Source organism: Bufo gargarizans, chromosome 6 (genome assembly GCF_014858855.1).
Source record: "Bufo gargarizans isolate SCDJY-AF-19 chromosome 6, ASM1485885v1, whole genome shotgun sequence".
Lineage (NCBI taxonomy): Eukaryota > Metazoa > Chordata > Amphibia > Anura > Bufonidae > Bufo > Bufo gargarizans.
Genome location: NC_058085.1, coordinates 150,335,706 through 151,373,518, shown reverse-complemented (window position 1 = coordinate 151,373,518; position 1,037,813 = coordinate 150,335,706). Strand labels below are relative to the sequence as shown.

General features: G+C 44.1%; 2 protein-coding genes and 1 pseudogene across 3 annotated transcripts; 1 reads left to right on the top strand and 2 right to left on the bottom strand.

Moving 5' to 3' along the window:
• Window positions 1-88,116: 88,116 nt before the first annotated feature.
• LRRC20 (leucine rich repeat containing 20) lies at window positions 88,117-898,371 on the top strand. Of its 2 annotated transcripts, none has more exons than XM_044298858.1 (5): window positions 88,117-88,189; window positions 142,274-142,383; window positions 308,309-308,458; window positions 512,242-512,409; window positions 898,041-898,371. In XM_044298858.1, exons 2-5 carry the CDS (start codon window positions 142,314-142,316, stop codon window positions 898,157-898,159), a joined length of 507 nt encoding a protein of 168 aa, XP_044154793.1. In that variant the 5' UTR covers window positions 88,117-88,189; window positions 142,274-142,313; the 3' UTR covers window positions 898,160-898,371. The 2 variants fall into 2 exon arrangements, with proteins under 2 accessions (XP_044154793.1, XP_044154794.1); XM_044298859.1 differs by lacking the exon at window positions 88,117-88,189 and adding an exon at window positions 135,100-135,123.
• On the bottom strand, window positions 615,679-667,957 carry LOC122941538 (ropporin-1-like). The gene is made up of 5 exons (XM_044298857.1): window positions 667,842-667,957; window positions 643,588-643,709; window positions 620,741-620,898; window positions 618,230-618,399; window positions 615,679-615,748 (listed from the first exon to the last, which is right to left on the bottom strand). The coding sequence occupies exons 1-5, from the start codon at window positions 667,955-667,957 to the stop codon at window positions 615,679-615,681; spliced, it is 636 nt and encodes a 211-aa protein (XP_044154792.1).
• A 61,440-nt stretch (window positions 898,372-959,811) lies between the features above and the next one.
• On the bottom strand, window positions 959,812-960,356 carry LOC122942058 (annotated as a pseudogene).
• Between the last annotated feature and the right edge of the window lie 77,457 nt (window positions 960,357-1,037,813).

The window sequence follows — 1,037,813 nt, the reverse complement described above, 5'->3', positions numbered from 1 at the left end:
CCAATTCATTAAGGTCTGGAGCCCTTGGAGAGATCTGACGTAGATGGATCCTAGCCAAACGGTGACGATGTCGCCTATATTTATGACGTAGCTGCCTAGTAGCATCCCCCCCCTCCCCCTCTATCCATCTCCCTCTCCCCCCTCTACTTATCTCTCTTTATACCTTCTTCTTTTATTTATTTTGTTTACCTCTCTTTTTCTCCTTCTTCTCCTATTAAGTGTTACAATGATACTGTAAAGTATTTGAGACCAGTCTAGAGAATGCTGGAGGTGACTCTACTTTGCACTCAATTAGTACTGACTGGTACTATTTGCACTTGAATGCTGGTATTTCCATGTATTGTTACCTTTTGCTCTCATTTATGTATCATCCTAATGCTTCTTTGTTACGTGATTATACAAAGAAAATTGAAAAACAAAGAATTTATAAAAAAAAAAAAAAAAAAAAACATTGCAGAAGCATACATAGGGAGTCCGCAGTGGTAGTGAAACTGTACTGTGAGTCACTCTTTTAGTTTAGAATCAGTTCACACTTCACTTATTTGGTCAGTTACGGGGCCATGTCAGAATATTTATGCCGTCTCTGATTAACAGTCTTTATTATTTATGTCAATAAATTAGAATCTGTAATAAAGGAGATTCTAATCTATTATCATAAATACCAAGCTTAAACGAGCTGGTGATCTGCGCTAATTTAGACAACAAAAAGAAGGTGGTGGTAAATCAAAATATGTATTTATTAAATAACAATAATACAGTGCAAATTAATCTATATATATAAAAATTGGTGACAATATAATTATAAAATCAATCAATGATATGCAAATCCTTTAAGAAAGTCAAAGTACTCTAGAGTATATATCTATCCACTACAATGCCTTATAACACTAAACCCAAATCTGGTTTCATATTTCCTTTTATATCTATACAGATCCCTGGACAGATCTCCCTGGATTGGATTAAAGCTTTTAGGATGATACAGCAGGTACACCCCCCAGCCTTATTCCAAAACAGATACTATACACAAAAAATGGTTAATTGAATATATATATAGATGTAATATTAATTAATCCTACAAAATATAGGTAAGGTTATACTATACCAGAATATCGGCTAGCAGAAATCAGTTTCAATGGTTTTAAGTAGAGTTGAGCGGACACCTGGATGTTCGGGTTCGAGAAGTTCGGCCGAACTTCCCGAAAATGTTCGGGTTCGGGATCCGAACCCGATCCGAACTTCGTCCCGAACCCAAACCCCATTGAAGTCAATGGGGACCCAAACTTTTCGGCACTAAAAAGGCTGTAAAACAGCCCAGGAAAGGGCTAGAGGGCTGCAAAAGGCAGCAACATGTAGGTAAATCCCCTGCAAACAAATGTGGATCGGGAAATGAATTAAAATAAAAATTAAATAAATAAAAATTAACCAAAATCAATTGGAGAGAGGTCCCATAGCAGAGAATCTGGCTTCACGTGACCCACCACTGGAACAGTCCATTCTCAGATATTTAGGCCCCGGCACCCAGGCAGAGGAGAGAGGTCCCGTAACAGAGAATCTGGCTTCATGTCAGCAGGGAATCAGTCTTCATGTCATAGCAGAGAATCAGGCTTCACGTCAGCCACCAATGAAACAGTCCATTGTCAGATAATTAGGCCCAGCACCCAGGCAGAGGAGAGAGGTCCCGTAACAGAGAATCTGGCTTCATGTCAGCAGAGAATCAGTCTTCATGTCATAGCAGAGAATCAGGCTTCATGTCAGCCACCAATGCAACAGTCCATTGTCAGATATTTAGGCCCAGCACCCAGGCAGAGGAGAGAGGTCCCGTAACAGAGAATCTGGCTTCATGTCAGCAGAGAATCAGTCTTCATGTCATAGCAGAGAATCAGGCTTCATGTCAGCCACCACTGCAACAGTCCATTTTCATAAATTTAGGCCCAGCACCCAGGCAGAGGAGAGAGGTCCCGTAACAGACAATCTGGCTTCATGTCAGCAGAGAATCAGTCTTCATGTCATAGCAGAGAATCAGGCTTCACGTCAGCCACCACTGCAACAGTCCATTTTTATAAATTTAGGCCCAGCACCCAGGCAGAGGAGAGAGGTCCCGTAACAGACAATCTGGCTTCATGTCAGCAGAGAATCAGTCTTCATATCATAGCAGAGAATCAGGCTTCACGTCAGCCACCAATGCAACAGTCCATTGTCAGATATTTAGGCCCAGCACCCAGGCAGAGGAGAGAGGTCCCGTAACAGACAATCTGGCTTCATGTCAGCAGAGAATCAGTCTTCATATCATAGCAGAGAATCAGGCTTCACGTCAGCCACCAATGCAACAGTCCATTGTCAGATATTTAGGCCCAGCACCCAGGCAGAGGAGAGAGGTCCCGTAACAGACAATCTGGCTTCATGTCAGCAGAGAATCAGTCTTCATATCATAGCAGAGAATCAGGCTTCACGTCAGCCACCAATGCAACAGTCCATTGTCAGATATTTAGGCCCAGCACCCAGGCAGAGGAGAGAGGTCCCGTAACAGACAATCTGGCTTCATGTCAGCAGAGAATCAGTCTTCATGTCATAGCAGAGAATCAGGCTTCACGTCACCCACCACTGCAACAGTCCATTTTCATAAATTTAGGCCCAGCACCCAGGCAGAGGAGAGAGGTCCCGTAACAGACAATCTGGCTTCATGTCAGCAGAGAATTAGTCTGCATGTCATAGCAGAAAATCAGGCTTCACGTCAGCCACCACTGCAACAGTCCATTGTCAGATATTTAGGCCCAGCACCCAGGCAGAGGAGAGAGGTCCCGTAACAGAGGATCTGGCTTCATGTCAGCAGAAAATTAGTCTGCATGTCATAGCAGAGAATCAGGCTTCACGTCACCCAACATTGGAACAGTCCATTGGCATATATTTAGGCCCCGGCACCCAGACAGAGGAGAGGCTCATTCAACTTTGGGTAGCCTCGCAATATAATGGTAAAATGAAAATAAAAATAGGATTGAATGAGGAAGTGCCCTGGAGTACAATAATATATGGTTAAGGGGAGGTAGTTAATGTCTAATCTGGACAAGGGACGGACAGTCCTGTGGGATCCATGCCTGGTTCATTTTTATGAACGTCAGCTTGTCCACATTGGCTGTAGACAGGCGGCTGCGTTTGTCTGTAATGACGCCCCCTGCCGTGCTGAATACACGTTCAGACAAAACGCTGGCCGCCGGGCAGGCCAGCACCTCCAAGGCATAAAAGGCTAGCTCTGGCCACGTGGACAATTTAGAGACCCAGAAGTTGAATGGGGCCGAACCATCAGTCAGTACGTGGAGGGGTGTGCACACGTACTGTTCCACCATGTTAGTGAAATGTTGCCTCCTGCTAACACGTTGCGTATCAGGTGGTGGTGCAGTTAGCTGTGGCGTGTTGACAAAACTTTTCCACATCTCTGCCATGCTAACCCTGCCCTCAGAGGAGCTGGCCGTGACACAGCTGCCTTGGCGACCTCTTGCTCCTCCTCTGCCTTGGCCTTGGGCTTCCACTTGTTCCCCTGTGACATTTGGGAATGCTCTAAGTAGCGCGTCTACCAACGTGCGCTTGTACTCGCGCATCTTCCTATCACGCTCCAGTGCAGGAAGTAAGGTGGGCACATTGTCTTTGTAGCGTGGATCCAGCAGGGTGGCAACCCAGTAGTCCGCACACGTTAAAATGTGGGCAACTCTGCTGTCGTTGCGCAGGCACTGCAGCATGTAGTCGCTCATGTGTGCCAGGCTGCCCAGGGGTGAGGACAAGCTGTCCTCTGTGGGAGGCGTATCGTCATCGTCCTGCCTTTCCCCCCAGCCACTCACCAGTGATGGGCCCGAGCTGCGTTGGGTGCCACCCTGCTGTGACCATGCTTCATCCTCATCCTCCTCCACCTCCTCCTCATCCTCGTCCTCCTCGTCCTCCAGTAGTGGGCCCTGGCTGGCCACATTTGTACCTGGCCTCTGCTGTTGCAAAAAACCTCCCTCTGAGTCACTTCGAAGAGACTGGCCTGAAAGTGCTAAAAATGACCCCTCTTCCTCCTCCTCCTCCTCCTTCTGGGCCACCTCCTCTTCCATCATCGCCCTAAGTGTTTTCTCAAGGAGACATAGAAGTGGTATTGTAACGCTGATAACGGCGTCATCGCCACTGGCCATGTTGGTGGAGTACTCGAAACAGCGCAACAGGGCACACAGGTCTTGCATGGAGGCCCAGTCATTGGTGGTGAAGTGGTGCTGTTCCGCAGTGCGACTGACCCGTGCGTGCTGCAGCTGAAACTCCACTATGGCCTGCTGCTGCTCGCACAGTCTGTCCAACATGTGCAAGGTGGAGTTCCACCTGGTGAGCACGTCGCATATGAGGCGGTGAGCGGGAAGGCCGAAGTTACGCTGTAGCGCAGACAGGCGAGCAGCGGCAGGATGTGAATGCCGGAAGCGCGAACAGACGGCCCGCACTTTATGCAGCAGCTCTGACATGTCGGGGTAGTTGTGAATGAACTTCTGCACCACCAAATTCAGCACATGCGCCAGGCAAGGGATGTGCGTCAAACCGGCTAGTCCCAGAGCTGCAACGAGATTTCGCCCATTATCGCACACCACCAGGCCGGGCTTGAGGCTCACCGGCAGCAACCACTCGTCGGTCTGTTGTTCTATACCCCGCCACAACTCCTGTGCGGTGTGGGGCCTGTCCCCCAAACATATGAGTTTCAGAATGGCCTGCTGACGTTTACCCCAGGCTGTGCTGAAGTTGGTGGTGAAGGTGTGTGGCTGACTGAATGAGCAGGTGGAAGAAGAGGAGGAGGAAGCCGAGAAGGAGGAGGTGGCAACAGGAGTCAAAGAATGTTGCCCTGCGATCCTTGGCGGCGGAAGGACGTGCGCCAAACAGCTCTCCGCCTGGGGCCCAGCTGCCACTACATTTACCCAGCGTGCAGTTAGGGAGATATAGCGTCCCTGGCCGTGCTTACTGGTCCACGTATCTGTGGTTAGGTGGACCTTGCTACAGATGGCGTTGCGCAGTGCACACTTGATTTTATCGGATACTTGGTTGTGCAGGGAAGGCACGGCTCTCTTGGAGAAGTAGTGGCGGCTGGGAACAACATACTGTGGGACAGCAAGCGACATGAGCTGTTTGAAGCTGTCTGTGTCCACCAGCCTAAATGACAGCATTTCATAGGCCAGTAGTTTAGAAATGCTGGCATTCAGGGCCAGGGATCGAGGGTGGCTAGGTGGGAATTTACGCTTTCTCTCAAATGTTTGTGAGATGGAGAGCTGAACGCTGCCGTGTGACATGGTTGAGATGCTTGGTGACGGAGGTGGTGGTGGTGTTGGTGGTACATCCCCTGTTTGCTGGGCGGCAGGTGCCAACGTTCCTCCAGAGGCGGAGGAAGAGGCCGAGGCGGCAGCAGCAGAAGAGGCCGAGGCGGCAGCAGCAGAAGAGGCCGAGGCGGCAGCAGCAGAAGAGGTAGCAGGGGGAGCCTGAGCGACTTCCTTGTTTTTAAGGTGTTTACTCCACTGCAGTTCATGCTTTGCATGCAGGTGCCTGGTCATGCAGGTTGTGCTAAGGTTCAGAACGTTAATGCCTCGCTTCAGGCTCTGATGGCACAGCGTGTAAACCACTCGGGTCTTGTCGTCAGCACATTGTTTGAAGAAGTGCCATGCCAGGGAACTCCTTGAAGCTGCCTTTGGGGTGCTCGGTCCAAGATGGCGGCGGTCAGTAGCAGGCGGAGTCTCTTGGCGGCGGGTGTTCTGCTTTTGCCCACTGCTCCCTCTTTTGCTACGCTGTTGGCTCGGTCTCACCACTGCCTCTTCCTCCGAACTGTGAAAGTCAGTGGCACGACCTTCATTCCATGTGGGGTCTAGGACCTCATCGTCCCCTGCATCGTCTTCCACCCAGTCTTGATCCCTGACCTCCTGTTCAGTCTGCACACTGCAGAAAGACGCAGCAGTTGGCACCTGTGTTTCGTCATCATCAGAGACATGCTGAGGTGGTATTCCCATGTCCTCATCATCAGGAAACATAAGTGGTTGTGCGTCAGTGCAGTCTATGTCTTCCACCGCTGGGGAAGGGCTAGGTGGATGCCCTTGGGAAACCCTGCCAGCGGAGTCTTCAAACAGCATAAGAGACTGCTGCATAACTTGAGGCTCAGACAGTTTCCCTGATATGCATGGGGGTGATGTGACAGACTGATGGGGTTGGTTTTCAGGCGCCATCTGTGCGCTTTCTGCAGAAGACTGGGTGGGAGATAATGTGAACGTGCTGGATCCACTGTCGGCCACCCAATTGACTAATGCCTGTACCTGCTCAGGCCTTACCATCCTTAGAACGGCATTGGGCCCCACCATATATCGCTGTAAATTCTGGCGGCTACTGGGACCTGAGGTAGTTGGTACACTAGGACGTGTGGATGTGGCAGAACGGCCACGTCCTCTCCCAGCACCAGAGGGTCCACTAACACCACCACGACCATGTCCACGTCCGCGTCCCTTACTAGATGTTTTCCTCATTGTTATCGTTCACCACAACAACAAAAATATTATTTGGCCCAATGTATTGTATTCAAATTCAGCTGAATATAAATTTGAGGCCTAGTATTTAGGCGCTGGGTGACAGGTATAGATTTACTGACGGAATTAGACTTGGAAATGCACAGTAGCGTGTGTGTGAAGTTATTCTGAATGACCCTATGTGCACCTTGAATATTATATACCCTTTTAGGGATAGATTTCAAATAGCTCTGATACAGCAGAAACCACTAAATTAGGAAATTGCTAAATTGGGAATTGTATTTCAACCCAGAACATAAAATGTGCTTTGACGGACACTAAATAACTTGCCCAGCCAGAACAGTACAGCAGTAACGACAGATTTAGCGGGATATAAATTTGAGGCCTAGTATTTAGGCGCTGGGTGACAGGTATAGATTTACTGACGGAATTAGACTTGGAAATGCACAGTAGCGTGTGTGTGAAGTTATTCAGAATGACCCTATCAGCACCTTGATTCTGATATACCCTTTTAGGGATGTATTTAAAGTAGGCCTGATACAGCAGAAACCACTAAATTAGGAAATTGCTAAATTGGGAATTGTATTTCAACCCAGAACAAAAAATGTGCTTTGACGGACACTAAATAACTTGCCCAGCCAGAACAGTACACCAGTAACGACAGATTTAGCGGGATATAAATTTGAGGCCTAGTATTTAGGCGCTGGGTGACAGGTATAGATTTACTGACAGAATTAGACTTGGAAATGCACAGTAGCGTGTGTGTGAAGTTATTCTGAATGACCCTATGTGCACCTTGAATATTATATACCCTTTTAGGGATAGATTTCAAATAGCTCTGATACAGCAGAAACCACTAAATTAGGAAATTGCTAAATTGGGAATTGTATTTCAACCCAGAACAAAAAATGTGCTTTGATGGACACTAAATAACTTGCCCAGCCAGAACAGTACAGCAGTAACGACAGATTTAGCGGGATATAAATTTGAGGCCTAGTATTTAGGCGCTGGGTGACAGGTATAGATTTACTGACAGAATTAGACTGGGATATGGCCAAAAAATAACCACACTATTGCTGGTTAAATGCACTTGGTGTGACAGCTTGACCAACCACACTACTGAGGGTTAAATGCACTTGGTGACAGGCGCAGCTTGCCCATGATGTAGTATATGGCCAAAAAATGAACAGACTATTGCTGGTTAAATGCACTTGGTGTGACAGCTTGACCAACCACACTACTGAGGGTTAAATGCACTTGGTGACAGGCGCAGCTTGCCCCTGATGTAGTATATGGCCAAAAAATAAACAGACTATTGCTGGTTAAATGCACTTGGTGTGACAGCTTCACCCTGATGTAGGCTTTAGCCAAAAAACAACCACACCATTGAGGGTTAAATGCACTTGGTGACAGGCGCAGCTTGCCCCTGATGTAGTATATGGCCAAAAAATAAACAGACTATTGCTGGTTAAATGCACTTGGTGTGACAGCTTCACCCTGATGTAGGCTTTAGCCAAAAAACAACCACACCATTGAGGGTTAAATGCACTTGGTGACAGGCGCAGCTTGCCCCTGATGTAGTATATGGCCAAAAAATAAACAGACTATTGCTGGTTAAATGCACTTGGTGTGACAGCTTCACCCTGATGTAGGCTTTAGCCAAAAAACAACCACACCATTGAGGGTTAAATGCACTTGGTGACAGGCGCAGCTTGCCCCTGATGTAGTATATGGCCAAAAAATAAACAGACTATTGCTGGTTAAATGCACTTGGTGTGACAGCTTCACCCTGATGTAGGCTTTAGCCAAAAAACAACCACACCATTGAGGGTTAAATGCACTTGGTCGCAGCTTGTGCTGGCGCACCACAAGACACAAAATTGCCGCAGATCACCCCAGAAAAAAGTGACTGACAAACGGTCTGGGCAGCCTAAAAACAGTGAGCAATTGAGTATCAGCAGCTCAATGACCCACAGCTGCAGATCGATCAATAATCAAGTCCTTTGGAGGAGTTAATCTGCCTAATCTCGCCCTACTGTCGCAGCCGCAACCTCTCCCTACGCTAATCAGAGCAGAGTGACGGGCGGCGCTATGTGACTCCAGCTTAAATAGAGGCTGGGTCACATGGTGCTCTGGCCAATCACAGCCATGCCAATAGTAGGCATGGCTGTGATGGCCTCTTGGGGCAAGTAGTATGACGCTTGTTGAGTGGCTGCTTTGCAGCCTTTCAAAAAGCGCCAAGAAAGCGTCACAAAAGCGCGAAGAAAGCGACGAACACCGAACCCGAACCCGGACTTTTACGAAAATGTCCGGGTTCGGGTCCGTGTCACGGACACCCCAAAATTCGGTACGAACCCGAACTATACAGTTCGAGTTCGCTCATCCCTAGTTTTAAGATTGCTGGTCAAGCGGTTGGATCAGATGGATGAAGATGTCTCCAGATGTGTCTTTCAAGATGTTCCCCTCCAGAGATGTGTTCAGATGATCATTTTGGAAAGGGCTCGGTTTGGTTTGATCATTTACTTAGTGACATCACTTATCACTAATAGGACCTCCCCTAGTGATTTCACAATTGATTCCTTAATTCTATTTTACCACTAGATGGCACCAGAGATCCACGTATAAATGTTGGGAATTAATTACTTATTGATTTATTTTTTAAAACAGGATTTCGAATGTCTAAAAGAAAACAATGGAAAGTTGACTCTCAGCAAACAATTTTAGATAACTTCCAGTCTAGTAACACAATTCAAAGTCCTACTCTGTTCATGGTTTACCCATGTCTGTTTGGGAACAAACATAAGTGTTGTTCAGTCATTGTCTTTTAAGACAAGTCTGTTTTATAGGTTAAACCAATGTCCACACCATAAGAGGAGATTTTTAAAATCATCCACTCATCAGTCTTCTTCACACTAAGACCACATAAATCCATAACTATATTAACCTTACTTTATACTAAATCATAAATAAACCTGATTATAATTTTCATATTTCTAAACATAATCAACTAAGATATAACATCTAACATTGTAATACAGATGATTCTATCTCTATGCATTGAAAGGAAAAAACAATGACCTTTGGACATTTCCTTTCTAAAGTCTAGGTGTACTTTTCTGTAAAACCTGTAAACACCATTTTATTAGTCCTATTGTTATAAACAGGATTCATATAATCCCTTTTAAGTCCTTTTTCTATAAAGATATATACACTTTGTAACCAGTCTTACACAATTGGACAAAACCTGGACAAAATAGCTGAATATCAAACTACATATATATATATATATATATATATATATATACACTCACCTAAAGAATTATTAGGAACACCTGTTCTATTTCCCATTAATGTGATTATCTAGTCAACCAATCACATGGCAGTTGCTTCAATGCATGTAGGTTTGTGGTCCTGGTCAAGACAATCTCCTGAACTCCAAACTGAATGTCAGAATGGGAAAAAAAGGTGGGCTACAACAGCAGAAGACCCCACCGGGTACCACTCCTCTCCACTACAAATAGGAAAAAGAGGCTACAATTTGCACAAGCTCACCAAAATTGGACTGTTGAAGACTGGAAAAATGTTGCCTGGTCTGATGAGTCTCGATTTCTGTTGAGACATGCAAATGGTAGAGTCTGAATTTGGCGTAAACAGAATGAGAACGGACTTCCGGTTCCGGCGCCGCCATGTGAGGACGCAGTGCACGGAGCTCCTGCATACCGCCGACCACCGCTTTCATTTTGCAGCACAGGGACCTGATCTTCAGCCCTAGGAGACGTCCGACTGGCACCGCTTTACTGGATCGAGGAACTGATGGACAAATATCTCCTCCGGAGCAGGCAGAAGGTTACAGGTGCGCAGCTGGCAGCCTCACAGAGCGCGGCAATGGCGGACTCTCAGCCACTGATATTTCGGGAGGAGGGCTCCCAGAGTTCTCAGGGTGAGGGGTCCCCCCTGGGTGGCTCGGTCCCTTTGGACTATAAGCAGTTAGCCATTGAAGTGGCAATGCGGATAATGCCGGATATCCAGAAAACGCTGGAAACGACAATACTGGCCTCTTTTAACTCCTTGAGGGAGGAGGTCAATCAGACCAGCATGCAAGTGGGGGCCCTGGAGAAAGAGCTGCGTTATTTGCAGCAGCAAGCAGGGGACACTGAATCTATGTTAAAATCCCAACAGCAGTCCCTGGATTATTTGAGATTTAAAGTGGATGACCTGGAAAACAGGTCCCGCCGCAACAATCTGAGGTTGGTGGGGCTGCCTGAGTCCGTAACACAACCAGACCTTTTGGATATATGTGAAAAGGACTTGCCGGAGGCCCTGGGCTTAAAGTTTTTCTGTCGGGTGGAGCGGGCCCACAGGATTGACCCGGATAGGGGCGCTTACTAAGCTCTCTAATATGGAATCTCCCCGAGGTGGGGATGGACGGCCTCGCCAAGTAATTTTTAAATTGCTGGACTTCAATGATAAGGTGGCCCTACTTCACAGTTTTCGTAGGAGAAGACACCTGATAACCATCAGAGGTCACAAGATCTTATTATTTGAGGACTTTTCGGCTGAGGTGGCGAAGAAGCGCAAGGCCTTCAGCCCAGTTTGCACTGCACTTTACCATAGGGACATCAGGTTTCAACTTCTTTTCCCGGCGGTCCTTAAGATCCACAGAGCGCGCGGCGGAACTATTACCTTTAGATCCCCTTCTGAAGCAGAGGAGGCCTTGGATGAAATTGTGGATTCCAAGCCGCGAGATGTCCCCTTATCCCCTCAGCGGCCCAATCTGAAGGACTCATTGGAACCAGCTGTTCGCCGAGGGAATGACCGCTCGCAAACTGGCCTGGATAGGCCCTCCAGAAGGGGACGCTGATACTCCTCAAGTTGCATTTTTGTTTGGGACTTATTCCTGAGGGGTGGTACCTGTTAGTGCTGCTCATTCTTCCCAGCTCATGGATATGTGTTTTCTGCTCCATGCGTCATGTTAGGGCCTTCTATTGGTCAGTCGTACAGTTTGCCATTGTTTAGGCTAGGTATGCAGGGGCTCTGCCATGGTGGAAAAAAGGAAAGTCCATAACTAGATTAAGTGACGACTGATACCATCTAGTCGTATCCTGCTTAGCAGGTTGTTATTTGCTGCCACACACCTAGGCAGTGTTATTTGGTTGTATTTATATTGGTTTTGTCTTTTGCTTTTCCTCTCTCCCTCCCTCCTCTTTCCTTCCCTCTTCCCTTCTCCCTTGGCTTTCTCTGTCCGGGGATCCGGGCACACCAGAGCTGAAATGAAAATCATCTCCTGGAATGTCAAGGGTTTACGCTCCCCACAGAAGCGGTCGAAAATTCTGCGCCACCTGAAACGTCTTCAGCCTGACGTGGTTCTCCTGCAAGAGACGCACCTGGAGGATAAGGATTTCTTTCGTATGAAAAAATTCTGGGTAGGTTCTGTATACGGATCCTCGGCCAGAGAACGCAAAGCTGGAGTACTCACATTACTACATAGAAATTTCTCAGGGAATGCTTTCAGAATCCCATGACAGTGAGGGCAGGTGGCATAGGCTTTTAGTTGAGATTGGAGGGATATCTTATAGTATTCATAATGTATATGCCCCAAATGATAATAACGCCCCCTTTTACGCTCTTCTGGCAAACAGACTGCTTGTAGATGGAACTCACAATAAAATTGTGGGTGGTGATTTTAACTCGCATCTGTTTTGGAAGACCGGAAGAGGGATGGGAGGACGGGTGGAGCGCAAAGGCTCTCTGACAAGGTGATACCTCCCCTTCTAGCCTCTACAGGATTGTATGATACTTGGCGCTCTCTGCATCCTGATGACAGGGAATACACACATTTTTCGCATGCACACAATGCATGGTCTCGTATTGACTACCTTTTCCTTCCCTTGCATATGTCATCTAGGGTGGTCTCCGCTGAAATTCATGACCTGCTTATTTCTGATCACTCACCTATCTCCATTTCCATGCAGGACACTTACCCTAGAGGAACTGATTTTCTGTGGCGCTTTCCTTCTTTTCTGGCCAAAGATGACAACTTTAAGGATACGCTACAAGGTTGGTGGTGGGAGTTTCAGGGTGACAATCCCCGGGGTGTATCGGATGTTTCGAACCATTGGGAGACTGCTAAAGCGGTCCTGAGGGGTCGAATTCTCAGTTATGTCAGTAATTTGCGCAAGGTGGTGGAAAAACAATATCAAGAGGCTAGCTCGGCCCTCAGGCAGGCATATACTCAATTCCTCAGGGCGGCTACCGCTCAGCACAAGGAGGCTTGGATTGCAGCTAGGAACACCTTTGAGGTATGGGTGGATAAAAGGGAGGAAATGTATAGGTCGGAATTCCAGACGGATCTGTTCAGATTTGGCAATAAGTCAGGCAAAATGTTGGCTAACCTAGCTCGGGGTAGGAGAGCTCCTACAGTCATAACAGCTCTGAAAGGGGAGGGGGGAGTGGTCCAAACTAATCCTAAGTTGATAAATGATTTGCTGGGGACATACTATGAGCGTCTCTACAGGGACACTCCAGTGGACCCGGAGAAGGGTGTGCGTTTTTTATCTGGTGTCAAACTGCCGTCCCTGAATGAGGAACAACTGGGATCTCTAAATGCGGAAATAACTGATGAGGAAGTACTCCACATAATACGCTCCTTGCATAATGGAAAGGCGCCAGGCCCTGATGGATTCTCAGGGGAATTCTATAAAGTGCTACAAGACAATCTTGCCCCCACGTTAACGGAATATTTCAATCACCTACTACACACAGGTAGCTTTCCTGCCCATGTAAATGTTGCCCACATCAAATTGATACTTAAACCTAATAAGGACCCACTAGATCCAGGCTCGTACTGCCCGATCTCACTTATTAACCAGGATCTAAAGATCTTGACTAAAATTTTGGCCGACAGACTGAGCTTACTAATGCCTGCCCTGGTAGGTCCCTCCCAGGTCAGTTTCATTAAAGGGAGGTCGGGGGTGGCCAATATCAGGAAGGTATTGGCGACTTTGGATTGGGTGTGGCGCCGCCCTCAGCCAGCCTCGGCCCCTATTTTGCTGGCTTTGGATGCGGAAAAAGCCTTTGATTCATTGCGGTGGGACTGGCTGGGGGTGGTGCTCGATAAATTCAGGATTCTTGGAGATATTCGCACCTTTCTGAAGGGTCTCTATTCCAGCCCAGCGGCGCGCATCCATACGGGTGGTTTCCTGTCTCAGGTCTTTCCTCTTCAGAGAGGGACTAGACAGGGCTGTCCGCTTTCCCCCCTCCTCTTTGACCTAGCTATCGAACCACTGGCTAGATTTTTAGAGGACTCTGACTTATACTCGGGTATCACTATTGGTAAGAAAGAGGTCAAATTAGCCCTGTATGCTGATGATCTTCTGATTTTCATGGACGCCCCTCAGCGACACCTAGGCCCCTTAATGGAGTTCCTGAGTTTTTTTGGGTCTTTTTCGGGTTATAAAATAAACTCGTCCAAAAGCGAGATTCTGGAGTTACATGCCACTAACCCACCGCAGGTTTGGTTGGACGTGGGTTTCTCTCTGTCTGTGGTTAAGAAGTATGTCACTTACTTAGGGATCAAAATAGGGAAGCTCCCAGGGTCACTGTACTCGCTAAATTACCCTCCCCTCAATGCGAAAATAATATCAGAATTACAGAAGTGGCATTCCCTTCCCTTATCTCTGCTAGGAAGGTGTCAGCTTATTAAAATGATGAGTTTCTCCAAGTTGCTCTACCCCCTCCAAACGCTTCCGATCCTACTGAAACAATCTGACGTCACTGCCCTAAATAAAGCGTTTACCACGTTTCTGTGGTCGGGCAGGCGCCCTCGTATCTCTCTCTCGAAGCTTATGTTGTGGAAACCAGAAGGAGGGGTGAAATTCCCAAATGTGCGGGGTTACAATTTAGCATGTCTTATGCGCCACATATCCGACTGGGTACACGATACCTATCTTTTCTCTAATAGGGAATTAGAACAAAACTTGGTAGCTCCTTGGAACTTGGTTTCGTGTCTTCACTCTAACCTGGCCGCGTTGCCTGGGGATATTAAATCCTCGCTTTTATTGAGAGATACGATGGCAGCCTGGAAGGCGATTAGGAAGGCAATGGGTTTGCCTCATGCAATCTCAAAATGGTTGCCGCTATGGGGCCATCCAGAATCTCCGTCAGGTACTAGTTTGAGACCCCCGGAGCTGTGGGTATCTAGAGGCTTGACCAGGGCGGAGCATCTGATGCACCCGGGGGAAAAGCGCTGGCTGACTCCAAAAGAATTGAAGGAGAGATTCACCCTACCGGATTCCCATTTCCTGCAAATAATGCAGATTTGGGGTTTCTGCTCATGTAGACTGCGTGATCTGTCAAGGGAGGCGACCTCAAATTCCTTTGACGAGATTCTTAGTTTCTCCCCCCAAACAGTTTCTCTCTCTAGGTTGTATAGGGCCCTTTCAGGCAATTTCACGAAAGCCAAAGTGTCTACACTTTTTAGGAAGTGGGAGCATGTCACCTTGGATGAGGAGATTGGGGTGAAAATCCTGGAAGGTTGGAGTAAGGTACGTCAGTGCGTGATAGGTGAGACTTGGAGTGAAACTTTTTTTAGAATGATGCATCGAGCGATCTATGGTTTTAACTTCCCAGTCTCGCCTCAGTTTCCAGACCGCATCACGCATTGTCCAAATTGCAAATTGGCAGCCACGGATTTCTGGCATGGCATATGGACCTGTCCTGAGGTTGTGAAATTTTGGGTTGCGGTGATTGCGTATGTCAAAACTACCTGGTCGGTGGAATTACCTGCGGAATCCCAGACCCTGATTTTCCATTATATACGTCCAGAAAACCAGACTAAGATACCGATCATATTACACGCTGTTTTATTGGTTGCTAAAAGAGTACTGCTCCAAAGATGGCTCACAGATGCCATGCCAGACATTCCAGCGGTGGTTTCTGAACTGAAGGTTCTATTGGGATTTGAGAGGATTGAAGCATCTAGACACAAGGAAGGTTCGGCTTCCAAATTCTTCAATAAATGGCGTGCTTTTATTGCGGCGCACCTTAGCCCGACAGAGATTGGGGAATTGGTCAAACCATTTCAGTATACCTCGTGGTATCTTAAAGCATCTCTGGGTAATACCTTTGGACCCCTGGCAGTATAGTTCTGCCCCCCCCCCCCCTCCTGTCTCTCCCCCTCCCATTTCTTTCCCTTTTTCTTCTTTACTCTATTACTTTTGTTTTCACCTACTTTTAGTTAAAATAAAAAATGCAGTCAGATTTGTAAGTACTGCACTCATGTTCCATGTGATACTGTATTTGGCTCCCTGGCTTTCTCTGAAGGTCATGGGGGGAAAGTATGTAAAATGTATGATGTCTGGATACATGACTTTTGTTTCATATCTCTTGTGATTCTGCTTCCAAATAAACAGAATTTAAAAAAAAAAAACTGAATGAGAACATGTATCCATCATGCCTTGTTACTAGGGATGAGCGAACTCGAACTGTATAGTTCGGGTTCGTACCGAATTTTGGGGTGTCCGTGACACGGACCCGAACCCGGACATTTTCGTAAAAGTCCGGGTTCGGGTTCGGTGTTCGTCGCTTTCTTGGCGCTTTTGTGACGCTTTCTTGGCGCTTTTTGAAAGGCTGCAAAGCAGCCAATCAACAAGCGTCATACTACTTGCCCCAAGAGGCCATCACAGCCATGCCTACTATTGGCATGGCTGTGATTGGCCAGAGCACCATGTGACCCAGCCTCTATTTAAGCTGGAGTCACATAGCGCCGCCCGTCACTCTGCTCTGATTAGCGTAGGGAGAGGTTGCGGCTGCGACAGTAGGGCGAGATTAGGCAGATTAACTCCTCCAAAGGACTTGATTAACTGATCGATCTGCAGCTGTGGATCATTGAGCTGCTGATCCTCAATTGCTCACTGTTTTTAGGCTGCCCAGACCGTTTGTCAGTCACATTTTTCTGGGGTGATCGGCGGCCATTTTGTGTCTTGTGGTGCGCCAGCACAAGCTGCGACCAAGTGCATTTAACCCTCAATGGTGTGGTTGTTTTTTGGCTAAAGCCTACATCAGGGTGAAGCTGTCACACCAAGTGCATTTAACCAGCAATAGTCTGTTCATTTTTTGGCCATATACAAAATCAGGGGCAAGCTGCGCCTGTCACCAAGTGCATTTAACCCTCAATGGTGTGGTTGTTTTTTGGCTAAAGCCTACATCAGGGTGAAGCTGTCACACCAAGTGCATTTAACCAGCAATAGTCTGTTCATTTTTTGGCCATATACAAAATCAGGGGCAAGCTGCGCCTGTCACCAAGTGCATTTAACCCTCAATGGTGTGGTTGTTTTTTGGCTAAAGCCTACATCAGGGTGAAGCTGTCACACCAAGTGCATTTAACCAGCAATAGTCTGTTCATTTTTTGGCCATATACAAAATCAGGGGCAAGCTGCGCCTGTCACCAAGTGCATTTAACCCTCAATGGTGTGGTTGTTTTTTGGCTAAAGCCTACATCAGGGTGAAGCTGTCACACCAAGTGCATTTAACCAGCAATAGTCTGTTCATTTTTTGGCCATATCCCAGTCTAATTCTGTCACTAAATCCATACCGGTCACCCAGCGCCTAAATACTAGGCCTCAAATTTATATCCAGCTAAATCTGTCCCTAGTGCTGTAGCTGGGCGAGTTATTTAGTGTCCGTTCAAGCACATTTCTTGTTCTGGGTTGAAATACAATTCCCAATTTAGCAATTTCATAATTTAGTGGTTCCTGCTATATCAGAGCTATTTGAAATCTATCCCAAAAAGGGTATATAATATTGAAGGTGCACATTGGGTCATTCAGAATAACTTCACACACACCCGCTACTGTGTATTTCCAAGTCTAATTCTGTCACTAAACCCATACCTGTCACCCAGCGCCTAAATACTAGGCCTCAAATTTAAATCCCTCTAAATCTCTCGTTACCGCTGTACTGTTGTTGCTGGGCAAGATATTTAGTGTCCGTCAAAGCACATTTTTTGTTCTGGGTTGAAGTACAATTCCCAATTTAGCAATTTCATAATTTAGTGGTTTCTGCTATATCAGAGCTATTTGAAATCTATCCCTAAAAGGGTATATAATATTGAAGGTGCACATTGGGTCATTCAGAATAACTTCACACACACGCTTCTGTGCATTTCCAAGTCTAATTCTGTCACTAAATCCATACCGGTGACCCAGCGCCTAAATACTAGGCCTCAAATTTAAATCCCTCTAAATCTCTCGTTACCCACCGCTGTACTGTTGTTGCTGGGCAAGATATTTAGTGTCCGTCAAAGCACATTTTTTGTTCTGGGTTGAAGTACAATTCCCAATTTAGCAATTTCATAATTTAGTGGTTTCTGCTATATCAGAGCTATTTGAAATCTATCCCTAAAAGGGTATATAATATTGAAGGTGCACATAGGGTCATTCAGAATAACTTCACACACACCCGCTACTGTGTATTTCCAAGTCTAATTCTGTCACTAAACCCATACCTGTCACCCAGCGCCTAAATACTAGGCCTCAAATTTAAATCCCTCTAAATCTCTCGTTACCGCTGTACTGTTGTTGCTGGGCAAGATATTTAGTGTCCGTCAAAGCACATTTTTTGTTCTGGGTTGAAGTACAATTCCCAATTTAGCAATTTCATAATTTAGTGGTTTCTGCTATATCAGAGCTATTTGAAATCTATCCCTAAAAGGGTATATAATATTGAAGGTGCACATTGGGTCATTCAGAATAACTTCACACACACGCTTCTGTGCATTTCCAAGTCTAATTCTGTCACTAAATCCATACCGGTGACCCAGCGCCTAAATACTAGGCCTCAAATTTAAATCCCTCTAAATCTCTCGTTACCCACCGCTGTACTGTTGTTGCTGGGCAAGATATTTAGTGTCCGTCAAAGCACATTTTTTGTTCTGGGTTGAAGTACAATTCCCAATTTAGCAATTTCATAATTTAGTGGTTTCTGCTATATCAGAGCTATTTGAAATCTATCCCTAAAAGGGTATATAATATTGAAGGTGCACATAGGGTCATTCAGAATAACTTCACACACACGCTTCTGTGCATTTCCAAGTCTAATTCTGTCACTAAATCCATACCGGTGACCCAGCGCCTAAATACTAGGCCTCAAATTTAAATCCCTCTAAATCTCTCGTTACCCACCGCTGTACTGTTGTTGCTGGGCAAGATATTTAGTGTCCGTCAAAGCACATTTTTTGTTCTGGGTTGAAGTACAATTCCCAATTTAGCAATTTCATAATTTAGTGGTTTCTGCTATATCAGAGCTATTTGAAATCTATCCCTAAAAGGGTATATAATATTGAAGGTGCACATAGGGTCATTCAGAATAACTTCACACACACGCTTCTGTGCATTTCCAAGTCTAATTCTGTCACTAAATCCATACCGGTGACCCAGCGCCTAAATACTAGGCCTCAAATTTAAATCCCTCTAAATCTCTCGTTACCCACCGCTGTACTGTTGTTGCTGGGCAAGATATTTAGTGTCCGTCAAAGCACATTTTTTGTTCTGGGTTGAAGTACAATTCCCAATTTAGCAATTTCATAATTTAGTGGTTTCTGCTATATCAGAGCTATTTGAAATCTATCCCTAAAAGGGTATATAATATTGAAGGTGCACATAGGGTCATTCAGAATAACTTCACACACACGCTTCTGTGCATTTCCAAGTCTAATTCTGTCACTAAATCCATACCGGTGACCCAGCGCCTAAATACTAGGCCTCAAATTTAAATCCCTCTAAATCTCTCGTTACCCACCGCTGTACTGTTGTTGCTGGGCAAGATATTTAGTGTCCGTCAAAGCACATTTTTTGTTCTGGGTTGAAGTACAATTCCCAATTTAGCAATTTCATAATTTAGTGGTTTCTGCTATATCAGAGCTATTTGAAATCTATCCCTAAAAGGGTATATAATATTGAAGGTGCACATAGGGTCATTCAGAATAACTTCACACACACGCTTCTGTGCATTTCCAAGTCTAATTCTGTCACTAAATCCATACCGGTGACCCAGCGCCTAAATACTAGGCCTCAAATTTAAATCCCTCTAAATCTCTCGTTACCCACCGCTGTACTGTTGTTGCTGGGCAAGATATTTAGTGTCCGTCAAAGCACATTTTTTGTTCTGGGTTGAAGTACAATTCCCAATTTAGCAATTTCATAATTTAGTGGTTTCTGCTATATCAGAGCTATTTGAAATCTATCCCTAAAAGGGTATATAATATTGAAGGTGCACATAGGGTCATTCAGAATAACTTCACACACACGCTTCTGTGCATTTCCAAGTCTAATTCTGTCACTAAATCCATACCGGTGACCCAGCGCCTAAATACTAGGCCTCAAATTTAAATCCCTCTAAATCTCTCGTTACCCACCGCTGTACTGTTGTTGCTGGGCAAGATATTTAGTGTCCGTCAAAGCACATTTTTTGTTCTGGGTTGAAGTACAATTCCCAATTTAGCAATTTCATAATTTAGTGGTTTCTGCTATATCAGAGCTATTTGAAATCTATCCCTAAAAGGGTATATAATATTCAAGGTGCACATTGGGTCATTCAGAATAACTTCACACACACGCTTCTGTGCATTTCCAAGTCTAATTCTGTCACTAAATCCATACCGGTGACCCAGCGCCTAAATACTAGGCCTCAAATTTAAATCCCTCTAAATCTCTCGTTACCCACCGCTGTACTGTTGTTGCTGGGCAAGATATTTAGTGTCCGTCAAAGCACATTTTTTGTTCTGGGTTGAAGTACAATTCCCAATTTAGCAATTTCATAATTTAGTGGTTTCTGCTATATCAGAGCTATTTGAAATCTATCCCTAAAAGGGTATATAATATTGAAGGTGCACATAGGGTCATTCAGAATAACTTCACACACACGCTTCTGTGCATTTCCAAGTCTAATTCTGTCACTAAATCCATACCGGTGACCCAGCGCCTAAATACTAGGCCTCAAATTTAAATCCCTCTAAATCTCTCGTTACCCACCGCTGTACTGTTGTTGCTGGGCAAGATATTTAGTGTCCGTCAAAGCACATTTTTTGTTCTGGGTTGAAGTACAATTCCCAATTTAGCAATTTCATAATTTAGTGGTTTCTGCTATATCAGAGCTATTTGAAATCTATCCCTAAAAGGGTATATAATATTGAAGGTGCACATAGGGTCATTCAGAATAACTTCACACACACGCTTCTGTGCATTTCCAAGTCTAATTCTGTCACTAAATCCATACCGGTGACCCAGCGCCTAAATACTAGGCCTCAAATTTAAATCCCTCTAAATCTCTCGTTACCGCTGTACTGTTGTTGCTGGGCAAGATATTTAGTGTCCGTCAAAGCACATTTTTTGTTCTGGGTTGAAGTACAATTCCCAATTTAGCAATTTCATAATTTAGTGGTTCCTGCTATATCAGAGCTATTTGAAATCTATCCCAAAAAGGGTATATAATATTGAAGGTGCACATTGGGTCATTCAGAATAACTTCACACACACCCGCTACTGTGTATTTCCAAGTCTAATTCTGTCACTAAACCCATACCTGTCACCCAGCGCCTAAATACTAGTCCTCAAATTTAAATCCCTCTAAATCTCTCGTTACCGCTGTCCTGTTGTAGCTGGGAAAGTTATTTAGTGCCCGTCAAAGCACATTTTTTGTTCTGGGTTGAAGTACAATTCCCAATTTAGCAATTTCATAATTTAGTGGTTCCTGCTATATCAGAGCTATTTGAAATCTATCCCAAAAAGGGTATATAATATTCAAGGTGCACATTGGGTCATTCAGAATAACTTCACACACACGCTTCTGTGCATTTCCAAGTCTAATTCTGTCACTAAATCCATACCGGTCACCCAGCGCCTAAATACTAGGCCTCAAATTTATATCCCGCTGAATTTGAATACAATACATTGGGCCAAATAATATATTTGTTGTTGTGGTGAACCATAACAATGAGAAAAACATCTAGTAAGGGACGCGGACGTGGACATGGTCGTGGTGGTGTTAGTGGACCCTCTGGTGCTGGGAGAGGACGTGGCCGTTCTGCCACATCCACACGTCCTAGTGTACCAACTACCTCAGGTCCCAGTAGCCGCCAGAATTTACAGCGATATATGGTGGGGCCCAATGCCGTTCTAAGGATGGTAAGGCCTGAGCAGGTACAGGCATTAGTCAATTGGGTGGCCGACAGTGGATCCAGCACGTTCACATTATCTCCCACCCAGTCTTCTGCAGAAAGCGCACAGATGGCGCCTGAAAACCAACCCCATCAGTCTGTCACATCACCCCCATGCATACCAGGGAAACTGTCTCAGCCTCAAGTTATGCAGCAGTCTCTTATGCTGTTTGAAGACTCCGCTGGCAGGGTTTCCCAAGGGCATCCACCTAGCCCTTCCCCAGCGGTGAAAGACATAGAATGCACTGACGCACAACCACTTATGTTTCCTGATGATGAGGACATGGGAATACCACCTCAGTATGTCTCTGATGATGACGAAACACAGGTGCCAACTGCTGCGTCTTTCTGCAGTGTGCAGACTGAACAGGAGGTCAGGGATCAAGACTGGGTGGAAGACGATGCAGGGGACGATGAGGTCCTAGACCCCACATGGAATGAAGGTCGTGCCACTGACTTTCACAGTTCGGAGGAAGAGGCAGTGGTGAGACCGAGCCAACAGCGTAGCAAAAGAGGGAGCAGTGGGCAAAAGCAGAACACCCGCCGCCAAGAGACTCCGCCTGCTACTGACCGCCGCCATCTGGGACCGAGCACCCCAAAGGCAGCTTCAAGGAGTTCCCTGGCATGGCACTTCTTCAAACAATGTGCTGACGACAAGACCCGAGTGGTTTGCACGCTGTGCCATCAGAGCCTGAAGCGAGGCATTAACGTTCTGAACCTGAGCACAACCTGCATGACCAGGCACCTGCATGCAAAGCATGAACTGCAGTGGAGTAAACACCTTAAAACCAAGGAAGTCACTCAGGCTCCCCCTGCTACCTCTTCTGCTGCTGCCGCCTCGGCCTATTCTGCTGCTGCCGCCTCGGCCTCTTCCTCCGCCTCTGGAGGAACGTTGGCACCTGCCGCCCAGCAAACAGGGGATGTACCACCAACACCACCACCACCACCTCCGTCACCAAGCGTCTCAACCATGTCACACGCCAGCGTTCAGCTCTCCATCTCACAAACATTTGATAGAAAGCGTAAATTCCCACCTAGCCACCCTCGATCCCTGGCCCTGAATGCCAGCATTTCTAAACTACTGGCCTATGAAATGCTGTCATTTAGGCTGGTGGACACAGACAGCTTCAAACAGCTCATGTCGCTTGCTGTCCCACAGTATGTTGTTCCCAGCCGGCACTACTTCTCCAAGAGAGCCGTGCCTTCCCTGCACAACCAAGTATCCGATAAAATCAAGTGTGCACTGCGCAACGCCATCTGTGGCAAGGTCCACCTAACCACAGATACGTGGACCAGTAAGCACGGCCAGGGACGCTATATCTCCCTAACTGCACACTGGGTAAATGTAGTGGCAGCTGGGCCCCAGGCGGAGAGCTGTTTGGCGCACGTCCTTCCGCCGCCAAGGATCGCAGGGCAACATTCTTTGCCTCCTGTTGCCACCTCCTCCTTCTCGGCTTCCTCCTCCTCTTCTTCCACCTGCTCATCCAGTCAGCCACACACCTTCACCACCAACTTCAGCACAGCCCGGGGTAAACGTCAGCAGGCCATTCTGAAACTCATATGTTTGGGGGACAGGCCCCACACCGCACAGGAGTTGTGGCGGGGTATAGAACAACAGACCGACGAGTGGTTGCTGCCGGTGAGCCTCAAGCCCGGCCTGGTGGTGTGTGATAATGGGCGAAATCTCGTTGCAGCTCTGGGACTAGCCAATTTGACGCACATCCCTTGCTTGGCGCATGTGCTGAATTTGGTGGTGCAGAAGTTCATTCACAACTACCCCGACATGTCAGAGCTGCTGCATAAAGTGCGGGCCGTCTGTTCGCGCTTCCGGCGTTCACATCCTGCCGCTGCTCGCCTGTCTGCGCTACAGCGTAACTTCGGCCTTCCCGCTCACCGCCTCATATGCGACGTGCCCACCAGGTGGAACTCCACCTTGCACATGCTGGACAGACTGTGCGAGCAGCAGCAGGCCATAGTGGAGTTTCAGCTGCAGCACGCACGGGTCAGTCGCACTACAGAACAGCACCACTTCACCACCAATGACTGGGCCTCCATGCGAGACCTGTGTGCCCTGTTGCGCTGTTTCGAGTACTCCACCAACATGGCCAGTGGCGATGACACCGTTATCAGCGTTACAATACCACTTCTATGTCTCCTTGAGAAAACACTTAGGGCGATGATGGAAGAGGAGGTGGCCCAGGAGGAGGAGGAGGAGGAGGAGGAAGAGGGGTCATTTTTAGCACTTTCAGGCCAGTCTCTTCGAAGTGACTCAGAGGGAGGTTTTTGGCAACAGCAGAGGCCAGGTACAAATGTGGCCAGCCAGGGCCCACTACTGGAGGACGAGGAGGACGAGGATGAGGAGGAGGTGGAGGAGGATGAGGATGAAGCATGGTCACAGCGGGGTGGCACCCAACGCAGCTCGGGTCCATCACTGGTGCGTGGCTGGGGGGAAAGGCAGGACGATGACGATACGCCTCCCACAGAGGACAGCTTGTCCTTATCCCTGGGCAGCCTGGCACACATGAGCGACTACATGCTGCAGTGCCTGCGCAACGACAGCAGAGTTGCCCACATTTTAACCTGTGCGGACTACTGGGTTGCCACCCTGCTGGATCCACGCTACAAAGACAATGTGCCCACCTTACTTCCTGCACTGGAGCGTGATAGGAAGATGCGCGAGTACAAGCGCACGTTGGTAGACGCGCTACTGAGAGCATTCCCAAATGTCACAGGGGAACAAGTGGAAGCCCAAGGCCAAGGCAGAGGAGGAGCAAGAGGTCGCCAAGGCAGCTGTGTCACGGCCAGCTCCTCTGAGGGCAGGGTTAGCATGGCAGAGATGTGGAAAACTTTTGTCAACACGCCACAGCTAACTGCACCACCACCTGATACGCAACGTGTTAGCAGGAGGCAACATTTCACTAACATGGTGGAACAGTACGTGTGCACACCCCTCCACGTACTGACTGATGGTTCGGCCCCATTCAACTTCTGGGTCTCTAAATTGTCCACGTGGCCAGAGCTAGCCTTTTATGCCTTGGAGGTGCTGGCCTGCCCGGCAGCCAGCGTTTTGTCTGAACGTGTATTCAGCACGGCAGGGGGCGTCATTACAGACAAACGCAGCCGCCTGTCTACAGCCAATGTGGACAAGCTGACGTTCATAAAAATGAACCAGGCATGGATCCCACAGGACCTGTCCGTCCCTTGTCCAGATTAGACATTAACTACCTCCCCATAACCATATATTATTGGACTCCAGGGCACTTCCTCATTCAATCCTATTTTTATTTTCATTTTACCATTATATTGCGATGCTACCCAAAGTTGAATGAACCTCTCCTCTGCCTGTGTGCTAGGCCTAAATATATGCCAATGGACTGTTGCAGTGGTGGCTGACATGAAGCCTGATTCTCTGCTATGACATGCAGACTAATTCTCTGCTGACATGAAGCCAGATTGTCTGTTACGGGACCTCTCTCCTCTGCCTGGGTGCTGGGCCTAAATTTATGACAATGGACTGTTGCAGTGGTGGCTGACGTGAAGCCTGATTCTCTGCTATGACATGCAGACTGATTCTCTGCTGACATGAAGCCAGATCCTCTGTTACGGGACCTCTCTCCTCTGCCTGGGTGCTGGGCCTAAATTTATGACAATGGACTGTTGCAGTGGTGGCTGACGTGAAGCCTGATTCTCTGCTATGACATGCAGACTGATTCTCTGCTGACATGAAGCCAGATCCTCTTTTACGGGACCTCTCTCCTCTGCCTGGGTGCTGGGCCTAAATTTATGACAATGGACTGTTGCAGTGGTGGCTGACGTGAAGCCTGATTCTCTGCTATGACATGCAGACTGATTCTCTGCTGACATGAAGCCAGATCCTCTTTTACGGGACCTCTCTCCTCTGCCTGGGTGCTGGGCCTAAATTTATGACAATGGACTGTTGCAGTGGTGGCTGACGTGAAGCCTCATTCTCTGCTATGACATGCAGACTGATTCTCTGCTGACATGAAGCCAGATCCTCTGTTACGGGACCTCTCTCCTCTGCCTGGGTGCTGGGCCTGAATATATGCCAATGGACTGTTGCAGTGGTGGGTGACGTGAAGCCTCATTCTCTGCTATGACATGCAGACTAATTCTCTGCTGACATGAAGCCAGATTGTCTGTTACGGGACCTCTCTCCTCTGCCTGTGTGTGTGCTGGGCCTAAATATATGCCAATGGACTGTTGCAGTGGTGGCTGACGTGAAGCCTCATTCTCTGCTATGACATGCAGACTGATTCTCTGCTGACATGAAGCCAGATCCTCTGTTACGGGACCTCTCTCCTCTGCCTGGGTGCTGGGCCTAAATTTATGACAATGGACTGTTGCAGTGGTGGCTGACGTGAAGCCTGATTCTCTGCTATGACATGCAGACTGATTCTCTGCTGTCATGAAGCCAGATTGTCTGTTACGGGACCTTTCTCCTCTACCTGGGTTCTGGGCCTAAATTTATGAAAATTGACTCTTACAGTGGTGGGTGACGTGAAGCCTGATTCTCTGCTATGATATGAAGACTGATTCTCTGCTGACATGAAGCCAGATTGTCTGTTACGGGACCTTTCTCCTCTGCCTGGGTTCTGGGCCTAAATTTATGAAAATTGACTCTTACAGTGGTGGGTGACGTGAAGCCTGATTCTCTGCTATGATATGAAGACTGATTCTCTGCTGACATGAAGCCAGATTGTCTGTTACGGGACCTTTCTCCTCTGCCTGGGTTCTGGGCCTAAATTTATGAAAATTGACTCTTACAGTGGTGGGTGACGTGAAGCCTGATTCTCTGCTATGATATGAAGACTGATTCTCTGCTGACATGAAGCCAGATTGTCTGTTACGGGACCTTTCTCCTCTGCCTGGGTTCTGGGCCTAAATTTATGAAAATTGACTCTTACAGTGGTGGGTGACATGAAGCCTGATTCTCTGCTATGATATGAAGACTGATTCTCTGCTGACATGAAGCCAGATTGTCTGTTACGGGACCTTTCTCCTCTGCCTGGGTTCTGGGCCTAAATTTATGAAAATTGACTCTTACAGTGGTGGGTGACGTGAAGCCTGATTCTCTGCTATGATATGAAGACTGATTCTCTGCTGACATGAAGCCAGATTGTCTGTTACGGGACCTTTCTCCTCTGCCTGGGTTCTGGGCCTAAATTTATGAAAATTGACTCTTACAGTGGTGGGTGACGTGAAGCCTGATTCTCTGCTATGATATGAAGACTGATTCTCTGCTGACATGAAGCCAGATTGTCTGTTACGGGACCTTTCTCCTCTGCCTGGGTTCTGGGCCTAAATTTATGAAAATTGACTCTTACAGTGGTGGGTGACGTGAAGCCTGATTCTCTGCTATGATATGAAGACTGATTCTCTGCTGACATGAAGCCAGATTCTCTGTTACGGGACCTCTCTCCTCTGCCTGGGTGCTGGGCCTAAATTTATGACAATGGACTGTTGCAGTGGTGGCTGACGTGAAGCCTGATTCTCTGCTATGACATGCAGACTGATTCTCTGCTGACATGAAGCCAGATTCTCTGTTACGGGACCTCTCTCCTCTGCCTGTGTGTGTGCTGGGCCTAAATATATGCCAATGGACTGTTGCAGTGGTGGCTGACGTGAAGCCTCATTCTCTGCTATGACATGCAGACTAATTCTCTGCTGACATGAAGACAGATTCTCTGTTACGGGACCTCTCTCCTCTGCCTGGGTGCCGGGGCCTAAATATCTGAGAATGGACTGTTCCAGTGGTGGGTGACGGGAAGCCAGATTCTCTGCTATGGAACCTCTCTCCAATTGATTTTGGTTAATTTTTATTTATTTAATTTTTATTTTAATTCATTTCCCTATCCACATTTGTTTGCAGGGGATTTACCTACATGTTGCTGCCTTTTGCAGCCCTCTAGCTCTTTCCTGGGCTGTTTTACAGCCTTTTTAGTGCCGAAAAGTTCGGGTCCCCATTGACTTCAATGGGGTTCGGGTTCGGGACGAAGTTCGGATCGGGTTCGGATCCCGAACCCGAACATTTCCGGGATGTTCGGCCGAACTTCTCGAACCCGAACATCCAGGTGTTCGCTCAACTCTACTTGTTACCACTGTGCAGGCTGGTGGTGGTGGTGGAATGGTGTGGGGGATGTTTTCTGGGCACACTTTAGGCCCTTTAGTGCCAATTGGCCATCGTTTAAATGCCACGGGCTACCTGAGCATTGTTTCTGACCATGTCCATCCCTTCATGACCACCATGTACCCATCCTCTGATGGCTACTTCCAGCAGGATAATGCACCATGTCACAAAGCTCGAATCATTTCAAATTGGTTTCATGAACATGACAATGAGTTCACTGTACTAAAATGTCCCCCACAGTCACCAGATCTCAACCAAATAGAGCATTTTTGGGATGTGGTGGAATGGGAGCTTCGTGCCCTGGATGTGCATCCCTCAAATCTCCATCAACTGCAAGATTCTATCCTATCAATATGGGCCAACATTTCTAAAGAATGCTATCAGCACCTTGTTGAATCAATGCCATGTAGAATGAAGGCAGTTTTGAAGGCAAAAGGGGTCCAACACCGTATTAGTATGGTGTTCCTAATAATTCTTTAGGTGAGTGTGTGTATATATATATATATATATATATATATATAAAACTGATTCTTTTATAGTCTAAAGTTCTGACAGCCAAAACTTACAGTTCAATGTTAGCGCCAGGTATAAGGAACAGTGGACCAAGAGTCTACTGTAAAGTGAAAGAGCACACTCGTTTTTGTCAGTTGATTCCACATAGATTTTTATAGAACCTGTTCTGTTACACGCTGACACAAATAGTGTCCCCCTGACAGAGTGGAGAAGGTGTCAGCAGTAAGTTTGTGTTGACATCACAGTTTATTTTGCCCTTCTTCTCATCCGTCATAAAACAACCCCCAAAAACGGATCCTGTTTTTTGAGCATCCACCTTCACATGGTCAGCATTTGCTCAGTAATCCATCAGTGTTGCCGAGGCAAAAAAAAAACTAAGAAAACAAAAAAACAGGAGTGGATCCAAAATAGAGATGACACGTGATTGGAAAGTTTGCATGACTTCTGTGTACCTACCCCTGCTTTTGGCTTCCATAGTAACATAGTACATAAGGCCGAAGAAAAAAAAAGACATTTGTCCATCCAGTTCGGCCTGTCATCCTGCAAGTTGATCCAGAGGAAGGCAAAAAAAAAACTGTGAGGTAGAAGCCAATTTTCCTCACTTTAGGGGAATAAAAAATTCCTTCCCGACTCCAATCAGGCAATCAGAATAACTCCCTGGATCAACGACCCCTCTCTAGTAGCTATATCCTGTAATATTATTACACTCCAGAAATACATCCAGGCCCCTCTTGAATTCCTTTATTGTACTCACCATCACCACCTCCTCAGGCAGAGAGTTCCATAGTCTCACTGCTCTTACCGTAAAGAATCCTCTTCTATGTTTGTGTACAAACCTTCTTTCCTCCAGACGCAGAGGATGTCCCCTCGTCACAGTCACAGTCCTGGGAATGAATAGATGATGGGATAGATCTCTGTACCGACCCCTGATATATTTATACATATTAATTAGATCTCCTCTCAGTCGTCTTTTTTCTAAAAGTGAATAACCCTAATTTTGATAATCTTTCAGGGTACTGTAGTTGCCCCATTCCAGTTATTACTTTAGTTGCCCTCCTCTGGACCCTCTCCAGCTCTGCTATGTCTGCTTTGTTCACTGGAGCCCAGAACTGTACACAGTACTCCATGTGTGGTCTGACTAATGATTTGTAAAGTGGTAGGACTATGTTCTCATCTCGGGCATCTATGCCCCTTTTGATGCAACCCATTATCTTATTGGCCTTGGCAGCAGCTGCCTGACACTGTTTTTTGCAGCTTAGTTTGCTGTTTATTAAAATTCCTAGATCTTTTTCCATGTCAGTGTTACCGAGTGTTTTACCATTTAATAAGTACGGATGACTTGCATTATTCCTTCCCATGTGCATAACTTTACATTTGTCAGCATTAAACCTCATCTGCCACTTTTCTGCCCAAGCCTCCAATCTACCCAGATCGCTCTGTAGTAGTATACTGTCCTCATCAGTGTTAATTACTTTACACAGTTTAGTGTCATCTGCGAAAATTGATATTTTACTATGCAAGCCTTCTACAAGATCATTAATAAAGATATTGAAGAGAATAGGGCCCAATACTGACCCCTGAGGTACTCCACTAGTGACAGTGACCCAATCTGAGTATTTACCATTAATAACCACCCTCTGTTTTCTATCATTGAGCCAGTTACTTACCCACTTACAGACGTTTTCTCCCAGTCCGAGCATTCTCATTTTATATACAAACCGGATTCCAAAAAAGTTGGGACACTATACAAATCGTGAATAAAAACTGAATGCAATGATGTGGAGGTGCCAACTTCTAATATTTTATTCAGAATAGAACATAAATCACTGAACAAAAGTTTAAACTGAGAAAATGTACCATTTTAAGGGGAAAATATGTTGAATCAGAATTTCATGATACATTTACTTGGATTAAACATTTGATCTGTCATCTACGTTCTATTACAAATAAAATATTGACATTTGCCATCGCCACATCATTGCATTCAGTTTTTATTCACAATTTGTTTAGTGTCCCAACTTTTTTGGAATCCGGTTTGTACTAACCTTTTATGTGGTACAGTGTCAAATGCTTTGGAGAAGTTCAGATACACAACATCTGCGAAAATTGATATTTTACTATGCAAGCCTTCTACAAGATCATTAATAAAGATATTGAAGAGAATAGGGCCCAATACTGACCCCTGAGGTACTCCACTAGTGACAGTGACCCAATCTGAGTATTTACCATTAATAACCACCCTCTGTTTTCTATCATTGAGCCAGTTACTTACCCACTTACAGACGTTTTCTCCCAGTCCGAGCATTCTCATTTTATATACAAACCGGATTCCAAAAAAGTTGGGACACTATACAAATCGTGAATAAAAACTGAATGCAATGATGTGGAGGTGCCAACTTCTAATATTTTATTCAGAATAGAACATAAATCACTGAACAAAAGTTTAAACTGAGAAAATGTACCATTTTAAGGGGAAAATATGTTGAATCAGAATTTCATGGTGTCAACAAATCCCCAAAAAGTTGGGACAAGGCCATTTTCACCACTGTGTGGCATCTCCCCTTCTTCTTACAACACTCAACAGCCGTCTGGGGACCGAGGAGACCAGTTTCTCAATTTTAGAAATAGGAATGCTCTCCCATCCTTGTCTAATACAGGCCTCTAACTGTTCAATCGTCTTGGGCCTTCTTTGTTGCACCTTCCTCTTTATGATGTGCCAAATGTTCTCTATAGGTAAAAGATCTGGACTGCAGACTGGCCATTTCAGTACCCGGATCCTTCTCCTACGCAGCCATGATGTTGTGATTGATGCAGAATGTGGTCTGGCATTATCTTGTTGAAAAATGCAGGGTCTTCCCTGAAAGAGATGACATCTGGATGGGAGCATATGTTGTTCTAGAACCTGAATATATTTTTCTGCATTGATGGTGTCTTTCCAGACATGCAAGCTGCCCATGCCACACGCACTCATGCAACCCCATACCATCAGAGATGCAGGCTTCTGAACTGAGCGTTGATAACAACTTGGGTTGTCCTTGTCCTCTTTGGTCCGGATGACATGGCGTCCCAGATTTCCAAAAAGAACTTTGAATTGTGACTCGTCTGACCACAGAACAGTCTTCCATTTTGCCACACTCCATTTTAAATGATCCCTGGCCCAGTGAAAACGCCTGAGCTTGTGGATCTTGCTTAGAAATGGCTTCTTCTTTGCACTGTAGAGTTTTAGCTGGCAACGGTGGATGGCACGGTGGATTGTGTTCACTGACAATGGTTTCTGGAAGTATTCCTGAGCCCATTCTGTGATTTCCTTTACAGTAGCATTCCTGTTTGTGGTGCAGTGTCATTTAAGGGCCCGGAGATCACGGCATCCAGTATGGTTTTACGGCCTTGACCCTTACACACAGAGATTGTTCCAGATTCTCTGAATCTTCGGATGATGTTATGCACAATTGATGATGATAGATGCAAAGTCTTTGCAATTTTTCGCTGGGTAACACCTTTCTGATATTGCTCCACTATCTTTCTGTGCAACATTGTGGGAATTTGTGATCTTCTACCCATCTTGGCTTCTGAGAGACACTGCCACTCTTAGAAGCTCTTTTTATACCCAATCGTGTTTCCAATTGACCTAATTAGTGTTAATTGGTCTTCCAGCTCTTCGTTATGCTCAAATTTACTTTTTCCAGCCTCTTATTGCTACTTGTCCCAACTTTTTGGGGATTTGTTGACACCGTGAAAAATTGAATCAACGTATTTTTCCTTTAAAATGATACATTTACTTGGATTAAACATTTGATCTGTCATCTACGTTCTATTACAAATAAAATATTGACATTTGCCATCGCCACATCATTGCATTCAGTTTTTATTCACAATTTGTTTAGTGTCCCAACTTTTTTGGAATCCGGTTTGTACTAACCTTTTATGTGGTACAGTGTCAAATGCTTTGGAGAAGTTCAGATACACAACATCCATTGATTCGCCGCTGTCAAGTCTAGAACTTACCTCCTCATAGAAACTGATTAAATTTGTTTGACATGATCGATCCCTCACGAAGCCATGCTGATATGGCGTTATTTGCTTATTTCCGTTAAGATGCTGTAACATAGCATCACTCAGAAAACCTTCAAACAGTTTACCCAAAACAGATGTTAAACTTACCGGCCTATAGTTTCCAGGCTCTGTTTTTGGACCCTTTTTGAATATTGGCACCACATTTGCCATGCGCCAATACTGTGGGACATTCCCTGTCAATATAGAATCTGCAAATATCAGAAATAAGGGTCTGGCTATGACATTACTTAATTCCCTTAGGATACGGGGGTGTATGCCATCCGGTCCTGGCGATTTGTCTACTTTAATCTTTTTAAGTCGCTGTTGCACTTCTTTCTGGGTCAGACAAGACACTTTTAATGGGGAATTTATTTCAACATTCGGCATGTCATCTGACAGTTTATTTTCCTCAGTTAATACATTGGAGAAAAAAATATTTAACAGCTTTGCTTTCTCCTCGTCGCTCTCTGCGACTCCCCCCTCATTACTCTTTAACGGGCCGACACCTTCAGATTTATACTTTTTAATATTTATATAATTGAAGAACATTTTAGAGTTAGTTTTACTCTCTTTGGCAATTAATCTCTCGGTCTCTAGTTTGGCCGCTTTTATTTGTTTTTTACATGTTCTATTTTTTTCCTTATAGTTTTTCAGTGCTTCCGTGCTACCTTCTTGTTTTAGTGTTTTATATGCTTTCTTTTTGTCATTTATTGCTTTCTTTACAGTTCTGTTTATCCACATTGGTTTCTTTTTGTTCCTTAACCTTTTATTCCCATACGGTATGTACCTCTCACAATGAGATTTTAGGATGCTTTTAAAGATATCCCATTTTGTGGCTGTATTTTTATTTGTGAGGACTTTATCTTATTTAGTTAGGCCTATGGCCTCTCTTAGTTGGCTAAATTTAGCTTTTTTGAAGTTTGGTATTTTTGTTCCTCCCTGTAGAAACGCTCTTTTGAATGACAATTGGAAGGTTATTACTTTGTGGTCACTATTTCCCAGGTGTCCCCCAACCTGCACGTCAGGCCTATTGGTTAATACTAAGTCCAGTATGGCCGTCCCTCTAGTCGGGTCCTGAACCAGTTGGGAGAGGTAATTGTCTTTGATTATTGCCAAGAACCTGTTTCCTTTATGAGATATACAAGTTTTAGTTTCCCAGTCTATATCTGGGTAGTAGAATTCCCCCATAATAACCACCTCATTATGATTTGCCGCCTTGTCAATCTCATTTAGTAGTAGATTTTCTGTGGACCCTGGTATATTAGGTGGTTTATAGTAAAGTTCAATTAGTAATTTATTATTGTTTTTAGCGCCATGTATTTCTACCCACAGTGACTCCACATGTTCATGTCCCTCACTTATATCTTCACGGAGTGTGGGCTTTAGACCGGACTTTACATAAAGGCAGACCCCCTCCCCCTCTCTGGTTTTGACAATCCTTTCTAAACAGACTGTAACCCTGTACATTAACTGCCCCGTCATAGCAATCATCCAGCCATGTCTCAGTTATTCCCACTATGTCATAGTCCTCCTCACACATCACTAATTCCATTTCACCAGTTTTATTAGTCAGGCTTCTGGCATTAGTATACATACATTTGAGAGGTTTATGTATATTTTTTACCCTACACCTTTCCTTCTGAACTGTTGTAGTCCCTCCTTCCATTCCTCCCCCAGTCTCACTACCTTGCCCCCGGTCTCTATCTGCACTATCTTCCCATCCTATAACATAATTACCCTCCCCCCCAGTCCCCAGTTTAAACACTCCTCCAACCTTCTAGCCATCTTCTTCCCCAACACAGCTGCCCCTTCCCCATTGAGGTGCAGCCCGCCCCTACGATAGAGCCTGTAGCCGATAGAGAAGTCAGCCCAGTTCTCCAGGAACCCAAACCCCTCCTTCCTACACCAGTTCTTGAGCCACTTATTAATCTCACTAATCTCCCGCTGCCTTTCTTGTGTGGCCCGTGGTACAGGTAGTATTTTGGACAATACTACCTTTGAGGTCCTTGCCCTAAGCTTTTGACCTAAATCCCTGAAATCATTTTTAAGGACTCTCCACCTACCCCTAACTTTGTCATTGGTTCCGATATGGACCATGACCACTGGATCTTCTCCAGCCCCTCCCAGTAATCTGTCAACCCGATCCGCGATGTGTCGAACTCTAGCGCCAGGAAGACAGCACACTGTTCGACGATCACGGTCTTTGTGACAGATTTCCCTATCTGTTCCCCTAATAATTGAGTCTCCCCCAAATGATAAAATCCTGATGCAAAATGGGGACCATATGATAAAGACCTTATGGCTACTCCAAAGACAGGATCTAATTTTTATGTCCTTCTGACAAATCAGAAGGGTAAATTAAATGGTCAACAAGGCAAAACAGGGACAATAGCGGCCCCGTCAGAGTGGTGAGGTGGCAACCACATGAGGAGTCAACACAGTGGCCCAGTGACAGAGTGGTGAGGAAGGGGGGGAAATAAGTGGCATTAACTGCACAATATGGTGGGTGGCAGTAGGATAACCTGGCAGCAGGTGTGTGGCATCAGGCGGGTGACAGCATCAGAATAGGGGCTGAAGCAGGTGGCCAGAAGAAATGGGTCTCTTTTGACAAAGTTTGGGTGAGGAATCCAGATTGATCTAGTCTGATGTATCAGGTACTGGTGTGTGGAAATCCTGGCTGCTCCACGCCTGATTCATCTTCACAAAGGTCAGTATCTCCACATTTTAGGTGGAAATGCAAGTTCTCCTTGGGGTAACTATGCCCCCTGCCACACTAAACACCTGTTCTGATGCCACACTACTAGCCGAACAGGAAAGTTTGTCCAGGGCAAACTCGGCCAATTGCGGCCACAAATCAAGTTTGGCTGCCCAGTAGTCCAGAGGATCTTTGATGCGGGATGGCAGTGTGCAGTCCAAGTATGCCCCCACCTGCTGTTTTAGGTTTTACTTCATGTCTTGCTGCTGCTGGTGGGTGTTTTTTTCACTAGGCAGGGGAAGAAACGCTAGACAATTTGCTGCTGATGGAGCTGGTACTGCTTTTGCCCAAAATAAAGTGGTCTCCTCAAAGGGTCTGAGCAAACGGCAGGTGTTACACATGAACTGCCACTGGCTAATGTCAAAGTTACACAGGGATTGCTCCTGTATGCCTGCATCATCAAGAAATTGTTTTTGGCCTTCCTCTGCTCATATAGTAGGTCCAACATGTGGAGGGTGGAGTTCCAACAGGTGGAAATGTCGCATATCAGCCGATGTTGGGGAACACCATTCTGCCTTTACAGCTCAAGAAGGGTGTCTTTTGCAGTGTAAGAGTGGCTGAAGTGCATGCACAATTTCCTGGCCATTTTCAGGATGTTTTGCAGATGAGTGGAAGACTTCAGGAACCACTTTGCAACCAGATTAAACATGTGTGCTATGCAGGGCGCATGGCTCAGTCCTCCTTGACACAGCACCGACAATGTTCTTCCCATCCGATTTTCAGTTGGCGAGGAGACAGCCAGGATTCGATTTCTTGATGAAGCAGAGCAGTTCCTCCCCTGTGTGACTACGTTCACCCAGGCAAACTAGATGCAGAACAGCATGACACTGCTGTCCTGCGAGTGTGAACCCACTGTGCCATTGTCTAAGTGAACCCCTGGATCTTCACAGTACCCCTGATGGTGGGGATAGACTTTCCCTAGGGGAACACCAGGTTGCTACCTCTTGAGGAGGATAGGCACACAAGGCAGCTAGTCCAGGCAGACCAAGAGGTACCTGAGAAAGATGCCAGAGGTGCAGGATCGAAGGATGAGGCAGAGGCATAGTCAGACAAAGGGTCAGGGAAGGGGGCACATTTACAGGTCAGGCAATCCGGGTCGGCAACAGGAGAGTCAAGGCAAGCAGATAGGGATCTAACAGGTAGCAGAGTCCAGGAATACAGATATGAGTTAGGAACACTAGCGGAAACCAGGAACCTTAGCAGGACACAAAGACCTTAAAACTGAGGCATCTGGGATGGGGGCTGAGCCACTTGCATATGCAAGGTCACATGACCTAACCCATAAAGCCCAGGAAATGAGACGTGCCGTCCCTTAAGGAAGTGCTGCAAGAAACAATCAGCAAGCATGCTGTGGCCAGGGCTGAGAGCAAACTGTGGAGCGGATCCCAGAACAACAGCACACACACAGACAGAGCCCAGAACTTCAGCGTTGAATGGGAAGCAGCAGCGCAGATCACAGCTGAACACAGTGCCTGCGGCGGTAGGCAGGGGAACAGCGGCGCCCAGCAGCCGCTGTTATATGTGGTATGCTGGAAGGACACTTTGAATTGTGCCTGCAGTGGAGGCTGAGGACAAATTTAGTGTTGAGCAAACCCGAACTGCAAAGTTCGGCTCCGTACCAAACTTTGCGAGTTCAGGTTGTCAAACTATATCTTTTATATAAAATATAAATATTTTATATAAGAGATAAAATGTCAATAAAAATGGAAATCAGTCAGGAAATCCACTAGGCGGACATAAAAAAGCCTTTTCTTTTATCTTGAGACTCTAAATGTAATTTATGCAATTAATGAAAACAAAGGGGCAATCAATTATGCAAAATATATGTAATTTATTTATAGAATGCATATAAATCCAATATAAAACAGACTTAAAGGGAACCTGTCACCGGGATTTTGGGTATAGAGCTGAGGACATGGGTTGCTAGGTGGCCGCTAGCACATCCGCAATACCCAGTCCCCATAGCTCTGTGTGCTTTTATTGTGTAAGAAAAATGATTTGATACATATGCAAATTAACCCGAGATGAGTCCTGTACGTGAGATGAGTCATGGACAGGACTCATCTCAGGTTAATTTGCATATGTATCAAATCGGTTTTTTTTCACAATAAAAGCACACAGAGCTTTGGTGTCACGAGGGTGTCAAGAGCCACGCCTGACTCCGTTGTACCCGGGGTCAGGAGGTCGCAGCGGTTGGCTGCACGCTCTATGTCAGATAGGGAAGTTTCCTTATTGTAGCTTTCTGGGTTTGCTTTACAAACCCTTTTGGCTCACTCAGGGATCCGTAGCTCCTTCTCTCAGCTGTTCCTTGTCCAGCACTCCCAATCCTCCTTATATTCCCCTCTCACACTTCTCTGGTTGCCAGATATAGAGCTTCCTGCCTGGACATCTATTCTGACCCACTGGAGCTGTGTTGCTGCGTTCTCTGAGTGTTGCCTTAGAACGCTACCCTCCGGATCCCTGTTGGACCTTTATGGACAATTGTTGCCGTCCACCTGGGTGTTTGTGTTTGTCTGTGTTTGTCTGTCCTCTCCCTGGTGTTTCCCTCTTAGTGCAGTGGTGAGGACTAGCGATCCCACCGGCCCGTTCATTATCTAGGGCTCATTTCAGGGAAAGCCAGGGTTTAGGCACGTGATCGCCGCACGGGTGAGGAACCCGTCTAGGGACGTCAGGGCAGGCAGGTGCCAGCTGCAAGGTGAGTTAGGGGTCACCACCTTTCCCTCTCCCTTGGGCAGGGCTTTCCCTGTTTTCCTCCCTGTGCGTGTTGCCGGTCATTACATTATATCTGGCCCTTATTTTTGTGTAGGTAAAAAAAAAAAAAAAAAAATATTTTTTACCTACTTAGAATCCAGTATGGATCCAATTGCTGCTCTGTCCGAACAATTTCATGGCCTGTCTTTGGAGGTGGCAGGATTGAAGGCGTCGGTCCTCCAGCAACAGCAGCAATTACAACAGACCGCAAGCCCAGCGGTTGCTACTGGTAACCAGGTTGTTGCGGAACCCAAGGTCCCTCTCCCTGACAGATTTTCTGGGGGAAGGGACAAGTTTTTGACGTTCCGTGAGGCCTGTAAACTATACTTTAAACTGCGTCCTTACTCCTCTGGTAATGAAGAACAGCGGGTGGGTGTTGTTATTTCCCTGCTGCAGGGGGACCCGCAGTCCTGGGCGTTCTCTTTACCTACTGATTCCCAGGCTCTTCGGTCAGTGGATGAGTTTTTCGGGGCCTTGGGTCTCATATATGACGACCCTGACCGAGTCGCACTGGCTGAATCAAAATTACGGAGACTCCTACAAGGAGAGCGGCCGGTAGAGGAGTATTGCTCTGACTTCCGTAGGTGGGCTACGGATACCCAATGGAACGACCCGGCTCTCAGGAGTCAGTTCTGCTCTGGGTTATCCGAAAGGGTTAAGGATGCGCTTGCATTGTATGAGACCCCCTTTTCCCTTGATGCAGTTATGTCCCTTTCTATCCGTATAGATAGACGCCTTAGGGACAGGTTGAAAAAACCGGAGCCATTGGTAACCCCTCCCAAGCAGCAGTTAGTCTGTACGAACATAGACGAGCCTATGCAGCTAGGAGGAACTACTCGTCAGGTCCGTCCTCCTGAGGTTCGCCGTAGGCGTGGGGGTTGTTTTTTTTGTGGGGAGAAGGGTCATTTCATTAACGTCTGTCCTTCTTTCCTCAGAAACAAAAAAACCGTCGGAAAACTACTAACCCCAGGCTGTGTGGAGGATGTCAGCCGGGGGGTATACGTTTCCTCCATACGTACATCGCAATTTGTGTTGCCAGCGGTTATTGTTTTTGGTGATAAGACAGAGACTGTTTCTTTCTTTCTAGACAGTGGAGCAGGGGTAAATTTGATAGATGCCCATTTTGCCCGCACTATGGGTTTGTCTCTCTGTACGTTACAGAGACCTATTCCCATATTTGCTATAGATTCTGCTCCTCTGTCTCAGAGAAACCTCACCCACATCGTTCATAATTTACACCTTCGGGTAGGGGACCACCATAACGAGATGCTCTCATGTTATGTTCTGGAGGGGCTTCCCACTCCGGTGGTGCTGGGCCTTCCCTGGTTGGTAGCGCACAATCCAGTGGTGGATTGGCAGGCCAGGGAGATATTGGAGTGGAGTGAGCCGTGCAGAGAAAATTGCTTAAATAGCAATTGCTTAGTCGCCTCCATAACTACCCTACCTACATTTGTTTCGGACTTTGAGGACGTTTTTTCTGAAAAGGGTTGTCGGAAGTTACCACCTCATCGTCCTTATGATTGCCCGGTTAACCTTATTCCCGGCGCAAAATTACCCAAGACCAGATTATATAATCTTTCAGGTCCAGAGAGACAAGCCATGAAGGATTATATCTCCGAGAGTTTGGCTAAGGGACACATCAGACCCTCTTCTTCACCCGTGGCTGCAGGGTTTTTCTTTGTTAAAAAGAAAGATGGGGGCCTGCGTCCTTGCCTAGATTTTCGTGAATTAAATCGGATAACCATCCGAGACCCATACCCTCTTCCTCTCATTCCTGACCTGTTTAACCAGATTGCGGGTGCTAGGTGGTTCTCCAAACTCGATCTTAGGGGGGCCTACAATCTGATTCGTATTAAAGAGGGGGATGAGTGGAAAACAGCTTTTAACACCCCTGAGGGGCATTATGAAAATCTAGTTATGCCTTTCGGCCTGACCAATGCTCCTGCCGTCTTTCAACATTTCGTTAATGACATTTTTAGTCATCTAATCGGCAGGTTTGTGGTAATATACCTAGATGATATCTTAATTTATTCGTCTGATCTGAAAACACATGAGGAGCATGTCAGACAAGTACTACAGGTCCTACGGACGAATGAATTATATGCTAAAATTGAAAAATGTGTTTTTGCCGTTCAGGAGATACAATTCCTAGGTTATTATTTATCTGCGTCAGGTTTCCGTATGGATCCTAGGAAGGTCCAGGCAATTTTGGATTGGGATCTTCCTGAGAACCTCAAAGCACTACAACGGTTCTTGGGCTTCGCGAATTTCTACTAGGAAATTCATTAAAAATTATTCGGTGATCGTAAAACCCCTTACTGACATGACTAGGAAGGGGACTGATTTTTCTAAATGGTCTGACGCCGCTAAAGTTGCTTTTTCCTCTCTAAAAGAGAGGTTTACCTCAGCACCTGTACTAGTCCAACCTGATGTCTCTCAGCCTTTTATTGTTGAAGTCGATGCATCAGAGGTGGGAGTGGGGGCTGTGCTGTCTCAGGGTCCGTCTCCTGGCAAATGGCGTCCTTGTGCTTTCTTTTCTAAAAAACTATCTGCAGCAGAACAGAACTACGATATTGGCAATAGGGAACTGTTAGCTATTAAACTTGCGTTTGAGGAGTGGCGCCACTTCTTAGAGGGGGCAGTCCACCCCGTCACTGTGTTTACGGACCACAAAAATCTGCTGTACCTCGAATCAGCTAAGCGTCTCACCCCTAGACAGGCTAGGTGGTCACTATTTTTTACCAGGTTTAACTTTGTGATTACCTATCGTCCTGGGGTAAAGAATACCAAGGCTGATGCACTATCTCGTTGTTTCCCTGGAGGGGGTAATGTGAGTGATCCGGTACCCATTCTACAAAGAGGAGTAGTTGTCTCTGCGGTACACTCTGCTTTGGAGGGGAAGGGTGTTAGAGGCCCAGGGGGACGCCCCGGTCTCTTGCCCCTCAGAGAAATTGTTTGTACCGTTGAACCTACGTCTCGAATTATTAAAGGAACATCATAATTCGGCACTTGCTGGGCACCCGGGTAGTAAAGCAACCTTAGAGCTATTGTCTCGTCGTTTTTGGTGGCCAAGGTTGCGTCAGGATGTATTGGATTTTGTGTCTTCTTGTTCTACCTGTGCGCGCGCAAAAGTTTCACATACACGTCCTGCAGGGTCTCTATTACCACTCGTCATTCCCAATAGACCATGGACACATCTGTCTATGGATTTTATCACTGACTTACCTTTGTCTGCGGGTAAAACAGTGATTTTGGTAGTAGTGGACAGGTTTAGCAAAATGGCACACTTTATTGCGTTACCCGCACTACCTAATGCTAAAACTCTTGCTCAGGTATTCGTCAGTGAGATCGTGAAGCTTCACGGGGTCCCCTCCGATGTTGTTTCGGATCGGGGAACCCAGTTTATTTCTAAATTTTGGAAAGCTTTTTGTTCCCGTTTGGGGGTTCACTTGTCCTTTTCCTCAGCTTTCCATCCTCAGTCGAATGGACAGACTGAGCGTACCAACCAAAACCTGGAGACATATCTAAGATGTTTTGTGTCTGAAAACCAAGAGTTGTGGTCGTCATATTTACCGTTAGCTGAGTTTGCCATAAATAATCGCCGTCAGGAATCCACTGGCAAGTCACCTTTTCTTGGTGCATATGGTTTTCATCCCCAATTCTGTACTTTCAAAGAGGGGGGGTCTTCTGGGGTTCCCGAAGAGGAACGGTTTTCGTCATCTCTTTCATCAGTATGGCAGAAGGTGCAAGCTAACTTGAAAAATATGGGAGGTAAATACAAATGCATGGCTGATAAGAGACGGTCGCCAGGTCCGGACCTAGGAGTGAATGACTATGTGTGGTTGTCTACTAGGAATATCAAGTTGAAGGTTCCCTCTTGGAAACTGGGTCCTAGGTTTATTGGTCCTTACAAGATTGTAGCCATCATCAACCCCGTGGCTTTTCGCCTGGAGTTACCTCAGACTTTTAAAATCCATAATGTCTTTCATAAGTCGTTACTCAAAAAATATGTTCCACCTCTAGAACCGTCACCGCTGCCACCCCCTCCTGTTGTCGTGGATGGTAGTTTGGAATTTCAGATATCCAAAATTGTTAATTCTCGTCGGGTCCGCCGCTCTCTCCAATATCTGGTGCACTGGAGAGGTTACGGTCCCGAGGAAAGAATGTGGGTTCCTGCGTCTGAGGTAAACGCCGACAGGCTAGTCCGGATTTTTCATGCCTCTCATCCTGAGAGACCTGGTCCTGAGTGTCCGGAGGCCCCTCGTAGAGAGGGGGGTACTGTCACGAGGGTGTCAAGAGCCACGCCTGACTCCGTTGTACCCGGGGTCAGGAGGTCGCAGCGGTTGGCTGCACGCTCTATGTCAGATAGGGAAGTTTCCTTATTGTAGCTTTCTGGGTTTGCTTTACAAACCCTTTTGGCTCACTCAGGGATCCGTAGCTCCTTCTCTCAGCTGTTCCTTGTCCAGCACTCCCAATCCTCCTTATATTCCCCTCTCACACTTCTCTGGTTGCCAGATATAGAGCTTCCTGCCTGGACATCTATTCTGACCCACTGGAGCTGTGTTGCTGCGTTCTCTGAGTGTTGCCTTAGAACGCTACCCTCCGGATCCCTGTTGGACCTTTGTGGACAATTGTTGCCGTCCACCTGGGTGTTTGTGTTTGTCTGTGTTTGTCTGTCCTCTCCCTGGTGTTTCCCTCTTAGTGCAGTGGTGAGGACTAGCGATCCCACCGGCCCGTTCATTATCTAGGGCTCATTTCAGGGAAAGCCAGGGTTTAGGCACGTGATCGCCGCACGGGTGAGGAACCCGTCTAGGGACGTCAGGGCAGGCAGGTGCCAGCTGCAAGGTGAGTTAGGGGTCACCACCTTTCCCTCTCCCTTGGGCAGGGCTTTCCCTGTTTTCCTCCCTGTGCGTGTTGCCGGTCATTACATTTGGGGACTGGATATTGCAGATGTGCTAGCGGCCATCTAGCAACCCATGTCCTCAGCTCTATACCCAAAATCCCGGTGACAGGTTCCCTTTAAGATCAATGGATAGACAAATTGACACAGTACCAACAAACCACTAGATGGTGGTGTAACCCACTATTACTTTCTCACCAGCACAGAATTATTTAAGTTACATATGCTAAGATATAAATGCTATATCTTCATCAAACAGACCAATAATTAATACATCAAGAGAAACTCAGGATTTTCTGTTTACCAACAGGTTATAACATGACAAAATACAGATTAATACAAGAACAATAAATGTTGTCCCTTGACTCTGTCTCAGCCTATGATAATCAAAAATATAAATTATATTAATATGATATTATATCCTACTCGACAATTAGACTATGGAAATATAATTTCCCAGAGTTCTTCCTCTATTCAGACAATGTCTAATCTCCCATTAGCAATATGCATATTTGCTAAGAGGACAACTAGCATTAGGGAGGAGTTAACACTTTATGTTCCCTCAGTAAGGGGACTCTTGACTATATGCCGAGAGGAATATCTTATTAATACCACAATCAGTAAATACAAATATACGTTACCGGGTCAAGGATGAACAGGGTTCCGGGTGTGATCAGTTCTCAAAACTCTTCCAGTAAACAAAAATTGATCCAAGTTTATTTTTTGTTGAAGTAAGTTGTTAGTTGCAGTTGTTTCAGTTGAAGAGTAGAGAGCCTGTATAACCTTTTACATGCATACTTTATACCCCATGTTATCTAAGAACTCATCCGCTTCCAGATTAGGGATCTCCAATCAGACAAGGTGGGTGTATTCGTATGCAGATAATAATGATGTCATTTTAACCTGCTCACGACCGCCGTACGCAGGATTGCGTCTTCTCGGCGGTCGTGCTCTTCTGGGTGGACGCGCCGGTGCGTCCTCTCGCGAGATTTCCGGGGAAGCCGGCCCGGCAAAATTCAAAGAACAAGTTCGTCATCAACCTGCCAGCCACGATCATTGGCTGGCAGGTTGATGATTTTCAAAAAAACGAATCAGCAGCCAGATACCACATCATATTAGTAAATATGATGTGGTTATATGGCTGCTGTGCTCCTCTGCTCCTTCTTTTGGTCGGTTGGTTCCAGCAGAGGAGCAGAGGAGCACACATCACTGTGAGTACCCACAAACACCACACTTAGCCCCCAGATCACCTCCCAGCACCCAATTAACCCTTTGATCACCCCTTCTTGCCCCTGTCAATCACTAGTGAAAAGGAAAAAAGTGATCAGTGCAAACTGTCACATTTTTTTTTCACTGGTATTGACCGTTAGGTTTTAGGTATAGTTTAGGCCCCTTGGTTAGGTAGTTTAGCGATCAGTTAGCGCCCAGCCCACCGCACCGCACCGCAGTCCGTTATTAGGGGCCCTAAAGCGTGAGAAGAAGTCTGGGATCCAAATGTCTGAAAATGCCCTCCTAAAAGGAATTTGGGCACTTTTGCAGCCTAGATGCGCAAAAGTGTCACACATCTGGTATCGCCGTACTCAGGAGAAGCTGAGGAATGTGTTTTGGGGTGTCATTTTACATATACCCATGCTGGGTGAGAAAAATATCTTGGTCAAATGCCAACTTTGTATAAAAAAATGGGAAAAGTTGTCTTTTGCCAAGATATTTCTCTCACCCAGCATGGTTATATGTAAAATGACACCCCAAAACACATTCCCCAACTTCTCCTGAGTACGGCGATACCAGATGTGTGACACTTTTTTGCAGCCAAGGTGGGCAAAGGGGCACATATTCCAAAGTGCACCTTTCGGATTTCGCTGGTCATTTTTTACACATTTTGATTGCAAAGTACTTCTCACACATTTGGGCCCCTAAATTGCCAGGGCAGTATAACTACCCCACAAGTGACCCCATTTTGGAAAGAAGACACCCCAAGGTATTCCGTGAGGGGCATGGCGAGTTCCTAGAATTTTTTATTTTTTGTCGCAAGTTAGTGGAATATGAGACTTTGTAAGAAAAAAAAAAAATCATAATTTTCCGCTAACTTGTGACAAAAAATAAAAAATTCTAGGAACTCGCCATGCCCCTCACGGAATACCTTGGGGTGTCTTCTTTCCAAAATGGGGTCACTTGTGGGGTAGTTATACTGCCCTGGCAATTTAGGGGCCCAAATGTGTGAGAAGTACTTTGCAATCAAAATGTCTAAAAAATGGCTTGCAAAATCCGAAAGGTGCTCTTTGGAATATGTGCCCCTTTGCCCACCTTGGCTGCAAAAAAGTGTCACACATCTGGTATCGCCGTACTCAGGAGAAGTTGGTGAATGTGTTTTGGGGTGTCATTTTACATATACCCATGCTGGGTGAGAAAAATATCTTGGTCAAATGCCAACTTTGTATAAAAAAATGGGAAAAGTTGTCTTTTGCCAAGATATTTCTCTCACCCAGCATGGTTATATGTAAAATGACACCCCAAAACACATTCCCCAACTTCTCCTGAGTACGGCGATACCAGATGTGTGACACTTTTTTGCAGCCTAGGTGGGCAAAGGGACCCACATTCCAAAGTGCACCTTTCGGATTTCACCGGTCATTTTTTACAGATTTTGATTGCAAAGTACTTCTCACACATAGGGGCCCCTAAATTGCCAGGGCAGTATAACTTGCGATTAAAATTTGCTATTAAAATATTTATGCTCAACACTAATTACTGTCCGTGATCCGTATCCCCTTCCTTTGATCCCGTATTTGTTTAATCAGATTGTCGGTGCCAAGGTGTTCTCAGAGTTGGATTTGAGGGGGGGCATATAATCTGATAAGGATCAAGGAGGGGGGCGATTGGAAGACGGCCTTTAATACCCCTGAGGGTCATTTTGAAAATATGGTCATGCCTTTTGGGTTAACCAATGCTCCTGTGGGTTTTCAATATTTCATCAATGACATCTTTCATCATCTGGTAGGCAGGTTTGTTGTGGTGTATCTGGATGATATTCTGATTTATTCTCCTGACATGGAGATGCATCAGGATCACGTGAGATAAGTGTTACAGATCCTAAGAGAGATTACACTGTATGCTAAGATGGAGAACTGTGTATTTGCAGTTCCGGAATTGCAATTCCTGGGCTACCTACTCTCATCTTCAGATTTTTGTATGGATCCAGAACAAGTCAGTGCTGTGTTGGACTGGGATCAACCAGAAAATCTTAAAGCGCTTATGCGATTTTTGGGGTTCACCAACTACTACCGTAAATTTATTTTGAACTCAACGATAGTTAAACCTTTAACGGACATGACTAGGAAAGGTTCGGATATCTCAGTCTGGACTGATGATGCATTACAAGCCTTTTCAGCTATGAAGGAATGTTTTATTTCTGTTCCTATACTGATGCAACCTGATGTGTCACAGCCTTTCATTGTGGAAGTTGACGCATCAGAGGTAGGAGCAGTCAGCTGCGGAGAAAAATTATGACGTGGGTAATATAGAGTTGCTGCCCAATAAGTTGGCTTTTGAGGAATGGCGTCATTGGTTGGAAGGAGCGATTCATCCTATTACGGTAATTACCAATCACAAAAATCCGGCTTATCTGGAGTCGGCTAAACGCCTGAACCCAAGACAGGCCAGATGGTCATTGTTTTTTTACCAGATTTATTTTGTTGTCACCTATCGCCCTGGGGTTAAGAACGTCAAGGAGGATGCTTTGTCACATAGCTTTCCTGGGGGGTGATTCGGAGGATCCTGCTCCGATATTGGCTGAATGGGTGGTAATATCCGCCCTTTATCCCGACCTTGTGGCTAAAGTGTTGGAGGCCCAGGAAGATGCACTGGATTCCTGTCCTCCGGGGAAGTTCTTTGTTCCTGCTGAATTCCGGCACAAGGTATGGTTTTCACAGGACACCCTGGGAGCAGATCCACTGTCTATCTCATTTCTCGTAGATTCTGGTGGCCAGGGTTCCATAAATGTGTTGAGGGTTATAAATTCTGGAAGGCATTCTGTACTTGCCTGGGGGTCCAATTGTCCTTCTCTTCAGCCTTCCATCCTCAGTCGAACGGACAGACTGAGCGCACTAACCAGAATTTGGAAACTTATTTGAGATGCTTTGTCTCTGAGAATCAGGAGGAGTGGTCTTTTTTTTTGTCTTTGGCCGAGTTTGCCAAAAATAACCGTAGGCAGGAGTCCACTGATAAGTAGCCATTTTTTGGCACATTTTCTGGAGCTGAGAGTTCTGATATGCCCCAAGAGGAAAGATTTTCCTCTTCTTTGTCATCTATTTGGCAGAAAATTCAAAATAAAAAAAAATGGGCAACAAGTATAAACGGATGGCTGACAAGATACGTATGAGTGGTCCGGACCTGAGAGTGGGTAATTCTGTGTGGCTGTCCACAAGAAAGTTGAAGGTACCTTCTTGGAAGTTGGGTTCAAAGTTTATTGGTCCATATAAGATCTCTGCCATTATTAACCCGGTAGCCTTTCGTCTTGAACTTCCACAGGCTTTAAAAATTCATAATGTTTTCCCCAAATCATTGATGAAGAGATATGTCAAACCTGCTGAACCGTCCTCCTTGCCTTCCACCCCTGTCATGGTGGACAGTAACAGGGCTCATCCGAATAAGGTGGGCCCTGGGTGTCCGGAGGTCACCCGTAGAAGGGGGGTACTGTCACGATCCTTCCCATGACAGAGGTCTGAAGAGAGGTCTCTCAGAAGATCTGAGAGACTTGCATCACCAGGGCTGGGACAAGGTCCACCACCAACATAGGCTGAGCTGCCCAAGTGCGCCCCCCTTTAGATATGTATGTTTGTTATTAACCCCATCAGACCTCAGATCAGACGGAAAATAATATTATCTTTACATTACATTACCCTACTTCGTGAGATTTCCCTACTCCAAACTTCCGGTCACACTGCTAATTACGTGAGGAGGCGTTCCTAAGTTTTGATGATCTGCACATGCGCAAACGGACAGTTTATGGAAAATGTCAAGGAGTTCAGCTTCACACCAGGACACTGCGCATGCGCCGGCCGGAGTTACTGGGCCGTAATATTTCCCTATTGAGGCTCTCCGGCGCATGCGCAGTGTTCCGATGTGAAGCTGAACTCCGCTGAGATTTTCCATAAACTGTCCGTTTCCGCATGCGCAGATCGTCAAAACTCAGGTACGCCTCCTCACGTCATTAGCAGTGCGACCGGAAGTCAGGAGGTAGGGAAATCTCACAAAGTAGGGTAATGTAAAGTGGCCTACCTGCCGCCCAGATTGGCCTGCGCCCTGGGGCTGGAGCCTCTGTGTCGTCCCGGCCCTGTACATCACGTGAGGTTATGTCCCTGGTGTTGGAGGAGCTTCTGCTGCAGGAAGAGAACATGGTCGATCTGTGCCAGCTACACGCTCAAATGAAACACATTCCTCGGGTGCACATAGGTGACAGGACGTTCTACATAATTTTGTAGGCCCGAATATCAGTGTACGAATCGGTGTACGAACAAGCAGAGGCGGTAGTAGATTGGATGGCTGACAGTGCCTCAAGTTCCCTCACATTGTCTCCCACCCGATCTCTTGTTGAAAGAGCAGAGTTAACACCTGAAGCCTATGGGCATCCGTCTTCCACCTCACCCCCTTGCAAATCAACCAACAGTCTGAACCCCAAGTCATGCAGCTGTCAGTTATGCTTTTTGATGACTGCTGGCGGGGTTTCTGTCCACCTAGCAATGCCCCAGAAGTGGAAGAGATTGAGTGCACTGATGCCCAACCGTTCACATGACCAGGGGGCAGTTTTATTCGCACTATTTTGGGGGCTATATGATATTTTGATCGCTTGCTATTACACTTTATGTTATGTAAGGTGACCAAAAAATAAAAAATGTTCCACCTTTTTTTTTTTTTACTGCGTTAATCTGGGGGGTTAGGTCATGGGGTATTTTTATAGAGGAGATTCTTAAGGAAGCGGCGATGCCTAATATGTCTATTTAGGATTAACTCTATATTTTCCTTTTATAAACAAAAAAAATAAAACATTTTAGTATCTCCATAGTCTAAGAGTCAATTTTTAGTTGATTTTCTTTGGTAGGGGCTCATTTTTTGCGTGATGAGGGGACAGTTTTATTGGCAATTTTTGGGGGCTGGCTATATGACTTTTTGATTGCTTGCTATTACACTTTTTGTTATTTTGTTTTTGCACCGTTTTTTTTTTACCGTGTTAATTTGGGGGGTTAGGTAATGGGGTATTTTCATAGAGGAGATTCTTACAGACACGGCGATACCAAATATGTCTACTTTTTTAATTTATTTTAGTTTTACAAAATATCATTTTTTGAATTTTTTTTTTTTTTGGTGTCTCAAGTCTGAGAACCATCATTTTTTTTGATAGTCAGTGGCTAAATTGGGGAAGGAGAATATAAATTTAGTACTCCATGGAAGTGTGGTACTCCCTAAAGCAACCAATAATGCAGAGGCCCGGATGATCAGAGCACATGTCACACTGAGTGGTGGTGTCCTTTCGTATCCCCCTCCTGTGAAACACTCTGCACCTATTTTGGGTCCGTCCCTTCTTTCCAGTATGGGGGACCACACCTGGAAAGTGTTGGCCAGGGACGATCCGGATGCCTCCAGTTCCCGAGGTACTCCCGCCTGCTCTTTCCCGGTCAGAAAAGATCAGGGCCTTGAGAAGTGCCTCATAGAACTGAAGGAATTTCCCTGTGTTGCCAGCACTCTGGGACAGTACAAAATAATTGTACAAAGCAACCTGCACCAAGTAGACCGCAACTTTTTTGTACCATGCCTGGGTTTTGTGCATGGCGTTATATCGCTTGAGGACTTGATCAGAGAGATCAACTCCTTCCATATACCGATTGTAGTAGACAATACAATTGGGCTTGAGGACCATTGCTGCGGTACCTCTCACAGGGACAGGGGTGATGGCGTTACCGTGAATTGTGGACAGTACAAGGACATCGCTCTTGTCCTTATATCTGACCAGCAGCAGGTTTCCACTGGTAAGGGCACGGGTCTCACCCGTGGGGATAGGTACCTGGAGGGGGTAGGTAGGGAGATGCGCTGATTTTTCTGCACGGTGTCACAAGCGGACGTGGATCTGGTGGCGAGGGACTGGAACAAGGGGATACTAGTATAAAAGTTATTTACCCTTATCTAGAAGTGGGTGCATAAGGTCCCACACAAGTTTCCCGCTAACACCCAGAATGGGGGGACATTCTGGGGGTTGAATACGGGAATCTCGCCCCTCGTACACACAAAACTTGTAAGTGTACCCTGAGGTACTCTCACAAAGTTTGTACAGCTTCACGCCATACCTCGCCCGCTTAGAGGGAACATACTGGCGGAAAATGAGTCTCCCCTTGAAAGCAATGAGAGACTCATAAACTGCAACCTCTGGGGTGGTGTGGGCAACGCGCTAACAGTGGTCGGACAGTGGGGGAGGGGGGGCAAGCTGCAGCACCCCTGTGGGGTCTAGGGTCGCACAGCTAAGTGCTGTGGACCCCAGACACCCGAACAAGGTGCTGAAGAAAAAAATAACTTTTCCCCCCTATCTATCCCTCACTATCCCTGCCGAAATCTGACTATCCCGACTATCCCTACCTGTCCCTACAGACTACAGTGCCTGATGTCCCTACAGCTCCGCTCTCTACCGCTCCACTGACCAGTATGAGCGGGAAGAGGAGCTCCGGCAATTCAAATTTGCCAATCAGATGTGATCCTGAGAGGTGGCGGTCTCTAAGGACGGTTATCCGGTCATCAGAGACCTGAATAACCCAGAAACGCAGCAAACCGCAGGTCTGAATGTATGTTTTTATCCGATAACTGTCCCCAGTAACACTAGAGATTACTGCAGTACCTGTTTTCATGTGTGAACAGAGCCTACACTTAGAATGTCCATACCTTTAGCAACCAGTAGTCTTTAACCAGGTCTGCAGTTTAGATGGTTTGTCAGTGAATAGACTTGGAGATAGTTTGGAACCTAATGTAGGTGCTCTTCTGCTCACTATTTTAACCCCTTAAGGACCCTGCCATTTTTCACCTTAAGGACCTGGCCATTGTTTGCAAATCTGACATTGTCACTTTATATGGTAATAACTTTGGAACGCTTTTACTTATCCAGGCCATTCTGAGATTGTTTTCTCGTCACACATTGTACTTCATGACAGTGGTAAATTTGAGTCAAAATATTTCATTTTTATTTATAAAAAAATACCAAATTTACCAAAAAATTTGAAAAATGCATCATTTTCAAAATGTCTATTTCTCTGCTTTTAAAACAATTAGTAATGCCTCCTAAAAATAGTTTACTTTACATTTACCATATGTCTACTTCATGTTTGGATCATTTTGGAAATGACATTCACTGGTCACACAGCTCCCCAAACATAGCACTAAGGAAGGGCTATGGATGTGTGAGGAGTACTGAAGGGGTTAACTCTGCAGCTGAGGGGGAAGGCCAGGCTAATCCACATCTTTGATCTCCTCATTACTAGAGAAGGAGAATTACAAGTAGCTCAGTTCTTATCAACTGTGTGTTTACTCACAGTGACAGTTTTACTGCAGGACCAAATTGTTTGTCCTAGTACCTTAAGTACCTGCAAGTTAGGACTTCCAAGGTCCTGAACGTGTTAATGCCAGGGTTAAAAATAGCTTTTAATTTCTCATCCTGAAAAAGGATAGGGAAATATCTGTATATAATTTTTGATATCTATGTGAACTGCGCCATTTGTTTAGTTTTGTCCTCTTTTCTTTTTATCATATACCTTTTTTTTTTTTTTTTTGATTTCTTTTATGATCTTCTACTTCATGACCAATCAGGTCCTCTCTATCCATGTGTCTGATTTTACCCCATGCTTGTTTGAGGATGCATTTAGAATATCCTCTGTTTCTAAATCTAATATGTAATGTCTCTAGCTCCTTTAAAAAGGTAATGTCTTCTGTGCAGTTGCTGTGTAACCTAATGCCCTCCCCATACAGAATGCTATTTATCACATGCCGGGGGTGACATGAGGACGCCAACAGCACAGTATTCCCACTAATATCCTTCCCATAGTTATTGGACACTACTCTATTACCTTCATTAGACAACTGTATATCCAGAAAACTGTTTGTATCAGACTGCACTTTAACCCAAGAAGCAAGGATGAATTAAAGTACCTATATATAAACTAAATACACCCTAAAACTGGCTGTATCAGACTGCAATTTCACCCCAGATTCAAGAAGAGATGGAAGTAATTATATATTAAATAAAAACACCCCAAAACTGATTGTATCAGACCACAATTTCATCCCAGAATCAAGTAGGAATGGATGTACTTATATATAAACTAAATACACCCAAAAACTGGTTGTATCAGACTGCAATATCATGTGGATGTACTGTATGTATGTATATATATATATATATATATATATACAGTACAGACCAAAAGTTTGGACACACCTTCTCATTCAAAGAGTTTTCTTTATTTTCATGACTATGAAAATTGTAGATTCACACTGAAGGCATTAAAACTATGAATTAAAACATGTGGAATTATATACATAACAAAAAAGTGTGAAACAACTGAAAATATGTCATATTCTAGGTTCTTCAAAGTAGCCACCTTTTGCTTTGATTACTGCTTTGCACACTCTTGTCATTCTCTTGATGAGCTTCAAGAGGTAGTCACCTGAAATGGTCTTCCAACCGCCTTGAAGGAGTTCCCAGAGATGCTTAGAACTTGTTGGCCCTTTTGCCTTCACTCTGCGGTCCAGCTCACCCCAAACCATCTCGATTGGGTTCAGGTCCGGTGACTGTGGAGACCAGGTCATCAGGTGCAGCACCCCATCACTCTCCTTCATGGTCAAATAGCCCTTACACAGCCTGAAAGTGTGTTTGGGGTCATTGTCCTGTTGAAAAATAAATGATGGTCCAACTAAACGCAAACCGGATGGAATAGCATGCCGCTGCAAGATGCTGTGGTAGCCATGCTGGTTCAGTATGCCTTCAATTTTGAATAAATCCCCAACAGTGTCACCAGCAAAGCACCCCCACACCATCACACCTCCTCCTCCATGATTTACGGTGGGAACCAGGCATGTAGAGTCCATCTTCACCTTTTCTGCGTCGCACAAAGACACGGTGGTTGGAACCAAAGATCTCAAATTTGGACTCATCAGACCAAAGCACAGATTTCCACTGGTCTAATGTCCATTCCTTGTGTTCTTTAGCCCAAACAAGTCTCTTCTGCTTGTTGCCTGTGATTAGCAGTGGTTTCCTAGCAGATATTCTACCATGAAGGCCTGATTCACACAGTCTCCTCTTAAAAGTTGTTCTAGAGATGTGTCTGCTGCTAGAACTCTGTGTGGCATTGACCTGGTCTCTAATCTGAGCTGCTGTTAACCTGCGATTTCTGAGGCTGGTGACTCGGATGAACTTATCCTCTGCAGCAGAGGTGACTCTTAGTCATCCTTTCCTGGGGCGGTCCGCATGTGAGCCAGTTTCTTTGTACTGCTTGATGGTTTTTGTGACTGCACTTGGGGACACTTTCAAAGTTTTCCCAATTTTTTCGGACTGACTGACCTTCATTTCTTAAAGTAATGATGGCCACTCGTTTTTCTTTACTTAGCTGTTTTTTTCTTGCCATAATACTAATTCTAACAGTCTATTCAGTAGGACTATCAGCTGTGTATCCACCTGACTTCTCCACAACGCAACTGATGGTCCCAACCCCATTTATAAGGCAAGAAATCCCACTTATTAAACCTGACAGGGCACACCTGTGAAGTGAAAACCATTTCAGATGACTACCTCTTGAAGCTCATCAAGAGAATGCCAAGAGTGTGCAAAGCAGTAATCAAAGCAAAAGGTGGCTACTTTGAAGAACCTAGAATATGACATATTTTCAGTTGTTTCACACTTTTTTGTTATGTATATAATTCCACATGTGTTAATTCATAGTTTTGATGCCTTCAGTGTGAATCTACAATTTTCATAGTCATGAAAATAAAGAAAACTCTTTGAATGAGAAGGTGTGTCCAAACTTTTGGTCTGTACTGTGTATATATATATATATATATATATATATATATATATATTCTAAAATATATGTGTGCAAACTAAATACACCCCAAAACTGGTTTTATCAAACCACAATTTCACCCCAGAATCAAGGATGAATAGATGTACTTATATATAGGGATGAGGGAACCCATACTGCCACGTTCGGGACCGTACTGGACATTTTGTTGTCCGGGTACTTAACCAAAACACAGATTTTGCCGCGAAAGTTAGGCTGGTTTCACACGGGCGTTGCGGGAAAAGATGCGGGTGCGTTGCAGGAACATGCACGATTTTTCAGCGCAAGTGAAAAAAACATTGTAATGCGTTTTGCACGCGCTTGAGAAAAATCAGCATGTTTGGTACCCAAACCCGAACTTCTTCACAGAAGTTTGGGTTAGGTGTTGTGTAGATTGTATTATTTTCCCTTATAACATGGTTATAAGGGAAAATAATAGCATTCTTAAAACAGAATGCATAGTACAATAGCGCTGGAGGGGTTAAAAATAATTACAAATAATTTAACTTACCTTAATCCACTTGTTTGCGCAGCCCAGCTTCTCTTCTGTCTTCTTTCTTCAGGGCCTGGGTAAAGGACCTGTGGTGATGTCACTGTGCTCATTACATGGTCCATCACATGATCCATCACCATGGTGATGGATCATGTGATGGACCATGTGATAAGCGCATTGACATCACCACAGGTCCTTTTCCTCACAGATGAATGCAAAAAAGAAGCCGGGCTGTGCGAACAAGTGGATTAAGGTCAGTTAAATTTTTATTTTATTTTTTAACCCCTCCAGCCCTATTGTACTATGCATTCTGTATTAAGAATGCTATTATTTTCCCTTATAACTATGTTATAAGGGAAAATAATAATGATCGGGTCCCCATCCCGATTGTCTCCTAGCAACCATGCGTTAAAATCGCACCACATCCGCACTTGATTGCGGATGCTTGCGATTTTCCCGTAGTCCCATTCACTTCTATGGGGCCTGCGTTGCACGAAAAAAAACTTGACTATAGAACATGCTGCGATTTTCATGCAAAGCACAAGTGATGCCTGAAAATCACCGTTCATCTGCACAGCCCCATAGAAATTAATTAGTCCGGATTCAGTGCGGGTGCAATGCGTTCACCTCACGTATTGCACCTGCACGGAAATCTCGCCCGTGTGAAAGGGGCCTTAATGTCCGGGTTCATTGTTCACAGTATAAATAAAGCTTGTTGAAACCTGCGGACACGCCCCTTTTACAGATAATGTAGCAGTCCTATATAACACCACAGATAACATGGTGGTAACTCTCTAAGTACAGATGATGTAGTAGATGGGTATAAGGCCCCAGAATTCAGAACACGCACAGTGTGACCTGAAGTCTGGGGCCAGGATGCAGCAGGGTGGGCCAAATTCTCAATCCACCCCCCAACCCTACCGTGAAAGAAATATGTGTTTGGACATTACATACATCACTACAAAATATACAGTATAATACAGCACCACATACCTCATCCATCCAGTGACATCTCCTGTGATGTAGACTTTCCTCAACGTCTTTATTCGGAGATAAGACCGCCATGATACCTTCTTTCAGCTGCGTCTCTACAGAGTTTCACAGAAAGCATTTTTAGATTCCTCACTTTACTATCATCCTCCCCGCCTTGTACCTCAACACTGTTATCCTGCTGCCCCCAATACTGTGGTAGAGCCAGACAGATAGGAGGACCAGAGTTGAGGCACACTCATATATACTAATATTACACATTATATATTATAATAATACATAGGGGGCTATTATATATATTATAATAATACACAGGGAGCTATTATATATTATAATAATACACAGGGGGCTATTATATATTATAATAATACAGAGGGGGCTATTATATAGTATAATAATACAGATGGGGCTATTATATATACTAATAATACAGAGGCGGCCATTATATATTCTAGTCCGTGTGGAGGGGGCACAGAGGAGGCAAAACCACTGTGTAGGGACGAGCGAATTTCATGTTATAAAATTTGTTTGTGCTTCGTTTGGTGGTAGAAGCAGAGTTGCATTATGGATCCCGTTACCACAGACCATAACACAATTCTATGACGTAGAATGCATAACGGAATGCCTTTAGAGGCATTCCGTTATTCCTTCCGTCATAATAGAAGTCTATGGGCTGCATAACGGATCTGTCCCGTTTCCGTTATGCAGGAGAGGCCTCATTTGCATATGCTACTAAGTTGTTTTTTGCCGGTTTTATAAGTCCAGGATTGCTCATGAAGGTAACGTTTTTATTAACTGTAAGGCTGCTAGAAAGCTATGGGAAGGGTTAAAAAGGTGAAACTTTGATGACAGACTCCCTTTAAAATACCTAATGTAAGGGGATGTACTGTATGGTGAGCAATGTAACTGTGGGTGACTTTATAAAAGCTTCTAGCAGCTCTCACACCCCTCATATACTCCACTACAAACTCCATAAAAATACAGCCCCCAAACCCCTCACCAGAAATCACTGAGCACAGCATACTGTAAGTGCCTGCACTCTCCCTGCTCTGGACGCTGCTCTGCTTCTCCTTACAGCCCTTTTCCTGCATCTGGCTCAGTCTGTAAGGGGCGGGAGGAAGTGGTCACATGATCTTATGACATCATTCCCTCTAAGAAGACAATACATTCTAGACCTGTCCTGAAGCCTATGAGGCAGAATGGAAATGCCTTCTTCCCTCCTTTAAAAAATGCCTGCTGCCGGGCGCCCCCTGCAATTTGGCACCTGGGGCAAAAGCCCCCCCGGCCCCCCCCACGCTACGCCCCTGGACCATGCATACATAAATGCCAGATTTAATGTAACTAATGTAGGGTCAGGACGCTGCTGCAGGCAGGGAGAGTGTTAGGCCTGTTCTGGTGGCCTGTAGGCATTATTGATCGGTGCAATAGAGCTCTTTTGCACCAATGAGACAGAAATACCATACTTAATCGTGCTATTCACTCTGAGGGTGACCTGTTGGCATTTTGTTTGGTGCAATCCTATTCCTTTGCACCAGTGTGTCATGGTCTTACCTTCTCACTGTTCTCCTTCGTTTGACATGTGCTGGCGGCCATCTTGGTTTCTGGGTTTCTTGTAGCCTCCCACCCTGCGGCTCCTCCTTCCCACTGGGAGGAGCTGGATGCCTAGCTCATATATATAGAAGGTCTGTGGCTTCAGTTCCTTGCTTGGTCCTCCTGTGTTCACATGCTTCTAAGACTGCTGCTGCTTCTGGTTCCTGATCCTGGCCTCGTCTGACTACCCCGTTGGTTCCTGATCCTGGCTTCGTCTGACTACCCCGTTGGTTCCTGATCCTGGCTTCGTCTGACTACCCCGTTGGTTCCTGATCCTGGCTTCGTCTGACCACCCTCCTGGTTCCTGACCTCTGTCTACGCAAGACCCTGCTTCGGTTTAGCCATCCGTTTGGACTTTTGCTACGGCTTGATTTCCAATAAAGCCTTCTTATTTCCACTCATCTCTGTTGTACGTCTGGTTCATGGTTCCATGACACAGTGACAGGGAAATATAATGTTTAATTGGTCTGTTAATTGTGTGGGTGAGATATACCTATTTTTTTGGTGAAAAAAACGTTACTTGCCACTGTCACAGGGAAATATAATAGTTAATCAACCGGTTAATTGGGTCAATGAAACCTACCTATTTTTTGTGGTTGAAAAAAAAACCTGTACTTGACACTGTCACAGGGAAATATAATAGTTAATCACTCTGTTAATTGGGGCTGCGAGACATCAAATTTTTTTTGTGCTACACAAGTCTTTTGCATCCGTGACACGGATATACAGTTGTTCATCTGTCAGCCAATTTTGTGAATTACCGTAACAAAACGAGGAGAGCATCAACTAGGGGATGTGGCAGTCGTCGTGGTGCTGCTAGTGTTGGTGGAGTGCCTGCTGCAGGGAGAGGACGGTGTCGATCAGCTACGTGCCCAAATGGAACACCTTGCTCTCGTGCACGCAGGCAACAGGATGTGTTGCGTCATTTTGTAGGCCCGAATACTGCTCTAAGAATGGTTAGGGCCCCCAAAAGGATATGTATAAATATTTTCAGCTCAGGAATGCGCTGCGGACAGTGGAGCAGGTGGATAAGTACAGAAGGAAAAAATCAGATAAGTTTTACAAATTTACCAATGGAGAGGAAAGAGGAGGAATAACTGCAAGGAGATATAAGATTTTGATGGAGGCAAAGAGTAAACGGACCATAATGCTGGCCGGGAAAAAATGGGAGAGTGAATTAGAATCTTTTACGGAAGAGAAATGGAAAGATGCCCTTAGAAGTTATGCTAGGGTCTCGGATAGGGGCTCACACAAGATCTCACAGTTTTTTATAGTTCATAGATTACATAGATTTCCGTGGATGTTGAACAGAATGGGTGTGAGTACTTCAGATAAGTGTCTAAAATGTAGGGGAGATAGAGCAGACTTAATACACTGTTTTTGGAGATGCCCCAGATTGTTCAGATATTGGACAGAAATTGCAGAGACTGTATTTTCAATTTTGAAGGTTCAAATATCTGAAGATCCAGTAACTTGTATATTAGGGGCAACCGAACATTTGAAGTTAAATAAAAAGATAAGACTGGTCCTTAGTAAAGTATTATTTCAAGCCAGACTCCTCATACTTAGGAAATGGGTAAAAGAAGACCCCCTGACAGCGGGTCAGTGGAGAAAAGCAAATGATAATTTGATCAAGGAAGAGCGGGTGATGGAGGGCCACAGTAAAAAATCATAAAATCTTGACGAATTATGGAAAAATTGGTTATTATAGGGCCGGGCACGTGTTAGAGAATTTTTTTTTTTTTTATTCGTCCCTCCTCTCTCTCCCCCCTTAGGGTGGTGGGAGGGTATTCAATAAAGGGGAGTGGTAAGGGACAAAAATTTGTTTTGTAATTTTGCAATTTTAATGGTCAATCTGGATTTTTTTCTATTGTTAAAATTGATGTGTTTCGTGTATAAATGTATATGTTTCTACGAAATTGAAATAAAAAGATATATATATAAAAAAAAAAGAATGGTTAGGGCAGAACAAGAAGAGGCAGTAGTAGATCGGATGACTGAGAGTGCCTCCAGTTCCTTCACATTGTCTTCCATCCGGTCCACTGCTGGCTCACGTGCATCCATCTTCAATCTCAACCCCTTGCACATCAGCCAAGCAGTCTGAGCCCCAAGTCATGCATCAGTCACTTATGATTTTTGATGGCTCTACTGGAGGGGTTTCCATGGGCCATCCACCTAGCCCTGCCCTAAAGGTGGAAGGCACTGATGCTCAACCACTTATGTTTGAGGATGAGGACGTGGGAGAACCACTGCAGCACGTCTCTGATGACGAAACACAGGTGTCAACTGCTGCGTCTTTCTCCAGTGTGCAGACTGGCTAGCAGGGCAGGGGTGAAAAGTGAGTGGAAGATGTGGAGGATGATAAGGTCCTAGACCTCACATGGTATCCAGGTTATGCCAGTGACATGTGGAGTTTAAAGGAAGAGGTGGGGGTCATGCAGCACCAGCCGCACAGCAAAAGAGGGAGCAGGCTGCCAAAGCAAAGCGGCCATCCCCCAGTCAGTATGCCTGTCACTACCCAACGCGCAAAGAGACACGGCATACCAAAGACAGCCCAAAGGAGTTCCCTGAGTTGGATGGCGCTGGCTGCTTAGTTGAGGAGCTCTGCTTCCAGCACTACAATCCGGCTTAATCTCAGCCTTTCCTGCTACCAAATTTATGAGGATCTCTCCTCCTGCATCCTGTCCACATATGGGGCGAGAAGAAGCGCCAGGCTCCGGCAAAACTCACAGAGTTCTTTCACACAACTCCTGATAGCCCGAAGCTGCCCTCCACGGCATCTTGTGATACCTCCTCCGCTTCCTTGCTGAGCGAAGTTTGCGCCACATCCCGACAACTATCAGATAGCTCCTCACCGCTTACAGAGGAGCTGCTCCGGAGTATGCTGGACTCCCTACGATCTTCCATAAAAGAGGACTTACACGTAGTTTTCAGGGAAGTACAAGCTGAAATAACACAGCTGGGAGAGCGCACTTTGCATCTAGAAGGCAAGATGGCGGAACTTACCGCTTCACATAATCTGCTGATAGACGCTAACACTGCCCTTTAGGAGGAGGTAGGCAAGCTAACATCTAAAGTTGCACGACGAAACAATGTCAGACTCCTGAGTGTGCCCGAGACGGTGGGCCCTGATCAGCTACTCTCACTGCTGCAAACCTTACTCAAAGAGGCCTTACCAGGTCTCTCAGAGATGGACCTTTCTATTGAGCGCATTCACAGGATCCCCAAGCCGGCAAGCCTTGCTCCAGAAGTCCCACGGGATGTCCTGGCGAGGATACACTTCTACCAAGTCAAAGAGGCCTTTCTGAAAGCACTCCGGAAGGACCCGGAACCTACCAGCAACTTTAGCGGCATCTTGGTATTCCCGGATTTATCTGCGGCAACCCTGACCAAAAGGAAGGAGTTTGCTCCCCTCACTAGAATCCTGCGGGACAATCAAGTCCACTACCGGTGGGGCTTTCCGGTAAAATTTATAGTTGCACATAACAGCACACTCCACGTGTGCACAACACCGTGGGTTGCAGAGCAGAAATTGTCAGCCCTGGGCCTTCTACCTGCTGGTACTCCGCCGGCAGGAGATCCTCTTCGCAGAAGAGTAAAGATTCCAGTGGACTGGAACCCAACCTGAGCAGGACTGCACAATAATATTTGGTGCTGCAAGTTACAAAAATGGTTTGCTCCCCTGCACCCCCTTTTCTATGGGGCAAAAGCCCTTTCTACCACTATACCACTTTGAAGCACTGTAATACTGCTTCTACTCTTTATATGTTAACTTTAGCATTTTATGTTTTATTTTTTTCAACTCTGATGTTTTTGGAGGCTCTACATCCGGTTAAAATGTGTGATGATGTCTACTCCCCATATACAGTCCTAAACAAAAGTTTAAGACTAGAGTTGAGCGAACACCTGGATGTTCGGGTTCGAGAAGTTCGGCCGAACATCCCGGAAATGTTCGGGTTCGGGATCCGAACCCGATCCGAACTTCGTCCCGAACCCGAACCCCATTGAAGTCAATGGGGACCCGAACTTTTCGGCACTAAAAAGGCTGTAAAACAGCCCAGGAAAGAGCTAGAGGGCTGCAAAAGGCAGCAACATGTAGGTAAATCCCCTGCAAACAAATGTGGATAGGGAAATGAATTAAATTAAAAATTAAATAAATAAAAATTAACCAAAATCAATTGGAGAGAGGTTCCATAGCAGAGAATCTGGCTTCCCGTCACCCACCACTGGAACAGTCCATTCTCAGATATTTAGGCCCCGGCACCCAGGCAGAGGAGAGAGGTCCCGTAACAGAGAATCTGTCTTCATGTCAGCAGAGAATTAGTCTGCATGTCATAGCAGAGAATGAGGCTTCACGTCAGCCACCACTGCAACAGTCCATTGGCATATATTTAGGCCCAGCACACACACAGGCAGAGGAGAGAGGTCCCGTAACAGAGAATCTGTCTTCATGTCAGCAGAGAATTAGTCTGCATGTCATAGCAGAGAATGAGGCTTCACGTCAGCCACCACTGCAACAGTCCATTGGCATATATTTAGGCCCAGCACACACACAGGCAGAGGAGAGAGGTCCCGTAACAGAGAATCTGGCTTCATGTCAGCAGAGAATCAGTCTGCATGTCATAGCAGAGAATGAGGCTTCACGTCAGCCACCACTGCAACAGTCCATTGGCATATATTTAGGCCCAGCACACACACAGGCAGAGGAGAGAGGTCCCGTAACAGAGGATCTGGCTTCATGTCAGCAGAGAATCAGTCTGCATGTCATAGCAGAGAATCAGGCTTCACGTCAGCCACCACTGCAACAGTCCATTGTCATAAATTTAGGCCCAGCACCCAGGCAGAGGAGAGAGGTCCCGTAACAGACAATCTGGCTTCATGTCAGCAGAGAATTAGTCTGCATGTCATAGCAGAGAATGAGGCTTCACGTCAGCCACCACTGCAACAGTCCATTGGCATATATTTAGGCCTAGCACACAGGCAGAGGAGAGAGGTCCCGTAACAGACAATCTGGCTTCATGTCAGCAGAGAATCAGTCTGCATGTCATAGCAGAGAATGAGGCTTCACGTCACCCACCACTGCAACAGTCCATTGGCATATATTTAGGCCTAGCACACAGGCAGAGCAGAGAGGTCCCGTAACAGACAATCTGGCTTCATGACAGCAGAGAATCAGTCTGCATGTCATAGCAGAGAATGAGGCTTCACGTCACCCACCACTGCAACAGTCCATTGGCATATATTTAGGCCTAGCACACAGGCAGAGCAGAGAGGTCCCGTAACAGACAATCTGGCTTCATGACAGCAGAGAATCAGTCTGCATGTCATAGCAGAGAATGAGGCTTCACGTCACCCACCACTGCAACAGTCCATTGGCATATATTTAGGCCTAGCACACAGGCAGAGCAGAGAGGTCCCGTAACAGACGATCTGGCTTCATGTCAGCAGAGAATCAGTCTGCATGTCATAGCAGAGAATGAGGCTTCACGTCAGCCACCACTGCAACAGTCCATTGGCATATATTTAGGCCCAGCACCCAGGCAGAGGAGGGAGGTCCCGTAACAGAGAATCTGTCTTCATGTCAGCAGAGAATTAGTCTGCATGTCATAGCAGAGAATGAGGCTTCACGTCAGCCACCACTGCAACAGTCCATTGGCATATATTTAGGCCCAGCACACACACAGGCAGAGGAGAGAGGTCCCGTAACAGAGAATCTGTCTTCATGTCAGCAGAGAATTAGTCTGCATGTCATAGCAGAGAATCAGGCTTCACGTCACCCACCACTGCAACAGTCCATTGGCATATATTTAGGCCCAGCACCCAGGCAGAGGAGGGAGGTCCCGTAACAGAGAATCTGTCTTTATGTCAGCAGAGAATTAGTCTGCATGTCATAGCAGAGAATGAGGCTTCACGTCAGCCACCACTGCAACAGTCCATTGGCATATATTTAGGCCCAGCACACACACAGGCAGAGGAGAGAGGTCCCGTAACAGAGAATCTGTCTTCATGTCAGCAGAGAATTAGTCTGCATGTCATAGCAGAGAATCAGGCTTCACGTCACCCACCACTGCAACAGTCCATTGGCATATATTTAGGCCCAGCACCCAGGCAGAGGAGGGAGGTCCCGTAACAGAGAATCTGTCTTCATGTCAGCAGAGAATTAGTCTGCATGTCATAGCAGAGAATGAGGCTTCACGTCAGCCACCACTGCAACAGTCCATTGGCATATATTTAGGCCCAGCACACACACAGGCAGAGGAGAGAGGTCCCGTAACAGAGGATCTGGCTTCATGTCAGCAGAGAATCAGTCTGCATGTCATAGTAGAGAATCAGGCTTCACGTCAGCCACCACTGCAACAGTCCATTGGCATATATTTAGGCCTAGCACACAGGCAGAGGAGAGAGGTCCCGTAACAGACAATCTGGCTTCATGTCAGCAGAGAATCAGTCTGCATGTCATAGCAGAGAATGAGGCTTCACGTCAGCCACCACTGCAACAGTCCATTGTCATAAATTTAGGCCCAGCACCCAGGCAGAGGAGAGAGGTCCCGTAACAGACAATCTGGCTTCATGTCAGCAGAGAATTAGTCTGCATGTCATAGCAGAGAATCAGGCTTCATGTCAGCCACCACTGCAACAGTCCATTGGCATATATTTAGGCCTAGCACACAGGCAGAGGAGAGGTTCATTCAACTTTGGGTAGCATCGCAATATAATGGTAAAATGAAAATAAAAATAGGATTGAATGAGGAAGTGCCCTGGAGTCCAATAATATATGGTTATGGGGAGGTAGTTAATGTCTAATCTGGACAAGGGACGGACAGGTCCTGTGGGATCCATGCCTGGTTCATTTTTATGAACGTCAGCTTGTCCACATTGGCTGTAGACAGGCGGCTGCGTTTGTCTGTAATGACGCCCCCTGCCGTGCTGAATACACGTTCAGACAAAACGCTGGCTGCCGGGCAGGCCAGCACCTCCAAGGCATAAAAGGCTAGCTCTGGCCACGTGGACAATTTAGAGACCCAGAAGTTGAATGGGGCCGAACCATCAGTCAGTACGTGGAGGGGTGTGCACACGTACTGTTCCACCATGTTAGTGAAATGTTGCCTCCTGCTAACACGTTGCGTATCAGGTGGTGGTGCAGTTAGCTGTGGCGTGTTGACAAAAGTTTTCCACATCTCTGCCATGCTAACCCTGCCCTCAGAGGAGCTGGCCGTGACACAGCTGCCTTGGCGACCTCTTGCTCCTCCTCTGCCTTGGCCTTGGGCTTCCACTTGTTCCCCTGTGACATTTGGGAATGCTCTCAGTAGCGCGTCTACCAACGTGCGCTTGTACTCGCGCATCTTCCTATCACGCTCCAGTGCAGGAAGTAAGGTGGGCACATTGTCTTTGTAGCGTGGATCCAGCAGGGTGGCAACCCAGTAGTCCGCACAGGTTAAAATGTGGGCAACTCTGCTGTCGTTGCGCAGGCACTGCAGCATGTAGTCGCTCATGTGTGCCAGGCTGCCCAGGGATAAGGACAAGCTGTCCTCTGTGGGAGGCGTATCGTCATCGTCCTGCCTTTCCCCCCAGCCACGCACCAGTGATGGACCCGAGCTGCGTTGGGTGCCACCCCGCTGTGACCATGCTTCATCCTCATCCTCCTCCACCTCCTCCTCATCCTCGTCCTCCTCGTCCTCCAGTAGTGGGCCCTGGCTGGCCACATTTGTACCTGGCCTCTGCTGTTGCCAAAAACCTCCCTCTGAGTCACTTCGAAGAGACTGGCCTGAAAGTGCTAAAAATGACCCCTCTTCCTCCTCCTCCTCCTCCTCCTCCTGGGCCACCTCCTCTTCCATCATCGCCCTAAGTGTTTTCTCAAGGAGACATAGAAGTGGTATTGTAACGCTGATAACGGTGTCATCGCCACTGGCCATGTTGGTGGAGTACTCGAAACAGCGCAACAGGGCACACAGGTCTCGCATGGAGGCCCAGTCATTGGTGGTGAAGTGGTGCTGTTCTGTAGTGCGACTGACCCGTGCGTGCTGCAGCTGAAACTCCACTATGGCCTGCTGCTGCTCGCACAGTCTGTCCAGCATGTGCAAGGTGGAGTTCCACCTGGTGGGCACGTCGCATATGAGGCGGTGAGCGGGAAGGCCGAAGTTACGCTGTAGCGCAGACAGGCGAGCAGCAGCAGGATGTGAACGCCGGAAGCGCGAACAGACGGCCCGCACTTTATGCAGCAGCTCTGACATGTCGGGGTAGTTGTGAATGAACTTCTGCACCACCAAATTCAGCACATGCGCCAAGCAAGGGATGTGCGTCAAATTGGCTAGTCCCAGAGCTGCAACGAGATTTCGCCCATTATCACACACCACCAGGCCGGGCTTGAGGCTCACCGGCAGCAACCACTCGTCGGTCTGTTGTTCTATACCCCGCCACAACTCCTGTGCGGTGTGGGGCCTGTCCCCCAAACATATGAGTTTCAGAATGGCCTGCTGACGTTTACCCCGGGCTGTGCTGAAGTTGGTGGTGAAGGTGTGTGGCTGACTGGATGAGCAGGTGGAAGAAGAGGAGGAGGAAGCCGAGAAGGAGGAGGTGGCAACAGGAGGCAAAGAATGTTGCCCTGCGATCCTTGGCGGCGGAAGGACGTGCGCCAAACAGCTCTCCGCCTGGGGCCCAGCTGCCACTACATTTACCCAGTGTGCAGTTAGGGAGATATAGCGTCCCTGGCCGTGCTTACTGGTCCACGTATCTGTGGTTAGGTGGACCTTGCCACAGATGGCGTTGCGCAGTGCACACTTGATTTTATCGGATACTTGGTTGTGCAGGGAAGGCACGGCTCTCTTGGAGAAGTAGTGCCGGCTGGGAACAACATACTGTGGGACAGCAAGCGACATGAGCTGTTTGAAGCTGTCTGTGTCCACCAGCCTAAATGACAGCATTTCATAGGCCAGTAGTTTAGAAATGCTGGCATTCAGGGCCAGGGATCGAGGGTGGCTAGGTGGGAATTTACGCTTTCTATCAAATGTTTGTGAGATGGAGAGCTGAACGCTGGCGTGTGACATGGTTGAGACGCTTGGTGACGGAGGTGGTGGTGGTGGTGTTGGTGGTACATCCCCTGTTTGCTGGGCGGCAGGTGCCAACGTTCCTCCAGAGGCGGAGGAAGAGGCCGAGGCGGCAGCAGCAGAATAGGCCGAGGCGGCAGCAGCAGAAGAGGTAGCAGGGGGAGCCTGAGTGACTTCCTTGGTTTTAAGGTGTTTACTCCACTGCAGTTCATGCTTTGCATGCAGGTGCCTGGTCATGCAGGTTGTGCTCAGGTTCAGAACGTTAATGCCTCGCTTCAGGCTCTGATGGCACAGCGTGCAAACCACTCGGGTCTTGTCGTCAGCACATTGTTTGAAGAAGTGCCATGCCAGGGAACTCCTTGAAGCTGCCTTTGGGGTGCTCGGTCCCAGATGGCGGCGGTCAGTAGCAGGCGGAGTCTCTTGGCGGCGGGTGTTCTGCTTTTGCCCACTGCTCCCTCTTTTGCTACGCTGTTGGCTCGGTCTCACCACTGCCTCTTCCTCCGAACTGTGAAAGTCAGTGGCACGACCTTCATTCCATGTGGGGTCTAGGACCTCATCGTCCCCTGCATCGTCTTCCACCCAGTCTTGATCCCTGACCTCCTGTTCAGTCTGCACACTGCAGAAAGACGCAGCAGTTGGCACCTGTGTTTCGTCATCATCAGAGACATGCTGAGGTGGTATTCCCATGTCCTCATCATCAGGAAACATAAGTGGTTGTGCGTCAGTGCATTCTATGTCTTTCACCGCTGGGGAAGGGCTAGGTGGATGCCCTTGGGAAACCCTGCCAGCGGAGTCTTCAAACAGCATAAGAGACTGCTGCATAACTTGAGGCTGAGACAGTTTCCCTGGTATGCATGGGGGTGATGTGACAGACTGATGGGGTTGGTTTTCAGGCGCCATCTGTGCGCTTTCTGCAGAAGACTGGGTGGGAGATAATGTGAACGTGCTGGATCCACTGTCGGCCACCCAATTGACTAATGCCTGTACCTGCTCAGGCCTTACCATCCTTAGAACGGCATTGGGCCCCACCATATATCGCTGTAAATTCTGGCGGCTACTGGGACCTGAGGTAGTTGGTACACTAGGACGTGTGGATGTGGCAGAACGGCCACGTCCTCTCCCAGCACCAGAGGGTCCACTAACACCACCACGACCATGTCCACGTCCGCGTCCCTTACTAGATGTTTTTCTCATTGTTATGGTTCACCACAACAACAAATATATTATTTGGCCCAATGTATTGTATTCAAATTCAGCGGGATATAAATTTGAGGCCTAGTATTTAGGCGCTGGGTGACCGGTATGGATTTAGTGACAGAATTAGACTTGGAAATGCACAGAAGCGTGTGTGTGAAGTTATTCTGAATGACCCTATGTGCACCTTCAATATGATCTACCCTTTTAGGGATAGATTTCAAATAGCTCTGATATAGCAGAAACGACTAAATTATGAAATTGCTAAATTGGGAATTGTATTTCAACCCAGAACAAAAAATGTGCTTTGACGGACACTAAATAACTTTCCCAGCCACAACAGGACAGCGGTAACGAGAGATTTAGCGGGATATAAATTTGAGGCCTAGTATTTAGGCGCTGGGTGACAGGTATGGGTTTAGTGACAGAATTAGATTTGGAAATGCACAGTAGCGGGTGTGTGAAGTTATTCTGAATGACCCTATGTGCACCTTGAATATTATATACCCTTTTAGGGATAGATTTCAAATAGCTCTGATATAGCAGAAACCACTAAATTATGAAATTGCTAAATTGGGAATTGTATTTCAACCCAGAACAAGAAATGTGCTTGAACGGACACTAAATAACTCGCCCAGCTACAGCACTAGGGACAGATTTAGCTGGATATAAATTTGAGGCCTAGTATTTAGGCGCTGGGTGACCGGTATGGATTTAGTGACAGAATTAGACTTGGAAATGCACAGAAGCGTGTGTGTGAAGTTATTCTGAATGACCCTATGTGCACCTTGAATATTATATACCCTTTTAGGGATAGATTTCAAATAGCTCTGATATAGCAGAAACCACTAAATTATGAAATTGCTAAATTGGGAATTGTATTTCAACCCAGAACAAGAAATGTGCTTGAACGGACACTAAATAACTCGCCCAGCTACAGCACTAAGGACAGATTTAGCGGGATATAAATTTGAGGCCTAGTATTTAGGCGCTGGGTGACAGGTATGGGTTTAGTGCCAGAATTAGACTTTGAAATACACAGTAGCGGGTGTGTGTGAAGTTATTCTGAATGACCCAATGTGCACCTTGAATATTATATACCCTTTTAGGGATAGATTTCAAATAGCTCTGATATAGCAGAAACCACTAAATTATGAAATTGCTAAATTGGGAATTGTATTTCAACCCAGAACAAGAAATGTGCTTGAACGGACACTAAATAACTCGCCCAGCTACAGCACTAAGGACAGATTTAGCGGGATATAAATTTGAGGCCTAGTATTTAGGCGCTGGGTGACAGGTATGGGTTTAGTGCCAGAATTAGACTTGGAAATACACAGTAGCGGGTGTGTGTGAAGTTATTCTGAATGACCCAATGTGCACCTTGAATATTATATACCCTTTTAGGGATAGATTTCAAATAGCTCTGATATAGCAGAAACCACTAAATTATGAAATTGCTAAATTGGGAATTGTATTTCAACCCAGAACAAGAAATGTGCTTGAACGGACACTAAATAACTCGCCCAGCTACAGCACTAAGGACAGATTTAGCGGGATATAAATTTGAGGCCTAGTATTTAGGCGCTGGGTGACAGGTATGGGTTTAGTGCCAGAATTAGACTTGGAAATACACAGTAGCGGGTGTGTGTGAAGTTATTCTGAATGACCCAATGTGCACCTTGAATATTATATACCCTTTTAGGGATAGATTTCAAATAGCTCTGATATAGCAGAAACCACTAAATTATGAAATTGCTAAATTGGGAATTGTATTTCAACCCAGAACAAGAAATGTGCTTGAACGGACACTAAATAACTCGCCCAGCTACAGCACTAAGGACAGATTTAGCGGGATATAAATTTGAGGCCTAGTATTTAGGCGCTGGGTGACAGGTATGGGTTTAGTGCCAGAATTAGACTTGGAAATACACAGTAGCGGGTGTGTGTGAAGTTATTCTGAATGACCCAATGTGCACCTTGAATATTATATACCCTTTTAGGGATAGATTTCAAATAGCTCTGATATAGCAGAAACCACTAAATTATGAAATTGCTAAATTGGGAATTGTATTTCAACCCAGAACAAGAAATGTGCTTGAACGGACACTAAATAACTCGCCCAGCTACAGCACTAGGGACAGATTTAGCTGGATATAAATTTGAGGCCTAGTATTTAGGCGCTGCGTGACAGGTATGGGTTTAGTGACAGAATTAGACTTGGAAATACACAGTAGCGGGTGTGTGTGAAGTTATTCTGAATGACCCAATGTGCACCTTGAATATTATATACCCTTTTAGGGATAGATTTCAAATAGCTCTGATATAGCAGAAACCACTAAATTATGAAATTGCTAAATTGGGAATTGTATTTCAACCCAGAACAAGAAATGTGCTTGAACGGACACTAAATAACTCGCCCAGCTACAGCACTAGGGACAGATTTAGCTGGATATAAATTTGAGGCCTAGTATTTAGGCGCTGGGTGACCGGTATGGATTTAGTGACAGAATTAGACTGGGATATGGCCAAAAAATAAACAGACTATTGCTGGTTAAATGCACTTGGTGTGACAGCTTCACCCTGATGTAGGCTTTAGCCAAAAAACAACCACACCATTGAGGGTTAAATGCACTTGGTGACAGGCGCAGCTTGCCCCTGATTTAGTATATGGCCAAAAAATGAACAGACTATTGCTGGTTAAATGCACTTGGTGTGACAGCTTCACCCTGATGTAGGCTTTAGCCAAAAAACAACCACACCATTGAGGGTTAAATGCACTTGTGTCACAACCAGACAGCTGAGAAGCTCTGACAGAGGCCTTTCAGAACCTCCTCCTTGAATTTCTGTGTTGTGGTATTCAGCTCCTCCTCTCGTCAGCCTCTCTCAGCTGTCATGTCTTAATTGCTTCCCTTTAAATGCCTCCCCAGAATGCTTTTCTGGGCGGCTTATATTACTTCCTGGAGTGTGTGTGCACGCTGATCTGTCCTCCTGTTTGCTTCAAAGCTAAGTGTACTTTTATATGTTAATATCTGTTTGCTGGATCCCAGATGACCCTGACTCCCTCCGTGTCTTGTGTAGGGAGCCGGTGGTCGTGTCCCCTCACTATAGTAGGGTGCTCAGGGCTTTATAGTCAAGGTTCGTGGATATGCAAACCTCCACCATTAGGATCTTTGCATAGGCTGAGCAGCCAGGGAAAGTGCCAGGTCTTCTGCAGGGGTCTCCCTTGGTTCCTTAGTTTTTGGATCCAGCGAGTCGTTTATACATGTTGCTTTGCCTTGTTACCTGTACACATTCCGTGACATTATAAGCCGCCAAAACCGTCTTAAGCATGGATCCGGTTTCACTTTTGGCTGAACGCTTCCAGGGTCTTTCATTGGAGGTAGCTGACCTCCGTAAGACTTTGTCTCAGCTTCAAGTGACCGGTTCAGCTTGCGTTCATGGAGCTTGTTCTGAGCCTAAGATCTCGCTCCCGGATACGTTCTCCGGGGGTAGTGAGAATTTTGTGCGTTTTAGAGAGGCTTGCAAACTCCATTTTCGCCTTCTTCCCCATTCTTCTGGTGATGAGGAACGGAGGGTGGGGATCATTATATCGCTGCTCAGGGGTAACGCTCAGTCCTGGGCCTTTTCGCTGCCGGAGGGGGCACGGCCCCTCCGTTCAGTGGATGAATTCTTTTTAGCCCTGGGTCAGATATATGATGATCCGGATCGTATTGCTCTGGCGGAGTCTAGACTACGTCTCCTATGCCAGGGTAAACAATCCGCAGAAATATACTGCTCAGAATTTCGGAGTTGGGCAGCTGATACTGGTTGGAATGATGCTGCACTCCGAAGTCAATTTTGCCATGGTCTTTCAGAGGGATTGAAAGATGCATTTGCCTTTCATGAAAGGCCTATTTCTTTGGACTCTGCTATGTCTCAGGCCGTTCGTATTGACAGGCGTCTTAGAGAGAGAGGAGAGATCTCTCTTTCCTGCCATACTCGGTCCCAGGACTGTGCAGCGGTCCCATTCTCTGCGCAGGGGTCTCAGTCGCTGTCAGCCCCTTCTGAGCAGGAGCCCATGCAGCTGGGGTTGATTGCTTCTGACAATAGAAGATTCAGCCCGCATGAGAGGGTTTGTTTTTGTTGTGGAGGTATTAATCATTTGGCAAATATTTGTCCCTCTAGGAGATTCAGGCAGTTCTCTGGGTATAATAAAGAAACAAAGAGGAAAAAATCTTTGAAAAATGTTCCGTCTGTTACTATTGGCAGGATTGAGGCGGAAATTGAAGATTTTCCGTTTGCTTGTAGTTCCCGTTTTGTCCTGCCGGCTAGGGTGGCGCTAGAGAGCAAGAACATTTTTTGTGAGATTTTTGTGGATAGTGGAGCAGCGGTTAATCTCATTGATAATCACTTTGCGATAACTCATGGTTTCCAGGTGTGCGCTTTGAGAAAGGATATTCCTGTGTTTTCTATCGATTCCGCTCCACTTTCTCAGAAGTCATTAAAGGGCATAGTTCACAATATCCGTTTAATTGTGAGTGATGCTCATGTTGAGGATGTGTCATGTTTCGTCCTTAGCGGTTTGCCGACTCCTCTAGTGTTGGGGCTACCCTGGCTCACTAAACATAACCCCACCATTGATTGGCAAGCAAGGCAAATAAATGGTTGGAGTGACTTTTGCAGAGAGAATTGCCTCACGACATCTGTTTCTGAGGTTGCTACTAAGACTGTACCATCTTTTCTCTCTGAATTTTCGGATGTCTTCTCTGAGAGTGGAGTTCAGGATTTGCCCCCGCACAGGGAGTACGATTGCCCTATTAATCTCATCCCAGACGCCAAGCTGCCTAAATCTCGTTTATACAATCTTTCCCAACCTGAGAGGATCGCTATGCGTACTTATATCTCTGAGAGTCTGAGAAAGGGACACATACGACCCTCAAAGTCACCTGTTGCCGCTGGTTTTTTCTTTGTTAAGAAAAAAGATGGTTCTTTAAGACCTTGTCTGGATTTCAGGGAGCTGAACAATATCACAATTCGTGACCCTTATCCGCTTCCTCTGATCCCGGACCTGTTTAACCAGGTTGTTGGGGCTAAAGTCTTTTCCAAATTAGATTTAAGAGGGGCATACAACCTGGTCAGGGTCAGAGAAGGGGACGAATGGAAGACGGCCTTCAATACCCCTGAGGGCCATTTTGAGAATTTGGTTATGCCTTTTGGGTTGATGAATGCCCCAGCCGTTTTTCAGCATTTCGTGAACAGCATTTTTTATCATTTGATGGGAAAATTTGTATTGGTGTATTTGGATGACATTTTGATTTTTTCTCCCGATTTCAAAACTCATAAGGAACATTTACGTCAGGTCTTGCTCATCCTGCGGGAGAATAAATTATATGCGAAACTGGAAAAATGTGTGTTTGCGGTTCCAGAAATTCAATTTCTGGGGTTTCTTCTCTCCGCTTCTGGTTTTCGCATGGACCCCGAGAAGGTCCGCGCTGTGCTTGAGTGGGAGCTTCCTGAGAATCAAAAGGCGCTGATGCGTTTTTTGGGCTTTGCCAATTATTACAGGAAGTTCATTTTGAATTATTCTTCTATTGTTAAACCACTCACTGATATGACCAGAAAGGGGGTAGATTTTTCTTCTTGGTCAGTAGAGGCGCGTAAGGCCTTTTCTGATATCAAGGAGAGTTTTGCTTCCGCTCCCATCTTGGTGCAACCTGATGTTTCATTACCCTTCATAGTTGAGGTTGATGCTTCTGAGGTGGGTGTGGGGGCGGTCTTGTCTCAGGGTTCCTCTCCTGCCAATTGGCGACCGTGTGCCTTTTTCTCAAGAAAACTCTCCTCCGCAGAGAGAAATTACGATGTGGGAGATAGGGAATTGTTGGCCATCAAGTTGGCTTTTGAGGAATGGCGCCATTGGCTAGAGGGGGCCAGACACCCTATTACCGTATTTACTGACCATAAAAATCTGGCCTACTTGGAGTCAGCCAAGCGTCTGAACCCGAGACAGGCCAGATGGTCGTTGTTCTTTTCTAGGTTTAATTTTGTTGTCACGTTCCGCCCTGGAGTTAAGAATGTGAAGGCAGATGCCCTGTCACGTTGTTTTCCGGGAGGCGGGAATTTTGAAGACCCGGGTCCCATTTTGGCTGAAGGTGTGGTGGTCTCTGCTCTTTTTCCTGAATTGGAGGCAGAGGTGCAGGCAGCCCAGTCAGAGGCTCCTGATCTTTGTCCTCCTGGGAGGTTGTTTGTGCCTCTCGCTTTAAGACACAAGATTTTTAAAGAACACCACGATACGGTCCTTGCTGGGCACCCGGGGGTAAGAGCCACACTGGATCTCATCGCTCGGAGATTCTGGTGGCCTGCGCTTCGTAAGTCGGTTGAGGGTTTTGTGGCAGCCTGCGAGACTTGCGCTCGTGCCAAGGTCCCTCATTCACGGCCATCAGGTCCTCTCCTTCCCTTACCCATTCCTTCCCGTCCTTGGACACATCTGTCCATGGACTTTATCACGGACCTGCCTCGTTCCTCGGGGAAGACTGTGATTCTGGTGGTGGTGGACCGTTTTAGCAAAATGGTGCATTTCATCCCTTTTCCTGGTTTGCCCAATGCTAAGACGCTGGCGCAGGCATTTGTTGATCACATTGTCAAGTTGCACGGTATTCCTTCAGACATAGTCTCTGATAGGGGCACGCAGTTTGTTTCCAGATTCTGGAAGGCTTTCTGTTCTCGCTTGGGGGTTCGGTTGTCATTCTCTTCTGCTTTCCACCCGCAGTCGAATGGCCAGACAGAGCGCGTCAATCAGAATCTGGAGACATATCTGCGTTGTTTTGTGGCGGAGAATCAAGAGGATTGGTGTTCTTTTTTGTCCCTTGCTGAGTTTGCTTTAAATAACCGTCGTCAGGAGTCCTCTGATAAGTCACCATTTTTTGGTGCATATGGGTTTCATCCACAGTTTGGGACTTTCTCGGGAGAGGGGTCTTCTGGTTTACCTGATGAGGACAGATTCTCCTCGTCTTTGTCATCTATTTGGCAAAAGATTCAAGATAATCTAAAGAGCATGAGTGAGAGATATAAGCGTGTGGCTGATAAGAGACGTGTGCTTGGTCCGGACCTGAATGTTGGTGATCTGGTGTGGTTGTCTACCAAGAATATCAAATTGAAGGTTCCCTCCTGGAAGTTGGGTCCTAGGTTTATTGGGCCTTACAAAATCCTGTCTGTCATCAATCCTGTTGCATACCGTCTTGATCTTCCTCAGACTTGGAAGATCCATAATGTTTTTCATAAGTCCTTATTGAAACCTTATGTTCAACCCATTGTACCCTCGCCTTTGCCTCCTCCTCCGATTATGGTTGATGGGAATCTTGAATTTCAGGTCTCTAGGATTGTGGATTCTCGTCTTGTCCGCGGTTCTCTTCAGTACCTTGTTCAGTGGGAGGGGTATGGTCCTGAGGAGAGGATGTGGGTCCCAGTGACGGACATTAAGGCCTCTCGTCTCATCAGGGCATTCCATAGGTCCCATCCTGAGAAGGTGGGTTCTGAGTGTCCGGAGTCCACTCGTAGAGGGAGGGGTACTGTCACAACCAGACAGCTGAGAAGCTCTGACAGAGGCCTTTCAGAACCTCCTCCTTGAATTTCTGTGTTGTGGTATTCAGCTCCTCCTCTCGTCAGCCTCTCTCAGCTGTCATGTCTTAATTGCTTCCCTTTAAATGCCTCCCCAGAATGCTTTTCTGGGCGGCTTATATTACTTCCTGGAGTGTGTGTGCACGCTGATCTGTCCTCCTGTTTGCTTCAAAGCTAAGTGTACTTTTATATGTTAATATCTGTTTGCTGGATCCCAGATGACCCTGACTCCCTCCGTGTCTTGTGTAGGGAGCCGGTGGTCGTGTCCCCTCACTATAGTAGGGTGCTCAGGGCTTTATAGTCAAGGTTCGTGGATATGCAAACCTCCACCATTAGGATCTTTGCATAGGCTGAGCAGCCAGGGAAAGTGCCAGGTCTTCTGCAGGGGTCTCCCTTGGTTCCTTAGTTTTTGGATCCAGCGAGTCGTTTATACATGTTGCTTTGCCTTGTTACCTGTACACATTCCGTGACAACTTGGTGACAGGCGCAGCTTGCCCCTGATTTTGTATATGGCCAAAAAATGAACAGACTATTGCTGGTTAAATGCACTTGGTGTGACAGCTTCACCCTGATGTAGGCTTTAGCCAAAAAACAACCACACCATTGAGGGTTAAATGCACTTGGTCGCAGCTTGTGCTGGCGCACCACAAGACACAAAATGGCCGCCGATCACCCCAGAAAAATGTGACTGACAAACGGTCTGTGCAGCCTAAAAACAGTGAGCAATTGAGGATCAGCAGCTCAATGATCCACAGCTGCAGATCGATCAGTTAATCAAGTCCTTTGGAGGAGTTAATCTGCCTAATCTCGCCCTACTGTCGCAGCCGCAACCTCTCCCTACGCTAATCAGAGCAGAGTGACGGGCGGCGCTATGTGACTCCAGCTTAAATAGAGGCTGGGTCACATGGTGCTCTGGCCAATCACAGCCATGCCAATAGTAGGCATGGCTGTGATGGCCTCTTGGGGCAAGTAGTATGACGCTTGTTGATTGGCTGCTTTGCAGCCTTTCAAAAAGCGCCAAGAAAGCGTCACAAAAGCGCGAAGAAAGCGACGAACACCGAACCCGAACCCGGACTTTTACGAAAATGTCCGGGTTCGGGTCCGTGTCACGGACACCCCAAAATTCGGTACGAACCCGAACTATACAGTTCGAGTTCGCTCATCCCTATTTAAGACCACTTGAAAAATTGCAAAAAATCTTATTTTACATTGTTGGATCTTAACAAGGTTCCAAGTAGAGCTTCAACATGCAACAAGAAGAAATGAGAGTGAGACAAAACATTTTTTGAGCATTCAATTAATTGAAAATAACGATTAAACTGAAACAGGCTGTTTTTCAGCTGATCCAAATTTTAGGACTACATGCCTTTAAAAGGCCAAATCTGAGCAAAGGTGTGGATTCATTGTTAGTGTTGATCACGAATATTCGAATTTCGAATTTTTATTGCGAATATAGGTACTTTGAAAATTTGCAAATATTTCGAATATAGTTATATTTTTGTAATTTCGAATATTCGCAAATATTTCGAATATAGTTATATATTCGTAATTTCGAATATTCGATTTATTTTCGCTTTTCTTTTTTTTCGCTTTTCTTTTTTTTTCGATTTATTTTTTTATTACACATGATCCCTTCCTGCTTCTAGCTTGTGGGCCAATAAGAAGGCTGCAATATACTTGACCTTAGGAGTAGTAGTGTTTGCAAATTTTGCTCTATATTCGTTTTTTCGAAAATTCGCTATATGGCACTTCAGATGAGAAACTTCAGATGAGAAAAAATTACAACTATTAGAAAAAGAAGATTATAGCACTATATTAGCTAAATAGCTCTATATTCATATATTTTTTTGAATATTCGCTATATTGCTATATATTCTTGTTTTAGAATATTACAAATATTCGAAAAAATGAAGTTATAGCAATATATCGAATAGTCGAAAAAAACGAATATAGAGCAATTTAGCTAATATAGTGCTATAATCTTCTTTGTCTAATAGTTGTAAGTTGAAAAATTTGCAATAAAAATTTGACATATTACACAATCATTACCTTGCCGATTTTTTCGGGGGAAAAAATCAAGAATTTTCAAATATTCGATGAATATTCTAAAAATATTAGCGAAATATCGCGAATTCGAATATGACCCCTGTCGCTCATCACTATTCATTGTCATCTTCTGTCAGGTAGTCACACATTGTGATGGCAAAGGCAAAAAAACTCTCCCTTTTTGAACGTGGTTGGGTTGTTGAACTGCATAAGCAGGGTCTCTCACAGTGCGCCATCGCTGCTGAGGTGGAGTAAGACAGTCATTTGGAATTTCTTAAATGACCCTGAGGGTTTTGGAACAAAAAAGTCAAGTGGAAAACCCAAAGAAATTTCACCAGCACTGTGCCGGAGGATCCAATTGGCTGTCCGTCAAGACACTGGACGATCCTCGACCCAAATTAAGGCCCCTACTGGTGCTGACTGCAGCCCCATAACTATCAGACTGAAGACTGATCATCATCTGAGACTGAAGGGCTTCAAAAACAAAAAACGTCCTCAAAGACCTTGTCTCCTTGAACACCACAGAATTGCAAGAGAGCACCAAACATGGGATATTCGAAGGTGGAAGAAAGTTTTGTTCTCTGATGAGAAAAAATTTAACCTTGATGGTCCTGATGGTTTCCAACATTACTGGCATGACAAGCAGATCCCACCTGAGATGTTTTCTACGCGCCAGAGTGGAGGGGGCGCCATAATGGTCTGGGGTGCTTTTTCCTTCAGTGGAACAATGGAGCTTCAGGAAGTGCAGGGGCGTCAAACGGCCGCTGGCTATGTCCAGATGTGGCAGAGAGCATTCCTCATGACTGAGGGCCCTCGTCTGTGTGGTAACGACTGGATTTTTCAACAGGACAACAGTACACAATGCCCGCAGGACAAGGGACTTCTTCCAGGAGAAAAAACACTCTTTTGGCCCATCCTGCATGTTTCCCTGATCTAAATCCAATTGAGAACCTTTGGGGATGGATGGCAAGGGAAGTTTACAAAAATGGACAACAGTTCCAGACAGTAGATGGCCTTCGTGCGGCCGTCTTCACCACTTGGAGAAATGTTCCGACTCACCTCATGGAAACGCTTGCATCTAGCATGCCAAAACAAATTTTTGAAGTGATAAACAATAACGGCAGAGCTACTCATTACTGAGTTCATGTTTGGAAGTTGGATTTTTGTTTTGGGGGGGTTTAGTTTTTTTTTTGGAGGTGTGGTCCTAAACTTTTGATCAGCTGAAAAACAGCCTGTTTCAGATTATTCGTTGCTTTCATTAAATTGAATGCTCAAAAAATGTTTTGTCTCACTCACATTTCTTCTTGTTGCATGTTGAAGCTCTACTTGGAACCTTGGTAAGATCCAGCCATGCTAAATATGATTTTTTGCCATTTTTCAAGTGGTCTTAAACTTTTGATCAGGACTGTATATGTCCCTATGCCTTTGTCCGAACGGAGCAGGATTAAGCGTGTATACTTATCTCTATGGGGGTTAAAATGTATTCGCTGAATGTTAGGGGATTGAACTCCCCATGTAAGAGGAAAATGTTAGGGCTGATGCTATGTCCTCACACTGTAATGTACTAATGGCTCAAGAAACCCATTTGCTGCTGAAAGATAATTATAGATGTACACATCCTGATTTCCCACATATCTTCTACTCTCCCACATTTAAGAAAAAGAAAGCAGTTTTAATAGCGATAAAAAGGAATGTAGTGTTCACTTTGTCCTCTTTAACGACGGACAGCAAGGGCAGATATATTATAATAACGGGTCTATTAGATAGCCTACCAGTGACAATAGCCACCGTCTATGCACCTAACAGCAAACAAATATCCTTCTGCCGATGTTTTTCAAGGATCCCTAGTGGGGGGTGGTGTCCGAGGAAGACATTGTCCTGGGCGATGAGCAGGAGCCAGGGCGCTCCACCGCTTCCAATTTAATGCAAATGGGGGCCTTCATGCTCCAGTGTTTGAAGAGGGACCCCTGTATAAAAAGCATTAAGGGCAAGGACCAGTACCGGGTGGCAACATTCTTAGACCTCCGGTACAAACACAAAATGGCAGACATGTTACCAGCAAGTCTGGCAGAATGCAACATTTTCCGGCCTTGCTGCGAGAGATGCTGCATTCTGCTGTTGCAGGCACTGGCAGAGGAATTTCCACCCACAGCGAAACAGGTGTGGGTTTCAATGCACCTGCAAGAAGAGGGCGGTTTGAAGATCTGTTGGTCACTTCGGATATGAGATCATTCTTGCAGCCAACCCATTGACAGCCGCCCTCCGGATCCACCCTCAGGGAATGCCAAGACCGACTGGTGTCTAACTACATCGGGTTAACGGCCGATGTGGACGCTCTGAGAAGCGAGGAACCCCTGGACTACTGGGTGTGCAGGCTTGACCTGTGGCCAGAGCTGGCACAATTTGCCATGGAACTCTTGCTTGCCCTTCTTCGAGTGTCATGTCCGAAAGGACGTTCAGCGCAGCAGGGGGGATCGTGACCGATAAGCACACTCGCCTAGCTCACCACAGTGTGGTCTACCTCACATTTCTAAAAATCAATGAGGCATGGATCTCGGAGGAATTCAACACCTGTGATGACCACGTGCAATTGAATTTCCTCATGCCAGCCATATCCGCCACCACCCAGAACAAAGAATTGTCATTGTCTTATGTATATACAGCGGCATAAAAGGCCTTTTCTGTCAGGTGAATGCCTAATTTTTGGGGCCTCTACTCCAGTGGCCCTACAGTAAAAAATTGTATCCAGTGACCGCCTAATGTACCTCCAGCCATATAATCACTAGTTCTTTTCTGTCAGGTGAACGCCTAATTTTGCGGGCCTGTACTGGCCTACAGTAAAATTGTTATCCACTGACTGTCTAATATACCTCCAGCCACATAATAACTTGTTCTTTTCTGTCAGGTAAATGCCTAATTTTTGGGGCCTGTACTCCACTGGCCTACAGTAAAATTGTTATTCAGTCACCACCTAATGTACCTCCAGCCACATAATCACTTGTTCTTTTCTGTCACGTGAATGCCAAATTTTTGGGGCCTGTACTCCTGTGGCCTAAAATAAAAATTTTCTAGTCTCCAGCAAGGTACATTTTTGAGAGTTTCCCTTTTAGACGCATATAAATGGACCCTGATTAAAATACATCTTTTTTGTGGGAATTTTTGCCATTGATCCTCCTCTGGTATGTCACTGTCCATGCTGTGGGACTATTTGTGCACTTCTAGTAAGTATTTGGTGGCTGCAAATATGACCTGAAGGTTTTTCAGGTTTTCAGGTTCGCCTGCCATTTAAGTGAATGGGGCCCGCCGTGAACACGCGGTTCGCAAAATGTGCAGGCCGATCTTCGTCCATCACTAGCACTAGTCCTCACCACTGACACCTAGGATAACAACAGGGAAAGGACAAACAACACAAACACCACTAACAATCCCTGAAGGGAGACAGCAACAACAGGAGTGAACCGGAGATCCAAAATGTCCAGTTCCAACGGCTCCACAGCAACAGTTGTCCACCTGAGGTCAGAATATAAGATCTGGAAGGAAGGTCAATATCTGTCAACAAGGGAAGCAGAAAGGGAGAATATATAGTAGCTGGGAGTGGCAGACAAAGAACAGCTGAAAGGAAAAGCTACAGATTTCAAAATGAGACAAAAAGAATCGCAAACCTATGCAGGAAGACCAGTACCGGAATTTATTCCCACCATTAGGTCATGGAGTGATCCCTTGAGAAACCAAGAGTGTAGCCACCTGCTGCAAACTTTTGACCCCAGGCACAACAGGGTCAGCGATAGGTTGTGACACCCTCGTGACAGGCACCTCCCTGCCTGCTGCAGCACAGATTGTATGGATCCCGAAATTATATAGAGGGATCCGCATGGGATTATAATTATCCCATTAGCTTTTATTAGTTTGTGGCGGGAAAATTTCCCGCCTAAAAGTGTGTTAGGTGAGCTAAAAATAGCTGGTTACTGGGGGTCTGGGGCAGATGTCAATCATTGGGTCAGTAAGTGACCTATGAAGTAGTGTTGCTGGGCAGAGTGGACTGAGATGCCCAGCAACAGTGGGTCATTGGTGGGACAGTTTCAAGGCCCCCCATAGTTAGGGCTATATAGTAGCGGTAGCGGTCAGTGTTAGGCTGTCATCTCAACAGCATCTGGAGGAGGTGCTGCCTGCCTGCATACCTGATGGAGGAGTTCGTGGCTGAGCTGCGGAGGCGTGCGGGAGATGGAGTGACGGCGTCCTGGCTGGAATCCTGCTTAGCTGACTGGTCTGCATCGGTGGCTGTTCCGGCGGTGGTGTGCGATCCTGGCGATGTCCCGGTCCCGGCGGTGTCTGCGGCTGACGTATCCGAAGGTCTCCCTGTGGTGCCTGCGCTGCGCTCTTCAAGAAGAGAGAAGAGGCAGCGCACCCGTTTCTCTCCCTCCCCCTGTAGGTCTGTCCCGGAAAGGAGAAGATCGGATAGACGGAGTGCTGCTGTAGAGGAAACCGGAAGTGGCCGCTTGGGGATGACATCACAGGCTGAGGTCCGTCCTGAATCTGCGTCCCCAGGAAACTTGGAGCAGCTTTTTGGTTCCGCTTCTGCCCTGCAGCATTTTGGTTCCCAGGAAGGTCCTGCTGTGAGAAGAGCATCGCTTGAGCCCCCTGCACATCCTTCGCGGCAACATGGACGTAGACGACGCAGAATGGAGCCACAGCCTGTGCAGCACCAGTCCCTGCCGCTCCGCTCCGGTGTTGAGCAGCGGGACGGTGTGTGCTTGGAAAGCGTGACGCAGAGACAAGAGGCATCCGCATCTTCTTCTGGTGTCCGGAGTGCTACTCCAGCAGGTGGTGAGTTCCCCAGGGATCTGGGCACCGTTATTGCATCCTTGTCTTCTGTACTTTCTTCTTTGCAGAGTATTGCTCCTCTTCCCCCCCCTGCTCCTGAACCGGCTGGTACGGCAGGCGATTTTTCTGATGCTTGGCGTTTTAGCGGTCGGGGGACGGGAGGGGATTATGATAGTGATGACTCTCTCCCTCTTCCAGCGGTGGCTAAACGTGGAGGAGTGTCAGAGTCATGTTATAAAGAAATGTTACCATGTGATATTTCGCCTTTAGGCTTTCATCTCTCCATGTCGGTTAAAGAAAAGATATGGAGAAATGAATTTGTGGACATTTTGTCGCTGTTGCCTGCTTCAAAAGATTTTGTTGCTAAATTAGATAAAAGGGAGGATAAGTCTGAAGAGGATAGGAGGCGCCCGATCCCTCGTACTTTTAATAATTGGTTGCAGGCATATTGTATCTTTTGCAGCGTGATGGGTGAGAAATTCCCTGCAAAATGTTCAGGGCTTTTTCAACATTTAGATAATGTTTTAGAGGCGTATAAGAATTTTGGGGGGATAGGTTGGTTTGTGTATGATGAAAATTTCAGACAGAGGCTGTCCGTTTATCCTAGCATGCGGTGGGGCACAAAGGATGTTGGGCTGTGGCTTAATTTATTGTTGCCACAGCGTTCATCTTATTCTGCTCCTAAACAGCAGCCAGCCTCTGCTGCGCCGCAGTCTCAATTGTTAAAAAAGGGCACCTGCTTTGCGTTTAATGAAGCACAGTGTAGGTGGCCTGCGTCATGTAAATATCGCCATGAATGTGCCTTTTGCGGGGGCAGTCACCCGATGGTTCGCTGTTATAAAAGAGCTAACATGCCTACCATGCCATCCACAAAAGAGTTTATTGCAAAAAGCATGGACACCAGTAAAGCTGGTGACCATGCGTCCCTGGTTAGAGCGTTACCCAAATTGCAAGATGGCGGAGCTGCTACTTGACGGTTTTGCTTTGGGTTTTCAGTTGCCATCGTTTTCTGGCGTTGGTTGTGAATGGGTTAATAATTTGTCTTCGGTTGATCAATTTCCTGTGGTTGTGAGGGATAAATTGGCAAAGGAACTGGAGTTAGGCAGGATCGCTGGTCCTTTTTCCTCTCCGCCTTTCTCTAATTTTCGTCTTTCTCCATTGGGAGTTGTTCCGAAGAAGGAACCCAATGCTTTTCGTTTAATTCATCATTTATCCTTTCCTTATGGTGCATCCTTGAATGATGAAATTGATAAAGCATTGTGTTCGGTCAAGTATGCCACATTTGATTCAGCAATTGATCTGATACGTAATTTTGGTAAAGGTGCTTTGATGGGAAAGGCGGACGTTCAGTCCGCTTTTCGCCTGCTACCTGTACATCCTTCTTGGTTTTCAATTTCAGGGTTTATTTTATTTTGATAAATGTATTCCAATGGGTTGTTCCTTGTCTTGTTTCTATTTTGAAGTTTTTTCCTCGTTTATTGAATGGGTAGTAGCAGTCAGGTGTATGCGTGGTGCAGTGACGCACTATTTGGACGATTTCTTGTTCATTGGTCCAGCGGATTCTTCAGCATGCTTTGAAAGTTTGGAATCCTTTTTTGCAGTTTGTTCTGAGTTTGGTGTTCCGTTGGCTGAGGATAAGACGGTGTACCCTACTAATTGTTTGGAATATTTGGGGATTGTCATAGATTCTGTGAAGGGCGAATTTTGTCTTCCTCCACAGAAAGTGTCAAAAATCTGTATGGCTTTATCTTCATTGCTAAGTAAGCGTACAGCTAAGGTGAAAGAGATTCAGTCGGTCTTGGGTATGTTAGCTTTTGCCAGTAGGATTATGCCAATGGGCCGGGTGTTTTGTCGGCAATTGTCTGCAAAGATTTATGGTGTGAGGAACCCTGGTTTTCATGTTAGTCTATCTAAGGAGGTTAAGGAAGATTTTATGATTTGGTTGGAGTTCTTTCAGCTATATAATGGCAGGTCATATTGGCAGGAAGATTTTGTTTTAGCTTCTTCTATGGATTTGTTTACGGATGCTGCTGGATCTTGCGGTTTTGGTGCATATTGGAACGGACATTGGTGTGCAGCAGAATGGCATCCTGCTTGGATTTTGAATGGAGTGACTAAGAATATTGTTTTGTTAGAACTGTTTCCTGTGGTGGTTTCGCTAGTTTTATGGGGGAGTTGTTTTTCCAATAAGAGAATTATTTTGCATACTGACAATAAGGGTGTTTTATTTGCAGTTAATTGTTTATCATCAAAATGTCCGTTAGTAGTTAAATTGTTACGTCATCTGGTGCTTCTCTGTTTAAAATTGAATATTTGGTTGAAAGCTCGCCATATCCCTGGGATAGATAATTCAATTGCTGATTCGCTTTCCCGTTTTCAGTTTCAGACATTCCGGCAGTTGACGGAAGGGGCCGATCTGAAAGGGGAATCGTGCCCTGCGTACCTGTGGAATCTGATTTGGTCCTAGGTATGTCTTACTTACAGTCTTCTGTGGCTCCGGCGACATGGTCGGATTATAGCCGTTCATGGCTTAGGTGGTGTTGTTTTACAGCTGATAGAGGTTGGTCTTCTCATGGTAGTGGCGAGGTTGCTGCATTAGCATTCTGTGTGGCATTGTTTAGGGAGGGTCTGGCTTACTCTACTGTTTTAAGGATTTTGTCAGGTGTTTCATTTTTTCTTTGGGTTTTAGGTTCTCCTTCTTTATTAGATTATTTCCTGATTAAGCAGATGTTAAAGGGTTACAAACGTGGTAATTGTTCTCCTGACAATAGATGTCCTATTTCTCCCACACTGTTATTATCATTATGTCAGGCTACTTCTTTAGTTTGTTTTGATAGTTTTGAAGAGTTGCTGTTTTCCACTGCGTTTTGTTGCATGTTTTTTGGTGCTTTTAGAATTAGTGAGTTGTTTCCAAGAAATTGTGAGGCAGGTTTGGGATTGGCCTTGAAGCATGTCCATGTTCATGTTAATTATGTTTTGTTTTTCCTTCCGACGTCAAAGATGGATCAATCAGGTAAGGGTACCTGGATCCGAGTGAACAGAGTTGGGTCGGGTGGTATTTGTCCGGTGAGTATGATTTCTCAGTATTGGCTTCGCAGACCAGGGGGTGGTACTGCTTTCTTTGTGCATGCGAATACTTCTCCTTTAACACAATATCAATTTAGATCCGTGCTAAGGAAATGTTTAAAGGAATTGGGTTTAGATGGTGTCCGGATTACGTTGCATTCTTTCCGGATTGGAGCCGCCACTGCGGCGGCTCGGTCGGGTTTGAGTGCGTCAGTGATTAAGCGGATTGGAAGATGGTCGTCTAATTGTTTTAAAATGTATGTGCGTCCTGATGTTCCTGTGATCTAATGTTTCTTTATATTATAGTTTTTACAGGTCTCACCGTATGGATTATCGGCCATTCTTTCGTATACTGGGCCCATCGCAGAGCTGTAGAAAGATCGTACGGTGACAACCTCTCTTGGTCCACAGATACGGTTCGAATATACTGGAATGGGGTCAGGGGTCTTCGTTGGGAAGGTTTGATGGATGTAATGTTGGAAATGTGTGATTTATACCCTGATCCTGATATAATAATTTTTTATGCAGGGGCAAATGATGTGGGCAAATTTGGCACCATTGAATTGGCTTTCTGTATGAAACGTACAATGGTAAGGGCAAGGCGATTGTTCCCTGATGCACGTTTAGTTTTTTCGGAAATGATTCCACGTTTACTTTGGTTATCCTGTCCTAATTTTAAATATTTAGATAAGATGAGGATACGTTTGAATAGAATTATGGCTCGTTTTATGCCATTGATTTGGGGGTTTTCATTTCGGCACGTGGACCTTGAAGGTGGTTTGCCCGGCCTTTATTTTTCGGACAAGATTCATTTGTCACAGATTGGTTTGGACATTTTCAATTTGGACATGCAAGCTATAATTGAGATAGTTATGGGTGGGGTGGGGCCCACGCCGCCTTGTTAGCCGGCATGGTCCGGTGGGTGTAAAGTCGCTCACTGTAATGGTGAGCGGACGAGTTAAGTCTGAAGTTTAGGCCGAGCTTATGGCTGGTCTAATTATTGTTTATGAAGTTATTGGTATATATTGATACAGTTTAATTTTGGATTAAGCTAATCTTTAATAAAGCTGGCCGTGGCCTAATTTATTCCACCAAAAATATTTGTGTCCACGTGTTTTATTACTTATTTATAGAGTTGAAGATGTGTAAGTAATGTTATGGTGCATTCATATGATTTATAATCCCATGTATGGATCCCGAAATTATATAGAGGGATCCGCATGGGATTATAATCATCCCATTAGCTTTTATTAGTTTGTGGCGGGAAAATTTCCCGCCTAAAAGTGTGTTAGGTGAGCTAAAAATAGCTGGTTACTGGGGGTCTGGGGCAGATGTCAATCATTGGGTCAGTAAGTGACCTATGAAGTAGTGTTGCTGGGCAGAGTGGCCTGAGATGCCCAGCAACAGTGGGTCATTGGTGGGACAGTTTCAAGGCCCCCCATAGTTAGGGCTATATAGTAGCGGTAGCGGTCAGTGTTAGGCTGTCATCTCAACAGCATCTGGAGGAGGTGCTGCCCCCGCCCGCCCTTCCCTGTTGAAAGTTTGTTTTCATTGTCACGGCTGCTTTATTAGAAGGAGGGTGTAAAGTCGCTCACTGTAATGGTGAGCGGACGAGTTAAGTCTGAAGTTTAGGCCGAGCTTATGGCTGGTCTAATTATTGTTTATGAAGTTATTGGTATATATTGATACAGTTTAATTTTGGATTAAGCTAATCTTTAATAAAGCTGGCCGTGGCCTAATTTATTCCACCAAAAATATTTGTGTCCACGTGTTTTATTACTTATTTATAGAGTTGAAGATGTGTAAGTAATGTTATGGTGCATTCATATGATTTATAATCCCATGTCTCATCCAGCCTTTCTATCCTTCTTTCCTTGTGTTTTTTCCACCGGCATGTGAAGTAAAATGCCATTTTACTGGATTTGTCTGAAGCAAACCTTAAAAGCTTTAGGTTTGTATGGTGTACGAATCCAGTTAGTTATAAACTGATTCACCCATCTCTAACTTAAAAAAAAATAATCATACAGGTACAAAATCCATAGTCCCGCTGAAACACCTACTGTACAAGTATATATTAAATCCAGAGCACCTTATGAATCGCCGGTTCCATGATGTCTGAGGGATTTGATTGATCTGGGCAATGGTTAAGACCCCCTCCAGAGAGGTTTTTCCTGTTAAAGGGAACCTGTCACCGGGATTTTGTGTAGAGAGCTATGGGGACTGGGTATTGCGGATGTGCTAGCGGCCATCTAGCAACCCATGTCCTCAGCTCTATACACTAAATCCTGGTGACCGGTTCCCTTTAAATTAGCTGGGTTCCTGGCTGACTGGGTGAAGGTGTGAAATGTACGCAAGTGGCCTGCTTGAGCCAGGACCCCCTGCAGAGTTCTCTGCTGACAGCAGATGGCTGCATTTCGTTACCCTGTGTACTGACAATAAAGTTGAATCAAATTAAAATCATGGCTGACATTAAATCATAATTTCCACATTCCTCACAGGGGCAATCTGCATTTTACTTCACTTGTGATAAAGCCTCGTTAACATTTCAGTTTTCCGCAGACAGCATGTGTACCCATTAATTTTAATGCGTGTGTGTTTATTTTATTTTTTTACGCACCAGTATTTTTTTTTACTGACAGTGAAAAAAATAAAAAATATCTCAGACATGCACAACTTTGTACTTTGGTTGTAATGTGAACCACACATGCCCATTGAAGTCTATGGGAAGGAAAGTAAAGAAGAAAAGGGAAGAAAGAAAGCAAAACAACATTTTGGACACAACTTGCGTCATTGCGTTTATGATGTACTAATTTCATATATTTTATATTGTATTTGTAACTTGAAACTGTATAAAATTTTCGCTTCATCTTAACGTTGCATGTATATTCACCATTACTCTAGTGCAATGTAAAATCTTGTAATTTTTTTACACATTACTACTACTTTAAACATAATTTGGATTCATTGTTATGTATGACAATATCTTGAAAAATCTAATAAAAATCTTTTGAAAAGAAAGAAAGCAGATTAATTGCAACAAATCAGATTCTGACTTTGTTTCCAAAGGAGCTCTGAAAAATGAAAGGTGGAATCTGATTGGTTGCTATGGGCAACTAAGGCTATGTTCACACTGCAGTTATTTCCATCAGTTATTGTGAGCAAAAACACAGGACAGGTGCAGATCTTTTCATTATACATCTCCCCCATGTCTCAAGGTTTGCTAATTACGCCTGTTCGCTTGGCTGTAAGCTAGGAGATCGTACCCAACATGCTGCCTGAGAACAATAAGGAAGTTTCTGTCCCTATTAGGTCCGCCCTGGTAATGCTGGCCTCTGATTGGTGGGCGGGGGTGGCACATGGTGCAGCAGCTGTCCCTGCTCATTCAGTGTAGAAGAGAGCAGAAGCTGGGGGTGTGCACACTACCGGTAAGTACTGTATGTGCTGAGCCTGGCATCGTGCTCAGTGTATACGAGCTACAGCAGCTCCCGTCATGTATAAACCTATTCATTACAGCACAGACATCTCTGCTCCACTCATCAGGGTTCAGCAACCTTGGGCACTCCAGCTGTTGTGAAACTACAATCCCCAGCATGCTCCATTCATTTGTGAGAGGAGCAGAGGAAGTATGCATGCTGGGGGTTGAGGTTGCCTACTCCTGCTCTACATGAATGCATGATAAATGTGGACGGGGAGAAAGCTGTGTTCAGAAAAGTAGTTAAAAGTATTTATTATGCTGTTCCGCTACTATGACCACAGTAAGGGCTCTTTCACACTTGCGTTGTTCTTTTCCGGCATAGAGTTCCGTCGTCGGGGCCGGAAGAATTCTGATCAGTTTTATCCTAATGCATTCTGAATGGAGAGAAATCCGTTCAGGATGCATCAGGATGTCTTCAGTTCAGGACCGGAACGTTTTTTGGCCGGAGAAAATACCGCTGCATGCTGCGCTTTTTGCTCCGGCAAAAAATCCTGAACACTTGCCGCAAGGCCGGATCCGGAATTAATGCCCATTGAAAGGCATTAATCCGGATCCGGCCTTAAGCTAAACGTCGTTTCGGCGCATTGCCAGATCTGACGTTTAGCTTTTTCTGAATGGTTACCATGGCTGCCGGGACGCTAAAGTCCTGGCAGCCATGGTAAAGTGTAGTGGGGAGCGGGGGAGCAGTATAATTACCGTCCGTGCGGCTCCCGGGGCGCTCCAGAGTGACGTCAGGGCGCCCCACGCGCATGGATGACGTGATCGCATGGACACGTCATCCATGCGCATGGGGCGCTCTGACGTCATTCTGGAGCGCCCCGGGAGCCGCACGGACGGTAAGTATACTGCTCCCCAGCTCCCCACTACTACTATGGCAACCAGTACTTTAATAGCGTCCTGGCTGCCATAGTAACACTGAACGCATTTTGAAGACGGATCCGTCTTCAAATACTTTCAGTACACTTGCGTTTTTCCGGATCCGGCGTGTAATTCCGGCAAATGGAGTACACGACGGATCCGGACAACGCAGTGTGAAAGAGGCCTAATCATTCTGACCAATACAAGTGTCTGACACTATTGTAAGGGGTTAATAATCAGTACAAAAGTGTGTGACGGTTAAGGGGGAATAAACGTGCGCTTTATACATCAGCATACATCTTGACGATGATACGTGAGAGCTGAGAAATTTTTATAGCAAAAACTGACATTTAGGCGCCATGCACACAACAGTATCCATTTCGCTGTCTGCAAATTGCGGATCTGCAAAATCCGGAGTTATGGTCCTTGTTGCATCTGCATTTTTTGTGGACCTGGTGACTTCCATGGGTCCGTGGTCCACATTTTGCAGCCAAGTATAGGACATGTTCTGTTCTTTTGCAAAACAGACATACGGATGCTGAAAGCACAAGAATCATCCATGTGCCCTCTGCATCAGTATGTTAATTCCGCAAAAAAATAGACTAGGGCGGACATTCATTAACTGATATACACCACCGTGGCGTATTAAAGCCAAAGATTTTTTTGCAGCAAAATCTGCAACTTTACCCCGCTGAAGTGACGAGAAAAGGAGGCGTGGCGTGGGCGGACCAAAATGCTCAGCTGACATTTTTTGGCGTGAAAAATGCCTTAAATCTACGCCAGCAAGTGAGCTGGTCTAGATTTAAGTCTTTTTGCACAGCCTGCTGGAGGAAGCGCCAAAGTTATGCAAGACTTGGACCTTTACAGAACTTTGGCTGATCCTCCAGCATCACAGCAATAGAATTCCATTATAGGTTTTGTTATAACGGAATATAACCACCGCAGGACCCCAGATGCTCTAGGGGAGAATATCTCTGTAAGGCCTCATGCACATGACCGTAGCCGTTTATGCGGTTTGCAAATCATGGATTTGCCAAACACAGATACCGTCCGTGAGCCTGCAGACATTTTTTTCACTCCTTCACAAATGTCTTATCCTTGTCTGCAAAATGGAACTCCGTTATAGGTTCCGATATAATAGAGTTATAGCGGAATATATCAGAATTTTAGGACAGAATGCAAGACGGAAGCCTTTATGAGGCATTCCGCTTTGCTCCGCCCTAATACATTTCTATGGGGACACATATCGGTTCCGTTTGTTTCAGTTATACATGATGGAAAAAACAGTCCTGTCAACATGTCCCCATACACATATATTAGAGCAAAAACGGAAGGCTTCCATTTTGCATTCCATCCTAGAATTCTGCTATATTCCACTATAACTCTATTATAATTATAATGCAAACCCGCCCTTACTCCGTTCCGTTTTGCAGACAAGGATAGGACATTTGTGAAGGAGTGAAAAAAAATGTCTGTTCATGACCTGTATCCTTGTTTTGTGAATCCGCGATTTGCAGACCGCATAAACGGCTATGGTTGTGTGCATGAGACCCTACAGAGATATTCTCCCCTAGAGTATCTGGGGTTCTGTGGTAGTTATATTCTGTTATAACTCTGCTATAACTAAACCTATAATGGAATTCTATAACGCTAATGCAAACCCACCCTTACTTATTGAGATGAGTGTGTCACTGTGTCACGTTTTTTGCAGATTAGATGCGGACCAAAACTATTGTTGTGTGCACAAGCTCTAATAAAGTGTCACAGGAGTCCCTGTGGATTCTAAGTGTCACTATACTACCTCCACACAACTTCATTATTTGTGAGGCCTTCTGTATAGGTCTTCAACGTCTAAATAGAAACATGAATTTTCTCCAACCGATACAGTGCTCTGTACCGACAAGGGGCAAAAATCAGCCAAATGCTGTCCGGGCATGCTGGGAGTTGTAGTTTTGCAACAGCTGGAGGCACACTGGTTGGGAAACACTGGTCTAGATGGTTGTCTGATTTGGCCAAACTAAAACTAATTTACATACTTTGAATTGTTTTTTTTCCCCATGGAGCATTGCTTGTAAGTAGTGTTGAGCGAACTTGTGTTTTAAGTTCGGCGTCTAAAGTTCGGGTTATCGAAGAATCGCGTTATGGATTCCGCTACCACGGACCATAACGGAATTTAGAATCCATAATGCGATTACCCGAACCCAAACTTTAGACGCCGAACTTAAAACACAAGTTCGCTCAACACTACTTGTAAGTTAGTCTCTTCAATCAGTACTAGTAGTGCCTCTCGGCTAATTCACTGACAGAGATCTGAAACACAAAAGGGGAGATTTGTGAAAATTAGAAGACTCCCTGACACTATATTTAAACCAATCTAAAAGTTTTTGTGTAAAAAAAAAAGGGAAGGGAGGGAGGGAGGGAGTGAGGGGGGGGGGGGTGTAATGAATGTGATTTACTACAGAAATGTCAAGTTACATGTCATTGTTTGGTACTGTACACGGTATACTCCAGCGGGCGTGCACCATGTTCGTAAATGCAAGACAGGATAAACCAGTCTTCTGAAACATCAGTCTTCAAAAAGTAAAGCTCCACTAAAGCTCTCCTGTCTGATTTGAGATTAACAGTAATGAGAATATTCAGATTAAAAGAACCCTTGTACAATAGTCACTGGGCATCCCACAGGTGGTACATTTTCCATGGCACAGACATAAAAGCTGTCTGAAAGTCTTTGGCACGAGAGGTGTTTTAAATAATTTCTTCTTTCCTTCTGAAGTTGATGGATAGTCTTGAAAAGATGCGTCTGATGCTGATCATTAGGCCGAATGCACAAGGCTGTGGAACACGGACGTGAGCGGTCCGTGGTATCCCGGCCTGGCATCCTGCTGACAGCAGGACTGCACTGCGTCATTGGTTGCTATGACGCCGTGTGATTCGTGCCGCCGCTGCAGTACAATAATGCACTCGTATTAATACATCATAGCAGGATGCCAGGCCGGGATACCACGGACCGCTCACGTCCGTGTGCATTCGGCCTTAATAGGGGTAAGGTATGTCCAGGATTAAACTTAAAGGGAACCTGTCACCTCTACTATGCTGCCTGCACTGAGGGGACACAGTATAATGACATCAGCAGGCTATCATTACTGTGCTAAAATTCAGTAGCTCAGACAGGCGTGAGGTGAGCGGAGTCCGATGAGACTTGTGGCCCCCCCCTCCCCTGCCACCTACCCATGACAGGCAACAGGTGGGGAAGGACAGGACCACAAGTCTCATTGGACTTATCTTTTCTCACAGCACTGGTGAGCAGTGATGGCCAGTTCGCATTGTTCGACCGAGAACATATGCGGGCTGCCATCTTTTTTCACAAGTCCGGCGAGGCACAAGTAAGCCCTTACCTGTGCCTGTGTGCGAGCCAGTCTGAAAACAAGTGCAGTCAGCGGGAGCAGGCAGTTCCGAGAACAGCCACCGGGGGCCTTCATCGGGCTGTATTCGGGAACCGCCTTCTCCCAGTGACCGCATTTGTTTTCAGACTGGCTTGTGGCACAAGCACAGGTAAGGGCTTACCTGTGCCTCACCGGACTTGTGAAAAAAGATGGCAGCCCGCATATGTTCGCAGCCGAACAATGCGAACTGGCCATGAGCGCTGTGAGGTTCTCCCAGTCAGTAGTGAAAAAATACAGAATTTGAGGCTAGTGGAGCTGTCACTATACTATGGTGCCCTCAGTGAGGGGGGCATAGTAGAGGTGACCGGTTCCCTTTAAAATGGTTGGCCACTTTCTGACCACTGTTATCAATATGTGTATGTAAAATTACTATATAGCACTAATATACAGTAGTTTTTGTTAATGTTCTGTGCATATCTGAAAAGACACATCCTCTTGATTGGCACATCTTCTCTGCTAACCTCACTGAGATGGCTACTGAAAGAGGGTCGTCGGGCCAGACACTTTACTCGGCTTCCCCATTCAAACACAATGGCCCACATTAAAGGAGTTGTGCAGGCCATATATTGAAATATACTCAGGATAGGTCATTAATATCGGATCAGCGGGGGCCGACACCCAGCTCCTCCGTCAATCAGCAGTTTGAAGAGGCGGCATGCCAGCCTTTGCTTCCCCTTCACTGCCTGTCCCCATGGAAGAGAGTGTAATTACAAGTACTCGTTCCATTTACTTAAATTACACTATGACACCTCTCCAGCGGAGAACAGGAAGCAGCTCTCGCATGGAGTATCGCCTCCTCTTCAAACAACTGAGCTGCGGGGTGCCGTGCTTTGCAATTTTCTCGTCATGGACAATGGTCTGTGCAGAAACCGCAAATTACATACAGTCAGTCGTGTGCATGAAGCCTAAAGTGAATGGGGCTGGGCTGCAATACCAAGCACAGCTGCTATACAATGTATGACACTGTGTTTGATGACCAGAGAGAAGATGTGGTGCTACTGCAAGTGCCACTGCATTCTCAAACATCAGATCGTAGGGGATCCCGGGTGTTGGACCTTTCACAGTAGTTATGTCCTCCTTATTGCCCCTCACTGTAGTTATGTCCTCCTTGTTCCCCCTCACAGTAATTATGTCCTCCTTGTGGCTGGTTACTGTAGTAATGTTCTCTTTGTGCCCCACTCACGGTAGTTATGTCCTCCCAGTGCCCCCTCCAGCTTCCTTTAAAAAAACACTGAATACTCACCCGTTTCCCCTGATGATCGGGCACTTCCACTGTTCCCAGCAGCAGCAGATGTGGTCACACACATCGCGCTCCTAGCTCTGAAGGAGGCCGATTCCTGAGCTTTCACCACTCCTCCCACAAGTCAGTGGCGCAATGTGTGGCCTGCTGTGGAGCGCCGGAGCCCAGCATGTCAATTGCCCAGGTGTGCACCCAAGCCTCTGCACCGGGGCACGTGTGCTGGCTGCCCCCATTGCCACGGCCTAGGCATAGGTAATCAATATCAGATCGACAAGGAGTCCCACTGCTGGCACCCCTGTCAATCAGCTGTTCGAAGAGGTGGTGATCATGCTGATGCTGCTTCTGCTTTAAAATTACCTGCGTGCTGTCTCCTTTGCAGGGGTGGCGCGGTTTAGTTACAATTGCTTGTCTCATTCACCTTAAGATAGGTCAGAAAAATTGTTCTTTTCAAGCACCCATAGATTAGTAAATTTCCCCACTGTGCCAGCCATCTGCACTTGTGCCATCAGGAATCTAGTGTAAAATCAGTGAGTTTCAGCGGAGAAGGCTGTGACGTGTCTGGTCACAAAAGGATTCCCGATGAATGGGGCATGGCTTATGAAATATAAAATGGTAGAAAATATTAACAAAGTCTATAATGCCATGTATATTACCAAGTGCCATGTATTAATCTTACATACACATTGGGTAACAGTAACCAGAAAATGGCCAACCCCTTTTATTCTTCTGACAATGAACAATTAAGATACAGTCATAACCATATATTAATGCATATACAATATTTTAAAGGGGTTTTCAGACACTAATATATTATTTTTCCATAGGATAGGTCATCAATATGAGATTATTGGGGTCTCCACTATTCAGTCGCTAGCAACGGCCACAGGTTTCGAAAATAAACAATGTTAGCAAACACCATAGCGCCATATACTGTGTAGTGGCCATTCTTGGATACTGCAGCACGGCTCCTATTCACTTGAATACCCAAGAATAGCTCCGTAGACTTTTTAGTTCCAGAATCTGCGTCTGCCGCTAACAGCTGATTGGGCATATGGAGTCATTCTCGCACCAATATCATATCGGTGACCTATCTTTTTGGATGAGCCATCAATGTGTTTGTGGCAAAACCAACCTCGCCACTGGGTGCTGGAGAAACCTGGTTGCCAGCCTCTTACCCCAGGATTATGGGCCCTCTCATCAGCCCATGCTAAACTTAAACTCCATGGCAATTGAACTGTATTTGTGTAGTCTGAGTGCCATTCACCTAATAATTGAATGCACTCAGACCTGAGCTATCTGGGGATATTTTAAATGTCTATGTTTACTGTAATGGTTGTGACATTGTATATTTGAATAGTGATTTCTGTCCTATTGTCCCCATGTGTGTATTGGCGATTTCCCCTTTGTCCTGAGAGATAATTGAATTACTCCCCTATTATCTCCAGGACAGAAGACTCTGTAAAACTGTGTAGTCTCCTGCCTGTGATGATTACATTAACCCATTGTGTAAGGTAATTGTATCACAGGCAGAGGAGAGGATTTTGTGTGGGAGTGTCTGAGTGTATTGTACGTGGTTACTGGTTGTCTTACATAACCCTGTGGGTGGTACTAATGTGTAAGAATGTGTATATAAGAACAATAAACACACAGCACTGGCTGCCCACTGCTTTACCCTCAACACAGAGCTTGGTCTCGTTCTTGGGGGATTCGCTGTATGCTGTTAGAGACTGATTGCTAGGAGTGTAAGCCGCTTGGGTGCGTTTCCTATTCGTCTGCTAGCAGCTATTTGTGAGGTTCCATTCGGGAGTTTAGAGTATTCCCTGGTATGCCGTTACAGTGTTAGGCCCCATGCACACGGCCGTGTTTCACACACACGGCGTCACTGGTTGCTATGACGCCGTGCGCTCCTGCTCTCAGGAGGGATCCACACCGCGGTTCCACGGCCCGCACACGGCCGTGTGCATGGGGCCTTAGTCTCAGAAAATCTCTGTAATACGGCTGGCTTTATAGATTGCACAGAATGCTCTGTACAGCGATGCTCTGAGAGGGTGAGCGTTCATTTAGTCCCTGTGGTAATGTAAAATGTATGGTGCCTGCAGTGTATAAGCTGACCCACATATCCAATGTTTGCATGCACCTGCAGATATGCAGAAGAGAAACCTAAGACCTTATTCACACATCAGTGTTTTGGTCAGTGATTTCCATCAGTAATGCCTCATTCACACATCAGTGCTTCAGTGATCAGTGATTTTGGGCCAAAGCCAGGTGAAGATCTAAACACAGAACAGGTGCATATCTTTCCCTTATACCTTATGTTTGTGGAGGATCCAGTCCTGGTTTTGGCTCATAATCACTGACCAAGCACTGACGTGTGAATCCGTTACAATAATACATCTGCATGCATCCGTCATGAACGGATCCGTTTGTATTATCTGTAACATAGCCAAGACGGATCTATCATGAACTCCATTGAAAGTCAATGGGAGACGGATCCATTTTCTGTTGTGCAAGATTGTGTCAGAGAAAACAGATCCATCCCCAGTGCCAGGACGGATCAGTTTGGCTCAGTTTCGTCAGACGGACACCAAAATGCTACAGGCAGCGTTTTGGTGTCTGCCTCCAGAGCGGAATGATGACTGATCGGAGGCAAACTGATGCATTCTGAGCAGATCCTTTTCCATTCAGAATGCATTAGGGCAAAACTGATCCGTTTTGGACCGCTTGTGAGAGACCATGACGGATCTCACAAACGTAAAGCCAAAACATGAGTGTAAAAGTAGCCTAATAATAGGACTTCAGAGATTTGGTACGATGTATTGCTGTCCAGAAGTACAGTATGTCATCAGTGTGTAGAAGGGATAAGTCTCAGGTTACACTAGATAAATGATTAAATTTTTTTTAGCTTTTTGGCAATCGTTTCAGTGTATTGTGAGTGCCAAAAAGATGCAGATAGGTTTGAAGGGTTTCCTTGGACCTGAATATACAGAATATACAGAAATAAAATACTACGTATAGTTCTAAATGCATTACACTGTGCCTATAATAACTAGAGATGAGCAAACTAGAGCTGACTGTGCATCACTATTAGGCCTATTGCACACGACCGTATGGCTTTTTCAGTGTTTTGCGGTCCGTTTTTCATGGATCCGTTGTTCCGTTTTTTGTTTTCGTTGTGTTTCCGTTTCTGTTCCGTTTTTCTGTTCCGTTTTTCCGTATGGCATATACAGTATACAGTAATTACATAGATAAAATTGGGCTGGGCATAACATTTTCAATAGATGGTTCAGGAAAAAACGGAACGGAAACGGAAGACATACGGATGCATTTCCGTATGTGTTCCGTTTTTTTTGCGGATCCATTGACTTGAATGGAGCCACGGACTGTGATTTGCGGGCAATAATAGGACATGTTCTATGTTAAAACGGAACGGAAAAACGGAAATACGGAAACGGAATGCATACGGAGTACATTCCGTTTTTTTTGCGGAACCATTGAAATGAATGGTTCCGTATACGGACCGTATACGGAACGCAAAAAACGGCCAGTAAACGGGAAAAAAAACCGGCCGTGTGCAATAGGCCTTAGGCTTAGTTCACACGTCACTTATTTGGTCAGTAATTGTGAGCTCAAAGCAGGTGTGGGTCAAACCTACAGAACAGGTGCAGATCTATTTATGATACCTAATCCAAGAGTTAACTTGGCTCCTGAATTTGCCTCACAGTAAGTATTGGAAATAAATGACCAAATAACAGAAGTGTGAACTCGGCCTTACAAGTCGATGTTAGCATCAGCTCTAATTTATCGGCGTGGACTTAATTGTGTAGTGGCCCAAAATTTAAGGAGTGGCCCCAGGACAGTGTGGATGGTGTCAACAGTAAGGTTGTGTTCACATCACTGTTTATTTTTCTGTTCTTCTGATCCATCAGAAGAACAGGCCCAAAAAATTGGATCCTGTAGTTTGAACATCCACCTTCACACCGTCAGTATTTGGTCTGCATTTAATCAGTATTGGTAAGGCATAAACAGGAGTGGGTCCAAAACAGAGATACCATGTGATGGAAATATTTACATGTCCTCTGTGTTTTGGACCCACTTCTGCTGTAGGCTTCCAAATCATGATCAAATCCTGATGCAAAATACAGACCGTGTGATAGGGGCCTTCTGGACGCTCAAACAACAGGATCCGTTTTTTTTATTTTTTTTTATTTTTCAGTTCTTCAGAGGGATCAGAATAATGGAAAAATAAACAGTGATGTTCCCGTAACGGACTGGTGAGTGTGGCAACAGTCGGGTCAAAATAGTGTCCCTGTAAGGCTGGGTTCACAGTCATGTTTTAGCTCAGGATGCGTCCCGGGTGCATTGAGGCAAACCCGCGCGAGTAGGCACGCAATTTCAGTCAGTTTTGACTGCGATTGCTTTCCGTTGTTCCGTTTTTATTGCGCGTGATAATAAACTGAATGTGATACCCAGACCCGAACTTCTTCACTGAAGTTCAGGTTTGGGTTCGGTGTTGTGTAGATGTAATTAGTAGAAGGTCAATTGAGGGTTTAAAAAATTAAAATAAAAATTACCTCACCTCCTCCAATTGATCGCGTAGCTGCCAGTCTCCTGTTCTTTCTTCGGGACCTGTCAAAGGACCTGTGGTGACGTCACTGAGCTCATCACATGGTCCAATCACATGGTCCACCCCCACGATGATGGACCATGTGATATTGACCATGTGATGTGACGTCACCACAGGTCCTTTAGCCGGCAGCTCATGATTAAAGCAGTAAGAAGAGATCGGCAACTGCTCGATCAAGAGGAGGCGAGTTAATTTTTTTAAATTTTTTAACCCTCAATTGACCTTCTAGTAAGCATTCTGTATTAAAGAATGCTATTATTTTCCCTTATAACCATGTTATAAGGGAAAATAATACAGTGAATCTTAGCAACCATGCGTGAAAATGAGATTTTCACGCAGCCCCATTCACTTCTATGGGGCCTGTGTTGTGTGAAAAACGCACAGTATAAAGCATGCTGCGATTTTCACGCAACGCACAAGTGATGCGTGAAAATCACAGCTCATGTCCACAGCCACATAGAAGTGAATGGGTCTGGATTCAGTGCGGGTGCAATGCGTTGACCTCACGCATTGCACCCGCGTGGAAATCACGCCTGTGAGAACCCAGCCTAACAGAGAAGTGAGGGTAGCAACAGCATGAAGTGTCACAATAGTGGCCCCGGAACAGAGTGGGGAAAGGGGGGCAACAGTGGCAGTAACAGCAGAAGCTGGTGGCAGATCACAGTAGAGGCAGATGGCAGTGAAGGCAACAGGCGTGTGGCATCAGGCGAATGACAGAATCAGAATAGTGACAGCTCTGGCCTGTTGCTGTGTCTGCTGCTGCCACCACCCCTTCTTCTGCTGCTACTTGTGCCGGTTACAGCAACATTTTTGCCACTTCCAGTTCCTTTTTAGGGCCCAGACAACTGTCTGTTGGCCATAGCGTACATTAACTGAATCAGTAATGTAACAGACTAAGTATAAATGGTGCAGCAGATAGACTAGAAAAATGCGCCTATATACAGTATTACACCGCCTATTGACAATGAGTCTGATGCACTGTACGCCTATGTATAACTGAACAGATTAATTATTAATGGCGCAGCATATTAACTAGATACACACATCTATATATTAGACCGGCTGTTGAGACTAAGCCTGATGCACAGTCAGTCAGTGATGGTCAGTTCGCAGTGTTCGCCAACGAACACATGCGGGCTGCCATCTTGACTCACCCGTCTGGCGATGCACAGGTAAGCCCTTACCTGAGCCTGTGTCGGGAGCCGGTCTGAAATCAAATGCGGTCACCGGGAGCAGGCAGTTCCGAGAACAGCCGCCGGAGGCCTTCATCGGGCTGTTGTCGGAACTGCCTGCTCCCGGTGACCACATTTGATTTCAGACCGGCTCCCGGCCAAGGCACAGGTAAGTGCTTACCTGTGCATCGCCGGACAAGTGAGTCAAGATGGCAGCCCGCATGTGTTCGTTGGCGAACACTGCAAACTGACCATCACTGCAGTCAATGTATAACAGAACAGATTAAGAATAAATATGCCTATATATTACACCGACTGTTGCCAATGAGTCTGATGCACTGTATGTCTATGTATATCTGAACAGGTAATTTTTTTATGGCACAGCGATTAACTAGATACACGAGTCTATATATTAGACCCGGGCAGGGCCGTCTTTAATATTAATTGGACCCTGGGCAAAAATTAACTTGGGCCCCCTGGATCCCACCTTCCCACACCTTAGCAGGCAATCACGCCCTCCACCACAACACACAAAAAATACACACATCTGGTAGAGTACAGTGAATGACTGTAAATACTTCCAGTTCTGAAGACTCCAGCGGCTTAGGATCAGTGCTCTGGGCAACTGGGCTCAGGCTGGAAGTGGGCACCGCTCTGCAGGAAGGAGACCAGGGCTCGACTCACCCTAGTGTTACAGTGCACCCCAGCACCCCACAGTATGCAGTATAGCACCCTATAGTATACAGCAACCCACAGTATGCAGTATAGCACCCCACACTATACATTGCCCCACAGTATATAGTAGAGCAGTATAGCAGCCCACAGTATACAGCACCCCACAGTATACAACACCTCACAGTATACAGTAGAGCAGTATAGCACCTCACCGTACACAACACTCCAAACTATACACGATACAGCACCCCACACTATACAGCCCCCCACACTAAACAGTACGGCAGTATAGCACTCCACAATATACAGCACCCACAGTATACAGCCCCCCACAGTATACAGTACAGCAGTATAGCACTCCACAATATACAGCACCCACAGTATACAGTATACAGCCCCCCATACTATGCAGCCCCCACAGTATACAGGCCCCCACATTATACAGTACAGCAGTATAGCACTCCACAATATACAGCACCCACAGTATACAGCCCCCCACAGTATACAGTACAGCAGTATAGCACTCCACAATATACAGCACCTACAGTATACAGCCCCCCACACTATACAGTACAGCAGTATAGCACTCCACAATATACAGCACCCACAGTATACAGCCCCATATACTATACAGGCCCCCACACTATTCAGCACCCCACTATACAGTAGTTTACAGTATATTAATATAACAACCCCTGTCACCTTTTTCTGATGTAATCTTCACAAAAAAAGCTCCACAGTTAAGGCAAACTTCTACAGCAACACTCCTGGTAGGACCTTGATGACCTCATAGCCATGTGACCAGTAATATTCCTAGGTTACTGGTCACATGGTGATGATGTCATCTAAGGTCCTAGAGAATCACAGCTCTCACAGTACGCTGCCTGGAGTGCCGTCAGGCATGGCAGCACCCCCTGTGTAGCTGACAGCCTGACTGTCACGGCCTATGGTGTGTTTTGTGATACTTTCCTTCACTTGGTTGCCCGTGGCAACGTGTGGTGTTGTGTGCATGTGGTGGCAGTGTCTCAGCCCTATGGCTGATCCCCAGGACATGATTGCCACACATGCCGTTGCCCACGGCAACAGGTGAAGTGTGTTGGTTTATGTGTGTATTCCCCTTTAAGTGGCCGTCTTCCCTTGCCTAGTGTTGGAAGGGTTAATTCCCTCTCCTGTGTGTGTCTGTGTGGGTGTGGCCACTTTGGGCTATAAAGCCTCAGTGTATATCTCTTGTCTGGGGGTTCTTCAGCCATGCTTTGCTGGAGACATCCTCCTGGTATTTCCATCTGCCAGTGGGGGCCACCCTTGTGGTCATAAGTTTATGTGATGTTTACTTGATGTTTTCCTTTGTTATTCGGTGCAGCTATGGATCTGGGTTCCTGTGTGTGGATGTGTGTTGCTGAGTTCATTTTGTATTGTGTGGACATCAGCTTGCCAACACAGGGATCCAGTCAGCAAGGCTGTGGCAGGTGGCTGGAACTAGTGCAGTTCACCTGCCATATCCATAGGACTGTTTGTGTTCCCCTTATCCCTGCAGCTTGGCCAGTGAGACTCCTGTTCCTCCGTGTCCAGAAGGAACAGGTCGTCTTACCCAACTCCTAGTTCAGGGATCGGCGGAGAATGAGTAGGGATCCGAGGTTCCTGAGCATGGGCCCTCCTACCTTCAAGGTCGGCTCATGCAGCTAGGAGTTAGGGTCGGATTAGAGATGCGTTAGGAGGTGACCTGCTCCCTAATTCTCTCGTCCTGGCCGAGCAGCCGTTAACATCTTCCGGCATCACACGGCTGAGGGTTTTCCCCATCCTCAGCCGTGACACTGACACCCGGAGCAGTGGCTAGCAGGGCTCAAGAGGCAGCTGCCTTGGGCCCCCCAGGAGCAACTAAGCCTGGGACAGCTGCCCCTTTTTCCCTTTGTTAAAGATAGCCCTGGACCCGGGCCGCAATATGGGCACGGCCCGGCAACTGCCGTGTGCATGAGCCCTAAGTCTGATGCACAGTCAGTCTATGTATAACAAAACAAATTAAGAACGGATGTCACAGCAGTGAAACAAGATGCACAGTGTTATTACACAGAGCCTGCAGTCTCCCTACAGTGAATGAAAACATTCCCTAGGATCTCCCCACTCTGCCCTTGCACTGTTCATATCCAATATTCTACAATTAAAAGATTGCCAAAACACTGTCCATAGCACTTGCCACGTGTCTCCCTATAATCAGCTCACAGTAAAATGGTGTAGACTGGATGGGATTAGACTTTTTATAGGGCTGTGAAATCACAGTGGACGGCTATCTGCTGATTGGCTGGCTGCACAGCATTATGGGTCATATCTCCTTCGCGTGATTCTTATTTTCACATTGTTTTATGGAAAAAAATTATTTGTTCCAACGAAGCGAGAAGAAATTCTGATTTTTGGCGAATCTAAGTTTTCCTTAGATTCAGATCAAATTCCATTTGTTTCACTTTGATTCGCTCAACATTAATAACACATTTTCATCTCTTTAGACTTGCCCTTTTCCAATGAAGCCCATCTGTTTTTCAGTAAAACACCCCCCCCCCATCAAGCTGAAGATAATTTCTAGTGTCTAGGTGCACTGATATTTTTAAATTACTTCAAAATCAATCATCCACATATGATCTGTATTTCTGTACTGGTCTTTGGCAGGCATTCACTTCCTACAGGGTTGCTCTATTGAGGTAGTGAATGTGCAGCTCTAACTTTGTGATCACGTTGTGTTGAGTAGGCATTCATTCCTTTTGTTCAGTCTGTCCCTGCAGTCACATTAAAAGAACATGGAGAAAGACAGATGACCTGATCAGTTACAGATGTTCCTTTGATTTAGACAATATTGCATTCATCAACTGAATCAGCTTATGGATGTGTTCAGATTTTGGATATTATTCAAACAGCTGGCACATCCAGAGTTAGACCTCCATTGATCTAATATTGAAGGCCTTTTCTAAGGATAGGCCATCAATTTTGAAGTCCCTAATAACCCCTTTAGGCCTCATGCACACAACAGTATTTTTTCACGGTCCGCAAAAACGGGGTCCGTAGGTCCGTGATCCGTGACCGTTTTTTCGTCCGTGGGTCTTCCTTGATTTTTGGAGGATGCACGGACATGAAAAAAAAGTTGTTTTGGTGTCCGCCTGGCCGTGCGGAGCCAAACGGATCAATCCTGAATTACAATGCAAGTCAATGGGGAAGGATCCGTTTGACTTTGACACAATATGGTGCCATTTCAAACGGATCCGTCCCCATTGACTTTCAATGTAAAGTCTGGAGTCCCTTTTATACCATCGGATCAGAGTTTTCTCCAATCCGATGGTATATTTTAACTTGAAGCGTCCCCATCACCATGGGAACGCCTCTATGTTAGAATATACTGTCGGATATGAGTTAGATTGTGAAAACTCATTTCTGACGGTATAGTCTAACACAGAGGCGTTCCCATGGTGATGGGGACGCTTCTAGTTAGAATATGCTGCAAACTGTGTACATGACTGCCCCCTTCTGCCTGGCAGCACCCGATCTCTTACAGGGGGCCGTGATCAGCACAATTAACCCCTCAGGTGCTGCACCTGAAGGGGTTAATTGTACTATCATATCCCCCTGTAAGAGATCAGGGCTGCCAGGCAGCAGGGGGCAGACCCCCCCCCAGTTTGAATATCATTGGTGGCCAGTGCGGCCCCCCCCTCCCTCCCTCAATTGTAATAATAGGTTGGTGGCACAGTGTGAGGCCCCCCGCCCCCCCTCCCTCCCTCTATTGTAATAATTCATTGGTGGCACAGTGTGCGTCCCCCATCGCCCCCCCCTTCCTCCCTCTATTGTAATAATTCGTTGGTGGCACAGTGTACGCCCTCCATCGCCCCCCCACCCCCTTCCTCCCTCTATTGTAATAATTCGTTGGTGTCACAGTGTGCGCCCCCCCGCCCCCCCCTTCCTCCCTCTATTGTGATAATTGGTTGGTGCAGCCCTGGTTGCCATGGTTACTTAGCAATAGTACAATAGTAAAAGATTCATACTTACCTGGGAGCTGCGATGTCTGTGTCCGGCCGGGAGCTCCTCCTACTGGTAAGTGACAGTTCATTTAGCAATGCACCGCACAGACCTGTCACTTAATAGTAAGTGGAGCTCCCGGCCAGACACGAACATCGCAGCAGCCAGCAGGTAAGTATGAATCTTCTACTATTGTACTATTGCTAAGTAACCATGGCAACCAGGACTGCAGTAGCGTCCTGGTTACCATGGTTACCGATCGGAGCCCCAGCGATTAAACTGGGACTTCGATCGGAACTCCGCTGCCACCAATGATCGGGGGGGGGGGGGGGGGGGGAGATGGGAGGCCGCACACTGGCCACCAATGTTGTTAATGCTATAGAGGGAGGGGGGGCCGATAGGGGGCGCACACTGTGCCAACGAATTATTACAATAGAGGGAGGAAGGGGGGGCTGGGTGGGCGGGGGGGCGCACACTGTGCCACCAACGAATTATTACAATAGAGGGAGGAAGGGGGGGGCGCACACTGTGCCACCAACAAATTATTGCAATAAAGGGAGGAAGGGGGGGCGGGGGGGGGCGCACACTGTGCCACCAACGAATTATTACAATAGAGGGAGGAAGGGGGGGGGTCGCACACTGTGCCACCAACGAATTATTACAATAGAGGGGGGGGGGGCCACACTGGCCACCAATGATATTCAAACTGGGGAGGGGGGGGTCTGCCCCCTGCTGCCTGGCAGCCCTGATCTCTTACAGGGGGATATGATAGTACAATTAACCCCTTCAGGTGCCGCACCTGAAGGGGTTAATTGTACGGATCACGGCCCCCTGTAAGAGATCGGGTGCTGCCAGGCAGCAGGGTGCAGTCTTGTACACAGTTTGTAGTGTATTCTAACTAGAAGCGTCCCCATCACCATGGGAACGCCTCTGTGTTAGAATATACTGTCGGATATGAGTTTTCACAAAGTGAAAACTTAGATCTGAAAAAGCTTTTATGCAGACGGATCTTCGGATCCGTCTGTATGAAAGTAACCTACGGCCACGGATCACGGACACGGATGCCAATCTTGTGTGCATCCGTGTTCTTTCACAGACCCATTGACTTGAATGGGTCCGTGAACCGCTGTCCGTCAAAAAAATAGGACAGGTCCTATTTTTTTGACGGACAGGATACACGGATCACGGTCTCGGCTGCAAAACGGTGCATTTTCCGATTTTTCCACGGACCCATTGAAAGTCAATGGGTCTGCGAAAAAAAACGGAAAACGGCACAACGGCCACGGATGCACACAATGGTCGTGTGCATGAGGCCTTATATAAAGCATCATAATCAGATGCCAGATTATCTTTGAAGGGGTTGTCCACTCATTTTACATTAAAGGTCTACCCTCAGTATAGGCCATGCATATCCGATTGGCAGGAGTCTGTCACCCTGCACACCCACAAATTAACTGTTCGGGAGTAGTTCCAGCTCCGAAAGTAGATGCTGGAACTATACAGCTCCATCCATTGTGTAGTGGATGGAGCTGGTTACTGCTGCACTGGTCCTATTGAAGTGAATGGAAGTAGCACTGCAGTAACAAGCTTTGTCCATTGCACAAAGGACAGAGCTGTGTTCTGGCACTGAAGTTATTCCCAAAGAGCTGATTAGCGTCATGTTCAGGGTCAGGCTGGCCCACCGAAGTACCAGAGGATTCTTTGGTGGGCCCAGGCTCTGGCAATAATGGATCCCTTATGGTCCTATATATACAGAGGGTGGGCACCCAGAATAATTCTCTATTGTAGGCTCAAGGGATTTCAGTCCGACACTGGTTGTTTTGGACTACTGAAGATAGGCCTTCAATATAAAATGAGTGGAAACATTTTTAACCTCTATATATACACGGATGAAGAGAAGAACTTACTGGTTAAACTTTGATCCTGGACATTTAAACCGTTAGATACTAGCTGTGGAAAGTAAGTGGTTTAAAGAGGGAGGGCTCCCCCTGTGCACCTTTACATCTCTGTGATTGTTTTTCAGTAAAACACCCCCCCCCCCCATCAAGCTGAAGATAATTTCTAGTGTCTAGGTGCACTGATATTTTTAAATTACTTCAAAATCAATCATCCACATATGATCTGTATTTCTGTACTGGTCTTTGGCAGGCATTCACTTCCTACAGGGTTGCTCTATTGAGGTAGTGAATGTGCAGCTCTAACTTTGTGATCACGTTGTGTTGAGTAGGCATTCATTCCTTTTGTTCAGTCTGTCCCTGCAGTCACATTAAAAGAACATGGAGAAAGACAGATGACCTGATCAGTTACAGATGTTCCTTTGATTTAGACAATATTGCATTCATCAACTGAATCAGCTTATGGATGTGTTCAGATTTTGGATATTATTCAAACAGCTGGCACATCCAGAGTTAGACCTCCATTGATCTAATATTAAAGGCCTTTTCTAAGGATAGACCATCAATTTTGAAGTCCCTAATAACCCCTTTAGGCCTCATGCACACAACAGTATTTTTTCACGGTCCGCAAAAACGGGGTCCGTAGGTCCGTGATCCGTGACCGTTTTTTCGTCCGTGGGTCTTCCTTGATTTTTGGAGGATCCACGGACATGAAAAAAAAGTTGTTTTGGTGTCCGCCTGGCCGTGCGGAGCCAAACGGATCCGTCCTGAATTACAATGCAAGTCAATGGGGACGGATCCGTTTGACTTTGACACAATATGGTGCCATTTCAAACGGATCCGTCCCCATTGACTTTCGATGTAAAGTCTGGAGTCCCTTTTATACCATCGGATCAGAGTTTTCTCCAATCCGATGGTATATTTTAACTTGAAGCGTCCCCATCACCATGGGAACGCCTCTATGTTAGAATATACTGTCGGATATGAGTTAGATCGTGAAAACTCATTTCCGACAGTATATTCTAACACAGAGGCGTTCCCATGGTGATGGGGACGCTTCTAGTTACAATATGCTGCAAACTGTGTACATGACTGCCCCCTTCTGCCTGGCAGCACCCGATCTCTTACAGGGGGCCGTGTTCAGCACAATTAACCCCTCAGGTGCTGCACCTGAAGGGGTTAATTGTACTATCATATCCCCCTGTAAGAGATCAGGGCTGCCAGGCAGCAGGGGGCAGATCCCCCCCCAGTTTGAATATCATTGGTGGCCAGTGCGGCCCCCCCCCTCCCTCCCTCAATTGTAATAATAGGTTGGTGGCACAGTGTGCGGCCCCCCGCCCCCCCTCCCTCCCTCCCTCCCTCTATTGTAATAATTCATTGGTGGCACAGTGTGCGTCCCCCATTGCCCCCCCTTCCTCCCTCTATTGTAATAATTCGTTGGTGGCACAGTGTGCGCCCCTCCGCCCCCCCTTCCTCTCTCTATTGTGATAATTCGTTGGTGGCACAGTGTGCGCCCCCCATCGGCCCCCCCTCCCTCTATAGCATTAACAACATTGGTGGCCAGTGTGCGGCCTCCCATCTCCCCCCCCCCCAATCATTGGTGGCAGCGGAGTTCCGATTGGAGCCCCAGTTTAATCGCTGGGGCTCCGATCGGTAACCATGGCGGTTAATTGTACTTTCATATCCCCCTGTAAGAGATCAGGGCTGTCAGGCAGCAGGGGGCAGACCCCCCCCCCCCAGTTTGAATATCATTGGTGGCCAGTGCGGGCCCCCCCCTCCCTCCCTCAATTGTAATAATAGGTTGGTGGCACAGTGTGCGGCCCCCCGCCCCCCCTCCCTCCCTCTATTGTAATAATTCATTGGTGGCACAGTGTGCACCCCCCATCGCCCCCCCTTCCTCCCTCTATTGTAATAATTCGTTGGTGGCACAGTGTGCGCCCTCCATCGCCCCCCCCCCCCACCCCCTTCCTCCCTCTATTGCAATAATTCGTTGGTGGCAAAGTGTGCGCCCCCTATCGCCCCCCACCGCCCCCCACCCCCTTCCTCCCTCTATTGTAATAATTCGTTGGTGGCACCGTGTGCGCCCCCCCATCACATGTCTGTGATGTTAGTACATTGCCTAATGCTGAGAGGCACAACACACTGCAATATATAAGTACTGTAGTGTATAATACAAGCAATTGCATGTCATTACTTAAGTGATCACCAATACGCCCTTTTACGGTGGTCACTAAGGGGACTTAGGTGGGCCTTTTCACAGCGTCCAGGCCTAAGTGCTGCACGTGTCCCCCAAGCAGCGGAGAGCGGGGGCTCAACCCTCACATGAGAGCCACGCTCCTGCTCTAACTATTTAACCCCTTACATAAAATGGGAATTGGTGTCTGCCACATGTAAGAGGAGACAGATGGAGTGGACTCCCTATTCTCCCATTGGCACCCCGCAAATGCAATCGCAAGGTGCCAATGTGTTTAAAGGCTGACTAGGACCTGGTATAGGCCACAAGCCTGCCTTGAGTGCATTGTATTTTTTAAGCTATTAAAATATTGCCGCAATAGTCCCCTTGTGGGACTATTAAGTGGTTAGTAAAACAACCCATTTATAAAATAAATAAAAATTCCAATAAAAATATGCTTTGTCCCGACAAAGGCAGAATTGCTAATTTATTCTTTGTTGCCACCCAAAAAAATTCATAACAAGCGATTAAAAAGCGTAATTTACCCTAAAATGATAGCAACAAAAAGTAAAAGTTGTCCTGCAAAAATCAAGCCCTCACAATTCCATGGAAAGAATATCACTGTAATCATACTGACCCAGAGAATAAAGATATGTTATTTATACAGAAAAATTAATGCGTAAAATTTATAACATAAAAACTCAGTGGCAGTATTGCTGTTTTTTCCCATCTCCGTCCCAGAAAGAGTTGACAAAAGTTAATCAGAAAGTTATGTGTACCCAAAAATGACACCCTTAAAAATGACAACTTGTCCTTTAAAAAACAAGCTCTCATACAACTACATAGATAGGAAAATAAAACAGTTATAGCCCTTGGAGGATGACGATGGAAAAAGTAAGAAAAACACTTGGTCAGTAAGGCCCAAAACAGGCTGATCACTAAGGCCTCTTTCACACGAGTGTGTCTGGATAAGGTCCGGATGTGTTGCGGCAAACCCGCACGAGTAGGTACGCAATTGCAGTCAGTTTTGACTGCGATTGCGTTCCGTTGTTCAGTTTTTATCGCGCGGGTGCAATGCGTTTTGCACGCGCGTGATAAAAAACTGAATGTGGTACCCAAACCCGAACTTTTTCACAGAAGTTCAGGTTTGAGTTCAAGGTTGTGTGGATTGTATTATCTTCCCTTATAACATGGTTATAAGGGAAAATAATAGCATTCTGAATACAGAATGCATAGTACAATAGGGCTGGAGGGGTTAACAAAATAATAATAATAATTTAACTCACCTTAATCCACTTGTTCACGCAGCCGGCATCTCTTCTGTCTTCTTCTTTGAGGAATAGGACCTTTGATGACGTCACTACGCTCATCACATGGTCCGACACATGATCCATCACTATGGTGCTGGATCATGTGACGGACCATGTGATGAGCGTAGTGACGTCATCAAAGGTCCTTTTCCTCACAGATGAAGACAGAAGAGATGCCGGCTGCGCGAACAGGTGGATTAAGGGGAGTTAAAAAATGCTTTATCCCCTCCAGCCCTATTGTACTATGCATTCTGTATTCAGAATGCTATTATTTTCCCTTATACCCATGTTATAAGGGAAAATAATAAAGATCGGGTCCCCATCCCGATCGTCTCCGAGCAACCGTGCGTGAAAATCGCATCGCATCCGCACTTGCTTGTGGATGCTTAAGATTTTCACACAGCCCCATTCACTTCTATGGGGCCTGCGTTGCGTGAAAATCGCACAAAATAGAGCTTGCTGCGATTTTCACGCAATGCACAAGTGATGCGTGAAAATCACCGCTCATGTGAACAGCCCCATAGAAATTAATGGGTCCGGATTCAGTGCGGGTGCAATGCATTCAACTCACGCATTGCACCCGTGCGGAAAACTCGCCAGTGTGAAAGGGGCCTAAGGAGTTAAAGAGACACCCACAGCAGTCTGATCACAGTCAACTCTATTCAGAAAATTTAACCCCTCAGATGCCATGGTCAATTGCAACCAGGCCACAGCATCTCAGCGGTCATTTGAGATCACAGGAGTAGGGATGAGCGAACCCGAACTGTATAGTTCGGGTTCGTACCGAATTTTGGAGTGTCCGTGACACGGACCCGAACCCGGACATTTTCGTAAAAGTCCGGGTTCGGTGTTCGTTGCTTTCTTGGCGCTTTTTGAAAGGCTGCAAAGCAGCCAATCAACAAGCGTCATACTACTTGCCCCAAGAGGCCGTCACAGCCATGCCTATTATTGGCATGGCTGTGATTGGCCAGTGCAGCATGTGACCCAGCCTCTATTTAAGCTGGAGTCACGTAGCGCCGCACGTCACTCTGCTCTGATCAGTGTAGGGAGAGGTTTCAGCTGCAACGTTAGGGCGAGATTAGGCAGTGATTAACTCCTCCAAAAGACTTAAGTCAGTGATCGATCTACAGCTGTGGATCATTGAACTGCTGCTATTCAATTGCTCACTGTTTTTAGGCTGCCCAGAGCGTTTTTCATTCACTTTTTTATGGGGTGATCGGCGGCCATTTTGTGTTTTGTGATGCGCCAGCACAAGCTGCCACCAAGTACATTTAACCATCAATAGTGTGGTTATTTTTTGGCTATATCCTACATCAGGGTCAAGCTGTCACCAAGTGCATTTAACCATCAATAGTGTGGTTATTTTTTGGCTATATCCTACATCAGGGTCAAGCTGTCACCAAGTGCATTTAACCATCAATAGTGTTGTTATTATTTGGCTATATCCTACATCAGGGTCAAGCTGTCACCAAGTGCATTTAACCATCAATAGTGTGGTTATTTTTTGGCTATATCCTACATCAGGGTCAAGCTGTCACCAAGTGCATTTAACCATCAATAGTGTGGTTATTTTTTGGTTATATTCTACATCAGGGGCAAGCTGGTCAAGTTATTTAGTGTCCGTCAAAGCACAGTTTTTTGTCACAACCAGACAGCTGAGAAGCTCTGACAGAAGCCTTTCAGAACCTCCTCCTTGAGTTTTCTTTGTTCTGGTTTTCAGTTCCTCATCTCGTTAGCCTCTCTCAGCTGTCATGTAGTTGGACTGATTGTATCCCTTTAAATTCCTCCCAATAATGCACTAGTGTGCGGCATATACAACTTCCTGGAGTGTGTGTGCGCATGCTGATCCTATTTTCCAGTCTTCTACAAGATAAGTGCTGTACATTTATTTGTGATTTTCTGTTTGCTGGATCCCAGGTGACCGTGACTCCCTCCATGTCTAGTGTAGGGAGCCGGTGGTCGTGTCCCCTCACTATTATAGGGTGTTCAGGTGTTATACAGTCGAGGTACGTGGATATGCGATCATCTACCATTGGTATTTTCGCATAAGCTGAGCAGTCAGGGTGAGTGCCAGGTCTTATGCAGGGGTCTCCCTTTTGTTCCTTAGTTTGGGATCCAGTGAGTCATATATTCATTTTGCACTGTCTTGTTTCCTGTACACCTTCCATGACATTATAAGCCGCCAAAACCGTCTCAAGCATGGATCTGGTTTCACTTTTGACTGAACGCTTCCAGGGTCTTTCATTGGAGGTAGCTGATCTCCGTAAGACTCTTTCTCAGTTTCTAGTGACCAGTTCAGCTTGCGTTCATGGAGTTTGTTCTGAGCCTAAGATCTCGCTCCCGGATACGTTCTCCGGGGGTAGTGAGAATTTTGTGCGTTTCAGAGAGGCTTGCAAACTCCATTTTCGCCTTCTTCCCAATTCCTCTGGTGATGAGGAACGGAGGGTGGGGATCATTATATCGCTGCTCAGGGGTAACGCTCAGTCATGGGCCTTTTCGCTGCCGGTGGGGGCATGGCCCCTCCGTTCAGTGGATGAATTCTTTTTAGCCCTGGGTCAGATATATGATGATCTGGATCGTGCTGCTTTGGCTGAGTCTAGACTACATCTGTTATGCCAGGGTAAACAATCCGCAGAGATATACTGCTCAGAATTTCGGAGATGGGCAGCTGATACTGATTGGAATGATGCTGCACTCCGAAGTCAATTTTGCCATGGTCTTTTAGAGGGATTGAAAGATGCATTTGCCTTTCATGAGAGGCCTATCTCCTTGGACTCTGCTATGTCTCAGGCCGTTCGTATTGACAGGCGTCTTAGAGAGAGAGGAGAGATATCTCCTTCCTGTCATACTCAGTCCCAGGACAGTGCAGCGGTCTCATTCTGTGCGCAGGGGTCTCAGTCGCTGTCAGCCCCTTCTGAGCAGGAGCCCATGCAGCTGGGATTGATTGCCTCTGACAATAGAAGATTCAGCCCGCATGGGAAGGTTTGTTTTTGTTGTGGAGGTATAAATCATTTGGCAAATGTTTGTCCCTCTAGAAGATTCAGGCAGTTTTCTGGGAGTAATAAAGAAACAAAATAGAAATAATCTTTTAAAAATGTTCCATCTGTTACTATTGGCAGGGTTGAGGCGGAAATTGAAGGTTTTCAGTTTGCTTGTAGTTCCCGTTTTGTCCTGCCTGCCAGGGTGGCGTTAGAGAGCAAGAACATTTTTTGTGAGTTTTTTGTAGATAGTGGAGCAGCTGTCAATCTCATTGATAATCATTTTGCGATAACTCATGGTTTCCAGGTGTGCACTTTGGGAAAGGATATTCCTGTTTTTGCTATTGATTCCGCTCCACTTTCTCAGAAATCATTAAAGGGCATATTTCACAATATTCGTTTAATTGTGAGTGATGCTCATGTTGAGGATGTGTCATGTTTCGTCCTTAGCGGATTACCTACTCCTCTTGTGTTGGGGCTACCCTGGCTCACTAAACATAATTCCACCATTGATTGGCAAGCGAGGCAAATAAATGGTTGGAGTGACTTTTGCAGATATGACCAGAAAGGGGGTAGATTTTTCTTCCTGGTCGGTAGAGGCACGTAAGGCCTTTTCTAATATCAAGGAGAGTTTTGCTTCCGCTCCCATCTTGGTACAACCTGATATGTCTCTACCCTTCATAGTTGAGGTTGATGCTTCTGGGGTGGGTGTGGGTGCGGTCTTGTCTCAGGGTTCCTCTCCTGCCAAATGGCGACCGTGTGCCTTTTTCTCGAAGAAACTCTCCTCCGCAGAGAGAAATTACGATGTGGGAGATAGGGAATTGTTGGCCATCAAGTTGGCTTTTGAGGAATGGCGCCATTGGCTAGAGGGAGCCAGACACCCTATTACCGTGTTTACTGACCATAAAAATCTGGCCTACTTGGAGTCAGCCAAGCGTCTGAACCCGAGACAGGCCAGATGGTCTTTGTTCTTTTCAAGGTTTAATTTTGTTGTCAAGTTTCGCCCTGGGGTTAAGAATGTGAAGGCAGATGCCCTGTCACGTTGTTTTCCGGGAGGTGGAAATTTTGAAGACCCGGGTCCCATTTTGGCTGAAGGTGTGGTGGTCTCTGCTCTTTTTCCTGAATTGGAGGCAGAGGTGCAGGCAGCCCAGTCAGAGGCTCCTGAGGCTCCTGGGAGGTTGTTTGTGCCTCTCGCTTTAACCCCTTAAGGACACAGCCCTATTTCACCTTAAGGACCAGGCCATTTTTTGCAAATCTGACCACTGTCACTTTAAGTGCTGATAACTTTAAAACGCTTTGACTTACCCAGGCCGTTCTGAGATTGTTTTTTCGTCGCATATTGTACTTCATGACACTGCTAAAATTGGGTCAAAAAAGTTAATTTTTTTGCATAAAAAAATACCATATTTACCAAAAATTTTGAAAAATTTGCAAATTTCAAAGTTTCAGTTTCTCTACTTCTGTAATACATAGTAATACCCCCAAAAATTGTGATGACTTTACATTCCCCATATGTCTACTTCATGTTTGTAGCATTTTGGGAATGATATTTTATTTTTTGGGGATGTTACAAGGCTTAGAAGTTTAGAAGCAAATTTTGAAATTTTCGGAAATCTTCAAAATCCCACTTTTTATGGACCAGTTCAGGTTTGAAGTCACTTTGTGAGGCTTACATAATAGAAACCACCCAAAAATGACCCCATTCTAGAAACTACACCCCTCAAGGTATTCAAAACTGTTTTTACAAACTTTGTTAACCCTTTAGGTCTTCCACAACACTTCATGGCAAATGGACATACATTTTTAGAATTTAGATTTTTTGGAAAATTTTCCAATATAATCAATTTTTTCCTGGAAAAAAACAAGGGTTAACTGCCAAACAAAACTCAAAATGGGTTGCCCTGATTCTGTAGTTTGCAGAAACACCCCATATGTGGTCGTAAACTACTGTTTGGCCGAACGGGAGGACATAGAAGGAGGGGAACACCATATGGGTTTTGGAAGGCAGATTTGGCAGGACTGGTTTTGTTTATACCATGTCCCATTTGAAGCCCCCTGTTGCACCCCTAGAATAGAAATTTCAAAAAAGTGACTCCATCTAAGAAAGTACACCCCTCAAGGTATTCAAAACTGGGTTTACAAACTTTGTTAACCCTTTAGGTGTTCCACAAGAGTTATTGGCAGATGGAGAAACAATTTAGAAATTTCTATTTTTTGGAAAATTTTCCAATATAATCAATTTTTTCCAGGAGTAAAACAAGGGTTAACTGCCAAACAAAACTCAAAATGGGTTGCCCTGATTCTGTAGTTTGCAAAAACACCCCATATGTGGTCGTAAACTACTGTTTGGCCGAACGGGAGGACATAGAAGGAGGGGAACACCATATGGGTTTTGGAAGGCAGATTTGGCAGGACTAGTTTTGTTTATACCATGTCCCATTTGAAGCCCCCTGTTGCACCCCTAGAATAGAAATTTCAAAAAAGTGACTCCATCTAAGAAAGTACACCCCTCAAGGTATTCAAAACTGGGTTTACAAACTTTGTTAACCCTTTAGGTGTTCCACAAGAGTTATTGGCAGATGGAGAAACAATTTAGAAATTTCTATTTTTTGGAAAATTTTCCAATATAATCAATTTTTTCCAGGAGTAAAACAAGGGTTAACTGCCAAACAAAACTCAAAATGGGTTGCCCTGATTCTGTAGTTTGCAAAAACACCCCATATGTGGTCGTAAACTACTGTTTGGCCGAACGGGAAGACATAGAAGGAGGGGAACACCATATGGGTTTTGGAAGGCAGATTTTGCAGGACTGGTTTTGTTTATACCATGTCCAATTTGAAGCCCCCTGTTGTACCCCTAGAATAAAAATTTCAAAAAAGTGACTCCATCTAAGAAAGTACACCCCTCAAGGTATTCAAAACTGGGTTTACAAACTTTGTTAACCCTTTAGGTGTTCCACAAGAGTTAATGGCAGATGGAGAAACAATTTAGAAATTTCTATTTTTTGGAAAATTTTCCATTTTAACCCATTTTTTCCAGCAATAAAGTAAGGGTTAACAGCCAAACAAAACTCAATATGGGTTGCCCTGATTCTGTAGTTTGCAAAAACACCCCATATGTGGTCGTAAACTACTGTTTGGCCAAACGGGAGCACGTAGAAAGAGGGGAACGCCATATGGGTTTTGGAAGGCAGATTTTGCAGGACTGGTTTTGTTTATACCATGTCCCATTTGAAGCCCCCTGTTGCACCCCTAGAATAGAAATTTCAAAAAAGTGACTCCATCTAAGAAAGTACACCCCTCAAGGTATTCAAAACTGGGTTTACAAACTTTGTTAACCCTTTAGGTGTTCCACAAGAGTTAATGGCAGATGGAGAAACAATTTAGAAATTTCTATTTTTTGGAAAATTTTCCATTTTAACCCTTACTTTATTACTGAAAAAAATGGGTTAACAGCCAAACAAAACTCAAAATGGGTTGCCCTGATTCTGTAGTTTGCAGAAACACCCCAAATGTGGTTGTAAACTACTATTTGGCTAAACGGCAGGACATAGAAGAAGGGGAACGCCATACGGTTTTTGGAAGGCAGATTTTGCTGGACTGGTTTATTTACACCATGTACCCTTTCAAGCCCCCTGATGCACCCCTAGAGTAGAAACTCCATAAAAGTGACCCCATCTAGGAAACTACGGGATAAGGTGGTTGTTGATTTGGTACTATTTTAGGGGTAAATATGATTTTTGGTTGCTCTATATTACACTTTTTTGAGGCAAGGTAACAAAAAAATTAAATTCAAAAATTTTTCTACATTTGCTATTTAGTTTTGTGGAACACCTAAAGGGTTAACAAAGTTTATAAAGTAACTTTTGAATACCTTGAGGGGTGTAGTTTCTTAGATGGGGTCACTTTTTTGGAGTTTCTAGTCTAGGCTACATCAGGGGGGGCTTCTAATGGGACATGGTGTCAAAAAAAAAAACTGTCCATCAAAATCTGCCTTCCAGAAACCATATGGAGTTCCCTTCGTTCTATGCCCTGCCGTGCGGCTATATAGCCATTTACGACCACATATGGGGTGTTTCTGCAAACTACAGAATCAGGGCCATAAATATTGAGTTTTTTTTGGCTGTTAACCCTTGCTTTATTACTGGAAAAAAAGGATTCAAATGGAAATTTTGCCCAAAAATGGGTGTTTTGGCACCGTTTTTATTTTATATTTTTAACACCGTTCATCCGAGGGGTTTGGTCAAATGTTATTTTTATAGCGACGACTTTTACGCACGCGACGATGCCCAATATGTATGGCTCTCAGACTTTGGAGACACTAAGCAGGCATCCTAAAACTGCGGCCCTCCAGATGTTGTAAAACTACAATTCCCACCATGCCCTGCTGATGGCTGTAGGTTGTCTGGGCATGCTGGGAGTTATAGTTTTACAACATCTGGAGGGCCGCAGTTTGAGGATGCCTGCACTAAAACTAATATTTTTTTGGGGAAAAAAAATTGTTTCTGTGTCTCCAAAGTCTGAGAGCCATAGTGTTTTATGTTCTCTAGGGGACTGTTGGAGATTATAAAAATTTAGTACTCCATGGAAGTGTGATACTCCCTGAAGCAATCGATAATGCAGAGGCCCGGATGATCGGGGCAAGTGTCACACTGAGTAGTGGTGTCCTTCCGTATCCCCCTCTTGTGACACACTCTGCATCTTTTTTGGGTTCGTCCCTTCTTTCCAGTATGGGGGACCACACCTGGAAAGTGTTGGCCAGGGACGATCCGGGCGCCTCCAGTTCCCGAGGTACTCCGGCCTGCTCTTTCCCGGTCCGAAAAGATCAGGTCTTTGAGGACTGCCTCATAGAATTGGAGGAATGTCCCTGTGCTGCCAGCGCTTCGGGATAGTACAAAAGAGTTGTACATGGCAACCTGCACCATGTAGACCGCAACTTTTTTGTACCATGCCCGGGTTTTGCGCATGGCATTATATGGCTTGAGGACTTGATCAGAGAGATCAACTCCTCCCATATACCGATTGTAGGCGACGATACAATCGGGCTTGAGGACCGTTGCCGTGGTACCTCGCACAGAGACTGGGGTGGTGCTGTTACCGTGGATTGTGGACAGCATAAGGACATCCCTCTTGTCCTTATACCTGACCAGCAACAGGTTTCCACTGGTAAGTGCACGGGTCTCACCCCTGGGGATAGGTACCTGGAGGGGGTGGGCAGGGAGGCCGCGTTGATTTTTCCGCACGGTCCCACAAGCGAACGTGGATCTGGCGGCAAGGGACCTGAACAAGGGAATGCTGGTATAAAAGTTGTCCACGTACAAGTGGTAACCCTTATCCAGCAGTGGGTACATAAGGTCCCACACGAGTTTCCCGGTAACACCCAGAGTGGGGGGACATTCTGGTGGTTGAATCCGGGAATCTCGCCCCTCGTACACACGAAATTTGTAAGTGTACCCTGAGGTACTCTCACAAATTTTGTATAGCTTCACGCCATACCTCGCCCGCTTTGTGGGAATGTATTGGCGGAAACTGAGTCTCCCCTTGAACACAACGAGAGACTCATCAACCGCGACCTCCCTTCCAGGTACGTAGGCCTGCTGAAATGTGGCCCCAAAGTGATCGATGACCGGCCGTATCTTGTACAGCCGGTCATAGGCAGGATCACTTCGGGGGGGACATGCTGCATTATCGGAATAATGCAGACATTTCCGGATGGCCTCAAACCGGGAGCGTGTCATGGCCGTACTGTACAGTGGGGTCTGGTATAGGACGTCCCCACTCCAGTACAGCCTGACACTGGGTTTTTGCACTAGACCCATATGCAGCACGAGGCCCCAAAATGTCCTCATCTCGGCTGCACTGACCGGCGTCCAGCCACCGGGTCTAGCCAAAAATGAGCCCGGGTTTTGAGCGACGAACTGTTGGGCGTACAGATTCGTCTGCTCCACCATCAGATTCACCAGTGGGTTACTGAAAAAAAAACTAAAAAAGTCTATTTCAGTAAACCCCACTGTGGGAATCTGGATTCCAGGATTGCCAGCGAAATCCGGAATCTCAGGCTCAAAGTCCACTGGGGGACACCAGCTAAGTTCATCGGCAGGGGGCTCCGGTGAACTTATTTGGTGGGCCGGGAAACCAGTACGAACCCCAGGGCGGCTCGTACTAGGGTGGGCCACAGGATCCCTAGCATGTGTGGCCCCTGGCTCCGCCTGGCGGCGTCTCCGCTGCCTTGGTGGCTCATCGTCATCCGATGATGATGAGGAGGATGCGGATGACAAAAGGAACGTGGGGTCATCCTCATCCTCACTGGGGCTCTCAGAGTCGGAGGCAATCTGGGCATATGCCTCCTCGGCCGAGAACACCCGGCGGGCCATGGGTGTGTGTGTGTGCGTGTGTATGTGCGTGCGTGTAAACCTTTATTCTATGTGCGTGTGTGTGGGGGCACGGGTGTTCACGTACTAAAAGTCCAGGCAAAAAAAATGGGCAAGTGTTAGAAAAAAAAAAAAAAAAGTTCAAACTTGCTGATCAGCGGTTCAACGCTGATCAGCGGTCGGTGGGGTGGTGGGGCGGGCGATGCGCTAACAGTGGACGGACGCTAAAAAGTGCCGGCCAGTCAGCGCACGCAGAAAAAAAAAAGTGGTGGTGGGGGGGTCTGGTGGGGGAGGGGGGGGGGTCTGGTGGGGGGGGGGGGCTGGTGGTGAGAGGGGGGCTGGTGGTGGGGGGGATGCGGGGGGGCAAGTGGCAGGGGGGTCTGGGGTCTGGTAGCTGAAAAAAAAAAGTTTGGAATAAATGTGATTTTTTTTTTTTTTTTTTCTAACTTTTCCCTTCTATCCCTGCCTAAAGGTGCCTCTCCCTCACTGACCCTAACCTACCTGGGTGGCGATGGGTGCAGGAGGGTGATGGATGGCGATTAGGGGGACACAGGAGCTGGTGCTGGACGATGCTGCCGGGTGCTCGTGCAGAACAGGAAGAGGAGGGGAGAGAGGAGCGCAGGAAGTTTGAATCTCGCGCCTCTCTCCCCTACACCAATCAGCACCCTGGACAGCGGCGTTCAGCACCAGGGCCAGCTCCGCCTCTGCAAATCCTCGGACTGCGATTGGTGGTGTAAAATTACGCCACCGATCGCAGTCTTTTTCCGGTTCATCGGGTCACAGGACACCCGAATGGACCGGAAACGCAGAAAACCGCAGGTCTGAATTGACCTGCGGTTTTCTGCGATCGTCGATGCGGGGGGGTCAAATGACCCCCCCCTGCATTGTTACAGGATGCCGGCTGAATGATTTCAGCCGGCATCCCGTTCCGATTAACCCCCGCGGCGCCGGCATCGCTATTTAAAGCCATGACGTACCGGTACGTCATGTGTCCTTAAGGACTCGGGAAACATGCCGTACCGGTACGTCATGTGTCCTTAAGGGGTTAAGACACAAGATTTTTAAAGAACACCACAATACGGTCCTTGCTGGGCACCCCGGGGGCAAGAGCCACAGTGGATCTCATCGCTCGGAGATTCTGGTGGCCTGCGCTTCGTAAGTCGGTTGAGGGTTTTGTGGCAGCCTGCGAGACTTGCGCTCGTGCCAAAGTCCCTTATTCACGGCCATCAGGTCCTCTCCTTCCCTTACCCATTCCTTCCCGTCCTTGGACACATCTGTCCATGGACTTCATAACGGACCTGCCTCGTTCCTCGGGGAAGACTGTGATTCTGGTTGTGGTGGACCATTTTAGCAAAATGGTGCCTTTCATCCCTTTTCCTGGTTTGCCCAATGCTAAGACGCTGGCGCAGGCATTTATTGATCACATTGTCAAATTGCATGGTATTCCTTCAGACATAGTCTCTGATAGGGGCACGCAGTTTGTTTCCAGATTCTGGAAGGCTTTCTGTTCTCGCTTGGGGGTTCGGTTGTCATTCTCTTCTGCTTTCCACCCGCAGTCGAATGGCCAGACAGAGCGCGTCAATCAGAATCTGGAGACATATCTGCGCTGTTTTGTGGCGGAGAATCAGGAGGATTGGTGTTCTTTTTTGTCCCTTGCTGAGTTTGCTTTAAATAACTGTCGTCAGGAGTCCTCTGATAAGTCACCATTTTTTGGTGCATATGGGTTTCATCCGCAGTTTGGGACTTTCTCGGGAGAGGGGTCTTCTGGTTTACCTGATGAGGACAGATTCTCCTCGTCTTTGTCATCTATTTGGCAAAAGATTCAGGATAATCTAAAGAGCATGAGTGAGAGATATAAGCGTGTGGCAGATAAGAGATGTGTGCCTGGTCCGGACCTGAATGTTGGTGATCTGGAGTGGTTGTCTACCAAGAATATCAAATTGAAGGTTCCCTCCTGGAAGTTGGGTCCTAGGTTTATTGGGCCTTACAAAATCCTGTCTATCATCAATCCTGTTGCCTACCGTCTTGATCTTCCTCAGACTTGGAAGATCCATAATGTTTTTCATAAGTCCTTATTGAAACCTTATGTTCAACCCATTGTACCCTCGCCTTTGCCTCCTCCTCCGATTATGGTTGATGGGAATCTTGAATTTCAGGTCTCTAGGATTGTGGATTCTCGTCTTGTCCGCGGTTCTCTCCAGTACCTCGTTCATTGGGAGGGTTATGGTCCTGAGGAGAGGATGTGGGTCCCAGTGACGGACATTAAGGCCACTCGTCTCATCAGGGCTTTCCATAGGTCCATACCTGAGAAGGTGGGCTCTGAGTGTCCTGAGTCCACTCGTAGAGGGAGGGGTACTGTCACAACCAGACAGCTGAGAAGCTCTGACAGAAGCCTTTCAGAACCTCCTCCTTGAGTTTTCTTTGTTCTGGTTTTCAGTTCCTCATCTCGTTAGCCTCTCTCAGCTGTCATGTAGTTGGACTGATTGCATCCCTTTAAATTCCTCCCCATAATGCATTAGTGTGCGGCTTATACAACTTCCTGGAGTGTGTGTGCATGCTGATCCTATTTTCCAGTCTTTTACAAGATAAGTGCTGTACATTTATTTTCTGTTTGCTGTTTGCTGGATCCCATGTGACCCTGACTCCCTCCGTGTCTAGTGTAGGGAGCCGGTGGTCGTGTCCCCTCACTTTTCTAGGGTGTTCAGGTGTTATACAGTCGAGGTACGTGGATATGCGATCATCTACCATTGGGATTTTCGCATAGGCTGAGCAGTCAGGGTGAGTGCCAGGTCTTATGCAGGGGTCTCCCTTTTGTTCCTTAGTTTTGGATCCAGTGAGTCATATATTCATTTTGCACTGTCTTGTTTCCTGTACACCTTCCATGACATTTTTGTTCTGGGTTGAAATACAATTCCCAATTTAGCAATTCTCTAAATTAGTGGTTTCTGCTGTATCAGGCCTACTTTAAATCTATCCCTAAAAGGGTATATTAGATTCAAGGTGCAGATAGGGTCATTCTCAATAACTTCACACACACGCTACTGTGCAATTCCAAGTCTAATTCTGTGTGTAAACGTATACCTGTCACCCAGCGCCTAAATAATAGGCCTCAAATTTATATTCATCTAAATCAGTGGTTATTTCTGTGGCTGGTCAAGTTATTTAGTGTCCGTCAAAGCACAGTTTTTGTTCTGGGTTGAAATACAATTCCCAATTTAAAGCAGCCAATCAACAAGCGTCATACTACTTGCCCCAAGAGGCCGTCACAGCCATGCCTACTATTGGCATGGCTGTGATTGGCCAGTGCAGCATGTGACCCAGCCTCTATTTAAGCTGGAGTCATGTAGCGCCGCACGTCACTCTGCTCTGATCAGTGTAGGGAGAGGTTGCAGCTGCGACGTTAGGGCGAGATTAGGCAGTGATCAACTCCTCCAAAAGACTTAAGTCAGTGATCAATCTACAGCTGTGGATAATTGAACTGCTGCTATTCAATTGCTCACTGTTTTTAGGCTGCCCAGAGCGTTTTTCATTCACTTTTTTCTGGGGTGATCGGCGGCCATTTTGTGTCTTGTGGTGCGCCAGCACAAGCTGCCACCAAGTAGAAACATAGAAACATAGAATGTGTCGGCAGATAAGAACCATTTGGCCCATCTAGTCTGCTCAATATATCTGAATCCTATGAATAGTCCCTGGCCCTATCTTATTTGAAGGATAGCCTTATGCCTATCCCATGCATGCTTAAACTCCTTCACTGTATTTGCAGCTACCACTTCTGCAGGAAGGCTATTCCATGCATCCACTACTCTCTCAGTAAAGTAATACTTCTTTATATTACTTTTAAACCTTTGCCCCTCTAATTTAAAACTGTGTCCTCTTGTGGTAGTTTTTCTTCTTTTAAATATGCTCTCCTCCTTTACCGAGTTGATTCCCTTTATGTATTTAAAAGTTTCTATCATATCCCCTCTGTCTCTTCTTTCTTCCAAGCTATACATATTAAGGTCTTTTAACCTTTCCTGGTAAGTTTTATCCTGCTATCCATGTACTAGTTTAGTAGCTCTTCTCTGAACTCTCTCTAGAGTATCTATATCCTTCTGGAGATATGGCCTCCAGTACTGCGCACAATACTCCAAGTGAGGTCTCACCAGTGTTCTGTACAGCGGCATAAGCACTTCACTCTTTCTACTGCTTATACCTCTCCCTATACATCCAAGCATTCTGCTGGCATTTCGTGCTGCTCTATTACATTGTCTTCCCACCTTTAACTCTTCTGAAATAATTACTCCTAAATCCCTTTCCTCAGTACATTTAACCATCAATAGTGTGGTTATTTTTTGGCTATATCCTACATATGGGGCAAGCTGTCACCAAGTGCATTTAACCATCAATAGTGTGGTTATTTTTTGGCTATATCCTACATCAGGGTCAGACTTTCACCAAGTGCATTTAACCATCAATAGTGTGGTTATTTTTTGGCTATATCCTACATATGGGGCAAGCTGTCACCAAGTGCATTTAACCATCAATAGTGTGGTTATTTTTTGGCTATATGCTACATCAGGGTCAAGCTATCACCAAGTGCATTTAACCATCAATAGTGTGGTTATTTTTTGGCTATATCCTACATCAGGGTCAAGCTGTCACCAAGTGCATTTAACCATCAATAGTGTGGTTATTTTTTGGCTATATCCTACACCAGGGGCTTGGCTGTGCTTGCTATTTTATTGAGGGGTGAAATACAATTGCCAAAATAGCAGTACCCTAAATCTGGTGTTTCAGCTGTGGCCAGCCAATAGTAATACTTTCTGCTAAAGGATTTATTTTTGTTCTGGGTTGAAATACAATTCCCAATTTAGCAATTCTCTAAATTAATGGTTTCTGCTGTATTAGGCCTACTTTAAATCTATCCCTAAAAGGGTATATTAGATTCAAGGTGCAGATAGGGTCATTCTCAATAACTTCACACACACACTACTGTGCAATTCCAAGTCTAATTCTGTGTGTAAACGTATACCTGTCACCCAGCGCCTAAATAATAGGCCTCAAATTTATATTCATCTAAATCAGTGGTTATTGCTGTGGCTGGTCAAGTTATTTAGTGTCCGTCAAAGCATAGTTTTTGTTCTGGGTTGAAATACAATCCCAATTTAGCAATTCTCTAAATTAGTGGTTTCTGCTGTATCAGGCCTACTTTAAATCTATCCGTAAAAGGGTATATTAGATTCAAGGTGCAGATAGGGTCATTCTCAATAACTTCACACACACGCTACTGTGCAATTCCAAGTCTAATTCTGTGTGTAAACGTATACCTGTCACCCAGCGCCTAAATAATAGGCCTCAAATTTATATTCAGCTAAATCTGTCGTTATGTCACGACCATGTTATGGCCGTGACTCCTTGGGAGCCGCATACAGTTGCCCGCGGTTTGGGTTATAGTGTCAACCGCAGCTGGAGGCATATGTTGTTAGCCTCAAGTGCGATTGCCGCGGACAACAGCTATGTGTGCGGTTCCCTTGGAGTTGTGTGCGTGTTTGTAAGCACTTTTGGTATGTCTGTGTGCACTCTGTGTTATGTGTGGTGTGCACTCACATCTTCCCCTCACTGTGGTTGCCCGTGGCAACATTTGGTCGTTGTGTACATGTGGTGGCAGTGTCCCGGCCTTTGGACTGACTCCCAGTACATGAGTGCCACCTATGTCGTTGCCGGCGGCCACAGCCACAGTGTGTGCTTGTTTTGGACACTTCCCCTTTAAGTTGTGTTTTCCCTTCTGTGGTATCGGAAGGGTTTACTCCCTTTCTGTGTGTGTGAGTCACGGGGTGTGTCTGACCGTTGGGTGTGGCCTCTTGGCCCTATATAGCCTCAGTTGAAGGCAGTAGCCAGAGAGGGGTGCTTCAGCCATGCTTGCTGGAGACATCCTCCTGGTTACTTTCCTGGAACCGCACACATAGCTGTTGTCCGTGGCAACCGCACTTGAGGCTAACAACATATGCCTCCAGCTGCGGTTGACACTACAACCCAAACCGCAGGCAACTGTATGCGGCTCCCAAGGAGTCACGGCCATAACATGGTCATGACACGTTACTGCTGTGCCTTTATTAGTGTAATACGGTACCTAAATAGATAGCCAGATAGTGTTAGGTGTCTGTAAAAAAAGGCCTGAATTTGAATTCAATTCATTGGGCCAAATAATATTTTTCTTATTATGGTGAACGGTAACAATGATGAAAACATCTAGTAAGGGACGCGGACATGGTCGTGGTGGTGTTAGTGGACCCTCTGGTGCTGGAAGAGGACGTGGCCGTTCTGCCACAGCCACACGTCCTAGTGTACCAACTACCTCAGGTCCCAGTAGCCGCCATAATTTACAGAGATATTTGGTGGGGCCCAATGCCGTTCTAAGGATGGTAAGGCCTGAGCAGGTACAGGCATTAGTCAATTGGGTGGCCGACAGTGGATCCAGCACGTTCACATTATCTCCCACCCAGTCTTCTGCAGAAAGCGCACAGATGGCGCCTGAAAACCAAGCCCATCAGTCTGTCACATCACCCCCATGCATACCAGGGAAACTGTCTGAGCCTCAAGTTATGCAGCAGTCTCTTATGCTGTTTGAAGACTCCGCTGGCAGGGTTTCCCAAGGGCATCCACCTAGCCCTTCCCCAGCGGTGGAAGACATAGAATGCATCTGACTTAAGTTTGGCCACTTATGTTTCCTAATGATGAGGACATGGGAATACCACCTCAGCACGTCTCTGATGATGACGAAACACAGGTGCCAACTGCTGCGTCTTTCTGCAGTGTGCAGACTGAACCGGAGGTCAGGGATCAAGACTGGGTGGAAGACGATGTAGGGGACGATGAGGTCCTAGACCCCACATGGAATGAAGGTCGTGCCACTGACTTTCACAGTTCGGAGGAAGAGGCAGTGGTGAGACCGAGCCAACAGCGTAGCAAAAGAGGGAGCAGTGGGCAAAAGCAGAACACCCGCCGCCAAAAGACTCCGCCTGCTACTGACCGCCGCCATCTGGGACCGAGCACCCCAAAGGCAGCTTCAAGGAGTTCCCTGGCATGGCACTTCTTCAAACAATGTGCTGACGACAAGACCCGAGTGGTTTGCACGCTGTGCCATCAGAGCCTGAAGCGAGGCATTAACGTTCTGAACCTTAGCACAACTTGCATGACCAGGCACCTGCATGCAAAGCATGAACTGCAGTGGAGTAAACACCTTAAAAACAAGGAAGTCACTCAGGCTCCCCCTGCTACCTCTCCTGCTGGTGCCGCCTCGGCCTCTTCTGCTGGTGCCGCCTCGGCCTCTTCCTCCGCCTCTGGAGGAACGTTGGCACCCGCGGCCCAGCAGCAAACAGGGGATGTACCACCAACACCACCACCTCCGTCACCAAGCATCTCAACCATGTCACACGGCAGCGTTCAGCTCTCCATCTCACAAACATTTGAGAGAAAGCGTAAATTCCCATCTAGCCACCCTTGATCCCTGGCCCTGAATGCCAGCATTTCTAAACTACTGGCCTATGAAATGCTGTCATTTAGGCTGGTGGACACAGACAGCTTCAAACAGCTCATGTCGCTTGCTGTCCCACAGTATGTTGTTCCCAGCCGGCACTACTTCTCCAAGAGAGCCGTGCCTTCCCTGCACAACCAAGTATCCGATAAAATCAAGTGTGCACTGCGCAACGCCATCTGTGGCAAGGTCCACCTAACCACAGATACGTGGACCAGTAAGCACCGCCAGGGAGGCTATATCTCCCTAACTGCACACTGGGTAAATGTAGTGGCGGCTGGGCCCCAGGCGGAGAGCTGTTTGGCGCACGTCCTTCCGGCGCCAAGGATTGCAGGGCAACATTCTTTGCCTCCTGTTGCCTCCTCCTCCGACTCGGCTTTTCTCCTCCTCTTCTTCCACCTGCTCATCCAGTCAGCCACACACCTTCACCACCAACTTCAGCACAGCCCGGGGTAAACGTCAGCAGGCCATTCTGAAACTCATATGTTTGGGGACAGGCCCCACACCGCACAGGAGTTGTGGCGGGGTATAGAACAACAGACCGACGAATGGTTGCTGCCGGTGAGCCTCAAGCCCGGCCTGGTGGTGTGCGATAATGGGCGAAATCTCGTTGCAGCTCTGGGACTAGCCGGTTTGATGCACATCCCTTGCCTGGCGCATGTGCTGAATTTGGTGGTGCAGAAGTTCATTCACAACTACCCCGACATGTCAGAGCTGCTGCATAAAGTGCGGGCTGTCTGCGCTACAGCGTAACTTCGTCCTTCCCGCTCACCGCCTCATATGCGACGTGCCCACCAGGTGGAACTCCACCTTGCACATGCTGGACAGACTGTGCGAGCAGCAGCAGGCCATAGTGGAGTTTCAGCTGCAGCACGCACGGGTCAGTCGCACTGCGGAACAGCACCACTTCACCACCAATGACTGGGCCTCCATGCGAGACCTGTGTGCCCTGTTGCGCTGTTTCGAGTACTCCACCAACATGGCCAGTGGCGATGACGCCGTTATCAGCGTTACAATACCACTTCTATGTCTCCTTGAGAAAACACTTAGGGCGATGATGGAAGAGGAGGTGGCCCAGGAGGAGGAGGAGGAGGAGGAAGAGGGGTCATTTTTAGCACTTTCAGGCTAGTCTCTTCGAAGTGACTCAGAGGGAGGTTTTTTGCAACAGCAGAGGCCAGGTACAAATGTGGCCAGACAGGGCCCACTACTGGAGGACGAGGATGAGGAGGAGGTGGAGGAGGATGAGGATGAAGCATGGTCACAGCGGGGTGGCACCCAACGCAGCTCGGGCCCATCACTGGTACGTGGCTGGGGGGAAACGCAGGACGATGACTATATGCCTCCCACAGAGGACAGCTTGTCCTTACCTTTGGGCAGCCTGGCACACATAAGCGACTACATGCTGCAGTGCCTGCGCAACGACAGCAGAGTTGCCCACATTTTAACGTGTGCGGACTACTGGGTTGCCACCCTGCTGGATCCACGGTACAAAGATAATGTGCCCACCTTACTTCCTGCACTGGAGCGTGATAGGAAGATGCGCAAGTACAAGTGCACGTTGGTAGACACGCTACTGAGAGCAGTCCCAAATGTCACAGGGGAACAAGTGGAAGCCCAAGGCCAAGGCAGAGGAGAAGCAAGAGGTCGCCAAGGCAGCTGTGTCACGGCCAGCTCCTCTGAGGGCAGGGTTAGCATGGCAGAGATGTGGAAAAGTTTTGTCAACACGCCACAACTAACTGCACCACCACCTGATGCGCAACGTGTTAGCAGGAGGCAACATTTCACTAACATGGTGGAACAGGGACTGTTCCAATGTTGGGTGACGTAAAGCATTATTCTCTGCTATGACATGAAGACTGATTCTCTGCTGACATGAAGCCTGAATCTCTGTTACGGGACCTCTCTCCTCTGCCTGGGTGCCAGGGCCTAAATATATGACAATGAACTGTTCCAGTTTTGGCTGACGTGAAGTCTGATTCTCTGCTATGACATGAAGACTGATTCTCTGCTGACATCAAGCCAGATTCTCTGTTACAGGACCTCTCTCCTCAACAACCTGATCAACTCTATGCGACGGAGGTGTGTTGCACTGCGTGAGGCAAATGGTGGCCACACCAGATACTGACTGGTTTTCTGACCACCAGTAAGGCAAAACTGTGCACATTTCAGAGTGTCCTTTTATTGTGGGCAGTCTAAGGCACACCTGTGAAATATTCATGCTGTCTAATCAGCACCTTGATATGCCACATCTGTGAGGTGGGATGGATTATCTCGGCAAAGGAGAAGTGCTCACTAACACAGATTTAGACAGAGTTGTGAACAATATTTGAGAGCAATGGGTCTTTTGTGTATGTAGAAAATGCTTCAGATCTTTGAGTTCAGCTCATGCAAAAAGTGGAGAAAAAAATGAAAATGTTGCATTTATATTTTTGTTCAGTGTATATTTAGGAGAGCTGACTCTGCACATATAGTGTGCTGCTCCCAGTTACCTCTGTGTTCAGCAAGCAACCAAAGAGAGGAGGAGCATGCACAGCTACATGTACTACCTAATCAAGATCACCTGTGGGATAGGAGCAGCAAAAGTGCGCAAAAATGCTACTCCCAAGATAATTGAAACGCATTGACAGAAAACCATGGAAAAAATGCAAAACATCCTGCACGATATGATAATGAATCTCCAGATGTGCATGGCTACATTTATAAAATCACAGAAAATAATGCACTATGCAAACGCAACATATGGACTAAGTCCTCACTCTGATATAATAAAATGTGAGACTCTTGGTCAATATATTTTGATCAAAACACATTCATGCCCACCTACCCGCACCAAGGTGGTCTCAGTCAGACAGGTCCTACTCTAAACCTAACCATGCCTTATGTGCATTTACATTAAGAGAAGAGCATACTCTGCACATATAGTGTGCTGCTCCTAGTTTCCTCTGTGTTCAACAAGCAACCAATGAGAGGAGGAGCACGCACACCTATATGTACCACCTAATCAAGGTCGCCTATGTTATAGGGGGGTGCACAAAAATGCTACTCCCAAAATAGAAGTGCATTCAACCTGAAAGTGCCCCTCCTTCAAGACTATTCAGAAAATCACAGAAAAAAATACAAAACATCCTGCACGAAATGATAATGAATATGTGGATGTGCAGGGCTACATTTATAAAATCATGATAAATAATGCACTATGCAATCACAACATATGGACTAAGCTCTCACTCTGATATAATAAAATCTGTGAGAAAAGTAATCCTTATGAGAAGTAGATATTAATAGGGTCATTTATTAAGACCAGCGTTTTAGATGCCAGTGTTAATACCATGATGCACCCAAGTTATGTGGTGGCACCGTCCTCTACATAACTTAGGCACATCCATTGCCAGCCTAAATCTACGCCAGCACCCTTGAACAGGCATAAAAAATGATAAATGAGATAGGCCGGCCAGTCCACCTCCTTCTTCACCAAGCCCCCATTTTTAGACCTGACATGAGCAGAGAAAAGTTGCAGATATACGTAAAGAAAATTGGTGTATATCTGGTAAAAAATGACCCCCTAAATTGTTTAGTCCTCCAGGGGGAAGAGGGTTGTGGGAAGTTATGGGATTCCTGAATTTAAATGGAAATAGAGGTGTTGTCTATCCTGGAGTTCAGAATCCTCTGAAATAACTATTTATCGACTAAAAATACATTTATCCGTGAGTAGAAGTTATGTGGATGAGAATGAAAAGTAAAATAAACCTCCAAGGAGTGCAAAATCCTCCAAGCAACAAAGAGTTCTTCGCTATGACATAAATCCTTTAATTTGTGATCACCATCTTTACTCACAGGAGGAGATTTATCAAGGTTAAGGTCCACACATAGGAGTAGAGAGCCAACATTGAGTCCAGCACAGACCTGGAAAAAGCTCAAGGAATGAGAATATGCATATAGAGCCACTAAAGTATAATGGCAATTGTTAACAGTAAAAAAAATTAATATAGTGGCTCTCTTGTTCAGACCCTATGGATTGTGATGCTCTATCCTAGGCGTACCCTTTGCCTAGTGCGAATAAAAGTGGATTAAAAATAATGAGGATGGCACACACTGTATCTGGACTGTGTTGATAAAAATTGGAATAGTATATTTATTAGAAAAGTATAAAAGTATTAAAATCTTAAATATTCCTAATCAAGAAATGGTGCTAAATAACCAAATTTGGGGTGTCAATTAGCAGTGCTGTATCGAGATCAGATGGTAAGTAGTGAACATAGACTAGGTGAAGTGTGTGTGAAACTCTCCAAATAGCCCACGTCCATTCTCGATGATCTCGCCGCCACAAATAGATAATACACTGTAGATGAAATCTCAAACAATATCAAATTCTCAAACAATATCAAAATGACTGTATAATCGCATAGAAATAGTACTTGATGTCCATATATATGGTACACCTCTTGATTGTCACAGGTGTAGGAATATAAATAAAAAAAGTTGTTGAAAATAGTAGAAATATTGATGATGAACATATAAGTAACAATAAAAATATAAATGAAAAATATAATTAGTGGAAAATCATAAGAAAAATATGAAGGGTTGTAAGGGATGTTCGTTCTTCAGGTTGTGGCAACTTATAGTAAAGGTAAAAGTCGTCTCAGAAGGGTGATGATTATTGATTCATATTAGATAAAATTGTAAACATCAGTATTCATGATGATGCATTCGATTATATTTGTGACGCTCACACCCACTGAAGGAGCGTGAGTGGCTCCGAAACGCGTTTGGAATTTGAACAGGGATTGCTTTTGACCGATATCTTAAGCAAAACAGAATATGACCCAGCAAACCAATCAGTGATGCCTATAATGCATACAAGTTGAATTTCAACAAGATCTAACAAAACTTCACCCCTCCTCCTACCACCTCTCTTCACTCCGAATCGTAAACATACAAAGTTACCGGCCTGATAGAAGTAACGTGACTAACCACGTAGGACGCCACAAGTCATATGAGACGCCAACAGCGCGGCTGGAAATCCAGATCGGAGAGAGATTGGTCCAAGTGAGGTATCTAGCAGCACATCACATCAAAACTGTGAGTTACTCTACCAAGAGATACTCCTTAAATCAAGGAGACCCATTATAAACTCAAGGTCTGATTTTATTACAACAGTTTGATTGGCTGTGGGGGTATAGGAGACACTACTACTTAGAGGATTCCTGTGATGACTATACTGTCTCTAAATATAATCTGACTAATTACTATAAATATAGGGTTTCCAAATATGATCATCATGAGTACTGATGTTTACAATTTTATCTAATATGAACTAATAATAATCACCCTTCTGAGACGACTTTTACCTTTACTATAAGTTGAGAAACTGCCATAACCTGAAGAACGAACATCTCTTACAATCCTTCAGATTTTTTTATGATTTTTCCACTAATTATATTTTTCATTTATATTTTTATTGTTATTTATATGTTCATCATCAATATTTCTACTATTTTCAACAACTTTTTTGATTTATATTCCTACACCTGTGACAATCAAGAGGTGTACCATATACAGGTCCTTCTAAAAAAATTAGCATATTGTGATAAAGTTCATTATTTTCTGTAATGTACTGATAAACATTAGACTTTCATATATTTTAGATTCATTACACACCAACTGAAGTAGTTCAAGCCTTTTATTGTTTTAATATTGATGATTTTGGCATACAGCTCATGAAAACCCAAAATTCCTATCTAAAAAAATTAGCATATCATGAAAAGGTTCTCTAAACGAGCTATTAACCTAATAATCTGAATCAACTAATTAATTCTAAACACCTGCAAAAGATTCCTGAGGCTTTTAAAAACTCCCAGCCTGGTTCATTACTCAAAACCGCAATCATGGGTAAGACTGCCGACCTGACTGCTGTCCAGAAGGCCATCATTGACACCCTCAAGCAAGAGGGTAAGACACAGAAATACATTTCTGAACGAATAGGCTGTTCCCAGAGTGCTGTATCAAGGCACCTCAGTGGGAAGTCTATGGGAAGGAAAAAGTGTATTAGAAAACGCTGCACAACGAGAAGAGGTGACCGGACCCTGAGGAAGATTGTGGAGAAGGACCGATTCCAGACCTTGGGGGACCTGCGGAAGCAGTGGACTGAGTCTGGAGTAGAAACATCCAGAGCCACCGTGTACAGGCGTGTGCAGGAAATGGGCTACAGGTGCCGCATTCCCCAGGTCAAGCCACTTTTGAACCAGAAACAGCGGCAGAAGCGCCTGACCTGGGCTACAGAGAAGCAGCACTGGACTGTTGCTCAGTGGTCCAAAGTACTTTTTTCGGATGAAAGCAAATTTTACATGTCATTCGGAAATCAAGGTGCCAGAGTCTGGAGGAAGACTGGGGAGAGGGAAATGCCAAAATGCCTGAAGTCCAGTGTCAAGTACCCACAGTCAGTGATGGTCTGGGGTGCCATGTCAGCTGCTGGTGTTGGTCCACTGTGTTTTATCAAGGGCAGGGTCAATGCAGCTAGCTATCAGGAGATTTTGGAGCACTTCATGCTTCTATCTGCTGAAAAGCTTTATGGAGATGAAGATTTCATTTTTCAGCACGACCTGGCACCTGCTCACAGTGCCAAAACCACTGGTAAATGGTTTACTGACCATGGTATTACTGTGCTCAATTGGCCTGCCAACTCTCCTGACCTGAACCCCATAGAGAATCTGTGGGATATTGGGAAGAGAAAGTTGAGAGACGCAAGACCCAACACTCTGGATGAGCTTAAGGCCGCTATCAAAGCATCCTGGGTCTCCATAACACCTCAGCAGTGCCACAGGCTGTTTGCCTCCATGCCACTCCGCATTGAAGCAGTCATTTCTGCAAAAGGATTCCCGACCAAGTATTGAGTGCATTACTGAACATAATTATTTGAAGGTTGCCTTTTTTTGTATTAAAAACACTTTTCTTTTATTGGTCGGATGAAATATGCAAATTTTTGGAGATAGGAAATTTGGGTTTTCATGAGCTGTATGCCAAAATCATCAATATTAAAACAATAAAAGGCTTGAACTACTTCAGTTGGTGTGTAATGAATCTAAAATATATGAAAGTCTAATGTTTATCAGTACATTACAGAAAATAATGAACTTTATCACAATATGCTATTTTTTTTAGAAGGACCTGTATATGGACATCAAGTACTATTTCTATGTGATTATACAGTCATTTTGATATTGTTTGAGAATTTGATATTGTTTGCACCTCTTTTAGACTGACCAACGCCCATCTACCTGGGACTTCTGAGCAGAGTACTTATGTAGCTGGTTCCTATACTGCCATGAAAATTGTAGGCTTAGGTAAGTCCAAGAGAGGCGGTATATTAGTGTTAAGGATCCATCTGCGGAAGCCACCTTGACGCCTGGTAGATGGGCCCGACACACGTTTAATCAAATATGTGCGCTAAGAGCTTCCATTGACTCATTTATTTAGAATGATCCCCATTTCTTAGCTCTATTGTTTGTATGTATAATGGTGTGCAGACATTTTCTTTTTTATTAATCATGTTTGCTTGATGGATATACACCTGTGATTCTGAATGTTTTAGTCTAAATTTTCTTGTAGTATTAATTGATGGTAGCCCATCTACCTAGGACTTCTAAGCATCTACCTAGGACTTCTAAGCAGAATACTTATATAGCTGGTTTCTACACTGCCTCGAAAATTGTAGGCTTAGGTAAGTCCAAGAGAGGTGGTACATTAGTGTTAGGGACCCATCTGGGGAAGCCACCTTGACGCCTGGTAGATGGGCCCGACACACGTTTGATCAAATATTTGCGCTAAGAGCTTCCATTGACTAATTTATAGTAGGTATGATACCACTTTTATTTAGAATGATCCCCATTTCTTAGCTCTATTGTTTGTATGTATAAAGGTGGGCAGCCATTTTCTTTTTTATCTATAAGGTATAATAGATATATGTGATCAGTTATACAATATATTATGGTTATTTTGTGAGATATGAGGTAATAGTAGTTGTAACTGTCTGCAGTACTATATATATACACTCGCCTAAAAAGTTATTAGGAACACCATACTAATACGGTGTTGGACCCCTTTTGCCTTCAGAACTGCCTTAATTCTACGTGGCATTGATTCAACAAGGTGCTGATAGCATTCTTTAGAAATGTTAACCCATATTGATAGGATAGCATCTTGCAGTTGATGGAGATTAGAGGGATGCACATCCAGGGCACGAAGCTCCCGTTCCACCACATCCCAAAGATCTCTATTGGGTTGAGATCTGGTGACTGTGGGGGCCATTTTAGTACAGTGAACTAATTGTCATGTTCAAGAAACCAATTTGAAATTATTCGAGCTTTGTGACATGGTGCATTATCCTGCTGGAAGTAGCCATCAGAGGATGGGTGCATTTAAACGATGGCCAATTGGCACTAAGGGGCCTAAAGTGTGCCCAGAAAACATCCCCCACACCATTACACCGCCACCACCAGCCTGCACAGTGGTAACAAGGCATGATGGATACATGTTCTCATTCTGTTTACGCCAAATTCGGACTCTACCATTTGAATGTCTCAACAGAAATCGAGACTCATCAGACCAGGCAACATTTTTCCAGTCTTCAACAGTCCAATTTTGGTGAGCTTGTGCAAATTGTAGCCTCTTTTTCCTATTTGTAGTGGAGATGAGTGGTACCCCCGGTGGGGTCTTCTGCTGTTGTAGCCCATCTTTCTTTCCCATTCTGACATTCAGTTTGCAGTTCAGGAGATTGTCTTGACCAGGACCACAACCCTACATGCATTGAAGCAACTGCCATGTGATTGGTTGACTAGATATTCGCATTAATGAGAAATAGAACAGGTGTTCCTAATAATTCTTTAGGTGACTGTAGATATATATATATATATATATATATATGTATATATGTATGACGGGAGTTCAGGGCAGCACACCTTGCAACAAATGGTGGGTGCCAGCGGTGTCGACACTCGACCTCAGTGTCAAATAACAAGGAAAATAAGCACACTGCAGCACATCCAATAGTGAATAATTGGTGGGATCCTTTATTCACCCAAGCAGCGACGTTTCGGTCCGCTTGCTGGGACCATTTTCAAGCCGGCTTGAAAATGGTCCCAGCAAGCGGACCGAAACGTCGCTGCTTGGGTGAATAAAGGATCCCACCAATTATTCACTATTGGATGTGCTGCGGTGTGCTTATTTTCCTTATATACAGGGAGTGCAGAATTATTAGGCAAGTTGTATTTTTGAGGATTAATTTTATTATTGAACAACAACCATGTTCTCAATGAACCCAAAAAACTCATTAATATCAAAGCTGAATATTTTTGGAAGTAGTTTTTAGTTTGTTTTTAGTTTTAGCTATTTTAGGGGGATATCTGTGTGTGCAGGTGACTATTACTGTACATAATTATTAGGCAATTTAACAAAAAACTAATATATACCCATTTCAATTATTTATTTTTACCAGTGAAACCAATATAACATCTCAACATTCACAAATATACATTTCTGACATTCAAAAACAAAACAAAAACAAATCAGTGACCAATATTGCCACCTTTCTTTGCAAGGACACTCAAAAGCCTGCCATCCATGGATTCTGTCAGTGTTTTGATCTGTTCACCATCAACATTGCGTGCAGCAGCAACCACAGCCTCCCAGACACTGTTCAGAGAGGTGTACTGTTTTCCCTCCTTGTAAATCTCACATTTGATGATGGACCACAGGTTCTCAATGGGGTTCAGATCAGGTGAACAAGGAGGCCATGTCATTAGATTTTCTTCTTTTATACCCTTTCTTGCCAGCCACGCTGTGGAGTACTTGGACGCGTGTGATGGAGCATTGTCCTGCATGAAAATCATGTTTTTCTTACCTTGCAGACTTCTTCCTGTACCACTGCTTGAAGAAGGTGTCTTCCAGAAACTGGCAGTAGGACTGGGAGTTGAGCTTGACTCCATCCTCAACCCAAAAAGGCCCCACAAGCTCATCTTTGATGATACCAGCCCAAACCAGTACTCCACCTCCACCTTGCTGGCGTCTGAGTCGGACTGGAGCTCTCTGCCCTTTACCAATCCAGCCATCTGGCCCATCAAGACTCACTCTCATTTCATCAGTCCATAAAACCTTAGAAAAATCAGTCTTGAGATATTTCTTGGCCCAGTCTTGACGTTTCAGCTTGTGTGTCTTGTTCAGTGGTGGTCGTCTTTCAGCCTTTCTTACCTTGGCCATGTCTCTGAGTATTGCACACCTTGTGCTTTTGGGCACTCCAGTGATGTTGCAGCTCTGAAATATGGCCAAACTGGTGGCAAGTGGCATCTTGGCAGCTGCATGCTTGACTTTTCTCAGTTCATGGGCAGTTATTTTGCGCCTTGGTTTTTCCACACGCTTCTTGCGACCCTGTTGACTATTTTGAATGAAACGCTTGAATGTTCAATGATCACGCTTCAGAAGCTTTGCAATTTTAAGAGTGCTGCATCCCTCTGCAAGATATCTCACTATTTTTGACTTTTCTGAGCCTGTCAAGTCCTTCTTTTGACCCATTTTGCCAAAGGAAAGGAAGTTGCCTAATAATTATGCACACCTGATATAGGGTGTTGATGTCATTAGACCACTCCCCTTCTCATTACAGAGATGCACATCACCTAATATGCTTAATTGGTAGTAGGCTTTCGAGCCTATACAGCTTGGAGTAAGACAACATGCATAAAGAGGATGATGTGGTCAAAATACTCATTTGCCTAATAATTCTGCACGTAGTGTATATATATATATATATATATATATATATATATATGAGATATAAGTAAAAATAGGGAATGGGCTGCAAATTAAGAGAAAGGAGGAGGACCTCTTATTACCACTCGATTCTAGTCTCAGTGGAGAGCTCATCCTGCAGTTCTCTATGCTGTTGGGAGTTAAACGACATGTGATGATGCTCACTCTGTGCAGTTCCTTTACTAGACGTACATGACCTGTGAAGGCTGTGATGATCCGAGCGATGTATAAAATGGAACAACTTTCTAAGTTTATCCATGTTTGGGGTGGCCCCAAAACGACATTGGTTCCTCCGGACACCGTTGAGATGTCACCATGAGTTGCTGCTCTCAGAAAGGGATGGTAAGGTGTGGTGCACCCCAATGGGAAATAAGTCCAGAGTGTCATGGTCTGCAGTAAACCAGTGTGCTTCTGTACTGGAGGAATTCAGGTGCAAAACAATACAGGCAAGGCATAGGGCCCGCTTCTCCAATCTCCTCCTTGGCAGAAGAAGGGTTTGATGCTGAGGAAAGGCCTGAGATAGCTGTCCTTCTCTCTCTCTCTCTCTCTCTCTCTCTCTCTCTCTCTCAGAAGGCTGGTACACTGGCTAAAAGCTGGAGGTCTGTAGCTCAATAGTCCAGGTGGCTCTTTGGTACAGGGCTGGTGACCCATGGTCTGTGGCTCAGCATCCCCACCTCAGCGTCTTCTTCTGGTCACTCATGCAGCTTGACATGAGTCTCCCCCTCCAAGCACTGGTCCCTAACTGCAGAACACAAGGGGCTCTGACTGCTCTCCTTATATACAATTTCTAGTTGAACTAGAACCTTCTAGTGGGAGAGGAGGAGTGGAGAAATACTGCACAAACAGATACAAAGTTCTCGTCTGTCATAGAGTTATATTAGAGTGTCAATAATGCTCAATGGCAATTACACAGTATTTTTTTCAGACACAAACAGGTTTTCAGATACAACAACAGAGCCAAACCATTCAAAAGGTCAGTCTGTCTGGTTTTGGTGGTAAACAAGTCTGTCTTTCTCCCCCCAAAACATGCTGTTCTTTAAACCCTATGGCAACTGTGGAAAATTACCAGCTTCTCATTCAAAGTCACAAAAGTCTTTCAGTATTCATTAACCCTTTCCACAGAGCCTCACACAAAAAAGAGTGCACTCCTCAAATTTTTGTCAATATTTTAATTATATCTTTTCATGGGACAACACTGAAGATATGACACTTTGATACAACTTAAAGTAGTCAGTGTACAGCTTGTATAACAGTGTAAATTTGGTGTGCCCTCAAAATAACAACACAGAGCCCTTAATGTCTAAACCATTGGCAATAAAAATGAGTACACCCCTGGCCACAGTGTCAATATTTTGTGAGGCCACCATTATTTTCCAGCTCTGCCTTAACTCTCTTGGGCATGGAGTTCACTAGAGCTTCACATGTTGCCACTAGAATCCTCTTACACTCCTCCATGATGACAACACAGAGCTGGTGAATGTTAGATAACTTGAGCTCCTTCATTTTCCATTAGAGAAGGCTCAGTAGGGTTTGGGTCTGGAGACATGCTTGGCCAGTCCAGCACCTTTACCCTCAGTTTCTATAGCAAGGCAGTGGTCGTCTTGGAGGTATGTTTTGGGTCATTATCATGTTGGAATACTTGACTGCAGCCCAGTTTCTGAAGGGAGGGGATCATGCTCTGCTTCAGTATGTCACAGTACATGTTGGCATCCATGGTTCCCTCAACAAATTGTATTTCCCCACAGCCGGTAGCACTCATGCATGTACCGTGACATTCCCACCACCGTTCTTGACTATAGGTAAGACACAATTGTCTTTGTACTGCTAACCTGGTTCCCGCCACACACGCTTGACACCATCTGAACAAAATAAGGTTATCTTGGTCTCATTAGACTACAGAACATGGTTCCAGTAATCCATGTCCTTAGTCTGCTTGTCTTCAGTAAACTGTTTGCGGGCTTTCTTGTGCATCATCTCCCTTCTGGGACGACAGACCAATTTTATGCAGTGTGCGGCCTGTGGTCTGAGCACTTACAGGCTGATCCCCCACCTCTTTGACCTCTGCAGCAATGCTGGCAGCACTCATACAACTATTGATAAGACAACCTCTGGATATGACGCTGAGCGTGTGCACTCAACTTATTTGGTCGACCATGGCAAGGCCTGTTCTGAGTGGAACCTGTCTTGATGAATCGCTGTATGGTCTTGGCCACCGTGCTGGAGCTCAGTTTCTGGGTGTTGGCAATCTTGTTATAGTCTGAGCCATCTTCATGTAGAGCAACAATAAATTTTTTCAGATCCTCAGAGTTTATTGCCATCAGGTGCCATGTTGAATTTCCGGTGACTAGTATGATAGAGTGTGAGAGCAATAACACAAAATCTAGCACACCAGCTCCCAATTCACGCCTGAGACCTTGTAACCCTAGCAAGTCACATGACACCAGGGAGGTAAAATGGCTAATTGGGCACAATTTGGCCATTTTCACTTGGGGTGTACTCACTTTTGTTGCCAGCAGTTTAGACATTAATGGCTGTGTGTTGAGTTATTTTGAGGGCACACCAAATGTACACTGTTATACAAGCTGTACACCGACTACTTTACATTGTATCAAAGTGTCAGATCTTCAGTGTTGTCCCATGAAAAGTAATATATTTACAAAAATGTGAGGGGTGTACTCACTTTAGCGAGATACTGTATATCACAATATACATATAAAATGCAGTTAAACAGTATTAAACAGTGCAAGTTAACACTTTCAAGTGAAATAAAGTAAGAAGTTTATAACTTTGCATAGGGGAAACAGGGTTAAATGTCCACATATGTCCAGACTTCACAGTACCCCTGCTCGAGGTCACTACATTTACACTGTCTTACTTTTCTACAGTATTAGTATCGCCATGTTGACTTCTCTGCTATCTTCTCAGTTAAGGTGCATTCACACGACCATAAGAATTTTGCAAAACACTAAGTGCAAATTACGGATCCGCAAAACACGGATACTGGCCTTGTGCATTCCACATTTTGCAGATCCCACATGTCCGGCGCACATGGCCAGCATATATTTATTTTATTTAAAGTGTCATTTCTGCCTCTTGTCATAGCGCTGTACAGTAATGGATACAATAATTAAAGGGTTTGTCCCACGGAAAAAAAAGCACCTGGATCTAAACACTTTTGTAATTGCATGTAATGAAAAATGTATCATAGCCAATGAATTATTCAATAAAATGTGTCTGTATAGCGCCACCTGCTGTACGTTTTTTTCTTATTTCTTAATCTGACCCACTGTGAAGGCCGCACATGCTCAGATTCATCCTTTAACACCCCCTGAGATGCAACAGAAAAGACACTTCCATTGAGCTGCCAGTTTGATACAAATCTAGCAGAGCAATGAATGGGGAAATCTCTGGATCCATGTGACGTACAGGGCCAGTTCTATATGTGCTCTATGATGTCTGATTTTTTTTTTTTACATTACTCATGGGATAACCCCTTTAAAGTCAACCTGTCGCATTGAACCTGGTATCTGATCTGCAGGTAACAAGTGATGGAGCAGAATGAAGTACACAAACTGGTATATAGAAATAAAATATTCAGCATAATTTATAGAGTAACTACACTCCCATAGGGACATATCAGAAGAGTTGATCAGCGGGGGTCCCAGCTCTGAGACCCCCACTGATCACTAGAACGAGGGGTCAGAAGTGTTCAGTCGAGCACAGCTTCTGCTCACTGATGAGCTCAAGACTGTAGACGGTTTCAATAGAAAGTCTATGAGCTCATCCCCAGTCTCGAGATCAGCAGAAAGCAGCATTTGGATGAGCGTTTCTGATTGTTCTAGTGATCGGTGGGGTCTCAGAGCTGGGAATTCCGCTGATCAACACTTCTGATGTCTCTACGACATGTCAATAAAAAATATAAAAAAAGTGTAGTTACTCTTTAAAATACATTCATTGATTCATTCAAATTGCTGCTCATTCAGGACTAAGACGTATCGTGGGCATGTATGGCCAACCGTTATTTCCTCTCTAGAAACAGGCACACTGGACACCTCTAGCAGTGGTTTATCTTGCATTAGAACAGGCATGCTCAACCAGCGGCCCTCCAGCTGCTATAGAACTACAACTCCCAAAATGCCCTGCTGTAGGCTGAGAGCTGTAAGCTGTTCGGGCATGCTGGGAGTTGTAGTTTTGCAACAGCTGAGCATGCCTGCAATAGAATAAAGGAGTGGCATGATGAAATCGAACATGCTTGATCTGTTTTCCTCCATAACATAACACATTAGGCTGGGTTCAATCTCATCTTTCCCCTTCGTTTAGCATGTACCTCAGGAAACCTCCAGACATACACATTAAACGCTTGAATAGGGCACCATTAGTCAGACACCAGTCAAAAGAGTATTTATTTGACATCTGTCTGACTGGTATATGTCTGTGTACTGCAAAAAAACTGTGCGGAATACCGTAGTGGACTGTGTTGTTCCACCCCGCAGTGGACTGTAAAGAAAATTACCAGTTTAATGGAGGCTATAATAGGGTGATGTATGGCATCTAGTGGTCACTAGTCACCGTTAAACTGATGTTTCAGAGAGCTTCTGTGACCATTTTAACCCCTTCCGCCATAAGCAGCACAGCTGGAGGCTCTGCCTCATCCCCTGAGGCTGTACTGCTTATGGTGTTAAAGTCTGCAAACAAATTCAGTGCTATAAAGGGAAGGGAAAGTGCTATAGAGGGGGTCTGTGCCTATACAGTGAAATATGTTTGAGCCTTCCGTCAGAGATATGCGTTTTAAGTACTCCAGATGTACACTTCTGATGGAAGGCTCAAAACGTGATGTGAACCCAGCCTTAGATTGTCAAATGATCCTGACAAATATGAGGGAAAGGGGTGCATCACAGGACCATGTCTGAAATTGTTTACTGGTAATATTTTGTGTCATTTTATATAACGTTTTTACACAATACTAAATACAACCATTATTCAATCACTACAGGTAAGCGCTGGAAGAACAGCTGAGACTGAATGCAAAAAGAATGGCAGAAGCCGTAGCTAAAGTAGCAAGAAGGGTTAATGACATGGTGAACAGTGGAGGACACCATCTAGGTGAGTTGCAGATTATTTCTTCTAGCATTCAATATGGGTTATACAGTATGCTTACATGTACGTACATACATGCATAAGAACTGATTCAAGGAATATCTTGAATTGTTGCAAAAAACAGTGGTGCAGTTATATGGTCTAAAGCCCCTTATGGCGTGTATTAGTAGCAAAAGCAAAATATATTTGCCTTTCAGCGGTGCAGTTATATGTTCTAAAGCCCTTTTTTTTTGTTGTTGTTAACAATTTTTATTGTTTTTAAGCAAGTGATAGGCTTAAATTGGCAGTAAAAAAGTACAATCATAGAGGGTACAAAAATAAAGCCATGTGGTATTAAATCATACCCATATGGCACAACACTGAAATGCGTTTTACAAAAGCAATAAATTAACATAAAGAAAAAGATTAACAAAATTTGAACCATAAATGCAGGCTGTTCTAAAGCCCTTTTTGGCGTGTATTAGTGGCAAAAGTAAAATACTGTATATTTGCCATTCAGTCGTGCAGTTATATGTTCTAAAGCCTTCTGTTGCATTTAGAAGTGGAAAAAAATAAGACCTATTTGCCGTTCAGTGGTGCAGTTATATGTTTTCAAGCCCTTTTTGGCATGTAATATTGGCAAAAGAAAAATGTATTTTCCGTTCAGTGGTGCAGTTATATGTTCTAAAGCCTTCTGTGGCGTGTATAAGTGGAAAAAATAAGGGCCTATTTGCCATGCAGTGGTGCAGTTATATGTTCTAAAGCCATTTTTGCCGTCTATTATTGGCAAAAGAAAAATGTATTTGCCGTTCAGCGGTGCAGTTATATGTTCTAAAGCCCTTTTTGTCGTGTATTAGTGGCAAAAAAATATATATTTGCCGTTTAGCGGTGCAGTTATATGTTCTAATGCCATTTTTGGTGTGTATTATTGGCAAAAGTAAAATATATTTGCCATTCAGCGGTGCAGTTATATGTTCTAAAGCCCTTTTTGTCGTGTATTAGTGGCAAAAGATAAATATATTTGCCGTTCAGCAGTGCAGTTATCTGTTCTAATGCCCTTTTTGGCGTGTATTATTGGCAAAAGTAAAATATATTTGCCGTTCAGTGGTGCAGTTATATGTTCTAAAGCCTTATTTTGTGTTTATTAGTGGGGAAAAAAGGGCTTATTGATGAGAAAATTACAGACTTTTTTGGGGTGTTTTAATTTCCTTTTTATTTATTTATTTGATCTAACAGTCTGTCAGACCGAGAAGTGCAAGGCCCTGCACAAGGGAGTGGCAGAGGCCTAAATGTTTCTGGCGCAGGCACAGGTCGCAGCAGATTAAGGGGCAGTGGCAGCAGGATTTACTTTGAGAGGCCTGAGCTCCCAGTGTCCACTAGTGGTCGTGTCTTGACCAGCAACCCAGTGGTTCTTGAATGGTTGACTCAATCTTCGACTTTGTCGCAAGTGACATCAGACACCCCCAGACAAGAGTCAGTGGGTTCGTCAGACACAACCCTTAGTTGGCATGGCCAGGGAGCAAGCACTGTGTCCTCACCTGTCCTCAACCTTCCACTTTCCTTTTCTGTTCTCTCAGCCAGAGAAGTATTGTATGCTGTGGGCACAGCTCCACTATACAGTGAGGACGAGCTACTAGAAGGCAGTCAGCAGCTACTGGCAAGCCAAGATGTGGAGGAGACATCCGCCGCTTCCTCCACTAGGCGGGCAAGTAGTGATGAGGAGAGTGACGTGGGAGCTGGTGTTGCGAGCGGTCATGCTCCTGACCTAGAGACGGTTGAGGAGGTCATCAGTGAAGTGCAGACAGTACTCGATGATGATAATGTAGCTGATCGCACTTGGAAGCCGGATGACGAAGGGGCTTCATCATCGGGAGAAGAGGGTGGCAGTTTGCCTGTGAGGCAGCGGCGGAGCCAGCAAGTCGCTAGCGTGGCCTGGAGTCAGCAGGGGGGCAGCAGTGGGAGGTCGGTAGCCAAACGTGCCCGGGGTAGACCACCCGCTTCGCAGGAGCCTACCTGCCCGGGAAGTAGCGGTGAACAGGTTCACGGAGGCAGCGGTGGTAGCAGTCAGTCAGTGCGTAGTGTTGGGGGTAAAATCACCTACTCGGTGGTGTGGCAATTTTTTTTTAAGCTGCCGGAGGAGATGAACATGGCCATATGTAGAATCTGTAGGCATAAGGTGAAGCATAGCCAGGGAGCCAATGTTGGCACTATGGCCCTATGTCAACATATGCTGCATCATCATAAAGTGGCCTGGGAGAACTGTTGCTCCGATATGGTGGTCCAGCCTGCCACAGCAAGCACTGCATCACCCAATGGCAGGCACCCAATTTTAGTCAGTCAAGGCTCCACCACTTCAGTCAAAGGGAGTTGTCTGTCCTTCCCATCATCTGCTGGTCCTGATGCTCCTGTTCCTCCTCCTCCTACTCCTCGTCAGTCATTCCATTAGCAATTAATCACCAGAGCGATTGCCAAGAGACAACAGTATGGTCTCACTCATCCAACTGCGCAGAAGCTGAATGTGCTCCTGTCCAAGTTGCTGGTGCTGCAGTCCCTCCCTTTCCAAGTGGTGGACTCTGCATCTTTCAGAGAACTGATGGCTTGTGCCGAGCCAAAGTGGATAATCCCAAGCTGTCATTTCTTTGCCAAAAAGCCAGTACCAGTGCTGCAAACACATGAAGAACAGAAGGTGTAACAGTCTTTGAGCCAGTGTATGCCAAAGTGCACGGCAGCGCCGACGTGTGGAACTGTAACTACGGTCAGGGACAATATATGTCCTTTACGGCCCACTGGGTGAATGTGGTTCCTGAGCCAAACCAGCAACTTGGCCAGGTGACGCCGTTTCCGCCTCCACTTTGTCTCGCCGTTGGTCCTGTGACAATGTCCGCCTCTGTCTCCTTATCCTCCACCGGTGTCCTCAGCCTCCACGGCAGGGACAATTCACAGTGCCCCTCCAGCAGGGCATGGTGGTGTTACGCTGTTCTGCACCTTGTTTGCCTGGGTGAACAGAGTCATACAGGAGAGGAAATGCTCCGTGTCCTTCATCAAGAAATTGAATCCTGGCTTTCTCCTCGACAACTGAAAATTGGAACCATGGTGAGCAACAATGGTAAGAACATGGTGTCGGCGGTGCGTCAACGAAGGCTGAGCCATGTGCCCTGCATGGCACACATGTTCAATCTGGTTGTCAAGCAGTTCTTGAAGTCTTCCACCCATCTGCAAGACATCCTAAAATGGCCAGGAAACTTTGCATGCACTTGAGTCACTCGTACACCGCAAAGCACACCCTCCTTGAGCTGCAGCGGCAGAATGGCATCCCCCAACATAGGCTGATATGCGATTGTTTCCACCCGTTGGAATTCCACCCTCCATATGTTGGACTGACTGTATGAACAGAGAAAGGCCACAAACGATTTCTTGATAAACCAAGCGGACAGGAGTACTCCCCTGTGTAACTTTGATGTCAGCCAGTGGCAGCTCATGTGTGACACCTGCCGTTTGCTCAAGCCCTTTGAGGAGACCACATTATTTGTCAGTAGCCAAGACTACGGGATGAACAACGTCATTCCACTGTCCTGGAACAGATGCTGGTAAATCTGGCTGGTCAGGGGACTGGAGACGTGGCGCCTAGATCTCTCGGTCACATGAGCCCTGTGGTGGCTGAACTGTAGGAGGAGGACATTGGAGCACAAGCAATGTGTAGCAAAATTGGTGTTTTTTACACACAGGTGACAGGAGAGGAGGAGCAGGAGAAGCCAGAGGAGCTACAGGGTGATAAAGAAAACGAAGCAGAATACCCAGACACACCGTGGCAGTATGCAGTGGAGAGGGAGGCAGGGAGTCCCTCCGAGTCACTTGCACAAATGGCCCGATGCATGCTCACTTGCTTGCGTAGTGACATCCGAATTTTAACCATTCGGCAGAGGGATGACTTCTGGCTCTCCACCTTGTTGGACCCTCGCTACTGGTCCATAATGGGGGCCTTTTTTACACCCGCTGAGAGGGAGGAGAAACTGAACTACTTTAGAGACATCCTATGTAGTGAGTTGGCCTGCCTATCTGCGCCATCCTCCATCCTCTCGCAGGTCTGACCGGGGGAGAGGGGCCCTCTGCGCTCACGTTCCTCTGCCATGGCTGCTGTGGCAAGGTGGGGGGGCAGGAGCAGTACCAGCTCCATCAGCAGCAGCCTGAGTCTAGAGTCACTGATGAGCAGCTTTCTTCACCCGCCTAGTGAAGAAACTACTCACCAGCAGCAGCAGCTAGACCTGGAGCAGGACCTGAACCAGCAGGTGGTGGCATACTTGGACAGTACCCTGCCACCCCACATTGAAGATCCGCTGGACTACTGGGCAGCCAAACTGGATTTGTGGCCGCAACTAGCAGAGTTTGCCCTGGAAAAGCTGTCCTGCCCGGCCAGTAGTGTGGCATCAGAGCGGGTGTTTAGTGCGGCGGTGGCCATAGTTACCCCAAGAAGAACTCGATTGTACACCCAAAATGTGGAGAGACTGACCTATGTCAAGATGAATCAGGCGTGGATCAGCCAGGTTTTTCACCCACCAATTCCTGATGCATCAGACTAGATCATCCATGGTGCCACACCAACACTTTGACAAAACAGACTGGCTTCTTCTGGCTACCTCCCTCAGCTACTGTTCTGATGCTGCCACCCGCCTGATGCCACACAAGTGCTCCTTCTTTTACCCACCATCTTCAGCTGGTACTCGTATTGCCACCTACCTCTCCACTTTGTCACCGGATCACTCTGTGATCTCCTGATGCTGCTGCCACCATCTCAGTATGTCACCTTGCCACTCTGTGGTCTCCTTATGCTGCTGCCACCTCCCTACTCTGTCACCGGGTCACTCTGTGGTCTCCTGATGCTGCTGACACCTCCACGCTAAGTCACCTTGCCACTCTGTGGTCTCTTGATGCTGCTGTCACCTCTACACTGTCACCTTGCCACTATGTGGTCTCCTGATGCTGCTGTCACCTCTACACTATGTCACCTTGCCACTCTGTGGTCTCCTGATGCTGCTTCCACCTCACCACTATGTCATAGGGCCACTCTGTGGACTTCTCATGCTGTTCCCACCCTCCCCACTTCATGACTGGACCACTACTTTGCCTTTCGGCCTGGCTGACATCATCATTTATTTGACCCTTCTTCTGATCTGTTAGAAGGAAGGAAAAATGAGACGCACAACGGATCCTGTCTGTGTAACAGCTGTAAGGCCTGCATGACATGGTCCCAATTTTGCATCAGAATTGGCTTATTATTTGGTAGCCAAAAGCAGGAGTGGGCACAAAACACAGAAGACATGCAAATATTCCATTCACGTGTCATCTCTGTTTTGGATCCACTCCTTTTTTTTGGCATTAGCAATACTGATGGATTACTGACCAAATGCTGATCTAGTGAAGGCGGATGGTTCACAGACAGGATCCGTATTTTGGGGGTTATTGTTCTGAAGGATCAGAGGAAGGGCAAAATAATCAGTGACGTCAACACAAACTTACTGCTGACACCCTCTCCACTCTGTCAGGGGTGCTCTACTTGTATAAGTGTTTAATAGAACAGGTTCTGTAGACATCTATGTGGAATTAGCTGACAACGGTGTAAAAGGAGTGCGCTTCTTCTTGGTGCTAATATTAACCTGTAAGGATGAGTTCATACTTGAGTTATTTGGTCAGTTTTGGCCCCGTGACTCCCCAAATAAGTGAAGTGTGCAGTGATTCTAAGAGCGACACCTGTCATCTGCATGTCATACTGACTCGCAGTATTATTTCACTACCACAGCAGACTGCCTATGCATGTTACTGCAAGGCACAGAGTTCTACACCACTATGAAGGCTCTCTGCAGCCAGGAATTAGCAGTTTTTTAACGCGATTTGCCGCAAATAAATTCGGATCGAACCAATTTTTGAACCGGCCGAATCGAATTTTTTAGAAATTCGCTGATTTCTAGTAATTATGCCACAATCTCCCAGGAAAACTCCTTTAAAGGAGAGTACTAACATATGTAACTAAAATGGAACTTTCATGGGTCCAGACATTATGAAATAAGTAGGGGATTGTGTAGGGCATAGTGCAGGCATATAAGATCACTTACTAGCTTATCTCTCCGGCGCTCCGTTCCTCCCCTGTGCCCCCCTTTTACTTTTCCCCCCTGGTATGAAAATGAATATTATCGGTACAGGGAGGAGGAGACTGCTCTGTTTCTTAATGGGCGTCTCCTTCTCCCTGGCTGTAGCGTGGTCCAATCACAGTGGAGAGCCTCACAGCCAGGGAGAAATTGATCTTTTTTTTCTCCCATTGAGAAACAGTCTCCTCCCCCCTGTACCGATGATATTAATTTCCATACCAGGCTGGAAAAGTAAAAGTTGGGCACAGCGGGGGAATGGAGCACTGGAGAGATAAGCTAGTAAGTGATTTTACATGCCTGAACTATGCCCTACACAACCCCCTACTTATTTCATAATGTCTGGCCCCATGAAAGTTCCTCTTTAATGACAGCTGTGAGTGCCACCTATCTCCAGAATGGTTCCCCCAAAGTAAAGGAGAGCCTACGATGCAAGTGTGAATTCCCTCCCACTATTCATTTCTATGAGAGTTTCCATGGACCGTATGCTGGTTCTGCCATGCATGCTGGCTGCGGCCTTGTGTGTGAACTGTGGCCTGTATAGTTTGTTCTGTGCTTCTTGTCAATCCTGGTTCTGTTGGGGTTAACATTCCCTGATCTGTTCCTGGGTGTGGCTTATTAGGTGCCCTCCTTATCACAGCTATATCTATCTGTGAGCTATGGGGCTTATGGTCAGTCTGTCTTGTTCCTTGCTGGGTGTAGCCCTTTGCTGCTGACCCAGGGGGTTTTGCCATCTGCCCTACTGTGTGGTGTCGCCTGGTAAAGCATCTATGTTGATGGGGATGTTATAGCCTTTTCTGATCTTATGTATCTGTTCGATGTTGTTGTTGATGTTACTGTATATGCTTATCCATGCCTTGCCTGATCTTCTGTACCATTAGGTGTCTTGATCCACTCTGTTCAATGTTTAGCATAGCAACTGCGTCTGATAGCCTGGCAGTGCTAAACTGCTTCTGATCCTGTCTGTTTCATGCATAGCCTCGCAGTGCCTACTACTTCTGATCCTTGTCTGTTCCATGTATTGCTTGCAGTGCCTTACTGCTTCTGTTCCTGTCCTGTGGATGTCCTGTCTTCGTAAGAGGGCTCCTGGGTTCTCCAGGGGGAGGATCTCTAGTCTGTATGCAGCTCTGCCTGAGACAGCCATGCTTCTCTTCCGGTTGGCGTCCATGCATCTGCTTGTGTGCTGGTTCCCGTTTGTCCGATCCATGTCCTGTATTTGTTTGGGTTTCAGTCCTGTTGTCTGTAGTTATTTTGGTGTCTGTTCCGCTGGTGCTTATACCAGTGTGGTTCTCTGCAGGTAGCGGCCAAGTTTACCGGGACCTTCTTGGAGGTGCGACCAGTGAGCCCTTGGCCCAATTCATCCCCACCACCAGGGCTCTGTGAAGAACGGGGCTCACTGGCTCTTCCTCCTCTGGGTTTTGCCAGTGCACTTGGTTCAGTGGTAGTTCTACCACTATTGCCTAACCTGTATATCCTTACTGTCATGTTCCTTTATTACATGTAATAAAGTCCTCTGGAACGGGACACTAACTAAGCAAAAATCACAGAAAAAAGATAAAAAAACAAAGATAAAAACATCCTGCACGATATAAATATGCAGATGTCCATGGCTTTATTTATGTAAAAAAAAAATCACAGAAAACAGATAACACAATAGATGCAAGCATTATATATGGACCAAGCCCTCACTCTTATATGATAAAATCCGAGACTCTCAGCCAATATATTTTGATCATGATATAATGCTTGCATCTATTGTTTTAGTGCATTATTATCTGTTTTCTGTTATTTTATTTTAATTTTTTTCACAAATGTAGCCATGGACATTCACTTATTTATTTATCATATCGTGTAGGATGTTTTTATCTTAGTTTTTTATCTTTTCTCTGTGATTTTTGTTTACGACTAAGGGTATATCCAACTACAAGACTTACCTGGCGTGAGAGGCGTGGAGAACATTCTTGAAATTATCTCCCCCTCAAGCAATGTGAGTAAAATGACTACTTTTACCTCAATCCATGACTTCATGTTAGGCTGCCTTTTCCCCGACCCGTGCGTTATAGGCATTTTAGACAACATGGATTACTGGGTGTTTACCCTTTTCGACCCCCGCTACAAAGAGACCTTCTCATCTCTCATTCCTCTGGTAGAGAAGATGAGCAAACCGGTGCAATACCAGAAGCTTGTTGAAAAATTGCTCCAAAAATTTCCATCTGACAATGCTGGCGGCAGAGTCCGTACTTCCTTGGGCAACCGAGGAGGGGAGATAAGGGAACACACAGCAGTTCCAACAGAGGCAGGGCAACACTCTCCAAGGCCTAGGACAGTTTCATGACAACCCGCCAGCACCCTCACCCTGATGCATGGCCTAGTGTCACAAGGAGGGAAAAGTTTTGGAAGATGGTGAAGGAGTACGTAGCAGATGGTGTCAGCGTCCTCAGTGATCCCTCAGTGCCTTACAACTACTGGGTGTCCAAGCTGGACACGTGGCACGAACTGCCTTGGAGGTGCTGGACTGCCCTGCCACTAGCGTTTTGTCTGAGAGGGTATTTAGTGCTGCTGGTGGCATTATAACAGATAAGCGTATTCGCCTGTCAACTGAAAATGCTGACAGGTTGACTCTTATAAAAATGAACAAGGCCCGGATTGCCCCAGACTTCTCGACTCCACCAGAGGAAAGCAGATGAACAAAGGCACTTTAAATGTTTTGTTTAATGTACTCAATACACTGTATTCCCATGCACCCCTTCCACCATAAAAAAGGGTATATGGTTAAATCTTCCTATTCTCATCCTCCTCCTCCTCTTCCATCATATCAACATGCTTATTCGTCGCATATAATGCCCTCGCATATAATTTTTTACAGGGTCAGCTCAACTGCAGGCCCTCGCATATAATGTTTTCCAGGGTCAGCTCAACTGCACGCCCTTGCATATAATGTTTTACAGATTCAGCTCACCTGCAGGCCCTCGCATATAATGTTTTACAGGGTCAGCTCAACTGCAGGCCCGCGCATATAATGTTTTACAGGGTCAGCTCACCTGCAGGCCCTCACATATAATGTTTTACAGCAGCGGTCCCCAACCGCCGGGCCACGGCCCAGGACCGGGCCCTGGAAGATAGTTTGCCAGGCTGCAGAGGAGAGAGAAGCGCAGACGCCAGGCGCATGCACACCCAACGTGTACATCTTGCCAAAGTCAGTGGAGAAGGAGGGAGGGACAGAGGGAGGGAATCCCTCCCATGACACGGCCACTGCAGAGTCCAATATAATGAGCAGGCTCTGAGGCGCCGCTCCACTGCCACCAATGAATATGTGTCTAATAATAAAGTAGGAGGAGGGACGGGGAGGGTTTACCGCTACACCGTCTCAACTTGTGCTCGGCGAACGGCAGCAGCGGCAGCCTCCTCCTCCTGTTTCTTGTGTTCTCCAGTCCCCAGCCATTAGTGCTCTGAAAAGCGCAGGTACCCACACACTGTCCCACAGATGGGGTCACCTATTATTATTCTGAGGTACATCGTGCTATTACATTAGTACCCCCATGTACCTCAGATTAAAAGTAAGTGGCCCCCAAGCACCTAATCAAATAATGAGCAACATTGGGTTAACCATTAATGTGAGGTACACATAATGAGGTTACTTACTACTAATGTGAGGCACATGCAGGTCCAAATTGATTAAACAATGTGCCTCATATTAACAGCATGTACCTGATGCCATTAACCCCATGTTGTCCATTATGTTAAGCGGGGTACTTGAAGAGGTTGCTATTAATATGTGGCACATGGTTTCATCAATTTAGATTCCATGTGCATTAATAGCCAGTAACCTTATCATACTGTAGTACCCAACACCAACCCACACATTAACCCCATGCTGCTCAAGTTCCATTATGTCAGGAAGTACTTGCTGGTGTTACTATTAATATGAGGCACATGGCTTTATTTAGATTTCTATTTTCTTCACATTAATAGTAAGTGACCCCATCAAGTACCTCCTCACATAATGGGCAATTGATACTTTGCAAAAAGTAAAAATAAAAAAATACTCACACGTTAACCTCATGCAACATTGGGTTAACGTGTAAGTATTTAGATTTTTTGCATGGTATTGAATTGGTGTTGCAATACTTTTTTTGGTATCCAAATCAAACTCAAAATTCTAATATTAGAGAAGACTTCATCCCTGCTCAGTGGACGTTGTATTCGCTTTAGCTGAAACGCCGTACAATTGCTGCGGACCTCTTCACAGCCAGAGAGAGGATGAGCTGTTCATTGCAAGAATGACCTAGTCTTGCAAGAACATCTCATCTTCTCCTTGGCTGTAAAGAGGTTCGCAGCAATTGTACAGCGTCTCAGCTAGAGCGAATACAACATCCACTGAGCAGGGATAAAGTCTCTTCCTCCCTAAACCTAGAATTACAGATTTTTTAATATACGGCGCTGCCTATACCTATACCATGCTACACTTCACAGCTTGACAAAGGGCATATTCACTGTTGCCCAAAATGTTACAGCAATATGTGAATAGCCATATGTGGTGGTTTTCCAAAAAAATAAATTCTTAATTTCAGGATTTATTAGAGCCATGCACCAAATAGGAGAACAAGAATAGTGCAGTTGAACCTGTGTATAAGTCAAGTGAATACATACTAGGCGAGAAAAAGGAACAGGGGCTGTAGCAGAAGAACTAAGGGGCCATTAAAAAAAAAGAGCTATATTCAGGGGAGGAACTGTAACAAGTGGACATATTAGATCAAATTTTTCTCATTTGTGCATTCCACGCACCGAAAAAATATAAAACACTCTGACACTGCAAAAAAAAAAAAGCTCCATTTAAAAGAAAATACCAAAAGTCCTTCTTAAATTACGGGTTCATCGCAACAGGTGATTCACATGCCCCAAACACACTGTGTGTAATATGTGGCGAACAACTATCCAACAAGGCCATGAAGCCTTCAAAAATGCTTTGCCACTTAGAGACCAAGCACCCTGCATCAAAAGACAAGCCTTTGGAGTTTTTTTAAAAGAAAAAAACATGAATATGAAGGACAGAAGCAATTACTGAAGACCACCTCATCATCAAATGTGTCTGCACTGAAAGCATCATTCTTAGCGGCTAACCCCATTGCCAAGGCTAAGAAGCCTTTTACTATTGGTGAAGAGTTGATCCTGCCTGCTGCTAAGGACATCTGCTGTGAGCTTTTAGGAGACGCTGCAGTTAAAAAGATAGCACAGGTTCCTCTTTCGGCTAGCACCATAGCTAGAGGAATTGATGAAATAGCAGAGGACATTGAAATACAATTGTTAGAGAGGATTAATGAGTCACCGTGGTACGCAATCCAAGTTGATGAGTCTTCTGACGTTAACAACAAGGCAATAATGCTTGTTTTTGTGCGATACATTTTTCAGGAGGATGTGCATGAGGATATGTTATGTGCATTATTGTTGACAACCAACACCACAGCTGCAGAGCTATTCAAGTCTTTGGATGATTACTTAACAGGAAAACTAAACTGGCCATTTTGTGTCGGTGTATGCACAGATGAAGCCGCTGCCATGACTGGACGGCTTTCTGGTTTAACTACTCGGATCATAGAGGTTGCGCCTGAATGTGAGTCTACGCACTGTGTCATCCATAGAGAAATGCTGGATAACCGAAAATGGCACCCGAACTTGACAGCGTTTTGAAAGATGTGATTAAAGTAATAAATTACATCAAAGTACATGCCCTTAAACTCTTGTCTGTTCGAGCAGCTCTGTGAGGAGATGGACACTGAGCACAAACGTCTTTTGTTACATACAGAAGTGAGGTGGCTTTCTAGAGGTAGGTCTCTGGCAAGAGTTTTTGAGTTACGAGAGCCGCTTCATAGATTTCTTTTAGAAAAAGAATCACCAATTGCTGCACATTTCAGTAGTAAAGAATGGGTTTTAAAACTTGCTTACTTGTGTGACATATTCAACTTGCTCAATGACCTCAATCTGTCACTTCAGGGGAGAATGACAACTGTCTTCAAGTTGGCAGATAAAGTGGCTGCATTCAAAGCGAAACTGGAATTGTGGGGACGGCGAGTGAAAATAGGGATATTTGACAGGTTTCAAACATTAACAGGGATTTTGGAAGAGACCGAGCCTGTACCTTCATTCTCCCAGCTGCTGCACGCTCACCTGACTCAGCTTTTTAAAGAGTTTGAGCATTATTTTCCAACCACACAAGACCCGCGAACCAGGAAGGAATGGATCCGTGACCCATTTGTAAACAAGTCTGGTGAGGCAACCTTGTCCGTGCTAGAAGAAGACCAACTGCTTGAGATTGTAAATTATGGCGGCCTTAAAAGCATGTTTGAGACTTCAAATCTCACAACGTTCTGGATTAAAGTCAAGGCAGAACATCCTGAGATCTCCACAAAAGCTCTGAAGACTCTGATGCCATTTCCAACATTATATCTTTGTGAAGCAGGGTTTTCTGCAGTAACAGCAACCAAAACAAGATTACGGAGTAGACTGGCATAACGAGCACACTTCGGGTGTCATTGTCACCCATCACCCCTAGATGGAACTGTCTCGTTGCACAGAAGCAAGCCCAGTGCTCCCACTGATTCTGCATCATGGTGAGTTGAGTCACATTTAAATAATAAATGTAATCGTTATATAGTTTAATATGCACCTTGTGTTTTGTCATGCGCGTGAATCAGTCAGTGCCGACCAGCACCCCCATCAGCCCCGCCTTAGAACCCCCCCACCCTACCCGGTCCCTGGGAAAATTGTCTTGCATGAAACTGGTCCTTGGTGCAAAAAAGGTTGGGGACCTTCTGATAACGACAGCGAAGTCTTGCCTGTTGGTACTCTGGCACACATGGCTGACTTCATGTTAGGCTGCCTTTCCCATGACTCGCATACGCATTTTAGACAACATGGATTACTGGTTGTTCACCCTTCTCGACCCCCACTACAAAGAGAACTTTGCTCCAAAGTTGATAGGGCAGACATCCAAATGGATCGTCGCCGTAATGGGGACATGCAACCGCCCAGAGGGTATCTAGTCACCAATGCGGCAGCAGGCCCTCGCCCCTAATGTTTTAGATAGTCAGATCAGCAGGCCCTTGCTCCATATATTTTTGAATGTCACCAGCAGGCCATCAATCATAATTTTTTAAGGGTGTATGATGCCCTCCTTTATGTGTAACAAAGGGTGTTTTGGAGTGCCGGTTCCTTGTTTTTTTTGGCAGCCCTTTTACTTAATGCATAGGCTTTATGAGCGTAGGAGTCCCACTACCTTAACTATTGTACCACAATGTGAATGGAGCCCTCCATTATGTGATATACAGGTTGTATCGGAGTACCTCTTCCTTGTAATTTTTGGCAGCACTTGCACTTTATATACAAGTAAATATACAGGAAAGAATGTTTCTTAACAATTTTTCCTCTAAAATAGATTTTTTATTTTTTGGGTTTTGTGCATATTATTGTCAGTCTGTAAAAGTGGCGTACTACTCGGACAACATGGTTCCCAGCAGTGACCTGGGAGTCCAAGATGCATCAAGACATCCTCCCCATGCTGTTCCCGAACCATTTTGGTGGTGTTTCCATAAATCTTTAACCTTTTCCTATGAACCAGGCACCCTCCCCTCTTCAGAACAGGGGGTGCCTGGTTTAATGCTCAGGTCCTCCCATTGACTTCCATTATACTTGGGTGCTCCTGATGTGTTCGGCCAGAGCACCCAAGCACTTTGGTGCTCTGTCAACACTAGCAGCTACTATCCACATTCTGGCCCTGGGTCTTTTATTTGGAACCAACCGCATTCCTGACATTTTTGGGCCCGATTGTACTTAATAAGACAAAGCATGAATGGATGGCATTTTTTCTGCCACCTCTCCTTACACTATGTGATTAAAAAATTTTTTTGTTTTTTTATTTATTATTATATGCTACAATAAATATTTACTATATTTAATGGGTACTCTGTGGGCTAGTTTTTGTGTTTAGGTTGTTTCATTACATATCGTAGTAAAAACTAAGCACCACAACAGAGTATTATACACTGCTGACTTACCTACTATGTATGCTTGGTTAGTTTGTTTTTTCTTGCTCAAACAAAGTATGGTACGGTTTTCTAATCTGTATATTGGAACTTAAAGGCTATGCACTCCTGCTGCTTGATGTCTAAGGGATGGAGGACGCCAGCCACGCCTAGGAGGCATGCGCGGCCGGATCCTTGCCGCCCCCTGGTCCCCATGGAGACGAGGACGCCGCCCGCGTCTGCGCTCCACTCTGCGTGTGGAATGCCAGCGGCGCTGTGAAGGGAGAGTGCGCCACCGGCTCCCTGTGACACTTTCACTTAGTACCAGTCATCGAATAACCCTTATCTATCATTTACTAAGAGGTCATAAACACTTATTTAAGCCACATTATTATCAGTAAGATAAGAACTGTGCTATAATGAGTGTTTATAAGGGCAGAGTGCAGAGATAAGGAGTCCGTCAGCTCCTGGTCAGACGGAAAAGGCAGAAAATCCACAAGCAGCTACTAGAACATGTTAGCTCTCTAGAGAAAAAAAAGGATACCATATTTTTAATATCGGCCAATTTAAAAATTATTTTAGCTCAAAATGAGTAAATGCAATAATAGAAAAAATCATGCCAAAGGTGTACATAGCCTTTAAAAACAGGTAGGGCCAATACCATGTCCTTAACTTTCCACAAAACAATGAAGACAGTGCTACTGACAGTTGACTTTAGAAATAATGGAGTATCGGTGCCACTAATAAATTTGCGCCCAATGTCTTTTGCTTGTTAAAATATGCAGATTCAGAAAATACATTTCTCCAGTGTTAAACACAAGTTGATAAACTTCTATGCAATTATTCCCCCCCCCCCCCCCCCCCCCGCAACAACCAAACCAACACTTAAAGTGCATGGAGATGTGCCAACACATATTTTGGCTTAGTATGTCATGTTATCACTCACAGATGTTATCCTCAGTTACCATGCAAATTAGAAGACACATATATGCTGTTTTCCCAAACCTCTACCCCAAAAAATTAACATTGAACTGTGTAAAGATGCACCGATGTACACAGATTTTGGCCTAGTATGTCACATTATGACTCACATATATTATCGTCTGCTACCCTGTGTATTGCAAGACATGTATATGCTGTTTTTCCAAATGTTAACAAAAAATTTTTTTTTTCTAACTGTGTGAAAATGCACCTACATACACAGACCTTGGCCTACTATATCACTTCATCGATCACAGATATTATCCTCCGCTACCCTGCATATTGTAAGACACGAATATGCTGTTTTCCCAAAGTTCAAGCCCCCCACAAAAATGTAAATTTAAACTGTATGGAGAAGCACCTACACAGATTTCGGCCTAGTATGTCACATTATCACTCACAGATATTATTATCCGCAAACCTGAATATTGTAAGTCATATTATCGCTTGCTACCCCTGTAACACATCTAATTCCGTTTTTTCAAACTTCAAACAAAAAAAATATAAATTATTTGAACTGTGTGAAGTTGCACCAACACAGATTTATCCCTATTCATAGAAACATAGAAACATAGAATGTGTCGGCAGATAAGAACCATTTGGCCCATCTAGTCTGCCCAATATACTAAATACTACCGATAGCCCCTGGCCCTATCTTATATGAAGGATGGCCTTATGCCTATCCCATGCATGCTTAAACTCCGTCACTGTATTTGCAGCTACCACTTCTGCAGCAAGGCTATTCCATGCATCCACTACTCTCTCAGTAAAGTAATACTTCCTGATATTACTTTTAAACCTTTGCCCCTCTAATTTAAAACTATGTCCTCTTGTAGCAGTTTTTCTTCTTTTAAATATTCTTTCCTCTTTTACCTTGTTGATTCCCTTTATGTATTTAAAAGTTTCTATCATATCCCCTCTGTCTCGTCTTTCTTCCAAGCTATACATGTTAAGGTCCTTTAATCTTTCCTGGTAAGTTTTATCCTGCAATCCATGTACCAGTTTAGTAGCTCTTCTCTGAACTCTCTCCAAAGTATCAATATCCTTCTGGAGATATGGTCTCCAGTACTGCGCACAATGCTCCAAATGAGGTCTCACTAGTGCTCTGTAGAGCGGCATGAGCACCTCCCTCTTTCTACTGGTAATGCCTCTCCCTATACACCCAAGCATTCTGCTAGCATTTCCTGCTGCTCTGTGACATTGTCTGCCTACCTTTAAGTCTTCTGAAATAATGATCCCTAAATCCCTTTCCTCAGATACTGAGGTTAGGACTGTATCACTGATTGTATATTCTGCTCTTGGGTTTTTACGTCCCAGGTGCATTATCTTGCACTTATCAACATTAAATTTTAGTTGCCAGATTTTTGACCATTCCTCTAGTTTTCCTAAGTCCTTTTCCATTTGGTGTATTCCTCCAGGAACATCAACCCTGTTACAAATCTTTGTGTCATCAGCAAAAAGACACACCTTACCATTGAGGCCTTCTGAAATTTCGCTGATAAAGATATTAAACAATATGGGTCCCAGAACAGATCCCTGAGGTATCCCACTGGTAACAAGACCTTGGTCTGAATATACTCCATTGACTACAACCCTCTGTTTCCTGTCCCTCAGCCACTGCCTAATCCATTCAACAATATGGGAGTCCAAGCCCAATGACTGCACTTTATTGATAAGCCTTCTATGTGGGACAGTATCAAAAGTAGTATTCAGAAGTATTCATTGAGGCAGTCAGCTAGTTCTTTATCTTCTTCCATATACCTTCCTTCTTTAGTTTTTAATTTGGTAATTCCTTGTTTTAGTTTCCTTTTTTCATTTATGTATCTGAAGAATGCCTTATTGCTTTTTTTCCCTGACTGAGCCAATTTCTCTTCTGCCTGTGCTTTAGAAGCTCTTATAACTTGTTTGCCCTCTCTCTGCCTAATCTTATAAATTTGTCTGTCATCCTTGTTTTTTTTTTTTTTTTTTATAATTCCTAAATGCTATCTTTTTGTTTTTAATGATTTTGGCCACTTCTGCTGAGTACCACAGTGGTCTCTTCCTTTTTTTGCTTTTACTGACAAGCCTAATGCAATTTTCTGTTGCCTTCAATAGTGACACTTTTAAGTAGTCCCATTTCTCCTGGACTCCAATGAAACTGTTCCAGTCTGATAGGGACTTGTATACCACTAATGTAATTTTAGAAAAGTCAGTTTTTCTAAAATCTAAAACTTTTGTTTTTGTGTGGTGTGACTCTGTCACTGTACTTATAGTAAACCACACTGACTGGTGATCACTAGATCCCAAGCTTTCCCCTACAGTAATATCAGATACCAAATTCCCATTTGTGAATACTAAATCTAAAATGGTCTCCTTCCGTGTTGGCTCCTCCACTACTTGCTGTAGAGATAATCCCGGTAGGGAATTTAAAATATCTGTACTCCTGGCAGAACTAGCTATTTTGGTTTTCCAGCTTACATCTGGAAGATTGAAGTCTCCCATAATGATAACTTCCCCCTTCAATGTCATTTTAGCTATTTCCTCAACTAGTAGATCATCTAATTCTTTGACTTGGCTAGGTGGTCTATATATCACACCTACACGAGTTACCTTATGATTATCAAGCTGCAAGGTAACCCAAACTGCTGCAAGGTAACCCATATTTTACGTTATCTCTCACAGATATTTTTGTCCACTAATTGAAAAAATAATTTATTTGAACTGTGTGTTTTTGGCTACTCTGTCATGTCACCACTCATACTGTAGATGTTAGCCTCCACTACCCTGCATCTTGTAAGAGACATATATGCTGGCTTTAAAAACGTAAAAAAAACTAAATTTGAAGTTGTGTGAAGAAGACACAACACAGATTTTTGCCTACTAGCATATCACGTTATCATTCACAGATATTATCGTTCTTTACGCTGTCTATTGTAAGTAGTGTTAAGCACAAATATTCAAATAGCGAATTTTTAATAGCAAGAATTTGCAAATATTTAGAACATAGTGCTATATATTCGTTACATCGAATATTCTGCATTTTTTTTCCATATGAACACATGATTCCTCTCTGCTTCTTGCTTGTGGGCCAATGAGAAGGAAGCAATGTCAAGTTCACAATAATACTTAGTGCACCAATAAGTAATCTGTAGTCAGACCTGCTAAAATGTGAAGAAAAATTATTCTAATCACTGCCAATTAGCACAATCGCAAATATATTGGAGCACTTGACTCTATCTGCATATAAAGCTATTCTAATGTTCTGCCGTGCCAACCATTTTTTCCATTCTCAGGAAACTTATACCAGCTTGAAAAATGTAGCCAAAGTGACCCACGCCTGTATATCGCATTCCGAAATTGCATTACGCAATTTCTACATTGCCGATTTATCGCATTCAATATGCCGCACATTACTAATTACGTATAAAGGCAAGTTGTTTACTGTGTAAACAAAAGAGAGAGGGCGCACCATAGGGTAAAAACGTTTGGAAATTCGGATTAAATCCCAATTTGGGAGGCTCACCTTTCAGAGTTGCGCAATTATAGGCACAACGCTATTGTAGACATGTGGGAGATGATTTAATCCCCAATATGAAGGTTGGTATGCAGCCACGGATGTAGATGTCCTCGGATAAGCGTGCCTAGGCCCACACGGAGGATTAAAATGACAGGAAGAAAAGGAACATCCCTCGGTGCAAGGAACCAACCAGAGGTAGACGGTGAATCTTCAAGAGTTTTATTGCAATCACACAACGCGTTTCGGTGAAAGGGTCCCCTTCATCAGGTGAAGAATATTGCAATATTCTTCACCTGATGAAGGGGACCCTTTCCCCAAAACGCGTTGTGTGATTGCAATAAAACTCTTGAAGATTCACCGTCTACCTCTGGTTGGTTCCTTGCACCGAGGGATGTTCCTTTTCTTCCTGGCACATTACTGATTGTAAGACACGTAGTATATGCTCATTTTAACAACTTCAACTGAAAAAAAAAATGTGTGGAGACACAAGACACATTTTTGCCTTCTATGTCAAGTTTTCACTCACAGATGCTATCCTGTACCACCCTGCATATTGTAAGACACATGTATGTATTTTCCCAAATAAACAAAAAAAAAAAAAAAACAACAACAACTATGTGGCGATGCCCTGACACAGAGTTCAGACTAATAATTAGGTGTTTTCACTAAGATTTCAAATGCTAATCTATCTTCTGGATGGTAAAACAAGTGTTGTATAGTTTTGCTCTTATCTCCCCCCCACCCCACCATAAAAAAATTATTTCTGTTAAACTGGGGGGAAAAAATGAAAGAAATGTCCTTGCAATATTTGAGGTTCTGCAGCAGCTGCAGTTGTGCTAGGAGGCACACCCAGCCTCAGCTCCTCACTTCTTACTCCCTGGCTGACAGTTTTCCCTTCCTTTCTCTATTCTATACACACAGGTCATCTTTTTTTTTTTTTATTCTTGCCTTTCCTTTCAATGTCCCTGGCAGTAGAATAGAAGCCTGACTTTTGACTGTCCCTAAGACTGTTTTTTCTGTTAGGCACTGTAAGATTTATCCACCCTCATTCACAAAACGTTCTGCTAGGGCACTTCCCTGCCTGCTGCAGCACTGATTGGCTCTTCCAGGCTGTCAGCCTGTGAGCCAATCAGGGCAAGCCCCACCCCCACTTCCTCTCATGGTCATGTGAGCATCCTTCTTCTTCCTCCCTAGTGATTTTTTTCCCGCTGACATGCAGTAAAATGGCGCTGTGCACCATTTTGCAGGATTCATCTGCCAGCCAAAATTTTGCAAAGTTTGTAATGAACCACATTCGTAATGAACCCAGTTCGTTACAAATTGGTTTGCTCATCTATCAACTATAAATTCATTGTGATGTGTCCACTCACGACATCTGTTTTCCAAATAATAGACTACCTTAGCCAATCTTCTATGATAATAAATGAATGTGTATTGTGGGGTGTCAGCCCAATAGTGGTAGGCACAGCAGTCAGAGACATTGACACAATGGCACAGTTCACACAGGGATTTGCCTGTTTTCTTTATTCTCATCCACAAGCAAAATATAAGGCCTTTACATTCAGGTAAATAAATTCCTGCTCGGCTGAGCACTAACTAAACATAAAATTAACTTTTCTATATGAGCAGCCTACTACCAGCCACACGACACAATTCAAAATAAACTCACAGTGTCCTTTTGTTGCTTTAGCAGACTTCGGCAGCAATGGTGAAAGCCAGTCAGTTCAACCAGTCCCCACCCAGACATGCTCATAGTGCAAACCTTTAAAGCCCAGAAATGAGCTGAGCTCCATCACCTGGCTGAGAGCTCTATATGAAACCTGTTCTGGACAGGAAGGGAATGAGGAACCCCGCTACCAACCTGCATCCTCATTCCATTAAAATCCAGGCCCGACAACACCATTTACCAAAGTCTTCAGCAAACTATATATTTTCCTGGATTTCTGATATCTCACCCAGGTTTCCTAGTTGAGATAGCCACCTCCCGTAGTGTAGTACATGGTATATGAAAGAAACCTAGGCAAAATATAATGATTCTCTACTACTTTTCTAGTCACTGTCTTACAGTATATAAACTCCACAAAAGTGTCTGTGAGGAAACATTTGTTAGAGACATCACAATACTGTATTTGAATTTTTATTTAATACATCACCTGTGTCTAAGTCAAAAAAGTTAAGTTTGTTAAGTAACAATCTGAATCTAGCTTTTGCAGGACCACATCAGGATTGTCTGATCCCAGGAGGGTCATCTTGTTTTTCTTCAAATGAGTTGTCCCAGGTGGTGTCGAACTGGGGATCCTTGTGCTCACTAGAGGCAAATTTTCTGAGGCCCACTCCTTATATCCTCATTGTATACTTGGCTGTGCAATGACATCATGTCAATAACATGTGGCCACCGCAGTCAATAGTTGATCTCAGAGAGGGCAGAAGACAAAGGTTACCATCCTTACCTTTTAGAGAGCTTCAGCCTTAAAAGTATCTGTGTTTGACAAAACACCAGACTTTCCATTTTATGTCTCCTCATTATCGGTTGATAATCAAGCTTTTTATGAAAGTTAAAAGCAACAATCTGCTCAAAATCAGATGTATTTTTCTATAACTTGAGTTTCATGCAATCTAGAATCTGTGGTTGTTTCCTTTCTGCTTTCATACATATTCAACTTATGTAACTCTGCATGTGTTTGATGTAATCTATCCAGTCACCGGTCGATATTTTAAATGGTTTAACATATGGATGGTATAATCTTTACTTCTCACTTGTTTTTACATTTTTTTAAAACCATAGATTGTTTCTCTGATAACCAGAGGACCTCAAAAGTTTCTAAATTTGTGGTCCTCCAAAAATAACACATGTAAATAAGCTGTATAGTACTTACCAGAATTGGGCAGAATTGACCTGATCATGAATGAACATTGATAACATTAACATTCACTGTCCAGCAGGTGGCAGTCTCTCCCTTCAAATAATACACTTTTAGACATGTTAAAAACAATGTTACTGGTAATAACCAAAGAACCTTAAAAGTTTCTAAATTTGTGGTCCTCAAAATGCAATCAGTGATAATACGCTGCATAATACTTACCGGTGATGACATGGGCAGGATTTACATGATCATGAATGAACATTGATAACATTTCCATTTACTGCCCAGCAGGTGGTAGTCTCTCACTTCAAATAATACACTTTTACTTGTGTAAAAAAATGTCACTGGTAAGAAATCGGTAACATTAATGCTACATAAATAATGATTGTGAACACAAAGCTATCATTTTCTGTGCAGGACAAAATTGTACCTGAATGGCAGTATAAATAATAGCATCACCTTGGGAGAACCATTTTTCTCTTCACTGCAAGCATGCTATGTTACCCTTACTCCTGAACCAGCGGAAAACTAAACCCACTAGCTTATAGCAGCCAATTTTGCCTCACATTGTAAGTTAGATTTACCTGGCCACCAGTGGCGGATTACAATAGGGACGTTTGGGTCGGCAGCCCCTTGTAGGCCTGAGGCCTATGCGGTAGTGAAATCCCGGCCCAGGCGTGCGTGATGACGTCATCGCGCGCCTGTGCCGGGACGCAGCACTGTGACGCGCCTGACTCATCCCGCCCGCCTTCCTCTGCGAGCAAGCGCCTGGCCCTGGACATAGGTGAGTATTTATTTTTTCATTTTTTGTTCATTTTTTATTTTTTTATTTCATTTGCCTACTTGGGGGGGACACAGGAGGACCTATTAGGGAAGATAAATCGATTACATGGGGGGGAATGTGGGGGCTGTATGGGGCCGAATTATTATGGGAGGGAATACTATGTGGGGGCAAATTACTAGATGGGGCAGTGTGGGGGCAAATTATTATGAGGGAATACTATGTGGGGGCAAATTACTATGTGGGGCAAATTATTATGAGAGGGACTACTATGTGGGGGCAAATTACTAGATGGGGCAGTGTGGGGGAAACTATTGTGTGGGGGCAAATTGCTGTGTGGGGGCAAATTATTATGGGAGGGACTACTATGTGGGGGCAAATTTCTATCTGGGGGCAGTGTGGGGGAAACTATTGTGTGGGGGTAATTGCTATGTGGGGGCAAATTACTATGTGGGGGAAACTATTGTGTGGGGGCAGTGTGGGGGAAATTGCCATGTGGGGACAGTGTGGGGTAATTTCTATGTGGGGACAGTGTGGGGTAATTTCTATGTGGGGACAGTGTGGGGTAATTGCTATGTGGGGGCAAATTACTATGTGGGGGCAAATTACTGTGTGGGGGCAGTGTGGGGAAAACTATTGTGTGGGGGCAAATTATTATGAGAGGGAATACTATGTGGGAACAAATTACTATGTGGGGGCAAATTATTATGAGAGGGACTACTATGTGGGGGCAAATTACTAGATGGGGCAGTGTGGGGCAAATTACTAGATGGGGCAGTGTGGGGGCAAATTGCTATGTGGGGGCAGTGTGGGGGCAAATTGCTATGTGGGGACAAATTACTATATGGGGCAGTGTGGGGGCAAATTACTATGTGGGGGAAACTATTGTGTGGGGGAAATTGCAATGTGGGGACAGTGTGGGGTAATTTCTGTGTGGGGTAATTTCTATGTGGGGACAGTGTGGGGTAATTGCTATGTGGGAAAATTGCTATGTGGGGGCAAAATACTATGTGGGGGCAGTGTGGTGGAAATTACTATGTGGGGGCAGTGTGGTGGAAATTACTATGTGGGGGCAGTGTGGAGGAAATTGCTATGTGGGGGCAGTGTGGAGGAAATTGCCATGTGGGGGCAGTGTGGAGGAAATTGCCATGTGGGGGCAGTGTGGAGGAAATTGCCATGTGGGGGCAGTGTGGAGGAAATTGCTATGTGGGGGCAGTGTGGAGGAAATTACTATGTGGGGGCAGTGTGGAGGAAATTACTATGTGGGGGCAGTGTGGGGCAAATTACTGTGTGGGGGCAGTGTGGGGCAAATTACTGTGTGGGGGCAAACTACTATATGGGGGCAGTGTGGGGCAAATTACTGTGTGGGGGCAAACTACTATATGGGGGCAGTTTGGGGGAAATTACTGTGTGGAGGCAAATTACTATGGGGGGATTACTATGTGGGGGCAGTGTGGTGGAAATTACTATATGGGGGTGTTGCTATTGGGGAGGCACTATAGGGACAATTCTATTATTTCTGGGGACACTATACAGGGATTATTGCCTGGAGCACAATAGAGGGTGGTATTATTACTGGGGGTCTCTAGGGGACATTATAGCTGCTGTGGACACTATAGGAACATTTGGGGTAATTTATCAAACTGGTGTAATGCAGAACTGGCTTAGTTGCCCATAGCAGCCAATCAGATTCCACCTTTCATATTTGACAGCTCTTTTACAAATCCATTTCTACTTTACACCAGTTTGATAAATTACCCCAATTATATCTATCAGGGTCACTATTTTTTCAGCAGTATAGTTCCTGGGGCATTGGGGAGCACAACGGGCACAGTATTGGGGGTGGCAGGATGACACTGTGGGGACACCAGGATGAGGAGGTTGATGGAAAAATTGAGAAATCTAACGTGTCTGTGTTACAAACTGTAGAGACGAGATGCGGCTAAAATAATTTGCCATGGTGGTCTGGGTCAAATGGAGGAGAAGAGGAAATAGAAGGTCTACATGACAGGAGATGTCACTGGATGTAACAGGTATGTGGTGCTGTATTCTCCTCCATGTCTTTTTTATTACAATTATATGTATTTTAAATTTGACGACCAAATTTTTCAGTTTAGGACCCAATTTGGGGTATTTTTTTTTTGTCTGAAGATGTCATATGGCCTAAGAAGAGACTGTGGCGCTCATAAATAAATAAAAAAAAATGGAGGGGGGGGGGGGCAAGTTGGGTAGACAGCCCCGGGCCTATCATGCACTTAATCCGCCCCTGCTGGCCACATTATAGTATTGTCCTTCTGCCTTGGTCGCGTTTCAACTTTTCATGGTGGGACTGGCTGGGATGCTATGAGATGTATGCCGCTTACAGCCGCTCAAGATGGTCACTGTTTAAATCTATTCAATTTCTAGTACTAGATATAAAAGTGTGCACCTTGTACTTTGGCTTTGATTTGCTTGTGTAGGTTATTGCTTTTGCTTGTTTAAGTGACCTCACTACCTGTTTGACCCATCTGTAGCTCTGTATTGCTGTGTCTAAGCTGCGCTCCGCATTTGGTTTCAAAGCTGCCATGTTTTTCCAATCTGGCATTATAAAAGAGAACATAATTTCCCCTTCTGGTGACCCAACAAGAATTATCCTGCTGCAATCCCAAATATTGTGCCCACTGTGCTCCCGAATGCCCCCAAATACAATCCTTACAAAATAACAATGTCCTCCAGCAGTGTCCCCTGTAGTTTTATAATGCCTATGTGAGAGTGAACGGCATTGTCTGTCAGGGGCCCTGAAGGGACCATCTGACAGGGTGCTATCCTATACATTTATGTCCAGACCACCACTGCTGCTGCTTAGTTTACTGGGGACCAGTACAACCAAGTCCATCTCTAGTTCCATTTTACCCAGTTACATTCTATTTAATTGAAGACTGAGAGAAGAAGGCTGCGCTCACCTGAATCCAAACTGAGAGCACGGGCGGTGCCAAGAACAAAGCACCTATTTAATGTATAATGAGATCTAAAAAAAAGAGCAAACTATGATTCATGGATGTCGTAAATAGTGTTGAGCGAGCATGCTCGGCTGAACTGCTGTTCGGCTCGAGCATTGCTATGATCGGCACATGGTGGTACTCGGGCGAGTACCGCATGTGCTGAGCGCCATGCTCGAGTCTCCTCCCCGCACTTTTCTTGGCTGCTATACAGCCAATAAACGTGCAGGTAAGTACTGCCATCATTGTAATGCCGTAGCCTTGTTGGTTACTGGTATTACAGTGATTGGCTGGCCAGAACATGTGATTGGGTGGTATATAGCACCCGATGGTGCGTGTTTGGCTCATTATTAGTCAGGGAGAGCTGCGCTTAAGAAGGGACAGATAGTGTAGGGAGTGTGATCTATTTAGTTGAAAAACTTTTCAAAGACCCAAAAGTAATTTTAAGGACTATTGTGTGTGGTGGCAGCAATATAATATAGCCATCAATTTATTTTTCCATACATTTTCTATAGAGGGTGTCTGTAATCACTTGTGACATCTGTGCAATACCTTCTGTGTGTCAGGGTAAGAGAAAAAAAATATATAAGTAAAAACTAGTATATTTTCTCATCCTTTTACGTACTTTTCCTATAGAAGGGTGTCTGCAGTGACTTCTGAAATCTGTGCAATACCTTGTGTGTGTCAGGGCCAGAGATAGAAAAAATATAAGGGAAATCTATTTTCCTTTTTTTCATACTTTTACGTACTTTTTCCATATACTGTGCTTGCTGTGAACTGTGACATCCGTGCCACATCTTGTGTGTCAAGTGTGCATATAACATTTAATATAAAGAAGACGAGCATTAAGGGAAAGGGAAGTGGTCGTGATGCTGATGGTTCACGCAGGGGCCATGGCCCTGGGCGCGTTAAAACTGTGCCTGCTGCCAGAGCACCAGAAAAACAATCATCCACGATACCTATCTTCATGTCCCAGTCTGCAGGGCGGCGCAGGACAATGCTCGCAAAGTAAGCCCGGTGTGAGCAAGTGGTCAGTTGGATTGCAGCAGATAATGCTTTCAGTCGGTTAAGCACCACCCTGTCATCCACCAAGTCCAGTCTCAGTAGCCAGGAGTCTGGTCAACACAATCCTTACCCTGATCCTCTTTCCTCCTACCATGTACTATCTGGCCAAACAAGTGATCCCGCACTCGGATATTCCAAAGGAGCTCTTTTCTTCGCCATTACTTTGTTTATCCCTCTTGCCAAGCACGCTTGAAGAGGGACAGATTTTGTGCCCTGATTCCCAACCTCTTGAACATGACAATGGGGAACGGCAATTAGTGTCTAATGAGGTGGATGATGATGAGACACAGTTGTCAATGAGTCAACCGCAATTACTGTCTCAAGAGGTTGATGAAGAGGATGAGACACAGTTGTCAATCACTGAGGTTGTGGTTAGGTCAACAAATAAGGAGGATGATCAGAGTGAGGAAGTGGAAGAGGAGGTGGTGGACGATGAGGTCACTGACCCAACCTGGGAAGGTCGAAAGCCGAGTGAGGACAGCAGTACAGAAGGGTAGGGATCTGCAGCACCGCAACAGGCTGGAAATGGCAGTGGGGTGGCAAAAGGGAGAAGGCGGGCCACACCAAACAGGCCCGCAACTGTTCCAAAAAGCACCCCCTTGTGGAAATTTCCCTTGCCAAGGGGTAGGTGTTCCGCAGTAAGTGCGGACGACAAAAGAATAGTAGTTTGCAACCTGTTCCACACCAAAATGAGCCGGGCTTGAACACTAGCAACCTCATCACCACCAGCATGATCCGCCACATGTCATCCAAGCACTGTAATAAGTGGTACGAATGCCTAGGTCCATAATCTGTGTCTGTGGGTAACACCACTGCCTCCTCCTCCCCTATGGTACGTGCTGGCCAATTGCCTGTCAAAGGCGCAGGTGAGAATGCCTTCCACCCTGCACCTGGACCATCGCAAGCACCATCAGCGACCACATCCACTTCCCTGTCCCAGCGTAGCATCCAAATGTCCTTCCCCCAGGGATATGAACTCAAGCGCAAATACCCAGCCACCCACCCACAGGCCATAGCACTAATTGTGCACCTTTCAAAATTACTGGCCCTGGAAATGTTGCCATTTAGGCATGTGGACACTGAGGACTTCTGCAGCCTGATGTTGGTGGCCATCCCGTGGAACTCTGTCCCCAGCCACTATTTTTCAAGGTGTGCTGTGCCCGCCATACACCAACATGTGTCCCATAACATTACACGTGCCCTGACCAACACAGTTACTGGGAAGGTCCACTTAACCATGGACAAGTGCATTTGAGCAGGGACGCTACTTTTCCCTAACAGCACACTGGGTGAGCATTGTGGAGGCCAGGAGCAAGTAATACCCTGGGATGGCACAGGTGCTACTGACGCTGAGAATTGCGGCCCCTACATCGATCAGGGTTTCCGCCAGCACCTACGTTAGTGGCTCCAACCCCCCCTTCTCCTCCTCTGCCTCCTTCTCCACTTCCACCTCCGAATTATCCGCGTGCAGCACCAGTCAGCCATCGGCCGGTAGCTGGAAGCAGTGTAGCACTGCAGTGGGGAAGCGTCAACAGGCCGTTCTAAAGCTGATATGCTTAGGGGACAAACAGCACACCGCCGCAGAGCTGTGGCAGGGGATAAGAGACCAGACTGAGCTGTGGCTCTTGCCACTCAACCTACAACCAGGCATGGTTGTGTCACGGCGGACAGGATATCAGATACACAGAAAAGTAAACAAACAAGTTTCTAGGCGAGAAGCTGAGGATAACTGCCACCTCCTGGCAAATCCCTACCAGCTCTCCCTATACTGCTATGCCCACGTTCAGATCCTTAAGGTGGGAATAACGTGTCCTCGTGCCTGCGCTGAAAATACCCTAAAATCCCTAAGATTGTGAAAGGGGAATTGTCACGGATGGTGTAACAGAAAACAAGAAGTTACAAATAAAGATCCGACTGGCTTGATCTGAAACTAAGGAACAAAAGGGTGACCCCTATTTAAGCCCTGAAACTCTCCCTGTCTTCTCAGCCCATGCAAAGATCTCTATGATAGAAATTTGCATGCCCTCGTGCCTCGACTGTATGACACCTGAACACCCTATAATAGTAAGGGGACACGACCACCGGCTCCCTACACTTAATACGGAGGGAGTCAGGGTCACCTAGAATCAAGCAAACAGGAAAACACAAATCAATGAACAGACTTATCTGTAGAAGGATCAGTTGTAGCATCCAGCATGTACACACTCCAGGAAGTTGTATAAACCGCAAAGTGATGCAGTATGGGAAGGGATTTAAAGGGATGCAATCAGTGCAACTACATGACAGCTGAGAGAGGCTAACGAGATGAGAAAATGAAAGCAAAACAGAAGAACCTCAAGCAGGAGGTTCTGAAGAACGTCTGTCAGAGCTTCTCAAATGTCTGGTGGTGACAGGAATAGAGGCAGCCTGCTCCCTCAGAACCTGGAGGGGACAGGCGTCTCTCTAACAGCCTAGATAGCAAACCACCAGATAACAAAAAAACGACTTATCTTTTCTGAGCAGGAACAGCCAATCCTTCCTTCCTTTCACAGAGACAGACAGAAGCTATAACCCGCACGGAACACTGGGAGTTTGTGTAATTTAAACCAATGACCCTACCCAGTGCACCTGAAGGGAGGCGGATCTAGCTCGACTCCAAAACAAAACAAAAGACTGGACACGTGCTGCTAATCTGGCAGACCTCCGGAGGTAGCCCGAGCAGGGCATGACAAGTTGTGTGTGATAATTGCCATAACTTGGTGGCGGCTTTGGAGCTTGGCAAGCTCACACACATCCCATGCCTAACCCACATCTTAAACTTGGTGGTTCAGCAGTTTCTCAAAACCTACCGGAATTTGCCTGAGCTACTTGTGAACGTGCGCCGCGTGTGTGCACATTTCCGTAAGTCATCAACAGCTTCAGCCAGTCTGTCAACGCTGCAGCAGCACTTTAACTTGTCAGCTCACCGGCTGTTGTGTGACATGAGCACGTGCTGGGACTCCACATACCACATGTTGGCCAGGCTTTGTGAGCAGCAGAGGGCAGTAGTGGATAACCAGCTGCAACATGGTCGTCGCCTTTCCAGTCAGCTTCCACTAATCAGAAGCAAAGAGTGGGCATGGATGTCTAACCTCTGTGACGTTTTAAGAAACTTTGAGGAATTAACACAGATAGAGAGCGGCAATAACGCTATTATTAGGGTAACCATCCCACTTCTGTGTCTACTCAAACGCTCACTGCTCACAATTAAGGACGATGCTTTGCATGTGGAAGAGATGGAAATGGGAGAAGAAGACATTGCACAGGGTGATAGCCAGAACACCCTCCATCCGTCTTCTCAGTGCAAATTGGACGGTGAAGAGGAGGAGGAGCAGGAGATGCTTACCTCCACTACAAAGGTGTCATGGAACCATGAACCAGACGTACAACAAGAGATAAGTGGAAATAAGAAGGCTTTATTGAAAATCAAGCTGTAAGCAAAAGTCCAAACGGATGGCTAAACCGAAGCAGGGTCTTGCGTAGACAGAGGTCAGGAACCAGAAGGGTAGTCAGACGAAGCCTGGATCAGGAACCAGCAGGGTAGTCAGACGAAGCCAGGATCAGGAACCAACGGGGTAGTCAGACGAGGCCAGGATCAGGAACCAGAAGCAGCAGCAGTCTTAGAAGCATGTGAACACAGGAGGACCAAGCAAGGAACTGAAGCCACAGACCTCCTATATATATGAGCTGGGCATCCAACTCCTCCCAGTGGGAAGGAGAAGCCGCAGGGTGGGAGGCTACAAGAAACCCAGAAACCAAGATGGCCGCCAGCACATGTCAAACGAAGGAGAACAGTAAGAAGGTAAGACCATGACAGTACCTCCCCCTCAAGGGCCCCTCCTCCGCGGAGTAAGGAACGGTTTCTGAGGGAAGCGTGCGTGGAAGGCTCGGAGCAAAGCAGGAGCATGGACATCTGCGGAGGGAACCCAGGAACGCTCCTCTGGACCATAACCACGCCAATGGACCAAAAACTGCAACCGACCGCGGACCAGGCGTGAGTCCAGGATATTGCTCACCTCATATTCCTCACGATTGCCCACTTGGACTGGACGGGGCCAAGGAACCGAGGAAGTGAAACGATTACACACCAATGGCTTCAACAGGGAGACATGAAACACGTTGGAGATCCGCATGCCAGGAGGAAGCGCAAGGGCATAAGCTACCGGGTTTACCCTGCGAAGCACTCGGAAGGGACCAACAAAGCGAGGCACCAGCTTGGGAGTGGGCACTCGAAGGTTGAGGTTGCGGGTGGACAACCATACACGGTCTCCGACCTGGTAGGAAGGAGCGGGCGCTCGTCTGTGATCAGCCTGGAGTCTCTGGCGCTGCGCAGAGACCTCAAGGGACCTCTGGATCTGTACCCAAGAAGCACGTAGGACGGAAAGGTGATCCTCCACAGCCAATTTATCCTGGGGAGAGAATACCTCCGGTAACACGGCAGGTTGGAACCCATAATTGGCCATGAAGGGAGACGTCCCAGAGGAAGAGTTCACCGCCGTGTTCCTGGCAAACTCAGCCCAAGGCAGGAGGTCAACCCAATTGTCTTGGTGATCGGAGACATAGCAACGAAGGAATTGCTCCAAGGCCTGATTGGATCGTTCTGCGGCCCCATTGGACTGAGGGTGGTAGGCCGAGGAGAAAGAGAGATGAATCCCCAACTGGGAGCAAAAGGCGCGCCAGAACCTGGACACAAACTGACTCCCCCGATCCGACACAATCTCCTTGGGCAAACCGTGCAACCGGAAGACCTCCCTGGCGAAAATCGTGGCCAACTCTTGTGCAGAGGGTAACTTATTGAGAGGAACACAGTGGCACATTTTGGAAAACCGATCCACAATCATGAGAATGACCGTATGGCCTCGGGATGCAGGGAGGTCCACAATGAAATCCATCCCCAGGTGTGACCATGGGCGCTCCCCGGTGGCTATGGGTTGCAAAAGGCCCAACGGAAGGTGCCGAGGGGACTTACTCTGGGCACAAACGGAGCATGCCGCTACATATGCGGCGATGTCAGAACGTAGAGAAGGCCACCAGAACAGACGTGAAACAGCCCAGGACAGCTGATTCTTTCCAGGATGCCCCGCGGCCTTGGAGTTATGGTAGGTTCGCAACAACTGAGTGCGCAACTCCTCAGGCACAAAACACCTGCCGTTGGGTCTCCCAGAGGGAGCACCAGATTGAGCCGCCAAAATCTGCTCACCCAGGGGAGAGGTCAGGCTGGTGCGAATGGCGGCCAGGATCTGATTCGGAGGTATGACCGAAGTCGGAATCGACTCCTCCCCGGACAGCTCGGAGTACTGCCGTGATAAGGCATCCGCTCTGATGTTCTTGGAACCGGGTAAGTAGGAGACCACGTAATTAAAACGTGACAAGAACAGAGCCCATCTGGCCTGACGTGGTGTCAATCTCTTGGCCTCAGAAAGGTAGGTCAGATTCTTGTGGTCCGTCAGGATGAGAACCGGAACCACCGAACCCTCGAGCAAGTGCCTCCATTCTTTAAGGGCCTGCACGATGGCCAATAACTCCCTGTCACCAATCTGATAGTTGCACTCCGCGGAAGACAGTTTCCGGGAGTAAAACCCACAAGGAAGCAGAGGACCCTCTGGTGTTCTACGCTGAGACAGAAGGGCGCCTACTCCCGTCTCAGACGCGTCCACCTCGAGGACAAAGGGCAACCCAGGGTTGGGATGCGACAGAATCGGAGCCGACACAAAGGCGGACTTTAGAGCCTCAAAAGCTCGGATGGCCTCGAGCGGCCAGACCTGGAAATTACTGCCCTTCCTGGTCAGATCCGTGAGAGGCTTGGCTAGCATAGAAAAGTCCCTGATGAACTTCCGATAATAATTGGCGAAGCCCAAAAAGCGCTGCAGGGCACGGAGACCACTGGGCTGGGGCCACTGTAAGACAGCCGAAACCTTCTCAGGATCCATGGAGAACCCCTCAGCGGAAATGATGTAACCTAAGAAGGTTACCTGGGATCGGTGAAATTCGCATTTCTCAAGCTAACCGAACAGCCTGTTCTCTCGTAACCGTTGCAACACTCGTCTGACATCCATAATGTGGGCCTCCATGGATTCAGAATATACCAAGATGTCATCCAAATAGACCACCACACACTGCTGCAACAGGTCACGGAAAACATCGTTGATGAATTCCTGGAAGACTGCGGGCGCATTGCACAACCCAAAGGGCATAACCAAGGATTCATAATGACCGGTCCTGGTGTTAAACGCGGTCTTCCACTCATCGCCCGCCTTGATCCTTACCAGGTTATATGCCGCCCTCAGGTCGAGTTTGGTAAAGACCGTGGCCCCTTTGAGGCGATCGAACAACTCGGAAATCAAGGGTATCGGGTAAGCGTTCTTGATCGTGATGCGATTGAGACCCCTGTAATCGATGCAAGGCCTCAACTCACCGCCCTTCTTTTTCACAAAGAAAAATCCAGCCCCTGCCGGGGACGAGGATTTGCGAATGTGTCCGCGTGAAAGCGCCTCCCTCACGTACTCCTCCATGGCCTCATTCTCCGCTACCGACAGTGGATAGACTTTGCCACGAGGAGGAACGGCACCAGATTGTAACTCTATGGCACAATCGTATGGGCGGTGCGGAGGTAGGGCAACCGCGCGCACCTTATCGAATACATCCCGGTACTCTTCGTATTCAGGAGGCAACAGAGAGTCCGAGGAAGTACACAGCAACTTGACAGGCCCATAGATGCAACTAGCCCCACACTGCGGTGACCACGAGAGGATCTCGGCCGATCTCCAATCGAAACTCGGATTATGCTTCTGGAGCCAGGGGTACCCCAAGACCACCGAGTAGTGTGGAGACGAAATCACCTGGAGACAGACCGACTCTCTGTGAACGGCACCAATGGCTATCCCCACTGGAAGGGTCTCATGAGTCACGTGTGGCGGCAGAAGGGGTCTGCCGTCTATCGCCTTAAGAGCCAGTGGGGAACCTCGAGGCTGCAGAGGAATGGAATTGGCGGCAGCGAACACACTATCAATGAACAAACCACCAGCACCAGAGTCCACCAACGCCTGGGTCGTCACCGAGCCCCCGACCCAGGAGAGGACAACAGTGATCAGTGGTTTGTCAACACGGGAAACCGGGGACGAGGAGACTCCACCCAAGATCTGCCCCCGACAGGATCTCAGGTGCGAGCGTTTCCCGGACGGTTCGGACATGCCAACCGAAAATGCCCACCGAGACCACAGTACATGCATCGGCCCTCGCGTCTCCGGAGTACCCTCTCCCCCTCGGACAGGCGAGCAAACCCCAGCTGCATGGGTTCACCCCCAGACGAGTCATCCCCAGGAGGCGTGGGAGGAGAGGGAGGCACGGGTGGGACAGCAAACGTAGGCGCCAATCTGTTAGAAGACCTCCGCAGGCTCTCCTTAAAGGAAGGTCTCTCCCTGAGTCTGGTGTCAATCAAAATCAGGAAAGAAATAAGAGACTCGAGCTCCACTGGTAGGTCCTTAGCTGCAACCTCATCCTTCAAGGCATCCGAGAGACCATGAGAGAAAGCAGCGACCAGAGCCTCATTATTCCAGCCCACCTCTGCTGCCAGGGTACGAAACTCAATGGCGTATTCAGCTACGGATCGTGAACCCTGTCTGATGGACATAAGGAGCTTCGCAGCAGAGGCAGCACGAGCCGGCACATCGAATACCTTCCGAAGAGAAGCAACAAAACCGGAAAACTCGGCAACCACCGGATTGTTGTTCTCCCATAAAGGGCTGGCCCAGGCCAAGGCCTTGTCCGAGAGCAGCGAGATCAAGAAGCCCACCTTTGATCTCTCAGTAGGAAAGGCATGTGGCAGCAACTCGAAATAAATGCCCACCTGGTTAAGGAAACCTCGGCACTGAGTTGGCTCTCCCCCAAAGCGCTGTGGAAGGGGGGCAGAACCGGTCATACCCCGAGACACCTGCAGGCGCAGCAACAGGTGTCGGGGTAGACTCTGGCGCAACAATCGGAGCGGCAGTAGGAGCGGGCCCAGGAGCGACAACCGACCCATCGGCAACGGAAGCGAAATGAGCCGTGCGTTCAAGCAGGGTTTGCAACGCCACAGCGAACCGACCCAACAGGTGATCCTGCTGATCAAGTCTGGCAACCAGCGTAGGTAGCGAGGAATGGCCCTGTACCGTCAAAATTCATGGCTTGGTCCTAATGTCATGGAACCATGAACCAGACGTACAACAAGAGATAAGTGGAAATAAGAAGGCTTTATTGAAAATCAAGCTGTAAGCAAAAGTCCAAACGGATGGCTAAACCGAAGCAGGGTCTTGCGTAGACAGAGGTCAGGAACCAGAAGGGTAGTCAGACGAAGCCTGGATCAGGAACCAGCAGGGTAGTCAGACGAAGCCAGGATCAGGAACCAACGGGGTAGTCAGACGAAGCCAGGATCAGGAACCAGAAGCAGCAGCAGTCTTAGAAGCATGTGAACACAGGAGGACCAAGCAAGGAACTGAAGCCACAGACCTCCTATATATATGAGCTGGGCATCCAGCTCCTCCCAGTGGGAAGGAGAAGCCGCAGGGTGGGAGGCTACAAGAAACCCAGAAACCAAGATGGCCGCCAGCACATGTCAAACGAAGGAGAACAGTAAGAAGGTAAGACCATGACAAAAGGGTAGTACTCATGGAAGTTTAATTCTATCTGTTCAGCGTGGGTGGGCAGAAGAGGAGGAAGAGAATGAGGAGATTGAGACGATAGTGAAGTCTTGCTTGTTGGTACTCTGGCATACATGGCTAACTTCATGTTAGGCTGCCTTTCCCGCGACCCATGTGTTACACCATTTTAGACAACACGGATTACTGGGTATTCATCCTTCTCGACCCCTGCTACAAAGAGAACTTCTCATCTCTCATTCCTCTGGTGGAGAGGACAAGCAAAACGGTGCTATAGCAGAAGGTCTTTTTAAAAAAATGTCTCAAAAGTTGATAGGGCAGACATCCAAATGGATCGTCACCGTCACAGGGACGTGTGATTGCCTAGAAGTTATCTAGAGTCAGCAAAGTGGCAGCAGGCCGTCACCTACAAGTCCAGTCTCAGTAGCTAAAAGTCTGGTCAACACAATCCTCACAATGATGACACACTGGGAGAACGTTGTGGAGGCCGGGAGCAAGTTGGCTGCTGGCACTAGACGTGCCCTCCAATAGATCCTCGTTAACGGAAAGTGTACTCATTCCAATAACAGGGCCTCTTGTTATTCATCGTCACTACCTCCCCGAGTCGGGAGTGGGTAATTGCCACATGCCTGCTGCCTTCCTTGGATGCCTGTGCTTTAATAACTTTAGCCACCCTCTCTGGGTGGTTCACAATTAGGAAAGAAAAGGGGCAAGGCAACTACAGCCAATCAGATTTCAGCCATTGACCTCTCTTGGATGTGGTAGCCGTTTCTCAGGCTCCCTTTCTAGTATCGAACCCTAATTCCCGGTTACCCGTGATCATCATGGTAGGTGCAGAAAAAAGCATCGAAAATTGATAGACATCACAATGGATCGTCGCCGCCACGGGGAAGTGCAATCGCCCAGAGGTCATATAGAGTCACCAATGCGACCGCAGGCCCTCGCTCCTAATGTTTTAGATGGTCAGATCAGCAGGCCCTTGCTCCAAATGTTGTTGAGGGTCACCAGCAGGCCATCAATCATAATTTTTTAAGGGTGTGTATGATGCCCTCCTTTATGTGTAACAAAGGGTGTTTTTTTTTTTTGTGCATATTATTGTCAGTCTGTAAAAGTGGCGTACTACCCGGACAACATGGTTCCCAGCAGCGAGCTGGGAGTCCAAGATGCATCCAGACATCCTCCCCATGCTGTTCCCGAACCATTTTGGTGGTGTTTCCATCAATTTCTGACATTTTCTTATGAACCAGGCACCCTCCCCTCTTCAGAGCAGGGGGTGCCTTGTTTAATGCTCGAGTTCTCCCATGCTAGAACACTCAAGCATCCTGATGTGTTTGGCCAGAGCACCTGAGTACTTTGGTGCTCGATCAACACTAGTCAGCACTCAAGGTGGAAATGGTATTAAAAAATTATAAATTAAACAGTGGTAATAAAATATATGTATAAAATGCCAACATTAAAAATACATGCATATCACATATATTCAAGAGTTAAAAATTGTGCTAACACTCCATAGATAGACAGATAATTAGCCTGAATGAATAAAGTCCACACTTAGAAACAAGACCACATTATCTATTATTTTTCTATTGTCAGTTCATTGATATATATGTTCAGTGGTGATTCACAACAATCAGGTCTTTATATTGTGCTCCCACTACAGCAATCAGCAGCCTAGAAAATATATTACATCTATTTATTACATAGCTACAGCTATGCACAGACTTAGACCATGCTACTAGACACCAAACTGAAGTGCAGGAAGCGCTCGTCTCTGTGGCGATATGTGGAGAAAGTTAGTAAAATACACATTCTACATATACAGGTGAAACTCAAAACATTTCAGTAATGCAAATTAAAAGGTGAAATGAACATGTGAGATAGACTCATTACATGCAGAATGAGATATTTCAAGCCTTTATTTGTTATAATTTGGATGATTATGGCTTACAGCTTATGAAAACCCCAAAGTCACAATCTCAGGTACCCTTTGCTCAGGGGGTATGGATTTATTAGCTGACTAGAGTGTGACACTTTGAGCCTAGAATATTGAACCTTTTCACAAAATTCTAATTTTAAGCTGCATTAATGCAATTCCTTTTAAGTTGCATTACTGAAATAAATGGACTTTTGCACGATATTCAAATTTTTCGAGTTTCACCTGTATATCTACAAGTCATTAGTAATATTTCTAAACTGGCCAGTGTATTATCCAGGCTGGCGTCTCTTTCGGATCACTATTGTGGAAGTACAGTATAATGACTTGATTTGTTGCAGATCACTATTGAACATTCGATTTGCCGTGAAGCCGAATTTCCTCATGCTTCTTGGTAGCGAATCGATTTAACTTGAAAAAGTGCAAAAAGACAAAAAAAAATCATACTTACCTGCTCCATTTGCTCACAACAGGCCGTCCACCACCATCTTGCTTAAAGGGACTCTGTCACCAGTTTCTAACCCCCCCATTTTATAACTATGGTTCTCTCCATGGTCCCCTTCTCATTACAAAGCTGTTGTTATAAGTTAAATCCGCCGTGTAGTTTTCATAAAAATCGCTTTTATCTAACCTGTCAATCTTCAGGATAAGGTGCCCAGGGCGTTTCTGATGGTCTGAATCTGCCGCTCTTCGCCGCCGCCGTTGGTGCCCAGCTCCTCCCATGATCCTTTCAGCGCCACCTCGATGTAATGCAATCCGCCTCCGGCTCTCCTCAGTGCCCCCTCCTCCTTTTCAAAGATCTCGCGCGTGCGCACAGGCCTGTGCCTGATGCGCCCGTGCGGACGTTTAGATTCTGCCTCGTTGAGCGAAGTGCGCATGCGCGCGCACGCGCGAATATGCGCGAACGCACGCGAATATGCGCGAACGCGCGCGAATGCGCACTTCGCTCCACGAGGCAGAATCTAAACGTCCGCACGGGCGCATCAGGCACAGGCCTGTGCGCACGCGCGAGATCTTTGAAAAGGAGGAGGGGGCACTGAGGAGAGCCGGAGGCGGATTGCATTACATCGAGGTGGCGCTGAAAGGATCATGGGAGGAGCTGGGCACCAACGGCGGCGGCGAAGAGCGGCAGATTCAGACCATCAGAAACGCCCTGGGCACCTTATCCTGAAGATTGACAGGTTAGATAAAAGCGATTTTTATGAAAACTACACGGCGGATTTAACTTATAACAACAGCTTTGTAATGAGAAGGGGACCATGGAGAGAACCATAGTTATAAAAGGGGGGGTTAGAAACTGGTGACAGAGTCCCTTTAAAGATATCGAGCAAAATCCCATGCGCCGGCCAGCGTGATGACGTAATCTCGGGTTGCGTGAGATTTTGCACCAGATCATCAAGCAAGATGGCGGCCACGGCCCATCGTGAGCAAATGGATCAGGTGAGCATGACTTTTTTTTTATTTTACACCATGTTATGTATATCATATGCTGCAATTATGTATGAACTTGAAATCTGAGGGGTACAATGACGGGGGTGGGGTGGCGCAAGCACAAGGTGATATTTTTGAAATTCAGAGAAGCAGCCAAATAGAATTTTCCATCTGTAGTTGATATTTAACATATCTTTTATTTACCACTGGTTTATATTTATTAAATTATTTTTAATGCTATTTTCACCTTGAGTGCCTAGTTTGCCAACTTTATTATTAGTATTTTCGATTTGTTCTGGTTTTTGCCTCTAAGTACTTAGAACAACAGCTGAGAAAAGGGAAGTGGTCATTAACCCTATCAATACTGAATCAAGAGAAATCAAGGAGGCTATTAGATTCCTCCACGCTCAGCCAGTCTCCCTGATCTCCTGGCATCAGTCACCTGAGGGACCGTGACAATAATACTGTTAGCGTAATACAAAAGATTCCAGGTCTCACAGGGGCATATGCAGCAAGCCCCTGTGGAGCCAGTGCAAAGGATGGGACTGGTAGTGACCCTAAAAAGATGCTGTACTCCCTCAGGATGTTGCTTCCTGGGGTCAGTGCAGTTAAAAAGGGGCACCCAATATTCCCTCTGGACACTCCCAGTAGTTGTGGCCTCCCTGACTAATGGTAGTTTTGGGGTGCCCTTGATATTAAATGTCCATGTGGGTGCAAATCTGGGCTTGAAGCGATGCCATAGCCAGTGTGTGGTGTTAGGAGAGTCAGTAACCAGGCCACATTAAACTTGACCAAAATCTCTCTTTACTGTTCACTAAATAGGAGTTGTAGTGCATTCAATATGTATCTGTACACAATGTGAAGTCCACACAGATGTCCAAGCATGAGTAAAATGCGTATATAAAAGTTATGGACCTCAGATTACTCTCTCTTCTTCTAGTCTCTAATCCTGACATGTCTTACTAAAAGCTGCAACTTGTCACAATATCTGCAATTTGCATGGCAGAGAGTAGCTCTTATATTATAACTGGCCAAAATTGTACCTGGAATGTACAGGGTGTCTAAACTCATTATCCCTATACTGTGGCAAGGCCTAAGAAAGCTGTATGCTGATTACCTTGCTAGCTGAAAACACTATTGCCTTGTTATCCACAAATCTGTGGTCCATCAGGTGTCTTGACTTGTTACCCCTTTGCAGCAATAAAGTGTGTAATGCTTTATGCTGGTTACTTTGCTGACTGTCATACCATAGCTTTAAAATTTCCCTGAATAAAATATCTATCTCTGAAGAAGTAGCTGTGCTATCTTGTCAGAGGAGCGGAGTTCAGAATGAGACCTCACATGTGGCAATATTCTCGCATTAAACTCTTCCATGTCTTTCTGGCCTAATATGGCTTCCCCCTGATACTGACATGTTTGTCCAACTGTCATCTGATGTGCACCGGTACCATAAGAGTAAAAGCTGGATTCCAGATAAAATGTTAAAGAAGCACTCCCAAAAAATCTATTCTTTGTTCGTTAGTAAGTTATATGATCTAAAGAGTAGGGCAGGTAGTTTATTTTACTGGTGGCTTTATTCTCTCTGTTTTGACCCTCTGCTAAAACATACTATATGGGTAAAAATGCCTCAAAAATCACTACAAAAAATGCTAATCAGGAATTTTTACATGTGTTCTTTACATGTTTAATTGCTTGGGACAGTGTTCATCAACACTGGAAAAACAAAACACTACAGCTGGGGGGCACTATGGGGGGGGGGGCATTATTAATGCAGGGGCCATTATGGGGACATTATTAGCCACTATAGGAAATTACAGGGGCATTATCAATGCAGGGGCCACTATGGGGGACATTATGGGCCACTATGGGGGGCATTATTAATGCAGAGGTGACTATGGGGAACATTATGAGTTATCATGGGGAAATGACTACTGCTGGTGGCCACTATTAGAGACATTATTACCGCTGGGGGCCACTATGGGGGACATTATTCTGCTGGGACCACCGTGAGGGACATTATTACTGCTGGAGCCACTATTGGGACATTATTACTGTTGGGGGACATTGTGGAGGACATTATGTGTACTGAGGGCACTGCAGAGGTTGGATTGTTATTTAGAAAACAAAAGCCAATGAAATTCACCAATTTTTCATGGCCATTTTAAATAAATTAGGCACATCTGTTGCAGTCCGTGCGCCTGGTATAAAAACTATACCAGCCTCTGGCTGGCATAATTTTTCACTAAGATTTACCTATGTTAAACCCCACCCCGTCACTTCCCCACCCCGTCACACTCAATTGGTGGACACGGCGTAAAGCAGGTCATGCGACTCGAATATCGTGCAAAGTTCTAATTTTTCAAGTTTCACCTGTATGTCTAAAATAGTTGCAAGTCCTTTAGTAAATGTGCCCCAGTGTGTGAAGTGTGCAGGAAGAGAAAATGCTCATTCTTGAAAGTGTCAGTGTGGCAAACTGCTGCAGCCGGCACCCCATGAAGAATACATTTTTAATGCTCTGTGATGCTTTATTTATGAGGTAGTCTCCAGGTTGAGATACTGTGTAACATACAGCTTTGCCTTTAGTTTTTTTCAGTTTTCTCAGTTTGAAAATCTAACTAGCTCTCCATAATCAGCGCATCACTATGCATTGATTATTCCATAATGAAAATTCCTGATTGCGAGAGGGGATGTGTGCAATCTTTAGAGGAAAACAGAATTCAAAACTACACACATTGCAGATATCAGAATCTCATTAAGATCATTAAGTTACCAAATCAAAACGCAGCACAGTCGAGGTGTGGCAGCACCCCCAGACTAATGCCTCATGCACATGACCATTGTGTGTTTTGCGGTCCGCATGGACAGCCTTTAATATAACTGCCTATTCTTGTCCGTAAAGCGTGGACAAGAATAGGACAGGTCATTTTTTTTTTTGCGAACCACGGAACGGAGCAACGGATACGGACAGCACACGGAGTGCTGTACACATCTTTTGTGGCCCCGCTGAAGTGAATAGGTCCGTATCCAAGCCGCCATAACTGTGGCTCAGATGCGGACCAAAACAGGCGTGTGCATGAGGCCTAAGGCCTCGAACGTTTTTTTTCCATTTACGGTCAGTTTTTTGCATTCCGTATACAGACTGTATAAGGAACCATTAATTTCAAAGGATTTCAGTGCCTTCCGTTTCTGTATTTCCGGTTTTCCTTTCCATTCAAAGATAGAACATGTCCTATTATTGTCCGCATAATGGACAAGGATAGTACTGTTCTATCATGCACACGGATGTCATCCGTATTTTTTGTGGATCCGTTTTTTGCAGGCCGCAATACATTCGTGTGCAAGAGGCCTAATACTGATTTGGTAACTACATATCACTGAACTAAATACATGTAGATATGGAAAAAAATCCATGTTATTTAAATTGGTCCAAGATGTTACCTTAAGGGATAACAACTAAAAATGAAAGGCAGAGTACAGTATACACCATCTTCAGCGAATCAACAGTGTAAAACTAGGACAGGAAGAAAGTCTCCTGAATGATTAGAGGGTAAGTACGAAATACAAGCAAAACAGTGGGATAAAGTATCCTTTATAGTGCAGAATGCAAATTTTAGTTGAAATGCATAAAAGGACAAAAAGACGTGTGTGTTGGCATGCAGCAGCTACCTACCGCACTGCGATCTCTAAAAGCAATGCATTTACCAATTGCGTAACAAATCTGTTGGCCTTATCTGGTTACAGCCCCAGGGCCCATCTACTCAGCACTTCGTCTTCAGCCATCTGACAGCTAAGTCTTAGGCCTCATGCACACGACTGTTCCATTTTTGCGGTCCGCAAATTGCGGATCCGCAAAATACGGAAGCCGCCCGTGTGCCTTCCGCAATTTGCTGAACGGAACAGGCGGCCCATTGTAGAAATGCCTATTCTTGTCTGCAAAACGGACAAGAATAGGACATGTTATATTTTTTTTGCGGGTCTACGTTACAAAGCAACAGATGCGGACAGCACACGGAGTGCTGTCCGCATCTTTTGTGGCCGCATTGAAGTGAATTGGTCCGCACCCGAGCCTCCTGCACAAAACGTGTGCTGCCCGTGCTGCGGACCGCAAATTGCAGTCCGCAGTGCACGGGCACCATACGTGGGCCAGCTGCTTGTGGATTGTGACCCTATTCACTTGAATGGGGCTCGCAATCCGTTCGTTTCGCAAAAAGATAGGACAAGTTCTATCTTTTTGCGGAATGGAAGCATGGAACGGAACACCACAGAAGTACTCCGTAGTTCGTTTAGTCGTTCCGTTCTGCACCGCATCTCCGGATTTGCGGACCCAATCAAGTGAATGCGGGCCGCAAATGTGCAAGGGGCCTTATTTATTAGTTTGATTAGGTGTATTGAGCTATTGGAAGACATCCATTATATTGGAACTGTAGAGATTTATATTTGCTCTATAGATGGCCTACTCTGACATGGTGGGGCACATTAACTGTAGTTTCTGCGCCTGTTTTTATATAGTATTTACACATACTTGAACCAAATATACTTAAGCTAATTTATGAAGGAATAATACATTTGAGGCAATTTAAAGACAGGCATATCAAATACACCAGTCTTGTTTTTTTTTTTACTGCAAAAAAAGTTGAGCAATTTTTTTAATTTTTTATTGCATTTTACTCATTTTTAGTAAAAAATCATTTTTTTCAATTGGTCTTTATAAAAAAATATGGGGCCCTTTTTTCTGTACATAGCTGAGATGCTCTAACAAATACATATAAGGCCATCCACAACCTGTCCTCTCCATATATCTACTCGTATGATCTCTTCCCACAATCGTCTCCAAGATTTCTCCTGTGTATCCCCTATACTCTTGAACTCTGTACCCCAATATATCAGACTCTCACCTACATTGGAAACTTTTGAGAAACCTGAAAACTCACCTCTTCAAACAAGCCTACAACCAGTGACCCTGCTGCTGCTATACCACCATGACCAGCTTCACCCTCACCTACTGTGTCCTTCCTTCATATCTTGTAGATTGTAAGCCCTCACGGGCAGGGTCCTATCTCCTTCTGTACCAGTTTGTAACTCATCTTGTTCATGCTTATTGCAATTGTTTGTATTATGTATGTGTACCGCTTTTCATATGTACTTTAATAATAATAATAATCATAGTAGTAGCCTCTGGATTTTCTCTCTTTTCCATCAGTTGCAGAGCTGACAGGCTCCTTATCTCTGCTCTCTGTCATTATAAACACTAATTTTGAGCCAAAAATTAGTAAAATGCAATCATAAAGAAAAATTGACTCTGAAGGTGCAAGGGAGACACCCACAACAAATATACATTAACCCATAACACAAAGGTTACAACCCACATAACATCCTCCTGTCTGCCTGTGATATAATTATGGTACAATGGTTAACATAACTATCCCAGGCAGGACAATACACAATGTCCTCTGTCCTGGAGACAACCGAGTTGTAATTCCATTATCTCTCAGGACAAAGGGAAATCGCCAATACACACAGGGAGACAATAGGACAGACATCACTTACTCAAATATACAATGTCCCACCCTTTACAATACACATAGACATTTAACATATCCCAAAATGGCACGAATTAGACCAGGAATTCAAAAGTTAGTACAAGTCTCTTGGGCCTGGCTGTACTCAAGGCTTTTCTGTCCAAAATTGGTTCTACACTGTCTTTTGTCCTGGAGACAATTGAGAAGTGATCTACTTATCTCCCAAGGACAGAGGCCAGACTCCATTAGCCACATGGTAGCAAAAGACAGCAAAATACATGAACTTATATAACTATGTTGCTATTGCATAAAACAGGTACATACAACATGGGACCATAATCACATGGTAAGAGGCTGGCAAGTAGTCCTCTCCAAGCACTCGTGGCAACCTCAAAAGAGGGGAGTTTGTCACAATAACATCTTGGACCAATTTAAATAATACAAACTTTATTACTCAGTGAATGGTATTTTTGCATATATACATGTATTTGGTCCACAGATATGTACTATATGTTTCACTATATATGACTAACCTCCTAGGGTTTAGAGGAGGAAAATAAGAAAAAAATGTTTTCATCAGACGCTCATATCAGATGCTCAATTCAGTCCTTAGATCAGACTCCCATATCAAATCCTCAGATCAGAACCAATATTAACTTACCTCTTCTGCTCCACCAGTACTTTACAGGTCGTGCTGCAGTTACTTGAATGTGTAGAACATCAAGTCATAGTGCATCTCTATGTCCTGATGCTGTATCCTCATATCAGACTCCCATTTCAGATCCTCAGATCAGACCTCAGTTCAGACTCCCATATAAGACCTCAGATCAGACTCCCATACCAGATCCTCAGATCAGAACCCATATTAACTTACCTCTCCTGCTTCACCAGTACTCTGCAGCAGTGATGGCCAGTTCGCAGTGTTTGCCGACGAACACATGCGATCTGCCATCTTCACTCTCCAAGTGAATATGTCAGTCCTTGCCTTCATCGGGCTGTTCTCGGAACTGCCTGCTCCCAGTGACTGCATGTGTTTCAGAGCATTTTGCGCCGCAGGCACAGGTAAGGACTTACCTCTGCATCGCCGGACTTGGGAGTGAAGATGGCAGATCGCATGTGTTCGTCGGCGAACACTGCGAACTGGCCATCACTGCTCTGCAGGTCGTGCTGCAGTTACCTGAATGTGTAGAACATCAGGTCATAGTATGTCCTGCGACAGTGCAGCTCAGTGTCTGGAGGAAGACCAGGGAGTGGTGAGTAGAAGCAGCGCTTCACTCACTGCTCCCTGCGCCTCCTGCATACTAATGAGCATCTGTAGTATTTGCTTTATAAGACGTAATGCCATTTTTCCCATCCTTTGGGGGGAAAAAGTGCATCTTAGGCCTCATGCACACGGCCGTTCTTTTGGTCCGCATCCGAGCCGCAGTTTTGGCGGCTCGGATGCGGACCCATTCACTTCAATGGGGCCGCAAAAGATGCGGACAGCACTCTGTGTGCTGTCCACATCCTTTGCTCCGTTCCGTGGTCCGCAATTTTTTTTCCTTAACCTGTCCTATTCTTGTCCACGTTTTACGGACAAGAATAGGCAGTTATATTAATGGCTGTCCGTGCCATTCTGCAAATTGCGGAGCGGTTATGTGCATGAGAAAAATACTATAATTACCAAAATCAGTCTGCGGGTGCTGGCAGACATTGGGGATGTGCTGCATTTTGCATGTGGCAAAAAAGCATTAAAAAAATGCCTGCGTTTATGCTGTTTTCTTCCAGCAAGGGAAAGCAGGCAGCAGACTCAAATTACATTAATGCAACTACATTTTGTAATTAACCCTTAGACAACTGCAAGCTTTACATAAACAGTGGAGGGCTGTTTAAAAATGGTGCCTGCGCAGGATCATAGAGGATGCCCTGGGAACCGGGTTTCTGCCGTTTGAAACAGCAGAGGCCTAGGGCTGATGTCTGTGATCGGTGATAATTCCAATGGCAATATTTAACCCTTCAGATGCCATAGTCAAATATGACCATGTCATCTGAAGGCTTAAAACCCAGAAATCCTAGCGGCTATCGGATAAGCCATCCATTCCCTGTGGCAGCCCTGTTCCTCCTGAATGATCTGAGGCTGCTACATTCATGTTCCTATAGACACCCTGATCCAAAAATGCCCATACTATAAAAATATAATAAATACTTTTCCAATACAGAGAAATAAATAACAGAAAAAAAACATAAAAATGGCTGATTCACAATTTTTTCATCGCTTCATCTCCCCTCCCAAAAAATGTAATAAAATGTGATAAAGTCATACACACTCCACAATGGTATCAATAAAAAATACCAATCAACCCTCAAAAATGAGCCCTAATGCAGCTCCATAGATGTAACTATAAGAAAGTTATGGGGGTCTGAATATGGCAAAAAAAAAAGAAAAAAATGTTTTTTTTTTCAGCATTAAAACACAAGAAAAACTATATACAGTAAATGTGGTTTTGTAATCGTACTAACCCAGATAATGGAGGTAAGTACTTTTTACCACATAGGGAACACTGTAAACATAAAAGCTGTAAAACTGTGGCCATATTGCTTTATTTTCCAATTCCACCCCATTTAGATATTTTTTCCAGGTTCCCACTACATCATATGCAATATTAAAGGGGTTATCCCATGAATAATGTAAATAATTCAACTCAGACATTATATTGTACATGACAGCCCCTTTCTAACAACGCTAGAAGCAGCCCTGTATCTCACATGGATCCAGAGATCTCCCCATTCATTGCTCTGCTAGATTGATATCAAGCTGACAACTCAAGGGGAGTGTCTTTTCTGCTACAGCTAAGGGGGCGTGTCTCAGCTCTCCCTATCACAGCTCAGGAGGCAGTTGAAGGGTGAAACTGAGCATGTGCAGCCTTCTCAGTGAGCAGGTCAAAGAAATAAGAAAGAGCAAACAGCAGGTGGTGCTATACAGATATATTATATTGAATAATTCAGTGGCTATGCAAAATGTATAATTAAATGCAATTACAAAAGTATTCAGATCCAGGTGCTGGTTTTAAAACTGTAGAATATTTGTCATGGGACAACCCCTTTAAATGGTGCTGTTAGAAAGTACAACTTGTCACTAGAGTTGAGCGAACACCTGGATGTTCGGGTTCGAGAAGTTCGGCCGAACATCCCGGAAATGTTCGGGTTCGGGATCCGAACCCGATCCGAACTTCGTCCCGAACCCGAACCCCATTGAAGTCAATGGGGACCCGAACTTTTCGGCACTAAAAAGGCTGTAAAACAGCCCAGGAAAGAGCTAGAGGGCTGCAAAAGGCAGCAACATGTAGGTAAATCCCCTGCAAACAAATGTGGATAGGGAAATGAATTAAATTAAAAATTAAATAAATAAAAATTAACCAAAATCAATTGGAGAGAGGTTCCATAGCAGAGAATCTGGCTTCCCGTCACCCACCACTGGAACAGTCCATTCTCAGATATTTAGGCCCCGGCACCCAGGCAGAGGAGAGAGGTCCCGTAACAGAGAATCTGTCTTCATGTCAGCAGAGAATTAGTCTGCATGTCATAGCAGAGAATGAGGCTTCACGTCAGCCACCACTGCAACAGTCCATTGGCATATATTTAGGCCCAGCACACACACAGGCAGAGGAGAGAGGTCCCGTAACAGAGAATCTGTCTTCATGTCAGCAGAGAATTAGTCTGCATGTCATAGCAGAGAATGAGGCTTCACGTCACCCACCACTGCAACAGTCCATTGGCATATATTTAGGCCCAGCACCCAGGCAGAGGAGGGAGGTCCCGTAACAGAGAATCTGTCTTCATGTCAGCAGAGAATTAGTCTGCATGTCATAGCAGAGAATGAGGCTTCACGTCACCCACCACTGCAACAGTCCATTGGCATATATTTAGGCCTAGCACACAGGCAGAGCAGAGAGGTCCCGTAACAGACAATCTGGCTTCATGACAGCAGAGAATCAGTCTGCATGTCATAGCAGAGAATGAGGCTTCACGTCACCCACCACTGCAACAGTCCATTGGCATATATTTAGGCCTAGCACACAGGCAGAGCAGAGAGGTCCCGTAACAGACGATCTGGCTTCATGTCAGCAGAGAATCAGTCTGCATGTCATAGCAGAGAATGAGGCTTCACGTCAGCCACCACTGCAACAGTCCATTGGCATATATTTAGGCCCAGCACCCAGGCAGAGGAGGGAGGTCCCGTAACAGAGAATCTGTCTTCATGTCAGCAGAGAATTAGTCTGCATGTCATAGCAGAGAATGAGGCTTCACGTCAGCCACCACTGCAACAGTCCATTGGCATATATTTAGGCCCAGCACACACACAGGCAGAGGAGAGAGGTCCCGTAACAGAGAATCTGTCTTCATGTCAGCAGAGAATTAGTCTGCATGTCATAGCAGAGAATCAGGCTTCACGTCACCCACCACTGCAACAGTCCATTGGCATATATTTAGGCCCAGCACCCAGGCAGAGGAGGGAGGTCCCGTAACAGAGAATCTGTCTTCATGTCAGCAGAGAATTAGTCTGCATGTCATAGCAGAGAATGAGGCTTCACGTCAGCCACCACTGCAACAGTCCATTGGCATATATTTAGGCCCAGCACACACACAGGCAGAGGAGAGAGGTCCCGTAACAGAGAATCTGTCTTCATGTCAGCAGAGAATTAGTCTGCATGTCATAGCAGAGAATGAGGCTTCACGTCAGCCACCACTGCAACAGTCCATTGGCATATATTTAGGCCCAGCACACACACAGGCAGAGGAGAGAGGTCCCGTAACAGACAATCTGGCTTCATGTCAGCAGAGAATTAGTCTGCATGTCATAGCAGAGAATGAGGCTTCACGTCACCCACCACTGCAACAGTCCATTGGCATATATTTAGGCCCAGCACCCAGGCAGAGGAGGGAGGTCCCGTAACAGAGAATCTGTCTTCATGTCAGCAGAGAATTAGTCTGCATGTCATAGCAGAGAATGAGGCTTCACGTCAGCCACCACTGCAACAGTCCATTGGCATATATTTAGGCCCAGCACACACACAGGCAGAGGAGAGAGGTCCCGTAACAGAGGATCTGGCTTCATGTCAGCAGAGAATCAGTCTGCATGTCATAGCAGAGAATCAGGCTTCACGTCAGCCACCACTGCAACAGTCCATTGGCATATATTTAGGCCTAGCACACAGGCAGAGGAGAGAGGTCCCGTAACAGACAATCTGGCTTCATGTCAGCAGAGAATCAGTCTGCATGTCATAGCAGAGAATGAGGCTTCACGTCAGCCACCACTGCAACAGTCCATTGTCATAAATTTAGGCCCAGCACCCAGGCAGAGGAGAAAGGTCCCGTAACAGACAATCTGGCTTCATGTCAGCAGAGAATTAGACTGCATGTCATAGCAGAGAATCAGGCTTCATGTCAGCCACCACTGCAACAGTCCATTGGCATATATTTAGGCCTAGCACACAGGCAGAGGAGAGGTTCATTCAACTTTGGGTAGCATCGCAATATAATGGTAAAATGAAAATAAAAATAGGATTGAATGAGGAAGTGCCCTGGAGTCCAATAATATATGGTTATGGGGAGGTAGTTAATGTCTAATCTGGACAAGGGACGGACAGGTCCTGTGGGATCCATGCCTGGTTCATTTTTATGAACGTCAGCTTGTCCACATTGGCTGTAGACAGGCGGCTGCGTTTGTCTGTAATGACGCCCCCTGCCGTGCTGAATACACGTTCAGACAAAACGCTGGCTGCCGGGCAGGCCAGCACCTCCAAGGCATAAAAGGCTAGCTCTGGCCACGTGGACAATTTAGAGACCCAGAAGTTGAATGGGGCCGAACCATCAGTCAGTACGTGGAGGGGTGTGCACACGTACTGTTCCACCATGTTAGTGAAATGTTGCCTCCTGCTAACACGTTGCGTATCAGGTGGTGGTGCAGTTAGCTGTGGCGTGTTGACAAAAGTTTTCCACATCTCTGCCATGCTAACCCTGCCCTCAGAGGAGCTGGCCGTGACACAGCTGCCTTGGCGACCTCTTGCTCCTCCTCTGCCTTGGCCTTGGGCTTCCACTTGTTCCCCTGTGACATTTGGGAATGCTCTCAGTAGCGCGTCTACCAACGTGCGCTTGTACTCGCGCATCTTCCTATCACGCTCCAGTGCAGGAAGTAAGGTGGGCACATTGTCTTTGTAGCGTGGATCCAGCAGGGTGGCAACCCAGTAGTCCGCACAGGTTAAAATGTGGGCAACTCTGCTGTCGTTGCGCAGGCACTGCAGCATGTAGTCGCTCATGTGTGCCAGGCTGCCCAGGGATAAGGACAAGCTGTCCTCTGTGGGAGGCGTATCGTCATCGTCCTGCCTTTCCCCCCAGCCACGCACCAGTGATGGACCCGAGCTGCGTTGGGTGCCACCCCGCTGTGACCATGCTTCATCCTCATCCTCCTCCACCTCCTCCTCATCCTCGTCCTCCTCGTCCTCCAGTAGTGGGCCCTGGCTGGCCACATTTGTACCTGGCCTCTGCTGTTGCCAAAAACCTCCCTCTGAGTCACTTCGAAGAGACTGGCCTGAAAGTGCTAAAAATGACCCCTCTTCCTCCTCCTCCTCCTCCTCCTCCTGGGCCACCTCCTCTTCCATCATCGCCCTAAGTGTTTTCTCAAGGAGACATAGAAGTGGTATTGTAACGCTGATAACGGTGTCATCGCCACTGGCCATGTTGGTGGAGTACTCGAAACAGCGCAACAGGGCACACAGGTCTCGCATGGAGGCCCAGTCATTGGTGGTGAAGTGGTGCTGTTCTGTAGTGCGACTGACCCGTGCGTGCTGCAGCTGAAACTCCACTATGGCCTGCTGCTGCTCGCACAGTCTGTCCAGCATGTGCAAGGTGGAGTTCCACCTGGTGGGCACGTCGCATATGAGGCGGTGAGCGGGAAGGCCGAAGTTACGCTGTAGCGCAGACAGGCGAGCAGCAGCAGGATGTGAACGCCGGAAGCGCGAACAGACGGCCCGCACTTTATGCAGCAGCTCTGACATGTCGGGGTAGTTGTGAATGAACTTCTGCACCACCAAATTCAGCACATGCGCCAAGCAAGGGATGTGCGTCAAATTGGCTAGTCCCAGAGCTGCAATGAGATTTCGCCCATTATCACACACCACCAGGCCGGGCTTGAGGCTCACCGGCAGCAACCACTCGTCGGTCTGTTGTTCTATACCCCGCCACAACTCCTGTGCGGTGTGGGGCCTGTCCCCCAAACATATGAGTTTCAGAATGGCCTGCTGACGTTTACCCCGGGCTGTGCTGAAGTTGGTGGTGAAGGTGTGTGGCTGACTGGATGAGCAGGTGGAAGAAGAGGAGGAGGAAGCCGAGAAGGAGGAGGTGGCAACAGGAGGCAAAGAATGTTGCCGGCTGGGAACAACATACTGTGGGACAGCAAGCGACATGAGCTGTTTGAAGCTGTCTGTGTCCACCAGCCTAAATGACAGCATTTCATAGGCCAGTAGTTTAGAAATGCTGGCATTCAGGGCCAGGGATCGAGGGTGGCTAGGTGGGAATTTACGCTTTCTATCAAATGTTTGTGAGATGGAGAGCTGAACGCTGGCGTGTGACATGGTTGAGACGCTTGGTGACGGAGGTGGTGGTGGTGGTGTTGGTGGTACATCCCCTGTTTGCTGGGCGGCAGGTGCCAACGTTCCTCCAGAGGCGGAGGAAGAGGCCGAGGCGGCAGCAGCAGAATAGGCCGAGGCGGCAGCAGCAGAAGAGGTAGCAGGGGGAGCCTGAGTGACTTCCTTGGTTTTAAGGTGTTTACTCCACTGCAGTTCATGCTTTGCATGCAGGTGCCTGGTCATGCAGGTTGTGCTCAGGTTCAGAACGTTAATGCCTCGCTTCAGGCTCTGATGGCACAGCGTGCAAACCACTCGGGTCTTGTCGTCAGCACATTGTTTGAAGAAGTGCCATGCCAGGGAACTCCTTGAAGCTGCCTTTGGGGTGCTCGGTCCCAGATGGCGGCGGTCAGTAGCAGGCGGAGTCTCTTGGCGGCGGGTGTTCTGCTTTTGCCCACTGCTCCCTCTTTTGCTACGCTGTTGGCTCGGTCTCACCACTGCCTCTTCCTCCGAACTGTGAAAGTCAGTGGCACGACCTTCATTCCATGTGGGGTCTAGGACCTCATCGTCCCCTGCATCGTCTTCCACCCAGTCTTGATCCCTGACCTCCTGTTCAGTCTGCACACTGCAGAAAGACGCAGCAGTTGGCACCTGTGTTTCGTCATCATCAGAGACATGCTGAGGTGGTATTCCCATGTCCTCATCATCAGGAAACATAAGTGGTTGTGCGTCAGTGCATTCTATGTCTTTCACCGCTGGGGAAGGGCTAGGTGGATGCCCTTGGGAAACCCTGCCAGCGGAGTCTTCAAACAGCATAAGAGACTGCTGCATAACTTGAGGCTGAGACAGTTTCCCTGGTATGCATGGGGGTGATGTGACAGACTGATGGGGTTGGTTTTCAGGCGCCATCTGTGCGCTTTCTGCAGAAGACTGGGTGGGAGATAATGTGAACGTGCTGGATCCACTGTCGGCCACCCAATTGACTAATGCCTGTACCTGCTCAGGCCTTACCATCCTTAGAACGGCATTGGGCCCCACCATATATCGCTGTAAATTCTGGCGGCTACTGGGACCTGAGGTAGTTGGTACACTAGGACGTGTGGATGTGGCAGAACGGCCACGTCCTCTCCCAGCACCAGAGGGTCCACTAACACCACCACGACCATGTCCACGTCCGCGTCCCTTACTAGATGTTTTTCTCATTGTTATGGTTCACCACAACAACAAATATATTATTTGGCCCAATGTATTGTATTCAAATTCAGCGGGATATAAATTTGAGGCCTAGTATTTAGGCGCTGGGTGACCGGTATGGATTTAGTGACAGAATTAGACTTGGAAATGCACAGAAGCGTGTGTGTGAAGTTATTCTGAATGACCCTATGTGCACCTTCAATATGATCTACCCTTTTAGGGATAGATTTCAAATAGCTCTGATATAGCAGAAACCACTAAATTATGAAATTGCTAAATTGGGAATTGTATTTCAACCCAGAACAAGAAATGTGCTTGAACGGACACTAAATAACTCGCCCAGCTACAGCACTAAGGACAGATTTAGCGGGATATAAATTTGAGGTCTAGTATTTAGGCGCTGGGTGACAGGTATGGGTTTAGTGCCAGAATTAGACTTGGAAATACACAGTAGCGGGTGTGTGTGAAGTTATTCTGAATGACCCAATGTGCACCTTGAATATTATATACCCTTTTAGGGATAGATTTCAAATAGCTCTGATATAGCAGAAACCACTAAATTATGAAATTGCTAAATTGGGAATTGTATTTCAACCCAGAACAAGAAATGTGCTTGAACGGACACTAAATAACTCGCCCAGCTACAGCACTAAGGACAGATTTAGCGGGATATAAATTTGAGACCTAGTATTTAGGCGCTGGGTGACAGGTATGGGTTTAGTGCCAGAATTAGACTTGGAAATACACAGTAGCGGGTGTGTGTGAAGTTATTCTGAATGACCCAATGTGCACCTTGAATATTATATACCCTTTTAGGGATAGATTTCAAATAGCTCTGATATAGCAGAAACCACTAAATTATGAAATTGCTAAATTGGGAATTGTATTTCAACCCAGAACAAGAAATGTGCTTGAACGGACACTAAATAACTCGCCCAGCTACAGCACTAAGGACAGATTTAGCGGGATATAAATTTGAGGCCTAGTATTTAGGCGCTGGGTGACAGGTATGGGTTTAGTGCCAGAATTAGACTTGGAAATACACAGTAGCGGGTGTGTGTGAAGTTATTCTGAATGACCCAATGTGCACCTTGAATATTATATACCCTTTTAGGGATAGATTTCAAATAGCTCTGATATAGCAGAAACCACTAAATTATGAAATTGCTAAATTGGGAATTGTATTTCAACCCAGAACAAGAAATGTGCTTGAACGGACACTAAATAACTCGCCCAGCTACAGCACTAAGGACAGATTTAGCGGGATATAAATTTGAGGCCTAGTATTTAGGCGCTGGGTGACAGGTATGGGTTTAGTGCCAGAATTAGACTTGGAAATACACAGTAGCGGGTGTGTGTGAAGTTATTCTGAATGACCCAATGTGCACCTTGAATATTATATACCCTTTTAGGGATAGATTTCAAATAGCTCTGATATAGCAGAAACCACTAAATTATGAAATTGCTAAATTGGGAATTGTATTTCAACCCAGAACAAGAAATGTGCTTGAACGGACACTAAATAACTCGCCCAGCTACAGCACTAGGGACAGATTTAGCTGGATATAAATTTGAGGCCTAGTATTTAGGCGCTGCGTGACAGGTATGGGTTTAGTGACAGAATTAGACTTGGAAATACACAGTAGCGGGTGTGTGTGAAGTTATTCTGAATGACCCAATGTGCACCTTGAATATTATATACCCTTTTAGGGATAGATTTCAAATAGCTCTGATATAGCAGAAACCACTAAATTATGAAATTGCTAAATTGGGAATTGTATTTCAACCCAGAACAAGAAATGTGCTTGAACGGACACTAAATAACTCGCCCAGCTACAGCACTAGGGACAGATTTAGCTGGATATAAATTTGAGGCCTAGTATTTAGGCGCTGGGTGACCGGTATGGATTTAGTGACAGAATTAGACTGGGATATGGCCAAAAAATAAACAGACTATTGCTGGTTAAATGCACTTGGTGTGACAGCTTCACCCTGATGTAGGCTTTAGCCAAAAAACAACCACACCATTGAGGGTTAAATGCACTTGGTGACAGGCGCAGCTTGCCCCTGATTTAGTATATGGCCAAAAAATGAACAGACTATTGCTGGTTAAATGCACTTGGTGTGACAGCTTCACCCTGATGTAGGCTTTAGCCAAAAAACAACCACACCATTGAGGGTTAAATGCACTTGGTGACAGGCGCAGCTTGCCCCTGATTTTGTATATGGCCAAAAAATGAACAGACTATTGCTGGTTAAATGCACTTGGTGTGACAGCTTCACCCTGATGTAGGCTTTAGCCAAAAAACAACCACACCATTGAGGGTTAAATGCACTTGGTCGCAGCTTGTGCTGGCGCACCACAAGACACAAAATGGCCGCCGATCACCCCAGAAAAATGTGACTGACAAACGGTCTGTGCAGCCTAAAAACAGTGAGCAATTGAGGATCAGCAGCTCAATGATCCACAGCTGCAGATCGATCAGTTAATCAAGTCCTTTGGAGGAGTTAATCTGCCTAATCTCGCCCTACTGTCGCAGCCGCAACCTCTCCCTACGCTAATCAGAGCAGAGTGACGGGCGGCGCTATGTGACTCCAGCTTAAATAGAGGCTGGGTCACATGGTGCTCTGGCCAATCACAGCCATGCCAATAGTAGGCATGGCTGTGATGGCCTCTTGGGGCAAGTAGTATGACGCTTGTTGATTGGCTGCTTTGCAGCCTTTCAAAAAGCGCCAAGAAAGCGTCACAAAAGCGCGAAGAAAGCGACGAACACCGAACCCGAACCCGGACTTTTACGAAAATGTCCGGGTTCGGGTCCGTGTCACGGACACCCCAAAATTCGGTACGAACCCGAACTATACAGTTCGAGTTCGCTCATCCCTACTTGTCACACAAAAAACATACCCTCGTATGGCTATGTGAATGGAAAACATTTTTTTTATAGCTCCTGAAAGTAAAAACAGAATCAAATAAATGGAAAATTAAGGGGTTAAAAGGGGTTGTCCAAGTTATATTTATGATGACCTATCCTCAGGATGGACACCCGGCACCCCAGCCAATCAGCTTTTTGAAGAGAAGGTGTGCGCCGTGCCAGCGCTGCCTCCTTTTCACTGTTTACCTTCTAGCCGTTGCATCTGCAGAGGTGAGCAGGTGTAATTACATCCAAGCCTTCCATTCATTTCAATGGTACGGATCGCTCCTATACGCTTCTCTTCAAATAGCTGATCGGCTGGGGTGCCGGGTTTTGGACCCCAGCCAGTCTGATATTGATGACCTATCCTGAGGATAGGTCATCAATAAATATAACTTGGACAACCCATTAAGGTAATAACATTTTATTGTGTGTAGATATGTTGCTTCATGCTGCTTTTTGCTGCACCCAAAATGCAGCACAGCCGCGACGTGTGGCAGCACTCTGACTGGATTTTGAATTCTTGTCAACTGAATAGTGTCACCAATCGGCAGTATGTTACAGGAGTCCATCCACTTTTAAAAAACAGATCAGAATTTTAGAAGTTATAAAATTTTAGATGTCTACAATTTTCACAAAAGTTTTATTTTTTGTCTTTGTTCTGAGGAAGCAATTCTATAGGGGTGACTTTTGGCTTGCTAAGGTTACACTTTCTATCATGTTCGACATATACATTATGGGGACATTTATTAATTGATATATACGCCACAATAGTGGTCTATTAAAGTAGCGCGCCATTTTTGCAGCAAAATGTGCAACTGTTCCCTGCTCACACGACTTTTCTGAAATGGCAAGAAAAGACAGCGCGGCATGGGCGGGGAACCCCACAGGCCGGTAGGCCTGTCTCATAATTTTCCACGTAATGTTTTTGGTGTTGAAAATGGGCTGTCACACAGTCTGCTGTAGGAAACGCCAAACTTATGTAGAGGCCTGCACCTTTACATTGCTTTGGCTTTCTTCCAACAGCACAGTGGGACTTAAAACTGGTGTGGAAAACCCCTCGGCCTTTATAAATGTCCCCCTATATGAATATAGATACAATCTCCACAGACAAGGTTCAACGTATTTTTTTAGAAAGTTATAATATCATTTATCTGACAATTCTTTGGTGGTTTGGCTTTGGAGGGAGAACACATGAGTAAGTAAGATTTGAATGTGACCTTTGTGGAAATTGCATTAATATATTGGAAAATTGCACTGATGACAATACCCTATTCCCTGATATGTACTTAAAAGGTTATTCTGGTTGTGAGAAGTTATCCCTTATTCCAGGGTTGGCCAACCTGCGGCTCCTTGCTTTTTCATTCTAGGCTCGCAGGGGAGCGGTCTGGCCAGCTCTTACTATCTAGGCTGCTCTGCTGCGTCTAGTATCTCCTCTTATAAGAGAACATAGCGTGTGCCTTGTTCTCTCCGGCCAGACAGTAGAGAAGGAGTCCCTCCCTCCTATGACGCAGCCGCCGCTGAGCCCAATGAAAAGAGTGGGCTCTGAAGCTGCCCGCACTACTGCCATCAATGAATGGGTGGCCAAATGAAAGCAGGATGAGGGACGGGGGAGGGAATAAATTGCTGAGTGTCCTGTCCTCAGCCTCGGAGGCATTAGTGCACTGAGCAACCAGCATAGCAGGTGCCCGACTCCCACACAGTGCAAGAGTAGGGCAGGCAAAAAACATATGTATCAGGCAGCCAGTAAGATTGGGGTTAATATGACTCATTAACCCCAATCTTGCCACCGCCATGTTTTAAACATGATGGGTTTATTTACTTTTAATGTGAGGCTGGGCACATGCTTTTGGACTGGACCCCATATGCCTCACATTAAGGCCTCATGCACATGGCCGTTGTTTTTGGCCGCATCCAAGCCGCCGTCTTTGCGGCTCTGGTGTGGACCCATTCACTTTAATGTTCACTTCAAGTTGCTCCATTCCGTGGCCCCGCAAAAAAAATACAGCATGTCCTATTCTTGTCCGTTTTGCAGACAAGAATAGGCATGTCTACAATGGGCCGTCTGTTCCTTTCCGCAAATTGCAGAAGGCACACTGGCGGCTTCCGTTTTTTTTTTGCTGATCCGTGGTTTGCGGACCGCAAAAAACGGAACAGTCGTGTTCATGTAGCCTAATAGTAAGTGACCCCCAAAGTACCATCTCACATAATTTGTTTGAAACCCCCACTGGTGACAGATAAAGCAACAACTGAAATTGAGATGATTACTTACTGATGATTCTTACTGACACACGTTAGGATACTTTCACACTAGCGTTGTGGCAGATTGCTCTGCATCCCAGGATGGAGAGAAAACCGCAGCATGTTGCAGTTTTCTCTCTGGTTTGGGAAACCCACTGAATAGAACGGAATGCATTTTGGAGCATTCTGTTCTGTTCAGTTTTGTCCCCATTGACAATGAAGCATTTTTTTCCCGGTATTGAGCCCCTATGACGGAACTCAATACCGAAAAACGTTAACGCTAGTGTGAAAGTACCCTTAAAGAATTGCCTCGAGTAGCAACGACTGAATACAAGCCAGATTTGAAACACATTGTGAAAAACAAAGATTGCCAGAAGTCTCACTAAAGCTGTCTACATTACAGGTAGGAAAGGTGGTTTTAATGCACTTATAAATGTTTCACAGGATAAACTAAAGTGGGGATCCCACCCCCACCAATTGCAATAACAGGACACTGTGCCTCTTGGGGCTCCCTGAAATGAATTGGGTGGCAGGTCGGGAATAAGCCATCTATGTGAGAGTTACAGAAATAGCTGAGTGCTGTCTCCTGAACTCCTGTTCAGATGAATGGAGCAGCAGTGCACATGCACGACCTGTCGCTTCGTTCATTTTGGGGGGCCCATAGGTGAACGAGGTCCCCGTTCTTGTGATTGTTATGGATCCCAGTGATAGGACCCCCACTAATTTAATAGTGTTTCCCTATTCTCTTGTTCTTGAAGCGTGTATAACTCCAGTCTTGGTTGTTTAACCCCTCAGTAGAGACTGTGACATCTGAGAGGTTAGTCAGAGGGAGTGCCAATTGATTGCAATGGCAGCCTGGCACAGGGCTTAATAGACAGTACTAAGAATTCCCATAGACTGCCAAGAAGATAGTACCAATAAAAACTACAGCTAGCCCTTCAGAAAACAAACTCACACAATGCTCTGTATATTGAAATAAAGCTATACATATAAAAATATGGAGAAAAAAACTTATTTTTGTAAAACTGTATTTGTTTTAAATAAAAGCAGAACAAACTATGTAGATTTGGCATTACTGTGATTGTACATATTATGTTATTTTTCATGGACAGTGAACACCGTAAAAATAAAACCCCTAAATCAATGGCAGAATAGCCTTTTCTCTTAATTTCACCTAATTTTCAAACACATGATGTGTTAAACTAAATAGTGCCTTTAAAAATTACAACTTGTTCGCCAAAAAAACAATTCCTCGTATGGCTATGTGAATGAAAAAGTAAAAAAGATATGGCTCTTCGAGTATTAGACATAATGATACATTTCCATCTAATACACGAACAAGTGAATTTGAGGATTACGGAATTTATTAACATTTCTGAAAATAATTGTTTTAGAATATAAAGAATTGATGTGGCCAGATATGCCACCTACTTATTTATGTTACTGCGAGAAGGAGCAGGGATATGCTGTATAAGTGATAATTAAGGTTTTTATGTCTAGTAAGAGGGATTTAGTGCCTACAGAGCTAATTAAAATGTATGTCATAGCCTGGTGGTAAATAACTGGCACGTAATCCTCTATCCTCTATTTGGTATGCAAATCAGACAAGCTTTAGAATTCTTGCACTCTTAACTTTCATTGGGACAAAATATAATAGTTTGATCAAGGGTTGTTTAAACCCAGTATGAATTGGCAGACAGTTTTCAAGCTCACTTTCATGTTTGTGCATTTTAAGTATGTGACTAGAAATTAGCCTTGACAGTAGGCTGCCCATCAGCGTATTGAAATTGCCAGGCAAATGGCAAAAAATTGCCGAAGACATTGATGAGCAGTTATCATAAGTCATACCGTATCTACAAAACGTACAAGACCAGAAGTAGAAGACTAGAAGAGGGAGCCGGACTAAGGAGATGATGCTGATAAAAGGGGTTATCCAGTCTTTTTTAATTGATGGACTATCCTCAGGATATCTTATTTCGGGTTAACATTTTAGAGGCTTCAGAACCAGTTGCTAGAGTTACAGTTATAGGCCGAAGTTACAACGTTTTCAACTTACTTGGTCATCTTGGAACAAATTAAGGCTACTTTCACACTCGTGTTTTGGCTTTCCGTTTGTGAGATCCATTCAGGGCTCTCTCAAGCGGTCCAAAACGGATCAGTTTGCATTCTAATGCATTCTGAATGGAAAAGGATCCGCTCAGAATACATCAGTTTGCATCAGTTCAGTCTCCATTCCTTTATGGAGACAAACACCAAAATGCTGCTGTGCATCTGATCAAACTGAGCCAAATGGATCCGTCCTGACACACAATGTAAGGCCTCATGCACACGACCGTTGTGTGCATCCGTGGCCGTTGTGCCGTTTTCCGTTTTTTTTCACGGACCCATTGACTTTCAATGGGTCCGTGGAAAAATCGGAAAATGCACCGTTTGGCAGCCGCATCCGTGAGCCGTGTTTCCTGGCCGTGAAAAAAATATGACCTGTCCTATTTTTTTCACGGCCAACGGTTCACGGACCCATTCAAGTCAATGGGTCCGTGAAAGAACACGGATGCACACAAGATTGGCATCCGTGTCCGTGATCCGTGGCCGTAGGTTAGTTTCATACAGACGGATCCGAAGATCCGTCTGCATAAAAGCTTTTTCAGAGCTGAGTTTTCACTTCGTGAAAACTCAGATCCGACAGTATATTCTAACACAGAGGCGTTCCCATGGTGATGGGACGCTTCTAGTTAGAATACACTACAAACTGTGTACAAGACTGCCCCCTGCTGCCTGGCAGCACCCGATCTCTTACAGGGGGATATGATAGTACAATTAACCCCATCATATCCCCCTGTAAGAGATCAGGGCTGCCAGGCAGCAGGGGGCAGACCCCCCCCCTCCCCAGTTTGAATATCATTGTGCGGCCCCCCCCTCCCCTGTTGTTAACTGTTGGTGGCACAGTGTGCGCACCCCCCTCCCTCCCTCCCTCTATTGTTTTAATACATTGGGGCCAGTGTGCGCGCGCCCCCCAACCCCCCCTCCCTCCCTCTATTGTTTTAATACATTGGGGCCAGTGTGCGCGCGCCCCCCCAACCCCCCCTCCCTCCCTCTATTGTTTTAATACATTGGGGCCAGTGTGCGCACCCCCCCCCCAACCCCCCCCCCCCCCTCCCTCTATTGTAATCATCATCGGTGGCAGCGGAGTAGAAGATTTTCATACTTACCTGGCTGCTGGCTGCTGCGATGTCTGCGTCCGGCCGGGAGCTCCTCCTACTGGTAAGTGACAGGTCTGTGCGGCGCATTGCTGTCACTTACCAGTAGGAGGAGCTCCCGGCCGGACGCAGACATCGCAGCAGCCAGCAGCCAGGTAAGTATGAAAATCTTCTACTCCGCTGCCACCGATGATGATTACAATGGGGGGAGGGAGGGGGGTGGGGGGGTGCGCACACTGGCCCCAATGTATTAAAACAATAGAGGGAGGGAGGGGGGGTTGGGGGGGCGCGCGCACACTGGCCCCAATGTATTAAAACAATAGAGGGAGGGAGGGGGGTTGGGGGGGCGCGCGCACACTGGCCCCAATGTATTAAAACAAGAGAGGGAGGGAGGGGGGGTTGGGGGGCGCGCGCACACTGGCCCCAATGTATTAAAACAATGGAGGGAGGGAGGGGGGTGCGCACACTGGCCACCAAGGAGTTAACAACAGGGGAGGGGGGGCCCACTGGCCACCAATGAGGTAAAAACAGGGGGGGGGTCTGCCCCCTGCTGCCTGGTAGCACCTGCCAGGCAGCAGGGGGCAGTCATGTACACAGTTTTTTTGTATATTCTAACCTGAAGCGTCTCCATCACCATGGGAACGCCTCTGTGTTAGAATATACTGTCGGAAATGAGTTTCACGATGTAGCTCATATCCGACAGTATATTCTAACATAGAGGCGTTCCCATGGTGATGGGGACGCTACAAGTTAAAATATACCATCGGATTGGAGAAAACTCCAATCCGATGGTATAACAGAACTCCAGACTTTACATTGAAAGTCAATGGGGACGGATCCGTTTGAAATGGCACCATATTGTGTCAACATCAAACGGATCCGTCCCCATTGACTTGCATTGTAATTCAGGACGGATCCGTTTGGCTCCGCACGGCCAGGCGGACACCAAAATGACTTTTTTTTCATGTCCGTGGATCCTCCAAAAATCAAGGAAGACCCACGGACGGAAAAACGGTCACGGATCACGGACCAACGGAACCCCGTTTTGCGGACCGTGAAAAAAAACGTCCGTGTGCATGAGGCCTAAGTCAGTGGGGACAGATCCATTTTCACTGACACAATCTGGCACAACAGAAAACAGATCCGTCCTCTATTGACTTTCAATAGTGTTCAAGATGGATCCGTCTTGGCTATGTTACAGATAATACAAACTGATCTGTTCTGAACGGATGCAGACGGTTGTATTATCTGAATGGATCCGTCCATGACGGGTCTGCACAAAACGCGAGTGTGAAAGTAGCCTAATATTGTAATACGCATATTATTTATCATTTTATTTTGAGCTTAAAGAGGACCTTTCACCGATTATGACACTGAACTAAGAATACAGACATGGAGAGCGGCGCCCGGGGATCTCACTGCACTTACTATTATCCCTGGGCGCCGCTCCGTTCTCCCGCTATGCCCTCCGGTATCTCCGGTCACTAAGTTATAGTAGGCGGAGTCTGTCCTTGTTCTTCTATAGCGCTGGCTGTGAGCTCTGCAATGCGATTGGCCAGCGCTACAGCAGAACAAGGGCAGACTCCGCCTACTATAACTTAGTGACCGGAGATACCGGAGGGCATAGCTGGAGAACGGAGCGGCGCCCGGGGATAACAGTAAGTGCAGTGAGATCCCCGGGCGCCGCTCTACATGTCTGTATACTTAGTTCACAGTGTAATAATCGGTGAAAGGTCCTCTTTAAAGAGAATGTGTCACCAAAATGTATTCTGCCAGTTAAAACCAGATAGCAACACGTATCCTTTTTTGCTAATCTGTTTTTATTTTCTGATTTCTATTATTCTTTACTAGACAGAATTATGGGAGCTGCCAACTTGCTTAGTGGCCAATGTGAAAACTGCAGGATTTATGATTTTTGTTTAAATATAAATATTGACATTGAAAAAAAAAATATGCTCTTCCTAAAGGGGCGGTACTTTGTGCCCCAGGACGAGCATTCTCATCTGGAAGTCCTTTCCCTGCCCCATATGCGGTGCTGCGATCAGCGGCAGGGGCCAGGCTGTTACTGACAGCCGGACCCCTGCTGCATCCACCAGCATGAGTGATAACGCTGATGCCAAAGGATTAACTCCAACGCTGACCACGGCATATGCTGACCCTCGCGCAGGTGATGGGGACCCAATGGTTGCCATTGAAGCCTTAAGCCTTTCAAAGGGGTTGGGGCCTGGCAGCTACGGAGGCTTATGAGACTCAGCCCCCAGGTTGGGTCTCATAGGCAAACTATCAGTGTATTAGGCCTCATGCACACAACCGTTTAAAGGGTCCACATCCGAGCCGCAGTTTTGGCGGCTCGGGTGTGGACCCATTTACTTCAATAGGGCCGCAAAAGATGCTCTGTTCCGAGGCTCCTCCAAAAAAATATAGCATGTCCTATTCTTGTCTGTTTTGCAGACAAGAATAAGCATGTCTACAGTGGGCTTCCGCAAAAAACAGCACGGTCGTGTGCATGAGGCCTTACACTGTGAATACACTAATAGTCAATGCAGTACAATACAGATGATATGGCTTTCAGGAAATAGAGACACGAAAACATAATTTTTTGTTTCAAAAAAGCTTATTGTAAAACCGAAATATATGAAAAAACAAAAACAGACATGTTAGGTATCCTGCATTCATAACAACCTGCTCTATAATAATATCACATGATCCAACCCATCTGGTAAACGCCGTAAAAAAGCACCTTACATCACAAAAAGTGTAATACCAAGCGATCAAAAATTTTTATGTGCCTCCAAAATGGTACCAATAAAGTAGTCACCTCATCCTGCAAAAAATGAGACCCTATCTAAGACAATAGCCCAAAAAATAATAAAGATATGGCTTTCAGAAAATGAAGACATAAAAACATGATTGTTTTTCTTTCAAAAATGCTTTTATTGTGTAAAACCAAAATAAATATAAAAAAAAAGACAAATTAGGTATCGCTGCATACGTAACAACCTGCTTTATAAAAATATCACATGATTTACCCTGTCAGGTGAAACAAAAATTTTTTTTGTTCACCTTACTAGGGTTGAGCGAACCCGAACTGTACATTTCGGGTTCGTACCAAACTTTAGGATTTTTTTTTTACCCCAGACCCGAACATTTCAGTAAAAGTTCGGGTTTGAATTCAGTGTTCGGAGATTTAATGGCGCTTTGAAAGGCTGCAGGCAGCTAATCAACAAGCGTTAATGGCATGGCTGTGATTGGCCAGTGCAGAATGTGACCCAGCCTCTATATAAGCTGGAGTCACGTAGCGCCGCATGTCACTCTGCTCTTACTAGTGTAAGGAGAGGATGCTGCTGCTGTGAGGGAGAAAGTAGGAAAGAATCTATCTGATATCAGAACTTGTTAACTCTGCGATCTACAGTGATTTTTTTACTTTTTTTGTGTGGGTGCAATGCAACATTTATGTACCCTGCCCTGAGCCAAGTGACATAGAAAAGAGTGTTATCCGTCTGTTAGTTAGGTGGGCGTCGGCGGCCATTTTGTGCAAGTTCTGTGCACCAGCACTACATATGTGCCAGGGACAATTAGTTCAGTGGGCAACATAGTTCAGTGGGCCCATTTTTTAAGTGCACCTACTCTGCATATGTGCCAGGGGAAGGGAAAATAATATAGGTAATCCGTCTGTGAGTTCAGGGACCAAGGGGGTGACATATTCATATTTTTTTCTGTTAAGTACAATCCAAGTAAATCCATCTGTTAGCTTCTGGGGGGGGGGGGGGGGGGGGACAAATTATAATTTCTTGCTAAAAAGTACATTTGTGCCCTGCACTGCATTTGTGATAGTGAAAGAAAATCAGTTAAATCAATCTGTTTAATTGTGGGTGAAAAAATCTTATTTTTTTTCCATAAAGTACCTTTGCGACCTGCGCTGCATTTCTGACAGTCCAATATAACCATTAAATACTGCTGTTATATTTGTTTTAAAAAAAAAACACCCATTTTGTGCTACTGTAGATACTACATTTGCGGCCTTTGCTGCATTTCTGACAGTCCAATGCAACCGTTAAATATTGTTTTATATATATATTTTTTTAAACACCCATTTTGTGCTAGATACTACATTTGTGGCCTTTGCTGCATTTCTGACAGTCCAATACAGCCAGTCAATACTGCTGTTACATTGTTGGTTGACAAATTAAAATCATTTGTGACCGTGAAGTACTTGTATAAAATTCGCCTGTCACACTGTTGTGTGATCTCAAGAAATGTGTCCTCTTTATGACACCGACACTGCCTTACTGTCAGTGAACTTAATTGTTGACTATTGGCGGTTACATTGTCGCCTGACATAAACCATCTGTTAGTTTGGTGGGTGAACGCAAAGAAGGAGGAGAGCGTCAAATAAGGGACGTGGCCCGGTTCGTGGTGCTGCTGGTGTTGGTAGAGCTCCTGTTGCAGGGAGAGGACGTCGTTGATCTGTGCCAGCTACATGCACAAGTGAAACACCTTCCTCAGGTGAAAAGGCAACAGACCCTTCAGCGTTATTTGGTAGGGCCGAATGCGCCTCTATGAATGGTGAGGCCAGAACTAGTACAGGCGTTAGTAGATTGGGTGGCTGACAGTGCTTCCAGTTCCTTCACATTGTCTCCCACCCAGTCCCCTGCTGAAAGATCAGAGTTGGCACCTACAGCCCATGGCCATCTGTCTTTCACCTCAGCCCCTTGAAAATCAGCCAAGCAGTCTGAGCCCCAAGTCATGCAGCAGTCTCTTATGCTTTTTGATGACTCTGCTAGCAGGGTTTCCCAGGGCCATCCACATAGCTCTGCCCCAGAAGTAGAAGAGATTGAGTGCACTGATGCCCAACCACTTATGTTTCAAGATGGGAAGACCACCGCAGCACATCTCTGATGATGACGAAACACAGGTGCCAACTGCTGCGGCTTTCTGCTGTCTGCAGACCGACAAGGAGGGCAGGGGTAAAGAGTGGGTGGAAGATGTGGAGGATGATGAGGTAGTAGACCCCACATGGAATCAAGGTCATGCGAGTAACGTGTGCAGTTTGGAGGAAAAGGCGGTGGTCGCACAGAGGCACCAGCACAGTAAAAGAGCGTATGTTAAATTCTTGGGTGACATTTTGCAATTTTTGCCACGAATAAACCCATGCTCTGCATAGGTGACAGGGGCCTACATTTAAAAAAATCGTCTGTTACATTCTCAGGTGACATTTTACCATTTTTACAGTATACAAACCCCTGCTCTGCATAGTTGACAGGGACCGAAACTTTTAAAAATCGCCTGTTCCATTGGTGGGTGACATAAACCCATTTTTGCAGTTGAAAAACCCCTGCTTTGCATAGGTGACAGGGACTTAAATTTCTAAAATTCGTCTTTAATTGACGCGCGCCCCTTCCTTTCATTCGATCCTTCCGCTTTAATAACTTGTCCCACATTTCCACCTGATCACATTTCAGCCATTGACCTCCCTTGGAAGTGGTATCCCTTTCTCACGCTCCCTCTCCGGCATGGAACCCTGATTCCCCATTACCCGTGATCAACATGGTAGGCGCATAAAAGAACATTGAAAGTTAATAGGGAAGATATCCAACTGGATCAGGGATGTGCGACATGGTGGACCAGTATGTGTTCACACGCCTACACGTACTGACTGATGGGTCTGCCCCGTTCAACTTCTGGGTCTCCAAATTGGGCACATGGCCTGAGCTTGCAGTTTACGCCTTGGAGGTGCTGGCCTGCCCTGAAGCCAGTGTATTTTTTGAATGTTTGTTTAGCACGGCAGGAGGGGGTTATCACAGACAAGCTAATGTGGACAAGCTCTTGTTTATTAAAATAAACCAGGCAGAGATCCCACAGGACTTGTCCATACATTGTGCAGAATAGACATGTATACCAGCCTCACCCAGCCATTGTTGTACTCCAGTGCACTTTCTCTTTGTTTTCTTTGTTATATTTCCCAATGTTTTGGGGTCTACCCAAATTAAAACAAAAAAATTAAAACAAAAATAAAAACCAGTGTTGGCTTCCTCCTCCTCCTTCCACCGACTCCTCAACCTCCTACTCCAGGGGTACTCAACTAGTTTTATTAAAGGTCCACATACCTGGGTCTGCAGTCAGGTGAAGGTCCGAGCTGAACGCCATCAGTAAAGATGCCATCTTTGTAATGTCTTGCAAACTTTGTAGAACTATTTACATTCAGATTTATAATTGTTTTTAGTGTGAAAATTGGCATTTCTTTTCTTTCACCAGCCCTTTGAAATTCGGTACAAAGGGGATGACTGCCATTCGAACGCACTGGTGCAAATGCTCATCTGTGAACTGAGTGCGGTATCTGTTCTTCACCAGATTCATAGTGGAGAATGCAGATTCACAAGTGTATGTAGAACCAAACATAGTAAGGACGTGGATTGCTATTTTTTGTATAAGTGGATATTTAGCTGGAATAACCAGTTTTGTCCAGAAGAAAATGGGGTCACAATCATTCAACTGAACTTTTAAAACAGCATCTTCTTGCAGATCAATTAGCTCCATCTGTAGGGTAGCAGAATTTGCCCAGGTAAAAGCATGATGGGCCTCAGTAGCAAAACGCCCAATGTTTTTTTACCAGATATGGTAAACTGTGAAGTCTTGGAGGCGACTTTTAAAATTGTCAATTAGGCATTGCATGCCTAATTGCAAGTCCCCATGGTTGGAGAATACACTTTCTTTGGTATTTTCTTGTTGGCTATATTCATCAAGCTTTGGAAAATAAAGCAAGTTCTCTTTTAGATCACTCTGAAAAAACTCTAATTTCTTCTGAAAAGCCTTCACTGCTTCCACAAGGTCAAAAATAGTTAGATTTTTGCCTTGTAGTTTTATATTTAAAGCATTTAAATGACTTGTAATATCTGCCAGGAAAGCAACGATTTCCATTTTGTCTTTGTTACTCATAAATGTCAAAAATGCTTTTGCTTTTTCTGTCTTCCGTTCAGCTAAAAACGTTTCCAGCTCTTTCCGAATACTCCAAAAGCGTTCTAAAACTCTGCCCTTACTAAGCCACCTTACATTGTTGTGGACAAGTAGATCACTGAAGGCAGCATTGACATCAGTTAAAAATTCTTTCAGCAGACGATGTTGAAGTGCTGAAGAGGCCCGGAGAAAATGAATCAGCTTCATAACATTTTCCATGACATTTGCATATTTTTCTCCAAGGTTAGCACACAAGATAGACGGGTGTATTATACAATGGTAAGAAATCAAACTAGGATTGAGCACTTTCAAGCGTGGCACCAACCCTTTCTCTTTTCCTACCATAGCAGGAGCTCCATCCGTTACAACTGAAATAACTGAATTCAAGTTAATGTCCCTTTTCTTCAGCATTTCTGTAATCGCTCCATAAAGATCTTCACCTCTTGTGTGAGCATGGAGGGCAGTCATGCCAAGTAGATCTTCACAAAAATCTTTTTGTGTGTCGTCATAAAATCTAACAAATACCATGAGCTGGCCATTATCAGTTGCATCATATGATTCATCCACGGCTAATGAAATGCAATCTGCCTTTTTCATTTTCACCTCAAGCTGGGAGAGCAGATCTTCTGTTATTATTTCAGTTCGGCGTGCTGCAGTGGAATCAGACAAGGGAATTTGTTAGATTTTTTTTCCTTGAAATTCTTCTTTCTGTTTACCTTCAAACATGGCGTCTACAACTTCAACCATACATTCTTTAACAATCTCTGCATCTGAAAATGTTTTTTTGTGTCTTCCTAAAATCCAAGCAACCCTCAGTGATGATTCAGTTGTTTTTTCCTGCTGGGACATTGAACTAGCAAGACGCTTAGTAGAAGCTTGATATGATGCAGTTAACAAAGCAATTTTTATTTTATTTTTTGTATCTCAGAATTTTGTGGATAATTCTGTTCAAAACTTTTATGTTTTGTTTCATAATGTTGTTTTACATTACTACTTTTTATAAGGGCCACTGTTTCGTTGCATATTAAACACATTGGCTTTGGGTTGGCAACATTCATAAGAATGAAACAATATTTTGCAGTCCATTCATCTTTGAAATCTCGATTTTCTGAGTCTACTTTTCTTTTTTTTTTATGTGCTAGCCATGGCTTATTATATTGTGTTTGTAACAGTGGACAAATGTGGTGTCTACCTTGCCTGGGGCAGTGATGTATAGCTGGAGGATACCAGTCTCCTCGGCCAGAGTGTGGCTTAACTGGTAGGGCAATGCTTGCCTCAACTAGGCAACAATTGTCTCCTACAGACCTGCTGCTAGATTTTCAAGTTGTTTCCTGAGCTGTCTTGTCTCTGTTGCTCCCCCTGGAAGCACTTTGATACTCCCCCTAGCAGCACTCTGATGCTCGCTCTGGCAGCACTTTGATACTCCCCCTAGCAGCACTCTGACGCTCACTCTGGCAGCACTTTGATACTGCGCCTAGCAGCACTCTGATGCTCCCTTTGGCAGCACTCTGATACTCTTCTGCTCCCTCTGGAAGCACTGTGCTACTCTGAAACTTTCCTGCTCCTTCTGTCTGAGCGTTGGTGTTCTATCTTAGGCTACATTTTCTCCGTCATAAGCCTAGGGCTGGATGATATGACCTAAAAATAAAATGTTGATGATCTTTAAATATTGCAACAGAATGAGATAATAGTACACTAAGGTCTCCATTAAAAATACACACTTGCTTATAGTGGTTTTTATTTTTGGTTCACGAATCCCATGGATTTCACGTGTTTTTTTTTTAATTTTTTTTAATTTTTTTTTATATGTTCTTACATTTCTATTACAACTGATATGTCAAAAATTTCAAAAAGTATGACTTGGAGCATACTGCATTTTAAACATCTCCAATGAACCAAATAAAAAAAGGTTGTCCGGTTTCAGAAAGTATCCGGACAACACTGAAGATTAGCCTGAATAAAGAATAGAATGGTACTTACCCTGCAACTCTAGAACTGCCACTCAAGTTTTCCAATCTGGGTTCTGTTTTCTCAGCTGCGATGGTGATGTTATGTCCATTTGGCTGCAGCGGTCACTTGTGAAGTTGCTGTTGCACCCAAGTAAACAGAGCCTAGTAGGGAGAACCAGAACAGCAGTGCTGGATTTTCTAGGTAGGTACTGCTCTGTTCTTTATTGCATCCTATTCCTAAGTGTTGTCTGGTTTCTTATTCAAACTGAACAGCCCATTTAATGGCCAGACACTTTTTTGTGATTTAGCGATTTGGTGGTGTAATGAGCCACTTTTATTTTTTGGGATGCCAAAATAATTTTGGAGTTTTGTTTATTTTTACATGACTCAATTTTCTGTGACACTTTCTTTGTTATTACGTTTTATCACAGATTTTTTTTTTCCTGCAGGGGGGAAGACCAAATAATTTTTAATGTCTTTTAGAGTATTTTCACACCTGTGGCATGGCTATCCGGCAGGCTGTTCTGGCAGGTGAACAGCCCGCCGGATCCACCATGCCGCAAGTGCCCGTGTGCTGCCGCTCCGTCCCCATTGACTGTAATAGTGGCAGGGGGCGGAGCTACGGCACAGCACAGCCAGAGATTGCTGGACTAAAAGTCCTGCATGTACAACTTTTTAGTGTGGCGATCACTGCCGTGCACTGCTGTGCTGTGCCATAGCTCCGCTCCCACCCCCATTATAGTCAATGGGGACGGAGCGGCAGCACAGCAGTGCACAGGTAATTGCAGCATGGCGGATAGCCATGCCGAAGGTGTGAAAGTACCCTTAGCTTGCAAAGTGACACTAACAGTGCTTTAACACGCCAGATTTTGTGGCAGAAAATTTAGCGACTGAAAATCAGTTCCATTCATTTCAATGTGGCGGCAAGCACATAGATTTTTCCATGACTTCAGGTGGAACTGGTTTTCAGTCACAGAATTTTCTGCAACAAAATCTGCCACTTGTGTAGGTGCCCTATAATACATAATTAACCACCTCAGCCCCCCCTAGCTAAAACACCCTTAATGACCAGACCACTTTTTACAATTCTGCACTACACTACTTTCACAGTTTATTGCTCGGTCATGCAACTTACCACCCAAATTAATTTTACCTCCTTTTCTTCTCACTAATAGAGCTTTCATTTGGTGATATTTTATTGCTGCTGACATTTTTACTTTTTTTGTTATTAATCGAAATTTAATTAAATTTTTGCAAAAAAATAACATTTTTCACTTTCAGTTGTAAAATAAAAAATAAAGACATCTATATATAAATGTTTCGCTAAATTTATTGTTCTACATGTCTTTGATAAAAAAGAAATGTTTGGGTAAAAAAAATGGTTTGGGTAAAAGTTATAGCGTTTACAAACTATGGTACAAAAATTTGAATTTCCGCTTTTTGAAGCAGCTCTGACTTTCTGAGCACCTGTCATGTTTCCTGAGGTTCTACAATGCCAAGACAGTAAAAAAAAACACAAATGACCCCATTTCGGAAAGTAGACACCCTAAGGTATTCGCTGATGGGCATGATTTTTTTTTCTTACAGAGTCTCATATTCCACTAACTTGTGACAAAAAATAAAAAACTTCCATGAACTCAGTATGCCCATCATGAAATACCTTGGGGTGTCTTCTTTACAAAATGGGGTCACATGTGGGGTAGTCATACTGCCCTGGCATTTTAGGGGCCCAAATGTGTGCAAAGTAGTTTGAAATCAAAATCTGTAAAAAATGGCCTGTGAAATCCGGAAGGTGCTCTTTGGAATGTGGCCCCCTTTGCCCACCTAGGCTGCAAAAAAGTGTCACACATGTGGTATCGCCATACTCAAGATAAGTTGGGCAATGTGTTTTGGGGTGTCATTTTACATATTCCCATGCTGGGTGAGATAAATATCTCGGCAAAAGACAACTTTTCCCATTTTTTTTATACAAAGTTGGTATTTGACCAAGATATTTATCTCACCCAGCATGGGTATATGTAAAATGACACCCCAAAACACATTCCCCAACTTCTCCTTAGTACAGCGATACCACATGTGTGACACTTTTTTGCAGCCTAGATGCGCAAAGGGGCCCAAATTCCTTTTAGGAGGGCATTTTTAGACATTTGAATCCCAGACTTCTTCTCACGCTTTAGGGCCCCTAAAAAGCCTGGGCAGTATAAATACCCCATTGACCCCATTTTGGAAAGAAGACACCCCAAGGTATTCAATGAGGTGCATGCCGAGTTCATAGAAAAAAAATAATTTTGGCACAAGTTAGTGGAAATTGATATTTTTTTTCTCACAAAGTCTCCATTTCCGCTAACTTAGGACAAAAATTTCAATCTTTCATAGACTCAATATGCCCCTCAGCGAATACCTTGGGGTGTCGTCTTTCCAAAATAGGGTCATTTGTGGGGTGTTTGTACTGCCCTGGCATTTGAGCGTCTCCGCAATCATTACATGTATGGCCAGCATTAGGAGTTTCTGCTATTCTCCTTATATTGAGCATACAGGTAATGAGATTTTTTTTTTTTCGTCCCGCCTCTGGGCTGAAAGAAAAAATCTCTGCCCAAAAAAAAAAAAGAGGGGAAAGGCGTCTGCCAGGACATAGGAGCTCCGCCCAACATCCATACCCACTTAGCTCGTATGCCCTGGCAAACCTGATTTCTCCATTCACATCAATCAGTGGATGAATAAATCATTGCCGGGATTTATTTAATTTTTTTTAAAAACAAAGTGTTTGCCAAAGCATATGAACACCGCCGCCTCCTCAGCTCATATGCCTTGGCAAACGTATCTTTTACTGCAGAGGAGAAATCTCGTCTTGCAGCGCCGCATACACCGACTTTTGTGCAATCTGACAGCAGCACAATGCTTCTGTCAAAATGCACATCAGTGCTGCAGCTAGTCGATCGGTTGGTCCACCTGGAAGGTAAAAAAAATATGAAAAAACCAGGCCGCAACGCAATAAATTTATTAACTTTATAATAACATTTGAACGGAACATATAAACTTTATTTAACTTTTTGAACAGAACGTTAACTTTTACTGGTGATTTTTGTTTTATTTTTTTACCTTTATAGGACAAACCTCTCCTTCCCCATGGGACAATGTGCAAAGCGCAAATCGCCCAAAGATGTGGCGAAGTACATTATGCACTTTGTCCCAGGTGAAAGGAGAGGTTTGCAGCAGCTCTGTGTGAATGGGCCCTAATAGCCCTGTGTGCCTGTCCTGTGAGATGCAATCCCTATGCTAAGTGTACCTGTGTGTGGTACTTCCGGAAACATTCCCCAAAGCATAGGGCAGGGTGGTCAGGGCAGTCAGGACAGAAATAGCGGGTGTCACGCCTTATTCCACTCCTGCTACAGACACAACATCTTTTTCGGGGTGACGGTTGGGTTGAGGTGCCAGCAACGACATTGGGGAAATGTTGCTCGTGTAGACGACTCACTACACTGGTGGAAGGGGCCACGGAACCTCCTGGATACAGGAGGTTCTCGATGATCTCTTCCTAAAATTTGAGGAAGGATCCTGTTCTCCCAGCCTTACTGTAGAGAACAAAACCATTATATGCAGCCAATTGAATTAAATTTACAGACACCTTCTTATACCAGCGTCTGGTGCGTCGGGAAACTAAATAGGGAGCCAACATCTGGTCATTGAAGTCCACCCCTCCCATGAGCGTATTATAGTCGTGGACACAGAGGGGCTTTTCAATGACACTGGTTGCTCGTTCAATTTGTATTGTCGTGTCTGCGTGAATGGAGGAGAGCATGTAAACGTCTCGCTTGTCTCTCCATTTTACCGCGAGCAGTTCTTTGTTACCCATCGTTGCAAGATGGGTGGTAACGAGCCATTGGGGGAAGCCCCGGCGACTAGGTCGCGCGGTGCCACAGCAGCCAATCTGTTCTAGGAACAAATGCCTGAAGAGGGGCACACTTGTGTAGAAATTGTCCACATAAAGATGGTACCCCTTGCCAAATAAAGGTGACACCAATCCCAGTCTTCCCACTGCTCACCAGGTAGTCAGGGCAACCGACCGGCTCCAGGGTCTGATTTTTACCCTCATAGATCTGAAATTTGTGGGTATAGCCTGTGGCCCTTTCACAGAGCTTATACAATTTGACCCCATACCGGGAGTGCTTGCTTGGGATGTATTGTTTGAAGCCAAGGCGCCCGGTAAAATGTATAAGGGACTTGTCTACGCAGATGGTTTGCTCTGGGGTATACAAATCTGCAAATTTCTTGTTGAAGTGGTCTATGAGGGGCCGAATTTTGTGGAGCCGGTCAAAAGCTGGGTGGCCTCTGGGACGGGAGGTGGTGTTATCACTAAAGTGCAGGAAACGCAGGATGGCCTCAAATCGTGCCCTGGACATGGCAGCAGAGAACATGGGCATGTGATGAATTGGGTTTGTGGACCAATATGACTGAAATTCATGCTTTTTGGTTAGTCCCATGTTGAGGAGAAGGCCCAGAATTTTTTTTAATTTGGAAACTTGGACGGGTTTCCACCGGAAAGGCTGGGCATAATAGCTTCCCGGGTTGGCGGCTATAAATTGAGTGGCATACCGATTTGTTTCTGCCACGACTATGTCCAAGAGCTCCGCAGTCAAGAACTGCTAAAAAAAATCCCAGGGCCGAACCGATCTGAGCTGTCTCAACCCGTACTCCAGACTGGGCGGTGAAAGGGGGAACTAATGGTGCGGCTGAAGTTGGGGACTGCCAATCAGGGTTTGCCAGCACCTCAGGAACTCTAGGGGGTCTACGGGCCTGTCTGTGCTGTGGCTGCGACTGGGTAACTATTGCACGTGCCACTGTACCAGCTTCAACTGCCCTTCTGGTGCTCGCCACTACACCATGTTGCACGGCAGTGCTGGTACTAGGTCCAGGGTGGGCTGCGCTGCTGGTGTATGCCTCACCACGTAATCCGACAGCGCCAGCCCCACTCTGCTGCCCTTGAAGCAGATCCAGCGCAACCTGTGGTCTAGCAACACGGGGCCGGGTACGCCTGGTGCTATCAGGGACCTCAACCTCCTCGTCCGAACTTTGGGTCAGACTTCCACTGCTTTCTACAGGTTCATATTCTGACCCGCTGTATTCGTCAGATGAGGGTTCCCATTCCTCATCCGACTGGGTCAGAATCCTGTAGGCCTCTTCAGAAGAATACCCCTTGTTTGACATTTGACTACTAAATTTAGGGGGTATTCCCTGAGACTACCCAAGAAAAAAAGCAAGCCTGTCTTACAAATGGGAGGCTAGCAAAGTACCGGAGGCTGCTGCGATTGATAAAAAATATCAAAACTGATTTTTTTATCGCCGCAGCGCTTGTGAAGTGATTGTGCAGTGATCAAAAATAAATAAATTTTTTGTCACTGCGGCGGGGCAGGCGTGGGTGAACACACGTGTGGGCGACCGATCAGGGCTGATCGGGCAAACACTGCGTTTTGGGTGGAGGGCGACACTAATACTATTATAGATCTGACTGTGATCAGTTTTGATCACTTCCAGATACTATAAAAGTACAAATGCTGATTAGCGATACGCTAATCAGCAAATCAGTGACTACGGTGCGGTGGGCTGGGCGCTAACCGATTGCTAACTACCTAACCAAGGGGCCTAAACTATCCTAAAACCTAACAGTCAATACCAGTGAAAAAAAAAAGTGACAGTTTACACTGATCACTTTTTTCCCTTTCACTAGGTGATTGACAGGGGCGATCAAGGGGTTAATTGGGGTGATGGAGGGTGATCTGGGGGCTAAGTGAAGTGTTTGGTGTACTCACTGTGAACTGTACTCCTCTGCTGAGACCAACCGACGAAAAGAATCAGCAGAGGAGCACAGCAGCCATTTAACACCTTATATTTATAAATATAAAGTGTTAAATGGCCTGTCATTTGTTTTTTTAAAAATCATCAGCCTGCCAGTGATGATCATTGGCTGGCAGGCTGATGATGTAACCCCCCTCGAACTTTTGCCGTGAGCGTCATCTCGCGTCTTGCGAGATGACGCGTATATGCGTGACTCTGCCTGAGACTGCCGCCTCTGGACCGCGATCCTGCGTTAGGAGGTCCGGAGGCGGTTTAAAATAGGTTCCCTATTCTGTGCTGGTCATTTTGATATTTATGTAGTCTTGTGTGAATGGGGAGGATGTTTATTACAGTTTTGTGGAATTTTTTGTTTTAGTTTGTATGTGGTTCGACATGGTGCAGATTAGGTCGATTTCTGCACCTAAAGCAGAGTGTAAATGAAATTTTAGTGATATCATTTACACTCTGGTGGTACTGTATTACGCTGTGGCTTATACGTATGAAAATCTGTGAGGGAAAAAAACGCACTTAGGGTGCTTTCACACTTACGTTGTGAGGATCTGGCAGGCTGTTCCGTCCCGCTGAATCCGTCACACCGCATGACAACTGAAAGCATTTGTAGACTGATCTGGCTTGCGGATCCATCTACAAATGCATTGCAAGTGCGGATCCGTCTCTCCGTTTGCCGTGCGGAGAGACGGATCCGTCTTGTATTTTTTTTCACTGTTTTAAAGGTCTGTGCATGCACAGACCGGATGGACGGATCCATCCTTCAGTCTTTTCTTAATGCCGGATCCGGCGTTCAGTCATGTGTTCCGGCATTTCAGGACTGAGATAAAACCGCACCATGCGGTATTATCTCCATCCTGAAATGTCAAAAAGACTGAACTGAAGACATCCTGAACGGATTTCTCTCCATTCAGAATGCATGGGGATAATCCTGATCAGTTTCTTTCCGGCATAGAGACCTGAGGACAGAGACGTAAGTCATGATCTGTAAGCTGTATGTGTCTGGACACACATATGGGACCCAACCTCCAATCAGGTGCATGGGAAATGGGGAATGGGGGGATGGGAAACAGTGTGCAGGTGATCGGAGGTGGGGCCGCAAACAGAAACCAAGTCCAGGCAGCAACCTGCTGTAAACATAGTGAAATATACAAAGTGCAAAAAACAAACACAAATAGATACAAAAAAAATTGTAACTGCAAGTTCTTTCACATTATTAAATTATTCCATGGTGTCATGCAGGAAAAATCAGCGCGATCATATAAGGCCTCATGCACACGACCGTTGTGTGCATCCGAGGCCGTTGTGCCGTTTTCAATGGGTCCGTGGAAAAATCGGAAAATGCACCGTTTTGCAGCCGAGACCGTGATCCGTGTATCCTGTCCGTCAAAAGAATATGACCTGTCCTATTTTTTTGACGGACAATGGTTCACGGACCCATGCAAGTCAATGGGTCCGTGAAAGAACACGAATGCACACAAGATTGGCATCCGTGTCCGTGATCTGTGGCCGTAGGTTACTTTCATACAGACGGATCCGAAGATCCGTCTGCATAAAAGCTTTTTCAGATCTAAGTTTTCACTTCGTGAAAACTCATATCCGACAGTATATTCTAACACAGAAGCGTTCCCATGGTGATGGGGACGCTTCTAGTTAGAATACACTACAAACTGTGTACAAGACTGCCCCCTGCTGCCTGGCAGCACCCGATCTCTTACAGGGGGCCGTGATCAGCACAATTAACCCCTTCAGGTGCGGCACCTGAAGAGGTTAATTGTACTATCATATCCCCCTGTAAGAGATCAGGGCTGCCAGGCAGCATCAGACCCCCCCTCCCCAGTTTGAATATCATTGGTGGCCAGTGCGGCCCCCCCTTTATTGTAATAATTCGTTGGTGGCACAGTGTGCGCCCCCCCCGTCCCCCCCCTTCCTCCCTCTATTGTAATAATTTGTTGGTGGCACAGTGTGTGCCCCCCATCGGTCCCCCCCTCTATAGCATTAACAACATTGGTGGCCAGTGTGCGGCCTCCCATCCCCCCCCCCATCATTGGTGGCAGCGGAGTTCCGATCTGAGTCCCAGTTTAATCGCTGGGGCTCCGATCGGTAACCATGGCAACCAGGACGCTACTGCAGTCCTGGTTGCCATGGTTACTTAGAAATAGTACAATAGTAGAAGATTCATACTTACCTGCTGGCTGCTGCGATGTCTGTGTCCGGCCGGGAGCTCCTCCTACTGGTAAGTGACAGGTCTGTGCGGCGCATTGCTAAAGAACTGTCACTTACCAGTAGGAGGAGCTCCCGGCCAGACACAGACATCGCAGCTCCCAGGTAAGTATGAATCTTTTACTATTGTACTATTGCTAAGTAACCATGGCAACCAGGGCTGCAGTAGCGTCCTGGTTGCCATGGTTACCGATCGGAGCCCCAGCGATTAAACTGGAACTCCGCTGCCACCAATGATCGGGGGGGGGGGGAGATGGGAGGCCGCACACTGGCCACCAATGTTGTTAATGCTATAGAGGGAGGGGGGCCGATGGGGGGCGCACACTGTGCCACCAACGAATTATTACAATAGAGGGAGGAAGGGGGAGGGCCGGGGTGGGTGCACACTGAGCCACCAACGAATTATTACAATAGAGGGAGGAAGGGGGGGCCGATGGGGGGCGCACACTGTGCCACCAACAAATTATTACAAAATGTATCCGTCCTGAATTACAATGCAAGTCAATGGGGACGGATCCGTTTGACATTGACACAATATGGTACCATTTCAAACGGATCCGTCCCCACTGACTTTCAATGTAAAGTCTGGAATCCCTTTTATACCATCGGATCGGAGTTTTCTCTAATCCGATGGTATATTTTAACTTGAAGCGTCCCCATCACCATGGGAACGCCTCTGTGTTAGAATATACTGTCGGAAATGAGTTTTCACGATCTAACTCATATCCGACAGTATATTCTAACATAGAGGCGTTCCCATGGTGATGGGGACGCTTCAAGTTAAAATATACCATCGGATTGGAGAAAACTCCGATCCGATGGTATAAAAGGGACTCCAGACTTTACATTGAAAGTCAGTGGGGACGGATCCGTTTGAAATGGTACCATATTGTGTCAATGTCAAACGGATCCGTCCCCATTGACTTGCATTGTAATTCAGGACGGATCCGTTTGGCTCCGCACGGCCAGGCGGACACCAAAACGACTTTTTTTTCATGTCCGTGGATCCTCCAAAAATCAAGGAAGACCCGCGAACAAAAAAACGGTCACGGATCACGGACCTACGGACCCCGTTTTTGCGGACCGTGAAAAAATACTGTCGTGTGCATGAGGCCTAAGTAAAGGTCATAAATAAAACTTAAACCCCAAAAAATAAATATATAAAACTAAACTTTTTCGCAATCTGCATGAGAGCCTAGATAATACCAGTTATAAAAACAGGAAAAAAGCAGCAAGGGGAATAACATACATAACATTATCCAAACGATAAAAGAAGCATTGTTTAGTAGAAAGATGTTAAAAGAGAAAAGTTGTCTCTATTTTTTTCTTTATTTCTCTTTCTCTCTCTTTTATATATGGCATATAGGGAATGTAAATTAAGTCAGAATAGGCCTAATAAAAATGCTCTAACTCTTTCTTTAAATTGAGCCCATGGGGAATATCTGGTGTTCAAACAAAAAATCCAATAGGCCTCTCTCAGGAGTATTTTCTTTTTTATATTGCCTCCTCTGATGAGTATAGCAACCTTCTCAAAGGCAAATGCGTTCAGATAGTCAGTCTTACGGTCATGACACTGTATAAAGTGTTGTTTAGGCATTAGAGATATTAGTGGCTCGGGGGTTAGATATATAATTAAGATGGTTTTAAACTGTCTGCTGGTGCTGCCCACATACATCAGGTCACAACTAGTGCACCTAATCATGTAGACAACACCAGCAGTGTTACAGTTAATATAGTTCTGAATCGCAAACTTCTCAGTATGTAGAGAATTTTCAAAGGATATTGTTTTAGTAACAAATCTACAGGTCCGACATGGGTGACTTCCACATCTAAAAAAACCCCCACCGATTTAAGCCATGTGTTACTTGTAGATGGCTGTACACTGTTAAAAAACGAAGGAGACAATATATTGCCCAGTGTCCGGGATCTTTTGGGCACTATGCGACAGCCTTTTTTGAGGATATCAAACAGAATATGGTCCTCATAGAGTATGGGAAGACATTTTTGGATAGTCCGTTTGATCTCAGCAAATTGACTGCAGGTGAGAACTAATGTAGGTGCATCATTTGCAAAAAGGGAACTCTGGTCCCCTTTGTCAGTTGGACCTACGTTCGCGGTTTGTTCGTTAGACACATGAATACCCCCAGGGGTCAATTTGATGTTATTAGGGTCCATTCACACCTCCTGTTTTTTTTCATCCTGAAAAACGGTCCGTTTTTTGCGGATCCGTTGTTCCTGAAAATGTTTCCGTATGTCATCCGTTTTTTGCGGATCCGCAAAAAACGGGAACATGTATACATTTCAATAATCAAATAAAGTTGTTTGGATTTCTTTGAAAAAAAATTGAAAAAAAAAAAAATTTGTTATGTGTTTCCAGGAACGGAATCCGCAAAAAACGGATGACATACGGAATGACATCCGAATGTCATCCGTTTTTTGCGGATCCATTGACTTTGTATTGTACCAGGATCCGATTTTTCAGGACAAGAATAGGACATGTTTTATATTTAAACGGACATGCGGAACGGAACAACGGAAACGGACAGCACACATTGTGCTGTCCGATTTTTTCCAGGACCCATTGAAAATGAATGGGTCCAGATCTGGTCCTGATCTGTTCCTGAAAAAACGGAACAGATCAGGAAAGAAAAAACGGACGTGTGAATGGACCCTTAGGTTTATTATGGAAAAGTAAATCTACTCTGCTTTTATTGTTAGCAATATTAAATGCTCCGTTAAGCACCCAGTGAGAAAATCCTCTGTCGCATAGGCGATCCCAAAAAAGTGAGCATTAAGATTCGAACGCAGCTTCAGTGCTGCAATTGCGTCTTGCTCGGATAAATTCTCCGAAGGGTATTGCTTTAAGGCCTCATGCACAAGACTGTTGTGTGCATCCGCGTCCGTTCCGTCATTTTTCATAGTTTAGCGGAGGTCCCATTCATTTCTATGGAGCTGTGAAAAAAAAATGATAGTCCTCAGTTTTTTCTCCGCGTCCGTGATCCGTGATTCCAGTCCGTCAAAAAAATATAACCTGTCCTATTCTTGTCAGTGGAAAACGGAGGACGGACTCATTCAAGTCAATGGGTCCATAAAAAAAACGGATGCACAACTGGTATGTCATCGGTGTCCGCGTCCGTTTTCTTCTACAAGACCTTGGTGCAATAAAATTACACTTTTCATTAACCTTCCTTTTTTTTCCCTGTCAGACAAAAAAAAAAACGGGAAGACACAAGGAAACAAAACTGAAGCAAAATCAGACACGGACCACTGAAGCCAAATCACTGACAGTGAAAAAACACTGTTGTGTGTATGAGGCCTAATAGTGTGCAAGGGGATGATGACTGGAGGCCTGCGGGATTGTATTTCCTGACATTGGTTTGCGGAAAGTGGTGGTTTGAATCACCAAATTATTAACCCCTGTTAGTGTAAGATCCAAGAAGGAAATGGTATTTATTAATTTTTTTTTGTTTTATCACCTTTACTGATATGAACATGCAGAAAAAATCTGCACAGACACCCTAAAATAATTTTATATGTGAAAGAACTTGTATTTAAAAATCTTTTTTGTATCCATTTGTGTTGGTTTTTTTCACTTTGTATATTTTACTAAGTTTAAAGCAGGTTGCTGCCTGGGCTTGGTTTCCGTTTTCAGCCCCGCCTCCGATCACCTGCACACTGTTTCCCATCCCCCCTTCCCCCTTTCCCCGTGCACCTGATTGGAGGTGGGGTCCTATATGTGTGTCCAGACCCATACAGCTTACAGATCATGACTAAGAGCCAGCTGGCTCGAAACATGTCGGTCTGACCAGGGACACGGAGGGACCTCTTTCACTGCACTGCTCAAGCAGTTTAGCCACTCATACGTGGTGAGAAATACTCTCCTAGACCTTCAGCGACAGAACGGCCTGCCGCTACACTACTTAATCCGTGACGTGTTAACTCGTTGGAATTCGACATTCTAAATGCGGATCACGGTGGAAGAATAAGATTTGACACATCTTGCTGTCCAACCTATAGCTGTTGGGGACACACAAAGTGAATCTGTCATGGAGGAGGAGGATAACGAAGATGAGGAGCTGCCACAGCAAGAGGAGCAGTCGGAGGTGGAGGAGCGAGAGAACGATGATGAGGATGACACCGGCCAAGACACCCAATCATCTCAATGGGGCGCATGCTCACCAGAATGGCAACCTGTATGCTGGCTTGCTTATGCAGTGACAGGTGTATCATTGACATTAAGCAGTCTGATGATTACTGAAGAGCCATGCTTTTAGACCCTTACTACCAAGGGGGAATGAAAGGGAGGAGAAATTACGCTACTACCAGGAAACACTGTTTAAGCAGCTTGCCACAGCATATTACGAGCAGATCCTACCGCCAGCATGTCTGAAAGGGAGGCTCATAACCACTCCCCTGCAGAGTCACCCCTCCCCGCCACCACAAGCAGTAGAAGCCGCAGCAGCAGCCATTTTTGTCTCCTCAACATGATGGAGCAGTTTTTCCATGTGCAACGCCCGGCTGAGGTCAGTCAGCTAGTCGACAGCTCCCAACTGTCACGGCTGAGGATGGGGAAAACCCTCAGCCGTGCGATGCCAGAAGATGGATGGTCGATGCAAGGCCAGGACAGGAATCAGGGAACAGGTCACCTCCTATCAATCCCTAATTCTGACCCTGTCTCCTAGCTGTATGAGCCGACCCTGATGGTAGGAGGGCTCACACTCCGGAACCTAATATTCCTACTAGCCCTCAGGGTGGCCCTGGACTAGGAGCAGGGTAAGAATTAGGGATTGATAGGAGGTGACCTGTTTCCTGATTCCTGTCCTGGCCTTGCATCGACCATCCATCTTCTGGCATCGCACGGCTGAGGGTTTTCCCCATCCTCAGCCTTGACAGTATGACCACAAGGGTGGCCCCCATCGGCAGATGGTATCTCACAGGATGACTCCAGCTAGCCATGGCTGAAGTACCCCTCAGACTACTGATCACAGCAGAGGCTAAATAGCCCATGTAGCCACATCCACACACAGACACACCCAGTGCACACACACTAGGAAGGAAGTTAACCCTTCCAACACCAGGGAAGGGAAGACGGCAACTTAAAGGGGAATACACACACAATAAACCCTGTGTACACCAGACAAGGAAAGTGCACACATATAAACACACGTTGCCATAGGCAACCGCATGCAAACAGTGAGCAGCCCAGCAACCAGCTCCAGCTGCTACACCGCCAAACTATATGTTGCCAACGGCAACCACACGTGAGGCAACAAACCCAGAGCCCTCACCTGTGGTTGACAACATAGACCAAACCGCTGACAACCGCATGCGACCACAAGAGTCTCGACCATAATAATGGTCGTGACACCACCTCAATGCCCAGGTTCAGGCCCACCTAAACTATGGCCAATCTCCGTCACATATCCAGTTCCCTGACCCCATTGATTTATAGGTAGGCAAACTGGAATAGTGTCTTGAATTGACACAGCACACTCTATATTCTTTCTTGCTCTGCCTCCAGTGTCATCTCCCAGAAGGTTTTCAGTGCTGTGGGGGGGCATAGTGACACCCAAACGAAACAAGTTTTCCTCCGTCTGTGTCCAAAACATCACTTTTGTGAAAATAACCCAAGCCTGGATTCAGGAGGATTTTCACAATCCTCCTGCTGATTCCAATGTATAGACCTCAAGCACCTCACCTTGCTGGCAATGCCCCATCTTGCCACTGTTGCTGACTGTCTGCCTGGTATCATGTTCTATACAGCTCCTGCCACCTGCATCATGCTAATAATGCCTCTTAATCATCCGTTTGTGTGTATTCAGTTTCCATATGGTTGAAATTTTTAAGTTATGTATGTAATTGTATACAGATCAAATAAATAAATACGTTAAATTTGGTGGTGGGAGAGGTGTTGGTTACATTTCTTTAAGGCACAACATAAATGTATGTGATTACTGTCTCAATCTCATAGTCCAGGTAATTTTGGGGCCTGCATCATGCCACTAATGCCTGAGGGTCAATTTCCATGTACTCACTTTCCATGTGATTATTGCACGAAAACCAACATTTCATCACAGTCAGGCCTCTCGTACACGAACGTAAGCGCCCTGTTGCCGTATTGCGGACTGCATTTGCGGATCTGCAATACACGGGTGCGTTTCCGTGGGCATTCCGCATTATGGATGCGGACCCATTCACTTCAATGGATCTGCAAATCAGGAGATGCGGAATGGTGCGGAACGGAAGCGCGGAACGTAAACCCCATGGGGTTTCGTCCCGTACTTCCGTTCCGCAAAAAAGATAGAATATGTCCTATCTTTTTGCGAAACAGCTGGATCGCGGACCCATTTAAAGTGAATGGGTCCGCGATCCGCTGCGGCTGCCCCGCGGACTGTGCTCGTGCATTGCTGCCTGCATTTTACGGGCCACAGCACAACCACGGGGCACACACGTTCATGTGCAAGAGGCCTCAAGGAAATGTTGGGGCCTGCATCATGCCGCTGCCAATAATGCCTGATGGTCAATTTCCATGTACTCATTTTCCATACAGTTGAAATGTATAAAACATTTTTTTGCGTGATTACTGTAATAATACAGACATTTTCTTACAGTCCAAGCAGGCTGAATGCTATCCTCGCCTTGCTGCTGGTGTTCCATCTTTTAACTCTTGCTGTCTGTCTGTCTGCCTACCTACCATCACTTTGTGCACGGCTGCTGCTGCTGAGGCCTGCGTCATGCCACTAATTCCACTTTCCAAACATCATGTTCCCCAAAGACACTTTTTAAAAAATCTCATAACACTGTGTGTGTTTAAACATCATCTGCCCTCGATAAGGGTTTTTTCGAAGCTTTGGAATATGAAAAAGCATGAAAGCATGAGACGTGTCAGCGCGGTTTCTTTTTAGACACGCTGTATGGTAGTACCGTCAAATATGTGTTTATCCATAGCTATGCAGTACTTTTAGTCTGGCTGCCTCTCGCCGTGATGCCGCCAGAACTCCACCCCCGCCTCCATTATAGTCAATGGGGATGGAGCGGCAGTCCGGGGGCACACGTGAACTATCGGCAGGACGGATCCGTCTGTCTGTTCACCCGCCGGAACAGCCTGCCGGACTCCCCTGCCGCTAATATGAAAGTACCCTTAGTCTGATTGGACTGATAATGGTCAGATAATCTGTGGGTGTAATACAGGCCTAAGTGAATGAGTATTTATGAGCTGTGAGGAGTTTTTCGATAAGGGCTACAGATCCAGCCGTCAGTTCCCTGTCAGATTCTTTGTGAAGCAGAGAGCCTGCTAGTCTGCAAATGCAGTGAAACTGAAAGATGTAGAACACTTTAAACACAGACCAGCTGAAAAAAATTTTTTTAGCCCAAAATGAGTTGAATGCAATAGTAAAAAAAAATTGCCTTCAAAGGTGTCCATAGCATTTAATAGTGGGACCTTCATTTGAGAAATTTAGCCGTAACAAATACTAACTATGCAAGGCTCATGCTAGACTTCATAAAAAATACATTTCTGTACATCATAACGAATGCACCATTGAATTTCTTCTGCAGTGACCATTGAAATTTCAGGACATATCTTGTAACGAGAATATGTTCAACAAGTGTAAGTGCTGAAATAGAGGAAAAATAAGTTATATGTGTTTAGTAGTTGTAATCATCAGATTTGAATAAAAATAGATACCATATTATTTATGTAAGTTAAGACTGGTATCCGTGTGGCTGAATTTATGAATAACTCACCCACTGTAACAATGTCCAACCAGACAAAAATTTTGACATTTGCTTAGTAAAGAAAATGGTGTATAATTGGGGGTAGATATTCCCCATTTCAAAAAAAAGTCTTACCGGGTGGTATTATTTTTGCTTGTGGAGAGTGTCTAATAGGTCTGATGAATCTTATAGGCCATGCAATACTGCTCTGGGAAAAAGGTATCCAAATGAACTCTTGTTCCAAAAAATATAAGGAAAGCCTTTGGTTCCACCAACAGGAAAGCAGCTATCCTATAAGTCAATGTTTCACCTTTTACACGGACCTTAAAGGGAACCTGTCACCGGGATTTTGGGTATAGAGCTGAGGACATGGGTTACTAGATGGCCACTAGCACATCCGCAATACCCAGTCCCCACAGCTCTGTGTGTTTTTATTGTGTAAAAAAAAAACGATTTGATACATATGCAAATTAACATAAAATAGTCATATCTTACTTGTGTGACCAGAGAAGAGTCATATTTTCAAGCTCTGACTCATCTCGGGTTAATTAGCATATGTATCAAATCGTTGTTGTTTTTTACACAATAAAAGCACACAGAGCTATGGGGACTGTGTATTGTGGATGTGCTAGCGGCCATCTAGCAACTAATGTCCTCAGCTCTATACCCAAAATCCAGGTGACAGGTTCCCTTTAAGCATAACCTAAGTTTGTAGTCTAGCCGCTACCTCACCTGCAGACAGCTATTTTGGGGTGTTTGCCCTACCTGAAAAAAACCTCTCCACTAGCTTAAGCCAGTTCTCTCTGATCTGTACTGATGAGGAGCAACCACCCCGAAACAGCTGTCTGCTAATGAGGTACTGGCTGGGCTATAATCTTAAGTTATGTCTAAAAGGCTTGTGTAAAAGGTCAAACATTGACTTATAGGATAGATTTTTATTTTATTTTATTTTTTTACAGCTGATGGCATTATAGGTATGGTGTTCCATTTTTATTTTAACCCCTTAAGAACTCAGCCCTATTTCACCTTTAGGACTAGGCCACTATTTTAAAATTAGTAAAAAACTGCAAATTTCCAAGTAAAAATGTCTCTACTTCTATAATACATAGTAATACCTCCAAAAATAGTTATTACTTTAGGCTACTTTCACACCTGCGTTCGATCGGATCCGTTCTGAACGGATCCGCTCATATTAATGCAGACGGTGGCTCCGTTCAGAACGGATCCGTCTGCATTAGAACTTAGAAAAATTTTCTAAGTGTGAAAGTAGCCTGAGCGGATCCGTTCAGACTTTACATTGAAAGTCAATGGGGGACGGATCCGCTTGAAGATTGAGCCATATGGTGTCATCTTCAAGCGGATCCATCCCCATTGACTTACATCGTAAGTCGGAACGGATCCGCTCGCCTCCGCACGGCCAGGCGGACACCCGAAAGCCGCTTGCAGCGTTCAGGTGTCCTCTCACTGAGCGGAGCGGAGGCTGAGCGCTGGCAGGCGGATGCATTCTCAGTGGATCCGCCTCCACTGAGAATGCATTAGGGCCAGACGGCTGCGTTCAGGGCCTGTAATGACCGGCAACACGCACAGGGAGGAAAACAGGGAAAGCCCTGCCCAAGGGAGAGGGAAAGGTGGTGACCCCTAACTCACCTTGCAGCTGGCACCTGCCTGCCCTGACGTCCCTAGACGGGTTCCTCACCCGTGCGGCGATCACGTGCCTAAACCCTGGCTTTCCCTGAAATGAGCCCTAGATAATGAACGGGCCGGTGGGATCGCTAGTCCTCACCACTGCACTAAGAGGGAAACACCAGGGAGAGGACAGACAAACACCAACACCCAGTTGGACTGCAACAATTGTCCACAAAGGTCCAACAGGGATCCAGAGGGTAGCGTTCTAAGGCAACACTCAGAGAACGCAGCAACACAGCTCCAGTGGGTCAGAATAGATGTCCAGGCAGGAAGCTCTATATCTGGCAACCAGAGAAGTGTGAGAGGGGAATATAAGGAGGATTGGGAGTGCTGGACAAGGAACAGCTGAGAGAAGGAGCTACGGATCCCTGAGTGAGCCAAAAGGGTTTGTAAAGCAAACCCAGAAAGCTACAATAAGGAAACTTCCCTATCTGACATAGAGCGTGCAGCCAACCGCTGCGACCTCCTGACCCCGGGTACAACGGAGTCAGGTGTGGCTCTTGACACCCTCGTGACAGTACCCCCCTCTCTACGAGGGGCCTCCGGACACTCAGGACCAGGTCTCTCAGGATGAGAGGCATGAAAAATCCGGACTAGCCTGTCGGCGTTTACCTCAGACACAGGAACCCACATTCTTTCCTCGGGACCGTAACCTCTCCAGTGCACCAGATATTGGAGAGAGCGGCGGACCCGACGAGAATTAACAATTTTGGATATCTGAAATTCCAAACTACCATCCACGACAACAGGAGGGGGTGGCAGCGGTGACGGTTCTAGAGGTGGAACATATTTTTTGAGTAACGACTTATGAAAGACATTATGGATTTTAAAAGTCTGAGGTAACTCCAGGCGAAAAGCCACGGGGTTGATGATGGCTACAATCTTGTAAGGACCAATAAACCTAGGACCCAGTTTCCAAGAGGGAACCTTCAACTTGATATTCCTAGTAGACAACCACACAGTCATTCACTCCTAGGTCCGGACCTGGCGACCGTCTCTTATCAGCCATGCATTTGTATTTACCTCCCATATTTTTCAAGTTAGCTTGCACCTTCTGCCATACTGATGAAGGAGATGACGAAAACCGTTCCTCCTCGGGAACCCCAGAAGACCCCCCCTCTTTGAAAGTACAGAATTGGGGATGAAAACCATATGCACCAAGAAAAGGTGACTTGCCAGTGGATTCCTGACGGCGATTATTTATGGCAAACTCAGCTAACGGTAAATATGACGACCACAACTCTTGGTTTTCAGACACAAAACATCTTAGATATGTCTCCAGGTTTTGGTTGGTACGCTCAGTCTGTCCATTCGACTGAGGATGGAAAGCTGAGGAAAAGGACAAGTGAACCCCCAAACGGGAACAAAAAGCTTTCCAAAATTTAGAAATAAACTGGGTTCCCCGATCCGAAACAACATCGGAGGGGACCCCGTGAAGCTTCACGATCTCACTGACGAATACCTGAGCAAGAGTTTTAGCATTAGGTAGTGCGGGTAACGCAATAAAGTGTGCCATTTTGCTAAACCTGTCCACTACTACCAAAATCACTGTTTTACCCGCAGACAAAGGTAAGTCAGTGATAAAATCCATAGACAGATGTGTCCATGGTCTATTGGGAATGACGAGTGGTAATAGAGACCCTGCAGGACGTGTATGTGAAACTTTTGCGCGCGCACAGGTAGAACAAGAAGACACAAAATCCAATACATCCTGACGCAACCTTGGCCACCAAAAACGATGAGACAATAGCTCTAAGGTTGCTTTACTACCCGGGTGCCCAGCAAGTGCCGAATTATGATGTTCCTTTAATAATTCGAGACCTAGGTTCAACGGTACAAACAATTTCTCTGAGGGGCAAGAGACCGGGGCGTCCCCCTGGGCCTCTAACACCTTCCCCTCCAAAGCAGAGTGTACCGCAGAGACAACTACTCCTCTTTGAAGAATGGGTACCGGATCACTCACATTACCCCCTCCAGGGAAACAACGAGATAGTGCATCAGCCTTGGTATTCTTTACCCCAGGACGATAGGTAATCACAAAGTTAAACCTGGTAAAAAATAGCGACCACCTAGCCTGTCTAGGGGTGAGACGCTTAGCTGATTCGAGGTACAGCAGATTTTTGTGGTCCGTAAACACAGTGACGGGGTGGACTGCCCCCTCTAAAAAGTGACGCCACTCCTCAAACGCAAGTTTAATAGCTAACAGTTCCCTATTGCCAATATCGTAGTTCTGTTCTGCTGCAGATAGTTTTTTAGAAAAGAAAGCACAAGGACGCCATTTGCCAGGAGACGGACCCTGAGACAGCACAGCCCCCACTCCCACCTCTGATGCATCGACTTCAACAATAAAAGGCTGAGAGACATCAGGTTGGACTTGTACAGGTGCTGAGGTAAACCTCTCTTTTAGAGAGGAAAAAGCAACTTTAGCGGCGTCAGACCATTTAGAAAAATCAGTCCCCTTCCTAGTCATGTCAGTAAGGGGTTTTACGATCACCGAATAATTTTTAATGAATTTCCTATAGAAATTCGCGAAGCCCAAGAACCGTTGTAGTGCTTTGAGGTTCTCAGGAAGATCCCAATCCAAAATTGCCTGGACCTTCCTAGGATCCATACGGAAACCTGACGCAGATAAATAATAACCTAGGAATTGTATCTCCTGAACGGCAAAAACACATTTTTCAATTTTAGCATATAATTCATTCGTCCGTAGGACCTGTAGTACTTGTCTGACATGCTCCTCATGTGTTTTCAGATCAGACGAATAAATTAAGATATCATCTAGGTATATTACCACAAACCTGCCGATTAGATGACTAAAAATGTCATTAACGAAATGTTGAAAGACGGCAGGCGCATTGGTCAGGCCGAAAGGCATAACTAGATTTTCATAATGCCCCTCAGGGGTGTTAAAAGCTGTTTTCCACTCATCCCCCTCTTTAATACGAATCAGATTGTAGGCCCCCCTAAGATCGAGTTTGGAGAACCACCTAGCACCCGCAATCTGGTTAAACAGGTCAGGAATGAGAGGAAGAGGGTATGGGTCTCGGATGGTTATCCGATTTAATTCACGAAAATCTAGGCAAGGACGCAGGCCCCCATCTTTCTTTTTAACAAAGAAAAACCCTGCAGCCACGGGTGAAGAAGAGGGTCTGATGTGTCCCTTAGCCAAACTCTCGGAGATATAATCCTTCATGGCTTGTCTCTCTGGACCTGAAAGATTATATAACCTGGTCTTGGGTAATTTTGCGCCGGGAATAAGGTTAACCGGGCAATCATAAGGACGATGAGGTGGTAACTTCTGACAACCCTTTTCAGAAAAAAACGTCCTCAAAGTCCGAAACAAATGTAGGTAGGGTAGTTATGGAGGCGACTAAGCAATTGCTATTTAAGCAATTTTCTCTGCACGGCTCACTCCACTCCAATATCTCCCTGGCCTGCCAATCCACCACTGGATTGTGCGCTACCAACCAGGGAAGGCCCAGCACCACCGGAGTGGGAAGCCCCTCCAGAACATAACATGAGAGCATCTCGTTATGGTGGTCCCCTACCCGAAGGTGTAAATTATGAACGATGTGGGTGAGGTTTCTCTGAGACAGAGGAGCATAATCTATAGCAAATATGGGAATAGGTCTCTGTAACGTACAGAGAGACAAACCCATAGTGCGGGCAAAATGGGCATCTATCAAATTTACCCCTGCTCCACTGTCTAGAAAGAATGAAACAGTCTCTGTCTTATCACCAAAAACAATAACCGCTGGCAACACAAATTGCGATGTACGTATGGAGGAAACGTATACCCCCCGGCTGACATCCTCCACACAGCCTGGGGTTAGTAGTTTTCCGACGTTTTTTTGTTTCTGAGGAAAGAAGGACAGACGTTAATGAAATGACCCCTCTCCCCACAAAAAAAACAACCCCCACGCCTACGGCGAACCTCAGGAGGACGGACCTGACGAGTAGTTCCTCCTAGCTGCATAGGCTCGTCTAAGTCCGTACAGACTAACTGCTGCTTGGGAGGGGTTACCAATGGCTCCGGTTTTTTCAACCTGTCCCTAAGGCGTCTATCTATACGGATAGAAAGGGACATAACTGCATCAAGGGAAAAGGGGGTCTCATACAATGCAAGCGCATCCTTAACCCTTTCGGATAACCCAGAGCAGAACTGACTCCTGAGAGCCGGGTCGTTCCATTGGGTATCCGTAGCCCACCTACGGAAGTCAGAGCAATACTCCTCCACCGGCCGCTCTCCTTGTAGGAGTCTCCGTAATTTTGATTCAGCCAGTGCGACTCGGTCAGGGTCGTCATATATGAGACCCAAGGCCCCGAAAAACTCATCCACTGACCGAAGAGCCTGGGAATCAGTAGGTAAAGAGAACGCCCAGGACTGCGGGTCCCCCTGCAGCAGGGAAATAACAACGCCCACCCGCTGTTCTTCATTACCAGAGGAGTAAGGACGCAGTTTAAAGTATAGTTTACAGGCCTCACGGAACGTCAAAAACTTGTCCCTTCCCCCAGAAAATCTGTCAGGGAGAGGGACCTTGGGTTCCGCAACAACCTGGTTACCAGTAGCAACCGCTGGGCTTGCGGTCTGTTGTAATTGCTGCTGTTGCTGGAGGACCGACGCCTTCAATCCTGCCACCTCCAAAGACAGGCCATGAAATTGTTCGGACAGAGCAGCAATTGGATCCATACTGGATTCTAAGTAGGTAAAAAATTATTATTATTTTTTTACCTACACAAAAATAAGGGCCAGATATAATGTAATGACCGGCAACACGCACAGGGAGGAAAACAGGGAAAGCCCTGCCCGAGGGAGAGGGAAAGGTGGTGACCCCTAACTCACCTTGCAGCTGGCACCTGCCTGCCCTGACGTCCCTAGACGGGTTCCTCACCCGTGCGGCGATCACGTGCCTAAACCCTGGCTTTCCCTGAAATGAGCCCTAGATAATGAACGGGCCGGTGGGATCGCTAGTCCTCACCACTGCACTAAGAGGGAAACACCAGGGAGAGGACAGACAAACACAGACAAACACCAACACCCAGGTGGACGGCAACAATTGTCCACAAAGGTCCAACAGGGATCCGGAGGGTAGCGTTCTAAGGCAACACAGCTCCACTGGGTCAGAATAGATGTCCAGGCAGGAAGCTCTATATCTGGCAACCAGAGAAGTGTGAGAGGGGAATATAAGGAGGATTGGGAGTGCTGGACAAGGAACAGCTGAGAGAAGGAGCTACGGATCCCTGAGTGAGCCAAAAGGGTTTGTAAAGCAAACCCAGAAAGCTACAATAAGGAAACTTCCCTATCTGACATAGAGCGTGCAGCCAACCGCTGCGACCTCCTGACCCCGGGTACAACGGAGTCAGGCGTGGCTCTTGACACCCTCGTGACAGGGCCGCTCGTGAGCCCCTTCAAACGGAGCTCACGAGCGGACACCTGAACGCAGGTGTGAAAGGAGCCTTACATTTCCCATATTCTAGAACCTATACCCCTCAAGGTATTCAAAACTGATTTTACAAACTTTGTTACCCCTTTACGTGTTCCACAAGAATTAATGGAATATAGAGATACAATTTCAAAATTTTACATTTTTGGCCAATTTTTCATTTTAATAATTTTTTTCCAGTTACAAAGCAAGGGTTAACAGCCAAACAAAACTCCAATATTTATGGCCCTGATTCTGTAGTTGTCACGGCCATGGCCATGACCGTGACTCCTGAACCGCATGCGGTTGTCAGCGGTTTAGTTTGGTTGTCAATCACAGGTGAGGGCTGTGGTATTTGCCTCACCTGTGGTTACCGCTGGCAACGGTTTTTATGTGGCAGCATTACAGCCTGAGCTGAGTCGTGGCTGCTTGCTGTGTTGTGCGTGCGGTTGCACTTGGCAACTTGTGTGTTTGGTGTGCACTTCCCTTGTCTGGTGTGCACAGGGTTTATTTGTCTGTATTCCCCTTTAAGTTGCTGTCATCCCTTCCCTGGTAGTGGAAGGGTTAACTCCCTTTCTGTGTTGTGTGAGACACTGGGTGTGTCTTTGTGGGTGTGGCCACTTAGGCCTATATAGCCTTGGTGTTTGGCATGGCTCAGGAGGTTGCTTCAGCCATGCTTAGCTGGAGCAGCCTCCTGTGCATTCTACCTGCCAGTGAGAGCAACCCCTGTGGTCATAAACAATCTGTGATTCTCTAGTTTATGTTATGTCCACTTGATGTTTTCCCTGTTATGTTTTGCACCTATGGATCTGGGTTCCTGTGTGTTTGTGTGTGTGCTGTGTCCACTGGGGTTTGGGTGTGGACACTTGCTGTATTGCACAGGATCCAGTCTGTGTGTCTGTGGCAGGTAGGTGTGGAAGTACTTTTCAGCCTCCTGTCATATCCATAGGCGGTTCATGTTCGTTTCCCAGCAGCTTGGCCATTGAGACCCCTGTCCGTCCGTATCCAGGAGGAACAGGGTGTCTACTCAGCTCCTAGCTCAGGGATCTGCGGAGGGTAAGTCAGGGCTCCGAGGTTCCTGAGCATGGGTCCTCCTACCATCAAGGTCGGCCCATGCAGGTAGGAGTTATGGTCAGGTTAGGGACGCTGAAGGAGGTGACCTGCTCCCTAATCCTGTTCTCCTGGCCTAGCAGCCTAGCATCATTTGGCATCGCACGGCTGAGGGTTTTCCCCCATCCTCAGCCGTGACAGTAGTTTACAGAAACACCCCATATGTGGTCGTAAACCGCTGTACGGGCACATGGCAGGGCGCAGAAGGAAAGGAATGCCATACGGTTTTTGCAAGGCAGGTTTTGCTGGACTGTTTTTTTTTTTTTTACACCATTTCCCATTTGAAGCCCACCTGATGCAACTCTAGAGTAGAAACTCCCAAAAAGTGACCCCATTTTAGAAACTACGGGATAGGCTGGCAGTATTGTTGGGACTAGTTTAGTGTACATATGATTTTTGGTCGCTCTATATCACACTTTTTGTGAGGCAAGGTAACAAGAAATAGCTGTTTTGGCACCGTTTTTATTTTTTGTTATTTACAACATTCGTCTGACAGGTTAGATCATGTGATATTTTTATAGACCAGGTTGTCACGGATGCTGCAATACCTAATATGTATTCTTTTTTTTATTTATGTAAGTTTTATACAATGATTTCATTTTTGAAGCAAAAAAAAAAAACATGCTTTAGTGTTTCCATAGTCTGAGAGCCATAATTCTTTCAGTTTTTGGGCGATTGCCTTGGGTAGGGTATGTTTTTTTGCGGGATGAGATTACGGTTTTATTAGCACTATTTTGGGGTGCATATGACTTTTTGATCGCTTGCTATTACACTTTTTGTTATGTAAGGTGACAAAAATGGTTTATTTAGCACAGTTTTTATTTTTTACAGTGTTCATGTCAAGGGTTAGATCATGTGATATTTTTATATAGCCAGTCGATACAGACGTGGCAATACCTAATATGTATACTTTTTTTTTATTCATGTAAGTTTTACACAATAACAGCTTTTTTAAAACCCAAAAAATTATGTTTTAGTGTCTCCATATTCTGAGCCATTTTTTTTTTTTTTTTTTCGGTGATTGTCTCAAGTAGGGGCTAACATTTTGTGGGATGAGGTGACTGATAAGATTGATACTATTTTTGTGGGCAAACGCCTTTTTGATCGCTTGCTGTTGTACTTTTTGTGATGTATTGATGTGTTGATGCAGGGCCATCGTGCCATCTTTGGTACCCTGGCAGCTCCTCCCCTTCTGCCCACATATGCTGCATATCGGCATGCCAGCATCCCCAGCGACTTGTTGAAAAATTCTCACGCTGGCGCGTGTAATGCCTGTCGGTCGCTGCTTTTATGAACCTGTGAACTGCTACTGAATTCCCCTCAGGTAGTCTCCCGAGTAGCAGATGGTGTACAAGCTTATTTGTTCAGGCTTATTTATTATTTGTTCAGGCATCCTCATCAAGATGATATCTCTCTTTACGGTGAGAACAGATTTATACCTGCTGTGGAGGAGAGGTTATTTTCTTTCCCAGCTCTCACTTGATTATTGAATTATCTTTTCTAGTAATGTACTGGTTGGTTCTTTTTATTGATTTAATATAAACTTTTTTTTAGGCCAAGTAGACCCCAACATGTAATCATTACATTGCAATATGTATAAAGTAATGGAATTGTATCCATAACAATATGCAAAGATCAGTGTACACCAATACAGTGCAAACACCTGGAATATGGGAAGCCTAGTACAGGCTCTGGCTTAGCACTTCAAGAGAACACTTTCCCTAATCTCAGCCAGGGGAGGGCGTTCCTGCCCAGAAAGCATGCACTTCCAGATTTTTGTCCTTTCTAATGCCGTGGTCACATTTGACTGTGGCATCTGTGGGATAAAATATCTACGATCAGCATTACTGCCATTCGCAGACATTAGCCCCAGGTGTCTGCTGTGTGAAACAGCAGGCACTTGGTAGTTATGGTACTTGCACCACTTCTGAGCGGACACCATCTTTAAAGACCTGACATCTACCGTACATGTGTGTCGGATGTAGGGAAGGGCTTAAGGGGGGATTCCAGTTTTGCAATTTTCAGCATCAATTGACAGGAAACAACAGATGTTATCTCTTACTAATAGTGGTAGTTTATCTGTGATATCCGATTTTCCTGCACTCATCATGGTCACATGACATTTTCCGATATGTCAGTTCCCTATCCTGATGACATCACATTGACAGCTATGGCATGGCAAGGTTTATAAGTAGAGATGAGTGAATTTCATATTTAGAAATTCGTTCACGCTTTTCTTGGTGGTAAAAGCAGAATTGTGTTATGGATTCCGTTACCACGGACCATAACCCCATTCTATGACGGAATGTATAACAGAATGTCTTTAGAGGCATTCCTTTATTCATTCCGTCATAATAGAAGTCTATGGGCTGCAAAACGGATCCATCCGGCTTCTGTTACTCAGGGAGTCCTCTCATGACCATAGGGGAGTCACCATCATGACTCCACTTCTCTCCCCAGGCTGCATATTAGTCAGCATATCGCAGCAACCTGCCTGTGTCCAGACTGTGGAGCAGTAGACAGATGGTGCTGTTCCACCGATCAGTGCCCCTCCCCTTCAAAAAGCCCTCAAGAAGTAGCAGAGGGGTTTTAAAAAAAAATTAGATACTGTACGTGCTGATTTTATGTGTGATGATGTTGTATATATACTACAGAGGACAGTATACTGCTACAGATGGATCTGGATAGTTTGGACTATTGGGCAGAGAAGTGGCAGATGAGGTTTAACACTGACAAATGTAAGATTATGCACATGGAAAGGAAAAATCGGGCTCTCACAAGCAGTCCAAAACGGATCAGTTTTGCCCTAATGCATTCTGCATGGAAAAGGATCCGCTCAGAATGCATCAGTTTGCCTCCGTTCAGTCACCATTCCACTCTAGAGGCGGACACCAAAACACAGCCTGCAGCGTTTTTCTGTCCGCCATGTGGTGTGGAACGAGATGGATCGTGACACACAATGCAAGTCAATGGGGACGGATCCGTTTTCTCTGACACAATAGAAAACTGATCCATCCCCCATTGACATTCAATGGTGTTCAAGACGGATCCCTCATGGCTAGAGTTGAGCGAACCCAAACTGCAAAGTTCGGGTTCCTACCGAACTTTGCGAGTTCGGGTATCCGAAGCTGAACCCGGACTTTTTCACTGAAGTTCGGGTTCCGTGTCCGGGTGTTAATAGCATTATTAAAACAGAATGCTAAATAAAATGTCTACTGAGGGGTTAAAAAAAAAAAAAAACTCACCTCATCCACTTGATCACGCAGCCGATATCTTCTTTTCTTCAGGACCTGCAAAAGGACCTGTGGTGACATCACCGCGCTCACCAGGTGACGTCACCGCAGGTCCTGCTGAATGAAGATAGAAGGACCTGCGGTGATGTCACCGCGCTCAACATGGGAAAATAATAAATTGAAGTTCGGGTCCCCATTGACTTAAATACCCGGCAAACGCAAACTTCCACGGGTTCGCTCAACCCTAGTCATGGCTATAGAAGACATAATAAACCGGATCCGTTCATGACGGATGCATGAGGTTGTATTACTGTAACGGAAGTGCTTTTGCAGATCCATGACGGATCTTGAAAAAAATACTAATGTAAAAGTAGCGCTATTCAGTTTAAAAAAAGATGACTGAGGGGAGATCGAATTACTATGTATAAATATATCAGGGGTCAGTACAGAGATCTATCCCATCATCTATTTATCCCCAGGACTGTGATGAGGGGACATCCTCTGCGTCTGGAGGAAAGAAGGTTTGTACACAAACATAGAAGAGGATTCTTCACGGTAAGGCTCCTTTCACACCTGCGTTCAGGTGTCCGCTCGTGAGCTCCGTTTGAAGGGGCTCACAAGCCGCCCTGAACGCAGCCGTCTGGCCCTAATGCATTCTCAGTGGAGGCGGATCCGCTCAGACTGCATCCGTCTGCCAGCGCTCAGCCTCCGCTCCGCTCAGTGAGCGGACACCTGAACGCTGCAAGCAGCGTTCGGGTGTCCGCCTGGCCGTGCGGAGGCGAGCGGATCCGTTCCGACTTACAATGTAAGTCAATGGTGACAGATCCGCTTGAAGATGACACCATATGGCTCAATCTTCAAGCGGATCCGTCCCCCATTGACTTTCAATGTAAAGTCTGAACGGATCCGCTCAGGCTACTTTCACACTTAGAAAATTTTTCGAAGTTATAATGCAGACGGATCCGTTCTGAACGGAGCCACCGTCTGCATTAATATGAGCGGATCCGTTCAGAACGGATCCGATCGAACGCAGGTGTGAAAGTAGCCTAAGAGCAGTGAGACTATGGAACTCTCTGCCTGAGGAGGTGGTTATGGTGAGTTCACTAAAAGATTTCAAAGAGGGGCCTGGATGTATTTCTGGAGCGTAATATTATTACAGGCTATAGCTACTAGAGAGGGGTCGTTGATCCAGGGAGTTATTCTGATGCCTGATTGGAAGGAATTTTCCCCGCTAAAATAAGGAAAATTGTCTTTCACCTTGTATTTTTTTTTGTCTTTCTGTGGATCAACTTGCAGGATAACAGGCTGAACTAGATTTACGTATGTAGCACATGGCCGTTGCCAGGCGTGACCCCTTATGGCGGTCCACAAACAGCAGGTCCGCAATATGCGGGCACTAGCCATGTGCTCACCGCATCACGGATGCAGACTCATTCACTGCATCACGGAACCCCATGGAAGCATTATGGGTTTTCTGTCCGTGCCTCTGCGCCGCATAAAAATAGAACTTGTTCTATTTTTTGTGGTGTGGACGGATCACGGACCCAATTAAGTTGAATGGGTCTGAATCCATCTCGGGAGTCGCACGGATAGTGCCCATGTCTTGGGGACCTCAAATTGCTGTCCCCAATGCATGGAACGGCCGTGTGCATGAGGCCTTAGGCTGTGGCTACAGTGCAACTTTTTGTTGCGCGACTAATTTATTTTAACTATTGAACTACAGCTGCAATCCAAATGAATGCATTCAGTTGAATACAATCTTGTGGACTGCAGCTGTCATTCAATAGTTAAAATCAATCAGTCGCGCTACAAAAAGTCGCAGTGTAACCCTAGCCGTACACACTATATTACTATGTTATTAATGTATGGGGGTAATACTGATCTTCCTACAGTGGTCTGTTAGTAACAGTACGGTGGAAATATTCAGTCACTATTTAGCTGTATTACTAGTAGTCATGGTGCGGCGTCATGCCACTGATTTTGACACTCAGACTCTGTAGCCGATGACAACACAGATAGTGTTTCTAAGGAAAAAAAAGAAGCGTTATCGTGCCAGGATTCTAATAGTGACATCACAAAAAGTGTAACCATGCCAATGATGACATCACAAAGGATGGCGTAGCATCAGAGCGGCCATCTTGAATGTAATGGGCTCACACTTTATTAACATACCCTTAAGGCCTCTTTCACACGACAGTATGTCCATTTCAGTGTTTTGCGGTCCGTTTTTCACGGATCCGTTGTTCCGTTTTTTGCTTCCGTTGTGGTTCCGTTTCCGTTCCGTTGTTCCGTTCCGTTTTTCCGTATGGCAAATACAGTATACAGTAATTTCATATAAAAAATTGGGCTGGGCATAACATTTTCAATAGATGGTTCCGCAAAAAACGGAACGGATACGGAAGACATACGGATGCATTTCCGTATGCATTCCGTTTTTTTGCGGACCCATAGACTTTAATGGAGCCACGGAACGTGATTTGCGGCCAAATATAGGACATGTTCTATCTTTAAACGGAACGGAAAAACGGAAATACGGAAACGGAATGCACACGGAGTACATTCCGTTTTTTTTGCGGAACCATTGAAATGAATGGTTCCGTATACGGACCGTATACGGACCGCAAAAAACGGCCCGCAAAACGGAAAAAAAAAACGGTCGTGTGAAAGAGGCCTAATGGAGATAAAACTAGTGGATGGAGTATTATCTGGGGGATCAGTTATTTTTAGACTTGTACTAGTTTTCCGGCTATAATAAAAGTCACAAACTTTAGCACATGCAGATTGTGTGCAAAAATGTGTGACTTTAAATATAACGCTTTTAAATATTGGAAACGCGCCCCTTCAGGATCCAGCTCTGAGCTTACTTATGCAATTTGATAATTAAGAGAAATAAAACACAATTTTTTTCTTTTAAAAAAAACACTATTTTTATTTGCAAAAGGTTTTAGGTTTTAAATTATTCTTTTGCAGCTCTGGCTCCGTCTTCAGGATTGGCTGGATTCAGGTCCGCTAACTTGTAGAGAGGAGGTCAGGGGTCGCACCTCTGGCAGATTTTCAGGGACAGAATATTGTCACCAGAGGTTCCTGATGTTATTTTGTAGTCGGATCCTAGAAGAGAAAATACCCAAATAAAAAAACGGTTTACAAAAACACAAGGAGAAGACGGAGGGAAGCGGCCAAACTTACTGGACATGGTGGTACTCTGCTCGTCTTCACTGGAATTTCAGATGGTTTGGATGGCAGAAACCATCTATAGATGGTAAGTGGGCCCCAAGGGGTAGATGGTAAGTGGGCCCAAAGGTGTAGATGGTAAGTGGGCCCCAAGCTGCAGATGGTAAATGGCCCCAAGCCGCAGATGGTAAATGGCCCCAGGCGGCAGATGGTAAATGGGGCCAAGCAGCAGATGTTATTTGGTAGCCAAGGGGCAGATGGTATAGTAAGGGCCTATCGGCAGATGTTATAGCCGGCAGCAGATGATACAGCTTGGCCGCTTTCTCTTCCGGGTACTTAAGGCCCTGATGTTAGTGGTGTTCCCCGGAAGATCCTCCATCTCCACATCGTCCGTATATTGGCGAGGGCCAACATCCATTTTCTCATCATCACCGTTATCAGACTTCATATCAACATCATCGGGATACTGTCGAGGGCCGACATCCATTTTCTCTAAAGCATTCACCACAGGAATCGTCTTTCGCACCAACCTCCTCTTCTTCCAGGACTTCCCCATGGTGAGAGACAGCTAGAGATACTGACACTGCTGTCAGGGCGTGACTCCAATTTATGGGATTAGACCACACCCCCTGATTATTATGTCATAAGTAAATGAGTCATGCCCCATTATGACATCACAAGTAAAAAGGTCATGCCAGAGGAGGGGGGGCCAGGGGGACAAGCATCTATTGATGACATCACAAGAAGTGCCTTAGCATGAGAGCGGCCATATTGGATGTACTGAACTCACATTTTAATATCACATCATGTCCATACATGTTCTTGTCTAAAATTTTCTTCATGTTTTTTCATTCTTTTCACATAGATTTTGGCATGAGGGGTGGGATATATGACCCCAGAGGACTTTGGTCCCTGTAGCAGCCAATCACAGTGCAGATTAAATTTCGTATTCCGCTCTTGGAAAATAAAAGCTGCGCTGTGATTGGTCGCTATGGGCAACAAGGACTGTTTTTCTTTTTGACCATTTCACCACATTTGTCCCATCTCCATCTAAATCTCTCAACCTCTCAGTTTTCACAAATAAAATTGCTTTAGACAAATGAAAGCAGCGCTGTGATTGGTTGCTAGGGACTGTTTTACTGTTAATCTGACCCGATTTGTGAGATGATGGGAGTGATAGATTGTGTATGAGAAATAGATGACGGGAGTGATACATTGTGAGATGGTGGGAGTGATAAATTACATACAAGATGATGGGTGTGACATACATTGTGTGTGAGATGATTACAGATATTTAACTATAATGTAACATTTTTACAATAAAACATTTTAAAGATATTTCTCATACAGTTGATTATTGTGTAATATACAGGACTATACATGGGGTTCAGTGTAATATACAGGACTATACATGGGGTGCAGTATAATATATAGGACTATACATGGGGTTCAGTGTAATATACAGGACTATACATGGGGTTCAGTGTAATATACAGAACTATACATGGGGTGCAGTGTAATATATAGGACTATACATGGGGTTCAGTGTAATATACAGGACTATACATGGGGTTCAGTGTAATATACAGAACTATACATGGGGTGCAGTGTAATATACAGGACTATACATGGGGTTCAGTGTAATATACAGGACTATACATGGGGTTCAGTGTAATATACAGGACTATACATGGGGTTCAGTGTAATATACAGGACTATACATGGGGTGCAGTATAATATACAGGATTGTACATGGGGTGCAGTGTAATATACAGGACTATACATGGGGTTCAGTGTAATATACAGGACTATACATGGGGTTCAGTGTAATATACAGGACTATACATTGGGTGCAGTATAATATATAGGACTATACATGGGGTTCAGTGTAATATACAGAACTATACATGGGGTGCAGTGTAATATACAGGACTATACATGGGGTTCAGTGTAATATATAGGACTATACATGGGGTGCAGTATAATATACAGGACTATACATGGGGTGCAGTGTAATATACAGAACTATACATGGGGTTCAGTGTAATATACAGAACTATACATGGGGTGCAGTGTAATATACAGGACTATACATGGGGTTCAGTGTAATATACAGAACTATACATGGGGTGCAGTGTAATATACAGGACTATACATGGGGTTCAGTGTAATATACAGGACTATACATGGGGTTCAGTATAATATACAGGACTATACATAGGGGGCAGTGTAATATACAGGACTATACATGGGGTTCAGTATAATATACAGGACTATACATGGGGTTCAGTGTAATATACAGAACTATACATGGGGTGCAGTGTAATATACAGGACTATACATGGGGTTCAGTGTAATATACAGGACTATACATGGGGTTCAGTGTAATATACAGGACTATACATGGGGTTCAGTGTAATATACAGGACTATACATGGGGTGCAGTATAATATACAGGATTGTACATGGGGTGCAGTGTAATATACAGGACTATACATGGGGTTCAGTGTAATATACAGGACTATACATGGGGTTCAGTGTAATATACAGGACTATACATTGGGTGCAGTATAATATATAGGACTATACATGGGGTTCAGTGTAATATACAGAACTATACATGGGGTGCAGTGTAATATACAGGACTATACATGGGGTTCAGTGTAATATATAGGACTATACATGGGGTGCAGTATAATATACAGGACTATACATGGGGTGCAGTGTAATATACAGAACTATACATGGGGTTCAGTGTAATATACAGAACTATACATGGGGTGCAGTGTAATATACAGGACTATACATGGGGTTCAGTGTAATATACAGAACTATACATGGGGTGCAGTGTAATATACAGGACTATACATGGGGTTCAGTGTAATATACAGGACTATACATGGGGTTCAGTATAATATACAGGACTATACATAGGGGGCAGTGTAATATACAGGACTATACATGGGGTTCAGTATAATATACAGGACTATACATGGGGTGCAGTGTAATATACAGGACTGTACATGGGGGGACCCGATGGCACCGCCGCCGCACAATAAAAAGCCGCAAGCCGCAGGTCTAAATTGACCTGCGGTTTGCGGCGATAGCCGACACTGGGGGGTCTCGGGACCCCCCCCCCCGGGCATTTAGCCGAGGTGCCTGCTCAATGATTTGAGCAGGCACCTTGTTCCGATCACCGCCCACCGGGTATCGGTGATCGGAACAACCCATGACGTACCGGTACGTGGTACCGGTCATGGGTCCTTAAGGACTCGGGATCCATGCCGTACTGGTACGTCATGGGTCCCTAAGGGGTTAAGGCAATGCAAACCCAGGAGGGGACAAGCAACCAAAATGCACTTTAGAGGCAGGGCCTCTGGGCCTAGCAGAGCAGGCAGCGCTCTGCTAGCCAACATAGAACCTTTCCCCAGGAGGGGGTAGGCTAGACTGATTCACCAACACTAAACTCCCCCTCTCTCTTAGAGAGGGTTAGAGACTGGAAGGAAAAGTTCCAGACTCTGCTAAGGCTTTGCGAATTGTTTGCTTCCACCTGCTGGCGGAACAGGCACATTACATAAACTATAACAGTTACATGGAAAAAATATGCCCATTATTCTGAGATGACATAAAATACATTAGATGACAGGTATTAGCACATAGGAGACAGTAGCAAGGTGTCCAAAGGAGTGGTAGTAGCACTCCGGGACATTACATATATACTATATATATACTACAGAGGACAGTATACTATATACATAATACAGAGGACAGTATACTGTATATACTGTAAATATATCACAGAGGACGGTATACTGTATCTATATACTACAGAGGACAGTATACTGTATATATACTACAGAGGACAGTATACTGTATATATGTACTACAGAGGACAGTATACTGTATATATACTACAGAGGACAGTATACTGTATATATATGTACTACAGAGGACAGTATACTGTATACAGTGGCGTCGCCAGGGGGGGGCCAGATGGGGCCATGGCCCCTCTACATCATGCTGTGCCCCCCCAACTAAAATACCCGTGCCCCCCAAGTGAGCCGCCGCAGTCGGGCACAGCCATGGAGATGAGCGCTTCCATTGCGCTCATCTCCATAGTCATCTGTCGGTCTGTGTGCTGTGGCGGTGCAGGGGAGGGAGAGGCGTGTCCCTTCCTCTTTCTCTGATAGGCTGCAGACACTAGGCCGGCAGCCTATCAGAGCCTATCGATGACGTCATCGCGCCGCCTGAGCCATACAGCGCGGTACACAGGCCGGAAAAGGCCTGCATCGCATCACTGAGTCGCTGACATGGAGGGAAGTATGAGTTTTTTGTTTTTTTTCAAAACAGTGTTACTGGCACATGGGGGGGGGCAGCTTATTACTGGCACATTGGGGGGGGGCAGCTTATTACTGGCACATTAGGGGGCAGCTTATTACTGGCACATTGGGGGGGCAGCTTATTACTGGCACATTGGGGGCAGCTTATTACTGGCACATTGGGGGCTTATTACTGGCATGTGATGGGGGGCTTATTACTGGCACGTGATGGGGGGCTTATTACTGGCACGTGATGGGGGGCTTATTACTGGCACATTGGGGGGGCGGCTTATTACTGGCACATTGGGGGGGGCGGCTTATTACTGGCACATTGGGGGGGGCGGCTTATTACTGGCACGTGATGGGGGCTTAATACTTCCACGTGATGGGGCTCTTGTTACTGGCACGTGATTGGGGGCTCTTGTTACTGGCACGTGATAGGGGGCTCTTGTTACTGGCACGTGATGGGGGCACTTGTTACTGTCACGTTATTGGTGGGCACTATAGGGGCATCTACTGAGGCCACAAAGAAGGGGTATTTTATATGGGGTGCTCTGTACTGTAGCATTTTATACTGGGACACATTATGGTGGGTACTATGGGGAAGGGGGAGAGGAGTACTATGGAGTCATCTACGTGGGGCACTAAGAAGGGGTATTTTTGTACTTGCAAATTATGGGGGACACTGAGGGCATCTACTGGGGCACTATATATGGGGCATTTTATACTGGTACATTATGGGGGCACTAGGAGGAAGGGGGGAGAGGAGCACTATGGGGGCATTTACTGGGGGCACTATATAGGGGTATTTTACACTGGCACATTATGGGGGACATTAGCTCAACTTGGGGCATTACAAGGGGGTATTTTTTGCACTGTTACATTATAAGGAGAATTATTTCTACTTGGGGGGGCATTATGGTGGGCTTTATTACTCCCCCGTGGTATGACCCCCTAGTAGCAGCACCAGCCTCTCCCTGCTCTGCTATCCCTCTGCCCCTTCTCCAAATTCTTATTATGAAATCTTATTGGATGAAACAGAACATCAGCTCCGCCGAGCCCCGGGCCAAAGTGTGGAAGTGGCGTCCGAGATCCTCAAGGGCCAAGCCAAGTAACTGTAAGTTTTCATGTGAAATATGTTTGTTATACACATATAGCATACACTGTGCCCCACAATGTACAGTATAACGCTACACTGTGCCACACAATGTACAGTATACCGCTACACTGTGCCACACAATATACAGTATACATCTACACTGTGTAGTCTGTTCTATAAGCACCCTTGTTCTGTGGCGGCGGACAGAAAATAATCTGGAAGTGCCCCTGCCGAGACCAGGCTCTGGATCCGCCACTGGACCGCTCACAGGAGTGTACATTTCTTCTAAACTGTAATCCGTATCCTCTGACCTGCAGAAATCAGCACTCGCTCGGTAACAACTAACGGGCAGTACCTGAAGGCTGTAGCCTGGCCCTGTTACCGAAGCTAGCCGAGTGGTGTAAGGTTAAGGTACTAGTAGAGATGAGCGGCTGCTGAATCCGGATTTAAAGTTAGTTACTGCAGGATATGGATTACAGTTTAGAAATGTCAAATGTACACTCCTGTGAGTGGCGGGGAGGGAGATCTGTGGATGTCACTGTTATAGAGAGAGGGTATCTGTGGATGACACTGTTATAGAGGGGGAAATGGGGATGACACTGTCATGGGGTGGATCTGTGGATGACACAGATCCCCCCCCCCCCCATAGCAGTGTGATCCACAGATCCCCCTCCCTATAAAAGTGTCATCCACAGATCCCGCTCCCTATAAAAGTGTCATCCACAGGCAGCTAGGACATGTTGAAATCTGAGTGATTTTTTAAATTTATTTTTTAAACCACAGACAGCAGGACTTTTCTTCCCTGTTGCGTTTTAGGTATTGGGTAAAGTATCGCAGCATTTTTGAGCGTACTTGTGTAAATATATCGTTGTTATAGCTGCCCCCCCTACTTTTGTCCTGGCCCCCAGTGTGCCCCCCCAAAATTTGAAAGCTAGAGATGCCACTGATGATGAACTACTATGTGGTTAGATAGTTCTGGGCCCCAGAAACTAGGTGAATTGACCTGGTGACTGTGGGCCCCTAAATAATGGTGCACTGTAGGGCCTGGAGCACTTGCTCCAAGTGCACCACTGTGGCCCTTAGTACCACAAAGGCAAAATGGCCGTCACAAAGGTGAAAAGTGTGTGCAGCAGTAAGCGGTTAAAAGCTTACTAACTCTTTCTAACAAAACTAGAACCAGCCCCGTACCTCAAATGGATCCAGAGATCTTCCCATTCATTTGCTCCAATTGCTCTTCTTGATTTATATTAAGCTGGCAGCTCAAGAGGAGTGTCCTTTCTGCTGCAGCTCAGGGGGCGTGTCCTTTTTGCTGCAGCTCTCTCTCTCTCTATTACAGTTCAGGAGGCAGTTGAAGGATGAAACTGAGCATGTGCGACCATCTCAGTGAGCAGGACAAAGAAATAAAAAATAAGCAACAAGTGGCGCTATACATATCCAGATGCTGGTTTAAAACTGTAGAATATTTTTCATGGGACAATCCCTTTAAGTTGATAGATGAGTGTTTGGCCTTATTCACTACAAAGACAATTTTCAGGTTCGTCTCTGTGAACCTTATTTCAGTTTGTCATTGATCTCCCAAACACCGGGACATGCAACATTGAACAGTGCTGACATCTAGGCCTTGTTCGACATGACCTTCCTCAGCGGTAATATCTGTGGTGGGTGCATATATGGGAGCGCAGTGTGTTAGTGAGGATCGTATGCCAGGAAAACGAAAGGTTTTTGATGCACCTGCGTAAGCCTGTACTTTTACGATAACATCATCTGATGTAGGCACGTAGTGATAATCTCAATGCAAGGATTCTGTCCCTCTCAGTTTGTGGTAACTGGCACGTCGACAAACAGGTGGCATCACACAATCATCCCACAGGACTTTATCTATGTTTTTGAGGTTTAATTTGGCTAAAACACTTTACTCTCAATCTGGCTTTTATATTCCTCCCATGTGCCACAGATTAAAATTTTCCAGCGTCTGCCTCCAGTCATCTGCAAATCTTAGTGACACCTGCTCCTTCCTCGATTTACATAACCGTATGGCTTGTCCTTCTTGGTGTTGCAGATTCAATGTTGTGTAGTGTAGTTTGCTGAGATTTTAACTTTTTCTCTGTACTCTGAATCAAACAGCATGTAAGCCTTGTCCTCTGGACTTCATGTTTTATGTAGAACCCCCATCTCTCTGTAAATAGCTGCATTTCAAAATAATTTAGAAGACTTTGATCCTCACAAGGAGGAAGTTAAACATGTGAAGTGATGATATTGACTCTTAACAAGTTGATTTCACCCTGGGGAACATAGACCCAAAGATAACACAGTTCTCCAACAGTGCACAGCAGGAATTGTAGACATCAAACAGCACTACTGCAGCTCTTTGGCTACAGAGAACTTCATCGGTTTTGTAGGTTATGAGATCTCAGACTACCACTTACCCTTCACGAGATGCTGTGATTTTTATGAAAATTTAGACTTCCCTCTTGCTTGACCTATAACATCTGCAGCTCGATGGCCATTGGGGTGCTGAGCTTACACAAAGCTTGCTGTAGGGCATATCATTTGAGAAATATTGAGTCAAAGGGTTATAGATTTCTAGTTTCCAGCACACCTCAATGTCATGTTAGTTAACTTCATCATAGTGTTTCAAATTGAACACCATTATGTTTATCCCTTGAATGATCCATTCAGCATACATCTAAGTGGTGCAAAAATAAGTAAAATGGCAATAAAAGAAAGATAAGATGGCAATTGAGAGAGTAAGGAAGAGCACTCTAAGGGGACAATTTATCCTGATGGTAATATTTGAAGTCAGTTTTGCATTAGTCTGCAGTGCCATACTTTATGCCACATTTATCAAATGTCACAGGTTGTTTGATAAATGTCTGATCCTTAAACCTTAAGGTCATGTTACACCTGCAGATGTAGCAGGCGATTGTCAAGAAGGAAGTGCTCCTTCCCAGCAATCGCCTGCTCAATAGCGGAAGAGACCACTGCTATTACATGTAGCGATCTACTCCTCAGTATATGGAGGAGCGATCGTTATGCCATTTCTCTTTCCTATAGTGAACCATTGTTTGCCGGCAGCAGATTGTGATTGCACACTACGATCGGCAAACGATTATTTTTAATCACATTGAAAGACTCTGATTACCCGATGAACGAGCAGTAATCGGCAGCAGTGCTACACTGCCAGATCATCGATGACAAGCGTCCATACTAGGGTTGTTTCGGGTATCAAACTTTCGATACCCAATCAATACTTTTAGCCTTAGGCTTAGGATTTGCCTTTTATCGATACTAGGCTGTGTTACTGCACAGCCCAGTATCAGAGAACATGGCCGCAGTGCTCTCAGCGCAGCCATGTTCCCTCAGCAGCACAGGGAGAAGTAGGCAGTCCCTGCCTCCCCCCGTGCTGCTGCTGCTGCCGCTGCCACCAATGAGAGCGCAGAGGGGCGAAGGAGGGGAGAGAGCACTGCGCCACCAATGATAACTAATGTTTTATACATTACAAATGCAGGTGGCTACAGAATCACATTGCCGGCACCCGACCGCTGACAGGGTGCTGCGATCTGCGGCAATTAACCCCTCAGGTGCCGTACCTGAGAGGTTAACTGTTGCTGATCGCAGCGCCCTGTCAGAGGTCGGGTGCCGGCAATGTGTTTCTGTAGCCACCTGCAGGTGTAACAAGCCTGGGGCTCCGATCAGTTATCATTGCAGCCAGGAAGCTACTGAAGCCCTGGCTGCCATAGTCAGCTCCCTGCTACTGTTTGTACTATGCACAGGTCATCAGGGAGAGTGTGAGATCCTATTCACCCTAATAGAGATCTATTGGGGTGAATAGGACAAGGGATTAAAAGATCCCAGGTTCTAGGCCCTAAAGGGGGAATGGTTATTAAATAAATTGCAAAAAAAAGTTTAAAAAAAATACACCAAAATATCAAGTTGAAATCACCCCCTTTCCCAATTTTACATATAAAATATCTAAACAATAAATAAATAAAATATTACATATCGCCACGTCCGAAAAGTCTAAACTATTAAAGTATTAAAAAATATCTCTTATGTGGTGAACAGCGTAAAAGAAAAAAAAAAGAAAAGAATAACTGCACGATTCGCAATTTTTTTTTTTGTTGGCACCTTGCCCCCCTAAAAAATAAGATAGGACTGTTCAATTAAGGGACAAATGATCCATAAAATGTGGGATGCACGTGGCTTTTTTTGGTGTTTTTATCTTTTTCACGTGGTATCGAATGGGATCGAGTATCGCAACACTTTTTTATGGTATAGAAACCAAATCAGAATTTTGGTATCGAAACAAACCTAGTCCATACAAACGCTTGTTAGCGATGATCTTAGCGATTATCTTCTTTACGACCTTTTAAAAACATCTCAATGATAGATCTGGAGTGAATCTCATTAACATAGCTAACCAAACCCACTTTTCCACCCACATTACAAGACTGGAGTGAGTGGTGTAAGAATGCAAAAAGTTAAAAATGTTTTTTTGCAAGTACAAAAAGTTGCAAAAGACCTATTTTGCTACTTTTTGAAGCCAGTATTCTGGAGTGAAGAAATGATAAATCAAGGCCTAAATATTTACTATGCATTGTGTTTGGACTGTATATAATGCACCAGTAAGTCTAATATGCGTGTAATCTTTCTAATCATAATTGGCTCTAAGACCTAATGAACATCTGGTGTTGTGGCTATAGTTGAGCTGTTGGTCCAAGAATTAAAGCCAACTTCATGTCTAAGAATATACTTCAGCCGCCGGGTGATGCTTACCTACAATTTATTTTCTTCAGCGTTGACTACTTTTTAGTTCTGCTCCATAGCATAGCTATAATCAGTGACTGCAGTCTACTGCATGGTAATCCAAGTCTGGGGTATTCCTTGCAATGCTAGATGTGTCTGTGTAGCTTATCCCTGGTTCCCCAATTATATGCACACAAGTCAGTTATTTATTTACTGTTATGCATGGTAGAATGAGCTGAGCTATAGAGAGATGAAAAAAAATTAAATAAAATACAATAAAAATGATACATTTCTTTGTTTGATAAATGCCACAAATGAACATATGACTTCATAACTGCAACAAGCTATTTTATTTCTGATGTTACTCTAAACACTCAATTGGCTCAGTCCATAAGGGGTTAAGAAATGCATTAGCCATAACCTGCCTAATAGTGATTATCCCCTTTTTTTCTCAAATCAGCTCTGCTTTTTCAAAGTTTGGACTCCATAAGACCTATGAAGGTTTCCTTCGGTATCTGCCACCAAGATTTTAGAAGCAGCTGCACCCTCATCAGACTTGTGTTACCAGCCCTATCTACAGATGCTTGATTAGATTGAGGCCGAATAAACACCTTGAACTCTTTGTTATATTCCCCAAACCATTCCTGAACATTTTTTGCAGTGTGGCATGATGCATTATACTGCTGAAAGAGGCCACCACGATTAGTTAATATTGTTGCCATGAAGACTTTGACACATACCACCTACCTAAATATTGTTGCAGACAAAGTAACAGTTATAGTAATGCTAGGACCCAAGGTTTCCCAGCAGAAAATTGCCTGGGACAGCACATTACCTCTACCAGCTTTCTTTCTTTCTATAGTATAACCACTTGCTCTGTGGTCAGTTCTGTTGCATTGTGTTTGTTTTTGCTCCAGTTCTGTTGTTGACATCCCTTTGCATGTGCACTCTGACCAGTCTGTAACTCTCCAGCCTCATAAGCATCAAACTGAGAAGCACTATGTGTGCTGACACCTTTATATCATAGCCAGCATTAACTTTGTATTTGTACTATAGTAGCTCTTTTTTCAGATGGTACTAGATGGACTAGCCTTCACTCCCCATGTACATGAATGAGTGTTGGACACTGGTTCAATAGCTGTCTTTTCTTGGACCATTTTTAGTAGGTAACACCACACAAAGTGTGCCTTTTCAGAGATGATCTTCCCAAGTGTTCTAGCCATCACAATTTAGTCCTTCTCAAAGTCACTGAAATCCTTTAAACTTGTCCATTATTCATGCTTCCAAAAAATCAACATCAAGCACTTGTCACTTGCTAGCAAACATACACTGCCTTGCCAAAAAAAAAAAACATTTTGTTGGACCGCCTTTAGTTTTGATTGCGGCACACATTCACTGTGGCATTACTTCTAAATGTATTTCTGTCCAGTGTTGCTTTAATTTTCCCCCAAGATCTTGTATTTGGAGATTTGGACTAGTGATGAGCGGCAGGTGCCATATTCGATTTCGACGAAATTCGCGAATATTCGATAGAATATTCGTTTTATATTCGTCGAAATCGAATATTCGTCATTATTCTTGTTATCGCGATTAATATGCGATTTAAATAATCGAATTTCGATTTTAACTTAAAGGCTACTCTCCTATTGAAATTGCAATTCGATTTTTTCAAGTTATAAAATTCGAATTTCGATTTTAACTTAGCACTGCTATATGCCATATTAGTTAGCCTAATATGGCATATAGCAGTGCTAAGTTAAAATCGAAATTCGAATTTTATAACTTGAAAAAATCGAATTGCGATTTCAACGTAATTCTCAAATCCGACAGTACATTCTAGTATATGGAGTCGTTCCCATGGTGATGGGGACGCTCCATAAGCATGGAATATGGCTTCAATGGCTTGGTAGAATTAGCGAATTGACGAATATATTCGTTATATTCCACAAAACGAATATAACGAATGTATTCGTCATATTCCACAAAACGAATATAACGAATGTATTCGTCATATATCACAAAACGAAGATAACGAAGTATTCTGCATCTTCATTTTAGCTACATATTCATCAATTTCGCTAATTCTAGCAATGATATAGGAAAGTTAACTATAGAGACAGCTAAGTATAATTCGCTATGCGATTATATGACTGCTTTTTTTTATAAATAGTATAATTATAATAATTATCAGGTATTATAATTATTCTATTTATTAAAAAAAAAAGCAGTAATATAATCGCATAGCGAATTAAACTTAGCTGTCCAGTCAGTGCCCGTTGCCGCTTCTGCCGACTTCCATGCTCATGGAGCGTCCCCATCACCATGGGAACATCTCCATATACTAGAATGTACTGTCGGATTTGAGAATTACGTTGAAATCGCAATTCGATTTTTTCAAGTTATAATAATCGAATTTCGATTTTAACTTAGCACTGCTATATGCCATATTAGTTAGCCTAATATGGCATATAACAGTGCTAAGCTAAAATCGAAATTCGATTATTATAACTTGACATAATCGAATTGCGATTCCAACTTGGACCTGGTTTACTATATGGTTGGCTTCAATGGCTTGGTAGAATTAGCGAATTGACGAATATATTCGTTATATTCCACAAAACGAATATATTCGTCATATTCCACAAAACGAAGATAACGAAGTATTCGTCATATTCCACAAAACGAAGATAACGAAGTATTCTGCATCTTCATTTTAGCTACCTATTCATCAATTTCGCTAATTCTAGCAATGATATAGGAAAGTTGACTATAGAGACAGCTAAGTATAATTCGCTATGCGATTATATTACTGCTTTTTTTTTTAAATAAATAGAATAATTATAATACCTGATAATTATTATAATTATACTATTTATAAAAAAAAGCAGTCATATAATCGCATAGCGAATTATACTTAGCTGTCTCTATAGTCAACTTTCCTATATCATTGCTAGAATTAGCGAAATTGATGAATAGGTAGCTAAAATGAAGATGCAGAATACTTCGTTATCTTCGTTTTGTGGAATATGACGAATACATTCGTTATATTCGTTTTGTGGAATATGACGAATACATTCGTTATATTCGTTTTGTGGAATATAACGAATATATTCGTCAATTCGCTAATTCTACCAAGCCATTGAAGCCATATTCCATGCTTATGGAGCGTCCCCATCACCATGGGAACGACTCCATATACTAGAATGTACTGTCGGATTTGAGAATTACGTTGAAATCGCAATTCGATTTTTTCAAGTTATAAAATTCGAATTTCGATTTTAACTTAGCACTGCTATATGCCATATTAGGCTAACTAATATGGCATATAGCAGTGCTAAGTTAAAATCGAAATTCGAATTTTATAACTTGAAAAAATCGAATTGCGATTTCAACGTAATTCTCAAATCCGACAGTACATTCTAGTATATGGAGATGTTCCCATGGTGATGGGGACGCTCCATGAGCATGGAAGTCGGCAGAAGCGGCAACGGGCACTGACTGGAGCAGCCAGGAAGCCAGGAATCCAAAGGACAGGTAAGAACAACTTTAGGGAAGTGGGAAAGAAAAAAATATAACAATAAAAAAAAAAAAAAAAAAAAAAAAACGAATATTCGAAATATCGAATTTATATCACTATATTCGAAATATTCGCGAATTAGCGAAGTGCCGATATTCGCGAAAAAAATTCGATATTCGAATATTCGCGCTCAACACTAATTTGGACCACTGAGCTAAGTCTTCACCAGTACATCCCAAAGATTCTCAATCGGGTCAGGTCTGGACTTGTGTGGTGGCCAATCCATCCACAATTTGAGCCCGATGTGACTTGGCATTGTAATCTTGGCATGTGCCTGTGCCATCAGGGAAGAAAAAATCCATTGATGGAATAACCTGGTTATTCAGTATATTCAGGTAGTCAGCTGACTTCATTCTTTGGGCACATAACATTGCTGAACCCTAGACCTGACCAACTGGGAGGCTCTTACCTATTTACTTAGTTAAATCCAGGTGGTGACCTTTTTTTTGGGCCAAACAGTGTATTTCAACCCTTGCTGGTGACATTATCCATAAATAATGTGCAACGTGCTGCCTCTCAGGGCCAATCATGTCCCAGGTTTATAGGAATGCCAAGTGGTGTGGTGCAGCCCCAATAGTTTTCTGTGTGTGTCACGGTGCTCCTACCTGTATAACGTCACTCCCCGCTGTTAGGCTCTGAGGCAATAGAGGGGATAGTAATGGTGGAGGTGGAGAAATAGTCGAGTCCAGACTTTTATAAAGTTACCTTGCCCCATATTACACTTTATGGGGCAAGGTGACTTTTATAAAGCTTTCCTTGAATTGACTTGCATTCATACAAGAAGGGGTGTTTCACTTGGCTCCAGCAGGTTTTGGCATAAACTGGCAGGCAAAATTGAATATTTTGCTTTCGCTCCCTGCCGTGTTAAACTCAACTTTAGTCTGGTAGCTGGAGGTTAGGAATGTTATGGTACCTATAGAGTGGGGTGCCTTTGGCTGTTGACCCCCTCGCAATACTCTGTAAATCTGTGGGTGATTCTTTTCTCTTTCCAACTCTAGGCTAGACTGAACTCAGACTGACTGAAAACTTCCTGCAGCCCCTCCCTTAGTAGGAAACGGGACTGGCCCACTTCTGCCCAACCGAGGGGAGAATAGAATGGAAAGTTCCATTCTATCTAAAGATCTCTCTGCCATATACGTTGCCACCTGCTAGCAAACCAGGCACAGAAAATGAACATAACCGTTTCATAGCAACATTTGGAATGCACAATGTAGGAGGACCTGGAAAAAAAAAATACACAGATGACGTTATGGTTAGCCTATTAGAGACAGTAAAAGTGTATAGAAATGGTAATACCACTCTAGGGTATTACAAATGATATTAACTTAATCTGTCAGTCTATTGTGCAATTGCCAGTTCCTACTTATCATTTGGAGCGCACCCTCAATCCATACTAGTGGTGCTGTGAACAGCTCACGTTCAATAGAATTGCAAAGTAGAAAGATATTTTGTTGATTTCCACTTAACTCCTTAAAAGGCATCCAGAGAATGAAGGGCACACGTCAATTGTGCCACAAAGGGAACGCAGTAGGGACAAAACCCGTAAAACTGCGGAGGAATTTTTTTCCCCCGCTTCCCATTACATTGTATGCCATATAAAATGGTGGCATTAGAAATTACAACTTGTCCCGCAAAGCACAAGTCCTCATATGGATAAGTGAATGGAAAAATAAAAATGTTATGGCTCCAGGAAGACAGGGAATAAAAATAAAAACACCAAAAGGGTCCTAAGGGTTAAAAACATCAAACACTAAAAAAGGTAGTAGCCTCTTGATAAATTAGGGTAATAGTAAGGGCTTGTTCACACAAACGTGTGATGCACGTTTCCGTATTGCGGACCGCATTTGCGTATCCGCAATACACGGGCACCGTTCCGTGGCCATTCCGCATCATGGATGCGGACCCATTCATTTCAATGGTCCGCAAATCTGGAGATGTGAAACGGAGGAACAGAACACTACGGAAGCACTACGGGAATTTATGTGAATGGCTCTGCGATCCCCATGCGCCTGCTCCATGAACGGTGCCCATGGATTGCGGACTGCAATTTGCAGTCCACAGCACGGGCGCGGGCTTCACACGTTCGTGTGAAAGAGCCATAAATCTGGTGAGCTGCTGGAAGCCCAGCTCCACTTGCTAAACCCGGCACTTTTTCTCAAAGCTCAAAATTTCACAAGTTATTGCAAAAACATGCAATAATGGCTAAAAAGGTTTGGTAAATGTCCCACAGTATGTCTTACCACTAACTTTTTCTTCCTGTTGTGTTTCCTCTGTGTATCCTGTATTTGATATTTTCCATAGACCTTCATCTAAATCTAAAGCTAGCTTTATAAGAGCAAAAAGCTCTGCAAAAATGCTACAAAAAATAAATAAAAAATGCAGAGAAGCACCACAAAAAAAAAAAATGTTAAGGCATCCTTAAACAAAGGGGCATTTTCTGAAGTCACACTCCCTTTAAAAATCATGAGGAAAGGGTTTGACTTCAGACTTTTTCTCGATTCATGTCAATGTAGAATGAATATGGTAAAAATGTGCAATTAGCTCAAAATCTTTCTTCTGATAGAGCCTCACAGAGCAGAGGAAAATGATCCAAAACCAAGCAGTTACACAAAGAGGATCACTCCAAGGCTGTAGACATCAGGCAAGGAAATCCTGTCACAAGAATTAACTCGCCACTAGAGATGAGCGAAGTTTTGTAAAATTCGATCTGGAGGCTTTGCCGAATTTTGCAAAAACTAAATTGAATCGATCCAAATTTACTTGGTCCAAATTTGACCAAATAACTGACGTGTGAACTCAACCTTAGGTTTTATGCCCGTGAACGTAAGGGCTCCGTTCCCCTGCTGCAGACCGCAAATTGCAGTCCGCAATGCACGGGCACTGACCATGGGGCATCCGCATGCGATTCGTGACAAAACATTACTGAAGCACTCCATAGTGCTTCTGTGGGGATCCGATCTGTGCTTCTGCACCACATCTCCGGATTGGGCAGACCCATTCAAGGGAATGGGTCCCCATCCGTGATGCGTAATGCACATGGCTGGTGACCCGTGTAATGCAGAACCTCCATATGAGGTCTGCAGCATGGAGCCCATACGTTCGTGGGCATGAGCCCTTAATGATCCAACTGAATGCAGTGGCTCAAGATTCTACTATAGAGTGAAAGAGTGCTCTCCTTTTACACAATCTGCTGATTCCACATACAGTATCTCACAAAAGTGAATACACCCCTCACATTATTGTAAATATTAATGTCAGTGCTAGACCATACACTGCACACTGCATCACATTGGTCTGCATGGCTGTCATCCCAGAAGGAAGCTTTTTCTAAAGATGATGCACAAGACAGCCTGCAAACAGTTTTCTGAAGACAAGCAGACTAAGGACATGGATTACTGGAACCATGTCCTGTGGTCTGATGAGACCAAGATAAACGTATTTCTTTCAGATGGTGTCAAGTGTGTGTGACGGCAACCCAGTGAGGAGTAGAAAATTTGACTTAATATATTTCACCTTAATTAATAAAATAATCAAAAATTTATCAAAAATTTTCAAAAATTCGCTATTTTCTCAATTTCAATTTTTCTGCTTTTAAAACAGAAAGTGATACCTCATAAAATATTTATTACTTAACATTCCCCACATGTCTACTTTATGTTAGCATCATTTTGTAAATGTCATTTTTTTTTTTAGGACGTTAGAAGGCTTAGAATTTTAGAAGCAAATCTTAAAATTATTAAGAAAATTTCCAAAAAACCCACTTTTTAGGGACCAGTTTAGGTCTGAAGGTCAGGTCACTTTGTGGGGCTTACATAGTGGAAACCCCCCATAAATGACCCCATTGTAGAAACTACACCCCTCAAGTTATTTAAAACTGATTTTACAAACTTTGTTAACCGTTTAGGTGTTCCACAAGAATTAAAGAAAAATGGAGATGACATTTCAAAATTTCAAGTTTTTGGCAGATTTTCCATTTTAATAAAAAAATTTCTTTAACACATCGAGTGTTAATAGCCAAACAAAACTCAATATTTATTACCCTGATTCTGCTGTTTACAGAAACACCCCACATGTGGTCGTAAACTGATGTAAGGGCACACAGCAGGGCGCAGAAGAAAATAAGTGCCATATGGTTTTTGGTAGGCAGATTTTGCTTAAGGCCTCTTTCACACTACCGTTTTTTTTTCCGTTTTGCGGTCCGTTTTTTGCGTTCCGTATACGGTCCGTATACGGAACCATTCATTTCAATGGTTCCGCAAAAAAACGGAATGTGTTCCGTATGCATTCCGTTTCCGTATTTCCGTTTTTCCGTTCTGTTGAAAAGATAGAACATGTCCTATATTTGGCCGCAAATCACAGTCCGTGGCTCCATTCAAGTCAATGGGTCCGCAAAAAAAACTGAACACATACGGAAATGCATCCGTATGTCTTCCGTATCCGTTCTGTTTTTTGCGGAACCATCAATTGAAAATGTTATGCCCAGCCCAATTTTTTCTATGTAATTACTGTATACTGTATATGCCATACGGAAAAACGGAACGGAACAACGGAACGGAAACGGAACCACAACGGAAGCAAAAAACGGAACAACGGATCCGTGAAAAACGGAACGCAAAACACTGAATTCAACATACTGTAGTGTGAAAGAGGCCTTAGGCTGCTTTCACACTAGCGTTCGCTGGTCCGTTCGTGAGCTCCGTTTGAAGGGGCTCACGAGCGGACCCGAACGCAGCCGTCCAGCCCTGATGCAGTCTGAATGGAGCGGATCCGCTCAGACTGCATCAGTCTGGCGGCGTTCAGCCTCCGCTCCGCTCGCCTCCGCACGGACAGGCGGACAGCTGAACGCTGCTTGCAGCGTTCGGGTGTCCGCCTGGCCGTGCGGAGGCGTGCGGATCCGCCCAGACTTACAATGTAAGTCAATGGGGACGGATCCGTTTGAAGATGTCACCCTGTGGCTCAATCTTCAGGCGGATCCGTCCCCCATTGACTTTACATTGAAAGTCTGGACGGATCCGTCCGAGGCTATTTTCACACTTAGCTTTTTTTAGCTAATATAATGCAGACGGATCCGTTCTGAACGGAGCCTCCGTCTGCATTATTATGAGCGGATCCGTTCAGAACGGATCCGCCCGAACGCTAGTGTGAAAGTAGCCTTAACTAGTTTTTAGATGCCATGTCCCATTTGAAGCCCCCCTAATGCACCCTTACAGTAGAAACTCCCAAAAAGTGACTCCATTTTGGAAACTAGGGGATAAGGTGCCAGTTTGATTGGTACTATTTTGGGGTACATATGATTTTTAATTGCTCTATATATTATATATGTTTTTTGTGAGGCAAGGTTTTATTTTTTACAACATTCATCTGACAGGTTAGATCATGTGCTATTTTTATAGAGCAGGTTGTTACGGACACAATATCAAATATGTCTACTTTCTTTGTTTATTTCAGTTTTACATAATAAAGCATTGCTGAAAAAAAAATATGTTTTTGTGTCTCCATTTTTTCAATGCCATTCTTTTTATTTTTGTGCGATCGTCTTGTGCAGGAGCTCGTTTTTTGCAGGAAGAGTTGACATTTTTATTGGTATCATTTTTGGGTCATTTTTGATCATTCATTATTACACTTTATGGGGCAAGGTGACCAAAAAATTGGCTGTACAGTTTTTATTTATTTACTTTTACAGCGTTCACCTGAGGGGTTAAGCAATGTGACATTTTTATAGAGCAGATTGTTATAGATGTGGCAATAGCTAATATGCATATTTTTTCTTATTTATTTAAGTTTTACACAATAATAGCATTTGTCAAACAAAAAAAATGATGTTTTAGTGTCTCCATAGTCTGAGAGCCATAGCTTTTTTACTTTTTGACTGATTGTTTTATTTAGGATGTCATTTTTTGAGGTGATGGTTTGGCACTGTTTTTATTTATTTTTTCATCTGAGGGGTTAGGTCATGTGATATTTTTATAGAGCTGGTTGTTACGGATGCAGCAATACCTAATGTGTCTATTTATTTATTTTTTTATTTCACTTTAACACAATAATAGCAGTTTTGAAGCAAAAAATATAGTGTCTACATTGTCTGAAAGTCAAAGTTTTTTTTTTTCCCCACTTCTTAGGTAGGGTCTCTTTTTTTGCGGGATGAGGTGATGGTTTTATTGGTATTATTTTGGGGGCCATATGCCTTTTTGATCGATTGGTGTTTCTTTTTTATAGAGCAGGTTGTTATGGAAGCGGCAATACCAAATATGTCTATTTTATTATATTTTTTTCTATTTTTAACATTTTTTTATTACTTAATTGGGAATTTTTATTTATTTACATGTGAAACCTTTTTTTTTTTTTTAAGACTTTTTTTTTATTTTGTTTATTTTTTATTTTACACTTTGCATCCCCTATAAGGTCATACAAGACCTCTCGGGTCATTTATCTTCACTTTTTTTTTCACTATTGAATTCTCCTGTAACTGGGGCTGACATAGTAGCCTCAGTTATAGGGGAAATACAGCCCTCAGAGAGGATGTACACCATAATACAACACTGTACAGCCTCAGTGTAGGGCTGATCAAGGTCTATGTAAGACCCGACAGCTCCTGCACTCTCCTGGCCCCAGCACATAGCGCTTCCCGATCTGTATACACAGCGCTCAATGAGCGCTGTTTATACAGCGATCTAGAAGGCAGGGACACCTAGGAACTGGTTGCCTACTGTCACTGACAGTGGGTCCCCTCATTCAGTTAAACTCACACCATTTTGCATGCAAGTTCAGTTAGTTTTTGACGTGCATGATAAAAAACTGAAGGTTTACAAACAACATCTGTTAGGAAACCATCAGTGAAAAACGCATTGCATCTGCACTTGCTTGCGGATTCAAAGCGTTTTTCACTGAAGCCCCATTCACTTCTGTGGGGCCAGGGCTGCGTGAAAAATGCAGAATATAGAACATGCTGCGTTTTTCACTATACGCAGAACTGATGAGTGAAAAAATCTACACAGACACATTGAAATGAATGAGTGGGGAATTCAGCGCGGGTGCTATGCGTTCACGTAAGGCATTGTACCCGCGCAGAAAACTCACTTGTGTGAAAGGGGCCTAAAGAGAGGGCATGGTGCAGACCCTCCAATGGTGTTATAAAATATGGTGATCTATTCACTATACAAGGATAATAGAGTTCAGTGCTCTCAATATTGGAAACACATTGCGAGACTGACTTCAACCTTTTTTTCTATTTTTATTCAATAAAGTGCATCAAAAACATGTTTAAATGCAAAACCTTCCATTTGATAACTTGTAACATCTGGATGCTTCTTTTAAGTGAACTTAAAAATAAAACACTCACATATGCAGCAGACACAGTAGAATTTTTTGTCAAAATATATGAATGTCCTTAAAAGACACATTTTTATGTCCCTTCATAACCATCTGCTTAATTGTACACAGCCTCTCCTTTTACCTTCATACCAAACTGTCACAGTTTTGGATAAGTACTGTTCTGCATTGGAACATGAAGTCAGACTTATTTTATGATTAACCTGTGTCTTATTTTGCATCTGTTTACCTGTGACATTTAAGCTTTGTGCTCTGAAAAAAACACTTTGCATAAATAGCTTGTAGTGTCCTATATTGTTGCTACATACGCAAGCGATACACACAGAATCAAGATTGAGGCAGTGAAGCAAGGAAATATTAAAGATACACTACCAACAACCTTTTTCCTTACATATTAACAGCCTGTATGTGAATATTTTATGTATTTTTATTTACTAAAAAAAAGGGGCATGGTTTTCAGGATAATTTTTTTTTTTTTTACGTCACTCCTTGTATTTTACTTCCTGTCCTGTCTTATTAACTTCCTCCTTTATTTGTACTTTTAGGACAGCAAACAGCTTCAGTGAGACCATTCACTCCAACTTTTTATCTAAGGAGTGCTGCGTTAGATTTATTTGGATTGGGTTTGGACCCCAGGACCTAGGGGAAAACGCTGGCACCTAAGCTTTATCTTTATTCTTTATATTCTAACTGCTATATAAGCACAATACATTCTATTTCATTTTTAATGGTATAGTACTGCCAAAATGAAAAAGAAAAAGAGCACATAGGGTGCTCACTGGTGTATTACCTCTGGATATCAGAGTGTAGCCAGAGTTTTTAATTATTTTTTATTTTTTTTGTGTTTTCAATCCCTGCCTTTCTAGGGACATAACTTTTTTTATTTTTCTGTTCACTTACCTGTGTGAAGGCTTGTTTTTTGTAGGACAAGTTGCACTTTCTAATTCCACCATTTAATATTGCATATAATGTAGTAGGGAGCTGGAAATAAATTCCAAATTCGGTGAGATTTTGAAAAAAGAAATGCAATTCCGCAACAGTTTTTGGGATTTTTTTTTACGGTGTTCCCTATATGGTAAAATTGACCTGTTACTTTCATTCTCCAGGTCAAACACCTATAAAAAAAAACTGCCAGACCACATGAAATCAATAATAATCTTTATTTACGAAATTTATATGAATAAAGTGTCTAAAATCTAGTGCAGGGAAATGGCGACATCAACCGGAGGAAGACACAGTGGCAACAATTCATAGTAGTCCAAAAAGTAAAAACCTAAGTAATGTGCAAGTACAAGTGCAAAAAGTAGCAAAAGTCTATACAAAGGACAAAATCAGTTACCCATAATGTGTTGAATGTGTTTCCTCCGCAATGGCACCAACCCCGACGCATGTTTCGGCGAACCTTTTTCTGGTAAACACCCATTGTTAGGTAGATTGGGGAAAACCTTAGATAAATGCACAATATCACAATGGGATTGAGCCTGAAAATGAAAGTGAAAATAGAATGTGCAATGCATACAGTGATTAAACTGAAAAAAAAAAAAAGATTTTAATGTATTCCAATTTAAAAACATCATTAAATTATAAAAAAATACTGATGTATGCTGAGCCGAGGAATGCCTACAAGAAAGGCCTCATGCAGACGGCCGTTGTGCGGCCGTTCCATGCATTGGGGACCGCAATTGCGGTCCCTAATGCACGGGCAGCATCCGTACAGCGGGCCAGACCCATTCAACTTGAATGGGTCCATGTTGTGTCCAAACCATAAAAAAGTATGACGTCCTATTTTTTGCGGTGCAGAACCACGGAAAGAAACACCACGGAAGTACTCTGAAGTGTTTCCGGTGTTCCGTTCCGCATCTCCGGAATTGCGGACATTCAAGTGAATGGGTCCACATCCGTGATGCAGGGTGCACACGGCCGGCAGCCGTGGATTGCCGACCTGCCGTTTGCGGGCCGCAACACGGCCGCCTAACGGCTTGTGCATGAGGCCAAAGATGCGAAGCCAGTGGACTCATTAAGTCGGTTTGGACGTAAAGTGTTCAATTTCCAAATCCGTTTGCACTCCAATTATGCAAGTCTATTCGAAGTATCTCCACCTCGAATATTTTTTGGTATGCAATCTATCCCCCGAACCTTCAAAACTTTGGGATGGCGGTTGATGTCACCATTCCTCTGTACTTGTTTTTAAACACTTTATTCATATGAATTTTGTAAATAAAGATTATTATTGCAAATACAATTCTCATAAGTAGGCTCACCGGAATATAGCACAGCCTGCTACACCACCTAGCCGCTATAATATGATATTCGATCAATGGCTGGCTTTATATACAAAGGACATATTTTTTTTATTTTAAAACAATTTACTATATATAAAACACAAATATCCTTATACTCTTAATAATAAACTAGAAAAAGTAAAATAATTGCGCATATAATTACTATCACAAGGTGTTATATAGTCACGGTCCCTTGATTTGTTCCTAGTACGGAGCTCACGCTCTTAATAAAACATTTAATAATCTAAAGCGATGTTGGGAAAGCAAAAAATCCTTCTGTTGTTATAATACTCCTCAGTGTATTATTTTATTTTGTTATGATACAGTCTTTTTGCCACTTTGTGTTACAATTCCTTATGTTTCGTGCCTCCTGTGCACCAAAGTCGGATATAATGTATTATTGATCTGCTTACCAGTATTCTGATATATTCATCTGATGTTGCTGATAGCAGTTAATACATACGTGGCTTTCTCTTGTGTGACTGTTTCCCTTCCAAAACGCTCATTCACACGGTCAGTCCCCACGCTAGTTCCGGCACTCCCTTCTCAGCGCATGTGGATTAAGAGTGTTGAGATGCCAACCATGCTCCGTGGTGCGTATATTCCTTTTTAATTTAGGTTTTCTGCCTTTTAGATATTGCTATGTTTTCTTTTCTGTTTACCAAACGCGTTTGGAAACCCAGAAAAACATATTCGGACTGGACTGGTATCATTGTTTAAAACCTGGACCGGACTATAATTGCCAATGGTGTCTTATTCACACATTGCGATTTATGCAGTATATTTCTGTATACTCATTTTGCATTATTTCCTTGCTATTTTATAATGAAATGTGTACTATATTTTAGGTATAGCATATAAACTACATCGATATTCTACCTGTGTAGGTTTAAAATAATAATAAAATAAAAAATGCAGTACTAATTTTAAAAAAATTAAATTAATAAATACAAATATAAAGATATAACCGCAGACCGGACCGTGGAGCGCTACAACAGGAGGACTTTGAACTGAATATAATAACAAACGCTAAATGCATTGAGATAATTATATATTTTATGTTTTTATATTTCTATTTTTTTTTTACCTGCTCATTTACTGGAAAATCATGTGTCACATTTGAACTTAGAGTATTGGATATAGTATATGCTACAGACATTAACAATAGTCACATACCTTTGTTTGTCACACATATAGTGTAATAATCTACCATATTTTTACTGAGATTACTAAACCACATTCTTCATTCTTCACCTTGTGTGAGATTAGAAGGAACTATTGGTGTTAAGTCCATATTGTGCCATATTGGCTGTATGGCTGACAGAAATTGTGATTTCGTTGGATTTATCATCGACAAAGCCCATTGCTAATGCGATATAATCTTGGATCATTTTTATATTTTATTAAAATTTTTGGTTTGACATTTTAGTCTATATATGTCTTTGGAGATGTGCTAATAAATACGTATATATGTTAGATACAATTCTATATACACACAATCATTGATCTTTAGTGGTTCCAAGTGGTTTTAATTGATAGGATAAGTCATATAGACAGAGCACCTTTTTTTCAGAATAAGCAGGGTGGTGAGCCACTATTATACAGATATATTTATTCAAAGTGGAAAATAATTGCAATAATTGCAAAAATGTAATGGATGCTAATTTCTATTGCCCCTGTTTGCCTCCTAGTGATTTGAATAAAATTATTGTAATATGGTCATATAATTAAAGCACTATAATGGTATGACAAATGAGTACAGTCACCTCCATTCCAATACAGATTTATCACTTCTTGGTTCAGGGTTTATGTTCATCTCCAATTGTCTGGAAGTGTATGTAAGTGCGCATATATCAGCGATTTCTGAAAAGGTAATGTATGTCCAGTTTTCATAAATTGTTTTTTTTATAGCTTTTGTATTGTTTCCTACTGTTAAAATATTAAATCAAGAGTTACCAGTGGATTCTAAACCATTTTTCAGTTTATATTCCATTTTTTAGTTTATATTCCAAAACCAGTTAAAAAATAAAGGTAAGCTGTTTAGGTGCTATTAAGGGTCAGAACAATGTGTTAGGGCTCATGCAGATAACCACATGTAGGTTTTTAAAGGGAACCTGTTACATTGATTATGATGTCTGAGCTGTAAAACACATTTTGTAGCACAGGAGAAGCTGAGCAGATTAATATATAGTCTTGTAGAAAATGATTAAGTATAAATTGTGTTTAATTCATTTACATTCCTGCTCATTTTAGGCATTCATGTCAAGGAGGTGGAGCTATCTGTGAATGACAGCTTTTTCTGTATTCACAGTCATAGAGGGAAGTCTGTCAATCACTGATAGGACCGCCTCTTTGACTTCAAAGCCTAAAACCATACATCAATCTTCTCAACCTTTTCTGTTCTGTTACAGTTAGGTCCAAGCAGTTGAAGTTCAGACTTTCAACTTTAATTCAGTGGTTTGAACAAAATGATTGCATAAAAATGTGAGGAACTAAAGCATTTTTTTAAAACTCAATCCCTTAATTTCAGGGGCTCAAAAGTAATTGGACAAATTAAATAATTGTAAATAAAATGTTAATTTCTAATACCTGGTTGAAAACCCTTTGTTGGCAATGACTGCCTGAAGTCTTGAACTGATGGACCTCACCAGACGCCATGTTTCCTCCTTTTAATGCTCCATCAGGCCTTTAATGCAGTGGTTTTCAGTTGCTGTTTGTTTGTGGGCCTTTCTGACTGAAGTTTAGTCTTTAACAAGTGAAATGCATGCTGGGTTCAGATCAGGTGACTGACTTGGCCATTCAAGAATATTCCACTTCTTTGCTTTAATAAACTCCCGGGTTGCTTTGGCTTTATGTTTTGGGTCATCTGTATTATGAAACGCCGACCAATCAGTTTGGCTGCATTTGATCACACAGTATGTCTCTGAAAACCCCAGATTTCATCCGGCTGCTTCTGTCCTGTGTCACATCATCAATAAACACTAGGGACCCAGTGCCACTGGCAGCCATGTATGCCCAAGCCATCACACTGCCTCCGTGGTATTTTTACAGATGATGTGATATGCTTTGGATCATGAGCTGCACCATACTTTCGCCATACTTTTTTCTTTCCATCATTCTGGTAGAGGTTGATCTTGGTTTCATCTGTCAAAAGAATGTTCTTCCAGAAGTGTGCTGGTTTTTTAAGATATTTTTTTTTTTTTTTAGCAAAGTCCAATCTAGCCTTCTTATTCTTGAGGCTTATGAGTGGCTTGCACAGTGCAGTGAACTGTATTTACTTTCATGCAGCCTTCTCTTTATGGTAGATTTGGATATTGATACGCCTATATCCTGGAGAATGTTGTTCACTTGGTTGGCTGTTGTGAAGGGGTTTCTCTTCACCTGTTATGGTGGGGAGTGGGGAAACCCCCCACTGTACCATGCAAAAGGGATAGGGGTAGCAGCTAGACCAGGCTACCAAGAAAAGGGAGCTGGTCACCTCCTATAGCATCCCTAAATCTGGCCCTGTTCTCCTAACTGTATGAGCCGACCCTTAAGGTAGGAGGGCCCATAGACTGAAAACCTCAGAACCCTGAAATCCCTGAATATCCCTGAGGTTAGGAAACACGGATGAACCAGAGTCTCCAAAGGCCTAGCTTCAGAGAAAAGTGGACGACTGAATACAACAAAAGAGTCGGCAGGTAAGAACACCAGAAACACACTTATCTGCTGCAGCCACCACGACTGGAACCTGTGCTAAAGTACAGGTGCCCACACACCAAATAGGACACCGTGCAAACAACACCACACACAGGTATCCAGCACACCCGATACTGCCTTGGCCCCATACAGCAAGGTGCACGGCAGCCCCAGGCAGCACTGCATCCAGACTTATGGTTCACTCCTCCGGGAAACCAGCACCCTTCCAGAGGTATTAACATACCTGGTGACAAATAGCATACATGCAGGGACCAACACCAACAACAGCCCAGACATGTAACATCCAACAAAACACTTCACACACCCAGAACATAAACCCACACCACACATACTACAAGTGAGGGTAAAGGTACATTGAGGGTACATAAGGGAGGACAATTTGTGTTCCATAAGGTGGCCCTCAAGGACTGGGCAGAAAAACCCAGGCAAAGAGCAAAGCTCTAGCACCAAGCAAGGCTGTAGTACAACTGCACCCAGCCAGCAAACCACAGGTATATAACAAGCCCGCGGCCACACCCAGGAAACACCTTTATCCCCACTAGCAAGAAGATTAACCCCTTGCTCTCCAAACAGCAGGAAGGCAAACCTTAAAGGGGAAGTGCAGATGCAAACTGCCAACACATTTCTACCGGCAACCAGCCTGCATGGCAACTGCGTCACGGTCAAACACCAATATGACCGTGACATCACCATGGTAATTATTCTGTGATCATCCACCACTGTTGTCTTCCATGGGCGTCCAGGTATTTTTGCATTGTTGAGGTTACCAGTGCTTTCTTTCTTTTTTTCTCAGGATCTACCAAACTGTAGATTTTCCCACTCCTAATAGTTTATCTTTTTCTCAGATTTTTTTTTCTGTTTTCGCAGATGAAGGATGACTTGTTTCACCTGCATGGAGAGCTCCTTTGACCTCATGTTTACTTCTCAGCAAAATATTCAAAATGCAAGCGCCACACCACAAATCAACTCCAGGCCTTTTATTTGCTTAATTAAGAATGAAATAATGAAGGAATTGCACACCTGCCCATGAAACAGCCATTGAGTCAATTGTCTGATTACTTTTGGTCCCTTTAAAAACCCACGTGTAAAGATGCTGAAACTCCTAAACCCTTCATCCAGCTGCTGGGCTGATTTACAGCCAGGTCAGGGTCAAATACCGGACCGGATTTTAAGTGCCTGTCTGGGTTTTGGCAGCACCTGGCTATCCTTAAATAGGCAGCTGGGCTCAGAAGCGAGGTCTCTGTGTTGGGATCTGGGAGCATTGTGTCTAAATGAAGGCTTGCTACCTGTATGGCCTCCAAGTCCTGAATTAGCAGACCGCAATGTCTCTGGGGATAATTTTGGTACCGCCCAACATCGGAACCCAACCCTATCCCGCGCCTGGGAAAATGTGTTGATAGTACAGTCGTGGCCAAAAGTTTTGGGAATTACATAAATATTGGAAATTGGAAAAGTTGCTGCTTAAGTTTTTATAATAGCAATTTGCCATGAAAATTAACGTAATCCCCAAAAAACTTTCCACTGCATTTCATTGCTGTCATTAAAGGACCTGATGAGATCATTTCAGTAATCGTCTTGTTAACTCAGGTGAGAATGTTGATGAGCACAAGGCTGGAGATCATTATGTCAGGCTGATTGGGTTAAAATGGCACACTTGACCTGTTAAAAGGAGGTGATGCTTGAAATCATTGTTCTTCCATTGTTAAACATGGTGACCTGCAACTCGTGCAGCCATCATTGCGTTGCATAAAAATGGCTTCACAGGCAAGGATATTGTAGCTACTAAGATTGCACATCAATTAACAATTTATAGGATCATCAAGAACTTCAAGGAAAGAGGTTCAATTCTTGTTAAGAAGGCTTCAGGGCATCCAAGAAAGTCCAGCAAGCGCCAGGATCGTCTCGTAAAGAGGATTCAGCTGCGGGATCGGAGTGCCACCAGTGCAGAGCTTTCTCAGGAATGGCAGCAGGCAGGTATGAGCGCATCTGCACGCACAGTGAGGCGAAGACTTTTGGAAGATGGCCTGGTGTTCAGAAGGGCAGCAAAGAAGCCACTTCTCTCCAAAAAAAACCATCAGGGACAGATTGATCTTCTGCAGAAAATATGGTGAATAGACTGCTAAGGACTGTGGCAAAGTCATATTCTCCGATGAAGCCTCTTTCCGATTGTTTGGGGCATCAGGAAAAAGGCTTGTCCGGAGAAGAAAAGGTGAGCGCTACCATCAGTCCTGTGTCATGCCAACAGTAAAGCATCCTGAGACCATTCATGTCTGGGGTTGCTTTTCATCCAAGGGAGTGGGCTCACTCACAATTTTGCCCCAAAACACAGCCATGAATAAAGAATGGTACCAAAACACCCTCCAACAGCAACTTCTTCCAACAATCCAACAACAGTTTGGTGAGGAACGATGCATTTTCCAGCACGATGGAGCACCGTGCCATAATGCAAAAGTGATAACTAAGTGGCTCAGGGACCAAAACGTTGACATTTTGGGTCCATGGCCGGGAAACTCAGATCTTATTCCCATTGAGAACTTGTGGTCAATCCTCAAGAGGCGGGTGGACAAACAAAAACCCACTAATTCTGACAAACTCCAAGAAGTGATTATGAAAGAATGGGTTGCTATCAGTCAGGAATTGGCCCAGAAGTTGATTGAGAGCATGCCCAGTCAAATTGCAGAGGTCCTGAACAAGAAGGGCCAACACTGCAAATACTGACTCTTTGCATAAATGTCATGTAATTGTCGATAAAAGCCTTTGAAACTTATGAAGTGCGTGTAATTATATTTCACTACATCACAGAAACAACTGAAACAAAGATCTAAAAGCAGTTTAGCAGCAAACTTTCTGAAAACAAATAATTTGTGTCATTCTCAAAACTTTTGGCCACGACTGTAGATGGTGAACCACAACAACCTTGAGCAGTGTCAGTGTTTCCTGTTTTGTGGTTCATCAGGATATGTTGTATTGGGTAAACCATCTACGGGGTGAGCCTATTGAACAGTTGGTGGTTCCCAAAGCTTAGCTTGTGTTAGATCTAGCCCACCAACACGTTCTCGTGGGTCACCTGGGGCTGCAGAAAACTCAGGATCATATTCTAGAGCGGTTTTACTGGCCCAGCATATTCAAAGAAGTGGAAGAGTTTTGTAAGTCTTGCCGACCTGCCAGATAACTAGCCCCAAACCACATTTCCGTAGTCCCCTAGTACCTCTCCCAATTATCAAAGTACCGTTTGACCGAATAGCTATGGACCTCATAGACCCAGTACCGAAGTCCGCCAGAGGGCATCAACACATCTTAGTCATTCTAGACTATGGTACCCGGAGGCGGTGCCACTGTGACATACTTCAGCTAAACTCATAGCTAAGGAATTAATGGAGATGTAGGACTACCTAAAGAAGTTCTGATCTACCAAGGGACCCCTTTTATGTCCAAGGTGATGAGGGAACTCTGTAGTTGCTGCACATAAAACAGCTACGGACGTCTGTTTACCATCTGCAAACGGACGGTCTGGTAGAAAGGTTTAACATTTAAAAATATGTTGAAAAGGGTGTCCTTCTGCCAGATCTCAAGTTCGCAGTTCGAGAGGTACCCCAGGCCTCTACTGGGTTCTCGCCCTTTGAACTGCTATATGGCAGACACCCACGCAGTTTCTTGGACGTGGCCAAATTGGCGTGGGAACAACAACCCACTCCACATAAAACTGTCATTGAGTACATTACCCAGATGCAAGATCGGATAGATACAGTGTTGCCTCTTGTTATGGAGCATATGGAGGCAGCTCAGTGAGGTCCGGATCTTTAACCTTGGTGATTAGGTTTTGGTTCTGGTGCCAACCGTGGACAGTAAGTTTCTGGCTAGGTGGCAGAGGCCCTATGAGGTACTCAAGAAAATTGGAGATCTAAACTACAAGGTACACCAGCCAGGGCGGCGAAATCCGGAGCAGGTTTACCATGTAAATTTACTCAAACCGTGAAAAGATAGGAAAACCTGTACAGAAGACAGCCTGCGGCCGGGTTTTCTAGGAGAAGAGGTACTGGGCCCTCTGTCTGATGCAAAAGAGATGGCTGCCAGAGTAAAAATCCAGCATGACATTATCACTGATCCTCAGGCAAAAGTCTGATTAAAACCATACCGGTTACCCAAGGCTTGGCGACAAGCCATATAGGAGGAAGTGCAGCTAATGTTGCAGCTAGACGTTATTGAGGAGTCAAAAATTGAGTGGGCCAGTCCTATAGTATTGATACCCTGGCCGCATGGGACGTTGCGGTTTTGTAACGACTTTCGAAAACTTAACGAGGTTTCCAAATTCGATGCGTATCCCATGCCCTGGGTGGATGAGCTCATCGAGAGGTTAGGACAAGCCCAGTATTTTTCTGTTTTGGACCTCACAAAAGGGTACTGGCAGGTGCCCTTAACGGAGGCTGTCAAAGAGAAAAAAAACTGCCTTCATCGCTCCTGAGGGGCTGTATCAATATAAGGTCTTACCCTTTAGTCTGCATGGCGCCACCGCCACTTTTCAGTGACTAATGGACATCATGCTTTGTCCTCATCTTCGGTATGCTTCGGCTTACCTGGACGATATTGTCATCCACAGTACCGACTGGGAAAGTGACCTCCCCATAGTGCAGGCTGTAGTGGACTTCCTTCGAAAAGCTGGCCTAATCGCTAACCCCAAAAAATGTGCAATAGTGTTAGAGGAGACTAAGTTCCTGGGGTATGTCATTGGGCGCGGAGTCATCAAACCCCAAGTGAACAAAATAGAAGGCGATACAGAATTGGCCCTGACCTGTAACCAATAGGCAAATAAAGTAATTCCTGGAAATGGTGGGCTATTACATGAGGTTTGTTCCCCACTTTGCTACTCTAGCCGCGCCCTTGACAGGACTCTTGAAAGCACACGAGTCAATGATAGTTTGCTGGGATGATCTGGCAGAAGAGGCTTTCTTTGAAGTCAGCCCTGTTTGGGTCCCTGGTTTGGTCATGCCCGACTTCAAAAGGGAGTTTATAGTACAGACCGATGCCTCCGAAGTAGGCCTCGGTGCTGTACTGTCTCAGGAAGTCAATGGGGAGGAGCATCCAGTTGTCTTCCTCAGCCGTAAGTTCACCCCAGCCGAGACCCGTTATAGTATAGTGGAAAGAGAGTGCCTGGCTATTAAGTTGGCACTAGAGTCTCTCTGCTATTATTTGTTGGGGAGAAATGCCCGGGTCACCCGATGGTTTCTCCTCCTACAAAACTTTAAGTTTTGGGTGGAACACGGGGCAGGTCGGTTACAGGGAAACGCGGATGCCCTGTCCCGGGTACACTGTCTGGCGTGTGTTCAACCCCTCAGGGGTTGAACAAGGGGGGGGGAGGTATGTGACACAGTAAGAGGTTTTGTCTGGCAAGGCAAGTATTTTCCTCCCAGCATGTGCTGCTGGGCTGATTTACAGCCAGCTAAGGTCAAATACCTGACTGGATTTTAAGTGCCGGTCCAGGTTTTGGCAGCACCTGGCTATCCTTAAATAGGCAGCTGGGCTCAGAAGTGAGGTCTCTGTGTTGGGATCTGGGAGCCTTGTGTCTGGATGAAGGCTTGCTATTTGTTTGGAAAACAGGTTGGTGCTGCTGTCAGCAAGGACTCTTTGAGGCTGAATTTCCGCATGATGTGAATTAACACCAACACCGCAAGGTGACTTTTCATTTCATTATGACTGCTTGTTTTGTCACTTCCCTAAAGTATGAATAGAACACTGAACTGTTTGATCCAAAGAACTTGTTGTTGCCTTTATACTGCATCAACTAATCCTGTCTACGAGTGCGAAACCCCACAACCCTCAAATGAAAGCTAAAAGTCTGGACTTTATGTCCCTGTCCATTATATAACTATAACTTGAATATGTTTTAGTAAACAGGTAATAAAAACTAAATTGGTGTCAGTGTCCAAATATATATGGACCTACCTGTACATACAGCTGGCAGATTATATTGAATGGTCATATTGGTAGAGAGATGTTAGCTGAAAGTCTATGAAAGTTTTTGTTACTGCTGTTTTTGTTAATTAGGTTAATACATTGTTGTTGTTTTTCTTGGTTTCTGGTGTTTTTTTTTTGTTTTTTTTAAATCAACATGCTGATTGTTTTTCTTTTTTTCCTGGCATTTTGACATCTCTTTCTCTATAGAAAAAAAAAAAAAAAAAGTTGCATGCAGATTACTGGAATGTCAGAATGCAGATGTGGATGTAGCTTTAGGCTACTTTCACATTTGCGCTTTCCTTTCCGGTTTTGAGATCCATCATAGAATCTCAAAACTGGAGTAAAATGCTTCAGCTTTGTCCCCATTCATTGTCCATGGGGACAAAACTAAACAGAAGGGAAAGGATTTTACCAGAATGCTGCATTTTTGTGTGCCTCATGGGATGCGGAACAATACGGATCCGGCATGAAACAAAATGTAAGGGCTCATTCACATGAACGTGTGCTGCCCGTTGCCGTATTGTGGACCGCAATTGCGGATCTGCAATACACGGGCACCGTTCAGTGTGCATTCCACATTACGGATGCGGACCCATTCACTTCAATGGGTCCGCAAATCCGGAGATGCAGAACGGAATGGAAGCACGGAACCGAACTCTACGGAAGCACTACAGAGTGCTTCCTGGGGTTCCGTTCCATGACTCCGCACTGCAAAAAGATAGAACATGCGCTATCTTTTTGCGTAACGGAGGAATAGCGGACCCATTCAAGTGAACGGGTCCACAATCCCCATGTGGCTGGGCCACGGTCGGTGCCCGTGCATTGCGGACCGCAATTTGCGGTCCACAGCATGGGCATGGGCTTCACACGGTCGTGTGAACAAGCCATAAGTTCCGTTACGTGCTTCCGATCCGCATCTCCGTGATACGGAATGCACACGGAACGATGCCCGTGTATTGCTTAAATATTGTGAATGAGCCTTAAATCAATGGTCCTTCTTGGTCATTTTAGAGATAATACAACCAGGTCCATTCAGAAGGGATGCAGCGGGTTGTATTATCATAATGGAAGTGTTTTTTGCTGATCCCTGCCAGATCCAGCAAAAACACTGATGTGAAAGTGGCTTGATTGTTAATTACTAAGGGGGTCATTTACTATACTGAAATACACCTAAATTAGCCATATTTCAGGTGCAGGTGGTGGCTCTATCTGCGACTTCGCCCCAGGCCCTTCATGCCAGGTCTTAAATTAAGGGCATGGCATGGACGGGGAAGTAGCCCGTCTCATTCATAATTTTCTATGCCTGTTTTAGGCATAGAAAATGCTCTAAATGTAAGACAGCAAGGAAGCTGTCTTAAATTTAGAACTGGTGCAGAATCTGCCGAAGTTATGAAGAGGCTGGTGCCTCTTCATAACTCCGGCAGATCCACCATTGGCGCACTGCCTTTATTAAGACCAACGTCTCAAACTACTGTCTTAATAAATGTGCCCCTAAGTGCTTTCTTTTTAAGGTGGTGTGGTAAGGTGAACAGAAAAGTGTATAGTAAAGTCCTGGAAGGGGTGTATGTCCCACCCAGCTTCCTCAACTGAGTGAGGTAAATAAAATCCAGAAGGTTAAAATGGTCTCAGCAATGTGTAGGTTGCTGAGACAGTTTTGTTAAGTTTATGGGCTGGATTTTATTGGACTGGGAGATGGTAGGCTTGGTAGAGTGACCTCCCCATTCCAGACATTATAACTGGGGTTGCCTGTATTGCCGGAGTGGGATAAATAAAGCAACATTTGGACTTTAACCCTGTGGTCTGCAAGAAAATCTGTCATCGCCGCCCTACCTGAGATTGTAACCCCTTACAGTGGTTTCAAAACCCCATTTGGAAAATGCCACTACAGTTTTTGATGTAGTTTTATGAGCCAAAGCCAGAAGTGGATCCAGCAGAAAGGAGAAGTACAAATCCTTCCTTTTATATTTCTCATTACTTTTGAATCCACTTATGGCTTTGGTTTAAAAGATAGTATGAATAACTGCAAAAAATCTTTTTTCCAAAGCTATCATGAGACCATCTTAAATTTTGTTTTTATTTCCAGCTTAAATGAAAGGAATCACGGAGATGGACCAATAGGAGGCTTTACTATCTCCTGCTTGCAGCGTTAGGGACGCAACCAAACGGAACGGAATGCATTTTGATGCAATCCGTTTGGATCAGTTCAGCTTTGTCCCCATTGACAATGAATGGGGACAAAACTGAAGCCTTTTCTTCTGCTATTGAGATCCTATGACGGATCTCAATAGTGGAATTGAAAACGTTAGTGTGAAAGTAGCCTAAAATATACCTCCATGATTGCTGGAAGATGTGCATGTAGACTTTTTTTTTTCCTCTGGTGGTAGTGATGTTTGTTGCTGTATCATTTGTTGTGACTTTTCATATTATGGCCACATATTGTGTGCTAAAAACTATATCTATCTATCTATCTATCTATCTATATATATATATATATATATATATATATATCTATATATATATACACACTCACCTAAAGAATTATTAGGAACACCTGTTCTATTTCTCATTAATGCGATTATCTAGTCAACCAATCACATGGCAGTTGCTTCAATGCATGTAGGGTTGTGGTCCTGGTCAAGACAATCTCCTGAACTCCAAACTGAATGTCAGAATGGGTAAGAAAGGTGGGCTACAACAGTAGAAGACACCACCGGGTACCACTCATCTCCACTAGAAATAGGAAAAAGAGGCTACAATTTGCACGAGCTCACCAAAATTGTACTGTTGAAGACTGGAAAAATGTTGCCTGGTCTGATGAGTCTTGATTTCTGTTGAGACATTCAAATGGTAGAGTCCGAATTTAGTGTAAACAGAATGAGAACATGTATCCATCATGCCTTGTTACCACTATGCAGGCTGGTGGTGGTGGTGGTGTAATGGTGTGGGGGATGTTTTCTGAGCACACTTTAGGCTTCTTAGTGCCAATTGGCCATCGTTTAAATGCCACGGGCTACTTGAGCATTGTTTCTGACCATGTCCATCCCTTCATGACCACCATGTACCCATCCTCTGATGGCTACTTCCAGCAGGATAATGCACCATGTCACAAAGCTCGAATCATTTCAAATTGGTTTCTTGAACCTGACAATGAGTTCACTGTACTAAAATGGCCCCCACAGTCACCTAGATCTCAACCCAATAGAGAATCTTTGGGATGTGGTGGAACGGGAGCTTCGTGCCCTGGATATGCATCCCTCAAATCTCCATCAACTGCAAGATGCTATCCTATCAATATGGGCCAATATTTCTAAAGAATGCTATCAGCACCTTGTTGAATCAATGCCACGTAGAATTAAGGCAGTTCTGAAGGCAAAAGCGGGTCCAACACCGTATTAGTATGGTGTTCCTAATAATTCTTTAGGTGAGTGTATATATATATATATATATATATATATATGTATATATATATATAGATATATAGATATATTTTTTTTAAGTTGCATTTGTTCTGGCATTGAATATAAGCTATAATATCAAGGCAGATTACCTTTAACCTCTTTAGGACACAGGGCATACAGGTACGCCCTGATATCCTGGTACTTAAGGACACAGGGCATACCTGTACCTGCCTTCCAAAAACCATATGGCATTCCTTTCTTTCTGTGCCCTGCCTTGTTCACATACAGCAGATATGGGGTGTTTCTGTAAACTACAGAATCAGGGCCATAAATATTGAGTTTTGTTTGGCTGTTATCCCTTGCTTTGTAACTGGAAAAAAAATATTAAAATTGTAAATCTGCCCAAAAAGTTAAAATTTGAAATTGTATCTCTGTTTTCCATTAATTCTTGTGGAACACTTAAAGGGTTAATGACATTTGTAAAATCAGTTTTGAATACCTTCAGGGCTGTCATTTCTAGAATGGGGTCATTTTTGGGTGGTTTCTATTATGTAATCCTCACAAAGTGACATCAGACCTGAACTGGTCCTTAAAAAGTTGGTTTTTGAAAATTTCTGAGAAATTTCAAGATTTACTTCTAAACTTCTAAGCCTTGTAATGTCCCCCAAAATTATTCTAACATGAAGTAGACATATGGGAAATGCAAAGTAATAACTATTTTGTAGGTATTAATATGTATTATAGAAGTTGAGAAATTAAAACTTGGAAATTTGCAAATTTTTCCACATTTTTGGCAAATTTGGTATTTTTTATAAATAAAAATGAATTTTTTTGACTCCATTTTACCAGTGTCATGAAGTTCAATATGTGACGAAAAAACGTTCTCAGAATAGCCTGGATAAGTCAAAGCGTTTTAAAGTTATCACCACATAAAGTGACATTGGTCAGATTAGCAAAAAATGGCCTGGTCCTGAAGGTAAAAATTAGCCCAGTCCTTAAGGAGTTAAAAACGAGTTGAAAAAGAAAAGTGTCCTTTCACGCGACAGTTTTTTTCCCCCCGTTCATGGGCCTTTTTTGCGTTCTGTATACGGAACCATTTATTTTAATGGTTCCGCAAAAAAACAGAATGTACTCGGTATGCATTGCATTTCCGTATTTCCGTTTTTCCTTTTACGTTGAAAGATAGAACATGTCGTATTATTGCCCGCAAATCACGTTCCTTGGCTCCATTGAAGTCAATAGGTCGGCAAAAAATAGGAACACATACGGAAATGCATCCGTATGTCTTCTGTATCCGTTCCATTTTTGCAGGACCATCTATTGAAAATTTTATGCCCAGCCCAATTTTTTCTATGTAATTACTGTATATGCCATACGCAAAAAACGGAATGGGAAAAAAAGGAAGAGAAACAGAAACAAAAAATGGAACAACGGATCTGTTAAAAACTGATTGCAAAACATTGAAAAAGCCATACGGTCGTGTGAAAGAGGCCTTAGATGTATTCTTCTCATAGTTATGTTTACTTGAAATGCTTGATTTACGTATGAAGTTCCGGCTATATGTTGCCCAGTGGTTATCACTTCTACCTTTATAGTCTGACCCCACCATTCTGACTATGCGGTAGATAGCTTCAATTGGGTTTGGCTGAGTTGGTGTAAGGTCATCTCTGGTGTTCCTGCTCGTCCTTCTCTTCAGAAGTTAAGTGTCACGTTTGTTTGTGTTTGTTATTTTCCCTGTTGTTTGTATCTGGGCCTGAGACAGAGACTTCCATTCGTCCTTCCTGGGAGGAATGGGTTGTCTCTGGTCGTAACATTATTCTAGGGTATTATAGTGAAATTAGGGCCTAAGGTTTATTCTTATTGATAGGTAGTTAGGGCTCGGATTGGGGTTGTTTAGGAGGTGACCTGTTCCTTCCCTAGTTTCCAGGCCCAGTTACTGTTCCCCTTCCCTCCTGTGTTCTGTGTGGTGTTTTCCCCCCACACTGATCATGACAAATGTTGGCAGCAGCAGCCATATTGTACAGAACATGATGGTAGGCAGGTAGATTGCATCAGTGGGAAGATGCGGCAATGTTAGCAGCTGAAGAAGCGTGACAATCCTCCCAGATCTATGCCTTGTTTAATTTGACAAAAGTGATGTTTTGGACACTGGCAGAGGACAACTTGGACGATTTGTCATGACAGCCCCTGTTGCACTAAAGACCCTCTCTGAGATGGCACTGGTGAGGAAGGAGAGAACAGAGGGAGAGAAAGAGCATACTAGGCTAGTTTGGACCACTGTTCCAGTCTGCTTTCCAAGAAGTCTAGGGGGTCAGGGAACAAAAATTTGACAATTAAAATGGACAGTTGGCCAGAAGTATGAATATCATACAGCAGAATTACATTTTGGTGAAGGTGTGGAAGTGCACCACATTTTCACATTGACAAGAAAAAACTGTTCCATCGTGCAACAACTACCAACCTGAACTGGCTGTAGCAGCTTCTGCTACTTGTTGGAACAGAGACAGCTGGAAAGAGTTGACTAAGATGTGGGTGCAGCCAAGGAAGTACACCACATTTGCAGACTAACAAGTCAAATTTTTCTGAATATTGCATACTCTTGCTTGCCTTGCCGAGTATCCCACCACACCCTCTCGGCCAGAGCCCAGGAAAATTTAATTCCGCCGAAGATGTGAAAGTGCACCACATCTGCAGACCAACAATAGTCAAAATTTTCTGAATGTGGCCAGAGTTCAGAAAAATTCTATTTAGGTGAACACACAGAAGGGCACCACATTTGCAGATTGATAAGAGTCTAATTTTTGTTTTAATTGTGGCTGTACTCTTGCTTGCCGAGCGAAGAGTCCTAAGACATCACCGGGCAAGAGCCCACAAATTTAATTTGGGGAAGCCGCAGAAGTGTGGCACGTTTACCACAACTAAGTGGTAAGGCAGCAAGTGAACCACTAGCAACTTGGCCGGGTGGGATTTCAGCTTGTTCATAAGCTAATTGCTGGATGCAAATAGTTTTTCCATGGCCATACATACCGTTACAAATGTCTCACAATGGAGCGGAGGACAAGGAAGAGAAGGAGTCTGAGCAGGAGATAAAGCAGCTGATGATGATTACAATGACACTACTGCTTGTGGATAGCTTGCCACAAAGAACACCAGGAGAAGGAGAACACACTTACTGTTGTCTAAATTGTGAATGTTGGCCAGTTCTATTTCCCCACAGGATTGGGTTATGCAGCTTCATATGCTGCAATAGAGCCCTGATACTTATGTTTATGTTTGAATACCCACAACTTATTTTAATCTTGCAGACCTTGCACATCGCTATAGTTTTGCATGCCTTCTCCATATAGGAGTTGCTTAGGCTACTTTCACCCCTGCGTTAGGTGCGGATCCGTCTTGGATCTGCACCGATAATGCAAACGCTTGTATTCGTTCAGAACGGATCCGTTTGCATTACCATGAAATAATTATCATGATGATGCAAACTGATCCGTTTTGACTTACACTGAAAGTCAATGGGAGGCAGATCCGTTTTCAATTGCACCATATTGTGTCAGTGAAAACAGATCCGTCCCTATTGACTTACCTTGTAAGTCAGGGCGGATCCGTTTGGCTTCGCATCGTCAGGCGGACATCAAAACACTGCAAGCAGCGTTTTGGTGTCCGCCTCCATAGCAGAATGGAAGCTGAACGGAGGCAAACTGATGCATTCTGAACGGATCCTTATCCATTCAGAGTACATTGGGGCTAATTCTGGGATTAGAGCCTCCACCCAGAGCATCAGTGGCATCACCAGCTCCCAGGCTGACCACAATAGAAGTAGATCTGGCCCCTCCAGTTTGTTTGGAGGTTTTGGCCATACATTGCCTCTATTCTTTACTACCACCCTGGCCACCATCCTTTCTGTTCAACACACAATCATCATCATAGCTCTCAACCTCCCACCACTTTTATAACACTGTGATGTCTCACGATGGGCTCCTTGGCCCCCCAATTCCATTCCCTGCTTGTCATCCTCCATCAAACTCATACCAGGACATCGTGGCCGTGAGCAAGGTCCAGGTTGGAAAGAAACAATGGCCCAGTCCGTAAATGTTATGCGGATGGATAAGATGAAATTAACCTCTAACAGCAATCAATTTTGTGAGTGCCATGGTATCTTTACAATTTAGTTCCAGAATTTCCTTACCACTGAGCACCATTTAACTTACTTGGAGTTCCAACCAGTTTTGCCCTTTTCTGTATAATTTAGCACTGACTGTGCCTAACCCAGATTCTTGGTTGTGCCTCTGTATACTGTGCAAAATCATTTCTGTCAGACACTACATAGACCCACCCATCCATCCACAGCTTAACACAGAATGATGTTCTTCTTGTTCTTCACTGGCATCTCCCTGCCTACTGATACAATTGATTGGCTGAAGAGGCTGTTTTCCAGCATCTGAGCTAATCAGGGAAATCCCTCCTCCCCACTACTTTCTCGGGGTCTTCTTTCTCCCTTGTGGTTTTGCCTGCCAACTTATGCGGCAAAATGGCACTGCACACCATTTTATTGGAATCATCTGAAGTGAACCTAAAAGCTTCTGGTTTGTTTGGTGGAAACAAACAGAAATCAGGCAGAAGTCAGAACAGGCAGCAAAGTGCCAAAAGCAAGATAACAAGCAAGAGTCAGTACATGGGCAAATGAATGTAAAAAGCACACCTTTGTAGGAACTAGTGAACCTGAACCTAATGCCTAGGCACCCTCCCACAAGGGCTTAAGGCTCAGAGGGGGAAATAAACACAAAGATTCAGTGTAGTGGTTCCGTAATTCAAAAATGTTAAAGTTTCAGCAGGTGACAGGTCCTCTTTACAGGGGTTGAGCCATGATTAACAGTTATTCCCTATCCACAGAGCAGTAAAGATAGCATACACAGGATAGGGGACATGGAACCCCCATTCTTGGGATTGGTGGCAGGGTCCCAGTGGCCAGACTTCTTCAGATTTCTGAATGAACTGTTCACTTGTCTGCAATGTCCAAGAGTCTTGTCATTAAAGGGAACCTGTTATCATGAAAATGTGAAGAAATCTCTGGCAGCATGTTATAGAGCTGGAGAAACTGAGCAGACTGATATACAGTATTTTGGGAAAAGATTCATTTTAACCTGTATTTAATCATTAATTTAAATTCTTGTTCATTAGAACTTAGAAGTCGAGGAAACACACCTATTAGTGATTGACAGCTATCTCTGTATACACAATTGTAAAGGAAAGGCTGTCAATTACAGATAGGTCTGCCTTCTTGACTTAAAATCCCAGAATAAGCACAGATATAAATGAGTAAATTAAAAGCTATACTGAATCTTTTACTATAAAACTAAATATCAATCTGCTCTGCTTTTACTGCACTATAACATGCTGTCTTCAGCTCAGACACCATGTACAGGACAAGTTCCCTTTAAAGGGGTTGTGCCCAGTTTACAAGTTATCTTCTATCCATAGGATGGTGATTGCTGGGGGTCCGACCACTTGGACCCCCCCCCCCCCAATCCTGAGAACGAAGGTCCCATTCTCTCAATCTGATGGAGTGGCGGGTCAAGCATGCACCCTGTGGCTCCATATATGAGACTGTGGGAAATAGCCAAGCACTGTACTTGGCTATATCTGGCAGTCTGACAGAGAATGAATGGAGTGACAGGGCGCATGCTAGACCTAGTACTTCATCAGAAAGGGGGATCAGGACCCAATTCTCTGAATCAGTGGGAGTCCAATAATTGGACCTCCACTGATCAGTTAGCCATCCCATCTTGTTGATTTTTAATCATGGCACAATCCCTTTAAGCTTAATGCCTACTGTGCTCTGAAATAAGGAAAAAACGTATTCCCCTCATCTTATTAGTGCATAGTATGGGTTACACAGGGACTTCAAGCAATGAATACCCAATGAAAGTGTGTCAAATGTTTTGAAGAAAATGGTTTCTTAGATTTCATTTTTTTTTATTTCCACATCTTCAAAGGATATTTTCCCGTAGAAAATGCACGCATATAGTTTAGACCTTTCCAGAGTTTACTTTTAAGTGGCAATTGTAATTCATTTGATACATATTTGAAAGTGCTACTGATGTATTTCAGTTATATTTGAATGGAGCTTTGGGATTGCTACTTTTATATTTGGGACAGTACTTTTTCATCTCTGTATAATGGATAGAGGCATGGGCAGACAGAGAAATGTTTTGTTACAAATGACATTTAGGAATAAGTTGATTAGCGTTTCAGTATACAGTTTCTTGAAAATTTATAAAGGGTAATAAATACAGTCCTCACCACAAAGACAATGAGGGAGAGTTATCAATACTGTCATTTCCTACACCTGTGGACTGCAGTAAAATGTACAGTGCCTAATTTCTTAAGAGTAATAAATTAGAAATAAAATAAATAGTTAATAAATTTGGTGTATCTTTGGTCCTTCATGTGCCAGAAACTCAATTATAAGCCAGCGTAGATGGTATAGACCTGAAGTATAATTTACACAAATCTAAACAACAAAAGTGCATCAGCACCACCTAAAAGCGGTCCAGAACTAATGCATGCTGAGATGCCATAGCCACAGATCGGAGCCCTGAGATATTGCTGTGGGAGGTCCAATTGGAGGACAGAGTGACCCCCTTTCCTCTGTGTAGCTGATCAAATGCTGCGGTCGGTATTGACCACGGCATCCAAGCAGTTAAATGATCAGAATTGAAGTTATCTCAGCTTGTGCGCCTGCTCCATACATATTCTTAAAGCAAATTCACAATACAAGATATAAAAGCTTTTCTACTCCTGTCACGAGGGTGTCAAGAGCCACGTCTGACTCCGTTATACCCGGGGTCAGGAAGTCGCAGCGGGTGGCTGCGCGCTCTATGTCTAAAGATCACGGTGTTTCTTAGTGTTTGTTTTCTGTGTTTGCCTTGCTATCCTTTTTGTCTCACTCAGGGATCCGTAGCTTCTCCTCCTCAGCTGTTTCTTGTCTGCCACTCCCAAACTCCTTATATTCTCCTCTCACACTTCTCTTGTTGCCAGTTATAGAGCTTCCTGCCTGGATATCTATGCTGACCCACTGGAGCTGAGAATCTGGTTGTTGTTCCAGAGTGCTACCCTCCGGATCCCTGTTGGGCTTTTGTTGTCTCCTGTTGTTGCCCACCTGGGATTATATATTTAGTTTGTATTGTCTGTCCTCCCCTTGGTGTTTTCCTTTAGAGCTAGTGGTGCGGACTAGTGTTCCCACCGCCCTGTTCACTATCTAGGGCTCATCCTAGGGAAAGCCAGGGTTTTAGGCACGTGATCGGCGTACGGGTGAGGAACCCGTCTAGGGACGACAGGGCAGCCAGGCGCCAGCCGCAAGGTGAGTCAGGGGTCACCACCTTCCCTCTCACTAGGGCAGGGCCTCCCTCTTTTCCTCCCTCCGTGTCACGTATGTGACAGTTACGCCGATCGTGATATTATAACTGGCCCTTATTTTTTTTTTGAGAAAAAAAAAAATATATATATATAATTTTTTTTTTTTTTCTCTACTTAGAATCCAATATGGATCCTATTGCTGCTTTGGCAAAACAGCTTCAAGGCCTGTCTTTGGAGGTGGCAGGATTGAAGGCGTCTGTCCTCCAACAGCAGCAGCAAATGCAGCAGACCGTAAGCCCAGCGGTTGCTATGGGTAACCAGGTTGTTACAGAACCCAAGGTTGTTCTTCCTGACAGATTCTCTGGGGGAAGGGACAAATTTGTGTTGTTCCGTGAGGCCTGCAAATTATATTTTAAGCTGCGCCCTTACTCCTCAGGTAATGAAGAACAGCGGGTGGGGATTGTTATTTCCCTGCTTCAGGGGGACCCGCAATCCTGGGCGTTCTCGTTACCCCCTGGTTCCCAGGCTCTCCGGTCAGTGGAGGGATTTTTTGGGGCTTTGGGTCTCATATATGATGACCCTGACCGTGTCGCCCTGGCTGAGTCGAAGTTACGGAGACTCCTACAGGGAGATCGGCCAGCAGAGGAATATTGCTCAGAGTTCCGCAGGTGGGCTACGGATACTCAGTGGAACGACCCGGCTCTCAGGAGTCAGTTCTGCTCTGGGTTATCTGATAGGGTTAAGGATGCGCTGGCGCTGTATGAGACCCCCCTTTCCCTTGATGCTGTTATGTCCCTCTCTATCAGGATAGATAGACGTCTTAGGGAGAGATCGAAAATTCCTGAGCAATCGGTAACCTCTTCCAAGCAGCAGTTAGTCTGTACTGACTTGGATGAGCCTATGCAGCTAGGAGGAACTTCTCGTCAGGTCCGTCCTCCTGAGGTTCGCCGTAGGTGGGGGGCTTGTTTTTTCTGTGGGGGGAAGGGTCATTTCATTAATGTCTGTCCCTCCTTTCCCAAAAACAAAAGACCGTCGGAAAACTGCTAACCCCAGGCTGTGCGGAGGATGTCAGCCGGGGGGTATACGTTTCCTCCATACGAACATCTCAATTTGTGTTGCCAGCGGTTATTGTTTTTGGTGTTAAGACGGAGTCTATTTCTTTTTTTCTAGACAGTGGTGCAGGGGTAAATTTGATAGATGCCCATTTTGCCCGCACTATGGGTTTGTCTCTCTGTACGCTGCAGAGACCCATTCCCATATTCGCTATTGACTCTGCTCCTCTGTCTCAGAGAAACCTCACTCACGTTGTCCATAACTTAAATCTTCGGGTAGGGGACCACCATAAGGAGCGTCTTTCATGTTACGTTCTGGAGGGCCTTCCCTCTCCTGTGGTATTGGGTCTTCCCTGGTTGGTAGCGCACAATCCAGTGGTGGATTGGCAGGCCAGGGAGATATTGGAGTGGAGTGAGCATTGCAGAGAAAATTGCTTAAATAACAATTGCTTAATCGCCTCCATAGCTTCCCTACCTACATTTATTTCGGACTTTGAGGACGTTTTTTCTGAAAAGGGTTGTCAGAAGCTACCACCTCATCGTCCTTATGATTGCCCGGTTAACCTGATTCCCGGTGCAAAATTACCCAAGTCCAGGTTGTATAATCTTTCGGGTCCCGAGAGACAAGCCATGAAAGATTATATCTCCGAGAGTCTGGCCAAGGGACACATCAGACCCTCTTCTTCACCCGTGGCTGCAGGGTTTTTCTTTGTTAAAAAGAAAGATGGGGGCCTGCGTCCTTGCCTAGATTTCCGTGAGCTAAACCGGATAACCGTCCGAGACCCATACCCTCTTCCTCTCATTCCTGACCTTTTTAATCAGATTGCGGGTGCTAGGTGGTTCTCCAAACTTGATCTTAGGGGGGCCTACAATCTGATTCGTATCAAGGAAGGGGATGAGTGGAAGACAGCTTTTAACACCCCTGAGGGGCATTACGAAAATTTAGTCATGCCTTTCGGTCTGACCAATGCCCCTGCTGTCTTCCAACATTTCGTTAATGATATTTTTAGTCATCTCATCGGCAGGTTTGTAGTCATATACCTAGATGATATCTTAATTTATTCGGCTGATCTGAAAACACATGAAGTACATGTCAGGCAAGTACTGCAGGTCCTACGGACGAATAAATTATATGCGAAAATTGAAAAATGTGTCTTCGCCGTTCAGGAAATACAATTCCTGGGATATCTATTATCTGTTTCAGGTTTCCGTATGGATCCTGGGAAGGTCCAGGCAATTTTAGATTGGGATCTTCCTGAGAACCTTAAAGCTCTACAATGGTTTTTGGGTTTCGCAAATTTCTACAGAAAGTTTATTAAAAATTATTCAGTGATCGTTAAACCCCTTACTGACATGACTAGGAAGGGGACTGATTTTTCTAAATGGTCTGACGCCGCTAAAATTGCATTTTCCTCTCTAAAAGAGAGATTTACCTCGGCACCTGTTCTAATTCAACCTGATGTCTCCCAGCCTTTTATTGTTGAAGTTGATGCGTCGGAGGTGGGAGTGGGGGCTGTATTGTCTCAGGGTCCGTCTCCTGGCAAATGGCGTCCTTGCGCTTTCTTTTCCAAAAAACTATCTGCAGCAGAACAGAACTATGATATTGGAAATAGGGAACTGTTGGCGATTAAACTGGCGTTTGAAGAGTGGCGTCACTTCTTAGAGGGAGCAATCCACCCCGTCACGGTAATTACGGATCACAAAAACCTTCTGTATCTAGAATCGGCTAAGCGTCTCACCCCTAGACAAGCTAGGTGGTCGCTATTCTTTACCAGATTTAACTTTGTAATCACCTATCGTCCTGGGGCAAAAAATACCAAGGCAGACGCATTGTCTCGTAGTTTCCCTGGAGGGGGTAATGTTAGTCATCCGGTACCTATTTTACAAAGAGGAGTGGTTGTCTCTGCTGTACACTCTGTTCTAGAGGGAAAGGTGTTAGAGGCCCAGGGGGACGCCCCGGCCTCTTGCCCCTCAGAGAAATTGTTTGTACCGTTAAACCTGCGTCTTGAGTTATTGAAGGAACATCATAATTCGGCACTTGCTGGGCACCCGGGTAGTAAAGCAACCTTGGAGCTATTGTCTCGTCGTTTTTGGTGGCCAAGGTTGCGTCAGGATGTAATAGATTTCGTGTCTACTTGTTCTACTTGTGCACGCGCGAAAGTCTCTCATACACGTCCAGCAGGGTCTTTATTGCCACTTTTCATCCCCAATAGACCATGGACACATCTATCAATGGATTTCATCACTGACTTACCTTTGTCTGCGGGTAAAACAGTTATCTTGGTAGTAGTAGACAGGTTTAGCAAAATGGTACACTTTATTGCGCTACCCGCACTTCCTAATGCTAAGACTCTTGCTCAGGTGTTTATCAGTGAAATCGTGAAGCTTCACGGGGTCCCTTCCGATGTGGTTTCGGATCGGGGAACCCAGTTTATTTCTAAGTTTTGGAAAGCTTTTTGTACCCGTTTAGGGGTACACTTATCCTTTTCCTCAGCTTTCCATCCTCAGTCGAATGGACAGACTGAGCGTACCAACCAAAACCTAGAAACATATTTAAGGTGTTTTGCGTCTGAAAACCAAGAGGTGTGGTCATCATATTTACCGTTAGCCGAGTTTGCCATAAATAATCGCCGTCAGGAATCCACTGGCAAGTCACCATTTCTAGGTGCATACGGTTTTCATCCCCGATTTTGTACTTTCAAAGAGGGGGGGTCTTCTGGGGTTCCCGAAGAGGAACGGTTTTCTTCATCTCTTTCATCGGTATGGCAGAAGGTGCAAGCTAACTTGAAAAATATGAGTGGTAAATACAAATGCATGGCCGATAAGAAACGGTCGCCAGGTCCGGACCTAGGAGTGAATGACTGTCATGGAACCATGAACCAGACGTACAACAAGAGATGAGTGGAAATAAGAAGGCTTTATTGAAAATAAAGCTGTAAGGCAAAAGTCCAAACGGATGGCTAAACCGAAGCAGGGTCTTGCGAAACCAGAGATCAGGAACCAGAAGGGTAGTCAGATGAAGCCAGGATCAGGAACCAACAGGGTAGTCAGACGAAGCCAGGATCAGGAATCAGCAGGGTAGTCAGACGAAGCCAGGATCAGGAACCAGAAGCAGCAGCAGTCTTAGAAGCATGTGAGCACAGGAGGAACCAGAGGGAACTGAAGCCACAGACCTCCTATATATATGAGCTAGGCATCCAGCTCCTCCCAGTGGGAAGGAGGAGCCGCAGGGTGGGAGGCTACAAGAAACCCAGAAACCAAGATGGCCGCCAGCACATGTCAAACGAAGGAGAACAGCAAGGAGGTAAGACCATGACAGTACCTCCCCCTCAAGGGCCCCTCCTCCGCGGAGTAAGGAACGGTTTCTGAGGGAAGCGTGCGTGGAAGGCTCGGAGCAAGGCAGGAGCATAGACATCTGCGGAGGGAACCCAGGAACGCTCCTCTGGACCATAACCACGCCAATGGACCAAAAACTGCACCCGGCCGCGGACCAGGCGTGAGTCCAGGATATTGCTCACCTCATACTCCTCACGAATGCCCACTTGGACCGGACGAGGCCGAGGAATCGAGGAAGTGAAACGATTACACACCAGTGGCTTCAAGAGGGAGACATGAAACACGTTGGAGATCCGCATGCCAGGAGCAAGCGCAAGGGCATAGGCTACCGGGTTTACCCTGCGAAGCACTCGGAAGGGACCAACAAAGCGAGGCGCCAGCTTGGGAGTGGGCACTCGAAGGTTGAGGTTGCGGGTGGACAACCATACGCAGTCTCCGACCTGGTAGGAAGGAGCGGGCGCTCGTCTGCGATCAGCCTGGAGTCTCTGGCGCTGCGCAGAGACCTCAAGGGACCTCTGGATCTGTACCCAAGAAGCACGTAGGACGGAAAGGTGATCCTCCACAGCCGGAATATCCTGGGGAGAGAATACCTCCGGTAACACGGCAGGTTGGAACCCATAATTGGCCATGAAGGGAGACGTCCCAGAGGAAGAGTTCACCGCCGTGTTCCTGGCAAACTCAGCCCAAGGCAGGAGGTCAACCCAATTGTCTTGGTGATCGGAGACATAGCAACGAAGGAATTGCTCCAAGGCCTGATTGGATCGTTCTGCGGCCCCATTGGACTGAGGGTGGTAGGCCGATGAGAAAGAGAGATGAATCCCCAACTGGGAGCAAAAGGCGCGCCAGAACCTGGACACAAACTGACTCCCCCGATCCGACACAATCTCCTTGGGCAAACCGTGCAACCGGAAGACCTCCCTGGCAAAAATCGAGGCCAACTCTTGTGCAGAGGGTAACTTCTTGAGAGGTACACAGTGGCACATTTTGGAAAACCGATCCACTATCATGAGAATGACCGTATGGCCTCGGGATGCAGGGAGGTCCACAATGAAATCCATCCCCAGGTGTGACCATGGACGCTCCCCGGTGGCTATGGGTTGCAAAAGGCCCAACGGAAGGTGCCGAGGGGACTTACTCTGGGCACAAACGGAGCATGCCGCTACATATGCAGCGATGTCGGAACGTAGAGAAAGCCACCAGAACAGACGTGAAACAGCCCAGGACAGCTGATTCTTTCCAGGATGCCCCGCGGCCTTGGAGTTATGGTAGGTTCGCAACAACCGAGTGCGCAACTCCTCAGGCACAAAACACCTGCCATTGGGTCTCCCAGAGGGAGCACCAGATTGAGCCGCCAAAATCTGCTCACCCAGGGGAGAGGTCAGGCTGGTGCGAATGGCGGCCAGGATCTGATTCGGAGGTATGACCGAAGTCGGAATCGACTCCTCCCCGGACAGCTCGGAGTACTGCCGTGATAAGGCATCCGCTCTGATGTTCTTGGAACCGGGTAGGTAAGAGACCACGTAATTAAAACGTGACAAGAACAGAGCCCATCTGGCCTGACGTGGTGTCAATCTCTTGGCCTCAGAGAGGTAGGTCAGATTCTTGTGGTCCGTCAGGATGAGAACCGGAACCACCGAGCCCTCGAGCAAGTGCCTCCATTCTTTAAGGGCCTGCACGATGGCCAATAACTCCCTGTCACCAATCTGATAGTTGCACTCCGCGGAAGACAGTTTCCGGGAGTAAAACCCACAAGGAAGCAGAGGACCCTCTGGTGTTCTACGCTGAGACAGGAGGGCGCCTACTCCCGTCTCAGACGCGTCCACCTCGAGGACAAACGGCAACCCAGGGTTGGGATGCGACAGAATCGGAGCCGACACAAAGGCGGACTTTAGAGCCTCAAAAGCTCGGATGGCCTCGGGCGGCCAGACCTGGGGATTACTGCCCTTCCTGGTCAGATCCGTGAGAGGCTTGGCTAGCATGGAAAAGTCCCTGATGAACTTCCGATAATAATTGGCGAAGCCCAAAAAGCGCTGCAGGGCACGAAGACCACTGGGCTGGGGCCACTGTAAGACAGCCGAAACCTTCTCAGGATCCATGGAGAACCCCTCAGCGGAAATGATGTAACCTAAGAAGGTTACCTGGGATCGGTGAAATTCGCATTTCTCAAGCTTACCGAACAGCTTGTTCTCTCGTAACCGTTGCAACACTCGTCTGACATCCATAATGTGGGCCTCCATGGATTCAGAATATACCAAGATGTCATCCAAATAGACCACCACACACTGCTGCAACAGGTCACGGAAAACATCGTTGATGAATTCCTGGAAGACTGCGGGCGCATTGCACAACCCAAAGGGCATAACCAAGGATTCATAATGACCGGTCCTGGTGTTAAACGCGGTCTTCCACTCATCGCCCGCCTTGATCCTTACCAGGTTATATGCCGCCCTCAGGTCGAGTTTGGTAAAGACCGTGGCCCCTTTGAGGCGATCGAACAGCTCGGAGATCAAGGGTATCGGGTAAGCGTTCTTGATCGTGATGCGATTGAGACCCCTGTAATCGATGCAAGGCCTCAACTCACCGCCCTTCTTTTTCACAAAGAAAAATCCAGCCCCTGCCGGGGACGAGGATTTGCGAATGTGTCCGCGTGAAAGCGCCTCCCTCACGTACTCCTCCATGGCCTCATTCTCCGCTACCGACAGTGGATAGACTTTGCCACGAGGAGGAACGGCACCAGATTGTAACTCTATGGCACAATCGTATGGGCGGTGCGGAGGTAGGGCAACCGCACGCACCTTATCGAATACATCCCGGTACTCCTCGTATTCAGGAGGCAACAGAGAGTCCAAGGAAGTACACAGCAACTTGACAGGCCCATGGATGCAACTAGCCCCACACTGCGGTGACCACGAGAGGATTTCGGCCGATTTCCAATTGAAAGTCGGATTATGCTTCTGGAGCCAGGGGTACCCCAAGACCACCGAGTAGTGTGGAGACGAAATAACCTGGAGACAGACCGACTCTCTGTGAACGGCACCAATGGCCATCCCCACTGGAAGGGTCTCATGAGTCACGTGTGGCGGCAGAAGGGGTCTGCCGTCTATCGCCTCAAGAGCCAGTGGGGAACCTCGAGGCTGCAGAGGAATGGAATTGGCGGCAGCGAACACACTATCAATGAACAAACCACCAGCACCAGAGTCCACCAACGCCTGGGTCGTCACCGAGCCCCCGACCCAGGAGAGGACAACAGTAATCAGTGGTTTGTCAACACGGGAAACCGGGGACGAGGAGACTCCACCCAAGATCTGCCCCCGACAGGATCTCAGGTGCGAGCGTTTCCCGGACGGTTCGGGCATGCCAACCGAAAATGCCCACCGAGACCACAGTACATGCATCGGCCCTCGCGTCTCCGGAGTACCCTCTCCCCCTCGGACAGGCGAGCAAACCCCAGCTGCATGGGTTCACCCCCAGACAAGTCATCCCCAGGAGGCGTGGGAGGAGAAGGAGGCACGGGTGGGACAGCAAACGTAGGCGCCAATCTGTTAGAAGGCCTCCGCAGGCTCTCCTGAAAGGAAGGTCTCTCCCTGAGTCTGGTGTCAATCAAAATCAGGAAAGAAATAAGAGACTCGAGCTCCACAGGTAGGTCCTTAGCTGCAACCTCATCCTTCAAGGCATCCGAGAGACCATGAGAGAAAGCAGCGACCAGAGCCTCATTATTCCAGCCCACCTCTGCTGCCAGGGTACGAAACTCAATGGCGTATTCAGCTACGGATCGTGAACCCTGTCTGATGGACATAAGGAGCTTCGCAGCAGACGCAGCACGAGCCGGCACATCGAATACCTTCCGAAGAGAAGCAACAAAACCGGAAAACTCGGCAACCACCGGATTGTTGTTCTCCCATAAAGGGCTGGCCCAGGCCAAGGCCTTGTCCGAGAGCAGCGAGATCAAGAAGCCCACCTTTGATCTCTCAGTAGGAAAGGCATGTGGCAGCAACTCGAAGTAAATGCCCACCTGGTTAAGGAAACCTCGGCACTGAGTTGGCTCTCCCCCAAAGCGCTGTGGAAGGGGGGCAGAACCGGTCATACCCCGAAACACCGCAGGCGCAGCAACAGGTGTCGGGGTAGACTCTGGCGCAACAACCGGAGCGGCAGTAGGAGCGGGTCCAGGAGCGACAACCGACCCATCGGCAACGGAAGCTAAATGAGCCGTGCGTTCAAGCAGGGTTTGAAACGCCACAGCGAACCGACCCAACAGGTGATCCTGCTGATCAAGTCTGGCAACCAGCGTAGGTAGCGAGGATGGCCCTGTACCGTCAGAATTCATGGCTTGGTCCTAATGTCATGGAACCATGAACCAGACGTACAACAAGAGATGAGTGGAAATAAGAAGGCTTTATTGAAAATAAAGCTGTAAGGCAAAAGTCCAAACGGATGGCTAAACCGAAGCAGGGTCTTGCGAAACCAGAGATCAGGAACCAGAAGGGTAGTAAGATGAAGCCAGGATCAGGAACCAACAGGGTAGTCAGACGAAGCCAGGATCAGGAATCAGCAGGGTAGTCAGACGAAGCCAGGATCAGGAACCAGAAGCAGCAGCAGTCTTAGAAGCATGTGAGCACAGGAGGAACCAGAGGGAACTGAAGCCACAGACCTCCTATATATATGAGCTAGGCATCCAGCTCCTCCCAGTGGGAAGGAGGAGCCGCAGGGTGGGAGGCTACAAGAAACCCAGAAACCAAGATGGCCGCCAGCACATGTCAAACGAAGGAGAACAGCAAGGAGGTAAGACCATGACAATGACTATGTGTGGTTGTCTACTAGGAATATTAAGTTGAAGGTTCCCTCTTGGAAACTGGGTCCTAGGTTCATTGGTCCTTATAAAATTGTAGCCGTCATTAACCCTGTGGCTTTTCGCCTGGAGCTACCTCAGACTTTTAAGATCCATAACGTCTTCCATAAGTCGTTGCTCAAGAAGTATGTTCCACCTCTAGAACCATCACCGCTGCCACCTCCTCCTGTTGTTGTGGATGGTAATCTGGAGTTTCAAATATCCAGAATTGTTGATTCTCGTCGGGTCCGCCGCTCTCTTCAGTATCTGGTGCATTGGAGGGGTTACGGTCCCGAGGAAAGAATGTGGGTTCCAGCGTCAGAGGTAAACGCCAACAGGTTGATTCAGGCTTTCCATGTCTCTCATCCGGAGAGACCTGGTCCTGAGTGTCCGGAGGCCCCTCGTGAAAGGGGGGGTACTGTCACGAGGGTGTCAAGAGCCACGTCTGACTCCGTTATACCCGGGGTCAGGAAGTCGCAGCGGGTGGCTGCGCGCTCTAAGTCTAAAGATCACGGTGTTTCTTAGTGTTTGTTTTCTGTGTTTGCCTTGCTATCCTTTTTGTCTCACTCAGGGATCCGTAGCTTCTCCTCCTCAGCTGTTTCTTGTCTGCCACTCCCAAACTCCTTATATTCTCCTCTCACACTTCTCTTGTTGCCAGTTATAGAGCTTCCTGCCTGGACATCTATGCTGACCCACTGGAGCTGAGAATCTGGTTGTTGTTCCAGAGTGCTACCCTCCGGATCCCTGTTGGGCTTTTGTTGTCTCCTGTTGTTGCCCACCTGGGATTATATGTTTAGTTTGTATTGTCTGTCCTCCCCTTGGTGTTTTTCTTTAGAGCTAGTGGTGCGGACTAGTGTTCCCACCGCCCTGTTCACTATCTAGGGCTCATCCTAGGGAAAGCCAGGGTTTTAGGCACGTGATCGGCGTACGGGTGAGGAACCCGTCTAGGGACGACAGGGCAGCCAGGCGCCAGCCGCAAGGTGAGTCAGGGGTCACCACCTTCCCTCTCACTAGGGCAGGGCCTCCCTCTTTTCCTCCCTCCGTGTCACGTATGTGACAGTTACGCCGATCGTGATAACTCCCTCCTGACCTCTGTACAGATCACATACAGTAACATATCTAGAAAACTCTCCCATAGAAGTCAATGAGGTCAGCTTATGTCCATTGTGTCTATGGTCCATGTGGCTGCTGTCAAAGAACAAGGAAGTCTTGACATAATTTATGTTTAGTGGATGGTGTGAAAATGTTGTATTTTGGGATTATTTTTTTTAATATACATAGGGACATGGAATATTTAAAACAAAATCTTCTATAAAAATATGTTCAACATAAAAACTTTAAACAATAGATGATTTTCTGAAAACACATTTCCTTTAAAACCTGAGCATGGAACTGCCATTTCAACAATATCTTGACACTAGACATTTTATGGAAATCACCTTTCATTCACAGATGCTTGTGGAGAACCGGTTTATTTCAGATCACGGACGTTATAATTTATGTAAATTTCTTTGTAAAGGCAGGGAACTGCATCAGAAGTGAGCATTTATTCTCTACAGAATCTGTTGTTTACACAAATTGTCTGTGTGAATTTTAGGTTTTGCCAAAATGGTCATCCTGAAGGGTTTTTGAGCAGACAAGTTCAATTGAGTCTTCAAATTTGGACAGCGCACTCCAGAAACATTGGCACTCATCTAATTTTCAGTTGAATTTCAGAGTCAATTTTTAGACTTGTCATTTTGCAGTTATGCAGATTTCCCACTTTTGTGTTAGCTTTTGCCAAAAAACAAACAAACTGTGTTTTGAAGCCATCAGCAAACTTTTCAGGGTGTCGAAATGTAGGTGATATTAAAAGTAAAAATGAATAGGTCTTGCCTTAGTATTTTTCTGTAAGACAGAGAATTGATTTTGTATTAATGCCAGATTTGTAAAGTTTGTAAAATAAAAAAAATAAACATTGCACCCGAGTATGAAGAGATCAGTCAGATATAAAGATCACTATGAAGACACATAAGGTCATAAGATATAGAACAAACAAAGCAACACATGTTATTTGCCCTTCCATATTTTAGATTAAAGTCTGACGGGCACAAAATGGTCATCATTTAGTTTTTTAAAAATCCTTTTTATCTTGTGAACATAGTTTCATTATGTATTTCAAGGCTGTATGACTCTTCTGCAAGATGTAGAACAAGAGCAAACAATATGGCTACTGTTTATGTTCTTTCACACTATTGTCTAATTCTGACAAACATGGAATGGGCATAGCTGTGTTTATTCTACATGCCCCTACTGTTTTACATACAGTTTTCAATAAAATACATTAAATGGTCCATGGGGGATTGCCATGTTATTGTATCCATAGTAGACTGCATTTATGAATCTTAGATATTATACAGCGCATCACTGGGATCGATGAATAGCCAATCTTTTTTTTTACTTTTTACTCTTGTATTTCGATGTGATTGGAATGGATGTCTAAGCAATGCCAGCCAAATTTTACTGTGATTTGGTTAGAAATAAAGAAAGTACACTATATGGGCAAAAGCATTGAGACACACCTTTTAATTATTTCATTCTGGTATTTCATTCAGTCACACGTGTATAAAATCCAGCCCCTAGCCATGCAGTCTGCATTTACAAACATTTGGGAAAGAATGGGTTGTTCTAAATAATTCACTGAATTCATGTGTGGTGCTGTAAAGGGAAGCCACTGTTGAAACAAGTCAGTTTACAAAATTTCTTTCCTCCTAGATAGTCCCATTAACTGTTAGTGGTATTATTGCAAAGTGGAATCATTTAGGAACCACAGCAACACAGCCACGAAGTGACAGATCATGTAGAGTTACAGAGTTGGGTCTCCTATTGAAGAGATACATAGTGCATAAAAGTCTCCAGAGTTCTGATGACTCGATAACCCCAGAGTTCCTGTGTGCTGGGAGCTTTATGGAAAAGATTTTCATGTCATAGCAGCTGCATGCAAACCTTACATCACAAGCACCATGCCAAGCCTCGAATGGAGTACTGTAAAGCACACTGCCACTGGACTTTGGAGCAGTGAAAACATATTCTGTGGAGTGACAAATCTCTCTTCTCTATCTGGCTGTCTGAAGGACAAAAATCGGTTTGGCAAATGCCAAGAGAATGTTACCTGTCTGATTGCATTGCGCCAACTGTAGAGTTTGGCAGAGGAGGGCTAATGCTATGAGATTGTTTTTCAAGAGCAGGCCTAGTTCAAATGTTTCAGCATACCTAGACATTTTGGACAGTTGTATGTTTCTAACTTTGTGGGAACAGTTTGTGGAAGGCCTTTTCTATTCCTGCATTTCTTGTCCCAGTGTACAAAGCAAGATCCATGAAGGCATGGTTGGGTACGTTTGGTGTAGAAGAACTTGACTGGACCTAAGTGCACTAGAACAGAGATCGAGTAGGTACCTGAAGTATAAGCGGAGTCAGGCGAGCAGAGACGTTACCAGTAGCAACTATGCAGGACCGAATGATGCAGCAGAGACGTGGTCAGACATGCAATACATCAGAGCAGGTGGCACAGGTCAGGCAATCTGGGTAGGCAACAGGAGAGTCAAAGCAAGCAGGCAGGGATCAGATGATAAGCAGAATCCAGGAACGAAGTATAGGTCAGGAGCACACATGAGTATCAGGAACTAACAAATGCAAGGACCTTGACACTGAGGTGTCTGGGAATAGGGCTGAGCCACTTAAGTACCTGCAGGAGAGCCAGGGTTGGTCAGCGAGTTCACCTGACCTAACCCACACAGCCCAGGGAGTGATGCGCTCTGCCCTTAGAGCAGTGAAACATGAAACCAGCCTGTGACCAGAGCTGAGTGGAAGTTGTGGAGTGGAATCCTCAGAAGTGATAGCAGAACCCCAACAGAGACCAGGACTGTAGCAGTAAGCGGGGGAACAGCATTGCCCCTCAGCCGCTGTTACAGCAAGCTTGTCACCACAAAATGCAGTACAATCTGCAGGAAGCATGTTGTAGTGCTGCCTGAAATTTGCACTGCTTTTTGTATTGACATGTTGTGTTTAAATAAAAGGGACAAAATATGAAGGGTAAAAGAACACTAAATAAATGAACAAGGTAAAATAAAGTAACAAGGTTCAGAGTGAAGAGATCTGGTGGAGAGCCAGTGGCAGTGTAGAAATGCAAGATGAAATGTAGATATAGTCATACTTCTTACCTGGAACCAGATCAATGAGAAAATCTAATGAAAGTAGCAAACATTTTTGCTATCACAGAGTATGTCTAGAACTATTGATTGCACAGATGTATGCAGACAATAACATGACGTCAATCAGCTTCAATATGATGCATAGGTTGTGAATACTATATTTCAGACCTTTAGTTAGACCGTTTTAAAATGATGATGCTTTTATTATTTATAAATGATAACACCGATTTCTTTATCTATGGTTATCCACATATTCCACGTGACTCAACAGCAGAGTATATTTTAATGCGTCTTTTGTTCTTTAAAAAAACAAACATGATCTACGGGTTCTCCTGGGAAATATCAATGACTGATTTATTGAATAAGGCATCTGGTATCTTTCTGAAATTTGCATGAATCACAGCTTTGTGAAAAACTTTGCACACCTACAATATGTAAGCTGGGACATTCACATGATATATTGATCATGGCTCATATGCCTTCAAAGAAATGAAGTTCCACTAAAAGTGGGAGAGAGCCACCACTAAAATTAGGAAACTGTCTCCAATAATGCTCTATGAAAGTTGATTTCTGGAACTTACATTTCTGGGATCCCACTGTTGATTCAGGTAGTTATACACTAAAGTTGATCAAAATGGGAGATTTTTAGCAGAATGATCAACTTTGGGTGAAATTAAAAAATCATTGTTTTAATTGACTGGTGACAGACCAATTGTTTGTATGATGCTTGCTGGTCCACGAATGACATTCAATGATAGAACTGGTGTAATTAAACATGTATGGCCAGTTTGAATGACTGTAATACTCAATGTGGAGTAGAATGTGTATAGCTGCATCTGCCAACCAGGCAATCATTCTTTTAGCTGTTGTTCAACTATCAGCCTGCAAATATCTTATGTTTATATCCAAGTTTAGGGCAGATTGACCACAGCCATCCATTGCTCATCAAGACACAGTGACATCCTTGCGTGCATTTGTGCCTATTTTTTGTTTGCTGGTTTTTGTGAATGTACAATTTCTCTCTCCATGTTTAGTCAGTTGGCAAGCATTTCCTAGTTTCATCTAAGGGCTGTACTGTTTACTCTGCACCAATCAAATGTCTCCCACTGGTGCTCTCCTTCCTCTCTTATAGCATACAGTGTCACTGACGCAGAAAGTAAGTTGTGTCTTCATCTGTTTTCTCCATCTTGTTTTCCTTGTATAGTTTTAGAGACAAAAGGAACTGCAGACTCCTGGACCTTTGACTTCCAATAACATACCATATTTTTGCTCTATAAGACGCACCTTACCATAAGATGCACCTATGTAAAACATGTATTTTATCATACTTCAGATCAGAACCCCAACCTTCATCAGATCTTCAATCCTCGTCAGACCTCAGATCAGACACCCAATCTTCATCAGACCCCTAGTGTTCATCAGACCTCAGATCCCCAAATCAAACCCTCAATCTTCATCACACTTCAGATCAGACCCCCAATCTTCATCAGACCTCCGATCAGACCCCCAAATCATGCCTCCAATCATCAGACTTCAGATCAGACATAAAATAAATAAAATAACTTACCTCTCCTGCTCCGGTATCTGCCACCACTAGGGAGATTCAATTTGCTTTTCCTGCAGCGCTGCATTGTGACTTGATGTCATACGTGAGATCATAATGTGAACTTACGCACACTACATGCTGACTCTCTACACAATCAGGACACAGCACAGTGTGATGTTGGCAGAAGTCTAGGGAGCGGTAAGTAAAACTAGCAACAGGAGTGCTATATTCACAGCTCCCCAGTCCTACTGTGTACCAATGAAAGCATCAATCATGGAAGTGCTCATTAGTATTTACTTCATAAGATGCACTGTAATTTTCTACCACTTTTGGTGGGGGGAGGGGGGGGGGAATGCGTCTTATGGAGCTAAAAATACAGTAACTTTTATGTTTTTATATATTCCTTTTATATATACTTTTACAACTGATTTATGCAAAGTACCATAGGTTTAACTAATATTAAAGCATATTCATATGGTGTTTCCCATTTCATTGTATACCTTCATTTTCTGGTTTTAAGTCTTATCTAGATTGCACCATGTTCGTAAAAAATATATGCAATATATTCCGTTTCTTACATTTAGATGATCATTTGTGAATCCCATCCCTGAAGCATGTAACTTAGTTAACATCTAAATTACTTTGGCTAGAACCAGATAGCAGCCTAGTGGGCCAAAATGTAATATGCTGAATTGTGGAAGAATACAGGAGGCTATTCTGAACGCTAAGCACTGCATGTTAATAGCAGTGTTCAAGCAATAGCTTAAATTAATACCACAAATTACTTTTTACACCTGTTAAGTATTAAACTGAGAATTCAGTTTCTGCATTTAGAAGATTCTGATGCTTATATTTTTATGATTTGTCTGTGAGATATAGTTGCAGTGTTTCAATTAGGAATACTATGAGAGTACATTTTATTTAAGGGATATTTTCATAATTTAAAACAATGTCATATTTTATCACTTTATGATTTGTAGTGGGTTGACTGGGAATGATGGTTTATCACTGTGCCCCCTTTTTCTCTTGTACAATGCATCCCCTGACCACCTGAACCACAGTGTAGCCCTGTTGAAGTGATTGGGGCCACCAGCACAGCTGGTGTCACTAACATACCTGTCCAGGCTCCAGCGGTGAGATCTCCAGCTTCTGTTCTTATCCTGGGACTTGGTGCTCTACTTAAATCCCTTGCTGGCAATTCACCCTTGCTAGTTGTAGGTTTTCTTTCTTGCTGTGCTCCTGGTTCTGTCTGTGTTTTTAGATGGTTTAGTATATTGACCTCGGCTTGCCTCTGACCTTCTTCTCTTTTGTGATTTTAGCTTGGCAATTTTGACTACCCCCTGTCCTCTTATTTTGTACTGTGTTTTTACCTAATCCATACGACCCTCCTCTGTTTGATAGCGTCTTGCACTTAGCAGAACAGGGAATGTTGACTAGTTGTGGAATACTTCCATCAAAAATATTTTATAACATAATTTACTATACATGAGTCCATTTTTTTATTTAAAAATTAGTGGATGGTTTTCTGGATATTATTTTTTAAGTCACTCCATTTATACTAGTTCCTGCCCAGAACATTTAACTTCACTAATTGCCATACTCGATATCTAAAATATAAAGTGCAGAATTGTCACCTTTTCTTGACAGACAATAGAACCTGGGGCAATTGCATATTTTTCTTCCAATTTGCTCTAATTTATCTCTGCGCATTGGTGCACAGAGTAGGGTTTTATAGATAATACAGAGATCTAAAGCAATTTGGAACCTGTGTACAGTCTTTCTACTACAAAGCCACTATGGCTGGGTTCAAATCTGCATACCACCTGTAATAGGATCCAGCAGTAATCCGGCCACTTTCTGCCATATATCCCGACTTTAGGCCGGACAAAAAATGTTGCGTGTAGTATTTTTTTTCCGGCTGGAAGCCAGCAAGTCTGCTGGATACAATGACCGGATTACAGTGCTGAAATTCACAATGCAGATGTGAATCCAGGCTAATGATGTATTTGCCTTTTAAGGGTGTATTAAGTACCCCGATCAGGCAGACGCTTGTCAGAAGGGAAGCATTCCTTCCCAGCAATTACCTGCTCGATAGCAGAGGAGACCACTGTTATTACATGCAGCGATCTCTTCTGCTGTGGGGGGAGGAGCGATCACTATGCCATTGCTCGTCCCCATGCTGTGCAGTGGTAGACAGCATGATATGCCGTACTATTGCCATAATGTGGTTCTCCATAAAAACGTTTGGAACAACTTTCACATAATGCCATGTATAATATCTTTCCTATTAGCTATAGCAAAACTGCACAGATAAAGATGTGGGTTTTGTAACTTTTTTTTGGTGCTGTTGTGCTGCTTTCACTTCATGAAAAGTTGACAAGTTGTTGCCATTTCTCAGCCATATAGGAAAGGAGGACTGGCAGGTCAGCAATATAATAGTCACCTCCTCTAATACTACTGAAGTAGCTTTACATGCAGTTTTACATTTACCGCAATGAATCGTGACTTTCCTGTAACTTCCGTAAAACGAATATCTACTTTTTAATGAATATTTTTCAAACCTGTCTTTTGTCAGATCTAAAATATGCATTTTCTTTAAATCTACAAATAAAAATAACAGTTCTGAGAAATAATTAATCACCAAATAGGTCAAATGATGCTACAATTACCGTCACTGGGATACTCTATTCCTATTATATATACCACACAAAAGAGAGTAGATTCACGTCCTATAGGTTAAAAATATATAATCTTTATTAAAAAAAAAATCACAAGTTAAACATGATACTATAAAATAACAAAATATTCAGCATAAATAAAAGTCAAGTCATGAACAGATATCTGAAAAGGTAGCTCAAGATATAAAGCAAGAGTTAGTACAGGTGGACACTGTCTCCTCGATGTACGTTTCGCTGTTCTGCTTCCTCAGGAGGAGTGCTTCCTGAGGAAGCAGAACAGCGAAACGTACATCGAGGACATAGTGTCTACCTGTCCTGACTCTAACTGGTATGATCATTGCTTTATATCTTGAGCTACCTTTTCAGATATCTGTTCATGACTTGACTTTCATTTATGCTGTTCAGAGAGTGTGGCGTGCTGTCAGCACATTGAGATATTTCCAGAGGGTGGTTCTCTCTTTTTACCCAGTGTGTCATATGCCTACTATACCTAACTCTCCGGCCAGCATTCTTTCATAGATTTATTACCCTTAGAGATATATATATATATATATATATATATATTCAGGTCAGGCGGTGCTTCTAATTGGACATATTCACTATATTCTCATTATTTTGTTATTTTATAGTATCATGTTTTACTTGTGATTTATTTTTTATTTTTTATAAAGATTATATATTTTAACCTATGGGACGTGAATCTACTCTCGTTTGTGTAGTTCTGAGAAATAGTAACCTACCAAATAAAACAAATTTATGCTTTATATTAGGATACAGCCCGATGGTGCAGCTGGTCACATGCAGCCACCCCCGCCCATCCACAACAGCCAGTGGCTGATCGATTTTACCACAAAATGGTAAAAAAGAAAAATAGCCACCACTGACTGCCATGAATGGGCGCGGCTTGGCTATATGGAGCCAGCTGCAACATAACATTGCATCCTGATGTTTGATAAAATCCATAGGCTGACCACACAGGCAAGGTCTATGCATTTCGACTGTATGTCTTAATCATGACCATGATTAAGACTTACAGTTGAAATGCGTAGACCTTGCCTGTGTGGATAGCCAATGGATTTTATAATGAAGAAATAAAGAAATTGGATTTTATCCTGAGCCTGCTGCTGGATTTTTTCTACTGTTTTGATTGATTCCTGGTTTGGGATCCGTGCATGGCGAAGGAGGACGGTGGGTTAGCTGAAATCCCTTTTTTTCTTATATACAGGTGAAACTCGAAAAATTTTAATATTGTGCAAAAGTTCATTTATTTCAGTAATGCAACTTAAAAGGTGAAACTAATATATGAGATAGACTCATCACATGCAAAGCTAGATATTTCAAGCCTTTATTTGTTATAATTTGGATAATTATGGTTTACAGTTTATGAAAACCCCAGATTCACAATTGCAGAAAATTAGAATATTGTGAAAAGGTTCAATATTCTAGGCTCAAAGTGTCACTTTCTAGTCAGCTAATTAATCCATAACACCTGCAAAGGGTTCCTGAGCCTTTAAATTGTCTCTCAGTCTGGTTCAGTAGGAATCACAATCTTGGGAAAGACTGCTGACCTGACAGTTGTGCAGAAAACCATCATTGACACCCTCCATAAGGAGGGAAAGCCTCAAAAGGTAATTGCAAAAGAAGTTGGATGTTCCCAAAGTGCTGTATCAAAGAACATTAATAGAAAGTTATGTGGAAGGGACAAGTGTGGAAGAAAAATGTGCACAAGCAGCAGTGATGACAGAAGCCTGGAGAGGATTGTCAGGAAACAGCCATTCAAAAGTGTTGGGGACTTTCACAAAGAGTGGACTGAGGCTGGAGTTAGTCCATCAAGAGTAGTGATAAGCAGCAGGGGTCATATTCGAATTCACAATATTTTGCAAATATTTTGTAGAATATTCGTTGAATATTCACTAATTCGAATATTCGGTACATTCAACTTTTTTATTTACTCGAAAAATCGGAAATGTAATGAGCAATACAGGCGTGGATCAAAAAGGAATATATAGCACTATAGAATATAGTGCTATATATTAGTTTTTTTTAGAATATTCATCATTTTCTTCCCCTGCTTAAGTTGCTTGTCAAGCAATTTAAGCAGGGAGGAATCATCACTTCAGATGGAAACAAAATGACGAATATAAAAAAAACTAATATATAGCACTATATTGAATATAGTGCTATATATTCGTTCTTTAGAATATTCGTCATTGCCGAATATTCTAAAAAACTAATATATATATCACTATATTGAACATAGTGCTATATATTCGTTATTTTTTTTCATCTGAAGTCATGATTCCTTCCTGCTTAAATTGCTTGACAAGCAACTTAAAGAGGACCTTTCACCGATTATGACAATGTGAACTAAGTATACAGACATGTAGAGCGGTGCCCGGGGATCTCACTGCACTTACAATTATCCTTGGACGCCGCTCAGTTCTCCTGCTATGCTCTCCGGTATCTCCGGTCACAAAGTTATGGTAGGCGGAGTCTGCCCTTGTTCTTCTGTAGCGCTGCCCAATCGCATTGCAGAGCTCACAGCCTGGGAGAAAATAACCTCCCAGGCTGTGAGCTCTGCACTGCGATTGGCCAGCCCTGGAGCAGAACAAGGGCAGACTCCGCCTACCATAACTTAGTGACTGAAATCTCCGCCTACTATAACTTAGTGGCCGGAGATACCGGAGGGCATAGCGGGAGAGCGGAGCGGCGCCCAGGGATAATAGTAAGTGCAGTGAGATCCCCGGGCGCCGCTCTCCATGTCTGTATTCTTAGTTCACAGTGTCATAATTGGTGAAAGGTCGTCTTTAAACAGGGAGGAAACATAACTTCAGATGGAAAAAAAATTCAGAATATTCTAAAAAATTAATATATAGTTCTGTATTCAATATAGTGATATATATTCCTTTTTGAACCACGCCTATATTGATCGTGTAACATTCGCATATTATGCAATCATTACATTGCCTATTTTTCGAGTAAAAAATGACAAATATTCTAAAAATAAATATATAGCACTATATTCAAAATATTCGTGAATTCTCAAAATTGTGATAGTCGCGATAAATATTCGTAATTCAAATATTCGCGCTCAACACTAATCAAGAGCCCACACACACAGATGGATAATAGGAATGGGGCTTCAAATGTCATTTTCCTCTTGTCAAGCCTCTCCATAACAACAAACAATGTCAGAAGCATCTTACCTGGGCTAAAGAAAAAATAGAACTGGTCTGTTGCTCAGTGGTCCAAAGTCCTCTTTTCTGATGAGAGCAACTTATATTTATCTCATTTGGAAACCAAGGACCCAGAGTCTGGAGGAAGAATGGAGAGGCACACAATGCAAGATGCTTGAAGTCTAGTGTAAAGTTTCCACAGTCTATGTTGATTTGGGGAGCCATGTCATCTGCTGGTATTGGTCCACTGTTCTTCATTAAGTCCAGAGTCAATGCAACCGTCTACCAGATTTTGGAGCACTTCATGCTTCTTTCCGCAGACAAGCTTTATAGAGATGGTGACTTCATTTTCCATCAGGACTTGGCCCCTGTCCACACTGTCAAAAGTACCAAAACCTGGTTCAATGACCATGGGATTACTATGCTTTATTGGCCAGCAAACTCACCTGACCTGAACCCCATATAGAATCTATGGGGCATTGGCAAGAGAAAGATGAGAGACATGAGACCAAACAATGCAAAAGAGCTGAAGGCTGCTGTTGAAGCATCCTGGTCTTCTATAACACCTTAGCAGTATAGCAGCCATGCCACACCACATTGAGGCAGTAATTGATGCAAAAGGGGTCCAAACCAAGTACAGAATACATATGCATGATTATACTTTTCAGAGGTCCTACATTTTTCTATTTAACATCCTTTTTTATTGATTTCATGAAATATTCTAATTTTCTGAGATTGTGAATTTGGGTTTTTTATAAGCTGTAAGCCATAATCATCCAAATCATAACAAATAAAGGCTTGAAATATCTTGCTTTGCATGTAATGAGTCTATCTCAAATATTAGTTTCACTTTTTAATTTGCATTACTGAAATAAATGAACTTTTGCATGATATTCCAATTTTTCAAGTTTCACCTGTATTGGTTACTTTGTGTCTACTTTATTCCCTACACATTAGAAGCACAGGTCAGTACCGAGTCTGCCTCAAATTATAATAAAAAAAGTGAACATCTAGTTCCAATGGAAAATAATACAATTATATTTAATCACTTCCTATTACTGATTTCATAATTTTTTCTTTCCTTCAGATCTATCGGACTGTGCTCTGAGATCGTTCCCGGTTGGGCTGTATTTGCCCACAAGTTCAGTTGCTGACAAAATCTTCTCCATTTCACTGGCTAATAATGAGTTGAAAAGTCTAACAGGAAAATTCTTTACTGTTTTCAAAGAAGTACAAGGTATGAGCAGATATCTCAGTATGTTGTATAGCTGATAAAATGTCACAGTTTTTGTGGGAACCTGCAGTTGTCCATGCTGAGGTCCTATATACTATACACTGTATGGATTAAACTTGTCAGTACTGGTGGTGATATTCTCCCTTGTGGAATCTCCTGATAATTCATTGGATCACATGGATATTCTACTGAATTCAGTAAGAACTGTGTAATGTGCCCCAAACCCAATGAATTCCCCCATGGTGGTGCTAGGAAATGAAACATTTTTTCCCATAAATCTGCATAGATTACAACTGATTTCTGGGTATTATTGCAGTGGTGCTACCAGTAATCTATTTAAAGTGTGACTGCCTTTTCATTTTTTTATACCCTAATAGTATAGTACACCCTGCTGTATAAATGCTTTTGTGCTTTATAATTTAAACTTTTTCAGTTTCACCTCATAATAACACCAAGAAATTGCTGTCACTTTCACATTGAGCAGGACCCTTTCACAGCATTATAAAAAAAACAAAATGGCTGCACACCGTTATATATACAAACAATAGAGCTAAGAAATGGTGGTCATTCTAGATAAAAGTGGTACAATACTGACTATAAATGAGTTGGCTTCCGCAGATGGGTCCCTAACACTAAATGTACTGCCTCACTTGTCTGAAAGCTGAAAGTCAAGAGGAGAAATCACTGTTAGAAATCGAGTTGGGAATAATCGCGGGTAAAACCTGCTTTTACTTTCACTTTCAGTTGCATTCATTGCATCCCGATTTCTATCAGTGATATCTTCCCCTGTACTGAACATATTGCTGTCATTCTGGTATTGTCTGGAATGTCAGCTTTCAAACAATACAAAACCAATATCTCTAGCTAGATATGGGCAGTTAAAGTAGCCCCCCTCCTTGTCAGTCTGGATGACGAGAGGGAGCAGCTGCAGAGCAGGCAGGAGGAGAGAAAGATAGTAAAAAAATATATAGAAATGTAGAAAGGTGACATTATTATCAGGGTAGTGACCCCCATAATAAAATTACATTATTTTCACCACACAGTGAATGCCGTAAAAAAAAGTTCCACAAAATAATGTAAAAATGATGCCGCTTTTTTATCTTTCCCCCTAAAAATAAAACAATAAAAGTTATTTAATACACAATATATACCCCAAAATTGTTCCTAAAAAAAACTTGTATTGTGAGGCTAGAACAAATGCTTACTGATTTCATGTCATTGCAGGGCTTTTCTCTGGTTAACTGTATGTGAAAGTATACACACTGCTCTGGGGTAGTGGGGAAGTTATCTGCATTATGATTGGTCTTGTCTGGCTCTGGTTAGCTGTATGTGAGAGCATACACACTGCTCTGGGGTAGTGGGGTAAGTTATCTGCATTCTGATTGGTTCCATCATGTGAGGAGAGCAAAGGGTTATGGGAAGTGAGGGAAATACAGGAGGGCCTCAAGGACATGGCAAACATCATCACAGGAAGAGCAGCAGAGGCCATGTTAGGAAGATGCTGAAATAGAGGCACAGAGAAATAGGGTTGCTAAGGGCTGAATACAGACATCAGGGAGGTCAAATTAACTGAAAAATAAAGCTTCATGAACACCTTTTCTTCAGCATCACATATGTTAGGAATTTCATTTATGGTAGTGAAATGGCAGTTACACTTTAATGTAAGTGGACAACACCTTTAAAGACCTGTGTTGTACAGAGCACATTGGAAACTTGCCCCCCTAGAGGCTCTATTTTGCTAATTTTAAAGATTTCAAGTTAAATCTTCTTATTACAGACGGTTTTCTTATGCTACAAGGTATCTACCCAGCAAAAAATTAAGGCTTTATGTCCATGATTGTGTCCATATTTTGGTTCATAAAATATGACACCCTCCTTGTGCATTCCGGGTATATAGTACTGTAGATCCTTTCTATCCCTAGTGGCCAATTGTCCCTCCAGAGATACTGGTGATATAGCATAGATAGAAGATACAGCCTAATAACTCACATATAGCTGTTTTGGATATATTAGTGTTCTTCAAGGCAAGGTATAGAAACTTGGATGCTTTGAGAGCACTAGTCCAGTTAGGCAACAAGGCTTGGGTGAGGAGGAACCAAACACCCTCTTTTCTAGGCTACTTGTATTCACTCCCATCGCAAATCTGAATGTTTTAGGGGGAAACATAATCATTATATTTTGTATATATCATCAGTAAGTAACTGTCACGGATGGTGTTGCAGAAAACAAGAAGTAACAAATAAAGATCTGACTGACTTGATCCCAAACTAAGGAACAAATGGGTGAGCTCTATTAAAGCCCTATAGCTCTCCCTGACTGCTCAGCCCATACAAAGATGTCTGTGATAGAAAGTTGCATGTCCACGTACCTAGACTTAGTGACACCTGAAAACCCCTATAATAGTGAGGGGACACGACCACCGGCTCCCTGCACTTAATACGGAGGGAGTCAGGGTCACCTAGAATCAAGCCAACAGGAAAACACAAATAAAGGGATAGACTTATCTGAGAAACCAGCAGTAGCAAACTTCTAGCAGTGAGCACAATACAGGAAGTAGTATAAACCGCAAAGTGAGGCAGTATGGGAGGGGATATAAAGAGAGGCAATCACTGCTAATAGATGACAGCTGGGAGAGGGAGAAGATGTCAAAGCGAAACCAAAACAAAAGGACATCATGCAGGAGGTACTGAAGAACGTCTGTCAGAACTTCTCAGATATCTGGCGGTGACGGTACCCCTCCCTCTACGAGTGGACTCCGGACACTCAGAGCCCACCTTCTTAGGATGGGACCTATGGAACGCCCTGATAAGATGAGTGGCCTTAATGTCCGCCACTGGAACCCACATCCTCTCCTCAGGACCATAACCCTCCCAATGAACGAGGTACTGAAGAGAACCGCGGATAATACGAGAGTCCACAATCCTAGAGACCTGAAATTCAAGATTACCATCAACCACAATCAGAGTCGGAGGCAAAGAGGAGGGTACAGTGGGTTGGACATAAGGTTTTAATAGGGACTTGTGAAAAACATTATGGATCTTCCAAGTCTGAGGAAGATCAAGACGGTAGGCAACGGGATTGATGACGGACAAGATTTTGTAAGGCCCAATAAACTTAGGACCAAACTTCCAGAAGGGAACCTTCAATTTGATATTCTTAGTAGACAACCACACCAGATTACCAACATTCAGGTCCGGACCAGGCACACGTCTCTTATCCGCCACACGCTTATATCTCTCACTCTTGCTCTTTACATTGTCATCTATTTGGCAAAAGATTCAGGATAAAGACGAGGAGAATCTCTCCTCATCAGGTAAACCAGAAGACCCCTCTCCAGAGAATGTCCCAAACTGCGGATGAAACCCATATGCACCAAAAAATGGTGACTTATCAGAGGACTCCTGACGATGGTTATTTAAAGCAAACTCAGCAAGGGACAAAAAAGAACACCAATCCTCCTGATTTTCTGCCACAAAACAGAGCACATATGTCTCCAGATTCTGATTGACGCGCTCTGTCTGGCCATTCGACTGCGGGTGGAAAGCAGAAGAGAATGACACCCGAACCCCCAAGCGAGAACAGAAAGCCTTCCAAAATCTGCAAACAAACTTCGTGCCCCTATCAGAGACTATGTCTGAAGGAATGCCATGCAATTTGACAATGTGATCAATAAATGCCTGCGCCAGGGGTTTAGCATTGGGCAACCCAGGAAAAGGAATGAAATGAGCCATTTTGCTAAAACGGTCCACCACCACCAGAATCACAGTCTTCCCCGAGGAACGAGGCAGGTCCATAATGAAGTCCATGGACAGATGTGTCCAAGGATGGGAAGGAATGGGTAACGGGAGGAGAGGACCTGATGGCCGTGAATAAGGGACTTTGGAACGAGCGCAGGTCTCGCAGGCTGCCACAAAACCCTCAACTGACTTACGAAGCGCCGGCCACCAGAATCTCCGAGCAATGAGTTCCACTGTGGCTCTACCCCCCGGGTGCCCAGCAAGGACAGTATCGTGGTGCTCCTTAAAAACCTTGTGTCGTAAAGCGAGAGGCACAAACAACCTCCCAGGAGGACAAAGATCAGGAGCCTCTGCCTGGGCTGCCTGAACCTCTGCCTCCAATTCAGGATAAAGAGCAGAGACCACCACCCCTTCAGCCAAAATGGGAACCGGGTCTTCAAAGTTCCCCCCTCCCGGAAAACAACGTGACAGGGCATCAGCCTTCACATTCTTAACCCCAGGGCAGAACGTGACAACAAAATTAAACCTAGAAATGAACAAAGACCATCTGGCCTGTCTCGGGTTCAAACGCTTGGCTGACTCCAAGTAGGCCAGATTCTTATGGTCGATAAACACGGTAATAGGGTGTCTGGCTCCCTCTAGCCAATGGCGCCATTCCTCAAAAGCTAACTTGATGGCCAACAACTCCCTATCTCCCACATCGTAATTTCTCTCTGCAGAGGAGAGTTTCTTCGAGAAAAAGGCACACTGACGCCATTTGGCAGGAGAGGGACCCTGAGACAAGACAGCACCCACACCCACCTCAGAAGCATCCACCTCAACAATGAAGGGCAGAGGGACATCAGGTTGTATCAAGATGGAAGCGGAAGCAAAACTCTTTGATACTAGAAAAGGCCTTACGCGCCTCTACCGACCAGGAGGAAAAATCTACCCCCTTTCTAGTCATATCAGTGAGTGGCTTAATAACAGAGGAATAATTCAAAATGAACTTCCTGTAATAATTGGCAAAACCCAAAAAGTGCATCAGCGCCTTCTGATTCTCAGGAAGCTCCCAATCAAGCACAGCGCGGACCTTCTCGGGGTCCATGCGAAAACCAGAAGCGGAGAGGAGAAAACCCAGAAATTGAATTTCTGGAACCGCAAACACACATTTTTCTAGTTTAGCATACAATTTATTCTCCCGCAGAATGAGCAAGACCTGACGTAGGTGGTTCCTATGAGTTTTGAAATCAGGAGAAAAAATCAAAATGTCATCTAGATACACTAGTACAAATTTCCCCATTAAATGATAAAAAATGCTGTTCCCAAAATGTTGGAAGACGGCTGGAGCATTCATCAAACCAAAAGGCATAAACAAATTCTCAAAATGGCCCTCAGGGGTATTGAAGGCCGTTTTCCATTCGTCCCCTTCTGTGACCCTGACCAGGTTGTATGCCCCTCTTAAATCCAACTTGGAAAAAACTTTAGCCCCAACAATCTGGTTAAACAGGTCTGGGATCAGAGGAAGCGGATAAGGATCACAAATTGTGATACTGTTCAGCTCCCTGAAATCCAAACATGGTCTTAAAGAACCATCTTTTTTCTTTAAAAAAAAAACAAAAAACAAAAACAGCAGCAACAGGTGACTTCGAAGGTCGTATGTGTCCCTTTCTCAGGCTCTCAGAGATACGCATAGCGACCCTTTCAGGTTGGGAGAGATTGTATAAATGAGATTTAGGCAGCTTGGTGCCTGGGATGAGATTAATAGGGCAATCGTACTCCCGGAGAGGGGGCAGCTCCTGAACACCACTCTCAGAAAACACATCCGAAAATTCAGAGAGAAAAGATGGTACAGTCTTAGTAGAAACCTGTGAAAGAGATGTCGAGAGGCAATTCTCTCTGCAAAAGTTACTCCAACCATTTATTTGCCTCGCTTGCCAATCAATGATGGGGTTATGTTTAGTGAGCCAGGGTAGCCCCAACACTAGAGGAGTAGGTAACCCACTTAGGACGAAACATGACACATCCTCAACTTGAGAATCACCCACAGTCAAACGGATATTGTGAACTATGCCCGTTAACAATTTTTGAGAAAGTGGAGCGGAATCAATAGCAAAAACAGGTATGTCCTTTCCCAAAGTGCATACCTGGAAACCATATGTTATAGCAAATTGATTATCAATGAGATTGACAGCTGCTCCACTATCTACAAAAATCTCACAAACAATGTTCTTGCTCTCTAGCGCCACCCTGGCAGGTAGGACAAAACGGGAACTACAAGCAAACGAAAAACCTTCAATTTCCGCAGCAACCTTGCCAATTGTAATAGATGGAACGTTTTTAGAGGACTTTTTTCTTTTTGTTTCTTTATTACTCTCAAAAAACTCCCTGAATCTCCTAGAGGGACAAACATTTGCCAAATGATTTATACCTCCACAACAGAAACAAACCCTCCTCTGAGAGCTGAATCCCCTGTTGTTAGAGGCAAGCAAACCCAGCTGCATGGGTTCCTGCTCAGAGGGGATTGAGAGAGACTGAGACCCTTGTGCACTGAATGAGACCGTCCCACTGTCCTTGGACTGAGTATGACAGGAAGGAGTGATCTCTCCTCTCTCTCTAAGACGCCTGTCAATACGAACGGACCGAGACATGGCAGACTCCAAGGAGGTAGGTCTCTCATGAAAGGCAAATGCATCTTTCAATCCCTCTGAAAGACCATGGCAAAATTAACTTCGGAGTGCAGCATCATTCCAACCAGTATCAGCTGCCCATCTCTGAAATTCTGAACAGTATATCTCTGCGGACTGTTTTCCCTGTCATAAAAGACACAGTTTAGATTCAGCCAGAGCAATATGATCCGGATCATCATATATCTGACCAAGAGCTACAAAAAATTCATCCATTGATCAGAGGGGCCGTGCCCCCACCAGCAGTGAAAAGGCCCAAGACTGAGCGTTATCCCCGAGCAGTGATATGATGATCCCCACCCTCTTCTCCTCATCACCAGAGGAATGGGGAAGTAGGTGAAAATGGAGTTTGCAAGCCTCTCTAAAACAAACAAAATTCTCACTACCCCCAGAGAAGGTATCCGGAAGCAAGAACTTAGGCTCAGAACAAACTCCATGAACGCAAGCGGAACCGGTCACCTGAAACTGAGACACAGTTTTACGGAGCTTTGCGACCTCCAGTGAAAGAGCCCGCATGCAGTCCGTCAAGGCTGAAAACGGATCCATGCTTAAGACGGTTTTGGCGGTTTATAATGTCACGGATGGTGTTGCAGAAAACAAGAAGTAACAAATAAAGATCTGACTGACTTGATCCCAAACTAAGGAACAAATGGGTGAGCTCTATTAAAGCCCTATAGCTCTCCCTGACTGCTCAGCCCATACAAAGATGTCTGTGATAGAAAGTTGCATGTCCACGTACCTAGACTTAGTGACACCTGAAAACCCCTATAATAGTGAGGGGACACGACCACCGGCTCCCTGCACTTAATACGGAGGGAGTCAGGGTCACCTAGAATCAAGCCAACAGGAAAACACAAATAAAGGGATAGACTTATCTGAGAAATCAGCAGTAGCAAACTTCTAGCAGTGAGCACAATACAGGAAGTAGTATAAACCGCAAAGTGAGGCAGTATGGGAGGGGATATAAAGAGAGGCAATCACTGCTAATAGATGACAGCTGGGAGAGGGAGAAGATGTCAAAGCGAAACCAAAACAAAAGGACATCATGCAGGAGGTACTGAAGAACGTCTGTCAGAACTTCTCAGATATCTGGCGGTGACGGTACCCCTCCCTCTACGAGTGGACTCCGGACACTCAGAGCCCACCTTCTTAGGATGGGACCTATGGAACGCCCTGATAAGATGAGTGGCCTTAATGTCCGCCACTGGAACCCACATCCTCTCCTCAGGACCATAACCCTCCCAATGAACAAGGTACTGAAGAGAACCGCGGATAATACGAGAGTCCACAATCCTAGAGACCTGAAATTCAAGATTACCATCAACCACAATCAGAGTCGGAGGCAAAGAGGAGGGTACAGTGGGTTGGACATAAGGTTTTAATAGGGACTTGTGAAAAACATTATGGATCTTCCAAGTCTGAGGAAGATCAAGACGGTAGGCAACGGGATTGATGACGGACAAGATTTTGTAAGGCCCAATAAACTTAGGACCAAACTTCCAGAAGGGAACCTTCAATTTGATATTCTTAGTAGACAACCACACCAGATTACCAACATTCAGGTCCGGACCAGGCACACGTCTCTTATCCGCCACACGCTTATATCTCTCACTCTTGCTCTTTACATTGTCATCTATTTGGCAAAAGATTCAGGATAAAGACGAGGAGAATCTCTCCTCATCAGGTAAACCAGAAGACCCCTCTCCAGAGAATGTCCCAAACTGCGGATGAAACCCATATGCACCAAAAAATGGTGACTTATCAGAGGACTCCTGACGATGGTTATTTAAAGCAAACTCAGCAAGGGACAAAAAAGAACACCAATCCTCCTGATTTTCTGCCACAAAACAGAGCACATATGTCTCCAGATTCTGATTGACGCGCTCTGTCTGGCCATTCGACTGCGGGTGGAAAGCAGAAGAGAATGACACCCGAACCCCCAAGCGAGAACAGAAAGCCTTCCAAAATCTGCAAACAAACTTCGTGCCCCTATCAGAGACTATGTCTGAAGGAATGCCATGCAATTTGACAATGTGATCAATAAATGCCTGCGCCAGGGGTTTAGCATTGGGCAACCCAGGAAAAGGAATGAAATGAGCCATTTTGCTAAAACGGTCCACCACCACCAGAATCACAGTCTTCCCCGAGGAACGAGGCAGGTCCATAATGAAGTCCATGGACAGATGTGTCCAAGGATGGGAAGGAATGGGTAACGGGAGGAGAGGACCTGATGGCCGTGAATAAGGGACTTTGGAACGAGCGCAGGTCTCGCAGGCTGCCACAAAACCCTCAACTGACTTACGAAGCGCCGGCCACCAGAATCTCCGAGCAATGAGTTCCACTGTGGCTCTACCCCCCGGGTGCCCAGCAAGGACAGTATCGTGGTGCTCCTTAAAAACCTTGTGTCGTAAAGCGAGAGGCACAAACAACCTCCCAGGAGGACAAAGATCAGGAGCCTCTGCCTGGGCTGCCTGAACCTCTGCCTCCAATTCAGGATAAAGAGCAGAGACCACCACCCCTTCAGCCAAAATGGGAACCGGGTCTTCAAAGTTCCCCCCTCCCGGAAAACAACGTGACAGGGCATCAGCCTTCACATTCTTAACCCCAGGGCAGAACGTGACAACAAAATTAAACCTAGAAATGAACAAAGACCATCTGGCCTGTCTCGGGTTCAAACGCTTGGCTGACTCCAAGTAGGCCAGATTCTTATGGTCGGTAAACACGGTAATAGGGTGTCTGGCTCCCTCTAGCCAATGGCGCCATTCCTCAAAAGCTAACTTGATGGCCAACAACTCCCTATCTCCCACATCGTAATTTCTCTCTGCAGAGGAGAGTTTCTTCGAGAAAAAGGCACACTGACGCCATTTGGCAGGAGAGGGACCCTGAGACAAGACAGCACCCACACCCACCTCAGAAGCATCCACCTCAACAATGAAGGGCAGAGGGACATCAGGTTGTATCAAGATGGAAGCGGAAGCAAAACTCTTTGATACTAGAAAAGGCCTTACGCGCCTCTACCGACCAGGAGGAAAAATCTACCCCCTTTCTAGTCATATCAGTGAGTGGCTTAATAACAGAGGAATAATTCAAAATGAACTTCCTGTAATAATTGGCAAAACCCAAAAAGTGCATCAGCGCCTTCTGATTCTCAGGAAGCTCCCAATCAAGCACAGCGCGGACCTTCTCGGGGTCCATGCGAAAACCAGAAGCGGAGAGGAGAAAACCCAGAAATTGAATTTCTGGAACCGCAAACACACATTTTTCTAGTTTAGCATACAATTTATTCTCCCGCAGAATGAGCAAGACCTGACGTAGGTGGTTCCTATGAGTTTTGAAATCAGGAGAAAAAATCAAAATGTCATCTAGATACACTAGTACAAATTTCCCCATTAAATGATAAAAAATGCTGTTCCCAAAATGTTGGAAGACGGCTGGAGCATTCATCAAACCAAAAGGCATAAACAAATTCTCAAAATGGCCCTCAGGGGTATTGAAGGCCGTTTTCCATTCGTCCCCTTCTGTGACCCTGACCAGGTTGTATGCCCCTCTTAAATCCAACTTGGAAAAAACTTTAGCCCCAACAATCTGGTTAAACAGGTCTGGGATCAGAGGAAGCGGATAAGGATCACAAATTGTGATACTGTTCAGCTCCCTGAAATCCAAACATGGTCTTAAAGAACCATCTTTTTTCTTTAAAAAAAAAACAAAAAACAAAAACAGCAGCAACAGGTGACTTCGAAGGTCGTATGTGTCCCTTTCTCAGGCTCTCAGAGATACGCATAGCGACCCTTTCAGGTTGGGAGAGATTGTATAAATGAGATTTAGGCAGCTTGGTGCCTGGGATGAGATTAATAGGGCAATCGTACTCCCGGAGAGGGGGCAGCTCCTGAACACCACTCTCAGAAAACACATCCGAAAATTCAGAGAGAAAAGATGGTACAGTCTTAGTAGAAACCTGTGAAAGAGATGTCGAGAGGCAATTCTCTCTGCAAAAGTTACTCCAACCATTTATTTGCCTCGCTTGCCAATCAATGATGGGGTTATGTTTAGTGAGCCAGGGTAGCCCCAACACTAGAGGAGTAGGTAACCCACTTAGGACGAAACATGACACATCCTCAACTTGAGAATCACCCACAGTCAAACGGATATTGTGAACTATGCCCGTTAACAATTTTTGAGAAAGTGGAGCGGAATCAATAGCAAAAACAGGTATGTCCTTTCCCAAAGTGCATACCTGGAAACCATATGTTATAGCAAATTGATTATCAATGAGATTGACAGCTGCTCCACTATCTACAAAAATCTCACAAACAATGTTCTTGCTCTCTAGCGCCACCCTGGCAGGTAGGACAAAACGGGAACTACAAGCAAACGAAAAACCTTCAATTTCCGCAGCAACCTTGCCAATTGTAATAGATGGAACGTTTTTAGAGGACTTTTTTCTTTTTGTTTCTTTATTACTCTCAAAAAACTCCCTGAATCTCCTAGAGGGACAAACATTTGCCAAATGATTTATACCTCCACAACAGAAACAAACCCTCCTCTGAGAGCTGAATCCCCTGTTGTTAGAGGCAAGCAAACCCAGCTGCATGGGTTCCTGCTCAGAGGGGATTGAGAGAGACTGAGACCCTTGTGCACTGAATGAGACCGTCCCACTGTCCTTGGACTGAGTATGACAGGAAGGAGTGATCTCTCCTCTCTCTCTAAGACGCCTGTCAATACGAACGGACCGAGACATGGCAGACTCCAAGGAGGTAGGTCTCTCATGAAAGGCAAATGCATCTTTCAATCCCTCTGAAAGACCATGGCAAAATTAACTTCGGAGTGCAGCATCATTCCAACCAGTATCAGCTGCCCATCTCTGAAATTCTGAACAGTATATCTCTGCGGACTGTTTTCCCTGTCATAAAAGACACAGTTTAGATTCAGCCAGAGCAATATGATCCGGATCATCATATATCTGACCAAGAGCTACAAAAAATTCATCCATTGATCAGAGGGGCCGTGCCCCCACCAGCAGTGAAAAGGCCCAAGACTGAGCGTTATCCCCGAGCAGTGATATGATGATCCCCACCCTCTTCTCCTCATCACCAGAGGAATGGGGAAGTAGGCGAAAATGGAGTTTGCAAGCCTCTCTAAAACAAACAAAATTCTCACTACCCCCAGAGAAGGTATCCGGAAGCAAGAACTTAGGCTCAGAACAAACTCCATGAACGCAAGCGGAACCGGTCACCTGAAACTGAGACACAGTTTTACGGAGCTTTGCGACCTCCAGTGAAAGAGCCCGCATGCAGTCCGTCAAGGCTGAAAACGGATCCATGCTTAAGACGGTTTTGGCGGTTTATAATGTCACGGATGGTGTTGCAGAAAACAAGAAGTAACAAATAAAGATCCCAAACTAAGGAACAAAAGGGTGAGCCCTATTAAAGCCCTATAGCTCTCCCAGACTGCTCAGCCCATACAAAGATCTCTGTGATAGAAAGTTGCATGTCCACGTACCTAGACTGAGTGACACCTGAAAACCCTATAATAGTGAGGGGACACAACCACCGGCTCCCTGCACTTAATACGGAGGGAGTCAGGGTCACCTAGAATCAAGCCAACAGGAAAACACAAATAAAGGGATAGACTTATCTGAGAAACCAGCAGTAGCAAACTTCTAGCAGTGAGCACAATCCAGGAAGTAGTATAAACCGCAAAGTGAGGCAGTATGGGAGGGAATATAAAGGGAGGCAATCACTGCTAATAGATGACAGCTGGGAGAGGGAGAAGAGATGTCAAAGCGAAACCAAAACAAAAGAACATCATGCAGGAGGTACTGAAGAACATTTGTCAGAACTTCTCAGATATGTGGTGGTGACAGTAACTTTCACTGGAAACAAGTGGAACTCAACATTTTGGGTGAGGCTACACACAGACTTTTTGTTGTGAGATTTTTCCTATTTCAATTATCGAGCCACAGCTGTTGTCCAAAGGAAAGCATTAAACTGCATATAACGTAGTACACTCCTGTAGACTGCCGCTGTTACTTAGTATATAAAATCAATCTTTTAGTACTAGGTTTATCCTAAGTAGTTAGCATTGATCAGTAATTTATAAGACAGCAGCTACATTTGATGTGCTACATAGATTTAGCGCAAAATGTTAGGTACAGCAGGGCTTGCATGCTTCGACTGCAACATGCAGCTAAAACCCTACCCACTCATAGAGGCCAGTGGCATTACAATTTTAACTGTAAAACCTTGGGTTTATCCCCAAAATTGTGCATCTATTGGTCACCCCAAAACATGTAAACCCAGCAATACAGCAGTCCTTTCTATAACATCTTATTTGTCATTAGCATTTATAAGTTTTACTGTTAAATGCTATAGCTTGTTCATCTGCGAAGTGACATTTTAAAAGCTGTCATGCTCTTGACCTACTTTGTTCAAACCATCGTTTTTCCTTTCCACTTTGAAAGTACTAAGTGTTTCCAACTTTTGTTAAAGTGAAGTTCAGCAATCTTTTCTCCACATCACTGCCCACACATTAGACCCTTATGAAAAGGACATGACCGGCCTGATACCTGATATTCAGCAATTAACTACAGTAATGTGTTTTAGCGTTTGAATGCCTTTTTATTTTTGGGAAATAATTGGAGTCTTGGATGTTTCTTTCCATTTCTGACTTGCGTATCACTTAAGCTACATTCACACGAAGGTACGTATTTTGTTTCCATGTCCGTTCCGTTTTTTTTGTAGATAGGATGCAGACCCATTCATTTTAATGGATCCGCAAAAAATGTGGACAGCACACCGTGTGCTATCCGCATGTCCGTCCGTTGCCCCGCAAAAAAAATAGAACATGTCCTATTCATGTCCGTTTTACTGACAAGGGTAGGCATTGTTACAATGGATCCGCAAAAAAAAGGATGCCATCCTTTTTTTTGGAGGATCCTCAATTTGCGGACTGCAAAACACATACGGTCGTGTGAATGTAGCCTTAACATAACATCTGCCATTGTATTGAATGCACAGTAGCCGTTACAGGTGGTTGGCCTGAAGATTTAAAGGAGTTGTCTTAAGAAGACAACCCCTTTTTAAAATAATGCTGGTGACGTGTGACACGTCTGGCTTCTCTTACCACCACTGCATCAAGACTTTTGTCTGGAGCTTCGTTTATGACATCAGAAGAATGAATTATCACCATTTCTCTACTGTTCTTAGGGAATCTTGCAAATTTTAATTTCAAGCAGTTAGCAGAACATACAATTGGGAATTTATCCATTAGAAATAATAAAGGGATACCGCGCACTTAAATGCCTCACAAAAATGTATGGTCCTGCCTGTCATGAGAATACCCGCGGTGTTATAGTAACTTCTATTTACCATATGATTGAAGTCCTTCTTTTTCCGTGTGTATCTCCCTCTGTAGCTGGTTCGGAACCCACACTATCGCTGATCAGATGCTGTAATTGACAGCTCCCGCCCCGGCCGGGATGCTGTACAAGAAAAGAAGTTAGCGGCTTGCGCTCTCACGGAGCAGCTTATGATGTCACTCCTGCAACTACGGATGGTTGCAGGTGTCAAGATTCCTCCGACGGGTTTCAGACAGATCGCTGTCCTTCCTCAGGGAGAATTACTTGACTCTCTTCTGTGCCCTCTTTATATCCACTCGCTCTTAGGTTTTAGTTTTTGACTCCTTCTTGTCCACTATATAGTGTGGTGTACTTGTGATAATGGAGAGATTTTTATTTATTATTCAAAGGCAAACAGTTCTATTTAAGCCGGTGTTTAGGCCACTGGGTATTAAGGAGTTCATGTTGAATATCCATTTTGGTTTCAGTCCTGGATATTTCTTTAAGTCACATCCCCTTTTATTTTTCCTCACTATTTCTATACCACAACATATTGAGCCAGTTAATGTTTTTCTTTATAGTGGCGTGATAACGGATGTCCCTCTGATTTCCCCTGGATATTGTATACATGTTCACCTATTCTTTTCCTTAACTGTCTTTTCATTCGACCTATGTATACTTTATTACAGGGGCATGTAATTATGTATATTACTCCCCAACAAGTGATGAATTGCTTGATGTTCTGTTTGTATGAGCCATCACTATTAGTTATTTTAGAATTGTATTACTTTGTGATTTCTTGCATCCCACACATCTTTTACATGGATAAAAATCCATTTGAATGACTATCTGTTTTAGCATGTTTCTCACTGCTGTTGTTTGTTGCCATACATTTATTTGTAGATGCCACCATGCTACCTATATTTTTAGCTTTTCAATATACAATTCTGGGTTCTGCGGCAATCAATTTGCCAATTATTTTATCTTCTTTAAGGATGTCCCACAGTTTTTTTTTATGATTTTCCTAAAGTGTGGTACCTGGCTATTGTATGGTATAATAATTCGGGGAATCAGTGCTGCTTCTTCTGTTTTTGTTTTTTCTATCTCCCTCTCCTCTAACATTGCTTGTCTATTTAAATTGCCTATTTCTGTTTTATGTTGTATTAATTTATATCTACTGTAGCCCTTAGATTCAAATTTCTTTTGCATAAATTCTGCCTCCCTTTCATATTCTTCTGTTTCTGTGCAGTGTCTCTTGATCTGTATGAACTGGCTCTGCGGTATATTCTCTTACCAGCGTGGTAAATGGCAGCTCTCCATTGCAATAATATTTGCATCAGTCGGCTTGTTTTTGTGCATATTTTATCTCCTTCAATATATATTGTCAAGTCTAAGAAATGTATTTCTTGTTTGCTGTAGCTAGGCGTGAATCTTTGGTTGCTCTATATTAATAAATGTAGCTTCCTTTTTATATAAAATCCCTAGATTCCTTCCTTTTTGGACCAATGGTTTCAGTTCTTTTTTTAAAACTCACTGTTGTGACTTGTTTTATCTTTTGTACCTCAGATTCTATCATCTCCCAATATATTATTTGCCTCCGTGTGGTAGTCTTCCTTATTCATTATAACAATGCCCCCGCCTTTATCTGCAGGGTGAATGATGATGATCTTTTTATTGTCCTGCATGGAGATCATTGCTTTTTTCTCTTCCCTGGTTACATTACTAATGTATCGGGGGTGTTTTGGTTGTCAGGTTTTTCCTATGTCTTTTGTCACTTGGTTCATGAAGGTATTAAGGGCAGGGGAATATTCTTGTAACAGATGGCATTTAGATTTGGGCTTTAAATCTGTATGTCTAAATTGAGCTTTACTTTCTTAATCTTTTTTGTGTGTTTCTGCCCCTTTTGTGGATTTTTTTTTTTTAAGAAGTATTTTTTCAGGGCTAGTCTCCTCATGAATTTTCTGACACTTATGAATGCTTCAAAATTATTGAAGAATACAGTTGGGGCAAATTTTTAACCCTTTTTTAAAATCCGTTCTTCTATTTTAGTGAGTTTATAATTAGGGATGAGCGAACTCGAACTGTATAGTTCGGGTTCATACCGAATTTTGGGGTGTCCGTGACACGGACCCGAACCCGGACATTTTCGTAAAAGTCCGGGTTCGGGTTCGGTGTTCGTCGCTTTCTTGGCGCTTTTGTGACGCTTTCTTGGCGCTTTTTGAAAGGCTGCAAAGCAGCCAATCAACAAGCGTCATACTACTTGCCCCAAGAGGCCATCACAGCCATGCCTACTATTGGCATGGCTGTGATTGGCCAGAGCACCATGTGACCCAGCCTCTATTTAAGCTGGAGTCACATAGCGCCGCCCGTCACTCTGCTCTGATTAGCGTAGGGAGAGGTTGCGGCTGCGACAGTAGGGCGAGATTAGGCAGATTAACTCCTCCAAAGGACTTGATTAACTGATCGATCTGCAGCTGTGGATCATTGAGCTGCTGATCCTCAATTGCTCACTGTTTTTAGGCTGCCCAGACCGTTTGTCAGTCACATTTTTCTGGGGTGATCGGCGGCCATTTTGTGTCTTGTGGTGCGCCAGCACAAGCTGCGACCAAGTGCATTTAACCCTCAATGGTGTGGTTGTTTTTTGGCTAAAGCCTACATCAGGGTGAAGCTGTCACACCAAGTGCATTTAACCAGCAATAGTCTGTTCATTTTTTGGCCATATACAAAATCAGGGGCAAGCTGCGCCTGTCACCAAGTGCATTTAACCCTCAATGGTGTGGTTGTTTTTTGGCTAAAGCCTACATCAGGGTGAAGCTGTCACACCAAGTGCATTTAACCAGCAATAGTCTGTTCATTTTTTGGCCATATACAAAATCAGGGGCAAGCTGCGCCTGTCACCAAGTGCATTTAACCCTCAATGGTGTGGTTGTTTTTTGGCTAAAGCCTACATCAGGGTGAAGCTGTCACACCAAGTGCATTTAACCAGCAATAGTCTGTTCATTTTTTGGCCATATACAAAATCAGGGGCAAGCTGCGCCTGTCACCAAGTGCATTTAACCCTCAATGGTGTGGTTGTTTTTTGGCTAAAGCCTACATCAGGGTGAAGCTGTCACACCAAGTGCATTTAACCAGCAATAGTCTGTTCATTTTTTGGCCATATACAAAATCAGGGGCAAGCTGCGCCTGTCACCAAGTGCATTTAACCCTCAATGGTGTGGTTGTTTTCTGGCTAAAGCCTACATCAGGGTGAAGCTGTCACACCAAGTGCATTTAACCAGCAATAGTCTGTTTATTTTTTGGCCATATACTACATCAGGGGCAAGCTGCGCCCGTCACCAAGTGCATTTAACCCTCAGTAGTGTGGTTGGTCAAGCTGTGACACCAAGTGCATTTAACCAGCAATAGTCTGTTCATTTTTTGGCCATATACTACATCAGGGGCAAGCTGCGCCCGTCACCAAGTGCATTTAACCAGCAATAGTGTGGTTATTTTTTGGCCATATCCCAGTCTAATTCTGTCACTAAATCCATACCGGTCACCCAGCGCCTAAATACTAGGCCTCAAATTTATATCCCGCTAAATCTCTCGTTACCGCTGTCCTGTTGTAGCTGGGAAAGTTATTTAGTGTCCGTCAAAGCACATTTTTTGTTCTGGGTTGAAGTACAATTCCCAATTTAGCAATTTCATAATTTAGTGGTTTCTGCTATATCAGAGCTATTTGAAATCTATCCCTAAAAGGGTATATAATATTCAAGGTGCACATTGGGTCATTCAGAATAACTTCACACACACCCGCTACTGTGTATTTTCAAGTCTAATTCTGTCACTAAACCCATACCTGTCACCCAGCGCCTAAATACTAGGCCTCAAATTTATATCCTGCTAAATCTCTCGTTACCGCTGTCCTGTTGTAGCTGGGAAAGTTATTTAGTGTCCGTCAAAGCACATTTTTTGTTCTGGGTTGAAATACAATTCCCAATTTAGCAATTTCATAATTTAGTGGTTTCTGCTATATCAGAGCTATTTGAAATCTATCCCTAAAAGGGTATATAATATTCAAGGTGCACATTGGGTCATTCAGAATAACTTCACACACACCCGCTACTGTGTATTTCCAAGTCTAATTCTGTCACTAAACCCATACCTGTCACCCAGCGCCTAAATACTAGGCCTCAAATTTATATCCTGCTAAATCTCTCGTTACCGCTGTCCTGTTGTAGCTGGGAAAGTTATTTAGTGTCCGTCAAAGCACATTTTTTGTTCTGGGTTGAAATACAATTCCCAATTTAGCAATTTCATAATTTAGTGGTTTCTGCTATATCAGAGCTATTTGAAATCTATCCCTAAAAGGGTAGATCATATTGAAGGTGCACATAGGGTCATTCAGAATAACTTCACACACACCCGCTACTGTGTATTTCCAAGTCTAATTCTGTCACTAAACCCATACCTGTCACCCAGCGCCTAAATACTAGGCCTCAAATTTATATCCCGCTAAATCTCTCGTTACCGCTGTCCTGTTGTAGCTGGGAAAGTTATTTAGTGTCCGTCAAAGCACATTTTTTGTTCTGGGTTGAAGTACAATTCCCAATTTAGCAATTTCATAATTTAGTGGTTTCTGCTATATCAGAGCTATTTGAAATCTATCCCTAAAAGGGTATATAATATTCAAGGTGCACATTGGGTCATTCAGAATAACTTCACACACACCCGCTACTGTGTATTTCCAAGTCTAATTCTGTCACTAAACCCATACCTGTCACCCAGCGCCTAAATACTAGGCCTCAAATTTATATCCTGCTAAATCTCTCGTTACCGCTGTACTGTTGTTGCTGGGCAAGATATTTAGTGTCCGTCAAAGCACATTTTTTGTTCTGGGTTGAAATACAATTCCCAATTTAGCAATTTCATAATTTAGTGGTTCCTGCTATATCAGAGCTATTTGAAATCTATCCCAAAAAGGGTATATAATATTCAAGGTGCACATAGGGTCATTCAGAATAACTTCACACACACGCTTCTGTGCATTTCCAAGTCTAATTCTGTCACTAAATCCATACCGGTCACCCAGCGCCTAAATACTAGGCCTCAAATTTATATCCCGCTGAATTTGAATACAATACATTGGGCCAAATAATATATTTGTTGTTGTGGTGAACCATAACAATGAGAAAAACATCTAGTAAGGGACGCGGACGTGGACATGGTCGTGGTGGTGTTAGTGGACCCTCTGGTGCTGGGAGAGGACGTGGCCGTTCTGCCACATCCACACGTCCTAGTGTACCAACTACCTCAGGTCCCAGTAGCCGCCAGAATTTACAGCGATATATGGTGGGGCCCAATGCCGTTCTAAGGATGGTAAGGCCTGAGCAGGTACAGGCATTAGTCAATTGGGTGGCCGACAGTGGATCCAGCACGTTCACATTATCTCCCACCCAGTCTTCTGCAGAAAGCGCACAGATGGCGCCTGAAAACCAACCCCATCAGTCTGTCACATCACCCCCATGCATACCAGGGAAACTGTCTCAGCCTCAAGTTATGCAGCAGTCTCTTATGCTGTTTGAAGACTCCGCTGGCAGGGTTTCCCAAGGGCATCCACCTAGCCCTTCCCCAGCGGTGAAAGACATAGAATGCACTGACGCACAACCACTTATGTTTCCTGATGATGAGGACATGGGAATACCACCTCAGCATGTCTCTGATGATGACGAAACACAGGTGCCAACTGCTGCGTCTTTCTGCAGTGTGCAGACTGAACAGGAGGTCAGGGATCAAGACTGGGTGGAAGACGATGCAGGGGACGATGAGGTCCTAGACCCCACATGGAATGAAGGTCGTGCCACTGACTTTCACAGTTCGGAGGAAGAGGCAGTGGTGAGACCGAGCCAACAGCGTAGCAAAAGAGGGAGCAGTGGGCAAAAGCAGAACACCCGCCGCCAAGAGACTCCGCCTGCTACTGACCGCCGCCATCTGGGACCGAGCACCCCAAAGGCAGCTTCAAGGAGTTCCCTGGCATGGCACTTCTTCAAACAATGTGCTGACGACAAGACCCGAGTGGTTTGCACGCTGTGCCATCAGAGCCTGAAGCGAGGCATTAACGTTCTGAACCTGAGCACAACCTGCATGACCAGGCACCTGCATGCAAAGCATGAACTGCAGTGGAGTAAACACCTTAAAACCAAGGAAGTCACTCAGGCTCCCCCTGCTACCTCTTCTGCTGCTGCCGCCTCGGCCTATTCTGCTGCTGCCGCCTCGGCCTCTTCCTCCGCCTCTGGAGGAACGTTGGCACCTGCCGCCCAGCAAACAGGGGATGTACCACCAACACCACCACCACCACCTCCGTCACCAAGCGTCTCAACCATGTCACACGCCAGCGTTCAGCTCTCCATCTCACAAACATTTGATAGAAAGCGTAAATTCCCACCTAGCCACCCTCGATCCCTGGCCCTGAATGCCAGCATTTCTAAACTACTGGCCTATGAAATGCTGTCATTTAGGCTGGTGGACACAGACAGCTTCAAACAGCTCATGTCGCTTGCTGTCCCACAGTATGTTGTTCCCAGCCGGCACTACTTCTCCAAGAGAGCCGTGCCTTCCCTGCACAACCAAGTATCCGATAAAATCAAGTGTGCACTGCGCAACGCCATCTGTAGCAAGGTCCACCTAACCACAGATACGTGGACCAGTAAGCACGGCCAGGGACGCTATATCTCCCTAACTGCACACTGGGTAAATGTAGTGGCAGCTGGGCCCCAGGCGGAGAGCTGTTTGGCGCACGTCCTTCCGCCGCCAAGGATCGCAGGGCAACATTCTTTGCCTCCTGTTGCCACCTCCTCCTTCTCGGCTTCCTCCTCCTCTTCTTCCACCTGCTCATCCAGTCAGCCACACACCTTCACCACCAACTTCAGCACAGCCCGGGGTAAACGTCAGCAGGCCATTCTGAAACTCATATGTTTGGGGGACAGGCCCCACACCGCACAGGAGTTGTGGCGGGGTATTGAACAACAGACCGACGAGTGGTTGCTGCCGGTGAGCCTCAAGCCCGGCCTGGTGGTGTGTGATAATGGGCGAAATCTCGTTGCAGCTCTGGGACTAGCCAATTTGACGCACATCCCTTGCTTGGCGCATGTGCTGAATTTGGTGGTGCAGAAGTTCATTCACAACTACCCCGACATGTCAGAGCTGCTGCATAAAGTGCGGGCCGTCTGTTCGCGCTTCCGGCGTTCACATCCTGCTGCTGCTCGCCTGTCTGCGCTACAGCGTAACTTCGGCCTTCCCGCTCACCGCCTCATATGCGACGTGCCCACCAGGTGGAACTCCACCTTGCACATGCTGGACAGACTGTGCGAGCAGCAGCAGGCCATAGTGGAGTTTCAGCTGCAGCACGCACGGGTCAGTCGCACTACAGAACAGCACCACTTCACCACCAATGACTGGGCCTCCATGCGAGACCTGTGTGCCCTGTTGCGCTGTTTCGAGTACTCCACCAACATGGCCAGTGGCGATGACACCGTTATCAGCGTTACAATACCACTTCTATGTCTCCTTGAGAAAACACTTAGGGCGATGATGGAAGAGGAGGTGGCCCAGGAGGAGGAGGAGGAGGAGGAAGAGGGGTCATTTTTAGCACTTTCAGGCCAGTCTCTTCGAAGTGACTCAGAGGGAGGTTTTTGGCAACAGCAGAGGCCAGGTACAAATGTGGCCAGCCAGGGCCCACTACTGGAGGACGAGGAGGACGAGGATGAGGAGGAGGTGGAGGAGGATGAGGATGAAGCATGGTCACAGCGGGGTGGCACCCAACGCAGCTCGGGTCCATCACTGGTGCGTGGCTGGGGGGAAAGGCAGGACGATGACGATACGCCTCCCACAGAGGACAGCTTGTCCTTACCCCTGGGCAGCCTGGCACACATGAGCGACTACATGCTGCAGTGCCTGCGCAACGACAGCAGAGTTGCCCACATTTTAACCTGTGCGGACTACTGGGTTGCCACCCTGCTGGATCCACGCTACAAAGACAATGTGCCCACCTTACTTCCTGCACTGGAGCGTGATAGGAAGATGCGCGAGTACAAGCGCACGTTGGTAGACGCGCTACTGAGAGCATTCCCAAATGTCACAGGGGAACAAGTGGAAGCCCAAGGCCAAGGCAGAGGAGGAGCAAGAGGTCGCCAAGGCAGCTGTGTCACGGCCAGCTCCTCTGAGGGCAGGGTTAGCATGGCAGAGATGTGGAAAACTTTTGTCAACACGCCACAGCTAACTGCACCACCACCTGATACGCAACGTGTTAGCAGGAGGCAACATTTCACTAACATGGTGGAACAGTACGTGTGCACACCCCTCCACGTACTGACTGATGGTTCGGCCCCATTCAACTTCTGGGTCTCTAAATTGTCCACGTGGCCAGAGCTAGCCTTTTATGCCTTGGAGGTGCTGGCCTGCCCGGCAGCCAGCGTTTTGTCTGAACGTGTATTCAGCACGGCAGGGGGCGTCATTACAGACAAACGCAGCCGCCTGTCTACAGCCAATGTGGACAAGCTGACGTTCATAAAAATGAACCAGGCATGGATCCCACAGGACCTGTCCGTCCCTTGTCCAGATTAGACATTAACTACCTCCCCATAACCATATATTATTGGACTCCAGGGCACTTCCTCATTCAATCCTATTTTTATTTTCATTTTACCATTATATTGCAAGGCTACCCAAAGTTGAATGAACCTCTCCTCTGCCTGTGTGCTAGGCCTAAATATATGCCAATGGATTGTTGCAGTGGTGGCTGACGTGAAGCCTCATTCTCTGCTATGACATGCAGACTGATTCTCTGGTGACATGAAGCCAGATTGTCTGTTACGGGACCTCTCTCCTCTGCCTGGGTGCTGGGCCTGAATTTATGACAATGGACTGTTGCAGTGGTGGCTGACGTGAAGCCTGATTCTCTGCTATGACATGCAGACTGATTCTCTGCTGACATGAAGCCAGATCCTCTGTTACGGGACCTCTCTCCTCTGCCTGGGTGCTGGGCCTAAATTTATGAAAATGGACTGTTGCAGTGGTGGGTGACGTGAAGCCTCATTCTCTGCTATGACATGCAGACTGATTCTCTGCTGACATGAAGCCAGATTGTCTGTTACGGGACCTCTCTCCTCTGCCTGGGTGCTGGGCCTAAATATCTGACAATGGACTGTTGCATTGGTGGCTGACGTGAAGCCTGATTCTCTGCTATGATATGAAGACTGATTCTCTGCTGACATGAAGCCAGATTGTCTGTTACGGGACCTCTCTCCTCTGCCTGTGTGCTAGGCCTAAATATATGCCAATGGATTGTTGCAGTGGTGGCTGACGTGAAGCCTGATTCTCTGCTATGACATGCAGACTGATTCTCTGGTGACATGAAGCCAGATCCTCTGTTACGGGACCTCTCTCCTCTGCCTGGGTGCTGGGCCTAAATTTATGAAAATGGACTGTTGCAGTGGTGGGTGACGTGAAGCCTGATTCTCTGCTATGACATGCAGACTGATTCTCTGGTGACATGAAGCCAGATCCTCTGTTACGGGACCTCTCTCCTCTGCCTGGGTGCTGGGCCTAAATTTATGAAAATGGACTGTTGCAGTGGTGGGTGACGTGAAGCCTCATTCTCTGCTATGACATGCAGACTGATTCTCTGCTGACATGAAGCCAGATTGTCTGTTACGGGACCTCTCTCCTCTGCCTGGGTGCTGGGCCTGAATTTATGACAATGGACTGTTGCAGTGGTGGCTGACGTGAAGCCTGATTCTCTGCTATGATATGAAGACTGATTCTCTGCTGACATGAAGCCAGATTGTCTGTTACGGGACCTCTCTCCTCTGCCTGGGTGCCGGGGCCTAAATATCTGAGAATGGACTGTTCCAGTGGTGGGTGACGGGAAGCCAGATTCTCTGCTATGGAACCTCTCTCCAATTGATTTTGGTTAATTTTTATTTATTTAATTTTTATTTTAATTAATTTCCCTATCCACATTTGTTTGCAGGGGATTTACCTACATGTTGCTGCCTTTTGCAGCCCTCTAGCCCTTTCCTGGGCTGTTTTACAGCCGTTTTAGTGCCGAAAAGTTCGGGTCCCCATTGACTTCAATGGGGTTCGGGTTCGGGACGAAGTTCGGATCGGGTTCGGATCCCGAACCCGAACATTTCCGGGATGTTCGGCCGAACTTCTCGAACCCGAACATCCAGGTGTTCGCTCAACTCTATTTATAATTGCTTAAATGATATGTCTTTTGGCCCAAGGCCTCATCTGTATATTTCTCTTCTGTTAGTTGTTTTTTCTTTTTGGCAAGTCCCCCCCCCATACATCCCCTTCTTTTGTTTTAATTTTTTCGCACCAGGAAAAAATCTTGTTTTACTGTCTTTTTGTTACGGATTTTCTTCTGCCTTCATCTATAGTTCCTTTTGGAGTTTTAGTTTCGCTCATTTTTTCGCCTTCCTTGTTCTCCTGTGTTCCTTTTCCCACCTTCCCTTTTGGATTTTCTACCTCATTTGCTTCTACAGTTGTTCTATTTTTTTCTTGGGATTAGTTCCTATATTCCTTTATCTTCTTTTTTTTCAATCTTTTCTTTTCCCTTTCCTCTTTCTTTTTCTATTGTTTCTGTTTTCTTCTTTTTTCTCTTCTTCATCAGTGATCTGGATAAGGGGGCTAAAGCGGTTCTGTGTAGGAATTTCTGGGTTGTGTATTATTACTAATGGTGATACAGGACCACTATAATTGTGATCCTCTATTTCTTCAACATCATTATGTGTCATAAAAATAGATTTGTGATCGCTCTGTAAATTCTGGCGAGTATTTTCAAACGAGTTAAAGTTTCCCCCCCCCCCACCTCATTTTCAGCAATTTTTATTGGGAGTGAATCTGTTAAATTTCTGCATCTTTATATCTTTTAGCTCTTCCTCTTTTATGTGTATTCTCCTCTTTATGTTGGTCACTAGGGGTTGTATCTCTGGATGGTCTTTCCATGGTCTCAATTTTTCAAACAGTTCTCGTATCTCCCTACTTGTAGTCATTAATCTATGTCTTCTTTTGGCCCTCCTCTAAAAATCATGGAACATTTGCTCCCACTCTCTAAAGATACCTTATCACCCATGTCTCCCGATAAAGTTTTTTCCACCTTCAGCCCATTCTATATATGGTATTTTTCTAATGTTGTTATTTCCCATAAATCTTGTATTCCTCCTATTAATAAATATTCAAATTGTTGCAATGTATTTTTTATAAAAGGGAAATGTAAGTTATAATCCATATTGTTGCTTGTTTTATCAATATTAGGCTACTTTCACACTGGCGTTTCAGGGTCCGCCCGTGAGATCCGTTTCAAGGCTCTCACAAGCGGCCCCAAACGGATCAGTTTAGCCCCAATGCATTCTGAATGGATGCGGATCTATTCAGAATGCATCAGTTTGACTCCGTTCCGCCTCCATTCCGCTCTGGAGGCGGACACCAAAACGCTGCTTGCAGCATTTTGCTGTCCGCCTGGCGGTGCGGAGCCAAACGGATCCATCCTGACTTACAATGTAAGTCAATGGGGACCATCGGATCAGAGTTTTTGCCAATCCAATGGTATATTTTAACTTGAAGCATCCCCATCACCATGGGAATGCCTCTATGTTAGAATATACCATCGGATTTGAGTTTGATTGTGAAAACTCAGATCTGACAGTATATTCTAACACAGAGGCGTTCCCATGGTGATGGGGACGCTTCAAGTTAGAATATGCTAAGAACTGTGTACATTACTGACCCCTGCTGCCACACCTGAGGGGTTAATTGTGCGGATCTCAGCCCCCTGTAAGAGATCGGGTGCTGCCAGGCAGCAGGGGCCAGACCCCCCTCCCTACCCAGTATTAAAAGCATTGGTGGCCAGTGCGGCCCCCCCATCCCTCCCCAGTATTAAAATCATTGGTGGCCAGTGCCCCTCCCTCCCCAGTGCGGCACCTGAGGGGTTAATTGTGTGGATCTCAGCCCCCTAATCGGGTGCTGCCAGGCAGCAGGGGCCAGACCCCCCTCCCTCCCCAGTATTAAAAGCATTGGTGGCCAGTATGCCTCCCTCCCCAGTGCGGCACCTGATGGGTTAATTGTGTGGATCACAGCCCCCTGTAAGAGATCGCGTGCTGCCAGGCAGCAGGGGGCAGTTATGTACACAGTTCTTAGTATATTCTAACTTGAAGTGTCCCCATCACCATGGGAACGCCTCTGTGTTACAATATACTGTCGGATCTGAGTGAAAACTCAGATCTGAAAAAGCTGTTATGCAGACGGATCCGCACTGAACGGATACTATCGTTTGCATTTATAGGTGCGGATCCGTCTGTGCAGATACCAGACGGATCCGCACCTAGCGCAGGTGTGAAAGTAGCATTAGGTGGTCCAAAAATGGTTTGGACCCTTTGGATTCACTTTTTCCTGTCCCACCATAATTTAGATATTACTGTGGGTATAGGTGGTAAAACAGGATTTTTGGCAGCTCGCTTGAAACTTGCGGTATTAAGTGGAAATGAAAGAATAAGAGGTGTTCCAATAGCGCTCTTTCCTTGTTTTACCTAGTGTGGCTGCGGTATCGCAGCAGAACCACTAAACATTTTGTGGGATAGAAATAGTGAGGACAAATAAAAGGGGAGGTGACTTTGTTAAAGAAATGTCCAGGGCTGAAACCAAATCGATATTCAACATGAACTCCCTAATACCCAGTGGCCTAAACACTGAAAAATAAATGTTTGCCTTTGAATAAGAGATAATAAAAAAATCTCTCTATCATGACAAGTACACCACACTATATAGCGGACTATAAACACTAGAACCTATGAGCGAGTACATATAAAGAGGGCACTGAAGAGAGTCATGTAATTCTCCCTGAGGAAGAACAGCGATCTGTCTGAAATGGGTCGGAGGAATCTTGGTACCTGTAATCATCCGTAGTTGCAGGAGTGACGTCACAAACTGCTCCATGAGAGCGCAAGCCGCTAACTCCTTTTCTTGTACAGCATTGCGAGACTGGCCGGGGCGGGAGTTGTCAATTCTAGCATCTGATCAGCGATAGTGTGGGTTCCGAACCAGCTACAGAGGGAGATACACGTGGGAAAAGAAGGACCTCAATCATAAGGTAAATAGAAGTTACTATAACACCGCGGGTATTCTCCTGACAGGCAGGACCACACGTTTTTGCGAGGCATTTAAGTGCTCGGTATCTCTTTATTATTTCTAAGTGTATCTGTTCAATGTAGCTGTTGTGTGCGGTTCAGCTGAGGTACCACAGACACACAGGTAAAACAAGAAAACAGCGCTATTGGAACAACTATTATTGTTGAATTTGTCCATTAGACTCTAGTTGTTATTTAGATCACAGCCTCTACTCGGCAAAAGTTGTGTATTACATGCAGTTTTTTTAAGCACAATTGTGGAAAACCACACCAGCATCTCTATGTAAATACACATGGTTTTTGCAATATAGTAATACCGGTAATCAGCCGTCTATGAATATATCCTTTTACTGAGGCTTGTTTAGCAGTTGATAACTAGTTTTATTTTTGCAGGCACAAAGAGATGGTTTGTTCACCTTTTACTGATTGATTTTATGCAAATAAAATCCCTCACTCGAATGTATAGGTAAAATTGAACAAAAATTAAGACGAAATGTAAAGAGAAAAAAAATTATTGTTCTGAAAATTAAGTAATCACAGCTAAAACAATGCCCTGCCAGAGGGGAAATAAACACGGATGGTATGTATAAATTGGGTAACCACAGGGTACCACCTGCCTTAAAACGTAGCCTTTATTATATCATCCGTATAAAATAACTAACTCCCATAATAAACACACAAAGAAAAGAAAAAGAATAACAAAATCGACACTTTATGACTGGACATGCAGTTGGTGCTCTGAAGGGATTGTTTCTGTTGTACAATGAGATCCCTGGAAAACACTCAATTATAGGCAGGATAACAGCTTTTGAATTAGGCCTGTCCCTAGGTATGGCCCTAAGATATTTAGTCCTGCCTAAAAAACGGAATAGCCGTCCCAATAAGGGCGATCCCGTGTTCAGGAACCTCCTGTATTGCCCTGGTTTGCCCCTGTTCGATGACAATTGGACTGGGTCTGACCACGGTCTCCTAAATGATGACCTGACCTAATTGTTCTGAAAATTAGCCAAGTCCTCAAGGGTTAAAGTTTCATTATGTGCTAGTGGGGCATGTGAGTGGATGCGTGTTGCAGAGCTCCTCCGCTATCTTGGCTATTTTATCCTGAGAATCTGCTGGTTCTACGCTTATCCTATGGATACCTGACCGAACGTGCATTGAGGATCCACCTAGCTTGCTGGGGAGGCTGTCTGAAGTTGTCATGTCCCGAAGGAAAGAGCAAAAGGGATTGGAGAAGGAGGGCCAAGATGGCGCCGGAGCTACTCCTGGGCGCTCAGGGCGCAGCACTGAAATGCAAAGCGAAGCTGCGGCCAAACTGGAGAAATATGCCAGGCTATTGGCTGCTACCTCTGGGAAAGGCACTCCCAAGAAACCAGTGGCTACCGGAGACATGTCAGATGTGGATTCTGATGCTGAAGGGCCTGACCCGGTTGAAATACTGGCGGCCTGGTCGAACCGATTTGGCGCTCTGGCTACTGTAAGTGACCATCCGCATTCAGAAACGCCTGATTCTGATTTGGAAGAACTGACGTTAAAAGACGTTATGCAAGCTATTGCTAAATGTGGCAGGTCGCTGAACACCCTTACCATGCAAGTAGGGGCCATTAGGGAAGATGTCTCCATAGTGCGACATGACATGAAAAAGTTGGCTGACTGCATGACTGCCGTGGAGGGCCGGGTGGGAGAAATGGAGGACGCCATGTCCCCTTTAACTAAAAATGTGAGAGACTATTCTCTGAGACTGGATATTATTGCAGCAAAGCAGGACGATCTAGAAAACCGGTCTCGTCGGAATAATGTCCGGGTGGTGGGGGCGCCAGAAAAAGCAGAAGGCGGCAACCCGACGGAGTTCTTTGAATCCTGGCTACGGGAGAACTTTGGCGTGGATGTACTGACCCCTCTATTCGCTGTGGAAAGGGCTCATAGGGTCCCTACACGTCCTTTGCCACCGGGTGCCCCACCTAGAAAAGTTTTGATCAAGATCTTGCACTATAGGGATCGGGACATTATTTTAAGAAAAGCGCGGGAAAAACACGACTTGTCTGTGGATGGACATAAAGTGCGCTCTTCCTGGATTATTCACAGGAAGTTCAGAAACTAAGGGCCCGATTCCTAGATGTGAAGAGGCGTCTGTGGGTACTTAATGTGTCCTATTCCATGATGTATCCGGCTAAACTAAAGGTGGCCGCGCTGGGGACCACGCATTTCTTTGAAGACCCGAAGGAAGCAGCAAAGTAGATGGATCGTCATGAGAGGCAGCTCGCAGCAGAACATGACTGATCCCCAATTGCAGAGTACCATCATATTTCGTTTAAGGTTGTATGCTATAGTTTGCTGAAGACCTGGTTGTGTTCAGGTGTGAGTGGTCCTGAGTGGTATTTTGCTTGATGCTGGTATGTGGATAGTAATTTTGCTGTATTAGCAGTTGAATGCGTAGACCAGGCATCCTCAAACTGCGGCCCTCCAGCTATTGCAAAACTACAACTCCCAGCCTGCCCGAACAGCCTACAGCTATCGGCCTACACAGCAGGGCATGTGGGAGTTGTAGTTTTACAACAGCTGGAGGGCCGCAGTTTGAGGATGCCTGGCGTAGACCAACAGGTACTGTTCTTTTCTTACTGTATTCTTGTATAATTGACCGAGGAGCGGTGTGGAGGGAAGCTCTGGTTCCTTTTGAGCTTTCTATTTAGTGGTCAAGCACGCACGTTTGTTTCTGGGTACACTCTAGACTTTCTCTACAAGTGGTAGGAGGAAGCTCCTGGATACTCAGCTAGCCTCAGTAGCAGGTTGTGTTTCTTTTCCCACAGGCCTTAGTTTAGGTGCTTTAGTGGGACCTGCTAGTGGGGTGGCTGCTTTGTTGTGTGCCATTTTGGGATGTTTAGAGAGAGAGGTTGGGGGGAGGGGGTGGGGGGAATGTTCTGTTTTATTGTAAAGCACGCACTATCTATGGAGATGAAGGTATATGTTTACTGTCTGGGTATGATAAGACTCACCATTATGCATGTCTTCCTGGTGATATTATACATGACATTAGACTAGCCATTTTCTGGATATTTGATCATGGTGGGGGTGGTTAATATTATCAGCTGGAATGTACGGGGGATTAAAGATGCCATTAAAAGGCGTGCGGTCATTGATTGCATGCTACAATGTCAACCATTGATCTGTTGTATGCAGGAAACTCACCTGACCCCAGATCAAACCAAATTGCTTACTATTATCATTCCACCTTTTCGTCTTATGTGAGGGGGGTGAGTTTTCTGGTGCACAAATTTGTGTTTACCTGCATTGCTAAAAAGGTGGATAGTGAGGGGAGATATATTTGTTTGCACTGTATGATTTACACAACTCCACGTGTCTTGGTGAGAGTGTACATTCCGCTGCCATACTCACCAGTTATACTTAGGGGTTAGGGGTATATTGCAGTTTATCGCAGATGTGCCTGATATCCCGGTTCTGTTACTCAGGGATTTCAATAATATTCTTGATCACAGTTTAGATAGAATGGGAACGGGACAATTACCGCAAGGGGGGGGTTAACCTCCTTTGGGGTTCTCATGCGAGAGGCCATGATGCTAGATTTCTGGAGATTGAGGAATCTGTTAGTGAAGCAGTTCTCTTGCTGTTGTAGCACTTACAACTCGCAGGATCATGAGATCACTCGCCAGTGGTTGCGGTGATTGATCTTCGTACATCACGGGTTCATAATAATGGCGGTTGGAAATTTAATCCTTATTGACTGCCCCTTTTGCCAGACGCTGGCGGAATTGGAGAAAGACTCAAGGAATTTTGTTTCGGTTTAATTTACCGTCCGCAACCAGTGTGGGAGACTATGAAAGCGTTCCTGAGGGGCTTACTTATGGCGGAGGTTAATAATAAGAAGAGTGAGTCTAGGGCACACATGAGAAAGCTAATTTTAGAAGTTGAGACAGCGGAAGCAGAGTATATTTCACGCCCACTAGATATTGCTAGGGAGAAATGGAAGGAATCTCAACAAAAATTAAATAACAGGTTATTGGAACAGGCGAAAAAGAAGCGTTTTCTCCAGAAACAATCCTTCTATGAGGAAGGAGAGAGGGCAGGTAGACTTTTGGCATTGATATCTAAAGCCCAATTGCAACCCACGTATATTGCAGCTCTGAGGGATGCACATGGCACTATTCAAACTGAACCATCGCAATTGCTCCAGGTCATGTGCTCATTCTATTCCACTTTATATCCGTCCAAATTGAGAGTTGTGGATGCGGAGATTGCTCAATTTTTGATGCCCTTAAAATTACATACCCTGTCAGGTGAGCATAAGGCACTGTTAGATGGCCCCATCACCGTTCAAGAACTAGAGGTAGCATTGGGTACAATGTCTAATAATAAGGCTCCAGGAAGGGATGGCTTACCAGTTGAGGTATACAAACGATATTCCCGCATTCTACTTCCCCAATTATTAGCAGTCTGTAATGAGGCCAAGCAGCAGGGGCGGCTCCCTGATTCTATGAATGAAGCAGTCATTGCGCTTTTGCCTAAACCCGGTAAAGACGTCCTTGAAGCTGAATCCTATAGGCCCATTTCTCTACTCCCAGTGGATGTAAAACTTTTGGCAAACGTATTAGCAAATCGCCTGATATCCACTCTGGTTTGTCAGGATCAAGCAGGCTTTATGCCTAATATGTCGACTGCGGTAAACATTAGACGTTTATTTCTGAATATTCAGGCAACCCAGGTCCACGCCTCGACCGCGGCGGTCGCATCTCTCGATGCGGCCAAAGCGTTTGATAGCGTGGAATGGCTTATTTATGGCTGGTACTCAAGAGAATGGGCTTTGGAATTGAATTTATATCATGGATTCAACTATTATATGCATGCCCTAGAGCTGCGGTGAGGGTCAACGGCGATATGTCTGACCCGTTTCTGTTGTCTAGGGGCACGAGACAGGGGTGCCCGCTATCGCCGCTTCTTTTTGCGGTGGCAGTGGAGCCCTTGGCGGAGGCTCTGAGAATGGCTACCACAGTCAGAGTTCTTCAGTATGGAACCCTGACAGAAAAAGTGGCCTTATACGCTGATGACTTGCTTTTGTTTTTTTGTCCTGCTGCAATGACAATTATTGATCGCTTTGGGGTTTTGTCTGGGTTGGTGATTAATTGGTCAAAATCGGTTTTGTTACCCTTAGGCGGAAGTAATAGTTCGCCACTTTCCACTGCGGGAGGACTACAAGTGGTCACATCCTTTAAGTACTTGGGGGTATGGGTAACTGCGGATACGGGTGATTATGAACGTCTGAATCTGGTGCCAAAGCTTGCTGAATTCCGAAAAAAAGGTACAAGCCTGGAGCAAATTACCTTTGTCTGTAATTGGTCGAGTCAACCTCTTGAAAATGATATTAATGCCAAAACTTTTATACCTTCTTCATAATGCACCAATCTGAATACCGCTTCGGTTTTTCAACACTGTTAACGCAGTCTTTAGGGACCTGATATGGAAGGGGGTGTCCCTAGGATTAAATTGTCAACCCTGCAACGGCCAAAGACACGGGGGGGGGGGGGGGTTAGCAGTACCTGACCCATGATCCTACTATATTGCAGCCCAGTTACAACATTTCGGGGGATCTGGAGACAAGACCCAATTGAACAATGCGGGACGCATCATTCAATACTTAATTCAACGTACATGTTTATTGTCTGCTTTAGAGGATGGATCCTTTCGTACTTATGGGACTCAATATCCATTGATAGGTATAATGCATAGAATATGGTGGAAAACTAAGGAAAGGGTGAATATCAACGGATATCTTTTCCATACTCCTATTTGGCCTAACCTCTTATACGCTGAATTGGATAAAGTTAGTGGTGTGCAACGGTGGGAGCAATATGGGCTGGGTAGAATGGCTCAGCTGTTCTCTGAAAATCCGCTGAAGGGTTTTGACATTCTGAGGCAGGAATTTGACATCCCGCATAAGCATTTTTATAGATACTTGCAGCTAAGGCATGCTATTCAGACTCAGGAAAAACAAGGGAGGATTCAACCAGCGCCCAAATGTATTATAATGGATTACACAATGAAAGCAGGTACCACAAGTGGTGTAATATTCCTTTATTACGACACACTCAGGACAGAAATTAATAAATCAGACCCGCTGCAATTATATGAGAAATGGAAGGCAGATGTAGTGTATCTGACAAAGGAACAATGGGAGGAAATCCTTACTGACTTTCCGACATTATCATTGAGTGAGTCATATAGAATGTCCCAATTGTATCTTTTGCACAGGGTCTATAGAACGCCCGTGCTGCTGTACAGAATGGGCTACCAGATGGATGATTTGTGTCCACGTTGTGAGGTCTCACGGGCAAACTTGATCCATCTTATGTGGAATTGTCCGCGGCTGAGAAGATATTGGGTGGAAGTAGTGGAACTTATCAATCAGGTTTTTCAATCTAGCCTAGAGGTCACTCCCCTGACCTGTTTACTTGGCTTAGTGAAGGTGCCAAAAGTCATGTTAAAAAAAAATGGTGGCTATCATGCGAGTATTATATCAGGCAAGGAAATGCATAGCCTTTTATTGGATGGACAAATCGGCACCGACAGTTCAGGAAGTAGTGAGTAGGGTACACATGTTGGTAAAATTGGAAGAGTATGTCTACTTAAAGAGAAATGCGATAAAGAAATTTGAAGCGATTTGGTCTTTATGGATCTCCCATTATAATCTATCTTAGAGTGTGTTTGTGAGTATGAAGTATGGAGATGTGAGTGGGTCATGATTGTTTGTAAGTATGTGTGTGTGTGGGGGGGTTGTAGGGGGTTGAATGGATGTATGCGTCGTGTCGATATGTGAACAAATTACGAGCTACAGGAGTCCTTTGATGAAGTGTTGTCATGTGCCAGGAGAAGAACCGTGATACCTTCAATTGGATTTACTGGAAACGGACATGGACTGTACCTTTTATCTTCTAAGCGGTCGTGCTGTTGGAGGACTAGGGGAGTGGGGGGTAAGGGAGGGATTGGGAGGGATTGGGTGGGATTGGCGGGAATGTATGAAATCTTGATGTACCTGTATTAAAAATCTTTTAAAATGTAATAAAAATTGCCTGATTCAAAAAAAAAGTTTCATTATGTAATACTTTGAAATGGAAATGTGTCCAAAAACTATCCTGCAAGGCTGAATTCACATCTGCGTTGGAGGCTCCATTATAAGTCTCCATTGCAGATTCCATAAAAAAGACTGGACGGAAACTGAATGGATTTCATCGTAATCAGTTCTCTATTATTTCACTATTGTTATTTCCTTTGTTCTGCTCTGTTAGAGGAAATATAAAATGGTGATGGGAAAGTGGCCTAACCAGTATCATAGAAATATATCTTAAAGGGATTTGCCACTTCCAGCTTACTGTTGATCAATGTATTTGTGAGATTATTATATGGCACTTACTAATATAGAATTGGTTGAAATTCTGCACCATTTTCTATATTTTATCAGGTATAATCCCTTGTTTACAAAGTCTTTTGTGCTGTACACACAAAAGTCCTGTCCATAAGATGGCCGCTGTGACCAGGAAATTCACCTTTTTGATGCCTCCTCCATTCAAACACACTGCACCTGCACTAAACTCCCAACAAACAAGTACAGAGAGCAGGTGCAATGTATTAGAATGGAGGAGGCTTCACATGCAGGTGATTGTCCTGGTCACATGACCCTCCATCAGCGGCCATTTTATCAAAAGGACTTCTGTATGGACAGCACAAAGACTTTCTAAACACGGAGAATACCAGATAAAATATAGAAAATTGTCTAAAATTCCAACAAAGGCTGTGCTAGTAAGTGCCATATACTTGTCCCATAAACACATTGGTCAACTATAACCAGAAAGTGGCCAACCCCTATAATAGAGTTTTTTCTTGCTTTGGACAATCCACCCTACTGTATTAGCGTATGCAAACTGAATGGGGGACGAATGAACTTCACTGTGATTTTTTTGTCTGTCTTTCGGTTTGCATATAGTCGGCAAAGCGTACAATTAATTGTTGGTTTGTTAGCTAAAAACATAGGTTCACATTCACTACAATGGGATCTAACAGGAAATCAGTGGGTTTCTGGCATAATGCCAGCATTTATGCCAGAAACCCATTGGATCCCATTATAGTCACTGGGGATCCAGGGTTGCCCAGCAGTGTGTGCTATGTTGGAAACAGTAGTCTGCTCCTCTGCCAGAAGACTACCTGATTTATCTATCACAGATGTCAACCTACCTTAGAAATGTAAAACTGCCCAGAATGCCATTTTAAGTTACTTCGGCTTGTTTGTTTGTTTTGTAAATGCCAAGCTAATGATTTGAATAGATTAAGTTTAAAGGCTATTCATTCAGAAAGATGCTCTGTATGAACAGGAAAATCTAAGACAATTTTGTACAAACAGCTGTGCCCTGAGATTTATACTTCAATGCTTCCAGTTAGGCTACATGCACATGACAGTGTGTGTTTTGCGGAACCGCAAAAAAAAAAAATGGATAACGTTCCGTATGGCATCAGTTTTTTTGGCGGATCCGTTTTTTTTGCGGATCCATTGTAATAATGCCTATCCTTGTCCGCAAACTACAAAAAAATAGGACATGCACTATTTTTTTTGCGGAGCAACAGAACAGATATACTGATGCGGACAGCACACGGTGAAATCCTATCCGCAAAAAAAACGGAATGGACACGGAAACAGAATACGGTCGTGTGCATGAAGCCTAAGGCCTCATGCACACGACCGTTGTGTGCATCCGTGGTGCCGTTTTCCGTTTTTTTTCGCGGACCCATTGACTTTCAATGGGTCCGTGGAAAAATTGGAAAATGCACCGTTTGGCAGCCGCATCCGTGATCCGTGTTTTCTGGCCGTGAAAAAAATATGACCTGTCCTATTTTTTTCACGGCCAACGGTTCACGGACCCATTCAAGTCAATGGGTCGGTGAAAAAACACGGATGCACACAAGATTGTCATCCGCGTCCGTGATCCGTGTCCGTGATCCGTGTCCGTTTTTTCCTATCATTTCAATGGCAAACTTGACTTAGATTTTATTTTCATTTTTCATGTCCGTGGATCCTCCAAAAATCAAGGAAGACCCACGGACGAAAAAACGGTCACGGATCACGGACCTACGGACCCTGTTTTTGCGGACCTTAAAGAAAAACGGTCGTGTGCATGAGGCCTAAGGCTGTGATTTTTGGCACTTTGGTGACTGAGAAGATAATGAGTGCTGAAGCTCGTTTTGAATTAGATCTACATTGTTTTTTTTTTTTTTTTTTTTTATTTTAACTTTTTTATTGATCAAAATCAAAGCTTACAAAGATGAGGCTGCATGACATTAGTAGTTACCACAGGTCTCCAAAAATTACAATCGGTATACACAAGTGCCTCTCGTCCCATGAGGGAGGGATCAAATTAGAATGATAAGCAGGTATAAAGTTATCATGGTAAGTGAACAGTAGCACTTAATATATTCGAGTCTGAGGCGGGGTGGGTGAAGTATCGCCAGTAGCTGCGACAAAGAGTAATGACGAGAGATATAAGCGGTCACATTTCAGGTTCTTTTCTCTGGCGTTGATGAGGGGTTCACCCTTTTAGGGGTCTTAGTTGACATATCCTCTAAAGGATTTCCAGTCCTTTCATGTCACATCAAAGGATTGGTGAGATCTCATCTCCCAAGCGGAAATCTCCTCGAGCCTGTAGATCTGGTCAATCTTAAGGAACCATTGTTCCAGAGGAGGGACCTCGGGCGATAGCCACAAGGTAGGGATCAGCAGCTTGGCCGCGCTCAGTAGGCATTTAAACAGCCTAAGGTTGGGTGTAGTTAGGTCTCTCGGGAAAAGATTGAGGAGGGCGATTTCGGGAGACAACGGGAAATTGGTTCCACAGATCAGGTTTCCCTGTTTAAAGATATCTTTCCACCACTCTGATAAAATAGGGCAGCTCCACCAGATATGAAAATATGTTCCCCTATCGCAAGAACATCTCCAACACACATCCGACGCTGAAGCAGAATATAGGCAGGTCTTATCAGAGGTTTTGTACCACCTTGAGATTATCTTGTATCCGTTTTCTTGGATCTTAACACATCTAGATGCGATATGAGGGGAAATATAGATTTTTTGTATTTCGTCCGTCTGGAAGGTTTTGTGTAAATCCTTTTCCCAAAGGCGGATGAAAGCAGGCACTAATGAAGGTGGGGGATCTCTCAATTTCTTATAGAGCTGGGAGATAATTTTAGATGGAGGATGGGAAAGGGAGAAGAGACTTTCAAACCATGTGATGGGCCTAATAAGAGTGCTCAGGCTACCGTGTTGGGACATATACGCTTTTAGAAAGTAAATTAAATTGTAACGTGGGGAATCTACATCCAGAAGTTTATGCAATTCATCCACTGAGATAAGAGAACTCTCTTGGCAAAGATCAATAATCCTAACTTTTGAAAATTTAACCCTTGATGGGATGCTATCGCGTAGGGCCTGGGGGGCTAAATTAAATATATCTTCTACTAGTAGTGTTGGAGATGGGAGAGGGATTCCAAGATGGGAACTCTGCAGGGTGTTCCACGCATGGAAAGTAGCTTTCATGGTCGGAGATATGTGAGAGCGGGGGGGGAAAGGGGATAATTTACCTAATAAGAAAGCTTTAAATGTTGATCCGAGTAGAGATTGTTCTATAGCTACCCAAGACTTATGTTGGGGACATCTCAACCAATCAACTACTCTCGCCAGAAGGACTGCTCTGCCATATATTTCTGGATCAGGCAATGAAATTCCTCCTTTCTCTTTTGGGTACGTTAGCGCCCTATACGATAGCCTCGCTTTCTTCCCAGACCACACAAAGGATCTGAAAAGAGAACGTAGGGAGGCATAGTAGGAAGAAGGGACTGCAATTAGGAGTGTTTGTTGGAGATACGTCAATTTTGGTATAATTAAGGACATCAGGATGTTTTTCCTTCTGAACCATGAGAGGATTGGAATATCTAGGGAAATTAGATCTGATTTAATTTTCTGTAGAAGGGGGGTGTAGTTTAGGTTAAAAAATTGGTTGGAATCTGTACCTAGTTTCACTCCCAGATATGTCAGGTGTGGGGAGGACCAGTTAAAAGGCGAATTTTTTATTAGGTGATTCTTCAGAGTGTTTGAGATGCCCGTGGAGATTATAAGTGATTTATTGTGGTTGATTTTAAGGTTAGAGTGTGAGCCAAAGACTTCTAGGTGTTTATAGATCTTGGGGAGAGCCTTAGCTGGGTTGCTGATCATTATTAGCATGTCGTCCGCAAACGCGGCTATTTTGTGTTGTTGGTCCCCTAAGGTTATCCCTTGAATATCCCCGTCCGATCTGATAATCTGCAGTAGAGGCTCCAGGGTTAGAACAAATAGGAGGGGTGACAAGGGGCAACCTTGTCGGGTTCCATTATTTATTTGGAAGGGGGCTGACAAGGTGTCATTTACTGTTACAGATGCTGAAGCATTTAAGTACATGGCCTTAACTGCTAAGATAAATGGGTTAGGGAAGTTATTGGAATGTAAAACTGAGTACATAAAGGACCAGTTAACCCTATCAAAGGCCTTCTCAGCGTCTGTACTGAGAAGGACCAAGGGTAGGGCCCGCTTATTAACACAGTGGAGGATGTTGAGTACTCTGGTAGTATTGTCTTTTCCTTCTCTGTTCTTGATAAAGCCCACTTGGTCTCTATGTATCAAGGACGGTAAGATCTTAGCTAATCTGTTAGCCAACAGTTTTGCCAACAGCTTTAGATCTGTGTTGAGAAGGGAGATGGGCCTAAAGTTGGAGCAGAGGGTATGGTCCTTGCCTTCTTTTGGAATCACCGTAATATGGGCTTTGGTCATATCCCTGGATAGCGGGAGACCCTGCAGAGTTGCATTGAAGATAGGCAGTAAATGGGGAATTAAAATTTCATGAAAAGTGTTATAGCATGGGATGGGGAGTCCATCGGGGCCTGGGCATTTACCCTTAGGGGAATTCTTGACGGCTCCTAGTAGTTCTTCTGGAGTGAAGGGGGCAGAAAGCTGAGTTCTATCTTGGTCAGTAAGCTGCGGGAGGCCTATACCCTCTAAGAAGGGCACGTGATCAGTGGTGGTCTCTGGATCTCTAACAGCTTGGCTTGGGGAATGTAAGTTGTAGAGGGATTCATAAAAATTCCTGAATAGGGAGGCAATGCGATCAGAGTCAAAGGTCAGAGGGCCGTCCGGGGGTTTCAATTTGTGCACGTAGTTATTAAGTTTTCTACGTTTCAGTCTCTGCATCATAAATCTGGATGCCTTATTACCATGTGCAAAGATCTTCTGTTGAGAATGCAGAAAATACTTCGCCGAGGAGGTGTTTAAGAGGTTCCTAAGAGAGACCCTGCAGGCAGAGAGCTCTGTTAGGTGAGACTGAAGTAGAGAGCTTTTGTGCACGCTTTCTAATGAGCGTATCTTCTCATGGAGATCGTCTATCCGCTTCAATCTCTCCCTTTTGATGTGGGCACCTAGACTTATGCAATGACCCCTGATGAAAGCCTTATGGGCGTCCCAGATTATATGTGGTGTGACTTCTGGAGTGCAGTTGGTGGCAAAGAACTCCTGTAAGAGGAGTTTTAGACGGGCTTTGGTATCTGATAGGCCCAAGAGTTGTTCGTTAAGGCGCCAATTCCTGTTGGGGCTGCGGTTTGGGGCATGATCTGAGATGATAATGGACCCTATTTCTGCATCGGAGCAGTATTGGAGATGTTCCCGGGATATGAATAAATGGTCCAAGCGTTGATAGGAGCCATGAACCTGAGAGAAAAAAGTATAGTCCTTCACATCAGGGTGGTGGGTGCGCCACACATCAATCAGATGGTATCTGGTGAAGTTTTGTAGTAGAGAGCGAAGGGCTTTCTGAGATTGAGCAGATTTTTGTGAAGAGGAATCCAGGAATGGGTTCAAGACTAGGTTAAAATCTCCACCAAAAATGGTGACTCCCTCTCTAAAAGTGTCAGCAACTTGCAAAACCTCTATCAGCCAATGTGTCTGATTGACGTTAGGAGCGTATACATTTATAAAGGTGAACAGCTGACGACCTATAGTGCCTTTCACCATAATATATCTACCAGATGCATCACAGAGCTGGTCTGCTAACACGAAGGGGATTTTCTTGTGGAAGCCTATGCTTACTCCCCTTGAATTAGAGGTAGGAGAACCACTGTGGAACCAATTGGGGAATGTAGAGAAGGAAAGATTGGGGAAGTGGTTTATTTTAAAGTGGGTCTCCTGAAGAAAGGCAACGTTTGCTTTGTCTCTCTTAAGGATCCCAAAAATGTGGCTCCTCTTGGAAGGAGAGTTACATCCCCTTACATTAAAAGAGGCAATTTTGAGGGCCATCATGAGGATTGTTAATGACTGAGGAAGGCTGAATTAATACCCTTGTGATATAGACATGTAAGGAGAATATAATGTGACACTTATCTCTTTCAAGCCGCCGGTACCGGAGAAGACCCACCCACCTCAGTCGAAGATAGTATGACCTGTGAGAGGACCAATAAAAAAACAACATAAGAAAAACATAATAGACATAAAAGACAGGGGTAACTTGTGAACCGGGATGGAAAAGCGGCAAAATAATGCCACAGAAGGGTATGGGGGGTGAAATGGTTAATCACCAGAAAGTGACAGCAACTCTACAAGAGGAGTGGCTAGATGGGCCTAAGTAAGCAGAAGAAGGGCAGAGGCTATGTGAGGGCCTCAGATGGACCAGTATGTGTCAGAAAGAATATGAGTGGAAAGAATACCCGTGGGTGAAGGGGGGGGGGGGAAGGGGGAGTGGGGGGAAGTAGGTGAGGGGTGAGAAAGGAAAAAGTAGAGGAAGATTGCAGGGGATGGGAAGGGTAGAGGGTAGTAGGGGATAAAGATAAAATAATACAAGTTTCCCACAATTTAAGGCCAATACTAGTAAAGGACAGAGGGTGACTCAACGTTTTAGGTTTGAGTGAGGGAAGCATTGAAATAGACCCATGGGGGTGGGGGATGTGTTCGGTCCCCTCGGGAGCAATTAGAACTTGGAGAAACACAACCGTCCCTACTAAAGTTCTGTAGGAGTCTGGAGAAACGGTCTTCTTATGAAAAACATGAGGTAACAAGGTACAATGGTGTCTAGACGTCTCTCAAACAACTGGAAACATCCATGTGAGGATATGAACGAGAAAAATCGTGGAGATTAAGACGTTATTCAGCGATCCTCTGAGGCGATGCGTCAAGGGGTAAGAGGTTGGTTTCTTCTTTTCTGACGGCGGGACCTCGGGGTGTCTCTGGATTCAAAGGGAGTGTGTTTGGGTATCTTCGGCAGTGTCGCCAGATCCTGAACTAAGTCCCAGTCGTCGATATCCAAAGGGGGAATGTCCAGTAAATCGTATATTGGGTCCAGATCAGAGTGGGCTTTGATGTTAATTCTTCTGCCGTTAACCGAGAAGGAAAGCCCAAACGGAAAATTCCATCTGTATAGGATTTTGTGGTTTCTAAGCCAATCCGTTAGGGGCTTTAGGGTTTTCCTTTTTAGGAGGGTAATAGGGGCCAGATCCTGGAAAACATTAATGGCCGCTCCTTTGAACTTCACTCCCTCAGGTCTGCGCGCCTTGTTTAGTACAGCCTCTTTGTCCTGGAATTGTAAGAAGCGGCAGATGATATCCCGGGGAGGGTCATTGACGCCCGGTTTCGGGCGAAGAGCGCGGTGGGCCCTTTCGATTATTAAAGGATCAGGGCAATCCGGGCCTAAGAGATCAGAGCATATGTCTTTGACAATATCAGAGATTTCGTGTGGGGAGTCGGATTCAGGGACGCCTCTGAACCGTAAATTATTTCTCCTGCCGCGATTCTCCTGATCTTCCAATGCGTTATACACTGCATTGAGGTGGGTCTGGCACTTCTGCAAGCTGGAGGAGGACGCGGCTTGAAACTCTAACATGGCGGCCTGAGTCTCTTCCAGGGCTTCTACCCTCCCTCCTACGTGTCTAATATCCTCCCTCAGAGAGGAAATCTCACCCACCAACGGAACCATAGCTTTCTGGAGGGCCAGGTCCAGGTATTTCCTTGAAATCGGGAGACATTTGCGGCTTTTTGCACCATCGGTATCGCTGGTATCATCTTGTGCGTCTGGATCTCTATCTTCTGAGTCTCTGCCGGGGACCGGCGCCATCTTGGGCTCCTTAGCTGCGCATACAGCGGCTGCTTTTTTGATAAAGCGGTCCATATCACCGCTGTTTGTGGAGGTCTCATGATGTTGGGATGAATCCCCGGTCTTTTGCTGACCGATCTTGCTGACCGATCTTGCTAAAGTGAGCTATTGTAGAGAAGCGTCTTTCACACAGAGCTCAGACACACACGTCCATGTCGGCCTGGCGCTGGCTCCGCCCCCCGAATTAGATCTACATTTGAATGTAAGTGGAGTTTTTTCAAATGTTGAACCTAATTATTCGCTCTCCTAATCGCTGCAGAACTTCAGATTCTTAATAGTGGATTCAAGCAGCAATCTTTATAAACTCATCTCTCAGTGTAGTTAGAGCTGTCTCGGAAATTATGTTTTAGCTTTTGATGTTGAAAATCTTTCCTAGTTATAGTCTATAAAAATATACCTAGACTGTCCGAATATGATAGACAACTCATTTAACAAAGGGAATCTGTCAGGTCCCACAAGCCTCATTTAAAGGGGTTTTCCTGGTTCCTAATAGTAATTATCTATGTTTAGAAAAGATCTTAAATATTCAATTGGTTGGGGTTTGACACCCCACAGCCCCACCTATTAGTTGTTCTCTGGTGCCAGAACTAGCACTTAGAACAGAGCTGGAAACACAGCTACAGTCAATGTGTGGTGGCTTTGCAGGTTACTGCGGTTCAGCTCCCATTCACTGCGGATGTGTCAGACCCTCACAATCAGATATTGTATATCATGAGGGTAGTTCCTCAACATCCAAACCCTGTAAAACCCCTATAAGCACAGTACTATATGAAAAGAACTGCTGCTGACCTCAGATCACAATTTGTATGTCCTTTTCCCCACTGGAATCCTGGAATCTATTGAGTAGACATGTCCTGGAGTAATATACTACCCTAAGCCAAGACTCCAGGACAAGTAGCAAGTCCTGCATAAAAACGAGACACAATGCTTGCCCTGCACTTTTGCGTTGAATTTTTACACAGACCCACTCATTTTTCCAGGGTCATTCTTGTGTGAAAAAGGCAAAATATAGAACATGCTGCATTTTTTTTCACTCAGAGTGACCTGGTATAAAAGACCCATGTGTATAAACCCACTGGGGGAGATTTATCAAACTGGTGTAAAGTAGAATTGGCTTAGTTGCCCATAGCAACCAATCAGATTCCACCTTTCATTTTCCACAGCTCCTTGGAAGAAGAGTTTGAAGACCAAGTAAGGTCCTCTGAGATGTGAATACCGAGAAATGTAACACTAGGTACTCACTCCTCAACTGCCCCATTATTATCAAGGGGAGCATATGCTTCCCCCTGCATTCTTCTAAAATCCACAATGATCACCTTCATTTACTGAGTATTAAATATCATATTATTATCTTGGCACCAAGCCACCAAATACTGCACTTCATCCCTATATGGGATCTCATCATCGTCCCTGACCACACCAAATCACAGTTGTATCATTATAAAAATTACAACCATGAAAATGAATACAGTCTTGGGTACCCAGAGAATACAGAAGGGACTCAATACACAACCTTGTGGAACACCAGTGTTTAATAAGATCGGGGTGGAAAACAGTGTACCTATTCTGACTGACCTGTCCTATTGTTCAGAAAATCCAAAACCCAGTAACAGAGACGTACTAATGCCAAGCTGGGTAAGCTTACAAGTCAACCTGAGAACCACCGTAATGAATGCTGAACTGAAATCAATGAACAACATTCTAACATCAGAGTTACGATGATCCAAATGAGTGAATACCATATGAAGCACATTAGATATAACATCCTCAGATCACCTATTGTGGCGATAAGCAAAATGATATGGACTTCATATGCAAAAGAAGAAATTTTTCAATGCATTTAGAGATGAGCGCAGTTAGTGTAACAGGGCGAAAATTATTATCAGTAAATGTCAGTCATCAGGTTCTGTGAAATCCATATTCTTCATTGTCTATATCTAATATGTGATGGTAGCAGTTTGTAAAATAAGTAACATGATTTTTTGCAGAAGGTGTAAATGACTTGCATTATAGGATGGCCAGTTTTAATTATACATGGTTAAGGATGTCATCAGTTCAGTCACTGAACGGCGTTTGGATGGAGGAAATACCGCAGCATGCTGCAGTATTATATCTGTCCAAAATTCTGGATCAGTTGCCGGAATACTGGATCCGGCATTAATTTACATTGAAATGTATTAGTGACGGATTCGGCATTAAAAATACCGCAATGCCGAATCCGTTCTTCTGGTCTGCGCATGCGCAGACTGGTAAAGATGTGGAAAAAAAAATGGAAACGGATCCATTTGTCCGTATGACAAACAGAGAGACGCATCCGTTCTTGCAATGCATTTGTGAGACGGATCCGGATCCGTCTACAAATGCTGTCCGTGTGCATGCAGATTGCCTGATCCAGCAGGCAGTTTCCGACGACAGAACTGCGTCCCGGATCACTCTGCTGCAAGTGTGAACGTGTCTTTTTTTAATTTTTTAACAGATTAGCTAAGATCATCACATTGCAAACCGCAAATAAAGTATATGATTTTAGAACTGTCCAACAGCAATTGTGGAAGCACAATCTCAATGGGTTTTCAATGACAAAATATTAGGGGAAGAATATCAAAATTCAACTAATCATGACTAAATCTATAGCTGTGAGCTGGTGATGTCTTGTATGGTTTTACTGTACAACTTGATTTCTATCAGTTCATGATGGATATGATCTCTATTACACTTGTTGAAACTGAGCTCCATTTTTATGCCAAACTGTAGGAAAAAAAGATATGGATCACACATCCACATGCCATGCATTAATCTCTTGCTTCTCAGCCTAATTGCCCCCCCCCCCCCCGCTAAATTCTGTCTAATCCCTGCCCCAAGCCCTACTGCTAAAGGCATATTTGGATGGACATTCTATAGAGCACTATGGGGGAGATTTATCAAACTGGTGTAAAGTAGAACTGGCTTAGTTGCACATAGCAACCAATCAGATTCCACCTTTCATTTTTCACAGCTCCTTTGTAAAATGAAAGGTGCAATCTGATTGGTTGCTATTGGCAACTAAGCCAGTTTTACTTTGCACCAGTTTGATAAATCCCCTCGTATGTGGGAAATCTCCTCTGATGTAGATGTTCTTTTTCCTCATCTCCTCTCTATTTGGCCCAGACAGACATGACAAATTATTTCAGCCAAATCTCATCTCTGCAGAGTTTGCCAAACAGACATCTTAGGCCCCTTTCACACGGGCGAGTTTTCTGTGCGGGTGCGATGCGTGTGGTGAACGCACTGCACCCGCACTGAATCCTGACCCATTCATTTCTATGGGGCTGTGCACACGAGCTGTGATTTTCACGCATCACTTGTGCGTTGCGTGAAAATCGCAGCATGCTCCTCTTTGTGCGTTTTTCACGTAACGCAGGCCCTATAGAAATGAATGGGGTTGCGTGAAAGTCTATTCACTGTATTATTTTCCCTTATAACATGGTTATAAGGGAAAATAATAGCATTCTGAATACAGAATGCTTAGTATAATAGTGCTGGAAGGGTTAAAAATAATAAAAAAGTTAACTCACCTTCTCCTCTTGTTCGCGTAGATCCCGGTCTGTTCTTTAGCTGTGGGCTAAAGGACCTGTGGTGATGTCAGATCACATGCTCCATCACCATGGTGATGGAGCATGTGATTGGAGCATGTGATCTGACATCACCTCAGGTCATTCAGCCCACAGCTAAAGAACAGACCGGGATCTACGCGAACAAGAGGAGAAGGTGAGTTAACTTTTTTTATTATTTTTAACCCTTCCAGCACTATTATACTATGCATTCTGTATTCAGAATGCTATTATTTTCCCTTATAACCATGTTATAAGGGAAAATAATACAATCTTCAGAACATCAATCCCAAGCCCGAACTTCTGTGAAGAAGTTCAGGTTTGGGTACCAAACACGCACAATTTTTCTCACGCGAGTGCAAAACGCATGACAATGTTTTGCACTCGCGCGGAAAAATCGCGCATTTTCCCGCAACGCACCCGCCTCTTTTCCGGGCAAAAAACATGACGCCCGTGTGAAAGAGGCCTTAGTTTTTACCATCCTCCTCCCCATGGTGCACCAACAGTGTTGTTATGCTGCTGCCCAAAACACTGTGCCCACTTTGCTCGCCAATACCCTCAAATACTATACTTATGAAATAACAATGCCACACAGATATTCTCCAAAATCCTCCCAAGACACTCATCAATAGTATTCTCCCACGGAGTGCTCTCATTAGTAATAGTGCCCCCAATAGCAATAATAATGCTTCCGAAAGGTACCCTCATTAGTAGCAATGGCCTCCATACTGTGCCCTATAATAATAATGCCCCCACAGTACCCCCAGTAGTAATGACGCTACCATGGTGTCCCTAGCAGAAATAGGGCCCCCTATAGTGCCCCCAGCAGTAGCAAGGCCCCTTTATAAGACACCCTTTTAGAGCCCGCTGCAGCAATAAGGTCAATCTGTGAAGCACTCCTATAGAGGCCCCAGGAGTAATAAGGCCATCTACAGTACAGTAGTTATACTTATAATGTGTCCTGTAGTGGCTCCAGTACTTATAATGTAAACTGTAGTAGCTCCAGTAATTAAAATACCTCCTGTAGTGGCCCCAGTATTTATGATGCGAGATATAGTAGCTCCAGTAATTATAATGCCCCCTTCAGTAGCCACAGTATTTATAAAGCCCCTCAGTATTGTGCCCAGTATTTATCATGCTCCTGTAGATATAATGCCCCGAGTGCCTCCTGTAATTTCAATGTCCCCTGTAGTGCACCCTGTATTGTATTGCCCTCTATAGGGCCACTATGTATAAGGCCTCATGCACTCGACAGTTTTTCGGGTCTGCATCCGAGCCGCAGTTTTTGCGGCTCGGGTGCAGACCCATTCACTTCAATGGGGCCGCAAAAGATGTGGACAGCCCTCCGTGTGCTGTCCACATCCATTGCTCCGTTCCGTGGTCCCACAAAAAAAAAAAATAGAACATGTCCTATTCTTATCCGTTTTGCGGACAAGAATAGTCATTTCTACAATGGTCCGGCTTGCGGACTGCCTAATCCACCCTGTAGTGTCACCTGTATTATAATTCCCCTTCTGTAGTTCTCCCTGTATTATAATACCCCCTGCTTTATAATGTCCCCCTGTAGTGCCCCCGGTATTATAATGTGCCCGCAGTGCCCCTTGTATGACCCCCTGTATTATAATGGCTCCATTATTGCCCCCTTTATTATAATGTCTCCTTTATTACTTCCTGTGGTGCCTCCAATAGTACAGACAGTTTGACATATTTCAAATTTCCATTTGTACGTTTGCAGTTTCCAATGTGATTTCTGTTGCTAAAATTCTATAAAGACTACTATTTATTTCTTGAGGTTTTTTTTTTTCTGTTTGAAGTCTGATATGCTTTTATCCGTACTGGAAATTCTTAATCTTAACCAAGATAAAACATCAATAAACCATGTCAAAACACCAATTTCTCAATTACATGTCTTGTCTCTCTTACAATTAGGACACAGGGAAATTGATCTGTCAGTTAAGGTGTTGGCCATATCTTTCTTTGTCACAGAATATTTCTCTGCAGAACAGACTGATATACATGGACTTCAACCAATGCATCAACCCCTATATAACCAGAATGTTTTAGTCCTAAATAACCAGACACTTTTTTAGCGAGTTTGGCTCATGGTCGTCTAACAGCTCTAGCTTTTTCATTTGTTGAGCTACCTAATAGTTTTTGCTTTTTTGTGCGACATGTTGGACTGTTGTTTCTCTTTACGTGGCAGCATTTTTTTTATTTTAAAAGTTTATTGTACAAAAAGTCATGATATATATTCTAGGGCTATGTATAGTGAAAAAGACAATAATCTAAGGCTTAGGGCCCTTTCACACTTGCGTTGTCCGGATCCGGCGTGTACTCCACTTGCCGGAATTACACGCCGGATCCGGAAAAACGCAAGTGTACTGAAAGCATTTGAAGACGGAGCCGTCTTCAAAATGCGTTCAGTGTTACTATGGCACCCAGGACGCTATTAATGTCCTGGTTGCCATAGTAGGAGCGGGGAGTGGGGGAGCGGTATACTTACAGTCCGTGTGGCTCTCCCGGGGCGCTCCAGAATGACGTCAGAGCGCCCAGTGCACATGGATGACGTGTTCCATGTGATCACGTGATCCATGCGCTTGGGGCGCCCTGACGTCACTCTGGAGCGCCCGGGGAGCCGCACTAACGGTAAGTATGCTGCTCCCCCGCTCCCCACTACACTTTACCATGGCTGCCAGGACTTTAGCGGCCCGGCAGCCATGGTAACCACTCTTAAAAAGCTAAACGACGCATCCGGCAATGCGCCGAAACAACGTTTAGCTTAAGGCCGGATCCGGATCAATGCCTTTCAATGGGCATTCATTCCGGATCCGGCCTTACGGCAAGTCTTCAGGATTTTTGGCCGGAGCAAAAAGCGCAGCATGCTGTGGTATTTTCTCCGGCCAAAAAACGTTCCGTTCCGGAACTGAAGACATCCTGATGCATCCTGATCGGATTTCTCTCCATTCAGAATGCATTAGGATAATCCTGATCAGGATTCTTCCGGCATAGAGCCCCGACGATGGAACTATATGCCGGATCCAGACAACGCAAGTGTGAAAGGGCCCTTAATGTATTTGATGCACCATACTTTTCATCCGTTTTCGATCTTTTTTGTGACCCACCCATTTCTATCGGACCATTAGTGTCTTTTGCGGATATGCAAATTATAGAACAGGTCCTCTTCTTGTCAGTATTTTGGACAAGCATAACCCTTTGATGGGAGTGGGAAAATTACAGAATGTACACAGAAGGGGTCTGTATTTTGTGGACTGAAAAATGGACATGATCATGTGAATGAAACCTACAGATTTTCCTGCACTAGACCTGCTCCAGCTAGAGTAAAACCGGAGCTGTATGGTCTAAAGCCCAAAGTATTAGCCATACATTTATGGAACTTGGTTCTTAATAGGTTAAACTGGACTACCTTGATGTTTCGGTCAGAAAAATTATATGCCCTATCATTTTTGCATATTACATATGGAATAACTGAGCAAAAAAATTCTCCATCTTATATGGTTACATGATATTTGTGAAAAAGTAAATGTGGGGGTGTATCGGTAAATAGTTTTTGAGTTTTAAAAATGACAATAAAAAGCATTACATAACAAGCAGGGAACGTGACTAACTCTGGTGCTTTTGTTTGGTATTATGTCAAGCTGCTAAAAATTCATGTTCACAGCAAGGAAGCTAAAAACAAGGATTTGGGATGTCATTCATAATTACTGCAGTGGGTAGAAATATAGACACAAAAAATGGCAAAAGAGATATACAAGGAGTAAAAGAGAACAGTGCTCAGGAAGTGTGAAGAGAAGTGGAGTTTGAATTCATAGTCCCCACCAGGGAGGTATTGTCCCAGCAAAGTGGACAATAAAATGTGAACAGTCCAACTAAAATGGATTATTTAGGCTCATTGTATGCACCATCCTACTCATAGAGTTTAAATAGTCAAAGGTTATGCCTAAAAGGTTGGTTAATATTAATTGATGTGAGATATATACAACACTATAGGCGTACAGTTGTGTAAGTATGTTTATATGTTCAGTAGTATCATTATAAATTATCCTCCCAAAGCTTTTTCTTCTTCTCATCATAAATTATGCTGAAGAGATTTCGGGAAATTGTAATTGTCTTTCTTTATTGAGGCTGATTGAAAGAGTTGTGGACTCATTGGGTTGCGATAAGTTGGGTGAGGGATAAATCCAGGGGCGAGTCTAAAGAATTTCCTGGTATTCACTGTTTGACCACTTTGCAGGTATCTGGACTGTACTGCAGGGAATCACCAGGTCACCTATAGCTGACGTGAAATTGTGCAAAGAACACTATGGTACAGTATCGAGTCAGCAGACAAAAAATGAGGTCAAGGCAGGTGGAAGACTAATGGACATGGTCAAATACACAAGCCTGAATTGACCTGCGGTTTGCCACGATCGTCGATACGGGGGGGTCACAGGACACTGCAGGCACCCAGTTCCGATCATCGCCCACCGTGCGGTGAGAGGCTCTATCTATGATTTGGGCGAGGTGAACTACGTTGCCACAGATGTGGTGGCGGGATGTTGGCCTCTCGATGACGGTTAAAAGGTTCAAAAACGTCTGGCCGTGAGAGGTGAGGCCGTGACTATGGCCCTATAGAAGAGCGAATGAGGCGTCTAACTATGATTTGGGCCGTACCTCCGTGTTGAGGTGGGAGATGGTTAGTAAATGCCTTGGTGAGCTAAGTCTAACACCCAGACCCTGTGAGCCAGTTCACGTACCATCTATGGGATAATTGGCGAATTTTTATGTGATGGTAGGATACTAACCTTGATGGTGATTATACCCGGGGATTTGATCTTTGGGTATATGGAAGACAGGCCCAGCGGTAGTTGATATCGCCGACGAAGCCTAGGGGGTTTGAGACAGATGTAGATCTGTGAGCGTGGCGTATGAACGCCTGATGAACTACTGGGGGCATGATTGAGTGATACGTGAGCTTGGTAAATGACAATGAGGGCTGACTGTGGCCTTGAACATAACTGAAGAAAATAAAATACTGAAGTGTGAAAACAAAAACTATACCTGGATATAAGGGACGAGAACCAGGGTCTTGTTTGATGTTTTAATGATAGAAGAGACCTAAGGGTTCAAGACAGATGTAAATCTGAGCGAGCGAGCGTGATGTATGGGCGTACTATGTGAGGAAGTGAAGTGAAGAGTGGGATAAAAATGAACTATACCTGGATTATGAACAAGAATCAGGGTTTTGACACATAAAGAGCAAACCGGTCGGTGCTATTGCAGACAGAGAACCTGTGTTTCTTTTTTTTTTTTTTTTTTATAAATTACACAGTACGATCTGTGGAGAAAAAAAAAAACTTATTTTACAGGGCTGAGTTTAATTTTGTACGTAAAGGCATAGTATACTATTGTGCGAATAGTTATTGCGTGGTGACTTCCAAGTAAGTGTGCTACTAGCTGCTGCTATAGTTAGGTGCCGGGGAAATGCATAATGTGGAAAAAGACAGAAAATACACCTAAGGCCAAACTGGGTATGCGATTTGATACAAAGACCGGAGTGAATGAAAGTTTGTGGAAGGTAGGTCTGCGATGCAGAACTAGGCTTTCCCACATGCTGCGGCATAATTAGAACAGCATGATAACCCTCCCCACCCCAGGCGGGTGCACGGAAAACAGCCCAGATGCTGACGTGAGGGGGACCGCGGGTGGTCCCCTGTGCATTTCGGCATGTGCGCTCCGGTCCCTTGATGAGACCACCGTGCGGTGTGGTGGGGACCGGGAGTAGCGCAGTGACTTATGATTAGGCTGGAGAGCCAAGACCGGACCGCCGAAACACGCCGTGCCGCCCAAAATCTATGGAGCTATATATTCAAAACAGCTGATTAGCATGGGTTTCTTGCCTCAGCCCTGCAAATCTGATCTTGACGGCATATGCTGACTATAGTCCATTAATATAAAAATCCCTTTAATGAAGTCATTAAAAACTCCCTTTTTTCTCAGTGCTCCTATACACATTGTAGAATGTATGCCTTGGCTGCTGTCAGATCAGACCTGTTATTTTGGAACAATGTGAAGGTCTTTGGCACACCTGCTGGTGATTGACATAAGTGAATTTATTGAAGTTGCTCGCCGGGAATAATGCCTTTTTTACATAATACATACAGCCTACCTCCATGAATAGAAGAGTCATACCTACCTGATCTCCGCTGCTCTATTCCTCAGCACTGGCTCCAGCATATCCATGTTCCGGTTCCCAGACTGTTTACATCCGGCAGTGCATGGGCATGGTCATATGCCTCACTGCAGCCAATAACTGGTTTCAGTGCTGACAAAGCCACAAACGGCATATCAAGGCTGAAGCAAAGCCAATGCACCCCCAAGATGTAAACAGTCGGAAACTGGAACATGGACATGAGGGTTCCAGCATGGAGGACCAGAGCGCCGGGGAACAGTTCTGCTCTAGTTTGTGAACTTACATTGTACGGCCATACATGGCAGGTCTACTTTGCTGCTGCTGTAAAAGCTGCAAATTTCCATTCATAGTTCCTCGTAGAATATCTGCAGCACTTACACTATGTGTGGCCATACCCATGGAGTTGAAAGAACATCGGAGTGCTAGCAATCAATATAGTGATAGGTTTACCTTAGAAACCTATGAAAGCAGAACTGTACATTTAGTGGCTGCAAATGCATAGTTATTATCGCTAGTTTTTTGTGTGCTCAGCTGAAATTACTTAAAAAATGCAGTATCGTGTTCTAGCTTACCCTTGTACTTTTATATGAAAACAGTAATTTAAGATGAAATGGAGGTAGCTGATATATTAAACAAAGAGTGGCACTTAAACTAAATGTTAGCCTTTCTACATAGCTCTTGGTCTAGACATTTAAACTAGAGGCATTGCGGTTTCATATATTGTTCATCCCAGCTGCAGTAGATCATCAAATTTATGAGGATGCAAACTTTTTTACTTTTTTGTGCATTTATTATGTTGATCTTCCACATTTTTTAATTTCAGTTTTTGGTTTGTGAGTGGTAGAGGTAGTCTGTATTGCAAAGCTCTTATTTTAATTAATAAGGGTTTTACATCAGGCATTTTTAGGTTGCTAGAGGACAAATAATATCAGACATGTAACAAAAACAAAAGCATATTAAGAATACATATACAAGCTATAACTATTGTAGGAAAGCGCAAGGGGCCGTCGTTGAGGGAAGATATGTGTCACCGAGGTTCCTGGCCTCGGTGAGGTAAGAGACGGCAATTTTAAGTGTCAGTGGCAGCTAGTGCTCACTGACACTATTGGTTATTTAGTGTGGCTGTAAAGCCGATCCGGGCCGGCAGCCAAAGTGCAGGGTGGGTGGTTGTTCCCCGACGCTCCAGGCCGGGTTTTGGTTAGGGATATAAAACCCAGCCAGCAGTCTCAGCTGGGTGTGGATTATCCTCCATTTCACAGTGAATCTGTGGAGTCTATGTGGTTTTGGGATCTGCATGATGTGTGCCGTACTAAAGGGCTGAGAGCCGCATTACTGGGAAGCAGGCCCTAAAGCCTGTTGGGGACTGCTTCTGCCAACAAGGTGAAGGCTTTTTGTTCTGTGGACTTGCCATGGTCTGAATGAACACCAAGACGACGAACTGTCATTTTTGTTTATGTGTGATTAAATACTGCACTGTTTAAGTCAAAGACTTTGTTTTTGCCTCTGTACTGCGTCCGCTAATCTGACTACCAGATCGAATCCCCACACTATATAGAGATGTTGTAACAGGTAAATGTCCAGCACCATGGTCAATAGAAAAGAAAGATTAGAAAGAACGTTGAAAAAGAAAGGAAGTACCAGTAATCAAGTATGGTAACCAGGACACAATTTCAGGTTCTCAACCCAGCAAGTCAATGTATTATCCAAGTCTCTAATTGCTTGAACCTTGCATCGAACAGAAAGATAATATTGGCTCACTCATGGGATCACGCTAATTATCTTTGGAGAGATGTTGGTTTTCCAGTTACGTACTGTTGATGGCCAATTCTGATCTGGCCATTGTACGGACCATGTTGACGACCATCCCAGACATGTTGACGACCATTCTCTATTTTAAGATAATCCCACTAAATGTGATCAACTTTGGCAATTTATGTCAATAATCTCAGTAATTGCTCTGCAAAGTTTGTTAGAGGAAGGTCAGTCCCTCCAGTACAGATAAATCAAACTTTTGCTGCTCTCCTCCAAAAGAGCAGTCAGAAATGTTCATAAAGAATCAGTCTGGCAATTGCTTTGTGACCCCGCTGCATACTGTGGTAATGGCTAAATATACAGCGTTAGTAGACAAAAGCTGAGTAGGACTGCTCACATGACTACTAAACCTAGAAAGAGCAGGAGTTTAAATGAATAAATTACACATTTTATTGAATCTTTTCTCATAAAACAATCTGCTCAATTGGCACACAACTTTTGAGGGGCGGAATAGGTGGTCGATTACATGTATTATAATTTACGACAGGAAACTGGCCTAGAATATAGTGGAGATCTAGACCAGCTCCCTTGATGGTTTAGATCTCTGCTTTGTCGCACGGACCTGCAAAGATGCTCCACAGGTATTAAAGGAGTTATCCCATGACTAATGTAAAAAATTTAACTCAGACATTATATAGTAGATGACAATCTCTTTCTAACAAAGCTAGAACCAGCCCTTCACCTCACATGGATCCAGAGATGTCCCCAATTCATTGCTCAGCTGGATTTATATAAAGCTGACAGCTCAAGGGGAGTGTCTTTTCTGCTGCAGCTAAGGGGGCGTGTCCATGATCTCCCTATCACAACTCAGGAGGCAGCTGAAGGATGAAACTGAGCATGTGCGGCCTTCTCAGTGAGCAGGTCAAAGAAATAAGAAAAAACAAACAGTAGGTGGCACTGTATAGGTACATTTTATTGGATAAGTCAGTGGCTATGCTAAGTTTTTTTAAGTACATGCAATTACAAAAGAATTCAGACGAAGATGCTGGTTTGAAAACTGTAGAATATTTTTTGTGGGACAATCACTTTAGAGGCTTACACCTCTTAATTTCAAGCAGGGGAGAGATCAAAGGGAACCTGTCACCTGCAAAACGCATATTAAACCGACCACAGTACCTTACAGTATCCCCCAGTGTGTTGCTAATCATGTTTTTCTTTCCTCTTTTTGTTTCTTCAAACAGAGAAGAGCTTTATCACGGCAGCATGTCCATCTAATTGTAGAGAGGAGGGGTAAGGGGCGGGCTTAGCTTTACTTGAAGCAAGGAGGCCGCTGTCCCCTTCACTTCAAGCCTGACTAGAAAATAAACTAGAAACATGAAAAGAGGCACAATCTGGTATTTTTTTATGTAGACCTTAGACTTCCTATTATCTGTACAAATACATATAGAGAAACTGCATGTTCAGCAATAGAAGGGGTTATAACAAGCACAAGTTCCTAGTGCACCCGGGACCCCTGCCGATCAGCTGTTTGTTCTATTTCAAGTGAATGGAGCTTAGCCGCGCCCAGGCAAGTTGATACTAGTCGTGATGTCACTGGGCCAGCGGTAAACAGTGAGAAGGCCACGGTGCTGCTGGAGCGCCGCTGCCTTCTCAAACAGATGATCGGTGGGGGTCCCGGATGTAGGATCCCCGCCGATCAGATGCTGATGATCTATCTAGAGGATAGATCATCAGTTTAAACAAACTGCTGAACCCCTTTAAGTAAAGTGCTGACTACCTATTGGCAAATCCCTCAACATTCGATTCAGGTTCGATTGGACCACAAAAGTCGTCTGATTCCATTCAGGTACAAATAGATTCTACTCAGACAGAAAGTGCTCCAGTTGGCCTGAAAATGTGTGTATGGCACTGTAAGGTCTCCTAGGATATTTTTTTCTCTCGACTCTCACCCTTTCCCTTTAGAATCAATTCGCTCATCTCTAATGTAGTACTGGCCAGCGTGGACCCCATACCTCAGCACACATTTTGCTTCTATTTTTTGTCCCAAGAAATAAACAGCACAGAATGCTGTCAGGGTGGAGCCTGGTTGTGGTGCGAGATGGCGAACTAGAGCCACCCTTATAGCAGCCCATTCTCTACATTCGGCTGTGGTTGCTTTCTAAAACGCCCGTGATACAGACAATTGCCTGTAAGTTCCCTTAGAAATAGAGACAGCAGAGCTATGGTCAAAAAGAAAGTGCGAACGGGGGCAAAAAAACTTAGACTTCTTCATCTCGCCTCGGCAGGAGTTTGTTCCGAATGGTGATGGTGGTGTTCAGGTGGCGGAGCCACGTGGCAATGGTGGTGAGTGCTATGGTGGGGCCCCTGTGGAAAGCTCGGCATCGGGCGGGGATGCCTGTTCTGCTGGGACACCTGTGGACCCCGAGAGATCGGACAGACGCAAGATTGGCGACTTTGTTTCACCGAACGTCCAGTTGACAGGCGGAAGTGAGTCCTCCCCTGGCTACTTCTTGGGCCTGGGTGAATGGCAGGAGGCTGTGTGTTTTGTAGGCCGCAGTCCTTTGAGAACGGAGTTCCACGACGATGGAAGTGTTCCAGTGAGCTCTGCTTTAAAGGGAGAATCGATATCACATGGAAAGAACATAATCTCTACACTCCCAGATAAGAGGGGAAAGCTTCACAAATATGACTGTGAGTATAAAGGGAACTCCTCTGGGTCACCCACTGTATTTGGCCCAGACCAGACTAACAGTACAGCTTCGAATTTGGACAATCTGGAGTCTGTGCCTGGCTCTGATGAAATAGTCACTAACTCATCGCTTAAAATCATGCTTTTGACCTTACAGAACTCCATAAAAGAGGATTTAAAGCTTGTGGTAGCCCACAGATGCAGGCGAATATTGACGAGTTGGGGGGTTTACAGCTTATATGGAGACTAAGTTAACAGAACATATTGAAGCACATAACAATTTGATAAAGTCACATACTGCTCTGGAAAACGAGGTCCAGCAACTAAGGGCCAAAGTTATAGATCTTGAGGGTAGGTCAAGACGGCTAAACATGAACTCCTTGAAGACCCTGAGATTTTCCTTTTTTTGCGTTTTTCTTGTTTTTCACTCCCCGCCTTCCCATAGTCCTTTTTTATTTTTCTATTCACATAGCCTTATGAGGGCTAATTTTTTGTAGGGACAAGTTGTAAATGGCACCATTTATGGTTGCATACCATGTAGTAGAAAGTGGAAAAAAAAATCCAAATGGGGTAGAATTGGGAAAAAAATTCTGATAAAGGGTTTTATTTTATTTTTTTACACTGTACACTATACAGGTAAATTGACCCGTTATCTTTATTTTCCAGGTCAGTACGGTTACAACAATACCACACTTGTATAATTTTTCTTGCGTTTTAATACTGAAAGAAAAATTTAAACCTTTGAGGGAAAAAATTATAACTATATTCTGACCGCTATAACTTTTTTGTAATTATGTGTACGGGGCTGTGTGAGGGCTCATTTTTTGCGGGACAATCTGTTCTTTTCAGTGATATCATTTTGAAGTGTGTGCGACTTTTTGATCACTTTTTATTTAAAAAATTATTGGATAGTGTAAGTGACAAAAAATGGCAAGTTGGCTGTTTTTATTTTTTTCCCATTATGCCATTTGCGGTATGTCATTAATATTGTTACATTTTAATTGTATGGGCATTTTTGCACACAGCGATGCAAATGATGTTTATTTTTTTTATTGGTTAAAGGGAACCTGCTACCGGGATTTTGGGTATAGAGCTGAGGACATGGGTTGCTAGATGGCCACTAGCACATTCGCAATACAGAGTCCCCACCGCTCTGTGTGCTTTTATTGTGTATAAAAACCGATTTGATACATATGCAAATTAACTTGAGATGAGTCAGAGCTTGAAAATATGACTCTTCTCTGGTCACACAAATAAGATATGACTCTTTTATGTTAATTTGCATATGTATCAAATAGTTTTTTTTACACAATAAAAGCACACAGAGCTATGGGGACTGGGTATTGCGGATGTGCAAGTGACCATCTAGCAACCCATGTCCTCAGCTCTATACCCAAAATAATCCCAGTGACAGGTTCCTTTAAGTATTTTTATTTTAAGGAAAAGGGGGTGATTCAAACTTTTTTTTTTTTTTTATATTTGTAAAAACTTTTTTTAAACTTTTTTTTGCTTTTTTTTAAAGTCACCTGGGGTGACAATAACTGGCAATCATTAGATTGCCCATTGTGTTCATTGGTGGCTATATAGTTATCATTGAACACTTCATTTTCAATATAACAATACAATGCTGCCACCTAGTGGCCTGTATTGGTATATTCCTGAAATAGACTCGGAAGCCTGCTTGATTTCAGCCATGTAACAGGTTCCCCGTTCTCAGGCGGGGAACGCTGTTACCGAAGCGGAAGCGTGCGGATTCCACTTCCGGTCTGATCAGATGCCGTGGTGACATTTGACCACGGCATCTGAGGGGGAAAATTTATGCGATCTGCCCTACATGTGGCCCAGGTCTCTGCTATTTAAAATAGCAGAAACCTGGCGGCTAAGGCGCCTGCTGCACGTGCGAGCAGGACCCATGTTTAGGGACCGGACTTCCACCGTACAAGGGGTTAAGTTTTCGGGAATACCTGAAAATGTGCAATTTATAGACCTGATCCCTTATTTACAAGATCTTTGCAAAAAATCACTACCTTCTTTATCTAATATGGATCTGGCGATTGATCGAGCACATAGATTACCCAAACCAAAGACTGCTCCAGAATTTGCTCCAAGAGATGTACTCGTTAGGATGCATTATTTCCATATAAAAAAACTGATTATGGATGCCGTTTGGAGAATGCAGATATTACCAGACCCATATAATTCTGTCCATCTGTATAACCATATTGCAATCACGACTGCAGTTTGTGGGTGTGACTAAGAAACTTCGAGCGAATAAGGTGAAATCTGGGGTCCCTACAAAACTATTACATATTAATATTTCACATGTGTCATTTTGACGCCAGAGGCAGGAAAGGAATGGTGTCACGAGGGTATCGAGAACCACGCCTGACTCCGTTATACCCGGGGTCAGGAAGTCGCAGCGGTTGGCTGCACGCTCTATTTAAGATAGGGCTGTTTTCCTTATGGTAGCTTTCTGGGTTTGCTTTGCAAACCCTTTTGGCTCACTCAGGGATCCGTAGCTCCTTCTCCTCAGCTGTTCCTTGTCCAGCACTCCCAAACCTCCTTATATTCCTCTCTCACACTTCTCTGGTTGCCAGAGATAGAGCTTCCTGCCTGGACATCTATTCTGACCCACTGGAGCTGTGTTGCTGCGTTCTCGGATGGCTGTTTCAGAACGCTACCCTCCGGATCCCTGTTGGACCTTTGTGGACTGCTGTGGTCGCCCACCTGGGTGTTTGTGTTCGTTTGTATTTGTCTGTCCTCTCCCTGGTGTTTCCCTCTTAGTGCAGTAGTGCGGACTAGCGATCCCACCGGCCCGTTCACTATCTAGGGCTCATTTCAGGGAAAGCCAGGGTTTAGGCACGTGATCGCCGCACGGGTGAGGAACCCGTCTAGGGACGTCAGGGCAGTCAGGTGCCAGCCGCAAGGTGAGTTAGGGGTCACCACCTTTCCCTCTCCCTTGGGCAGGGCTTTCCCTGTTTTCCTCCCTGTGTGTGACGCCGGTCATTACAAATGGCTCTTACATCACAATGTGTCTTTGGTAGAAGGTTCAATCAGGAGAGGAAGTCGTGCCAATATTATGCTATGGAACAATTAATGGCTATCCGCTCCCAAAAACTTGAGAGGTTTAATAAAGATTGGAAGCCATTTGAGAAATATTTGAGGCAAATTGGCTCTTCAATATTGACATCTGTGGACTCTTGATGCCATGATATAGAAAAAAGGGACTAGTAGATTAATTTTTTATATTTTTTTGGTTTTGGCTGTTTTTGCTTGTTTTATTAAAGGATTTCTATCATCACAAAATTCTTTATGTAGCTAGCTGACATTAGCGAGTCAGCAGTACATAACTGTGTAACTTCTATTTGCCTACATGCCGCCGTTCGCCCAGAAAACTAACTTTGAAATTATGCAAATGAGCCTAGCAGGCGAGCGTCCTTCACTCACTGCGGCTGCGCTGAATGCTAAATGGGACGGCGCAGGCGTGGGATTTTACTTTCAAAGCGCAGAGCAGAGATGTCCATCAAAGCAAAATGGGCGTGCCGAACGGTGAGGAGACAGAGCCTCTAGGTGCTGCAGCAACACCCCAATAGCACCTAGAGGCTCATTTAAATATTTTAAAAGTTAGTTTTCTGGGCGAACTCCGGCATGTAGGCAGATAAAAGTTACACAGTTATGTACTGCTGACATTAGCACATCGCTAATGTCAGCCAGCTACATAACAAATTTTTTGATGATAGAAACCTCTCCGAACTACACCCAAATGGTTTAGGTACACAGTTGGGCTCGTATTTACTGAATGGAGTCTTCCATGGGACAGGGTCCTACCTAGCCCTGAATCTAATCCCTAACGAGTGTATTGGGATGGGGACTATTAGGCCCTGCCTATCAGAAATGCAGAGCACCCGCCCCGATAGGGGCGACCCCGTCAGGAACCTTTCCCTGTAAGGGGCCTAAATCCCTAATGGATTCCCTCTCTAGTGTCCCAACATGTTTCGTCCCACTGTCTGGGGACTCATCAGGGGAGATGTTTGATCTTAGAGGGTTAGCGCTTCAGCAGTTGTTCTGTTGAACGTTGGAAATGTCGAATATATCGACAGGTCCGATTTTCAGAGACACCAATAGACAGTGGTCCGTGTCCTGTTATGATGCGGTGAAGTGTCACCGACATCTACGTCTCACTGCCTGTATTTTTTATATATCAGGAGGGTGGCAGGATGTTAAAATGTAGACAATCACTTCAAGTATTTCAATTTTCGTAATTATTGTACAAGGCTTACGGTACAAGTGTAGGATACAAGCTTTAGAATTCAGAAATTATCCCTGAAAATGATTTCTTCAGCTGTAACAAGTCATTTTACCTGCATTTAACTGCTTTGCAGTTTGTGCATGTTTTTGCCTTCATTTTAAAATATGATTCAAATGGCAAATCGTAAAGTTCCTGTTGAATGTTTTTATTTTTTAATGTGCAGTAAAAGAATGAAAAACAGTGTACAATGTTATCTAAAAGCCAGTTGATAGTAATAATTCATTGCATGGTGATCTTTCCTAACCTTTTTACAACGGCTGTTACTCCAAAATGTCAATGGACAAAAACAAGAAGAAAAAATGTAATTTCTATTTGACGCACTTGCTAATCACCACCTCAAACTAAAACCAACAGAGAAGGTAGGCTGCATTTCAAAAAGTCACAATTAATTCACATTGAAAGAATTAGCATGTAAGCATTTCTAAAAAATCCATTTGTTTGTAGAAAAGTTAAAAGGCTGTGTCATGCTGAAATTACATATTTGAGCAAAAAGACATATTAGCAATTTAATTATAGCACTGAGTGGAACTAAAGGTATCAGAGGTGGCATTCCTACTAGAAGAATTGTGGCATTTGATATATAGTAATTCCATGACTGGGCTTCCATGGCTGAAGTTTGACAAAAAAAATACACCATTATGGCGCCGCAAAAAACTATGGAAAAAACATTATATGTAAATGCATAACATTTATTTATTTTTGCTGCAGTTTAGCTGCAATCTGATGCTGACATTCACTAAGGGATATTTCCAACTAAGTGATTATTTTCATTTTACCTCTACCTCAAATGTTATGCATTTCATTCATTACAACTAGAGATGAGCGAATTGAAGCTGACAAAGTGGAATCTGATCTGAATTTCAGGAAAAATTCGATTCACAGCGAATGCAAATTTCCTCGACCTTTGTGATAACGAATCGCAATTTTTCCTAAAATGGCGGCTACACATGTGAGGACTGAGGACACAGGGTAAGTGTAACGGACCGTTTCAGCAGACAAGGGGTTAAAACCCGTTTAGGCGATATGCCCCTTTCTGAGAGACAGGCACAGCTACTGCAGAACACCAACCTCCCGAACTGGATACAAAATAGCACTCCAAACTGGAACCTCGCAAATAGCTGCCGGCAGACGAACAGGAAAAGCGTACAGTCAGCTTACACTCCTGGCAATCAGTCTCCAACAGCATACAGGGAATCCCCCCAATAACGAGACAAGGCTCCGTCTTGAGGGTCAGCAGTGGTCTGACTGTACTTCAAGTACAGCCTCTTTTATTCATAAGAAACATACATAGTACTGCCCACAGGGTTTTGAAATCCAACCAATCAATACCTTACAACACACACAATGCAAGTACAGCAACCAATCGTTCCCGCCCCCTAGAGGACCAGAAGGGAGACTGCGACACAGAACAGATACAACATATCCCCACAATGCATCATGGTTTCCTCCTCTCTGCTTGGGAGACAACCGAGGGCAATCCAATTATTTCTCAGGACAAAGGGAGATCACCAATACACATGTGGAGACAACAGGACAGACATCACCATTTAAACACACAATGGGACAATAGAACCACACCCAGCATATTCCTCCCAAGCTGACAAGTTACACTTATTATAAATTGTTACAACTTTGTGAGGTTACATTGTCCATACATATAACTTACATCAATATAAACAGTATAACTTGGGGGACAAACCTATCCAAAATTCACTTGAATAGGTTCAGGGGTTCAAAAGTTAGCATGGGCCATAATCCTGAGGCAAGAGGCCTTTAAACAGCCCTCTCCAAAACACCGTGGCGAGGTTGGTTTCGCCACACATCTCCCCCCCCCCCAGGGAAGACTAACCAGATACCTGACCTCACGCCGGTCGGTACCTGAGTTAGTCTGGCAGCCCACCCACAACCCAATACTGGACCTGCTTAATTTAGTAGGCTGTCTCTGTCCAGTGAATCCACCAAGGTTATATTGGTAGCTGGTACTCCCGGTCTCTGAGTTGCTCCCTGGCTTGGAGTGGAGGTTGCTTTGTTGGCAGGGATCAGCGGGACTCTGCCCTGGTGCCAGCACTACCACGGAAGAAGCCTGGTTGGAGTCTGGTTGTTGGAGGGGGAAACCGACTGTCTCCCTTTTGGCTAAACAGCCCTGTTGCTGGGGGACAGGAACAACTGTCCCTACCCCCTGTGCTGTAAGTGCAGAGACCACGGTCCCATCTGCATTGTTGTGGGGCTTACTGTCTCCCCCTGGTGCGCTAAGCTGCCGCTGGGGAGAGGGGGTAACGAGCTCCTCTCCCATACATACTTCCAGCCGCTGGGGAGGGCAACCGACCGCCTCCGCTCCCAATACAGTGTCCTGTTGCTGGGGAAAGGAGACTGGGCTCTCTATTCGCTGTAGGACACTCTGCCGCTGGGGGACAGGACCGACTGTCTCTGCCCCCTGTAACTCCGCCTGCCGCTGGGGAATGGAGACTGGGCTCCCAATTCCCTGTACATCACACGGCCGCTGGGGAATGGAGACTGGGCTCCCAATTCCCAAAAAATGATGCTGCTGCTGGGGGGCAGGAACAACTACCTCTGCCCCCTGTAACTCAGCCTGCCGCTGGGGAATGGAGACTAGGCTCCCAATTCCCTGCAGGACCGGTGGAGAGACCTCGGTCCCATCTTCACCGGCCACCTGGGGTTCTTCCCAGTAAACATCCACAATATCCTCCCAGCTGAAGGGATCTGGACCTGGGTCTGCCTTCTTGCTGTCCTGCTGAGCCTTCCCAATGGAGTGGAAGAGATCTCGGTAGTCCTGCTCCAGTTCCCACTCCAGGGTTGCTAGGTGAGCAAGGTCTTGCTCTACCTCATGGGGGTCATCCCACTCATGCCTAGCCTCCCTCTCATAGAAAATGTCCTGAAGTCTGGAATGTGCAGGGCTCCCGAAGTCAGGCTCTGCAAAGGACTCCCATAACAAGCCAGGACCATCAAACTCCTCTCCCTCTAGCTTGTCATGCTCAGCTGTCCAGGGTATATACTGTGCCATATACCACCAGAGCGCCTGGTAGGCATCCTCCAGCCATAGCTCCTGCCATACCCGGTGCTCTAGTTCCTTCACCCATTCCTCCAGGGGCTGCTCTCCCAGGAAGGGCATCCGCAGGGCCACTTGCTTCTGCAACCGCTGCTCTTCACTGGGGAGACTCTCACCCCGCTGGTATTGTACATTATCCAGGGCCTGGTACCAGATGCCTTTCCTTAATGCATCCCGGCCATCCACGTCCTCCTCCTCGTATAACTCTGCTGGTTCCATCCTGTTGCTTTTAGGGTTGCTGAACTGGGACATGCGTTGCCCTTAAATTGTAGAATCCAAAGAAATGGTGTCTCCTGTAGCTGACCTTCTGGCTGTAGGAACGATCCCGCTGCTTGCCACCAATGTAATGAACCGTTTCAGTAGACAAGGGGTTAAAATCGGTTTAGGCGATATGCCCCTTTCTGAGAGACACGCACAGCTACTGCAGAACACCAACCTCCCGAACTGGATACAAAATAGCACTCCAAACTGGAACCTCGCAAATAGCTTCCGGCAGACAAACAGGAAAAGCGTACAGTCAGCTTACACTCCTGGCAATCAGTCTCCAACAGCATACAGGGAATCCCCTCAATAACGAGACAAGGCTCCGTCTTGAGGGTCAGCAGTGGTCTGACTGTACTTCAAGTACAGCCTCTTTTATTAATAAGAAACATACATAGTACTGCCCACAGGGTTTTGAAATCCAACCAATCAATACCTTACAACACACACAATGCAAATACAGCAACCAATCGTTCCCGCCCCTAGAGGACCAGAAGGGAGACTGCGACACAGAACAGATACAACATATCCCCACAATGCATCATGGTTTCCTCCTCTCTGCCTGGGAGACAACCGAGGGCAATCCAATTATTTCTCAGGACAAAGGGAGATCACCAATACACATGTGGAGACAACAGGACAGACATCACCATTTAAACACACAATGGGACAATAGAACCACACCCAGCATATTCCTCCCAAGCTGACAAGTTACACTTATTATAAATTGTTACAACTTTGTGAGGTTACATTGTCCATACATATAACTTACATCAATATAAACAGTATAACTTGGGGGACAAACCTATCCAAAATTCACTTGAATAGGTTCAGGGGTTCAAAAGTTAGCATGGGCCATAATCCTGAGGCAAGAGGCCTTTAAACAGCCCTCTCCAAAACACCGTGGCGAGGTTGGTTTCGCCACAGTAGGGAACTCTGGGAAGGCGGGATCACCCAGATTGACATGCCTGCATGCAGCCAATCAGCAGCCAGCCCTGTAAATACGGCAGCCATCTTGGATCCAGACATTTTCCAGCATTCTGAGTGCAGGGACAGATGTTGCAGGCGCTAGGGAGAATTATACTGAAAACCTCATTGTGAAAAAAAAGCAATTTATAAGTGCAGGGAAACATTATTCAAATTGCAGGGAAACGATAAGGAGGAATCATTTCACAGCATCTTAGTGCAGGGAGAGACGTCTGAAGTCGCTAGGGATAGTGCTAGAAAAACCTCATTACATTTACAAGTGCAGGGAAACATTTTTTAGGGATCCAAATAGCCATTATACAGCTCTTGCATTCCAGCAATTAGTTCTTGTTATTAGGGGGCAAGTGCTATGTTGAAAAACCTTTTAGTGGCTTATAGCTGTGGAAAAAGAAAAATATATACGCATTTCACTTCTGCAGTTATTTGTATATATCAAGGGGAGAAAAACAGAACTAGATTGCACATCCACAATGCTATGCTTCGGTCTAATTAAACTCACTTCTCAGCGCAATATTAAAGTGTACAGCCCCCATACTGCATGCTGTACAAAAGGCATTAGTGTACATTTTGATCAAAAGGCATAAGCCCACTCACCACGCCAAGGTTCTGCATATAAGTGGTAATTGACCTGCAGTTCCTGATAGCAATGGACATGTTGTGTTAGACAACTGTTCACATGGTGCAGAACTGCGTGGTGACCTTTGTTTTTGTGGCGCTGTGCTGGTGGGACCCAGTGCCATGGATGGCATTGTCAGACAGCAGGGTTGCTGTTTGACTCCTGCGTCTTGCCGCCTACTAGGGCAGTGTTGCTTTGTCACCGCATTGTACTGCGCCTTTTTGTCAGAGTAGGTCCCACTCAAAGAGGCAACCTTGGCATTGTGAGTGGGCTTATGCCTTTTGATCAAAATGTACACTAATGCCTCTTTGTCATGGTCTTACCCTCTGCTGTTCTCCTTCGTTTGACATGTGCTGGCGGCCATCTTGGTTTCTGGGTTTCTTGTAGCCTCCCACCCTGCGGCTTCTCCTTCCCACTGGGAGGAGCTGGATGCCTAGCTCATATATATAGGAGGTCTGTGGCTTCAGTTCCTTGCTTGGTCCTCCTGTGTGCACATGCTTCTAAGACTGCTGCTGCTTCTGGTTCCTGATCCTGGCCTCGTCTGACTACCCCGCTGGTTCCTGATCCTGGCTTCGTCTGACTACCCTTCTGGTTCCTGATCCTGGCTTCGTCTGACTACCCCTCTGGTTCCTGACCCCTGGCTTCGCAAGACCCTGCTCCGGTTTAGCCATCCGTTTGGACTTTTGCTTACAGCTTGATTTGCAATAAAGCCTTCTTATTTCCACGTATCTCTTGTTGTACGTCTGGTTCATGGTTCCTTGACATTAGGACCAAGCCATGAATTCTGACGGTACAGGGCCATCCTCGCTACCTACGCTGGTTGCCAGACTTGATCAGCAGGATCACCTGTTGGGTCGGTTCGCTGTGGCGTTGCAAACCCTGCTTGAACGCACGGCTCATTTCGCTTCCGTTGCCGATGGGTCGGTTGTCGCTCCTGGGCCCGCTCCTACTGCCGCTCCTGTTGTTGCGCCAGAGTCTACCCCGACACCTGTTGCTGCGCCTGCGGTGTCTCGGGGTATGACCGGTTCTGCCCCCCTTCCACAGCGCTTTGGGGGAGAGCCAACTCAGTGCCGAGGTTTCCTTAACCAGGTGGGCATTTATTTCGAGTTGCTGCACATGCCTTTCCTACTGAGAGATCAAAGGTGGGCTTCTTGATCTCGCTGCTCTCGGACAAGGCCTTGGCCTGGGCCAGCCCTTTATGGGAGAACAACAATCCGGTGGTTGCCGAGTTTTCCGGTTTTGTTGCTTCTCTTCGGAAGGTATTCGATGTGCCGGCTCGTGCTGCCTCTGCTGCGAAGCTCCTTATGTCCATCAGACAGGGTTCACGATCCGTAGCTGAATACGCCATTGAGTTTCGTACCCTGGCAGCAGAGGTGGGCTGGAATAATGAGGCTCTGGTCGCTGCTTTCTCTCATGGTCTCTCGGATGCCTTGAAGGATGAGGTTGCAGCTAAGGACCTACCAGTGGAGCTCGAGTCTCTTATTTCTTTCCTGATTTTGATTGACACCAGACTCAGGGAGAGACCTTCCTTTAAGGAGAGCCTGCGGAGGTCTTCTAACAGATTGGCGCCTACGTTTGCTGTCCCACCCGTGCCTCCCTCTCCTCCCACGCCTCCTGGGGATGACTTGTCTGGGGGTGAACCCATGCAGCTGGGGTTTGCTCGCCTGTCCGAGGGGGAGAGGGTACTCCGGAGACGCGAGGGCCGATGCATGTACTGTGGTCTCGGTGGGCATTTTCGGTTGGCATGTCCGAACCGTCCGGGAAACGCTCGCACCTGAGATCCTGTCGGGGGCAGATCTTGAGTGGAGTCTCCTCGTCCCCGGTTTCCCGTGTTGACAAACCACTGATCACTGTTGTCCTCTCCTGGGTCGGGGGCTCGGTGACGACCCAGGCGTTGGTGGACTCTGGTGCTGGTGGTTTGTTCATTGATAGTGTGTTCGCTGCCGCCAATTCCATTCCTCTGCAGCCTCGAGGTTCCCCACTGGCTCTTGAGGCGATAGACGGCAGACCCCTTCTGCCGCCACACGTGACTCATGAGACCCTTCCAGTGGGGATAGCCATTGGTGCCGTTCACAGAGAGTCAGTCTGTCTCCAGGTTATTTCGTCTCCACACTACTCGGTGGTCTTGGGGTACCCCTGGCTCCAGAAGCATAATCCGACTTTCGATTGGAGATCGGCCGAGATCCTCTCGTGGTCACCGCAGTGTGGGGCTAGTTGCATCCATGGGCCTGTCAAGTTGCTGTGTACTTCCTCGGACTCTCTGTTGCCTCCTGAATACGAAGAGTACCGGGATGTATTCGATAAGGTGCGCGCGGTTGCCCTACCTCCGCACCGCCCATACGATTGTGCCATAGAGTTACAATCTGGTGCCGTTCCTCCTCGTGGCAAGGTCTATCCACTGTCGGTAGCGGAGAATGAGGCCATGGAGGAGTACGTGAGGGAGGCGCTTTCACGCGGACACATCCGCAAATCCTCGTCCCCGGCAGGGGCTGGATTTTTCTTTGTGAAAAAGAAGGGCGGTGAGTTGAGGCCTTGCATCGATTACAGGGGTCTCAATCGCATCACGATCAAGAACGCTTACCCGATACCCTTGATTTCCGAGCTGTTCGATCGCCTCAAAGGGGCCACGGTCTTTACCAAACTCGACCTGAGGGCGGCATATAACCTGGTAAGGATCAAGGCGGGCGATGAGTGGAAGACCGCGTTTAACACCAGGACCGGTCATTATGAATCCTTGGTTATGCCCTTTGGGTTGTGCAATGCGCCCGCAGTCTTCCAGGAATTCATCAACGATGTTTTCCGTGACCTGTTGCAGCAGTGTGTGGTGGTCTATTTGGATGACATCTTGGTATATTCTGAATCCATGGAGGCCCACATTATGGATGTCAGACGAGTGTTGCAACGGTTACGAGAGAACAGGCTGTTCGGTAAGCTTGAGAAATGCGAATTTCACCGATCCCAGGTAACCTTCTTAGGTTACATCATTTCCGCTGAGGGGTTCTCCATGGATCCTGAGAAGGTTTTGGCTGTCTTACAGTGGCCCCAGCCCAGTGGTCTTCGTGCCCTGCAGCGCTTTTTGGGCTTCGCCAATTATTATCGGAAGTTCATCAGGGACTTTTCTATGCTAGCCAAGCCTCTCACGGATCTGACCAGGAAGGGCAGTAATTTCCAGGTCTGGCCGCTCGAGGCCATCCGAGCTTTTGAGGCTCTAAAGTCCGCCTTTGTGTCGGCTCTGATTCTGTCGCATCCCAACCCTGGGTTGCCCTTTGTCCTCGAGGTGGACGCGTCTGAGACGGGAGTAGGCGCCCTTCTGTCTCAGCGTAGAACACCAGAGGGTCCTCTGCTTCCTTGTGGGTTTTACTCCCGGAAACTGTCTTCCGCGGAGTGCAACTATCAGATTGGTGACAGGGAGTTATTGGCCATCGTGCAGGCCCTTAAAGAATGGAGGCACTTGCTCGAGGGTTCGGTGGTTCCGGTTCTCATCCTGACGGACCACAAGAATCTGACCTACCTTTCTGAGGCCAAGAGATTGACACCACGTCAGGCCAGATGGGCTCTGTTCTTGTCACGTTTTAATTACGTGGTCTCATACCTACCCGGTTCCAAGAACATCAGAGCGGATGCCTTATCACGGCAGTACTCCGAGCTGTCCGGGGAGGAGTCGATTCCGACTTCGGTCATACCTCCGAATCAGATCCTGGCCGCCATTCGCACCAGCCTGACCTCTCCCCTGGGTGAGCAGATTTTGGCGGCTCAATCTGGTGCTCCCTCTGGGAGACCCAACGGCAGATGTTTTGTGCCTGAGGAGTTGCGCACTCGGTTGTTGCGAACCTACCATAACTCCAAGGCCGTGGGGCATCCTGGAAAGAATCAGCTGTCCTGGGCTGTTTCACGTCTGTTCTGGTGGCCTTCTCTACGTTCCGACATCGCCGCATATGTAGCGGCATGCTCCGTTTGTGCCCAGAGTAAGTCCCCTCGGCACCTTCCGTTGGGCCTTTTGCAACCCATAGCCACCGGGGAGCGCCCATGGTCACACCTGGGGATGGATTTCATTGTGGACCTCCCTGCATCCCGAGGCCATACGGTCATTCTCATGATTGTGGATCGGTTTTCCAAAATGTGCCACTGTGTTCCTCTCAAGAAGTTACCCTCTGCACAAGAGTTGGCCACGATTTTCGCCAGGGAGGTCTTCCGGTTGCACGGTTTGCCCAAGGAGATTGTGTCGGATCGGGGGAGTCAGTTTGTGTCCAGGTTCTGGCGCGCCTTTTGCTCCCAGTTGGGGATTCATCTCTCTTTCTCCTCGGCCTACCACCCTCAGTCCAATGGGGCCGCAGAACGATCCAATCAGGCCTTGGAGCAATTCCTTCGCTGCTATGTCTCCGATCACCAAGACAATTGGGTTGACCTCCTGCCTTGGGCTGAGTTTGCCAGGAACACGGCGGTGAACTCTTCCTCTGGGACGTCTCCCTTCATGGCCAATTATGGGTTCCAACCTGCCGTGTTACCGGAGGTATTCTCTCCCCAGGATATTCCGGCGGTGGAGGATCACCTTTCCGTCCTACGTGCTTCTTGGGTACAGATCCAGAGGTCCCTTGAGGTATCTGCGCAGCGCCAGAGACTCCAGGCTGATCGCAGACGAGCGCCCGCTCCTTCCTACCAGGTCGGAGACCGTGTATGGTTGTCCACCCGCAACCTCAACCTTCGAGTGCCCACTCCCAAGCTGGCGCCTCGCTTTGTTGGTCCCTTCCGAGTGCTTCGCAGGGTAAACCCGGTAGCCTATGCCCTTGCGCTTCCTCCTGGCATGCGGATCTCCAACGTGTTTCATGTCTCCCTGTTGAAGCCACTGGTGTGTAATCGTTTCACTTCCTCGGTTCCTCGGCCTCGTCCGGTCCAAGTGGGCAATCGTGAGGAGTATGAGGTGAGCAATATCCTGGACTCACGCCTGGTCCGCGGTCGGTTGCAGTTTTTGGTCCATTGGCGTGGTTATGGTCCAGAGGAGCGTTCCTGGGTTCCCTCCGCAGATGTCCATGCTCCTGCCTTGCTCCGAGCCTTCCACGCACGCTTCCCTCAGAAACCGTTCCTTACTCCGCGGAGGAGGGGCCCTTGAGAGGGAGGTACTGTCATGGTCTTACCCTCTGCTGTTCTCCTTCGTTTGACATGTGCTGGCGGCCATCTTGGTTTCTGGGTTTCTTGTAGCCTCCCACCCTGCGGCTTCTCCTTCCCACTGGGAGGAGCTGGATGCCTAGCTCATATATATAGGAGGTCTGTGGCTTCAGTTCCTTGCTTGGTCCTCCTGTGTGCACATGCTTCTAAGACTGCTGCTGCTTCTGGTTCCTGATCCTGGCCTCGTCTGACTACCCCGCTGGTTCCTGATCCTGGCTTCGTCTGACTACCCTTCTGGTTCCTGATCCTGGCTTCGTCTGACTACCCCTCTGGTTCCTGACCCCTGGCTTCGCAAGACCCTGCTCCGGTTTAGCCATCCGTTTGGACTTTTGCTTACAGCTTGATTTGCAATAAAGCCTTCTTATTTCCACGTATCTCTTGTTGTACGTCTGGTTCATGGTTCCTTGACACTCTTGTACATCATGCAGTATAGGGGGCTGTACACTTTAATATTGCGCTGAGAAGGGAGTTTAATTAGATCTAAGTATTGCATTGTGGATGTGCGATCAAGTTTGGTTTTTCTCCCCTTGATATCTGCAGTTATTTGTGTTGAAAAAGTTTAGTGGCCTATTTCAGTACAAAAAGGAAAACAACATACGCACTTTTCTGTTGCATTTATTTGCGGTGAAAGAGTTTAGTGGCCTATTTCAGTTCAAAACAAAACATATATACGCATTTCACTTCTGCACTTATATGTGGTAAAAGCATTCAGTGTCCTATTTCAGTACAAAAAGTTAAAAAATATATACCCACTTCACTGTTGCATTTATTTGTGGTGAAAGAGTTTAGCGGCCTATTTCAGTACAAATGAAAAATATATACGCATTTCACTTCTGCAGTTATTATTTCAGTAGAAAAACTAAATATATTCAGTGTTCACTTCTGCAGTTATATGTGGTAAAATCTTTATTGACGTATTTCGGTGGAAAAGCTAATTTTGCTCAGCGCTGCACTATATGTGGTAAAATCTTTATTTACGTATTTCAGTCGAAAAACTAATTTTATTCAGCGTTCAGCACTGCAGTTATATGTGGTAAAATCTTTATTGATGTATTCGGTCGAAAAACAAATTTTATTCAGCGTTCAGCGCTGCAGATATATGTGGTCAAATCTTTATTGACGTATTTTGGTTGAAAAACTAAATTTATTCAGCGTTCAGCGCAGTAGTAAAATGTGGTAAAATCTTTAGTGACATATTTCTGTCGAAAAACTAAATTTATTCAGCCTTTACTGTTGCCGTTATATGTGATAAAATCTTTAGTGACGTATTTCGGTCGAAAAACTAAATTTACTCAGCGTTCAGCACTGTGCTTAAATTCACTAAAATCTCCATGATCTCTCCATGATAAATCTGCAGTGTGGGGGCCCCGTGTGGCTTCTTTACACTTTCAAAATAATATGCTGCGGCTGATGCTGCCACCTCCAGACTCGGTCATTATGCCACTAAGTGGCCTCCTCATACTGCTGCCAACTCCAGACTCGGTCATTGTGCCACTCGGTGGCCTTCTCCTGATGCTGCTGCTGCCGCCACCTCCAGACTAGGTCATTGTGCCACTTGGTGGCCTCCTCATGCTGCTTCCAACTCCAGACTCGGTCATTGTACCAATCGGCGGCCTTCTCCTGATGCTGCTGCTGCCGCCACCTCCAGACTAGGCTATTGTGCCACTCGGTGGCCTCCTCATACTGCTGTCAACTCCAGACTCTGTCATTGTGCCACTTTGTGGCCTCCTCATACTGCTTCTACCTCTGTACCTTGTCATTGGGCCACTCTGTGGTCTCCTCATGCTGCTTGAACCTCACCACTATGTTATAAAGGCTACTGCTTGGCCGAAACGTCGTATCATTTGTGTGTGCACTCTTGGCTCCCATTAAACAGTCATACCGGACATGCTGCTGTGAATCTTCTTTGCTAGCTACCACTCTGTTATGTGGTCACTATTGTGACTCTTCATGCTATAAGGATGCAGCCGCACCCAATCCAATGGCTGCACCATATACAGCCAATCACCACTCGCATCTCAAATCACATGGGTAGCGCGTCATCGGCAGACGTGACCGCCACATGACCAGAGAAAAGGTCCTAAATCCACCATAACCAAAGGGAAATATGTAAACCTTGTATGTATCTATTATCTCAAGCCACCAATATGTAGATGAGGACACAAAACATATCTCACTCACGTCCAGTCATATTGCAAGAGGCTGGAGAAACCATCTAATAAAACGTCAGATGAAGGTTAATTACATATCCCTACATGCCTTATGGCAGATAGTTCTAATCAAATAGTCACTAGACATCGGCTTGAAACAGAAAAGGTAATGGAAGGAACAATGAGTATATATGTGGAGCACAAAGGGGACAAATAATTAAAGTGCAAATAAAGGTGTAAAAAAACTCTACCTTAAAATACCATATAAAACCATGCTATACTGAATCGGACAGCAATATATGAAAATGTTCTACCTATCTACACTGTTTACATTAAATTCAATGTTAAGTCCCTGGGGTTGTAAGGATTTTAATGTGAAGATCCATTTTAACTCTTTCTTTCTCAACATACGTTCCCTATCACCACCTCTCTTGGGAACCTGAACAGAGTCGATGACCCAAAATCTCAATTGGCTGAAAGAGTGTCCACAATCAATGAAATGTTTAGCCACCGGCTTGTCTATCATTTTTTTCCTAATAGTACTTTTGTGTTTGTTGATACGCTCTCTGATTTCCATGGTCGTTTCTCTCACATAGATCAAACTGCAGGGGCAAACGATCCTATTTATAACAAACTTAGACCGGCACGTGTAATATTCTGTAGTATTAAATTTTTTGCCACTATATGGGTGAACAAAAGTGTTCCCTTTTAGCATATTCCCACAGTTGCAACAACCCAAACAAGGAAAATTCCCTGTCTTTCTGGGCTTCAGATAAGTCTGACCCCCTCTACTAACATCACCAATGTCGGTCTTGATAAGCTTGTCATGCAAATTAGTACCACACTTCAATGGCTGGGTTGTCAAATTCACTTACTGTAGGTAGGCACCTGTGTAAAATGTGCCACTCCCTTCTCAGAATCTGTGCTATGTCAGCACTATGATTGCCATAAGTGGATACGATGACGTGCTACGCATGTGATTTGAGATGCGAGCGATGATTGGCTGTATATGGTGCAGCCATTGGATTGGGTGCGGCTGCATCCTTGATCCTGTTGACGGTGGCACGCCCACATCGGAACGTGATGACGTCACGGACATGCGCAATAGGCTTGTCGAGACGCCAACTTGAGTCAGAAACATGGCTGAGGTAATTGGATGGCGCATATTGGGATATCAGGTACACATTGCTTTTATTATTAACTACAGATAGTCTGATTGGAGCCCAGACCATTTTAAAGGTTACACATGGGTTGATTTGATTGAACCCTCTGTTGACTGGCTCTTCTATGTCACAGGAATGACTAGTGTGGTGTATATATGATTGCCCTCTTTTTGTATTTGTATACTTGATAAAGGCTACTACGTAGCCGAAACGTCGTATCCTTTGTGTGTGCACTCTTGGCTCCCATTAAACAGTCACACCGGACATGCTGCTGTGAATCTTCTTGGCTATCTACCACTATTCCAGGGACTGCTTTGGATCTGTGGTCCTATTGCAGCTGGTGCATTCCGGATGGGTCAAGAGGTCTGTTTGTGCTGCTCTGCAACTCTCTTTTATCACATAACAGAGTGGGGAGGGTGGCAATAGCATGAAAGGTCACAATAGTGGCCCCGTAACAGAGTGGTGAGGATGGCAAAAGCATAAATAGTCACAATAGTGGCCCCAAAACGAGTGTTGAGTGGGGAAGGGGGGCAACAGCAGCGGCAGTAACCGCACAAGATTGTGGCAGCTCACAGTAGAGGCAGATGGCAGTGGAGGCAGAAGGCATGTGGCCTCAGGTGGGTGACGCCATTTGTCACAATGTTCTGGTGTGGCAGCACACTACAGTCAGATCATTACTGCCAGAATGATCTATTCTGTTGTTTCACGCACAGTTGTCTGGAAATCCTGGTTGATCCAGGGATGATTCATCTTTATAATGGTTAGTCTCTCAAACTTTTGTGTTGAAAAGCGAGTTGTCTTTGGGGTAACTATGCCACCTGCCACACTAAACACCCTCTCGCCCAAGGAATATTCTGCCAGTTGCGGGCACAATTCAAGTTTGGCTGCCCAGTAGTCTAGGGGATTTCTGATCTGGGGTGACAAGTGCAGTCCAATTATTCCACCACCTGCTGGTTCAGGTTCTGCTCCATGCCCTGCTGCTGGCTGTATTCTTCTGTAGGCGGGTGAAGAAAGGTGCTCATTAAAGACTTAAGTTGCTGCTGCTGCTGGAGCTGGTGCTGCTCCTACCCCCCACCCCACTCCAGCAGTCATGGAAGTAGAGTGTGAGCTCAGAGTGATCAACTGACTACAAAGAATTTCTCGACAGTAGTTGAGTTTTTTCATTCCTCTCAGGAGGTGTAAAAAATGCATCCATTTTGGACTGATGGCGAGGGTCTAACATTGTGGAAAGCCAGTAGCTGCTGAATGGTGATAATGCAGCTGTCATTACACAAGCAAATCAGCATGCATCTGTCCATTTGCGCAAGGGACTCGGAGGGACTCCTTGCCTCCATCTACACTGCATACTGCCACAGTTTATCTGGGGCATCTGCGTTGTCTTCTTCGTTGCCTTCTAGCTCTTCTCCTCCTGTTCCTCTCCTGTTGCTTTGGCAGATAAACCACTTTATTTTGTATAGAATTCCTGGGCGTTTATGTCCTCCTCCTGTGCCAGTTCTGCCTCCACAGGGCCTAGGTGGCTGTCAGATGTAGGCACCATGTCTTCTGTCCCTTCTCCAGTAAGATTCATCAGCATCCCCTCCAGAATATGAAGGAGTGGAATGACATCATTCACCCCGCGATTGACAAATAAAGTGGCCTCCTCAAAGGGCCTGAGCAAATGGCAGATGAGATGCATAAGCTGTCATTGTCTAATGTCATAGTTACACCAGGGAGTAGTCCTGTCCGTCTGCATCATGAGAAGGTTTCCTCTGCTTATACTGTTGGTCCAACATGTGGAAGGTGGAGTTCCAACGTGTGGAAACATTGCATATGAGGCGAATTAGGGAAACACCATTCTGCTTTTGCAGCTCAAGGAGGGCGTGTTTTGCATGGCAAGAGTGGCTGAAGTGTATGCACAATTTCCTTGATATTTTCAAGGTATCTTGCAGTTCGATGGAAGACTTCAGGAACCAGATGACAACAATCATTGAAAAATTGCACGATGCATGACATATGTGCCAGCCCTCCCTGACGCAGCGCAGACAGAATGTTCTTCCCGTTATCGGTGACCATAGTTCCTATCTCATCTCCAGTTTGCAAGGAGATAGCCAGGAATCGATTTCTTGGTCGATGACGCCTAGCAGTTTTTGCCTGGGGTGACTCTGTTTCCCAGGCTGACCAGATGCAGAACCGTGTGACAACACTATACTTGAGGACCACTCTTAACTGTGCCTACAGTGGAGGATGAGAACAAGGTGGAGAATGAGGAGGACATTGGTGCAGAAATCCAACGATAACAATGCATTGCCATCACCTGGCCAAGTTGCTGGTGTGCCTGGGCCGGAACCACATTTACCCAGTGGGCTGTCCTTGACCATAGTTATAGCTCCACATATCAGCAGTGGCATGAACTTTACCAGACACCAACAGGCTCAAAGACTGTCCCAACTTCTGCTCAACATACTGTATGTGCAAGGATGGTACAGCTTTTTTAGAGAAATAATTGTCACAGTGGGGGGTAGGAGGAAACGCCACACCGAACACCCATGGGAAGCGGAAATAGAAACTAGGCCTAGATACTAGGGTAAGGGAGCAGGCCACTTCCTAATGTCATCCTCATACTAGCCCTGACTCCTATCCATATGAGCGGACCTAGATGGTAGGATGGCTCATACACCGGAACCTCGGACCCTGAGGCGCCATGATGATCCCTGGAAATAATGTCAGGAACTAGAGACTACCTGTTCCTCCAAGATAGGGATGGACAGGAGTCTCCCACCAGCCTAGATGCAAGGAAAGGGGAAGACAGTGAAAAGAAACTGGATCAGCAGGTAAGAACCCAGAACAACTAGCACTTACCTGCTGCAGCAACAAGAAGGAAAACCAACACACCAGTAACTGCCTGGACCCCCATGCAGACAGGGTGCATGGTGGCCCCAGGTAGAGCTGCTCACTGACTTGTTGTTCCTCCTCTTGGGGAACCCTGGAGCCCTCTCACTGAAGGCACTGGCAGACAGGGGAGTGTATAGCATCCATGCAGGACCGTACACACCAAAACAGACCAGACATGGAACAACAACTAGACATACAACACAAACCCTTAACATAAACCACACCATACATAGAAACGGGTAAGGTAGGAAGACATGGTAACAACTGGATGACATTGATGTCTCACTAGGTGGCCCTCAATAACTGGGCAGATGCAATACCCAGGACACAAGCATAGCTCCAGCACCAACAGAGGCTGCAGGACAACTAATTCCAGGCTACCAGCCACAGGCAATATAAGCACCTAGTGACCACACCCAGCCAGGTAGTTAACCCCAGAAGCACCAGACAGGGAAGGGAAACAAACCTTGAAGGAGAAGTGTCAACACATCCTGCATAAACTACATGTTGCCCCAGGCAAACAGCATGCACAGCAAATGACTCACAGCAAACAACACAGAGACCGAGACACAGCCGTGACAGTAATGATCGCTTAGGACTCTCCACCTTGGGTGGGCACAAGCCATTAGTTCTCTGAAATGTTCAATCCACTATATGGAAAGGGAGGGACTGTAGTACCAGCAACTTGGCCAGGTGCACATTCAGCTTCTGTGCCATTGGATGAGTGCATGTATACTGTTGTCTCTTTGCAATCGCCTCCCCGATTGATTACTGGCAAAACACGTAACTAGGAGGAGGAGGAACATCAGGGGCAATAGGCGACAGAAAGAACAACAGCTTTCTTATGCTGAGGTTGAGGAGTCCAGACTGCTGGAGAAGGCTTGTGGGCTGCTGGGAGATGCAGCGGTTTCTGTGTCAGGCTGTGGCACTAAATTAGTGCCACGGTTTTCCTAGGCCAGTTTATGGTGATGCTTCATGTGTTGACACAGGACAGTGGTGCCAACATTAGCACCCTGGCCACACTTCAACTTCTGCCCACATACAGTGGGATGCTAAAGTTTGTTGTTTAATTGTTTAAACAAAATTAGGCAGGTGCATAAATTTGGGCACTGTTGTCATTTTGTTGATTCCAAAACCATTTTGTTGTCATTTTGTTGATTCCAAAAAACAATTTGGAACTCAAATTGGCTTGGTAAGCTCAGTGACCCCTGACCTACATACACAGGTGAATCCAATTATGAGAAAGAGTATTTAAGGGGGTTAATTGTAAGTTTCCCTCCTCTTTTAATTTTCTCTGAAGAGTAGCAACATGGGGGTCTCAAAACAACTCTCAAATGACCCGAAGACAAAGATTGTTCACCATCATGGTTTAGGGGAAGGATACAGAAAGCTGTCTCAGAGATTTCAGCTGTGTATTTCCACAGTTAGGAACAAATTGAGGAAATGGAAGACCACAAGCTCAGTTTAAGTTAAGGCTCGAAGTGGCAGACCAAGATAAATCTCGGATAGACAGAAGCGACGAATGGTGAGAACAGTTAGTCACCCCACAGACCAGCACCAAAGACCTACAACATCATCTTGCTGCAGATGGAGTCACTGTGCATCGTTCAACCATTCGGCGCACTTTACACAATGAGATGCTGTATGCGAGAGTGATGCAGAGGAAGCCTTTTCTCCTCCCACAGCACAAAAAGTGCCGCTTGAGGTGGGCTAAAGCACATTTGGACAAGCCAGCTTCATTTTGGAATAAGGTGCTGTGGACTGATGAAACTAAAATTGAGTTTTTTGGCCATAACAAGGGGCGTTATGCATGGAGGAAAAAGAACACAGCATTCCTAGAAAAACACCTGCTACCTACAGTAAAATATGGTGGTGGTTCCATCATGCTGTGGGGCTGTGTGGCCAGTGCAGGGACTGGGAATCTTGTCAAAGTTGAGGGAGGCATGGATTCCACTCAGTATCAGCAGATTCTGGAGACCAATGTCCAGGAATCAGTGACAAAGCTGAAGCTGCGCCGGGGCCGGATCTTTCAACAAGACAACGACCCTAAACACTGCTCAAAATCCACTAAGGCATTTATGCAGAGGAACAAGTACAACGTTCTGGAATGGCCATCTCAGTCACCAGACCTGAATATAATTGAAAATCTGTGGTGTGACTTAAAGAGAGCTGTCCATGCTCGGAAGCCATCAAACCTGAATGAACTAAATATGTTTTGTAAAGAGGAATGGTCCAAAATACCTTCAACCAGAATCCAGACTCTCATTGGAACCTACAGGAAGCATTTAGAGGCTGTAATTTCTGCAAAAGGAGGATCTACTAAATATTGATTTCATTTCTTTTTTGTGGTGCCCAAATTTATGCACCTGCCTAATTTTGTTTAAACAATATCACTGTGTGCCTCCTATATGATATATTTAACTGACATTTTTTATTGTAACAACCAACGATTTATACAGGAAAATCATGACGATTAACAAGGTTGCCCAAACTTTCGCATCCCACTGTATCTTGCATGCCTCCACACTAACATCCTCCAGTGAATTGATAAAAAATTCCCACACTGCTGAGTGTGGCATTTTACCCCCACCACTGTGTGCTGACTGCCTGCCACTGCCTTTATGAACCTGTGCACCGCTAGTTGTTTTCTGATAGGTAGACTCCTGAGTAGAAGATGGTCTACCCTGGGCTCCTCATCTCCCACCTCTTCCATCCTGTTGGCTCATCGGCACGCTGCCACCTTGCAGCTGTCTCACAGACCTGCTGCCACCCTTACCCCCTGATGATGATTCCCCCTTTTCATCCGGCTCCCACGTACGATCAGCTACATCATCCACTTATGTGTGTTTGGCACTTATGTCACCCTTGCCAGTCTCATGGCCACATTCCTGACTACTTGCAACATGGGCTTCCATCCGATTGTCATCATAGCTAGCTGCATGCCTAAGGGAGGACACAGTCCAAGTCTTTGCTGACCTGTAGCTGCTGACTGCCCTCACTAAGCTCTTGCTTGCTTAAGAGCAGAGCTGGCAGCATGTGTAATTTCCCAAGCAGAAGGAGCAGCAAAAGAAAGAGGCAGTTGCAGGACTGGTGAGGGTACACAGGTTGTTCCTGGGCCATGCCAACTAAGTGTGGTGTCAGAGGAACTCGCCAATGTCTGGCTGTGTTTATCTGTTTTCATCTGAGATGATGTTGAAGCAAGATTGTAGGTGAAAACATGACCGCTGGATGACAGTGGCAGCTCTGGCCTGTTGCTGCTGCTGCTGCTGCTGCTACCACCAGCCCTTCTGCTGCTACACTTTTGTCACTGCCTGTTCCTTTTGAGGGCCCATGCAACTATCTGTTGGCCATCGTGTACATTAATTGAATCAGTAATGTAACAGATTAAATATCAATGGAGCAGCAAATAGACTATAAAAACTCACCTACATAGTCTATGTATAACAGAACAGATAAAGAATGAATGGCACAGTAGTGGAACAAGATGCACAGGGTGATTACACAGAGCCTCCACTGTCCCTGCGCTCTCCCTACGGTGTCTGAAAACATTCTCCGTACATGATCCCTGCATGATCCCTGAAAACAGATTGCTAAAACACTGTCCCTGGCACTTGCCATGTCTCTCCCCATTCTCGGCTCACAGTAAAATGATGGAGATTGGGTGGGATTATACTTTTTATAGGGCTGTACCATTACAGGGGATGGGCTGGCTGCACAGCATTATGGGTCATATCTCCCTCCCGGGCTTCTTACTTTCACTTTGTAACACATGTAGCTGCAAAATTGATTCATTATAACAAAGCAAGAGGAAATTTGGATTTGTGGCAAAGCAAAGTTTTCCTGAAATTCAGATTGAATTCAATTATTTTCACTTTAATTCGCTCAACACTAGTCCTAATACAGTTTTTGAGAGTAAGTTCACATGGAGTTGTATAAAACCTTTAAGGCTGATCTATGGAACAGTAAGTAGGTTTCATTTATTTAGAGACAACTCCAGATGGGAACCTGTCATGTCTGTACTGTGCTATCTGTGGGTAGCAAGCAATAGAGAAGGAGATGCTGACCAGATTGATATATAGTTTAAGTATAACCTGTATTTTATTTATAGAAATCCCTGTTCTTTCTATGCTTAGGGAGTCTTGTGGGTGGTCTCTACATGCGCAGTAGGACTGCCCACTGGAATCCTGTGCATGGAATGAGCTGAGCGTTAAATTAATTACAATTTATAGTGAATTGTTTCCCATAAAACTATAAATCACTCTGCTCAGCTTCTCCTTCTAATGCCTCCAGATCAAACATTATGTTCAATGTCACAGGTTCCTCTAAGGCCTCTTAGAGACGTGTGTCCCCCGTGGCCGTATTGAGGATGCGGACCCATTCACTTCAATGGGTCCGCAAATCCGAAGATGCAGTGTGGAACGGAATGGAACCACGGAACAGAAGCACTTCAGAGTGCTTCTGTGGTGTTTCGTTCCGTGCTTCCGTTCACCAAAAAGATAGAACTCGTCCTATCTATTTGTGAAACTGACAGATCGCGGACCCCATTTAAGTTAAAGGGGTCGCGATCTGCATGTGGCTGGCCTACAGTTGGTGCCCGTGCATTGCGGACCACAATTTGTGGTCCGCAGCACGGGCAGCACACGTTCATGTGCAAGAGGCCTAAAGGGGTTGAATGAATTTATAAAAAATGTGCTGATGATACTAAATGATATTAAATAAAAAATGATCATTTACTCACATGTTTCTCCCCTGCTGTTCTCAACACTGCAGCTCTGGTTCTCCAGGTGGTGTTTGTATATAAGGCTGCAGTGACCACTGTCCTTAGCAGCCTTTGTTCCATATACCTATGAGGACATTGACTTGTTCTTGCGGTCACTTACTGTATACCTCCAAACAACGGGTGGAGGACCGGAGCTAAGAACAGTGCGGAAGAAACAGGTGAGTATGCATATTTCTTGCAAAGGCTGGAAAAGTGTTAAAATAATAAATAAAAAAAACTCTGCTCCAGTCAGTGCCACTTCTCAGACTCTCTCCCCCGCTGTTTTCTTAGCTGTCTATATAATGCACTTCACTGCTGAAGATAATGACCAAGCTCAGCAGAATACGGCACAAGACCCATAAGTCCAGTGATTGATGGTATACAGCAGGGGTACTCAAGCACTTTTTGTCCATTTACCCAAGTCTGCCATCAGGTCAAGGTTCGAGCCAAAATAAAATGCAAGGGCGACAATACCAGTGGCACGTAACACATTGAGACAATTATTTTTTTTTACAAGATGCCAAGCTTCAAATCTTGGATATTCTCCCTAGCATTAATGTGATAAAACAACAAGAATAAAGCAGGTTTCCATTTTGCTATTCAAGAGAAGGACTTTTATAAAAAAAAATGTAAAAAGCATAAAAACTGTATAAACGTGTTTTCCTCTGCAAGTTTAGACGTTCGCTCGTTTTAAGATCCACTCCTGATTTTGGCAAGAAATATATGCATAGAAAAACCTGAACGTGTGGTAGAACCCTAACTAAGTATATAAAATGTTGTGATTGTCTAGAAGCCCACGGCATTGATTGATGAATGAGCTTATCACAGCATGCATTTGAAGTAGCAGCTTGGTGACTATAAGCTGTGGTTACTACAGGCTACTTAAGATTTTCTGAGAAAGTTCCCTGGGATGCCACGCTTTAATGAAATATTGCTTTCAAAATGAGATAGATTTGTATTTCAATGCATCATGCTAGTTTAAACTCTTGGGGACACATGATGTACCGGTACGTCATGATACCCTGGTACTTAACCCTTTCATGACCAAGGGTCATTGATGCCCCAGTGTCCAGGTCAAAATTTACAAATCTGACATGTGTCACTTTATGTGGTAATAGCTTTGGAACACTTTTACTTATCCATGCCATTCTGAGATTGTTTTCTCGTGACACATTGTACTTCATGATAGTCATATATTTGAGTCAATATATTTCACCTTTATTTATGAAAAAATCCCAAATTTACCAAAAATTTGGAAAAATTCACAATTTTCCAAATTTCAATTTCTCTGCTTCTAAAACAGAAAGTCATACCTAATAAAATATTTATTACTTAACATTCCCCGTATGTCTACTTTATGTTGGCATCATTTTGGAAATGTCATTTTATTTTTTTAGGACGTTAGAAGGCTTAGAAGTTTAGAAGCAATTCTTACAATTTTTAAGAAAATTTCCAAAACCCACTTTTTTAGGACCAGTTCAGGTCTGAAGTCACTTTGTGGGGCTTACATAGTGGAAACCCCCCAAAAATGACCCCATTTTAGAAACTACACCCCTCAAGTTACTCAAAACTGATTTTACAAACTTTGTTAACTCTTTTGGTGTTCCACAAGAATTAAAGGAAAATGGAGATGAAATTTCAAAATTTCAAATTTTTGGCAGATTTTCCATTTTCTAAAAATTTTTTCTTTAACACATTGAGGGTTAACAGCCAAACAAAACTCAATATTTATTACCCTGATTCCGCGGTTTACAGAAACACCCCTACATGTGGTCGTAAACTGCTGTACGGGCACACGGCAGGGCGCAGAAGGAAAGGAATGCCATATGGTTTTTGGAAGGCAGATTGTGCTGGATTGGTTTTCTGAACGCCATATGTTTTTTTTATTTGTCTGCTGATCGTCTTCTGCAGGGGCTCGTTTTTTGCAGAAAGTGTGGAGGTTTATATTGGTACCATTTTTGGGTACGTAGGATTTTTTGATCATTCATTATTACACTTTATGGGGCAAGGTGACCCAAAGATTGGCTGTTTTGGAACAGTTTTCATTTATTTATTTTTACAGCGTTCATCTGAGGAGTTAGGTCATGTGATAGTTTTATAGAGAAGATCGTTACGGACGTGGCAATACCTAATATGTACACTTTTTCTTATTTATTTAAGTTTTACACAATAATAGCATTTCTGAAACCAAAATGATGTTTTAGTGTCTCTATAGTCTGAGAGCCATAGCTTTTTTTGGCGATTGTCTTTGGTACTATTTTGGGGGTCATACGCCTTTTTGATCGCTTGCTGTTGCACTTTTTGTGATGTAAGGTGACAAAAATGGCATTTTTTAACAGTTTTTTTTATGGTGTTTATCGGACGGGGTCTATCATGTGATATCTTTATAGAGACAGTCGTTACAGACGCGGTGATACCTAATATGTGTAGTTTTTTTAATTTTAATTTTTTTATAGGAAAAGGCAATTTTTTTAATTTTACATTTTTATTTATTTTTACTTTAATTTTTTTTTCACATTTTTTTTTTAGCAAGTCCCTCTTAGATCATGAAGATCCAGTGGGGCTGATGGCTGTACTATACTTTGCAATGCTCTTGCATTGCAAAGTGTAATACATTCAGATGCCCTGTAGGTGGCAACAGCGGACGCTTTTGCAAAGCGTCTGGTTGCCAGGGCAACCATTGGGGCTGCCATCGCAGCGCAGCAGCCCCGATGGTGGAGAGAGGGAGCCCCCTCCCTCTATTAACCCCATGGATGCCGCTGCCGCTGCATCTATAGGGTTACAGAATTTACAGCAGAGTGTCAGCATAGAGCTAACACTCTGATGATGGCGGCGGCTCAGGAATGGAGCCGCCGCCATCAAACAGCAGGGGGGCAGACGGGGTCAGCGCTGGAAGGGGAGGGGAGGTATGTCACGGCAGCAGGGGCGGACTCAAGGAGGGGGCAGCGCCGCAGCACTAGGAACAGACGGAGGGGGCACAGATAGGCAAGCACAGATCGGGGCGGGGGGTAAGTGTCTGCACGCACAGATCGGGGGTGGGTGGGGATTTAGTGTCTGCACGCACAGATCGGGGGCGGGGGGGCGCTGCACAGATGGGGGGCTGCGAGGACACTGCTTTCAGGCTCTGATCTGCAGAGCGCAGATCAGAGCCTGAAACCGGCATTTTAACACTTCCGCGATCCGATTGGTTAGTCTGCACAGGCTAACCAATCGGATCGATTGCCGGCAAGGGGCCACTCTGATTGGTCCCTTGCCGGCATTACTGCACTGTATGCTGTCCGTGACAGCATACAGGGCAGGGGCAGAAGCTTTAATCCAAGCGCTTTGCAGCGCTTGGATTAAAGAGCTGCTAGAACGTATATATACGTGGTAGCTGCATGGGGTATGTGCAGCTATCACGTATATATACAGATTGCGGTCGGGAAGGGGTTAAGGACACATGACGTACCGGTATGTCATGTGTATTTCCGATCACCGCTGCGCAGCTGTGACACCCCCTTCCCCGTATCGACGATCGCTGCAAACCGCAGGTCAATTCAGACCTGCGGTTTGCAGTGCTTTCGGAAGTTTCTGATCAGAAACTTCAAAATGACATATACTTGTGGGCGAAGCTGGGGGCGGGCGGTCGCGCGATCATCCCGTCCGCCCCCTCATTTCCAGGATGGCCGTGCGGTTAGCAAGCAGAGTTTCAGCACATTGCTGACACTGCTTGAAACGGCTGACATCTGTGCTGTGATGTCAGGCATTTAACCCCTTCCATGCTGCAGTCCGTAGGGACCGCTGTATGGAAGAGGCTAACAAGGATTGAGCTCCCTCCCTCTCCCATCTGGGGCTGCTGTGCCGTTTCAGCCCCCGATTCTTGACAGGATCACAGACCCGCTGCTCTGTTGTGGCAGCGAGTGATGGTTAACATGGCAACCAGGCGCCTTCACAGGCTTCTGGCTTGCCATGATAAGGCTAAGTCTGATCAGACTTCTGCTAAAGGCAGAAGTCTGATCAGACTAAGTGTAAAGTGAAAATACAGTACAGTACACTATATAGTGTACTGTATTGTATTATACAGACATCAGACTTACTGGATCTTTAAGATCCAAGTGGGTCTGGGTAAAAAAAAGTGAAAAAAAGTGAAATAAAAAAACACATTTATCACTGATTAAAACAAAAAAATGCACTACACATGTTTGATATCACCACATCCGTAATGACCTGATCTATAAAATGATCATGTTACTTTCCCCACATGGGGAATGCGATGAAAAAAATTAAATAAAAACTATGATGAAATTGAAATTTTGCCTTACTTCCCCAAAAAGGTACAGGCGTAGTGGGCGGTGATCGGAACAGCGTCCCTGCTGAAATCATTCAGACGTCACCCTGTGACATTGCCGAGGGCGGTCCTGTGACCCCCCCCCCCCCCCGTATGGGTGATCGCTGCTAACCGCGGTTTGCAGCATTTCCGGATTATTCGGTTCTCCGGTGACCCGGAATTGGAGGGTGATCGCCCTAAATCACCCTCCGTAGATCCTGTGAGGTGGTGGTGACGGAGGGTGAGGATGAGGGTGAGGATCGCCTGTGATTGGCTGGAGGGACTGACCTGGAGATAACATCCTGGAGCTCTGCTCTCCCCGCCCACAGACTTCTGTGTGAGCAAGGAGAGAGGAGTCCTGTGTCAGTCTCTCTGCATCCCACACGATCCTCTGCCATCCGTGGCCCCTGAGACCCCATATAGTGCCATCTGGCATGTAAACATTTAGGGAGAGCTTTAAGTTAGGCAGGGATAGTGAAGTTTTTTTGTGTGTAGCACTCGGATCTGAGGGTGTCTGGGGTCCACAGCACCCTGTGCGACCCCCTTCCCCCCAGGGGTGCTGCAGCTTGCCCCCCACCATATATTTTGGGGTGCAAGCGCATTTTTATTCTTTTTGTAGGTGCGCTGACTGTGGCCGGCACTCTTAGCCGTAAAAGAGCGCCTGGCCACAGTTAGCGCATCGTCCAAACCACCGCTGATCAGCTTGGTACCGCTGATCAGCAAATTTGTTAGGTTAGGGTGGGTTATACACAAAAACACATGCCCCCCACACACACTAAATACATTTTTACATCGGCCAATGAGGCATATGCCCAGCTGCTATCTGACTCTGAGAGCCTCAGTGAGGACGAGGATGACCCCACTTTCCTGTTGTCATTCTCGTTCTCCTCATCATCTAGTGATGATGAGGAGCCCCCAAGGAAGCGGAGATGCCACCAGGCAGAGCCAGCAGCCCCCCTTGCCAGGGACCCTGTGGCCCACACTAGTATGAGCAGCCCTGGGGCTCGTACTAGTTTTCCTGTTCACCAGGCAAGTTCACCTGAGCCCCCTAAGATTTTGAACCCTTGATTCCTGACTTTGTTGGCCAACCAGGAATCCAGATTCGCACAGTGGGCTTCACTGAATATGACTTTTTTTAGTTTTTTTTTTCAGTGATCACTTTGTGAATCTGATGGTGGAGCAAACGAACTTGTTCGCCCAACAGTTTATTGCTCAACACCCTGGCTCCTTTTTGGCTAGGTCTGGTGGCTGGATTCCGGTCAGTGCAGCCAATATGAGGACGTTTTGGGGCCTCATGCTGCACATGGGCCTAGTAAAAAAAAACTGTGTCGGGCAGTACTGGAGTGAGGACGTCCTCGACCAGACCCCACTTTACACTATGGCCATGACACGTTGCCGTCTTGAGGCCATTCGGAAATGCCAGCATTATGCAGATAATGCAGCATGTGTCCCCCCCCCCCCCCGATCCTGCCTATGACCGCCTGTACAAAATCAGGCCAGTCATCGATCACTTCGGGGGCCAAATTTTTGGAGGCCTATGTACCTGGAAGGGAGGTCGCTGTTGACGAGTCTCTAATTGCTTTTAAGGGGAGTCAGGTGTCAAAGTCAGTTGTCAGTGTCGGGTTCAGGTGTCACATTGGCATTATTTTGATACTTAGCTATGATATCTGACCATGTCCTAAAATGAACACTGTACAGTCTAAAAGAGGCGCTACCCTTAAATAAATATTACAAGAAAATTTAGACTGGCACATTCTTATTCATAGTCATAGGTGCATATCCATAAAGCAAACATAATTAATAAAAAAAAAATGGCTGCACACAATATAAACAGTAAAGCTGAGAAATGGGGATCATTCTAAATTCAAGTGGTATTATACCTACTATAAATGGATCAATGGAAGCTCTTAGCGCACATTTTGATCAAACTTGTGACGGGCCCATCTACCAAACGTCAAGTAGGTATAATACCACTTGAATTTAGAATGAGGCCCATTTCTCAACTTTATTGTTTATACAGTATGTGTGTGCAGCCATTATTTTTTTATTATCCATCTTCAGGATCGGTCATCAATATCAGATCGGCAGGGGTCTGGCTCCCCGCACCATTGCTGATCAGCTGTTTGAAGAGACTGCAGCCCTCCTGTGAGGGCAGTCTTCTCTTCACTGTTTATCTGCTCAGTTCGCAAATGCAGTGAGGAGCAGGTGTAATTATACCTATGCCGTCCCATTCAGTTCTATGAGACGGCTCCTATATATTTAAGTGTATAGGAAGTGCTGCTTCTCTTCCAACAGCTGATCTGCAGAATGCCAGGAGTTGGATCCCAGCCCATCTGATATTGATGACCTATCCTGAGGATAGGTCCTCAATATAAATAAAGCAGAAAACCCATTTAATATAGTTACTACAAGTCAATTTATGAATTTTATATCATATTAGTTTGTTTTTTTAATGTATATCATCTGCTTATTACTATTATTATTTTGTTGATTTTATGTAACACAGCATTAGCTAATACATATTTAGACGTTCAACCTTTAGAGCCACAGCAAATTATGGATTTCAACATCTGCACAGCTGGTCAGTTTCCGCATAGAATGAAAAAGCAAAGTGTAAAATTGATTTCTCTAATCTCCTACACTTTGCTTGTACTGTATTACAATGCAGTTCTTCCACAAGAGAATGTGTGCAGAAAAAATTTGCCTAATCTGGAACGTGTTCAGGTACCTTAAATGGTGGTGGTATTTCTTCCTGCTCTGGTTTGTAACTGCCCATCTAGCTACCAGAATAAGAAAGTATAATATTTTATTTGTCTTTTTCATATCAAATGAGTGATAGGCATGTAATATGTTCTTCCAATACACCCGCTAGTTGGGCATTGCAGAGAAATATTGAGAGAAGTTGCACGCCTTTGCTCATTTGGAAAGATTGCATGTATCTATAAGAGAGGACCACCAACATAGCCATCTCCATACTCAGGCTTTGGGAAAAGCCTACTCTGTGAAAAACTTCAGAACTTGTATTTGTACTGTGGCACTCATTCTCCACTCAGTAAAAGAGAGATTCTATTTTATTATAACCCAGTTGGCTTGGTCATTGGTTTCTGTATCCAGTTCAGTCCCCTGTTTTCCTGTCTGCACCCTGCTGCTCAACTAACTTCAATTACACCCAGCCATCCCCATGCATGAGACCCGGAAATTCAGGGAGTGCCTTGAGGGGAAGAAGGGTTGCACCCATCTACACACTGCACACTTTGCCTAAGAGAGTGCTGGAGAAGGGAATAGCCACTATGAGGCCTACCATCCTCATTGCCACTGCCACTACTCCCATCTTCCCCCACTGTGATAATATAAATGCAGATACTGTATATTGCATCAGGACATCAGTGTTTACTGGCACCTTAGGTTGCTTTCACACAGTCAGTGTCAGGGGAGGTAGGTAGGCGTGCACCCCTGACTGCCACCCACGCCTATCTCCCAGCCTACTTACATGAGCCGTCCTAGGTAACGGTGCACAACTGGACAACAGTCCCTAACCTGGGTAAGTGCAGGGTAGAGAAAGGGAGGAACACAAACAAGCAACAAGACACACAGAACACAAAGCAAAGTGAAGCAAACCGAGGTCAATACCAGGAGAGGACGTCTGTACACAATCAATAAACAATAGGATAGTCAAACAACACGCCGAGGTCAAGTAGCCAGCAGGTCAAGTCAAAATCCAGGGGATAAACAGGAGCGAGGTCAGGAACGGAAATCGATGTCAGAAGATCCAGATAACACAAACATAGCAGGTAGGTTATACAGACCCAATAACAGGCAACCTGTGGCCAGCAGGCTGCCTATTAAAGAGATTGACTGGGTTTATAGCTGAACCCGGACATACCCATAATTTCACCTTGGAAGCCCCCCTGACTTGAGCATCGGAACAGTTCATGCTCCGATGCGCTCCTTTGCCCTGCGTTAAATCGCGCATGGCAAGGGCTCTTTTGTTTACAATTACACACTGCTGGGCGGAAGTGTTTTCGGTGATGTCCCCGGCTCTGATGGGCGGGCTTTAGCTCTGCCCTAGCCGTTTTACTGGCTAGGGCAGCGCTAAAGCCCTCCCATCAGTTCCGGTGATGTCACTGGGCTTCCTGGCAGCCCCATGGAGAGCCCGGTATGTCACTGGATCTCCCAAAAATGCCTTTGCCCTGCACGATTTAGTGCAGGGCAAAGGAGAGCATCGGAGCATGAACTGCTCTGATGCTCAAGTTAGGGGAGCTGCCGGGGTGAAAATGGAGGTATGTCCGGGTTCAGCTCTGAACCCGGACAACCCCTTTAAATACCGGAGGTAATAGTCACATGAAGTGGCCAGCGTCACGTGACCCGTCCATCCAGGTCTACTGTAGCTGAGGGCCGAGTCATCAACCTCGGCGCTCAGTTTCCCTGCCTCCTGTCTTCTGGGGAATGGAGGAAGCCTCCAAAGACATAAGGTATAATGGACAGCTTTACACCTGTAGAAATCACTAAGCAAACGCTGACCAAACACTGACAGTGTGAAAGCAACTTTACTACTCTTCAGGGAAAGTCATCCAACTTTGCAACACTGCTTTCTCTAGAATGGCATTTCTCCTTAGTTATGCTGTGATAACTCCCAGTTTCTTATATCGCTGCATAGTTAGGCAAATTTGCCTTTCAGATTGAGAAGTTTGTATGCCAGGATTAGTAACTGTGGGCCATTGATGCTATAATTGAGACCTTGAGTTAGGAAGAACATTTTAGAGAGAAAGCCACTGACAAAACTCCTAGGAAAGGAACATTTGGGAACTATCTTCCCACTTGAAGGAAGAATAAATCTCAGGAAGCCTGCCTTCATTTTAAAGTAAAGGGGTTATCGGGTATTATTAAAACACTAGCAACAGGCAGTATTGTCTTAGGCAATAACTGAAGTAAAAAAAATATCCCTCTGTTCCAGCACCATGAGTCCCCACTAGACAGGTGGTGATGTGGAACCATTCTTGGTCACTCAATGGCGGTAGTGGTTATGTGTGCAAGAACAGCATGTCAGTAACAGGCAGCATTCAGGATAATGTTCTAGTATAGCTATTTGGATAACTCTACTTGTACTAAATAAACACTAGAAAAAGAAAATGGATCAAGGCAAAATATTCAGTTAAAGGGATTTTTCAGGATTAGAAAAACATTGGTGCTATCTTCCAAATACAGTGCTACACCTGTCCACTACCTATCCCGCCATACACATGCCTGCTCGATGCAAATAAATTTCCACTAAAACAAAAGGATTCCCACAAAAACAAAAGGATCGGGCAAGTGAAATCTGACATGTTGGATATTAATCTACCCTGACTGCCTTCAGGGGAGTAAAAAAATAAAAATAAACAGTAAAGAAATAAAGATAATTAGCATTGCCATATCCCCAAATGCTTATATTATTCTATTCATCTATCCATTCAATCTATTTATCCCTTACTTTGAATGCTTTAATGAAAAAAAAATAATAATCTAAATGGCTAATTCGCCATATTTCGTCATTAAACCTCCCCTAAAAAATGTAATAAGTGATCAAAATGGCATAATACTCCAAAATAGTATCTATGAAAACTACAGATTACCCTGCAAAAAATGATGTCTTCACAAAGCTACGTAAATGTAAAAATAAATATAAAAAAGTTGTGGAGATCAGAATACGCCGATGAAAAGCAAAAATCATTTTTTTCAACGTTTTTATTTTTTGTATAAGTATTAAGACACAAGAAAAACTATACAAATGTGGTAATCACTTTTATTGTACTGACCCAGAGAATGAAGGGAACAGGTCAGTTTTACAGCATAGGGAACACTGTAAAAGCGAAATCCATAAAATTATGGTGGAATTACTGTATTTTTTTTTTGTTTCACCTCATTTGGATTTTTTTTACAGCTTCCTATTACATTGTATTCTAAATAAAAATGTGCCATTAGAAAATTCAACTTGTCCTGCAGGAAACACACTTTCATCCGGCTATGTGAAAAGAAAAAAGTTAGGTCTCCGGAAACACAGGGAGTAAAAAACGAAAACTCTAAAACGGAAAATGCCAGGTTCTTGAAAAGGTTAAGAATATATTCACAGCTGCCATTTCTGCTAATGCTACAGGTGGTTGGTGTGTATCTCAATCCAATATGGACAAATAAGTGGAGGATGGTGGAATAACTACTGCCTCTCAAGAGATGTCTGTATCCTCCTCATCCAATCTCCAGTCTTCTGGTTGGTTCACTTTGTACAGCTCGTACAATTAAAATATGTGGAAAAATTAACATCAGTGTACTGTAAATTCAAGTTCTACTGCCAAATCATATTTGATCCCTGGTTGGGTATGCATTATATACCGGTAAGTAATCAGAAAAAATTAAATAAATGTTAATAAAGTTTATGTAAAAAAAAAAGTACTCATAGTAAAAATAAATGTTTTTTTCCCCCCCATAAAAAGTGTTTTTATTTGGCAAAAATATTAACCCCTTCCCACATATGCTCAGAAAGCAAGGGAAATAAAAAAGAAGAATAAACCATAAGAGAGGGTGTGGCCTGGTGCCTAGTTGCCCAACTTCAATCATATAGCACTGTTAACTGTTGCCCAGATCTCCAGTCTCAGTAGACAACTGAAATCTATAAATTAGCAGCTGGAGGAAGGGGAAATCTACATAATCTATCATGAATCCATTGGTATTCATGTTGGCTGCAAAATTACTGCACATTAGAGGGGCATTCCAGTTGTTGTAAGTTATCCACTATCCACAGTAAGGTATCCACTATTAGATCAGTGGAGGACCTACCATTGAGACCCTCGCCAATTATGAGAAAGGGTACCGCTTACCCCTTGCTTGGCTATTTCCAGAACTCACATATAGATGAATTGATATGCAAGAGCCGCAAAGCAGATGCTCAACCTGCCACTCCGTTTATTTCCAGGGGGCCCTGAGGGGTACGAGGTTCAAATTCTCCTGATCATTGAAAGCCCCAATGGTAAGACGTCCACCAATAGGTGGATGGGGGATAACTTGCCCCAACTGGAATACCCCTTTAAAGAGCCTCTGTCACAATGCAGGTTATAATAAATGAATAATAAAGTATTTGTGCATTTATAAGCAATTAGTAATGTTAAAGGGAATGTGACAGCTACCTTATGCTGCCTTCTCTGAATGAAGCATAAAGTAGTGACAAAAATGTTGATTTCAGCAGTCTGCCTGTTATGTGTTAAAGAGCCTCTGTCAGAGTACCTGGTAGAGTAAAATGGTATATATTTTTTTGTAAAGGGTTACTAGCATAGATACAATAACTTTTATATGTATCTAAATTGGCTAGTTGGAGCACCAGAGGGCTGGTCATAGAGCAAGGAGCACTGCTAGTAAAATAGAATCTTTTTTTTCTATAAAGGGTTATTAATGGCCGAGATACATTAACATCTATATTAATGCAAGTTACCCAGTTGGAGCACCCAGGGGGCTTGCAATAACGCAAGGAGCACTGCTAGTACAATGCCCCCCTGTGTCTAGCCCTGTGTTCTTGCGGCAGCTCTGAGGTTCAGTGACTCAGCACTTACACTGTGAATCAGAAGCTACTTCCTGAGCTTAAGAAGATCCATTCTGCAAGCGGTGACTTAGCTCAATGACTAGGTGTCTGTGCAGTAAATTTGATGAGCTCTGCTTTCCAAGCTCATCAGATCCACTGTGCAGGTACCGAGTCACTGAACCTTAAGGGTACTGTGAGAACACAAGGCTAGACAAAATATTCAGCCCTGTCACTCAAAGGCAAGGAGGAGAATACAGAGAGCACAGGGGGCATTGTGCTAGTGGTGCTCCTAGTGCTATGGCCAGCCCCTACAAGGCAATATGCCTGGTTTAAAAGTGTTGCTGTTGTAGTGGTCAGGGGAGGAAGAGACCGCAAGGCAGGATTCAAGTACAGTACAGCAGACAAGGAGACTGAAGATAAACCGGCTTTATTAATGAACAAGATGTAACTGCCGGAAAATCGGATTAACAGTATAAACAGGTTTACACAGAATACTTGAACAAGAGCTAGGATAAATGCGTTCCACAGCAAACACATCAGAGTCCAGGCTACACTCAGCTTATATACTCCTATCTAGCCATGCTACCCAGGGGGCGCTTCTACAGCGCACTGACTAAGTTCCTGACTCTATAATCTATCACAGATAAGCATTGGTGCCACTCACAGTTCTGCATATTCTCCTTGATCCAATAAGAAGCAGTCTGGCTCCAGGTCCGGTTCGCTTGCTTGTCTGTCTTTCTCTCTCTGGTTACAGCAGATGCAGATCTTTTTCAGCTCTGGCAGGAAGGGAGGATCAGGCTTGTACTGGTCTCTGACACATGGCTCCCACTCCTCTGTAACACACTGTGCAGTCTTTCTCTGGGTCACAGCTGCAGTACTTCAGTTCAGAGTCTATCTTGGCCTCTCTCCAACACAGCCAGCTTCTCAGGACTCCATTAGCCAGGCTCCGTGTCCCATCACTAGCCTTTACTTGGCTCCTAACATGGCAGCCATCCTTACCGATCCCAGGGAACACACACATCTCCAGTAGGGTTGCCACCCGTATGGGATTGACCCGGACAGTCCGGGTTTGTAATCCTGTGCCCGGGTACAAGGCTTTCTCAGACCCGGGCACAGGAAGATTCATGCAGAGACTCTCTTCTACGCTTGCCTGCCCTCACCTGTCAATTGTCATCACAGCTGGTGGCGCAGCGGTGCGGGCGGTGAGTGAGCGCGATCATCCGTGATGTCAGACTGAGTCAGGCAGTCAGCGGCGGCCACTGCCAGCGGTGAACAGGACAGGACTGTCAGTCAGCAGTGGAGGCAGACTGAGGCAGTCACTGCCTTCCGGCGCGGCGACCAGCTGAGCGACAGAGAGAGCCGCAGCACTGTGTCTGAGTGAGAGTGACTGTGTGCATTTGTGCAGGAACTTAGGAAGGATTAAGGAATAGGATAGGAATAGTGGCAGACGTGGCAGTGCCTGTGACCTGCTGCTGGACTGGAGCTGCAACTGCACAGCTTGTGTGTAAAGGGCAGGCAGCTCTCTAAAGCAGCAATCCTCTCCCTCCTCCCTCCTTCTCTCTGCTAGAGGTACTAGAGGAAGTGACATCAGAGAGGGAGGGAGCGTGGGAGTCTGGGAGAGGGGAAATCATTCTCTGGCAGCTGCCTGCTCATGGAGCTGCTCCACTCCAGGCAGCTCTTCTTCTTTTTGTCTGGGAAAGGTATTTAAAAAATTTGAAGACAGTTTTTACTAAAAAATATTTATTGGAAAGGAAGGGAGGGGCACGCACGGCACTTGTTAGTATTGCACATAAAACATGTGCAATAATACATATTGTCCAAATACAGACATTCAAATTTCATGTTAGTACAAAATCCATTTTATTGATAGTTGTCGTCCAATCAACAAGTGCTTTTGGGACCGTGCAGGCTCCCCTTCATCAGGCCCAGAAATGTGCTTGTCGTTTCAATGTCAACTATCAATAAAATGAATTTGTACTATAGATGTACTGCCGAACTACCGATACTAATATCCCTGCTGATAGAGTATTTGGGCGAGTACTTGTACTCGCCCAAATGCTCCGATACCTTCCCCGATATTGGGACTTCTGGTTGGAGGGAGATTTCCCTCTGACTGGCAGCGCCAAGGGAGCATACAGCCGAATTCCTTTCCAATCAGGAAGCTGGGAGGTGGGTTATCATCCGCCTCCTGGCTTCCTGATTGGCTAGCAAGTCTGCTTCACTTGTTGCTAGGCAGCCTGGCTTTCTAACCAATCACTAAGCTGGGCAGTATGTCATGACTCACGTCCCAGCCTACAAAAAAGTGGTACGCTGCCTACAAAAAAGTGAATCCGGCTTCCTAGCCAATCATGAAACGGATTAAAATCATGACTCGCCGCCGCCCCTCTTCTTGATTGGTCAGGAAGCTAGGTTGCCTCTGAAGCCGGTGCTCTTTCACTTGAACGCGGTCTTCACGGGAAAGCAGGAAGCAAGTCGATGGGTCATGATCCGCCGCCCACGTGCATAGTGTATACTTTCCCAAAAAATTGCCGCGAGGTGCTAAAGTGTTTAGGTTTGGCTTGAAGAAAAGGTGACAACCCTAACCTCCAGCCAGGACTCAAACCCCAGGAACTTCTGGCTCCTCCTACCTCTTGTGTATCTCAGAAACAGTTCAGCTTCCTCAGAAACAGTTCAGCTTCCTCTTACTCAGAGCCACAGTGGCCTCTAGTGGTTGAAATAAGTAATCACAGTCTATGTAGCACAATATCTGTGAAGACTGGTATTCTATGGGGTGACCATTACAATGTCACGGCACGGTCTAGAAGGCAGGCATTTCTGGAGCACGCGCGCATCATCAGCGCGTCCGGCGTTGCCCGTGCTCCTGATAATACTATGTGCGCTCCCCACGCATCTATGTGCATTCATGTGAGTGGTGTTAGGGCTGAGTGCCGAGCTGATCACTCAGCACTCGGCTGTGTAGTCTGTGTGGAGTCATGTGACGCTAGCCACGTCACATGACCCCTCTGGCTCCCTATTTAAACAGGCAATCTGCTGGCCACAGATTATCTGTTATTCAGGTTTCACCTGTGTCTCCTTGGATTCCTGGTGTACTTACCTCCTGTTTATCCAACGTCTCCCTGTCTGTTCCTGCTGTGCTGTACTACTTTCCTGGTTCCTGATCCCGGCTTGCTCCAGATGATCCCTGGTTACTCCTTTGGTACTTCTAGCTGCTCCTGGTAAATGACCTCAGCTTTCTCCTGACCATTCTCTGCTTGTTCCTTTGTACTGTGCTGCCTTCCTGGTTTTGACTCAGTCCGTATTCGTTCAGTTTTTTTGTCTATTCGTCCTCCCTGCACTTACACTAAAGTTAGGGACTGCTGTCTAGTTGTCCCTTGTCATTAGGACTTGCGAGGCAAGTAGGCAGGGTCAGGGGCGAGGGTGGAGCGCAGTGGTCACTCCCTCCCCCCTGTCTGTGTGTGTGTGTTCATGACCATTACAGTTGATCATGTCGACAGAGGCTCTTTAACACATATGTAAGACTGCATTTTTTCACTACTTTATGCTTCATTCAGAGAAGGCAGAATAAGGGAGCAGTCATATTCCCTTTAACATGACTGATTGCTTGTAAATACACAAACACTTTATTATTAATTTATTATAAACTGTATTATGCCTATTCCACACTGATGGCAGGCTTTTCCGGCAGAAAACAGTCTGTCGGAGCTCTGGAGATCACTTGAAGTGGTATTTTTCTGGCGAAACCTGAATCTCTTCTGAACTCCATTATCATCAATGGGGCCGGCCTGCATTCCGGTAACATCCAGCAACACTAGTTCCAGAGAGCTCCAGCAGGCTATTCTCTGTCAGAACAACCTGACGGAACTCCTGCTGGCACTATACTATAGGTGCAAGGGATCCTCAACTAAGTATTGTTTCACCTTAGACAATGATCCCTTGCGCCTATATGTATATGATATTGCCTTTGCATTGTTCGCATTAATGTCCTTAAAGGCAACCTGTCATGTGGATATTTGATTATATTCTAACTAATTATATACAATCATTAACTACTAAAATGTACCGGAGGTGTATTCACTTACTGGTGTGACAGATGGTTACCTCATAATATACACACAAAGATGCCGCATGCTAATGAGCTGATTTGAGTCCAGCGTGATGTCATTGAGTCCAGCGTTTATTTCATTAACAGCTATAGCCACTCCCCTGCCCACCTGCTGCTGATTCATATGGAAAAAAAACTGTCATTCAGCAGCAGGTAGGCGGGGAGAGTCAGGAGCTCATAAATATTCATCATTATCAGCTGGAGCTTTTCAATACAAGATGTTGGCAGATTGACTGGGTCAATTAAAGATAGTGTCCCAGCATTTTGCTAAGAGAATCAGTCACTTATTTATGTTGCCCTTAGTTAGGACACCATAAAACTGGTGACAGGTTCCCTTTAAGAAAATTGTATTAACTAGATCCTAGAGCTCGAGTGTATTCTTCAGCTCAAGCTTGATTTTATTTGAACATATATTAAATATACATTTACGATCAGTGTAGGCAATTCTACAAAATCAAGTAAGACTCTAGCGTATATTTTCTTCTTTCTTTAAACAGTCCACTGAGATACATGAAGTCAGTGGGTCACTGCTAGAGCCTGATATATCAAGAGCAAATTTTTTTTCCCAGCTGTTTGCAATTTTAGGCTTAGAGAAATCAGTGAGATTAATGTTTGAGGCAGTGAGCACTCCAGCATGGTACAACTACTTGCACTTTAATGTACAAATGATGCAAAGGTCTTAAACAAACAAACAAACAAACCAGGTGAGTATCATGCAGGAAGGACCTCAATAACAGGCACTCTGTGGCCAGCAGATTGCCTGTTTAAATAGAGCACTAGTGGAGTCATGTGACTCCTGAGTTCCAATGCAGCTGTCACGGAAGTTGTACAGGAAAGAAGACAACACAAAATGAATATACGACTCACTGGATCCAAAACTAAGAAACAAAAAGGGAGACCCCTGCATCAGACCTGGCACTCTCCCTGACTGCTCAGCCTATGCGAAAATCCCAATATTAGCTGATCGCATATCCTCGTACCGCGACTGTATAACACCTGAACACCCTATAATAGTGAGGGGACACGACCACCGGCTCCCTACACTAGATACGGAGGGAGTCAGGGTCAGCAAACAGAAAAACACAAATGAATGCACAACACTTATCTTGTAGAAGACTGGGAAGTAGGATCAGCATGCACACACACTCCAGGAAGTTGTATAAACCGCACACTGATGCACTATGGGGAGGAATTTAAAGGGATGCAATCAGTACAACTACATGACAGCTGAGAGAGGCTAACGAGATGAGGAACTGAAAGCAAAACAAAGGAAGCTCAAGGAGGAGGTTCTGAAAGGCATCTGTCAGAGCTTCTCAGATGTCTGGTGGTGACAGCAGCCCATACAGCTGAGCGCCGAGAGATCAGCTTGGCACTCAGCCCCAGTGTGGTTCCCACGGAAATAATCTACGCCTGGTGCGCTGATAACACGAGTGTGCCTCTGCCATCCCAGTCTCCTGGAACCACGCACAGAGCGCATCGTGACAGATAGGTGTGATACACAGAGGGGTGTGATATACTTATAATATACTTTCTAACATAAAAAGTATATTATAGTGCATTTGTATGCTTCCAGAAAATACTGATTGAGGCCTGCCATAAATCAGCTTCCACAAAATAGTGATAGAGGTTTTCCATATACCTGCATCCACAAAATCCAGATTGCGGGTTTTGATATACCTACTTCAACTAACAACTGATTGAGTCCTGCCATATATCAGCATCCACAAAATAGTTATAGAGGTTTTCCATATACCTGCGTCCACAAAATTACTTCTTGAGGGTGATATACCTGCTTCAACTAACAACTGATTGAGGCCTGCCATAAATCAGCTTCCACAAAATAGTGATAGAGGTTTTCCATATACCTGCATCCACAAAATACAGATTGTGGGTTTTGATATACTGTACCTGCTTCAACTAACTGATTGAGGCCTGCCATATATGTTTCCACAAAAGAGTGATAGAGGTTTTCCATATACCTGCATCCACAAAATCCAGATTGCGGGTTTTGATATACCTACTTCAACTAACAACTGATTGAGTCCTGCCATATATCAGCATCCACAAAATAGTTATAGAGGTTTTCCATATACCTGCGTCCACAAAATTACTTCTTGAGGGTGATATACCTGCTTCAACTAACAACTGATTGAGGCCTGCCATAAATCAGCTTCCACAAAATAGTGATAGAGGTTTTCCATATACCTGCATCCACAAAATACAGATTGCGGGTTTTGATATACTGTACCTGCTTCAACTAACTGATTGAGGCCTGCCATATATGTTTCCACAAAAGAGTGATAGAGGTTTTCCATATACCTGCATCCACAAAATCCAGATTGCGGGTTTTGATATACCTACTTCAACTAACAACTGATTGAGTCCTGCCATATATCAGCATCCACAAAATAGTTATAGAGGTTTTCCATATACCTGCGTCCACAAAATTACTTCTTGAGGGTGCTATACCTGCTTCAACTAACAACTGATTGAGGCCTGCCATATATCAGCTTCAACAAAATAGTGATAGAGGTTTTCCATATACCTGCGTCCACAAAATACAGATTGCGGGTTTTGATATACCTGCTTCAACTAATAACTGAATGAGGCCTGCCATATATCAGCTTCCACAAATACTGCTCTTCTCTAGGGACTTTGGCACAGGGTCATTTAAAAAATGACAGGCAGAGGAAGAGGCCATTCCGCAGGGGTGGTAGGGGTCGGGCAGGTGCACCAGGCTGAAGCCTAAGTGGGAAGTTGGAGAAGGTACGTGCGATTATGCCAAAGGACGCACCAGAGTTGGTTGATTGGCTTACTCAGCCTTCCACATCTGCACCCTCCTCACTCTCTGCTGTGTGCACCCCCAAAGACACCACCCACCACCACCATAGTCCCTCCACTCGCAAGGAAGAGGAAGTAGCAATGGCCGCCACCCAGCAGTCAGACGACAGTACCCAGACCAGTCCACGGAGGGTGGTCCCTGCTGTTGCTGCCTACTCCGAGATCTCTAATGTCAGTGTTGGTGAAGGTGACGATGAGGACGTGTCAATGGACCTCACGTGGGGGCCCACAAAAGAGGAAAAGGAGGGGAGTTCAAAAGGAGAGACGGAGCAGCAGATAGGGAGGAGAAGCAGCAGAACTCGCAGTGCACAGGAGGCAAAAAGCAGACTGCAAATGTATCTGGAGTGAGCCATCCACTTGCGCACCCAGGACGCCGGCACATGGCTCCACAGTGTGGGCTTTTTTTTTATGTGTCAGCTGCTGACAATAGTGTTGCCATCTGCAGCCTGTGCTGTCAACGCATAAGTCACGGTAAGCCCAACACTCACCTAAAGACGACCGCCTTAAGAAGTCACCTGGCCTCCCATTACCGAGCCCAGTGGGAGCAATGCTGTCCGAACCCACAAAGCCACACTCCTAGTGCTCTACGTCCTGCCTCTTCTCTCTCCTCCCATTTGTCCTCCACCTTCCAACGTGCCGTGGTCGCGTTCATCTGACACAAGGCAGACTTCTGTGGCCCAAATGTTCGAGCGTAAAAAAAGATGATGCCGGATAATCCTCTGACCGCTGGCTTGTCGGGACTGTTAGCCCGCCAACTACTACCATATAAATTGACTCGTAGGCCTTTAGAAAATTTGTGGCCATTGGCACACCACAATAGAAGGTCCCCGGAAGGAAATATTTCTCCCAGAAGGGCATCCCTGAACTATATGACCACATCGTTCAGCGGCATGTTAATATATCTCTGGCACACAGTGTCAGTGCCAAGATACATCTGACCACAGACACGTGGTCTAGCAAAAATGGGCAGAGAAGGTACATAAAACTTTTACTGCCCACTGGGTGAACCTTCTGACGGCCATCAAGCACGTAACCCGTGGCACCCGTGTGGATTTGGTGCTACCGCCACGGATTGCATGCAGGCCTGCCTCTTCTTCTCCTCCTACTCCATCCTCCGTCTCATCCCTGGCTGACTCTTCCTTTTCCGCTGCACCCCCCAAGCTCCCCAGAACCTATTTGACGTGCCAGTATACACGTAATCACAAAAGTGGGAGACCACTATCCGGCGCTGCAGGCATATAGATGAGTCTTCAGGTTTTGTAATGATTTTTTATTTAGGTCAACGCGTTTCAAGGGCGGAGTGCCCCCTTCGTCAGGACAATTCACAGAATGCAAACTTGCTTGTAATTGGAACATTTAAAACACTGTTTTGGCGGGTTAATCAGAGGGAGGTACAGAGATAAGGAGGGGCGTGTTTAGTATAATGAGGCTCCTAGATAGCCTTCAATTACGTCAATTAGAAGAAGATACTGGGATATGTGTATACTTGTATCTAACATGTGAAGGAGTAGGCTACAGTTGCGCTAGACTGAGCGCTACATATAGATGCTTATTCCCTATTCTAGGTTGATACATTTGATACACTTTATTAAAACACTTTATTAAAACCTGCGCTCTCTTGCGCTGGTATCTCAAAAAGACACCAGCACACGGAGTTCTACACAGAGCCAGAGTCATCTCAAGCTCTCTGCTCTCCCTGTTTGCAGCGATCCTCCGTGTCGGCTGCTTCATACAATACTGCCTGTTATATGAAAAACACCAGCGCTGCTCGATCTCTGGACTGGAAGCGGTAGCAAGCGCTGGTGCTGGTGTAATCCCATTTCAGCTAGTGTAATAGCCCTGCGGGATGCTGGGCTCTCGTTTCATAGGTTTCACAGGTAGTGGGGTGATTCCTGTCTGTGCCTTTATTTGGACGCCTGGTCCCGATATCCATCATGTGTATAGGCTGCCGGTCTGAAGCGGAGGTGAGTGTAAACTTGCAATTGGGGCTGGCCAGTCTATGCCAAAGGGATTAGCACATTGTTATTATTATTATTGTTGTCACCACAATCGGTCCCCAATTGTCTTTCAGAAAATATTGTGGATTGTGTCCAAATATACTAAAACTGTATATATATATAAGAATTAAACCAATAATTCTCATTGCATTCTTATATGCTATGATAAAAACAATAATAACAACAGTAATAGCAGTAACAATAGGTCTCTGCAAAAAATGGATGGGCTCATAGGGGACACAGATGATAGGGGCAGTTATATAGATGGATAGATAGATATATAAGACATATAAAATTATACATTTAAAGGTATATATAAAAGAAAATTTCATCTAAATGTGAAGATAAAAATAGTGATGATAATAATAATAGTAATATAAATAGAAGATGAATAGGTATCAATGTGAAAAAAAAAAAAATATATATATATATATATATATATATATATATCTATATATATATATAATAAAGATAAAAATAAAAATAAAAAGAATACAGATAAAAATTGACTCATCCAGTTGCACAGGATTAGACAAAATAAAATCACATAAAAAATACAGTAGATGTGCATACGGATGTATGTATGTAATGAAAACATATATTCAATATTCTCTATCCTAATTCTGCTGGTCCTAATTTTATATGGACCATTATCATAGAGAGTTTATACAGGCATATATACATGTGTATATAAATACACACACATATATACCCACACAAGCACTTATAAACGCACATACATATATATACACATGTAAGCAAACATACCCACACACACACAAAACGCACGAAAATTACAAGAAGAGTTCTGAACAATACCGCTGGTCCAGTGATAATGCACATCCCATTAAGGAAACAGCAGCAAAAGACCCCCCAGCCATCCCCAGACCATGTGAAGATATTATTAATAATAAAATGACCATGGATCCCCTCAACACCAAATCGGATAACCCCAGTACCATAATAAACACCAGCCACATAGATACAGATGAGTTTTTAGAAAAATTCAGAGCATTAAAATCAAGATATTTTGATTACAAATCAAGAAAAAATACATCTACTTATGGGACACATCACAGCCCCCAGAAAAACATACCTACACCCACACGCATCAAGTCAGGTCCTGCTGACAGCAACACCATACAGGACCCTTATAACATTCCCAACCTAGGTCTCCTCCCCATAGAGACCATAGATGACCCTGATAACATAGCCCACCCCCATGACTATACTCTTCACCTTTCCCCCACCCCCACCCCCAGTCCCCACTATTTTCCTCTGATTGAAATTGATGAACATATTTCGGTTATTGACAACACAGCATCAGGCTCTAATGCATGTGTACCATTCCTAAATCATGCCAGATCACTTAACACACATAGCGTTCCTTTTTTAGAGGTGGGGTTACGTCCCTCCCCCCCCCCCCCGTCTAAAATCCAACCCACAGATTACCCAATATTTCCCAAAAATAAAAAGAAAACTAGAACACGAGGAAAGAGAGGGGGACAACACCAAAAAAGGAAGAGTGATGTAAATTCAAATTCAAAGAAACTTGAACCCCCTACCTCTACCAAAGAAACATCCACAGTGAAAATATTTAACCCCTTAAGGACACAGCCCTATTTCACCTTAAGGACCAGGCCATTTTTTGCAAATCTGACCACTGTCACTTTAAGTGCTGATAACTTTAAAACGCTTTGACTTACCCAGGCCGTTCTGAGATTGTTTTTTCGTCGCATATTGTACTTCATGACACTGCTAAAATTGGGTCAAAAAAGTTAATTTTTTTGCATAAAAAAATACCATATTTACCAAAAATTTTGAAAAATTTGCAAATTTCAAAGTTTCAGTTTCTCTACTTCTGTAATACATAGTAATACCCCCAAAAATTGTGATGACTTTACATTCCCCATATGTCTACTTCATGTTTGTAGCATTTTGGGAATGATATTTTATTTTTTGGGGATGTTACAAGGCTTAGAAGTTTAGAAGCAAATTTTGAAATTTTCGGAAATCTTCAAAATCCCACTTTTTATGGACCAGTTCAGGTTTGAAGTCACTTTGTGAGGCTTACATAATAGAAACCACCCAGAAATGACCCCATTCTAGAAACTACACCCCTCAAGGTATTCAAAACTGTTTTTACAAACTTTGTTAACCCTTTAGGTCTTCCACAACACTTCATGGCAAATGGACATACATTTTTAGAATTTAGATTTTTTGGAAAATTTTCCAATATAATCAATTTTTTCCTGGAAAAAAACAAGGGTTAACTGCCAAACAAAACTCAAAATGGGTTGCCCTGATTCTGTAGTTTGCAGAAACACCCCATATGTGGTCGTAAACTACTGTTTGGCCGAACGGGAGGACATAGAAGGAGGGGAACACCATATGGGTTTTGGAAGGCAGATTTGGCAGGACTGGTTTTGTTTATACCATGTCCCATTTGAAGCCCCCTGTTGCACCCCTAGAATAGAAATTTCAAAAAAGTGACTCCATCTAAGAAAGTACACCCCTCAAGGTATTCAAAACTGGGTTTACAAACTTTGTTAACCCTTTAGGTGTTCCACAAGAGTTATTGGCAGATGGAGAAACAATTTAGAAATTTCTATTTTTTTGAAAATTTTCCAATATAATCAATTTTTTCCAGGAGTAAAACAAGGGTTAACTGCCAAACAAAACTCAAAATGGGTTGCCCTGATTCTGTAGTTTGCAAAAACACCCCATATGTGGTCGTAAACTACTGTTTGGCCGAACGGGAGGACATAGAAGGAGGGGAACACCATATGGGTTTTGGAAGGCAGATTTTGCAGGACTGGTTTTGTTTATACCATGTCCAATTTGAAGCCCCCTGTTGTACCCCTAGAATAAAAATTTCAAAAAAGTGACTCCATCTAAGAAAGTACACCCCTCAAGGTATTCAAAACTGGGTTTACAAACTTTGTTAACCCTTTAGGTGTTCCACAAGAGTTAATGGCAGATGGAGAAACAATTTAGAAATTTCTATTTTTTGGAAAATTTTCCATTTTAACCCATTTTTTCCAGCAATAAAGTAAGGGTTAACAGCCAAACAAAACTCAATATGGGTTGCCCTGATTCTGTAGTTTGCAAAAACACCCCATATGTGGTCGTAAACTACTGTTTGGCCAAACGGGAGCACGTAGAAAGAGGGGAACGCCATATGGGTTTTGGAAGGCAGATTTTGCAGGACTGGTTTTGTTTATACCATGTCCCATTTGAAGCCCCCTGTTGCACCCCTAGAATAGAAATTTCAAAAAAGTGACTCCATCTAAGAAAGTACACCCCTCAAGGTATTCAAAACTGGGTTTACAAACTTTGTTAACCCTTTAGGTGTTCCACAAGAGTTAATGGCAGATGGAGAAACAATTTAGAAATTTCAATTTTTTGGAAAATTTTCCATTTTAACCCTTACTTTATTACTGAAAAAAATGGGTTAACAGCCAAACAAAACTCAAAATGGGTTGCCCTGATTCTGTAGTTTGCAGAAACACCCCAAATGTGGTCGTAAACTACTATTTGGCTAAACGGCAGGACATAGAAGAAGGGGAACGCCATACGGTTTTTGGAAGGCAGATTTTGCTGGACTGGTTTATTTACACCATGTACCCTTTCAAGCCCCCTGATGCACCCCTAGAGTAGAAACTCCATAAAAGTGACCCCATCTAGGAAACAACGGGATAAGGTGGTTGTTGATTTGGTACTATTTTAGGGGTAAATATGATTTTTGGTTGCTCTATATTACACTTTTTTGAGGCAAGGTAACAAAAAAATTAAATTCTAAAATTTTTCTACATTTGCTATTTAGTTTTGTGGAACACCTAAAGGGTTAACAAAGTTTATAAAGTAACTTTTGAATACCTTGAGGGGTGTAGTTTCTTAGATGGGGTCACTTTTTTGGAGTTTCTAGTCTAGGCTACATCAGGGGGGGCTTCTAATGGGACATGGTGTAAAAAAAAAAAACTGTCCATCAAAATCTGCCTTCCAGAAACCATATGGAGTTCCCTTCGTTCTATGCCCTGCCGTGCGGCTATATAGCCATTTACGACCACATATGGGGTGTTTCTGCAAACTACAGAATCAGGGCCATAAATATTGAGTTTTTTTTGGCTGTTAACCCTTGCTTTATTACTGGAAAAAAAGGATTCAAATGGAAATTTTGCCCAAAAATGGGTGTTTTGGCACCGTTTTTATTTTATATTTTTAACACCGTTCATCCGAGGGGTTTGGTCAAATGTTATTTTTATAGCGACGACTTTTACGCACGCGACGATGCCCAATATGTATGGCTCTCAGACTTTGGAGACACTAAGCAGGCATCCTAAAACTGCGGCCCTCCAGATGTAAAACTACAATTCCCACCATGCCCTGCTAATGGCTGTAGGTTGTCTGGGCATGCTGGGAGTTATAGTTTTACAACATCTGGAGGGCCGCAGTTTGAGGATGCCTGCACTAAAACTAATATTTTTTTGGGGAAAAAAAATTGTTTCTGTGTCTCCAAAGTCTGAGAGCCATAGTGTTTTATGTTCTCTAGGGGACTGTTGGAGATTATAAAAATTTAGTACTCCATGGAAGTGTGATACTCCCTGAAGCAATCGATAATGCAGAGGCCCGGATGATCGGGGCAAGTGTCACACTGAGTAGTGGTGTCCTTCCGTATCCCCCTCTTGTGACACACTCTGCATCTTTTTTGGGTTCGTCCCTTCTTTCCAGTATGGGGGACCACACCTGGAAAGTGTTGGCCAGGGACGATCCGGGCGCCTCCAGTTCCCGAGGTACTCCGGCCTGCTCTTTCCCAGTCCGAAAAGATCAGGTCTTTGAGGACTGCCTCATAGAATTGGAGGAATGTCCCTGTGCTGCCAGCGCTTCGGGATAGTACAAAAGAGTTGTACATGGCAACCTGCACCATGTAGACCGCAACTTTTTTGTACCATGCCCGGGTTTTGCGCATGGCATTATATGGCTTGAGGACTTGATCAGAGAGATCAACTCCTCCCATATACCGATTGTAGGCGACGATACAATCGGGCTTGAGGACCGTTGCCGTGGTACCTCGCACAGAGACTGGGGTGGTGCTGTTACCATGGATTGTGGACAGCATAAGGACATCCCTCTTGTCCTTATACCTGACCAGCAACAGGTTTCCACTGGTAAGTGCACGGGTCTCACCCCTGGGGATAGGTACCTGGAGGGGGTGGGCAGGGAGGCCGCGTTGATTTTTCCGCACGGTCCCACAAGCGAACGTGGATCTGGCGGCAAGGGACCTGAACAAGGGAATGCTGGTATAAAAGTTGTCCACGTACAAGTGGTAACCCTTATCCAGCAGTGGGTACATAAGGTCCCACACGAGTTTCCCGGTAACACCCAGAGTGGGGGGACATTCTGGTGGTTGAATCCGGGAATCTCGCCCCTCGTACACACGAAATTTGTAAGTGTACCCTGAGGTACTCTCACAAATTTTGTATAGCTTCACGCCATACCTCGCCCGCTTTGTGGGAATGTATTGGCGGAAACTGAGTCTCCCCTTGAACGCAACGAGAGACTCATCAACCGCGACCTCCCTTCCAGGTACGTAGGCCTGCTGAAATGTGGCCCCAAAGTGATCGATGACCGGCCGTATCTTGTACAGCCGGTCATAGGCAGGATCACTTCGGGGGGGACATGCTGCATTATCGGAATAATGCAGACATTTCCGGATGGCCTCAAACCGGGAGCGTGTCATGGCCGTACTGTACAGTGGGGTCTGGTATAGGACGTCCCCACTCCAGTACAGCCTGACACTGGGTTTTTGCACTAGACCCATATGCAGCACGAGGCCCCAAAATGTCCTCATCTCGGCTGCACTGACCGGCGTCCAGCCACCGGGTCTAGCCAAAAATGAGCCCGGGTTTTGAGCGACGAACTGTTGGGCGTACAGATTCGTCTGCTCCACCATCAGATTCACCAGTGGGTTACTGAAAAAAAAACTAAAAAAGTCTATTTCAGTAAACCCCACTGTGGGAATCTGGATTCCAGGATTGCCAGCGAAATCCGGAAGCTCAGGCTCAAAGTCCACTGGGGGACACCAGCTAAGTTCATCGGCAGGGGGCTCCGGTGAACTTATTTGGTGGGCCGGGAAACCAGTACGAACCCCAGGGCGGCTCGTACTAGGGTGGGCCACAGGATCCCTAGCATGTGTGGCCCCTGGCTCCGCCTGGCGGCGTCTCCGCTGCCTTGGTGGCTCATCGTCATCCGATGATGATGAGGAGGATGCGGATGACAAAAGGAACGTGGGGTCATCCTCATCCTCACTGGGGCTCTCAGAGTCGGAGGCAATCTGGGCATATGCCTCCTCGGCCGAGAACACCCGGCGGGCCATGGGTGTGTGTGTGTGCGTGTGTATGTGCGTGCGTGTAAACCTTTATTCTATGTGCGTGTGTGTGGGGGCACGGGTGTTCACGTACTAAAAGTCCAGGCAAAAAAAATGGGCAAGTGTTAGAAAAAAAAAAAAAAAAAGTTCAAACTTGCTGATCAGCGGTTCAACGCTGATCAGCGGTCGGTGGGGTGGTGGGGCAGTGGGGCGGGCGATGCGCTAACAGTGGACGGACGCTAAAAAGTGCCGGCCAGTCAGCGCACGCAGAAAAAAAAAAGTGGTGGTGGGGGGGTCTGGTGGGGGGGGGGGGGGCTGGTGGTGAGTGGGGGCTGGTGGTGGGGGGGATGCGGGGGGGCAAGTGGCAGGGGGGTCTGGGGTCTGGTAGCTGAAAAAAAAAGTTTGGAATAAATGTGATTTATTTTTTTTTTTTCTAACTTTTCCCTTCTATCCCTGCCTAAAGGTGCCTCTCCCTCACTGACCCTAACCTACCTGGGTGGCGATGGGTGCAGGAGGGTGATGGATGGCGATTAGGGGGACACAGGAGCTGGTGCTGGACGATGCTGCCGGGTGCTCGTGCAGAACAGGAAGAGGAGGGGAGAGAGGAGCGCAGGAAGTTTGAATCTCGCGCCTCTCTCCCCTGCACCAATCAGCACCCTGGACAGCGGCGTTCAGCACCAGGGCCAGCTCCGCCTCTGCAAATCCTCGGACTGCGATTGGTGGTGTAAAATTACGCCACCGATCGCAGTCTTTTTCCGGTTCATCGGGTCACAGGACACTCGAATGGACCGGAAACGCAGAAAACCGCAGGTCTGAATTGACCTGCGGTTTTCTGCGATCGTCGATGCGGGGGGGGGGGTCAAATGACCCCCCCCTGCATTGTTACAGGATGCCGGCTGAATGATTTCAGCCGGCATCCCGTTCCGATTAACCCCCGCGGCGCCGGCATCGCTATTTAAAGCCATGACGTACCGGTACGTCATGTGTCCTTAAGGACTCGGGAAACATGCCGTACCGGTACGTCATGTGTCCTTAAGGGGTTAATTTATCATCACATACGTTAACAACTCATGAAACCAGCCTTCTACAGAAAGGACTGTCTTTTTGCCCCCAAAATAAGATTGACCCTCTGGGTCTATTCATAGATGTCCAGAAGTTTAGACGTAATTTAACAATAAAGAGACATTTCGATCTGGAAAATAACAAAATACCTACCCAAAGACAAAATGAAAGATCAACTAGTAGAAAAGAGATCATAGAAAACAATGGAGAAATCCAAACAACAGATACGGACAACTTCAGACATATAGAAGTTCGACCTAAATCAAATTTTTTCCCACTACATAGTCAGGGACATTGCATCCCGACTTTCTTTGACCTTGTATCTACTGATCTGAAAAAGATCGCGATTGGTACAGATACTGATAAAAGTAAGGCATTTAAGGGAAACCTAACACACCATGAACGTAGAGCACTGGACACACTAAAAAAGAATAATGAACTGACCATTCGGCCTGCGGATAAGGGAGGGGGTTTGGTCATACAGAACTATGAGGATTATGAAAAAGAAGCACAGAACATTCTTAGCGACACCACCTATTATGAACGCATCCTACATGATCCGTTCCCTGAAATTACAAAAAAACTAAATACTCTGGTTAAAAAGGCATACGAAAAAGGGTATATTAATAAAAAGGAACGCAACTTTTTGTCTCCAAAAACACCATGTATCCCATATTTCTACCATCTACCCAAAATTCATAAAAGCATACAAAATCCCCCCGGCAGACCTATTGTTTCAAACACAAAATGTGCTACCAGCAATCTATCACAGTTCATGGACATGTTCTTACAACCCTACGTGAAGAATTTGCCAAGCTACCTCCACGACTCAAGTCAATTGATCCGAGAACTTAAACAAATAGAGTGGAAGGACACATATGGCCTTCTCACAATGGACGTCACAGCCCTCTACTCGAACATTGAGCACGGTATAGGAATAGAATGTGTAAAAACAGTTCTACAAAATGATGATACGCTAACATCAACCCAAATAGAATTTCTCCTTGACGGCTTACGTTTTATACTTCAGAACAACTATTTCATGTATAATAATACAGTCTACCATCAGTGCAAGGGGACCGCTATGGGGACGCGAGTAGCGCCGGCGTTTGCAAATTTATTTATGGGGGAATTCGAAGAAAAATTCATCACTAACCACCCTGATTTCCACAAACAGATCATATATTATAAAAGATATATTGATGATCTGTTTATTATTTGGGATGGGAAGGAAGACACGGCAAAAATATTCTGCAACTCCCTTAATGAAACAGATTGGGGGATTTCTTTCACTCCGAATTTCAATAAAGTAGAGATAGAATTCCTAGATATTATTATCTCATGTCACAACAATCTGCTGAGCACAAAAACATATTTCAAAACAGTGGACACTAACAGCTATATTCACTATTCTAGCTTCCATCATAAAAAATGGCTGCAAAACATACCATATAGCCAATGTAAAAGGATTAGACGGAATTGTACAAAGAACGAGGATTTTAAAATACAAACAAAGATCTTGGAGAACAGGTTCCGAGATAAAGGATACCCAAAACAACTTGTGAAAGACGCTATAAAAAAGAGCAGCCTACAATCACAAGAGGCATGCCTATCAGTTAACAACAAACCTAAGGGCCCTAATGAAATAGTCCGCTTTATCACTCAGTACAATACGTCTAATAGACAGATTCAAAAAATCCTTAAAAACCACTGGCATGTTCTTCTACAGGATCCACATGTAGCAAAATACCTACCCCCTACACCAAATATTACCTATAGACGGGCGCCGACTATAAAAAACATATTAGCCCCGAGCCAACCAAAACAACACACCCTAGCGATAGGAGCTAGTGGACCGAGCCAAGAAAAAGTGAAAGAGAAAGGTAGCTATAAGTGTGGATCTAAGAGGTGCCTATGTTGTAAAATCATCACACATAGACAAACCTCCTTCACTTCCAACTATAATGGTACGATATTTCCAATAAAATACCATCTCACATGCCACTCTACCTATGTCATTTATCTTATTGAATGCGGATGCGGCCTACAATACGTTGGCCGAACCACCCAAGCCCTTCATTGCCGGGTGAATCAACATAGGTATAACATCCGCAAACAATATCTAAAACATGGGGTTTCCAGACATTGTGCATCCACCCCAGAAAAAGACAAACATAAGATAAAAATTACTCCCATTGATTTTATACCAGAAAACCCGCTGAATCGTTTTGAAAAACTACAGAAGAGGGAAGTATTCTGGATGTACCAATTAGATACACTGAGTCCTCGAGGTTTGAATGAAATCATTGAGACTATCCTATGAAGGACATGAATGAGATTTTTGAGATAATAAAAATAATACACATATATAATACTAAATAAGGATTATATAAAGATCAACAATATATACATATCCGAGAGACAATGACGCACAACTCTGTGTGTGTATGTGTGTGTGTGGGTATGTTTGCTTACATGTGTATATATATGTATGTGCGTTTATAAGTGCTTGTGTGGGTATATATGTGTGTGTATTTATATACACATGTATATATGCCTGTATAAACTCTCTATGATAATGGTCCATATAAAATTAGGACCAGCAGAATTAGGATAGAGAATATTGAATATATGTTTTCATTACATACATACATCCGTATGCACATCTACTGTATTTTTTATGTGATTTTATTTTGTCTAATCCTGTGCAACTGGATGAGTCAATTTTTATCTGTATTCTTTTTATTTTTATTTTTATCTTTATTATATATATATATATATATATATTTTTTTTTTTTTTCACATTGATACCTATTCATCTTCTATTTATATTACTATTATTATTATCATCACTATTTTTATCTTCACATTTAGATGAAATTTTTTTTTATATATACCTTTAAATGTATAATTTTATATGTCTTATATATCTATCTATCCATCTATATAACTGCCCCTATCATCTGTGTCCCCTATGAGCCCATCCATTTTTTGCAGAGACCTATTGTTACTGCTATTACTGTTGTTATTATTGTTTTTATCATAGCATATAAGAATGCAATGAGAATTATTGGTTTAATTCTTATATATATATACAGTTTTAGTATATTTGGACACAATCCACAATATTTTCTGAAAGACAATTGGGGACCGATTGTGGTGACAACAATAATAATAATAACAATGTGCTAATCCCTTTGGCATAGACTGGCCAGCCCCAATTGCAAGTTTACACTCACCTCCGCTTCAGACCGGCAGCCTATACACATGATGGATATCGGGACCAGGCGTCCAAATAAAGGCACAGACAGGAATCACCCCACTACCTGTGAAACCTATGAAACGAGAGCCAAGCATCCCGCAGGGCTATTACACTAGCTGAAATGGGATTACACCAGCACCAGCGCTTGCTACCGCTTCCAGTCCAGAGATCGAGCAGCGCTGGTGTTTTTCATATAACAGGCAGTATTGTATGAAGCAGCCGACACGGAGGATCGCTGCAAACAGGGAGAGCAGAGAGCTTGAGATGACTCTGGCTCTGTGTAGAACTCCGTGTGCTGGTGTCTTTTTGAGATACCAGCGCAAGAGAGCGCAGGTTTTAATAAAGTGTTTTAATAAAGTGTATCAAATGTATCAACCTAGAATAGGGAATAAGCATCTATATGTAGCGCTCAGTCTAGCGCAACTGTAGCCTACTCCTTCACATGTTAGATACAAGTATACACATATCCCAGTATCTTCTTCTAATTGACGTAATTGAAGGCTATCTAGGAGCCTCATTATACTAAACACGCCCCTCCTTATCTCTGTACCTCCCTCTGATTAACCCGCCAAAACAGTGTTTTAAATGTTCCAATTACAAGCAAGTTTGCATTCTGTGAATTGTCCTGACGAAGGGGGCACTCCGCCCTTGAAACGCGTTGACCTAAATAAAAAATCATTACAAAACCTGAAGACTCATCTATATGCCTGCAGCGCCGGATAGTGGTCTCCCACTTTTGTGATTACGTGTATACTAATTGTTCCTGGAACTATCGAGACAGGAAGAGGCCCAGGCAGCAGCACGGCATCCCTTTAAGCTGGTGGGGATAGATACCAGCCAAAGCATCTACAGCTGTTGTGACTCTTCACAACAGCATCTGGTAAGCGAATTACGCACTTAATATTATATTATTTATAAGACGATACCACACATGAGGCGCTGTGTTTTTTCTTCTTTTCTTGTCTATTTGACGTGCCAGGTGAGACATTGTCATGCTTTGCTGTGACTGTTGTGCCTGGAAGCCAAGAGCCACACCGGTCCTGCACTGCTTTCAGCTCTGTGGTCAAAGGTGGATCAGTGGCTAACCCCACTCAATTTGACAGTTGGTAAAGTGGTGTGTGACAACTGTGCCGCTGAAACAGGGCAAAATTACACACGTGCCGTGCATGACACGCGTCCTGAACTTAGTCGTGCAGCGATTCGTTGCCAAATACCCCGGGGTCCAGGACGTCAGAAAATTTTCCTGCCCATTTTAGAAGCTCTTACACGGCCATGGCTTGCCTTGCTGACATTCAGCGGTGACACCAGACGTCTGATTTGTGACTGCCCAACGCGCTGGAACTTCGCCTTGCATATGCTTGATAGGCTGCTCAGCAGAAACGTGCCGTTAATGACTATCTGTACGAACTCTGTGGCAGGACAGGTTTTGGGGAGCTTGGTTTCTTTTCACCACGCCAGTGGCTGCTCATGCGTGACGCATGCAGACTTCTGCGGCCATTTGATGAGATCACCAAACTGTTCAGTCACAGCCAGGGCGCCGTCAGTGATATCGTACCTTACGCCTTTTTTGTGGAGTGTTTATTGCGTTGTGTCATTGATCAAGCCGTTGAGGAGCAGGAGCTAGAAAAAGAGGAAGTCGCAATGTTGAATGAATTCCCAAGGGGTATACTCCATCTGAGACAAGTCAGCAGGAGTATGAAGAGGAATCAGAGGAGGATGGTGCCTGGGGGGAGGAGCAAGAAGTTCAGGTTTTAAACTTTTCGGGGATCCCTAGTGTTGTCCGTGGCTGGGGGGAGGAGACCTAGGATGGCATTCTCCTGGGCGATGAGCAGGAGCCAGGGCACTCCACCGCTTCCAATTTAGTGCAAATGGGGGCCTCCATGCTCCAGTGTTTGAAGAGGGACCCACGTATAAAAAGCATAAAGGTCAAGCACCTTTACTGGGTGGCAACGTACTTTGACCCCCGGTATAAACACAAAATGGCAAACATGTTACCAGCATCACAGAGGGCAGTCAGAATGCAGCATTTCCAGGACTTGCTGCGAGAGATGCTGCATTCTGCTGTTGCGGTGACTGGCAGACAAATTTCCACCCACAGCGAAACAGGTGCGACTACCAATCCTACCACAGCTGCAAAAAGAGGGCGGATTGAAGATGTGTTGGTCACTTTGGATATGAGATCATTCTTGCAGCCAACCCATCGACAGTCGCCCTCCAGATCCAGCCTCAGGGAATGCCTAGATCGACAGGTGTCCAACTACATTGGGTTAACGGCCAATGTATACGCTCTGAAAAGCAAGGAACCCCTTGACTACTGGGTGTGCAAGCTTGACCTGTGGCCAGAGCTGGCACAATTTGCCATAGAACTCTTGGCTTGCCCCTCATTGAGTGTCCTGTCCGAAAGGACGTTCAGCGCAGCAGGGGGGATCGTGACTGATGAGCGCACTCGCCTAGCTCAAGTGTGGACTACCTTACATTTTTAAAAATTAATGAGGCATGAATCTCGGAGGAATTCAACACCTGTGATGACCACGTGTAATTCAATTTCCTCATGCCAGCCTACACATGTCCGCATCGACCCAGAACAAAGAATGGTCCTTGCATTTTATGTCAGGTGAATGCCTAATTTTTTAGGCCTGTACTTGCCGACAGTTACATATTTATCCTGTGACTGCCTAATGTACCTCCAGCCACAGAATCCAAAGTTCTTTGCTGTCAGGTGAATGCCTATTGCCTAATTTTTGTGGCCTATTCTGGCTGACAGTTACATTTTTATCCTGTGACCGCCTAATGTACCTCCAGCCATGTGCATTTCATCCAACTGCACTGACTTTGCTGGTAATGCATGAAGAAAGTCAAAGAACTGTTAAATACAGTAATCTGCTGCCATTCAGTTCTCTTCAAAGTCTGACCAGTAAATGGAAAAGTATGGCTTCAGTTAATGCCAAAAATAATTTCATACTAGAGATGAGGGACTTGATGCTACACAGATCAAAATTTTTATGAAATTCCCCAAAGATTTCAATTTGACATAATCCAAGGCTATTGTGATTCTTTCTGCACAAATTGCTCAAAGTGGCGGCCTCCATTTTACAGGTTAGATGACACCAAGAAGGAATCTGCCACCAAAAAGGGATAATTTCTGGACAGCTTTTTTACTTACAGTAAAGTATGTTTTTTTTAAACAGGCTGTTTGTTACCACTAGTTCCTATCTGCTTACCCCACAAAGCAAATTTGATGTCCAGTTCAACCAAATGGGACCTGAAACAAATTTTGGGAAATTTGTTCCTCTCTGTGCCAGGAAAATGTGTCAGAATTAGGGATGAGCGAACTCGAACTGTATAGTTCGGGTTCGTACCGAATTTTGGGGTGTCCGTGACACGGACCCGAACCCGGACATTTTCGTAAAAGTCCGGGTTCGGGTTCGGTGTTCGTCGCTTTCTTCGCGCTTTTGTGACGCTTTCTTGGCGCTTTTTGAAAGGCTGCAAAGCAGCCAATCAACAAGCGTCATACTACTTGCCCCAAGAGGCCATCACAGCCATGCCTACTATTGGCATGGCTGTGATTGGCCAGAGCACCATGTGACCCAGCCTCTATTTAAGCTGGAGTCACATAGCGCCGCCCGTCACTCTGCTCTGATTAGCGTAGGGAGAGGTTGCGGCTGCGACAGTAGGGCGAGATTAGGCAGATTAACTCCTCCAAAGGACTTGATTAACTGATCGATCTGCAGCTGTGGATCATTGAGCTGCTGATCCTCAATTGCTCACTGTTTTTAGGCTGCACAGACCGTTTGTCAGTCACATTTTTCTGGGGTGATCGGCGGCCATTTTGTGTCTTGTGGTGCGCCAGCACAAGCTGCGACCAAGTGCATTTAACCCTCAATGGTGTGGTTGTTTTTTGGCTAAAGCCTACATCAGGGTGAAGCTGTCACACCAAGTGCATTTAACCAGCAATAGTCTGTTCATTTTTTGGCCATATACAAAATCAGGGGCAAGCTGCGCCTGTCACCAAGTGCATTTAACCCTCAATGGTGTGGTTGTTTTTTGGCTAAAGCCTACATCAGGGTGAAGCTGTCACACCAAGTGCATTTAACCAGCAATAGTCTGTTCATTTTTTGGCCATATACTAAATCAGGGGCAAGCTGCGCCTGTCACCAAGTGCATTTAACCCTCAATGGTGTGGTTGTTTTTTGGCTAAAGCCTACATCAGGGTGAAGCTGTCACACCAAGTGCATTTAACCAGCAATAGTCTGTTTATTTTTTGGCCATATCCCAGTCTAATTCTGTCACTAAATCCATACCGGTCACCCAGCGCCTAAATACTAGGCCTCAAATTTATATCCAGCTAAATCTGTCCCTAGTGCTGTAGCTGGGCGAGTTATTTAGTGTCCGTTCAAGCACATTTCTTGTTCTGGGTTGAAATACAATTCCCAATTTAGCAATTTCATAATTTAGTGGTTTCTGCTATATCAGAGCTATTTGAAATCTATCCCTAAAAGGGTATATAATATTCAAGGTGCACATTGGGTCATTCAGAATAACTTCACACACACCCGCTACTGTGTATTTCCAAGTCTAATTCTGGCACTAAACCCATACCTGTCACCCAGCGCCTAAATACTAGGCCTCAAATTTATATCCCGCTAAATCTGTCCCTAGTGCTGTAGCTGGGCGAGTTATTTAGTGTCCGTTCAAGCACATTTCTTGTTCTGGGTTGAAATACAATTCCCAATTTAGCAATTTCATAATTTAGTGGTTTCTGCTATATCAGAGCTATTTGAAATCTATCCCTAAAAGGGTATATAATATTCAAGGTGCACATTGGGTCATTCAGAATAACTTCACACACACCCGCTACTGTGTATTTCCAAGTCTAATTCTGGCACTAAACCCATACCTGTCACCCAGCGCCTAAATACTAGGCCTCAAATTTATATCCCGCTAAATCTGTCCTTAGTGCTGTAGCTGGGCGAGTTATTTAGTGTCCGTTCAAGCACATTTCTTGTTCTGGGTTGAAATACAATTCCCAATTTAGCAATTTCATAATTTAGTGGTTTCTGCTATATCAGAGCTATTTGAAATCTATCCCTAAAAGGGTATATAATATTCAAGGTGCACATTGGGTCATTCAGAATAACTTCACACACACCCGCTACTGTGTATTTCCAAGTCTAATTCTGGCACTAAACCCATACCTGTCACCCAGCGCCTAAATACTAGGCCTCAAATTTATATCCCGCTAAATCTGTCCTTAGTGCTGTAGCTGGGCGAGTTATTTAGTGTCCGTTCAAGCACATTTCTTGTTCTGGGTTGAAATACAATTCCCAATTTAGCAATTTCATAATTTAGTGGTTTCTGCTATATCAGAGCTATTTGAAATCTATCCCTAAAAGGGTATATAATATTCAAGGTGCACATTGGGTCATTCAGAATAACTTCACACACACCCGCTACTGTGTATTTCCAAGTCTAATTCTGGCACTAAACCCATACCTGTCACCCAGCGCCTAAATACTAGGCCTCAAATTTATATCCCGCTAAATCTGTCCTTAGTGCTGTAGCTGGGCGAGTTATTTAGTGTCCGTTCAAGCACATTTCTTGTTCTGGGTTGAAATACAATTCCCAATTTAGCAATTTCATAATTTAGTGGTTTCTGCTATATCAGAGCTATTTGAAATCTATCCCTAAAAGGGTATATAATATTCAAGGTGCACATTGGGTCATTCAGAATAACTTCACACACACCCGCTACTGTGTATTTCCAAGTCTAATTCTGGCACTAAACCCATACCTGTCACGCAGCGCCTAAATACTAGGCCTCAAATTTATATCCCGCTAAATCTGTCCTTAGTGCTGTAGCTGGGCGAGTTATTTAGTGTCCGTTCAAGCACATTTCTTGTTCTGGGTTGAAATACAATTCCCAATTTAGCAATTTCATAATTTAGTGGTTTCTGCTATATCAGAGCTATTTGAAATCTATCCCTAAAAGGGTATATAATATTCAAGGTGCACATTGGGTCATTCAGAATAACTTCACACACACCCGCTACTGTGTATTTCCAAGTCTAATTCTGGCACTAAACCCATACCTGTCACCCAGCGCCTAAATACTAGGTCTCAAATTTATATCCCGCTAAATCTGTCCTTAGTGCTGTAGCTGGGCGAGTTATTTAGTGTCCGTTCAAGCACATTTCTTGTTCTGGGTTGAAATACAATTCCCAATTTAGCAATTTCATAATTTAGTGGTTTCTGCTATATCAGAGCTATTTGAAATCTATCCCTAAAAGGGTATATAATATTCAAGGTGCACATTGGGTCATTCAGAATAACTTCACACACACCCGCTACTGTGTATTTCCAAGTCTAATTCTGGCACTAAACCCATACCTGTCACCCAGCGCCTAAATACTAGGCCTCAAATTTATATCCCGCTAAATCTGTCCTTAGTGCTGTAGCTGGGCGAGTTATTTAGTGTCCGTTCAAGCACATTTCTTGTTCTGGGTTGAAATACAATTCCCAATTTAGCAATTTCATAATTTAGTGGTTTCTGCTATATCAGAGCTATTTGAAATCTATCCCTAAAAGGGTATATAATATTCAAGGTGCACATTGGGTCATTCAGAATAACTTCACACACACCCGCTACTGTGTATTTCCAAGTCTAATTCTGGCACTAAACCCATACCTGTCACCCAGCGCCTAAATACTAGGCCTCAAATTTATATCCCGCTAAATCTGTCCTTAGTGCTGTAGCTGGGCGAGTTATTTAGTGTCCGTTCAAGCACATTTCTTGTTCTGGGTTGAAATACAATTCCCAATTTAGCAATTTCATAATTTAGTGGTTTCTGCTATATCAGAGCTATTTGAAATCTATCCCTAAAAGGGTATATAATATTCAAGGTGCACATTGGGTCATTCAGAATAACTTCACACACACCCGCTACTGTGTATTTCCAAGTCTAATTCTGGCACTAAACCCATACCTGTCACGCAGCGCCTAAATACTAGGCCTCAAATTTATATCCCGCTAAATCTGTCCTTAGTGCTGTAGCTGGGCGAGTTATTTAGTGTCCGTTCAAGCACATTTCTTGTTCTGGGTTGAAATACAATTCCCAATTTAGCAATTTCATAATTTAGTGGTTTCTGCTATATCAGAGCTATTTGAAATCTATCCCTAAAAGGGTATATAATATTCAAGGTGCACATTGGGTCATTCAGAATAACTTCACACACACCCGCTACTGTGTATTTCCAAGTCTAATTCTGGCACTAAACCCATACCTGTCACCCAGCGCCTAAATACTAGGTCTCAAATTTATATCCCGCTAAATCTGTCCTTAGTGCTGTAGCTGGGCGAGTTATTTAGTGTCCGTTCAAGCACATTTCTTGTTCTGGGTTGAAATACAATTCCCAATTTAGCAATTTCATAATTTAGTGGTTTCTGCTATATCAGAGCTATTTGAAATCTATCCCTAAAAGGGTATATAATATTCAAGGTGCACATTGGGTCATTCAGAATAACTTCACACACACCCGCTACTGTGTATTTCCAAGTCTAATTCTGGCACTAAACCCATACCTGTCACCCAGCGCCTAAATACTAGGCCTCAAATTTATATCTCGCTAAATCTGTCCTTAGTGCTGTAGCTGGGCGAGTTATTTAGTGTCCGTTCAAGCACATTTCTTGTTCTGGGTTGAAATACAATTCCCAATTTAGCAATTTCATAATTTAGTGGTTTCTGCTATATCAGAGCTATTTGAAATCTATCCCTAAAAGGGTATATAATATTCAAGGTGCACATTGGGTCATTCAGAATAACTTCACACACACCCGCTACTGTGTATTTCCAAGTCTAATTCTGGCACTAAACCCATACCTGTCACCCAGCGCCTAAATACTAGGCCTCAAATTTATATCCCGCTAAATCTGTCCTTAGTGCTGTAGCTGGGCGAGTTATTTAGTGTCCGTTCAAGCACATTTCTTGTTCTGGGTTGAAATACAATTCCCAATTTAGCAATTTCATAATTTAGTGGTTTCTGCTATATCAGAGCTATTTGAAATCTATCCCTAAAAGGGTATATAATATTCAAGGTGCACATTGGGTCATTCAGAATAACTTCACACACACCCGCTACTGTGTATTTCCAAGTCTAATTCTGGCACTAAACCCATACCTGTCACCCAGCGCCTAAATACTAGGCCTCAAATTTATATCCCGCTAAATCTGTCCTTAGTGCTGTAGCTGGGCGAGTTATTTAGTGTCCGTTCAAGCACATTTCTTGTTCTGGGTTGAAATACAATTCCCAATTTAGCAATTTCATAATTTAGTGGTTTCTGCTATATCAGAGCTATTTGAAATCTATCCCTAAAAGGGTATATAATATTCAAGGTGCACATTGGGTCATTCAGAATAACTTCACACACACCCGCTACTGTGTATTTCCAAGTCTAATTCTGGCACTAAACCCATACCTGTCACGCAGCGCCTAAATACTAGGCCTCAAATTTATATCCCGCTAAATCTGTCCTTAGTGCTGTAGCTGGGCGAGTTATTTAGTGTCCGTTCAAGCACATTTCTTGTTCTGGGTTGAAATACAATTCCCAATTTAGCAATTTCATAATTTAGTGGTTTCTGCTATATCAGAGCTATTTGAAATCTATCCCTAAAAGGGTATATAATATTCAAGGTGCACATAGGGTCATTCAGAATAACTTCACACACCCGCTACTGTGCATTTCCAAATCTAATTCTGTCACTAAACCCATACCTGTCACCCAGCGCCTAAATACTAGGCCTCAAATTTATATCCCGCTAAATCTCTCGTTACCGCTGTCCTGTTGTGGCTGGGAAAGTTATTTAGTGTCCGTCAAAGCACATTTTTTGTTCTGGGTTGAAATACAATTCCCAATTTAGCAATTTCATAATTTAGTCGTTTCTGCTATATCAGAGCTATTTGAAATCTATCCCTAAAAGGGTAGATCATATTGAAGGTGCACATAGGGTCATTCAGAATAACTTCACACACACGCTTCTGTGCATTTCCAAGTCTAATTCTGTCACTAAATCCATACCGGTCACCCAGCGCCTAAATACTAGGCCTCAAATTTATATCCCGCTGAATTTGAATACAATACATTGGGCCAAATAATATATTTGTTGTTGTGGTGAACCATAACAATGAGAAAAACATCTAGTAAGGGACGCGGACGTGGACATGGTCGTGGTGGTGTTAGTGGACCCTCTGGTGCTGGGAGAGGACGTGGCCGTTCTGCCACATCCACACGTCCTAGTGTACCAACTACCTCAGGTCCCAGTAGCCGCCAGAATTTACAGCGATATATGGTGGGGCCCAATGCCGTTCTAAGGATGGTAAGGCCTGAGCAGGTACAGGCATTAGTCAATTGGGTGGCCGACAGTGGATCCAGCACGTTCACATTATCTCCCACCCAGTCTTCTGCAGAAAGCGCACAGATGGCGCCTGAAAACCAACCCCATCAGTCTGTCACATCACCCCCATGCATACCAGGGAAACTGTCTCAGCCTCAAGTTATGCAGCAGTCTCTTATGCTGTTTGAAGACTCCGCTGGCAGGGTTTCCCAAGGGCATCCACCTAGCCCTTCCCCAGCGGTGAAAGACATAGAATGCACTGACGCACAACCACTTATGTTTCCTGATGATGAGGACATGGGAATACCACCTCAGCATGTCTCTGATGATGACGAAACACAGGTGCCAACTGCTGCGTCTTTCTGCAGTGTGCAGACTGAACAGGAGGTCAGGGATCAAGACTGGGTGGAAGACGATGCAGGGGACGATGAGGTCCTAGACCCCACATGGAATGAAGGTCGTGCCACTGACTTTCACAGTTCGGAGGAAGAGGCAGTGGTGAGACCGAGCCAACAGCGTAGCAAAAGAGGGAGCAGTGGGCAAAAGCAGAACACCCGCCGCCAAGAGACTCCGCCTGCTACTGACCGCCGCCATCTGGGACCGAGCACCCCAAAGGCAGCTTCAAGGAGTTCCCTGGCATGGCACTTCTTCAAACAATGTGCTGACGACAAGACCCGAGTGGTTTGCACGCTGTGCCATCAGAGCCTGAAGCGAGGCATTAACGTTCTGAACCTGAGCACAACCTGCATGACCAGGCACCTGCATGCAAAGCATGAACTGCAGTGGAGTAAACACCTTAAAACCAAGGAAGTCACTCAGGCTCCCCCTGCTACCTCTTCTGCTGCTGCCGCCTCGGCCTATTCTGCTGCTGCCGCCTCGGCCTCTTCCTCCGCCTCTGGAGGAACGTTGGCACCTGCCGCCCAGCAAACAGGGGATGTACCACCAACACCACCACCACCACCTCCGTCACCAAGCGTCTCAACCATGTCACACGCCAGCGTTCAGCTCTCCATCTCACAAACATTTGATAGAAAGCGTAAATTCCCACCTAGCCACCCTCGATCCCTGGCCCTGAATGCCAGCATTTCTAAACTACTGGCCTATGAAATGCTGTCATTTAGGCTGGTGGACACAGACAGCTTCAAACAGCTCATGTCGCTTGCTGTCCCACAGTATGTTGTTCCCAGCCGGCACTACTTCTCCAAGAGAGCCGTGCCTTCCCTGCACAACCAAGTATCCGATAAAATCAAGTGTGCACTGCGCAACGCCATCTGTGGCAAGGTCCACCTAACCACAGATACGTGGACCAGTAAGCACGGCCAGGGACGCTATATCTCCCTAACTGCACACTGGGTAAATGTAGTGGCAGCTGGGCCCCAGGCGGAGAGCTGTTTGGCGCACGTCCTTCCGCCGCCAAGGATCGCAGGGCAACATTCTTTGCCTCCTGTTGCCACCTCCTCCTTCTCGGCTTCCTCCTCCTCTTCTTCCACCTGCTCATCCAGTCAGCCACACACCTTCACCACCAACTTCAGCACAGCCCGGGGTAAACGTCAGCAGGCCATTCTGAAACTCATATGTTTGGGGGACAGGCCCCACACCGCACAGGAGTTGTGGCGGGGTATAGAACAACAGACCGACGAGTGGTTGCTGCCGGTGAGCCTCAAGCCCGGCCTGGTGGTGTGTGATAATGGGCGAAATCTCGTTGCAGCTCTGGGACTAGCCAATTTGACGCACATCCCTTGCTTGGCGCATGTGCTGAATTTGGTGGTGCAGAAGTTCATTCACAACTACCCCGACATGTCAGAGCTGCTGCATAAAGTGCGGGCCGTCTGTTCGCGCTTCCGGCGTTCACATCCTGCTGCTGCTCGCCTGTCTGCGCTACAGCGTAACTTCGGCCTTCCCGCTCACCGCCTCATATGCGACGTGCCCACCAGGTGGAACTCCACCTTGCACATGCTGGACAGACTGTGCGAGCAGCAGCAGGCCATAGTGGAGTTTCAGCTGCAGCACGCACGGGTCAGTCGCACTACAGAACAGCACCACTTCACCACCAATGACTGGGCCTCCATGCGAGACCTGTGTGCCCTGTTGCGCTGTTTCGAGTACTCCACCAACATGGCCAGTGGCGATGACACCGTTATCAGCGTTACAATACCACTTCTATGTCTCCTTGAGAAAACACTTAGGGCGATGATGGAAGAGGAGGTGGCCCAGGAGGAGGAGGAGGAGGAGGAGGAAGAGGGGTCATTTTTAGCACTTTCAGGCCAGTCTCTTCGAAGTGACTCAGAGGGAGGTTTTTGGCAACAGCAGAGGCCAGGTACAAATGTGGCCAGCCAGGGCCCACTACTGGAGGACGAGGAGGACGAGGATGAGGAGGAGGTGGAGGAGGATGAGGATGAAGCATGGTCACAGCGGGGTGGCACCCAACGCAGCTCGGGTCCATCACTGGTGCGTGGCTGGGGGGAAAGGCAGGACGATGACGATACGCCTCCCACAGAGGACAGCTTGTCCTTATCCCTGGGCAGCCTGGCACACATGAGCGACTACATGCTGCAGTGCCTGCGCAACGACAGCAGAGTTGCCCACATTTTAACCTGTGCGGACTACTGGGTTGCCACCCTGCTGGATCCACGCTACAAAGACAATGTGCCCACCTTACTTCCTGCACTGGAGCGTGATAGGAAGATGCGCGAGTACAAGCGCACGTTGGTAGACGCGCTACTGAGAGCATTCCCAAATGTCACAGGGGAACAAGTGGAAGCCCAAGGCCAAGGCAGAGGAGGAGCAAGAGGTCGCCAAGGCAGCTGTGTCACGGCCAGCTCCTCTGAGGGCAGGGTTAGCATGGCAGAGATGTGGAAAACTTTTGTCAACACGCCACAGCTAACTGCACCACCACCTGATACGCAACGTGTTAGCAGGAGGCAACATTTCACTAACATGGTGGAACAGTACGTGTGCACACCCCTCCACGTACTGACTGATGGTTCGGCCCCATTCAACTTCTGGGTCTCTAAATTGTCCACGTGGCCAGAGCTAGCCTTTTATGCCTTGGAGGTGCTGGCCTGCCCGGCAGCCAGCGTTTTGTCTGAACGTGTATTCAGCACGGCAGGGGGCGTCATTACAGACAAACGCAGCCGCCTGTCTACAGCCAATGTGGACAAGCTGACGTTCATAAAAATGAACCAGGCATGGATCCCACAGGACCTGTCCGTCCCTTGTCCAGATTAGACATTAACTACCTCCCCATAACCATATATTATTGGACTCCAGGGCACTTCCTCATTCAATCCTATTTTTATTTTCATTTTACCATTATATTGCGATGCTACCCAAAGTTGAATGAACCTCTCCTCTGCCTGTGTGCTAGGCCTAAATATATGCCAATGGACTGTTGCAGTGGTGGCTGACATGAAGCCTGATTCTCTGCTATGACATGCAGACTAATTCTCTGCTGACATGAAGCCAGATTGTCTGTTACGGGACCTCTCTCCTCTGCCTGGGTGCTGGGCCTAAATTTATGACAATGGACTGTTGCAGTGGTGGCTGACGTGAAGCCTGATTCTCTGCTATGACATGCAGACTGATTCTCTGCTGTCATGAAGCCAGATTGTCTGTTACGGGACCTCTCTGCTCTGCCTGTGTGCTAGGCCTAAATATATGCCAATGGACTGTTGCAGTGGTGGGTGACGTGAAGCCTGATTCTCTGCTATGATATGAAGACTGATTCTCTGCTGACATGAAGCCAGATTGTCTGTTACGGGACCTTTCTCCTCTGCCTGGGTTCTGGGCCTAAATTTATGAAAATTGACTCTTACAGTGGTGGGTGACGTGAAGCCTGATTCTCTGCTATGATATGAAGACTGATTCTCTGCTGACATGAAGCCAGATTGTCTGTTACGGGACCTTTCTCCTCTGCCTGGGTTCTGGGCCTAAATTTATGAAAATTGACTCTTACAGTGGTGGGTGACGTGAAGCCTGATTCTCTGCTATGATATGAAGACTGATTCTCTGCTGACATGAAGCCAGATTGTCTGTTACGGGACCTTTCTCCTCTGCCTGGGTTCTGGGCCTAAATTTATGAAAATTGACTCTTACAGTGGTGGGTGACGTGAAGCCTGATTCTCTGCTATGATATGAAGACTGATTCTCTGCTGACATGAAGCCAGATTGTCTGTTACGGGACCTTTCTCCTCTGCCTGGGTTCTGGGCCTAAATTTATGAAAATTGACTCTTACAGTGGTGGGTGACGTGAAGCCTGATTCTCTGCTATGATATGAAGACTGATTCTCTGCTGACATGAAGCCAGATTGTCTGTTACGGGACCTTTCTCCTCTGCCTGGGTTCTGGGCCTAAATTTATGAAAATTGACTCTTACAGTGGTGGGTGACGTGAAGCCTGATTCTCTGCTATGATATGAAGACTGATTCTCTGCTGACATGAAGCCAGATTGTCTGTTACGGGACCTCTCTCCTCTGCCTGGGTGCTGGGCCTAAATTTATGACAATGGACTGTTGCAGTGGTGGCTGACGTGAAGCCTGATTCTCTGCTATGACATGCAGACTGATTCTCTGCTGACATGAAGCCAGATCCTCTGTTACGGGACCTCTCTCCTCTGCCTGTGTGTGTGCTGGGCCTAAATATATGCCAATGGACTGTTGCAGTGGTGGCTGACGTGAAGCCTCATTCTCTGCTATGACATGCAGACTAATTCTCTGCTGACATGAAGACAGATTCTCTGTTACGGGACCTCCCTCCTCTGCCTGGGTGCTGGGCCTAAATATATGCCAATGGACTGTTGCAGTGGTGGGTGACGTGAAGCCTCATTCTCTGCTATGACATGCAGACTAATTCTCTGCTGACATGAAGCCAGATTGTCTGTTACGGGACCTCTCTCCTCTGCCTGTGTGTGTGCTGGGCCTAAATATATGCCAATGGACTGTTGCAGTGGTGGCTGACGTGAAGCCTCATTCTCTGCTATGACATGCAGACTAATTCTCTGCTGACATGAAGACAGATTCTCTGTTACGGGACCTCCCTCCTCTGCCTGGGTGCTGGGCCTAAATATATGCCAATGGACTGTTGCAGTGGTGGCTGACGTGAAGCCTCATTCTCTGCTATGACATGCAGACTAATTCTCTGCTGACATGAAGACAGATTCTCTGTTACGGGACCTCTCTCCTCTGCCTGGGTGCCGGGGCCTAAATATCTGAGAATGGACTGTTCCAGTGGTGGGTGACGGGAAGCCAGATTCTCTGCTATGGAACCTCTCTCCAATTGATTTTGGTTAATTTTTATTTATTTAATTTTTATTTTAATTCATTTCCCTATCCACATTTGTTTGCAGGGGATTTACCTACATGTTGCTGCCTTTTGCAGCCCTCTAGCTCTTTCCTGGGCTGTTTTACAGCCTTTTTAGTGCCGAAAAGTTCGGGTCCCCATTGACTTCAATGGGGTTCGGGTTCGGGACGAAGTTCGGATCGGGTTCGGATCCCGAACCCGAACATTTCCGGGATGTTCGGCCGAACTTCTCGAACCCGAACATCCAGGTGTTCGCTCAACTCTAGTCAGAATTAGAAAAAAAAAAAAAAAAAAAAAAAAAAGGAACTTTAACTGAAATCCGAGCTTCTTTTAATCAAGACTGTTTCAGTATGCACTATAAAGAGATACTTGTACAACAAAATTGTAGAGCTGCCAGGAAAAAGCCTTTTGCAATGCATCAGACAGCACCTAGAGAAGCCTTTTAACTTCTAGAACATATGTAACGATGAAGCCAAAAATGATATGTTTGAAAATAAGTCAACAAGACCTATGAAAGAAGCAGACTGTCCCAACTTTTAGTGGAACAGGAAGTTTTGCCAAAATTGAGGCAGGGGGAATTCAGCATCATTTTAGAAAATATTGGAGTTTAACTTGCATTCATCATCCAGAAAAGCTACACATGTGGCATAGTGTAGCAAGGTTTGAATGTGCCTTGATTTTGATCTATGGGTAACATTCAGGTGCACCTGTGCGGCCTGCGTCACATGAATCAGTGATAGGTGGGACCCACAGCCTCCTCCCTCCTCCCATTGTATGTGCGATTTCACGCTGGAGGTAACTGGGAGTTGTTCGCTGTGTGTCGGACCTTATGCCCATGTAATTGCCCATACGCCCGCTGTAATTGCCCATACGGTACAGGTAGGTTAGCATTAGGTCCCGTGCCACTTTGAGATACCTTGACAGGGTGCGCGGGCGAAAGTCTAATTTTAATATCAGTGTGAGGGTTTAGCCATATATTTTCAATTACATTTACCATTGTAGTGCACCATTTTTTGTAAATTTCGGCATTTCGACTGATTGGTCCAGGAAACACAGACCGCATCTCCGCAGCTCCCCTGACCCAAACTAACTGCATCATAGTGTTTTATTATACAGTCAGTTCCTATCTTTTTGCAAGTCTATTGTTCTGTAGTCATAACGTTATGAATACAGTATAAAGCTCATTGAGATGACTATATATTTGTGTTCACATCCATTTCAATGGGGCCACAAAAGACAGGTGTGCTGTCAGCATCCGTACTTCCTTTCTATGGCCCTGCAAAAAAGGAAGGAACATGTCCTATTCTTGTCCGCAGTTGTGGACAAGAATAAGCATTTCTATCATAGGGCTGGCCATTCTGTTCCGCAAAATGCGGAACGCACACGGCCGGTATCCATGTTTTGCAAATCCACAATTCACGAACCACAAAAAAAATATGGTCGTCTGACTGAGCCCTATTACAGTATTATACTGACAGGATATAATGCTTTGGAATAATAAGTGTAAATACATACAACACCTTCCTCATTAAAAATGTCTTTTAAATAGTTCACTGTTAAAAAAATAAAATATTTGGTACCTTTTCAATCAAGGACGGCTGGTGATAGCACAGAGCACTGTAGGTCTCCTATTCTTGTGATAGCTGGGGGTCCCAGCAGTCAGACCCCCAGTGTTCAGAAACGTAATCCTCTATACTGTGGGCAAGGGATAAGTGTTGTTTTTGGGAAAACTCCACCTTTAAGAACCGAGGATATGTAAACTTTGCAGCCATTGTTTGGTTAAGGATTGTGCCATTCTGTGGTATATAGTGGTTTATCTGAAACACATTAAATATATACTATAAGACGTGTTGTGACTGATTGTGTTGTCTTTGAAAATGGCGCACACCTAGTAAAGTCTGCCTGGGGTATTTATTGGGAGAAAGTTATTGAAAGTTACATGTCAGGAACCACTGATTGCGGCAGATGAACAATTTCCAGAAATGTATAGGTGTCTGATGCCAGTAGGTAATGATGCCTTACTGCTGCTGCACCTACTTTTTCCTAAGTTTTCTTAAAAAAAACAAAACAGTAACATGCAAGAAGGAAAAGTAAATCTAGAGGTATGCACTGATCTTTAAGTAATTATAATGTCCTTGACACGGATATGTTTAAGCCAGTGACAACCTGTCCACCTACTTTCAGCTAGGAATGAAAGGATTTCTCTGGTCCTGACGGGATGCATTGGATGCTTTTCATGTGTAGGCTTTGTTGGCAAGCTTCAGTTTATTATTACTACTTCTTCCTCACCAAGTCAGCGAATGAAGTGCAGACTATTACAATTTGGATAGTTACAGCTGGAAATTATTCATACAGAATCTATTTTACTTCAAAGTTCTAAGCAATATATTTTGAAAATGAAATACTATACAGAAATTGACTGGTCACAAATGGGTTTTGAATTGTTGAAGATAAACGTCTCTCCTGGTAGGCTTTAAACCACATTTTTTGCTTTATAGCTCACAAAAAAAATCTTTAAAGGGAACCTGTCATCAACTTTATGCTGACCTCACTGAGGGCAGCATAAAATAGTGACAGAAATGCTTACTTCAGCGGTGTGTCACTCATGAGCTAAAAGTAAGTGGTTGCCGAGAACCAGCATCATAATCATTGCAGCCCAGGCCTTGAAAAGAGTCAAGTCTACCTGAGAAGAGTAATGGTTATTTATAATCTCCTGCTCTCCCCACCCATGTGTTGGTGATTGGCAGTTCTCTTCTAGAGAGAAAGGGAGAAAACTAGGTAGAAGCCTGTCAGTCATCAGCAGGTGGGCAGGGAGAGCAGGACCATGACTCTTCTCAGGTGGCTGTGACTCTTTTCCAGGTCTGGGCTGCAATGTTTGCGATGTTGGTTCTCAGCAACCACTTACTTTTAACTTTTAAATGACAGACCGCTGAAATCAATTCACCTGTCTCTACTTTATTCTGCCGTTAGTATGGGCAGCATAAAATTGATGACAGGTTCCCTTTAACCTGTTTAGGGTCAAGAGTGTGAGGAATTCTCATTATCACCTTGTCCCTTGTAATGTCACCTTAGGTCTTTTACAGTAAAAGTTATTTTTTTCATATGGTGTCAACTCCAGCTTCCTTTGGCCAACATTTAGTGGTTATTATGTAGGTTCAATTTTTATTTTTGGCATTGTCTCACTAGTTCACTACAATCGTATGATATGAATAGCACTCCCAGTTGCTCACGGTAGGTCGGTGCACACCTGGACACCAGACACGTAATCAGAAAAACAAAGATGGAGGAAGCACTTCCAATTTTTTGTAGTGATATTTTAAATCCAGGTGCATAGTTTTAGCTAAAAAAGTTATTTAGCCAAAATGTTGCACCTGGGTTAAAAATATCACTGCACAAATTGCTGCCTCCATTTTAGTTTTTGTGAATTAATTTTGAGACTGACTGGTTTAAGTTTTCCAATTTACCATTGACATTGCTATTAATTGTGGAGTCAATAGGTAACATTTATCAAATCTGATATAATGGAAAACTGGATTAGTTGCCTATAGCAGCTGATCAGATTCCACCTTTTATTTTTCAGAGCTCCATTAGAAAATGAAAGGTGGAATCTGATTGGTTGCTATGGGCAACTAAGCCAGTTTTCCTTTACACCAGTGTTGATAAATGTCCCCCAATAGTCAAGAGTTTGTAATCTGGAGAAAATTAGCAGACCACCTAAAATAACCCTATCTTCCTCCTATTCTGTCTTGTTTCAGCTGCTTTTGCTAATGTCCATGTGAAAGCTGATTATTGTGTTTCAAGCAGTAGACTTTTTAGAATCGGCTCTTCTGGGACAACTTATATTGTTTGACTTAAAAGCGTATCCTGCTGTGCCAAACTAACCTGTGAAATGAATAAAAAACAATCAGACTGGCTCACAGTATTTTTGCATATGTGGAAAAATGTATTTACCCACTAAAATGTTAAAATATTAACCATATCCTGATTGCATGTCAACATATCAGCATGAGTATATAGATACATACAATGCGGAGCTCACGCATAGAACTATATAACAGGAGTACTCCAAATGAGACCTCTTATTTTGCTAAATGGTTTCTGTCTGCAAAAACGATACAATTAGATCACTCAAATGTTCAAATGGTTATAAATTGTTTTGCCGGTATTCTGAACAAGATTGTTCAAAGAATGTTCGGTTTGCGGTCGCTGGCAAGAGATCTTTGTATTCAAACACTGCTTAATGCTATGATTATACCGCCTTCAACTATTGTTGGTTTCCTACCTCCTCCTACGGGGTAGTCGCTCGACTTGTTCTTCTTGGCGTCTCATGTGACCAACCCGGAAGATGGCTTGTTGGTCAGTGATGTCATCCACTTGCGTAAGTCGGGATGGTGGAAATCGATGAAGCAGAGTTGCGCCGATGTAAGGTTCAGTTCTGTTTGATAAAGTTGTTGTATCGTATCAAACCAATCGGCATAGGTCAGTCCACTGTGATGGTATGTTACGGCTGGCACCGCATGGGGCTAGTGTCGTGCTCACCCCTTTCAGAATAGCTTCAATGTGATGATCAAAGAAGTCCTTTATGCAGAAACAGAAATACCGCACAACTAGCTAGGTCAAGTTCACACTAGACGCGTTTCGGAACCGCAGTTCCTTCCTCAGTAGACAAATGTGAAATGCTAAATGGAGAATAACTGGACATGTATTTATATCCCCTTATTGGGCTTAATACAATATCTGGTCTGGATTCCGGATCATGCAGCTGCAAATGATTCTCAGTTTGCTCTCTCCCGATCCTTTCTCTAGACATAAAAATGCTTACATACATATAAAATAATTAATAGATAATGAATATCGTTGGACGTTCAACGGTTCACGAACTTGCGATCCATTTATAGTATCTATAACATCATTTTTCTATATTCTGTATTTTATATTGTTCATATGACCTATGCCGATTGGTTCGATACGATACAACAACTTTATCAAACAGAACTGAACCTTACATCGGCGCAACTCTGCTTCATCGATTTCCACCATCCCGACTTACGCAAGTGGATTACATCACTGACCAACAAGCCATCTTCCGGGTTGGTCACGTGAGACGCCAAGAAGAACAAGTCGAGCGACTACCCCGTAGGAGGAGGTAGGAAACCAACAATAGTTGAAGGCAGTATAATCATAGCATTAAGCAGTGTTCGAATACAAAGATCTCTTACCAGCGACCGCAAACCGAACATTCTTTGAACAATCTTGTTCAGAATACCGGCAAAACAATTTATAACCATTTGAACATTTGAGTGATCTAATTGTATCGTTTTTGCAGACCGACACCATTTAGCAAAATAAGAGGTCACATTTGGAGTACTCCTGTTATATAGTTCTATGCGTGAGCTCCGTATTGTATGTATCTATATACTCATGCTGATATGTTAACATGCAATCAGGATATGTTTAATATTTCAACATTTTAGTGGGTAAATAAATTTTCCACATATGCAAAAATACTGTGAGCCAGTCTGATTGATTTTTATTGATTTACTTGGTTTTCAGCTCGTAACTGAAAGGGACTAATTGAACAGTGTCCCCCTTGGTTAATAGATAAGCAATTCTATAACTTATACTCACTGAAATAATTGGGGTGAAAAAGCTGTCTAATACTACTTATAATGTGGTGTCCACATTGCTTTATACATACGTAATTCTATAACGCCTTGATTCTCTAATTGGGGTGAAAAAGTACTGTATTTTTTCAGTTATTTTGTTTTACACCTTGTGTTATAGAGAAGTAATTCCATTAGGCCTTGATTCTGTAATTGGGGTGAAATAGCAGTCTGATACTACTGCTTTTGGGGTGCCCATTTTGTTTTATACATAAGTAATTCCATTAGGCCTTGATTCTGTAATTGGGGTGAAATAGTGGTCTGATACCACTGCTATTGGGGTGTCCAATATTTTTTTTTACATAAGTAATTCCATTAGGCCTTGATTCTGAAATTGGGCTGAAATAGCGGTCGGATACTACTGCTATTGGGGTGCCCTCATTAGTAACAGTGCCAAGTACAGTGCCTTAGAGTGCCTCTGTTAGTGAATGTGCCTTCCATAGTATGCCCGATAATAACAATGCCCCTCACAGAACCTCTAGTAGTAATATTGCCCCATAGTGCCCATAATAGTGATAAAGCTCTTTAAAGTGTCCACAGTAGTAATAAGAGAGTACGGATGCTGCACTGGCATCTTATAAAATGGTATTTATTGGTAAAAAACATTAGAAATTAAGCTTGAAGAACAGGATGGTATGCTGCTGAAATGTGTAGTTATTTTAACTGTATATCATGAATGTTTTTTTTTCCAAAAAATATCATCTTATAAGATACCAATGCGGCGCCTGAAGTCCCCTGTTTTTGACACCTCTTTTGGTTCTGTTCTGGCTCCTGATTAATGATTTGTAAAGTGGTAGGACTATGTTCTCATCACGGGCATCTATGCCCCTTTTGATGCAACCCATTATCTTATTGGCCTTGGCAGCAGCTGCCTGACACAGTTTTTTGCAGCTTAGTTTGCTGTTTATTAAAATTCCTAGATCCTTTTCCATGTCAGTGTTACCGAGTGTTTTACCATTTAATAAGTACGGGTGACTTGCATTATTCCTTCCCATGTGCATAACTTTACATTTGTCAGTGTTAAACCTCCTCTGCCACTTCTCTGCCCAAGCCTCCAATCTATCCAGATCGCTCTGTAGTAGTATACTGTCCTCTTCAGTGTTAATTACTTTACACAGTTTAGTGTCATCTGCGAAAATTGATATTTTACTATGCAAGCCTTCTACAAGATCAAATATATTGATAGATCATTAATAAATATATAGGGGTCAATACTGACCCCTATATATCTATATATATCTATATATCTGTAAAGAATAAATCAAGGCAACTGGACGTACTGTAGATTTATGGGTGATGCTTGAAATCATTGTTTTTCCATTGTTAACCATGGTGACCTGCAAAGAAACGCGTGCAGCCATCATTGCGTTGCATAAAAATGGCTTCACAGGCAAGGATATTGTGGCTACTAAGATTGCACCTTAATCAACAATTTATAGGATCATCAAGAACTTCAAGGAAAGAGGTTCAATTCTTGTTAAGAAGGCTTCAGGGCGTCCAAGAAAGTCCAGCAAGTGCCAGGATCGTCTCCTAAAGCGGATTCAGCTGCGGGATCGGAGTGCCACCAGTGCAGAGCTTGCTCAGGAATGGCAGCAGGCAGGTGTGAGCGCATCTGCATGGACAGTGAGGCGAAGACTTTTGGAAGATGGCTTGGTGTCAAGAAGTTCATCAAAGAAGCCACTTCTCTCCAAAAAAAACATCGGGGACAGATTGATCTTCGGCAGAAAATATGGTGAATGGACTGCTGAGGACTAGGGCAAAGTCATATTCTCCTATGAAGCCTCTTTCTGATTGTTTGGGGCATCAGGAAAAAGGCTTGTCCGGAGAAGAAAAGGTGAGCGCTACCATGAGTCCTGTGTCATGCCAACAGTAAAGCATGCTGAGACCATTCATGTGTGGGGTTGCCTATCATCCAAGGGAATGGGCTCACTCACAATTTTGCCCAAAAACACAGCCATGAATAAAGAATGGTACCAAAACACCCGCCAACAGCAACTTCTTCCAACAATCCAACAACAGTTTAGTGAAGAACAATGCATTTTCCAGCACGATGGAGCACCTTGCCATAAGGCAAAAGTTATAACTAAGTGGCTCGGGGACCAAAACGTTGACATTTTGGGTCCATGGCCTGGAAACTCCCCAGATCTTAATCCCATTGAGAACTTGTGGTCAATCCTCAAGAGGCGGGTGGACAAACAAAAACCCACTAATTCTGACAAACTCCAAGAAGTGATTATGAAAGAATGGGTTGCTATCAGTCAGGAATTGGCCCAGAAGTTGATTGAGAGCATGCCCAGTCGAATTGCAGAGGTCCTGAAAAAGAATGGCCAACACTGCAAATACTGACTCTTTGCATAAATGTCATGTAATTGTCAATAAAAGCCTTTGAAACGTATAAGGTCCGTGTAATTATATTTCACTACATCACAGAAACAACTGAAACAAAGATCTAAAAGCAGTTTAGCAGCATACTTTGTGAAAACTAATATTTGTGTCATTCTCAAAACTTTTGGCCACGACTGTACATACTAAATGGAAAAACACTGGGTAACACTGACATGGAAAAAGACAGGAATTTTAGTGGACAGCAAACTTAACTGTAGAAACCAGTGTCAGACAGCTGCTGCTAAGGCCAATAAGATTATGGGGTGCATCAAAAGGGGTGTAGATGCATGTGATGAGAACATACATGTAGTCCTGCCACTTTACACATCACTAGTCAGACCACACATGGAGTACTGCACAGTATACAGCTCTGGACTTCAGTGAACAAGACACACATAGCAAAGCAGGTTAGGGTTCAGAGGGAAGCAACTAAAGCAATAACTGGAATGGGTGAACTACAGTGCCTAGAAAGATTGTCAAAATTAGGGTTATTTCCGTTTTAAAAAATACAACAGAGGGGGGGATCTAATAACTACAATATGTACAGTATAAATACATCAAGGGTCAGTACAGGCTAGGGCAGCACTAAAGACCACCCCCTAAAGTGACAGTGATATCACCAGGCTCACTGCTACATGGAAGCCTCTGCCTAGCTTACCCATGGAGAGCCAGTACGTCACCGGATCTCAATAAAATTCCCTTGCCCTGTGTGAATCAAGACTCCGAAGCTCCACTCATTCATAGTCAATGAGTGCTGATTGGGTTCTGTCTGGTTCCAGCTCTGAACCCAGACAACCCCTTTAAGTGGCACTGCACTAATTTTGGAAAAATTAAGATATGACATACAGTGACTCACTGATCCAGTCAAGAACTTACCTCCTCCTAGAAACCGATCAAATTAGTTAGGACCAATCCCTCATAAAACCATAATTCAGGATAGCATCTCTTAGAAAACCTTCAAACAAATTTACACACAATACGAGTTAAACTTACAGGCCTTTAGTTTGCAGAATCACTTTTTAACCCTCCTTTCAAATATTTGAACCATTTTTTAAACTGTTTTTATTTTTTATGCTCATATAACACACTACTATATTGCAGTGTGTTATGTCAATTACAGTCTCTTGCATCCATGCTAATGAGATAAATAATCTTTTGCTATCTTACGTTTAGCCTGTGGCAGGCGCAGAACTATGAAATGCCTTTTGCGCTGTGGCATTAGAAGAATTCTGACATCTCTGACTTTTAGTCTAACCAGACTGTCTGTTATTCTGTAATTCCTCTAGTGCCGTTCTATGGAAACAGTAGGTTTAAAGAGCACACCAAATACTTGAAATAACTTCTTTATTAACTTCAACTTTTCTTCATATATAACACTGCCGCCTCCGCAGCATATAGTCCATGTACAAAACACGTGTTGAAAAGATATCACAAAATGGCCGTACGCATAAGATGGTGGTTCAACAGTTTAATCTTGTCATTCAACATAAAATGTGGATATATTTCTCTCTTCAGTATCTGTACTGTCACTGTAAGTTATTTAAGCACTTTATGATCTCTCTGAGAGGTATATGTGAGATTTAGCAGTTCTACTGGCTAAACTGGGTTTGCAGTTTGCAGTAACTATTTGCAGACTGGTTGAGTATGATCTGGTATGGTTTTATGCAATTTGGATTGCAATATGAAATTTGAATTTGGATTGTGAACTTTGTAGTTTGCAATTGTAGCTTGCAATTTGTAGTTTGGAATTGAATTTGGTGGACTTTAAGTAAACACACATATAACTGGCTAAGTATACAGTTCTAATCACTATACTAACAGTAGGAACATTATATAACTGTTATAAATGCCTATTTTGGCCTCTCTGCTTCCATAAAAACACAGCTCTCAGTGGAGTAAATGTCCCTCCAGCTCCTGTCTCTGGTGAATAATGATTCTAGCAGCTCCTGCTAGGGGAATTCCCAGACAGGCTGTGTGTGGCTGTGATTGGTGAAAACTCTTGCTGTGTGAGAAGCTGGCTGTGATTGGTCTACACTTCTGCCCAGCAACAACAGATTAACACTATGTTTTCTGTTGTTTCTGCTGTGTCACTGAGCTTACCTTACATTACAAAATAAATCTTAAAGGCATATTATCTTTTTATGCTTCTGTGAACATAAAATATAAAAGTTATATGACATCCAAAACATGATGTAACAGTAAATAACTCTGCTTTTGTCTTTAACACATAAACATAGGAACTGTATTAAGGCTATTGGCATGGCTAGCTGTATACACTGACATAGCAAGGGGTTTTGTTTGGGAAGGCAGGTATTTTCCTCCCAACAGGACCGGAGTTTAAGTGCCGGTCCGGGTTTTGGCAACACCTGTCTGTCCTTTAAATAGGCAGCTGGGCTCAGAATCAAGGTCTCTGTCTTGGGATCTGAGGCATGGTGCTGTACTAGAGGGCTGAGAGACGCATGCAGGGAAACAGGTCCACTAAAGCCTGTTGTGGACACTGAAAGAACCTGCTAACAAGGTGACTGTTTTGTGCTTTGGACTTTCCTTTGTGTGAACAAACACTAAGACTGTCAATGTTGCTTTGTTTTTTTCTCCTGTGTGAATAAATACAGAAGTTTTGTTTTACAAACTGTTTCTTTTGCCTCTGTTGTGCTTCCGCTTACCCTGCCTACCAGAGCGAATCCTCACAACATACACTACGTGCAGAATTATTAGGCAAATGAGTATTTTGACCAGGACAGGTCCTAGCTGGCCAGCTACATAGCCCCTGATGACTCAAAGCAGGACTTTAGTCATGAACTGCGTACAGAGAGGCAGACTGTCCTCCTATATTAATAAGTTCATTAGAGAATCTTTCTGCCTATCTGTAATATCTTTTCTATCAATTTTATCCTCTTTCATTCTTTCTAGAATAGAGGGCACAATAGATTTTATGGCCAAGTGCATTCTGTACTAAGGGTATTAAGCCTATCTAGACTGACTGCTCCTCAGTCCATCCTTTACTTGCAATTGTTTGTACTTGCTAATTTCAATTTTATGGATACTAGTAAAAGTTACATTTTATAGTAAATCCCTGGAGATGTACTAACAGTGAACCATGATTGTATTCAGTCAGAATAACAAAGGAATGGTACAATGCCAGGATCTAAGAACACAAGTTCCAGAATTGGAGAATATAAGTATTTACTAAAACAGATTTTTTCTTTATTCTGGACGATTTATCCCAAAATCACAGACAGCCAAAATTTTTATGAACAAATTGGAAAACCATAACTATTGACAAAGTTACATGTCTATAGCTCAATATACTGATAAGAACTCATTACCAGCATTTACTGTGAGCTGTTAAATGATAATTGCCCCTAATATAATCTAGTCAAGTACCAGCAGCCTCAAAAAAATCATGAAAGCATCTATTTTTTTTCCACAGAAGGAGGGAAAAAAGTCACCTATTTTCACGGACTTTCCAGAGATCTCTGGATGATTGGCAACCCTGGTACAGATCCATTTACTGTAGTCATCTCCTTATCATTACAGGCAGGCTTAAAGTCCCTTTCCACGGGACAATGTACAAGCAAATTTTTGGGAAGGAAGCATTGCTTCCAGACAATCTGCTGATCACTAGTGGAGATGATTGGAGCATTTACATGCAGCGATCTCTTCCAGCATCTCCAGAGTATGATCACTAATGCCATTGCTCTTCCCCATTCAGACTCATTGTTTGCTACCACCAGTTCGTGTTTACACAGCATGATCTGCCACCAGGAAACAAGGATTTTTTGTGCTGCACAAATTATCCAATCACCTGATGAATGAGCGTTTTGCTCATTCATCGGGTAATTGGTGGTGAATTTACACCGCCAGATCATTGCTAGAATGGTATATATCACCTATGTGAACAGATAAGGCTGAATTCACAATAGGTGATTGTCAAAGCTTATCTACTCATTGCTTTTAAAATGACGTCTGCACAGGTCACAGAGCATGTCTAGAAAACCCTAGGGAGGGACCTCTTCCACAGATCTCAACATTGATTGCCAAAGGAAATGTCTTCTGAAGATCTTTACAAAGGCATCCTGCGTGAAGAAAGAGAGAAGGAATTTTTATATTCTGACACAGAAAAATCTATGCAGCCCTGGTGGAGAGAGAATGCAGCATAACAAGAGAATGTCACCGAGAAGTATTATCCAAAAAGATGTCACCCTGGAAAACTGAAAGGAAATCAGCTGATTAAGGCTACTTTCACACTAGCGTTCGGGGTTCCGCTTGTGAGTTCCATTTGAAGGCTCTCACAAGCGGCCCCGAACGGATCCGTCCAGCCCTAATGCATTCTGAGTGGATGCGGATCCGCTCAGAATGTATCAGTCTGGCAGCGTTTGGGCTCCGCTCAGCAGGCGGACACCTGAACGCTGCTTGCAGCGTTCGGGTGTCCGCCTGGCCGTGCGGTGGCAAACGGATCCGTCCAGACTTACAATGTAAGTCAATGGGGACGGATCCGTTTGAATATGACACACTATGGCTCAATTTTCAAACGGATCCGTCCCCCATTGACTTTCAATGAGGCTACTTTGACGCTTAGAATTTTTTTTACAATATAATGCAGACGGATCCGTTCTGAACGGAGCCACCGTCAGCATTATATGAGCGGATCCGTCTCAGACAGATCCGCTCTGAACGCAAGTGTGAAAGTAGCCTAATATTAACAATCCCTTTGAACTGAATAATGGTAGAGACATTAGCCCAACTGATTCCAGGAGCAATTTAAAGAGCTGAATAATCCAGAACCTGAAACATAATTGCTATTTGACCACATTGTAAAGGGAGGCATTATTGCTGGGGCATTCCTTACCACCCAGCGATAATGCCCCTGTGGTCCACACACACTATATAATGCCCCCATTGTGGTCCCACACATAGTTTAATGCACCATTGTGGCCCTACACATAGTGTAATGCCCCTGTGGCCCCCACAGACTATGTAATGCCCCATTGTGGCCCCACACACAGTATAATGTTCTCCTGTACCCCCCACACACCGTATCCAGCATAGCTACGTTCCACCTCGACCCACCGGATCCCCACTCACTATGATGGGATACAGCTGCTTTTTGGTCACTTAAGCTGGCTTTTGGCTGGACAAAGAATGCTTCATGTAGCTATGCCGAATACAGTGAGCTCCAGCAGTCTTTTCCTCTGCTGTACATACTGTTGTAGTTCAAAACGTAGATGTGAACGTGGCCTCGTGGTTACTATGGGCCCTGGGCTGTGTGAAAAATGTGAACCCCCCCCCCCCCCCCGCTTACACATAGACATGGTAACAAAACCAGCTTACTACAGAGATACGATTATATATGTACAGTCTACATGTGAGTGTATAGATATATTTGCAGCATGTGTGTAAAGATACAGTATATGTACTTTGTGAGTGTATATAGATATATGTACAGTGTGTGTGAAAGTATATACTGTAAGTATATGTCAGTGTATATATGTAGATATCCACAACACCCATAAAATCCAGTTGCCAGTCTGTAGTGTACATAAGGATCATTCAGGCCTTTAAATATAGATATTTATTTAGAACGCAAACACTGACACATTTAGATACTCAACACATACACTGTACACATATCTATATACTCACACACTGTACATATATCTACTGTATATACCAACACATACACTGTACACATATCTATATACTCACACACTGTACATATATCTACTGTATATACCAACACATACACTGTACACATATCTATATACTCACACACAGTACATATATCTACTGTATATACCAACACATACACTGTACACATATCTATATACTCACACACAGTACATATATCTACTGTATATACCAACACATACACTGTACACATGTCTATATACTCACACACTGCACATATATCTACTGTATATACCAACACATACACTGTACACATATCTATATACTCACACACTGTACATATATCTACTGTATATACCAACACATACACTGTACACATATCTATATACTCACACACAGTACATATATCTACTGTATATACCAACACATACACTGTACACATATTTATATACTCACACACTGCACATATATCTACTGTATATTCCAACACATACACTGTACACATATCTATATACTCACACACTGTACATATATCTACTGTATATACCAACACATACACTGTACACATATCTATATACTCACACACTGTACATATATCTACTGTATATACCAACACATACACTGTACACATATCTATATACTCACACACTGTACATATATCTACTGTATATACCAACACATACACTGTACACATATCTATATACTCACACACAGTACATATATCTACTGTATATACCAACACATACACTGTACACATATTTATATACTCACACACAGTACATATATCTACTGTATATACCAACACATACACTGTACACATATCTATATACTCACACACTGTACATATATCTACTGTATATACCAACACATACACTGTACACATATCTATATACTCACACACAGTACATATATCTACTGTATATACCAACACATACACTGTACACATATTTATATACTCACACACTGCACATATATCTACTGTATATACCAACACATACACTGTACACATATCTATATACTCACACACTGTACATATATCTACTGTATATACCAACACATACACTGTACACATATCTATATACTCACACACTGTACATATATCTACTGTATATACCAACACATACACTGTACACATATCTATATACTCACACACTGTACATATATCTACTGTATATACCAACACATACACTGTACACATATCTATATACTCACACACTGTACATATATCTACTGTATATACCAACACATACACTGTACACATATCTATATACTCACACACTGTACATATATCTACTGTATATACCAACACATACACTGTACACATATCTATATACTCACACACAGTACATATATCTACTGTATATACCAACACATACACTGTACACATATTTATATACTCACACACAGTACATATATCTACTGTATATACCAACACATACACTGTACACATATCTATATACTCACACACTGTACATATATCTACTGTATATACCAACACATACACTGTACACATATCTATATACTCACACACTGTACATATATCTACTGTATATACCAACACATACACTGTACACATATTTATATACTCACACACTGCACATATATCTACTGTATATACCAACACATACACTGTACACATATCTATATGCTCACACACTGCATATATATATATATATATATATATATAGTGTATATACCAATACATAACTGTACACATATTTATATGCTCACACACTGCACATGTATCTACTGTATATACCAACACATACACTGTACACATATCTATATACTCACACACAGTACATATATCTACTGTATATACCAACACATACACTGTACACATATTTATATACTCACACACAGTACATATATCTACTGTATATACCAACACATACACTGTACACATATCTATATACTCACACACTGTACATATATCTACTGTATATACCAACACATACACTGTACACATATCTATATACTCACACACTGTACATATATCTACTGTATATACCAACACATACACTGTACACATATTTATATACTCACACACTGCACATATATCTACTGTATATACCAACACATACACTGTACACATATCTATATACTCACACACAGTACATATATCTACTGTATATACCAACACATACACTGTACACATATCTATATACTCACACACTGTACATATATCTACTGTATATACCAACACATACACTGTACACATATCTATATACTCACACACTGTACATATATCTACTGTATATACCAACACATACACTGTACACATATTTATATACTCACACACTGCACATATATCTACTGTATATACCAACACATACACTGTACACATATCTATATGCTCACACACTGCATATATATATATATATATATATATATATATATATAGTGTATATACCAATACATAACTGTACACATATTTATATACTCACACACTGCACATGTATCTACTGTATATACCAACACATACACTGTACACATATCTATATACTCACACACTGTACATATATCTACTGTATATACCAACACATACACTGTACACATATCTATATACTCACACACTGTACATATATCTACTGTATATACCAACACATACACTGTACACATATCTATATACTCACACACTGCACATATATCTACTGTATATACCAACACATACACTGTACACATATTTATATACTCACACACAGTACATATATCTACTGTATATACCAACACATACACTGTACACATATCTATATACTCACACACTGTACATATATCTACTGTATATACCAACACATACACTGTACACATATCTATATACTCACACACTGTACATATATCTACTGTATATACCAACACATACACTGTACACATATTTATATACTCACACACTGCACATATATCTACTGTATATACCAACACATACACTGTACACATATCTATATGCTCACACACTGCATATATATATATATATATATATATATATATATATAGTGTATATACCAATACATAACTGTACACATATTTATATACTCACACACTGCACATGTATCTACTGTATATACCAACACATACACTGTACACATATCTATATACACACTGTACATATAGCTACTGTATATACCAACACATACACTGTACACATATCTATATACTCACACACTGTACATATATCTACTGTATATACCAACACATACACTGTACACATATTTATATACTCACACACTGCACATATATCTACTGTATATACCAACACATACACTGTACACATATCTATATACTCACACACTGCATATATATATATATATATATATATATATATATATAGTGTATATACCAATACATAACTGTACACATATTTATATACTCACACACTGCACATGTATCTACTGTATATACCAACACATACACTGTACACATATCTATATACACACTGTACATATAGCTACTGTATATACCAACACATACACTGTACACATATCTATATACTAACACACTGCACATATATCTACTGTATATACCAACACATACACATATCTATATACTCACACACTGTATATATAGCTACTGTATATACCAACACATACACAGTACACATATCTATATACTCACACACTGTGTATATATATATATATATATATACTGCATATACCAACGCATACACTGTACACATATCTATATACTCATACACTGTACATATATCTACTGTATATACTAACACATACACTGTACACATATCTATATACTCACACACTGTACATATATCCACTCTATATACCAATACATACATTGTACACCTATATATTCACATATTTATATACATGGGACCTACTAAAAGGAATGACATAATGAAATGCCCATAGACTTTAACAGGAAAGTGGAATGCCCTGTTGTGGAAATTTTATTAGGATGTGTTTCTAATATATTGTGTATTGTCATCATGTCTCTCTGTGTCAGGGTAAACCATTGGAGTGGATATCTTCCTGTGTATGTCCTGTCACAGCTGTTGGGCGCAGAGGTCTCCGTCGGTGAATGGTCCATGTGCTAAGCACCGGGCCGTGGGCCGGGGGAGACTGATGTGTTCAATGGAGCAGGGTTTTCTGGGAGAATGTATGGACGCCGGCTAGGGCCCCCGCGCAAGACGCAGATTTATTGGCTGGGCGTGGATGCATTTGTTAAGAGAACAATATATGAAAGGAACATGCGTTTGTTGTCTCTAGTGCGCCTGATCAGCCGCTGGAGATAATGACACTGTCCTGTAAATAAACCTGCATGTGGATCATAGTAACTTGGCATTGATCACTGAGCAAGGCTGGATAAAGTTCACTCCAGTGGTTATAGGATACATGTGTTTGTTAGCTGGCTATGTTATTCTAAATGATGGTGTCTTGTCTTCTTATGCCATCACTTCCTGTATGTCATCACTTCCTGCATCCTTGTTACATGAAGTAAGTGGTCGGGTGATGGGCCAACCTATTTTCTATTGTTACTGTTACTAAATAAAAGGTGAGCAGACTGTGGAGGAGGGGCAGTAGCTCAGAAGAACTCAAAATGGTAACACCTGTGTCTGACTCTGACTGCGGTTGAGGGATTTGCCTGTCCTTACACAAAGCCTGATGCAAGCGGATTTCTAATATTAATATTTCTACAACAGCCCATAGAGAATAATGGACCAGAGTGGAATGCCCATAGAGAATAATGGAAATGTAATATTTGAATTAGAGACAATACCATTTGACATATCTAATAATTATTTAGCAGGCTTACTCTCCAAGTTCAGTGGGATTATTTAATGTTCAGATTAAGTGGAATTATCACTGTTTTCTGCAGAATGACGAGAGTGAATGACACAAAGGAATGCCCATAGACTAGAATTGGAAATAAACTATGATCTCATTTGCAGGTAAATCTGTGTTATGTAGGACATTAACCTTTACAGCAAGTGTTCCCTGGGTAGAGTAGCATATTGTAAAATGAAAATTACCTTGGATTATAACCGTTTTTTATAGAATGCAAAGGTGAGTGACATAATGGAATGCCTATAGGCTATAATGGGAAGTAAAATGTGACTTGATGCGAGAAATCTGTAGCAGGCTTACTCTTCAAATTCAGTGGGATTATTTAAAATTGAGATTAAGTGGGATTATCTTTGGTTTCTATGATATGACAAGGGGAATGCCCATAGACTATAATGGGAAGTAAAACGTGATTTGGTGCTGAACCATTCAACATATCAAATAAATCTGTAGCAGGCTTACTCTTCAAGTTCAGTGGGAATATTTAAAATGGAAATTAAGTGGGATTATCATTGGTTTATATGATATGATAAGGGGAATGACACAATGGAATGCCCATAGACTATAATGGGAAGTAAAACGTGACTTGGTGCTGAACCATTCAACATATCAAATAAATCTGAAGCAGGCTTACTCTTCAAGTTCAGTGGGGTTATTTAAAATTGAGATTAAGTTGGATTATTGTTGGTTTCTATGAAATGCCAAGGGGAATGACACAAAGGAATGCCCATAGACTATAATGGGAAGTAAACTATGAGCTCATTTGCAGGTAAATCTGTGTTATACTGATCCAACAGTTAAATAAATAACGTCTCTCTGTGTTAATCAACATAAATCAAGATCCAGCAAATAATATAACCCTTAAAATTAATACATTTTATTTCTGTCCTTTAAAATCGGAAAGTTAGGTAATAAACAAAAAAGACAGTAATCACGGAGGGTCCACTCAGATACAGTCCACAGTAAGCACCTTTAGAACACCAGGGGATGTAGGGAAACTGTCCCTGTTATCTCTCCCTGGTCTATTCCTCAGCCCAGAGACGACCCCCGATGGTGGGGACTCCCTGTCCTCGAACCTGGGCTATTCCAACCCTCACACGACCCTAGTGGGGTGGTGATGGAGGGTATGAATATACGTGATATCCTAAATAGCTGCTTAAAGATGGACAGATGATATACAGGGAGTGCAGAATTATTAGGCAAATGAGTATTTTGACCACATCATCCTCTTTATGCATGTTGTCTTACTCCAAGCTGTATAGGCTCGAAAGCCTACTACCAATTAAGCATATTAGGTGATGTGCATCTCTGTAATGAGAAGGGGTGTGGTCTAATGACATCAACACCCTATATCAGGTGTGCATAATTATTAGGCAACTTCCTTTCCTTTAGCAAAATGGGTCAAAAGAAGGACTTGACAGGCTCAGAAAAGTCAAAAATAGTGAGATATCTTGCAGAGGGATGCAGCACTCTTAAAATTGCAAAGCTTCTGAAGCGTGATCATCGAACAATCAAGCGTTTCATTCAAAATAGTCAACAGGGTCGCAAGAAGCGTGTGGAAAAACCAAGGCGCAAAATAACTGCCCATGAACTGAGAAAAGTCAAGCGTGCAGCTGCCAAGATGCCACTTGCCACCAGTTTGGCCATATTTCAGAGCTGCAACATCACTGGAGTGCCCAAAAGCACAAGGTGTGCAATACTCAGAGACATGGCCAAGGTAAGAAAGGCTGAAAGACGACCACCACTGAACAAGACACACAAGCTGAAACGTCAAGACTGGGCCAAGAAATATCTCAAGACTGATTTTTCTAAGGTTTTATGGACTGATGAAATGAGTGAGTCTTGATGGGCCAGATGGATGGGCCCGTGGCTGGATTGGTAAAGGGCAGAGAGCTCCAGTCCGACTCAGACGCCAGCAAGGTGGAGGTGGAGTACTGGTTTGGGCTGGTATCATCAAAGATGAGCTTGTGGGGCCTTTTCGGGTTGAGGATGGAGTCAAGCTCAACTCCCAGTCCTACTGCCAGTTTCTGGAAGACACCTTCTTCAAGCAGTGGTACAGGAAGAAGTCTGCATCCTTCAAGAAAAACATGATTTTCATGCAGGACAATGCTCCATCACACGCGTCCAAGTACTCCACAGCGTGGCTGGCAAAAAAGGGTATAAAAGAAGAAAATCTAATGACATGGCCTCCTTGTTCACCTGATCTGAACCCCATTGAGAACCTGTGGTCCATCATCAAATGTGAGATTTACAAGGAGGGAAAACAGTACACCTCTCTGAACAGTGTCTGGGAGGCTGTGGTTGCTGCTGCACGCAATGTTGATGGTGAACAGATCAAAACACTGACAGAATCCATGGATGGCAGGCTTTTGAGTGTCCTTGCAAAGAAAGGTGGCTATATTGGTCACTGATTTGTTTTTGTTTTGTTTTTGAATGTCAGAAATGTATATTTGTGAATGTTGAGATGTTATAATGGTTTCACTGGTAAAAATAAATAATTGAAATGGGTATATATTTGTTTTTTGTTAAGTTGCCTAATAATTATGCACAGTAATAGTCACCTGCACACACAGATATCCCCCTAAAATAGCTAAAACTAAAAACAAACTAAAAACTACTTCCAAAAATATTCAACTTTGATATTAATGAGTTTTTTGGGTTCGTTGAGAACATGGTTGTTGTTCAATAATAAAATTAATCCTCAAAAATACAACTTGCCTAATAATTCTGCACTCCCTGTACATACAAAAACAACACATACACCCTACCCTATCATATAGGGCCTATTGGTGGACTGTGTATACACTCCTAGTGCTGAGGTAATACAGCTACCTAGGTACACAGTACACCATCAGATATACGTGATTGAAAATACCCCGACGCGTTTCCCCCACTTTATGGGATCATCAGGGGGTCAGTAGGATTTGGGTGACGGATATCAGTATGGATAGTGAGATATCCGTAGTTATATAAATGATACCCAGAAGATAGAGAAGGGGACCTTGGATTGGATTGGATGAAGGGGACTTCACTGACCTTCAGACTCTCACTGAATTGGGGGAAGAGGGTGGCCTTGACCTAGGTCAGGGTCCATTTACTGAACTAAAGCTTAAAAGCAAAAATATGCCACCTCCCTCCAATTATGAATGTGTGGACGTCTTTCTCCAGATGGTCATCTCTGACCTGGATCGACTGGGTAAGGTTTACCCAAGAACATTTAACCTCTCCCTTGCCGAAATCAGGCGTTAAAGGCACTGGAGAAAGATGATTCCATCATCATAAAACCGTCTGATAAAGGTGGTAATCTGGTCATTCTTGACCAGGGTGTCTACTTACATATGTGCCTGGACCTATGAAAGACAGAGATGGATACAGGGTACTATCATCGAAACCCCACTCTGTCCTTTCTGAATGGCTTGAAGCTGATACTAGCGGGGGGTCTCAATAAGAAAGTGATTAGTTTGTCTGAATATAAATTTCTTCTTCCTTTACATCCATGTATAGCTACATTTTACCGACTCCCAAAGATACATAAAGGTATGACAACATTGAGGGTTTGTCCGATTGTTTCGGGGATAAATTCCCTCACACAAAACTGTGGCATATATCTGGACCAGGTCCTTAGGCAATTCGTTCTGTCCCTACCTGCTTATACGAGGGACACAATGGATTTCCTTAATAAGATTGAAACACTTAACCTTGACCCTGACTGCTTGTTAGCCAGTATCGACGTTGAGTCACTATATAGTTCTATTCCACACCATCAAGGACTCACAGCTGTGAAGTATTTTTTAAGGACGAGAGGCACACACATAATACCTTTACCCTGCAATTATTGTAGTTCACATTGACTCATAACTTTTTTCTCTTTAACGCACGATTCTACCACCAGCTCAGGGGGGTGGCAATGGGGAGCCCCTGTGCCCCGACCTATGCCAGCCTCTTCCTGGGCTGGTGGGAGGATACGTGTGTGTTCCCTGACCGACCGGTCTGGTGGGCTGATAACATCATATTTTGGACACGCTACATTGACAACATCTTTCTGGTCTGGAAGGGGGGCCGGGGGATCTCAAAAGGTTCAATTGTTGAGCTTAACAATAATGAGATTGGCCTCCGGTTTACATATGAACTAGACCATAAGAAAATTATCTTCCTGGATGTAGGGGTGACTAAGGAGGATGACAGGCTAATGACAGACATATCTAGGAAGGCCACTGCCACCAACTCACTGCTTCACTGGAATAGTCGCCACCGATCCCCCTTAAACATAGTATACCGAGGGGTCAATACCTCAGAGTGAGGAGGAACTGTTCGGAGGGTGAATCCTTCTTTAGTGAAGCTAAGAGACTACAAGACAGATTTATGGGTAGGGGGTATCCACAGACGGTTTTGAAGGAGGCCTTTAAAGGGAGTCTGTCACCACATTTCAGCATATTAGACCGATCAAATAGGGTTCTATGATCCACCCAGAACTTAAAAACTGTACCTTTGTTGTAGAAAACGGACTTTTCTTTTAGCCGAAAATGAACTTATAAGGTTATGTTAATGAGCCCTCTCAAGTGCCCAGGGCGGTCTCTCAATCCTCGGAGCCCCAGGCAGCACCTCCTAAACGGCTCATAACCCCGCCCTCCGTGCGCATCTGCCCTCCCTTTTACTCCCCTCCCCTGTCCTTTTCCACTGCAGCTGTGCGGTCCAAATTGTGCTGACCTCCTGGTCCGGAGACCCATGGCTGTAGATAAACATCAACCCCTGCGGATCATCTTTACCTTCGATGCAGCCAATCATCAAGTGATGACTGTTTTGAAAAGATATTGGCCTATATTGCGTATGGACTCTGATCAGTCCAATATTCTTACCGATTACCCTACTGTCACTTACCACCACGGGAAGAGTATAAAGGACCATCTAGTCTATAGCCATTTTACACCTCCAGCAAAAACGGGCACATGGCTTGACCGTAAACCTATAGGTGTCTTTAAATGTGGTTCGTGTAAGGCGTGTGAATACATTTCAACCTCCAAGGCCATTACCTGTTCTGTAACCAAACAGACCTTTCAGGTCAGAGACTTTGTACACTGTAGGAGTAAAGGTGCAATCTACATCTGCCAGCGTATGTGTCCAATGGACTATATAGGAAAAACAGTGAGAGAGATTAGGAGAAAGATCTGTGAACATATTAATGATGTTTGAATGTCACGCCAGTGGCATTACATGTCAATGAACTTCATGGGGGGGACCCGAGATGCTTGAGGTTTTCTATTCTGGAGCTGGTGCCACCCTCCCCCCGGAGGGTGACTGGGACAGGAAGATCCTTCAGAAGGAATGTGAATGGATACATCGGTTCCGGTCCCAGTCCCCCCTCGGGATCAATGAGAGATTGACTTTTTCTTGTTTCCTTTGACTGCCACTGTTCTATAAATTGGTGCCTTTTTTCTGGAATGTCCTTTGTCATGTACTGCTGGGCCCGATGTCATTTTGAATACCCTTTAACTGGCCAGATGCGGGAAGCATCTGAATTTAAGTATCATTAGAACCAATGAATATGACGTTTTCGTTGAATAATATAAACATCCTCTATATATATTTTCTAGGCTGTTTGATGGTTTTTGGTGAAGGTTTCATTCACCACATTTGATTCATATATTTTTGTCTCATCCCCACCATGTAGTTCTTTACCCATAGATATGTAATCATTCTTTGAAGCTCTAAATGGGTATCTATATGTCTCTTAATTGCGATCAGACATTGGCCTCTATATATTCTGGGTCCCTATAGGTTTGGCTTATATAGGAGCCTGGCGAACATGCGGATGGAGAGCACTATATAGCGCACTGTGGCATCTCTTACTTTCGTTACATGCCTCAGATGTCATAGAAACCACTTGGACCTGATCACATGACTGCGTTCTAATGCGTTCCACCGCCCGGAAGCATGTGACCGGAACTGAGCGCTCTGAACTGAGCACTGAGCTGCATTCCACCGGCTGGTAATTAATACATCTGACGACCGGAAGTGACGGAATCGCGGAAGTGACGTAGTCGCGTCTCATCGATGCATGGATGGTGGTAATTTTGAATGTGGTCAGCATATAAATAGGGGGCACCTGGTGAACACAGGGATGGGCTGAATGAGGAGTTTGGGACGATCGGATCCTGAGAAGGACAACAGACTGTAAGTTGGGGAATTCTTTCCCCTTTGTCTTTACTAACTTGACAGCAAGTGTTGATCATTAGCATCTGTTCTTTGCAGTATGGGTCATCTATGCTCATTGAAGGAATTCATTAACCACTGGACCTATGATGTTTAAAGTGAATGTACACTGTACAAGTGATGTAGACTGTGAGTTCATTTCTATTGCTTTGGGCATTGGTGGAGGATTTTTGTAGGATACGTTTTGTCCTATCATGTATCTCCCTTCCACAGATGCCTGCAATGAACTCCGGCTAAGCTATACAATGGTCCTGGTGTACTTACTAAACTGTCTGCACTGAGTCTGAGTGATTGAGATCCCCTCCAGCCACTGACAAATGGTCCCCTTCTCTATCATCTGGGTATCATTTATATAACTATGGATATCTCACTATCCATACTGATATCCGTCACCCAAATCCTACTGACCCCCTGATAAGTGGGGGAAACACATCAGGGTATTTTCAATGACGTATATCTGATGGTGTACTGTGTACCTAGGTAGCTGTATGACCTCAGCACTAGGAGTGTATACACAGTCCACCAATAGGCCCTATATGATAGGGTAGGGTGTATGTGTTGTTTTTGTATGTATATCATCTGTCCATCTTTAAGCAGCTATTTAGGATATCACGTATATTCATACCCTCCATCACCACCCCGTTAGGGTCGTGTGAGGGTTGGAATAGCCCAGGTTCGAGGACAGGGAGTCCCCACCATCGGGGGTCATCTCTGGGCTGAGAAATAGACCAGGGAGAGATAACAGGGACAGTTTCCCTACATCCCCTGGTGTTCTAAAGGTGCTTACTGTGGACTGTATCTGAGTGGACCCTCAGTGATTACAGTCTTTTTTGTTTATTGACCTAACTTTCCGATTTTAAAGGATATAAATAAAATGTATTAATTTTAAGGGTTATATTACTTGCTGGATCTTAATTTATGTTGATTGACCCAGAGAGACGTTATTTATTTAACTGCTGGATTAGTATAACACAGATTTACCTGCAAATGAGCTCATAGTTTACTTCCCATTATAGTCTATGGGCATTCCTTTGTGTCATTCCCCTTGGCATTTTATAGAAACCAACGATAATCCCACTTAATCTCAATTTTAAATAATCCCTCTGAACTTGAAGAGTAAGCCTACTACAGATTTATTTGATATGTTGAATGGTTCAGGCATCAAGTCACGTTTTACTTCCCATTATAGTCTATGTGCATTCCATTATGTCACTCACCTTTATGTCACTCACCTAGAAAACTGTAATAATCTAAGGTAATTTACATTTTACAATATGCTACTATACCCAGGGAACACTTGCGGTAAAGGTTAATGTCCTACATAACACAGATTTACCTGCAAATGAGCTCATAGTTTATTTCCCATTATAGTCTATGGGCATTCCTTTGTGTCATTCACCCTCGTCATTTTGCAGAAAACTGTGATAATTCCACTTGCTACCGGTCCAAAATGGGGGCCTTTTTTAACCCGCTGAGAGGGAGCACAAACTATGTAGTCAGTTGGCCGCTGCCTATCTGTGCTATCGTCCATCCTTTTGCAGGTCTGACCGGGGAAGGGGGCCCTCTGCGCTCACGTTCCTCTGCCATGGCTGCTGTGGCAGGGTGTGTGGTAGGAGCAGTTCCAGCTCCATCAGCAGCAACTTGAGTCTAGAGTCGCTGATAGCAGCTTTCTTCGCCCGCCTAGTGAAGAAACTACTCACCAGCAGCAGCTAGACATGGAGCAGGACCTCTACCAGCAGGTGGTGGCATACTTGGACAGCACTCTGCCACCCCACATTGAATATCCGCTGGACTACTGGGCAGCCAAACTAGCTTTGTGGCCACAGTTAGCAGAGTTTGCCCTGGAAAAGCTGTCCTGCCCAGCCAGTAGTGTGGCATCAGAACGGGTGTTTAGTGCGGTGGGGGCCATAGGTACCCCAAGAAGAACTTGACTCTCCACCCAATATGTGGAGAGACTGACTTATGTCAAGATGAATCAGGTGTGGATCAGTCAGGATTTCCACCCACCAATGCCTGATGCATCAGACTAGATCATCCATGGTGCCACACCAACACTTTGGCAAAAGAGACCGGTTTCTTCTGGCTACCTGCCTCAGCTACTATTCTGATGCTGAGACCCACCTGATGCCACTTCTGATGCCAAGTGCTCCTTCTTTCGCCCCCAATCTTCAGCTGATACTGGTATTTGCCACCCACCTCCCGACTCTGTCACCGGGTCACTCTGTGGTCTCCTGATGCTGCTGCCACCTCCACACTATGTCAACTTGCCACTCTTTGGTCTCCTGATGCTGCTGCCACCTCCACACTATATCACCTTGCCACTCTGTGGTCTCCTGTTGCTGCTGCTGCCACCTCCACACTATATCACCTTGCCACTCTGTGGTCTCCTGTTGCTGCTGCTGCCACCTCCACACTGTCATTGTGCCACCCTGTTGACTCCTCCTGATGCTGCTGCCACCTCCACACTGTCATTGTGCCACCCTGTTGCCTCCTCCTGATGCTGCTGCTAGCACCTCCACACTGTCATTGTGCCACCCTGTTGCCTCCTCCTGATGCTGCTGCCACCTCCAGACTCTGTCATTGGGCCACTCTGTGGTCTCCTCGTGCTGCTTCAACCTCACCATTATGTCATAGGGCCACTCTGTGGACTTCTCACGCTGTTCCCACCCTCCCCACTTCATGACTGGGTCACTATTTTGCCTTTCGACCTGGCTGACATCATCATTTATTTGACCCTTCTGATCTGTCAGAAGAAAGTAAAAATGAGATGCACAACGGATCTTGTATATGTAATAGCTGTAAGGCCTGCATGACATGGTCCCTATTTTGCATCAGAATTGGCTTATGATTTGGTAGCCAAAAGCAGGAGTGGGTACAAAACACAGAATATTTTATTCACATGTTATCTCTGTTTTGGATCCACTCCTGTTTTTTTTTTGGCTTTATCAATACTGATGAATTACTGACCAAATGCTGACCAAGTGAAGGCGGATGTTCCACAGATAGGATCCGTTTTTTCGTTTTTTGTGGGTTATTGTTCTGACGGATCAGAGGAAGGGCAAAATAATCAGTGACGTCAACACAAACTTACTGCTGACACCCTCTTCACTCTGCTGGGGGGGGGGGGCTACTTGTATAAGCATTTAATAGAACAGGTTTTGGAGACATCTATGTGGAATCAACTGCCGACGTTGTAAAAGGAGTGCGCTTCTTCTTGATGATAACATTGACCTGTAAGGCCTCTTTCACATGGGCGTGTGAACCCCGTTGCTGTATTTCGGACCACATTTGCGGATGCGGAACCATTCACTTCAATGGGTCTGCAAATCCAGAGATGCGGAGTGGTGTGGAACGGAAGCACGGAACGGAACCCTACGGAAGTACTACGGAGTGCTTCTGTGGGGTTTCGTCCTGTACTTCCGTTCCACAAAAACATAGACCATGTCCTATCTTTTTGCGGAATGGCCGGATCGCGGACCCATTCAAGTGAATGGGTTCGTGATCTGCTGCAGCTGCCTCATGGACTGTGCTTGTGCATTGCGGCCCGCAAAATCGACCACGGGGCGCACACGCCCGTGTGAAAGAGGCCTAAGGCTGAATTCACACTAGAGTTATTTAATCAGTTTTGGCCCCTGTAACTACAAATAAGTGAATTGTGCAGTGATTCTAAGAGCGACGCCTGTCATCTGCATGTCATACTGACTTACAGTACTGTTTCACTACCACAGCAGACTCTGTGTGTTACTTCAAGGCACAGGAAATAGCCGTTTTTTTACTCAATTGGCCGCAAATAAATTTGGATCAAACCAAATTTTTTCGAAAACAAACAGCCAAAACGCATATCTTATTTTAAGTTTACCTTTTACCTTAAGAGACACTGTTAGGTTTTGCATGACGTTTTTTTTTTTTTTTAACAAATCTTTATTGTTGTTGAGCCAAGTTGATCAGCAGATACATGTCAATTACAATAATTGCAGAACATGAATCATTATACATGTACATTATTACTTACACTTATATACATTGCATTTAGGTGTTGGCACAACAATTTTTATTGTTTACACAATCTCTCTGGGTCCCCTCCTTGGTGTGGTAAGTTAAATCCATATATTGCATGATGCAATATTTTAATATGGGTTTCTCGCCATTTTTCATTAGTTATCGCTTTATATCTATATCAACCCCGCCCCTAGCATAATTGGTTCCAGGACTTTATCTTGCGACCTACTCCCATCAGCCCTATTTATATTACGTTTACTATCCTCCAGATCCTTTATTACTGAATTAAAATCTCCCCCTACTATCTTGTTGGGGCATTGGTTTTGTAGGAGCTCTTTTTCTAGTTCCCTGAAGAATTGAGCGTTGCTGGAATTAGGACCATAAATGCTATATATACTGTACTGGGACCCTTGGACTTGGAAGTACTGCATTAACCCATCTTCCTTGTGTGTCTGCCTGGGACCTTATAACTTGACAGTTAAGCTGTTTGTTAATTAGAATCAGGACTCCCGCTTTCCTCCTGATCGCAGGAGAGCCTAGTGCCCGCGCCACCCACATTTTTTCCATGCGACTGAAATCCTCTGTCCCTAAGTGAGTTTCTTGTAGCAGTACTAGATCAGGATTTAGTTTTTTGAGATGCCGGAGCACCATCCACCGTTTCTGTGGTGATCGCAAACCCTTAATATTCCACTACACTATTTTCATTATGTCACTGTATGGACCTAATAGTAAACTGATTCCAGATGTGTACCCTTAACTTCTAATGGTAAGACAGGCTGAGATTACCCGAAGATTGTAACACTCCCTCCCCCCTTAACCCCTTTGTTAACAGTAGTACATAACCCCTTCCCCTTTTCCAACCCAAATTTCCTTATTAACTCCCTTTTTTCTGAGTTACAAAACTTCCCTCACCACATTATTCCCAATATAGGTCAACAAGGAAGGCTCCCCAGTATTTCCACCCCCCCCCCCCCGAGAGATAGGGTCAAAGAATCAAACTGGCCCCACTATAACAGGAACAATAAACTTCAGGACTTACTCATTCTTATCTAAAGGAACACCCTGTCTAACAAAGAATATCAAAGTCCCCATGGAGTAGAAGATCATCTAGGACAGTCACCTTTTTCTGAGATTAGCTCTCCTGTCGCTTGGTGAGCGTTGGCCTCTCGGTATGGGCTCCCTCTCGCCGTCGTTCCAGTCCTGGCTCACCGGTACCGTCTCATCTATGTTACCATTCGGTCCCGGGCGATTTCCAGAGATGACAGATCTTGAATTCTGGTATTCTCTTCTTTCCTTGCCCTCTAGCTGTTGAAGCAGTTCCTCCGCTGCCAATGGGTCTCGATAATACCGCACAGTGCCATATTTTAGGGTCACTCTCAGACGCGCCGGATATTGCAACTGGAAACGGATCTGTTGTCTGTAGAGAGCCGTACAAACACGGCTGAAGTCCCTCCTCTGTCGAGCAACCGCCGCCGAATAATCGGCGAATAATAAGACTGTGTTCCCTCTAATCTTCAGGGGTACCTTCCTCGCTCTGAAGGCTCTTAGGATCACCTCTTTGTCACTATAATCCAGGTATCTCATGATGATTTGGCGAGGCTTAGGGATTTCTTCCCGTATTTTGTGGCCTCTGCGCTCCTGGGAGTCTGGGTTAGGACCAATTCTGTGGGCTCTCTCTACTTTATGCCTGCCTTCCAAGCCTAGTGTGTATGGGAGCTCTGGTTCGCAGATGTCCATGAGAGTCTGTGGCTTAATGCTTTCCGGCAGTCCCAGAAGCCTCAAATTGTTCCGCCTGGACCTATTTTCAAGGTCGTCCAGGCGATCTCTCAGAATTATGTTCTGCTTATATAAATCCTGTGCATCCCTCTCAGACTTGGCAGATATATCTTCCATCGATGCTACCCTCCGCTCCAATTCATCCAAACAGGCATCATGTTGAGTTACCGCCTCATGAAGCTCATGTACAGACTGTGACAATTTGTTGGATAATGTCTCCTTGATGTCAGGCGCCAGGTGTCTAGCCACTTCAATGGCCAGTGTCTTATAATCGATCACTTGTGCTCCCAGAGCTTCTCCTTGCTGTGTGGAGGAAAGCGCTTCTGTTTCTGGGTCAGCCACTGGCCAGGTAGAGCGGGAATCCGCCATCTTGCTGAGCATATTCTCCCTGCGTGAACCTGTGCCACTTGTGATCTTTCGGCTCCCGCTTCTCAGGAGGTATCGGTCCATGAACCGAGGTATCCAGGTATGCAATAGACCTCTCCCCTCCCTTTAAGTCTCCCTCTAGGTCTTCTGTTTCTCCGTTAAAATGTAAGCGGGTGCGCTTTTGTGGTGAGAGATTATCAGAGCCCTCTTACTCCGTGTCCTGCATCTCCGCAACGGAACCGGAAGTCCGACTTTTTATGTTTTAAGTGCGTTCTGAATCTGTGAAAGAATTGGTTGACTGAGTTATTGGAAGCTGTAACTCGCAGTGGGTATGGACCCACTGTACCAACTAACTGGTTTGGCTTTGGGCTATCTGTAGGAGTGTTATACCCTGGTTTTTACCCTTTAACCTTATACGTGGATCTCATCTTCTCTGCAGGGTAGCCACTAGGCTGCTATCCCTTGACATAATCCGGATGTACTTGTCAGCTGACCCATGGGCATTAGAAACACCAGTTCAATGCACTTAGGGTTCAGGCAATAGTTATTGTCAGGAGACAGGCTGAGGTCAGGACAGGTAGCAATAGCGCAATAATGGAAACAGACTAAGGTTAGAACAGACAGAGTAGAATCCAAGTCGGTTATCTGGCAGAAGTTCTGTACACAGGCAATCAAACAAAATAACACACCTTTACGGGTAACTAGAGACTAGGAACCTAAAGCTCAGGCATTTTCCCCAACTGATTGGTGCTTAAATACCCAGGAGTGAACTGTGATAGGATAGGGAAGAATAAAGACGTGTGCGCACTGGCCCTTCAAGAGTCAGGGAGCAAGCCTTCCCTAAGATAACAGACCTAAACTGGGCACACAGGTTGAGGCCTGCAACAGAGCAGCAGGATAGCGGCAGGCACATGGAACACTGGCGCCTGGTCCCGCTGCAGGTGGCACAAAAGAGCATGCGGGTCCAGGCCACCAGTGAACTTAATAGAGCATGGTAACTGATGTGGTGCTCAAAGGAGCTAAGCAGCTGTGGCCACAGGCCACCATTGTAACACAAGTACAGAGCTTTGGATATCTTTATGCTCTGATAATGAGGAACTGGCAAGGATAGATCAAAATGAAACATACACAAATAAATATACAAAAAATAATAATCTGAAAAAATGAGATGCAGTCCAGGACGCAGTTATTGCTTTTCCATCATGTGTGAAATAGTCTTTATTTTAAAAGCATCAAAATAACAGCCCTGTGGATTTTCCTATTTGACGAGCAATCAGATTTCTAGCAGTAAAAATGCTACAATCACAAGACAATAGCATGCAATTAGAGATCATTTTCACTGCAATTACAAAATACATGTAGCATATAATCAGTTACGGTATAATTGATCATTAAAATGTGTTACCTCTAATTACAACTTATCAACACCATTATCAAAATCTGCACCAATTTGTTCTTATGTGATATAAAATAAAATTACAATTCAGCATTTATTTTGCTTCCTCCAACTTTCATAGGCTGACCCTCCAGAAGTGGGACAATAATGCAAAAGAGCCTCCAAGGTCTTGAAAAAACCCTTTGAACCTGACTTTGAAGACTTGCTCCTAGGCTTGATTCACAAATAATATTTTAGACGTCATTGTGATCAGGCAGCGTACTGGCATACAACAGTATAATTTAATTATCCTTTGGAAAACCTTTAGAAGCCTCCATCACGTCCGTCTTCCATCTTTTTTATCTACTTTTATTAATATGTTACTACATATTCTTTTGGGTCAAATTCAATAAAGTGTGCTGTGGTTTTCAGCCAGCTGGTTAAAAGCTAGTTACATTTATATATATATTCTATGACAGTTAATTGTGATATATGGGAATAAAAGGATCACACAATTACTAAGTGAAGAATGTTAAGTGACTTTAAAAATATAACCAACAGTGTGAAGTAGGGATAAAGGGCATATATGGCTTAAAAGCAGCAGGTAGATAAGGTAGCAAGCATAAAAAATGAAATAAATAAATCAGTCACTTAACTTTGGGTCAGATCTTAGCATCGGTGGCCTGGGAACTTAAGGTGGCCCCATGTTGTAGTCAGGTCTAAATTGACAGAAGGCAGGCAACACAAGTAGGCAGGGCCTAGAAGAACCAAATGCCACAGGGCAGCACAAAACACTGCCATCCCCTCCACAGTGTTCACCTGTATATCCATCCTGCAGAAAGCAATATAGTTGAATTCAGAAAGGCACCTGCGGCCGCCAGCCACCTGCATAAGTACCTTATACTCCTAACATTAATTTATGCTGAGAGCATCAGATCATCATGTACCTGGCCATCAACTGTGAGGAGGACTCAGGCGTCCCAAAAGTGGCCTCGAGGGTGTATGGCCAGTCCGCTCTGGGATCTTGGCAAACATTAGTTGTGCCTATAACAACCATCATTGTGGATAACAGAGAGAAAGAAGAAAGGTGAAAGGAAGACCTCTATAGAGCTTATTCTCTATGACACACACTTTACACTGTATTTATCCACTTAGTGCCCTCACTAGGATGGCCACTGATTATTCCATAAATACCCAGAGGCTCAGCTTTCTTTTCTTTTTGGAAAATCAGCATATCTTTTTCCCAGAGACACAGAAAAGAGGAGTTACAAATGGGAAAGGGGGGGGGTATTGGGAATGTGAAAAGAAGCGCCAAGGGACTGCCAAAGATGATGAACTGGAGATGTGTGGTAGAGGCTAGAAGTCGTTACAAGGCAGCACCTGTAATTGGAGACACAAGCGTGCACAAAGGTGGACTGCGGAAGTGTACCAAAAGAAAAAAGATTGCGACCCTCCTTCAGTGTGATGCCGAGAGGGCCATAGGGGCGCCAATGAGACGACAAATGGGTGTAAAGAAATTGTTTTTTAGGAAGTTAAAATGGAATAAAATATCAACGGGGACTAGAGAGGCACAGGGCAAGGTGTAGTAAATACATAAATAAATTAAATGAATTAAAAACTTACTTCACCAGAGAGGGAGGTATAGGATAAGCTCAATACACTTATACCTTCTCCTCCCCTGCCGAGATCGCTTATCAGATGTTATTAAGGCTTCCGTGTCCCAAAGAATGTTGTCAGGGTTTCAAGGATAAGGTAGAAGTCTTTATTTAAAGTTAAAGAGCTTGTCGCGTTTCGGGGCAGATCCCACCTTTTTCAAGAGCAATATAAAATAAACCCCATACAGTACCATATACAGTCAGGTCCATAAATATTGGGACATCAACACAATTCTAAGATTTTTGGCTCTATACACCACCAAAATGGATTTGAAATAAGACAAAAAATATGTGCTTTAACTGCAGACTGTCGGCTTTAATTTGAGGGTATCTACATCCAAATCAGGTGAACGGTGTAGGAATTACAACAGTTTTCATATGTGCCTCCCACTTGTTAAGGGACCAAAAGTAATGGGACAGAATAATAATCATAAATAAAACTTTCACTTTTTAATACTTGATTGCAAATCCTTTGCAGTCAAATACAGCCTGAAGTCTGGAACGCATAGACATCACCAGACGCTGGGTTTCATCCCTGGTGATGCTCTGCCAGGCCTCTACTGCAACTGTCTTCAGTTCCTGCTTGTTCTTGGGGCCTTTTCCCTTCAGATTTGTCTTCAGCAAGTGAAATGCATGCTCAATCGGATTCAGGTCAGGTGATTGACTTGGCCATTGCATAATATTCCACTTATTTCCCTTAAAAAACTCTTTGGTTGCTTTTGCGGTATGCTTTAGGCCATTGTCCATCTGCACTGTGAAGCTCTGTCCAATGAGTTCTGAAGCATTTGGCTGAATATAAGCAGATAATATTGCCTGAAACACTTCATAATTCATCCTGCTGCTTTTGTCGGCAGTCACATCATCAATAAATACAAGAGAACCAGTTCCATTGGCAGCCATACATGCCCATGCCATGACACTACCACCACCATGCTTCACTGATGAGGTGGTATGCTTAGGATCATGAGCAGTTCCTTTCCTTCTCCATACTCTTCTCTTCCCATTGCTCTGGTACAAGTTGATCTTGGTCTCATCTGTCCATAGGATGTTGTTCCAGAACTGTGAAGGTTTTTTTTTAGATGTCGTTTGGCAAACTCTAATCTGGTATTCCTGTTTTTGAGGCTCACCAATGGTTTACATCTTGTGGTGAACCCTCTGTATTCACTCTGGTGAAGTCTTCTCTTGATTGCTTACTTTGATGCACATACACCTACCTTCTGGAGAGTGTTCTTGATCTGGCCAACTGTTGTGGAGGGTGTTTTCTTCACCAGGGAAAGAATTCTTCGGTCATCCACCACAGTTGTTTTCCGTGGTCTTCTGGGTCTTTTGGTGTTGCTGAGCTCACCGGTGCATTCCTTCTTTTTAAGGATGTTCCAAAGAGTTGTTTTGGCCACGCCTAATGTTTTTGCTATCTCTCTGATGGGTTTGTTTTGTTTTTTCAGCCTAATGATGGCTTGCTTCACTGATAGTGACAGCTCTTTGGATCTCATCTTGAGAGTTGACAGCAACAGATTCCAAATGCAAATAGCACACTTGAAATGAACTCTGGACCTTTCATCTGCTCATTGTAATTGGGATAATGAGGGACTAACACACACCTGGCCATGGAACAGCCGAGAAGCCAATTGTTCCATTACTTTTGGTCCCTTAACAAGTGGGAGGCACATATGCAAACTGTTGTAATTCCTACACCGTTCACCTGATTTGGATGTAAATACCCTCAAATTAAAGCCGACAGTCTGCAGTTAAAGCACATCTAGTTTGTTTCATTTCAAATCTGTAGTGTCCCACTAGGTAGGGGTGGGCACTACACAAGGGTCAATTGGTGTGCGCGTTACTCCTACTCACAAGGAACAGAAATGTTATATTTAATTGTGCATTTAATGTGTTTTTATATGCAATGTTCCCCTGTATGATGCAATAGCAGGCCTAGTTGGGTGTAGTTAGACATCCCAGACACTAGAGGGAGATAGGGAGCCCCTAGTATAAATGTCCAGGCCCAGACAGGGAGAGGGTGTGCAGAGTCAGGAGTCTGAGAAGACAGAAGTTAGAAGGCACCAGCCAGAGATATGCTGAGGGCCTCCTCCTGACATGCAGCTTGATAGCCCCGGCTGCTAGCTATGACCAGGAGGCTAGTGAGGAGACCTAGCCTGCCTGAAGCCAAGAGAGCCGTAGTTAGCTCTGAAGTCACCCCAGTAGCAGGATAGAACCTCCTGGGAGAAACCCACGGTCATTCACCAGACAAGTCAGGATGTCACAAGTAAAGATAAGTAACACTGATGGGCAGATGCTTTAGGAAGTAAAGCAAGGACCTAATACCAGAGGAAGATATATATTTTACCAAGGATTTAAGCCACCATTTAGGCATCCGGGCCTTGGGATAGAAAGCCAGACAGGAGTTCTAGAAAGAACAGTGTACGCTATTTCTGAGGAAAGGTACAACCTGATTCTGAGTGCATTGTGGATTTACCCTCTGAGTATCTTGCATAATTAATACCTGCCATCTTGTGGAATAAGCCTGCTTGTAAAGCTGTGATCTAAAAGACTGTGTTACCATCTGATGTATAAAGTTGGACTGTTAAGTAAAGCAACGTTTGGTTCACTATACCACCTGTGTACCTCACTTATTCCAACTATCAACCGGTGTGCCACCGTCAAAGGCACTGGCGTCACGAACCTTAAAGGGACCTTGCCCCAGGCACTCAAAATACCCGTAACATCCAGGGCACCATATCCACCATCAGGCCTGGTCCCTACATACAGAGTGTGCCCCAGAGGAACCGTGTCTACCTCTCCTTCACTGCCACATGCCTGCCCAGGATTCTCCAATACAGTGAGCAACCCTCGATTGCCCATAACCGTGACCGCACTTCGCTATACCCTGCAGGTCTGGCGTGTTGCAAATCCATTGTGGTGGTGTATAGAGCCAAAAATGTTAGAATTGTGTCGATATCCCAATATTTATGGACCTGACTGTATATAGGGACCAAGTGCAGCTTTAGGTCAAAGGTGAGCTGGCCATGGAAACCGGAAGTGAAGGCAGCGTCACTTCCGGCTTCGTGCTGAATACATAGTTAATTGATCAATCACAAAAGTATACTTGAGTGCTGGACAGTAGGGCATACCATAAAATGCGATAAAAATGCTTCATGATGAAGCCATCATGAACGGGCCACGGTCACCTTGTCTTGGGCCCTGGAAGCAGAAGTCTAAGTCCGATGTGTTCCAGAGTGGAACACATGCATCCGAGTAGAGGCCGCGGCCGTTGCGCACCACAGTGGACTGCACATTCAATAAGGAGTGAGGAGGAGGGGAGGAGCAAACTAGGTGCGTTCCAGCGTGGAGCGCATGCATTTAAAAGAGGAAGAACATTTAAAAAAGGAGTATATAGAATAAATGTGTACTCAAAGATACTTCTAATAAAATCTATGTAAATGGGTACACTAATTAGAAAAAATCTGCATGAATTAATAAATAAATAGATACAGAAATGTATCTGCAAATACATAAAAGATCTTCATAAATAAATACATAAATGCATAGATACATTCGTACATTGGGGAGGTGGTGATATTGTATGATGGTGGTGTAGTATGAATAAATGAATAGGTAGATAAAAGGGGATTAATTCATATCTATAGTCAAAGTGAAAATGAATAAAGAATGAATAATAAATGAAGTAAATAATTAAATAATATTAATAAATAATGTATTAAAAATTAATAAACAATTAATGAATAATAATTATTTGCTACACCTTGCCTTGATCCTGTGCCTCCCTAGTCTCCATTGATATTTTATTTCATTTTAACTGCCTAAAAAACTATTTCTTTACACCCATTTGTCGTTTAATTTCATGTTCTGATGCTCTCCGTTGCCCTGTGCTGTATCGCGCAGGGTAAGGGCTGTTTGTGGAGGCTTCTACTCGGCAGTGTTCCCGGTGACGCCACTGGATTCACTGATAGGCAGAAGCTTCTGCCTAGCTTTACCCATGGGTACATCAATGGATTTCTAGAAAAATGCTCATGTCAGAGGGGCTGCCTGGGTGAAAACGGGGATATATCCAGCTCTGAATTTAAGCCTAAATTCATTATCCCTCACAGATACTTTAACACAAGATTTCTACTGCTGGTTGTTATTTTCTTACTTCAGAGTGGATATATGTTCTGTTTGAATCAGGTTTGTATATAGCCTCTTCAAAGTTATGTGATATTTCTTAACTCATGGTAACATCCTTCCAACTACCTTTGCCAAAAGTTTATTTATTATTTAAAGCTCATAAAATAGTAAATAGTAAAAAAGTGATTTTCCTAATAAAAAATAAATAAATTTCAAGGAAAAAAAGCCTCTTTCCTAAAGACATAAAATTTAATTATAAAAAATTGAATAAAAAAGAAAAACAGACATATGAGGTATCGCCATGTCCGTAACAACCTTCTCTATAAAAATATCACATGCTCTATCCACACTAGTAAATGTAGTAAAAATAAAATAAACTGTGCCAAAATAGCCCCAAAAAGTGTAATATTGAACAATCAAAAAATTGTATGTACGCAAAAATTATACCAATAAAAATGTCATATCTTCCACAAAAAACGATCCCCTACTAGTGTTGATCGAGCACCGTAGTGCTCGGGGGCTCAGGCCGAACACATTGGGATGTTTAGGTACTTGACCGAGCACCCAAGTATAATGGAAGACAATGGGAGAACCCGAGCATTAAGCCAGGTACCCCCTGCTCTGAAGAGATGAGGGTGCCTGGTTCATAGGAAAATTCTGAAATTGATGGAAACACCACCAAAATGTTTTGGGAACAGTATGGGGAGGATGTCTGGATGCATATTGGACTCCCAGGTCGCTGCTGGGAACTAGTGTTGAGCGCGAATATTCGAAAAGCGAATTTTTTTCGCGAATATCGCAACTTCGCGATTTCGCGAATATTTCGAATATAGTGCTATATATTCGTAAAAACGAATATTCGTTTTTTTTTTTTGTTTTTTTTTTCCACAAAATTACAGTACACATATAATTGATTGTTTCCCAAAGGTCCAACAGCTCAGATCTTACTCACATTGCCTAGAAAGTGATTGAGGCGCGAATCTTCGTAAGGCGATTTTATTAGCGCACATGCGAATATCGGCACGTCCCAGAACAGAGGCAAAGGGCTTTGCATTCATACATTAGTGAATTGAGTTGCGAATCTTCGTAAGGCGATTTTATTAGCGCACATGCGAATATCTACACTTTTCCCAGAACAGAGGCACAGGGCTTTGCATTACATTAGTGATTGAATTGAGCTGCGAATCTTCGTGAGGCGATTTTATTAACGCAAATGCGAATATCTACACTTGTCCCCAGAACAGAGGCAAAGGCCTGTGCATTCATATAGTATAGCACCATATTCGCGAATACGTAGAACTTCGTAAAATTCGATTTACGAATATTCGTATTTTTTATTTTACTTTCCACCTTACAGATGACATTGATCTGTACTCTGTCAACTACTGTCATCACCCCCCACTGTATCTCGATTGATTCCCAAAAGTCCAAAAGCTCAGATCTTACTCACATTGCCTAGAAAGTGATTGAGGCGCGAATATTCGTAAGGCGATGTTATTAGCGCACATGCGAATATCTACACTTGTCCCAGAACAGAGGCAAAGGGCTTTGCATTCTTACATTAGTGATTGAATTGAGCTGCGAATCTTCGTGAGGCGATTTTATTAACGCAAATGCGAATATCTACACTTGTCCCCAGAACAGAGGCAAAGGCCTGTGCATTCATATAGTATAGCACCATATTCGCGAATACGTAGAACTTCGTAAAATTCGATTTACGAATATTCGTATTTTTTATTTTACTTTCCACCTTACAGATGACATTGATCTGTACTCTGTCAACTACTGTCATCACCCCCCACTGTATCTCGATTGATTCCCAAAAGTCCAAAAGCTCAGATCTTACTCACATTGCCTAGAAAGTGATTGAGGCGCGAATATTCGTAAGGCGATTTTATTAGCGCACATGCGAATATCTCCACTTGTCCCAGAACAGAGGCAAAGGGCTTTGCATTCTTACATTAGTGATTGAATTGAGTTGCGAATCTTCGTGAGGCGATTTTATTAACGCACATGCGAATATCTACACTTGTCCCCAGAACAGAGAGGCAAAGGCCTGTGCATTCATATAGTATAGCACCATATTCGCGAATACGTAGAACTTCGTAAAATTCGATTTACGAATATTCGTATTTTTTATTTTACTTTCCACCTTACAGATTACATTGATCTGTACTCTGTCAACTACTGTCATCACCCCCCACTGTATCTCGATTGATTCACAAAAGTCCAAAAGCTCAGATCTTACTCACATTGCCTAGAAAGTGATTGAGGCGCGAATCTTTGTAAGGCGATTTTATTAGCGCACAGGCGAATATCGGCACTTGTCCCAGAACAGAGGCAAAGGGCTTTGCATTCTTACATTAGTGATTGAATTGAGTTGCGAATCTTCGTAAGGCGATTTCATTAGCGCACATGCGAATTTTGCATCTTCATAATATGTATTATGCGATGCGAAAATTCGAATTATCGCATATGCAAAATAATAACGAATTCGAATATTCGCGAATATTTTACGAATATTCTTTCGAATATTCGCGAAATTTCGCGAATTCGAATATGGGACATGCCGCTCAACACTACTGGGAACGATGTTGTCCGATTAGTATGCCACTTTTACAGACTGACAATAATACGTACAAAACCGAAGATTAAATATATTTTAGAGGAAAAATTGTTAGGAAACATTCTTTCCTGTATATTTACTTGTATATAAAGTGCAAGTTCAGCCAAAAATGTTGTTGATTTTCGGAACTGGTGCCATGATTAAGAGGGACGGCCGGTGGCATCCGTATTGCGCCGCTAGAGGTGAAATTCGCGGACCGGCGCAAGACGAACCACAGTGAAAGCATTTGCCAAGAATGTTTTCATTAATTAACAACAAAATTCGGAGGTTCTAAGATGATCCGACAGGCGATCCGGTGGCGTTATTCCCATGACCCGCCGAGCAGCTTCCGGGAAACCAAAGTCTTTGGGTTCCGGGGGGCAGTATGGTTGCAAAGCTGAAACTTAAACTAATTGACGGAAGGGCACCACCAGGAGTGGAGCCTGCGGTCACGGAAAGGATTGACAGATTGATAGCTCTTTCTCGATTCTGTGGGTGGCAGTGCATGGCTGTTCTGAGTTGGTGGAGCGATTTGTCTGGTTAATTCCGATAACCAACGAGACTCCTCCGTGCTAATTAGTTACGTGACCATCGGAATTGAGGATTGTGTTGACCAGACTCTTATGGGAGAGTGCCTGCTGCTTACCATCGAAAGAATTATGGTTGAGGGCCTGCAGGTGAGCTCACCATCACAAACATTATGGGCGAAGGCCTGCTGCCGCTTTGTTGACTCTAGATAACTTCTGCCTGACGTGACGTCGATGATCCATTTGGATGTCTGCCCTATCAACTTTTGATGTTCTTTAATGCGCCTAACATGGTGACCACGGGTAACAGGGAATCAGTGTTTGATTCCGGAGAGGGAGCCTGAGAAACGGCTACCACATCAAAGGAAGGCAAGCGGGGGGTGCACAAATTACCCACTCCCGACTGTCAGAAGAGGACACCGTCTATAGAAAAATTAAATTTTATGTCACAGACAAATTTTAGAAGCGCCCACGTTACACAGCAGATGTGGGCTTGGTCAGGTCACTGTCAGAAGAGGACACAGTCTACTGAAAAATAAAATTTTATGTCACAGAAAAAAAAATTAAGCGCACACATTAGGGCTCTTTCACATCTGCGTTCTTTTCTTCCGGCATAGAGTTCCGTCGTCGGGGCTCTATGCCGGAAGAATCCTGATCAGTTTTATCCTAATGCATTCTGAATGGAGTGAAATCCGTTCAGGATGCATCAGGATGTCTTCAGTTCCGGACCGGAACTTTTTTTGGCCGGAGAAAATACCGCAGCTTGCTGCGCTTTTTGCTCTGGCCAAAAATCCTGAAGACTTGCCGCAAGGCCGGATCCGGAATTAATGCCCATTGAAAGGCATTGATCCGGATCCGGCCTTAAGCTAAACGTCGTTTCGGCGCATTGCCGGAGCCGACGTTTAGCTTTTTCTGAATGGTTACCATGGCTGCCGGGACGCTAAAGTCCTGGCAGCCATGGTAAAATGTAGTGGGGAGCGGGGGAGCAGTATACTTACCGTCCGTGCGGCTCCCGGGGTGCTCCAGAGTGACGTCAGGGCGCCCCAAGCGCATGGATCACATGATCGCATAGCACGTCATCCATGCGCATGGGGCGCTCTGACGTCATTCTGGAGTGCCCCGGGAGCCGCACGGACTGTAAGTATGCCGCTCCCCCGCTCCCCGCTCCTACTATGGCAACCAGGACTTTAATAGCGTCCTGGCTGCCATAGTAACACTGAAAACATTTTGAAGATGGATCCGTCTTCAAATGCTTTCAGTACACTTGCGTTTTTCCGGATCCGGCGTGTAATTCCGGCAAGTGGAGTACATGCTGGATCCGGACAACGCAAGTGTGAAAGAGGCCTTACACAGTAGATGTGGGCCTGGTGAGGTCACTGTCAGAAGCGGACACCGTCTATTGAAAAATAAAATTTGATCTCACAGAAAAAAAAATTAAGCGCACGTTACACAGCAGATGTAGGCCTGGTCAGGTCACTGTCAGAAGTGGACACCGTCTATTGAAAAATTAAGCGCACACATTACACAGCAGATACGGCCCTGGTAAAGTCACTGTCAGAAGCGGACACCGTCTACGGAAAAAAGTGTACTGGACGTCACTGATATTTTAGGGATGCGCACACTTTAAACAGGAGATGTGGCACAGATAATTTAACTGTCCACAGTGCACACAGTCTACGGAAAAAGTGCACTGGATGTCACTGATATTTTAAGGATGCGCACACTTTAAACAGGAGATGTGGCGCGAATAATTTAACTGTCCGCAGTGCACACAGTCTACGGAAAAAGTGCACTGGATGTTGCTGATATTTTAGGGATGTGCTCAATTTACAGAGGAGATGTGGCGCTAATAATTTAACTGGCCTATTACACAGTATTTTACGCAGGATGCGCTAAAAATATATATTGCTGCTGTCACACAGGACAAGGACTTTTGGGTCTCAGAAAAGTTTTTTGTATAACAATCTTTCTATTACACTCCCTACACTGTCTGTCCCTTCCTATGCAAAACTCTCCCTAACACTGAGCAATTTAGTGCAAGTTGCGCTACAAAAATATATTGCTGCTGTCACACACAATAGTCCTTACAAGAACTTTTGGGTCTATGAAATGCTTTTGTACATTTATAATATTCGATTACACTCCCTACACTCTCTGTCCCTTCCTATGCTCAGCTCTCCCTGACTTAGAATGAGCCAAACATGCGTAATCGGCTGTTATATGGCACCCGATGACGTGTTCTGGCCAGCCAATCACTGTAATGCCAGTAGCCAACATGTGCCCAGCATAGAGATGCTCGAGCCGAACTGGTATTCGGCCGAGCATGCTCGCTCAACACTATCCCCTACACAATTTTGCCTATTTAAAATATTTACCGAATTCCCTCGCTGCCTTCAAGAGTTTGTATTAGACATTACAGGGAGGAGGTACAGTATAAGAGCACCGAACTACAACTCCCAGCATATCCAGGCTATTATTATGTGATATCAGAGGGCATTACAGTGAGGAGGTACCATATAAGAAGCGTGAACTAAAACTACCAGCATGTCCAGACTGATATTATGTGATATCAGGGGACATTACAGAAAGGAGGTATAAGGTGACTGAACGGCAACTCCCAGCAAGTCCAGGCTTTTATTATATGCTATCAGAGGACATTACAGGAAGGGGGTATAAGAGGACTAAACTACAACTCCCAACATGTCCAGGCGGATATATGATTTTAAAAGCCTTTACGAGGCATAAGAGGAGAGAACTAGAACTCCCAGCAATTCTCTGGCTCACACTTAATCCCTGCTTCTCCACTTTCTTCTTAAGCACACAAAGCTCCGCCCTGTCATGTCACTTGACATCTTCACAGGTCCTTCATACCACTTCTCGCCTCCACTGCTTGCCTTCATCACCGCCTTCACATAATGGTGATGTCTTTACAGGTCCTTCACCTCTTGCAGCGTCAACAGTCCTTGCTTGCTGTCCTCTTCTAGGCTACATTCACACCAGGCTGTGGTGTGTGCCAGCCACAGCAAAGGAAGACTCCTAGGCATCTGTCCAGGCCTTGCACTGGACCAAGGAAAGCCAGACATCTGCCCTTGGGAGTGGGCCCAGGGTGACAGCACCCTCCGCTAGCTATGCCTCTGATACTATGCGTAAGCCAATGGCACCCTTATACTTGGGTTTGTTATTGGACAGCCATAAGCTCTACACCAGAATTCACATTATAAGCAGAATATGTAGCATAAAAGACTCTACTTTGCAAGTAAACTTTTTTGACATCTATAAAAGGAAGCAAAATACACGTTGCACTTGTGTCAATCTCCTAAGCATGACAGGATACATAAATATTTCATAAAGAAATATCCAACTTTATTTTGGCTGCCCTTTTCGAAATTCAGAGTGATCTAAAACCACATCCTCAGGCTACTTGAGCTCTAGTTTATGGGGCAGCATTGGGAAGAAATGCTAATTTGATGTATGACTGAAGCTGCATCACATCTTGTCAGTCTTTTCAATATATATATATATATTCTAACTAAACAGGTCAGAAAGTTCACTGCTGCATATAAAATGACAGTAATAAAAAAAAGTTCTAAGGAAATCCAACTGTACTTTTATAATGTCACGTTTGTAGTAAAACTTAGTTTAACATTTAAAATGGATATTTTAAATTTAAAATGTAATTTTTAAACCCTGCACAGTGCCTATAATATTCAATTAAATCTGCTCCACAGAATTCTTAAAGGGGTTGTGTCATTTCAGCAAGTGGCATTTATCATGTAGATAAAGTTAATACAAGGCACTTACTAATGTATAGTGATTGTCCATATTGCTTCCTTTTCTGTCTTGATTCATTTTTCCATCACATTATACCCCGCTCGTTTCCATGGTTACAACCAAAAGTGTCAGCCTTGCTGGTGGCCAGGACCATGGGAGCGCACATAGGCTGGTGCTTTTTCCTATAGTGTGCAAGCATGGCTACCGCTGATGGATTGCAGGGTGGTCATAACCATGGAAATGAGCAGTGTATAATGCAATGGAGATATGAATCTAGCCAGAAAAGGAGGTAATATGGACAATCACAGTACATTAGTAATTGCCTTGTATTAACTTTCTCTATAAAAGCTACTTGCTGAAGTGACACAACCCCTTTAATCTTCATGGAAAACCCCTTTAAGGGTGAATACTTTGCAAAAACCTGCAAACCTACAAAAAAAGAAATAAAAAAAGTGAATGGGGTTTGTGTACATATGAATGGTGAACGTTCCAGGGACTCCCGGGTGGGGCTTAAAAGCGACCCACAAATGGGGAAATAAATGTTTGGAGGTATGGTATGCTAGTCATTGGACATGGTCAATATTGTCAGATTACCCTGCAGAAAAGTCTCAGGCAAGTTGCAGTCGCACACATCTTTCATAGTGGTTTATGATTTCAAAGTCACATGTGACCTGCGACCAAAACAGTGTTTTTTTGGCAACTCTTGCTTCAAAGTTGCAGCATATTAAATGTCAAATAGTGACGACAATTAACAAGGAAACATCACGATTTTTATGTCGCAGGTGGGTCCAGCCCAAAGTGGGATTTTTTGGGTAACTAGGTTCTTAAAAATATGGGTTTTAGTAACCATGCAGAAATACTGAATCCCAAAAAATCGTTTTACTTCTCCGATCCATAGCAATCTCTAATGTAGTGTTTAAATGGCTGTATTGACTTTTCCACATGTAGTGTCTGAATGCTTTTGCGGTTGTAGCGGTTGCTATGAATTAGGGCTCGGCATGAGTCACAAATGCAATAAGCAGTATTTATTTTATTGGGATATGCTTTCCTTTAAGTTTTTACATTGATTTTCAATAAATATGCTGGAGAACTATTTCCTCAGTTTACGTTTCATTCTGTACAAATACATAGAATACATACTGAGAACAATTCTGTGAGAAAATGTTGACTTCTATGGTTGCAAATATTTTAGTATGCAGATAATATTAATAGTAATAAAAAATTTTTACCCCATGCATGGAGATGTCTTTTAAAGTGTATTATTGTAGAGATTTAAATATTCAGCAGTAATGGTCAGTGTAACTCTATTTGTAGAGGTTATTAGTAGAGTTGAGCGGACACCTGGAAGTTTGGGTTCTACGGGTTCGGCCGAACGTCACAAAATAGTTCAAGTTTGGGACCCGAACATGACCCTGAACCCGAACCCCATTGAAGTCAATGGGGACCCGAACTTTGGAGCACTAAAATGGCTCTAAAAAAGTCATGGAAAGGGCTAGCGGGCTGCAAAAGGCAGCAAAATGTTGTTAAGAGCGTGGCAAGTGCTCTGCAAACAAATGTGGATAGGGAAATGACTTCAAATAACATGAAATACGTAAAAATACAAAATAATAATCTTGATCTAGGAGGAGGAGGTCCATATGGAGTAGGAGGTTGAGGAGGCGGTGGAAGCGGCGGTGGAGGAGGAGGTAGCCAACACTGGTTTTTGTTTTTGTTTTTTATTTTATTTTATTTTTTTGTTGGTAGACCCCAAAACATTGGGAAATATAAAAAATAAAACAAAGAGAAAGTACGCTGGAGTACAACAATGGCTGGGTGAGGCCGGTATACATGTCTATTCTGCACAAGGTACGGACAAGTCCTGTGGGATCGCTGCCTGGTTCATTTTAATGAACGTGAGCTTGTCCACATTGGCTGTGGACAGACGGCTGCGCTTGTCTGTGATAACCCACTCCTGCCATGCTAAACAAACGTTCAGACAATACACTGGCTGCAGGGCAGGCCAGCACCTCCAAGGCGTAAAGGGCAAGCTCAGGCCATGTGCCCAATTTGGAGACCCAGAAGTTGAACGGGGCAGACCCATCAGTCAGTACGTGTAGGCGTATGCACACATACTGATTGCTCCACCATGTTGCTGAAATGCTGCCTCCTGCTAAGACTTTCCATATCAGCTGGTGGTGCTGGATGTTGTGGTGTGCTGACAAAGCTTTTCCACATTTCGGCCATGCTAACCCTGCCTTCTGAGGTGCTGGCAGTCACCCAGCTGCGTTGGCGACCTCTTCCTCCTCCTCAGCCTTCGCCTTCTGCTTCCACTGAGCCCCCGCTGTCAGGTGGGGATGCCATCAGCAGCGCGTCGACCAGCGTGCGCTTGTATTCGCGCATCTTCCGATCAGTAATAAACGTTTTTACAAAATTTAGTTCCCTATCAGCAATGCAGAGCAGGGGGTTTTTCACCGGCAAAAATGGGTTAATGTCAATTATCAATGTAACACACGAATTTTAGAAATTTAGGTCCCTGTCACCTATGCAGAGCAGGGGTTTATTCACGGCAAAACTGAGTTCATGTCACCCACCAATGGAACAGACGATTTTACAAAAATTAGGTCCCTGTCACCTATGCAGAGCAGGGGATTGTGTATGGCAAAAATTGTAAAATGTCACCTGAGAATGTAACAGATGATTTTTTTGAAATTTAGGTCCCTGTCACCTATGCAGAACAGGGGTTTATTCACGGCAAAAATGGTAAAATGTCACCCAAGAATGTAACAGACGCTTTTGCACCCTGCTCCCTCTTTTGCTGTGCTGGTGCATACGAGGACTTTTTTTTTGCGGGACAAGTTGTACTTTCTAATGTTACCAATTGGAAAAAAACGTAATTCTGTCACAGTTTTAGGGGTTTTGTTTTCATGGCGTTCACTATGTGGTAAAACTGACTTGTGCTCTCCATTCTCCGGGTCAGTACAATTATGGCAATACCACATTTGTATAGTTTTTCTTGTGTTTTAATACTGAAAATAAAAACTTTTGAAAAAATATATTTTTTTCTCGTCATTGCCGAATTCTGACTCCCATAACTTTTTCATATTTATGTCTACAGAAATGTGTGAGGGGTTATTTTTAGTGGGACGATCTATAGTTTGGCAATACCATGCGGTGATGCCCATGCCCATTGTTTATTTTTATTTTGGGAAAAGGGGGAGGGTGATTAGAATTTTTATAAATATATATTTTATTATATTTTTCAAACTTTTTTTTTTTTCCATAAGAAGATATTGTATTCCTCAAATCCTGACCTAGGCCTCTTACCCAGTTAAGCCAGTACTCTCTGTTCTGCACTGATGAGGGGTAATCACCCTGAAACAGCTGTCTGCAGATGAGATCCTGGCTTAAAAGATCGAACATTGATTTATAGGATAGCTACCTTATATCTGGTGGTATTAGAGGCAAAGCTTGTTAAGAGCTCATTTGCATACCCTCTTCCCAGAATTTCAGAGGAGCATTGCCTGGCCTATAAGACTCCTCATGCTGCTTAGCGCGCCTTCTATAAAGAGATATTGTATTGCCCAAATCATGACCTAGGCCATTAACTCAGTGAAGCCAGTACTCTCTGCACTGCACTGATGAGGTGCCTGAAACAGCTGTCTGAAAATAGAGGGCTGCAAAAGGCAGCAAAATGTAGGTAAATCCACTGCAAACAAATGTGGATAGGTAAATGAATAAAAAAAAAAAAAAAAAAAAAAAAATTAAAATTAACCAATATCAATTGGAGAGAGGTCTCATGGCAGAGAATCAGGCTTCATGTCACACACCACTGGAACAGGCCACTGTCAGATCTTTAGGCCCCGGCACGCAGACAGAGGAGAGAGGTCCCATTGCAGAGAATCAGGCTTCATGTCATAGCAGAGAATCATGCTTCATGTCATAGCAGAGAATCAGGCTTCACGTCCCCAACCACTGGAACAGGCCACTGTCAGATATTTTTAGGCCCCAGGACACAGACAGAGGAGAGAGGTCTCATAGCAGAGATTCAGGCTTCATGTCATAGCAGAGAATCAGGCTTTATGTCATAGCAGAGAATCAGGCTTCATGTCATAGCAGAGAATCAGGCTTCACGTCACCCACCACTGGAACAGGCCATTGTCAGATATTTAGGCCCCGGCACCCAGACAGAGGAGAGAGGTCCCATAGCAGAGAATCAGGCTTCAAGTCATAGCAGAGAATCAGGCTTCATGTCATAGCAGAGAATCAGGCTTCACGTCACCCACCACTGGAACAGGCCACTGTCAGATATTTTTAGACCCCGGCACACAGACAGAGGAGAGAGGTCCCATAGCAGAGATTCAGGCTTCATGTCATAGCAGAGAATCAGGCTTCATGTCATAGCAGAGAATCAGGCTTCATGTCATAGCAGAGAATCAGGCTTCATGTCATGGCAGAGAATCAGGCTTCACGTCACCCACCACTGGAACAGGCCCTTGTCAGATATTTAGGCCCCGGCACCCAGACAGAGGAGAGAGGTCCCATAGCAGAGAATCAGGCTTCATGTCATAGCAGAGAATCAGGCTTCACGTCACCCACCACTGGAACAGGCCACTGTCAGATATTTTTAGGCCCCGGCACACAGACAGAGGAGAGAGGTCCCATAGCAGAGAATCAGGCTTCATGTCATAGCAGAGAATCAGGCTTCATGTCATAGCAGAGAATCAGGCTTCATGTCATAGCAGAGAATCAGGCTTCATGTCATGGCAGAGAATCAGGCTTCACATCACCCACCACTGGAACAGGCCATTGTCAGATATTTAGGCCCCGGCACCCAGACAGAGGAGAGAGGTCCCATAGCAGAGAATCAGGCTTCATGTCATAGCAGAGAATCAGGCTTCATGTCATAGCAGAGAATCAGGCTTCATGTCATAGCAGAGAATCAGGCTTCACGTCACCCACCTCTGGAACAGGCCACTGTCAGATATTTAGGCCCCGGCACGCAGACAGAGGAGAGAGGTCCCATTGCAGAGAATCAGGCTTCATGTCATAGCAGAGAATCATGCTTCATGTCATAGCAGAGAATCAGGCTTCACGTCCCCAACCACTGGAACAGGCCACTGTCAGATATTTTTAGGCCCCAGGACACAGACAGAGGAGAGAGGTCTCATAGCAGAGATTCAGGCTTCATGTCATAGCAGAGAATCAGGCTTTATGTCATAGCAGAGAATCAGGCTTCATGTCATAGCAGAGAATCAGGCTTCACGTCACCCACCACTGGAACAGGCCATTGTCAGATATTTAGGCCCCGGCACCCAGACAGAGGAGAGAGGTCCCATAGCAGAGAATCAGGCTTCATGTCATAGCAGAGAATCAGGCTTCACGTCACCCACCACTGGAACAGGCCACTGTCAGATATTTTTAGGCCCCGGCACACAGACAGAGGAGAGAGGTCCCATAGCAGAGATTCAGGCTTCATGTCATAGCAGAGACTCAGGCTTCATGTCATAGCAGAGAATCAGGCTTCATGTCATGGCAGAGAATCAGGCTTCACATCACCCACCACTGGAACAGGCCATTGTCAGATATTTAGGCCCCAGCACCCAGACAGAGGAGAGAGGTCCCATTGCAGAGAATCAGGCTTCACGTCACCCACCACTGGAACAGGCCACTGTCAGATATTTTTAGGCCCCGGCACACAGACAGAGGAGAGAGGTCCCATAGCAGAGAATCAGGCTTCATGTCATAGCAGAGAATCAGGCTTCATGTCATAGCAGAGAATCAGGCTTCATGTCATAGCAGAGAATCAGGCTTCATGTCATGGCAGAGAATCAGGCTTCACATCACCCACCACTGGAACAGGCCATTGTCAGATATTTAGGCCCCGGCACCCAGACAGAGGAGAGAGGTCCCATAGCAGAGAATCAGGCTTCATGTCATAGCAGAGAATCAGGCTTCATGTCATAGCAGAGAATCAGGCTTCACGTCACCCACCTCTGGAACAGGCCACTGTCAGATATTTAGGCCCCGGCACGCAGACAGAGGAGAGAGGTCCCATTGCAGAGAATCAGGCTTCATGTCATAGCAGAGAATCATGCTTCATGTCATAGCAGAGAATCAGGCTTCACGTCCCCAACCACTGAAACAGGCCACTGTCAGATATTTTTAGGCCCCAGGACACAGACAGAGGAGAGAGGTCTCATAGCAGAGATTCAGGCTTCATGTCATAGCAGAGAATCAGGCTTTATGTCATAGCAGAGAATCAGGCTTCATGTCATAGCAGAGAATCAGGCTTCACGTCACCCACCACTGGAACAGGCCATTGTCAGATATTTAGGCCCCGGCACCCAGACAGAGGAGAGAGGTCCCATAGCAGAGAATCAGGCTTCAAGTCATAGCAGAGAATCAGGCTTCATGTCATAGCAGAGAATCAGGCTTCACGTCACCCACCACTGGAACAGGCCACTGTCAGATATTTTTAGGCCCCGGCACACAGACAGAGGAGAGAGGTCCCATAGCAGAGATTCAGGCTTCATGTCATAGCAGAGAATCAGGCTTCATGTCATAGCAGAGAATCAGGCTTCATGTCATGGCAGAGAATCAGGCTTCACGTCACCCACCACTGGAACAGGCCCTTGTCAGATATTTAGGCCCCGGCACCCAGACAGAGGAGAGAGGTCCCATAGCAGAGAATCAGGCTTCATGTCATAGCAGAGAATCAGGCTTCACGTCACCCACCACTGGAACAGGCCACTGTCAGATATTTAGGCCCCGGCACCCAGACAGAGGAGAGAGGTCCCATTGCAGAGAATCAGGCTTCATGTCATAGCAGAGAATCAGGCTTCACGTCACCCACCACTGGAACAGGCCACTGTCAGATATTTTTAAGCCCCGGCACACAGACAGAGGAGAGAGGTCCCATAGCAGAGATTCAGGCTTCATGTCATAGCAGAGAATCAGGCTTCATGTCATAGCAGAGAATCAGGCTTCATGTCATAGCAGAGAATCAGGCTTCACATCACCCACCACTGGAACAGGCCATTGTCAGATATTTAGGCCCCAGCACCCAGACAGAGGAGAGAGGTCCCATTGCAGAGAATCAGGCTTCACGTCACCCACCACTGGAACAGGCCACTGTCAGATATTTTTAGGCCCCGGCACACAGACAGAGGAGAGAGGTCCCATAGCAGAGAATCAGGCTTCATGTCATAGCAGAGAATCAGGCTTCATGTCATAGCAGAGAATCAGGCTTCATGTCATAGCAGAGAATCAGGCTTCATGTCATGGCAGAGAATCAGGCTTCACATCACCCACCACTGGAACAGGCCATTGTCAGATATTTAGGCCCCGGCACCCAGACAGAGGAGAGAGGTCCCATAGCAGAGAATCAGGCTTCATGTCATAGCAGAGAATCAGGCTTCATGTCATAGCAGAGAATCAGGCTTCTTGTCACCCACCTCTGGAACAGGCCACTGTCAGATATTTAGGCCCCGGCACCCAGACAGAGGAGAGAGGTCCCATTGCAGAGAATCAGGCTTCATGTCATAGCAGAGAATCAGGCTTCACGTCACCCACCACTGGAACAGGCCACTGTCAGATATTTTTAAGTCCCGGCACACAGACAGAGGAGAGAGGTCCCATAGCAGAGATTCAGGCTTCATGTCATAGCAGAGAATCAGGCTTCATGTCATAGCAGAGAATCAGGCTTCATGTCATAGCAGAGAATCAGGCTTCACATCACCCACCACTGGAACAGGCCATTGTCAGATATTTAGGCCCCGGCACCCAGACAGAGGAGAGAGGTCCCATTGCAGAGAATCAGGCTTCATGTCATAGCAGAGAATTAGGCTTCACGTCACCCACCACTGGAACAGGCCACTGTCAGATATTTTTAGGCCCCGGCACACAGACAGAGGAGAGAGGTCCCATAGCAGAGATTCAGGCTTCATGTCATAGCAGAGAATCAGGCTTCATGTCATAGCAGAGAATCAGGCTTCATGTCATAGCAGAGAATCAGGCTTCATGTCATAGCAGAGAATCAGGCTTCATGTCATGGCAGAGAATCAGGCTTCACGTCACCCACCACTGGAACAGGCCATTGTCAGATATTTAGACCCCGGCACCCAGACAGAGGAGAGAGGTCCCATAGCAGAGAATCAGGCTTCATGTCATAGCAGAGAATCAGGCTTCATGTCATAGCAGAGAATCAGGCTTCACGTCACCCACCACTGGAACAGGCCACTGTCAGATATTTAGGCCCCGGCACCCAGACAGAGGAGAGAGGTCCCATTGCAGAGAATCAGGCTTCATGTCATAGCAGAGAATCAGGCTTCACGTCACCCACCACTGGAACAGGCCACTGTCAGATATTTTTAAGCCCCGGCACACAGACAGAGGAGAGAGGTCCCATAGCAGAGATTCAGGCTTCATGTCATAGCAGAGAATCAGGCTTCATGTCATAGCAGAGAATCAGGCTTCACGTCACCCACCACTGGAACAGGCCACTGTCAGATATTTAGGCCCCGGCACCCAGACAAAGGAGAGAGGTCCCATTGCAGAGAATCAGGCTTCATGTCATAGCAGAGAATCAGGCTTCACGTCACCCACCACTGGAACAGGCCACTGTCAGATATTTTTAGGCCCTGGCACACAGACAGAGGAGAGAGGTCCCATAGCAGAGATTCAGGCTTCATGTCATAGCAGAGAATCAGGCTTCATGTCATAGCAGAGAATCAGGCTTCATGTCATAGCAGAGAATTCCATGATTTTCCTATTTTATGACGTAAAGTCATGATTTTATTAAAGACACGGAGGCGAGTATTGCTATAACTCCCTTTACTGGTCCGCTATCACTACGATACCCCTGGTGAGACAGAACTCCCAAAAGTCCTGCGCCAGGTAGGTCAGAACCGACGAACGTGTTCCGCCCATCCCGTTGACGTATCAGACCGCGGAAACATTGTCCATCCGGAGTCTGATACAGGTCGTGACCGTGCCATTGGCGAAACTGCAAATCGCCAAAGACCCTGCCAGCAACTCCAGACCGTTGATATGGAGGCGAGACTCCTCGGCAGACCAGGGGCCTCCGGTGGAAACCCCATTGCAATGCGCTCCCCATCCGCGCAAGCTGGCGTCCGATTCTATGATTAAGTCTGGCAGTGGAACGAACAGGGCTTTGCCATTCCAGACCGATAGGTTCTGGATCCACCACCGCAGTTCGCCCCTCGTCTCGGGGTCCAGCGTGACCATATCCGAGTACGTGGCTCCTGTCCGGAGATGGGCAATCTTGAGCCTCTGGAGAGCCCGGTAGTGCAAGGGGGCCGGGAATATGGCCTGGATGGAAGAGGCCAGGAGTCCTATCAGGCGCGCTAAGTGTCGAAGAGACAACTGTGGCAGAAGGAGCGCATGTCGCAATTCTTTGCGAATTGATCGGACCTTGGACAGAGGGAGATGAAGTGTCAGGGAAGACGAGTCTATTCTGAAACCCAGGAACTCCATCGACATCGATGGTGTGAGGCAAGACTTCTCCTGGTTTACGATAAAACCTAACCCTGAAAGGAGACTGGTGGCCATGGACAGGTGCCTGTGGAGAAGGGACGGTGTTCGTGCCATGATAAGAATATCGTCGAGATAAATTATCATGCGCACCCCTCTGCTGCGGAGCCAAGATACCACAGGCTTCATCACCTTGGTGAAACACCAAGGGGCGGACGAGAGGCCGAACGGCAGGCAAGTGAAGCGCCACAGTTGGTCCCCCCAACAAAAACGAAGCAGGTCTCTGGAGGCGGGAGCCACCGGGACCGTGAGATATGCATCCTTGAGGTCGAGTTTGACCATCCAATCGCCCGGAAGGAGCATATCCCTCAAAAGATGGATGCCCTCCATCTTAAAGTGGCGATACTGCACCAGAGAGTTGAGGGATTTCAAATTGATAACAGGGCTCATCTGTCCGCCTTTTTTCTGCACCAGGAACATGTTGCTGATCACCCCGATGGTGTGAGGGGTGGTGCGTTCTATAGTTTGCTTGTTGACCAATTCCCTCAGTTCCTTGTGCAAGTGCTGCCGCAGCAGACCGTTCAATGGAAAGGGGTGGGGGGCGGGTAGAAGACTTGGGGGGGCTACCAAGTCTATAGTGAAGCCTCTTATGGTGTCCAGCACCCACCGGTCTGAGGTGATCTCGGACCAGACATTGAAAAAGAAATGGAGTCTGCCCCCGACACAATCTGTTGAAGAACACAGCGGTAGAACGTGGTGAGTACTTACCAACTGGTCGTCGATAGGAGGGAGCTCCACGGAAATTCCTGGACCGTCCCGAAGCGCCCCGGGAGGGGAAGAAGGAAGGCTGGTGCCTGGGGTCCTGGAGCGAGGATCTATAGTTGAAGGAGCCTCTTCCCGTGCCTCGGGAATGGAAATCGGACCGGCCGGACAGACGGCCCCTAGAGCTGCCGGCCCTACTGGAGAAACGGTTGTTAAACACTCTTCTCATGGATGTCTGGGCTTTGTCTAGAGCCGTGAAAGCCCCGACATAACGGCCCAATTCCTTTATAAAGGAGTCTCCAAACAGAAGACCTTGGGCATCCTTGCCCGCTTCGGACTACGCAAGGTTGGAGAGTTTCGGCTCCACCTTCATTAAGATAGCCTTCCGTCTTTCAATGGCCAATGAGGTATTTAAATTGCCCGCAATGCAGATGGCCCGCTGGACCCAACCTCCTAACTCAATGGGGTCAACAGAAGTGCCCTCCGCCTTGGCGGACTCCGCCATGTCAAAGATCCTGGCCAGAGGACCTGTGATATCCAGGAGCTTATCCTGAACGGCCCGCAGGGCCAAATCTAGCCCTTTTTTAGGATTAAACCTAGTCTTGGTCAGGAACTGGACCATCTTAGGATCCACGGTCGGTGTGTCGCACACCTTATTGGGGATAAGGGGGCGAGGGCATTCCGCTCGCAATTTGTTGCGGGACTCTTTACTTAAAGGAGCGCGGATCTTCGCCTCCAAATATTGTGCCACATGAGTGGCAGGCAGCCATTCTGCGGAGCGAGGATGATGGAGCTCCTCAGAATTAAAAAGAGGGGTACCTAGGGAATCCACCAGGGGGGCGCCAGGGGTAGACTGCCCCTCTTGTCCAGCAACCGCGGGTGCGTGCTGTACGGGATTAGGTAATAAATCTAGAGGGTCTACCTCTACATCCTCAAGCTCCTCCATAGAGTCATAGTGAGACCCATATCGTGCCTCCTCAATCGATTCCTTATCTGAATCAGACATTGGCTCAGGTAATGTCCTGGCCGTTTTCCATGCGCGAGAGTGTTCTGCCTGTCGCGTGCAGGCTCTTTTCCGCGGGACAACCGCGTGGTCATGTGATGGCTCACCATCGGTCACAGAGGTTCTGGAGGCAGACGGCCTGTTAAGGTCCGTCGCTGGGTCCTGAGTGGACGCAGCGGGCTGAGCGCATAAGGCCTGGGAGATCGACTGCGAAAGGGCTGAGGACATAGAGCCCATAGCAGCCATGATCGCATTTGAAATGGACTGCTGCAGTGCAGCGTTCTGCACCTCCAGTGAGGGATCATCCATGCGGTTAGCCACCGTGGAGGCATTAGGAGGGGTAGTGGGGACACCCTGCCTAGGGGTAGAAGAGGTGCTACGGCGAGACATGGTAGTGATGGTAGGAGTAATTCACCCCAGACCACCAAGGGAAAACTGACCTAGAGAAAGAAAGAAAAAAGACAGTATGAGGGTCTGAAGGAATAGAGTAAGCGATGGAGGTCGCAGGTATAACACTCACTGAAGTAGTCGTGCAGGGACACTCAGAGGGAAGCGTGGGGATTGGCGCGAAGCTCCGGTGCAAGACGCCGCTTCCTGCTGAAGAAAAAACCTTGCAGAGAGCGGCCGAAATCCCGCGAGATCGCAGGGGCGAAAAGCCGGGAGGCGCAAGATGGCGGCCAAAATCTCGTGGATCGCGAGACCTCGGCCGGAGCGGAGATACATGGAGGCCTAAGATGGCGGCCGAAATCTCGTGAATCGCGAGACTTCGGCCGGACAGACGGGGCAAGCCCGGGAACCCGAACTGCCGCACGGTAAGCCCAGAGAGGGAACCGAACGATAGAAAAGGAGCTATAAGGGAATCGGTAGTAGGAAAAAGGGGGGAATGGACAAGGCACCAGTCCAGATAAGGAAAAAAATCAAAATAAAGACGACCGCAATAATCAAGTCAGGGGGAACAGAACCAGGAGACAACCTGGCTAAAATAAACCGCAAATAATGCTCCTAAGACATAAAAATAGCATACATTAGAAGACATCATATAGAATACTTATCTGCCATGGCAAGCAGCAAAGAAAGAGGATGATCCCAGAGTGCGGTGTCATTATATGCTGGGATGGTGGGGAGGAGTCGGTTACTATGGTTTTGTTTTTTGATTGACATATTCTTTGCTGCTATGGTAACCAGTAAAGGAAGTTATAGCAATAGCAGCCTCCGTGTCTTGTGATAAAATCAGGCTTCATGTCACCCACCACTGGAACAGGCCATTGTCAGATATTTTTAGGCCCCGGCACCCAGACAGAGGAGAGAGGTCCCATAGCACAGATTCAGGCTTCATGTCATAGCAGAGAATCAGGCTTCATGTCACCCAACACTGGAACAGGCCACTGTCAGATATTTTTAGGCCCCGGCACCCAGACAGAGGAGAGGTTCATTCAACTTTGGGTTGCCCCGCAATATAATGGTAAAATGAAAATAAAAAGAGGATTGAATGAGGAAGTGCCCTGGAGTACAATAATATATGGTTAAGGGGAGGTAGTTATAAATGTCTAATCTGCACAAGGGATGGACAGGTCCTGTGGGATCCATGCCTGGTTCATTTTTATGAACGTCAGCTTGTCCACATTGGCTGTAGACAGGCGGCTGCGTTTGTCTGTAATGACGCATCCTGCCGCGCTGAATACACGTTCAGACAAAACGTTGGCCGCCGGGCAGGCCAGCACCTCCAAGGCATAAAAGGCTAGCTCTGGCCACGTGGACAATTTGGAGACCCAATAGTTGAATGGGGCCGAACCATCAGTCAGTACATGGAGGGGTGTGCACACCTACTGTTCCACCATGTTAGTGAAATGTTGCCTCCTGCTAACACGTTCCGTATCAGGTGGTGGTGCAGTTAGCTGTGGCGTGTTGACAAAACTTTTCCGCATCTCTGCCATGCTAACCCTGCCCTCAGAGGAGCTGGCCGCGACACAGCTGCGTTGGCGACCTCTTGCTCCTCCTCTGCCTTGGCCTTGGGCTTCCACTTGTTCCCCTGTGACATTTGGGAATGCTCTCAGTAGCGCGTCTACCAATGTGCGCTTGTACTCGCGCATCTTCCTATCACGCTCCAGTGCAGGAAGTAAGGTGGGCACATTGTCTTTGTACCGAGGATCCAGCAGGGTGGCAACCCAGTAGTCCGCACACCTTAAAATGTGGGCAACTCTGCTGTCGTTGCGCAGGCACTGCAGCATGTAGTCGCTCATGTGTGCCAGGCTGCCCAGAGGTAAGGATAAGCTGTCCTCTGTGGGAGGCGTATCGTCATCGTCCTGCGTTTCCCCCCAGCCACGCACCAGTGATTGGGTGCCACCCCGCTGTGAACATGCTTCATGCTCATCCTCCTCCACCTCCTCCTCATCCTCGTCCTCTTCATCCTCCAGTAGTGGGCCCTGGCTGGCCACATTTGTACCTGGCCTCTGCTGTTGCAAAAAACCTCCCTCTGAGTCACTTCGAAGAGACTGGCCTGAAAGTGCTAAAAATTACCCCTCTTCCTCCTGGGCCACCTCCTCTTCCATCATCGCCCTAAGTGTTTTCTCAAGGAGACCTAGAAGTGGTATTGTAACGCTGATAACGGCGTCATCGCCACTGGCCATGTTGGTGGAGTACTCGAAACAGCGCAACAGGGCACACAGGTCTCGCATGGAGGCCCAGTCATTGGTGGGGAAGTGGTGCTGTTCCGCAGTGCGACTGACCCGTGCGTGCTGCAGCTGAAACTCCACTATGGCCTGCTGCTGCTCGCACAGTCTGTCCAGCATGTGCAAGGTGGAGTTCCACCTGGTGGGCACGTCGCATATGAGGCGGTGAGCGGGAAGGCCGAAGTTACGCTGTAGTGCAGACAGGCGAGCAGCGCAGGATGTGAACGCCGGAAGCACGAACAGACGGCCCGCACTTTATGCAGCAGCTCTGACATGTCGGGGTAGTTGTGAATGAACTTCTGCACCACCAAATTCAGCACATGCGCCAGGCAAGGGATGTGCGTCAAACCGGCTAGTCCCAGAGCTGCAATGAGATTTCGCCCATTATCGCACACCACCAGGCCGGGCTTGAGGCTCACCGGCAGCAACCACTCGTCGGTCTGTTGTTCTATACCCCGCCACAGCTCCTGTGCGGTGTGGGGCCTGTCCCCCAAACATATGAGTTTCAGAATGGCCTGCTGACGTTTACCCCGGGCTGTGCTGAAGTTGGTGGTGAAGGTGTGTGGCTGACTGGATGAGCAGGTGGAAGAAGAGGAGGAGGAAGCCGAGTAGGAGGAGGAGGCAACAGGAGGCAAAGAATGTTGCCCTGCGATCCTTGGCGGCGGAAGGACGCGTGCCAAACAGCTCTCTGCCTGGGGCCCAGCCGCCACTACATTTACCCAGTGTGCAGTTAGGGAGATATAGCGTCCCTGGCCGTGCTTACTGGTCCACGTATCTGTGGTTAGGTGGACCTTGCCACAGATGGCGTTGCGCAGTGCACACTTGATTTTATCGGATACTTGGTTGTGCAGGGAAGGCACGGCTCTCTTGGCGAAGTAGTGGCGGCTGGGAACAACATACTGTGGGACAGCAAGCGACATGAGCTGTTTGAAGCTGTCTGTGTCCACCAGCCTGAATGACAGCATTTCATAGGCCAGTAGTTTAGAAATGCCAGCTTTCAGGGCCAGGGATTGAGGGTGGCTAGGTGGGAATTTACGCTTTCTCTCAAATGTTTGTGAGCTGGAGAGCTGAACGCTGCCGTGTGACATGGTTGAGATGCTTGGTGACAGAGGTGGTGGTGTTGGTGGTACATCCTCTGTTTGCTGGGCGGCAGGTGCCAACGTTCCTCCAGAGGCGGAGGAAGAGGCCGAGGCGGCAGCAGCAGAAGAGGCCGAGGCGGCAGCAGCAGAAGAGGTAGCAGGGGGAGCCTGAGTGAGTTCCTTCTTTTTAAGGTGTTTACTCCACTGCAGTTCATGCTTTGCATGCAGGTGTCTGGTCATGCAGGTTGTGCTAAGGTTCAGAACGTTAATGCCTCGCTTCAGGCTCTGATGGCACAGCGTGCAAACCACTCGGGTCTTGTCGTCAGCACATTGTTTGAAGAAGTGCCATGCCAGGGAACTCCTTGAAGCTGCCTTTGGGGTTCTCGGTCCCAGATGGCGGCGGTCAGTAGCAGGCGGAGTCTCTTGGCGGCTCGTGTTCTGCTTTTGCCCACTGCTCCCTCTTTTGCTACGCTGTTGGCTCGGTCTCACCACTGCCTCTTCCTCCGAATTCTGAAAGTCAGTGGCACGACCATCATGTGTGGTCTAGGACCTCATCGTCCCCTGCATCATCTTCCACCCAGTCTTCCTCCCTGACCTCCTGTTCAGTCTGCACACTGCAGAAAGACGCAGCAGTTGGCACCTGTGTTTCGTCATCATCAGAGACGTGCTGAGGTGGTATTCCCATGTCCTCATCATCAGGAAACATAAGTGGTTGTGCGTCAGTGCATTCTATGTCTTCCACCGCTGCGGAAGGGCTAGGTGGATGCCCTTGGGAAACCCTGCCAGCAGAGTCTTCAAACAGCATAAGAGACTGCTGCATAACTTGAGGCTCAGACAGTTTCCCTGATATGCATGGGGGTGATGTGACAGACTGATGGGGTTGGTTTTCAGGCGCCATCTGTGCGCTTTCTGCAGAAGACTGGGTGGGAGATAATGTGAATGTGCTGGATCCACCTTCGGCCACCCAATTGACTAATGCCTGTACCTGCTCAGGCCTTACCATCCTTAGAAAGGCATTGGGCCCCACCAAATATCGCTGTAAATTCTGGCGGCTACTGGGACCTGAGGTAGTTGGTACACTAGGACGTGTGGCTGTGGCAGAACGGCCACGTCCTCTCCCAGCACCAGAGGGTCCACTAACACCACCACGACCATGTCCGCGTCCCTTACTAGATGTTTTCCTCATTGTTACCGTTCACCACAATAAGAAAAAAATTATTTGGCCCAATGTATTGAATTCAAATTCAGGCCTTTTTTTACAGGCACCTAACACTATCTGGCTATCTATTTAGGTACCGTATTATACTAATACAGGCACAGCAGTAACGACAGATTTTGCTGAATATAAATTGTAGGCCTAGTATTTAGGCCCTGGATGACAGGTATCCCTTTTACGGACAGAATTAGACTTGGAAATGCACGGTAGCGTGTGAAGTTATTGAGGATGACCCTATCAGCACCTTCAATGTAATATACTCTTTTATGGATAGATTTAAACTTGGCCTGATACAGCAGAAACCACTGATTTAGGGAATTGCGAAGTTGGGAATTGTATTTCAACCCAGAACAAAAACTGTGCTTTGGCGGACACTAAATAAATTGACCAGCCATAACAATAACCACAGATTTAGCTGAATATAAATTGTAGGCCTATTATTTAGGCGCTGGATGACAGGTATACGTTTACGGACAGAATTAGACTTGGAAATGCACGGTAGCGTGTGTAGTTATTGAGGATGACCCTATCCGCACCTTCAATCTAATATACCCTTTTATAGATAGATTTAAACTTGGCTTGATACAGCAGAAACCACTGATTTAGGGAATTGCTAAGTTGGGAATTGTATTTCAACCCAGAACAAAAATATATCCTTTGCCAGACAGCAGACAGTATTACAATTGGCTAGCCACAGCTGAAACACCAGATTTAGGGTACTGCTATTTTGGCAATTGTATTTCACCCCTCAATAAAATAGCAAGCACAGCCAAGCACCTGATGTAGGATATAGCAAAAAACAACAACACACTATTGATGGTTAAATGTATTTGGTGGCCGTCGATCACCCCAGAAAAAAGTGACAGAAAAACGCTCTGGGCAGCCTAAAAACAGTGAGCAATTAAATAGCAGAAGTTGAATGATTCACAGCTGTAGATCGATCACTTCATTAAGTGTTTTTGCTGAGTAAATCCCTGCCTAATCTCGCCCTAACAGCAGCAGCTGCATCCTCTCCCTACACTGATCAGAGCAGAGTGACGTGCGGCGCTACGTGACTCCAGCTTAAATAGAGAGAGGCTGGGTCACATGCTGCACTGGCCAACTACTGGCCTACTATTGGCATGGCTGTGATGGCCTCTTGGGGTAAGTAGTATGACGCTTGTTGATTGGCTGCTTTGCAGCCTTTCAAAAAGCGCCAAGAAAGCACCGAACCCCGAACCCGGACTTTTACGAAAATGTTTACTATACAGTTCGGGTTCGCTCATCCCTAATTATAATCCAAGCCATGTCTCAAGGCCTTTTAAAAGGTTGAGCATCTAGTGACATTACAGGACAGAGTTCAATAAGAGCTCATTTGCATACCCTCTTATCAGGCCCATCTGTCACAGCCGCTATACAGCGGTACTATGCTTGCTAAGCTTCAAGAAGCCTGTGGTGCTCACCAAAGTGCTGAGTCCTCTTCAAACAGCTGATCTGCAGGGGTGCTGGGAGTCGGACACCCACCGATCAGATACTGATGACCTATCCTAAGGATAGGTCATCAGTAGAAAACACTCAGAAATCCCCTTTAATGATAAGCTTCCATATTAAAATTGACTGTGATTGCATTGAAATTCAGTATAAGTAGGGATTTAAGGTGTACCTGACTCTTCAAAAACATTTGCATAATGGCTTTGTACAGCAAAACTGTGAAGGAGCAGCTCTTTTTTATATTATTTCCAGTGTCAGCTGCACCACTAGATGCATTTCACTCAGAAGCAGGGGTATGTATCCCTTCTGTGAAATCTGCCAGCAATGTACTGCTGTGACATCTTTTCCCTTAGGCTACTTTCACATTGGCGTTTTTCTGCGTATCTGTCATGGATCTGCAAAAACGCTTCCGTTACTATAATACAAACGCATTCATCCATCATGAACTGATACGGTTGTATTATGTCTTATATAGTCAGGACAGATCCGTTTTCTATTGTGTCAGAGAAAACAGATCCGTCCCCATTGACTTACATTGTGTGCCAGGACGGGTCCATCTTGCTCCGCACCACATAGCGGACAGAAAAAACGCTGCTTGCAGCGTTATTATGTCTGCGATGGAAGAGCAACCAAATGGAACGGAATTCATTTTGGTGCATTCTGTTTCGTTCAGTTTTGTCCCCATTGACATTGAATGGGGACAAAACTGAAGCATTTTATTCGGCTATTGAGATCCTATGACGGATCTCAATAGCGGAATAGAAAACACTGATATGAAAGTAGGCTTACTTACCATTATGTTTGTCTTCAGCTCTGGAGCTCACAGAACAGATAAGAAGGATGAAATCACACTTATAAAATAGCAGAATTACAGAAACTGTGTAGAGGCAGTTCTTTTTATTAGGCTCAGATCTTAGCTAGCTCTGATATGCCCCCACTTCCTCTCTGATGTCTTTGTTACTAGCAATGGATCTTGCCTGACAACAGGCAGTAGACTGCAAATTAGGTGGAAGTGAAACTCCTAGTGGCCATGACTTTACAGCTTTTGTTCAGGCGAATGCAGGCATTTTTTTAAATTAAAGGGGTTTTCCCTTCTCAGAAAGTGGGGCATATTTCTAGGATATGCCCCCATTGTCTGATCGGTGTGGATCCCACCTCTGGGACCTACACCTATCTCTAAAACACAGCCGGCAAAGTGAAGGAGGGCCCTCACCGATCAGATATTAATTAGTAATGACCTATCCATAGGATCATCAGTATTAAAGACTCTTTTAAACCCTTTTAAGTATATTGTAAGTAACTGAAATTAAAGAAATAATTGGAATAAAGTCCATGATTGGGCTCTGTCTTAGCAGTATACCCTCCAGACAGAGCGCACAGATCTGCTCAGAGTTGGACTGAAGTCCCTTGGGCCCACCCTCTGTGTACATAGGACGTTAAGGACCCTGTTTTATTAGGGGTCCATTATTGTTAGATATTTGGCTCACCAAATGATCCTTTGGTACTCCGGTGGGCTAATTGACCCTGGATCTGCTTCTACTACTTGCTGTTCCACATATTTAACAGTTAACACAGTTACATGAAGCTGCTAACTGTATACTGATTTACAGCATTTATCTCCCATTGAGAACAATGTCAGCTCTATAGATCCATATGCAGTTAAAGCTCAAGTGATGACTGCCTACAGTTAGAATGATAGAATTGATCACATTAGAAAAACAGATTTATTCCTGTTTCACACGTCAGTGTTTTGGTCAGTAATTTCCATCAGTGATTGTGAGCAAAAACCAGGTGGGGGTCAAAACACATAACAGGTGCAGATCTTTTCATTATACCATATGTCTGTGGAGGTTCCAATCCTGGTTTTAGCTCCCAATCACTGATGGAAATCACTGACCAAAAACACTGACATTTGAATGAGGCTTTATTATGTGCTAGAACACAATTTTGAAACAAAAACAATAGTGTTGAATATTAACATTAACCACTACTGACCACCCATTGACTATATACGTCAGGGTAGTTGGCAAGCATCCAGAGATGTCTGCATTGACATTTTAAAACATTTTTGAAGAGACTGAACCTGCATACTAATCATGCAGCTGCATGAAACCTGCTGTTAGTTACAACAGGGCTCCCATTAGAGAAAACAGGGATGATTGCTGCATATACAGCAGTCAATGAGTGCTATGTATAGAAATCAGGAAGCGATTTTCCTGATTCAGTCCCAGCTGTCATGTGATTGCAGGTGACTGCATGAACTGCTGGGTCTTAGCAGACCCAGATCAGGTCTGCAGAGAGAATGAACACTAGTGTGGAACCTCTCTGGGGACTGTACAGGTCCTTCTAAAAAAATTAGCATATTGTGATAAAGTTCATTATTTTCTGTAATGTACTGATAAACATTAGACTTTCATATATTTTAGATTCATTACACACCAACTGAAGTAGTTCAAGCCTTTTATTGTTTTAATATTGATGATTTTGGCATACAGCTCATGAAAACCCAAAATTCCTATCTAAAAAAATTAGCATATCATGAAAAGGTTCTCTAAACGAGCTATTAACCTAATCATCTGAATCAACTAATTAACTCTAAACACCTGCAAAAGATTCCTGAGGCTTTTAAAAACTCCCAGCCTGGTTCATTACTCAAAACCGCAATCATGGGTAAGACTGCCGACCTGACTGCTGTCCAGAAGGCCATGATTGACACCCTCAAGCAAGAGGGTAAGACACAGAAAGAAATTTCTGAACTAATAGGCTGTTCCCAGAGTGCTGTATCTAGGCACCTCAGTGGGAAATCTGTGGGAAGGAAAAGGTGTGGCAGAAAACGCTGCACAACGAGAAGAGGTGACCGGACCCTGAGGAAGATTGTGGAGAAGGACCGATTCCAGACCTTGGGGGACCTGCAGAAGCAGTGGACTGAGTCTGGAGTAGAAACATCCAGAGCCATCGTGTACAGGCGTGTGCAGGAAATGGGCTACAGGTGCCGCATTCCCCAGGTCAAGCCACTTTTGAACCAGAAACAGCGGCAGAAGCGCCTGACCTGGGCTACAGAGAAGCAGCACTGGACTGTTGCATGTCATTCGGAAATCAAGGTGCCAGAGTCTGGAGGAAGACTGGGGAGAGGGAAATGCCAAAATGCCTGAAGTCCAGTGTCAAGTACCCATAGTCAGTGATGGTCTGGGGTGCCATGTCAGCTGCTGGTGTTGGTCCACTGTGTTTTATCAAGGGCAGGGTCAATGCAGCTAGCTATCAGGAGATTTTGGAGCACTTCATGCTTCCATCTGCTGAAAAGCTTTATGGAGATGAAGATTTCATTTTTCAGCACGACCTGGCACCTGCTCACAGTGCCAAAACCACTGGTAAATGGTTTACTGACCATGGTATTACTGTGCTCAATTGGCCTGCCAACTCTCCTGACCTGAACCCCATAGAGAATCTGTGGGATATTGGGAAGAGAAAGTTGAGAGACGCAAGACCCAACACTCTGGATGAGCTTAAGGCCGCTATCGAAGCATCCTGGGCCTCCATAACACCTCAGCAGTGCCACAGGCTGATTGCCTCCATGCCACGCCGCATTGAAGCAGTCATTTCTGCAAAAGGATTCCCGACCAAGTATTGAGTGCATAACTGAACATAATTATTTGAAGGTTGACTTTTTTTGTATTAAAAACACTTTTCTTTTATTGGTCGGATGAAATATGCTAATTTTTTTTAGATAGGAAATTTGGGTTTTCATGAGCTGTATGCCAAAATCATCAATATTAAAACAATAAAAGGCTTGAACTACTTCAGTTGGTGTGTAATGAATCTAAAATATATGAAAGTCTAATGTTTATCAGTATATTACAGAAAATAATGAACTTTATCACAATATGCTAATTTTTTTTAGAAGGACCTGTATTTCCTTGTAACTGGGACTACTATGTCAACCCCAGTCACAGAAGAAATTGGCAAAAATGAAAAAGGAAAAAAAGGTAATTTTAAATGTCCCCCAAAGGTGTTGTATGACCTTATAGTGGATACACAGTGTAAAAATGAATACATTTTTGTAAACAAAGAAACACACACAACAACAAATAAATATAAAATAACAAGGCCATTGCATGCCACACTGCAGCTTTTAGTCCCACCCCCAGCTAACGTAATACATACATCCAATATATCAAAGTTATGGAAAGGCAACATGATTAAATAAAAAATAGTTGCATAAGTTGCTTCTTTTTACATTTTCATGGCTATAAAAATAAAAATACTAAAATAAAAATGACATAAAAATAAAGCCCCTCATATCGCCAAAAAAAGAGCAAAAATTATTTACACAACCAAACAGAAAAAAAAGTTATGGCTTTCTAAGATGTATGTGCTTAAAAAAATGGAAAATGTGTCTGGATAGGAGCCTAGTCTTTAAGTGGTTAATAAATTATTATTTTTACAAAATTTTACTAAAAGGCAGACTTTTTCTATGGTTTAATTTTACACCTAAACTGAATAAACCTTATATAATAGTAAAATTGAAGCTATGAATGGATCTTTAACCCCTTAGGGACCGGGCTCATTTTCACCTTAACCACTTCCCATCTGGGCCATTTGTCCCCTAATTTTGCAAAACGGACATATCTCACTTTATGTAGTAATAACTTTGGAACGTCATTCGGAGACAGTTTTCTTGTGACACATTGTACTTCATGATAGTCATAAATTTGAGTTAATATATTTAACCCTTATTTATGAAAAAATCCCAAATTTACCAAAAATTTTGAAACATTTTCTAAATTTCAATTTCTCTGCTTTTAAAACAGAAAGTGATACCTCATAAAATATTTATTACTTAACATTCCTCATATTTCTACTTTATATTGGCATCATTTTAGAAATGTAATTTTATTTTTTTTAGGACATTAAAAGGCTTAGAAGCAATTCTTAAAAATTTTAAGAAAATTGCCAAAACCCACTTTTTAAGGACCAGTTCAGGTGTGAAGTCACTTTGTGGTTCTTACATAGTGGATACCCCCATAAATTACCCCTTTGTAGAAACTACACCCCTCAAGTTACTTAAAACCGATTTTTACAAACTTTGTTAACCCTTTAGGCGTTCCACAAGAATTAATGGAAAATGGAGATCAAATTTTTAAATTTCACTTTTTTGGCAGATTTTCCATTTTAATCCAATTTTTTCTTTAACACATCGATGGTTAACAGCCAAACAAAACTCAATATGTATTACCCAGATTCTGCGGTTTACAGAAACACCCCACATGTGGTCATACTGCTGTATGGGCACACGGCAGGGCGCAGAAGAAAAGGAACTCCACATGGTTTTTAGATGCCATGTCCCATTTGAAGCCCCCTTGATGCACCCTTACAGTAGAAACTCCCAAGAAGTGATCCCATTTTGGAAACTAGGGGATAAGGTGCCAGTTTTATTGGTACTATTTTTGGGTACATGTGATTTTTTGATCATTCATTATAACACTTTATGGGGCAAGGTGACCAAAAAATTGGTTGTTTTAGCACAGTTTTTATTTATGAATTTTTACAGCGTTCACCTGAGGGGTTCGGTCAAGTGACATTTTTATAGAGCAGATTGTTACGGATGTGGCGATACCTAATATGTATACTTTTTCTTATTTATTTAATTTTTACACAATAATAGCATTTTTTAAACAAAAAAATTATGTTTTAATATGTCCATGTTCTGAGAGCTATAGTTTTTTTTATTTTTTGAGAGATTTTCTTATGTAGGGGCTAATTTTTTGCGGGCTGAGGTGACGGTTTTATTGGTACCATGTTGTGGGACATACGCCTTTTTGATCACTTGGTGTTGCACTTTTTGTGATGTAAGGTTATTTTTTTAAAATTATCGGACTGTGTCGATTATGTGATATATTTATAGAGCCGATCGTCACGGACACGGCAATACCAAATATGTCTATTTTATTTTATATTTTCTATTTTTAACATTTTTATTTTTATTCCTTACTTGGGAATTTTTTTTTTACATGTGAAACCTTTTTTTTATTTTTATTTTTGTAAGCCTTTCTTTTTAAAAAAAAATTTTTTTTAACACTTTTCGTTTCCCATAAGGTCATACAAGACCTCTGGGGGACATTTACTTCACTTTTTCTTTTTTTTTTCACAGTTGATTTCTCCTGTAACTGGCGCTGACATAGTATACCCAGTTACAGGAGAAATGCACCCCCCACAGAGGCTGTACAGCGCAATACAGCACTGTACAGCCTCAGTGCAGGGCTGATCGAGGTCTATGAAAGACCTCACAGAGCTCCTGCACTCTCTGGTCCCGGCGGTCACATAACCGCTGGGCCGGAACAGGAAGCGCATAGCGCTTCCTGTTCTGTATGCACAGCGCTCGGTGAGCACTGTGCATACAGAATTGACCTGCGGTTCACGGCGATCGCTGACACGGGGGGGTCACGGGACCCCCCTGCGCATTTATCCAAGGTTCCTGCTCAATTATTTGAGCAGGTACCGGGTTCCCGCCGGGCGGCGTTAATTGGAAATACACATGACGTACCGGTACTTCATGTGTCCTTAAGTACCAGGATAACATGCCGTATCGGTACGTCATGTGTCCTGAAGAGGTTAAAGTATATTCACAAGCAGCAAATGTATTGCAGAAATCTCTGAACCTGTTTCATTAATTTATGGGATTTGGAGAATCAATGTGGTTGTCACCAAAACAACCCTATTTACATGAGTGGAGATGATTTTCAGTCATACAAATCTCTGCAACAAATATGCTGCATGTGAATATACTCAGATATAGTGTTGAGCGCGAATATTCGAATCGCGAATTTCTTTCGCGAATATCGGCACTTCGCTAATTCGCGAATATTTCGAACATAGTGCTATAAATTCGCTATTTCGAATATTCGTTTTTTTTTTTTTTTTTTTTTTTTTAATTGTTATATTTTTTCCTTTCCCACTTCCCTAAAGTTGTTCTTACCTGTCCTTTGGATTCCTGGCTTCCTGGCTGCTCCAGTCAGTGCCCGTTGCCGCTTCTGCCGCCTTCCGTGCTCATGGAGCGTCCCCATCTCCATGGGAACGTGAGTGCTGTATCTAGGCACCTCAGTGGGAAATCTGTGGGAAGGAAAAGGTGTGGCAGAAAACGCTGCACAACGAGAAGAGGTGACCGGACCCTGAGGAAGATTGTGGAGAAGGACCGATTCCAGACCTTGGGGGACCTGCAGAAGCAGTGGACTGAGTCTGGAGTAGAAACATCCAGAGCCATCGTGTACAGGCGTGTGCAGGAAATGGGCTACAGGTGCCGCATTCCCCAGGTCAAGCCACTTTTGAACCAGAAACAGCGGCAGAAGCGCCTGACCTGGGCTACAGAGAAGCAGCACGTAATTCTCAAATCCGACAGTACATTCTAGTATATGGAGACGTTCCCATGAGCATGGAATATAGCATTACTAAGTTAAAATCGCAAATGCGATTATTTCGTGTTATATTAATCGCATTTGCGATTTTTTTTTTTTTTTTTTTTTTTACTATGGTTGGCTTCAATGGTAGAATTAGCGAATATGACGAATATATTCGTTATATTCCACAAAACGAATATACGAATGTATTCGTCATATTCCACAAAACGAAGATAACGAAGTATTCTGCATCTCAGTTATATCTACCTATTCATCAACTTCGCTAATTCTAGCAATCATATAGGAAAGTTTACTATAGAGACAGATAAGTATAATTCGCTATGCGATTATATGACTGCTTTTTTTTTATATAAATAGAATAATTATAATACCTGATAATTATTATAATCTATTTATATAAAAAAGCAAAGTAATATAATCGCATAGCGAATTATACTTATCTGTCTCTATAGTAAACTTTCCTATATGATTGCTAGAATTAGCGAAGTTGATGAATAGGTAGATATAACTGAGATGCAGAATACTTCGTTATCTTCGTTTTGTGGAATATAACGAATATATTCGTATATTCGTTTTGTGGAATATAACGAATATATTCGTCATATTCGCTAATTCTACCATTGAAGCCAACCATTTTACTATGGTTGGCTTCAATGGTAGAATTAGCGAATATGACGAATATATTCGTTATATTCCACAAAACGAATATACGAATATATTCGTTATATTCCACAAAACGAAGATAACGAAGTATTCTGCATCTCAGTTATATCTACCTATTCATCAACTTCGCTAATTCTAGCAATCATATAGGAAAGTTTACTATAAAGACAGATAAGTATAATTCGCTATGCGATTATATTACTTTGCTTTTTTATATAAATAGATTATAATAATTATCAGGTATTATAATTATTCTATTTATATAAAAAAAAAAAGCAGTCATATAATCGCATAGCGAATTATACTTATCTGTCTCTATAGTAAACTGTCCTATATGATTGCTAGAATTAGCGAAGTTGATGAATAGGTAGATATAACTGAGATGCAGAATACTTCGTTATCTTCGTTTTGTGGAATATGACGAATACATTCGTATATTCGTTTTGTGGAATATAACGAATATATTCGTCATATTCGCTAATTCTACCATTGAAGCCAACCATAGTAAAAAAAAAAAAAAAAAAAAAAAAAAAAAAAAAAGCAAATGCGATTAATATAACACGAAATGATCGCATTTGCGATTTTTACTTAGTAATGCTATATTCCAGGGATCAGCAACCTCCGGCACTCCAGCTGTTGTCAAACTACGACTCCCAGCATGCTCCATTCACTTCTTTGGGAGTCCTGAGAACAGCCATGGAGGTGTGCATGCTGGGAGTTGTAGTTGCACCACAGCTGGAGTGCCGAAGGTTGCTGATCCCTGCTATATGCCATGCTCATGGAGCGTCCCCATCACCATGGTAACGTCTCCATATACTAGAATGTACTGTCGGATTTGAGAATTACGTTGAAATCGCAAATGCGATTATTTCGTGTTATATTAATCGCATTTGAGATTTCAATAGGAGAGTAGCCTTTAAGTTTAAAAAAAAAAAAAAAAAATTTAAAAAAATCGCATATGCGATTTTTTAAATCGCATATTATTCGCGATAACTAGCATAATGACGAATATTCGATTTCGACGAATATAAAACGAATATTCTATCGAATATTCGCGAATTTCGTCGAAATCGAATATGGCACCTGCCGCTCATCACTACTCAGATATACTCCTCGTTACAATTTGAGCAAGCCTTAATAGGGTATGGCCACACAGTCAGGTTTCCTGAAGCACTTTTGGAAGCCGAAATAAGGAGTGCCTCATAAAGGAGAGAAAGTATAAAGGATGGATATGACTTCTTTGTTTTTTAGTTCACTTCTGTTTGGCTTCCAAAACTGCATCAGGAAACTTGACTGTGTGGCCATACCCAACTGTTAGGCCCCTTGCCGAAGAGCGTCTCTCCCGCAGTGAGTCTGCAACGCAGCTCCCGGCCTGACCTCCCAGTGTTGTCGGGGGTCACATAGCATTATATTGATTTATGATGCTACGTAACCCTTACAGTTAATGCTGCCAGTGTCATCCAATACATTCCAGAACTGTAAGGGTTACAAATCAATATAATGCTATGTGAATCCTGTCAGTGCTGGGGGCTCAGGCCAGGTACTGCTATGCAGACTCGCTGCGGGAAGAACGCTCATCTGCAAGAGGCCTTAGTGTTACCACTAATTGCCAGGCTGCACCTGCAATTGCATCTGAACATCAAAATGACGGTAAGTCCAGGTGGAGCCGACAATTAGCATGTAATAGTATCCTAATTACAGTACATGATTGAAGAGTGTTGTATAAGGGCATGATTATTTTTGTTGTGTGTGAGCTTCATGAATGTTTTTGTATTCATATCTACATTTCTCATGCTGTTCAAAATTGGCAAGTGTTTTCTGCATAATTACCTCATGTCTTGGCACTAGAGAAGCGTTCACGCTTCGTTTGGTGGTAAAAGCAGAATTGCGTTATGGATTCCATTACCACGGACCTTAACGCAATTCTATGACTTTCCATTATTCATTCTGTCATAATTGAAGTCTATGGGCTGCAAAACGGATCCGTCCCATTGCCTTTATGCATGGGAGTCCTCTCCTACATAACGGAAACGGGACTGATCCGTTATGCAGGCCATAGACTTCTATCATGACGGAATGAATAACGGAATGCCTCTAAAGGCATTCCGTCATAGAATTGTGTTATGGTCCGTGGTAACGGAATCCATAACGCAATTCTGCTTTTACCACCAAATGAAGCGTAAATTAATTTCATAAAATGGAATTCACTTATCTCTACTTGGCACCATTGTTGTGTACAACCCCAATAATAAAAAAAAAAGTTGGAGGTTTACACTGTGTAAAATGTAAATAAAAACAGAATGCAATGATATGTAAATCTCATAGACCCCTAGTTTATTCACAATAGATCACAAAACATATATTAGATGTTGAAACTGAGACATTTAACCATTTCATTAAAAAATGAACTTGGCAGCACAACTCATCTCAAAAAGTTGGGACAGGGCCATGTCTACCATTGTGTAGAATCCTCTCTTTTTTTAAAGGGGTTGTCCGGGTTCAGAGCTGAACCCGAACATACCTCCATTTTTACCCTGGCTTGAGCATTGGAGCAGGTGACGTACCGGGGCTCTCCATGGGGCTACCAGGAAGCCCGGTGAGGTCACCAGCACTGATGGGTGGGATTTAACACTGCCCATGCCAGTAAAACTGCTAGGTCAGCGCTAAAGCCCGCCCATCAGAGTCAGTGACGTCACCGAACACACTGCCGGGCGGAAGTTTCCGCCCGGCAGTATGTTATTGAAACAAAAGGGAGCGCATTGGAGTATGAGATGCTTCGATCTAGCCTCAGGGGGGCTGCCTGGCTGAAAATGAAGTTATGTCCAGGTTCAGCTCTGAACCGGGACAACCCCTTTAACAACAGGCTGTAAATGTCTGGGAAATGAGGAGACCAATTGCTAGAGTTCTGGGAGAGGAATATTGTCCCATGCTTGTCTGATATAGGATTCTAGCTGGTCCACAGTCCTGGGTTTTCTTTGCCGGATGTTTTCATTTCATGATGTCCCAAATGTTTTCTATTGGTAAATGGTCTACACTGTAGGCAGGCCACTTCATCACCCGGACTTGAAGTCATCCTGTTATGATGGATTCAGTATGTGGTTTAGCATTGTCTTGCTGAGGTATGCAAGGCCTTCCCTGAAAGAGAAGTTTTCTGGATGGAAACATATGCTGTTTTACACCCTCTATATACTGTTCAACATTGATAGTGCCTTTACAGATGTGTAGACATAAATACAGTCCCATGCCATCAGAGATGCAGGCTTTCGAACTGTGCACTGATAACAAGCTGGGTGGTCCCTCTCTTCTTGAGTCCAAAGCAAACACTGTCCGTGGTTTCTAATTTTTAATCTGACCCTAGAACAGTTTTCCATTTTCCTCAGTCAATTGAAGACAGTATAGTCTCTGTATTGACATATGGTTTCTTGTTGGCATGATACTACAGCTTTAACTTGAATTTGTGGATTGTATGGAGAACTGTGTTTAGAGTCAATGATTTCTGGCAGTATTCGTAAAGTGGTTTTCAGTACAGAATCATGCCTGTTTTAATGCAGTGCAGCCTTAAGGCCCATACATCACACGCATCCAATATTGACTGTCAGCCTTGTACCATGCGCTCATGGATTTCTCCAGATTCTCAGAATTTTTTTTATGATATTGTGTTCTGTACATAGTGAGATATTCAAAGTCTTAGCAATTTTACATTGAGGAACATTTTTCTGAAATTGTTCCAAAATTTTTAGATGCAGCTTTTTGCAGATTGGTGAACCTCTGGCTATCTTTGCTTCTGAGAGACTCTTCATTTCTGACATGGTCTTTGTATATCCAGTCATATGACTTAGTAGCAAATTACTCTGCCAGCTGTTTTTCTATTAGTACCACTTACTTTTCCAGCAGTTTGCTGCCCCTGTCCAAACTTTTTTAACCACCTAACTGTCTTGCCCGAGGTCAGCTCGAAGCATGCAACTGGTCTTGTTTGAAAACTGGCATGACAGCATTAGTCCAAGATAAGCAGGATATATCACCGTTAGAAATCGAGTTGGGAATAATTGGGGTAAAACCTGCTTTTACTTTAACTTTCAGCTGCATTCACTGCATCCAGATTTCTAACAAGGATATCTTCCCATATCCTGATGATAGTGCTGTCATTCTGGTATTGTTTGAAAGCTTGGAATATCAGCTTTCAAACAATATAAAGCCCATATCTCTAGTTGGTACCAAACTAGAGAGATGAGCAGCTAAAGCAGCCACCCCCCCTCCCAGTTAGTCTGGAGGAGGCAGGGGAGCAGTTGCAGAGCTGACAGCCTGCAGGAGGAAAGTCAAAATAGTTTAATTTACAAAAATGTGATATTATCATCAATGTACAGACCAAAATAATCAAGTTGTTTATGTTATTTATTACCACACAGTGAATGCCGCAAAAATGTAAAAATAGCTTTTTTTTAATCTTTCCCCCTACAAATAAAATAATAAAGGTTATTTAATACACTATATCTACCTGCAAAATAAAAACAAAATTTAGAAGAAAAAATTAAAAAGTTATGACTGCTAGAACACAAAAGGGGGGAACTATTATTGGTCCTTAAGGCTAAAATTAATTATGTCACTAAGGGCTCATGCACACGACCGTATGCCCTCCAAGACATGCGGGCCATATGTCCCGGAGTGGCATACGTTGTGCGCACGGGAATACACAGCATCATAGATTACAATGATCTCATGAGTGCATGACAATGGCCCCGAGGGCGGCTCGACGTGCACAGCATCATTGTAATCTATGATGCTGTGTACTACCCTGCGCACAATGTATGCTGCTCCAGGACATATGACCTGCTCACGGACCGTATGTCTCGGAGGGCATATGGTCAAGTGCATGAGCCCTAAGGGGTTAAAAATGCAATAGTGTCTCCTGAGTTGTGGGCCAACAGGATTTACTGCAGACACACTTTATAAATCTACAATAAAAAAGTGTCATTTTTAGGAGGGTTTTCCAATTTTAATGTAACTTTTAGGAGGTTAATATTTGTTGCTGCCATCAAATTGTTGCGGCCGTTTAAATGAGTTAAATTGTTCCATTAAAATGGTAAAATGTGTCACTTTCAACATCTAATGTGTTCTATTTTCTATTGTGAATAAAATGTGTCTATGAGATTTGCAAATCTTTGCATTCTGTTTCTATTAAGATTGTACACAGTGTCTCAACCTTTTTTTGGAATTGGGGTTGTTTTATAGTGTGTCTCCATATCGGCAATATTGAGGGATTTGGTCGTCATAAAATATCATTATATGTGGACCTAATCCCTCATTGTTTTGTGTCACAGAGCTCGATCTTCAAGGAAATCTTCTTCATGTACTACCCCATGAGATTAGTCTTCTATGTAACCTGAAAACGATCAACTTAGCAAGAAATAAGTTTGAAACATTCCCAGATGAGCTGACAAAAATTCTGTGCATTGAAAACATCAACCTGGAAGGCAATGAGATCAAAGGTAGGTGAAAATGCTTGCATCTTTATAGCTAATAATAAAACATTAATGAAGACCTGTCAGATCCCCTCACGTCTGTTTTAGTAAATAATTGTTTTCCTCATAATAGAATAGTTCTGGACTATCTTTTCTTATAGCTCTGCCTTGCACCATTCCTTTTTTATTCCTCCTATGAATACACTGGGAACTGGATGTCTCTGCACACGTAAAATTGTCCAGTCAGTGCTGCCAGTGTCAGACTATATAGGGACACACCTCGGGCAAGAGGAATGGTAACACCCAGTTGTGAATTTATGCCTGATTTCTAGGAATAGCAGAGTAATGGCACCAGACAGAGCTATAAAATGCTCCAAAATTGTTATTTCACGGGGAATACAAGCATGCATTCAAACAGACGTTAAGAGAGGTGACAGGTCCAATTTAAACTAGAGTGCACTTGTCACCACCATAACGTCCCCCAACTGCCCAATGTACCACACATCTCCAGTAATCATGTCCATAATGATTGAATTGGGTAGTTTGTCCAATGAATATCTTCGCAGCAAAACCACCTTATTTCCTCCATGCACCCAGGTCCGGATTAAAGTGAGAGTCCTCTACGAGATCTCCAGGGTCAGAAGGGGCATCAGTCTGAACCTGCAGTTCTGGATGTCACAGTGGAGGCTGAACTAAAAATCAAATAGGGTGAGCGCCTGCTGTACTCTCAGTGCTCTCACTCCTAGCTCTGCATGGGTGACCCTGAATTAAGAGAGACACAGCACCGCCTCAAAGAACTGTAATAATGATCTCTCCTGTTACAGAATAATAATTACTGTGGCCAGCAGGTGGCAGCACTACACAACGATGTAGGTAGCGATGTCGGTTCACAGGAGCCTAGCCCCGATGATGCCCTGTTAGCAAGTAAGAAGAGATGCAAGGAAGAGGGGCACATTGCAGCGTCCCTCCAGCCCTCACTACAATCAGAAGAGCATTCATGAGGTCCTCCATCATGCTTCTTATTTGGTGAGTGACGGCTGGAAGGAAATCAGGGTTCCCCTGAAGCTGTTGCCTGTCTGTGTTAAGTACAGGCAGCAAATTCAATGGAATTATAACATAGTAACATAGTTTATAAGGCCAAAAAAAGACATCTGTCCATCCAGTTCGGCCTGTTTTCCTGCAAGTTGATCCAGAGGAAGGCAAAAAAAAAACTTGTGAGGTAGAAGCCAATTTTCCCCACTTTAGGGGAATAAAAAATTCCTTCCCGACTCCGATCAGGCAATTAGAATAACTCCCTGGATCAACGACCCCTCTCTAGGAGCTATAGCAATCATGATTTATAATGTTATGTTCCTCTGCTTGACCTCATACTGACAGCTTTATGTCACTATGATTCTGTGGAAAAAAGGCCATGCAGATACACATAGCATTATAAATCATGATAATGCTGTGAGCTCCTGCAAGTCCAGAGCAGAGGATCACACTCACACACGGAGCGTGATTCCCGCAATGGACTCGCTCGTGTGAAACAGCCCTTAGTGAACTCTTCATCACCACCTCCTCAGGCAGAGAGTTCCATAGTCTCACTGCTCTTACTGTAAAAAATCCTTTTCTATGTTTGTGTACAAACCTTCTTTCCTCCAGACGCAGAGGATGTCCCCTCGTCACAGTCCTGGGGATAAATAGATGATGGGAGAGATTTCTGTACTGACACCTGATATATTTATACATCGCTATTAGTTCTCCCCTCAGTCCCCTCATTTTTCTAAAGTTAATAAACCTAATGTTTCCAGTTATTACTTTAGTTGCCCTCTTCTGAACCCTACAGCTCTGCTATGTCTGTCTTGTTCCTAGGATCCCAGAACTGTTCACAGTACTTCATGTGTGGTCTGACTAGTGATTTGTAAAGTGGTAGGACTATGTTCTCATCACAGGCATCTATTCCTGTTTTGATGCAACCCATTATCTTATTGGCCTTGGCAGCAGCTGCCTGACACTGGTTTCTACAGCTTAGTTTGCTGTTCACTAAAATTCCTAGATCTTTTTCCATGTCAGTGTTACCCAGTGTTTTACCATTTAGTATGTACGGGTGACTTGCATTATTCCTTCCCATGTGCATAAACTTACATTTGTCAGTGTTAAACCCCATCTGCCACTTATCTGCCCAAGCCTCCAATCTATCCAGATACCTCTGTAGCAGTATATTGTCCTCTACCATGTTAATTACTTTACACAATTTAGTGTCATCTGCAAAAAATGATATTTTACTGTGCAAGCCTTCTACAAGATCATTAATAATTATATTGAAGAGAATAGGACCCAATACTGAATGAACCCTGAGGTACCCCACTAGTGACAGTGACCCAATCTGAGTGTGTACCATTAATAACCACCCTCTGTTTTCTATCACTCAGCCAGTTACTTACCCACATACACGTTTTCTCCCAGTCCGAGCATTCTCATTTTATATACTAACCTTTTATGTGGTACGGTGTCAAATGCTTTGGAGAAGTCCAGATATACAACATCCATTGATTCGCTGCTGTCAAGTCTAGAACTTAACTCCACATAGAAACTGATTAAATTAGTTTGACACGACCAATCCCTCATGAAGCCATGCTGATATGGCGTTATTTGCTTATTTTCATTGAGGTACTCCAGATAGCATCTCTTACAAAACCTTCAAACAGTTTACCCACAACACATGTTAAACTTACCGGCCTATAGTTTTCAGGCTCTGTTTTTGGACCCTTTTTGAATATTGGCACTACATTTGCTATGCGCCATTCTTGTGAAACACTCCCTGTCAGTATAGAGTTATATTATGTTTTTCTACAACCTATGCCCCCTACTTTCTTCCCCTTATTCCCACCCTTTTCCCCCTCCACTCATATAGCCCCTGGGAGGCTTTGTTTCCCAATGCCACTTTCTGTTTCTTCTGTCTACTCCTCCCAGATAACAGACACTTTATGTCCTTCTTGCACATCTCACACAGGTAGGCCACATCATGTCTCCTCCTCGCCTACAGCGACCCCAACAAATAGAATCTGCCATCTGCACACACCTGTTATATATGCCACTTCCAGTACCTCAAATCCTAGTACCTCCCACAGGGCCATGACATGTTGTGCCCCCTTACCCACACAGAATCCTGAGCGACTGCAGCATTTATAATAGACTATGGACTCACTGCAGCATTTACACTAGACTATGAACTGCAGTGTTTCCAAAAGACTATGGACTGAATGCAGCATTTACACTACACTATGAAGAGACTGACCACATTTCGAACTGACTACAGTACCATTTACACTAGACCATGGACTGCAGTATTTCCAAAAGACAATGGACTGACTGCAATGTTTATACTAGATGATAGACTGGACTGATTGCAGTATTTACACTAGACTATGGACTGCAGTGTTTCCACTAAACTATGGACTGACTGTTGTGTTTACACCAGAAGATAGACTGGACTGACTGCAGCATTTTCACTGAATGTCTGACTGCAATGTTTACACCAGATGATATACTGGACTGACTGCAGCATTTACACTAGACTATGAAGTGACTACTGCAGAATTTACACTAGACTATGGACTGCAGTGCTTCCACTAAACTATGGACTGCGTGTTGTGTTTACACCAGAAGATAGACTGGACTGACTGCAGCATTTACACTGAATGTCTGACTGCAATGTTTACACCAGATGATATACTGGACTGACTGCAGCATTTACACTAGACTATGAAGTGACTACTGCAGAATTTACACTAGACTATGGACTGCAGTGCTTCCACTAAACTATGGACTGCGTGTTGTGTTTACACCAGAAGATAGACTAGACTGACTGCAGCATTCTCACTAAACTATGAACTGACCACTAGAGATGAGTGAATTTTTAAAAAATTTGATTCGGCCAGTTCGCTGAATTTTTCGTATAATTTGCTTTGATCCAAATTTATTCGTGGCGAATCACGTTATAAAACGGCTATTTCCAGGCTGCAGAAGTATCAACTCAGCCTTGCAGGTAGATGTTAGCGTCAAGAAGAAGCGCATTCCTTTTACAACGTCATCAGCTGATTCCACATAGATGTCTACAGAACCTGTTCTATTAAACAATTATACAAGTAGAGCCCCCTGACAGAGTGGAGAGGGTGTCAGCAGTAAGTTTGTGTTGACGTCACTCATTATTTTGCCCTTCTTCTGATCTGTCAGAACAATAACCCTCAAAAAACTAATCCTGTCTGTGAAGCATCTGCCTTCACTCGGTCAGCATTTGGTCAGTAATCAATATTGCTAAAGCCCAAAAAAAACAGGAGTGGATCCAAAACAGAGATGACACGTGAACAGAATATTTGCATGTCTTCAGTGTTCTCTACCCATTCTTGCTTTTGGTTACCAAATCATAAGCCAATTCTGATGGGACCATACAGGCCTTAGAGCTGCTACACTGTTAAATAAATGATGTCAGCAAGGCTGAAATCCAAAATAGTGGATCAGTCATGATCATAGGAGACCATAGAGTGGCCCAATGACAGGGTCAGGAGGTGGAAGCAGTAAGAGGAGGCCACCGAGTGGCACAATGAGTAAGCCTGTAGGTGGCAGCAGCAGCATTATGAAAAGGCCACTTGGTGGCACAATGACCGAGTCTAGAGGTGGCAGCAGCATGAGTAAGCCACAGAGTGGCACAATGACCGAGTCTGGAGGTGGCAGCGGCATGATTAGGCCACAGAGTGGCACAATGACCGAGTCTGGAGGTGGCAGCAGCATGAATAGGCCACAGAGTGGCACAGCGACCTAGTCTGGAGGTGGAGGCAGCATGAGTAGGCCACAAAGTGGCACAACGACAGAGTCTGAAGGTGGCAGCAGCAGCAGGAGGCCACAGAGTGGCACAATGACAGAGTGTGGAGGTGGCATCAGCATGAGGAAGCCACAGAGTGTCGATCGACCAAGATACTTCTGCGGGATCCTGCCTGGCATGAACAGGCCTCTAGTAGCTACAGACAATGACAAGACAAATGGTCAAGATAGCTTTGAGTGCGAAAGAGTCGCAAAGTTCAAGATAAGTCACCGCATATAACCGCAGCGCTGACCACAGAATACATTTTGTTTTTCAAATGAAATACTTCAATAAAGATTTTAACGCATATAACCGCAGAGCCGACCACTGAATAAATTTAGTTTTTCGGCCGATATACTTCAATAAAGATTTTACCACATATCACTACAGCGCTGAACGCTGAATAAGATTTGTTTTTCCACCGAAATACGTCACTAAAGATTTTACCGCATAGAACTGCAGCGCTGAATGCTGAATAAAATTTGTTTTTACAACAAAATAAGTCACAAAAGATTTTACCGCATATAACGGAGCACAGAGATGGAGAGGGTGTTCGGATTCCCCCCGCACTATATGGACATTTCAGAAATGAACCTCTACTCCCGACAGCAGCTCCTGGGAAGGTCATGGAATGTCCCGGTCATCTGGCATCTATTCGCTCCGCTAAAGGATGCTTTTGAAAGTGTGTAGAAGCCACATGGGGCCCCCATACTGCAGATTTATCATGGAAACATAATGGAAATTTTACCGCATATAACTACAGCGCTGTACACTGAATAAAATGTGTTTTTCGACCACAATACGCCAATAAAGATTTTACCACATATAACTGCAGAGCTAAATACTGATTACAATTTGTTTTTCCACCAAAATACATCACAAAAGATTTTACCGCATATTACTACAGTGCTGAACAATGAATAAGATTTTTTTTCACCTAAATACATCACAAAAGATTTACCGCATATAAGTACAGTGCTGAACGCTGAATAAAATTAGTTTTTCCACCAAAATACGTCACAAAAGATTTCACCACATATAACTGCAGCGCTGAACGCTGAATACAATTTGTTTTTCCACCGAAATACGTCCCAAAAGGTTTTGCTACATATAACTGTGATCGAAATACATCAATTAAGATTTTACCACATATAACTGAGCACGGAGATGGAGAGGGTGTTCGGCTTCCTCCCGCACTATACGGACATCTAAAAAATGAACCGCTGATCTCGGTCATCCGGCATCTATTCGCTCCACTGAAGGATGATTTGAAAGTGTGCAGAAGCCACATGGGGCCCCCACGCTGCAGATTTATCATGAAGACATCATGGAGATTTTACCGCATATAACCGCAGCGCTGACTGACTGCTACAGCTGCTACTTACGTGAGCTTCTGCACCACTACTTCCCGGGTAGGTAGGCTGCTGCCAAGCAGGTGCTCTACCCCGGGTACGTTTGGCTCCCCACCTCCCACTGCTGCCACCCTGATGACTCCCAGCCATGCTTTCAACACATATAACCACCGACGTGAACTGAGAAATATTTTTTTCTTTTTTTACTGAAAGAGGCCAGTAAACACTTTCAAGACATATAACTACCACCGATGTAAACTGAGAATTTATTTTTCTTTTAGTACTGAAATGGGCTACTAAACACTTTCAACACATATAACCGCCACCGACATGAACTGAGAATGTATTTTTCTGTTTGTACTGAAATAGGCCACTAAACGCTTTCAACACATATAACCACCGCCGACGCGAACTGAGAATGTATTTTTCTTTTTGTACTGATATGCAAAATAACACATATAACCGCCGCACTGACTGACTGTTACTGCCGCTACTTCCGAGAACCCCTGCACCACTAATTCCTGGGTAGGTAGGCTGCTGTGAAGCAGGTGGTCTACCCCGGGCACGTTTGGCTCCCTACCTTTCACTGCTGCCACCCTGCTGACTCCCAGCCATGTTTTCAGTGAAGTGAGTATATATTTTTCTTTCTGTACTGAAATAGGTCACTGAATGCTTTTGCCACAAATAAGTGCACCAGTGAAGTGCCTATATTTTCTTCTTTCTATAATGAAATAGGCCACTGAATGCTTTTGCCATAAATAAGTGCACCAGTGAAGTGCATATATAATTTTTATATTTTTTACTGTAATATGCCCCTATACGCTTTCAACAGAAACAACTGCAGAAGTGAACTGAGAATGTATTTGTCTTGCTGCACTGAAATAGGCCACTATATGCTTTGACCAGAAAAAACTTAGAGTGAAGTGCGTATATATTTTTCTATTAGTACTGAAATACTCCCCTATACGCTTTCACCAGAAATAACTGCAACAGTGCAGTGCATATATATTTTTATTTTTTTTACTGTAATACGCCCCTATACGCTTTCAACAGAAATAACTGCAGAAGAGAACTGAGAATATATTTTTCTTGTTGGTCTGAAATAGACCACAATACACTTTCACCAGAATTAACTACAGAAATGCACTGAGAATATATGTTTCTTGTTGTACTGGAATACGACTCTATACTCTTTGACCACAAAAAATGTAGAGTGAAGTGCATATGTATTTTTCTTGTAGTACTGAAATATTCCCCTATACGCTTTCACCAGAGATAACTGCAAAAGTGTGTGTGCAGTGTGTATATATTTATCTTTTTTTACTGTAATACGCCCCTATATGCTTTCAACAGAAATAACTGCAACAGTGCAGTGTGTATATATTTTTCTTTTCTTACTGAAATACGCCCATATACGCTTTCAAAAGAAATAAATGCAGAAGTGAAATGCGTATATATTTTCCTTGTCGTACTGAATAAGATACTAGAATATAAGCCACTAAAGGCTTTTCAACATAACACTTGCAGCCCAATAACAAAAAGCTGGAATGACAGAGCTGTCTAATGACTATTTGGATCCCCAAATAATTGTTCCTTACACTTGTAAATCACTTTCCTATCAATGTCCCTAGCGCCTTCTGACGTCACTCCCTGCACTAAATGCTGTGAAATGATTCATATCCTTTCCCTGCACTTATAAATAGTTTTTTCTGTCTTTTTTTCCACACAATCGTTTTTTCCTCTTGCTGTCCCTAGCACCTTCATACGTGTGTTCCTGCACTCTGAACGCAGGAAAATGGCAGAATCTAAAATGGATGCCGTAATTTTAGGGCTGTGACATCATAGGGCTGGCTGGCTGCATGTCAATCTGGGTGATCCCGCCTTCCCAGAGTTCCTTGCCCCATGTCCTCACATGTGTAGCTGCAATTTTAGGGAAATTGCGATTCGTTACCACGAAGCGCAAGGAAATTTGCATTCGTTGCAAATCAAATTTTTCCTGAAATTTGAATCAAATTCCACTTCGTCAGCTTTGAGTCGTTCATCTCTACTGACCACCACAGCATTTACTCCTGGGCCGTATTTAGAGTTGATGCTGCCCTAGACACTTTAGTGCCGCTCTACCTTTGATGTCCATACATAATTTAGATAACTGACAAATAGTCCCTAGGCCGTCAGCTATCCCTCATAACTTCCCCATACACATACACATACACGAAAGCCACTCTGCAAAATAATCTACAAAGCACCATGGGGAAAATTATACTAAGGCTCACATTTCCTATGACAGTGTTACCAAGAAGCCCGCTGGGTGTAGGTGCACCTAGTTTATTAACAACTAACTGGTGGCATGTCAGTGACAGCATGTCATGTCACACAGTGGCTCCTGCTTTCTCCTTTTTGGCGCTCGTGTTTGTCACTGAGTGACTAAGCTGATTGGTGGAGCAGCAATTCCTGCTCACTGCTGCTCCACCACTCAGCTTAAAGGGGTTTTCCAAGTGTTTTTTTTTTGTGATGTCCTGTGGAACGGTCTTCAGTGGGGGTCCGACACTTCAGCCCCATGCCGATCAGCTGTTTGGGACAGCAGCCGCGCTCACAGTAGCATCTCAGCCTTCTCCAGCTTTTCCTAGGTCATGTGAAATCATATTCAACGGTCACATAGCCTAGGCACAGCTCAGCCCCATAGAAGTGAATGGAGCTGGGCTGTGGTACCAAGCACAGCCACTATGCATTGTACGGCGCTGTGTTTGGTAAGCAGAGAGAAGGCTATGGCGCTACTGTGAGTGCCAGTGCTTTCTCAAACAGCTGATGGGCGGGGGTCCCTGGTGTTGGATCCCCACCTATCAGATACTGATAGACTGTGGAGTGACTGACTGCAACATTTACACCAGACTATGGACTGACTGACCGCAGTGATTATACTAGACTATGGACAGACTAACTTCAGAGTTTACAATAGACTATGGACTGACTACCATGGCATTTACATTTACCACAACTCTTTTTTTCTACCTTTCTCCCCACCAGTCAAAATTCAAACTTGCCGCTCCTTCATCTGCCTCTTCAATCGTGATGGACATTTCTGAGTTTATGTACGTCACACAGGATCTCAGGCACATTACACATAAGACGTATACAAGCTTAGAGACATCCATTAAAAGTGTGGAGGTGAAATGGGAATGTGTCAAGCTTGACTTACATCGACAAGACATATGCCTCCGTAACTTCATATGATCAATTTGCATACAACGCATGGAGTGAAAAAAGAAGTTTTACAGCAAAGTTACCCAAACTTTGATTGTGGATATTATGATCAGAGCTGAGAGGTACTTTGGTGTTTGGAGGGCCATTGGTGGTGACAGATTCACTTTTTTTCTACAATCAGTTTGCAGCCTTTATTGAATGGCATCCAGCAAAGTACAAGCGATCACATGGATTTGTAGATGTGTCTGTTTTGTTTCTTTGGTTTCTGTTCAAACATATATATCGGTGAGAAACAGTAGACCATACGTACTGATACAATGGAAATAAAAATGGCAATTCTGAGCGGCATGCAGACGGGTCACACAGTGAGGGAGTTTGCACAGGTGGAAAACATTCATTTGCACACCTGTTCTTCACGTGGGAGGCAGGTGCCATATCTTCTGAATGCAAATAGGTAAGGCTTTTATACACTACGTGCAGAATTATTAGGCAAATTAGTATTTTGACCACATCATCCTCTTTATGTATGTTGTCTTACTCCAAGCTGTATAGGTTCGAAAGCCTACTACCAATTAAGCATATTAGGTGATGTGCATCTCTGTAATGAGAAGGGGTTAGGTCTAATGACATCAACACCCTATATCAGGTGTGCATAATTATTAGGCAACTTCCTTTCCTTTGGCAAAATGGGTCAAAAGAAGGACTTGACAGGCTCAGAAAAGTCAAAAATAGTGAGATATCTTGCAGAGGGATGCAGCACTCTTAAAATTGCAAAGCTTCTGAAGCGTGATCATCGAACAATCAAGCGTTTCATTCAAAATAGTCAACAGGGTCGCAAGAAGCGTGTGGAAAAGCCAAGGCGCAAAATAACTGCCCATGAACTGAGAAAAGTAAAGCGTGCAGCTGCCAAGATGCCACTTGCCACCAGTTTGGCCATATTTCAGAGCTGCAACATCACTGGAGTGCCCAAAAGCACAAGGTGTGCAATACTCAGAGACATGGCCAAGGTAAGAAAGGCTGAAAGACGACCACCACTGAACAAGACACACAAGCTGAAACGTCAAGACTGGGCCAAGAAATATCTCAAGACTGATTTTTCTAAGGTTTTATGGACTGATGAAATGAGAGTGAGTCTTGATGGGCCAGATGGCTGGATTGGTAAAGGGCAGAGAGCTCCAGTCCGACTCAGACGCCAGCAAGGTGGAGGTGGAGTACTGGTTTGGGCTGGTATCATCAAAGATGAGCTTGTGGGGCCTTTTTGGGTTGGGGATGGAGTCAAGCTCAACTCCCAGTCCTACTGCCAGTTTCTGGAAGACACCTTCTTCAAGCAGTGGTACAGGAAGAAGTCTGCAAGGTAAGAAAAAAATGATTTTCATGCAGGACAATGCTCCATCACACGCGTCCAAGTACTCCACAACGTGGCTGGCAAGAAAGGGTATAAAAGAAGAAAAACTAATGACATGGCCTCCTTGTTCACCTGATCTGAACCCCATTGAGAACCTGTGGTCCATCATCAAATGTGAGATTTACAAGGAGGGAAAACAGTACACCTCTCTGAACAGTGTCTGGGAGGCTGTGGTTGCTGCTGCACGCAATTTTGATGGTGAACAGATCAAAACACTGACAGAATCCATGGATGGCAGGCTTTTGAGTGTTCTTGCAAAGAAAGGTGGCTATATTGGTCACTGATTTGTTTTTGTTTTGTTTTTGAATGTCAGAAATGTATATTTGTGAATGTTGAAATGTTATATTGGTTTCACTGGTAAAAATAAATAATTGAAATGGGTATATATTTGTTTTTTGTTAATTTGCCTAATAATTATGTACAGTAATAGTCACCTGCACACACAGATATCCCCCTAAAATAGCTAAAACTAAAAACAAACTAAAAACTACTTCCAAAAATATTCAGCTTTGATATTAATGAGTTTTTTGGGTTCATTGAGAACATGGTTGTTGTTCAATAATAAAATTAATCCTCAAAAATACAACTTGCCTAATAATTCTGCACTCCCTGTATGGTGCCCAGTAACAGGGCTACATGTAGTGAACCATGCTGATTAACAGCCTATAATTAATGACCATTAGATCAAATGGGCTGCCCAACACCTTACATGGTGCGGACACCCCACATTACAAGACCAGACTGCATCTTGCAAAAATGATAAACATAAGGTATTAATTGGTATTTTGGCCAAAATATGACAACACATTATAGAGGTTCTCAAGGACTCAATATTCATGGCCTTTCCTTAGAATAGGCCATCAATATCACATTGGTTACAATTGACTGGTTAGAACTCAGAATTGAGAAAGCTTGTTGGAAGAACGAGTGAAACATTTTCAAGAAATATACAGTAATTCCAGTTGCCTTGATTTATTCTTTACAGATTCACATTGGTTAGGTTCCAACTCCCATCACCGTCACTAAACAGCCCCCTACAGTGGTAGTGACAATGACTGGTATTGAAGCTCACTAAAACTTTGTTCTATGTGAATGAAAATGAGCTGCAATACCTAGCACTGCAACTACCAAAACGGGTTTGCTCTTTTTTAGATTCAACCTAATAGGTTTTTTTTTATTTCTAATACCTTTCCTGTGGGCGGATGGCTATTCTGGAGACATCCTTCCTATGTGTATTTCTTGTATAAAAAGTTCAAAATGGTATGTGTGCTTTATGGTAGTAGAAATGAATGAGAGTCAGAAATCTGATTCACTCCAATTTGATTGATCTGATTGATTAAAGTCTCCAAGAGGTAAGCCCAGCCCCTTCATCCATAGACCAGATTACAAGCCCCTTTCCAGCAGTACATTAGAGCTGTCATTCATTAACTTGCCTAACTTCTAATGATGATGAGATTACTTACTTCATTCTGTTCCATCTGATACAGCTAAGCTGTCAAGTGAGCAAATAGAATAAGAACAATCAGGTTATTGTGTCTGTTCTAGAAGCCAGTATGAAACATATAATACAAAAAACAAACAAAAAAAAAACACAACCACTTTCATATATTTAGAATAAGATCCTGATTTATATAATATGTACTCTTCTGACAATACATTTCCTTTCAGTCACCTGATTGGCTAGGGTTGTCGGTAGTCCTTGAAACCACCTTTAACTCTAAATATCTATTAACATGAAGTTTTGGTTAAAGGGGACCTAAATTTTTGTTGAAACTCGGAGCAGTCCATCAGCTCAGCGTGGCTTTTTTAGCATATGGAGTACTGATCAATAGAAAGTAGATGGGATCCATGCTCTGCACATGGTAAAAGCCAAGTAGAAACCTGAAGGTGTGAAGAACCAAAAAGTTTAGGTCCCCTTTAAGCCTAATATTACAAAAATTGGATTTTTTTATTGGCACCATTGTACATACAGTATTATAGTTGAGTGTTAAGGCTAAGTTGGTAAAAATTATTGTGCGTTTCTTTGTTAGATTCAAAAATACAGAAATACATAATGTATTGACTGAGTTGAATGAATCACTTTTGAAAAAGGAGAAAATTATTAGTTGTACTGTTGATTAATTGCCTTCATCTGATCTACAACAAGTATTTATTATTCAACTACTATTTTGAGGTCTGATTGTGGGTCTGATCTGAGGTCTAATTAACATTTGGGGTCTGATGAAAACTACAGCCACTAGTGTTGGAGAGCTAATCAGGAAGAATCCTGGAGACCTGTCTTCTGCTCCCCCCAGAAGTTCTCCTTGTATAAAAAAAACAGGCTATGGTTCAGCAGTCCTCTTGACTCCTGTGACACCTCTCTTCTCCAGGTGTCGCTGGGCTCCCCCAAACTCAGGCTTCCTCAGCCTTGGGGCCGCCCAGCCCTCCTTGCTGGAACCACGCAAAGCCTCTGCAGGCTTCCTTCTCAATTCCTCTCACTCAACCTTCCTCAGCCTTGTGGAAGCCACATAGATCCTCTCCAGGTCTGTTCCCTGGGGTCTAACTCCTCCTCTCACACACACTGAGGATTGCTTTATCCCCAAGTGATTATCGCACCTGGCCTCACCTCAGGCCAGGTGATTGTGGGGAAAACACAGCAAATCAATACATACATCACCGCTAACAGGTATGAGGCCTGTCACATCCTAACATACCCCCCTTCTCTGTTCAAACCCGTGAGGGTGAACACTTGCACCAAAACAGGATGCTCATTAGCAGGCATCCACATTACCTACATTTCTCACTTTGCTCTGCCACACCCAGGCCAGCAGAGCTTGGTTTACCTAAAAAAATCAGTTTTGTACCCCATAACCAGTATTTTATGTATCCCCCCCTCCACTCAATGGCCAAAAATACTTGCTCTGTGACTGTGTACCTCTTCTCTATGGGGGTCAGCCTTCTGTTCAGGTACCTCGCTGGCTGTTTACCCAAAGCAGACTTCAAGCCATGAACAGCCTCTTCTGCTTTCTCAGTGGGAATTGGTCGTGACACATTTTCAAACTCGCTATGTGCAGCCACCAACTATTCCCGATCCTTCCAGTACTCAATCTGGTTTACGTCATGAACCCACCAAGGCTCCTTCATTGGACTGGTTCACCTCGTCAATGCTGCACATGAGCTCATAACCCATAGAACATTGTGGGAACTGCTTATCTGCATCGGGTTCGTGGGGTACACCTTCTAGAACTGCCACACTTTCCTGCACATTTACCACAGTGGATTCCCTCAGCTCTGTGCTACCAACACTCAAATCACATACATTTTTACCCACAGGGGACACTTCTTCCCTGATCACAACCTGCAAAGGAAAGGGTGTGTAATCTTCATCATATATTGCACTTTACCCCGCATTTTCAATATGCATTTCAATTAACTTCACATGTTCATTCTGCACCTCATCTGCACAATTGTTTTCAATTGTCATTTCACCTAAACTATTGTTTTCCATGTGCATTTCCTTTACACCATCATTTAAAGGGACAGGTACAGGTCCTGCATGAGTTTCATCACTTGCCGCAGAAGTGTCTGCTCTTCGCCACAACTTCCAGAACAAGGGGAAGTCACGGCCCAACGTTATATCATGCATGAGCCTATGTGAAACACCAAGTTCATAAGTCCCAGTTCCTACTGGAGTCTCTGTGAGAGCCACAGGATAATCCTTGCTATCCCCATGAATGTCCATCACACTCACTTGTTTGTTCAACACATAGTCCGCAGCTACCAAGTATCCAACCACACTTGGACTGGACTGCCATTTGCCACAATGTTACACATTTTCAGCTCAGTCTCTAGTCCCGGTGTCCTAGCACCTCCTGGCTTGGCTCATAGCGATTGCCGCCGACTCTCACCGCATTTCATGGCTTCTGAGGCACCAGGGCATTGGTCAGTAACCTGCCCAACTTCCAGAGCCTTGCTTTCTATTGCATTTTCTGTCACACACACACAATAACAGGAACGCTCTAGTCTAAACCACAGACGTCACGGGTTCGGCGATCCTGAGTGCTATAGGGTTCGGCGATCCTGAGTGCTATAGGAACATCTCCACAGAGGTCATAATCCTTCTCCTGGATGTTAGGAACCTTCAGCCCTTGGTTCCTGGTCACACAATCACATACAGGCTCCTCAGTGTAGCAGTTGCCATGGGAAACGCTTTGAATCCAGTCTTCTTTCTCAGGATGATGAGTCACACACTCTGCTGAAGACTTTTCCTCCGTTTCTCCATCTGCACAATTTAAAACACTTTCACTTACTTTGTCAGATCTCCTGATCAAACGATCCTCCATTGCACAGTACTCCAACTTGCACCATTCCTAGCACTTTCATATAGGATTTCAAAGAGAACCAAAAAATGTTTTCTTTAAATCACTGCAAGATTTCGTTGCAACGCGGCAAAAGTGTCCAGATTTGCAATAGCAGCTTTATCCAGACATTGGGCTTCCGGCCTTTTAAATTTCTCTAATACAACCTTCAGCAGCACATGCACTTTTGTCATGCTGTTGCCCCTTGCAACACTTCGCCTTTTATCATCGACATATGTAAGGGATCGTTTTCTCTCAGGGGTTCGGCAATGACAGACTTCTCATCAAGCAGGGGATTTTCAAGCTCAAACAGGGCTTTATTAGTCACACAGCTCATCACACTTCCAAGTTTGGCATCACTCGGCACCATGAAGTCACAGTTTCACCTCACTATGTGTTATATCAACACAAAATAATAAACGCTTGCCTGGCTAGGCACTCACTATACAGAGGTCTCCCTAACTCACCTCTAGGTCAGTGTTCACACTGCGGTATTCGTCTTCAGTCCGACAGCCTCCTAGCTGGAACAGGTGCAAACCGCCAGTCCTCATGGTGGAAGCAGCTAAATTCCTTGGGGGGGGGGGGGGGGTATATGGTCCAGCAGTCCTCCTGACTCTGACCGTGTGACACCTCTCTTCTCCAGGCATCGCTGGGTTCCCCCAAACTCAGGCTTTCTCCTTGTGGCCACCCAGCCCTCCTGGCTGGAGCCACACAGACTCTCTCCAGTTCTGTTTCCTATATATATATAGTGTGTGTATATGTATATGTATATATAGTGTGTATATATATTTTTAAATATACTCCTTTTCTCCTGGGTGTTAATTCACACTCTGTTAGCCGTTCAGCCTCATCAAGTTCATAGGCAGCCTGTTCGCCTTTAGAGGGGCCTGAGTCCTCCAGCCTGGCTCAAACCTGATAGCCCTCAGTTCACAGCACACAGACTCCTGAGCTTCACTGTCAGAGGGAGGTAAATCCACACATCTGGCAGTGCTGGCTGGCTTTTATGCCTGGCAAAACCCGGCCTGGAACATCATGGGGAGTAGTCACCCACCCAGCACTTTGACTACTCCCAGTAAGAGCCGTCCTGGATCAGCTATAACAGCCATGCTAAATTTTTAGGTGTCAATTAGCAATAGCTGCTACTGACACATAAAATACCAGCTCTTACTTCACCGAGGCCAGGAACCTCGGTGACACATACCTTCGATCCACAATGATTCCAGTTACCTTCTTACCATATATATATATATATATATATATATATATATATATATATAGTGTGTGTATGTGTATATATATACAGGGAGTGCAGAATTATTAGGCAAGTTGTATTTTTGAGGATTCATTTTATTATTGAACAACAACCATGTTCTCAATGAACCCAAAAAACTCATTAATATCAAAGCTGAATATTTTTGGAAGTAGTTTTTAGTTTGTTTTTAGTTTTAGCTATTTTAGGGGGATATCTGTGTGTGCAGGTGACTATTACTGTACATAATTATTAGGCAACTTAACAAAAAACAAATATATACCCATTTCAATTATTTATTTTTACCAGTGAAACCAATATAACATCTCAACATTCACAAATATACATTTCTGACATTCAAAAACAAAACAAAAACAAATCAGTGACCAATATAGCCACCTTTCTTTGCAAGGACACTCAAAAGCCTGCCATCCATGGATTCTGTCAGTGTTTTGATCTGTTCACCATCAACATTGCATGCAGCAGCAACCACAGCCTCCCAGACACTGTTCAGAGAGGTGTACTGTTTTCCCTCCTTGTAAATCTCACATTTGATGATGGACCACAGGTTCTCAATGGGGTTCAGATCAGGTGAACAAGGAGGCCATGTCATTAGATTTTCTTCTTTTATACCCTTTCTTGCCAGCCACGTTGTGGAGTACTTGGACGCGTGTGATGGAGCATTGTCCTGCATGAAAATCATGTTTTTCTTACCTTGCAGACTTCTTCCTGTACCACTGCTTGAAGAAGGTGTCTTCCAGAAACTGACAGTAGGACTGGGAGTTGAGCTTGACTCCATCCTCAACCCAAAAAGGCCCCACAAGCTCATCTTTGATGATACCAGCCCAAACCAGTACTCCACCTCCACCTTGCTGGCGTCTGAGTCAGACTGGAGCTCTCTGCCCTTTACCAATCCAGCCATCTGGCCCATCAAGACTCACTCTCATTTCATCAGTCCATAAAACCTTAGAAAAATCAGTCTTGAGATATTTCTTGGCCCAGTCTTGACGTTTCAGCTTGTGTATCTTGCTCAGTGGTGGTCGTCTTTCAGCCTTTCTTACCTTGGTCATGTCTCTGAGTATTGCACACCTTGTGCTTTTGGACACTCCAGTGATGTTGCAGCTCTGAAATATGGCCAAACTGGTGGCAAGTGGCATCTTGGCAGCTGCACGCTTGACTTTTCTCAGTTCATGGGCAGTTATTTTGCGCCTTGGTTTTTCCACACGCTTCTTGCGACCCTGTTGACTATTTTGAATGAAACGCTTGATTGTTCGATGATCACGCTTCAGAAGCTTTGCAATTTTAAGAGTGCTGCATCCCTCTGCAAGATATCTCACTATTTTTGACTTTTCTGAGCCTGTCAAGTCCTTCTTTTGACCCATTTTGCCAAAGGAAAGGAAGTTGCCTAATAATTATGCACACCTGATATAGGGTGTTGATGTCATTAGACCACACCCCTTCTCATTACAGAGATGCACATCACCTAATATGCTTAATTGGTAGTAGGCTTTCGAGCCTATACAGCTTGGAGTAAGACAACATGCATAAAGAGGATGATGTGGTCAAAATACTCATTTGCCTAATAATTCTGCACGTAGTGTATATATATATATATATATATATATATATATATTCCATAAAAGAAAAAAGTAGAGATAGATAGATCGATATGGCACACACTGGGTGGGGGGCCTAAGTTATGTGTCCAGCTCAGGGTACACTTAATCCGCCCCTGCAGATGCATTTTATATGGTGAAAATACAGTAATTTTTTTTTTAACCAATCTCTTGATCGATGTTCTGCTAACATTTTAACAACGTCAAGAATCCTCCAATTTGGAAAACATGATTCTGTGAAGTGTTAACTTGTATCCAATGTTGTCATTTATTTGCCCATATTTCATGTCTGAGTTTTCTCATTTTCTTGAGATCTTGTGGCTGTTGTGGGCTCCTAATTTTGATTAATGTGTTCTGCATTTATTAAAAGGAACGTTTAAAACCATTGCACTATAAGGTCAGAAATGTCGAGGTTAACTACATTTCATCTGCTTAGAAATGGAAATTGATTTAAGTAATACTGTATGATTATACTTTACCAGTAGCTCTGTTTGTACATATGATAGAAGTCATTTTTGTCATATATTAAGGATAATACATAGAATCAGCCAAGTTTGTTCTAGCATATTTGAACTTTATTATACAAAGGTTCTTCAGGCTTTTAAATGGGTTTTTCATGGGACAAACCCTTTAACAAAGATTTTACTTTTGTTAGGAATAGTATGCATTTCAGCTTTTACAGCGCATAGGACCCCCCAGCAATTCAGAGAATGAGGGGTCGAAGAATCCCCTCTCTGAATGGGGCAGTAGTGCTCATGTGATCTCACAAAAAATGACCTCATTTAGACTACTAATTAAATGTAAAAAAAAAATAATTGACTGTTGATCAAATGAAAATATTTTTTTCCCCCCATAAAGGGGTATTACCACAATCCAAAGTTTCTATTGTTGTGTCTTAAATGTGAAATACGTAAGAAATGTAAGTCCTTTATTTCATTAAAAATGCATGTACCTTTTCTTCCACAAGGTTCCAGTGTAAGGAAATGTTAATTCACTAATATCAGTACAGTAACCATTTTTTTAATTTATTTTTTGTCAGATGTTTCTATGGTATACTGAAGTACAGTTATAACTATTTCATAAGGTTTTTTTTTTTATTGACAAATACATGAAGTTTATGCAAGGACTCAATATTTCCAGTGTTGACCATACTTTTTTTTTTTTTAACCCTGGCATGCTTGATATCAACTTCTGGGCCAAATGTTGGCTGATTTCAACTCATACTTGCCTTTTAAGTGCTTTGTGTTTAACACAATTTCTGAGTTTTTGTTTTTCCACCCACTTTTGGAGAATTGACCATAGGTTCTCAGTAGAGTTGAGCGAACACCTGGATGTTCGGGTTCGAGAAGTTCGGCCGAACATCCCGGAAATGTTCGGGTTCGGGATCCGAACCCGATCCGAACTTCGTCCCGAACCCGAACCCCATTGAAGTCAATGGGGACCCGAACTTTTCGGCACTAAAAAGGCTGTAAAACAGCCCAGGAAAGAGCTAGAGGGCTGCAAAAGGCAGCAACATGTAGGTAAATCCCCTGCAAACAAATGTGGATAGGGAAATGAATTAAAATAAAAATTAAATAAATAAAAATTAACCAAAATCAATTGGAGAGAGGTTCCATAGCAGAGAATCTGGCTTCCCGTCACCCACCACTGGAACAGTCCATTCTCAGATATTTAGGCCCCGGCACCCAGGCAGAGGAGAGAGGTCCCGTAACAGAGAATCTGTCTTCATGTCAGCAGAGAATTAGTCTGCATGTCATAGCAGAGAATGAGGCTTCACGTCAGCCACCACTGCAACAGTCCATTGGCATATATTTAGGCCCAGCACACACACAGGCAGAGGAGAGAGGTCCCGTAACAGACAATCTGGCTTCATGTCAGCAGAGAATCAGTCTGCATGTCATAGCAGAGAATCAGGCTTCACGTCAGCCACCACTGCAACAGTCCATTGGCATATATTTAGGCCCAGCACACACACAGGCAGAGGAGAGAGGTCCCGTAACAGAGAATCTGGCTTCATGTCAGCAGAGAATCAGTCTGCATGTCATAGCAGAGAATGAGGCTTCACGTCACCCACCACTGCAACAGTCCATTGGCATATATTTAGGCCTAGCACACAGGCAGAGCAGAGAGGTCCCGTAACAGACAATCTGGCTTCATGTCAGCAAATGTGGATAGGGAAATGAATTAAAATAAAAATTAAATAAATAAAAATTAACCAAAATCAATTGGAGAGAGGTTCCATAGCAGAGAATCTGGCTTCCCGTCACCCACCACTGGAACAGTCCATTCTCAGATATTTAGGCCCCGGCACCCAGGCAGAGGAGAGAGGTCCCGTAACAGAGAATCTGTCTTCATGTCAGCAGAGAATTAGTCTGCATGTCATAGCAGAGAATGAGGCTTCACGTCAGCCACCACTGCAACAGTCCATTGGCATATATTTAGGCCCAGCACACACACAGGCAGAGGAGAGAGGTCCCGTAACAGACAATCTGGCTTCATGTCAGCAGAGAATCAGTCTGCATGTCATAGCAGAGAATCAGGCTTCACGTCAGCCACCACTGCAACAGTCCATTGGCATATATTTAGGCCCAGCACACACACAGGCAGAGGAGAGAGGTCCCGTAACAGAGAATCTGGCTTCATGTCAGCAGAGAATCAGTCTGCATGTCATAGCAGAGAATGAGGCTTCACGTCACCCACCACTGCAACAGTCCATTGGCATATATTTAGGCCTAGCACACAGGCAGAGCAGAGAGGTCCCGTAACAGACAATCTGGCTTCATGTCAGCAGAGAATCAGTCTGCATGTCATAGCAGAGAATCAGGCTTCACGTCAGCCACCACTGCAACAGTCCATTGGCATATATTTAGGCCCAGCACACACACAGGCAGAGGAGAGAGGTCCCGTAACAGAGAATCTGGCTTCATGTCAGCAGAGAATCAGTCTGCATGTCATAGCAGAGAATGAGGCTTCACGTCACCCACCACTGCAACAGTCCATTGGCATATATTTAGGCCTAGCACACAGGCAGAGCAGAGAGGTCCCGTAACAGACAATCTGGCTTCATGTCAGCAGAGAATCAGTCTGCATGTCATAGCAGAGAATGAGGCTTCACGTCAGCCACCACTGCAACAGTCCATTGGCATATATTTAGGCCTAGCACACAGGCAGAGCAGAGAGGTCCCGTAACAGACAATCTGGCTTCATGTCAGCAGAGAATCAGTCTGCATGTCATAGCAGAGAATCAGGCTTCACGTCAGCCACCACTGCAACAGTCCATTGTCATAAATTTAGGCCCAGCACCCAGGCAGAGGAGAGAGGTCCCGTAACAGACAATCTGGCTTCATGTCAGCAGAGAATTAGTCTGCATGTCATAGCAGAGAATCAGGCTTCATGTCAGCCACCACTGCAACAGTCCATTGGCATATATTTAGGCCCAGCACCCAGGCAGAGGAGGGAGGTCCCGTAACAGAGAATCTGTCTTCATGTCAGCAGAGAATCAGTCTGCATGTCATAGCAGAGAATGAGGCTTCACGTCAGCCACCACTGCAACAGTCCATTGGCATATATTTAGGCCTAGCACACAGGCAGAGCAGAGAGGTCCCGTAACAGACAATCTGGCTTCATGTCAGCAGAGAATCAGTCTGCATGTCATAGCAGAGAATCAGGCTTCACGTCAGCCACCACTGCAACAGTCCATTGGCATATATTTAGGCCTAGCACACAGGCAGAGCAGAGAGGTCCCGTAACAGACAATCTGGCTTCATGTCAGCAGAGAATCAGTCTGCATGTCATAGCAGAGAATGAGGCTTCACGTCAGCCACCACTGCAACAGTCCATTGGCATATATTTAGGCCTAGCACACAGGCAGAGCAGAGAGGTCCCGTAACAGACAATCTGGCTTCATGTCAGCAGAGAATCAGTCTGCATGTCATAGCAGAGAATCAGGCTTCACGTCAGCCACCACTGCAACAGTCCATTGTCATAAATTTAGGCCCAGCACCCAGGCAGAGGAGAGAGGTCCCGTAACAGACAATCTGGCTTCATGTCAGCAGAGAATTAGTCTGCATGTCATAGCAGAGAATCAGGCTTCATGTCAGCCACCACTGCAACAGTCCATTGGCATATATTTAGGCCCAGCACCCAGGCAGAGGAGGGAGGTCCCGTAACAGAGAATCTGTCTTCATGTCAGCAGAGAATCAGTCTGCATGTCATAGCAGAGAATGAGGCTTCACGTCAGCCACCACTGCAACAGTCCATTGGCATATATTTAGGCCTAGCACACAGGCAGAGGAGAGGTTCATTCAACTTTGGGTAGCCTCGCAATATAATGGTAAAATGAAAATAAAAATAGGATTGAATGAGGAAGTGCCCTGGAGTCCAATAATATATGGTTATGGGGAGGTAGTTAATGTCTAATCTGGACAAGGGACGGACAGGTCCTGTGGGATCCATGCCTGGTTCATTTTTATGAACGTCAGCTTGTCCACATTGGCTGTAGACAGGCGGCTGCGTTTGTCTGTAATGACGCCCCCTGCCGTGCTGAATACACGTTCAGACAAAACGCTGGCTGCCGGGCAGGCCAGCACCTCCAAGGCATAAAAGGCTAGCTCTGGCCACGTGGACAATTTAGAGACCCAGAAGTTGAATGGGGCCGAACCATCAGTCAGTACGTGGAGGGGTGTGCACACGTACTGTTCCACCATGTTAGTGAAATGTTGCCTCCTGCTAACACGTTGCGTATCAGGTGGTGGTGCAGTTAGCTGTGGCGTGTTGACAAAAGTTTTCCACATCTCTGCCATGCTAACCCTGCCCTCAGAGGAGCTGGCCGTGACACAGCTGCCTTGGCGACCTCTTGCTCCTCCTCTGCCTTGGCCTTGGGCTTCCACTTGTTCCCCTGTGACATTTGGGAATGCTCTCAGTAGCGCGTCTACCAACGTGCGCTTGTACTCGCGCATCTTCCTATCACGCTCCAGTGCAGGAAGTAAGGTGGGCACATTGTCTTTGTAGCGTGGATCCAGCAGGGTGGCAACCCAGTAGTCCGCACAGGTTAAAATGTGGGCAACTCTGCTGTCGTTGCGCAGGCACTGCAGCATGTAGTCGCTCATGTGTGCCAGGCTGCCCAGGGGTAAGGACAAGCTGTCCTCTGTGGGAGGCGTATCGTCATCGTCCTGCCTTTCCCCCCAGCCACGCACCAGTGATGGACCCGAGCTGCGTTGGGTGCCACCCCGCTGTGACCATGCTTCATCCTCATCCTCCTCCACCTCCTCCTCATCCTCGTCCTCCTCGTCCTCCAGTAGTGGGCCCTGGCTGGCCACATTTGTACCTGGCCTCTGCTGTTGCCAAAAACCTCCCTCTGAGTCACTTCGAAGAGACTGGCCTGAAAGTGCTAAAAATGACCCCTCTTCCTCCTCCTCCTCCTCCTCCTCCTGGGCCACCTCCTCTTCCATCATCGCCCTAAGTGTTTTCTCAAGGAGACATAGAAGTGGTATTGTAACGCTGATAACGGTGTCATCGCCACTGGCCATGTTGGTGGAGTACTCGAAACAGCGCAACAGGGCACACAGGTCTCGCATGGAGGCCCAGTCATTGGTGGTGAAGTGGTGCTGTTCTGTAGTGCGACTGACCCGTGCGTGCTGCAGCTGAAACTCCACTATGGCCTGCTGCTGCTCGCACAGTCTGTCCAGCATGTGCAAGGTGGAGTTCCACCTGGTGGGCACGTCGCATATGAGGCGGTGAGCGGGAAGGCCGAAGTTACGCTGTAGCGCAGACAGGCGAGCAGCAGCAGGATGTGAACGCCGGAAGCGCGAACAGACGGCCCGCACTTTATGCAGCAGCTCTGACATGTCGGGGTAGTTGTGAATGAACTTCTGCACCACCAAATTCAGCACATGCGCCAAGCAAGGGATGTGCGTCAAATTGGCTAGTCCCAGAGCTGCAACGAGATTTCGCCCATTATCACACACCACCAGGCCGGGCTTGAGGCTCACCGGCAGCAACCACTCGTCGGTCTGTTGTTCTATACCCCGCCACAACTCCTGTGCGGTGTGGGGCCTGTCCCCCAAACATATGAGTTTCAGAATGGCCTGCTGACGTTTACCCCGGGCTGTGCTGAAGTTGGTGGTGAAGGTGTGTGGCTGACTGGATGAGCAGGTGGAAGAAGAGGAGGAGGAAGCCGAGAAGGAGGAGGTGGCAACAGGAGGCAAAGAATGTTGCCCTGCGATCCTTGGCGGCGGAAGGACGTGCGCCAAACAGCTCTCCGCCTGGGGCCCAGCTGCCACTACATTTACCCAGTGTGCAGTTAGGGAGATATAGCGTCCCTGGCCGTGCTTACTGGTCCACGTATCTGTGGTTAGGTGGACCTTGCCACAGATGGCGTTGCGCAGTGCACACTTGATTTTATCGGATACTTGGTTGTGCAGGGAAGGCACGGCTCTCTTGGAGAAGTAGTGCCGGCTGGGAACAACATACTGTGGGACAGCAAGCGACATGAGCTGTTTGAAGCTGTCTGTGTCCACCAGCCTAAATGACAGCATTTCATAGGCCAGTAGTTTAGAAATGCTGGCATTCAGGGCCAGGGATCGAGGGTGGCTAGGTGGGAATTTACGCTTTCTATCAAATGTTTGTGAGATGGAGAGCTGAACGCTGGCGTGTGACATGGTTGAGACGCTTGGTGACGGAGGTGGTGGTGGTGGTGTTGGTGGTACATCCCCTGTTTGCTGGGCGGCAGGTGCCAACGTTCCTCCAGAGGCGGAGGAAGAGGCCGAGGCGGCAGCAGCAGAATAGGCCGAGGCGGCAGCAGCAGAAGAGGTAGCAGGGGGAGCCTGAGTGACTTCCTTGGTTTTAAGGTGTTTACTCCACTGCAGTTCATGCTTTGCATGCAGGTGCCTGGTCATGCAGGTTGTGCTCAGGTTCAGAACGTTAATGCCTCGCTTCAGGCTCTGATGGCACAGCGTGCAAACCACTCGGGTCTTGTCGTCAGCACATTGTTTGAAGAAGTGCCATGCCAGGGAACTCCTTGAAGCTGCCTTTGGGGTGCTCGGTCCCAGATGGCGGCGGTCAGTAGCAGGCGGAGTCTCTTGGCGGCGGGTGTTCTGCTTTTGCCCACTGCTCCCTCTTTTGCTACGCTGTTGGCTCGGTCTCACCACTGCCTCTTCCTCCGAACTGTGAAAGTCAGTGGCACGACCTTCATTCCATGTGGGGTCTAGGACCTCATCGTCCCCTGCATCGTCTTCCACCCAGTCTTGATCCCTGACCTCCTGTTCAGTCTGCACACTGCAGAAAGACGCAGCAGTTGGCACCTGTGTTTCGTCATCATCAGAGACATGCTGAGGTGGTATTCCCATGTCCTCATCATCAGGAAACATAAGTGGTTGTGCGTCAGTGCATTCTATGTCTTTCACCGCTGGGGAAGGGCTAGGTGGATGCCCTTGGGAAACCCTGCCAGCGGAGTCTTCAAACAGCATAAGAGACTGCTGCATAACTTGAGGCTGAGACAGTTTCCCTGGTATGCATGGGGGTGATGTGACAGACTGATGGGGTTGGTTTTCAGGCGCCATCTGTGCGCTTTCTGCAGAAGACTGGGTGGGAGATAATGTGAACGTGCTGGATCCACTGTCGGCCACCCAATTGACTAATGCCTGTACCTGCTCAGGCCTTACCATCCTTAGAACGGCATTGGGCCCCACCATATATCGCTGTAAATTCTGGCGGCTACTGGGACCTGAGGTAGTTGGTACACTAGGACGTGTGGATGTGGCAGAACGGCCACGTCCTCTCCCAGCACCAGAGGGTCCACTAACACCACCACGACCATGTCCACGTCCGCGTCCCTTACTAGATGTTTTTCTCATTGTTATGGTTCACCACAACAACAAATATATTATTTGGCCCAATGTATTGTATTCAAATTCAGCGGGATATAAATTTGAGGCCTAGTATTTAGGCGCTGGGTGACCGGTATGGATTTAGTGACAGAATTAGACTTGGAAATGCACAGAAGCGTGTGTGTGAAGTTATTCTGAATGACCCTATGTGCACCTTCAATATGATCTACCCTTTTAGGGATAGATTTCAAATAGCTCTGATATAGCAGAAACGACTAAATTATGAAATTGCTAAATTGGGAATTGTATTTCAACCCAGAACAAAAAATGTGCTTTGACGGACACTAAATAACTTTCCCAGCCACAACAGGACAGCGGTAACGAGAGATTTAGCGGGATATAAATTTGAGGCCTAGTATTTAGGCGCTGGGTGACAGGTATGGGTTTAGTGACAGAATTAGATTTGGAAATGCACAGTAGCGGGTGTGTGAAGTTATTCTGAATGACCCTATGTGCACCTTGAATATTATATACCCTTTTAGGGATAGATTTCAAATAGCTCTGATATAGCAGAAACCACTAAATTATGAAATTGCTAAATTGGGAATTGTATTTCAACCCAGAACAAGAAATGTGCTTGAACGGACACTAAATAACTCGCCCAGCTACAGCACTAGGGACAGATTTAGCGGGATATAAATTTGAGGCCTAGTATTTAGGCGCTGGGTGACAGGTATGGGTTTAGTGCCAGAATTAGACTTGGAAATACACAGTAGCGGGTGTGTGTGAAGTTATTCTGAATGACCCAATGTGCACCTTGAATATTATATACCCTTTTAGGGATAGATTTCAAATAGCTCTGATATAGCAGAAACCACTAAATTATGAAATTGCTAAATTGGGAATTGTATTTCAACCCAGAACAAGAAATGTGCTTGAACGGACACTAAATAACTCGCCCAGCTACAGCACTAAGGACAGATTTAGCGGGATATAAATTTGAGGCCTAGTATTTAGGCGCTGGGTGACAGGTATGGGTTTAGTGCCAGAATTAGACTTGGAAATACACAGTAGCGGGTGTGTGTGAAGTTATTCTGAATGACCCAATGTGCACCTTGAATATTATATACCCTTTTAGGGATAGATTTCAAATAGCTCTGATATAGCAGAAACCACTAAATTATGAAATTGCTAAATTGGGAATTGTATTTCAACCCAGAACAAGAAATGTGCTTGAACGGACACTAAATAACTCGCCCAGCTACAGCACTAAGGACAGATTTAGCGGGATATAAATTTGAGGCCTAGTATTTAGGCGCTGGGTGACAGGTATGGGTTTAGTGCCAGAATTAGACTTGGAAATACACAGTAGCGGGTGTGTGTGAAGTTATTCTGAATGACCCAATGTGCACCTTGAATATTATATACCCTTTTAGGGATAGATTTCAAATAGCTCTGATATAGCAGAAACCACTAAATTATGAAATTGCTAAATTGGGAATTGTATTTCAACCCAGAACAAGAAATGTGCTTGAACGGACACTAAATAACTCGCCCAGCTACAGCACTAAGGACAGATTTAGCGGGATATAAATTTGAGGCCTAGTATTTAGGCGCTGGGTGACCGGTATGGATTTAGTGACAGAATTAGACTGGGATATGGCCAAAAAATAAACAGACTATTGCTGGTTAAATGCACTTGGTGTGACAGCTTCACCCTGATGTAGGCTTTAGCCAAAAAACAACCACACCATTGAGGGTTAAATGCACTTGGTGACAGGCGCAGCTTGCCCCTGATTTAGTATATGGCCAAAAAATGAACAGACTATTGCTGGTTAAATGCACTTGGTGTGACAGCTTCACCCTGATGTAGGCTTTAGCCAAAAAACAACCACACCATTGAGGGTTAAATGCACTTGGTGACAGGCGCAGCTTGCCCCTGATTTTGTATATGGCCAAAAAATGAACAGACTATTGCTGGTTAAATGCACTTGGTGTGACAGCTTCACCCTGATGTAGGCTTTAGCCAAAAAACAACCACACCATTGAGGGTTAAATGCACTTGGTCGCAGCTTGTGCTGGCGCACCACAAGACACAAAATGGCCGCCGATCACCCCAGAAAAATGTGACTGACAAACGGTCTGGGCAGCCTAAAAACAGTGAGCAATTGAGGATCAGCAGCTCAATGATCCACAGCTGCAGATCGATCAGTTAATCAAGTCCTTTGGAGGAGTTAATCTGCCTAATCTCGCCCTACTGTCGCAGCCGCAACCTCTCCCTACGCTAATCAGAGCAGAGTGACGGGCGGCGCTATGTGACTCCAGCTTAAATAGAGGCTGGGTCACATGGTGCTCTGGCCAATCACAGCCATGCCAATAGTAGGCATGGCTCTGATGGCCTCTTGGGGCAAGTAGTATGACGCTTGTTGATTGGCTGCTTTGCAGCCTTTCAAAAAGCGCCAAGAAAGCGTCACAAAAGCGCGAAGAAAGCGACGAACACCGAACCCGAACCCGGACTTTTACGAAAATGTCCGGGTTCGGGTCCGTGTCACGGACACCCCAAAATTCGGTACGAACCCGAACTATACAGTTCGAGTTCGCTCATCCCTAGTTCTCAGTGAGGTTGAGATCTGGCGAGATTCCTGGACATGGGCCCAAAATGTCAATGTTTTGCTCACTGAACCAAGTATCACTTACCTTGTGACCTAGTACTCCACCACGCTGGAAAAAGCACTGTTCATCACCAAATTGCTCCTGGATTGTTGGGAGAAGTTGCTCTTGGAGGATGTTTTGATACCATTCTTAATTCATGGTAGTGTTCTTAGGCTCAATTGTGAGGGTGCCCACTCCCTTGGATGAGGAGCAATCCCACACATGAATGGACTCACTGGCAAGGAAAATCAAATATATTTTGTGAGATGGGGAAGGGTTCCATCAGAACAGGCATTTTCTGTCATTGACTGTCACTAGTGTTGAGAGAATCGAAGTTAAACAAATTGACATCGATACAAATTTTTTAAAATATTTGATTCCCCACTGCTTCGTCACAAATCACATTTATTGTCAAAGCTTGACAAAGCAGCCAAATCAAAGTTTTCAAAACTTTGCTTATCACTAACTGTCACTATAAACCATTTTCTGGCTTATAGTTTTATATATTTGAGTGGGGAGGGTATTTATATTGACCGATATTCTACTAACATTTGAAGAACGTCAATAATTTGCCAATTTGGAAAATATGATTCTGTGAAGTGTTAACTTGTATGCAGTGTGGTGATTTATTTGACCATAATTTTTGTCTGAGTTTTCTTATTTTCTTGAGATCTTGTGGCTGTTGTGTGCTTCTGATTTCCATTAATGTGTTCTATTGCCATAATCTGCATTTATTAGAATGAACATTTTAAACCATTGAACTATAAGGTCAGAGATGTAGAGGTTAATTACATTTCATCTGCTTAGAAATGGAAATTATATTATGTAGTAGTGTATGATTAGATTTTACCCGTAGCTCTTTTTGTACATATAATAGAAGTCATTTTTGTCATATATTAAGGATAATACATAGATTCAGCCAAGTTTGTTCTAGCATATTTGAACTTTATTATTCAAAGGTTCTTCAGGCTTTTAAATGGGTTTTTCGTGGAACAAACCATTTAACAAATATTTTACTTTTGCTAGGAATGGTATAACTTAAATTCAGCTTTTACAGCATTACCTTGTTACTACCATCCAGTCAGTTGATTGTGGAGGTGTTTTTTGTTCAAATAAATAACCATAGATGTCTAGGTCGCAACATTTTTATCAAAAACTATTGTTATAGATATAAGGACCTATTAGCTATTCTTCTTTCACTCCTTCCAGGACCATTGGTGGTGGCGAGGATAGGACTAGTAGTCACGGTCACAATCCTCACTGTGGTGCTTTCTGGGATGTACGGTGTTGGGAAGGGTGCACCTTTTCTTCCACTCGGGGCAGATCCTGGTTTTGGGATCTCCTGCCTGGTGGTAGGTTGGATGCCCTTGGTATCATTGTGTTTTGGGATGCAAGTCAGGGCTCTCTTGAAGTACTGACAAAAAGGGCAATGGTGTGACAGTGCAGGTAGGCAATGAAAAGCAATGAGAAGTTAATAGTATTTTATTGAGGCAATTTGTGCATATGTCATACACAGGCACTTGCAAAAATAAGTTAAGTATTTCCAGGTTACATGCACAGTTTTTCCAATTCTGTATGTAGGTATAATGACCATACAATGAGACTCCAATTAATCCTAGCAAATAGAGTTGAGCGGACACCTGGATGTTCGGGTTCAAGAAGTTCGGCCGAACTTCCCGGAAATGTTCGTGTTCAGGATCCGAACCTGAACCGAACTTTGTCCCGAACCCCATTGAAATCAATAGGGACCCAAACTTTTCGGTACTAAAAAGGCTGTAAAACAGCCCAGGAAAGGGCTAGAGGGCTGCAAAAGGCAGCAAGATGTAGGTAAATCCCCTGCAAACAAATGTGGATAGGGAAATGAATAAAAATAAAATAAATAAAAATTAACCAATATCAATTGGAGAGAGGTCCCATAGCAGAGAATCTGGCTTCACGTCACCCACCACTGGAAAAGTCCATTCTCAGATATTTAGCCCCGGCACCCAGGCAGAGGAGAGAGGTCCCGTAACAGAGAAACTGGCTTCATGTCAGCGGAGAATCAGTCTGCATGTCATAGCAGAGAATCAGGCTTCACGTCAGCCACCACTGCAACAGTCCATTGTCATATATTTAGGCCCAGCACCAGGCAGAGGAGACAGGTCCCGTAACAGAGAATCTGTCTTCATGTCAGCAGAGAATCAGTCTGCATGTCATAGCAGAGAATCAGGCTTCACATCAGCCACCACTGCAACAGTCCATTGTCATATATTTAAGCCCAGCACCCAGGCAGAGGAGAGAGGTCCCGTAACAGAGAATCTGGCTTCATGTCAGCAGAGAATCAGTCTGCATGTCATAGCAGAAAATCAGGCTTCACGTCAGCCACCACTGCAACAGTCCATTGTCAGATATTTAGGCCCAGCACCCAGGCAGAGGAGAGAGGTCCCGTAACAGAGAATCTGTCTTCATGTCAGCAGAGAATCAGTCTGCATGTCATAGCAGAGAATCAGGCTTCACGTCAGCCACCACTGCAACAGTCCATTGTCGTATATTTAGGCCCAGCACCCAGGCAGAGGACAGAGGTCCCGTAACAGAGAATCTGGCTTCATGTCAGCAGAGAATCAGTCTGCATGTCATAGCAGAGAATCAGGCTTCACGTCAGCCACCACTGCAACAGTCCATTGTCATATATTTAGGCCCAGCACCCAGGCAGAGGAGAGAGGTCCCGTAACAGAGAATCTGGCTTCATGTCAGCAGAGAATTAGTCTGCATGTCATAGTAGAGAATCAGGCTTCACGTCAGCCACCACTGCAACAGTCCATTGGCATATATTTAGGCCCAGCACCCAGGCAGAGGAGAGAGGTCCCGTATCAGAGAATCTGGCTTCATGTCAGCAGAGAATTAGTCTGCATGTTATAGCAGAGAATCAGGCTTCACGTCACCCAACATTGGAACAGTCCATTGGCATACATTCAACTTTGGGTAGCCTCGCAATATAATGGTAAAATGAAAATAAAAATAGGATTGAATGAGGAAGTGCCCTGGAGTACAATAATATATGGTTAAGGGGAGGTAGTTAATGTCTAATCTGCACAAGGGATGGACAGGTCCTGTGGGATCCATGCCTGGTTCATTTTTATGAACGTCAGCTTGTCCACATTGGCTGTAGACAGGCGGCTGCGTTTGTCTGTAATGACGCCCCCTGCCGTGCTGAATACACGTTCAGACAAAACGCTGGCCGCCGGGCAGGCCAGCACCTCCAAGCAGTGGCGTACTGCCCATGGAGGCAGACCACGCCACTGCTATGGGGCCCGCGGCACTGGGGGGCCCGTAGCGCAGATAAGGCCCCGCCCACACTATTTGGCCCCGCCCACTCATGACCTGCAGCCGACTATGCGGCTGCTTTTCTCCCCAGGGCCCAGCCCCAACATCAATCAACTCATCTTCCGCAATCGCCGCGCCGCCCCCCCCCCCCCCGCCTCCATGTTTAGCTGAATCGCCTTCCAGAGGCGCGGCTAAGTCCTCAACACCCGCCCCCCTCCGCGCTCTGCAAACACCCGATCCTCCTCTCGTCGGCGTCCCAAATCCCGCGCAGGCGCAGTGCCTGCGATTGCCTGCGCTCTGATAATACGGCTGAGGGCAACAGCTTCAACATCGTCACTGGGCATGCGCCGAGCCCAGTGACGATGTTGAAGCTGTTGCCCTCAGCCGTATTATCAGAGCGCAGGCGCAGGCAATCGCCGGCACTGCGCCTGCGCGGGATTTGGGACGCCGGCGAGAGGAGGATCGGGTGTTTGCAGAGCGCGGCGCTGAGGAGGGGGGCGGGTGTTGAGGACTTAGCCGCGCCTCTGGGAGGCGATTCAGCTAAACATGGAGGCGTTAGTAGTTTTCATATTTAGGCGGGCACGGCAGTTCAGAGGGGCCCCTCTGGGCTCCTTACAGCATCATTTGCATATCCTAAGAATCAATTTTAGATGAAAGGACAAGACTGACATGGAAAAGAAGAACACAGATGGAAAAAAGGTACTTTAGTAAACATGGATCCATGAAATTTTTTTTTTTCAACATTGCTAGTGACAGATTCCCTTTAAGTGAAGTACTGTTCGTTGGTCCCTGCTGTGTCACTGCCTGCTGCACTCCCTGCAGCAGTGCCTGGCCCGGCCGACTACTCCAAATTCCGAATATATTATAGCATAAGCCACAATGTACAGAGATACTTACAAGTTACCACTCATGGAACCCCAGAAATAGTGCCCCAACTATCATGGGCTGATGTCCCATGTGACAGGTCCCAAAAATCTAGCAGATGTCCCGATTAAAGGGAATCTGACTGTCACTAGCAATTTACCAATTTTTGGGGGTAAATTGCTAGTGACAGATTCCCTTTAACATGGCACCCCAAATAAGGAGACCTGCAGGCTGCAGCAGATATCCCATGTGACAGGTCACCCCCAGGAAACCCCTAACAGTTTCTGTAGGTCATGTATAAATTTATTTAATGGGGGTGTGGCATGGGAGGAGCAAGATCAGGAAGTGGGAGGGGCCATGGTGGGTAGTGGGCGGGGTTAAGGGGCCCAATTCAGATTTTTGCTATGGGGCCCAGTGATTCCTATGTACGCCTCTGCCTCCAAGGCATAAAAGGCTAGCTCTGGCCACGTGGACAATTTAGAGACCCAGAAGTTGAATGGGGCCGAACCATCAGTCAGTACGTGGAGGGGTGTGCACACGTACTGTTCCACCATGTTAGTGAAATGTTGCCTCCTGCTAACACGTTGCGTATCAGGTGGTGGTGCAGTTAGCTGTGGCGTGTTGACAAAACCTTTCCACTTCTCTGCCATGCTAACCCTACCCTCAGAGGAGCTGGCCGTGACACAGCTGCCTTGGCGACCTCTTGCTCCTCCTCTGCCTTGGCCTTGGGCTTCCACTTGTTCCCCTGTGACATTTGGGAATGCTCTCAGTAGCGCGTCTACCAACGTGTGCTTGTACTCACGCATCTTCCTATCACGCTCCAGTGCAGGAAGTAAGGTGGGCACATTGTCTTTGTAGCGTGGATCCAGCAGGGTGGCAACCCAGTAGTCCGCACACGTTAAAATGTGGGCAACTCTGCTGTCGTTGCGCAGGCACTGCAGCATGTAGTCGCTCATGTGTGCCAGGCTGCCCAGGGGTAAGGACAAGCTGTCCTCTGTGGGAGGCGTATCGTCATTGTCCTGCCTTTCCCCCCAGCCACGCACCAGTGATGGGCCCGAGCTGCGTTGGGTGCCACCCCGCTGTGACCATGCTTCATCCTCATCCTCCTCCACCTCCTCCTCATCCTCATCCTCCTCATCCTCCAGTAGTGGGCCCTGGCTGGCCACATTTGTACCTGGCCTCTGGTGTTGCAAAAAACCTCCCTCTGAGTCACTTCGAAGAGACTGGCCTGAAAGTGCTAAAAATGACCCCTCTTCCTCCTCCTCCTCCTCCTGGGCCACCTCCTCTTCCATCATCGCCCTAAGTGTTTTCTCAAGGAGACATAGAAGTGGTATTGTAACGCTGATAACGGCGTCATCGCCACTGGCCATGTTGGTGGAGTACTCGAAACAGCGCAACAGGGCACACAGGTCTCGCATGGAGGCCCAGTCATTGGTGGCGAAGTGGTGCTGTTCTGCAGTGTGACTGACCCGTGCGTGCTGCAGCTGAAACTCCACTATGGCCTGCTGCTGCTCGCACAGTCTGTCCAGCATGTGCAAGGTGGAGTTCCACCTGGTGGGCACGTTGCATATGAGGCGGAGAGCGGGAAGGCCGAAGTTACGCTGTAGCGCAGACAGGCGAGCAGCGGCAGGATGTGAACGCCGGAAGCGCGAACAGACGGCCTGCACTTTATGCAGCAGCTCTGACATGTCGGGGTAGTTGTGAATGAACTTCTGCACCACCAAATTCAGCACATGCACCAGGCAAGGGATGTGCGTCAAACCGGCTAGTCCCAGAGCTGCAACGAGATTTCGCCCATTATCGCACACCACCAGGCCGGGCTTGAGGCTCACCGGCAGCAACCACTCGTCGGTCTGTTGTTCTATACCATGCCACAACTCCTGTGCGGTGTGGGGCCTGTCCCCCAAACATATGAGTTTCAGAATGGCCTGCTGACGTTTACCCCGGGCTGTGCTGAAGTTGGTGGTGAAGGTGTGTGGCTGACTGGATGAACAGGTGGAAGAAGAGGAGGAGGAAGCTGAGTAGGAGGAGGTGGCAACAGGAGGCAAAGATTGTTGCCCTGCGATCCTTGGCGGCGGAAGGACGTGCGCCAAACAGCTCTCCGTCTGGGGCCCAGCTGCCACTACATTTACCCAGTGTGCAGTTAGGGAGATATAGCGTCCCTGGCCGTGCTTACTGGTCCACGTATCTGTGGTTAGGTGGACCTTGCTACAGATGGCGTTGCGCAGTGCACACTTGATTTTATCAGATACTTGGTTGTGCAGGGAAGGCACGGCTCTCTTGGAGAAGTAGTGGCGGCTGGGAACAACATACTGTGGGACAGCAAGCGACATGAGCTGTTTGAAGCTGTCTGTGTCCACCAGCCTAAATTACAGGATTTCATAGGCCAGTAGTTTAGAAATGCTGGCATTCAGGGCCAGGGATCGAGGGTCGCTAGGTGGGAATTTACGCTTTCTCTCAAATGTTTGTGAGATGGAGAGCTGAACGCTGCCGTGTGACATGGTTGAGATGCTTGGTGACGGAGGTGGTGGTGTTGGTGGTACATCCCCTGTTTGCTGGGTGGCAGGTGCCAACGTTCCTCCAGAGGCGGAGGAAGAGGCCGAGGCGGCAGCAGCAGAAGAGGCCGAGGCGGCAGCAGCAGAAGAGGCTGAGGTGGCAGCAGCCGAAGAGGTAGCAGGGGGAGCCTGAGTGACTTCCTTGTTTTTAAGGTGTTTACTCCACTGCAGTTCATGCTTTGCATGCAGGTGCCTGGTCATGCAGGTTGTGCTAAGGTTCAGAACGTTAATGCCTCGCTTCAGGCTCTGATGGCACAGCGTGCAAACCACTCGGGTCTTGTCGTCAGCACATTGTTTGAAGAAGTGCCATGCCAGGGAACTTTTTGAAGCTGCCTTTGGGGTGCTCGGTCCCAGATGGCGGCGGTCAGTAGCAGGCGGAGTCTCTTGGCGGCGGGTGTTCTGCTTTTGCCCACTGCTCCCTCTTTTGCTACGCTGTTGGCTCGGTCTCACCACTGCCTCTTCCTCCGAGCTGTGAAAGTCAGTGGCACGACCTTCATTTCATGTGGGGTCTAGGACCTCATCGTCCCCTGCATCGTCTTCCACCCAGTCTTCCTCCCTGACCTCCTGTTCAGTCTGCACACTGCAGGAAGAGGCAGCAGTTGGCACCTGTGTTTCGTCATCATCAGAGACTTGCTGAGGTGGTATTCCCATGTCCTCATCATCAGGAAACATAAGTGGTTGTGCGTCAGTGCATTCTATGTCTTCCACTGCTGGGGAAGGGCTAGGTGGATGCCCTTGGGAAACCCTGCCAGCGGAGTCTTCAAACAGCATAAGAGACTGCTGCATAACTTGAGGCTCAGACAGTTTCCCTGGTATGCATGGGGGTGATGTGACAGACTGATGGGCTTGGTTTTCAGGCGCCATCTGTGCGCTTTCTGCAGAAGACTGGGTGGGAGATAATGTGAACGTGCTGGATCCACTGTCGGCCACCCAATTGACTAATGCCTGTACCTGCTCAGGCTTTACCATCCTTAGAACGGCATTGGGCCACACCATATATCGCTGTAAATTCTGGCGGCTACTGGGACCTGAGGTAGTTGGTACACTAGGACGTGTGGATGTGGCAGAACGGCCACGTCCTCTCCCAGCACTAGAGGGTCCACTAACACCACCACAACCATGTCCACGTCCGCGTCCCTTACTAGATGTTTTCCTCATTGTTATCGTTCACCAGAACAACAAAAATATTATTTGGCCCAATGTATTGAATTCAAATTCAGGCCTTTTTTTTACAGACACCTAACACTATCTGGCTATCTATTTAGGTACTGTATTACACTAATACAGGCACAGCAGTAACCACAGATTTAGCTGAATATAAATTTGAGGCCTAGTATTTAGGCGCTGGGTGACAGGTATAGGTTTACTGACAGAATTAGACTTGGAAATGCACAGTAGCGTGTGTGTGAAGTTATTCAGAAGGACCCTATGTGCACCTTGAATCTGATATACCCTTTTAGGGATAGATTTAAAATAGCTCTGATACAGCAGAAACCACTAAATTAGGAAATTGCTAAATTGGGAATTGTATTTCAACCCAGAACAAAAACTGTGCTTTGATGGACACTAAATAACTTGACCAGCCACAACAGTACAGCAGTAACGACAGATTTAGCTGGATATAAATTTGAGGCCTAGTATTTAGGCGCTGGGTGACAGGTATAGGTTTACTGACAGAATTAGACTTGGAAATGCACAGTAGCGTGTGTGAAGTTATTCAGAATGACCCTATGTGCACCTTGAATCTTATATACCCTTTTAGGGATAGATTTAAAATAGCTCTGATACAGCAGAAACCACTAAATTAGGAAATTGCTAAATTGGGAATTGTATTTCAACCCAGAACAAAAACTGTGCTTTGACGGACACTAAATAACTTGACCAGCCACACCAGTAACGACAGATTTAGCTGACTATAAATTTGAGGCTTATTCTTTAGGCGCTGGGTGACAGGTATAGGTTTACTGACAGAATTAGACTTGGAAATGCACAGTAGCGTGTTTGTGAAGTTATTCAGAATGACCCTATGTGCACCTTGAATCTGATATACCCTTTTAGGGATAAATTTAAAGTAGACCTGATACAGCAGAAACCACTAAATTAGGAAATTGCTAAATTGGGAATTGTATTTCAACCCTGAACAAAAACTGTGCTTTGACGGACACTAAATAACTTGACCAGCCACACCAGTAACGACAGATTTAGCTGTATATAAACTTGAGGCCTAGTATTTAGGCGCTGGGTGACAGGTATAGGTTTACTGACAGAATTAGACTTGGAAATGCACAGTAGCGTGTGTGTAAAGTTATTCAGAATGACCCTATGTGCACCTTGAATCTGATATACCCTTTTAGGGATAAATTTAAAGTAGGCCTGATACAGCAGAAACCACTAAATTAGGAAATTGCTAAATTGTGAATTGTATTTCAACCCAGAACAAAAACTGTGCTTTGACGGACACTAAATAACTTGACCAGCCACACCAGTAACGACAGATTTAGCTGGATATAAACTTGAGGCCTAGTATTTAGGCGCTGGGTGACAGGTATATGTTTACTGACAGAATTAGACTGGGATATGGCCAAAAAATAACCACACTATTGATGGTTAAATGCACTTGGTGTGACAGCTTGACCAACCACACTACTGAGGGTTAAATGCACTTGGTGACAGGCGCAGCTTGCCCCTGATGTAGTATATGGCCAAAAAATAAACAGACTATTGCTGGTTAAATGCACTTGGTGTTACAGCTTCACCCTGATGTAGGATTTAGCCAAAAAACAACCACACCATTGAGGGTTAAATGCACTTGGTGACAGCTTGCCCCTGATGTAGTATATGGCCAAAAAATAAACAGACTATTGCTGGTTAAATGCACTTGGTGTGACAGCTTCACCCTGATGTAGGATTTAGCCAAAAAACAACCACACCATTGAGGGTTAAATGCACTTGGTGGCAGCTTGTGCTGGCACACCACAAGACACAAAATGGCCGCCGATCACCCTAGAAAAAAGTGACTGAAAAACGCTCTGGGCAGCCTAAAAACAGTGAGCAATTCAATAGCAGCAGTTCAATCATCCACAGCTGCAGATCGATCTCTGAATGAAGTCCTTTGGAGGAGTTAATCACTGCCTAATCTCGCCCTAACGTCGCGGCTGCAACCTCTCCCTATGCTGATCAGAGCAGAGTGACGTGCGGCGCTACGTGACTCCAGCTTGAATAGAGGCTGGGTCACATGGTGCTCTGGCCAATCACAGCCATGCCAATAGTAGGCATGGCTGCGACGGCCTCTTGGGGCAAGTATTATGACGCTTGTTGATTGGCTGCTTTGCAGCCTTTCAAAAAGCGCCAAGAAAGCGACGAACACCGAACCCGAACCCGGACTTTTACGAAAATGTCCGGGTCCGTGTCACGGACACCCCAAAATTCGGTACGAACCCGAACTATACAGTTCGGGTTCACTCATCCCTACTAGCAAACTTTCCAATTTGGCCAAACTGTTCAAATTCTCTCTCATAATCAATTTTCACTCTCAATATGGCACTACAATTCCCAGCTGAGAGATGTAGCATTTACAGATGGCCAGTGTCTCTCATAGATATGGCAGGGTACCTGAGGCTTCTTCTCAGCCAAATGCTATGAAGTCCACAGCCTAACATACATGCTTTACTTTCACTCACATTTTTGTCTATGCATTGTCCCTCTAAAATGGTCCCCAACCTTCTGTAAAGTCCAATACTTCTCACTCTCAGAGGCTGGCATGTCTTAGAATCCCTGTTATACAGTAGCTGTTCCTGGCTTGCAGAGTTGAAGTATCCCTGTCTGTTGCTTCTCTCATGTACCAGCTATACACTTTATGCTGCTCACACCGGTTGCTGGCTGCACACACAGTACAACTCCAGCTTTTAGCTCCAGCTCTTTTAACTCTTTACGTCCCATACACAGCCCTTGGGATACATAAAATGCACATTATTTTTATAATGTGGAAAGGGGGTGATTTCAGTCTTTATATCTTTTAATTTTTTTATTCTTAAAAATGTTGTAACTTTTTTTTACGCTTATTTTAAATCCCAGGGGTCATTAACATGCAATTGTCTGATTGTTTCCCCCATAACCATAATAACCAATGAGCGAAATTAAATTTTGTTGGGTGGTCATAAAAACAATGCTGGTATAAAATGTTTCTATGCAAAAGTAAGCTCCAGCTTACCTGTACCTTTTTTATTTTACCAGACGTGCACGTTTGTAGTCTGATTCCTGTCCTTTTGTAACACATAAAGTAAAAACCAGCACCATTCTTAAAAGCTGTGATGATCCTTTATTCTTGAGTACAGCAAGCACATACTAATAATCAGGGCATCCCGACTGTAAACGGGTTTGGGACAAACTACAAGTCCTTAATCATTTTGATTTTAACAATTAAGGAAATGTAGTTTGTCCGAAACGCGCTTACAATCGAAGTATTGTGATTATTTGCATGTGTTTGCTGTACTCAAGAATAAATAATTATTATAGCTTTTAAGAATGTTGCTGGTTTTTACTTTATGGATAACTTTTTTCTGTTTCATCACATTTTTTATTTTTTTTTACACAATTTTTTTTATTATCAGTCTCACCTATCCAAAGGATGTTTGATAATTAACAAATTGTGGAAGTCTGAACTCTGGAACCCCCCAGTGATTTAGAGAATAAGGGGACAAATAATCCCCTCTCTGAATGGAGCAGTAGTGCTCATGTTGATCCAATGCTCCATTCACTTCTATAGAACAGATGGAGAGGGGACTCGTGGACTCTCGTGGGGATTCTTGAAATCATAGGGTGTCCCAACGGTTAAACCCATCTCCCAATTCCACAAGATAGCTTATTTATATTAAAAGCGTTATCTCAAGAAAATAATTCATCGTCTATCTTGTGGAATTGGGAGATGGGTTCAACCGTTGGGACACCCTATGATTTCAAGAATATACCATTAATAATTATAAGTGGTCTCACAAAAATGACCTTATTTAGACTGCTTTAAATTAAATGTAGAAAAAAATAAAAAAAAATCTTGACTGTTGGTCAAAAGAAAATGTTTTTTCCCCCATAAAGGAGTATTACCACAATCCAAAGTTTCTATTGTTGTGTCTTAAATGTAAAATCTGTAAGAAATGTAAGTCCTTTATTTCAGCAAAAATGCATGTACCTATCTTACATTCTTACATTTTTGTCAGACGAAGAAGGGTTCCATCATAACAGGCATTTTCTGTCATTGACTGTCACTAGTGTTGAGTGAATGGAAGTTCAACAAATTGAGCAACCAAATAGAAGTTTTCAAAACTTTGCTTATCATTACCTGTCACTATAAACCATTGTCTGGAATATATATATTTGAGTGGGAAGAGTATTTATCTTGGTAGATTTAGTATTATTTAGTCTATTACAGTTCCACATGTCTTTAATCTAGTTTTTCCAGAAATCTGATTAGCTTTGGCACTATTTAGAAGTGGGGAGAGGGATTTTTCTTTGTAGAATTAGTATTCTGTAGTCTCCATTACAGATGCATATGATAGTAAGCCAGCTTTCCCAGAAACCTGAAAGGCAAATCTACCTAGCTGTGGCCTTATTTAAGAGTGGGTAGAGGAATTTATCTAGGTAGATTTAGTATTCTGCAGTCTATTACAATTCCACTGATTGTAACTGAGCTTTCCCAGGACCCTGAAAGTCATATCGTCCTAGCTATGGCACAATTCAGGAGTGGGGAGGGGAATTTTTCTTGGAGACTTAATACAGGGTGAATCAAAAGTCTAAGGACATACTTTTAGTTCATAACAATAAGGGAAAATGAAATATCTAAATATCCCAGCAAGTAGTGGGTTTTAGGCTATATCCATCTTGAAAGCTACTATATTGGATCAAGGGCAATTTTTTTCAATGGGAATGAGGTCATGTAAAATATCAAAGAACAACAACAACTGGGAACACTCCCTGTGATGCACAGCTATTTGATGTGTTCAAACGTTATCAGCATGGAAAGTTCAAAACTTCATAGTTCAGCACCAGTGACAACACATTGAACGTGTCAAATAGTTGTGCATCACAGTGAATGTTTCCAGTTGCTGTTTCAACTTTCTGAAGTAAAAGGAGGAGACAAATTATGGGTAACTGATTCCTGTCCTGCATATATCTAGTCATTGTCACTTATTTCACTTGCACTTTATTTCTGTTTCCTTTTTTCTGTGGACAGATGTGAACTGTTTCTGTTTCCATTGTGTTCTCCTCTGGTTGATGCCACCTTTTCCCTACACTTGTATTTGTTTTTAACTTATACATTTATTTATTTATCAATAAAATTAATAATAATTCAAAGTGGTCTGACAACTGTTTTATAGGTACTAATGGCATAAAATAAACTGGCATAAAATAAGAACGTGTTATACTCATCTCTTTCTACAATGCCATTCTATGCTGCACTGGTTCATTTTCCTGCCACTATTTCTTTACAAACAGGAGCGGTTATGTGCTAGGATAAGGCACATGTCTTCTGCAGTGGTTGGAATGAGGACAGTGGTTTTCTGCAGTGGTGATGTTCTGTGGACCTGCATGTCACAGTGTTGGTGATGTGCACAGTGACATGCCAGGAAACAGCATATGACTGCTGCAGTCAATAACTGTCCTCAGCAGTAGACTATTGAGAACAGTGATTGGTTGAAGCATTTAAGTGCCATATCCCAGCACATCACCACTGCCAAATAAACAGCGGATGGAGAACCTGACCACTGCCACAGAGAACGGCACTGGAGAAAAGGATGAGTATATGACATTTTTTTTTTTTTTTTAAGTTTTAAAATGCTTTATTTTCAAATTAAGAAAATACAATGTGAACATCACCAACAATGGTGTAACACGGTACCGAGCACATACAGAGCAATGAAAATACAGACTGCACACGGATTGGACAAAAAACAGTTACTATACAGGAAGCTAGGAGCGCAGCCTAGTTGTTCAATACAATTCCAGCAATACTTAGCAGATAGGAGAAGTTCCGGTCTCAGAGTAGGTGGGCAAACATTCCAGAGCTCATTGGGGGGGCAAAACCAAGTTTAGGTCTTAGGCCCTGACCCCACCCAAGGCAGGACTTGTAGGTAACTGGATCTTACACTTAGCTTAACGGACTTGGGTCCTCGCACTTAAGTAGGGTTTAGAGAGGAGGGGGGGAACCTATAATTCGTCCAAAGGGCCCATCTTTTCATGAACGCCAAGTGCGAACGAGATTCCCAGGAGGCTAGTTCCTCAAATCGATGGATTTGATCCACCTTGAGCTTCCACTGTTCCAATGTGGGCACAGATGTTTGCAGCCATAATTTGGGAATTAACAAGCGGGCCGCCAGTAGGAGCTGCTTAAAGAGGTACAATGGGGCCGGAGAAGCCTCATTATCAAAAAAGGTAAGTAAAGCTCCATATGGGGAAATGGGCACATCGGAGGAGCAAATTCGGTTGCATTCCTGAAAGATCTCTTTCCACCATTTGTTAATGGGAGGACATAACCACCATATATGAAAGAAGGTGCCTACATCCTCCTGACATCTCCAGCATATATTGGAGGAGGGTCTGGTGAAACGTGCGGACTTAACGGGTGTAATGTACCATTGTGACAATATCTTGTAGCCATTTTCCTGGGCTCTAACACATCTGGACAGTTTGTGAGAGGTTTCAAATAATAAGGGGAGGGATTGAAAAGGTATATCCAAGCCCGTGTCCTTCTCCCAATATAGAATGAAAGCCGGTTTGGAAATTAGGGGAGGGGATCTCAATTTATTATATATAAGTGAGATTGTTTTTTTTGGAGGGTTTGGATTTGTTATTAAGGCTTCAAACCAGGTAAGAGGCCGTAGTAGCTCACCTTTTGCATTGTTTTTCCGAATGAATGTCTTAATAAGTGGGACAAGAGTAAGGTCACGGGGTTGGGGTTTAAGCAACGATTCAATAGCATCTGATGTGGTTGGTGAGCCCGGCGACTCTAGAAGATATAGAATAGGGACTGTTGAGGATCTAACTGAGTTCGAGAAGGTATTGCGAGGTCCAGAAGAGGCCAAACCTAGAATGTCACCAATTGTGATCAGGGGGGAAGGAAAGGGGATTGAACAATGAGATTGGTTCCACCATTTCCAAGTATCGATGGTGGCTTTGATTATAGGGTACGACTGCAGATTGATGGAGGGGGGAGAGTCAAAGCCTAAGCAGACAGCACGGGCTGGCGTGCCTATAATGTCTTGTTCTAGGGCAACCCAAGACTTGTTCTTTGAATTCCTCAGCCAATCAATGACTCTAGTCATCGATATGGCCCTCCCATAAAGTTCAGGGTCTGGCAAGCCAATTCCACCTGTAACTCTAGAACGGGACAAAAACGAGTAAGAAAGTCTGGGTCTACGACCATTCCATATGAAAGCACTAAATTTTTGTCTGAGGGCTACGTAGTAGGACTTAGGTATAGGGATTGGTAGGACCTGTTGAAGGTAAGTGAGGCGGGGAATGACAAGTGAAGAGAGGATGTTTTTCCTGCCAAACCACGAGAGTGTCGGGGCTGACTTGCTGAGTTTATCTACGGCCTCGAATAGTGAGGATTTCAAGGGGGTAAAATTAAGTGAAAAGAGGTCAGAAATGTTAGGACCAATCTTCACTCCTAAGTAAGTTACTGTTGGGGATGACCAGTTAAATGGCGAGTTTTCCATTAAGGAGCGTTTAAGCTGAGGGGATAGGCCCGTGCTAACAATGATGGACTTACTTTCGTTGATCCTAAAATCAGAGACGTCACTGTAGCTTCTTAAATGCTCCTGAATTAAGGGGAGGGAGGTTCTAGGGTTAGAAGTCATTATCATGACGTCATCCGCAAAGGCGGCAAGTTTATGGCTCCTACCTCCCAGAAACATACCCTTAATCCTTGTGTCTGCTCTAAGTTTTATTAAGAGGGGTTCCATAGCTAAGATGAAAAGGAGAGGGGATAGAGGACATCCCTGGCGCGTACCGTTCCGTATTTGAAAGGGGATAGAGAGGTCACCATTGACCATAACCCGAGCTGTGGCTTGCTCGTACATTGCGAATATTGCCTTGATATATGGACCAGGCAGGCCGAACAGTTCTAGCACGTGGCTTAAGTAGTTCCAATTTATGCGATCAAACGCTTTTTCAGCGTCAGTACTGAGAAGTAGTAGTGGGGAGGAAGTGCATTTAGCATGGCAAAATACGTTGATAACTCTAGCCATGTTATCTCTACCTTCCCTACCGCGAACGAATCCCACCTGGTCTATATGTACTAAAAGAGGGAGAAGGACTGCCAAGCGGTTAGCTAGAAGTTTCGCTAGAAGCTTAAGATCAATATTGAGTAGAGATATCGGTCTATAGTTAGCACACACTTTGGAGTCCTTCCCCTCCTTAGGAATCAGAGCAATATGGGCAATCGTCATGTCCCTAGAAAGGGAGATATTTTGTAAGGACTGGTTGCACACAGTGAGTAAGCGGGACAGGAGTTGTTTCTTGAAAGTTTTGTAGTAGGAAGTGGGAAGGCCATCTGGGCCTGGACTTTTACCCTGGGGCATTTGGGCCAGAGCCAGGGTTAATTCCTCGATGGTAAATGGAGCCTCCAGGGAACGTTTCTGGTCAACTGATAGGGTCGGGCAGGACAAGGGTTGTAGAAAGGTGTCAATTAATGAGGAGTGAGCAGAAGAAGAGAAAGAAGGAGGAATATTATAAAGGGCCTCATAAAAATCCCTAAATTGAGCTGCAATTTTTTGTGATGCAAAAATTGGCTCGCCTTTCGGGGAGGCGAGTTGATGTATGTAATTGTCTGCCCTCCTGGCCTTGATTCTGCTAATTAGAAATTTGGTGGCTTTGTCACCGTGTGCATAGAACTTATATTGGGAGTTAAGGTAATACTTGGCCGATCTACTCTGTAATAGGGTTTTCAGTTCTGCTCTAGATTTGGATAGTTCCTGGAGTTGGGTCTCAGCCATGGATTGTTTGTGGCCCGCCTCCAACTTTCTTATTGTGGAAAGGAGACTGTTAATTTTACCTTCCCGTTGTTTCTTTAAATGGGAGCTAATGCTAATAAATTCACCTCTAATAAAGGGTTTATGGGCATCCCAAGTGACTTGGGGGGATAATTCCGGAAGGGAGTTAAGGTTAAAGTATTCGTCCAATAACGTGGCTATTTTTTCTACAGATTCGGAATTACCTAGGATGGACTCATTCAATCTCCAATTAAAACTCTTGGATTGTTGTGTTGGGGATATTATCATTAAATAAATAGGAGCATGATCTGACAAGTGTATAGACCCAATGTAAGCCTTATGGCATAGTTGCAAATGTTCTTTGGATACGAAGATATAATCTATACGGTGGTATGATCCATGGGTATGTGAATAAAACGTATAGTCTAGGGTACTAGGATGTAAGGTGCGCCACACATCCACCAAATGTAGGTCCCAGAAAAAATTCCTAATGAATTTTAAGGAGCGCCTAGACTGAGGAGTCTTGTGTGAGGAAGAATCCATCTGCGGGTCGAGGGCCGTATTGAGATCTCCTCCCACTAAGACTATACCTTCCTTAAAAGAGGAGATTGTTTGGGCTATGGAAGAGAGCCATTTAGCCTGGTTGCTGTTTGGGACATACAGGTTAACGAAGGAATACATTTGGGAACCTATGTAGCCCTTCACCATAATAAATCTGCCCTCTGGGTCTTGTAGGTGACTGGTAGGTTTGAAAGGTATTCTCCTTTTAAAACCAATGCTTACTCCTCCTGACGAGGCAGTGGCCCCCCCACTATGGAACCAAATGGGGTAGTGAGAAAATTCCATGTTGGGAAAATGGTTAAATCTAAAGTGAGTCTCTTGGAGGAGCAGCACATCCGCTCCCTCCTTGCGCAATATGGAGAAGATCTGGCTTCTCTTAGAGGGCGAGTTAAAGCCTTTCACATTATAGGAAGCTATATGGATGTCAGCCATGACTAATCTGTGTTGTGAACATAGAAGCATAGTGTGTGCTGGTCCCACCAGAGAGAGCACTTACTTTTTGAAGAGACCCTACCCCGCCCGGAGGAGAAGCTGAAATCTTGCAAACCTGCGAGCATTGCTGATGAATCAGTGAGGTCTGTGTCGGGTACCTAAAATAAAATAACAGGACAGGGGAAACAATGAGAACAAAAGAAAAATACAAAATATAACAAGGAGTGGATTGAGAACCACTAGTATAAAGCATGGGGGAAAATCGGTCAAAGACCAGTTTACATGACGTTTAGCACGTTTGGGAGCAACCTGAAAACGGGTTAGAAATTGAACAAGGAACTGGCAGGAACCCTAATGGGGAAAAGGATAGGGGCCTAGGAGGGCCTCAATAGGTAATTCAAGGGATATTCGAATTGAGGAGTGCCCACTGGGTGTTAAATGTGAACAGAGGTGAGTGGCCAATAGACATGCAATGCTAAAACAATATCTGATCATAGTTATCATAAACATGACTATCAAGGGGCGACGCAGCGGATCTACGAGCAGGAATGAACAAAACTAAACAAAAAGGAGCAACTTCTCTGGAGAGATCCACTACAGTCCTGCTAACGAGGTCCACCACTGTCCACGGTTAGATCTGGAGGGCCAGGGGTATCATTCTTGAGCCAGTCTCTTAGGCGTCAGCTGTCGGCCTCTCTTCCCTGACTTGTGAGCTTTAGGAGTATGGTGCAGGGAAAAGGGAGCCACTTCTGGAACTGCAGGTAGGGCAAAGAGGTCTTGAAACTGCTCCCAGTTTTCTATCTGCATAGGTGGGATTTGAAGGTGTTCATAGACGTCGTCCAGGTCAGCATGCGAGGTGATATTGAAGCGGCGGCCCCCTTGGGAAAAGGACAGGCCAAACGGAAAGTTCCACTTGTATAGGATCCTATTAGCTCGCAACCACTCCGTCAGAGGCTTAAGATGTTTGCGCTTCTTTAAGGTGGAAGGGGCCAGATCTTGGTAAATCGAAACTAATGCGCCTTCAAACACTATTTCGGATCTGTTTCTGGCCGCCTCCTGCACCGCAGATTTAACCTGAAAGTTCAAGAACTTGCAGATGATGTCTCTTGGGGGCTCATCTATTTTAGGTTTAGGCCGTAAGGCCCTGTGAGCCCTCTCAATTATGATCTCTGGAGCGAAGTCAGGGCCTAGGAGGGAGACACAGAGGGAGGTGATGGTAGCAGGAACCTCACCAGGGAGAACGGACTCAGGGATACCTCTTATCCGCAGGTTGTTCCGGCGTCCCCTGTTCTCCTGGTCTTCTAAGGCGTTCTGCATCTCGTTCAGGTAAGTGCCACATCTACGGAACAAGCTTGTTGTAGCCCTCTGGTGATCCAGCATCAGGGCCTGGTTGTTCTCGAGCGTCTCAACTCGTTCACCCACCTGCCTCATGTCTTGGCGCAATGCGGCAAATTCGCTGAGCAGGGGCTCCAAGGCTTTATTCAGAGTGCTCTTCAGATAGTTCCTTGTAATCGGAAGGGCCCCCCTGCCCTGTAGCTCCTCCGTTTCGCTCTCCTCATCCGATCTATCCTGCAGGCCCGCTTTCTGTTGCTGAGTCGGCTCCATCTTGGAGTCACGAGCGACAAAAGCTGCAGCCGCCTTCTTGACAAATCTGTCCATTTCGCCTCCTTGGACATGGCTCTTGTTAGAGCTAGGGTGTTCCCCTGCCTTGGGGTTACCTATTTTCACCATTTTCGGGTGAAGAGCAAAAGATAGCTGGTGCTAAAGACCGTCAGTCAGACGGAGCTCAGATTCAAGCGGCCATCTCAGGCCGGCGCAAGCTCCGCCCCCCAGTATATGAAATTTTCTATTTTAATCCATTTCAGGGCATGTCCAAGATAAATTAGTCTCAGATAACTGCTTTAAGGAAAGCTTTAATACTTTATATACAACATCCATAACGTAGTATGTAAAATATTCTAACCCTTTCGCTACCAGCATCGTACATGTACAATAGGCAAACATGGCTCATGCTTCCTGGGTTCTTACCGGCATCCTCTATGGCCAGTAAGGGTGCTGGTAATTGTTTTTAATACGCTAAGTCTTGCTGAAGAGATTTAGGGCATTAAAGCTCAAATTCTTATAAATGGATTTTAAAAATCCATAATTGTTCAGATTTTTTTTATTGGATTTTGTACGCTCAAATATGAGCTTAAAAAACCTACAGATTGTCCCACAAAAAAATAGTCCCTACACATCTCAGTAGATATAACTATAAAAAAGTTATGGGGGTCAGAATATGGTGATGTAATTATTATTATTTTTTCTCAAGGTTGAAATTTATTTTTAAACGCCCGTGAAACGGTGGAGGAATTGCATTTTTTTTCCAATTCCACCCCATTTGGAACTGTTTTCCCGCTTCCCACTACATTCTATGCCATATTAAATGGCATTAGAAAGTACAACTTAGGCCACTTTCATACTGGCGTTTCTGGGTCCTCTTGTGAGATCCGTTCAGGGCTCTCACAAGAGGCTCAAAATGGATCAGTTTAGCCCCAATGCATTCTGAATGGAAAAGGATCCGCTCAGAATGCATCAGTTTGCCTCCGTTCATCCTCCATTCCACTCTGGAGGCGGAAACCAGCGTTTTGATGTCAGCCTGATGATGCGGAGCCAAACGGATCCGTCCTGACTTGCAATGTAAGTCAATGGGGACGGATCCGCAAATACCAGACGGATCCGCACCTAACGCAGGTGTGAAAGTAGCCTTATCCTACCAAAAATAAGCTCTGTGAACGAAAAAATAAAAAAGTTATGGCTCAAGGAAGATAGGGAAGAAAAATGAAAAAATGGAAAAACCCTCTGGTATCCTAAGGGTTAAATACTGTATTCTTTTGCTGAGCTATTATTAATTGAAGTTACAAACCTCCTTAGAGATATGATTCTTAGCCTGTTTCCTTCTAGAGCTTGCAAAACATTTAAAGCAACCACCTTTATTGTACAAATGTAGATGAATTACCGTAAATTAAAAAAGACCTACCTGTAATTTATAATGGCTGTCATGTTTGAATATAGGTGTCTGCATCAATGGGCATGCTAACAATCAACCTTCCCCTCATGAATTTCATCATTGCCCTAAAACATTGCAGTGTCCTTCAATAAAAGTGATTTCTATTCCCAATCTCTCTGCTGCATCTTTGTAATCTTTGTTTATCGACATCTCTTTGTCTCTAATGCTTTTTTAAAGTTTATTTTATCTTGAGCACAAAATTAAATGTAGACACTACATAAGCCTGCTCATTAAAGAAAGTCTCTAGGTAAATAAGCAATTTAGAGGAAATTGAGTATAGTAGGTTTTCTTTACATTCAGAAACAGTAAACCAGCCAAGCATTCTCTAGTGATAACTTGTCTATGAAGAATATATTCTTTTCCATATACAGAGATGGTTGACCTAAATGGTTTGTTTTTTCTACACCAATGGTTAATAACAATTGTCTTGGAAATCATATGCGGCATTTGACCCCAAGTTGTGTGACTCAAGAACTCTTAATCTGGGCCAGGGAAAGTTATGTTGGTGCCCTAGACAGAGCAACAACTAAACCACCTTGAAAAAAATAAAAAAATTTAGAAGAACATTTTAAAAAATTGTTAATATCCAAAACAAAAACTGCTCAGTTTCTTCACTTTTACCTAGACTATCCAGCATTTCTTTACAGATTATAGCTCCCAAATATCATTCAGACTTGAATGTGGCTTATAAAGTGCAAAAGGTTGAGGACCGGTGGTTTACTGTAGTATATTATGCCAAGAGATTATTATAGGAATTGTTAAAACTGTGTCACCAAAATGTTGTCTGCCAGTTAACATCAGATAGTAGCACACTAGGGTTGAGCGAACCCGAACTTTAAAGTTTGGGTTTTTGACCCCAGACCCGAACATTTCAGTAAAAGTTTGGGTTTAAGCTCGGTGTTCGTCGATTTAATGGTGCTTTTTGAAAGGCTGCAGGGCAGCCAATCAACCAGCGTTTAACTTGTGTGCCCTTAGAAGCCATCACAGCCATGCCTACTAATGGCATGGCTGTGATTGGCCAGTGCAGCATGTGACCCAGCCTCTATATAAGATGCAGTCACGTAGCGCCGCACGTCAGTCTGCTGTGCTTAGTGTAGGGATAGGATGCTGCTGCTGTGAGGGATAGAATAGGAAAGAATCTATCTGATATCAGAACTTGTTGTTAACTCTGCAATCTTTAGCGATTTTTATTTTTTGGTGGGTGCAATGCAGCATTTTTATACCCTGCCCTGAGCCCAGTGACACAGAAAAATAAGTTTTATGCATCTGTTAGTTAGGTGGGCATCGGCGGCCATTTTGTGTAAGTGCAGTGCACCAGCACTGCATATGTGCCCGGGACAATAATTGAATCCTCTTTTAGTTCAGTGGGCAACATATACCCATGCACCTGCACTGCATATTTGCCAGGGGAAGGGAAAATAATATAGGTAATCCGTCTGTGAGTTCAGGGAGACAGGGGGTGACGTAGTCAAATTTTTCTGTAAAGTATATGTGAGTGTAATCAATTAAGTAAATCCATCTGTTAGATTGTGGGTAAAAAAATCATATTTTTTTTCTCTCCATAAAGTACCTTTGCGGCCTGCACAGCAAATCTGATAGTGTAATAGAATCAGTAAATCCATCTCTTTCACTGTGGGGGAAAAAAATCACATTTCTTTTGCCAGAAAGTACCTTTGCGACCTGCACTGCAAATCTGATGGAAATTAAATCAGTGAATGCAACTGGGACATTGTGGGTAAAACAATCTGCTGTTATATTCTGGTTTTAAAAAAAAACACCCATTTTATACAAGATACTACATTTGCGGCCTTTGCTGCATTTCTGACAGTCCAATACATATGTTAAATACTGCTGTTATATTGTGGTTTGAAAAATAAAAACATTTTTGTGCTAGATACTACATTTGTGGCCTTTGCTGCATTTCTGACAATCCAATAAAACCATTAATACTGCAGTTATATTGTGGTTTGGAAAAAAACACCCATTTTGTGCTAGATACTACATTTGCAGCCTTTGTTACATTTCTTACAGTCCAATATAAGCGTTAAATACTGCTGGTAAATTCTTCTTTGAAAAAAAAACACCAATTTGGCGCTAGATACTACATTTGCAGCCTTTGTTGCATTTCTGATAGTCCAATACAACCGGTAAATACTGCAGTTATATTGTGGTTTGAAAAAAAACACCCATTTTGTGCTAGATACTACATTTGCAGCCTTTGTTGCATTTCTCACAGTCCAATACAAGCGTTAAATACTGCTGGTAAATTTTTCTTTGAAAAAAAACACCCATTTGGCGCTAGATACTACATTTGCAGCCTTTGCTGCATTTTTGATAGTCCAATACAACCGGTAAATACTGCTGTTATATTGTGGTTTGAAAAAAAACAACCATTTTGTGCTAGATACTACATTTGCGGCCTTTGCTGCATTTCTGACAGTTCAATACAAGTGTTTAATACTGCTGTTAAATTTTTTGTTTGAAAAAAACACTCATTTTGCGCTAGATACTACATTTGCCTCCTTTGCTGCATTTCTGACAGTTCCAATACAAGAGTTAAATACTGCTGTTAAATTTTTGTTTGAAAAAAACTAACATTTTGTGCTAGATACTACATTTGCGGCCCTTTCTGCATTTCTGACAGTCCAATACAACCAATAAATACTGCTTATATTGTGGTTTGAAAAAAACACCCATTTTGTGCTAGATACTACATTTGCGGCCTTTGCTGCATTTCTGACAATCCAATGCAACCGGTAAATACTGCTGTTATATTGTATACCGCTGTTATATTGTGGTTTGAAAAAAACACCCTTTTTGTGCTAGATACTACATTTACGGCCTTTGCATTTCTGACAGTCCAATACATACGTTAAATACTGCTGTTATATTGTGGTTTGAAAAAAACACCCTTTTTGTGCTAGATACTACATTTACGGCCTTTGCTGCATTTCTGACAGTCCAATACATACGTTAAATACTGCTGTTATATTGTGGTTTGAAAAAAAAACACCCTTTTTGTGCTAAATACAACATTTTCGGCCTTTGCTGCATTTCTGACAGTCCAATACAACCAGTTAATACTGCTGTTACATTGTTGGTTAACAAATTTACATTTTTTGTGACCGTTAAGTAATTGTATAAAATTCGCCTGTCACATCTCAAGAATTTTTTTCTATTTATGACACCGGCACAGCCTTACTGTCAGTGAACTTAATTGTTGACTGTTGGCGGTTACATTGTCACCTGACATAAACCATCTGTTAGTTTGGTGGGTGAACGCAAAGAATGAGTAGAGCGTCAAATAAGGGACGTGGCCCTGGTCGTTGTGCTGCTGGTGTTGGTGAAGTTCCTGTTGCAGGGAGAGGACTTAGTCCAAGGCGACAGAAGCTTCAGCATTATTTGATAGGGCCGAATGTGGCTCTACGAATGGTGAGGCCAGAACAAGTACAGGCGATAGTAGATTGGGTGGCTGACAGTGCCTCCAGTTCCTTAAGATTGTCTCCCACCCAGTCCCTTGCTGAAAAATCTGAGTTGGCACCTGCAGCCCATGACCATCAGTCTTTCACCTCCTCCCCTTTCAAATCAGCCAAGCAGTCTGAGCCCCAAGTCATGCAGCAGTCTATTCTGCTTTTGGATGACTCTGCTAGCAGGATTTACCAGGGCCATCTACATAGCCCTGCCCCAGAAGTGGAAGAGATTGAGTGCACCGATGCCCAACCACTTATGTTTCAGAATGAGTACATGGGAGGACCACCGCAGCATGTCTCGGATGATGACGAAACATAGGTGCCAACTGCTGTGGCTTTCTGCTGTGTGCAGACCGACAAGGAAGGTAGGGGTGAAGACTGGGTGGAAAATGATGTGGAGGACGATGAGGTCGACCCCACATGGAATCAAGGTCATGCGAGTGACCTGTGTAGTTAGGAGGAAGAGGCGGTGGTCGCACAGAGCCACCAGCACAGCAAAAGAGAGAGCAGGGTGCAAAAGCGTCTGTTACATTCTTGGGTGACATTTTACCATTTTTGCCGTCAACCCCTGCTCTGCATATGTGACATGGACCTAAATTTCAAAAATTCATCTTTAATTGACACGTGCCCATCCCTTTCATTGGATCCTTCCACTTTATTAACCACCTCCGGACCGCCTAGCGCAGATGTGCGGTCCGGAGGCGGCAGCGCTGCGCACAGTCACGCATATACGCGTCATCTCGCGAGACGCGAGATGACGCGAATATGCGCCCGCGCATGCGCAGTTCGCGCCGGCATTTCGTTCAGGACTATTTCGTCAGCAACCTGCCAGCCGTGATCATTGGCTGGCAGGTTGCTGATTTTTAAAAAATCCAATCAGAAGCCAGATAACAGATCATATTTGTAAATATGATCTGTTATATGGCTGCCTGCTCCTCTGCTGGTTCTTTTCGTCGGTTGGATCCAGCAGAGGAGCAGGCTTCACAGTGAGTACACCAAACAGCACACTTTAGCCCCAGATCACCCCCCTGAACCCCAATTAACCCTTTGATCACCCCTTTGTCAATCACTAGTGAAAGGAAAAAAGTGATCAGTGTAAACTGTCACATTTTTTTTCACTGGTATTGACCGTTAGGTTTTAGGTATAGTTTAGGCCCCTTGGTTAGGTAGTTAGCAATCAGTTAGCGCCCAGCCCACCGCACCGCAGTCCGTTATTCGCTGATTAGCGTATCGCTAATCAGCATTTGTACTTTTATAGTATCTGGAAGTGATCAAAACTGATCACGGTCAGATCTATAATAGTACTAGTGTCACTTTAGTTCTCCCTCCACCCAAAACGCAGTGTTTGCCCGATCAGGCCTGATCGGTCGCCCACACGTGCGTTCGCCCACATCCGCCCCACCGCAGTGACAAAAAAAATTTTTTTTTTTGGTTCACTGCACAATCACTTTACACGCACTGCGGCGATAAAAAAAATCAGTTTTGATATTTTTTATCAACCGCAGCGGCCTCCGGTACTTCGCTAGCCTCCCCTTTATAAGACAGGCTTGCTTTTTTTTTCTTGGGTAGTCTCAGGGAATACCCCTAAATTTAGTTGCCCACATGTCTAACAGGGGGTATTCTTCTGAAGAGGCCTACAGGCTTCTGACCCAGTCGGATGAGGAGTGGGAACCCTCATCTGATGAATCCAGCGGGTCAGAATACGAACCTGTAGAAAGCAGTGGCTCTCTGACCCAAAGTTCGGACGAGGAGGCTGAGGTCCCTGATACCACCAGGCGTACCCGGCCCCGTGTCGCTAGACCACAGGTTGCGCAGGATCTGCTTCAAGAGCAGCAGAGTGGGGCTGGTGCTGTCGGATTACGTGGTGAGGCATACACCAGCAGCCCAGCCCTCCCTGGACCTAGTACCAGCACTGCCGTACAACATGGTGAAGTAGCGAGCACCAGAAGGGCAGTTGAAGCTGGTACGGTGGCACGTGCAGTAGTGACCCCGTCGCAGCCACCGCAAAGACGTGCCCGTAGAGCCCCTAGAATCCCAGAGGTGCTGGCAAACCCTGATTGGCAGTCCCCAACTTCAGCCGCACCTGTAGTTTTCCCTTTCACTGCCCAGTCTGGAGTTCGGGTTGAGACAGCTCAGATCGGTTCGGCCCTGGGATTTTTTGAGCTGTTCTTGACTGCGGAGCTTTTAGACATAGTTGTGGCCGAAACAAACCGATATGCCACACAATTTATCACCGCTAACCCGGGAAGCTTTTATGCCCAGCCTTTCCGGTGGAAACCAGTCCAAGTTTCCGAAATTAAAACTTTTCTGGGCCTCCTCCTCAACATGGGCCTGACAAAAAAGCATGAATTGCGGTCATATTGGTCCACGAACCCGATTCATCACATGCCCATGTTCTCTGCTGCTATGTCCAGGGCACGTTTTGAGGCCATCCTGCGTTTCCTGCACTTTAGTGACAACACCGCCTCCCGTCCCAGGGGCCACCCTGCTTTTGACCGGCTCCACAAAATTCGGCCCCTCATAGACCATTTCAACCAGAAATTTGCAGATATTTATACCCCAGAGCAAAACATCTGCGTAGACGAGTCCCTGATACATTTTACCGGGCACCTTGGCTTCAAACAATACATCCCAAGCAAGCGCGCCCGGTATGGGGTTCAAATTGTATAAGCTCTGTGAAAGGGCCACAGGCTATACCCACAAATTTCGGATCTATGAGGGAAAAGATCAGACCCTGGAGCCGGTCGGTTGCCCTGACTACCTGGGGAGCAGTGGGAAGACAGTTTGGGACTTGGTGTCACCCTTATTCGGCAAGGGGTACCATCTTTATGTGGACAATTTTTACACAAGTGTGGCCCTCTTTAGGCATTTGTTTCTAGAACGGATTGGCGCCTGTGGTACAGCGCGAACTAGTCGCGCGGGCTTCCCCCAACGGCTCGTTACCACCCGTCTTGCAAGGGGGCAGAGGGCCGCACTGTGTAACGAAGAACTGCTCGCGGTGAAATGGAGAGACAAGCGTGACGTTTACATGCTCTCCTCCATTCACGCAGACACGACAATACAAATTGAGCGAGCAACCCGTGTCATTGAAAAGCCCCTCTCAGTCCATGACTATAACCTCCACATGGGAGGGGTGGACTTCAATGACCAGATGTTGTCTCCGTATTTAGTTTCCCGCAGAACCAGACGCTGGTATAAGAAGGTGTCTGTATATTTAATTCAATTGGCTCTGTACAATAGTTTTGTTCTCTACAGTAAGGCTGGGAGAACTGGATCCTTCCTCAAATTTCAGGAAGAGATCATCGAGAACCTCCTGTACCCAGGAGGTTCCGTGGCCCCATCCACCAGTGTAGTTAGCCGTCTACACGAGCGACATTTCCCCAATGTCGTTCCTGGTACCTCAACCCAACCGTCACCCCGAAAAAGATGTCGTGTCTGTAGCAGGAGTGGAATAAGGCGTGACACCCGCTATTTCTGTCCTGACTGTCCTGACCACCCTGCCCTATGCTTTGGAGAGTGTTTCCGGAAGTACCACTCACAGGTACACTATTAGCATAGGGATCATCTCACCAGGATAGGCACAGAAGGCTATTAGGGCCCATTTACTCACTGCTGCTGCAAACGTCTCCTTTCACATGGGACAAAGTGCATAACGCACTTCGCCACATCTTTGGGCGATTTGCGCTTTGCACATTGACCCATGGGGAAGGAGAGGTTTGTTCTATAAAGGTAAAAAAAAAAAAACAAAAAAAAAAAAACACACCAGTAAGCAAACACGTTAATGTTCAGTTCAAAAAGTTTAAGTTACATGTTCTGTTGCAAAGTTAATAAAATTATTGCGTTGCGGCCTGGTTTTTTCTTTTTTTTTTTTTTGTCTTTTTACCTTCCAGGTGGACCAACCGATCGATTAACTGCAGCACTGATGTGCATTCTGACAGAAGCATTGCGCTGCTGTCAGATTACATGCAAGTCAGTGTATGCGGCGCTGCAAGACGAGATTTCTACTCTGCAGTAACAGATACGTTTGCCGATGCATACGAGCTGAGGAGGAGGCGGCGTTCCTATGCTTTGGCAAACACTTTGTATATATATATAAAAATTTAAAAAAATCCCGGCAATGATTTATTCATCCACATCGATTGATGTGAATGGAGAAATCTGGTTTGCCAGGGCATACGAGCTAAGTGGGTATGGATGTAGGGCGGAGCTCCTATGTCCTGGCAGACGCCTTTCCCCTCCATTTTTTTTTTTTGGCAGAGATTTTTTCATCCACATTGATTGATGCGAATGAAGAAATCTGTGCCGTTCATTTTTTTCTTTCAGCCCAGAGGCTGAACGGAAAAAAAAATCTCATTACCTGTATGCTCAATATAAGGAGAATAGCAGAAACTCCTAATGCTGGCCATACATGTAATGATTGCGGAGACCCTCAAATGCCAGGGCAGTACAAACACCCCACAACTGACCCCATTTTGGAAAGAAGACACCCCAAGGTATTTGCTGAGGGGCATATTGAGTCCATGAAAGATTTACATTTTTGTCCTAAGTTAGCGGAAAGTGAGACTTTGTGAGAAAAAAAAAACAAAAACAATTTCCGCTAACTTATGCGAAAAAAAATAATTTCTATGAACTTTCCAGGCCCCTCATTGGATACCTTGGGGTGTCTTCTTTCCAAAGTGGGGTCACATGTGGGGTATTTATACTGCCCTGGCTTTTTAGGGGCCCTAAAGTGTGAGAAGAAGTCTGGGATCCAAATGTCTAAAAATGCCCTCCTAAAAGGAATTTGGGCACCTTTGCGCATCTAGGCTGCAAAAAAGTGTGACACATCTGGTATCGCCGTACTCAGGAGAAGTTGGGGAATGTGTTTTGGGGTGTCATTTTACATATACCCATGCTGGGTGAGAAAAATATCTTGGTCAATTGCCAACTTTGTATAAAAAAATTGGAAAAGTTGTCTTTTGCCAAGATATTTCTCTCACCCAGCATGGGTATATGTAAAATGACACCCAAAAACACATTCCCCAACTTCTCCTGAGTACGGCGATACCAGATGTGTCACACTTTTTTGCTGCCAAGGTGGGCAAAGGGGTACATATTCCAAAGTGCACCTTTCAGATTTTGCAGGCCATTTTTTACACATTTTGATTGCAAGGTACTTCTCACACATTTGGGCCCCTAAATTGCCAGGGCAGTATAACTATGCCACAAGTGACCCCATTTTGGAAAGAAGACACCCCAAGGTATTCCGTGAGGGGCATGGCGAGTTCCTAGAATATTTTTTTTTTGTCACAAGTTAGCGGAAAATGATTTTTTTTTTTTGTCTTTTTTCCTTACAAAGTCTCATATTCCACTAACTTGCGACAAAAAATAAAAAATTCTAGGAACTCGCCATGCCCCTCACGGAATACCTTGGGGTGTCTTCTTTCCAAAATGGGGTCACTTGTGGCGTAGTTATACTGCCCTGGCAATTTAGGGGCCCAAATGTGTGAGAAGAACTTTGCAATCAAAATGTGTAAAAAATGCCCTGCAAAATCCGAAAGGTGCACTTTGGAATATGTGCCCCTTTGCCCACCTTGGCAGCAAAAAAGTGTGACACATCTGGTATCGCCGTACTCAGGAGAAGTTGGGGAATGTGTTTTGGGGTGTCATTTTACATATACCCATGCTGGGTGAGAAAAATATCTTGGTCAAATGCCAACTTTGTATAAAAAAAATAGGAAAAGTTGTCTTTTGCCAAGATATTTCTCTCACCCAGCATGGGTATATGTAAAATGACACCCCAAAACACATTCCCCAACTTCTCCTGAGTACGGCGATACCAGATGTGTGACACTTTTTTGATGCCAAGGTGGGCAAAGGGGCACATATTCCAAAGTGCACCTTTCGGATTTCACCGGTCATTTTTTACAGATTTTGATTGCAAAGTACTTCTCACACATATGGGCCCCTAAATTGCCAGGGCAGTATAACTACGCCACAAGTGACCCCATTTTGGAAAGAAGACACCCCAAGGTATTCCGTGAGGGGCATGGCGAGTTCCTAGAATTTTTTATTTTTTGTCGCAAGTTAGTGGAATATGAGACTTTGTAAGGAAAAAAGAGAAAAAAAAAAAATCATAATTTTCCGCTAACTTGTGACAAAAAAAAAAATTACATCTAGGAACTCGCCATGCCCCTCACGGAATACCTTGGGGTGTCTTCTTTCCAAAATGGGGTCACTTGTGGCGTAGTTATACTGCCCTGGCAATTTAGGGGCCCAAATGTGTGAGAAGTACCTTGCAATCAAAATGTGTAAAAAATGGCCTGCAAAATCTGAAAGGTGCACTTTGGAATATGTGCCCCTTTGCCCACCTTGGCAGCAAAAAAGTGTGACACATCTGGTATCGCCATACTCAGGAGAAGTTGGGGAATGTGTTTTGGGGTGTCATTTTACATATACCCATGCTGGATGAGAGAAATATCTTGGCAAAAGACAACTTTTCCCATTTTTTTATACAAAGTTGGCATTTGACCAAGATATTTTTCTCACCCAGCATGGGTATATGTAAAATGACACCCCAAAACACATTCCCCAACTTCTCCTGAGTATGGCGATACCACATGTATGACACTTTTTTGCTGCCAAGGTGGGCAAAGGGGCACATATTCCAAAGTGCACCTTTTGGATTTCACCGGTCATTTTTTACACATTTTGATTGCAAAGTTCTTCTCACACATTTGGGCCCCTAAATTGCCAGGGCAGTATAACTACCCCACAAGTGACCCCATTTTGGAAAGAAGACACCCCAAGGTATTCTGTGAGGGGCATGGTGAGTTCCTAGAATTTTTTATTTTTTGTCGCAAGTTAGTGGAATATGAGACTTTGTAAGAAAAAAATAAAAATAAAAAATCATCATCATTTTCCGCTAACTTGTGACAAAAAATAAAAAGTTCTATGAACTCACTATGCCCATCAGCGAATACCTTAGGGTGTCTACTTTCCGAAATGGGGTCATTTGTGGGGGTTTTCTACTGTTTGGGCATTGTAGAACCTCAGGAATCATGACAGGTGCTCAGAAAGTCAGAGCTGTTTCAAAAAGCGGAAATTCACATTTTTGTACCATAGTTTGTAAATGCTATAACTTTTACCCAAACCATTTTTTTTTTTGCCCAAACATTTTTTTTTTTATCAAAGACATGTAGAACAATAAATCTGGCGAAAAATTTATATATGGATGTCGTTTTTTTTGCAAAATTTTACAGCTGAAAGTGAAAAATGTCATTTTTTTGCAAAAAATCGTTACATTTTGATTAATAACAAAAAAAGTAAAAATGTCAGCAGCAATAAAATACCACCAAATGAAAGCTCCATTAGTGAGAAGAAAAGGAGGTAAAATTCATTTGGGTGGTAAGTTGCATGACCGAGCGATAAACGGTGAAAGTAGTGTAGTGCCGAAGTGTAAAAAGTGCTCTGGTCATGAAGGGGGTTTCGCCTAGCGGGGCTGAAGTGGTTAACTTGTCCCACATTTCCGCCCAATCACATTTCAGCCATTGACCTCCCTTGGATGTGGTATCCCTTTCTCACGCTCCCTCTCCGACATGGAACCCTGATTCCCAGTTACCCATGATCACCATGGTAGGTGCATAAAAGAACATTGAAAGTTGATAGAGAAGATATGCAATTGGATCGTGGATGTCACGGGGACGTGCGATCAGGCAGAAGTTATCTAGAGTCAACAAAGCTGCAGCAGGGCCTCTCCTGTCTAAAGTTTCCTAATCCAAAACACTGCAGTGGCATTCCCCGTAATTTTTTATTAATTATTCCAATAACAGGGCATCTTAAGAGTCCTGTATTGTTATTTATCATCACTACCTCCCAGAGTCGTGAGTGGGTAATTGCTGCGCGCCCACTCCTTTACTTGGATGCATCCACTTTAATAACTTGTCCGACATTTCCGCTCGATCATTTAAGCCATTGACCTCCCTTGGATGTGGTATCCCTTTCTCAGGCTCCCTCTCCGGAATGGAACTCTGATTCTCCATTACCCGTGATCACCATGGTAGGCGCATAAAAGCACATCGAAAGTTGATAGGTAAGATATCCAATTGGATCGTGGACGTCACAGTGATGTGCGACATGGTCGAGCAATATGTATGCACACGCCTACACATACTGACTGATGGGTTTGCCCCCTTCAACTTCTAGGTCTCCAAATTGGGCACATGGCCTGAGCTTGCCCTTTATGCCATGGAGGTGATGGCCTGCCCTACAGCCAGTGTATTGTCTGAATGTTTGTTTAGCACGGCGGAAGGGGGTTATCAGAGGCAAGCACAGCCACCTCTCCACAGCCAATGTAGACAAGCTCACGTTCATTAAAATGAACCAGGCAGGGATCCCACAGGACTTGTCCGTACCCTGTGCAGAATAGACATGTATACCGGCTTCACCGAGCCATTGTTGTACTCCCGCGCACTTTCTCTTTGTTTTATTTTTTATATTTCCCACTGTTTTGGGGTGCACCAAAATTTGAGCAAAAAAAATAAAAAATAAAATAAAAAACAAAACAAAAAAACTGTGTTGCAAACCTCCTCCTCCACTGCCGCTTCCACCTACACCACCACCTCAACCTCCTACTCCATATGGACCTCGTCCTCCTAGATCAAGATTATTTTTTATTTTTACATATTTTATGTTATTTGAAGTCATTTCCCTATCCACATTTGTTTGAAGAGCACTTGCCATGCTCTTAACCACATTTTGATGCCATTTACAGCCCTCTAGTCCTTTCCATTAAATTTTTACATATCATATCATTAAAGGCAAGTTTAGAATAATATATAACTGCAGTAAAGTGATCTGTACAGACCAAGAAGTAGCACCTATTATTAGGCTTAGTGGCCAATGCAAAAACTGCAGGTTTCTACAGGGAGTGCAGAATTATTAGGCAAATGAGTATTTTGACCACATCATCCTCTTTATGCATGTTGTCTTACTCCAAGCTGTATAGGCTCGAAAGCCTACTACCAATTAAGCATATTAGAAGATGTGCATCTCTGTAATGAGAAGGGGTGTGGTCTAATGACATCAACACCCTATATCAGGTGTGCATAATTATTAGGCAACTTCCTTTCCTTTGGCAAAATGGGTCAAAAGAAGGACTTGACAGGCTCAGAAAAGTCAAAAATAGTGAGATATCTTGCAGAGGGATGCAGCACTCTTAAAATTGCAAAGCTTCTGAAGCGTGATCATCGAACAATCAAGCGTTTCATTCAAAATAGTCAACAGGGTCGCAAGAAGCGCGTGGAAAACCAAGGCGCAAAATAACTGCCCATGAACTGAGAAAAGTCAAGCGTGCAGCTGCCAAGATGCCACTTGCCCTCAGTTTGGCCATATTTCAGAGCTGCAACATCACTGGAGTGCCCAAAAGCACAAGGTGTGCAATACTCAGAGACATGGCCAAGGTAAGAAAGGCTGAAAGACGACCACCACTGAACAAGACACACAAGCTGAAACGTCAAGACTTGGCCAAGAAATATCTCAAGATAGATTTTTCTAAGGTTTTATGGACTGATGAAATGAGAGTGAGTCTTGATGGGCCAGATGGATGGGCCCGTGGCTGGATTGGTAAAGGGCAGAGAGCTCCAGTCCGACTCAGACGCCAGCAAGGTGGAGGTGGAGTACTGGTTTGGGCTGGTATCATCAAAGATGAGCTTGTGGGGACTTTTCGGGTTGAGGATGGAGTCAAGCTCAACTCCCAGTCCTACTGCCAGTTTCTGGAAGACACCTTCTTCAAGCAGTGGTACAGGAAGAAGTCTGCATCCTTCAAGAAAAACATGATTTTCATGCAGGACAATGCTCCATCACACGCGTCCAAGTACTCCACAGCGTGGCTGGCAAGAAAGGGTATAAAAGAAGAAAATCTAATGACATGGCCTCCTTGTTCACCTGATCTGAACCCCATTGAGAACCTGTGGTCCATCATCAAATGTGAGATTTACAAGGAGGGAAAACAGTACACCTCTCTGAACAGTGTCTGGGAGGCTGTGGTTGCTGCTGCACGCAATGTTGATGGTGAACAGATCAAAACACTGACAGAATCCATGGATGGCAGGCTTTTGAGTTTCCTTGCAAAGAAAGGTGGCTATATTGGTCACTGATTTGTTTTTGTTTTGTTTTTGAATGTCAGAAATGTATATTTGTGAATGTTGAGATGTTATATTGGTTTCACTGGTAAAAATAAATAATTGAAATGGGTATATATTTGTTTTTTGTTAAGTTGCCTAATAATTATGCACAGTAATAGTCACCTGCACACACAGATATCCCCCTAAAATAGCTAAAACTAAAAACAAACTAAAAACTACTTCCAAAAATATTCAGCTTTGATATTAATGAGTTTTTTGGGTTCATTGAGAACATGGTTGTTGTTCAATAATAAAATTAATCCTCAAAAATACAACTTGCTTAATAATTCTGCACTCCCTGTATCTTTTTTGTTTAAATATATGGAATACATGGAAAATTATTAACATTTATCATCAAAATATGATATGTTAAGCATAAAAAGGTGACTTAAAAACAGGTCGTTTCCTGATTTGGACATTCCCTATAATATAATTTTATCCTTGATATTACTAGTCTTGGTCTCTCAATACTAATTTCTGCTAAATTCTGAGAAAAGCTAGTGGCTTGCCATCAATACTTATTAATGGCAAGTTTGCCAACTGAAATGCCCATTTGTTTTATGTCTACTAACAATCATTTATCAAAAAAGGTAGGTTTAGAGTTAGACAATTAATAGTATTACTATTACTATAGTTTGTAATTACTTGTCACTTGTGAAGTGTTCAAACGTTTGTCTTAATTGCAGCAGTTAATTAGCGTGCTCTTTTTACAAGTCATTAGCCATGTTTTGAATAAGAAACTGATGAACTTGAACATCTGTCAAACACGTTAAGCGGTAGCAGATCTGCATACAGCTGAAAACACGCACAAACACACATATAGCATGTAGCAAGTTAGCAAGATTGACGATATAAGCAAGTTTGAAGAAAACATGAGTTGTTAAAGTGCCAGAAATCTTCACCTCACAGTGGGCTGAAGATGTTACTACAAGTCTACAATCATAAGAAATAAGCAAACCAATGACCAAAGAACTATTATGTGACCCAGGTAACAGATATTCAAACTGCGAATCAATAGTCTTGTACTGTAATCCGGAGAGCATGTTCAAGTTTATTCGTCACGTACAACACAATACATTGTAGAACGTGCAGTGAAATGCTTAGGTCACATTCAATTACAATAAAAGAGAAAGAAAGAAAACAATAGATGCAATAAGAGTAACAAAACATTAAAACATTCACAACGCAACAGAGATAAAGACGAGATCAGTAGACTATTGTGTGCAATGATTGTAATAAACAATACAGATTGTTCATTTATGTTTTTTATTTTTTTATTATTTATGCTGATACTGTTATAGTCTAAAAGCAATTATTTGGCAAGAAGGAGATCGGAGAAGTTAATTCTAATTAAATAACTGGACTGTTAAATCACTTCAAACCAAGGTCTATAAACTATTTTATTTGATGCCAGCAGAAAGGATTGAAATGCTATATTCCACATTGTGTTCCAAAGTTTTGTTCTATGTCCTTATAGATTAAATTATCCACTATTTCCTCATTTATAAAGTAATTTTGAGTTGTAACTGGTGCTTATTCTAGCATTTTAGTTTTCCAGGAACAGTATTTAAAGTGTTCTCTCCCCTTATTATCAATGGTATGCAGAGTCTGAATTATCTAAATGAAAGCTGTGCATACATATGATAAAGTGATAAATTACAAGACTGGTAAAAAGTTAAACATATTAGACTCTTCTAGCCATCATCTGATGTTGGAACTGCGAAAACTGTGTTGTTAAATTATCCTTGTAACAGCATCTGACGTTACACTTTGCAGAGTATAGTTGATAGCAGCTATTTGTTAACTGAAGGAGCCAAATAGCTTAGCGACCTCAATGTAATGCAGTCAGCGTTGTTATGACCTCATTGTAAAAGAGAGCACTTTTGTGACCTCAGAGGGCCATCAAAACCGCTGTGTGCTTCTGTTTAAAATTGGTGGCATACACATGAGCCTATTGCGGGCTATAGATGTGATATTGGTACTGTAGATCTGTTCAGTACAAATCCATTTCATGGGCCTATGTGTCTGGGTCTACAGCTGAAGGTATCTTATAGATTGCAGAGGAACCAAGCTAATAATGAGTGTAAGGCATAATGAATGCTAGAGACTTAGTTATATAGAATAGTGTAATATACTCAGATTAAGTTTTTTGCCCTAAATGGGTGTTTTTTTTTTTAACAGAATAGAATAACAGTTTGTAAAGGTTGTATCTCACAATGACATATGCAGCAAAGGCTGAAAAATTTAGTTTTTTGCCCTAAATGGGTGTTTTTCTAATAGCAGAATAGAACCACAGTATCTAAAGGGTGTATCTCACATGTACAGATGTAGACTAGGCTGCAATTTAAGATTTTTGCCCAAAATGTTTTTGTTTTTTATTCAGTAGACAGGTAAAAAAAAATCACTAAATTGTCTGTTACATTTTCAGGTGAAATTCACCAATTTTTGGGTGTGATATATCACTCGTATACCTAGTAGACAAGTTAAAAAAAATCACTAATTTGTCTGTTAAATTTTCGGGTGAAATTCACCCATTTTTGTGTGTGATATACCACTGCTATACCCAGTAGACAGGTAAAAACAATTCACTATTTTCTCTGTTACATTTTGGGTGAAATTCACCCATTTTTGTGTGTGATATACCACTGCTATACCTAGTGGACAGGTAAAAACAATTCGCTAATTTGTCTGTTACATTTTTGGGTGAAATTCACCAATTTTTGGCTGTGATATACCCCTGCTCTGCATAGGTGACGGGGACCGAAATTTTAAAAAATAATCTGTTCCATCGCTGGGTGACATTAAATCATTTCTGGCAATGAAAAAACCCTGAAAAAGCCCTGAAAAAACATAGGTGACAGGGACTTAAATTTCTAAAGTTCATCTTTAATTGGCCCTTTCATTCGATCCTTTTGCTTTAATAATTTGTCACACATTTCCGCTTAATCCCATTGCAGCCATTGACCTCCCTTGGATGAGGTCTCCCTTTCTCACGCTCTCTCTCTGGCATGGAACCCTGATTCGCCGATAACCGTGATCAACATGGTAGGCTCAGAAAAGAACATCGAAAGTTGATAGAGAAGATATCCAAATGGATGGTGGACGACACAGGAACGTGCGATCAGGCAGAAGTTATCTAGAGTCAACAAAGCAGCAGCAGGGCCTTTCCTGGCTAATGTTTCCAAATCCAAAATACCACAGTGACATTCCCTATAACTTTTGTATTAATCATTCAAATAACAGGGCATCTTAGGAGTCCTGTATTGTTATTTATCGTCACTACCTCCCCGAGTTAGGAGTGGGTAATTGCCACGTGCCCCCTCCTTTCCTTCAATTCTTCCGTTTTAATAGCTTCTCCCACATATCTTGGTCACTAAATTGGGCACATGGCCTGAGCTTGCTCTTTACGCCTTGAAGGTGCTGGCCTGCCCTGCAGCCAGTGTATTGTCTGAACGTGTGTTTAGCACGAATGGAGGGGGTTATCACAGGTTATATTTTCCAATGTTTTGGGGTGGACCCTAATAAAAAAAAGAAAAAGAAAATTGGCAACCAAAAAGCAGTGTAGGCTACCTCCTCCTCCACCGCCTCCACCTATACCTCCACATCCACTGCCTCCTCAACCTCCTACTCCACATGGACCTCCTCCTCCTAGATCAAGATTGTTATTTTATACCTAGCAGGCCAGTTAAAAAAAAAATAAAAAATTGTCAGTTACATTTTTTGTTGAAATTCAACAATTTTGGGGTGTGAAGTACCACTGCTATACCTAGTAGACCGGTAAAAAAAAAAAAAAAAAAATTGTCAGTTACATTTTCAGGTGAAATTCTAAATTTTTTGGGTGTGAAGTACCACTGCTATACCTATTAGACCTGTAAAAAAATAAAAAAAATAATGATTGGCAGTTACATTTTCTGGTGAAACTCAGCAATTTATTGGTGTGATGTAACACTGCTATACCTAGTAGACCAGTAAAAAAAAATAAAAAAAATTGTCAGTTACATTTTCAGTTGAAATTCAAAAATTTTTGGGTGTGAAGTACCACTGCTATACCTAGTGGACCGGTAAAAATATAAATTAAGATTGGCAGTTACATTTTCTGGTGAAATTTAGCAATTTTTTGGTGTGATGTACCACTGCTATACCTAGTAGACTGGTAAAAAAATAATAACATTTGTCAGTTACATTTTAGGGTCAAATTCACCAATTTTTGGGTGTAATATACCCCACCGCTACCTAGTTGACAGTTTAATAAATTTCAATAATTTTTATTTTACATTTTCGGGTGACAATAAACAATTTTTTTCTTTCATAGACCCCTGCTCTGCCAAGTAGACAGGTTAATAAATTTCTGTAATTTTTCTGTTACATTCTTGGGTTGACATTATACAATTTTAGACGTGAATAAACCCCTGCCCTGCATAGGTGACAGGGAATACAATTTCTGAAATGCTTCTTTAATTGATGCGCATCACCTCCTTTGATTCAATGCTTAAACTTAAAGAAGTTGTACCACATTTGCATTTCAATAATTTGTCCCACATTTCCACTATACTCTTTTGGCAAACATTTTACGCCTCAATAGCTTTTTCCACATTTCAGCTTGACTCTTTTTGCCCACATTTGGGCTTCTGTAATTTGTACAACATTTGCGCGTCAATAGCTTTTCCCAAATTTCTGCTTGATCCCAATTTTTTTTTATAAATGTATCTCCCTTAAATTTGGTCTCCTTTTCTCAAGCTCCCTCTCCGGCGTGGAACCCTGATTCGCCGATAACCGTGATCAACATGGTAGGAACAGAAAAAAACATTGAAAGTTGATAGAGAAGATATCCAAATGGATGGTGGATGTCACTGGGGCACCTCTACATAGGTGACAGGAACATAAATTTTAAAAAATCATCAATTACATGGTGACATTTTTCTAATTTTGCCAGATAAAAACCCCTGCTCTGCATAGTTGACAGGAAATAAAATTTAAGACATTCTTCATTAATTGATGCGCGACACATCCTTTCATTCAATGCTTAAACTTTAGGGTCCATTCACACGTCCGCAAAAGAGTCCGCACCCGTTCCGCAATTGTGAAGCGGAGAGCACAACATATCGCGCTCTCCGCTTCCGCATTTGCGGAGCGCGGCCCCGTACTTCCGGGTTTCAGCCCTGAACTTCCGGTCCGCAGTTCCGCAAAAGATGGAACATGTCCTATTATTTTCCGCAGCTACGGACGAGAATAGGCATTTCTATAGCGGGTGCTGGCCGGGTGTGTGGCGGATCTGCAATTTGCAGGTCCGCAACACACCATTGACGTGTGAATGGACCCTTAAAAAGCTTTTATGCTTTAATAATTTCTCCCATAATTCAACTCTATAATTTTAAATTTGAGAAAATGAATCGTCCCTTGGATGTGGTCTCTCTTTCTCACGCTCCCTCTCCAGCATGGAATCCTGATTCCCCGCCACCCATAATCACCATGGTAGGCGCAGAAAAGAACATCGAAAGTTGATAGAGCAGATTTCAAATTCGATCTGAACATCACGGGGACGTGCGACATGGTGGGGTAGTAAGTTTGCACACGCCTACACGAACTGACTGACAGGGGTCAGCACCTGCAACTTATGGGTCTTAAAATTGGGCACATGGCCAATGTATTGTCTGAACGTGTGTTTAGCACAATTGGAGGGTTATATTTCCCAATGTTTTGGGGTGTACCCTAATAAAAAATAATAATAATAATAATTTAAAACCAAAAGGCAGTGTAGGCTACTTCCTCCACCGCCGCTTCCACCTACACTGCCACATCCACTGCATCCTTAACCTCCTACTCCATATGGACCTCGTCCTCCTAGATCAAGATTATTATTTTTTTGTGTATTTTATGTTATTTTAAGTCATTTCCCTATCCACATTTGCTTGCAGAGCACTTGCCATGCTCTTAACCACATTTTGATGCCATTTGCATCCCTATAGCCCGTTCCATGATATTTTTACAGCCATTTAAGTGCTCAAAAGTTCGGGTCCCCATTGACTTCAATGGGGTTCGGGTTCAGGGTCAAGTTCGGGTCACGTTCGGTCCTAAACTCGCAATTTATTTCTCAAGTTTGGCCGAACCCGTCGAACCCGAACATCCAGGTGTCCGCTCAACTCTACTTGAAACCAATGTGAAGCAATAATAATTATAATAATAATAATAATAATAATCATCATTGCATTTACAGTAAGGAATATAAAAGATCACATATCATAACAGCTCTGAATACTGACAGTAGAAAAGTTCTCCAAAAGAAAAAGTCCATACCTTTCAATGAATGAATTACCTATCTCATGGTATGAATTTCTTTGTGTTAGGCATAGTGACTCTTGAAAAATTGTGAGGCATCTGGGAATATTCTGCAATAAAACTTGCTATATTTTTGCCTGTACTAAGTGTCCTTACAGCTTAATATAATGGCTCTGGCATTTTTCTTCTGCTTCTTCCCAGAAGAAGAACACTTATGAATCAGAAGTTCACATTATATTATCAAGGCATTATCTCATTTCTTTCATGTGCACAAAATCTCTTCTTAAAACTCTCCAAAATATGAATGCTTCCACAGAGATAAAAAAAAGTAATACTAGAAACCAGGTCAGAATATTCCACATTTCTGCATAACTAAATATTCCTTGCTCCAGTTAGGCATACATGTAGGTGATGAGTGTCAGGATGGTGGTCAGTGACAGTCAAAGTTCCATATTAACAAAAAGGATTAGAAAAACCTCTGGTTTTGGCCATTATACACTTGAAACACTGAGAATCTATGGTTTTTGTGCTATCAAACGGGAGAAAAATACAGTTGTGCTGTTTTTGTGAAACCTGACCTTCCAATTGCCAGACACCTCTTTCTGCTGCTTATGTCCTTCAGGAACAAGGGCATTTTGGATGCTAACATGCCCAATACCTTCCTCCTGTGGAAGACATCTGCTGTTCGGTGGGACCCTAAAGACCTCCATACACATTAGATAACTGGCTAGGTGTGAATGGCTTTTATTAGTATTGAGTGAAGTTTTGAAAAGATTCGAATGCTTCAGTGAATTTCAAAAATAAATTTGCTTTGTGATGAATTACTGTGTCATAAAGTGCATTTTTTTGTAAGTAGCAGGTGCAATGAAGCAAAATGGCGATTGCGCCACCCCCATCATTGAACCACTAAGATGCCACAGTCATCTTAGAATAATAGTAAGGGCTTTTAGGGGTTAATTCAGCAAACAAAAATGCTCAACTTATCCATTTGAGCGCTGCCACGGCTATCTTGATTGAAGATACCACGTGAACTCTCTTACAGTGTATGATGATGTCATTATGAGATTTCATGTGGGATTTCAATCAAGATGGCAGCGGTGGCATCTTCGCGCCTAAAAGGATGAGGTATGTTTTTTTTTGTTTTTTACCGCCATTTCTGGGAAAATTACCACAAAGCACGAGGAAATGTAACCTAGCATCAAATCAAATTTTTCCTTAAATTCAAATCTAAGTCCACTTCAGATACTTTGATTCGCTCAACCCTAGCTATTATCTAAAGCATATACGTCGCTATCTTTAGGCCAAACAAGATTATGAAGTTTTGCACAAGAATAGATACTGTTGTAAATAATTGTGTATATATTGTAATCACTTTATGCTTTGTGTTGCACTGAGCTCTCAATTAAAGTCCTGTGCTTCTGAAGTAAGCCTAACTGTTATCTCGCAATCCTTTTAGAACAGTAGCTTGTTTACAGGCGGGCAGACTGCTGATGAATCTAAACATGCATGGCCCTCTTGTGATTTGTAGAGTAAATGAAATATTTTGCTTTGCAATAGTGCTTGTTCTATAGCTTGCATCTATGCGTGCTGAAAATACATTTCGACAAATAATAATGATATAACTGCTTATTTCAGTAATAAGGTAGAGCAGGGTTCAGAGCCTGAGGAATATGGAGGAAATGAAGAAATGCACAAGCTGTTTCTGTATTCACTAGGCAAATTACTTTGTGATCTATTGCAGGGGTGCAATCAGGAACCCCCTCCCTCTGTGAGTGTCAGAAGATAAAATTCTTTCTGGCTGGAGCTGCCTCTAGTGAAGACTGTACAAACCAACTTATAAATGTAATATTGGGTTAATTGTAACTGTGCTTACCTCCCCCTAATAGTAACTGCAGGTAGCCATGTTTTCAACATCTGCTTAACGACTCATGAACATCTGCTTAACAGCCGTGCCCGTATTGTGGCCCGCAAATAACTTGAATGGGTCCGGAATGTTGGTGCGGAATAAAGTCACAGAACTGCACGGAAGCACTACAGAGTGTTTCCATGTCGTTTCTCTCGTGCAGTGGTGCGTATGGATAATGGACCCATTAAAATTAAATGCAGAACAGATGGTGCCCGTGCATTGGGGACCGCAAATTGCAGCCCTCAATGCATGGAACGGCCGTATTAATGAGCCTTAAAGTTTATTAACAAGAATTATGAAAATATTTGAATGGACAGTTCTCGGCTTGTTCCTTTCATAGCAGCGAATAGGAGTTGAGCAAACAGAATAGTACAGCAAGCTATGCTGATTTTTGTAACTCCTGAATTATGGAAACAGTGTTGCTTGCTGTGCTCCGCTGTTAGCATAGCTCCTATTTACTGCAATGAAAATTACAGAAACAGTGTAGTGCCAGCCGCTCGGATGTTTCCGTAATTCCAGACACTTAGGGCCTACTTACTGTAGGTTATTCCTTTCTCAGCCATGAAATTGGATTTAGATCTATTTAGATAAAATTTTATCTTGTTCACATTATATTACACATACTAGAGTGTGCCCATTTCCTATTAAAGGGAATCTGTCACCCCAATTTTGAATCATTATCTACATAAAGTAGTACGTAGTACTGCAAATATGGAGTCCAGATAATTTTTCTCCCATTTCCCTTCTGTCTGCATTGATGAATTGAAATACATTGTCAGGACTGGTGTGCATGCACAGGAGTCCTCTCTATTATGTTAGAACATAACAGCAGTCTGGACTGTGTATTTCAATGCAGCTTTGACAGATGACAGTAGAATCTGTCATCACAGTCTTGGACTATTAACTGCAGTTATACATGAGTAGTACTGAAGATAAGGATTCCAGATCACCATTTTTCATTTTCCTTCATACGTTGTCAGCGCTCAGAGCTGTGTTTAAATAGATTGTCAGAACTGCTCTCCTCCTGCTCCCTCTTTGACAGCCTACAATCTGGCTTCCGACTCCACCACTCGACCGAGACTGCCCTTACCAAAGTCACCAATGACCTACTCACAGCCAAAACCAAGAAACAATACTCTGTCCTCCTTCTCCTTGACCTGTCCTCTGCCTTCGACACTGTTGACCACTCCCTTCTGTTGCAAACTCTCTCATCTCTTGGCATCACTGACCTGGCCCTCTCCTGGATCACATCATACCTCACAGACCGGACATTCAGCGTCTCCCACTCCCGCACCACCTCCTCGTCTCATTCCCTCTCTGTTGGTGTCCCGCAAGGCTCTGTCCTAGGACCCCTGCTCTTCTCTATCTACACTTTTGGCCTGGGACAGCTCATAGAGTCCTATGGCTTTCAGTATCACTCCTACGCTGATGACACACAAATCTACCTCTCTGGTCCAGACATCACCACCTTACTATCTAGAATCCCACAATGTCTATCTTCTATATCATCCTTCTTCGCCTCTCGCTTTCTTAAACTTAACATGGATAAGACAGAATTCATAATCTTTCCCCCATCTTGTTCAACCCCCCCACAGACCTATCTATCACGATCAATGGCTGCACATTATCCCCAGTCAACAAAGCCCGCTGCCTTGGAGTGATCTTGGATTCTGCCCTTTCCTTCCGACCGCACATCCAAGCCCTTTCCACCACCTGCCGTCTCCAACTCAAAAACATCTCCCGCATCCGCGCTTTCCTTAACTTTGAATCTGCGAAAATACTTGTACATGCCCTCATTATCTCCCGCCTAGACTACTGCAACATTCTCCTCTGTGGCCTTCCATCTAGCACTCTCGCACCCCTCCAATCTATCCTCAACTCTGCTGCCCGACTAATCCACCTCTCACCCTATTATTCCTCTGCCTCTCCCCTTTGCCAATCCCTTCACTGGCTCCCCATTGCCCAACGAATTCACTTCAAAGTACTTACAAATACATACAAGGCCGTCCATAACCTGTCCCCTCCCTACATCTCTGAGCTAATTTCCCGATACACCCCCTCACGCACTCTCCGATCCTCACAAGACCTCCTTCTCTCCTCTCCTCTTATTGCCTCTTCCCACAATCGACTCCAGGATTTCTCCCGTGCATCCCCCATACTCTGGAACTCGCTACCCCAACATATCAGACTCTCACCTACAGTGGAATCCTTCAAAAGAAACCTGAAAACCCACCTCTTCAGACAAGCCTACAACCAGTGACCCTGCTGCCTCTATACCGCCATGACCAACTTAACCCGCACCTACTGTGTCCTTCTCCCATACCATGTAGATTGTAAGCCCTCACGGGCAGGGCCCTCTCTCCTTCTGTACCAGTTTGTAACTCATTTTGTTTATGATTAGTGCAATTGTCTGTATTATGTATGTGCACCCCTTATCATATGTACAGCGCTATGGAATGAATGGCGCTTAAATAATAAATAATAATAATAATAATAATAATAATAACTGCTGTGCATGCGCACAGGAGTCCTCTCCATTAAGTTAGACTAGCACAGCTGTCCTGACAATGTATTTCAGTGCAGCATTGAGCGCTGACAGCAGGATAACCAGCGTTGTATGTAACATGATAGAATATTTTGTTACTCAAAACTATTTAAAAAATTGCTGGACACATCCTTTTTATCTATCTGTTTTTATTTTCTGATAGAAAAAAAAAGCATTTTTCTGAACATGATTATGGGGCGGCCATCCTGCAGGCTGTCAGCTCTGAAACTGCCCCCTCCTCTTCCAGACTGAAGGGGGGGTTGCTTTAACTGCTAATATCTCTGGTTTGGTAGCAGCTAGATATATTGTATGAAATCTGTCATTCCAAGCTTTCAAACAATACCAGAATGGCAGCATTGTCTTCCCTACATGGAAGGATATCACTCTTAGAAATCTGGATGCCGTGAATATAGCTGAAAGTGAAAATAAAAGCAGGTTTTACCTGCAATTTTTCCTGACCCGATTTCTAACAGTGATATCTCCTATTTATCTTGGGTTAATACTTTTGGTCTTGTATGAAAGCCTGGAATTCCAGCTTTCAAACAAAGATAGCCCCTAAAGCAGCCCTCCTTCCACTTCTGCCCGATCCGAGCTCCCAAGGAAGTACTTTTACCACAGTCAGTGCTGAGATCGGGCAAAATAATTAGGTGGTTAAGCATATTTACACACCCCAACTGAGCAGGCAATTATCGTCAGAGGACCAGTGCTTCCCAATAACTGCCTGTTTATCATTGGAGGTAAAGAGCTGCATTTACATGCAGTAATTACCTCCACTGTATGATGACGAGTGATGGCTGCTGCTATTGCTCATCCTCATTCAAGTTTCTTTGCACTGTTTACACAGCATGCTCACCTATACAAATAAATTCACCCAGTAAACAACAGTGTTGCTCGTTGGTTGGGTTAGGCTACTTTCACACTTGCGTTCAGTGCGGATCCATCTGGTATCTGCACAGACAGATCCACACCTATAATGCAAACGATGGTATCCGTTTAGTGCGGATCCGTCTGCATAACAGCTTTTTCAGATCTGAGTTTTCACGATCGTGAAAACTCTGATCCGACAGTATATTCTAACACAGAGGCATTCCCATGCTGATGGGGATGCTTCAAGTTAGAATATACTAAGAACTGTGTACATAACTGCCCCCTGCTGCCTGGCACCACCCGATCTCTTACAGGGGAGTGTGATCCGCACAATTAACCCCTCAGGTGCCGCATTGATCCATCCCCATTGACTTGCATTGTAAGTCAGGACGGATCCGCTTGGCTCTGCACGGCCAGGCGGACACCAAAATGCTGCAAGCAGTGTTTGGGTGTCTGTCTTCTGAGCAGAATGGAGGCGGAACGGAGCCAAACTGATGCATTCTGAATGGATCCGCATCCATTCAGAATGCATTGGGGATGTACGGATCCGTTCGGGGCCACTTATGAGAGCCTTCAAACGGATCTCACAAGCGGAACCCCAAACACAAGTGTGAAAGTAGCCTCATCTGCGGCACATTTAGACTGGCTGATTATTGGGAACAAGTGTTTGTACTAATGTTCTGTGCTGCATAAATTAAGAATTCACCCAGTGAACAATCGATTTGCTCGTTCGTTGAGTTATCTGCAGCACATTTAGACTAGCTCATTATTGGGAGCAAGTGTTCGTAGAAACGTTTGTTAATCGGTTCAATAATCAGCCCGATATTTCCCCCTTGTAAATCCACCTTTACTCTCTATTATAATTCTATATCTGCTTGAAAACCACAGATTTCCAAACAGGAATATTGTTTTTGTAAATCCTTTGTCCCAGCTAACCGTTCCTGGTCAGTGTCATGGATGCCTGGTTTAGTTGACTTTCCTTTTTTGTTCAGCATCTCATCGCTGTCGCTGAATAGACAATTACATGATTGCTTATCTCCACTTTATAAGCAATCATAGCATCATTGATCCTCACATGTACTCCTAGCAGACTGAAGTGAAGGTTGTTATGTAGCCATTTCCCCTGTCAGATACGTTGAAATAATTGTCTGAGGCAGACTTAACACCCAGCAACGCTTCCCAACCTTAAAAACTGGCTTTGTTCTAATTGTCTACAAGTTACTTTCATTACACTTCATTCTTTTATTTTCTTCTTAGATATATCAATTTCACACCAGAGGTGAGTGGTGAAGCACAATCTGATATTGTAAACAGGTTGCTGTGAAATTTGAAAACCTATATCATACACCAGGATTTTTGTTTTGCAGGGGTATTAAAGTGTTATTCTAACAGAATACAAAGCTTGCCCATTGGTTGCAATTTTAAAAAATAACAGTGGTTATACTCACTGTGCGTGCGGCAGACGGGCTCAAATAATTTTGTACAAAATGTATTTGCCAAGCATCTCAAATTTATAAGTATAGCACTAGCAATTATTATGCATTTTTGTACTTTATTTGGTTTGCAGAGAGCTGTTGCATTGTGTGTTTTGTTTTACAAGGCGGTTATACTCACTGCACCGATTCCCACCACTGCTGCTCCAATGGTGGTGGGTCCCAGTTGCAGTCCACTCCCTGCTTCTGTCAAGGCAAGAAATGGCTGTAAATTCCATTCAAGCAATCAATGGCTGCAGCGATGACTCACCTTAGCCAGTTCCTGCAGCAATGAGGATAAGGTGAGTATAACCCCTGAGTTGAGTAAAACCTCTGATATTTTTTTTAAAGCTTTTGCAGCCCATGGCCAAGTTTTTTTTATTTTTCTTTACATCGCTTGAATACCCTTTCTGACCTAAGATGCCTGTTTTTGTAAATCTTTATATTTCCCATGAAATAACAATTCTAGAGCATCTTTTCTTAGAACTCTGCATTTTATATTGTTCCTCTGTTATTCCTCTTGCAAATGTATGAAAATTTGACAACTGAATGTCACCATAGCTCTTATAGGGCACGTGCTTAAACTCTGTGGCCCAAATTTACTGATCCTATAGATGGTGTAAACTTTGGTAGATTGTCTAGACCTGCACTAGATTTATCACAGCGACTGGATCATAAATATGGTACTGGGACAGTGACTTTTGTCTAACTTTATACCAACTATTGGTTGGCTTACATTCAGCAATAATTTAACACCAAAATTGTGGAGCTATTTAGGCATATCTTAGTCCAGCAGCCCTCCCACAAAGCCCCACCTTGTTGTCAAGCAAGTGGGAAAACGTGTAGACAACTTTGTTGCACAAAAATGCCTACTTTTTAGTCCGATTCTAGGCGCAAACACATTAGTAAATCTGTGCCTGCATGCATGCAAATTGGCTCTCTTCCAGAAGGAAGGAAAACTGTTTCTTTAATGCCACCTAATGGAAGTAGATGCCTGATAAGTCAATGTCCCACCTTTTAACAAGCCTTGCAACACGACGAAGGATATTAGCCAAGCAAGAATCCCATCTGTTTTAGGGTTCTTTCCCTTTATCTGTCAGAGCAGATTGCTGGTTGGCTGGGTGAGAAGCCTATGATGTAGCTTTTGGGGGGATTATTTCTCCCTTTGAAGACTGCTAGCTGGCAAAGGAAGTCATAAAGGGCAATAATTCCGGCAAGTATACTGATACCTGTGCTTTACTAGTGAGGACCAAAAAGCCATACAAATCCTTGGTCTTGTAAGGATCAATAAAGGGTATTTACTTCCAATAGCTGGTACTAGACAGCTTCTCTTCCTTCTGGTGGACAGCTAATTTGCATAACTTTTCCCAGGGATCATTGTCTGTAAGACCACATCTGCCAACTGTCAGTCTCCTCAAGAAGTAAAAACCTCCTCCTTTGAGACCTTAGCTCTTGTGAACAGGGCATGCCCTTGCACATTCTATGTATTTAAATGATCTTTAAATGTAGTCACACTCTGACATTGCCCAGTTGTCCTAATACCATCTAGGCTGCATAGGTACAGACTCTGACAAGGTAATTTTAAGGACTAGATGTTTATTCATACATAAAAAAAAAACAGTACAACACAGAGTAGCTCCCATTTTGACAGTCCCAGCCAATGTACGAACATTGACAGAAAATGCACCAAAAGGATTTGTCGGAATCAAATTAAACTTTATATGTACGAGTGTAATGATTATATATTTATGAGATTAAAATATCAGAGCAAAATTATGTTTATTATTATTAAATTATTATTATATATTATTATATAATAAATTATTTATTATTTATTATTAAAAGGAGGCTCTAGTACCCTGTTGGGAGCCTCTAGTCTAGATACAAGATGAGATGCAGTTGGCATACAGATTATGTATGGTATCCTGCTGCATATTTGCCTACAGATGTTTTAGCTGTCCTGTAGATTTTGCACACTTATTGGTTGCCAAGGATGGGGTCCCAGCTGGTCCCACAAATGCTTGATTGGCAATAAATCTGGTGACCAGACAGGCCAAGTAAGTGTTGAAATCTGGACGAGATATTCCTGGGAAACCCTTGTTGTTTGTGGGTAGAGCATTATCCTGCTGAAAAATGCCAAAAATGCATACTGCTACTAGGGTTGGCCGACTGTTGTTTGCAATGGCTCCCCAGATCATCACGTCAGCAGTTGGGATAGTGTTTCACCCACAACAAAGGTAGGATTGAAACACTCACCATAAGGCCTTCATACTTCAACCCAACTGTTGTGAGATCTCAAACAGAATCTGGATTTGTCACTAAAGAAAATACAATTCCAGTCCATTGCAGTTCAGGTTTCTCATTCAAGACACCACTACAGACGAAGACAATGGTTGCTGGCTGTCAATGGCAGGACACAAAATGGTTGCCATAACACCAAAGTTCCCTCTTATAAGTGCCCGGAAATAGTCCAGGCAGAGACAAAGGAATGTGTAATGAAAGTGCTACCTGTGTCTGGATGGTGCACAATGGAACTGTTCTAGCTGCTCATGCTTGTTGGCTGATGTTCTCTACCAGTGGTCTGGTCCAGAGCTTGTTTGCCATGTGCGCATGCCCTCTCCTTGTAACAGCTAGGTCAGAACGTCCTAGATGGCAAGCAGATTGTAAAAAAAAACAACATCCTACTTCTGTCAGTTCAATCGTGCACCCCTCTCTCAAAGTCTTTCAACTAGGAAAAATGTCTTCACTCACAAAACCTAGTATCTAATCACACTATACCCCTAATTGTTAACATATTTGTCTGTGACATAATTGCATGCTGAGTTTTTCACAATCAGACATTTCCGGTAGGTTATTTTTTTTTGTCAATGAGTGTAAATATGGTCATTCATTAGCTGGCATACTACATTTTCTATGCAGTGGTTCTGCAGGGGAAGTAAATGAATGAACTTTCCCTATGTAAAACAGTCAGGTGTTCCAGAAGACAGATGATCTTCCAGGGCAGCTGTTTTAATTTGAAAATGCAACTTTTGCCCCGAGTGGTTGAGCTCATAGCCTCATATCGTTATCCTTACTTAATCAAAACCAATCTGGAGTAATGGGTGGGAATTATAAGAAGGCCATGATAGATGGCTGAATCAGTGTGGTGATGTGAGGATTGGGTTGGGTGACGTATTCAGGTGTTTGTATGGAGTTTGGCTTTAGACAATAGTTCAGTTTCTGACAATAGATTTCCTTGAAGTAGTTTTCTTCTCCTCAGAGATTACTGTTGCTTAATTATAGAAACATATTTAAAAATGATTCATGCTTCAAACACTAAAATAAAAACTATTTTGGAAATCCCCATCTCACATTTGTCAGACCTGCCTATTTGGCTATGATTGGCTAACCATCTAAAGTGTATGGTGCTGTCCAGACTTTCTCCTGATGGTAGATGAAGAGGACATTTTGTATATTAACATGCCCAATCCTATGTTCTCAGGTGCACTAAGCCATCCCTTGGTGTTTCTGGCAGTGGTTTACTTACCTATCCTCATTTAGACAGTGAGTAGAATAGCTGTTAAACAAACAAATGCACAGATGATAGCTTTCTAAAGTGTATGGTAAGGTTTAGGCCTCATTCATACGACCGCAGCAGGTCTGTGCCCATATTGCGACCACAATCAGCCGGTCCACAATAAATGGGCACCGGTCAAATGCACACCATATCACCATATCACTGATGTTGAATGGGTTCTCAATCTAGAAGATATGATGTGGTGCAAAACGGAGGCACAGATTGGAAGGCCATGGAAGCACTACAGAATGCCCCGTAGGCTATCTGTCCGTGCCTCTGCACTGCAAAAAAGTAGTGCATGCACTACTCAGATGTGGATTGCGGACCCCATTCAAGTTAATGGGTCCTCATCTGCAGACAGTGGGCACACGGTCGGTGCCGGTGCAAATTGCAGTCCTCAGCACGGGCATGTCCGGCACATGGCTCAATGCATGAGGCCTTAGGCTACGACTTTTGCTGGTTCTTTTTTTCTGTTCCTGTTTCTGACCAGTTTTTCTTGCTTGAAGACTGGTCCAGCCCTTATGAATTGTCCAGTAGTTTCCTTCCTGACTTTTTTTATTATTATTGCTCTTTAGGTTGATCATAGAAGTCACTCCATTAGCCATGCTTTGAAAATGATTTATTATAGTGCATAAACTCAATCTATTTTAGAAGTTTTATTTGTCAAATTGTACTAATCACACGGAAAAGGCACATTTAATGATAGATTGCTCAGCAGTGCACTCATACATAATTACAGATTGTATCTGTTATTCCCCAAAAAAAAAATTGTTTCTGGCCTATTTATGGGGAAAATTTTATGGACATGTTCATATGTTTATAGTGTACCTTTTCTTTGCTGAAAGTCGCTTCACATATTGATAGATTGAAGCATAAATGACAAAACATGATTGACTATAACAATCAAATACAATTTGTAAACATTCCCTCATCTGCTTGCATTGCTGCTATTGAATGTAAAGTAGACTCATCTTCATGTAAATTATATAGAACATTGGCATGACGCTGCCACTCTATCCATTTTTGCACTTTTCATTTAAAGTTATTCCTACCCTTTATAAATGTTGCTGTCTAATCTATATAGCTCCAAAATTGTGTTGTGAATAATGTAATTTATTGTTTGCCCCCCCCCCCCCCTTAGTCCTGTTTCTCTTTACAAAGACGTAGTTAAAAAATGGAGAAAAAAGAGGAAAAAAATTTCAGCCTGCAACTTCCAGTGGGGGAATGCCTAACACATATACAGTTGCAAGAAAAAGTATGTGAACCCTTTGGAATGATATGGATTTCTGCACAAATTGGTCATAAAATGTGATCTGATCTTCATCTAAGTCACAACAATAGACCATCACAGTCTGCTTAACCTAATAACACACAAAGAATTAAATGTTACCATGTTTTTATTGAACACCCCATGTAAACATTCACAGTGCAGGTGGAAAAAGTATGTTAACCCTTGGATTTAATAACTGGTTGAACCTCTTTTGGCAGCAATAACTTCAACCAAATATTTCCTGTAGTTGCAGATCAGACGTGCACAGCGGTCAGGAGTAATTCTTGACCATTCCTCTTTACAGAACTGTTTCAGTTCAGCAATATTCTTGGGATGTCTGGTGTGAATCGTTTTCTTGAGGTCATGCCACAGCATCTCAATCGGGTTGAGGTCAGGACTCTGACTGGGCCACTCCAGAAGGCGTATTTTCTTCTGTTTAAGCCATTCTGTTGTTGATTTACTTGTATGCTTTGGGGCGTTGTACTGTTGCAACACCCATCTTCTGTTGAGCTTCAGCTGGTGGACAGGTGGCCTTAACTTCTCCTGCAAAATATCTTGATAAACTTGGGAATTAATTTTTCCTTCGATGATAGCAATCCGTCCAGGCCCTGACGCAGCAAAGCTGCCCCAAACCATGATGCCCCACCACCATACTTCACAGTTGGGATAAGGTTTTGATGTTGGTGTGCTGTGCCTCTTTTTCTCCACACATAGGGCCAGATTTATCACGACTCTGACAGCTCACTCCACTTGCACATATGGCTAAAGTCAGTTTTAGCCAAGTCAGATTTATGATCGGCCCTTTAAGACTGTGATAATTGTGGTTTGACGGTAGCAGTTTATCCGTCAGTAAGCAGCTTTACAAAAGTCACAAATCTTTATGAAAAAGTTGCAAATTTTTACGAAAAAGTCGCATGTTCTATTAAAAAGTCTCATAAGATAAGCATGGTCCATTTTTTGCGACTTTTTAAATAGTTCCAATAGTAAATCTGTCTAGAGATTAATTTACATAAGAAAACACGCCCACTTTCAGAAAACTGGCAAGCATAGTGCAGAGCAGAAACAAGTAGCAAATTTGTGCACAGTTTTAGCGTTTGCACATTTTTTTGCGACTATTTCACTCCATTATTCTGACTTGAGCTAATGATAAATCTGGCCCATTTCTTCCAAACAACTCAACTTTGGTTTCATTTGTCCACAGAATATTTTGCCAGTACTGCTGTGGAACATCCAGTTGCTCTTGTGCAAACTGTAAACGTGCAGCAATGTTTTTTTGGACAGCAGTGGCTTCCTCTGTGGTATCCTCCCATTAAATCCATTCTTGTTTAGTGTTCTACGTATCGTAGATTCGCTAACAGGGAGGTTAGCATATGCTAGAGACTTTTGTAAGTCTTTAGCTGACACTCTAGGATTCTTCTTCACCAAATTGAGCAGTCTGCGCTATGCTCTTACAGTCATCTTTACAGGACAGTAGCAGCAGTGCTGAACTTTCTCCTTTTATAGACAATTTGTCTTACCATGGACTGATGAACAGCAAGGCTTTTGGAGATACTTTTATCCCCCTTTCCAGCTTTATGCAAGTCAACAATTCTTAATCGTAAGTCTTCTGAGAGCTCTTTTGTGCTAGGCATCATTCACATCAGGCAATGCTTCTTGTGAAAAGCAAACCCAGAACTGGTGTGTGTTATTTATAGGGCAGGGCAGCTGTAACCAACACCTCCAATCTCATCTCATTGATTGGACTCCAGTTGGCTGACACCTCAATCCAATTAGCTCTTGGAGATGTCATTAGTCTAGGGGTTCACATACTTTTTCCACCTGCACTGTGAATGTTTACATGGTGTGTTCAATAAAAACATGGTAATATTTAATTATTTGTGTGTTATTAGTTTAAGCAGACTGTGCTTGTCTATTGTTGTGACTTAGATGAAGATCAGATCACATTTTATGACCAATTTGTGCAGAAATCCATATCATTCCAAAGGGTTCACATACTTTTTCTTGCAACTGTATAGGAGTTGTCCAGTGGTATTACAATTTTATGTATGGCTCTCAGTGAATTAAAAAAGGGCCTATCTAACTGCAAATAACTATTTAATTTCTGATTCAAACGACACGTATTTAATATTATTTTCCCCAGGACACATTAGACTTTTCTTTTGTGCCATTAGATAACAGATATAATATAAAAAATATAGGAAAAACTGTGAAACATATGAAATAAAATGTATGTTTCCTTTCTTGTCAGTACTTTTTCTGTTACTGTAACGTAAAGTGAATTTGAAAGATATGGGAATGAATAGGCTTACGCAGGCTACGTGATTAAAGGGAACCTGTCATGTGGATATTTGATTATAATCTAACTAATTATATACAATCATTAACTACTTAAAAATACCTTTGATGTATTCACTTACTGGTGTGACAGATGGTTACCTCATAATATACACACAAAGATGCCGCATGCTAATGAGCTGATTTGAGTCCTGCTTGATGTCATTGAGTCCATTGTATATTTAATTCAGAGCTATAGCCACTCCCCTGCCCACCTGCTGCTGGTTCATATGGAAACAAATTGTCATTCAGCAGCAGGTGGGCGGGGAGAGTCAGGAGCTCATGAATATTCATGACTCATCATTATCAGCTGGAGCTTTTTAATACAAGATGTTGGCAGATTGACTGGGTCAATTAAAGAAAGTGACCCAGCATTTTGCTAAGCGAATCAGTCACTTATTTATGTTGCCCTTAGTTAGGACACCATAAAACTGGTGACAGGTTCCCTTTAAATATATTTACAAAGTAATTAAATATACGGTATCACAATGAAATCACATACAGAAGAAAAAGTAAATAAACATCACTAGTCTAAATGGGGTGGAGACTCCATCGATCAAGGTATAACCCATGGCTGTCTACCCCGTTATAACACATGATCGACACCCCAGGGTGTGCAAGAGAGATAGAACAGTCATACTCACATTCTACCTAGAATGGAGGGCCTGGTGGAGTCTGCTAAGAAAATGTGGGTCACAATGTTTTAACCTGTTAGCCCCTCCTCCAGTGTGCAGCCCGCATGTCTCTGAGATTACTCAGGAATGTGGTCTTATCAGTAACATAGTAACATAGTACATAAGGCCGAAAAATTACATTTGTCCATCCAGTTCGGCCTGTTATCCTTCAAGTTGATCCAGAGGAAGGCAATGGGGGATGGGTACTATCTTTAAACCACTTCATTACAAGGGAAACTTATGAACTATTACACAGAGTATTAAACTGGATTAAAGGGGAGAACCATTAAGTTACTTAAAAATACCCTTACAATACAGCTACAAAAGATTTCAGGAGCAAACATTTAGTAGATACAGAGAAGGATAGGACCTGGACTGCAACCCCACACTGTCCCTACCTACTTGCAGTACAAGTCCTAGATGGCTAGACCTTTTCTGGTTGACGATCCCTATGATACTTTAAGTGCAGAGACAGACAGACAAACACAATACCAGAGTCGTCAGAAAAGAGTCAGAACCAGATGGGCTATGCAGTACCAGATTGGGAGACAGTGAGTGGTCCGAAGACAAGCAGAAGTCAGAAACACAGGATATCAATAAACAAAACAGAAATGTGGAACATGGAACCTAGCTAGTGATCCAAACAAGATGATCATGACAATGGTGTATGGCCACTAAGGTATTAAAATAGACTGCTGATTCCCTGGATCAGAACATGATAGGTCCATGACTTGAAGTTCCATTAGTCAAAAACACTAGTACACAGTAGTAGAGCAGCTGAGCTAATCAGCCCACTGCAAATCCCCCCAGCAAACGCCCACTGTAGGGAGAAACAGAGCATTGCATCTTGTTACTAAGTATGGCTCAGCAGTGCGTCTCTCCTGACGAGGCTGTGCCAAGGGTGAGGATTGCGCTGGAGCCTGGACACTTAAGTTTTTTGCATTTGTATTTGGAAGCCACAATTACCACCTTGCCCAAGCTGGGGAAATCCCATACTAAAACAGAGAATTTTAGTCCCATTGCTTTGTTAAACTGTGATCTCAAAATATATACTGAGCTTTTGATTCTCCAGCGGGTAATTCTGACCTTGGCATCCCCAGACCAGGTTGACTTTTTAGCAGGTAGATAGACTAACGACAGGTTTCTCCAGGTCATGAGGTTCTCCAGGACCCCAGGTGAATTTCTGTCTTTTGATGCTGAGAAAGCCCTTGATATGGTGCATTGTAGATACCTGGAGGCTATACTTCTTAAATCGGCTTTTCAGGTTTTATAAAATAGGAAGTGATGTCCCAATATTATACTAGTCCAAATACCAAGGTCCTGGCCTCTGGTTTCTTGTTTACCTAATTTTCCATTAGCAATGGAACTCGTCAGGGTTGCCCACTATCTCCTGTTATTTTTTTCACTAGTGATACAGCCCCTGGAATCACAGGTTTCTTATTATAACCTCAGTGCCTCCAAGTCTCTGGTTCTACTTATCCTTTCGGATCCAGTCAGAATTGCCAGTTTATAATTAGGTTTCCCTTCACTTGGTGTTCTGTATTTAGGTATCACCTTGTGCTTTACAGTTGTCTCAATCATTGAGATAAATATACAGTAGAAGTACTGAAAGATAAGCTTACGCCAACACTAGATAGAATCTCTAAATTAGCTCTCTCATGGTTTGCTAGGATTCACATTTTTAAAATGCTGTTTCTTCGCATTTTAAGATGTATTAAGATATATCAATTATGCTTGCAAGGCTTTTAATGCACTTCTTCTGGGCGGACAGACACCCCAGAGCCTCTCAAAAATTGGGCATTGTGTAGAACATTATGAATGAATCACATTGAGCAGTTTAAGAAAATCCATCTCAGGTGATACCTGACTCCAAACGGTTAGCCCACTGTATTTCTCAGTATCCTAACTAGGGTTGAGCGAAACCGAACTGTAAACTGTAATTGCATGGCTGCAATTGGCCAGTGCAGCATGTGACCCAGCCTCTATATAAGCTGGAGTCACTTAGCGCTGCACGTCTGCTCTTACTAGTGTAGGGATAGGATGCTGCTGCTGTGAGGGAGAGAATAGGAAAGAATCTGATATCAGAACTTGTTGTTAACTCTGCGATGTACAGCGATTTTTTTTTTTTTTTTTGTGTGGGTGCAATGCAACATTTTTGTACCCAGCCCTGAGTGAAGTGACACAGAAAAATAAGTCTTATCCGTCTGTTAGTTAGGTGGGTGTCGGTGACCATTTTGTGTAAGTGCAGTGCACAAGCACTGCATATGTGCCAGGGACAATAATTAAATCCTGTTCTTTTAGTTCAGTGGGCAACATATACCCATTTTTAAGTGCGCCTGCACTGCATATCTGCCAGGGGAAGAGAAAATAATATACAGTCAGGTCTATAAATTTTGGGACACCGACACAATTCTAACACTTTTTGCTCTATACACAACCACAATGGATTTACATCTTGTGGTGAACCCTCTGTATTCACTCTAATGAAGTCTACTCTTGATTCAGCCTAATGATGGCTTGCTTCATTGATGGTGACAGCTCTTTGGATCTCATCTTGAGAGTTGACAGCAACAGATTCCAAATGCAAATAGCACACTTGAAATGAACTCTGGACCTTTTATCTGATCATTGTAATTGGGATAATAAGGGAATAACACACCTGGCCCTGGAACAGCTGAGAAGCCAATTGTCCCATTACTTTTGGTCCCCTAACAAGTGGGATGCACATATGCAAACTTTTGTAATTCCTACACCGTTCACCTGATTTGGATGTAAATACCCTCAAATTAAAGCTGACAGTCTGCAGTTAGAGCACATCTTGTTTGTTTCATTTCAAATCCATTGTGGTGGTGTATAGAGCCAACAATGTTACAATTGTGTCGATGTCCCAATATTTATGGACGTGACTGTAGGTATTCCGTCTGTGAGTTCAGGGAGGGGGTGACATATTAAAATGTTTTTCTGTAAAGTACCCCTGTGCTGCATATGTAAGTGTAATCAATTTAGTAAGGGTACTTTCACACTTGCAGCAGTGTGATCCGGCGGGCAGTTCCGTCGTCGGAACTGCCAGCTGGATCCGCCGATCTGCCGCTGACTGAAAGCATTTGTGAGATGGATCCTGATCTGTCTCACAAATGCATTGCAAGGACGGATCCGTCTTGTACATTTTTTCACATTTTTACCGATATGCACATGTCGGAACGACGGATCCGGCATTCCGGTATTCTGAATGCCGGATCCGTTGCTAATACATTCCTATGAATAAAAAATGCCAGATCCGGCGTTCAGGCAAGTCTTCAGTTTTTTTCGCTGGAGAGAAAACCGTAGCATGCTGCGGTTTTCTCTTTTGCCTGATCAGTCAAAACGACTGAACTGAAGACACCCTGATGCAAACTGAACGGATTACTCTCCATTCAGAATGCATGGGGATAAAACTGATAAGTTCTTTTCCAGTATAGAGCCCCTGTGACGGAACTCTATGCCGGAAAAGAAATCAATCTGTTAGATTCTGGGGGGACAAAAAAAAAAATTGGGTTAAAAAGTACATTTGCGCCCTGCACTGCATTTATGATAGGTAAAGAAAATCTGTTAAATCCATCTCTTTCATTTGTGGGTGAAAATAATCATATCTTTTTTCCATAAAGTACCTTTGCGGCCTGTGGTGCAAATCGGATAGTAAAATATAATCAATGAATACAACTGGGACATTGTGCGTCAAAAAAACACTTTATTTTTTCCATAAAGTACCTTTGCTCTGCACTGCAAAACTGATAATGAAATATAATCAGTGAATACAACTGGGACATTGTGGGTCAAAAAAACTCTTTTTTGGGGGCATAAAGTACCCTCGCTGTTATATTGTTGTTTGAAAAAAAACTCACTTTTTGTGCTAGATACTACACTTGCGGCCTGCGCTGAATTTCTGACAGTCCAATAAAACAGTTAAATACTGCTGTTTACATTGTGGTTTAAAAAAACTCACTTTTTGTGCTAGATAGTACATTTGCGGCCTTCACTGCATTTCTGACAGTCCAATACAACCGTTAAATACTGCTGTTATATTGTTGCTTGAAAAAACACCCTTTTTGTGCTAGATAGTACATTTGTGCCCTGTGCTGCATTTCTGACAGTCCAATACAACCATCTTATGCTGGTCACAGTATCATATGTGTCACAGTATATTGTCCTGTGTGAATAGTGACCCCCATTACACCATTGTCCACCCACTTACAGCTTAGTGTAATGGAGCAGTTTTCATGGTAGGAAGGGATGGAGGCTGGCAACACTGGCGGCGGTGCCCGATGCAGTCACTGTACTGTAATACATCGGGCCCCGCACACAGCAGTATTCATAACTAAAGTCATGGTACAGTAATCCTCTTCAAGCAGTGTTTGTACTTTGGCAATCCTCTGTACAACTTACTATGAAAGCGGCAGCGTAACCTCGCAATCACTCATTCATGCTACCGCTCTGCCATTCATGAATGAAGTGGGAGGAGCATGAATGAGTCAACATCGCGAGGTTATGCTGCCGCCCTGCCTGCCACTTTCCATAGTAAGTTGTACAGAGGATTGCCTGAGTTTAAAGTACAAACACTGCTTGAAGAGGATTACTGTGCCATGACTTTACTTATGAAAACTGCTGTGTGCGGGGCCCAATGTATTACAATACAATGACTGCATTGGGCACCGCCCGCCAGTGTTGCCAGCCTCCATCCCCTCCTCACATCCCGCTGATACATTGCAGCGATGTATTAGTGCCATCAGAGTTGGCAGCATTTGCTTTATAAGACGCACTGTCATTTTCCACCCACTTTTGGGGGAAAAAAGTGCATCTTATAAAGCGAAAAATACGGTAAATACTGCTGTTACATTGTCGTTTCAAAAAACTCACTTTTTGTGCTAGATAGTACATTTGCGGCCTGTGCTGCATTTATGACAGTCTAATAAAGCCGTTAAATACTGCTGTTATATTGTTTTTTGAAAAAAACACACCCTTTTTGTGCTAGATAGTACATTTGAAGCCTGCATTGCTGACAGTGCATGCTGTCAGTTAAATACAACCGTTAAATACTGCTGTTATATTTTTGTTCGAAAAAAACTCACTTTATGTGCTAGATAGTACATTTGCGCCCTGTGCTGATTTCTGACAGTCCAATAAAACCAGTTTAATACTGCTGTTACATTGTTGGTTGACAAATTCAAATTTTTTGTGACCGTGAAGTAACATAGTAACATAGTACATAAGGCCGAAAGAAAACATCTGTCCATCCAGTTCGGCCTGTTATCCTGCAAGTTGATCCAGAGGAAGGAAAAAAAAAAACCTGTGCGGTAGAAGCCAATTTTCCCCACTTTAGGGGAATAAAATATTCCTTCCCGACTCCAATCAGGCAATCAGTATAACTCCCTGGATCAACGACCCCTCACTAGTAGCTATAGCCTGTAATATTATTACGCTCCAGAAATACCTCCAAGCCCCTCTTGAATTCCGTTATTGTACTCACCATCACCACCTCCTCAGGCAGAGAGTCCCATAGTCTCACTGCTCTTACCGTAAAGAATCCTCTTCTATGTTTGTGTACAAACCTTCTTTCCTCCAGACGCAGAGGATGTCCCCTCGTCACAGTCACAGTCCTGGGGATAAATAGATGACGGGATAGATCTCTGTACTGACCCCTGATATATTTATACATATTAATTAGATCTCCCCTCAGTCGTCTTTTTTCTAAAGTGAATAGCCCTAATTTTGATAATCTTTCAGGGTACTGTAGTTGCCCCATTCCAGTTATTACTTTAGGTGCCCTCCTCTGGACCTTCTTTATCTCTGCTATGTCTGCCTTGTTTACAGGAGCCCAGAACTGTACACAGTACTCCATTTGTGGTCTGACTAGCGATTTGTAAAGTGGTAGGACTATGTTCTTACCACGGGAATCTATGCCCCTTCTGATGCAACCCATTATCGTATTGGCCATGGCAGCAGCTGCCGGACACTGGTTTTTGCAGCTTAGTTTGCTGTTTATTAAAATTCCTAGATCCTTTTCCATGTCAGTGTTACCGAGTGTTTTACCATTTAGTATGTACTGGTGACTTGCATTTTTCCTTCCCATGTGCATAACCTTACATTTGTCCGTGTTAAACCTCATCTGCCACTTATCAGCCCAAGCCTCCAATCTATCCAGATCCCTCTGTAGTAGTATACTGTCCTCATCAGTATAAATTACTTTACACAGTTTAGTGTCATCTGCGAAAATTGATACTTTACTATGCAAGCCTTCTACAAGATCATTAATAAATATATTGAAGAGAATAGGGCCCAATACTGACCCCTGAGGTACCCCACTAGTGACAGTGACCCAATCTGAGTGTGTACCGTTAATAACCACCCTCTGTTTTCTATGACTGAGCCAGTTACTTACCCACATACAGACGTTTTCTCCCAGTCCGAGCATTCTCATTTTATATACTAACCTTTTATGTGGTACAGTGTCAAATGCTTTGGAGAAGTCCAGATATACAACATCCATTGATTCGCCGCTGTCAAGTCTAGAACTTACCTCCTCATAGAAACTGATTAAACTAGTATGACATGACCGATCCCTCACGAAGCCATGCTGATATGGCGTTATTTGCTTATTTCCGTTGAGATGCTCTAATATAGCATCCCTCAGAAAACCTTCAAACAGTTTACCCACAACAGATGTTAAACTTACCAGCCTATAGTTTCCAGGCTCTGTTTTTGGACCCTTTTTGAATATTGGAACCACATTTGCCATGCGCCAATCCTGTAGGACATTCCCTGTCAGTATAGAATCTGCAAATATCAGAAATAAGGTTCTGGCTATGACATTACTTAATTCCTTTAGGATACGGGGGTGTATGCCATCCGGTCCTGGCGATTTGTCTATTTTAATCTTTTTAAGTCGCTGATGTACTTCTTCCTGGGTCAGACTGGACACTTTTAATGGGGAGTTTATTTTTGCATTCTGCATGTCATCTGACAGTTTATTTTCCTCAGTGAATACATTGAAGAAAAAAATATTTAACAGCTTTGCTTTCTCCTCATCGCTCTCTGCGACTTCCCCCTGATTACTCTTTAAAGGGCCGACACCTTCAGATTTATACTTTTTAACATTTATATAATTGAAGAACATTTTAGGGCTAGTTTTACTCTCTTTGGCAATTAATTTCTTGGTCTCTAGTTTGGCCGCTTTTATTTGTTTTTTACATGTTCTATTTTTTTCTCTATAGTTTTTCAGTGCTTCCGTGCTACCCTCCTGTTTTTGTGTTTTATATGCTTTCTTTTTGTCATTTATTGCTTTCTTTACAGTTCTGTTTATCCACATTGGTTTCTTTTTGTTCCTTAACCTTTTATTCCCATACGGTATGTACCTCTCACAATGAGATTTTAGGATGTTTTTGGGCTCTCTTAGTTGGCTAAATTTAGCTTTTTTGAAGTTTGGTATTTTTGTTCCTCCCTGTAGAAACGCTCTTTTGAATGATAATTGGAAGGTTATTACATTATGGTCACTATTTCCCAGGTGTCCCCCAACCTGCACGTCTGTTGTTCTGTCAGGCCTATTGCTTAATACTAAGTCCAGTATGGCCGTCCCTCTAGTCGGGTCCTGAAGCAGTTGGGAGAGGTAATTATCTTTGGTTATTGCCAAGAACCTGTTTCCCTTATGAGATATACAAGTTTCAGTTTCCCAGTCTATATCTGGGTAGTTGATGTCCCCCATAATAACCACCTCATTATGATTTGCCGCCTCGTCTATCTCGTTTAGTAGTAGATTTTCTGTGGACTCTGGTATATTAGGTGGTTTATAGTAAACTCCTATTAGTAATTTATTGTTGTTTTTAGCTCCATTTATCTCTACCCACAGTGACTCCACATGTTCATGTCCCTCACTTATATCTTCACGAAGTGTGGGCTTTAGACAAGACTTTACATAAAGGCAAACCCCTTCCCCTCTCCGGTTTTGACGATCCTTTCTAAACAGACTGTAACCTTGTACATTAACTGCCCAGTCATAGCTATCATCCAGCCATGTCTCAGTTATTCCCACTATGTCATAGTTCTCCTCACACATCAGTAATTCCAGCTCCCCAGTTTTATTAGTCATGCTTCTGGCATTAGTATACATACATTTGAGAGGTTTATGTATATTTTTTACCCTACACCTTTCCTTCTGAACTGTTCTAGTCCCTCCTTCCATTCCTCCCCCAGTCCCACTACCTTGCCCCCGGTCTCTATCTGCACCTCCTATAATGTAATTTTCCTCCCCCCAGTCCCTAGTTTAAACAGTTCTCCAACCTTCTAGCCATCTTTCTCCCCAGCACAGCTGCCCCTTCCCCATTGAGGTGCAGCCCGTCCCTACGATAGAGCCTGTAGCCGATAGAAAAATCGGCCCAGTTCTCCAGGAACCCAAACCCTCCTTCCTACACCAGTTCTTGAGCCATTTGTTAGTCTCCCTAATCTCCCGTTGCCTTTCTTGTGTGTCTCGTGGTACAGGCAGTATTTCGGAAAATACTACCTTAGAGGTCCTTGCACCTCAGCTTTTGACCTAAATCCCTGAAATCATTTTTAATTGTATTAAATTCGCCTGTCACACTGTTGTGTGACCTCAAGAAATTTTTTCTCTTTATGACACCGTCACAGCCTTACTGTCAGTGAACTTAATTGTTGACTATTGGCGGTTACATTGTTGCCTGACATAAACCATCTTTTAGTTTGGTGGGTGAACGCAAAGAATGAGGAAAGCGTCAAATAGGGGACGTGGCCTTGGTCGTGTTGCTACTGGTGTTGGTGGAGCTCCTGTTGCAGGGAAAGGATGTGGTCGATCTGTGCCAGCTACATGCACAAGTGAAACACCTTCCTCAGGTCCGAGTAGGCGACAGAACCTTCAGCGTTATTTGGTCTGTATTTCGGCCTGAATGCCGCTCTACAAATGGTGAGGCCAGAACAAGTACAGGAGATAGTAGATTGGGTGGCTCCCACCCAGTCTCTGCTGAAAGATCAGAGTTGGCATCTGCAGCCCATGACCAGTAGTCTTTCAAATCACCCCCTTGCAAATCAGCTAGCAGGGTTTCCCATGGCCATCCACATAGCCCTGCCCCAGAAGTGGAAGAGATTGAGTGCACCGATGCCCAACCACTTATGTTTCAGGATGAGTACATGGGAGGATCACCGTAGCACGTCTCAGATGAACTGCTGTGGCTTTCTGCAGTGTGCAGACCAATAAGGAGGGCAGGGGTGGAGATTTGTTGGAAGATGATGTGGAAGATCATACGAGTGACCTTGGTAGTTCGGAGGAAGAGGCGGTGGTCGCACAGAGCCACCAGCACAGCAGAAGAGGGAGCAGGGTGCAAAAGCGGAGCAGCCGTCCCCTAGACAGTACACCTCCTACTGCCCACCACACCAAGGACCAACCACACCAAAGCCAGCTCCAAGGAGTTCCGTGGTGTGGCAGTTCTTCAGACAATGTGCTGACAACATGACACGAGCGGTTTGCACGCTTTACAATCAGAGCCTGAAGCGAGTCATAAAAGTTCTAAACCTGAGCACAACCTGCATGACCAGGCATCTAAGTGCAAAGCACGAGCTGCAGTGGAGTAGACACCTCAAAAACCAAGAAAGGTCTCTGGCTCCTCCTGCTTCCTCTTCTGCTGCAGTCTCGGCCTCTTCACCCCCCTCTGGAGTGAGCAACGCCACTACCTCGGTCACCAAGCATCTCCACAATGTCCCATGGAAGTGTTCAGCTGTATATCTCTCAAACACTGGAGTGAAAGAGGAAGTATCTCCCTACCCACCCACGATCCCTGGCCTTGAATGAAGGCATTTCCAAATTCCTGGCCTTTGAAATGCTGTCATCCCATCTGGTGGACACGGACAGTTTTAAGAATTTGATGGCAGTGGCTGTCCCACAGCCTTTCTCTGTTTGTATATTCGGTCCAACATATGGAGGGTGGAATTCCAGCTGGTGGAAATGTCACATATCATGCCTTTCTGCCGCTGCAGCTCAGGGAGGGTGTGTTTTGTGGTGTATGAGTGGCTGAAGTGCATGCAAAGTTTCCTTGCCCTGACTATCTAGTATTAGGGAGTCCGAGAGCTGGATAGTTGGGACTGACTCATCAGGATTATCTGATGAGTCCTCTTCAGAATAAAAAGGCAATCCATCTTCTGAGTTAGAGTCAGACTCACCGGAAGGGGATATGGAAGACATTTCTTTGTAAGAGATGTTCTTAGCCCTCTTACTGGCTGTCATAGCCCGGCTATTAGTCTCCTCCCGGGCGGAGGGTCTTTTGTGGGATTTTTTGCCACCTTTATCATTACCGCTTTAAATATGCAGGTTTTCATTGGGTATTTCACCCGTCCCTACACCTCTCGCTGCGACTCCTGATGCCACACCTCCTTACTCTGCTGCAACCTGTGCCTGTGCCAGAAACATTTAGGCCTCTGCCACTCCCCTGTGCAGGGCCTGGCATTTCTCTGTCTGACATACTGTTAGATAAAATAAATAAATAAAAGAGAAATTAAAACACCACAAAAAAGTCTGTAATTTTCTCACTTCACCAGACAACAGCTAATAAGCCCTTTTTTCCCCATTAATACATGCCAAAAAGGGCTTCAGAACATATAACTGCACTGCTGAATGGCAAATAGGCCCTAATTTTTTTTTCCACTTATACACTCCACAAAAGGCTTTAGAACATATAACTACACCGCTGAATGACAAATATATATTTTTTTGCCACTAATACACGCCAAAAAAGGCTTTAGAACGTACCGCATAACTGCACCGCTGAACGGCAAATAATATTATTTTTTTTGCCACTAATACACACCAAAAAGGGCATTAGAACATACAAACCGGATTCCAAAAAAGTTGGGACACTAAACAAATTGTGAATAAAAACTGAATGCAATGATGTGGAGATGGCAAATGTCAATATTTTATTTGTAATAGAACGTAGATGACAGATCAAACGTTTAATCCGAGTAAATGTATCATTTTAAGGGAAAAATCTGTTGATTAAAATTTTCACGGTGTCAACAAATCCCCCAAAAGTTGGGACAAGTAGCAATAAGAGGCTGGAAAAAGTAAATTTGAGCATAACGAAGAGCTGGAAGCCCAATTAACACTAATTAGGTCAATTGGCAACATGATTGGGTATAAAAAGAGCTTCTCAGAGTGGCAGTGTCTCTCAGAAACCAATATGGGTAGAGGATCACCAATTCCCACAATGTTGCGCATAAAGATAGTGGAGCAATATCAGAAAGGTGGTACCCAGCGAAATATTGCAAAGGCTTTGCATCTATCATCATCAACTGTCCATAACATCATGCGAAGATTCAGAGAATCTGGAACAATCTCTGTGCGTAAGGGTCAAGGCCGCAAAACCATATTAGATGCCCGTGATCTACGGGCCTTTAAACGACACTGCACCACAAACAGGAATGCTACTGTAAAGGAAATCACAGAATGGGCTCTGGAATACTTCCAGAAACCATTGTCAGTGAACACAATCCACCGTGCCATCCGCCGTTGCCAGCTGAAACTCTACAGTGCAAAGAAGAAGCCATTTCTAAGCAAGATCCACAAGCTCAGGCGTTTTCACTGGGCCAGGGATCATTTAAAATGGAGTGTGGCAAAATGGAAGACTGTTCTGTGGTCAGACGAGTCATGATTCGAAGTTCTTTTTGGAAATCTGGGACTCCATGTCATCCGGACCAAAGAGGACAAGGACAACCCAAGTTGTTATCAACGCTCAGTTCAGAAGCCTGCATCTCTGATGGTATGGGGTTGCATGAGTGCGTGTGGCATGGGCAGCTTGCATGTCTGGAAAGGCACCATCAATGCAGAAAAATATATTCAGGTTCTAGAACAACATATGCTCCCATCCAGACGTCATCTCTTTCAGGGAAGACCCTGCATTTTTCAACAAGATAATGCCAGACCACATTCTGCATCAATCACAACATCATGGCTGCGTAGGAGAAGGATCCGGGTACTGAAATGGCCAGTCTGCAGTCCAGATCTTTCACCTATAGAGAACATTTGGCGCATCATAAAAAGGAAGGTGCAACAAAGAAGGCCCAAGACAAGAATTAGACAAGAATGGGAGAGCATTCCTATTTCTAAGCTTGAGAAAATGGTCTCCTCGGTCCCCAGACGTCTGTTGAGTGTTGTAAGAAGAAGGGGAGATGCCACACAGTGGTGAAAATGGCCTTGTTCCAACTTTTTGGGGATTTGTTGACACCATGAAATTCTGATTCAACATATTTTTCTCTTAAAATGGTACATTTTCTCAGTTTAAACTTTTGTTCCATGATTTATGTTCTATTCTGAATAAAATATTAGAAGTTGGCACCTCCACATCATTGCATTCAGTTTTTATTCACGATTTGTATAGTGTCCCAACTATTTTGGAATCCGGTTTGTATATATATATTTAACGTTCAGTGGTGCAGTTATACGTTCTAATGTCCTTTTTGGTGTGTATTAGTGGCAAAAAATATATATAATTTTGCTGTTCATAGGTGCAGATGTGCGTTCTAAAGCCTTTTTTTGCTGTGTATTAGTGGCAAAACATAAATATTATTTGCCGTTCAGGGGTGTAGTTATATGTTCTAAAGCCCTTTTTGGCATGTATTAGTGACAAAAAATATATATAATTTGAAGTTCAGCAGTGCAGTTATATGTCCTAAAGCCCTTTTTGGCAAAGGGCTTTAGAACATATCATTGCACTCGTTACTTTTCAGTTAATATCTATAGTATCCAAGTACAGTAATCTACCAAATCCTGCTATGGCATTGTTGAATATAGGGTTGTCTGATCTTCCTTGTCATATAAGATGGATGATGGCACATATATTAGCTTCAGCTAGGCAGTGTATCGCTAAGCAGTGGAAATATGAAGAATCTCCTACTATGTCAAAACTGTATAAACAAAATACCACTGCCTACTCAAGTTTAAATATTTTTTTATTTTCAATATCCTCCAAATAAATTGGCAAAAAGATGCCTAGGACATATGTGACAAATGCGTCTCTGACATTTTGGTCAGTTCCACGCCCTTTCTCACAGACTCACATGGGAGGAGATGAGAAAGATAGAGGATTCCCTGTGGCTCAGCATGGAGTTGCTGCGGGGAAGCACTTGGCATACACGCCATGCACCTTCCCTGCAGCGCCTCCAGATAGAGTGCAGCCCAGCAACATTATTTGACTATATCAAAACTGTATTCTGAAGTGAATTTCCACATGCAATTTAAGCTTATAATGGTTCAATCTGCAAGGAACCTTTCCATTCTGAGTAAAATATGGGCCACCTGGGCTCCTTGTCTGCCTGCTATTTATATCTCTGGGACTCTGCTCTCTAGTTTTTCTTGTGTTTTCATTATTTTTGACCAGTCTTTACTCACTTGCAAGATGCAGCTCATTTGATGTAGGAGTTCCTTCTTGAAGATGTCTTTGCTGAACCTCTGTCCTGTACATCAGTTCCCATTTGAAAATATTTTACTCTGTTTTTGACATCATTTTGTTAAGGTTTAAAACAATAAAAAATGAAAATTCGGCCTCATATGTTTAAGTACAGTGCTGCAAGGCCCCAGTGCTAACCACTGAGCCACCATGTTTATAATGTATACTTCAAATAATATATATTTTTAATTATATTCATAAATGCCAAATATTACAGATTTCCTTAGCGGAATTGTGGGTGTAAAATCGACAGTATATTACAGGGTCATCAAAATGGATGTGATTTTAGTAAATCCTGTCCTTAAGCTGTAGAAAAAGAAATTAAATAGTGGCTTGGATTTTTAATCTGTTGTATATGTATGCGGTGTATTTCCATTACATATGTCGACCTTTGCAATGCATAGGGGCAAATCTGAATTAAAACCCATGAAAAAAATGTGGAATTTTCCATGAATTCATCTTGAATTTTCTAGAGGAATTTGGGGCAAAATTACAATGCATAAGTACCCTTAGAAATACTAGTGAACTCCTTGCATGTTTGTAGTATTACTATAATAGCTTGAAAATCCAACTCATTCAGTAGGGAAGCCTATGTGCTGCCTGACCAGCTTCTAATAACCCCTATAACCCGTAGAATACACATTATACAGGCAGACAAAGCAGTGGCTATTAAGTCTGTGAAGAAAGGGGGCTGAATCTGGAAGCCACCTACTTCTACTTCATAGTATAAACCTTCACAGGGCTTCTTCTCCACCGAGAAAATACATAAATTGGGAAAGCGTATTTGTACGGGCCTGATGATTGGACATGTAACCATGGATCATTATATTTGCTGCATCATGTTTTAACATGTATTTATACAATTGTACACATTCCATATACTCCTGTATTATGTGTGCTACCAGGTGTTTTCTGCTGTCACCTTTTCCTTTTAACATCAACATCATTTTACAAGTGAAGATTTAATTTAATAAAATTTATTTTTTTATATGGGTACTTTGTGAGCTCCATTTTTTGTTTAAGTCTGGATATAAAAAGGGCATGCTAGAGAGGCTGTCTCTCAGAAGCCTAGACAGGCAGAGGTTAACCAATCTGCAAAAAACTGTAAAAATGTAAAACTTTGAATACCTCACCATTTACAGCAGGGGTGCACAACCTGCGGCCCGCGGGCCGCATGCGGCCCCCAGAGCCATGGTTTGCGGCCCCCGGCCTGCTGGGCAGAAACACAGCTGATCCTGCAATCAGCTGTGTTTCTGCCCAGAGCGCCGCACAGCAGATGGATCACAGGTTTTGCTCCTGCACTGTAGCAGGAGCAGAAAGGGTCCCCGGCTATTAGTGAGAGCAGGGAAGCCGAGGAGAAGACAGAAGCGCTTTATTAGCACTTCTGCCTCCTCCTCTATGAGCACTCTGCAGTGTGGACCCAGCGATCATGTGATCGCTGGGTGTCTCGGGAACAGAGGAGCGCTGCCCTGGTACAAAGCCTCCGCAGCAGGCTGGTTTCCATGCAACTGGGGCTCCTTTGGATGCTCCAGTTACAGTGGTAATAGTACAAAAAAAATTCACTTATTGTCTCCCAAAAGGTCTTTCATTGACCTCTTGGGGACAAATTATGTGGTAAAAATATATTTAAAAAAAGTTAAAAAATGATAAAAAAAATTTGAACACTAAATAAATAAAATAAAAAGGAAAAAGTGCTTAATAAAAGAGTGTTCACTGTCCCACCACAGTCTTTTTATGAAAAAGTGCAAAATTTTAAAAAGGGACAGTGTGCCCCAAAGTCTTTTTATGACCTCTTGGGGGACATATTATGTAGCAGAAATATATATTAAGTAAAAAAAAAAAAAAAAAAATACATAAAAGAAAAAACACCCACACCAATCAAAACCATTACCATTGCCGCCCCATTCACATGAAACTTTTCATATTATATAGCAAAACGGCCTACACAAAATTGAGAACTAATTATATTAATTTATTTTGGTGTCAGTTTGCATATTTAGAGAATAAGGAGCTATAGTTTGAAAAAAATAAAATAAAAATACTTTTTAAAAACATTTTGTACTGTTTCCCCACAAATAAAAATTGTTGCAAAAATTATTTTGGTAGTCCAACAAATAAGATAGTTACAACCATTTGAACCACCACGCGCACTAAATCACAAAAAAGTGTTTGGTCCTTAAGGCCTTTTTGGGCCTGGTCATTCAAGCGTTAACCAATAGGCGCCTTCCCCACTAGCAAGGTAAAGTGCTTACTGGTTACTGCAGGGCCCCTATTACTGGGGGCAGGAGGAGGTAATAACAAGTGAGCGCCGGCCTCTGCAGTGAGGGAAAAGGCTGATTTATAAATAGGAGGCAGGATGGAAGGAAATGTCGCCACTTTTCTGGTAAAAATGATTTTTAACAAGTTCCTGCAGCATGGCCTCTGAAATAGAAAATTCATAATTACCTGCTCCACTCCGCTCTGGTCCTCTGCGCTGCCTCCATCTTCCGGTTCCTGCTCTGTTTACACCTGGCAGTGCATGGCCATGGTCACTTGCACGGCTCCAGTCAATGACTGGCTTCAGCAGTGACACGCTGCTTGTGGCCACATCACCGCCTAAGCCAGTCATTGTCTGGAGTCGTGTATGACCATGTCCATGCACTGCCAGGTATAAACAGCGGAGGCAGTTCGAAGAACCAGAGAGGCGGGGAGCAGGTAAGTATAACTTACTGGTTTCAGGGGCTATGCTGCAGCACGATATATGGGACAATTACTGGGAACAAGTGTTTATAGGAGCGCTCATATCTTATATCTGGCCGGTATAATCGTGCAGCTGATCAGTCCATAAACAAGGTATTGCTCATTTGATGGCTGATTTGCATATTTTATCAGGATGAAAGATGTCCGATTATCTGCAGCACGACTGTGGTAGTGATCATTCCTCCCCAGTCACTTTGCACTGGCTTGTGTAATAGGCAGATTAGCGCCGATCAACATTTTTTTATTTGTGGCCCCTTGAAATAGAGCGATGTGACAATGCGGCCCCCAGACCAAAAAAGGTTGTGCACCCCTGATTTACAGTATACAGTGGGATGCAAAAGTTTGGGCAACCTTGTTAATCGTCATGATTTTCCAATATAAATCGTTGGTGGTTACGATAAAAAATGTCAGTTAAATATATATATAGACACACACAGTGATATTTGAGAAGTGAAATGAAGTTTATTGGATTTACAGAAAGTGTGCTATCATTGTTTAAACGAAATTAGGCAGCTGCATATATTTGGGCACTGTTGTCATTTTATTGATTCCAAAACCTTTAGAACTCATTATTGGAACTCACATTGGCTTGGTAAGCTCAGTGACCCCTGACCTACATACACAGGTGAATCCAATTATGAGAAAGAGTATTTAAGGGGGTCAATTGTAAGTTTCCCTCCTCTTTTAATTTTCTCTGAAGAGTAGCAACATGGGGGTCTCTAAACAACTCTCAAATGACCTGAAGACGAAGATTGTTCACCATCATGGTTTAGGGGAAGGATACAGAAAGCTGTCTCAGAGATTTCAGCTGTCTGTTTCCACAGTTAGGAACATATTGAGGAAATGGAAGACCACAGGCTCAGTTCAAGTTAAGGCTCGAAGTGGCAGACCAAGAAAAACTCGGACTCTTGTCAAAGTTAAGGGATGCATGGATTCCACTCAGTATCAGCAGATTCTGGAGACCAATGTCCAGGAATCAGCGACAAAGCTGAAGCTGCGCTGGGGCTGGATACTTCAACAAGACAACGACCCTAAACACTGCTCAAAATCCACTAAGGCATTTATGCAGAGGAACAAGTACAACGTTCTGGAATGGCCATCTCAGTCCCCAGACCTGAATATAATTGAAAATCTGTGGTGTGACATAAAGAGAGCTGTCCATGCTCGGAAGCCATCAAACCTGAATGAACTAAATGTGTTTTGTAAAAAGGAATGGTCCAAAATACCTTCAACCAGAATCCAGACTTGCATTGGAACCTACAGGAAGCGTTTAGAGGCTGTAATTTCAGCAAAAGGAGGATCTACTAAATATTGATTTCATTCCTTTTTTGTGGTGCCCAAATTTATGCACCTGCCTAATTTTGTTTAAACAATTATAGCACACCTTCCAATAAACTTCATTTCACTTCTCAAATATCACTGTGTGTGTATATGATATATTTAACTGACATTTTTTATCGTAACAACCAACGATTTATACAGGAAAATCATGGCGATTAAAAAGGTTGCCCAAACTTTCGCATCCCACTGTATATCACCAAAAATTTCATAGAATCTGAAGATAAATGGGGTCACAGCTCCAGTCAAACACGTGGATCATGTGATGATCCTTTTCCTCCCAGGTCATCAAAGAAGAAGACATAAGAGAAGCCATGCAGAGCGAACAAGTGGATGAGGTGAGTTTAATTCTTTTATTTGATTTTTTAACCCCTCCATCCCTATTTTACTAAGCATTCTGTATTAAGAATGGTATTATTTTCCCTTATAACCATGTTATAAGGGAAAATAATAATGATCAGGTCCCTATCCTGATCATCTCCTAGCAACCATGCGTGAAAATTGCATCTGCAGTAAGTGGATTGAAGGAGGCCTAATGGTACATCCACATGGGACTTACATTGGTGATAAAATCCACAATAATTCCTGCAAAATCTGCATGAGTTACATGTGGAATTTGTTACAGATTTCACGCTTTATGCTGAAAAGAGGAAAATCACATTTTAATTTGACATGGTGCTGATCCATAAAATCCACCAGGTCAAGTTCTGCTTCATATTTTTCAAGCTTGCTAATATGTCATGCTCTTGATGATAAGCTTCTTGCACATGAACGTGTGCTGCCCGTGCCTGTGCTGCGGTTAGTGCCTGTGCTGCAGCCCCAGGCACTAACTGTGGGCCAGCCGCATGCGGATCGTGACCCCATTCACTTGAATGGGGTCCGTGATCTGTCCACTCCGCAAAAAAATAGGACAAGTTCTATCTTTTTGTGGAATGGAAGCATGGAAGCACGCAACGGAACCCCATGAAAGCACTCCGTAGTGCTTGCGTTCCGTGGTTCCGTTCAAGTTCAAGTGAATGGTTCAAGTTCCGTGGTTCAAGTCCGCATCCGTGATGCGGAATGTGCACAGCCAGTGTCCCGTGTATTGCGTGCAAGAGGCCATACTGTGAGGGTATGTTCACATGGTTGTACTAGTGTGCTGAAAACTTAAACGTGGAATCCATATCCATATTCCATCTTTTCTGCACTGCTTTTATTAATGTAGTTTTCTGTTTGAGGCAGTTTTTGGTATGGATCTTTAACTTATATTTTGATATGGTATTTAGGCCTCTCGTGAGTTCAATGGAAATTTACTTGTAGAGTGTACAGCAATTATAAATATGTTTTGTTGTTTTTTTCACCCCAAAAATTGCTTTATGAGCTACTGCACTGATTTCTCATTAAGAACAGGAGGTACAAAATTGAGAGCGAATTCTAGGGCACATTTATTAAGACTTGTGTTTTAGACTCCGGTCTTAATAAAGTTCAATTGCTGGCAGAGGATCCGCCAACATTATGAAGAGGTGAAGGCCTCTCCATAATTTCTGCGCATCCAGTGCCATTTCTAAATGTAAGATAGCGTCATAGCTGTCTTACATTTAGAGCATTTCCTACGCCTTAAACAGACATAGAAAATGGTGAATGAGACAGATAGCGGTGCAACCGTTGCCTGCCATCTGCGCATGCGATGGGCCTAATTTAGGAGTATTTCAGCTTAATAAATCACCCCGTCTGTGCTTTATTTTGGTGCAGAAAATAAATCAAAATCCACTGCGTGAACATGTCCTAATATATTCCAGATTTACCACACACAAGTCTACAGTGACAAGTCTGTCATGGCAAAACTACAGCTTCTTCTTGAACTGTAGTTTTGATAAAAATGTCTTCCTTAATGTGCAATTTTTTTTTTTTTTTTTATTGAGTTGGAAATGTGCCAGTGATGCTACTGTAGTATTTTGATGAACTCAACTGTATTCAGCTCTCTCCAGGATTAATTCATTATTCCAGTCTCACGTTTGGGTTCTCAATGAAGTCAGATACCTTAATCAGCCCATCTGGTCCAACCCTGCTGAGCGACAAAAAGAATTGAGTTTGAAACTACATACAATGACCATGTTTTTATAGCAAAATTTGTTATTTTTGCTGTTTCATTTAATTGTTTCATTCAATTACTACCTCGATTCTGCAGTTTACAGAAATACCCCATATGTGGTCGTGAACTGCTGTATGGCACACGGCAGGGTGCAGAAGGAAAGGAGTGCCATATGGATTTTGAAGGGCAGATTTCATTGGGTTAATTTTAAGTTGCACCCCTAGAGTAGAAACTCCAAAAAAGTGCCCCAATTTTGAAAATTATAGGATAAGGTGACACTTTTATTGGTACTATTTTGTGGTATATATGACTTTTGATTGCTCTATATTACACTTTTTGTGAGGCAAGGTAACCAAAAAATGGCTGTTCTGGCGCAGTTCACCTGGCAGGTTAGATCATGTGCTATTTTTATAGAGCATGTTATTATGGAGACAATTATATCAAATATGTCTACTGTTAGTTTTCTTTTGTTTCAGCTTTACATAGTAAAGCATTTTTGAAAAAAATCATGTTTTTGTGTCTCCTTTTTCTGAAAGCTACATTATTTTTTCTTTCGGACGATTATCTTATGTAGAGGCTCAATTTTTGCGGAATGAAGTAACTGTTTGGTACTATTTTGGGGTACCTACTACTTTTTGATCTTTTGGTATTACACTTTTTGTGATGTATGGTGACCAAAAAAAAATTTGCCACGTGTTTTTTTTTTTTGTTACGGTTTTCACCTTACAGACGCTGAAATACCTAATTAATCTATTTTTTTATATTTATTTTGGTTTTAAACAATAAAAGCATTTTTGAAAAAGAAAAAGGGAGCACAAAAAGTAAACGCAAAAAATAAAATAAAAATCTGGGGGGTTAAACACTTTTTGTACTGCATTAACGATCAGTATATTACACAGTGTAAAACACTGATAGTTTGCCTATGAGACCCAGCCTCATAGACCTCCATAGCTGCCGGGCCCCAAGTCCTTTGAATGGCTTGGGGCTTCCATGGCAACCATCAGGTCCCTGTCACTGCAGTGCGGGGACCCTATAGATGAGGAGAGGGAGCGCAAACCTCCCATATGCCACAGTCAGCACTGACTGTGGCATATGAGGGGTTAATCCACCGGCATTGGAGTTATCACCAATGCTGGTGGATGCATCAGGGATCCGGCTGTCAGATCCCTGCCACTGATCGCAGTATCGTACATGGGGGAACAGAAGGACCGCAGGACGAGAACGTTTTTCTTGGGGCACCAAGTACTGGCCATTTAGGACAATCAGTCTCGTACGGGGTCCTTACGGGGTTAAAAAGTTGTATGTACCCCAAAATAATTCCAATAAAAACTACAGCTTGCATAAAAAAAACTAGTCCTCACATAGCTCTGTAGATAGAAATATAAAAAGCTGTAGGTATCAGACTATGGTGACTGTAAAAAATGTTGTTTCAAAGGTTATTTTAGTCGCAGTAAAATATAATGAAAACTATATAAATTTTAGTTTTTTTCATTTCACCCCCACAAAGATTTTATCCTTTTTTTTTTTTATACAACTTATTCTGAGAAAAACAAGCCCCCACATATGTATGTGAACACTAATGTAAAGAAAAGTTATGACTCATGGGAGGTGAATAGATAAAAACAAAACCACAAAAATGTATATTGGCCCAGTCCAAAATCTTAGTGGGGGTGGAGCCCTTTCTAAGTTTAATATGGAGGCCATATTTCTTTGTATGCCTCTCCTTTATGTTAGTTTCTATTGTATTTGAAGATTGCATGACTGTCAGTTTTTTGTATACCTGTTAGCAATGGATTGTCTAAGAAAATTTAAACTTTATCTTTAGATTCTCTTCTCTTCTTCTTTTTTTTTTTTCTTTTACTGATTGTTACATTTACTTATTTTGAAGCCAGAGATTATTCATGATGAAAAACGATATCATAAAATAGCAAGACAAGATTTTATGGATTTTGCTTTAGTCAAATAAACCACAAATGTTTAAAAGGGTTAAAGGGTTATGTTTTTCCATTTGAATAAATGATGGCATATTACTGGGATCACTTTATGATTGTTGGGGGTCAGACCCCTGAGACCCCTACCAATCCAAGAATGAAGAAGGAGATTGATTGAGCTACAATATAATGAAACTACGCAGCAGGTGCCCTAATGCTGCTGTACAGGGAAACACTTTGAAAGGGCCCCTCATTCTCAAGAATAGTGGGGGTCTCAAAGGTCAGACATGAGGTGACTTATCCCATGTGATGTGCCAACAATTTATTAAATGGGAATAAACCTTTAAAGCTCATGGACAATTCACAGTGTATCACTTTAGAAATCCTTTTGGAGCAGGAGCACTAACGTCTCTTCTGTCCTATATTTGAAGCTGATAGTTCTTTCCTATATCAATATATTTTGCTCAGTCTTTTACTATATTCATTTACCCCTTTGAGAAGTTTTCAGGAACTGTTTGAGACTTACACTTGTTCTAAATAAGACAGCATTTGATGGACTTGTGTTTCCGATACTTCACCGTCCACTTCTGCAAGAAAGCTGTAAAGGGACTGAAATGTGCTGAATTGGATACGAGGAGGCCCACTGTCTTCTTCTGACAAAACTTCACATGCAATTTTCAGGGTTCTAGCAATTGTCTGTTTAAAAGAAAATACATGTTTATAAGATCTTTTGGAGAACAATACAAATAACTATCATTGGGCAAACCTTGCTGTGTAAGATGTCAAAATAGTATTCTGGGACTAAAATTTTGATGGTCTATCTTTAGGATGGCCATCAATGTTTTCTCATGGGGTCTGACTCAAGGGATCACCACCGATCATCGGAATGAAGGAACTATAATCACTTAAATGCTTAACCACTTACAATGTGTTATTCATTCTGATAATTAGCAGGACCGCTAGCAATATAATACTTTTATCTGGAAAACCCCTGGGAAAAGGACTATACTTTGGCAAATATGGTTCAAATTATACAGGACCTTATGTATACTGTCATAAACAAAGTAGCCTTGACTAGCTTACAAGAACTTTTTATTTCTAATTCTTGTTTTGGATGGCAAGTGTAGTACTGAGAAACATTATATATTTCAAATTAACTAGCTTATATTTTTTTCCAAATAATCTTTGATAAATGAATTTTTAGCTTCACCACCTGTAAATGGCAAATAACCAGTTCATGCTTGCTTGTCACTCTGAAATATTTCAGATAGTGTCATAAATCTTGGTGGTTAAAACTAGGAAAAAGCACTAGCAGTAAAGGGTCTAGGTGTTAATCATACATTAAAAACAACATATAATGCCAACTGAGATTCTATCCAGCAGGATAGTTTTGTGTATTTATGCACTTGAAGGAGGTATCATGAACACGTTCTAATAGGTTGTTTTTTTTTGTGTGTGAACCCATTAAAGGCTATGAACACTGCATTGTACTCATTTTGAACAAAAATATTTTTTTTAATTGGTCTTCATTAAAAAGAATTGGCCTTTATTAAAAATATTTTTTTTCTGTCTTTTCCCTCAGAACAGGAGCTGACAGACTCCTTATCTCTGCTTTCTGACCTCATAAACACTCATTATAGCTCAGTTTTTATCTTACTAATAAGAATTTGGCTTAAATTAGTGTTAATGGCCTCTCAGTAGTTTAGAGATAAGGTGAAAGTGAAAATACTAGTCACACAGCTAGAAAAACTGTTATCCCCTTTGTGACAGAACAGCTCAATATTTTTAACAAAGGCCAATTGAGCAAAAATTAGTAAAATACAACCATAAAAAATTGCCTGTTTTGTACATATACAAAATTGTACATAGCCTTTAAGAATTTTTCCTAACAGCAAGTGATTGGGGTTTCCTTCTACTGAACCTTTGAGTTCCAAAACTAATCCTACTAGAGAATTCAGTGGTATGTCGAGTTTGCTCTAAATTCAAATTTTTCCCTCATTTTAAAGCCCTTTTCTTGTCTCTTCTTTTCTTAGTCAAGAAGGATATTTTACCAGTCCATTTTAAAGAGGTAATCCACTGTGGAATGTATTAAGACCAATGATGCAGTGTAACAGGGTCAGTCCAGTGGTGTAAGATACTTTTCCACAAATAGAAGTTTGTACTTTCTAGATAAATATGTCTTCTTTTCAAACATAAATCTATTGTCCACATTGATTTCAACAGCCCAGAGCTGGCTGACTACAATATAATATGTACTAATCTATATTGCTTTTGAAAATGACATGATCTTCCCTTTAAACAAGTCATTTTCTAGTTAGTTTAAATCTTATTGAAAACACTACAGGGGAGATCAAACTGGTGTAAATGAAAACTGTCTTAGTTCCCAAGGATAACAATCAGATTCCAAGTTTAATTTTCCAAAGGAGCACTGACAAATGAAAGATGAAATCTGAGTTGTTGCTTAAGGCAACTAAACCAGTTTCCCTTTACACCAGTTTTGATAAATCTCTCCCTATGGGGTTTAATTAAAAAAACATGTTTACTTTTAATGGCCTTAGCTAAATGTCATCAGTTAGCATTTCTGGCAGGAGTAGGTCTGGTATCTTTCATTTACTGCACTTATCATGTCTCGTGTGTACTCAAGAATGACCGTTATCAGTCCATTATGTATGAATTTAGACACAGCAAGTATTCTGCAGCTACAAAGCTTAGGACCTTGAGGTCAGGCAGCTCCGACATATTAAGGAAAAATTTGCCCCAAAAGTATAATTAATTTGAGTTTTCTCGAATATTTGCTGGCCACCAAAGTCTTTTTCACTGGTAATCATCTTGTTCCTTCAGGGTTCTCCATGATATTGAATGTCAATGAACCAACATACCTCTCCTATATGTGAACTCATGCAGCAAAACTATGGCATTAGAGCATGATTTCATAATTTTAGTGTTTGCCCTCTTGACTAAGGTCATTTTTGGTGTGAATAACATTTTTTAAGCACTATTTAAACCTATTGACAACTACAGCCATTGGTTCACTTACCACTCCAAGAGCACTACATGCCAGGGCTAAGAACTTTAGCCATTCGATCTGTTCGGACAGGCATCCTACCAACATTATACTGCTGTACAAGTCCGGTGGTAAACCTAGATCATTCCATAACTCTATTAGCTCACTTGATGTTATTTTCAGTCTTCCATCTAACTGGGAAAATCAATTGAAATCTGTTGATTGATGTACATTGATAAGCAATTACAGGGAAAAGGAAATATTTTATATCATGTTGTACCCGATTCTGTATCTTATGCAGTCTTCCTGTATGTCTTATAATAGGAGGAAAGAATAAAGGAGACAAATACATAGGAGTTTCCTGGATTTATATAAATACTATCTTAATAATTTTATAGTATATTTTGCAAATTTTTTTATATTGTTTGCGTTTCAGTACATTACTATGTCCAAGATATGTTAGCTGTCAAAAATGGTAATCTTCGTGTTTGCATCCAGAGGTTAGAACACAACTTGTCAGCATTCTTGGCATGACTGTTATTTCTTGAGGAATACAACTATTTACTAAAACAACATTGCATCATCTTTTCTTAGAACACTTCATTGTGATGTCCCTCTGTTATTACTGAAGGAGTAAATTGGTAACTGGGCAGTACCAGTCACAATGTCAATGGGGTTTGACTATAAACAGCATTGATTGGAGCATTGAGCATGAATGTGTGTAGGGTCATGCTCATTGACAAGAGAAATGGTAACACCTTGTTGTCTGTTTATACAGTTCCAGCAGGGAAAAACAGTAGAACATAGTAACATAGCTTCTAAGGCTAAAAAAGGCAAAAGATAAAAAAAAGACATATGTTGATCCAGTTCAGCCTATTACCCTGCAAAGTTGATCCAAAGCAAAGCAAAATACTTATTCCGATTAGGTAGAAGCCAATGTTCCTTGTTTTAGGGAAATAAAATTCCTTCCCAACTCCAAATTTGGCAATAAGGATAAATCTCTGGATCAATGACCCTCCTCAAGAAATCTAATAACTATAACATGTTGTAGAGTATTGCTACACTCCAGAAAAGCATCCAAGCCCTTCTTGAACTCTTTTAGTGAGTTCACCATCACCACCTCCTCAGGCAGAGAGTTCCATAGTCTCACTGCTCTTACCGTAAAGAATCCTCTTCTATTTTTGTGTAGAAACCTTCTTTCCTCCAGAAGCAGAGGATGTCCCCTCGTCGTCTTGAGGATAAATAGATGATGGGAGAGATCTCTATACTGTCCCCTGATATATTTATACATAGTTATTAGATCTCCCCTCAGTTGTCTTTGTTTATAAATGGAAATTACCCTAATTTTGATAATATTTCTGGGTACTGTAGTCCACCCATTCCAGTTATTACTTTAGTTGCCCTCTTCTGAACCCTCTCCAGCTCTGCTATGTCTGTCATATTCACAGTAGTCCTTAACTATACCCAGTACTCTATGTGTGGTCTGACTAGTGATTTGTAAATTGGCAGGACTATGTTCTCATCATGGGCATATATGTCTCTTTAGATGCCTTATTTTCATTATAGCCTTGGCAGCAGCCTCCTGACACTGGTTTCTAGAGCTGTTTTTACACTGAAATTCCTAAGTCCTGTTTGATGTCTGTTTTACACAGTGTTTTCCCATTTAGTATGTACTAGTCACATGATTTTCTTCGAACATTTAAGTATAACTTTACATTATTCAGAGTTGGAAGAAAAATGCTTCACAATTGAAGCATGCAAGTACCGTAAATGCTAAAACAAACATATCAGATTAACTGCTGATCCTCTTTAAAGCCTGTAGAGACCTAGTACTTTACTGCTATTGGCTTGTTATAACTCTATACACATAAACGACAGTATAAATCTTGTGCTGGTTTTATATTGAGCTCACAGGAGATACAAATGTAGCAAACTCTAAGCCATGAGAAGTAAAGACCCTGGGGAGGTACTAAAACACAAAGCATATTAGAAAGCTAAATAATGTTTAATTATAAAATCATTAAAGTGGACTTGTATAAAACCAAAACGCTTTGCATTAACCAGAATAAATCAGAAAGAATGTACTTTGGCTCAAAATAAACATCAAGAGGGAGATTTATCATGCCAAAAGTTGGCGTAAAGGTGTTGCTAGTCTTGGTGCATGGCGTATGTGCAACAAAACTTGTGACTTTTACCAGTTCACACCACTTTTCAAAAGTGCCAAGAAAAGGGGGTGTGGCGGGCGGGCCTGGTACATTTATCAATTCCCACAGGTTTTGACATGGAAAATGGCCTAACTCTATGCTAGCAAGAGGGCTGGTTTAGAGTTAAGTCTGTTGCATGGCCTGCTGGACGAAGTGGCAAATGTTTATAGAGGCCTGTGGCTCCACATAACTTTGGTGCTACCTCTGGAAGTGCAAAGGGATTTGAGACTAGCGTGGAAAATGGTGGTCTTTATAAATCTCCGAAACAGAATGTCCAATATTGATTAGATACTCATACAGAAATTCCTGCTATATATCAAGGGAGTCACAGAAATCTAGGAATAAAACTTAACTTTTAATCACCACATTAATATTAAATCACTTCATATTTAAAATATAACAAACATTGCTCATAATGGACCAAAAACAACATCACATACAAATATACACAGAGGGGAGGGCGGGTATAATACGTTAGGGAGAGATATCCCTAATAAATCCCTAACTAATACCTCAACCCACAGGAACACCCTGATGGTGGGTGGCCTGTAGTCCCGTGCCTGCCCTATCTCTCCCTCTCATTGCCCTAAATACCTCCAACGCGTTTCCCCAATTATTGGTTCATGAGGGGAAAAAATATGGGGCCGAAAGTAGAAAATAATAAACAACAATTGGTCCCGAAGAACTACACGGTAATTAACTGGTAACTGAACCGCAAAAAAGCTGAAGATACAAATAACTCTGATTGTTAGCATATGAATACCTGAAGCATTTGTTTATCAACACTCACATCAATCGATACACATGATCAAACCTTAATCTCAGGATAAAGTGGTTATAACAGTTCCCAGTCCGATAGACAGTTATCAATATATGTGAAGTCAACCAGTGTAGGATTGATCATGTAGATGTTAATCCATGGGCAGTTAGAGCACGTACGTGAGACAGCCAGATATTGGTTTCAGACATCAATAATCAAAGCTCAACACATATAATTGATAGCTGGCCCAGAACAAATAGAAAAATCGTCAGGTTTATGTTTATGCAATACCAAGTATCCTGAGGTATAGTCAAAAAGCCACAATCAATTAAGCCCGATACATCACTAAGCTGGATACATATATTTGATTGGTATCCCAGGACAAATAAAGTATAGAGGTATAATCTAAAAGCCCAATACATATAAAAGCTCAATACATATATATAGATAAAACCTAGTACATATCAAGGCTCTATACATATATTCAATTGCTGGCCTTAAACAAATAGAATCACCCTCCGGCTAATGTTTATGTATCACAAGGTTACCTGAGGTCTGATTTGAAGGCTGCACTGAATAAAGCCTGGCACATGAAAGTGATGTTCAAAATACAATTCATGGTCACAAGGACCTCTCACATGTACAGTAGATGTTAGACTGCCATGGCGATTGCGGCGTGGTCCACCTAGATATGGATGTACGTAAGTGTACATCCAATTGCAGCCTTCTAATCAGCCCTCTGGTAATCTTGTGATACATTAGCCGGAGGGTGATTCTATTTGTTTAAGGCCAGCAATCAAATAAATGCTTCAGATATTAATATGTAGTGTTAAGCGCGAATATTTGAAAAGCAAATTTTTATCGCGAATATCGGCACTTCGAGAATTAGCGAATATTTAGAATATAGTGCTATATATTTGTAATGATGAATATATATATATTTTTTTTAACACAGTACATCTCAGGTGATCATCCCTCCCTTCTTCTAGCTTTTGGGCCAATGAGAAGGCTTTGTCACAGCTTAGCAACATCCCTAGCAACCAATAGAAAAGTTGCCTACCCCTTACTATATAAGAACCTCCCCAGCAGCCATTTTCTAAAGTTTATTGCAGTTATGAAAGAGACAGCAGTGTCATTGCTGTGCTCTGTGCTTTGTTGTATTACATTAGACAGTTAAAAAAAATAAAAAAATAAAAAAAAAAATATATATATATATATATATTACAGATAGTTAGTGGGAGATAGTCAGTGTAGGTTATATCCTGATATAGTGTAGATGATAGGTTCTGCTGTCCATACATACATGCTACAGACATAGTGTTGTGATGTCACAAGTTGCACGTATTGCGAAAAAATATGTGCATCATTAATTGCCGAAAATTTGCAAGCGCAAATATATTGGAGCACTCTATCTGCATATAAAGCTATTCTAATGTTCTGCCGTGCCAACTATTTTCTCCAGTCTAGAGAAACTTATACCAGCTTGAAAAATGTAGTATAAGTGACCCACGTCGGTATTTCGCAATCAAGAATATAATCTTGAATTCGCAAATATTCTACAAATATATCTCTAAATATCGCGAATTCAAATATTGCCCCTGCCGCTCATCACTATTCATATGCTAACAATCAGAGGTATTTGTATCTTCAGCTTTTTTTGCAGTTCAATTACCAGTTAATAACCGTGTAGTTCTTCGGGACCAATTGTTTATTATTTTCTACTTTCAGCCTCATATTTTTTACCCTCATGAACCAATAATTGGGGAAATGCATTGGAAGTATTTAGGGCAATGAGAGGGTGAGATAGGGCAGGCACGGGGACACAGGCCACCCACCATCAGGGTGTTCCTTTGGGTTGAGGTATTAGGCTACTTTCACACTAGCGTTCGATCGGATCCGTTCTGAACGGATCCGCTCATATTAATGCAGACGGTGGCTCCGTTCAGAACGGATCCGTCTGCATTATATTGGCAAAAAATGGCTAAGTGTGAAATTAGCCTGAGCGGATCCGTCCAGACTTTTACATTGAAAGTCAATGGGGGACGGATCCGTTTGAAGATTGAGCCATATTGTGGCATCTTCAAACGGATCCGTCCCCATTGACTTACATTGTAAGTCTGGACGGATCCGCACGCCTCCGCACGGCCAGGCGGACACCCGAACGCTGCAAGCAGCGTTCAGGTGTCCACCTGCTGAGCGGAGCGGAGGCTGAACGCTGCCAGACTGATGCAGTCTGAGCGGATCCGCATCCATTCAGACTGCATCAGGGCTGGACGGAAGCGTTCGGGTCCGCTTGTGAGCCCCTTCAAACGGAGCTCACGAGCGGACAGCCGAACGCTAGTGTGAAACTAGCCTTAGTTAGGGATTTATTAGGGACATCTCTCCCTAGCATATTATACCCACCCTCCCCTCTGTGTATATTTATATGCAGTGATCCCTTCCACAGTATGAGCATAAGGGAATGCTGCTGCTATCACTTGTCCCCATACAAAATCATTGCTCCTGGGCAGCAGAGAGATGTTTAGCCATCTTCAAGCAAGATGGCTGCGGTGGCCTCTTCATGCTCAGAATATAAGTATAATTTTTTTTACATTTTTACTGCCATTTCAGGGAAAATTGATTCGTTACTGCGAAGCACTGGGGAATTCGGCTTCTTGGCTAATCAAATTCAGATCGAGGTCCACTTTAACTTGGATTCGCTCAACACTACCTTTTATATTTTAATGTACAGTGCATGTTTAAGGGTATATATGTGTGTGTGTGCATGTGTATATATATATATATATATATATATATATATCAGGCTAAATGAAAATCTAAGTTCATTCTGCTAGCAATTTTTGCATCTAGCTTGAACTTATATGTGCACCATTTTGAATTCAATCAAGTGGACACTAGTAGCAAGACATTGTTTACAAAGAAAGCGGGATCCATCTGGATGGATTGAAAAGGGCTATTGTTACAGATGGATTTTAATAAAGGCTAGAAAATTGCTTTTTGTTTAGAAGTGGAAGAATCCTACCATATAATACAAAGTCATTGTTGAGTTTGGCTTATTCCAGCATTTCTATCCGTCTTGCTATTATGTTGTTGACTTACCATACATGTCATTACAGGTTTTCTATAGTGGATACACTGATTGTAAAGTGTGTTTTTAAACTACAATAGTTCTTAAATTCTCTATTTTGTAAAATAGAAAGTCATTGCCATTTACGGTATTTGTGTAAGCTTTTCTAAGCCATTTACTAATGTATTCAGTATAAAAGAGAAATACTGCGAGATGACGTGAGTGCGTCGCGTCTCACTCTCCCCTTCGTGCTGGCCTCCCACCCTCCTCCCTCCAAGCTCCGAAACTTGCGCTGAACAGCTGATGCCGATCAGCTGACGCCCTGAGCTACGAACCTGGCCTTGTTCCTGCACGTTGTCGGGAGCGCTATCTGGAAGCGCTGGGCTGCTGCTGCCGGTTTCTGCTGCTGTGGACGCTCCCCGGCTGTGTCTTCTCTGCTGGCTTGACGGAGTTTCTTCTATTGGGTCTGCCTGCTGTCACCTCGCTTTGCCTGCCACTGGATCCTCCGCTCTCTCCGCTTCCCCGATTTCTATATTCTGCCGCATTGTCTGCACTGTCTGCCACCGGACTTCCGCTGCCCCGGCTGAATCCTGGCCTGGCTGGGTCCTCTGCTTTTTTGGCTTTGAACTGCTGCAACAGTTACGTGGATACCAGGATCAAGGCTCTGGACACGTGAGAACTGAGTCCTAACTGATTTTACATCTATCGTTTTGTTAACCCTGTTGCTGCATTGGTGCAATGAGGGGATAGTTCTTGTTTAGGGGAGGGAAAGGGAAGAAAAAGGAGAACTTGTTTGGGGGGCTTATTGCCTTTTGTCCCCTTCTTGTGTTTTTTTTTTTCTTCTCCTCTTTCTGTGGTGTCTATTGAGAGGGGAACATTGGAAGCAATAGGGGAGTTAGGGCAAAGGAGAGGTTAGGGAAAAGGGGGGGGGGGCGAAGGGATTATAAAAAAGAAAATAAAAAAAATAAAAAAATAAAAGAGGGGAAAAAGAAAGAAGGATAATATAAAGGGGAAAAAACAAAGTTTAAAAAAAAAAAAGGAGAAGAGAAAGAGAGAGGGAGAGAGAGGAAAAGAGAGGGGGAAAAAAGGTGTGGAGAATGGCCCCTAAACGACGCTCAGTCGATGCTTCTGTTATTAATCTTGGAACTAAGACGCCAGAGAACAAAATCGACAAGTTATTGAAATCGCCCTTTCTAAATGAAAAAAATCCAGCTAAAATCAAACCTCCCGCTAAGTCAAAAAAATCTGCCAAGACTTTCCAAAATGATGAACTCTCTGAGGACGGATTAGAGGATCCAGACCAGGAGGCAGGCAAGGAATCTCCCCCCGCACAAATACGAACTGAATATGACTCACTTGTCTTGGACAAAATCCTTTGTGCGGTGGAAAATAACGGCACCTTAGTGCAGGGTATGTCCACTCAATTGGGGTCAGTGCAGAGCGATATCTCTTTGATAAGGGAAGATCTAGTAAAGATTCGGGATCGAATCCTCAATGTGGAGAAATCTGTCGTCTCATTGCAAACCGACATGGGCATGTTAAAATCTAAAACGCTATTTTTGGCCTCAGAAAATCAAGCACTCCAAAACAAGTTAGAGGATTTAGAAAATAGGTCAAGGCGAAATAACGTCCGTATAATCGGTTTTCCAGAAGGAGTTGAAGGCCGACATCTAGAGGAACAACTTAAAGACCTGGTTTTGCATAGCTTTGGCAGCGATAATTTTTCTGCTATGTTTCAAATAGAAAGAGCTCACCGAATTCCAGGGGGGAAGCCCATACCAGTGAGACCGCCGCGTGCAATTTTAATTAAATTGTTATTGTCCGCCGATAGAGACATGATTCTAAAAAGAGCAAGAGAATGCATACCCATTGAATATCAGAGCACAAAACTGCTCTTTTTTCCTGATTATGCGCGACAGACTCAGGAAAAAAGAAGAAATTTCATAGAGATAAAGAAACGCTTGGCGGCTAAGGAGATTAAATATTCCCTACAGTATCCAGCGAAACTAAGAGTAGTTCATAATGGGACTTCTCTCTACTTCGAGACTCCACAGCAAGCGATAGAATGGATGGATCAAATAGGCATCTGAAAATATGCAGTATTATAATTGAGGGGATGGAGGGAAGGGAGGGCTAGGCAGGGGGAGAATGGCCGTAGGTGAGAGGTTCGCTGATTAGTTCGGGCGGATCAAAAGAGAAGGGGGGGTGGGAGGGAGGAAGGGGTCCCACCTTGCAGGAATGTTTTTTTTTTTTTTTTTTTATTATTTAATTTTTTCTTTTTGGAATGTTAGAGGGCTCGGAGAAAGGGTTAACCCCTTAAGGACCAGGCTCATTTTCACCTTAAGGACCAGGCCATTTTTTGCAAATCTGACCAGTGTCACTTTAAGTGCTGATAACTTTAAAACGCTTTTACTTATACAGGCCATTCTGAGATTGTTTTTTCGTCACATATTGTACTTCATGACACTGGTAAAATAAAGTCAAAAAAATTAATTTTTTTGCATAATAAAATACCTAATTTACCAAAAATTTGGAAAAATTAGCAAATTTCAAAGTTTCAGTTTCTCTACTTCTGTAATACATAGTAATACCCCCAAAAATTGTGATGACTTAACATTCCCCATATGTCTACTTCATGTTTGAATTATTTTGGGAATGATATTTTATTTTTTGGGGATGTTACAAGGCTTAGAAGTTTAGAAGCAAATCTTGAAATTTTTCAGAAATTTACAAAAACCCAATTTTTACGGACCACTACAGCTCTGAAGTCACTTTGCAAGGCTTACATAATAGAAACCGCCCAAAAATGACCCCATTCTATAAACTACACCCCTCAAGGTATTCAAAACTGATTTTACAAACTCTGTTAACCCTTTAGGTGTTGCACAAGAGTTATTGGCAAATGGGGATGAAATTTGAGAATTTCATTTTTTTGCCTAATTTTCAATTTTAACCCATTTTTTCCACTAACAAAGCAAGGGTTAACAGCCAAAAAAGACTGTATCTTTATTGCCCTGACTCTGCCGTTTACAGAAACACCACATATGTGGCCGTAAACTACTGTACGGCCACACAGCGGGGCGTAGAGTGAAAGGTGCGCCGGATGGTTTTTGGAAGCCAGATTTTGCTGGACAGTTTTTTTGACACCATGTCCCATTTGAAGCCCCCTGATGCACCCCTAGAGTAGAAACTCCATAAAAGTGACCCCATCTAAGAAACTACACCCCTCAAGGTATTCAAAACTGATTTTACAAACTTCGTTAACCCTTTAGGTGTTGCACAAGAGTTATTGGCAAATGGGGATGAAATTTGAGAATTTCATTTTTTTGCCTAATTTTCAATTTTAACCCATTTTTTCCACTAACAAAGCAAGGGTTAACAGCCAAACAAGACTGTATCTTTATTGCCCTGACTCTGCCGTTTACAGAAACACCCCATATGTGGCCGTAAACTACTGTACGGCCACACAGCGGGGCGTAGAGTGAAAGGTACGCTGTATGGTTTTTGGAAGCCAGATTTTGCTGGACAGTTTTTTTGACACCATGTCCCATTTGAAGCCCCCTGATGCACCCCTAGAGTAGAAACTCCATAAAAGTGGCCCCATCTAAGAAACTACACCCCTCAAGGTATTCAAAACTGATTTTACAAACTTTGTTAACCCTTTAGGTGTTGCACAAGATTTAATGGAAAATAGAGATACAATTTCAAAATTTCACTTTTTTGGCAGATTTTCCATTTTAATATTTTTTTTCCAGTTACAAAGCAAGGGTTAACAGCCAAACAAAACTCATTATTTATGGCCCTGATTCTGTAGTTTACAGAAACACCTCATATGTGGCTGTAGACCGCTGTACGGGCACACGGCAGGGCGCAGAAGGAAAGGAATGCCATACGGTTTTTGAAAGGCAGATTTTGCTGGACTGGTTTTTTGACACCATGTCCCATTTGAAGCCCCCTGATGCACCCCTAGAGTAGAAACTCCATAAAAGTTACCCCATCTAAGAAAGTACACCCCTCAAGGTATTCAAACTGATTTTACAAACTTTGTTAACCCTTTAGGTGTTGCACAAGATTTAATGGAAAATAGAGATACAATTTCAAAATTTAACTTTTTTGGCAGATTTTCCATTTTAATATTTTTTTTCCAGTTACAAAGCAAGGGTTAACAGCCAAACCAAACTCATTATTTATGGCCCTGATTCTGTAGTTTACAGAAACACCTCATATGTGGTTGTAGACCGCTGTACGGGCACACGGCAGGGAGCAGAAGGAAAGGAATGCCATACGGTTTTTGGAAGGCAGATTTTGCTGGACTGGTTTTTTGACACCATGTCCCATTTGAAGCCCCCTGATGCACCCCTAGAGTAGAAACTCCATAAAAGTTACCCCATCTAAGAAACTACACCCCTCAAGGTATTCAAACTGATTTTACAAACTTTGTTAACCCTTTAGGTGTTGCACAAGATTTAATGGAAAATAGAGATACAATTTCAAAATTTAACTTTTTTGGCAGATTTTCCATTTTAATATTTTTTTTCCAGTTACAAAGCAAGGGTTAACAGCCAAACCAAACTCATTATTTATGGCCCTGATTCTGTAGTTTACAGAAACACCTCATATGTGGTTGTAGACCGCTGTACGGGCACACGGCAGGGAGCAGAAGGAAAGGAATGCCATACGGTTTTTGGAAGGCAGATTTTGCTGGACTGGTTTTTTGACACCATGTCCCATTTGAAGCCCCCTGATGCACCCCTAGAGTAGAAACTCCATAAAAGTTACCCCATCTAAGAAACTACACCCCTCAAGGTATTCAAACTGATTTTACAAACTTTGTTAACCCTTTAGGTGTTGCACAAGATTTAATGGAAAATAGAGATACAATTTCAAAATTTAACTTTTTTGGCAGATTTTCCATTTTAATATTTTTTTTCCAGTTACAAAGCAAGGGTTAACAGCCAAACCAAACTCATTATTTATGGCCCTGATTCTGTAGTTTACAGAAACACCTCATATGTGGTTGTAGACCGCTGTACGGGCACACGGCAGGGAGCAGAAGGAAAGGAATGCCATACGGTTTTTGGAAGGCAGATTTTGCTGGACTGGTTTTTTGACACCATGTCCCATTTGAAGCCCCCTGATGCACCCCTATAGTAGAAACTCCATAAAAGTTACCCCATCTAAGAAACTACACCCCTCAAGGTATTCAAACTGATTTTACAAACTTTGTTAACCCTTTAGGTGTTGCACAAGATTTAATGGAAAATAGAGATACAATTTCAAAATTTAACTTTTTTGGCAGATTTTCCATTTTAATATTTTTTTTCCAGTTACAAAGCAAGGGTTAACAGCCAAACAAAACTCATTATTTATGGCCCTGATTCTGTAGTTTACAGAAACACCTCATATGTGGTTGTAGACCGCTGTACGGGCACACGGCAGGGAGCAGAAGGAAAGGAATGCCATACGGTTTTTGGAAGGCAGATTTTGCTGGACTGGTTTTTTTGACACCATGTCCTATTTGAAGCCCCCCTGATGCACCCCTAGAGTAGAAACTCCAAAAAAGTGACCCCATTTTAGAAAGTACGGAATAGGGTGGCAGTATTGTTGGTACTAGTTCAGGGTAGATATGATTTTTGGTTGCTCTATATTACACTTTTTGTGCGGCAAGGTAACAAGAAATAGCTTTTTTGGCACGTTTTTTTTTTGTTATTTACAACATTCATCTGACAGGTTAGATCACGTGGTAATTTTATAGAGCAGGTTGTCACGGACGCAGCGATACCTAATATGTATACAATTTTTTTTATTTATGTAAGTTTTATACAATAACTTCATTTTTAAAACCAAAAAATTGTTTAGTGTCTCCATAGTCTGAGAGCCATAGTTTTTTCAGTTTTTGGGCGATTATCTTGAGTAGGGTCTAATTTTTTGCGGGATGAGATGACAGTTTGATTGGCACTATTTTGGGGTGCATATGACTTTTTGATCGCTTGCTATTACACTTTTTGTGACGTAAGATGGCAAAAAATTGCTTTTTTTGCACAATTTATTATTTTTATTTTTTATGGTGGTCACCTGAGGGGTTAGGTCATATGATATTTATATAGAGCCGGTCGATACGGACGCGGCAATACCTAATATGTATACTTTATTTTTATTTATGTAGGTTTTACACAATGATTTTATTTTTGAAACAAAAAAAATGATGTTTTAGTGTTTCCATAGTCTAAGAGCCATAGTTTTTTCAGTTTTTGGGCGATTATCTTGAGTAGGGTCAAATTTTTTGCGGGATGAGATGACGGTTTGATTGGTACTATTTTGGCGTACATGCGACTTTTTTGATCACTTTTATTACCTTTTTTGGGAAGTAAGGTGGGCAAAATTTCAATTTTCTCATAGTTTTTATTTTTTTATTTTTATGGCATTCACTGTGCGGGGAAAGTAACATGACCGTTTTATAGATCAGGTCGTTACGGACGCGGCGATACCTAATATGTGTAGTTTATTTTATTTTTTTTAATTTTTATTCAGTGATAAATGTTTTTTTTTTTTATCTTAACTTTTTTCACTTATTTTTATTTTTTTTTGACCCAGACCCACTTGGTTCTTGAAGATCCAGTGGGTCTGATGTCTGTAAAATACAGTACAGAACCTATATAGGTATCTGTAAATGTATTTTACTTACACTGAACAGATCTATGCTTTCAGCACAGATCTGTTCAGCACCATGGACAGCAGGACGCCTGAGCAGGCATCCTGTTGTCATGGGAACCTTCCCCGTCTGCTCAGTTATGGTCAGAACTGCGCAGACGGGGAAGGGTAAGGACGGGGCTCTGGGGGGGCTGTCTGGGGGCTCTCTCCCTCTCCCATCGGGGGGCTGCAAAGGCACAGCAGCCCCCCGATCGGAGAGGGAGGGAGCTCCCTTTTACTGTTAACCTTTTCCATACAGCGGTCCGTACGGACCGCTGTATGGAAAGGGTTAAACGGCTGACATCGCATCAACGATGTCAGCCATTTATACCAGGGTGCCAGCAATGTGCTGGCACCCTGGTATACCCACTGTACACCAACGATTATTCAATGGGAGGCGGGCGGGGGATCGCGATCCCGCCTGCCGCACCGCCCGCCTCCCGCAACGCCCCCACCGCCTGCGACACCCCCCCTGCACCACCCGCTGCCATCAAATCATGCAGGGGTGCAGGGGGGGGGTGTACTATATTGATTTTAGACACTCTAAAGTTTCTGATCCCCGCGGTCAGGGACCGCGGGGATCAGAAACTGCAAAAAGCGCAGCAAACCGCAGGTCTGAATTGACCTGCGGTTTGCTGCGATCGCCGACACGGGGGGGTCACATGACCCCCCCTGGCGTTTTAACAGGATGCCGGCTGAATGATTTCAGCCGGCATCCTGTTCAAATTAACCCCTGCGGCGCCGGAATGCCGATTTTAAAGTCAGGACGTACCGGTACGTCCTTGGTCCTTAAGGACTCGGGAAATAGGGCATACCGGTACGTCCTATGTCCTTAAGGGGTTAAAAGGCAAGCGATCATGGATGCATTAAAAAGATATCTCCCAGCAATCATTTGCATAGTTGAAACCCATCTAACTAAAGAAACCCTGCCCCGTCTGACAACGGGATGGCAGTCTCATTCATATCATTCCACTTTTAGTGGCTCCTCTAGGGGTGTGTCGGTTCTTATTCACAACTCCGTAGATTTCACCCTCATAAAATCGCATATAGACGATCAGGGTAGATTTATCTTTTTGCATGGTAAGCTGGATGGGCATAGCTACATTCTTGCTTTTTTTTACATACCTCCGCCATTTTCAATGTATCCATTGCTTCAGCTAATGCTCTTTCTTGAAAAAAGATCAGAATGTCGCCTAATCCTGATGGGGGATTTCAATGCGGTTATGGACCCCAATAAAGATAGATTTACATTAAATGCGGAAAGGGGGAGGAGTTTTCTCAATTCTCCGCTGCCTCAATTTTGTTTAGAGGTGGGACTAGTGGACATATGGGAACATTTTTGCAGAGGAAAGAGAGTATATTCCTGTGTTAGCAGGGGCGGCAGAGCAATGTCTAGGATCGACTTAGCATTTACTAATGAGAGCAACCTGAGCAATATCCGGAAGATGCGATACAGAGTAAGAACAGTCTCGGACCACACACCCGTTCTGGTTGAGGTTGGTAGTGTGGAGAATAAATATATTAGGGGGATAGGATTTAAGTTGAATCCATACTGGCTCACTATTATGGATAATCATCAGTCGATCAAACTACTGATGTCCTCCTTTTGGGAGGTGAATCTCCCCTCTGCCAACATCAACATAGTATGGGATGCCTTCAAAGCATATCTGAGAGGTGTCTTTATAAGTGAGATCGCTGCAGCAAAGAGAACATATAGGAAGAAAGAGCAGGAACTGGAGAAGATTGCTGCACTTACATCAGAGCGATATGCTAGTTATCCAACTGAGCATAACAGGGAAGAGATGCAGCAGGCTAGTTGTGCTCTGGGGAAACACGTAATAGAGAAGGCAAACCATAGGGTATTCTTTAAGGGGCTCAATTATTTTATTGAGTCTGGACGCCCGGGTAAGCTCTTAGCTAGAATAATTTCACAACAAGAAAAAAAAAAAAACTATTATTTTGATCCGCAACGCAAAGGGGGAAACAATAACAGATGCAGAGGGAATTGGGAATACCCTTTCACAATACTTTGCTCAGACATACAGATCCTCCCCAGGATTGTCATCCGAACTGGCGATGCGGTTCCTGGAGAGAATTCCACTTCCCACTTTAAATGAAGCTCAAAAAGAATATCTGGAGGAGGGGCTCTCTCTCATCGAGCTGCAGGAGACCCTCGGGTCAATTTCGGGGAACTCATCGCCAGGATTGGATGGCCTTCCATACGAGGTCTATCGCAAGTATAGCGATGTGATTCTCCCCCAGGTGTTGCAGGTTTTTTCCCAAGCAACACAGGGAAGGCGATTACCATACTCTATGATGGAGGCCCTTATTGTGTTAATTTAAAAAAAGGATAAAGACCCGGCAGAATTGAGCTCATACAGACCAATATCCTTATTAAACACCGATGCTAAGTTATTATCAAAAATCTTGGCCAGGAGGCTCTCGCGGGTCATGCCCACCATTATACATCCAGATCAAAATGGCTTCATGCCAAAGAGGGGTACCCACAATAATCTACATAGGCTATTTATGAATATTCAGTCCCCGGGGCATGGCGCCCGCTCCATCCTGTCGCTGGATGCTACTAAAGCCTTCGACAGGGTGGAGTGGACCTTTCTCTGGGAAGTGATGAAAAAAATGGGCTTTGGTCCAAGATTTATGGGGATGGTTCAGCTACTGTATAACTCTCCCACTGCTAGGATTAGGATCAATGATTTGACGACAGAAAGTTTCATTTTGGGAAGGGGCACCCGTCAGGGTTGCCCCCTCTCCCCCTATCTATTTAACATTTACATTGAACCACTAGCGGCCATGATAAGACAGGACTCGAAGGTGGCCGGTTTTGGCATAATGGGGAAGCATGATCGAGTATCCCTTTACGCGGATGACATTTTGGTCTTTATTCATCAAACAGACACTACTCTCCCTCGTATAATGGACCTGGTTGGTCTTTTTTCTGATCCGTCTGGACTTGAGATCAACTGGGATAAGACCGTTCTCCTCCCTATAGATGAGTTGCGAGGCAAAGGGAATAACCAGTTAACGATTTCTGAGTCAATAAAGTATCTGGGGATAACAGTCTCTGCCAAACCTCAGGAATATCTACAACTTAACCTGATTCCTTTGTTGATGAAGTTGAGAGCTAAAATCAAGATATGGCAAAAAATCCTGCCAGCAAGAGCAGACAGGATTTCATTAATAAAAATGGTAGTGCTGCCCCAGGTTCTTTATGTCCTGCGCAATTCGCCTATTTGGATTCCAGACAAATATTTTAGATTGATAGAACGTATGCTCAATGATTTATTATGGGGGAGGAAGCGTGTTAGACTGAAGGCCCTTTATTTTTCTATGCCCTACAATTGGGGAGGTCTTAACCTCCCCTATTTCAAGGGCTATTTTGTAGCGTCCCAACTCTGTCTTTTTAACGACTGGGAAAATAGCCCTTTCTGCAGCAGAGTAGTGAAAGATTCAGGCTTTTTGGATTTTTTTACTGTACTGGAATCTGATTATTTGTTAAATATACCGAATGGGTACTCACTCTTCTGCAGAATGGTCAGAAAGACCTGGCTGGTCATAAGGAGTTGGTGTGGAGTTAAGGCATCACTCACCTGCACCCCATTATGGCATAACCGAAAATTTCCTAATCTAAACGATTTAAGCTGTCGCCAGTATTGGAGGACCAAAAACGTTCAGTATCTACATCAAGTAGTCAGTGGGGGACAAATTCTGCCTCTCACGGAATTAAGGGCAAAGCTAGGTGAGGTGGCTTGGTATGCATACTTTCAATTGAGGTCCGCACTTTCTAGCACTTTAAATAGTCACTTCTTTATTATAGATACTCCTGTATTTTTACATGATTTAATTTGTAAGAAAATTGTCACGAGAATTAAACTATCACACTGTTACAGACACTTAATGGATAATTTTTTTTTGGATGTTCTCTCTCCGGGACAGAGAGCTTGGTCTTCTCTTCTTGCAGAGGTGGGCCATCCAAATTGGGAGAAAATAGGGGAAAGCTTAAAGATGGTTTCACATAATTTTAACCACACTGTGGTACAATTCAATATTCTGCACAAAATTTACGTGACACCTATATGGCTACATAGAAGAGGACTCAGGGCCTCCTCTAGCTGCCCACGTTGTGGTGAATCTGAGGCAGATCATTTACATATGTTCTGGGACTGCCCAATGGTGAGTAGGTACTGGAGCTTGGTCCAAAAGAACCTGGCGTGTAAACTCAAAATTTCTGTTCCATTGTCCCCCAGGATATGGGTCCTGGGAGACTTATCGGAGGTTAATTATCAGCCCATAAACTCTCATCTGTTGATTAAGGTGATATTCTTAGCTAGACTCCTCATTTCTAGAGCCTGGTTTTCCTCTATCGCCCCAGACTGTAAAAACTGGTTGAGCTTGGTTGAGAAAGTGAAAAGCTACAAGAAGATTCTTTATAAACAAAGAGGAGCTCACTTAAAGTGGAATAATTTATGGAAGGAATGGGACATAGATAATTAATTAGGAGGCTATTTCTTTTCGTTATTGTATACAGAGATTTCAAATTTTTTCCTTTTTTTTTTTTTTTTTCTTCCTGCAAGGTGGGAGGGTGGGTGGTTGGGGTTAGGGGGAAATTCCATTTGTCCGCCTTGTTTATATTTATACTATTGGGGAAGAATGTGAAGTTATACTTCAGTATATGAGGATCTCTAGGAATGTTGGAGGATGGGAGGACCTTCCGGCAGTAAGACAAAGATTGGAATTCGTACTTAGAATAAGTGAGTGATATATTGGCGGGGCATTGGGGCTCGGGACCCGGGGGCGCCCGGGCGCCGAGCGCGACTCAAGGTACGGCTCCTCCCGTCAGACATGAGGCTGCACAGCAGGCAATGAGACGTCACGTGTGGTGGGCGTGCCACTGAGTGCATTCTTAAAGACACAGAGTAGGCCTAGCCCTGACTCTTGCTTATACTCGTTTTAATTCCTCGAGATTGTTGAGGGATATTTGATTTTAGTTTCGACCATATGAGATCTCTGTGAGGTATGGCGAACTATTGCACTGTTATCTTATCCAAGCATATGGGGACGAGGCAGTAAAATATGTGAGTGGGTTATCCACCATGGCGATAAAGACTGCTGGACCCCCTTCTTTGTCCTTTGTCTAATAAAAAATCTGGAGATTAAAGCTTGCTGCAAGCTAATCTCCTATGCAGTATGTAGCATGTGAGTATCAAGTGATCGGCCACATGAGTGCTGACTCTGCCGATTGTGTCTACCCGTGTCTGGGAGGGAGCGTGCGCGGGGCATGCTCGTTGTTGGGTGGGTCGTCCGGACCCCGGGCCTCTGCCCACGCCAATCATAGAGAACTTAGAAAAAATGAGCCACCTCGCACAACTCCTTTACTAGGCTTTGGATGCCGGGCGAATCCTGCCATCCTCCTCAGATAGAGTCCTCCACTTGTTTTTTTTTTTTTTATTCTTCACATAAATATGGATATTTGCATGCAAATATTGTTAACTACGTCTTTGGACTGGATTGGACGGACTTATGGATTGTAAAATATTGGATATGTGATATGGTTATTAATTTTGCATTAAAATAATAAAATATGAAAAGGAAAAAAATAAATAAAAGAGAAATATAGTGGCTCACCCGTTTCAATTTCTGGATCTAGGTGCATTGTTATCAGACTGCCCCACAGTCTAGAAGTAAAAAATTATGTTTCAAAATGTTTACAGGAACTCATTTACTGGGAACTGTACCGAAAACCAGTATTTTATTCAGTGGCTCTGAGGAAGGAGCTGGTAGCTCCGCAACACATATGGTATGATTACAGTAATCCAAAAGATACCCCTGGTGTAACCACAGTTTGATACAGGAGTGCAAGATTTGAACGCTTGATACCAGGATCTGAGATCTATCAACTAGCAGCGCGCTGCATCGGAGATCAAGTGAACATCCCGAGCACGTGAGATGCCGAACATAGGTGATGCACCGGCTGTGATACAGGGAGTCAGGAGACTTTGTCTAGGACCAAAGCACAAATGCTCAAATAGAAGACCAGCTCCAGAGAAGTCAAGGATGCAGTAAAATCGAATCATCGGTAACAAAGAAAGTTACACTATTTACATAAACATCCAAAGCATGGCGAGAACAACTGCTTAAGCTATTAATTATATTATTATCTACACCTGAAAAGAAAAATAATACATACAGCGTGAATCCTGAACATTGATTATTAATACCTGGATCAAGCTATCTTCTCATGTTTATAATTATGAACATTGATTTTGGAATGAAATTGCTACAACATTATTTGCACCTTGAAAAGAATATAATTACCTATCATGAGCATTGATTCATAAATCAAACTATATACAATATCTGGAACCAGTAACCATTTATTGTGCAGAATTATGAACATTGGTTAGAGAATGAAATTGAATCATGAAGAAATGACATTATTCACAGTTATTTGCAATTAATGAGCATTCATTTCCTTTGGGATACAATAAGGACGTTTTAATCAAAACAGCATGATTATTGGATCAACTAGGTACATTAGGATTCTTTTTATGACCTAATAGTGTTCTTTTCTTTGGATCTAATTATATTGTGTATATTGGTTCAGGATGTGTCCCTGTATTGCTTAGTCACATATATAGCTGAGTACCAGTCTATATCTAGCACAGTCCTATGTACCACTGGCCGTCGGTTTGGATTTGGCTGAGTAACATAGGAGAATACACAACTGATAGCTGATATATTAATTTGTGACGTGTACTTGTTTTTAAATACTTATTCTTATTTTTATGTAAATACCTACCAATTTATTTGTATCTATTTTTATCTATTTTTATTGTCTGCATTGATTTATCTACATTTGGTATAATAAAATACTGGTTTTCGGTACAGTTCCCAGTGATTGAGTGACTGTTAACACTTTGAAACATAATTTTTTACTAATGTATTGTTATTATCTATATTGCTTACTTTGCTGGCTAGACGAATTTGTTCATCACATTATACACTGATCGTTTCCATGGTTACAACCACCCTGAAATCCACCAGCGGTGGCCGTGCTTGAACAGTATAGGAAAAAGTGCCAGCCTATGTGCATTCCTATGGTGCCAGTCACCAGAAAGGCCAGAGCTTTTTTCCATAATGTACAAGCATGACCATCACTATTAGATTGTAGGGTGGTCATAACCATGGAAATGAAAAGTGCATAATATGATGGAAAAATGAATCCAGCCAACAAAGCAAGCAATATGGATAATAACAATACATTAGTAAGTGGCTTGTGTTTACTTCCTCTACTTGATAAATGTCATTTGCTGAAGTGAGACAAACCCTTTAAGATATAGTATGGTACTCTGAATTCAACCGGCTTATTTCTGCCATCCACTACATTTGAATGCTTTCTTGTGAATGGACTTCTTTTACTTTGGTAGGTAGATTAACACTCTTTCCACAAAGAAAGGAAAGCTGAGTCTCTGATACCAGCTGATGTAAAGTAGCTATCCTATAAGTCAATGTTTGACATTTTAAATAGGTCCTGAGACATAATTTATAGCTAAGCCAGTGCCTCGTTGGCAGACAGCTGTTTTGGGATGATAGTACCTCATCAGTGCAGAGCAGAGAGCACCAGTTTATTGGGTAAAAGGCCAAGGTCAGGATCCAGAGGGTAGTATTTCTACAAATTAGGTACTGGCTTAGCTATAACCTCAAATTATGTCTCAAGGCTGAACGTTGACGGATAGCTACCTTTCACTTGGTGGTACCAGATGCTCAGCATTACCTTCTTTTTAAAAAGAGTGCTAATTTGGTTCAGTTTAGACTTTTATGGCCAAATTCTTCTTCTAGAGAATATATTGATGAATGTGACTGAAAAGCATTTGCAGATAGATTATATAAATTCTACACCTGCTCAGGATGTGAGGGTAGCAGTAATGTTGCCAGGATACATATCACTTCCAGCATTGAAGATAAGAATCCCAATAATTATTTAATCAACTACAACAGTGAGACACAACGCCTCCCCACTAAGATGAGCCACTTCCCTTATGTCCTCTGTAATACATTCTGTTTGCAACAGATTGGCAATATACTATTTGTGAAATTAACATTTTAGCTGCTTTTGAATTTTGTTGTGTATATGGATCTGCACCACAAGATAGGTGATAAAAGTATAATTATTGGGACCCCCACAACCACTGGAAAAAAGAGTCCTGAGTCCCCCATTCCTCCTTACTTTGTGACTGGTGTAGGGCCCCTGTTCCGTTAGATTTCCCTACCTCGTGAGATCTCCCTACCCTAGTCACTTCCGGCCGCATCGGACATGACGTGAGGAGGTGTGCCGGAGACGTGCCGCGCCGTGCAGGCGCACAATGACGGGGTAGGGAAATTTCACAGCAGAGTTAGCTGACTCCAGCGGTTAGGGAAGGGAAAAAGTAGTGCTTTTTCCCTACCCTAACCGCTGGTGAGGCTCCAAGCCCATGCGCAGTTTCGTCTGGTGTCCAGCTGAGAACATTCATCTGATCACCGTGCCTGCACACTGGCCCATAATCTTTCCCTACCCTAACTGCTGGTGAGGCTGTTAGGGCAGGTGCTCATAGCGATGACTGGAAGCCAAAAGCAAGGACAAACAATGCAACAGCACAATAGTGGCATACTCACTATAGAAAATGTACTAATGCTAATGCTACGTTATAAATGTGACAATCTTGGCAAATACATTTTGTACAAAATCATTTGTGCCTGTTCCTTTCCTAAAGAGATCACTTTGCCATTGGCGGACAGGCACACATCATTTTGTACAAAACTTATTTGCCAAGAATCTCACAATCACTTGATGCAACATTTTGTGCCAGACATTTTGGTGTATTTTAAAGGGGTTCTTTACCTTTTTCTTACTGATTATCTATCCTTTGGGGACCCCATTCACTTCATTGGGGCTGAGCTGCGGCCAGGAACATAGTTGTGACGTCAGTGGCCTTTGGGAAGCTGCGAGAAGGCTGTGACTTTACTGTGAGCGCTGCTGACTTCTCAAACAGCTGATCAGCAGGGGTCCTGGGTGTCGGACCTCCTCCAATCAGATGCTGATGACCTATCCAAAGGATAGATTATCAATAAGAAAAAGGTGAAGAGCCCCTTTAAGCAATATCATAGATACAATCATAATAGTAAAAGTGGGCCATTGTACAGCACCATAACCTAGTTTGGGCACTCCACAGTGGCAGTTCTCAGAATTAGAAAAAACAATTGTTTTGGTTTAGGTTTTTTCAGATTTTGCTAATCTCTTTGTGCAATAGATTTTGAGGCCACCATATATTCACATATAATATGTACAGGTGCTTAGTACAATAGTAAGATAAGGAGCATTTTCTTTTGAACCTCTCATGTTCTGGGCATGAACTTTTTCAGTGCATATGCATAGATGTAGCACAGAAATACTGATGGATGAGGCTTACTTTCATGAGGGAAGCAATGCTTTTTACAGTAAGAACCACTGCAAAACTTCTAACAATATGGCTACCTTTACACAGTCAGTGTTGGGTCAGCGTTTGATCAGTGATGCTGAGCCCAAACTAGGTAAAGGTCAAATAACACAGAACAAGTGCAGATCCGTCTATTATATCTTACTGTATGTCTGTGTAGCCTCCACTCCTGATTTTGATCAAACACTAATAAAGCAGTGACTGTGTGACAGTGGCCTAAGCGTGCCTTCACACGCGGCATATTTTGTGGCGGAAAATTCCACGATTGAAAATCAGTCCCATTCATTTGAATGGGGCAGAATGCCCATGGATTTCTGCAATCCTCATTAAGGTGAATGGAATTGATTTGCTGCCACAAAATCTGCTGTGTGTGAAGCACCCTAAGTTGCCTATATCACACACAATGATATAAACTAGCCAGAAAGCTGCCAATCTATTTAAGTCCACTTTCACACAGTCAGTGTTTTATCAGTGATTTCCATCAGTGATTGGAAGCCAAAACCAGTTGACACTCAAAAATACAGAACAGGTGCAAATCTTTCCAATATACCTTCTCTCTGTATAGCCCCCATTCCTGGTGTTGTCTCACAATCACTGACGGAAATCACTGGTTAAATACTGGCCAAACACTGACTGTGTGAAAGCAGCCTAAAAATAACATAAAATACTTACCTTTTTGTGCAATTCCTTTAGAATTTCTGGAGACAGTGTTGCCCATTTAGAAATACTTGACCTTTTCTGACAATCTTCAGTTGGTAATTTTGTCCCATTCTTCAAAGCACTGAAATACCTGCATTAATGAATAATGATTTAATCCAAATGTTTTGGTACCCAAACATTAAGCTGGATTTTATGCATTTACAGTATCTGCATAGTGCCTTCCATTTTTAGTAGATTACAGTGTAAATAAAGTACAATAAAACTAAAGCATATAATAACAGTTTCTGTTTGAACATGAAATGAAAGGTTTTTGCTATGTATCGAAAATTAAAAATGAAGCAACATAGTAAATAGTTTTTACTAAAAATCTCCTGCTATTTTGTGTCTACAGGTCCTATGGAGACCTGCTTGTTTTCAGAATAACAGACTCTGATCTTGCAGTCATGGTCCCTTGTCATCAATTGTTTAATAATGCAGTTTTATTAGTTTATCAAGAAGTAGGCGATGACAGAAGGATCAGACTACGCAAAATGTATTGTCTGTTACTATGGAAACACAAAACAATTTGAAAAGTTGCTTTGGTGTTTATTTTCGATGCAGTGGGAAGATGGACATTCCTTCTTTCTGATGTATGGTAGCAAGAAATACCATGTACAGTACGTAGTTTTTTTAAAATTATTATTATAAAGAACACCACACTTATGTATAAATGTGTGCTGTTTCTTCTTGAATATATATAAAGAATTTCAAAGGGTTAGGTATAGTACAGTCAGCGTAGCGGCATGATGTAAGGACGTAGGTGTGCTGTGATCCCACCTCCTCCCTCCCTCTCTCCACCACCGTATGACCTCATGTGAGGAAAGCCTGGCGTCCCTGTCTGAGCGCAGGGGGGGGGGGGGAGGTGGAAACCCTCTGTGGTGGAGAATCTGCCCTAACTTTTTGAGTGTTTCCAGTCTGCATGAGGGTCCCGAAGAGGCTTAGGGAAGCCGAGAGTAGTTGGGAAGAAAGAGAGTACCAGAGGTATACCACAGAGTATGGCCGCCATTAGTCATGTGGTGTAAAGACGTGGTGAGCTATTGGTGCAGTTCACTAGACTGACTGGAGAACTATGATCTATGCGATCTATGTGCGTCCCTGGAGCCGGTCCCTCTTAGAATGTGAAAAGTCAGAAGGTTGGTGGTCTGCTGGAGGAAGGGTGAACCTATAAGGACTGGTACACCACAGAGAGATACTACCACTCTACACCTAAACAGTGTTGCTGGCGTGAGTCTGAGGTGCACAGAGTATTTTTTTTTATTATGTACATGTTAGCATTTAGACTGCCAGCTTGTTTTTCCTCTGATGGTGTGGTGGCGGCCTGAGACCTAAGTGGAATACGGTAGCTCATGTTTTTGAAAAAGGGGGACTTGGAGGCACTTGCAGGTTGTCTGAGAAAGCGTGGGTCCATATATCTGGCATATTAGAAAGCGCCATAAAGGAGCACTGCTACATCTTACTTTTACTGACTTCTTTTGTTTTTTTCTCTTTTTTCTTCTATTTTTGGACTGCTACTTTGAACTGCACCAAAAATAACTTATTGTCAGAAAACTCCAAAGTGGAATCCTGTTTTAACGCACGCTGGAGAGTTAAGGCTTATAGTCTTAGTATATATGGAGAAGATACTACATATTTAATATAATCTAATAGACAAGGAGCTTGTGTGCCTGAGCGCGGTTATTTATTTGTTCCCTACTTGATGTGACCACTGATGAGATTCGATTTTTAGAAGTAATTATTAGTGTTGATCGAGTACCAAAGTGCTCGGGCGCTCGAGTAGAACACCTCGGGATGCTTGGGTGCTCTACCGAGCACCCGAGCACAATGGAAGTCAATAGGAGAACACGAGCATTAAACCAGGCACCCCCTGCTCTGAAGAGGGGAGAGTGTCTGGTTCACAGGAAAAGGTCAGAAATTGATGGAAACACCACTGAAATGGTTCAGGAACAGCATGGGAAGGATGTCTGGATGCATCTTGGACTCCCATGTCGCTGCTGGGAACGATGTTGTCTGAGTAGTACGCCACTTTTACAGACTGACAATAATACGCACAAAACCGTAATAAAATTAATTTTAGAGGTAAAATAGTTAGGAAACATTCTTATCTGTATATTTACTTGTATATAAAGTGCAGGTGCTGCCAAAAATTACAAGGAAGAGGCACTCCGATACAACCTGTATATCACATAAAGGAGGGCCTCATTCACATTGTGGTACAATTGTTCAGGTAGTGGGACCCCTACACTCATAAAGCCTATGCACTAAGTGAAAGGGCTGCCAAAAATTACAAGGGACTGGCACTCCAATACACCCTTTATTACACATAAAGGAAGGCATCATACACACCCTTGAAAAATTATGATTGATGGCCTGCTGGTGACCCTCAAAAACATTAGGAGCAAGGGCCTTCTGGTGACCCTCTAAAACATTAGAGGCGAGGGCCTGCTGCTGTTCTGACCATCTAAAACATTAGGGGTGAGGGTCTGCTGCTTAGCTGACCATCTAAAAAATTAGGGGTGAGGGTCTGCTGCTGATTTGACCTTCTAAAACATTAGGGGTGAGGGCCTGCTGCTAAGTTGACCATCTAAAAAATTTGAGGTGAGGGTCTTCTGCTGTGCTAATCATCTAAACAATTTGGCATGAGGGTCTGCTGCTGATCTGACCTAAAATAATAGGGGTGAGGGTCTGCTGCTAATCTGACCATCTAAACCATTAGGGGTGAGGGTCTGCTGATGATCTGACCTTCTAAATCATTAGGGGTGAGGGCCTGCTGCTGATCTGACCATGGAAAAAATTATTGGCGAGGGCCTGCTGCTGAGCTGACCATCTAAAACATTAGGGGTGAGGGTTTGCTGCTGAGCTGACTCTCTAAAACATTAGGGGCAAGTCCCCGATGCTGAGCTGGCTCTCTAAAACATTAGGGCCTGCTGTTGATCTGACCATGGAAAAAAATTATGGCTGAGGGCCTGCTGCTGAGCTGACCCTCTAAAACATTAGGAGTGAGGGCAGCCTAATAAGCATGTTGATATGATGGAGGAGGAGGACGAGAAAAGGAAGATTGAACCATATACCCTTTTTTGGGGGTGGAAGGGATGCATGGGAATACAGTGTATTCAATATACCATAAAAGCCACATTTAAAGTGCCTTTATGTTCAGCTGCTTTCCTCTGGTGGAGTAGAGAAGTCAGGAGCAATCCAGGCCTTGTTAATTTTTATAAGAGTCAACCGGTCAGCATTTTCAGTTGACAGCCGGATGTGCTTATAAGTAGGGATGAGCGAACTCGAACTGTATAGTTCGGGTTCGTACCGAATTTTGGGGTGTCCGTGACACGGACCCGAACCCGGACATTTTCGTAAAAGTCCGGGTTCGGGTTCGGTGTTCGTCGCTTTCTTCGCGCTTTTGTGACGCTTTCTTGGCGCTTTTTGAAAGGCTGCAAAGCAGCCAATCAACAAGCGTCATACTACTTGCCCCAAGAGGCCATCACAGCCATGCCTACTATTGGCATGGCTGTGATTGGCCAGAGCACCATGTGACCCAGCCTCTATTTAAGCTGGAGTCACATAGCGCCGCCCGTCACTCTGCTCTGATTAGCGTAGGGAGAGGTTGCGGCTGCGACAGTAGGGCGAGATTAGGCAGATTAACTCCTCCAAAGGACTTGATTAACTGATCGATCTGCAGCTGTGGATCATTGAGCTGCTGATCCTCAATTGCTCACTGTTTTTAGGCTGCACAGACCGTTTGTCAGTCTCATTTTTCTGGGGTGATCGGCGGCCATTTTGTGTCTTGTGGTGCGCCAGCACAAGCTGCGACCAAGTGCATTTAACCCTCAATGGTGTGGTTGTTTTTTGGCTAAAGCCTACATCAGGGTGAAGCTGTCACACCAAGTGCATTTAACCAGCAATAGTCTGTTCATTTTTTGGCCATATACAAAATCAGGGGCAAGCTGCGCCTGTCACCAAGTGCATTTAACCCTCAATGGTGTGGTTGTTTTTTGGCTAAAGCCTACATCAGGGTGAAGCTGTCACACCAAGTGCATTTAACCAGCAATAGTCTGTTCATTTTTTGGCCATATACAAAATCAGGGGCAAGCTGCGCCTGTCACCAAGTGCATTTAACCCTCAATGGTGTGGTTGTTTTTTGGCTAAAGCCTACATCAGGGTGAAGCTGTCACACCAAGTGCATTTAACCAGCAATAGTCTGTTCATTTTTTGGCCATATACAAAATCAGGGGCAAGCTGCGCCTGTCACCAAGTGCATTTAACCCTCAATGGTGTGGTTGTTTTTTGGCTAAAGCCTACATCAGGGTGAAGCTGTCACACCAAGTGCATTTAACCAGCAATAGTCTGTTCATTTTTTGGCCATATCCCAGTCTAATTCTGTCACTAAATCCATACCGGTCACCCAGCGCCTAAATACTAGGCCTCAAATTTATATCCAGCTAAATCTGTCCCTAGTGCTGTAGCTGGGCGAGTTATTTAGTGTCCGTTCAAGCACATTTCTTGTTCTGGGTTGAAATACAATTCCCAATTTAGCAATTTCATAATTTAGTGGTTCCTGCTATATCAGAGCTATTTGAAATCTATCCCAAAAAGGGTATATAATATTGAAGGTGCACATTGGGTCATTCAGAATAACTTCACACACACCCGCTACTGTGTATTTCCAAGTCTAATTCTGTCACTAAACCCATACCTGTCACCCAGCGCCTAAATACTAGGCCTCAAATTTAAATCCCTCTAAATCTCTCGTTACCCACCGCTGTACTGTTGTTGCTGGGCAAGATATTTAGTGTCCGTCAAAGCACATTTTTTGTTCTGGGTTGAAGTACAATTCCCAATTTAGCAATTTCATAATTTAGTGGTTTCTGCTATATCAGAGCTATTTGAAATCTATCCCTAAAAGGGTATATAATATTGAAGGTGCACATAGGGTCATTCAGAATAACTTCACACACACGCTTCTGTGCATTTCCAAGTCTAATTCTGTCACTAAATCCATACCGGTGACCCAGCGCCTAAATACTAGGCCTCAAATTTAAATCCCTCTAAATCTCTCGTTACCCACCGCTGTACTGTTGTTGCTGGGCAAGATATTTAGTGTCCGTCAAAGCACATTTTTTGTTCTGGGTTGAAGTACAATTCCCAATTTAGCAATTTCATAATTTAGTGGTTTCTGCTATATCAGAGCTATTTGAAATCTATCCCTAAAAGGGTATATAATATTGAAGGTGCACATAGGGTCATTCAGAATAACTTCACACACACGCTTCTGTGCATTTCCAAGTCTAATTCTGTCACTAAATCCATACCGGTGACCCAGCGCCTAAATACTAGGCCTCAAATTTAAATCCCTCTAAATCTCTCGTTACCCACCGCTGTACTGTTGTTGCTGGGCAAGATATTTAGTGTCCGTCAAAGCACATTTTTTGTTCTGGGTTGAAGTACAATTCCCAATTTAGCAATTTCATAATTTAGTGGTTCCTGCTATATCAGAGCTATTTGAAATCTATCCCAAAAAGGGTATATAATATTGAAGGTGCACATTGGGTCATTCAGAATAACTTCACACACACCCGCTACTGTGTATTTCCAAGTCTAATTCTGTCACTAAACCCATACCTGTCACCCAGCGCCTAAATACTAGGCCTCAAATTTAAATCCCTCTAAATCTCTCGTTACCGCTGTACTGTTGTAGCTGGGAAAGTTATTTAGTGCCCGTCAAAGCACATTTTTTGTTCTGGGTTGAAGTACAATTCCCAATTTAGCAATTTCATAATTTAGTGGTTCCTGCTATATCAGAGCTATTTGAAATCTATCCCAAAAAGGGTATATAATATTCAAGGTGCACATTGGGTCATTCAGAATAACTTCACACACACGCTTCTGTGCATTTCCAAGTCTAATTCTGTCACTAAATCCATACCGGTCACCCAGCGCCTAAATACTAGGCCTCAAATTTATATCCCGCTGAATTTGAATACAATACATTGGGCCAAATAATATATTTGTTGTTGTGGTGAACCATAACAATGAGAAAAACATCTAGTAAGGGACGCGGACGTGGACATGGTCGTGGTGGTGTTAGTGGACCCTCTGGTGCTGGGAGAGGACGTGGCCGTTCTGCCACATCCACACGTCCTAGTGTACCAACTACCTCAGGTCCCAGTAGCCGCCAGAATTTACAGCGATATATGGTGGGGCCCAATGCCGTTCTAAGGATGGTAAGGCCTGAGCAGGTACAGGCATTAGTCAATTGGGTGGCCGACAGTGGATCCAGCACGTTCACATTATCTCCCACCCAGTCTTCTGCAGAAAGCGCACAGATGGCGCCTGAAAACCAACCCCATCAGTCTGTCACATCACCCCCATGCATACTAGGGAAACTGTCTCAGCCTCAAGTTATGCAGCAGTCTCTTATGCTGTTTGAAGACTCCGCTGGCAGGGTTTCCCAAGGGCATCCACCTAGCCCTTCCCCAGCGGTGAAAGACATAGAATGCACTGACGCACAACCACTTATGTTTCCTGATGATGAGGACATGGGAATACCACCTCAGCATGTCTCTGATGATGACGAAACACAGGTGCCAACTGCTGCGTCTTTCTGCAGTGTGCAGACTGAACAGGAGGTCAGGGATCAAGACTGGGTGGAAGACGATGCAGGGGACGATGAGGTCCTAGACCCCACATGGAATGAAGGTCGTGCCACTGACTTTCACAGTTCGGAGGAAGAGGCAGTGGTGAGACCGAGCCAACAGCGTAGCAAAAGAGGGAGCAGTGGGCAAAAGCAGAACACCCGCCGCCAAGAGACTCCGCCTGCTACTGACCGCCGCCATCTGGGACCGAGCACCCCAAAGGCAGCTTCAAGGAGTTCCCTGGCATGGCACTTCTTCAAACAATGTGCTGACGACAAGACCCGAGTGGTTTGCACGCTGTGCCATCAGAGCCTGAAGCGAGGCATTAACGTTCTGAACCTGAGCACAACCTGCATGACCAGGCACCTGCATGCAAAGCATGAACTGCAGTGGAGTAAACACCTTAAAACCAAGGAAGTCACTCAGGCTCCCCCTGCTACCTCTTCTGCTGCTGCCGCCTCGGCCTATTCTGCTGCTGCCGCCTCGGCCTCTTCCTCCGCCTCTGGAGGAACGTTGGCACCTGCCGCCCAGCAAACAGGGGATGTACCACCAACACCACCACCACCACCTCCGTCACCAAGCGTCTCAACCATGTCACACGCCAGCGTTCAGCTCTCCATCTCACAAACATTTGATAGAAAGCGTAAATTCCCACCTAGCCACCCTCGATCCCTGGCCCTGAATGCCAGCATTTCTAAACTACTGGCCTATGAAATGCTGTCATTTAGGCTGGTGGACACAGACAGCTTCAAACAGCTCATGTCGCTTGCTGTCCCACAGTATGTTGTTCCCAGCCGGCACTACTTCTCCAAGAGAGCCGTGCCTTCCCTGCACAACCAAGTATCCGATAAAATCAAGTGTGCACTGCGCAACGCCATCTGTAGCAAGGTCCACCTAACCACAGATACGTGGACCAGTAAGCACGGCCAGGGACGCTATATCTCCCTAACTGCACACTGGGTAAATGTAGTGGCAGCTGGGCCCCAGGCGGAGAGCTGTTTGGCGCACGTCCTGCCGCCGCCAAGGATCGCAGGGCAACATTCTTTGCCTCCTGTTGCCACCTCCTCCTTCTCGGCTTCCTCCTCCTCTTCTTCCACCTGCTCATCCAGTCAGCCACACACCTTCACCACCAACTTCAGCACAGCCCGGGGTAAACGTCAGCAGGCCATTCTGAAACTCATATGTTTGGGGGACAGGCCCCACACCGCACAGGAGTTGTGGCGGGGTATTGAACAACAGACCGACGAGTGGTTGCTGCCGGTGAGCCTCAAGCCCGGCCTGGTGGTGTGTGATAATGGGCGAAATCTCGTTGCAGCTCTGGGACTAGCCAATTTGACGCACATCCCTTGCTTGGCGCATGTGCTGAATTTGGTGGTGCAGAAGTTCATTCACAACTACCCCGACATGTCAGAGCTGCTGCATAAAGTGCGGGCCGTCTGTTCGCGCTTCCGGCGTTCACATCCTGCCGCTGCTCGCCTGTCTGCGCTACAGCGTAACTTCGGCCTTCCCGCTCACCGCCTCATATGCGACGTGCCCACCAGGTGGAACTCCACCTTGCACATGCTGGACAGACTGTGCGAGCAGCAGCAGGCCATAGTGGAGTTTCAGCTGCAGCACGCACGGGTCAGTCGCACTACAGAACAGCACCACTTCACCACCAATGACTGGGCCTCCATGCGAGACCTGTGTGCCCTGTTGCGCTGTTTCGAGTACTCCACCAACATGGCCAGTGGCGATGACACCGTTATCAGCGTTACAATACCACTTCTATGTCTCCTTGAGAAAACACTTAGGGCGATGATGGAACAGGAGGTGGCCCAGGAGGAGGAGGAGGAGGATGAGGAAGAGGGGTCATTTTTAGCACTTTCAGGCCAGTCTCTTCGAAGTGACTCAGAGGGAGGTTTTTTGCAACAGCAGAGGCCAGGTACAAATGTGGCCAGCCAGGGCCCACTACTGGAGGACGAGGAGGACGAGGATGAGGAGGAGGTGGAGGAGGATGAGGATGAAGCATGGTCACAGCGGGGTGGCACCCAACGCAGCTCGGGTCCATCACTGGTGCGTGGCTGGGGGGAAAGGCAGGACGATGACGATACGCCTCCCACAGAGGACAGCTTGTCCTTACCCCTGGGCAGCCTGGCACACATGAGCGACTACATGCTGCAGTGCCTGCGCAACGACAGCAGAGTTGCCCACATTTTAACCTGTGCGGACTACTGGGTTGCCACCCTGCTGGATCCACGCTACAAAGACAATGTGCCCACCTTACTTCCTGCACTGGAGCGTGATAGGAAGATGCGCGAGTACAAGCGCACGTTGGTAGACGCGCTACTGAGAGCATTCCCAAATGTCACAGGGGAACAAGTGGAAGCCCAAGGCCAAGGCAGAGGAGGAGCAAGAGGTCGCCAAGGCAGCTGTGTCACGGCCAGCTCCTCTGAGGGCAGGGTTAGCATGGCAGAGATGTGGAAAACTTTTGTCAACACGCCACAGCTAACTGCACCACCACCTGATACGCAACGTGTTAGCAGGAGGCAACATTTCACTAACATGGTGGAACAGTACGTGTGCACACCCCTCCACGTACTGACTGATGGTTCGGCCCCATTCAACTTCTGGGTCTCTAAATTGTCCACGTGGCCAGAGCTAGCCTTTTATGCCTTGGAGGTGCTGGCCTGCCCGGCAGCCAGCGTTTTGTCTGAACGTGTATTCAGCACGGCAGGGGGCGTCATTACAGACAAACGCAGCCGCCTGTCTACAGCCAATGTGGACAAGCTGACGTTCATAAAAATGAACCAGGCATGGATCCCACAGGACCTGTCCGTCCCTTGTCCAGATTAGACATTAACTACCTCCCCATAACCATATATTATTGGACTCCAGGGCACTTCCTCATTCAATCCTATTTTTATTTTCATTTTACCATTATATTGCGATGCTACCCAAAGTTGAATGAACCTCTCCTCTGCCTGTGTGCTAGGCCTAAATATATGCCAATGGACTGTTGCAGTGGTGGCTGACATGAAGCCTGATTCTCTGCTATGACATGCAGACTAATTCTCTGCTGACATGAAGCCAGATTGTCTGTTACGGGACCTCTCTCCTCTGCCTGGGTGCTGGGCCTAAATTTATGACAATGGACTGTTGCAGTGGTGGCTGACGTGAAGCCTGATTCTCTGCTATGACATGCAGACTGATTCTCTGCTGACATGAAGCCAGATCGTCTGTTACGGGACCTCTCTGCTCTGCCTGTGTGCTAGGCCTAAATATATGCCAATGGACTGTTGCAGTGGTGGGTGACGTGAAGCCTCATTCTCTGCTATGACATGCAGACTGATTCTCTGCTGACATGAAGCCAGATTGTCTGTTACGGGACCTCTCTGCTCTGCCTGTGTGCTAGGCCTAAATATATGCCAATGGACTGTTGCAGTGGTGGGTGACGTGAAGCCTCATTCTCTGCTATGACATGCAGACTGATTCTCTGCTGACATGAAGCCAGATTGTCTGTTACGGGACCTCTCTGCTCTGCCTGTGTGCTAGGCCTAAATATATGCCAATGGACTGTTGCAGTGGTGGGTGACGTGAAGCCTCATTCTCTGCTATGACATGCAGACTGATTCTCTGCTGTCATGAAGCCAGATTGTCTGTTACGGGACCTCTCTGCTCTGCCTGTGTGCTAGGCCTAAATATATGCCAATGGACTGTTGCAGTGGTGGGTGACGTGAAGCCTCATTCTCTGCTATGACATGCAGACTGATTCTCTGCTGACATGAAGCCAGATTGTCTGTTACGGGACCTCTCTGCTCTGCCTGTGTGCTAGGCCTAAATATATGCCAATGGACTGTTGCAGTGGTGGGTGACGTGAAGCCTCATTCTCTGCTATGACATGCAGACTGATTCTCTGCTGTCATGAAGCCAGATTGTCTGTTACGGGACCTCTCTGCTCTGCCTGTGTGCTAGGCCTAAATATATGCCAATGGACTGTTGCAGTGGTGGGTGACGTGAAGCCTCATTCTCTGCTATGACATGCAGACTAATTCTCTGCTGACATGAAGACAGATTCTCTGTTACGGGACCTCTCTCCTCTGCCTGTGTGTGTGCTGGGCCTAAATATATGCCAATGGACTGTTGCAGTGGTGGCTGACGTGAAGCCTCATTCTCTGCTATGTCATGCAGACTGATTCTCTGCTGACATGAAGCCAGATTCTCTGTTACGGGACCTCTCTCCTCTGCCTGTGTGTGTGCTGGGCCTAAATATATGCCAATGGACTGTTGCAGTGGTGGCTGACGTGAAGCCTCATTCTCTGCTATGACATGCAGACTGATTCTCTGCTGACATGAAGCCAGATTCTCTGTTACGGGACCTCTCTCCTCTGCCTGTGTGTGTGCTGGGCCTAAATATATGCCAATGGACTGTTGCAGTGGTGGCTGACGTGAAGCCTCATTCTCTGCTATGACATGCAGACTGATTCTCTGCTGACATGAAGCCAGATTCTCTGTTACGGGACCTCTCTCCTCTGCCTGTGTGTGTGCTGGGCCTAAATATATGCCAATGGACTGTTGCAGTGGTGGCTGACGTGAAGCCTCATTCTCTGCTATGACATGCAGACTGATTCTCTGCTGACATGAAGCCAGATTCTCTGTTACGGGACCTCTCTCCTCTGCCTGTGTGTGTGCTGGGCCTAAATATATGCCAATGGACTGTTGCAGTGGTGGCTGACGTGAAGCCTCATTCTCTGCTATGACATGCAGACTAATTCTCTGCTGACATGAAGACAGATTCTCTGTTACGGGACCTCCCTCCTCTGCCTGGGTGCTGGGCCTAAATATATGCCAATGGACTGTTGCAGTGGTGGCTGACGTGAAGCCTCATTCTCTGCTATGACATGCAGACTGATTCTCTGCTGACATGAAGACAGATTCTCTGTTACGGGACCTCTCTCCTCTGCCTGTGTGCTAGGCCTAAATATATGCCAATGGACTGTTGCAGTGGTGGGTGACGTGAAGCCTCATTCTCTGCTATGACATGCAGACTGATTCTCTGCTGTCATGAAGCCAGATTGTCTGTTACGGGACCTCTCTGCTCTGCCTGTGTGCTAGGCCTAAATATATGCCAATGGACTGTTGCAGTGGTGGGTGACGTGAAGCCTCATTCTCTGCTATGACATGCAGACTAATTCTCTGCTGACATGAAGACAGATTCTCTGTTACGGGACCTCTCTCCTCTGCCTGTGTGTGTGCTGGGCCTAAATATATGCCAATGGACTGTTGCAGTGGTGGCTGACGTGAAGCCTCATTCTCTGCTATGACATGCAGACTGATTCTCTGCTGACATGAAGCCAGATTCTTTGTTACGGGACCTCTCTCCTCTGCCTGTGTGCTAGGCCTAAATATATGCCAATGGACTGTTGCAGTGGTGGCTGACGTGAAGCCTCATTCTCTGCTATGACATGCAGACTAATTCTCTGCTGACATGAAGACAGATTCTCTGTTACGGGACCTCTCTCCTCTGCCTGGGTGCCGGGGCCTAAATATCTGAGAATGGACTGTTCCAGTGGTGGGTGACGGGAAGCCAGATTCTCTGCTATGGAACCTCTCTCCAATTGATTTTGGTTAATTTTTATTTATTTAATTTTTATTTTAATTAATTTCCCTATCCACATTTGTTTGCAGGGGATTTACCTACATGTTGCTGCCTTTTGCAGCCCTCTAGCCCTTTCCTGGGCTGTTTTACAGCCGTTTTAGTGCCGAAAAGTTCGGGTCCCCATTGACTTCAATGGGGTTCGGGTTCGGGACGAAGTTCGGATCGGGTTCGGATCCCGAACCCGAACATTTCCGGGATGTTCGGCCGAACTTCTCGAACCCGAACATCCAGGTGTTCGCTCAACTCTACTTATAAGTTATTATGCCCCCAGCAGCACTAAATACCCGCTCTGACAAATGCTGGTGGCAGCGCAGGCCAGCACCTCCAAGGTGTAGAGCGCCAGTTCATGCCACGTGACCAGCTTGGACTCCCAATAGTTGTAAGGCACAGGGGGATCATTGAGGACGCAGACACTGTCTGCTACATACTTCCTTCACCATCTTCCAAAATGTTTCCCTCTTTGTGACAGTAGGCCATGCATCAGGGTGAGGGTGCAGGCAGGGTGTCATGAAACTGTCCCAGGCCTTGGAGAGTGTTGCCTTGCCTCTGTTGGAACTGCTGTATGTTCCCCTCGTCTCCCCTCGCCCAAGGAACAACATACTCTGCCACCAGCGTTGTCAGCTGGAAATTTTTGGAGCAATTTTTCCACAAGGACCTTCTGGTATTGCACCATTTTGCTAGTCCTCTCCAGCACAGGAACCGATGGAATAAACCTGTTATAGTGGAGGCAACCATCTCCTGCTCCTCCTCCTCATCCTCATCCAATTTGCGCTGAGAAGACGAACTGAGGGTGGTCTGGCTATCATCCTGTGTACTGTCTTCCCCCATTTCCACCTCTTCCACATGCAAAGCATCCGCCTTCGTTGTGAGCAGCGAGAGTTTCAGTAGACACAGAAGCAGGATGTTTACGATGATAATAGCGGCATTGCCGCTCACCATCTGTGTTGATTCCTCAAAAATGCATAAACCTCACAGAGGTCAGACATCCATGCCCACTCATCGCTTGTGAAGAGCGGCAGCTGACTGGAAAGGTGACGACCATGTTGCAGCTGGTATTCCACTACTGCCCTCTGCATCTCACAAAGCCTGGTGAACATGTGGAACGTGGAGTTCCAGCAGGTGCTTACGTCGCACACCAGTCGGTGAGCTGGCAATTGCAGAACGGCGGCAGCTGTAGATGACTTTCGGAAATGGGCACACACGTGGTGCACCTTCACCAGTAGCTCAGGCAAATTGGGGTAGGTTTTGAGAACCTACCATTAAGTTTAACACGTGGGCTAGGCATGGTATGTGTGTCAGCTTGCCGAGCTCCAAAGCCGCCACCAAGTTACGGCCATTATCAGACACAACCATGCCTAGTTGTAGGTTGAATGGGGAGAGCCACAGCTCAATCTGGTCCCTAATACCCTGCCACAGCTCTGCGGCGGTGTGCTGTTTGTTACCTAAGCAAATACAGTACGTTTCAGCATGGCCTGTTGCCGCTTCCCCATTGCAGTGCTACACTGCTTCCAGCTACTGACTGATGGCTGACTGGCGCTGCAAGATGACAATTCAGAGGTGGAGATGGAGGAGGAGGTGGAGGAGGAGAAGGAGGGGTTGCAGCCACTAATGTAGGTGGTGGCGGAAATCCTGATGGAAATAGAGCCCGGAATCCTTGGCGTCGGTAGAACCTGTGACATCCCAGCCTCCACAACATTCACCCAGTGTGCCGTCAGGGAAATTTAACGTCCCTGGCCAAAAGCACTCGTTAAGTGGACCTTCCCAATAACTGCGTTGGTCAGGGCACGGGTGATGCTACGGGACACATGCTGGTGTAAGGCAAGGTTTGCGCTGTGACACTGTTGCCACACTTGCTGATGCCCGCTGCAACGTGTTGCTGTGAGAGCATGCGGTGGCAGTGTCTCGGCCTTCGGAAGAGGGCCCAGCATGTGTCACCTGACATTTTCTGGCGTGCATGCTTATCCTCCGAAGGGAGGGTGAAAGGTGAGAGGCTGTTAACAGTGCGGTTCCCTGTGACAGTTGGTTGCAGTAGGAGTGAACCGTCACTTGTGTTTGCGTCTCTCCTCGTCCATTCCTTAGTGGTTCAGGTTCTTGTGTTGTGTGCTGGATGCATTCCTTTGGTGTACTGGTTGGGGATGCATGCTGGCAGCGACCTGCTGTGAACCTTGTCTGAGGTGGACACAGCGTTCAGTGCGGTTTCTCTGGGCTGTTTGGTGGCTGGTGCCCTGATTCCTGTGTGTTGTTCCAGGGGCTGGCGGCAGTCTTAGAGAGACATCCTTGCTCTGACGCTGATCCTGTTACTTACCCCTACCCCCCCGCCCTGTTGTTTTTTGGGTGTTCTGTTTAGTTCCCCTTTTTCTTTGTTAGGGGGGCTTTGAGGGGTGGGAGTGTCACTTTGTGCCTTTGGTTTGCGCTGTGACACTGTTGCCACACTTGCTGTTGCCCGCGGCAATGTGTTGCTGTGAGAGCATGCGGTGGCAGTGTCTCGGCCTTCTGGGTGATTCTGTGACAAGTTGCCACACATGCTGTTGCCGGTGGTAATGTGTGGCTTAGTTTAGTTCTATGTGTTCCTCTCTCCTTGCAGCCTGGCCTCAGATAGAGACTCCTGTTCCTCCATGACTGGGATGAACAGATCGTCTCTACCCTGCTCCTAAGTGAGGGATTTCCAGGGTGACTCAGGATATTAGGTATCCAGGGTATGAGCCGTCCCACCATCGGGGTCCGCTCATACAGTGAGGAGTCAGGGAGAGGATTAGGGACACTGTAGGTGACCTGCTCCCTTATTACTCCTTTTGGCCAGGCTGATTCCCGACTACCCTTTGACACCGCACGGTGGGGGGTTTCCCCCACTCCCTGCCGTGACAGGCGGGGATGGCACACCGGGAAAAATAGTGGTGGCTGGGGACTGAGTAACGAGGGACGGCCGCTGCCATCAGGCTGCGGAAAGCCTCAGTATCCACATGCCTAAATGGCAACATTTCCAGGGCCAGCAATTTGGAAAGGTGCGCATTTAGTGCTATGGCCTGTGGGTGGGTGGCTGAGTATTTGCACTTTCGTTCAAAGGCCTGGGATATGGACATCCGCACGCTGCGCTGGGACAAAGAAGTGGATGTGCTAGCAAGTAAGTGAAAGAGAGTGGGGGCACACGACTAACTGGCGCCAAGGACACAAATCGTGTTGAATTAAAAACAATTAATTTATTCCTAGTATATAAAAAAACAAATAGATGCACACTACGATATGTCTTAATTATTATATAGCATAATAATACATAAATTTGATGAAAATAAGAATAAAGATAAGAATAAAAATAAATATAATTGAAAATGAAAAATAAAGAAATAATTCACTGGTGAACAATAAGTAAAGAGAAAAAACTGCAGTAAGATAAAGTCACTGGTATTAATATTGAGTACTCCAACTATCGAGGTTCAAATAAAAACAATATAGAGGTCATTGGACCAGTTGGTTAGTCCGTTGGATGTCCCAAAAGTCCCAGGGTTAAAAAATTTAAAAAAATTGAAAAAAAGTCTGGACAAATATAGGTGCAACACTGTTAGTATTAGTACATAATTAAATGGCAGAACCGTATTCAAGTGAATCTGGCAGTGTTGGCTTCGAATTCTCAGTATTCAGTAAGTATAATCCACAGTTAATGCTAGTTTATCGCTTGTACATAAAGTTGGCAGTGTTAACTGCGGTACTTTACCGGTCTTGGAGTCGTTGTATAGCGTACTGTGGTAATTTAACTGTATTCGGCAGGACCTTCCGTGGGTCCGATGATGGCGTGTCATGTGTTGAGGCGTAGTTACATGTTGGCCCACGTGATCGGACTGAGTGATGTGATATATGCTGCCATAATATGATGTCCGGACTGAACTTAAAAAGCTTGCTGTAAAACAAAGTACAGCCTGTAGCTTGCCGGCTTTTCAAAAAGGCGTGTTAGCCAATTTGGGAGATAAAAGTCTATAGGTCAATTCTTGTTGATTACTGCTGTACACCAAACAAGTTTCGGGGTGGAGCATGCCCCTTCCTCAGTGGTCAGTGTATTTGCGCTTTCATTCAAAGGCCTGGGGTTTGGACATCTGTACGCTGCACTGGGACCCAGAAGTGGATGTGCTAGCTGATGGTGCTTATAAAAGTCCAGATGCAGGGCGGGCCTGTGTCTTGGACAAGGGATTGGCCAGCACATAACACATGGGAAGAGGAGGCAGTGGTGTGACCCGCAGACACTGATTGTGGACCCAGGCGTTCGGCCCACCTATTAGGGTGCTTTGATGCCATGTTGCGGATCATGCTGGTAGTGGTGAGGTTGCTAGTGTTCATGCCCCTGCTCATTTTGGTACGGCACAGGTTGCAAATGACAATTCTTTTATTGTCCGCACTTTCATCAAAAAAGCGGCAGACTGCAGAACACCTACCCCTTGGCAAGGGAGATTTCCGCAAGGGGGTGCTCCAGGGAACAGTTGCGGGCCTGTTTGGTGTGGCGCGCCTTCTCCCTTTTGCCACCCCACTGCCTTTTTCAGCCTGTTGCAGTGCTGCGAATCCCTCCACCTATGTACTGCTGTCCTTGCTCGGCTTGCCACCTTCCCAGGTTGGGTCAGTGATTTCATCGTCCACCACCTCACTCTGGTCATCCTCCTGACTTGTTTACCTAACAACAACCTCACTTATTGACAACTGTGTCTCATCCTCATCATCAACCTCTTGAGATACTAATTGCGGTTGACTTATTGGCAACTGTGTCTCATCATCATCATCCACCTCGTGAAACACTAATTGCCGTTCCCCACCTCCATCTTCTTCTGACTGTGGATGCTTAAGAGTTTGATAATCAGGGCACAAGATCTCATGTCCCTCTTTAAGCGGGCTTGGCGAGAGGACCAAATTAAGGAATGGTGATGAAAAGCTACAGCTACCACTTCTGCAGGAAGGCTATTCCATGCATCCACTACTCTCTCAGTAAAGTAATACTTCCTGATATTACTTTTAAACCTTTACCCCTCTAATTTAAAACTATGTCCTCTTGTAGCAGTTTTTCTTCTTTTAAATATTCTCTCCTCTTTTACCGTGTTGATTCCCTTTATGTATTTAAAAGTTTCTATCATATCCCCTCTGTCTCGTCTTTCTTCCAAGCTATACATGTTAAGGTCTTTTAATCCCAGATCCGTCTCTAAAACCATTGTAAGTCAATAGGGGACGGATCCGTTTTCTTTTGTGTCAGAGAAAACTGATCCGTAACTATTGACTTGTATTGTGAGTTATGACGGATTCGTTTTGGTCCACATCCCAGGACGCACTCAGAAACGTTGCTTGCAGCGCTTTTGTGTACGTCCCGGGAAAACAATGAAACAGAACGGAATGCATGCTAGTGCACTCCATTCCCTTCAATTCAGTTTTGGCCCAATTGACAATGAATGGGGACAAAACTGAAGCTTTTTCCCCCGCTATTGAGATCCTCAGAGAAAGCGCAGATGTGAAAGTAGTCTAAGGCTGATTTCACATCACCGTTTAGCTTTCCGTCCTTCAGATCCGTCAGAAGAAGAGAGAGGGGGGAAAAAACAGGATCCTGTTAAAAAAAAATATGGATCCCGTTGCAACAGTTGTCATCCCTTTCAGCCATTTCCATCTGAGATCTAAAAAAAACAGATCTCAGATGGAAATGTCCCAAATGGATGGCAACTGATGCAACAGGATCTGCTTATTTTTTTCTCTTCTTCTGACGGATCATAAGAATAGAAAGCTAAATGGTGATGTGAACTCAGCCTATACAAATTGATACTAAATGAACCAAATTAGTCTTAAATGTACCCAAAAATCTAATTTTAGTTGAATTCAAATCTTTTGCAATTCGACTTGGACTAATATCTCAAAATCGTGGCTGCCATTTTACAGGTCATAAGTCCTCTTTCACACGAGCGTGTGTGCTCTGTGGCCGTATTGCGGACCGAATTTGCGGATCCGCAATACGTGGGCGCTGTTCCGTGGGAATTCTGCATCATGTATACGGACCTATTCACTTGATTTGGTCTGAAAATCCAGAGATGCGGAATGGTGCGGAACGGAAGCACGGAACGGAACCCTACAGAAGCAGTATGGAATGCTTCCGTGGGGTTTCATCCTGTACTTCCGTTCCACAAAAAGATAGAACACGTCCTATCTTTTTGCTTAACGGGCTGATCGCGGACCCATTAAAGTGAATGGGTCCGCAATCCGCTGCGGCTGCCCCACGGTCAATGTTCGTGCCTTGTGGTCTGCAATTTGGGGGCCTCAGCACGGCCACGGGGCGCACACGTTCGTGTACAGGAGGCCTAAGACAGAGAAGAGGACATATACCACCAAAAATGAATAAATTGTGTACTATGTTTTTATTTAAAAATAAAATCTGACATTGCACTGCATGTTTTTAAACAGGCCATTTGTTACCACCGCCCATCCATTCAGCCGTAGCCGCATATGTCACTTTGACATTACTAATGCTGTCTTGGCATAAAAGGAACTGCGTTAACAGAAAGTGAACGTTTGTTTGAATCAAATTTTTATGTTAAACATATTGGTAAATAATGTTTTCATTTTTAATTTCCCATGTCATTGTCAATATAAAAAAAATTATAATCCTGCACTTTTACAGGATCCACCATTCACAATAGGTGATTGTCAAAGCAAATGTATTCATTGTTTGTAATATGACCTCTGCACAGGTCACAGATCATGCCTAGAAATCTCTTTGATGGAAATCAATGAGGTCAGCTCCTGTCAACTGTGTCTATGATCTATGGTGGCTGCTGTAAAGCATATGCTGTTAACCATACCTCACAACTTTTGAAAAGCCCCAGGAGGGACAAGATCAGTGGAACATGTAGCATTTGTTTTACAATAAGCCTAACTGGGTGCATTGTCTTTCTATACACACCCAATCCTGCCCAGTCCCCTTTATGCCCCAACACAGTAGAACACTCTTTTTGTTCCCCCACACAGTAGAAATGCTCCCTTAGTGCTCCCACAGTAGTGATACTCCCTTATAGCAGCATTAAACTGTTGTTCTGTCACGACCCTTGGTCATGGTCGTGACTCCTTGGGAGCAGCATGCAGTTGCCCGCGGTTTGGTGTTGTGTCAACCGCAGCTGGGGGCACTTAGTGGTTTGCCTCAGGTGCGGTTGCCGCGGACAACAGGCATGCGTGCGGTTGCCCTTGGCAACGTGTGTTTGTGTGCACTTTCTTTGTCTGTTTGTTGTGCACGAGGTCATGTTTGTATGCACTTAGACACCTCCCTTCACTTGCGCTTGTCCACGGCAACGTCTGGTGTTGTGTGCATGTGGTGGCAGTGTCTCGGCCTGCTGGCTGTTCTTCAGGACATGGTTGCCACGCATGCCGTTGCTGGCGGTAACAGGTGAGTGTGTTTGTGTGCTTTTCCCTTTGTGTGGCTTCACTACCCTGCCTGGTGTAGGAAGGGTTAACTCCCTTCTTTCTGTGTGAACCCTGGGTGTGTTTGACTGTGGGTGTGGCTACTTGGCCTATATATAGCCTCAGTGTAAGGCAGTAGTCAGAGAGGGTGCTTCAGCCATGCTTGCTGGAGACATCCTCCTGGTTATTTTACCATCTGCCAGTGGGGGCCACCCTTCTGGTCATAAAACTATGTTACACGGTGTTATGAAGGTGTGTGTGGGGTTTCCTTATTATTGCAACTTATGGTCCTGGGTTCCTGTGTGATGTCCGGTGTGTGCTCTGTTCGTTTGTGTTCTGAACAGCAGCACTTGCACATGGGTTCCAGGTTTTGTTGTCTGTGGCAGGTGAGTGTTGTGTTGGTTGCATTTGCCTGTCACTGCCATAAGTTGTTTCTGTTCCCCTTGTAGCTTGGCCACTTTAGACTCCTGTTTCTCCGTGTCCAGGAGGAACGGGCTGTCTACCCAGCTCCTAGCTCAGGGAACGACGGAGGGTCAGTAGGGATCCGAGGTTCCTGAGTATGGGCCCTCCTACCTTTAAGGGCGGCTCATGCAGCTAGGAGTCAGGGTCAGATTAGGGAAGCGCTAGGAGGTGACCTGCTCCCTAATTCTGTGGTTCTGGCCAAGTAGCAACCTTATCATCACCTGGCACCGCACAGCTGAGGGTTTTCCCCATCCCCAGCCGTGACATGTTCCTTGGGCCCACCAGAAGACATTATTCTTGGGGTCCAACCTCTATATCTTGAAAAATATCTAATAGGGTTTGAACCAAATAAATACATTTTAGTGGTGGATTATCCTCAAAGGCAGGTCAAGATGCTTTAGTTTTTTTCTCCTAAACCTTTGGGACCTTCAGTACTATTGAATCAGAGCCTGAGCCCACCGGATTATACTCTGGTACCCTGCCTCACAGGAAGAATGCCCTGTAAGTGCTCCCACACAATAGTTATGCTCCATTACACAGTTGAACATCCACTTAGCGCCTCCTTAACAGTTGAAAGCCACCTTAGCACCTCCATACAGTAGTTATGCCCCCTTAGTGCCCCCACACATATAATGTAGCCCCCATAATCATTTTCAGGAATTGAAAAAAAAAAAGCTATACTCAAAAAATAAAATCTGATTTAAAAAAATGATGTCAATCTAGTAGGGCAATCTAGTCACTCTAGATTCGGGTTGAATTTATTTGTACCCATATCATATCTGCAGAATGATTCATTAGAATCTGACCAGAAATGGATTTCAAGAACTTCACTCATCTCTGTTAGCTAAATATTCCTTATATATTATAGAATAGGGCTAAATTTATAACACTGATTTGTACTTTGTTGCTTTGTATGTAATGGGCTGGACGGTAACAAAACCCATTCCCTATATATAATAAAGATTTCATAAAGCTGAAATATGCTACAAGATTTTTGGGGGGATTAATGGCGCTGTGTTATCTGAATGACTAGTGGTGATTTCAGGCATGATGGAAAATTGTTTTGCACACCATACAAGTCATTTTTTTCCCTTGAGGAATATCATCTGTATCCAGGGTTATATCATTTCAGGTTCTGTCACTTGCACAACAAGAGAGATGTCAGAATTTAATATGAGTATGTATGGCCATGACAATAAAACATGTGGGGTGTGAAATGTATCAGGGAAAATAAAATTAAGCTTTTGAGCTTAGTGCGCTCTTGATATGGAGCAGAGTACAACACATGCACAAAACTGGGCAGAAGCTGCCATTAATTACAATTTTACGGCATGCATGAAAAGTCTCCTGTCTTAAAGGGAACCTGTCATCAACTTTATGCTGACCTCACTGAGGGCAGCATAAAATAGTGACAGAAATGCTGATTCAGCGGAGCTAATAGTAAGTGGTTGCTTAGAACCAGCATCATAATCATTGCAGCCCAGGCCTTGAAAAGAGTCAAATCTACCTGAGAAGAGTCATGGTTATTTATAATCTCTTGCTCTCCCCGCCACCTGCTGATGATTGGCAGTTCTCTTCTAGGGAGAAAACTAGGTAGAAGACTGTCAATCACCAGCAGGTGGGCATGGACAGCAGGACCATGACTCTTCTCTGGTGGCCGTGACTCTTTTCCAGGCCCAGTCCGCGATGACTGTGATGTTGGTTCTCGGCAACCACTTACTTTTAACTTATAAATTACAGACCGCTGAAATCAACTCACCTGTCTCTACTCTATTCTGCTGTTAGTATGAGCAGCATAACGTTGATGACAGGTTCCCTTTAAAGGCGGTGTTCACCTTTTTGCGAGTATTTCAGCTCCTGGCCAAACTTGCAAAGGGAAGTATAGTTACCTACTCCCCGCCACTTGGTCTTGGCTACTTTGTTCCCTGCTGCTGCATTACTCAGGTCCCCCTCTGACATCCACCTTGATGTCACTGCAACCAGTGACTGGCTGCACCAGTGACCTGCGTGACCAATTGACCGGCACCCAGCAGTGGGAAGAGGGTAAGTAGGCTTCCCTCTGCAGGTTTGGCCAATAGGGACGGTCTGTACAAACACCCCTTTAAGAATGACAGCTGTTACTACTATGTGCATTGACATAATCTGTGTCCCTAAAAACTCTGGACCTACAGATGATCCAGTTGTGGAGGATGATGGAAAAGTATCAAAGGTGTCTATATTGGATAACCCACTTTCTTTGGATATATTTGCATAATGACAGTTCTCTTAGGGAGGTTAGGAAGGGCAGTACTAGTTCATACTATGCAAGAGCTGTTCTTTTCACTGGCTTTGCTTTTTGACTTAAAGAGGACCTTTCACCACTCCTGACAAGCCTGTTTCAATAGCTTTATGCATTTCCCATGTGATAACAATTCTGGAGCATCTGTTCTTATGGCTCTATGTTGTGTCATTCCTTTATTATTTCTACTAGAAGTTATGAATGAATTGCTAACAGTCTGCAGTAAGGGTACAGAGAGGTGGTAACCAGTTGGTGGGGTGTACTTGCACAGACTTACTCTATCCAATCAGTGCTGCAATTTTCAGTCTGTGCAGATACACCCCCCCAACTTATTCCCCCCCCCCATCTGTACCCTTACTGCAGACTGCTAGCAATTAATTCATAACTTCTAGTAGAAATAATAAAGTAATGGTACAATATTCAGGCATAAGAATAGATGCTCCATAATTATTATTACATGGGGAATGCACGAAGCTATTAACACAGGCATTTCAGGAGTGGTGAAAGGTCCTCTTTAAAGTAGGGTCCTGATTGGGGACCCTACTCAGTTACTTCAAAAAGCCTTAAAGAAGTTTCCCAGAATTATTATGGTTTTAAACAGATGCAGTATGCTCATGTAGTTGCTTATCTCATATACATCTTCCTCATGCTTTCATACATTTTGCTCTCTCCTGACCCGTTTTTAATGTAAATAAACTCTGATTTGCTTACATCCACTTCCTGGTGCTGTATCCAACCAAACCCATGATGCACTTCTCCTTTCCCTGTCATATCTTGCCTCTAACAACATCCAGCTAATGTATAGCCCCTCCCTCCCAGATAGTTACATAATCACTCCCCTATCACATCACCCGTTGCTGCTTTGACATGCCCATGGACATAACATCACAGGAAATAAGGAAGAGCTAGATGGACATGGTCATGTGACTACAGTCCAGAACGGAAGTTAGGAGCAATAAGAGTTATAGAAATACATTACAAATTTACAGCCACCTTCTTTAAAACTTCTTTAAGGGTCCATACCCAGATCCGCAAAACACGGACATCGACAATGTGCGTTCCACATTTTGTGGACCGCACATCGCCGGTACTTATAGAATATGCCTATTCTTGTCCGTAATTGCGGACAAGAATAGGACATGTTCTATTTTTTCCGGGATCGGAATTGCAGACATTTCCGAATCCGGGCAGCACATTGTGCGGCCCCATAGAAATGAATGGGTCTCCAATTCCTTTCCACAAAATGCTGAATATAATTGCGGACGTGTGAATGGACCCTAAATTGGTTGTCTGGACAAGGTATTATGCACATTCATCATAAAGAGTAGCCATGACACTACAGTGGGGCCCTTGGAGAAGCTTCCCTTATATTCAATGTGTGCACAGATGCCCCCTCCCCAGAGGAGTGAGCTCCTTATTTGTTAGGTTGCTCATCGATATACAGTAAGTACTCACATGCTACTCAGGGGCATAGCTATAGGGGTTGCAGAGGTAGCAGTTACTACCGGGCCCAGGAGCCTGAGGGGGCCCAAAGACCCTTGTGCCACATTAGAAGACACTGGAATTATAGAAAGTGCATACAGGTCAAGTTACACCTCTGGCTGGAGGGAAGGGGAAATGTCAAGAATTTGGCATGGGGGGGCATTTAGATTTTTACCTCAGGCAGCACTAAGGCAATGTGCTTCCCTGCCCCTGGCCACAAAGCTAAGGGAAGGGAGCCCCAAGCTGAACTCTTGTACCAGGGCCCATGAGCCTCTAGCTACGTCCCTGGTGCTACTAATGTATGGTAAATTCAAGAAGATAATAACATACATGTAAGACCACTCCAACAGGTCTGATGGCTGTGTATTAATGGCATCTCTTGTGAACTGCTTTAACATTTCCGGTAACTCTGACGGAATTGTCATTTGGTCTTCTGCTATTGGCATGGCTGAGTCTGGAAAGACATGACACCACTAGATATTATACAGTATATAGATCCACATGGCCAATAAAGCTATGCAAAATGTACAGAAACACATTGGTGACCTACTAATAAATAGACATACAATGTTATTCTAACTGTATTAGGCAATATCTGCCTAGCATCTAATTAGGTCTATGAAGGTACAGATATCCTAATGTAATTCATCACTGTATGGATGTCTGAAAGGAAAATCTTTGAATCTGTATGATGCACCCCAAAGATTGCTTAGTCTGGAACTGCATTTAGCTGTACCATTAACTGACCTTTAGAGTAGAGCTTTATGAGACCAAGAGACCACTTTGTGTCTGTAGATCCATAGCAACCTTGGTCAGTCCTCTTGGTATCCTAGCAACGAGCAGTTGTCATAATTGCAGCTGCATAATGATAGATTGTCAGGTAATATACAGTCAGGTCCATAAATATTGGGACATTGACACAGTTCTAACATTTTTGGCTCTATACACCACCACAATGTATTTGAAATGAAGCGAACAAGATGTGTTTTAACTGCAGACTGTCAGCTTTAATTTTAGGATATTTACATCCAAATCAGGTGAACGGTGTAGGAATTACAACAGTTTGCATATGTGCCCCCCACTTGTTAAGGGACCAAAAGTAATGGGACAGAATAATAATCATAAATCAAACTTTCACTTTTTAATACTTGGCTTTCAAATCCTTTGCAGTCAATTACAGCCTGAAGTCTGAAATGCATAGACATCACCAGATGCTGGGTTTCATCCCTGGTGATGCTCGGCCAGGCCTCTACTGCAACTTCAGTTCCTGCTTGTTCTTGGGGCATTTTCCCTTCAGTTTTTTCTTCAGCAAGTGAAATACATGCTCAATTGGATTCAGGTCAGGTGATTGACTTGGCCATTGCATGACATTCCACTTCTTTCCCTTAAAAAACTCTGGTTGCTTTTGCAATATACTTTGGGTCATTGTCTATCTGCACTGTGAAGCGCCGTCCAATGAGTTCTGAAGCATTTGGCTGAATATGAGCAGATAATATTGCCCAAAACACTTCAGAATTCATCCTGCTGCTTTTGTCAGCAGTCACATTATCAATAAATACAAGAGAACCAGTTCCATTTGCAGCCATACATGCCCACGTCATGACACTACCACCACCATGGTTCACTGATGAGGTGGTATGCGTAGGATCATGAGCAGTTCCTTTCCTTTTCCATACTCTTCTGTTCCCATCACTCCGGTACAAGTTGATCGTGGTCTCATCTGTCCATAGGATGTTGTTCCAGAACTGTGAAGGCTTTTATAGATGTCTTTGGCAAACTGTAATCTGGCCTTCCTGTTTTTGAGGCTCAGCAATGGTTTACATCTGGTGAAGTCTTCTCTTGATTGTTGACTTTGACACACATACACCTACCTCCTGGAGAGTGTTCTTGATCTGGCCAACTGTTGTGAAGGGTGTTTTCTTCACCAGGGAAAGGATTCTTTGGTCATCCACCACTTTTATTTTCCGTGGTCTTTCGGGTCTTTTGGTGTTGCTGAGCTCACCGGTGCGTTCCTTCTTTATAAAACAGTTGTTTTGGCCACGCCTAATGTTTTTGCTATCTCTCTGATGGGTTTGTTTTGTTTTTTCAGCCTAATGATGGCTTGCTTCACTGATAATGATGGCCAATGGGATAGAGAAGGCGCTCATAGGGTAAGTAAATTCAAACAAACAAATTTCTAATGAAAGAAATGGTTTGCTCACCTACTGCGGTTGCATCAATTGGATGCAACTGCAATGGAGATCAAGTATAGATAAGGGATGGTTGGTGCAGCCAATATCCGTCCTAACACCTTGGGCAGGGGCCACCCTGCCACTAGGGTAATGGAAATGAAGAGAAGTACGCTACACCTTAAGTGGAGCGTGTGGACTGCTGGGGGCGCACGAGACAACCAAACAAGGACCGTGTTTTAATTTCGGCAGTATTCCATTGCAGTATTTCATTGCTTCACTGATAGTGACAGCTCTTTGGATCTCATCTTGAGAGTTGACAGCAACAGATTCCAAATGCAAATAGCATTCATGAAATAAACTCTGGACCTTTTATCTGCTCATTGTAATTGGGATAATGAGGGAATAACACACACCTGGCCATGGAACAGCTGAGAAGCCAATTGTCCCATTACTTTTGGTCCCTTAACAAGTGGGAGGCACATATGCAAACTGTTGTAATTCCTACACCGTTCACCTGATTTGGATGTAAATACCCTAAAATTAAAACTGACAGTCTGCAGTTAAAGCACATCTTGTTTGTTTAATTTAAAATCCATTGTTGTGGTGTATAGAGCCAAAAATGTAAGAATCGTGTCGATGTCCGAATATTTACGGACCTGACTGTAGCAAATATCATTAGCATAGGTGAAACAGAGTGGGCTATATAGCATATCACAGCGTTCTGTAGGCCATGTTAACTTTACTTCAGATATATTAGAATCTGAAGTACATTCAGTTCTCTTCTATTTTTAGTCATTTCACTTGTTTTAGTCCCATTAGTTTGTTCTTGTTGTGTTCTCTCATTCCTAATAACATGCACCAGCCCTCATATATTAACTTCTAAATGACCAATTTTTTCAGCTTGATACTTTCCATGTTTAATCAGCCATAACGTTTTATTTTTTTTCATTGATGTGGCAGTATATAGTAGTTTTATTTGGGAGAAATAGTATTTTTTGCGTGCTGTTTGGGGGTACACTTGAGTTACTAATGTATATACATTGTAAAAAATGCAGATCCATTTATTTGTGATCAGTTCAGCATATCCGCAAAAAAAAAAACTGATTGCATTCCGCATTTTTGCAGACCCATAGACTTCAATGGGTCCACATCCCGATTTTCACTGACAATTATAGGACATGTTTTATTTGTCTTGTGGAACAGAAGAAAAGGTGCGGACAGCAAATCTTTTGGTGCCCCATAGAAGTGAATCTAATTTGAAAAGTTGTGGATCAGATGCGGAAAGCAACATAAGGCCGTCTGAATGAGCCCTTACTATAACTGTAATGCATGGATTGACTCTACAGAGTAAAGCATGCTTTAGTTACTGTTCCAGCTGCCAGCTGTCTTATCTTTTGCACCACACCTGGGTAAACCGGGTATTCAAGAATTTTGATATTGGTAGCCTATCAGTAAGGGTCTGACACCCTGTAATCCCGCTTAACAGCTGTTTCAGAGTAGCATCAGTGGTGGAGCTACACAGATCCATCTCCACTGCAGTGCTGCTCCTATTGAAGGGAATGGGAGCAGCGCTGCAGCTTCGGGCACTGGAGCTGCTTTGAAACTGCTGATCAGTGGGGGTGGGGGCTGTTGGACCTCCAAGGATCAGATAATGATGGCCTATTATGGGGATAGACCATCAATATTAAATACCCTTTAGCAAGTGTGCCTGTGTCTACACTTCCTGCTGTTACCCTGTTGTGGAACCTCTACAAATAGAAGAGGGTCTTCCTGTGGCATTAGCCCAAAGCTTCAGCAGAAGCCAACCCTTCTTGGAATTTATTTTGGACCTAATCACTCATCATTGAGGTTTCTCTCTCATAAGGTGATTTACAAATAACCTATTTAATCTAACTGATGATATGTCCTGTGCAACAAAAATAACACGTACAATGCAGCTACACATGGACATCTGCATGTTTTGTATAGGGTGGACTCAGAAACTGCAATAAGACAATAATGTAAAGATACTATCGTGTGCTGTCTATAAATAAAACCAAAATGACTCGCTCACGTCTCCAGAGATATCCTGCTTCTTATTTTATATGTTCACAACCCTACATTGTAGGTGACACCCAAAATCTACTCTTTATCCATCAGTAATTGACATCATAAAAACCTCTTAAAACCTTATCATTTTACATGGGCCTAATCTGGTGGCATTGTATATATATTTTTTTAATATAGATACTAATAGAAGATTTTAGGGCTGAGAATGTGTTTGTAGGTGTGATATTTATCCAGCACTGCGATTTTGGTAAACGAGTTAGAATTTGTGCAGGTCATAGGTCTAATAATCATGCTACACTCAAAGAGATGTGCTGAAAACTCAGCTATAAAGGAAGATTATACAGTAGGTAATACATCCTTTGGCAGCCGTGATGCTCAGATGCTAATAATACCTTTTGGCATAATTCAAATGACAGTTTTTCTAACTGCCGTCACACAGCCATTTTCAGAACCATTTAAAGGGAGTCTGTCACCAAAATATGACATTGTACACCACTTACGTGGCTCTCTAGCATACCTATCCATGATTCAGATTGTACCTTTGTTATTCTCTGCTGAGTTTCACCAGCAGAAAAAACGCACTTTAATCCATATGCAAATGAGCACTCACAAGTGCCCAATATTTGCATATGGATTAAATTGCGTTTTTTCCTGCTGGTGAAACTCAGAAGAAAATTACAAAGGTACCATCTGAATTATGGATAGGTGTGCTAGAGAGCCACGTAAGTGGTGTACAATGTCATATTTTAGTGACAGACCCCCTTTAACATAAATGGCTTACAACCCTTTAACCCTTACAGTTCAAATCAATGCAAAGTGTATGGGAAGGATGTAAATGCAGATGTATTCACATATTTTCTAATCAGTTTTTACATTTATATTGTATACATTTATACTTTTTACATTATTAATTAATTTAATAATACGGACTGATATAATGCACAGAAAAAATGTGCAATTGCTCATTAGGAAACATGAGGTTTATAAGAAGAAAAAAAAAGCAGTCTCTGTGTTCAAATGAAAAATAGTTCTTTCTTGCAGGTGGTTGGTTTTGTGACATAGGACTGCTAGAATGAGGTTCTGCAGCAGCAGATGCATTAAGCAGTGCGCACAGCCCCTCACCGCCTCCTTCCATTAAAGCTTTTTTTTGCTTAAAGTCCCTAAAATGTAAACAATAATTTCTTTCTATTATTCCTTCAGACCAGGCATGCGTGACCTGCGGCCCTCCAGCTGTTGCAAAACTACAACTCCCAGCATACTCTAATAGCGGTAAGCTGTCTTGGCATGTTGGGAGTTGTAGTTTTGCAACAGCTGGAGGGCCGCAGGTTGGGCATCCCTGCCTTAGACCGTCACTGTTACACTAAAATAGATGCTTGTACCTCTGTATACTCTAAAACCATTTTTTGGCAGACACTGCCAGAGACCTTTGTCAACAGCTCAACAGAGTCTCATCATCAGCTCTACAAAATATTTAATTAGCTTGTTCTGCCCGGGCATCTGTCTGCCTGCTGCCACCCCCAATTGGCTGATGAGGTTGTACTTCATCCTCTGAGTCAATCAGAGCAAATCCTCCCCTCCACTTTCTCCCAGTGTCATGTTACCATCCTCCTTCTTCCTCCTTCGTGTTCCCTCCTCCCCCGATATTCACAGTAAAATGGCAATGGGCAGAGTTTTTACGCAATTTGTCCGAAACAAATGAAAAATATTCAACTTCGATTTGTGGACCAATTTATGGGAAATTGGTAACAAACCCAGTTAGTTTAGAATAGATTCACTCATCCTTAATATATATAGCAGTTTAGACACGTGCTTTCAGGTAGCACAACACAGAGTATCAGTAACCACTTACAAATTGTGACTGTATATTGGCTAAATGACTTCCATTTTATAGGTCAGCCCAGGGAAGACTGACATTTCCAGGGTAGAAGATTAATGTATAGTAATTCCACTAAAGCTGGCATGGTTGACTTGTCATTGTAAATGTTAAATAACAGGATAACATATGTTCTACCTCCTGTATAGGTCAATTCTTGCATTGGTATACTTTCATGAGATCTTGGTATCAGCAATTCATGCTGTGTGGCCTGCAATCTTCTGATCACTTATATAATACACCAAAATACTTTTGAATCACAGTCTAGTATGTCAGTTACTGTAAAACCATACCTACTGTGAAGGGGCACTAAGGGGGCACCATTGCTGAGAAGGGACAGTAAGGGGGTAGCGCTATTTTGAAGAGGCACTAAGGGGGCAGCACTTTTGTGAGGGGGCAATAAGAGGGCTTTCTACTGTGTGGGCGCACTGGCACTAAGGGAGTGTTATACTGTATTGGTGCACTGTTATGTGGGGGCATAAAGTGGACTGGGCGTGTATAGATTCTGGTACATTTATCTGCTCCATTATCCCATTATCTATCAATATTATTGGATTCCCTGGGGAAAATGTTTAAAAGTAACCGTTCTGAGATCAAACTAGAATAAGGATCAACATTATTTCCATTTTTTTTTCTTTTATCTTTCCAGACTGTGTCTGGGGTATGGTGCGTATTGTTGTGGACTATAGAAGGTACATGACTTCTAAACACTTGGCTGCATTTTGCATTATATATTTTTGCATATGCACACATACATTTCATGAACATATTCATGTTTCTTTGTAGTTTCCACTTTAATAAATGCACAATTTGGATCATTTATTAAACTGGTGTAAAGTAGAACGGCTTAGTTGGCCATAGCAACCAATCTTATTCCACCTCTCATTTTCCAAAGGAATTGTCAAAAATGAAAGGTGGAATCTGATTGGTTGCTATGAGCAACTAAGCTAGTTTACACCAGTTTGATAAATTATCCCATATATATCTAAACCCAGGGGCATAGCAACTAATCATAGGGCTGCAAAGCTTTGGGGGCCCAATCCACCATGACATGACTCAGGGCCCACTCGCGAGGAGGACTGAAAGATTTTATTGTTAGGGCCCCATCAACAGTGTTATACAATGATGTTATATACAGTGACAGTATATACTGTACAGTGACAAAACATACAGTATATACATGTAGAAAACGGACATAGCGGCTGCCTGCCCTGGTCTGAGAGAGCGATCTCATCTAACCAAAGAAGCTTGGGTTGCACGAGAGGAAGAGGGTTGCTGGTTGGAGGCGTCCTTTTCCAAAAAATTCTGTGGGGTCCAGTCAGTTCTACAGTCGTGGCCAAGAGTTTTGAGAATTACATAAATATTGAAAATTGGAAAAGCTGCTGCTTAAGTTTTTATAATAGCAATTTGCATATACTCTAGAATGTTATAAAGAGTGATCAGATGAATTGCATAGTCCTTCTTTGCCATGAAAATCAACTTAATCCCAAAAAAACCTTTCCACTGCATTTCATTGCTGTCATTAAAGGACCTGCTGAGATCATTTCAGTAATCGTCTTGTTAACTCAGGTGAGAATGTTGACGAGCACAAGGCTGGAGATCATTATGTCAGGCTGATTGGGTTAAAATGCAGACTTGAGCTGTTAAATGTAACGGTCACGTACACACACACACACAGGGGGGAGGATAGTGACCACTGCGCTCCACCCTCACCCCTGGCCCTGCCTACTTGCCTCATGAGTCCTGATGACAGGGCACAACTGGACGGCAGTCCCTAACTTAGGATATGTGTGGGAAAGACAGACAAGACAAATAACGGATAGTGAACGGACCGGGTCAAAACCAAGAGGACAACGCAGTACAGAGGGATAAGCAAAAAATGGTCAGGAGATGCCGGGGTCATAAATACCAGGAGAGTCGAGAAGTACCAAAGGAGTCCGAAAAGAATAGTCAGATGGAAGCCGAGGTCAATATACCAGGAAGGATGCGCAGTACAGGAGGAGCAGGCAAAGGATTGTCAGGGAACAGGATCAGGTAAGTACACAGGTATCCAACAACTGCCAGGAACCTAAATTAACAGGCAACCTGTGACCAGCAGGCTGCCTGTATTTATAGTGGGGAGTGAGGGTCATGTGACGTGGCCAGCGTCACATGACCGACAGACCAATCAGTCGAGCACCGGGTGATCAGCTCGGCGCTCAAGGCAGACCTAGGAGCAGGGAGCCTCCCAGCTAGCAAAGCCGCCCTGGGAACGAGGTCAAACACAGATCCTCGCTCCCGAAGCTAAGCAGCAGGTCTGCGGCTGATGGGAGACCGAGTGTGCCTTCGGCACCCCGTTACAGTACCCCCCCTTTTACGCGGGGCCACCAGACCCAAGACTTCAGACGATGGTCTTTCAGGGTGTTCTAAATGAAATTTTCTAACAAGTCTAGGAGCATGAACCTCCTTGGCAGGTACCCAAGATTTCTCTTCAGGTCCATACCCCTTCCAGTGAATCAGGTACTGCAAGGAATTACGCACCTTCCTGACATCCACTATTTTAGACACCACATACTCGACAGCATCCTTAACAAGAACCGGCAGAGGCGAGGCTTTCGATGGTACTACCGGTTCAAAATATTTTTTAAGTAGAGATTTATGGAACACATTATGAATGTGGAATGACTCGGGCAGCTCCAACCTAAATGATAACGGGTTAATCACCTCCGTGATCTTATATGGTCCAATAAAACGAGGAGCAAACTTTTTAGAATCTACCTTAAGAGAGAGATTCTTGGAGGACAACCATACCTTATCCCCAACCTGAAAATTCACCCCCTTGAACGTCTCCTATCGGCCTTGAGTTTCTGAGAACTTTGAGCTTTTTCTAAGTTCGATTGAACCCGGGTCCAAACTGTGCACAGTTAGGAGGAGAGCCTATCTGCCTCAGGGTTAGAGGAGGAGACGGATGACCCAGAATGAAAACGGGGATGGAAACCATGGTTACAAAAGAAAGGTGAAACCCCAGCAGAAGAATTGACACGGTTATTCAAAGCAAATTAAGCCAATGGAAGAAATTTCACCCATAATTGCTGGTCATCAGCAACATACAACCTCAAAAATTGTTCCACAGATTAAGGCATTCAGTCTGCCCATTACTCTCAGGGTGGTAGGCAGAGGAAAAAAACTATGAAATTTGACATTTTTGACAGAAGGCCCTCCAGAATTTGGACACAAACTGCACACCCCTGTCAGAAACAATATTTTCTGGGATACCATGCAATCAAACAATTTCTTTCACAAAAATAGATGCCAGGGTTTTGGCATTCGGAAGTTTAGACAGGGGAATGAAATGGACCATCTTGCTAAACCTATCGACCACTACCCAAACTACAGTCTTACCTTCCGCCGGCGGTAGGTCAGTTATAAAGTCCATTGAGATATGGGACCAGGGTCTACTCGGAATGGGTAGGGGTCGTAGGTTACCAGCAGGGCGAGTTCTAGGTGTCTTGGACCTGGCACAAACCTCACAGGCTGACACGTAGGACTTGACATCCCTAGTTGGAGTGGGCCACCAATAAGATCTAGAAACCAGATGCTTAGTGCCCTCAACACCCGGATGTCCACAAAAGGCAGAATCGTGACACTCACCCAACAGCTGGAGACAAAATTGTACGGGAACAAACTTATCTGTTGGGGTGGATACCGGTGCCAAATGTTCAGACCTAATGCGAGCCGAGATATCCTGGGTTAGAGCTGCTATGAAGATTTTTGCTGGTAGGATGGATTCAGGTTGTACCTCAGTAGGTTGAAAAGCATGGAAGCTCAGAGATAATGCATCCACCTTCACATTTTTACTTCCCGGCCTGAACGTAATGGAGAAATCAAAACGAGTTAAAAACAGAGCCCATCTGGCTTGACGGGGATTCAACCTCTTAGCAGACTCAAGAAACACAGGTTTTTATGGTCAGTGACAACAGTTACACAATGCCTTGCCCCCTCCAGAAAATGCCTCCACTCCTCAAATGCTCATTTAATGGCCAGCAGCTCCCTATTCCCTATGTCGTAGTTTCTCTCCGTGGGAGAGAATTTCCTGGAAAAGAAGGCACATGGTCTCAGGTTAGTAAGGCTAGCAGGACCTTGTGAAAGGACTGCTCCTGCGCCGTCCTCAGACGCATCCACCTCCACAATAAAAGGTCTCTCCTGATCAGGCTGGATCAGAATGGGAGCGCTACTGAATGCCTTTTTTAATTTTTCAAATGAAGAAATGTCCTCAGTAGACCAATTCTCCAAATCCGGCCCTTTTTTAGTAAGGTCGGTCAACGGTTTAGCAATTACAGAAAAATTCATAATAAATTTACGTTAGTAATTGGCGAAACCTAAGAACCGTTGTAAGGCCTTTAAGGATGAAGGTCTTACCCATTCCTTAATTGCTAGTACCTTACCAGGATCCATCTTGAAGGCGTGAGGAGTCAGAACATGCCCTAGAAACAGAATAACCTGTACACCAAAGACACATTTCTCTTGCTTAGCAGATAGCTGATTCTCCCTCAACACCTCTAATACTTGTTTAACATGAGACACATGGGATTCGAAGTCAGGAGAGAAAATCAAAATGTCGTCAAGATAGACAATAACAAATTTACCTAAGAACTCCCTAAGAATGTCATTCATGAAGTTTTGGAACACAGCTGGGGCATTGCTGAGTCCAAAAGGCATCACCTGATATTCAAAGTGTCCTGCCTGAGTATTGAACGCCGTCTTCCATTCGTCTCCCTCCTTGATTCGGATTAGATTGTATGCCCCTTTCAGGTCAATCTTGGAAAACCAGGTTGCCCCCAGAACCTGGTTAAATAAATCCGGAATCAATGTGAGGGAGTATCTATTCTGGACAGTGATTTTATTTAATCTCCGGTAATCGATACATGGCCTAAGACCACCATCTTTTTTCTTAACAAAGAAAAACCCCGCCCCCATAGGAGAGACAGAAGGTCTAATATGCCCTTTACCAACGCTCTCCTTAATATAATCTTCCATGGCCTTATGTTCGGGCTTAGAAAGATTATAAATTCGCCCCGTAGGAAACTTGGCCCCCTCTACTAGTTCTATAGTACAATCATAAGGTCTATGGGGGGGTAGAACCTCCGGGGTTGGTGATGAGAATACATCAGAATATTCCCTAACAACAGTGGGTAAAGTATCAGACTTTACTGAGACCCCAGCCTGTACCACGGACAAGCACGAGTCACACTTAGTCCCCCATCTCACCAACTTCCCTTTGGACCAATCTATAGTGGGGTTATGTAGTCGGAGCCAAGGCAACCCTAGTACCACCTCAGCCGGAAGGTTCTCCAGGACTAAAAGGGAACATCTCTCTGAGTGGCACACACCCACGGTTAGAGAAATCTCTGAGGTACATGAGCTCACCGTACCACCAATAAGAGGAGTAGCATCAATAGCCATGACATGGATAGGAGTTGGTAAAGCAAACATTGGAATACCCAATCTTACAGCGTACTCAGAGTCAATAAAGCTGGCCGCTGAGCCAGAATCAATGAAGGCCTTACCCGGCCATTATCTACCCCCAGAGAAATCATAATGGGTAGCAAAAGCTTACATTTAGAAACATTAGGGTGTACCTGGTCTTTAGGTTGCCTTGCCTTAAGAAGGTCCTCTCTGTCAAGTCTCCTAGGACACTGGTTGATCCAATGGTCAGGATCTCCACAGTAAAAGCATTCTCCACATCTGCGGCGAAGATTCCCTCGGGTCATGCCAACCTGCATGGGTTCCTCGGTGCAGACCTCAGCATTGTCTCTGGGATAGGCCTCTGGCTGGACCACCATCTGGGAAGAGAACTGTTGTTCCTGTCGTCTCTTTCTCTCCCGTCGGTCAAGTCGGACAACAAGGGTCATCATCTCCTCTAAGGTCTCTGGAAGTTTATAACTGACCAGAAGATCCTTTAAATTATCAGAGAGACCTGACCTGAACTGACTCTTCAGGGCTGGTTCGTTCCATCCTGAGGGGACACACCACCTTCTGAATTGGGTGCAATAATCCTCCGCAGGTAGATTGCCCTGAACCAGTACCTTTAGAGCCCTGTCTGGTTCATCATAGAGGGTACCCAGGGCCTGAAAGAACCCCTCAACAGAAGTTAAACAACTGGCACCAGCAGGTAAAGAGAACGCCCAGTCCTGGGGATCACCCTGTAGTCGGGAAATGATAATGCCCACGCGTTGACTCTCGGGGCCAGAGGACACAGGGCGCAAACGGAAGTAAAGTCTGCAACTCTCCTTAAAAGAGAGAAACTTTTTCCGATCTCCAGAAAAGGGTTCTGGGAGCTTAATCTGGGGCTCAAAATGGGGACTGGAGGCCTGAGGAGTGAAAGAACCTTGCCCTAACTCAATAGAACAGAGTTTCTCCCCTAGCTCCTGCACCATCTGCGTCAGATTAGAGACATGGTCAGTCAGGGTCACCAGAGGATTCATTATACAGTGGTTGTTGGGCCTGTTAATCTGTAACTGTCACGTACACACACACACACACACACACACGGGGGAGGATAGTGACCACTGCGCTCCACCCTCACCCCTGGCCCTGCCTACTTGCATCACGAGTTCTGATGACAGGGGACAACTGTACGGCAGTCCCTAACTTAGGATACGTGCAGGAAAGACAGACAAGACCAATAACTGATAGTGAACGGACCGGGTCAAAACCAAGAGGACAACGCAGTACAGAGGGATAAGCAAAGAATGGTCAGGAGAAGCCGGGGTCATAAATACCAGGAAAGTCGAGAAGTACCAAAAGAGTCCGCAAAGAATAGTCAGGTGGAAGCCGAGGTCAATATACCAGGAAGGATGCGCAGTACAGGAGGAGCAGGCAAAGGATAGTCAGGGAACAGGATCAGGTAAGTACACAGGTATCCAACAACTGCCAGGAACCTAAATTAACAGGCAACCTGTGGCCAGCAGGCTGCCTGTATTTATAGTGGGGAGTGAGGGTCATGTGATGTGGCCAGCGTCACATGACCGACAGACCGACCAGTCGAGCACCGAGTGATCAGCTCGGCGCTCAAAGCAGACCTAGGAGCAGGGAGCCTCCCAGCTAGCAAAGCTAAGCAGCAGGTCTGCGACTGATGGGAGACCGAGTGTGCCTTCGGCACCCCATTACATTAAAAGGAGGGTGATGCTTGAAATCATTGTTCTTCTATTGTTAACCATGGTGACCTGCAAAGAAACACGTGCAGACATCATTGCGTTGCAATAAATTGCTTCACAGGCAAGGATATTGTGGCTACTAAGATTGCACCTCAATCAACAATTTATAGGATCATCAAGAACTTCAAGGAAAGAGGTTCAATTCTTGTTAAGAAGGCTTCAGGGCGTCAAAGAAAGTCCAGCAAGCGCCAGGATTGTCTCCTAAAGAGGATTCAGCTGCGGTAGTGCAGAGCTTGCTCAGGAATTGCAGCAGGCAGGTGTGAGCGCATCTGAATGCACAGTGAGGCGAAGACTTTTGGAAGATGGCCTGGTGTCAAGAAGGGCAGCAAAGAAGCCACTTCTCTCCCAAAAAAATATCAGGGACAGATTGATCTTCTGCAGAAAATATGGTGAATGGACTGCTAAGGACTGGGGCAAAGTCATATTCTCCGATGAAGCCTCTTTCCGATTGTTTGGGGCATCAGGAAAAAGGCTTGTCCGGAGAGGAAAAGGTGAGCGCTACCATCAGTCCTGTGTCATGCCAACAGTAAAACATCCTGAGACCATTCATTTGTGGGGTTGCTTCTCATCCAAGGGAGTGGGCTCACTCACAATTTTGCCCAAAAACACAGCCATGAATAAAGAATGGTACCAAAACACCCTCCAACAGCAACTTCTTCCAACAATCCAACAACAGTTTGGTGAAGAACAATACATTTTCCAGCACGATGGAGCATCGTGCCATAAGGCAAAAGTGATAACTAAGTTGCTCGGGGACCAAAACGTTGACATTTTGGGTCCATGGCCTGGAAACTCCCCAGATCTTAATCCCATTGAGAACTTGTGATCAATCCTCAAGAGGCGGGTGGACAAACAAAAACCCACTAATTCTGACAAACTCCAAGAAGTGACTATGAAAGAATGGGTTGCTATCAGTCAGGGATTGGCCCAGAAGTTGATTAAGAGAATGCCCAGTCGAATTGCAGAGGTCCTGAAAAAGAAGGCCCAACACTCCAAATACTGACTCTTTGCATAAATGTCATGTAATTCTCGATAAAAGCCTTTGAAACGTATGAAGTTTGTGTAATTATATTTCACTACATCACAGAAACAACTGAAACAAAGATCTAAAAGCAAGTTTAGCAGCAAACTTTATGAAAACTAATATTTGTGTCATTCTCAAAACTTTTGGCCGCGACTGTAGTTATGCCACTGAATATAGGCATAATCTACCTACCCCACAATTGTATCATATAGCTAATACAATAAAGGTCTCCATGTGCACAGTAACATCACTAACTGCACCCTTTGTCTGAGTGGAGATGGGCCCCTGTACTTGTTGGGCACCTGATACTATACCTGCTACTCTACTACTTACATTCATGTCTAAACCACGGTCTGATCTATACTACCTAATCCAAAATATTTGAAGGAAAATCCCTTCTGATCTTGAAGTAGTTAATATGATTTATTGATGTCTAAATAGCATCTTATTGAAATAAGTGACACATTTCATTATATAGCCTTGTGAGGATCGGTTATTTGATTAGGAAGTTAGGAAACATGTTCATTGTGTAACAGAGGCTGCTGTGCGCCGCTGTTTCCCTGCTTCCTGCTGTGGTCCCGGGCGCCTTGTTCAGCGGTGATCTGCGGCCAGTGCTTCTCATTCACCGCCGCAGTCCTGGGCTCTGTCTGTGTAGGTACTGTTGTTCTGGGATCTGCTCCACAGTTTCCTCTCAGCCCTGGCCACAGCATGCTTGCTGCTTGTTTCCTGCAGCACTTCCTTAAGGGCCGGTGCGCATCAATTCCTGGGCTTTATGGATTAGTTCATGTGACCTCGCTGACCAATCCTAGCCCTCCTGCACATATATAAGTGGCTCAGCAACCTTTCCGGATGCCAGTGTCAAGGTCCTTGTGTCCTGCTAAGGTTCCTGATATCCACTTGTGTTTCTGTGTTCCTGACTCGTACTTGTGTTCCTGGATTCTAATACCCGTTTGATCCCTGCCTGCTTGCCTTGACTCTCCTGTTGCCCGAACCGGATTGCCTGACCTGTACCTGTGCCGCCATCCCTGACCTTTTGCCTGTCTGACTTCGCCTCTGCCTCATCCTTTAGACCTGCACTGTTGCTCCTGGTAACGACTCAGCCTGATGACAATGCCTGTACCTCTGGTACCTTTCTCAGGTACCTCCTGGTCCGCCTGGACCAGCTGCATCCTGTGCCTATGCTCCCAAAGAGGTAGCGACCTGGTGTTCCCCCCAGGAAAGTCTATCCCCACCATCACGGGTACTGTGAAGGTCGAGGGGTTCACTTAGACATTGCCCTTAGAGGAGGTAGGACACGTGATACAGTGTGTTCACTCCCGCTGGTACGTGACACATTGTGTAGCAATGCTGCTATAACAATGGCCTCCTGCGTAGCTAGCAAGTATTCCCGGGCAGTATTCCTATTTACTTTACATGCCAATCCAATCACTGCTTTTACTGTTCTGCTTTGGATATTCTTCTAACAGCATGTGGTTATGTTCACGGTGACCATGGTTGCTGTCACTCTGCATGTCAGATGGTAATGATTCAGTGGTTGCTAAGATTACTGTGGTTTTGCACTACTACAAATCATTATTCATTTCAGTTCAGACCTTTCTCAATACCGTAGATGATTACTTAGTTCATTTCATAATCTGTTTCTACCCATTGCTAGTGTCGTAGTCTAATGCGTTACAGGATACTGGTCTCCAGTGGTCATACGTTTCAGCAACTGCATTCTGTTTCTTACCAGCACTTTACTTGGCTCTATCTTTTTTCCTTGCTACTTTTAATAAACACCGTAGCATTATAAAACATATCTATGAAACACTAGATTTTCGAAACTGCTAACTTCAGTATAGAAATCACTTTCTTACGTGGTATAGCTATATATGAATTGGAAGGGAAGAGGAGGACATAGGAGGTTTAGGGAAGTTCATAGCAGGGAAAGATAGCATTGGGCAACTAAAGATGGGGACTTGGGTATGTCAACTAAAGGCCCCTTTACACTCCCTGAACATTGGGCGGATTATTCCTAACAAGTGTTCATACGATTACAAACGCTTGTTAGTGATAGCAAAGAAAAAAATAGGGGTTAGTCAGCACATCCTAGTGCGCAGGTGCACATCAACATGGGTGAAAACACAACAGCAAAAACATACACAATGCAACAGCACCCTGCAAACACAAATAATAACGTAAATACAATAATGCTATACTCACTATAGAAAATGTACTAATGCTAATGCTACATTATAAGGGCTCCTGTACACTAATGTATTTTCTTTCCGTGTCCGTTCAGTTTTTTTTTTTGCAGACCATATGCAGAACCATGCATTTCAATGGGTCTGCAAAAAAAGCAGAAGTTACTCTGTGTTTATTCCGTTTCCTTATGTCTGTTCTGCCAAAAAATAGAACATGTCCTTTTATTGTCTGCATTATGGGCAAAGACTGTACTGTTCTATTAGGGGCCAGCTGTTCCGTTCTGCAAAATACGGAATGCACACGGACGTCATCGCAAAATACATATGGTCGTGTGCATGAGCCCTAAGTGTGAGATTCTTGGCAAATACATGTTGTACAAAATCATTTGCGCCAGTCTGCCAACGACAAGGTGATCTCTTTAGGACAGGAACATACACTAAATACTACCTCTTCTGGGTCCATACTGGCCTCTAATAAATTCAGGCAGTGAAGGTTCCAAATGCATGCTGAGCTCACACTGTAATATACCTCTTTTGGTGCCACAATGGCTTCCATTAAATTCCGGGAATGCAGGCTCCACATTCCTGTACAGTGTGGGCTCAGCATGCATGTGGAACATTCCTTCCCAGAATTTCACCCAGGCAGCCCCCCTGACAAGAGTATAAGAGCAGTTCATACTCCAATGCTCTCTCTTTCCCTGTGCAGGGCAAGGGCTCTTTCATTTACTATAGCACACTGCCAGGCGGAGGCTTCCACCCAGCAGTGTGTTCGGTGACGTCACCAGCTCTGATGGGTGGGCTTTAGTGCTGACCTAGCCATTTTACAGGCTTGGGCAGCGATAAAGCCCGCCCATCAATGCCAGTGATGTCACTGTATCTCCTGAAAATGCCTTTGCCCTGCGCAGTTTAGCTCAGGGCAAAGGAGAGCATCGGAACATGAAATTAATTTCTCAGTATATCTGGGTCCAGCGCTGAACCCAGACAGCACATTTAATGGAGATCATCATGGCACCAAGAGAGATATAATACAGTGTGAAGCTCAGCATGCATGTGGAACCTGCATTCGCTAAATTTAATGGCGACCATTGTGGCACCAAAAGATGTATAATACAGTGTGGGCTCAGCTTGCATGTGGAACCTGCATTCCCTTAATTTACTGGAGGCCAGTATGGCACCAGCTGAAGTAGTATTTAGCATAGGTTCCTGTCCTAAAGAGATTGCCTTGTTGTTGATGGACAGGCACAAATGATTTTGTACAAATGTGTCAAAATTTGCCAAGAATCTCACATTTATAATGTAGCGTTAACAGTAGTACATTTTCTATAGTGAGTATGGCACTGTTGTATTTACTTGATCACTTGTGTTTTCTGAGTGCTGTTGCATTGTGTTTATTGTTGCTTGTCAGCGAAAATCTTACTGTGCAAAAGTTTTGCTGGCAGCAGATCGTGGTGTCTAAACAGCCTCTGCTGCTGGCAAACAATGGTTTTATATAGGGATGAGTGATGGCATACTGTGGAGGAGATTGCTGCATGAAATAGCAGCAGTCTCCTCCACTGACAAGCAGGTGCTTGCCAGGAAGGAATGCTTTGTTCCCAACAATCATCTGCTCACTTGAGCAGTGTAAAGAGGCCTTAATGAAACATTCACTGCCACTACTCAACCCAGTTTCATGCCTAATAAAGCTGCTGGGCCCATTCTAAGTCAAGGGAACCAATTGCATAACAAATCAAACTGTCATTTCTATAATGTTTTAAAAAAAAAACACATAACTCTAGTGTAAACAGAGCCTGTTTGTGAGATCACAGTGTAGAATTGCTGCAGTCTATTACATGACAGATCCTTATATTGGATTAAAGGGGTTATATCATAACTAACGTAAAAAATGAAAATCGGACATAATGAAATACAATCTTTTTCTAACAATGCTTAGTAACTTTTCTATTTTCTGCAAGTTTTGTCATTTTCTTTTGTGCTGAAGCAGGAAAAGAAAATCATAGAGATGGAAATACAATAACAATGCTTAGTAACTTTTCTATTTTCTGCAAGTTTTGTCATTTTCTTTTGTGCTGAAGCAGGAAAAGAAAATCATAGAGATGGAAATACAATATACACTTGTAATTAGGACAATTATATTATAATTTCTAACTGTTGTAATAATATTCTATCTTCCTTTCCTGAGCCTGGCTGTTCTTCTACCAATGTTGCAATCAGCTAGTTAGTCTGACTAATTGTTCCAATTAGTAGTGCAAATGACAGCAATGGCACAATGTCATTTACTTAAAATTACACTTTCACATTGTAGTCATAAATACAAGCAGTGACCTCTCTAATAAGAAATGGCAAAGCATGCAGCACAAATCTGTGCAAACCAATAGAAGCATAAATGTTAATGAGGCATAAGTTATTGTTGTTAATTGTTCAAATAATACAGACTACCAGTCATAAATTGTATAAGTGGAAGATTGTACTGAAAATTATGTTCCTTAAAGTGTAACTGTCATTTTTATTTTTGTAATGTTTAGGGGCAGTGATACTGACCATTTTTGTAATATACTTTGATTACTGAAATCGTACATTTCTATTAGAAAAATAACTGCAAAGTGGCCCATTTTGAGCCTTAGCAACGCTCCTCTGTCTTCTGTTTACATAACTGTGAACATTTGCTCAATACTGACTTTGTTATGTAAACAGAAAACAGAGGAGTGTTGTTAAGGCTCAAAATGGGCCACTTTATAGATATTTTTCTAATAGAAATGTACGATTTCAGTAATCAAAGTGTATTACAAAAATGGTCAGTATTACTGCCCCTATACATTACACAAATAAAAAAAAAAGAATGACAGTTACAGTTTAAAAATAGAATGCATTTGATTGTAACCTTAAGGCAAAAAAAAAGAAAATTGAAACTCTGCGGAAAAAAAAAATTCCACCAGCAACTGAATTGACAGTTCAGGTAAAAGAACTGATGGTTGGAAGTGTTCTGTTTCCAGACCAAAATTCCTGCAGATTGCTGGAGGTGTTTAGTTGGAATTAACTCAAAGTAGATGGCTCCCACTCCAGCATGTTGCTGTTAAATGGGTGCACCACTGCCACTACTGCCTGGGCCTTGCCATCTTCTGACTACCACCTCTGCCCTAGTGGTTGCGCCACTTGCTTCATTGTCACCGTCCCTTCCAAGTAGTTGTGATAGTTATCTTGTCAGATGCCATCTAATCATTTTGGCAGTTTGTGGGTCCTCTTCTACAATAGTATAATCTCTCCCTGTACCTCTGATTGAATGGTTTCCTGTGTATAATGTAATGCTAACACTTGAATTCGGAGACAAGTATTGATGGTGCAGAGAAGAAATTAACTAGAAACAAAAAGTAAAACCATATTTATAAAAAAAAGAAACACTAAAATTAACATAATAAAAAGTACAAATAAAAGGAAATACAGCACATAAAACCTGCCCTCACAAATCATTGCTGCTTAAAGTAAACTTGGATAGACTAAGCTAGAGTAACCTACTGAAAACTGCCCAACATTGTTTGGTCCCAGTGGCCTAAAATGTCCCAAGCCTGAAATAAAGTATAACAAAATGCCATAAAGCAAGACTTAAAGAGGACCTTTCATTGGTCCAAACATTGTAAGATAATTATCCGGCTACATAGAGCGGCGCCCAGGGATCTCACTGTATTGTTCTACTAGGCGGAGTCTGCCCTGTTTCACCCTGGGCGTTCCTTCTACCAGGCTGTAGCGCTGTCCAATCGCAGCGCAGAGCTCACAGCCTGGGAGGTTGTTTTTTTTCCCAGGAACGCCCAGGGTAAAACAGGGCAGACTCCGCCTAGTAGAACCAATTCAGTGACGATACCGGGGGACACAGCGGGCGAACGGAGCGGCGCCCAGGGATAATAGTAAGTGCAGTGAGATCCCTGGCCGCCGCTCTATGTAGCCTGATAATTATCTTACAATGTTTGGACCGATGAAAGGTCCTCTTTAAAGGGAACCTGTCATAAACTTTATGATGACTTCATTGAGGGCAGCATAATGAAGTGAAAAGCAAGCTGATTTCAGCTCTGTGTCATTAATAGGCTAAAAGTAAGCAGTTGCTGATAACCAGCCTTATAAGCTTCACAGCTCAATTCTGAAATAGAGTCAAGGCTACCTGAGATGTTGTGATGTAAGCTTTGACCTGTCTCTTCAGATGAGTCACAGGAACTGGTCACAGAAAATGTAAAAAGTGACACACTTCTTTGTAGCTCCTCTTTTTGGATGCAAGTATCTTTGAGATCATGCTTCTAATTGATTGGATGCTATGTTGATTGTGTTCATACATCGCACTAGACCAAGTAAATTTTATTTAAAATGAAACATTTTGCCAATCAGAAATGCAAACCTGGAGGTAAATTGTATAGTCTCTGAAAATAATAATTCCATACCTGTTTGCAATTTGTACATAATTTACTAATGGCATTACAAGCTCATTAATGAAGAGATTCACCAATGGAGTTAGAGCATGAAAGTCTAATAAATCTATGATGGCACTTGTGATGATTTTGCTTTGTGTCTGCAAATGGGGACATATTTAATGAGATTTCTCAGCATTTTGTGGTTATGGGTCCTCTTTAAGCAGCTCCTTTAAGCAGATTTGCAACTAAGAATATAATGATATAAGAATGTATCAGTTATTGGTGGCAGTTCTTCTAAATATAATCTTCTGAACAGCGTCACTAAGTCATAAAGATGTTTCTGGTCTTGTCAAAAATCTTCTTTGATACAGACCTTGGAAGATTATTCTTGAAAAATAAGCAGGGGGTGGAGGTTGTTTTCTGTTCAGCTTTATGACTATCAGTAAGCAAAGCAATAATGCAAGTAAATAATCGTACTCTTTGGAGACATTTACATAGTGCTGAAAAAGTAAGATTAAAACTGGCCAATTCCATAGTGCTGCAGAGTGTCTCATAGTGTAATAGGAGTATTTCCCGTGCTCGGAGGCAAAAAATCTATTACATCTTCAGCATTTCTGCTCATAATCTTTATTTATTGCTCATTTCATACTGCTCTGGAGATGTAATTTTATATCCAAAATTAGGATTGAATCATAAAACAAAAAAATGTAGTATATCTTTTAACGTTCTACCTCACCATGGACATCCCCTTTCATATCATAGCCATGGTAGCAATCAGCTGATTTTGATGGGGGAAGCCTTCTCTGATCAGACATTTATCTAGTAGTATTACATGGCATGAAATTCATGAAGGGTTTCATTGCAGTGCTCCATGCCGGTCACTGTCCTGCTCTCCTCAGTACTTTTTCCAGCTGCAGTGCGTCCTTTCAGTGTACTGGTGCCCAGAACTGAACTGCATATTCCAGATGAGGCCGCACCAACGCTTTGTAAAGTGGTAATGATAAGTGACTCTCCCAGTGCTATATCACCTAGGACATATAAAGCACAGAGATTATTACTACCAAGATTCAAAACTTTACATTTGTCCACATTGAACCTCATTTGCCAAGTTGATGCCCAATCACTCAGAGGGTTCAAGTCAGCTTGTATTTTATGGACATCTTCCACAGACTGTACAGTTCTACACAGCTTAGTATCATCTGCAAAAATAGATATGGTGCTATTAATCCCCTCCCCAATATCATTAATAAATTAAATAATAAAGGGCCCAGCACTGAACCTTGAGGTACACCACTTATAGCCTGGGAACATTTTGAATAGGAATCTTTGACCACAACTCTCTGGACACGGTCCTTCAGCCTGTTTTCAATCCAATTACAAACTATACTTTCCAAGCCTATAGACCTTACTTTACCTATTAAGCGTATATGAGGGACAATATCAAAAGCCTTTGCAAAATCCAGAAATAGAAATGGCCTTGCGATTCACCCGGCGGTTGTTTCGCGGCAAACTTTTCTCGTTCGCGGTTCGTCGAACGGGCAAACATATGGCGATGTCCGCCGGCGCCATATTCTTTTGCATTGTGAAGTACTTTGACCCATGACACATCCATCAGGTGGTACAGGACAGCCAATTAAGAAGTTTCAGCACATGGACATACCCCCTACCCTATAAATAATCCTGATCTGGCCACCATTTTACATTCAGTCTTTTGCCAGTGTAGGGAGAGGTTGCTGTGTGGAGCAGGGACATACTGTTAGGGACACCAAACGCTAGCTAATAGTGCCACAAGTCCTTTTAAGGACTGGTATGGGTGTGCTATCGATAGGTGTTACTAACTGAGGGGTTAAATATACTTATAATATACTTTCTAACATAGAAAGTATATTATAGTGCATTTGTATTGTGCAGCAGTTGTGTGCGGTTTTGCTGCGATACTGCAGCTACAGAGAGTGTCAAACGCTATTGGAACAAATAATTTCTACTGGTGTGATATACCAGTTTCCCCCCGAAAAACTGATACCAATTATTTACTTTCTATATAGTGCAGTTAGGTAGTGCAGCATTTGTTTGCGGTTTAGCTGCGTTACCTCAGCTACAGATAGTGACAAATGACATTGCAACAAATAATTTCTACTGGTGTGATATACCAGTTTCCCCCCCAAAAAAGTGAAAAAAAAAAAGTGGGCTACAGTAAATTTCCCTTTAAGACGCTTAAAAATGTCCTCTGATTAAGATGCATATTTTTTGTTGGAATTTATGTCATTGATCCCCCTCTAGTATGTCTCTGTCCATGTTGTGGGACTATTTGTACACTTCTACGCAGTATTTGGTGGCTGCAAATATGACCTGAAGGTTTTTCAGGTTCGCCTGCTATTAAAGTGAATGGGGCCCGCTGCGAACTTGCGGTTCGCAAAAATTTGATCGCGTTTACACGATCGTGAACTGTCCCGGCCAATGTTCGTCTATCACTATGACCAGAAACGCTACATTCACAGCCGCCCCTCTGTCCAGGCTACTACTCACCTCCTCATAAAAACAAATCAGGTTAGTCTGACAACTTTTGTCCTTGGTAAACCTATGTTGGTTATCACTTATAATATTATTTATAGTCACATACTCCTGTATATAGTCCGTTAAGAGTCCTTCAAACATTTTTCCCACAACATAAGTTAAACTAACTGGTCTATAATTACCTGTGAAGGACCTTGATCCTTTTTTGAATATGGGCACCGCGTTTGCCTTGCGCCAATCACTTGGCACTGTACTAGTACCTAAAGAATCTTTAAAAATTATAAACAGGGGCACAGAAATGACTGAACTGAGCTCTTTAAGCACTCTTAGGTGTAATCCATCTGGACCAGGAGTCTTGTTCACATTTACCCTATTTAACTTATCTTGGACCATATCCACAGTTAGCCAATTGGGTATATATCACTGGATGTAGTAACAGCCCCGGGCGCCACAGATATCAGCTCCTTTCTCTTCTTTAGTATATACAGAGCTAAAAAAAAACAACTCTGCTTTTTACCTATTTTCAGTGACTACCCCCCTTTACCATTATTTAGTGGACCTACCTGCTCAGACCTAGGTTTTTTTAGCGTTTATATATTTATTTATTTATATATATATATTTTTTTCTTTATAAATTCTTTATTGTTTTTCTGAACCAAAAACCATTACAAATATTTTAAGAGATAAATACAAATAATCGTACAACAGTTCACATAATTGACCCCATTATACCCGCCCCCCAGCGTTTATATATTTAAATAATTTTTGGGTATTTGTTTTGTTCTCTTTTGCTACCTGCTGTTCGTTTTGTATTTTTGCAAGTTTTTTCTCCTTTTCACAGATTTTATTAAGCCCTTTGTAATCTTCAAATGCTATAGCTGACCCCTCAGATTTGTATTTTTTAAATGCTCTCTTTTTGTCTTTTATTTTCCTTTTTACAGTAGCTGTAAGCCATGGGGGGTTTAATTTTAGCCGTTTATACTTTTTACCTAAAGGTATAAAAAAAATTGTGCAATTACTTAATGTGGATTTGATAATGTGGTCACTATTACCTAGTATTTCTCAAACAGTAACATTACCAACAACCTCTGTATCATTAGAAATTACCAGATCCAATAGAGCATCGCCCCTAGTGGGAGCTACTACAAACTGACCCATAAAGTGGTCCTGCAGCATGTTGAGGAATTTTCTCCACTTTGCAGTTGAGGCAAAAACATGACTCCAGTCAATATCTGTGAAGTTAAAATCTCCCATTATGACCACTGTACCAGCCTGTGCCGCCCGCTCTATTTGGTTATACAGTTGCGTTTCTATCTCTTCTGTGATGTTAGGGGGTCTATAGATTACAGTTTTTTCAGTGTTTATATCCCTTGAACCTCCACCCATAAGGTTTACACATCCTCACCATCTGCACCCATAATTGCCTCTTTCACACTTGTCTTCAGATCACTCCTCACATACAGGCACACACAACCACCTTTTCTATTGACCTTGTCTTTCCTAAATAGTGTAAAACCCTCAGTATTAACAGCCCAGTCATGTGAAGAGTCCAACCATGTCTCAGCCACACCGACTACATCTGTGTGTTCTTCTAGTACCATAGCCTCCAGCTCCCCCATTTTTCTAGCTAGACTTCTGCCATTTATGAAAATACATTTTAAATTTCTATTACCTGTAAAGTGAATATCCAGGATTTTTTGGTTACCTTGGTTGATTTTTGTATGTAACAGGTTCTTGTTACCAGTAGTTCTATTTTTCATAGATGTATACATAGTTATGCCCAGTCTTCTCCCTATTTTCCTCGCTAACCCCAGTCCCCACTAAATCTCTACTGTCCCCTTCTATAACCCACTCTCTATCTACACTATCTACCCCCTAATTAGTATGACCTCCTACCCCCCCCCCCCCCCGACCCCCCAGATCCTAGTTTAAAAGCTCCCCCAGCCATCTAACCATTTTTAGGGTAACATTCCCTAGGGAAGTTGCACTCTTCCCATTAAGGTGCAGCCCGTCCCTACTGTAGAGCCTGTAACCGACCGAGAAGTCAGCCCAGTTCTCCATTAATCCAAACATTTCCTTCCTGCACCAGCTTCTGAGCCACTTATTTAACTCCCTAAGCTCCCGTTGTCTCTCTGGTGACGCTCGTGGCAGTGGTAGTATTTTTTAAAACACTTGGAGGTCCTGGACTTGAGCTTCTCACCAAGTTCCCTAAAATCGTTTTTAAGGACCTTCCATCTCCACTGACTGTCATTGGTGCCTATGTGTACCATGACCACCGGGTCTTCCCCAGCCCAACCCAGCAATCTGTCAATTCGATCTGCAATATGCCTTACCCTTTGCTGCACTCCTTTTCCCATCCTTCCTGCAGCGTTCATCCTCCGGGTTGCTATGAGAAACACCCTGCTGCAGTGTTGCTGGCCTTGGGCTTCCATCCCTAATATCAGCCAAACTAGGGCGTGCCAGCTCAGGACTAGCCTCCCTGGCACTTTTCCCTCTACCCCTTCTTCCTACATTAATCTAACTGCTTGCCTCATATTCCTGATCTTGCCCTCCACCTCCATTTCCCTGACCCCAATTAGTGCCTGCACAGTGAGGTCTAAGCCTCTCTCCAGGTCTACAATGCTCCTAAGTATTTTAAGTTGCTTATTTCGATCCAAGATCTGGGCTTCCAAATATGCAACATGATTGCATCTAGTACAATTGTATTCACCCTCGAAAGGCATGCATACATTGCACAGGACACACACTTAGTGGCATTGTCCATCAAGCACATGTTTAAATAGGGATGAACAGTAAAGTATGAAAACAATAAATATGAGTTAGAATTAGACCCTGTCTGCTGTAGTTGGAGGACTAGCTAGAATTAAGCCAAAAGCACACAAGGATATTCTATCAAACCTTAGTATCTTGCTCCTTGTGTTAAACTACGGTTCTTTAAACTCCACTTAATCAGCAGCCACTAGGTACAGCAAGTCTCACGCAGAGCAATCTCTGGGAGAGTTCAGTGGTTTAATTTATAGCACCTGGTTGCCACTCCCCTTAACCAAGCAGAAAAAGAAAAATGGATTTAAAAGGCAGCACACAGCAGGAAAAAAAAGGGTTTTAAATGGCAGTACTATAATGCAAGTACTTAACTTTCAAGGATCTCTGCTTTAAACCACACTCAGCCACCTGCAATCACTCCCACGAAATCACACTCAGCACCAGAAGTCTGGTTCTTTGAACTCCACTTAATCAACAGCCACTTGGTACAGCAAGCATCATGTAGCGCAAGCTATGGGAGAGTTCAGTGGTTTAAATTATAGCACCTGGAATCACAAGCCACTCCCCTTAACCAGCCACTTGGTACAGCGAGCCTCATTTAGATGAGTGCATGCATACTGTTGTTTCTTGGCAATCGCTTTAGTGATCGATTACTGACGAAATGACTTATGATGAGTAGGAGGAGGAGCAGGAGCATCAGGACCAGCAGATGATGGGAAGGACAGACAGCTACCTTTGGCTAAGGTGGTGGAGCCTTGACTGCCTGTAATTGGGTGCGTGCCACTGGATGAAGCAGCAGTTGCTGCAGAAGGCTGGACCACCACATTGGAGCCACGGTTCTCCCAGGCAACTTTATGGTAACGCTGCATATGTTGACGCAGGGCCATGTTGCCAACATTGTCACTCTGGCGACGCTTTATCTTCTGCCCACAGATTAGGCAAATGGCCATGTTCAACTCCTCCGGCGGCTTAACAATAAACTGCCACACCGCCAAATAGGTGATTTCACCCTCAACATTCTGCACTGACTGACTGCTACCGCCTCTGCCTCCGAGAACCCCTTCACCACTACTTTCTGGGCAGGCAGGCTTCTGCAAAGCGTGAGGTCTACCCCAGGCACGTTTGGCTCCTGACCTCCCACTGCTGCCACCCTGTGAACTCCCGGCCACGCTACCGACTTGCTGGCTCCGCCGCTGCCTCACACGCAAGCTGCCACCCTCTTCTCCCGATGATGATGAAGCCCCTTTGTCACCTGGATCCCAATTGCAATTGGCTACATTCATATCATTGAGTACTGTCTGCATATCCCTAATTTCCTCCTCAACGATCTTTGAGCCAGAAGCCTGACCGCTTGCAACACCACCTCCCACGCCACTCTCCTCATCGCTACTTGTCTGCCTGCTGGAGGAAGCAGCAGCTGTCTCCTCCACATCTTGGCTGGGCAGTAGCTGCTGACTGTCCTCTAGTAGCTCATCCTTGCTGTATAGTGTAGCTGAGCCCACAGCATATAATACTTCTCTGGCTGAGTGAACAGAAAAGGACAGAGGCAGGTTTAGGACAGGTGAGGGCACAGGGCCAGCTCATGGGGCATGCCAACTAAAGGTTGTGTCTGACAAACCCACCTAATCTTTGCTGGGGGTGTCTGATTTGACTCGGTACGAAGTGGATGGCCGAGTCAACCATTCAAGAACCGCTGGGTTGCTGGTCAAGACACGACTACTAGATGACACCAGGAGCTCAGGCCTCTTGAAGTGACTTTTACTTCTCTGTCTGAAATACTGTTAGATCAAATCTAATTGCATTTACAATCACAAAATTTGGCAGATACATCAGGTGTCCAGGAAGGTCTCAGCTCTCTAGGACGTACCGTTCCTGAGATATTCCCAAAAAAATGCATTAGCCAATAGAAGTTTGTTCACATGACCCTTATCAACCAATTGAGGCTTGCAGGCCAGTCTCCACACACACAGCTTTACACCAGGTTTCCATAACAGCCCAGTTATTTTTCTTCACTGCTGTAGGTGAGCTTTAAAGGAAATCTGTCACCAGGATAATCGCTATTTAAGTAAAGCCATGGCCTAATGGCACTTTGTACCTTATTTCCAGATGTGCCTTTGTTCCAGCAATAGATGTTTTTATCCTCTGCAAATCCAGTTTATTTGGTATGCAAATGAGGCATTAAGGTGCCCAGAGGGGCGTCACACTTTCAGAAAGGAGCTCAGACACGCCCCCTGCCACAATGTGTCCACCCTCAAAAGATTAACTTAAAACCCCAGGTCCCACTAGGCCACGCGCCTGATCCGATTAGGCCATGCCCCCTCACACTCAGCCGACTGGGATTGAAAAAAATGAAGGTAAAAGTCAACTTATGTCAGCTGCAGGGGTGAGAGGAAGGGTGACTTTGTCCCTGCAGCTCACACTCAAAGAGCACAGTGATGCTGTCAGAGTGAGCTGTTCAAAATGACATGCCTCCGATCCAGTTAGTCCACGCCCCCTCCCACGCCTCAGCCGACAGAGATTGAAAAAATGAAGTTAAAAATCAATTTCTAGGTCCCACTAAGCCACACCCCGATCAAGTTAAGCCACGCCACCAATCCTCAACCGACAGGGATTGAAAAAATTAAGTTAAAAATCAACTTCTGTCAGTTGCAGAGGTGGAAGGTATGGCGATTTTCTCCCTGCAGCTCACAGTCAGACAGCACAGTGCTGCTGTCTTAGAGTGAACTGTTCAAAAGAAAACACCCCCTATCCAGTTAGGACACGCCCCCTCCCACTCCTCAGCCAACAGGGATTGAAAAAATGAAGTTAAAAATGCAGGGGTGGGAGGGACGGTGACTTTCTTTCTACAGCTCACACTCAGACAGCACAGTGCTGCTTTCTGAGAGCGAGCTGTTCAAAAGGATATCCTTGTGTACATACAGGCCCTGGGCCAGATGGAGGATGGACTGTCCAGCCTAAAACTGGACCTCTGGCCACCCCAGGGCGCAGGTTGCTGTGGAGGTCACAGTTATGGGGATGGTCCGCTATTGAGGTCAGTGTTAAGGGGCAGATTGCTGTAAAGGTCACTGTTAAGGTTGGTCACTGTCAAGGGGGTGGTGTTCTGTGAAACTAACTGTTAAAGGGGAAGGCTGCTGTAAAGGTAAAAGTTAAGGGAGTTGACTGCTGTGGACCTCCAATTTTAAGGGACGGGGCACTGTGGGGGGGGGGGGGGGCAGTGTTAAGTGGTGGGGGGCTGTGGAGGCCACTGTTAAGGGGGCAGGGTGCTGTAGATGTCACTGTTATAGTGGATAGTGTTGATATATTTTAACGACACACCAAACATTAAATTAAATAGATTAAATATACAAGAGCTAAGCCGAGTCCTTCAGCTAGTAAGTAAATAAAAAGGAAATTAATACACCCAAAAAAGGCTATAATTTTGTCACTTCACCACACAACGGCAAATAATATTTTTTTTACTACTAATACATGCCAAAAAAGTCTTTAGAATATAAAACTGCACCACTGAATGGCAAATAATACTTTTTTGCCACTGATACACAACAAAAAAGGGTTTAGAACATATAACTGCACCGCTGAACGGCAAATAATACTTTTTTTTGCCACTAACACACGCCTAAAAAGGCCTGTAATTTTCTCACTTCACCACACAGCGACAAATAATACTTTTTTTGCCACTAATAAATGCCAAAAAAGCTTTAGAACATATAACTGCACCGCTGAATGGCAAATAAGCCCTTTTCCCCCTACTAATACGAGCCAAAAAAGGCTTTAGAACATGTAACTGCAACGCACAACAGCTAAGAAAACATAGAAATATTACCTGGTAATACACCATGTTAATGGCTGTATCACACAGCACTTGCACCCAAATAAAGAGAATGGTTTGCTGGAATTACAGAGGTATCATCTATTGCAAATCTCAAAGCAGCAGTATAATGGCAATTTGGATCCCCAGTCAGTGCAGAATGGTCTAATAGGATTTCTCTTATTACCCAGGCTGTACACTCCCCTATTGGACCCTGTTCTTCTTCAATACTGTGGAATAATTCCTCCCTATCCTTTCCCTACACTTCTAATGCTCTTTCCCTGAACTTCTATTTGGCAAAATAAAAGTTTTCAAGTCTTTCCTAGCACTTTCCCTAGCGCCTGCTGACGTCTCTCCCTACACTAAGTAATTTGGAAAATGGCAGAATCCAAGATAGCTGAGGCTATTTATAGGGCTGTGACATCACAAGGCTGACTGGCTGCTGATTGGCTGCATGCATTGCATTGTGGGTGATCCCTCGTTCCCAGAGCTCTTTGCTCCATGTCCTAACATGTGCAGCAGCCATTTTAGGAAAAGATGCGATTCGTTACTACGAAGCGTGAGGAAATTTGGATTTGGTGTGAATCGAATTTTTCCTGAAATTCCGATCGAATTCCATTTCGTCATCTTCTATTCGCTCATCTCTAATCCTGACATATGCATAATAAAATAACAAGAGTTTGCTTAGAATTTCTTTGTAATTTGAGGTTGTGGTGATTCACTCTAGTAGACAGGACAAGCGGATGCAGTATAGAAGCAAAGACCAGTTTGTGAATTTCTGTGTTTTATTCATACTTAGGGCTCGTTCACATGAATGTATTTTGTGTTCCATATACTGGCCGTTTTCTGTGTTTGGCATACTGTCTGTATACGGAGCCATTCATTTCAATCGATCCGCAAAAGATGCGTACAGCACACAGACATGGCCCCGCAAAAATTATGAGTCATGTCCTATTCTTGTCCGTTTTGCGGACGAGAATAGGCATTTCTACAATAGGCCTCCTGTTCCGTTCTGCAAATTGCGTAAGGCACATGGGCGCCATCCATGTTTTGTGGATCGTCAATTTGCGGACCGCAAAAAATGGCATGATCGTGTAAATGAGCCCTTATGGCAACAAAACAGTACGACAGCCCATTTGCAGTTTTGGTGTTCGTTCACACCTAGACAGTTCATACAGCAAAAGAGTCACCTGTTATCCTAGGTGTTAGTTCACACCCGATCGGCATTGCTCAGGACAGACCTCCCAAACTCAGGCCTCCAGCCTAGCACATGGCTCAGATCCCAATCCAGCAATTGCCAGAGCTCCTCTGTCAGAGAGAGGTAATTACCACCAGCTGACACTGCTGGCTGTTTTTTTTTTATAGGCCAGTCAAGACCCGACCTGGCACTTGGGGAGTAGTCACCCACCCAGCACTTTGACTACTCCCGGTAAGAGCCTTTCCAGATCAGCTATTACAGCTATACTAAATAGCAAGGTGTCAAACAGCAACTGCTGCTGACACATGAAAACTGGTTCTTACTCCACTGAGGCCAGGAACCTCGGTGACACATACCTTCCATCAACAACGGTCCTTTGCACCTTCTACAAGGTATACAGTAAATGTCAGAGACATGAAAGTCAGAAGAAGCAAAAGAGCTCAATATTTAGCACCTATACTTACTAAGGCATTACTTGGTAGAGCTTTTATCATAGGTCTCATGCACACGACCATATCCATTTTGTGATCCGTATTCCTCACTTTATGCCAGCCCTATTCTTGAACGGCCTATTCTTGTCCTCAAAACAGACAAGAATAGGATATGTTCTATCTTTTTGGGGGAATGGCCACTTGGCTATATGGATGCAGAAAGCACACGGTGCAGCCCAATTGGGCCTGATCTGATCTGAAAATAATCTGGATCAGATACAGAAAAAATATACGGTTGGGTGCATGAGTCCTAAGACTTATAGCTCAGTTAAATCATTAAAATCCTCAAAAGAAAATTATATTCTCAGTGTTATAGCCTAATTATCTTTAACATATTGAATTAGATTGCAATCTAGACCTCTTGCTGTGTTCAATGCATTTGAGTGAACTGACTATAAACGTCTGGAAGTCTGGGCACAATAATAACTTATAAAATGTTTTTGACCAATTAAAGTCATAAAAAGCAGGGAACTATTTCAGATTAAAGGTGAATAGTGTTGAGCACAAATATTCGAATAGCAAATTTTTATTGTGAATATCGCCGGTTCGAGAATTCGCAAATATTTAGAATATAGTGCTATATATTCGTTATATAAAATATTCAGCATTTTTTTCCATCTTAACACATGATTCCTCTCTGCTTCTTGCTTGTGAGCCAATGAGAAGGAAGCAATGTTAAGTTCACAACAATACTTAGTGCACCAATCAGTAATCTGTAGTCAGACCTGCTAAAATGTGAAGTTGCACGTAAAAATATTCTAATTACTGCTGATTATCGCAAATGCGAATATATTGGATCACTTGACTCTATCTGCATATAAATCTATTCTAATGTTCTGCTGTGCCAACCATTTTCTCCAGTCTCAGGAGGCTTATACCAGCTTGAAAAATGTAGCCAAAGTGACCCACGCCTGTATTTTGCGTTACAAATTCTCATTATGTGATTTTTACATTGATGATTTTTTTCGCATTCAATAAAATAATCTAGGATTCTCTAAATTTGCGAATATATGACAAATATTCTAAAAAATATTCATAAAATATCACAAATATAGCCCCTGCCGCTCATCACTAAAGGTGAATAACATAAAATAGAAATAAAAAGGACAAAAAATGAAGTATGGTATTTGGTGAATAGTGTAAAAAAAATTATAAACTACAAAAAAAGTGCATTTGTGTCAAAATATTAATTAATATACAATTAATAACATATACAGTGGATATAAAAAGTCTACATTTGTTAAAATGTCAGGTTTCTGTGCTGTAAAAAAAATGAGACAAAAAAAATAATGTGGTTGCATAAGCGTGCACACCCTCTTATTACTGGGGTCTAGCTGTGTTCAGAATTAAGCAATTACATTCAAAATCATGTTAAATAGGATCAGCATACACCTGCCATCATTTAAAGTGCCTCTGATTAACCCCAAATAAAGTTCAGCTGCTCTAGTTGGTCTTTCCTGAAATTTTCTTAGTCGCATCCCGCAGTAAAAGCCATGGTCCACAGAGAGCTTCCAAAGCATCAGAGGGAACTCATTGTTAAAAGGCATCAGTCAGGAGAAGGGTACAAAAGAATTTCCAAGGCAGTAGATATACCATGGAACACAGTGAAGTGGAGAAAATATGGCACAACAGTGACATTACCAAGAACTGGAGATCCCTCCAAAATTGATGAACAGTCTAGAAGAAAACTCGTCTGGGAGGTTACCAACATTACAGGAGATGCAGGAACATCTGGCAAGTACTGGCTGTGTGGTACATGTGACAACAATCTCCCGTATTCTTCATATGTCTGGGCTATGGAGTAGAGTGGCAAGACGAAAGCCTTTTATTGCAAAGAAAAACATCCAAGCCAGGCTACATTTTGCAAAACGTATCTGAAGTCTCCCAAAAGCATGTGGGGAAAGGTGTTATGGTCTGATGAAACCAAGGTTGAACTTTTTGGCCATAATTCCAAAAGATATGTTTGGAGCAAAAACAACACTGCACATCACTAAAAGAACACCGTACCCACAGTGAAGCATGGTGGTAGCAGCATCATTTTTTGGGGGGCTGTTTTTCTTCAGCTGGAACTGGGACCTTAGTTAAGCTAGAGGGAATTATGAACAGTTCCAATACCAGTCAATATTGGCACAAAACCTTCAGGCTTCTGCTAGAAAGCTGAACATGAAGAGGAACTTCATGTTTCAGCATGGCAATGACCCAAAGCATACATCCAAGTCAACAAAAGAATGCTTCACCAGAAGAAGATTAATGTTTTGGAATGGCCCAGACAGAGCCCAGACCTGAATCCGATTGAAAATGTGTGGGGTGATCTGGAGAAGCCCTCGCAATCTGACAGATTTGGAGTGTTTTTGCAAAGAAGAGTGGGCAATTCTTGCCAAGTCAAAATGTGCCATTCTGATAGACTCATACCCAAAAAGACTGAGTGCTGTAATAAAATGAAAAGATGCTTCAACAAAGTATTAGTTTAAGGGTGTGCACACTTATGCAACCATATTATTTGGAAAAGGATTTAGGAAAACTAGAAGAATGGTCAGAACTCTGGCAACTGAAATTTAATGTGGATAAGTGCAAGATAATGCACCTGGGGCGTAAAAACCCAAGGGCAGAATATAGAATATTTGACACAGTCCTGACCTCAGTATCTGAGGAAAGGGATTTAGGCGTAATTATTTCAGAAGACTTAAAGGTGGGAAGACAATGTAATAGAGCAGCACGAAATGCCAGCAGAATGCTTGGATGTATAGGGAGAGGTATAAGCAGTAGAAAGAGTGAAGTGCTTATGCCGCTGTACAGAACACTGGTGAGACCTCACTTGGAGTATTGTGCGCAGTACTGGAGGCCATATCTCCAAAAGGATATAGATACTCTAGAGAGAGTTCAGAGAAGAGCTACTAAACTAGTACATGGATTGCAGGATAAAACTTACAAGGAAAGGTTAAAAGACCTTAATATGTATAGCTTGGAAGAAAGAAGAGACAGAGGGGATATGATAGAAACTTTTAAATACATAAAGGGAATCAACTCGGTAAAGGAGGAGAGCATATTTAAAAGAAGAAAAACTACCACAAGAGGACACAGTTTTAAATTAGAGGGGCAAAGGTTTAAAAGTAATATCAGGAAGTATTACTTTACTGAGAGAGTAGTGGATGCATGGAATAGCCTTCCTGCAGAAGTGGTAGCTGCAAATACAGTGAAGGAGTTTAAGCATGCATGGGATAGGCATAAGGCTATCCTTCATATAAGATAGGGCCAGGGACTATTCATAGGATTCAGTATATTGGGCAGACTAGATGGGCCAAATGGTTCTTATCTGCCGACACATTCTATGTTTCTATGTTTCTATTTTATTTTTATATTTTTTCTTCCCTCTACCTAAAAGATTTCAGTTTGTTTTTCAATTGAGTTGTACAGTTTATAGATCACATTAAAGGTGGAAAAAGTTCTGAAATGATTTATCTTTGTCTCATTTTTTTTTTACATCACAGAAACCTGACATTGTAGACTTTTTATATCCACTGCATGTACCAAAGATAGTACCAAAAGAGAGAACAACTAGTCCTGCCAAAAAATACGCCTCATATGACTATGTTACCCAGAAATTAATAGTTATGACTAGAGTTGAACGAATCGAAGCTGATTCGATCCAAAAGTGGAATTCGATCCAAGTTTCAGGAAAAATTTGATTCACAATGAACAAATCGCTATTTTCAACAAATCGTTACAAATCGCGGTAACAAATCACTATTTTCCTAAAATGGCGGCCACACGTGTGAGGACTGAGGACATGGGGCAAGGAACCCTAGGAAGGTGGGATCACCCAGATTGACATGCCTGCATGCAGTCACAGCCCTATAAATACGTCAGCCATTTTAGATTCTGCCATTTTCCAGCGTTCAGAGTGCAGGGACAGACGTGTGAAGGCGCTAGGAACAGCAATTGGAAAAACCTCTATGTTTAAAAAAAAAATAATCTAAAATTCAAAAAAAGATTTATAAGTGCAAGGAAAGGATGGAAAGGAATCATTTCACAGCATCTTAGTGCAGGAAGAGACTTCAGAAGGCACTAGGGACATTGATAGGAAAGTGATTTACAAGTGCAGGGAACAATTATTTGGAGATCCAAATAGTCATTACACAGCTCTGTCATTCTTAGCTTTTTCTTATTGGGCTGCAAGTATTATGTTGGAAATCCCTTAGTGGCTTATATCTTAGTATCTTTAGTATCTTATATCAGTACTACAAGAAAAATATATATGCATTTCACTTCTGGAGTTATTTCTGTTGAAGGCGTGTAGGGGCGTGTTTCAGTACAACAAGAAAAATATATACGCACTACACTGTTGCAGTTATTTCTGGTCAAAGTGTATAGGGGCGTATTACAGTAAAAAAAGATAAATATATACGCACTGCACTGTTGCAGTTATTTCTGGTGAAAGCATGCAGGGGCGTATTATAGTAAAAAAATTAAAATATGCGTGGTAGCATGGCTGGGAGTCAGCAGGGTGGCAGCAGTTGCAGGTCGGGAGCCAAAAGTGACCGGTGTAGATCACCTGCTTCACAATGCACTGTTCCAGTTATTTCTGGTGAAAGCGTTTAGGGGAGTATTTCAGTACTACCAGAAAAATATATGCATGCTTCTCTATTTAATAGTTTTCTGGTTAAAGCATATAGTGGCCTATTTCATTCCAACAAGAAATATATATTCTCAGGTCACTGCTGCAGTTATTTCTGGTGAAAGAATATAGGGGTGTATTTCATCAAAAAAAAGAAAAATATATATGCACTGCACTGTTGCAGTTATTTCTGGTAAAAGCATATATGGGTGTATTACAGTAAAAAAAACTAATATATACGCACTACACTGTTGCAATTATTTCTGGTGAAAGTGTATAGGGGCATATTACAGTAAAAAAAAAAAAAAAATATATATATATATGCACTGCACTGTTGCAGTTATTTCTAGTGAAAGTATAGGGGCGTATTTTAGGCAAAAAGAAAGAGGTAGGTGTGCTCAAACCCTGTTGCACCGAGCACGGACCATGCTGGGAACCACAGCGTAACTTGAGTAAAGAAAAAGAGGAAAAGTCCAGCTCGATTAAATGTTACCTTTATTTTTCAGTGCGAATTAAAAGCCAGTTACACTCCAGTCAACATGTTTCGGATCAAAGACAATAGCGATCCTTCCTCATGACATATAGCGTATTTTAGTAATGCAAGAAATATATATACGCACTTAACTCTTTAATTATTTTTTTTATGGTCAAAGCGTACAGTGGCCTAATTCAGTCCAACAAAAAATAAATATTCTCAGTTCACTGCTGCAGTTATTTCTGGTGAAAGTGTATAGGGGTGTATTTCTGCAAGAAATAAATATGCACACTTCACTCTTTAATTTTTTTCTGGTCAAAGCGTATGGTGACCAATTTCAGTGCAACAAGAAACATATATTCTCAGTTTACTGCTGCAGTTATTTCTGGTGAAAGCCTTATAGGGACATATTTCAGTAAAAAAAAAGAAAAGTATATATGAACTGCACTGTAGCAGTTATGTTTGTTGAAAGTGTATAGTGGCCAATTTCAGTGCAACAAGAAATATATATTCTCAGTTCACTGCTGCACTTATTTCTGGTGAAAGCATATAGGGGCATATATCAGTACATCAAGAAATATACAATATTTTTTGCCCTATAAGATGCACCGGCCTATAAGATGCACCTACATTTTAGAGGAAGACAATATGAAAAAAAAATACTTTTCAATAGATCTAAGGTTAGATCAGCAATCAGACCCCCAATATTAATCAGACCTCAGTTGGCAGGCCCAATCAGACCCCCTAATGTTAACAAGACCTCAATAAAACCTCAGATCAGACCCCCAATCAGATCTCAGCTCAGACCCCACAGTGTACGACCCCAATCAGACCTCATAGAAGAGACGCCTAGCCTCTTATCAGCCCCCTAGCCTTTTCTAAGCCCCTAGACTTTCATCAGCCCCCCCAGCCTCTCATCAACCCCCAGCCTTTCATCAGCCCTCATACCTTGTGCACAGGAGCAGTCAATATGAAGCCTTAGAGGCGGAGAAGGCATGTGTGGCAGGAAATCCTGCTCTGCCCCTCAGCTGCCTGCTTCCATGTTCCCACCAACATCTCCCTTCAAATATGCAGGCCAGCCAGTCCCAGTCAACCAGCCCCAGACAGGGCTGGACAGTCTCTATCAGCCTACACCAGCTGCCCTTCACCCTACCACTCAGCGAGCGCCATGGCCAGTCTTTATCAGCAAGCCCGCGCTGCGGACACTGGGCTCTCCCTCTTCAGGTAACTCTCTGGTACATCACAGGCTGCTGTTCCTATGCAGTGCAGCCTGCGATGTACCAAGCATAATCAACGCACGTGCATTTTATATTTCTTTGACCTGTATTCACCTCATAAGATGCACTAGCGTTTTATGGGGCGAAAAATAGGGTATATACGCAGTTCACTCTTACTTTTTTTCTGGTTAAAACATATAGGGTCATATTTTAGTACATCAAGAAAAATATATTCTCAATGCATTTCAGCAGTTAATTGTGGTGAAAGTGTTTAGTGGCCTATTTCAGTGCAAAAAGAAAAAGATAGACATATATAAATGTATACTGAGGGGAGGGCGTGTAATGTGTGCTAGGGGGGAAGAAATCATGAATATGTCCCTAACTAATGCCTCAACCCACAGGAACACCCTGATGGTGGGTGGCCTGTGGTCCCGTGCCTGCCCTATTTCACCCTCGTAATGCCCTAAATCTTCCTGACACATTTCCCCAGTAACTGGTTCATCAGGGGTAAAAATGGGGCAAAAAGTGAAAAGTACTAAACAAATTGATCCAGAAAAAACTACACAGTAACAAACTGATAATCAAACCATAAAAAGCTAATGATTCAGTTAAATCTGGTTGTCAATACATTAAATATCCAAAGCATCTATTTTCACACACATCACTTAATACACGTGATCAGGCCTAATCAGTGATCAGTTCCCAAACTGATAGAAAATTGTGTAATAACCCAGTAGACCGTATAGATGTCAATCCATAGGCAGTTAATACGCATCCGTGAGACAATCAATTGATAGTTTCAGACATCAATACTCAAAACTATACACATAAAATTGATAGCTGGCCCAAGACAAATAGAGAAACCCTCAGGTATAGATGTATACAATGCCAGATTACCTGGGGTATGATCAAGAAAGCCTCAATCAATTAAGCCCGATACATAATTAAGCTGGGTACATATATTTGATTCATAGGTCAGGACAAATAAAAAGGTGTAGCCTGAAAGCCCGGTATATATGTCAGCTCAATACATACAGTATATATAGATGAAGCCCGGTACATAATTAAGCTGGGTACATATATTTGATTCATGGCTCAAGACAAATAAAGAGATGTAGCCTGAGAGCCCAGTATATATCTCAGCTCAGTACATATATATAGATGAAGCCCAGTACATATCTAAGATCGGTACATGTATTCAATTGCTGGCCTTAAGTATATGAAGTATCCCTACAGAGCTCAACAACATTGCTGAGGGTCTATTTAAAGGGGTATTCCCATCACAATCATCATGGTTTAATTTGTTACTGATGTGCCCATGATCATTTTTGCAAATATGATCTATTAGCAAATTCCCACCTTTCTTGATAAAATTACTTCTACCCAGTGTTACACTTTGGTTCCCCCTAGTTACAGCCACCGCTTCTCGGGTGATTCCATGGGCCGCGCTTGTGCAGAAGAAGCACTTCTTTCCCCTGGCAGGCTGCTCATTGATTACATGAACGCGTACGCCGCCGGGAGGCCGCGTATGCGCAAAGTTTTATTCTGATGGTCGCGTCTAAAACAGCTGCGCATGCTCTGTTTGCAGCACTGACATTGGAGACTGACCTGAGGTGAGAAGACGTTCAGAGAGAGAGATGAAAGGTGATCTCTGATTGGTTGGGCAACATCACACTGCAGGCTGATGACTCATACTACGGTAGCTACATGAACGAGCAGGAATGGGGATGATGTCATAAGGAGGCGTGGCAGCCCAGCAATCAAACTGCCTAAGCCCACCCAACCTCAGAAGCAAGGACCCAGGAAGTGAACAGCAGTCAGGCTGCAGGAGAGGATTAATCTGCAAGATGGTAAAACCCCTTTAAGAGGCCGCAATAAGTCTGATCCAAGAAAACTGCTGGTCACAAGGACCTCTCACGTGTACAGTGGATGTTCAGATGCTATAGGCGATAGCGACGTGGTCCACCTCGATATGGATGTCCAGCACCATATTGGGTCGCACCTCCGCTTTATAGTGCAAGGGGTTGTGGAACATCCGGGGAATGGAGCGCACGCCTGATACACATGCAGCTCCAGTCCCGGACATCCTGTCAGTAGAACGCAAATGCACTCCACCTGGAAGTAAAGTCACGCTCAATACAATGGAACGCAACGTGCGTTCCACAAGCAGGAAGAGTGCATAATAGGCGTGACATCTCGAGAGATGCAGCAGTGATGAAACGCTAATGCACCCAACCCACAGGACAATGCAATATTCTGTGGAGGGTGCCCAGTCCCTTACATAGCATTGGTATTACCTTGACCAAATCATTAAAATGACACAACCAGAAAAATAATTGACACATATGAAGTGGATGTTACAGATATAAGGAAAACCCAATGTTGCTATGGGTTACCAAAATATTATTATTTATTATTTCAACAGGATAATACTCAATGACGCTTCGTGCACTGATGTAAATGACCAGATAATATGCCCCATACAATATGAATCTGAAAAACTATAGGCCAACATAAACCACTCCCACACCAGAGACACTTATTAGGATGTTATCATAAAAAGCATGAGAAAATTAATCTTTTGTTTAGACCAAGGGGAGACTGGGATCCAAAACGATATGTCCATTCAGATTCCTTTTGTAGAATCCGTCTTTTCCAGTCACCCCTCCTCTGTGATTCCTTGACAAGTTCCAATGTTGAGAACCTGAGGACCTCAGGTTTCCTCCCATGTACTTCTAACACATGATTAGCCACTGGTGTATTGTTTATTTTGATGACATCATTAACATGTTCACACGCTCTTCGTCACGATTCTCTCAATGTTTTCCCTATGTAATCCTTTGGACATGAGCATTTGCACAGATATACCACTCCCTTACTTCTACAGTTAATAAAATCTTTGATATATTTAAGTCCAGTGGTGGAACAGGTATTAGTTTTGGTATTGGAAATGAAGCTACAGGCGCTACATCTGCCGCATTTAAACATTCCTAAAGGCCTACGGTCCAGCCATGTGCCCGCCTGTTTGGGGATGGAATAATTACTGTGCACAAGACAGTCCTGCACGCTTCGCCCTTTTAGGAAAGTGATGCTTGGCTGTGGAGGGATCGCACCAATGAGATCTGTGTCCATTTATAAAATGGGCCAAAACTCGTTTAGGATATTCCTAATCTCCTTATTTGCTGTATCAAAGGTAGAGATAATACGAATGATGTTATCATCTTGGCCCCGCGATTTAACTTTAGGATTTAACAATAAATTTTGGTCCTGATCCCTTGCATGTTTAAATGCTCCTTGTAGGACAGATTCTGGGTAACCCCTATCTTTGAATCTCTCCCAAAGTTTTTTTGATTCGTGGTGGAATCCCTCCAAGTCTGAGCATCTCCGCCTCATCCTTAAGAACTGACCCTTAGGTATGCCCTTCTTGAGCGCCGGGCGATGGTGACCTAGACCAATGTAACAGACTATTGGTGGCCGTAGGTTTTCTAAATACTGTAGTGGTTAGCCTGTCGGTTTGTTTAGTCTCTTCCACATCAAGAAAGGTAATTCTATGGTCACTATGTTCATACGTAATGGAGAGGCCTATACTGTTGGTATTCAAAGTATTCACAAATTCCTTCAGTTCACAAAGATTTCCTTTCCATATCAGGAAAATTTAAATAAATCGCATAAATCTCATTGAAAACCCTATCTCCTCCTGGGCTGGTCGGAGGATACCTGTGTTTTTCAGTATGGTGGACATAGAAGATAGGGATTGGGATTGGGAACTGTTACAATCAATGTTTCTTGAGTTTTAGGCCTGATCACGTGTATTGAATAATGTGTGTGCAAATAGATGCTTTGGATATTTAACGTATGAACAACTAGATTTAACTGTATCATTAGCTTTTTATGGTTTGATTATAAGTTTGTTACTGTATAGTTTTTTCTGGACCAATTTGTTTAGTACTTTTCACTTTTTGCCCCATTTTCCCCCGATGAACCCCAGTTACTGGGGAAACGCGTCAGGAATATTTAGGGTATTGTGAGGGTGAGATAGGGCAGGCACGGGACCACAAGCCACTCACCATCAGGGTGTTCCTGTGGGTTGAGACATTAGTTAGGGACATATTAGGGATTTTTCCCCACTAGCGCACATTACGCGACCTCCCCTCTGCATACATTTATATATGTCTGTGTTATTTTGGTCCATCATGATCAATGTTTGTTACACTTTAGAGGTATATGAAGTAATTTAATATTATTGTGGTGATTAAAAGTTAAGTTTTAATTCCTAGCTTTCTGTGACTCCTTTGATATACTGTATAGCGGAAATTTTCTACATGAGTATCTAATCAGTATTGAACATTCTAGTTTGGTGTTTTAATTTCCATTTCATTTGTTTAGTTCAGCTACAAGTATTTCAGGCAGAGAAGTGCTAGGACATGCACAGAGGAGTGGCAGAGGCCTGAATGTTTCTGGCACAAGCAGAGGTCGCAGCAAAGTAAGAGGTTGTGGCAGCAGTAGTCGCTGCAAAAGGCCATAGCTCCCAGTGTCATCTAGCAGTCGTTTCTTGACCAGCAACCCTGCAGTACTTGATTGATTAACTCATCATCCACGTCATCCCAAGTGACATCAGACACCCCCAGCCAACAGTTGGTGGGTTCGTCAGACACAACCCTTAGTTGACATGGCCCAAGAGCAGGCCCTGTGTCCTCACCTGTCCTCAACCTGCCTCTGGCCTTTTCTGTTCCATCACCGCAAGAAGTTCTACATGTAGTGGGTTCAGCTTCACTTTTAGGCTGTCCATCCAAGATGTGGAGGAGACTTCCACCACTTCCTCTACTAGGCGGGTAAGTAGTGATGAGGAGAGAGGCATGGGAGCTTGTGTTGTGACTGGTCAGGCTCCTGGCCCACAGGCCGTTGAGTAGGACATCAGTGATGTGCAGACAGTACTTGATGATGACGCCAATCACACTTGGGAGCCAGATGAAGAAGGGGCTTTGTCATCATCAGGAGAAGAGTGTGGCAGCTTGCCTGTCAGGCAGTGGCTGAGCCAGGAAGTCGCTAGTGTGGCCGGGAGTCAGCAGGGTGGCAGCAGTGGGAGGTCGGGAGCCAAACGTGACTGGGGTAGACCACCTGCTTCGCAGCAGCCTACCTGCCCAGGAAGTAGTGGTGCACGGGGTTCGCGGCGGAAATCACCTACTCGTGGTGTGGCAGTATTTTTTCAAAGCGCCAGAGGCGATGAACGTGGCCATATGTAGCTTCTGTAAGCAGAAAATGAAGCGTGGCCAGGGTGCAAATTTTGGCACTACGGCCCTGCGTCAACATATTCAGCATCACCGTACACTGGCCTGAGATAACCGTGTCTCCGATGTGGTGGCCCAGCCAGCCGCAACAACCGCTGCATCAGCCAGTGGCACACAGTCGCACCAGGTTTAATGCAGTCAAGGCTGCACCACCTCAGCCGAAGGGAGCTGTCTGTCATTCCCATCTTCTGCTGGTCCAGATGCTCCTGCTCCTCCTACTCCTTATCATTCATTCCGTCAGCAATTGATCATCAAAGCGATTTCCAAGAGACAGCAGTATGCGTGCACTCATCCAACGGCTTAGAAGCTTAAAGTGCTGCTGTCCAAAATGCTGGTGCTGCAGTCCCACCCTTTTGTTACCCGGTCACTTTGTGGTCTCCTGCTGCTCTCATCTCCAATTTATGTCAACTTGCCACTCTGTGGCCTCTTCATGCTGCTGCCATATCCACACTGTCAACTTGCCACTCTGCGATCTCCTGATGATGCTGCTGCTACTGCCTTCTCCACATTATGTCACCTTGCCACTCTGTGGTCTCCTCATGCTGCTGCCATCTCCACACTATGTCACCTTGCCACTCTGTGGTCTCCTGATGCTGCTGATGCTGCTATATCAACACTATGTCACCTTGCCACTCTGTGGTATCCTGCTGCTGCCATCTCCACATTATGTCACCTTGCTACTCTGTGGTATCTTCATGCTGCTGCTATCTCCACACTATGTCACCTTGCCACTCTGTGGTATCCTGCTGCTGCCATTTCCACATTATGTCACCTTACCACTCTGTGGTTTCCTCATGCTGATGCCATCTCCACACTATGACACCTTGCCACTCTGTGGTATCTTGCTGCTGCTGCTACTACCACATCCACACTATGTCACCTTGCCACTCTGTGGTATCTTGCTGCTGCTGCCATCTCCACACTATGTCACCTTGCCACTTTATGGTGTCCTGATGCTGCTGCTGCCATCTCCACATTATGTCACCTTGCCACTCTGTGGTCTACTCATGCTGCTGCCATCTCCATACTCTGTCACCTTGCCACTCTGAGGCCTCCTCATGCGGATGCCATCTCCACACATTGTCTCCTTGCCACTCTGTGGCTTCCTCATGCTGCTGCCATATCCACACTATTTCACCTTGCCACTCTGTGGTCTCCTGATGCTGCTGCTTCTGCCATCTCCACACCATGTCACCTTGCCACTCTGTGGTCTCCTGATGCTGCTGCTGCCATCTCCACACTATGTCACCATGCCACTCTGTGGTCTCATCATGCCGCTGCCATCTCCACTGTATGTCACCTTGCCACTCTGTGGTCTCCTGATGCTGCTGCTGCCATATCCACACTATGTCATCTTGCCACTGTGTGGTCTCCTCCTGCTGCTGCTGCCATCTCCACACTATGTCACCATGCCACTCTGTGCTCTCCTGATGCTGCTGCCGCTACTGCCATCCTCACATTATGTCACCTTGCCACTCTGTGGCCTTCTTATGCTGCTGCCATATCCACATTATGTCACCTTGCCTCTCTGTGGTCTCCTCATGCTGCTGCCATCTCCACAATCTGTCACCTTGCCACTCTGCGGTCTCCTCATGCTGCTGCCATCTCCACACTATGTCACCTTGCCACTGTGTGTTATCCTGTTGCTGGTGCCATCTCCACATTATGTCGCCCTGCCACTCAGTGGTCTCCTCATGCCATCAGGAAACTGCCATCTACAGACTCTGTTATTGTGCCACTCTTTCAAAGAGTTTTTTCGGTAAAAATTACTGAAAAACTCCTTTTGCTGTATGGACCGAATGATGTCTTGTGAGGTCGTTTGACGTCTGAAAGTGTGAGGAAAATATATATTATGAAACAGCAAATATACAAAAAGTACATGAAAACAATGACAACTTCCTGATGCTGCTGCCACCTCCAGACTCAGTGATTGTGCCACTCAGTGGCCTCCTCATACTGCTGCCAACTCCAGACTCTGTCATTGTGCCACTTGGTAGCCTCCTTATACTGCTGCCACCTCCAGACTCTGTCATTTTCCCACTCGGTGGCCTCATCATACTGCTGCCATCTAAAGACTCTGTCATTGTGCCACTTGGTAGCCTCCTTATACTGCTGCCACCTCCAGACTCTGTCATTGTCCCACTCGGTGGCCTTCTCATGATGCTGCTGCTGCATCCGCCACCTTTAGACTCTGTCATTTTGCCACTTGGTACCCTTCTATTGAAGCTGCTACTGCATCTGCCACCTCCAAACTCTGTCATTGTGCCACTCGGTGGCTTTCTCCTGATGCTGCCACCTCCAGACTCTGTCATTGTGCCACTCAGTGACCTCCTCATACTGCCGACATCGCCTGACTATATCATTGTATCACTCAGTGGCCTCCTCATACTGCTGCCAACTCCAGACCCTGCCATTGGGCCATTCTGTGTTCTCCATATGCTGCTTCCACCTCACCACTATGTCATAGGTCCACTCTGTGAACTTTTCATGTTGTTCCCACCCTCTCCATTTCATGACTGGTCCACTATTTTGCCTTTCGACCCGGCAGACATCATCATTTATTTGACTTTTCTTCTGGTCTGTCAGAAGGAAGGAAAAATGAGACGCACAATGGATACTGTCTGTGTAGCAACTTTAAGGCCTGTATGGTCCCATCAGAATTGGCTTATGATTTGGTAGCCAAAAGCAGGAGTGGGTAGAAAACACAGAAGACATGCAAATATTCCATTCACATGTCATCTCTGTTTTACATCCACTCCTGTTTTTTGGGGGCATTAGTAATACTGATGGATTATTGAGCAAATGCTGACCAAGTGAAGGAGTATGCTCCACAGACAGGATCAGTTTTTTGTGGGTTATTGTTCTGACAGATCAGAGGAAGGGCAAAATAATCAGTAACGTCAACACAAATTTACTGCTGACACTCTCTCCACTCTGTCAGGGGGGCTCTACATGTATAAGTGTTTAATAGAACAGGTTCTGTATACATCTATGTGGAATCAGCTGACGACAGTATAAAAGGAGTGCGCTCTTTCATGCTACAGTAGGATCTTGGGACTCTGCATGGTTGTTTATACCTTGCGCTAACATCGACCTGTAAGGCTGAGTTCACACTTGAGTTATTTGGTCAGTTTTGGCCCCATGACTGCCCTAATAAGTGAAGTGTGCAGTGATTCTAAGAGTGATGCCTGTCGGGGGGTGGAGCTAGCGCCTGTCATCAGCATGTCATACGTACTCACAGTATTATTTCGCTACCAAAGCAGACTCCCTATGCCTGTTACTACAAGGCACAGTGCTCTACACAACTATAAAGGCTCTCAGCAGCCAAGAAATGGCCGTTTTTTAACGCGATTCGCCGTGAATAAATTCGTATCAAAGCAAATTTTTCTGAAAAATACCGCTCCTCTCTAGTTGTGACTGCCAGAATACTCAGACAAAAAAACTATGAAAAATCTTTTGCTTCTTAACGCCTGATCTTTAGGGGGTTAAATCATGCAATTTTAATTGTTGAAAACTGATTAAATGATGTTTTACTGATGAATAATAAGCAGGAACAGAGAGATTAAACCTAGTTATTTGTTCAGCCTTATATTATCACTTAGCAACTACTGAAAGACTTATCAGTTATTAATATATACTGCATGCTTCACTGTTGTTTTGTTCTGCAATCAGTTTCCTTTTTCATCCGTCTCGCTTCTGTAAAATAATTACATTTATGTTTCACTCCAACAAACTCTTGAAGCAGTTTGTACTCCGTAGATGTGTCAGTGAAGTCATTGCCTGCAGATGAATATAGTGTTGTTCAATATAAGCATGAGTAAACTGATTCTACCCGTTCAGAATTCATATAAAATTTCCCAAAAAGTGTGGATTCTAACAAACCCACAGTTTTTGTGATTGGATTTGAGAAAGAGAGAAAGACAGAGCGACTACTATAGTACTCTGGGTTTCTGGACAATATATATATGCATTGTCTGGGGGGTACTCTTTTTCATTATGAGAGCACCTAGTGTGTGTAGTACATGTGTATGATTATTGTAGGCCAGACTATGCCCCTGTGGGTTTCTGGGAAACATATTCAAGTTAGCTTTCCTAAACCTACTTGATGTCAACAGATGTAAGATGTGCAAATTTTCATATTTTTTCCCATAAACCCAGAGAAACATTTACTAGTTTATGATACTCTTCATGCATATGCAGTATCCACCATAAGAAAACATAGTACCCCAACCAAAGTCTCTCATGTGCTCATGCTGCGAGTCCAACTAGGGCAATCATCCCCACTGACAGTGGGGCTGCTATACCTTTCAGGGAGCCATGATGCCGGTCCAATCAGGCTCGGTGCCTCGGTGCCTGTTTCACATGCTTCATGAGTCGGGCTATTTAAACAGCTGCTTGCCATAGGTGATGCAATTGGTTTTCTAAGCCTAACTAGCTACTCTTGATTACTGAAATGTTCCTTTTACTTTGACATTGACTCTGATTATGATTCTGCTAGTTTATAACGTCACCTTTGCCTGTTGACTTTGTCTCTGATGTTTTCTCCTGGTTTCACTTTGCTGTGTAATTGTATCTGATTTTAGATTCTTATCTAGTCCTGGTTTTGACTGTCTTGTATTTATCTCCATCTCTCTCTGGCTGAGAGTTAGCATCAGTAGGTAGGGTAAGTGTTGTGGGTAGAGCACAGGGCTGCACTGTTCCCTACCCTTTCAAGACAGCATGTCTATTTTCCAGAAAAGCATTATGTAGAGACATAATTATAACAATAGAAAAAATATGATATTATGAAAAAAAACACTAAACTGTTTGAGGAGACCACCAAAAACAGTGTAAAAAGGGAAAATTGATCTATGAAGCACAAGGAATATATATGTGTAAAAATAAAGATACTAAAGTTGAACAAATAAATTTTCTCAAATAGGAATTCATCCAGGATTTTCCCAAAAGTTTGTATTCAAACAAAACTGAATATTTTGCAATTCATTTCAGGCAAATCAAGACACATCTACATATGAAAAACGTGCAATTACGTTTTCTTTCTGAAAAGATTTAAAAAACCTGAGCATTTTGCAACTACAGCATAGCCTTCCTATCATTGCTCAGGCTTTTAAACATGATTTATAGCATAACTAGGATAATAGCTCAGCTAGCCTGCATCTTCTAGGACAAATACCCTTTATCAGTGCAACAGATAGAAACAACTTTTTTTAGTTGAAAGGCCTTGGGGGGTCCTCTGGCAGGGTACTATTTCTATTATAGAGACCACTTAGGGAAAATATATGCAAATTAGTATGTCTAACACCAGCTGGTATCAACAATAATTACTTTATCTTCAAATTAGTTTTTCTAACAAAAAAGGATAAGAAAGGTAATTCATTCTGATGCCAGCTGATGTTAGACATGCTAATTTACATATATTTTTCCCAGAAACCAAGAGAAGCATTGCCTAGCCTACAATAATCATCTTGTATATTAACTAGTCTCCATAACAGAAATAGTACCCATCCAGAGGTCCCCCCCATCTGCTTTGCTCTGATAAAAGACTTTTGTCTGAGAGTCATTGACAATTTGCAAAAGAGTTTGCTTCTCACCGAGCAAGCACTCTTTGGGGTAGATGAGGGGGAGGGTGACAGAGAGGAGGCTGAGGAAAGTGAGGTAGCTAGATGGGTAACAGTTAGAAAGTGGGGTAGAGGGAAGAGTGCCAGGGAGGCTAGCCCTGATCTGACACACCCCAACAAGTTTGCACGTTTGGCAGATGAGGGGGATGTCAGTCCAGGGACGGCACTGCTGCAGCCGGACACTTCCTCTGCCAGTCAGGGGAATGTCAGCTCCAGTAAGCAGGGAACCAGGAAATCAGGGCAGGCCAGACAGGTGCTGGTAGTGGGAGACTCCATTATTAGGGGAACAGATAGGGAAATCTGTCACAAAGACCGTGATCGCCGAACAGTGTGCTGTCTTCCTGGCGCTAGAGTTCGACACATCGCGGATCGGGTTGACAGATTACTGGGAGGGTCTGGAGAAGATCCAGCGGTCATGGTCCATATCGGAACCAATGACAAAGTTAGAGGTAGGCGGAGAGTCCTTAAAAATGATTTCAGGGATTTAGGTCAAAAGCTTAGGGCAAGGACCTAAAAGGTAGTATTTTCCGAAATACTGCCTGTACCACGAGCTACACAAGAAAGGCAGTGGGAGATTAGGGAGATTAACAAGTGGCTCAAGAACTGGTGTAGGAAGGAGGGGTTTGGGTTCCTGGAGAACTGGGCCAACCTCTCTATGGGCTATAGGCTCTATCGTAGGGGCGGGCTGCACCTCAATGCGGAAGGGGCAGCTGTGCTGGGGAGAAAGATGGCTAGAAGGTTGGAGGAGTGTTTAAACTAGGGACTGGGGGGGGGGAATTACACTATAGGAGGGGAAGATAGTGCAGATAGAGACTGGGGGCAAGGTAGTGGGACTGGGGGCGGAATGGAACAGTTCAGAAGAAAAGGTGTAGGGTAAAAAATATACATAAACCTCTCAAATGTATGTATACTAATGCCAGAAGCCTGACTAATAAAACTGGGGAGCTGGAATTAGTGATGTGTGAGGAGAACTATGACATAGTGGGAATAACTGAGACATGGCTGGATGATAGCTATGACTGGGCAGTTAATGTACAGAGTTATAGTCTGTTTAGAAAGGATCGTCAAAACTGGAGAGGGGGAGGGGTTTGCCTTTATGTAAAGTCTTGTCTAAAGCCCACACTCCGTGAAGATATAAGTGAGGGACATGAACATGTGGAGTCACTGTGGGTAGAGATACATGGAGCTAAAAACAACAATAATAAATTACTAATAGGAGTTTACTATAAACCACCTAATATACCAGAGTCCACAGAAAATCTACTACTAAACGAGATAGACGAGGCGGCAAATCATAATGAGGTGGTTATTATGGGGGACTTCAACTACCCAGATATAGACTGGGAAACTGAAACTTGTATATCTCATAAGGGAAACAGGTTCTTGGCAATAACCAAAGACAATTACCTCTCCCAACTGGTTCAGGACCCGACTAGAGGGACGGCCATACTGGACTTAGTATTAACCAATAGGCCTGACAGAACAACAGACGTGCAGGTTGAGGGACACCTGGGAAATAGTGACCATAAAGTAATAACCTTCCAATTATCATTCAAAAGAGCGTTTCTACAGGGAGGAACAAAAATACCAAACTTCAAAAAAGCTAAATTTAGCCAACTAAGAGAGGCCATAGGCCTATGTTACTATGTTACTATGTCCTGAATGAACTATTATTCTATAGTTTTAGTATGTAAGTATGTTCAAAAGGCTATAGTTGTGAAACACTCTTTTTAAATATGAGAAAAAGGAATATCAAACTGGCACTCAATATGTGGATCATATGAAAAGTGGCAATTTATTGTATATAATTAGAATAAAATCAGCACATGATATAAAAGAAATATAGTAAAATATAACACAGTATCACACAATATCATACAATAAAATATAATAATTATAAATAAATAAAAGCCGCAGGATAATTGCACACAGGTGGTGGTGTATCTATAATAAAAGGTGCAAATGTTGGTATCAATCAATCACATAGGAATATATGTGCACAGAATTCCTTTATATAGTCACCAAGAGATGGAGCCTTCACAGTTTAGCGATATTTTAGAAGTCACTTCCTAGTACATAGAAGTAAATTCCAGGAAATATTCCCCTTAATAGGCACAGTCATTCATTTAGTTATACACACTGTATAAATACAGTGGCTGGGTCCGGTAAGGAGAGACCTATTGTTCCGGCTGGTACTGGTGGTTGTATACAGGTGGTGAGTAAGGCATAGATGTATGTCTTACCCGTATGGAATCGGGGACAGTAGCCGGAGATAGTATCTCTCAAGCCGCTACTCACCACACCGTACCGCTTCCTTCTCTCTCCGTTGGTGTCCTCGTCCGATACTTCTGTATCACGTGATGATTATCTCGTGAGAGTAGCCTGTTTGGTCCTATTATCGTCGGACCGTTTCTAAATAGAAGATTATGGAGAGCTCCAATGGTCATAATATCTTCAATCTTTCGTAGTGGATCCGGTTCTTTCTTTATGGGGGTGAACTACGCCAAACGTGTTTCGGGGACCTCTCTCCCCTTCCTCAGTGGCTCTACCCCCGCTACAACGTCACATCCTTTTATAGTTCAGTCGGTATTATAAAAAAACTGGACTGGAGTAGCATTTGGCTTCTTGCGGTATAGTTGCATTTTACATGCGGTTTTTCGTATACATGTGCGTTTTCTGCATATTGTCTCCACCTTATTGCGATTCAACTATGTAATAAAGGAGACATTCCTGCAACATTGCTTTCTCAAGATAAGATGACAAAACATATGTATATATAACAATATACAAATAACAAAAATATATAAAAGTACATATAAATGTACCAAGATGTATAGACTTAGGAAACATGAAAAGAAGCCGAAGGGGACAACCCCTTATTAATAGACTTATCTATTCTGTTTCAAACATAATTCAATACTGTGTATCCTATATCCACTTTCCAATTAGTCCTAGGCTAATTGATAACTAGAGATTAGCGAATCAAAGTCGAATTCAATCCGAATTTAAAAAGTGGAATTCAATCCGAATTTCAGAAAAAAATTCCTCACGCTTCATGGTAACGAATCGCACGTTATCCTAAAATGAGTACTGCACGTGTTAGGACATGGAGCAAAGAACTCTGGGAATGAGGGATCACTCACAATGCCATGCATGCAGTCAATCAGCAGCCAGCCAGCCGCTGTGATGTCACAGCCCTATAAATAACCTCAGCCATTTTGGACTAGGAAAGACATTATTGTGCTGAAAAAATTATTTAGAAATTTAGGGAAAGATTAGTAAAGGTGTAGGGAAAGGATAGGGAGGCATTATCTACAGCTAAGGGGAAGCTATATGTTGGTTGATGACTTAATCACCAATATTTTAGATTTACATAAACAGAGTGGGGATGGTGATTCTTTGTTAAAACTTAACTTTTAATTACTTAGATAGAATAAGGTCCCTAGATGTTCAGATTTGATACAAAAAAGAAGTGCATGATAACACAAGGGATAGAAAATAAATTAATGCACGGCGGCACCGTAAATAACCAGTAGTCCTACCATTTAGCCGGGGTCCACCGGTTTCTGTAGATGTCCAGTAGATATAGTGTTACTGTGAAAAAGAGCAATTTAGGCTGGGCAGGGGTATTAGTGGGTTAGAGGTACCTTGACAGCCCTAATATATGGGTGCGGTAAGGTAACATTGTACTACAGCTTTTTACATGGTGTAGAAAAAATAAATATATGTACAATTCCTATTAGCAGTTCTGTGGTGAATTGTGATTGTTATATTTCTTTTTTTGGTGTGTATAAATAGGAAAAAAAAGGAAAAAAATATATGTCATAATTGGCATTCAGGGGTGAAGTTATATTGTACTGCAGCTATTTACGTGGTGTAGAAAAAAAGAAATATACATCCTATTAGCCATTTTGCGGTGAATTGTGATTGTTATATTTTGCTTTTGGGGTGTAGTTATAGGAAAAAGAATACGCTTTAATTGACCTTCTGCAGTGAATTGTGTTTTTTTTTTTTTTTTTTGGGGGGGGGAGTTTATTAATCAAATAAAAAATAATAATATATGTCTTAATTGCCATTCAGCAGTGAAGTAACATTGTACTGCAACCTTTTTTGGAGGCTATTATTTTAATTTAATTCTTCTATTATACAGTATGTCAGACAGACAGGTCAAAGGCCCTTCAAAGGGAGCTGGCAGTGGGCAAAGTATTTCTGTCGCAGGCAGCACAAGAAGGGGGGGCAGCAGGAGTCGCAGCGAGAGGCGGTGCTTAAATGGTTAACTCAGTCTTCGAGTTCATCGCAAGTGATATCAGACACCCCCAGGGCCACAGCCAAGAGTAAGTGGGTTCCTCTGACATGACACTTAGTTGGCATAGCCCGGGAGCAGGCCCTGTTCCACCACCTGTCCTGAACCTTCCTCTGTCATTTTCAGTTCACTCAGCGCGAGAAGTATTGTATACCGTAAGCTCAGCTCCACTTTTCAGCGAGAACGAGCTACTAGAGGGCAGTCAGCAGCTACTGCCCAGCCACTATCTGGAGGGGACATCCGCCGCTTTCTCTGGTAGACGGGCAAGTAGTGATGATGAGAGTTGCGTGGGAGCAGGTGTGGCGAGCGGTTAGGGTCCTGGCTCTGAGACCGTTGAGGGGGACATCAGTGACGTGCAGACAGTAGCGGATGATGATGGTGATGTAGTTGATCGCACCTGGGAGAAGGGTCAAGAAGGGGCTTCATCATCATCGTCAGGAGAAGAGGGTGGCAACTTGCACGTGAGACAGTGGTGGAGCTAGAAGGGTGGCAGCGTGGCAGTGAGTCAGCAGGGTGCAGCAGTGGGAGGTAGGGAGCCAAATGTGCCGAGGGTATACCACCCACTTTGAGAGTGCCTACTGGCCCGGAAAGTAGCGTTGCAGGCATTCACGGAGGCAGCAGTAGCAGGCAGTCATCGCAGAGTGTTGGGGGAAAATGCCATACTCGGCGGTGTGGCAATTTTTTGTTAGGCCGCCAGAGGAGGTGAACATGGCCATTTGCTGAATTTCAGGGCAGAAGGTGAAGCGTGGCCAGGGAGCCAATGTTGGCACCACGGCCCTGCATCAACACATGCATTGTCACCATAAAGTGGCCTGAGAGAACTGTGGCTCCAATATGGTGGTCCAGCCTGCCGCAGCAACCACTCCATCACCCAGTGTCACGCACCCAATATCATGCAGTCAAGGCTCCACCATCTCAGCCGAAGGAAGCTGTCTGTCCTTCCCATCATCTGCTGGTCCTGATGCTCCTACTCCTCATCCTCCTCCTACTCCTTGGTAGTCATTCCAACAGCGATTGTCAAGAGACAACATAATGAGTGCACTCATCCAACGGCGCAGAAGCTGAACATGCTCCTGGGAAAGTTGCTGGTACTGCAGTCCAAGTGGTGGACTCTGCAGCTCTAAAAGAACTGATGGTTTGTGCCGAGACGAGGTGGAGGGTACCAAGTAGTCATTTCTTTGCCAAAAAGGCTGTACCATCCTTGCACACATATGTAGAACAGAAGATGGGCCAGTCCTTGAGCCTGTCGGTGTCTGCTAAAGTGCATGGCAGTGCCGACGTGTGGAGCTGTAACTACGGTTAAAGACAGTATATGTCCTTTATGGCCCACTGGGTCAATATGGTTCCTGCCCAGTCACACTAGCAACTTGGCCAGGTGATGCCGATTCCGCCTCCATGTTCTCACTCAGTTGGTCCTGCAACAATGTCCACATCTGCATCCTCATCCTCCACCATGTCCTCAGCCTCCACTGGAGGGAAAATTCACAGTGCCTCTCCAGCATACCGCATGTGCAGGGCACAGTGGTGTCATGCTGTTCTGCACCTAGTTTGCCTGGGCGAATGGAATCACACAGGGGAGGAACTGCTCCGCGTCCTTCATGAAGAAATTGAATCCTGTGTTTCTCTGCGTCAACTCAAAATCGGAACCATGGTGACCCACAACGGAAAGAACATGGTGTCGGTGCTGCGTCAAGAAGGGCTGAGCCATGCGTTCTGCATGGAGCACATGTTCAATCTGGTTATAAAGCAGTTCCTGAAGTCTTCACCCCATCTGCAAGACATCCTCAAAAACAGGCAGGAAACTTGGCATGCACTTCAGCCACTCGTACACCGCAAAGCACACACTCCTTGAGCTGCAGCAGTAGAACGGAGTCCCCCAACATAAACTGATATGCAACGTTTCCACCCATTGGAATTACCCCCTCCAGATGTTGAACCAACTATACGAAAAGAGAAAGGCCATAAACGATTTCTTGATGATCTAAGCGGACAGGAGTGTCAGCCAGGAGGCCACTGTATTTGTCAGTTGCCAGGACTACGGGATGAACAACGTCATTCCACTGCTTCGTGTCCTGGAACATATGCTGCTAAATTTGGCTGGCCAGGGCATAGGAGACATGGCGACTACATCTCACGGCCACATGAGCTCCGTGGGGGCTGAACTAGAAGAGGAGGAGGACATTCGAGCACAAGCAATGTGTAGTCAGGTGACAGGGAAGGAGGAGCAGGAGAAGCAGGAGCAGCCAGAGGAGCTACAGGGCGATGAGGAAGATGAGGCAGAGGACCCAGACATACCGTGGCAGTATGCAGTGGAGATGGAAGCAGGGAGTCCCTCCGAGTCACTTGCACAAATGGCCCGATGCATGCTCACTTGCTTGCGTAGTGACAGCTGATCTGTTACCATTCGCCAGAGGAATGACTTCTGGATCTCCACCATGTTAGACCCTCGCTACCGGTTGAAAATGGGGGCCTTTTTTACACTCGCTGAAAGGGAGGACAAACTGAACTACTATTGAGACATCCTATGTAGTTAGTTAGCCGCCGCCTATGTGCACCATTGCCCATCCTTACGCAGGTCTGACCGGATGGGCCCTCTGCGCTCATGTTCTACTGCCATGTCTTCTGGGTGGGGTGTGAAAGGGCAGGAGCATTATCAGCTCCATCAGCAGCAACTTAAGTCTAGAGTCGTTGATGCACAGTTTTATTCACACGTATTGAAGAAACTACTCACCAGCAGCTAGACATAGAGCAGAACCTGAACCAATAGGTTATGGCATACTCGGAGCGAACCCTGCCACCACACATCGAAGATCCCCTGGATTACTGGGCAGCCAAACTGGATTTGTGGCCGCAAACTTTCCTGCCCAGCAGTGTGGCATCAGATCAGGTGTTTTGTGGAGCGGGGGCCATAGTTACCCCAAAGAAGACTTGCCTGTCTACTCAAAATGTGGAGAAACTGACCTTTGTGAAGATGAATTAGGCGTGGATCAGCCATTATTTTCAAACACCAGTGCCTTATGAGACTAGATCAGACTAGATCATCCATGGTGCCACAACAATACTTTCAAAAAAGAGACCTGTTTCTTCTGGCTACCTGCTTCAGCTACTATTCTGAAGCTGCCACCCGCCTTATGCCACACCTGCTGCCAGGAGCAACTACTGCTAGCCAATATCTTCAGCTGGTACTGGTATTGCCCCCCATCTTACCACTCTGTCACTGGGCCACTCTGTGGTCTCCTTATGCTGCTGCCACCCTCACCACACCGTGGTCTTCTCATGCTGCTGCTACTTCAACACTATGTCACTGGGCCACTCTGTGGTCTCTCTCATGCTGCTACCACATCACTACTCTTTGATCTCCTCATGCTGCTGTCACATAACCACTCTGTGGTCTCCTCATGCTGCTGCCAGCTCCCCATTATGTCACTAGGCCACTCTGTGGTCTCCTCATGCAGCTGCCACTTCAACACTATGTTACTGGGCCGCTTTGTGGTCTCCTCATGCTGCTCCCAAATCACCACTTTGTGGTCTCCTCATGCTGCTTCCATATCACCACTCTATGGTCTCCTCAGGCTGCTGAAACATCCCCACTATGACACTGGGCCATTCTGTGCTCTCCTCATGCTGCTGCCACATCACTACTTTGTGGTCTCCTCATGGTGCTGCTACCTTAACATTATGTCACTGGGCCACTTTGTGGTCTCCTGATGCTGCTGCCACTTCAACACTATGTCACTGAGCTACTTTGTGGCCTCCTCATGCTGCTGCCACCTCGCCACTCTGTCACTGGGCCACTATGTGGTCTCCTCATGCTGCTGCCACTTTACTACTTTGTCACTGGGCCACTATGTGGTCTCCTCATGCTGCTGTCACCTCAGCACTCTTTCCACCCTCCCCATTCCATGATTGGGCCACTATTTTGCCTTTTTGGCCTGGTTGACATCATCATTTATTTGACCCTTCTTCTTATCTGTCAGAAAGAAGGAAAAATGAGACGCACAACAGATCCTGTCTATGTAGCAGCTGTAAGGCCTGTATGACATGGTGCCTATTTTGCATCATAATTGGCTTATGATTTTGTAGCCAAAAGCAGGAGTGGGTACAAAACACAGAAGACATGCAAACATTCCATTGCTTTAGCAATACCTATGGATTACTAACCAAATGCTGACCGAGTAAAGGCGGATGCTCAACAGACAGGATCCATTTTTTGGGGGGTTATTTTTCTGATGGATCAGAGAAAGGGCGAAAAAAAATCTGTGATGTCAATTCAAATTTACTGCTGACACCCTCTCCACTCTGTCAGGGGGCTCTACTTGTATAAGCGTTTAATAGAACAGGTTCTGTAGACATCTATGTGGAATCAGCTGATGATGGTGTAAAAGGAGTGCGATTCTTCTTGATGCTAACATCGACCTGTAAGGCTAAGTTCACACTTGAGTTATTTGGTCAGTTTTGGCCCCATAACTGCCCAAATAAGTGAAGTGTGCAGTAATTCTAAGAGTGATGCCTGTCGGGGGGTGGAGCTAGCGCCTGTGCTGAATGGCTGCATCTGGCTGAAGCTCATACTTTCAACCTGCTGTGGGGATGGCATTTTTAAGCTGACTGTTCACAGAATGGTCAAGTACGGTGGACCCAAGCATGGGGATCCTACCCCTTAAGCTAAAGTGACCCCTGCTGTGTTGGACATAACTAAATTCTTAAAGAAACAACATGCAGCCGGATCAACTAAAGATCCCAAGATGGCCGTGACTCTAAACAGCATCGCGGGCCGCGTTTCGGGCCAATCTAACTGCGAGGATGATGCCAGAGAGTTACAGAACCTCCCGATCTCCCATCGCTTTATTAAGCAAGCCCTAGAAGAGGCTTTAAAACCTATATGCTCCAAACTACAGGAGGTGGCCCAAGATGTCCAACAAATAGGCCACAGGGTGGACTCACTGGAAGCTGCACAAGCCACTACCTTAGATAACAGTGCAGCGGTCACACAATCCCTCTCACTGTGCCAAGCGCATATCATCCAGCTTTACTCATCCCTGGAAGACCAGGGAAGGCAAAATAATCTCCGGTTCAGGGGAGTTCCTGAATCGGTCTCCACCGCTGACATTCCATCTGCAATCATGAAGATAGTCGCCTCTTTACTTGGGGACTTTGACCCTTCTATGCTAATTATAGAAAGGGCACATTGAGCACTACACCCGCGCCCTAAAGAAAATTACCCACTAAGAGACATTATCAGTCACTTCCCAAACATTCAGGACAATGAGGCGATACTCAAAGCGGCCAGAACAGCGCCATACATCCTCTTGGACGAGGCCCCTATCCAGATCTACCAGGATTTATCTCCATCCACTCTACAAAAGAGAAGAACCCTGCAACCCCTCACATCCCTCCTCAGGGAACCACAGGTTCCTTACAGATGTTCCTTTTCTTTGGACTTTTGTTTATTGTCTCCAGTAAGAGGATCAACATTTCTTCATTCTCGGATCTCCCAGAAGCTTACAACGCGCTGGAAATCGCTCCGCTGGATCTAATGGACTGGGGTAAAGTACAGGATGTCTCCTCTCTACCATCTCTTCCAGTCCTTCAGGCCTGGGAACTCTCTATTACCCCAAGGAAACAAAAGTCAAAGAAAAACAAGGACTCTGTAACTCCTAAGAAGCCACGTGCTTCACAAGATGGTTCCTGATTATTTTTTCTTTCATCTAAGCCATTATTTAATCCCCTCAAGGGTCTCTGTTCTGATTCTGCCTCAGCCAACCTCCTCTCTTTATTTGTGCTAGGTAACCAGTGGGCCTTTTTTTCTGCCTTACCGCTTATTCCCTGCTCACCCCAGTACCTCCCCTCCACCCCTTTTTTTATTTTTTCCACTAATTGTTTCTTTCCACTTATGTACACCTATTATTTTGCATCTCTTATTGTCTACCTTCCAACTCCCACTCTGTGATACGTTGTTCTTTGTGCTTACAATCCCCCACTTTATTGCAGGTTTCATGTGAATTACTTTTCACCCCCGCCCTCTCCTAATCTTTTATTACTATTTGTACAACTGCTCATTATGGTACTGAACCTTTCAATATGGTTATTAGTTTCAGTTGATTTCTCCTTAGAATGTTGGGCTTTTTTATATTTGTCACAATACTTGTACTCAGCATTGTTTTTTTACCACTGACCAGATGATATATGGCTGATTTAAACATAGTTTATAATGTAAAGGGTCTAAGGTCTCCCTCTAAATGCTGCCAAATATTCTCCCTTCTATGGAAGGAAAAGTGCTCGGAAGTGTTCCTCCAAGAGACCCACTATAAATATAACAATTACCCCAACCTTTCCTTTTCAAAATTCCCGACATGGTGCCATTGCGGTGCAAAATGGCATAGCTTCATGGGGAGTGAGTATTGGGTTTTGCAGGGGCATCCCCTTCACATACCTAAACCATATCCAAGACTCAGATGGTCGTTATATTATTCTGAAAGGCCGTGTTAGCCAGACGCTTTATACTTTTGTTAACGCCTATGCACCCAATACTGATCAACCCCCGGTGGATTGCTGACCTTCTTTCCTTAGTGCAGATACATAGGGAAGGCATCCTTATTTTAGCAGGTGATCTAAACTTAGCCCTTAATCCTCTGATTGACACCTCCTCGAAGAGGTCTGCCTTATCCTCTAGGGCGATCCGTGCTACTCTGGCTAGAATGTTTAACCTTGGGTTTATTGATGTATGGAGATGTTTGAATCCAAATGTCATTGACTGCTCTTTTTATTCCCCAGCTAACAACTCTTACAGCAGAATTGATTATATACTGGTGTCGAAGGAGCATCTGCAACTCTGTTCCTCAGCTTGAATCGGGGTTATGACTAGAGATGTCTCGAACATAAAATTTTCCGTTCGCGGGCAGCGAACGCGAATTTTCGCAAATGTTCGCGAACGGGCGAACCAGGCGAACTGCCATTGACTTCAATGGGCAGGCGAATTTTAAAACCCACAGGGACTCTTTCTGGCCAAAATAGTGATGGAAAAGTTGTTTCAAGGGGACTAACACCTGGACTGTAGCATGCCGGAGGGGGATCCATGGCAAAACTCCCATGGAAAATTACATAGTTGACGCAGAGTTGGATTTTAATCCATAAAGGGCATAAATCACCTAACAATCCAATTTTTTTTTTAACAACGTGGTTTAAAACATTCAGTGTGTGTATACGATCAGGTATGATGTTGTATCGATCAGGTAGTGTAAGGGTTACGCCCTCTTCACAGACATTGACAGACCAAACTTTCCTTTTAATGCACCGCAAACCACCACAAACAGTCCATTTGCCCAACCGCAAACTTCTCATTTGCACAAGGTTGGATACCAAGCTAGCCATGTCCCGTTGATGTCATTGAAGGTTTCTTCCTCCACCCAGCCACGTACAACACCAAGGGACCCGGAAAGGTGAATTGAATTGATTTTTCTAATGGGGAGATGGTTAAAAAAACGCTGTCTCCCTCCCCTTTGTTTGAATCCACGGTCACTGCGTCTGTGCCGTGCAATTTACTGTCCGACCCGATATGAGTGCTATTTTCTATAGTTCTCTCTTCTCATCAGTTTAATCCCTGTTACGTCCCCAATCTGGGGTCCATTTATTAAATAGATTTTTCGAACGGGGAGATGGTTAAAAAATTGTTGGCTCCCTCCCCCCCACCCGATATGAGTGCAATTTACTGTCCCACCCGATATGAGTGCTATTTTCTATAGTTCTCTCTTCTCATCAGTTTAATCCCTGTTACGTCCCCAATCTGGGGTCCATTTATTAAATAGATTTTTTGAACGGGGAGATGGTTAAAAAATTGCTTGCTCCCTCCCCTTTGTTTGAATCCACGCCACAGTCACTGCGTCTGCGCCGTGCAATTTACTGTCACACCTGATATGAGTGCTATTTTCTGTAGTACTATTCTCATCAATTTAATCCCTGTTATGTCCCATATCAGGGTGGGATTGCCTTTTGTGAAAAAAAATTTAGGCCGGGTATCTTCGACTGCCTTCACAGTGACAGACCAAACTCTGATACACCAAACTGAATTGATTTTAGGAACCGGGAGATGGAAAAAGCAGCTTGTTGGGGCACTGCGCTTGCACGGAGCAATGTGCTGTGACACCCTATATGAGTGGTGTCTTAACTAGTCCTATTCCTATCAGTTTAATCCTTGTACCCTGTTACGTCCCCTGTCCGGGGACGTGTGTCGAATTGATTAACCATTGTCGAATTAACGAACCATTACGACATCCTGGAATAATTTAGTTCTGAGCTTTGTACTTGTTGGGGATTTTTTAAATTGTCTGCATTATTTCTAATAAACTATTAAGAGACTTTATTATGATTTTTTTATTTTATGTATTAAAAACCCACCCATACAACTTAGAAAAAAGATAATTAAATTTTTAAAAAATTTTTCTATGAAAAAACATCCAGCCGTCCCGATCGCTTTTGGTCTGATCATAATAAAGCAACGGCCTTATCATCTGGGGTGTGGCAACATTGCCAACACACTCATAGAGGTGATGATCGCTTCATTGTGATATGCAAGCCCCTTCACCACAACAAGGTAACGATCACGAAAGGGGAATTGACACTTGTATGTGCCTTTTTTTGGTTTTGTTTTTGCAGCCACAGTGCAGCACCAGAGGCCAGAAAAATTAGGCATGTACACATGCCTGAAAAACAATGTTATTGTTGCAGCCGCTGTTGTAGCAGCGGCCGGAAAATTTAGGTTTTCAAGGCAGAAAGGTGACTAAAACATTGCGGCTTGAACCCTAGCTGGTGGCAGAGAATTCACAAAAGTCATCCGGTATGCAGACATTAAATACAGCAGCGTGGGGACCATTTTGAGGCCAAGGCATGTCATCAGGCCTTTTGTTAGTTAAACGTATCCCCTACTGTCAGTCCCTTTGGGATCCATGCCTCATTCATCTTAATGAAGGTGAGGTAATCAACACTTTTTTGACCGAGGCGACTTCTTTTGTCAGTGACAATGCCTCCTGCTGCACTGAAGGTCCTTTCTGACAGGACACTTGAAGCGGGGCAGGCCAGAAGTTCTATCGCTAGCTGGGATAGCTCAGGCCACAGGTCAAGCCTGCACACCCAGTAGTCAAGGGGTTCATCGCTCCTCAGAGTGTCGATATCTGCAGTTAAGGCGAGGTAGTCTGCCACCTGTCGGTCGAGTTGTTCTCTAAGGCTGGATCCCGAAGGGCTGCGGCGATGTGTAGGACTGAAAAAGCTCTGCATGTCCTCCATCAACAACACATCTGTAAAGCATCCTGTCCTTGCCGCCGTGGTCGTGGTAGGAGGAGGATTACTTTGACCTCTTCCCCAGTTAGATTCCCGTTGTGCTGTGACATCCCCCTTATAAGCTGTGTAAAGCATATTTTTTTAGTTTCGTTTTGAACTGCTGCATCCTTTCTGACTTCCGGTAATTTGGTAACATTTCCGCCACTTTCTGCTTATACCGGGGGTCTAGTAACGTGGCCACCCAGTACAGGTCCTTCTCCTTCATCCTTTTTATACGAGGGTCCCTCAACAAACATGACAGCATGAAAGACCCCATTTGCACAAGGTTGGATGCCGAGCTACACATTTCCCGTTCCTCCTCCTCACTGATGTCATTGAAGGTCTGTTCTTCCCCCCCCAGCCACGTACAAGACCACGGGTCCCAGATAGGTGACAACAACGAGCACACTGGGATGCCTGCTGTGGTTGGTCTTCCTCCTCCTCAAAGCCACATTCCTCCTCTGACTCCTCTTCCTCATACTCCTCTTGCAGCGTTGCCGCAGGTCCGGCAAGCGATGATGACAAGGCTGTTTCTGGTGGTGATGGTGACCACAACTCTTCCTCTTCCCGCTCATCTACAGCTTGATCCAGCACTCTTCGCAGGGCACACTCCAGGAAGAAAACAAATGGGATGAGGTCGCTGATAGTGCCTTCGGTGCGACTGACTAGGTTTGTCACCTTCTCAAAAGGACGCATGAGCCTACAGGCATTGCGCATGAGCGTCCAGTAACGTGGCAAAAAAATTCCCAGCTCTCCGCAGAGGCTGTCCTAGCACCCCGGTCATACAAATACTCATTGGCGGCTTTTTCTTGTTGGAGCAGGCCGTCGAACATTAGGAGTGTTGAATTCCAACGTGTCAGGCTGTCGCAACTCAAGCGCCTCACTGGCATGTTGTTTCGGCGCTGAATGTCTGCAAAGTGCGCCATGGCCGTGTAGGAACGCCTGAAATGGCCACACACCTTCCTGGCCTGCTTGAGGACGTCCTGTAAGCCTGGGTACTTAGACACAAAGCGTTGTACGATGAGATTCAACACATGTGCCATGCACAGCACATGTGACAACTTGCCCAAATTCAATGCCGCCAACAAATTGCTTCCATTGTCACACACCACTTTGCCGATCTCCAGTTGGTGCGGGGTCAGCCACTGATCCACCTGTGCGTTCAGGGCGGACAGGAGTGCTGGTCCGGTGTGGCTCTCTGCTTTCAGGCAAGTCAACCCCAAGACAGCGTGACACTGTCATATCCGGGATGTGGAATAGCCCCTGGGGAGCTGGGGGGTTCAGTTGATGTGCAGCCAGACGCCGCAGCAGAAGAGGACTCAGCCGAGGAGGTTATGGAAGAGGATGGAGTAGGAGGAGTAGAGGAGGTGGCAGTAGGCCTGCCTGCAAGTCGTGGCGGTGTCACCAACTCCGCTGCAGAGCCACGCATTCCATGCTTGGCAGCCGTCAGCAGGTTGACCCAATGCGCAGTGTAGGTGATATACCTGCCCTGACCGTGCTTTGCAGACCAGGTATCAGTGGTCAGATGGACCCTTGCCCCAACACTGTATGCCAGAGATGCCATGACTTCCTTTTCAATCACAGAGTAGAGGTTTGGGATTGCCTTATTAGAAAAAAAATTCATCCGGGTACCTTCCACTGTGGTGTCCCAATAGCGACAAATTTTTTGAAGGCCTCAGACTCCACCAGCTGGTATGGTAAAAGCTGGTGGGCTAAGAGTTCAGTCAAGCCAGCTGTCAGACGCCGGGCAAGGGGATGACTCTGTGACATTGGCTTCTTACGCTCAAACATTTCCTTTACAGACACCTGACTGTGGGCAGATGAGATGGAACTGCTCAAGGTGAGAGGCGGAGTGGCGGGTGGTTGAGAGGGGGCAAGGAGGACAGCAGTGGTTGATGTGGCTGAAGATGCTGGACCAGGAGGAGGATGGTGGCTTTGAGCTTGTGTGCTGCTTCTACTTGTCATCATGTGTTGATCCCATAGGCGTTTGTGATGTGCGATCATGTGCCTTCGCAAAGCAGTTGTACCTAGGTGGGTGTTGGATTTCCCACGACTCAGTTTCTTTTGGCACAGGTTGCAAATGGCATCGCTGTTGTCAGAGGCAGACACACCAAAAAAATGCCACACTGCTGAGCTTTGCAATGATGGCATTCTGGTAGTGGCAACAGCATGCCTTGATTGGCGTGCTGTCTGGCTGACCCCGGATGCCGATACATTACTGAGTGTGCCACTAGCTCCTAGCCACTAGCTCCTTGCGACGACCTCCCCCTGCTTCCAACTCATCTCCTCCTTCTCTCTGTCTCCCCTTCTGAACTTTCCCCCTCTTCTTTTTCTCTTCGAGCAGGCACCCACGTGGCATCCACTGACACATCGTCATCATCAACCACTTCACTTGTATCTGACACCTCAGCAAAGGAAGCAGCAGCGGGTACAAAATCATCATCATCATCATCACACTGTACGTCCATGTGTGTAATGCTGCCTGTCTGAGACATATCCCTGTTATCTACATCCCCTGGCAATAATGGTTGTGCATCACTAATTTCATCCAACTGATGTGTAAATAACTCTTCTGAGGGATCAAGTGAAGCGGCTGTGGTGGCTGTGGTGGTAGTGGTGGTGGTGGTGGCGGCGGGCGGGAGAGTGGTGACCAAAGCTGAGCTGGAGGAGGATGGTGCGTCAAGGTTCTTAGCGGAAGCTGTTGAAGATTGGGTGTCCTGTGTAAGCCAGTCAACTATTTTCTCTGAATTTTTGGGGTTCAGGGTACGTGGCCTCTGAACACTGGGCATTATTCCATGGCATGTGGAAATCACAGCACCACGAACACGACGGCCCCTGCGGCGTGGCCTGCCTCTGCCTGTCATTTTTTATTAGATAAGTGTTACTATGCGTGCAAGGTACTGTGCCACTCTATATAAGTGGTGGGCAGTGGGCACAGTACAGTCTGTGTGGGGCTGGCTGACACACACGGGCTTGCAAATGTGATTAGATCACAGTTGAATTTTAAATATAATTTTTTTTTCTGTAAGGTATTTGGGCGAATGACACCCTGTAACGGTATGAGTGCAGGCCGAACCAGCCACTAGCCAGTGGACACAATACAGTATGTGTGGGGGCCTGACACACACGGGCTTGCAAATGTGATTAGATCACAGTTACATTTTCAATATTTTCTTTTCTGTAAGGTATTTGGGCGAATGACACCCTGTAACGGTATGAGTGCAGGCCGAACCAGCCACTAGCCAGTGGACACAATGCAGTATGTGTGGGGACCTGACACACACGGGCTTGCAAATTTGATTAGATCACAGTTAAATTTGAAATATATATATATATTTTTTAAAGGTATTTGGGCGAATGACACCCTCTAACGTTATGAGTGCAGGGCGAACCAGCCACTAGCCAGTGGACACAATACAGTATGTGTGGGGGCCTGACACACACGGGCTTGCAAATGTGATTAGATCACAGTTCAATTTTAAATATATATTTTTTTTCTGTAAGGTATTTGGGCGAATCACACCCTGTAACGGTATGAGTGCAGGCCGAACCAGCCACTAGCCAGTGGACACAATAGAGTATCTGTGGGCACCTTACACACATGAGCTTGCTAATGTGATTAGATCACAGTTAAATTTTAAATCAAATTTTTCTTTCAGGTATTTGACTGAATGACACCCTGTAATGGTATGAGTGCAGGCCTAGACAGCCACTAGCCAGTGGCCACAATACAGTATGTGTGGGCGCCTGACACACACGGGCTTGCAAATGTGATTAGATCACAGAAAAATATTAAATAGATTTTTTTTTTATCTGCAAGGTATTTTCTGTCACACCCTGTATGAATGGTGTGCACTGTGCACACAGTGCTGTCTATGACTGAGCCTGCAGCCTCTCACACACGGGCAGCCAGGCAACTGCAATATATATACAGTGGGATGCACAAGTTTGGGCAACCTTGTTAATCGCCATGATTTTCCTGTATAAATGGTTGGTTGTTAAACGATAAAAAATGTCAGTTAAATATATCATATAGGAGACACACACAGTGATATTTGAGAAGTGAAATGAAGTTTATTGGAATTACAGAAAGTGTGATATAATTGTTTAAACAAAATTAGGCAGGTGCATAAATTTGGGCACCACAAAAAAGAAATGAAATCAATATTTAGTAGATCCTCCTTTTGCAGAAATTACAGCCTCTAAACGCTTCCTGTAGGTTCCAATGAGAGTCTGGATGCTGATTGAAGGTATTTTGGACCATTCCTCTTTAGTTCATTCAGGTTTGATGGCTTCTGAGCATGGACAGCCCTCTAAGTCACACTACAGATTTTCAATTATATTCAGGTCTGGGGACTAAGATGGCCATTCCATAACGTTGCACTTGTTCCTCTGCATAAATGCCTTAGTGGATTTTGAGCAGTGTTTAGGGTCGTTGTCTTGTTGAAAGATCCAGCCCCGGCACAGCTTCAGCTTTGTCACTGATTCCTGGACATTGGTCTCCAGAATCTGCTGATACTGAGTGGAATCCATGCGTACCTCAACTTTAACAAGATTCCCAGTCCCTGCACTGGCCACACAGCCCCACAGCATGATGGAACCACCACCATATTTTACTGTAGGTAGCAGGTGTTTTTCTTGGAATGCTGTGTTCTTTTTCCTCCATGCGTTATGGCCAAATAACAAAATTTTTGTTTCATCAGTCCACAGCACCTTATTCTAAAATGAAGCTGGCTTGTCCAAATGTGCTTTAGCCCACCTCAAGCGGCACTTTTTGTGCTGTGGGCGGAGAAAAGGCTTCCTCTGCATCACTCTCGCATACAGCATCTCCTTGTGTAAAGTGCGCCGAATGGTTGAACGATGCACAGTGACTGCATCTGCAGCAAGATGATGTTGTAGGTCTTTGGTGCTGGTCTGTGGGTTGACTCTGACTGTTCTCACCATTCGTCGTTTCTGTCTATCCGAGAATTTTCTTGGTCTGCCACTTTCGAGCCTTAACTTGAACTGAGCCTGTGGTCCTCCATTTCCTCAATATGTTCCTAACTGTGGAAACAGACAACTGAAATCTCTGAGACAGCTTTCTGTATCCTTCCCCTAAACCATGATGGTGAACAATCTTTGTCTTCAGGTCATTTGAGAGTTGTTTTGAGACCCCCATGTTGCTACTCTTCAGAGAAAATTAAAAGAGGAGGGAAACTTACAATTGACCCCCTTAAATACTCTTTCTCATAATTGGATTCACCTGTGTATGTAGGTCAGGGGTCACTGAGCTTACCAAGCCAATTTGAGTTCCAATAATTAGTTCTAAAGGTTTTGGAAACAATAAAATGACAACAGTGCCCAAATTTATGCACCTGCCTAATTTTGTTTAAACAATTATAGCACACTTTCTGTAAATCCAATAAACTTAATTTGACTTCTCAAATATCACTGTGTGTGTCTCCTGTATGATATATCTAACTGACATTTTTTATCGTAACAACCAACGATTTATACAGGAAAATCATGACGATTAACAAGGTTGTCCAAACTTTCGCATCCCACTGTATATGGAAAAAAAAATGAAAAAAAGCAGACTGATGAACCAGCCCTGAAAAGGGCTTTTTGGGGTGCTGTCTGGATGCTGTCCTTACAGCAGATGAGTCTGTGGACACAGAACAATGCCCTAGCTAACGCTTTCCCTATTGAATCAGCAGCAGCTACACTCTCCCTCCTCTCTCTGTGAAAGCAGATTCCGAATTAATCTAAAATGGATGCTGTCCTGGAGGTGGGAGGGTCTGGGAGGGAGGGTCTGCTGCTGATTGGCTGGAATGTGTCTGCTGACTGAGAGGTAGAGGGTCAAAGTTTACTCAATGATGATGTATAGGGGGCGGACCGAACATCGCATATGTTCGCCCGCAGCGGCGAACGCAAACAAGCTATGTTCGCCGGGAACTATTCGCCGGCGAATAGTTCAGGACATCACTAGTTATGACTAGGGATGAGCGAACCCGAACTGTATAGTTCGGGTTCGTACCGAATTTTGGGGTGTCCGTGACACTGACCCGGACATTTTCGTAAAAGTCCGGGTTCGGTGTTCGTCGCTTTCTTGGCGCTTTTTGAAAGGCTGCAAAGCAGCCAATAAACAAGCATCATACTACTTGCCCCAAGAGGCCGTCACAGCCATGCCTTTTATTGGCATGGCTGTGATTGGCCAGTGCAGTATGTGACCCAGCCTCTATTTAAGCTGGAGTCACATAGCGCCGCCCGTCACTCTGCTCTGATCAGCATAGGGAGAGGTTGCAGCTGCGACGTTAGGGCGAGATTAGGCAGTGATTAACTCCTCCAAAAGACTTCATTCAGAGATCGATCTGCAGCTGTGGATGATTGAACTGCTGCTATTGAATTGCTCGCTGTTTTTAGGCTGCCCAGAGCGTTTTTCAGTCACTTTTTTCTGAGGTGATCGGCGGCCATTTTGTGTCTTGTGGTGCGCCAGCACAAGCTGCCACCAAGTGCATTTAACCCTCAATGGTGTGGTTGTTTTTTGGCTAAATCCTACATCAGGGTCAAGCTGTCACGCCAAGTGCATTTAACCATCAATAGTCTGGTTATTTTTTGGCCATATACTACATCAGGGGCAAGCTGAGCCTGTCACCAAGTGCATTTAACCCTCAATAGTGTGGTTGGTCAAGCTGTCACACCAAGTGCATTTAACCATCAATAGTGTGGTTATTTTTTAGCCATATCCCAGTCTAATTCTGTCAGTAAACGTATACCTGTCACCCAGCGCCTAAATAATAGGCCTCAAATTTATATCCAGCTAAATCTGTCGTTACTGCTGTGGCTGGTCAAGTTATTTAGTGTCCGTCAAAGCACAGTTTTTGTTCTGGGTTGAAATACAATTCCCAATTTAGCAATTTCCTAATTTAGTGGTTTCTGCTGTATCACAGCAATTTTAAATCTATCCCTAAAAGGGTATATAAGATTCAAGGTGCACATAGGGTCATTCTGAATAAGTTCACACACACGCTACTGTGCATTTCCAAGTCTGATTCTGTCAGTAAACGTATACCTGTCACCCAGCGCCTAAATACTAGGCCTCAAATTTATATCCAGCTAAATCTGTCGTTACTGCTGTGCCTGTATTAGTGTAATACGGTACCTAAATAGATAGCCAGATAATGTTAGGTGTCTGTAAAAAAAGGCCTGAAATTGAATTCAATACATTGGGCCAAATAATATTTTTCTTATTATGGTGAACGGTAACAATGAGGAAAACATCTAGTAAGGGACGCGGACGCGGACATGGTCGTGGTGGTGTTAGTGGACCCTCTGGTGCTGGGAGAGGACGTGGCCGTTCTGCCACAGCCACACGTCCTAGTGTACCAACTACCTCAGGTCCCAGTAGCCGCCATAATTTACAGCAATATTTGGTGGGGCCCAATGCTGTTCTAAGGATGGTAAGGCCTGAGCAGGTACAGGCATTAGTCAATTGGGTGGCCGACAGTGGATCCAGCACGTTCACATTATCTCCCACCCAGTCTTCTGCAGAAAGCGCACAGATGGCGCCTGAAAACCAAGCCCATCAGTCTGTCACATCACCCCCATGCATATCAGGGAAACTGTCTGAGCCGCAAGTTATGCAGCAGTCTCTTATGCTGTTTGAAGACTCCGCTGGCAGGGTTTCCCAAGGGCATCCACCTAGCCCTTCCCCAGCGGTGGAAGACATAGAATGCACTGACGCACAACCACTTATGTTTCCTGATGATGAGGACATGGGAATACCACCTCAGCATGTCTCTGATGATGGCGAAACACAGGTGCCAACTGCTGCGTCTTTCTGCAGTGTGCAGACTGAACAGGAGGTCAGGGATCAAGACTGGGTGGAAGACGATGCAGGGGACGATGAGGTCCTAGACCCCACATGGAATGAAGGTCGTGCCACTGACTTTCACAGCTCGGAGGAAGAGGCAGTGGTGAGACCGAGCCAACAGCGTAGCAAAAGAGGGAGCAGTGGGCAAAAGCAGAACACCCGCCGCCAAGAGACTCCGCCTGCTACTGACCGCCGCCATCTGGGACCGAGCACCCCAAAGGCAGCTTCAAGGAGTTCCCTGGCATGGCACTTCTTCAAACAATGTGCTGACGACAAGACCCGAGTGGTTTGCACGCTGTGCCATCAGAGCCTGAAGCGAGGCATTAACGTTCTGAACCTTAGCACAACCTGCATGACCAGGCACCTGCATGCAAAGCATGAACTGCAGTGGAGTAAACACCTTAAAAACAAGGAAGTCACTCAGGCTCCCCCTGCTACATCTTCTGCTGCTGCCGCCTCGGCCTCTTCCTCCGCCTCTGGAGGAACATTGGCACCTGCCGCCCAGCAAACAGGGGATGTACCACCAACACCACCACCTCCGTCACCAAGCATCTCAACCATGTCACACGGCAGCGTTCAGCTCTCCATCTCACAAACATTTGAGAGAAAGCGTAAATTCCCACCTATCCACCCTCGATCCCTGGCCCTGAATGCCAGCATTTCTAAACTAGTGGCCTATGAAATGCTGTCATTTAGGCTGGTGGACACAGACAGCTTCAAACAGCGCATGTCGCTTGCTGTCCCACAGTATGTTGTTCCTAGCCGGCACTACTTCTCCAAGAGAGCCGTGCCTTCCCTGCACAACCAAGTATCCGATAAAATCAAGTGTGCACTGCGCAATGCCATCTGTGGCAAGGTCCACCTAACCACAGATACGTGGACCAGTAAGCACGGCCAGGGACGCTATATCTCCCTAACTGCACACTGGGTAAATGTAGTGGCAGCTGGGCCCCAGGCGGAGAGCTGTTTGGCGCAATCTCGTTGGGCGAAATCTCGTTGCAGCTCCGGGACTAGCCGGTTTGACGCACATCCCTTGCTTGGCGCATGTGCTGAATTTGGTGGTGCAGAAGTTCATTCACAACTACCCCGACATGTCAGAGCTGCTGCATAAAGTGCAGGCTGTCTGTTCGCGCTTCCGGCGTTCACATCCTGCCGCTGCTCGCCTGTCTGCGCTACAGCGTAACTTCGGCCTTCCCACTCACCGCCTCATATGCGACGTGCCCACCAGGTGGAACTCCACCTTGCACATGCTGGACAGACTGTGCGAGCAGCAGCAGGCCATAGTGGAGTTTCAGCTGCAGCACGCACGGGTCAGTCGCACTGCGGAACAGCACCACTTCACCACCAATGACTGGGCCTCCATGCGAGACCTGTGTGCCCTGTTGCGCTGTTTCGAGTACTCCACCAACATGGGCAGTGGCGATGACGCCATTATCAGCGTTACAATACCACTTCTATGTCTCCTTGAGAAAACACTTAGGGCGATGATGGAAGAGGAGGTGGCCCAGGAGGAGGAGGGGGAGGAAGAGGGGTCATTTTTAGCACTTTCAGGCCAGTCTCTTCGAAGTGACTCAGAGGGAGGTTTTTTGCAACAGCAGAGGCCAGGTACAAATGTGGTCACCCAGGGCCCACTACTGGAGGACGAGGAGGATGAGGAGGAGGTGGAGGAGGATGAGGATGAAGCATGGTCACAGCGGGGTGGCACCCAACGCAGCTCGGGCCCATCACTGGTGCGTGGCTGGGGGGAAAGGCAGGACGATGATGATACGCCTCCCTCAGAGGACAGCTTGTCCTTACCCCTGGGCAGCCTGGCACACATGAGCGACTACGTGCTGCAGTGCCTGTGCACTCTGACAGCAGAGTTGCCCACATTTTAACGTGTGCGGACTACTGGGTTGCCACCCTGCTGGATCCACGGTACAAAGATAATGTGCCTACCTTACTTCCTGCACTGGAGCGTGATCGGAAGATGCGCGAGTACAAGCGCACGTTGGTAGACGCGCTACTGAGAGCATTCCCAAATGTCACAGGGGAACAAGTGGAAGCCCAAGGTCAAGGCAGAGGAGGAGCAAGAGGTCGCCAAGGCAGCTGTGTCACGGCCAGCTCCTCTGAGGGCAGGGTTAGCATGGCAGAGATGTGGAAAAGTTTTGTCAACACGCCACAGCTAACTGCACCACCACCTGATATGCAACGTGTTAGCAGGAGGCAACATTTCACTAACATGGTGGAACAGTACGTGTGCAATCCCCTCCACGTACTGACTGATGGTTCGGCCCCATTCAACTTCTGGGTCTCTAAATTGTCCACGTGGCCAGAGCTAGCCTTTTATGCCTTGGAGGTGCTGGCCTGCCCAGCGGCCAGCGTTTTGTCTGAACGTGTATTCAGCACGGCAGGGGGCGTCATTACAGACAAACGCAGCCGCCTGTCTACAGCCAATGTGGACAAGCTGACGTTCATAAAAATGAACCAGGCATGGATCCCACAGGACCTGTCCATCCCTTGTGCAGATTAGACATTAACTACCTCCCCTTAACCATATATTATTGTACTCCAGGGCACTTCCTCATTCAATCCTATTTTTATTTTCATTTTACCATTATATTGCGAGGCTACCCAAAGTTGAATGAACCTCTCCTCTGTCTGGGTGCCGGGGCCTAAATATATGCCAATGGACTGTTCCAATGTTGGGTGACGTGAAGCCTGATTCTCTGCTATGACATGCAGACTAATTCTCTGCTGACATGAAGCCAGATTCTCTGTTACGGGACCTCTCTCCTCTGCCTGGGTGCTGGGCCTAAATATATGACAATGGACTGTTGCAGTGGTGGCTGACGTGAAGCCTGATTCTCTGCTATGGGACCTCTCTCCAATTGATATTGGTTAATTTTTATTTATTTTATTTTTATTTTTATTAATTTCCCTATCCACATTTGTTTGCAGGGGATTTACCTACATGTTGCTGCCTTTTGCAGCCCTCTAGCCCTTTCCTGGGCTGTTTTACAGCCTTTTTAGTGCCGAAAAGTTCGGGTCCCCATTGACTTCAATGGGGTTCGGGTTCGGGACGAAGATCCCGAACCCGAACATTTCCGGGAAGTTCGGCTGAACTTCTCAAACCTGAACAACCAGGTATCCGCTCAACTCTAGTTATGACACTTTCCGACCATGCACCCATCTTTTGCACCCTCCGTCATCCCCCTGGACTGGGTAGGTCGTCTTGCTGGAGGTTCAACGAGTCCATTCTGGGTAATGAACTTCACATAAACAGAGTATCATCTCTCCTGAAAGAATGTTTCACCCTTAACCAATCCCTCTCCTTTTTCCTTAATGTACTTTGGGATGCACATAAAGTCTATATCAGAGGTCAAATTATTAGTCTCTGCTCCTTTCTATAGAGAGAATCTGAAAAAAAGCTAAACTCCCTCCTGATACGGATAAACTCTTTAGAAAAAAAAATAATATACATTTCTCTGCTTCAGCTCCACATGTCTGAACTGACATCCCTTAAAATGGAACTGAAGAACCTACTTAATGAACGTTCTGCTAGGTTTTACTTATCATCCCAACAAAAAGTCTTCGCTTATGGAGACAAAGCTACGAAATTTAAAATGCAGAGAATCAAGAGTAGAAGGCTTACGAATTATGTTCAGAGGATATCGCAGAACAATTTAAGCTCTACTTTGAATCCCTCTACAATCTCCCCTCTCCCCCCCTTCCAGACCCTCGTTATGATAAATAGCACAACATTTCTTCCTTCCTCAAAACATTAAACCTCCCAACTCTCTCATCTGTCCAACAAGCTACACTTGCTGCTCCATTTACCCTGTCAGACCTAACGGAGGCGCTCAAGTCCTCCCCTACAGGGAAATGCCCTGGACCGGACGGTCTACCACTGTCTTATTATCGCTCCTTTTCAGACATACTCCTACCTCATTTTCTCCCTGTTTGTAACAGAGCTTTACTTTTCATCCCACAAGGCGGTCCCAATGCCGAGAAAGCTTTTGACAGAATCGACTGGTCGTATATTAGGCTCACTCTAGCCAGGTTCAATATACCAGAGCAATTCTCAAATGCGGTTTCGGCTATGTATAATTTTTCCTCGGCGTCTGTGTCAGTAAATGGCATCTTATCTCCCTGCTTCCATATTAGAAACGGCTCTAGACAGGGCTGTCCCCTCTCTCCCCTTATTTTCGTATTAGTCATGGAAACGTTGTTGCAAGCCTTAAGACAACAAAAAGACATTGTAGGTCTTTGTGTTGTGGATAGAGAAATTAAACTGGTGGCTTTCGCTGACAACCTCCCGATCCTCACGACAAACCCGAAAAAATCCCTTCCAGCTATCCTTTCCATACTAGACCTCTTTTGTTCCCTCTCCAATTTTAAAGTCAATCCTGCTAAATCCCAACCCCTTCATAGGGGTTTCTCCCTGGCAGCTCTTAGGTCTCTCTAATCTCAATCTCCATTCAATTAGTCCACACAACAGCTAACATACTTAGGTGTGAAGCTCTCCCCTAACACTGCAGACTTATATAAACTCAACTACTTACCATTCTTACACTCTATGGTTGCCCAGATGGACTCATTGGTCTCCCGTACCTCTCTTGGTTTGGCAGAAAAAACATGGTATCAGTGCTGGTACTACCCAGACTGACATACTGTCATGGTCTTACCTCCTTGCTGTTCCCTTCGTTTGACATGTGCTGGCGGCCATCTTGGTTTCTGGGTTTTCTTGTAGCCTCCCACCCTGCGGCTCCTCCTTCCCACTGGGAGGAGCTGGATGCCCAGCTCATATATATAGGAGGTCTGTGGCTTCAGTTCCTTGCTTGGTCCTCCTGTGTTCACATGCTTCCAAGACTGCTGCTGCTTCTGGTTCCTGATCCTGGCCTCGTCTGACTACCCCGTTGGTTCCTGATTCCGGCTTCGTCTGACTACCCCGTTGGTTCCTGATTCCAGCTTCGTCTGACTACCCCGTTGGTTCCTGTTCCTGGCTTCGTCTGACTACCCTTCTGGTTCCTGACCTCTGTCTCCGCAAGACCCTGCTTCGGTTTAGCCATCCGTTCGGACTTTGCTTACGGCTTGCTCTTCAATAAAACCTTCTTATTTTCCACTTATCTCTTGTTGTACGTCTGGTTCATGGTTCCATGACATTAGGACCAAGCCATGAATTCTGACGGTACAGGGCCACCCTCGCTACCTACGCTGGTTGCCAGACTTGATCAGCAGGATCACCTGTTGGGTCGGTTCGCTGTGGCGTTGCAAACCCTGCTTGAACGCACGGCTCATTTAGCTTCCGTTGCCGATGGGTCGGTTGTCGCTCCTGGGCCCGCTCCTACTGCCGCTCCGGTTGTTGCGCCAGAGTCTACCCTGACACCTGTTGCTGCGCCTGTGGTGTTTCAGGGTATGACCGGTTCTGCCCCCCTTCCACAGCGCTTTGGGGGAGAGCCAACTCAGTGCCGAGGTTTCCTTAACCAGGTGGGCATTTACTTCGAGTTGCTGCCACATGCCTTTCCTACTGAGAGATCAAGGGTGGGCTTCTTGATCTCGCTGCTCTCGGACAAGGCCTTGGCCTGGGCCAGCCCTTTATGGGAGAACAACAATCCGGTGGTTGCCGAGTTTTCCGGTTTTGTTGCTTCTCTTCGGAAGGTATTCGATGTGCCGGCTCGTGCTGCCTCTGCTGCGAAGCTCCTTATGTCCATCAGACAGGGTTCACGATCCGTAGCTGAATACGCCATTGAGTTTCGTACCCTGGCAGCAGAGGTGGGCTGGAATAATGAGGCTCTGGTCGCTGCTTTCTCTCATGGTCTCTCGGATGCCTTGAAGGATGAGGTTGCAGCTAAGGACCTACCAGTGGAGCTCGAGTCTCTTATTTCTTTCCTGATTTTGATTGACACCAGACTCAGGGAGAGACCTTCCTTTAAGGAGAGCCTGCGGAGGTCTCCTAACAGATTGGCGCCTACGTTTGCTGTCCCACCCGTGCCTCCCTCTCCTCCCACGCCTCCTGGGGATGACTTGTCTGGGGGTGAACCCATGCAGCGGGGGTTTGCTCGCCTGTCTGAGGGGGAGAGGGTACTCCGGAGACGCGAGGGCCGATGCATGTACTGTGGTCTCGGTGGGCATTTTCGGTTGGCATGTCCGAACCGTCCGGGAGAACGCTCGCACCTGAGGTCCTGTCGGGGGCAGATCTTGGGTGGAGTCTCCTCGTCCCCGGTTTCCCGTGTTGACAAACCACTGATCACGGTTGTCCTCTCCTGGGTCGGGGGCTCGGTGACGACCCAGGCATTGGTGGACTCTGGTGCTGGTGGTTTGTTCATTGATAGAGTGTTCGTTGCCGCCAATTCCATTCCTCTGCAGCCTCGAGGTTCCCCACTGGCTCTTGAGGCGATAGACGGCAGACCCCTTCTGCCGCCACACGTGACTCATGAGACCCTTCCAGTGGGGATAGCCATTGGTGCCGTTGACAGAGAGTCGGTCTGTCTCCAGGTTATTTCGTCTCCACACTACTCGGTGGTCTTGGGGTACCCCTGGCTCCAGAAGCATAATCCGACTTTCGATTGGAGATCGGTCGAGATCCTCTCGTGGTCACCGCAGTGTGGGGCTAGTTGCATCCATGGGCCTGTCAAGTTGCTGTGTACTTCCTCGGACTCTCTGTTGCCTCCTGAATACGAAGAGTACCGGGATGTATTCGATAAGGTGCGCGCGGTTGCCCTACCTCCACACCGCCCATACGATTGTGCCATAGAGTTACAATCCGGTGCCGTTCCTCCTCGTGGCAAAGTCTATCCACTGTCGGTAGCGGAGAATGAGGCCATGGAGGAGTACGTGAGGGAGGCGCTTTCACGCGGACACATTCGCAAATCCTCGTCCCCGGCAGGGGCTGGATTTTTCTTTGTGAAAAAGAAGGGCGGCGAGTTGAGGCCTTGCATCGATTACAGGGGTCTCAATCGCATCACGATCAAGAACGCTTACCCGATACCCTTGATTTCCGAGCTGTTCGATCGCCTCAAAGGGGCCACGGTCTTTACCAAACTCGACCTGAGGGCGGCATATAACCTGGTAAGGATCAAGGCGGGCGATGAGTGGAAGACCGCGTTTAACACCAGGACCGGTCATTATGAATCCTTGGTTATGCCCTTTGGGTTGTGCAATGCGCCCGCAGTCTTCCAGGAATTCATCAACGATGTTTTCCGTGACCTGTTGCAGCAGTGTGTGGTGGTCTATTTGGATGACATCTTGGTATATTCTGCATCCATGGAGGCCCACATTCTGGATGTCAGACGAGTGTTGCAACGCTTACGAGAGAACAAGCTGTTCGGTAAGCTTGAGAAATGCGAATTTCACCGATCCCAGGTAACCTTCTTAGGTTACATCATTTCCGCTGAGGGGTTCTCCATGGATCCTGAGAAGGTTTCGGCTGTCTTACAGTGGCCCCAGCCCAGTGGGCTTCGTGCCCTGCAGCGCTTTTTGGGCTTCGCCAATTATTATCGGAAGTTCATCAGGGACTTTTCCATGCTAGCCAAGCCTCTCACGGATCTGACCAGGAAGGGCAGTAATCCTCAGGTCTGGCCGCTCGAGGCCATCCGAGCTTTTGAGGCTCTAAAGTCCGCCTTTGTGTCGGCTCCGATTCTGTCGCATCCCAACCCTGGGTTGCCTTTTGTCCTCGAGGTGGACGCGTCTGAGACGGGAGTAGGCGCCCTCCTGTCTCAGCGTAGAACACCAGAGGGTCCTCTGCTTCCTTGTGGGTTTTACTCCCGGAAACTGTCTTCCGCGGAGTGCAACTATCAGATTGGTGACAGGGAGTTATTGGCCATCGTGCAGGCCCTTAAAGAATGGAGGCACTTGCTCGAGGGCTCGGTGGTTCCGGTTCTCATCCTGACGGACCACAAGAATCTGACCTACCTCTCTGAGGCCAAGAGATTGACACCACGTCAGGCCAGATGGGCTCTGTTCTTGTCACGTTTTAATTTCGTGGTCTCCTACCTACCCGGCTCCAAGAACATCAGAGCGGATGCCTTATCACGGCAGTACTCCGAGCTGTCCGGGGAGGAGTCGATTCCGACTACGGTCATACCCCCGAATCAGATCCTGGCCGCTATTCGCACCAGCCTGACTTCTCCTCTGGGTGAGCAGATTTTGGCGGCTCAATCTGGTGCTCCCTCTGGGAGACCCAACGGCAGATGTTTTGTGCCTGAGGAGTTGCGCACTCGGTTGTTGCGAACCTACCATAACTCCAAGGCCGCGGGGCACCCTGGAAAGAATCAGCTGTCCTGGGCGGTTTCACGTCTGTTCTGGTGGCCTTCTCTACGTTCCGACATCGCCGCATATGTAGCGGCATGCTCCGTTTGTGCCCAGAGTAAGTCCCCTCGGCACCTTCCGTTGGGCCTTTTGCAACCCATAGCCACCGGGGAGCGTCCATGGTCACACCTGGGGATGGATTTCATTGTGGACCTCCCTGCATCCCGAGGCCATACGGTCATTCTCATGATTGTGGATCGGTTTTCCAAAATGTGCCACTGTGTTCCTCTCAAGAAGTTACCCTCTGCACAAGAGTTGGCCTCGATTTTTGCCAGGGAGGTCTTCCGGTTGCACGGTTTGCCCAAGGAGATTGTGTCGGATCGGGGGAGTCAGTTTGTGTCCAGGTTCTGGCGCGCCTTTTGCTCCCAGTTGGGGATTCATCTCTCTTTCTCCTCGGCCTACCACCCTCAGTCCAATGGGGCCGCAGAACGATCCAATCAGGCCTTGGAGCAATTCCTTCGTTGCTATGTCTCCGATCACCAAGACAATTGGGTTGACCTCCTGCCTTGGGCTGAGTTTGCCAGGAACACGGCGGTGAACTCTTCCTCTGGGACGTCTCCCTTCATGGCCAATTATGGGTTCCAACCTGCCGTGTTACCGGAGGTATTCTCTCCCCAGGATATTCCGGCTGTGGAGGATCACCTTTCCGTCCTACGTGCTTCTTGGGTACAGATCCAGAGGTCCCTTGAGGTCTCTGCGCAGCGCCAGAAACTCCAGGCTGATCGCAGACGAGCGCCCGCTCCTTCCTACCAGGTCGGAGACCGTGTATGGTTGTCCACCCGCAACCTCAACCTTCGAGTGCCCACTCCCAAGCTGGCGCCTCGCTTTGTTGGTCCCTTCCGAGTGCTTCGCAGGGTAAACCCGGTAGCCTATGCCTTTGCGCTTCCTCCTGGCATGCGGATCTCCAACGTGTTTCATGTCTCCCTGTTGAAGCCACTGGTGTGTAATCGTTTCACTTCCTCGATTCCTCGGCCTCGTCCGGTCCAAGTGGGCAATCGTGAGGAGTATGAGGTGAGCAATATCCTGGACTCACGCCTGGTCCGCGGCCGGGTGCAGTTTTTGGTCCATTGGCGTGATTATGGTCCAGAGGAGCGTTCCTGGGTTCCCTCCGCAGATGTCCATGCTCCTGCTTTGCTCCGAGCCTTCCACGCACGCTTCCCTCGGAAACCGTTCCTTACTCTGCGGAGGAGGGGCCCTTGAGGGGGAGGTACTGTCATGGTCTTACCTCCTTGCTGTTCCCTTCGTTTGACATGTGCTGGCGGCCATCTTGGTTTCTGGGTTTTCTTGTAGCCTCCCACCCTGCGGCTCCTCCTTCCCACTGGGAGGAGCTGGATGCCCAGCTCATATATATAGGAGGTCTGTGGCTTCAGTTCCTTGCTTGGTCCTCCTGTGTTCACATGCTTCCAAGACTGCTGCTGCTTCTGGTTCCTGATCCTGGCCTCGTCTGACTACCCCGTTGGTTCCTGATTCCGGCTTCGTCTGACTACCCCGTTGGTTCCTGATTCCAGCTTCGTCTGACTACCCCGTTGGTTCCTGTTCCTGGCTTCGTCTGACTACCCTTCTGGTTCCTGACCTCTGTCTCCGCAAGACCCTGCTTCGGTTTAGCCATCCGTTCTGACTTTGCTTACGGCTTGCTCTTCAATAAAACCTTCTTATTTTCCACTTATCTCTTGTTGTACGTCTGGTTCATGGTTCCATGACACATACCTAATGCAATCTCTGCCAATTAAAATTCCTAAATCTTTTTTCATCACTTTCAATAAAGCAATCCGTGAGTTTATCTGGAGGGGACGGCGCTCTAGGATCTCCTTCGACACTCTGACCAAACCTAAACGATTGGGGGGAATTGGCCTTCCCGATCCAGAAATGTACATGAGAGCCATACATCTAGCCAGTGTGGTAGATTGGATCAGATCTCCCCCCCACAAAGCTTGGGTCCATATGGAAAAAAACTTTCTCCCCGCCTCCCCTTGAGCTCTACTGCTATCAGGTAAAACCCTCCCATTACTACAGAAGGTCCCAAACCTTATGATACAGAGATTAATAACGCCCTCAGCCCTTCTCACCCTAGGAGATATAATGGATCTAGCTCCTAATGCTCTGAAGGAGAGTTGCCCTCCCTTAATTAGACTCTCCACTACACCCCTATCAGAATTACTAAACAATGAAGGATGTGTCAGACCCCTGTTAGATTTCAGTGAAGGTTTGGGGAACTCCACAACTCTCACCTTTCAGCAGGGTTTCCTCAACTCAGAAATCACTTCCCTCCTTAGAACATCTCCATTAAAGCCCCTGTCTGCCTGGTTTGACATAACACTTGCTGGAACACACCCTTGTCGCGAAACCAACCTCGCCACTGGGTTTTGGAGGGGCCTTGCTACTCGCCTCTTGCCCCAGGATTATGGGCCCTCTCATCAGCCAGGCCACCGTTCACAAAGGACTTGGACTAACTTGAACCCCTGGTCTAATTAGTGCCATTTTAGGATGTTAAATGTCTATGTGTATTGAAAAGGGTGGGACATTGTATACAATGAGTAGGGAGGTCTGTTCCATTGTGTCTCTATGTGTATTGGCGATGTCCTTTGTCCTGAGAGATAATTGAATTACTTCTTGGTTGTCTCCAGGACAGAGGATATTGTGTATTCGCCTGCCTGTGATGATTGTATCAACCCAGTGTGAGGTAATTCTATCACGGGCAGAGGGGAGGATTCTGTGTGGGAGTGTCTGAGTGCATTGTACGTGGTTATTGGTTGTTTTTACAAAACCCTGTGGGTGGTAACCTTGTTGGAAGATGTGTATAAAATGCTTGTGTGTTAAAATAAAGAGGCTGCTTTATACCTTCTTGAAGTTTTGGCTCATGTTTGGGGAATGCGATAACTACACTCTTGGGGATTGCTATATCACAATACTCCCCTGAGTATAAGCTCTTGTAATAGCTTGTTCATGCTTCCTGCTCTCTGGATGTAGGAGAGGTTCACCCACTGGAAGCTGAAGCCCGGTCTTGGGTCCAGCGTGGGTGGAGGACGGTGAGACCCCAACCAAGCTGCGGCGGTTCGTGGGGCCTGCAGTGCGTACAGTGTCAAGTGGAGTGCTTTGAGTCCTCGGAAAGCACTAGTAGCATTTATCGACGGAGGTACCCAGTCGGGGTACTAGGAGATCCGTTACAACCCTCCTAAAAGAACCATCTCAATTCTATATAGCAGCTTGAAAACACCTGTATCCCTCATCAAACCAGCAATAATTGGTACTTGGGAGCGAGATTGGAGTCGTCTTTTGACTCCTACAGAGATTTCTACGGCTCTTTTGACTACTCACAAAATATCTAGATGTATATGCATTCAAGAAAATGGTTAAAAAATTTTGATGAGATAGTACAAAACTCCTGAATCAATTTTACTCTATTCTACAAATAGCTCTAACTTATGCTGGAGATGCCAGATTTATAAAGGCTCTTTTTTCCACATCTGGTGGAAGTGTCAAACCATTAATGACTGGTGGCGTACTATAGTTAAAACTTGCAATCATATTTGCCAGACTACCCTTTCCTGCACCCCTGACCTAACTCTCCTCAGCTTGGGTCTTAGAGGTTTAAACAAATGGCGAAGATCTCTATATCTTATGCTATTAGCTGCTGCCAGACTTCTGGTAACATCTTCTTGGCTTTCCCCTAAAGTCCCAGATGTGGCAAAGTGGGTCCAAAAAGTTGACCAGATTTATAAGTTAGAAGAACTCTCTCATTGGGAGCTCCGTTCCCGGTCCTCTTTCTTAGCTATTTGGTCCCCTTGGAAACAATATAGAGGGTTCCATTGACCCTTTTTCGTATCCTTATATATCATGTCTCTGACTGTTTACAAATTATATTATGCCCTATCTGTGGCTACGTGGCTTGTATCTCATAAATCATGCCCTTGTGTTATTTGTATTGTTTTGAATTGTTTCATTATGATTAGTTTATTTTCTTCTCTGGGCCTCTCATCAGGCTTAATTTGCCTATGCAGCTTTTTTGTAACTCAGGTTTCACCAAAGCTAACATATCATTGTTATCTCATTGAGCATAAGCAATGTTTACATACTTGATGTGATGTGCCTTTTATCTCTTTGTTGATTGACCTCAAAAACAATAAAAAATTGTTAATATAAAAAATAAAAAGAGTTATGCCTGTCATCTGCGTGTCATACTGACTCACAGTATTGCTTTACTACCACAGCAGACTCCCTATGCGTGTTACTGCAAGGCACAGTGTTCTACACCACTATACAGTCTCTCTGCAGCCAGGAAATAGATGTTTGTGATTCACCACAAATAAATTTGGATCTAATCGAATCTTTTCGGAAAATTCGGCGAACCTACCAAATCGAATTTTAGAGAAATTTGCTAATCTCTAGTGATAACACAGCTTATCTACTCCTTCTTGACTCTTCAGAGGTCACAGAGTATGCCTAGAAAAATCTATCATAAAAGTCAATGCAGTCCGCTCCTGTCCATTGTGTCTGTGGCCTTTGTGGCTTCTCAAAGGACAGGAAGTTTTGACATGTTATGTTCCTAGTGGCCAGTGTGAAAACTGCCCAATTTTTTTAAATATAGGTAGGGACATGTTTAATATATTTAACATAAATCTTGATATAATGAAAAGATCATTTTCTGATTATATATTCCCTTTAGGGGTGTTTCACACAAGTGAGCCCATTGCGGGAATCACGCTCCGTGTGTGAGCGTGATTCTCTGTTCTGGACACTGCTTGTCTTACAGGTGTGCACGGCACTATATTGATTTATAATGCTGTGTGCCTCTGCATGATCTGACTTCTACAGGATCATAGTGACATAAAGCTGTCAGTATGATTATGTAGAAATAAGGTCATGAAGAGGCACACAGCATTATAAATCAGTATAATGCCGTGATCCTGGAAGATGAGCAGTCTGCAGAACGGAGAATCATGCTCACACACTGAACACGATTCCCGCAATGGACTCGCTCGTGTGAAACAGCCCTCAAGTATAATCAGGTTTACCTTTGCATTCACGATTTATATGTTCATATTATACATAACTCTTGTGTAGTTCTAATTTTTTTTACTCTGATTTTCCATCTATTTCTTTTATGGCTATTTGTGTAGAATATCAAATAAATTAACCAAAAAGACCAACCAATAACCCCAAAAAAGTTTGAAGAACACTCATATAAAATTTATGCAGTTTTATTAATACATAAAATATACACAAAAATACCATAAGGCACACGGTCATGGGAAGACGGGGAACCCCGTGTAGCGGGGAAATAGTCCCCACCCTCGCACGTACTGCACTAACAAGGAGACAGACGAAAAAATCCGAAAATAGTCAACCACACACAATGGGTCCAATATAGATTACCCAAACATAACATATAACTAGAAACATATCCAAATAAATAGATGTGAATTGTATCCACTGCTATCACTGCCGTTTGAAGATAACACATAAAAAACAATGGCCAGCCTACAATTACTAAAGAGCAAGAGGTCTGATCACAACTGTGCAAAAATATGAACAGAACAAGGCAAGGCAATGGTAGATATACTGTGACAATCAGTGATACATGATCACACCAAAGACAAACATAGGAATGTATCAATTACCCATGATGTGCGGAAGCGCCGGATGTCTCGGCAAAGCACTACCTCAACACACGTTTCGCCAGGAAAATGCTTTGTCATTAAATGTTTATATATTTTTTTTTAATAAACCCATTAGTGCAGTGCTTAGAAATTGATGGCCTTTTCTCAGGATAGGTCAACATTATCAGATCGGCACCCCCACTGATCAGCTGTTGAAGATGCTGCAGTGTTTCTGCAAGGGCAGCATGTTTTTTACTGTTAACCTGTTCACCGTCTATATCATAGTGGTGGAATTAATGTGGTGTTTAGTTTGGTTTTAGCATCATGTCAATGTGCGGCACAACACTGAGAAACATGCTATACAGCAATATAGAGTGACATAAAGACACTTCCTTGCAATGGCTACAGGATACAACTCTTGCAAACTACCAATTAGACAAAACTAGGCTGACAGGACATTACCAGAAATGCTGTTGATATACTAGTAGATACGCCCAAAAAAAAAAAAAAACTGGGCTACTGAAATAATGAATACCTATTCGAAAATTGTCATCTAAAATAATTCCTGTAGTTGCAGTTTAGACGTGCACAACGGTCAGGAGTAACTCTTGACCATTCCTCTTTACAGAACTGTTTCAGTTCAGCAATATTCTTGGGATGTCTGGTGTAATTCGCTTTCTTGAGGTCATGCCACAGCATCTAAAATCAGGTTGAGGTCAGGACTCTGACTGGGCCACTCTAGAAGGCATATTTTCTTCTGTTTAAGCCATTCTGTTGTTGATTTACTTCCATGCTCTGGGTCGTCCTGTTGCAACACCCATCTCCTGTTGAGCTTCAGCTGGTGGACAGATGGCCTCCTGCAAAATGTCTTGATAAACTTGGGAATTCATTTTTCCTTCGATAATAGCAATCCGTCCAGGCCCTGATGCATCAAAGCAGCCCCAAACCATGATGCCCCACCACCATACTTCACAGTTGGGATGAGGTTTTGATGTTGGTGTACTGTGCCTCTTTTTCTCCACACATAGTGTTGTGTGTTTCTTCCAAACAACTCAACTTTGTTTTCAACTGTCCACAGAATATTTTGCCAGTACTGCTGTGGAACATCCAGGTGCTCTTGTGCAAACTGTAAACGTGCAGCAATGTTTTTTTTTTTGGACAGCAGTGGCCTCCTCTGTGGTATCCTCCCATAAAATCCATTCTTGTTTAGTGTTTTATGTATCGTAGATTAGCTAACAGGGATGTTAGCATATGCCAGAGACTTTTGTAGGTCTTTAGCTGACACTCTAGGATTCTTCTTCAGCTCATTGAGCTGCGCTGTGCTCTTGCAGTCATCTTTACAGGATGGCCACTCTGAGGGAGAGTAGCAGCAGTGCTGAACTTTCTCCATTTATAGACAATTTGTCTTACCGTGAACTGATGAACAGCAAGGCATTTGGAGATACTTTTCTAACCCTTTCCAGCTTTATGCAAGTCAACAATTCTTATTCGTAGGTCTTCTGAGAGCTCTTTTGTTTGAGGCATCATTCACATCAGGCAATGATTCTTGTGAAAAGCAAACTCAGAACTGGGGTGTGTTTTTTATAGAGCAGGGCAGCTGTAACCAACACCTCCAATCTTATGTCATTGATTGGACTCCAGTTGGCTGACACCTCACTCCAATTAGCTCTTGGAGATGTCATTAGTCTAGGGGTTCACATACTTTTTCCACCTGCACTGTGAATGTTTACATGGTGTGTTCAATAAAAACATGGTAACATTTAATTCTTTGTGTGTTATTAGTTTAAGCAGACTGTGATTGTCTATTGTTGTGACTTAGATGAAGATCAGATCACATTTTATGACCAATTTGTGCAGAAATCCATATCATTCCAAAGGGTTCACCTACTTTTTCTTGCAACTGTATGTCTCTAATAGTAAGGCTGGGGTAGGTGTTGGATTGAAAATTTGGCATGTGGGGAAGGGCCCTATTTACATTTTTGACTAAGGCAGTAGAAAAGACTAGCTGCACCTGTGATTGAAGGACAGGAAACAGAGGGCAAGCGATCTAGGAAGTGGCATCAAAGGTTTGGAAAGATGAGTATCACTCTCTTTATCTTAGACCATTTTGTGTTTTTGATCAAACATTTTAAGGGACTGGACAACTACTATAGTTTTAAGGCTTTGTTCACATCTGAATTGAAGGCTTCCATGAAAATTGAAAGCATTTCATGCAACTTTGCCCACTAAAATGAGAGACACCCTGATGAAATCCTGATGGACCCCCCTATAATAAGTGAGGTTTGTCAGGTGCCAATGGTGTTTGATATTTGATGGATCCATTTTGGCTTGTATTCAATTTTTCTCTCCTTTTGACTGATCTACATATTGGAAACGGGGTCTATATTTGGGAAATCTTTATGTTGTCTACATGACATCACTACTGCAGATGGGTAAACAGATCCCAACTGGGAGAACCGATGCAGTGGCAAGGGATCTGCCAGGTAAGTAATGATCACTTATTTATTGCAGGCAGGTGCCTTGTCTTGTTCAGTTTCCTTCTGAAACTGATCAACCCCTTTGAGATAAAATACTAATCATGTGAAAAACAATGATTTCCCAAATATTCGCCCCATTTTCAATATGTAAATCGGTAAAAGCAGGACAACTAGTTTAAATTTAAAGGGAAGAAGGGAAGGGGAAACTGTCTTTAAAGGGAAGGGAAAATATAATATAAGCTACAGAGCAGGATGAGCTAAGCGCATTGGTATATAGTTTTATAGGAAACAACTTGTAATGAATTAATTTAAATTCCTGCTTATTCTGGGATTTGAAGTCAAGAAGGCAGTCCTATCAGTGATCAGCTATTTTTGTATGTACAGTTATAGAGGTAAGGCTGACAATCACTGATAGGACCTCCTCCTTGACTTCAAAGCCCAGAATGATCACATGTTTAAATGAATGAAATACAGGTTATACTGAATCTTTTTCCTCAAAACTATATATCAGTCTGCTCAGCTCCAACGTGACTGGTTCCCTTTAAGAGGTAACAAAAAGCCAGATTGTAATAGTTCTTGATAATTCTCCATCTTAATTCACTATACTGTAGTTTTAGCTTTTTCATGACAATTACTGCTCATTGTTTTTTTCCTACCAGTTTTTTTCCATCCATTATTATGTTGTCAAGAATTACATTGAGAAGATTTTCCACAATCAGCACTTCCTATGCAAGATCATATGCACAAGCACATGACACTAGGTGAACTGGCCTGGAGGAATTAAATAATTAGCCAACTGGATAGGCCTGTATCCATACATGTTACAGAAATGTTTTGACAAAGAAGGTATTTTTTTTTACCTTCTTCCCATAACGTATAAATTCAAATTTTCCATTATCATCATGCTGTCAGTCTGATACATGCCCTTTCACAGCTCAATTATATCATGCTTGCCTACAGTGCAGTTTACATGCTTGGCTGTTGTAGGAATACGTAAGAAAAGATGCACATATATTTGAAATCTTTTTAGATAATTGACATCATCTTAATGCCTTGTCCAAATGGGGTAGTATTAGTAGTATTATTGAGTCTGAAAATGTACTGTATTTAATTATTATAAGTGCATCTTTTGCTATATACATAGACCTCATCCACATAGCCATGACAATCCTCTGTTTTATTAGGAACCATAATCAGGCATCCATGAAGATGCATGAGGTGTGTATCTTCACGTGCCGCCGATTTCATATGGAGACAATAAAAATATTGCTAGAAGCAACAGGAGCATCAATCAGTGGCACACATAGAGCTCTTAACCCCTTACGGACGCATGATGTACCGGTACGGCATGTTTCCGAGTCCTTAAGGACCCATGATGTACCGTACCGAAATCATTCAGCCGGCATCCTGTCACAACGCCGGGGGGGGGTCATATGACCCCCCCCCGTATCGGCGATCGCAGCAAACCGTAGGTCAATTCAGACCTGCGGTTTGCTGCGCTTTTGGCTGATTCTGATCGCGGGGATCGAACTTCAAAATGCTGCATATAATTTTTTTTCCACTCCCTTGCACCCCTGAATGGTTTCATGGCGGCGGGTGGTGCAGGGGGGGCGGTGCGGGCTGTGCGGGAGGCGGGCGGTGCGGCAGGCGGGATTGTGATCCCCCGCCCGCCTCCCGCCGAATAATTGTTGGTGTACAGTGGTGTACCAGAGTGTCAGCACATTGCTGACACTCTGGTATAAACGGATGACATCTGTGATGAGATGTCAGCCGTTTAACCCTTTCCATACAGCGGTCCGTACGGACCGCTGTATGGAAAGAGTTAACAGTAAGATGCGGCTCCCTCCCTCTCCCATCGGGGGGCTGCTGGATGGGGTGACAGAGGGAGGGAGCCCCCGTCCTTACCCTTCCCCGTCTGTGAAGTTGTGGCCACATCTTCGCAGACGGGGAAGGTTCCCATGGCAACAGGACGCCTTCTCAGGCGTCCTGCTGTCCATGGTGCTGAACAGATCTATGCTAAAGCATAGATCTGTTCAGACAAAGTGTAAGTAAAATACAGTACAGTACAAAATATATTGTACTGTACTGTATTATACAGACATCAGACCCACTGAATCTTCAAGAACAAAGTGGGTCTGGGTAAAAAAAAAAGTAAAAATCAAAAAACACATTTATCACTGATTAAAAATGAAAAAAAATATTCCTACTCATGTTTGGTATCGCCGCGTCCGTAACGACCTGATCTATAAAATGGTCATGTTACTTTACCCGAATGGTGAACGCCGTAAAAATAAAAAATAAAAAACTATGATGAAATTGAAATTTTGCCCACCTTACTTCCCAAAAAAGGTAATAAAAGTGATCAAAAAAGTTGCAGGTATGCCAAAATTGTAACAATCAAACCGTCATCTCATCCCGCAAAAATCATACCCTACACAAGATAATCGGCAAAAAACTGAAAAAATATGCCTTTTAGACTATGGAAACACTAAAACATGATTTTTTTGTTTCAAAAATGGAATCATTGTGTAAAACTTACATAAATAAAAAAAAGTATACATATTAGGTATCGCCGCATCCGTATAAACCGGCTCTATAAAATATCACATGAGTTAACCCCTCAGATGACCACCGTAAAAAAATTAAAATAAAAACGGTTTAAAAAAAGCCATTTTTTGTCATCTTACGTCACAAAAAGTGCAATAGAAAGCGATCAAAAAGTCATATGCACCCCAAAATAATGGCAATAAAACAGCCATCTCATCCCGCAAAAATTGAGACCCTACTTAAGATAATCGCCCAAAAACTGAAAAAACTATGTCTCTTAGGCTATGGAGACACTAAAACTTTTTTTGTTTTAAAAATGAAATCATTGTGTAAAACTTACATAAATAAAAAAAAATGTTTACATATTAGACATCGCCGCATCCGTGACAACCTGCTCTATAAAATTACCACATGATCTAACCTTTCATATGAATGTTGTAAATAACAAAAAAAAACGGTGCCAAAAAAAGCTATTTCTTGTTACCTTGCCACACAAAAAGTGTAATATAGAGCAACCAAAAATCAAATGTACCCTAAACTAGTACCAACAAAACTGCCACCCTATCCCGTAGTTTCTAAAATGGGGTCACTTTTTTGGAGTTTCTACTCTAGGGGTGCATCAGGGGGGCTTCAAATGGGACATGGTGTCAAAAAAATCTGTCCAGCAAAATCTGCCTACCAAAAACCATATGGCATTCCTTTCCTTCTGCGCGCTGCCATGTGCCCGTACAGCAGTTTACAACCACATATGAGGTGTTTCTGTAAACTACAGAATCAGGGCCATAAATATTGAGTTTTGTTTGGCTGTTAACCCTTGCTTTGTTACTTGAAAAAAAATATTAAAATGGAAAATCTGCCAAAAAAGTGAAATTTTGAAATTGTATCTCTATTTTCCATTAAATCTTGTGCAACACCTAAAGGGCTAACAACGTTTGTAAAATAAGTTTTGAATACCTTGAGGGGTGTAGTTTCTTAGATGGGGTCACTTTTAGGGAGTTTCTACTCTAGGGGTTCATCAGGGGGGATTCAAATTGGACATGGTGTAAATAAACCAGTCCAGCAAAATCTGCCTTCCAAAAACCAAACGGCGCACCTTTCACTCTACGCCCCGCTGTGTGGCCATACAGTAGTTTACTACCACATATGGGGTGTTTCTGTAAACGGCAGAGTCAGGGCAATAAAGATAAAGTCTTATTTGGCTGTTAACCCTTGCTTTGTTAGTGGAAAAAATGGGTTAAAATTGAAAATTAGGCAAAAAAATTTAATTCTCAAATTTCATCATTTTTGGGTGGTTTCTATTATGTAAGCCTCGCAAAGTGACTTCAGAGCTGTAGTGGTCCCTAAAAATTGTTTTTTTTTAAATTTCTGAAAAATTTCAATATTTGCTTCTAAAGTTCTAAACTTTGTAACATCCCCAAAAAATAAAATATCATTCCCAAAATAATTCAAACATGAAGTAGACATATGGGGAATGTAAAGTCATCACAATGTTTGGGGGTATTACTATGTATTACAGAAGTAGAGAAACTGAAACTTTGAAATTTGCTAAGGATCAATAGTGTGTAGCCACAGGATATTTTTGATTATGTGGTGACTTACTGTTGAATGTTATGTTATGCCACCTCCAAGTCCCACATAGAAAACTGCAACTAAACTTTTTCACATTCAACTTTGCCTGTTAGTAATTCAGACAACTTTGTTTGGAGACAGACATATCAAAGGAGCTTACAACCCCTGGGGACCTGATCTGTGCCTCTAAACATAAAAAACTCATACACCTGTTTGAGGTCCCACCACTGTTTCCAGCCTCTACCGGTCTCTGCAGGACCAGGAAGCGGCTTGGTACTATGACCGTTGCGGCCAATCAAGGGCATCAGAGGTCACAAAGGTTTGAAAAATATGGGGTTGCTTTCATGCTGGTTAGAGACCACTGAGAATCAGCTTTCCATGGTTCCTTGGTATCCCAAGTTGGACATTATTGAAGGAGTAGATTACAGAAGATACCATGCACCTCTTTAATGATGTCAGTAGTTTATAATACAGTAGTTTTCAATCTGTAATTATCTATAATATTGTCATTTGAATTTCATCTGGTGGTACTGAATGATTTATACATTAAGCAATCCAACAATCTAGTGATCAGTAGACCACCACTCTTCCAGGACTGAGTCTTATGTGGGCAAAGGCATATAAGACTGTATGTGGTAAGTATGTGAAGTTATAGGATGTGGTTACAATTTTTGTAATTTCTGGTATTATGAGTGTGAATATATGCTGTTAAAACATAACTTTTAATATACTGTAGGATTGCAGTAAAATAAGGTAACATCAGCATTTCAAAAGAAAGTAAAAAAAAAAATATAAAAATCATAATATCTGTCCCCAACCACTGGGAGGAGGGAAAATTACCACATATATCATTTGGGATGCACGGATGCATCCACAAATAGGCGGTGAAATAGCAGAACCAGTAAGGTCTTGCCACCTCCTGTATACCAATGTCTGGACCTTTGCAAGAGACATCCAATCAGTGTAGAGGAGGTGATAAGAGCTTACAGATAAAACCATATTCACCTACAATATCAAGACTTTCATATTTTTAGAAATAAATCAGCAATGGTTCTGCTATTTCTCCTAGAACCAGTAGTATACCTGTAAATGTATTACTCCCATCAGAAGTATGTGCTAATCCATGAGCTGCCAAAATTTCTATTAACTAAACCATGGGAAGCTTCCCCGCCAGGATCAGTTTGTGAATCCAAGTAAAAGACTGTGAATTAGATTACAAGTTTACTCAAGTTGACTCATTTTATCAACTGTTGTGCTTTAGAGCCAGACCCTGGTTATATTTCACAAATATTCTGTAGTGCATATAGTGTGGAATATGAAATCTGATAAATTGATTAAGGGGATGCTGCCATCAGAATGGAGTATTTTTTTTTAAACGTAATAATCCTAGGTTTAGAAGTTTTGGCAGATTTGTTTTTATTTCAGCATTACTATACCACTGAAGTAAAATACTAAATATTGTACTTCTGTAGCCATCCACACAAATGTCAAAACCTCCTATATTGATAGGTCATTCATTGTCAGTTTACTGTTGCTGTAAGGGGAAGATGTTATTTCAAGGGTAATCATCATGATACTTGTATGTGTAACATTGGGATAACAGTATGATAGCACTATTGTTCTCTTTATTGCCCACAGAAAAGTATTGCTGTTATCAGTGTAATGTGTGAGTCTGAGATAGAAAGCCAAGCAAGACTATTTGCTGTGCTAAAAGTACAAACAGAGAAAGAAGTTAAAGAGACAGGAAAGGGAGTAGAATACATGGAGGGACTTAAAAAATACAGTGTATATCCAGAAAGCCATCCACTTGTCCACTATATTCACATATAGGAAGTTAATACGTGATAAAAAATTTTGATAGAAGTGTCCCTTCAAAGGGGTTGTCTCATCTCGCTGTTACTATGGCGAGATGAGACACAGTCCTGACCACCAGTTGGCCGGAAAACAGCAGAAAGCTTTGGTGCTCTGCTGTTTCAATAGCTCATATTGCTGTGCATGAGAGCTACAGAAACAACATAGCAAAGTAAGCCATTGTGTTTCTGAGTTAGAGAAACAGCATACAGTAGCTCGCTGTGCTACTCTGCTTCCGTAGCTTCCTGCACGGCAGTGTGAGCTACTGAAACAGCGAGTGCAAGAACGCTCTGCTGTTTCCTGGCTGTCGGGACTGTGTCTCCTCTCACCATAGTAACAGCAAGATGAGACAACCTCTTTAAGTATGTGTATAGCAATATCTATAAGGGAAAATATGTTTATCCTGTGCTTTCCTTTTTACTCCCAAACACAGAAAACACAAATCTTATCTGAGGTCTTCAATCTAAATGTATTATTATTTTTTTTCATAAATCATGAAGTATAGTTTCCTTCAAAATCAGTTTCCTCTTGCTTTCAGTGCTCAGATAAATCAGCTGTTGTGACAGGCAGCATGGTACTAGAAATCAGTCATCTCATATTGTCCAGGTCTTAATTTCAATGAAAAATGCTACAGAACTGATAGCAAGAAAGAGGCAAGGAGTCAGTACTCATACCATGGCTGTCAACACAGTAGGCAGGAACACACACACAGTGAGCCCTAACTGGTACCCAGCCAACTTTCCCTGTCCCCTTGCAGTGCAAGCTCTAGGCGGAAAGTCCACAACTGGTCGACGTTCCCTACTCTGCTAAGTGCAGGACTGACATACTCACACACAGAAGAAACTACACAAAGACAAAGTCATACAGGCATGGATCTGATAATGCAGTACCAAATCAGATGACAGAGGGTAGTCAGACTAGCAAAGCCAAAGTCAGAACCAGATGGGAAACACAGTTCCAAATCACAAGACAGGAAGTGGTAAAAGTCAAGCCGAGGTTAATCCAATAAGCAATCCAAATGCACACAGAACAGAACTGGGAGCACAGCTAGGAAGTAAAAATCTATCACTGGCATGGGTATCTGGCCAGGAAGGGGTTTAAATATACCACCGAGTCCCAGGATCAGAACCCGATAGGTCATAACTCGGTGCTCTATTGTTCTGACTAATGGAGCATCGAGTCATGACCTATCGGGTTCTAATCCTTGGACTCGGTGGTCTATTTAAACCCCTAGTCAGAACAGAGCACACAGGAATAAATCAGCTGAGCAATCAACCCACTGCTAGTCTCCTTCAGCACACACCCACTGTAGGGAGAAACAGAGCATTGCATTCTGTTGCTAAGGATGCTGTCATGTCACCAGGGGGTGTGGTTTCGCAATGCAAAGAGCTATTGCCTCTGGGGCCCGGACAGCTAAGCTTGTGACAGCGGCTTACAACTTCTCCTGCTGCCATGTCAACCAATGATATCTGTCATATAATTTCTTGGTGTAATACAGCTCTTATACTTGCCTGCAGTCATATCAGCATCCTTGTGATAACACAGTCTCCCTAACCTTAGGTTGATAAGAGACTCATCTGCTTCTATGTGATTTACTAGGATCCTTCTACTTTCGAAATGTATTGGTTGCCCAATGAGCTATGCACTATGGGGCACATTTATCAAACTGGTGTAAAGTAAAACTGACTTAGTTGCCTATAGCAACCAATCAGATACCTCCTTTCATTGTCCAAAAGAGCTGTCCAAAATGTAAGGAGGAATCTGATTGGTTGCTATGGGCAACTAATCCATTTCTACTTTACACCAGTTTGATAAATCACCCTCTATATATTCCTATAGAATACATCTGAACTTTTTTTCCCACAGAAGAGTGAGAAAAAGTTATAGATTTCCAGATGTCAGATAACAATTCTATTCTCGATGATCTACTACGGTAATAATAGCTAAATGTCTTTCGTTGAAATATTACTTATGACAGGTGCTTGCTCCTGCAACCACATATTACATACCTGTAGTGTGAAACCTTTTAATACTTGATTGATTAAGGCCTCTTGCACACGAAAATGCGGGCCGCAATGCAAGAACACCATCTGTGCAGCAAATCGCTGACTCATTCACTTTAATGGGTCCGCGATCCAGCCGTTCTGCAAAAAGATAGGACATGTTCTATCTTTTTGCGGAAAGGAAGTACGGGACGAAACCCCACAGAAGCACTCCCTCTCCCGTAGAGTTCCATTCCGTGCTTCCGTTCTGCACCATTCCGCATCTCCGGATTTGTGGACCTATTGAAGTGAATAGCCCTACGCAAGCAACTGAGCATGCAGCGGGCCATTTGTGCAAGTGATTCAGAGGGACTGCATACTGCCACAGTGTGTCCGGGTCCTCTGTCTCGTCTTCCTCATCATCTTGTAGCTCCTCTGGGTGCTCCTGCTCCTCCTGTCAGCTGAGTAGAAAAACCACCCATTTGGCTACACATTGCCTGTGCTCCAATGTCCTCCTCCCCCTCCTCCAGTTCAGCCCCCACAGGACTCATGTGGCCGTGAGATCGAGGCGACACGTCTCCTGTCCCCTGACCAGCCATTGTTACCACCATCTGTTCCATGACATGAAGCAGTGGAATGACGACGTTCATCCCATAGTCCTGGCGACTGACAAATAACGTGGCGTCCTCAAAGGGCCTGATCAAATGGCAGGTGTCACACATCAGCTGCCAGTGGCTGACATCGAAGTTACACAGTGGAGTACTCCTATCTTGCATCATCAAGAAGTCTGTTCGTATAGTTGGTCCAACATATGGAGGGTGGAATTCCAAAGGGTGGAAACTTCGCAGATCAGCCTATGTTAGGGGATGCCGTTCTGCCGCTGCAACTCAAGGAGGGTGTTCTTTGCGGTATACGAGTGGCTGAAGTGCTTTCAAAGTTTCCTGCCCATTTTTAGGATGTCTCGCAGATGGGTGGAAGACCTCAGGAACCACTTGACAACCAGATTGAACACGTGTGCCATGCAGGGCGCATGGCGCAGCCTTCCTTGATGCAGCGCCGACACAATGTTCTTCACGTTGTCGGTCACCATAGTTCCGATTTTGAGTTGTCAGGGAGAAAGACAGGATTCGATTTCTTGATGCATCACATGGAGCAGTTCCTGCCCTGTGTGACTCAGTTCGCCAAGGCAAACTAGGTGCAGAACAGCGTGACACCGCAGAGCCCTGCACATGTGGTATGCTGGAGGGGCACTGTGACTTGTCCCTGCAGTAGAGGATGAGGAGGCAGAGGAGGACATTGTCGCAGGACCAACAGCTTGACAACTTGGAGGAGGAAGTGGCGTGACCTGTCCAAGTTGCTGGTTTGGCTGTGCAGGAGCCACATTTACCCAGTGGGCCGTAAATGACATGTATTGTCCCTGACCATAGTTACAGGTACAGTAGACACATAGGCACCGCCACGCACTTTGGCAGACACCGGCAGGCTCAACGACTTTCCCACCTTCTGTTCTACATGTGTGTGCAGGGCTGGTACTGCCTTTTTCGCTAAGTTCTGTGACAGGTGTAGTGTCCACCACTTGGAAAGTGAGGGACTGAAGCACCAGCAACTTGGACAGGAGCACGTTCAGCTTCTGCGCCGTTGGATGCGTGCATGCATACTGTTGTCTCTTGGCAATCGCTTCAGTTATCGATTGCTGATGGAATAATTGACAAGGAGTAGGAGCAGGAGCATCTGGAGCAGCAGAAGATGGGATTGACAAACAGCTCCCTTCGGCTGAGGTGGTGGAACCTTGACTGGCTGAAACTGGGTGCGTGCCACTGGGTGATGTAGCGGTTGCTACGGCAGGCTGGACCACCATATCGGAGCCACGGTTCTCCTAGGCCACTGTATGGTGACACTGCATATGTTGATGCAGGGCTGAAGTGCCAATATTGGCACCCTGGCCACACTTCACATTCTGCCCACAGATGCGACATATGGCCAAGTTCACCTCCTTTGGCGCTTTGAAAAAACAACTGCCACATGGCCAAGTAGGTGGTTTTCCCCCAACAGTCCGCACTGACTGATTGCTAATGCCGCTGCCTCCATGAACCCCTGCATCATTTCTTCTCGTGCAGGTGGACTGCTGCGAAGCAGGTGATCCACCCTGGGCACCTTTGGCTCCCGACCTCCCACTGCTGCCACCCTGCTGACTCCCAGCCATGATACCACCTTGCTCGCTCCACTGCTGCCCCACGGGCAAGCTGCTACCCTCTTCTTCTGATGATGATGATGAAGCCCCTTCGGCACCCGGCTCCCAAGTTTGATCGGCTTCATCATCATTGATTAGTGTCTGCACATCACTTATGTCCGCCTCAATGGCCTCTGGGTCAGGAGCCTGACCACTCGCCGAACAATCTCCCTTGCCACTCTCCTAATCACTACTTGCCCGCCTAGCAGAGGAAGCGGCGAATGTCTCCTCCATATCTTGGCTAGTCAGTAGCTGCTGACTGTCCTTTAGTAGCTGTTCCTCGCTAAAAAGTGAAGCTGAGCCTACAGCATATACTTCTTCTGGTGAGGGAACCGAAAAGGAAAGAGGCAGGTTGAGGACAGGTGAGGGCACAGGGCCTGCTCCGGGGCCATGCCAACTAAGGGCTGTGTCTGACGAACCCACCAACTGTTGGCTGGGGGTGTCTGATGTCACTTGGGATCACGTGGATGACCGAGTTAACCAATCAAGAACCGCTGGGTTGCTGGTCAAGACACGACCGCTAGATGACACCGGGAGCTCAGGCCTCTCACTGCGACTACTGCTGCCACGACCTCTTACTCTGCTGCGACCTCTGCTTGCGCCAGAAACATTCAGGCCTCTGCCACTCCTCTGTGCATGGCCTGGCACTTCTCTGCCTGACATACTTGTAGCTGAACTAAATAAATGAAATGAAAATTAAAACACCCCTAAAAGCGATAAATATATTGTTCTTTTTGTACTGAAATAGGCCACTAAATTATTTCTGCACAAATAACAGAAAACGTGAACTGAGTATATATTTCTCGTATTGTACTGAAATAGGCCACTAAATTATTTCTGCGCAAATAACACCAAATGTGAAAGGAGTGTATTCTTCTCTTTTTCTCTAGAAATATGACAATAAACGCTTTTTGCGCAAATAACACCAAATATGAACGGCATGTATTTTTCTCTAGAAATATGACAATAAATGGTTTTACCACAAATAACACCAAACGTGAACGGCGTGTATTTTTCTTTATTTCTCTAGAAATATGACAAGAAACACTTATAGCGCAAATAACACCAAATGTGAACAGCGTCTATTTTTCTTGTACTGTACTATAATAGGGCTCTAAATGCTTTCACCATATATAGCTGCAGAAGTGAACAGAGTATATATTTCTCTTATTCCACAGATATAAGCCACTAAAGGCTTTTCAACATAACACGTGCACCCCTACAACAAATTGCTGGAATGACAGAGCTGTGTAATGGCTCAATCTTTCTCTGCACTTGTAAATAATATTTTTTCCCAAATATGTTTTGTGTATGACTCCCTAGCCCCTGCAATGTCTGTCCCTGCACTAAGATGCTGTGAAATGATTTATCTTTATCCTTATAGTGCACTTATAAACCGCTTTGTTTTTCACAATGTTTTCTTCATCACTCTCCCTAGCGCCTGAAACGTCTGTCCCTGCACTTAGAAGATGTGAAATGATTCCTCTCTATCCTTATCGCACACTAATAAAAAGCTTCTTTTTTTTTCACAATGAAGTTTTCTTTCACTCTACCTGCATAAACGTCTATCCCTGAACAAAGTACGATGGTAAAAGGCAGAATGTTAGGAAAAATAGCAATTTGTTACCACGAAGCGAGAGGACATTCGCATTCGTTCAGAATCACATTTTTCCTTAAATTCGGAACTAATTTAACTTCGTCAGCTTCAATTTGCTCATCTCTAGTATTAATGTTAGCTGAAGCTAACAGTCTTTGTCTCTTCTTTCTATGTGCATCTGTTTTTGTGCAAATGAGCCTTAAGGAATAATGGGGCTTTTGCCCCTACTCCTAGAGGCTCTGTTGTTCTCCCTACTTTGGCCACACCCTCATCCTGCTGATTGACAGGGCCAGGCAGGATGATGTGAACACTCAATCAGCATGATGGGGCCATGGCCAGAGGAGGGAGAACTGAGCCTCTAGGAGTAGGGGCAAAAGCCCCATTATTCCTTAAGGCTCATTTGCATAAAATAAAAATTCATTTTTCACAAAAACAGAGGCACATAGAAAGAAGAGCCAAAGGAGGAAATGTGTCAATAATGGCGTTACTTGCTCCAACAAAAATACTAATATTACAAATCAAAAGTTGTGATTTGTTTCTCCTCATACTGTATATCAAAAGACGCACAGCACATTTAAAATGGGATTTTTTAAAATATATAATCTTGATTATTCACCTATTTCTCTCAATTTGTGACATTTTACTGCAAATAGCACTAAAATGTGACTTTTTAAAACTGGAATGTGCAATTTCAACCATCCCTGCCAAACTGCACTTGCAACATTTGAAACATTTTTGCAACTTTTGAAGCATATTTACAACATTTCCATTGGTAAATTGCAACTTTTGTCTCAGACTTGGGACATTTTTATTAGTGTTGGATGTCACTTTACTGACAAAACCCTTCTGTTTAGCTCATTTATATTTAAATCTTTTTATTAGATTTTCATCAAAAAGATAAGTACATTTGTGGATGCAGCCACTAGATTGAATCTTACATGTTATTTTGCATTTAAATTGCTCCTCAGGGAGGAGAAGAAAACATTTACATTCTCAAATGAATGCACCAAGGCATCCGCGTGGATGCTGCCAAACTTGGTGCTAGGTATACCAATAAAGTATCTTTGCTTTTAAACTGTGCTTTCTACGGTACCTATTTGTCTTTCTAGTGTTCTAATCCAATTTGTATGGTTTTCATGGTTGTCAAGGTGTGTGTCTGGGATGTTTCTTCCATGTCTCCCATACTGTTTCCACCCTTCTCCTGTTGATTATGGATTCTGGTAGCATCCTCTTGTACCAACATGTTGTGTTCAAGGTTCTATACACTTTGTCTATTTTTTAGGGGTCTGTCTGCTTCCAATGTGAGTAATTACCAATTTAGCGCTAAGAGCTACATGGCTTATTAGTGGTCTTGTTGAGGGTGCGAACCGGTGGATGCCTATAAATAGTAGTGCAAAATCTGGGGATGGCGTTATTCTCTCAGAACATATTTCGGAGATCCATACAAATATTTCCTGCCAATACGTGAAATACGGAAACAGAATGCACACGGAGTACATTCTGTTTTTTTCGTGGACCCATTGAAATGAATGGTTCCATATACGGACCGTATACGGAACGACAAAAAACGAAATGGAAAAGGGGAAAAAAAATGTTTGTGTGCAAGAGGCCTAAGTCTGCTTCCCATGCTAGAATGGGGGAGGTTTTAACAAACTTTTTCTTGTCACTGAGGATGTCATATATGCATTTAGTGCTTTTGGTGGTGGGTGCTGGTGTCTGAAATAGTCTGATGAGGTCTGAGTTAAACCTAAGAGGGGAGAAAAGTAGTGATTTTAAGTAATGTTGTATTCTTAAATAGTTGTAGAATTCTCTGTGAGGGATTGGAAAAGCTGCTTGAATTTGTTTGAAGGATTTTATTAAGTTACCATCTACCAGTTGTGCAGTATGTCTGATACCCGCTTGGTGTCAGGTGGTGAGATCCATTTCCCCAATAGCCATTTCTAGTGTTGGCGTAGTTATGAGTCGTGTTTGAAGGGTGGATGTTTTCCCACTTGAGGAGTATAGTTCGGTCCAGAGAGTAATTGCATGTTGTGTTGTGAGCAATGTGTTGTTCTGAGTATCTCTCCTCCAGACATAGTTGAGCAATGTATCTCTTAAATAGCGTTTGCCTAAAGAGTACCCTTCTATTTGTATTCATGGTTTCTGGTGATCATCAATCCACCACTCCTTTAGGAAGGAAATCCCTTTAGCTCTGTGACAATCTCTCAAAGATGGTAGACCTATACCTCCCACTCTCTTGCTCCTAGTCAGCAGTGATTGTGTCATTCTGGGTGTTTTTTTTATTCCAGATATACCTGTTTAGGAGATTCTGAGCCTTTTTAAAGAAAGTGTTTGCGATGTGTATAGGTAGTGCCCGGAATATTTATATTAGTTTGGGGAGGGGCATCATTTGGAAGGATGACACTCTGCCTACACATGACATCTCTTTTAATGCAAAACCATTTAGCTCCCGCTCCATTGTGGCGAGTCATGGTATGAAGTTGTTAATATAGAGGAGTGCACATAGTGATGTAAGGTGTATGCCCAGATATGTAACTTTAGTTGTTTGCCAGTCTAGTTGGAATGTGGATTTGAGGACGTGTAGATCATCTGAGGGTATCAGAATAGGTAGGGCCTGTGATTTGGCTTAGTTGACTCTGTAATATGAAAAGTATCAAAATGTGAGATTACATCCATATCTTTAGCCAAGGATTGCCTTGGGTTTGTTAATGTAAGAATAATGTCATCTGCCTATAACGCGATTGTATGTGTGTGGTTGCCAATGATGATTCCAGCTATCTCTGCTGTATTCCTAATATGTTGCGCTAGAGGTTTTAGGGCAAGGATGAATATTAGTGGCGAAAGGTGCATCCCTGACATGACCCGTTTGTGATGTTGAATCTACGAGATGTGACTCAATTTGTGTATACTTGAGCAGATGGGTTTGAATAAAGGCTAGATATAGCGTGTTTTATTAGGCCCTGAAACCCAAACCGGTCTAATACATCAAAGGCGTAGGACCATCTTAGTCTGTCGAATGCCTTCTCGGCATCGAGGGTTATAGCTAGAAGTGGGGTCTTATTCAATTCTGCATAGTTGAAGATATCTAGGAGCCTTCTGGTTTTGTCCGCTGCTTGACATCCCTTAATAAAACCTGTTTGGTCTGGTTTGATAAGTGATGGTAGTAGGGGGGCTATCCAGTTTGCAATCAGTTTGGAAAAAATTTTTATGTCCAAGTTCAGCAAGGAAATGGGTCGAAAGTTTTGGGGGACGTTATCAGGTTTACTTGGCTTTGGCTTTGGAAGAGTTATTATAAGCGCCGTTCGCATTTCAATTGGGAATGGTGTGCCCCCGTCAGCTCTTTGATATATGGGGGTTAAATGAGGAAGCATCGGTTTGGTGAAGTGTGTATAATATTCCCCTGACAGGCTATCTGGTCCAGGAGACTTGCCTTGGGGGAGAAATTTGATCACCAACTCAATCTCTTTATCTGTGGTGGGGTTATTGAGCTGTGTTCATTGGGTTTCAGAGAGAGAGGGTAAGGATGCACTTGTTAGGAAGTCCTGCACTAGTTTAGGGTAGGATTCTGGTATTGGAATTTGGTCTCCCAAGTTATATAGCTCATAATAAGATCTGAATTGATATGCTATGTCTCTGGGGTCTGTGAGTTTGGCATTCGTGTGTGGGTGCAATATATTGAAAATTTGGGATCTGACATGTGTTGCTTTTAGTTTAGAAGCTAGGAGTTTTCCTGCTTTATTACCTTGGGCATAGTATCTAGCTTTTGCATGTGATAAGGCTTTCTCATAGTTGAATAAAAGAAGGTTTTGTAGCCTCTCCCTCTCAGCTAATATTTCTGCCGATCGAGTTGTTGTCGGACTCGTTTGCTGCTTGTTGACCCGTTCCAGTGTGGCCAGCTTAGCTAAAGTGGTGTATATGTCCCTTTCCCTAGCTTTCTTTGCCTGGTGGCTTATTTTAATCAATAGCCCTCGAATATATGCTTTATGGGCTTGCCAAACAATGATCTGGCACGGAATCACCATTAAATTTAAAATATTTTATCAGGGCCTCTGTAATTTCTTGGGAATATTTCTTATTTCCCATTATGAAGGTATTGTTCCTCCAAACATGTTTCCGCTGTCCTTGGAATTGTTCCTTCAGGGATAAAATGATAGGGGCATGATCTGACCATTGAATGAGACTAATTCTGGTGGATGTCGGGTGGAAAAGGGTGGTGCGGTCTACTAAAAACATATCAATTCGTGAGTACAAAAGAGTGTGAAGGTGAAAAGAAGGTGAAGTCACGTTCAGTACTGTGTTGAGCCCGCCATACATCCACGAGTCCTTCTGCTTGTATAAAAATTGACAAACTCATCTCAGGCCGGCGGGTCATATTAGTGGAGTCTATTGTTGGGTCAGCCACAGTATTGAAGTCTCCGCACAGAAATTATCCCTGCTTCACTCCATTCACCTTTTTCATAAGCCTTGGAAGGAAGGCCATTTTGTATATATTTGGGGCATATAAGTTCACTAGTGTGTAGGTTATATTGTTGATAACACAAACTAGTATAACATATCTGCCTTTGTTATCTATCTGTTGGGTTATCAGCGAAAAGGCTATTGTGTTTCTCAGTGCTACGGTATAAGGACTCCTCTTGACTTTTTGCAGTTATGTGCATCAATAATGGTTGGGTAGAGGCGGTGCTGCATATGATGTGCATCTTTCTGCAGCAGGTGTGTCTCCAGTATTTATTGCCTCTCTCCAAGCTCTTATCTGTGGGCTGTTTAACCCATTGACATTAAGTGACACTAGTTTAATCAACATTGGACATGTGGGTGAATTGCTGCTGGGTAATATAGGTACCTGAGAGCTTTATAAGAAAATTAAACTGAGAGAAATAAACATATTTAAACAATAAACCAAAAAAGAAGAACCTGTATGGCATAGTGCCCCTTACGGTAACGTGGGGGAATAGTTCTATGTAGTACCTAGGGCTTAGGCCAATGGCAGCGGGTTGGCATATTGGCATTTAAGTAGTAGTCATCTCTTGTGGGGTTCTCTTCTGTTGGGTAACGGTGTTCCAGTCCTTGTGCAGTTGTGGAATGTTAAGATTTCTTTTTTCTTTCTGTTGCTCCATGGGGATATTCCATTCCTGGAGAAGTTGTTTCCCTTCTTCAAAAGACTTCCCCACATGTAAAATTCCTTCTGAGGAGATAAGTAATTTTAATTGATAACCCCATCTGTATGAAATGTTATGACTGCGTAATGCGGCTGTAACAGGCATGAAGGTTCTGTGTTGGCGCAGCGTGGTTGCGGATAAGTCAGTACAACTTGACCGCCTGGTATGGAGGGGGCAAATTTTTGTTTTTCCGTGCTGCTATCATCAGGGCTTCCTTAATTTGAAAAAAGTAGATTCTTGCCAACGTATCCCGTGGCATATCTTTATCCAAGAATTGTGGTTTTGGCACTCTGTGTGCTCTATCTATGATTATATCGTAGGGTATTACATCTGGAAGAAGTATGGAAAATAGCTTATGGAGGTAGGAAACACTGTCTCTGGGATGCCTCTAAACTTAATGTTGATGCAGCGGGATAGGTCTTCCATGTCCGTCATTTTTGCTTTTAACATTTCTAACTCGTCTGCCATATCATTGTGCGCATCTATAACGCTATTTTGGGACTTTGGATGGATGTTGATAGAGGAATGAGAAGTTGCACCATATCTGCATGTAAGGAAGTTTTTCAGGCCTTACAACAGTTTTTTGAGCATGTCTTCTGACACAGGTTTGTCAGTAGTAGGAAAGTCTATAATGGAGGTGGTGTATGGAGGCACTGACCTGGTTAAGAGTGGGCTAATTGAGACGCGGCCTCTGCTTCTGAGGGATGCAGGAAGGCAATGCCTGGTTCTCTCTCTCGAGCGGCCGCCATATTCTTGTTGCTGCGTGTCTTCTTGCTGCATTCTAATGTCCCCTGGGGTCGGAGGCATGGGGAGCATCAAAGAAAATGGTCATAGCTGAGGTGCCAGATCAGAGGCTGGGGAGCACAAGCACGGTGTTGGTGGATCAGAAGAGCTTCAGAAAGAAGCAGGAGAAGCTGCACGGTCGTGTGCCTCCGTGCCATTTTTGCTCCGGTCCCTCTAAAAGTATTGCTCTAGGTTGTTAGAGATCTTGGGTAGTTGCTTCTTTGCCTTCCCCATCTTCAGTGGATGTTTCCCTGTCAGTTTGCTGTGATTTGGCTTGTGTATAGCGAGATGGTGCTGTGGATTTGTTGCTTGATGCCAGAGCGCTTCAACTATGCGGCCATATCGCTAGGCAGCCTAGCCGCATCCCCTCCTGTTTAGCTCATTTATATTAGATAAAAATAAATGCATCCTGTTTTAATACTCAACTATCACTTGTTCAGTTGGTTTTACTTTTCATAAATGCAACTTTTTGACAAAATGTTGCATCTTTATGCCTTAAATGTGACTTTTACACAGAACAACTCCACATAAACTGGCTTAATTGTCTTCAACAATTTGAACCATTTCTGCTGATAAGAGGATGATGAATGAGGCATAAAATGCGTCAATTTGATAGCCCGACCCACTTTGAAATTTATAACTAATTTAGGACTGATTAGCTGCAATGGGCAACCCTTCCATTTTTTACATTTAATAGGGACACTATATAGAAAATGTCAATGAGAAGTATATATATGACAGTCCCCCTCCAAAAATACATAAATTAATGAATGAATAAGACCTTATGCTGTTGTGCGGCCGTTCCGTGCATTGGGGATAGCAACTTGCAGTCCCCAATGCACGGTCAACTTGAATGGGTCCGTGATCCGTCCGCACTGCAAAAAAATAGAACATGTTCTATTTTTTTGTGGTGCAGAGGCCTCCATTCTGCACTGCAGCTCTAGATTGCGGACCCATTCAAGCTGTTTGTGGGCCCCAATACGGCCACGGCCGGGCAACGGCTGTGTGCATGAGGCCTAACTTAAAACAATTTAAAGAGAACCTTTCACCGATTTTTTACACTGTGTACTAAGTATACAGACATGTAGAGCGGCGCCCGAGGATCTCACTGCACTTACTATTATCCCCAAGCGCCGCTCCGTTCTCCTGCTATGCCCTCCGGTATCTCCGCTCACTAAGTTATAGTAGGCGGAGTCTGCCCTTGTTCTTTTGTAGCGCTGGCCAATCGGATTGCAGAGCTCACAGCCTGGGAGAAAATAACCTCCCAGGTTTTGAGCTCTGCGCTGCCATTGGCCAACGCTAGAGCAGAACAAGGGCAGACTCCGCCTACCATAACTTTGGGACTAAAATCTCCACCTACTATAACTTAGTGAGCGGAGATACCGGAGGGCATAGCTGGAGAACAGAGCGGCGCCCGGGGATAACAGTAAGTGCAGTGAGATCCCCGGGCGCCGCTCTACATGTCTGTATACTTTGTTCACAGTGTAAAAATTGGTGAAAGGTCCTCTTTAAGCCCATAGAATGTTGACCTCCCATGTTAATTCATTACATGATTATCAGATTAGGACTCCCAGTCATTATCACAACTGCTGTAAGAATTTTAATTCCTTAGAATCCGATTTAACTTCCCTTCATTATTATCCATTGTTTCCTTTTTTTTTTTTATACAAGAAAATAGTCAAAGAGTAAACCATGAACCTTTCAGGTTTCTGTATATTCTGTACAAGAATGGGCAGCATTTGCTAATTAAGGTTATAAAGCAAGATTGGATTTTTGTTTCTAATTAACCTTCCTTGTGTTTGCTTATCTGAGAAGGCAAGTTTTTTTTTGTCTCTGTGCATAGAAAATTAGACCTTATTACTCTTTATTGACACTCATTGCAAGAACAAACTCTTTTCACCTGCTAAAATCATCTGCAAATTAATCCTTAGGGTGCGACCATACAGACAGGCTTTTTGATGCAGAGTATCATTAGGAGTGCATCATTAAGGCCTCATGCACACTGCCGTAGTTTTGGTCCGCATCCGAGCCGCAGTTTTGGCGGCTCGGATGCGGACCCATTCACTCCGTGTGCTGTCTGCATCCATTGCTCCGTTCTGTGGTCCGCAAAAAAATATAACATGTCCTATTCTTGTTCGCGCTTTGCAAACAAGAATAGGCAGTTATATTAAAGGCTGTCCGTGCCGTTCTGCAAAATTGCAGTGTATCATTAAGGCCTCATGCACACTGCCTTTGTTTTGGTCCGCATTCGAGCCGCAGTTTTGGCGGCTCGGATGCCCACCCATTCACTTCAATAGGGCCGCAAAAGATGCGGACAGCACTCTGTGTGCTGTCCGCATCCGTTCCTCCGTTCCGTGGTCCGCAAAAAAATATAACATGACGACAAAATACACAACGGTCGTGTGCATGAGGCCTAAAAGAAAGAAAGTATAAAGGACAGATTTGACCTTCTTTTTTTTAATTCACATTTGGCTTTAGCTTCAAAAACTGCATAAAAAACCCAGTGACACCTGTGACACCAAGCCAAAACCAGTATTAGATTCAAAACAGTAGAGTTTCCCCTTTAGCTCCTTTTACAATCCACTCTTGATTTTGGTTTAAAAAAGTATAAAAAATACGAATGTGTAGCAATACTCAAAATTTTTGGGGAAATACAATAAAAGGTTATGGCTATATGTTCAGGTTTTTAAAGCCAAAACAAGGAGTCTATTGCAAAACGGGAGTAGTATTATCTGTCCTTAAAGGATGTTCAAGTTAAAGGGGTTGTGTCACTTAAGCAATTAGATTTTTTTATGTAGAGACAGTAAATACTGTCCTAGTCACCTGAATAGAGAGGAAAGTTCTCATTGAAGTGAATCAGATGGCAGAGCTGTAATTACATCTGCTCGATGCTGCAATGTCGACATCAAGCAGGTAAACAGTATACAGAAGGCAGCGCACATATAAGCACTGCGTTCTCTTCAAGCAGATGATCGGCTGGGGTGCCAGCAGTCAAGCCCCCGACGATCTGATATTAATCACCTATCCTGAGGATAGGTCATCAATAGTAAAAAGCAGACATTGCCTTTAACAGTTTACATAGATTATGTCTATATATGACTGTAATATTTGTATATCATCTCAGACTTTGATAGTGCCTCCTGGTAGCACTGTGGATAAGAGGCAAATGTTTCCTACATGGGGCAGATTTATCATAGCCTGGCACCGTCAGAATATAGTATTGAAATACAGGGATGGAGTTGGCATTCTTGTGGTCTCATGCAAAGTTATGTTTGGGATCCCCCATTGCACTGCTAAGCTCCGCCTCATTTCCCTAAGCTCCACCCCTATCACCCTGTTAAGCACCACTCTCAGCTTAGCAGTGCAGCCTGGGTAATTCTGCTACTGCTGTACAGCTTGAAAATGCCCATCTGTGCTCCTGTGCAGCTAAACTTTGCCTGCTCCACACAAATGTGTGCTCCCCGTGCCCATGTTGCGGACTGCAAATAGTGGTCCGCATTGCACAGGCACTGTGGAACTTGAATGGTTCTATGTTTCTATTGTTCTATTTTTTTCTGGTGCTGAACCACAGACCAAAATCCCACAGAAGCGCTTTGTACTGCTTCTGTGGGATTCTGCTCCACACCGCTCCATACCTTGCAGATTGTGGGGCCCACACGTTCATGTACATGACCCCATAGTCATTTATTTCCACCAATCGACCAGTTGCCCCAATCATTTGCTTGGTTTTTATAGTGTTAAAGTACACTCCTGTTGAACCATAATATGAACGCATTCTTACTTTGAGTTTTTTGGGGAAACTGTCTTTCGACATTTGTCTTTTCTCATTTTCTTATTACATTTTTCCAGTATAATTATAAATTATTATATTTCCAGCAAATCTGGGTGATAACCAATATGGCTTCCATTATGATTTCTATTTCAGCTCCCATAGCTTGTCTCTCTGACAATTTTGCTTAGATATATGGCAGTATAGGAAAATGGAATGTCTTACTTCATGTAACTATGCACATTAGGGGTATTCCAGTGAAAAAGGTAATCAGCTGGATAAGTTGCGTTTTGGCTTTCCGTTTTCGAGATCCATTCAGGGCTCTCACAAGCGGTCCAAAATGGATCAGTTTGAATTCTAATGCATTCTAAATGGAAAAGGATCAGCTTAGAATGCATCAGTTTGCATCAGTTCAGTCTCCATTCCGCTTTGGAGACAGACACCAAAACGCTGCGTCCGTCTGACGAAACTGAGCCAAACAGATTCGTCCTAGCACACAATGTAAGTCAATGGGGAAGGATCCGTTTTTACTGACACAATCTGGCACAATAGAAAACGGATCCGTCCTCCATTGAATTTTAATGGTGTTTAAGATGGATCCGTATTTTTGCTATGTTAAAGATAATACAAACGGATCCGTTCTGAACGGATGCAGACGGTTGTATTATCTGAGCGGCTCCGTCCATGAGTGTGAAAGTAGCCTAAATTAATGTTAGACTGGTGGCTATTCAGCTTGGAGGATTACCACTGATAGCTTTAAGGCCCCTTTCACATGGGCGAGTATTCCGCGCAGATGCGATGCGTGAGTTGAACGCATTGCACCCGCACTGAATCCTGACCCATTCATTTCTATAGGGCTGTGCACACGAGCTGTGATTTTCACGCATCACTTGTGCGTTGCGTGAAAATCGCAGCATGCTCCTCTATATGCGTTTTTCACGTAACACAGGCCCCATAGAAATGAATGGGGTTGCGTGAAAATTGCAAGCATCCACAAGCAAGTGCGGATGCGGTGCGATTTTCACGCACGGTTGCTAGGAGACGATCGGGATGGAGACCCGATCATTATTATTTTCCCTTATAACCATGTTATAAGGGAAAATAATACAATCTACAGAACACTGATCCCAAGCCCGAACTTCTGTGAAGAAGTTCGGGTTTGAATACCAAACATGCCGATTTTTCTCACGCGTGTGCAAAACGCATTACAATGTTTTGCACTCGCGCAAAAAAATTGTGCATGTTCCTGCAATGCACCCGCACCTTTTCCCGCAACGCCCGTGTGAAAGAGGCCTAAGAGCCTGTATGAAGCTTTGCAACTCCCATAGAAGTGTGTGGAACAGCACCATGCATGGTCAACCTATGCTCTGTCTACACAAACTTCTACTGAGGGTCCCAGTGGCCAGATCCTTACTGGTCTAACCGTTAGAGCTTGTACTGTAGATAGGTGATAAATTATTTCAAGGCCAATTCCAGGGGTATCTGTTAAAGAGATCAAACTGGTTGTTACTCAGCTGTAAGATTTATTTTTGCCTACATTTGATTGATTTTAAAGAATAACTGTCACATTTAGACCCTAATTTCAAGTTTCATATATGTAGTTACATAATATTCCAGAATCAGTTACTATAAGGCCCCTGTAGATTGTATTATTTTCCCTTATAACATGGTTATAAGGGAAAATAATAATGATCGGGTCTCCATCCCGATCGTCTCCTAGCAACCGTGCGTGAAAATCGCACCGCATCCGCACTTGCTTGTGGATGCTTGCAATTTTCACGCAACCCCATTCATTTCTATGGGGCCTGTGTTACGTGAAAAACGCATATAGAGGAGCATGCTGCGATTTTCACGCAACGCACAAGTGATGCGTGAAAATCACAGCTCGTGTGCACAGCCCTATAGAAATGAATGGGTCAGGATTCAGTGCGGGTGCAATGCGTTCAACTCCGCGCGGAATACTTGCCCGTGTGAAAGGGGCCTTACACTGACTTACCCCATATTTAATAAGATTCAGCCATTAGCAACCAGTCTGCATAAAACTGCAATTTCACTATTCAGTTAGGATGGCCGCCACTGCCCTCACCCTGAGGCTAATCCCGCCTGCCCTCAGTAGCCAGTAACAAAAGCCCCCCTAAAGTGTCAGTAACCAGAGCCCTCCCCCCCTAAAGGGTTAATCTCCTGCAGCACAAAGGAGTCCTCTTACCACATGTTGCTTTCATTTATACACTGAGCAGGCGGCAGATCTCCCTTCCCTGGTCTGCGCTGCTCCAACTCTGCATTCTCCAGCTCTGCTGAGTGAGGGAGCGTCTGCCAAGTGCAGGGACAGGGAGAAGTGCACACAGCCCAGGCACTGTTATCAGCTGCTGGAGAAGACCTGGCTTTAATAATTTACTTACAGTCCCTGGCTGTCAGTAATCTGACCTTGCACGCAGCCTGCTCTTGCATCCTCCCTCCTTCAACACATAGACGGACCGTGCCTAGCAACCCTATTTTAAGCACAGGTAAAAGTAGGCAGTACAGGGAACAAAACTGTGGAATTAAGGGGTAATTGAATACACAGTGAAAAGTTGAAATAGGGCCACCAAGGTGATAGTAATCACCACAATCCAATACTCCCAAAAAAAAAAAGACAGTTATACTTTAAGGAAAAGCTTAAATAATATAAACAGCTGTAGTGCTTACAGTCTGTCATATAAATCCATAAATTGACATGAGACAGATTAGTGTTTATTTGCATGTGATATGTGTACAAAGAGCTACTCAGATGCTCTGATATTGTGGGAAACAATATCAGCATATATACCTAATTTTGTCAAGATCTCTCAAAGGCCACCAAAACAGCTTTGAATAGTTGAGACAAGGGCACAACAGGTTTTTTTTAAGATGTCCAGCAAGCAATGTGATGTATTAGACCAGGGGTGAACACAGCCTGCCGAGGGCCCCTGTGCAAATTGCCAGTTTCCCCTCCCCCATGGATGACAACAATGACCCTGTGATTACAGGAGTCTAAATGTTGACAAGTACTGGGCACATTTCATATATTAGACATAAATGAATATTCATGGGGGGTAGCAGGATTCATACAGGATCTTATTAGTCTGTCTCTCCTTAAAATAAATGTACCTAGTTGGAATTTCCCACACTCAACACCATTCCTTTAAATGTATAACTCACATCAGCACCACAAGAAAGAAAGAAAGTAGAACATACATATGGTCAAGGTCAGGAAAACAAATATCACATTGCAGCACAAAATACCTCCCAGCAGTACCAAAAGTACACCACGGCACAGCACAAAAATACTTCTCTAGCAATGCAAACAATTACCATAATTCAGCACAACTGGTAGCAACCATGTCCCCCTTCCCACCCCTAACCTGTTGGAAGCAGCATTGTTCTCATTTCCACCGCTTCCCCCTTTAGCAGCATTGTTGTTCCGTTTACCACCCCTCCTATTCTGGCAGTGGCACTGTCCCACTTCTACCCCTTTCCCACTGATATTAGGACTGTCTGCCTTCCCACCCCTCGCACACTGGCAACAACATTGTCCTCCTTATCACATCCCGACACACAATCATTGAAATTAGCCTTGTCAGCCTTTCCAACTTTCTCCTTCTGAAAGAATCTTTGTGTGCCCCCCCCCCCCCCCCCCCCCCGGCGACAGCACCATTTGTCCCTTTCACCCAAATGCAGCCACATTCACCCTAAACTGATTGGCATTTTACCCATATCCTACTCCTCCCAGATTGGGAGGACAGAAGTCCAGGTGATGCTACTGCTGTAATTCTCACTGAGTAAAGGACCTATGGTCATGTATCCATGGTGCCATGTCAGATGATTAACCTCTTCTAACAATGGAAACTCTTGTTATGGGAGCTGGCTGTACAGTTTCTAAACTGATATGCCCCCTGAACAACCAGCCCATTAGGAATCTCCGCATGTAATTGTTGGCAGCCGTGTGATAGTGGACATACAGGTCCCCTCCTCCCCCTGTGTAGGTCATGGTTTATAGAGTTTCCAGCATTAGCGGCAGCAGAATCAGTGCATCTGCTCAACCCTCCACTCACCAACATTGTCTGAACCCATCATTCACTCTCAATTTACTGCTAAAACATGTCTTCTGTGAACCAAGAAATGAAGACCAGCAAGCAGTCAAATAGCATTATTGGGGAATTGGTGATTATTGCTTCTGCGAATAAACATTTAATCCCTCCAGACAACACCTTTAAAAGTAAAATAGTCCATTATGCTGCGAATAAATACACTGGAGTGAAAATTGTCCTATTTTTAACAGTATTTGGAAAGTTATACTATCATTTACATTCAATAAGAAGCTCAAAATAGCTAAAATATTGATGCTGAGGCTGGCAGCATCTGTAGTCATCTCCCAAATTTTTAGACAGCACTCCGTGATGATGATAATACGTAGTAACTTATTTCATATTATTTCAGCCGGGCACAGTGGTACAGCGCCGGTAACACCAGTTATGTGGTCCTGTTAGTGCCTGATGAAGGGCTTATGTTAGCCCGAAACGTTGCAAGCAACTTGTGTACCACTGTGCCCGGCTGAAATAATATGAAATAAATTACTACGTATTATCATCATCATCACAGAGTGCTGTCTAAAAATTTGTGTGATATTTACAGTTCTTGAGGTGGAGCTATACATCATAATTCGGACGTGCACCCAATTTGCCAGTCTCAGAAAGAGTGCTGTGGTCTATTTGTTTTGAAAGCTCTGTAGTCATCTGCCATGTACTTCTCCTGAAACTATATGCATAATAAATAAGCCTTAAATTGTAATTATACAGAACTTGTGTTTCTTAAGCAGCCAACTAATCCTGCAAAGGATTGTACATTCACAAATAAAGTCCCGAAGGAGCTACAATACCATCCTACACTTGTTTATAAGACATTATGTCATGCCCACAATGTTCTGTTTATCCTCTTTATTGAGTACACAGAGCAGTTCTGTTGGTAACAGCATGCAACCGTATTTCTATGTCTAGGAAGAAACGCTAAGGTTTCCTGCTAAACACATTCCGAATCTACTGTGTGGATAAGAATGTATTACATGCCGCTCTGTGGGTAAAGGTCTCTGTTATTGTTTTATATTGTTTATTTTTGATTAAGAAACTAGAAAATCGCTTCAGTTTATACTGTATAATAAAGCAAAATATCGTAGGGGAGGCGTGGAGAGACCTTGATGGTTAGGTGCCTGCCAAAGTTGATCTAGAAAGTTATTTTTATAAATCGAACAAATAACATGTTTCAGGGAGAACCCTTTCTTCAGATACAATTGGTTGCTCCAATTGTATCTGAAAAAGGGGTTCTCCCTGAAAAGTGTTATTGGTTGGATTAATAAAAAAGACCTTTCTGGATCAACTTTGGGCCAGTGCCTGTGCCTTTTTTCCAGACTGGAGATCTCTCCAAGCGTCACCTACTGTATTATCCATTGACATATGGATTTGTCACCCTGGATGATATTGGACGTGACAGCTAGCAACCTTAAATGTGATCCTTACTATGCCTATACAGTGGTTGACTAATCACAGCAGCATAAGGTGAGACTTTTACCTCAACGTTCTCTGATATTAGGTTTGAGAGAATCGAAGTATCCGAAGTGGGCTTCGATACAAATTTCAAGGAAAATTCAATTTGCTGCAAAGCCGTGCTTCATGGAGACAAATTAATTTTCCCTAAAATGGTGTAAAAATAAAGAATATGTACTCCCCTTCAAATCCGTTGAGCACAAAGAGGCTGCTGCGGCCATTTGGATTGAAGATCCCACGCGAAATCTCATGCGCGGTGACGTATGATGTCATCAAGCACCACACAAGACCTCGCATGGGATCTTTTATTATAAAACGACACTGGGTAACCTAATATGTAAAGCCAATTCAGTCAACATAGCAAAAATGATTGCAAATCATCAGACTTGGACCACCTTACAGCGCACTCTGTATGAAAGGACTCATTTACATCAGTACAAAATACAGATGTGTTCAGTCTAGAAAGCTCTGCATTGTAGGAACAACATTTCTCAGGCTGAACGCTGCTTCTCTGAAGTGAACTCACAGCACTATAAGGATTTATGATGCTGTGAATTCCCATCTCACCACAGGTCTACTGAACTGTAGTCACTAACTATGTGACTACAGTTCAGTACACCAGCGGTGAGATGAGAATTCACAGCATCATAAATCATTACGATGCTGCACATTCAATTCAGAGGAGCAGTGTTCAGTCCTGGATATACTGTTCCCAAACAGAGCGTGTTTCCTGGACTGAACACACGCGAAAACTGATCTAATGCTTCAATGGAAAAGCTCATAACTGACATGTCTTAGTAAGTGCTTGTATTCCCATTGAAATGGCACTGCTTCAACTTAACCCCTTAGTTAACCCCATTGATATAGCCTTATGAGGGCTTGTTTTTTTGTGGGACAAGTTCCAGTTTTTAATGGTGCCCAGGGTTGCCAACTGTCCAGAAATTTGTTGGACAGTCTGTAAAAATAGGTGACCTTTTTCCTGTGTCTGTGAAATAAAATAGACGTGCCCGTGATTTTTTTTTTTTTTTTAGGCTGGTGGTACTTGACTAAATTATTTTGGTGGTAATTATAATCATTTTACAGCTCACAGTAAATGCTGGTAATGATTTATTATCAGTATATAGAGCTATAGACATAAATTACTTTAATATTTATCATCCATTATGGTTTTTTACTCTCTGGTCCAATACTTTTGCACAATAAAACCCCTTTTTATTAAAAAGAAAAAATGTTCTTGCATTGCTGCATTCCAAGACCCATAACTTTTTTCTTTTTCTTTCAACAGAGCTTTGTGAGGGCGTCTTTTTGCAGGTTGACTTGTAGTTTTCATTGATATTATTTTGGAGTATATAACACTTTTTGGTCACTTTTTATCCAGTTTTTTTTTGTGGCAAAAAGTAGCAATTCTGGAATATTTTTTACAGCATTCACTTTACTGGATATATGACATGATAAATGTGTAGTGCAGCAATACCCAATATGTGTTTTTTTATTTTTGTATTTTCTCTCAATGTGAAGCATTTTTTTTCCAAATTTGTATTTTTTATAAACTTTTCAACAATTAGGAGGACCATAATACCATAGGTGATCTTTTGATGACTTCTAAAATACATTGCATTATTCATACAGTGCAATGTTTTTTACTTTTGCTATACTGACATCCACCACATTGAAGGAAATGTATGAATAAATTGATAACTGGGAGTTAAAAAGCCCCTTGTCAATTTGTCATATTGTAACAGAGCTGTGAATCCAATGGGTCTCAATGAACAGAACTCCTACTCTTGCTTTCTGTAGCCTAGATGGTCCAATAACAGTGTTGATTATACAAAAAGTATCTGGGTACCAAGTCAGTGTACAGACTAAAATCCTGCCTTTATGTTATAGCCAAAAATATGACCAATTAAATGTAAATGTGATTTAACCAGGGACTGTATACATATAGTTTGTCCCTGTCTCCATTCCCCTATGGGGCACCAGAGCTAGCCTGCTATTGATTTACTTAAATTCAGGTCCTGTATGGTAAAAGGTATGGTAGCACTTGTCTGCATCTGCGCTGTCTTAAACGAGGCATATCCGGTCTGATGTACCTCACTTCTGGTATTTGGAACGCGCTATGCGTTCCACCGCCTGTCGGCGCTTTTCAGATGCGCTCTATACAGCACCTAGATGACATCCTTCCGTCCGAATTAGTATGTATTATAGAGCGCGATTATTGTAACCAGCATCACTGTTATCTTTGTAAATCTGGGTATATATGATTTTGAATCGAGAATCATAAAGATATTATAAATCAATGCGATGTCTGTCTGACCACATGACCGGAGGTGACGTCAGACGCGCGGTTTTCAACATAGCCTGTAAAAGGAAACAGTAGTAATATCACTCATGCGGTCCTTTTTATCTTGGTGTCCTTAGCATACGTGTCTTATTATTTGCAGCGTTTATGTATCAACAAAACGCTGTCCCCTGATGAACCATTTAGATATCTCCTTTTAGGGAAACGCATCGGAAAGATTGTTTATTCAGCAGGGACATCTAGGGAATCTGAGGGTTTAGCCACCGATAAACGGGGTCGCCCCTTTCGTGGTGGGTGCTCTGCTTTTAGGCAGGGGTAGCCGGCAGGTGTAACCCATGGAAAGAAGATCTTACCCACCCCATTTTCTTGGCTGCAAGCCCACAGACAACCTGGTGATGTGTAACCGTGAGTCTCCTAACATCTTGAGACCATCTGTATGCAAGTAACCGTGAGTTTTCACCAAACAACTGCTGGTTATCTCTTGCATCTCTGTAGGGTCTATCATAAACACGGATGATAGGCTGGTTACTTTTTCCTTGCTGAAATTATATTATTTTACTGTGCTGCTGTTGTATCCTCAGTGCAGGTATCAGATATAGGTCATCATACCTACCTTTAATAGATATTAGCTTGGGGTTTGCTATTTTATCTGCATATAAATAAAAGTTAAATTTTAGGGGTTCTTGTTCAGTGATAGCTTCATAATTTCCTCTACGCAAATGCATCTTGCATGTCTGTGATATATTGCATATTGTAACAGAGTTTGATACTGTCAACACGAACTGTACCTTGTTAAAATGTGTAGGGAAATGAGGACAATGAGTACAGCAACTTGTAAAAATAGTCAGACATTCACAGGAGTTATAACAGAGGAACAATACAATTCAGAGGTCACTGCTAATTTGTAATTTAATGTACTAAAAGATGTCAGGAGAGCTACAGAAACTTAGAAATCACTGCATATTCATGCTGGACATGTTTTTGTAGAAGGGATTATGTATTATTTATTAAGCTGTCTTCTAATACTGCTATTCAGAGTTTACTTTCAGCAATGTGATGACAAATTATGCAAACAAATCACAGTGAGTCATTAAGTTTTGCAGAAGAGAAAACGTAAATAATTAATTTTAGTACATGTACCTAATTCAAAGTACATTTAGCTCTGTGCCTTCTGTGTGGCTTATGGGTTCTTTTCCATTTTGAAAGGGATTCGCTCTCTAGGACAGAATTTAGAGGCAACACCAATTCTACAGGTACTGTACATCTTAATAAATTAGAATATCATTGAAAAATGTATTTATTTTAGTAATTCAATTAAAAAAGTGAAACTCATATATTCTATAGATTCATTACATACAGAGTGATCTATTTCGACTGTTTATTTATTTTAATGTTGATGATTATGGCTTACAGCTAGAGATGAGCGAATCGGATCAGACAAAGTGGAATTCGATCTGAATTTCAGGAGAAATTTGATTTGCAACAAATACGAATTTCCTCGCACTTCGTGGTAACGAATCCCAATTTTTACTAAAATAGCGGCTACAATGGCAGCTACACGTGTGAGGACATGGGACAAGGAACTCTGGGAAGGCAGGCTGACCCATAATGCCATGCATGCAGCCAATCAGCAGCCAGCCAGCCCTGTGATGTTACAGCCTTATAAATACGGCGGCCATCTTAGAGTCAGACATTTTCCAGTGTCCTGACTGCAGGAACAGACGTGAGAAGGTGCTAGGGAAAACAATAGGAAATCCTCATTGTGAAAAAAAAACTGAAAAAATTATTTATAAATCATTTCACAGCATGAGAAAGGGAAACGATAGGGAGAAATCATTTCACAGCATCTTAGTGCAGGCAGAGACGTCTAAATTCGCTAGGGACAGTGCTAGAAAAACCTCATTGTGAAAAAGGTTTACAAGTGCAGGGAAACATTATTTGGGGATGCAAATAGCCATTATACAGTTCTGGCATTCCAGAAATTTGTTCTTGTTATTGGGGAGCAAGTGCTATGTTGAAAAGCCTTTAGTGGCTTATATCTGTGGAAAAAGAAAAATATATATGCACTTCACTTCTGCAATTATTTGTGTTGAAAGAGTTTAGTGGCTTATTTCAGTACAAAAAGGAAAAATATATACGCAATTCACTTCTGCAGTTATATGTGTTGAAAGCGTTCAGTGTCCTATTTCAGTACAAAAAGGAAAAAAATATACGCATTTGACTGTTGCATTTATTTGTGGTGAAAGACTTTAGTGGCCTATTTCAGTACAGAAAGAAAAATATATACGCACTACACTAGTGCATTTATTTCTGGCAAAAGCATTTAGTGGCCAATTTTAGTACAGAAAGAAAAAAATATACACACTTCACTGCTGCAGTTATTTGTGGCAAAAGTGTTTAGTGGCCTATTTCAGTACAGAAAGAAAAATGTATTCTCAGTTCACTTCAGCGGTTATATGTGTTGAAAGCGTTTAGTGGCCTATTTAATTTCAAAATGGAAAATATATTCTCAGTTCACGTCGGCGGTTATATGTGTTATTTTGTATTTCAGTACAAAAAGAAACATATATTTTCAGTTCACGTCAGCGGTTATATGTGTTGAAAGCATTTAGTGGCCTATTTCAGTACAAAAAGAAACATATTCTTAGTTCACGTCGGTTGTTATATGTCTTGAAAGCGTTTAGTGACCTATTTCATTACAAAAAGAAAAATGTATTCTAAGTTAACGTCAGCGGCTATATGTCTTGAAAGCGTTTAGTGGCCTATTTCAGTACAAAAAGAAAAATACATTCGCAGTTCACTTCGGCGGTTATATGTGTTGAAAGTGTTTAGTGGCCTATTTTAGTACAAAAAAGAAAAACATATTCTCAGTTCACGTCAACGGTTATATATCTGGAAAGGGTTTAGTGGCCTATTTCATTACAAAAAAATATATTCTCAGTTCATGTTGGCAGTTAAATGTGTTTAAAGCATTGCTGGGAGTCAGCAGGGTGGCAGCAGTGGGAGGTCGAGAGCCAAACGTGCCCGGGGTAGACCACAAGCCCAGGAAGTATTGGTGCAGGGGTTCACAAAAGCAGCAGTGGTAGCAGTCAGTCAGTGCGGACTGTTGGGGGGAAAATCACCTACTTGACTAAGGAGGCTACAATGTCCATATGTAGAATATGTGGGCAGAAGGTGAAGTGTGGCCAGAGTGCCAGAGTTGGCACCACAGCCCTGCGTCAACATATGCAGCGTCACCATATGTGGTATCCTGATGCTGCTGCTGCTTCTGCTACTGCCATCTCCACACTATGTCAACTTGCCACTCTGTGGTATCCTCCTGATGCGGCTGCTGCTGCTACTGCCACCTCCACACTATGTCACCTTGCCACTATGTAGTATCCTGCTGCGCTACTGCCATCTCCACTATGTCACTTTGCCACTCTGTAGTTTCCTCCTGACGCTGCTGCTGCTACTGCCATTTCAACAGTATATCACCTTGCCTTATATCATGCTGCCACCAACTCCAGACGGTGTCTTGGGCCACTCGGTGGCCTCCTTCTGATGCTGCTGCTGCTGCCGCCACCTCCACACTCTGTCATTGGGCCACTCTGTGGTCTTCTCATGTTGCTGCCAACTTCAGACTGTGTTATTATTCCATTCAGTGGCCTCCTTCTGATGCTGCTGGTGCCACCTCCACACTCTTATCATTGGGCAACTCTGTGGTCTCCTCATGCTGCTGCCAACTACAGACTCTGTCAGTGTGCCACTCGGTAACCTCCTCATACTGCTGTCAACTCCAGACTCGGTCACTGGCCTCCTAATGCCAGTGACACCTCCACACTTTGTCTTCGTGCCACTCTGTGGCCTCCTCATGCTGCTGCCACCTCCACACTCTCTCGCCGTCATGCTACTCTGTGGCCTCTTGATGCTGCCACCACCTCCAGACTCGGTCATTGTGCCACTCCGTGGCCTCCTCTTGACAGCCAGGATCTTTAGCAATGACCTTTTGTGGCTTAGCCTTCTTGTAGAGCAGGGATGTCAAACTCGTGGCCCTCCAGCTGTTGCAAAACTACAACTCCCATCATGCCTGGGCATACTACAGCTGTCAGGGAATGATGGGGGTTGTAGTTTTGCAACATCTGGAGGGCCATGAGTTTGACATCCATGAGAGGGTGTCAATGACTGTCTTCTGGACAACTGTCAAGTCAGCAGTCATGATTGTGTAGCATACTGAACCTGACTGAGGGTCCATTTATACGCTTAGGAAACCTTTGCAGGTGTTTTGTGTTGATTAGCTGATTAGAGTGTGACAGCATGAGTCTACAATAGATATTGACTTTTGGGTTTGAATAATCATCAAAATTAAAAGGAATAAACACTCTGGGGGCCATTTATCAAACTGGTGTAAAGTATAACTGGCTTAGTTGCCCATAGCAACCGATCAGATTCCTTCTTTAATTTTGGACAGCTCCTTTTTGATTGCTATGAGCAACTAAGCCAGTTCTATGTACTTTACACCAGTTTGATAAATGACCTCCTCTGTGTGTAATGAATCTATATAATATGTGAGCTTTACTTTTTGAATGGAATTATTGAAATAATTAAACTTTTTGATGAAATGCTAATTTATTGTGATGCACCAGTAAGCATATTTTTGTGTTGGAAGGGTTTTGTGTGAATATCAAGGTATTTCATGAGTCGTCCTGGTGCATGTGACTACCCATGAAAGCGCTGTGACATTTGAGAATCTGATGTATAAAAGTGTTCCTTAATTCATCCAATCTGTACTGAAAAGGTCATTTAGACGACCCAGATGCATACCACATGATTAGCCATGATATCGCAAGCAAAGCAGGTCAAGTGTTAAATGGGTATTCTCATCTGGAATATTTATGGAATTTAGATAGGAAATGCTATAAATGTCACATAGGAGCCTATTTCCAGAAGTTGGTCCTAAAGTGAACATGTCTATTTCCAGAAGAGCCAAAACAGTTAATGAAGGGTGGCCGCACTTGCATGGCTTGCTCTCCATTCACTTCAGGGGCCCCATTCTGGAGATACTGTATTAGTAGGACCCAGAGGTGGCACCCACACCGATACGACATCTATGGCATATCTCAGGAGAAAATACCCTTTTAAAACATTGAATCTTCACTAAAGCATACCTATACAGATGTAACATAGTTAACAGTCACAATTGGTGAGATGTCACATCTAGTTAATGCTTTCTTACATGTATTGTAAATAAACGCAAGATAACTGATTAGGGCAAAGTAGCAACAGTAACCTATAGCCCCCTTGTCTATAAGTATTCAGAAGCTTTTTCAGTCCACCCAAAAATCTGTCTAGTGTGAATAACTAAATGCTATTGGGGGCTGCTATTTATCCTTGTGGAAAGCAACTAGTAGATGCAAGGAGTGTTATCGGGCAACTAATGCTCCTCTGGGAAAAAGTATACAAAAAAAAGAAAAAAAGAAAGTTGTGCCTCTAGCACTACCTTCTAGTACCCTTATTCTAAAGGTACTTTCACACTAGCCTTTTTCATTTCCGGCACTGAGTTCCGTCACAGGGGCTCAATACCGGAAAAGAACTGATCAGGCATATCCCCATGCATTCTGAATGGAGAGAAATACGTTCAGGATGCATCAGGATGTCTTCAGTTCAGTCACTGAACGGAGTTTGGGACGGAGGAAATATCACAGCATGCTGCGGTATTGTCTCCATCAAAAATTCCAGATCAGTTGCCGGAATGCCGGCATTAATTTGAATTGAAATGTATTAGTGCTGGATTCGGCATTAAAAATACCGCAATGCTGGATCCGTCCTTCCGGTCTGCGCATGTGCAGATCGGTAAAAATGTGAAAAAAAAATATAACGGATGACATCCGGAGAGACGGATCCGTTTGCATCTTTTCTGTCTCTTTCTTTGCTTGATCCATCACCATGGTAAAAGATCATGTGACGGACCATGTGATGACCGGAGTGACGTCACCACAGGTCCTTTGACTGCAATCAGCAAAGAAAGAGACAGAAGAGATGACGGCTACATGAACAAGTGGATTAAGGTGAGTTTAATTATTTTTAAAAATTTTTAACCCCTCCAGCGCTATTGTACTATGCATTTTGTATTCAGAATGCTATTATTTACCCTTATAACCATGTTATAAGGGAAAATAATACAATCTACAGAACACCGATCTTAAGCCCGAACTTCTATGAAGAAGTTCGGGTTTGGGTACCAAACATGCCGATTTTTCTCTCGCGCGTGCAAAATGCATTGCAATGTTTTGCACTCGCGTGAAAAAATTGCATGTTCCTGCAACGCACCCGCACCTTTTCCCGCAATGCCTGTGTGAAACCAGCCTAACAGCTTTCTTTTTTCTTTCACAGGGTACTGCTTTCCTTAAAGAGACTAGCCCTGTATGGAGACTTATTGCAATTCTCCATAGGAAAATAATATGAAAAGAGGTATCTCCCAGGGAAACAGAACCATCTCACCAGTGCTAACTTTTAGAGGTGGATCTGTATGAGTCAGAGCAGACTTTTTAACAAGCCTTGGGATATGACAAGGGATTTTAATTAATAGGTAGCCACTTTTAAAAGGTAGCGCTAGAGATGGTTCTCTTGCCCTTTGCATATTTCTTCCCTCGGAAAGATAACTAATTTGCATAAGTAAACATGCCAGAAGGGGAGAAGGTAGAGCAATATATCTGCCTTTTCTGCTCTTACATTAGTGTATCCGCTCAGGTATGGAGAGAGAATTTGTACATTTATATTAACCAACAGAGAAATGGAAAAGAACATGCCCCATCGCAAAGATCAAACACATTATGATGTAGGGTTTCGTTAACAGTGCATTTGCCCTAGGGAAGCTCTGCATGTTTTTCCCCATTTTTAAATTAAAATGAATAATAAAAAATTTAAGATAATTAGTATTGCCGTGTCTCAAAATGCTTGTACTATTAAAATATTAAAGTATTTATCCGATATGGTGACTGGTGGAGCAGAAAAAAATGGATCATTCACAATTTTTTGGTTTTCTTCACTTCCCACAAAATTAAATAAAAATTGATTAAAAAAAAGTCATATACACCCCAAAATGGTATTAATAAACAATACAGTTGGCCCCACAAAAACTGAACCCTTAGGCCTCATGCACACAAACATTGTTTTGGTCTGCATCCAAGCTGCAGTTTTTGCGGCTTGGATGAGGTCCCATTCAATTCAATGGGGCCGTAAAAAAGATGCGGACAGCACTCCATTTGCTGTCCGCAACCGTTGCTCCGTTCCGTGGTCCGCAAAAAAAATATAACCTATCCTATTCATGTCCATGTTGTGGACAAGAATAGGCAGTTATATTAATAGCTGCCCGTGCCGTTCCACAAATTGAGGAACGCACACGGACGCCATCTGTGTTTTGCGGATTGGCAATTTGCGTACCGCAAAACGCACAACAGTCCTGTGCATGTATCCTTACATGACTCTGTAGCTGTAAATATAAAACAGTTACAGGGCTCAAAATGGATGGATGGAGACACAAAAGAAAATATTAACTTTTTTCATGTTTTAATTTTTTTTAAATAGCTATTCGCCAGCTTTGTCATTCCAGCTATTTGTTATTGGGCTGCAAGTGCTATGTTGAAAAGCATTTACTGGCTTATATCTTAGTATCTTTAGTATCTTATATCAGTACTACAAGAAAAATATATACGCATTTCACTTCTGCAGTTATTTCTGATAAAAGCGTGTAGGGGAGTATTTCATAAAAAAAGAAAAAATGTGCGCACTGCACAGTTGCAGTTATTTCTGGTAAAAGCGTATATGGGCATATTTCAGTACTACAAGAGAAATATATATGCACTTCACTTTAAGTTTTTTACGATCAAAGCGTATAGGATCGTATTCTAGTACAACAAGAAAAATATATTCTCAGTGCATTTCTGCAGTTAATTCTGGTAAAAGCGTATAGTGGCATATTTCATTCCAACAATAAAAATATAGTCTCATTTCACTTTTGCAGTTATTTCTGTTAAAAGCGTATAGGGGCGTATTACAGTAAAAAAAGTAATATATATATGCACTTCACTGGTGCAGCTATTTGGGGCAAAAGCATTCAGTGGCCTTTTTCATTATAGAAAGAAAAAAATACCACTTCACTGGTGCAGTTATCTGTGGCAAAATGGTTCAGTGGCCTTTTTCAGTACAGAAAAAAATATATATGCGCAATTCACTGGTGCATTTATTTCCGCTGAAAGCGTTTACTGGCCTATTTCAGTACAAAAAGAAATATATATTCTCAGTTCGCAACGGTGATTGTATGTGTTAAAAACATGGTTGGGAGTCAGCAGGGTGGCAGCAGTGTGAGGTCGGGAGCCAAAGGTGCCTGGAGGATAAGCACCTGCTTCGCAGCAGCATCCTACCTACCCGGGAAGTAATGGTGCAGGGGTTAACGGAAGTAGCGGCAGTAGCAGTCAGTCAGTGCAGCGGGTATATGTGGTAAAATCTTTATTTAAGTATTTTGGTTGAAAAACAAATTTTATTCAGCGTCAGCGCTGAGGTTATATGCTGTGTGGGGACTCGCTCTGGTAGATAGGATTAGTGGACCCAGTATAGAGGCAACAAGTTCTTTGGATCAAACATTTCAGTGTTTTATTCACACTTTAGGCAAGTGACAAAACAGGTGAGCAGTACCAACCTGTTTTCATGCTAAACAGGTAGCAAGCCTTCATCCAGACACAAGGCTGCCAGATCCCAACACAGAGACCTGGCTTTTCAGCCCAGCTGCCTATTTAAGGATAGCTAGGTGCTGCCAAAACCCGGACCGGCATTTAAAATATGGTCCGGTATTTGACCTCACCTTGTTGTAAATCAGCCCAGCAGCACATGCTGGGAGGAAAATACCTGTTTTCCCAGACCAAACCTCTTACTGTTTCACAGCGGTAAAATCTCCATGATGTCTCCATAATAAATCTGCAGCGTGGGAGCCCCTTGTGGCTTCTACACACTTCCAAAATCAACTTTCAGCGGAGCGAATAGATGCTGGATGACCGGGACGCTCATTACTTTCCCAGGAGCTAATGTCGGGAGCAGTGCTTCATTTCTGAGTCGTCCATATAGTGCGGGGAATCCAAACACCCTCTCCATCTCCGTATTTCAGTCGCAGTTAATTGTGGTAAGACCTTTTGAGATGTATTTCGGTTGAAAAACAAATTGTATTCAGCGTTCAGCGCTGCAGTTATATGTGGTCAAATCCTTTGTGATGTATTTTGGTGGAAAAACAAATCTTATTCAGCTTTCAGCACTGTACCTATATGTGGCAAAATCTTTATTGATGTATTTCGGTGGACAAACAAATTGTATTCAGCGTTCAGCGGTGCAGTTATATGTGGTACAATCTTTTGTGATGTATTTTGGTGGAAAAACAAATCTTATTCAGCATTTAGCTCTGTACTTATATGCGGTAAAATCTTTTGTGACTTATTTAGGTGGAAAAACTAATTTTATTCAGCGTTCAGCACTGCAGTTCTATGCGGTAAAATCTTTTGTGACATATTTTGGTGGAAAAACAAACTTTAATCAACGTTCAGCACTGTAGTAATATGCGGTAAAATCTTTTGTGATGTATTTCGGTGGAAAAACTCATTTTAATCAGCGTTCAGCGCTACAGTTATATGCGGTAAAATCTTTTGTGACTTATTTCGGTGGAAAAACAAATTTTATTCACCGTTCAACACTGTAGTGATATGTGGTAAAATCTTTATTGAAGTATGTCAGTCGAAAAAACAAAATTTATTCTGCGGTCAGCGCTGCGGTTATATGCAGTAAAATCTTTAGTGACATATTTTGATGAACTTTTCTGGGCTCAAAGCTATCTTGACGCTTTGTCTTGTCATTGTCTGTAGTTACTAGAAGCCTGTTCATGCCAGGCAGGTTCCACCAGAAGTATCTTGGTCAATCGACACTGTCATTGTGCCATTCTGTGGCTTCCTCGTGCTGCTGCCACCTCCACACTCATTGTGCTGCTCTGTGGTCTCCTCCTGATGCTGCTGCTGCCATCTCCAGACTATGTAATTGTGCCACTCTTTGGCCTACTCATGCTGCTGCCACCTCCAGACTTGGTCAATGTACCTGTCACGAGTTGGAGGTCCCAGGAGAGACCTCTGCGTCGTCAAGCAAAATCATACAGCAATACGGTACAGTCACAACAGAGTTTATTGCACAAACAGAATCCAAGGAGGGAAACACAGGGAAATTCAGAGCTCTATGTACCGTCCGCACAGTGGGAGGAAAACTCCCACTGTGTCACTGTCTAGTAATACTCCAGAGGGGTGTGACTAAGCAACTCCTGGTATTCACTAGGGCCCCAGGATGGTATGGTTAGGCTTTGCCGCAGGGAGTTGCCAGGGTCCACTCTGGAGCGTGAACTAGACAGTGACAACAGGAGCAAACGGACAACATGTACCAGAAGGTACCGACGGTACATAGGCAAACATAACAAACAGGCAAATGCAAGCAGGCAACTAAAAACACAAGCAGGAGTTCACGCAAGGGAACAGGAGTGGCAATGAGCAGAGAAGGACTAGCTCCACCAGTAGCACTCTGCAGCAAGGCACGCTGCAGCAAGGGCTTGCTGAACAGAGACATATGAATACACACAAGGTAACTCAAACATAACTGGCAGAACAGATAACAAAAACACAGGAAAGAGGACAGCAATGAACAAGTAGGAAACCCACAGAGCACAGACAGACACGGATCCCATGGGTCAGCAGCATGGGAGAGTGAGTACAAACTAGGAGCAGGACAAGACAACACACACCAGGAGAGCTGACCCAGAACTAAGGAAACCTCAGCCTTATATACAGGTTTCATGGGTGCAGCAGAGAGGCCACACCCATGGAGCAGACAGGGAGGATGAACTCCAGATAGGAACACAGGGGAGTTAGCCATAAAGAATCACAAAGAACACACAGAAACGAACCTGCAGCGAGGAGCGCTGAACGAGCAAGGACAGAAGGTCACAGCCAGAGATAGTGGCTGTGACAGTGCCACTCTGTGGCCTACTCATGATGCTGCTGCCACCTCCAGACTCTGTCATTGTGCCACTCTGTGGCCTACTCATGCCGCTTTCATCTCTAGACTCCGTCATTGTGCCACTCTGTGGCCTACTCATGCTGCTGCCACCTACAGTCTCTGTCGTTATGCCACTCTGTGGCCTACTCATGCTGCTGCCACCTCCAGACTCTGTCATTGTGCCACTCTGCAGCCTACTCATGCTGCTGCCACCTCCAGACTCTGTTGTTGTGCCACTCTGTGGCCTACTCATGCTGCTGCCGCTGCCACCTCCAGACTTGTTTATTGTGCCACTCGGTGGCCTCCTCATACTGCTGCCATCTCCAGACTATGTCATTGTGCCACTCTGTGGCCTACTCATGCTGCTGCCACCTACAGTCTCTGTCGTTGTGCCACTCTGTGGCCTACTCATGCTGCTGCCACCTCCAGACTCTGTCATTGTACCACTCTGCAGCCTACTCATGCTGCTGCCACCTCCAGACTCTGTCGTTGTGCCACTCTGTGGCCTACTCATGCTGCTGCCGCTGCCACCTCCAGACTTGTTTATTGTGCCACTCGGTGGCCTCCTCATACTGCTGCCATCTCCAGACTATGTCATTGTGCCACTCTGTGGCCTACTCATGCTGCTGCCACCTACAGTCTCTGTCGTTGTGCCACTCTGTGGCCTACTCATGCTGCTGCCACCTCCAGACTCTGTCATTGTACCACTCTGCAGCCTACTCATGCTGCTGCCACATCCAGACTCTGTCGTTGTGCCACTCTGTGGCCTACTCATGCTGCTGCCGCTGCCACCTCCAGACTTGTTTATTGTGCCACTCTGTGGTCTCCTCATGCTGCTTCTTCCTCACCACTATGTCATAGGTCCACTCTGTGGACTTCTCATGCTATTCCCACCCTTCCCCACTTCATGACTGGTCCGCTATTTTGGCTTTCTGCCTGGCTGACATTTATTTGACACTTTTGATCTGTCAGAATTAAGGAAACATGAGACGCACAACGGATCCTGTCTGTGTAGGAGCTTTAGAGGGATTCTGTCACCAGGATTTTACTTACTGAGCTGTTAACATGACCACATCATTCTTCACTATTTATATTACAATATACTAGCATTACTGTCCTGTGTCTTGTAATCGCTTTTATTAATATGCAAATTACCTAAATAAGGAGCCCTAGGGGCTGTCCCTCCATTTGCACATTAATAAAAGCAATTTTATAGACAAATTACAAGACACAGGGCAGTAATACTAGTATATTGTAATACAGTCCTGATCAAAAGTTTAAGGGCTGTTTCGCACGAGCGGATGCCGTGTGTGACATCCACCCCGTGAATGACAGCCAAGACCCGATGCGAACTGCAGAAGCACGGAGCATTAACATCATTGATAATGCTCCGTGCCTCTCTGTGACCTCTTTACTACGAAATCACAGTGACAACTTTATCTCACTGTGATTTCGTAGTAAAGAGATCACAGAGAGGCACGGAGCATCATCAATCATGTTAATGCTCCTTGCAGTCTGCATAGGATCTTGGCTGTCATTCACGTAGCGGATATCACGCACGGCATCTGCTCGTGTGAAACAGCCCTAAGACCACTTGAAAAATGGCAAAAAAATCATATTTTACATTGTTGGATCTTAACAAGGTTCCAAGTAGAGCTTCAACATGCAACAAGAAGAAATGAGAGTGAGACAAAACTTTTTTTGAGCATTCAATTAATTGAAAATAACGATTAAACTGAAACAGGCTGTTTTTCAGCTGATCCAAATTTTAGGACCACATGCCTTTAAAAGGCCAAATCTGTGCAAAAATGTGGATTCATTGGGCCAGATTTATCATTAGCTCAAGTCAGAATAATGGAGCGAAAAAGTTGCAAATTTTTGCGCAATCACTAAAACTGCGCAAAAATTTGAAACTTTTTTCTGCTCTGCACTATGCTCGCCAGTTTTCTGAAAGTGGGCGTGTTTTCTTATGTAAATTAATCTCTAGACAGATTTACTATTACGACTATTTAAAAAGTCGCAAAAAAGTCGCAAAAAATTGCGCAAGTTCACTCCCGTGAGGACGATGCTTATCTTAAGAGACTTTTTAATAGAACATGCGACTTTTTCGTAAAGATGTGCAACTTTTGTAAAGCTGCTTACTGACGAATAAACTGCTACCGTCAAACCACATTTATTACAGTCTTAAAGGGCCGATCATAAATCTGACTTGGCTAAAACTGACTTTAGCCATATGTGAAAGTGGAGTGAGCTGTCAGAGTCATGATAAATCTGGCCCATTGTCATTTTCTGTCAGGTAGTCACACGTTGTGATGGCAAAGGCAAAAAAACTCTCCCTTTTTGAACATGGTCGGGTTGTTGAACTGCATAAGCAGGGTCTCTCACAGCGCGCCATCGCTGCTGAGGTGGGACGCAGTAAGACAGTCATTTGGAATTTCTTAAATGATCCTGAGGGTTATGGAACAAAAAAGTCAAGTGGAAGACCCAAAAAAATGTCATCAATTTCCCACTCACCTCATGGAAACGCTTGCATCAAGCATGCCAAAACAAATTTTTGAAGTGATAAACAATAACGGCGGAGCTACTCATTACTGAGTTCATGTTTGGAAGTTAGATTTCTGTTTTGGGGGGTTTAGTTTTTTTTTTGGGAGGTGTGGTCCTAAACTTTTGATCAGCTGAAAAACAGCCTGTTTTAGTTTATTTGTTGTTTTCATTAAATTGGATGCTCAAAAAATGTTTTATCTCACTCCCATTTCTTCTTGTTGCATGTTGAAGCTCTACTTGGAACCTTGTTAAGATCCAGCCATGCTAAATATGATTTTTTGCCATTTTTCAAGTGGTCTTAAACTTTTGATCAGGACTGTATACAGCATGGAGATTGATGTGGTCATGTCAACAGCTCAGTAAGTGAAATCCTGGTGACAGAATCGCTTTATGGCCTGTATGGTCCCATCAGAATTGGCTTATGAATTGGTAGCCAAAAGCAGGAGTGGGTAGAAAACACAGAAGAATACATTCGGGTTGAAGCAAATTTTTCCGAAAAATTTAGTGAACCGGCTGAATCAATTTTTTTTTAAAATACACTCATCTCTAATAATAACATCAAGTTCCGTATACCTATGGTATAGTATCTCTACATTTCCTGTTACTTTCTATATTCTAGATCTATTATCCTGTAGTTTAATGCCAAATTTTCCCCTTTTAATTTTGTATTGTTTACCACTGAACTCTTCTTTGTGAGTTTTCTCTTAATTGGCAAGTACATATAGTTTTAGTTCTATCACCACCTTCTGACCTACTGTCTGCAATTACTGAATGCTTTATTTCCTGCGTCCCACAACCATCTTATTAGTATTAAGTTCCTGACACAAATTATTCTACCCCAGGGGAGAAAAAGACACTGTTGCTATTATTATACTGGCTGAGCGTTCACCTTTACCTCCATCACCTCCAATTTAGCTGTAACATGAACTTGATAAGGTCTGTCTTCCTTACATATCCACTGGGCAGCTCTCAACTTATTTTTTTTAACTGGTGGTTTTCAAGGTTACAGTCGTTTGACTCCATTTTGATATAACAGCTGCTTGCAAATGAGTTGTTAGAAAGCCAACCAACAATATTTTATTATTCACTTCAGAATTACCACTGTGCCCGTAAATTGCTTTTTCCGCAGTCTCATTAAAATACATGTATCTTGAAAACAGTTTAAAGTTAGGACTATAACAGAACTAAATAATTTTTTGCAAATATTAGTTTTGTTTATTGTCTAAAATAAATGACAACAATGCGTTAATTGCCAATATTCTCCCGGGGAAGTTTTTTCCCTTTCTTCCTACTGGAATCTATTAGTGATGATCGCGCATGCTCGGCCGAACATCTATTCGGCTCGAGGATCTCGATGCTCAGCACATGGTGGTACTCAGCCGAATACCACATGTGCTTGAGAGCCATGCTTGAGTCTCCTCCCCGCACGTTTCTTGGCTGCTATGTAGCCAATAAACGTGCAGGTAAGTGCTGTTCTCACTGTAATGCCAGTAGCTATGTTGGATGCTGGCATTACAAGTGATTGGCTGGCTGTAACGCGTCATCGGGTGCTATATAGCACCCGATGATGCATGTTCGGATCATTCGTAGTCAGGGAGAGCTGAGCATAGGAAGGAACAGAGAGTGTAGGGAGTGTAATTGAATATTTTTTTGTACCAAATTACATCTTTGTAAGGACTATTGTGTGTGACAGCAGCAATATATGTTTGTAGCGCAACCTGCTCTAAATTGCTCAGTGTTAGGGAGAGCTGTGCATAGGAAGGGACAGACAGTGTAGGGAGTGTAATAGGAAGATTTTTATACAAAAAACTTTTCAGAGACCCAAAAGTCCTATTAAGAATTGTTGTGTGTGACAGCAGCAATATATATTTTTAGCGCATCCTGCGCTAAATACCGTGTAATAGGCCGCTGAGGACAGTTAAATTATTTGCGCCACATCTCCTGTTTAAAGTGTGAGCATCCCTAAAATATCAGTGACATCACTTATATACATACTAACAAAGTTCTAATATAACACATTAACCTAATAGGCCAGTCAGCATATAAAAGTACAAAATGCCCGGGGTGGTTACTAATCTCCCTCCTCCCATATCAAACAGACCTATTCCCCCCCCCCCCCCCCCCCCCAGGCCTGGCCACGGCTGTCGCGGAGGTGGCGGGCGACTCCGCCCTCATTCCGGCTGTCTCATAGTACGCTGTAAATCATACTCTATTCACCCAATGTACAAAAATGCTGCGGCCTAGTCATCCCCTGACGGTTATCAGTGTAGTTAGAATATACACAGTTTGGTTTTAGATTTTCAGTTGTCAGTTCCACTCCAGCCGTATCGCTTTCAACTATGTCTGTTTCTTCCCTTTACATTTAATAAACTCAAATTCTTTTACTCTTTGCATTAATCTTTCCAACTCTTGTAGTGTAGGGGCCCTGTCTATCACCTAATTCCTAAGGATTAGTACCTTGGCCAATAGGAGTCCCTTTAACCAGCAAATCTGTTCACTTTTTAATACTTTATGTTTGAACTCAGGGGGGAATAGTCTGAGTATGGCTACTTCAATTGTTAAAGGGGGGTATTTTCAGTTATTGTCCCCATGCCCTGAAATATGCTTTGCCAGAAGGTCTTGATAACCAGACAGCTCCACAACATATAAACATATCCAGCATCGGAGAAGGAGCATTTCAAACAACAAAATTATTTTCCTTTTTTTCTATACATTTTAGATAGGAGACCCGGGGTGAGATATAGTCGGTGTACTATTTTAAATTGAGTCAACCGGTGTTGGCGTGAGAGAGAGGCCTTCTTAATATTTTGATATATCTCCCGCCATTGAAGTGGGTTGCATTCCCCTATATCCGCTTCCCATTTACAAACACTTTTGAACAGTGCTTAATTCCTTTATTAATCTACTGTAGATTTGTGAAACCCTAACTTTTTTCCCAAATGAATTGTAACAAAAACTTAAGTGTCTGCGTTCCTAGTGTTTGAGAAATTTTATTTCGCGTATATGCTAGTGCATGCTTAAGTTGGGCATATCTATAGTGTTTTAATGCAGTAATTGGTGTCTCGTTAAATATTTCCCCTATAGGTTTCAATTTTCCCGCAGTGCATATATGTGAAAGCATCGTGATTAGGGATGAGCGAACTCGAACTGTATAGTTCGGGTTCGTACCGAATTTTGGGGTGTCCGTGACACGGACCCGAACCCGGACATTTTCGTAAAAGTCCGGGTTCGGGTTCGGTGTTCGTCGCTTTCTTGGCGCTTTTGTGACGCTTTCTTGGCGCTTTTTGAAAGGCTGCAAAGCAGCCAATCAACAAGCGTCATACTACTTGCCCCAAGAGGCCGTCACAGCCATGCCTACTATTGGCATGGCTGTGATTGGCCAGAGCACCATGTGACCCAGCCTCTATTTAAGCTGGAGTCACATAGCGCCGCCCGTCACTCTGCTCTGATTAGCGTAGGGAGAGGTTGCGGATGCGACAGTAGGGCGAGATTAGGCAGATTAACTCCTCCAAAGGACTTCACTTGATTAATCGATCGATCTGCAGCTGTGCATCATTGAGCTGCTGAAATTCAAATGCTCACTCACTGTTTTTAGGCTGCCCAGACCGTTTGTCAGTCACTTTTTTCTGGGGTGATCGGCGGCCATTTTGTGTCTTGTGCGGTGCTGCGACCAAGTGCATCCAAGCTGCGACCAAGTGCATTTAACCCTCAATGGTGTGGTTGTTTTTTGGCTAAAGCCTACATCAGGGTGAAGCTGTCACACCAAGTGCATTTAACCAGCAATAGTCTGTTCATTTTTTTTGCCATATACTAAATCAGGGGCAAGCTGCGCCTGTCACCAAGTGCATTTAACCCTCAATGGTGTGGTTGTTTTTTGGCTAAAGCCTACATCAGGGTGAAGCTGTCACACCAAGTGCATTTAACCAGCAATAGTCTGTTCATTTTTTGGCCATATACTACATCAGGGGCAAGCTGCGCCCGTCACCAAGTGCATTTAACCCTCAGTAGTGTGGTGCGTCAAGCTGTGACACCAAGTGCATTTAACCAGCAATAGTCTGTTCATTTTTTGGCCATATACTAAATCAGGGGCAAGCTGCGCCCGTCACCAAGTGCATTTAACCAGCAATAGTGTGGTTATTTTTTGGCCATATCCCAGTCTAATTCTGTCACTAAATCCATACCGGTCACCCAGCGCCTAAATACTAGGCCTCAAATTTATATCCCGCTAAATCTCTCGTTACCGCTGTCCTGTTGTAGCTGGGAAAGTTATTTAGTGTCCGTCAAAGCACATTTTTTGTTCTGGGTTGAAGTACAATTCCCAATTTAGCAATTTCATAATTTAGTGGTTCCTGCTATATCAGAGCTATTTGAAATCTATCCCTAAAAGGGTATATAATATTCAAGGTGCACATTGGGTCATTCAGAATAACTTCACACACACCCGCTACTGTGTATTTCCAAGTCTAATTCTGTCACTAAACCCATACCTGTCACCCAGCGCCTAAATACTAGGCCTCAAATTTATATCCTGCTAAATCTCTCGTTACCGCTGTCCTGTTGTGGCTGGGAAAGTTATTTAGTGTCCGTCAAAGCACATTTTTTGTTCTGGGTTTAAATACAATTCCCAATTTAGCAATTTCATAATTTAGTGGTTTCTGCTATATCAGAGCTATTTGAAATCTATCCCTAAAAGGGTATATAATATTCAAGGTGCACATTGGGTCATTCAGAATAACTTCACACACACCCGCTACTGTGTATTTCTAAGTCTAATTCTGTCACTAAACCCATACCTGTCACCCAGCGCCTAAATACTAGGCCTCAAATTTATATCCTGCTAAATCTCTCGTTAACGCTGTCCTGTTGTGGCTGGGAAAGTTATTTAGTGTCCGTCAAAGCACATTTTTTGTTCTGGGTTTAAATACAATTCCCAATTTAACAATTTCATAATTTAGTGGTTTCTGCTATATCAGAGCTATTTGAAATCTATCCCTAAAAGGGTATATAATATTCAAGGTGCACATTGGGTCATTCAGAATAACTTCACACACACCCGCTACTGTGTATTTCCAAGTCTAATTCTGTCACTAAACCCATACCTGTCACCCAGCGCCTAAATACTAGGCCTCAAATTTATATCCTGCTAAATCTCTCGTTACCGCTGTCCTGTTGTGGCTGGGAAAGTTATTTAGTGTCCGTCAAAGCACATTTTTTGTTCTGGGTTGAAATACAATTCCCAATTTAGCAATTTCATAATTTAGTGGTTTCTGCTATATCAGAGCTATTTGAAATCTATCCCTAAAAGGGTATATAATATTCAAGGTGCACATTGGGTCATTCAGAATAACTTCACACACACCCGCTACTGTGTATTTCTAAGTCTAATTCTGTCACTAAACCCATACCTGTCACCCAGCGCCTAAATACTAGGTCTCAAATTTATATCCTGCTAAATCTCTCGTTAACGCTGTCCTGTTGTGGCTGGGAAAGTTATTTAGTGTCCGTCAAAGCACATTTTTTGTTCTGGGTTGAAATACAATTCCCAATTTAGCAATTTCATAATTTAGTGGTTTCTGCTATATCAGAGCTATTTGAAATCTATCCCTAAAAGGGTATATAATATTCAAGGTGCACATTGGGTCATTCAGAATAACTTCACACACACCCGCTACTGTGTATTTCCAAGTCTAATTCTGTCACTAAACCCATACCTGTCACCCAGCGCCTAAATACTAGGCCTCAAATTTATATCCTGCTAAATCTCTCGTTAACGCTGTCCTGTTGTGGCTGGGAAAGTTATTTAGTGTCCGTCAAAGCACATTTTTTGTTCTGGGTTGAAATACAATTCCCAATTTAGCAATTTCATAATTTAGTGGTTTCTGCTATATCAGAGCTATTTGAAATCTATCCCTAAAAGGGTATATAATATTCAAGGTGCACATTGGGTCATTCAGAATAACTTCACACACACCCGCTACTGTGTATTTCTAAGTCTAATTCTGTCACTAAACCCATACCTGTCACCCAGCGCCTAAATACTAGGCCTCAAATTTATATCCTGCTAAATCTCTCGTTAACGCTGTCCTGTTGTGGCTGGGAAAGTTATTTAGTGTCCGTCAAAGCACATTTTTTGTTCTGGGTTTAAATACAATTCCCAATTTAACAATTTCATAATTTAGTGGTTTCTGCTATATCAGAGCTATTTGAAATCTATCCCTAAAAGGGTATATAATATTCAAGGTGCACATTGGGTCATTCAGAATAACTTCACACACACCCGCTACTGTGTATTTCTAAGTCTAATTCTGTCACTAAACCAATACCTGTCACCCAGCGCCAAAATACTAGGCCTCAAATTTATATCCTGCTAAATCTCTCGTTAACGCTGTCCTGTTGTGGCTGGGAAAGTTATTTAGTGTCCGTCAAAGCACATTTTTTGTTCTGGGTTTAAATACAATTCCCAATTTAACAATTTCATAATTTAGTGGTTTCTGCTATATCAGAGCTATTTGAAATCTATCCCTAAAAGGGTATATAATATTCAAGGTGCACATTGGGTCATTCAGAATAACTTCACACACACACGCTTCTGTGCATTTCCAAGTCTAATTCTGTCACTAAATCCATACCGGTCACCCAGCGCCTAAATACTAGGCCTCAAATTTATATCCTGCTGAATTTGAATACAATACATTGGGCCAAATAATATATTTGTTGTTGTGGTGAACCATAACAATGAGAAAAACATCTAGTAAGGGACGCGGACGTGGACATGGTCGTGGTGGTGTTAGTGGACCCTCTGGTGCTGGGAGAGGACGTGGCCGTTCTGCCACATCCACACGTCCTAGTGTACCAACTACCTCAGGTCCCAGTAGCCGCCAGAATTTACAGCGATATATGGTGGGGCCCAATGCCGTTCTAAGGATGGTAAGGCCTGAGCAGGTACAGGCATTAGTCAATTGGGTGGCCGACAGTGGATCCAGCACGTTCACATTATCTCCCACCCAGTCTTCTGCAGAAAGCGCACAGATGGCGCCTGAAAACCAACCCCATCAGTCTGTCACATCACCCCCATGCATACCAGGGAAACTGTCTCAGCCTCAAGTTATGCAGCAGTCTCTTATGCTGTTTGAAGACTCCGCTGGCAGGGTTTCCCAAGGGCATCCACCTAGCCCTTCCCCAGCGGTGAAAGACATAGAATGCACTGACGCACAACCACTTATGTTTCCTGATGATGAGGACATGGGAATACCACCTCAGCATGTCTCTGATGATGACGAAACACAGGTGCCAACTGCTGCGTCTTTCTGCAGTGTGCAGACTGAACAGGAGGTCAGGGATCAAGACTGGGTGGAAGACGATGCAGGGGACGATGAGGTCCTAGACCCCACATGGAATGAAGGTCGTGCCACTGACTTTCACAGTTCGGAGGAAGAGGCAGTGGTGAGACCGAGCCAACAGCGTAGCAAAAGAGGGAGCAGTGGGCAAAAGCAGAACACCCGCCGCCAAGAGACTCCGCCTGCTACTGACCGCCGCCATCTGGGACCGAGCACCCCAAAGGCAGCTTCAAGGAGTTCCCTGGCATGGCACTTCTTCAAACAATGTGCTGACGACAAGACCCGAGTGGTTTGCACGCTGTGCCATCAGAGCCTGAAGCGAGGCATTAACGTTCTGAACCTGAGCACAACCTGCATGACCAGGCACCTGCATGCAAAGCATGAACTGCAGTGGAGTAAACACCTTAAAACCAAGGAAGTCACTCAGGCTCCCCCTGCTACCTCTTCTGCTGCTGCCGCCTCGGCCTATTCTGCTGCTGCCGCCTCGGCCTCTTCCTCTGCCTCTGGAGGAACGTTGGCACCTGCCGCCCAGCAAACAGGGGATGTACCACCAACACCACCACCACCACCTCCGTCACCAAGCGTCTCAACCATGTCACACGCCAGCGTTCAGCTCTCCATCTCACAAACATTTGATAGAAAGCGTAAATTCCCACCTAGCCACCCTCGATCCCTGGCCCTGAATGCCAGCATTTCTAAACTACTGGCCTATGAAATGCTGTCATTTAGGCTGGTGGACACAGACAGCTTCAAACAGCTCATGTCGCTTGCTGTCCCACAGTATGTTGTTCCCAGCCGGCACTACTTCTCCAAGAGAGCCGTGCCTTCCCTGCACAACCAAGTATCCGATAAAATCAAGTGTGCACTGCGCAACGCCATCTGTAGCAAGGTCCACCTAACCACAGATACGTGGACCAGTAAGCACGGCCAGGGACGCTATATCTCCCTAACTGCACACTGGGTAAATGTAGTGGCAGCTGGGCCCCAGGCGGAGAGCTGTTTGGCGCACGTCCTTCCGCCGCCAAGGATCGCAGGGCAACATTCTTTGCCTCCTGTTGCCACCTCCTCCTTCTCGGCTTCCTCCTCCTCTTCTTCCACCTGCTCATCCAGTCAGCCACACACCTTCACCACCAACTTCAGCACAGCCCGGGGTAAACGTCAGCAGGCCATTCTGAAACTCATATGTTTGGGGGACAGGCCCCACACCGCACAGGAGTTGTGGCGGGGTATTGAACAACAGACCGACGAGTGGTTGCTGCCGGTGAGCCTCAAGCCCGGCCTGGTGGTGTGTGATAATGGGCGAAATCTCGTTGCAGCTCTGGGACTAGCCAATTTGACGCACATCCCTTGCTTGGCGCATGTGCTGAATTTGGTGGTGCAGAAGTTCATTCACAACTACCCCGACATGTCAGAGCTGCTGCATAAAGTGCGGGCCGTCTGTTCGCGCTTCCGGCGTTCACATCCTGCTGCTGCTCGCCTGTCTGCGCTACAGCGTAACTTCGGCCTTCCCGCTCACCGCCTCATATGCGACGTGCCCACCAGGTGGAACTCCACCTTGCACATGCTGGACAGACTGTGCGAGCAGCAGCAGGCCATAGTGGAGTTTCAGCTGCAGCACGCACGGGTCAGTCGCACTACAGAACAGCACCACTTCACCACCAATGACTGGGCCTCCATGCGAGACCTGTGTGCCCTGTTGCGCTGTTTCGAGTACTCCACCAACATGGCCAGTGGCGATGACACCGTTATCAGCGTTACAATACCACTTCTATGTCTCCTTGAGAAAACACTTAGGGCGATGATGGAAGAGGAGGTGGCCCAGGAGGAGGAGGAGGAGGAGGAGGAAGAGGGGTCATTTTTAGCACTTTCAGGCCAGTCTCTTCGAAGTGACTCAGAGGGAGGTTTTTGGCAACAGCAGAGGCCAGGTACAAATGTGGCCAGCCAGGGCCCACTACTGGAGGACGAGGAGGACGAGGATGAGGAGGAGGTGGAGGAGGATGAGGATGAAGCATGGTCACAGCGGGGTGGCACCCAACGCAGCTCGGGTCCATCACTGGTGCGTGGCCGGGGGGAAAGGCAGGACGATGACGATACGCCTCCCACAGAGGACAGCTTGTCCTTACCCCTGGGCAGCCTGGCACACATGAGCGACTACATGCTGCAGTGCCTGCGCAACGACAGCAGAGTTGCCCACATTTTAACCTGTGCAGACTACTGGGTTGCCACCCTGCTGGATCCACGCTACAAAGACAATGTGCCCACCTTACTTCCTGCACTGGAGCGTGATAGGAAGATGCGCGAGTACAAGCGCACGTTGGTAGACGCGCTACTGAGAGCATTCCCAAATGTCACAGGGGAACAAGTGGAAGCCCAAGGCCAAGGCAGAGGAGGAGCAAGAGGTCGCCAAGGCAGCTGTGTCACGGCCAGCTCCTCTGAGGGCAGGGTTAGCATGGCAGAGATGTGGAAAACTTTTGTCAACACGCCACAGCTAACTGCACCACCACCTGATACGCAACGTGTTAGCAGGAGGCAACATTTCACTAACATGGTGGAACAGTACGTGTGCACACCCCTCCACGTACTGACTGATGGTTCGGCCCCATTCAACTTCTGGGTCTCTAAATTGTCCACGTGGCCAGAGCTAGCCTTTTATGCCTTGGAGGTGCTGGCCTGCCCGGCAGCCAGCGTTTTGTCTGAACGTGTATTCAGCACGGCAGGGGGCGTCATTACAGACAAACGCAGCCGCCTGTCTACAGCCAATGTGGACAAGCTGACGTTCATAAAAATGAACCAGGCATGGATCCCACAGGACCTGTCCGTCCCTTGTCCAGATTAGACATTAACTACCTCCCCATAACCATATATTATTGGACTCCAGGGCACTTCCTCATTCAATCCTATTTTTATTTTCATTTTACCATTATATTGCGAGGCTACCCAAAGTTGAATGAACCTCTCCTCTGCCTGTGTGCTAGGCCTAAATATATGCCAATGGACTGTTGCAGTGGTGGCTGACATGAAGCCTGATTCTCTGCTATGACATGCAGACTAATTCTCTGCTGACATGAAGCCAGATTGTCTGTTACGGGACCTCTCTCCTCTGCCTGGGTGCTGGGCCTAAATTTATGACAATGGACTGTTGCAGTGGTGGCTGACGTGAAGCCTGATTCTCTGCTATGACATGCAGACTGATTCTCTGCTGACATGAAGCCAGATTGTCTGTTACGGGACCTCTCTGCTCTGCCTGTGTGCTAGGCCTAAATATATGCCAATGGACTGTTGCAGTGGTGGGTGACGTGAAGCCTCATTCTCTGCTATGACATGCAGACTGATTCTCTGCTGACATGAAGCCAGATCGTCTGTTACGGGACCTCTCTGCTCTGCCTGTGTGCTAGGCCTAAATATATGCCAATGGACTGTTGCAGTGGTGGGTGACGTGAAGCCTCATTCTCTGCTATGACATGCAGACTGATTCTCTGCTGACATGAAGCCAGATTGTCTGTTACGGGACCTCTCTGCTCTGCCTGTGTGCTAGGCCTAAATATATGCCAATGGACTGTTGCAGTGGTGGGTGACGTGAAGCCTCATTCTCTGCTATGACATGCAGACTGATTCTCTGCTGACATGAAGCCAGATCGTCTGTTACGGGACCTCTCTGCTCTGCCTGTGTGCTAGGCCTAAATATATGCCAATGGACTGTTGCAGTGGTGGGTGACGTGAAGCCTCATTCTCTGCTATGACATGCAGACTGATTCTCTGCTGACATGAAGCCAGATTGTCTGTTACGGGACCTCTCTGCTCTGCCTGTGTGCTAGGCCTAAATATATGCCAATGGACTGTTGCAGTGGTGGGTGACGTGAAGCCTCATTCTCTGCTATGACATGCAGACTGATTCTCTGCTGTCATGAAGCCAGATTGTCTGTTACGGGACCTCTCTGCTCTGCCTGTGTGCTAGGCCTAAATATATGCCAATGGACTGTTGCAGTGGTGGGTGACGTGAAGCCTCATTCTCTGCTATGACATGCAGACTGATTCTCTGCTGACATGAAGCCAGATTGTCTGTTACGGGACCTCTCTGCTCTGCCTGTGTGCTAGGCCTAAATATATGCCAATGGACTGTTGCAGTGGTGGGTGACGTGAAGCCTCATTCTCTGCTATGACATGCAGACTGATTCTCTGCTGTCATGAAGCCAGATTGTCTGTTACGGGACCTCTCTGCTCTGCCTGTGTGCTAGGCCTAAATATATGCCAATGGACTGTTGCAGTGGTGGGTGACGTGAAGCCTCATTCTCTGCTATGACATGCAGACTGATTCTCTGCTGACATGAAGCCAGATCGTCTGTTACGGGACCTCTCTGCTCTGCCTGTGTGCTAGGCCTAAATATATGCCAATGGACTGTTGCAGTGGTGGGTGACGTGAAGCCTCATTCTCTGCTATGACATGCAGACTGATTCTCTGCTGACATGAAGCCAGATTGTCTGTTACGGGACCTCTCTGCTCTGCCTGTGTGCTAGGCCTAAATATATGCCAATGGACTGTTGCAGTGGTGGGTGACGTGAAGCCTCATTCTCTGCTATGACATGCAGACTGATTCTCTGCTGACATGAAGCCAGATCCTCTGTTACGGGACCTCTCTCCTCTGCCTGGGTGCTGGGCCTAAATTTATGACAATGGACTGTTGCAGTGGTGGCTGACGTGAAGCCTGATTCTCTGCTATGACATGCAGACTGATTCTCTGCTGACATGAAGCCAGATCCTCTGTTACGGGACCTCTCTCCTCTGCCTGGGTGCTGGGCCTAAATTTATGAAAATGGACTCTTACAGTGGTGGGTGACGTGAAGCCTGATTCTCTGCTATGACATGAAGACTGATTCTCTGCTGACATGAAGCCAGATTGTCTGTTACGGGACCTCTCTCCTCTGCCTGGGTGCCGGGGCCTAAATATCTGAGAATGGACTGTTCCAGTGGTGGGTGACGGGAAGCCAGATTCTCTGCTATGGAACCTCTCTCCAATTGATTTTGGTTAATTTTTATTTATTTAATTTTTATTTTAATTAATTTCCCTATCCACATTTGTTTGCAGGGGATTTACCTACATGTTGCTGCCTTTTGCAGCCCTCTAGCCCTTTCCTGGGCTGTTTTACAGCCGTTTTAGTGCCGAAAAGTTCGGGTCCCCATTGACTTCAATGGGGTTCGGGTTCGGGACGAAGTTCGGATCGGGTTCGGATCCCGAACCCGAACATTTCCGGGATGTTCGGCCGAACTTCTCGAACCCGAACATCCAGGTGTTCGCTCAACTCTAATCGTGATCCCTCTCTGGGTCCAATAATTATTGTCATTTAGGGCTAAAAACTCAGTTAGAAAGGGGTTTATCCCATAACGGGGTAAACGCCTGGGCATGTGAAACCTACAAAAAAGCCTTTATTTTGTTCCATACCTTCTGTAGCATTGAGCCTATGGGGCAAGTATATTCATCACAACCCAAAAGTCCGGTCTCCAGTGTGCTAAATATATTCTGTATAGGGCACTGCTGTTGTCTAATAGGATAATATATCAATAAACCATCCCCAGCATTAATACACCACTGCAATTGTGAACATAGGTAGTAACTTTGAAAATATGGGAGTCCAAGGCCGCCATCATTTTCGTCCAAACACAGATACTGTAACTTGATGCAAACCCTTTTCCTGCCCCATATCAGGTCATTAATCAATCTATCGATCAGGTTGAAGACGCTGTCTTCTATCCAGACGGGGCAGGGGTCGACCACGTACAGTATCCAGGGCAACAGGATCATTTTAATCAGTGCGATTCTATTCATCTGTAAAAGGGGCAGTTTCTGCCAGACCCTAACCTTCTCCTTTACTTTGTTTACTAAGGGAATGTTGTTTAATTTGTTATAATCCTTGATTGAACTACCAATCCTTATACCTAAATATTCCAGGTGATCTAGTGGGGAGATAATTTTTACCTTTAGGTCGTTTTGTGGGGGTACACGGTTCAGAGGGAAGAGGACGGTTTATTTAGACCCGGCCGAATTCATCTATTGTTTGAATAACACGTGGGACATTTCTCCACCCGTCATTTAAGTAAAGCAATACATCGTCCGCATACAAACTGATCTTACCACCTGCCCCCCTTCCCCCAAATCCCACAATACCCTGATCAGCTCTGATTCTACATGCCAGGGGTTCCATGAAGACTGCAAAGAGAAGTGGGGAGAGTGGACAACCCTGCCGTGTACCGCGCTGCAAGCAGACGGCAGGGGAAATCGCCCCATTGATATTGATTCTAGCCACGGGTCCGTTGTATAACATTTTCACCCATCCGATAAACTTTTGACCCAAGTCCATCTTGTACATGGTCTGCCAAAGAAAGGGCCACTCCACCCGGTCAAAGGCCTTGGCGGCATGGACAGGATGGAGCGGTCCTCTCTTTCCCCCCATCTGCACGTTCAGGAAAGTCCTCGTATATTGGTCTGGATTTGTCGCCCGGGGATAAACCCCGTCTGATCTGTATGAACTAAGCCTGTTATTACCTTTTTTAATCTGTTTGCGAGGACTTTAGCGATTATCTTATAATCTGCGTTGAGCAGAGATATAGGTTGATAGGCCTCAACTTTATTTTCATCCTTCCCTTTCTTCAAAATCAGTATGATAACTGCCTCCATTAAAGACGGGGGCAGTTTTCCACTGAGACAGGATTCATTTAGTACCTGCGGTAACCCGGGTAGGAGGATCTCTGCGTGACTCTTATATATACCAAACAGGAGCCCATCCGATCCGGGGACCGAGGAACCCTGAATTCTCATTATGACCTCCTGCAACTCCCCTAAATGGGTGGGGGAGTTCGGGAGGGCCGAATCTGGTTCAGACAGTGCTGGAATCCTAATTTGTTGCAGAAAATCTTCTATATTAGTCCCTGTGTCATCTAATTCAGAGCGATAAAGGTTATTAAAATATTTTACGAATTCTCCCTCGATTTCCACTGCGTTTTCCAAATTTACGGCCTTTGCCTGTTTGAATTTGTCTGATCTTTTGGGGGGCCTTTTGGTTGGATAGTATGGAGACTAGCAATTTACCTGGGGTGCCTCCCTCGCAGAAATGCTCATATCCTTGGAAGAACAATTTGTTCTGTGCCTTTTTCATCATGTAATTTCTATAATGATCATTAGCTGATTTTAATTTGGCCTGCATATTCTCATCATTATTTATTCTAATCATACCTTCCAGGTATTTTACATTTTCTTCCAAACTTTTTTCTTCTTTAAAAACTCTGTTCTTTTCTTTTTAATTATACCGTAGTACAGCCCAAGCAGATATGCCTTCATTGCGTCCCACACAAAGTGGATATGCATTGTACCAATGTTTTCCTCGCCAAAAATAAGCAAGTTCCTTATTTATCCTCTCTGTGTCTTTGATAATGGTTAACCAGTGTGCATTTAGTCTAAACAGTCTGACTGTGGCAGATTGTCCCCCTGTCTTGATGGCCAGTAAGATCGGTGAGTGGTCCGAGATTCCATGAATCTCATATTTCATTTTTGAGGTTAGAACGAGCATCTCACTATTGGCCAGGGCAATATCAATTCTGGACATGGCCTTGTATGTTTTACTAAAACAAGAGAACACTTGCTTATTACCGTACAGCCATCGCCAGACGTCATTTAGCCCTGTTTCCTCACAGAACCCTCGAAGTAAGGAGTGTTTTCCCTGCTTATATATCTAATTCAGGGTCTAGTACACAATTAAAGTCGAAACATAGTCAACGTTCCTATGGACATTACATTATGGAGCTATAAGAGAGTCGTCCGCCGCCCCTTAATGATAACCGTGACCGTGCCCATTTCCATCCCATCACTCCCCCATCCCTCCCGGGCCCCCCCCCATACCCCCAGCCTGGTTCACTGGTGAAACTCACCCTGTCAACCTCTTACATTGCGCCCACCCGCTGATGGGCGCCCACCCACCCCCCCGCCGCTCCCCCACTGTTCCACCGACCTACACCAATATTCTATTTCTCTTTCTCTACAGAATCCAACCATTCCAAGGCATTGGTCGCCTTTGCAAAGAACATAACAGTATTCCTATAGACCACTCTTAGTTTGGTGGGGTACATCATGGAGTATTTGATGTTGACCTCTCGCAATCTTTTCTTTATGTCATAATACTCCCTACTCTTATTTTGCGTGTCTCTAGAGAAATCTGGGTATATCTGTATCTTATTCCCATTATATTCGATCTCCTGCAGCTCCCTCTTGCGCCGGAGCACCCAGTCTCTGTCACCTGAACATAGTATCTTAATCAAGAAGGGGCGAGAAGGGGCGAGAAGGGCCGCTGGCTGGGGGCTTTTTAAAGGGTATCCTGTGGGCACGTTCCACGCATAGCATGGTCGAGTCCCCTCCGGATCCCAATTCCTGTACAAGCCATTTTTGTAAAAATCCAGCAGAGCTGTCCCCCTCTACTCCCTCAGGGAACCCCACTATCCTCAAATTGTTCCTGCGAGCTCTGTCCTCCAAGTCGGTTAACTTCATATTGGCCCACTTATTCTCCCTTTCTAGAACGTCTATTGACTTGGCCATATGTGTCTGTTCTATTTTTACCTCTGCCAATCCCGTTTCTACGAGTTTAATACTCAACCTAATTTTATTCATGTCGTCTCGGATTAGGGTGATATCCGTCTGTAGGGTCTTAACTATAGTGGAGATATCTGTCACTGATCTATTTGTGGTCTGGACAACTTCCAATATATTCACCAACTTATTATCTATGATGTCTAGTCTGTCTGTATCGGGATCCTGCGGCTTAAGGCCTGGCTGATCCGTCAACTCTGTAGTTTTTTCCCCTCCTCTGGGCATTGATGTTAGTGATTTCAAATATTTATCCATTCTCACCTGTGGGCTGTTTCCGGCCCCGGCTTTGGGTGATCCAGTGCCCACAGACTTCCTATTATATTTTGGCGGCATGTTTAATTACTCACTTGTCCAGGTGACGGGGCGATGTCTCGGGGTCCCAAGAAGATAGGGGTCCCGAGATATTCCCAAGGTCTATTACCTTACTATTGATCACTCTCTACGACATAGGATTCTTAGGCACATAAAACAAAAAATACAGTCTTATTTTCACTGGTCTAGGGGGGCAGATATTCACTTATACATTCATTGCAATCTGCAAAAATACTAAAGATTGTGTGTACTGCAACACTTTCCATAGGTTGATGTATTCGTTGAGATATTAATATGCCCACTATATAGAGCCCCAAGACGTATGATCTCCATTCCTCTTCAACTGGGTATAATAGTGGGTTAGTTTCTGCCCGTACTCGGTGAGATCCGTGTGCTGCAAAATACAGGCATGGAGTCGGAGGGGGGCACCTGAGCACCCACCACCTCACATGTGTTTGGACCGGAAAAACCGTCCGACGGGACCTCCGCCACCGAACCATCCGGCAACAATAGCACTCTGTCCCTGGGGTCAGTGTGGGTATAAAAGGCGAGCAGTGGAGTGAGGGGGGAGCAAGAGGGGCTCCCACAGTGTACAGTGTCTCCTCCACAATTGGACCAGGGACTCGATCAAGTGGTCCGGCAACCCCTATGCCATTTAGCGATGCCGGTGCTCAATCCATCCAATCAATATACATATGTTGAAACACGGTGAAGTGGGGGTAGCCCCGGCAGCTCCCGACTCCTCACAGACAACAGGGCTCGCGACCCAGATGTTAATATTTCAGCCACTGAGCTATTTGCAGTAATAATGATACCGTTGTTAGCAGTGGTATTGGCTTTCCGTGCTTCGGGTACGGGTGCATGTAGCGAGCAAATAGTATGGTGCATGGGTCCCCCACAGCTCACAACACCTCACACTCAATCAGTCTAGAGAAATGGACCCAAACATTCAGGCTTCATTATGATACCCACTATGCAGACCGATAAAATGGGGGCATACAACAGAAAGTTAACGGGTTATTTGTTATTGCCTTATACTCAGTTGCATTATACTGAGCCACAGAGTCCGGTCACAGAACAAAGGTTAGTGGGTTATGCTTGTTAGTAGCAAATGCTTGTGAACACTCTCACCGGTCTTCAGCCAGCTGGCTCAGAAGAAGATTGCCCTTTAAATAAAGTGTTCACACATGCAGCAACTTCACCCAATGTCCAGGTACAGGAGCGAGGCATCCGGCTGTAAGGGTAAACGTTCGGTGGGGACACTTGTGCGCTCCCTTCTCAGTGGGACCCACGCGTCCCGTTTCCCGGCCCAGGCGCAGGCGACACAGGTCGCTCCCGCTCCCACTGTATAATGCGATGTCAGCTGCTCAAGGCACGCTCCAGGGGCCCATCGTTATCGGGCCCACGGCGCTTCAGCTGAAGGAACGCTGACGGTGCATGGGGAAGCGGTGGGCAGGGAGGGCGGCGCCCAAGCAGTAGCGCGGCAAGTCCACGTCATGCTGCTACGCATCACCGCCCAGCAACCAAGAGTTATTCCCTGGATGTCACTATCCATCCGATTGGTCTGTAAAAGAGGTTCCAGGGCAAGGACAAACAGGAGGGGAGATAGAGGGCAGCCCTGACGGGTACCAGTACGTATCTTAAAAGGGTCAGACGGGCTATTGTTGACTCGAACTGATGCTGAGGCATGATAGTACATTGCTTTTATTGCATATATAAAGGGAGGGGGAAAATTGCGAGATCGCAACGCTGAGTACATAAAGGACCAGTTGACTCTGTCGAAGGCCTTCTCAGCATCTGTGCTGAGAAGGACCAAAGGGAGGCCTTTTCTCTTGACATAGTGGATGATATTAAGAATACGGGCCGTGTTATCTTTCCCCTCTCTTTGTTTCACAAAACCCACTTGATCTCTGTGGATTAGTGAGGGGAGGAGTTTTGCCAATCTGTTTGCAAGAATCTTGGCTAAGAGTTTTAAATCTATATTAAGAAGGGAAATGGGTCTGTAATTGGGGCATAAAGAATGGTCTTTACCCTCCTTAGGGATTAGAGTAATGTGAGCTCTGGTCATATCAGTTGATAATTAGCGATTAGTGATGAGCGGGAGGTGCCATATTTGATTTTGCGATATTTCGCGAATATTCGATTGAATATTCGTGTTATATTCGTCGAAATCGAATATTCGTAATTATTCCAATTATCGCGAATAATATGCGATTTAATTAATCGCGTATTGCGATTTTTTTCTTTTGATAGTGTAAGGCAACGTTCCTATGACTAATTGAATATGGCTAGGCTAATATGTGTATTTTACGAAATTTCGTAATATGGCTCTAACTTCATCTTTTAGAATATTACGAATATTCTAAAAGATGAAGTTAGAGCAATATTACGAAATTTCGTAAAATACACATATAGGTTGTAATTTAGCTAATATAGTGCTATATAATCTTTTTTTTCTCACATTTTTTTTGCCTCTTCTGAACTTAAGTTTTGTAAAATATGTACACTATTAAAAAAAATTACTATAGCAGTATATTAGCTAAATTACAATCTATGTGGATTTTACAAAATTTCGTAATATTGCTCTAACTTCATCTTTTAGAATATTCGTAATATTCTAAAAGACGAAGTTAGAGCAATATTACGAAATTTCGTAAAATACACATATAGATTGTAATTTAGCTAATATAGTGCTATAATCCTTTTTTTCCTCAGTATATTAGCTAAATTACAATCTATATGTGTATTTTACAAATATTCTTAATATTGCTCTAACTTGGTCTTTTAGAATATTCGCAATATTGCTCTAACTTCGTCTTTTAGAATATTACGAATATTCTAAAAGACGAAGTTAGAGCAATATTAAGAATATACGTAAAAAGTTGAAATCACAATTCGATTATTATAACTTGAATTCATCGGATTGCGATTTCAACTTAGCTAAGTTAGCACTGCTAAATTCCACATTAGGCTAGAATTAACGAATATGGAATATAGCAGTGTTAAGTTGAAATCGCAATTCGATTATTATAACTTGAATTAATCGGATTACGATTTCAACTTAGCACTGCCATATTCCATATTAGGCTAGAATTAACAAATATGGAATATAGCAGTGTTAAGTTGAAATCGCAATTCGATTATTATAACTTGAATTAATCGGATGGCGATTTCAACTTAGCACTGCTATATTCCATATTAGCCTATTAGGCTAGAATTAACGAATATGGAATATAGCAGTGTTAAGTTAAAATCGCAATTCAATTATTATAACTTCAATTAATCGGATTGCGATTTCAACGTAATTCTCAAATCTGACAGTACATTCTAGTATATGGAGACGTTCCCATGGTGATGGGGACACTCCATGAGCATGGAAGTCGGCAGAAGCGGCAACGGCCACTGACTGGAGCAGCCAGGAAGCCAGGAATCCAAAGAACAGGTAAGAACAACTTTAGGGAAGTGGGAAAGAAAAAAAATAACAATAAAAAAAATAAAAAAAACGAATATTCGATTTTGCGAACTGGTAGAAGGTGTGAGATCAGTACTTCATGAAAAGACACTTAGTAGGGTATAGGGAGACAGTCAGGACCTGGGCATTTCCCTCTGGGGGAGTTTTTAATGGCCTCCAAAAGTTCCTCAGAGGAGAACGGGGAAACTAAGTGGATTCTGTCCTGTTCCGAGAGAGAGGGGAGGGCCTAGCCAGCTAAATATGAATCAGAAGGCGACGGAACTGCTTTATCACCCAAAAGAGTTTGCTGCGAATTGAGGTTGTAAAGGGATTCGTAATAATCTCTAAATACGCCCGATTTGGGTTTCAAGCCAGTGTGTGGGTATTTCTCCACATTAGCGCCCAAATCTGTCTCTCTGTCAATGGGATTTTTCATATAATATTTTTTCAAACATAGTCGACTGATTTTTTAACTTTTACACCCCTATAAAGGTGGCAAATTTATCTAAGGAATTGGTCGGGGCAAATTTTAAGCCCTTGTTCAAAAGCTAGACTTGTGAATCTGTAAGTTGGATGTCACTGATGTTCACTATGTTGGACGTCGATTGCGTGAATTTGCATAGTTTATTTTGTTGGGAATGTCGTCCTCTAAGGATCTTTCTCTGTTGTGATCTACTCTGTGTGTCCTGGTCTGTGCCGGTGTGTAATATTGGTCCGACCTCTGTTGTGGTCTGTGGTTCTGTTTGTGTATATGATAATCCCCCCTACTGTAGGGGTACTCTGTTCAGCGTTCCCTTAGGTTGTATTCGTGTTGTTGTCCCTGTTCTTGTGAATGTGATTCCTTGTGTTTCGTGAAGGTGATGGGGTACGAACGTTCCTCGTTCGAGTCTTGTGGTGAGGTATAATCTAAAAAATGTGGAGTGGCCAATGCTTCAAATCTATTGGTCACCCTAATAATACTAACATCTGTGTGTGATATTTGTGTATTAATAGTGTTACTAGTATCGACATCACCACATGGATGAACCTCAGTGACATCTTTATTCTCCATATGATTGAGTTTCCTAAGATTTATTTTGCAAGATTTCTCTTTCCAGTCAATCTAAGTTCCTACAGATTCTATCCCGCCATCTGCGGGTATTGTCTGTATCTGGAAAGGAATCTATCTCTTTTTTCATATTATCAATCTGACCCGCCATCTCATCCATCATCTCAGTTCTCCTTTTAATCAACATTTGTATTAAGATGTTCGACTGTGTTATAAGAAAAATATCCCAGTCTTTCTTAAATTGGTTATCCAACAGATCTGCAGCAGGTGTTTTAGTAAGTGATAGGCCTTTTGGCATAAAACCTATTTCTAAATACTGGGTTCATTACCTAATTTCCCATTTGTTGCGTAATTGGCGCTGTAATATCTTCTCCAATTCCTTGAAGGGATTCTGTCACCTCCCCTAACCCAAAATCGGATTTTAAAGCAGTCATGCAGCACAGCTTACCTTGATTTGGCTGTGCTCTTCTATCTTGTAATCTGTCCAGTAGTTTATGTGAAAATCGACTTTTATGGTTATGCAAATTAGCCCTGAAGGTGCCCAGAGGGGCGTTTTGTTCCCTTAGTGAGCCCAGTAACGCCCCTCTTACAGTGCCCAGCACGAGTATTGACATCTTCACTGTTCGTTGCAGCAACAGGGCAAAGATTATCTGCGGGGATCCAACTCACCCCGGCCCCAGCCTTTTCATTCCCCTACCCTCTGGTAGGTGTCTTAGAGCCCTACATGCCCGCACCACTAGGCTGAAAAACAGCTTTTACCCCAAAGCAATCAGTCTAAATGCTCAGAGATTATTGCCCCTTCCTAGGATAGAAACTACCACAGACTGAAATTGACTTCTTCATTCGTGACCTCATGATTATCTCTTGTCTGCAGTGGTGTCTGAATTAGTTTGTATATATATTCATAAGCACTTCCTACTTTGCTTTTGCTATATACAGTATATATACAGTACAGACCAAAAGTTTGGACACACCTTCTCATTCAAAGAGTTTTCTTTATTTTCATGACTATAAAAATTGTAGATTCACACTGAAGCTATCAAAACTATGAATTAACACATGTGGAATTATATACATAACAAAAAAGTGTGAAACAACTGAAAATATGTCATATTCTAGGTTCTTCAAAGTAGCCACCTTTTGATTTGATTACTGCTTTGCACACTTGTGGCATTCTCTTGATGAGCTTCAAGAGGTAGGTCACCTGAAATGGTCTTCCAACAGTCTTGAAGGAGTTCCCAGAGATGCTTAGCACTTGTTGGCCCTTTTGCGGTCCAGCTCACCCCAAACCATCTCGATTGGGTTCAGGTCCGGTGACTGTGGAGGCCAGGTCATCTGGCGCAGCACTCCATCACTCTCTTTCATGGTCAAACAGCCCTTACACAGCCTGGAGGTGTGTTTGGGGTCATTGTCCTGTTGAAAAATAAATGATGGTCCAACTAAATGCAAACCGTATGGAATAGCATGCCGCTGCAAGATGCTGTGGTAGCCATGCTGGTTCAGTATGCCTTCAATTTTGAATAAATCCCCAACAGTGTCACCAGCAAAGCACCCCCACACCTCCTCCATGCTTCACAGTGGGAACCAGGCATGTAGAGTCCATCCGTTCACCTTTTCTGCGTTGCACAAAGACACGGTGGTTGGAACCAAAGATCTCAAATTTGGACTCATCAGACTAAAGCACAGATTTCCACTGGTCTAATGTCCATTCCTTGGGTTCTTTAGCCCAAACAAGTCTCTTCTGCTTGTTGCCTGTCCTTAGCAGTGGTTTCCTAGCAGATATTCTACCATGAAGGCCTGATTCACACAGTCTCCTCTTAACGGTTGTTCTAGAGATGTGTCTGCTGCTAGAACTCTGTGTGGCATTGACCTGGTCTCTAATCTGAGCTGCTGTTAACCTGCGATTTCTGAGGCTGGTGACTCGGATGAACTTATCCTATGCAGCAGAGGTGACTCTTGGTCTTCCTTTCCTGGGGCGGTCCGCACGTGAGCCAGTTTCTTTGTAGCGCTTCATGGTTTTTGTGACTGCACTTGGGGACACTTTCAAAGTTTTCCCAATTTTTCGGACTGACTGTCCTTCATTTCTTAAAGTAATGATGGCCACTTGTTTTTCTTTACTTAGCTGCTTTTTTCTTGCCATAATACAAATTCTAACAGTCTATTCAGTAGGACTATCAGCTGTGTATCCACCTGACTTCTCCACAACGCAACTGATGGTCCCAACCCCATTTATAAGGCAAAAAATCCCACTTATTAAACCTGACAGGGCACACCTGTGAAGTGAAAACCATTTCAGGTGACTACCTCTTGAAGCTCATCAAGAGAATGCCCAGAGTGTGCAAAGCAGTAATCAAAGCAAAAGGTGGCTACTTTGAAGAACCTAGAATATGACATATTTTCAGTTGTTTCACACCTTTTTGTTATGTATATAATTCCACATGTGTTAATTCATAGTTTTGATGCCTTCAGTGTGAATCTACAATTTTCATAGTCATGAAAATAAAGAAAACTCTTTGAATGAGAAGGTGACCAAACTTTTGGTCTGTACTGTGTGTGTGTGTATATATATATATATATATATATATATATATATACTGTGAGTAATGCTTTCTAGTGCAATGTGTTTCTTTTTTTTCTATTGCAATACTTTAATCTAAATGTCAGTTCTTTGTTCCTCTGTCCATGGCATCTAGGATTTCTCCAAACAACATTTCATTGTATTGTACATTGTATTTATTGTATTGTACAGTGACAATAAAGGCACCTTATCTTATTAGGTGTACAGAGGGTGGGTACAAGACACTCTATACACTTGCTCAACCTACTCTATCCAGTGTATACAACATAACTTGTCTTGTTATTGCAATAATCGTTTAAAGAGTAACAAAACTTTCATTCAACTTTTTTTTAAATGTCCCAAATTCCCTAATCATCATTTTCCTAGTATAAGTTATTAACAGATTTTACCTTTTTACTAAATAAATTGTCACCCAAATTCCTGATTCCTACCGTGCTTCAAATTTTCTGTACATTATTGATTTGTCAGTGATGTCCAGAATACAAATTGCTTGCACTGTAGCAATGGGGCTCGCAGTGAGCGGTGTACGGACAGGAGCACACGTAGTTTCACCATGTTGTTTTCTTTCTTCACTTTTTACTTTTATTCCTGCTCATATTATACGTTGTGTCACATATTGCTCTCACTAAATCTAATAAATCCTGTGACTATTTACATTATCAACTACATCTCTACAAAACTAGACCAGCAGATGAGTGGTTATTGATTTGTTATCGGCATCTGTGTGCCATGTTCTACTGATGGTTTCTAGGAGAGGCTGGGTGTTATCCTTCAGCTCGTGAAGTACAGATGCAATCGGGATTAAATAAACAGAAATGCTGAAGACAATCTCAGAAAAAAGCTGATTCAACTTGCAAGCAAAATCATACATTTTTCATAGAACAGACTGACACTTCCCATATGGCTTGTGTGAAAGAAGCCTTAATCCCTATTGCACTGTATCATATAGAATGGTCTTGAATATGGGCATAGATTTAGGAGGTGCAGAGGTAGCAGCTTAGGAAAAACGTGGATGGATCCACACTCAGGTAAAAATGTTGAAACCCACTGTATTTTGCACATTTCGGCCATACAAGCACTTCCTGATGCTATCTATATTTTTCCTACACTGTTTCGGGTTGCCAGCCCAGATCATATGCACCATACCTGCATGGAGGTGAGATGATCCCAATTTTTCTCTTAGATATAGCAGCTGCATCCAAGGTTCAGGGCCTGAGAGAACCCCAAACCTTCTCTGCCACATAAAAGCTGCCATAATTACAAATGGCAGATGTCAAACAGAGCCTTGTTAGCAATTTCACATTAGGTACCAGAACTTTCAAGCTACACCTCTGAATGTGTTTTTTGTTTCTGGGACCCTATTGAAATTGAGGCAAATTATTACAAATTATTGGAGTTTTGAGAGTCAGTTTTTCTGGAGCTTGCATTGCAGTAATTTCTGCCAACTTTATCAAAATTACACATTGGGCCAAATATACGCAAGCGCCTAGGGGTTAGTAAATCTGCCTCAATGTTTGCAAAATTTGGCACACCTTTGATCCCTTCCTGATGTTGCAAGTTTCAGTTGTTTTAATTTTAGTTTTTTATCCCTGCCTTGTAAGAGCCGCAACTTTTTAAAAAATATTGTTGACATAGCTGTATGAGGTATCCTGGCATTCCCCATAGTCTCTCCTCCTGAGTAAGCATTACTTGAAACGCGCATTGAGGGGGTGCGCCATCTTCACTCATTATATGGTATGTAGCTAGAAGCATTAATATGACTTATTGTTGCCCACATTCCTTAATAACCTGTGGTTAGTTACTATGATTACATTAAGGAGGGTTCAAGGTCATATTGCCCAGATACTATGATACTTAGGCTTCCTAGTGTATACAAACACCAAACCTATTTCCCCTGCAAAAGTAACATCAACTCATATACATAGTAAACTGCAACATATGTACAATCATGTCAAAAGTGTGATTATCAAGTGATTTATTATTTAACGACATATATTTCTATTGGTGTTCCTGGTATACACGTCTAGGTATTCCTCCCGCTACCCCCCCCCCCCGTTCTTCTATTTATACATTGTCAGACTTTAGGTCTTAGGAGGTGCAATATTGGTATACTCACATGGGTTTAGGTTTACAGTATACATTAGAGTGTTTATGATTAGTGATGAGCGGCAGGGGCGATATTTTGCGAATATTCGGGCGAATATTTATCATAAATTTGCAAATTTGAGAATTTTCTTGATTGCAAAAATCGACAATGTAATATACGCATATTGTGTGCTCAATACAGGCGTGGGTCACTATCTGTATTATATATATGTAAGCTAACTAACTATCTAATGTAATGACACAGGAAAGCACAGAGCACAGCAATAACACCGCTGTCTCCCTCAGATCTGCAAAATACTGCATACAATGGTTGCTGGGGAGTTTCTTATATAGTAAGGGGTGAGCAACTTTCCTATTGGTTGCTAGGGATGTTGCTAAGCTCAGACAAAGACATTGCAGCCTTCACATTGGCCCACAAGCAAGAAGGGAGGTTACTGATGAAAAAAAAATATAGAATATTCGCAAATACGAATATATAGCACTATATTCTAAATCTTTGCAAATTCTCAAAGTGGCGATATTCACGATTACAATTTGCTATTCGAATATCCGCACCCAACACTATTCAAGATGGTGCTATTTATTTGATTCGACTGCTACAATCATGATATATTTTTTAGGTTGCTATAATAAATATTGAGTATTTTAACAGGGAAGTTGTACTTTTCTTTTCTTTTTTTATATATAGATGTATTAGGCCTTAGTTTTTGTGGAACAAGTTTTACTTTCTATTGGAACCATTAAATATTCCACACAATGTAGTGGAAGGCAGAAACTTCTAAAGGGGGTGAAAGTGCAATTCCACCTTTGTATTAAGGGTTTACTTCTTACAGTGTTCAGTTTGCAGTAAAAGCGACATTTTAACTTTATTCAGTAGGTCAGTACAATTACAATATCATAATTTATACAGTTTTTCTTATGATTTAAAACTTTGAAAAATATGTTCTTTGCATCTCCATATTTATTTCTGATACCCATAACATCATGTTTCTGTCTATGGAGCCTTGTAAGGGCTTCCTTTTTGCAGGGCAATCTGTAGTTTTTATCGATACCATTTTGGGGTATGTATAACCTTTTGATCACTTTTTATTCCATTTTTGTTTGGAAGAAAAAACAATCAGAAAACAGATGATTTAGATTTTTTTTTCCAGTTACACTAGTCAGTAAATGGGATAAATGTTTTGATATTCTTAGATGATACCAATTATAATTTTGTTTATTTTTAATTTAGTTACTTTTTAACCGATTGCCATCACACAAACGCCGAAAGATGAGAGTGCGGCGGCTCTCTCAGGTCACACTAACGCCGAAAGGTGTCATCTCGTGAGACCCGAGATTTCCTGTGAATGCGTGCGCGCGCATGTGCGCACGTTCACAGCGGCGCGCTACTCGGAAGCTATACTACAGCCTGCCAATGATGATCATTTGCTGGCAGGCTGTAGATGTTAAAAGAATTGCATCAGAAAGGTATATCCGACGCTGTTTTGTTACCAGCATCTGATATACCTGCTACCTGGTCCTCTGGTGGTCCCTTTTGCTTGGATCGACCACCAGAGGACACAGGCAGCTCTGTAAGTAGCACCAATCACCACATTACACTACACCCCCCCCTCCCTGTCACTTATTAACCCCTTATAAATCCCTGATCACCCCATATAGACTCCCTGATCACTCCCCTGTCATTGATCAACCCCCTGTAAGGCTCCATTCAGACGTCCGTATGTGTTTTGCCGATGCACGGATCCGCAAAACACGGACGCCGGCAATGTGCTTTCTGCATTTTGCGGATCGGCACATTGCCAGAACTATATAGAAAATGCCTTTTCTTGTCCGCAATTGCTAGTTTTTGCCACAAGTTAGCGGAAATTATTATAATTTTTTTTTCTTACAAAGTCTCATATTCCACTAACTTGTGCTGAAAAATAAAATCTTACATGAACTCATCATACCCCTCATGGAATCCAAATGCGTAAAAACGCCCTATGAAATCTTAAAGGTACTCATTGGAATTTGGGCCCCTTTGCACATCTTGGCTGCAAAAAAGTGTCACACATGTGGTATCATCGTACTCAGAAGAAGTAGGGCAATGTGTTTTGGGGTATATATTTTTACATATACCCATGCTGGGTGAGAACAATATCTCTGTAAATTGACAACTTTGTATAAAAAAAATGGAAAAAGTTGTCATTTATAGAGATATATTTCTCACACACAGGATGGGTATGTGTGAAAATACACCCCAAAACACATTGCCCTACTTCTCCTGAGTATGGCGATACCACATGTGTGACCCTTTTTTCTAGCCTAGGTGCGCAAAGGGTCCCAAATTCCAATGAGTACCTTTTAGGAGGGCATTTTTAGACATTTGGATTCCAGACTTCTTTTCACGCTTTAGAGCCCCTAAAATGCCAGGGCAGTATAAATACCCCACAATTGACCCCATTTTGGAAAGAAGACACCCCAAGGTATTCCATGAGTGGCATGGCGAGTTAATGTAAAATTTTATTTTTTGTCGCAAGTTAGTGGAATATGAGACTTTGTAAGAAAAAATAAATAAATAAAATAATAATTTTCCGCTAACTTGTGCCCCCCCAAAAAAATTCTATGAACTCGCCATGCCCCTAATAGAATACCTTGAGGTGTCTTCTTTCCAAAATGGGGTCACTTGTGGGGTTTTTATACTGCCCTGGCATTTTAGGGGCCCTAAAGCGTGAGAAGTAGTTTGGAATCCAAATGCGTAAAAATGCCCTGTGAAATCCTAAAGATACTCATTGGAATTTGGGCCCCTTTGTGCACCTAGGCTTAAAAAAAGTGTCATATGTGGTATCACCGTACTCAGAAGAAGTAGGGCAATGTGTTTTGGGGTGTATATATACCCATACTGTGTGTGAGAAATTACAACTTTTAAAAAAAAATTATACAAAGTTGTCAATATTCAGAGATATTTCTCTCATCCAGCAAGGGTATATGTAAAAATACACCCCAAAACACATTGCCCTACTTCTTCTGAGTACGGCGATACCACATGTATGACACTTTTTTGCAGCCTAGGTGCGCAAAGGGGCCGAAAGTCCAATGAGTACCTTCAGGCTTTACAGGGTTGCTCACAATTTAGCCCCGCCCCAAATGCCAGAACAGTAACCACACCCCACAAATAACCCCATTTCGGAAAGTAGACAACCCAGGGCATAGTGAGTCCGTGGGAGATTTTTTTTTTTGCCAGAAGTTAGCAGAAATGGTAACTTTATTTATTTACTTTTTTTCCTCAGAGTGTCATTTTCCGCTAACTTGTGAAAAAAAATTAAATCATACATGAACTCACCATGCCCCTCCGCGAATACTTTAGGGTGTCTTCTTTCTAAAATGGGGTCATTTGGGGGGTATTTTTTACTATCCTGGCATTCTAGCACTTCAAGAAACATGACAGGTGCTCAGAAAGTCAGAGCTGCTTCACAATGCGGAAATTCACATTTTTGTACCATATTTTTTAAACGCTATACCATTTGCTCAAACCAATAAATATATATACTTATTGTTTTTTTTTTTTTTAACAAAGACATGTAGACACAAACTTGTATAGAAATGTAATCATATTTGAACAATTTTACCAGAAAAAGTTAAAAATACACTTTTTGGGAGAAAATTGCGGTATATTTTGATTAATATCAGAAAAACGAAAACTCTCAGCAGCAATAAAATGCCACCAAAAGAAATCTGTATTTTTGAGAAGAAAAGGAGGTAAAATTCATTTGGGTGCCAAGTTGTATGACCGAGCAATAAACCGTTAAATTTGTGAAATGCCGATTTGAAAGCTGCCTCGTCCGCATTATAGTCAATGGGGACGGAGCGGCAGTCCGGCGGTATGGCGAAACAGCGGAAGGACGGATTTGACAGGGTGAACAGCCTGTCGGATCCGTCCTGCCGCAAGTGTGAAAGTACCCTTAGGCCCCTTTCACACGGGCGAGTTTTCCAGCGCGGATACAATGCGTGAGTTGAACGCATTGCACCCGCACTGAATCCCAACCAATTCATTTGTGCGTTGCGTGAAAATCGCAGCATGCTCTATTTTGTGCGTTTTTCACGTAACGCAGGCCCCATAAAAATGAATGGGGTTGCGTGAAAATCGCAAGCATCCGCAAGCAAGTGCGGATATGGTGCGATTTTCACGCACGGTTGCTAGGAGACGATCGGGATGGAGACCCGATCATTATTATTTTCCCTTATAACATGGTTATAAGGGAAAATAATAGCATTCTGAATACAGAATGCTTAGTAAAATAGGGCTGGAGGGGTAAAAAATACAAAATAAAAATGTAACACCTTAATCCACTTGATCGCGCAGCTGGCATCTCTTCTGTCTGTCTTCTGTGCTGCGTGCAGGAACAGGACCTGTGGTGACGTCATTCCGGTCATCACATGGTCCATCACATGATCCATCACCATGGTAAAAGATCATGTGATGTATCATGTGATGACCGGAGTGACGTCACCACAGGTCCTGTTCCTGCACACAGCAAAGGAAGACAGACAGAAGAGATGCCGGCTGAGCGATCAAGTGGATTAAGGTGAGTTACATTTTTATTTTTTATTTTTTACCCCTCCAGCGCTATTTTACTATGCATTCTGTATTCAGAATGCTATTATTTTCCCTTATAACCATGTTATAAGGGAAAATAATACAATCTACAGAACACCGATCCCAAGCCCGAACTTCTGTGAAGAAGTTCAGGTTTGGGTACCAAACATGCAGATTTTTTCGCGTGCGTGCAAAACACATTGCAATGTTTTGCACTCGCGTGGAATAATCGTGCATGTTCCCTCAACGCACCCGCACCTTTTTCCGCAATGCCCGTCTGAAATAGGCCTTAGTCTATCATAGGAAGGGTTTAATAGAAATGTAATTTTGGCAGGCCTGGAAGATTTTACATAGATCCAGGCTGCTATAATCACTGAACTGGCTGCGTGAACATGTTGTGGGGGGCATTTGGTCACTGGAAGCAGCCCGCTACCAAGAAACGGACAGCTCAGATGCCTTGGTCACGATTCAACACAGCATCTGAGTTGTTAAATGGCTGATAAACGTGAATCATATTTTTTACACAAGAAAACCATAGTGCAGGCTCAATACATTTTGGAGAATATAGTGAAGATATAATACACTGATAACACCAGATATGTACTGTACATTGTGCATGGGAGCTGAGCTGAAGTATACCAGTGTCAGCATGACAACTACACATTAGACGGAGCCTTCTGCTTCTGGCTGCATCCAGTATTACGTTTCTTGTGTCTACAAATAGCTGATGAATGGGGGTCCTGAGTATCCGACCACTACAGATAGGATATTGATGACCTATCCAGAGGATACAACCCCTTTAACTGCAAAGGGTGGGGGCTGTTTTGCAGAAATTCTGCAATAATTGTCATGTGGATTTCTTTGCATTTCCACACTAAATCTGCATCCAAAACTACATGTGTTACTTGCGGCTTTGGCGCAGATTTGATGCTGTTTTCATTTTTTGGACACAGATGTCACCCTAGCATTGAAAAGGCTTAAATCCGCACCAAAAAACAGCACAAAGAATTGACATGCTGCGGATTTCCAAATCCAGACGACAGACCAATTTCAGCACAGTGTACTGTACATAATATTTGTGAAATCGCATACACTTTGCTGGTATTGTGTTACGCTGCGTATTTTGCTGCATGAGAATCCCCATGGAAAAACCGTACGTAATCCGCAGTTTGTGCAGAAAGCCTACTTAAGGTTTTACAAACAATACAAGCTGCAAATACATTATACATTTCTATATCTAGAACATGGTCCAGTTGATTTAAAACCAAACAAGATTGTAATGTAATGTGCAAAATGCAGCTGAAGATAGCAATGACACAGATGAGAAAGCAGCTTCTGAATCTTGATCTCAGAACTAGAGAGTACATGAATAATTAAAACAAATAAAGCAGAGAATTGGACCCCAGCAGTGGACAAGGCCAAACAGCTGGGAAAGATAATGAAAAAAACTATGCTCTTGATTTCTTCAAGATAAATGCCATTAAATATGTTTAATAAAAAGGCACAACACATGACTTACTTAGGTCAGGAAGAAGTGTAGAGCCTCTGAACAAAATCAATATGCATAAACCTCAGCTTCTTATATTTAACCCCTTAAGGACTCAGCCCTATTTCACCTTAAGGACTTGGCCATTTTTTTTACAAATCTGACCAGTGTCATTTTTAGTGCTCATAACTTTAAAACACTTTGACTTATCCAGGCCATTCTGAGATTGTTTTTTTCGTCACATATTGTACTTCATGACACTGGTAAAATGAAGTAAAAATTTTTTTTTGAAAAATTAGCAAATTTCAAAGTTTCAGTTTCTCTACTTCTGTAATACATAGTAATACCCCCCAAAATTGTGATGAGTTTACATTCCCCATATGTCTACTTCATGTTTAAATTATTTTGGGAATGATATTTTATTTTAGGGGGATGTTACAAGGCTTAGAAGTTTAGAAGCAAATCTTGAAATTTTTCAGAAATTTACAAAAACACAATTTATAGGGACCACTAGAGGTCTGAAGTCACTTTGCGAGGCTTACATAATAGAAACCGCCCAAAAATGACCCCATTCTATAAACTACACCACTCAAGGTATTCAAAACTGATTTTACAAACTTTGTTAACCCTTTAGGTGTTGCACAAGAGTTATTGGCAAATGGGGATGGAATTTGCGAATTTCATTTTTTTGCCTAATTTTCCATTTTAACCCATTTTTTCCACTAACAAAGCAAGGGTTAACAGCCAAACAAGACTGTATCTTTATTGCCCTGACTCTGCCGTTTACAGAACCACCCCATATGTGGCCGTAAACAACTGTATGGCCACCCAGCGGGGCGTAGAATGAAAGGTGCGCCGTATGGTTTTTGGAAGCCAGATTTTGCTGGACTGGTTTTTTGACACCATGTCCCATTTGAAGCCCCCCTGATGCACCCCTAGAGTAGAAACTCCATAAAAGTGACCCCATCTAAGAAACTACACCCCTCAAGGTATTCAAAACAGATTTTACAAACTTTGTTAACCCTTTATGTGTTGCACAAGATTTAATGGAAAATAGAGATACAATTTCAAAATTTCACTTTTTTGGCAGATTTTCCATTTTAATTTTTTTTTTCCAGTTACAAAGCAAGGGTTAACAGCCAAACAAAACTCATTATTTATGGCCCTAATTCTGTAGTTTACAGAAACACCCCATATGTGGTCGTAAACCGCTGTACGGGCACACGGCAGGGCGCAGAAGGAAAGGAATGCCATACGGTTTTTGGAAGGCAGATTTTGCTGGACAGTTTTTTTGGACACCATGTCCCATTTGAAGCCCCCCTGATGCACCCCTAGAGTAGAAACTCCAAAAAAGTGACCCAATTTCAGAAACTGCTGGATAGGGTGGAAGTTTTGTTGGTACTAGTTTAGGGTACATATGATTTTCGGCTGCTCTATATTACACATTTAGTGCGGAAAGATAACAAGAAATAGCTTTTTTGGCACTTTTTTTTTGTTATTTGCAACATTCATCTGACAGATTAGATCATGTGCTAATTTTATAGAGCAGGTTGTCACGGACGTGGCGATACCTAATATGCATACTTTATTTTTATTTATGTAAGTTTTACACAATGATTTCATTTTTGAAACAAAAAAAAATCATGTTTTAGTGTTTCCATAGTCTAAGAGCCATAGGTTTTTCAGTTTTTCGGCGATTATCTTGGGTAGGGTATGATTTTTGCGGGATGAGATGACGGTTTGATTGGTACTATTTTGGCGTAAATGCGACTTTTTTGATCACTTTTATTACCTTTTTTGGGAAGTAAGGTGGGCAAAATTTCAATTTTCTCATAGTTTTTATTTTTTTATTTTTATGGCGTTCTCCGTGCGGGGAAAGTAACATGACTGTTTTATAGATCAGGTCGTTACGGACGCGGCGATGCCTAATATGTGTAGTGTATTTTTATATTTTTTTTATTCAGTGATTGTTTTTTTTCTTAACTTTTTTCACTTTTTTTTTTCATTTTTTGTACCCAGACCCACTTGGTTCTTGAAGATCCAGTGGGTCTGATGTCTGTATAATACAGTACAGTAGGAGGAAGGAGGAGGGAGGAGGAGGAGGGAGTCCCTCCCTCCCCACTGTGCGCGGCTGCCGCTAAACACCAATGAGGACAGAGTAGGAGGAGGAGGGGAGGGACTGTGGCCACTGCACTACCAATGAATCTGCCAGCAATATCCCACAGGGTCCCCCTCCCCCCCCATCATTGGTGGCAGTTTGCAGTTCCGATCGGAGCCCCAGCAGTGTAATGCTGGGGCTCCGTTCGGTTACCATGGCAGCCAGGACGCTACTGAAGTCCTGGCTGTCATGGTATGTTAGTGAGCAGAGAGCAGCGCATTATACTCACGTGCGCTGTGGCCGCCGGTCGCTCCTTCTTCTGTCTTTGCGGCGGATTGCTAATTCTTACAGCATTAGCAATGCGCCGCACAGACCTATGAGAAGGAGCGACCGGCGGCCACAGCGCACGTGAGTATAATGCGCTGCTCACTAACATACCATGGCAGCCAGGGCTTCAGTAGCGTGACTCCTGGCTGCCATGGTAACCGATCGGAGCCCCAGCATTACACTGCTGGGGCTCCGATCGGAACTGCAAACTGCCACCAATGATGGGGGGGGGGGGAGGGGGACCCTGTGGGATATTGCTGGCAGATTCATTGGTAGTGCAGTGGCCACAGTCCCTCCCCTCCTCCTCCTACTCTGTCCTCATTGGTGTTTAGCGGCAGCTGCGCACAGTGGGGAGGGAGGGACTCCCTCCTCCTCCTCCCTCCTCCTTCCTCCTCTGTGTCGGCCGGCTCAGTCCTGCCTCTCTGACCTCCGGAGGACACGGAAGCGGTGAGTGAGACGCTTAATTTCACTCCCGCTCCGTGATCACGTGGTGTAAACGATTCCTCGATGCAGGGAAACTGCATCGATGAATTTTTTGACTCGATTTAATTGAGTGGCAAACTGCCACCAATGATGGGGGGGGGAGGCAGATCAGAGGCTGGGGGGAGGGGGGAGGCAGATCAGAGGCTGGGTGGAGGGGGGAGGCAGATCAGAGGCTGGGGGGAGGCAGATCAGAGGCTGGAGGGGGGGAGGCAGATCAGAGGCTGGAGGGGGGAGGCAGATCAGAGGCTGGAGGGGGGAGGCAGATCAGAGGCTGGAGGGGGGGAGGCAGATCAGAGGCTGGGGGCAGGGAGGCAGATCAGAGGCTGGGGGCAGGGAGGCAGATCAGAGGCTGGGGGCAGGGAGGCAGATCAGAGGCTGGGGCAGTGAGGCAGATCAGAGGCTGGGGGCAGGGAGATGGAGAGAGAGTGGTTAATGGAGGCTGCAGGCACCACCTTGGTATGTATAAAGTTATTGGTTTAGAGAGGGGTTAATGAAGGCACCTCCAAGGTGCTTTCATTAACCTCTTCAAACCAATAACTTTATACATGCCTAATGCCAAGGTGCTTCCATTAACCCCTCCAAACCCAATGGGCATGTATAAAGTTATTGGTTTGGAGAGGTTAATGGAAGCACCTTGGAGGTGCCTTCATTAACCCCTCTCTAAACCAATAACTTTATACATACCTAATTACGTACGTTATTTTAAGTATCTTTTTCTTATTAGATTACTCGATGAATCGAGAAATATAATCGATAGAATACTTGATTACAAAAATATTCGTTTACTGCAGCCCTAGTGTCAATGATGGCCTTCTGGACAGCAGTCAGGTCGGCAGTCTTACCCATGATTGCGGTTTTGAGTAATGAACCAGGCTGGGAGTTTTTAAAAGCCTCAGGAATCTTTTGCAGGTGTTTAGAGTTAATTAGTTGATTCAGATGATTAGGTTAATAGCTCGTTTAGAGAACCATTTCATTATATGCTAATTTTTTTAGATAGGAATTTGGGGTTTTCATGAGCTGTATGCTAAAATCATCAATATTAAAACAATAAAAGGCTTGAACTACTTCAGTTGGTGTGTAATGAATCTAAAATATATGAAATCTAATGTTTATCAGTACATTACAGAAAATAATGAACTTTATCACAATATGCACATTTTTTTAGAAGGACCTGTATGTGTATTTTACGAATATTCTTAATATTGCTCTAACTTCGTCTTTTAGAATATTAATAATATTTTAAAAGACGAAGTTAGAGCAATATTAAGAATATTCGTAAAATACACATATAGATTGTAATTTAGCTAATATAGTGCTATAGTATTTTTTTTTAATAGTGTATATATTTTCCAAAACTGAAGTTCAGAAGAGGCAAAAAAAATTTAACTAAAAAAAAAAAAGATTATAGTACTATATAAGCTAAATTACAGTCTATATGTGTATTTTACGAATTGCTATAATCTTTTTTTTTTTGTCAATTTTTTTTTGCCTCTTCTGAACTTCAGTTTTGTAAAATATATACACTATAAAAAAATTACTATTGCACTATATTAGCTAAATTGCAGTCTATATGTGTATTTTACGAATTTTCGCAATATATTGCTCTAACTTCGTCTTTTAGAATATTACGATTAGTCTAAAAGACGAAGTTAGATCAATATTACGAATATTCGTAAAATACACATATAGACTGTAATTTAGCTAATATAGTGCTATAATCTATTTTTTTTGTCACTTTTTTTTGCCTCTTCTGAACTTCAGTTTTGGAAAATATATACACTATTAAAAAAATTACTATAGCACTATATTAGCTAAATTGCAGTCTATATGTGTATTTTACGAATTTTCGTAATATTGCTATAACTTCATCTTTTAGAATATTGTGAATATTCTAAAAGATGAAGTTAGAGCAATATTACAAATATTTGTAAAAAAAATACACATATAGACTGTAATTTATGTGTACTGTTATTCCACTTTGGCATACTGCTCCCCGACAAGCGTCCCCGTAACCATGGGAACGCCTGTGCGTTAGAATATACAATCGGATCTGAGCTTTCACGATCTCAGGGAAAACTCAGATCAGATGGTATTTTCTAACCCACAAGCGTTCCCATGGTGACGGGGACGCTTGTCGGGGAGGAGTATGCGAACAACTGTACAGATAGGAAAAAAATAATGCCAAAATTCTAAATAACGAATATACTCACTATATTGCTATGTTTTCGTTTTTTAGAATATTGGTCATTTTATTTTCCATATGAAAACATGATTCCCCCCTGCTTAAGTTGCTTGTGGGTCAATGGCTTATTGACCCACAAGCAAGAAGCAGGGAGAAATCATATTTTCAGATGAAAAAGAAAAACGAATATTAGATTTCGCGAATATATAGAACTATATTCAAAATATTCACAAAATCTCGAAGTTACGATGTTCGAGAAAAAAATTCGCAATTCGAATATTCTCGCTCAACACTATTTGCCAGCAGGAGATTGTATTTACACGGCACAATCTGCTGCAGGTAAACAATCACTTTTGCGTGTGCACAAACGATCGGATTACCAGATGAACAAGCGTTTTGCTCGTTTATTGGGCAATCAGCGATACATTTGCACCGCCTGTTCATTGCTAATGAGGGTTATTATGAACACTCATTAGAGATAATCGGTTCAATTCTCGGCCCATGTAAAGGGCCCTTGAGTCTAAGAAATTATCCTGTCTCTAAATGAGGCTAAAGACTGGAGCCTGAACAGTCACATGCATTATACCATTTCCTAAATGGTTTTAGTTACATGATTGCCTTCATTCCAGAAATCCCCACATTGTCTTCTACAGTACTTCTAAGGCCTCTTTCACACTTGCGTTGTCCGGATCCGGCGGGTACTCCACTTGCCGGAATTACACGCCGGATCCGGAAAAACGCAAGTGTACTGAAAGCATTTGAAGACGGATCCGTCTTCAAAATGCTTTCAGTGTTACTATGGCACCCAGGACGCTATTAAAGTCCTGGTTGCCATAGTAGTAGTGGGGAGCGGGGGAGCGGCATACTTACCATCCGTGCGGCTCCCGGGGCGCTCCAGAGTGACGTCAGAGCGCCCCATGCGCATGGATGACGTGCCATGCGATCACGTCATCCATGCGCCTGGGGCGCCCTGACGTCACTCTGGAGCGCCCCGGGAGCCGCACGGACGGTAAGTATGCTGCTCCCCCGCTCCCCGCTACACTTTACCATGGCTGCCAGGACTTTAGCGTCCCGGCAGCCATGGTAACCACTCTAAAAAAGCTAAACGTCGTATCCGGCAATGCGCCGAAACGACGTTTAGCTTAAGGCCGGATCCGGATCAATGCCTTTCAATGGGCATTCATTCCGGATCCGGCCTTGCGGCAAGTCTTCAGGATTTTTGGCCGGAGCAAAAAGCGCAGCATGCTGCGCTATTTTCTCCGGCCAAAAAACGTTCCGTTCCGGAACTGAAGACATCCTGATGCATCCTGAACGGATTTCACTCCATTCAGAATGCATTAGGATAATCCTGATCAGGATTCTTCCAGCATAGAGCCCCGACGACGGAACTCTATGCCGGAAGAAAAGAACGCAGGTGTGAAAGAGCCCTAAGTATTATAAGATCTACTATACTTTTGCTCCATTGCTTAATATATCAGTTTGTATTTTAGCTTTTGGGTGTTTTATGCCGTGAGCAGTGATTTCTGTGTTATGAAACATAATCGTACGTTGATCATATTTGTGACTTTGTCTCTTTTCTATAAAACAAATATTGTATTATTGTAAGGCTAACTTCACATCTGTGTAGATTTATAGTGGCTCACCCCTCTAATAGCTAGGGTAGGTGCTCTAACTAAGATGTGGTTCACCCTAACCACAGAATAAAATTTAAGGAGTATAGAAATGTTATAGTGAGCACTCGATATCTGTTGCTATATATCAGGTCCAATTTGTAATACAATATTTGTTTATTATATCAATTTATCACAATATACATAATATGGAGTGAGACAGTATCAATTATAAAATATAAAATATAAATATAAAATACAAAATACAAAATATAAATATCACAATCTGATAGGGGTATTGCGGTTTGTTAGTAATATCGGATGTATAACTTAAAACACATCTAAAAAGTTCGATTTATATCCTTATGAACATTACACCTTTATTCAAGGTGTCTCAATCGTGTAATTGCGCTATTGGGGAAATATTCACAGTCCTATGCGGTATATCCGTGAGTATAGATTTCAATGTTACTCACTATTTGGGGTCCAAATTGCACGTGTCAGCCCGTGGTGGCGTCCCACCACAGGTCAGTACACTCACCCGGTTTCTTTGTAATATTGTGAGGGGTCTTCCGATGTTTAATATCCGCAGTGTCGTCACGGAACTTGAAGATCTGCTCACCGCTGTCTTTTATGCGCCCCACGTGTAGCTGGCGTTCTATGTTTTGCCTGCGCTACACGCAGTCAGGGCGTCAGAGGAATCCTCACTTGATACTTAGTTCGAGGCTCCTATAGTGAGTCAGCGGTGATATAATTTACCGACTGTGCGGTTATGTCCGTGGCTGTGCGTGCTGATCAGCTGATGTCTCCGGTATAGTGAGGTGTCTTGTTCAGTGTAAGGGTCCCATCCGCTGTAGTGGCAGTGTTTCGGCAGCCTGTTCTGGCAGGCGAGTGGAAGATGGTCCAGACACAAACCGCAGCATGCAGCGTTTTTCATCTGGCGGGTTCTCAGCTTGCCAACTGGATGCAAACAGAATGTCTGCAGCATCCCATTATACTTTAAGGGGGCCAACTGACATTTTGTTTGTTCACATCCGGTAGCGCCAGATCCGGTTAATTCTGGCAGGCAGTTCTCTGGAACAGCCTGCCAGTATGAAATATGGAGATAGGAATCTAGCCTAAGTGGAATTGAGGCTAAAATGTTGTCCTGAATATAAAGGGTATATCTGTGCACAATATCCATCCTTCTTTTGTTCACTACTCCCAGTAACCTTCATTGATTATCACAGCCACGTTTAAACACACCTTCGGAGGCAATTTTTGTTTGTGACTGCATTTAACAAATTTTTGCTAAAGATCATACTTTCAATTGGCCTTTATTAAAATTATTGACCCGGTCTGTCACAAAGGGTTAACTGCTACTACAGCATCTCAATAATAATAATAATAAATACTCCCAAAGGTGTACATAGCTTTAAGGATGCTAAAGACATGACCATTTAAAATGATCCATAAGGAGTAAATTTCTTAATGCTAGTTTTACACCTGCGGCTGTCCTCTCCGGCAGGCTGTTCCAGCATAGAAAAGCCTAGCGAAGTTCAACGGGTTTGACATTGTCAGATGCCTGCCCATCGCACCCCATTTACTATAATGAGTCCAGCAGAGATCCAGCTGGTACTCAGCAAATATTTGAGAAAATCAGACAGAAAAAGCCACTGTACGCAGCATTTCTTGTCCGGCTTATTCCTGGCAGACAGAACATCTGTCCAGAACACTCAGCTACAGATGTGAAAGTATGCTAAGCAAGGTATTGAAGAGACGAGCCCTTAAAGAGATGAGCCCTGTGTGGAGACTTACTAGAAGTGATTCATGGTATGGAGACTTATTGGCAATGCTCCATGGGAAAAGAATATGCAAAGTGGTGTCTCCTGAGAAAAGAGAACCATTTTGCTACCTCCACCTCTTGAAAGTAGCTCCCTATGAGTTAAAATACTCTTCTTTGCAGAGTGAATTTCTTGAAATTCATTTCAGGTCCAATTCTGACCAGTTGTCAGATTCGATTTGGGTATGAATAAATTTAACCTGAATCAAAAGTACCCCAATTGCCCTCAAAAGTCAGTATAAGATTCTGAGGTCTCCTAAGATTATATCCAACCCATTTCAAGCTCTTTAGAGTAAAGACAGGTGAAAGTGACATATACTGTATTACTTCTAGTGATTAGGCAGCTGAAAACCTGACAGAGGTGGTCATGATATGCAATGGCCTGTGCCAGTATACTGCCTCATAATGTTCAGACCTAGCAGCCCGAGGCCTATGAGAGTGAATGGCGGGGACAGGAGCCATAGGCTCTGGTGACTTATAGTTAACTAGCACTGTTTGAGGACGCGGGGTCCCCATGAATTGCGTTGTTTGCATGGAGTTCAAAACCACCACTGGCTATGGGTAAAAGCATGGTAACTGGAGGTCTGTTCAATAACACGTTGCATTTCATTTTAAAATTAAAATGTGGTCCACATCCCTTCTTCTTTGTCTTCAGGCCTGTAAAATGTTGATTACCATTTTGAGAGATTTATCTGAATAGATTTACAAAAGATTTGGATGCAGCTGAAATCTGGAATTTTGGGAAAGTCAAGATGAATTTAATTTGTTTTGAATTGATTTGTTCATCTCTAATCAATGATCAGTGTAGGAAGGCGCAAGGGTCCCTAAGAGCCGGTAATTTTAAGTATCAGCGGCAGTTAGTGCTGACTGACACAATTTGTTATTTAGTATGGCTGTAGAGTCGATCCGAGCCGGCTCTTACTGGGAGCAGCCAAAGTGTAGGGTGGGTGGCTGCTCCCTATATTCCAGGCCGGGTTTTGGTTAGGGATATAAAAACCCCAGCCAACAGTCTCAGCTGTGTGTATTATCCTCCATTTCACAGTGAAGCTCTGGAGACTCTGTGGTTTTGAGATCTGCATGAGGTGTGCCGTGCTAAAGGGCGGAGAGCCGCATTGCTGGAAAACAGTCCCCGTAAAGCCTGCTGTGGATGGTTGATGAAAAACTGCTAATAAGGTGAACGATTGTGTTCTGTGGACTTTCCATGGGGTGAACATACACCAACACTGCAAACTGTTATTTTGTTTCGCCTTCTGTGTGAATAAACACTGAACTATTTAAGTTAAAGACTTTGTGATTGCCTCTATATTGCGTCTGCTAAGCTGCCTACCAGAGCGAATCCCCACATCAGTCTTTGTAATGACATTTCTTACATCTCTCCTTAACCAAGAAGTAGTATATAATAAACTGAAATCAGTAAGAAAACGTATTAGCCAGGTTTTACATTTTCATTTAATGGTACGCATTAGTGTTGGGCGAACATGCTCTGCCGAACACTAATTCTACTTGAGCATTGCGATACTTGGCACATCACGGTGTTCGGGCATTACAGTGATTGGCTGGCCGAAACGCGTCATCAGGTGCTATATAGCACCCGATGACAAGTGTTTGGCTCAGTCTTATCCAGGGAGAGCTGTGCTGAAGAAGGGACAGATAGTGTAGGGAGTGAAAAAGTTATGTTTTAGTGAAAAAACTTTTTAGAAACCCGTCAGTCCTTTTAAGGACTATTGTTGTATCTGGCAGCAATATCATTATTAGCGCAACCTGCACTAAATTGCGTGGAATTATTAGAGAGACCCAAAAGTCCTTTTAAGGACTATTGTATCTGGCAGCAATATAATTATTAGCACTACCTGCGCTAAATTGCGTGGAATTGATAGAGACCCAAAAGTTATTTTAAGGACTATAGTTGTATCTGACTGAAATATATATTATTAGCGCGACCTGTGCTAAATTGCTTGCAATTGTTAGTGCCGCTTCTGATAGTGACACAACCTCTGCTACATCTTTTAATTTACATTTGTGCAGCCTAAATATCTGTGACATTAATCACAATTGTTTGGCCGCTGGTAACAGCGAAAATTACCAGCGCTACATCTTCTGTATAACGTTTGCATATCCTCAATATCAGTGGCATTCATTGTGCAATTTTTTATTAGCCGCTGGTGACAGCAACATTACTTGCGCTATACCTCCTGTATAATGTTTGCGCATTCTAAATATCAGTGACAATAATTCAGTGTAATTTTTTTATTAGCCGCTGGTGACAGCGACATTTCTTGCGTTATACCTCCTGTATAACGTTTGCGCATCCTTAAATTATCTGTGACATTCAGTGTACTTTTTTATTGATGCTGCAGACAGAGACATTATCTGTGCTACATCTCCTGTTTAATGTGTGCGCATCCTAAAAATATCTGTGACTTTCATTCAGTGTCATTTTTTATTAGCTGCTGGTGACAGCGACATTACTTGCGCTATACCTCCTGTATAACGTTTGCGTATCCTCAATATCAGTGGCATTCATTCAGTGTAATTTTTTATTAGCCGCTGGTGACAGCGACATTACTTGCGCTATACCTCCTGTATAACATTTGTGCATCCTAAATATCAGTGACATTCATCCAGTGTAATTTTTTATTAGGTGGTGGTGACAGCGACATTACTTGCGCTATACCTCCTGTATAACATTTGCGCATCCTAAATATCAGTGACATTAATTCAGTGTCAATTTTTTTATTAGCCGATGGTGACGGCGACATTATTTGTGCTATACCTCCTGTATAACGTTTGCGCATCCTAAATATCAGTGACAATAATTCAGTGTAATTTTTTTGTATTAGCCGCTGGTGACAGCAACATTTCTTGCGTTATACCTCCTGAATAACGTTTGCGCATTCTTAAATTATCTGTGACATTCAGTGTACTTTTTTCATAGATGCTGCAGACAGAGACATTATCTGTGCTACATCTCCTGTTTAATGTGTGCGCATCCTAAAAATATCTGTGACATTCATTCAGTGTCATTTTTTATTAGCTGCTGGTGACAGCGACATTACTTGCGCTATACCTCCTGTATAACGTTTGCATATCCTCAACATCAGTGGCATTCATTGTGCAATTTTTTATTAGCCGCTGGTGACAGTGACATTGCTTGCTCTATACCTCCTGTATAACATTTGCGCATCCTAAAATTATCTGTGACATTCAGTGTACTTTTTTCATAGATGCTGCAGACAGCTATATCTCCTATTTAATGTGTGCGCATACTAAAGATATCTGTGACATTCTGTGTACTTTATTTGCGCATACACTTACAAAACCTGCACTACTGTACGTGTGACATACTTGCAAGCATAAATACTATTTAATATGTGCAAGGCGAGCAGTAAGGGACAGGGAAGTGGCCATGCTGCTGATGGTGCACACAGAGGCCTGGGCGTGGGCGTGGGGAAACTGTGCCTGCTGCCAGAGCACAAGAAACACACTCATCCACGATACCTAGTTTCATGTCCCAGTTTGCAGGGCAGCGCAGGACACCTCAAAGTCAGACCAGTGCAAACAGGTGGTCGGTTGGATTGCAGCAGATAATGCTTCCAGTTGATTAAGCAATACCCTGTCTTCCACAAAGTCCAGTCTCAGTGTGGTCAACAGAATCCTCACCTAATACTCCCCCCCCCCCCCCCCATGGAGAGTCTTGGCAAACAAGTGATCCCACACTCGGATATTCCGAGGAGCTCCTTTCATCGCCATCCCTTGATTTGGGCCTCTTGACAAGCCCACTTGAAGAGGGACATGAAGAAATATTGTGCCCTCAATCCCAAACTCTTGAGCAACCACAATCACAAAAAGATGACAGTGGGGAATTAGTGTTTCACGAGGTAGATGATGATGATGAGACAGAGTTGCCAATAAGTCAACTGCAATTAGTGTCTCGAGGTTTATGATGAGAATGAGACACAGTTGTCAATAACTGAGGTTGTTGTTAGGTCAACAAGTCAGGAGGATAACCAGCGTGAGGAAGTGGAAGAGGAGGTGGTGGACAATGAAGTCACTGACCCAACCTGGGAAGTTGGCAAGCCGAGTGAGGACAGCAGTGAAGAGGGGTATGGACCGCAGCACCGTCACAGGCTCAAAGAGGCAGTGGGGTGGCAAAAGGAAGAAGGTAGGCTACACCAAACCGGCCCACAACTGGTCCCCAAAGCACCCCCTTACGGAAATCTCCCTTGCCAAGGGGTAGGTGTTCCGCAGTCTGGTGATTTTTTGAAGAAAGTGCGGACAATAAAATAATTGTCATTTGCAACCTGTGCCGTACCAAAATGAGCAGGGACGTGAACACTAGCAACCTCACCACCACCAGCATGATCCGCCACATGGCATCAAAGCACCCAAATAGGTGGACTGAACGCCTGGGTCCACAATCAGTGTCTGCGGGTCACACCACTGCCTCCTCTTTCCCTGTGTTACGTTCTGGCCAATCCCCTGTCCAAGACACAGGTCCTTATGCCTCACGCCATGCACCTGGACCTTCGCAAGCACCATCAGCTAGCACATCCACTTCTGTGTTCCAGCCCAGCGTACAGATGTCTATACCTCAGGACTTTGAATGAAAGTGAAAATAACCAGCCACCCACCCACAGGCCATAGCACTAAATGCGCACCTTTCCAAATTGCTGGCCCTGGAAATGTTGCCATTTAGGCTTGTGGACACTGAGGCTTTCCGCAGCCTGATGGCAGTGGCCGTCCTGCGTTACTCTGTCCCCAGCTGCCAATATTTTTCACTGTGTGCAGTCCCAGCCTTACATGTGTCCCGTAACATCACCCATGCCCTGACCAACGCAGTTATTGGGAAGGTCCACTTAACCACTGACACATGGACAAGTGCTTTTGGCCAGGGATCCTACATTTCCCTGACGGAACACTGGGCTAACTTTGTGGCAGCCGGGAGTGAGTCGTACCCTGAAATGGCACAGGTGCTACCGACGCCAAGGATTGCAAGCCCTACTTCCATCAGGGTTTCCGCCACCACCTACAGTCATGTGAAAAAATTAGGACACCCTTTGAAAGCATGTGGTTTTTTGTAACATTTTTAATAAAAGGTTATTTCATCTCCGTTTCAACAATACAGAGAGATTAAAGTAATCCAACTAAACAAAGAAAACTGAAGAAAAGTCTTTTCAAGATCTTCTGTAAATGTCATTCTACAAAAATGCCTATTCTAACTGAGGAAAAAGATAGGACACCCTCACATGTATTCCCTCTTAAATTGGCTCAGATCTCACACAGGTATATCACACCAGGTGCACATAATTAGTAGATCGTTACTCTGCATGTTGAATGAGGCTTGCCCTATTTAAACCTCAGACATTTAGTTTGGTGTGCTCCTGACTGTTGAAGTGAGAGTGAGCACCATGGTGAGAGCAAAAGAGCTGTCAGAGGACTTCAGAAAAAAGATTGTAGCAGCCTATGAGTCTGGGAAGGGATTTAAAAAGATCTCAAAAGATTTTGAAATCAGCCATTCCACTGTCCGGAAGATAGTCTACAAGTGGAGGGCTTTCAAAACAACTGCCAACATGCCCAGGACTGGTCGCCCCAGCAAGTTCACCCCAAGAGCAGACCGCAAGATGCTAAAAGAGGTCTCCAAAAACCCTAAAGTGTCATCTCGAGAACTACAGCAGGCTCTGGCTACTGTTGATGTAGAAGTACATGCCTCTACAATCAGAAAGAGACTGTACAAGTTTAACTTGCATGGGAGGTGTGCAAGGAGGAAACCTTTGCTTTCCAAGAGAAACATCGAGGCCAGACTGACATTTGCCAGAGATAAAGTTGACAAAGACCAGGACTTCTGGAATAATGTTCTTTGGACAGATGAGTCCAAAATTGAATTATTTGGACACAACAGCAGAGGACATGTTTGGCGTAAACCAAACACAGCATTCCAAGAAAAGAACCTCATACCAACTGTGAAGCATGGAGGTGGAAGTGTCATGGTTTGGGGCTGCTTTGCTGCAGCAGGACCTGGTCAGCTCACCATCATAGAATCCACGATGAATTCTACTGTGTATCAGAAGGTGCTTGAAGAACATGTGAGACCATCAGTTAGAAAATTAAAGCTGAAGCGGAACTGGACCATGCAACATGACAATGACCCAAAACATACTAGTAAATCAACAAAAGATTGGCTGAAAAAGAAGAAATGGAGAGTCCTGGAATGGCCAAGTCAAAGTCCAGATTTGAATCCCATTGAGATGCTGTGGGGTGACTTGAAAAGGGCTGTACGTGCAAGAAACCCCTCAAACATCTCACAGCTGAAAAAGTTCTGCATTGAGGAGTGGGGTAAAATTTCCTCAGACCGATGTCGAAGACTGGTAGATGGCTACAAGAACCGTCTCACTGCAGTTATTTCAGCCAAAGGAGGTAACACTCGCTATTAGGGGCAAGGGTGTCCTATCTTTTTCCTCAGTTAGAATAGGCATTTTTGTAGAATGACATTTACAGAAGATCTTGAAAAGACTTTTCTTCAGTTTTCTTTGTTTAGTTGGATTACTTTAATCTCTCTGTATTGTTGAAACGGAGATGAAATAACCTTTTATTAAAAATGTTACAAAAAACCACATGCTTTCAAAGGGTGTCCTAATTTTTTCACATGACTGTATGTTAGTGGCTGCAACCCCCCTTCTCCTCCTCCACTTCCACCTCTGAATTATCATCTTGCAGCACCAGTCAGACATCAGTCAGTAGCTGGAAGCAGTGTAGCACTGCAGTGGGGAAGCAGCAAGAGGCTCTGCTTAAACTGATCTGCTTAGGTGACGAACAGCACACTGCCACAGAGCTTTGGCAGGGTATAAGGGACCAGACTGAGCTGTGGCTCTCGCCACTCAACCTAGAACCAGGCATGGTTGTGTCTGATAATTGCCGTAACTTGGTGGCAGCTTTGGAGCTCGGCAGGCTCACACACATACCATGCCTAGCACACGTGTTCAACCTAGTGGTTCAGCGGTTTCTCAAAACCTACTCCAATTTGCCTGAGCTACTGGTGAAGGTATACCGTGTGTGTGCCCATTTCCAAAGCTGCATTCTACATGTTGGCCAGGCTTTGTGAGCAGCAGAGGGCAGTAGTGGAATACCAGATGCAACATGGTCGTCGCTTTTCCAGTCAGCTTCCGCTCTTCACAAGCGACGAGTGGGCATTGATGTCTTACCTCTGTGAGATTTTACGCAACCTTGAGGAATCAACACAGATGATGAGCGTTGATAACGCTATTATCAGCTTAACAATCCCACTTCTGTGTCTACTCAAACGCTCCCTGCTCGCAATTAAGGCAGGCGCTTTGCATGTGGAAGATGTGGAAATGGGGAAGATAATACACAGGGTGATAGCCAGACCACCCTCAGTTCATTTTCTCAGCACAAATTGGATGATGATGAGGAGGAGGAAGAGCAGGAGATGGTTGTCTCCACTACAGAGGGTAGTACCCATGGAAGTTTAAGTCGATCTGTTCAGCGTGGATGGGTAGAAGAGGAGGAAGAGCATAAGAATATTAAGAGTCATCCTCCTGATGATGACAGCGAAGTCCTGTCTGTTGGGACTCTGGCACACATGGCTGTCTTTATGTTAGGCTGCCTTTCCTGTGACCCTGTTTTAGAAGGTCCGATCAGCAGCAGGCACTTGCCTCTAATCTTTTAGAGGGTCAGCTCAGCAGCAGGTCCTCGTCCCTAATGTTTTAGATTGTCAGATCAGCAGGCCCTTGCTCCAATAGTTTTTGAAGGTCACCAGCATGCCATAAATCACAATTTTTCAAGGGTGTGTAGGATTCCCTCCTTTATGTATAATAAAGGGTGTATTGTAGTGCTGGTTCCTTGTAATTTTTGGAAGCCCTTTCACTTAGTGCATAGGGTTTATGGGTGTAGGAGTCCCACTACCTGAACAATTGTACCACAATGTGAATGAGGCCCTCCTTTATGTAATATACAGGTTGTATCAGAGTGCCTCTTCCTTGTATTTTTTAGCAGCACCCAGCAGCGATTTGGGAGTCCAAGATGCTTACAGACATCCTCCCTATGCAGTTCTCGAACCATTTCCATCAATTTCTGACCTTTGTGCCTGGGGTGCCTGGTTTAATGCTCTGGTTCTCCCATTGACTTCCATTGTGCTCGGGTGCTCTGTAGAGCAACCGAGCATCCCAAGGTGTTCTACTCGAGCACCTGAACACTTTGGTGCTCGACCAACACTAGTGGGCATAACTTATCTTGTGTGTTCTAAGGCCTGGATCCTTAATCTGTCTATGACATTCTACCAGTAAAGTGCTGTTTCACATTGTGCTGCATTGCATGACATACTTTATGTAATTATTCTGGTGTGTGTGTGTGTGTGTTGGGGGGGGGGGGGGATGCTGGGGTTTGGTCCAGATGCCAAATTTTATAGGACAACTTTCCGTGAGACAGCAAAGCATGGAAGGTATCTTCCAGTTACACGGTTCACACCTGTCTACCTTCCCCAAGAACTCCTGAGACATGTTATGTACCTGTAGGGTACCAATGGAGTCACATTTCTGACTACATTATTAAAGGATGCAAAGTCTGAAGATGAGGGGATAGGAGACGCATCGCAAGGGAGGGTAAGAGTAAGGGTGGGGAAAAAGGTTTAAATGAGGGGAAATGGGAAAAGTAATATCATTGTTGATGAATTTATATGGTAATAATTGTTATATTTTCAACATACCATGGTCTTTTCTGACCCATCATAAGGTGAAACCAGACTCAACATACAATGTCTCAGACTCAGATCCAACTAATCAAGGCCACTTCTCTGGTAAAATAGCTGGATTAGTTGCTAGTTAGCAGATATTCCTGACTGTTATATGTAAGAACTTGTTTTATCTGTCTTAGTTATCTGCTTATTTTTCTTAAATCTTCGATTTCTGTTATCTTGGATGACATTATGGGGCTTTGTAACTCGGGTTACAATGGTTTCAACATACAATGGTCATCCTGGACCCAATTAATATTGTAACTTGAGGGATCACTGTACTGTACAGCTGATGCACCCTTGAAGGGCTTTACATATTTGCTCTGTTTGCACTCACTTTGCCAAGTGGGCCATTTTACCAGAGGTTAACAGCTACCTATGATTACACATTTATACAGAGAAGGTTGTCAATCATTTATAGGACCACCCACTTACTGAGCTCAGAAAGAGTAGAGATTTAAAGGAGTTTTCCAGGAGTACAAAATTAGAATAGGTCCTCAATATGTGATGATTGAAGGTCCTACTCCCAGAGCCCCTGACAATCATCTGTTTGAAGAAGCTAATGAATGCTCTTGCCTCCTCACAACATACCAAGCCAAGCACAGCTCAATACATAGTACAGCAGCTATGCTTGATTTTGCCACCCACTCTTATTTGCTTGAATGGGACTAAGCTGCACCTAAGCCACGTGACAGATGAAAGTGTTGTCTCTGGCCTGGGAAAAGGCTGTGGAGCTTCAAACAGCAATCCCGTCAGTTGGACCCCCACCGATTAGATATTTATGACCTATCCTAAGGAAATAAAAGCTATATATCATTCTGTTCAGCTCCACCTGCTTTATAAAATGCCACCTGTAGACCGCACTGCATTTCGTCATGACATGTTCTCTTTAACTTAAAACTATTTTTATTTCAACATAATGTAGAATTTTAAGGGCCTGCCCATATTTATGAATGACAATGTTTATTTTATGCTTATGTATCATTAAATGACAGTAGGAGAACAGAATTGGATTCTTTCGGCTCAAAATGAGTTACCGTTAATGAATTATTTTTGAGATAAGCGAAACATGTGTCAATCTATTTTAAAAAAGCTCATGAATTGTAACAGTGCTGGTTCTCTTTAGATTAGCTGGAGTAGAAAATTGAGAAATAATGTCAATGCAAGGTCTTGTTTTCACAGCAGCTATAGAACATGTTAATAGGCATCCATCTGCAGAGCTCTGCAGGCTATCAGAATATCACTTATGAACAGAGTCATGTTTATGAAAAAATACATCAAAGACATAAATGAAAGCACAGCATGTGATCTCTTATCATTTGGAGAATATGTTGTGCCCCAACTTAAGATTCAGTTTGCGATGCTCTACTTGAAACTTGGAGCAGCCCGGCAGCTCAGCACAGAAGTGTATGAAACAAAGAAGAAATTAGTTGGGACAATAGAAGTAAAAAGATCCACCTGGAATAGAAGGCACAGAAGAGCAAAGTTGGTTTACATTTCCAACAATGAAGAAAAGTGTATGAACTTTCTTCAAATAGAGACATCTGTTCATACTTAACTGGATCTTTGTATCAGTGCTCAGCTGTGCTAGGAGACTCCAGCTAAAATTCTGTAGCTGACTGTTTCAATTAGAAAAGACTAAGGGGAGAAATTTATCATAGACCAGTTTTTTACCCCAGTCTTTAATGTCTTCAGAGCTGTGGGAAGATGTGTCTAACTTATGACGAGGCTCGAAGCTACCTTAGATTTTAGACTTCTATTATGCCAATGGTGTAAATTAAGAAAAATGTGTCAAGGCTGCTAGCCCACCCTCGCTATTCCCCCTTTTTGGTTTGTGCCTAGATTCCTAGATTTAAAAAGTCGCAAACACTAGGTTTGCAACTTGTTTTACACCTGAAAAATAGTGCAGTGGTGAAGGGGGGTTCAGGGGAGTAATATTTACCCCTAAGTGATATGCTTTACAACACGAAAATATCACATAATATCATAACTGTGGTTCACCTGATTAAAACACTTTGGGGAGATTTATCAAAACTGGTGCAAAGGAAAACTGGCTTAGTTGACCAAAGCAATAAATCAAAAGACGCTTTGAAAAATTGAAGGTTTAATCTAATTTGTTGCTAGGGACAACTAGGCCAGTTTTGCTTTGAATGAGTCTTGATAAATATATATTTTTTTTTGGCCCAAAATGCCCAAACTACTAAAGGGAATCTGTCACCAGAGACCTCCCTATCAAAACTGTATGCATAGGCACATAGTAGAGATGAGCGAACCAGTCAAGATTTGCTTCAGGTCTGGTTCGCCACATTTTATAAATAGCTTGGTCCGGACCCAAATCGCTTTGTGCCACACTAAAGTTGCTCCAATTGCCCTGAAAGTTTTTATATTACCCCCTGTAGCCTCCTAAGACTCAAACATCCCCCCTCCCCAGTCTCTGAAAATCAATGACCACAATAGTAAATGATGTCTGAGTAACTTTGTCATACATAGCTATGGGTAAACGCACGTTTGATGATAGTAACATACAGCCTGTTTAAAGACACATTGCACATGGGTTCTGCTTTTTCATATTCCAAAGCTTTCCAAAATTGTCCCTTATCGGCGGCAGATGATGTTTTAAAACACACAGTGTTATGGGATTAAACAAAAAAGTGGTTGGGGGAACAAGCATCCAAAAATTATGCTTATTGACAGGTTCAGAATGCCTGCCCTTTCGACATGCATAAGTGTTGATTGTCAGAAGAAAAAGTGGCTTGTTGTGAACAAGCCTAAACAAAAAAAATATCCCTTTTAATTGGGAGCAAAAGCAGTGCAGTGTGCATGTGGAAAGGATACAGTACGGATATGGTGGCATGTGGCCACAATAGTGGCAGCAGCAGGAGCAGTATAGCATTGAAAATACAAGGCTTTCTATAGTAGTAGTAGTGAGAGTGGCAATAGATGCTTTGCATTAATGGTGGTGGCAGTAGGGGATTAAAGCAGTGGTGGCTGCAGCAGCCATATGGTACATGTCAGCAGAAAGTCAGCAGCATGGTGGTGTCAGCAGCAGCCTTATGGAAGATAATGGTCAGCAGGGCGTGGCAGTAGCATGATGGCGGTGGCAGCAGCAGCAGGAAAATGGCATTAGTGGCATGATGTAAAGTCAAAGTAAACAGACATGATTGACATGACGGACAATAACTCCATTATCATACTTGTGTTATTAAATGCTTTGCATATTACTGTAAGATAACAGGTAGTTATGGCACTAACATTTTATGACAATAATGCCATTTTTATACCCATATTATTAAACATGTGGTATATTATTGCAAGATATTGTTCAGTTATAGCAAAGCATTTATGGCAATAACCCCATAACATTTTAAAGGTTCCCTTAGCCGTATTAGTGCTTGTTTTATTGTGACATACACTGTAGTGGGAAGCAGGAAAAAAATTGGTGGAATAAAAAAAAAAACCACAATTCCATCACAGTTTTACAGGTTTTATCTCTATAACATTCCCTGTGCAGTAAAACGTAACTGTGCCCTTCATTATCTGGGTTGGTATGATTACAGTGATACCACTATTTATATAGTTTTTGTGTTGTAATACTGAAAAAAAAAATGTAATAGTTAGAATAGTTAATTCTTTTCATCATGATTCCCTGACCCCCATAACGTTTTTATAGTTATGTCTACAGAGGTGGGTAGGAGCTTATTTTTTGCAGGCCAATCTGTAGTTTTTATTCAATTTGCCATATGGAATAAAAATATATATATTTTAATAGTTAAAGGCTATGTACATCTTTGGAGCCAATTTATGATTGCATTTTAATCATTTTTGGTTAAAAATCATATTTTCAATTAGAATATTTTTTTTAAAATAATGAGCCATTCTGTCACAAAGGGTTAACAGTTTTTCTAACTGTCATTAGAGCTGAGTGAATTTCACAATAATTCTATTTGGTCGGTTCGCCAAATTCTCCAAAAAGATTTGATTTGATCCAAATTAATTTGTGGCAAATTGCCTTAAAAAACGCTATTTCCTGGCTACAGCGAGCCTGTATAGTGGTGTAGAACACTGTGCCTTACAGCAACAAGCAGAGTGAGCAACAAGCACTGCTGTGGTAGTGAAACAATACTTTGAGTCAGTATGACACGCAGATGACAGACGTCACTCTTAGAATCACTGAACACTTCACTTCTTTGGGCAGTTACGGGGCCAAAACTGACCAAATAACTCAAGTTTGAACTCAGCCTTACAGGTCGATGTTAGCGTCAAGCAGGGGCGTTGCTATGGTCTGAAAAGATCTGGGGCCCAAGTCCCAATACATATGGCCCCAGTCAACGCCCCCTGCCCGCACTAGCACTAAAGACATTTTACTTGCTTTACTTGCTGCATAGACACTATCAAACATACAGCAGCACATACCTCACATCCAGAGCCTCTAAAGTGGTGTCTCCACTGATCTTCTCTATCATGATCTTCTACATTAGGTCAAGACAACTTCTCTATCAGCCCCCGTCTTTGCAGAGTGTTACATGCAGACATCTTGGTTTCCTCACATTTCTATCATCACCCCCAACAACCTGGAGTCTCAACAGTGTTATCCTGCTGCTCACTGTGCCCCCAAATACCCCCAAATACTACCTTGAAGAAAAATTGCTGCCATACAAATAGTCCCCCCATAGTAATAGTGCTCCTCCAAGTCCCACCAATAGCAATTCCCTTCTAGATTGCACTTATTAGTAATACTGCCCACTACAGTGTCCCCAATCGTGATGCTCCCCAAGAGTGCCTCCATTAATAGAAGAGCCCGCCAGTATTAATAATGCCCTCACACAGCCCTTAGTAGAAATAAGGCCCCCTATTGTTCCCCCCAGTGGTAATAAAGCTCTCTACAGCCCGATGTGTAAACACTCCTATAGAGCCCCCTGTAGCAAACAGGATCCCAATAATGTCCTTTATATTTATAATGCCCCCTGCAATGCCCCAGACATTCCATATACAGACCCAATAACACAATTCCCATCCCTCCACCATACAGTCCCATGTAAATAACATCACACCATCTCTCCTGCCTCCTCCAACATACAGTCCCATGTAAATAACATCAATCCCCTATCTTCAGCCCCTTCAGCCTCATCCAACACACAGTCCCATGTAAGAAACATCACTCCCTTCCAAACTGCCTCCATCATACAGTTCCATGTAAGGCTACATGCACATGCATGTAAAAAATAATAATAAATAGGCTTTTAGAAGCAGATGCACTGTTATACCCATTTTCTAACCCTTTGTGCGTCCATTTTCTCGCCATCTAGCTGTTTGAAAATTGATGAATTTCATTGGCTTATCCCAACCCCCCAAAATGGCCCCAATTGTAAATAATGCCCAAATATTGGCCTCCAGCATTAATAATGTCCGTCATAGTGGCCGCCAGCATTAATATGGCCACAGCATTTTTTTTATTGAAAAAAAAACATACCTCATCCACTTTCACGCGCAGGGACACTCGCGCCTCACTGGATGCATAAGAACCTGATGTGATCATTTGATGTCATCACGCTGGGAGTGCAGGTCCTTCTGCATCCAATGAGGAGTCTGCATCCCTGTGCTTTGGATGAGGTGAGTATTTTTAAAATTATTTTAACTCCTAAAATATAATTTATCCCCACTGTACCTGTTTTTATCAGCTGTTAAACAGGCACACTCCTGTCTAGACGGCTGTTAAAAATGGCCCTATTGATTTCACGGGCAAAAATAGGACATGTCCTATTTTTTGTTGGCCGCTATTTACTAGACCTTTTAAAAAAAATAACTGCCGTGTGAACAGCCACATGTATCGCAATTGGTTATATATCGGCACTACTTAAAAGGGTTATGCAGTTTTTTAAAAACTCTGAATAGATCATCAGCATCTGATCGGCTGGGGTCCGACACCCAGGACCCCTGCCGATCAGCTGTTTGAGAAGGCAGCGGCGCTGGCAGTAGTACCGCGGCCTTCTCGCTTGACTAGTATCAATGGCCTGGGCTGGACTAAGCGCCGATCAGATGCTGATCTATCCAGAGGATAGCTCATCGGTTTAAAAAACTGCAGAACCCCTTTAAACTGCTGTCACATGACCTAAATAACATCACTCTCTTGGAAGATACAGTCCCATGTAAATAACATCACTCCCCACCCTTCAGCCCCTCCAACATACAGTCCCATGCAAATAATATCACTCCCTTCCCTTCAGCCCCTTCAATATACAGTCCACATACAAATAACACCCCTCCCTTCAGACTGTATGTCCCTTGTAAATAACATCACTCTCTCAACCAAGCAGGAAGGTGGTGTGAGAGAGCAGGACTTCAACTCCTAGCATTCCTCTGGCTCTCACACTGTATCCATCCCTTCACTTACCTCTCCTCAGTCACAGAAGTCATCACAGTTAGGGTCTTCTCCGCGAGTTCTCCTCTTCACAGCTTAGCTTCGCCCCCTCCTTCACTTATCACATGACGGTGACATCATCGGTCCTTCTCCACCACTGAGCTCTGCCTTTAGCACAGATCACCTGACTTTGATGCCATCACAGGTCCTTCAACTCCTGCAGTGTGTCCCTGGCTAGTAGTCACACTTTTTTTTTCATGTTTTCATTAGCAGGCAGTACATTCGGGGCCCGGGACAAAACATCTGGGGCCCAGGCACCGAATGTTTTAACCTAGTGAGTGACGCCCATGCTTCAAGTATAAATAACTGTGCAGAGGCCCAAGATCCTTCCATAGCGTAAAAGAGAACACTTCTTTTACACCATTGTCAGCTGATTCCACATAGATGTCTATTAAACCTGTTCTATTAAACGCTTATACAAGTAGAGCCCCCTGACAGAGTGGAGAGGGTGTCAGCAGTAAGTTTGTGTTGACGTCACTGATTATTTTGCCCTTCGTCTAATCCATCAGAACAATAACCCCCCAATAAAATGGATCCTATCTGTTGGGCATCCGTTTTCACTCGGTCAGCATTTGGTCAGTAATCCATCAGTATTACTAATGCCCAAAAAAAAACAGGACTGGATCAAAAACAGAGATGACATGTAGATGGAATATTTGCATGTCTTAGGCCAATTCTGATGGGACCATACAGGCCTTACAGCTGCTACACAGACAGGATCCGTTGTGCGTCCCATTTTTCCATCCTTCTGACAGATCAGAAGAAGGGTCAAATAAATTATGTCAACCAGGTCAAAAAGGCAAAATAGTGGCCCAATGACATAGTGTGGAGGTGGAAACAGCATCAGGAGACCACAGAGTGGCAAGGTGACATTGTGTGGAGGTGGCAGCAGCATCAGGAGACCACAAAGTGGCAAGGTGACATAGTGTTAAGGTATCAGCAGCATCAGGAGACCACAGAGTGGCAAGTGACACAGTGTTGAGGTAGCAGCAGCATCAGGAGACCACAGAGTGGCAAGGTAACATAGTATGGAGGTGGCAGCAGCATGAGGAGTCCACAGAGTGGCAAGGTGACATAGTATTGAGGTAGCAGCAGCATCAGGAGATTACAGAGTGGCAAGGTGACATAGTGTGGGGGTGGCAGCAGCATCAGGAGACCACAGAGTGACCCAGTGACAGAGTGGGGAGGTGGGTGGCACTAAAAGTACCTGCTGACGATAGTCATTGTAAGAAGGAGCACTTGGCATCAGATGTGTGGCATCAGGAGGGTGGCAGCATCAGAATAGTAGCTGAGGCAGGTAGCCAGAAGAAACAGGTCTCTTTTGTCAAAGTGTTGGTGTGGCCCCATGGATGAAATTAGTCTGATCTAGTCTCATCAGGCACTGGTGTTTAAAAATCCTGGCTGATTCTTGCCTAATTCATCTTCACAAAGGTCAGTTTCTCCACATTTTGGGTGGACAAGCGGGTTCTCTTTGGGGTAACTATGCCCCCCGCTGAACTAAACAACTGCTCTGATGCCACACTGCTGGCCAGGCAGGAAAGCTTGTCCAGGGTAAACTCTGCCAGTTCCGGCCACAAATCCAGTTTGACTGCTTAGTAGTCAGCAGGTGTAAAAAAGGCCTTCATTTTGGACCGGTAGCAAGGGTCTAACATGATGGAGAGCCAGAAGTCACCCTTCTGCCGAATGGTGACAATTCGCCTGTCACTACGCAAGCAAGTGAGCTTGCATCGGGCCATTTGCACAAGTGACTCGGAGGGACTCCCTGCCTCCATCTCCACTGCATATTGCCATGGTGTGTCTGGGTCATCTGCCTCATCTTCCCCATCTCCCTCTTGCTCCTCCGGCTGCTCCTGCTCCTCCTCTCCTGTCACCTGAGTAGAAAAACCACCCATTTCGTTACACAGTGCTTGTGCTCCAATGTCCTCCTCCTCCATTTCAGCCCCCACAGGGGTCATGTGGCCATGAGATATAGTCGCCACATTTTCAGTCCCCTGACCAGCCAGATTTACCAGCATCTTTTCCAGGATATGAATCAGTGGAATGACGTTGTTCATCCCGTAGTCCTGGCGACTGACAAATAAAGTGGCCTCCTCAAAGGGTATGAGAAAACGGCAGGAGTCATGCATGAGCTGCCACTGGCTAACATTGAAGTTACACAGGGGAGTGCCTCTTTCCGTCTGTATCATTAAGAAATCGTTTATGGCCTTTCTCTATTCGTACAGTCTGTTGTCGCAGGTCCAACTGCGTGAGAACGTGGAGGCGGAAGTGGCATCACCTGGCCAAGTTGCTGGTTTTTCTGGGCAGAAACCACATTTACCCAGCAGGCCGTAAAGGACATATATTGTCCTTGACTGTAGTTACGGCTCCACACGTCGGCGCTGCCGTGCAAATTGGCAGACACCAAAAGGCTCAAGGACTGGGCCACCTTCTGTTCTACATATGTGTGCAGGGCTGGTGCTGCCTTTTTGGCAAAGAAATGATGGCTTGGGACTCTAAACCCTGTTCTGCTTCAATACTTTGGAATAATTCCTCCCTATACTTTCCCTACACTTCTAATGCTCTTTCCCTGAACTTCTATTGAGAAAATATACACTCACCTAAAGAATTATTAGGAACACCATACTAATACGGTGTTGGACCCCCTTTTGGCTTCAGAACTGCCTTAATTCTACGTGGCATTGATTCAACAAGGTGCTGATCGCATTCTTTAGAAATGTTGGCCCATATTGATAGGATAGCATCTTGCAGTTGAGGGATGCACATCCAGGGCACGAAGCTCCCATTCCACCACATCCCAAAGATGCTCTATTGGGTTGAGATCTGGTGACTGTGGGGGCCATTTTAGTACAGTGAACTCATTGTCATGTTCAAGAAACCAATTTGAAATGATTTGAGCTTTGTGACATGGTGCATTATCCTGCTGGAAGTAGCCATCAGAGGATGGGTACATGGTAGTCATGAAGGGATGGACATGGTCAGAAACAATGCTCGGGTAGCCCGTGGCATTTAAACGATAGCCAATTGGCACTAAGGGGCCTAAAGTGTGCCCAGAAAACATCCCCCACACCATTACACCACCACCACCAGCCTGCACAGTGGTAACAAGGCATGATGGATACATGTTCTCATTCTGTTTACGCCAAATTCGGACTCTACCATTTGAATTTCTCAACAGAAATCGAGACTCATCAGACCAGGCTACATTTTTCCAGTCTTCAACAGTCCAATTTTGGTGAGCTCGTGCAAATTGTAGCCTCTTTTTCCTATTTGTAGTGGAGATGAGTGGTACCCGGTGGGGTCTTCTGCTGTTGTAGCCCACCTTTCTTTCCCATTCTGACATTCAGTTTGGAGTTCAGGAGATTGTCTTGACCAGGACCACAACCCTACATGCATTGAAACAACTGCCATGTGATTGGTTGACTAGATAATCGCATTAATGAGAAATAGATAAGGTGTTCCTAATAATTCTTTAGGAGACTGTACGTTTTCAAGTCTTTCCTAGCACTGTCCCTAGCGCCTGCTAACATCTCTTCCTGCACTAAGTACACTGGAAAATGGTTGAATCCAAGATGGCTGAGGCTATTTATAGGGCTGTGACATCACAGGGCTGGCTGGCTTCTGATTGGTGCATGCATGGCATTGTGGGTGATCCCTCATTCCCAGAGTTCCTAGCTCCATGTCCTAACACGTTCAGCAGCCCTTTTAGGAAAAAATGTGATTTGTTACCACGAAGCATGAGTAAATTCGGATTCGGCGCAAATTGAATAATTCATGAAATTCGGATCGAATTCCACTTCATCAGCTTTGATTCGCTCATCTCTACTGGTCATCTAATAACCCTTATATCTAAACTACTAAAGAGGTCATATACACTTATTTCAGCCACATTCTTGTCAGTAAGATAAGCAGTAAGCTATAATGAGTTTAGGAGTTCCAGAGCAAAGATAAGGAGTCCATCTGCTCCCCAGATGATGGAAAAGACAGCTAGTAGAGCTTCTTAGAGAGAAAGGGATTCCATATTTTTAATAAAGACCAATTGAAAAAATGATTTTTTGGCTTAAAATAAGTACAATGCAAACATTTAAAAAATTGGCCCCAAAGGTTTGCATAGCCTTTAAGGCATTTTGGGATGCGTTGATGCCAATAATTATTATTAGGAATGAATGAAACGAGCTTTGGATGTTACATCTGAAGTCGCTTAGCTAAAAACTTTGTTTTAATGCTCTACGGAGATTCGTCTCCGTACAGCATTAAAATGTACTGCCTACGATGAGGCAAAGTTAGTTATTCCTGAAGTTGAGTGAGTCTTCATTGAATAACTTTGGTAATTGATTTTTAAACCAATTTAAAACTTGGAACCGAACTCTTATTTCTTATTTCTTAGGAAATGTGTCACCAAGATGGGGGCTGCTATCCTGCCTGAGCTGTTCTTAACAGCTCTTAGCATAATCACCTACTGTGATTGGTGGACCCTGTCTTATCTATACACTGAGATTATATAATTACAGGCAGGATTAGAATGAGTTAACTGTAGTAAAGTGATCGGTATAAACCAAGAAGTGGCACCAATTATTAGGCATAGTCGCCAGTGCAAAAACTGCAGGATTTTATCTTTTTTGTTTAAATCTATGGAATAAGTGGAAAATTAAACACATTATCAAAACATAAAAAGTGATTTAAACAGCAGGTCGTTTTCTGATGACACATTCCCTTTAAATACTGTTCTTCAGATAAAGCATGGACTCTTTCATCTAAAAAAGGTGCCTTCCATTACAGGTTCATTATGGTATCTTTAAATAGAAATTATTCATTCAATTGATCTGTTCATGTATGGATATTAAACAGATGTTGACATCCAAACAGAATATTATCTACGTCCCAGGAAAATATCTTCTAATCCTTCTAAGACCTGTAAGAAGGTTGCCTAAATAGAATAAAAGGCAATGTCCAGTCACAGTTAAGGCTCGTTCAGACGGCCGTATGTGTTTTGCGGTCCGCAAATTGCGGATTCGCAAAACACGGATACCGGCCTGTATGCTTTCCGCAATTTGCAGACCACACATGCCTATTCTTGTCCGCAATTGCGGACAAGAATAGGACATGCTCTATATTTTTTACGGGGCCGCGGAACGGAACAACCGTGTGCTGTCCGCATCTTTTACAGCCCCATTGAAATGAATGGATTCGCAAAACTGCGGAACAGGTGCGGAACAAAACATATGGCTGTCTGAATGAGACCCTAATTGTAGCTCACATGCTCCAAAAGTCCTTGCTGCTCGGAATGCGTTTATGGACGAGACACATATGGAAAAACAAAAGGAGGTTCAGCATCTCAAGTTCTTCTATTTTGGTGCTTTATTAAGTCATAATCATGTCTAACGTGTAGACATCCCAAACAATGCCTGTGCATTTTGGACACTTATGTGTCCTTATTCATAGATATGAATAAAGACACGGTTGGTGTCCGAAATGCGTAAGGGTTGTTTGGGTTGTCTGTAACTACATGCTGGACATGATTGCATGTTCAAATGCAGCTCAAAAATAGAAGATTTTTAGGAGATGGACATCCTTTTCTTTTCCAATGTCCAGTGATACATACGGTATTATTAAGAGAAACTGTATACTATAAGAAAGAGAAAGAATATTTCAAGACTATTTCCACTGTGATTGAGTGTCACCATTTTAATATTTCCATAGGATCGCTAAAACATAAGCACTAATTACTGTATGGGGATCCATTGTTTTTCATTCTCTGTTATTTTGCAATAATTACCTTTTTATGAAAAATGTATCATAGTTTCAACCCCAAATCCTTTACTTTAAGACACAAAAATAGACAGCATTCAGATGTGAACAGCTTCTGTAGTGGGAAAGAGCAACAATTGAAGCATGTAATGGAATAATTAAACTGTTTATTTATCATGACAAATATTCAGATTGCCAAAAACAGTGCTGTATGCATCATTAGAAATGTGAACCAGTGGCCATGAAATGTTCTGTCTAGAAAATTGCAGCGCACTGTTTCACTTTAAAGGGAGCCTGTCACCAGTTTTATGAATCTGTATCTGCGGGAAGCAGAAACTGATGAGATTTTGAATTGACCCTGCAATTTTGCTAAAATCTGTATTGAAGTGCGCAAGTAAGGAATAGACTCCAGGGATTGTCCTTCACTGGAGGTGCTCAGTAGCATTGAGCGAATGGAGTTTCGGATCATAGATCCAAAGTTGATTCTTTCTAACACTGTGTTTTAATACTACGCAGAGACATTTAAATTGGCCCTGGAAAACAAACTTAAATGGGGCAAATTTTTATTTGCTTTCCAGAACCACTTTTAATTTCCAATCTGCTCCTGATCCCTCTTCACACAGGTGCATGTGTGAAGGGGATCGGGAGACTTAGCTGTTACTTCATTTTACTAGACTACGCAGGTTGAAAAAGTGCAGAATACTTTGCTTTTCCATGTTGTTTTTCCCAATATATGTTAAATGTGAAACAAAAACATCATGTGAACTAGGCTTATCTTTGTTAAAGTCTTCCAAAGGGTTTCTAGACACCCGGAATATGTTTTTATACTCTACTTAAATCAGTCACTAATTTTTAAGAGCAGAACATGCAGGATTACTTTCAGTCAGTACACAAATGATGGACCCTTCTTCAACACTACATTTCTACTTTATACTATATTTATGCAAAATCATTACAAAATTATTACTAATATAGATAGTACACTATAGAATTTCGAAGTAAATGATTACATTTTTGTAGCATTATTTACTCTAAAAAAATGAGATGAGCTTTATATTACACAGTGCTGCATTTTTTTTATTTATCATACATTTTAGACTAAAAAAGACTTGGTTTTATGAACCTATAATAGCACGTGGCAGATTTAGTTATTCATGAGAAATGAAATTGCTTGACTCATGTGGAATCAACAACCAAATTGTATAATTACATGTGCTGCTGAATTTACAAGTAATACTAGCAAGTCTATAATTTCTAAATTATTGACATCCCACTGATGTAAATAATTTACTTAGCTTAGCTAATAATTTACTTATTTATCCACCTTTAAGCTGTCTGCTTATAACTTCTCAATATTCTCCACTTTTACTGATGTGCCTTTGTGTAGCTGTATATAAATTAAAGGACTGTCTAAAATATTTCAGAAATTGTAAAGAAAATCAGGAGCTAGAAGCAAAACTTCCTTTATGTCAATGGGCATCATAGAACAGAATGAAATTCTTGGGAAAGTGTATCCTTTTTGGTCTATATTCTAAAAGTGTGAAACAATTACAGTTTTAAAGAAGATTTTTCATCTCTCCCAACATGTCTGTTTTGGGAAATGCTTATATTTTCCATGGAATAACAATGTAGGTGCATTTTTTCCTAGAAATCTGCATTGTGCAGTTCCTGTTATAAATTGACAACTAGGTATTACCATTGCCTTTGGTGAAAGAATATAACCCTATAATCCTTTAAATTCTTATAGCTGAATGAGGAATCTCCACAGATCTATGTCATGTGCAGCAAGCCCCCATGGGAGGCCCTGATGTAGTGTTGAAGTGTCATGCTCCCTGGGGTCTGTTGCAGTTAAAGTTATAATACTGAATAAAGATGAGCGGACCAGTTAGTACCGAACCAAGTTCAGTCCAAACTTTGCTATTTTTCAGACGGCAGACGAAACCATATCTTTCGGAGTTTGTTTCAAACAAATCCAATAAAACTGCATATGTCGGCAGGAAAAAAGCACTAGGGAAAAATAAGTGTTCTCACAAGACCCTGAGAGGAAGTGGAGGGGGGAGGGCTTGCCCTGATTGTCTCCCAAACTGACAGACGAGCCAATCAGTGCTTTAGCAGGCATGGAGGTACCCTAGCAGAACAAGTCGAATGCCATTCTGTGCTGTGAAATGGGGTGGTTATGTGTGACGGTGTCTACCAGCAAAACAATCAGGGACAGTCCAAAATGAATCAAGCTTAGAGAGAGGAGACAGGACCTGCAGGTGCACCTCAAAAGTAGCTACCTTCAAGCAAATACTTTCATTTTGTTCAAGATATAATTAAGCAGTATATATATATATATATATATATATACACACACACACAATTACTGCAGCAATACCCACGGTATGACAGCAATCTACCTGTGTGTGTTAAGTTGAAATTGTGTGTCAAGCCTCAGTCATCTATTCTCCATTTACATATTTTCAGTTTCCATGCGCTTAAAATTTTATTTTTTATTTTTGGGGTGCTTTCAATATAATTAAGCAGCATATATACCTGATTAATGCAGCAAAATCCACTGTGTGGCAGCAGTCTTCCGGTGTGTGCTAAGTTGAAATTGAGCATCAAGCTTCAGTCATCCATTCTCCAATTACATATTTTCCACACAGTCGCAATTAATTTTTTTGGGGAGTGATTTAAATTTAATTAAGCAGCATATACAGTTGCAAGAAAAAGTATGTTAACCCTTTGGAATGATATGTATTTCTGCACAAATTGGTCATTAAATGTGATCTGATCTTTATCTAAGTCACAACAACAAACAATCACAGTCTGCTTAAACTAATAACACACAAAGAATTTAATGTTACCATGTTTTTATTGAACACACCATGTAAACATTCACAGTTCAGGTGGAAAAAGTATGTGAACCCCTAGACTCCAAGAGCTAATTGGAGTGAGGTATCAGCCAACTGGAGTCCAATCAATGAGATAAGATTGGAGGTGTTGGTTACAGCTGCCCTGCTCTATAAAAAACACATACCAGTTCTGAGTTTGCTTTTCACAAGAAGCATTGCCTGATGTGAATGATGCCTCGCACAAAATAGCTCTCAGAAGACCTACGATTCAGAATTGTTGACTTGCATAAAAATGGAAAGGGTTATAAAAGTATCTCCAAAATCCTTGCTGTTTATTAGTCCACGGTAAGACAAATAAATAGAGAAAGTTCAGCACTGTTGCTACTCTCCCTAGGAGTGTCCGTCCTGTAAAGATGACTGCAAGAGCACAGTGCAGACTGCTCAATGAGGTGAAGAAGAATCCTAGAGTGTCAGCTAAAGACTTGCAAAAGTTTCTGGCATATGTTAACATCCCTGTTAGCGAATCTACGATACGTAGAACACTAAACAAGAATGGATTTCATGGGAGGATACCACAGAGGAAGCCACTGCTGGCCAAAAAAACATTGCTGCAGGTTTACAGTTTGCACAAGAGCACCTGGGTGTTCCACAGGAGTACTGGCAAAATAATCTGTGGACAAATGAGACCAAAGTTGAGTTGTTTGGAAGAAACACACAACACTATGTGTGGAGAAAAATAGGCACAGCACACCAACATCAAAACCTCATCCCAACTGTAAAGTATGGTGGGGGCATCATGGTTTGGGGCTGCTTTGCTGCATCAGGGCCTGGACGGATTGCTATCATCGAAGGAAAAATGAATTCCCAAGTTTATCAAGGCATTTTGCAGGAGAACTTAAAGCCATCTGTCCACCAGCTGAAGCTCAACAGAAGATGGGTGTTGCAAAAGGACAATGACCCAAATGACCTTAAACAGAAGAAAATACGCCTTCTGGAGTGGCCCAGTCAGAGTCCTGACCTCAACCCGATTGAGATGCTGTGGCATGACCTCAAGAAAGCGATTCAAACCAGACATCCCAAGAATATTGCTGAACTGAAACAGTTCTGTAAAGAGAAATGGTCAAGAATCACTCCTGACCATTGTGCAGGTCTGATCTGCAACTACAGGAAATATTTGGTTAAAGTTAGAGTTGGGCGAACACCTGGATGTTCGGGTTCGAGAAGTTCGGCCGAACTTCCCGGAAATGTTCGGGTTCGGGATCCGAACCCAACCCGAACTTCGTCCCGAACCCGAACCCCATTGAAGTCAATGGGGACCCGAACTTTTCGGCACTAAAAAGGCTGTAAAACAGCCCAGGAAAGGGCTAGAGGGCTGCAAAAGGCAGCAACATGTAGGTAAATCCCCTGCAAACAAATGTGGATAGGGAAATGAATTAAAATAAAAATAAAATAAATAAAAATGAACCAATATCAATTGGAGAGAGGTCCCATAGCAGAGAATCTGGCTTCACATCACCCACCACTGTAACAGTCCATTGTCAGATATTTAGTCCCAGGCACCCAGGCAGAGGAGAGAGGTCCCTTAACAGAGAATCTGGCTTCATGTCAGCAGAGAATCAGTCTGCATGTCATAGCAGAGAATCAGGCTTCACGTCAGCCACCACTGTAACAGTCCATTGTCATATATTTAGGCCCAGGCAGAGGAGAGAGGTCCCGTAACAGACAATCTGGCTTCATGTCAGCAGAGAATCAGTCTGCATGTCATAGCAGAGAATCAGGCTTCACATCAGCCACCACTGTAACAGTCCATTGTCATATATTTATGGCCAGGCACCCAGGCAGAGGAGAGAGGTCCCGTAACAGAGAATCTGGCTTCATGTCAGCAGAGAATCAGTTTGCATGTCATAGCAGAGAATCAGGCTTCACGTCAGCCACCACTGTAACAGTCCATTGTCATATATTTAAGCCCAGGCACCCAGGCAGAGGAGAGAGGTCCCGTAACAGAGAATCTGGCTTCATGTCAGCAGAGAATTAGTCTGCATGTCATAGCAGAGAATCAGGCTTCACGTCACCCAACATTGGAACAGTCCATTTTCATATATTTAGGCCCCGGCACCCAGACAGAGGAGAGGTTCATTCAACTTTGGGTTGCCTCGCAATATAATGGTAAAATGAAAATAAAAATAGGATTGAATGAGGAAGTGCCCTGGAGTACAATAATATATGGTTAAGGGGAGGTAGTTAATGTCTAATCTGCACAAGGGATGGACAGGTCCTGTGGGATCCATGCCTGGTTCATTTTTATAAACGTCAGCTTGTCCACATTGGCTGTAGACAGGCGGCTGCGTTTGTCTGTAATGACGCCCCCTGCCGTGCTGAATACACGTTCAGACAAAACGCTGGCCGCCAGGCAGGCCAGCACCTCCAAGGCATAAAAGGCTAGCTCTGGCCACGTGGACAATTTAGAGACCCAGAAGTTGAATGGGGCCGAACCATCAGTCAGTACGTGGAGGGGTGTGCACACGTACTGTTCCACCATGTTAGTGAAATGTTGCCTCCTGCTAACATGTTACGTATCAGGTGGTGGTGCAGTTAGCTGTGGCGTGTTGACAAAACTTTTCCACATCTCTGCCATGCTAACCCTGTCCTCAGAGGAGCTGGCCGTGACACAGCTGCCTTGGTGACCTCTTGCTCCTCCTCTGCCTTGGCCTTGGGCTTCCACTTGTTCCCCTGTGACATTTGGGAATGCTCTCAGTAGCGCATCTACCAATGTGCGCTTGTACTCGCGCATCACGCTCCAGTGCAGGAAGTAAGGTGGGCATATTGTCTTTGTACCATGGATCCAGCAGGGTGGCAACCCAGTAGTCCACACACGTTAAAATGTGGGCAACTCTGCTATCATTGCGCAGGCACTGCAGCATGTAGTCGCTCATGTGTGCCAGGCTGCCCAGAGGTAAGGACAAGCTGTCCTCTGTGGGAGGCGTATCGTCATCGTCCTGCGTTTCCCCCCAGCCACGCACCAGTGATGGGCCCGAGCTGCGTTGGGTGCCACCCCGCTGTGACCATGCTTCATCCTCATCCTCCTCCACCTCCTCCTCATCCTAGTCCTCCAGTAGTGGGCCCTGGCTGGCCACATTTGTACCTGGCCTCTGCTGTTTCAAAAAACCTCCCTCTGAGTCACTTCTAAGAGACTGGCCTGAAAGTGCTAAAAATGACCCCTCTTCCTCCTCCTCCTCCTCATGGGCCACCTCCTCTTCCATCATCGCCCTAAGTGTTTTCTCAAGGAGACATAGAAGTGGCATTGTAACGCTGATAACGGCGTCATCGCCACTGGCCATGTTGGTGGAGTACTCGAAACAGCGCAACAGGGCACACAGGTCTCGCATGGAGGCCCAGTCATTGGTGGTGAAGTGGTGCTGTTCCGCAGTGCGACTGACCCGTGTGTGCTGCAGCTGAAACTCCACTATGGCCTGCTGCTGCTCGCACAGTCTGTCCAGCATGTGCAAGGTGGAGTTCCACCTGGTGGGCACGTCGCATATGAGGCGGTGAGCGGGAAGGCCGAAGTTGCGCTGTAACGCAGACAGGCGAGCAGCGGCAGGATGTGAACGCCGGAAGCGCGAACAGACGTCCCGCACTTTATGCAGCAGCTCTGACATGTCGGGGTAGTTGTGAATGAACTTCTGCACCACCAAATTCAGCACATGCGCTAGTGGTGCAGTCCTTAATAAATAAGTTCACTGGCTTGTGCAAGGTGCTGGCAAAGTCCAGGAGACTGTCCAAGCACTTCAGCCACTGTTATCTGATGAGGAACATTCTCCTCGACATGCAGCAACAGAACAGTCTACCACTACACTGCCTAATCTGTGACATGCCAGCTTGCTGGAATTCAACATTGAACATGCTCAAGCGTCTTTACGAGCAGAAGAAAGCCATGAACAATTTGTCATGCACCAGACAGTCACAGCAGCAGGGAGCATGTGTTGCTTCGAGTTCAGGAAGTGGCAGCTCATCCGAGATGCCTGTCGGGAGCTGAAGCTCTTCAAAGAGGCCACAAACTGCAGTATGAACGACACCATCCCTCTCATATTTATCTTAGAACGGACTCTGACGCTCATGCAGCAGGGGACCACGGCAGAAGAAGAGCAGCTGACGCATCTTGCTATCCACCTTATAGCTGTTGGAAACACACAAATGGAATCTGCCTTGGAACAGGAGGATGAACAAGATGAGGATGAGGAGTTGCCACTGCAAGAGGAGGAGGAGGGAGTGGAGAAGCAACAGGACAATGATTAGGATGGCACCGACCAAAACACCCAATCGTTTCAGTGGGAAAGAACTGGCTTCTAAGGCATGCTAGCCAGAATGGCAACCTGTATGCTCGTTTGCCTATGCAGTGACAGGCGCACATTGACATTAAGCTAAGGCAAAATGGTGGAATGTTTTCCTCTAGCAGATAGGGGGGACAAATTACATTACTACCAGGAAACAATGTGTATGCAGCTTGCCACAGCTTACAGTGAGCAGACACCTGCTGCCAGGGTGTATGAAAGGGATGGTCCCCTTTTTTCCCCGCAGAGTCACCACCCTCCCTCAGCCACAGACAGCAGAAGCTGCCACAGCCATTTCAGTCTCCTCAACATAATAGAGCAGTTTTTCCACTAGTTGCTCCCGACTGAGGCCAGACAGCAAGCCGACAGCTCTCGCCTCAATGCCCAGGTTCAGGCCTACCTAAACTGTGGCCAGTCTCTGTTGCATACCCAGTTTCCTTGCCCCATGGATTTCTGGGCAGGCAGACTGGAAAATTGGCCCAAACTGGCACAGCACTCTCTCTATCTTGTTTCTTGCCCAGCCTCCAGTGTCAGAAAGGGTTTTCAGCTCCACAGGGGGCATGGTGACACCCAAACAGACCAAGTTGTCCACCACCAGTTTCCAAAACATCACTTTTGTTGAAATGAACCAAGCCTGGATTAAGGAGGATTTTCACACTCCTCCAGGTGATTCCAACAGACCTCGCCCACCTCGCCTTGTCATTGCTTACAAAATAAATACATTTTGTGGGTGGGGGTGGTTACATTTATTTAAGGTGCAGCATAACTGTACAGGGAGTGCAGAATTATTAGGCAAATTAGTATTTTGACCACATCATCCTCTTTATGCATGTTGTCTTACTCCAAGCTGTATAGGCTCAAAAGCCTACTACCAATTAAGCATATTAGGTGATGTGCATCTCTGTAATGAGAAGGGGTGTGGTCTAATGACATCAACACCCTATATCAGGTGTGCATAAGTATTAGGCAACTTCCTTTCCTTTGGCAAAATGGGTCAAAAGAAGGACTTGACAGGCTCAGAAAAGTCAAAAATAGTGAGATATCTTGCAGAGGGATGCAGCACTCTTAAAATTGCAAAGCTTCTGAAGCGTGATCATCGAACAATCAAGCGTTTCATTCAAAATAGTCAACAGGGTCGCAAGAAGCGCGTGGAAAAACCAAGGCGCAAAATAACTGCCCATGAACTGAAAAAAGTCAAGCTTGCAGCTGCCAAGATGCCACTTGCCACCAGTTTGGCCATATTTCAGAGCTGCAACATCACTGGAGTGCCCAAAACGTCAAGACTGGGCCAAGAAATATCTCAAGACTGATTTTTCTAAGGGTTTATGGACTGATGAAATGAGAGTGAGTCTTGATGGGCCAGATGGATGGGCCCGTGGCTGGATTGGTAAAGGGCAGAGAGCTCCAGTCCGACTCAGATGCCAGCAAGGTGGAGGTGGAGTACTGGTTTGGGCTGGTATCATCAAAGATGAGCTTGTGGGGCCTTTTCGGGTTGAGGATGGAGTCAAGCTCAACTCCCAGTCCTACTGCCAGTTTCTGGAAGACACCTTCTTCAAGCAGTGGTACAGGAAGAAGTCTGCATCCTTCAAGAAAAACATGATTTTCATGCAGGACAATGCTCCATCACACGCGTCCAAGTACTCCACAGCATGGCTGGCAAGAAAGGGTATAAAAGAAGAAAATCTAATGACATGGCCTCCTTGTTCACCTGATCTGAACCCCATTGAGAACCTGTGGTCCATCATCAAATGTGAGATTTACAAGGAGGGAAAAACAGTACACCTCTCTGAACAGTGTCTGGGAGGCTGTGGTTGCTGCTGCACGCAATGTTGATGGTGAACAGATCAAAACACTGACATAATCCATGGATGGCAGGCTTTTGAGTGTCCTTGCAAAGAAAGGTGGCTATATTGGTCACTGATTTGTTTTTGTTTTGTTTTTGAATGTCAGAAATGTATATTTGTGAATGTTGAGATGTTATATTGGTTTCACTGGTAAAAATAAATGATTTAAATGGGTATATATTTGTTAAGTTGCCTAATAATTATGCACAGTAATAGTCACCTGCACACACAGATATCCCCCTAAAATAGCTAAAACTAAAAACAAACTAAAAACTACTTCCAAAAATATTCAGCTTTGATATTAATGAGTTTTTTGGGTTCATTGAGAACATGGTTGTTGTTCAATAATAAAATTAATCCTCAAAAATACAACTTGCCTAATAATTCTGCACTCCCTGTATATGATTACTACCTCAATACATTTTTTTATTTTATTATTTATTTATGAGTTTTCAAGAATATGGTTAAGGTTACATCATGTTAATCCACATATAACAGGATAGATATGTTGGCCCCAGGCCAACAGAATGTCATAAGTAACAAATTAACATCCTGTCATCAAGGTCCAAATATATGTAAGGTATGACATAGTAACATAGTAACATAGTACATAGTAACATAGTAACATAGTACATAAGGCCGAAAAAAGACATTTGTCCATCCAGTTCGGCCTGTTATCCTGCAAGTTGATCCAGAGGAAGGCAAAAAAAAAACCCTGTGAGGTAGAAGCCAATTTTCCCCACTTTAGGGGAATAAAAAAATTCCTTCCCGACTCCAATCAGGCAATCAGTATAACTCCCTGGATCAACGACCCCTCTCTAGTAGCTATAGCCTGTAATATTATTAACCTCCAGAAATACATCCAGGCCCCTCTTGAATTCCTTTATTGTACTTACCATCACCACCTCCTCAGGCAGAGTTCCATAGTCTCACTGCTTTTTTTTTATTATTTTTTTTTAATTATATTTATTTGTCATTTTCTTCTTATCATTAAAACAAGCAACAAGTAGAGGGTAGACATTACAGATATGCAAATATACATCGTCATCAATTACAAAGGTGCACCAAAACAATTTTTTTCCCCATCCAATTTACTTATGCTTCACAATAAATACCAGAACTCAGAAAAAGAAAAACCTTTTTCCCCACCCTCCCCTCCACCCTTATGGTTGTCTTGGGAGTATCTCCAAGTCATTTTCTTTCCACAACCTCTTTCTTCAGGCACTTATATTCTCCCCTTCTTACTCCTTATTACCCACCAGTTTCACCTGGCTAACTTTCTCATATCTATACACCCTTTCACATAGATTTTTCCACTCTACAATACTTGGCGGCCTTTCCGCTCCCCATCCTCTAGCCAGCACCACACGTGCCAACATCAACCCCTTTTCCCATTTCCTTTCACTTACTTTATCCGCCCCAATTCTCCCAGTATCTCCCAGTACTGCTATACTAATCTCCAGAGGCGCAAATTTCCCAGTCTCTCTCCCGAGGTCCTGAAAAACTTGTGTCCAGTACCCCTGTACAATCGAACAGAACCAAATCAAATGCACAAAATCGGCCCTCTCCTCTCCACACTTCCAACATTTTGCCTCCCCTGTTTTGTACATCTTACTCAGTGCCCTAGGGGTAATATAGGTCCGATGGAGGATAAAAAACTGCGTCAATCGAAAGTTACTGGAAATGGTGCTCCTTTTTACATTTTTATAAATACTTCTCCAGTCCAGAGTTGAGGGTTCCACCTCTTGTGCCCATTTCTTTTCGCTATTAAATCTAATCACCCCGCCTAACCCCTTCTTTATTTTTTTGTAAATCTGTGAAATTGATACTTTACTCCCTATTCCTTTATAGCAAAATTCAGCAAAATCCGAGTGTTTCGTAGTGAAATATTCTCTATTCTCCGTTTTGTCAAAAGCATGTTTTAATCTAGCATATCTAAACCAAGTGAGGCAATCTTTATCTATGTTTAAACCCATTTCCTCTATTGTCTTCAGCTGTCCTTCCACCACCATCTGGGACACAAACCTAATACCCCTTTTATCCCAAAATACAAAATCTTCAAACTTCCAAAATTCCTTTAAATTTAAATTTCCCCAAATGGGGGAAAACTTTAGTGAGTAATTTATTCCTAATAATTTTTTAACATTAACCCAAACTAAGTGTATCATATTACTAATTGGGCACTGCCTACCCTTTATTTTTATCACTCCCGTTTCTAAAGTGCTAAGGATATTATATTGGAGACCTCCCAATTCCCCTTCCAGGAAACGACGCAGTCTGTCATCCTCCATCATTAACCACTGAAGCTGGGATGCATAGTAATAACCCCGAAAACATGGTACGGACAGGCCGCCATCTTCCTCATCTAGCCATAAATATTTTTGTTTCAGCCTGACCCTTTTTCTCCCCCAAATGAGATCATTTATCACTCCTTCTAGTGCATTAAAAAAATGGTCCCCTATCCAGACTGGGCAGGAGGAGATAACATACAAAATCTGTGGTAACAGAACCATCTTTATTATCGCAATTCGATCCACTTGTCGGATTAGAAGTTTTTGCCAGGTGCTGGTTTTTCCCCTGACCCTTTTTAAAAGAGGCTCTATATTGAGTTCTAGATACTCCTGTATCCTTGAACTAACTTTGATACCCAAGTATTCAAAAGACTCCGTGGGTTTCAAAACTTTGACGTTTATCTCCTCCGGCCCAATTTCCTGGCCAATTGGGAGCAGTACTGACTTTATCCAGTTCACCCTGAAGCCGGAAATAAAACCAAACTGATTTACTATTTCCATCAAATACAGTACCGTTGGTACCCCCCCATCCACAAAAAACAAAATATCATCAGCATAAAGGCATATCTTATCCAGTACACCATTTCCCCCAAACCCTCTTATTTTATCATCTGCTTGAACCTTACAAGCCAACGGCTCAACAAATATGGCGAACAATAATGGGGAGAGTGGGCACCCCTGTCGGGTTCCCCTCTGCAAAGGTATCGATTCTGATATTACTCCATTAATTTTTACTCTAACGTTTGAGTTGTTATATAAAAGCTGAACCCATCCAATAAATTTTTCTCCCAAATTAAACTCATACATGACCTTCCAAAGGTATGCCCATTCCACCCTGTCAAACGCTTTCTCGGCGTCCAATGACAGGATGGAATGGGCACCCTCCCCGCCCATCTGCACATTCAATAATGTCCGTCGTATATTCGTCTGGGCTTGACGTTTAGGTACGAACCCCGACTGATCCGGGTGTATTAACTTCTCTATAACTTTTCTTAGGCGGTTTGCAAGTAATTTGGCACATATCTTAAAATCAGTATTGAGGAGGGAAATAGGGCGATATGAATCCACCTTTCTCTCATCCTTACCCTTTTTGCCTATCAAACTTATCACAGCTTCCGAGAGGGAAGACAGGAGTTCACCCCTATCCATCGAGTCATTTAAGACCTGCACTGGGAGGATGACATCTCCATATCTTCTGTATATCTCAAAAGGGAGGCCATCCAACCCGGGACTGGAGTTCCCCTGAATAGTTTTCAATGTCTCCCTTAATTCCTCCACTTCGATGGGGCCATTCAACCAGTCCCTCTCCTCCTCCGAGAGTCTGGGGATCGGTACTCCCTCCAGGAAGAGTCTAAATTCTTCATGCCCCCCCCCCTCCCTCCGAGGAGTAGAGGTGGCTGGAAGCTATCCCCCCATCTCTTTTTTCAACCCTATCAATCCTGTTACCCCCCCCCCCCCTTTGATTCTGTATAAGTGTGGCCAGCAATCTACCCGACTTCCCAGATTCCCTAAAGTATCGTTCCCCCTCAAAAAACACTTTTTGTTGTGCCTTTTCCATCAGATAGTTCCTTAATACACTTTTGGCATGATCCAATTGGCCTATGAATTCGGTATTTTTCTTATTCATAAGTTCTACTTCTATTTCTTTTATCCTATCTGTTAGCTCTCTCTCCTGTTTTGCAAATCCCCTTTTCAAACCCTTGATTTTACTTACCAAAATGCCACGTAGGAATGCTTTAAAAGCATCCCAAACATACCCTAAGCCTGCTGACCCCAGATTATATTTCCAAAACTCCTCTATATCCACCCTAATATAATCTTCCTCCTTAATTAAATTCAGCCAGTGTGGATTCAGACGAAACTCCCGGCTTGTTCGTCTTAAGTTTGTTTTAAACAGCAGACAGACGGGGGAATGGTCTGAAATGCTATTTGCTTCATACCTCATGCTGGATATCTTGTTTACTAGTTCTACACTAACTAATGCCAAATCTATTCTAGACATTGTTTTGTTTCCCCGACTAAAACAGGAAAACCCTGGCTTATCCTCATAGAGGTATCTCCATACATCTATTAGTGAAAGTTCCTGCAATATTTTCCATAGCATTGATTGTCGCCCAGTCGTATGTTTATCCTTAGGAATCGCGGAGTATCTATCTAACTCATCATTCATGACACTATTAAGATCCCCCATTATTATTATGGGGCATTTGCCCCTTGAATCTGCATATTCCATCAATCTATGAATAACCGTTAAGGAAAAAGGGGGGGGGGGTATATACACAAAAGTCAAAATACAAACTATTCCATTCCACTGACAATGAAGGAATACATATCTACCCCTCTCGTCTATTTTCTGGTCAAATGGAAGGTAATCTACTTTGTGATGAATGTATACACTAACTCCGGATGAGTATGTGGAAAAACATGAGTGGTATTGATACCGGGCCCATTTCTTCTGTAAACAATTTATCTTATCTTTTGTACTATGTGTCTCCATTAATCCTACTATAGCTGGGAGATGTCTAGTAACTTTGTCAAAAACTATTACCCTTTTGACCCTATCTCCAAGGCCCCGTACATTCCAGGTCATAATACTACTCATTCAGATCTATCACTTGCTTTTCCTTCACCTTTGACCCTACTAGACCTCCCAAGACAACCATTCCCCCTCTCATCCCTCCCCTTCCCTCCCCCCCCCACTATCTGGTCGGTAGAAATCAAACATTTACCCCACCTCTTACACACGACCCCTTCCCGCCCCTACCCCATTCCCCCCTGAGCCAGTCTGGGGTGCTTTTCATGTTCCTATTCCTTTAGCATCCAGCTACTCCACTACCTCCTCCGGAGAGCCAAAAAACCTAACCTGGTCACGGTATATTATACGGAGCTTGGTAGGATACAACAGGGAGTATTGTATCTGAGCATCGGCTAATCTCTTTTTCACTTCTTTGAACTCGCGCCTTTTTGTCTAGGTGGCTCTAGAATAATCAGGATATATTGCTATATTATTTCCGTTAAACTCAATTGTCTGCAGCATCCTTTTAGTTCTCATTATTATATCTCTGTCCTTAGCACTTTGTATTTTGGCTAGGATTGCCCTCGGGGGGCCCCCTTTTAAGGGGGGTCTCCCTGGTATTCTATGGGCTCTTTCCACTGAGAACCATTTAGATAGACCATTATCTTTAAAACTATCCTGCAGCCACTGTTGGATAAACCCTGTTGTATCCTCTCCTTCCGTTCCCTCGGGGAATCCCACTATTCTAATGTTTGATCTCCTAGACATATCTTCCATTGTAGTAACTCTTTCCAGAAGATTCTTTTTTTCGCCTTCTATCCCTTCCACTCTTTTTTTTTACACCCTCTAGATCCTTTTTCATAGTTCCAGAGGTTATCTGCAACTCCTTTACCTTTTCCCTAACTTTATTCATATCCTCCTTTATGAAGGGGAGGTCAACCTGTACCGAAGCAATCTTAGTGGTCAATTCCTCCAGGCTATGGTTAGTTTTTTGCACTGCACCCAGGATTTCCAAAAGCTTATTATCTACCAGGTTGATTCTTTCCTCCATCCCTTCTCCGCTACCCACCCTCCTTTCCACCCTCCCATGTTCCTCAAGGACTGCCACTTCACCGATGTTAAAGGAGGAAATAAGCAGTTACAGGAAGGAAAATAATATATCAATATATCAACACATAGCACTTAAATATCAATTACTGAGGTGGGGAACAGGTACATAATGTCGTCCATGTTTGATCTGTTTACGTATATATCCAGCAAACGGCGCATTCGTCCCTCAGAGAGGGTATAGTCCGCAGCCCATCTGGAGCAGAATTTCCAAAGATAAGAAAGAATAAATCAGTTCGTGACACTTAAGTATAGTTACTCAGGTGAGGAAGGAGTGCAGAGTATAGTCCGTAGTTCATCCACAGGGGAGGGTAAATAACTTACATTGCCCTCGTCCACAAAAAAAAGGATATGTTCAACAGTTCCTCTGGTTACCTTTATATCCGGCAAGGGATGCACTCCTCCACACAGGAGGATATATTCCGTAGATCATCTGATTAGCTACATATCCTACGAACAGTGCAGTCAACCGCAGAGAGGGAATGTAATCAACACTTCATCCGGTTGCATGTATATCCCACACGTAGTAAACTCATCCACACAGGAGGGTATAATCAGCAGTTCATCTAGTCACATACGTATCCAGAAAAAGTACGCTCCTCCACTTGGGAGTATACCAACAGAGATTCATCTAGTTACTTGTATCTCCAGCAAAAAATGCGCTCCTCCACTCAAGAGAGTATAATCAACAGTTCATCTGGTTACAAACGTACATGTCCAGTGAGCAATGCATTAGACCAAAAAAAAAAAAAAGGGATATAATCAGCAGTTCAGCTGGTTATATTTGTAACTAAAGAGCAATACACTCATCCACGGAAAGAAGTACCTAAAAAAAAAAGGGCCCATCTCACTAACTTTTTCTTTTTCTTTTCTTTTTATAATCCCCTAACCATCAAATAAAAGATGGACGGAGACAGTCCCATGAATAAGTCCTTGGGTTCACAGATATATACCAGCAGTTTTCCACTTTTTTTCTTTTTTTTTTTCTTTCTTCCCTTTCTTTTCCTCCTCTCTCCTCCCCTCCTTCCTTCTCTCTTTCCCCTCAGTGCTCAGCTCCCCAAACCTTAGAAATGCTATCCCGTGGTTGCCAGGCCTTTAGTAACCTTTAAGCACTGGTACATACCCCAGAATCCGCGTTTTTCAGTTCTAAGCGCTCTCAGCGCATCGGTACGCAGAAATGGTAATCAAAAGCAGTACCTTCTCTCTTCAGCCACCGCCAGGGAAATCACATCCAAAAGAGGGGAAGCCTCACCAAGCCACTCGTGAGGAAGGTAGCAGGGAACTTTCCCCTACTGCTGCACCATCATGAGTCCTCTATAGCCGCTCCTACTTCCTTTTTGGGGGCTGCTATAATCGCAAACCCTTGCTGCAGCGGCGCCGAGGCATCCGATCGATGTCCCCGATACACGGGGGTCGTGGAGGGGCGGAGGCAGTCTTGTGTCCCTGCAGCAGCTCCAGAGCGATCGGCTGAACCAATAATGACACGCCGCTAGTTGCAGGCGTTCAGCGTTCAGGCACCGTGGCCCATGGGGCTGGGAAGGGGGCGGGAGCACGGCACGTCCTACGTCATGCCGCTACGTCCTGCCGAGAATTTGTCTCACTGCTCTTACCGTAAAGAATCCTCTTCTATGTTTGTGTACAAACCTTCTTTCCTCCCGACGCAGAGGATGTCCCCTCGTCACAGTCACAGTCCTGGGGATAAACAGATGATGGGATCGATCTCTGTACTGACCCCTGATATATTTATACATATTAATTAGATCTCCCCTCTTTTTTCTAAAGTGAATAGCCCTAATTTTAATAATCTTTCAGGGTACTGTAGTTGCCCCATTCCAGTTATTACTTTAGATGCCCTCCTCTGGACCTTCTCCAGCTCTGCTATGTTTGCCTTGTTTACAGGAGCCCAGAACTGTACACAGTACTCCATGTGTGGTCTGACTAGCGATTTGTAAAGTGGTAGGACTATGTTCTTATCACGGGAATCTATGCCCCTTCTGATGCAACCCATTATCTTATTGGCCTTGGCAGCAGCTGCCTGACACTGGTTTTTGCAGCTTAGTTTGCTGTTTATTAAAATTCCTGGATCCTTTTCCATGTCAGTGTTACCGAGTGTTTTACTATTTAGTATGTACAAGTGACTTGCATTTTTCCTTCCCATGTGCATAACTTTACATTTATCAGTGTTAAACCTCATCTGCCACTTATCTGCCCAAGCCTCCAATCTATCCAGATCCCTCTGTAGTAGTATACTGTCCTCATCAGTGTAAATTACTTTACACAGTTCTGTGTCATCTGCGAAAATTGATACTTTACTATGCAAGCCTTCTACAAAATTATTAATAAATATATTGAAGAGAATAGGGCCCAATACTGACCCCTGAGGTACCCCACTACTGACAGTGACCCAATCTGAGTGTGTACCGTTAATAACCACCCTCTGTTTTCTATCGCTGAGCCAGTTAATTACCCACATACAGACGTTTTCTCCCAGTCCGAACATTCTCATTTTATATACTAACCTTTTATGTGGTACAGTGTCAAATGCTTTGGAGAAGTCCAGATATACGACATCCATTGATTCGCCGCTGTCAAGTCTAGAACTTACCTCCTCATAGAAACTGATTAAATTAGTTTGACATGACCGATCCCTCACGAAGCCATGCTGATATGGCGTTATTTGCTTATTTCCGTTGAGATGCTCTAATATAGCATCTCTCAGAAAACCTTCAAACAGTTTACCCACAACAGACGTTAAACTTACCGGCCTATAGTTTCCAGGCTCTGTTTTTGGCTCCTTTTTGAATATTGGCACCACATTTGCCATGCGCCAATCCTGTGGGACATTCCCTGTCAGTATAGAGTCTGCAAATATCAGAAATAAGGGTCTGGCTATGACATTACTTAATTCCTTTAGGATACGGGGGTGTATGCCATCCAGTCCTGGTGATTTGTCTATTTTAATCTTTTTAAGTCGCTAATGTACTTCTTCCTGGGTCAGACAGGACACTTTTAATGGGGAATTTATTTTTGCATTCTGCATGTCATCTGACAGTTTATTTTCCTCAGTGAATACATTGGAGAAAAAACGAATTAACAGCTTTGCTTTCTCCTCGTCGCTCTCTGCGACTTCCCCCTCATTACTCTTTAAAGGGCCGACACCTTCAGATTTATACTTTTTAACATTTATATAATTGAAGAACATTTTAGGGTTAGTTTTACTCTCTTTGGCAATTAATCTCTCGGTCTCTAGTTTGGCCGCTTTTATTTGTTTTTTACATGTTCTATTTTTTTCCTTATAGTTTTTCAGTGCATCTGTGCTACTCTCCTGTTTCAGTGAATTATATGCTTTCTTTTTGTCATTTATTGCTTTCTTTACAGTTCTATTTATCCACATTAGTTTCTTTTTGTTCCTTAACCTTTTATTACCATACGATATGTACCTCTCACAATGAGATTTTAGGATGTTTTTAAAGATATCCCATTTTGTGGCTGTATTTTTATTTTTGAGGACCTTGTCCCAGTTAGTTCGGCCTATGGCCTCTCTTAGTTGGCTAAATTTAGCTCCCTGTAGAAACGCTCTTTTGAGTGATAATTGGAAGGTTATTACTTTATGGTCACTATTTCCCAGGTGTCCCCCAACCTGCACGTCTGTTGTTCTGTCAGGCCTATTGGTTAATACTAAGTCCAGTATGGCCGTCCCTCTAGTCGGGTCCTGAACCAGTTGGGAGAGGTAATTGTCTTTGGTTATTGCCAAGAACCTGTTTCCCTTATGAGATATACAAGTTTTAGTTTCCCAGTCTATATCTGGGTAGTTGAAGTCCCCCATAATAACCACATTATGATTTGCCGCCTCGTCTATCTCGTTTAGTAGTAGATTTTCTGTGGACTCTGGTATATTAGGTGGTTTATAGTAAACTCCTATTAGTAATTTATTGTTGTTTTTAGCTCCATGTATCTCTACCCACAGTGACTCCACATGTTCATGTCCCTCACTTATATCTTCACGGAGTGTGGGCTTTAGACAAGACTTTACATAAAGGCAAACCCCTCCCCCTCTCCGGTTTTGACGATCCTTTCTAAACAGACTGTAACCTTGTACATTAACTGCCCAGTCATAGCTATCATCCAACCATGTCTCAGTTATTCACACTATGTCATAGTTCTCCTCACACATCAGAAATTCCAGCTCTCCAGTTTTATTAGTCATGCTTCTGGCATTAGTATGCATACATTTGAGAGGTTTATGTATATTTTTTACCCTACACCTTTCCTTCTGAACTGTTCTAGTCCCTCCTTCCATTCCTCCCCCAGTCCTCCCCCAGTCCCACTACCTTGCCCCCGGTCTCTATCTGCACTATCTTCCCCTCCTATAATGCAATTTCCCTCCCCCCCAGTCCCTAGTTTAAACACTCCTCCAACCTTCTAGCCATCTTTCTCCCCAGCACAGCTGGCCCTTCCCCATTGAGGTGCAGCCCGTCCCTATGATAGAGCCTGTAGCCGATAGAAAAATCGGCCCAGTTCTCCAGGAACCCAAACCCCTCCTTCCTACACCAGTTCTTGAGCCACTTGTTAATCTCCCTAATCTCCTGTTGCCTTTCTTGTGTGTCCCGTGATACAGGTAGTATTTCGGAAAATACTACCTTAGAGGTCCTTGTCCTCAGCTTTTGACCTAAATCCCTGAAATCATTTTTAAGGACTCTCCACCTACCTCTAACTTTTTCATTGGTTCCGATATGGACCATGACCGCTGGATCGTCTCCAGCCCTCATATTGAAGGACTAGCATGAGAAAGAAATACAACCACTCTATGAGTGGCACAAAACATTAGGACTTAATCCAGCTTTTTGAAAAAAGAAAAACAAAAAGCGGAAAGAATCATAATAAAGACTGAACAATGCAGGGGGAATGACAAAGGGAAGGGTAGGCCACATAAGGTAAAAGAGGACAATAATAGGGCTAAGCAAGTCACAATGATGGAAATAACCACTTCAAGCCAGTAAGGATTGGTATTCCAAGGAGTCTTGGAAGACAAACCAAGGAGTCCAAGTAGTAACAAAAGCTTTATGATTGTTCTTCAAGCTCAGTGGATGGTGAAATAGGAGACTTCCATTTCACTGGGATGCAGGACCTAGCTGCAATGACCAAATGGTGCAGGCAGGACCGGCGGAGTAAGCTCAGGGGTAATTGCGAGAGAAATAATAATAAAAAAAACTGGCGTGTTTGGTACAGGAAAAGAGAAGATAGTTGCCAAGGTCTTATGGATTGATTCCCAGAAATATTTGACTTTGTCACATTGCCAGAAAATATGAAGCAACGAACCTTGAGATGTTTTGCAATGCCAGCATAAAGGGGACGTTGTCGGAAACATTATCTGGAGACGGGTCGGAACATAATATCATCTTGATAGTATCTTATAGCTGGCCTCTTGATACTTACTGGCAATGGATAATTTTTGAGCCAACTGAAACAGTTTGGACCATTGGTTAGAGGAGATATTAACTTGCAAATCCTGAATATACTTGTCAGTGTAGGGAGTGCGGAAATCCGCTTCGGGTATTACCAGCGCTTTGTAGAGTTCTGAGAGAGAATGACAGTATACTCCTGAGCCTATGCACGTTTTTTCAAATGGCGTAAAATCTCTATCAAAGCCAGGGGAAGAGGGGATAGAGGAAAGGAAGTGATGTAATTGCCTAGATCTCCATGGTCTGAGGGTACAGGGGTCAGACAGCCCCGGTAGTTCAGGGTATGTGAACCACCGTCTGGAGGTTCTAAAGAAAGGCGCATGACATATACCACTCGATCGCCATTGTACAAATGGGCCCCCCGAACAACCTGCCGGGAAGTCGGGATGTCCCAGGACAGGAAACATTGGGGATGGTGTTGGAGAGATCATGGGAATTTGTTGGTATTTGTGGAATTGAAGTAAAGTTGGGCCAATGATAGGAAAACCCCTCTACAATTTCTACTCACCCTATCAGTCCATGGTAAAAGGGCCAGTGAGGTCTGGGATGAGAGTTGTTCAATGGAGATCCGTTGTTTGAATGGAGCATGTTGGCACCAGTCTACGACCCGCTGAAGCATGGAAGCAGCGTAATATTTCTGTAAATCAGGTATCCCTAACCCTCCCTTATCCCTCAGAACATGTAGCAGGGATCTGGTCAGTCTCGGGTTCCTCCCTGCCCAGATGTACTGCCTCAATACATTTTATCACTGTCAAGGCAATACTGGGACCTGAATCATTGCAGTAATGCCTGAGGGTCAGTTTCTGTGTGCTCACTTTCCACATGGTTGAAATAAAAACATTTTTGTGGGGAATTCACTTTGAATAAGCAGCATATGTACATGATTACTGTGTCAATACCAACATTTTATCACAGTCAAGGCAATGCTGAGGCCTGTATTATGCCACTAATGTCCTGTATCATGCCACTAATAGAGTTCTATTACTCACTTTCCACACAAATTAAATTTTGAAAAAAATGGGGAGGGGTTCGCAGCATAAATGTACATGATTACTGTGTCAATATCGACATTTTCTCACAGTGCAAGCAAAAGTTTGTTAGTATGATCCTGTAGAAATAAGGTCATGCAGAATTTCTGTGAAGGTTCTCATTTATCCAGGTCAAGAATAAATCAAGGCAACTTGACTTACTGTAGATTTCTTGAAAATGTTTCACTCGTTCTTCCAACGAGCTTTCTCAATTCTGAGTGACTTACAAGAATTCTCTGGGAATAAATATGTAACTGGATCAACATCTAGTAATTATACCCAGCATGGGGTCAGAGATCATTATACCCAGCATGGGGTCAAAGGTGTTGTTGATTCCATTATCCTAATTGGAGTCAGTAGGTGATAATGACCTCCCAGAAAAAGGTGTCAAAACAGCATTGTATGTGGCTTCTCCATTTTTACGTAGATGGCCTCCTTCACACCTCGTTTGTACCAATGGGCCTCCTTATCCAAAACTTGTACTTAACTGTCTTCAAAGGTGTGACCTGTTTCTTTTAGATGTAAGTACATGACTGAATCTTGACCAGAGGTTTTGGCTCTTCTATGCTGCGCCATACGCTGATGTAGTTGTTGTTTTGTTTTGCCGATATACAGTTCCTAGCATTCCTCATTGCACTGTACTGCGTACACAATGTTGTCCATCTTGTGTTTAGGCATTGGGTCTTTTGGGTGAACCACTTGTTGCCTCAGTGTGTTGCTGGTGTGAAGGATAAGAATGTATAAGAATTTAGCTACTGCTACTCAATAACACAACCAAACATATGGCTTTCTAGACAACCCATGTATTCAAAAAGAGGTAAAGAAAACATTTGCAGGCAGAATGGAAATCCTTCTCAGGGTCAGGGGTGTGATACAAAAGGTACAAAACGACTTGTTCTTATTGAGTACCAGCCTTTTTATTTTTTGCTGGATTTGTATATAGAACATTTGTTGGATTAAGTTAATTTACATTGCATTCTACTTGTCTGATATGTTGCCCACATAATTGATGGCTATGACCATCCACTAGTGTGCTGACCTACTGGTGTGTTTGCATCACCTTTAGTTCTATTGCTTTGGCCCTGTCTACCAGTGCAATGTGCAATACCTTGACCTGCCTAGTGGTTGTAAAATTATTTTTATTGTTTTCTTTCATCTTGGACAGTACACCAAGTCAGCGAAGTTGGTACATCGTACATTATTGTAATCAAGTGCTTAGTGTTGCTGTTCGGTATTAATAAAGTAAGGTATCCAAGTGCATTGACAGAGTACAATTATAGAGATCTGTACATATCTATATAACATAACATTGCATTACAATATCATGAAGAGCTATGAACTATATTGGGTGAAGAAGGGGAAGGGGAAGGGGAGGGAATGTAAAAACTAATTCGCAGGAGTGGGCGGTCCAAAGGCTAGTTTTCATTGAGTGTAAAATACTGTCTTAGGTACGGTACTACATATGTCACTTCATCTGGGGAAATAGACGGTGTAAAAAATAAATAAAATAAGAGTTATTTAGACTAGAGCTATTTGTTTAATACTTTACAGGTGTTCAAAAGGGGGGGGGGTCTATTTTTACCCCAAAAAGCATGCTATGTGTTGGGAATCATCTACTCTTTATTGTCTCTGCCATTAGTTGTTGGAGAATTTCCTTTAATTTTTCCACTAGAGAGTCCTAGTGTGCAATTTGTTCAAGGCGGTATAGCTGATCACATTTCTGCATCCAATGTGGCTTTGTGGGAGAATCAATAGATTTCCAATTCACCGAAATTAATAACCTAGCTGCCGCTAACAGAATATTGCAAAGAGTGCGAGTATGTCTTGAACACTGAATATAACTGTATATCCCAAAAAGGCACAATTTCGGGGATGGAATAATAGTTGTCATACTGAGGTCAGAAATGGTTTTACATACATTTTGCCAGTAGGGCTTTATCTTATCACCAAATGTGACCATGAGTGCCCACTTCACCCCGACACCTCCAAGCACTCTGCAGCGCACTCTGGGAACATGCTGCTGAGACGATACGGTGTGTAGTAACATCGTGTTAATATCTTATAGCTGTTTTCCTGCAGTTTGGCACACCTGGACACCCTGGATGGGTTTGATAATGCAGTTTTGACTTCATTGGGGGTGAATGTAATGTTTAAATCTTTTTCCCATCGGGTAATATAAGGTTGTTTCATATCCCATTAGAGATAATATGAGATTGTACAGCTTTGATATTTTGCCTTTTGGTTCTTTAACCTGTAAAAGCTAGTTTTTCAAGAAGAGAGTGCTCTGGGGTGTTGGATAACCCTATTAGGTGTTTTTTCATATATTTCCTAAAGTGCATGAAATGAAAGGTAGACAAACTGGTCATTAAAGGGTTCTCCCTCAGGGTCTCAAGTGACGGGACATCATTATCTGAGCATAGGTCTAGGGCTGGGGTTGACATAATTTTTGCTCTTTCTGATAGAGTCTCCTGAAAGTGGACCAAGGAGTTGAAGAACACATCTCTTATTTGCAATAGTGTTTGATAGTTTGGAGACAATCATGTCAACCAATCCGACTCCTTCCACATGCGTAATGTGTAACTCGTGATGGGGCTGTGAGAGCGTAATGTTTTATTTATTTGGTGACAGTCCAGAAATAGCAAAGATCTGATCGGCAGAGGGGATATGCTATTCTCTACATCAATGTCTAATCTACTCTTGTATGGTCTTAACCAGTCTAGGCACCTGGAGCACACTATTGCCTTATGGTACGTGTAGAGATCTGGGACTCCAAGACCACCCACAGCAGTTTGCTGTATTATTTGTTTATATGGTAGTCTTGCTTTCTTTCCTCCCTAAAGAAATCTTGAGATTATTTTTTGAAGTTTCATAAAAAAATCTTTAGGGATTGGTATAGGTAGGGCTTGGAGGTAGTAAAGGATAGTGGGCATGAGAATGGACTTTATTAATACTCTACGGCCAAGCCATGATATAAAGGGAATATCCCATGAGCCTATCATGTCTTCAAGCCTTGTAGGTAGTGTGAGGAAATTTTCCTTAAACAGGTGTGAAAATTCAGGAGTGAGTTTAACCCCTAAGAATGTTATTGAGTTAGAAGCCCAATGAAAAGAAGTGAGATTCTTTAGTTCATTTAACTCTGTTGTGGGGATAGACACATTTAAAACCGTAGATTTTCAAATATTCACTGAGAAATTGGAGAGTTTGTGAAATGTCTGGAGGGTTGACACAATGGCTGGGAACGAACGCAATGTTGGGATTTGTAATCAATAACAAAACATTATCTGCAAAGGCAGCAGTTTTATGAGTTGAGTTGTGTCCCCCACCGACATACCCACAATGTCTATGTTTTGTCTAAATGACTGCAAGAGGGTTTCAATTACTAGGACAAATAGTAATGGTGACAGAGGACAGCCTTGCCTTGTGCCGTTTGTTATGGGGAACCTTGGGGAGAGGGTACTATTTACTAGAATGCGTGCTGTGGGTTCTTGGTACATAGCCATAACTCCTGTTATGAAGGTGTCTGGAATGCCGAATCTGGCCATAGCCTGTGAGATAAATAACCAGTCTATCCTATTGAAAGCCTTCTCGGTGTCCATACTGAGAATGGCCAATGGTGTTCTCTTTTTATTGGCAATTTGCATGAGTTGAATAACTCTGATTATATTGTTTTTTCCTTCTCTACTAGGGATGAATCCTACTTGCTCTGCCGAAATATGATCCGGTAAAAACACTTTTAACCTATTAGCTAGCAGTTTAGCATATAATTTTAGTCCATGGAATTTTTAGACCAAAGGGAAAATGGTCTGCAATTCGAGCAGAGTGTATGGTCTTTGTTAGGTTTGGGGATTATAGTGATCTGTGCTGATAGCATATAACTGGGAACTTGACCTGCCTAGTGAAAAGGCATTGTTTGCATTGGCCCCACTAGCCAGAATTATTATCACACCCCGCCTACTTGGTCTGACCACGTCTATTATCAGTTTGGCCCTGCCTATAACACGGGGCCATTCCTACCTTTTATTCCAGGGCCACTTTGAGTTCCCAATAAGCCCCTGCTCATGAGTAAAAAAAAATATACAATAATAATGCCCCCAGGTCTGGGGTACCACACATGCAAACCACCATGTGCTTTTCTGTCAGAGAAGAATTATGTAACACGGCATTAGATGGACACCAACTTTAGGCGCTTTATTACATAGTTTCATAGTTAATACAGTTGAGAAAAAGACATAAGTCCATCAAGTTCAACCAAGGGATAGGTGGGGACGCAAATCCCAGAAGGAAGTGAGACTCAGATTTCTACACATTTTCATAAGCATTACTGTAATATACTTTAAAGAATTAATCTAAACCCTTTTTCAAACTGTCCACTGTTTGTGCTGTGACCACTTCCTGAGGAAGTCTATTCCACAGATTCACAGTTCTTGCAGTAAAGAAGTTTTGACGCTTCTGGAGACTGAACTTTTTCTTCCCCAGTCGGAGAAAGTGCCCCCTTGTCTTTTGACAGCATTTTACATGGAACAGTTTTTCAACATATTTTTTGTATGGCCCATTTATATATTTTTATAGGTTAATCATGTCCCCCCTTAGACGTCTCTTCTCAAGACTAAACAAATGTTATTCTTTTAATCTTTCTTCTTAACTAAGACCCTCCATACCCCTTATCATTTTAGTCGCTCTCCTCTATATTTTTTCCAGCTACAGAGCGTCCTTTCCATGGACTGGTGCCCAGAACTGAACTATATTCCAGATAAGGCTGCACCAATGCGGATCAACGCAGAATATGACGGATTTGTAATGAAGCAGTGTGTATGATACTAAAGCAAAGACACCACAATTAACTTTCCTTTTCACATAACGATAGAACGCCATGAACCAGATTCTGCAGAATCAGTTTGTTAATTAGCATATAGTAGGACCCGATGTGTGACTGGAAATGTTTGCGCATAGTAATCTGGATTGATAGAGATGATCCAACATTACGGAGGTGAAATATGTTTTCTTTCATCAGTTCTTAAGGCTGATGTATTTTGAGCAACATTGGCTATTAATCATGGCATACAGCCAGGTTCATAAATATTGGGACATCAACACAATTCTAACATTTTTGGCTCTAAACACCACCACAATGGATTTGAAATGAAACAAACAAGCTTTAACTGCAGACTGTCATCTTTAATTTGAGGGTATTTACATCCAAATCAGGTGAACGGTGTAGGAATTACAACAGTTTGCATATGTGTCTCCCACTTGTTAAGGGACCAAAAGTAATCGGACAGAATAATAATCATAAATCAAAATTTCACTTTTTAATACTTGGTTGCAAATCCATTGCAGTCAATTACAGCCTGAAGTCTGGAACACATAGACATCACCAGACGCTGGGTTTCATCCCTGGTGATGCTCTGCCAGGCCTCTACTGCAACTGTCTTCAGTTCCTGCTTGTTCTTGGGGCATTTTCCCTTCAGTTTTGTCTTCAGCAAGTGAAATGCATGCTCAATCGGATTCAGGTGAGGTGATTGAATTGGCCATTGCATAACATTCCACTTCTTTCCCTTAAAAAACTCTTTGGTTGCTTTTGCAGTATGCTCTGGGTCATTGTACACATGCACTGTGAAGTGCCGTCCAATGAGTTCTAAAGCATATGGCTGAATATGAGCAGATAATATTGCCAGAAACACTTCAGAATTCATCCTGCTGCTTTTGTAAGTAGTCACATCATCAATAAATACAAGAGAACCAGTTCCATTGGCAGCCATACATGCCCACGCAATGACACTACCACTACCATGCTTGACTGATGAGATGGTATGCTTTAGGATCATGAGCAGTTCATTTCCTTCTCCATACTCTTCTATTCCCATCACTCTGGTACAAGTTGATCTTGGTCTCATCTGTCCAACAGATGTTGTTCAAGAACTGTGAAGGCTTTTTTAGATGTTGTTTGGCAAACTCTAATCTGGCCTTCCTGTTTTTGAGGCTCACCAATGGTTTACATCTTGTGATGAACCCTCTGTATTAACTCTGGTGAAGTCTTTTCTTGAAGATTGTTGACTTTGACACACATACACCTACCTCCTGGAGAGTGTTCTTAATTTGGCCAACTGTTATGAAGGGTGTTTTCTTCACCAGGGAAATAATTATTCGGTCATCCACCACAGTTGTTTTCCGTGGTCTTCCTGGTCTTTTGGTGTTGCTGAGCTCACTGATGCGTTCCTTCTTTTTAAGAATATTCCAAACAGTTGTTTTGGTCACGTGTAATGTTTTTGCTATCTCTCTGCTGGGTTTGATTTAAGTTATTTAAGCACTTTATGATCTCTCTGAGAGGTACAGTACAGACCAAAAGTTTGGACACACCTTCTCATTCAAAGAGTTTTCTTTATTTTCATGACTATGAAAATTGTAGATTCACACTGAAGGCATCAAAACTATGAATTAACACATGTGGAATTATATACATAACAAAAAAGTGTAAAACAACAGAAAATATGTCATATTCTAGGTTCTTCAAAGTAACCACCTTTTGCTTTGATTACTGCTTTGCACACTCTTGGTATTCTCTTGATGAGCTTCAAGAGGTAGTCACCTGAAATGGTCTTCCAACAGTCTTGAAGGAGTACCCAGAGATGCTTAGCACTTGTTGGCCCGTTTCACTTCACTCTGCGGTCCAGCTCACCCCAAACCATCTTGATTGGGTTCAGGTCCGGTGACTGTGGAGGCCAGGTCACCTGCGCAGCACCCCATCACTCTCCTTCGTGGTCAAATAGCCCTTACACAGCCTGGAGGTGTGTTTGGGGTCATTGTCCTGTTGAAAAATAAATGATAGTCCAACTAAATGCAAACCGTATGGAATAGCATGCCGCTGCAAGATGCTGTGGTAGCCATGCTGGTTCAGTATGCCTTCAATTTTGAATAAATCCCCAACAGTGTCACAAGCAAAGCCCCCCCACACATCACACCTCCTCCTCCATGCTTCACGGTGGGAACCAGGCATGTAGAGTCCGTCCGTTCACCTTTTCTGCGTCGCACAAAGACACGGTGGTTGGAACCAAAGATCTCAAATTTGGACTCATCAGACCAAAGCACAGATTTCCACTTGTCTAATGTCCATTCCTTGTGTTCTTTAGCCCAAACAAGTCCCTTCTGCTTGTTGCCTGTCCTTAGCAGTGGTTTCCTAGCAGATATTCTACCATGAAGGCCTGATTCACACAGTCTTCTCTTAACAGTTGTTCTAAAGATGTGTCTGCTGCTAGAACTCTGTGTGGCATTGACCTGGTCTCTAATCTGAGCTGCTGTTAACCTGCGATTTCTGAGGCTGGTGACTCAGATGAACGTATCCTCTGCAGCAGAGGTGACTCTTTGTCTTCGTTGCCTGGGGCGGTCCGCATGTGAGCCAGTTTCTTTGTAGCGCTTCATGGTTTTTGTGACTGCACTTGGGGACACTTTCAAAGTTTTCCCAATTTTTCGGACTGACTGGCCTTCATTTCTTAAAGTAATGATAGCGACTAATTTTTCTTTACTTAGCTGCTTTTTTCTTGCCATAATACAAATTCTAACTGTCTATTCAGTAGGACTATCAGCTGTGTATCCACCTGACTTCTCCACAGCGCAACTGATGGTCCCAACCCCATTTATAAGGCAAGAAATCCCACTTATTAAACCTGACAGGGCACACCTGTGAAGTGAAAACCATTTTTCAGGTGACTACCTCTTGAAGCTCATCAAGAGAATGGCAAGAGTGTGCAAAGCAGTACTCAAATTAAAAGGTGGCTACTTTGAAGAACCTAGAATCTGACATATTTTCAGTTGTTTCACACTTTTTTATGTATATAATTCCACATGTGTTATTTCATAGTTTTGATGCCTTCAGTGTGAATCTACAATTTTCATAGTAATGAAAATAAAGAAAACTCTTTGAATGAGGAGGTGTGTCCAAACTTTGGTCTGTACTGTATATCTGAGGTCTAACTAATATTTTACTTGCAGTATGCAGTTAGCAGTGACTATTTGCAGATTGGTTGAGTGTGATCTGGCATGGTTGTATGCAATTTGGATTGCAATATGGAATCTAAATGCTTGCAATTTAATACTTGCAATTGAATTTGTATGGTTGCAATTGTAGCTTGCAATTTGAAACTTGAAATTGAATTTGTATGGTTGCAATTGGTGGACTGTAAGTAAACAGATGTATATCTAGTTCAGTATACAGTTCTAAACACAATACTAACAATATGAACATTATATAACCCCGCCTCAATTCAAGGGTTGTCTCACTTCAGCAAATGGCATTTATCATGTTTATACCAGGGGCCAGCAACCTCTTGCACTCCAGCTGCTATTGTTACAATAGAAACTGCAACTCCCAGCATACTCCATTCATTTCTATGGGACTGAGAATATGATAACTCATCATCTAATCCCCTCTTCCCTAAAGTAGACCGTTTTATTGACCTCATATCCCAGACATATTCCAGCATCCAGATCACAGCTTCTGATTAGGCGCACTAAACACACAGACATCAGTAAAGTCTACATGTTACAATGTGCTCTTGTCCATACAGGATCTTTAGCGTAAAACCTAAAGAGGCTTTTCTAGCGATACCAATTAGGTACTGTCCACATCACATTTTTTCTCTCCTTCAACATATATGTTGGAGGAAAAAAAAGATGTCAAAGCATAGTACACTACACTTTTCCATCCAGCAAAAAAAGTATGCATTTTTGTTTACAACAAATATACAACATATACGTTAAAAGTAGGGCATAAACACGATGTGAGCAGGTTACATGCTTCACTAATGATGACTATCACTAGAGAGGAAGATCTCAGATTTCTGATGGATGAGGAAGGGTTCTGAACAGACAGTTTGTCTAACTGGCTATCACTACAAATTATTATCTTGGTTATATTTGTATGTATTTGAGCAGGACAGGGATTTATCTTGGTAAATTTAGTATTTTGCAGTCTATTACAGTTCTACATGGTTGTAACCTAGGTTTCCCAGAATCCTTAAAGGCAAATCTGCCTCGCTATGGTTTGATTTAGCAATGAGGAAGGAAAATTATATTGGTGGATTTTGTATTTTCCAGTCTCTATATTACAGCTCCACATACCGTATTTTTCACCCCATAAGACGCAGGTTTTAGAGGAGGACAATAAGAAAAAAACAATTAATTAGATCTCTGGTCAGACTACCAATGAGACCCCCAATGTTAATCAGACCTCAGCTGACAGCCCCAATAATACCCCCAATGTTAATAAGACCTCAGATCAGACCCCCAATCAGACCTCAGATAACAACCCCATGCCTCTTATTAGCCCCCATATGCCTCTCCTCAGCCCCCATATGCCTCTCCTCAGCCCCCATTTCCTCTCATTAGCCCCCAGTAGCCTCATATCAGCCCCCATTGCCTGTCACCAGCCCCCAGCAGCCTCTCTTCAGCCCCTATTACTTCTCATTAGCCCCCACCAGCCTTATGTCAGCCCCCATTGCTTGTCACTAGCCTCATATCAGCCTCCATTGCTTGTCACCAGCCTCATGTCAGCCCCCATTGCTTGTCACCAGCCCCATTGCTTGTCACAAGCTACCATAAGCCTTATATTAGCCCCCATCAACCTGGAATAAAATAAAAAAGCACTTAACTTTCCCGCTCTGGACACCGATGCTCCTCTCCTCCAGTGTGATCCTCTTCATCTTGCCGCCGGCTGTGCAGTGAACCGGCGCTCACAGCGTCATAGAGTGCCCTGCACAGCTTGCAGCTAAGGACCAGGAAGCGGTGAGTACAGAGCCTTCACCGCTTCCTGGTCCTCCGGTACTAATGAGCACTTCCATAATGGAAGCGCTTTATTATTATTCACCCCATAAGACACAGTGGCATCCCCCCCCCCCCCCACACACACACACACTTTGGTGGGGAAAAAATGTATCTTATGGGGTGAAAAATATGGTAGGTTGTAACCTAGCTTTTCCAGGACCATGGAAGGCAAATCTGCCTACATGTGACACTATTTAGGAGTGAGGAGGGGGCTTTATCTTGGTGGATTTAGTATTCTTCAATCTATTACAGTTCTGAGTGGTTTTAACCCAACTTTCTCAGGATTCTGAAAGGGAAATCTACCTTGCTATGGCACTATTCAGGAATAGAGAGTGGGATTTATCTTGGTAGATTTAATATTCTGCAGTCTGTTCCATGTGGTTTTAACCCAGTCAAGGAACTTGAAAACCAATTTTGCCTAGCTGTGCTAGCTGTGGCACTATTTGTGAGATGAAGGATTTATTTAGACAGACTATGTATTTAGAAGTCCCTGTTAAGAGCTCCACATAATATGTTACCCAGCTTTCCTGGGACCCTGATTGACAAATCTATCTAGCTATGCTACAGCATGGAGGATTTTTCACAGGTAGTTTTACTCTGATTTCCAGGCTTCTGGCTATTTGAGAATGCATTGGAGCTCCTTACCAAGCACAGCGCCATACATTGTATAGCGGTTGTGCTTGGTATAACGCTCATCCCCATTCATATCAAAGTATAAATCTTATAAAAGAATGAACTGTAAGCATTCAAAGCTAGGTCTTTTCAGACATTTGAAAGAATTGCTGGTTTAATTTCTGATGGGGATCTGAGCTGGAGTATTTATATTTTTGCAAGCTTTTGATATTATTATAGCTGTAGTAATAAAAATCTAATGTAAGTCTAATAAAATAGGCTAAAAGAAAATGAATTAGTAGTCTGCAGGATCAAATGGGCACCCTAGGTGGTAAATGTAGCTAAACTGATAAAATGGTGAAACGCTTTGGGCAGAGTTACATCTAAATGTTTTTTTTTTATTTGAAGTAGATGATGGTAAACATATTCAAACCATCATTTCTACATTTTTTTATGATCAGTGTTAGACATGTAAGCCTCCATGCTTTTTGTATTAGGTACTGATGACAAAGTTAATATACATAACTTTCTTTTCCAACTATTCCACCCTACAGTTCATAGTCCATATTCTAGATTTTTGTAAAATAATAGGCTATTATGTTTTAACAAGAACACCTTCATACAATTGTTTAAGATTTAAGACATAGAAGAGAGTCTTTTTGACATAGAATTTATGGTTATGAAAAATCACATGCTTTAACAAAGAGAGGCCACAAGTTTAAGTATCTTGCAGAACTTCAAACGATTTAGAAGAGGTGCTCAGGGAGAGACATGCTGTTGGTGATTAAGTCGTATTGATTTAAATTTTGATCATCTCTCTGGAAAGCATTAGTTCTTGTGATTGAAGACGCTCAAGGGACAAAGCTAATGAAAAAAACTATGAGATAATATTTAGTGGTGAAAATAGTTGTATATTTAGATAGATGGTATCCGTGGACATAAAACTGATATTTATAGCCCCTCACAGAAGGCTTATCAATAAATTGGAGTCTTTGTGCTTGGACTCCCATATTGTTGAATGGATTAGGCAGTGGCTAAGGGACAGACAACAAAGGGTTGTAGTCAATAGAGTATATTCAGACCATGGTCTTGTTACCAGTGGGGTACCTCAGGGATCTGTTCTGGGACCCATATTGTTTAATATCTTTATCAGCGAAATTGCAGAAGGCCTCGATGGTAAGGCGTGTCTTTTTGCTGATGACACAAAGATTTGTAACAGGGCTGATGTTCCTGGAGGGATACACCGAATGGAAAATGATTTAGGAAAACTAGAGGAATGGTCAAAAATCTGGCAACTAAAATGTAATGTTGATAAGTGCAAGATAATTCACCTGGGGCATAAAAACCCAAGAGCAGAATATAAAATCAGTGATACAGTCCTAACCTCAGTATCTGAGGAAAGGGATTTAGGGGTCATTATTTCAGAAGACTTAAAGGTAGGCAGACAATGTCATAGAGCAGCAGGAAATGCTAGCAGAATGCTTGGGTGCATAGGGAGAGGAATTACCAGTAGAAAGAGGGAGGTGCTCATGCCGCTCTACAGAGCACTAGTGAGACCTCATTTGGAGTATTGTGCTCAGTACTGGAGACCATATCTCCAGAAGGATATTGATACTTTGGAGAGAGTTCAGAGAAGAGCTACTAAACTGGTACATGGATTGCAGGATAAAACTTACCAGGAAAGATTAAGGGACCTTAACATGTATAGCTTGGAAGAAAGACGAGACAGAGGAGATATGATAGAAACTTTTAAATACATAAAGGGAATCAACAAGGTAAAAGAGGAGAGAATATTTAAAAGAAGAAAAACTGCTACAAGAGGACATAGTTTTAAATGAGAGGGGCAAAGGTTTAAAAGTAATATCAGGAAGTATTACTTTACTGAGAGAGTAGTGGATGCATGGAATAGCCTTCCTGCAGAAGTGGTAGCTGCAAATACAGTGAAGGAGTTTAAGCATGCATGGGATAGGCATAAGGCCATCCTTCATATAAGATAGGGCCAGGGGCTATCCATAGTATTCAGTATATTGGGCAGACTAGATGGGCCAAATGGTTCTTATCTGCCGACTGTCATGGTCTTACCTTCTTGCTGCTCTCCTTCGTTTGACATGTGCTGGCGGCCATCTTGGTTTCTGGGTTTCTTGTAGCCTCCCACCCTGCGGCTTCTCCTTCCCACTGGGAGGAGCTGGATGCCTAGCTCATATATATAGGAGGTCTGTGGCTTCAGTTCCTTGCTTGGTCCTCCTGTGTTCACATGCTTCTAAGACTGCTGCTGCTTCTGGTTCCTGATCCTGGCTTCGTCTGACTACCCTTCTGGTTCCTGACCTCTGGCCTCGCAAGACCCTGCTTCGGTTTAGCCATCCGTTTGGACTTTTGCCTTACAGCTTGATTTTCAATAAAGCCTTCTTATTTCCACTTATCTCTTGTTGTACGTCTGGTTCATGGTTCCATGACATTAGGACCAAGCCATGAATCCTGACGGTACAGGGCCATCCTCGCTACCTACGCTGGTTGCCAGACTTGATCAGCAGGATCACCTGTTGGGTCGGTTCGCTGTGGCGTTGCAAACCCTGCTTGAACGCACGGCTCATTTAGCTTCCGTTGCCGATGGGTCGGTTGTCGCTCCTGGGCCCGCTCCTACTGCCGCTCCGGTTGTTGCGCCAGAGTCTACCCCGACACCTGTTGCTGCGCCTGCGGTGTTTCGGGGTATGACCGGTTCTGCCCCCCTTCCACAGCGCTTTGGGGGAGAGCCAACTCAGTGCTGAGGTTTCCTTAACCAGGTGGGCATTTATTTCGAGTTGCTGCCACATGCCTTTCCTACTGAGAGATCAAAGGTGGGCTTCTTGATCTCGCTGCTCTCGGACAAGGCCTTGGCCTGGGCCAGCCCTTTATGGGAGAACAACAATCCGGTGGTTGCCGAGTTTTCCGGTTTTGTTGCTTCTCTTCGGAAGGTATTCGATGTGCCGGCTCGTGCTGCCTCTGCTGCGAAGCTCCTTATGTCCATCAGACAGGGTTCACGATCCGTAGCTGAATACGCCATTGAGTTTCGTACCCTGGCAGCAGAGGTGGGCTGGAATAATGAGGCTCTGGTCGCTGCTTTCTCTCATGGTCTCTCGGATGCCTTGAAGGATGAGGTTGCAGCTAAGGACCTACCAGTGGAGCTCGAGTCTCTTATTTCTTTCCTGATTTTGATTGACACCAGACTCAGGGAGAGACCTTCCTTTAAGGAGAGCCTGCGGAGGTCTTCTAACAGATTGGCGCCTACGTTTGCTGTCCCACCCGTGCCTCCCTCTCCTCCCACGCCTCCTGGGGATGACTTGTCTGGGGGTGAACCCATGCAGCTGGGGTTTGCTCGCCTGTCCGAGGGGGAGAGGGTACTCCGGAGACGCGAGGGCCGATGCATGTACTGTGGTCTCGGTGGGCATTTTCGGTTGGCATGCCCGAACCGTCCGGGAAACGCTCGCACCTGAGATCCTGTCGGGGGCAGATCTTGGGTGGAGTCTCCTCGTCCCCGGTTTCCCGTGTTGACAAACCACTGATTACTGTTGTCCTCTCCTGGGTCGGGGGCTCGGTGACGACCCAGGCGTTGGTGGACTCTGGTGCTGGTGGTTTGTTCATTGATAGTGTGTTCGCTGCCGCCAATTCCATTCCTCTGCAGCCTCGAGGTTCCCCACTGGCTCTTGAGGCGATAGACGGCAGACCCCTTCTGCCGCCACACGTGACTCAGGAGACCCTTCCAGTGGGGATGGCCATTGGTGCCATTCACAGAGAGTCGGTCTGTCTCCAGGTTATTTCGTCTCCACACTACTCGGTGGTCTTGGGGTACCCCTGGCTCCAGAAGCATAATCCGACTTTCGATTGGAGATCGGCCGAGATCCTCTCGTGGTCACCGCAGTGTGGGGCTAGTTGCATCCATGGGCCTGTCAAGTTGCTGTGTACTTCCTCGGACTCTCTGTTGCCTCCTGAATACGAGGAGTACCGGGATGTATTCGATAAGGTGCGTGCGGTTGCCCTACCTCCGCACCGCCCATACGATTGTGCCATAGAGTTACAATCTGGTGCCGTTCCTCCTCGTGGCAAAGTCTATCCACTGTCGGTAGCGGAGAATGAGGCCATGGAGGAGTACGTGAGGGAGGCGCTTTCACGCGGACACATTCGCAAATCCTCGTCCCCGGCAGGGGCTGGATTTTTCTTTGTGAAAAAGAAGGGCGGTGAGTTGAGGCCTTGCATCGATTACAGGGGTCTCAATCGCATCACGATCAAGAACGCTTACCCGATACCCTTGATTTCCGAGCTGTTCGATCGCCTCAAAGGGGCCACGGTCTTTACCAAACTCGACCTGAGGGCGGCATATAACCTGGTAAGGATCAAGGCGGGCGATGAGTGGAAGACCGCGTTTAACACCAGGACCGGTCATTATGAATCCTTGGTTATGCCCTTTGGGTTGTGCAATGCGCCCGCAGTCTTCCAGGAATTCATCAACGATGTTTTCCGTGACCTGTTGCAGCAGTGTGTGGTGGTCTATTTGGATGACATCTTGGTATATTCTGAATCCATGGAGGCTCACATTCTGGATGTCAGACGAGTGTTGCAACGGTTACGAGAGAACAAGCTGTTCGGTAAGCTTGAGAAATGCGAATTTCACCGATCCCAGGTAACCTTCTTAGGTTACATCATTTCCGCTGAGGGGTTCTCCATGGATCCTGAGAAGGTTTCGGCTGTCTTACAGTGGCCCCAGCCCAGTGGTCTTCGTGCCCTGCAGCGCTTTTTGGGCTTCGCCAATTATTATCGGAAGTTCATCAGGGACTTTTCCATGCTAGCCAAGCCTCTCACGGATCTGACCAGGAAGGGCAGTAATCCCCAGGTCTGGCCGCTCGAGGCCATCCGAGCTTTTGAGGCTCTAAAATCCGCCTTTGTGTCGGCTCCGATTCTGTCGCATCCCAACCCTGGGTTGCCTTTTGTCCTCGAGGTGGACGCGTCTGAGACGGGAGTAGGCGCCCTTCTGTCTCAGCGTAGAACACCAGAGGGTCCTCTGCTTCCTTGTGGGTTTTACTCCCGGAAACTGTCTTCTGCGGAGTGCAACTATCAGATTGGTGACAGGGAGTTATTGGCCATCGTGCAGGCCCTTAAAGAATGGAGGTACTTGCTCGAGGGCTCGGTGGTTCCGGTTCTCATCCTGACGGACCACAAGAATCTGACCTACCTCTCTGAGGCCAAGAGATTGACACCACGTCAGGCCAGATGGGCTCTGTTCTTGTCACGTTTTAATTACGTGGTCTCCTACCTACCCGGTTCCAAGAACATCAGAGCGGATGCCTTATCACGGCAGTACTCCGAGCTGTCCGGGGAGGAGTCGATTCCGACTTCGGTCATACCTCCGAATCAGATCCTGGCCGCTATTCGCACCAGCCTGACCTCTCCCCTGGGTGAGCAGATTTTGGCGGCTCAATCTGGTGCTCCCTCTGGGAGACCCAACGGCAGATGTTTTGTGCCTGAGGAGTTGCGCACTCGGTTGTTGCGAACCTACCATAACTCCAAGGCCGCGGGGCATCCTGGAAAGAATCAGCTGTCCTGGGCTGTTTCACGTCTGTTCTGGTGGCCTTCTCTACGTTCCGACATCGCCGCATATGTAGCGGCATGCTCCGTTTGTGCCCAGAGTAAGTCCCCTCGGCACCTTCCGTTGGGCCTTTTGCAACCCATAGCCACCGGGGAGCGTCCATGGTCACACCTGGGGATGGATTTCATTGTGGACCTCCCTGCATCCCGAGGCCATACGGTCATTCTCATGATTGTGGATCGGTTTTCCAAAATGTGCCACTGTGTTCCTCTCAAGAAGTTACCCTCTGCACAAGAGTTGGCCTCGATTTTTGCCAGGGAGGTCTTCCGGTTGCACGGTTTGCCCAAGGAGATTGTGTCGGATCGGGGGAGTCAGTTTGTGTCCAGGTTCTGGCGCGCCTTTTGCTCCCAGTTGGGGATTCATCTCTCTTTCTCCTCGGCCTACCACCCTCAGTCCAATGGGGCCGCAGAACGATCCAATCAGGCCTTGGAGCAATTCCTTCGTTGCTATGTCTCCGATCACCAAGACAATTGGGTTGACCTCCTGCCTTGGGCTGAGTTTGCCAGGAACACGGCGGTGAACTCTTCCTCTGGGACGTCTCCCTTCATGGCCAATTATGGGTTCCAACCTGCCGTGTTACCGGAGGTATTCTCTCCCCAGGATATTCCGGCTGTGGAGGATCACCTTTCCGTCCTACGTGCTTCTTGGGTACAGATCCAGAGGTCCCTTGAGGTCTCTGCGCAGCGCCAGAGACTCCAGGCTGATCGCAGATGAGCGCCCGCTCCTTCCTACCAGGTCGGAGACCGCGTATGGCTGTCCACCCGCAACCTCAACCTTCGAGTGCCCACTCCCAAGCTGGCGCCTCGCTTTGTTGGTCCCTTCCGAGTGCTTCGCAGGGTAAACCCGGTAGCCTATGCCCTTGCGCTTCCTCCTGGCATGCGGATCTCCAACGTGTTTCATGTCTCCCTGTTGAAGCCACTGGTGTGTAATCGTTTCACTTCCTCGGTTCCTCGGCCTTGTCCGGTCCAAGTGGGCAATCGTGAGGAGTATGAGGTGAGCAATATCCTGGACTCACGCCTGGTCCGCGGTCGGGTGCAGTTTTTGGTCCATTGGCGTGGTTATGGTCCAGAGGAGCGTTCCTGGGTTCCCTCCGCAGATGTCCATGCTCCTGCCTTGCTCCGAGCCTTCCACGCACGCTTCCCTCAGAAACCGTTCTTTACTCCGCGGAGGAGGGGCCCTTGAGGGGGAGGTACTGTCATGGTCTTACCTTCTTGCTGTTCTCCTTCGTTTGACATGTGCTGGCGGCCATCTTGGTTTCTGGGTTTCTTGTAGCCTCCCACCCTGCGGCTTCTCCTTCCCACTGGGAGGAGCTGGATGCCTAGCTCATATATATAGGAGGTCTGTGGCTTCAGTTCCTTGCTTGGTCCTCCTGTGTTCACATGCTTCTAAGACTGCTGCTGCTTCTGGTTCCTGATCCTGGCTTCGTCTGACTACCCTGCTGGTTCCTGATCCAGGCTTCGTCTGACTACCCTGCTGGTTCCTGATCCAGGCTTCGTCTGACTACCCTGCTGGTTCCTGATCCAGGCTTCGTCTGACTACCCTTCTGGTTCCTGACCTCTGGCCTCGCAAGACCCTGCTTCGGTTTAGCCATCCGTTTGGACTTTTGCCTTACAGCTTGATTTTCAATAAAGCCTTCTTATTTCCACTTATCTCTTGTTGTACGTCTGGTTCATGGTTCCATGACACCGACACATTCTATGTTTCTATGTTTCTATTTTGTAGCTAACCAGTAGCAGATTTTTCCCCCTTTTGTACTACAGAAAATCACCATTCTCAGCAGTCTACCTCTGAGGGCAGTGATTTTCTGCGGTGGTCATGTTCCACATCCAGGCACATTACTGCTCTGTTCATAAACAAAAAGTGGCAGAAGGACGAGATGAGCACATGGAACGGCACTGGAGAAAAACATGAGTACATGAAAGTTTTTTTTTATTTTAGACATGGTATGGGTTGTCCAAGATCACAAATTACCTCTATCAACCTGGTTGAGGAATGGAGGCAAGTAATGATGTTGCAATAGAAAAACTGCCCTCACCAATCATTGCTGTATAAAGTACCCCTCGATAGACTAAACTAACATGTCCTGAAAGCACTGCCAAACTTTATTAGGTACGCAAGACTAAAATGTCCCAAGCCTGAACTAGTTAAACTGTAACAAAATGCCATAAAGTAAGACCTATCTGTTGTGATCTCGCAGAGTCACAGAAAATGGAGCTAGAGAAATGGCGAGTTTAACTTTTTTAAATTTTCAGTTATGTCAGGGCTTGTCCAAGATTTTTTATTTATCTCAGACGGACCCTCATAAAATGCTCCTCTGTTTTCAGACCGCTTGTAATAGTAATAACTGATAATGTATGGACAGTCTCTTTAACTGATACTTTGACATAAATATAATGTACATGGCTGACGTTGATTCTAAAGTGCAAATAAATAAATGGTATACTGACATAATGCTCTCTATTTCTATTTTCTACAGATATTCCTGTTGATACTCTGAACCAATTGTCACGTCTCTTAAGTGTGAACCTCAAGCTTAATCCCATAAATAAAGATGCATCGAACCTTTCCAGCGTTAAATATAAACTGGATCTGTAAAGTGCTGAATGTGGGGGGTATAAACCTCACCAAGGATTACTGCTCTCCAGCCTGCAACTCTGCAGGAATGCCTCTTTCTGATCATAGAAAATCTACGTGAAATTACTGAATTAATCGCTTTAAATTATGGGTGTCATTTCTGCAAGATTTCTGTTTGAATATCTGGGTTGTTGAATTAAATAGCTGCTTTAACAAATACATTTTAACATGAATTATTTGATGTTTTTGTCTTTTTGATAACTAGATTCTACTAGAGGTCTAGGGGAATAATTACCTTTCATTATAGGCTATGGTAGGAAATTGTAGACTCATCAGTTTAACAACCAAATGTTTAAAGGAGTTACCCAAAAATATAATTTTCTTTCCTCTCTGTGGCTGGCAGCAGTTCACACGAGACAATCAAGAGCCTGGATCATCCAAGGTGCATTGCAATTCCCCTTTCCTCCCCTGCAAATAGCGCTATATTTTTTACAGTACAAATTGTCGCCTGCATTATATATAGCAGTATAATTTTTAAATTGAGAATGTCATTTTTAGCTCTTTATTTTTATATTTGGCATTAATGGCAGCCAAGCTCATCCCAGAGAAGTCCAAAGAGAGGTTCACCCAGCTTTCACTTCACCTGCCACTGTCCCTACCTCTTCCTTCGCAACTGTCCCTGCCTCCATCAGCCTCAAACCAGCCTCCCATCAGACTCACTAGCCTCCATCAGCCTCAGATCACCCCCCCCCCCATCAGACCCCTCAGCATCAATTCAGACCCCCAGCAGGTCAGAATATTTATACTGCTCTGATTAACAGTCTATATTCTTTATGTAAATAAATTAGAATCTCTAAGGGAGGAGATTCTAACTTATAATCATAAAGACCAAGCCAATAAGAGCTTGTGATCTGCGCTATGTTTGATGACAAAAAGTAGGCAGTGGTAAATCAAAATGTATATTTATTAAAATAATAATAATACAGTGAAAATTGATCAAATATAAAATTGGTGATAATAAAATTATGAAAATTATTAATGATATGCAACCTTTTAAGAAGGCAAAAATGACCTATAAGATATACATATATTCCTTACAATTTATTATTGTGATAATACGGTACAATATATTTTAAATTACTTTGATACCTGATTTCTCTCAGCTGACAGATGTCTCAGATTAAACTTAAGTCAGATTTATATCAATATATATATATATATATATCAACCATACATGCATAGAACGGAACTCAGTTCCTTGGAGATGATACCGTGATATAAGAATAATTTTTAATAGTATGTATCAGTCTCCCTGCATTGGAAAAAGTTAGAATGATACTGCAGTTATAAACCAGCCTTATTCCAAAACAGATTCTACACCCAAAATATTGTTAATTAAATATATATGTGTGTGTGTGTATATATATATATATATATATATATATACAAATATATTACTTTCGTTCTCCTATAAAATATAGGAAATTGTATACTATACCAGTGTATCGGCTAGCAGAAATCAATTTCAAGATTCAGGACTATAGACTGGTCTGGTCCTATTGGTTCAAGGACTGTTATGTGCTCCTTGAAAAGACTGAGGAATGGAATGATGTTCTCAAGGAATGGGTGGATCCCCCTGAATGACTGGATAGGTGGTTCTAGTTCATCGGATGGGTTTGACGATTCCTCAGGTAGGTGTATCAGATTGATCAGATGGCCTCCCTCTGTCAGCTCATGCTGCCTTTTTATCCCCATTTGGAAATGGGCATGGTTGGGTTAATCAATAACTAGTTACCTCACTGGTGTCACTCCTCACCTATTTCACAACTCATGTCTTACTTCAACCCCACCAATACAGTCATGTGAAAAAATTAGGACACCCTTTGAAAGCATGTGGTTTTTTGTAACATTTTTAATAAAAGGTTATTTCATCTCCGTTTCAACAATACAGAGAGATTAAAGTAATCCAACTAAACAAAGAAAACTGAAGAAAAGTCTTTTCAAGATCTTCTGTAAATGTCATTCTACAAAAATGCCTATTCTAACTGAGGAAAAAGATAGGACACCCTCACATGTATTCCCTCTTAAATTGGCTCAGATCTCACACAGGTATATCACACCAGGTGCACATAATTAGTAGATCGTTACTCTGCATGTTGAATGAGGCTTGCCCTATTTAAACCTCAGACATTTAGTTTGGTGTGCTCCTGACTGTTGAAGTGAGAGTGAGCACCATGGTGAGAGCAAAAGAGCTGTCAGAGGACTTCAGAAAAAAGATTGTAGCAGCCTATGAGTCTGGGAAGGGATTTAAAAAGATCTCAAAAGATTTTGAAATCAGCCATTCCACTGTCCGGAAGATAGTCTACAAGTGGAGGGCTTTCAAAACAACTGCCAACATGCCCAGGACTGGTCGCCCCAGCAAGTTCACCCCAAGAGCAGACCGCAAGATGCTAAAAGAGGTCTCCAAAAACCCTAAAGTATCATCTCGAGAACTACAGCAGGCTCTGGCTACTGTTGATGTAGAAGTACATGCCTCTACAATCAGAAAGAGACTGTACAAGTTTAACTTGCATGGGAGGTGTGCAAGGAGGAAACCTTTGCTTTCCAAGAGAAACATCGAGGCCAGACTGACATTTGCCAGAGATAAAGTTGACAAAGACCAGGACTTCTGGAATAATGTTCTTTGGACAGATGAGTCCAAAATTGAATTATTTGGACACAACAGCAGAGGACATGTTTGGCGTAAACCAAACACAGCATTCCAAGAAAAGAACCTCATACCAACTGTGAAGCATGGAGGTGGAAGTGTCATGGTTTGGGGCTGCTTTGCTGCAGCAGGACCTGGTCAGCTCACCATCATAGAATCCACGATGAATTCTACTGTGTATCAGAAGGTGCTTGAAGAACATGTGAGACCATCAGTTAGAAAATTAAAGCTGAAGCGGAACTGGACCATGCAACATGACAATGACCCAAAACATACTAGTAAATCAACAAAAGATTGGCTGAAAAAGAAGAAATGGAGAGTCCTGGAATGGCCAAGTCAAAGTCCAGATTTGAATCCCATTGAGATGCTGTGGGGTGACTTGAAAAGGGCTGTACGTGCAAGAAACCCCTCAAACATCTCACAGCTGAAAAAGTTCTGCATTGAGGAGTGGGGTAAAATTTCCTCAGACCGATGTCGAAGACTGGTAGATGGCTACAAGAACCGTCTCACTGCAGTTATTTCAGCCAAAGGAGGTAACACTCGCTATTAGGGGCAAGGGTGTCCTATCTTTTTCCTCAGTTAGAATAGGCATTTTTGTAGAATGACATTTACAGAAGATCTTGAAAAGACTTTTCTTCAGTTTTCTTTGTTTAGTTGGATTACTTTAATCTCTCTGTATTGTTGAAACGGAGATGAAATAACCTTTTATTAAAAATGTTACAAAAAACCACATGCTTTCAAAGGGTGTCCTAATTTTTTCACATGACTGTAGATGGCAATGAAGGTCTTTGTAAAAAGTTTTGCAACCATGACTAATTCTTATATTTTCTTACAAAACTAAAAACAATATGACTAGAGTTGAGCAGACACCTGGAAGTTCGGGTTCGACAGGTTCGGCTGAACTTTGAAGCACTAAAATGACTCTAAAAAAGTCATGAAAAGGGCTAGAGAGCGGCAAAAGGCAGCAAAATGTTGTTAAGAGCAGCTCAAGTGCTCTGCAAACAAATAGATAGGGAAATGACTTAAAATAACATAAAATATGTAAAAATAATAATAATAATCTTGATTTAGGAGGAGGAGGTCCATATGGAGTAGGAGGTTGAGGAGGAAGTAGATGTGTAGGTGTAAGTGAAAGCATCGGTGGAGGAGGAGGAGGTAGCCCTCCTCTATTTTTGTTTCAATTTGGGCAGACCCCAAAACATTGGTAAATGTAAAAAATAAAAACTAAGAGAAAGTGCACTGGACTACAACAATAGCTGGGTGAGGCCGGTATACATGTCTATTCTGCACAAGGTAAGAACAAGTTCTGTGGTATCCCTGCCTGGTTTATTTTAATGAACGTGAGCTTGTCCACATTGACTGTGGACAGGCGGCTGCGCTTGTCTGTGATAACCCCCTCCTGCCATGCTAAACAAACGTTCAGACAATACACTGACCAGCACCTCCAAGACGTAAAGGTCAAACTCAGGCCATGTGCCTAATTTGGAGACCCAGAAGTTGAAGGGGGCAGACCCATCAGTCAGTACATGTAGGCATGTGCACACATATTGCTCCACCATGTTGCTGAAATGCTGTCTCCTGCTAAGACATTCCATATCAGCTGGTGGTGCTGGTTGTTGTGGTGTGCTGACAAAGCTTTTCCACATTTCGGTCATACTAATCCTGCCTTCTAAGGTGCTGGTGGTGCCCCAGCTGCGTTGGCGACCTCTTCCTCCTCCTCAGCCTTCGCCTCGTGCTTCCACTGAGCCCCCGCTGTCAGGTGGGAATGCCATCATCAGTGCATCTACCAGCGTGTGCTTGTAGTCGCGTATCTTCCGATCAGTAACAGACTTTACTAAATTTTGTTCCATGTCAGCAATGCAGAGTAGGGGTTTTTCACTGGCAAAAATGGGTTAATGTCAATCATCAATGTAACAGACGAATTTTAGAAATTTAGGTCCCTGTCACCTATGCAGAGCAGGGGTTTGTATACGGCATAAATAGTAAAATGTCACCCGAGAATGTAACAGACGATTTTTAGAAATTTAGGTCCCTGTCACCTATGCAGATCAGGAGTTTATTCAAGGCAAAACTGGGTTCAAGTCACCCACCAATGGAACAGACGATTTAACAAAATTTAGGTCCCTGTCACCAATGCAGAGAAGGGGTTTATTCACGGCAAAACTGGTAAAATTTCACCCAAGAATGTAACGGAAGCTTTTGCTCCCTCATTTGCTGTGCTGGTGCCTCTGTGCAACCACCGCCTTTTCTTCCAAACGGCATATGTCACTCGCATGACCTTGATTTCATGTAGGGTCTAGAACCTCATCATCCTCCACATCATCTTCCACCCACTCATTACCTCCTTATCAGTCTGCAAACTTCAGAAAGCCGTAGCAGTTGGCACCTGTGTTTCGTCATCATCAGAGACGTGCTGCGGTGGTCTTCCCATGTCCTCATCCTGAAACATAAGTTGTTGGGAATCAGTGCACTTAATCTCTTCCACTTCTGGGGCAGAGCTATGTGGATGGCCCATGGAAACCCTGCCAGCAGTCATCAAAAAGCATAACAGACTGCTGCATGACTTGGGGCTCAGAATGCTTGCCTGATTTTCAAAGAGGTGAGTTGAAAGACAGATGGCCATGGGCTGTAGGTGCCAAATCTGAGCTTTCAGAAGGGGACTGGGTGGGAGAAAATGTGAAAAAACTGGAGGCACTGTTAGCCACCCAATCTACTATCGCCTGTACTTTTTTTCTGGCCTCACCATTCGTAGAGCAGCATTAGGCCCGACCAAATACCTCTACAGGTTTTGTCGCCTACTCGCACCTGAGGAAGGTGTTTCACTTGGGCATGTAGCTGGCACAGATTGACCACATCCTCTACCTGCAACAGGCGCTCCACCAACACCAGCAGCATCACGACCAGGGCCACAACCCTTAATCGACATTCTCCTCATTCTTTGCATTCACCCATGAAACTAACAGATGGTTTATGTAACAATGTAACCACCAATAGTCAACAATTAAGTTCACTGACAGTAAGGCTGTGTCGGTGTCATAAAGAGAAAACATTTATTGAGGTCACACAACAGTGTGAAAGTTAAATTTAATACAAATGCTTCGCTGTCCAAAAAAATTTGAATTTGCCACTCAACAATGTAACAGAAGCATTTGTGAAATGTATTTCCCTGTCCGCTATGTAGAGCAGAGGTATATAACAGCCCAAAATTGGTGAATGTCACCCAACAATGTAACAGACACATTTTTTAAAGTTATTTCCCTGTCCACTATGTAGAGCAGGGGTATATCACAGCCAAATATGCAAATATGTCAACCTCTGAACACCCAAAAACACCTTAACACCAAAAAATTGCTGTAGAAAAATCAGCCACAGATTGAACAAACAGATAAATTATCTTTCTGTGTCAGGGGTGTAAAAATTGTGTATTGCACATGTGCACTGGCTGTACAGTTGTGTACCTGGCCCATGTTGGTGCAGGAACCCAAAATCCGAGCCACTTGTGAACGGCTGGCCTGATAACCGTGGAAATGTCACCCCACACGCAAACAGATGGATTTGCTGAATTTATTGGCCTGGCTGTCACATATGCAGTGCAGGCCGCAGGGTTAGTTAAAAGACCAAACTGTGAATATGTCACCCCACAATCCCAAAAATAAATTTAGTGTATTTATTTGCCTTGCTGTCACGTATGCAGCACATGCCGCAAAGGTATTTTATGGCCAAAGAAAAATAAATGTTTTCACCAACAATGAAACCAACAATCCAAATGATGGATTTAACAGATTTTCTTTCACCACCCCAATAAAGCGCAGGCCGCAAAGATACTTTATGGCAAAAAAAAAGTTTTTTTTTTCACAATGTCAAAGTTGTATTTACTGATTATATTTCACTGCAAAAGGCAGCAAAATGTGGTTAGGAGCATGGCAAGTGCTCAGCAAACAAATGTGGATTGGGAAATGACTTAAAATAACATAAAATACATAAAGATAAAAAATAATAATCTTGATTTTGGAGGTGGAGGTCCATAAGCAGTAGGAGGTTGAGGAGGTGGTGGTTGTGGAGGAGGAGGTAGCAAACACATTTTTTATTTTATTTTTTTACTATATATTATTTTTTTTGTTGTTGTTTAAATTATGGTAGGGCAGAGCTTAGCGGCGCATGGAGTAGGACGCACGCCGCACTAGCTCCGGCAAGTATCCTTTCTATTATGTAAAAACACAAATGCAATCGCACTCTGCAAACCAGCACTCTGCCCTGCCTTTAAGCTGGATGTTAAATGAGGCATTGGTGTACATTTTGGCCAAAGCGTAATAAGCCACTCACCGCGTCAAGGTCGCCTCATGAGTGGTCCCTAACACTAGTTCCTACCTTTTATGGGCCATGACAGCCACACTGTACAGGGATGGCCCCTGTAAAGATGACCAGCATTCCCCAGTTCAGCATGAGGGGGGGGGGGGCGAGTTCTAGCCTGTGCAGCACTGAAGAGGGTCTGCCAGTGATCTCTGCCCCTGAGCCCACCCTGAAAGACGTGATGGCAGCTATTGCTAGTTGTAACGTCACCCTCCAGAATATGAATATTAACATTGGAAGCCTAAAAGCGGATATATCCATTATCCGTCATGACCTGCATAAGGTGGCTGAACGCACCTCAGAAGTTGAGAGGAGGGTCTCGGATCTGGAAGACGGGGCTGTTACCCTACAGAAAGGGAGCCGGGCTGCGTCAAAGGATATAGCGGCGCTTTATGCAAAGACTGACGACCTTGAAAACCGCTCTCGCCGCAATAAGGGGTTAATGGGGGGATAGTGGGGGTTAATACTGTCAAAGGTGCTATTGATGGCAATTCCAAAATGCTGAAACGTACAGTCCTTTTATACCTTGTCGGGGGAAATGGAGAAGGGATGGGAGATTGTATTCTGGTGATTAACATTAATTTTCCTCGCAGCTGCTGGGAGGCGGAGAGGCATGAATCTCAATTGTACTTTTATTTATGTATGCATTCTTATGGGACCTGTTACGAGAATACTTAGCTGGAATGTGAGGGGAATGGCGGATGCTACAAAGAGACACGGTCTGTTCCGTTACTTGTCTAGATATCAGCTGGCAAAAATATGCTTGCAAGAAACGCATATGACCAGGCAATCTACACATGTTATGCAAAAGCTGTGGTTGGGTTATTCGGTGCATTCCGTCTTCTCCTCGCATTCCAGGGGGGTTAGTATCCTAGTTCATAAGAATATCATATTTGAATGCCTCAGGGTATGTGTGGATGATGAGGGTAGGTTTATAGGAGTGCATTTTGTGGTCCGAGGGATGAGGATGGCGTTGGCGACAATCTATATACCCCCACCATTTACCTCGGTGCCTTTAAGGAAGCTTATGGAGTTTATGGCAGAATTTTCGGAACTTCCAATGTTAATAGTGGGAGACTTTAATAATGTACTTGACAGTTCGCTTGATAGATGCCAGATCGCACCTAGCGGTAGCAATACGGGTGACACCCCATTTGCAAGAATACTGAGGGAAGTAGATCTGATGGATGTATGGAGGGAGACCCACCCCCTGGACAGGAAGTACTCGTGTTGCTCCTCGACTTATGGCTCTCTGTCGCGCATAGATCTGGGTCTGGTGAATGCTCATATGTTTCCGTTTGTACAGAACTCAGAATATCTGACTAGGACCTTATCAGACCACTCCTTATTTAGCATCGCCCTTGATATTTCTGAGACAGCCAGGCCGGGGATTAGATACTGGCGTTTAAATGCCTTTTGGTTAAAACTGATGGGTGACTCGTCCGATACGCTTCATTCCCTTAGGGAATATTTTTGTATAAATGTGGGGACTGCGTCTCCGATAGTTGTTTGGGAAGCGATGAAGGCCTTCCTCAGGGGCTCCCTTATCAAAGCAGTCAGTCGTATTAAATCTAAATCTAGAGAGCTTGATCTGCAGAAACATGATAACATGAAGTTAGCGGAGGAAGCCTTTGTGTTGAATCCATCTAACCTAACAAGCAACGCTTTAAAGACTAGGCAGGAGGAGCTGAGATGTCACCTCTTGGAAGTAGCAGAGAGGAAACAACTGTTTTACAAGCAGCAGTTTTTTTACTGAAGGCGAGAGTGTAGGCCATATGCTCACGGTTGTCGCGAAAGTGCAGCAAGGGTCACAATGTATATCTGGCTTGTTAGATGCTGCTGGCGTCCTCAGGCATGATACTGACAACATTTTGAATATACTGAATAATTTTTATTCCTCTCTGTATGCTTCTAAGGTGACATGCTTGGATGAGGATATTGACGCCTTTTTAGACACACTAAATCTCCCTAAGCTCTCCAGGGAAGACAGTATGCGGTTAGAGGAGCCGATTGAGTTGGAAGAATTGAGGGCGGCACTAGCTGCTATGGCTAGCGACAAGGCGCCAGGTTTAGATGGGCTGCCGGCGGAAGTATATAAGTCCTTTGCGGAAGTGTTGCTCCCGGAACTTCTGAAGGTATTCAATTATTCCAAGGAGAGGGGGGTGCTACTTCCGTCTATGCAGGAGGCGTTAATAGTAGTCATTCCTAAGCCGGACAAGGATCACTCTCATCCTGACTCATATAGACCGATATCGTTGCTCTCCACTGATGTTAAGTTGCTTGCAAAGGTTTTGGCCACGCGTCTGTCTAAAGTGATTTTGTCTATCATACACCCTGACCAGACAGGCTTCATGCCTCAGAAATCAACGTCAATTAATATTAGAAGGGTGTTTGCCAGTATTCAACTTCCAGCTGACAATGTTGGAGATAGAGCTATCCTTTCTTTGGACGCGGCCAAGGCCTTTGACATCATTGAGTGGCGATTCCTGTGGAGAGTTATGGCATATATGGGGTTTGGAGATGAGTACATATCCTAGGTCCGGGTGCTATACTCTAATCCCAAAGCATGTGTCAGGGCGAATGGAGGGGTGTCCCCCACCCAAGTTCTGTCGCCTCTGCTGTTTGCAGTTGCGATTGAACCATTGGCCGCAGCGATTCGTAAGTCACCGGACATTCGGGGGTTCCAATATGGGACAGTTAATAATAAAGTGGCGATGTATGCAGACGATACTTTGCTTTTTCTGGGGGACACTGGTCCATCTTTGGAAGCGGCTATGAAAATCATTGACTGCTTCGGTGGCCTGTCGGGTCTGACTATTAACTGGAGTAAGTTGGCGATTATGCTGCTTGACGGGCAAGTGCAATCGCAGATAGTGCGGAACAGAAGTATTCCATGTGTAGCGACCTTTAAGTACTTGGGTATCCATATATCCCCTAGAATCCGAGACTTTGTGTGCCTTAACTTCGACCCGCTGGTTATTAAATTTTGTAATAAAGCTAAGGCATGGTGTAAATTATACCTGTCGGTGGCGGGAAGAGCCAATCTTATTAAAATGGTGTTGATGCCTCAGCTACTCTATATTCTACATAACTCCCCAGTCTGGCTGTCGAAGTCCAAATTTGTTCCAATCAATGCTATTTTCAGGGAGCTCATATGGCGGAAGGGGCAACTGAGAATTAAGCTCGGCTGCACAATGCCAACATTTTAAAGGGTGGATAGAACTGGAGTCGAGTGAGGTGCAGTGTCAGTTGTTTACTCATTGCTTGTCATCTAATGACCTATTGCTGATCCTTGAGACTAAAGGGGCCGGGAAGAATGGGAGGATGGGAGATCTGGGTTACTTGATGCACTCCGTGTGGAACAGGGTCAAGCTCCTGAGGGGGGTTATCGGCAATACGGAATATACTCCACTGTGGGACAATCCCGTGCTGCCGGAATTCCTCTCCCTGTCTGATTTTGGGACATGGAAAAGAAAGGGTATTCTGAGGTTGGGCCACCTTTTGGAAGAAAATAAGTTCATGTCATTTGCCAGATTTCAGGAGCTGTATGAATTGCCTAGAACTCACTTTTATAAGTATCTTCAGGTGAGACACGCATACAACTCCACAGTTAAAGGTACGACTGTGATGGCAGGGAGAGATGCTGCATTGCACCAGATTCTGTCCAGGGGGGTGAGGAGAGGTATGATTTCATGTATATACAAGCTGTTGCTTGATAAGCTTCTAATGTCACATCCGATTGCGGCTAAAGGTAAATGGGAGAAAGATGTTGGTGTGCTAACTGATGACCAATGGTCTGACATACTGGAGGCGATATCTCTCTCTTCCTTGAGTGAAGGGCGTAAACTCTCGCAGCTGTTTATTGTTCATAGGGTCTACAAGACACTGTTTTTTTTTTGTTTCGAATAGGGTTTAGACCCATGGATGAATGTCCAAGGTGCTCTGGGGTCTCTGCAGATCTGTTACATATGATGTTGACGTGCGAGAGGTTAGGGAGATACTGGGAGTTGGTATCGCAGACAATACAGGACGTTTACAAGGTACGGACACCCTCTGACCCTAAAGTGTGTGTGTTGGGATATGTCTCGGAATTGGCCACCGGTCAGGTGCATAAAATAGCTATAGGTAGAGTGTTATATGTTGCTAGAAAATTAATTGCCCTACATTGGATACAGATAGCGCCGCCAACTCTAGGCGAATTCTTAAGTGCGGTTGACACGATGTTGAGTTATGAGCGGATGGTGTACCAGAAGCGTGGATGCCCAGCAAAATTTGAAAAATTATGGGAACCTTGGCTGTCGTTTCGACGTCTGTATAGAAATGTCTAACAGTGTGCTTTTGTACTTTGCAGGTTAGGGTGGGGTGGGATGGGAGGGGCTGGGGGGTTGGGTTGAAATTGGATTATTACACATGGTTTGGTATCCTTTTTGTTATCAGCCTTACGGATAATATGTGTTTATGTCATCTTTGTACGTGATATGTTAAAACGTGTATTTACATTGTAAAATGTTTAATAAAAAAGGATCTGATTAAAAAAAAAATAATAATAATTATGGTACACCCCAAAACATAGGGAAATAAAAATAATAAAACAATGAGAAAGTGCGCTGGAGTATAACAGTGGCTGGGTGAGGCCGATATGCATGTCTATTCTGCACAAGGTACGGACAAGTCCTGTGGGATCTATGCCTGCTTCATTTAATGAACGTGAACTTGTCCACACTGCGCTTGTTTGTGATAACGTCCCCCTAAACACACGTTCAGACAATACACTGGCTGCAGATTATATTTCAATCTCAGAAATTGACTACAGGGGTTTTTTACTTAAAAAAAGTCACCCCTACAATGGAACAGATGGATTTGCTGAATTTATGTGCCTGCCTGTCACAAGCCTCAGAGGTACTTTACAACAAAAAAAATGTAATATGTCACCCCACTATAGAATAGATGGATTTAACTGATTATATTTCAGTCTCAGAAATGCAGCACAGGGGTACTGTACAGAAAAAAATGGGGATATGTCACCCCCTGGGTCCCTGAACTCACAGACAGTATTATTTTCCCTTCCCCGGGCACATATGCAGTGCAGGTGCACTTTAAAAATGGGTATATGTCGGCCACTGAACTACAAGAAGAGGATTAAATGATTGTCCCTGGCACATATGCAGTGCTGTTGCACTGCTGTTGCACAAAATGGCCGCCAACGCCCACCTAACTAACAGACGGATGAAAACTTTGTTTCAGTCTCACTGGTCTCAGGGCAAGGTACAAAAATGTTGCATTGCACCCCCAAAAGAAAAAACGCTGTAGATCGCAGACTTCACACCAAGTGCAGATATCAGAGTCTTTCCTAATCTCTCATTCACAGCAGCAGCATCCTATCCCTTCAATTGCAGTGCTACATGACTCCAGCTTATATAGAGGCTGGGTCACATGCTGCACTTGGCCAATCAGAGCCATGCCATTAGTAGGCATGGCTGTGATGGCTTTTAAAGGCACACAAGTTAAACGCTTGTTGATTGGCTGCCCTGCAGCCTTTCAACAAGCGCCATTAAGTCGCTGAACACCGAACGTGAACCTGAACTTTTACGATAAAAACGTAAAGTTCGAACCCGAACTTTACAGTTCGGGTTCGCTCAACTCTAAATACTATCTTTAATCTAATCTTTGAGCAACCACTCATTACAATGAGACACAAACATTACTGTGTACATTGCCTAGACTTCTAATTAAAATACACACTAAAAAAAGTCCTTACTCTATTCATTGAGATAAAAACTGATTTCTGGTGATATTTTGTGCATTGTCTGGATGAAGTGATGAAGACATTGTTTGCTTTGGACATCTGTATTTACAATGAACAGTAATGGTAAAGGCAGCTCTCACCTCTTCCTCTGCTAGACGAACAAGGATACCGCACCTGGTTGAAGTTGAACAAATTTTGGAAGAGAAAGCATCCAGCTCCACGTCTAAGCAGGAAACACTTTTTATTGATGTGGTTTAAAAATCTTCATACAGGATGGTTTCTAATTATTATATGGTCTGAAAAGTGTTGACGAAACTATCCTGTATGGTCTGAAACGCGTTGACGAAACTATCCTGTATGAAGATTTTTAAACCGCATCAATAAAAAATGTTTCCTGCTTAGACGTGGAGCTGGATGTTTTCTCTTCCAATATCTGTATTTACAATCCCCCCTTCCCGAGATCTTCTGAGAAACAAATAATAACTTCACACCAGTCTCACTCTCTGACATAGCACTCTGAAACTACATTGGAATTTCCACCTCAATTCTAACATTAAATGAATATCCCTTTATCAAATTTCTAGTTATATAAAACACCCAATTTTATAACATATCATATAAAAAAAAACAAATACATTCATAAGGGTTAATATAAACATTCCAATGAATACTAAATTATATTCTTTTTACTCACTGAAAATAAACTTAAACTCAGCACATTTCTATTTGGTTACCTATCTGTGTAACTACAGACAGCATTTTATGATACGTCTCTGTAAAGGCATAAAGACTTTTATGATAAGTGTTAAACACCCTCCTCTCAAGAGAATACTTATGCAAACATTTCTGCACAAATCCTTTATCTCAGAGTTAGGGATTCTAAGTCCAAAGGGTTTGAACTCATATTGCCCTTTTGACAAAATCAGACAAGATGGCTTCTCCTAATGTCCATTTCCATATATCTGTATAGGCCTTATACTATGGACTCTTTTTATAGCCAATAGTTATGGCAAATACCTCCCCCCCCCCCCCCCTTTTTCCCTACATTAGTCAAGTGTCAACTTTAGACTTAACTGGGAAAAAGGTCAGAAGAAATATGTAGGAGGTCATTCTCTTTCATCCATTCTGATGAATAAACATATTGTATTTGTTGGAACTCTGTCCATTAAATCTTCCATATTAGTCTTGTATTTATACACATCCTAAAAAGGTACATCATCCCACTTTTTTAATGTCTAATGGTCTTTGCATGCAAGTTTAGAGCGGAATTTGGCACAAATGACGCCATTATTGTCGTGGGCTCTGTTCACATGCGCAATATACCATTGTGGCACCTTCCCAAGCTAAAATTGGGATATACGGTAATTCCCTTTTAATGGATCCAAACTTCGCAAAAGACTTCCTACTTTAAATACTTCTCTGTCAATGCGAATCCTGGAACATATACAGTATAGAACGATTCCCGCTGAATGATCTGGTTTGCTAACAAGTACAGTCCTGAACTGGACATCAAGGATCAACACCAATGTCTTGGTTCAGACCGTCATTGTTCTATTAAAGAAAATAAGATAATGAATACATGCTCTTAATAATCGATATTATATTATAGCTTGCTGCATTTACCAAGTGCTGCTTTTTATAAGTGCATTGGAGATATTCAGGAGACTAACTTAGACTAACTCAGAGCTTTTCCACTGTAGCAGAACGTCAGCTGTGTTTCTGGTGGATACTCAGACACTGTGTTTCAAAACAGCATAACTTCAGCTGTGTTTCTGGTGGATACTCAGACACTGTGTTTTAAAACAGAAGAACTTCAGCTGTCTTTCTGGTGGATACTCAGACACTGTGTTTCAAAACAGAAAAACTTCAGCGGTGTTTCTGGTGGATACTCAGACACTGTGTTTCAAAACAGCAGAACTTCAGCGGTGTTTCTGGGTGATACTCAGACACTGTGTTTCAAAACAGCAAAACTTCAGCGGTGTTTCTGGTGGATACTCAGACACTGTGTTTCAAAACAGCAGAACTTCAGCGGTGTTTCTGGGTGATACTCAGACACTGTGTTTCAAAACAGCAGAACTTCAGCTGTGTTTGGAACTTAGAGAACCACCTAGGGGGCGGAGCCTGCAACGAAGCCGGATGGCTGTGTGAAGTGCGGCTCTCCAGAAGCTTATCCCTCATAGCGCACTATTTTAAGCTCCAAAGATACCAAAATGGTCAAAATAGGTGGCCAAAAGCCCGCTGACCAGGCGGGTCATGCTCGTTCCCTCAGCCAGTCCGGCGAAATTGAGAAATTTATCAAAAAAGCGGCTGTGATAGCTGTTAACAAGGAATCCAAGATGGCGCCCGGAACACCTCGCTCCGGCTACAAACAGGCTGCAGCTTCCAGCTCTGATAAGGTAAGAGACGAACCCTGCGACTCCGAACACCTACCCATCTCTAGGGCTTTCCTCAAAGAGGCACTATCGGATGCCCTGGGCCCGCTTAGCCAAGATCTTTCCTTAATAAAGGAGGACGTTCGGCATATAGGCCGGAGAGTGGAGGCTCTTGAAGGCACCCAGGCCGCCATACTGCAGCACCAGGGCGGGGTATCCTCCAGCCTGGCACTGGCCCAAAACCACATCAACTCCTTGTACATAGCATTGGAGGACCAGGAAAATAGAAGTAGGAGAAATAATCTCCGATTCAGAGGCATACCTGAAACGGTTGCTGCTGTCGATATCCCTGAAGCGGTAACTCAAATCTGTTTCAAACTGCTAGGTCCGGACACTGTGTTTGAGGTGTTAATTGAAAGGGCTCACAGAGCTCTCCGTCCAAAGCCACAGCCGTCGGAACCACCTAGGGACGTGATTTGCAAGTTTCTACACCTCCCAGTGAAAGAGGCTATACTATCTTGCTCCAGAAATTCCAGCTCAATAGAATGGGAAAACAACTCCATAACTATCTTCCAAGACCTGGCCCAATCCACCCTCAAGAAGAGGAAAATGCTGAAACCACTTACAGATTGTCTACGCCAACGCAAGATTATATACAGATGGACATTCCCTTTTGGTGTCTCCTTCCTTCATGACGGTCGTCGTCTCCATATTGCCTCTTTCAGTGATTTGGACAAAGCCTACGACCTTCTCCAGATCTCGCCACTGCCCATAGAAAATTGGGACGCTGCCCAGAATATGACCACCCTACCTGATCTACCTCAAGTAACACCCTGGGAACCTCCTCATACCCCAAGGCCCCAAAAATCCAGAAAAGGGAACTTCTCAACCACTCCTAAACGATTATCCCTGTTGGATAAATAATCGTCTCCTATTACTCCGTCAACTTGCTGCTGTCACAGGGGACTCATTGCATAAGTTCTGTATTCTACGTTACTATATCCTCTTGAATTATCAAATGAAAATTATATTCTCTTGCTGAGTGGGACTGGAGACTTATACTTTCATACCACATTTGATTATGCCTTGTCTCCACTTAGTATTGATAGAGGAGACAGTAGGGATTTTCTTCCCATCTGTATGTAAGCTTAAATAGTCATTTCGCTATATAGTAACTCAAAGGTTACTGCAACTGCAGTTTTCATCCTTTTCCTTCCCCCTCCTGCCCCCCCTTCTCCCTCTCCCCCCCCCCCCCCTTCCCTCTCCCCCCCCCTCTTTTCTTTATACTGTAATAACCCTTGGTAAGGATGTCTTCATATACATACACATTTCCCAGGGTCTCCTAAAACTAACATCTCCCTTTGGTATCATCCACTCCATAGAGGGTGTCGCTTTAACTAGGTAATTTTACCTTCTTCCCCCTCCTTTACGCTACCTATGCGTGGAACTACATTTACTAAGTCTCACTTTAGTTTCCGACTAAGTAATTTCACTTGGTTGCTGTTACAGGTTTTGTTCTTTGTTTTTTACTTTTACTGTCTTGACAGGTACTTAAGAACTTCAGAGGTGACCTCTCCAGCGCATGATCCGGGAATATTACGAATTTTGGGAATTCTCTGTGCTATGTGGGGGGACTGGACGTGGGATGACTCTCCTCGAGGTAGCACCTTCCTTTCTCTCCCTTTACAGGGTACCCAGCCCTTTTCTAGATTTTCTGTTCAGAAATTGTGTCACCTCCCCCCACAGATCTACTGATGGCTAAGCTCAAACTGGTTTCCTATAATGTTAAAGGGCTGAGATCCCACTCCAAGAGATGCCAGATCCTATCTATGCTAAATAAGGAAAAATGCTCAGTGGTTTTCCTTCAGGAAACCCACTTTAAACATAACAGATATCCAAATCTTACCCACTCCAAATTCCCTAATTGGTACCACTGCGGAGCGGGAGGTGCTGCCTCGAGGGGCGTCAGTATTGGCTTCCACAGGAATCTTCCTTTTATATATAAATCCCACCTGCAGGATCCTGAGGGTAGATTCTTGATAGTAAAAGGATTGCTGGGTCAAACCTTCTTCACATTAGTGAATATCTACGCCCCCAACTCAGACCAGGTTAATTGGCTTAATAATACTCTTTCTTTGGTGGAGTCTCACAGAGAAGGCTTTTTGATTATAGCAGATGACTTCAACCTGGCCCCTAACCCTCTTGTGGACACCTCATCAGGGAAATCCTCTGTTTCATTGAAGGTCCTTAAACTGTTCCACAATAAGCTTTATAACCTGGGGATGGTGGACATTTGGCGCTGCCTAAACCCAGAGACAGTAGACTATTCTTTCTATTCCTTAGCTAATAGCTCGTATAGTACAATAGATTTCATTCTCCTTCCTAAGGAAAAGCTCCAACTTTGCTCATCCTCCCTTATAGGTGATATTACCTTATCCGACCACTCCCCTATTTATTGCACTATAAGCCCGAACCCTAAGTCTGATAGACACTTCACTTGGAGACTTAATGAGTCTCTATTGAGCAACACTAAGCATAAATCCCAGATAGCTTCCTTTATCGAGGAATACTTTTCACTCAATAATACCCCTGAAATTTCTCCCCAGACTCTATGGGATGCCCACAAACCGTACATTAGAGGCAGATTAATAAGCTTATGTTCTTTCCTTAAGAAGGAGTCAGAAAAAAAGCTCAACACCTTACTATCTAAAATTCATGATGTAGAAAAAATCCATAAACAATCCCTACTTGCGTGCCACCTATCGGAACTCTCTTCTCTCAGATCACAATTAAAAAACCTACTGAACGAACGTTCAGCTAAGTTCTTTCTATCAGCACAACAAAAAACCTTTGCACATGGCAATAAAGCTTCGAAATACAGGTCCTTCTCAAAAAATTAGCATATTGTGATAAAGTTCATTATTTTCTGTAATGTACTGATAAACATTAGACTTTCATATATTTTAGATTCATTACACACCAACTAAAGTAGTTCAAGCCTTTTATTGTTTTAATATTGATGATTTTGGCATACAGCTCATGAAAACCCCAAATTCCTATCTCAAAAAATTAGCATATCATGAAAAGGTTCTCTAAACTAGCTATTAACCTAATCATCTGAATCAACTAATTAACTCTAAACACCTGCAAAAGATTCCTGAGGCTTTTAAAAACTCCCAGCCTGGTTCATTACTCAAAACCGCAATCATGGGTAAGACTGCCGACCTGACTGCTGTCCAGAAGGCCATCATTGACACCCTCAAGCAAGAGGGTAAGACACAGAAAGAAATTTCTGAACGAATAGGCTGTTCCCAGAGTGCTGTATCAAGGCACCTCAGTAGGAAGTCTGTGGGAAGGAAAAAGTGTGGCAGAAAACGCTGCACGACGAGAAGAGGTGACCGGACCCTGAGGAAGATTGTGGAGAAGGACCGATTCCAGACCTTGGGGGACCTGCGGAAGCAGTGGACTGAGTCTGGAGTAGAAACATCCAGAGCCACCGTGTACAGGCGTGTGCAGGAAATGGGCTACAGGTGCCGCATTCCCCAGGTCAAGCCACTTTTGAACCAGAAACAGCGGCAGAAGCGCCTGACCTGGGCTACAGAGAAGCAGCACTGGACTGTTGCATGTCATTCGGAAATCAAGGTGCCAGAGTCTGGAGGAAGACTGGGGAGAGGGAAATGCCAAAATGCCTGAAGTCCAGTGTCAAGTACCCACAGTCAGTGATGGTCTGGGGTGCCATGTCAGCTGCTGGTGTTGGTCCACTGTGTTTTATCAAGGGCAGGGTCAATGCAGCTAGCTATCAGGAGATTTTGGAGCACTTCATGCTTCCATCTGCTGAAAAGCTTTATGGAGATGAAGATTTCATTTTTCAGTACGACCTGGCACCTGCTCACAGTGCCAAAACCACTGGTAAATGGTTTACTGACCATGGTATTACTGTGCTCAATTGGCCTGCCAACTCTCCTGACCTGAACCCCATAGAGAATCTGTGGGATATTGGGAAGAGAAAGTTGAGAGACGCAAGACCCAACACTCTGGATGAGCTTAAGGCCGCTATCGAAGCATCCTGGGCCTCCATAACGCCTCAGCAGTGCCACAGGCTGATTGCCTCCATGCCACGCCGCATTGAAGCAGTCATTTCTGCAAAAGGATTCCCGACCAAGTATTGAGTGCATAACTGAACATAATTATTTGAAGGTTGACTATTTTTGTATTAAAAACACTTTTCTTTTATTGGTCGGATGAAATATGCTAATTTTTTGAGATAGGAATTTGGGGTTTTCATGAGCTGTATGCCAAAATCATCAATATTAAAACAATAAAAGGCTTGAACTAATTCAGTTGGTGTGTAATGAATCTAAAATATATGAAAGTCTAATGTTTATCAGTACATTACAGAAAATAATGAACTTTATCACAATATGCTAATTTTTTGGAAAGGACCTGTACATGATACGCAGAATAAAACAGAGAAGAGATTCCCGCTATGTGCAGAGTATCAAATCTTCTCAGGGCATTCATCTGTTCAAAGCGGAGGAAATTGCTGAGCAGTTTAGGTCTTTCTATGAGTCCCTATACAATCTCCCACCCTCTAATCTTCCAAATCCTTCCCTGGATAGAGAGGCCAACATCAACTCCTTTTTAGATACCCTTAATCTCCCTTCACTAACACCATCACAACAAGAGCTGCTGTCCAAACCTTTTACCTCTTTAGAATTGTTGACTGCAATTAAATCAACCCCCAAAGGAAAAAGTCCTGGCCCTGATGGCCTGCCCATTTCTTATTATACGACTTTCAAAGAGCTTCTTATTCCATTCCTGCTCCCTATCTGTAATAACTCACTAGCTGGTCACTCACTCCGCTGACATGACGAACGCCTCAATTACAATTATTCCTAAAGATGGTAAAGACTAGAGTTGAGCGAACACCTGGATGTTCGGGTTCAAGAAGTTCGGCCGAACTTCCCGGAAATGTTCGCGTTCGGGATCCGAACCCGATCCGAACCTCGTCCCGAACCCGAACCCCATTGAAGTCAATGGGGACCCGAACTTTTCGGTACTAAAAAGGCTGTAAAACAGCCCAGGAAAGGGCTAGAGGGCTGCAAAAGGCAGCAACATGTAGGTAAATCCCCTGCAAACAAATGTAGATAGGGAAATAAAATAAATAAATAAATAAATAAAAATTAACCAAAATCAATTGGAGAGAGGTCCCATAGCAGAGAATCTGGCTTCACGTCACCCACCACTGGAACAGTCCATTCTCAGATATTTAGGCCCCGGCACCCAGGCAGAGGAGAGAGGTCCCGTAACAGAGAATCTGGCTTCATGTCAGCAGAGAATCAGTCTGCATGTCATAGCAGAGAATCAGGCTTCACGTCAGCCACCACTGCAACAGTCCATTGTCATAAATTTAGGCCCAGCACCCAGGCAGAGGAGAGAGGTCCCGTAACAGAGAATCTGGCTTCATGTCAGCAGAGAATCAGTCTGCATGTCATAGCAGAGAATCAGGCTTCACGTCAGCCACCACTGTAAGAGTCCATTTTCATAAATTTAGGCCCAGCACCCAGACAGAGGAGAGAGGTCCCGTAACAGACAATCTGGCTTCATGTTAGCAGAGAATCAGTCTTCATATCATAGCAGAGAATCAGGCTTCACGTCACCCACCACTGTAAGAGTCCATTTTCATAAATTTAGGCCCAGCACCCAGGCAGAGGAGAGAGGTCCCGTAACAGACAATCTGGCTTCATGTCAGCAGAGAATCAGTCTGCATGTCATAGCAGAGAATCAGGCTTCACGTCAGCCACCAATGCAACAGTCCATTGTCATAAATTTAGGCCAAGCACCCAGGCAGAGGAGAGAGGTCCTGTAACAGACAATCTGGCTTCATGTCAGCAGAGAATCAGTCTTCATATCATAGCAGAGAATCAGGCTTCACGTCACCCACCACTGTAAGAGTCCATTTTCATAAATTTAGGCCCAGCACCCAGGCAGAGGAGAGAGGTCCCGTAACAGACAATCTGGCTTCATGTCAGCAGAGAATCAGTCTGCATGTCATAGCAGAGAATCAGGCTTCACGTCAGCCACCACTGCAACAGTCCATTTTCATAAATTTAGGCCCAGCACCCAGGCAGAGGAGAGAGGTCCCGTAACAGAGAATCTGGCTTCATGTCAGCAGAGAATCAGTCTGCATGTCATAGCAGAGAATCAGGCTTCACGTCAGCCACCACTGCAACAGTCCATTGTCATAAATTTAGGCCAAGCACCCAGGCAGAGGAGAGAGGTCCCGTAACAGACAATCTGGCTTCATGTCAGCAGAGAATCAGTCTTCATATCATAGCAGAGAATCAGGCTTCACGTCAGCCACCAATGCAACAGTCCATTGCCAGATATTTAGGCCCAGCACCCAGACAGAGGAGAGAGGTCCCGTAACAGACAATCAGGCTTCACATCAGCCACCAGTGCAACAGTCCATTGGCATATATTTAGGCCCAGCACCCAGGCAGAGGAGAGAGGTCCCGTAACAGAGAATCTGGCTTCATGTCAGCAGAGAATTAGTCTGCATGTCATAGCAGAGAATCAGGCTTCACGTCACCCAACATTGGAACAGTCCATTGGCATATATTTAGGCCCCGGCACCCAGACAGAGGAGAGGTTCATTCAAATTTGGGTAGCCTCGCAATATAATGGTAAAATGAAAATAAAAATAGGATTGAATGAGGAAGTGCCCTGGAGTACAATAATATATGGTTAAGGGGAGGTAGTTAATGTCTAATCTGGACAAGGGACGGACAGGACCTGTGGGATCCATGCCTGGTTCATTTTTATGAACGTCAGCTTGTCCACATTGGCTGTAGACAGGCGGCTGCGTTTGTCTGTAATGACACCCCCTGCCGTGCTGAATACACGTTCAGACAAAACGCTGGCCGCCAGGCAGGCCAGCACCTCCAAGGCATAAAAGGCTAGCTCTGGCCACGTGGACAATTTAGAGACCCAGTAGTTGAATGGGGCCGAACCATCAGTCAGTACGTGGAGGGGTGTGCACACGTACTGTTCCACCATGTTAGTGAAATGTTGCCTCCTGCTAACACGTTGCATATCAGGTGGTGGTGCAGTTAGCTGTGGCGTGTTGACAAAACTTTTCCACATCTCTGCCATGCTAACCCTGCCCTCAGAGGAGCTGGCCGTGACACAGCTGCCTTGGCGACCTCTTGCTCCTCCTCTGCCTTGGCCTTGGGCTTCCACTTGTTCCCCTGTGACATTTGGGAATTCTCTCAGTAGCGCGTCTACCAACGTGCGCTTGTACTCGCACATCTACCTATCACACTCCAGTGCAGGAAGTAAGGTGGGCACATTGTCTTTGTAGCGTGGATCCAGCAGGGTGGCAACCCAGTAGTCCGCACACGTTAAAATGTGGGCAACTCTGCTGTCGTTGCGCAGGCACTGCAGCATGTAGTCGCTCATGTGTGCCAGGCTGCCCAGGGGTAAGGACAAGCTGTCCTCTGTGGGAGGCGTATCGTCCTGCCTTTCGCCCCAGCCACGCACCAGTGATGGACCCGAGCTGCGTTGGGTGCCACCCCGCTGTGACCATGCATCATCCTCATCCTCCTCCACCTCCTCCTCATCCTCGTCCTCCTCGTCCTCCAGTAGTGGGCCCTGGCTGGCCACATTTGTACCTGGCCTCTGCTGTTGCCAAAAACCTCCCTCTGAGTCACTTCGAAGAGACTGGCCTGAAAGTGCTAAAAATGACCCCTCTTCCTCCTCCTCCTCCTCCTCCTCCTGGGCCACCTCCTCTTCCATCATCGCCCTAAGTGTTTTCTCAAGGAGACATAGAAGTGGTATTGTAACGCTGATAACGGCGTCATCGCCACTGGCCATGTTGGTGGAGAACTCGAAGCAGCGCAACAGGGCACACAGGTCTCGCATGGAGGCCCAGTCATTGGTGGTGAAGTGGTGCTGTTCTGTAGTGTGACTGACCCGTGCGTGCTGCAGCTGAAACTCCACTATGGCCTGCTGCTGCTCGCACAGTCTGTCCAGCATGTGCAAGGTGGAGTTCCACCTGGTGGGCACGTCGCATATGAGGCGGTGAGCGGGAAGGCCGAAGTTACGCTGTAGCGCAGACAGGCGAGCAGCAGCAGGATGTGAACGCCGGAAGCGCGAACAGACGGCCCGCACTTTATGCAGCAGCTCTGACATGTCGGGGTAGTTGTGAATGAACTTCTGCACCACCAAATTCAGCACATGCGCCAAGCAAGGGATGTGCATCAAACTGGCTAGTCCCAGAGCTGCAACGAGATTTCGCCCATTATCACACACCACCAGGCCGGGCTTGAGGCTCACCGGCAGCAACCACTCGTCGGTCTGTTGTTCTATACCCTGCCACAACTCCTGTGCGGTGTGGGGCCTGTCCCCCAAACATATGAGTTTCAGAATGGCCTGCTGACGTTTACCCCGGGCTGTGCTGAAGTTGGTGGTGAAGGTGTGTGGCTGACTAGAGGAGCAGGTGGAAGAAGAGGAGGAGGAAGTCGAGTAGGAGGAGGTGGCAACAGGAGGCAAAGAATGTTGCCCTGCGATCCTTGGCGGCGGAAGGACGTGCGCCAAACAGCTCTCCGCCTGGGGCCCAGCTGCCACTACATTTACCCAGTGCGCAGTTAGGGAGATATAGCGTCCCTGGCCGTGCTTACTGGTCCACGTATCTGTGGTAAGGTGGACCTTGCCACAGATGGCGTTGCGCAGTGCACACTTGATTTTATCGGATACTTGGTTGTGCAGGGAAGGCACGGCTCTCTTGGAGAAGTAGTGCCGGCTGAGAACAACATACTGTGGGAGAGCAAGCGACATGAGCTGTTTGAAGCTGTCTGTGTCCACCAGCCTAAATGACAGCATTTCATAGGCCAGTAGTTTAGAAATGCTGGCATTCAGGGCCAGGGATCGAGGGTGGCTAGGTGGGAATTTACGCTTTCTCTCAAATGTTTGTGAGATGGAGAGCTGAACGCTGCCGTGTGACATGGTTGAGATTCTTGGTGACAGAGGTGGTGGTGGTGTTGGTGGTACATCCCCTGTTTGCTGGGCGGCAGGTGCCAACGTTCCTCCAGAGGCGGAGGAAGAGGCCGAGGCGGCAGCAGCAGAAGAGGCCGAGGCGGCAGCAGCAGAAGAGGTAGCAGGGGGAGCCTGAGTGACTTCCTTGGTTTTAAGGTGTTTACTCCACTGCAGTTCATGCTTTGCATGCAGGTGCCTGGTCATGCAGGTTGTGCTCAGGTTCAGAACGTTAATGCCTCGCTTCAGGCTCTGATGGCACAGCGTGCAAACCACTCGGGTCTTGTCGTCAGCACATTGTTTGAAGAAGTGCCATGCCAGGGAACTCCTTGAAGCTGCCTTTGGGGTGCTTGGTCCCAGATGGCGGCGGTCAGTAGCAGGCGGAGTCTCTTGGCGGCGGGTGTTCTGCTTTTGCCCACTGCTCCCTCTTTTGCTACGCTGTTGGCTCGGTCTCACCACTGCCTCTTCTTTACGAACTGTGAAAGTCAGTGGCACGACCTTCATTCCATGTGGGGTCTAGGACCTCATCGTCCCCTGCATCGTCTTCCACCCAGTCTTGATCCCTGACCTCCTGTTCAGTCTGCACACTGCAGAAAGACGCAGCAGTTGGCACCTGTGTTTCGTCATCATCAGAGACATGCTGAGGTGGTATGCCCATGTCCTCATCATCAGGAAACATAAGTGGTTGTGCGTCAGTGCATTCTATGTCTTTCACCGCTGGGGAAAGGCTAGGTGGATGCCCTTGGGAAACCCTGCCAGCGGAGTCTTCAAACAGCATAAGAGACTGCTGCATAACTTGAGGCTCAGACAGTTTCCCTGGTATGCATGGGGGTGATGTGACAGACTGATGGGGTTGGTTTTCAGGCGCCATCTGTGCGCTTTCTGCAGAAGACTGGGTGGGAGATAATGTGAACGTGCTGGATCCACTGTCGGCCACCCAATTGACTAATGCCTGTACCTGCTCAGGCCTTACCATCCTTAGAACGGCATTGAGCCCCACCATATATCGCTGTAAATTCTGGCGGCTACTGGGACCTGAGGTAGTTGGTACACTAGGACGTGTGGATGTGGCAGAACGGCCACGTCCTCTCCCAGCACCAGAGGGTCCACTAACACCACCACGACCATGTCCACGTCCGCGTCCCTTACTAGATGTTTTCCTCATTGTTATCGTTCACCACAACAACAAAAATATTATTTGGCCCAATGTATTGTATTCAAATTCAGCTGAATATAAATTTGAGGCCTAGTATTTAGGCGCTGGGTGACCGGTATAGATTTACTGACAGAATTAGACTTGGAAATGCACAGTAGCGTGTGTGTGAAGTTATTCTGAATGACCCTATGTGCACCTTGAATATTATATACCCTTTTAGGGATAGATTTCAAATAGCTCTGATACAGCAGAAACCACTAAATTATGAAATTGCTAAATTGGGAATTGTATTTCAACCCAGAACAAAAAATGTGCTTTGACGGACACTAATTAACTTGCCCAACCAGAACAGTACAGCGGTAACGACAGATTTAGCGGGATATAAATTTGAGGCCTAGTATTTAGGCGCTGGGTGACCGGTATAGATTTACTGACAGAATCAGACTGGGATATGGCCAAAAAATAACCACACTATTGCTGGTTAAATGCACTTGGTGTGACAGCTTGACCAACCACACTACTGAGGGTTAAATGCACTTGGTGACAGGCGCAGCTTGCCCCTGATGTAGTATCTGGCCAAAAAATGAACAGACTATTGCTGGTTAAATGCACTTGGTGTGACAGCTTGACCAACCACACTACTGAGGGTTAAATGCATTTGGTGACAGGCGCAGCTTGCCCCTGATGTAGTATATGGCCAAAAAATGAACAGACTATTGCTGGTTAAATGCACTTGGTGTGACAGCTTGACCAACCACACTACTGAGGGTTAAATGCACTTGGTGACGGGCGCAGCTTGCCCCTGATGTAGTATATGGCCAAAAAATGAACAGACTATTGCTGGTTAAATGCACTTGGTGTGACAGCTTGACCAACCACACTACTGAGGGTTAAATGCACTTGGTGACGAGCGCAGCTTGCCCCTGATGTAGTATATGGCCAAAAAATGAGCAGACTATTGCTGGTTAAATGCACTTGGTGTGACAGCTTGACCAACCACACTACTGAGGGTTAAATGCACTTGGTGACGGGCGCAGCTTGCCTCTGATGTAGTATATGGCCAAAAAATAAACAGACTATTGCTGGTTAAATGCACTTGGTGTGACAGCTTCACCCTGATGTAGGCTTTAGCCAAAAAACAACCACACCATTGAGGGTTAAATGCACTTGGTGACAGGCGCAGCTTGCCCCTGATGTAGTATATGGCCAAAAAATGAACGGACTATTGCTGGTTAAATGCACTTGGTGTGACAGCTTGACCAACCACACTACTGAGGGTTAAATGCACTTGGTGACGGGCGCAGCTTGCCCCTGATGTAGTATATGGCCAAAAAGTAAACAGACTATTGCTGGTTAAATGCACTTGGTGTGACAGCTTCACCCTGATCTAGGCTTTAGCCAAAAAACAACCACACCATTGAGGGTTAAATGCACTTGGTGACAGGCGCAGCTTGCCCCTGATGTAGTATATGGCCAAAAAATAAACAGACTATTGCTGGTTAAATGCACTTGGTGTGACAGCTTCACCCTGATGTAGGCTTTAGCCAAAAAACAACCACACCATTGAGGGTTAAATGCACTTGGTGACAGGCGCAGCTTGCCCCTGATGTAGTATATGGCCAAAAAATGAACAGACTATTGCTGGTTAAATGCACTTGGTGTGACAGCTTGACCAACCACACTACTGAGGGTTAAATGCACTTGGTGACGGGCGCAGCTTGCCCCTGATGTAGTATATGGCCAAAAAATAAACAGACTATTGCTGGTTAAATGCACTTGGTGTGACAGCTTCACCCTGATGTAGGCTTTAGCCAAAAAACAACCACACCATTGAGGGTTAAATGCACTTGGTCGCAGCTTGTGGTGGCGCAGCTCAATGATCCACAGTTGCAGACTCCAGCTTAAATAGAGGCTGGGTCACATGGTGCTCTGGCCAATCACAGCCATGCCAATAGTAGGCATGGCTGTGACGGCCTCTTGGGGCAAGTAGTATGACGCTTGTTGATTGGCTGCTTTGCAGCCTTTCAAAAAGCGCCAAGAAAGCGTCAAAAAGCGCCAAAAAAGCGACAAACACCGAACCCGAACCCGGACTTTTACGAAAATGTCCGGGTTCGGGTCCGTGTCACGGACACCCCAAAATTCGGTACGAACCCGAACTATACAGTTCGAGTTCGCTCATCCCTAGTAAAGACCCTTCTTCTTGTGGTAACTATAGACCCATTTCCCTACTTAATGTAGATCTCAAGCTACTAGCAAAAATGCTTGCCACAAGACTGCAGAACCTTCTCCCAGACTTAATTCACCCCGACCAGGTGGGCTTTGTTAACCACTTCAGCCCCGCTAGGTGAAACCCCCTTCATGACCAGGCCACTTTTTACACTTCGGCACTACACTACTTTCACCGTTTATCGCTCGGTCATGCAACTTACCACCCAAATGAATTTTACCTCCTTTTCTTCTCACTAATGGAGCTTTCATTTGGTGGTATTTTATTGCTGCTGACATTTTTCCTTTTTTTGTTATTAATCAAAATGTAACGATTTTTTTGCAAAAAAATGACATTTTTCACTTTCAGCTGTGAAATTTTGCAAAAAAAACGACATCCATATATAAATTTTTCGCTAAATTTATAGTTCTACATGTCTTTGATAAAAAAAAAATGTTTGGGCAAAAAAAAAATGGTTTGGGTAAAAGTTATAGCATTTACAAACTATGGTACAAAAATGTGAATTTCCGCTTTTTGAAACGGCTCTGATTTTCTGAGCACCTGTCATGTTTCCTGAGGTTCTACAATGCCCAAACAGTAGAAAAACCCCACAAATGACCCCATTTCGGAAAGTAAACACCCTAAGGTATTCGCTGATGGGCATAGTGAGTTCATAGAACTTTTTATTTTTTGTCACAAGTTAGCGGAAAATGATGATGATTTTTTTATTTTTATTTTTTCTTACAAAGTCTCATATTCCACTAACTTGCGACAAAAAATAAAAAATTCTAGGAACTCACCATGCCCCTCACAGAATACCTTGGGGTGTCTTCTTTCCAAAATGGGGTCACTTGTGGGGTAGTTATACTGCCCTGGCAATTTAGGGGCCCAAATGTGTGAGAAGAACTTTGCAATCAAAATGTGTAAGAAATGACCGGTGAAATCCGAAAGGTGCACTTTGGAATATGCGCCCCTTTGCCCACCTTGGCTGCAAAAAAGTGTCACACATCTGGTATCGCCGTACTCAGGAGAAGTTGGGCAATGTGTTTTGGGGGGTCATTTTACATATACCCATGCTGGGTGAGAGAAATATCTTGGCAAAAGACAACTTTTCCCATTTTTTTATACAAAGTTGGCATTTGACCAAGATATTTATCTCACCCAGCATGGGTATATGTAAAATGACACCCCAAAACACATTCCCCAACTTCTCCTGAGTACGGCGATACCACATGTGTGACACTTTTTTGCAGCCTAGATGCGCAAAGGGGCCCAAATTCCTTTTAGGAGGGCATTTTTAGACATTTGGATCCCAGACTTCTTCTCACACTTTCGGGCCCCTAAAAAGCCAGGGCAGTATAAATACCCCACATGTGACCCCACTTTGGAAAGAAGACACCCCAAGGTATTCAATGAGGGGCATGGCGAGTTCCTAGAATTTTTTATTTTTTTGCATAAGTTAGCGGATATTGATTTTTATATTTTTTTTTCTCACAAAGTCTCACTTTCCGCTAACTTAGGACAAAAATTTCAATCTTTCATGGACTCAATATGCCCCTCACGGAATACCTTGGGGTGTCTACTTTCCGAAATGGGGTCACGTGTGGGGTATTTATACTGCCCTGGCTTTTTAGGGGCCCTAAAGCGTGAGAAGTCTGGAATATAAATGTCTAAAAATGTTTACGCATTTGGATTCCGTGAGGGGTATGGCGAGTTCATGGGAGATTTTATTTTTTGACACAATTTAGTGGAATATGAGACTTTGTAAGAAAAAACAAAAACAAACAAAAAATGTCCGCTAACTTGTGCCAAAAAAAATGGCTGAATGGAGCCTTACCAGGGGGGGAGTGATCAATGACAGGGGGGTGATCAATGACAGGGGGGTGATCACCCATATAGACTCCCTGATCACCCCCCTGTCATTGATCACCCCCCCTGTAAGGCTCCATTCAGACGTCCGCATGATTTTTACGGATCCATGGATACATGGATCGGATCCACAGAACGCATGCGGACGTCTGAATGGAGCCTTACAGGGGGGTTATCAATGACAGGGGGTGATCAGGGTAATCAGGGTGATCACCCCCCTGTCACTGATCACCCCCCCTGTAAGGCTCCATTCAGACGTCCGCATGATTTTTACGGATCCATGGATACATGGATCGGATCCACAGAACGCATGCGGACGTCTGAATGGAGCCTTACAGGGGGGTTATCAATGACAGGGGGTGATCAGGGTAATCAGGGTGATCACCCCCCTGTCACTGATCACCCCCCCTGTAAGGCTCCATTCAGACATCCGCATGATTTTTTACGGATCCATGGATACATGGATCGGATCCACAAAACGCATGCGGACGTCTGAATGGAGCCTTACAGGGGGGTTATCAATGACAGGGGGTGATCAGGGTGATCAGGGTGATCACTCCCCTGTCACTGATCACCCCCCCTGTAAGGTTCCATTCAGACATCTGCATGATTTTTTACGGATCCATGGATACATGGATCGGATCCACAGAACGCATGCGGACGTCTGAATGGAGCCTTACAGGGGGGTTATCAATGACAGGGGGTGATCAGGGTGATCACCCCCCTGTCACTGATCACCCCCCCTGTAAGGCTCCATTCAGACATCCGCATGATTTTTTACGGATCCATGGATACATGGATCGGATCCACAGAACGCATGCGGACGTCTGAATGGAGCCTTACAGGGGGGTTATCAATGACAGGGGGTGATCAGGGTAATCAGGGTGATCACCCCCCTGTCACTGATCACCCCCCCTGTAAGGCTCCATTCAGACATCCGCATGATTTTTTACGGATCCATGGATACATGTATCGGATCCACAGAACGCATGCGGACGTCTGAATGGAGCCTTACAGGGGGGTTATCAATGACAGGGGGTGATCAGGGTGATCACCCCCCTGTCACTGATCACCCCCCCTGTAAGGCTCCATTCAGACATCCGCATGATTTTTTACGGATCCATGGATACATGGATCGGATCCACAGAACGCATGCGGACGTCTGAATGGAGCCTTACAGGGGGATTATCAATGACACCCCTGTAAGGCTCCATTCAGACATCCGCATGATTTTTACGGATCCATGGATACATGGATCGGATCCACAGAACGCATGCGGACGTCTGATGGGTGATCAGGGTGGTGATCAGGGTGATCACCCCCCTGTCACTGATCACCCCCCCTGTAAGGCTCCATTCAGACATCCGCATGATTTTTTACGGATCCATGGATACATGGATCGGATCCACAGAACGCATGCGGACGTCTGAATGGAGCCTTACAGGGGGGTTATCAATGACACCCCTGTAAGGCTCCATTCAGACGTCCGCATGATTTTTACGGATCCATGGATACATGGATCGGATCCACAGAACGCATGCGGACGTCTGAATGGAGCCTTACAGGGGGGTTATCAATGACAGGGGGTGATCAGGGTAATCAGGGTGATCACCCCCCTGTCACTGATCACCCCCCCTGTAAGGCTCCATTCAGACATCCGCATGATTTTTTATGGATCCATGGATACATGGATCGGATCCACAAAACGCATGCGGACGTCTGAATGGAGCCTTACAGGGGGGTTATCAATGACAGGGGGTGATCAGGGTGATCAGGGTGATCACCCCCCTGTCACTGATCACCCCCCCTGTAAGGTTCCATTCAGACATCCGCATGATTTTTTACGGATCCATGGATACATGGATCGGATCCACAGAACGCATGCGTACGTCTGAATGGAGCCTTACAGGGGGGTTATCAATGACAGGGGGTGATCAGGGTGATCACCCCCCTGTCACTGATCACCCCCCCTGTAAGGCTCCATTCAGACATCCGCATGATTTTTTACGGATCCATGGATACATGGATCGGATCCACAGAACGCATGCGGACGTCTGAATGGAGCCTTACAGGGGGGTTATCAATGACAGGGGGTGATCAGGGTAATCAGGGTGATCACCCCCCTGTCACTGATCACCCCCCCTGTAAGGCTCCATTCAGACGTCCGCATGATTTTTACGGATCCATGGATACATGGATCGGATCCGTAAAAATCATGCGGACGTCTGAATGGAGCCTGACAGGGGGGTGATCAATGACAGGGGGGTGATCAATGACAGGGGGTGATCAGGGAGTGTATATGGGTGATCACCCGCCTGTCATTGATCACCCCCCTGTAAGGCTCCATTCAGACGTCCGCATGATTTTTACGGATCCATGGATACATGGATCGGATCCGTAAAAATCATGCGGACGTCTGAATGGAGCCTTACAGGGGGGTGATCAATGACAGGGGGGGTGATCAATGACAGGGGGTGATCAGGGAGTGTATATGGGTGATCACCCGCCTGTCATTGATCACCCCCCTGTAAGGCTCCATTCAGACGTCCGCATGATTTTTACGGATCCATGGATACATGGATCGGATCCGTAAAAATCATGCGGACGTCTGAACGGAGCCTGACAGGGGGGTGATCAATGACAGGGCGGTGATCAATGACAGGGGGGTGATCAGGGAGTTTATATGGGGTGATCATGGGTTTATAAGGGGTTAATAAGTGACGGGGGGGGTGTAGTGTAGTGTAGTGTGGTGTTTGGTGGGACTGTACTGACCTACCTGAGTCCTCTGGTGGTCGATCCTAACAAAAGGGACCACCAGAGGACCAGGTAGGAGGTATATTAGACGCTGTTATGAAAACAGCGTCTAATATACCTGTTAGGGGTTAAAAAATTCGGATCGCCAGCCTGCCAGCGAGCGATCGCCGCTGGCAGGCTGGAGATCCACTCGCTTACCTTCTGTTCCTGTGAGCGCGCGCGCCTGTGAGCGCGCGTTCACAGGAAATCTCGCGTCTCGCGAGAAGACGCGTATATGCGTCCAGGAGGAATAAAGCAACCACCTCCCGGACGCATATATGCGTACGGCGGTCGGGAGGTGGTTAAAGGTCGTGAAGGGAAAGACAACACCACTAAGATTTTAGACGCTTTATATTATGCTTCCCATTCAAGCACTCCTCTGGTCATGATTGGCACGGACACCGAGAAGGCTTTCGACAGGGTGGACTGGACCTATATTAGGAGGGCCCTTTTAAAATTCCAGATCCCTGACCAATTCATAAATGCTATGTTCTCCATGTACACGCATTCCTCGACGTCCGTGTCGGTCAATGGCCTGATGTCCTCACACTTCCCAATTAGAAACGGTACGAGACAGGGATGCCCACTGTCACCTCTGGTGTTTGTTCTTGTTATGGAATCACTGTTGCAAGCCCTTAGGCAAGACAGGGAGATTGGTGGTCTGATGATGAGTAATCATGAATTTAAGCTTGCTGCTTTTGCAGATGATCTGCTGATTCTGACCACCAACCCCCTTAAATCCATGTCCAAAATAGTCTCAAAACTTAACCTATTCGGCTCTTTATCTAATTTTAAAGTAAACCCCTCAAAGTCCCAAATCCTACATGTTGGCCTCTCCTCTTCAAGCCTCCTGTCTCTCCAGGCAAACTCCCCATTTAACTGGCACACTCAACAATTGACATACCTAGAAATTAATATTTCCCCCGACCTTACCAGCTTATTCCAGCTAAACTATAAACCCCTACTAGCTTCTATTCAGACTCAACTAGAGTCATTAGACTTCCCATATCTCTCTTGGTTTGGGAGGAAGAATATACTCATGTCCCTTATCATACCCAGACTTACTTACCTAATGCAGGTGCTCCCCATTGAAATCCCTAAATCTTACCTTACCTCCTTAAATAAATTAATACGCAAATTTATTTGGCATGGCAAATATCCCCGTATCGCACTTAACACCTTAACTAGACCTAAAGCTAAAGAGGGGATTGGACTCCCTGACCCAGAGACTTACATGAAAGCCATCCAACTAGCTAGAGTCATAGACTGGATTAGAAGCCCATCCCACAAGACTTGGCTTATTTTGGAGAATGCCCTTTTATCCTCCCCTACTAGGGCTCTTTTGTTGTCCGATAGACTGCCTTCTATATTAGGCTCCATCCCTAACCCTCTTATTAGGACCACCATAAAGGTTTGGAGAAGTTTCTTGTCCAACACTGGGGCTTTGACCCTGCCTTCCCCCTTACTGCAGATAAAAGATATAATCAATTTAGCTCCTAAAGATCTGAGGGATAGCTGTCCCCTAGCCTTGAGATCCTCTGGGATCGCAATTAAACTAATCTTAGATCAAGATGGCTGTGTGCTTCCCGACCCTGATATCCTTAAAGTCCTAGACATACAGGCTCTCAACCCTTTCCTACTGCACTTGATTAAATCCGAATCTCTCCTTCTCATTAAGAAAACACCCTCATCTAAGGTCTGTAGCTGGTTCGAAGAAATGATTAATAGCAAGTCATATCCTCGCAAAACTATTTCCACAATATACAAGCACTTGATATCCCCCCCCCCCCTAATAGTCAAGCCCGCTGTAATTGGTCTCTGGAAAAAAGATCTCCAAAGGACCTTCTCAACTTCTGAGATTAACAAATTAATGATTTCCCCACATAAAATATCGAGATGCGTGCGCATTCAAGAGAACAGTTACAAGATACTTATGAGGTGGTACAGAACCCCAGATAAGACGTGTCTTTATGGCTCTACTGACTCAGACACCTGTTGGAGGTGTAACAAAGCCAAAGGCTCCTTCTTGCACATCTGGTGGTCATGCGAATTAATCAATCCGTGGTGGCATAAAATAATCTCTAGGTGTAACCAGATCTGCCAGACCTCCCTCCCTTGTACTCTATTATCACTGGGTCTGGATGGATTGGGAAAATCAAAATCCTCGCTCTTTTCCCTCTTAGTGGCTGCAGCCAGATTACTTCTCCCAACGCTTTGGCTGTCCTCTGAAGTCCCAAGTATGGACCATTGGATCAACAGGGTAGATCAGATTTATAGATTAGAAGATATCTCGCATTGGGAGCTACGCTCTAGATCTACCTTCCTTCAGATTTGGTCCCCTTGGAGATCTTATAGGAGCTTCTCTTGATCACCTACCCCCCACCTGCTCTCGGATATGCATGGTCCAACATATTTATCCTTTTGAAATTGGCTCCTTCTCACTAGTATTGAGCGGCATGTCCCATATTCGAATTCGCGAAATTTCGCGAATATTCGAAAGAATATTCGTAAAATATTCGCGAATATTCGAATTCGTTATTATTTCGCATATGCGATAATTCGAATTTTCGCATTGCATAATACATATTATGAGATGCAAAATTCGCATGTGCGCTAATGAAATCGCCTTACGAAGATTCGCAACTCAATTCAATCACTAATGTAAGAATGCAAAGCCCTTTGCCTCTGTTCTGGGACAAGTGCTGATATTCGCCTGTGCGCTAATAAAATCGCCTTACAAAGATTCGCGCCTCAATCACTTTCTAGGCAATGTGAGTAAGATCTGAGCTTTTGGACTTTTGTGAATCAATCGAGATACAGTGGGGGGTGATGACTGTAGTTGACAGAGTACAGATCAATGTAATCTGTAAGGTGGAAACTAAAATAAAAAATACGAATATTCGTAAATTGAATTTTACGAAGTTCGAAGTATTCGCGAATATGGTGCTATACTATATACATGCACAGGCCTTTGCCTCTCTGTTCTGGGGACAAGTGTAGATATTCGCATGTGCGCTAATAAAATCGCCTTACGAAGATTCGCAACTCAATTCAATCACTAATGTATGAATCATACATTAGTGATTGAATTGAGTTGCGAATCTTCGTAAGGCGATTTTATTAGCGCACATGCGAATATCTACACTTGTCCCCAGAACAGAGAGGCAAAGGCCTGTGCATGTGCATTCATATAGTATAGCACCATATTCGCGAATACTTCGAACTTCGTAAAATTCGATTTACGAATATTCGTATTTTTTATTTTAGTTTCCACCTTACAGATTACATTGATCTGTACTCTGTCAACTACTGTCATCACCCCCCACTGTATCTCGATTGATTCCCAAAAGTCCAAAAGCTCAGATCTTACTCACATTGCCTAGAAAGTGATTGAGGCGCGAATCTTTGTAAGGCGATTTTATTAGCGCACAGGCGAATATCTACACTTGTCCCCAGAACAGAGAGGCAAAGGCCTGTGCATTCATATAGTATAGCACCATATTCGCGAATACTTCGAACTTCGTAAAATTCGATTTACGAATATTCATATTTTTTATTTTAGTTTCCACCTTACAGATTACATTGATCTGTACTCTGTCAACTACTGTCATCACCCCCCACTGTATCTCGATTGATTCCCAAAAGTCCAAAAGCTCAGATCTTACTCACATTGCCTAGAAAGTGATTGAGGCGCGAATCTTCGTAAGGCGATTTTATTAGCGCAAATGCGAATATCGGCACTTGTCCCAGAACAGAGGCAAAGGGCTTTGCATTCATACATTAGTGAATTGAGTTGCGAATCTTCGTAAGGTGATTTTATTAGCGCACATGCGAATATCTACACTTGTTCCCAGAACAGAGACAAAGGCCTGTGCATGTGCATTCATATAGTATAGCACCATATTCGCGAATATTTCGAACTTCGTAAAATTCGATTTACGAATATTCGTATTTTTTATTTTAGTTTCCACCTTACAGATTACATTGATTTGTACTCTGTCAACTACTGTCATCACCCCCCACTGTTTCTCGATTGATTCCCAAAAGTCCAAAAGCTCAGATCTTACTCACATTGCCTAGAAAGTGATTGAGGCGCGAATCTTTGTAAGGCGATTTTATTAGCGCACAGGCGAATATCGGCACTTGTCCCAGAACAGAGGGAAAGGGCTTTGCATTCATACAGTATGAATGCAAAGCCCTTTGCCTCTGTTCTGGGACAAGTGCCGATATTCGCCTGTGCGCTAATAAAATCGCCTTACAAAGATTTGCGCCTCAATCACTTTCTAGGCAATGTGAGTAAGAGCTGAGCTTTTGGACTTTTGGGAATCAATCGAGAAACAGTGGGGGGTGATGACAGTAGTTGACAGAGTACAAATCAATGTAATCTGTAAGGTGGAAACTAAAATAAAAAATACGAATATTCGTAAATCGAATTTTACGAAGTTCGAAGTATTCGCGAATATGGTGCTATACTATATGAATGCACATGCACAGGCCTTTGCCTCTGTTCTGGGGACAAGTGTAGATATTCGCATGTGCGCTAATAAAATCGCCTTACGAAGATTCGCAACTCAATTCACTAATGTATGAATGCAAAGCCCTTTGCCTCTGTTCTGGGACAAGTGCCGATATTCGCATTTGCGCTAATAAAATCGCCTTACGAAGATTCGCGCCTCAATCACTTTCTAGGCAATGTGAGTAAGATCTGAGCTTTTGGACCTTTGGGAAACAATCAATTATATGTGTACTGTAATTTTGTGAAAAAAAAAACAAAAAAAAAACAACAAAAAAACGAATATTCGTTTTTACGAATATATAGCACTATATTCGAATATTCGCGCTCAACACTACTTCTCACCTCGTGTCATACCATTTAAGCCTGAATATATCTGTCACCCGTTTTAATCCGTACTTAACTGTCTGGATTTATTTGTTCACTTGTTTTTGTTTTTCATTTGAATGCGTCGACTCACTTGCCTTTGAGACTTGTGGCCTGACATTTCTTCCTCTCTACATTACAATGCTACTCGAATGCTATAGATAGTTGAGATATCTTATTGCATGTCATCTACTCTGTATGTAATCTCTCATGCTATGTACTTGTCATTGTTTCATCCATGAAAATGAAAAACTATAAAAAAATTGTTAATTAAAAAAAAAAGAACTTCAGCTGTGTTTCTGGTGGATACACAGACACTATGTTTCAAAACAGGTAAGGAATTTGCTAGACAGGTTATCACTATTGTCTGATTGCAAACGAGCATAGGTGACTAAGGTGTTAAATTTGTTGTTGGGGGAGGAGCTTTTGTGGGAGTGTGTGTATATATAGCCACATAATATTAGCTTGCCTAATTATAGCTTGCTGCATTTTCCAAGTGCTGCTTTTTATAAGTGCATATGAGATACTCAGAAGGTAATCTGGAGGTGGATACAATTTAAAAAAGTAAGATTTGTTTGTTTAAAATCTTTCCCCTCTTTAAAATAGCTGACCTGGTTCTGTGCAGAAATTGTTGTGCTTTTATTTCAAGTTCCACTCTTCAAGGGTTTGGATGCTGTCTGATCTGTAGACACCTCTCCATAATGCAGCAGGAAATTGCATTTCTGATATCTGAGATTTGCAAATTAACCGTTAAACAAACTAAGGCTGAGAACGTTGCAATGCCACTACCACAGAGGTCCCCTAGAAATGGAAGATGGGTTACTGTAGGTTCTGGTAGACTGAGAGTTGTTGATAGAAGACATGCCCGACAGTATGTTGCTCTCCATAATTCATTTGCAGCACTTTCAGAGTGCAAGAGCAACATGGAGGATGTTTCAAGCACAGTGGGTGAGAAACAATCATCTCCCATGCCTAAAGTATGCAAGACTGCAGCCAAAGACAAAAAGGAGAAGGTGAGGACTGATAGTAAGCAGCTGTTGGTGAGCGATTCCATCATAAGAGGTGTGAAGTTTGAGGAAAATGGTGTTGTGAGATGTCTCCCTGGTGTTATCGCTAGCAGGGATAGACGACATATCCTTAATATTGTTAGGCAAGCAAAGCAGGAAAGGGAGGTGGATGTTATTGTCCATCTTGGGACAAATGATCTGGTTTGCAATGAGGTTTCAAAGGTGAAGAAAGCTTTTCACGCACTTGGAAATGATATACGGGAGGTTGCATCAACTGTGTCATTCTCTGCAGTATTGCCTGTGCATAACCTTCAGCATGACAGGAAGATGTGCATTAAAGAATTCAATGTATGGCTTGGTGAATGGTGTCTGAACCAAGGGTTTGGCTTTGTGTCAAATTATAAGCTCTCGTTGGAATGGAAAAGAACTGTACAAGAAAGATGGTTTTCATCTTTCTCTCAAGGAAACGAATGTCCTCAGTGAAGTTCCAAGTATTTGCTGAGGAAAGGGGGGCAAAATAGTGATAATGCAGCAGTCCAACTGCCCCCCGAAACAATGCCAGAAGATGTCAGTAGCACATAGGTTAAGAAATGACAAGCTCAGAGTCTTGTCTACAAATGCTCGCAGTTTAGGGAATAAGATCAATGAACTTGAGGCTATAATGGCATCTGAGAATATAGATTTAGTGGCTGTTACTGAGACATGGTTCAATGGGAGTAATGACTGGGATATAACAATACCAGGGTTCTCTTTATTTAGGAAAGAGAGAGAAGACAAGAAGGAAGAGGGGTGGCTCTGTATCTGAAAGATAGCATAAAATCTAATTTAATACAAATTAGCGAGACCAATTTAGAGTCAGTTTGGGTTACCTTGCAACTTGATAATCATAAGGTAACTCGTGTAGGTGTCATATATAGACCACCTAGCTAAGTCAAATAATTAGATGATCTACTAGTTGAGGATATAGCTAAAATGACATTGAAGGGGGAAGTTATCATTATGGGAAACTTTAATCTTCCTGATGTAAACTGGAAAACCAAAATAGCTAGTTCTGCCAGGAGTACAGATATTCTAAATTCCCTACTGGGATTATCTGTACAGCAAGTAGTTGAGGAGCCAACCCGGAAGGAGGCTATTTTAGATTTAGTATACACAAATAGGAATTTGGTATCTGATATTACTGTAGGGGAAAGCTTGGGATCTAGTGATTACCAGTCAGTGTGGTTTACTCTAAATACAGTGACTGATTCACCACACAAAACTGACTTTTCTAAAATTAGATTAGTGGTATGCGAGTCCTTATCAGATTGGAACAGTTTCAATGGAGTCCAGTAGAAATGGGACTACTTAAAAGTGGCACTATTGAAGGCAACAGAAAATTGCATTAGGCTTGTCAGTAAAAGCAAAAAAAAGGAAGAGACCACTGTGGTACTCAGCAGAAGTGGCGGCCAAAATCATTAAAAACAAAAAGATAGCATTTATTAATTATAAAAAAAAACTAAAAACGAGGATGACAGGCAAATTTATAAGATTAGGCAGAGAGAGGCCAAGCAAGTTATAAGAGCTTCTAAAGCACAGGCAGAAAATAAATTAGCTCAGTCAGTGAAAAAAGGTGATAAGACATTCTTTAGATACATAAATGAAAAAAGGAAACTAAAACAAGGAATTACCAAATTAGAAACAAAAGAAGGAAGGTATATGGAAGAAGATAAAGAACTAGCTGACTGCCTCAATGAATACTTCTATTCAGTTTTTACAAAGGAAAATGAAGGAAAAGGACCTCAGTTAGGAAGGAAGACTAATGAATCTTTTGATGCATGTGTCTTTACAGAGGAAGAGGTTCTAAGTCAGCTGTCTAAAAGTAATACAAATAAGTCACAGGGGCCTGATGGGATACACCCAAAGCTATTAAAAGAGCTCAGCGGTGAACTAGCAAAACCATTAACAGATTTATTTAACCTATCACTGGTAACAGGAGTTCCAGATTGGAAATTAGCAAATGTTGTGCCCATTCACAAGAAAGGTAGTAGGGAGGAATCGGGCAACTATAGGCCAGTAAGCCTGACATCAATAGTGGGGAAATTAATGGTAACCATACTTAAGGAGAGGATTGTGGAACATCTAATATCCCATGAATTGAAAGATGAAAACAGCATGGGTTTGCTTCAGGGAGATCATGGCAAACTAATCTTATTGGTTTTTTTGATTGGGTGACTAAAATAATAGATGGTGGAGGTGCAGTAGACATCGCTTATCTAGACTTTAGTAAGGCTTTTGATACTGTCCCACATAGAAGGCTTATCAATAAATTGCAGTCTTTGGGCTTGGACTCCCATATTGTTGAATGGATTAGGCAGTGGCTGAGAGACAGACAACAGGGTTGTAGTCAATCGAGTATATATTCAGACCATGGTCTTGTTACCAGTGCGGTACCTCAGGGATCTGTTCTGGGACCCATATTGTTTAATATCTTTTTCACCGAAATAGCAGAAGGCCTCGATGGCAAGGTGTGTCTTTTTGCAGATGACAAAGATTTGTAACAGGTGATGTTCCTGGAGGGATACACCAAATGGAAAAGAATTTAGGAAAACTAGAATGGTAAAAAATCTGTCAACTAAAATTGAATGTTGATAACGGGTCAACTGAAAATTAATAAAATAGACGAACCCGTAAAATATCTGGGCATTCATATTACTCCTAATCCTAAGGACTACCTGCACCTAAATGTGCTTCTTAAAATACAGGAAATAAAGAAAAAAGTAGAAGTATGGAAAAAAAACTACATGTATCAATGGCAGGTCGCATTTCACTGGTGAAAATATGTATTTTACCCTCTTTGAACTACATTATGTGGAATGCACCTGCAATAATCCCCAAGAGAATCCTCAAAAGGATAGTCTCCCTACTGATGGATCTGATATGGCGCGGTAAAAAAACTACAATAAGAGCGCAAACTTTGTATATCCGAGAGAAAGAGGGCGGATTATTGGCTTCAGACTTGGAACTCTACTTTTTTTCCGGACATATTAGAAATATGATAAATTGGAGCAACTCACAAAGATACAAAGCCATGGTAGAAGGGATTAAACAAAATCGAAATAATTGTAGCATTTTCCAATTGCTGAAAGCCGACACTCTGTCACAACAGCAAACCAATAAAATACCACTATTTGTGTTATGGACCAAAATCTGGAAGGAGGTAAGAGATATGTGGCCCAGTATGGGAGCACACATGGATACTCTATTGTGGGATAATACTTATCTTAGAGAACTAAAGTCAATTCAACAAGAAGTCTGGTGGAAAAACAGAATTTACAGATTGGGACAGGTATGGAAGGAGGGAGATATAATTGCATATTGAGATCTTATGATTCTTTGTGGAATTGGAAAAAAAGATTTGACCTTCTTTTATCAACAACTGAAACAAGCCCTGAGAGCATCGTTAGGAAAGGGAACAAATATATCTACCCTACCACAATATATAGCTAACATATCTAAGCTAACTGCAGGTAAGACGTTGATATCAAGGATATATCAGGGTTTGCTACATCAGAGAACAGAAAAAAACCCAGTTAACTGCCTATTGTACAAATGGCAAAAGTCTTGTTCTCAACAGATAGAGTTTTGGGAGAAGGCGGTATGGGCCAAAAATGGGGTTTTATATAACTTTTCACACAGGGTCACCCAATTCAACATACTATGCCGATTATATTACTCCCCTAAAGAGCTGATGAAATTCTATAAATCCAAAGATTTCGGCTGTAAAAAATGCGGACAGATAGGAGTGGATGATGTCCATTTATTTTGGACATGTAGAGAGATACAAGACTTCTGGAGGAAGGCAAAAGAAAGAATAAAGACCTATCATGGGTTTAGAGTCCTGCTAGAGTTTGAAATATGTATTTTTGGGGTGATGGATGGGATAGACAACTCAAACCATCGAGAAATAGCAATAAAACTATTTTTTTGCCAAGAAATGTATCATTGGATATTGGGGTAGCAGTGGGTCACCCACGGCTAATGAATGGGAGAATCTTGCTAGAAGCTCACTTATCAGAGAAAGATCCGACCTGGTATAGGTAAAGAAAAAAATCTAGATTTACTAGACTGTGGTTGTAATGAATAAGAACTGGGAGATGTTTGGGGGGGGGGGGGTTAAGGAGGAGGCTATTTAATTAATTTATTTTTTTGTGGAGGGGAGAAACAGGCATTGGGGAAATTGGGTGGGTAATTTATAAAATGTAACTATATTGTGTTATAATGCAAAAATTATTAACAATGTTGATGTTTGTAATAAACTGTCTAAAACAATAATAAAGATTTATAAATAAATAAAAAATAGTAATGTTGATAAGTGCAAGATAATGCACCTGGGGCATAAAAACCCAAGAGCAGAATATACAATTAGTGATACAGTCCTCACCTCAGTGTCTGAGGAAAGGGATTTAGGGGTCATTATTTCAGAAGACTTAAATGTAGGCAGACAATGTCATAGAGCAGCAGGAAATGCTAGCAGAATGCTTGGGTGTATAGGGAGAGGCATTACCAGTAGAAAGAGGGAGGTGCTCATGCCGCTCTACAGAGTACTAGTGAGACCTCATTTGGAGTATTGTGCGCAGTACTGGAAACCATGTCTCCAGAAGGATATTGATACTTTGGAGACAATTCAGAGAAGAGCTACTAAACTAGTACATGGATTGCAGGATAAAACTTACCAGGAAAGATTAAAGGACCTTAACATGTATAGCTTGGAAGAAAGACGAGACAGAGGGGATATGATAGAAACTTTTAAATACATAAAGGGAATCAACAAGTATTCAGTATATTGGGCAGACTAGATGGGCCAAATGGTTCTTATCTGCCGACACGTTTTATGTTTCTATGATATATTTTTTTTAGGTTATATAGGCTTGTCTGTTATCATTAAATCTGATCATCTGTAAGCTGCGAGAAGATCATAATGTCAATCACATTTTATCAATATCCTTATTAATTCTCTTCTTCAGCATCACCCTCCAGTATTCTCAATTGAGATCTAGGATGACACACTCGCAATTGATTTACATGGACCCATTTCTCCATGAACCCATCTTTTGTATCAATTTTTACCTTGTATACCACAGTTGACAGTTTATCGATGATGTCATAAGGACCTTTTCATGATAGGAGAAATTTTATTTCTTATACCTGATCCCGGTCAAAATTGTAGAGATATACTTTATCACCTACCTCATACTAACTTTTAGTAGTCTTAAGATCCTAATAAGTTTTAGGGCTCTTTCACACCTGTGTTCTTTTCTTCCGGCATAGAGTTCCGTCGTCGGGGCTCTATGCCGGAAGAATCCTGATCAGTTTTATCCTAATGCATTCTGAATGGAGTGAAATCCGGATGTCTTCAGTTCCGGACCGGAACATTTTTTGGCCGGAGAAAATACCGCAGCATGCTGCGCTTTTTGCTCTGGCCAAAAATCCTGAAGACTTGCCGCAAAGCCGGATCCGGAATTAATGCCCATTGAAAGGCATTGATCCGGCCTTAAGCTAAACGTCGTTTCGGCACATTGCCGTATCCGACGTTTAGCTTTTTCTGAATGGTTACCATGGCTGCCAAGACGCTAAAGTCCTGGCAGCCATGGCAAAGTGTAGTGGGGAGCGGGGGAGCAGCATACTTACCGTCCGTGCGGCTCCGGGGGCGCTCCAGAGTGACGTCAGGGCGCCCCAGGCGCATGGATGACATGGCACGTTATCCATGCGCATGGGGCGCTCTGACGTCATTCTGGAGCGCCCCGGGAGCCGCACAGACTGTAAGTATGCCGCTCCCCCGCTCCCCGCTCCTACTATGGCAACCAGGACTTTAATAGCGTCCTGGCTGCCATACTGAAAGCATTTTGAAGACGGCTCTATCTTCAAATGCTTTCAGTACACTTGCGTTTTTCCGGATCCGGCGTGTAATTCCGGCAAGTGGAGTACACGCCGGATCCGGACAACGCAAGTGTGAAAGAGGCCTTAGTACTTAAGGCTGCTTTCTCAAGCTTGTTGAAGATGTTGTCGTAGATTTTCCACATACTGATGTGTCGCGGCTGCATTGATCAGGTTATGATCTGATGTGTGATACAAAAGATGTTGTGGGAGTACCATTCTCCTACCCATCATCAGATCAAAGGGTGACATCTTGGTAGCTGTTCTTGGTGTGGCTCTAATAGCCATGAGCAGTAACAGTAACTTCACGTTCCAGTCTTTACCTGATTCTTTAACATACTTCTTCAGGACATTGACAATGGACTGGTTATAGCGTTCAACGGATTCACTAGATGTGGGACGATAGGCAATATGTAACTTCCTTTTTACACCCAAGATCTTCCACATCTTGGACATTACCTCACTTACAAAGTGTGATCCACGGTCTGAATCTATCCCCAACCGTAACCCAAATCAAGAAAATACATGATTGATAAGTAAAGCAGCACATGTTTTGGCAGTGTTATTACGCTCTACCCACTTGGTAAATACACAAGTGACTGTCAACATGTATTTGTTTCCCTAGGATGACATGGTAACAGGACCTATAAAATCAATCTGGATATCGGACCACGGTAATGAGAAACCCTTTTTCTTAAGTGGGGCATGATATGTGCGACCCTGAGGTTAAAATTGAGCACACACCAAACAACCGTGACAGTAAATTTTTATATTCTTTCAGCATATGAGGCCAATAAGCTGTAGCCAATAAGTAATCTTTTCTGCATGATGACCAGCTGTAGGCGCATCATGGGCATGCTGTAACATCAGGCCTCTAAACATAGTGGGAACTACCCACTGTTGAATACCATTTTTAGAGATTCTCATCAATAACCCATCTTGAATACTAAATTGCGATTTAGTATTCATAAATAATCAGAGATCTTCTTTTTGGGCATAATCATAATATGGGATTATTATTAGGATCAATAATATGGGATTATTATTAGGATCTTCAATATGTTTATAGAAAATTCCAATTATAGGATCTTCTTTTTGGCTCTTAATTAATTCCTCACTGGTAGACTCTTGATTCCACTGAGCCACATTATTTTGAGTTTGTGCCCTAACCTGTCGTCTAGAAACAGCTTCAATGGGTATCATCTCTGGTAAATGATCTATGTTCACGTGGTCCCTTGTTTGGCCAGTTTATCAGCTAGATCATTACATTTTTTGTACATATTCTGTGTTCTGGAATGACCTTAAGTCTTTTTCCAATAAAGGACTTGACCATTACATTGAACTAATTCATCTATGGCACAAAAAAAAAACTTGACATGTTTCACAGGTTTGTTATTAGCCCTTAACATGTTATTTCTTTACCAAGTAGGCATATATTAGACAAAACTGTTCCGTACATAATTGGAATCGGTAACTATGACAAATTCTTTGATATTATGCTCTAAAGCAATTTGAACAGTCTGGTATACAGCTGCTAATTCTGCTACTTGGCTACTCTTAGCACCAATACTGTATCCTACTGAAATATTAGGGCATTCATCTGTCAAAGTAATGCCGATACCTGCCACTATTTTTCTTTCATCCAGTAAGATAAGCACAACCATCAATATAGACACAGGGATGTATGGACAATAATTTTCATCGTACGCCTTATAAGTGGAAGATTTTTATTCCTCTAGGAAATCTTCTACTATCTCATGCTTCTGAGAATAAGCGGCACAGTCATGAAGTTCAGCAAGTCTTTGGGCTACCGGATACTTTTTATTTTGTTTATACCGGACTTCCAATGGGTCATCCTTGTAAAGAGAAGGCCCAAGCAGTAATTCTGCAGTTTGACAAATTTCCATCCCTAATTTTGTCACTTTGTAAATATTGGAGGGGTTGGTGTGCGTTTCAACTATAATTTCCTCACCCTGAATATAACTTCTGAAATTTTGAAGTGCCCAGACTGTGGCTAATGAAGCTTTTTCACAGTCTTTAATTTTACTTCTAAAGGTGACAAATATTTACTTGCATAAGCAATAACTTTATGCAGTTTATCCTGTTCCTGACATAGTACAGCACTAATACTGAGGTCTGTAAACCTAGTTTCCAGATAAAAGGGTTTACTCCCCTCTGGATAAGCTAGACATGGGGCTTGGGTGAGTTTTCGTTTAAGCTCAATCATGGCATGCTCCTGATCCACCCCCCATGTCCATGGTACACCTTTCTTCAGTAAGGTCAACAATAGTTTACTGATTTCAGCATAATTATCAATAAACTTACGTAAGTAATTCATCATACCCAAAAAAGACCTCAATTCACTGACATTGATAGGTGTTTTAGACTTCAACACAGACTCCATTTTCTTCTTTTGGGGATTCAGGCCTTCAGGAGTAACCTCATGTCCAAGGAAGGCATAAAGACCTTTATGATATGTGTTAAACACCCTCCTCTCAAGAGAATACTTATACAAACATTTCTGCACAAATCCTTTATCTCAGAGTTAGGGATTCTAAGTCCAAAGGGTTTGAACTCATATTGCCCTTTTGACAAAATCAGACATAATGGCTTCTCCTAATGTTCATTTCCATATATCTGTATAGGCCTTATACTATGGACTCTTTTTATATCCAATAGTTCTGACAATCAGACCCTCCCCAGCCTCCGTTTGCCTCAGATCAGAGGCACAGAGCGTCAGGACTAGTGATGAGCAGTATAGGCAATATTCGTTTTTGCGATATTTAGCAAATTTGCAATGTGCCGATATTCACTGGAAAAATTTTCAATTAGAATATTTGTGATCAACATTAGTCAGGACAGAGAGCGGGGTACAGAAAAAGACCAGGGAGGGTGAGTATAGCCATAATGGAAGCAGTCATTAGCATTTGCACTTTATGCTCTTGCAAGAGGGCTGGGAGTCGGGGGCCACATTAAATGATCCCACGGTCTGTAGGATCCCCACCCCTGGTCTAGAAAGAGGAATAGCTATATATTTATATGAATTTAGAAATGGGTATGACTGAATGAAAAGTGTCTGGATTGCTTCACCTGCTTCTCTATTCAATCTCTATGCCAGTGCTAAAGGGAGGGGAAGGGCATGTAGGAGAATGTGGATCCGAAGAATAAAGAGCAGGAGGCTCTACCAGAGAGGAAAATGTAATGTGCATTAAAAAATAAGCAATATTTTTAATGCATGTATATTGATGCATGTTCATTTAAAATGCTCAATTCAATGCACAGTAATGGTTTTCATGGAATACCCCATTTAAGGCTCCATTCAAACGTCCGCAAAATGGGTCCGCATCCCTTCCGCAATTTTGCGGAACGGGTGCGGACCCATTCATTCTCTATGGGGACGGAATGGATGCGGGCAGCACACAGCGTGCTGTCTGCATCCGCAATTGCGGAGCGCGGGCCCGATCTTCGGGGTCCTCAGCTCCGCAAAAGATAGAACATGTCCTATTCTTGCCTGCAGCTTGCGGACAAGAATAGGCATTTCTATGGGGGTGCCGGGCTGGTGTGTTGCGGACCCGAAATTTGCGGGTCCGCAACACATCACGGACGTGTGAATGGAGCCTAAAGGTTGTATGAGAGATTTTTTGCTGGAGTTTCTAAACAAAAACACGAAATGATCATTGGTTTACAAGGAGCTAATCAATAAAAAAAGATTTGTTTCACATCTTTGTGTGTATATAATATGAGAATATTTTTACTTGTGTAAAATGTGTATGACTGGGTTGAAAAAAAAAATCTAGTTTGTGCAACTAAAGATTCATTGTACATTTAAAGAACACTTCCATTAGATCAGGGTATTTTTTTTACTCACTATTCATAGAAAACCCCTTATACATGTAGGCAGTGCTATGCCATTAAAAATTAAGGGACACATTTATTTAGACCAGTTATTTTAGACACCAGTCTTAATATCCCCCTGCACTGGCGATGGATCCGCCGGAATTATGAAGAGGTGCCACCCTCTTCATAACTTCGGTGCATCCTCCGCCAGTTCTAAATGTAAGACAGCTTCCTAGCTGTCTCAAATTTAGACCCTTTTCTACACCTGAAACAGGCATACAAAATGGAACATGAGACAGGACTGATTTCCCATCCCCTTCCCCGCTCACTTTTTTAGACCTGGCGTGAAGGGGGAAAAAGTAGCAGATAGCTAAATATTGTTCTTCTGTAGCAGTCAGCACAAAGAGATAAAACTCCTATAAAAATAGAGGCCCTTTGTTATTTTACTTCTGCTATGGGAAAGATATGGTATCTGTTAGTATAATAGTAGGTGTAGAATTAGGATGAGTATGACAGCTTCATTTTTGTATAAATAGGATTAGATAAATAAGCCCACAAAAGGAAACCACATGTTACATAGTTACATAGTTAATACGGTTGAAAAAAGACAAACGTCCATAAAGTTCAACCAAGGAATAGGTGGGGACACGAATCCCAGAAGGAAGTGAGACTCAGATATCTACACGTTTTCATAAGCATTTATGATTTTAACTTTTTTAACTTTTAAGAATTTGTCTAAACTCTTTTTGAAACTGTCCACTGTTCCTGCTGTGACCACATCATGAGGAAGTCTATTCCACAGATTCACAGTTCATTTTTCCAGCTCACCATATCTTTTCCCATGCACGGAACAGACCGGACCAGTCCTCACTTGAAACACAAGGAAAGAGAAGTTCCAGCATTCAGGATAAAAACTAATGGTCGCAATTCACATACACGGACAGCTTCTCCCTCCAACGTTAGGTTGACATGTTTCGGACTTATTAGTCCATACTCGTAACCTCATGTGTGAACTAGCCACACAGCTGAAATAATCCCAGGATCTCAAACCGAGGCTGGAATTAACCCCTATGTGACCAGTGCACACATATTACATTTATTTTACTCCTTGTGAAAAAATAGATATCAAAAGTCGTTAAAACCACAAATTCATATAAATATATATGAGTACTTGAATGGCTGCGGTCCAATATAGCATTGGTTCAAACTTGCAAATATGTGTATATACCGGTATACAAAAAAAAAATGCACTGTGTGAAACAGACCTTATCCATCCCGATCCCAGATATGATGTTACCTTGGAACCAAAGTGGATATATATCCAAACCCACAAGTGAACAAAAACAATACTGCTGGATCTGCCTATTTAGACCTTTTTCTTTATAGCAAATACCGCAAAGAAATAAAACTGGCTATGTTACATATTCCACAACAAACTTAAATAAACATATGTATTATCTAAAGTTTATTTTGTGTCATAATTAATGTTGTTTATATTTTATTTTTAGTCCCCAACTGCATGAACAGGAAAAAAATATATATATATTTTTGTTAAAAAAATACATAAATGGCAACCCATTTTCGCTAAAATATCCTCATTATACCCATTCCTCCATGGTATGTTTCTTAGATCTGAGACTTATTGGCAATACTGACCATATTTAAGTAAAGAAGCTTTGATGCTTCTGGAGACTGAACTTTTTCTTCTTCAGTCGGAGGCAGTGCCCCCTTGTCTTTTGAGCACAGTTTACATAGGACAGCTTTTCGCCGTATTTTTTGTATGGCCCATTTATATACTTGTATAGGTTAATCATGTCCCCCCTTAGGCGTCTCTTCTCAAGACTAAATAAATTCAATTCTTTTAATCTTTCTTCATAACTAAGACCCTCCGTTCCCCTTATTATTTAGTCGCTCTCCTCTGTACTTTTTCTAGTTGCAGTGCATCCTTTCTATGGACTGGTGCCCAGAACTGGACTGCGTATTCCAGATGAGGTCGCACCAAAGCTTTGCAAAGTGGTAATATTGCATCCCTGTCCCGCGAGTCCATGCCTCGTTTAATGCATGACAATATCCTGGTGGCCTTAGAAGCAGCTGATTGACATTGTATGCTGTAATTTAATCTACCATCCACAAGGACACCCAAATCCTTCTCTATAAGTGACTCTCCCAGGTCTACATCACCTAGGACATATGAAGCACAGAGATTATTACTACCAAGATGCATAACTTTGCATTTGTCCTCACTAAACCTCATTTGCCAAGTTGATGCCCAATCACTCAGAGTGTTCAAGTCAGTTTGTAGTTTGTGGACATCTTCCATAGACCGTACAATTGTACACAGCTTAGTGTCATCTGCAAAAATAGATATGGTGCTATTAATCCCATCCTCAATATCCTTAATAAATAAATTAAATAATAAAGGTCCCAGCACTGAACCTTTGGGTACACCACTTATAACCTGGGCCCATTCTGAATAGGAATCATTGACCACAACTCTCTGGACACGGTCCTTAGACCAGTTTTCAATCCAATTACAAACTATACTTTCCAAGCCAATAGACCTTACTTTACTTATTAAGTGTCTATGAGGGACAGTATCAAAAGCCTTTGCAAAATCCAGAAACACTACATCCACAGCTGCCCCTCTGTCCAGGCTACTACTCACCTCCTCATAAAAACAAATCAGGTTAGTCTGACAACTTCTGTCCTTGGTAAACCCATGCTTGCTATTATAACTTATATTATTTATAGTCACATTCTCCTGTATATAGTCCCTTAAGATTCCTTCAAACATTTTTCCCACAACAGAAGTTAAACTAACTGGTCTATACTTACCTGTGGAGGACCTTGATCCTTTTTTGAATATGGGCACCACGCTTGCCTTGCGCCAATCACTTGGCACTGTACCAGTCCCTAGAGAATAATTACAAATTATAAACAGGGGCACAGCAATGAATGAACAGAGCTCTTTAAGCACTCTTGGGTGCAATCCATTTGGACCCAGAGTTTTGTTCACATTTACCCAATTTAACTTATCTTGGACCATATCTACAGTTAGCCAATTGAGTATATCACTGGATGTACTAACAGCCCCAGCACCACAGATATCAGCTCCTTTCTCTTCTTGTGTATATACAGAGCTAAAAAACCTATTTAGGAACTCTGCCTTTTCCTTATCTTCAGTGACTACCCCCTTTGCCATTATTTAGGGGCCCTAACTGCTCAGACCAATTTTTTGTTTTAGCATTTATATATTTAAAAAACAATTGGGGATTTGTTTTGCTTTCTTTTGCTACCTGCTGTTCGTTTTGTATATTTACTAATTTTATCTCTTTTTTGCAGATTTTATTAAGCCGTTTGTAATCTTCTAACACTACAGCTGTATTATTGTAATGTTTGATGCTGTAATTGAGCCATCACAACAACCTTCCCTCTTTGGTTGTTGCAAATGGTCTGACTGAGAAAGTCAAGTAAGGCTTTTTGCCTTGCTAAAAATCCAAATAAAGGAGGGCGTTAAAGAGCCAGTACAAGATGTATGTCTGTGAAGGTTCTCATTTATCCAGGTCATGGTATATCTGATAGTACAAGAAGTAGAATACACTTAAAAAAAAAAATGTATAGGTCTTGAGATTCTTTTAAAATTAGGGGTTTGTATTGTGCAAAGTTATTAAAAAAAATTAAATACACAACTGGACAAAATTGTTGGTATCCCTCGGTTAAAGAAAGAAAAAGCCCACAATGGTCATTGAAATAACTTGAAACTAATAAAAGAAATAATAAATAAAAAAATTACTGAAAATCAACTAATGAAAATCAGACATTGCTTTTGAATTGTGCTTCAAATGAATAATTTATAAAACAAACTAATAAAACTGGCCTGGAGAAAACTGATGGTACCCTTAACCACCTCCCGTTCACCCATTGAATATAAACATAGGTGGTTCTCTATCTCTGAATGGACGTTTTAAAACGTCCATTCAGGAATCGCATCTGCACGCTAATCATGCAGCTGCTGATCGGATTGCCTGCTGGCAGGCCAACCCTTAGGGAAGGCAGGGACAGTGCCCAGGTGTCCCTGCCTTCTAGATCGCTGTATACACAGCGCTCACCGAGCACTGCGTATAAAGTGCAGGAAGTGCTATTCCTGTTCTGGCCCGGCGGTCATGTGATCGTCAGAGCCGGGTGAGTGTCGGAGCTGTGAGGTCTTTCAGAGTCCTCGATCAGCCCTGCACTGAGGCTGTATAATGCTGTACAACCTCTCTGGGGGGTGCATTTCTCCTGTAACTGGGGCTACTATGTCAGCCCCAGTTACAGGAGAAATCAACAGTGAAAAAAAAAAGAATAGTGAAGTAAATGTCCCCAAGTGGTCTTGTATGACCTTATAGGGGACGCCAAGTGTAAAATAAAAAATAAAGTGTTAAAAAAATAAAATAATTCCCCATGTAAGGAATACATTATTATTTTTTTAAATAGAAAAAATAAAATAGACATATTTGCTATTGCTGCTATAAATATATCACATAAACACTATAAAAATAAAACTGTGTCAAAAAAAGCCATTTTTGTCACCTTACATCACAAAAAGTGCAATACCAAGTGATCAAAAAGGCGTGTGTCCCACAAAATGGTACCAATTAAACCGTCACCTCATCCTGCAAAAAATGAGCCCCTACATAAGAAAATCGATTACAAAATAAATAAAAAATATAGCTCTCAGATCATGGACACATTAATACTAGGGATGAGCGAACTCGAACTGTATAGTTCGGGTTCGTACCGAATTTTGGGGTGTCCGTGACACGGACCCGAACCCGGACATTTTCGTAAAAGTCCGGGTTCGGGTTCGGTGTTCGTCGCTTTCTTGGCGCTTTTGTGACGCTTTCTTGGCGCTTTTTGAAAGGCTGCAAAGCAGCCAATCAACAAGCGTCATACTACTTGCCCCAAGAGGCCATCACAGCCATGCCTACTATTGGCATGGCTGTGATTGGCCAGAGCACCATGTGACCCAGCCTCTATTTAAGCTGGAGTCACATAGCGCCGCCCGTCACTCTGCTCTGATTAGCGTAGGGAGAGGTTGCGGCTGCGACAGTAGGGCGAGATTAGGCAGATTAACTCCTCCAAAGGACTTGATTAACTGATCGATCTGCAGCTGTGGATCATTGAGCTGCTGATCCTCAATTGCTCACTGTTTTTAGGCTGCACAGACCGTTTGTCAGTCTCATTTTTCTGGGGTGATCGGCGGCCATTTTGTGTCTTGTGGTGCGCCAGCACAAGCTGCGACCAAGTGCATTTAACCCTCAATGGTGTGGTTGTTTTTTGGCTAAAGCCTACATCAGGGTGAAGCTGTCACACCAAGTGCATTTAACCAGCAATAGTCTGTTCATTTTTTGGCCATATACAAAATCAGGGGCAAGCTGCGCCTGTCACCAAGTGCATTTAACCCTCAATGGTGTGGTTGTTTTTTGGCTAAAGCCTACATCAGGGTGAAGCTGTCACACCAAGTGCATTTAACCAGCAATAGTCTGTTCATTTTTTGGCCATATACAAAATCAGGGGCAAGCTGCGCCTGTCACCAAGTGCATTTAACCCTCAATGGTGTGGTTGTTTTTTGGCTAAAGCCTACATCAGGGTGAAGCTGTCACACCAAGTGCATTTAACCAGCAATAGTCTGTTCATTTTTCGGCCATATACAAAATCAGGGGCAAGCTGCGCCTGTCACCAAGTGCATTTAACCCTCAATGGTGTGGTTGTTTTTTGGCTAAAGCCTACATCAGGGTGAAGCTGTCACACCAAGTGCATTTAACCAGCAATAGTCTGTTCATTTTTTGGCCATATCCCAGTCTAATTCTGTCACTAAATCCATACCGGTCACCCAGCGCCTAAATACTAGGCCTCAAATTTATATCCAGCTAAATCTGTCCCTAGTGCTGTAGCTGGGCGAGTTATTTAGTGTCCGTTCAAGCACATTTCTTGTTCTGGGTTGAAATACAATTCCCAATTTAGCAATTTCATAATTTAGTGGTTCCTGCTATATCAGAGCTCTTTGAAATCTATCCCAAAAAGGGTATATAATATTGAAGGTGCACATAGGGTCATTCAGAGTAACTTCACACACACCCGCTACTGTGTATTTCCAAGTCTAATTCTGTCACTAAATCCATACCGGTGACCCAGCGCCTAAATACTAGGCCTCAAATTTAATTCCCTCTAAATCTCTCGTTACCCACCGCTGTACTGTTGTTGCTGGGCAAGATATTTAGTGTCCGTCAAAGCACATTTTTTGTTCTGGGTTGAAGTACAATTCCCAATTTAGCAATTTCATAATTTAGTGGTTTCTGCTATATCAGAGCTATTTGAAATCTATCCCAAAAAGGGTATATAATATTGAAGGTGCACATAGGGTCATTCAGAATAACTTCACACACACCCGCTACTGTGTATTTCCAAGTCTAATTCTGTCACTAAACCCATACCTGTCACCCAGCGCCTAAATACTAGGCCTCAAATTTAAATCCCTCTAAATCTCTCGTTACCGTTGTCCTGTTGTAGCTGGGAAAGTTATTTAGTGCCCGTCAAAGCACATTTTTTGTTCTGGGTTGAAGTACAATTCCCAATTTAGCAATTTCATAATTTAGTGGTTCCTGCTATATCAGAGCTATTTGAAATCTATCCCAAAAAGGGTATATAATATTGAAGGTGCACATAGGGTCATTCAGAATAACTTCACACACACCCGCTACTGTGTATTTCCAAGTCTAATTCTGTCACTAAATCCATACCGGTGACCCAGCGCCTAAATACTAGGCCTCAAATTTAATTCCCTCTAAATCTCTCGTTACCCACCGCTGTACTGTTGTTGCTGGGCAAGATATTTAGTGTCCGTCAAAGCACATTTTTTGTTCTGGGTTGAAGTACAATTCCCAATTTAGCAATTTCATAATTTAGTGGTTTCTGCTATATCAGAGCTATTTGAAATCTATCCCAAAAAGGGTATATAATATTGAAGGTGCACATAGGGTCATTCAGAATAACTTCACACACACCCGCTACTGTGTATTTCCAAGTCTAATTCTGTCACTAAACCCATACCTGTCACCCAGCGCCTAAATACTAGGCCTCAAATTTAAATCCCTCTAAATCTCTCGTTACCCACCGCTGTACTGTTGTTGCTGGGCAAGATATTTAGTGTCCGTCAAAGCACATTTTTTGTTCTGGGTTGAAGTACAATTCCCAATTTAGCAATTTCATAATTTAGTGGTTTCTGCTATATCAGAGCTATTTGAAATCTATCCCTAAAAGGGTATATAATATTCAAGGTGCACATTGGGTCATTCAGAATAACTTCACACACACGCTTCTGTGCATTTCCAAGTCTAATTCTGTCACTAAATCCATACCGGTGACCCAGCGCCTAAATACTAGGCCTCAAATTTAAATCCCTCTAAATCTCTCGTTACCCACCGCTGTACTGTTGTTGCTGGGCAAGATATTTAGTGTCCGTCAAAGCACATTTTTTGTTCTGGGTTGAAGTACAATTCCCAATTTAGCAATTTCATAATTTAGTGGTTTCTGCTATATCAGAGCTATTTGAAATCTATCCCTAAAAGGGTATATAATATTCAAGGTGCACATTGGGTCATTCAGAATAACTTCACACACACCCGCTACTGTGTATTTCCAAGTCTAATTCTGTCACTAAACCCATACCTGTCACCCAGCGCCTAAATACTAGGCCTCAAATTTATATCCTGCTAAATCTCTCGTTAACGCTGTCCTGTTGTGGCTGGGAAAGTTATTTAGTGTCCGTCAAAGCACATTTTTTGTTCTGGGTTGAAATACAATTCCCAATTTAGCAATTTAAAAATTTAGTGGTTTCTGCTGTATCAGAGCTATTTGAAATCTATCCCTAAAAGGGTATATAATATTCAAGGTGCACATAGGGTCATTCAGAATAACTTCACACACCCGCTACTGTGCATTTCCAAGTCTAATTCTGTCACTAAACCCATACCTGTCACCCAGCGCCTAAATACTAGGCCTCAAATTCATATCCAGCTAAATCTGTCGTTAGTGCTGTAGCTGGGCGAGTTATTTAGTGTCCGTTCAAGCACATTTCTTGTTCTGGGTTGAAATACAATTCCCAATTTAGCAATTTCATAATTTAGTGGTTTCTGCTATATCAGAGCTATTTGAAATCTATCCCTAAAAGGGTATATAATATTGAAGGTGCACATAGGGTCATTCAGAATAACTTCACACACACGCTACTGTGCATTTCCAAGTCTAATTCTGTCACTAAATCCATACCGGTCACCCAGCGCCTAAATACTAGGCCTCAAACGCAGCCGCCTGTCTACAGCCAATGTGGACAAGCTGACGTTCATAAAAATGAACCAGGCATGGATCCCACAGGATCTGTCCGTCCCTTGTCCAGATTAGACATTAACTACCTCCCCTTAACCATATATTATTGGACTCCAGGGCACTTCCTCATTCAATCCTATTTTTATTTTCATTTTACCATTATATTGCGAGGCTACCCAAAGTTGAATGAACCTCTCCTCTGTCTGGGTGCCGGGGCCTAAATATATGCCAATGGACTGTTCCAATGTTGGGTGACGTGAAGCCTGATTCTCTGCTATAACATGCAGACTGATTCTCTGCTGACATGAAGCCAGATCCTCTGTTACGGGACCTCTCTCCTCTGCCTGTGTGCTGGGCCTAAATTTATGAAAATGGACTCTTACAGTGGTGGGTGACGTGAAGCCTGATTCTCTGCTATGATATGAAGACTGATTCTCTGCTGACATGAAGCCAGATTGTCTGTTACGGGACCTCTCTCCTCTGCCTGGGTGCTGGGCCTAAATATATGCCAATGGACTGTTGCAGTGGTGGCTGACGTGAAGCCTCATTCTCTGCTATGACATGCAGACTGATTCTCTGCTGACATGAAGCCAGATTGTCTGTTACGGGACCTCTCTCCTCTGCCTGGGTGCTGGGTAGTGTTGAGCGCGAATATTCGAAAAGCAAATTTTTTTCGCGAATATCGCAACTTCGCGATTTCGCGAATATTTTGAATATAGTGCTATATATTCGTAAAAACGAATATTTGTTTTTTGTTTTTTCCCCCCCCCACAAAATTACAGTACACATATAATTGATTGTTTCCCAAAGGTCCAACAGCTCAGATCTTACTCACATTGCCTAGAAAGTGATTGAGGCGCGAATCTTCGTAAGGCGATGTTATTAGCGCACATGCGAATATCGGCACGTCCCAGAACAGAGGCAAAGGGCTTTGCATTCATACATTAGTGAATTGAGTTGCGAATCTTCGTAAGGCGATTTTATTAGCGCACATGCGAATATCGGCACGTCCCAGAACAGAGGCAAAGGGCTTTGCATTCATACATTAGTGAATTGAGTTGCGAATCTTCGTAAGGCGATTTTATTAGCGCACATGCGAATATCGGCACGTCCCAGAACAGAGGCAAAGGGCTTTGCATTCATACATTAGTGAATTGAGTTGCGAATCTTCGTAAGGCGAGTTTATTAGCGCACATGCGAATATCGGCACGTCCCAGAACAGAGGCAAAGGGCTTTGCATTCATACATTAGTGAATTGAGTTGCGAATCTTCGTAAGGCGATTTTATTAGCGCACATGCGAATATCGGCACGTCCCAGAACAGAGGCAAAGGGCTTTGCATTCATACATTAGTGAATTGAGTTGCGAATCTTCGTAAGGCGAGTTTATTAGCGCACATGCGAATATCGGCACGTCCCAGAACAGAGGCAAAGGGCTTTGCATTCATACATTAGTGAATTGAGTTGCGAATCTTCGTAAGGCGATTTTATTAGCGCACATGCGAATATCTACACTTGTCCCAGAACAGAGGCAAAGGGCTTTGCATTCATACATTAGTGATTGAATTGAGCTGCGAATCTTCGTAAGGCGATTTTATTAACGCAAATGCAAATATCTACACTTGTCCCCAGAACAGAGAGGCAAAGGCCTGTGCATTCATATAGTATAGCACCATATTCGCGAATACGTAGAACTTCGTAAAATTCGATTTACGAATATTCGTATTTTTTATTTTACTTTCCACCTTACAGATTACATTGATCTGTACTCTGTCAACTACTGTCATCACCCCCCACTGTATCTCGATTGATTCCCAAAAGTCTCACATTCCCTAGAAAGTGATTGAGGTGCGAATCTTCGTAAGGCGATTTTATTAGCGCACATGCGAATATCTACACTTGTCCCAGAACAGAGGCAAAGGGCATTGCATTCATACATTAGTGATTGAATTGAGTTGCGAATCTTCGTAAGGCGATTTCATTAGCGCACATGTGAATTTTGCATAGCATATGTATTATGCGATAATTCGAATTATCGCATATGCGAAATAATAACGAATTTGAATAATCGCGAATATTTTAAGAATATTCTTTTGAATATTCACAAAATTTCGCGAATTCGAATATGGGACATGCCGCTCAACACTAGTGCTGGGCCTAAATTTATGACAATGGACTGTTGCAGTGGTGGCTGACGTGAAGCCTCATTCTCTGCTATGACATGCAGACTGATTCTCTCTCTGCTGACATGAAGCCAGATTCTCTGTTACGGGACCTCTCTCCTCTGCCTGTGTGTGTGCTGGGCCTAAATATATGCCAATGGACTGTTGCAGTGGTGGCTGACGTGAAGCCTCATTCTCTGCTATGACATGCAGACTAATTCTCTGCTGACATGAAGACAGATTCTCTGTTACGGGACCTCTCTCCTCTGCCTGGGTGCCGGGGCCTAAATATCTGAGAATGGACTGTTCCAGTGGTGGGTGACGGGAAGCCAGATTCTCTGCTATGGAACCTCTCTCCAATTGATTTTGGTTAATTTTTATTTATTTAATTTTTATTTTAATTCATTTCCCTATCCACATTTGTTTGCAGGGGATTTACCTACATGTTGCTGCCTTTTGCAGCCCTCTAGCTCTTTCCTGGGCTGTTTTACAGCCTTTTTAGTGCCGAAAAGTTCGGGTCCCCATTGACTTCAATGGGGTTCGGGTTCGGGACGAAGTTCGGATCGGGTTCGGATCCCGAACCCGAACATTTCCGGGATGTTCGGCCGAACTTCTCGAACCCGAACATCCAGGTGTTCGCTCAACTCTAATTAATACATAATTTTTCTCCTTCACCGTTTTGCAAATTAACTGCTGGAGTATTCTCTTTTTACTGTAAACGGGGTGGGAACCCAACTCCAAGCATCAACCAAGCAGAGTGCCACAAATTTAAGACACTATATGAAGAGCATAGGGAGACTGCAGTCTCTGTGCATCTTGCTCCACCGCTGTGCCATTCATTGTTATCTTTATCAATAGACATTTATTTATTTAGTCAATAGGCACGTTTATATAGTTTATCTGCTGGGCCATTTATGCTTAAAGAGTAACTAAACCTTTGAGTAAAATCGTAATAAGATGTCCCTAATAATAGTTTTTCTAATATGCTTTAATAATGGATTTTGTATTTTTATTGCAGTTTCCATTCCCTAATGCGCTTAAAATTTATATTTCTGTACACCGCTGACATGCAGTTCTCAGCTTAGCGGAGGATCCCGCACCGCACAGCTAATCCTGGCATAGCACATGGGTACAGGGTACCTATGTGCTATGCCAGGAGTTAGTAAACCTCCCTGGGGCACAGGCAGGAGCATCAATATGCGCTTCTGCCAGTACTCATTGCTGCTGGGGCCCCATTCATAAACTTCACAGTCCGTACTCCATACACTGCTGAGCAGTCAGCGATGTACAGAAATGTCAATTTTAACCGCACAGGGAATGGTGCACTTTATGGAGGGGAAACTGTAATTGACATACAAAATCAATTAATAAAGTATATTAGAAAAACTATTATAATAATATTACAGACTGTAGCTATTAGAGATGGGTTGTTGATCCAGGGAGTTATTCTGATTGCCTGATTCGAGTCGGGAAGGAATTTTTCACCCTAAAGTGGGGACAATTGGCTTCTACCTCACTTTTTTTTTTTTTTTTTTACCTTCCTCTGGATCAACTTGCAGGATAACAGGCTGAACTACATGGACAGATGTCTTTTTTCAGCCTTATAAACTATGTTACTATGTATTATTAGGGCAATCGGAAAATCTTATTAATATTTTACTCAAAGGTTTAGTTACTCTTTAATCTGTTCTGTTATACTGTACATAGACTGACTGTGCATCGGACTTATGGAGTCATTTATCAAACTGGTGTAAAGTAGAACTGGCTTAGTTGCCAATTGCAACCAATCAGATTGTACCTTTCATTTTCTAAAGGAGCTGTCAAAAATGAAAGGTGGAATCTGATTGGTTGCTATTGGTAAATAAGCTAGTTCTACTTTACACCAGTTTGATAAATGACCCCATTAGTCTCAACAGCCGGTGTAAAATATATGGCATATACCTAGTTAATCTGCAGCTCCATTAATAATTAATCTGTCCATTTATACATAGACGTACAGTGATTCAGACTTATTGTCAACAGGCAGTGTAATATATTGGTCCATTTTTCTAGTCTATCTGCTCTGCCATTCATACTTCATCTGTTACATTTGTAAGGGATCGTTCTTTCAGAGTCATAGACTTTTTCACAGACAACCAAATTTAATTTCCAAATTGGTGTTTTATTGTGGCACTTCAGCACCCATACAAACATAAGCATCAAAATCAAATAAACACCTGCCCTTCTGGGCTCTAATACACATTAGTTTTCTCTGACTCACCTAAGCGCATCTTATTGACAGGGTCTCAGGCTCCAAGCCTTAGCGTGTCTGCTCACCAGACTCCAGTCCAGACGAGAAAGAGGTCCGGGTACACGTAGCCTCGTGGTCCCTCAGCCCTCCTGGCTGAGACCACCCAGAGCCTCACTAGGTCTCTGTTTCCAAGTCCTCTTTTCCCAGACTGACACACAGAGGGTTAGCTTTATGCCTTATTGATTACAGCAGACCTCACCTGTGATGACCTCAGGCTAGGGGAAAACCTGTCTTGGAATGGGGGGTGGACTGGGAATCTCGCACTACCAAACCTACCCGCCCACTCCAAATAAAATTTAACCCCTATAATCCAATAAAACAAATAGCTTCAGCAATTATGTTTTCTGAAGCCAGCCCCATCCTCCTGGATTTTACTTACCGGTACCTCACCCAGATGAGGAACCTGGGTGAGATATACACCTCTTCCAGGACTGTTACTGTACACATCGCCACATATCCCCCCCCCCCCCCCTCTTCTACAGACCAGAGGTCTGGGCATTTCTCCAAATCATACCATGCCCTCTGGAAGAAGTGGTCAGTGTCACATTTTTCCTTTATTCTGCCACACCCAGGCTAGCAGAGCTCAGTTTGTCACAAACACCCACTTTCTACATAGTAGATAATACCTAAAAGCCTCCGATGCCCATCTAATGGCCAGGCACTCTCTTTCTACTTTTTCACGAGAGACGATGCTGCACTCTCGCAATTTTTGATCTCTCTCTCTCTTTGTCTATTTTCTCAAAAGATTGCTTCTCTTTTTTCTTTACTCTCAGCGTTTCGATCTTGGCTTCTGATACCAACGACAGGCTCTACGTTTAATTTATCCATAACGAAAGTTCTTTCAGCATATCTGCTTCAGCAGTGGTTTTCTCAGATTTGCCTCTGCCTCTTCAGTGGCTTTTCCCACTTCGGCTGACTCTCCTTCAGCCTCTTCTTTAGGCTCTACAGCATCTGAGGATTCCTCCCACTCCAACTCATCAGCCTTGACTTATTCATCCTTTGTCTCTTTGGAGTCTCTATTCTCTTTGATGGCCTTCTGATCCTTCTCGGACATGGTATCATATACCTGAACTCTTAATTCCTCCTTTTTTTTTTCTCATCGAGGTTGGAGGCACTTGGGATATTGGGGTCCTTATCAAACTCTTTATCTTCCTCTTCTGGCATTCCCTCCAGAGGGTCACCCAGGACATAGTTCTCCCTTCGTGCAGGCTCCAGGAGAGCCATCCCACAGTAGTAGACAGCATCTGCATATTGGTCGTCCATCTCACTGTACTTCATCCCCAGAGGGCTGCTGACTTCCTGGAAGGCATTGATGGCAGAGGGGATGTCTTTCACGTCCAGGTTCTGGTTACTCATTGTCATGAGTCTCCTGGCCTGTGCATCTGCATCAGTCCTTTCAACTTGTTCAGCAGAAACGTCTTCCATCTTTTCTGTCTCGGCCGACACCGCAGGGTCACCATCTTCAGACCGATTTTCAACAGGAATTGGCTTGGACTTCTTGGCCTCTTCTACCTGGTGCTTCAACTGTTTCATACGAATATTTTTCTCTGCCTGGTCTTTATACTGTTCAGCACTGCGCCTTTAATCTTCTAGTTGCATTAGCACGTCCTTCAGCTTTTTCTCTAAGCAAAAGACTTGTTTATTCGCAGCCTGTCTTTCTTTTCTTTCAGTATCCAGCTGTTCCTCCAGTTGTGCAATCCCTGCTTCCTAGGCCCTTATGGATGCTTTGAATTTGGTTTCAATATAGTCTTACAATTCTTGCAATTTTGTTTTTAACTCCTTGTTTTGTCGCTCCAATTGCTGACGGGAATTCTCATTCTTCTGAGCATTGCTACATTCGGCCTTCAGATCAGCATTCATCTGGTCAAGCTGGAGAGTAGCCTTTCTCAGTCTGTCATTGGCCAGTTCAGTATAACCCTATTGGGATTGCCTTTTGGCCCACTCTGCCGTAGCAAGCTCCTCCTGCATATGGACCATTTTAGTGTGAAGCTGTTTGTTAAGCTTTTCTAACCCAGTCTTTACTTTAAGGGCGTCTTCCATAGAGCGTACCAGGAAGAGTGCTTTGGTCTTACTTTCACAAGCCTCTGCTTCAGCATGGTCACGTTCTTCTGCCTGCTCCTTCGGGACGGTTAGACCGGCCAGGAAGTCTTCCACTGCCTGGGTATAGTTCACAGACACTATATTGACTTTTCCCCACTTAATCACGTTCATGTCCTGAACCCGCTCAGGCTCTCTTTCATTTTCCTGGTTTGCATTGTACGTTACAACATCTTCATCAACACTGCACATGAGATCACTACCCATAGAACACTGTGGAGACTGCTTAGCCACACCTGGTACGTGTTGTACACCCTCTAATACTGCCAAGCTTTCCTGCACATTTATTACAGTGGGTTTCCTCAGCTGTATGGTACCAACATTATCAATCAGCATTGTCAAATTACATACATTTTTACCAGCAGGGGGAGCTTCTTCACCGATCACAGCCTGCAAAGGAAAAGGGGTGTCATCATCATCATCAAAATTACATATTTCACATAACTTCACATTTTCATTAGGCCTTTTCTCAGTAACCACATCTACTTCAGATTTTATAACAGTTCTGTCAACCTCACGTTTCATTATCCGGCTTCCTCATAGGATCCCTGAGTTTAACCATCCTAACTGACAATTCACTTTACCCCTTATCTGCACCATTGTTTTAAATGGATATCTCTCTTACACCTTCATTTAAAGGAATCGGCCCAAGTTCTGCAGAAGTTTTGTCACTTGCTGCAGAAGTGTCTCCCTTTCCCCATAATTCCCAGAACAAGGGGAAATCACTGCCCAATACTACAACATACATGAGCGTATTTGCAACTACAAGTTCATAAGTCACAGTTCCCACTGGAGTCTCACACTCAGTGAGGGCCACAGGATAGTGCTTGCTATCCCCATAAATGTCCAGCACACTTAGCATTTTGTCCAGCACATAGTCCCCAGCTACCAGGCTCACCTGGCTCCATGTGTCCAGCAATGCTTGGACTGGACTGCCATCCATCACAATGGCACACATTTTCTTAGCAGTCCCTAGTCCTGGTGTCCTCCCTATTGGCTCGGCAGATAGCAACTGCTGCCGGCTCACACCACAGTTCAGGGATTCTGAGATAAGAGGGCAATGGGCAGCACTGTGTCCCCACTCATGGCACCTCCTGCAATGGAGCATCCCTGGTCTCGACGTTAGGAAGACCTCGCCGGGACCAGACTCAGTCTTTATATACATAGCTCAGCAGGCAATCAATAGCTATGTTAAAAGTCATGCAAAAATTGCAGTATATACTGACACCCAATGTGTCTGAATTTTATTATGTACATTTGTAACATGTAATGGGACTGCTAAAAAGTATATAATAATCTCTGCATAATACTGTGGTTAGTGTGTGTTATTTTGAATATAATATAATACTAGACAAGCACTGTATACTGACACCAAGTGTATCTGAATCATAGTATATGGCATATAGAATTGTAGTGAACAATGGCACAGGTCAAAATATATGGTAATAATTGCACAGTAAAAAAAAAGAAAAAAAAAGAAAAGAGCATCTGTTGGACTGATTTGTTTAATGTAATGTAATGTACAATATATTTATTATATATGTCAAATGTAAGACAAAGACGTGATGTGAACCCGGCCAAATTTCACTCGTAATTCCATTACCAGGTCTTGACCTTATGTTCAGGTATTAGCTAGTAACACAATGCACCACCTGCTGTCTGAATGTTGTATTGCAATTTATCCAATTTAGATATAACGTCATTTTGTGACACACATTTCAGGACATGTTGAGATAAGTGAGCTGTTAAGTCTGGACACATATGTATGTCACATTGCCACTCTGTGGTCTCCTCATGCTGCTGCCACCTCCACACTGTCACCTTGTCACTCTGTGGCCCCCTGATGCTGCCACCACCTCCACACTGTCATTGTGCCACTATGTGGCCTCCTGATGCTCCTGCTTCCTTCACACTATGTCACCTTGCCACTCTGTGGTCTTCTGATGCTTCTATTACCTTCACACTGTGTCATTGTGCCGCTCTGTGGCCTCCTGATGCTGCCACCACCTCCACACTGTCATTGTGCCACTCTGTGGCCTCCACCTGATGCTGCCGCAACCTCCCTGTCTGTGTAACAGCTGTAAAGCCTGTATGGTCCCATCAGAATTGGCTTGTGATTTGGTACCCAGAAGCAGGAGTGGGTACAAAACACAGAAGACATACAAATATTCCATTCCTGTGTCATCTCTGTTTTGGATCCACTCCTGTATTTTATTTTTTACATTAGCAATACTGAGGGATTACTGACCAAATGTTGACCGAGTGAAGGCGGATGCTCATTTTTTTGTGGGGTTATTGTTCTGATGGATCAGAGGAAGGGCAAAATAATCAGTGACGTCAACACAAACTTACTGCTGACACCCACTCTGGCAGGGGTCTCTACTTGAATAGGCGTTTAATAGAACAGGTTCTGTAGACATCTATGTGGAATTGGCTGACGATGGTGTAAAAGGAATGTGCTTCTTCTTGGCGCTAACATCGACCTGTAAGGCTGAGTTCATACTTGAGTTTTTTAGTCAGTTCTGGCCCCATGACTGCCCAAATAAGTGAAGTGTGCAGTGATTCTATGATCTGCATCTCATACTGACTCACAGTATTATTTCACTACCACAGCAGACTCCCTAGGCGTATTACTGCAAGGCGCAGTATTCTACACCACTATAACGCGCTCTCTGCAGCCAGGAAATAGCCATTTTTTTACGCGATTAGCCGCAAATGTTCGGATTGAACTATGTTTTTTCAAAAAATTTGGCAAACCGGACGTATCTATTATTTTTTTTTTCTCAAAGACAAAGAATGCTTTACATAAAGCAAACACATCCACTGTTCTTGTTTTGTGCTTTATAATTGTAGCATAATCCGTAAAATTAACAGACCCATAGATAATCAGAGCAAACACGTAAAATCTTTCCATAAGAAGCCCACACATTATCATTGAAGTATACGTGGAAGAATTCATTTTCACGCTATTCTACCCATATGATTCACTGAAATTTGCTTCACTTTAGAGCAACTCATTGAACTACAGTACAGTCCTGATCAAAAGTTTAAGACCAATTTTACATTGTTGGATCTTAACAAGGTTCCAAGTAGAGCTTCAACATGCAACAAGAAGAAATGGGAGTGAGACGAAACATTTTTTGAGCATTCAAGTAATTGAAAATAATGATTAAACTGAAACAGGCTATTTTTCAGCTGATCCAAATTTTAGGACCACATGCCTTTAACCGCCTCCGGACCGCCTAACACAGGATTGCGTTCCGGAGGCAGTCGATTCATTCCTCCTTCACGCTTCGGCGCGTCATCTCGCGAGACGCGAGATTACGCTCACAGCCGGCCCGCGCATGCGCATTGCGGGACGGCAAAAGTTAAAGGAGGAGTTCGTCACCAGCCTGCCAGCCAATGATCATCGCTGGCAGGCTGGTGATTTTCAAAAAATCGAATCACAAGCCAGTTAATACATTATATTTATAAATATAATGTGTTAAATGGCTTCTGTGCTCCTCTGCTGGTCCTTTTCATCGGTTGGTCCCAGCAGAGGAGCACACATCACTGTGAGTACACCAAACACTACACTTAGCCCCAGATCAGCCCCCATCACCCCAATTAACCCCTTGATCACCCCTGTCAATCACTAGTGAAAGGGAAAAAAGTGATCAGTGTAAACTGTCCCTTTTTTTTCACTGGTATTGACGGTTAGGTTTTAGGTTAGTTTAGGCCCCTTTGTTAGGTAGTTAGCGTCGGTTAGCGCCCAGCCCACCGCACCACAGTCACTGATTCACTGATTAGCGTATCGCTAATCAGCATTGGTACTTTTATAGTATCTGTAAGTGATCAGAACTGACCACAGTCAGATCTATAATAGTATTAGTGTCACCTTAGTTCGCCCTCCACCCAAAACGCAGTGTTTGCCCGATCAGGCCTGATCGGTCGCCCACACGTGCGTTCACCCACGCCCGCCCCGCCACAGTGACAATTTTTTAAATATTTTTTATCACTGCACAATCACTTTACAAGCGATGCGGCGAGAAAAAATAAATCTGTTTTGATATTTTTTATCAATCGCAGCAGCTTCTGGTACTTCACTAGCCTCCCATTTGTAAGACAGGCTTCCTTTTTTTCTTGGGTAGTCTCAGGGAATACCCCCTTAAATTGGTTGACCAAATGGCAAGTAAGGGGTATTCTTCTGAAGAGGCCTACAGGGAACCCTCATCTGACGAATCCAGCGGGTCAGAATACGAACCTGTAGAAAGCAGTGGCAGTCTGACCCAAAGTTCGGACAATGAGGTTGAGGTCCCTAATACCACCAGGCATACCCGGCCCCGTGTTGCTAGACCACCGGTTGCGCAGGATCCGCTTCAAGGGCAGCAGAGTGGGGCTGGCCCTGTTGGATTACTTGGTGAGGCATACACCAGCAGCGCAGCCCATCCTGGACCTAGTACCAGCACTGCCGTAGAACATGGTGAAGTGGCGAGCACCAGAAGGGCAGTTGAAGCTGTTACGGTGACACGTGCTTTAGTTCCCCCGTCGCAGCTACCGCACATACAGGCCCGTAGAGCCCCTAGAGTCCCTGAGGTGCTGGCAAACCCTGATTGGCAGCCCCCAACTTCAGCCGCACCAGTAGTTCCCCCTTTCACCGCCCAGTCTGGAGTCTGGCACTGTTTTTTTTTAGCTGTTCTTGACTGCGGAGCTCTTGGACTTAGTCGTGGCAGAAACAAATCGCTATGCCACTCAATTTATAGCCGCCAACCCGGGAAGCTTTTATGCCCAGTCTTTCCGTCCGTCCGTCCAAGTTTCCGAATTTAAAACTTTTCTGGGCCTTCTCCTCAACATGGGCCTGACAAAAAAGCATGAATTGCGGTCATATTGGTCCACAAACCCAATTCATCACATGCCCATGTTCTCTGCTGCCATGTCCAGGACACGATTTGAGACCATCTTGCGTTTCCTGCACTTTAGTGACAACAGCACCTCTCCTCCCAGAGGCCATCCAGCTTTTGACTGGCTCCACTAAATTCGGCCCCTCATAGACCACCTTAACACCAAATTTGCAGATTTGTATACCCCTGAGCAAAACATCTGCATAGACGAGTCCCTTATACATTTTACCGGGCGCCTTGGCTTCAAACAATACATCCCAAGCAAGCGCGCCCGGTATGGGGTCAAATTGTATAAGCTCTGTGAAAGGGCCACAGGCTATACGCACAAATTTTGAGTCTATGAGGGTAAAGATCAGACCCTGGAGCCGGTCGGTTGCCCTGACTACCTGGGGAGCAGTGGGAAGACAGTCTGGGACTTGGTGTCACCCTTATTTGGCAAGGGGTGCCATCTTTATGTGGACAATTTCTACACAAGTGTGCCCCTCTTCAGGCATTTGTTTATAGAACAGATTGGCTGCTGTGGCACCGCGCGACCTAGTCGCCGGGGCTTCCCCCAACGGCTCGTTACCACCCGTCTTGCAAGGGGGGAGAGGGCTACCTTGTGTAGTGAATAACTGCTCGTGGTGAAATGGAGAGACAAGCGTGACGTTTACATGCTCTCCTCCATTCACGCAGACACAACAATCCAAATAGAACGAGCAACCAGTGTCATTGAAAAGCCTCTTTCGGTCCATGACTATAATTTGCTCATGGGAGGGGTGGACTTTAATGACCAGATGTTGGCTCCTGATTTAGTGTCCCGCCGCACCAGACGCTGGTATAAGAAGGTGTCTGTATATTTAATTCAATTGGCTATGTACAATAGTTTTGTTCTCTACAGTAAGGCTGGGAGAACAGGATCCTTCCTCAAATTTCAGGAAGAGATCATCGAGAACCTCCTGTATCCAGGAGGTTCCATGGCCCCATCCACCAGTGTAGTGAGCCGTCTACACGAGCGACATTTCCCCAATGTTGTTTCTGGTACCTCAACCCAAGCGCCACCCTGAAAAAGATGTTGTGTCTGTAGCAGGAGTGGAATAAGGCGTGAAACCCGCTATTTCTGTCCTGACTGCCCTGACCACCCTGCCCTATGCTTAGGGGAGTGTTTCTGGAAGTACCACACAAAGGGACACTATTAGCATAGGGATTGTGTGACACAGGACAGGCACACAGGGTTCTTAGGACCCTTTCACTCACAGCTGCTGCAAACCTATCCTTTCACCTGGGACAAAGTGCATAATGTACTTCGTCACATCTCTGGGCGATTTGCTCTTTGCACATTGTCCCATGGGGAAGGAGAGGTTTGTCCTATAAAGGTAAAAACAAAAATCACCGGTAAGCAAAAAAGTTAATATTCTGTTCCAAAAGTTCACTAAAGTTTATAAAAGTTAATGTTCTGTTCAAATGTAAAGTTAATGTTAATAAATTTATTGCGGCCTGTTTTTTTTTTTTTTTACCTTCTAGGTGGACCAACCGATGAACCAGCTGCAGCACTGATGTGCATTCTGACAGAAGCATTGTGCTGTTGTCAGATTACACAAAAGTCGGTGTATGTGGCGCTGCAAGACGAGATTTCTCCTCTGCAGTAAAAAAGATACGTTTGCCGAGGCTTATGAGCTGAGGGGCGGTGTTCATATGCTTTGGCAAACACTTTGTATATAAAAGAAATCAAAAAAATCCTGGCAATGATTTATTCATCCACATCAATTGATGTGAATGGAGAAATTGGGTTTGCCAGGGCATACAAGCTGAGTGGGTTTGGATGTTAGGCGGAGCTCCTATGTCCTGGCAGACGCCTTTCCACTCCTTTTTTGGGGGGGGGGGGGCAGAGATTTTTTCATCAACATTGATCGATGCGAATGAAGAAATCTGTGCCGTTCACTTTTTCTTTCAGCCCAGAGGCTGAACGGAAAAAAAAAAAATCTCATTGAACTGCATAAGCAGGGTCTCTCACAGCGCACCATCGCTGTTGAGGTGGGACACAGTAAGACAGTCATTTGGAATTTCTTAAATGATCCTGAGGGTTTTGGAACAAAAAAGTCATGTGGAAGACCCAAAAAAATGTCATCAGCACTGAGCCGGACGATCCAATTGGCTGTGTGCCAAGACACTGGACGATCCTCGACCCAAATTAAGGCCCTTACTGGTGCTGACTGCAACCCCCATAACCCCACCCCCTCGTCTCCTTGAACGCCACATAACTGCTCGTTTGGACTTTGCAAGAGAGCACCAAACATGGGACATTCAAAGGTGGAAAAAGGTTTTATTCTCTGAAGAGAAGAAATGTAACCTAGATGATCCTGATGGTTTCCAACGTTACTGGCATGACAAGCAGACCCTCGTCTGTGTGGTAACGACTGTGTTTTTCAACAGGACAACGCTACAGTACACAATGCCCGCAGGATAAGGGACTTGTTCAAGGAGAATAACATCACTCTTTTGGCCCATCCTGTGTGTTCCCCTGATCTAAATCCAATTGAGAACCTTGGGGATGGATAGCAAAGGAAGTTTAAAATGGACAACAGTTCCAGACTGTAGATGGCCTTTGTGCGGCCGTCTTCACCACTTGGAGAAATGTTCCCACTCACCTCATGGAAACGCTTGCATCAAGCATGCTGAAACAAATTTTTGAAGTCATAAACAATAACGGTGGATGATGACGAAGCACAGTGCAAAGGAAAAAGGGGGTCAGTCAGCACATCCCAAAGCGCAGGAGCACGTTGCTATGGCTGAGAACAAGACTGTTAAACAAGACATACAATGCAACAGCTCACTGCAAACCAAATATAGTACAAAATTGCATCACAGTTTCAAACGCTATACTAATAAGTTAGAGATGCTTGGCAAATCATTTTGTACAAAATTATTTGAGCCCGTCTGCCGCACGTCAAGGCAATCTCTAGTTAGACGGGTTCCTAACACTAAATTCTATCTGTAATGTGCCATAACGGCTATCATATAATTCAGCAAGTGTAGGTTCTACATGCATGCTGGGCCAGCTTTAATTTCTGTCATTTTTTGGTGCCAAAATGGCCTCCATTATATCCTAGGAAAGCAGGTACCAACATGCATGCCGGGCCCACTCCACACCACTCCCGGAGCCAAATGGCCACCAAGGACTGCAATGAGAGTCCACACACTATCTCTCTCCTGGTGCCAGATGGCTTCAGTGAGTGAGGGGGAGCAGGCCAAGCTATATACTCACACTAGTTAAAATCAGCCTATGGGGCAATCGAGCTGATCAGGAGTGCACGGCTGGGGAGGCAGCCACACCTCCAGTACAAACTGCAAAGGAAAAAGGGGGTCAGTCAGCACATCCCAAAGCGCAGGAGCAGGTTGTTATGGCTGAGAACAAGACTGTTAAACAAGACATACAATGCAACAGCTCAATGCAAACCAAATAAAGTACAAAATTGCGTCAGAGTTGCAAATGCTATACTAATAAGTTAGAGATGCTTGGCAAATCATTTTGTGCAAAATTATTTGAGCCCGCCTGCCGCACATCTGCGACGAAGCACAGGTGCCAACTGCTGGGGTTTTCAAAAGTGTGCAGACTGACAAGGAGGGCAGGGGTGAAGACTGGGTGGAAGATGATGTGGAGGACGATGAGGTCCTCAACCCCACATGGAATCAAGGTCATACGAGTGACCTATGTAGTCCGGAGGAAGAGGCGGTGGTCGCACAGAGCCACCAGCACAGCAGATGCAGATGAGGGAGCAGGGTGTCCCCTAGACAGTAGGCCTGCTACTGCCCACCTCAGCAAGGGACCAAGCACACCAAAGCCAGCTACAAGGAGTCCCCTGGCATCGCAGTTCTTCAGACAATGTGCTGACAACAAGACACGAGTGGTTTGCATGCTGTGCAATCAGAGCCTGAAGCAAGGCATAAACGTTCTCACCTGAGCACAACATGCATGACCAGGCATTTAAGTGCAAAGCACGAGCTGCAGTGGAGTAGATACCTCAAAAACCAGGAAAGGTCTCTGGCTACTCCTGTTTCCTCTTCTGCTGCAGTCTTAGCTTCTTTGTCCACATCTGGTGTGACAGTGCCAACTGACAGACCACAAACAGAGGATCTGCCAGAAACACAACCACCTGGGTCACCAAGCATCTCCACATTGTCCCACGGAAGCATTCAGCTCTCCATCTCCCAAACACTGGAGAGGAAGTACCCCCATACCCACCCGCAATCCCTAGCCCTGAATGCCAGCATTTCTAAATTACTGGCCTTTAAAATGCTGTCATTCCGTCTGGTGGAGACGGAGAGTTTTAAAGGCCTTATGGCGGTGGCTGTCCCACAGTGTGTTGTGCCCAGCCGCCATTACTTTTTCAGGCAAGCCATCCCTTCCCTGCACAACCAAGTGGGGGGCAAAATCAGGTGTGCACTGCGCAACTCCATCTGTGGCAAGGTGCACCTCGCTACGGATATGTGGACCAGTAAGCACGGTCAGGGACGTTATATCTCCATAACAGCACACTGGGTAAATGCAGTGGTGGCTGGGCCTGCGGCGGATAGCAGTTTGGTGCATGTCCTTCCACCAACGAGAAATGCAGGGTGCTTCAGTTTGCTTTCTGTTGCTTCCTCCTCCTCCGCTTCCTTAACCTCTACCGGCTCCTCATCCGGTATGATGAGCATAACACCTTCGCCACCAACTTCAGCACAGCCAGGGGTAAACGACAGCAGGCAGTTTTAAAAATTATCTGTTTGGGGGACAAACCCCACACCGCGCAGAAGTTGTGAATGGGCCTTGAACAACAGACCGATGAGTTCTTGGTGCCAGTGAGCCTCAAGCCCGGCCTGGTAGTGTGCGATAATGGGCAAAATCTCGTAGCAGCTCTGGGACTAGCCGGTTTGACGCACATCCCTTGCCTGGCACATGTGCTGAATTTGGTGGTGCAGATTCCTTAAAAAGTACCCCAATATGTCAGAGCTGCTGCATAAAGTGCGGGCCGTCTGTGCGCGCTTTCAGCGCTCTCACCCTGCTGCTGCTCGCCTGTCAGCGCTCCAGCCTAACTTCGGCCTTCCCGCTCAGCGCCTCATATGCGAAATGCCCACAAGGTGGAACTCCACCTTGCACAAGCTGGCCAGACTGTGTGAACAGCAGCAGGCAATACTGGAGTTTCAGCTGCAGCACGCACGGGTGAGTTGCTCTGCGGAACAGCACCACTTCACTACCAATGACCTTGTTGCGCTGTTTCGAGTACTCCACCAACATGGCCAGTGCCGATAACACCGTTCTCAGCGTAACTATCCCACTTCTATGACTCCTTGAAAAAACGCTGCTTGCGATGATGGAAGAGGATGTGGCACAGGAGGAGGAGGAAGAGGGATCATTTTGTAGGGTTTCCGGCTAGTCATTCACAAGTGGCTCTGAGGGTGGGTTCCTGCACCCCCAAACGCCAGGTACACAATTGTCCAGCCAGGGAAAAGTTCTGGAGTATGACGAGGTGGAGGAGGAGGAACCATGTTCACAGCAGGGTGGCACCCAGACCAGCTCATGGCCATCACTGGTGCATGGCTGGGGGGATACAGAGGATACAGATGATACACCTCCCACAGAGGACAGCTTTTCATTGCCTCTGGGCAGCCTGGCACACATTAGCGATTACATGCTGCAGTGTCTCCGCAACGACCGCCGAGTTGTGCTGATTACTGGGTGGCCACGCTGATGGATCCCTGTTACAAGGACAGCGTGATCGAAAGATGCGCAAGTACAAGCACGTGCTTGAAGATACGCTGCTGGTGGCATTCCCATCTCACAGCGGGGACACAGTAGAAGCACAAGGCGAAGGCAGAGGACAAGGAAGAAGACGCCAACGCAGCTAGGGCACTGCCAGCACCTCAGAAGGCAGGGTTAGCATGGCCGAAATGTGGAAAAGCTTTGTCAACACGCCACAGCAACCAGCACCACCAGCTGATATGGAACGTCTTAGCAGGAGGCAGCATTTCACCAACATGGTGGTGCACACGCCTACACGTGCTGAATGACAGGTCTGCCCCCTTCAACTTCTGGTTCTCCAAATGGGGCACATGGCCTGAGCTTGCCCTTTACGCCTTGGAGGTGCTGTCCTGCCCTGCAGCCAGTGTATTGTCTGAACGTGCGTTTAGCACGACTGGAGGGGGTTATTAAAGGTTATATTTCCCAATGTTTTGGGGTGTACCCTAATTTAAAAAAATAAAAATAAATTTAAAACCCAAAATCTGTATAGGCTCCTCCTACTCCACCGCCGCTTCCTCCTACTCCACCGCCGCTTCCACCTACACCGCCACATCCACCGCCTCCTCAACCTCCTACTCCATATGGACCTCGTCCTCCTAGATCACTAATATTTTTTATTTTTACATATTTTGTTATTTAAAGTCATTTTCCTATCCACTTTTGTTTACAGAGCACTTGCAATGCTCCACTTCACATCTGGTCCATTTGCCCCCTTCCTGACCAGGCCTAATTTTGCAAATCTGACATATCTCACTTTATGTGGTAATAACTTTGGAGCATTTTTACTTATCCAAGTCATTTTGAGATTGTTTTCTAGTGACACATTGAACTTCATGCTAGTCATAAATTAGAGTCAATATATTTCACCTTTATTTATGAAAAAATCCCATATTTGCCAAACATTTAGAAAAATTAGCAATTTTCTAAATTTCAATTTCTCTGCTTTTAAAACAGAAAGTGAAACCTCATATAATATTTATTACTTAACATTCCGCCTATGTCTACTTTATGTTGGCATAATTTTGGAAATGCCATTTTAGTTTTTTTAGGACGTTAGAAGGCTTAGAAGTTTAGAAGCAATTCTTAAAATTGTTAAGAAAATTGCCAAAACCCACTTTTTAAGGACCAGTTCATGTCTGAAGTCACTTTGTGGGGCCTACATAGTGGATACCCCCGTAAATGACCCCATTGTAGAAACTACACCCCTCAAGTTACTTAAAACCGATTTTACAAACTTTGTTAACCATTCAGGCGTTCCACAAGAAATAAAGGAAAATGGTGCCAGTTTTATTGGAACTATTTTTGGATACATATGATTTTTTGATCATTTATTATAACACTTTATGGGGCAAGACGACCCAAAAATTGGTTGTTTTAGCACAGTTTTTATTTATTTATTTATTTTTACAGCATTCATCTGAGGGGTTCTGTCAAGTGAAATTTTTATAGAGCAGATCGTTACGGATGTGGCGATACCTAATATGTATACTTTTTATTATTTATTTACGTTTTACGCAACAATAGCAATACATTTTTTGAGCGATTTTCTTATGTAGGGGCTCATATTTTCTGGTATGTGGTGACGGTTTTATCCGTACTATATTGTGGGAGCTACGCCTTTTTGATCACATGGTGTTGCACTTTTTGTGATGTAAGGTGACAAAAATTTTTTTTTTTACGGTGTTCATCTGAGGGGTTAGGTCATGTGATATTTTTATAGAGCTGGTTGTTGCGGAAGCAGCAATGCCTAATATGTATAATTTTTTTATATGTTTCACTTTAACACAATAAAGCATTTCAGAAACAAAAATATTATGTTTTAGTGTCTCCATGTTCTGAGAGCTTTTTTTTTTTAATTTTTTTTGCGATTTTTTTTATGTAGGGGCTCATTTTTTGCGGGATGAGGTGACCATTTTGTGGGACATATGCCTTTTTGATCACTTGGTGTTGCACTTTTTGTGATGTAAGGTGATATTCATTTTTTTATGGTGTTTATCGGACTGGGTCGATCATGTGATATATTTATAGAGCCTACCGTCACGGACGCTGCAATATCAAATATGTCTATTTTATTTTATTTTTTCAATTTTTTTTTGTTAAACCTTTTTATTTTTTTAACACTTATTTTTATTTATTTTTATTTTACACTTTGCGTCCCCCATAAGGTCATACAAGACCTCTGACATAGTAGCCCAAGTTTTATACAAAAATTTGTTTCGCAAACAGTCGGTTGCTGCTGTGCATAGGGTTCCCACCCCAGGTAATATTTTTACAAAGATCACAGCAGATAAGTGAGATATTCTTTTTGTTTTTATTTTTATTTTGTTTTAAAATAAAGTATAGTGACATACGGCAGTACGTGTGTAAACGTTTTCGGCTATGCAAAGCCTTCCTCAGGCACTGTGCCGCAGTGTGATGTGGATATGGTGAAAAGAGAGTGATGGTTATGCCAATAGAAACAGAGCTGTGTATTTGGAGCACAGCTCCGTTTCTATTGGCATAACCATCACTCTCTTTTCACCATATCCACATCACACTGCGGCACAGTGTCTGAGGAAGGCTTTGCATAGCCGAAAACGTTTACACACGTACTGCCGTATGTCACTATACTTTATTTTGAAACAAATAAAAAGAAAAACACAAAGAATATCTCACTTATCTGCTGTGATCTTTGTAAAAATACAATCCCAAGTTACAGTGGAAATACACCCCCCAGAGAGGTTGTACAGCCCAATGCAGTGCTGTACAGCCTTAGAGCAGGGCTGATTGAGGTCTCTGAAAGACCTCACAGCTCCTGCACCCTCCAGCTCGGTGAGCGCTATGTATACCTGGGCACTATCCCTGCCTTCTCTAAGGCCTCTTTCACATGGATGTCTTGTTTTTTGCCCGGATAAGAGGCGGGTGCGTTGCAGGAAAATGCACAATTTTTCTGCGCGAGTGCAAAACATTGTAATACGTTTTCCACTCGCGAGAAAAATCGGCATGTTTGGTACCCAAACCCCAACTTCTTCCCAGAAGTTCGAGTTTGGATTCAGTGCGGGTGCAATGCGTTCACCTCATGCATTGCATCCGCGTGGAAAACTCACCCATGTGAAAGGGGCCTAAGGGTTGCCCTGCTGTCACTGACAGCAGGCAACCCAATCAGCAGCTGATTGATTAGCTTGCAGATGCAATCTCTGAATGGACGTTTTAAAATGTCCATTCAGAGATATAGAACCACCTCCCAGATGTTTATATTCAGTGGGCGGACGGGAGGTGGTTAACCACATTTTTCTGGCATTTGCAGCCCTCTAGCCCTTTCCATGACATTTTTACAGCCATTTTAGTCTCCCTCTCTCTTGTTGTTCCATAAGGGAAGAAAGGGTGCCCCTTCTTTCACTGCACTGGCCCAAAGGAGCAACGGTGAGAGGACATTCGCCGTGATTTACAGTTAGAGCCAGAGTCGCTGCAGGTGTTACCGGGAAACTCCAGCTGGCCATACATTGCCATCATATGAAGTTGAATGACAAGTTGGCTATTGTAATGAATGCCTAACCCTGGATGAGATGTGTCTACAAGGTTGAGAACAGCACTAGATAGTTGCTCTGATGGTCTCAAGGAGGATTCCTCTCTTCAAAATCAGTTCTTTAATCTTGTGTAAATGTGAAAAAAAGAGGCAGGCCATGTGGTACTAATGGCCACGTCATTTGTATAGCGATTTCTCTGGGCAAAGCATCCATATAGACATTAATAGGTGGTATGCATGTGAGAATCAAGATCCGTTTTCAGATCAGAATAAACCACAAGTGTTTCTGTCCAAACCTCTACAGCGAGAAGAAAATTTTTATTGCAAGTCCATTTTTGCGTCCTGCTTGCCATTTTTCCAAGAGGTTGTTCTTAGCAAGTTGGATATATCCTCCTGTTGTCCAGCAAATTTACAATCATTTCTGCCAGAAACTTGAAAAATGATAGTTCGAATCTATACCAGCTCTTAGCTGGTATAGATTAGACTTTCTGTGGGCCAGAGATGCACATAATTTTATTAAGAGTGCCTTTTAATAAATTAGGTGCATCTGACTCCCAAGTACAGGCATCAAGAATGGCATATGAAAACCAGTCGTGATTAAAGGATGTATACTTCTATGGGTCACTGAGAGCAGATGTAATGAGAGAGTTTGTTAAAATAGGGTGCAGGGTACTACACAGAAAAAATTACTTAACCACCTCCCATCCGCACGTTGACTAAAATCGTCCGGGAGGTGGTTCTATATCTCTGAATGGACATTCCAGAACGTCCATTCAGAGATTGTAGCTGCATGCTAATCATGCAGCTGCAGATCGGGTTGCCCGCTGTCAGTGACAGCAGGGCAACCCTTATGCCTCATTCATACATCAGTGTTCGGTCAGTGATTTCCATCGGTGATTCTTTCCCTTCTACCTCATGTCTGTGGAGGCTCCACTTCTGGTTTTGGCTCACAAATCACTGATGGGAAATTACTGACCAAACACTGAAGTGTGAACGAGGCCTTAGAGAAGGCAGGAACAGTTCCCAGGTGTCCCTGCCTTCTAGATCGCTGTATACACAGCACTCACTGAGCGCTGTGTATACAGTGCAGGAAGAGCTATGCCAGAGGTCTTGTATGACCTTATGGGGGACGAAAAGTAGAAAATAAAATAAAATAGAGTGTTAAAATAAAAAAAGGTTTCACATGCAAAAAAATAAATAAATCCCCAAGTAAGGAATAAAAAAAAAGTTAAATAGAAACATTTTAATAAAATATTTGTTATTGCCGCGTCCGTGACGGTTGGCTCTATAAATATATCACATGATCCACCCAGTCCAAAAAAAGGCCATAAAAAAATTGTCAAAAACAGCCATTTTTGTCACCTTACATCACAAAAAGTGCAACACCAAGTGATCAAAAAGGCGTATGTACCACAAAATGGTACCAATAAAACTGTCACCTCATTCCGCAAAAAATGAGCCCCTACATAAGAAAATCGCTAAAAAATAAATAAAATAAACTATAGCTCTCAGAACATGGACACATTAAAACATTATTTTTTTGTTTAAAAAATGCTATTATTGTGTAAAGCTTAAATAAATAATTAAAAGTATACATATTAGTTATTGCCAGTTCCGTAATGACCTGCTCTATAAAAACTTCACATGACCTAACCCCTCAGGTTATAAAGTGTTATAATGAATGATCAAAAAATCATATGTACCCAAAAATAGTACCAATAAAACTGGCACCTTATCCCCTAGTTTCCAAAATGGGGACACTTTTTGGGAGTTTCTACTGTAAGGGCGCATCAGCGTGGCTTCAAATGGGACATGGCATCTAAAAACCAGTTCAGCAGAATCTGCCATCCAAAAACCATATGGTGCTCCTTTTCTTCTGCACCCTGCCGTGTGCCATACAGCAGTTTATGACCACATGTGGGGTGTTTCTGTAAACTGCAGAATCAGGGTAATAAATATTGAGTTTTGTTTGGATGTTAACCCTCGATGTATTAAAGAAAAAAAATGATTAAAATGGAAAATCTGCCAAAAAACTGAAATTTAAAAATTTGATCTCCATTTTCCTTTAATTCTTGTAGAACGCCTGAAGGGTTAGCAAAGTTTGTAAAACCAGTTTTAAGTAACTTGAGGGGTGTAGTTTCTACAATGGGGTCATTTATGGGGGTGTCCACTATGTAAGCCCCACAAAGTGATTTCAGACATGAACTGGTGCTTAAAAAAATCGGTTTTGGCAATTTTCAGAATTGCTTCTAAAATTCTAAGCCTTCTAACGTCCTAAAAAAATTAAATGACATTTCCAAAATGATGCCAACATAAATTAAAAATATGGGGAATGTTAGGTAATAAATATTTTATGAGGTATTGCTTTCTGTTTGAAAATTAGAGAAATAGAAATTTAAAAAATAGCGAATTTTTTTAAATTTTTTGGCAAATTTGGGATTTTTTCATAAATAAAGGTGAAATATATTGACTCAAATTTATGACTATCATGAAGTACAATGTGTCACGAGAAAACAATCTCTGAATGGCTTGGATAAGTAAGTGTTCCAAAGTTATTACCACATAGTGAGATGTCAGATTTGCAAAATTAGACCTAGTCAGGAAGGGGGCAAATGGCCCAGATGTGAAGTGGTTAATATTTGCCAAGTGCGGATTCTCATTGTTGGATCAGGGAATATATAGTTTTCCTAACTTTTACAACACATAAAGTCTCTGCATGATGTAATGTCTCTACTATGATCGCACTGTGAGAGCAGATATTTGCCAGATATCCACTGTGATAATATTCTTAGGATGCAAAATGGAGCACATAATTCTAAAGCCGTTCACACAGTTGGAAATCTAGAAAAATGGAAGAGAAGCTATTAAAGATTTGTTTGTTTTTCTAACACAAACACAATACTATTCTTTCCTATTATAAAGTAATGATTGTAACACAACTGATTTGCCAATATATTTTTCAAGAGCTACAGATTGAATGCTTATATCTATGAATGACATTCTATCATTGGTAGAAGAGGCTATTGAAGTGGAAGGCAGACATCACTGTTACTCCTTAAGGCTGGGTTCACACCTGAGCGTTTTACAGCGCGTTCCTACGCGCTGTAAAACGCTCAACAAGGAGAAACCAATGATTCCCTATGGGAATGGTTCACACTTGGGCGTTTTACAGCGCGTACGATCGCGCTGTAAAACGCCCGACGCTCCAAAAAGTACATGAGCGACTTTTGGGGCGTTTGTGGCCATAGGACACTGTAGTGAATCACACAAACGCGCGTCAAACGCGCGTTTACTATTACAAAAACGCGCATAAAAATGCGCGTCAAAAACGCGTGTAAAACGCGCGTTTGCGCAACGCTCAAGTGTGAACCCAGCCTAAGGAGATCCAGCTGTTGGCAAGTCTAGGACATGCTCCCTGGGAACAAGATATATATGTGTGGCATTTGCAAGTAATTGAAACTGACTTTTGTGACATTGTCCTTTACTAAATATTGCTAGATAAACTCTAACAAAGTAAAAATGCCCCACTAAGAATACTTTCCCTCATTCCACAGTATAGGGTATAAATGTCTTATCGCTGGGGGTCCCACATGATCATGAGATCAGATCCTAGAAGGTTTTAGCAACTACTTGCATTACCCATGTAATAAAAATTCAGGATGGATCATCTTATCATATAAATCTATGTTGTTCCATAACTCTATTATTCCTACTGGACGTTTATGAATGAATTGCCAGCAGTCTGCACTAAAGATTCATCTGGGTTTTACTAATTGAGGACGAGTATCTGCAGACCCTGACATTATCCAATCAGTGCTGCCAGTGTCAAACTGTGGAAAGCATAGTCTAATGTTCCCAGAGATAAAACAACTGAATATTTAGAGATTATACCATTCTGTACTTATTTCTCCTAGGAGAATTCGGTATAAACACCTAGTTACTGTCCTTTTGTAATGCAGTTTCTGTTACAAAATTGCTCCAATTGTGAAATATTTTAACCACTTCAGCCCCGCTAGGTGAAACCCCCTTCATGACCAGAGCACTTTTTACACTTCGGCACTACACTCCTTTCACCGTTTATCGCTCGGTCATGCACTCAAATGAATTTTACCTCCTTTTCTTCTCACTAATGGAGCTTTTATTTGGTGGTATTTTATTGCTGCTGACATTTTTCCTTTTTTTGTTATTAATCAAAATGTAACGATTTTTTTGCAAAAAAATGACATTTTTCCCTTTCAGCTGTAAAATTTTGCAAAAAAAACGACATCCATATATAAATTTTTCGCCAAATTTATTGTTCTACATGTCTTTGATAAAAAAAAAATGTTTGGGCAAAAAAAAATGGTTTGGGTAAAAGTTATAGCGTTTACAAACTATGGTACAAAAATGTGAATTTCCGCTTTTTGAAACAGCTCTGATTTTCTGAGCACCTGTCATGTTTCCTGAGGTTCTACAATGCCCAAACAGTAGAAAAACCCCACAAATGACCCCATTTCGGAAAGTAGACACCCTAAGGTATTCGCTGATGGGCATAGTGAGTTCATAGAACTTTTTATTTTTTGTCACAAGTTAGCGGAATATGATGATGATTTATTTTATTTTTATTTTTTCTTACAAAGTCTCATATTCCACTAACTTGCGACAAAAAATAAAAAATTCTAGGAACTCGCCATGCCCCTCACGGAATACCTTGGGGTGTCTTCTTTCCAAAATGGGGTCACTTGTGGCGTAGTTATACTGCCCTGGCAATTTAGGGGCCCAAATGTGTGAGAAGAACTTTGCAATCAAAATGTGTAAAAAATGACCGGTGAAATCCAAAAGGTGCACTTTGGAATATGTGCCCCTTTACCCACCTTGGCAGCAAAAAAGTGTGACACATCTGGTATCGCCGTACTCAGGAGAAGTTGGGGAATGTGTTTTGGGGTGCCATTTTACATATAACCATGCTGGGTGAGAGAAATATCTTGGCAAAAGACAACTTTTCCTATTTTTTTATACAAAGTTGGCATTTGACCAAGATATTTCTCTTACCCAGCATGGGTATATGTAAAATGACACCCCAAAACACATTCCCCAACTTCTCCTGAGTACGGCGATACCAGATGTGTGACACTTTTTTGCAGCCTAGATGCGCAAAGGGGCCCAAATTCCTTTTAGGAGGGCATTTTTAGACATTTGGATCCCAGACTTCTTCTCACACTTTCGGGCCCCTAAAAAGCCAGGGCAGTATAAATACCCCACATGTGACCCCACTTTGGAAAGAAGACACCCCAAGGTATTCAATGAGGGGCCTGGCGAGTTCCTAGAAATTTTTTATTTTTTGCATAAGTTAGAGGAAATAGATTTTTTTGTTTTTTTTCTCATAAAGTCTCACTTTCCGCTAACTTAGGACAAAAATTTCAATCTTTCATGGACTCAATATGCCCCTCAGCGAATACCTTGGGGTGTCTTCTTTCCGAAATGGGGTCACATGTGGGGTATTTATACTGCCCTGGCTTTTTAGGGGCCCTAAAGCGTGAGAAGAAGTCTGGAATATAAATGTCTAAAAATGTTTATGCATTTGGATTCCGTAAGGGGTATGGTGAGTTCTTGGGAGATTTTATTTTTTGACACAAGTTAGTAGAATATGAGACTTAGTAAGAAAAAACAAAAACAAAAAAAAAAATTCCGCTAACTTGTGCCAAAAAAAATGTCTGAATGGAGCCTTACAGGGGGGGGGGGGGGGTGATCAATGACAGGGGGGTGATCAATGACAGGGGGGTAATCACCCATATAGACTCCCGGATCACCCCCCTGTCATTGATCACCCCCCTGGTAAGGCTCCATTCAGACGTCCGTATAATTTTTACGGATCCATGGATCGGATCCGCAAAACACATGCGGACGTCTGAATGGAGCCTTACAGGGGGGTTATCAATGACAGGGGGTGATCAGGGTGATCACCCCCCTGTCACTGATCACCCCCCCTGTAAGGCTCCATTCAGACATCCGCATGATTTTTTACGGATCCATGGATACATGGATCGGATCCACAAAAAACATGCGGACGTCTGAATGGAGCCTTACAGGGGGGTTATCAATGACAGGGGTGGATCAGGGTGATCACCCCCCTGTCACTGATCACCCCCCCTGTAAGGCTCCATTCAGACATCCGCATGATTTTTTACGGATCCATGGATACATGGATCGGATCCACAAAAAACATGCGGACGTCTGAATGGAGCCTTACAGGGGGGTTATCAATGACAGGGGGTGATCAGAGTGATCAGGGTGATCTCCCCCCTGTCACTGATCACCCCCCCTGTAAGGCTCCATTCAGACATCCGCATGATTTTTTACGGATCCATGGATACATGGATCGGATCCACAAAAAACATGCGGACGTCTGAATGGAGCCTTACAGGGGGGTTATCAATGACAGGGGGTGATCAGGGTGATCACCCCCCTGTCACTGATCACCCCCCCTGTAAGGCTCCATTCAGACATCCGCATGATTTTTTACGGATCCATGGATACATGGATCGGATCCACAAAAAACATGCGGACGTCTGAATGGAGCCTTACAGGGGGGTTATCAATGACAGGGGGTGATCAGGGTGATCAGGGTGATCACCCCCCTGTCACTGATCACCCCCCCCTGTAAGGCTCCATTCAGACATCCGCATGATTTTTTACGGATCCATGGATACATGGATCGGATCCACAAAAAACATGCGGACGTCTGAATGGAGCCTTACAGGGGGGTTATCAATAACAGGGGGTGATCTGGGTGATCACCCCCCTGTCACTGATCACCACCCCTGTAAGGCTCCATTCAGACATCCGCATGATTTTTTACGGATCCATGGATACATGGATCGGATCCACAAAAAACATGCGGACGTCTGAATGGAGCCTTACAGGGGGGTTATCAATGACAGGGGGTGATCAGGGTGATCAGGGTGATCACCCCCCTGTCACTGATCACCCCCCCTGTAAGGCTCCATTCAGACATCCGCATGATTTTTTACGGATCCATGGATACATGGATCGGATCCACAAAAAACATGCGGACGTCTGAATGGAGCCTTACAGGGGGGTTATCAATTACAGGGGGTGATCAGGGTGATCACCCCCCTGTCACTGATCACCCCCCCTGTAAGGCTCCATTCAGACATCCGCATGATTTTTTACGGATCCATGGATACATGGATCGGATCCACAAAAAACATGCGGACGTCTGAATGGAGCCTTACAGGGGGGTTATCAATGACAGGGGGTGATCAGGGTGATCACCCCCCTGTCACTGATCACCCCCCCTGTAAGGCTCCATTCAGACATCCGCATGATTTTTTACGGATCCATGGATACATGGATCGGATCCACAAAAAACATGAAGACGTCTGAATGGAGCCTTACAGGGGGGTGATCAATGACAGGGGGGTGATCAGGGAGTGTATATGGGTGATCACCCGCCTGTCATTGATCACCCCCTGTAAGGCTCCATTCAGACGTCCGCATGTGTTTTGCGGATCCGATCCATGTATCCATGTATCCGTAAAAATCATGCGGACGTCTGAATGGAGCCTTACAGGGGGGTGATCAATGACAGGGGGTGATCAGGGAGTGTATATGGGTGATCACCCCCCTGTAAGGCTCCATTCAGACGTCCGCATGTGTTTTGCGGATCCGATCCATGTATCCATGGATCCGTAAAAATCATGCGGACGTCTGAATGGAGCCTTACAGGGGGGTGATCAATGACAGGGGGGTGATCAATGACAGGGGGTGATCAGGGAGTGTATATGGGTGATCACCCGCTGGTCATTGATCACCCCCCTGTAAGGCTCCATTTAGACGTCCGTATGCATTTTGCGGATCCGATCCATGTATCCGTGGATCCGTAAAAATCATACGGACGTCTGAACGGAGCCTGACAGGGGGGTGATCAATGACAGGGCGGTGATCAATGACAGGGGGGTGATCAGGGAGTTTATATGGGGTGATCATGGGTGATCAGGGGTTTATAAGGGGTTAATAAGTGACGGGGGGGGTGTGTAGTGTAGTGTAGTGTGGTGTTTGGTGCGACTGTACTGACCTACCTGAGTCCTCTGGTGGTCGATCCTAACAAAAGGGACCACCAGAGGACCAGGTAGGAGGTATATTAGACGCTGTTATGAAAACAGCGTCTAATATACCTGTTAGGGGTTAAAAAATTCGGATCTCCAGCCAGCCAGCGAACGATCGCCGCTGGCATGCTGGAGATCCACTCGCTTACCTTCCGTTCCTGTGAGCGCGCGCGCCTGTGTGCGCGCGTTCACAGGAAATCTCGCGTCTCGCGAGATGACGCATATATGCGTGACTGTGCGCCAGCCTGCCACCTCCGGAACGCACATGTGCGTTAGGCGGTCCGGAGGTGGTTAAGCAGTCATAGTTACAAGGAGAGAGCTGTAGCAGAAAGTACTTATCCAAAGTATTTGAAGTACTAAATGGGGAGAGCTCTGGATTAAAGATGAGCGAACCAGTTTGCACTGAATTGAGTTCGGTTCGAACTTTGCAATTTTCCAGATGACAAACAAACCCAAATCTTTTCAGGTTAATTTCAGACTAATACGTTAAAATGGCATGTAGCGCAATTTTACTACTCGTGTCAGCTGGAAAAAGCACTAGGGAGGAAGAAGAAGGGTGCTCACATGACTCTGAGAGGAAGTAGGGGTGAAGATTTGCCCTGATTGGCTCCCAGGCAGATAGACAGCCTGGATGAGCCAATCAGTGCTTCAGCAGGCAGGGAGGTGCCATAGCAGAATGAGCAGAACAACATTCTGTGCTGGGCTGTGAATGTGGGTGGTTGATAGTGATGATCGAGCACCAAAGTATTCGGGTGTTCGGCCCGAACACATTGCTATATTCGTGTGCTCGGCCAAGCACCTGAGTATAATGGAAGTCAATGGGAGACAACCAGGCACCCCCTGCTCTGAAGAGTGGAGGGTGCGTAGTCCATTACAAAAGGTCAGAAAGTGACAAAAATGGATCGGGAATAGTGTTGAGCGCGAATATTCGAATTGCAATTTTTTTTCTCGAATATCGCAACTTCGAGATTTCGCGAATATTTAGAATATTGTTCTATATATTCGCAAAATCGAATATTCATTTTTTTTTTTTATTGTTATATTTTTTTCTTTCCCACTTCCCTAAAGTTGTTCTTACCTGTCCTTTGGATTCCTGGCTTCCTAGCTGCTCCAGTCAGTGCCCGTTGCCGCTTCTGCCGACTTCCGTGCTCATGGAGCGTCCCCATCACCATGGGAACGTCTCCATATACTAGAATGTACTGTCGGATTTGAGAATTACGTTGAAATAGCAATCCGATTAATTCAAGTTATAATAATCGAATTGCGATTTCAACTTAACACTGCTATATTCCATATTCGTTAATTATAGCCTAATATGGAATATAGCAGTGCTAAGTTGAAATCGCAATCCGATTAATTCAAGTTATAATAATCGAATTGCGATTTCAACTTAACACTCCTATATTCCATATTCGTTAATTCTAGCCTAATATGGAATATAGCAGTGCTAATTTAGCTAAGTTGAAATCGCAATCCGATTAATTCAAATTATAATAATCGAATTGCGTATATTCTTATTATTGCTCTAACTTCGTCTTTTAGAATATTCGTAATATTCTAAAAGACGAAGTTAGAGCAATATTACGAATATTCTAAAAGACGAAGTTAGAGCAATATTCCGAAATTTCGTAGAATACACATAGATTGTAATTTAGCTAATATACTGCTATAGTAATTTTTTTAATAGTTACATATTTTACAAAACAAGTTCAGAAGAGGCAAAAAAATTAGAGAAAAAAAAAGGATTAAAGCACTATATTAGCTAAATTACAATCTTTATGTGTATTTTACGAAATTTTGTAATATTGCTCTAACTTCGTCTTTTAGAATATTCGTAATATTCTAAAAGACGAAGTTAGAGCAACATTACGAAATTTCGTAAAATACACATATTAGCCTAGCCATAGTCAATTAGTCATAGGAACATTGCCTTATACTATTAAAAGAAAAAATCGCAATACGCGATTAATTAAATCGCATATTATTTGCGATAATTGGAATAATTACGAATATTCGATTTAGACGAATATAACACGAATATTCAATCGAATATTCGTGAAATATTGCAAAATCGAATATGGCACCTCCTGCTCATCACTAATCAGGAACACCATGGGGACGATGTCTGGATTCATCTTGGACTCCCAGGTCGCTGCTGGGAACCATGTTGTTCGAGTTGTGCGGCACTTTTACAGACTGACAAAAATACACGCAAAACCCTCCCAAAGTTTACAGGAAAAATTGTTACAATAAAATTACAAGCAAGAGGCACTCTGAAACAGCCTGTATATCACATAAAGGAGGGCCTCATTCACATTGTGGTATAATTGTTCAGGTAGTGAGACTCTTACACTCATAAAGCCTATGCACTAAGTGAAAGGCCTGCCAAAAATTACAAAGAATCGGCACTCCAAACACCCTTTGTTACTCATAAAGGAGGGCATCATACACACCATTGAAAAATTATGATTGATGGCCTGCTGGTTACCATCAAAAACATTTGGAGCAAGGGCCTGCTCCAAATCGAAGGAAGGCAGGAGGCACGTGACAATTACCCACTCCAGACTCGGGGAGGTAGTGACGATAAATAACAATACAGGACTCTTAAGATGCTCTGTTATTGGATTGAGTAATAAAAAAAAAAAGTATTTTGGATGAGGAAATGTTATAAAGGAGAGGCCCTGCTGCCGCTTTGTTGCCTCTAGATAACTTCTGCCTGATCACATGTCCCCCGTGATGCCCACGATCCATTTGGATATCTTCCCTATTAACTTTCGATGTTCTTTTATGCGCCTACCATGGTGATCATGGGGAATAAGGGTTCCATGCCAGAAAGGGAGCCTGATAAACTTCTACGGCTACTACTTCAAAGCAAGGTATCATGAGTTGTGGGCCTGAAGGTGAGCTGACCTTGTTAAACATTATATGCTAGTGCCTGTGGGTGTGCTGACCCTTTAAAACATTTTATGAGATGGCCTGTAGCTGAGCTGACCCTCTAAAAAGTTCTATGCAAGGGCCTGAATGTGAGCTGAGCCTGTAAAAGATTTGAGTTGCGGGCCTGCAGGTGAGCTGAACTAGTAAAATATTTTAGATGTGGGCCTGCTGGTGAGCTGAGGTGGAACCAACAAACCCAACTTGAATTTTATGGCTGCATTAATATGCAGGTGACCATGATACAGCATCACAGATTGCTTAGAAAGATGCAGATAGAAACAATCTGTGGCCTTAGTCTTTTATCCAGACTCTGTCATTGTGCCACTATGTGGCCTCCTCATGCTGCCATCTCTACACCATGTCACCTTGCCACTCATTTTTATCACCATGCTGCTGCGGCTTAAAGGCCTTATAGTGATCACCAGGCCCACAATCTAATTAAGGTTTTATGCACAAAACCAAAGTAAAAAATCGCTTTTATAGGAAAAATTGATTGAAAACATTCTTTCCTAACACTGCAAATAATGCCTAGATTTTCTTTGCAAAAAACAAATAAAACAGATATTTGTAACATTCTTTCCTGTAAATTTACTTGTATATAAAGTGCAAGTGCTGCCAAAACTTACAAGGAAGAGGCACTCCGATACACCTGTATATCACATAAAGGAGGGTCTCATTCAGATTGAGTTGCGGGCCTGCAGGTGAGCTGACCCTGTAAAACATTATATGTGAGGGCCTGCTGCTGAGCTGACCCTCTAAAACATTAGGGGCGAGGGCCTGCTGCTGAACTGACCATCTAAAACACTAAGGGCTGTTTCACACGAGCAGATGCCATGCGTGACATCCGCTGCATGAATGACAGCCAAGACCCGATGTGGATAGCAGAAGCACGGAGCATTAACCTGATTGATAATGCTCCATGCCTCTCTGTGATCTCTTTACTACGAAATCACAGTAACAACTTTATCTCACTGTGATTTCATAGTAAAGAGATCACAGAGAGGCACAGAGCATTATCAATCAGGTTAATGCTCCATGCTTCTGCTGTCCGCATCGGGTCTTGGCTGTCAGTCACGCAGCGGAAGTCACACACGGCATCCGCTCGTGTGAAACAGCCCTAAGGGCGAGGACCTGATGCTGAGTTGACCCTCTAAAACATTAGGAGCAAGGCCTGCAGTTGAGCTGACCCTATTAAAAAAAATTGAGTGGTGGGAATATATACAATCTGGATGAGGAGGAGAAGAAAACAAGATTCAACCATATACCGTATTTTTCGCACTATAAGACGCACCTGCCCATAAGACGCACCTGGTTTTAGAGGGTGAAAATAGGAAAAAAAAAAATTTGGACAAAAGGTGTGTCAAAACTTTTAATAAAATAACAGACCAATATTTTAACAATGTAAACATTAACAGTAGTAACCAGCAGCATTAATAACCATCATTATTGACTTAAATGTCCAGGTACAGTACTCCTCTATTCATCAGGGAACCCCAAAAACTCCTCATCACTACTGTCCAGGTTAATCGCACTTTGTGGCTCAGTATCACTAGTATCGCTGCCTTCAGATTCGTCGTACAGCATATTGTCCTCAGTGCCATCCAAGGCATTGCTAATGCCACACTTTTTAAAGGATCTGACGACGATTTCCTCGTTAACTGCCTGCCATGATGTTTTCACCCACTCACAGACTTGGGTGATGGTGGGCCTCTTCATCCGTCCAGTGGGAGTCAGGTCATGGTTCCCGGCTGCCATCCACTTGTTCCATTCCTCCCTCATGAACACTTTAAATGGCTTATTAATGGAAACATCCAGAGGTTGTAGCTGGCTGGTAAGCCCCCCAGGAATTACCGCTAGATGGGTGTTCACTTCCTTAAATCTTGTTTTTGTGGATTCGGTGATATGTGCCCTAAACTGGTCAAGCACTAGTAGGGCAGGTTTCTTCAGAAGTACTCCAGTGCGTTTGGACCACACCTTTTCGATCCATACTTTCATGCCATTTTCGTCCATCCACCCTTTGTCGTGAACATGGACAATCACTCCTCGTGGGATCACCTCTTTTGGCATGGTCTTCCTTTTAAAAATCAGCATTGGTGGCAGTTTGGTGCCATCTGCGCAGCAGGACAAGACAACTGTGTAATGCGTTTTCTCGTGTCCAGAGGTCTTCACAGTTATGGTTTTTGCGCCTCTCACATCGATGGTCCTATTCGATGGAACATCGAAGGTTAACGGAACTTCACCCATGTTCCCAATCTGGCCTATTTCATAGCCATGTTTCTTTCTTGAGTCCAGCACAAATTTATGAAAAGAAAGAATCTTGGACTCATATTCTTTGGGCATTTTTTGGGCAATTCTTGTTTTGGTGCGCATAGCAAGGCCACATCTCCTCATGAATCTGTAGCACCATGATGCCGATCCAGTGAAGTCGTCAATGCCTTTCTCTGCAGCAAGACGTTTGGCTTCATAGATGATCATTTTTGTGGATACTGAGAAGCCGTTGTTCCTGTGACATGTGATCCACTCTTTCATGTCCACGTCTAGCTGTGGCCACTTTGCAGCACATCCACGAAGAGTGCGTTTACTTTTCTCCGCTTTCTCCAACCGATCCTCTTGTTTCCTCCATGCACGAATCATCTTTTCAGTTGGAGGTGGCCCAAAATGTCTCTCTGCTGCCCTGTTTCCATGCTCTTTGGCGTACTTTATCACCTCTAGTTTAAAAGGAATTTTATAAGAAAGCCTTTTCTGCTTTGACATCGCTCAGAAATGTACGGTACAATATGCAGCAGGAGACTACCGTAATTTTCTGCAATAGAATACAGTAATGGAAGAACTGTTAGCACTACAATTATGGGGGTACTGTAGCTAAGAACATCAGTGGATGACAATGTTAAGGGGGGGGGGATCTGCCACTAACACAATGTTATGGGGGAGATATGCTGCTGACATACGGTACCGTACTTATTGGGAAAGGGGGGGGGGGGATCCAATGACACTTTAAGGCGTCATGCAGACATCCATGGAGCATGGTCCGTGAAATCCCGTCCTGCTGAGTGCACGAAGGGCAGGGCGTCATAGCAACCAATGACGCCATGCGCTTCGTGCACTCAGCAGGACGGCAGGCTGGGATATTATGGACAGTGCTCCACGGATGTCTGCATGATGCCTTAATAAGGGGGTCACTTTATTAGGAGTGAGCTCACTTTATTAGGAGTGAGCTCACTTTATTAGGAGTGAGCTCACTTTATTAGGAATGAGCTCACTTTATTAGGAGTGAGCTCACTTTATTAGGAGTGAGCTCACTTTATTACCGTAGGAGTTGGGGCACTTTATTAGGAGTGGGGGCACTTTATTAGGAGGGGGGGCACTTTATTAGGAGGGGGGCACTTTATTAGGAGGGGGGGCACTTTATTAGGAGGGGGGCTGTCAAGTTTGGTGTTATGCACATTTCCTTCCCCCCACTTCACATTGAAAATGCTGAAAGACATCCCTAAGGAATCCCAGTGTTAATAAAGTGCCACCCATAATAATAAAGTGGTGTGCCCTGCCAGAAAGACATCCCTAAGGACACCACTGTTAATAAAGTGCCCACTTTATTAGGAGGTGGGCACTTTATTAACAGTGGGGTCCTTAGGGATGTCTTTCTGGCAGGGCACACCACTTTATTATTATGGGTGGCACTTTATTAACACTGGGATTCCTTAGGGATAAAGTGGGGGGAAGGAAGTTGGCAAAACACTGCAGGCATTAACAAGTCATACCGATCCTCCAGCGATCCTCTGACGACTGAGCGCAGTGAAGACTGAGACGAGGGGCGGAGCAGACTTCCCTGTCACACATGCCAGCTCCGCCCCTTGTCTTCCCGCTCCTGCTGCGCTCCATTTCCTCCGTCATAACAAGCTGTTTGGCCGGCCGGTCCCTACAACCCAGCAGTTACTGAGGCCGGCCGGCCCATACCAGACCCTCTATGCCACCATCTGCTGCGGATCGCAGCATCGGACTCCCGCACCGCCACCTGCCACTCACCGCCCGCCGCCCGCTGCCCGCCGGACATGTGAGCGCTGCCAGGGCTGCAAGCGCTACAGGTACAGTCCGCACAGTAAAATATAAGCGCCGGATATGTTTTTTTTACCCCAGGTTTCACCTATATTCACCCTATAAGACGCACTAACTTTTCCCCCCCATTTTGGGGGGGAAAAAAGTGCGTCTTATAGGGCGAAAAATACGGTACTCTTTTTTTTGTGGTTGAAAAGGTGCATGGGAATACACTACAGTAGATTGAGTACATTATAAATTATAGATTGAAATTGCCTTTATGTTCATCATCAGCTCAGCTGTCCTCTGGAGTTGAGAAGTCATGGGCAATCCAGGCCTTGTTCATTTTTATCTGAGTCAACCTGTCAGCATTGCCTGTGGACAAGCGGATGCGCTTATCTGTTATAATGCCACCAGCACCAATAAATATACGCTCAGACAAAACGCTGGCGCCATGGCAGGCCAGCACCTCCAAGGCGTAGAGCGCAAGTTCATGCCACGTGTCCAGCTTGTAGTTGTAAGGCACTGAGGGATCATTTAGGATGCTGACACGGTCTGCTATGTATTCCTTCACCATCTTCCAAAACATTTTCCTCCTTGGCCACACTTCAGGGTGAGGTTGCTGGCGGGGTGTCATGAAAGTGTCCCATGCCTTGGAGAGTGTTGCCCTGCCTTTGTTGGAACTGCTGTGTGTTCCCCTTGTCTTCCTTCTTGGGTTGCCTAAGGAAGTATGGACTCTCCCGCCAGAGTTGTCAGACGGAAAATTTTTGAGCACTCTCTCAACAAGTACCTTCTGGTATTGCACCGTTTTACTCATCCTCTCCACCACAGAAATGAGAGATGAGAAGTTCTCTTTGTAGCGGGGGTCGAGAAGGGTGAACACCCAGTAAATCTAAAATGCATATAATGTGAGGCTCACTGGAAAGGCAGCCTAACATGAAGTCAGCGTGCCAGAGTACCAACAGGCAAGACGTCGATGTTGACATCAGGATGACTCTCCATATCCTCCTCCTCTTCTGCCCATCCACGCTGAACAGATGGAATTAAAGTTCCATGGGTACTACCCTCTGTAGCAGAGGCAACTGTCTCCAGCTCCTCCTCCTCCTCCTTCTCATGGTCCAATTTGTGCTGAGAAGACGAACTGAGGGTGGGCTGGCTATCACCCTGTGTAATGTCCTCCCCCATTTCCTCGTCTACCACATTCAGAGCGTCGTCCCTAATTGTGAGCAGCAATCGTTTGAGTAGACACAGCAGTGGGATGGTTATGCTGATAATAGCGTTATCACCACTAACCATCTGTGTAGATTCATCAAAGTTTTTTAAAACCTCACAGAGGTCTGATATCAATGCCCACTCTTCAATTGTGAATAGTGGCAGTTGACTCAAAAGGCGACGATCATGTTGCAGCTGGTATTCCACGACTGCCCTCTACTGCTCACAAAGCCTTGACAACATGTGGACCGTAGAGTTCCAGTGCATGCTCACGTCGCACAACAGTCGGCGAGTTGAAAGCAGCAAGTGCTGTTGCAGAGTTGACAGACTGGCTGAAACTGTGGATGACTTGCTGAAATGGGCACACACGCGGCGCGCCTTCACTAGTAGCTCTGGCAAATTGGGGTAGGTTTTGATAAACTGATGAACCACTAAGTTTAAGATGTGGGCTAGGAATGGGATGTGTGTCAGGTTCACGAGCTCAAAAGCCGCCACCAAGTTACAGCCATTGTCAGACAACCATTCCTGGTTGTAGGTTGAGTGGCGAGAACCACAGCTCCCTTATACCCTGCCACAGCTCTGCGGAGGTGTGCTGTTTGTCCCCTAAACAGATCAACTTCAGCACGGCCTGTTGATGCTTACCCACAGCAGTGCTACACTGCTTCCAGCTAGCAACTGATGGCTGACTTCTGCTGGAGGTGGAAGTGGAGGAGGAGGCAGAGGAGCATGAGAAGTGGGGGTTCGAGCCAGTAATATAGCTGCTGGCAGAGACCCTGATGGACGTAGGGCCCGCAATTCTGGGCGTGGGTAGCACCTGTGCCATCCCAGGGTATGACTCACTCCCGGCCTCCACAACATTCACCCAGTGTGCGGTCAGGGAAATGTAGCGTCCATGGCCACCACCACTTGTCCATGTGTCCGTGGTTAAGTGGACCTTCCCAGTAACTGCAATGGTCAGGACACAGGTGATGTTCTGGGACACATGCTGGTTAAAGGCGGGCAAGGTACACTGTGAAAAATAGTGGCGGCTGGGGACTGCGTACCGAGGGACGGCTGCAGACATCAGGCTGTGGAAGGCCTCAGTGTCCACAAGCCTAAATGGCAACATTTTAAGGGCCAGTAATTTCGAAAGTTGCGCATTTGGTGCTATGGCCTGTCGGTGGGTATTTGCGCTTGCGTTCAAATAACTGTGTTATGGACATTTGGACGCTGCGCTGGGACAGGGAAGTGTATGTTGTTGCTGATGATTCATGCAAAGGTCCAGGTGCAGGGCGAGGGGCATCCGGGCCTGCACCTTCGACAGGGGATTGGCCAGCAGTGCGTAACACAGGGGAAGAGGAGGCAGTGGTGTGACCCGCAGACCCAGATTGTGGACCCAAACATTCAGCCCACTTGTTAGGGTGCTTGGATGCCATGTGGCGGATCATGCTGGTGGTGGTGGTGAGGTTGCTAGTGTTCACACCCTAGCTCATTTTGGTACGGCACAGATTGCAAACTGCCACTATTTTGTCGTCTGCACTTTCCTAAAAAAAGCGCCAAACTGCAGAATGCCTACACCTTGGCTAGGTAGATTTACGCATGGGGGTGGTCTGTGTAACAGTTGCGGGCCTTTTTGGTGTGGACCGACTTCTCCCTTTTGCAACCCCACTGCCTCTTCTAGCCTGTTGTGGTGCTGCGGATCCCTCCCTCTCTGTACTGCTGTCCTCGCTCGGCTTTTCACCTTCACATGTTGGGTCAGTGACCTCATCATCAACTTTCCACTTTCTCACTCTGCTCATCCTTCTGACTTGACCTAACCACAACCTCAGTGATTGACAACTGTGTCTTATCATCCACCTCGTGAACGAATGATTGCCGTTCACCACAGTCATCTTCTTGAGACTGTGAAGGCTCGAGGTTGGGAATCAGGGCACAATATTCTCGGGTCCCTCTTCAAGCATGCTGGGCACGAGGGCCAAATGTAATAGTGGCGCTGGAAAGAGCTCCTCGGAATATCAGAGTGTGGGATCACTCGTTTGGCAAGCCTCTCCATTGTGGTAGGAAGGATGATCAGAGTGAGGATTCGGTTGACCAGACTCTTGGCTACAGAGACTGGGCTTGGTGGAAGAAAGGGTGGTGCTTAACCGACAAGAAGCATTATCTTCAGCAATCCAACCAACCAACTGTTCGCACTGGTCCGACTTGGACAGTGTTGTCCTGCGCCGCCCAGCTAAGTTGGACATGAAGCTGGGTACAGTTGATTATTATTATTTTTTCTGGTGCACTGGCAGCAGGCACAGTTTCATTGTGCCCAGGGCCACGGCCTCTGTGCGCACTATTAGCATCACACCCTCTTTCTCGTCCAATAGTGCTCGCCTTCTTCATATTAATGGTTTTGTCACTAGATGTGACACAGATTGTTTTACAGTCCGCTAAAGACTGTTTTCTGATGCAGGAGAGTATATGTCACAAAAACACACAGGCTATGGACACTATATTAGGCCCAGATTTTTTTAATTTACTCTAAATAAACCATTTTTGGATGGCGTACTGTATATGTCACAGAACACCACAGAATATGGACACTATTTTAGCCCAGATTATTGGAATCTGCGGTACAGACACTGTTTCTGATGTAGTTTATATCTATATTTATATTTTCCCCTATATCTAGGCCTGACATCCACACAAGGTATTGAAGCGCAGATCACAAAATTTGCGGATTACACCGTTGACAGAAAAAAATGTGGATTATGGGAGAAAAATTATTTTCACTAATATTCTTCCTATCTCTGCCCCTGACACACAGAAGGTATTGCTGCACAGATGTCACAAGTCACTGCAGACACCTTCCATATAGCAAAATAATCACTATTTTGAAAAGTATATAAAAAAAATTCAAGTGCAACTTTGCACAATGAAATTGCTGCCACCACACACACAATAGTCCTTAAAAGTACTTTTGGGTCTTTGAAACATTTTTGAATTGAATAAATTGCGATGACAAACTCCCTAAACTGCGATGACAAACTCCCTACACTTCCTAAGCGCATCGCTCCCTGACTCGCAATGAGCCAAACCCGCGTCATAGGGTGCTATATAGCACCCGATGACGCGTTCAAGCCAGCCAATCACTGTAATGCCAGCAGCCAACATGGCTACTGGCATTACAGTGATGGCAGTACTTACCTGTATGTTTATTGGCTGCTTAGCAGCCGCAAAACGTGCGGGAAGGAGTCTCGAGCATGGTGCTCGAGCACATGTGGTACTCGGCCGAGTACCTCCATGTACCGAGCATAGCGATGCTTGAGCTGAACACATTTTTCACCCAGGCAACCTCCTTGATATGAGCATCAGAGCAATTAATGCTCGATGCTCTCCTTTGCCGTGCACTTAATCACACTGGGCTAAAGCTGTTTTTGGAGATCCAGTGACATACTGGGCTCTCCAGTGGTAAGCTAGGCGGAGGTTTCCGCCTATCAGTGAGCCCGGTGACATCACCAGAACTAGGGCATCTAGGGCAGCGCTAAAGCCCGCCCATTAGTGCCGGTGACACCACTGGTAACACTGCTGGGCAGAAACCACTACCTAACAGTGTAAAAAATATAAACAAACAGCACTTGCCCTGCGCGATACAGTGTAGGGCAAGGGAGAGCATCTGCACTCATATCAAGGGGCTGCCTGGGTTAAAATGGGGATATGTCCCAGTTCAGAACTGACCCCTTTAACTGTAGCAATCAATGTCAGACAGCTGCTGCCAAAGCTAGTAAGATTATAGAATGCATCAAAAGGGGCATAGGTGCACATCATGGGAAAATTGTCCTGTCACTTTACAAATCACTAGTAACACTGCACATGAAGTATTATGTGCAATTCTGGGCTCTTATGCAGTGATTGCCAGTTCGCAATGTTCGCCGCCGAACACATGCGATCTGCCATCTTTATTCCCAAGTCCGGCGATGCAGAGGTAAGTCCTTACCTGTGCCTGGGCCGCTCGCCGCTCTGAAACACATGCGGTCACCGGGGGCAGGCAGTTCCAAGAACAGCCTTCATCGGTAAGGACTTACCTCTGCATCGCCGGACTTGGGAATAAAGATGCCAGATCGCATGTGTTCGTCGGCGAACACTGCGAACTGGCCCTCACTGCTTTTATGTTAAAAAAAAGACAGTGCTAGAGAGGGTACAAAAGAGAGCAACTGAAGTAATAACTGGAATGGGTGGACTGCAGTACCCAAAAAGATTATCAAAATTAGGGTTATTTAGTTTAGAAAAAAAGATGTATTAATATATCAGGGGTGAGTACAGAGATCTCTCCCATTATCTTTTTATATCTCTATTTTATATATGTATATAGTCTACATTTGCTTACCGAAATGTATCTTTCCTTGAGTCCAAAGGCAGCACACACAAAGGGTTAATGTCTTGCTCCTCCTGTCTAGGACAGAAGATCAATCATTAGTAAATCAGACTAATTAACCCCCTATAAAGTGCACACCCACTAGGCAGACGTGTTTTTTTCCAAGCAATGTCTTTTTCAGGGAGGGCTATATGTGCTGCCTTTGGACTCAAAGAAATATACATTTCAGTAAGCAAATTTAGACTTATATTGTTTTGTAAAGCTGCATGGAGAAGACCATGTAGCGGCCCTGCATATTTGATCCAATGCCTCCCCCCCCCGTCCCTTTTCTCTGCCAAAGCAACCAAGTGGACCAAATTGAGTGTGCTGTAGCTCCACCTAATAACTGGAGTACTTGACATTTAGAAGCAGACTTTAAAAGATTTCTTAATCCAAGCAGTGTAGGATTGCTGGCTTTTATACTTCTCTATAACAGCCTGAGAGGCCGCCGGACTAAAAAGTTGGACATGCAGGCTTTCGCTGTGCACTGCTGTGCTGCGCCGGAGCTCCGCCTTGTCCCCATTATATTCAAATAGCGAAAGGACGGATCCGACAGGGTGAACAGCCTGTCGGATCCGCTTGTCTGTGATGACACTGTAGTGTCCCACTAGGTAGGAGTGGGCACTACACAAGGGTCAATTGGGTAGCGTGTTACTTCTGCTCACAAGGGACAGTGATATTGTATTGATCTATGCATTTAATGTATTTTCCAATGTGTTTTTACATGTATGGTTCCCCCTGTTATATGCTTATCAGGCCTAGTTGGGTGTAATTTAACATTCCAGACACTAGAGGGAGATAGGGAGCCCCTAGTATAAATGTCCAGGCCCAGACAGGGAGGGGTTAGGTCATAGTCAGGAGTCTGTGAAGACAGAAGTGAGAAGGCGCCAGCCCAGGATATGCTGAGAGCCTCCTCCTGACATGCAGCTAGATAGTCCTTGTTCCTAGCTGCACCAGGAGGCTAGAAGGAACAGCTTGCCTGGAGACCGAGTGTATTCCAGGGGACTAGAAGAGTTACCTTGTCAGCCTGAAGCTCCTGAGGCTAAGGATAGCTCAGTTGAGATACCCCAGTAGTAGGAGAGCACCTCCTGGGAGAAACTTGCAGCCACCTTTCCCATCCAGCAGTGAAGACAGCTAGGAAAAGAAGGTATTGTAACCTAGTCAAGTGCCAATACTGGAGGAAGGATTTTATACCAAGGATTTAAGCCAGCAATTAGGCATCCGGGCCTTGGAATCCAGCCAGCTAGAATAGCTATGGGGATAGAGCAGCATTGCACTGCAAAGCATTAACTGTATACCCTCCAAGTATCTTGCAAGATAGAAACCTGCTGTTACACAAACTTGCTGTGTATTTGGAACTGTAAGGGACTGCATTATCTTCTGTAACTGTATGTACAAAGTTGGACTGTTTTCATCAAGTAAAGCAACGTTTGGTTCATCAACTGTGTACTCATTTAATCCTCCTGCAAACCGGTGTGCCACCGTCACAGGCACTGGCGTCACGATCCTTAAAGGGACCTTACCTAAGGCACTCAAAAAACCTACAACATCCAGGGCACCTCACACACCATCAGGCCTGGTCCCTATCTACAGAGTGTGCCCCAGAGGAACTAGTGTCTGCCTCTCCTTTCACTGTTGCATGCCTGCCCAGGGTTCTCCTCAGAAAAGTGAGTAACCCTCGATTGCCCATACCGTGACCTCACTGTCGCTAATACCCTGCAGGTCTGGCGTGCTGCAACACCCCCTGCCGTGCTAAACACACGTTCAGATAATACACCTGCTGCAGGGCAGGCCAGCACCTCCAAGGTGTAAAGGGCAAGCTCAGGCCACCTCCTCATCCTCCAGAACTGTGCCCTGGCTGGACAATTGTGTACCTTGGGTTTGTGGGTGCAGGAACCCACCCTCGGAGCCTCTTGGGAATGACTGGCCGGAAATCATAAGAAATTATCCCTCTTCCTCCTCCTCCTGTGTAACATCCTCTTCCATCATCGCCAGGAGCGTTTTTTCAAGGAGGCATAGAAGTGGGATAGTAATGCTGAGAAAGGCGTTATCGGCACTGCGTTATCGGCACTGGCCATGTTGGTGGAGTACACAGGTCTCGCATGGAGTGTCAGTCATTGATGGTGAAGTGGTGCTGTTCCGCCGAGCGACTCACCCGTGTGTGCTGCAACTGAAACTCCACTATCGCCTGCTGCTGCTCGCACAGTCTGGCGAGCATGTGCAAGGTGGAGTTCCACCTTGTGGGCATGTCGCATATGAGGCACTGAGCGGGAAGGCCGAAGTTACGCTGCAGCACTGACAGGCGAGCAGCAGCAGGGTGAGTACGCCGAAAGCTCGCACAGGCGGCTTGCACTTTATGCAGCAGCACTGACATGTCGGGGTAATTATTAAGGAATCTCTGCACCGCCAAATTCAGCACATGCGACAGGCAAGGGATGTGCGTCAAACCGGCTAGTCCCAGAGCTGCTACGAGATTTCGCCCATTATCGCACACCACCAGGCCGGGCTTGAGGCTGACTGGCACAAACCACTCATTCGTCTGTTGTTCAAGGCCGGTCCATAGCTCCTGCGCGGTGTGGGGTTTGTTCCCCAAACAGATAAGTTAAAACTGCCTGCTGTTGTTTACCCCAGGCTGTGCTGAAGTTGGTGGTGAAGGTGTTACGCTCACCGGATGAGGAGCTAGTAAAGGATGAGGAAGCAGAGTAGGAGGAGGAAGCAACAAGAGGCAAACTGAAGCGCCCTGCAATTCTCGGTGGTGGAAGGAAATGCGCCAAACTGCTATCCACCTCAGGCCCAGCCGCCACTGCATTTACCCAGTGTGCTGTTATGGAGAAATAACGGCCCTGACCATGCTTACTGGTCCACGTATCCGTAGTCAGGTGCACCTTGCCACAGATGGCGTTGCACAGTGCACACCTGATTTTGTCCCCTACTTGGTTGTGAAGGGAAGGGATGACTTGCCTTGTAAAGTAGTGGCAGCTGGGCACGACGTACTGTGGGACAGCCACCGCCATAAGGCCTTTAAAACTATCTGTCTCCACCAAAAGTGTGTTTTTCAAACCCCAGAAAATGATGGGTGAATTTCTAGCCTAAATTGCACACTGACTAATCAAGATGTTATAGATTGCAAAAATTGTGTTTTTTTGGGTAAAGAAATATGAAAGCTGTATATATTACACTTGAATTTAACACTTGCAGATCTGGAAAATACTGTTTTTTGAAGAAAAAAAAGTGTGTTTTTCAAACCCCAGAAAATGATGGGTGTATGTCTACCTTAAATTGGGGGGGGGGGGGGGGGGGAGGTGTGTTTTTCAAACCACAGAAAATGCTGGGTGTATTTCTAGCTTAAATTGCACACTGACTAATCCAGATGTTGTAGATTGCCCAAAAATGTCTTTTTTTGATAACACAATATGAAAGCTGTATATATTAAACTTGAATTTAACACTTGCAGATCTGAAAAATACAGTTTAAAAAAAAAAATGTGTTTTTAAAACCCCAGAAAATGATTGGTGTATTTCTACCTTAAATTGCACACTGACTAATCCAGATGTTGCAGTTTGCCCCCCAAAAATGGTCATTTGCAATGTCCCAAAAGCTCAGATGCAGTGCTGGTGCACTGAACATGCATAAAATGGCCACCGCCGCCCACCTAACTAACAGAATTATAAAAGTAATTTTTTTGGGGTCAATGGCCTAAGGGCAGGGTAAAATGATTGTGTCCTGCACCCACACAACTATTTCTAGGTAGATCGCTGAGTTAGATTCTGTCCTATTCTCTCCCTGAAATCACAAGTCCAGCAGCATCCTCTCCCTACACTAGTAACAGTAGAGTGACGTGCAGCACTAAGTGACTGAAGCTTATATAGAGCCTGGGTCCCATGCTGCTCTGGCCTATCACAGCCATGCCATTAGTAAGCATGGCTGTGATGGCCTCTTGGGGCAAGTAGTATGACGCTTGTTGATTGGCTGCTGTGCAGCCTTTCAAAAAGCGCCAAGAAAGCGCCGAACACCGAACCCGAACTTTTACGGAAATGTTCGGGTTCGGGTTCGGGTCAGGGGTCAAAAAATCCTAAAGTTCGATACAAACCCTATTAGCAACCATACTGGCCTTCACAGCAGCAGGAGCCTCTTTATGTGTGGGCTTCATTGTCCTAGACAGAAGAAAAAAACACATCTGCCTAGTGGGTGTGCACTTCTTTATAGGGGGGTTAATTAGTCTGATTTACTAATGATTTATCTTCTGTCCTAGAATTTGAGTTTTTTTTTTTACATTTTTCCATGTCACTATTTATACTTTTCACACTGGACACTAAGTTTAACAGGCCATCATTTCCTGTCCTATGCAAGTACATTTCCTGTAGCTGTTATCATTAGCACCCAGGCAGAATTAGAATGGCAACCATCACCTTTGTATGGGAAACACTGGATCACAGTACTGTAGGTGATATCACAGCTCATCAGCTCCTTTCTGAACTCTGCACAGGTCACAGAGGATGTCTAGAAAACTCTGTCACAGAAGTCAATGCAGTCCTCTCCTGACCATTGTGTCTATTGCTCATGAAACTGCTCTCAAAAGGGATTCTTTACCATACTTTAGGCCTGGTGGCCAGTGTGAAAACTGCAGGATTATATAGAGTTTTTTTATATAGTGACATGGCAAATTAAAAACCTTATCAAAAATTCTACAAAAAATGTTTAAAGGGAGTCTGTCACTTACTTTGAGTGTTTTAGACCGCTCACATCACATTATAGCACAGTTGACCAACTTAAAAATAGTACCTTTATTGCGGTCTAAAATGCTCAAAGTAGGTGATAGACTCCCTTTAACATAAAAAATGTCTGATGACACATTCCCTTTAGTTAGATTTAATATTGTATTCAAAATAAACATGTTCTTTTGAATAAAATTTGGGATTTGAGTAGCAAATTGATGTTGATTACATGTATCCTATTGAATTCAGCATACAGAGATGTCTTTAATAGTGTTGAGCGCGTATATTCAAATAACAATATTTTTTTTGCAAATATCGCAACTTCGAGAATTCACTAATATTTTGAATATAGTGCTATGTATTCGCTATATCGAATAGTCCTCACTGCTTCTTGCTTGTGGGCCAATGAGTCATTGGCCCACAAGCAACTTAAGCAGGAAGGAATCATGTTTTCATATGGATCTTTTTTAAATTAATATTCATCTTTTTTCCCCAATCTGTACAGTTTTTCACATACTGCTCCCCAACAAGCGTCCCCGTCACCATGGGAACACCTGTGGGTTAGAATATACTGTCGGATCTGACATTTCCCTGAAATCGTGAAAAGTCAGATCCGATTGTATATTCTGACCCACAGGCGTTCCCATAGTGACGTGGTACACTACCCAAAAAATATCATAGCACTATATTTGCTTAGCTAAATTGCTCTGTTTGTATTTTCTCGAATATTCGCTATATTACTATATATTCTTGTTTTAGAATATGACGATTCTTAAAAAGAATAGATAGCACGATTTACTGCTATATATTCTTTTTTGATCAACTTCGCATTACGTGATTTTAACATTTTAGATTAATCACTAAAATAATCTCGAATATGAATATTCGCGAATATAAAACAAATATTCTAGCTAGAGTTGAGCGAACACCTGGATGTTCGGGTTCGAGAAGTTCGGCCGAACATCCCGGAAATGTTCGGGTTCGGGATCCGAACCCGATCCGAACTTCGTCCCGAACCCGAACCCCATTGAAGTCAATGGGGACCCGAACTTTTCGGCACTAAAAAGGCTGTAAAACAGCCCAGGAAAGAGCTAGAGGGCTGCAAAAGGCAGCAACATGTAGGTAAATCCCCTGCAAACAAATGTGGATAGGGAAATGAATTAAAATAAAAATTAAATAAATAAAAATTAACCAAAATCAATTGGAGAGAGGTTCCATAGCAGAGAATCTGGCTTCCCGTCACCCACCACTGGAACAGTCCATTCTCAGATATTTAGGCCCCGGCACCCAGGCAGAGGAGAGAGGTCCCGTAACAGAGAATCTGTCTTCATGTCAGCAGAGAATTAGTCTGCATGTCATAGCAGAGAATGAGGCTTCACGTCAGCCACCACTGCAACAGTCCATTGGCATATATTTAGGCCCAGCACCCAGGCAGAGGAGGGAGGTCCCGTAACAGAGAATCTGTCTTCATGTCAGCAGAGAATTAGTCTGCATGTCATAGCAGAGAATGAGGCTTCACGTCAGCCACCACTGCAACAGTCCATTGGCATATATTTAGGCCCAGCACACACACAGGCAGAGGAGAGAGGTCCCGTAACAGAGAATCTGGCTTCATGTCAGCAGAGAATCAGTCTGCATGTCATAGCAGAGAATGAGGCTTCACGTCAGCCACCACTGCAACAGTCCATTGGCATATATTTAGGCCCAGCACACACACAGGCAGAGGAGAGAGGTCCCGTAACAGAGGATCTGGCTTCATGTCAGCAGAGAATCAGTCTGCATGTCATAGCAGAGAATCAGGCTTCACGTCAGCCACCACTGCAACAGTCCATTGTCATAAATTTAGGCCCAGCACCCAGGCAGAGGAGAGAGGTCCCGTAACAGACAATCTGGCTTCATGTCAGCAGAGAATTAGTCTGCATGTCATAGCAGAGAATGAGGCTTCACGTCAGCCACCACTGCAACAGTCCATTGGCATATATTTAGGCCTAGCACACAGGCAGAGGAGAGAGGTCCCGTAACAGACAATCTGGCTTCATGTCAGCAGAGAATCAGTCTGCATGTCATAGCAGAGAATGAGGCTTCACGTCAGCCACCACTGCAACAGTCCATTGGCATATATTTAGGCCCAGCACACACACAGGCAGAGGAGAGAGGTCCCGTAACAGAGGATCTGGCTTCATGTCAGCAGAGAATCAGTCTGCATGTCATAGCAGAGAATCAGGCTTCACGTCACCCACCACTGCAACAGTCCATTGTCATAAATTTAGGCCCAGCACCCAGGCAGAGGAGAGAGGTCCCGTAACAGAGAATCTGGCTTCATGTCAGCAGAGAATCAGTCTTCATATCATAGCAGAGAATCAGGCTTCACGTCACCCACCACTGTAAGAGTCAATTTTCATAAATTTAGGCCCAGAACCCAGGCAGAGGAGAAAGGTCCCGTAACAGACAATCTGGCTTCATGTCAGCAGAGAATCAGTCTTCATATCATAGCAGAGAATCAGGCTTCACGTCACCCACCACTGCAACAGTCCATTGGCATATATTTAGGCCTAGCACACAGGCAGAGCAGAGAGGTCCCGTAACAGACAATCTGGCTTCATGACAGCAGAGAATCAGTCTGCATGTCATAGCAGAGAATGAGGCTTCACGTCACCCACCACTGCAACAGTCCATTGGCATATATTTAGGCCTAGCACACAGGCAGAGCAGAGAGGTCCCGTAACAGACAATCTGGCTTCATGTCAGCAGAGAATCAGTCTGCATGTCATAGCAGAGAATCAGGCTTCACGTCAGCCACCACTGCAACAGTCCATTGGCATATATTTAGGCCTAGCACACAGGCAGAGGAGAGAGGTCCCGTAACAGACAATCTGGCTTCATGACAGCAGAGAATCAGTCTGCATGTCATAGCAGAGAATGAGGCTTCACGTCAGCCACCACTGCAACAGTCCATTGGCATATATTTAGGCCTAGCACACAGGCAGAGCAGAGAGGTCCCGTAACAGACAATCTGGCTTCATGTCAGCAGAGAATCAGTCTGCATGTCATAGCAGAGAATCAGGCTTCACGTCAGCCACCACTGCAACAGTCCATTGTCATAAATTTAGGCCCAGCACCCAGGCAGAGGAGAGAGGTCCCGTAACAGACAATCTGGCTTCATGTCAGCAGAGAATTAGTCTGCATGTCATAGCAGAGAATCAGGCTTCATGTCAGCCACCACTGCAACAGTCCATTGGCATATATTTAGGCCTAGCACACAGGCAGAGGAGAGGTTCATTCAACTTTGGGTAGCCTCGCAATATAATGGTAAAATGAAAATAAAAATAGGATTGAATGAGGAAGTGCCCTGGAGTCCAATAATATATGGTTATGGGGAGGTAGTTAATGTCTAATCTGGACAAGGGACGGACAGGTCCTGTGGGATCCATGCCTGGTTCATTTTTATGAACGTCAGCTTGTCCACATTGGCTGTAGACAGGCGGCTGCGTTTGTCTGTAATGACGCCCCCTGCCGTGCTGAATACACGTTCAGACAAAACGCTGGCTGCCGGGCAGGCCAGCACCTCCAAGGCATAAAAGGCTAGCTCTGGCCACGTGGACAATTTAGAGACCCAGAAGTTGAATGGGGCCGAACCATCAGTCAGTACGTGGAGGGGTGTGCACACGTACTGTTCCACCATGTTAGTGAAATGTTGCCTCCTGCTAACACGTTGCGTATCAGGTGGTGGTGCAGTTAGCTGTGGCGTGTTGACAAAAGTTTTCCACATCTCTGCCATGCTAACCCTGCCCTCAGAGGAGCTGGCCGTGACACAGCTGCCTTGGCGACCTCTTGCTCCTCCTCTGCCTTGGCCTTGGGCTTCCACTTGTTCCCCTGTGACATTTGGGAATGCTCTCAGTAGCGCGTCTACCAACGTGCGCTTGTACTCGCGCATCTTCCTATCACGCTCCAGTGCAGGAAGTAAGGTGGGCACATTGTCTTTGTAGCGTGGATCCAGCAGGGTGGCAACCCAGTAGTCCGCACAGGTTAAAATGTGGGCAACTCTGCTGTCGTTGCGCAGGCACTGCAGCATGTAGTCGCTCATGTGTGCCAGGCTGCCCAGGGATAAGGACAAGCTGTCCTCTGTGGGAGGCGTATCGTCATCGTCCTGCCTTTCCCCCCAGCCACGCACCAGTGATGGACCCGAGCTGCGTTGGGTGCCACCCCGCTGTGACCATGCTTCATCCTCATCCTCCTCCACCTCCTCCTCATCCTCGTCCTCCTCGTCCTCCAGTAGTGGGCCCTGTCTGGCCACATTTGTACCTGGCCTCTGCTGTTGCCAAAAACCTCCCTCTGAGTCACTTCGAAGAGACTGGCCTGAAAGTGCTAAAAATGACCCCTCTTCCTCCTCCTCCTCCTCCTCCTCCTGGGCCACCTCCTCTTCCATCATCGCCCTAAGTGTTTTCTCAAGGAGACATAGAAGTGGTATTGTAACGCTGATAACGGTGTCATCGCCACTGGCCATGTTGGTGGAGTACTCGAAACAGCGCAACAGGGCACACAGGTCTCGCATGGAGGCCCAGTCATTGGTGGTGAAGTGGTGCTGTTCTGTAGTGCGACTGACCCGTGCGTGCTGCAGCTGAAACTCCACTATGGCCTGCTGCTGCTCGCACAGTCTGTCCAGCATGTGCAAGGTGGAGTTCCACCTGGTGGGCACGTCGCATATGAGGCGGTGAGCGGGAAGGCCGAAGTTACGCTGTAGCGCAGACAGGCGAGCAGCAGCAGGATGTGAACGCCGGAAGCGCGAACAGACGGCCCGCACTTTATGCAGCAGCTCTGACATGTCGGGGTAGTTGTGAATGAACTTCTGCACCACCAAATTCAGCACATGCGCCAAGCAAGGGATGTGCGTCAAATTGGCTAGTCCCAGAGCTGCAACGAGATTTCGCCCATTATCACACACCACCAGGCCGGGCTTGAGGCTCACCGGCAGCAACCACTCGTCGGTCTGTTGTTCTATACCCCGCCACAACTCCTGTGCGGTGTGGGGCCTGTCCCCCAAACATATGAGTTTCAGAATGGCCTGCTGACGTTTACCCCGGGCTGTGCTGAAGTTGGTGGTGAAGGTGTGTGGCTGACTGGATGAGCAGGTGGAAGAAGAGGAGGAGGAAGCCGAGAAGGAGGAGGTGGCAACAGGAGGCAAAGAATGTTGCCCTGCGATCCTTGGCGGCGGAAGGACGTGCGCCAAACAGCTCTCCGCCTGGGGCCCAGCTGCCACTACATTTACCCAGTGTGCAGTTAGGGAGATATAGCGTCCCTGGCCGTGCTTACTGGTCCACGTATCTGTGGTTAGGTGGACCTTGCCACAGATGGCGTTGCGCAGTGCACACTTGATTTTATCGGATACTTGGTTGTGCAGGGAAGGCACGGCTCTCTTGGAGAAGTAGTGCCGGCTGGGAACAACATACTGTGGGACAGCAAGCGACATGAGCTGTTTGAAGCTGTCTGTGTCCACCAGCCTAAATGACAGCATTTCATAGGCCAGTAGTTTAGAAATGCTGGCATTCAGGGCCAGGGATCGAGGGTGGCTAGGTGGGAATTTACGCTTTCTATCAAATGTTTGTGAGATGGAGAGCTGAACGCTGGCGTGTGACATGGTTGAGACGCTTGGTGACGGAGGTGGTGGTGGTGGTGTTGGTGGTACATCCCCTGTTTGCTGGGCGGCAGGTGCCAACGTTCCTCCAGAGGCGGAGGAAGAGGCCGAGGCGGCAGCAGCAGAATAGGCCGAGGCGGCAGCAGCAGAAGAGGTAGCAGGGGGAGCCTGAGTGACTTCCTTGGTTTTAAGGTGTTTACTCCACTGCAGTTCATGCTTTGCATGCAGGTGCCTGGTCATGCAGGTTGTGCTCAGGTTCAGAACGTTAATGCCTCGCTTCAGGCTCTGATGGCACAGCGTGCAAACCACTCGGGTCTTGTCGTCAGCACATTGTTTGAAGAAGTGCCATGCCAGGGAACTCCTTGAAGCTGCCTTTGGGGTGCTCGGTCCCAGATGGCGGCGGTCAGTAGCAGGCGGAGTCTCTTGGCGGCGGGTGTTCTGCTTTTGCCCACTGCTCCCTCTTTTGCTACGCTGTTGGCTCGGTCTCACCACTGCCTCTTCCTCCGAACTGTGAAAGTCAGTGGCACGACCTTCATTCCATGTGGGGTCTAGGACCTCATCGTCCCCTGCATCGTCTTCCACCCAGTCTTGATCCCTGACCTCCTGTTCAGTCTGCACACTGCAGAAAGACGCAGCAGTTGGCACCTGTGTTTCGTCATCATCAGAGACATGCTGAGGTGGTATTCCCATGTCCTCATCATCAGGAAACATAAGTGGTTGTGCGTCAGTGCATTCTATGTCTTTCACCGCTGGGGAAGGGCTAGGTGGATGCCCTTGGGAAACCCTGCCAGCGGAGTCTTCAAACAGCATAAGAGACTGCTGCATAACTTGAGGCTGAGACAGTTTCCCTGGTATGCATGGGGGTGATGTGACAGACTGATGGGGTTGGTTTTCAGGCGCCATCTGTGCGCTTTCTGCAGAAGACTGGGTGGGAGATAATGTGAACGTGCTGGATCCACTGTCGGCCACCCAATTGACTAATGCCTGTACCTGCTCAGGCCTTACCATCCTTAGAACGGCATTGGGCCCCACCATATATCGCTGTAAATTCTGGCGGCTACTGGGACCTGAGGTAGTTGGTACACTAGGACGTGTGGATGTGGCAGAACGGCCACGTCCTCTCCCAGCACCAGAGGGTCCACTAACACCACCACGACCATGTCCACGTCCGCGTCCCTTACTAGATGTTTTTCTCATTGTTATGGTTCACCACAACAACAAATATATCATTTGGCCCAATGTATTGTATTCAAATTCAGCGGGATATAAATTTGAGGCCTAGTATTTAGGCGCTGGGTGACCGGTATGGATTTAGTGACAGAATTAGACTTGGAAATGCACAGAAGCGTGTGTGTGAAGTTATTCTGAATGACCCAATGTGCACCTTGAATATTATATACCCTTTTTGGGATAGATTTCAAATAGCTCTGATATAGCAGGAACCACTAAATTATGAAATTGCTAAATTGGGAATTGTACTTCAACCCAGAACAAAAAATGTGCTTTGACGGGCACTAAATAACTTTCCCAGCTACAACAGGACAGCGGTAACGAGAGATTTAGAGGGATTTAAATTTGAGGCCTAGTATTTAGGCGCTGGGTCACCGGTATGGATTTAGTGACAGAATTAGACTTGGAAATGCACAGAAGCGTGTGTGTGAAGTTATTCTGAATGACCCTATGTGCACCTTCAATATTATATACCCTTTTAGGGATAGATTTCAAATAGCTCTGATATAGCAGAAACCACTAAATTATGAAATTGCTAAATTGGGAATTGTACTTCAACCCAGAACAAAAAATGTGCTTTGACGGACACTAAATATCTTGCCCAGCAACAACAGTACAGCGGTGGGTAACGAGAGATTTAGAGGGATTTAAATTTGAGGCCTAGTATTTAGGCGCTGGGTGACCGGTATGGATTTAGTGACAGAATTAGACTTGGAAATGCACAGAAGCGTGTGTGTGAAGTTATTCTGAATGACCCAATGTGCACCTTGAATATTATATACCCTTTTTGGGATAGATTTCAAATAGCTCTGATATAGCAGGAACCACTAAATTATGAAATTGCTAAATTGGGAATTGTACTTCAACCCAGAACAAAAAATGTGCTTTGACGGGCACTAAATAACTTTCCCAGCTACAACAGGACAGCGGTAACGAGAGATTTAGAGGGATTTAAATTTGAGGCCTAGTATTTAGGCGCTGGGTCACCGGTATGGATTTAGTGACAGAATTAGACTTGGAAATGCACAGAAGCGTGTGTGTGAAGTTATTCTGAATGACCCAATGTGCACCTTCAATATTATATACCCTTTTAGGGATAGATTTCAAATAGCTCTGATATAGCAGAAACCACTAAATTATGAAATTGCTAAATTGGGAATTGTACTTCAACCCAGAACAAAAAATGTGCTTTGACGGACACTAAATATCTTGCCCAGCAACAACAGTACAGCGGTAACGAGAGATTTAGAGGGATTTAAATTTGAGGCCTAGTATTTAGGCGCTGGGTGACAGGTATGGGTTTAGTGACAGAATTAGACTTGGAAATGCACAGAAGCGTGTGTGTGAAGTTATTCTGAATGACCCTATGTGCACCTTCAATATTATATACCCTTTTAGGGATAGATTTCAAATAGCTCTGATATAGCAGAAACCACTAAATTATGAAATTGCTAAATTGGGAATTGTACTTCAACCCAGAACAAAAAATGTGATTTGACGGACACTAAATATCTTGCCCAGCAACAACAGTACAGCGGTGGGTAACGAGAGATTTAGAGGGATTTAAATTTGAGGCCTAGTATTTAGGCGCTGGGTCACCGGTATGGATTTAGTGACAGAATTAGACTTGGAAATGCACAGAAGCGTGTGTGTGAAGTTATTCTGAATGACCCTATGTGCACCTTCAATATTATATACCCTTTTAGGGATAGATTTCAAATAGCTCTGATATAGCAGAAACCACTAAATTATGAAATTGCTAAATTGGGAATTGTACTTCAACCCAGAACAAAAAATGTGCTTTGACGGACACTAAATATCTTGCCCAGCAACAACAGTACAGCGGTGGGTAACGAGAGATTTAGAGGGATTTAAATTTGAGGCCTAGTATTTAGGCGCTGGGTCACCGGTATGGATTTAGTGACAGAATTAGACTTGGAAATGCACAGAAGCGTGTGTGTGAAGTTATTCTGAATGACCCTATGTGCACCTTCAATATTATATACCCTTTTAGGGATAGATTTCAAATAGCTCTGATATAGCAGAAACCACTAAATTATGAAATTGCTAAATTGGGAATTGTACTTCAACCCAGAACAAAAAATGTGCTTTGACGGACACTAAATATCTTGCCCAGCAACAACAGTACAGCGGTGGGTAACGAGAGATTTAGAGGGATTTAAATTTGAGGCCTAGTATTTAGGCGCTGGGTCACCGGTATGGATTTAGTGACAGAATTAGACTTGGAAATGCACAGAAGCGTGTGTGTGAAGTTATTCTGAATGACCCAATGTGCACCTTCAATATTATATACCCTTTTAGGGATAGATTTCAAATAGCTCTGATATAGCAGAAACCACTAAATTATGAAATTGCTAAATTGGGAATTGTACTTCAACCCAGAACAAAAAATGTGCTTTGACGGACACTAAATATCTTGCCCAGCAACAACAGTACAGCGGTAACGAGAGATTTAGAGGGATTTAAATTTGAGGCCTAGTATTTAGGCGCTGGGTGACAGGTATGGGTTTAGTGACAGAATTAGACTTGGAAATACACAGTAGCGGGTGTGTGTGAAGTTATTCTGAATGACCCAATGTGCACCTTCAATATTATATACCCTTTTAGGGATAGATTCCAAATAGCTCTGATATAGCAGGAACCACTAAATTATGAAATTGCTAAATTGGGAATTGTATTTCAACCCAGAACAAGAAATGTGCTTGAACGGACACTAAATAACTCGCCCAGCTACAGCACTAGGGACAGATTTAGCTGGATATAAATTTGAGGCCTAGTATTTAGGCGCTGGGTGACCGGTATGGATTTAGTGACAGAATTAGACTGGGATATGGCCAAAAAATAAACAGACTATTGCTGGTTAAATGCACTTGGTGTGACAGCTTCACCCTGATGTAGGCTTTAGCCAAAAAACAACCACACCATTGAGGGTTAAATGCACTTGGTGACAGGCGCAGCTTGCCCCTGATTTTGTATATGGCCAAAAAATGAACAGACTATTGCTGGTTAAATGCACTTGGTGTGACAGCTTCACCCTGATGTAGGCTTTAGCCAAAAAACAACCACACCATTGAGGGTTAAATGCACTTGGTGACAGGCGCAGCTTGCCCCTGATTTTGTATATGGCCAAAAAATGAACAGACTATTGCTGGTTAAATGCACTTGGTGTCACAGCTTCACCCTGATGTAGGCTTTAGCCAAAAAACAACCACACCATTGAGGGTTAAATGCACTTGGTGACAGGCGCAGCTTGCCCCTGATTTTGTATATGGCCAAAAAATGAACAGACTATTGCTGGTTAAATGCACTTGGTGTGACAGCTTCACCCTGATGTAGGCTTTAGCCAAAAAACAACCACACCATTGAGGGTTAAATGCACTTGGTCGCAGCTTGTGCTGGCGCACCACAAGACACAAAATGGCCGCCGATCACCCCAGAAAAATGAGACTGACAAACGGTCTGTGCAGCCTAAAAACAGTGAGCAATTGAGGATCAGCAGCTCAATGATCCACAGCTGCAGATCGATCAGTTAATCAAGTCCTTTGGAGGAGTTAATCTGCCTAATCTCGCCCTACTGTCGCAGCCGCAACCTCTCCCTACGCTAATCAGAGCAGAGTGACGGGCGGCGCTATGTGACTCCAGCTTAAATAGAGGCTGGGTCACATGGTGCTCTGGCCAATCACAGCCATGCCAATAGTAGGCATGGCTGTGATGGCCTCTTGGGGCAAGTAGTATGACGCTTGTTGATTGGCTGCTTTGCAGCCTTTCAAAAAGCGCCAAGAAAGCGTCACAAAAGCGCCAAGAAAGCGACGAACACCGAACCCGAACCCGGACTTTTACGAAAATGTCCGGGTTCGGGTCCGTGTCACGGACACCCCAAAATTCGGTACGAACCCGAACTATACAGTTCGAGTTCGCTCATCCCTACTCCTAAATTCACCAATAGTGTGAGTGTTTGTTTATTTACGGAATACCATTCACTGGTAGAGTTGGGTTCCCCTTGTGTATGGTCCTGGTGAACTTCAAGGCTTTTTCTTTTCTTGGTGTACCATGACACACAAGCATGTTTTTCATGTAATGTCTTTAATTTAAGTATCATTTATGTGGCAGTATTCATAAGCCAATACCAGGAGAGGGTAAAAAAAAACAGAAGACTTGGAAATATTTCAATTATATATTTTTTTTGTAAGTTGCATTCTTGGTTTTGGCAAACAAATATTGATGCAAAATACTGACCAAAATTCTACCATGTGAAAGTGGTCTAAAGCCCCATGGCATGCACATAGATCAAAGGGATTGAATAGGCACAGAAGCTGTACCAGAACGATCATCATTGTAGCCCATTTGGTAGCAGGTTCACATGCTGGAATGGCCAGGATCCGAGACATCTCTGATCCTGATTGTCTTAACTTATAAATGCTGCAGTCAGTAGCATCCACAACACCTTAGGCCTCTTTCACACGGGCGTCATGTTTTTTGCCCGGATAAGAGGCGGGTGCGTTGCGGGAAAATGCGCGATTTTTCCGCGCGAGTGCAAAACATTGTAATGCGTTTTGCACTCGCGTGAGAAAAATCACGCATGTTTGGTACCCAGACCCGAACTTCTTCACAGAAGTTCGGGCTTGGGATTGATGTTCGGAAGATTGTATTATTTTCCCTTATAACATGGTTATAAGGGAAAATAATAGCATTCTGACTACAGAATGCTTAGTATAATAGTGCTGGAAGGGTTAAAAATAATAAAAAAGTTAACTCACCTTCTCCTCTTGTTAGCGTAGATCCCGGTCTGTTCTTTAGCTGTGGACTGAATGACCTGAGGTGATGTCAGATCACATGCTCCAATCACATGGTCCATCACCATGGTGATGGAGCATGTGATCTGACGTCATCAAAGGTCCTTCAGCCACAGCTAAAGAACAGACCGGCCTCTACGCGAACAAGAGGAGAAGGTGAGTTAACTTTTTTATTATTTTTAACCCTTCCAGCACTATTATAACCATGTTATAAGGGAAAATAATACAGTGAATAGACTGTCACCTAGAACCCATGCGTGAAAATCGCACCGCATCCGCACTTGCTTGCGGATGCATGCGATTTTCACGCAACCCCATTCATTTCTATAGGGCCTGCGTTACGTGAAAAACGCACAAAGAGGAGCATGCTGCGATTTTCACGCAACGCATAAGTGATGCGTGAAAATCACTGCTCGTGTGCACAGCCCCATAGAAATGAATGGGTCAGGATTCAGTGCGGGTGCAATGCGTTCACCGCACGCATCGCACCCGCACGGAAAACTCGCCCGTGTGAAAGGGGCCTTAGGTGTTTAAGGCTGAGTACACACGGGCGAGATTTCCGCGCGGGTGCAATGCAGTAGGTGAACGCATTGCACCTGCACTGAATCCTGACCCATTCATTTCAATGGGGCTGTGCACATGAGCATTTTTTTTCATGCATCACTTCTGCAATGCTTTAAAATCGCAGCATGTTCTATATTCTGCGTTTTTAACGCAGCCCTGGCTCCATAGAAGTGAATGGGGCTGTGTTAATAACGCATTGCATCTGCAAGCAAGTGCGGATGCAATGCGTTTTTCACTGATGGTTGCTAGGAGATGTTGTTTGTAAACCTTCAGTTTTTTATCACGCGTGTGAAAAACGCATCAAAACGCATTGCACCCGCGCGGAAAAAACTGAACAACTAAACGCAATCGCAGACAAAACTGACTGAACTTGCTTGCAAAATGGTGCGAGTTTAACTGAACGCACCCTGAACGCATCCGGACCAAATCTGTCATGCTCGTGTGAACTCAGCCTAACAGAGTGAAGTGGCTTTGTGTTAGCCCATCACTGCGCCACAAGACAATCATGACAGCCGGAGACTAACAAAGGCCCCCAGGTTTTACATAAGCTTAAACCTATCAGGCCATACTAGAAGCATTTGGAATATGCTTTAGGGTCTATTCACACGTCCGTTGTTTCTTTCCTGATCTGTTCCGTTTTTTGCTGAACAGATCTGGACCAGATCTGGACCCATTCATTTTCAATGGGTCCTGAAAAAAAATCTGACATTGTGCTGTCCGTTTTTTTTCAGGACCCATTGAAAATGAATGGGTCCAGATCTGGTCCAGATCTGTTCAGCAAAAAACGGAACAGATCAGGAAACAAACAACGGACGTGTGAATGGACTCTTAGAATACATAGTATAGTTTAAAATAGTGCAGACTATGTAAAGTAAATCAAAAATTTTTTTTTTTAATTAACAAAAAAGCATCCCTCAAAAAATTAAATAAAAATCTTCTCTATTCAATAAAAAATAGATGTTACAAATGAAACTCCTTACAAAAAGTGATCAATTATTCAGCTGCAGTAAAATAAATAAAACTTATGGCTCTTAGGCCTCTTTCACACGGGCGTCATTTTTTTGGCCCGGCTAAGAGCCGGGTGCGTTGCGGGAAAATGCGCGATTTTTTCTGCGCAAGTGCAAAACATTGTCATGCGTTGCACTCGCGTGAGAAAAATCGCGCATGTTTGGTACCCAAACCCGAACTTCTTCATAGAAGTTCGGGCTTGGGATTGATGTTCTGAAGATTGTATTATTTTCCCTTATAACATGGTTATAAGGGAAAATAATAGCATTCTGAATACAGAATGCATAGTAAACCAGCGCTAGAGGGGTTAAAATAAAATAAAAAATAATTTAACTCACCTTAGTCCACTTGTTCGCGAAGCCGGCATCTCCTTGTGTCTCCGCTGCTGATGAACAGGACCTGGGATGAGCTGCTCCATTAAATACCGGTTAAGGACCTTCGATGACGTCACTCCGGTCATCACATGGTACGTCACATGATCTTTTACCATGGTGATTCACCATGGTAAAAGATCATGTGATGACCGGAGTGACGTCATTGAAGGTCCTTAAGCTCTATTTAATGGAGCAGCTCATCCCAGGTCCTGTTCATCAGCAGCGGAGACACAAGGAGATGCCGGCTTCGCGAACAAGTGGACTAAGGTGAGTTAAATTATTTTTTATTTTATTTTAACCCCTCTAGCGCTGGTTTACTATGCATTCTGTATTCAGAATGCTATTATTTTCCCTTATAACCATGTTATAAGGGAAAATAATAATGATCGGGTCTCCATCCCGATGGTCTCCTAGCAACCATGCGTGCAAATCGCATGGCATCCGTACTTGCTTGCGGATGCCATCCGATTTTCACACACCCCATTCACTTCTATGGGGCCTGCGTCACGTCAAAATCGGACATTATAGAGCATGCTGCGATTTGCACTGAACGTACAAGTGATGCGTTAAAAACAACGCTCATGTGCACAGCCCCATAGAAATGAATGGGTCAGGATTCAGTGCGGGTGCCATACGTTCGCCGCACGGATCGCACCCGCACGGAAAAGTCGCCCGTGTGAAAGGGGCCTTAGAATGAAAATGATGTTGAAAAACATGAAAATATGCCTGGCCCTTAATATCCAAAATAAGCTGCCTCTTAAAAAACATTAGCGTGCAATCAATAAAACTGGCTTAATAATACATATTCCTTCACTGCACGACTATTCTGTCAGATTTAGAAACACCTTCCACAGGAGAACCCGGAAGAGGTGCTCATAAAAGGTCTATTTTCAACCTCAAACATTGTAATTGCCTCTTAGGCCTCTTTCACACAAGCGTGACAGATTAGGTCCAGATGCGTTCCAGGTGCGTTCAGTGAAACTCGCACCATTTTGCAAGCAAGTTAAGTCAGTTTTGTCTGCGATTGCGTTTTGATGCTTGGGACAGGGCTGCGTGAAAAATATAGAACATGCTGCGTTTTTCACACAACGCGCAACTGATGCGTGAAAAAAAAACGGACCCATTGAAATGAATGGGTCAGGATTCAATGCGGGTGCTATGCGTTCACGTCATCCATTACACCTGTGCGGAAAACTCGCTCACGTGAAGTGTGAAATGCACCATTTTCATTTCACACAGATGTTTGGTTTAGGCCTCATGCATGCGGCCGTTGTTTTGGTCCGCATCCGTGCCACAGTTTTGGCGGCTCGGATGCGGACCCATTCACTTCAATGGGGCTGCAAAGGATGCGGACAGCACACTCCGTGTGCTGTCCGCATCCATTGCTTCGTTCCGTGGTCCTCAAAAAAATATATAACCTGTCCTATTCTTGTCCGCGCTTTGCAGGCAAAAATAGGCAGTTATATTAAAGGCTGTCCGTGCCATTCTGCAAATTACGGAACGCACACGGACGCATCCGTGTTTTGCGGATCCACGACTTGCGGACCGCAAAACACAACGGTCGTGTACATGAGGCCTAAAAGGTAGAGTGATATGCTGATTTTTTGAAAAAAATGCCAGAGGTCTACTTTGCCTTATGCCTATTACTTGCTTTATATAAGTGGCTGAATGTAATATGGATGCATCACAGATACAATAGAATTCAGGTAGAAACTGCATCCACTTATTTGTATAATAAGACCTAGAATATAGCACTTTAAAGAGGATGGAAAACCGAAGAGAGATTGGCATGTGACTGAAGTAGATTCTCAATACATATCAAAGCAACTTCGCTTTTCTTTCCGATGTAGGACTTACAGTTTTCGATTAGACAAATCAACTTCTATATTTAACTTATTCACTGGTAACATTGGAGGTGGCCAAACAAAGATCAAAATGGGCCCACCATTATTTTGCTAATTTTTTCACTTAAGAAAGAAGAGCCTTTGAGATTTTGTTTTTATTCTCTCCCCTGGGTCATTTTCCAACTCCCTTGTTTGCCAATAATGTAGTTCTTTTTTGCACACAGTACACAAAAAAAGAATGGTCCAAGTAGGACTGGACCTTCTCTTGTCTAGTGCCCTACTGTATAGTCTGGCTCTATGGCACACAGACCTGTGGTGTTTCCTTAAACTTTCACATATTTTCTACTTCTTCAAGGTTTTGCCTAAGGCCTCATCCACACGGCCGTTGTTTGGGTCCGCATCCGAGCCGCCGTTTTGGCGTCTCGGACCCATTTACTTCAATGGGGCCACAAAAGATGCGGGCAGCACTCCGTGTGCTGTCCGCATCTGTGGCTCTGTTCCGCGGCCCCGCGCTTTGCGGACAAGAATAGGCATTGCTGGCGTCCGTTCCGTTCCACAAATTGTGGAAGGCAACACGGGCGGCTTCTGTTTTTTGCGGATTGCGGATGGCAAAAAACGGAACGGTCATGTGCATGAGGCCTAAGTCTGCTTTCACACTAGCGTTTTTTTGTGGATCTGTCATGGATCTGCAAGAACGCTTTTGTTACAATAATACAACCACATGCATCCGTCATGAACGGATCCGGTTGTATTATGTCCTCTATAGCCATGACAGATCCGTCACATGAGCATCATTGAAAGTTAATGGGCGACAGATCAGCCCCCATTGACTTACATTGTGTTTCAGGACGCTCCACACCACATCGCGGACAGAAAAACACTGCTTGCAGCGTTATTCTATCCGCGATGGGGAAACAACTAAACGGAACGGAATGCATTTTGGAGCATTCCGTTCTGTTCAGTTCAGTTTTGTCCCCATTGACAATGAATGGGGACAAACTGAAGCGTTTTCTTTCGCTATTGAGATCCTATGATGAATCTCAGTAGCAGAATTGAAAATGCTAGTGTGAACGTAGCCTTAGCCGTAAGGGCACATTTACATGGGTTGATATACAGGGCAATGATCTTTAGCAAACTGTTTGTTCCCAATTATTACCCACTCATTTACATGAAGCAATCATCTCCTTTGTATGGAGATGAACCATTGCTACTATGATTGTTCTTCTCCATAGAGTTGTATTGTTTGATGGCAGCACATTCCTGTTTATACAGAGTAATGTACTGTACTGCCGACAAACAATGATTTAAAGTGCTGCATATATGGTGAGCTCAACTGACATATAAGGCTACTTTCACACCTGCGTTCGGTGCGTATCCGTCTTGTGTCTGCACAGACGGATCTGCACCGATAATGCAAACGCTTGTATCCGTTCAGAACGGATCCGTTTGCATTATTCTTTTAAAAAAAAGTCTAAATCAAATGGATCCTGACTTACATTGAAAGTCAATAGAGGACGGATCCGGTTTCAATTGCACCATATTGTGTCAGTGAAAACGGATCCGTCCCCATTGACTTACATTGCAAGTCAGGACGAATCCATTTGGCTCTGCATCGTCAGGCGGACACCAAAACGCTGCAAGCTACGTTTTGGTGTCCGCCTCAAAAGCGGAACGGAGACCAAACGCAGCCAAACTGATTCATTTTGAATGGATCCTTATCCATTCATAATGCATTGGGGCTGAACTGATCGGTTTTTGGCAGCTTGTGAGAGCCCTGAAACTGATCTCACAGGTGGACCCAGAAACGCCAGTGTGAAAGTGACCTAAGCCTTTTGTTTATTTGTTGTGTGATTGGCAGCACATATCCTCATAATAGGTCATCAATATCAGATGACTTCTGTACCCTTGCCGATCAGCTGTTTGAAGGTGCTGCCTCCTTCTGGTGAGTACTGTGGCCTAGGTCAGTGATGATACATTCATCTATTACATTGCGTATGTGCAGCTCACTTCCATTCAAGTGAATGGGCCTGGGCTGAATACCAAGCACTGCCGCTATACAATGTACTGTGTTGTGTTTGGTATGTTATCAGGAGACTGGAGCACTCACTGGAGCACCATGACTGCTTATGATGGCTGATCTGCGCCATGTTTACTGAGCTCCTGGAAAAACCCACTAATGAACATTTGTAAGTTTGATCAACCTGATGTAAACCCATGTAAACCGTTAAAAACTTTCATAAGTAAATGTGAACTTTTTGGCAGTCTGTTAAAGGGGTTGTCCGGATTCAGAGCTGAACCCGGACATACCCTTATTTTCACCCCGGCAGCCCCCCTGAGCCTAGCATCGGAGCATCTCATGGGGCACGGGCTCTTTTGTTTTCAATAACACACTGCCGGGCGGTAACTTCCGTCCGGCAGTGTGTTCGGTGACGTCACCAGCTCTGAGGGGAGGGCTTTAGCTCTGCCCTAGCCGTTTTACTGGCTAGGGCAGAGCTAAATCCCGCCCATCAGTGCCGGTGACATCACCGGGGTTCCTGTCAGCCCCATGGAGAGCCCCGGTACGTCACCGAAACTCCTAAAAATGCCTTTGCCCTGTGCAATTTAGCGCAGGGCAAAGGAGAGCATCGGAGCATGAACTTCTCCGATGCTCCTGTCAGGGGGGCTGCCAGGGTGAAACTGGAGGGATGTCCGGGTTCAGCTCTGAACCCGGACAACCCCTTTAATGTTGCTTTTTGATATAGAGTAAGTGGTTCCAGGAGATGAACAGTTATTTGCTAAACAGGAGTTTATCTACGCTTGGCTGCCTGGACAGGCAGATCTTTGGCACAAAATTGGTGTTCACATGCAAGTACAGACAGCACTGATACATTTATCAACCATGTCCTAAAATGTATCTTCTTTGGGGAGCTTGGCCTAATAAATCTGTAGGTTCACAGCTTTTGAACAGTTAGCGGCACTTTAAAAGATTTTTTTCTCAGTTTAACAGCCTTCCTTGCCTAATAACAGAAATGTAAATCCTTGCAGCCTAACTTGAAGATTGCATTTCAAAAAATAACATTTAAAAGAGCTTGGTACTCCCCACTAAAATATTTGAAGTTAAATAAATATAATAAGAGCTTTATTCTGTGAAGTAGTTGCACTGTGAAACAGTGGAACCTTACACTAGAGAGAGGGAAGAAAACGGAGTGTGTCAATCAACCAGATTACCCGATTGGTAAACACCTCCAAGGGAATCGTGACTGAGAGGCACAGGAGGGCGCCAGAGATCGAACTAGGGTTAGGACAAAATCGAAGATAGAGGAGAGAGATTGGGAAAAGAGGAATGGAGCAGGCTGCCAGTGTAGGTTATTGTGAAGTATAGATACTATCACAATTAGTGGTAAGATTTTAAACAAGGAAAAATAACCAAAACCACCAAAGGAAGGTGTCCAGCGCCACACACCTCTATAGATATCAACTATATATCAATAGATATCAATAGATTCAGCGTATAGTCACTGGTACAAAATACATATATAAATAAAATGTAGAATGTGTACCAACACCTTAGATATAAGGCCTCATCATAAATTATCCGTAAAATTAACAGCATAAATAGCGGAACTTACTTCACCAGAGAGGAATCCAATAGGATAAGCTCAAGACACCCATTGGATTCACCCCCCTCGCCTGGATCACACGTAGAGTCACAGGGTGAAAACAGCAGGTCCACACTCGGATCTTCTTGAAACTTCCTTTATTAAAAATACAGGCAAAATGATAAGCTCAACGCATATCTGGGTCTTCCTAACACCCCTTCCTCAAGAGCAATGATTTAAAGTAATACAAAGTTATAAAGTATCATTGCTCCTGAGGAAGGGGTGTTTGGAAGGCACCAGCTATGGACTAGAACTTGTATTTCATTGAGAAGTAACAAATCCAGAGAAGTGATGAGTGGAAGGGGTCATATTCGAATTTGTGATATTTTGCGAATATTTTGTAGAATATTTGTCATATATTCGCAAATTCGTATGTTCATCATATTCTACTTACTTTATTTTTTATGCAAAAATCGGCAAGGTAATGATCGCGTAATATAAGAATATTGTGCGCTCAATACATGCGAGGGTCCAAAACGAATATATAGCACTATAGAATATAGTTTTTATGAATATTCATCATTTTTTCCATCTGAACACATGATTCCTCCCTGCTTCTTGCTTGTGGGCCAAGGAGTCATTTGCCACAAGCAACTTAAGCAGGGAGGAATCATGTATTCAGATGGAAAAAAATGACGAATATTTGCTATTACGAATATATAGCACTATATTCTAAATATTCGTGAATTCTCAAAGTGCCGATATTCGAGATTAAAATACGCTATTTGAATATTCACACTCAACACTAATCCAGAGGGTAAGAAGGAGTCAAATGTTCAAGGAAGAGGTCAAACCAGAGAGATAAACCAATGCCCATAATTCCTAGGGGTGAGACAACAAGCAGAATCCAGATACAAATCAGAGGGTCCAAACAAAGGCAAGCTGTACATTATAATGGACATTCTAGGCTCTCCTAGGACTATATGCAACTCATTTCAAGCTCTTTGATGCCAAACCAGTGTTAGTAATTAGAGTTGAGCGGACACCTGGATGTTTGAACGGGTTTGGCTGAACTTCACAAAAAAGTTCGAGTTCCGGACCCAAACTTGACCCCGAACCCGAACCCCATTGAATTAATGGGGACCCGAAATTTTAAGAACTAAAATGGCTGTAAAATTGTAATGGAAAGGTCTGGAGGGCTGCAAATGGCATCAAAGTGTGGTTAAGAGCATGGCAAGTACTCTGCAAACAAATGTGGATAGGGAAATGACTTTAAATAACATAAAATAAGTAAGAAAATTATACTCTTGATCTAGCAGGACGAGGTCCATATGGAGTAGGAGGTTGAAGATGCGGTGTATGTGGCGGTGTAGGTGGAAGCGGCGGTGGAGGAGGAGATAGCCTACACTGCTTTTTGGTTTTAAATTTATTTTTATTTTTTTAAATTGGGGTACACCCCAAAACATTGGGAAATATAACCTGTGATAACCCCCTCCAGTCGTGCTAAACGCATGTTCAGACAATACACTGGCTGCAGGGCAGGCCAGCATCTCCAAGGTGTAAAGGGCAAGCTCAGGCCATGTGCCCAATTTGGAGACCCAGAAATTGCAGGGGGCAGAACCATCAGTCAGTCGGTGTAGGCGTGTGCAAACATACTGCCCCACCATGTCACACGTCCCCGTGATGTTCACGATCCAATTGGATATCTGCTCTATCAACTTTCGATGTTCTTTTCTGCGCCTACCATGTTGATCGCGGTTATCGGCGAATCAGGGTTCCACCCCGGAAAGGGAGCGTGAGAAAGAGAGACCACATCCAAGGGAGATCAATGGATGAAATTTAATTGTGATCGAGCGGAAATGTGGGAGAAGCTATTAAAACTGAAGAATTGAAGGAAAGGAGAGGGCGCGCGGCAATTACCCACTCCCGACTTAGGGAGGTAGTGACGATAAATAACAACACAGGACTCTTAATATGACCTTTTATTTGAATGATTAATAAAAAATTATACGGAATATCACTGGGGTATTTTGGATTTGGAAACGTTAGCCAGGAGAGCCCCTGCTGCTGCTTTGTTGACTCTAGATAACTTTTGCCTGATCACCTGGCTGGACAATTGTGTACCTGGCGTTTGTGGGTGCAGGAACCCACCCTCGGAGCCACTTGTGAATGACTGGCCGGAAACCCTATAAAATTATCCCTTCTCCTCCTCCACCTGTGCCACATTCTCTTCCATCATCGCCAGCAGCATTTTTTCAAGGAGGCATAGAGGTGGGATAGTAACGTTGAGAATAGCGTTATCGGCACTGGCCATGTTGGTGGAATACTCGAAACAGCGCAACGAGGAACACAGGTCTCACATGGATGCCCAGTCATTGGTGGTGAAGTGGTGCTGTTCCGCAGAGCGACTCCCCCGTGCGTGCTGCAGCTGAAACTCTACTATTGCCTGCTGCTGCTCGCACAGTCTGGCCAGCATGTGCAAGGTGGAGTTCCAACTTGTGGGCACGTCGCATATGAGGCAGTGAGCGGGAAGGTTGAAGTTACGCTGCAGCGCTGAAAGAACACCAAAAGCGCTCACAGACGGCCTGCACTTTATGCAGCAGTTCTGACATATCGGGTAATTTTTAAGGAATCTCTACACCACCAAATTCAGCACATGCGCCAGGCAAGGGATGTGCATCAAACTGGCTAGTCCCAGAGCTGCTACAAGATTTCGCCCATTATCGCACACCACCAGGCCGGGCTTGAGGCTGACTGGCACCAACCACTCATCAGTCTGTTGTTCAAGGCCCGTCCACACCTCCTGCGCGGTGTGGGGTTTTCCCCCAAACAGATACGTTTTAAAACTGCCTGCTGTCGTTTACCCCTAGCTGTGCTGAAGTTGGTGATGAAGGTGTTATGCTGACCGGATGAGGAGCCTGTAGAGGATAAGGAAGCAGAGTAGGAGGAGGAAGCAACAGGAGGCAAACTGAAGCGCCCTGCAATCCTCGGTGGTGGAAGGACATGCGCCAAACTGCTATCCGCCTCAGGCCCAGGCGCCACTGCATTTACCAAGTGTGCTGTTATGGAGATATAACGTCCTTGACCGTGCTTACTGGTCCACGTATCCGTAATGAGGTGCACCTTGCCACAGATGGTGTTGCGCAGTGCACACCTGATTTTGTCCCCCACTTGGTTGTGCAGGGAAGGGATGGCATGCCTGGAAAAGTAGTGGCGGCTGGGCACGATGTACGGTGGGACAACCACCGCCATAAGGCTTTTAAAACTCTCCGTCTCCACCAGACGGAATGGCAGTATTTCTGGACAGTAATTTTGAAATGCTGGCATTCAGGGCCAGGGATCGCAGGTGGGTAGTGGGGTACTTAATCTTCCACTCCAGTGTTTGGGAGATGGAGAGTTGAACACTTCCGGGGGACATTGTGGAAATGCTTGGTGACCCAGATGGTGGTGTTGCTGGCAGATACTCTGTTTGCGGGGTGGAAGGTGGCACTGTCACTCCAGAGGTGGATGAAGATGCCGAGAATGCAGCAGAAGAGGAAGCAGGTGGAGCCAGAGACCTTTCTTGGTTTTTGAGGTGTCTACTCCACTGCAGCTCGTGCTTTGCACTTGGATGCCTGGTTATGCAGGTTGTGCTCAGGTTGAGAACGTTTATGCCTCACTTCAGGCTCTGATTGCACAGCATGCAAACCACTTGTGTCTTGTCATCAGCACATTGTCTGAAGAACTGTTACGCCAGGGAACTCCTTGGAGCTGACTTTGGTGTGCTCGGTCCCTTGCTGCGGTGGGCAGTAGCAGGCGTACTGTCTAGGAGACGGCAACTCCGCTTTTGCACTCTGCTCCCTCTTCTGCTGTGCTGGTGGCTCTGAACTACATAGGTCACTTGCATGACCTTGATTCCATGTGGGGTCGAGGACCTCATCGTCCTCCACATCATCTTCCACCCAGTCTTCACCCCTGCCTTCCTTGTCGGTATGCACACTTTCAAAAACCCCAGCAGTTGGCACCTGTGTTTCAGCATCATCCGAGACGTGCTGTCCTCCCATGTACTCATGTTGAAAGATAAGTGGTTGGGCATCGGTGCACTCAATCTCTTCCACTTCTGGGGCAGGGCTAGGTGGATGGCCCTGGGAAACCCTGCTAACAGAGTCATCAAAAAGCAGAAGAGACTGCTGCATGACTTGGGGCTCAGACTGCTTGGCTGATTTGCAAGGGGGTGAGGTGAAAGACTGATGAACATGGGCTGCGGGTGCCAAATCTGATCTTTCAGCAGGACACTGGGTGGGAGACAATGTGAAGGAACTGGAGGCACTGTCAGCAACCCAATCTACTTGTAGATGTCCAAAAAATAAAAAAAAAGGAGACAGCAAGTCCAAAAAGGTGAGTTTTAATTGCAAAGTTTCGGCTTAGTGATAGCCTTTGTCAAGCATCCCAATCTACTATCGCCTGTACTTGTTCAGGCCTCACCATTCGTAGAGCCGCGTTAGGCCCGACCAAATACCGCTGCAGGTTCTGTTGCCTACTCGCACCTGAGGAAGGTGTTTCACTTGTGCGTGATGGAGCTCCCTACAACAGGAGCTCCACCAGCAGCACCATGCCAGGGGCCATGTCCCTTATTTGACGCTCTCCTCATATTTCTCAAATTTCGGATCTTGCCCAAAATGGGTGTTTTTCTAATAGCAGAATAGAACCACAGTATCTAAAGGGTGCATCTCACAATCACATATGCAGCAAAGGCTGCAATTAAAGAGTTTTGCCCAAAATGTGTGGTTTTTTTTAATAGAAGAATAGAACATCAGTATTTAAAAGGTGGATCTCACAATGACCCACACAACTAAATCTATGTAGATCGCTGAGTTCAATTGGAGTTCGGATTAAATATTCTGTCCTATTCTCTCCCTCACAGCAGCATCCTGTCCCTACACTAAGCACAGCATCGTGACGTTCAGCGCTACGTGACTCCATCTTATATAGAGGATGGGTCACATGCTGCACTGGCCAATCACAGCCATGCTATTAGTATGCATGGCTGTGATGCATTCTAAAGGCACAGAGTTAAACGCTTGTTGATTGGCTGCTCTTCAGCCTTTCAAAAAGCTCTAAGAAATTGCCGAACACCGAACCCGAACTTTTACAAAAAATTTCGGGTCCGGGGTCCAAAAATCCTAAAGTTCGGTATGAATATGGCTTCAAATGCCTCCTTTTGTGCATACTCACACTGTCTGGGAGTAAGTGCTCCTTCTTCCTTTTTCATCATTTGCCTAAATCAAATTGCCAAAAATTCAGATTTGACCTGAAGTTTTGAAAAAGTCGGGTCAAATTTGATTAGTTTATATAGAACCAATTTGCTCACCTCCACTCCTGACCCTTGCTTGTTTAAATAGTCATTCAGAATTGCTTAGCATCTGTTTACCAACCAGGTGCTTAGGTAGGTGTCATTACCAAGCACCCAGCTCAAGTGCACCCATTAGCTAGATGAGGAGGGGCAGCACTGGAGTAGAAAGAGTTATGTAACATCTACAAGCACTTTTCTTTGTTGCCCTGTATGCATAACTGCTCTATTCAAAACGCATATGTTCAAATAATCTTTTCCGTGATTGAAATTTAGTTTTTGATATAATTAGCTACTTCAGAATTTCCCGCTTATGCTCTTACCTATTATGAACTATGACAATTTCCCGGGGCCGAAAGATCTTGAGAATTTGTTTAACACACACGTTTTTTTTGTCTGCATGATGCCAACCTTTTCCCTAGGCATTTTTGATTGCTGACAGTCTGCACTAGATTATTTTCTCAGTCTTCTCCAATATTTCCATATACTCATTTGACCCGTTATTGTCATTCTGTTACAGGTTGGAAAAGCAAGATACGCATAACTCTCTATCAATATGCCAGGTTCTAGCCAAGAACTTTATATGAAAAATTGGCATATTATTAAGCTCATGATGTGTTGACTTCTAATGATCTAAGAGGCAGTCACTGAAGGCAGTGTACCAAAGGCTCTGATCGCAAATGAAAAGGGCAAACAGACTGCTAGCAATAAGAAACAGTAAAAAGAATGCAAATTAAAAAGAAGTCACATACACAGTCTGAATGGCAACTGTATTCAGCATTATTTTCTATCTAGGTGCTCAGAAATCACAGAAGAAAACAAAGAGAAATATGGAATAGCTTACACTAACAGAATACAAGCTATAATCAGTAGACGAGATAATGGGGATCTAGAATGTGAGCTGAACTATTCATGCAGCTATAACAGATTTATAACCAACTAGACATTAAGCCAGTTACAATAACAGGCACTAGAACAGTAGTGCATAAACATTAGTAGAAATAGTCTATATTAAATAACAAGGAAACTTGACCACACTGACTGGTGGCCGAGACAGGCGGCTGTGGCTGATTCTGCTGGCACTGACTGGTGGCTGTGGCTGAGACTGCTGGCTGCGGCTGAGACTGCTGGCCTTGATCGCTTGGTATTAAATTTTTATGGCGTTCACCACTTTTTTGTCACCTTTTTTTTTTTTTTGGACCCCGACCCACCTGGTTCTTGAAGATCCAGTGTGTTTGAAGGATTAAAATACACTGCAGTACACTATATACGCTCCTTTAGCAGGAACCTGATCAGGCTTAGATATACCATGGCAAGCCAGATGCCTGTGAAGGCGTCAGGTTGCCATGGTAACCATCGGAATGCTGCCCGATGGGGGAGGGAGCTCCCTCCCTCAGTTTACCCTTCAAGCATCAGCCACTGCCATAGCAGAGCAGCAGCCCGATGTTTAGCCCCTCCATACAGCAGTCCCTAAGGACCATGGCATGGAAGGGGTTAAACGGCTGAGATCGATGCAAGCACTGATTTCGGACGTTTATGTCACGATAGATAGGTAAGCGGGGGTATAACCAAACAGAGGAAAGCAAACAGAACAAATGACTAGGCCCAAAAGCTAGAGAGAAAAAGGGTCACGTCCTAGTGATTCCTAAAAGTTTTCCCTAAACTGCTGTGCCCATGTGCATAACCTAATGGTGGATATGCACATGCCCTCGTGCCTACACCTATGCACCCTGGGCAAACCCTAAGCTGTAGGGAAAAGGGAAGAGGCAACCTGTTTCTTCAAACCCGGAGAAAGCAAGCATCTCACTAGAGGCCTAGATAAAAGCCACAATGGGAAATAGCGGAGAGGACTTATCTTGAGCAGAGCTGGAGCAGATGATCCACCACACATCCAGAGCTCACAGGAAAGAACTATAACCCGCACAGGCCACTGGGGAAAGGAGGGATAAATAGCCTCACTAACAATCAAACCCAGTACACCTGAGGGAAGGTGGATCCAGCTCAAACCCAAACCAAAACAAACAGAGAAGTCAGACATGTGCCAGTCTGACAGACCTCCGCACATTCACAGGGCAAGGCGTGACAGTTTCAAGCAGAGTGTTAGCTGTACATTACAGCTAACTCTCTACCCCACTGCCGCTCTGCAAGGGTGGGGTGGGGGTACTGCGCGCTCTGCATCTTGAAGGGGGGACGGGGGTGTTGTGTGAGGGGGCATTAACCCTTCAAGCACTGATGTCAGCTGTTTCAAGCAGAGTATTAGCTGTACATTGCAGCTAACACTCTGCCCGCTGCTGCTCTGCCAGGGGGGGGGTTGAGTGTGTGTGGGGGGCATTAACCCTTCAAGTATCGGGCCGCTGCCAGAGCAGAGCTGCAGCCCGATGGTTAGCCGCTCCATACAGCGGTCCCTATGGACTGCAGCATGAAAGGGGTTAAACGGCTGACATCAGACCGAGCACCGATGTCGGTCATTTCAAGCAGAGTGTTAGCTGGACATTACAGCTAACACTCTGCCCGCTGCTGCTCTGCCATCCTCAAAGGGGGGGTGCTGCACACTCTGCATCTCCTGAGTCGAGAGAGGGGCGGACGGCAGCGGGGAAGCTGTGGCCTCGGAGGTATCTATGGGTAGTCAGGCTGCAGGGAAACTTGCGTGGAGTCTGATTGGACGCCACGCATGACCAGTGCAAAACTGGTGACACACACACGGACACAGTGCAATCACACAGTGATTTTATTATTATAGATAACAGATACATTTTTAAAGGGTCTGTACCAAGATAAAAACGTATCCCCTATGTATAGGATAGGTGATAAAGATCTAACTGGTGGAGGTCCAACTCGTAGAACTTCCACTGATCCCAAGAATGAGGATCACAATTTCCTGGAATGAAAGTTGTGGTGAGCATGCATCTATTCATTCTCTATGGGACTGCCAGAGACAGCCAAGTGCTGTGCTGTTTCTGAAAGTACATGGACAATTATTGGAGCTGCGATGCACATGCCCAACAACCGCTTTATTTATTTAGGGCAATTGGGAGCCCTGTTCTTGCAATCTCTGGAAATCCTGGCATTTGGACCCCCACTGATCAAATGTTTATCCGTTATCCTGTGGATAGGGGATGGGATTCATCTACAGAAGGTGATAACTGTTTAGTATTTTACCCAATAATTATTAGGTATTATATTATTTAAAAGGGTGGGTCACTTAATAAACTGTTTACATAAAAGCCCTTAAACTGCTTGCTATGGCGCAATGAACTTATAGGCGCAAAAGAATGGAAAGGATGGATTTGGCACATAACTGAGCTGAACTGAGCCTACAAACCCCATAAACTATAATGGGTCCGCTCAGAGGAAGATTTTTAAAGCGGAGACAAAAGTCATGCATGCAGGAAAATCTTCCTCAGAGCAGAAGAACGGAAACGCTGAACGTTGATGGGAACTCAGCCCCACATGGAGCACAGACAGGCAGCATCCTGCTGGGGAAAATTATGAACAATTATACAGTTTATTGCACTACAGCAGGCAGTTTAGAGGTGTTTAGTAAACATATTTTATGAATCTGCAACCCATTTAATTCACTAATTATAGCTGTTTCCACAAGAAATATAATTGCAATCACAAAACTTTTGTGTTATTATTACATGTAACAAGCATGTTTCAACACTATATCAGCTATTCAAATGAGTAGGCACATCTATAAACAGGCAGCAAAATGTTGGCCAAACTATCTTGACAGCTATTGTTACTTGTCCCTTGATGACCAACGAACACTAATACAGTAAATAAAAAATAAAACCCCAGCAATTCCTCCCCACTTTTTTTTTCTTAGATTGTATTTTCTCTTCTACTGCTCAGTTTCTGGCCAAGGGCAATCAACAGCAGAAGGAACCTCCCCTAATAGCCCTTTCTGCTATGGGAGACTAAAATTCTTAGCACCACTCTTAGACTAAAGGGGTTCTATTGGAATTAATAAAATTACTAAAAATACTTAAATATTACTTTAGTGTATATCCCCCAATTACCTTTCATTAGTTATAATGGCTTGTTTTGCCTAGGGAGCAATTATCAGGGGAAATAAAATTGCCGCCGCCCTATGAGTACACAGTCTCCTACTGGGAGACTAACCCCTGTATTCGCCTCTGGATTTATACAAGACTTTTAGAACTGTATTGCACTGTTCAGGCAGTACTTGTACCAATGGATGATAACATCCATCTGTGCTTATTTACACCTGTCTGCTTACGTAGGCCGAAGCAAACTGAAAGTGGGAATAACAATTGCAACCATAGTCATTCCTTCGTCATTCAGTTCTGTTAATTATTGGCAGTACATTCCTGATTACACAGGGAGATATGTCGCCCGCATTCGGGCATCTTTCATCCTGATAAAAGAGGCTCATCAGTGAACAAACAAGCCTTTGCTGTTTCATTGGCTGATTAGCTGCTCGAGTAATTGGCCTGAAAATCATGCCGTTTAATAGGGCCCTTAGTTTCAGGAACATTCAGGCGATCCTGCAAATGAAGAATGCTGTAGGCAAGCTTCTCCTCTGTGCTTGTATCATTTATTTATAGGTTTGGTGTTTCTTGAATGAAAAAGTGATGACTTTACATTCTCTATAAACAGCAGGATAGTTCTTACACTGTTTATGCTTTTAGGGTATATTCGTTCTCGATTCACTGACAAAAGATAGCAAGGCTTATATGCTCAAAAAGTGTGCATGAGCTTCAGCCTACAATTAGGGGATATTTAAAAAGCAAACTGTTTTATTGACATGCATTAAAAACTCTTGATTAGTGAATGTTTTATCAGCGAAATACAAACAGGCACTGTAGCAGACCAATATTCTGTGGTTCACCCTTTATATGACCATGCCAAGGTGCTAGTAATACTAATATGTCTCTGCTAACTGAAAACATTATCCTACTGTACTCAATTATCTACTCTAAAGATAAAGAAAATATACTTTGAATACACTCTAATTTGTATATTTACTTGTAGATGCATATACAACAAAGTATGAAAGGTAGGGCACTCTCTCATAATTCTCCTTGGCCTCAGAATTAGGGCAGTGGCTATATTGCGGCCCACATACAGCGGGTGCGCAATACACGGGAACCGGCCGTGTGCATCACGGATCGCAGACCTATTCACTTCAATGGGTTCTCAATCCGGGAGATGCGAAATGGAGTGCTTACGTGGGTTTTCAGTCCGTGCCTCCGCACCGCAAAAAAGTAGTGCATTGTTAAAGTCGCCCTAAATCAGAGCATTTTAGATGCACTCCGGTGCTCCGAATCAATGTACCCATGCATGGTTGAGAGACTAGACACTGACACAGAAGCTGGTCAAAGCAATCTCTACTTTATTACAGAAAGTAAGCGGTATATACATCTTCAGAAAAGGGCAGTACTTTCTGAGGCCCAGGCATTGTTTCATTGGCTCAAAAGGAAGAAGAGATAACACTCTAGCATCTGCGCACTGTGCACTACTTTGGAATGTGAACTAATGTAAACATCTGGTTATCGCCGCCATGTTGTAATGGCGTCTATCCTAACAATAATACTGCACACGTCATATATGACACTTCAAAGAGGTGTTCTTCTATAGGCAGTGAGTAATATGTGTGTATCATATTCATTCAGCCAAGAGATTGGCATTTAGCATCCTTTCACAGTGCACACATCTTCTTCAAAGCATCTGTGGGGAGATAGAAGACAAACACTGCCCACAGCACAGTTCTCTGCCCCCCCCCCCCCCCCCTTCTTCTCCTCATAGCATTGCATAGACAGAGCTCGACTAACAGCAGAAAGGGGAGGGGGGAGCCTCCTGAGATAAGAAGTTTGTAACAACTTAAGATTAACCAGTTACAGTCGAAAAGATACAAAAACAACATCCTCTACTTTTCTTTGAGGTGCGGACAGATCACGGACCCATTCAAGTTGATGTTGCTGTGCATTGGGGACCGCAAAATAAATTCGGGAAAATCTCAAATATCACCTCTCAATTTAACACATGCAGAACAGCTTATACTGCAGTCTAAATTTCCCTTTGATTGACAACAACATCAGGTTAGGTACAGGCATTAATGCCATGCACGCAACTGTGTTTGTGGGGTAGAGCTTCCGTCTGGGTAGCAGCATACTGTGGCTAACATCTGTGCTCGCATACTGGTCTGCAAAACCAGGATGTAATGTAAACAAGAGCAAATTAGTCAACGGGACCACTCATGAGAGTCCCTTAAGGAAGCGTTTGGTCAAATACAGATGAGTTTTAGACAATTTACTACTGGATAGTAAATTTAGGGACAGTGAAAGTGGCACTCTCTATCAGTCAATGTGCACCTCAGGACCCTGAAAACAATCATGACACACGTTAAGGGCTCATGCACATGACAAGTGCCGGGAAACATTATTCAAATTGCAGGGATACGATAGGGAGGAATCATTTCACAGAATATTAGTGCAAGGAGAAACGTCTGAAGTCACTAGGGACAGTGCTAGAAAAAACTTGTTGCGAAAAAAAAAAAAAGCGATTTACAAGTGCAGGGAAACATTATTTGGGGATCCAAATAGCAATTATGCAGCTCTGGCATTTCAGAAATTTGTTCTTGTTATTGGGGTGCAAGTGCTATGATGAAAAGCCTTTAGTGGCTTATATCTGTGGAAAAAGAAAATTATATATGCATTTTACTTCTGCAGTTATTTGTGTTTAGTGGTCTATCTAAGTACAAAAATAAAAAATATATATATTTCACTTCTGCAGTTTTATGTGGTGAAAGCGTTCAGTGTCCTGTTTCACTACAAAAAAGAAAAAAATATACGCACTTCACTGGTGCATTTATTTCTGCTAAAAGCGTTTAGTGGCCTGTTTCAGTACAAAAAGACAAATATATTTTCAGTTCACTTCTGCAGTTATATGTGTTGAAAGCGTTTAGTGGCCTATTTCAGTACAGAAAGAAAAATATATATGCACTTTACTGGTGCATTTATTTCTACTAAAAGCGTTAGTGGCCTATTTCAGTACAGAAAGAAAAATATATATGCACTTCACTGGTGCATTTATTTCTGCTAAATGCGTTTAGTGACCTATTTCAGTACAAAAAGAAAAATATATTCTCAGTTCACTTCTGCAGTTATATGTGTTGAAAGCATTTAGTGGCCTATTTCAGTACAGAAAGAAAAATATATACGCAGTACACTAGTGCATTTATTTCTGGCAAAAGCATTTAGTAGCCAATTTCAGTACAGAAAAAATATATATACGCACTTCACTGTTGCAGTTATTTGTGGCAAAAGCATTTAGCGGCCTATTTTAGTACAAAAATAAAAATATATTCTCAGTTCATGTTGGCGGTTATATGTCTTGAAAGCATAGCTGGGAGTCAGCAGGGTGGCAACAGTGGGCCTGGGGTAGACCACCTGCTTCACATCAGCCTACCTGCCCGGGAAGTAGTGGTGCAGGGGTTCATGGAAGCAGCAGGCATAGTAGTCAGTCAGTGCGGACTGTTAGGGGGAAAATCACCTACTCGGCGGTGTGACAGATTTTTGTTAAGCCGCCGGAGGAGGTTAACATGGCCATATTAGAAACACCGATATTAACAAAACATCAGTAGTTTAGCATGTGTGTCAACATACAATAAATCACCAAATACATAAACACACACATGTATTATAACTTCAATCTTTATTATTTCAAAAAATGATTATAAATACATAATTGTGGACGGATTACATACATGGCAGTGATTACAGGACAATACTGCAACAACAAAACAAGGTCACCTCCTTATGTCACTCCTGCTGGCGGAAGTGCAATATTTATAAAATCTATGCACAATGGCAATAATATTATTGCACTATCCCCAATACCATGAAAAGACTCAGATTAATTGATTGCCTGTGCTGATCAGAATTGACTAATTCTACTTTACTATAGTTAAAGCTATAAATGTATAATTCAATATCTGGAGTCATCAAAACTTCCTTCCATATATTCAATCATACAGGAGCTCAGTACATGGTGACATCATGGCCTCTAATCTCACCTAACATGAAATAGCCCTTTCTTGTCATGTATTACTGCAAGGGTGAACTACAAATAAAGTTCCACCAAAGGCATGGATGTTACAACATCATTAGTCAAGTTTGACTATCACGATCGCAGGGAAAACTGAGATCCGATAGTATATTCTAACCCACAGGCGTTCCCAAGGTGATGGGGACGCTTGTCGGGGAGGAGTATGCCGAACAACTGTACAGGTTGAAAAAATATATACAGTACAGACAAAAAGTTTGGACACACCTTCTCATTCAAAGAGTTTTCTTTATTTTCATGACTATGAAAATTGTAGATTCACACTGAAGGCATCAAAACTATGAATTAACACATGTGGAATTATATACATAACAAAAAAGTGTGAAACAACTGAAAATATGTCATATTCTAGGTACTTCAAAGTAGCCACCTTTTGCTTTGATTACTGCATTGTACACTCTTGGCATTCTCTTGATGAGCTTCAAGAGGTAGCCACCTGAAATGGTCTTCCAACAGTCTTGGAGGAGTTCCCAGAGATGCTTAGCACTTGTTGGCCCTTTTGCCTTCACTCTGCGGTCCAGCTCACCCCAAACCATCTTGATTGGGTTCAGGTCCGGTGACTGTAGAGGCCAGGTCATCTGGCGCAGCACCCCATCACTCTCCTTCATGGTCAAATAGCCCTTACACAGCCTGGAGGTGTGTTTGGGGTCATTGTCCTGTTGAAAAATAATTGATGGTCCAACTAAACGCAAACCAGATGGAATAGCATGCCACTGCAAGATGCTGTGATAGACATGCTGGTTCAGTATGCCTTCAATTCTGAATAAATCCCCAACAGTGTCACCAGCAAAGCACCCCCACACCATCACACCTCCTCCTCCATGCTTCACGGTGGGAACCAGGCATGTAGAGTCCATCCGTTCACCTTTTCTGCATCGCACAAAGACACGGTGGTTTAAAGCAAAGATCTCAAATTTGGACTCATCAGACCAAAGTACTAATTTCCACTGGTCTAATATCCATTCCTTGTGTTCTTTAGCCCAAACAAGTCTCTTCTGCTTGTTGTCTGTCCTTAGCAGTGGTTTCCTAGCAGATATTCTACCATGAAGGCCTGATTCACACAGTCTCCTCTTAACAGTTGTTCTAGAGATGTGTCTGCTGCTAGAACTCTGTGTGGCATTGACCTGGTCTCTAATCTGAGCTGCTGTTAACCTGCAATTTCTGAGGCTGGTGACTCGGATGAACTTATCCTCCGCAGCAGAGGTTACTCTTGGTCTTTCTTTCCTGGGGTGGTCCGCTTGTGAGCCAGTTTCTCTGTAGTGCTTGATGGTTTTTGTGACTGCACTTGGGGACACTTTCAAAGTTTTCCCAAGTTTTCGGACTGACTGACCTTCATTTCTTAAAGTAATGATGGACACACGTTTTTCTTTACTTAGCTACTTTTTTCTTGCCATAATACAGATTCTAACAGTCTATTCAGTAGGACTATCAGCTGTGTATCCACCTGACTTCTCCACAACGCAACTGATGGTCCCAACTCCATTTATAAGGCAAGAAATCTGTAATGCAAGGCACCAACAAACAGACCAGTGATGAAAGCAAAAAGGTGTTTATTCACCAGAAACATAAACGTCCAGGACACTTGCTGGTAACAAGGAATAATAACAAAAAACCAGGCAAGGAGATTCCAGGAATAGTCCCAACCAGTGCTGAATGATGCTGTGCACTTGGCAGTCGAGTCACTCCAGATCTTGGGTCCGCTGTAAAGGACAAAGTTCCTGGCAGTCTTCAGTCACTAGGAGTTGTGACCTATACCTGGTTGAGGGAAAATAACAGTGGGCACTGATCACCCTGAGAGACCTCCTTTTAAATGCCTGCTGACCAATCCCAGGGTGCCAAGTGTCCACTACCATAGGTGAACAATTTGCCCTGCACCTGAGTACAAGGCCTAAGGCAATCACAAGTTGATTAACCCATGGCTGGCTCCCTAATCCACTTTGCTCTTGTGAGTCAGTATAATATGCGCCACTGGTCGACGAAGTGCATAAGAAGCGCGTACTCGCGACCGTGTATCCCTTTGCGAACCTGCCCTCGTGCGTACGCACGGATACATGATTGACTCAGCGCGAGTATGCGAGCGCGTGGACCCAGATGCGGAAACGGAAGTCGCAGGAGACACCGGAGACAACCCTGGCCGCGGCGTCTTGTCACTCGCCTGGCCACTCTGTCCCCGGGACTCCGACGGTCCTCCCCTCCGATGTCCACGCGAACGCATCTCCGCACTGGCTCGCAAAGGGTTCAGCGCTGGTGCATCAGAGACACGCATAACCTGTCCCGCAACTCCACGAGGACCCCTCTTGGTTCCCCTGGAGTGCAAAGCAGGTGAGGATCTTACATTACCCCCCCCTCGAGGAGGCGGCTCTGAAGACTCCAAGCAAGCTTTCCCCGGATTATCCCGGTGAAAGGCTGCCACCAACTCATCCGCATGCACCTGGCGAGCAGGTATCCAACATCTCTCCTCTGGACCAAAACCCTTCCAGTCCACCAAGTATTGAAGAGACCTTTGGACAAAACGAGAGTCCAAAATTCTGTTCACTTCGAACTCCGGTACCCCTTGGACCTCCAGCGGGGATGGGGTCTGAATGAAGGGAGCGGAGTCGGCTGCCGATTTGAGAAGTGAAACATGAAAGGTGTTCACTCCTCGGATCGACGGTGGAAGAGCAACCTTGTACGTAACTCGGTTGATCTTTTGTGTCACCGGATATGGGCCAATGAATCGAGGACCCAACTTGGAAGATGGCTGACTCTGCGGAATGTTCCGGGTGGAGACCCACACCTGATCTCCCACCTTAAACTTTTGCTCTATGGTGCGATGACGATCAGCAAATTTCTTAATAAACTTGCGGTAGAAGTTGGCAAAGCCTAAGAAACGCTGCAACCCCTTAAGATCCTTAGGTTGAGGCCAATCCAAGACAGCAGAAAGTTTGGATGGGTCCATAGCCAATCCCTTTTCTGAGATAATGTACCCCAGGAAAGGCAACTCCTTCACCTCAAACAGACACTTCTCAAGTTTGGCATAGAGGCGGTTCTCCCTCAGCTTCTGGAAAACCTGACACATGTGTCTCCGATGAGAGACCAGATCCGAAGAGTAGATTAGTATGTCATCTAAATAGACAACAACACATCTATCCAAGAAATCTCTGAGAACATCGTTGATGAACTCCTGGAAGACCGCAGGAGCATTACAGAGACCGAAAGGCATCACGAGATACTCGTAATGCCCGTCTCTGGTATTAAATGCGGTCTTCCATTCATCACCCTCTCTAATGCGAACTAAATTATAAGCACCCCTTAAATCGAGTTTGGTGAAGACTCGGGCCCCTGCCACCTGAGAAAACAGATCATCAATCAGAGGCAGTGGATACCGATTCTTCACCGTAATCCGATTAAGGGCACGATAATCGATGCAAGGTCTCAAGCCTCCATCCTTCTTCTCCACAAAGAAGAATCCAGCTCCAGCAGGGGAAGTGGATGGACGAATGAAATTCTTCTCAAGGTTCTCTTTAATATACTCCCGCTGAGCCTGAACCTCAGGCCCAGTGAGATTATAAAGATGCCCTCGTGGTGGCATGGTGCCTGGCAACAGGTCTATAGGACAATCATATGACCTGTGGGGGGGTAATACATCAGCCCCCTGAGGACTGAACACATCTCGGAAATTATGATACTGCTGTGGTAAAGTACTTAATACTTCCATGGAGGCTAGTGACAGGTCGGGACGAATGCACTTAGTAAGGCATTCCGTACTCCACTGACAGATAAGACCCGAGTGCCAGTCCACTACTGGATTATGGAGCCTTAACCAAGGAAGACCCAAAATCACGGGAGTGGATGGCATGTCAAGGACAAAAAGGCTTAAGGTCTCCCGATGATCAGCCCCCACCGTTACCTGTATTCCCGGAGTCATCCACACTGCACGACCATCTTGAAGAGGGGAACCATCAATCGCGGTCACTGACATGGTGGTTTTCGGCTGGATCAACGGGATGCCAAGTCGACGAACCAAGGTTGAGTCCACAAAATTCCCAGCGGCCCCAGAATCGATTAGTGCTGAAAACTCATGGACCTTGTCTTGCCACCGTAAGGATATGGATACCATCACCCGGCTTGGAGGAGGGATAATAGCACCTAGGGGGTTCTCCTCTATGCCCCCTAGGTTCATTCGTTTCCCGCCGGCAGGAGGGGACAGGTTTTAACGAGGTGTCCAGACTTTCCGCAAAATAGGCACAGGCCTTTCTGTTGGCGACGAGCTCGTTCTGCCTGTGTGAGATGGGAGGATCCAACCTCCATTGGCTCTTCGGCCGATTTTAGAGGCCCTGGATGTGGTCGAGAGGATGAAAACCGAGACGACCGTTCCACTCGCCTCTCACGGATTTGCCTGTCGGCATCGATTGCCTGAGAGATAGCCATTTCCAACGAGAAGGGGGTAGGCAAGGCCAAAAGAAGATCCCGGACCGCATCCGAAAGTCCCAAACGGAAGCGATGGCGTAGGGCTGCGTCGCCCCAGGTGGTGAAAGCTGCCCATCGCCTGAATTCTGCAGCGTATTCTTCAGCTGGGCGGCGGCCTTGTTGAATATGCTCAAGATTGGTCTCTGCGGTGCGAGTACGATCCGGGTCATCGTAAATCACAGCCATAGCCTCGAAGAAGGCATCCACTGACGAAAAAGCTGTATGGTCTTGAGGCAAGTTAAATGCCCAATGTTGGGGGTCTCCACGTAGCAGTGACATTACAATCCCAATTCTCTGCCTGAGAGTGCCAGAAGCCATCGGTCGTAACTGGAAATAAAGGAGACAGGAGTCCCTGAAGTTTAAGAACTCCTGTCGCTCTCCTGTGAAGGGGTCAGGCAGAGGGATCTTAGGTTCTGTTTGATGCCTTGCAATAGTGACGGGTAGTGCTGAGGCTCCCTGGA

Coding starts and splice junctions, on each gene's coding strand:
- LRRC20 (XM_044298858.1), top strand. CDS start 142,314: ATGGCAGAAGCCGTAGCTAAAGTAGCAAGAAGGGTTAATGACATGGTG. Junction 142,384..308,308: donor CAGTGGAGGACACCATCTAG/GTGAGTTGCAGA, acceptor TCTTTCCTTCAG/ATCTATCGGACTGTGCTCTG. Junction 512,410..898,040: donor GGAAGGCAATGAGATCAAAG/GTAGGTGAAAAT, acceptor TATTTTCTACAG/ATATTCCTGTTGATACTCTG.
- LOC122941538 (XM_044298857.1), bottom strand. CDS start 667,957: ATGCCAATAGCAGAAGACCAAATGACAATTCCGTCAGAGTTACCGGAA. Junction 643,710..667,841: donor CTGTTGGAGTGGTCTTACAT/GTATGTTATTAT, acceptor TCATTAATGCAG/GTATTTCAGTGCTTTGAAGA. Junction 620,899..643,587: donor GGAATTGCACAAAAAGGTAA/GTATTTTATGTT, acceptor TTTCCCAGTTAG/ATGGAAGACTGAAAATAACA.